The sequence below is a fragment of the Phascolarctos cinereus genome, unplaced genomic scaffold (genome assembly GCF_003287225.1).
Source record: "Phascolarctos cinereus isolate Bilbo 61053 unplaced genomic scaffold, phaCin_HiC Scaffold_4;HRSCAF=312, whole genome shotgun sequence".
In the NCBI taxonomy this organism is placed as follows: Eukaryota; Metazoa; Chordata; class Mammalia; order Diprotodontia; family Phascolarctidae; genus Phascolarctos; species Phascolarctos cinereus.
Window position 1 is genome coordinate 634,558,901 of NW_027555847.1, and position 1,153,433 is coordinate 635,712,333.

Here is a 1,153,433-nt window from a genome sequence, read left to right on the forward strand (position 1 = left end):
TATCTTATTTCCCAGTTGCATGTAAAAACAATTTTTAAGATTTGTTTTTAAAGCTTTGGGTTCCAAATTCTCTCCCTTCTCCCCTCCCCACCCCACCCTCATTGAGATGGCAAACAACTCAATACAGGTTATACACATGTTGTCATGCAAAACACTTCCATAGTAGTCATGTTATAAAAAACTAACTATATTTCCCTTCATCCTATCCCATCCCCATTTATTCTATTCTCTCTTTTGACCTTGTCCCTCCTCAGAAGTGTTTGCTTCTGATTACCCCCTCCCCCAATCTGCCCTCCCTTCTATTCTCTCCTCCATCTCTTATCCCCTTCCTCCCTATTTCCCTGTAGGGTAAAAAGGATTTCCATACCCAATTGAGTGTGTATGTTATTCCCTCCTCAAGCCAAATCTTACAATAAGATTCACTCATTCCCTCTCACCTTCCCCCACTTCACCTCCACCATAAAAGCCTTTTCTTGTCTGTTTTATGTGAGATAATTTACCCTGTTCTACCTCTCCCTTTCTCCTTCTCCCAGTATAATCCCCTCACCCCTTAATTTCATTTTTAGATATCACCTCTTCATCTTCAACTCACCCTGTGCCCTCTATCTTTCTTTCTATCTATCTATCTATCTATCTATCTATCTATCTATCTATCTATCTATTCACATATTTTTTCCCCTCCAACTACCCTTATTATGTCATTATTATGACAAAGGTCTCTTGAGTAACAAATACTATCTTTCCATCTAGGAATGTAAACAGTTCAACTTCAATAAGTCCCTTAAATTTCTCTTTCCTATTTACCTTTTCATGCATCTCTTGAATCTTGTATTTGAAAGTCAAATTTTCTATTCAGCTCTGATCTTTTCTTCAAGAATACTTGAAAGTCCTCTATTTCATTGAATGTTTATTTTTTCCCGTGAAGGATTATACTCAGTTTTGCTGGGCAGGTGATTCTTGGTGGTAATCCTAGCTCCTCTGCCCTCTGGAATATCATATTCCAAGCCCTCTGATCCCTTAATGTAGAAGCTGCTAAATCTTATGTTACACTGATTGCATTTCCACATTACTTGAATTGTTTCTTTCTGGCTGCTTGCCAGGGAACTCTGGAATTTGGCTATAATATTCCTAGGGGTTTTCCTTTAGGGATCTCTTTCAGGAGGTAATTGGTGGATTCTTTCAATTTCTATTTTGCCCTCTGGTTCTAAGATATCAGGGCAGTTTTCCTTGATAATTTCTTGAAAGATGATGTCTAGGCTTTTTTTTTTTGATAATGGCTTTCAGGTAGTCCAATAATTTTTAAATTATCTCTCCTGGATCTATTGTCTAGGCCAGTTGTTTTACCAATGGGATATTTCAAATTGTCTTCTTTTTTTTACTGTTTTGGTTTTGTTTTATACAATTTATTGATTTCTCATAAAGTCACTAGCTTCCATTTGCTCCATTCTAATTTTTAAGGAAGTATTTTCTTCAGTGAGCTTCTGGACTTCCTTTTCTATTTGGTCAATTCTGCTTTTTAAAGCATTCTCCTCATTGGCTTTTTGGACCTCTTTTGCCACTTAGGTTAGTGTATTTCTTAAAGTGTTATTTTCCTCAGTATTTTGTGGTATGTCAACATGATTGCATACTATCATGCTATAAGAAATAAGGAGATAGACAATTCCCAAGAGACATGGAAAGACATGAACTAATGGAGACAAGTGAGTAGAATCAGAAGAACCACTTATACCACTATACATCAATATCAGTATTATTTTTCCTCAGTATTTGTTGACTTGTTTTTCCTGATTTTCTTGCATCACTCTCATTTGTCTTCCCAGTTCTCCTCTACTTCTTACTTGCTTCTCAAAATTCTTTTTGAGCTCTTCCATACCCTGTGACTGATTCATATTTTTCTTGAAGGCTTTGGATGTAGGAGCTTTGACTTTGTTTTCTTCTTCTGGTTATATGTTTTGACCTTCTTTGTCACCAAAGAAAGATTGTATGGTCTGACTTTTTTTTTTTTGCACAGTTTGCTCATGTTCCCAGTCAATTACTTGAGTTTTAAACTCTTTGTTAAGGTAGAGGTCTGCTTCCAGTGTGGATAATGTACTGTACCAAGCTTCAGGGGTTTTGTGCAGCTATTTTCAGAGATACTTCTAGGGACCTGTAAATTTTCAGTTCTTCCAAGGTAGTACAATCAAAAGCGAGGTGTTTACTCCTTTCCTGGCAGTGCTCTGGTCTATGAGTGACCACAAGCTCTCTTTTCTGCCTTGGAACTGTGAGGAGTCTCTCTTCACCACCACTACGAGCTCCTCCTCACCAGTACTGCTCCTCACCCCAGGACTGCCACCCAGAACTGTGACCCAGATCCAAGCATGGGCAAAGCAAGAGAATCCTGCCTCAGCACCAGCAAAGAGATCCCTGCAATTCCCCTCTGATCAGCCACTCCACCCCCCTCCATCTGTGGGCAGAGAGCTCTGGAAACAGCTGCCACCTCGGGGCTGTGCTGAGACTAGGGCCTGACCAAACTCCTTTCTCACCGCAGTCACAGACCTTTCCTATTGACCTTCTAAGTTGTCTTTCACTTTTGTGGGTTGAGAAATCTGGAAACTGCCACAGCTGCCCTTGATTGAGGCCTCGTCTTTGTTTGTGCAGCCCATGCTGAACTGTGTTCCTCTTCCAACATGGTGCAACAGACCTTTCCAATCAACCACCCAGGTTGTCTTGGGCTGGAAATTTGTTTCACTCTGTCTTTTTGTGGGTTCTGCTGCTCTAGAATTTGTTTAGAGCCATTTTTACAGGTATTTGGAGGGGTTTGGGGGGAGAGCTCAAGCAAGTCACTGCTTTTACTCCACCATCTTGGCTCTACCTTTGAAACACACCTTTCCAATAGCAATGATGGCACTGATTTCTTTATGTTTCCAGAACTTGAAAGTGAAAAGGAAGAAGAGGGACTTATTTGCTAAGCATTTCCAAAAGTACTAAGATACAGTAGGGGCACATGACATAAGTCACCAATGTGGGGGGTGAGAGAGACAGAGCAGGAGTTTCAGAGATGAAAGGACTGAGTCCGTGACATGGTGTCAGATCCAATGGTGCAGCAGCAGGACATAGGATTAGAAGATGTAAAGGGCTGAAGTAAAACACGGCTCAGGCTGCCTATATATAGTAGGCCATGTGAGATACTCACTAAAAAGGATGATGTAGGCTGAGTAAGGTATATATTCTGGAGTCAAAAAGAATAAGAGAAATTTACAAAGAACAATCAGAACATAATATATGCTATTATGTGACTTATAATTCCTACAAGAGTATAAAATTCTCAATTTAAGAAAAGGAAATAGAAATATTAATCCAATTTCAGAAAAAAACTAGCTGTAAAGAAATTATAAAAGAAAGTAAGCCTTTTTCAGATATATTTATAGAAGAATATTTTGAGAAAAATTTAAACTTTTAAAGAGCAACCAATCCCTGTGCTATACAAATTATTCTCAAAAATTGAAAAACAAAACACTCTATTATACTCCTTTTATAAGACATAGTTCTAATATCTAAACCATGGAAGAATTAAGCAAAAGCAATAAACATGAATGTCATTTAATATGAATTCAATAATTTGAAATTAAATCCTATCAAAAAGACTATAGCAATATATCCAAAAACTTATTCACTATGATAAAGCTGGATTTATACCAGGGATGAAAGGATGTTTTGACATTAGGAAAACAATTAAGGCAATTAACAATATAGAAAACAAAAATATTCAAAAATCACATAATTATGTCAATACATGCAGGAAAAGGCTTTGATATATTCAATTTTCTTTTATGCAAAAATATTACAAAGCTTATATATGAAAGGATTTTTTAATGAATAGTATATATACATACACACACACATACACACACACACACACACACACACACACATATGTATATATACCCAAAAGCTAGCATTACATGCAATGGGCAAACAGAACATTTCCCAAAAATTTCTGAAGCAAAGGAAATATGTCACCCTTTCCATTTTCATTTGACATTGTTTTAGAAATGCTATTGATAGCAGTTAGCTAAGAGAAAAAAATTAAAAGCATAAACATAGGAAAAGAGAAACCAAAACTCTCACTGCTTACTAATGACATGATTCACATGGAAATCAGAAAAAAAGACACTAATCAAAACAATTAACAACTTCAATAACATGGCAACAAAACAAAACCACAAAACAATACCATTTCTATATCATAATAATAAAGACCAGAATAAAATAATAGAAATTGCAGTTCTGTTAAAAAAAAAAAAACCTACCAGATTCAAAAAAAATCTGGGAGATAGTATATGAAGGTACCCTGGAGACTTATATAGATTCAACTATAAAACACTACTAAAAAATAATTGAAATAACTGGAAGAAATGTTTAGTATTCATGACTGGATCATGCCAAAAATAATCATAAGTATTCTACTTGAATTAGTTTACAGATTTAGTACTATATCAACCAAACTACAAAGGGGATATTTTCTAGAGCTAGAAAAAATTATACCAAAATTCATTTGAAGACACAGAATGTCTAGAACCTTGATGGAAATAATAAAAATAACAATAATAGGAATAAAGGGGCAACAGTACTTCCAGACCCCAAATGATACTATAAAGCAATAATCATCAAAACTATTTGGTTTTAGGTGATTTTTTTAAGAGTGGATAAGAAGAAAAAACTATGTGAGGTGGGTTAGAAACAACTAAGCTTAACAATCTGGTTTATAATAAGTCTACAAACATAAATTATGTTGGGAAGAAGTCCTTATTTGACAAGAATTATTGGAAAAACTAGAAAGAAGTTTGGTGGAAATTAAGTTTACAGTCACTTAATTTCTCTGGGTCTTAATTTCCTTGTGTGTACTAAATGATCTCTAAGGTCCCTTCCAGCTCCAAATCTTTGATCTTACGCCCTTATACCATATTCTACTGTAAAATCAAAATGCATACACAATCTGAATATTAATTTTTAAGAGAACCAGATTGGGTGGCTTTCACAGCTATGGCTAGGGGGAGAATTCCTAAGAAAAGAAGGGACAGAGTTGATCACAAAAATTAAAATAGATAATTTTAGTTACATGAAATTGAAAAGCTGTCCCACTAACACAACCAATACAAATAGGTCAATAGAGGAAGCAGATATCTAAGCTATATATTGTTGTTGTTATCCTTCTCTTCCTCCTCCTCCTTTTTTTCTTTTCTCTTTCTTTCTTTCTTTCTTTCTTTCTTTCTTTCTTTCTTTCTTTCTTTCTTTCTTTCTTTCTTCTTCTTCTTCTTCTTCTTCTTCCTTCCTTCCTTCCTTCCTTCTTCTCTTCCTTCCTTCCTTCCTTCTTTCTTTTTTCTTTCTTTCTTTCTTTCTTTCTTTCTTTCTTTCTTTCTTTCTTTCTTTCTTTCTTTCTTTCTTTCTTTCTTTCTTTCTTTCCTCCTCCTCTTCTTCCTTCTCCTCTTCCTCCTCTTTCTCCTTCTTATTCCCATTATTAAGGGACTTTACTTTTAGATTTCAGCTAAACCCACTATTTTTGAAGGGAATGATACAAATAGTTAATACCAAAATTCATGCCCCAACAGATAATTGGCCAAAGGATATGAAAAAAAGTTCTAAAAAGAACTGCAAATTATTAGTGGTCATATCAAAGTTTACTACAAATAGCTAATAATAAGTGAAATATAAATTAAAAAAAAAAGCTTCTGGGCTTCTACCTCATACTCAGCAATTTGGCAAACACCTCAAGATGGGGCAGTCAACACAGGTTGTAGAAAAATAGGTACAGTATTGTACCTGCTCATGAAGCTGAGAATTGGTACATCCATTCTGAAAATCAATTTGGAATTATGCCAAGAAATTGTCTAAAATGTTTGTATTCATGTTAATTACAACTCTGAGGTACCACATCACACCCATCAGATGGCTAATTTGACAGAAAAGGAAAATGATAAATGTTGGAAGGGATGTGGAAAAAATTGGGATACCAATGCACTATTGGTGAAGTTGTGAACTGAAACAGCCATTCTGGAGCAATTTGGAACTATGCCCAAAGGGCTATAAAATTGTGCATATCCTTTGATCCAGTAATACCATTACTAGGTCTGTATCCCAAAGAGATTTAAAAAAGTGGGGGGGAGGGAGAACCTATTTGTATGAAAATATTTATAGCAGCTCTTTTTGTGGTAGATAAGAATTGGAAATTGAGGGGATCCCCACCAATTGAGTAATGGCTGAACAAGTTGTGGTATATGATTATAATGGAATATTATTGTGCTATAAGAAATGACCTGTGGATGATTTCAGAAAAACCTGGGAAGACCTACATGAATTGACGTAAAATGAAGTGAGCAGAACCAGGAGAACTTTGTACATTGTATCAGCAATATTGTATGATGAACAATTGTAAATGACTTAGCTATTCTCAGCAATACAATGATTCAAGACAATCCCAAAGGACTCACAATAAAAAATGCTATCCAGAGAAAGAACTGATATCATCTGAATACAGACTGAGGCATACTATTTTTCCCTTTTTTCCTTCCTTTCTTTCCTTCTTTCTTTTGGTTTTTGTTCAAGTTTTTTTGCACAAAATGATTAACATAGAAATGTTTTACATGGTTGCACATACTGTCTCAGGGAGGGGGAAAGGAAAGAAGGGAAGAATAAGATTTGGAACTCAAAACTTAAAAAAAGGCCAATGTTAAAAACTGTTTTCACATGTAATTGGAGAAAAATTAAGTATTATTTAAAGAAAAATACAATAAAAATGTTTGTATTCTTTGACTCAGAGATCTCACTTTTAAACCTATACTTTAAGGAATTAAAAACAAAATTAAAGGACTATAATACTTTTATATATATAATATATATGTTATATATAGCAAAATCATATTATATATATAATTATATATAGCAAAACTTTTTGTAGTAGTAAAGAACTGAAAAGAAAGTAGATGTCCATCAATTGGGGTATGTCTAAATTAATTACTGCACTGTCTGAGGCAGGATTCAAACTCAATTTTATTTTTTCATATAAAGGTATTTAAATATTACTGAACTTTAAGAAATAATGAATATAAAGATCACATCAAAGTTTGGGGAAAATTATTCAAATGGATTTAAAGTGAAGTAAAAAGAAGTAGTAAGACAAAATACACCATGACTATAGCACTATAAGTGAAAATAGCAACTGCAATAACAAAGATCAAAATTAAGTGCCCAATTATAATAGTTAATCTCGGTCCCAAAGAAAAGATTTGCAAATGTACTTCCCTTCTTAGCAGAGGTAGGGGGATTATGAAGGTGAAACAGTACATGCTGTCAGATTTGATTAATATCCTGGCTGGTTAAACTGAACAGATTGCCTTCCCTGTCCACCCCCACCCCCACCCCACCACCTCATTTCTTTTCTATACTTTGTTTAAGGGATAGCTCTCTTGATAGTGGATAAGTGAGACAGAGAGATATGTGAGGAAATAAAGTTAATATAAAAGAGATATCAATATATCAAATTCAGAACAAGATCCTCATTTATAACCACCACTATCATTACTCTTATTCTTATCAGTCACTTCATCTATAAAATAGAATTTACTTCCCAGTACTGTTATAAAGATGAAATGAAATGAATATTTGTAAAGCATGTTGCAAACCTTAAAGTGCTATGTAAACGTTAGCTTATTATTATTATTCCCATTATTAGGTGACTTTCCTTTTAGATTTTTGTTAAATCCCCTGTTCCTAAAAAGAAATTAATACTTTCTCCTTTCCTCCATTTTCTTTACCAAGGTTCTTTTTATTCAATCCTTTTTTCTCTTTCAAAATGCATTTATTGGCACTTTATAAACAAACAAAAAATCAAAAGCCAAAGTTTCAGCTGACAGTTTTGAAAAATTTGAGATAATTTATTTGGAGTTACCATATTATCCAAGGAAACCAAAACAAAATAAAATAAAAATATTAATGGATCATAGATTTAGAGATGAAAGGAATCTTAAAGGCCATTGAGGCCAAATCACTCATTTTACAGATGAAGAAACTGAGGAACAGAAAAGTTAAAAGACAGAATTACACAGTGTCTGAGGCAAAATTTGAACCCAGATCTTCCTGACTCCAAGCCTAGCTCTCTATTACACCACTTATCTGCTGACTACAGTTTATATTAACTATGAGATACTGAGGAAAGCATGAAAACTAATTTTCAAATGTATAATTTACTATTCATGTGAAGGCTTAAAGGAGGGATTGGAAGGAGGCAAGACAAACATTTTGCATTAAGAACAATAAAAAGGGACCAACATAATCTTTTGTCGTTGTTCAGTCATATCCAACTCCTTGTGACCTCATTTGGGGTTTTCTTGGCAGAGATACTGAAGTGGTTTGCCATTTCCTTCTCCAGTTCATTTTACAAATGAAGACACTGAGGCAAACAGAGTTAAGTGACTTGCCCAGGGTCACACAGCTAGTAAGTGTCTGAGGCCAAATTTGAAATTAGGAATTTGAACTCCAAGCCTGACACTATACCCACTTCCACCTATCTGCCCAACACAATCGAAACTTGTTAAATATATACATTCTTACTTGCTTCAGTGTTCTGGTTTGAGCTTCAAGGTCAATTCAAAAAATGCAATGGCACATATAACTTTTGATAATTTCTTATGTCACCACCAATCGTTTAAAAGTTTTGGCTGAAAGGAACAATTAACTGCTCTGGACTCTTGCATAATAGTAGATTTATAAGAGAATGTTCTTCACACAATATAGAAAAAAAGAAAAGGGAGTTGTGCTCTCTGACATACGTTTGAGTGATCAAATTCTGCGCAGGGCCAGTAAGCTTAACAATAATGTTCAAGTAATTTGCCCTAATACAGAAATTGCTTTGGAGACCTGTCTCAAATCAAAGGTCTCCAGCTACTACAGTGAGAAACATTTTAAAATTCCAATGCTATTTTTAAAAATTTCAAATTTGAGAAATATGACCTTTGTTTCATAAATGTAATTATTCATTTAATTCAACAAATATCTAACAAGCACATATTATGTATAAGGCTGTCTCACATGCTATGACAATCAGAAAACTGAATAAGAACTGACCTTGAGGAGCTACAGTTTAGCGTATCACACAGAAGTCAAGAAATATTTCTTAAGTACCTATCGTGTGCACTATGCTAAGCACTAGAGATAACAAAAACACACACACACACATACATAAACACATATATACACACGCACATATATATATAGATGTACATATGTGTGTTTTATATATATGCATATATATATATATATATATATATATATATATATACACATATAGAGATAGATTTTTAAAAAAGTTTCTTCTCTCAAGGAGCTCATAGCTCACAGCCTAATGGGAAGAACATGCAAACAACACATACAAGCAAGATATAGACAGGATAAATTGGAAATAAACTCAGAGGAACGGTATTAAGATTAAGGAGGACTAATCTTTCATAAAGTAGAATTTTAGCTGAGACTTGAAGAATATAGGGGAAGTCAGGACACAGAGATGAGGAGAAAGTATGTTCCAAGCATGGGGGATAGCTCATGAAAATTCATTGAGCTGGGAGATAGAGTGTCTAGTGGGAAGAACATCAAGGAGACCAGTGTCACTGGATCACAGAGTACATGGAAAGGAGTAAGGTTATAAGAATACACAAAATATTTTATTAGAGTGCAAACTCGATATGAATCAATGATGTGATATCAGCAAAAAAAGTTAATGTAATATTTCAACAACATTGAGAAGATTAGTATGAGGTATAATGAAGCAGAGCACTGTACCATGTGATCTTTGCAGACTTAATGTTCCTGGAAAAAAGGCTTCCTTAAGAGATGAAGATAAAGGGGAGATAGGACATGTGTATATGTATATTTTAGTGCTTCTATTATTATTATCTCATTCTTGGCATTCTGCTCAATAGAATTCAGATAGAAGTGGTCCAAGGACAAGTAGCTATCCTAGTATTATTCTTTTATATCAAATGTTCTACAGGCTACTTCACAGATGGATAAAATAACTGCTTTTTGTATTTGAATAAAGGTATTAGTATGTAAGATCATTTTCTATAGGTCAATGAAAGCATCCTTCGTACAATTCCAATAGTAAATGGCATAATGTGGATGATATGCACCTCTATTTGTTCCACAGGTTTTTTTTAAACCTCATTTCCTAGGTTTCTATATTTTGGAAGCATTTTATGCTATGTAGATGGGAGTATGTGAATGTTTGAAGTGGTAGAAGCTATTGCAATTATTGTTCTTGAGTTTTTATAGATCAATGTTATGTTCAGATAATTGCAGACAAGAGTTTAGACTGTTTAGAATTTATTGGTTGAGTTCTCCAGGATATTTTGAGGTCCATTTTTATAGTTTGGGGATTTGTCTTCTTAGTCTATGAAAGGCGGCAAACTATTGATTTATAATTCTAACCACAAGGTGGTTAGGGTAAGGATGGGGATTTCTACCTTTACTCCCAATTAATTTATTCACAGAAGGCTGGACAACTCAATTGGGTCAATCAATCAATCAATCAAAAGCATAAACTAAATATGATAAAACCCTTAATCAATTTGAGACAGACTAAAGAAATTTCTTATGATCGTCTGACAGAATAGGACCCTCATCTCTGGGAATATACATAAACAAGTAAGATAGTTCAGAATCTCATAGTGCAGTGACTGGCCAGTCTAATGGTGGAGGAGCTTTTAGCCAAAATTCTGAAAGGGAATTACTTGGGAGAAGAAGGGTTACTCTCCCTCTGTTTCTCCCATATTCCTTTGATCATTTGAGATGTGGAGATTCCCATTAGAGGTCCTACCAGTGAAGGGAGGTGGTGGCAGTGGTTGCCAAAGGGGTGGGGTGTCAACGAAAGAGGAAGCACCTGTAGCAGATGTAGAATAACAGTCACTCAAAAGTTATGACAGCATCAGAAATTGAGATCCCTCATGACAGAGATGTGCCAGCTATCTATTCTAAAAGGTCATTGACTCTTAGAGCTCAGGAGAGAGCTGCACCTAAGGGGAACTTCGTGAAACCTCTATGAAGAAACAAAAGGAGTTCCAGTAATCTAGAGTTGTGAGTTTGCCTTTTGGCTTCATGTGTGTTTCACTACCATTGCACATTATATTTGAGCCCACTCTCCACGAGACTTCCCTGGATGTTCAAGCGGAGATTGTGCACTTGGTTTGAGATGAAAGTTTTATACAAAATATTCTTTCTATGCTACTCCAATTAAAAGCACTTTTCTAAAAACAAAATGAGGCTCTTGACTGAAAATCAATAGAAAGCTCATTGATAGGGACTTGTGATAGTATTAGAAACTCAGCCCTTCAGATTAGCCCTAGGATTCTGAGGGATATAGTAGTCAGCCATCCTCTGGGAACTCAGCTTGTGATTTTAAGTGCCCAGTTTTGGGAGTGGGCCCAGAGAGGGTGCTATGCTAAATAAATTTTATAGATGTGAAATTTATACAAATTTCATGTGTATCATAATTTCTAATATTTCCTTGCATAATTTACATTTGTCACTAAGTCCTAACCCTTTAAGGATAACTATTCTATAATTTCAGGTAGCAATGACCTAGTCTAGAAATAATATAAACCCTTTCATTTACAAATGACTCAGCCATTTGAGAATTCTGTTGACATATTGTTGGCTGAGTTAATATGGATGTGTCACCCATTGAGGGTCTTTTAATTTTATTCTTGGATTTTAACACTTATACAGGCTCTATTGAAAGGTAAAACATTTTCACTCACATTCAAGAAGTATAATGGCATATTCGTGTCATCAAATTTTACTGTTGCTCAGTGAAGTCTACTTATTCCAAAAAATATTTCGTAGTTTTTTTTTAACCTGTCTTCCAGATGCTTTAAAAATATCTGTCAATCTTTTTTCCCTTTTGGCAAGCAAATATTAATCTCTCTATATATGCCTAAGGGTATTGGCCCCAGTGTTTTGTTATCATTGTATAGATTTTTGCTAATTTGAAATTAGTGTTATTATAATTAGGAGCTGTAGCAACAACATCATCTTGTAATTACTCTTTCTGATGAGAAGTTAGGTAGAAATGGTCATGGGTTAAGCATTATCTTGCTATCATTCTCTTTAATGTTCTACAAGTTTCACATGTGGGGTAGATAAATAATTGCTTCTTGTAGTTGAATAATAGTGTTAGGATATAATTTCATTCTCTCTACCCTAAATGAAAGCATCTTTGGTACAATTCCAAAAGCAGACAAGACAACAAGAATGGTAGGCATTTATGCTATTTCCATGTGATTTTTACATCCTCAGCTAGATGTCTTTATTTTGAAAATATTTTATTCCATGTAGCTTGGAGATTATGAGTATTTGGGATAGTGGCATATATTTAATACATTGTTCTTAAGTTTTTTTATGGGCAAATATTATATTTGGGCAATTGTGGGCAACATATCAGTCATTTATAATGGTCTGGTTCCTATGGTATTTTATTCGTTGAGTTCTCCAGACTATTTTGATGTCTGTATTTACAGTATGAGGATTTCTCATCAGTTCATGAAAGATAGTAAGGTGCTGGTGTTTAATTCTAGGAACCAGGTCACGTAATGATAGTTAGCATTGATATATCACTTTAAGGGCTGCAAAACACTATCCGTACATGATCCCATTTGGGCCTTGCAACAACCCTAGGAGTTAGGTGCAATTATCATCCCCCTTTTATAGGTGAGGAAACTGGAGCCAAGAGAAGTTAAGTGACTTGCAAACTACTAGTAGTGTCCAAGGCCATATTTAAACCCAGGTCTTCCTGACTCTAAGTCTGGCACTTTTCCATTATATGATGCTACCTCTCAGTACTACATCTGCACATTGTGCAGTGATGTGTTACACAGTTTTTTACCATTTCCTTCCATATTCTTCATTTACCATTAAGTTTGAGCTTTTTGACAATAACTTCTATAATTTCTAGCAGCGACAACCTAGTATCAAATTACCGTCACAAACTCTTTCATTTTTACAAACAAATCCATATAACTCTATTACTTATTTGATACTTCTTTGACAGCACACTATTGGCTTAATTCCTGCAGATGTCACCTATAGATAGACTTTTGATTATTTCTTTTGATCTTATCCATTTCTAAAGTTCCATCCACAGTTAAGACGGTTTTAGTAACATTGAGCAAATCCAATGTTGTCATGAGCCTTAACTATTACATAGTGAAGTAATGTCAGGTTATTCCAAAAATGTTTCTGTAGGTTTCATTTTTATTTTTATCATTTTTACTATAACTTTTTGTCATATAAGAATTTCTTTCAATCTTCTTCCTCCTTTTTGGTGAGAAAGTTTTATCTTTCTATAGCTGCCTTAGGGTGATGGGGCCTATATTTTGCTAATATTATACATATTTTGATTAGTATACTTTCCAAATCTGTTAGAATCTTTTTTTTTCTTAGTTTCAAAAATGTACATCAGAACTGGTATTATATAGTTGTTCATTACTTTAAATGTGTCTTCCTATTCAGATTTGATTGCAGAATGTCAGTAAGTCTCAACACATTCAGCCACAGCTTTCTCTTTGATATCTTTGGCTTAATGCATCTTTCCTGGAGGGAATCAAGGTATTTGTAGGTATTATTGTCATCCTTTGATTCAGTGTGATTTTTGGATTCAATTTCAAAGGCATTATTCTTTATCTTTCAATGGCACACACTAAGAATTTTACACTTATGATGTCCAAATAACATTTCTATATCATTAGAAAGAGATGCTATGATGTTCTGTTTCCCATCCCTGTGTATGTGCACTGGATGTTCCCTATGCCTGGATCTCACTCTCCATCTCCATATTTTGGAATCTTTGGCTTCTTTCAAAACAGACACCTCCTGCCCGTCTGCCCATGCCCCCTCTCCAGCAATTAATGTCTTCCCTTCCAAAACTACCTTCTTTCCATTTTGAGTATATTCCACACAAACTTACACATATCTATGTTGTCTCTTACCTGTCCATGTAAGCTCTTTGAGGGTGGAGACTTTCTTTTTTGCATCCTTTGTACTCAGCACAATGCCTAGAACACAGTAGGTACTTAATAATGCTGTTTATGAGGTTTTTGGTAGAGCCACATGATGTCATCCATGTACATCAAGATCTTAATGAGATGTTTGTGATCTACTCCATTATTCATTTGGAAGCCATACTTAATTCCATTTAGGAAAGATGATGATGGATTTAAGAATTAGGCAGAATTGTACATGCACTAACTGCATTAGTTACAGGGTAACCCTGAAAATGTCATGCTTTAGCAATTGTTCTTGACATCACTGTATTGGTGGCATGTTTTAATAGAGAACAGTATTCTCCATGGACATCAAATATTCTCTGTATTTGGGTCTATCTTATAGCTTTGAAGTACATGAATAAGTCATGCATGAGGAACTGAGTCAAGGGCTTTGTGACCATCAGTGAAGACAGTAATAATAAAGAGAATAAAAGCTAACATATAATATATATATATATATATATATATTATTTATATATATATATATTTATATATATATATATTATATATATATTATAATATATTATATATTATATATATATATATATGACACTTATTACGTGTCAGGGCAGCACTGTACTAAGCACTTTGCAATTATTATCTTGTTTGATCCTCACAATAACTCTATTATGCTACTATTGTATACTTATACAATAGTACATATATAATATGTATAGTATATATAGTACAGTATATATAGTATAATTATACTATTGTAATAATGTGCTACTATTATTATTCCCACTTTACAGACGGGAAGACCAAGGCAAACATTTTAAGTGATTTGCCTAGGTTCACAGAGAGTAAATACCTGAGGCTGGATTTAAACTCAGGTCTTCTTGACCCCAGGCCCAGCACTCTACCCACTGCTCCAGCTAGCTGCAGTATGTTATAGTGCTTTGGAGTAGGTTGCTCGATAACTAGCGTCTTGAAAATAGGTTGTTTTTTACACTCTTTAGGGTATTGGTCAACATTTTTTGCTCCCTGGGCAATGTATAATTTTTTGTTTTTATGTATCTTGTTAGTGATACAAGCTGTGAATGTTTTGTATAAGGTACATAAACACATAATTGACCTATGTTATTCTTGCTTTTTTCATTTCTCTTGATAATATTGAGATACAAATGGTCTGAGGACAATTGGATATCCTACTATTACCTTTCATATTTAAAGTTCTATGGACTATGGTACTGCTGGATAAAATAGCTTCTTTATGTAGTTAAATAAAAGGGAAGGAAGGGAATAATCATTTTTATAGTGCCTACTATGTGCCAGGCACTGTGCTAAATGATTTTTTTGCAAATATCATTCATTTGATCCTCACAACAGTTCTGCAAAGCAGGTGCTATTTATTGTCCCCGTTTTACAGTTGAAAAACTAGAGGAAAAAGAGGTTAAGTGACTTGCTCAGGGTCCCATAACTAGTAAGTGCCTGGGGTTGGATTTGCACTTGACTCTAAGCCCACCATTTTATCCATTGCTTCAACCAGTTGTCCCCATAAAAGTATTAGGATGTTAGATCATCATTGGAAGTCATACTACATATATCCTTGGTCCAACTGTAACAGCAAATAGTAGAATAGAGATTATATGTATTTCAATCTATTCTCATATGATTTTAATCTCTTCTACTATCTCTATTTTGCAAGTTTTTTGCTCCAAAGAGCTTGAAGATCAAAAATATTTGGGATGACATCTATTAAAAATATTCTTAAGATTTTGAGGGTTAATTTTATAAAAATAACTGTGGGTAAAAGTTTAGTCTGTGATAATGATCTGGTTTTAGAACAATTTATTGGTTAAGTTCTCCAAAATATTTTGAGATGTCTGTATTTGTAGTGTGGGGATTTGTCATTTGTCAGTCCATGAAAGACAGTGAGCATTTTTTGAATAATTCTAGTAATAATTTGAGTAATGTCTTGCTAGAGAGAAGAAAGCAGAATTGTTCTGTTATATTCTGCTTTTATCAAAATACATGTAGGGTACTGTGTTCAGTTCTGGGTGCCCTATTTTAGGAAGGATATTGACAAGCTGGAAAGCATTATCCAGAGGAAAGACTGTGATGATCATGCCATTAGAGGTCTGGATGAAGAAACTGGCTATGTTTAGCCTAGAGAAGAATTGGGCTGGGTTGTAGGATGTCTTTAAATATATAAAGAGTTGTTTTGTGGAAGAAGGAAAAGACTTCATCTATATTTTCCCTGTTGGGATAACTAAATGTAATATGTCTAACTTTCAGAGGGTCAGATTTTAGCATAATGTAAGAAAAAACTGTTCCGGCCATAAACTTCCCCTCCCAAATTGATATTCTTGTGATGGTACGTTAGGCCATCTCTTGTCTCAATTCTTACCTAGCCCTTAGTCACTGAATGGGCCTTGCCTTGGACAAACTGAGGCCTGGGAAAGATCTTAATTTAGAAAGGCTAAGGTTGTTCGCTGAAACTCAGGCCATCACTGGTCATTTTTTGTTTTGCCACTGGACTTCAATAACTCTGGAGGAGAGAGTGAGGCTAAGGACTCACTTAAATCCAATTCATAAGCTAGTCAAGACACCACCCTCATGATGTCATTGGTTCTCTTCACGAGCGAAGGATGAACAATGACACAAGAACTAGCCAGCAATAAACAATGCATCCACCAGTGATCCACAAGAGCTCAGAGAGTGTAACCTCTCTGGGGAATAGAGAAGTGTGGTTATGAACTCTACAAAGGCACTCTCTCTAGGATGCCAGCATAGAGCTATGCCTTACAAGAATTTCATGAGGATTCTACAAATAAAGAAAAGGACTTCAGGAGCTATGAATTACACTTGGGTCATATGTATTTTTAAGCTGAGCCCATTCTACCTGGGGACCTCTTGCATGTAAGGGGTGAGGAGAATAGTGTATCACCTGCTTGGGTAGAGTGGGAGGTATTTCTGCAACAACTATGTTATACCTGTTTAGTAAATTTCCCTTCATAAAATCTAATTGATATAAACTGGTTAATCAATATTGGGGAGCATACCACATTCGGGTTCAAGACAGTACTACAATCTCTCCTCTAACCCTCAGGGTAATTCCTAGAACCCTGAGGGGAAAAGTAGTTAGCCATTCCATAGGAACTAATATGCCAATTCAAAAGAGAGTTGGGGAAAGTCACCCTGGAGGGGTTACTACACACAGATGAGCCAAGAGACAGTTTGGTGAAATGGATAGAATGTTAGTTTGAAGCCTGGAAGACAGATCCAACTTCTGTATCTGATACATACTTGATGTGTGATCATGGGCAAGTCACTTAATATTTTAGTGACTCTGGCAATTTTCTGAGATTATAAATTACAAAGTAGTCATTAATCTGAATTAATGGAGAGAGATTTCACATGAGGGAGGTCCTGACACTAATGAAATCATAAATCTGAATTCTTGCCCTTAAAAAGGAAAATTAAACATTTAGCATAAAACCTAAGTATTCAAATTTCCTAATTACTATTTATACTTCAATTAACTAATTTTAATATATAAAGTATCATTACAATTTGTCAGTCACTTTCCCTAATATCAATTTTCTTTGCCCATTCTCATTCACTTTTGCCATTATATGGTCAATAGTATTTACTCCCTTATTCTGGTTCTGGTTTTGTTGTTGTTGTTTTATTTTGCTTTGTATTATCTCAAAAAGTCTTTACAGGTTTGTTTGGTTTTTTTTTGTAGTTGTCATATTTACTGCATTATAGTTTCCATTCCATCACTGTGGCACAACTTATTTAACCATTTGAAGAGTTGATTCTACACCATATCTTTTCTGATTCCCTCAGCTGCTAGTGCCCTCCTTTCCTAAAATACCTTGCTATTAATCTGTTGATACTCATATATATATATATATATATATATATAATGTCACAGTGACCATTCAATGGAACATGTGTGAGGATAGGTGAGGGAACAGGCTCAACCTTCCATGAAAAACAGAGATAAGCAATGTAAGTTATGAATAGGACAGCTTTTCATTTCCTCTAAACAAAAATGCTTAACACATAAAAGACTCACAAGTATACATTGACAGAAAAGTGGTACCAATTTATAACTACTATTATACTCTCCTGAGAGAATGATACTTAAAACATCCAAATCTGAAGTGTTTGCAGGACTGATGAATTGACATTTCACTTCTTAGTTCCCGATTGTTTCTCTCTATGTCCACGTCTATTTTTTAGCAAGTCAAGCCAGAGGTTGGGCTCCTCCTCTTTTTGGTAGTCATCTTCTCTTCCAAGATGTGCTGTAGTATTATTGGAGGGGGAACCTTTCACAATGCAGACAGAAGACAGCTGAGGAATTCAGGAAATCCTGAACACTCCAAGCCTATAAACATCCATCTTAGTATTGGTGTTCAAACATCTAAGTCCAGGGAAGGAAACAAAGAGCTGAAGAGAGTGCAAGAGCTTTGCTATCCAGGCTTCAGGTCATGTAGTGCTGGGTGTCATGTGTAAGCAATTTGATATTTCAGTTAGCAAACTTAACCACTTTAATCCTGAACTTAAATTTTCAACCACTTTCTAAGTCCAGGGAGAAATTCAGAGTTCCAAAATAATCAGTGATAGGAAGAAAGAGACATTTAGGAGATAACAGTCATTCCTTTTCAGTTCTACTAAGTAGGCAGCTTTTCCTGGTTCAGTGGACACTGACATGGGAATGGAAGAACTAAGGGACCATTTAGTCTTTGCTGCATTATCCCAAAGGACCAAGTCCTTCAGTACTATGTACATAGGGCCCTACAGGTAGCCTGTGTGTAAGGACAGAATTTTATGGAAAGAATTCCAAGCAGAATATATGTTCCACTGGAAGTATCCAGGTCCCAGGCCTATTTCCACACATGCTCCATGGAATGTCCAGTTACATTTATACATGTTATCTTCTATCACAAATAGGTCAACAGTCCTGCAAAAATCTTCATGTTTGGATGTTTTAAGAATCAAACTTTCAGGAGAATATAATAGCAGTCATAAATTGATGCTCCTTGACTTGTCAGTACACGTGTGAACTTTTTGTGTAAGAGCATTTCTTCTGTATAAACTCAAAAACTGTCCTAAATATTCATATTTCCAGTAAATAGCACAGCGCTTGGCACATAGCACTTAATAAGTTTGATTCTTAATTTAACCTGTTTTTTTTTCTCTTTTTGGGGAGCCCAGTGCTACCTAGAATAAGTTAGGAGGATGGTATAGCTTTCTGAAGCAATTTTGAGGACCTTGGGAGAGGATGAAAGTTGTCTTGACCATTATGGCCTTGTATACGTCTCCCTCCCACCCCCAACACGTGAACTGAAGCCGGTCCTACTGTAGCCTACGTACACTTAACCTTGAGGGCTTGTTATGGGTAGCTTTTAACGCTTCTATAGAGACTTAGCAGACACATTCGTCTATCTCAAGGGCGGGGTTAATCACCCCCAATTCAACTTCAAGGAATCTTTTAGTAGGCAATCCTGCATTTGGGTATAGGGCCAAGATGAGTATCAAACCAGATCATATGAAGCGGGGGGCAGGGCTCAAGCCCAGGGGGATCATGAAGAGGTGGCTTTTCAGCTGAGTCTAGAGAAGAGGACCCTAGGAAAGATGGAGAGGCCCTCAAAATTAAATCCAGCGTTTCAGTTCTGGAATATCAATATAACACTGACAAGGGGGTAGTCAAGATAGACAAGGGCTCCTCTACAAATATGATGAGGGTTTCTGCCAAAAAAAAAAATCAACTTTTTAACTGAGTTTTCTTTCTTTGCCCTGCTCCTCCCAACCGCCACAGCGACAACTGTCAACCCTCCGCTCCCAAGAAAACGCCCTCCCCCGCAAAACGTAAAGCAACTGTCGCAAGACGCTCTCCTCCCCAGAGGGCCTGCGCCAATGTCCCCCGTGCTCCACCCCTCCACGCGTCACGTGACCTGGCCCGGACCGGCTTCCGGCGCGGCGCACGCCGGTGACATTACGCGGGCCCGTCGTCGCGTCAGGGTTGGCCTCCCTGCTGAGGGAGGGAGGGAGGCGGCGGCTGAGGCTGGAGGCGGAGGCGGCTGTGGGCGATGTGGGGCTTTGAAGGAGACTGAGCCCGTTCTCTCTTCCCCCACACACCGGACACCGGCGCTGTGGACACACGCTCGCCCTGGTTCCTCGCCCCCGGGGCCGAGGCGGAGACCCGGGCAGGCTGTCCTGCTTGGGCTCGGGCCCCGGCGCCGGCGCCGGCCAGGCCCAACCGCTCGAACGGAACGGAGCGGAGCTGAGGAGGCCGAGTCGGTAAGAGGAGGGAGCGGCGAGGCCTGGCCAGGGCCCCGGCCAGGACAGCCCCCGGCGCCGGGTGTCTGTCTGTCTATCTCTCCCTCCCTCCCTCCTCTGCTCTCCCTCCCCGGTCTCGCCCAGTAATTCTCCGCCCCCTTTGTCCAGACTCAGCCGCTCCCTCCCTTCCCCTTGCCTGCCTCCTTTACCCCCTGCTGAGGTCCCAGGGAATGTCAAACCTGGCAGCCTTGACTCTGCTTTTTTTCTACCTTTTCTTCCTGCCTCTCTTTTCCCCTAACTTTAGCTGTCATCCCTTGTACCTTGGTTCTTCGTTCTTCGCGTTACCTTTTTTTCCCTGACATCCTTTCTGTCTTGTCTTTCTTGCCCTTTTCTTTTTGTTCTGACCATTCTTTCTCGCCTATCCCCTTTTCTTCCTTCCCTCCCTTCCCCCAACCTTGCTTGACTCTCCTCTTGGCTTCCTTCCCTTCACTCCCACAGTTTTTCTTACCTTCCAGTCTTCCCTACCGCCTCCTCCTCTTCTTCTTCTTCTTCTTCTTCTTCTTCTTCTTCTTCTTCTTCTTCTTCTTCATTTTATTTTATTTATTTTTTGTCTCCTTCCTTCTCGTTTATTTCCCTTCCCATCCAGTCTTGCTTTACCCTCTTCCAGGCTTGTTTGCTTGCTCTCCCCTCTCCCACTCCATCTTGCTGTCTTCCCCAACCTCTTCCTTAGTCCCCCATTTTTCTTGCTTCTCTCCTCTTCGTTTCGGGTCAGTCATCTCCACTCTCTTTATGGCTTAATCCCCACCCCCATCCCCCCTTTATTCGCCCTTGAGGGTCCACCACTCATCCCCCTCTTGCAGTCTCCCTTTCCCTGTCCTCTACCCAATATTCTTTTGAGGATTTGTCCCATCTTTAGGCTCTCTTTGCAGTACACTCGTACTCAATTTCCTTCTTTCCTCATTGGTTTGTGTGTTATTATTTGTAGCTACTGCCTCAGTTTTTTTGTATTCCTGACCTTAATTCATCTTTCTCATGACATCTTCCTAGTTTCTCCTATTCCTAAATATTTCCATCGACTAGCTGAGTTTTTTATTACTCACCAGGATGGTCTTCATCTTGTTGTGATCTTTGAAAAACTTAGCATGCTACCCCATTTGCTGACTGTTTACACATCATGTACACCCTGTGAGGAACCTGACAAAAGAGTAAAATTATATAATTTTGTATCTACTTAAACTTTTCAGGTGTTGTCACATATGTAGCCACTTCAGCATGTACTTCCCAAATCTCCTTTGGTTTTTGCTTTTTTTTTTTTACTTTTTTTCATTTTCCTAATAATGTAAGTTTACCTTTAATAATAATAAAAAAAAAGGTATCCTTGCTTGGCTTTAAAATCTCCCTTCTACTCTTCCCCCAATTTTGACTCTCCAGTTTTGAATTTTGAGTATTTAACTATTTTTTTACATTTTTTTTAATCACATATGGTTATTTTCCTTACCTACTGAAGGGAGATATGAGAATCATAGATTATTGGAGATTCTTCCTCCTTTTTTGAACTTTTTCCCAAAAAGGTACAAATAATTTTTATTTATCCAAAAGGTAGTAGAGCAGTTGTTGATCATTCAAAATAATAATTTGAATATATTGGGTTTTAGAATTTTTTTTTTGCTCTAGCATCAGGTTAACTTTCCAATTGCGTTTTGCTCAGGCTAATGTAATTAGTTTATATATCCCTAAGCATGTCCTGTAAAAGGAAGAAGTGGTACCAAGGAAGCAAGATTTAAAATGAATAATTCACATGTGGATAATCAAAAGCAGTCTGTTATTTTGTAAAGTTTTCTTAATCTTGATGATACAAACATTTTTATTATCAGAGTGGTAATTCTTATATTGATATATAGCATACACAACTATTCACAAGGTTAAAAGTTAAGCAATTTACAGTGTTTGTTTCTATTTGAATTGATTTGGAATGCAATCAAGGAGGCTCACCTAACTCATTCATCTCAGTTTTTAAAATTAAAATCTTTGTATTATCTATCATTTGCCACTTAATTGGTAGTTAATATGAAATCTTTATTTAAAACTCTTAAATTTTTTTTGAGATACTTGTGTAATTTAGATTGGCAAGAATTGATGTTTTTTGCATGGGTTAAAACCTTTTCAGGGACTTGTTATGACTGATGAACTCCATTTAAGATTTCAACTGGTTCATTTATTTCTTAGCAGATTCTATTGGCATAACTCTTCATACTTCAAATCAAAATTAGAATTCATTTTGTAACTTGAGTAATGTATATTCTATATACTTTTCCGTCACTCATTTGGCTGTAAATTAAACAAATCTGTATGTTAAAGTATCTTTAAATATCCTCTAAATTGTCACTGTTGAAATTTCCAGTTTTATTTTTAAAATATTCTATTTGAATTTTTTTTGTTGTTTATTTTCCCTACCTATACCATGCATGTCATGTTGGAATCTAACAATTTTTTTCTCTTGAGGTAGTGAAAAGAGAAAACTGAAGGACAGACTCTCAAGATGAGCAAAAAGCCCCCAAATCGTCCTGGAATCACTTTTGAGATTGGTGCTCGTTTGGAGGCACTGGACTACTTACAAAAATGGTATGAAAAACATAGACTTTGTTCACCTCAGAGTATTTGTAGCATGCAGTTCTGTGTCCTAACTAATTCTGCCCCAATCATTAGATTATTTTTATTTTAAAAACATGTGAGCTTTTAGTTTTTTTCTTTAAAATAAAAAGTTTAGGTTCACGATTTTAATATATTTTGTTTTTTTTATATAAAGCTATTAAATAAAACCTTTTTAAGTATCTGTGGCATTGAAATAAACACATAGGATATGAGGGATTTAGAATATGTTAAAACATATGAACCTTGTGGGGCTTTGTCTCTAAAGCTTGCCTTCTCAAGTTTTTAGTATGTTCTGTAATAAATATATAATTTGCTTTCTTTGCATATATTTTAAATGTGCAGTTACAATACGTTATCGAGGATTTTCAGCCATATACAACACATTAATGGTCAAAATTAAACTTTTCCAAAGGAGTCATACATAATTTGCTCATAGTTTTATTTTCCTGAATGAACATAATTTACTCCTCCAACACTGTGTCCACTTGGCTGGGGGTATGGATTGTACCTTTAGATTACTAGCAGTTAAATATCATTTTTAGATTATCTACAAACTATGTGATTCTTTGTGCCCTCTGCCTTCTTTTCTGCCACTCTGTAATTTTCAGTGCAGAAGCAGGAAGGAGATGCACCGGATTGAATGGCATTTTGTATTTTTCTTTTGTTTAATTGGTTGTCGTAGCCAAGTAATTTCACCATAAAATGTCCAGCCTACTTATGTTGCCTTTTTCTGATACCTAGCTAGGCTCATCCATGGAAAATATCTTGGTTTGGTTGCAAGGACCATACCTGAAACTTTTCCATCATGGTAAAAACCTGCTAGATCTTACGTTTTGCTGAGCATAGCCTTTGAGAACCCGGGGTTACCTCTACAACATGATGAGGCATTTGAATAAGACTTTGTAAAAGACCAGAAGAAAGAATGAAGTTGCAACTAAATAGAAGGGTGATTCATAGGCACTTCTTGAAAAGGCAGAGAAAGAAATAAGTATTGCTTTTAGCTGATGAGGTGAGGTTTATTTAGACAGCCCTAGAGATTTGATTAAAACATGTTGAAACAATAACTTCAGTAAAGTAGTAGGATATAAAATACACTCACAAAAACAAAATCACCAGCCTTTCTCTAGCACAAAAAGAATTTAATGGAAAGAGAGAATAAAATTGTATTTAAAATAACTAGAATGTATAAAATACCTGGTAGTCTGCTTAACCATGACACACAGGAATTCCTGTGTATACAACTACAAAGCACTCTAGAAATAATTGAAGACTTAAATAATTGGAGAGACATTAATTGTTCATAATTAGACTGTGCTAAAATAATAAAAATGACGATGCTGCCTAAATTAATTTTACAGATTTCACTGCCATACCAAGCAGACTACCCTCCCAAAGGATTACTTTCTAGAACTAGACAAAATAATGGCAAAATTCATTTAGAGGAACAAACTCTGAAGAGTATCAAAAAAATAATAATTTTTTAAAAGTGGGAAGGAAGGGAACCTAATAGCAATAGATCTCAAACCATACTACAATCAGTAATCACCAAACTATTTGGTACTGCTTAAAAAATAGAAAAGTTGTTTAGCAGAACAAATTGAGTACACAAAGACATGGAAACAATTGAATGTAGTTTTGTAATACCAATTGTAATAACTGCTGAGGTAAGAACTCACTATTTTACAGAAACTCCAGGGAAGGTTGGACAAACCTGGAGAAACCAGGTGTAGATAGAAATCTCACATCTTTTATCATAAGTTCCAAATGAATTCATGATTTAGATCAATTGTGTCCAAGTCAAAGAAAAACAGAAGCCACTACTCCAGACATAAGAATCTCTGTGGGTCACATATGTTGACTTAGTTTTGCGATGTAATATTATCTGTGTTTTGTTGTTTTTGTATTTATTTTGTTAAATATTCTCCAGTTACATTTTAATCTGGTTCAGGCCATGCTCAGCAGTTTAATGGGCCCGTAACTCATGTGTTTGATGCCTCTGATCTAGAAATTATAAAAGTTCATAATCATAGGTAAATTAGAGAAGGGAAAGATTTTTTTTCACAACTTTGGATAGGGGAGAGTTCTTGATCAAAGAAAGGATTGAAATAATCACTGAAGAAAAGTAGGCAATTTTGATTACATAAAATTGAATTGAGAAACAGTTACCTGCAAAAAAAAAACTTTGCAAAAAATTTCTCTGGGAAAGGTCTGCCATTCTGGATAGATAAGAAATTGATACTAATATGTAGGAACAAGAGTCATTTCCCAGTAGATAAAGGGTCAAAGACTGTGAATAGGCAGTTCTGAATTAATGAGAAAGATCGATATGAGAAAAAAAATGCTCCAGATATCTAATGATAAAATCGCAAATTAAAAGAACTGGGATATTCTTCCTTATCCCCATCATATTGGCAAAGATAACAACAGGAAAAAAATGGTGGTTGTTGGAGGTAGAAGGACGATGAGGAGAGCCAACACACTAATGTTCTGTTGATAGTGCTATGAATTGTTCTGGATGTTTTGGAAAGCAGTTTGGAACTGTATTCTAAAAGTCACTAAATTGTACTCTTTGACCCAGCAATAATGTTATTAGATGGTATTGCTAGGTCCAAGTGTATTTACAAAAGATCTCCCCAGAAAGATCAAAGGGAAAGGAATGGGACGCATGTGTACAAAAACATTTATAGAACTTTTTTTTAATAGCAAAGAATTAGACACTAGGTGGGTGTCTAATAAAATAGAAATAACAGCCAATTATGCTATATGCAAAGAATGGAATATTATTGTACCATAAGAAATGACTGAAGGGACAGATTCAGAGAAACCTGGAGGACATGTGTGAACTGATATAGAGTGAAGTGAGGAGAATCCAGAAAACAGTTTATATAATTATTATGATATACAATACAATTACAATACAGCAAGGAAAATGACTTTGAAAGACTTAAAAACATTGATAAATGCAAAATTAACTTTCATGACTCTAGAAGGCTGATGTTGAAGAGTGTCCCCTACCTCTTCATATAGATAGGATGGATAAAATAAGACATGCATTTTCAGATACCACTAGTGTATGAATTTATTTGGTGGACTATACTTGTTTGTTGCAGGGGAAGCTTTTAATTTTGGGAGAGAGGCAGAAAATTGTGAGTAGAGTGAGAGAGTAGTGACAGTGCTAGAAAGAAAAAGGAAGAAAAGAGCATGAAAGAGACATTTAAAGGTACATAGAAGAGAGCAAAATGAAGTTCAGAAGTGGACATAAACAAATTCAGAAGTTTCAATATTATGTTAAGTTTAATATTTACTTAAAAAAACAAGATGTAGTAAAAGAGAGTCAGTTTCCGTCCTTTTCTGTTCTTTGTTTCATAAAAAATTGCTGTTGGATCCTCATCAAGTACATAATTAAAAAGAAAGTTTACTCCAAAAAGGCACAGAAAGGAGATGGTTGCTTTGGTTGTATCATATGCTTGAAGGCAAGTAGAAATATTATTTCATAGGACATTTGATCACCTCGTACTGTAGTGCTTAAAGTATTAGCAGAATGACAGCTGTGAAAATAAATATAGTTTGTGCACTAACATTTATTGAAAAAGATGAAGAGGTAGATAAATTGTACAGAGATATCAATAAGACCTTCCAGATTAAATCATACATTTTAGGTAGGGATGGTGAAAAATGCATCCAAAAGTATAGGTTAGGAAGAAGGAATGAGAGAAGACAAATACTTATAGACTTCACAGCAGAAGGTTCACACATTTACCTCATGAATACTTCAAAAAAATTATTAGTGCCAGTATGTCAAGCACCGAATCACAGAAAATAATATTTTAATAGGTACAGAAAGACTCATTTGTATAGGAGTCATCTCTGAATCAGCTGTTTATGTTGTAGTTAGACTACTGACTTATTAAAACAAAGATCAGAATTACTAAAAAAACAAATAAGAAAGTAGAAGAGTAACAAAGAACAAAAATATAGGATGCATTTGTCATCACTGAATCCTGAACTTTTTGAATGAATGATAACGAAAAATGAATAACGGACAGCAGAAGCAACATCACCACTGATAATTATATATACACTTTTGTCTGATACCAATCAGTTATCATAACAGAGCAGCCCAAAGATCCTAAAAATGCCTTAGCAGTCATTGCTAAAGCAAGAGAGATGACTACCCAAGGCAGCAAGAATATAAATTTGTTTTTAAAATTTTACTCAGAAGGTATACAGATGAATATGAGCAATAACACCTCATAAAGCACATTAAACCACATTAAAATAAGCTCAGTTAGCCAACAAAGCAAAGTCATGCCAAGGACTTTTAAGGATGAAAATGGAAGGAGCAAAACAAGAACATTGGAAAAGATGTACAAAGGGTTTTTTCTTTTTTTGTGTGTGTTGGGGGTTGTTTTTAGCAGACTTCTCATCTTCCAGTCCAGTAGAGCCACCACAGTTAGGTTCTAACATCATGGTCCCCTTTTGTGCTTATAGAGGTGGTAGAAATGGCATCAAAGTAAATTAATATGGGAAAAGCCCTGAGCTGGACAAAATCTGCATTGAAGGAATCCATACTGGATGTGATAGACACTGTTGTGTGGGCACTGAAGTATCTATTCACAAGGTATCTACGTTAGGGACATGTCCCAAAGGTATAGGAAAAAAAAAACAAATTCAGATCTTATCACTGAAAAAGAGATGACTAAAAGAACATCAGCAGCTACTAACCTATGTGCTTCCTTTCCCATCCATATAAAATCTTTAATATTCATCTATACGTGTATTAAGAGTGTTCCTGATGAGAGTATATAAATAGGAAATTGCAAGGGTTTTGCAAATAATATTCAACAAGGGACTATATGTTTACTTGGAGATGATTAGAAGATGTAGAGAATGCAAGACCCCACTGTGCTTATTGTTAGTTGATTATGGAAAAAAGCTTTTGATTCTATAGAGGAAAACACTTAAAGATTGCATTCCAATAAAGTATGTCCCTTACATCCAAATATTGAAGATTCCTTGAATGAATAATGAAATGATCAGAATAATTTTGTTTTACAGCCCTCTGATCATAAAAATTCAGTTGAGGCATAAAACAAGGAGTGTTCTTACCAAGTGTTCACCATTATGATGTAGAGGAACCAGTTACAGAGACTATGTTAGAGAGGACTTCCTTGTGGATGATGAAGTCCTCTAGATGCTTCTTGATGACATTGTGCTGATTGCATCAAGCACTGTAACACGTGGCATGACTTCCTGAAAACACCCCTAGCCACACAAAAGAGTTTGACCTTATGGGGGCAGCTAGGTGGTGCGGTGGATAGAGTTCCAGCCTTGGAGTCTGGAGGACCTGAGTTCAACTCTAGCCTCTGACACTTGACACTTACCAGCTGTGTGACCCTGGGCAAGTCACTTAACCCCTATTGCCTCACCAAAGAAAAAACCAAATAAACAAAAAAAGAGTTTGACCTTATCATCTTCACAGGAAAGAACAAATTGAGTGAAGAATGTTTATATCCCGAGTCATGCCATGCATTTGATTTGACTACCTAGAGAGCTTGACAATCTGTATATCTATAGATATATAGATAAATCTGTATATTTGGGACAGAGAGTGTGAATGGATAAGTAGTTGGGTCCAGAATTAAATGAAAAGAGTAGGCTGTCCTTTCTTCAGGAAATTGTGGATCTCCTTTAATGATCCCAAAGTTCTCACCAAAACAAAGAGCCATATTTTAAATACCAATATTCTACCAGTTTTGTATTACCTTAAGACCCAGAATATAACTGTCTCTTAACAATTAAAAATGAGTATCACACTGAGAGCAATAGAGAGATTCAAATGACTGAGCAGGCTACAATGTATAACCTCTTGGGAACAGAAGAATAGGATTTAAAAGTGCTGTCAAGGAAATTTATGGTTGTGAAAGAATATGAGCTAGTCACATAGTGAACATGAGGAATAGCAGGTAGACAGCCCAAGTGCTCCACTGATATCTTCCTGATGTTATAAGAAAGCAAGGAAGACCACCTGCATATTAAGTGGTGAACTTAGGGGAGAATATGGATGACAGTAACATAGGACAGCGTGGTGTAGATGGTTCGTGATTTGTGTCACTGAAGGAAACATCCAAATCACTGATATTCAAGATTCATTTGGATATTTGAATGAACATGATAAAGTATATGCGTTGTCCATTAACCAGATTACTGCAATAGAGCTTAACACACAAGAACAGTTGAGCTCTTTTTGAGTGAGGAAATAGAAATTTAGTGTTGCCAGTGCTTAATTTGGAACCTCTTTTTTTTTTTTTAGTTGTTTATCTGTGGTTATCTTTTTTTCTTTTACATTAACAGCAGCTTTAGTTGACATACAGGATATGCACTATTTAATAATTATTTAAATGTGCTTAAATATAACATTTTAGCTTTTGTTTATTTTTTTATTTTGGAAAGCCCTTTGATAGCTAAACATGTAGACATAGTTGCATCAGGAAATGTTTGAAACAGGGTAAATCTTGCATCAGTCTTAGAACCGTCATATTCCTTGGAGAACTGGGTTTTAGGGAGCTCTTGAGTAGGGAGAATAAGAAAAATAGATATCTAAGCTGCTTCTGAGTAAGTTCATGTTATCTGTTTATTGTTTTATTTGAAGTAATTTGGAGTCTGTAAGTACTCCTGTGCCTAAACATGAGTACAAAAATATGCTTGAGACAAATGAAAATATTTAAGTTATTAGGTCTTTTATATGGTCCATGTTTCAGTTTCCCTTTACTAATACAATTGATGAAACTTGGATTGTATTATGAAACATGATATGCTTGTATTCCCTGGAGCTCCATTTTATTGTTGATATTTGATAATAAGAGTTACCCTGTTTTAGTTTTGTCAGTGATTGGCCATCATTGATATCTCTGTTCAAGAGAATAACATTTTACCATAGGAAGAACTGTTACGTATGATTGAAAGGAAATCTATACATATGTTATGACAGTACTTTAGATTATACTACTCAGTACATGACATTTGATATATTTTATCAGACTATTTTAGTGTTCAGAATTTAAGGAATATTTTTCTTTAATCATGTTTACAGAGAGTTTCAAGCTGTACAAAGCATTTTCTTTACAACAGTACTGCCAGGTAGGTAGTATAAGTGTTAGAATTTGTTTTATTGAATAAAGGACTAAGGTTCTAAAGAATTAGAAGTGGGAATTGGAATCTCCTAACTACTGAATCCAGTGGTTTTTCTTCTATATGATGTTGCTTGCCTACCACTTGTAAAAAGTGAAATGATTCTTATTTAGTGTTATCCTCCTGATCCCCTGAGGAAAAGATTTACTACTCATTCAGCGCTATAGCAAAGTTACAAATTACTTAGCAACATAATTAGCTTCTACTCTTGGGAGAGCAAATAGTGTTATTTATATTTTTCTTTCTAGTACTGTTTATGTCATTCATTTTGCATTACAGTATATTCACTTTTGATGCCCAAATATTTACTGAATAAATAGTAAAAAATTGTTTTATCTTGGGAAAGATTTTAAAAAGGAGCAAAAAAGAATGCATTTTAAAATCAAGCTGTGAAGTCAGTAGCTATTTTATGTTAGATTTTGTATTTGAGTAAAGGTAAAAAAAGTCTTGACTAAACCCAAAATATTTTATAATCTTTTATCTTTTATGTATTTTATTTTTATATTTTATAAATATTTATATTTTACAGTTTTATAATCTTCCAGGAAATGGAATTGTTAGTAGATGTCGTGTAGAATCATTAATATTTATGCCCTTGAATGAAGTTCTGATTTAATTGTTTTAACTACCCCATCATTTTAACTGAATAGTAGTAAACTTTAGTCAAAATAATAATATCTAAGAATAATACAGTGAAAGCTTTTTATATGATCATTTTGTCCAGTGTTAGGTTTGAGTTGGAGAGAGTAACTTTTCCATAATTGGAAGAGACCTAATGTGAATGATTTGTTAGTTACTATTAGCAACAACTTTAGTCAACATAGTAATATATATATGGTTAACTTTTTTTTTAGCCTTAAGAAGTTTTGGATAGATTTTATACTTGTTTTATGATTATTCAATTCACAAATATAATTTTGTCAGTATATTTATAACATTTCTAAAAGTAGGGATGTCTCTTAGTTAAAAAAAAATAGAGTTCCGTATGTATTTACTCAGTTGCAGTCAAAGTAATACTTTTCTCGATGTGGATTTGTTACGTTATACCAGCAATTTCAAATAAAATGACTTGGGCACAGAAAGCACTTAGTAGATGTTTGCTGTATTGAATAAAATAGTTCTTATGCTTGAGTGATAATAAAGTCAAATAACTAACATTCTATGCTGGGTGTTCATCTAATCATTAATATTTGTTAACTATGATGTGAGACATGAAAAAGTTTTGTGGCATTTTCTTTATTTTTGTTATGTGCTGTGTTTTACTTGATGTTATAAATTGTTATTGTAGATAGTTGCTTCGCTAGCAATAAAGGCATATAAAAAGTATTTGAACCCTGAGGTATTTTGCCATCCTTCAAGTAGCAACAAAAGTTAGATTATCTAAATGTCTTGAAATAATTGCTTTTCTCAGTATTTTTTTTACTTTCTATTTATGAAACTATTCTGTATAGTAATTGTTTCAGATTTGCCAATTCATATCAACAAGTATTTTTAAATACTATGTAGTCAGCACTATTTTAGTTATTGGGGATATAGAAATTTAAGATATGGTCCATCTCCTCAGGGTGCTTATAATATATTTAGTTGAGAGGAGATAAACAATACCACCTTGTATTAAGAAACTTTAATTATTTCTGGATACATCTTTCATATAGTCGTCCTGAAAAAAAGAGCTGCAAAGCCCCCCAGGGATTATAGTACTGAAGATCCTAGTATTTTCATCTGTAGAAGGTTTTATGTTTGTAAAGAAGGAAAATGTTCTCTATAAATAAGGTAAACTTTTAAGTTCAAAAGATAGAAAATTTCAAGTTCTTAAGCCTTTTTAATTTTGGGGTAGATTTGATTTAAGTCAAATCTGTTTGAGATACCAAGCAGAAAGATTTGACTAAATTAGAATGTTTACCTTGTTACTTCATCTTACCTTACTATATATTTGTCATAACACAGAAGGAGATGCTGGCTTCTGGTAGCTACATTTTAAATTTCAAACAGTGATTTGCTTTTAGTATTTTGGGACATTGTATAGCTAAATGTCAAATTTTATTATGGCTATAACAATTTATCAAAGATAATTGAAGCAGATACTTATGAAGTAGTTGGGAGATAATTCAGTTTCATTTTGAAGGGTTAATCTTGGATGATTGAGGATCTTCTCCACTAACTAAACAGTAAACCTTAATGCCTCTTCAGTAGAGTATTTTAATTTTTATAATCTAAATCCATAAATTTATTCTAAAAACACTGGCTTGAAATCTCTTTCAATCGGAGTAAAGACTCTATTAATTTGTTATGTTAAATACTCAGTCATTTAACAGAAACAAATTATATGTATAAATGTATAAATGAGCTTATTGCTCATCTTCTTTTAATCTTGGTTACAACTTCTACTGCCACTTATTAAGAACTGTTGAAAGATAATCAGGAAAAATAATTGATATTAGAACACAAGAAAATATTCTGATGCATATTTGTTAATATGTAGACTTGAACTAAATGACATTTAAGGTCCCTACCAGTTTTCAACCTTTGATTCTGTAATTCTTTGATCAAATAAGGTAATAGTGTGATAAAAATGAATATCTCTCAAGACAGAAACCTATTAAAAATTTTTGAGTTGAAAAATAATTCATCATGTTGTTGTTTTTAGTGATGGCTTATGTGCCCCATACCATGTAGGGGAATTCTATGGTTCTATCTAACTTTCAGATAAAGAAAATAATTATATTAGGTCTTCTTTAGTAGTAATTTAAATTCTGTCTTTATTTTGATCAAAATGTTCTCTATTGTAAGCAAATCTATGATTAAAAACTACACATGTGGACTTTAGAAGGTATATTACATAAAATTCATACAGTTTATGATTTTTTGACTTTTGCCTGAATAATTCTGTGCAGTTTCCTTCTAGTTCTAAACAGAAGAAGAATGAAAAAGATGTAAAGCTGGCAGATGTTTTTGAACATCACCAATTAGACATTTTTGGTAGAGTAGTCTAAATTTTGAACAGGCAAATGCTATTTCTGCCCATTTGGAGTTTTTGAACTGGTAATGAAGCATTTGCAAATGTGCATTTTGAAAGATTTACTTGCATAGCAATGAAAGATATTTGGAGCTTGAGGAAGTGTAGGCTAAGTAGGAATAAACAAAACCTTGTTTAAGTAATGAAAAGTATCAATCAGTTGATCAATAACCATTTAGTAAGTGCCAGGCACTGTCAAACCTAAACGCATATACAGAGAAGGAAGAAAGAAGAAAAAGATAAGGAATAGAAAAAATTTATACAGATATTTAATGCTTATTATGTTCTTAAATTGTATCTTATACAAAATAAATAATTAACAAATCAATGTATAATGGACAAACTAGAAGAGAAAAAAAAGGAGAAAAAAGAAGAAAAGATAAACTAGAAATGCTTATGGTCAGAAGTAGCGCGGTGGCATTGGCAATTTTGAGTTCTTAGAATAGTTTATCCTTGACTTATGCAAGATTCTCAATACATTGGAATTTGAGCCTTTTCCAGTAATTCTTTTACCAGAAATAAGTTGAAAGTTGGATTTGATGATTTAAAAAAAAAACAAAACTTTTTTTCTTATTATTTAAGGTCTTGTGTTATCTTACTGGCTGTATTTGTGTAGTGCCAAATTGAAAAACTTCTGACTGAAGTCAGAATTAAAGTAATTAAAGTGAATTCTGGTGGATACACCTGGAAAGACGCTTCTGGAATGGGACTTGCCTGAATATAAAATCAGTTTCCAGTTATCTTTACCAGTGAGTAAGAGAAGAAAAATGAGGATTGTTCAAAAGTCTTCAAATATATTCTGCCCTTAAAGTATAATCTGAGATGTACTCAAACACGTGTATACACATAGACAAATTCTTAAACTTTTGAATGGTGAGTGAATTGATGGTGGAACAATAGCCACTCTCTTGTCTCTCCTAGTGCATATGTGTGTTATCTTTGATTCAAAAAGGCCCTGCATTACTCAGTGCAACATAAGTTCATTATTGTTATAGGGAACCAGAAAACCTCTGCAGAGAAGGTGATATTCAGGCCACCTTAAGGGTAATCTTCTAAGGAACATCTCTGGGATGGTTCTAGAATCAAACCTTCATCTTAGGGATCTTGGCCATTTAGAATTTGTACCAAATTGGTATCTACACCACAGTGTGCAGGAATAAAAGAAGAAATAGGATTCCATTTGCCAAATCCATATTATGCTATCTTAACCAGTGGCAATGTAGTTTCTCATTTTTCACCTTTTTTTTGCCCTCTAATTCTTTATTTTATTTCAACAAGGATCTCATTTCTTTGATGTCACTGCTGCCTTCACGAATGCAGATCTTAATAACTATTCTCCAGAGTTTGTTTGGCTAAAAAATTTGTTACCCTTCAGCAAAACTCATTATTACCCTTTCAAGAATTTTGTTTTGCCATCAACTTATTGACCATTCAAAGTTTAAGGACTTGGAAATGAACTCTGATCAGTATTATAAGCCATTTCAGCTCTGTAGGACCTTCCAGAGTTCAGCACTAATTTGACGTAGCCTGTTATAAACCAGGTTCACTTCTATGCCACAATGAGATTTTAGATTTATATTATACAAGAAAGAACTTGATTTCTCAGTGGGGAAGCACACTAACAAAATACTCTCTCATCTTGTGGGCAACTACACTAAGAGGAGTCCTTTATTTTATTTTAGATAAATAAACAAAATTTTGCAGAACAACAGTATGTTTTCACTTCTTGGCTACAAAAAGAGTATATTGTATTGTATTTTATATTATTTTATTGTAATAGTTTTAAAGTAGAAAGCATTTGATCTCCCAATATTGACTATACAGAAGTAAAATGTCTTGAAAAACATCAAATTTTAAGAGACTGAACTTTAAAAAAATTGTTAGACTTATAGTTTCTAGAGACCTTGAAGATAATTTGTCAAACCCCATCATTTTATGAATGAAGAAATTGAGGCCCACAGAGGTTAAATGTTTTCTCTAGTAACAACTACCTTGTGACTTAGCCAAGGTTAGCATCTAGTCAGTGAGCTAGCATTTATTAAGTGCCTACTGTGTGCCAGGTACTGTGCTAAGTACTTGGGATACAAAGTAAGGCAAAGAACAGTCCCTTTTCTCAAGGAACTCACAGTCTATTGGGGAGACAACAAGCAAATGATTGTGTGCCAACAAGATCTGTATAATGGGGTTATCTGTATATGGGGTTAGTTTCAGAGGGAAGGCACTGATATTAAAGGGGACTGGGAAAGTCTTCTTGTAGAATGTGGAACTTTGTTTGAGACTTGAAGGAAACAAGGGAAGCTGAGAGGCAGAGATGGAAAAAAGGGAAAACATTCCAGGTACGGTGGACAGCCAGTGAAATGGAGTAGAGAGATGGAGTATTGTGTACAAGAAACAACAAGGAGACCAGTGTCACCAGATTGTAGAATGTTAGTGGGGAATAGGTATAAGAAGACTGGAAAGGTAGAAAGGGGCTAGGACTCGGGGTAGGAAACCTATGGCCTGGAGTCTACATGTGGCCCTCTAGGTCCTCAAATGTGGCCCTTTGACTGAATCCAAACTTTACAGAACAAATCCCCCTAATAAAATGATTTGTTCTGTAAAACTTGTACTCAGTCAAAAGGCCTGCACCTCCACCTCTGGGCTAGGAAATAAATGGCTTTAAAATCCAAACAAAGGATTTTATATTTGATCTTAGAGGTAGTAGGGAACATTTGAAATTTATTGATTTTTATATTGAAATTTTATTGAAGGAGGGGATGATTTGGTCAGACACTTTAGAAAGATCAGTTTGATTGCTGAGTGGAGGGATGGATTGGAGTGGGGAGCAACTTGGGGCAAGAAGACTAACTAGTGGGCTATTATACTGTAGGTGTGAGATGAGAAGGGCCTGCACCAAGGTGGTTGCAGTGTCAGAAAATAGAAGATACATATATGAGTCAGATATACAAAGGTAGAGATGACAGAACTTGGCACTTACTGAATATGAGAAATGATAGAATAAAGAATTGAGGATGACATCTAGGTTGTGGGACTGCGTCTGTGGCGGGGTGGGAATAATACCCTTGACAGTAATAGGGAAATTAGGAAGAAGGGAGGCTTTGAAGAGGAAGATAATGGGTTCAGATGTGGGCATTTCGAGTTTAAAATATCTATGGGACATCACGTTTGAGGTGTCCAGAAGGGAGCTAGAGGTGCAAAATTGGAGTTTGGGACAGAAGCTGCAAAAATAGTCTTCTGCACAGAAATGATAATTGAATACAAAGGAGCTGATGAGATCATGAAGAGAAAAAGTACAGAAGGAGTAGAAGAGAGCCAAGGATATGGAAAATCTTGTCTTGGAAAATCTCCACTTTTAGCAGAAGTGACCTGGATGAAGGTCTAGTAAAGGTGACAGAGTAAGAGCTGTCTGGCAGGAGAACCAGGAAAGAGAAATGCCATGAAAAACCTGAGAGACCAGAGTGTCAAAGAGAAGATGATACTGTCAAAGACTACAGAGAGATGGAAGAATGAGGATTGAAAAAAAGGTCATTAGATTTGTCAATGAAAAGATTATTAGTAACTTTGGAGAACAGTTTCAGTTGAATGATAAGGTAAAAAGCCAGACTGAAAAGAACATAAGGGACATAATTAAAGGCAGTGATTATTGATGCCTTCTCAAGGAGTTTTGCCACAAAAAGGAGGAAGAATATGTTATTGGCTAGGAGACAGAGGAGGATCAAATGAAAGTTTTTTGAGGATGAAGGGGGGAACACATGAACATATTTGTGGTAGTAGGGAAGCAGCTACTAAACAGGAAAAGGTTGAAGAATAATGAGAAAATAGGGGTGATAGAAGCGGCAATCTGTTGGAGAAGACAGGATGGAATAGAATTACTTGTGCAGGTGTAGGGATTTGCCTTTGCAGAGAAGTGGGCCATTTCTCCACGTGAAATTAATGAAAGGAGACATCAAGTGATGTGAAATGAGGTAAGGTTCTCAGCTAAGAGGGTGAGGGGAAGAGAAGCTGTGGGAGATTTTGAGGAGGGATGGAAAGGTTTAGAAGAATCATGGTGGTAAGTGGTATAGTGAGTTAATAAGGCAGTTGTAAAAAGGTTGCCCTGCTGTGGGAAGGGCCCAGTTGAGTTTATACAACATAAATTTGTCATGGATCCAATAATTATGGTTTTGTGATTTTCTTTGGCTTCATTCACCAGCACATCAGTAGGAGTGAAAGCAGTGGATAGTGGAAATAATCCAAAGGTAAGACTTGGAAGGGGCAGGATCTTCAGTGGGGAAAAGGGGCAAAGGACTAGAGAGAGGAGGACAGTGTAGAATTGAACTTGTTCACCAAGGGATCATATGGGGAAGGAAAGAGAATCTGGCAGTTATACAGGATTCGATGGCTTGGGAAAGAACTGAGATGTGAAAGGATTGGAGGATGTAAAGAGGACAGAGAACACAGTTTGGAGTGGCAAGGCATTGGGGAGGTGGAATGACAACATTATGATCAGATAAGGAATTTTAGAGTTCATAAACATGGATGTTTATGGTAGGTGATGACAGGGTCAAGGATGTAACCAATCTGTGGTGTAACTGATGGGTTGGGAGAAACCATGGAAAATGGGTAAGTTGAGGAGTCTTGAGGTTAGGGTGTTTGAAGAAGTACCTCTATGTATGTTGAACATACTGAACATGCTGTCTGTCCCCTAGTATGAGGGCAGAAGTTGGGGAGGAGAGAAAGATTATGAACCGGTCCCTGAATTCATAGGGAGGAAACAGATACCAGAATCTTGAATGGGTGATAAATTTGGACTGAATGAACCTCAAAGGAGGAGAGGTTATTGAATGATGGGGGTAATAGGAGAGTCTGGAAATGGCAAAGGGGGAGCAAGCATATTTGGACTTCCCACCACAACTAGTGAGTTGATGGGTATGAGTGAAAGTACAGCTGGAGCTAGAAAGGGTAGCCAGGGAAGCTGTGTTGTCAGGAGAGACCCAGGTCTCAGTGCAAAAAGATGGAGGAAGCAACAAAGGAGTGGGTTTAAAATGCAAGCTAGTTTGTTACTTGTGGAACAGGCATCCCAGAGAGAGGAGGCGCACTGTTAGGTAGCTTTAAAGTGGTGATTGGGGTGGGGTTGAGTGAGGATGGAAATAAAGGAATGCTTATTGGGAATTGGAGAATGGAGTCTAAACAATGGCAGAGAAAGGAGGGGTTCAGAGTTACTGAGTTATGTCAGGGTGGAAGTACCTTAGTAAGTGAAGAATGGGTTTAACGTAGGTCTCTAAATCTGGGTCTAGATTTAGAAAGTGAAGTTGGGTTTGACTGAAAACTCAAATGATAACATCCAGAGATGATGGTTTTTGCTTAAATACTCAGCATTCAGAAATACTTAAGTCTGATTTGTTCTAATTGGTGGAAGCTAGATTTCAAAAAACAAAACATTAAAATATTGGCAAAATTTGCCTTTCCAACAACTGCTTGTTAAAACCGATTGATTTGGGGATACTACAAACTCTGACAATCATTATTTAATTGTGGCAAATATGGTTTAGCTCATGTAAAGAAAATCAGATATAGGATTTAATTGTTCATTTTGGGTTTCTAAAGGTATGCAATATTTAATTACAGTCAACATGCTAGATTTCATGCTTTTTGAAAAAATGAGAGATTGAAAGACTGGTAACATTAGCATTTTAAAGTTGATTCATTCCTTGGTTTTCTGTAATTGTGCTTTTGATTTATTGTGCTGTTTCCCCCCATTACTTTGTAATTTAAATCTTTTTTTTTCATATTTAGATACTTTATAAGTATCTGATACCTTGATATTTTGGAAAACATTAAAGATATGCCAAAAAGAAGAGAGATTTTGCCCATGCTTGTTGTTTATTTTCTTGAAGGGGATATTTATAGAATTTGATAACTACTTCCATATTCCTTACGTGAACAAAAGCATAACCTTTGCTAGAATTTTATTCTCATTAGAAATATGATTGAATCCAAACTTATATAAGAAATTAAATGTACAATTATTTTTCCATGATGTAGAAAATGAGTGGCCATAGTATTGGTAGTTCTGTAATATCATAAGGGCTTAAAAACAAAATTAAGATAAAGTTGTTGTTTTTTGGCAAATTTGTAGCATAATATAGGAGAGAACTGATCAGTTCCAGAATTATTCTGTCATCATATCCCCAAATGCACACCTCTCATTCCCAGCAAATGACCTTCTACCTTTATTGAGAAGAGAGTGGTTCTCTGATATGACCCTCCTCCCACTCTTCACTCCTCCTTTTAAATCTAGCAGTGCCCTCATCTACCCTCTCCTTCCTTCCATTGTCAGAGGATGAGGTGGACCTCATTTCCATTTACACCATCTATCCTTTTTCCTTTGATATTTTCCATGACCTTACTCCAACTACCTTTCTTATGCATCATCAATCTCATTCTATTCTAATTCTAGCTTCTTGCCATTAGCCTATGTTCAAGGTTCCACTTTCCTTCAAAACAAAACATAACCTTCAGTTGACCTTGTTATCCCCTTTCTTTCTACACTTATAGAAAAATAAGTGTACATATAATGACTCTACCATCACATTCTTAAACTTGCTTCTTCCCCCTTTCAATCTGGCTTCTATCCCCACCACTTTACTCCAGGGTTCCAAATGACCTCTTATAAATCAAATAGCCTTTTTATTATCTGTATCTTTATTTTACGCTGTTGATGAATTTCTAATTCTGATATTCTTTGTTCTTTTTACTTCTGTAAAACTGCAGTCTCATACTTCTCTTCCTAACATTCTTGTTTCTTTTTCCTTCATTGGCTTCCCATTTTCCTGCCCCCTTAAAACGTGGACATTCTCTGACCGTCTGTGCCTTTGCTCTTGATAGGTTTATCAACTTTAATTTCTTGACTTATCACCTCTATTGAAAATCTCCTAAATCTGTATCACTACCCTTTGTCTCTTTTTTATTTATTTTTAATTTAATTTTAAATTTTGTTTTATTTTTCACTTAAATAAAATAATCATTTCCATAACATAGTAGAATTAAAAAGATGATTGTACATGAAAGTGCAAAAATAAATATATAATCAAGTTATAACACTTTGTCTCTTCCCAAAGTTCCAGTCCTGTATTTTCAACTGGCTACCTGAATATTCAGCCAGCACCTCAGACCCAGCATATCTAAAACTGAGCTCTCTTGAGTGTTTCTATAAGATCTCTCTCCTAATTTTATTTCTTTGATGTTACCCTCCCAGTTACCCAGACTTAACAACTAGTCATCCTGAAATCTTTCCCTTCTCCTCTTCCTTCAGTTACCAAGCCCTCTTGATTCTTCCTTAATAGTCTGTCCCATCAATTCCCTGCTCCCTATACAAACAATAATTTCCTGGGTCTTCATTTCTCTTGGGTTTAGGTCTCTTTCTGGTGCAGGTGATTTGTAATCTATGTATTTGATCCTCATCTCTTGAGCTCTAGTACTGTATCTTCAACTACATGCTGAGCATCTTCCTTAGAATGCTCCAAAAGCATCTCAAATTTATCATATCCAAAACTGAACTTACCCTATACCCTTAACTCCTGATGACTTTTCTGTTTCTGTCAAGGTACTGCCATTTTTCCAGTATCCAGATATTAAACCAAGGGGTCATCCTTTCAACTCTGAGTTCTCACCCTCCCACACTCATATCCAGTCAATTGCCAAATCTTGTCACTTCTCTACTTCTATCACTTTTTCTGCTACCAGTTCCCTTTTTCTTCACTCCCCATAACCACCACAGTTCAGGCTCTTATCACCTCAGGTAGATTATGCAGGAGTCACCTAATTTGAGCTCTTTGCATCCAGTCTGTTCTCTCTCTAATCCATCCTCCATACAGTTGTTGTAAAATTGGTATTCATAAAGCATAGGTTTGGCTGTATCACTCTCCTGCTTAAGCAGCTTTAGTTTTTGCTCATGTAATAAGATAAAAATTGATCTGTTTGATATTTAAAGCCTCTCACAGCTTGACTCTAGCTCATCTTTCTGGGCTATCTTTACATTACTTCCTCCTATGTACTCTCTGTTCAGCCAAATTGGAGCACTTGCTGTTCCCCTGTATATATGACATTTCATCACCATCTTTCTTGCTTTTGCACAGGCTTTCTCAAATTTTCTTCCTTCTCACTTTGGGGTTTTTATTTTCCATTTACTTCTCTGTTTATGTGTTGTATCCTCCCTCTTCCTCTGACTAGAATATAAACTCCTGGAAGGAAGGGAATCTCATTTATTTGTCTTTGTATCCCCAGTGCCTAGTGTAGTGCCTATTATATATTAGACATTTAGTAAGTTCTTTTCAAATATAATCTAATTTTGGCACTGACCTCACTTAAATATGTTAGAATAGTCTCCTAAACTGGTTGTGTTGCCTTCAACATTCTCTCTCCAATTTATCCTTCACCCTGAAGCTGAGATAATCTTTCTAATGTGCTACTCTGGCCTTGTTTTCTACTCAGAGCTTTAGTGATTTCCCATTGCCATAGTAGCATTCAAGGTTTTCAACAGCCAGTTTCCTATTTACCTTTTTATTATTGTTTACTGCTCTTTAATTTTCTTGATTCTAGCCAATGTGAACTACTTTGTGTCACTCAGTCTATAAGAGCCATCTCAATCTTTGTGCCTTTGCGTGCCTAGAGCCATTTCCTTCCCTTTTCCTTGTTCCCAAAGCAGTTTGGTTAGTGGATAGGTTACTGTTCTTGAAGTTAGGAGTACCTGAGTTTAAATCCTTCCCCTATGGAAAATCATTTAACCTTTCTGTGTCTCAGTTTCCTTAGCTGTCAAATGAGGGAGTTGGGCTCATTCTTCCTAAAAGTTCTTTGTGTCTCTCAAAATATGATCCTGTGATCTTTAGCTGTTTGAAGCCCCACCCTTCCTTCAAAACTTTACTTAGGCATTGACAGTTCTCTGAAGACTTCCTGAACTGTAGCTCCTGCCCTAACTCAAGTGAAAAAGATCTCTCCCTCATCTTTCTCATAGCACTTTGCTTAGCCCTCCCTTTTTCACTTATATTCTTCCTAGTATCATTACTTGAATAGTGTTATTATTTCAGCATAAATCTCTTGCTAACAAAGGCTGAGTGTATTTTAATCTAGTTTTATATATTTACCATCTACAATAGTGCTTTGTAATTTGTAGATTCTTAAATATTGTGTTCTGTGGAATTCAGTTCAACAGTCAAGTGTTACTCAGCAGATAACATTTTCTAATGCATTATCATGACAGGGAATGGCCTTGTCAGTGAAGGTCAGGCTCTCATAGGCGGTATGGAGACAAAGTGCTGTATTGTAAAGAGCATAGGATTCAGAGGCAGAAGACTTGACTAGGTTGAGGTCCAGCTTTCATAATTTCTGGCTATGAGACTTTAGAGAAGTCTGCTTTTCTGTGCCTCAGTTTCCTTATCTGGAAGTGGATAATAATATTTTCAATACTTACCTCACAGGACTGTGGGGAAATCATGTTGTAAACTTAAATATCATGATAGTTTGCCTTACTATAACAATCATACTTAGTTAGAAAGGATTTGAGTATATGCCTGACAACAGATAGTTTGATAATAATTCAACAAGTATTTAAGTATGTATTTTGCTCAAGGCACTGTACTAGGTACTAGAGATACAAAGATAAACACATAACAGTTCTTGTCCTAAGGGACCTTACTAACAAGCTGTTATTCCAGGACTAGCCTAGCTAAGGTCATAAAAGCTCTTTTCCAGCAGGTTGGCTACCATGTAACCTTTTTTTTTTTTTCAACTCTGTCAAGTTATAAAAGTGGTATCTACTGAAATGTGGAGGAGATTGCGTGTTGTATCTGTGGAAGGAATACCTACACTTAGGAACTTAGGTATCCTTGAAACATCTTAAATGTTAAGAATTTAGGATTAAGGAGGCTGGAGAATAGGAAAGATTGTTAGGTTGAAAGTTATAGTTAAATGACTAGAATGATGGAATTAATATCGAAAGGCTTTAAGAAGTTGATGAATTTTGTGCGAAATGTTGAATGTGAAAGCAATATGGATTACTAGAGAGGACAGAAAGTTTTCAAAATAGATAAAAAATAAAATGCAAAATCTGAGGAAGAAGATGGCCAGGTTGAACAGAAAGCATGAAATGAGGTGTGGTAAGATGTAAGATGGAGTCATTGGGTGGGAGAAGAGGAAAAATACATCATTTGTTTCAGCTCCTTAAATTCTGCAATCGTAGATTTCAGTTTTATTTGGAAGACATTGAGAGTTACTGCAGGATCCTTGAAAGGAAAGTCGCATGATTAATTCCTGGTTGAAAAGAATATTCTTAACTGTTTATATGTAGACTAGAGTGAAGACAGGGCAAAAAGACTGGCATCTGACTGTGGGGTAAAATGTGAGGAAAGAGATTGATTTGAGAAACACTTAAGAGGGAAGAATTTGTAGGATTTGGTGATGGAATATTTGTAATTCACAGACAGGACATGGTTGAAATCTTGTAGTTATTTTATATTTAATACATAAAGTTGAAATGTTAAGTTTAATATATATATATGTATATATATATAATTGATATCTTTTGTTTTTAACATTGTCTTATTTCTCCCTTCTATTCCTTTCTTTGCCCCTCCTAGAAGAGCTATCCCATATGATAAATGTCTTCTTTAAAAGAACAAAATGAGAAAGAAGGGGCGGGGGGGAGAAGACAGCAAAATCAATCATGTTGAAAAAATATGTTAATACCTTATATGTAGTGATCCATATCAGTGGACTACCCACCCCATCCTAAACTCTGAAAAGGAATGGGGAAGGGTATTTTCTCATATCTCTTCTTGGGCACCATCTTGTCTTTATAATTTCACAACCTTCAAATTAAGAAGTTTTAATGAAATATCATGATATATTAAAAGAGAGCTGGAATAAGACTCAAAAGGTCTCAGTTGTAGACCTGGCCTAATCACTTCGTAGTTGTTTGAACTTGATCAGTTTTCATTTGAGCATTGGACCAGATCCTCTCTGAGGTCCTTTGCTGTTTTTAAATTTTGTGGTTCTTTTATCTTCAATTTGTATAGTATTTAAAATATGAAATGACAGTTTCAAATTATTATCTAAATGTTATTCACATTTCAGAATTAACAGTCTCTTTTTGAGATGGCCCAAATATAGTAGATCATAATAATGCTGCTTTTATTATCTGGATTACCTTCAACTTTAATTTTTCAGAAATTGTAGTATTTTAAGTCTCACAGCCATGTAGCATCACCAGAATATTGTTAAAAAGATGTGTTTTTTTCCTTGGAGGAAGCTTGATATCACGAAATACATGATTTCCTAAAGATAATCCAGCCCATTTTCCTCCTGTTCCATTTTAAGCTCAGCTTATTGTCCATGCATAGCATTTGCCCAAAAGATAAGTGCTAATGAATCAACTCTATGGGTTATTCATCCAACTGTCTTTTGCCCAGACAATAAGTTTTCTTCATCCACTTGGTTTTTCCTGTGTAGTTAGTTAGGCTGAACTTCTTTGAGGCGTTATATATCTCATGTAAGAAGCTTGGCATCGTTCAAGGCTTGATATAATCAATGCAATTTGTAAACAGTATCTGATCAATCTCACCATCTACAGGGAACCTTTCATTTAATTTGTTGAATTAAAAATTAGTGACATAGCCAAAGCCACTAATCTCTCTTCACGATACCTAGTGATCTGGTTCTTCATTTATTACTTTTCTTATCACAGGTTATATTTCAGTTTTTTATTGATTTTTCTAGAACTCTCTAGAATATTGCTCACTCAAATGGGAAGATAATTCCTTTATGCATATGAATGAATTGTATACAGGATAAATGTTATAGAAATTTAGAGAAAGAAGCTATCAGTTTTCATGACATCTTATCTCTGCATGACTGTGTTAACCATCTTGAACCCTTTTGCAAAATGTTACTGTTACCCAAGTGACGTGTATAGTTTGGGCCCATTGACTGTGAGGACACTAAGATGGAAGACTACCTCTGAGAGGTATCAGGTATAGTTCAGAAAGTACTCTAATTGGAGTCAAGAAGACTTTGTTTTTCAAATCCTACCTCTGATGTTTACAAGCTGTATGGGCATGGGCTTGTCACATAACTTCTTCCAGCCTCAATTTTCAACTTTAAAGTGCTGTGAAATGACAATAATTGTTACCTACTTAGAAGTTCTCCATTTCTACAAAGGAAAATTTTACTGCTTTATATGTGAGGAAATTGTAAAATTAATATAACGGTGTTTATGTATAATAACCTACTTTTGTTAAATCTTCTAAATTGATAGAACTTATTTGCTGAAATATTACGATAAAATTATTTAACATGGAGTGCCATTGTTGGTGATGAAGGTGCAAAAGGAAGAAAGATAAACTTCAAATAACTCCCATTTCCTTTTCTGTGATCATAGCAGTTGATAGTACCCAAAGCAGCCCTTTCATTAGAAGGTAATGTGGAGCTCCTCTGGATAGGGTAGTTGGTGATGTTTAATACTTAGCAGAAGGTAAAGAAGTCTTTTATGAAATATTTGTTTTGAGGACATAAACCGTGTAGCTTTTCCTGTCTTTCATATCTCCCCTATCCATATATCATTTATGGATATTAATGCTAATGTCCAAATTCTTATTTGCAATTTAACTTTTCCTCATACAGAGCCCTATTTTATACAGTCTATATTCTCTAGCTCTATCACCTCCTCACACTATTTCCCAGGTAATTGAAGTGAACTGAAACCCAAATAATTCTTATTAGGCAAGAATAAATTCACTATTCCTTCCACCAGTATGTCTTATAATTAAAAAAAACCCAATGTATACCATATTCATATATAGTTAAAGTGGGTAATATAAGTAACTCCCTCCAGACACCATTTTATTGGAGAAGCATAACTTTATAGACAGGAATGTGTGAGTGCTTCCATTCTACAAGGTTTTTTCCCTTTGAGAATTTGATGAAAGCAAAATGGTTGCCTGAACAGGAGATAGGCTGCCTAGCTTCCATATGCCTACTTCAGCAAAAACCTGACATTCATATCATACTGAATAATAGATCAAAAAATCTATTGAAAAACTATAGATTGACCAAGGATGGAGTTGGATGGTAGGTGAAGCTAAGAGGGAAAAATAATACCAGACAATGTGAATAGTCAGTCAACAGGTTTTTATTGAGTGCCTGCTATTTGCCAGGCTCTGTGTTGTAAGCAAAGCAAACTTCCTAATCCTAAAGGGAGGATTAAAAACAGAAAAAAAGAAAAGCCAAGAGCCAGAATCTTAAGAGAGTGCCCATTAATTGCAGAATGACTGAATAAATTTAAATATATGAATATAATGAAATATTATTGCAGCATAAGAAATGACAAGAGATTATTTCAGAGAGCATGGGGTGTAGTTGTCAACGTGATACAAAGTGAAGTGAGCAGAATGTTCATGTAAGAACAGCAAAATAAACTAAAACAGCTTTGAAATACTTTAAGACTGTAAACAAAACAATGATCAAAACTCTATCTCCAATTGTGAATTTCCTCCATAATCTATTAAAATTAAAAACTATTTTTTGCTAGTCTGGGCAGTTCTTTTTTTAAAAGTCTTTTTCTTTTTAAATGTTCTTTCTGTAAATCTTACTACAAGGCCTTCTTTTGTTTTTTGTTTTTAAAAACAATTTATTTGATATTTTGTGTGTAATAGTGCATTACTTGGTCTCTTTTGACCCTTATTCTTTCTACATTACTGACTAGTCTTCTTTTATGATCGTATATCTCCTATGATGCATTTTACTCTATTTCTGGCAATAGTACTTGTGATATACTGCATGCATCTTTCTCTTGCCTTGTGGTTCATGTGCTTTTGCTTCTGTTGAAATTATGGGTAGCCTGATTCACAGTCATATACTACCACCAAGAAAAGATTATTTAAAAACTAATATAATGATTTTTCACATGTACAATAAAAAAATATGCCATCAGATTTTGTTGTTCGTGAGAATTTGTTTTGAAGAATTTTATGGAGTGACATAGAAACAGCGATAGAGACTTCTGCTTGTTCGTGGATTTAAATATACTGCAGTTCAGAGCTGTGAAGCATGATATCATATATGTCTGATACAGTATGATTAGGATGTACAATAGTTGACTGTTTTCCAATGCTAGGATAGAAAAAGGTCCATTACAGTTTGGATTTAAATTTACCACTCCATATAGGAAAAACAGATTCTCTATTTATCAGAAACTAGCTATATGAGGTAAGCCTAAGACATCTACTCCTTGCTTTTATTGATCCTTTTTAATATTGCTTTATACCTTAATTTGAATAATCTAATAATGTGTTTGCTAAGAGAATTATATAGTGAAGAAGAGATGAGGCAGTTTTTTTTCAATGTTTTTATGTGAGTAACTTGGATTTTGGATTTTAGTATAAGGCAAAAACCACTGGATACCAATACTGAGATTGTCATGCCATCTTTTTTTTTTTTTAATGATAAATAATTCTTTTTAGGTGCAGTACCTTGCTTCATGACTTGAAGGAACAAATTTAAGAAACCTGGTAGTATCAAGCCTCCCTTTTGTTGTTTAAGGTACCCATCAAGAATTGAAAAAATAGACTATGAGGAGGGTAAGATGTTGGTCCATTTTGAACGCTGGAGTCATCGTTATGATGAGTGGATTTACTGGGATAGCAATAGATTGCGACCCTTGGAAAGACCAGCACTAAGAAAAGAAGGGCTGAAAGATGAAGAAGAATTTTTTGTAAGTAACAAACTTTGATATACTCCTTCTTTTTGGTACCTACATAATTAAAAAAAAATTTAGATTTCACAAAAACTCGACTTTAAAAAAAAAGAAATGTCTTTATTTTTACTCAAGTTATTAATCGTTAAAGTTGTCTAAAATAGGACTTTAAGGCCGGAGAAGAAGTTCTGGCACGTTGGACAGACTGTCGATATTACCCTGCCAAGATTGAAGCAATTAACAAAGAAGGTATGTATTTGGAAAGTACGAATGATGTTTAAAGCAAGGACAGAAAAGAGCTAAAAGTCAGCTTCACTTCTAATTCTGATTTATTTAGTATCTCTATGTAGTTTCTACTTTTACTGGTGCATTACCTACCATTGTTTATTTTTTGGAAAACTTTAATTTTTGAGCATTTTGGGGTAGTAAAAATTTATCTCACTTGTTGCAAATAAGCATAATAAATGGATGAGTGAATGAGTGATGAATAAATGAGTGATTGAAATTTCTTTTGGTAGGTAATGAATTATAGCTTATTTTGATAATTTTTCTGTACCTCTTCTCTTTGATAGCTTTTTGTCCATTTTATAATTGGAATATGGATTGTTTCAGTTAAAGAAACATTAATATATGTTATTGTGCTGGCTTAGGCTTTATGTTTGCAGCAAGGTGTAGAAAAGGGAGAAGAAAAAAGTCGATATCCTTTTTTGGTTATTTAAGATGTTTTGGGGACAAGTCTCAAAACCCTTTTTAGTCATTTGTGCCTTTCATCTATCCAGCCTACTCTTTTGTCATTTATATAATTGACAATGAATTGTTCTTTTTTTTTAAATTTTGGACATTTACTGAAATATTAAGAGAAGGAAAAAAAAACAATGGAGTAGTCAGAGAGATGTTACTATGTGAGTTATTTAATGTTAGCCAAGTGCTTTTCTCACATTTGCCCTGTAAACCAAGTACTTCAAGAATCATCCTCACTTTACAGATGAGAATACTGGAAGATTCAGTGACTTGCTTCACATAACTAGTTAACGTCAAAGGCAGGATTTGAGTCGTGATTTCAGTCTACCACATTGTTTTATTTCTCATGTCTTAAGACTATGAGACAACGTCCTTTTGTATTGTTAGGTGAGAAATGGTAAAAAAAAAATAGTAATTAATTATCCAAAGGAAACAGTGACATTTTCAAAATAAACTGGAAAGAATGATACTTGTCATTACTAGCTGCTAATTATAAATATAGAGCCATTTGCACATGAATAGTGACTTTTCTGGAAAAATATAAAATTCTGACTTAGTCACTAGAGTGGAGATGAGAAGGATTAGTATTAGAAAAATTTTAAAAAGGGATATAGAAAGGAAGGTGAAGTAAAAAATAGGTAACAGCAGCTTGACTAGGAGTGTCAAAGTAATTGAACAAAGACCTCAGCCTTTTTCTTGTAATAAAGATGACAATAATTTGATCACATCTGACATGGCCGGAACAAGGGAAAAAAGTGGTATTTTTGAGGCTTCTGCTTTAGAGTTGAAGGTTGTATCTGGCTATAGTCTACTCCCAGCCTTAATTCTGGAAGGTTGTGTAAGCACTATTAAATTGTTCGTAATCAGCTACATCTTAGGAAATGAAATTAGGACAGTGTTCATGCCAGAAAGTTTCATTTCTTGAATGAAGAGCAAGGATGACCTTCTTTCCATGATTCTAACACTAAGCACTCTTAATGATTGTGCATTAAGTAAGATATGGTATTTTATATGTATTTATGTATATTTTGTATACATGTGTACATTCCTATGTTTGTGTGTATGTGCCCATCATTAACTTTTCTCCTTCAACTCTTACATGTTTACTTCCTGTCACATTTATTCATAGGCTCTTAAAATGTATAAATAAGTTAATATTAGTAGAAAGCTAATGAAGATATCAGTAAATATTGTTCCAGCATTATATGGTGAAATCTCTGCTGATGTTGAAAGCTCTTAGTGAGTGATCAAAACTTTCAGTCATTCTTTCTAGAAATACTTGTTGTGTACCTTATCTGTGCCCTGTGGATATAAAAGAAGAGTAAGTTATTACCCTTGTACTTGAGCTTTGGGTAGCTAGGTAGGACAGTGAATAGAGTGCTGGTGCTGGAGTCAGGAAATGTCCTAGACACTTGTTGGCCTTGTGACCCTGGGCTGGTCACTTCACCCTGTTTGCTTCAGTTTCTTCATCTGTCAAATGAGCTGGAGCAGGAGATGGCAAACCACTCCACTGTCTTTGGCAAGAAAACCCCAAAAGGGGTCATGAAGAGTTGGACATGACTGAAATGACTGAACTGTGATGAAACTTGAGCTTTAGGTATATTTAAGGAAACAATTAACCCATATGAATTATTAAGTGCAGAGCCATTTGTGGCAGGTATTCTAAGACCAGTAAGTATTTAGAGAAGGAAGAGAACCATATGGATTGAATTAGTTAGGAAAAGCTTCCTAGAGGTAGTTGGAACCCTCAAGATTGGTCCTTGATGGATAGATAGGATTTATTTTGGCAAAAAGTTAAAAATAATTGTTCACTGGGAACAACAACAACAAAAAGTATGGTACTGAGTTTATATGTAATATGTGCAAAGGAAGGTGTGCAAATTAACTATATTGGAGAGAGAAGTATGTTTTGAAAAGGAGTAACAAATCAAGTTGGGATAGCTAGGGTGGGATCTCAAGAAGAACCATCAAAGCCGGATATGAATATTTGAATGTAATGGCAGTAGGTAGGAGAAATACAATTTCACTGAAGTTAGTAGAGTTGGAATTAGTAACTTTAGATCCTGGTATTGTTTAAGCATCTGTGGATTATTTTTTAAAACACTAATCAGTTATATGCTTCTGTATGTAAGCTGTTCATAGGTCTCCATGATGTTAAATATTAGGCCACTGACAATACTAAATTATATACTATTTAATAAAAATACCAAACTAAATATGTTTTATCAAGTGATATTTTTCTAATTAAAATATTTGCTTGAAATAAGCTCTGAAACACTGCACTAATTAACAAATGTGCTAGTTGCACCTAGTACCTATGAGCAAATGAATGCATTTGAATTTCTGCCTTTTTATTTTCCATTTCATAGCAGGAACCTAGACTTAACTCGAGGTACTTCCTTTTTTTAAGCTGCATATATTAAGGCAAAGAGACTTACTTAAACTAAATAAATGATTGTTGCATTAGACATAAACAGGATTCTAATGCTTTGGAAGCAGTCTGGTTTACTGGAATAAACAAAGATCTAGGAGTTGAGACCTGGGCTCTAGGTTTCACCATATTTTTAACTTAGCTGTATAACCTTGAGTGAAGTCATTTAACCTCTCTATGCCTTAGTTTCCTTCCTCCTCTATAAATTGAATGGTTGGTTTAGATGATATTATTTTAGCCTGTTTTCAGATAAAGTGTGCTCTTTTGACAGTTATAGATCTGTTCCATGTATTTTCTGCATATTAATTTTTTGGACTTATATATTCTTTTCAATATTTTAATGGGAATTAACTTTAAGAGTACAGGATAATGCCTGTGGAAATACTGTCAAGCATTTTTATACATACATATATGCACACATAATACATGTGTGTATATATATGTTACATATATATATATATATACACACACACACACACACACACACACACACACATATATATGTATAGGGGGAGGGAGAGAGAAAAAGACAATATGTATTTTATTTCTGTAGTGATTATCATAATTCCATGCCTCAATTATACTAAAGCGTAACACAATAACTCTTCAGGAAAAAAAATTAACCACCTTGTTTTGAATTATAATTGTTCTAAGAGTAAATATATAGAGTTGTCTTTTAGTGGCCCTAAGAATGCAAATTTAATAAGATATGATACTCTGGAGGTTCTTGTTTAGGTTAGATTGAATAACCCTTTATGGTTTCTTCCAACATTGAAGTTTTGTGAACTCATCTGTTTTATTTTGTTTTGTTTTGTTTTTCCTCTTAATAGCATTTTATTTTTTCCAATTACATGTAAAGATCGTTTTCAACATTCACTTTTATGAGATATTGAGTTCCAAAATTTTTTCTCCCTCCCCTGTCACTTCCCCAAGATGGCAAGAAATCTGATGAAGGCTATACATGTGCAATCATATTAAACATATTTCCACATTAGTCATGTGGAACAAAAGGGGAAAACCATGAGAAAGAAAAAAAAAAGAAAAAGTAATATGCTTTGATCTGCATTTTTCCGTTATGGGTCTTTTGGAACTATTAGATCGTTGTATTGCTGAGAAGAGCTAAGTCTATCAAAGTTGATCATTGTGCAGTGTTGCTGTTACTATGTACAATGTTCTCCTGGTTCTGCTCACTTCACTCAGCATTATTGTGAGCTCAACAGTTGTAGTCATGCAGTGTTTCTTTCTCTCAATGGATAACTAGTGAGATTTAAGAGTTGTTGTACCTGATGGTTGAATTTTATAATTAATGAAATTAATCATGTTTCAGGAACATTTACAGTACAATTCTATGATGGAGTTATTCGATGTTTAAAAAGAATGCACATTAAAGCCATGCCAGAGGATGCCAAAGGGCAGGTAAGAATGTTCAGTATTCCTAGTTAAGTCATTTTTATCAGTTGAGGACTAAAAAGGCATTCGTGAATGGTGACCTATAGCTATTTATTTTTAAAGAATAAACTAATTGTAGGGTTATGTGCTGATAACCCCAAATAGCAGCACGTAAGTGAGGCCTTGAATGTCACAGAAATTATACACATGATATTTGCTTCTTTGGTTTTAGACCTGCTAAAGTTATAGGTCACTAGTTTCTGTTCCAGGTGAAATCCCAGCATCCACTAAGCTGGTGTTGTCCTATCGACCCAGCTGGAGCGTGGAACCAGTCTGTGGGAAGTCAGGTAAGTGCCTCTTTTTACAGTATATAGTGTGGCTTTGAAAGTTATTTTTTACTATAAAATTTTACATTGAGTTTTCTTTTTATCCTCTCTCCCTACCCCAAGTCATACTAATGTAGCTTTCTTAAAAGGCGCTTACCTGACCCTCTGTAGGCTGTTTTCTCATAGGTTACTGTATCAAATATAATATGATCAATTTAGTTAATACTTTGTTACAATTCAGAGCAAGAATGAACATTAAGCATTCACAAGAGAATTTGGGGTGTGATTTAAAATCACGCGTTTGTTAAATAAACTTGAAATCCTGGAGAGAAAAGGTGCCAGTAGAAAATTAAAATAATGCTTTTTATATTCTGCTGTTATTTGGGATTTTCAGCACCTGGACCTACAATTAAGCACTAGAAAGTAATTTTAAAAGTGTTAAATTTGGAAATTCGCTAAAATAGTCTTTTTGGGGTTCAGAGATTGCATAGTGGTCTAATGTTTCTTTGTACTTTGTGGAAAGTAATAGTTTTTGTAACAGACTATCTGCAAGGACATTGAAAAATAAGTATTTGTCAGTTTATAGGCATTACGTAGTAAATTCTAGTCAGATAAAATTTTTCTCTTAAAATTTGCTCCTAAATTGTTTTCGTGGGCAAGGAAATTATGAAAATTATTTTTCAAGCAACTAGATATTTTTAACTTTTCAATATTTGTGAAATGGAATAATTATAGACAGCTCTCCATAGCAGATTTTCCCTTGCTAATTTGAGAGAATGAATTGAAATTTAACTAATTTAAAGGGCAGACTTAAAATACTTTTGAAGCGGAACCATTGGTACATTTACATGTGTACACAAAATGTTTTTTTCAAAAATTATTTAGAATTTCATTATTTCAGAAATATTGTGAATTCTTAGATTTTTGCATGGAAAAATGTTGTGTAGGAGTGAGAAAATACTTTAACATTTGTATATTTAATTTGTAAAACAAGGGTCATTATTGATTTAAACCATTTTAAAAATAAAATTTATTATCCTGGTTAGTCATATGCCCCCAAAAGACCATAATAATAAGTGTCTTTAGACTTTTTTTAGGCTGTTTGCCATAGTGACTCAAAACACAAATAATTCAAGAATTACTCTTTGCAAATATTACTGTATTTGAAAATCATTTTAAAAATTAACTTTTAACATTTTCTGTATTAACATCATATATTACATGTTAAAGTTAAATCCAGTATAAGAATTTTACAGCTTCATAGGACAAGTTGTTTGGAAGGAAAGTTATCCAACTTTCCTTTTAGCCTTTTTTCTTCAGTTCTAAATTTTTTCTGTGATCTTTTCATTACATGTACAAGGAAGTATTTTTGAATGAAATATTTTATTCAGTACTTTGATTTCGTGAATGTATTTTTCTGATGTGCTCACAAGTTAACAAGGGGTGAGGTATGTCCATTTTGAGATTAGGAAGCTCTATGATGGTTGTATAGGCACAGGGAATTTAAATCTTGAGCTTGGTGTTTTCTAGATTTTGATTGGTTCTTTATAAAGAGTGAATAAGTTACTTTAAATGATAAGGCTGTTGTACAAAGATATCAGTGCCCTCCTGAAATGTTCATGTTATACTTTTTCAACAAGGACTAGGGTAAAAGAAATAAAAAAAAAAAACCTTCCAGTGACGTTTAAAAGTCCTATTTTTGTGATACCCTTGAAGCTAATTCTGATCCTTTCATTAGGGAAAGTCCAATTTAAAATTAACTAACTTCAAAATAATTTCTCTAGGAAATAGGAAGTTAGGAAACTTCACATGTCCTTAATTGGCCAAGTTTGCATATGGAAATTGTTGAAGTGGAATAGTAGGGATGTGAAGTCCTTCTGGGGAGGAAGAGAAACTTATTTATGTGAAAAAATGATAACTCTAGGGAAGCTGCATTGACAGAAGGCCTTGATTCTCTCACTTTCTGAGAATAATACAATCGTAAAAGTCAGCAGTAATAGCTATGTGGAAAAATTGTGGGGGAGGGACATGTAGAATTGGCAGATTTTATGTCATGTGGCACACAGCACTTCTCTTCACTGTCATCCCTTCTGACCTGGACTAGAAAAAAAGCATAGCATCTCCTTCAGGCTTGTTTTGAGGATCAAGTGAGCAGATTTTTGTAGAGTGCTTAACACAGTGCCTGGCATATAATTGGTGCTATATAAATGTCATTATCATCATCATTAATTAGAGGAGGTAACTTTGAACCATAATGCTTTTCATCTTTGAGCTCTGTGGATTGGTCTTCAGAGGAAGGTAGTAGAGGAGTCCTTATGCTTTTTTTTTCCTTATCTGGTTTACCTCATGAGGACATGACAGCTACCTCTAATTAAGTTAAATATTAGTATTTTTTAAGATCAATTCAACAAATATTAAGTGCCTGCTATACAACTCAATTGATGCTGGAGGTACAAAACCAAAAATAATCCTTGCCCTCTAGGAGTTTACATTTTAACTGGACAAATAGGCAAACAGAGTAATGCAAAATGATATCAAGAGGGAGAGAACATTAACTAACTGGAGGATCAGGAGGTGATATACAAGTTGTGTTGGGAAGGAAGCTCAGGATTCTAAGAGGCCAAGAAAATGAAAGAAGATGTTCTAGAACTGAGGACCCAGTTATGCAAAGGTTTGGAAGTGGGTGGGGAGGAGAAATGTCTTCAGAAAAGAACTAGTAGACCATTTTAACTGTACAGAAGCACATTTAAGGGAATACTGTAATATAAAATAATTTTGGAAAGGTATGTGAAATCTGGACTGTGGAGTACTTTATTTCTTTTTTTTTTTTTGGCTAGGCAGTGGGGTTAAGTGACTTGCCCAGGGCCACACAGCTAGTAAGTGTTATGTGTCTGAGGCCGGATTTGAAAAATTTTGTATTTTTAGGCAATTGGGGTTAAGTGACTTGCCCAGGGTCGCACAGCTAGTAGTGTCAGTTGTTTTGGTCTGAGGTCAGATTTGAACTCAGGTCCTCCTGACTTCAGGGCCAGTGCTCTATCCACTGTGCCACCTAACTGCTGCCTGAGTACTTTATTTCTAAGAAGTACCCCTGACATTCTAGATGTCTCAAGATATCACAGATAAACCCTTTGAAACACTGCAGCCAACACATCATTTTGCAGTAACAAGAATGTATCATAGCCAAGTTTCCCTTTCTTGGTTGAGAGTTCTGGCTATAACATACATAATTTAACTGACCTCCTGTGACCAGACCTACTCATCCTTTTTGCCTACTTCTCAGCCCCCCTTGTATTTTGGTAGATCTTCCCTTAGGTGGGTTATTTATGTGCCTTCAAATTGCTAGTAAGAAAAAACATACAACTCTGCAGGGAAAGGCATTGTGCAAGCTGTAGTCCTGAAAATAAGTAAAGAAAACTACAATAATAATGTTGTCAAAAATCACAGAATTGTTTAAACACTTATAGCTCACTGATAAGGTCAGTGCCAACATTAATCTGTATTCATAACAAAGAAGGGTCAAGTTAATTCATCTAGTTGCTTCTGGTACATGAAGGAAAATAATTATACTAATAGTTGATGTTTATGTAACCCTTTACACATGTTCCATTTGATTCTCATAAACACTTTGTGAAGTAAGGAGTACAGTTGTTACTATCCTGTAAGCTTCTGCGAGTGGGAAATGTCATTTTTTGTACTTAATTGTCCAGTGCGTAGCACAGGACTTGGCTCCAGAATAATTGTTGGTTGATTCCACTTTTACTAATAAGACACTGACACTGAGACAGTTTAAGTGATTTGTCTGTGATAAAATAGTTGTCAGAGGTGGGATTCAAACCCACGTCTTCTTCCATTGCAATGTATTTTTTTTTTATACGATTTTTGTTGTTGTTCAGTTGGTTTAGTATTGTCTAACTCACCATAACCCTTCTTTGGGCTTTTCCTGGCAAAGATACTGGAGTGGTTTGCCATTTCTTTCTCTAGCTCATTTACAGATGAGGGAACTGAGACAAACAGGGTTAAGTGACTTACCTAGGCTCATAGAGCTAGTATGTGTCTGAGGTTGGATTTAAATTTAGGAAGATAAGTTGTCCTGACTTCAGGCCCAGCACTATGTCCACTGTGACACCTAGCTGCCCATATTTATATGCGTATTTCTTTTATATGATGATGCTGCTCGAAGAGAAAATAATAATAATAATAATAATAATAATAATAATAATAATAATAATAATAATAATAATATTGACAGTCTTTAAGATTTGAAAGAGCACATAGTTTCTTCTTGACCATCTGATTTAACTAGTTCAAAGTTATTGTCTCATTTGTTGCCTTTTTCTTCCAGGTTCTCAAAGAAGTGAGTAGATGGAAGGGATGTTTTGTTTTGTTTTTTCTTTAACTAAAAGCCCATGTCTTGATGAGTTTCTCATAGAGGTAGAGCATTTAGAGTCAGAGGAGACCTTAGAATAATGTGGCCCAACCCCCGTGTTTTGATAGGTGAAGAAACTAAGGCCTTGTACTTCTTCCAGCTGTGGTATAACTTTTAAGTCATTTGGCCATTTATTTTGGAGAAACAATGTTCAAATGATTTTTTTTTTAAATCTTAGAGTATTCTTGAGGAAGAATGACCTAGATTCCTTCTATTCTGCCTTTCTCTCTTCCCACCAAATATTTCTGGTTTCATTAGTTTACCTGCTCAGTCTCTGGAAATATCTTCCTAGCCCTAGTATTGGTTACTGAGAGAAGTCTATCTCTATTAAGTTTGCTGTCTTAGAATGTGCTATCATCTCATCATTCTCTTTACCCTGCCTCCCCAAACCTTTATAGGACAAATGCTAACTGTTTCTCAATCTTGCTTCTCCACTGTTTTTTACTGTACTGTCAAAATGAAATTATCAGTTCTAGAGGCCAAAACTTTAAGGATCCTTTTAATGACGTTTGGTATCTAAACTTTTTTTGTCTCTATGTAAATGGACAGTTTAGGTGTTCCTCAGTGTGGACTCTATGTTTTCCTTAGTAATATAAACCAGAGCCATATTATTACTCCAAGTAATTCTGAATATGATTAGGGCATTGTCTCAATTTTGTATTTGATATATTTCTAAGTTAGGATCAGCTAGATGGTGCAGTGGATAGAGTACCAGACCTGGAGTCATAAAGACCTGAGTTCAGATCCAGCTTCTGACACTTACTTAGCTCTATGACCCTGGGCAAGTCACTTAACCCTGTTTGCCTCAGTTTCCTCATCTGGAAAGTGAGCTGGGAAAGGAAATGGCAAACCATTCCAATGTCTTTGCCAGGAAAACCCCCAAATCGTATCTCAAAGAGTTGGACACATCTGAAATGACTAAATAACAGCATATTTCTACGTATGCATCCTATTTTTGAGGTGTGCTTTTAAACTAGTGTATTGCATTGTTGTGCCTAGCACAGTGTCTGAGCCATAGTAGATACTTAGTAAATGCTAATTGACTGTCTGGCTAACTTGTTTCCAGGGTTGTTTATGTTCCTTTCTGAGCAGAAGTTGGCTACACCCAGCTTGTCAAATAGATAAATTTATTTAGCTATATTTTTCTTTATGGTTTACTTTTCACTTTTTTTTCTACTGATTAACTTCATATACTTACTTTTGCTTTTTTTTTTTTGAAGGCAGTTGGGGTTAAGTGATTTGCCCAGCATCACACAGCTAGTAAGGGTCTGAGGTTGGATTTGAACTCAGGTCCTCCTGACTCCAGACCCATCACTCTATCCACTGCACCACCTAGCTGCCCCCATATACTTTCTTTTGGAAACCAACTTCCTCAAAAAGATTATCTATTCTAAAACCTCTTCTAGCTCAGCCATTTGTAAGTGAGAGTTAACATTTAAATTTGCTTGGTATATGTTGTTGCTTCTTAAAGCCTACAATTCCAACATCGAGCAGTTTCATGCAGTGCTTTTAACAGTCTGGTATAGTAGAAAAGATGGGGTTTATAGGGAGAAAAGAGCTGAGTTCAAATCCCACTTTTTTAACTTCCTGAGTGACCTTGGGCATATCCTCTTGGGCAAAGGCCTTTCTTGCTGTAGTTCCTTATCCATAAAATGATGTGGTTGGGCTAAATGGTTTCTCAAGTCTAGCTTTAAATCTGTAATCCTATGATATAGACCAGAGGTGGGGAACCTGTGGCCCTCTAGGTCCTCAAGTGCAGCCCTTTGACTGAATCCAAACTTCACAGAACAAAACAGTTTGCTCTGTAAAAGTCAAAAAACTGTGCCCAAGTACCTAGAAGGCCACATGTGGCTTCGAGGCTAAGGTTCCCCACTCTTGAATTCTGTAGTGTTCTTCTCTTTCTCACTTCCATGATTCATTTAAGCTCATCGTCCATATGTAATATCTATTCAAAATGTATATACTCATGGACTAACTTAATGGATTGCCCACCTAGCTGCCCAACGTAGTATAGACAATAGACCTTTTTCGTACATTTGGTTTGGATTGTTAGACTGGTCTCTTTTGAATGGTCATTAATTTTATGGAGGAGGTCTTGTCTTATTCTGAAGCTTAATGAAGTCAGTACAATATTAGATGCAGACAATAACATTTATCAAACAGAGGAGATCCCTCTTTTTTTTTCCCCCAAGTCTTATTTACAATTTTAATATTCCTTTTTTTTTCCAAATTTTGAGTTCTAAATTCTCTCACTCCCTTCCCTTTTCCATTGAGAAGGCAAAGCAATTTGACATAAGTTATACATGTATAGTCATGCAAACCATGTTTCCATGTAAGTCATTCTCTGAAAGAAAGCACAGACTGAAAAACGACCCCAAAAATAAAGAAAGTAAAGAAAAAATATCCTTGATCTGCATTCTGGTTCTACCAGTTCTTTTTCTGGAGATGGACAGCACCTTTCATAATGAGTTCTACAGAACTGTCTTATTGTATTGGTGAGAATCGCTAAGTTATTCATAGTAGATCATCTGCAGTATTGCTTACTGTGTACAATATTCTCCTGGTTCTGCTAATTTCACTTTGCATCAGTTCATGTAACTCTGTCCATGTTTTTGTGAGAGCATCCTGCTCATAATTTCTTAAAGCCTAATAGTATTCCATCACAATCATATACAACACTTTGTTCAGCCATTCCCCAGTTGATGGACATCCCCTCAATTTCCAATTCTTCGCCACTACTAAAAGAGCTGCTATAAATATTTTTGTACTCATAGGTGCTTTTCTTTTTTGTTTTTTTATTTCTTTGGGATACAGACCTAGTAGTGATATTGCTTGGTCAAAGGGTATGCATGATTTTATAGCCCATTGGGCATAGTTCCAAATTGCTCTCCAGAACAGCTGAATACAATTTCACCAATAGTACATTAGTGTTTTAATTTTCCTCTGTCCCCTCCAACATTAATCATTTTCCTTTTCTGTCATATTAGCCAGTCTGACGTGTGAGATAGTAGCTCAGAGCTGTTTTAATTTGCATTTCTCTCATCAATTGTGATTTAGAGCATTGTTATATGACTATAGATGGCTTTGATTACTTTGTCTGGAAACTGCCTGTTCATATCCTTTGACCATTTATCAATTGAGGAATGGCTCTTATTTCTATAAATTTGACTCAGCTTTCCATAAGTTTAAGAATGAAGTCTTTATCAGAGAAACTCACTGTAAATTTTTTTTTCACAGTAATAATTACCAACTATTTTCTTCCTTCCATCCTATTTTCCCTCTGTTTATCCTACTCTCTCTGTTTTTATTCTGTCTCTTCTCAAAAAGGTTTTGCTTCTGACTTTTACCTCCGTTAAACTGCTTCCCTTCTGTCAGCTCTCCCCCTCCCCCCTTTTCTTGTCCCCTTCCTTTCCTACTTTACTGTATGGCAAGGTACACCCAACTAAGTATGTATATTATTCTCTCTTTGAGCCAATTCCAATGAGAATAAGATTCATGTACTTCCCTGCCTGCTCTCCCATTTTCCCCTCAAGTATAAAATCTGTTTCAGGCCTCTTTTTTTTGTCAGATAATTTATCCCATTCTACCTCTCCTTTTCTCCTTCTCCCAGTGCATTCTTCTCATCCCTTAATTTTATTTTTTCAGAAAATGATACCATCACATTCAGCTTATACCTCTGCTTTCTGTCTATGTATACTCCTAACTACCATAATAAAGAGAAAGTTTTTAGGAGTTATAAATACCATTTTCCCATGTAAGAGTATAAAGTTTAACCTTATGGAATTCCTTATGATTTCTCTTTCCTGTTTATTTTTTTATGCTTCTTTTGCGTCTTGAATTTGAAAGTCAGATTTTCATTCAGCCCTTTTCATTAGGAATTCTTGAAAGTCTTCTATGTCATTGAATGTCCGTTTTTTTCCCCTGAAGGGTTACACACAGTTTTGCTGGGTAGGTGATTCTTGGTTGTCATCCTAGATCTTTTGCCCTCTAGAATATTATATTCCAAGCCCTTTGATCTTTTAATGCAGAAGGTGCTAAATCTTGTATTATTCTGACTGTGGCTCCATGACATTTGAATTGTTTCTTTTTGGCTACTTGCAGTATTTTCTCCTTGATCTGGGAGGGGTCTGAAATTTGGCTATAATATTTCCATTTTACCCTCTGGTTCTAGAATATGAGGGCAGTTTTCCTGGATAATTATTTTGAAAGATGCTGTCTAAGCTCTTTTTTTGATCATGACTTTCAGGTATTCCAATAATTCATAAGTTATCTCTCCTGTACATATTTTCCAGGTTAGTTGTTTTTCCGATGAGATATTTCACATTTTCTTGGATTTTGATTGATTCTTGATGTCTCACGAAGTTATTAGCTTTCATTTGCCCAATTCTAACTCATAAGGAATTATTTTCTTTCCAAGCTTTTGTACTTCCTTTTCCATTTGGCCAATTCTACTTTTTAAGGAATTTTCTTCAGTGAATTTTTGTGTATCTTTTTCTATTTGGACAATTCTGCTTTTTAAGGCATTCTTCTCTTCATTGGATTTTTGTACCTCTTTTAGTATTTGGCCTATTCTGTTTTTTAAGGTGTTATTTTCTTTGGTATTTCTTTATTCCTCCTTTACTGATCTGTTCACTTTTTTTTCATGATTTTCTTACATCACTCTCATTTCTCTTTCCAGTTTTTCTTCTACCTCTTTTACTTGATTTTTAAAATCCTTTTTGAGTTCTTCCATGGCCTGAGACCAGTTCATATTTTTCTTTGAGGCTTTGGATGCGGGAATTTTGACTTACTGTCTTTTCTGCATGTATGTTTTGATTTTCCTTGTCACCGTAACAACTTTCTACGGTCAGAATTTTTTTCTGTTTGCTCATTTTCCAGCCTATTTCTTGACTTTTAACTCTGTGCTGAAGTGGAGCTCTGCTTCTCAAGTGGAGGAGGCACTCTCCCAAGCTTCAGGTTTTTTTGTGCAGCTGTTTTCAGAGATAATTCTTGGGATCTGTAAGTTTTTGCCTATTCCAAGGTGGTATGATCTAGGGAGAGATGTGTTTACTACTCTCCTGTACTGTGCACTGGTTTGTGAGTGACCACAAGCATTCTTTTCAACCCTGGAACAGTGACCAGGGTCCTAGCTCCCCTGGGGCTGCAAGCTCTGCTGTTTTAATGCTCCTCCTCACACTGGGACTAAAACCCAGGACTGTGACCCATATCCAAGTATAAGCAATGCAACAGGGTCCTGCCCCTGGTGTCAACAAAGGGACCGCTGTAAATTCTGACCCTTTGTCTGATCCCCTCACTGTCTCTGGGCTGAGAAGTCTGGAAACTGCCATTGCTGCCACTGATTCAGTTGCCCCAAGGCCTGCTTCTGCTTTTCTGGGGCCAGGTCTGCACTGGTGTAGCCTGCACTGGACTGTCTTGCTCTCTCACCCTGGTGCAACAGACCTTTCCTTCTGATTTTCTAAATTGTCTTGGGTTGTAAAATTGTTCCACTCCGTCTGTCTTTTTGTGGATTCTGCCACTCTAGAATTTATTTAGTGTCATTATTTCAAAGATATTTGGAGGAGTTTTAGGGAGAGCTCAGGCCACTCTCTGCCTTTATTCTGCCTCCTTGGCTCTGCCTCCCAGAAGTTTCTCTTCTAATTGCCTGACGTATGGGACGTTCTCCATGACAAAGGCAAATGAGCACACCTTTCATGAACGTAACATACAACATCTGCTTTGTGTTTTATTCTTCACTTGATATAAGTGCTGTAGGAGTGCTACATTTGAAGTAATAACCTGGGTTCATGTCCCATCTTGACAAGTACAGTGTTTGTGTACCATTTGATAATGCCATTGATAGTACCTTTGATAATAAAATAAAAATTCTGACAGATTTAATACAGGGAATCTTTTGTTCTCCCTCTTTTTTATCTGTAAATTTCCTTGGGATGATCTGGTTTAATTGCATCTTATGCCAAGGCTTGTGCAAATTCATTTTCACCTCTACCACTTGTTCTTCTTTTAAAAGGAGATACTGCTCATAGTTTTCTACTGTCCTCTTCTGTAATGTTTTCCAGATGATTTCATATTGTAACCTATTGTTGCCCTTGGATGCTGTATCTTTCAGCTTAAAAAGGAGATCACATTTTCTGGGTGAGATAGTTTCGGAGGTCTTTTGGCCTCTTTTGATTACATTAGCGAAGCTTCTATAGGAAATGGTGATCAATTCTAGTGTTGCTTTTTAAAAGCATTTTCAGCCTTTTTTTTTTCAGCTTTAGTTAGGGTTTTTTTCAGCTTCAGTATCTAGTTTTGAATAAAATTGGAGCTGTTGTAATTGCCTCTAGTGTTGTCTTTTCTTTCTTTCTTTCTTTCTTTCTTTCTTTCTTTCTTTCTTTCTTTCTTTCTTTCTTTCTTTCTTTCTTTCTTTCTTTCTTTCTTTCTTTCTTTCTTTTTTTTTGGTTGCCTTTTTTGGTGAGGTAATCGGGGTTAGGTGACTTGCCCAGGATCACACAGCTAGTAAATGTCAAATGTCTAAAGGTCAGGTTTGAATTCAGATCCTCCCTGACTGCAAGGCCAGAGCTCTATCCACTGAGCCTCCTACCTGCCCCATTCTTTCCCTTTTCTTCTAGTTTTTTGTTGACTTTGACTTTCATATTAGTTATTCAGTGGTCTGACCACCTAAATACCCACAATTGATTTAGAAATGATAGCTACATCAGTAGTTTGTTATTTCTTTTCTGAATTGCTGTTGTCTTTTTCATGGGGGGAGAGGAGGAGGGTGTCCAGTACATTTTATTTCTACATCTACATGTCTATCCATTCTGACTCTTTTGGGGAAAAAAAGATTATATTAGCTATTCTAAGTAGTCTACAGCCTTTGATACATTTTAATTCTTATTCCGAATTATCAAATATTTGTGACTGTTTCCTGTGTTCAGTCATGCTGAAGTCATCTAACATCAGTGAGTGTGAGAGAGAGAGAGAGAGTGTGTGTGTGTGTGTGTGTGTGTGTGTGTGTGTGTGTGTGTAGTGTGCAGTGACAGTTGTTGGTTCATTAGCTGCAATTAATTCATGGAAGGTTTTTTGCTTAGGCTATTTAAAGGCAAAATGACCAATTGTCTTATGAAATGATGCTTCTTTTTGTTCTTGGGCACATGATGATACCTCTCCAAGAAGAACTTGTGAGCCATATTTCTGTTTAGTTGAAAATCCATCATGTCTTCTGTTTTCATTTATAGTGGGATTGTCAAAATTGATAAGGTTTACTTACTTTGTTAATATGTTGACATGCTGGTTTTTAGATAATTATTTCACATCACAATTAGATTTTCTTTTCCTTTTGCCCTGGTTCTATGATTTCATTAGTGTGTATTAATACCCAGTGGGGAAACTTTCCACCAACCAACAATTCATTTATAGCCTGGACCACTGAAAGGTAATATCACGAGATGCCTGGTGTCACATAGATATGGGGCTTAACAGGGGTCTTCCCAAATCCAGAGATGATTCTCTGTCCTCTGCATCACAAGGTCTCTCCTATATTTAGAGTACCATCAGTTAAGTCAGTATTTATTGGCAGATAAAAATTTTGTTATTCGCAACACTCTCTACCTTCTTTTTCCCAGTGTCCCTTTCATATCTTTAGTTTTTTAAATGGATGCATTGTCCAAAGAATTTGTCTCCCGGTGACCAGCCTATTGTTGATGAGCCGCTCCATACTTAACTAGGGTAGACAAGGGACTGTACTTTTCTCCTTCCAACAGAGGTGCTACTGAAACTTATACTTTATTGGAATAGCCTTTGAGAACTGAGAGTCATCTTCATTCCACAGTGAAGCATCAGGGTAGGGTTTTTGTGAAGGATCTGATTTTAAAAATCATCAAGTTCTGTTTCTGATTTCACTTCTTTGCCTTTGCCTTTAAGACAACTGCATTTTTATCTGCAAAACCTTTCATTTTTGCCTCCACCTGTCCCTTGTTAAACTTCTTTAATTAATGAATTTGTGCAATATGTGCTTAGCAGCAGAAATTGGTCATCTTGGAGGAGGAAGTGGATTAGTATTATTTAGTGAAAAGTACCTTTATAACTATCAGAGAAATATTTGGCAATGGTCAACTTGGCAATTCAGTTTGGCAGTTCCATCTTCAAACTAATTTATCATGGAGTTTATATAACCATTGAGCTAAATATCTCATCCTATTACGTTCTCCCTCATTTCTCAAATGTCCTACTTTTCCTACTTAAAATGCTTATAGGTTTTGTTATCACTTTCATTTCAAATCATCCCTTCTTCCCTCACCTAGAGACCTATCACTTATAACAGAGATAAAAAAGGAAAAAAAAAGTAGTTCAGAAAAACTAAACAACATATCAGCCAAATCCAACATTTCACGCAGTGTTCCATCCCTAACGTCCCTGATGTCTGCAAAGAAGGGAAGGAGGTGCATTTCCTATTTCTTCTTTGGAGCCAAGCTCATTATAATTATATGACAATCAGTTTCAGGGTTGTTCTTTTGTTTTTGTTTTATTTTTTGTTCTTCCCATTTTTTGTTGAAGTCTTTGTATATATTGTTTTCTTGGTTCTGTTTATTTCATTTTGCTTTTGTGATCATATTTATAATTTCTTGCAGTGTAATGATATTTCATTACTTTTATGTGCCAAAATTTGTTTTGCCATTTTCAATCAGTGAGCATCTGCTTTCTTTCTAGTTCAGGACAAAAAATGATGCTATTTGTGTGTATGGGATGTTTCTGCCTTTATAAAACTGCCTTGGGATGTGTGCCTATAAATGGGATATCTTGATCAAAGGGAACAAATATTTTAGTCACTTTCTTAGTATAAGTCTTAAATTGCTTTCCAGAATGGTTAGAACCATTCATACCTCCATCAGTAGTGTATTAGGGGGCCTGTTTCCCCTCAATTCCAGCAAATTAGCTATTATCTTATTTTGTCATCTTCACCAATTTGCTGGGTATGGGGTGAATTTTGAGAGGTTTTCTCATTTTCATTTCTCTTATTTTTAGTGATTTGAAGCATTCTTTTCTACAGTTGCTAATAATTTTCAATTCTTCATTTGAGAATCTTTGCTCACATCTTTTGGTCATTTATTCACTAGCGACCCATTGTCATTCTAAAACATTAGCTTGCAGAATACTGTGTTTAGCTCTATAGTGTAGTTTTTAATAGAAAATCATAAACTAATTAAAAATCAAATATACCAACAATCATGTTATAATATATTACATTGGATCCATTCTAATTTTGGAAAAGTATATTCTGGGAAGAGGGATAGAATTCTGGAGGAATGCATTTCATTTTTCTTTGGAATAAAAACTTAAGTGTTACTTCCTTTTTTCCTCTTTTCATGAATTGAACTAGGATTATAGGACAGAGTCATAGCATTTTTATAGTTGCAGGGTACCTTAGAGATCATCTAGAGCATTCTTCTTTTACGTATGAGAAATATTGAAGCTCAGAGTGGTTAAATGATTTGTCCAAGGTCGCATAAGTAATAAACAGTAGCAGGAGTAGGCTTCAGATGCAGATTATCTAACTACAAATCCATTGTTCTTTCTTTACTGAGCTTCCTTCTTTACAATGGAAATGAAACCCAACATTTAAGCATCTCAGTACTTTTCCAGTTTGTCATGAAATGTATAATACTTTGATTTAGGTTTCTTGGAGTGTATCAGATTATGCTCTTGTTGATGTCTTACAGTAATGTGAAGGCTTAAAGTAACTTGGGACCTGACATTTTTCCAGTTTATGGATAATTATATAGTCAACTTAATAGGGAATTAAAAGGAAGACCTGCAAAATCCCTGACTTTAGTAATATTGTCAAAATATATTTCAGCAGATATAATTTTTTTCTTTAAAATTGCTTTAAATCATAAAAATGTTTGCTTTTTCTTGAATAATTTTAAATATTTTACATATTTTTGTTTTTCTTTTTTGGAGGATTGGATAGCTTTAGTCAAAGCAGCTGCTGCTGCGGCAGCCAAGAACAAAACAGGGAGTAAGCCTCGAACTAGTGCAAACAGCAATAAAGATAAAGAAGAAAGAAAATGGTTTAAAATATCTTCAAAGAAGGAAGAAACATCAACCTCTACAGCCATACAAGAAGTTGAGAAAAAGGAAGAACTGCCAACATCAAGTGAAACTTTTGGTACAAAAGAATTCTAATATTTGCTCTTTCTTTGGTGGTAAATTCAAATTGTGTACTCTATTTACCAAAAATTGTGTACAACAAGGTATTGCATTAGGCTCTTTTTTTCCCCCCAGACACTATGGTTATCAACTTATATGACCCTATATATCAAGGTTCTTTTTGTTAATTCTCTGGTTGGGAGAATTCTCCTTTGTTTTTACCAAGTATATATCCTAAGTAACTTGTAGATCAGTGGTGTCAGACTCAAATAGAAACAGGGCCACTACACTGTACATAATCCCTGTGGTTGTTTGTTGACATTGAAAACCACATATTAATATTATCTGTATTCTGTTGTATTTTAACCTGGCTTACTATTTCCCAATTACATTTTAATCAGGAATGTTGCTGGCCAAATTGGGAACTGCAAACTTGATGCCTCTGTTGTAGACTGTAATGTTCTTGGTAAATACATAGCAATTCCTGTGGAAGGGGATGTAGAAATAATTATCTGGGTGGCCATCTGAAGTGGAAAGGCTATTTTTCTCTGATTTTCTTGGCCAAAAAATCAATTTCTCAATAACATTTTATTAATAATATATAGCATACTAATGGTTATTTTTGCCGTAATTTTGAAGCCTATCAATTTTATGCTTTTTTGTGCCAGCTTTTTTGATTGCAAATTTTGGCTAGTCAAAGTAATTCAGATGACCAAGATGATGTGAAATTAGGATTCTCTCTTTTCCTGCCTTTAGAATATGAGGAATGAATACTGGATTCAGGCTTGTGCCGTGTTCTGATCAATCTGGACAGGATTGGGTATACTATCAGAAAAGTCCTAATGCCTTCTGTTTTCACCTCCTCAAGAAATATGAAATTTATGTACAAAATGTTCTTTTTGTATTGTCATTAAAGTGATGAGATATTTGTGTGTTTTAATTGTAAATTTATTGATAAACTCATATATATGTATTTTGTTAATAGTAGGACTCCACGTAGAGACTGTTCCAAAGATGGTCTTTCCACAGCCAGAGAGCACATTATCACACAAGAGGAAAAGTAATCAAGGCAACTCTTTTCAGGCAAAGAGAGCTCGTCTTAACAAGATTACTGGTAAACTGTGATGACTTTTTTTTTTTTTGGCTGGGTTTGGGAGTGATGGGAATTAAAGTTTTCTTGTATCTACCACTTATTTTTTCAGAAATAATTTATATAACATTTCAAGCTATTTTTGTCTGGACAGGCACTTATGTAATTGATGAAATCCAGTTCTACTGTGGTTTCTCCTCCCCCCTGCCCCCTAACCCCCCAAATCTTTGTTAAACCCCTGCGACTCTCTGCCATATTTTTCTTCTGTAAAATAGGAAAACTAGCACCTACCTCACAGGGATGTTGTGAGGATCATAGAGGTTAAATTTTATAAAATGTGATATTCTTTAATCAACTCAGAAGTAAGAATAATTTTCAGTGTAAGAAATGTACTACTTTTCCTGCAGACCTGTGCAAACTTATTTATTGTGATTTTTTTGAGAGATGTGAATTTTTTGATGTAAGTAATTTTTCTTTCTTCAGTTTAGTAGATTTTTAAGATGCTATCACATCTCATTGGAAAGATAAAATTTTGTTTCTGAATAATTATTTTGTCAGTTCTTTAGACAATGTAGGTCTGTTAATATTTGTTCTTTACTTAACAAAATAATGTACAATAAATCACCTCTGATGTAGAAGTTTATTTCATTTCTATTTCCAGTTAATAAATGAAATAACAACATTACTGTTTTGGAAAGGGTCTAAATCTGCTTTACAACTCTTAAAGTAATTTCACTGCATATAAATATTTTTATTTTTAATAATTGGAGGCCACTAATCTTATTTTAAGATTAGAGAGGTTTTTATTATCTAAAACTTAAAATTATTAGTCTTTTTGTTTTTAAATAAAACATTTGATTTCACTTAATAGAATTCTAGACTTGCCATTGCAGGGTAAAACTTGTATGTGGTCATATCCTTCATAAGGTTACACTAATCAACATTTCTCATTAATGTCTTAATGCATCATAATAAATAGACTCGTGTAAAGTTGTGAAATCCCACTGTGATGCTGTTCAACTATTTACCAGTTCATAAAATATTTATGTGAAGCTAATTGTCCATAATAATGCTTTTGTTATTAGACAAAGTATTTTTCTGGAATCATTTAATAGATATTAGTAAAAGTAAGCTCCTTGAGATCAGTAATTGTTTCATTCTTTTATTTGCATCCAATACTTAGCACAGTGCCTGCCACAGAGTAGGTGCTTAATAAATGCTTATTAATTGATTTATGCTAAATATCATATGATTCAGATTGTTTTAATCCAGTAATTAATATTGCCAACGTTTTTCAATGAGGGTGTTAACTCCATTAGACAGTATGCTATTTCGTAGTTGAAATTATTCTTTAGAGCAACTAGCATTTATATAGTGCTTTAAGATTTACTAACAGCTTTACAAATATTAACTTAAGTGCTCATTTTACTGAGGCAAATAGTGATTTTTCTTTCTTTCTTTTTTTTTTTAACTAACTTGCCAGTATCACATAGCTAGTAACTGTCTGAAGGAAGATTTGAACTCAGATCTCCCTGACTCCAGGTTCAGCGCTCTATTCACTGAGCTACCAGGAGTAATTAAAGTGAAAAGTAGAATCTACTAGCAAACTTCATTGTAACATTCATTTAGTGAATTTTCAGTTGATTCATAACCATGGAAATGTTAAAAAGTTTAATTTTATTCTTTGCTTGTTGTCTCTTGCATCCCTCTCCCCATTCATTAGAACTTAGGGAGGAACTTTTTTCTTTCTCATTTCTTAAAGATAACTGCATCCTTTCCTTTTATTTCTTAAGAGTAGAAACACTAATGGCTTTGGAGAGAGCCACATCCTTACTGAATTAGGAATTGTGGTGGCATTTTCAGACCCCATCCTTTGTTGGAATTTATAACTTTGTGTAACATCCTATCGCAAGAGTGGAACAGAGTTGTTCTAACTCCTGTGATTTAAAGAGAAACAGCTCTGTTGCAAAAGCAGGATTTGGAGAAGATGGAAGTGCTATACTCTTGAGATAAAGGCCCTAGGTTTCCAATATTGTGGTTTTTTTTTTAAATACTGATTACTTAGTTTTGATATGACTCAGTATACCTTCTACTACCTTACTGGGAACTCATGTGACTCTTTGTTTTTTTTGTTTTTTGGGTTTTTTTTGCTTTTAGGCAGTTGGGGTTAAGTGACTTGTCCAGGGTCACACACCTAGTAAGTGTCAAGTGTTTGGTCTGAGGCTGGATTTGAACTCAGGTCCTCCTGACTTCAGGGCCGGTGCTCTATCCACTGTGCCACCTAGCTGCCCCTTCATGTGACTCTTTGAAGAAGATGAACTGGGATAATAATGTAATGACACTTTAACTCATAAGGATATATTAATTGTAACTAACCTTGAGACCACAGTAGTGGGATAAAATAGAGCCCTTCTGCATTGTGCCTCCCAAGAGGACACATGGATGATTTCTTAGTAACAGCCTCTGTTTATTGTGAGAGAGAAGTGAAGCCACTGTGGTGCAACTTCTTCAGTGTCTCTTGGGCACCTTGAGTGGATCAGTAAACCCTTAGCAGCAGCAACAGCAGAAAAGCATGAGACATCATATACTGTCAGAATAGTATGAGCACTTGATCAGATTCCTCTCTTTACTCAGAAGATTGATCTCTTTAACAGTTCTCATGTAGATGTGTATATTCATATTCTTGTATTGTAACAGTTCTGTATATAAAAGAAACATATACTTAATGTCTGTGGCCTTGGTTGAACTGCTAAATTGCCTATATTCATATAAATTATATCTGTAATTGATAGGAAACAGTGAGAAATACAACTACCATGCAAAAGTGTTTTTGTCTTTGAATATGATATATTTGAACTCTACCATGTTCACTCTTATACCCCAGGAATCTGGTTGTGTTCATAGCAGTAGGTCTCTGCTCTGAATCATTTCCCCTCCTACTTCCTATTTATACTTCTTTGAAACCAGAAGCAGCCAAGTGGATCATTCTCAGAGTAATATTAATTTGTATGCTTACTCCTTTCCACATTTTCATCATAATTTCTACACTTTTTGTTTTTATCCTTGTTTTTACAGCAGAGGTTCTTACCTTTTTTTGTATCGTAGTCCCTTTTGATACTCTGGTGCACCCCTTTTGAGAATAGTGTTTTTAACTGCATAAAATAAAACATATGGATCACAAAAGAAACCAATTATACTGAAAAACAATTTTCAAAGTATTTTAAAAATAATCGTGTACCTCAGGTTAAGAAGATGCTTTGTAGAGACACTCGTAGGGTTTAAAAATAGTGTTCTGTAGTTTAATTCAACTAATAGGCATGATCCTGTAACTACATGTTTTTTACATTTTTTTTGACACAATTCACTACCATTCCATATAGATCACAACTTGTTGTAAGTCATAGTATCTGCTATATGCATAATATTTAAAAATTAATTTATAGAGTCAACTTAAAGATACAGTTGAAAGTCTGCAGTCTGTTCCATGGGGCCAAGTAATTCATAAATTGTATTTTTATTGATAAGTATATGAATAGTCAAGGAAATAGGAAAAGACATAGCAGCAGTTGTCATGTACATCTTGTTTCTAAGACTTCATTTAGTAATAAGTCTAGATAATATTTAAAAAACAAAACAAAACCCAAGGCTTAGAACTGAGCAGTTTGTTGTTAGCTTGTGACAGTTATTTCTCCTGCTTTAATGGGACTTATTTTACAAGTTCAATTAAAGAACATAGAATCATAGCTTTAGAACTGGAAGAGACCTTACATGTCAGTCCGACTCAGCGTTTTGCAGAAGAGGAAACTGAGTCCCAGAGAAGGTAATAGACTACCTGCTCTACTTGACACAGGTAACAAGCAGCAGAACCAGGTCTTGAACCCAGATGCTAGACTCCAAAACCACTAACACCATGTTGAAAAATTCTCCCCAGTCCTAAAAAGGTGAAAAAGCTTAGGGTTGTAGAAGGGATTAATTGCTTTGAAATCTCAGGATGCAAAACAATGGAACAATTTTAAAACTGAATCATTTTATTCTACCCCTTTATTAATTCCATGCTTATAATTATACAGGGTAGCTAGAAATATTTCAGCTTGGAAAATTTGTAGATGGGTGAAGCAGGATTTTTGTCATGTAATATTTTTTGTGTATGCCTACATACATACATACATACACATACATACATACATACATACATACATACATACATACATATACATACACATACGTGTGTGTGTCTTTTTCCAACATAGGGTTATACATTTAGAGTTGGAAAGGGATTTTAAAAGCCACTGAATCCAACCTCCTCAATAAAACAACAGTATGTATATACTCAGGGACAGTATATATACACATATGTATGTATTCATATATGTGTATTTATACATAGTTAGCTGACAGTAAACAAATTTCAGAAAATGATTAATACTAGCCTCCAGAATAATTACCTCTATACTCTACCTTCTTCTTGGAGGAACAAATATTGACAATGATGTATTTCGTATTTCAAAATTAATTTATTTCTTCCCAGTTGGTACTTACTAATCTGTTCTTCAAGAGGATGTTCCATGGTTACTGAAATAACTTTTTAAGAATAAAGAATTATTGGATGAGTTAAGAATTAGTTAACTATAGATGGACATGAGTCCCTAATCCATGTTTCAATGTAAAAGTGTGTTTTTTCTTCAAGTACCCATTTGTTTTCTGATTCTTCCTTTGTCTCCAGTTTACATGAACTTTTTAATCTATAAAAGATCCTTTCATTGTTGAGGTGTAGGGGTCTCTGGCCACAGTTGACTTCCAACATCAAGGTTGATGTGTTTAATTTTTAAGTAACTTTTAAATAAATTGTCTGATTTTTCTTTCTATTATGTGGTTTTATTTTTTTCCTTCACAGGTCCTTAAAATGAAATCCCTCTTTTAAGTGATTGTCTACAATAGCTGAATGCTGTAATTTCATATTTTATGATAGAAATTGTCTAAATTTCCATTGAAAACTGTTGCAGTACCTCACTGGCTTTTCATTTTGTAGTTTCTCAGTATTTCCCCACATGGTTTTAATATTGTATTTACTTTTGCTGCATGTTACAGTAGTCTCTTTTCTTTGGTTACCACTTAAAGATTGCTAAAGCCAAATTTATTTGCTATTCCAGTCCTACCAGCTAGACCTTCTAGCATGTTGTATAACAAATTGAATGTTTAAAAAGCGAAACAAAAACAAAGGACACATTTATGTTTGGACTAGATAGCCTCCAGTGTTTCTTCTAATTCTGAGATTGTGTGTATCACTGTAATTCTATAAATTTAAAATAATTGTCCCTTTAAAACTGAAGCTGTAAAATTTATAATTAGGTGGCTTTTCCCCACAAGCAAGGAATTAGAGATTTCCTAGTCATTTTACTTTTAATTTTCAATGATTGTTTGATTTTTTTCTGTAATACCAGGTAGAGAAAAGTGAAATGAAAGTGATTGTTAGTGATGTTCCATGTTGCATTGTCTCAGTGTAGCATGCTAACAGATATCCAACAGCTATATTATTGTATGGCATTAGGATTGGATTTGAAATGAAAATTGTTTATTTCCTGGTGTGCTAGGTTTTTAAACTAATTCTGAAAATAAGAAAATTAAATAGGTAATTTAAGACATAATCTTAGGCATGGGAAAATTAATTAGATTATTCTGTAGAATGTTTTCAGTATCAAATGCAAAAGGGCAGTGGGTGAAATAATATTTTCATTATAGAGCCATTGCTATTTGAGAATTCTGTTTTCTTGAGCCTTTTAAATTCATTGCTGCTGATTGCTAGACATTTAGCTAGTTAATAGTGCTAGCTCTTACTAGCATTTTTAGTGCCGCTGAGAGAAGCTGATACTTGATACTGTTTGGTTCTTGTGTGAGCCAATGAAATGTAACTCATATAGCAGAATCATTGGGAATAAAAATGATATTTATATAAAAGAATTAAACATTGCCTTGTCATCCTAATCCATGTTTCATGTGTTGTTGGCATATTTTCGTACATGATATTATAAATATTTCTAGCTATTTAATCCTGAAGCATGTGATGGCAGTAATTGTTGTATGGCTGGACAGTGGTTTCCTTCATACTACTTAGGGTTATAATTGGCTTGCTCTGAAATGGCACTTTAAACTTCTGATGATCTTACAGATAGAGTGGTTTCAACCAGTGACTGGGATTATTCTCTGTCTGAAATGGACAGTACAAAATGTGTCTGCCTTGAGAGAAGACATTAAGTCATTCTTTCAGTTAGTAATTTAAGACAAGATTTTTAAGTTTAGTAAAACTTCATCTTCTCCTAGATGACACAATCTAGACTCAGAGTTGAGAATTGGTGTCATTTCTAGGGGAAAAATAGATACAGTTATGTAGTTTATCATTTGATTTGTAAATGAGAGTTACAGATCTTGACTACCATTTTCAATTAGTAAGGACTAAAGGCTCCTACAGAGGATATAGAGAGGTAGTGTGATGTTAGGGTTAAAGCACTGGACTTGGAGTCAGGAAAACCTGAAACATAGCAACTGTGTGACCCAAGTTACTCAGCCATTCTGTATCTCAGTTTACTTATATGTAAAATAATGGGATTGGATTTGGTGGCACCTAATACCCTTTTCCGGCTCAAAATATAAGATCCTGTGTTGGAAGAAGTATGATATATGTGGAAAGTTAGAATTATCATTATTAGGAGATACATTCCAAAGGAGGCTAGGAAAAGAGCTGTGTCTAGATAAGCAAAGTGGATTAGAGAATCAAGGCCAGTTTTCAGGCAAATGAAAAGATCACTACCTTCCTAGGGACATTTCAAGGAAGATTTTTTTCCCCCTTCTCATTAACTCAATAATAAAACTATAGATGATCTCCAGAGCAACTTGCCATTTCACAGTTTTGTGACTAAGCCTTTGATTCTAGTTCTGTCAATTCTCCATTTTATTTTGTTTATAAACAGCCTATGATGATGTTACAAAGCTAAAAGTTGGGAGGAAATTGTTAATTGTTTGTGAACATTGAGTATTAGAAAGTTTTCTTATAGAACATATTTTTCCCAGAGGGTTTTGTCAAGAAGAAAAAAAAAGGGGGAAAGAAAATAGTGTAAATATTATGTAATCCTTCAAATTCTCCATATTTCATTTCTTCTGACCAACTGTCAGAAGTGCCTATGTTGGTGATAATTAAGCCTTTCAGGCTGTACCTTCTTAAAAGTTGTCAAAATCGACTGCTTCATACTTGGTACAAAGTGTGAGGAAAGGAAAGAACAGTTTCTGCACTTTAAGATGAAATAAATTGGGTGAAAGTTAACACTTTTCTAACAAACTGTTTCTGTGCAATTTTTCTTAAGGTTTGTTGGCATCCAAAGCTGTTGGGGTGGATGGTGCTGAAAAAAAAGAAGATTGCTGCAGCGAAACGGCTCCAATGCTGGAGCAGGTATGAAATGGTAGCCTTTGATTTTTTGCCAGGTTCCCACTGGAGTGAGGCATGGAGATAATAGTGTCCACGTAATTGAAATTGCCCTTTCGTTCAGAAACAGGAATAGGAATCATTGTTTGAAGACATTTCTTTCTCTGCCTTACCCAAGGTATAAAAGTAAACTACAAAAGTAATTTCAATTTTCGTTAGACTGACATTAAAAATCACTGTCTCCAAAGAATTGAAAGCCGAGGAGTCAGGCATCCCAGGGTATAATTTTTTAGCTGGAACTATACCTCTCACTGGCTTAGAAAAGGACCCCTGCACAAAAACTTTTAATTTGTGAATTAAACAGGGTTGTGGACAACTAATAAAACTTCTTTTGTAAGAAGTTTCTTTTTTATTGTAAGAATTGATGTTAGACTGTGTATGTTTTATGAACTGTTCAATGAGCCATACAATTTTGCTAGGATGTATATTTTAGTAAATACAAAAAAGTTAAGATAGTATTAAGGGTCTTGACTTAATGCTGCCCAATTGAGAATTTTTAAATTAAGGTTGCTAGATTTTGCCTTGGTTCCCTTCAAACTCCCACAATTCCTGTACATAATGAACTGTGCATGCTTTTACATACTCTTAAGGGCTTAATTTCCTAGGCACAGTAAGATTACCAGGACACAGTAATAGCCATAACTCTGAATTTCCTTGGTTCTGCTGTTTTAAAATCTGAGCCTTAATGTAATTTTAATATAGCTTATTTGTATTCATTTAATTTTCTTTATTAGTAGCTTAATAAGGAATATTTTGAAAGGAGTAGCAATTTCCCTTAATAGATACACACTTTAAAAGACAACCCAACTTTAATTGATATCCTATTGGGTTTTTCAGGGTTTTTAAACATAATTTGATGAGGTTGCATTGTTTTGGTGCCTCCGTTGATACTGTATTGAATCAGTGGTCTTTCAAACTGATTGTTATTTTATGGTCTCTTACTAATTTTCTATAGCTACCACAACGGTTAATCCTTTGCCGTTATGATGTCGGTATATCAGCCAAATTTTGTGTGATATTTTTACTGTGTTATGATATTTAACATCCCAGATTTTAAATTACTGTGTATTTTTTATCACTGTTTATACTATTCTCAGTATGCAATAAATCAGGGACATGGTTAGTAAAACATTTCTGGAGGATTCATTACAATGTCAATCTTTTATTATGCAGAACCCCATTGAGGTGAATGTGATTGTACAGATTACCTACACTATTTATGTTTTAAGATTTAGTGCTGAAAGCAGTGCACATTCCATAGATAAGCTACATAAAGTAGCTTTTAGACTAACTCGGCTGTTTACATTTTTATTGTTTACAAAGTAATCTGGGAGGCCTTGCAAGTTTTGTAACAAGGATGCTCACTTAATTTAGCAAAACTTTAAGTTAGATTAGCTTCTTTTAAAAGCATCTAAAAAAAGTTGTCAGGCTGTTTTCCCCTTTTCCTTATCCAGACTGATTTAAATGGGAAAATGTTTCATAGCTAAACTCATAACTTTTATCTCAAGTGCCACCTCTAGTGGAAATTAAAATAGCCGAGTTATAAAACCCTTAAATATGAATTTTTATCAGAATAGCTGATAGGCCTAAAGTAAATAGGCATTATCAGCTGCCTCTCTTGTACAGGTGGCTAAGGTGTAATGAAGAGTTCTTCAAAATATGTGAATCAAAACACAGAGATTCATAGGCCAACAGCTGAAAAAACTGTTTTAATGAATTCTATTTTATTTATATTAATTTTTTTACAATCCATTGTCTTGAACCCTAAACCTCAGATTATTAGTTACAGATATTATAGTTTATTTAACTGTACTAGGGATATGTCATGTTATATTTACTTTTTAACAAATTCTGCATTAGATGAATAACAATTCAGTAAGGTTTTATAATGTTAATTTGTCCTTGTTAGAGCTTAAGCACCTTATCAAAATATTAATTTAAGTTTTTAAATCTTGTTTTAAATAACTTTGTAACTTGAGAGTACTGGATGCTGTAGTAATGTCTTTCACATATGTGAAGATGAACAATAAAATTGTTTATTTACAAGCTATGGCTCTAATTAATTTTCTGGCAATACCTTCTATAATCAGCATAGGGATTCTCTCCAGTTTATGGACTATTTACTTAAATGACTAGCTTTCATAATTCACATCTTTAATGAGCTGATTCAATGATAAAATGGTGACAACTGAGTGGGATGCTTTGCAACGGACCTTTAATGTGTTATATCCACCATGCCATTAGAACACTCAAAGATACCCCTCTAAATACATAAAATACTTGCCTGCATATATTTACACTGAAACTTGGAGCTCTTGTGTTTCACTAGAAAAGGAAAATTATTCTATCCTCAAATCGTGACCTTCCAAAGTTCTGAGGTCTGCAGACCTGATGATCATCCCTCACAACTAGTCATGGGAGTGAGAGACCGATTGGGAAGAAGCTGTGGTTCATAATCCTAATAGTTGGGCTGTTACAGAAGCCTGTGCTGGTAAAAATAAATAAATGCATAGCACTATGATTATAAATCACAATAGGAACATAGGCACATCAGACTTCTAAAAATAACAATTACATTCCAATACTATAGAGTCCACCCTATTTCCAACATGGATGCAGATTATCCAGCATGGAGGACGTATTGCAGACAAAAGTAATTAAATACTACTTCTGAAAAATCAGAAAATATAAACTTGTTTTTATTTGCCACAAACATACAATAGGATGAAGGGGGAAACAGTGTTCTACAAAATGTGATGTATTTTATTTTCGGATACGAAATTTTAAACTTACATTTTATATCTTTTTTGTGTGTTTGGGTTTTTTTTTTTGTTGTCTTTTTTTACTTAGTCCATTAACTCTACATTGCTGGTAGCTCTGATTTCATAATGCCTTCTGCTTGTGAAACTGGCTTCCAACACTAAAATGGGTTAAAGATAGTGTGCTCAGTCTATTAATTTGGTCATCGTTTTCTGTGTTGAGATCTTTCCTTAAAGGGAACCTGTCAGACCCTTCACATCCCAAAATTCAGCCTCGATTAAGTGATTTTTTAAAATGATACATCTTCTAATTAAAAATCAAAATTCACTACTCTTGCTATGAAACAGAAAAATAAATCCTACTTTTTACTTATATACTTTTACAATGCCCAAGGGCATTGACAGTTGTACTTATCCAAGTGAATAGAAATATTTTATTAAATTCAAAAGAAAAATCTCATCAAACTATAAGGTAACAATATTTTAAAGCTTTGAGGGCATTATAAATAATAGTAATTTGATGGCGGAAAAATGTAGATCCAAAATTGACAGTATCCCTTTAAAGACGGCCTTTTCAACTTTAAAAAAAAATGTGGGGTTCTTTTTGGTTTTTCATTTGTACTAGAGAGATGTTATGTGTTGCTTAACAATGTTTTTTTGGATACTAAAGTTGCTTAACAATCAAAGTAGAAAACAAGAACAGTGAAGAAACCGAAATAAAAATATCAATTTTTTATTATTTATTCAGGAGATTTCACCTAAACCTCAAAGTCAGAAAAAAAATGAAGCTGACATTAGCAGTTCTGCCAACACTCAGAAACCTGCACTGTTATCCTCAACTTTGTCTTCAGGGAAGGCTCGCAGCAAGAAATGCAAACATGAATCTGGAGATTCTTCTGGGTGTATAAAACCCCCTAAATCGCCACTTTCCCCAGAGTTAATACAAGTCGAGGATTTGACGATTGTATCTCAGCTTCCTTCTTCAGTGATTAATAAAACTAGTGAGCACAGATTTTTTAAAAATTAGTTACTTATCCTATAAGCAACATAATTTTGATTGTAGTCTTTAATATTGCTTTTTATGAGGTTGCTCTTAAAAAATTCAGTCTTAATGGGAATGCTAGAGAAGTTTAAATTTATTTTAGATGTAAAACTGCTTGTTTCTGACTTATTTATGATACAGAGACTATTATGGTGGTTGAGAAATCATGTCATTCAGTGACATAAATTTCATCCTAATTCGAATCTCCATAGCTAATAACATAAACACTCTCAAATGCCTGATTTATTTAAATGAGAGAGATAGAAACAGACTCATCATTGAAGTTTATGGTGAATCTTTTTTTATATGACCCAGAAATTCTACCTTAGACATATTAATGTACAACAGTCTCTTCCCCCAAAACACATGCACGCACATGCACATGCATGCACATGCACACTCTCCTTTGGCCCTCCCTTAGCCTCCAAAATTAAAAACAAAATGCATCTAAAAACTCTATGCTATTTTTTCTGTATCCATGAACTTCCACTTACCTCATTGGTAGTAAAAGGAAGGAGCCTCCTGGATAGAACTGAAAAAATAAACATCTTAGTGGGCTATTGCTAATCCTTTAATGAGTTAGAACAGCATTTTTTTTTAAAGGGTTCCTTATAGCGGTGGTGTCAAACTCAAGCAGAAATGGATCCCTGTAGGCCACAGAAAACCATAGGTTAACATTATCTATGTCATATCTTTATTTATTTTGTTAAATCTTTCTCAATTATATTTTAATATAGTTGAGGCTGCACTCTGGAATTTTACAGGCTGCATGTAGTTTGACACCTCTGCCTTTACAGTGTAGTTTTTAGTCAACAACAGTTATGCCCCAATAGGTTTCTTGTGTTTTCTTACAGATTATAAAATCCATGTATATGTTCTAGGTAAAAGGACTATAATACTACCTGAGCAACACTATCAAAACATTTTTGTGCCTTTTACTCACAGACCAATCAGTAATCATAATTACTAAATGAAAATGACATGTCTCTTTGAAATACCCCATGTCTTACATATCTTATAACTATAAAATTTAGGCAGTAAGAGGTCTACTGTGTTAAGCATATGTTTTTCTTTTCTTCAATTCACAGTTGCCAAATAGTTTTTAAAAGGAAAGGGTATTTAAAAATTTAATATTTGTAATTATTTTTTTAAAAGACGTATTTGGGTCAGTAACTTTTTTTTTGGAGGGTGGATGGGTAGAAAGAGAGGGGGGGTTGAGAATGGGCCAAGAATTCAACTATGTTCTACATACTCTTCATTTTGTGACATTTCTCATAAAAACAATATCATCAGTATCCACTACAATGTCACATAACATTGGTAAGTATTTTTCTTTTGAGGAATATTCATATCTTGGACTTAGAACTCCATAATAGTATAGCAATTTAATTTTATTTCTACATTTTGATTTATAAATTGATTATCATGACACACTATGCCTTGTACAATGCCTTGAATATAGTAGGTACTAAACAAATGATGTTTGTTGAATTTGAATTTGTGATGGGGCATTGTCGGAGTGAGAGAGAGATCGAGTGCCTGTTAAGCAGCAATAGCTCCAACATTTTAGACACCTTTTACATCTCCCCTATAACCTACACTATTAATATTATGGCTTATGTGATCCTATCTTCTCCACAGTGTGCCTTAAAAAAGCCAGTCTAAGACAAAAAGAATAAAGAAATTAATATTCATTAAAAATGTATTACATTTTAGTAGGAAGTTGCAGGAATTACTAGGTCACATTTACAAACATGTAAATGTAAGGTGGTATGTTTTTGTATGCCTTGTACCTTGAATAGATGTTTAATCAATGGTTTTTTGTTATTTTTTGATAAATCAGTCCCAAAATGTTCACAAAAATCCATGTAAAAAAGTAGAGGGGTAGTTCTCTAAGCTAATTTGCATTAGCTTTACTCTGGTAACTAAAGTAAAGCACATAGTATTTTGATGTAATTCATAGTTACCCTTGACTGTTTTCCTAACCAGAAATTATAAATGTCATTTCTTTTGTCATAGTGCATATTTTTTAAAAATTCTAATACAATGGAACTATTTTTCCCTAAGTGAAGAATTGCAGATATTCACTCAGCTAATCTCTGATAGACAAGATTCCCCCCAAGTCAGCGTATTCATATTACTTAAAATAGACAACCCCAAATATTTTAAACTCTTGATGATAGTACATTTTAGAGTTGAGTGCTTCACTCATTAACTTTTTGCCAATGAGGGACCATATTTTGCCCTTGAATAATTCCCATTTGGGTGATTCTAGTTCCTGTGGCTTTTGGAACACCAAATTGAATTTGAGCATAAAGCACATCCCTTCTTTAGTCACTAAAATATTATAAGATGAGCCTGGCATATCTCTGCTTCATGAACATTGAAAGATCTTTTTCTAGGTCCATCACAATCCGTGAATTCCCCTAGACCTTCCAAACATAGTGAGAGAAGAAGAAGATCACAGCGTTTAGCCACTTTGCCGTTGCCTGATGATTCTGTAGAAAAGGTTTCTTCTCCCTCTCCAATCACTGATGGAAAAGTGTTCTCCATCAGTTCTCAAAATCAGCAAGAGCCATCAGTGCCTGAGGGTAATGTATTCTAATTTAATATAGAACACAGAAAACAAAGGAAAAAAAATCTAAATCATAAAAATGAGTTGAAAACTAAGACATTTCTGCTTTTTTCTACTGACATCTTTTGGACTGATAAGCACTTGTATAACACTTTAATCCAAATTGATGTTCTCTATTAATATTTTATTACATTCTTTCTTTTATGTAGTACCTGATGTTGCTCATGTGTCACTTGAGAAGCTTGGACCCTCTCTCCCTCTTGACTTAAGCCGTAGTTCGGAGGTTACAGCATCCGTAACCACAGAATCCTCTTTTAATGAATACCCCAGTACAGAAAAGGAAGATATACAGATGATTTCATATCATTCTTCCAAAGCAGTAACTGATGGAAGAGTAGCTTCAACAGTGTCAGGTAAAAAGATTCAGTTTATAAATAGTTAGGTTTATAGTTATAGGGTATAGAAAATTGCTCTTTATCAGTTTAGGTTTGTTAACTAAAATAGCAATAGGTTTGTATTTGTGCAGTAACATGTAGGACCTCTCCCATTCCCTTCCTTCCCCCTGAATTTTCTGAGGTCCTTGTCGATTCTCATTTATCCTTCAAGTTGTTCTTTCCATATGGCCAATTTCTGAATGCTATAACATCTGATCATAGTAAGCTATTTTGGAAGATGTAGTAATTGTGATTCTTAAAAATTAGTTTATGCAGCTTCCATTATTATGGTTCTTGCGGTCAAAAGAACTATGGATGTATTATCTAATTTTTGACAATTTTGAGACAAATATTTTATTTTAAAAATTTTTATTAGTGTTCCCCAATTAAAGTATTTAAAGTATAGTAAAGTATTTCTTGAGTTTCAGGAGCAAATGCAAATTGTTTTGTTTGGGGATTTTTTTTTCCAAAACAGGCTCAATTTAAAAAAAAATGCTTATATAATTATATGTATCTAAAATTCATAAATTATTTTTTGAGGGGAGATAGGGTCCCTCTGTCTCTTTAAAATTGTTTTTTGTAAGGCTTCTTTACTGTCTGAACTTGACATTTCTGAGCATGAGTCTTACTTCTACTTACAGTCTACTTCCTGTCTGCTTTGCATTCCTATTAAATAGAACTAATACTTGCTTGTAAAGGGATTGAAACATAAACAAAAAATGTAAGTAGATAATTGAAAATTTAAAATTTTACTAAAACAGTGAGGGCCTAATTCAAGTTTAAGTGAAATATCAGTAATTCAAATCATGCAGCCCAGTAAGACTTCCCTTCCCTGCCCTGTCTCCTCAGGATAAGTGGGTAGTTTTTTAATAAAAAAATTTTTTTTGAAGTATATTATATAATATTCTTCAGGTAATTGGGGTCAAAGACAGTCATACCAGAAAAATATTTTTCAATCTTATTTCTAGATCAGGAGAACAATGAATACTTTAATGCTTAAGATTACTTTTTTTTTTTAAATCATGGAAAAATTTTTAACATAGTCTTTTAAGAAGCATTGGTTCAAATAAACATGTATGGACTCAGAATGATGAACTTTTTTTTTCACATTTTATCAAGGTTATAAAACCTCGAAAAATTATTTTAAAATGTAAATGTGTCATAAAATAATTTGGTGATTAAATTTGTGAAATCAAAGTTGATTTATCCATTTTTCTGAATTATATAATACTTAGCTTATTTTAAAAGTATATTATGTATATAAAAATTCTTTTTAAAAATATTTTCAAAGTCTGCAGAATATTTCTAGCTACCTCTTTGTATAATAGTATTAACCATAGTTGAAAATTTTATGAAACTCTTATTACCCCAGTTAACTATATCTGGTAGGAATAGATCAGTTAAGTCAGTTTCAAGTAACATAATGCCAATAAATGATAAGTGTAGAATTGGACAGCTAATCTCTGTCTACATTCAGTCAATTCTAAAAGAAGCAAAAAAATAGTTTGTAGACTGAAATGTTTGGGGAAAATTTAATATAACAAAATCTCTAAAACTATTCATTTTCTTATCTTTTAGAGAAAGCACATATCTGAACTTTTCTCTTATCCATTGACTGTATACACTGAAAAGAAATATTCTAAAGCCATTTTCCTGATAATCAGCTCTAACTATAATAGACCTTACAATGGGCATCTTATTCAATTCCTTCAGTATCTCTTTTGTTAACATGAAATTACCAGTTATAATGTATCGTTGTTTACCATAAATTTGTATAAACTTCACTTTCCTCTACAAAGGTTAAAGTTAATTTGTACATTTAATTACTAGTGCATCTCTGTTTACTTGTAATTAGATAATACTCTTCTTCCTCCTCCCCCCCAAAAAAAAAAATTCACAACTGTTAGGAGACTTCTTAGATTAGAAAAATATATTAAAACTTTAAAGACTTCCTGCTTACAGGGAGTATGTATGATGGAAAGAGTGCTGGCTCCAAACCAGAGGAATTATGTTTAGATCCCACCCGGATGCTTTATATGTGGGTGACCTTGAACAGATCCCTTAACATCCCTCAACTTTAGTTTTCTCATATATAAAATGGGGCAAGCAAACTAATGGACTCTGATGTGTCTTCCAGGACTAAATTTATGATCCTACTGGCATTTACTGTTCTAAACGCATCAAAATTGTAATTTGCCTTTGGGTATCAATATTAACATAAACACTTATAGGATGTACTTTCCATAAATAACTTTTTTCATTTTTGATTCAGACTTACAAGTTCATGAGACATTCTGATGTGGATAGTGTCAAAGCCAAGATTTGATCCTAGGTTGGCTTGACTCTAGGGCTCTTTAGCCATCATTTCACATCTCCTTGTCAAAGAACCCTATATTGTAATAAAACAAGCTATAAAGCCACAAATAAATAGATAGATAATATAATTGCATCTATTACTTTTGCTCAGTAGCATATTCATGTTATGAATCTTAAGCTTGTAGCCCAAGATTCACAGTTCTCCCCCTCTCCTTTTTTAATATGAATTGTTTTGGTGTTGCTTGTTATCTAGGTATCAGCCTACCTACCATCTCAAAATTCCTACTATAGCCCTACAAAAGTGTTGTACTATATGACATGTCTTAATAATTAACACTTCAATGTGCTTGCCTTTTTTTTATTTGCTCAGAGAACATATTGTTTCTAGAAATGCCCAGAATGTGTTAATACTTGTTAAGATACAAATTCACCTGATAGTCTTTATAATTTAACAAGTGGGGGATACTTGGGAATTGTAAGAAAAAAATATCCATAAGACATTGTAGCTGTTTAAATTTAAATTTTATGTTGTTTCTAAACTTGCTCGTCACTAGGAATTTTATTCATTTCTGAGACTAATTTCCTAAAGATGGAGTACAGTTTGGGTATGATTAAAAGAAAAACACCAAGACTTTCATTGTTTTCAAATTATATCCTTACAAATACCGGTAAGAGGACTCGAATACTTAAAAACTGAAGCCAGTTTGGACTTCATCTTGAAATTCTAGGACAGTGCTCACAATCACATAATATATATTTTGTAATTTTGGAATCCCCTATTCTCAATTGATTTAAAAAAATAAAACCTTTAGAACAAAGATCTATCTGATTTAGAGATCTCTCTCTTGTGGAAATGAGATTCTTCTCTTAAAAGGAGGATATTTATTCTCTTACCTTATTATTTCTTAACTTCTACCTCAAGTGGTTATTCAGCATGGCCTTATTGCTTGGCCATTACATGTCCCCAATTTAAGGTGTCATATGTCTTTTTATAATAATTGAGATTTTAAAAATCCTTTTATTGATATTTCTTTGGAAATTTGTTTTTGTAGTATTTGATGCTCATGTACCCATCCAGCCACTTTTCTCACCTAATTTTCCTTTGTGGCAAAATGGCTAGGTGAGGTTTGGGCCTCCATAGTCGTTTGGCCCATCAGACTTGGAAAAGTCAGCCAACCACGTGAAAAGTTAACCTATGATTTTCTCTGAAATGGGGATAACAATATTGTTGTGAGGATCAAGTGAGATATTGCATGTAAAGCACTTTGTTAATCTTACTACTAGGTAAAGGTCAGTTTTTGTATGTTTTCTTATTCATAACCAGGTTTCAGAGGTTTCTAATTCACAGTGTGAGTTCTTAGTGAATACAGTCCTGAAGTAGTAGGCAGGTCACCTAAATACTGGTCTTAACTCTTACTAATTGTGTAACCTTATACATCAATTAACTTTTTTCCTTTTACTGCCTACAAATTATCACTTATACTTTTGTTCAAACCTAAAAGTTTCTTCCTGAGAAAAACTTGCGTATAGTAGTGAAATTAATATAATTTAAAATTTTCAAATAATCCTGGGGGATATATCCATCTATTCTTAGTAACTGTTGTAAAGATAAGATTAATGCATTATTTGGAAAGTTTTTGTATCATCATAAACTTTTTCTTTCTAGGGATAATTCCCTGTCTAGTTTTTATTCATCTATTTGAAACAGAAACTGTTATTGAAATGTCAGAAACTGGTTACCTTTGTGCAGTTTCAGAATATGGTAGTTGATAAGGAAATGAAGGCTTATTTTACTTCTATATTAAAAGTACTTTCTTTGATTAGGAAGTTTCTGAAGCCATGGGATATTGATGGATTAAAAAATCTTCAGCTACTAATAAGCTGTTGTTTATTTTTAATGAATTTATGACTTCCCTAAATGTTTGGTAACTCAGATCATAAAGTCATCATTTTAATTAATTAATACCTTGGGAATCTTCTCAGTGAAACTCTGAAGAGAGACCAAGAATTTTACGATGACGTGGCATGTGAAGTTAGCCCTTCTGAACCAAAGCACAGTGGTGCAGCACTGAAGAGATTTTTGGGAAAAGTTGTTTTTGGATCCTAGACAGACTACTGTGTATCTGATATTAAAGATTCCAGGGCTTTAAAGTCCAGCATTGTTCATTAAAAAAAAAAAGTTTACTTTGTGAAATAGCTGAGGAAGCTAGGTGGCATAGTGGACAGAATGCTGGGCTTGAAATCAGCAAGACTTGAGTTCAAATCTAGCTTCAAACACATACTAGCTCTGTGACCCTGGGCAAGTCACTCAAACTCTGCCTCAATTTACACAATTGTAAAATGGGGGTAGTAATAGTACCTGCCTCCCAGAGTTGTTGTGAGGATCAAATGAGATAATAGTTGTAAGGTTCTTTGCACAGAGTTTTGAAGTGTGCATTTCCTTCCTTCTTCTGTTCCTTAAAGTTATGTTTCTTTTTACTAAAACAGAATGCCCCACAAGACTTCAATTTTGATATTGATATGTAATAAAGGAAAAAAATTTAGGATCCATCCTTTCATCCTGTAAGAACCTCTAATTTATTTGGACTTAAGTTACCTAGTCCTCTACTATTCAAAGCCATTCCATAAGGCAAAACACTTTGATCTGTTTCTCATATTGTTATCTTAGACCAGATAAAGTAATTTAATTTAAAAGTGTAATGCTAGCTTAAAACCTTCTGTTGTGCCAACTTTAACATTAGATTTATGACAGCACAATTCCTGGGATATAATAAGTGATTAATAAATGCTTGTTATTGATGATGACTAGGAATCCAAGAAGCGACAAATTATATTAAATTCTGCTTGTGAATAAATGGTTGTGCTAAAAAACAAGGAATCTTATAGTATTCAGTTTTCAAAAGACAGATTAAAATTAACAGAGAATTGGTAAAGCCATGTTTTTGTCTTTCTCTTTTCTATATTCGTTCTCCAGAGACTGTAGAATAGGTTCTGAATATTTGTAATATAAACCATTACAGGCTAAAGACTAGGCCAACTATGTTCAAAGTGTTCAGTCATCAGGGTATCCACATGTACTGAAATTTTTGACGACAGCAATTTTTGTGAATACCATGAGCTACTGAAGGACCTATGTCAGAGGAGTGAGTACCCACATGGAGGAAATCCCAGGTCCTCGAGGTACTAAAGTGAACCTTAGAGAAAGGCAGGAAGAGTCACTGGCTGCAGCGTTTTGGTTTTATTACCTTCTTTTCTTAGTAGGGAATCTTGACACAGATATTTATCTTTGCTTTGATTTCTCATGTATATCCTTCCCAAAGAATGGAGTAGATTACCTGAACTCATTTTCCCTTAAATTATTAACCATTTGTGGACGATTAATTTAGTGATTTTTTTTTTTGTTAACTCTGGATTTCTATTTAATTTAGATTAGCTAATGAGGTTTGAGGTAAGATGAAAGAAATATCACCTTTTATGCTTGCCAGGTGTATGAAGATGTGTGTGCCCATTGTTTTTAAATTATGAGTTTTTAAAAGCGGTAGATATTTACATTATAGAGCACCTGTCTTATACACAAAAAGTTCTGGGTTCAGATCCCAGCAGGATGTTTAAGGACTTGTATGAAATGAGCATTAATAAATGAAGGATCTTGGGAGTCAGAGGAGAACTAGATTCAAATTCTTTCTCTGATGCTTACTGCTTATATGATTCTGGGCAAATTAATCTTTCTGTGTTCCAGTTTTTTTCATCGTTAAAGTGAGAGTCTGATTAGAAGATCTTTAAATTCTCTTCCAGGGCTCTAAATCCTATTTTATTTATTTATTTATTTTTTTTGCAGCTCTGGATGCATATTGATAAAGTTACATATTTCTCAACATATAGTGATTTTTTTGAATGCATTTTGCATTTGGTCATTATATTACTACCAAAAAAAATCATTTAGTATAAGGACATTTAGATAAATGTGTGTTTCAGGTTATTGAAGTTCATTTTCTTTGGAGTGGCTACTGGGGATGTGAGCATCAGTCTTTGGATTTCAATGGTAAAGGGAATGGCTAGTGAAGAAACTCCCTCTACTAATGCAATAATGCTCACACTCACATTATAAAAGAATTACTGGTGGGGGGCACTAAGGAGTTACATGATGACTTGGATTTAAACCCAGGTCTTCGTGGTTCCAAGGTGTATTCTTTATCCACTATGCCACAGCTTACTCTAGTTTTTGAGATTCAGTATTTACCCTTAAATGTGACCAAAATATATTTGAAATTAATAAAAGCCTCAGTATTCAGGAATAATAGTAACTTTTAATACCTGGTAGTGAATAGATGTTTTTTAAAATGAGACAGTATAAATAAGTGTCACGGTAAAGTCATTGAGCTGGAGCTTAAAAGACCTCTTCCCTCTGCTACTGCCTTGCTGTGTAACATTGGGTAAATCACTTCACCTTTCCTGGCCTTAGTTACAGTTTTAATAGTTTTTACGTCTGAGAAGGAATGAAGAAAGTTTATTTGTGAAATAATTCCATCATGACTTAAGAAAAGTTAACACATAGTGATATATTTGTAATGGGAGTTGAAAGTTCAGATTTTATTTGGGCATTTGTAAGCTAAATTTTAATTTAGTTTTGAAATGGATTTTTAAAAATATGTACATTTATTCATTAATATATTAAATTTAACACTTAGTTTGGATGGTCTGAGCATCCATACTGACTTAATTTTCATTATGAAAAGGCAATATGCATTTAAGCAGTCTTGTGCAGCTATCTGGAGGAAAAATAAATAAAAATAAATTAAGTATCTTACATTTTCCTAACCAAATTCTGATGGACAATACAAGTCCATCTGTCTCTTTTTTCCCATCCCATCTCTCTCTTTCTCCCTGCCTTCCTGTCTCTCATTCTTTATCTCTCCCCTCTTCTTCTCTCTCTCCCCTCCTTCCTTTTTTTCCTTTTCCTCTCTCTCCTTTCTCTCCCCTGTGTCCTTACCCTTCTCTCCTCCTCTTCTCCTTCCTCTTCCTCCTCTTCCTCTCTCCATCCTTCCCTTTCTCCCTCTTTTTTGTTCTACCTTTTTCTCCTTCCTCCTTAAACACTCAGGTTTTCATACTGACGTCCAGAAGGTTTTGGAAAAAACATAAAGCATCTCTGTATGCAATGCCAGTAAAAGGAATAATTTTAAATTCAGTAGGGGAATTTTCTATTTAAAGGAATTCTGTGATAAATCCTTTTGGTAAAGCTTAATAATTATATAATTTTTTTCTAAAGCACACCCATATTTATTTTTGAGTAAATTAAAAAGATATTTGTTGTTAGTCTTGTGCCCGTAAGATAAGGTAGCACTTTTTAAAAAAAGTTGTTTGTTGATAGTATTATGAAATATTGCAAAGAAAGAACTCTACATCATTCTGTCCCGCTAAACTTATATATTGTTTTTCCCCCCACCCCAAACCCACAGGAGTATTGAAAACAGAAAAAAAAGTGAAATTGGAAGAGAAAAGTTCAACGACATTTGGTATGAACAGAAAATAATATTTAAGCAAAAGGCTAAAGCTTGAGAGAAAGGGAGAGCATAGCCTGCCCCTTACTTATTACCTGTTATGCTCTTTTAGGTGTAAGTTCTCATCTGTTTTAGTGTTTTTTAAAGAGAAAAAGAAAGTTTAAACAATGGGGATGGGGAATTTTATCCATCTAGATATGGACCTCTGTCACTGAAAAGGAATGAAGATTCTAGAACAATTTAGAAAAGGTGGCACCTCAACTAATCATACAGTATGCCAGTATGAATCAGTTCAGTGTCCTACTTTCTACACTTAACTGACCTATGCACTACTCCTTAACAAGGACATAGAAAATTAAATCAAGGACACTTGGGGTTATAAAGTGCCATTTTGAAGATTAATCAGAGATAGTGAAAATGATTGGGTTGGGAGCTAAGAGAAATATAAGATGCACTTTAGGTTTTATTTCTAATGATGTGCATAGAGATGAAAAATATTGAGATTAGAGAGAAAAATTAGAGGAAAAGGATAACATACATCAAATATAATGTTGATTTTTAAATATTATACACATACTTATTATAACAAATCTAAAGCTTTTTTTCCCACAGACAGTGACACACATGAACATGTGAAATTTAAATATGACTGTCAATTATGAAAGATACTGGCTCTTCATAGTATTGGGATTTCAGGGGCCCGGGAAGAATATAGATAATGAAATCCACAGATATTTCCAAAACCTCATTTAACCATTTTCCCCAGCCTTCTTTTACATTAAACTTTTCAGACAAGAGTTGGCTGCTTTGAAATCTACCAGCTTTTTCTACCTTTTTGTTTTTTGCCCTGTAATTGAAATACTACAATAAATCAAAAGCAGGGAATCAAACATAAAATGAAACGGGACCTGGATAAAATGCTAATTAGGTAACCTCTGAATAACTGAAAGTTGGTAGCTATATGAACTTAAGTAAAAGCTAAAGTAAAAAAAAGTAAACACCAACGAATACTCAGTTGCAATTAAAAAAAGAAACTCATTTAGAAAAACCGAACAAAATCTTATTATTAGAACATTGTCTTTCTCTTTCAGCATTCTCATGAAATTACATATTAGTATGTTGCATTAGAAGACTCCTGTTAATTTTCCAAGAAAACCCTTCTCCGGGGATGTAATTTTTTCCCTGGTTCTGTTTATGCACATATAAGTATTCGAAGGTTATCTAGAAAGTGACCTAGCTTAGTTTTTCTATTTCTTTCTTTCATTTTTTTTTGGGGGGGAGGAGGGCTAGGCAGTGGGGTTAAATGACTTGCCCAGGGTCACACAGCTAACAAGTGTTATGTGTCTGAGGCCGGACTTGAACTCAGGTCCTCCTGAATCCAGGACCGGTGCTCTATCCACTGTGCCACCAACTGTCCCCTGTTTTTCTGTTTCTTAAAAAGAGAAATGCTAACTTTTTGTATTAACATTATATTGGGTTTTTAAAGAATATCTCTTTATGTTTTTTCTTATTAAAATTACATTTAGAAATATTGAGCATACTCAATATGTTCTCTCGAATTGTGAGACTTAATTTGAGACACCAACTAATTATTATACTCTTTAAAAAGATTTACATTAATGTCTATGTTAACTTCAAGGTTTCAGGACTTGGTAATTCTTGGTAACGCTAATGAAGTTCCCTTATATATTTCAATAAGTTAATTAGGAGGTCTAGACTTATGGCACCAATGGATTAATTTAATTCTTCTCTGGGCAAGTGACTGGAATAGCTGATTTAAAACTTAAATGCCACATTTAGGTTAATCATAAAGGAAAAATTCTAGGACTGATAATGACTATTAAAATGTTCTGTTGTGTCATTCAGGTAAGAAGAAAGAAAGGGATAAAGAGAAAAAGGAGAAAAGAGATAAAGATCATTTCAGGCCAAAACAAAAGAAGAAAAAGAAGAAGAAAAAGAAATCAAAACAGCATGGTAAGTTATATAAAATAGGCATTTTAAAAAATCTAGTTATTTCCTCATGGTTCACATTTTAGAATTTCCATGTTGTTGAAAAGGCAAAGATGTGATGAATGTATTTTCATTTATTTAACTCATTTAAAAATCGGTCATCTCACCTACAGCCTTGCTAATGTCATTTGTAAATTCTTGTTGGGTCCTTGGTCTCTCAGAGGATTCCCAAACATCCAGAGATTTCCTTGAATGAGACTGACCTGAAGAGGAGCCCCCTGAGGTGGCTGCATTCTTTCTGTGTCGCTCCTTTTCTCCAACCCTTTCGTTAACTTCTGGAAGCTCTAGATCAGTAGCACAGTGGAGACATTTTTAGAATCATTAGTAATCAAAAGTCCCATGACTACCTTACACTTTTTAGACTACATGATAGTAGTGTAATACAGAAATGAGAGATTTTTGAAGTTCTTCAGGTTGTTCAAGTGGCATAAGCAAAATGCTGTTGGGACTTAAGTGCTAGGGTCTCAGTATCCGTGTTGTAGTTACTTTTAAATTGATCTGAGGTTATGGGACCATCAGCGGAAGGAAATCCATTTGGACGTACTCGGGCAGGAAGTTGTCATTTGAGTTATTTTCTAGTATTCCCATGAAAATGTGAAGTATCTGCTAGCATTTTAAAATATGCATCCTGTGGAAGCCTGATGAGATGTATGTGTGAGTAGTGTTTCCATGAGAAGCTTTCATTGCTAATGATATTTTCCTTTTTTAAATATTAAATATGACATAATGTAGGTACTGTATTACACATCAGTTTTCTCATTGTGAACATAGGCTTAATGTTTTTCTGTTTTCCTTCAAAATTTCCATGGCTCTTTATCTAGGGACATTCTCACTAGATAGCCTACAATACCTTTTAATTGTTTTTGTCAATATATTTTGAGCCCAAAAGCATTCTGAAGCCAAATTAGTTTGGAAAAATGCTTACTTAAATGATAGTGCCTTAAAGGGGAAGAAAATGATAAAGACTGGTCAAGAACAAAGTACTAAAGACCATTTGGAAACAAAATGAGAATGGTAATTAATGTTTTCTGGAATCCTCAATGTGCTTTGAGGCCTGCTCAGATGCTCTAGGAAGACTTCCTAATCTCTCAGTATCTCAGAAGTGATCTCTTCTTTCTAAGGACCCTTATAGCCCTCTGTCTTTTGCACTCACAATATTGTTTTGTTGTTACAGTGATTTGGGCACATGTCTTATTTCCCTTAGCAGATTGTAATTTCTTTGAGGATAAGGATTGTTTCATTTATTTTTTAATATCCCCCAGTGTTTTGTTCATAGTAATTGCTTATATTTGTTTAGTTTGTTACTGAGGGCAGGGTGTCTCTAAGAGAGACTGATGGTGACAAAGAAGAAGGGAAATCAGTACTGATATTATTGACCTGCTTATATGTAGGAAATTATACTAAAGACTTGTGAACAATTCTGGGACACCATCTTCTGTTGAGTGGCAAAGGATGACACTTTAAAAAAAATTTACTGTGTACATTTTAAAAGAACTATAAATGAAAATTCTAAGTTCTTTAACAAGATACTAATAAATATGGAAGATATTAAGATACGTTGCTTTTTATAAATACTCTGTGAAGTGTTAAAATTGTAGTCTGTGGTTATCACTAAGAATCTTTATAATTAATTACTAAACTTGAGACAATTCTGGTCCATTGACATTTTATTCTTCTATTAGTCACCTGAGAAGTGACAATGACCCCCCAAATGATAAATGTATAAGTGATCTTGAGATGAAAACATAGGGTTTCAAAAAAATATTAAAATTTCAAAATAAATAATAATTTAAAAATGCTATTAACACATGGAGTTCCTAATAATCCAGAAATTTCAGCAAACATTTACAAAGCACCTACTCTTTATGAGACACCTGTGCCAGATACTGAGATTTCAAGATGAAAAGATATAGTCTATTCTCTCAAGGGAAAAGCCAGTCAAATAAAGCTGATAAGGAAGGGATCCAAGTAATTTAATAGATAAGAGAATGGAAATAGTGCATCAGAGAAGCACTGAATGCTATGAGACATCCAAGGAAGATGACATTGTTTTATGTTTTTATGATTATTTAATGGATTCATGGAGTAATATAGTAGTAGTACTGATATGGTAAATGCTTGATAAATATTGTTGACTGAGCTTAACTTGAAGAGCATGGAGATTTCAGCAGGCAGACATGAATGGGGAATGGAGGAAATGTGAATTTCAGATATGAAGGCTGGTATGAGTAAGAACACAGGGGGAGGCAAAGGAGTTTGATTTTAGGAATGATTAATAGTTCATTTTGGTCGATACATCAGGTGCTTCAAGGAGAATAGAATGTGGATAGAAAAATAGAGTGGATCCAACTGTGAATGATTCAAGAGTCTAGCACAGAGGTGGAGAGCCTGTGGCCTTGAGGCCACAAGTGGCTTCTAGGTTTTCAAGTGTGGCCTTTTGACTGAATTCAAACTTCACAGAACAAATCCCTTTAATAAAAGGATTTGTTCTGTAAAACTTGGACTCAGTCAAAAGGCCATATCCAAGGACCTAGAAGGCAGTATGTGGCCTTCCTGGTCTACCATATTAATCACTCACAGTTAGACCAAGAGGTTTTAACTTTATTTAATAGGCAGTAAATTACTATTGACATTTTTTTTTAGGTGGGAAAGTTAGGTGATCAGAACTGTAAATTAGGAATATTATTCTGGGAATGGTAGCTAAAATGGTTTGGAAACTGAAGGGAAACAAGTTTCAAGACCATTGTAATAGTCCATAGTGAATGGTAGTGAGTAAGAGCCTGAATGAGTCTGGAAGTAAAACTTAGATACAAAAAATACTTATGAAGTAGAATCCAAAGGACTTGGCACCTAATTGAATGTGGGGTAAAGTTAAAAAAAATGTAGTCTGAGGTTTCAGACTTATCTGAGTGAGAGAACAATGTTGTTATTAATAAAAATCAGGAGATCAGAGTTTGAGAGAAGATGAGTTTGGTTTTGGATATTTTAAATTTGAGGTGCTAGAAGAAATCTAAGTAATTAGAAATGCTAGTCAGTAGCTTGAGAGATATGGATTTGGGAATTATTAACATAAAGCCCACAATTGAAAGCATAGTTGTGGATCAGAATGAGAGAAGAGGACAGGAGGTACTCACACTTTACCATATGGGAGGAAGATTGAAATATGTAAAGAAAATTTAAAAGTATTTTTTTCTCTTAATGTTGCTATAATATCATCCACACTTCTCTTCACAGAATTTCTGATGTCTTTACATTAGTCTCTGGTCCTTTCTTAGTGAAAGAAAAAATATATATATAAAAGGAGGATCCTATTCTCTAATGTACAGATTGAAAAATAAGTCATATTTTTCTAGTGTATAAGCTCTTTCCTAGGAGGAGTTTGGCATTATCTGCTTTTCCTTTGCTTTATTGACTTATTTAATATTTTCAGTGAAGCAGTAATTTACTTGAAATAAGTATTACCACCATACAAGAGTAGAAAACTACTTTGATTCCTAAGACATAGCGCATAAACATCTAATTTTTACTTTACTGTTTCCAAGGATTTGCAACTTAATTGCTTTGCATACTTGCTTCATCAATCCAGATTATAATCCTTCCGTATGTTAATGATTTGCTGTGACCAAAAAAAAAAATTAACACTTCTTAACCAAATTCCTGGTGAAGAGCCTTTGTGCAATTAGCTAGTTGTTGTTCAGTCAGTCAGTGGTGTTGGACTCTTCGTGACTCTGTGGACCATAGCATGGCACTACTATCCATGGGGTGTTCTGCCATTTCCTTCTGCAGTGAATTAAGGCAAAAAGAGGTTAAGTGACTTGCCCAGGGTCCCATAACTGTTAAGCATCCAAGGCCACATTTGAAATCAGTTCTTCCTGACTATCCACTGAGCCATCTAACTATCTGTAGCAGTTAGCTAGACAGGTCCTCAAAACATAGGTCAAGACATACACTTTTTAGCCTAGTAGGACCTTTCAGAGCTTGTATTCCATTGCTATCACTTAAGTGAGTTCTTATATAGAGAGGCCCTTACAAAATAAAATAAGGATTTGAAGTAGAACTGTAGTGAAACTATCTAATATATAAAGATATTTATAGTCACTTTTTTTTTCATTTTGTGAGGCCTGAATTTGTTAGCACTTATGATGGTTTTTCAAAAGTCGTGTGAGACTGAAGAATTGGTCTGAGGGTTTTCAGATTTTTCCAAGAAAGAATATGATATAAATTGATTGGATATTGATATAAATTGACATATCTTCATTTTGGCTTTATTTGTTTTATAGCTGTGATTTGCATAAACATATAATTTCAGAATGTACTCTTTAAAGTCAGTGAAGTTACAAAGATAATTTCTTGCTTATTTTGTTGCTCCATAGCTCATACACTCAGCCTTCTGTCTTTTATCCTTAAAGTCACATGTTGATGAGTAGAGACATACCTTCTAGGATACTATTTACCCATTTTCTCAATTTCTGTATTAAATTGACTCCTTTTATATTGCTTTGTTGGGCATTATAGTATAATGGAGTAGTGAACTTGGAGTCAGAAAGACCTGGCTTCAAATATCGCCTCTAATGTTTACATAATAACAGGTAGTGTTTATATAGCAATTTAAGATTTGCAGAGTGCTTTACATGTTTTCTCATTTGATCCTCACTACAACCCTGTGAGGTAGTATCCACATTTGGAAGATGAGGAAACTGAGTCAGAGAGAAGTTTAGTAACTTGCCCAAGGGCACCCAGTTATTAAGTGTCTGAGGTTGGATTTGAACTCTAGTCTTCCTGACACAAAGTTCTACACTATCCACTGTGCCTACCTGTCTGCCTTCAAAATAGCTATCATTTATATAGCATTTTAAGGTTTCCAAAGTGCTTTACATCTTACCTCATGTGATCTCTTTGACAACCTTGTGAGGCAAGTGCTATTTTTTTCTTCACTTTACACATAAGGAAACTGACTCAGACAGGGTCATACAGCTAGAAAATATCTGAGACAGGTTTAGAACTCAGATCTAGCCCAAAGAGATCAAGGAAAGAGGACCCATATGTAAAAAATATTTATAGTAGCTCTTTTTTGTGGTGACAAAGAATTGGAAACTGAGGAGTGCCCATCAGTTGGGAAATAGCTGAACAGATTGTCACATATGAATATGATGGAATCTCATTGTGCTGTAAGAAATGATGATGATGATGGTTTAACAGAAACCAGTGAAGACTGGTATGAACTAAGGAAAAGTGAAGTGAGCAGAACTAGGAGAGCAATGTATACAATAACAACAATATTGTAAAGACAAACAACTGTAAAAGACTTAGGAACTCTGATGAATCCAGTGACCCACCACAATTCCAAAAGACTCATGATGAAGCATGAAGCATGCTACCCACATCCAGATAGAGAGGTGTGAGACTCAGAGTGTAGATGGAGGCTTTTTTCCCCCTTCTTGGACGTGGCCAGTGTTGGAATTTGTTTTGCTTGACTATGCATGATTGTAATGGGTTTGTTTTTCCTCCTTTCTCATTTGGGGTAAGGTGGGGTTGAAGTGGGAGGGTGAAAAGTTGAATCTTGGCTGATTAAGACAAATAAAATATTTTTTAAAAGAAATGAGGAAGAGGACGTGAGAGGAGGAAAATATGGACCTGAAAAGATATTTTTAAAAATAAAATAAATATTAAAAAGAAATTTTAAATAATTGTGGGAAGAAAGAAAAAAAAAAAGAAACCCATTGATACCTTCTTGTCTTAAGTAACTCTTGTACATATTCTCCCATAATTCCTCTATAGAGGGTCCAATTAATCTGCTGGAGGTGAAGCTCTGGAACTCTTGACATAACAGATACCAGAGGAGTGCACAAGCTAGCCATATTTTTATCTTTCGCTTTTGCTGTAGAACCAACTTTCTTTTCTAGTCCTGCTTCTCTTTGATGCCATTTTATGCCATATGTTGTGCACAGTAATTTTTTGCTAATATGTTCCAACTTATTTGCACTTATCATATATGCCTTCCTTTGCCTTTTGGGTGATCCACACCCAGACTGAGAGATTGTGGTATTTCATGATTCATCTATATATCATAACACTAAAAGAGTACTCAAATAGATGAATATAGCATGAGTAAATATGAATGTTCCACCCAGTAATGCAGATCACTGCCCGTCCATTTATACCTATGCATTCCTCTGCACCCCCCCCCAAAAAAACCAAAAACAACTGTACTCTTGCTACTTTTGTCCATGTATTCTTATAGCTTGGACAGAGTGAGGTCCATCTAATGTGCCTGAGGCCTTCTTGCTTTCTCTTGATTTTGTAAGGATACCAGTAGAGCACATAGACCATCCATTGCTGGCTTTTGTGGAAAGAATATTGGTGTTAAAATGTGAACCTTTGTTTCAAGGTGAAGATTGAGGGTCGTTAAAAGTCCCTCACTACTTAAATTTAGTACATTCTGCTCTTTTCCTCTTATTAAATTTTGGGCCCAGTTAATTGTTATTCTGCCGTTTCTTTCTGAGATGTAAGTACCTGCATGTATGTATGAGATGTATGGACAGCTTGTCGGACTATCCATCCATACCAAATATCATTTTCTGAACAATACAGAACTAGAAAAATAAAAGAGTGAATATAGTATGAAATTAAAAGTCTTTAACTGACCTATTTAAACAAGCTGTGGGTTCTGAAAAATTTGAAATAAATAAAAGAGTAGTACTTTACACATACTATCACTGTTTCTTAAGCAAGGTTAAAACAATATAAATCAATCACCACAAGGAGCCCAAAGGAACCTAGAAACTCCTTAGCCAGCAAAACACTGGATTTTGCCATGTAGAGAGATACAGCAGCCAATGTTATCATTGGTTTTTAATATAAATTTAGTCTGTAGTTTTATTATATAAAGTTGGCTAAATGTTATAAGCAGTACTTCCTTTTAAAACAACAAAAAGTAGTGGAATCAAATATAGTTTACAGTAGTAGTCTTAAACTAAAATAGAAATGGATTCCTGTGAGCTGTATATTGACTTAGAAAACCACAAATTAACATCTATTTCATATTGTATCTTTTTTTTGTGGGCTGCAAGTTTGACACCCCTGCTTTATAGAATGCTTGGCAAGAGACGCATTTGAACCATATCATCCAGAGAGCATTCAGGATGAAGATACAAGGGTAATAAATAGGTAAAAAAAAAATGTGAAGATCCCTTAAGATTTTTAAAACAATTTTCCCATCACTGACAGTTGGCCACTACTTTTAGAGTTTAACAGTATAGCCTTCAGTGTGTTCTATGTGCAAATAGAAATGTTCCTAAAGGAAACATAGAAAGGAAAGCTGGAATAAGTCGCCTATACGAAGGAGGTTTGTGATGTAGAAGACAGTTTTAAGGGTATTCAGGACTGATTCTCCACTATTAAATTATAAACTTCCTATGGTCAGGGATCATGTTTTCTAATTCTTTTGAATTTCTTTCTAGTATCTTTCCATCTGTTCCTAGTAATTTGTTTTTCAAACAGTATTAGCCCAGTAAATGTTTATTGTCTGACTGGCTTAAAACATCCCCTCCACTTAAAAATATCGAAAGAGTTGTCTTTCCACTTAATACATTTGTAACTTCCTTTAGTACACCAAAGATATATCAAATCTCTCCCCTTTGGTAGGCCTTTTAGGGTAAAGCAGGGGCATATACCTGTAATTAGCCATGCACTAGGTGGTTTGAGATCAGTAAAAATAGAGACTTCTCCACTTGAACCCCTCACACTATCTCCGTGACCCTATCAGTAGATGACCTTTATTCTTACTTTGGCTGACATGATCAAGGATGTCCTGATGAGCTCATTAATCTCTGTAACTCCACAATTTAAATTTATATTTTGTCTTTGCCCATTAATCAGTCTATATTCCAGTAAGTGAGGAAGAGTTGGTCCTTTTCCTTATCAAAGTCACTCTGTGCCCTCCATCCCATCCTCCCCTCTTCCAGTAGTTTGGCTCACTGGTATCTTCAATCTCTTTCTATGTATTGGCTTCTTTCCAGCTTTAGGTTCATGGCTAGGAATTCCCTGTCTATAAAATTCTCTCATTTAATACTGCAGTCTCCTCACGGTATCATCTTATATTTCTTATCTTTGCATAGCTGTAATTGTAGAAGACTCACTACCTTGAGTTCCAGATAATCCACTTATTCATTTAAAGTTATTGTACTAGGTCTGATCTCCCTTTCTCAGCCAAACTCCTTGAAAAAGTTGTCTACATTCACTCCATTCTGTCTTCATCCCTATTCAGTTGACTTTTGATGTCATAACTCAGCTAAAACTGCTCTCCAGTAAACTTATAATTTTTTATTCTGATTTTAAGCATATAAAAATGAGAATCTCCATGCACAGAGAACACAGAAAGAGTATCGTATGTGAAACTGTGAATCCCTATTTCATACTGACTGATTTTTTAAAGTATATGATAAATTCTGCCTTTAATTTTCAAAATTGTCCTGATCGTGCTGCCTTCTGACCTTCCTTATGTTCTCTTCTGTGCATTTTAAGAAATATTAACGTGACCTTTTTATTTTGGCATTACTATTTCTAATCTGCTTTCCTCTACCCTCAGCAGAAATGGATAAAAAGAAAGACGGAAGAAAATCTTTGTAACATAAGCATAGCCAAGTATGATAAATCTGTACATTGTCCATGTATAAAATGTATGTCTGCATAGATAGGTCCTCTGGAGACATGATTGATTATAATTAATAATTATAAAGTGCTTAGCACAGTAAGTTCTATATACATGTTAGGTAGTGGTGGTGGTAGTAGTAGTAGTAGTAGTAGTAGTAGTAGTAGTAGTAGTAGTAGTAGTAGTAGTGGTAGTAGTAGTGGTGTTCTTAAGTTTGTCAGAGTTGTTCTTGACAATGGTACTGCCCTCATATAAACTATTTTCGTGCTTCTGCTCACTTCCTTTTGTATCAGTCCATACTACCCAGGATTCTCTGAAAGAATCTTTTTCATTGCTTCTTGTTATGCAATAATAATCCATTTCATCCACATACCACAGTTTGTTTAGCCATTGTCCAGTTGTCTAAGGGGCAGTAAGGATCAGGAGGTTTGTTCTGCTTGCTGTGCAATACCTATCACATAGAAGGTGCTTCAGAAAATGCTTATTCACTGACTAATGACTGACTATGCTCTCCCTGGTGTTAATCTTCCTTTTTAACTCTGCTTTTCTAGTTTCTTGTTGAATGTGGCACATTTCTACACCAAATTCTTAGTGTGTTCAACTCTCCTTTGTCCCATTTCAGATGATGCCCAATTGCCCCTACTTTTTAGTTCATATTTCTGTATACTTTTTTTCCCAGGTCATAACCATAATTTAAACTTATTTTTTAAAATTTTCTTGAGTTTATGTAAAATTTCTAGTTAATTTTAGTTTATCACAAGTTAACAAAACTGAGGATCTTCTCTGTACACTTTCTGTTTCCATTGTGTACCCATTGCTAGCTTTTTGCATAAATTTAATTGCAGTGCCTCAGAGCAAACACTCAGGCATCATTTATTCCCCACTTGAGTGTGTATGTTATTCCCTCCTTAATCCCAATCCGATGAGAATAAGATTCACTCATTCCCTCTCACCTTCCCATTTCCCCTCCACTGTAAAAGCCTTTTCTTGTCCATTTTATGTGAGATAATTTACCCCATTCTACCTCTCCCTTTCTCCTTCTCCCAGTATAATCCTCTCTCACCCTTTAATTTTATTCTCCAGCTATCCCCCCCTTCATCTTCAACTCATCCTGTGCCCTCTTTATCTATCTATCTATATACGTACATATAATTTTTTCCCTCCAACTACCCTAATACTGACAGAGGTCTCATGAGTTGCAAATATCATCTTTCCATGCAGGAATGTAAACAGTTCAACCTTAATAAGTCTCTTATGATTTCTCTTTCTTGTTTACCTCTTTATATTTCACTTGAGTCTTGTATTTGAAAGTCAAATTTTATGTTCAGCTCTGGTCTTTTCATCAAGAATGCTTGAAAGGTCTCTATTTCACTGAATGTCCATTTTTTCTCCAAAAGATTATACTCAGTTTTGCTGGTTAGGTGATTCTTGGTTGTAATCCTGTCTCCTTTACCCTCCAGAATACTATATTCCAAACCCTCTGGTCCTTTAATGTAGAAGCTGCTAAATCTTGTGTTTTCCTGATGTGTTTCCACAATACTTAAATTGTTCCTTTCTGGTTGCTTACATTATTTTGCCCTTGACCTGGGAACTCTGGAATTTGGCTACAGTATTCTTAGGAGTTTTCCTTTGGGGATCTCTTTCAGGAGGTGATTGGTGGATTCTTTCCATTTCTATTTTGCCCTCTCATTCGAAAATATCAGAGCAGTTTTCCTTGATAATTTTTTTTTAATTTATTTTTAGGCAGTTGGGGTTAAGTGACTTGCCCAGGGTCACACAGCTAGTAAGTGTCAAGTGTTTTGTCTGAGGCTGAATTTGAACTCAGGTCCTCCTAACTCCATGGCCAGTGCTCTATCCACTGTGCCACCTAGCTGCCCCAATAATTTCTTTTTTTTTCTTTTATTAATTTATTTTGATTTATCAACAATCACTTCCATATGCTTTTGAGTTTAAAATTTTTCTCCCCCTTCCTCCCCACCACCCTCCCCAAGATGGCGCACAATCTGATATAGGCTATACATTTACATTCCTGTTAAACTTATTTTCACATTAGTGAAGTTGTAAGTAAAAATTAAAACCAATGGGAGGAGCCATCAGAAAGAGGAAACAAAACTCAACAGAAGAGGGAAAAAAAAAGGAAAAAGATAGCAATTCAGCTTTCACAGTTATGATTACTATCTGTGTCTTTTTCTCCATCCTTTCCCCCCCCCTTGTTTATGCTTTTCTTTTTCCTTTCCCCTTTTCCCTCCTCACTAGTGTTTTGTTCTTGACCACTGCCTCCTTCAGTCTCTTCTCCCTTCTATTATCCCTTTTCCTTTTCCTCCCCTTTGCCCTTACTGCTTCTTCCCTCCCTTCTATCCCCTGTCCCTTTTCCTTCCCCCCCACTTCCCTTCCACTGCCCATAGGGCAAATTAGATTTCTATACCCAGGTGATTATGTTATTCCCTTTTTGAGCCAAATATGATGAGAGTAAGGTTCAATCAATACTCACCCCCCTCCTTTCTTTCCCTCTGCTGCAATAGGATTTTCTGTCTTTTCCTGTAATGTAATTTACCCTTGTCTGCCTCCTCCTTTCTCAGTACATTTTGTAAGATCAGACTAATCCACTTCCTTAGATCCATTTAACCACTTGATTAGATTTTTTTTTAATCATCAAAGTCAACTAATATCCACCCTCTTTATGTATACTCCTTTAACATGGTGTAATAACAGTACAGTTCTCGAGTTGCAAGTGTCCTCTTCCCTTGTAGGGATGTAAACAGTCCACCCTTATTAACAACATTTTGTATCTTTCTGTCCCATTTACCTTTTTATGTCTTTCTTAAATCTTGTACTTGAAGATCAAATTTTTTGTTGAGCTCTGGTCTTTTTATGAGGAAGGTTTGGAAGTCCCCTATTTTGTTGAATATCCATCTCCTTCCTTGAAGAATCATGCTCATTTTTGCAGGGTAGTTGATCCTTGGCTGCAATCCAAGCTCCTTTGCCTTGAGGAATATCATGTTCCACTCCCTGCAGTCTTTTAATGTAGAAGCTGCAAGGTCCTGTGTAATCCTGACTCTGGTTCCATGATATTTAAATTGTTTCTTTCTGGCTCCCTGCAGCACCTTCTCTTTCATCTGGTAATTTTGGAATTTTGCTATTATATTCCTTGATGTTGTCAGTTTGGGATCACTTTCAGGTGGTGAGTAATGTATTCTATCTATGGTTACTTCACCCTCTGGTTCTAGGACTTCTGGGCAGTTTTTCTTTATGATTTCCTGAAACTTACTGTCTAGGCTCTTTTTTTCATCATGATTTTCATATAGTCCAATGATTTTTAAATTGTCTCTCCTGGTCTGATTTTCCAGGTTGGTTGTTTTGCCAATGAGGTATTTTATGTTTTTATCTATTGTTTCATTTTTTGGTTTCTATTTGACTGATTCTTGCTCTCTCATAGAGTCATTAGTTTCCATTTGTCCAATTCTAGTTTTTAACAGATTGTTTTCTTCTGTTGGTTTTTGTACTTCCTTCTTCAATTGGCCAATTGTATTTTTAAGGGATTTGTTTTCTTCAGTGTACTTTTTTTCCAGTATGCCAATTGTGTTTTTTAGGGATTTGTTTTCTTCAGTGTATTTTTTTTCCAGTTGGCCAATTGTATTTTTTAAGGACTCTTCTACCTCTCTCATTAGACTTATAAAATCCTTCTTGAGCTCTTCTAAGAAAGCTTTTTGGGCTTCAGACCAGTTCATATTCCCTTTTGATGTTGCAGATGTGGGTTTGTTGACAATGTTGTCCTCTTCAGAATTTCTGTCTTGATCTTCACTCTTCTCATAATATGAATCTATGGTACATTTCTTTTTACTCATGGTTTCTTTATTCCCTGGCGTTTAAAGAGATTGAGCTCTCCTGCTGGGGAACAGAGGGCACTAACTCAAGCTTCTTGTGTTGGGAGCCTAGGTCTTGGTCACTGGCTTTGTGTGCTGGGGCCTCTTATGTTGGCAATTGGAGGCTGCTTTGGCAGCTTACTTCATGTTGGGCTGGAGTCAGCAAGGCTGTAACTTTCAGGCAATTCTAGGTTGCATACTTTTCCTTTCCTTTAGCTTTCTTCAGCTTCTTTTAGATGGGTGCTGAGAGGTGTTTATCTGCCTAGGGCCCCTTGCAATGCTGCTTCCCTTGTTTTTGCTAATGCACTGGGAGATTCCTTTGCAGTAGAATGCTGAGGCACCTGGTGGATTTCTGAGCTGGTTTCCACCAGTTCCCCCACCCTCATTGAGGCCCTTGGAGGTCCAGGTGTTGGTGTTTGCCTGCCCTACCACTTGGGCTTCAGGATCTCCTCCTGGTTGACACTTGGAGGCTGTAGGGTTCTGACAGCTTACGTGGTGTTGGGTTGGAATCAGCAAGGCTGGGACTTTAGGAAGACTCTAGGTTGCTTTCTTCAGGTCCTTTCAGATGAATGCTGCAGGGTGCTTATCTGCCTGGGGCCCTTTGTACTGCTGCTTCCTTTATTTTTGCTGAGGCACTGGGAGATCCATTTGCTGGGCTGTTGCACTGCTGTTCCCCGTCTTTTCTAAGTTCAGCTGTGCCAGGGTTTGTTTTTGTTTTTGTTTTTGCTTTTCTGGGGTGATATATTCTGGATTTTCAGAGGTTGATAGGGGAGGGTGAGAGCAACTACCTTTTTACTCCATCATCTTGGCTCCTGGAAGCGGAAGTCCCCAATAATTTCTTGAAAGATGATGTCTAGGCTCTCTTTTTGATCATGGCTTTCAGATAGTCCAATAATTTTTAAATTGTCTCTCCTGGATTTATTTTCCAGGTCAGTTGTTTTTCCAGTGAGATATTTTACATTGTTTTCTATTTTTTCATTCTTTTGGATTTGTTTTACAGTGTCTTGATTTCTTATAAAGTCACTATCTTCCAATTGCTCCATTCTAATTTTTAAGGAAGTACTTTCTTCAGTAGGCTTTTGGACTTCCTTTTCCATTTGGCCAGTTTTGCTTTTGAAGGCATTCTTCTCCTCATTGGCTTTTTGGACCTCTTTTGCCATTTGGCTTAGGCTATTTTTTGAGGTGTTGTCTTCAGTATTTTTTTGGATCGCCTTTAGCAAGCTGTTGACTTGTTTTTCATGATTGTTTTGCATCACTCTCATTTCTCTTCCCAGTTTTTCCCCTCTTCTCTTACTTACTTCTCAAAATTCTTTTTGAGCTCTTCCATGGCCTGGGCCCAATTCATATTTTTCTTGGAGGCTTTGTATGTAGGAGCTTTGACTTTGTTGTCTTCTTCTGGTTGCATGTTTTTATCTCCTTTGTCACCAAAGAAAGATTCTATGGTCTGCCTTTTTTTGTGAGGTTCGTTCATGATCCCAGCCAATTACTTGAGTTTTAAACTCTTTGTTAAGGTAGAGGTCTGCTTCCAGTGTGGATAATGTATCAAGCTTCAGGGGTTTTGTGCAGCTATTTTCAGAGATACTTCTAGGGACCTGTAAATTTTCAGTTCTTCCAAGGTAGTTCAATCAAAGGCGAGGTGTTTACTCCTTTCCTGGCTGTGCTCTGGTCTATGAGTGACCACAAGCTCTCTTTTCTGCCTTGGAACTGTGAGGAGGATTCTCTCTTCACCACCACTACGAGCTCCTCCTCACCAGCACTGCTTCTCACCCCAGGACTGCCACCCAGGACTGTGACCCAGATCCAAGCACGGGCAAAGCAAGAGAATCCTGCCTCAGCACCAGCAAAGAGATACCTATAATCCTCCTCTGATTGGCCACTAGATTCCCCCTCAGTCTGTGGGCTGGAATCTCAGGAGGCATCCGCCGCCCTGAGGCCACACTCTGGGACTGGGGCTGGGGCCACAGGCTTCTCTCTCACCGCAGACACAGACTTTTCCTACTGACCTTTAAGTTGTCTTTGGTGTTTGTGGGTTGAGAAGTCTGGAAACCGCCGTAGATGCCTGTGATTCAGTCCTCTGAGGTTAGCTCCAGGTTTGCTGAGGCCTGTTTTGACCACACGCCCATGCCGAACTGCATTCCTTTCCCCCACCCATCACAATATGCCTTTCCGATCAACCATCCAAGTTGTCTTGGGCTGGAAATTTATTTCATTCTGTCTTTTTGTGGGTTCTGCTGCTTTAGAATTTGTTTAGAGCCATTTTTTTACAGGTATTTGGAGAGGTTTGGGAGAGAGCTCAAGCATGTCACTACTTTTACTCCACCATCTTGACTCTGTCCCTCTTCTATACACTTTTCATACAATTATAAGAAATCAAGTTCTGCCCCTTTCTTCCTCCTTTTTGTATTAGTATTTTACTTGTATTCCCCCCTCTCTTTTCCCTCTTAATAATTTACCCTCTTACAAATTCTCAGAACAAAACCACTTCACCCTCAGGACCCATGTTTTTCTTATTTAAATTCCTCAATACCCTTTGAAGATAACCAAAATGTTGAAGGGACACTCTTTTGTTTCTTCTCCCTATTCTAGAATGTTAATACTGCATCATCATGCAGCTCCTTTTGGTTAACAAATTTACCATTGCAGGTTCCTCTCACATTTCTACGCTTCCTTCGATCTTTGAGGTTCAGAGGTCTGGATCTTAAGGGCTTAATGTTAGGGACCTCAGAGTCCATGGACCTGAGCTTTCCTGGTCTGATCACTGCAGCACTATACTGGTTTGCACCTACACAGTTGATGGTCACTTCCGAGGTTCCCAGCCTTGTGCTTTCTGACCACCCTTGGGCTTTTTCTCAAGGGAGCCCTCCATTGTTATAGTCTTTGGACACAGCTTTGCAGGCTACACCTGTCTCATCTCTAATTGCTCTGGACTCACTCACTGAGCAGTATTGGGGTATATAATAGGGTACTTTTTGTACAGTACTGGGTTGGAAGAAGTTACTTATTTTAGTTTCTTATTAGATTTTTGATCGTTCAGTCTGATACATATTTCAGTGTTGCTTGAGTGGGTGCGCTGGACAGCCTGCCTCCCATTTAGGAGCCTTCTTTGTTGAAAGTCCAGCCAGTGAACTCTTAATTGTCAAAACTGATCATCTTTTCTGGATTCTAATCCTTCTCCACCTCTCTACTTCATTTGCCACTTTTGATTGCCTTCTCATGAATATTCTCTCTTCTGGGTTTTCTTAATGTCCTGACCACTCCTCATTGCTGGTTCATCATAAACATCATGCTCCCAAACTATGGGTGGGTGTTCCCTAAGATTTTGTACTCGGAACTCTTCTCTTTTACATCTCTATTCTCTCTCTTGGCAACCTCATCAGCTTCCATGAGTTTATCATCTTTATGCAGCTGACTCCCTGATCCATATATCTAGACCCATTCTCTCCCTTCATCACCAATTGCCTACTAAACATTTCAAACTGGATAACCCAAAGACACCCGAAACTCAATCTTAACCTCCCAAAACTACTCCTTTCTAGATTTCCCAGTTTTTGTCAAAAGTACCACCATCTTTCCAGTGTTTCAGGTATATAATCTCATTGTTATCTTGGCTTCCTCACTCACTCTATTAGCTGCCAAATGTTGCCATTTCTACCTTCACAACATCTCTCTCAACTGAGTCCTTCTCTACATAGAGCTGACAACTTAGTTCAGGTTCTCATTATCGTTACTTCTTCCCTAGATTTTTACAAGACTCCTAATTGTTGACAAAGTGCCAGAGTAATTTTCCTTAAGAGCAGTGCTGATCATGTGACTGTTCTACTCAGCCCCTTCCAGTGGCTTCCCATTGCTTCTAGGATAAAATATATACTTCTTTTTAGCTTTCCAGGTACCACACAGCCTGGCTTAACCCTCTTTCCAGTCTCAAGGACATTACTCCTCCATCTCATGCTCTTCACTCTACTCAAACTGTGCTTTTCTCTATTCCTCAGACAACATTTCATCTCCTGTCACTTCTCCTTAACACTGTCTGTCCCCTGTGCCTGGAAAGCAGTCTTTCCTTACCTCAACCTTACCTCATTTCCATCTTCCTTTCATATATAGCTTAGGCACCATCTACTGTCTTTCCTGTCCTACTCCCAAAGTCTCATGCCATCCCTCCCAAAATACTTTGTATTTAACTACTTTTATGTATATACATATATTTATTAACTTTACATTTGGGCTGTTAATACATTTTTGTATGTAATTAACTCTCCCATTAAAATCTAATCTCAGCGATGATAGGGTTTGTTTTATTCCTTACACTTTCATCCCCAGTATCTATCAGGGGTGCTTGGGATATAGTAGGCACTTAATAAATACTTCTTTATTGATTACTTGACTGCTTGATTTGTCTCTTGGAATTTGGCTTTTGACTCTTCCATTCTATAGAAATTCCTTTCTTAAAAGTTATTATTGAATTCTTAAATGCTAAATTTAGTGAGATTTTCTCAATCTTCATTTCCTTACAGCATTTGACACCACAAATCTCTTTCCCAATCATATTTATTAAATGCCAGCTATGTGCCAGATATTGTCCTAAATGCTGTGGATACAAAGAAAGATAGAAAGACTGTCTCTGCCCTTGAGGAGCTCACGATGTAATGGGGGAGACAGTATGTAAATACCTATGTACAAAAAAACTTCATATACAGGATAAATGGGAAGTAATCAGCAGAGGGAAGGCACTAGAATTAAAAGCAATTGGGAAGGGATTTCTGTAGAAAGCAGGATTTTAGCTGCGACTTGAAGGAAATGCAGGGAACCAGGAGGTGAAACTGAGGAGGCAGATCATTGTAGGCACTGGGTACAGCCAGTTGAATTACCAAAAGTCAGGAGATGGATTGTCTCGTTTGAAGAAAAGCAAGGAGTCTAGTGTCACTGTAAGAGAGATACTAGTGTCAGTAGAGGAGTACTTGGGGGAAGGCGGTTGTGTAAGATGTAAAAAGCCTGGGAAGATGGGAGGATGAAAGGAAAATGTTGTAAAAAGGCTTTGAATGTCAACCAGAGGGTTTATAATTAATCCTGGAGGTTATAGGGAGCCACTGGGAGTTTATTGATTGGGTGGGGGTGCTTTAAGAAAATCGCTTGGACAACTGAATGGAGATTGGACTGGAGTGGGTAGAGACTTATGGTTGGCAGACCCACCAACAGGATATTACAACAGTCTGGTGTGGGATGGCAGTATCAGAGGAGAGGGTCATGTGTGAGGGATGTTACTAAGTTAAAATAACAGCCCTCAACAAAAGATTGGGTACTGAGGATTAAGAGACAAAACTTGAGAGGAGGTACCTAGGTTGCAAACTTGGGGACTGGGAGGATACTTTTGACAGAAGTAGGGAAGTATGGAAGGGAAGGAAGTTTGGTGAGAAAGATAATGAGTTCAATTTTAGACATCGAATTTAAGATTTCTATAGGACATTTAGGTTGAGATGTCTAAAAGGCAGTTGGAGATACAAGACTGGAGGTCAGCAAAGAGTTGAGGACTGGATAAGTAGATTTAGAAACATCAGCATAGAGATAATAATTGAATTTTTTGGGAGCTGATGAGATCACAGAGTGAAATAGAAGAGAGAGTGAGAAGAGGACCCAGGACAGAGTCCTTTGGGATACTCACAGTTGTTGGTTGTGATCTGGATGAAGAGGCAGCAAAGGACATTGAAAAGTAGTGGGAAGATAGATAGGGGGGAAACCAGGAAAGAGAATAGTGCCCTGAAAACCTAAAGAAAAGAGAGTTATCAGGAAGAAGAAGGAGACCAACCATGTCAGAGGCTACAGAGAAGTCAAGAAGGATGAGGATTGAGGGAAAAAAAAAACATCTAGATTGGCAATTAAAAGATCATTGGTCTTTGCAGGGAGAAGTTTTGGTTGAATGATGGGGTCATAAGTCAAATTGTAGAGAATTAAGAAGAAAATAAGAAAGAAGGAAGTGAGGCATCAGTTGTAGACATCTGTCTCAGGTTTAGCCACAGAAGGCAGGAGAGCTATGGGATGAGATGGATCTAGTGATGAGGATGAGGGGAGAAGAGAGAGCCTTATGTGAATTTTTTCAGTGAAATAAAAGGCAGGGTTATCAGTTGAGATAGTGGAGGGGGATGAGGCATTGACATGGAAGGTTTGAAGAGGGATGAAAAGATTTGAAAGTGTCAGTGTGGTAAGAGGGATAATGAGTTAATTAGGGAGGTATAAGGGGATTGCCCAGCAGCAATTGAGGGCCCAGTTGATATTTTGTAACATAAATTTGTAGTGGACCTAGTCAAAATGATTGCATGGTTATCTCTTTGTTCAGCAAAATGTGAGTAGGGTTGGAGGCAGTGGATGGTGGGAGAGATCCTAAACGTTACCACTTTCCTTAGCATCCCTGATACTTCTTTTTCTTGGTTGTCCTCCTTTTTATCTGATAACATGCCGGTCTTCTTTGCTGAATCTATCTCCCAATCCCTAGCTATGGAAATCTTCCAAGGATTTGTCATAGGACCATGGGATCATAGACTAAAAGCTGTAAAGGACTTTAGAGGCCATCAAGTCCACCCCCATTTATTTTACAGTTGAGGAAATTGAGGCACAAAGAAGTTAGATGATTTTCCTAGAGTCACAGTTAGCATGGCTCTGAGCTGGAATTTGAACCCAGATCTTCCTGACTCCCAAATCCAATACTCTTTCTACTATACCATATTGCTTCTTCCTGGAATATCTTATTTGCTTTCATTTCGTTTTCTCCCTTTGTAATCTCATTAGTTCCCATATTAATTTCTAGAGATGATTCCAAAACTGTATATTTAGCTGTCATTTCTCATGAATTCCAGTCCAACATTGCTAGCTACTTGCTGGATAGCTCCATCTGGGTTGCCCCATGAGCATCTCAGATTCAATATACACATACTCCTCCCTTCCCCATTTTGACACCTTGTTGAACCAATTCAACTCTACACTGTCTTCATGTGTTGCCAAGCTACAAGCTTGTATTATTCCTACCATCAGCTTTTACTTCTGCTTAGGTACTGCTGATTGGAGCTGAAAAAAAATCATAAAACCATGTTGACTATGTTCCGTTTCAAATTTATGTTACATAATTTCAGCTGGGCTCTCACTACAGCTTCATTGTTGTTTATAGTTGTGTCTGACTTTTTGTGACCTCATTTGGAGTTTTCTAGCAAAGATCCTGGAGTGGTTTGCCATTTCCTTCTCGAGCTCATTTTACAGATGAGACATTGAGGCAAACAGGGGTAAGTGACTGCCCAGGGTCATGCAGCTAGTAAGTGTCTGAGGCCAGATTTGAATTCAGGAAGGTGAGTCTTCCTGGTTCCAGATCGGTATTCTATGCACTGTGGCGCACCTAGTTGCCCTCCTCGCTACAGCAAGGTGGTCCTTTTATACCTCCCTTATCAATTCACCATCCCACTCACCACAGCAGCTTTTCCAAAATTTTTCATCCCTTTTCAAGTCTTCCATGGCATTCCCTGGCCACCTCCCTTCACCCTTTCAGCTGTGGAACTTTCCTTGTACTTCACCAAAAATATTGCATCCATTTGCTGAGAGTTCCCTTTTCTTCCCTGCTCTTCATCTCAAATTAGTTGGATTTCTTCCCATTATTTTTTCTTCTTCAACCTTCTCACATGAAGTAATGACCCTTCTTGTAGAGGAAAGCTTCATTATCTGCACCTTTTATCTCATTCTGTCCCATCTTCTGGAGTAGATTGTCCTTTATATCATCCCATTCGTGCTGATCTTCGATCTCTCTTGTCTACTGGCTGTTTCCTTACTGTCTGTAAACCCTCATTTCCTTCATTCTTAAAAATCCTTCACTCGCTCTGACTAACCCCTCTTGCAATTATCCTGTATCTTTTCTCCATTTTTTGTTGAAACTCCTTGAGGAGACTCTCTACAATCTATGCTTCCACTTCTTTTTCTCTCACTTCTAAATATTCTGTACTCTTACTTCCAACTTTATCCTTTAACTGAAACTACTCTCTCCAAAGTTACCAGTAATCTCTTAATTGCCACATCTAATGAACTTTTCTCAATCCTCATCCTTCCTGATCTCTCTGTAGTCTTTGACATTGTTGATCATCCTTTTCTTCTGGATTCTCTTTCCTTTTTTTATTTTTTATTTATTTGGTTTTTTTTAGGCAGTTGGGATTAAGCGACTCGCCCAGGGTCACACAGCTAGTAAGTGTCAGGTGTTTGGTCTGAGACTGGAATTGAACTCAGGTCCTTCTGACTCTAGGGCCAGTGCTCTATCCACTGAGCCACCTAGCTTCCCCAGGATTCTCTTTCCTTTCTAGGTTTTCTTGATTCTGCTCATTCCTGGTTCTCCTATCTCACTGCTCCTTCTCAGTCTCCTTTCCTGGATCTTCATCCAGGTCCTACTCACTGAAACTCTTCTGGATCCTCTTCTTATCACAAAAATTCTCTTAATTGCTGATCTCATTAATTCCCATGAATTTATTTAGGGTCGCTATGCAAATGATTCTCATATCTGTTTATCTACTTATAACCTCTCTGTTTATGTTTAGACTTTCGTCTCTAACAACCTATTGGACATCTTGAGCTGGATGTCCAAAAACATCTTAAACTCAACATATCCAATATCTTTCTTCTGAAACCCTCCCCTCTTTGAAAGTTCCCTATTGCTATTGAGGATACCACCATTCTATTGATCACTCAGACTTGCAGTGTAGGTGTCATCTTCGCCTTCGCTTCTGACTCTCACCTCATATCCAGTCAGTTGCCAAGTGTTCTTCTTTTACATTATCTTTTCACTCAAGTGGCTACTACCCTGGTATATTACCTTATGCCTTGGCTGTTAGAGTAATCTGCTGGTTGATTTCCCTGTCTTAAGTCTTTCTTCATTCCATTTTATCCTTCCCTCAGCTATAAAAATAATCTTCTTAAAGTGCAGACTGTTACTCCCTTATTCAGTAAATTCCAGTGGCTCACTGTTAATTCCTAAAATCAAATATGATATCCTTTCTTTGTCTTTTAAAGCTCTTCACTGTATTTTTATCGTACACTTTACTCTCCTCCACACACTGTACAATCTGGCAACACTGGTGGTCTTAGCACACAACACTTCATCCCCTGACTCCATATTTTTTCACTAATTGTAACCCTATATTTGAAATATTCTCTTTTCTCACTTCTACCTCCTGGATTCCTTGATTTCCTTCAAGACAACTCAAATCCCACATAATACAAAACAAATTTTCTCTGCTTATGCCTTCCTGTTGATATCACCCCCCCCCCATTTACACTGTATGTATCTTGTATGCCCTTAGTTATTTGCATACTATCCCCACAATTAAAAATGTGAGTTCCTTTAGGACGGGTACCTCTCTGAGCTCAGGTCATTTTTTTATTTTTGAGACTTTATTCCTCGCAAACATGTCAGTTACCTTAATAGCATTTACTCTAATTACCAGAAATTTCAAAAGAAATTAGAACTTTCTTTCATGAGTACTAAACAGTTAGTGGGGGCGATTTTCTTCTTCTTACCGGGGTACTCTCTGATCTAATCCAGAATTATGGATAAATTAATGGTAGCATTCTTTAGATTAAATATATAGGTGATCCAGAGCCACATGTCCTCTTTGTCTGCTTTGCTCAAAGGCAGTTGCTGATGATGGGAAATTTGAATCCCTATTAAAGTTTATGTTATCTATGGACAGAATGCTTCAGAAGCCCTTTTTCCATGTCAGATCATCTGGTAAGTGATGATCAGATTGCTCATCAATAACAAGGGAAAGTTACAAAATGGTTACATTTCTGTTTTATATGACAATAACTTGAGCACCTACTTCATAACATCATTATGATGACTCTTCTCGGTTGCCTGAGAGTTTATTAAATTATTTTTTGATGTCTTATGTTGCAGACTATTCAGACTATGAAGACAGTTCTCTAGAATTTTTGGAAAGGTGCTCCTCTCCACTCACTCGGTCCTCTGGGAGTTCTCTGGCTCTGCGAAGCATGTTCACGGAGAAAAATACGTCATATCAATATCCAAGAGCTATTTTATCTGTTGATCTTAGTGGAGAAAGTATGTTCATTTAATTGTAGGATGCTTTTTATTTTAAAGCTTAAAATTACTATATGTAGAATTGGGACTAAAAGAAATAATAGTTTATTTAATGAATTAAAAATATTTACTGAGTTCCTATTGTATAAAGCACACAATTTAAGAAGTGAGGATCTGATTATATGACACTAATAGGTCATATTTATATAAGTACTTTAAGGTTTGCAAAGGAATCTTTTTCTGCATAATTTAATTTGTACTAATAGGAATAAAATTTGCTTTCAAATTTTACAGTGCATATAATAATCTCCACTAAGGTCTTATTCCAGTACCTCATCCTGGCATGGCTATGATTCTGGATTCCAAAATAGATTAAGGTGTAGCAGATCCTTTCATGCTGTAAATCCTTCAGCTCTGACCTTGGAATGGTCTGTTGTCTGAGGACAAGCCTAGCTAAGTTCAGAGAAGGCCCATCAATATAAAATTGTCCACCAGGTGATAATTCTTTTTTGCCAGAGCATTTCATTGTGACTCTAATATAAAGTATGAAGGAGTTTTAATCTGTGTCAGTAGAAAGTTGTACCCACACTGATAAAACCACAGATTTTTTTGGATGATGTTATGAATTATATAGAAGCCTCACTATGGATTCTAAAACTGTTGATGCTGATATTGTGACGTGATATGCACACGTTATGAAATTAGACAAAATAAGAGGAAAGCCTAAAATAAACACCAGAAGTTCAGATTGAGAGGAGAAAAGTTAGGAGGGACTCTAAAGTTGAACTCATGGTTGTAATCTAGCCTAACCCATATCTAAATCTTGTATCCCCTCTACGACAGCCTCAGAAATGTCCATCTAACTTCTCCTTGAATGCCTGCATTGCTAGGGAGTTTCATACTTACTGAGGTGGTCCATTCTACTTTAGAACAGTGTCAAATGTTGGGAAGTTCTAACTTTCACTGAAATGAAGTCAGCCTCACTTCACCTGCCTACTGTTGGTCCTTGTTCTGTCCTGTAGCGTCACATAGAATAAAACTGTATCTCATTCACATTGAATCTCTTCATATATTTGAAGGTAGCTTTCATTTTACTCCTATGTAGTCTCTGCTCCAGCCCAAACATTCCATGTTCCTTCAGTTGTTCTTTGATATAACATAGTCTCAAAACCCTTTACCATTCTGATCACCTTCTTCAAGGTATGCTTCAACTTGTCAATATGTATCTGTCAGCTAGGTGGTACAGTGGAAAGAGTGCTGGGTTTGTTGTAGTCAGTGTTGAGTTTAAGTCCTGCCTCATTATTTACTGTCTGAGTGACCCTGGGCAAGTCATTTAACTGCTCTCATTCTCAGTTTCCTCATCTATAAAATGGGGATCATAATAGCATCTAACTCGAGAGTCAAATGATATAGGTAAAGCACTTTGCAAACCTTAAAGTGCCATACAGATGTAGTTATTCTTACAGTATGGTACTTTCATAGTCCAAGTATTATTCTAAAATCTGTGCTTTGTACATAGCAGGTGCTCAATAAATATTTGTTGAATGAATAAAAAGAAAGGAATCAGAAAACAGAAGTAGTTATTTTAACTTGTCCAAATCATATAAATTAATATAGTTAATGCAGATTATCAAATGTTTCTATAATCTCATATGGGGCATATTTTGTGGCATGAGTAAATTCTTTCCTGGGTACTGAATTTTTGGAGATTTTAAAAATTAATTCTATTAGGTATTAGGGTGTGATTTAATACACCTGGACAGTCAGGCCTAAGGGCCTGAAAAGGTCTGGAAGACTATTTATTTGTTATTACATGAACCCCCCAAAATCATATTATTAACAGCTAAGATAAAATGTAGGAAACTCAGTTAATGCTTCTTTGATGAGCTCACCATCATTATATTTCATAGGCAAGTAAATTGTTCCCTTGAATAAGGTAGGTGTGTTAAAAGCTTCCAGATTACTTAGTGCCATTTAGAATACAGGCAGTCTTGAGCCTATATACAAATATATTACAATACAAAATTTCATGTTTAAGTTAGTAGTTAGGAACTCATCACATTTCTCAATGGAAATGGAATTAAATGTAGTGATTAGATTCATTGGCCAACAGAATCCATTTCAATCCTTATTATAGCTGAAGGATGACATTGTATTAATCATACCTAACAACCCAACCATTATATGTAACAGTGTTTCTGTGGGGAAAGGAATTACAGTACTGGCCAGAAATCAAGTCAATAAGTCTTTTTAAGTGCCTGCTCTATATATGCTAGGCCCTATGCTAAGCACCAAGGAGACAAAATGCAGAATGGTCCCTGCTTTCAAGGAACTCACAGTCTAAAAATAGGGGACAAAGCACACAATTATCTATAAATAAGATATATGCAGGATAAATTATAGATGATCTCAGAGAAAAGGCACGAACATGAAAAGAACTGGGAAAGACTTCTTGCAGAAGGTGAATTTTAAAGCTGAGACTTGAAGGAAGCCAAGAGGCAAAGATGAGGAAGAAGACATCTATGTGAAAAGGCACAAAGACTGTAGATACAGTGTCTTGTTCAAGGAGTAATAAGGAAGCCAGTGTCATTGGATCATAGAGTATGTGGAGGGGAGTAACATGATAGGAAGGATCTAAGTTATAAAGGGCTTTAAAAGTCAAACAGTTTATATTTGATCCTGGAGGCAATAGGGAACTATTGAATAAGGGAGTGTGCCATGGTCAGAACCACATTCTGCTTCTCTAGGAGTGGCTTATAGAGGTAAGAGTAGGGTTGGAAGTTCCAGAAGTTAGTTGGTGATGAACTAAGGAAAGTCCAAGGCATCCTCCCTCTGTACGTCTTCAGGTATGTTACATAGTGCATGCTGATGTACTGCCAGGTTTTTTTCTTCTTAAAACCTCAGGGATTGACCCGCTTTCTTCCTGTTCCACTACCTCTACTTGTTTCTGATCAATTCAGTTTAACAAACAGTTATTGAACACTTAATATATTCAAGGCATTTTCCAACATTTCTATCCTTCCTTAGCTCAGTTTGGCACAGAACATTCTTACAGCCACTCTCTCCTCTTATGTCCCTGAAGCAAGCATATGGACCTTTTGAGGTCTTATAAAATGTTTTTACTTCTAACAATAATAGCAAAACAGACTAGTTAAAAAGTTTTCCTTTTTCTTTTTTTTTTCACCGAGACTTTGAGTTAAAGACAAAGTTTACTTAGGTGATAATAGTATACAAAAGCACTATCCATAGTCGATGCATCTCCTGGGCATGTTGTTCACAAATAACAAAGTGGATGCTTTTGGTAGGAAGGGGAATAGGAAATCCATCAAGCCTGGGAATGCTGCTTTTAAGACCCTTGAGGTGGCTTACTCTTTGCTGCCATAAATCTTGCCATAGAAGCGTCTTGGACAGACATTGGGGTAAAGTGAGACCAGATTTCAGAATTGGTGTTCCTAGTAACAGGGATCTATGGTGTCAAGGAAAAAGAGAATAGAAAGGAAAGGAAGATGGAAGAGAAATTTCAAACATTGAAGATAGAAAGGAAGAGTTCCCATGATAACCCTTGAAAGTTGGGGCTTTCAGGGACACAGAGTGTGTATGGATAATCTGTACATGAGGGGTACGTACAAACTGATAATAGCTAAGTCAGGGGCTAATTCTTGCCTACTTTACAGCCTAAGGAGTAGTTTACTTATCTAGTAGAATTCGCAATATTATGTAATTTCATAGCATCAAAGATTTTGTATCTGGAAGGGATGTTAGATAATGGTATGATCCAACTCATTTTGGTGAAGAAACTTAGACCCAGAGAGGTTGTGACTCACCTAAGATCACAAAGCTTGTCACTGACAGCAAGAAATCGACTCTGAATTCAATACTCTTCACTATGCCACATTACTTCAAAGAAATTTAATTAGAAGGTCTCATTTTATATTCCTGATATTGATTTTTAATTCACAAGTAAATATTAAGATTGTTGATTCTTTCAACCCTTTATGAGAACTATGTTGCCCCAAATATTTTTAAGGGGGGGGGTGAGATACAAATTTAATTCAGTATTAACTCTATTTTAATAACCCTCTATTTAATGTTTTAATGGATATTTGTTGTATGCAGTGATGATTCATTGCCTAACCATGGTCTTTTAGCCTGCATGTTTGGCATGTGGCCAGTGGAGCTAATAAGGGAACATAAACTAGAAGAAGCTTCTGACTTAGATGTAGGAAATTTATTTCAGTTCCTTACCTAGAATGATACATAGTAGTATAGAGCTGGAAGGCTCAGTGATCCAAGCAGTTGAGTGACCACTTTCTTTTCCCTGGTTTTTTTTTTCCCTTCTTACTTTTCTTTCTCTGCCTGTGGTTGTTTTAGCACTTCCCTTGCCTCTTCTACCACTCTCCACTGAGCAGATAAGACTGATAAATATTCTCTTCTTTATTACCCTTTTTACTGATACTTCTGTGCAAGTGTTGGTCCATGTCTGTCCCATCTTCCCTGCCACCTCTTCTGCTCTGAGGACTTCTACCCTCACAGTTTCTCTGGGAAAACACTTGATTTTCTCGTTTTTCCAGTGATTCTTACTTCAGTCCTTTGTGTTACCAGAGTTAAAAGCATCTGTGCCATCTTTTGTATAGATGAGTGGAAAAAAATGTAATAGGGTATAGGAAGGAACTTTTTCTCCTTAGCTATTTGACAATATTCAGGAATTGCTTCACATCTATGTAGGGAAAAAATGAGTTTTTGTCTTATTCTCCTCATAAACCAGAGTGTAAAGAAACAGATTTTGTCAAAGGAAAAAAAATGGTTCCCAGATTATTCCCAACACATTGGCAGTGCTGATATAAACCTTATATTTCTGAATTTCTGTTTATCATTACCAGTCCCTTTCTGCTTGCCCCAGAATTCCCAGAACCCAGAAGTTTATCCCCTGTAGCAGGCCACAGGAGCTGCAATCATTGACAGGGAGTGGAGAGAGTCCTTTTTCCAACAATAGAAGGGAAAGAAGCATGAGAAGATGTGTTCTAGGGTGTAACAAATGGTTCTGTAGTACATTTAGTATGGTACTTTTGTGGGTTAGCCTTGGAACCTTGTCAGCATGTATAAGATTGTTTTTATAGAAAAGTGCATTCTTAATTCTAAGCAACCATAGTTGTTTACATACAGAGTTTTATAAATGGCAATTACTTCTATTGATTCCAAATTTTTCCTGACCAAACTGAGATTTACTGGAGTTCTGTCAGAAACTTAAGCTAATCATGCTAATGCATTTCACTGTTGTTTTGAAAATTGCCTGTACTTTATTGAATATATAATTTTATAAATGTATTTGCCATTAGTTCAGTATTCTTGGTGAGTTACCACCAGTTTTGTTTTCTCCAAATGTCTCAGCATACTTCTTTTTTAAAAGGATCAACAGAGGCACAAAATAAAGCATGTGTTAATATTTTTAATGTATAGCAATATGCAGCTTCCTGAAAATCAAGTATGAAACATTGTAAAAAAAATGAGAGAGCAAGGAAACAAAAATTATGACCTTTTTAGAATATTTTAGATTAAGAAAAACTGAGTCATGTTGTATTTTAAATGTTGGCAGCATGATTGGGTGATTAGGTTGACCTGCTAGGAGACTTAAAATTAATTTCTGTTTTATCTTTTTAATAGTGGAATGTGAATATTCTTTCTACCTTGGATAAATCCTAATTTTTCAAACTATATCATAGAAAGGAAGTGAGTAAAACTCCACAGAAAGATAAAAGGAAAGAGTAATTGCTATGTTATATATAAACAACAAGAGGTTGTGTGATGTAGTATATTGAGAGCCAATCTTGAAACCATGAAGAACTGGGTTCAAGTTCCCCTGTGACACCTTTTGGCTCTATAACCCCTAAGCAAGTCACTTAACTCTCAGTGTTCTAGCCAACTCGCTATGATTATAACTTTTAGAGAGGATACCAGCCTTCTTTGATGGAGATAGGTTCTTCACCTGGGAGTTCCTTAGTGAAGTAACAGATCTAATCCCTATAGAAAGAAATAAGAGGAAATTCCTTTCTTGCCCAGAGAAAGTACCTGTAATCTAATATAAGGCTTTTTTTTTTATGACTTTTTAAGAAACCTAACATTATGAGGTCTTTATACTAAGCTCCTGTTCCGTCTAGGAATATTCTCTTTTATATGCTTCTTAGCAACAGGGAAATCAGTGCTATATGAAATCAGTGCTATATTAGTCAGTACATTTTTCTTTATCGATTACTCTAATTGTTAAAGAGTTCTTATTTGTATTGGATTTGGAGTCAGCAAGACTTGGGTTTGTACTCCAGTTCAACCACCAGCAGTATGATCCTGAGTAAGTCACTTAACCACTCTGTCTTTTTACTCATCTGCAAAACGAGGAGATTGGACTCAGTAACCTCTAAAGTCCCTTCCAGCTCTATAATCCCTTGAAATTTGCCTCTCTATAACATCCATGCATTGCTCACTGGAAAGACACTGAAGTATGATTCCAGTTTCACAGGAACCAAAAGTCCATTCTTATGTAGAGAAAATTAATGCTTTAATTGAGGATTGGACCAGGTAATATAGGCAATTAGAAGTAAAAGGTATAAAGTATGATGATGTATGTTGTGCATGTGTATATGTAGTGTGTGTTCTGTCCCCTGGTTATTTTCTTCTTTAGGGTAAATAATCCCATTTCTTTGATCCTCTTGTGACAAGGTTTTGAATTTCATTACCATCCTCTTGATATGCTTCAATTTGTTAATTTCTGCTTTAAAATTATAAAATACAGAACTGAACACAACAAACCAGATGTGATCTGATGGCACAGTATACTATGGAACGAACAGTTGTACTAGACGCGCATTAGTGAATGTATCCTGATTGCATTGGCCTTTTTGTTAGCTGGCTGCTTTAGCATGTAGCCCATCCATTAGTCAACAAGTATTTACTAAACATCTACTGTCTGCCAGATACTGTGATTCACAAGCTGAAGCAATGGAAGGAAACTAACTTGATGAAATTTATAAGGATACTTGTAAGGTCTATATGCTTTATTAAGTCAACTGCACAAGAATAGAGACTTAGCTTAATAGAAGTCTATTTGAAAAAAGACCTGGGGATTTTTGTTGACTGAGCAACCTTTTAAAATCTTTAGTCTTTTGTCCAATTTGTTAGTTATCTCTTTCAGCCTCATGCCATACTAAAATTGATATTTTCTAGGTCTCTAGGCTATAAATAAAAGTGTTGAACAGGTGTGTGCTTACCAAAGGGTCCTATGGAACGACAATAGGGATTCCCTTCTTTTCCTCCAGGTTTCTATTAGTATATTACTCAATATTCTTCAAGTTGTTGTTCTGCTAGAGGCTGATATCCAAATCACATTTTTCTTTTTTTTTTTCCCACAAAAATATCATGACATGTTTTGTCAAAATCCTTGCTGAATTCCGAATGCCTTATATTTACAACATTCTCTAATTTGACAGTTTAATAACTTTAAGGTCCCATATTTCTTTCAGTGTGATTATCCCTTCCACCTACCCCTCTATGACTTCGTACATGATTTTCAGGAACTGTTGCTGCCACAAAGTTTATCTGTTTGTGACTTAGTTGATGATGAGACTCTCTCATCATAGGTAGTTGGGTCCTCCAACAGTCTGTCACCAGGCTCATTCTCAAATCCTTTCTAACTAGGCTTAATAAGAGCTTTTGCTCTGCTAGCATTGTTTTTGAAAACCCTAGATCACCTCCACAATGAGACATCAGAGTAGAACTTTAAAGGACTACCAGCCTAATAAGCCTAACAAAAACGAAATGATAGTAGTTTTAATTGAATCTATCCTGGCTTCTGGTGTATATACCACTTCCCTCTCTAAGGGCTGAAACTATCATAATCCATTCTAAAAAGGTACAGGGAATTTGGAAAATCAGTCATAGCAACATTTGCTCATTTCCTGTTATGATACCTCTCACATTCATAAGAAATTACTTTTTAGGTTCTTTGATTACATCTGCACATTATGTCAGTATTCTGGGAAATAATTCCGAATACTTTAATGGATTTAAGGCAGTTTAGTGCTCCTTATTTCAGCTGTCTCAGGTTTCATTTTTTTTCTTAGTAATCATTATTCTATGGTTAACAGTTTGAAAATCATTGTTGTTGCTAGAAAAGGTAAAAGTAAAAAATTAAGTTCTGCTTTTTCTCTGTCAGCTTGTATACCATTAACCCCAGGCAGTGGACCTTCTCCTTTTACATTATTGTTTTGAACATAATTAGTCCTTTTTAGAGATATATTGTCATTTTGTAGCAGTCCTGTCACTGGTATCTGAAGCCATGGTAAAGAAAATCAAATCTTATTTGTAAACTATGTAGTTAGATATTTATTAGTTTATTGTCTTCTTCCTATTCTTCCATATTCCTTCCAAACCATTATTCTGTGAAATATTTAGGTGTTCCTGGAGCAAAAAATACTTCTGTAAAAATGGAAAATATACTCATAAAACTTTTCTATATTTTTTAGACTTGTCAGATGTAGAGTTCTTGGATGACTCTTCAACTGAAAGTTTGCTTCTAAGTGGTGATGAATACAATCAGGACTTTGATTCGACCAATTTTGAAGAGTCTCAAGATGAAGATGATGCCATTAATGAAATTGTCAGGTGTATTTGTGAAATGGATGAGGAGAATGGCTTTATGATTCAGGTAATCAGTTGCTTATATTTCTTACAGTCCTGAATATTACTTTAGATGTTTGCTGACAAGTGTATTGCTGTTGTCTTACCTTTTGCTAACTACTATTTTGTGTATGTATGTATGTATGTATGTATGTATGTATGTATGTATGTATATGTGTGTGTGTGTATGTATGTATTTCAAATTCATTATTGTACAAAAGAAAAGCAATAGAAATCAGAGAAATTTATTCCGTCAGCTAAGTGGAAAAGTCCCTTATTTTACAACCACAATCCTACAGTATGGGCTAATGAATATAGGGCTGAACTTGAAGGCAAAAAGACCTAAGTTGAAATCCTGCCTCTAAAATTTCTAGCTATGTGACCATGGGCAAGGAGTTCATTTAACTTCTTTAAAACACATTTCTTTATCTGAAAATGAGCTTCTTAATATCTTACTGTGAAGTTCAACTGAAATAATGTACATGCAGCAGTTTGCTAATTTTGAAATCCTATATAGAGGTCAGTTATTAGTCAGCATTTTAAATCCAGGGCTTCAGAAAAGGTAACACTGAAGATGAATATAGCAATATGGCCCATTCCTGTAAAAATACTTTGAAGTGTTAAAGCACAGAATGAGATGAACTTTACAGCTAAAGACATTGTAAAAGCCTTTTTAAAAGTATAATTTGGGGAAAAGAGGAGGATCAGGGAAAGGGTATGATGACTGCTCAGGGTGGTTGGAGTGATAATAAATAACGTGGGCCAGAGGCTAGGTGGAAATGTTAAGGGCTTATTTTGCTTCTGTTTTCTCTGCAAAGGAGAATGATCTTTGCAACTGGAAAGAATGGAACAAAAATGACTAATAAGCAGTTCATAACTAAGACAAGAGCACAATCGTAACAAAGTGTCTAGCTGCATTTGATGAGGTTGTTACCAGACCCAAAGGAATTGTATCTTCAGGTATTTATAGACCTGACAGATATGATTGCTGAGTTATTGTCAGTGATCTTTGAAATATCATGGAGAGTTGGAGAGGTACGACAGATTGGAAGAGAACAATGACCTGGTGTGAAAAAATGGGAAAAGAATGAAATCTGCAAATTCTAGACCAGTAACCTTGACTTACTGGCAAAATTCTATGATGCCATTGTTAAAGGGACAGTTAAGGAACATCAAGGAAGTGATGATCACAGAGAACCAGTACGGCTTCATTAAAATCATATTGTGCCTGATGAACCTTATTTCCTTTTTAGATTAGGGAAATTTTGTAAGATATATTTTACTTTACTGATTAGTTTCAGTAAAATATTTGACAAAACTTTTTGCTTTTCTTATGGATAAGATAAAGAGATGTGGGCTAGGTGATAGAGTAGAGTTATGTGGACCAAGAACTGGTTGAATGGCCAAATCCAAAGAAGAGTCATTTGTGGTTCTGTGTAATCTGGAGAAAAGTACCTTGTGAAATGCTACAGAGATCTATACTTGAGCCTGTGCTGTTGAACATTTTCTCTTTGACTTGAAAACAGGCATAGATGGCATACCGATCAAGTTTTTTGATGACATAAAGTAGAAGGGATATCCAGCATGTTGGATAATAGAGGCAGGACCTAGAAAGATCTTCATAGAATAGAATATTGATTGAGTTTTAATATGATGAATTGAAAAGAGATAAATATAAAATCTTACACATAGATTCCACAAATCAAGACAAGTAAGGCAAGGCTAAAGAGCAGTTGAAAAAGATCTGGCTGTTTTAGTGAACTGCAAAGTCAAAATGAGTCAGTGGTATCATATGGCAGCCAAACAATCTAATGTAGTCCTAGGTTGCATTAAGAGAAGCCTAGTTTCAGGACTAGATGGTGGTTCTTCAGATCTTGAGTATTGTGTAGGGCTCTGGAGGCTGCATTTTAGGAAGCACATTGATAAACTAAAAAGCATAAAAAGGAGAGAAGACAGAGAAAACGGAAGTCATGTGGATCATGCCATATGAAAATTATATAAATAAAGATTTGGTGGGAACATGATAGCTATCTTTGAAGGATTGTCATGTGGAAGAAAGATTAGGTTTGTTATTCTTGAATCCAAAGAATGGAACTTTGTGCAGGGGGTAGAAGTAGAAAAAAATTCTGGCTTGATATAAAGGGGAAAAATCATACCAATGAGTTATCCAAAAGAAGAATGGGCTGCTTTGGAGGACAGTGTTTTTGCCCTTACTGGAGGTTTTCAAGTGAAGGCTGAATAATCACTTGTTAGGTTTGTGGCAGAGGACATTTTTTTTTTTAATTAAAGGTATTAGTTAATCTGAATGGCCTGTGAAATACCTTCCACCTCTGATTTCTTCTGTGAGTCTGGTATTAAATTGATTCCATACTTTTGAAAGGTTGGCAAAGCAGATAAGTTTCTATGCAGTATCTTTCTCTTGGTTACTTGCTCATATTACTATTATGTGATGAGTGAAATAGTTTTAGCCTTCACTGGGCAGACTGGCTCAGTGAAAGATCCTTCCAACATACTTTGTAAAGAAAGGAAAGATATAGCCTTGGTTCAAACAGTCATTATTTTGGCCACCTTCTTTGCTATGATACTCATCTGCCTTTGAGGGCAAAAGAGACTTGAGCTATAGTTTGAATCACTGTGTAATGACCTGGAACTAGTGAAAAACAACAAAGTATGGAGAGTCTAGCCATGATGTTGGAGTACAGCCCAGCTTGCTCACCCCTGTCCCCTGCCACAATTACTCCAACAGAGAACTAGAAAGAATGCCAAGAGAAATCAAGAAAAAATACAGTGAGTCATCTTTCTAGCCTGATATCACAAATTTGACCTACAAACAAGTAGCCAGGGCAGGAGCTGTGGAACAGGGATGGCCTGAGATCATGGTCTAAAATGCTCAGAGATCTAAGCACAGGATCACCCAGAGCTGATTGAAGGCTCAGCTTCAGGCCCAAGACAGCATCAGAGAGTCAACCAAAGGTGTGTCAAGCGCTCCAGGGCAGGCTAGTCCAGAGCAGGTCTCAGACTCAGCCCTTTTCAGTAGCTAAGTAGTAAGGGCCCTGCCTAGAACTCTTCCTTTGCCAGTCCAGCAATAAAGGGATGAATTCATTAGCCGTGGTGACCCATAAAACATGCAAAAATAGAAAATGGCCATAAAGCTATCGAAGCCTCCTACTTCCTCAAGTGATGACAGTGGAGCCCCAAAAAAGGTAGCAGAAGGTACTAAGAATGACAGTTTTCAGGCCATCTAGGAACATTAAACATTTGAACTTGAAATGTTTGAACTTCTAAATATGTCTTCGAGAAGTGACAGATGAGTTTATACATTACAAAAGAAACTGAAGCACAGCTGTCTCTGTTTTTATGTTTTCATTATAAATATAGAAAAGCAGGAAACATAAAGAACTGATTGGCAAATGGAAGGGTGCTTCACAGATTTTCTTCTCTTCATGAGATGGATATGGGAGTTTGCAGAATTTCAGAAGTGTAAAGGACTTTAGTGAGCTATCTAATACTTCAAAAGGATCCTTTTAGGGGCAGCTAGGTGGCACAGTGGATAGAGCACTGGCCCTGAAGTCAGGAGGACCTGAGTTCAAATCCAGCCTCAGACACATAACACTAGCTGTGTGACCCTGGGCAAGTCACTTAACCCCATTGCCTAGCAAAAAATAAAAATAAAATAAAAAAGAGACTGCACATAAAAAAAAAAAGAATCCTTTTCACATTACAGCCACATGCAAGAAATCACAAATTAATCAAAACAACTACACTGATAATACTTCAGTGTGCAACGGAATACATGCATTTTGTTTTTAATATGTATTTTAATACTTTAAAAAGAAAAGCTTTAGTTAAGAATGTAATTCCAAAGAATCAATGTGATCTAGATGGAAAAAAAAAATTTGCTTTTTAATTGAGCTAATGGATCATAAACCACTTAAATAACTTTCACAAAGAAAAGTTGTGAAATAGACAACTGTTTCAAAACTGGAATTAACCTTAAATCATGTTTAGTTTTTGCTACATGAAGAATAAATTTAACTGTTATAGTGGTAGAATTCAAACTGGCTATTTGGAAGGGAATAATTTTTTGTTTCAAAAAAGCAAAGACTGTAGCTGCATATACCTTTTGTTTTCTAACAGTGTGAAGAGTGCCTGTGTTGGCAGCACAGTGTCTGTATGGGGCTGCTGGAGGACAGCATCCCCGAGCAGTACATCTGTTATATTTGCAGGGATCCACCAGGTAGGTATTTTGTTATTTGGTCTGTTCCTTAATATAATTATACCCTGAAAAATTCCATTAACTAATTTTGTGAAAATATAATGTTGTTGAGACAAAGTTAGCTCAATAAGAACTATGTTATAAATAGGGAACGCCTTCCGTAATTTAAATCAAAATTCTTACTTGTAAAAGATTAAATTAGGTCTTTACAGAGAACTGAGACTATATGATCTTTATCATGGTAATGCCAAATTCTCCTCCTCCAGGTCTTCCCCAGAGCTTCTGCTGTAGACTTGAGGCTTCTGTGTTAGGCAGGGCAAGGGCAAAGGAGAAGTTGCTTCCCCTATATGCCCTCTGTCCACAGCTTGGGAGGGGCTTTGGGAAACTGATGTTGAAGTTCTGGGAAGGTAATGAAGTCTGGTCTTTATTGTGCTGCTTCTCACCTGCATCATCAGTTTTGTATCTACTCTCTCATTACCTCTCAGCCTCTCCTAGCTCTCCACAGCTCTGCCACTCACATGTGTTTCCAAGCCCTATTGCCCTTGCCCAGCCCCTACAAAAAAACAGTAACTTTTAACGTCTACTCTATATCTCTGTTCATCCTGCCTAAGCGTCAGTGGAATCTGTCTACCTAAAAACTACAGGAAAGGGGTATCTTATGGTGAGGGTGAGATGCTGCCCTATAAAATATACTTCTTTTAATTTGCTGTCACTGTCCCTGATTTATTCAACAATCATTTTCTGATTGCTGTTGCCATTCCCCACCAATAAGTAGGTGGATAGGATTTGCTTAGCTGCACAAATGGGGAAAAGGTACTGTCCAGAAAGATGCTTCAGTGGAGTGGCTGAAGGGGAATCTTATGGATAAGATATTAATGTTATTTCAAAATTACCTTGGTTGAAGCCATAATATTTGAATAAATGTATATATTCATTATATATAACTACATGTACAATATGTGATTATTCCATGCTATAAATATTAATACAAAATTCTCTGACCTATAAGTTTTCATAAATATATTTTGGTATTATGGCATGATATTTTATGTGAAATAAAATTGATACCTTACCTCAATGTTCTTTCAAAATTGTTACCTCATTAAACTGTTATCTGTCTTAAAGGAATAATAAAACAAATGCAAATATAATAATATAATTATCAGTATACTAGAAAGATAGATTTGTATCTGTGGTTATGGAAGGAAAATGGTCCTCTCTGTTCCCTTTTCTGTGTATTCCATTCTTGCCAGTTACACGATTCAGTGTTTTATACTCATGTTCTTGTTGTCACAATAACTAGGAAAATGCCCAGAGCACTACATATACTTGAACTGAACTCGTAGAGGCATTATTCAATCCTGCTTACTTGGAGCTTTCCTTATTGTCACAGAGGCTATTCAAAGACAAACCACACATTTCCAGACAACTACAAGTAATGGATAGATGTAGAAAAGTGAAATTAAAGAATTTTAGAATTGAAAGGGACTTTAACTTTGTAGTCCAACTCCTTCATTTTACAGATGACTGAACTGAGGCCAGTAGAGATAAACTTATTTGTTCAATGTCCCATAGCAAACCTAAGGTAGAATCCAAATTTATTTCTGTCCTATGCCTTTTCTATTACAACATGCTGCCACCCTTTTTTGGTTAGAGGTAATTCTACATGCTAACATCCAGAGTACTGTCCTTTTTCCCTTTTGAAAAGGAAAACTAACCAACAAAAACAGTGCACACAGCTGGATCTCAAAAATACCACTCAGAAATGTAATATTTTAGAAATTTAGCTAGAACTAAGTGACAGTTTTCGAAGCAAAAAGAAGTGAGAAAAATATAAATCAACATGACTCTCCTTCCCTCTCAGCTATGGTTTGTTGGCAGATAGATAATTTGGCATTTAGAAGTAGAGACTAGTTCCCAGTTTTTCAGCTGTTAGTAACTATATCCTTCATAATATTTGTTCTTATGTAGCCTACTGTAATTTCCTTGAAAATGGAAACTGCTTTCAAGGTGTCAGTACTATACCCTTTGAAGCTGCTGCTAGAAACGGAGCCTGTCCTGTCCATCCACAAGTACTATTGGCAGTGGAAGATTTTAAAGGAAACACTAATTGGGTCATTTGTAATTTGGGTGATTTCATTATTCACAGGTCAGAGATGGAGTGCAAAATATCTTTATGATAAGGAGTGGTTGAACAATGGGCGAATGTGTGGGTTATCATTTTTAAAGGAAAATTACTCTCATCTCAATGCCAAAAAGATAGTTTCAACACATCATCTGCTTGCTGATGTATATGGTGTAACAGAAGTACTACATGGGTTACAACTGAAGATTGGAATTCTAAAGTAAGTGGAAATTCAAAGAAAAGGATCAAATTTTAGTACTGATATGAGCAAAAGAAATGAAAAATGTATGAAGTCAAGATTTGGGTTTTTTGTTTTGCTTTAGTTTACTCTGAGATTCTTTCTTATAAGCAAATAGAGTTTGGATGGCATGAAATAACTTTATGAAGTATAGGTTAACATTACTTTGCAAATAGCTTAGAATAACTGAACCCTGGGGAAGGTAACTAGTTTTCTCTGGGTCTCCAGTTGTCCATTTTATCTCTCACATGCCAGTAGACATTGTAGAAGTCACAGAGTTAACTACAATGTGGTCTTACCTATGTGCAACTGTAGTCCTGTATTTTTAACCATTTTTTCTTCAGAAATTCTGTAAAAGTGGCAAATTGGTCAGATGCTAGGCTAAGAAACTTCACCCCCTCTTTTCTCTTTTCTCTCTCCCTAAGCTGACATTTTGAGTAATCTGTGTATTCCATGAGGAAAAAGAGAAGGTAAACAGTGCTTTACTGTTTATCAATATGGTGAACTCCAACTATAGAATTTCCCTCCACCGATGCAAATCACAAATCAATTACTAAGTTCTAGACAAAGTTGCTTGGGGCATATAGAAATTATGTAACTTGCCCAGGATCAGAAGAGGGATTTAGAACCCAGGCTTTCCTGACTTCAATCATAGCACTCTATCCAGTGAGCCATGCTGCCTTTGATTGTCAGAAGAAATTAGGAGGGAAAATGCAATGGCATGATGTAGTGAATATGTAAATAAATAAACCTTGATATCTAATTTGGGTACTAGCTCACATGTTTATATAGTGCTTTTTTCACCTCACGTAAGCAACTCCTCCACCTTATCACAACCACATACAAAGATAGTCATATGCTTGTTCTTGCCATCATTGACAATTGAACCACCTACATGTTCACAAATTTCAAAATTCCCTTATTTGACGATAATGTGTTTTCACTCTCTTACCAAACCCTACACTTCGTCCAGCTGTGACATCTAGTCCCTTGACCCCTTAGTTCTCTCCCAGGCTGTCTCCCCTGTACTAGCCACTCTCCTTTTTTCCTCATCCTGACCCCTTAGTGAACCAGCCCAGCTCTACACTGTCCTATTCCTTTGAGTCCCTAACTGCTTTCATATTGCCAGCCTCAGCCTTGATTCCCTCCCACTATCCAGTGTCTTCAGTCCAATGCACATGCTGCTTAATGTAGGTGGAGAAAATCATGCACCCATTCTGATTTTGTTCACTGCAAATTAATGTTACCTCCTCACCTGGGACCTCATTGATCATATTTTACCTTCCTCATCAACTCAAAATGCCATTCTCCACAACCTTTTCATCCCTCTTCAGACCTCCCACAATTCCTTTATTCAGGCATCAAAGTCATTTTCAAAAAGTGCAGGTCTGACCATGTCACCTACCCCCTCCAACCCTTAATTCAATAAACTCCAGTGGCTCCCTGTCACCTCTAGGATCAAATACAAAATCTTCTGTTTGGTGTTCAAAACCCTTAATAACCTAGTCCCCTCCCTTTGTCTGCTTATACCTTAATTCCAGCCACATACTATTTGATACAGTGACACTGGCCTCCTGGCTGTTCCATGAACAAGACACTCCATGTCTTGGCTCTGGGCGTTTCTCTGGCTGTCTCCCATACCTGGAATGCTTTCCCTCTTCATCTCTGCCTCCTGACTTCCTTGTCTTCCTTTTAATCCTAGCTAAAATCCCATCTTCTATAGGAACCCTTTCTCACCTCTTCTTAATTCTTGTGCCTTCCCTCTGTTAATTATTTCCTATTCTGTATGTAACTTGCAATGTTAGATTGTAAGCTCTTTGAGGCCAGGGATTGTCTTTTGCCTCTTTTTGAATCCCCAGCACTTAGTACAGTGCCTTGAACATAGTAGGTGATTGATAAATGTTTATTGATTTGATAAAAGTTTGTTGACAAAAATCACATTAGGTAAAGCTGATTTTATTATTCCCTTTTTATAGGTGTTAAACTGATTTAGAGATTAGAGATTTAGAGACATGTGCTTTGTCCATGTTCATGTGATAGTAAGTATAAGAGCTGGGATGGGAACCCAGATCTCTTGACTTTAGGTTAAAAAACAATAGTGTCCTGAGGCAGTCTATTCCATGTTTGGACAGCTTTAATTGTTAGGACGTTTTCCTTTATGCCAGCCTGAAATCTGCCTTGTTACAAACTTATTGCACCCTTGTTACTTACAGATGTTGATCATAGGTTTGCTCTCTCTTTTTTTTTTTGCTTTCGGTTCCCCAGCATTTAGCCCAGTAACACATGGTGGACATTTAGTAGGTACATACAAATGTGATATTCTAGATGTGACCTAAGGTACCATCAGATGAACAGCTGACTCATTCTCAACCATTCCTTCGTTATTGCAGCTGAGGATTTCATCCCCTTTTTTTGACTGTCATTCACAATTTTGACTTATATTGAACTTTGATTTTTGGACCACATTCTAATTTCATTGTTATAGGAAACTATTAATGAGGAGACTGTCCATCAGTGCAGGCCTTTTCTGTGATTGTTTTTGTCCTGGAGAATTGCCTTGAGCACTGAGAGCTTAAATGACTTGTCCACAGTCACACAGCCAGTATGTTCTAGAGGTAGGACTTGAACTCAAGGAGGCTGATTTTCTGTCCACTGCTATTTTCTCTCTCTCAGTGAGCTTACAATCTACTGAGACGTTTACCTCTTTTTAACACAGAAACAGCTATTCATCTCCCGTCCTGTACATGAATAATTGATATTTTTTAAATCTCAAGTGTAGGACTTTCCATGTCTTCCTATTTAATTTCTATACCATTTTAGAGGGACAACCCTTAAGAAAAAAAAAACTGTAGGATTCCTTTAAACCTCACATTCTAATGTCTTGAAACCCGTTCCAGTCAAAAAGTTATTCCTAATGCCTAACTTAAATTCCTTTTTCTGTTTGTTAAAACTGCCTCCTTGTATTCTATTTTATGCCAAGTTGTTTTCTGCTATCTTCATCTTAAATGGTTTCCCTTTGAATCCATCATCCATTATTTAATTTCAACTCAACTCTTTCTTTCTCAGGATAAATACATTCAGTTCCTTTATCCTTCCCTGTTGTCTCTTTCACTTAAGTTCATGATTGTTTTATTTGTTCCTTAAATCCTTTATCTTTCCGCTATTTTATGACCTGACCTGAACAAGATCTTACTAGTATTAAATAGAAAAGAAGGAATTATCTTGCTTTTCCCATCATCTTTAATTAGTTTCTTTCTCAGTATCATTTCTTCTGTATTCATGTTCTTATTAACATCATTAATGGTCCTATTTCAGAAATATTTGTGGACTAACAAACAGATAATGCCTTTTAAATAATATTTTCAGTGTTAGCTAAAACTATGGTAAAATTCAATAGACTTTAAAAGGAGTTTGATAAGGGAGTAACTTCAGAAGTTATTTATCATTAAAGAAAAGTTCTTTCAATTAATTTTAATAAAATCAGAAAATAAGTAAAATAAAATTTATTTCACCGAAAAGCCCAGCTGTGATGAATTGGCTTCTGCTTCCCTTAGGACATTAAGGGAATCTACTGATCCTGTGAGTTCTGTTGATGAAAGTAGTTTTGAAGAGGAACAATAATTTCATATAGAAGATACACAACTTTACACTTTTCTCAAAACTTTTCATGAAATAACTTTGGAGTTAGTCTTGATTCTAATGTCTCCTTTGACCACTATGTCCAGTCAGTTGACAAATCTTATTTATCCTATTTCCATAAAATCTTCAATATCTATCTCCTTCTCTAGACTTAAAATTTCTGCACTAGTTTAGGCCTTCATTAATTTCCACTTAAGAGTATTTCAATAGCATTATAATTGGTCTCCCAGCCTGCACTCTCTTCTCAGTCTGATTCTGTCCTCCATATAGATATCAAATTATGTATTCCTTAAACAAATATAACAATGTCACCCTACCCACATCCACTCAAAATTTGCAGTAGTTCCCTATTGATAAACTCCTCATCCTGTTATTGAAAGCTTTTTGTAGTCTGACTCCAGCCTAATTTTGCAGTTTTATTTCATGTTACTTACATTCATATATTCTGCATTCCATCCAGATTGACATGAGAGGTACAAGAAGTTCTGCCTCCTTCCTCTCTCTTTATCTAAGTTAGACCTGCACAATTTGGCAGTAAGTAGGGGCAAGAACTAAAATAGACTAACCTTCTTCAGACCGCAGATATGTTTGTAGTGGCTCACTTTCCAAATAAAGGTATAATTAGTGATTAAACTATTTTGCAAATAAACCATATTTTAAAAAAGGAAATTTCAATTAATATCAGTTAATTATACTTAAAATTTTTATTTATCATGAAATCAGATTAATGTTAAAAAGATTAGTTTGCTAAGTAGTACAAGTTTTAATACATTTTTCAGGTTTTTTTACTGTTTACATTTAGTAATGACTTAAAAACACAGTGAAAAGATATGACTCCTTTCAAACTAGAGACAGACTGATGATGGTTGGTTGTTGTGGGTCACGTGACAAACAGGAGAGAATGTGCAGTGGCAACCCACCTACTGAGTTACATAACAGGCACAATAGTGCCTAGTGGAAGGTGGGTTAAGTGGGGCACCGACAAAGAAGTTGTTGCATCTTTACTTTCTTTCACATCCTCTACATTTTTCGTGGGCCACCTAAAATCCTTTGGCGGGCCTCAAGCGGCCCACAGCCACATGTGCAGGCCTGGTCTAAGTGGTTCCTGGAACCTATTCTCTCTTCACTGCCACTTCATTGAATGCTGAGCTTCCTTCAAGGAGTAGCTCAGGTGCCACCTTCTGTAAACATCCTTTCTTGATTCCCTCAACTCCATTGGTTCCCTGTTACTTTCAGGATCAAATATAAAATTTTTGGCTTTTAAAATATAAAATATAAATATAAATATAAATAAATATAAAGTATAAAATATTTGGCTTTTAAAAGACTTATGACATGTTCTCTTTCCTATCCTTCCCAGTCTTCTTACACCTTACTTCCCCTCCACAACTGACACATTCTGTCTCGCAGCTCTGAGTATTTTCTTGGCTGTCCCCCCATGTTTGGAAGTCTTCCTTCTCCTCTCTGCCTCTTTCTCTGTCTTCCTTTAAGTCTCAGCTAAAGTCCTACCTTCTGCAAGAAGCTTTGTTTAGTCCTCCTTAACCTTTGAATCTTCCCTCTGAGACAATATTCAGTTTATCCTGTATTTATCTTGTCTGTACATAGTTATTTATATGTTGTCCTTCCATTAGACCTTGAACTCCTTGAGACAGGATACTGTTTTTGTTTTTTGGCCTTTTTTTTTTTGTATCCACAGTACTTAGTGCAGTGCCTGGTACATGGTGGGAACTTAATAAATGTTAATTGAATGACTGACTTTCCCTCTTGAAATGACTTTTTGTATTATTTTGTATACAATTATTATTTTGTGTATATGTTGTATTCCTGCAGTAAAATGTCCACTTCTTGAGAGTAGGTATTCTTTTTTGTCTTTGCCCATTGCTTAGCATAGTACCCAACGAGTAGTAGGGGCTTCATCAATGTTAGATAAGTTAAAATCTGATGCCCGAAGGAATATTTTCTATACTCTGCTATTATAATGAATTCTCCCTTATCTACAAGAGGCAGGGAAGAGTAGAGAAGTGCTGATACTACTGAACAAATGACAAAAAGGCAAACTTGTATTCATTTTGGCACTTAGGACACACACACATACACACACACACATTTAATTGTGGAATTTTGAACTTCAGGGAAAACAGCGTTTTACAAACAGTTTAATAATCTCATATAGATATTTCCCATTGTAGTTATAGTCTCCCTTTTTCACTGCCTGAGGTCTGTCCCTCTCCTAATGATGGAAGCCCTACAGTGGCCCAGGTTGTGGTCAGGCAGCATGAGAATGTGGTAGGTACATAAAAGAGGTCCTGGGCCCATTTGAATAATCTACTCATAAATAACTAACAGAAATGTGTTACAGTTATAAATTTCATTATTGTATTTTAATTGACTGTAAATGGAGAAAATTGTCATTGAAATTAATTAAAATTCCTTTAATTACAGTTGTTCTCAAACTTTTTGGTCTCTTTATACTCTTAAAAATTATTGAGGTTCCCAAAGAGGTTTTGCTTATGTGGGTTATATCTATCCATATCTACCATATCAGAAATTAAAACATCTTAGTATTATTATGAAAATAGTTTTGACTATATTGACCCCCTGAAATGGTGTCAGGGACCCACAGGGATCCCCAGACCTCACATTTAAGAACCACTACTTTAATATCACAATTTTTCTTCCCATCTTCTTTCAAGGAACAAGCATCATCCTGACCTTCATCTCTGGGCCTGTTCAGGGAAGCGGAAAGACCAAGATCAAATAGCTGTTGGGGTAGAGAAAAAAATGACAGCGCAAGGCACTCTCAATCTAGAAGAACGGACTTGTTCTGCTCAGAATCATAAAGAGACTCCTAGCTTGCCCAGGAAAATGGAAGGAACATATATTACCAGTGAGCACAGCTACCAGAAACCACAAAATTTTGGTCAGGATTGTAAATCTGCTGATCCTGTGAGCTCTGATGATGAAGATGTCAGTAGTTTTGAAGAGGAACAGGAATTTCGTACAGAAGATACACACTGTTTACAATTTTCCATAAAAGAAGATTGTATGAGTGAACAGGTAATTTTTTTTATTTGACTATGGCTTTGAAAAAAATCAATATAGAAAAATTCTGTGAGGATTCAAACTTAATTAAATGGAGAGTTTTAGATTATCATTACAAAGCCTTCTTATACACGTAGAAAAAATACAGAATAAAGTTCACGGTAGGGAGCTATATCTACCAAAAATAAGTTGATGGTAATTTGATAAAAATTCTAAATGGAAAAAGTTGCTTCTGAAAATGGAAATTTGAAAGAACCACACAATATTTTTTACATGAAGTTTCATTTGTTTCCTTTTCAAGCAATACTGCACATTAAATTTAGATTAGAATAGCAGTTCTTTAACACCTTACCAAGGGGAGAATGCCAATTGTATTGTTTTTAGGAGAGAATGCTAGAGAGAATTTAGGGGAGAAATAGGAGATAATTCTGTTCATTCACATACTAAGGTACTTACTATAAGAATGCCCTACCTAACAAACTTAATTGGTTTCTTTGGAAATGTTACAAGGATAAATTAGTTATGTAGGAGCAAAGTTAGCAGTGGACAGTTGGCCAAACAGCTATACAGCAAGGGTTCTGGGATGTTAGGTGACATTTGGTTATACTGTATTAATGTTGTTATTGCAAAATGACTTTAGTCATTATTATACTCTTAACAAAGTAGGCCTTTCGTTCATATACTGCCAATTGGATTTGTAGAAATTCAAACATTATTGGACCTAATGTCAAATAAGGATGATGGATGAGTCATAGGATCATAGATCTACAGCTGGAAGAAAACTTAGAGGCCATCCAGTCTAACCCCTTCATTTTATAGAAAAAGAAACGTGAGACTTAAAGAATTTTAATGACTTCCCCAAGGTCACACAAGTAGTAAGTGGTAAACTGGGATTTGAACTCATATCTTCTGACTTCATCAGGTACTCTTTCCATTATACAACAGTGACTTCTGACATCTGTAGATAATAGAATGTAAGGTCCATGGGCTCAGAAACGTTTTTATTTTTGTCTTTTTCAGAGAAATAGTTTGTCAGGTAAAACAATTCTGCAGAAACTTTTAGTGAAATAGCAAATGGTCAAACATTGCAATAGTGAGAATTCTCAACTGTACAATGGGATTTAGTTATAATGATGCATTAAGATGTTATTGGGAAATGATGGATAGTATAATCTTATGAAGAATATACTTTTTTCCCTCCCATGGCACATCTGGAATACTCATCTGCAGTTCTTACCTATAAATGTCAGTTTAAAATTAAGATATTTTTTATAAGTGAAATTAAAGTCATAATGTATAGCCCTAAAGGTTAATAATTTATGGTTTTACTTAGAAAAAAAAATCACCTTGCCTTTAAAGTAAAATCAGTAGCCTCTGATGATTAGAAATAAAAATTTTTATATCCAGTGAAATAATATACTTTTTGTTATTCTTTCAGACTCTGCAACATTGACCAAAGCATGACTTGACTTCTTTCCGAAACCTTAATTCCATAAATCAGTGGAAGTGGCAAAAGACAATTATGTATAGAAAGCTATCAGTAGACAGACTTAAATAAATGTGTTGATGGAGAGAGGGATGCCAGTAGATGTTTGTTAGGTAGGTAGATGTCAATAGATAAGTAGGCGGATGTTGATAGAAGAAATTGGTTGATGCCAATTGGTAGGTAGATATTAATAGGTAGAGAAGCAAAGTGGTTAGACTGGACACCTTCCCCCAGAGGAGAAGAAACATACTGGTAAAAATACTTAGAATAATTCATGAGTCTATGAGTGTAGTTTCTGATACCAAAGAAATAATACAAACCTCTTTGTTTATCTTTCTTATACCTCTTTATGATTAGTGTATTCAAAGGTACTTAATGTCTGCTTACCCTAGAATGACATAGTTATGAAAGACTCTAGATCCCTTTGGCAAACTCAGTATAAGGTTACACAGACTCCTCACCTCAGGCCACTCCAGATTGTTTGGTTGGACAAGGATGGTTCCTAGGTTGTAGTTTGTATGTACAGTTTATTTTCCTTGAATCAGACCAAACCTGGCACCCAGGGGTGGAACTGGGCAGAATTACACATCTTAATTCCTTTTTTGTCTTGTAAAACAGATTTACAGTATTTCTACCCATGATTTGGAAGTTATCAATGTGCCCTGTTGTTACATTAGAGGTAGATAGGGCTACATTTCTCTTCCTTGAGATCTCGAACTGAGTTAATGCAAGGTGGTGGGTAAATGTTGCTAAGGCAGAAAATTATTGACAGATAATGAGGAGTGAGGACATAGATTTTGGTGTATACTAATAGAAGAGATCTTAGAGACCATCTAACCTAGTCTCTGTGTGAGCAAGAATATGTTCCACATTATCCTGGATTAGTGATTTATCTAGTTTTAAAGATGTCAACTGATGTAGCACCTAGTATGGGATCCACTTTTGGATAGCAGTAATTGTAAGGAAGTTTTTCCTCTTCTCAAGCCTAAGTTGGGTTCTTTGCAGTTTCCAATCATTACTTCTTGTTCTTTCTTGGACCAAGCAGAATAAATCTAATCCCGTTTCTACATGATAGTCATTTAAAAATGTGAGGACAACTCTATCTGCACTTTCTTCTTTTCTTGAAGCTGTCATCTCTAAGTCCTTCAACAATCAGTCTGGTGTGATACTGAAGCCTTTCACTATCCTAACATAAAGGAGCCTCATGTTATATTAGAAAGAGCACTGACTCTGCAGCCAGAGGACCTGGGTTCATATCTTGCCTCCCACATTCATTACTGGTGTGACCTTGTGTCATTAACTTCCCTGGGCCTCAGATTTCTAATACATAAAGTAAAAAGGTAAGACTAGATATCTTCTGAAGTCCCTACTAGATATAGATTTATAATCTGGTGACTTCTTTAGATTTTGATGTCCTTCCTAAAATGTGCTATTCAAAATTAACACAAGGCAGTACTACCACTGTGGTTCGACTAGGGCTAATTATAGCATGACAGTCACTTTCCTGGACGTGAGTAATGTACTTTTCACTAGCTTTTTTGGTGTCATATTACTCTCTTGAATCATATTAACCTTGTAGTCTATTGTAAACTACCTGATAAGATGCTGTCTGTCAACACCTCTCTTATCTAATATATGCAGTTGATTTTTTGAATCTACGTGTAAGACTTTAAAGTAATTCCTATTAAATTTTTATTTTACTAGATTCAGTCCAGCATTCTAACTTGTCAAGATCTTTTGGGATGCTATTTCATCAGATATTTTGTTTATTCCTCTTAGTTTTGTGTCATCTGCAAATTTGATAGGCCTTTCATCCATAACTTTTTCCCAGTCAAATATTCCAAGTTAAGTAGCACAGGGCAAGAACAGGTCTCTGGGGCTGTCCACTAGACGCCTCCTTTCCAGTTGACAGACTATTAATTTCTCTTTTGGATCTGGCCACTCAACTATTTCAAAATCCATATAAAAGTATTACTGTCTTTCTGTATTTTCCACAGGAATAGCAAGAGATGGTCTAAACCTCCTGGTTTCCTATAAGTGAATCATTGTCTTTTATGGGAAGGAGTAACAGTGAGTTGTACAGTGGGAGAGGGGAACAGATGATATAACATTAACAGTCAATGAGTAAATAGTGAAGAGATGGCGATTTCTATAACTTATTGACTATTTGAGAATGGGTTGGAGATAGCAAAGAGGAAGGGGGAGAGGAAGAAAGGATTTATCATACTTCTTGTATTTATTAAGCACTTTGCAAAACACTTTACAGATAGCTCATTTGATTCTCACTACTCTGGGAGATAGGTGCCATTGTTATCCCCATTTTATGGTTGAGGAAACAGAGACAAAAGTTAAGTGACTTACCCAGGGTCATGTAGCTAGTAAGAACCTGAGGCTGGATTTGAACTAAGTCTTCTGACTGCAGGCCTAGCACTGTATCTACTGTAACACCTAGCATGAAGAGTGGGGGTAGGTCTGCCCTCTCTGTGGACTCTCATTGAAAAATGATAAAATGCAATGTAAAAATTAATAATACAAAGGATAAAATTAATTAACAGACCTTAAAGTGAGCCCATTTGGGGTTTTTCTTGGCAAAGATACTGGAGTAGTTTCATTTCCTTCTCCTGCTCATTTTACAGATGAGGAAACTAGGGCAAACAAGGTTAAGTGACTTGCCCAGCATCTCACAGCTAGTAAGTGTCTGAGGTCAAATTTGAACTCAGGTCTTCCTGACTCCAGTTCTTGCACTCTCTCCACTGTGCCACCTAGCTGTCTGAACAACTGCAAATCTGGTTTTGTTGAAGAACCTTGGGTTCTTCTTGGTAGGAGGTTTGTCTCTTGTGAGAGATAGGAATCTTCTGGTATTTTTGGGGATACGTAGGAGTTCACAAATTAGAAGGCTTTGTGATGGATCAGGTCTGGGGAGAAGTTAACACATATGCTTCCATGGGCAGAATACTATACCAGAAGGAGGATGTATATGATAGTTCTTAAGGGCAGCTGCAAGGGTCAAGGGTAGGAAGCTTGAAGAGGAGCTCAGAGAACTATGTGTAGATAAGGTGCCATGGTCTTAGGGACTGATCATGATGAGGATTAGGGGTAGGGCAAGGCTCATGATTTGGGGCACAGAGTGACAAAATCTATGGAAAACGACTTCTGTCTGATATACGCTTTACTCATGCATTGATACTTTTAAGAGTGAGGTACAACAGAAGAAAAGACAGGGAAGATGTCAGATTTGCAAAGATAGTAATGTAGAAGTCACATAGAAAAGAAACCTCAAACCTGGTACCTGCCCCTCATCAGGGTACACAAAGAGGATATAAGTGAAGGAACAAGTAAGAGTAAAGCCCGTGAGTCAGAATAGATTGGAAGAGAAGATAAATGATGAGGGAGACAACGTAGAGAATAATTATTGGAAATGGAGCAATGCAAAAAATCTACTATGAATAAGAGGTTGGAGGGGAAAGTTTGCCTTACTTAACTGAATGAGAAAAGGAACAAAAGAGAAGGAAAAATAGATGACTAAAAGAATGGAGTTAATTTAGGTAAACTTAAAGAACTTGGAATAGGGTAAATAAAATAGGAATGGGGAGAAGAGCCTGTGAGAGTAAGTTAACATCAATGTAGGGTACACAAAACATGTCATAGGGACAGAGTACTAACTTAAAAAGAGACAAAAACATGACTAGACAGAAGATGGTGCTAATCTTCCAACAACAATATACTACTGATATTTGGGTTTGATTTTTTTAATCTATTCTGTCACTCTTTGTACCACATTGTTTGATCATAACTTTGCATATAAATGGATTAAATAATCCAGCATGATGAAAACCAGGGGCAGAATGGTTATTGTATTTGCTGTATTCTAGAAACACATCTAAAAACAAACACATACAAAATGAGAATGAGAGTCTGGAACAAAAGTTACAGTGTGCCAGGGGAATAGAAAAGAGAAATATAGTATGAGAGTAGAAACTTGGTAAACTTTATTCATAATGTTTTGTGATCTACCATTGTAATTGCCCAGTCAAGAAAGAAAATAAGGTTGGTTCCTCGTGCCCTATTCTTAATGAACTCATACTGGCTTTTTGTGAACCTTTTTTCTTTTTCTTAATGCTCACTAACTTGTCCTTTAATATTGTTTTCCAGAATTTTGTCAGGAATTCAAGTTAAGTTCACTGGACTATAGTTTTCAAACTATTCGTATTCCTCTTTTAAGAATTGAGACCTATGCCGTTTTTGAATCCTGCTGTAATAATAATAATAACAATAATGATAGCAGCAATGATTTAAATAGCAGTTACTATGTGCCAAGCATTGTGCTAAAGCACTTTATAATTATAATCTCATTTGATCCTCACAGCAGCTCTGGGAGGTGGGTGCTATTATTATCCCTGTTTTACAGTTGAGGAAACCAAGGCAAATAAAGGTTGAGTGAGTTACCCAAAGTCATGCAGCTAAGAAGAAGTGTCTGTGATCGTATTTGAACTCAGAGCTTCTTGACTCCAAACCCAGCACAACACCATGCGTATAGCAGTGGGGAGATACAATGTGTAAATAACTATGTACATACCAATTATACATAATGTAAATGTAATCTTAGACTTAAGGATTAGATGATGTCACAAAAGCTAGTATATAGAGAAGATAGGGAAAAGAAGCAGGTAGAACAGCATTTGGGAAGACCTGCCATTTGAGAGAAGAGGAAGATAGAGATAAAGGGAGCATCAAGAAAGAGAGGAGTGTCAGACATGCCAAATGGCCAACTATGTAGAAGATCAGTTACAATAAGAACTGAGAAAAGATCAATCAGTTAAGATCATTGATGATCTTTTAGAAAGCAGTTTTAATAGAGTGACAGATACAGAATCTAAGTTGCAAGAGCTTGAAAAGTAGAATAGTAAAGGGTAGAAAATGGAGGTAACAAGTTTTGAAAATGGAAAGGATGAGAGATGCATAATAGGATGGCGATTTCAAGGGAAGGTTTTTTAAAAATATAAGAGAAATCTAAGCATGTTTTTAAGCAGTGGGCAAGAAGTCAGTGGGAAATACTAAAAATGAACGAAAGAAGGAAATATAGCTTGTATCATGTCCTGACTATCTAGTTAGGGCATGACATATCTGTCCAGAGTACTACAAGTTCTGAATTTTATTGTTTGAATCAGTAGAGACTTCAGGATTCAAGTGAGCAAGATTCACTTGAAGAGATGCACATATGCCCATTACCACCTGTCCTTGCCAATCCTTGTCTTCAAAAAGCTGTAGTGAGTTGCATTTTACTCCAAGTTGAACACTGTGCACATGAAGATTACGAAGGATTGCCATGCATATGTAGGTATCTTGCTAATATGGGCATGATATTCTAGTTGACTGGTCAGAAGGTGGTACTCAAATTTTCCTTTTCTAACACCAATAGTACTTGAAATTGCAGATGTAGCTGTTATATTTCATACACCAGATATTTAGAGAGATGCAATTCATAAAGAGTCATTGAATGTTTACTCTGCAAGGTTACTATTCTAGACAAATTGTATGTAAATCAGATTTAAATAAGTTGATGCATTTTTCCATTGACTTTCAAAAAATTAAGAAAAACGTTTCTTTCATTTTTGATTAGTATTTAGTAGGTAATGTCTCCTTATACTTTGATTTTCTAAACCTTCTAGCTTCCATGTATTCCATGTAAATAATCCAATAAGCAAATGAAGGGAAATCACTATTTCATGGAATGCTATAGTGAATTGTTTCATAAAGTGCCTTTTAGTAACATTCAACATGGACAAACATTTAACATGGACCTAACCTTTATACAGCAAATGTCGTCTCATTTCATCCTTACCACAACCTTGTGAAATATGTGCAGTTATTATCTCCATTTTACAGATGAAGAAACTAAGGCTGAGAGAAGCCAAATAACTTGCCCAGTATCACACAGTAATTGTCCAAAGACAGGATTCAAATTCAGGTCTTCCTGATTCCATTTCTATACTCAAACCTCGATGCCACCTTAACTGTCTTGGTATCTTACAGTTATAGCAAGATACCATATTATCTTACAATTTAGACTTTTCACAAATTGAACAAGGATTTCATACTTCTGTTTTTTTAAGATATTTAACAATAAATTCCAGTACAGTGTAACAACCATCTGTTTATCATGTACTTTGGTCAACACATTATGCAAGTTGATGAGTCTCTCCCTTTCCCCATTAAGATTTAAGGAACTCCTGGTAAGAAAATTCCCTCTACCACTGCTAATAGTCTTAGAGAGGCCCTGGGTGGGGCTAAGAAGTTAAGAGATTTGGCCAGGGTAGCTCAGCCATCATGTGACAGGAGGTCAGAGATGTAGTTCTTCCCTTATTCCTAGTTTTCAGACCACTTTCCTATAGTCTCCTGGTGCTGAAATTACAGAAAAAAAATTTTTTTAAGTAATCCTTGCCCTCATAGAGCTTATATTCTCCTGTGGAAGGGAGGAAGGGTATAATAGATAAAAAGAATTTTTTTTTCCTCTGTGTATTTATTCCTCTGTGCAGTTGTATTGCATTGCTCGATTATTTTTATAGTATTACCTTTCCAGCTGAGGAAGAATACTTCTTTGAAATAGTGAGAAATGTAAGTTATAGAATAGAATTAGTAATTTAATTCAGAAAATATGTTAGGAGTTCTTTCTATAGCACTATAGAGTGGAGAAGTATCAATTTTCTGATAATGACCTTACCTTTGAGTAAAGTCATTATCAGACATTTGATATTTTGAGTACTTTAATCTAGTTTGGTCTAATACACACACACACACACACACACACACACACACACACACACACACACACGTGTCTTAAGTCTGAAAGATCTTAGTGCAGTTCTAAGCTTACTGCAGGTTAGAACTACATGAAGACTTTTGGGATACCCTGTATTTCAAAATAATAAACTTTACATTTAGTCAGTATTTCACCAAAATAAGTTTTTTCTTAAACAATATTAATACTTGACATTGTTAGTATGTGATTTATGCTTTTCAGAGTGCTTTCATATACATTATTTAATTTTGTTTCTCATGATCCAGTGAAGTAGGCAGTGCATATACTTTCATTTCTGTCCAGTCCAGTTCAATTTATTGTCCAGTCCAGTCACACAAACACAAACTGATAAACAGCCTTCCCCCTTCAAGGAGCTTACAGTCCACTGAGGGGATACAGCAGGTAAAAAGAGAAGTAGATACATGTTGGTTGGAGGAGGGAGAAAGCACTAACAACTAGGAAGGAAAAGGAAATGTATGTATGTATAGGTAGTATGAGTTTGGACCTTGAATGAAGCTAGGGATTCTGGGAGGTAGAGGTGAGGAGGAAGTGTATTCTAGGCACGGGAGATAGATTGTGCAGAGGTATGAGGCAGGAGATAAAATGCCTGGCACATAGTAGGCACTTAATGAATGCTTATTGACTTGACTTAGAAACCATCTACATAGAGGTGATAATTGACTTATGGTAGCCAATATGATTCCTAAAAATGACATGGATTTAGAAAAAAAGGAAGGTCCCAGGACGGAGCTTTGGAAGATCCACAGACAGGAGTGGAACATGAATGATGATCCTACAAAGGTGGTACAGAAGGAATGGTCATGAAAACCCAAGGAGGAGGGAATGTCCAAAAGAGGTGCAGTTAACAGTATCAAATACTACAGAGCTCAAGAAGGATGAGGACAAAGAAAAGTTTATAGAATTTAGCAATTAAAAGCTCGCTAGTAACCTTGAAGAGAGAAATATTTCAGTTAAGGGGTTAAGTGTGAAGCTGGATTGCAAAAGGTTGGGAAATGAGTGGAAGGAAAGGAAATATAGATGGCTTTTTTTCAAGAAGTTTGAATGTAAAAGGAAATAGAAATGTCGGATGATGACTTGAGATGGTATAGTCAAGTGAAGATTTTTTTTAAAAGGAGGAAGTAGATTTAGGCATATTTGTAGAGAGCAGGGAAAGAGAATAAGTAAAGAAAGATAAACAGTGAAGGTGAGGCAGAGATGATTAAAGAGGCAAGAGGGGATGTATTGGGGTGAAGGTAAAGAGAAAGGCCTTTCTCATAAACTGGCAAAAGAAAAAAGAATGGCAGGTAGTGTTGCAGGATTTTGAGATATAAAATAAGGGAGAGTTTTAGGCCCATAGCCTAATCATGGATTTAGAGCTAGAAAGGACCTTAGAGATTATCAAGTCTAATCCCCTTATTTTATAGATGAAGAAAGATTCTCTGAGAGGTCGTAATTTTCATAGGTCCATATAAGCATAAGTGAAGCGGGATTGAAACCCAGATCTTGGCACCAAGTCCAGCACTCTTGTCACCTCTCCACTGTGGGGAGTTTGATAAAGTCAATCAGGGAAGAATAAAAAGATTGTTACATATTAGTGACATAATAATGTCATAATACATATATACAAGTATTCTTATCCCTATTTTATACATTGAGAAAACCGAAGTGATTGATTACATGATTTGCCTTGGTCAAGCCAGAACGAGAAATCAAGTCTCATAACTCTTAGTTCAGTGCTCTCAACACTCTACCGTACCGTACTTCGTCTCCAGACATTTCAACATCATTATTATGTCTGGTGCTGCATATATTGTATTGGTCCAAATATGGGTCACCCTTTCTGCAAATATAGCTTGTATAAAACTGTGCTTCAAATGAGCTATGATTTCATTGGTGTGGATGCCACCTCGTCTACAGATTCTAACTCTTTTATACTTAGTAGGTTTTATAGACTGGAAGCTACACTTTAGTGATGAGCGTAAACTTAGTTTATCTGGTCTTCAGACAATAGACAGAAAACATTGTTGGGCCTCAACTGGAAGCTATTTCAGCTCAATGAACAAATCAGAATTTATGCTTCGCACAGTCCTTGAGATCATCATTTCACCCTCATACCATAGTGAGGCATCGAGCATTTAGAACGTTATTGGTGGAAGTACAATCTCGAATTATTATTTTCAACATATATCTATCCTAGTTGAGTTCTCCATACAGCAGTGCAATCTCAGGTCTGATATCTTGTCTGTCTGTCTCTCTCTGTCTCTCTGTTTCTCATTCTCTGTCTCTTCCTTTGAAAGAAATCTTTTTTGGTAGCGCTTGGGTAGTCTATATTTAGACCATTATGGCACTCATGCTGCATAGCCTCAAGGGAAGGGAAAAAAAAATTGGTGAAACTTTTGAGGAAGGTTTATTAGTAAGTCTGATTTAGGTGTTACTTCAAAAAGTAAAAAGCAAAGTAAAGCAAAGTAAAAAACAGAAAAGAAAACTGCTTAACCTATGAACTTTAAGCAGATAAAATCTGTGTCTTTTATTTTGCTGTTTTCTTGAATTCTTAAGTCTTATATTCAGTCATTGGAACATAGTGATTGCTTCTACCAAGTGAATAGGGAAGATTTAGTGTTCCTTTCAGTTCCTAAAATGAAATGCTATGATTTAGCCACCAATTTTTTTATTATCAAGTTTGAGAGGCCAAGCTGGCAAAACATTTTGAGAGGGTAATTTTTTTCCCTCTTTATTTTGCAGAGTTACTTAAAATCAGTTGAATTTCTTCTCTAGTTTTTGCATAGGGAATATTATGTCCAGTAGTTTAAAATATATATTAAAATGCACATTGTGACTTAAAATGATTGAAATCAGACTAGAATTGAAATAATAAAATGAAAAGCTCTTTTTAAGGGAGTCATTTTTGTTTCCTTTTAATGATCCTGTGGAGAAGAATTCGGCAGAAGGGAATACATTATTCATCTATAATGAAAAAAGAAATACAGAAGAAAAAGGAGACTCTCATCTTCAGTGGCAGCTCAACCTTCTCACACATATAGAGAACGTCCAAAATGAAGTCACCAGCAGGATGGATCTAATTGAAAAAGAAGTTGATGGTAATTTGAGAAAAAGCTAAATATACAAAATTTATCATAGTTATTTTATTAATATCTTTTAAAAGCTAGCATTTATTTAATTCTTTAACATTTGCAGATGCTTTCCATGTTATCCATAAGAACTGCTCATCTTTTCCTCATCTTTGTGTTATTATTATAAATAGTTTATTTTTAGAAAGAAAAGAACTATACCAGAAATAAATAAATAGAAGCTATTTTGACCCTTTCTTTTTATTGCAGTTATATTTCTACTACTATTACAGTAAAATGAATGGAGTGTCTTACTATAGTTAAGTAATAATACTGTGACAATACTAACCTGTAACATTTTAATGGTTCTTTATTTCAAGCACTTTAACATGCATTTTACTTGATCCCCACCACAATCCTGAGATTGACAGTGATTATCAACCCAATTTTGTAGATACGGGAATAGAACTTGCCATGTAGTTAATGATAAACCTTGGACTAGAACTAGATGTATTGGGATTCCTAATCCAATATTCTTTCCACAACACTTTATCTGTAATGCAGAACCCTGTAGGTAGTAAATATCATGTTTGGAAATGCATTGCCATAATTCTCTACATTTCACAAAGTCACCTCTGCTACTTTTTACTTGTTTTACCATAATTATATTCGTCCACAAAGGAGGTATGAAGTAATGCTTTAAGATAAGCTTTAAGGTAATGTTAATGAAAAGCATGGGAACATAGACATTCCTGAATTGGGTTCTATTATAAGTTAGAGAAGATTAAGGATACTCACATTATAACAGCTGTGATCTGCTTCTAGTATATATTCTCCATTTAATTTTCAACATAAATCTTAGTTTCATAACTTTAGAGAATATGTGATTTTTTGGACAGACTGCTATTGATGAAAAGATGGACTTTTATTAATTTTTTTTTATAGTTTAGATAAGGGATCATCAATTAAAGGAACTGAAGAGGACCTTAAGACATTATTCTGGTTCACCTTTTTCCATTATGAAATAAGTGTTTGGGGCAGGGTGTGGGTGGGAGGGGGAGTTTAAAGAACCCAGCTTGATATGACATTAAGTAAAGATGATGCAAGTTTTCAAGTGTTTGAAAGTTTTTTAAGAGAGTGATGACTAGATGTTTTCTATTTCAGCTGAGGACAGATTAAGGAAAAAGTTGATTTAGATGAAAAGCTTCTTCCTGGTGATAGTAAGATACCAAAGGAAATTTTAATCATTTTGGGCTGGGCAACAATTGAAAAATAGAGTAAATATACCTTTCTTAGTAGGGGATTAGCTGCATAACGAAGTGTCCTGTCTAACATTTTAATTCTCTGATGAATTCTTCCACGTGTCATTTAGTTTTCCTTTTTTCTTCTTTCTTTAGTTCTGGAAAGCTGGCTTGATTTCACTGGAGAGTTGGAACCACCAGATCCTCTTACAAGACTGCCACAGCTTAAGCGCCATATAAAACAGCTCTTAATTGATATGGGAAAAGTACAGCAAATAGCAACTCTTTGTTCAGTATGACAAAAGGGAAGAAACAAGAAAAAGAACATGATTGTCTACAGCAAAATTTGTTTTTATTATCTGCCAGACCCACAATGGATAGTTGAAAGCTTAGTAAGTTTTTACTAAGTTTTGTAACTAGAATTTGTAACATCAGTATGATGGAGACTTGGAGAAGAGAGTGGTGACTAGTGCTATCAAGAAGGTCAATGTCTAAAAATATCAAAATATTTCCTGTGCAAGCTGCAAATGGTAGTTATATGTACTGAGGATTGGCAATATGGAATATGATCAATACTAAGTAAAACTAGTTGACTGGATTTTTCAGAACTCATTTACCTGAACCTCAAGATATCCACAAAAACAATATTTTTTTAAAGTTTTAGTAGAAAGATACAAATTTGCAAACCAATATTTTACCCACAACAACATTCTAGGAAAAAAAATCAAAATTCTTGAAGAGTTCTACTGTATTGCTAATGTGACAGATCCAAAAAGAATTGTGTGATTTATTCAGCCACACAAAAGTTTTGGATCTATAAATTCATACAGCATCATGAACTGTTTTCCTGAGTGATGAATCTCCTTAATCAGTTAAGACAACACAAGCTTCACTTCTGGGCTGGGTATAGCAGGGTGGAGCTCAGGGATGTCAAGAACTTGTGGAATACTTGTTTTTTCAAATGAAATGTTTAAAAAAAAAAAAAGAATGGAAATCCTCATTGTAGTCAGTCTCTAAAAAAACAAGAGGTATATAGTGGTAAAATGTGCCAAATAGTGATGATACCACTGGAATGAGAGTTTAAGACTTGGGAATTTTGTTTCCCCAAAATCTGACAGGGCTAGCAGTCCACCCAAAATACTTCTGCATTCACACACACACACACACACACACACACACACACACACACACACACACACCCCTACCAATGTTTTTTATGTGTGTGCATATATGTATACGTGTGCACATGCATGCACATGTGACCATGCCTCTGTGTGTATGTTATGTCGTGTTCACATATGTGTGTACTTGTGTGCACATATTTCTGTTGCAGTATTCAGGGTTCCAACTATTCTGGTCCTGAGTTGGTGTGTTTGGTGTTAACACTTAGAAACAAACTAAATGACCTCAGCTGGGACGAGGAACAATGAGAGCATTAAACCAGTTTGTAGCTGTGGTTTGCTAAATAGCTAGAAAAATATGGGGGCAATTTGGTAATTGAAAGTTGTTTTTATTTAAAATCTTTTAAGTTTTGGTCACAAATGGACAAATTTCAGAAACCAAAGGCAACTTAGTTGCCATGTAGCTCTTGCTGGATTTTGAGCCTAGGTCCACTGTGTACCAGTGCTCATACACATTGTTTGCTGCACCCAGTGCTACATATACATGTATGTGTGCCTGTGTATGCTTATTTTTAAACATACACTCACATACATATGTACATAATCTATACATATTTATATCTACACATGTCTAGTTTTATTACCATAGACTATAAGAATTGATGGTTAACATTAAATGTTGCCTTTTAACAGAAAGTTTCTAAAAATTAAAAAATGTATGTACAGGTTTTGAAATTTGTAAAAAAAAACATTAAAAGACTGTTAAAGGGAGGCTGTTTAACTAATGCTATTAAGATACTTGAAAATTTTATGCCTCACTACTGTTTATCAGTTCTAGTGATCTGTATAAATGCATTTTGGAACCGATAGATGGTCAACTTGAATTTAACTTTGAAGAGAGTACACACCACTGTACATTCAAAATTTATTTAAATTTGCAAACACACTGTTCTATATGTAAGGTACTGTATGTAAAACTCTTTATTAAAACTATTCCACATATTCTCCATTTTCCACTTTTCGTTTTGCTCCCTTATATTCTGATGTAAAGAGTGACTAAAATGATGTGCAGTCACAAAATGTTTTTGTTGCCTTTTGAGATTCTTCAGTTTAAAAAATGTGCCAAAGATAATCAATCATAGAATATGTGTTTCAGTATGATGCATTAACTTTGTCATAAAGCTGTTACTGAGCAGTTGATAGCTTTATCAGAGATGGCATTGCCAGGTAACTTCTGAAAAAAAAAGTGTTTCTATTAAAGTAACATATTAGTGCCTATCTTCTATGTCTGGAGTAAATTGCTAGTATTAGTATTTTAATAATTAGTATTTATTAGTAGCAGATATTTTGTTTGTGTTTAAAAAATAATGGTTCTCATCTTTCTCCTTTTTGGGCTATATAATGAATATTGGTTGCCCTGGACAACTGAGAAAACCTAATTATCTATCAAATCATACCCTCTTTTTTCCTCCAGAAATGGAACTAAGTGTCGTTATTGTCTTTATAATTATTTTTCACATACACACAAGCTCATTACACAAATAGTGATTCTCATCTTCTCAAGCATCTGATCTTCAAGTTAAAATCCTACTACAGTGATGCAGTCATCTGGCCTAGCAACTAATGAAATAAAAATCCCATTTATAATAACTAGTAAAAATTGTTGCTGAAAATTATTTATTGAAATTCCAAGTCAGGCCTTTTGAATGTATATGTGATTCAGTCCATATATCAATATATAACAAACATTTATTAAGTACCTAATATGCATAAGGCACTAAGCTAAGTGTTTGGGGAGAAAGACAAAGATAAATAGTGCATGACCTCTGTTCTCAAGAGGCTTCTAATATAGTATATTGGTGAATTAAGATATTCAAATAACCATAGTATAAAGTTAAACATCAGTATGCAATAGAGATTACAAGCAGTTACTAATGAGAGATCGTGGGAGGATTCACTTTGTGGCAGGGATCTAGGAAGACTTAACAGAAAAGGTTTCATTTGAGCTGCGCTTTGAAGACTGGATTGAATTACAATAACTAGCATTTATATAGCACCTTAAGGTATAAAATGTTTTACAGATATCTCTTTATCCTCACAACAAGCCTGGGAGGTAGTTGCTATTATTTTACAGAGGAGGAAACTGAGGCAGAAGTGAAGTGACTACCCCAAAGTCACGTCACAGAGCTGGTGTCAGAGGCCATATTTGAACTTTCATCTTTCTGATTCCAATCTCTATCCACTGTTTTACCAAAAGCACATGGAATGACTTGAACAAGGTCAAAAGAGGTAAGAAAGCACTGGGCACGCTCAAGGGCCAGAAAGTAGTCTGAATCAAATCTGACATAGAAGAGAATACATGCTAAGGCAAATCTCGGAAAAGTAGGTTGGTGCCAGATTGTGTAGGGTTTTCCCACCAGATTGAGAAGTTTATACTATATTCAAGAAGTAGTGGGGTAATAACAATTGTGAATTAGGAAGGCTAATGTAACAGTGAGAGAACTTGGATAACATACACAACAGTCCTCAGACCCAGGAAGACCTGAGCCGAAATCCTGTATCTGTCAAACTGGCTGTCAGCCACAACCACTTGCTGTTTTAGGCAACTGTATTAGACTAATTTGGAGAGAAGGTGCCAATGTGCGTTGGTAGAGGAAGTTTCCTAAATCAGGAATTCCCTCTGTCACTGAAATCAGAGGTCCAATTCCCATCCCTGTTCATCATAAGAATGATACGTTGAAGCAGAGACTAATGCCTGCATTGCTTTGGATGCAGGGTCTTTCTATAGGGTCAGCTTCAGGGCATTAAAAAAACTTTTTGAAGGATATTCCGTGTTTCAGGGAAAGGAATGAAACAAAAATTTTCCAACTGACACATTTACACAATGGATTAAATTTTCTTCGTTTCTGTATTTCTGTACATATAGAATGTATGTCTATGGAGAACATTGGAGCATTTTACAAATTATACGAATGACAAAAATCTGAAAGAATTCACACCCTTTCCTAAGCTAGTAAATTACTAAGTAGGGGCAATTTAATAAAGTAGTTGTGGTTAGAGTGGGGCTTTTATACATTTTTTCTCTTCAGTCAGTCTTATTTTTAAACAAGACAAAATCTGAAATTAGCCTTCAGGCTACCATAGGTATTAGAGAAAATTTAACCCTACATGTTACATGCAGATAAATCACAGCCATCAGTTACTGTCACATGCATGGGTTCTGGCAGTAGTAATTAATTTTAAAGGTCAGAGTGTTGAACTTTAAGATTCCTCCACTGTATTTCAAAGAGTTCATCCATTCTTGTGGCTTCAAAATCGCCTCAATTCTGTTCAGTTCTGGTTGCCACATGTTACAAAGGGCAATGACAAACTAGAGTGTCCAAAGAAGGACATTTAGGATGTTAACTGTCCTTCAGATCCTGCTATATAAAGATTATTTAAAAGAACTGAGCATATTTGGCTTGGAGAAGAAAAGAGTGAGGAAAGGCGTGGTCATTCTCTTCAAGTATCCACAGAGGGGTCTGTTTTTCTCTGCTTGCCCCTAAAGGGAAGAACCAGATGCAGTGTCAACAAAGAGGCACCTGTAGTCTTTACAGAAGGAAGAACTTCCCAACAATTATAGCTGGCAGAAATGGAGTTGTCTCCATTGAGAGCTTGTATTTCCCCCCTCACCAGAGGCCTTCAAGAATATGGGAGAGGGGATTCTTGTTCAACAGTGAATGACTCCTGAGGTTCCTGCCAACTTTGAGACACTGACTCCCAGTCTACCTCTCTTCAACTTGAGGTCTCTCACTCTAATTGGCTATGATCTAGTCACCATGATCAAAATTGCAATAATTGTCCTCACCAAAAAACAAGCTCTCCCTTAAAATTTCAGCCAATGGCACCAACATGGCTCTAGTCACATCAATTTGAGCCATTTTCAAAACATATGCCTCTGTATCCCATATAAAATCCATGATAAAAATTCTCAAGATAGGGCATGGTTTTCCTCATTCTTCCTCCCCGTCCCAGTGCCACTTCCCTCCTGTATTTTATTTCCTTATTTCTTTGTTATAATAGCTGCCCCATCTGACTTTTTACTCTATTCCTCTAGTTAATCACAGAGTCTCAGAACTGGATGGGACCTCAGAACAGGACTCCCCTCTCTAGAATCCTTGGTCATCCAGACTTTCTTTAAAGCTCTCCAGGAATTGAGGAATTCAGTACCCCAAGCCACATTTAGACGACTCTGATTTTTAGGTGCTTCTTTTCCCCCTTATACTGAACTGCTTCCTTGCAAATGCCACCCATTATTTCTATAGCTGCCCTCTGGATCCAAACAGAAAAAGTTAATTGCTTCTCCACAAGGTAACTTTTCAAGACAGCAACATTCCCTAAATCTTATTTTTCTGGTAGAGTGGGAGGCACACTGGCACTGAACTTAGAGGAGGTGGTAACCTAAAGGGAAGGTTCAAATTTCATCTCTGACACTCCCTACCTGTGTGGCTTTTTGCAAATCACCTAACCTCCCTGAATCTTGATTTCCTCATCTACAAAATGACAGGATTGGACCAGATTGCTTCTGAGGTTGCTTCAATCCTAGATCTGTGATCCAATGATCTAACAACATGGGCCTCAGTCTCCTTACCACACCTATTGTTATCTTCTGGATGTTCTCTGGCTTGCCAAAACTTTTCCTAAAGCATAGTACTTGTGATGTAGTCTAACCATATCAGAACAGAGCAGGACAATCATTTCCTTCACTAATGCTTCACTTAAGAGCAAAATTTGTGTATTTTGTTGAACATCATGTTGTTTTATTATCTTGAGTTTCCAGTTCACTAAAGCTCCATAGATTTTTTTCATAAAATTTTTGTCTACTCACTGCTTCCCTCCCATTCAGTATTTATGCAATTGATTCCTTGAATTTAAATATAGGAATTTAGATTTATACTTAAATGTCATAAATATGAGTATTTTTTCCATGGATGCAGACTGCAATTCACTGATTTCTTCTCATGATTCTAATACAGGTATTCTTTACATTTTCCATGCTGATAGGTACCAGCATGTCACTCAGTCTGTTCACTTATTATCCCTTGCTATTGCTGCATGACCAGCCCACCTCATTTTCCCATCATGTTCCATCAACAATGTCTCTTTCGTCACTTTGTGAGTGTAGGTTATCCTTGGAAATATGTTGCAATCTACTTGAACCCCCAGCATATATCTGTTGCATTTCAGATCATCCACAACTTTGATTATCTGAAGATTATGGTTTGCCAAAATGAGCAACCATAGAGAAAAGTACTCGCTTTTAAAATACTTTTTTTTTTCTTGGTGTCAAGGAGCTTCTCAAATAAAGCTTAGAAGAATTGGTAATCTTCATTCGTGCAGGAAAATTCCACATCAAAAGTGCCCTACACCAATAAAGTCACAGGTGCACACCAAATATATACATATATATATATATGTATGTATGTATACATATATACACATACCTATATGTACAATGTGTATATATGAATGTGTGTGGTTTCCATGATCTTTTCCATTATTTTAATATCTTCCTCTCCCTGAGATATCTTGTAAAATGATCCATCAATGCTTTCAAGATTGTATTGCCTCCAGTATGTATGTACCACTTTATATTAAGTGTCATTTCTGCCTTCTCATGTAGTACACTGGGGACTGAAGTGTCAAAATGTGAAAAATGTGAGCTCCTTGAGACCAAGGGCTATTTTGGTTTTGGTTTTATCGCCATCATTTAGCATAATGCCTGGAAAACAGCCTTATGACAAATGTTTATTAAACTTAATTAGGATTCAAATGTTGTGTTTTAACAATCATCAGTGATGAAAATGGATTATTATAGAAAAAATGACATTTTGTGCATCTCTCAGTTTCATCTTTGCTCTTGGGATGTTGTAAGTCAGTTAAGTCTCACAGTAAATTTTCTCTTTTTTTTCAATTTATTATTTATTTTTAATATTCTTTGATTTTTAAATTTTTAGTCCCAAATTCTGTCCCTCTTCTCCCAACCTTCTCCCAGTCACTGAGAAGGCAAGTAAAATGGTCTCAATAATACATGTGAAATCACATAAAATGTATTTACAGATTAGCCATATTGCAAAAATATAAAAAAATAAAGTGAGAAAATTATACTTCAATTTGCATTTAAAGTTCTTCAGTTCTCTCTATGGAGGTGGATAGCATTTTTTCATCATGAGTCTTTAGGAATTGTCTTGGATCAGTGTAATTGTCAGCGTAGCCAAGTCTTTCACAGATGAGCATCATTTAAAAATTGCTATTACCGTACACAGTGATCTCCCAGTTCTTCTCACTTCATCAAAGGGTATACACGGTTTTATTGCCCTTCGGGCATAGTTCCGAATTGTTCTCCAGAATGGTTGGACCAGTTCACAGCTTAAGCAACAGCTTAGCAGTGTACCTATTTTCCCTCATCCCCTCCAACATTTGTCATTTTCCTTTTCTGTCATGTTAGCCAATCTGATGGGTGTGATGTGGTACTCAGAGTTGTTTTAATTTGCCTTTCTCTAATCAATAGTGATTTACTGCATTTTTATATGACTATAGATAGCTTTGATTTCTTCTGAAAACTGCCAGTTCATGTCCTTTGACCGTTTATCAATTAGAGAATGGCTCTTATTTTTACAAATTTGACACTTTCATACATATTTGAGAAAATAGGCCTTTATAAGAGAAACTTGCTATAATCTCTTTATATAACTTCACTATCTATGGTATCTTTTAGCAAAAATGTAATTTCCCTGGTTATCTTTTTTAATTTGGTCTAGTTTTGTTTTTGCTTTGTCTGAGTTCATGATTGCTACCCCTGTCTTTTTTACTTCAGTTGAAACCTAATAGATTCTGCTCCAGCCCTTTATTTTAACTCTGAGTCTTTTTCAAGTGTCTCCCTTTTAAATAGCATATTGTTGGATTCTGTTTTCTAATTCATTCTGTTACCACTTCTGTTATCCATTTCATGGGTTAGCTCATTCCATTCACATTCACAATTATAATTACTAATTGTGTATTTCCCTCTATCCTATTTTCTTCTGTTAATCATTCTCTCTCTCTCTTTCTCTCTCTCTCTCTCTCTCTTCTCTCTCTCTCTCTCTCTTCTCTCTCTCTCTCTCTCTCTCTCTTTCTCTCTCTCTCTCTCTCTCTCAAGTCTGTTTTGCATCTGACTCCCTTAATCCACACTGGCTTTTATCATGCCCCTTTATATTTCTTATCCCCATCTCCTCCTATTTCCCTTTGGGCAAGATAGATTTCCGTACCCAACTGAGTGTGCATATATATTCTTCCCTCTTTGAACCAATTCTAGTGAGAGTGAGGTTCAAGCATTGCCCATCTATCCCCATTTCCCCCTCCACTATATAAGTTCTTCCTCATGTGCATCTTTTGTTTGAGAAAATTTTCCTTATTCTATCTTCCTCTTCTCCTGTCTCCCAGTGCACTCCTCTTTCTCACCCCTTCATTTTTTTTTTCAGAAATCATCCAAACATAATTGACTCACACTCATGCCCTCTGATTGTATAGATTCCTTGTAACTACCCTAATAATGGCAAGTTCTTAGGAGTTACATATATCATTTTCCCATATAGGAATGCAAACAGTTGAACTTTATTACAGAGTCTCTTATGATTTTTTTCATGTTTACCTTTTTGTGCTTCTCTTGAGTCTTGTCACACTAAATTTTCCATAGACTTCTTTCTTACAGTGCTTTTAGATATTTTGATAATTTATTCTACTTGCAGTCTTCCACTTTCTATAGTGATATTTTAAATCACTAGAGTGATATTTTATATCACTCTAGTGATATAAATATTATTTTTACATAGATATGGGAATATACATTTGCAAATAAATATATATTATTTATATCACTACAGTGATACTCATGTACAGCGATTTTTAAAAAAAATACAAACTATTGATATATTGTATTTAAGATCACTTCCATATTAAGTATATCTCTCCTCTTCTTTTTCCCAGAGAAACATCTCCTTCAAAAGAGAGAGGAGAGAGAGACAGAGACAGAGACAGAGAGACAGAGAGGGGGAGAGAGAGAGAAGGAAAAAAGAGAAAGAGGGGAAAAAAACATTTCATCACAACTAACCAACGTATCAACCAAGTCTGATAGTGTATATAGTATTCCTCACTTACAGTCTTCAATCTCTCCAATGAAGGGAGGGAGATCTGTTTTCTCATTTTTTTTTCAGGGACAAGCTTTGTAATTATAATTAACCTTCCATTTTTTGTTGTTTTTTTCCATTACCATTGTTATACTTAGTGTGTATATTGTTTTCCTAGTTATTGTTGCTGTTTAGCAGTTTTTAATCATGTCTGATTCTTTGTGACTCCTTTAGGGTTTTCTTGGCAAAGATACAGAAGTGGTTTGCCATTTTTTCAGCTCATTTTTGCGGATGAGGAAACTGAGGCAAACAAGCAGAAGTGACTTGCCTAGGGTCACACAGCTAGGAAGTGTCTGAGGCCATATTTGAGCTCAGGTCTTCCTGACTCCAGGCCTGGCACTCTATCCACTGTACCACCTAGCTGCCCCTTTCCTAGTTATACTTTCCTAATTATGATTTTGAGGTTTATCTGATAGTAGGATACTGTACTTATTTGTTTCTGTATATTGTGTTAATCTGTTCCAATGATCAATGTATTACCAATACCAAATTGTTTTGACGACTATTGCTTTGTAGGGTGGTTTGCGATCTGATATTGCTAGACCTCCTTCCTTTCCACTTTTAAAAATTAATCCCCTCGATAGTCTTGATCTTCTGCTCCTCTGTATGAATTTTATTTTTTTAGCTCTAAAAAGTAATACTTTGGTAGTTTAATTTGGCATTGAATAAGTAAATTAATTTAGGTAATGTTATTTTTTCATATTAGCTCAGTCTACCCATAAGCAATTAATATTTCTCCAATTATAAGGACAATCTTTGTCTATATAAAGAGAGTTTCAAGACTGTGTTCATATAGTTCCTACAGGACTTGACAGATAAACTTCCAAGTATTTTATATTTTACATAGTAATTTTAAGTGGAATTTCTCTTTTATCTCTTCTTGCTGGATTTTGTTGGTAATTTTCAGAAATGCCAATGATTTATATGGCTTTATTTTATGTCCTGCAACATCACTGAAGTTGTTAATTATTTCAATTGTTTTCTTAGTTGACTCTAAGATTCTCAAAGTCAACCATCATATCATGTGCAAAAAATTATAATTATGTTTCTAGCTTCCTATGTTTAATTCCCTCAATTTCTTTTTTTGTTTGTTTGTTTGTTTGCTTTATTGCAATAGCCAGCATTTCCTTAGCACTATATTGAATAGTAATGGTGATAATAGACATCCCTGCATTTCCCTTAATCTTACTGGAGAAGCTTCTAGTTTATGACCATCAAAGATGATGTTGGCTCTTGGTTTTAGATAAAGACTACTTATCATATTTTGGGAATAGCCATCTATTCCTCTGCTTTCTAGTGTTTTTTTTTTTTTAATAGGAATGGTATTATAGCTTGCAAAAAGCTTTTTCTGAATCTATTGATATAGTCATTTTTTTTGCTATTCTTGCTATTAGCATGGCCAATTATGTTTTATAAGTTTTGTAATATTGGATCATCCTTGCATTACCAGTATAAATCCATTTTATTTATAGTATAGAAACTTGGAGGGTGGAGTAAAGATGGTGGAGTGAGAGTCACAATTTTTGCCTAGCTCTCCCATCTCCTCCACAACAACCTAGAAAATGTGCCAAATCAAATTCTGATTCCGAAAAACATGGAAAACTCACAATGAGTCATTTTTCCAGTCCACAGCAGCTTAGAAGATAGAGAGGTCTTCAGACAGAGAAGGGGCTGGCTGCCTAGGAGCACCACACAGTGCAGTAGCAGGTGGAAGCAGCAATGGGCAGATGCAGTGGGGAACATCTCAGCACTCAGAGATAGTAAGGAGACTGAACTCCTGAAAAGAAAGAAAGAGATACCAGGGGATCTGTTATCAACACGAGGTACAAGATCAGTTACCATCCAACCACTCTGTTACCCATTACCCAGTTCCAAGTCACAGTTCTAGGACAGGGAGGAAAAGTTTTGGACATGTAAGGAGCAAGGAAGAAGTTCAATAAACATGAGCCCAAGAACTGGGGGGCAGAGAGAGAACTCAGTTCTCACCTTTGGTCAAATGCATAAGCTCACAATGGAATAAATCGGAGCAGATCAAAATCAGCAGTTCAGCCACTCTTAACTTAAAGAACCTCCCTGTGGTCCAACAGTGACTGAGTCCAGCAGCAGTCTATGAAAGCTCAACCATACACAAGCTAACAGACCTAAACCACGTTAGGAATTTGCAGAGAACAGACCAGGAAGGCAATGAACTCCCCCAGTTGTACTACTTTAGAAGCACTGAAGATTTCAAGACTTCCAGATTGAGCTGCCAAAGTAGAAGGGCATAAATGACAGAAGCTCGGCTCAGACATTCTCCCTAGAAGTAAGCAGAGTCCCTCACTAACATAAAGTCCAAAGTTGACAAATAGGCTTTCTAGCCTAAATGATTAAACAGCAACAAAAAAGAACCTGACCATGAGAAGTTACTATGGCGACAGGACAGTTCAAGACATAAACACAAAATTAGACAATGCCTTGAAAACCTCCACAAACAAAGCACCGCAGGAAAAAATGCAGACTGATGCAAGCCCAATAAGATTCCTAGAAGAGTTAAAGAAAGTGGTTAAAAAGGGCAGGTGGTTGGTGCAGTAGATAGAGCACTGGCCCTGGAGTTAGGAAGACTTGAGTTTAAACCTGGCCTCAGACACTTGACACTTACTAGTTGTGTGACCCTGGACAAGTCACTTAACTCTAATTGCCTTGCCCTGAAAGAAAGAGATTAAAAGAATAAAATAATTTTTTAATCAATTGAGAGAAGTAGAGGATAAATTGGGTAAAAAATGAGAGCTATGTGAGAAAATTATGAAAATGGAATTAATGACTTGGTAAAAGAGGTGTAAAAATACTGAAGTAAACAAATCCTTAAAAATAAAAACCAAATGGTAAAAAAGGGTACAAAGCATCACTGAAGAAAATAATTCCTTAAAAATTAGATTTGGCCATGACAAAGCTAAATGACTCCATGAGATGTCAAGAAACAATAAAACAAAGTCAAAACACTAGAAAAAATAGAAGAGAATGAAAAATCTCAAAATAAAAACAACTCACCTGGAAAACAGATCAAGAAGAGAGAATTTAAGAATCAATGAACTACTTGAAAGCCCATAAACAAAAAAAGAAAGAGCATATACATTATATTTCAAGAAATTATAAAGAAAAATTGCTTATATATCTTAGATTATGATTTTAAAATAGAAAAATAAAAAACAAATCAAAATAGAAATTGAAACAATCACCCATCACCTCCTGAAAGAAATCCCCAAATAAAAATCCCAGAAATATTTTGCCAAAATCCAGAATTCCTAGGTCAAGAAAAAAACACTACTAGCAGCCATAAAGAAATAATTAAAATACCATTGAGCCAGTCAGAATTACACAAGATTTGGCAGCTGCCACCATAAAGAAAATAGAGGGTTTGGAATATGATATTCTTGGAGGCAAAGGAGCTAAGATTACAACCAAGAATAACCTATCCAGAAAAAAACTGGGTGCAATCCTTCTGGGGGGAAAAAAGGATATTTAATGAAATAGAGGACTTTCAAGCATTCCTGATGAAATATCAGAGCTGACATTCAGACACAAGACCCAGGAAAAGCATAAAAAGATAAACATGAGTGAGAAGTCATGAGACTAAAAACTATTTATATTCCTGTATGTGAAGGTGATACATATAACTAACATTACTGGGGCTCTTAGAGTTTACTTAGACAAGGGGCTTGGATGTGATTCTACTTTGTTTGGATGCTCTCAAAGGAAGGGTGAGAAAGAAGGATGCGCTGGGAGAGGGAGGGAGGGAGAGGAAGAATGGGGAAAATTATCTCCCATAAATGATGCAGAGAAAAAAGAGTTTACAATGGAGGGGAGGATGGGGTATGGCAACAAGCAATACCTGAACCGTCTGAACTGGTTCAAGGAGGGAAGAAAATACACATACACACAGTTGGGTACAGAAATTCAACTTTCTCAATAGGGAAACAGGAGGAAAAGGGATTAAGAGAAAAATGGGGGGATAGCTATTTGTTTACCTGGGGAGGGGGGAAGAGATGAACCATTGGCCAATTTTTTTTAAATAACTTTTTAATAATTTTTTTTCTCTCTTTTGTAGGTATCCAGACCATTTTTGGTAGAAGGAATTTGGTAGGACTCCTCCTTTTCCTTTTTTCCCAAACAGTTGATATAGTAGTAGAATCATTTGTTCTTTAAACATTTGGTAGAATTTACTTGTAAATCCATCTGGTCCTGAGGTTTTTTCTTTGGGAGCTTACTTATGGCTTGTTCAATTTCTTTTTCTAAGATTGGGTTTTTTAAGTTCTCTATTTCCTTTTTTGTTATTCTGGGTATTGTTTTTTATTTTTGTAAATATTCATCCATTTCATTAGATTGTCAGTTTTATTGACATATAGTTAGGCAAAATTATTCCTAAAAATTTCTTTCATTTCTTCTTCATTGGTTGTAAATTTACATTTTTGCTACTGATAATTTCTTTCATGGATTCAAGTTTTTCTCTTCTGCCAACTATTTTTGCTATGCAGTCCATAAATTCTGCTTTCCCAATTTTTATTCTTCTCTCAAATCTTTAGAAACATCTTGCTGTGGTTCTACTATCTCTTGGGAATTCCTAAGGTTTTCTGCCTCCTCAGAGGATGAACCTCAAAGCTGTCTCAAAATTTTCCCACCCTTGGGAATTCACTTTTCATGAGCCTCAGTATCTACTCCAGACACACACACACACACACACACACACACACACACACACACACACACACACACACACAGAGGCACTCTGTCTCTATTCCTTCTATTACTCATTTCTCTGGCACAGCTGGGACATGTCTGGTTTTTTCTATAGTGCAGCGAAGGGGAACAAAGCTGAGTTTTAGTACAAGATCTTGGTGTTCACCCCTGTTAGAATGTGACTGCTCATGGAAGAGAGGATTCTGAGTGAGCATATTAGGGATAAGAATTACTTTTCTCTTGTTAGTTCATCATATTGTCATGATGACTCTTGATATCTTAAAGATTTAGACCACAGAGATGGTTGAAATTGTTTTTGAGCTCTTGTGCATAATTCCTATTTTGGAGATATTTGAGAAATCCTGACGACTGGAGAAAATGTCTAGTCCTCCGTCTTGTTGGTCATGTGGTGCCAGAAGTCATGTAGGATTTTCAGGAGACTAGGGAAATAGGATGAAATTAACCAGGAGCAGCTCGTTCACAACTTCCCGCTTCATCTCGTGTCACTGGCTCTTGAAGGATTTTTTTAAACTTTTAAATTTTATTAAATTTTTGTTTTTTTAGGCAATTGAAGGATTTTTAATAGCACAGAGCAGTTGTTTTTGCCTTTGAAGAATCCTGACAGAGGGTGGAGCCAAGATGGCAGAGTGAAAGCAGTGACTTGCTTGAGCTCTCCCCCAAACCCCTCCAGATACCTGTGAAAAATGTCTCTAAACAAATTCTAAAGCAGCAGGACCCACAAAAAGACAGACTGAAACAAATTTCCAGCCCAAGACAACTGGATGGTTGATCAGAAAGGCAGATCACGCCAGTCAGGTAGAAGAGCGCAGTGCGGCATGGGCGCGCAGGTCACAGCGAACCTGGAGCAGGCCTCAGAGGAACGAATCACAGGCAGCTGTGGAGGTTTCCAGACTCCTCAATCCACGAACACCAAAGACAACTTAGAAGGTCAGTGGGAAAAGTCTGTTTTTTCGGTGAGATAAGAGCTAGGTTAGAGCCAGTTTCAGAGCACAGAGCGCAGAGCGTGGGCTCTGGGACCGTGGCTGTGTCCTGAGCTTCTGGCCCACAGACTGAGGGGGAATCAAGTGGCTGATCAGAGTGGGATTGCAGGGACTTCTTTGCTGAGGCAGGAATCTCTTGCTTTGCCTGTGCTTGGATCTCAGTCACAGTTCTGGACAGGGGTCCTGGGGTGAGGAGGAGCGCTGGCACGGTGGAGCTTATAGTGGTGGTGGAGAGGAAATCCTCCTCACAGTTCCAAGAGAGAAAAGACTGCTTATGGCCAGTCACTCAAAGACCAGAGCTTAGGCCAGAAAAAAGAGTAAACACCTCGACCCTTATCATACCACCTTGGAAGAACTGAAAATTTACCAGTCCCTAGAAGTATCTCTGAAAACAACTATACAAACCCCTGAAGTTTGGGACAGTACATTCTCCACAATGGAAGCAGACTTTTACCTTAACAAAGAGTTTAAAACTCAAGTAGTTGGCTGGGATCATGAGCAAACCTCGCAAAAAGAGTCAGACTATATTATCTTACTTTGGTGACAAAGATCAAAACATACAACCAGAAGAAGACAACAAAGTCAAAGCTCCCACATCCAAAGCCTCCAAGAAAAATATGGATCTGTTCCAGGCCTTGGAAGAGCTCAAAAGGGATTTTGAGAAGCAAATAAGAGAAGTAGAGGCAAAACTGGGAAGAGAAATGAAAGTGATGCAAGAAAATCATGAAAAGCAAGCCAACAGCTTGCTAAAGGAGATCCAAAAAAATACTGAAGAAAATAACACCTTAAAAAATAGCCTAAGCCAAATGGCAAAAGAGGTCCAAAAAGCCAATGAGGAGAAGAATGCCCTAAAAAGCAAAATTGGCCAAATGGAAAAAGAAGTCCAAAAGCTCACTGAAGAAAATACTTCCTTAAAAATTAGAATAGAGCAATTGGAACATAGTGACTTTATGAGAAATCACAACACAGTAGAACAAATCCAAAAGAATGAAAAATTAGAAAACAATGTGAAATATCTCATTGGAAAAACAACTGACCTGGAAAATAGATCCAGGAGAGAGAATTTAAAAATTATTGGACTATCTGAAAGCCATGATCAAAAAAGAGCCTAGACATCATCTTTCAAGAAATTATCAAGGAAAACTGCCCTGATATTTTAGAACCAGAGGGCAAAATAGAAATTGAAAGAATCCCTGATCTCCCCTGAAAGAGATCCCAAAGGAAAACTCCTAGGAATATTGTAGCCAAATTCCAGAGTTCCCAGGTCAAGGAGAAAATATTGCAAGCAGCCAGAAAGAAACAATTCAAGTATGTGGAAACACAATCAGGATAACACAAGATTTAGCAGCTCCTACATTAAGGGACCTCAGGGCATGGAATATAATATTCCAGAGGGCAAAGGAGATAGGATGACAACCAAGAATCACCTACCCAGCAAAACTGAGCATAATCCTTCAGGGGAAAAAATGGTCATTCAGTGAAATAGAGGACTTTCAAGCATTCTTGATGAAAAGACCAGAGCTGAATAGAAAATTTGACTTTCAAATACAAGACTCAAGTGGAACATGAAGAGGTAAACAGGAAAGAGAAATCATAAGAGACTTATTAAGGCTGAACTGTTTACATTCCTGCATGGAAAGATGATATTTATAACTCATGAGACCTTTGTCAGTATTAGGGTAGGGAGAAGAAAAATTATATGTATGATAGATAGATAGATAGATAGATAGATAGATAGATAGATAGATAGATAGATAGAGGGCACAGGGTGAGTTGAAGATGAAGGGGTGATATCTGGAGAATAAAATTAAGGGGTGAGAGAGGATTATACTAGGAGAAGGAGAAAGGGAGAGGTAGAATGGGATACATTATCTCGCACAAAGCAGACAAGAAAAGGTTCTTACAGTGGAGGGGAAACAGGGGAAGGTGAGATGAAATGAGGGAATCTTATTCTCATAGGATTTGGCTTAAGAAGGGAATAACATACACACTCAATTGGGTATGGAAATCTGTCTTACCCTACAGGAAAATAGGGGAGGAAGGGGACAAGAGAGCAGGGGGATGATAGAGAGAAGGGCAGATTGGGAAAGGGGTAATCAGAAGGAAGTACTTCTGAGGAGGGACAGCGTCAAAAGAAAGAATAGAATAAAGAGGGGGGGCACAGGATAGGATTAAGGGAAATAGTTTTTCACATGTCTACTATGGAAGTGTTTTGCATAGCTGCACATGTATGGCCTGTATTGACTTGCTTGCCTTTTCAATGAGGGTGGATGGGGTGGGAGGAAGGGAGAAAATTTGGAACCCAAAGTTTTAAAAACACATGTTTAAAAAAAAGTGTTTCCACACGCAACTGGGAAATAAGAAATACAGGAAATGAGGTACAGAAATCTATCCTGCCCTACAGGAAAATAGAAGGGGAAGGGGATAAGAGAAGGGGGGGAGAGATAGAAGAGAAGGCAGACTAGGGGAAGGGATATTCAGAATGCATGCCATCTTGGGGTGGGGGAGGGGCAAGATGAGGTGAAAATTTGGAATTCAAAATCTTGTGGAAATAAATGTTGAAAACTAAAAATAAATAAATTTATATTTAAAAAAAAGAAGAAGAAGAAGAATCCTGACAGACTTTCTTCCAGGACTAAAGGGACAGAGCTATAAGAGTGACTGACATCTCCCCTCTCGTGCCACCTCTTGAATGTCAGTTCCCTGGGAAAAGCCTCATTTGCTTCATATTAGTTATTGCTCAATTTTCATGTTTTTTTCTATATCATCTCCTAGATCTGGCAGGAACTCCTCCTCATTGCCCTCCTTCTTCCCCATCTATTGAAGTCTTTCCTTTCCTCAACTCCAGTGTCTCATGAAACCTTCCCTGACTTCTTTGCTGACCATCCCCACCTGCTACCATGCCCAAGCTAAAAGTAGCTTCTTCTGGCTCAGATTTCTTATAGCATTTTGTCTGGACCTCAACTTTGCATTTATATAAATTTGTATCATAATTATTTATGCATACGTTATAGATTTTCACTATCCCATTTGAATGTAAATTCTTTGAGAGCTGCAGTTCAACCCAATCCAATAAACATTTATTAAGCTTCTACCCATGTGTCAGGCACTCTGCTAAGTTCTGGGGATACAATTAATTAAAAAAAAAACAGTCCTTACCCTCCAGAAGCTTACAATCTAAATAAGGGAGACAACACATAAAAGAATTTAGGAAAGTGGAGGTGGGTAGAGGGGGGAGACCAGGGCGTTTTGTGTTCCATGGAATTGAAACTAAACAGAGTAGCAAATGCAGAGTGAAGCTTTCTCTATCTCTGTGACTCAGCCTCTCAGCATACAGTAGGCATTGGGGGTTTTAAATGAATTGAATTAAGTTGAACTAACCCACTCCATTTTGACTTGATACCTGATGTGAAAGGGATGAAGTTGGGGTGGGTGTGGGCATGGAATTACTGGAATTGCCTGGGTACACATAGAAGAAACCTATGCTGGAGAGAAATTTTATTCTAGATAACTTTTCCTTTTTTTCTATCCTAAATTATTCTTATTCCAATTTAAATCTGTTTTCTCCTGTTCTGCCCACAGTTAAGATGGACCAAAGCAGTTCATCTTTAGGGATGTCTTCCTTAACATGCATCCTTTGAAGGCTAGAGTGACATATTAGAAAGGGGACAAAAAGAAGGGGAATTTACAGAAAGGTAGATTTTACCCTGAGAGAAGGAATAATTCCCTAACAGTTAGTTAGAGATATCCAAAATTAAAATAGGCTACGTTGAAAAGTAATGAATTCAGTTCAATTCAATTCAGCAACCACTTAATAAGCTCCTACTGTGTGAAAAACAGTGCTAGAGAATGATGGTATAAAAACGAAGATAAAACCAGACCTGTCCTCCAAAAGGTCGTTTTCTATTGGACAGCTACAGCATGTCTACAGATGAGTTTATACAAAATAATTCAAAGTGATTTCCAGAGGGAGAGGACTCTTAATAACATGAAAGGCCTTGCTGCTGAGCTGTTTTGAAAGAAGCCCAAAATCCTGGGGATATTTCTGCCCTGGATTAAGAGGAGCTCCCTCTTCTTTGTGGTACTCAGACAAAGGCTAGCTAATGAGTTGTCTGGAATGATGTGGAGGACATTTCTATCCAAGCACAGGTTGGACAAGATGGCCTCTAAGGTCCCTTTCGATTCTGAGATTTGGGATACTGAGATTCTGAGAGAGGACTTTCAGGAAGGATCTCACCAGTAATCTGCTGAATCATATTGAGATGGTGGTTTTTCCTTCAAATCTCAGGGGTGGTACATTTCAATGCAGTCGAGAGCCTGGAATTATGTGAAGCGTGTTAAAGAACTCTGAGTCTTCTCGGCTGTTTACTTGTGTTGTTTTAATCTCACATACTTTGGGGGTTAGCAAGTGCATCAGAGCAGTGAGATCTCTGAATCTGTGACACACATTCTGTATCTGGTTCGATAAGGTGGCGATGCTAGCACGAGAGCCTTTCCTGAAGAGCCAAGGACAAAGTTTGAGAATTGTTCCCTGCAGTGAATGGGTGAACACCATTTTACCTCTTGAGAGGTCTGAATTCCCATACGGTAGAAACACCATTCTACCCTGGCTTCACACAGGTGTTCTTAACCTAGGGTCATGAACTTGTTTTTATGTAAGATTCTGGAGGTTAAATAGGGAACCATAGGCATTTATTGAATAGGGGGTGGCATGGCCAAACCTATGCTTAAGGAAGGTCCATTTGACAGCTGAGATGAAGATGGGTTGGCATGGGGAAAGATTGGAAGTAGGAGACCAACCAGTCTGGGTGTAAGGTGATGAAAGCCTGCACCAGGGTAGTCACAGTGTTAGAGGAGAGAAAGATGCGTATGGGAGAGATTCCACAAAGGTAGAAATGACAGTACTTGGCAATGGATTAGACATGGGGGTATGTGGGAGAATCAAATGAGAGATTTTTGATGATGGAGAAGATATTAACATGTTTTTAGGCAGTAGACAGGGAGGGATTGAAAAAAGTGAAAGAGTGGGTATGACAGTGGAGGAAATTTCTTGGAGGAGATGGGATGGAATGGGATTACTTGAACAAACAGAGGGGTTAGCCTTGGTAAGAATTAAGGCCACTTCACCTTGTGAGACGAGGGTGAAGGAGGAAAGAGTGGTAGAAAGTACTGGAAATATGAGTTGAAGAAGAGGGGAAAAGAGGGAGTTCATGGTAAATGGCCTCAATTTTTTTTCTGTAAAATATGAGGCAAAGTTCTCAGCTGAAAAAGGGGGGGGTGTGGGAGGAAGAGCCATGGTTGGTTTAATGAGGTATGACAAAGTTTGGAATAATAATTTGGCAAGGGGGATATACTAGGATTACCTAGCTGCAATGAGGGACCAGTTGAGGTTTTGCAACATAAATTTGTATGTCAGAAAAGTCATATGATTTTCTCCATCTTCATTCAGCAGCATATGTGTAGGTGCATAGGTGGTAAGTGGAGTGATCCAAGGCTAAGATTTGGTTGGGCATAATTGGTGATATAATATGGAGGATAGTGATTCAAGAGAGAAGAATGATGTATAGTTGAATTGGTTTACCAAGAGGTCAAGATGGTGATTGATAAATTTTATAAGGAAAGATCTTCCATGTCCCCTATATGACTCTAAACATTGGGCTATAAGCCAGAATGTGGTTATCTATGTTGACCTGAGAATTTAGCTAGTTCTCAGGAAAAGATGTGCTCTGGTAACCTGGCCAGTTCATCCGAACATATTAAGTTAATTAGTATTCTAAGATGTTTTGCTTGCTCCAGGAATCTGGCCAGTTCCTGGACCAAGTAAAAACATCTACTAGAGTCATGGACACCTCTGGCACGGGGCCTTCTTTGGTAGAGGCCCTATTTAAATCCTAATTGGGAAAGCCATCTTCGGATTCTCACCCATGGAGAGGACGCTCTGCCTGGGACTTTCCCAATCAGGACCCTGAAAGCTGTGCCCCGGGAATCCCCAGCTTGGACTTCAGGTTTAGTGCTTCCCCAAATTGGTGATGTTTTCTTATGTTATTGCTATCTTTTGTATTCTTAGCCTAACTATAGTCACATTGCTAATTGTATGTTGCTGTAAATCTAGCTTTTCCATACCTATATTATAATCTTAATTAAAGCTACCTTCACTTCTCCCTCTAGGATTGTGTCTTATTGTAGGAGTGAATCTGAACCATGTTTTTCTTCCTTAATCACACAGATAAGGAAAAGAAGAGAGAATGACTGGTTCAGGGGAGATGGCCTGATATAGAATTGAGGGGTCAAGGGAACAGAGGTAACGGTATAGACAAAAAGTAGGATTTTGTAAGAGAACATGGAGGGAAAGGCAACAAGCCAATAGATTAAGGTCAAATAAGGGGATTTAGGAATTCTTGAACATAGAGGAGATACATTTGTGAATGATGGCAAGACCATGGATATGACCATCTTTGTGTGTGGCTGAGGTGGTGTGGAAGAATAGCTGGTGATAAGTGAGTAGATTGGGCAACTGAGTAGTCACAGTGTTTATATCTTTATAGATAGAAAGAGGTAGATAGATAGATAGATAGATAGATAGATAGATAGATAGATAGATAGATAGATAGCTGGATAGATAGATAGGTAGATAGATAGATAGATGATAGATAGATGGATAGATAGATAGATATAGATAGATAGATAGATAGATAGATAGATAGATAGATAGCTGGATAGATAGATAGGTAGATAGATAGATAGACAGACAGACAGATAACTTGTTGTTGTGTTTGTCCTTTGTTCTTGAAGAGGAACATGACATTAGGGAGATGATGACATGACTTGCGATTGACTTTGAGTGAGGGAGGGCTGATAGGTAGGCAGGTAGAAAAAATAGCAGGGCATTTGATTGACAAAAGCTATGAAAAGTAGGAAGGGGAGTAGTCAGTAGGTGGGGATATGAGCTAAGAGGGTTGATCTGTAGTCACACACGTATTTTCATACTGATGTGAGATCACATGAGAGGTGCAATAGAGAGTTGAATCAGTAGAAGATAGAGAGCCAGCATATGCTGGACCTGTCGATACAAGAGGCGGTTGTACATTCCCACTGTTCCATTTAGTGGTTACATTTGTTTGTCATGTCCCCATCTCTCATCTCTTGGATATGTTTCAGTTTGTCCACATTCTTTTCCAAAATGGGGCCCCCACCATATTACAGATACAGCCTGACTGGGGCAGAATAGAGTAGGGCTATCACTTTCTTCTTTCTGGACAATGTGCCTCTCTAAATGTACCCTAAGATCACTTTAGCTCTATTTTTGTGTCTTAGGTAACACTGTTGACTCACACAGAGCATGCAATCCACTAATTCTCAATATCATTATCATTTAAACTTAATATCTAGCTATGCTTCTTCCACACTGTACTCATGAGATTGAATTTTTAGCCCAAGAGCCCTTGTCAATGTTAATCTTTTTAGATTTAGCCCATGTTTCTAATAACTGGGGAAACATGGACATCAGAACTGTTCTCTGAGTATAGGGTAAATAATCTTATCTGACCATAGACAGGGTAAGAATTTGGTTAGTTACTATAAGCTAAGGTGAGGTAACTCACAGAGAGGACCAAGAATCTGAACCCAGAAGCAAAAGAGGTGAAAGGATAGATTTCAAAATTGTGTCTAAAAGAGACTTTAATTCCTTCTCAGTACTGTCACTTGTCAAGAATGTTGGTTGGCTGAGACCCTAGAGTGCTCTCTACTTCCATTTGACACTGAGAGGAAGAAGCATTAAATAGATTATGCTATGCTTTCTATTATGACTTGCTGCAGAAAACAAGCATTGCGATGATACACTATGATCTCTATTATGATTTTTTGCTGAGAAGAAAAGACAGAAAATACTTCTCTGTATTGTCACTGGTGGCTGAGAGGTAGCGGGGAAGAAGAATCCTACAAAGAACCAGAGTTGGAGAGGCTTTTGCTAACTTTGAATTAAGGTCATCACCTTTTTCTGAAAGAGTACAACACTACTTCAGCTGAAGATATAAAGTAAGCCCGAAGCTGAAAGTGATGGATGCTATAGTTGCTATTGAGGAGTAAGTTCAGTTATGCAGAGAAAGGCCTGGGAAGAAGAAAAGCAGAAAAGTCACATAGAGTTTATTGAGTTATCTTTACTAGTGAGATATTAGGCAAGCATGGCATATACAACTATACATATGTACACGTATGTGTATGTATGTGTTCCTATACACATCTGTTTACGTGTATGTGTATATCTATACACGTCTCTGTATGTGTGCACATATGCACATTCTTGTGTGCTCATATATATACACATACGTGTAGATGCATTCCTACACATCTATCCATACATGTACATATATACACAAACATATATATGTATGTGTATATATATATATACATGCATATGCATATATGGATAGAGATATAGATATTCCAGTTATGAGTTCCATGCCACCAAGTTTCAATAATATACCTATTTGGTCAAATTTGTCTCCCTGCATTAGGCTTTCTAGTTTGCCCTACTTATTACACATAAGGAGTTGGGGACTGGGCCTATAATTTCAATGGTATGTGGAATTCCTGGTGTAGACAACTGCCATTACCATTGTGTTTTGTTATGTTCTGTTAAAGAATTGCCTGGACCACTGAAAAGTTAAGTGGCTTGCCCAAGGTCACACAGTCATGTGTTTTAAAGATGGGAGTTGAGCTCAGGTCTTCCTGGCTCTGAGGCTGGCTCTCTATTACAACATGCTGCTTCTTCCCTTATTATGTATATATTTTTTTCATTCTCTTTCTACCTTGCTTTATATATCCTTGAGAGCCTGGCTGGCATAGTGGGTAGAATCAGGGAGACCAGTTTCAAATACTGCCTCTGACATTTACTAGCTGTATGATCATGGACAATTATAGACAGTCTCTGAAACTCAGATTCTTCCTCTGTCAAACGGAGATGACCATCCATTAAGTACCTACCTCGCGGGGTTGTTGTGAGGCTCAAATAAAATAATATATGTAAAGCACATTACAAACTTTGAAGTGCTAAGTGATCACAATGGCATTCGTTTTATGAGGCCATGGTTCTTAACCTGAGCCTTCGTAGACCCTGTTCTGTCCAGCCAAGTGTTCTTTCAGCTCCTTGGCTGCTTGAGTGCCTCTCTGAAATGGTGGCAGCTCTTGTGGAGGAGACAGGTGGACGTCACGCCTCATGATTGGGTGAAAAAAAATAACAATGGTGTCTCTTGCTCTTTAAGTGCCCAGTGTATCAGCGAGTCAGGAATGGCAGCAGTCATATAAAAGGCTCATAGGGGAGAGATTGGATAAGGCTTCATTCCCTTTACCCAAGGAAGGGGAAAGCAGTTTCCTTGGAAAATGGCGGGGCTGCTCCTGTGCAGCCTGCTGTGTCTTGCCAGCACAGCATTAGGCAATATCTTTGGTAAGTTTGTCCACTGATTTCTTTAAGTGCCAAAGCAGAGGATACACAGGAGCTGTTCAGGGAAATTGTAGTGGGGTAAGAATCATACTAAATGCTTTGGGCAGGGGTTGAGCTAAGTACCTCAAGCAGGAATTAGGTGATAGGATGGGCTCTTAGTCTAGAGTTCATAGATCCCTGGAAAGTTGAATGGGGGAAAACTATATCCTTATTTTCATTAACCTCTTTTTTAAAATTGAGCATTTTCTTCAATTATGAATGTAGATAACAAACATTCTGAGAAGGAGTCCATAGGCTTCCCAGATTGCCAAAGGAGTCTATGACACCAAAAATGTTTAGAACTGGTCTACTCTATTTCAATTTTACAGATTACAAGATATACTTCTATTAACCAATTAGACAATAAAAAACCAAACATGTAACTAGTCTGATTATACAAAGGACTAAGTAATGCAAAATAAAAGAATAAAAATATAAAGGCAATATTCCTTCTTGATTAAGTTTATTAAAGGAGGAAGAGAAAACTGAGTCTCAGGGAAGTTAAATAATTATGCTAATATCCCTCAAGCAACAAGTCACAGAGTCAGGATTTGAACTCAAGTTTTCTGGCTCCATATTAAGGAGACTTTCTACTCTTTTTGTTTGTTTGTTTGTTTTGTTTTTATTTTTATTTTATTTTATTTTTTGTTTTTGCTAGGCGATGGGGTTAAGTGACTTGCCCAGGGTCACACAGCTACTAAGTGTCATGTGTCTGAGAACAGACTTGAACTCAGGTCCTCCTGAATCAAGGGCTGGTGCTGTATCCATTGTGCCACCTAGCTGCCCCTAACTTTCTATCCTTTTTGTATTTCTGTAAAACAGCAGAATAGTTTTCTTTACTCAATGGTATTCTTTTCTTCACATTTATTTTTGGCTTCCTTGTTAGTCTGAATTTTATGAATTCTATCCATATTTCCTACTAACAAGGCTCTCATTTTCTTATAGAATATGAAGTAGATTCCCAGCCCTTACGCCCTTGTGAACTTCAGAGGGAGCAAGCCTTCTTGCAGAAAGAGGACTACATCCCTCAATGCTTAGCAGATGGCAGATTCCGGTAAGCTGACTAGGTACCCTCATCATCTTTTTTAAAAGATGCTGCAACCAATTGTCCATCAGAAACCCTGGTGACTCAGTCAAGTATTAATGACTCTCTATCATAAGTGCTAATCAATGGGGGTAGGGACAATGCATGGACGCTTATTCTAAATAACTCTGAGACTTTGTTTTAAATAATATTTTTCCTTCTTTTCTTAACAAACCTTTAACAATCATTGCTATAAAACAAGTGGGTAGGATAATTAAATTTTAGTTCTTTATGGAACCAGAGAGGTTTTTTTTTATTGTTGTTGAAAAAGGACCTCAAAGATAATTTAGCCCAACTGCCTCATTTTATAGATGAGAAAACTGAGGCCCAGAAAGGTTAGATGACTCGTCGTAAGGTCACCCAGCTACAAAGTAGATCTTGACACAACTGAATATTGGATGAGTGAAAGATGAAATTGTTCCCAATGAATGGGCCCGGATAATCCAAAAACCTGAATAATTAGCCTCAGAATAAACAAGTTGGTTTTGCCTTCAGTTAAGTCTCTCTTGTGCACTCTATCCTGTTGGCTTATGAGAACTTCCTCTTCCAGACGTGGAGCTCTTTGGATAAGTAGCCCCAAGAGAAAGCTTTCTTTGCTCATCCTAAAAATGAGAGCTAGCCTCTGAGTCACAGACCATTGTGTTAAGATTATTAAGAAACAGCCCTTAATGAATAGATAAGAATGATTTGTAGAGAGCACTTGGCTTCCATGTAAATAAAGGTTGTTGACAGTGTTTAAAATTCTGGGAAAGTCAATAAAACATAGATCTAAACTGTCCTCCTTCCATCACCCCCAGCACCTTTATAGCACTGACTTGTTTAGCATATTCATTTATATTTTTTAAAATTGTGTTCATTTTTTATATCACCTATATTTCTATGTATATATTCCTCCTCCCTCTCCTCCCCATCATGTCATCCCTTTGAATAAATAAGACAAAAATGAAAAAAGGTAATTCAACCAAACTAACAGATCAACTGGATATGACCATATGTATTTATCTATCTACAAGCATACATGCATATACCTATATATATATATATATGTATGTATATATATGTATGTATGTATATAGGTGTATATATATGTGTGTATATATATATAGGTGCATATATATATATATATATATATATATACACACACACACACACACACACACACATTTTATACACATACACACACACACACACACACATCTCAGCTTTGATTTGAACTCATGTCTTCCTGATTCCAGGCCCGGCGCTCTATCCAGTGCACCACCTAGCTGCAGTGTGGTAATGTTCTGTTACATGAACATGCCACTATTTGTTTAGACATTTCCCATTCAATGGGTACCTACTTTGTTTCTGGGTCTTTAGTACCATAAAAGATGCTATTAATATTGCTGATGCCTTTTCTTCTTGCATCAAGGACCATAGATCTAGAAGGGACCTCAGAGACCACCTAATCAAACCCCTTCATTTTACAGATGAAAAAGATGAGGTTCAGGGAGCTTAAGTGACTTGTCCAAATTGACATATGTAGTAAGTGTCAGGAGAGGGAGTCGAACGCAGGTCCTCTGCTCTTTCCTCTGTATCATTTTTCCTCTTAGTCGTGTCTGTGTATACCTTGCACCACAAACCCAGAACTGAACCCTCTCTTCTAATAAAATATAACAGTTAAGGAAAAATTGGATGCAGCTGGTGGCTCAGTGGATCGAGTGCGGGCCTGGAGTCAGAAAGAGTCATCTTCCTGAGTACAAATCCAACCTCAGCCACCTCAGTTTCCTCATCTGTAAAATGAGCTGGAGAAGGAAATGGCAAGCCCCTCCTGTATCCTTGCCAAGAAAACCCCAAACAGGATCACAGTCACAATGGAAACAATTGAATAACAACACAACAGTATAATTGGAAAGAACTCAGTGTAATTAAAAAGTGAATTCAGTATAATTAGAGTAAACAAATCAAGTTTGTCCATGAGGAGGAGATTAGAGAATGTTCCTCCTACCCTGTGCCACGTGGCACAGTGGCTAGAGCACTGGCCTTGGAGTCAGGAAGACCTGAGTTCAAATTTGGCCTCAGCTATCTATTAACTGTGTGAACTTGGACAACTAACTTAACCTTTGCCTCAGTTTCCTCATCTGTAAAATGGGGATAATAGCACATAGCTCCCAGGGTTGTTCTGAGGATCAGATAAGATGATAATCGTAAAGCAGTTAGCACGGCACCTGGCATATAGTGAGCATTCTATAAATGTCACCTATTCTTTGAGAAAGTAAGAGATTATATATATGCATATATGTATATATATGTATATATGTATATATATGTGTGTGTATATATATGTATATATGTGTATATATGTGTGTGTGTATATATACATACATATATATACACACATACATACATACATTATATATATATATATACATATACACACACACACAAACACACACACACACATCTCAACAACAATGAAAAATATCTGACATACAGTGACTACATCTGACAGTATATGCAATGTTCTACTCCCTTGGTCTCCTGACTGTCTCCTGTGATGGAGAGAAATATATTAATTTTTTCATAGGTAATATAAAAGAAACTTGAGCTTACCCCCCCCTTGTCTATATCTCCACAAATTTCATTCAGATCAACGAATTTTTCCTTGAATTATTTTCTTTCTATTAAAGTGACACATGCATTTATGCAGTAGACTGGAATCATGGAAGGATATAGAGAGTCAGGCACTGAGGGGTGTGCTATAGGACCTTAGCTTTGTATAGGAGTTAAAGGTAAGAAGGGTCTTAATGATCATTTGCTCCAATTCCTTCATTTTACACATAAGGAAACTGGGGATCATTGAGGTGAAGTGACTTGCCCAAGGTTATGCTGCTAGTTCATTGCAGAGCTGTGATCAGAACTGAGGCCTCCTTATTCCAAATCACGTTGTTTCCATGCATCCCATTGGGTGCTTAGATAGAATTGAAACTAGGGATAGAAAATCAGGCAGCCAACTCATTTTATTGAGTCTGGAATGGGGGAGATAGTTAATAAACACTGTATCTACATTCTCTGTTAGCACTTACTAACAAGAGTTCTGTGCCCTATACTTCTTGCCCTTTGGGCTGAGCCCCACTAATTAACAAAATAATTTGTTTGAGAGGAAGGAAGAAGTATATAATCTGTGTTGATCAGGAACTTTTACTATAGGAAAGATTCTTAGCTCAGAAATGAATGTAATACATTTAGTATTAATTGAGATCTATCAAGCACATGGATTTTTGAGAGGAAATTCAACTCTCATATCTATCAAAATTATTCTCATAAAATTAAATTATAATAGAATTCTGAATAATAATCCTAAAATGTTAAGTAAAATTACTGCTGCTGAAAAGAGGCCAGAGGCTGTAGTGAAGAGTTGAGAGGCCTGGGCTGGGAGAGGGGTGATGTGTTTTGTAGAAATGTGGACTGTTCTTTTGTAAGGTCCCTGACCTCTGGGCTAGAAGATCTGAGTCTAGTCTCACCTTTACCATTTACCATGTGACTTTAGGCAAGTCACTTCTCTGTGTTTTTTTTTTTTTTGCTGATCTGAAAAAATGAAAGAGTTGAATACAAGGTTTATTTTAACTATAAAATCAGTATTCCATGATTCTGCAGCTATCAGGTTAGGACACCAGATGACATGTGGATAGGGCAGATTCCCAGTCTTGGTGCTACCCCAGTATAGCTGCAGTCATCTCAGGAATTGTCAGCAACATTTACAAAATAAAATTTACTTTATTACCAAATTAATTTTTAGTCCTACCAAAGCTTTCATTTCTTTTGTTAAGCAGAGCAGGGTAGGAATTGAGGTATGACGATGCACGTCATAGTTTGTGGAGTTAAAATTGCCAAGACTACATAATTGAATGGTATATGATTGAGAAATAGAAATAGAGAACACGACAGAGAGAGAATGAAAGAGACAGAGAGAGTGAAAGAGAAAGAGAGAGAGAGAGAGAGAGAGAGAGAGAGAGAGAGAGAGAGAGAGAGAGAGAGAGAGAGAGAGAGATGGAGACAGAGATAGAGGGTTTTGTGTAGTTGAAGCCATGTGAGTGAAAGAGATCACCAAGGGAGAGAATATGGCATAGTAAAGAGAAGAGAACAGGGCCAATGAGAGACCTTTGGAAAATATCAATGTTAAAACATAAGAAAGAATTTGTCTCTCCTGATTCTCAGTGCAATGTTCCCTCTATTACATCTTCTCCTTCTTCTCCATCCCTCTTTCTCCTTTTATGCAATTTGAAATCTTGCTAGTGCTACTGCCTTCTCCCTCTCCTCTTTTTTCTTCTCCTGTATCCCTGTCTCTCTTTCTCTTCCTCTGTCTCTCTATCTCTGTATTTCTGTCTCTGTCTTTTTTTTTTTGGTGAGGCAATTGGTGTTAAGTGACTCGCTCAGGGTCACACAGCTAGTGAGTATCATGTGTCTGAGGTCTGATTTGAACTCAGGTCCTCCTGACTTCAGGGCCGATACTGTGTCCACTGCACCACCTAGCTGCCACTTTCCATATGTATATACACATATACGTATGTGTGTGTGTGTGTGTGTGTGTGTGTGTGTGTGTGTGTGTGTGTGTGTGTGGAGAAGGTGCTGCGCTGTATGAGCAAAGCAGAACTGCAACAGCTCAAAGGAAATGCAAAATGCGCAAATTTAGAGAATCCATGCCAAAGGTTCACACGGACTATTTGTGCCCAACCTGTGGCGTTCCGCACTCGTGTTGGTCTGATCAGCCACAGTCCGGCACACGGTAACTTGACTCTAGCACAGTGATGTCACTCAGAGTATACACACATATGTGTATATGTATGTATGTGTGTGTATACACCAAATACAGAATAGGATAGAAACCCCCTCTCCTCTTCTTCCTCCCTCCTTTTCCCTTTCTTTGTGTCTCTCTCCCTCTCCCTCCCTCCACTCCGTGTTTATTTGTCTCTCTATAGTGCTGCGAGGGAATTTTTGTTTCAACTTGAACATCGTTTTTATAAAAAACAAAGACAAAACAGCTGCCTCCTAGCATTGAGATCTGAAAAGAGAACTCCACTCCACCCTGTTTTTTCCCCTCCAGGAATGTACAATGTAGCAACAATGGCCTTTCCTGCTGGTGTGTGGATGCTGAAGGAAAAGAAGTAGCAGGCAGTAAGCAGGCAGGATTGCCAGCCGCCTGTAAGTATGAAAGCAGGCCTGTAACATGGGGGAAGATAATAATCAGACAAAGACAGGAATCTTCCATTTTTCACTTCAACCAATTAAGCAGCAACCATTTAGTAAGTGCTTGCCATGTGTCAGATGCTGTCATAGGCTCTAGGGCAAAAGTGCAAAGAATGAGACTACCCTAACTCACAATGATCTTTTGTTCTAATGCGAGGGGACAAGAAGTGCACATAAACATATAATCACTGCAAATATAGAGTATATATATATGTATACATACATACGTATACACACACACACACACACATAAAGTAGTAAAATACAGAGTAGCTTGGGAGGGAGGGCACTAGCAATTGCAGAAATGCAGGAAAACTTCATGCAGAAGATGGTGCCTGAGCTGTGTCTTAATGAAAGAAAGGGATTCTACAAGCTTAGGGGCTTTTGGAACAGAGATCTAATTTGAAAAGGATTTCATGTAATAGCAGACATTCATTCTAACATATATATTTCATTTATTTGTTCAACAAACATTTATGAAATGCCTATGACAAGAAGAACATTGTGCTAGGTGCTAAAGGGCAAAGTTTAGATGGTACATGTGGCATAGTAGAAAGGACATAGACTCCTAAAAGAGAACCTGCGTTCAAATCTCACCTATGGTATGCTAAGTGAGCTTGCCTAACCAACAATGCCATAGAATTGAAAATATGAGTCAAAAAAATCTCAGAATTGCAAAGAGTCTCACTACCCAAGCAGAGATATCCTTCAAGACATCTCTGACTGATGGTTACACATCTTTTGCTTATACATCTTCATTGACAGGAAAATCACCACCCCTGGTAGAGCAACCTTTTCTACTGTTGGGCAGCTCTCCCTTAAGCTTCTGTTCACATGAAACCAAAGTCCTTCTTTGTTCTGTTCATTTTCATTTTTTTCATTTGTTCATTTTCTGCTCATTCAGCTTCTGTTCATTTCTCCAAATCCCTTCCCTCTGGGGACAAAGAAAACAAGCCTAACTCCCCTTTTATATGACTTCCCTTGATTACACTCCTCTTCCTTCTTCTTACATTGCCACCATATTCACCCTCCCCATGCCACAAATCCCCCATCTCCCAGCTTGTCCTTTATCAACTTAATTTCCCATCAAGACTCTTGGTTCTTTTATGTATCTGGTGTCACCCTATTTCAGTTGTTGGGAGAGGTCACTCCAGGGAGATTCAATATGATTTGCTCAGTACTGTTCACACCACTAGAGATAGTTTTGGATTCCATTATCCCTTAGAAACAGCCCTGATACTAGTAAATAAATTTAACAATGATCCCATTAGTCCTATTGTGAAATCACAGAGCTAGAAAGAATGCTTTTGTTCAGTCATTTCAGTCCTGTTCAACTCTTCATGACCCCATTTGGTTTTTTGTTTTGGTTTGGTTTTTGGTGGAGATACTGGAGCAGTTTGCCATTTCCTTCTCCAGCTCATTTTACAGATGAGAAAACTGAGGCAAATAAAGTTAAGTGACTTGCCTAAGAACACACGGCTAGTAACTGACCGAGGCAGGATTTGAATTCAGGAAGATGAGTCTTTCTGACTCCAAGCCTGGCACTCTATTCACTGCACCATCTAGCTGCTAAGAAGAATAGTTTGTTTTCTTCTGGTTTTCTCATTTTACAAATGAAAGAGCCTAGACTCTGAAAGGTTAAATTGCTTGGAAGCCAGGATCACTGGATCAGAGTACCTGGGAACAATGAGAACTTTCTTGCTGTAAAACTACTTCAGAAGTCAATGCATTCTACAGCTATGGTAACCTGGGAAGTAGAACCAAACAAAGAACCCAGAAGAACTCAAAGGGATTAGATTAAAATCACTACATGGATCTATATATACAACATTCTCCCAGACTAGTTTTTTTCCCTTGCTCAAAAACCCAAAGATCTCGGAATGGGTTAACATGAGCTTACATTCTTCATGGATTTGTCCACATGGTAGATTTGGAGCAAAGAGGTTTGGTTCATAGCCTAGGTTTGCCATGTAGTATAATTGCACGGAGCAGCTAGGTGGTGCAGTGAATATGTTGAAGTTTAGGGGTGCTGGGACCCCAAAATCATGACATGTGAGTCCTGCCAGAATGAATTTGATTCAAGCCTTCTTTCAGCCAAAGACAAGGTTTATTAAAGATACGCCATATTGGCCAGACTCTTAAGGAATCTGAACATTTGTGAGCTATTGGCTAGATTATAAGAATCTGAGCCCTTGGCTAGGTTCTTAAGGAATCTGAGCAGTGGCTAGACTTTAAGAATCTCAGCCCCTAAACAGAGACAAGATAACTCTTATATACAGAAAGACTGTGGGAGGGATCCAGAAACTGCCAAGCAGTTTGGGATAACTGGAGGAAGGGTGTGGGAGGATCTTGATGGGAGTGACTGGGAGGTTGAATGGGGTCTAGATACCATCCAGGGTGGGAAGTGGCCAGGTTCCATGGGAAGGTAATGGAGGGCTGGTCTAAATTAAAGATAACAGAGAATTGGGAGATTGGGTATAGGCCATAGCGAAAGGCAAATTGATAGGATTATAGCCTCAGGAGATTGCTAGACATCCTTGACTAAGTAAAAGAGTTCAAAGGAGGGGGTTTCCAAACCTTGTACCTAGTCAGAGCACTGGGTCAGGAGTCAGAAAGACTAATCTTCCTGAGTTCAAATCTAGCCTCAGACACTTAATAGTTGTGTGACCCTGGTCAAGTCACTTCACCCTATTTGCCTCCGTTTCCTCATATGCAAAATGAGCTGGAAAAGGAAATGGTAAACCACTCCAGTATCTTTACCAAGAAAACTTCAAATGGGGCCATGAAGAGTGGGACATAACTGAAAAAACAATAATAACTGTGTGGTCTTGGATAAGTCATTGACCTTGCCCGGTCCTCAGTTCCTTTATCTGTAAAATGGGCATAATGGCTTCATCTAACTATTTTTTTGTTACTGTCCTCTTCCTCCTTCTCTCAACTGGTTTCTTGGTTGCTTAGGTCTATCCTTTTGCCAGCTCGAAAAACAGCAGATCTTGGTAAGCGGCTACGTCAATAGCACTGCCACCTCCTACCTCCCTCAGTGTCAAGATTCAGGAGAATACGAGCTAGTGCAGTGTGATCTGGGCATGGTACAGTGCTGGTGTGTGGATTTTGAAGGAATGGAAGTATATGGGACCCGGCAGCGGGGAAAGCCAACAAGATGTGAGTGGTATTTAGTACCATGTGTTAAGTATGTTTCATTTAATGCTTCAATCGTAAAGGCTAATTGCTCTGTTAGCTTGAATGAGAATTGTTTTCATGACAATATATGACTGACTGAGAATGGTTGTCTAGTAATACTCAAAATGGAGAGTGTCCCAAAAGTCTTAGTGCATTAAGGTAACTACACTAAGACTTTTGGGATTCCCAGACATGATATTTCAACACACTGTAAAAATGTGAAAATTCAAACATCTATTCATTTATTCATGCTCAATAAATGACCTCGATTGAGGAAAAAATGTCTTACTTAAATTAACTTTCCTAAACTGATAGACGTTCAATATTTGACAGATGATAAAGTATAATCAGGATCCTAATGAATGAATTTGTTGATTATTCTTTCTCATTGTAGATATTCATTAATTTCTGTTTTTTTTTATTGTGCCATACTATCACATGTAGAGTGTACGTATTTATTTACATTTTTGACTTAAAGAATAAACGTATTTACAAGTTATCTATTCTTTTTTAAATTTCCCACCAGGCCCAAGGAGCTGTGAGATTAGAAATCGCCGCATCCTTCATGGCGTGGGAGAAAAGTCACCCCCTCAATGTTTATCTGATGGAGAGTTTATGCCAGTCCAGTGCAAATTTGTCAACACTACAGATATGATGGTTTTTGACCTGGTTCATAGCTATAACAGGTAGGAGGAGCTTGCATAAAAAAATTTGGCTGCCCAGATCATCTCATGGTGGTTACCTGAACTTTTTTTGGCTGTGATTTTCAGTTATGGCCCTAGGCCAAAAAATTAGGCAATATATCACATTACCCAGCTTCTATTATAAGGATTGCTATTGTTCAGTCAGTCATGTCCAACTCTTTGCGACCCTGTTTGGAGTTTTCTTGGCAAAGATACTGGAGTGACTTGCCATTTCCTTCTCCAGCTCATTTTACAGATGAAGAAACTGAGGCAAACAGGGTGAAATCACTTGCTTAGGATCACACAGCTAGTTAGTGTCTGAGGTTGGATTTGAACTCAAGAAGATGAGTCTTCCTGACTTCAGGCCCACAGCTCTATCCATTATGCCACCTAGCTGCCCTGGGCAGATTGTGGTGGGCTCTAACTGCAAGACTAGGGAGTTTGTGTTTTATCCTCCAGGCAGATATATGATGTCAAGCAAATAACTTTTCTCTAGACTTCTGTTTCCTCATCCATAAAAGGAAGAGGTTAGAGCAGTTGACCTCTAAGGTTCATTTCCACCCAGCATTTGAAATCTAATACAAGGTTTATCTATGTGGCACTCAATTTCACTAAATATTAATAATAGCCTCCATTTATTGTAACCTACTTTATTGTTGAAAAGTTTTTTTTTTAATCCAAAACCTCATTTGATCCTCACAACAACCTGGAAAAGCTTATATGTAAAAGATTATTATGTCCATTTTACAGATGTGGAAACTGAGACATAGAGGTTCCCCCCCCCGAACTTAAACTAGTTCTAGCAATAGACCAATATAATAACTAGTTTTAGGAGCACATGAGAACTTTCAGGCAAATCTCTATCTTACTGGTGACGTGGGTTGATTAAAAATTCTTTCTAGTTTCTAATAATGCTATAAACATATAGTTTCACTAACTTCTAAGGTCATTTCCATTGTGGGATGACCATTTTGACTACTGACCTCCCTGGCTTCCATTACTAAAGGAATTAAAATCCCATCTTCTGTGGGAAGTCATCTCCAATCCTTCTTATTTTCATTGATTATTTCCTAATTATCCTTTATATCCTTGCTATACCTATATTTGTTGACATCTTGTCTCCCTCATTAAGTTGTAAGCTTCTTGAGGGCAGGGACTGTATTTTGCCTCTTTTTGTATCCCCAGAGCTTAATACAGTACCTGGCACTTAATGTTGACTGACTGATTGATTGATTGATTGATTGATGACTTGAATGAAGAAGATAGATTCCACCATACCTAGTCTTGTCTAGAGACATTTTCTGTTTATCTCCACTAGGGGGCAGCCCAGGAATTAGAATGTCTCTACCATAGTTGGTAGAGTTAAAAAAAAAAAACAAACAACCAAAAAAATTATATCTATACTTATATCTGTATATGCACATATATCTATGTTTATGTATTTCTATATATATATGTATGTTGTATCGATATTGATATCCATACATAGATATCGACACAGAGATATCAATATCTATATGTTCTTCCATGAGATGTGATCCTTTTTATTTTTTATAGCAATATGTCCGGGAATAAAGTCTCCTTCAGGTAGGAGGCCATGGTGGATTCTAGGAAGCTAAACATAGAAAGCAGTAATTTTGGCGAGTGAAGCTTTTGAGGTGGTCAGTCGTTGCATGGCTCAGGGTTCCAACGGAAGATAGTAATTAACCAAGTCAGAAGGGGACATTGTGCTGTTCCTAGGTTTGCTTTGCCACCCAGAGCTTCTGTTTCACTGGATGGCACATTCAAGGGTAGTTTTCTCTAAGTATTGCCTACTTGTGTTCTGAACTTATTCCTTGTGGAAATAGTATTGGGCTTAGAGGAAGGAAGAGTCCTGCTTTTCACATTTTCTGGCTGGGACAAGCAAACTTCATCTTTTGAGCCTCACTCAGAGTGAGTAAAATCAAAGTTGTATTTGTACATACCTGAATTACATATTCACAAAGTGCAATGTTCTTTTCACTTCTCCCACACTGCCTCCTTCTCATGTATCTTGTCCTGCAATCTTGATTATGGGCTCCTTGGGAGCCAGCAAAGGTACCTCTTGGTAACCCCATGCTGCTTATCACATCAGTTTACTCAGAGGAGATGCTTCTTAAATTTGTGTTGGTTGGCTCTTTCATTCTCTCCCTGTGGCCAGGATAGGGAACTAGAGGATTAGCCACTGCTAATCTAGTAGATTAGATCAATTTATAATCTACTGTTTATACTATTTATTATTTAGACCGATTAGTAGATTTTAAGTTGGTCTAATTCATATACAATTTGGACTGCTAATTTAGACCCTGGGCTGAGCAAGGGATTGGTCTAAATAACGTCTATTGGAACAGGTTGATGGCTCAGTGGATAGAGTGCTGAGCCTGGAGTCAGGAAAACCTGAGTTCACAGCTGGTCTCAGACACTAGCTGTATGATCTTGGGCAAATCACTTCACTCTGTTTGCCTCAGTTTCCTCATCTGTAAAATGAGCTAGGGAAGGAAATGGCAAACCACTTCAGTATCTTTGCTAAGAAAACCCCAAATGGGGTCACAAAGAGTCAAACACACCTGAAATGACTTGTCATCAACAAACAAAAACAACTGAGAGCTGGGAAGTTCAAATGACTTACCCAAAGTCACTCAGATAGTTAACATCAAAGGTGGGATTTGAACCCTGCTCCTTTGACTACTGTACCAAGCTTCTGGAACTGTGAGACTCAGGCATCTCTTTAATGAGAATACTTGACATTTGCATAGCTCTTTAAAGTCACAAAGAGTTTTATTGGAGCCTCCCAACAGCACTGTCTGGACTCTAGCCATAAGAATCCTGTAGCTGCCTAAACCCCATTACTTTAACCTTAGCGAAATGAGTGAACCGACCATTCTGCAGCCTCATTCCGCTCCCTTGGCAACCAGCCTCATTTCCCTTGGCAACCAGCCTCTTTCTGATTTCCTTAGCAACGGTTCTCATTTCAGCTGAATCCTGATTGTTCCATTTAAAGGCAGAGAGGCCATGAGGTTGTACTCAAAAGTACTGGTTTGGGAAACAGAGGCCCAGGCTCTGATAATTAAGCTAGCTTTGTTACCATTGTCATTTCCCCCTTCTGGGCCTCATTCAATTTCCTGGAAAATAAAGGGGTTGGATTAAAGATGATTTTTATATTTCCTTCTAGAACTAATAGTCTATGTTTCTGTGACTAGCCATCTAAAGCTTGGTTATCTTTGCCTGGCCCTAGCACCGAAAGTTGACTTTTTTTTGGGGGGGGGGAGGTCCTGGATCTGTGATTTCCTTCATGTGGGAAACTCCCAAAGTTGAAATTCCTTCTGTTGATGCAAATCAGCAATTTCTTTGGTGTGTCATGTGTCTCAGAGAGTTGACTAGGGCCGTAAGGAATTTAGTGACTTGTCTATGGTTACACAGCTAATATGTGTCAGGGGAAGGACTTGAAACCAGGTCTTCCGAGACTGACCTGTCCACTACATTATTTGTTTCATTGACATAATAGGGAGCTGATAATTGCTTGAAGGAATGAAGGATACTCTAAACAACTGACCCCTCCTTTTATCACCACTATCTTCTGATAAGCCTAGGTCCTCTGGTCTACCTAGATAAGCCTCCTGCCCTGTCACCTCATTGTGCTATAACTATGGTCCTCCTCCCAGCTCCAAGACTCAAAAAATGCCAGCTCTCCTCCTCCGCAGCCCTCCTTTTAAAAACACCTTCTTTTGGCATCTCAGTGTCCTAGACCTTGGAGACAGCTAAAGTTACTTTATCTATAACACATAATTTTCCCTTCCTCCTTCCTTCTGTCTCTCTCTCTCTCTTTCCTCCCCTCTCTCCCTCCCTCCTTCCCTCTTTCTCTTCCTTTTTTCCTCTCTCCCTGCCCCCTCTCTTTTGTCCCACCTCTCCTCCCTCTCTCCCCCTTCCCTCTCTCAATCTTTGTCTCTACTCCCCTTTACATACCCAAATTATCATCATTACTTTTATTATCATGTCATAAAATGCTAAATTTATTCAAAATGTGTTTCGTGTATTAGTATAGAGGGACAGCATGGCATGATGGGTAGAATGCTTGGCTCAGGCTCTAAGACCAAGTCATATATGTATATCGTGATCTGCATGGGAAGAGGAATTTCCCACAAAATCATAGGTCCTTGGCATATCGACACATTAGTATCCTAAATTTGCATTCTAATATAACAATACCTAGAACAGCAATAATTATGATGGTTGTTATTGTAAAAATTACTACTTATCTTCCCTCTTCCTTTTATGTAAGCATAACCTTTCGTGTCAGAATTTTATGGATGAATTTTTGGTTTCGTTGGTGTCAGATCCTTCCATTATGAGAACATCTTCTACTGATGAAGATTGGCATCAATGTCTGTAACTTAATAGTCTTTGACACATGCATAAGGCACTGAAAAGTCTGGCCAATTGTCCACAGTTGTAACATTACCATGTGTCACGTGCAAGACTTGAATTCAGGCCTTTCTGCCTCCAAAGTCAGCCCTTTATGCACTAAACCATATTGTTTCTCTAGTATCTTGAATTAGCGCACAGCTAATGTTGCACACAGCTAACCGATAGCTAATGTTGGAGGCTGTTGTTTGTTATTCAGTCACATCCAAGTCTTTGTGACTCCATGTGGAATTTTATTGGCAAAGATATTGGAGTGGTTTGCCATTTCCTTTTCCAGCTCATTTTATAAATTAGGAAACTGAGGCAAACAGGATGAAATGACTTGCCCAGGCTCACAGAGCTAGTAAGTGTCTGAGGCCAGATTTGAATTCAGATCTTCCTGACTCAAGGCCCAGCACTCTATCCATTGTGTCACAGAGTTGCCAGTGTTGGAGGACTTGGGTTCAGATCCTATCTCTGAAGCATACTACCAGCAGCTTAGCTTCTTTTTCTATAAAATTAGAGGGTTGGACTAGATGGCCTCTGAATTACCTTCCAATTGAAGACCTAAAATTCTATGATCCTTTGACCTTTATCCATGACACAGAGGCGAAAAGTTTAGAGAGTTTGCTGGAAGTATTTGCCAATATCACAGAGGAAATTCCACAGAGTCCAAGTTGAAGAGAGATTCTCCGTGATGAAATCCTCCAAATGCTCTTCTTGGCGGATGACATTGTGCTGATTACAGCAGGCCCTGACATATTACCAGAGCCTCCTAAATGAGATACTTAGTTCATTCATATAGGAAAACAAAAAGGGGGAATGAATACTTATTGTCCAGACTATGATACAAAATTGGATGTACAACTTTAAAAGCACATCCATTAGTATGCATCTATACATATGCATGTACATTCATACATTCATTTCTTCCTTCCTTTTTCTTTCCTTCTTTTTTTCTTTATGTCTTTCTTTCCTTCTTTCTTTCTCCTATCTATCTATCTATCTATCTATCTATCTATCTATCTATCTATCTATCTATCTATCTCTTGGATATCTTGCACAGACACTGCAAGTGAAAAGTGAATTGGACCTGGAATTAAAATTGAAGAGGGGAAGAGTGAAGTAGATTAACTGTGGGAAAAGTTCTTATAATGACCCTAAGCCTCTCCATGAAACAAACTTGGGTACAACTTTTAATACCAATGTTTTTCTAATGATTTAGCATAGTGGTAAGTATATATGGAGCACTGTGGTCTCTGAAAAATTAAAACCAAAGGATCATTAAGAAGCACATGGTGGTCCTGACAATATAATATATTGTGATAATATATTGTGACAATATAATATAATATATCCTGATAATAGATTGTGAAGATGAATTAGTGTAAAAGGCATCATCTTTAGCTACAAATGAAAAGAGAATCCACCACTGGCTTTTTCTTTTACGAGCATACTCAGTTCTGCCTTACCTGTGAATGGACAGAAACATGTGCAATATTTCTCTGTACGGGTCTGTATCCCTTTGGCCTCTGATCTGTGGGTTGGTTCTTTGGGTTAATTTGTTCCTTATAGAAAACAACAGCAGTGACTCTTGTGTTAGTCCTCCCTGGAATGAGACATTTATTGGAATGAGACACACCTGTCACCAATTTAGCAAAGTCCTTTTTCAGTGTCTTTTCCTTATGCTGCATGTTTTTGTGATGGTCCTATGGAATTCTCATCTTATAGCTTCCTAATGGGTATAATCTGATTCATTCAGGGAAGTTTTAAAGGCCCCCAAGATTTTTCAGTGTCCAGCAATGAGGGTCTGTAACATGTAAAGTATGTTTTCAAAGCTTCCTAAAGTGTAAAATCTCCTGAGTTATTGTCTAACTTAGAAATAAGTGACAAAGGTTTTAGTGACCTGTTTCTAGCTGGATTTGCCAAGAAATGTTTGTGGGAGGAAAAATAATTCAAACTGATAATGAACAGGTAATTCTGTCTGTGCCAAGCAAGATAACACAGATTTATTTTATAGGGGAGAAATCTTGGTCATTTTTTTTCTTTGTTTCTCCATTAGAAAATAGCAGATTTACTATAGTAAAGATAAAATGAAGAGCAATTCAATCAACGTCTATTTAGTACATCCTTCTCCTCAAGGGGCTCACATTATACTAGGCTTCTTTTCCCTGTTTATCCAGAAAGAGCTCATTAAGTCTGAAGGATAGGAAATGATAATTTTAAATCAAATTCCATTTTAGGTTCCCAGAGGCATTTCGGACATTCAGTTCCTTCAGAAGAAGATTCCCAGAAGTTTCTGGGTATTGCCACTGTGTTGACAGTCAGGGACGGGAACTGGCAGAGACAGGTGAGGGCACTTCAAGTAATAGAAGGGTATGGAGGGACTGTATTTAAAACTTAACTGGGATAAATGTAAACCTCTGCACCTGGGTTCAAAAAATTAATTACATAAGTGCAAGATGGGAGAGGTGTTATATTTCATTCTCTTATTTGCCAGTCAAATGATTTGGAAAAACTAAACTTCTATCCTCAGAGAAGAAAATTTATTTTGAGGACAGGAGAAACTGAGGGAAGATGAGTGAGTGGGAAAAACTGAGATCCTTGTAGGACACATCCAAATTGATGGCAGGGGTACAGATATAGGAGTTGTTATCACATCTGAGATTCAGGAACTGAGTAAACTCCTGGTATGATTATGTCCTGGATCTTGTTATGGCCATGAGTACCATATCTCTTTTTGGATTTCTTTGTCTAGGAAAATTAAGGGTGGTGGTCTTCTTTGAATGGTCCTTTTGTCTTCAGATGTGTATCCTCCTTTACTAGGATTAGAATTACTGCTGGATGAAGTTTATGACACCATTTTTGCTGGTCTGGATCTTGCTTCCACCTTTGAAGAAACCACCCTGTACCGGATACTTCAGAGACGGTTTCTAGCAGTTTGGTTAGTCATTTCCGGAAGATTCCAATGTAAGTAATAAGCTGGTAAAAGATGTGGATATTTTTGCTTTGGAGGTCCATAAGGGAGCTGTTTGGGTATGGAAGTAATTGTAGGCTTGATGATTCTGATCTTTTTAGTTGGTGTTTACACTGGGGATTTAAAAACTTCCTGCAAACAAAAGCCACAAACTCTTCAATAGCTCCCATTTATAGAGAGCTTTCCTGCCTCTAACTTTGGAAGTCAAGGAGTACAAGTATTGTTATTTCCAATTTAGAGATGAGAAAACTGAGGTTTAGGGAACTGAGGGGATTTGTCCGAGGTCACATCAACATTAAATCAGATATTGTAACTCCAAATCTAGGCCTTTGTTGAGTACCTTAGTATGACTGTGGAAGAAGTGTGGTGGGTAGAGCTTGATAAGGAAAAACGTGGTTTCAAGTTCCACCTGTAACATATACTTAATGTGTGAGTCTGGGTAAATCACTCCAACTTTTAGTATTGTCTAAGATTGTAAATTGCAGAGAAGATGATCACCTAGATTGGTAGAGGTAGAGTTTCCTCCTCTGGGAATTCCCTATTATCAATAGTAGCACAAGCCCAATTCCTGTCCCTAGTTAGGATATTGCCAAACGCAATGCAACAAATGTTGAAATTCTTTTTCAGAATTTTCCTCTTCATTGTATGGATTTTTTCACAGGTCCAACAAGGTGTGAGGTTGAGAGGTTGGCAGCAACTAGCTTTGGGCATGCCTATACTCCATCCTGCAAGGACAATGGAGACTACCAGCCAGTACAGTGCCAACAAGGAGGACTGTGCTGGTGTGTGGATGCCAATGGGAAAGAAATCTATGGGACTAGACAGCAGGGGAAGTTACCATCCTGTGGTATGTTTTTCTTCTGACAGATTTAACTTAGCCCATTAGATTATGTTCATTTATTCTTTTACATTATCATAGAATTGAAGGTCTGGAAGGAACCTCAAAGGTCATCTTGTTTAATCAATAGCCAATGCATAAATATTATGTACACAGCATCCCTGGGTCGGTGGTCATCTAGCCCCTAGTATGATGGATAGGACACATGCTTTGGAATTTGGAATTAGGAAGACTTGTGCTCACCTTGTACATCAGACACTACCTATGTGACCTAGGGCAAGGTCTTTCTGTGCCTCAGTTTCCCTCATCAGTAAAATGAGAGAGTTGGGCTTGATGCCCAAAGGTCCCTTCCAGATCTAAATCTATGATTTTATAACCTGCAATGATAAGGAACTCACTAATATCTGAGGCAGCTTATTCAACTTTTGCACAATTTTAAGGAAATTCCAGGGTAACCAACCCTGGGAGGAGGAATTATTATTATCCTTTTTTTAAAGTACTTAAGACAACTGAATCAGACAGAGGTTTAATGATTTATCCAAATTCCCACAGTTAGTAAGTGTGAACCTGGGTCCTCTTTTCCTTGTATACTATGCACTTGGTGATCTCATCAGCTCCCATGAATTTAATTACCATCTCTATGCTGATTCTCAAATTTTGCCCCAGGCTCTCTACTGACCTCCAGTCTGGCATCTCCAACTTTCAGACATATTGAATTGGATGCCTTTCAGACATCTTGAACTTGATATCCAGTAGACATCTCAAACTCAACACTGTCTTTCTCCCTAACTACTGCCTTTTCTTGCCCTACTCCCATCTTCCCTATTGCTGTAGAGGATGCCACCATCCTCCCAGTCTCTCAGGCTCACAACCTAGGTGTCATCCTGAACTCTTCACTATCTCTCACCCTCCAAATCCAAGATGTTGCCAAGGCTTGTCAATTTCACCTTTACAATTTCCCCTCCAATTTGTGCCCCTCTTCTGACACTGCCACTGTAGTGATGTAGGCCTCTCATCACTTCACACCTGAACTACTGTAATAGCTGCTGGTGGATGGGCCTGCCGCAAGTCTCTGCCTATTCCAATCCATCCTCCATGTAGCTGTCAAAATGATTTTCCTAAAGGTCAAGTCCAATCATATCATCCCCCCTTCCCCCCTCAAAAACTCCAGTGGCTCTCTATTGCCTCTGGGATCAAATAGAAGATGCGTTGTTTGGCCTTCAAAGCCCTTCATAACCTAGCCTCCTCCTACTTTTCTCATCTTTTTACACCTTACTCCCTGACTTGTACTCTTTGATCTGGTGACACTGGCATCCTGACTGTTCCACAAACAAGACACTCCATCTCTCAGCTCTGGGCGTTTGCTCTGGCTCTCCACCATGCCTGGAATGCTCTCCCTCCTCAATTCCACCTACTGTCCTCCCTGGCCTCCTTTCAGTCCCACCTAAAATCTCATCTTTTTGCAAGAAGCTTTTCCTAACTTTTCCAAATTCTGTATGATCCTGGGCAGATCACTTCACGTCTGTTTGCCTTAGTTTCCTCAACTGTGAGATGGGGATAATAATAGCCCCTACCTCCTAGGATTATTGTGAGGTTTGAATGAGATAATATTTGTAAAAAGCATTTAACATAGTGATTAGAACATGGTTAGTTTGGGGGACTTTAAGTCATTTTTCAGTCATGTCTGACTCTTCATGACCCCATTTTGGATTTTATTGGCAAGGATACTAAAGTGGTTTGCTATTTACTTCTCCAGCTTATTTTACAGAGGAGGAAACTGAGGCAAACAGGGTTAAGTGACTTGTTCAGGGTCACATAGCTAATCTGAGGCCAGATTTGAATTCAGGTCCTCTTGACTCCAGGCCGAATGCCCTATCCACTATGCAAATATTCATTCCCTTCCCTTGCTCCCTCCCCTTTCCCCATTTATTAAGTACCTACTGTGTACCAGACACTGTACTAAGTTCTGGGAATACAAAGAAAAGCAAAAACCCCAAACTAATCAATAATCAAACAAAAAAACCAGTCCCTTCTCTCAAGGAGCTCAAAGTCTAAGGACAAAAAAGGTGCAGACAACAAACAAGATACAGAAGAACAAATTGTAGATAATCAATAGAGGGAAAAACATTCCCATTCAGGGGCCCCTGAAAAGGCTAAAACACAATATATTCCCTCATGGAATTTAAGGACTATTATGGGGATGGGACTCTTACATGAATCTCACCTAAGTAATCCCAAGAGAGGTGTAAAAAAGTGATGGGGAAAAGCCTACTGTCAACAGTGATCAAGAAAGTCTGCCTGGAGGAGGTAGCATTTGAGTTCCATTTGAAAGGATGGGTAGGAATATACCCAGAGGAAGAAGTGAGAGTGAAAGGCATTTCCAGGATAAAGACTAGTTTGGTTAAAGACAAAGAAGTCAGCAAGTGTGGAGTGTATAGAAGTGAGGGATCACATTTAGCTGGAAAAGGAAATATGGGACAAAGCCAGAGAGTTAGGGTGACTGCAGATTGTGAGCACCTTGGATGACAGGCTGAGCTTGAACTTTATTCGGGAGGCAACGTGGAAGGAGACATGATGAGTTTTGACTAGGAGAGCTACAGGCCTTGTTGGTGTAGAAGAAAAATTAGTTTAGTAGTGTTATGAAGGATGATCTGGAATAAGGAGAGAAGGAATGAAGGTGGGACATGAGGGGAAATAGGACTTTCCTAGGGTGGTAATAATGGGAATGAAGAGAAAGGGAAAGATTTGAGAGTTATTCTGAAGGTAGAATTTATAATCAGACGTCATTGTGTGACATCTAGGGGAAAATATCAAATTTCCAAACATCGGAAGTTGAATGATGTCAGAAGTAAGACCAAGTATAAGAGAGGGAGGTGGTAAAAAGCTCAGTTTGGAATACGCTGAGTATCAGGTGCCAGTGGGGCCTCTAGTGAAAGTGAGAGCCACGTAGAGAGAGAAGTCAAGAAGGTTCCAAACAAAACCCTCCCTTTAAAGACAGGGAAGAGGAACCAGCCAGTGCCACTGAAGGTCTGTGCGATCACAGATTGAAATAGTGGTTAGATAGATAGACGTCTTATGTTCAAATTCTATCTCGAATACATACTGGCTATCAATCAACCAGCATTTATTAATCACCTATTATATGCCAGGCACTCTGCTAAGTACAATAAGCCTATGTCATTTAACCTTGGGGAAGTGGCAAATTCAGTAAGGAGAAATGAAGGATTTCTAAAAAACAGCAAGGGTCTCTCTGAAATTTTGTGCTATAAATTTAAATCCATTCAAATCTGCTCAGTTTCTTGGCTCTGCAGCAACTCTTGATAGTTCAAGGGGTAAGGGAGGGTTTATTGAGAAAAGAAGATTCTTCTTAAGACAAGTGGTATGGAATATTAACTGGGGAATTGAGCTCAGTCTTCTAGCCACTAGACAGGGTTCATGCAGCATCACTTTGGAACAAGGCAAATGTCTGCTTTGTCATCAACTGACAGTCAAGGTACAATGAACTGAGCACATAATCTTTAATATTGGAGAATGTGAGGTCATAGGATCACAGATTTAGATCTAGAATGGACCTTAGAGGCTCTCTGGTTCAACTGTATCATTGTACAGATGAACAAACTAAGGCCAAGGGAGGCTAAATTAGTTGCTTGAGGTCACATAGATAGTAAGTGGCAGAGACAAGATTTGAACCCAGTTCTTCTGACTTCACATCCAGCACCCTTTCCACCATAAAACGTTTGTCATGGATGTAGCCAAAATGCAAAAAAACAATCCTGGTGTTAAATGGAGGAGTGCCCCTTTTATTAACTCTCTGGTTGTACAACTTCCTAAAAGAAAGAACTGAGATACTCTTGAGGAAGGATTTCTCAGGGGTGAAGGTGGTGTTGGCCAACCTAAGACTTGTTTTCTCCTTTGCTTCCTCCTGTTCCAGATGCAGAACGATCCTGTGTCTCAGAGAGGCAGCAGGCTTTGTCCAAACTCTTCTTCGGGCCTGGTGGGCACTTCAGCCAACACACTTTGTTCTTTGCCCCAGAAGAAAGACAAGAACCTCAGAGAGTTGCTAGGTTTGGCAAATCCTGCCCTCCTTCTTTCAAAGAGCTGTTTGTGGACTCCGGGCTGTTGCTCCCTCTCACTGAAAGGGGAGATGCTAAGCAGCTCTCTGCCTTGGAATCTGTCCTCAGCGAAGCCATTAGGGTGATATTCCCTTCCAGGGACTTAGCTCTGCTCGCCCTCCAGTTCACCACTGACCCAAAGCGACTCCAACAGAACCTTTTTGGAGGGAAATTCTTGGAGAACATAAGCCGATTCAATATATCTGGGGCCATCGGTGCCAAGAGCACATTCGACTTTACCCAGTTTTTCCAGCAAACTGGCCTAGAAGGAATCGAGAACAAAGGAGATTTAGTTGAACTGACCCAACAGCTACTAGTTGGCCAAGATTCTATCAGTGATGAAGAGGTTCCTGTGGATTCAAAGAAAAGGTTGAATCTGAATCAACCAATTGTGGGCAGCTTTGGCCAGAAGATTAATTTACAGGAAAACCAAAACAGGCTAAAATTTCTTGCCTCTATTCTGGAGCTGCCAGAGTTTCTTCTCTTCTTGAAGAGTGTGATTTCAGTCCCAAAGAATGTAGCCAGAAGTCTAGGTGATGTAGTGAAAATGGCCTTCAACTCCCAGGCCTGTGAACCGCCATCCGGTGAGCTGTTTGTTCCCACGTGCACTGCAGAGGGGAGTTATGACCAAGTTCAATGCTTTGCTGGCGAGTGCTGGTGTGTGGATCCCCAGGGCAGGGAGCTCCCGCATACGAGAACTCGAGGCAGCCACCCCCGGTGTCCCACTGAGTGTGAGAAAGAAAGAGGACGGGCACAAGTTTTAATGAGAAGCCTGCCTGCAGGGGCAAGTCTTTCTGTCCCTTCCTGTTCAAGTGATGGAAGTTTCCTGCCGGTCCAGTGTTCTGATTCAGGTTGTTACTGTGTTAATTCTGAGGGTCAAGCCATTCCAAGAACTGAAACAGTGAATGGAGAACCCAAGCAATGTAAGTCACCAGGCTTTCAAAGCTATCAGACCCTTCTTAAGGGATCATCAACTTTAGAGCTGTAAAGGGGCAGCTAGGTGGTACAGTGAATAGAGTGCTAGCCCTGAAGTCAGGAGGACCTGAGTTCAAATCTGGCCTCAGACCAAGCATTTGACACTTAGTAGCTGTGTGACCCTGGGCAAGTCACTTAACCCCAAATTAAAAAAATAAAACAACTTCAGAGCTGTAAGGGACCTCAAAGATCATCTAGTGAAGGGGTGGGGAACCTGTGGCCTCGAGGCCACATGTGGCCCTCTAGGTCCTCAATTGTGGCCCTTTGACTGAATCCAAATTCACAGAACAAATCCCCTTAATAAAAGAATTTGTTCTATAAAACTTGGACTTAGTCAAAAGGTCGCACCAGAGGCCCTAGAAGGACACATGTGGCCTCAAGATCCCAGGTTCCCCACCCCTGATCTAGTATAATTCTCCTATTTATAGATAAGGAAAGTAAAGGCCAGAGAAGAAAGTTTCTTTCACAGTGTCATTAAATTAGTAAGCAGCAGGACTAGAATTCAGAGCTTAGAACATGCCTTGTAATTCTGAAATTCTGTGATTCCAAATCCAATACTTTCCCCCATTGTATCGTACTTCCATGAGCTGCATTCTTTAAAACCCTGTTAAAGTTCATTTGAAGCCTTGTCAGGCCTACCAAGCTGGACAGGATTGAATATCAATCAATAAACATTAATTAATCGCCTACTCTATGCCAGGCATTGTGCTAAGCTCTGGGGATACAAAAAGAGGCAAAAGAGAGTCCCTGTCCTCAAGGAGCTTACAATCTAATGACCTCAGGGATGGATGATTAATATTAATAGTACTAATAGTAGCTTGTATTAGTATAGTAGCTTGCATAGTACTTTAAGGTTTGCAAAACCCCTTATAGAAATTATTTAATCTGATCCTCCTAAAAACCCTATAAGATAAGTGATATTATTATCCTCACTTTACAGATGAAGAAACTGATAAGTGACTTGCCAAGGGTTATGCAGTTAATAAATACTGAGGTGAGAAGTAAACCCAGGTCTTCCCGACTGTAAGTCCACTGTGTTAGCCTGCCAGTAATATTATATTTATGTTTTTTTTTTCTCCCAAAGGCTGGTTTAGTAAAGTTTGGAGACGTTCCTCATCACATTAGTTTCAGGGTGTTGAAATTTTTCGGCCACGGCAACTCATGAGCCAAATGGTCAATAAATAAATATTTCTTAAATGTGATATAGAAGAGTTGCAATTTGTGTTCGTGGAGGGAGGAAACATCCAAAAATATCTCTGGAGTACTGATATGTAAACAGGGCTGCTAGGTGGCACAGTGGATAGAGTGGTGGGCCTGGAGTCAGGAAGATTCCTCTTTCTGAGTTCAAATCTGGCCTCAGATATGTATTAGCTATGGGACCCTGGGAAAGTCACTTAACCCTGCTTACCCCAGCTTCCTCATCTATAAAATGGGACAATGTTGTAATGGGTTTAATATTTCTTGCCTTCTCAATGGCTGTGGGAGGAGTGGGGTGAGGGGAAAAATTTGGAACTGAAAAGAAAATTGAACAAAATTAATTAATTACTTAAATGGATGCATGGATGGATGGAAGAATGAATGAATGAAATGGGTAGAATAGTACTTAGGCTACTTACCTCATAGGATTGTTTCTAGGAAAGCACTTCGTAAATTCTAAAATATAGCACATACCTTATAAAGCCTGAAATAAATGCTATCCAATGATAGGTAGTTCAGTAAATAGAGTGCTTGACCTGGAGTTGGGAAAAACAGAGTTCGAATCAAGCCTCTGATACTTACTGCCTGTGTGACTGTAGGCAAGTCAGTTAACATCTAACTGCCTTGGTCTCCTTCATCTCTGAAGTGGACGTAATAATAAGCTCCAATTTTCAAGGATTATTTTAAGTATAAAATGAGATAATTAATTTTCTAAGTCCTTTGCAAACCTTAAAGTGCTATGTAAATCCTATTAATGAAAATTAAAATAAATCAATGACACCAGCATTTTTTACTGATTGTTTTTATTATCAGTTTAATCTAGTGATAATTGGTGAGTCACAAGACATAACAAGAAATGATCTCACCTGGGTTACCTAATTTCGTGCTCTAGTTTTTTTCTTCCTCCCCCACCAATTCCCCAACCAATTGGCTTCTCTTTGGTCCTTCATGCTTAGCGTCTCTTGAGCGGACTTGGTTGCTTTTTCTTTTCCCTAGGCCCAACTACTTGTCAGTTGGCTGCTGAGCAAATGTTTTTACAGACCATCCAGGCCATTCTGGATGAGCCCAGCCTGTTGCCCCAGCTCTCCGACATCTATATCCCACAGTGTAATTCGAAAGGTCAGTGGAAAAGAGTGCAATGCAACGGGCCCCCTGAGCAAGCCTTCAAGTGGTACCAGCGGTGGATCACCCAGAACAATGGCGGCCAAGAGCTCTCCCCAGCTGAGCTGATCCAAAGGATAGTGAGCTACAGAGAAACATCTCAGACCTTTAGCAACTACATTGAAAAACTGTACGAGTCTGGCCAACAGAATATCTTCCCGCTACTCACTGGCTACTCTTCCTTCCAAGCTGTGCCAGTCAAAGCGTTGGAAGGCAATGTGACCACGTCTGGCGATGACATTCTTTTTGACCCGTTTACATTCTGGCAACTCCTGACTGGACAGCTCAGTTATTATCCTGGCCGTTATTCTGATTTCAGTGCCCCCTTGGGCCATTTTGAACTTAGAAGTTGTTGGTGTGTTGATGAGAATGGGCGAGAACTGAAAGGAACACAAGTTGAACCCAACAAAGTCCCTGCATGTAAGTAACTAGATAATAAGCACTGAACATATGGAATTGGGCAAGCCACTTAAGGTTTCAGAGCCTCAGTTTCCCCATCTGTAAAATGAAGCTAATAATACCTCAGTATTTCCTTCAGAGAGTTGTTATAAGAATCAAATGAGATAATGTACATCAGTGAGATAATTTGCCTTAGGGGGCAGTTTTCTGCTGGCAAAGAGAATCAGATTGAGTGGTGAAGAGCTCTTGTGTCCTCTCATTTCAATGGAATTCATTATGCATTTAGCATGATAATAGATATCCTGCTACATTTCATTCTTTCTTTTTTAATAAAGGTCAAGTACTTTAGAGTCTTAGACTTGGCAAAGTGCTTTATATACATTATCTCAGTTCTCTGGGCTAAATACTGTAAATGTTATTACTTCCACTTTACAGATGGAGAAACTGAGGCTCAGGCACATTCAGTGGCTTGTCCAGTTAACTAGGCAACTTGTAAGTGTTGGACATAAGATTAAAATGCCCATCTCTTGATTTTTCTGTCTCCATTACACTATACTGCCTCAAATTCCCTGCTTAATGTTTCTCTTGAAAAGTATTACGCGGAACTGGATGAGACAGAGGCAGTATGGTGTGATAAAATGACCACTGATATCAAATAAGATATTCTAAAGTGCTTTGCAAACCTTAAAGCTCTATCTAAATGTGAGTTACTGTTATGTGAAGATTCTTTTCATCCTTCCAATGGAATTCACAAAGAAATGGTCTAGGGACAAGTTACAATCCTTTTATTATTATTATGTTTATAAATATATTATTATATGCTTATGTATACTTATATTGTATTATTATATGCTTATATAGTATTATAGAAAAATCCTTTTGTTATCAGATACATACTCATGTGTAAGTAAACATGTCCATGAGATATATAACATTTTATATGTATGTATCGATTATGTATACATATACATACACATACGTATATAATATTATATATGTATATATTCCAGATCTATGATTTCATTGGTATTGGGAATTCCTGGTAAGGAAACCTCTTCTATCAATGGAGATCAACAACTATTCAATGACTTGTAGTCTCCTAGAGTTGTCTGGGGCACTCAGAGGTGAATTAACTTGTCCAGGCTCAGAGAACTAAGGTTTGTCACAGGCAGGAATTAAACCTAGGTCCTTCTGACTCCAAGGTCTGCTCTCCATCTACTATGCTATACTGTGTGTCTACATAAATAATATTAATATCAACAACATAATATCCATATGATAATCTTCTAAATTCTTGGGAAGAATAATCAGGTGTTTAATATTGACTAAATCTGCTTCTTTTGGTGGGATTTCCTCAGGTCCTGGTGCATGTGAGGAGGTGAGACTCCAAGTTGTTCAGTTCATTGAGGAAGCAGAAGAAATCATCAGGGCTTCCAACAGCTCCCAGTTTGCCTTGGGGGAGAGTTTTCTGATGGCTAAGGGAATCCTGCTGAGCGATGACGAGCTCTCCCGTCCTGTCTCCTTCCCATCTGGGGAGATGTTCTCAAACAAGCTGTTCCGTGGGATTGATTATGCCCTTCGAATAGCTGCACAGTCTAGTATGTCTTGGAATCTTTCTTATGCCCTATTCCATACCCTCAGGTTTAGGCTTCTCTAATCTGCCTTCCTCAAGGCTGGGGTGGACTTGCAGTCCCTTCTTCCTGGGAAGACTAGCCCAGTCCTGGCTACTTCTTTTCACATAATGGAATTTAGAGCAAGGGGAATATAGGTTTGAGTCTCAGGTCCAACACTTAGTTATATGGATGTGGGCAAGGAATGTAAACTCTCTGACCTTCGGTTTCCCAATCTATAAAATGGAAATAATCAGAGATAAAGTATTTACCTCACAGAATTGTTGTCAGGAAAGTACATAATGATCAATTAGCAATCATTTAGTAGGTGCCTATTGTGTGCCAGGCACTGGGGAAGCAAAGCCTTTGATCTCAAGGAGCTTGTATTCTATTGAGGAAGACAACATATACCCTGTAGAAATGTACAGGGGATAAAGACCAAAAAATACAAGATAAATTTGGAAAGAAGGGCCCTAGAAGTGGGGGATCAGGAAAGGTTTCATGTAGAAGGTGGGGCTAGAGCTCAGTCTTGAAACATGAGGGATTCACTGAGGCAAACATGAGAAGGAAATGTATTCCGGGTATGGGGTCAACCACTGAAAAAATATGGAGATGGGAGATAGAGGGCTGTTTGTGAGGAACGGAAAAAAAATGCCATTTTAGGGGGAATTGCAGAGTATAGGAAGGGAGTAATATATAGTGAGACCAGGAATAATAATCATTGCAGTTAATATTTACATAGCACTTACTCTGTGTTGGGCCCAGGGCTAAGTACTTTACAGTTATCATCTAATTTGATCCTTACAACAAGCCTGGGGGGAGGTGCTGTTATTATCCCCATTTTATAGCTGGAAACTGAGGCAAAGTGACTTTCCCAGTGTCACAGAGCTGATGAGTGTCTGAGGCCAGTAATGTCCCAATCCATGTTAAAAATGATGAAGACATGAGTAGTGAGAGGTAGAAAAGAGATAGATGCAAAAGGAAATATGGAGGTCGAATCAAAAAGAATTAGCAACTGATTACCCAATAAACATTTATTAAGTACTTACTGTGTTCCAGGCACTGTGCTAAGTACTGGGATACAATTAATAAAAAAGAAAGGCCATCCCTGCCCTCTAGGAGCCTACAATCTAATGGATATGGGCTATGAGTTGAGGATAACATCAAGATGGTGAACCTAAGTAATTGGAAGGACAGTGTTCCCCTTAACAGAAATAGGGAACTTCAGAAAGGGATAGGGAGTAGTATGTTCAGTTTTAGTCATGTATTTGAGGTGTCTGCAAGATATAGTTTGAAATGTCCAATACCAGACTGGAGCTCAGGAGAGATATGTAGATCTGGATATGTAAATTTTGGAGTCATGTACATACGGATGATAATTGAATCCATGGTAGCTGATGAAATCATCAGGAGAGACTTAGGACCTAGGACAGTGCCTTGGAGTACATCCCAGTTAGGTGGGGTGATACCGATGATAATCCTTCAAAGGAGAAGAAATGGTGAGACAGGGAAAATGAGAACTTCCCGTGCTTGTACAACTTGTCTGAAGAGCTATTATAAGGATTAAATTTGGTTATGTATGGGAAAGTGGCCTGAAAGAAATATAACACTATACCTTAAAATCTATCAAAAGTAGTTTTATTCTATAAAGCTGTAAAAAGAAGACCAAAGATACCTCATCCATCCCCAACCTGAAGAAGCGCACTTGGTCAAGGGGGTGGAAGGGCTTGCTCTCTTTTACATTAGGGGGACAGATTATTTGAATGTTTATTGGTTTTAGAATGCTAGAGTGGAGAGGAGCCTTGGTGCCATTCCATTCAATGACCTTATTTAGAGATGAGGAGACTGAAGCACAGAGAAGGAAAGTCACTTGATCAAGATGGCATAAAGTCAAAGCCACACCTAGAACACAGGGCTCTTGGTTCTCAGTCCAGTGTTCTTTCCACTAAGGCATGTGGCCTCTCAAATGATAGAACAAACATTTCTTTTAAATTTTTTATGGATCCCTTTTGGTTTTATATCCCCTTCATTTCTAGATATATCACTATGCCTTCCCTTCTCAGAGCCATCCCTTAAAGAGTAAGAAAAGAGAAAAAAGTGAGGGGGGCAGGAGGGAAGCAGTTCATAAAAACTAACCTACCTTCTAATCTAGTTTAATAGTATATCCAGCATTCTATACCTCTGCAAAGAAGGGAGGGAGGTAAATTTTTATCCTCTCTTCTTTGGAGTCAAGCTGAATTATTGTAACAACCATTTTTCTAACATTATTCTAACAACCAACATTTCTAAAGATCTTCTGGGGTAGATTCTCACAGATCTATAACTAGCCCTGGGTCACCAGGGCTTTTGCACCAGGACCCCAACATTCAAGGGGTTATGCTTTTTTCTGGTAACCAACTACCACCTTTGAACTTCACTTTGTAGTCAGCTATAGGATTCTATTTCTGCATGGTAACCCTTTCTTAGTACCTGTCTTTTCTGTAAACTCTGTGAAGATATATGTGAGATTATCTGGGAGTATTAGCTGTCCTCTCTTAGAGAACTACACCCACAATTCTCTGTTATATTGCTACCCCCCCCAATAATTTGACCAAGGTAAAATAATTCTTTTTTGTTAATTTATTTTTAGTTTTCAAGAATCACTTCCATATGCTTTTGAGTTTTAAATTTTTCTACCCCTCTCTTCCTACTCCCTCCCTAAGACAGTGTGTAATCTGCTATAGGCTCTACATATACATTCCTGTTAAATACATAAAATAATTCTTAATTAATGATATCTATGAACTCTCATATTGCTTTCTCTTTTATACTTTTTTTTTCTTTTAAATTTTACAGCTTTTTCTTTCTATCAGAGAAGCTACTCTGCTCTGGGAAACCCTGTGAAAGAAGCTACCCTCCTGGGATATCATCCATATGTCCCACAATGTGATGGGTTGGGTAACTGGGAGCCTCTCCAGTGCTCGGAAAGTACTGGTAAGGCATCTGCTGTTTGGGATAATATTGTAGTTATTGCCACATTGGTAGACCAGGTCAGAGCTGCTACGGAAAATCTCATGTTATTTACACATTTGGAACCATCCTGAAGATGTGGAGAATAGAAGTATTTGGGCTCAGACCTAATACGTTGGGAGTTCTGTGCTGCTTCTAGATGGGAAGTCAACCAGAAGGGCTGCTGGGGAAATTTGGGGGAGAAATGGTTCTATCAGCTGGTACTAAAAAACAAAACAAAGCAAAACAACAAAACCTTAGAGTAATTCTATGTGGCATTTGGTATAACAATTCCCTTCTCCAGATTTTCATTTCCTCTTCTGTAAAACAGAATTCCAAGGTCTCATCCAGCTGTAACATTCTAGGGTTCTATCTAGGTAGCATAGTAGACAGGGTGCTGAACCTGAGTTCAAATCCAATCTCAGACACTTATTAGCTGTGTGACCTTGGACAAGTCACTTAGCTTCAATTTCTTCCTCTATTAAATAGGGATTATAATAGCACCCATTTTCAAGGCTATTTTGAGGATCAAATGATGTATTTGTAAAGTGCTCTGAAAATCTTTAACTGCTATATAAATTTTAGCATAGATCTAGATAATAAGAAACCATGACACTCCCCTCTCAACATGCAAATGCACCTTTCCTACACCAGACCCATTTCTGGGAGGGAGACAGCAAGAGCAAAGGGAGATGATTTCTATCTTCCCCCAATTCTGAGTCCAGATTAGAGCAAGGTAGGAAGCTAGCAATGAAAACACAATGAAAACAAAAAACACAATGAGGAACTATTTTAATGCTTTTCGAAAAATACAAATGCACACACTTTTCTTTTATTTATCTTGTTTTGCCTAATATTTAAGATATTAAAATAACTTATTTTTTATCAATATTGATATCTTTACACCTATAATTAATAAGTTATATGTTTATATGTTTACATTTGTTGGTATCCCTTTTATTTCCAAAGAGATCTATTTCTCTCTCCTACTCAGTGAGTCATCCCCTAAAAGAAAGAGAAAAAAGCCATTCAGCAAAACCACCCAACAAAGCAGCCATGTTGGCCTGGATATGAGAAATTCCACATCCATAGTTCTCCCACATATTAGCCCCACCTCTTCATATTTGGAGAGGCAGCCAAATGCATATATTTTAATGTCCCATCTTTTTTCTGTGGAATGTAGGCATTTGTTTAGTGATAATTCTAATTTTTACGAGGAAGTCTTGAATTTGAATCATCACTTGGTAAATGGCAAACCTTGGTACATGGGAACACATTACTCAAACTTGCCAAGTACATACAAATATCTTTTCCTGGTTTTGTCTACCTCCTCCCACCTAGTATGTATCATTGAAGCAGAAGATGGTATGGGTCCGAATGCTGTACCACCCTCACCACAGCCCAGGGGTGTGCTGGAGCCAGGGTGAACTGGCTCAAAGCTGATTGTGAAATTTTCTGTTTCAATTTTTATTTACACTTTAGAAATTGGCAAATGCTACAAATCAAGGCTTGATTTGTTGTTTTGTCTAGACTTAAGAAAGTGATGGATGGAGAAAATGTTAATAATACAGATTAAACTTAAAAGTGTGAATATTTTTTCAGAGAGCCACCAGCATACCCCCTGCCTCCATCCCCTTCACCACCAACCAGATTTTTGTGATACTTCACTTCTTTCAAGAATGCTCTTAATCTTCATGTTTTTATTTTAAAACATTAATAGCATTTGTCTTCATGTCACTTTCATAGTCAAATATATCCACTTGCTCTTTTCTACCCAGTGAGCCATCCATCCCTTTAATAAAGAATGAAAAAAGGAAAAATACGGCTTAGTAAAACTAACAATACATCAGCCAAGTCTGACAGTAAATGGAATGTTCCATACCCACATTCTCCCACTTCTGCAGGGAGTGAAAGATGTGATTTCTCACATTTCTCTGGAAAGGAGTTGTGATTTCTCAGCTCTTCTGCAGAGCCAAACTTGGTTTTTATAATTACAAACTTTCCATTTCATTTGTTTTGTTCTTTTCATTTGCATTATTGTGGTGTTTGTATATATCGTTTTCTTGGTTCTGATTATGTCACTCTTCATCAGTTCACATCTCTTCCTGTGCTTCCCTGAATTCTTCATAATCATCATTTCTTACTACATGACAATATTGCATTATGTTCATGGACTAAAATTTATTTAACTATTCCTCAGTCAAAGGACATCTATTTTGATTCCAGTTCTTTGCTATTACAAAAGGGGCTGCTACCTTTATATTTATTTAAACTTCATTTTATTTGGTTGAGCAAATTGGTAGGGCTGGGGAATGTACTGTGTGATTTACCCTATAGCCGCATCTGTATCCAACAGTCATTGACTGCATCCATCTGCAGTTTCTCTAGAATAGCTCCCCACTTGTTGAACTAGATGGCTTCTGTGGTCTCTTCCAAATATGAGGTTCTAGAATACTCTGAAACAAGCAGGGTGGGAAATGATTCTCAGACACAGGAGACAGTATGATCTGAGTTAAGGTAGAGATACAGACGGAGACCTAATTACTAAAATCAAAACTAAAAAATATCTATAACTAGACTCATGATCAAGAGCATCCGTTTTATACTCCAGTTTCTCCCTTCTCACATCCTTCCCCATATCCAATGTCCCCTGGAATATTTTTGGATGGTAGTGTAAGCCAAATACCATCCTACTTCTATCTAAACATAGAACGTAAAAGCATAGATTTTGAGCTAGAAAAGTTTTTAGGGGTCACTTACTTGGACCTTCTTATATTCTGATGAGGAAACTGAGACCTAGAGGAATTAGATGACTTGCCCAAGGTCATAGCAATAATTAGTGGCAAAGCTAGGATTTGAACTCACATCTTCTAACTCTAAGAACAGTTCTTTTCCTATTACACTTTTCTCATAACATGCTTTCTCCCTATAGGTAGCTGACTTTTGTGATAAATCACCTAGAAAGTCAAACAAACCTGGCTCATGTAAGAGTGGGAAAACAAGGTCAAGTGTCCACGTGGTTTGGTCTCCATTTGTCCTCAAGAGCTAGGATCAGTTCTGGACATCCTGGGGAAGGAAAGGGGTCATATCTGTCCACTTCAGGAAAGGGGTTTTTATTTTTTTATTTTATTTTTTTTTTTTAGTAACTGTGTGACCCTGGGCAAGTCACTTAACCCTATTTGCCTCAGTTGCCTCATCTGCAAAATGAGCTGGAGAAGGAAATGGCAAACCACTTTAGTATCTTTGCCAAGAAAACCCTAAATGGGGTCATAAAGAGTCAGACACAACTGAAAATGACTAAACAACTCATCATTTAAATTCCAACTTAACTGTCACCTCCTTCACGAAACTTTCTATGATTTCCTTTTTTGAGAGAAAGGAAGAAAGTAATGTCTGGTGACACTTCAGGAAAGGGTTTTGCCAAGGCTAGATAGAGCTCCCCAAGCTGTGGTCTGACTTTCCTTCAGAATTGAACTCACCTCTGGAGAGAAAAGACAACTCCTCATGGTCCTTTCTTTTCATGCTTTTTGCATGTCAGCACTCTAGATAGGCAGAGTGCTGCCATGTTGCTGGCTGTGAGAGGTTGAACTTGGTGACATTTTCTTCTCTTTGGGAGAGCTGTTAGCTCAAGAAAGCATTGCTGTTTTCCCACTATTCATTTCCATCCTCTATATGTATTGTTGAAGCAGCTGAATGGGGTGTCCATTCAAAAATTCAAACGTATGATGCTATTTCTAATTTTATGGTAGCTCTGCTTTAAAACCACTGTGTAGTTGAACAACACCAGAAAAGCCCCTATTGGGTATCAAACTAGAGTACAAAGAACACTGGATTCTGAAAGAAGGCAATGACATTGGTTCTGGTTTCCACCCTTCCCCCAGCTCTTAGCAGATTGTTTCTGGCACAAACCAAATGCTTAATGAACACTTATTCATTCATAATATCCTTGCCTCTGCCCCAAACTTAATAGTTTCCCATTGTTTACATAATAAAATGCAACACAGAATCGCAATATCAAAGAATTTGGGAGTTGGAAGGAACCTTAGTGGTCTTCTAATCTGACTCAGAACCAAACAAATCTCCTTTATGTATAACACATAGCCTCTGCCTGAAGACCAGAAACTGCTAGGAATGGAAACCAAGGTCATTGGCCTTTGGATTGCATTCTTCTCTCCTCTCCTCTCCTCTCCTCTCCTCCCCTCTCCTCCCCTCCCTCCTCCCCCCTCCCTCCCCTCCCTCCCCTCCTCTCCTCTCCTCTCCCTCCCCTCCCCTCCCTCCCTCCCTCCCCTCCTCTCTCCTCTCCTCTCCCCTCCCCTCCCCTCCTCTCTTCTCCCCTCTCCTCTCCGTCTTTCTCTTTTTAACTGAGACAATATTTTTACTTTTCCAGTTTCGTGGTACCTCTCCTATTTTCCTGATGTTTTCAAATATCACCGACAGTGAGTCAGCAGTCACATCTACCAGGTTTTTCAGGACCCAATGACATTGGTCATCCACTAATTTGAATTAGTTTAGGGGAATTAGGTTCTCCCTTATCATCCCCTTCATGATCTTGAGTGACAGCTCTGTTGATTGTTTTTGCTCTGGGATTCCCAGAGTAAAAGTCATTCCTCTTTGCAGAAAAAATAGCAACAAAGTAAAAATTGAATTGTTCTACTTTCTTTCCATTGGTAGTTATCATTGTCCCATCCATCCCAAGCAAAGATCCTATCCCTTGATCCTTATTTTCCTTCCAATGTAGCTTTAAAAAAACAATTTTTCTTTTTTTATTGGCCTTGGCTTTTTTGCCACACTCAGCTCATTTTGAATTTAACATTCTTGAAACTATTTTTACCACACTACAAAAATAGTTTACTACTATCTGTCATGCTGTGTGATATCTGGGCTTACTTCTATCTTCTGTATATTACTTTTAAAAATCTAAATTGATTGACAAGTCCTTTATGTATCCACAGTGGTCTCCTAGAACAAATCCCCTTTTTCACCATCACTGGAATTGCTTCCCTGTCTTCAGAATTTCATTCTTGACTGCCTCCCGTCCCTCCTGGCTGACTTCCCTTGATGTATTTCAGTCCATGTCTTATCTCTTTTGTGGCCTGTTTGAAATCTGATTTCCCAAAATCTAAGATGTCGGTCAAACTATGCCCAGACTTCTTATCTTTCTCTACCACATTTCCTCTCCTTCTCTGTCTCTGACCCCTTAGCCTGGTGGTCATAGTCCTCTGTAGTCTGGTTCCAATCATACAATCCCTACAACCAGTAATATCTCAGTGTGATACAAGGGAAAGAATGATAAATTTGGAGTTCTTGAACTTTTGATTCCTGTCTCTGCCACTCATTACCACTGTACCCTTGGGAAAGTTGCTTAACCTATGGCCTCCCTCCTATAGGCTTCTCTATAAAATGAAGGAATTGGACTCTTCAATCTCTAAGGTCTTTTTAGTGATTATTTTCTCTCCAACGACACAGTTATTTGTTGTTATTATTCAGGCATTTTCAGTCATGTCTGACTCTTCATGACCCCATTTGGGGTTTTCTTGTCAGAGATACTGTAGTGTTTTGCTATTTCCTTCTCCAGCTCATTTTACAGATGAGGAAACCGAGGCAAACAGGGTTAAGGGACTTGCCCAGGGTCAAACAGTTAGTAAATGTCTGCAATATCCACCCCTCTTTAAAAAGTCCAGATCGATTCTTACCTTCTCCATAAAGCTTTCCCTTACTATCAGGCAAAGATATATTCTGCCTATACTTTTTTGTGCATGTTGTCTGCCCTTTGAGAATGTAAGCTCCTGGAGGGCAGGTACTGTTTCACTCTTGTCTTTGTATACCCAGAATCCCGCACAGGGACTGGCACACAGTAGGTGCTCAGTAAAGATTGTTCTTTGGTTGATTGGTTCTTTACATATATCATCTCGTTTGATGTTCACTAGAACCTTTGTGTAATGGAGAAAGAACTGGATATGAAACCAGAAAACCAGGATGGAGGATCTGGCTCCTCTACTTAATAGCTGTGAGACTTTGAACAAATCTTTTAACCTTTTGGAGCCTTAGTTTTCTCACCTGTAGAGTGGGAGTCATAATATTTGCCCCTGCTTATCTCACAGGGTCGTTGTGGCAGTCAATGAGATAAGAGGCCTGAAGTGCCTTGTAAAACCATGAAACATGGTTGTTAGGCAGCTGGTATCAGTACTATTATTCCCATTTTACAGATACAAGACTCAGAAGGATAAGTGATTTACCCAAGGTCACACAGTTAGCAGTTGGTGGGATGGAATTTGAATTCAGGTCTCTTGACTCCCAGGCTAGTGCTGCCTCTCTTATAAATCGGCAAAACAGAGATATGAAGGTAGGGTGTTAGGCTAGATGCCATCTTAAGGTCTCTTCTGACTACTGGAACTATACATTTCTGATATGCTAGGGGAAAGAAGGTTCAAAAGAGATATCACCTGACTGGTATATCCATAAGACAAGAAGGGGAATTTGTTAACTTGTTTATTGGATGATACAAATACCAACGGGCAGTGAAGTGGCACAGTGGATGAAACACTGGGCCTGGAGTCAAGAAGACTTACCTTCCTGATTTTAAATCTGTTCTCAGACACTTACTAGCTATGCAACCTGGGCAAGTCACTTAACCCTGTTTGCCTCAGTTTCCTCATCTGTAAAATGAGCTAGAGAAGGAAATGGCAAACCATTCCAGTATCTTTGCCACGAAAATCCCAAATGGGGTCATGAAGAGTCAGACACGGTTCAAAATGCCTGAACAACAACAACAAATAGAAGAAAATTCTTTAATCCTGGGTTTTGTTGATTTTTCTCTAGGGCACTGCTGGTGTGTGGATGAGAAGGGCCAATATGTTGCAGACTCCTTGGCTGCTCGTTCCACAAGATTGCCACAGTGTAAGTGACAGTTTCTGGGAGCCACTGTCCACCATGACTTAAGTGCTATATCAGTCAGCTCAGTTCAGTTTAGTTCACTTCGTTTCCACAAATATCCATTAAGGTGCCTATTACATGCAACACCATGGTACAACAGAGTCAGCTCGAGATTTGTTGTCAGAGGACCTGGGTTCTAATCAAAATTATGTCAGTATTTATGAGTTGTTATATTATTATTATGAATATTCTCTTACTCCTTGTGGGACCTTGATCACACCCATTTGGCCTCTTGGCCTCTAGTTTCTATAAGAGTTGTGTTCAAGCATTTAAAGGGAAATCAAACATAAAAGGGATTTGATTTGTTCTGTGTGGCCACAGAGAGCAGAACCAGAAGTGGTGGACAGAAGTGGCAAAGAGGCAGATTTGGGTTACATACAGTTGGGGTAAACGGCTTAGCAATCAGAACTCTTTTAAATGGCATGGCCTGTCTCAGGTGGTCAATCACTGGAGGCCTTCTGGCAGAGATTGGCTCACCACTCGTAGGGTATGTTATACTAAGGGATTCCTTTTGGGCATAGGTTGAATTAAATGGCTGCTGGGGTCCCTTCCAGTTCTGAAACTCGATGACTTTTGGAAATTCTTCATAAATGTTTATTGACTGGAATTTTATTAGAAGAAATGCTTGTGGAAGATGGGACGCTGGCCCATGTTGGCTAGCCAGGCCACCCTAGCAATGCAGCTCCCTTCTAGTCATTAGTAGAGTGGCACTCCAGTATCTGAGAGAGGCAGGATCAGGAGGAAAACAATTTTGTTTTATTCAGAACTTGGCAAATAAGGAGTCAATTCTTTTTAATTCAGGATACCTTTAAATCTCCAACAGGCCCCTCAGCATGTGAGAAGTCTCGGACCAATGGGCTGCTTTCCAGCTGGGAACAAGGGGCCACTGAAGGTGGTGCTTCTCCAGGAGACCTTTTCACCCCGTCCTGTCTGGAGGTAAGCCATACAACTGGAGGAAAGAAAAGCTAACGCAATTGGGGATTTTTCCAATAACTTCAGCAGTTTCTTAACTTTTTTGGGGAAATTAGATAGTGTGGTATAGTGGGAAAAGTGCTTCACCAAGAGCCAGGAGAGGTAGGCTCAGGTCAGGTCTACCATTTATTCTGGGCCTCATTTTCTTCATCCATAAAATGGGGATAGCAATATAAGCATTGTCTATCTCACACGATTGTTGTAAAGCATGAACTCTGTATTAAGTGGCCAATCACTATGGCACTTTCATGTTTACAAACCACTTAATTCATAATAACCCTGTGGAGTACTACAAATATTATTATACCCATTTCACATTGAGGAAAATGAGGCTTAGAGATGAAGACACTTTTCCTCACAACCTGTTAGCATCAAAGTATGAACTCAGGTCTGTTGACTAAGAGTCTGAGGCTCTTTCTGCTCTCCCCCATGGCCTTTCTATAAAGTGTTACATCAAGGTGAGGTGATGGCGCATCTGAGAGAGCTTGGAGGAGGTTAGTCAGGAGAACTGTAGTGTAGACCCAACTCTTGTAGAGCTGTGTGACCTTGAGCAAGCCACCTTTCTTTTCTGGGCCTCGGTTTCTTCCTCTGATAAAATGGGGGAGTTTGGACAAGACACTCCCTAAAGTCTTTTCCAACTTTGAAAGTTTATGGCTCTGCTTGGGAAATGAGGATGAAAGACTCCACATTTCTTAAATTAGAACAAAAAAACTTCAGCACATTCTATCCTATTTTTATTGCTGTTATTTATTTCAATGTCACCAGAGGCCAGAGAAACTATTTAGAAAGCTGCATTTCTGCATGATTTGCTTTTGACAAACAAATTCCCCCCATCTCCACTGAAGTAGCAAATCAAATTCCACTGACATCTCAGGATGCCGGTGATCAGGTTCTCATGCGAATACTATTTTTCTTTTCTTTTTTTTTTTTCCAATAAATATTTTTTAGTTTTGAGAAGCCCAACTCTCCTTTTGGATTTGGCTTCTTGGTACCTGAGTGCCCAGCTTAGAAGCAGTAAAGCTGTCATGCTTTTATTTTAGACAGGAGAATACAACCAGCTCCAGGAATCAGACAGCAATACCTGGTGTGTGAACCCCATGTCTGGGGAGGGTGTACGATTTGGTCAACTCCCTTTTAACAGCAGCGTCCAGTGTAAGTAACTATGGCAGTTCAGCCTCTTGGGGTAGGCCTACATCATCCAGATGCTACATTGAAATGTCTCCTTCACATTGCCTTTCTCTGTTAGTAAATGGTGGAATAGAATCCAAGAACTTTTGTGCCCTAGGTAAGTTCCTTATGTCATATACCAGAGGCTTTGAATATTCAGTAAAACAAATATTTATTAAAAACCATATCCCATGTCATGGTAAATGTAAAATTTAGATTAAACACCATCCCTAGTAGCACTCATAGTTTCATGGGGGAGATAAGAAACTAACCCAAATATTTTTAATAACAAAAAAATGTGTGGTAAGTCCATTAGAGGTATAAAACAAATTGCTTTACGAGGCCTGAGGTGGGAAAGGAGTTCCTGAGTGGGTGTTTGGAGTAAATCCTGGAAGGCTGCACAAAGGAAGCTGCATTTGAGTTTGGCTTTAAAAAATGGGCAGAAATGCCACAAGTATTCTCCTGGCATATAGAACAGTCTCAACACACACAGAGGAGTCAAACATACCAGACTTATCACAAAATACCTAGCCCTCCGTCATGACAGCGTTTTCTGGCAATGCTAATGTAACAAGCTTTGGCTCAGAATAGCAACTCAAGGCTCACACAAGTTCCATGTTCTAAAATTCTGGCCTCTAAGCTCACTTCTAGCTCTAATATTCTATGGTCCTCTCCTTCTAGGACTGCAAATCGGTGCCACACCTTAGTTGACATGAGGTGACATGTCTTATCAGTTCTACCAGTTCCAAATCCCAAACACTAGAAAGGAGAAAAAAGGCAAAAGAGGGAGAGACTCAGATGTAGCTGAATCTAATCCACCAGGGGAAAGAAAGAAATTAAGAGAGAGGTAGCCTAGTTCAGAAAAAAAGAAAGGGAAAGAGATAGAGAGAGAGAGAGAGAGAGAGAGAGAGAGAGAGAGAGAGAGAGAGAGATGGATGCAAGTCTGGCAGGGAGCCAAGCCCACAGAGAGGGAGCCCACTGCACTTCTCCCTTAGATGCTTCCTGCTGCTTTTGGCCATTCAAGGCATGCATGAGAGTTAACCAAACTATATTTCCTTCCTCTCCTTCCTTCCTTCCTTCCTTCCCTCCTTCCTTCCTTCCTTCCTTCCTTCCCTCCTTCCTTCCTTCCCTCCTTCCTTCCTTCCCTCCTTCCCTTCCTCCCTCCTCCCTCCCTCCCTCCCTCCTTCCTTCCTTCCTTTTTTCCTTCCTTCCTTCCTTCCTTCCTTCCTTCCTTCCTTCCTTCCTTCCTTCCTTCCTTCCTTTTTTCCTTCTTTACCTTTTATAGCCTGTCTTCAGGCTCTCTCTGAATCCTACAGGTAGAATTACACCTTCTGTACTTCCAGCACTCTTGAGCACATCTAAGGGACAATGATTCCATTTGGGGGAGGGGTTGAGAATGGGGGTGGGCTGTTTAAGGGAAAGGCCAGGTTTAGATCAGAGAATTCTGTTCTTGACACTGTTCTTGACTACCCTTTGATCTAAGTGCTGTTTTAATGATGAGATACATTGGGGTAATTAGACATAAACGGATGCCTTCTATCCTTGAATTTGTTTATATCCTACCTATGGCAGTAGCAGGGTAAGCCAGGGCAAGTTACATTGCCTATATGCCTCAAGCAGCTACCTAGGACTTATCTGTGGAAGGATGGACAATTGAGATTTGGTTTGGTGGAAGAAGTTCTCAGATTAGGAGCTTCCTATGCTTGGAACCTCATAGAGCTTACCTTTGAGTATTGGCTATTCTTAAAGAGTTACTAGTCTGGTTTGAAAGGGGGGGAAATATATGTATGTATTATACACATACACACACATATATAACACATATACATATATACATACACATACACACACATAGACATCAGAATCATAAGAAAGCAAAGTTTTAGTAGGTACAGAATGTTACACTAGAAATCAAATACAAATTTATTCAGCCTTGTACCATTCCCCTCCATGTAATCAGTAAATTAATCAATTGACAAACATTTACTAAGTGCCTGCTTTGTGGCAGGCACTATGCAAGATGCTAGGGGTGCAAACACAGAAATGAAGTAATCCTTACCCTCAAACTCAGCTCCAGTCAAACTGGATAATCCTCTCTCCAACAGGACCTGGGCATCCCTGCCTCCTTTACTGCCTCTGATTTATGTCTGGAATGCACTCTGTACCCTTTTTCAGCTGGTGAATTTTTCTCCTACCTTTAGAGCCCAATTCAAACGCTACGTCTTCCAGGAAGTTTCCTTAGTCTTCCTCTTCTCCTTTATAATAATAATTCACATATATACATATACACGTGTATATGTGTATGCGTTTGTGTATGTAGTGTATATCTATTGCATATATTCATAACTGTGTGCATATGTATATGTGTGTAATTTATATATTGTACTGAGTGTATATGTGTGTGCGTATGTGTGTGCGTGTGTGTGTGTATGTACGCCTTCATGGAGGTATGTATATGTGTGTGCACCAATCTATCAATAGCTGCCTTTCCCCTGTGACATAAATAAAGTCTGTTGTTTTGTAAGTAATTAGACACATATCATGGTGTTCACATTAAGCTGGGGGTACTTTTTGGAGGAAGTCTTCTGTTATCTTTTATTCTATTCCTATGTGTTGTTAATTCTTGTATTATTTAACTTTTCATGTGATTTTGAGTCTTGTCTCCTGTGCTAGATTGCAAACTTCTTAAATGTAGTCTTCATATTTTATACTTCTTTGAATATTTGATGAATGATGAAATGAAAGTTATTGTCTGTTCCTCTCTGTTTCTAAGTGACCTTGGGTTGTCTTTTTGCCTTCAGGCCCTAGCATTTGTACCGTATTAATGGAAAAAGCCACCTTGAGGGAAGCTGGCAATGGATACATCCCCACTTGTGTAGAAAAGGATGGGCGATTCTCCCCAGTGCAGTGTGACCAGGATCAGGAGAGCTGCTGGTGTGTGCTCGAGAATGGTGAGGAGGTGCCAGGAACACGAGTCACTGGAGGTCGACCCTCATGTGAAAGTAAGCCATGGTCAGGACCAATCTGAGTAGGGTGTGGGGCTTGGGGCTGAACCTAGGGAGGCAAAGCCTGGGACAAATCACTCTCTGCATCTCCATGGGCTCCAATACCATTGTAAGGTGAAAGCTGGATGGTAGAGTCATTCACTCATCCAATAACTCTTTTTAAGTACTTGCTATATGCAGACCACTGCTTTGAAAGGAACTTCAAGAATAGATATTCAAGGAAAACAGATGTTATACAAGAACTGTAACTTGAGCTGATGTGTGTGTGGGAAAAGGACGCAGAGGGTTATAATGCTGGTGGAAGATTTAAAGGATGATTTTATACATACACACATATATGTATTCACATATACAATACACATGTATGCATATACACATGTGTATGTGTATGCATTTGTGTATGTAGTGTATATTATATCTATTGCATATATTCATAACTGTGTGCATATGTATATGTCTAATTTATATATTGTACTGAGTGTATGTGTGTGTGTGTGTGTGTATGTACGCCTTCATGGAGGTATGTATATATGTGTGCACCAATCTATCAATAAACATTTATTAAGTACTGTGTCAATCAATGTGGCATGCATATATGTGTATATGTATGTATTTAGTATGTGTGTGAGCTTCTAGTCTTTGTTAGTACGAGCTGGTCAAGCTGTTACCTAACTGGCTACCTCTCTGAGTGATTGCCCAGCTATTGACAATGTGTAAAGGAGAATGCCTTAAGTGTGGGGTCTGGAGCAGTCCCCCCAATACACTGTAGCCTGAGGAAGTTTCTGTTGGCTAGAGTTAAAACCCTACTTTTGGGATACAAAGAGAGAGACTCTCCCATCCAGTGCAGGAAGAAAATAGGGTATTGCCTAATATGTGTCAGACACTGTACTAATCGCTTTTACAAATATTATTTCGTTTGATCCTCACAACAACTCTTTGAAGTAGAATGGTATTATGATCTCCATTTTACAGCTTAGGAAACTGAGGCAAACAGATGTTAATTGACTTCCCCAGAGACAGACATGTAGATATAGAGGAAAGATGAACGAATTAGGATCCAGGAGACCTAGGTTCTATGAGATGGATCAGTGCACAATTTCTGGGGGCTAAGGTAGGCCTTACAATATCCCATACAGCTGTATCATTTTTATTGATCTTTTTTGACAGCATCTTCCTATCTAAATATAATCTTTCCCTGACAGCCTTACCCAGTGAGTTGTCCCTTATAGCCAAGAATAAAAAAGAAGGAAGAAGAGGAAGCAGTTCAGCAAAACTAACTGTATATAACCTGAGTATACACAGTATTCCGCATCCAAAGTCTTCTAAATCTGCAAGGAAGAAAGAGAGGTTTCTCTATAACATGCTCCTTTCCGGGTTCTAACATTCTGGATTCTAAGGTCCATTCTAGCTCTTAAATTTGGTGTTGTTATGATTTTTTGGCAGCTTTGCAAAATTTAGTAGAGAGTATTATGATGTGCAGAACTTTACTACTGGGAGTGTATAAGGAAAGCAGTAGGGTGTTGGAACAGGAAGGTTACTTGAGGGAAAGATGTAAAAAACTGCCGAGAGAGAGAGAGAGAGAGAGAGAGAGAGAGAGAGAGAGAGAGAATTTGTCCTCATTCTTTTAAAACAAAACGGGCTTCCCTGGGTTTCTGTGTTGTTTTCAAGGCCCTGATACACGACAATGCCAATATAAATAGAGATCAGAAAATCTGGATTCCCAGAATTTCAGGGGCCATCTAGTCCAACCAGTAACTGAACAATATCCCCACTACTATATACAGGAAAAGTGATTCCCCAGCCTTTGCTGGAGGACCACCAGGCAAGAGAATTGTACTCCTTTGCAAAGTGGTCCATTTCGTTTGTGGACAACTCTCATTATTATATTAAGCCCAAATGTGCCTTTTGTAGCTTCAGCAAGAACAATATTAGCTCCTGATCCCACAACTATTCTCTGTGGCTAAACAGAACAAGTCTGATCCCTTTTGCATGTATTGGCCCCTTAAATATATGAAGAAAATAAATGTTCCTACAAACAGTCCTCATGTGGCCTAATCATAAGGTCCTCTAATATTCTGGTCACTCTTCATCTTATCAATAATGCCTTTCTTAAAAGATGGTTCCCTGGATTGGATAGTATATACTCCAGATACTGGTTGGATAAGAGAAGAATACGAAAGTATTATCAGCTTCCTGGGCCTGGACACTATGCCTCTCTTATTAAAACCAAGGTGGTGCTTAGAGTGACTAGAGCCTTGGGTCTGAAGTCAGGAAGGCTTTAGTTCAAACCCAGCCTCAGACACTCTAGGAAAGTCACTTAGCCTCTGTCTGACTCAATATTCTTGTCTGTAAAAGGGGGATAATAATAGTACCTACCTATCAGGGTTGCTGTAAGGAACAAATGAGAGAATATTTGTAAAGCACTTAGCATAAGGCCTGGCACATGGTAGGCATTTAATAAATGCATTTCCTTCCTTCTCAGTGCAGTCTAACTCCATGCTAGCATTTTTGGCTGCTGCATCATGCTGTTGACTCACCTTGAGGTTGTAATTGACTTGTAGCCAAGACTTGTCCATTCTACCTTTACAATATCTCTTGAATATGTCCCCTTCTCTCCACTGACACTGCCACCATCCTGGTTCACGCCTTCATTACCTCATGCCTGGACTATAGCAATAGCCTACTGGTGGGTCTGCTTGCCACAAGTCTCTCCTTAGCCCAATCCATCCTCCAATCAGAAGCCAAAGTAAATTTCGTAATGGAGGGGTCAGGCCATGTTGCTCTTTCCCCCCTACTCAGTAAATTCCAGTAGCTCCCTATTACCTCCAGAATCAAAAGCCTTTGGCTTTTAAAGCCCTTCATCAACTATCTCCTACCTATCTTCCCAGTCTTCTTATATCTTACTTTTTCCCACATATGCTTTGATCCCAATGATACTGGCCTCCTTGCTCTTCCTCAAATAACACATTTTCACTTGCTGTCCTTCACACCTGGGATTCTCCCCCTTCTCATCTCTCCCTCCTGGCTTCTAAGTCTCAGCAAAAATCTTCTGAATGAAGCCTTTCTGGTCCCCTTTATTTTTAACTACTGTCATCCTGAGATTATCTCCAATTTATCTTATTTGTACATAGTTCTTTGCATGTTATCTCCTCCCTTCAATTGTATGATCCTTGAGGGAAGCGGCTGGGTCTTTTGTTTTGTTTTATTTTGATTTTGCTATTCCTTATATCTCCAGAGCAATGTCTGGCACAGTAGATACTTAGTAAATGTTTGTTGATGTGCCTTAACTAAAACTCCCTGATCTTTTGCTTTCCCCATCTTGTGCTTGTGAAGTTAAAGTTAATTCTCTCACTCAGATGTAAGACTTTACATTTATCCCTATCAAGTTTTGTTCTTAGTTGATTCAACTTGGTGTTACAACCTGTCAAGATCTTTTTGCATTCTGACTCATCCACTGGCAGTTTGGGGTTATCTATACAATTGAAATGTATGCCATTTATGCTTTTATCCAAGCTATCAGTAAAAACACTAATTAGCTCAAGGCTAATCACAGAGCCAAGAAATGTTCCACTAGAGAACTTCCAAGATGACCATGAGCCTTAATGATGAGTCTTTGGGTCCATCATTCAACTACTTCTAAATCTACCTAACTGTACCATTTATCCAGCTCATATCTCTTTAACCTTTCTACAAGAATTTCATGAGAGAAATGCTTTGCTAAAATCAAGGCTAACTATATTTAGAGCATCCTCTTGATCTAAAGAGTCAAGTAGTAACCCTGTAAAAAAAACACACGAGGTTAGTCTGCCATAATTTGTTCTTCATGAAACCAAGGTGACTCTTTGCGATCATCACTTCCTTTTCTAAATGTTCACTAACTATCCCTTTAGTAATATGACCTAGATTTTGCCAGGAATTGAGGTCAAGCTCATGGACTTATATTTTAACACAGTCTATTCTCTCTTTTAATTGGGAAAATGGGATGACCTCTGTCCTTCTTCAGTCCTGTGGTTCCTTTGAACCTCTTTGTCAATGGGATTGTGCTGCAGATCTTAAGAACCAAGAACGCTTTGAGGTGTTCCTGATATGTGCAGTGGAATAGATGATGGAGAAAGAGGCATAAGCTCACATTATCAGCTTTCTACCATACTGGGGTAGGGAGACATCCTATTAGAGAGATACTATCACAGAAAGAGCTCTGAACTAGGAGACTAGAGATCTTCATGCTAGTCTTAGCTTTATCAGTAGGTAGTTAATTGGGTGTAATATTGAACATATCGTCTTCAGTTTCCTCATCTGTAAAATTGGAATAACAGTGCTCATCCTCTTTACTTTGTGAAGTCATTGTAAAGAAAGCACTTTGTAAACTGCAAGGTACTTTATACATACAAATTATCATTAATTATTATCAATAGTTATTTATGTTATTATTCATTAGTTATTACTGTTAATTATCATTGACTGGTGAAAGTGCCTGCTTTGCCTTCTCCTATATTATTAATAAAAGCTACTGTAGGTATAGGGTTACAAAAAGAGACTTGGGTTGAAAGTCAGGAGGCCTGGGTTCTTTATTTCAGTTTTATCCATCCCGGCTTTGTGTGTAGAGAACAGTGGCTAGCACATAAAAAATATTTAATAAAATTGGCTTGTTAACTTGCTGACTAAGCAAATCGCTTAAATTCTGGACCTCATCTCCCTTATCTCTAAAATGAAGGCATTGGACCAGATGATTTCTCATGTCCCTTTTGCCTCTTAAATGCTAGGATCCTGCCCCAGAGATGTGATAGGGGTAAAAGAGCTTTGTAAAATACAAAGTACTGTATCCATGTAAGGGGCTATTGTTCCTGAGCCTGGGGTATAAATTCTATGATCTTATTTGACCTAACATTCCTGTCCTTGTCCTAATTTCTCATGCATCCTGATCAGGCAACTAGGAAACAGGAAAAACCATTCACAGGCTGTGGAATGTGTCACAGGAAGGGATCAGGACAGGTCTGTGGTTCAGCATTAGTGGGAACATTTGCCAAGTACACACATGTCGCTTTGTTCTGCACGTTGGATACAATGAGGGTTTTCACCAGAATAGCCTCCACAGATGTTTTCTTTATAAGACTCATAGCCTATTAGTTCTGGAAAGAGCTTTTGTAATCCTCTCTCAATTTACAGATGGGTAAACTGAGGCCCAGAAAAGCTTGCCCAAACTCCCAGTTCAATGTTCTTGTTTTCCCCCAAGCCTCCTTCACTGTGTCCCTTTAATTTGAGGAATCAAATTAATCATATAATTGCATTACAGCCACATGAGAACCAGTTTTGGGAATTGAGGATGTTTAACCTGGACAGCATAACTCCGTAAAGGAGGAGATGGGGCATTATTGCTGCCTTCAATTATGAGGAGGAATATAAGGTGTGTTAGATCGATTCTCTTTGACTCTGAAAGGCAAATCTAGAAACAGGGAGTGGAAGATAGAGAGAGGCACATTTGAGTTTATTATAAGGCAAGGCTTCCATAGCAAATAGAGCTGGTCAAAAGAGGTATGAGCCACTTCAAGAGGTACAGAGTTTTCAATCATTAGAAGTCTTTCAGTGGACTTTGTCAGGAATTTCTCACTTCTCTGCTCATCTCTGTCTTATAGAATTCTGACTTCTTTCGAAGCACAACTTGAATACCACCTCCTATGGGTGGTATTCTCCTGATGATGCCAGTTGTTAATGCACTCTCTCTCTCTCTTTCTCAATTATATTTGATATGTTTCCCATCTCTCTCTATATATAGATATAGATATAGATATAGATATAGATATAGATATAGATATAGATATAGATATATATAGATATAGATATAGATATAGATAGATACAGATACAGATATAGATATAGATACAGATATAGATATAGATATATATAGATATAGATATGGTGAACCCCCTTAGTAGAACATAAATTTCCTGAAAGCAAGGGCTGATTCATTTCTCTTTTTTTCATTGGTGCACATCACAGTGCTTTGAAAGCAACTTAATCAATGATTATTGAATTGAATTGTTGAACTGAGTGTGGGTGAGGGGTATAAAGTCATAGAGTGTCTGAAATGAAAGTGATCTTACATATCATCCTGTACTATCTGTCATCAAATGGATCCCCTCTGATGTTCCTTTCAGCTCTAAGATTCTGTGATTCTTTGAGCCTTCTCCCAGAAGTTATTTATAACTGCAGGACAGCATGGGGACTTTGACAGGAGTAGTAGAATAGGCTGAAGGATGCACTTGCCTGGCAGGATGGGAGTGTGGATGAAATTATGAGTGTTGGCAGCAAAGGTGTCAACATCTTATGTAATATTTGTAAATTCATGAGGCAAATCCCTTGACAGCTAATTCAAAACATTCATTCTTCTGGTTCCAAAAAGAGAATCTAGGGAAAACAGACTTACAAAATCTCTCTCCTCTCTCTCTCTCTCTCTCTCTCTCTCTCTCTCTCTCTCTCTCTCTCTCTCTCTCTCTCTCTCTCTCTCTCTCTCCCTCTCTCTCTCTCTCTCTCTCTCTCTCTCTCTCTGTCTCTCTCTCTCTCTGTCTCTCTCTCTCTCTCCTAGACACACACACACACACACACACACACACACACACACACACACGCAAACACACACAGAGAAGGGGGTTATCTACTCAAAAGCAATAGACAGAAAAAAGATAGGTGATATTTATATGACCCATTACAGTTTACAGCATGCCTTTCCACACTTAACTGATTTGATACTCCAAAATAAGCCTGTAAGGCAGGGAGGCATGTGTTATTAATACTATTTTTAATAGAAAAAGTGATTCGCCCAAGGTCACACAGCCAGTGAGTGACTGAGTTGGGGTTTACACCCAGAAACAGTAAAGTCTCACTTCTTTGCTCTTTCCTACCCCAGTAGCCTCAGAATGTTCATGCAGCTCCAAATGCTCTACTCCATATTCTCAGAGGCATCCTGTTGAAGTAGAAAGAACAGAAGCCTGGGGGGAGAAGGAGGTCAAGAAACAGATTCAAGTCCCAGGTTTTATGCTGATTAAATGTGTGATCTTGGGCACACATTCTTCAATAATCTTCAATAAAGATTTGTGAAGTAGATCTCATTAAATGTGTAGGGAACTTTGGGAGGTGCTGGAAAAGATTCAAAGGATAGGTCATGCCTGCCCTTTTGAAGCTTGAAGTCTAGTGCAGTATTACAAAGTATATACAATGATCACACCAAAAAATGTCACAAAGTTTGATGAGAGACCATAGCAGGAAGAGTATTTGAGCCTTCAGGAAGGAGATGGCATATGAGCTAGGGTTTCCAGGATAGATAGAACTTTAGTATGCAAAGATGGGTGGAAAGAGAGTTTTCGAAATGGGAAAAAAGAATGAACAAAGGTTTATAGATATGAAAATATGGTATATCTACTGGAGACTGTGAATGGTTTGGTAGGCATGTTGTATGTGTGTGTATGTGTTAGTGTGTTATTAGTATGAAACAAAGCAGGGAAGGTAGATAGGTGACATGTTGTAGATGGCCTTGAAGGTGTTTGGATTTTATTGAGTAGGCAATGGAGAATTCTCAAAGGGTTTTATACAGAACCTTTCCAGCTTGATGGATTTCCGTCTGTTGAGACTGCTTTATAGAACACATCTGTTTCCAATGGATTTCATATACGTTGTTTTATTTACCTAGAATCACTTTTGAGGTGGAAAATAACTTCAGGGATCATTTAACTTAACCCTATCATTTTATGGGGCTGGTTACACTGTTAATCCAAGGAGAAAAGAAGTTTAAAAAATCCTCAGAGACCTCATTCACCACAGTCCCATTTGTTCCTCCATAAAGCATAAGACTGTAAGTCTCCATTGAAGCTAGGGTGAAAAGAATTGTTTTTCCTTCAGTAAAGAAGAATCCAGGGGCCTACAAGTGAGCCTGAGGAGTAATCTCTACTTTTGCCCCAATAATTCTCCCCTTAAGTCCTACTCCAATGCCTTATGATGGTACAATGGTAATGCTGAGCTCTCTGAGGTTGTACTGTATGTCAGGGGACCTCACACCCTGGAGCATGCCACCAAACTGGCCTGACTTTGCAATAGATTTTACTTTGGTCATTTGGGGAAAAGCCTGGCTGAGTTCAGAGAGGCTACTCACTAGGCTGGCTGCAGAGGGATTAATATTTTGGACGCCAAAGTTCTTGTAGGCTGCCTGCCAAGTGATGGAGGGGCTGTAATCTGCATTTCTGGAGGAATTGCCTACAACAGAGGAAATCATAGATCCTTTAAGTACTTATACATAATCTGAGAGAATGTCCTGTATTTGATATTTCCTAGATATGTGACCTTGGTCTAGTAATTCAACCTCTCTGAGCTAGTTTCCTCATCAGTAGAAGGAAGGGTTGGGCTAGATTACTTCTAAGATCCTTTCTAGCTCTAGAACTGTTTTCCTGGGATCTAGTCTGCATTTCTCACTAGACAAGAGGAAAATCCAATGTGATGCAATGAATAGGTCTTGAACAATTGCTCTCAGAGATAAAAAAAAAAAAGGTCCCTGTTCTTATGGAGCTTATAGTTTGGAGACAAGATTAGACACCAATATCTATTATCTAAGGTGGAAAGGTAAAGTGTAAGAGCCTTTCAGAGGAGGTAGTGATCATTTCTGTCTTCTTAATCTGTTTTTGTGTCCTGGATCTATTTGGTAGTCTGGTGAAGCCAGTGGACCCTTACTCAAAATAAGGTTTGTTGCCTACCTTCATCATTGAGAGAGGTGCTATGTTTCAGTTAGAGGTTCACTTTTACTTCCCATCCAAGTTTATTCAGTTCCTCGGAGGTACGTGGACCCCAGGCATTGAGAGATCATAGAAGGCTTTATAGAGGAGGTAGCCTTTGATTTGTGCCTTTTAGGGTAATTAGGCTTTCTAGTTGAGATGAAAAGAGCATTTTAAGCACTGGGAAAAAAGGGAGAGTGAAGGCATGGAAGCAATGCCAGACGCTGAATTGTCCACTTGGTAAGTGAGAGATGTGGCATTATTTATAAATTGATGTAATAGCTGTCAGAAGAAGCATGAGGCAGTGGCTGGAGTAAGGAACAGATGGGTTTAAGTCCTGTCTTTCACAATGTGAGTTGTGTGACCGTGGGCAAGTCACCCAATCTTGAGAGCCCCGGGCAAATCTTTTGGATTTAAAGTTAAAGGTAGTTGCTGAAGTGCATCAATTCACATTGGAAGCTTTTCTCCATGTCTGTGAAATGATAGCTCTGGATCTCCATCTGCACTTGTCCCCCTTTCTTCTCCTCCCTACCCCCAAAAGTTACCATGAAACCTAAGGGACAGTGTATGCCTATAAAGATTATCACTTTATTGGAGTTTCGATAATTTCACCCATGGTAATTGCTTTGTACAAGGTCTTATGCTAGTCATTGGAAGAGGAGGAAGGAGGAGCTGAGCAATGCAAAGATGACATGACTGTTGTCTTCAAGGAGTTTATAATCTAATGGTAAAGAGAGAGTAGGGCAAATGCCCACATAAATATGATACCACACAGAAGATGGCAAGTGAGGAGAACTCTACCTTCTTTACTGAAGAACATCACTGGCTTATGGCTGCAGACCTTTGTTGATCAATCTAATAACTAAGCAAATTTCTCACCAGGGGCAGTTTCTGGATCTACATCTTCCAGAGCTCCACTCAAGTTATTTAGATTGCTTGGATGAATCTATGATCTCAGCTAAATGGCACAGTGGATAAAGCTCTGGACTCAAGAAGGCCTGAGTTCAAATCCAATCCTACTAGCTGTGTGATCCTAGACAAATTACTTAACCCCTGTCTGCCTATTTCTGCAGTTGTAAAATTGGGATAATAACAGCCCCAGGGTTGTTGTGAGGATAAAATCAGATAATATTTGTAAATCAAGTTTTAAATTGCAATGTAAATAGTAATTAAATTATTACCCACTGTACCATGCTGCCTGGTATAATGCCACAGATATTATTATCATCCTCATTTTATAGTTAGGAAAACTACTCAGACAGGTTAACTGATGTGTCCATTGTCACATAGTAAGGGTTCAAGGCAGGATTTGGGCACAGGTCTTCCTGTTTCCAAATCCAGAGCTTTCCTTCCTCATAATGTCTCTCCAGGGACTTTTATGTTACTTCTCCTGCATGAGTCATTGTTTGCCATATGTTACAGCCTACGTGTGTACCCTGTATGTCTTTTCATTTTCTTCAGGTTACCCATGAGCGGAATTCTTTCAAGGTTGTTATGTTCTATGATTTTCAGACCTATAGCATCACTGAGAGAACATTTAATGTTAAAGAGATGGATTTTTGTGTCAGCCAGCGGCTTGGAATCACTGAAGCACTGTAATTTCCCAAATGAGATCCAGTCTTTCAGATCCTCTCCCTTTTTCCTCCCCCTCCCCAGTTCTAAGCCGAGCTCATTATCCATCCCCAAAGCCTGTCCAAGATATATGTTCAAGGGGCTATCTTTGCAATTGCTGTAATCTGGGCAATATACATCTTTCTTCCACTTTGCACGTATTAATACTTAAGAATGTCAATCATTTATGTCCCATTCCTCCTAGGTCCTCAGTGTCTACTGCCCTTTAGAGCCTCTGGTGTAATCCATGGAGTAGTTCTTTGTGAGAAGGGGACGAACCAAGGACAGGCTATACAGCAATGCCAGATTAGGTGTCGCCAGGGCTATCATATTGCTTTGCCTCAGGGGCCATTTTTATGCAATGTAGAGAATCAGCGCTGGATTTCAGAGCCTCCTCTGCCCCAAGCTTGTCAGAGTAAGTAGATGTGGAATTGATCTCTCTTTATAACTCACTTAGTCATGTGGTGTTCCCATAGGTGCTATATGGTTTTTATGAATGTAACGTGTTTGGGTATCTATTTAATTTAAAAACTCAACATAGACTTTTTTTTAGTATTAAAAAAATGCCTGAGCTACAAAGTAGAGGGCTCTAGTTGAATGCCTTATTCCAGATGAGCTCCAGATGTTCCACTGGGTGGAATGGGAGTATTTATTTGTAGAATCAAGTGTAGGTAAATTGTGTGAGGTTTGCTGAGCCCTTTTCAGGCCTGCTTTCTATGTGTGGCGTCCACTTGATTCACCCATCTCTCACCAATGGCTCCAAGAAGCTGTAGCATGTGCAGCAGCCACACCCCAGTAAACCATTGAGGTAGATGGTCTAACCCAGAGTGAGAGTAACCAAGAGGTCTCGAACCCCTCAGCGAGTTAGGGAGGTGTCTAACTCAGGCAAGTGAAGATTTCCCCCAGTGGAACAGGTGGATGAGAACAATCTGTTACAACTACCATGAGGGCAGCTTAAGCAGGTACTGCGGAGATTATGAGCTTCATTAGACATCAAAGATGCCAAGGTCATCCACTGCATCCTGAGCCATTGCCAGTCATCTGGACTTTTGTCTTGCCATTTGAACTTTGATGGTTCTGGAAGAGAAAGTGAGGTTGATGACTTCACGCAACTCTGCACTTCAATCCAATTTATGCACAAATTGGAAGAGATCACCTATACCATTTTACCACTTTTACCTACCTCAAAGTCCTATGGTGACAGGCAAGTGATGAAGCAGCAGGTGTGGATACATCTGTAATTACAAGGTAGTAGGTAGTAGTAGAAGCTGTAGTCACAACCCTGCACACAGGGGATAGAGTCACCTTCTCACTGGACTGAAACAGCAGTGGGATTTGGCAACCCCCTGGGTATCTCAGCAGCCTTTTTGAAATACCACTCTGCTTACCTACTAGTGTGAAGTGAAAAGGTGTGCTAAAATTGTCTGCTTTATCCAATCCTGGCCTGCTTACTGGAGCAGGCAAGGATCCTATCCTGCAGTCAAAACATAAAAAAATGTATAAAATTTTTGCAAAGATGATTCCACTCGCCATCAGTACCAGGACTGTGTTCATGCTTATGGATACCATGAAATCTGACAGACCTGAAAGTCAAACAGGTCTGATTGCAAGAAACTCAATAGGTATCACATTCAAATAACAGCCCTGAGTGAAACAAGGCTGGCAAATGGAAGCCAGCTTACCGAAGTTGGAGCTGGATACACATTTTTTCTGGAGTGGCCACAGTGATGGCCACTAGAATAGGTTTTGCAATCAAAACTAATCTAGTCAATGAGCTTGTACATCTAGCAAAAGAAATGAACAGCAGACTCCTGACAACATGATTGCCACTTGTAGAAAAGTACTACTCCACCACTGAACCCTGATGAATCCAAAGAAGAAGTTTATGAAGACCTGGAGACCCTCATCATCATTGTGCTGAAAGAGGACAAGCTTATAATTTTGGGCGATTTCAATGCCAGAGTAAGCAAAGATTACCAGACATAGTAGGGACTCCTTGGGAGGAATGGAGTCAAAACCAGCAGGAGCAATAGTCATTTACTACTGAAGACTTGTGCATCTCATGATCTTCTCATCACCAACACTGTCTTCCTTTTACCTAAACACAACAAAACTTCATGTAGGTACCCTCACAGGAAACATTGGCATTTAGTAGACTATGTCATTGCAAAGAGAAGAAATAGACAGGGTATGAGAATGATGAAGACAATGTGTGATGCAGAGTGCTGAATTGAATGCTTCAAGAAGTTCATCGGTATTGAATGTCAGTTGCATGGGTTCTGGATGATGGATAATGTTCTCACACTTTCCAAGTCACCAGTGGGGTGAAACAGGGCTGTGTGCTTGCTCCCATGCTTTTTAGCATGCTGGTTTTAGCAATGTTATCAGATGGCTTCGACAAGGACGAAAATGGCATCAAAGACAGCTACCACACTGACAGTAAATTATTTAACTTGAAAAAGCTGTAAGCCAAAACTAAAGCAGAAGGAGAGTTGTTGCATGACTTTTTGTTCACAAATGACATGCACTCAGTGCAGCCTCTGAGGCCAAGATGGATCAGTTCTCTGCTGCTTGTGATAATTTTGTCCTAACAATACCAAGAAAACAAATGTTCTCCACCAGCCAGTGAACAACACACCAAACATGTGGAGCCATTGGTTACAGCATATGGAGAAGTATTAAATGGTGTGGATAAGTCCACTTTCCTTGGTAGTGTAGTTTCCAGGGATGTACACATGGGTGATGAAGTTGATGCACGCATTGCCAGTGAGCTCAGTGTTTGGGAGGCTCCAAAAGAAGGTGTGGAAGAGAAGAGGTATTAGATTGCATACCAAAATGGAGGTCTACATGGCCATTGTGTTGACCTCATTGTTGTATGCTTGTGAGACCTGGATAGTACACCAGCACCATGCCAGGAAACCAAATCGCTTCCATATGAATGGTCTTAGGAAAATTCTGAAGATCACCTGGCAGGATAGGATACCAGACACTGAGGTCCTTTCTCAAGCTGAACTGCCAAGTATTCAAACTCTATTGCAGAGAGCACAACTCTGATGGAATGGCCATGTTGTTCAAATGCTATGTTTGCCCAAAAGACTATTTTATGGAGAACTCACACAAGTGGAGGTCAGAATAAGTGATACTCTCAAGGTCTCTTTGAAAAACCCTGGAATTGGTTGCATGTCATGGGAGGTACAGGACTGCCCAGCACGGCATGCCTGCATCAAAGAAGGTGCTGTGCTCTATGAGTGAAGCAGAATTGCGATAGCTTAAAAGAAATGTGAGATGTGCAAATTTCGAGACATTTCCACTCCAAATGTTCCTGTGGACTATTTGTGCCTGACTTGTGGTAGAGCCTTCTGAGCTTGTCTTGGTCTGATCAGCCACAGCTGAACACACTGTACCTTGACTCCAACATAGTGATGTTGTTTTGGTCTTGTTCAAAAATAGAGAGCAGCAACCAACCATATGGTTTTTGTGAATGTAGCATGTTTGGGTATGTATTTAATTTGAAAACTCAACATAGACTTTTTTGGGTAATCAAAGAAATGCCCAAGCTGCAAACTGGAGGGCTCTAGTGGAATGCTTTATTTCAGATGAGCTCCAGATGTTCCATAGGGTGGATTGGGAGCGTTTAGTTGCAGGATCAAGTCATTTTTACTTCTGCAGCAATCCATACCTCCAAAGGATTGGCATCTTTGAGGGCCACTTCATGACTGCTCAGGATTTCACATTTAGAAGTCCTTTCTGCTGCCCACACACGTGCACCCACAGGCACTTACAGGTATAGGATGGCCAGGATCAATCTGCATCCTGCTCCTCTACCCGAGGATGTGAGGAGTGCCTTTTCCCAGACCTTGTGAAGATAGCTCTTCATTCTGATAGTTCTCTCATCTGTTGCCCTTCAGTAGCATCACACTCTTAGTGGTAATGCTGTCATGTGCCAGAGAGATTAGACTTGTCCTATTTAACCTCAGAGGGCAGAGGTAACCAAAACAAAAGGCAAAGAAAGCAACTTAGGCTCGAATGATTAGAGTTATCCCAAAATGGAATGGTCTCCCTTGGGAAGTGGTAGGTTCTCCCTCATTGGAGCTCTTCATGTAAAGTCTAGGGGCCATTCGTTGAGGATGCTGTGAGGGATCCCTTTTAGGGGGCTTGGGGGGGTTGGACTAGATGGCCTCTGAGGTTTCTTTTAACCCTGAAATTCTGGGGTTCTGGGATTGGCTGGTTGGCCTACTGTATTTGTACTTGTATGCATCTACATTCTCTTTTGCTCTTTTATGGTTTTTGTACAAGTCTCATCTTCTACATCATATTATAACCTCCTTGGGGGCAGGGACCATTATTCATTCTTCTTAGTATCTCACCTGAGGGAGGGGCTTCAGTGTGTTGAGCTGATTTTTGGGAACATATTGATAAGAATCAGGCAGGATGAGACTTTCAGAAATCATGGAGTTGAAAGAGTAACAATTCCTTGGACAGCATCCCTGAGAATTGGTCAAGCAGCCTGTACTTGGAGACCTCCAGCAATACAAATTCAATGCCTTTGTAGTGAGCCCATTTCACCACTGGGCAGCTCTAATTGTTAGGAAGTTTTTCCTTATAGTCCTCTTAAGTCTATTTTCTTATTTAGTATTTTATTTTTCCCCAGTTACATGTAAAAACAATTTTTAAAATTCATTTTTAAACTTCGAGTTCCAAATTCTCTCCCTCCCTCACTTTCTCCCATCCCATTGAGAAGACAAGCAATTCAATATGGGTTATACATGTGTAGTCATGCAAAAACACTTTCATAATAGTCACGTTGCAAAAGAAAATAGTTAAGTCTATTTCTTATAAATCCTACCCATGACTACTAATTTTACTTTCTGGGACCAAGCACAACAACTCTGATCTCTCTTCCTCAGACCCCCATGTAAATACTTGAAAACCGCTATCAAGTACTCCCAAAGTCTTCTGTCTGGACTAAGCATCTCTATGTCCTTAGAATGATGCCTGTATGGCATTACTTAGAATTCCTTCACCATCTTTGGTGTGGGAATTCTTTCTATGAAGCAGGTTGTAACCTGTCCAGGTCTTTTCATCCTGTGCTGTTCTTATCCTTCTCTTAGTTTCCAAGGTAACTGAAGGAAACTTTTTTCTACAGAGCAAAAATTTCAAGTTACAATACTGATGGCTTCTTCATTCTGATGTGCTTACAGAGCTCCAGTTGCTGCAGACTGTGCAAACCCAAGTACAATTCCACCTTCAGCTTCCCCCAGGGAAAATGTGCAGTGCTGACTACTCCGGCTTACTCCAGGCTTTCCAGATTTTCATCTTGGATGAGTTAAAGGCCCGTGGCTTCTGTCAGGTTCAGGTATTTCTCATGCCTGAGCTAGAATGAGAACTTGGTGTAGGGCAAGATTTTCAGTTGGTGATATGGACCCTTCAGGCATAGAGTGTTACATACCCCATTAACCCACTGACACCATTAATATTGAAGGGCCAATATTTTTTAAAGTGGGAACTTTGAAAAATTTCCATGATTTGAGGTAAATGGTGATTACTAAGAGGGGATTTTTTTAAGACGTTGAGGGAGATAAAACAAATAAACCACTTTATCTAATTAAGAGGTAGCCTGGATACTGGAACCAGTGCTGTTCTAGTAGTTAGGAGACATGGCTTCACATACCACCTTCTACACTTACTAGACATACGACCCAGGACAATTCACTTCTCTGAGACTTTAGTTTCTTCATGTGTAAAATGAGAATCATCGTATATAGATACAGATAGGTATATGGACATATATATATATATATATATATATATACAAACACATATGTGTATGTACCCACATGTATGCATATATATATACACATACAATATATGTATATGTATATATGTGTATGCACTGTATACATATGTGAATGTGTGAGTATATATATATAAGTTCTCTCTATACACATTTAATTAACAAACTAATTAAACTATGTATCACATAATTATATGCATACACTAACAGGGTATATGTATACATATACATATATATATATATACATATATATATATACACCCTGTTAATGTGTGCACATAATTATATGTTATAATATGTTATATGTGTGTTTATACATATATCTATATGTATGTATATATGTACTGTATATGTACACAGATGTATGTGTATATACATATGTGCATGTAGCTATCTATCTCTCTACATCCTATTATCATTTCTTCAGGTCCTGTTAAAGGTGTCCTTGCTACAGAAGACCTTACCATCATAACCTACATTTTCAGCTCAGTCCTGTCTCCTACTGGTGATGGGGCAGAAGGGGTCCTGTCGGCTGAAAGCAATGTAAAGCCCTCTTGGTTAGCAGAGCTCATGGCTAAATTTGTATCACAAGCTGGTTTCCACTGTGACTTGATAAAACCTTGTCATTCCTATAAACAAAGACAATAACATATATATGAATTCATGTATGTACATATACCAAATATAGCTCTATATGCAGATACATATGTATGTGTCTATATCTAGAGATTGACATACATCATGTAGATGCTATATAACTAATAGCAATGATACTGATGATGAGTATCATACATACATACATACATACACACGTGTGTGTATATTTATTTATTTAATTATCTATCTATCTATCTATCTATCTAATCTATCTATTTACACATATACGCTAGAAACCTATGATTTCATTTTGAGAATCTTCCAGGTATGGGTCACTGTGAAGCTGAGTGATCACATCATATGCATCAGTGACAAGTTTCGAGTTCAGATTTTCCCGACTACAATTTCCACCCTCTCTCAACTATGCTATACTGCCTTTCAAAGACCTATGTATTATGACAACAGTAATTATATACAATTTATATAGGATTTTAAGGTTTACTAAAGCACTTTCTATCCATTTAATCCTCACAGCAGCTCTATGAAGTAGATGTCATCATTATCCTAATTTTATAGCTGATGAAACTGAATTTGAGAGAGGGTGACCCGCCTCAGATTACCCAGCTAGTAAGCAGCTGAGGTGGTATTTGAACCCAAATCTTCCTGACTGCCAGGCAAGCACTCTACCCATTTCCGGGCTGCCTCTATATATTCTATTGCTAATAACACTAGCACTAATGCTGTTATTCACACTAATAAAGAAACTTAAAGGTTTGTGAAATGCTTACCTACCAGCAAACATGTGAGGTAGGTCACACGCAGTCAGCACACTCAGGACCAGACCATAGAACAAAATAAACACGTTGTCTTGGTCCTCTGGTCCCAAGCAGGGCAGTTACAAGAGTCATAGAGACACAGAACTCAGCAAAGCCAGACTGGAGAGAGGAAAAGAATAAGAAACATCTGGTCGGGCCCTAATTAAGGTCTTTCATTATCTACTGTCTCTGTTGTCTGCTTGTCCTCCAGGGCCCACATGCTCTAACAATTTCCCACATCATTTGTTTTCCTGTTTAAAGTTTGCATGTGTTGAATTGTAGCTGAATTATTGCTCTGTTGTGGGAGATGCTCTCTCTCTCTTCCTCTCTCTCTCTCTCTCTCTCTCTGGAACCTAGGGCTGAGTTCCATTGCCCCAGTTAAGTGTTTTTTGTTAAATTCTCTCACTGTTGTACTTGGTGCATTATCTAGTGGTCAACTACCCCCAATAACCAAGAAAGGTCAGATAACAATCATGCTTCATGCATGCATTCATTCATTCATGTATGCGTTCATGCATTCATCCATCCAGTTCAACAAGCTTCTATGAATTGCCTATCAGGCACTGCGCTAGGCAATTTCAATAAACATTCATTAAGTCCCCAACATATAGTTACTAAAGACTGTATGATTCAGTGGCTAGAAGGTGTCATTTGGAGTCAAGAAGTCCTGGGTTCAGGTTCTTCCTCTGGAACCTGTTATCTATATGGCCATGGATAAGTCAGTTAATTTCTCAGTGGCTCAGACAATCTCTAAGATTATATGTTACAGATGAGTCGATGATGTGTTTTGGTGGAAGATGTTTCCACAAGGGGAGTCTTCCGATACCTGTGAAATCTTTGGCCTGAACTCCCTCTCCTTTACCCCCTTCCATCTCAAGTACAATGTCCTGTGCTTGTCTCTGAGGGTAATACGAAAGCACAAGATATTCTAAAAGCCTTAGTTGAATTTTAAGCTATTCAAGCTGTAAACACGACATGTCTTCCATCCTCAAAAAGTAGCTATATGGGATAGCCGATAGGGTACTGGGGTGGGAGTGAGGAAGACTCATATTCCTAAGTTCAAATCCTGCCTCAGACACTTACTAGCTTTATAACCCTGGGCAAGTCATTTACCTTAGTTTCCTTATCTGGAGAATGAGCTAGAGAAGGAAATAGCAAACCACTCCAATATTTTTGCCAAGAAAACCCCAAATAGGGTCACAAAGAGTCAGACACAACTGAAAAATGACTGAACAACACATAGCAGCTTGTCTTCAAAGAGCTTGTAGTCTAATTGAAGATGATACAGAGAGATAAATATAATACCAAGAAGAATGTAAATTCCATATGAAAAGTAGAATAGCACTGTGGAGTAGTGGGTAGACAGCTGACCTTGGAGTCTTGAAGACGTGGGTTCAGGTCCTGCCTCTAACACAACCTGACTGTGTGATCCTAGAAATGTCACTTAATGTCTCAGGGCCCCAGGCTCTGCACCAATGACATCTCAGATCCAATTTTAAATCTCATGAATTTCAGGCCCTCCTCACATCTTACTAGGGCAATTGAAATAACTTCCTAAATTATTTCTCTGCGTCAAATGTCTCCCTTCCCCAGTCCACTCTCTGCACACCTGTCAAAGTGATTTTCCTAAAGCACAGGTCAGGCCACATCACCACTGCCTATTCAATAAACTCCCATGGTTCCCTGTTACCTCTAGGATCAAATAGAGACCTCTGTGTTTAGCATTGAAGCCCTTCACATTCTGACCACGTCATGGCTTTTCAGCCTTCCTGCTTTCTTGTTTCCCCTTTGCATACCCTGTGGTCCAGCAATGCTGGCCTGCCTGCTGTTCCACATGCATAATCCCACCTCCATGCCTTTGTACTAGCAGTTCCTAATGACTGGAATGCTATTCCTCCCAAACTCTGAGAATCTCTAACTTCTTTTAAGACTCATTTCCTCTTGAAGTTCTTTCCCAGTGCCCCAGCTGTTAGTGCCCCTCCTTCTAAGGTTTGCTGTTCAGTTATTTCACTCAAATCCAACTCTTTCTGACCCCATTTGGGGCTTTCATGGCAGAGATGCTGGAGTGGTTTGCATTTCCTTCTCTAGCTCATTTTATAGAAGAGGAAACTGAGGCAAACAGGGTTAAGTGACTTGCTCAGGGTCACACAACTAGTAAGTGTCTAAGATCAGATTTGAACTTAGTTCTTTCTGACTCCTGGTGTGGAGCTCTATCTACTGTGCCACCTAGCTGCCCATTCCTTCTAGATTACCTTCTATCTACTCTGTATTTATATTTTGTTGTCGTTGTTCAGTCATTTCTGTCATGTCCAACTCTTTGTGACCCTATTTGAGGTTTTCTTGGCAGAGATACTGGAGTGGTTTGCCATTTCCTTCTCCAGCTCATTTAACAGAAGAGGAGACTGAGGCAAACAGAGTTGAGTGACTTGCCCAGGGTCACATAGCTAGTAAATGTCTGAGGCCAGATTTGAACTCAGGAAGATGAGTCTTCCTGACTCCAGGCCATTCATATTGATATATATAAATCTATCTATAGACAGACAGACAGATAGATAACTAGATAGCTAGATAGAATGTAAGCTCCCTAAGGACAAGAAATGTTTTCTTTCTTTTTCTCTTCTTCCTCTTCCTTCTCTTCCTCCTCTTTCTCTTCCTTCTCCTCCTCTTCCTCCTCTTCTTCTTCCTCCTCCTCTTGTTCTCCTTCTCCTCCTCCTCCTCCTCCTTCTCCCTAGTCCTTAGCACAGGGCCTGCCACACTATAAGCACTTAATAAATACTTATCAGTTGTTTGAGATTGGATGAGGGAGACCTTGTCTGTAGATAAGCAGATAATGGAAGGCTTCATGAACTCAGTGACATTTGAGCTGGAATTTGAGTATCAGGCAGAATAGCAGGATTTGAATATGGGAAATATAGGAGTAAAGAATCATGTAGCAGAGGTACACAGGCAAGAAAACAGAGTGTGTGTATGGTCTATGAACAGTCCTACAGTCTACAACAGATTGTAGAGTATGTAGGGGAGGACAATGAGAAATAAACTGGACATACAGGTTGGAGCCCAATTGTGGGTGCTCTTGAATGCCAGTTTAATGGGTTTAGACTTTATTCAGTAGGAAATATCAGTACTTATTATCTATATTTATACAGAACTTTAAGATTTACAAAATGCTTTCCTTGCAAAAAGCCTCTGCAAGTATTATTCTTCCCATTTTTCTGCACATTAAGAAACTGAGGTTCTGAAAGCTATAATGACTTGCCTATGATTATGTAGCTAGTAAGTGTCTGAAGTAGGATCCAAATTAAAGTCTCTTGGCTCTCAACGTTCTTCAATAGAGTCACTGAAGAGTTTGGAGCACAGGGGCAATATATATGACCTATATATTGATACTATTTAACAATAGTCATTTCTTAACTGCCAACTATATGCATAACACCATTATAGGCACTAAGTCAGGGATTCTTATCCTTTTTAACATTTTTTTGTGTCATAGATTCCTCTGATAAAATCTATGGACTTTTCAGAATAATGTTTTGTTGCCCATATTAATAATTAGATGAAATGCAAATGAAAAGATGTATTTTTTTCCATCCAAATTTATAGACTTCCTGAAATCCATCTATGGACTCTTTGGTGGGGGGGGGGGAGTCTAGAATCCCAGGTTAAGAACCCTTGCTTTAGGATAAATGCAAAATTTAGAAAAAAGTATAGGTTGCTGTCCTCATGGAACTTGCAGTTTAGTAGAGGGATATTTTAAATGCCCATTTAATAATCAATCATTCATCATATTACTATCACCGCCGTGACTACTACTACCAGCTTATATTGCCATATTTCTTCAAGGTTTTCAGGTTGTTTCATGCTCCTTATCTTATTTGCTCCTCACAATAGCCCTGGGGAATAGATAGTATTATGATGCCCCAGGTAAACAAGATCAACTTGAAGCTCATAGATTCAATGACTCTTCTATGGTTACGTGACTGTGGTGCAAGGTTTTCAGTGCTGGGTCCAGTGCGATTTCTGTTAATCATGCTGGTACCTCTCCTAAGAATGCCTGTGTCACGTGCTTGTGTTTGTGAATGCTGCATTTTACCATGAATCTCTTGGCTGAGTCATTGAGTAAAACCTTTGAGTAATCAGGAATCAAATGCTAAACACTCTCGTGAGCTCTGACTAATGTGTGTAAGAATATGTTGAAAAGCATAGTTTTTGTCCTAGACCCATCAGGTATTTCCTTAAGATGCTAGTTGTAATACTTTCATTCCCTTTTCTCCAGTGTTTCATCTATGTGGATAACAACTGGCCAAGAATCACCCACGTTGTGTGGAAAGGAGGTTCCCAGGAGTTCGCGAGTTTAGCAATAGAAATTTAGGAGCTAATGACAGGGGAAGAGATCATATGGACATGGTGGAGCAGAATGGTGGTAAAAGTCACTGCTCAAAAATCTCCAATGATTTTCCATTGCCTACAGAATAAAGCATAAATTCCCAAGATTAACATTCAAGGCTCTCTATGACCTGGCCCCAGCCTTCCTTTCTAGCTTCATCGCCTGTTAACTTCCCTTCATTCATGTTATGATCCAGATAAATTGGATTATTCTCTGATCCCTAAACATGAGTTTTCTTGTGCCCAATGCCTTAGCTTCCTATTGCTAAATGCCTCATAGTCACTGGGGGATAAAGACAAGAGACTTTCTAATGTCTTTAAAATTATGTCATAGAGGAGTCAGAAGACCTGGTTTCTACTGTGCTACATTATTCTCCATATTATTGATTCAGTCTTCTATCTTAAAGCAGATTGTTACATTGGAAAGAACACTGATTCTAGAGTCAGATGGTCTGGTTTCTAATGCTACCTCCAATACCTGCCATCTTGTGACTTTGGACAAGTCACTTAACCTCCCTCCCTGGGCTTCAGTTTCCTCACCTGTAAAACAAGGGGCTTAGATTAGATGGCCTCTAAGTCCTTTCTACCTCACGTAATTAAATCCATTTTGTAGTTGGTCAGTGGAAAAGAACAAAGAAGTTACAAGCTTTCTCTATTATCTAGAGAGATATAGTTCCCATTTCTCATTACACATAGGGGGACATAATTTGGCATCATCATAGAATCTTTTAGAGTAATATGTTTACATATTAATAGTAGATGAAATGAGTTGAAACTGTAGTAGTCATGATTATAGTTCTGAAAAAGACAGAAGTCACTCTCTTAACCCAAAGGTCTTTGTCTTGGTGTAGGTGAACACTTTTGGGAGTACTGCCTATTTTCCTGTCTGTGATGATTCTACAGTGCAGGTGGAGTGCCTAACTGTGGAACGCCTGGAAGTGAATGTTACATGGAGGTCCCAGCTAGAGGACATCTCGGCAACCTCTCTTCCTGACTTCCATGATATTGGTATGCTGTCTTTGTGCTTTAGTGGGTTTAAGTGACACAATATCTTTCAAAATGAGTTAGGTTTAGATTTTTTGTTTGTTTTAAGGTACAATGGACAGAATATTGACCTTAGAAAAAAGAATACTCTCAGTGGCTAAAGTTCTGGATCAGTCAAGAAGACCTGAGTTTGAATCCAACCTTAGACACTTAGAAGCTGTGTACCCCCGGGCAAGTAATTTAACCTTTGTCTGCCTCAGTTTCCTCAACTGTAAAATGGAGATAATAAAAGCAACTACCTCCCAGGGTTGTTGTGAGGCTCAAAGAGATAATATTTGTAAAGCACTTTGCAGACCCCAAAGTGCTATATAAATGCCAGCCATCATTGTTATTATTAGCTCAGATTCTGATTCCGACAGATACTGACTGTGTGATTATGGGCCTATACCTTAATCTCTCAGTGCCCCATGAACTCTAAGATAAAAATTATAGATGTCATTCTGCAGTGATAGAAGGAGTTTTCTTTCTAGAACTTCCCTACATCAATAAAATCACATCTGCTTCAAAACCAAACAGAACTAAAAGAAAAAAATGAATGTGTATGGTGAGGACAGGAAGAAACTAGAAATTATAGAATATTACTGAAATGGAACTTAGCACATGGAGGAGCATTTAGAAGGAAGTGGATTCAAGTTAGAATCCTATTATCTTACAATTGGAAAGAAATTTAAGACTATTCTAGCCTCCCAGGAATTATCTCTACAATATCTTCAACAGAGATCCCTCTCCTTCTGCTTTTGAATCTCTACAGTAGAAAGGGGAAGGGAATAATTATTTATATAGTACCTACTACATACCAGGAACTGTGCTCAGCACTTTACAAATATTATCTCATTTGATCCTTGTAAGAACTCTAGAAGGGAGGTGCTATTATTATCCCTGTTTTAGAGGTTGGGAAACTGAGGCAAACAGAGTTTAAGTGATTTCCCCAGGGTCATACAGCTAATAAGTGTCTGCAGCTAAATTTGAACTCTGGTCTTCCTGACTCCAAGTCAGCTTCCCATCCAGTGCACCACCAGCTGCTTCCTAGTGCTGAGTTTGCTATTAAGAAATTTTATCCTATTTTTTCAAATTGTTAGAAAGTTCTTGGTGACATTAACAGAATTTGCCTTCCTTATAACTTTTATTCATTGACCCTAGTTCTCTCCTTTGGAGATAAACAGAACAAATCTAATCTTTTTTCCTAATGATAGCCCATCAGAAACCTTTCATTTCCTCTTCAATTCTCTTTTCCATGCTAAACATCCTCATTAACTCTAATCATCCCTCCTTGTATGATCTGGCTGTAAGCCTCCTCCTCATCTTGATCATACTCTTTTAGCCATGCTGTAGTTGAAACCACTATGCTTCATTTAGAGTAGCCTAAGATTTAGTTAATATTTCTAGCAGTCATGTCATATTGTTGTTCAGTTGTTTTAGCCATGTCCCACTCTTTGTGACTCCATTTGGGTTTTCTTAGTAAAAATCCTGGAGCGGTTTGCCATTTCCTTCTCTAGCTCATTTGACACATGAGGAGACTGAGGCAAACAGGGTTAACTAACTTGCCCAGAGTCACACAGATAATAAGTGTCTGAGGCGAGATTTGAACTTAGGAAGAGGAGTCTTCCTGACTCCAGGCCTGTCATTCTATCCACTGTGCCACCTACCTGCCCAGTTAGGTCATAGTACTGGCTTATGCTGAGCTTTCTGATCTACTAAAATTCCTTTTTTCAAATTAACTATATGTCTAGCCATATCTTTGTTATCCTTTGTACCTGTGCTATTTATCTTTTGGACCCTGATTCTGCTATCTGATATGTTAGCTATCCTTCCTGCCTGGTAAGTGTATGCCATCTCAACTTTCATCTGAGTAATTGACAAAGCCCTGCACTACTCCACGAGAACGATTTTTCATATTGACACTGATTCATTGATGACAAAAGGTCACAATTGGTTACAATGCTATTGTACTAGGAAGCTGCTCACATTTTCCATCTGGCTTACTAGGGTAGCATGAAAAATTTTGCCAAATGATTTCCTGAAATCTAGATGCCTTTTGTCTTATACCTTAATTCCTCTAATTATTTGTATTACTAAGTATGATTCGTTGAAACAGTGCCCAACCTTAGGCAAAGATGGTGCAGAGAAGAGTCTTTCTCAGGCTGCAAATGGAGTATCTTAATCTCAAATTTCATTGCCCAGGGATGGTGTCCCTTTAGGGTTCAGTCTCACAATGTATGATTTGGTAATTATAAAGCTGAGTACTCTAAATATCACACCACAGCAATATGGGCTAAATTTAACTGGAATGACTATGTTGGTTTAAAGTGCTTTCTGAAATTTAAGCTATTCTGAGTTGTTTTATGGCCACTGTGAGAGCACAAAGATTAAATAAATTCACTTTATATCCCTGCCTCAGGAATTTTATATGTTAAAGTTTTCCTCAGCCCACATAAAAACCATAGAATCATAGATTTATAGAGTTGGACAGGGCTTTAAGACATGGAAGATTAGGACACAGACCAGAGCATTATGGAGCTGGATGGGATCTTAGAATAAAATGTTAGAACTGGTATGTTAAAACATAAAATAGAGAGTGTGAGAGCTAGAAGGCACCTCGGAATATAGAATGTTAGAACATAGAACATGGAAAGTTAAAACTGGAAGGGACCAGAAAATGTAGAATGTTAGAACATAGAACATGGAAAGTTAGTGCTGGAAGAGACCAGAGAATGTAGAATGTTAGAAGCCGAATGTAAACACATAAAATTTAGAATGTTAGATCTGGAAGGGGCCTCATGAAATAGAACATTAGAACATAGAACATGGAATGTTAAAGCTGGAAGGAGCCTTAGAAGATAAGATGTTAGAGCCAGAAGGGACCTTTGAATACAGAATATTAGAACACAGGACACAGAATTTTAGAGATAGAGGACCTTAGAAATCAACTAGTAGTCGTTCAACCTTCTCATTTTAAGGGTGAGAAAACTGAAGCTTTCAGATATGAATTGACTTGACTTGGTAACGACTACTGCCAGAGTTGAGATACAAATTCATCTCCAGATTCTCAGTTCAATGCTTTTTTCCTAATATGCTACACCACTTTCCATATTGTATTCATGGCCTTCTCTTGGACAATTTATAATAAGCACAGTAAATAACTAGACATATCCTTAAGAAAAACAGTACTTTAGATGTACTCCTATTCATAAGAAAATAAATTCTTCATGAAAGCTGACCTGTGAAAGCCGAAGCTGGAGTCACCAGGGGACATCTTGTGGGAGGTTGTGGTTTCCCTCTTTGATAGTGACCTTCAAACATTAGCAATGTGCTCAAAATATTGGTGGTTTCCCTTAACAACTTAATGCTATTTTTGTGTCTTTCATGGAGTTGTTAAAATAGATATGATTTTCCAATGAAAATTCTATCTAATGCTTTTCCTCCTGCCTCAGCTCATCTACTTTATGACCCTCTTCACAGTAAACATTCCCCAGAATCATTTAAAATATTACTCTCGTGCTGCAGGAGTGACAACATGGTGTGTAGTAGAAATAATAACAATAATAACGCAGTTGTGGAATACTTCAACATTTTACAAAGCGCCTTTCTTCCAACAACTTTGTGAGTTAGGAAGGAAGAGAATATTGGTTCAGAAATCTGAAGACCTGGGCTCTGGTCATAGAACTTACTAGTTCTATGACTTTAAGTCACTTTACTAATTTGAAACCTCAGTTTCCTCGTCTGCAAAAGAGAGAAAATATCCTTGTGAGATAAGTAGAGATATTATAATTAAAATATTATTGTAGGAACTTGAAATCTCTGATATATTCAGTCTATGGAGTATTTAAAGTATTTACATTTGCGGTGTCTGTGTTGCATGTTAACAATTTATGTTAAAAACCTGGCACTTTGTAAACTAAAATTTAGTCAATATCTTCTTATAGAGGTCTGGTGCTAGAGTCAGGAAAACTTATGTTTAGTACTTGCATCAGACAGATACTAGCTGTGTGATGATAGGTAACTCATCAAAACTTTACATTTAAGAGGAGTTACCTATGCCGGTGGAGGGAGTTTCACACTGGGAGTCACCTACATCAATGAAATCCCAGATCCAGATGAATCCACCCCTGCTACATCCCCCATCTCACTCCACTTCTTCTCCACTCCCCTGCCACAAACCTTCCCACTTTTCTTACCTTTTAAGTTACTTATTGGTTTGGCCTTAGAATACTTGGTTTCCTACATAGCTCAGCTCACACATCATCTTGTATATGAAAAATGTTCCTGATCTCCCCAGCAACTGGTTCCCTTCTCCTCAAAATTCCTTTGTCTCAGGGGCAGCTTAGGTGGCACAGTGGATAAAGCACTGGTCCTGGAGTCAGGAGGACTTGAGTTCAAATTTGACCTCAGACTCTTACTAGGTGTGTTAACCTGGGCATGTCACTTAACTCTGATTGCCTCCAAAAAAAATTCTTTTGAATCAATTTTGTATATAACTGCATATTCACATATTGTCTTGCCCCAAAGAATATGAGCTGCTTCAGAGCAAGGCCTGTCCTGCTTTTGTCTTTGTAAACCTAGCACTAATATTTTGTGCATAGTAGGCTCTTATAAGTGTTTGTGACCGACTGAGCTGGTTGTCCAAGCAGCCTGGTGAATGTCTTTTCCATGTATCCAAGGTCAGTTTGGTGATGGATAGGTACTTTGTCCTACTCGCTTGAGGCAACATGAGGTAGTGTATAGAATAGACCACCTGGAGTTGGGTCACTTGGGTTTGAATCCTGTCGGCCAACTACTTAACTAGCTGTAAAAAGGGGATAATACTAAAATCTTCATTGCAAGGTTGTTGTGAACGTCAAAGAAGGTATTTAAAGGGCTTTGCAAAATGTAAAGAGCTACAGATGGTTCAGCCATCCAAGACTAGGTCATTTCTCAGATTTACAGGGCCGCTGTCAGGCAAAGAAATTGTATTAGTGTGTTGGCAACACTCCAAGTTTTAAAACCCCTACCCTGCATGGGTAACTGCACTACTCGTGGTTTAATTGACTCTTCTTCCTGATTGGCAAACAAACAACTAATAAAATGCTAGGGCAGGTTGAACCTCACTCAGCATGAGGACCGTTTTTCTTGATAGTCAGGCAGAAGTGTCTTTGTTGAGGACTTACAAGCTTATGGACTTCTAGGAAAATTTCAGGCTTACTATAGATAAAGATAAACTCACCACATCTCAAGTTGAACATATCCTCTTCTAGCCTAAGCTTTCCCTTCCTTCAATGTATCTCCATCTGATAATGGCATTAGCATCCTCCCAGGCCCCTGGGCCTGTAATCTGGGATCATATTTAATTCTGTTTTGTGTCCCTCACTCTACAATCCAATGAGTGGACACATCTACAAATATTAGCCCTCTTCAACATCACAGGGCAGGTAGGTGGTGCAGTAGTTAGAGTGCCAGTGTGTGACACAGACGCGTCACTTAACTTCGTTTGCCTCAGCTTCTTTATCTGTCCGATGAACTAGAGAAGGAAATGGCAAACCACTCCAGTAACATTGCTAAGACAAAAGGGGCAGGTAGGTGGTACAGTGGATAGAGCACCAGCCCTGGAGTCAGGGGGACCTGAATTCAAATTTGGCCTCAGATACTTACTAGCTGTGTGATCCTGGGCAAGTCACCTAACCCAATTGCTTCCCATCCCCCAATATGAAAGAAAACTTCAAATGAAGAGCTGGACATGACTGCACAATAACTCAACATCACAGCCTTTCATATGCTTGAAGGCAGCTGTCATGATCCTGCTATTTCCTTTATTTTTAAGACTAAAAAATTCCAATTTCCTTCAATCAATATTCATGTTAAATGGTTTCAAGTCCTTATGCCATCTGGACCTCCTTCCTGTCAGTGTTCCCCAGCTTATCAATCTCTTTCCTAAAATGTGGCACCCAGAACTGAACAAAGTATTTCAGATATAGTCTGATTAAGGCAGAGAATAAGGGCCCTATTACCTCCTTCATTACGGATGCTAGGCCTCTAAGTACAGCTGAAGATCAAATTATATGAATACCAGGAGATATTTCATTAGAAACTTTTCTGAAGTCTAGTTAAAGTATATGGAAAGCAATTTCTTGACCTACAAATTTAATAACCTGACCAGAAAATGGAAATGAGGTTGGCATGGCATGGTCTGTTCTTGATGAAATGATCGTCATTCTTTGTAATTATGCCTCCTTTTTCTAAGTGTTCGCTAATCATCCATTTCATAATGCCATTTGGAATTTTGCTAGACATCAAAGCTTGCAGACTTTACCCTTCTCTGAAAATTAGGACAGTATTAGCTTTTCTCCAGTACTGTGATACCTCTCCAATTCACCATGATCTTTCAAAGATCACTGACAGTGCCTTAGCAGTAAAAGAGGTATGCAAATTACCTAGGACAAAGTAAAATAACTAATATAACAATGCACTTTATAATGTTTACGTCCTGAAAAAATGTAACATGCACATAGCAATCACTTGTTTTAATACAATTTTGAATCAAGTTCAAAAGATTTTGACACAGTCCATAATTCTTCATTGTGCAGCAACACTTTTATTACCCTGAACATTTAGCTTCTCTTTGACTTAAGGGTCCGTTTGCCCACGTCTGTCGTTGTTCAGTCTTTTCAGATGTGTCTAACTCTGTGATCCCGTTTGGGGTTTTGTTGGCAAAGATGATGGAGGGGTTTACCATTTTCTTCTCCAGCTCATTTTATAGATGAGAAAACTGGGGCAAACAGGGTGAAGTGACTTGCCCAGGGTCACACAGCTAGTAAGTGTCAAGTATCTGACATCAGATTTGAACTCAGGTCCTCCTGACTCCAAGGCCAGAGCTCTATCCACTGTGCCACCTAGCTGCCCCTTGTCCTATTCTTTTCAAACTAAAGCTCTGACTTCTGTCTCCATTGTCCATGATTACTTTCCACCTGATCTGAGCAGCAGACTTATCCCTTCTTGGACATTCCTCTTTTCCACGCTATAGCTAAAAACCCAACTCTTAGGGTGAATTCTGGCTTCCAGTTCAAGAAACAGAAGGCTCTAATATATATGGAACACTGTGCTAGGCTCTAGGAATGGGGAAATAAATAAAATGCAGTCCACGTTCTCTTGGGGCTCTGCCTTTCCCATTGGTAGTGGAGGGCATGGGGGTGTGGATGTGCAGTGAATGGTGGGATGCAGGAATGGTGGGAATATGGAAACAAATTCACTTTGCTCTCATTTCCATAAATACTGAGATTATAGAGTTATAAGAACACAGCCCAGGAGAAGAAATCTGGCCCTTTCCTTCCAAGTCTTCTATGGCATCAATCTTCTGTGATAATGCATGGGCAAAAGCTTAAAGACAGTTACTTTTGTAGGGAGACATCTCATTAACTCTCCTATGCGGGGCAGGCCTCCCTTCTCCCTCAGGCTCATTCCTGGATAATTTTAGAAGCATTTGAAGTTAGGGTAAAGTAAACTGTTTACCCCGGCTTTATTTACATAGACATTTCTGGCAAAAACAACTTCAGTGGGTTTTGGTTATGTGGCAGTTTTAAATTGGCTTGTAGTAGCGTGAATGTATATTTTCTATCTGGGAGCCAGCCCAACTGTTGATATAGTGCTTCTCTATTTTTTTCCAGCGAATGTTTCCAGTCTGACAGCTGGAGAACTTTACTAAAGTGTTTAGTTTTTAAGAACAATATGGTCTAGCTTAAGGATGGCCAACACAATCACAGAAGGAGAGGAGCTGAGTGTCACCTAGTCCAACCAGGAACTGATAAATCAGTTAATGAATCAACCAGCATTTATTAAACACCTACTGTATGTCATACACTGTGTGCTGGGCTAAGATTCCCTTCTCGGGCCACCATTGACAAGTGACCACCCCACCTGTCCTTGAGTACTTCCAGTGAGGGAAAACCTGCTTCACCCTGAGACTACCCATTCCACTTTTAGATAGCTCTAAGTATTAGAAAAATTTTCATTTTATCAAGTCAAAATCTGGCTCAGTACATCTTCTCTCCATTGTTTTAAGTTCTACCCTTTAAGACCAAGTGGAATAAGGCTAATGTATTCTTCCACAAGAAAGACTTTCAATGCTTGAAGTTATATAGGATATAGTGGATAGAGGGCTAGCCCAGATCCAGGAAGATCCGACAGCCTCAGACATTTCCTAGCTGCACCCCAGGCAAGTCACTTAACTTCTATCTGTCTCAGTTTCCTTAACTTTAAAATGGCACATAATAAATGCTTATTCCCCTACTGTGCTAAAAGAAATGATGAGCAAGTAGACTTCAGAAAAAACCTGGAAAGACTTGTCTGGTCTGATGCTGAGTGAAGTGAGCAGAACCAGGAGAACGTTGTGCACAATAACAGCCATGTCGTGTGATGACTTACTTTGATAGACCTGGCTCTTCTCAGCAATGCAAGGATCTAAGACAACTCCAAAAGTCTCATAATGGAAAATGCCATCCACATCCAGAGAAAGAACTTTGGGGTCTGAATGCAGATGGAAGCATACTGTTTGCTCTTTTTTTTTTCCCCTCTTTTGTTTTGTTTCTTCTTTCTTGTTCTTCCTTGATTCTAATTCTTCTTTACAATATGACTAATGTGAAAATATGTTCAATAGAAATGTATATGAGCCTATATCAGATTGCACACCATCTTGAGGAGGGAGATGGAGAAGGAGGGAGATAAAATTTGAAACTTAAAAGCTTATGGAAGTGAATGTTGAAAACTAAAAATAAATTAATGAAAAAAACCCCCCGCTTATTCCCTTCTTCCTTCCCTTTTAACATCCTGTGTTGTAAGGTCCTTCCCAGTGTTACAATATATGTTTTAAAATTCTGTGGCTATATGTATATAGCTAACCAAAATCTTACTTTCAGGCTTTTATTCTTCCCGTAATGGCTAAAACTACAGAGATCCGACAGGTGTATGTCCGCATGGCTGACTTCACATGTGTCTAAGGGCAGGCATATACATCTTGGTCTCCTCTGGTGGAAGGGAGGGGATAGTCATGGTAACTGGGATAGGTTTAAAGTGCTCCTAAACTGTGTTAAGTGTCTTTCCTTCTGTAACAGATGCAAACAGATTGAGCCTTTCACATCATTGTCTCTTACAGAAAATGCCTTTGTGGGAAATGACCTTGTTGGACGCTTTGTAAAGTTGATCCAGAGTGGTAGTTTCCAGCTTCATTTAGATTCCAAGACATTCCCAGCAGACACTACTATACAATTCCTCCGAGAGGATTACTTTGACCCTTCTCCAAGCGTGCAGTTTGGATGCAAGAAAGGATTCCAAAAGAACTCGCCACCAGACAAAACAGTTCTGTATTCACCTGGATGTGGTAGGTTGATTCTCTCTTCTTCTCTAGGGACCAGGGAGTCACAGATAGCAACTCCTAATAATGATATTTCCTTTTTCCCCAGCTCTCTGTATCTTTCTCTCTTCCTTTATCTTCCTTTCTCCCCTACCCCCTATTTCTATTTGTCTCCCTCTCTTTCCTATCTTTTCTCTTTTCAGTTCCTTCCTCTCTTTCCCTCATTCTGTCCCTTTCCTTCTCCACCTTGCCCTCCCTATCATCATGTTGTTTGAATTAAACAAAGCTATCCTAAAGACAAAATGACATAACTCTAGAACCAAGATCAACCTTAAAGGTGGGCAGAAAGGTTGCTACTTACATGATACAATTTTTAGATCATAGATTCTGGAAGGGACCTTGGAGATCATTCATACTGACCCACACAGAAGAATAATGAATGCGTGAATGAAAAAGCATTTAAGTGCTTACTATGTGACAGATACTATACTAAGCACTGCGGATATGAGTAAAAAAAATCAAGACAGTGCCTGCTCACAAGGAACTTACATTCTATTAGAACAAGGCAACATATATAGGTGAAGGAGGAGTGTTTTGGTCTAAAAGTCATGGGGATGATGAATGAAGTTATAGCACAATTGATTGGCACACCCATTCCAGGAATAGTGTTGGTCTGATGATAGTTTCTAGAGCTAGATGTGGAAGAAGATGTTTGGGTTGTCTAATAGGGATGTCATTTAGACACGGTGAAGTTTCACCAATCAGAAGCCTGGGGACCCAGAGACACTTGGTAGGATCTGGAGCACAAGATCATGGCAATGAAAATGTCCTGGGAACACCAGTGGATAATACGTCAGGGTGACGGATACATCTGCCCTGGTCTCAGTCAGTGGGAGGATGAGGGCACAACTGGAGCTCAGAGGAGATTCCTGGGTTAGTTCCAAGGTGGGAGGAGGAAGGTTCATCATACTCCTTTGAGGGGTTGCTCTTCAGACTTAGAGCATTAATACATTAACTCTCACCACTCCATGCATCAGAGTAACTTGGGATTCTGAGGAGCACCAGGTATTTTGTAGGGAGGAATGGTGTTTAACTCAGGAGATCTGATTAGATTCCTTCCTGTAAGACCATAGGGAAGGAGCTATTACCCATCAGAGTTGCCTGGCTCATAGATTTATGGACCTGGAAGGGACCTCAGAGACCATCTAGTCCAACCCCATCATTTTACACATGAGGAAACTGAGGCACAGAGAATTTAAGTGACTCACCCAGGGTGGCACAAGTATTAATTATCAGAGGTGAGCTTTCAGCTTACCTCCCCTAACTCCAAAGTTATTGCTTATTTTCACTGTTTCATGGGAGATTGAAATTTCTAAGATCCATGAAAACTTTTTGGCAGCTTCTAGAAAAGGGAAGGATAGTCATAAAAGCAGAAGCAACGTGTTGTAAGAAAGACCAGGCCAGAAAATACAGGGTTTTGTTTGTCTGTTTTTTTCCCATGAATACTCTGTGTTATCCCAAGCCTCTCTGTGTGTCTCAGTTTCCCCCCTTGTAAAGTAGGATTAATAATATTCTCACTGTCTACCTCAGAGTGGCATTTTGAAGACCAGATTGGGCAAACCTTAAAGTGCCATAGAAATGGGAGTGGGTGACATTATTATTGGTGTGGGTCATGTGCTTGGTTTTTTGAGTCATTCGGCAGTTTGGTTAGATCAACATGTGGAGGGAGCCTCACTGACCCCATCCGGGAAGTTTTAGGCACAGTCTTTTGTGGCTTTGGGGAAAGTGATTTTTAATTAAAATTCAATGAGATTGTTGGCTTCTCTCACTTCATAAGTAGCTTTGGAAACCATTTTTCCCAGACTGGAGCTGAAATTTTTTTTCCCAGGGAGGCTTAAGATGAAATCTTGATTCATCAGCCCTCTCTGTATCCATACAGCTCACTGAATATGCAGGGAAAAAACATTTTATTAGGGATAGAGAAATACAGGACTTTTTGATTCCTCCTCAGAAAGGGTTCTTAGCCTTTTTTTGGTATCATGGACCCTTTTGGCAGTCTGTTGAAACCTATAGACCCCTTCTCTGAATAATATTTTTAAACGCATTAAAAACCCCCCAGAATTACAAAGAAACCCAAAGATTCATGAAGATAAAGATATATTTTTTTTCCTAGCTGAGTTTATAAGCCACCTGAACTCTATCCATGAATCCCAGGTTAGGAATTCTTGCTCTAAAGCATTGTTAACCAGACTCAGGCCTGGTTTCCTATCAGTTCCTAAAATCTTGAAATTTCAAATTCCATATCAGGGTGAAACTGCCATTGAAGTTCATTATGTATGAGAATAAATTCACCACAGACTCTTAGCGTTGGAGGGGATCTTAGTATTTCCCTGCACTGGAATTCAGAAGACCTGAGTTCCCATCTCAGTACTGCCATTTACAGCCTACGGGCAAGTCTTCCTTCTGGGTCTCAGTTTTTGTCTCACGTAAAATCCAATTCAATTCAGCCAACGCTTATTTGATGGCCACTATGTGCAAGCGTCTTTGAGGGGCTTTTACTAAACCCTTCTCATACTTCAGATGGCTGTTCTTGGCCAGGCTGTCCCAGCTGCATTCCCTGGCAGCGGCCTCCCCAGAAGACTCCAAGCTCTCCTCTCTGCCACTGTTGTTGCCCTAGGAACCAAATGTTCTAGGAGTATCTCTGGCTGCTAGAATTCAAATACATGGCTCTAGGCTGGACCTGACCACTGCTGCTTCTTCTAGTCCTGTGGGTGGGCTTTGAAGTAGCATGAGGCAGGTCCTCGGACGGACAGACATCCCCCCACCCCCCTACCCCCTCACCATAGTGATAACCTAAAGGGAGAAAGACCCAGCCCTGAATATAGCACACACCATGGGTGCATTGCTTTTCCCAGTCCCTACTCTATTAACTTTCACCGTTTGCTTTATTAAATCTGTTATAAGGATTCCGTCTAAGATGTCAGTCCCTTTTCTCTCTCGCTTAAATACTTTCATTGTAATTAGTTGTAATCGTTCAGAGATTTCCTGCAGCTCTGGCACCAAGAGAAGGCCCAGGGCAATTTTCTACATATAGCACAAGATGTCACTTGTGCCTCCTCTCTGCATGCCCTGTAACACCATAGTCTCCATTCAATACTTACTGACAATGTCCAGGCCTAGATAGGGGACCACAGTGGGAACTGAATGAAGGTAGAGAGTCTTTAGAGGGTGAAAATTCATATTAAAAAGGGGGGAGAGCTGCAGAGAAGAAGAAATAGCGGATCCCAAAGATCAACTTTGCCTCCTTTTCCATTTTACTTAATAACAAAAATAGCTGACATTTATAAAGGATCATAGATATGTGCCCAAGGTAGGCCTTATTTCTTATTCCCATTTCCCTTACCTGTAGCTTTCTCACGCATTGAGAATTAATAAACCCATGCTCAAGGACACCAATGGTGAAGAATACCCTAGAATTAAACAATAGTGGAGTTAGAAAGACAAAAGATGGCAGCCTTAACCTTTCATCAGTACCTAAAGAGAGGTTGATGAAATCTGGCCCTTTCTCTTTTGTGTGGAAACCTTTTTGACGTGTGTGTGTGTGTGTGTGTGTGTGTGTGTGTGTGTGTGTGCATAGGGACAGGCAGGGAGTGTTCCCAATGTAAAATTCACATCTGGAGCACAGCTGTGAAAAAACAAGCAAATGCATCGTCCTGTGGAAAAGTGTCATCATCTCAGTCTCATCTGCCGGGATGATCACTGGGGAGGCTGCTCTGGGGAGGAGGGGCAGCCAGTTAGCCCCTTATGATTACCCCAGGGAACAGGGAATTATGGAGGATCAGCTGGGATTGTAGGTTGTGGTTGAGACTGGAATGCCTGGCAGGAGAAGCTGGATAAAACAGGGGAAATGGAGTCTTTGTTTACAACAGCGTTGTTAATGCCTGTGTTTACTTGCTTGTCTCTGGTCCAGCCATTGGCCTCTCCCTTTGGAATTACCTGCATGCAATGAGATTACCAGGCTAGTCCATTAAAACCAGAGCCCTAGAGGAACTGTTTCTGATTTACCAAAGCTTGTTTTCTGCCCTCCCCCTCCTTTGTTACTTGTGCTTTTAACAGAGCTGTTTTCCTATAGCTTTCCTTCTGAGTTAGCATTCTGAAGACCCTGATGCAGACTGCAGAAGCACTCTAGAATTAATAGAATGCTTTCCTCACAAAGATAGTGTGATCTGAGTTGTGAGCAGTGTTTTCATTCTCATTGTCTACAGATGCAAGAATACACAAACAGAGAAGCTCCTTTCTCTAGCACAGGTTGCAAGTTATCTTTTAGCATCAGAGGAATACAATCATAGAATCAGAGCTGGAAGAGACCTTAGAAACCAGTGAGGAAACTGAGGCCCAGAGAAATAAAGTGATTTGTTCAGGATCGCACAGCATTTGAACACAGGTCTTCCCAACACAGGTGTCCTCTTCTCCATAGAAAAATAAATAGGGCTACTCTTTCAAGCCCAAATTTATGACTTAGTAGTTAAGTTCATGAGCAGCCCTTTTTGATTTTAGTCTATACCAGTGTTTTCATTGGTATCGGGAACTCCCAATGAGGAAAATTCCTCTCCCAATGCAAACTGGCATCTGCTTTGTAACTTGTGGTCTGAGAGTGTCCAGGGACACTAAAAGGGTCAGTGACTTGCTCAGGTTCCTACCCCTGGTGTATGTCAGAAATGGGGCTTGAACCCACACCTTCCTGATTCCAAAGCTAATGATCTAACACTACATCATGCTGTGTCTATGGGAAATGCCACCTGAAGTGGTAAGAACCCAGGAAGAATTTGTGGTTACTTTATCTTGGGGAACTTGACTCCACTAACTCAGATCATAACCTGTCTATGACATGGTAGCTAAAATCCTAGGAGGTTGCTGAAGCATATAAATTGGCAGAGGAAGGATCTGAACCATGACTCCAACTCCAGAACTCTTTTCACCACGCCATATTGTTTCTATATTATAGATACCTCCAATGGCAAAGTGCTTTACAAACATCTCATTTTACCCTCATAACGACCCTGGAAGTCAGGTGCTATTATTATCCTCTTTTTTCAGATAAGGCTGAATTTGAACTCGGTTCTTCTTGACTCCACATCCAGCACTCTTTCCATTGTGCCATTTGCCTTCAAGGATCTTACATTCTTTGAGAGACGGAGGATGTGTACATATCTGTAGATGAACAAAACAAATATAATGCAAACATATGATACTTAGGGGGAGCAGAGAGTCATTAGACTTGAGGGATCTAGAAAGACCTCATGTAAGAGATGGGCCCTGAGTTGAATTTTGAAGGAAGCAGAGATGGGGAGGGAGGGCAGTCTATATGTCCTGTGCAAATTCATGGAAATGGCTGATAAAGTGAATTGTGGGAGGAACAGTAAGAAAGCCACTTTGGCTAAATTAAAGAGTATGTGAAAGGGAGTGAAGTTTAATAAGATTGTAAAGGTATGTTGGAGCCAGATTGCTAACAGCTTTAAAATCCAAACAGAAGAGTCTATATTGGAGTATGATGAAGGAGAGTGAGGAGTCCAGTATGACTCTAAACTATGCATCCAGATGATAGGAAGGATGATGGTACCCTTAGCAGAAAGAGAGAAGTTTAGAGGAGGGATGGGTTAGAGGGAAATCCCAAATAACTAGGCAAGGTGGATGACTAATGCTATTTAATAGTGCCATCAGTAGAATAATAGAGCAATTGGAAACAACACATTTTTTTGATAATTTTGTCAGAAGATCAACCCACAGATAAAAAAAAAAAAGAAATCAATACTAATTCCACTTGGGATCCTGAAAACCCGGTGGTAACTTTCTAACTAAACATGTTGGTAATAGAGATGAGCTAAGAGATGGTGGGGGGAGCTAGTGAGATATGATGAAGGATTATAGAGGAGCTATGTCAAATAGATGGCAGAGCCAAAGGCTATATATTACTGTAGTAGGATGCTTAACAAATTATTTAAAGAGCAGTTTATATGTTCATTTCCAAGACTAATGGACTCTTTCTAATAATATGTGTCTCCTTTCCTAGCACTATGAATGTTCATGAGTATAAAAAAATGGGTTTGAATTTCTGCATGTATGTTTGACTTTCATAATTTTTGCGTTTTGTAGCAGGGACAGAGGCTCAGATAAGAGATTTGTATGCCAATGCCTACAATCAACTCAAAAGATAATTTGTAACACGTCTTCTACAGGCTGTTTGTTGTAATTATAGATACGGATGAAGTTTCAGTGGACAGTCAGTCAATAAGCATTTATCAAGTGTTTGCTTACCAAGTACCAGGCACTGTGCTAAGTGCTAGAGACACAAATACAATTAGAAGGAAAAAGGGTAGTCTCTTGGCCTCAAGGACATTACATTCTGGTGGAGGACAACTCATAAAAGGAAGCTGGGAGAACAGGAAGACTAAGGTCTCAATTGGGGGTCATGATAGAGAAAGTTCTGGAAAGGAATGAGACATGGCTGGCCTGGACAACCCCTCTTTCAATGGAGGTTCTGGGAGGAGCCATCCAATGAGAGGGAGAGGTTGCAGAGTTGGAGGCTCCTTCCAAGGCTGGAGGAAGCTTCCAGGATGAAGAGCTGGGGCATAGTAGAGGAAATCCAGAGTATAGCCAGGAGAGGAAGGAGCACAAGCCTGGGCATAGGCTTGCATGAGGCCAACCAAAATCACAGACTTTCCCTTTTTCTATATTTACCTGCTCAGAAACCATGCCTTACCCCTCACTCCTTTTCTTTTGAACTATACACAAAGAAGGGAGTAGACTGGACTGGACAGGGTGCTGAGGTGGCATGCTGAATTTGGATTCACAGGACTTGAGTTTGAATCCTGGCTCTGCCATTTATTACTTGTGTGCCCTTAGGCAAGTCACTTGACCTCTGAGGGCCTCAGTTTCCTCATCTGTAAAATGATGAATAAACTGACCTCTGTGGTCCCTTCTAAGCTCCAGATCTATACTCCTAATTGAATCTCCAAGAGAATTTTACTATCCCCCCAATACATGACACACAGACCCCTGCAAGAATCAAACCACATGACCACTCATGAAAGGATGGAAAAAAGGCTGGTCCCCAAATGGAGCAGAACTAGGCTTTTCCAGATGCTCAGCTCTGGTGAGCTCATTTGCTACATCAGCATTCAAACTAATGTTCTAGAAGCTTTCCCAGCATGTTCAGACAGGAGCCAGCATGAAATGTCCAACAGAGCTTATATTCTTTGCTGTGTTCTTATAGCACCTTTGTGGGGTTTGTCAGAGGAGTGAAGCAATGCCTAATTGCTTATAGCGGCTGGAGGAAGGCATGATAGGGAGGAAGGAAGATGTTATATAGTTCTTTAATCTCGTGTAGCTTCTAGTACCGGACAGGAGATACCTAAATGTCAGCCTTTTTACTCCCTTGTGGGGTCAGTTCTACTTAAACTGACAAGCAAAGTGTGAACAGAAAATATCCAAGTATTTTTCCCTACTGTAGATATTAACCATCACTGACCTTCAGCTGAAATTTAGGCATTAAGAATGTTACAATTTCAGGTTCACTACTGAAATAAGAGAAAAGGTTCAGATATGCTGTTTCTCTTTAATGTCACCTTTCCTGAAGCCTGCCTATGTTTTCAGAATGTTTCCAGTCTTGCTAGAACTATCTCTAGATTGAGGGTGCTAACCTTATTTGCTTATCATGTATTTATTTGTTCTGTGTCTGCTCTTCCAAGAAAAAGTTAGTACCAGAAGTTGCTCTCCCTCAATGAGGACAATGATTGGTTATAGGAGAGAAATTTCAGGCAAATTAGAAATTCCTTGAAAGAGAAAATTAGACAGTAGTGGCCCAAGCTTCTTAGAACTTAAAATCTATTGGTTTTTCTAAATAGAACCATGCCTTTGTTTTTCATACTGAACCAACGATAGAGATCATGTTTGGTCAAGTTTGTATTTTTCTTTCTCCTCTTGCCTCCCTGTAGATGGGGGAGAAGAAGGCAGGGGAGCTCAGTTTGATGGGGTGTCATTAGTTCTAAGAGTGCTTACTTGAAAGCTAATCGCAGTTCCAGAGATGAGTTTGGCTCTGGGCTTACTATTTCTAAGCCTGACTCATATGTGTAGTGAAACTGGCCCTTTGAGGGGAGAAATGAATTGTCAGTAGTAGGCTGGAAGGCACATTATATCATTTCCCAGATGTGGCTCTGGTTTTAAGCTTACTTAGAATGGGAAGTCTGAAGTCATACTGTATCTGGTAACTTAGCCCTTAGATCCAGTTGGCAAATCTTGGCCCCTTATGCCTCGATTCTTTGCTAAAGTAATACCAGTAAATCAGCTGTCGAAAGTTGCATTGAATTTCTGGCGAGCGTCCATTTTCATTATCATCATCATCATTAGAGCATTTTTCTGGTAGCTTCAATTATCTAGAAGATATGAAAGAAATCTAAAAAGGCCTCTGAGGAGCCAAAATAGAAATCCCAACATCTATGCTCTAAAGTTAATGCCTTTTGACGCATAAAAGAGTCCCTTGGGCCTTTACTCACAGACTATATTCTCAATATTAAGCAACATTCCGACAAGTTTGATCATTCCCAATTTGCAGCATGAAAAAAAGGTGGAAGAACTATTAGAAGGAGGCATATTTAAAAGTGGGGCAGCTAGGTGGTGCAATACATAGAGCACCAGACTTGAAGACTCATCTTCCTGAGTTCAAATCTGGTTTCAGACACTGTTTGACCCTGGACAAGTCACTTTGCCTCAGTTTCCTCATCTGTGACATGAGCTAGAGAAAGAAATTGCAAACCACTCCAGTATCTTTGCAAAGAAAACCCCAAATGGGGTCACAAAGAGTAGGATGTGAATGAAACAACTTAAACAACAACTATTTAAAAGTAGTGAATAGAATAGCATTTTCAGAAACAAGATCTCAAAAAGCATGACAGTCCAATGTCATTTAGTGAAGGGATCCTTTATGCCTCATTGTCTCCTGAGGGTACTATTACAAGTCAACAAATCAGCAAGCATTTATTAAGCAATTACTAATTCTGGGCCCTAGAGGTACAAAGAAAGGCAACTTGGTTAGTTAGATAAGACCCAAGCATCATATTACATGTTAAGTGCATTAAAGAGCTGAAAAATCAGCTGTTATGTGAGATCTGAGGGCATAGGGCATTACCAACGGAGGGATCAGGGAGGACTTCTTGGAGGAGGTAGTAGCATTTGAGTAAGACTTTAAGGAATCGGTGAGAACTGAATAAATGAAGAAGCAGGGGGCCTCACCTGTGGACTATTGTAGGAGCCTACTGATTGGTCTGCTCATCAAGTGTCTCTCTCTACTGCTATCCAGTCCTCCACTCAGCTTGTCGCAGTGCAAGCCTGGACATGTCATTACCCTGCATAGTCAGCTCCAGTTACTTCCTAATTATCTCCAGAATCAAATATGGTAGTTCTCTGGCATTCAAAAGCCCTTCAAAGACTTACTGTACTCTTTTCTACACACCCTACAATGCAGCTATCCTGACTCTTGCTGTCCAGATATTATGTAATTAGGTGATGAATTGGAGAAGGAAGGTTTGAAGGAGGGAGAGGTCGGAGGCAGGGAAACCTGTTAGGAATCCATTACAGTGTCCAGATGGGTGGGTAATGAGGGGCTGGACTGGGAAGGTGGGGTGACAGTGGAAACAGAGAAGAGAGGATGCAAACAGAGATCTCTGACCTTTATCAGAGATGCTTTTGGGAGTAACCAGGAGCATGGAGTTGGTAACCTGCTGAGACTTCTAAATCTTTGGGAATTTCACCTGCCCCTGTGCTTTGGAGCTGCAGCCAAAAAGCTTAGATGGAATTCATAATAATCCTCATTCTCTTCTCTTGCTTTGTAGCTGTTTGCCCTGAAGGTAGCTACTTTCTGGGTGAAGAATGTGTTCCCTGTTCTCTCGGGTTCTACCAAGAGCAGCCAGGCAGCTTGGCTTGTGTCCGCTGTCCCACAGGCAGATCTACCATTTCAACTGGAGCTTTCAGCCAAAGTCACTGTGAGTGAATGCCTCAGGGCCTGATTCGAAAAAGAACTCTCCCTAATACTATCATTTCATGCAGGGACTATTGCAATAGCCTTCTGGTTGATGTCCGGGCTTCAGATCTCTCCCTGCTCTCATCCATGCTCCACAGAACTACAAAGGTGATTTTCCTAGATCTGACTGTAGCATTCCTCCACTCAATACACTCTGGTGGCTGCTTGTAGCCTCTGGGATCATATACAAACTCCTTCGTTTGACATTCAAATCTCTTTATGACCTGGCCCCAGCCTGTCTTTCTAACCTTATTATATATACACTCTATAGACTAGTTGAACTCAGCGTTTTACCGTTTCTCATCCATGATACTTCACCTCACATCTGTGTACCTTTTTTGCAAGAGCGATTTTCATTACTTTGAATATATTCCTACCGGTTCCTTGAAGACTGGGCCCAAGCTCATCCTACAATAGGAGGTTTTTCCTGATGTCCCTAGCTCTTAGTGCCTTCCCCATCCACTTGTATTTATTTTATGTTGTTATTGTTGAGTTGTTTCAGGTTGTATCCAACTCTTTGTGACCCTGTTTTGGATTTCCTTGGCAAAGATACTAGAGTGCTTTGCCATTTCCTTCCTCATTTTACAGATGAGGAAACTAAGGCAAACAGGGCTAAATGATTTATAGCTAGTAAGTGTCTGAGGCTGGATTTGAACTCGTGTTTTCCTGACTCTAAGCCTGGTGTTCTATCTGTTGCACATCTATTTTGTAGGTATTTTGTAGATACCTGTATATGCAAAATAGGCCTTACCTGATTGTCCCTCCCAATAGAATATAATCTGTTTGTGGGAAGAGATGGTTTCATTTATGTCTTTGTATCCCCAGTGCTTAGCATAGTGCCTGGAACAGGATAGGCACTTAAAAGCTTGTTGATTACTGATCAATTAATTAATCAATAGTTCCTGTCCTCAGGGAGCTTACAGTGAAATGGGGACATAATGTGTACCAATAACCATGCATCAGGGTGATGGCCTGTCTGTGATAGAATATAGATGAGCCAGGCAAAGCACTAAAACCATGTAAGGAGGGAGAGATCATTTTCATGGGCGTTTGTGTGGAGAGGCAAAAATTTGAGAAGGCTCCATGAGGAAAGTGGCACCATGCAGCAAAGGAAGATTTCAGTAAATGGAGATGGTAGCCTGGAGGTAGAGTCCAATCCTGGCATTTGGGGTAGTCTGAGAAAAGGTAGACTGGGGAGACCTTAGAATCAGAAGCTAGGATATAGCTGCTCCAGTTTGTCTGGGTTGTAGGCTCTGTGAAAAGTAGTATGAGATTTCCTGCCTATACTTTGTAACTGTATTGAACTCATCACCCTTCTCTTGTGCCCTGAGCTTTTCAGTAACGCCTTTGAAAAAGGTCTGCATAAAAGCTTACATCAAGTATTTTTCTTGGCTAAATGTATTAGGCCAAGTTACTGGGTTATTTTTTTTTCCATCTCTTTAAGTAATCTGACGTGAAATCCTCCTAATCTTTCTATGCACCAGGTGTGTCTGAAATTAAGGCAAAGTAATTCAAAATGCCATCGTTGAATGTCCTGAGTCTTTCTAGGCCTGCTGTCATGATAACCAGATTCTATTTCTTATTGTAGAAGGTGGCAGTTAGGTGGGCACAGTGATGGGCTTAGAGTCAGGAACACATTTTACAGATGAGGGAACTGAGGCAAACTGGGTTAAATGACTTGCCCAGGGTCACACAGCTAGGAAGTATCTGAGTCTGGATTTGAACTCAGGAAGATGAGTCTTCCTGCCTCCAGGCTCAGCATTCTATACACTGCACCACCTAGCTGCCCCAGGTCAATTTCTGGCATTTCTATATGGTAGAGATGTATGAAAATTCTTACTCATAATTGCTCTATAGTGGAAAGAACACAGAACTTTGAATCATTAGATCTGGGTTTGAGATTTGGTTCTACCACTTTTTAGCTATCTGGTGGCTAGCCAGACAAGTCAGCTATCTTCTTCTTGTCTGTTTCTTTATGTCTAATATGAAAAGATTGGATTACATTTTTAAAGTACCTTCCAGCACTAACATATATGTTATATATATATATAATTGTTATATCTCTATATAAATATATATGTATATTTGTATGAGTATATATACACATGTATTAAAGTGCATCATATACATGTGTATATATATGTGTGTGTGTGTATATATTCATATATATACACATGCTATGCTTTTATCATGAGAGGAAACAAGTCATAGTACATAAATGGCTAAGCCTGGAAAAACATAAAATACAATAAGATATAAAATACATGGAATATAAAATTAAAAGTTTTCCTCCTAGCCCTAAGTTGGTCTCCAGGACAGATAGGCTATACCCCAGAGCTCAGAGCTGAACGCATTGCTTGTGCCAGAAGAAGGCAGCAGCTGCTTGTTCCCAGCCTAGCAAACTGCTCCCATTTGCAATGTATGTAACACATACTCTGCCAGAGAGAGAGCTGGTACCAGGGAACTGAGCCAGAGCAATAGAGTGAGACAAAGGAGGAGCCCAAGTGTTAGAACCAGGCAGGGTAGGTGAGAGAGGATCAGTGATACCCTCTGTGGAAGCCGGAGAGCAGAGCGGGTGCTTGGAGCACTGGGTCAGAAAGCCAGAAAGTTATCTCTTTCCCCTCAAATATTAGTGGGTAGGCAATGTGCATTTATTAAGCACCTGCTATGTGCCAGGTACTGTGCTAATTGTGGGGGATACAGAGAAAGACAAAAAGTCCTTGCCCTCAAGGATATCAAAATCTAATGACTAGGGATGGGATATTGAATTTGGAGTTAGGAAGACCTGGGTTTAAATTCTGCCTCAAATACTTACTAGCTGTATGACTCTGGAAAGTCACAACTTTTCAGTGCCTCTGTTTTTGCATTGGTAAAATGTGGGCATGGACTTAATGGCCTCTTAGGTCCCTTTTAATGTTCTACTAGAGCACTTTTTACAGGGTCTTCCCTCCCCGCCCATCCCATGGCATCCTATCTGTTAATACTTATTTGTATTTAGGTCATATCCTTCCTAGTAGATTATAAACTCTTTGAAAACAGAGATTATGTCCCTTATTCATCTTTGCATCTGTAAAGCTGAGTATACATAGGAAAAGCTTAATACATTTTTGGTGAATAGTAAGTAATACCTAACATTTGTATAGTGCCTACATTGTGCCAAGCACTAGATCAGGTGTTTACAAATATCTCATTTGATCCTTACCACAACTTTGGGAGGTAGGTGGTATTATTACCCTTATTTTATAGATGAGGAAACTGAGGCAAACAGAATAAATGACTTGCCCAGAGTCACACAGCTAGGACATGTCTGAGGCTAGATTTGAACTCAGGTCTTCCTGACTTCAGGGTCATGCTCTATCTACTGTATTGCTTAGCTGCTTCTCATTGAATTGAATAAGCAGAAGAGGTGAACCAATGACTGAAAGGGCACTGGAGGAGAGCAAGGACAGGTCGGCATAGACACATGCATAGCCAGGCTGAGGTAGATTACAGATTTAGGAAGGGACCGCTTTTCTTGATCTTTTTAGGCAGGTTACACTAACCCTACCCCCACCCCTTCACCCCCCACCCCTATTCCTTAGGGTTTTTTTTTTTAGCTAAGCAATGGGGTTAAGTGACTTGCCCAGGGTGACAACAGCTAGTAAGTGTCATGTGTCTGAGGTCACATTTGAACTCAGGTCCTCCTGAATCCAGGCCTGGTACTCTATCCACTGTGCTACCTAGCTACCCCTCCTTAGGTTCTTAATGGCCAACTGGGCTACCTCTTGCATTTGCTCCTATGGGCAATAGAAAATGCTCTGGCGTTCAACGGCCTTCATAACCTAGCTTCCTCTTACCTTTCCAGTCTTCTTACTCTTCAGTCCCTTGACACTGGCCTCCTGGCTTGTTCCACAAACAAGATACTCCATTTCTCAGCAACTTCCATTTTCTCTGGCTGTCCCCCATACCTGGAGCTCTCTCCCTCCTTCCCTCTGATCGCTGACCTCTCTGACTTCCTTCAAGTTCTAACTAAGATCCTACCTTCTACAAGAAGCTTTCCCCAGCCCGTCTTATTTCCAGTGCCCTCCAACAATGCTGTTGATTATTTCTTATTTATCCTGTACGTAGTTTGCTTTGCATATATTTGTATATTGTCTCCCCATTAGCTTTTTAGCAACTTGAGAGCAGGGACTGTCTTTTGCCTCTTTTCATATCCCCAGTGCTTAGCACAGTATTTGGTACACTTAACAAATGTTTATTAATTGATTGAATTTTACTTTGTAAGAGCCAGTTGTCACCGTGCTCTTTACAGCCTCCTATCCTGGCTGATTTAATGTGGATCTACCACAAGGTTCTGACTTTAACCTCTGAGTCATTTCATGAATACATCCCAGGTACCTGCAAAACTGCCTAGCAACCTCTCAGTGCTTGGGAGATCCAGAATGAACCTGATTCACTTATTTTTGCCCTTCTTTTTAGCTTCAGTGCTTAACCCAGTGCTGGGCTCATAGTGAACACTTAACAAATGCTTGTAGGCTGACTGATGTTCTCTCGCAGGTGTCACCGACTGTCAGAGGAATGAGCTGGGACTGAAGTGTGATGATGATGGTGGATACATTCCAAGCCAGAAAGACCTGAGTGATGGGAGATACTTCTGTGTGGACAGCCTTGGAAAGATGGTGGCTTGGACACAAACAGATGGTCCTTTGACCAATTCCCAGTGCCTAAGTACGTGCTAAATGGGAAACCTAACGAGGGACTAGGAAGAAAACCCAGAGTGGGAAAGACGTAAAAGATACTTTGGGGCTATTTGGGTCATTAAATGTGAGCTATTTAGATCATACAGCTGAGGAATGATCCTTAAATATAAGGCCACTTTTGATTATTTCTGCCAGCTAGCTTATCCTTTCCCACAAAACAGATCAGTGTGGACAAAAAAAAAAAAGCCTTGGACTTGAAATCAGAAGGCCTGATTTAGATCCCAGCTCTGAAGTTTGCTGACTGTTTGACCTTGGATAGGTCATTTGTTGTTGTTCAGTCATTTTCAGTCATGTCTGACTCTCTGTGACCCTGTTTGGGGTTTTCTTGGCAAAGATACTGGAGTGGTTTGCATTTCCTTCTCCAGCTCATTTTACAGATGAGGAAACTGAGGCAAAAGTGACTTGCCCAGGGTCACACAGCTAATAAGTGTCTAAGGCTGGATTTGAATTTAGGAAGATGAGTCTTCCTGACTCTAGGCCCCAGCATTCTACCACCTAGCTGTCCCTGGGTAGGTCACTTTACTTCAATCTCCTTATCTATAAAATAGGAGTTAAAATATCTACCTGGTTTCTATGAGGATCAAGTGAGTATGTGAGTAATTTTTTTAACAGTATTTTTTCCCAATTACATGTAAAGACAATTTTCAACATTCATTTTTTATTAGACTTTGAGTTCCAAATTTTTCTTCCTCCCTCCCTCCCTTCCCTCCCCCAAGACAGCAAGCAATTGGATATGAGCTAAAACATTTCCATGTGAGTGTTTAACCAGCAAGTGCTACACACACACAAACTATTATTATTATTTTTCAAAGTAACTTCACATCCTATAGAACACTTGTAGTATAGTATTTTTCCTTTGTTTATAGGTCACCAAGGAAAAATTAGAGGCCAGTCATATATAGCTAAAGTGAGAGGCAACCAACAGCCATCTTCTGTGCTCCAATGACTCAATGCCAAGAGAATGCAAGGGAGGCCCCCAGCTCTCTGATAGTAAATTCATGGGAGGCGATAAATGAGTCACACAAGGTGGGCAGACATAGTTTGGTTGTGATCTTCACCACTACAGATGATAGCCACATTGATTATGATGGGGCATTGGAGCCCAGCAGAATATCTCATTTGACCTTTACCTTGGGGGATAGGTGTCCCCATTTTACAGATGAAAACACTAAAACATAGAGGTTAAGATACTTGCCCAGCAGTCACATAAGTCAGTGATTCCACAATATATTTATAGGTGCTTAATCTATGGTTGTTGAAGGAAGGAACATTTATTAATTGCCTGCTTGTGCCAGACACAGCACTGAATGCTAAGTGAATGGAAGGACAAATGGATAAACTGCCTCTTACTTAACAGAACTATTTGCAATGAGATGTGTCTATGTATATGACATATTATATCTGCTAACTATCTGTCAATACATACTGCTGCCTCATAAGTCATGACCTTACTTTCTTATAGTCTTACTCAGACTTTTCAAAAAACATAAAGCCTATTCAGATCTTACCTTGGGTCATCCTGGCTAGCATTTTCAAATATTTCATAATTTCGGAGAAAGACTAATGGGCTTAGGGTCAGAAGACACGTAGTCCTGTACTGGCCCTGAAACTTATAGCTTGGTAGGCACTTCATTTGACTAAGTCTTGGCTACCTCATCTATAAAATGGGCCTAATGATAATTATACTGCCTACCTCAAGCTCATGGTTATAAAAAAAGCACTTTGTAAACTGTCAAGTATTTTATAAGTGTAAGCCATTACTTTACCAGCTGGAAAAGAGGTCTGCACTTGTAATCAGGAGTGACATGGTTTCAGATACCTGCCTCCTATGCTTATTAGCTTTGGGACTCTGGGAAGTTGAGCTTCCTCACCCAAAAAATGAGAATAATTATGTTTGGCATTGTCTACCTCATAAGGGTATTTGTTATAAGGAAAGCATCTTCGCAAAATTTAAGTTTAGAAATGTGAGTTATTAGGGGCAGCTAGGTGGTGCAGTGGGTAGAGCACCAGCCCTGAAGTCAAGAAGAGCTGAGTTCAAATCTGGCCTCAGACCAAACACTTGACACTTACTAGCTGTGTGACCCTGGGCAAGTCACTTAACTCCATTGCCTAGCAAAAATCAAACAAACAAACAAAAGAAATGTGAGTTATTATTATTAAGGAGAGTGCCTCTTACTTTGTCTTATATTATCTTATATTTGGGGATATCTAAATATTTTGATCACCCAGCAACCAACTTATTTCCTACTTACTGTTAACCCTTAGTCCTCACTTCCTGCTTCACTATTAATTTAATCATTCTGATTTGATCCTCTGGCCCCAGATCCAGTTCTCTTATGTGGTAGTTTCTGTGAGGAAATACCTGGGAGTATGGGGAGCCGGGCGCTATGCTTCCATCACTGAACCCCAGGAAGTCCAGTTGTCCCCCAAAGGTTGCTTCACCTGTGGTGGCAGGCTTGGAAAGGGATCCCTTTAGAGACTAAGGCAACCCTCAGAGAGTATGGTATGGGGTTGGGCTGCCAATGTTGAGATTCTTCCTGTCTAAGTTGTTTCTTTACCTAGTGACATTCATAACCTAACCCTCTGAAAGATTCCCTTAAGATCTCTCAGTATATGCCATTATTATTCCCTTATTGCTAGGGAAACTCAGAGAGTCAGAGGAACTGGGTTCAAATCCTACATCTGACACTGACTAGCTATATGACTTTGGGCAAATCACTTCACCTTACTGATCATCAGTTTCCTCATCTGTGAAATGAGGCTGATGGTGTCTAATGTCCCTCCCAGGCTCTAAATCTATGATCTTAGGATTCACAAAATTTTAGAGCCCCAGGGAACCTTAGAGATCATCTAGCCCAAGTGTTCTTAGCTATGGTCCTCCAAAGGATCCATAGATGGATTTCAAGGAGTCCATGAACTTGGCTGGGGGAAAAAATTACATTACTCTCCAATTAAAATTGAACTTTGACTCCAAATTACTTAAAATTTGTTTCTGGAAAGGAGTCAGTAGGCTTCACCAGACTGCCAAAGGAGAGTCTATAACACAAAAAAAGCTTAAGAACCCTGATCTCAGACAACCCCTTTAGTTTACAACTGAGGAAACCGAGGCCCAGAGAGAAGTATTCAAGGTCATATAACTATTAGTAGAATAACTAGGATTAGAATCTTTCTCTTCACTTCTAGTCCAATGCTCTGTCCACTGTACCACACTGCCTCTTGTCTACTTTTTTCTCCTTAGTGGCTAGCAAAATATTCTGGGGGGGGAAAAATCCTAACTTTTATCTCCTTGAAGGAAATCAACATATTTTTGTCTATGCCAGACTTATATCTCAACCTAGATGAGGGCATATTGGAATACCCAGAGGCCAGGCTTAGATTAGTAGCAAAGTTAGGGAAGAAAGAGACCTCATTAATTAAATTAAACTAAATTATTTTAATTATTGAATGTGAAGCCCAGGGTAAGCCTCAGATTGGGTGGTCTGGGATATAGATGAAAATGTTGTCCTTTCCTGCCTGCAGCATTTCTTTTATAATTCCACCCATCTTTTGCTATAACATCTCCTTCCAACCCCTACACACATGCTCTCAGGAAAGAATAGGAGGAGCTCCAGTGAAAGGTACCTTCACTGGTAGTCAGTTAAAAGAAGCCACTTGCCATCTCTAGTCACAGGACTGCCACCCCACCCAATGTTTTTGGACAGCTGCTTTCCCAAATTCTAAATAGATGGTAGGAAATGTGTATGGGTGGCCCTAGCAGAGTGAACTTTCCTCTCATTCAGTGTCTATGGTTTAACCCTGGATTTAGCTTATCGTCAAGAGTATGGTTTGACTAATCAGTGGTGTCACATGGTCATGTGCGCTGAAGAATCATGTAATCGGGCTCAGACGTTCCAGCAGCATCTTAGTCATAGGGGAAAGAGCAACTCAAGTTCATGCATTTAGCCAAGGCGTGCCATTGTGCTACAAGTAACCCTGTATGCTACTTCTGAATAAGCCACTTACCCTCTTCTCAAACAAAATAAGTATCCCCCCTTTTAATCTCCCTTTTGTGGGTTGCCTTCCCCCATTAGGATATAAGCTCCTTGTGGGCAGGAGCAATCTTTTTGCTTGTATTTATATTTTCAGCACTTAACATAGTGCCTGGCACACAGCAAGCCCTTAAGTTCTTGATTTGTTAACTAGATGTCATGCTAACAGGCAGCTAGGTGGTGCAGTGGGTGGAATGCTAGCTTTGAAGTCAGAAAGACCTGAGTTCAAGTTCTGCCTTATACTTACTAGCTGTGTGACCCTCTGTGTCTGCCTCAATTTCCTCACCTGTAAAATTCAAATAATAATAACATCTCCCGCATTGGGTTGTTGTGAGGATTAACTGAGATAACATAATTGCTTTGCAATTCTTAAAAATCTATGTGAATGCTAGCTATTATTATTATATGCAAAACTCTTTGCAAACCTTAAAATACCATATAATTGCTAGATGGTTATTACTATTATTATTATTATCCTCTGTGTACCTGTGTGTCCTTGATTACAAAATACCTATTTCCTTTCTTGGAACAATGTGGCAACTAACACCCAGAGCATGAAGTGGAGAAAATCCAAATGAGCCAGTCTCATGTGGCTTCTTAGAGCAACCTCTCTGGTGCATCTTGAGGAAGAGTTACACCGTGTATATGTGAAAGAAGAATGAATATAGGTTAAAAAGAAGTCTTAGCCCTCTCCTTTGAGTCCTAGGGGGTGGAAATCATCAAATGTTAGAGATGGAATGAATGTCAAAATCTTTTGGTCCAGCTTCCTCATTTGATGAATGAGGAGACCGTGAATCAGAGATGATGGGTAATTTATTTAGGGTACACACAGCAAGTTAGTGGTAGATGGAGATGGGACTAAAACAGTTCAGAAGATAAGAGACAGAGCTAGAAGGGACCTCAGATGCCCTTATTTTACAAGTGAGGATCTGATATCCAAGCATAGTTATATCTCTTCCAAATCACAACTTTCCCCATTGCAATTTCAATATATTGCAGGTTGGCATAAGAAATTAAATGGGAATTTGGGGGGAGTTTTGCAGAAGCTAAAGATGATACAGAGCCTATGACCAAATACTTAACCCAAATTTTACAATAAGGTTCTGCAAACAACCCATAAAAGAAAAAGAAAAAATTCAGACTTCTCTAGTACGACGGGAGAGCCAAGCAATTTTATGTGGATTTTCCAGATCTTGGGGGCACTGTAGCCCTAAACCCTGGGATGTAGAGTGATAACTATAGGCTAAAGGCTCACCTAAGGTCACATAGGTAGTAACTATTAGAGGTTAAATTTGAATCTAGGTCCTCTGCCTCCAGGGCCAGCGCTCTTTCTAGGTCTCTTGACTATTGGATCTGTGTTTTCTCTACTATACCACATAGCCTGAAGGCTAAAGTTCTGCATTTCAGCTATTTCTGTAAAGGAGGCTGCTTGGCTTGCCTCAATGTTCTTTCCAAGCAGAAATGACAGTTTTATCCAAAACACCTGCTGCCTCTAGGCTTTGACAATCAGAAACACGTTTCCCATTACTGCCTGTTGTTTTGTTTTGAGAAGGCAAATGAGCATTTTAAAGAACTTCTATCTGGTGGCTTGTTATGCAAATCTCCTGGCCTACATTCTGTTCTCAGTTCTGGATGGAGGATTTCCACTTTCATAGCCTAGGACCTCGGTTCAGAAATTTGTCTTTTTTCTGGTTTCTATTGAAGACATAATTCGTAGAATAAAAAATATTAAAGAATAATAGATTGAGAACAGGAAGAGACCTTTGAGATCATGTAGTCAGTAGTCCCAGAATCAGAAAATTACCTTCCGGGGGATAAATCTAGCCACTTTCTGTTTTTGGACAGCCTAGTGAGCTAAGAATGGTTTTAAAATTTTAAAATGAAGTTTTGTTATGTTTTAAAATAGTTTTAAAAAATCTTAGCTTATGGACCATACAAAAACAGGTGCTGGGCAGGATTTGTCTCTTGGGTTGTAGTTTGACAATCCTTGAATTCTAGTCTAACCCCTGAGGCCCACCCATACTGGTAAATGACTTCCACAAGGTCATACAAGTAATTGACAAAGATAACATTTGAACACAGATCCTCTGACTCCAATTCAGCCCTCTGTGGACTGCACCATACTGTGTCTCAGAGATGGTAGAGATTTCTGAAAGTAGACCATAGGCTGTTAGAGCTAAAATGGGCCTTAGAATATAGAATTTTTGAGCTAAAGTGGACACAGGAGTGTAGAATGTTATGGCATAAAATTTATAAGACTAGAAAAGACTAGATCTTTGAATGTCAGAATACAAAATATAGAATGCTGAAGCATGTGCACTTAGGGACAGATAGGGACTTTTACAACATGCCCCCCCATTCTCATGTTGCTGTTTAGAGTATCTTTCCCAATGTGCATGGAGCTACAGTCATAAATGTGTCATCTTTAGTAAAATAAACAGATTTTAAAAAATGAGCACTATCTGATTCATTTTTCGAGGCAGCACATGTATCAGGGAAACTAGCCTGGAAATGAGAAAACCTGTCTCCACTATTTACTAGCTGTGTGGCCTTGGGCAAATCATCTACTTCTATGAATCTCCATTTCCCCTTCTGTATAATGGAGGGTAATAATACTTGTCTAGCTCACCCAGTTGTAAGGGTCAAAAGAGACAGTATATATTGAAAGTGCTTAAGCTATAAGTTGTTGTTGAGTCATTTTTCAGTCGTGTCTGAGTTTTTGTGACCCCGTTTGGGGTTTTCTTGGCAAAGATACTAGAGTGATTTACTATTTCCTTTTACAGATGAGGAAACTGAGGCAAAAGTTAAATGACTTGCCCAGGGTCACACAGCTAATAAGTATCTGAGACCAGATTTGAACTCAGGAAGATGAATGCTCATGGCTCCAGGCCTGGCGCTCTAGCTATTATATCACCTAGCTGCCTTTTATAAACTATGAAGTGATATATAAATGTGAGCTGTTTGCTACCATTACAACTACTACTTATACCTCTCCATTTCTATACCTTTTAAGGTATATAGAACATTGCCCTCACAACAACCCTTTGAAGCATGCAGGGCAAGTCTTATTTTTGCATTCTATAGATCAAGAAATTGAGATTCAAAGTTAAAGAGACTTGCTCAATCAGTTGTTATTAAGGGCCTACTATTTGCCAGCTACTTCCTGTGTTGAGCGATGAGTCATCTGCCTCCAGAGAGAGGGTAGTTTATCATTCTGTTTCTGATGCTTTCCAAGGAAAGAGATTTCACTGCACCTTAGCCTAGTCTAGCGTTTAAAAACCTTTCCTTAAAGGAAGTTTTCTGCTGCTCCCAAAGCATTTGAACACGGGTCCTATATTTCTTATCATTAGCCTTCCTATTCATTCATTCATTCATTCAAAAGCATTTTAAGGCACTGTACTAGATGCCAGAAATACAAAGTTAAAAAAGAAATAGGCCTTGTCCTAAAGCCGCTTACATTCCTTTGTTGAGGGAGGGCGTGCCATAAATAAGTACAAAATATAGACAAATACAAGGGCACTAGCAGTTGATGGACATTAAGATAGGCCTCATGTAGGAGGTGACATTTTGCTGCAATCAGGGAGTCCCCTTTTCACTCTCTTCTCCTGGAAGACCCTGTTTTGTACTCCTTCGATTGGACTCATGGTTTCTTCCAACCCATTCTAAAATCTCTTTGTCTCCTTAAATCAAAGAACTCCCAGACACATAGACACATGTGCCTCAGCACGCTCTCTAGTGCTAACATAATGAGAGTCGACACTGAAGAACCTTCTGGTTCTGTCCCAAGATACACATAAGTACAATTAAAGCTACAGAAATTCAACAGATGGAAGATTAAACTGACAGAATTTGCATGCCAGAAGACTAATTCAGCAGACTGTACAGTATCTGATGATTTTCTTTATAGAGGTTTTTTTTCTTTCTTTTCAGGACCTCTTGTCTATAGGAATATTAGCTCATGCTCATTTAGAGGTAAAGATCCTCTTCCAATGCATCATTGTGGTGTTGAGGTGACCCCAGGTAATCAAAAGCTAAGGAACGTATCACAAGGCAGTTCCAACCAAGCTGACACACGCTTCAAGTACAGGCTCAGGGAAAGTCTGTATATCTGTTGTCTAAGGATTAGCATTGCCAAATTCTGTGACTCTCGTTGGGTACAAGGTGATGAATTTTTTGGTGAAGGTAACTCTCCAAAGACCATGTACTAAGATAAGCAACATCAGTGGAGGAAATAACCACACTGATCTCACAATGATGCAATCACAGATCTTTGAAATATGAAATAATATGAAGGGAATGAGAGAGAGAGAGAGAGAGAGAGAGAGAGAGAGAGAGAGAGAGAGTTCACGTGCATAGGCTCCCAGAATTATCGTGAGAGAAATGCTTAGCAAACTTAAGACAACTCCGTAAAAAGCAGTTATCATTCATATTCTTTTTGGTCATAATAATAACCAGGGCCAGAGTTACAATTCCTATTTTGTAATTAAGGAAATTGTGACCCAGGAAATTCTGAGAGCATAGAATCTCAAATGGATTTGAGTCTACCTGAGCACTAATTCTATCCACAACTTTTGCAGGAAGAAATCTTCCAATCTTTTCTTAAAAAACTCCAATGATGAACTTATAACTCCTGGAGGTAACCCATTCCTCTTTTGTACAACTCTGACTAGTAAAATGGTTTCTCCAAGGTCTTGACTATGATAAGTAACAGAGCCTGGATATCAACCCAGCCTTTGACTCCAAGTGCAGGGTTCTTTCCATATCACCTCCTTGCCTCTTCTCTTCATGTGGTACTCGTCTACTAGATGCCTAGAAACACACAAAACTAGATGTACTTGTATAAAAGTATCCACACCCCTGATACAGAGATCTGAGGTGGAAGGATGATTGATGCAATTAGCTCCTTCCTGACCTACTGCCCAAATTAACCCCTTTATAGAACATCTACCCCCTTCACATGAAAATTTCAATAGTTTATTTTACTTTTAGTGCTCCAGAAATTTGAGCAAGCCCCAGAATATAAGGTTATCTTCAATGCCAACGATACTGTGGTGGTTCAATCCAAAACCGTGAAAGGAGAATTTCCACTGATGCAGTGCCTCTCAGGTAAGAAAAATGTTGTCCTCCAGGGGAGTTGGTGGGAGGGCAGAGCATGGGAATTATCTTGTACTTTCCACACTAAAAAAAAGTCAAAGACCCAGTTACTATTTTTGTACTTTGAAGAATGTATATGTCATCAGGCCTCAGCCCCTACTACCATAGAAGCCTAAGGTTCTCCTAATGCTGATTCCAAAGTGTGGTTAGAGAAATAAGAAATATAACTCTAAAGCAGGGATTTTTAACCTGGGCCTCACAGACTCCCAGAGTCCACTGATAATTTGAGGAGTGCCATGGAATTAAATGAGAAAAAATACATCTTTATTTTCACTAACTCTAACCGAAGCTTAGCTCTTCTTTCAATAATTTAAAAACATTTTTGGAGGGGTTAAGAGGTCCATAGGCATTACCATATTGCCAAAAGAGTCCATGGCACGGGGCAGCTAGGTGGCACAGTGGATAGAGCACTGGAACTGAAGTCAGGAGGACCTAAATTCAAATCTGGCCTTAGACCAAACACTTGACACTTACTAGCTGTGTGACCTGGGCAAGTCACTTAACCCCAATTGCCTAAAACAAACAAACAAAAAAGAGTCCACGGCAAAAAAAGAAAAAAATAATAAAGATTAAGAACTCCTGCTCTACAGAATTTATCAGAAAGCTGTGATATATTGGAAATAGACTCAAACATGAGCTCAGAGGACACAGGTTTGAAATGTGTTTTTGCTACTCACTACCTCTGCCCAAGGAGAAAGATCTTTGGATTGGAAATGATGGCACAAAAATGACTAATTGGGATGTGTTACTCTGGATAAATATGGAGATGATAGATGAATACCTAGCATCATACACTTGAACAATATCCCAATGTACTGAGAGAACTGGCAGATGTGATTGCTAAACCATTTCTGGTGATCTTTGAAACACTGGACAAAGGGAGAGATACTTCAGGCTTAGAGAAGGGTGAATGTTGTCACCACTTAAAAAAAAGGAAAGAGAATGGAATCTGCAAATAATAGGTTCATGAGGTCTATTTGGATTCTTGGGAAAATGTCTAGATTGTATTATAGAAGGGATAGTTATTGAACATATACAAAAGAAAATGATGATCACCTAGAGCCAACATGGCTTCAATAAGAACACACCAGTGCTAGACTGACCTAATTTCCTTTTTGATAAGATTACTAGATGGATAGATCAGCAGAATGCTGTAGACATAATTTATCTAGAATTTAGAAAGTAATTTGAGAAGGTCTCTCAGGCCATACATGGGGACAAGGAAGAGAGAGGTGAACCTGACGGCAGTACACAATGAAGTTGATTCAGAACTGGTTGAATGGCTGGACTCGGAGAGGGACCCTTAATGCTTTGAGTTCCACCTGGAAGGATGTCCCTAGCTGGCTCTCCTAGAAAATTTGTACTTTGCCCTTTATTGTTCAACATTGTTATAAGTTACTTAGATCAAGGTAAAGATGGAATCTTTATCCATTCTGTAGTTGACGTGGAGCTTATGAGATCCAGCCCAACATTCTGGTCTAGCCTAGTGTATCCCAGTCCAAAATCTTGTTGGATCTGGCCATTTACTGTGCTTGTTATCCCTCATAGATTCAGGAAGTTCACTTGAACTCCTGGAATTCCCAATATGTGGGATCAAACATCTATATACAGACATGCCAAATTTCATTAAAATCACTTAAAAACTATAAAAAGTTGGCCATTTGAAAGATGAAATTGGCTATCATTTTGTTTAGAGCTAGCAGACAACCATAAATTGATGTATTTATAGACATTTCACCTTCAATTACAATTTATGGTCTTTGAAAATTAAAGTAGAGCAAACATGCAAGCTGATAGCAATAAAATATTGGATATACTACCACTGTCTTTTGTTGAAATCAGAATTTCGTAGACTCCTCATGGAACATAGAATGTCAGAGTTGGAAGGGATGAAAAATATAGAAAATAGAACAAAGTTTGTTTAGTTGTGAGATCCCTTAAAGATCATATGGTACAACTGTCATTTTATAAGTAATGAAACTAAGGCCCAAAGGTCAAATAACTTACTCATGGTCACAAGAATTTTAATAGCAGATATAAGGCTACAACCTAATGACCAGTTCACTGTTCTTTCCACTATCTCATATTTATGCCTACCAAATGATGACAAGGCAGTTGAAGTACCCCAAGAATTCAACCTAAGGAATAAGAAATTAGCTGAGTCGCCAAAATGCAAGGATAAACAAGATGTTGTGTAACTCTGGGCAAATCCCTTAATCTCTCTGGACCTCAGTTTTCTTGTCTATGGTATGAAGGTTTCATTGGGTTCCATGGCTTCTCAGGTACCTTCTAGCTCTCTGTCTTTAGTCCTGTGATCCTACGGTCATGTCATATGAAGATCATTTGAAGAAATTTGGAGTCTTTAGCTCAGAAAAGAGAAGACAAAGCAAGGTGTAATAGCTGCCTTCAAGTATTTGAAGGGTTACTATTGCTACTATTGCTGCTGCTACTACTACTACTACTACTACTACTGCTGCTGCTGCTGCTGCTGCTACTATTATTCCTCCTCCTCCTCCCACTGCTACTAGTACTGTTACTACTACTGTTATTTATACTATTACTACTACTACCACTATTACTATTAATACTACTACTACTACTACTAATGCTAGTATTGCTACTACTAATACTATTGCTACCATTACTATTAATAGTATTGCTGCTACTACTATTACTACTACAAGTAGTATCACCACTAATATTACTTCTACTAGTACTACTATTGCTATTAATGTTACTACTGCTACTACTTCTAGTAGTATTATTACCAATACTATTACTACTGACAGTTTACTACTAATACTGCTACTATTACTATTACAACTATTGCTACTGTTACTACTGCTCTTACTGCTGCTACTACTATTACTATCTTTCTGACTACAATATCCAGAAAGAATCCACTCCCTCTATGGTCCTGCATTTTAGGGATTGTATGAAGATCTTTGTGAAGACCCCGACAGGCAAGACCATCTTCGTGGAGGTAGAGCCTAGTGACACTACTGAGAATATAAAGGCCAAAATCCAACACAAAGAAAGCATCCCTGTTGGCCAGGAGAGGTTCATCTTTTTGAGATTGTGGGCAAATCAGTCATTTGGCTTCCATTGCCTCATTTGTAAAATGGGGAGATAATACTTGCTCCCCCTGCCTCATAGGGTGGCAGTGAGAATCAAATACGATCAATGTGGTTTTTTGACCATAAATTAGTATTACGGGTGTGAGCTTCTTCTTTTTTCCCCTGGTGTTTCTAGACTGTTCTATCGATGAAGCTTGCACCTTCTTCACAGTAGCTAGAGCTGGATCCGATGCTGTATGTGACTTCTACGCCGGCACACATATCAACATTGATTGCGTAGCTTCCAGTCAGGTCAGTGGAGCCAGGTACTTTGCAGTACCACTTTGATTCTTGCTGATCTCTTTGTCTGTGACTCATGGCACTTTATGAATTTGGAGGTATTGGTTTGACCTGGTAAGAAAATCAGGCAATCAGACCTAACCCTAAAACAGAAATTACTATGTGAACTAAGCCTGCTCGTGTGAACCCATCCACTGACTTAATCTCTTGGGAGCACCACAAATGGCAAGTTAGTTCAGAACATATGTCCAGCACCACTGTGTGCTGTGTCCTTGTCCTCTCCTACAGATGGTAGAGATGCCCTTAACAGAGGCAAAGGAGGTAGCATAGATAGAGACAGAGCGAACTATCTATATATACAGAGAAATAAAAAAAAATTATATGAATATAATTGTACAATTATTACATAATTAATATAAAATGCTTTTAATTAATGATTATATAACTATGTTGTTATATGTTATATTATCATATATTAATATAACATACAGTTATATAATGTATTACCAACAAGAATAATTTATGCCATATATTAATATAGCAAACAGTTATATAATCATCCATATGATTGTATATTACCATAGAATACATAGCCTATAATAAATTACCATGTTACTAGATATTATACATATGTATACATGTGTAAATATACATATTTACATGTGTATCACACACACACATATAAAACCCACTAGAATAATTATATTTGTAAGCTCCACTGAGGTTTTTTTGGGGGGAGGGGATTGAATGTATGTTGTGGCAAAGGATCCTAGATTTGGGGCCATGTGTGACTTCAAGGACACAGGAAAGCTCCCAAATAGCTCCCCAACCAGTATGTATGATGTCAGAAATTCTCCTTACTAGAGATTCACTCCTTTGCATTTAGATGAGTGCTTCTAAGAGGCCCCTGTTAAAACAGCACTAATGTTTATAAAGTTCTGAATTTAGTATTCATCAACAAAAACAATGAACTCAAAATATTTAAAAACAGTATTTGCACTCCCTTTGACCCATGCCTTGAATACGTTCCTTCTTTACCTTTGCCTCTTGAAATCCTTAGTTTCTTTCAAGGCTCAGCTCAAATTCTACCTCCTATAAGAAGCCTTCCCTGATTTCCCCTCCTCACCAAAATTGCCTTGTATACATTTTGTCTATACTTTTATACATATGTGTATATGTATATGTATGTATATACATATATGTGTATATACATACATATATATGTATATACATACATATACATATACATTTTGTCTATACTTTTATACATATGTGTATATGTATATGTATGTATATACATATATGTGTATATACATACATATATATGTATATACATACATATATATACATACATATGTATATGTACACACACACACACACACGTGCAGATGGGTAGAGGGTTGAATTTGTAGTCAAGAAGATTGGAGTTCAAATCCTACAACCTTCAAGCACTTACTTGCTATGTAGCAAGTCACTTAATTTCTTGGTCACAATTTTTCTCCTGTAAATTCTACCTACCAGACTGGGTTGTTGTGAAGAGAGATTATATAGGTAAAGTATTCTACAAAACTTGAAATATTATGAAGCACTCAGATCCCTTTAAACTCTGAAGTTCTGTGATATTAAGCACCTGCCACGTGATAGGCACTGGAGATCTAAAAACAACAGCCAGCATTTATATAAGGCTGTAAGGTGTACAAAGCACTTTACTCATATTATCTCATTTTATCCTCACAACAATCCTGAGTGGTAGGTGCTACTATTATGTCCATTTTTCAGATGAAGAAAACTGAGACTTAGAGAGACTATGTAACTTGCCCAGGGTCACTCAGTTAGTAACTATCAGAGGCAGGATTCAGACTCAAATCTTCTTGATTTCAAGTCTAGCTTTCTATCCACTGTTCCACCTAGCTGCCTCTTAGGATACCTACCCTCAAGGATCTTACATACTATTGGGGAAACTATAGCTATAGAATGAGGGATATTGTAATGGCTATATAACTTGTCCTGGCTCAGGAGAGCCAATTATTAAATTTTCAATGTGAGCATTTGCGCATTAGAAATTGGCAAACACTACAAATCAGGGTTTGATTTATTGTTTTGTTGATTTCTAGACTTTAAAAAGTGATGAGGAAATGTTAACAATGTAGAAGATTAAACTTAAAGTGTGTCATGTGTACATTTTTTTTTTCAGAGAACTGGTTGTTAAATATTTACCAGCATGCCCTTATCTATATCTATATTTATAGGTCAATCTGTACCTGCAGTTATATCCATATCTATATCATATCTATATACTTTATATATATATATATATATATATATATATAATAATTTCAGCGCATACACATACCATATCTATACATATACACATACATACATGTATATATATACATACTTATATATATACATATATATATATATATACACATACATTTACATGTGTACTTTTTATAGATATAGCTAGGTCTATATATCTTCCTCTGTGTAGATATACCATCTAGTTAGATGGGGTAGCTAGGTGGTGCAGTAGTTAGAGTGCTGGGCTTGGTGTCAAGAAGACTCGTCTTTCTGAATTCAAATCTGGCCTCAGACATTTACTAGCTTTGTAATGCTGGGAAAGTCACTTAACCATGTTTGCCTCAGTTTCCTCATATGTAAAATGAGCTGAGAAGGAAATGCAAACCACTTCAGCACCTTTGCCAAGAAAACCCCAAAAAACCCAGTTGCCTCCAAAAAAACCCCAAATTGGGTCCCAGAGAATTGGACGGACTGAAAATAACTGAAAATCTTGCTACACAGACAGCTGTCTAGCTAATTGTTTTCCCCAATAGAAAATAAGCTCTATGAGGGTAGGAGACTTTCATTTTAGTCTTTTTAGTCCTAGCACCGGACACATAGTTGGTGCCCAATAAGAAAACTGGGTACATGGGGAAAGAAAGAAAATCTAGGAAAACGGGAGGTAGGAAGACCCAAAGAGGTCTGATAGACCTTACAATTGGTCCTATAAGCTAACCCTGGACAGGTACAGAGGAGCTAGAGAACAGCGTCCTTGCTTTTGAAGTAGTAATGGTAGTTTGAGTAGATGCCACCTTCTTAGTGTTGTAAAGAACCTCCCAAGCCATCTGGCCCAACCCATACCTGAAAAGGCATTCTCATCCTACGATATCCCAAACCAGGGGTTGTTCGGCCTTTGCTGAACTCCTATAGTAATTGGGTATGCATTACTATGTAATATGCAGTCCCTCAAATACTTGGAGAATTGTTATGTTTTCCCAAGTTTTCTGTTTTATTTGTTAAATGCCCTTAACCCAATCATCCTATGAGAGCTTATGCCTATGAAATGATTAAATCACACCTACTAGGCTATTTCTCCTTCAACGTGTCCTGTGATGGGAGCTCACTATCTCACAAGATGGCATTTTTTTCTTCACTTTAGAAGATATCTAGTCTAGCCTCCCCATTCTGTGGAGAAAAGGAATGGGCAGTGGGCCAAACATTGTCCAAGAGCCAGAGCACCAATCACTGAGACTTTTTCTTTGCCTAGGAACAAGATGCCCTGGGAAACACTGCTGCCACCAGCTTTGGACAGCTGAACTGTCTTCTTAAAGTGAAGAATGATGATAAAGCATCTGTGACTGTATATTTGAAAAAAGGTATGTTTTCAGGGGGATGCCTTAGTGCCTCAGCAGGTGATTCACCTTCCTAGCACTTGGATATCCTTAGAGGGACTCTCTTAATTGGGGATGTATTCAGTTAAACTGTATTTCTGCAGAGTAGTTTTATGTAAAAATTCAGAAAGACGCAGGAAAGAGGTGGATCTCCCGTGTCATAAAGAAATATTTACCAAAGGCCCACTGCATATGGGCAACAGGGAATAGATGCAAAGTGATGTGATACATGGTCCCTGACCTTGAGCTAGGTGATCCAGTGGTTAAAGCTCTTGGCTTGGAGTCAGGAAGACCCGAGTTCAAATCCTGTTTTGAAGATTTACTAGCTGTGTGACCCTAAGCAAGTCACTTAACATTTCTGAACCTCAGTTTCCTTCTCAGTAAAGTTGGACTCAGTGGCCTTTAAGGTCCCTTTCAGCTCTATGCCTTGGGTATGGTCATCCCTCTGAAATTTACATTCCGGGGAAAAGTTTTGTCGTGTTGAAATTTAATCAAAAGGTAAACTGTGGCAACTTTCTCTGAGCAAGATATCATTTATTAACAGGGACATGCTATCTGATAATAAAGGGTCAACAGCTTGCCTCTGTTTATGTCAATGACCTGGAACAAAAGGACAGCTGCCTTTCATAGGTTTTAGGGAGTACAAAACAAAGAACAGAAATGAGTAGATGACATCATGGGATTGGAGGCAACTACACAGCTGAGGCTAAAGGAACATGATTGTTTGGAAGTTTACTAATGAGGGTCTGGCAATGACCCCTCCTCCCACCTTATGACTAATAAGTTCATTTGAGTGTAGCTGCAAGGTTTAGAGATAATGGACCAGACTTTTTGGACAGCAAACCAAATATCCTTGGAGGATAGCTTGGTGGTGTAAAGATACAAGACCCAAGTCCCTTGTGTTCAGACATAGTCTGCCAAGGTTTAAGCTGAATTTCTTAAGGCAAGAATAGAACAGGAGAGCTGGAATTTTAAACTTAACTCCTTACAGAGCAGCTGAATCTCTGATCTAAATTCAGAGACAAAGAACAATGATTTAAGCAGTTAAGGAACAAAATCAACCAATTGGAAATAGGATCAATAGTGAAATGATACAGGATCAATTTAATCTTCTTAGATTAAATGATCATTTCTCCAGTGGTTTATAGTGGAGATTCTTTTGTAACTATCGAGCACTAAAATTGTGGGATTCTGTGAGACCTTAGGGAAGTCACTTAATGGTTCTGAGCTTACATCTTGTGGCTTTGTGAAGGACGGTGTTAATACTTACTAATACTTGGACTTAGATTTGTGAGGAACTTTATAAGGCATAATGAACTACAGAAATGGAAGAGATTATGGTTATAATTAGTTGCTTTCGCTATCTCATGAGAGGTAGCCTCCTCATTGAAGGATCCCATCTGAAGACAGAAGGAAAAAAATGTGAGCATAAGGTCATTGAGGGCAAGACCTGTCTCCCCCCTTTTTTTTTTATCATATCCCCAGTGCTTAGCACAGTGATAATGCTTAATGATGGCTTATAGATTAATTGATATGAACATTCTCTTCAAAGCTTAAATGTGTGAGGTTTTATCAGTACACATCATCCCATTTCTACCAGTCCATGATCTGGAGTGAGTCACCCTCCTGGAAGACTGAATTACCTCATCTGTAAAATGAGAGGATTTAGACTAGATGATCATTCCTTGCATGGCAGCTAAATGGCACAGTGAATAGAGTACTATGCCTGGAGTCAGGAAGACTAATCTTCCCAAGTTCAAATCTGGCACTTACTAGCTCTGTGACCCTGGGCAATTCACTTCACCCTATTTGCCTCATTTTCCTCATCTGTAAAATAAGCTGGAGAAGAAAATGCAAATCACTCCAGTATCTTTGCTAAGAAAACCCCAAACGGGATCACGAAGAGGCGGACATGACTGAACAACAAAAAGCTACTCTATCATTTGAATATAAGCTTCTTGAAAGGCCTTTTCTCTGTCTCTCCAGTGCTTAGCAAATTAATAAATGCATGTCGGCTGATTGTGTTGAACAAGCACTGGATTTGGGCACAGGATAGCTCTGGGTTTGACTTCTAGCTGTAATACTTATGAACTGGGTGACCCTGAGTAAGTGATTCTCCCTCTCAGTTTTCTCCTGTAGGTGGTGTCGCAGTGGATAAAATGGATAAAGGCCCTGTTGGGCCTGGAGTCAGGAAGACCTGAGTTCAATCTGACCTCAGACACTTAACCTAACTGTATGACTCTGGACAAGTCACTTAATCTCTGTCTGCTCTAGTTTCCTCCACTGTACAATGGGGATAAAATAGCATCTATCTCCCAGGGATGTTGGGAAGATCAAATAAGATTATATTTATAAAGCTTAGCACATCTCCTGGCACATAGTAGGTGCTTAATAGATGTTTGTTGCCTCCCTTGTCCGTACTCTCTATTTCACAAGGATATTGTGACAAGAGTGTTTGGTCATTATCAAGTTATTATTTTGGGGATGATATAAAAGTCCTCCATTGGGGTATGGAGGTGACTATGACAGCAGGGGGAAGGGAAGGGAACAAATACTTATTAAGCACGTACTCTGCACTGGGCACTGTGCTAAGTGTGTTATATATGTGTGTGCCTCACCATAACCCTGCAAAGTAGGCACTATTATAATCTAATGCTTATTTTATAGCTGAGAAAACTGAGACAGATAGAAATTAAGTGACTGGCCCAGGGTCAAATAACTAGCAAGTGTCCAAGTCTAGATTTGAACTCAGATCTTTCTGACTCCAGGCCCAGTGCTTTGTCCTCAGTACCACCAATTATAGATCTTTGGCTAATCTTAATGCAAGCTCTGCTAAGGTACCCAGTGTCTCCCACTTTAGACTGCATATTCATGGTCCTGTGGCCAGCCTAGCCATATTTACTTGCCTTATTTCTGGGTTCAAATCAGTGGCTAGGTGATGAGTTTTTTGGCCACAAAGACTCTGAAAAGCTGGCCATCAGGTCAGAAAGGGGTTTTGGATCAACATCAGGATGAAAGCACAAAACCTTGCAGTACTGAAGTGTTGCTGTGTCTAAGATACCCAGAACAAGTGCATGCCCTTTCCCTTTCAGGGAAAGTCCATCAGTGCTGAAAGACTTCATAGGGGTGATGCTCACCATCCCTGGAGCTATGGTATCAGCATCCTAGTCGAAGCCCTTGCTATTGCTTAGTATCTCATGGGGTCAGAGAACCATAAAGCTAGGAGACAGAAGTCTTATCTATCTCCATATATCAGCTCATCATGGTCGCTACCTGTAGGCAGGACCCTTCATGACCCTCAAAGGCAGACCCTGTATTTCAATTCAACTTGTACCAGGAATTCAAAGAATAATGGATCCACCATTTACTACCTATGTGACCTTGGTCATCTTTATGGGCCTCTGTTTCTTTATAAAATATTAAGATTAAACAAACTCTTCAAAGCTATATTTTTTCCAGTGGCAATGTATGGCTGTGAGGGTTGAACTATAAGGACAGCTGAGAGCCACACTATCAGTGCTTTTGAATTATGGTGCTGGAGAAGACTTTGCAGAATCCCTTAGACAGTAAGGGGATCAAATCAGTCAATACTTCAAGAAATTAATTCAGGCTATTCACTGGAAGATCAAATTCTGAAACTGAAGCTTAAATATTTTGGCCACGTAATAAAAAGATAGGAGTCATTGGAAAAGACCCTGATGTTGGGAAAGGTTGAAGGTAAAAGGAAAAGAGGATGGCAGAGGATGAGATGGATAGATAGTGTCATGGAAACAATGAACATAACCCAGACAGACTTTGAAAGATAGTGGAGGATGGAAGGGCCTGGTGTGCTATGGTCCATGGAGTCATGAAAAGTCAGACATAACCGAACAGCAACCAAAAAAGCTCTAAATTTTGAGTCTTTCTCTTATTTTCCACATCAGAGTAAGTTCCTTCAAGAGCTGGGAACAGTAAAGAGCAAAGTAGGTAATGAGCTTAGTGTGATCCCAGGCCTATACCCTCCCAGTGTGCCCCAGCACACTGTCCCAAAGCAGTGCTAACATTTTGGGCTAATATCAAGGGTCATATTTTATGAATTTTCTATTTTTACTTTTATTTTTCAAATGCTTCAGGTAGGGGTCAGGTGAGACTCCCTCTGAGGTCCTTTCCAACCTAGATATTTTCTCTTCTGTGTCAGGTTCATCTGTTACCTGGCTATTTGATTCTGCCTTGGCAGAGGGTATGTGAGGGAGTGAGCAGCATGTAATTGGACTTTCAAATCTCTCATTTCTAAGATTGAATGCCATAGTAACAAGAAGCCTGGAGCTGTTGCCTGAGTATTTTTATGCTGATTATTTTTTACTGATGGATTTTTTTAAGTAAAGCATTTATAAGCATGAGAGTACAAATTTTGCTTTCTTAGGAGAAAAAAAAAGTTCTTTAAAAATACAGCCTGGCAGAAATGCAATTTCGTTTTACTAAGATCTTTTTTCAATTGTTATTATTAGAAGAACATAGGTTTAAAGCTGAGAGGGACCTGAGAGATCACAGCCTGTAACCCCCTCAGGTTACAGATGAGGAAACTGAGGCCCAGAAAGATCGTGGCTGCCCTGAGGCCATATAAGGAATGTACATGTTGAATGTGTACCATATTCCATATCATGGCAAGAGCAGTCATTCTACTTTCCTTTACCAAAATTAAATAAAGAAGCTACTCTCTTCTAAGCAAAATATATAACATCTGTTGCTATGCATGACCCTCCTTGAGGCAAATGCCCACTGATGGTGTTGGAATGTGGGCCTGGAGCAATAAGGTAGGCCAAGGAATAGCCCTTGTGCCAGACTGCCTTGGGGCTGAAAGGAAAAAAGGAGATGCCTTAGCCCAGTGCTGTACACAACAGGTGCTTAATCAACATTGAATGTGAAATTTGGTGCACAGATAGTCCTCTATCTCAAGATTGCACCCCATTGCTAACCATGTGATGAGAGTAGCTTCAAGGGAAAGCAATTGTCTGCCATTTCATGGCAAGGGTGGGGCAAATTTAAGAGCATTTAAGTGGTAATCCCAATGCTAGCATAAACCAGCTAGTATTTTGGAAGACTGGGCTGGGAGAGGTGATTGGGTAGCATGGAAGGAGAACCAGAGATGTGTGTATGTGTATGTGTGTGTGTGTGTGTGTGTGTGTGTGTGTGTGTGGTGTGTGTGTGTGCATAATTAGTAAGGCTAATGAAGGGTGAGTATGAGTACAGAGATTCAGCAATGTAATAGTGTGTCTGGGACTTGGCAGGAGAGGAGAAACAGTCACCTTAAGGTGATTTTGAATGGATAAGGCTGAGGCTTGGGAAACCATAGTGCATTACGGGAATGGCCAGAAATATATCAGACAGTGAGAGTTATGTGTGTTAGGGTAGGACAGGGACGTGGTTATTAGCAGCCCCTTTCTCCCTGATACTGTTTACTACCAATAAGGATGAGCTATGATGAAAAACTGTAAGAACAGATTCTGTCCAGGAAAGCATATCTGAGTCATCAGCTAATACTTCTCTCTGGGTTCTGTTTCTGATGGCCATTCTGATGGCTGGGGGTGGGAGAACAAGGTGATTAGGACATAGGTATGGTGACACTCTGGCATTAAATTCAGTGTTAGCCAATTCAGGGAAGGTGGCAAGACTGACCTCATATTTATGTGGAATAGTAGAATTTGTGGGATTTTAGAAGGCTTTTCCTTTTCCCCAGCCCCCAATCTCTCCCACTGACCAGTCACATAGCTGTAATTCCACTGTTAGGGCTAGGTAGCAAAATGGATAGCATGCTAGACCTGGAAGCAGGAAGACCTAAGTCCAAAACCTGTCTCAAACACTTACCAGCTTTGTGACTCCTGGGCTAAGACAGATGTCTTCTGACCTTCTGACCTCTCTGTGCCTCAGATTCTTCATCTGTAAAATAGGGATAAGAAGAAAACCTCCCTTCCAGAGCTGCTTTGAGGATCAGATGAGACAATATTTGAAAACTGCTTTGCAAATCTTGAAGCACTGTATAAATAATAATTATTAAAATAACATGACTATGGCACATTGCAGTTTGAGAATAATTTCCCCAGAATTTTACTAGTGTGACCCTGGGCAAGTCACTTAACAGTGAATCCAACAAGGATTATTAGAGTTATAAAAGACCTTAAAGACATATTTATATGTGTATATGTATAGATATAGATATAGATATAGATATAGATATAGATAGATAGATATCTCATCACCTCACCCACCCAATGCTTGACACATAGTAGACCCCTCCTAAATGTTTGGTGATAGATCGATTTTCTAGTCAAGTCCTCTAAGAGACATTGGAGGCTCCAAGAGGTCACTTACCACAAATGGCATGGCTGGTTAATATCCCAATTGGACTAGACTGCCATTGTTTCCTCACTTCCATTTTAGCACTTTCTTTTATACTAGATTAGATTTTTGTTTTCTTTGAAAATCTGTTTATCCTTCAGAGAAGGATACATCAAGGTATCAGCCATTCAGCCTTAGTTCAATTAATTTCATCAGATTGCTTTCTTCCTAAGCAGCTAAGATTGCCCCCACTGAAGAATAGGGAGTACTGTTCAGAAGAGGGTAATTTGGGATAGTGAGAACTTTTCTAGGAAAAGGATATGTGTTGGGGTAGCTATAGGGCATGGGATAAGTGAGACAATACATTGTGAGACAGGATAAATACAATGGATGGCCAGGATGAGACTAGCAGACACTTAAAAGGGAGGTGGTAAGGTGCTTAAAGAAACATTATTAGTGTATAATTTTGCCTAAGCTAACCTCTAACATTCCTTTTCTGTCTCCTTCACAGCCCACTCTTCCTTTCTTCACTCTCTAATTATGTGTTCCCCCAAGATTCTGTTTTGGGCATGCTACATACTCTTTTTCCCCCATGATGTCATCTTCAATTATCATCTCTGGACAGGTGACTCCCACAGCTAGAGCTGCACTCTTAACTTATCTCCAGAGCCCTAGTCTCAGATGCTTACTAGCTGTGTGACCCTGGGCAAATCACTTCACCCTGTTTGCCTCAGTTCCTTATCTGTAAAATGAGCTGGAGAAGGAAATGGCAAACCACTCCAGTATCATTGCCAAGAAAACCCCAAATGGAGTCATGAAGAATCTAATCGGACACAACTGAAAGGACTGAACAATATTAGATCAAATATTCTTTTATTTTGTAAACCAAACTCAAACACACAAGGTTGTGTCTTGGAGCAGTCAGTGATAAGGATTTATCTCCCTCCTGGAGGGAGAGACCTTTAAAAACCAGGTTCAGGAATCAACCTGAGGGAACATTTGAGCAGAACTGATAAGGGGCAGAAGGACCTTTTGAAGAGGTACCACAGATTTATAATTTGTAAAATAAGGAGAAAAAGAGGACTCGGTAGGGCAAGGGAAAAATCAGGTGGACTAAAAATAGAATCATAGAATCTCAGAGCTGGAAAGCCATCTGGTCTAAATTGTCACCCAAGGTGGAATAGATCTGGTTTTTTTTCTCTAATTTTTTTTCGTATGTCAATGTATCTAGGCTCTGTCCTTTTCTTGATGCATTCATTAAGCACTTCCTCTTATATAGAACACTGAGTACTTCATCAAAGATACAAAGTTTGGATGAAACAGCCACTGTCTTCATAGAGCTTACCTTCTAATTTAGAATCACAAAATCATGGAATCTAAAAGTGGGAGGGGACCTCTGAGGTTTTCTAATTAGTCTTATCTGAATAAGTGCTCTCATCCAGTCTCCACTTGAAGACTTGATAGAATCATCAGATCTTAGATGTAGAGAAAGAAGATGGCCTTAGAGGTCAAGTATTCCAACCTCTTTATTTTACTGTTGAGGAAACTGAGGCCCAGAGAGGCTCAGGAATTTGTCCAAGAACACACAAATCACAAGTGGTCCAGCTGCATGTAGTCAAACTTATTCTGGTTCCAAATCTAGCTTTCTTTTCACTGTGTCATATTGCCTCCTTAACTTATAAAAGAAATTATTAGTATTCTTTATTTTTACATTCTTAGTTTTCCCCTGTGCCACTCCTCTTTCCCCTCATAGATAACCATCCCTTATAATGATAATTTGTTGTTGTTCAGTTGTTTTTCAATCATGTCTGATTCTTTGTGATCCCATTTGGGGTTTTCTTGGTAAAGATGTTGGACTAATTTGCCATTTCCTTCTCCCAGCTCAGTTTATAGATGAGGAAACTGAGGTAAACAAGGCTAAGTGACTTGCCCACAGTCACAGAGCTAGTAAGTGTCTGAGACCAGATTTATACTCAAGAAGATGAGTCTTCTTGACTACAGGCCCAGCACTCTATCCACTGCACCACCTAATAATATCTAATCATAATAGCATTTATATAGCATTAAGGGCTAGATAAAGGTTTGTAAGATGCTTTACAAATGCTATCTCATTTGACCCTCACCACAACCCTATGAGATAGGTGCTATTTTCATCTGTATTTTACAGATGAGGAAACAAGGGAGGTTCAGTGACTTATGCAGGGCCATATAGCTAGCAAATGTCTGAGAATAAATTTGAACTCGGGTCTTTGTGATTCCAAGTCCAGTGCTCTATCCACCACACTGCCTAGTTGGCTCATAACAAAGAACTGTTTTAAAGGGGGGAAAGAAAAAGAGGGGTTAAAAATCAGCAAAACCAATCACATAAAAATTTAGACATTATTTGCAATGATCTTACCCATGGACTCCCTACTGCTGGCAAAAGGATCTCCTCATAGCTCTTCTTTATTCTTTAAAATTTCACAATGTTCAGTTTTAATTGTTCTGTGGTTACCATTCTATCCATTTAGATTGTTGATATTGTTTATAATGTTTCCCTGGTTCTGCTTACTTCACTTTTCATCAGTCTTCGTTAAACCCTTCCATACTTTTCTGTATTCTTCATCTAGGTGATAGAGCATTGGACATGGAGTCATGAAGACGAGTTCAAAGTTGACTTCAAATACTTGCTAGCTATTTGACCTTGAGGAAGTCACTTAACCTCTCCCAGCCTCAGTTTCCTCATCTGTAAAATGGGGATAATAATGGTACCTGCCTCCCGGGCTTGTTGTGAGGGTCAAATGAGCTAATATTTGTCAAGTATTTTGAAAACTTTAAAACACTATGTAAATGCCACATATTATTATTATTAATGCTTGTCATTTCTTACAACGCAGTAATATTGCACTGTATCTATGTACCACAATTTGTTTAACCATTTCCCAATCAATGGCGTGTACTTTGTTTACATTTCTTTCCTACCATGAAAAAGTACTGCTATAAATGTTTTGGAGCAAATGGTATTTCTTTGGCTTTTAGTGGGTGGGAACTCATGGGCTTCTGAAGGGAATATGACACATACACAAATGAGTATAATTCCAAGAAATACATAAAGATTCCAGGAGAGTTGTATGCAATGTAAAATCCAGGAGAGGGGAGAGTCTTCCTGACCAAAGCTGGGGTCCTAGAGGAGGTGGCATTTAACTTGAGTTTAAAGGATGGGTGGAAATTTAACTTAACAAAGTGCCTTCCTTTGAGGAAATTTAGCTTTGTATATAAGGGCAGCTAGGTGGCTCAGTGGGTAGAGCACAGGGCCTGGAGACTGGAAGACCAGTTCAAATTCAGTTACTCACTAGCTGTGTGACCCTGGGCGAGTCATTTCATTTGCCTCAGTTTCTTCATCTGTAAAATGAGCTGGAGGAAGAAATGGCAAACCATGCCAGTATCTTTGCCAAGAAAACCCCAAAGGGGGTCATGAAAAGTCAGACACAACTGAAAAATGACTGAACAACAACAACAACTAACTTTGTGTAATGATCTAACTGACCCTCACTGCGTCTCTAAGAAAAGACATTGCATCCATTTTATAGATGGGGAAACGGAGTCATAGTTAATGGGCCAGTGGCACATTTAGCCTGTGGTTTATGGCTCTCAACTAGACCATGTGTGAAAGAACGAAAGACCATTTGCTTTGGGAATCTAGTGTGTGGTGTGGTGTGGGAGGAAAAGGGAGATGATGACTTAGGGAAGTCCAAAATGGACAGTAGGGGGTGCTGACAGATTGACAGACAGAATGAGACTAATTCCTATTTCTTTAGCCCTTTAATGCTTGCAAAGTACTTCCATAGTCACAACTGGGCAAGGTAGATCTTGCAAACATTATTAAGGATAGCAGACAAACATCAAGAATAGGGATTATGTCATTCTTACTATCTGTATTACCTGTACCTGAAACACAATTAAGTGTTTAATAAATGCCTGTTGATTGATTAATACAGAGCTTCCAGGTTCATAAAATGTTTTATATGATTACCTAGTTTAATTTTTGGTAACCTAATTATTATTTTCCTCATTTTATAGATGGGGAAGTTGAGGCTCGGAGAAATTAAGTAATTTCTCCATGGTAGCACAGCTAGTCGTTGTGAGTGATAGACTTTAAACTCTGGTGTCTTTTAACCTCAAGTCTCTGGCTTTTTCCCATTACCACACCATAGGGTCTCTTTATACTGACATAAAGGATATTTACTGGACCCCTAGGAATAGAAAGTTGCAATTTCCTCTCATGCACAGACCTTCTTCCAGTTTCTACTTCTGTCATTGCATTCTGAATGCAATGTGCACTAACACCAACACCAGCAACCCTTCTTCCCTCTATCCATCCAGGCTTTTCCTTTGGGACTTCCTAGTTCTTCCCCTGGTTCAGAAAGGCAGACAGAGGATCATCCTAATCATTAAGGTTGTCCATGAGTGAAATAAGCTGCCTCAGAAGGTGGTGTACTCCCTATCACTGGAGGTCTTTTAGAAGAGCATATATGACCATTTCCCAGTGTTACTGTGAGGAGGATTCCTGTACTAGAAGGTCTTTATGGTCCTTCCACTTCTGATATTCCATGATCTTAGGATATGAGTTCTCTGAAACATCAACATGTTACTATCTCTGTGGCAAAGATTTGGAATTTCTTCTTTTATCTCCTTCCTGATATCCTAGGGTATGAATTCACCACATCTGGTCAGAAAACATATGAGAAAATGGATTTCCAGAATACTGTCTCAGGAGTCTACCAGTCCATCATGTTCTCAGCTGATGGAGCGAATCTGACAGATACTTACCTCTACTGCCGCCAGGCCTGTGACAGAGAACCCTGCTGTGATGGCTTCATCCTCACACAGACTTTGCTCGGAGGAGGTAATGCTTGCATTAACATGTTAGGTTTAGTGTATAGAAAGACTGCTTGGTTCACAAGCAGTAAAGGTGACAATTTGAATTGCTTCTATGGTCATGCTGATGGATTCATGCTGATGCAGATAATTTATCTTATCTGACCCCTAAACCTCACTGTGAACAGTGAGCTGCATCTGTGAAACATTTAGAATCAAAGAGTCTTACAATATCACATCCAGAAGGGACCCTAGATTATATAAAGAACTTCTAAAGATCATAGAGAATAGAGCCAGAAAGGACCTTAAGATAGAGAATGTTAGAGCCGGAAGAGATCTTAGAACAGAGTGTTAGAGCAGAATACATAGACTATTAGAGCTCAAAAGAGGACCCTAGGGATTCTATTATCTGACCCCTTCATTTTACAGATGAGGAAACTGAGATCCAGAGAGATGTGAAGTGATTCATTGCCCAAGGTCATGAATTAATGGCTCAACTGGAGCTAAAACCCTAATCTATTAATAGCTAGTCCAATATTTTTTCCACTAGTTCACATTGCTTTGACCTGGGTTTAGCCTATGTGACTAGTACCCAGTAAACTTTACTGATATAGACAGACAGATGGATGGATGGATGGATGTGTAGATACATTGATCAAATACAAAGACAGAGAAGTAGAGAGAAAGAGAGAAAGAGAGAGAGAGAGAGAGAGAGAGAGAGAGAGAGAGAGAGAGAGAGAGCGAGCGAGCATTCATTAACTGTTTCTTTGTGATAATCACTATGATAAGCACTGGGGACACAAATCCAAGCAAACAAGACAGGTCCCAGTTGATTCCCTCGAGAAGCTTACCTTCCAGTTGGGTAAGGCAACACATAAAGAAAGCAGGAGAGTGGAGAGAGGAGAGTATATTCATGGTGGCATGACTTAGAATTGGTTGTCAGGAAGTGAGGATTCCTTGTTATAGTTAAGACAAGGCTTAATGATTCGATCTGAAGGTGATTTCAGAGCTGAATCTAAGTTTTGACTCTGAATGTGTTCTATATTCTATGTAGTTTACATTCTATTATTCTATATAGATTATTCTATTCTTTTATTCTATATAGATAGATTCTATATAGATTATTGTATATATATTCTATATTCTATGTTCTATATTCTAATGTATTCTAACATCAGCTGTGATGTTCTAATGTAAGAAATTAGACAAGTAACATTTTGTTGACTTTGGTCAGTTTTCAGTTGTGTCCAATTCTTTGTGGATTTTGGGGTTTTCTTGGCAAAGATATTAAAGGAATTTGCCATTTTTTTCTCCACCTCATTTTACAGATGGGGAAACTGAAACAAACAAGGTTAAGTGACTTGTCCAGGCTCACACAGCTAGTGTCTGAGGCCAGATTTGAACTCAGGAAGATGAGTCTTTCTGACTCCAGGACGGGAGCTCTATCTGATGTGCCACCTAGCTGCCCAAATATGTAACCTAGGTGTTTGTAAAAAATTAAAGAAATTAAAAATGACTTCCAAAAAGAAAGTACTCTGTGACAAAAAGAAGAAAAAATCAAACCTTTATTTAGCATGAAAAAGATAACTGGATTTGAAATTAGAACATGTGGGTTTTGCATCCGGGCTTTACCACTTATTAGTCAGGTAATCAATCAATAAAAATTTGTTAAGCTCCCACTATGTTCCAACCATATGGCAAATCACTTCTTTGTTTTCTCATGTGTAAAATAGATACAATAATACTCTCTACCTCACAAAAGCATTGTTAGTAAAGTGAATTGTAGACTATGAAATCCAATAGAATTATAGGTTATTATTTTCATAGCAATAATAATAGCTAGCATTTATACAGAGCTTTAAGGTTTTAAAAGCACTTTAAATATGTATATATATATACATATATATATATGTATGTATATATATATACATATATATATGTATATATATCTTATTTGATTTTTAAAACCTTGTGAGGTAGGTGCTATTATTATCTCCATTTTGCACATGAGGAAACTGAGGCACAGAGGGGCTAAGTGACTTGCTCAAAATCAGACAGCCAGTAAGGAATTAAGGCAACATTCAAACTCAGATCTTCCTGACCCCAGGACCTATGTCTATCATCTGCACCATCTATCTTCACAATACCATGTATGGTAGCCGGGTAATATAGTTGGATATCATCCAAGCCCATTTTACAGATGAGAAAACTGAGGCCCCAAGACATGAAATGCTTTGCTTGTGGTAATCTAGCTCCATGCTTTTGCCCTAACTGTCCTCCACACCTGGAATGCTCTACCTCTTCACCTCAGCCCCAGTTTCCTTGGGTCCCCTCAAGTTTTAGTTCAAGTCCCACCTTCTGCAGGAGACATTTCCTAACCCCCCTTTCCCCCCTCCCAGCTGCCAGTGTAGTCCCCACTGAAGTCGCTAGTCCACACTTACTTAATCCACACCTATCTTTGATGTAGCCAATGTTAGCTCCTGGAGGGCAGGGGCTATTTTCATTTTACCCCCATTCCAGTGTCTTGCATAGTGGCTGTCACAGAGTCAGTGCTGAATACATTATTTCTGATGGACTGATTGGTTGGTGGTAGAAGAGGATCTAGACCCCAAGCCTGCAGACTCCACTTCCTTGGGCTCCCACCCTCTGGTACATGTTAGTCCAATACCCTAGCTGCTTTATTATATGCCACACCATTTTGGCTGTTTAAAGTTTATTCGTTTTTCCTTGAGATCATATGTGAAAATAATTTTTTTCTTCCATGGAAATAGTCGGCTCATGGAGTCTATTTCAGAGGAATTTTTGGCTAAAATTTAACTTCCATTTTTCTCCAAGTTTAATGCCTAAAAAAAAATGTAATAGGATATAGGCTAACAACCTCTGGGATTCCAAAGTGAAAATTTTTACTTTTTTCCCCTCTTTTAAAATATTATTTTTTTTCAGCATAGGCAGATGTGTTTCCCAGGCTCATCCTATTGGCAAGCTTAGAATTTAATTCAAGTATTTAAAAACACTTGGGCCAGTTCCGGCTCCAAACAGGCCCAATTTCCTGTTGGGTCCTTGTGACTTTCCCTGTATTACCATTTAGCTCTCTGGGCTTGTGCCATTTGGGTCCTGGGAAAAGCTTTCCACGCCTTATTGCCTTCCCTCTGAAGGTCTGGTTTCCATTGATATTTCCTGAGTTAAACTTTATGACATCTCCTTACATTTCAGCTTGCATCACTTTGAAGTTGGCTTCAGTAGTATGGTGTGGCCCTCTGTGCACTGGGCCACAACTAAAGGGGGGCTGTATTAGGATAAACTGAGCAGGCCTTAATCAATGCCCATCAATATCTCCTTCCCCACACACAGAGTTCCCATTGACTTGGGAGGTGCTGGCATTGGGTGAGAAAGATAATAAAGCTAAGTGTGTTTCTGTTCTGAGGTCAAGTAGAGAGGGAAGAACACCTGCCAATTGTTTAATTCCATTTTTCCACCCTTTGGCCTTCCCAATCAGTCTCTATCGAATTGACTTTTTTGTAGTGTTTTATAGTTAAAAAGCACTTTTACTTTCATTATGGCATCCAATCATCACGTTACAGACCTGTGAAGGAAATATGTAACTATTATCACACCCATTTTACAGATGAAGGAAGTGAGAAAAGTTAAGTGATTTGCCTACAGCTACTAAGTGATGAAACCAGCACTTGAACCCAGGTCTCCTGATTTCATGGGCATAAAAATATACACAGGTCTTGAAATAGCCATTTAGCCATTCTTTGAACTCTATGAGACTTTTTTTTTAAGTTGGTGTATTCTGTTTTTTAGATTACAAACATTTATAGATTTCCCCTACTCTAAGAGGTCTTTTGTAACAAAGTAAAGAAATTAAGTAAAACTAATGATATATTTTGTAGGTAACTAGATGGCTCAATGGATAGAGTGCTGGGCTTAGAGTCGGGAAGACCTGAATTCAAATCCAGTCTTAGATACCTACTAGCTGTATGACCCTGGATGAGTCATTCAACCTCTGTTTGTTTTAATCCATTAGAGAAGGAAACGGCAAACCACTCCAGTATCTTTGCCAAGAAAACCCCATGGATAAATAACATTGGTTGGGTTCATGAAGAGTTGGACATTACTGAATAACAGCAACAGTGATGTATTTATCTCAACTTCCCCCCCCCCACTTTTCAGTTTCCTTTCTGTGTGTTGGCCTCTCCATTAGATTGTAAACTCCTTGAGGGCAGGGACTCTCTTTTTTAAAATATGTAACCCCGGTGCTAGCACAAGGCCCAGCACATAATATGGCAGATGCTTAATAAATATTTATTGAATGTCAAAGTATGTGCAACATTTCACGTCTGTAGCACACCCTCCACCCCACCTACTACTTCTCTATTCTTATTTTTTTAAAATAACATAAACTTATTTTTTCTCTCTGAGTCATGTTGGCAGAGTGGATAGAACACTAGATCAAGAGCAAGGTAACTTGCCTGCCTCAGTTTCCTCATTTGTAAAATGGGAGCCTATTTCCCAGGGTTGTTGTAAAACTCAAGAGATATTTGTAAAGTGCTTTGCACACCTTTGCGGCTAGGTGGCGTGGTGGATAGAGCTCTGGGCCTGAAAGTCAGGAAGATTCATCTTCCAAGTTCAAATCCAGCCTCAGATACTTGCTACCTGTGTGACCCTGCACAAGTCACTTTACCCTGTTTGCTCAGTTTCCTCATCTGTAAAATGAACTGGAGAAGGAAATGGCAAACCAGTTCAGTATCTTTGCCAAGAAAAGCCCATATGGGATCATGAAGGATTGGACATGGCGAACAACAATTACACACCTTAAAAATGCTACCTAAATGCAAGCTATTATAGTTCCTAAGCTTGACGATCCAGTTTATGCAGTCAGCCCTCTGATAATTCAGAAGTTCAGTTTCTGTATAACAACAGTGAAATCCCTAATACTTTACATCGCTATGATTTTTAGATACTTTATATACATTGTTTCATTTGAAACTCACTGTAGCCCTGGGAAGTAGGTTAGATGCAGCCCTGGGAAACTGGATCATCATACCCATTTTGCAGATGAGGAAACTGAGACCCAGAGAAGATAAAATGGTTTGCCCAGCGTCACACATCTGGAATGTGATGTTGACAGGACTAGAACCCTAGACTTGTTACTTCCAGTTCTGGGCTTTCTGTTGTTTCTGTTTTCTAACCTTGAATGTTTCTTTTCCTCATTATGTAGGTACAATCCTCTGCAGCCTGATGGGCTCCCCTGATGTCCTGCTCTGCAATAAAAATGACTGGAGGCCATTTTCAGAGGTCCAGAGCTATGGTATGTGTGATAATGTGAAGTATGACCCAAGGAAGAGGCAGTTTACATTGAGCCTGGGAGAGCAAGAGTTCACAGGAAGTAAGTAAACACGCCTCCTGTATTTCCTAAACCTCTCACCGCCTTAGCGAGCAAGGCCCTTACTTCCTGAGAAGACATTCACATCTTTTTTTTTAACTCGTATGCCTATTTTTTTTTTCATGTTGTTAAAATTCTGTCAAAGGCAGTGTGGAATAGTGGCTAGAGAGCTAGCCTTGGAGCCAAGAAGGCCTGAGATCAAAGTCCTGCCTCTGCTACATACTGACTGTGTGACCTGGGCCAGTCATGTCACCTATCCGTGCCCCCCAGACATTTTGAGAAGGTGTTCACCTGCACTGGTAGAGGGGGCTTCCTTTTCCAGGAGTGCCCCTCTACCAGTGAAATCACAGGTCCAGCCTCTAACCCTATCCTCTGTAAGATATTTATGAAGATAGTCTACATATCTAATAAGAGCACCCTTGATGAAAACATGGCCAGCTTTCTCAATTTATCACTTTTTTTTTTTTTGGCAAGGCAGCTGGGGCTAAGTGACTTGCCCTGAGCCACACAGCTAGTGAGTATTATGTGTCTGGGGCCGGATTTGAACTCAAGTCCTCTTGAATCCAGGGCCATCACTCTATCCACTGAGCCACCTAGCCACCCTTCATATTAGTTTTCTGCAGCAGATCACATCTGCACAATTGCTCCACTGATAGAGAGGTGAAGAGATTATAAAGTCCTGCTGTGTCTATTGACTGGTTTTTAGAAAAGCACATATTCAGTACAATTCAAATTAAGTCAAAGCCTTTCCTCAAACAAGTTCTATTTCCTATGCTTGCTGGACTCATGTGAAAGTCTATTTAATAGACTGTTGTTGTTCAGTTGTTTTGTAGTTGTGTCCAACTCATTATGACCCCCTTTGGAGTTTTCTTGGCAAAAACACTGGTGTGGTTGGCCATTTCCTTCTCCAGCTCATTTTACAGATGAAGAAAGTGAGGCAAACAGAATGAAGTGACTTATCCAGGATCATACAGCTAATAAGTGTTTTGAGGCCAAATTTGAATTCATGATGGTGAATCTTCCTGACTCCAGGCCTGGCACTCTATCGACTGTGCCTACCTATCAGCAATAGACAGAGTACTAGATTTAGTGTCAAGGGATCTGGGTTCAAATCTTGGTTTTTCTACCTCTTACTTGTGTGACCTTGGGCTCCCCTCCATAGGTGTCAGTTTCTACATCTGAAAAAATGTTACAGTTGACCTAAGTCAGAGGTCTTAGGAAATCCATGAATTTGGAAAGGAAAAAAAAATCACATCTTTATTTCACTTTTTTCACTTGTAATTTTACGTATTTTGTCTTATGCCTTTAAAAACATTATTCTGAGAAGGCATTTATAGGCTTCAAGAGTGCCAAGGGGAACCACAACATGGAAAAAGGCTAAGAATCCCTGGAGTAGGTGATGTTTAAGGTCCTAGCTTTAAATATAATTGTGTGAAATCCTTCTTTTTTGGAACTGATACCAAGTAGGCAGAACTGGCACACATTTCCCCATCACAATTTGAAAAATCCCATAAAGGATAATGTCACTATCAAATTCTGATAAAAGACATACTGTGCACAATGAATCCTTCTGACCATGCCTTCACACAGGTTAAGAAACCGCTTTCTACCTGTGTGATGTTAGGACTTCTTTAACTTGTCTGGGACTAAGGTTCCCTCTTGCTAAATGGAGGGGGGTTGGGCTAGATGACGTTGAAGGTCCTTTCCACTTCTAGATCTGTTGTGCTAAGATCACATTCTCAGATCCTTGAACACAGAACATAACTGGTGACAGAGACTTTAAACATCCAGCCCAACCTTCTCATTTTACCTATAAGGAAACTGAAGCCCAGAAATATGCGGTGATTTTTCCCAAAGTCACAGAGCTATGCAAATGAGAGAATTAGGACTTAAATCTAGACCTCCTTACTCCACACCCAATGTTCTTTCCATGATGACACATTGTCTCCTGATTTCTGGCTATCTTCACACCTAACAGTGTGTCCTGCTCAATTATTAAAGAAGTAGTTATTCAGTATCTATTATATGCGAGATCCTATGTTAGACAGTACCTAATAGGTGCTCAGGCAACTAGGTGATGCAGTGGATAGAGTGCCAGGGGTGGAATCAGGATGACTCATCTTCCTGAGTTCAAATCTGGCCTCAGATATTTACTAGCTGTGTGACCCTGGGCAAGTTATTTTACCCTGTTTGGCTCAGTTTCCTCATCTGTAAAATGAGCTGGAGAAGGAAATGGCGAAACCACTCCAGTATCTTTCCCAAGAAAAACCCAAATGGAGTCACAAAGAGTCAGATGAATAAACAACTATAATAAGCACTTGGTATTTGCTGGACTTCACATTGTGAGCAATGTAATAGCTGATGGCTCTAGTCTGCTGGTTAAGATATGGACTGCAGCCCTAGGCACTAGTCTGCTTTTGTTACATGTCTTTGGCTTGAGCTGCCAGCCCTTCCAGTGCTCTGCCCAAGGAAATGGTTACCAGCTTCACACCCTGGCAGTGCGGCAGTTTCCAAACCACACACAGGTGTCTGGGGAGACAAAATTACTGAGCACCTGGGCCTTGCAATGAACGGGTGCCTGGCAACTCACCACTGAAGGGAAGCATGGTGGTAGAACTTACAACGAAGCTTCACCAAACTCCATTGGAAGGTTAGAGTTAGAAGGGAACTTAACACTGGACTATTTGAAATAGAGAACATAGAAAGTTAAGAGATGAGAAGCACCTGACATAGAAAAGTACAATGTAACACTTACTGGCTGTGTGATCCTGGGCCAGCCACTTAATCCTGATTGCTTTGTCAAAAAAGAAGAACGAAGAAGGAGGAGGAGGAGAGAAGAGAAGAGAAGAGAAGAGAAGAGAAGAGAAGAGAAGAGAAGAGAAGAGAAGAGAAGAGAAGAGAAGAGAAGAGAAGAGAAGAGAAGAGAAGAGAAGAAAAAGAAAAAGAAAAAAAAGTACAACATAAAGCCTGTAATGTTGGAGCTAGAAGGAACCTTTAAGGTCATGTAATCCAGCCCTTTCTTTATATAGGTGAATCATTCATGTTCTCCACAGTGACATGTCATGCTATGTGGGATATTAATAATAAGGATTAGGATTGGATATATGATTTCATTGGCATAAGGGACTCCCAGGGGAGGAAACTCCTTCTACCTAGACAAACCTGCAATTTATAGTCTTTTTGAGTTGCCTAAAGCACTGAGAAGTGACTTGGCTTGTGTCGCATAGTATGTGTCAGAGGTGGGATTTGAACCAAGGTCTTTGGACTTGGAGGTGAACTCTCTATCTCTTATACCTTTTTAATGACAACAATGATGATGATTTTAAAAAATTATTAATTTTAAAAAGCATTAAATTAAATTTTCAATAACAAGAAGTCAGGCAGAAAAGAATGTGGAAAACAAATCCTATCAGAAGTTGTCAATACTCTTAATTAACAATGAAAAGCAAAAGAGAAAAGGTTAAGATAATATAAAGAGTCAAAGCATTGCTTAGAACAAAATAAACAATTGAATATGTGTTAAAGACTTTCAAAAAGCTAGAGAAGTTAAAAAAAAGAAGCAAGATAGAGTTTCCAAAGGAAGATGTGAAAAATTCTGTGGTTGCATGAAGTGCAATGCAATGAAAATGCTAGTTGGATCAAACAAGAAACAAAGCTTTCACAGGTAATAAAATGAGTGAATGAAATGTCAAGAGAAGTGACCATAACTTTAGCCTCTAGGCAAAATTCAAAAGCAAGGGGGTGAGTGGATGGCACAGATAAGATCCATAACTATCCACCTAAATGCTTTACAGTGGTGCATTAGGGTATGAATTTAAAAAAAAAGATTTTAAAAAATTTTAACATTCATTTTAAAAATTTTGAGTTTCAGATTTTCTTACTCTCTCCAGCCTATCCTCCATCTATTGAGAAGGCAACCAATATGGTAAAGGGTGTGAATTGTTTTGAAAAAATTGTTAATGTGTATCTTTTACCAAATTCCTCTCAGACATCAGTCTGATCCCACATATTTTTTAAACAGAAGTCATCACCTATGTACTATCAAAAATGAGAATCAGTGATGCCTCCAAATATAAACCCATTTCATATTTATGTATTTTATGCAGAGTATTCACAGTTTGCATCATGAAAAAAAATCTTTAAACACAAGAAAAATCTATTTGGTCTGAATCAATCAATTCACATTTATTAAACACCTTCCTTGTGCCAAACACTGTGCTAAGAACTGGGAATATAAAAAAGGGCAAAAGGCAGTTCTTCCCATCAAGGAATTCACAATCTGATGGGGGGAAACAACATGAAAATAAATATATACAAACAAGCTATGTACAGGGTAAACAGCAAATAACAAAAGAAAGGCACCAGAATTATGAGGGACTGGGAAAGGGTTGCTTTAAAAGATGGGATTTGTGGAACTTGGAGGAAGCCAGGAAGTGGAGTAAAGGAAGGAGAATGTCCTAGACATGGGGACAGAGAAAATGCCTTGAGCAAAAAAAAAAAAAAAGGCATGCCAAGAAAGGCATTTGGGTACAAAAAACAACTCATTATTCGCTTTGTAATTATTGACTAAGGTGCCCCCAAAACATCAAAGCATACCTATTGTCTTTGTTGATAGTCACAAAGCCTTTGACTCAGTTCTGCACTCATGTACAGAGTACACTGATTTAAATAATACAAATATATAACATAGATCTAAGGGTAGTGACAGTGCTAGATTATTAGTGGCCATCTAAAAAACTGATCTCTCTCTATTTAAAACTTGTCAATACCATAAAGAATCACATAAAACGTGGCATTTTATCCCCAGATAGTTTAAACCAATTGTGATTCTACGTAGTTTTAAATTCATTATCATCTGTCCTGATTTAAACTAAATATGGCTTCCAGATGAAAGAGGAAATAAAACCAAAATACCTTTTTTAGCCCTTTAATGCATCTTGATGACATCAAGTTATAGGACTCCAACTAAAAAGAGGGGAGGAGGGGCAGCTAGGTGGTGCAGTGAATAGAGCTCTGGCCTTGGAATCAGAAGGACCTGAGTTCAAATCCAGCCTCAGACACTTAATACTTACTAGCTGTGTGACCCTGGGCAAGTTACTTAACCCTGACCACCTCACCAAAAGAAAAAAGAGAAGAGGACTTGCATTCAAATCTGGACTTAGACACTTGCTAGCAAGTCACTTAACCCAAAGGAAATGGCAAACCACTCCAGTACCTTTGCCAAGAAAACCCCAAATGAGGTCACAGAAAGTCAGACATGACTAAAAACAACAACAAAAAGACATTTATCAACTCCTTCTTGAGGACTTTTTCCTCTGATGACAAAAAAATCATATGGATTTAATGTGTAAAATTTTTTAACATACATGTAGGAAAAAAAGAGACTGAAGGCTTTGAGCTTGAATTGGAGGTCACCTTGAACCGATGAATGCAGGTGATCCTACAAATACCTTGCTCACCTCTAGGCAAGAATCATGGAACATAAAGGTGGGTTACAAACACAAAGGCTGTGGCTGATTATGTTTAGAGACTTACTGGAATTCTGAAATCAAAGCCACACATCAAAAAGTAAATTTAAAGCAATTAGCACCTACACAGTACTAGTAAGTGTGTGTCTTCAGAACTGTAAAATGACCTTTTGCAGAATTGAAAACTATCCAGACAAAAAACCCTACATGATATTAATAAAACATAGGCCTGCTGTGCCAAGGCAGCTGTAGAAAGACAAGTACTTACAATACTTCCATGGTAGAAGATGGAGACAGGAGATTATTAGTAGATATTCCTAGAGCATATGAAGGACAAGTTAAAAAAAAGTAGAGGCTTTTTAGGAGTAGACAGATATCACTTTCCTGAGCTGATAACAGGTATAAGCCCCTGGACTTTTCCAATGTGACTGAAAGTGACTTATCTTGGATATAGAACATAAATAATCAAGGTCCAAGAGTGAAACTGAAAGGTCCTCCCTGGGCAGAATCCACATTAATACAATCAACAATGTGTTGACAACAAAGCATAGAATGAAAGACTGAGTCATACAGATTTGTTCGTGGAAACTGAATGTTTTGTAATGGTGACTCTAGACCAAGTCATTGTCACCAGAAACTGCAGAAGGGTTACCCTTAAGGAAACTGGAATTGATGATCAATGTCAATCGTTCAACACAACAGTGGAAAACATGTAACACGTCACTGTGTTGGTGGTGATGTTTTTGTACTGTCATGCCCAACTCTTTGTGACCCTATTTTTGGATTTTCTTGGCAAAGATACTAAAGTGGTTTGCCATTTCCTTCTCCAGCTCATTTTACAAATGAGGAAACTGAGGCAAACAGGGTGAAGTGAAATCCTGAAATCAGAGCCACACGTCAAAAAGTAAATTTAAAGCAATTAGTGCCTACGTAGTACTAGTAAGCGTGTGTCTTCAGAACTATAAAATGGCCCTTTGCAGAGTTGGTCACACATGGTCACACAGTTAGTAAGTATCTGAGGTCATATGTGAACTCAGGATGATGAGTCTTCCTGACTTTCAGGCTTGACACTCTATCTACTGTGCCACCTATTGGCCTGTCATCGTAGATTGTAAAAATTCGGCAGCTACAGATTAGCTACCAAAAAAAGTAACCTGGTGTCAGGAATTAGACATCAGAAGTTCACAAGCCTTATGTAGATGACAGGTGGCAAATGCCTAGACTTCAAATATAGTCCCCAGAATTTACTGGTAAACTCAAAAAGTCAATCAACATTTATTAAGCATCTGTTATATACTAGGCACTGTTCCTTATAAGAGCTGGGAAACAAAGACAAGAGATGGTCCCTGCTCTCAAGGAGTTTACAGTCTAGTGGTGGATACAACTTGCAAACAACTATGTTCAAATAAAACATAAACAGGATAAATTGGAAAAAATCCACAGAAGAAAGGCACTAGAATCAAAAGGGATCAGGAAAAGCTTCCGGTAAAAGATTTTAGCTGCGGTTGGAAGGAAACCAGAGAAACCAGGAAGCAAATAAACTGTACTGGAAATAGACCTTTTTTGGAGGGAGGTGACATAGAATTAACTGTAAGGGAGGCACAAAGTACAGTGGGAATTTCAAAGAGGGAAAAATAATTTTTCTATTGGGGAATTCAAAGAAGGATTCCTGGGGGATGTGTCATTTGAGCCAAGCCTTGAAAGATGGGGAGAGTAAAGTTAGAAGTCTGGGCGTTCCAAACAAGATCGCAGAAAGATATTATACGGAATGTGTAAGAAGAATGGTAGATAGCTTAGCCTGTTTGAAACATTACATACAAAGTATTCATGTGAATGAAGCTTCAAAAAGGTAGAGTGGTACCTGGTTGGGGCAGGCTTTGAGCATCAAACTAAGGCTAAAGAGCTAGAAGGACCCCTTACAGGTCATTTAGTCCAACCTCTTCATTTTACAGATGAGGAAATTGAGGTCCAGCTGCATGACTTACCCAAGTTTACACAGGTAAAAAACATCTGAGGCAGGACTTGAACCTGGGTCCTCTGACTTCAAAACTAGTGATTGTTTTACAGTACCACACTGTAGGAGTTATTGACAGAGGGCAGAGCTAGAATTGAGGCATAGTTTACTAAGAGGCAAGAACATTTTCTTATTTTAAGAACACTCATTTAAAAAATTTTTTTAAAAATTTATCTCTTTAAATTTTATTTATTTATTTATTTATTGGTGAAGCAATTGGGGTTAAGTGACTTGCCCAGAGTCATACAGCTAGGGAATATTATGTGTCAGAGGTCAGACTTGAATTCAGGTCCTCCTGACTCCAGGGCCGGTGCTCTATCCACTGTACCATCTAGTTGCCCCCAACTTTCCCCTTATTTTAAGAGAAGAGGAGAGGGAAGACCTTCTCGGCAACTAGTGATGCCCCATAGTGGAATGAGGAGCATGAAGAGGCAGGGGAATTGGAGACCAAATTGCCAACATTTGCTGGATTATGGAGAAACCAAGGGAGTTTCAGAAAAACATCCACCCCTGCTTCACTGACTACACTAAAGCCTTTGACTGTGTGGATCACAACAAACTTTGGCAAGTCCTCAGAGAGATGAGGGTGCCAGATCATCTTCTTTATCTCCCAATGAATCTGTATGGGGGCCAAGATGCAACAGTTAGAACCAAACATGGAGCAACTGAATGGTTTAAGATTGGAAAAGGAGAATGACGAGGCTATATATTGTCACCTTATAAATAAGGTGCACTATATATACATCTCATACACAGAGTACTTAATGTGAATGCTGGGCTGGATGAATAATAAGCAAGAATTAAGGTGGCCAGGACAAATATCAACAATCTCAGATATGCAGATGATACCACTCTGATGGCAGTAAGTGAAGAGGAATTAAGAAGCCTCTTGATGAGGATGAAAGAGGAGAGTGTAAAAGCTGGCTTGAAGCTGAACATCAGAAAAACTAAGATCTTGGCAACTGGTCTCATCATCTTCTGGCAAATAGAAGAAATGGGAGCAATTTCAGGTTTTATATTCTTGGGCTCAAAGATCATTGCGGATGGTGACTGCGGCCATGAAATTAAAAGACACTTGCTCCTTGGAAGGAAAGCTGTGGCAAATCTAGACAGCACACTAAAAAGCAGAGACAGCACCGGTAGTAATGTATGGCTGTGAGATTGGACTCCAAGGAACGGTGAGAGCCATGGTATCAATGCTTTTGAATTGTGGTGCTGGAGAAGGCTTTTGAGAATCCCTTAGACAGTGAGGAGATCAAATCAGTCAATACTTAAAAAAAAATTAATTCAGGCTATTCACTGGAAGATCAAATTCTGAAACTGAAGCTTAAATACTCTAGTCAAATAATGAGAAAATGAGACTCAGTGGAAAAGACCCTAATGTTGGGAAAGATTGAAGACAAAAGGAAAAAGAGGACAGTAGAGAATGAGATGGATAGGTGGTGTCATGGAAGCAATGAACATGAGCTTGGACAGACTTTGGGACATAACGGAGGACAGAAGGGCCTGGTGTGCAATGGTCCGTGGGGTCATGAAGAGTTGGACACGACTGAACAACAACATAAGTAGGTTGGGATCACCATGGGGGTAGGGGTTTCGTCTCTATGGAGGTCACCCAAGAAGAGATGGATGATCAAATATCAGACATATTGTAGAGAGGATTGTCATTCAGGCCTCTGAGGTCTTTTCCAACGCCAGGATTCTGTGAATTTGTGATTATAATTTTTATCCAAAAGGAAAGGGATTTGGGGAGGGGGGTGTTGTAATCAGAGCTGAGAATTGGGAGATAAATCTAAGAATCAGGGTGGCAACCAGGGTGAACACTGGCTTCAAACTCAGAGAACCTGCATTCAAATCATGCCTTTGTCATCTCTTTTTGACTTTTGACTTTTATTTTGGCTTCATGACTTTTAGCAAGTCCCCTAATTCATTTCCCTCATCTGTAACATGAGTGGGTTGGACTAGATGCTGTGTAAGACGCTCTCCAGATTTAAATCTGTCGCCCTGTGATAGACAGGTATGGCCGGGGAGAGGAGGAGACTGTGGGGGATCAGACCTTGTCAAAGGTGATTTCAGGTGGCGGCTGGTGACGGGGGTCTGACTAGGAGACTGTCTCCGGCTTATCTATAATATATCTTGCATTTAGTAGTTTGGATGTTGTTTCTTTCATTAGACTACGAGGGCCTCCCCACCCCCTTTTCTTTGTACCCCAGCACTTACCACAGAGCCCGGCCCACAGTGGGCATTTAGTAAAGCTGACTTAATTTGACTCGGCAGTGAGAAATATGGAACATTCTAGGGATGATCACATTAATTGCTATCTGTGTGAGATTAGTCTTGATATTTTAGGGATATGCCCTGAAGAGCTTATGTACCTCACCCTGCTGCCCACTATTAACTCATGTAGAATCCACATGAGAACCTCCTCTGTTTCAAAACATCTGCGATTTCATCCGTATTCATACTGCCACCCCTCCATGCCGTAGTAGACAGGTTCGTGGATTACTGTGGCCAACATCCTTTATCACCAGCTGGCCAGCCTTCTGGCTCTCCAAACTTAGAAAGGCTGTTCATTGGACAATGGACCCACAGTTTGTCTCCAGGTCTCTACTTGAAACCTCTCCAGCTTGATAGGACCTGTCAGAGGCTGCACTCTGCTGGCTTGGCATTTGAGAACATGGGGTAACCTGCACACCTTGAGGCATCTTAGCAAGACATTGGTAAATAGGCTAAAGGCCAGGAATCAGTCTGATTTTCCTTTCTGTGTGTGTGTGTGTGTGTGTGTGTGTGTGTGTGTGTGTGTGTGTGTGTATGCATTTCCTTTCATAGAGATCTCATCCTATATTTGGGGCAATAAAGTCCAGCTCAGGAGTTTTTTGTCCCTTTGTGTGCCCTGGACCCTTTTGGAAGTCTAATGAAACCTGTAAACCTTTCTCAGAATAATGGTTTTAATGAAAAAAATAATGAATGCGCAGGATTACAAGGGAAACAAATTCTGTTGAAATGCAGTTATCAAAAAAAATTTTTTTTTGTTAAGTTCCTGACCTGAACTTAAGAACTCCTAGTTTAATAGAACTTGGAAATTGAGCCTCATCTCTGCAATTAAAGACATTATTATGTAATATAAGTGTATTCTTAGGCCATATTGTCTAGAGATCCTGGAATAATAAAAGTAGATGGCACCCCATGAAGCTCAGAGGGGGAGGTTTTAAGATAAAGAATATGGACTACTTGTTTACACAGTAGGTAGTAAGCATCTGCTATTCATTTCTCCCAAGAGATGGTGCAGGCTAAAGCTATGAATAAGGGTTTAGATATATTTCTGGATGTGACATCCACAATGAATTATTAAACCCAGAATGTATTTTCTGGTTTGTGCATCAGGACTGGGAAATTTGCCCTCCTTTGACAAGGTTGAAAAGGGGAGACTGTGAAATAGCTGATGTGGTTTTTCCCTCTGAAAAGAAGGCCTCTTTATGGCAGATATCGAGCAAAATTTACTGCGGGCAAATAAGTGAAAAGAGGATGTTCAGCATGGATCAGAATTCTGGCTTATCCGGCTGCCCCAGGCCAACCTGGACCCCTGGATAATCTCAGGTGCCAGCTTTCACCTCAGTCCTTAAAGATACCTCGTTGGTCAGTCAGGTTGAGACTGTATTAGACACTGTAAGTAGTTGGGGGAACCCATAAAGTTACATTTGCCTAGTGTTTTAGAATTTACAAAGCACTCTTGCAACTATTATCTCATCATAATAGGAGGGTCCAGGTAGTAAGTGGGGAAAAGCCCAGATGGTCTCCCTTTGCTTTTTTTTAGTTTAAAACAACATTTTAATTTCTAATTTTAACAAGTATAAAAGCTGAGTCTACTTGGCCCATAAAGAATCCAACTTCATTCTAAGCCCTGCATGTGCATAATGAAAACAGAAAAGTGAAAAGTAAAAGGCATGGAAACACACTAATGATAATGATGATGATGATAGCACTTACATAGCGCTTTAAGATTTTCAAAGTGCTTTACAAATATCTCATTTTATCCGCCCTGGGAGGTAGATGCTATTGTTTTCCTCCTATTACAGAGAACTCAGTTTTCTCACTTATAGAATAGCGAACAGGAGATCTTTAGTCTTTTTCCAGCTCTAAATATGTGACCTGGTCACATACTATTGTTCTCCTTTCTCTGATATTTAGTATCCTCATAGAAAGTAAAGAGTGGATGACAAAGGAAATTAAGTATTAATAAGCTGCTAATCAGAGTGATTCCTTTGTAGAAGGAAGAAAGCAAGCATTTATTAAGTGCCTACTATGTACCAGGCATTATACTAAGTGCTTTACAAATATTAGCTCATTTGATGTCCCACAAATAGGATGAGATCTCTATGAAAGGAAATGGTAGGAAAAGGTAGATGCAGGTGCTACATAAATGGAGGTTAAGTCATTTTCCTTAGGTCTCACATCTAGTAAGTGTCTAAGGCAGGATTTGAACTTAGGTCTTCTTGACTCCAGACCCAACACTCTAAGCACTGCACCCCCTAGCTACGTGCTTGTTACATCACTGCAACAGAACACAAGTCCCTTCAGAGAAGATGCTATGCAGTCTTTATCTTTGTTATCTCCAGTGCCTAGAACAGAGCCTTGCATATAATAAGTGCTTGATAAATGTTTGTTGAATTGAATTTAATATTTGGAAATATGAAATATGTAAATATAAAAGAAAATGTGATCATTTAGCAGGCAAGAAGGTGACTATCAATCAGTAAATATTTATTAAGCATCTCCTCTGTGTTTGGCAAAAGACAATCCCTACCCTCAAGGAACTCACAATTTAATGGAGAAGACAACATGTACATCAATATGTACAAACAAGCTATATGCAGGATAAATAGGAAATCATTAAAAGAGGAAGGCACTAGAATTAAGAGAGGTCAGGAAAGGCTTCCTTGTAAAGGATCGGATTTTGGTTGGGACTTACAGGAAGCCAAGGAAGCCAATAGGTGGAGTTTAGGAGAGAGAGTAATTTAGTCATGGGAGACAACCAGAGAAAATGCCCTGATTTTGTATTTTATCTTGGAGGTGATAGGGAGCCAATGCAGTTTATTGAGTAGAAGGGGTGACATGGTTAGACCTGAACTTTAGGAAAATCACTTCAGTGGTTGATTTAAGATGAAGTCAGATTTGTTGCCTATGGAACAAGCATTCCACAGAGCACAGTGGAAGGACTGGTGGTATTGGTTGAAACTTTGAGGTGGGAGGGCTGAGAGGGATGAGAATAAGGAATTAGGAAATGAGAGATGGAGAACAGGGTTTGAAGAATGACTGACGGGGGGGTCAGAATCACTGATATGTGAAGGGTCTGACCAGGTGTGACAATATTCATTATGGAGTGGAGGGCACAGGTTTGAGATCAGCCTGGAGACAAGATTTCTCTATAAGATGGGAGGCTGTGATTCACTATTCCTCTTCTAATTGGTCCCCTGCTTCATTTTTCCCCCCCTCTTTTCAATATATGCCTCCAGGAATTCAAGTCTATATGAAGTACATGAAAAGTAGAGGTGAACAAGAGAACGGCCATAGACCTGGTTAGTTCCGACTGAGATAGAGTTCTTCTATTTTAATTAATTGGTTAAAAGAAAAACAATATTAACAAAAAAACCCTTTATTAAGTGCCTACTCTCTGCTAGATGCTGGGGATAGGACAAAAGAGACAATCCCTATAGTCAAGCAGCATGTGTCCCATTAGTGGAGGCCACACATAAGTATATAAATCTATACAGCTTAAATACAGAATGAACTTGAGTTCATTAATTATTATATTAAATATATTATAATTAAATAATAAATAGTAATTAAATATAAAGATTATTGTAGAGTGAAAGAACTGCTAGTTGAGAGCATCAAGAAAAGTCTTATGTAGAAATAGATGCATGAGCTGAGGCTTCAAGGAAACCAGGAATTTTATGAGGTGGAAGTGAAAAGGAAGTGTATTCTAGGCAAGGGGGATGAACCTTGCAAAGTGATGGAGGTAAGGTGGAATGCTCCATGTAAGGAACAGAGAGGTGTCCAGTTGGCCTGGATTGGAGATTGTAGAAAAGGGAATGATGTATAATGAGGCTGGAAAGGTAGGTTGGGGCCAAACTGTGAAAGACTTTAAAAGCCAGATAAAAGATTTTATATTTTATCTTAGAGACAGTAGGGAGCTGCTGGAGTTAATTGATTAAGGCAGTGATGTGGTCACTTTTTTTAAGGAAAATCACTTTGTCAGCTGGAGGGAGGGTAGATTGGAAAGGGGAAAGAATTGAGATGGGAGGACCAGTTAGAAGGCCGTTGCAATAATTCAGACAAAAGGTGATGAGAGCTGTCTCTAAGGTGGTGGCTGTGAAAGGAGAGAGAAGAGTCAGAGGCAAGAGGTGCTGAAGGAAATAGAAATGATAAGATCTGGCAAGGGATTGGCTATGTGAGGTGAGCGAAATCAAGGATGACACTGATGTTATGAAACTGAGAAACAGCATGAATGGTAGAGATTTCCAAAGAAAGAGGGAAGTTCCAAAGAAAGAGGTTGGAAAAAAGAAAATGAGTGACATTGGAACATGCTGGAACATTTTAAATGGTTGGTGATATAGTCCTGGGGCTCAGGGAAAGGCCCTTTATATAGACATGTGAGCCTTCAGTTCAGTTGAGTAATCAGGAGCCAGACTGTTTAGAAGGCACAAGGGAGGGCTTCCTGAAGGAGCTACCATTCAGTCTGTACCTTGAACACAGAATTGACAAAAAAAGGCTTAGTCTGTTTTCTCCATTATTTGTGTCATCATTTTGTGGTCTGTTGACTCTTTTATGCTTGTATATTCTTGTGTATGCTTATAAGTCCTCTTTTTTGCCATATACCTCAGAAATAACTGACATTTAATGCACTTTGAAATAGTAAGCTTTGAAAGACTTATCACATACAGACTTTCACTTGACCCTCAAAACAACACTGTGAAATACAATAGGTATTATCTCTGTTTCTACAGGTGAGGAAATTGAAGCTCTGACAGGATAATTGATTTTACCATTATCACCTGACAAGTAAGCCAGGGTTTGAACCTGGGTCCTCCTGATTCCCAGGAATGGCCATGTACATTTATACACAAAATTAGAACTAGAAAAGACTTCAGAGATCATGTACTCCATCTCCCTCATTTTACAAAAGAGGAAACTAAGGACCAAAAGAAATGACTTGCCCAAGGTCACATGGGTAGTGTAATGGGGTTCCACTTTAAAAAAAAAGACATTTATTTTGCTGGGAAGTACAAAGTTCAGGTCTCATGCCTGCTTTCATGGGACTTGGAAACTAACAGATATGACATAAACACATATACCTAAAAATAAAATAATACATTGTAAGTTCATAAAACAGCGTAAACCACATGAGAGTTGAAGTCTGGGAAGGGGAAGGATCCTTACTGACAAGCACATTTAGGGAAGGTTTCATGGAGTTAATGGCACCATAGATCCAGTGACACTAGCCTCTTTCTTGATCCTCACACAAAACACTCCCTTTCCTGACTCTGGGGCATTTTCACTGGCTATCCTCCCTGCCTGGAATGTTTTCCCTCCTCATCTCTGTATCTGTGAAATGGAGCAGTGTGAGATGAGGCTGAAAAAAGTAAAGGGAAGCCAGACTGCAGAGGTCTCTGAATACCAGGTGGAAGGAGCTTGCACTGCATTCTATAAGCAACAGGGGGAAATGAAAGGCTTTGGAGCAGAAGGGTGGAATGAAGGAAGCAAGGAAGATTAATCTGGTAGCATTGTAAAAGATGATGGTGTAGGTAAGGAATTGGAAGGACTGGGAAGGGTCCTGAAGGCGTGGCATTAGATATAAGAAAGCTTCCTTTACCAAGATATCTTCCCATTTAATTTAAATTATTGCCACGCAGCAACTCTGACATGTGTGGCCAATACAGTGAACTTTGGGAAAATGGAAGGAATAATGGAGGGGAAGGGGTGAGAAGAAGTAGGAAAAATATGATGACTGTCTTCAGATATTTGAAGGGCTGCCATGTGGAAGGTTTTGACTTGCTGCATCCTGCTGGAGGGGACAGAAATAAGACCAAAGAGTAGAACTTGCAGGTAGGCAAATTTTGGCTCAACATTTTGGCTCCAGAAAACTTTCTAAAAACTAGCGCTTACTAAAAATGGAGTGAGTTCTCCATCCCGGAGGTTTCAAATGCTAGATAACTATCCATCAGAGAGGTGGTAGAGGAGATTCACACATCACAGATTCAGAGAATTACAAAATCACAAAATTGAGTCAGAAAAGAACTTAAATGAAAGGAATCCCCACTATAATATACTTGACAAGTGATCATCAAGCCTTTATTTGAGACCTCCAAAAGGGAGAAATCAATTAATCCATCATAATCCACCTATAATCAATAAGTGCATGCCTGCTGTGTGCCAGGCATCCTCTAGGTGCTAGAAAGGGAATGTTCTTGATTTCCTTGAATTTGCCTTCCAAAGTGAAAACTTTGAGATCAAAAATGTGAATCAAGTCTGAGCTAATAGAATGAAAGTCCAGAGCTTTATTTTGTCCTATGGAAAATAGGCTGCTTTTTAAATGTAGGGTTTGAGACTTCTGGCATAAGGGATAAATGAGACTGCTTTTTTCATGTCAGGTTTATGTTCGACTTCTGTGGTTGGAATGGTATGTAGAACCCATCACCAGTGCCTCCTCACTTTTCCAATGGAAACCTCTCTGTTTTTGAAGTATTTGCTTTTGGCCTCACCATCCTTCCTATTTCTAAGAAAAGGGCTTAAAAATTTTAAGAACTTTACAAAGCTCATTCCTGATGTCATCTTCAAGTGGAGATGAATGGCAAACATGCAGATTAAATGTCTTCCAATGTTCACAGGAATTTAAAAATTGAGGAGAAAAGAAAAGCATTTGGAACAGATGTTTTGGGGATTGTATTAGATCCAGCTGAATTAAAATAAAAACAACTTTGAAATGTTGAACAAATAAGAGCTCCAGACTAGTTCTTGAAGTCTTCTTTACAAAGAGTGAGCAAGATATGTTTTGCATCTCTGCCTCTTCTTACCCATCAGGTAGCTTCTCAGAGGCCTCAGAGATCACCTAATCCAACCTGAACCTGAAGTGTGAAGCTCTTTTACAACATCCCCCAACAAGTGGTCATCTAGCCCCTATTAGAACACTTCCACTAATGGAGAGATCACTACCTTTCTAGGCAACCTAGTTCCAATAATGGGCAACTCTAATTATAAAGGAGTTTCTGCTTATATTAAACTAATATCCAACCCTGACTCCCAACTCCAGTAACTTCCACCAGTTGGTCTTAGGACCAGGTAGAGTTGTCCACTGATCTGGGACATAGAGTAGAATAGTAGAAAATCAGGAGGAAAGGGTTATCTATTCTCAGATCTGCCAGTTATTTGCTGTGTGACTCTGGGTAAGAAATTGTAACTCTTTGGGCCGCAGTTCCCTGATCTTTGAAATGGGACTAATAATAATCTCATGGAAGTTTTGTGTGCCTTAAATTAGCACTTAGCACAGTGTTTGTATTTATTAAGTACTAGGTACTTAATAAGAGTTTATTGATTGATTAAAGTGTTTTGAAAACTATAAAGTATTACATTAGTACAAGGGATTATTATTAAGATTTTTAAAATGACAATTGAGACTCAGTTTAAACCTCAATTTCCTAATATATAAAAGATGGATAATAGTATTATACAATTATACTATATTATACTATACCCCACAGGCTGGCTGTGAGTCTCAAATAGGATAATGTATGTAATACCCTTTGTAAGCCTTAAAGTTCTATATGTGTCAGTCTTCATTATGACATCAAGAAGTTACATGTATATATAATATATATATATATGTATATTATATATATATTATATATATATGTGTGTGTGTGTAGGTGTGTATGTATGTGTGTGTGTATATTATATATATATATATATATATATATATATATATATATAATATATATGTGTATGTATGTATGTATATGTCCCCTAAAGTTTTCATAGTTTAAAAAATGCACTGGTACTTTTGGGACATCTTTTATTACTTGTTCAATCACTTCTAACTCTTCGTGACCTTATTTTGGGTTTTCTTGGCAAAGATACTAGAGTGGTTTGCTATTTCCTTTTCTTGTTCATTTTATAGATGAAGAAACTGAGGCAAACAAGGTGAAGTGACTTGCGGAAGGTCACACAGCTAGTAAGTGTCTAAGGACGGATTGGAATCCAAGAAGACAAGTTTTCCTGACTCCAGGCCCAGGACTCTATCCACTGAGGCACCTAGTTGTCCATCATTTATCACTTAGGGTTTATAAAATGCTTTTTTCCTACAACAACTTTGCTGTGGCAGTTCAAACCACCAGAGCTGTTGTGCTACCCACTGCTCCTTTTTTTCCCCCTTTCTTTCTATTTTTAGATTAGTCAACTGGTTCTTAGAAAGGTAAAGTAACTTACTTGCCAATGGCCTGGCAGCTAATAAGTGTTAATAATCAACAAAAATTAATTGCCTACTATGTGCCAAGCACTATGCTAAGCACCAGAAATACAAATATGAAGAAGAATGACAGCTCCTGCCCTCAAAGAGCTTACAATCTAACAGAGGAAGACAATACACAAAAGGAAGCTGAAAAGCTGCGTTTCAGTTTCTTCATCTGTAAATTGAGAGCGTTGGGCTAGATCAGAGATTCTTATGTGGGGTCCATGTGCCCCCACCAAAGGGTATAGATTTCAAGGGGTCCGTGCACTTGGATGGAAACAAAATTACATCTTTATTGTCACTGACTTTGATTTCCTTTTTAACTGTATGTATTTTACTTTATGCATTGAAAAAGCATTATTTTGAGAAAAGGTTGATTAGCTTCACCAGACCAACAAAGGAGTCTGTCTCTCTCTCTCTCTCTCTCTCTCTCTCTCACACACACACACACACACACACACACACACACACAGAACTAGATTAACTCTAAGACTTCTAGCTCTAATCTTTTAGCCTGTGATCCTTCCTTTATCTTTCCCCTCCTTCTTCACTCTTCCCTCTGCCATCACCCTGCTTCTTGTTCTTGTTATCAACCCCTTGAGTTCTAGAAATAGGCTCCTCACTGTTCTTTTACTTTCTTCTCTGCTCTCTTCAATCTCTACATTGTTCTGCTACCAAACAACTTCCTTCTCTATTAATATAGTCATGTCTCTCTTACTCTTTTGCTGTCAACTGCTATGGATCCTACAGGGACTGTTACAGCTGTATGTCTGGTGCTGGCCTCTTCTGACCCCTGGACTCTCATATTCCTCCTCCTTCAGAACATCTCTGTCTGGATGATCAGACTTAATGTGTCCAAACCCAAGAAAATTGTCTTGACTCCTTCACCTATTCATCCTGACTTTACTATCGATTCGTTCATTCTACTATGTTTGTGGCTTATCTTCCTGAGTTCACATCCAGCCTTAGACATTTACTAGCTATGTGATGCTGGTCGAGTCACTTAACACTATTTTTCAGTTCCCTTATCTGCAAAATAAGCTAGGGAAGGGAATGGCAAACCACTCCAGTATTTTTGTTAAGAAAACCCCAAATGGGGTCACGAAGAGTTGGACACAACTGAACAACAGAATTCCTGTTCAGGTACAGGTTTCACTATCTCACACTATTGTGAGGTGGCGGTGATAGAAATGGTTATGGTGATGGGGATGATCAGGATAAGAATGCGAATGAGGATAACCATGGAGGTAAAAATCAATCTTAACATTTTGAAATTTTATTTTGTTTTGTTTTCAGGTTCAGAGCTTCTTGAAGAAGATCCAAGTCTCTTTACAAGTTTCCAAGAGGTTTATCTCTGGAAAGGTGAGTTTTATGTGAGAGGACCAATACTCAAATCAATTTGTGACCTCACTGATTTGAAGGCACCCAAAGTCCTATGCATTGCAACTTATCCCCACCTGCCTACCCTGTGTGACTGTTGTCCATTATCTCTCAAACATTCCCCACCCAATGTTCTGGAGGTCTTTCTCAGTTTCTCCAGAAATCACAAGGGCACCACCTAATTGTCCACCTGTCATCCCTCACTCTTGCCACATACCCAGCCCATCCTCTTTCCATATCATACAATTCCTTCATGACATCTTTTACTCCTGTACCTAATTGGTCATATGTTGCATCCTGTTCACTCCCATCATGCATCTCTCTGTGGTCCTCTGTATTTTACTTATTTTTGGTTCCTCAGAAGCAATGGTGTTCTCCTTGCTATAGAATGACACCATTAACATGTTTATTATGTGAGGGGACAAATGAATTTATTAAATTATGCATTCACTACCCTAAATGTCTTCATTGGATACTCTGCTCACCTCAAGGGTAAGTGTGCTACTACGAGGACTAGCCAATGAAATAGGAGGGCCTCTGCTTATCTAGCAGATAAGACATCAAAATTAAAAAGGATTTGGAAACACAAGAAAGGAACCAGGTAGACAAATTGGCCACTTGCTAAGTCACAGGGAGGTAAAAACTGTACTTACTAGCAGTTGGAGTTACTAAAGTAGATATAGCCAAGTCCCACGAGGCATTTTGCTTTTATCATCAATAGCTCTTGTCTGTTCTCACTTGAGGCCATTCCTGATGGGAGAGATGATAGCTTATCCTGTGAGTCAAGCCTGAAGCCCTGAGAGAAATTGTGAGGACACTAAGCGTTTTCTTTAGCCCAGTGGTTCAAGAATTCCCCAGTGGTCCGAGGAGTTCAGGCTAAACATTCTTTAATAGCTCCTTAAGCAGTAAATAATTACCCAGTTATGTTACAAATATATATTTTCTCTGTGACAATAAGCACCAGTATACTTAAGTAGTATAGATTTGTTATCATTTTAGTTATTGTAAGCACTTAACTAATAGATCTAAAAGAATATGATGAATAGTGTATTAAATTACTCTGGTTATTCACAGTGACATTTTTTGTTGCTATTAAAAGGGGTTTGCAGAACAAAGAAGATTGGGAACCAATGCTTTAGGCCTGTATCTCTGTCTTTGAAACCTGCTCACCTCCCCCATCAGCATTCATTGAATCCCATTCTGATTCTTCCTTCTTGGCTCCTGGCTCCCTTAAACCCCTCATCCCACTCCCGAGGGGCATCCTATTCTTGGCAGACCTGGTCTTTGGCACACCCCCAGCACAAAAGGCCGATGTGTTTTCTGCTAATGGTTTAGAGTGTATCTCAGGTAGGAGCTGTGTTGGTAGCATTTAATAACCAGCTCTCTGAAAAAAAAATTCATACAACACACTTTAAAGTTTAATTTGTTATTAATATGCTCTCCATTACTTTCTTAAATCTAGACAAACAGCAAAACAATAAATCAAGCCCAGATTTGTAGCATTTGCAGGTTTCCAAGGTATATATGTTTGCCCTGAATATTTAACAATCTATTTTAAAGAGGGCATTCCTCTGACTCCAGCACACCCCTGATCCCAGGCACTAGTAGATTTGCATTTTTAAGATGGTCCTTGCAATTCAAAATACTTTGCCTAGGACCCTCTCCAATCACTCCACATGGGCAATAATGATGCTGGAGAATACAGTAGTTTCTTATTTCCTGATGTTTTGGTCCCAAAAAGAATCTTCTTCCTTTTTCCCATTATTTATCAGATGTAAAGAAAGACACCATATAATATGGTGGTCTTGAATCTGAATAGTGTCTATTGTTTCTCAGATATGACAAAGTTAGTAGCAGACATTTTTTATTCTCACAGAGATAGGCCAGAAAGTTCTCTTCATGTTGAAACATTAGAAGGAAGATGTGACATTTGAAAAGGTTTGAGAGATATAGTTTCTGTGTAATTTAATCATCTTATTAATAAGACCAGCAGGTTATTAATAAAAGGCTGGTTATTTGGCAGTCTTTCTTAGACCAGAGACAATGATGGTGGTGAGCTCACGGTTTATATATCTTTAGGTGTTCAATTAAAGTGACCCCTGGACAGAGGAATTATCTGTACTCAGACCATCCTCAGCCTTGGGCTGTCAAGACAAAAGGATCTGTCTTCCCCCAAAGCTTGAGTAGAACAAAATGGGCTTCCCTACCCTACGTTAAATTTCTTGTGAAGTTGGGTTGGAGTCTGACCAAGATGGGGAAAGTCAAAGCAATCTCATTATCAGTAATGTCCTTCAAGAAAGCTGAACTTTTTAAAATGAGGAATTAAAAAAAGTGGAGACCTCTGAATCTCCCCAACATATTGGTTATTAATAATCATTCTTTTCAAAGATCAGAAAGAAAGGAAAACTCACAGAACATCCTCAAACATTCTTGTATCCCCCATGCCACAGGCTGTCTGAATGCAGATCAGTCAGACCCATCATGTAACAGCCAGTTAAAATCCTCACTGGCTGACTTGCCATTGACTGACAGTTCAGTCAGCCAATGCCTTTGGTGGAACTAGTTGACATTCATGTACTAGATTTGCAGAGCACTTTACATATGATATCCCATTTGATCCTCACAAAGACTATTGCTTTTGGAAACTGAGGGTCAGAGAAATAAGTGACTTGCCCAGGGGCAAATAGTTTTTGTACCCCTGGCACACAGCAGGTGCTTAATAAATGCTTGTTGACTGTGTGTGCATAAAGCAGTATTTGAATCCTGGCCTTTCTGACTACAAGTCCAGATTCTATCTGCTTATTCCATCTTACTTACCTAATTTCTTCTGTCATTTTATCTGACTCAGAACATTCTGGCACCCATTGCTTAGATTGATACTTCAAAGATCCATGAATGAGGGGACAGCTAGATGGAGCAGTGGATAGAGCACTGGACCTGAAGTCAGGAGGACCTGAGTTCAAGTCTGGCCTCAGACCAAACACTTGGCAATTACTAGCTGTGTGACCCTGGGCAAGTCACTTAACCCTAAAAAAAAAAAAGATCCATGAATGCATTCATGTAAAGCTGGATATACTGTTTAAAAGCTGAGACTTTTTTTCTCCTTTCTTTGAATCCTCAGTTTTTAGCACAGTGCCTGACACATAACAAGTGCTTAATAGATGTTTGTTGATTGACTTTTAATATTAGGAAAGGGGAAGATGGGAAAAGGAACAAGTATTTGTTAAGCACCTCTATGTGCCACGCACTGTGCTTTGTAATCATAAAGTACTTTATGATATTCTGTGATTTGATCCTCACAAATGTGCTATGAGATATGATCCCCAATTTCTAAGCTGAAGAAACTGAGGCCAGCCAAGTTTAGTGATTTGCCCAAGATCATAGAATTAAAAAGTAGTTAAGCCTGGATTTGAACTCAGCTCTTTTTGACTCCAAGCCTGACACTCTATCCACTGTGCCACTTGGCTGCTAAAATGAGAATCCTAGTTGGTGGTTTAGACAGCTTATCCTGGCTGCTTCCTACATGGAACCAGAATGATTGATTTCTCTTTTCTTCTAGATTTGGATGTGGCTTCTCAGGCAAAGTCTACAGAATGCAGCCGGGATGCGGCTCAAGGACGGGTTACTCCACTACTACCAGGTAACCGTAGTTTGGTGGTGGATTTTTTTTATGGACATAGATTATTGATTAGTGGGGAAATAACATTTATGCATTTTATGTGATAGCAGTTACCTTATGTAGTACTTCCCTCTCCACTCAGTCCTTTCTTATACAAAGGGAAACAATTAAGCAAAATTATTTACATGGCATCTGCATCTGAATGGATGGATGACATCTGAGGTGGTGTCATGCCAAGATCAGTCAAAGGAGCTAGGATTTTTAGCCTATAGAGAATAAAGATTTGGGGGCGAGGCAGAGTTTCTGTGTGCAAATATAGGAATGGTTGCCATATATTAGTTACTCAACTTGTATTTTGAATTAGAAGGTAGAATGAGGAGCAATGGGTGGAAACTACAAGGTGCATTTCCCCTTATTAAAACAGAAGGTCAATGATGACAGAGACCTTTTTTCTAAGCCTTTTTAATTAATCAATCAACATTTATTGGAATGTTGCCTGCTATATGTCAAGCACTGGGGATACAGAAAGAGGCAAAAGACAGTCTTGCCCTCAAAGAGCTTGCAATCAAATGGAGGAGACAGCGTGTAAACAGATATGTACAAAGCTAGCTGTATACAGGATGTATAGCACAGTGCAAAAAGTGTGCACTTGGATTCTGAAAGCCCTGAGTTCAAATCTAGCCTTAGACACTTACTAGTTGTATGACCCTGGGCAGGCCATTTAATTTCTTTTAGTCTTTGTTTTCTTATTTGTAAAATGAGGGTACTAGTAGCACCTACCTCAGAGTGTTGTTGTAAGGATTGAATATGACAACAAAGCATTTTGATTCATCTGCTGCTGGCTGGTCTCTTCTTTCTGAAGCTTGCTTGGAAACAGAAATGAGAGCTAGAAATGTGCCCAAAGGCTTTCACTAGCACTCAATAGCCAATAGTGCCAGTAAGTGACCGTGGATCAAGCATTTAAGAGATTGGCTCTTCATAGATACTTGAGGAGACCCATTCAAATATTGAGGCCCTAATTATAAACCATCTAGCAGCATGTTGGATGGAAAATCCTTCACTGCAAGAGGGAGGTAGCTATTAGGTTCATCTGGCATCTCCTCCTATGGAGGAGGACAATTTGGCAAGTTGGTGGCAGAGGCTTAGAGAGGGAGAGATGGGGAGAATACAAAACCTAATCAATTTTGCATCTTCTCAGCCAATTACATTCCTGGATCTCAAAATAATAATGTGATTAAGAGGAAAATCTTTCTCATTTTTGGCTTCTCTTTTTTTGGCCTGGCAATATCTGGGTACTATCCCCATTTTTCCTTTATATCCTCCCCTTGGGGGTCTCTGCTAGAGCTAGAGGGGCCTCCCTGATAATCAGAGCAATGCAAAAAAGGGTACTTCTCTCTGTGGGGAGAGCAAAGAGGAGAAGGTACAAGTCTGGATCTTGATAAGTAAAAAGGCTTCTGCGTTATCTTTAAAAAGGAAACATCTGCTAATCATTTTTGAGAATGCAAACACATATTCAGTGTTTGACAGTCTCAAGTGGAACATTTGACTGAAAATCAAGAGACTTAGCTTCTTGAATTAACTTTTGATTCATACTGTGCTCATCTTTCTGCCCCCTCAATTTCACAGGTATTAGAGGAGGAGATTTACAGTAATGCTGCATTGCTGCTATTTTGAGGTAGAAGGAACACTGAACTGGGCATGGGAGTCAGGAAATGGGCATCCTGGTCCTGACTTTGCTACTAATTAGCATGGTGATCTTGGGAAAGGACCAACCTGAGACTCAATTTCCTCATCTGTAAAATTAGAGGATTGAGCTGGATGGCTTCTAAGGTCCTTTCTGGATCTAAATCTGTGATCCCCTGACAAATTGTCCCTTCAGCAGCTAAGTGGTATAGTGGATAGAGCCTTAGACCTGGAGTCAAGGAAGCCTGAGTTCAAATCCAGCCTGAGACATTAGCTGTGTGGCTCTGGGCAAGTCACTTAATACTGTTTGCCTCAGTTTCATCATCTGTAAAATAAGGTGGAGAAGGAAATGGCAAACTACTCTAGTATCTTCCCCAAGAAAACCCCAAATGGGGTCACGAAGAGTCAGAAACGACTGAATAACAACAACAAAATCCTTTCTGGCCCTGATGTTCTACTTTCTGACTTTCTAGTATCTAAGAATCCTTTCAGCTGTAAAATGTGAAGTTTTGTATTCTAGCACTCTTTGGTTCTAAGGGCCCTTTCATCTCTAATGTCCTGTGTACTATGTTCTTACATTCTATGTTCTAAGGACACTTTCAGTTCTAACATTCTATGTACTAATTAACTCTAACATTCTGTCTCTTAGAAAACCAACTCGACATTCTATAGGCCTGTGAATTAAGTCATTTTTCAATTGTCATTTTTGTTGTTATTTGCTTCCATTTGTAAACTGTTTCTTGTGATGTTAGTAAGCATAGTAGTTGGTACATTGTCGGTGCTTACTAAATATTAATTGACTGACTGACTAACTGAATAGTTGATGTTTATAAGTCTGTTTGTAGAAAGTGGAAACTGGTCCAGGGAAAGATTTACACAGATCCAAAGAGCTCAGGGGCACCTCTGGGATCTGGGCTCTGAGTGAATTGAGAGCCAGGCCCTAGGATGTTGCCGAAGTTGGTTAGCTAATACTCTTAACCAATTTTCTGTGCAGATAAAAGGATGAAAAGAAGTCTCTACAAACAAGAGCTCTATTTTAGACATTCTCATTGTACCATCCTTGTTATAGTCCTTTTGACCTCTCTTCTCCAGTACCACAATCTTGCAATTGCCAAGATTTGGGGTGTTTCCTCACCCTTTTGGAGACATGCATTTAGTCTGGGAATGGATACATTCTCTAGTAGAATGTGCTGGCACTCATTAATGATGTCTCCATGAAAGATGTCTATCTTTCTGTGTGACTTTTGCAAGTCTTCTTTGGGACTCAGTTTCCCTGTCTGTAAGATAAAGAAACTGAACTAGATGGTCTCTAAGATTCCTTCCAGCTGTACTATTCTGTGTTCTGACATTCCCTGTTAATAAGGTTCCATTGTAGGCTTTTTGAGGAAAAGGACTTTGATTTTTATACATATATCCCCAGTATCTAGCACAGTGCCTGGCAAACAATAGGCATTTAATAAATGATAGGCAGTATGGGACAGTGGAAAGAATGATGGATTTAGAGACTGGAGACTTGGGTTTATATCCTGACTCTGGCACTTAGTTTCTCTGTGACCTTGGGTCAGTCACCTTCTTTGCATCTAAGTTTCTACATCTGTAAAATTAAGTAGTTGGCCCAGATGGCCTCTAGGATGTAGGTTTAGATCTATATAATTTAATGATAATGACAGTAATAATTATTATCATAGCATTTATATAGCACATTAAGGCTTGCAAGGCACCTCACAAATATTATCTCATTTTATCTCACAAAACAACTCTAGGAAGAAGCTGATGTTATTGTCTCCATTTTACAGATAAGGAAACTGAGGTTTAGAGGAATTGAGTGACTTGCCCAAGGTCACACAGTTACTAAAAGTCTGAGGCAGGATTCTAAGGCCTTCCTGGGATCCCAAGCCCAGTACTCTATCTGCCACCTAATGATTAAAATGCTTCTTATTTGATTGATTCTAGCTTGAACATTCTGTTGGATGTTCTAACGTTCTACAGGTCAAGGTCCCTTCCAGTTCTACAATGGGAAAGGAATAAGCATTTGTTAAGGAACTACTGTATGTCAGGCACTGTGCTAAGTACTTTATAAATATTATCTAAAAGTCTTGTGATTTTAAATTAAAGTCCACATACAGTTTCCTTTCAACTCAGTTTCTCTTTTTCAGATTCAACAATGGAGCTTTTCTCCCAAGTGGACACAGAGCTTGTTCTCATAGATGGAAACAGAACTGTGCCCAGCCAACAGTACTGGCTCTTCAGGCTCCAGTATTCAATCCAGCAGGCAAAGCTGTGGTGTCTCTCTCGTAAGAAATGAGCCTCCTTGCCAATCGTAGAATCAGACACCCCCAGCTTATTCATAGAATCTATTGTGAGACATACAAGATTCAATTCAATAAGTATTTATTAACCAATTAAACCATATTCATCCCTGTACCAGATGGTTCGAGGATGCAGTAGGTTGAAGGATTATGTTGAAGGAATTGTTCTCCTTACTGTGCCCTCAAACGCCACAACCACAGCCCTCCCTCACTTTTACTCTTCAATGTCTAGAATACCCTTCGCCCTTTCCACCACCAGCCCCATTTATCCACACCCAGCTCAAACCCTAGCTACCTCCTCCCTCATCACCCTGCCTGATAGTGATTCCTCCTTCCTCTCAACCCCTAGAGCACATGTTGGCCATACCACTCATTGGGCACTTACCATGTTATGCCTTTCATTGTTCATTTTCCCCATCTCTCCAAGTAGGCTGGAAGCTCTTTGACGGTAGGAACTGTGCCTTCTACATCTTTTTTTTTAATCTCTCACAATGTCTCACAGTGCCCCTCAGATCCTAGGTGTTCCATAAATAAGTAAAACAGACATTAAGCAGTCGATTAACAATTAAGTACTAAAATGAACATAATCAAATTTCCTAATAAGGTGTACCAAGTGATCCCAATTGGTCAATCATGAGCAAATCAATTCAATTCAACAACTATGTACTAAGCATCCTATTTCTAATTTTATCCTGAATATAGCTTATTTCTACATGATTGTCCTCGTGTTATCTCCCCCATTAAACTCTGAGCTCCTTAAGAGCAGGGACTGCCATTTGCCATTCTTTGTATCCCTAGTCCTTAGCACAGTGCCTGGCACATAGAAGGCACTTCATAAATGCTTATTCCTCTGATTGAGTAGAGAGCACTACATTAGGTACTGGGGCCATATAAAGATGAATGACATTGTCTATACCCTAATAGAGCTTACATTCTAAGATATATGAGTTTATCTACTCCAATAATATAATGTAAAATGGAATTTGTTGAGGATATAGAAGAGGTTGCAACTGGGTTAATTTCATGTGGGCAACTATGGCTACCACTCATCTTTCCTTCTAACTCTCTGTGGCTTATTGGCATCCCTCTTCCACGGGGGCTTCCCTATCGCCTGCGATTCCATTCCCCCCCTTTAATCTTTTAGACGCTAAGGCAGGGGGAGGAAGGTAATGCAGATGGGGAATCCCTGGGTTCCCCCACCCACTCAGGAACTCCCCTTAGATAATACCTTCCATCTCCTTCCTCACTCATCTCAAAGGTTCAAAGAAATAAAAAGTTTAAAAAAAACAGGTCCTACCCACAGAAAGTTTGGGGAACCCCAGAGTTACCTGAACTTCATGTGATAATGTAAACTAAAGATGAAATAGATTGAAGAAATACATTTACTGGTGAGCTGGCGCCGAGTGTAGGGTAGCCCAAACAATGTTTTAAAGTCTCGCTCCCTAACCTGCTATTTCCCTGTCAGACAATTGGCCTGGGCAGTTTTTGGAAACTTCTTTTTGCGTTTAATGATGAAAAGTTGATAAAAATCGAAGAATTGATTTGCAAGGATATCTGTAGCCAATGTCGGCTGACTAGCTGATCTAACTGATTAACTGACTGCCTGGGTAGGCTTTTGGACCAGGGGTAGAGGGAGACAGAAGCTGGTAGTCAGTCAGACAAGAGCAGTTTTCAAAAACCAAATGCCTCTTGTCTGTCTGTAGGTTGTGCTCAAGAGAACACTTTCTGTCAGCTGGCGGAGGTACAGAACACCAGCAGTGGGGATTTCATCTGCACACTCTTCCTGGAAGCTCAGACATGTGACAATTCCCTTACATTCACACCTGAGAGCTGCACTTTTGTCCTTCCTTACAGGCCACAGACCCTTTTTCACAAAAAAGGTGAGGCTTTTTTGTTTTTGGTATTCGGAAAATGACTTTCCTTTCGTAGGATATATTTTAGTATTTTATCTATCTTGTTTTTGTTGCTATCTTTGTTTTTCCCTCCCAAAATCACCTTTGTTTCCAACTAGATCTCCCTTCCCTAGTGAACCATCCCTTGTAACAAAGGATAAAAAGGAAAAGAAAGAGAAAAGAAAGTAGCAAAATCGACCAACACATCAACTGTGACTGATAACGTACGTAATATTCTACACCCACCGACTTCTGCATCTACGAAGAAGAAAGGAATATGTATTTTTTCTCCTCTTCTCAGGGGCTAAGTCATTATGATTGCATAGTGTCTAGTTTCAAAACTCCTTGTTCCCATTTCCATTGTCCTAGTCATTGTGTATATTGTTTTCCTGATTCTTCTTACTCCATGATATGTTAGTTTATGTAAGCCTTCCAACACTCCTCTAATGTGTCAAAATTGTTACAGTGCCAAAAGTTTTTAAAGAAATAAGTAAAACAGCAGAACCTTCTGTTCTGCAGCAAGAGCTCTATTCCTTAGGAGTAAGAGCCTGGATGAAGAATACGGCAGAGAGCCCTTTTTCTCCAGGTCAGAAACAACAGGGAATGAAAACCTTATCTCTGGATGCTCTTTTGAGCAGTGTATGTATAGTATAATTTTTGACCCTACTTTCTCCAGTTAGATAGGTTACATCTCCCTTTAGGGTTCCAGGGTCCCCCGAGAGATGTGTGGCATCTCTGTTCTCTTCCAACACTGCTTAAGCTCTGTTCCTCTGTTGCTGGGGACCAGTGATGAGTACCCTAGCTCTATTTAACAATTTAAAATAAATTGCTTTTACAAAGGTGGCTGCCCCTAAAGGGAATCATCAGTCACTTCCTAATTAGCTCCCTCACTAGCAATCTCAACCAATCAGTCAATAAGCGTTTATGAAGAGCCGACTGTGTGCCAGACTCTCTTCTGGGGGTACAAATACATAAATGAAACAGCACCGATTTTTAAGGAGTCTATTGCTAGAGATTTCAAGTGCTAAAAAATAAATTGGGCCCCAAGACAGAACTACCCTACCCTTCGGTTCCCAAGGTCCTCTCCATGAGGGCCGAAAAACTGGTGGAGAATCACTTGTCTTTGTTTCTCAGAAATCAGATCTTGCCTCTCTTTTAATGCTGTGTTGGTGAGATTGTCAGGTCAAGTTTGCTAGACATGTAAGACTGTGGGCATGTCAGTTGATCTAATTGGAGCTTCCAGCACTCATGTGAGGTGTGTGCTGTCCTTCTTGTCCTGTCTGCTGCTGAGGTTGTCATGGAATCCATCATCTATAAAATGAGATGGCAATATTTGCACTCTCTAGGAATAATTAGGGCCCTGGATGTCAGAATCAGGATCAGGAAAAAGACAGGATAGAATAATAGATGACATGAAATTAGAGAAGAATGTAAGATTCTGTATTTAAGAGGGGTGTGTGTGTGTGTGTGTGTGTGTGTGTGTGTGTGTGTGTGTATAGCACAAGTATGGTCTATGGGAGACCTGTTTTTACAGTAGCTCATGTGAAAAAAAACCACAACAGATCAATGGCTAATATGAGGAGTTTTTTTTTTTAAGTAACAATCTTAAATTGTATTAATTAATTTGTTCAGTTATTTTTCAGTTCTGTCTGATTCTTTGTGACCCTATTTGGGGTTTTCTTGCCAAAGATAATGAAATGGCTTGCCGTTTTCTTCTCCAGCTCATTTTACAGAAGAGAAAACTAAGGCAAACTGAGTTAAATGACTTGTCCAGGGTCACACAACTAGTAAGATATCTGAAGACAGATTTGAACTCACAAAGATGAGTCTTCTAGACTTCAGGTTCGGCCCTCTATCCACTGTGCCACCTAGATGCCCTATATTGTCTTTCTAACTCTTGGTGAATAGTCATTCAACAAGCATTTCTTAAGCAACTGCTATGTGTCAGGCGCTATACTGGGTGTGCTCCTTGAGGTCAGGGACTGGTTTTTTTGCCTTTCTTTTTGCATCCTCAACATTTAGCACAGTGCCTGACACATAATGCTTAATAAATGTTTATCAACTGATCAATTCATTGATTATGGTTCTGTTGTACTCTGCATCGGTCAGGCCATAAATGGAACGTGTTGTGAAGTTTTGTTTTAAGTTGGACATTGACAAACTATAGAATTCCCTGAAGAGAATGACCACAGGAACTAGTGAATGAACTAAGTAAGTATGTCTAACTTGGAGACAAGAAAACTTAAGGGTGTTAAGATGTGAAGAGATGCCATGCTAACTGGAAGGAAGACTGTTTCATTTTTTTATATTTGTAACCCAAGCACCCAGTAAAGTGCCTGGCACATGATAGCCATGGCACACAGTAATAAAATAAGAAATAAAATTAAGAAATAAATACTAGTTATTGGATTGCTCCAAAGGTACTTTCATAGACCCTGCTTTAGAAGATCTTGCACCTCAACACTCCTAGTAGCTTGGTGGTATAGTGGATGGAGCACTGGACCTGTAATCAATAAGACATAGGCTCAAATCTGTCTTTAGACACTTATTAGTTGTTTAATCCTGGGCAAGTCACCAAATCTCTGTTTGCTTCAGTTTCCTCCTCTGTAAAATGGGGATAATAATAGCACCTACCTCCAAGGGCTGTTATGAGGATCAAATGAAATAATATTTGTAAAGTACTGAACACAGTGCTTGGCACATTGTGCACATTTAAATACGAATTCCTTCCCTCTTATTCATCTACAAAAAAATAATCACTGATCTACCTACCCAGTCTGCCAAACATTAAACATAGAATAATGGCAGGATAAAGACTCAACAATCCCAGGATTGTTTGTTTCCCTCAATTACATGTAAAAACAATTTTTAACATTCATTTTTTAAAATTTTGAATTCTAAATTCTCTCCCTCTCTTCCCTTCCCCCCTCCTTGGGAAGGTAAGCAATTTGCTCTAGATTATACACGTACAGTCATGCAAAACATGTTTCCATATTAGTCATGAACTCAGGGCTGTTTTCGTCTGAACTCCATAAAATATTAAGCGAGAAGAACAAGAGTGATGTTGCTATTGATATTGTTAACAACCTTAACAACAACTGAGTTGGCCTTTCTACTGGTCTTTAAGATTTGTAAATTATTTTATATACGTCATCTCATCAGATCCATTTATTGGGTTGGTACAAATACCCTCATCTGAGTTATGCTTGGAAATCCTTTCTATACCCTTTAGTTAGATTATTTTTCTTTTCACATCAGATTTCCTCTGAGTGCCACAATTCCTCCTCGTATCAATAATTTCTCTTTTCCTCTACACAGTTGTCTTAGGAGACAGAGTGAAGGCATTTTACACTCGCCTACCATTCCAAGTACTGAGGGGGATTTCTGTACGAAGCAAAGTGCCTATGACAAGAAAACCTGTTTCTAATGGGTAAGGTGTTACCCCTGTGGTTTTCGTTTTCTTGATTGAGAGAAGATGAGCCTCATCACAGAAGCCTTCAGAGGCCTAAGAGCTCAAGGATCCCACCAGAGAGGGTGCTCTATATAGAAGGCTTATATAGAAGCTCACGCAATCTCCTCCCATCTGAGGAGTCCATATTTGCTCTTGTCCTTAACTGACATCTTGCCATGTGATGAAGGGAAACAATGGTCCTGTGATAGCCTGATGCTTTAAGTCTAGTTTTGAAGATGTAGAAACAGATCTGTAAGACAAAGATCCGTTCTTAGAATGTGGTCTGGGTGTAGGTCACACATTGGCTAAGTGGGGAAGAAAAGGATAAATAATCTTTAACCACTTATCACCCAACTGGGCAGACATTCAGGCCATGAATATAATAGGTCACCGATTCTTTGGTTCTGGACCTGACTTCCCAAACACTCAATCTCTTTCCTTAAACCAAAAGCTGAGATCAGAGCCTAGCTATGTGACCCTGAACAACTCATTTAACTTCTGTCTGACTCAGTTTCCTCAACTGTAAAATGGAGATAACAATAGCACCTATTTCCCAGGGTTGTTACGAGGAGCCAATGACATAGCTGTAAAATGCTTAGCATAGTGCCTGGGCAGAGTAGGTGCTTAATAAATGTTTATTCCCTTCCCCTCCCTCTGCTTTTCCCTTCCCTTCCTCAATAAATGCTTGTTATCTCGCTCCCCTGCATGTACAAATTAATTTGGGTATATACTCCCCACTTTCCCATGCCTATCCTTTTGCTTAATTGTTTATGTTATATTGTATTTTATTTTAGTAAACATTTCTAAGTTACATTTCTTTTTAAAGCATTTCAATTATTTATTTTAAAAATTCTTTTCTCTTTAAATTTTAAATTCCAAATTCTCTTTATCCCTCCAACCCCCTCTTCCACCCACTGAGAAGACAAGCAATATGTCATGTATACATGTGAAATCATGTAAAACATAGTTCTATATTAGCCATATATTTTTTAAAAGCAAAAAACCAAATCATACTTCAGTTTGCACTCAGATTTCATCAGTTCTGTCTGGAGGTAGATAGCATTTTTCATCATGAGTCCTTTGGAATCATCTTGTGTTATTGTCTTGATCAGAGTAGCCAAGCCTTTCACAGTGGATCATCATTACAATATTGCTGTTACTGTGCACAGTGATCTTCTGATTCTTCTGACTTCCCTTTGCATCAGTTAATATAAATCTTGCCATGTGTTTTTGAAACTGCTTCCCTCATCATTTTTATAGCACAATAGTACTCCATCACATTCACATTACCATAGCTTGTTCAGCCATTCCCTCAATTTCCAATTCTTTCCCCCCCCAAAAAAAAAAGCTGCTATAAATATTTTTGTACATATAGGTCCTCTTTCTTTTTCTTTAATCTCTTTGGGATACAGACCTAGTAGTGATATTGCTGGGTCAAGGGGTATGCACAGTTTTGGACTGTGGACGTAGTTCCAAATTGTCCTCCAAAATGTTGAACCAGTTCACTACTTCAGCCAGCTCATAAATGGACCTATTTTCCCCTCAGCCCCTCCAGCCTTTGTCATTTCTGATAGGTATGAGGTGGTAGCTTAGAGTTGTTTTAACTTGCATTTCTCTAATCAATAGTGATTTAGAGCTTTTTTCATATGGCTATAGATAGCTTTGATTACTTTGTCTCAAGACTACTTGTTCATATTTATCCTTTGACCATTTATCCTTTTCCTTAACGTGACGCAATAAACAATTGTTAAGCACCTGCTCTGTAGAAGGCACCTAACTGTGCTGAAATGCACTGAAGACAATGTTCTGCTCAGACTCCCCAGATGAGAATTAGGACAAGCCAACAAGGAATTAGGTTAGGTTTAGCAGGCTCTCAGAAGGTCTGGGCAATTCAAATTCAGTTCATCCAGGGGCATCAAGTTCATTTATGACATAACTAGAAATTCTTTTACCTAGAGGAAAAAATGCCAAGATGGTGGATATGAGATGCACCATCAGCAATAGAGTAGACAATACACGCTAGAGCTGCTACAATCTGATCATTAATTCAGATGCTGGGCGATGGGGTCCAGTTCCCCAGAAAAATCTTTCCCTAGGGTGGGGTGGAGTTACATTATAAAGATGAGATCCTGACTATCAGGACCTCAGAGCCAGGCTGTCAGAGGACCACGAGTCAGTGGAGATGCAGGGGGTGGTGACTGCTGTGGGATGAGTGATCCTGGGGAGAAAGTACCGCTGTCCATACCTGACGCATAGCCTTATTTATCCTGTCCTAGCTATGACTCAGGCAGCTACTTGGCTCAGTGGGTAGAGTACTGAGCCTAGAGTCGGGGAGATTCCTCTTCCTGAGTTCAAATCTGGTCTCAGACATTTACTAGCTGTGTGACTCTGGGCAAGTCACGTTACCCTGCTTGCCTCAATTTTCTCATCTGTACAATGAGTTGGAGAAGGGAATGGCAAATCGCTTCATTATCCCTGCCAAGAAAATCCTAAACAGGGTAATGAAGAGTCTGAAATGAACGAATAAAAGTTATGGCTCAGATCCAGCGTAAACTGCTTGAGGACGGGAACTTTTCACTGTTGCTTATGTCCCCAGTGCCTGCCTGGTACATAGTAGGTGCTCAATAAATGCTTGTTCATTGATCAAGTTCCACAGTTTCTGGGTCCTAGAGGAAAACCTGAAAAGTTTCATGGTGTATTACAGTGCACCAGTTGCTAACTGTATTGATAGAGTTTCCTCATTGAATAAAAAGAACAATAATAACAACAAAAAATTAGAAAAACCTGATTGTTTTTCCTCGCTGTCTAGGTTCTTTGAATGTGAACAAAGGTGTGATGCTGATCCCTGCTGCAAAGGCTTTGGCTTCCTCAATGTTTCCCAGACAGAAGGTAGGTTACACTGGGCCTTCCAAAGATTTTTTTCTTTCACATGGTTTGGCTGCCCTTGTGACATGGTGAAAAGAGACCCCAAGTCTTTATCTGGCCTCATCTTTTGATTTAGTAAAAGATCCAGTAAGATATCACTGAAGAATCTTCTCCATAAAAGAGAAGTGCCCCCCAAATGCTCAGAGCAAAGGTGGCAACCACCACAGAGTGAAGGGATGGTTCAGTAATGTGGTGGATACTTGTGTAGAGAACAGGTCATTTTCTTCTTTTTTGGGGGGAGGCTAGGCAAGGGGGTTAAGTGACTTGCCCAAGGTCACACAGCTATTGAATGTTATGTGTCTGAGGACAGATTTGAACTCAGGTCCTCCTGACTCCAGGGCCGGTGTTCTATCTACTGTGCCACATACCTGCCCTGATTTTCTTTTTTTAAGCTTACTTATAAGTGTTTGTTATCCTTTCCCCCCAAAAAAAGAAAATTAAAATAAAACAAAAACAAAAACTCTCACAATAAACCCAGTGTAACAAATTCCCTCATTGGTCGTGTCTAAATGCATATCTCTCATTCCGGGTTTTAAGTCCATCTCTTCTCTGGCAGAAGGTGAGCAGCATGATTCCCCATCAGTCCTTCACACTCGTGGTTTATCTTATTTTGCATTGAATGGATTTATAAAGTCTTTCAAAGTTGTTTTTCTATAAAATGTATTCTTGTGTAAGCTGTTCAAGCCAATCCTTTTCACTCCAAGTGACAAACAACCCTGTGAGATACCACATAATTATGTAACAAACTTAACTTAAACTCCAAGACTGCAGTTTAGGCCCAACTTCTTCACCGTCCCCTTAAATATCCCACCGTTTTGTCTTCCTTGGATTCAATGGACACTTGATGGTAGATTATGAATAGGAAATTAGAATAATCACAGATTGTATTTTTTTGTACTTCAGGAACAAAGTAATTCCTTCAAAACAAACTTATGTGATAAAGAGTTCAAGTATTTTTCTCCCCATTTCATAGATGAATAAACTGAGTCTCAGAAGGGCAAAGTACACAGTGTTATACAGCTAAGAAGATAGAAGCCAAGTCTGACCTAAGTCCGATGCTTCTTTTTCTAGTACAAAACACTGCCTGTACACCTTTTCTTCTTTCCTAGAAGTCTGTGAGCTTTCTCTTCTCCAATGAAAATGGTTATCACGATGACCCTTTCCCCCTCTGATGGTCATTGTTTGCCAGGTGGAGAAGTACTGTGCCTTACTCTGGGCAGTCTAGGATTCCAGACATGCAGTGAAGAAACCAAAGGCCCCTGGCGTGTTTCGGACTGTAGCTCTCCTGACACTGAAATCAGAACATATCCCTTTGGCTGGTACCAGAACCCTGGTGAGTTATCGATTCAACCATCATGAAAGCTGAAGAAAGCATCTGTTAACACGGATATCTCACTCACTGTTTCCCAAGTAGGACATTTTCCAGCTCCATGTCATGCATCTCTCTATCATGAAAGCATTCTTGGGGTTTCACACAATCCCCTGTTCCTTCAAACCCCATTGCCAGCCTTTGCCCTGAGCAAGGAATGTGGCAGCGGCCATGATAAGAAGAGGGCAGAGACTGTTATTGTTTTTGTGTCCTGCCACAACACCTAGCCTGGGCTTTTCTCTCAGTAAGTGCTTAGTATAATAACAATAGGTAGCACTTACTATTTGCCAGAAGCACTTTACAAATAGATCTCATCTGATCCTCACAACAACCTTGGGACATAAGTGCTATTATGATTCTCATTTTATAGACGAGGAAACTGAGGCAGAGAGGCAAACAGAGGTTAAGTGACTTGTTCAGGGTCACATAGCCAGTAACTGTCTGAGGCCAAATTTGAATTAAGGTCTTCCTGACTTCAGGCCCAGCACTCTATCCACTGCACTGCTGAATGAATGAATGAATGAATGTATTAATGCAATCCAGAAGGTGGGAATATTGATCTGTGGAGCAGGAAGGCAGCCACTATTGTCATTTATGTTGATAAAAGCAACAATGCATCTTCTTTTCTGCAATATTTTATTGTTGTTCAGTCATTTCAGACCCTTTATGACCCCATTTGAGGTTTTCTTGACACGGATACTAGAGTAGTTTGCCATTTTCTTCTCTATCTCTTTTTACAGATGAGGAAACTGAGGCACACAGGGTTAAGTGACTTGCCCAGGGTCACACAGCTAGTCCATGTCTGAGGCCAAGTTCGAACTCAGGTCTTCATGACTCCAGGCCAGCTCTCTGTCTGCGGCACTACTTACCTGCCTGCAGTTGCTTGTAGCCAACTAATAGAGCAGCGCTAGCCTAGGAGTCTGGGCCGGTGTGCCCAGCCTGACCCTTGTGATGTAGTGAGCCAACAGGCCAGTTGGTACCTCTTTGTGAAGAGCTGCGTAACTTTGCAGGAGGTGTTTCTTTGTGACTTTCCTTTCTCATCTGTGTTTGCATTCCCTTTATTCCCTCGGTTTATGGGGACCCCAGGGGAAAAGAAAGTCTTTTTATTAAGACCACTGTGCAAGCTGTTGGAGGGGCTAAAGGCATCATTCCTAATAATAGGCCTGGGCAATGGCGATGCCCTGTCACAAAAGCAAGAACTCTATGACAGTACACTTCTAATGTACGGGCAGAAGCATTCAGCTAGGTATTTATGAAAGATGAGGGGGAATTACCATCGTTAGTCTACACAGGCTGGCTGCTACTGCCTTGGGACTTCTTTGGACAAGCAGCGGTGTGGGTCTGAGCTTGCTGGTGGCATGCAGGGAGAGCAACGACTCTGGTCTGGGTACCTTGATCCCAGCTTTGAGTTTACTGTGTAGCAGGGGGCTCAGATGAACACCCACAGCTTTACACAGAGGCCTAACTATAGAAAATTTTGCACCAGGGGAAGTGGAATGAAATGTGAGATGGGTAGAGGGGTTGAAAGGAGAGGAGCTCACCTGAGGTGAGCAGGGTAGGGCTTTCTTCCTATTTGAACTGAGTAATCTTGTTAACTAGATGCTGAACGGCATTTTTTTTCCTAGCTGTTGAGAGATCAATTGCCAATGTTGTCCGTGCCCTCTAAATTTTTGGCGTCCTAGGTCAAAGTCCTGATTGACCAGCCCTAGTTACTGCTGGGCTCTTACAAAAGTGCCAACTGATCTGTGGCCACTAAAATAAACAAACGCAAGGTCTCTGTATCAAATGCACCAGGAGCTATCTCTGTTGGATTCTCTCTTCCCTGCTCATTCCATTCTCCTTGGCACCTCGATTCCCCTGCCAACTCCACCTGCCTTGTCCACATCATTACCAAGCACTCATTATTTCAGATTTCCTGAAAACTGTCTCTTCTGATGCCCCTGCAATGACAGTATCTTCCACTCCAGGGAATATATCTATCAGTCCCTCAGCATTCTGTGCCTACTATGTACCAGAAAGTGTGCTGGGCTCAGGGCATAGAAAGACAAAAATCAAAACCCTCACTGCCCTCATGGAATTCATATTCTGTTGTGACAGATATAATAACAACAACAACAACAACAACAGCAATAATAATAGCTAGCATTTATATAGTACCTAATATGTGCAAGGCACTGGGCTAAACACTTGACAGTATCTCATTTGATCTCACTACAACCGTGGGAGGTAGGTGTTATTAATATCCCCATTTTACAAATGAGGAAACTGAGGCAAACAGGGTTAAGTGACTTGCATAGCTAGCAAGTGTCTGGGGCTAGATTTGAACTCAAGTCTTCCTGACTCCAGGTCCAGCATTCTATCTACCCTGCCACCTAGCTACCCCCAAATGTAAAATACCTAACATTAATAATATAGCACTTTAAGGTTCACAAAACACTTTACACATATTATTTCATTTGACTCCCTGAAGTCTATCCATGTGGCTATTGGTATATATGGACTCCAGGTTAAGAACCCCTGCTCTGGAGACTACTTCATCCAGCTTCCTCATTTTACAGATGAGGAAACTGAGGTTCAGAGAGAAGTGACTTGCCAAGGTCAGGCAAGTAAAAAATGTCAGAACTAGCTTTGGTGTTCTAACTCTAAATCTAATGTCTTTCTATTATGTCAGAAATGAACTTCATGTGTGTTAACTGATTTGATTATTACTATAGTCTAACGAGTTAGGCACTGCAGGAATGGTGTGTGTGCCTTATCATACCATATTTAAGGGCAGAGACTGTCTCATTGATTTTGTATCCCTCGATGCCTAACAACACATAGTATGGTCTAAGTGTCCTTTTCTGGAAATTGCAAAAATGGTTTTCCTTATCTGCATGTGGCAGTGCCTGGAGACCTGGCTTTTGCTTCCCCTCTTTCTCTCTCCCTCCTACCTCATGTATGATTGGCTTTTTACAGGAAATCATATAGTTGGAATACGCCTTGTAGATTCAGTATGACTTTTCAGTATGGCCCAAGAAGCCAAAACTTCCTGTATGAAATTAGGCCTTTCCTTGGGCTGATTGGGGGTTCAATGAGATCTTTGCTTTCTTCTCTTTGTGCATGTATGTATGTTCATGTATGTGTATGTGAAACCAATCAACAAGCATTTTTTAAGTCCTTACTTCATGTTAGACACTGTTCCAGTTGCTGAAAATACAAAGAAAGGCAAAAACAGTCCCTGCCCTCAAGGAGCTTACATTCTGGTGGGGGAGACAATATATAGATAACTAGTTACATACACCATCTATACAGACTAGATGGAAGAAAATCTCAGAGAGGAAGGCACTAGCAGCTGTGTGTGCATGTGTGTTTCAGAGTTAAAATTTGTCAAGCTCAGAGGGCTTGGACTGCAGGTGGTCATCCTTTGCACACAGCCCTTCAGTCTGAGCTGGATTCCTTTTCTTGCAGTCTCAAATTATTTTAGGCAAAGAAGACTTGGCCTATGTAATTATAGATGATCTCAGTGGGAGGCTGGGGGTGGTAGGAAGAATGTTCCATTTATAGCTTTCCCACCCCCCTCCTCTCCTTTACTCATTGAAATGAAGAGGAAAAAATAATTTCTTTAGAATAACGTAACTAGAAGATTAGGCTGGGCCACACTAGTTTAGGCTCATTGGACCTCTATTTGCCCAGAGGGAGCCTAGAATAGTGGTAAGAACCCATGGTCAAGAGTTAAATGATCAGCATCCATATTCTAGCTCTTTTACTTACTTCTTCTGTATAACTCTAGCCTCTGTTCCCTAATCTATAAAATGAAGAGCCTTAACAAGATGATTTTTAAGGTCCCTTCTAGTTCTAAATCCTTTGTTTCTTCTTATTGGTATTTTTTTCTAACCTAGACTCAACATTTCTTTATACTGTGTCTCAAAGCTTTTTTTTCTTTTTCTTTTTCTTTTTCTTTTTTTTTTCATCCTGAGTTTGCACAGAAAATAGCCAGGTAAAATCCTATCTGCATGGGGGCAGCTAGGTGGTACAGTGGATAGAGCACCGGCCCTGAAGTCAGGAGGACCTGAGTTCAAATTTGACCTCAGACACATAACACTTACTAGCTGTGTGACCCTGGGCAAGTCACTTTACCCCAATTGCCTCACAAAAAAAAAAATCCTATCTGTAAAAAGAGTGACTTAGCTCGGAGATGCTCTGTAGGATGTGTGGTTGGAGGGGAGGGAGAAAAGGCTACCGTAGGAAGGAGGAATCAGACCAAGACATTACATCAGCTCGCCAAGACTTGCCAAAAGCCTGTCCTAGGCGCTCCCTGTACCCACTATCAAATGGACACCTAGGAGTGTTCTCTTTCATCCTGTTCTATATAACTACTGCTTTAACAGAATGTTCTCTATTGTGTCAGGCTGGGGCAGTAAGGCCATGGACGGGAACACTGTGGGCAGGGATGGGAAAGTTCCAGATGAGTACCTTGTGATTTCCACCTTCACAAAATCCATGGGATCTTTGAACCCTGAGAGACCCTACTCCTCCCATTGTGAAAAGTTCTCAAACGTGGCATTGGTAACTGAATGCAACGGTTATTAGCCATATGATCTTAGAAAAGTAACTTCATCTCTTTGGGCCTCAGTTTCTTTATATATAAAATACTTATTCAACAGACAAGAAAACTGAGGTACATAGAGGTCAGATAGCTTGCCCAAGGTCACACAGATAGTATATGGTAGAGCCAGGTTTCAAACCCAGGTCTTTTGCCCTAAGTGGTATAATCAATAGAGAGCTAGGCATGAAGTTAGGAAGACCTGAGTTCAAATCCAGACTCAGATACTTACTACATGGTCAAGTTACTTAACTTCTGTCTGCCACAGTTCCCTCAATTGTAAAATGGGAATAATAATTCCCATAATAATAATAACTCCTGGGTCATTGTGAGGATCAAATGAGATATTTGTAAGGTCCTTAACACAATGTTTAACTCATAGAAGGCTCTTAATAAATGCTTATTTCCTTCTTTCCTTCCTTCTGATTCCAATTCCAGTGAAAGGCAGCATGGTATAGTGAACAGATCAAAACCAGAGGAACCAATTTTGAATTCTATCCTTTCTACTTTATTACCTGTATGACATCACTCACATTATTAAATTTCTTTTCATCTTAGTCTCTTCATCTATAAAATAAAGAAATTGAACTAGATTTCATCTGGGGCTTATGCCAGCTCTAGATATTATAATTTGCTTTTCTGGGGAAGTAAGATTTGAGCTGGGTCTGAGGGGCCAAGTAGGAGGATGTGGAAGGCGAAGGCCTCTCAAGCAGGTCAAGGAGAATGAGCAAAGAACAGAATGTAAGTCCCTCCACAGAACGTAAGCTCCTTGAGGGCAGGGACAATTTTGGTTTTGTACCTAGTGCCCTGCACATAGTAACTACCTGGTGAATGAATGAAAAATGAGAGAGGAGAGAAAGAAGAATAAAAAAATAAAGAACAGTTGGATCTTAAGCCAAAGGGAGTCAGAATAAGAACTTTAAATCTACAAGAGACTTTAGGGAGGTCCAACTGTTATTTTTTTAGACAAGGAAAACTGAGGCCCTAAAAAGCGAAGTGATTTTCCAGGTTCACCCAGACAGGGAAATCAGAATTCAAATGCAGGTCCTGATTCCAAATCCAGTGTCTCTTCTGTTCCACCATGCTGCCTTTTTAGAGGCGGTCGGTTTTTTGCTTGCTGAAGGACAACAGGAAGCCTCAGTTGGCCCTAGAACTTTGCCAAAGACAGAGGGGCAAGGCTGAACAAAAATTCATGCAAATGAAGGTATTTTCAGAACCCTCTCCCACCCGAGTCAGTCACTCTGCAGGTGTGCCCCTAAACTGTGAGAACTAGGAAGGGAAACGTTCTCAAAGTTCAGGGCACTAAAGTGAAGACACGGTAGAAATGTGAAGAGTGGCTTTTGTGGTGAGAAAATGCTGAAATTCTTCTGACATCAATGGGTTGGGATTGTCTGCCCTTAGAAGGTTGGAACTGAGCTCATTCAACCTGTAGCTGAGTGTTAGCTAGAACTAAGGCACTGCATTTGGTTTTTAAGTAGAAAATGTAAAACATTTTGTTTTCTAGAAAGGGCCAATAGTCTCTCAACTTCCTTTTGCTAAGCACCCTTACTCATATATTCAACAAGCATTCATTGATTAGTGGGTGATGAGCCTTATCACCTTGTCTTATAACCTTGTCTGTTGTTGTTGAGCTATGTCTGACTCTTTGTGACCCAGTGGACCAGACTGTCTATGGGGCTTTCTTGGAAAAGAATAACTCGGGTGGTTTGCTACTTCCTTCTCCGGTGAATTAAGACAGAGAGAAGTTAGACTCGCTCAGAATCACACAGCTAATAAGCTTCTGAGGTTGGATTTGAACTCAGGTCTTCCTGACTCCAGGCCAAGTGCTCTATCCCACTGAGTCACCAGCTGTCTCAAGCTACCAACTCCATGTTAGCTTTATATTCATCAGATTTACTTTCCTCTCACTTCTCAATCCATTGCAAATGGGTTTATCACTTATCAAGAAGTGGTATTTCCACTGCTCTCTCCATTCTCTCCAAAGTTACCAATGATCTCTTAATTGCCAAATGTCATAACCTTTTCTCAATCTTTTCTCTTCTTGACTTCCCTATAACATTTGACCTTGCTGACCACCCTCCCTTCCTGGAAACCTTTTCCTCTCTGATTTTCATGATGCCACTCTCTCTTGGTTGTACGTGTCAGACTACTCTTTGTCAGCTGCAGGACCATCATCCATGTTATAGACCCTACAGACCTTGGGGGTGTACCCTCCAAGCTTCTGTTCTCAGACCTCTTCTCTTTTATCTCTACAATAATTCTCTCTTGGTGACTTCATCAGATCCCATTAGGTCCAATGATAATTGCAGATAATTGTAGAGTATGCAGAAGAGTCCCCTATCTGTCCATCCATCTATGTATCTATGTATCTATTTATCTATGCATCTATCTTCCTGTCTGTCTGTCTTTCTACCTAGTCTTTCTCCCAAGCTCTAGTCTGGCATCACTGACTCTCTATTAGACATTTACAAATGGATACCCAACTTAGAATGTCCAAAACAGAACTTGTTGTCTTTACAAAGCCCACCCTTCTTCCCAACTTCTTTGCTTCTATCAAAGTTACCAACATCCTTCTCGTTACCAAGGTTCACAACCACAGGTCAACTCTTACTTACCTCTTAGATACATCCTCACCTCCTACATCCAGTCACTTGTGAAGTCTTACCAATCCTACCTCCACATTTCTGGCCTTATTACTCCTCTACACTTACCTGATCTATTCCCTAATTTAGACTATCATCATCTCTCTCCTGGATGATTACCATAGCCCCCTAATTGGTGTCTCTAATTCAATTTTCTCTTTCCTTAAATTCATCCTTCACTTAACTGCCAGAGAGATATTCCTAAAATGTAAGTCTATGACATTATCATTGAGAACCCCAAATACCCCATTGGAGGAAGCCATCAGTGGAGACTGATAGAATCATAAGGTAGAAAATTCTTGACAAGGATTTCTATTTTATACTGTCATACCCTAGAAGGGTTGGATTCAAACCATGCTAGCCTCAAATAGCAGGCCTTTAAAAAGCCTTTTAACCACCCATTTTCAACTTTGTCTCCCCTCCCTTTCTACCTTAGGTGCAGTTGTTAGATCTGTCTTCTTTGGGAAAAACATATCACTCCACTATTTGAAAATTGTTAATGGCTCCCTGTTACTCACTGAATGAAAACAAAGCTGCCTGAGCCTACCACTGAAAAAGTCCCCTACAATCTGGCCTAATCCTTTTCAGCCTCATCTTAATACTACTCTTTTTCATGTACTCTGCATTTCAGCCAAGCCAGGTCATTCACTTTATTCCAAACAAGTCTCCTGTTGTTGATATGATTTAAAAGTCCATCTCAAATGTTACTTCCCCCACCAAGGTTCCACTGATTTCCCCTTGCTGGAAGTAATTTCTCCCTCATCTGTTATTATAGCACTCTCTAATGCTGTTATGCAGTTTTCTTATCCTAACTTTTGTATATTTTTCTCTGTACTTGGTCTTATCACCTAATGAAGGGAACTGTGTTATTTAAATTTGTATACAGCATAGCATTTGCCATAGTATTTTCAACATAATAAGTATGTTCTTGTTCAAGCATTTCAGTTGTGTCCAACTCTCCATGACCCCATTTGGGGCTTTCTTGGCAAAAATCCTGGAGTGGTTTGCCATTTTTTTCTCCAGCTTATTTTTACAGATAAGGAAACTGAGGCAAACAGGGTTAAGTGACTTGCCCAGAGTCACACAGCTAATAAGTATCTAAGACTGGATTTGAAATTGGGTCTTCCTGATCCAGGCCCGGCACTCTAATCACTGTGCCACCTGGTTGCCCCTTAGTATGTATGCATTCAGCCAATATTTGGTGAGGCCTTCAGGCAATCTACAAAGTTAGTGTTTCAGCCTCCCCTTTCTGAACACACATGGCCTCAAAACTCACAACCTGAAAATTCACTCCAAGGGCTAATCAAAATAATTCCTGAGTAAATTAAGCCCAGCTACTCCTTGCCTTGTCTCACAAGTAAAGGAGAGAACTAGATATTGTAGAGAGATACACACAATCCTATCAACCTAGAGGGAAATAACTGGGGCAGTTGTAGACTTAATACCCTGGTGCCTGACCGTCCAACTTATAAACACAAGGAGAGATGGGGAAAACAGCGGTTCACTCAATACAAGTCAGCTCTACTAAAGAAAAAAATACATTCTAATGATAGTACATGACCATCTTCGTGTCAGATGAATAATGCTAGTGTGCTTATATGTGCAGACCTTGAGAGATTTTCTTCAGCCAACCACAATATATGTCCAATGTGGCTTAAGCTGACTTCATTCAATTCCTACCTAGTTCTTACCTTTCATTGAATCAAAGAAAGTACCCAGGAATTGTTTATCCCTTTGATTGATTGATTCAGCCAAGTACCTGGGAGTTATTTGCAACTAGTTTACACCTTTCATTGATTTTTTTTTTCATATTAGTCATGCTTTCATTGATTGATTCAATAGAGTTGCTTAGGAATTGTTTGCATCTGGTTTATACCTTTGAGTGATTCTATAACTCAATCAAAGAAACATTCTCAACTGATGAAGCTATCAAGGTGTAGAGTATCTTGCTGGTTACATTAACTGGGGTTTCAAGTTCAGGACATCCCTCTGACATCTTCAAGTTCTAAACTGACATTTCATTCAACTCACCTATGGCCCGTTACTCCTCTGTGCCTTAGTTAAAAACAAGTTCTTTCAGCTGTTATGGCCAAAAATGTTTACTCAGTGCTAAAACGATCCTGATAACGGGAGGGGAGGGGGACAATGAAATCTTTCAACCATTTTACTAAAACACTTTCTCTTTTCTTCCTTTCAGTGGTTCAGAATGATGTTCCCACTGTGTGCCCATCTGCCTTTCTGCCTCCTCTCCTAGAGAAAGGTAAGCTGATTACCAAAGATGCTATATTCTTATTAAATCTGAATGATCTCCAAACACTAAATATTTATCTAGGCTTTCTGTCAATCAACGTCATGAGACCCACATTGGATAATGACAGATAAGAATGCCCTTGAACCGTGTTTTCATATATTGTCACTGTTCATTTACTTCAGTATTTCAGAATACGAGTATGAGCTCAGTGGTGTGATCACCTGCACTGATGAGTGCGTTGTTACTCCTCTGTACTGAATTGAATCTAATCTTTAGATTGTTATGCCCTACATATATTATATATAATGTGTGTGTTTACACATGTCTAGACATAAATGTCATATCTAGATTCATATATACATATGTGTATCTACGTACACATACACATCTCCTAATAGGCAGTCTGAAGACGTGCCCCTTTAGGGTTCACTAGGTTGGTCCTCAGACAACAGATAGATACCATTAGGCTAGTCCTGGGTGGGGGAGTGTTCTAGCTTGGTGGGGCCTACCAGACCTTATGCCCTATTGGTATAGCCTTCAAGACTCCAGAATCCCCTCCAGGCCATGATGATACATTGCAATAGGACTTCAGTAAAGGGAATACTGTTCTCTCTGAAGTATAATTCAGTGTAAGACAGATCTATCTCAGGCCCTATACCAGAGGGTTTAGTTGCTGAAACACCCAAATAATCTTGAAACAATCTTAAGGTGGGCCAAACTAATACCACCTGGGATTTTCTTTGTTCTACTATTTTATTGAACTAGGATTTTTTTTAACCACCTGCCACCACTTATGAATATCTGTAATATGGGGAGGGGGACAACAAAATCTAACCTCGCTTATGATGCAGTGATAAGATCATTGGCCTTACGGTCAGAGGAGCTGGGTTCAAATCTTGCCTCTGGTGCCTACTACCTTTGTGACTTTGGGCAAATTAATACCCATTCTGGGTCTCTGTTTATTCTATGACTTATGAGGTTCCTTTGATCTCTTCATCTAAGAACTCTCTGTAAGAATTTCCTTAATATCTAATACAGAGTATTCTGCATATCTGAGGTTCATTCGGATGATACCTTCTATTCCAGCACTTGCCAGGCTCCCAGGCAAGATTGGACAGGGGGTAAATGCATACAGAACTCTATACCTTTGTAAAGCTTCGTACTTTCTTTTGATCATGTCTCCCCTCCTATTTACCCAATAATGCCTTATTTTTAACTTCAGCATATTTCAAATAGAATTAGGGAAAAAGGGTTTTATTTTATGCCAATATAAGAACTTAGGGAATCTGGCCACCTCATATTCAGCCTCTAGTAAGGCAATGGAGAATGGTAGAAAGAACACTGGCTTTAGAGTGAGATAGACCTTAGTTCAAATCTCAGCTACACTGAAAAGCATGGTAGTAAATACTTAACAACAACCAGATTGGGGGTGGGGAGTATACTGGACCCGCTTTCAAGGTTAATTTGCATTACTAACATTTTGCCAGCATACTGAAAATTTAACAATCAACTCTCACCATCTGGTCAGAGCTGGCTGTAGCCTATCCCTACTTTAGGAGAGCTAGAGAAGGTTACTTCATTCAATACTATCTGATTCATTTACCTTTTGGAAATTCCTAACACAAATTAGTGCCTTTGAGTGTAAGCATTGAAAGTGCTTGTTAAAATGTAAATTTTATTCAGGAGGGAGTAACAGGAAGCTATTCTCTATCACTAATACTGCAAATGCTTTAGTTATTATAAATTTGAGAGATTATCCCTAGCCGCAGTAGAGGAAGACAAAAAAAGGAGGTAAGGAACCCTGAATCCAAACCTCACCAGCATTAGAATTTTGTGACACTATTTTCCTCTTTTTAAATAGAGAGTGAAGCTTGGAATAACTTCTAGCTTTACAGAGAGAGAGAGAGAGAGAGAGAGAGAGAGAGAGAGAGAGAGAGAGAGAGAGAGAGAGAGAGAGAGAGAGAGAGAGAGAGAGAGTCAAGAATCAGTGTCAGATAGATTCGGTAAAGACTGAGCTGAAACCCAAAATTCAGAGCCAATAATCCTGCCATCTTTGCCGATACTCTATATGTATAACCCCCAGTATAGACAACATGCTTAAAATGGGCTATCCTAGAAAAAGTGTATGTAATATATTTGCATACATAAATAGGGAGGAAGGAGTCTATTACGTGCCAGGCATTGTGCTAAGCACTTTACAAATATCATCTCACTTGATCCTCACAATAAGCCTTGGAAGGGGCTGTCATTGTCTCCTTTTACAATTAAGGTAATTGAGGCAAACAGATTAAGTGACTTGCCCAAGGTCACACAGTTAGCAAATGTCTGAGGTCATATTTGAGGTCAGGTCTTCCTGAATGCCCAATGCTCTAACCTCTGTACCACCTCATTAAACTTTAGAGTTCATTCAATTCAGCCCCTTCATTTTGCAAGAAACTGAGTCCCTCAAACTTGCCTAAGTTCATATAAATAGAAAGCAGCACAACCAAGATTCTAATCCAGCTCCCCCTAACTCTAATCAGTGCTCTTTACATTATACCATGATGCATTGATGGATGGAGCCAGATTCGGGGGGGGGGGGGCGGGGATGTTGAATGCTATGGGTTTAAACTTTCTTCAGCAGGCAATAGACATTGAAGGCTTTCAAGGGAGAAGTATTTCATTCAGAAATTTGGCAGGGATGTGTAGGATGAATTGGAGAGGGATCATAGGGTCAGAGGTCAGGTAGTCCAACCCCTTTAACAGTTAAGGAGACTGGAAGGACAAGGATGGTTGAGTGGCTTACCCCAACTCACACAGCCATAAACAACAGGCAAGATTTTAGGAGAGAGGTTGGGGATGCATGGAAACTTTAGGAGACTGTTGCATTATTCCAGGTTAGTGATAATGATGACCTAGGTGGTACAAATGGTAAGGGAATTAGAAATTGGGATATAGATATGATAGTTGCTAAGGAAGAGGAAAGGAAAGACCTTAGTAACTAACTGGAAGGAGGGAGTGAGGGGAAAAGAGACATGAAGGAGTCAAAGATCCCTTAGGGGTCTGGAGTATCTATGTTTGGCTTCGCCAAACATTGTTAAACATTAGTTTAGATAAACATGTTGTATCTTGGAAAGAGAGGGGAGCTTAGATGGTGATGCTGCTGCTGCTGCTGCTGCTGCTGCTGCTACTACTACTACTACTACTACTACTACTACTACTACTACTACTACTACTAGCTATCATTTATATAGCACTTTGAGATTTGCAAAGTATTTTATATATGTTAGCTTATTTGATCCTCAGGATAACTCTTTAAGTTAGGGGCTAGTATTTTCCTCATTTTACAAATTTAGGAAAAAAGTTAAGTGACTTGCCTAGGGTTACATAGCTAGTAAGTGTCTAAAGCAGGATTTGAACTCCGGTCTTCCTGACTTTGAGAACATGCTGTAGCTATCATTTCTCCTGAGACTGAATTTCAGCTGTTTCACTTACAAGCTTTGTTTAGCTTAGGCAATTCATAGCCTCTCCAGACCTTGGTTTCCTGACACAAATGACTATAGCCCTCACTGCCTGACAGGTTAGATTTCACCCCAACCCCAGGATTCTCTAACACCCTTATGGAGTTTAAGAGTTGTCTAAGCTCTCTGTGAATGGCTCTAGCCTCTCATTGATGGGGTATTTCCCAAGTATTAGAGTGGTCCCCTGTACCCCAAGTCCATTTAGCCACTAACAGTCAGATTAACTCTTATAAGGAAATATTTATTCCAAAAAATGTAATCATAAATGTACAAACTTATTCCCCCAGCATTTGGGAGTCATGTACCTTGTACCTCAGTCTGGAGGGGAGGGGTTCTGGGTGGGGAGTGAGGGGGTGGGAAGGAGATTAGGTTCATATCCTAATAGCTTATACTGCACAGTCTCAGTTTCAAGTCCAAAACTACCTCTGGGCTCAAGTACCCCCCAAAGCCTGGCTTCTCAGAACTTCTGTGACAGACTGGCTGGCTGCTCCATACCATAGCTTGTGCTGTGGGTGAACTGGGATCTTCACTCTGACAGTCGGAGAGCAACCAGGTCATTTTAGCCAGTTTTAAACATGAAAGCAGCCAATCAACACAGGCTGCCCCCACCTATGTTGTAGAGGATGCAGAGGCCTCCATGATCTGGCCATGCTCCAAAGTCTTCTTGGGGCACATTTGTGTTTGATGATCTAGACAGGCCCAGACACACCCAGGTCACGTGTAAAATATGGGGGTTAGACATGATGGCTGCTAAGGTCCCTTCCAGCTTTAAATATGTGATCCTATAGTTCTGTGTTCTCTCTTCATTTTTGCAGAAAAGACTAGTCTAGTTACCACTTGCAAAACAGTTTCTTTTGTAAGGTCATTGTGGAAACCCATGGCCCTCCAAAAATGCCACATTCATCCCATATACACAAATGAGCAGTGATGAGTATAAGGCCTACACAATGTGACTAAATGCTGCCTCCTCCTAGTAGCAAGAATTTGCCAAGATAAGCTTTTACTGGGAACCAACACCACCAGTACAGGAGAATGGCCCTGGTCTTGGAAGCAGGAGGATCTTGGGTGTTGGTATAAAATCTACTTCAGGTCAAATTGGGCATCCAAAGGACAGTTTTTTGGCTCCTCACTCTGCCTGTGGTGAAGATGTTATCTATGTCAGGGTTCCAGAAATTGCAAAGAAAGTTTTAATTACCAGCTTAGAAAACTGTGCTAGACTGCCTTCCAAAACTTGTGATTACAGAGCCAGACTATGGCTGAAGTGGAAGGGGACATTGTTTTTAACTCAGTGCTTTCATTCAAAGACTTAGTTATCTTGACTCAGGGCCTCAGAACTCTTCTTTTTGTCAAATCAAATTCCCTTAGACCATCAAAAACATTTTGATTGAGAGGTAACATGCCACAGTAGATGGAGTGCTGGCCTTGGAGTCAGGAAGACCTAGGTTTTCATTCTGCCTGCAAAACTCAATAACTGTATAACATTAGTCAAGTCATTTAACCTCTATGGGCCCAAGGTGCCTCTTCTACAACATAAGGGAATTGGATTCTAGATCTATGATTGTAGGGTAGTGGGAAGTTCATCAATGGGGCTGCAAGTTGATGAACACACCTCCGCATCAGAGCCCTTGGGAATGATCCTAGTATTTAGATCTAGATGGGTCCACATGGAAGGAGCACAATAGAAAATGTACCGAATTTGAAGTCAGAAGATCTGGGCTCAAATCCTGACTCTGGTACTTACTATTTATGAGATTTGGGGCAATGTCTAAAATGAGAAGTTTGGACTGTATATCCTCTAAGAAATCTGTAATCTATGATCTAGTTAAACCGAAGAGGACATGAGGCTCCAAGATAAGTGATTCGCCCAAGGTCACATAAGTAGTAAATAGCAGAGCTGGGATTCCAACCCAGGTCCCCTGCCTCTTAATAATTAGAGTTGTCCAAAAGCAGAAGGGGCTGTCTCAAGAAGAAGTGGGTCCCAGTCAGACATAGTGGCCCATTCCTATAATCTCTGTTGTTGGAGGAGGCTGAGGCTGAGGGATGCCTTGAGTTTGGGAGTTCTGTAGTAGGCCTAAAGCTGGCAGGATATATGCACTAAGTCTGGTGCCGTTTTGGTGAACCCTTGAGAATGGAGGGCTACCAGGCTGCCTACACAGGGATGAACCAGCCTGGATTAACACAAACAGAGCCGAGTAAAGCTTTTGTGTTGATTAGTATTGGGGTCAGGCCCTTGAAGGGGAGCTGGGCTGGAGAGGGAGACCTGGTCTTAAAAAAGAAAAAATAAAAGGACCCCCTTATCGGATGTCTTTAAGCAAGGCTGGATAACTTTGTCAGGTTAATTTGTGGGTATATTATGGATGACCTTGTGAGGTACATAATAAAGGGGATTCCTGTTTGGGTATTGGTTGGATGATTTAGCCACTGAAGTCACTTCCAATTAATTCTAAGATTCTAAGATTTGGTGACTCTAAATCTAGTAGTTCTTAAGCCTCTCAAATACTGCTTCTCCTATTTTCAAGAAAAGTTACAAGTATATTTGAGAGTTTGAGAGTGTTCCCATTCCGATTGAGCTAAGCATTGAACTAGCTAGGGTCTGAATTACTCAAAGAAGTCATGAAATTCCACTCCCTTTGTTTAAGCACGTGCTCCTGCACGTGCAGACAGACTCATACCCAAACACGCAGAGCGTCTACCGACTCCATTAGATACTCTGAACATAGAATTAGAGCCATGATGTTTTTAGATCTGCATTTACCACTATGATTTGAAACCACAAGAGTTGCAGAATAGGAATATGTCTGAGACTAGACCATCTGTGCTTTCAGTTACCCAAAAGGAATTCAGGGTTTGGATGCGTTCCATAGATATGTAAGGGGGAAAGTTGCCGGCTGGGTGTAGGTTCCACTGAGCTGTCAGAATCTAAAAGTCTCATTACAGCAGGAACTTTTTGTGTGTTTAGCTTATTGGGTTTTTGTGGATGGTCAACTTTGACATCGTTCAACATGGTTTCACCCTTTGAAAGGAGTCATAAGAAATAAGCTTTTCTTGGCAGGGGATGGAGGTGGGGTATTATAATAATAATGTAAAGACCTGCAGCCCAAGGGATGGAGATGCCCTCTTGCATGAAGCATTTTAATTCTAGTGCTCATATGGACCCATGAGCTCATTTCGGAAGGGCTGTGGTCCCAAATAGGGGAGCTAAGTTCTTCTCTCATTTTCTTTCTCATTAAGCTCCTACCACCCCAGAATCAAACTCTGGGAACAATCTCTAAAACAGACCTTAGATTTGGCCCATGTTTAGGGTCTCCTCAGAAGGGATTAAAGGATCCCTTCTAGAAAGATGCTCGATGTACAAATAGATGAGGTTACGATATAACAATTATATCTTCCACCACAAAACAATGCTTAAACATAAATGACTCCCTAGTACACATGGACCAGGGGTGGGGAACCTGTGGTCTCAAGGCCACATGTGGCCCTTTGACTGACTCCAAACTTCATAGAACAAATCCCCTTAATAAAAGGATTTATTCTGTAAAATTTAGCCTCAGTGAAAAGGCCAGACACAAGAACCTAGCAGGCCACAGGTGACCTCGAGGCCGCAGGTTCCCCACCCCTGACATGGACAAACACTTAAAGAATGATACAAAGAACAGGCTCTTCATTTTTACTTTGTATCTGCTGTCCAAAACATTCACTGAGGTCGGTATCTTTCGGCCAGCTTTGCATTCATGGCTCATTTTCTTGTCAATGATTATCTTCTTCAGTGAGAAGCTATTTCAGAGGCCACACCCTAAGAAACCCAGGAACTCCAGAGGTAGCATCGGACTCGAAAAGTCCATCATTTATGATCATTCTCCACCCATGCTCAGGAAAAGGAACACAAAGCAGAAGATTCCTCTAGGGCCTTGAGATCCAACCTTACTTTTTCTCAGCATGTGTTTTTGCTACCATGTATAAGCAGAAACCTTAGGTAACTGATTGGTGGGGATCCCTTCCCTTTTAAAGGAGGTCCAAGGGAGGGGCTCTAATAGACCTACCATGTTCCACAGTCACTCCTTTTAAAGTCAGCTGAATGGGCCACACTTCCTGACTTAGAGGCCAGTCTTCTTTCAGGTATCCCATAGTTTCAGAGGTTGGAGACTGGGGGTGGAGCAGGCATAGAGATGTACATGGAGATCAACCAGAAGACTCCAGTGTACGTGCTCTTTATCCAGGGGTCTACCAGAAGCAGCCAAGGAGAAGGCCCATCCTCACATATGCTCCGAGGTGATGGTCACTGTTACATAATAATAGCTTACATTTAATTAGGATCACAGGAATCATCTAGCCCAAGCCTTATTTTACAAATAAGGATCTTTCACAATCTAGGGAGTGTGTCAGACTGCATCTAGCTTTGCTTCCTTTCTCTAACATACAATTTGAGATGGAGTGCTCACTTCTCTCCAAAGGTCCTATCATTTCCATCCTATTGTAGCATATGTTCTAGGCACAGTCTTTTATCCCATAACCGCACTGGTATTCTAGATCTGTAGAGGGCAACTACTTACCTTGGGGCTCTAGGGGATGCTGATATACTGAGATGGTGTTTTTCTCTAATTCTGTATCTCATGAACCAATGTGCTTCCCCCCCAATCCGTTATAAGTTAGCCAGTCAACCTTAATTATCTTTTAAAACATATATTTACTAAGATGATATGCTAAGAACAGTTGGTACAAAACTCTCTCATAAGTGGTGCAGGGGCAAGAGGGCTGTAGCTTAGAGTGGTTGTAACAAAGCCGACAACTCATAACTTGAGCTCATTTTGTTGGGATCCCTTTCCTCTCCTTTATAGTCTCTTCATGAAGTTCCCTTTAGTTCTTTCATACCCCTTAGCAAATCCTGAAGCTGTCTTTCCTTAGTGTATTTAGTTGTCTTCAATGCCCAGTGCAGACACTGCCACCAGCCACTGCTGTTCTAGGGATGCTGCTAAGGATGCTGAGGAAAATTCCAAATCCTCTGACCAAAGTTGGGGAGGGCAGAGAGCAAGGTTCTTCTCTCCTACTTCTTCCCTTCCCTGTATTTCCTTCTCAGGAGCTGGGGAGGAATGACTACCACCACCAAACTGGCCAGATATCTCAATGGCAAGTTCCAAACTGACTTGCTATTTTAGAAAAGATTCATGGGCAAGATGAAGTGAAATTAGTTTCATGATTTTGATTCAAAAATCATGATTTTTAATGAAATGATTCAACATCATGATTTAATGACTTTGATTTAATAAAGATGTTGATACCTGATAAGGTAGATAGATGTCTTGTTTTTTCCTTTAAGTGTGCTGGGGTGATCATTTGGTTGACTCAATCAACCCCTACCTTTCTATCAGCAACTAGTTCCTTCTTGGTGACAAATAAGATCAAAAATAGATGTTCTTCTTGCTGGTTCCTCCAATGTTCAAAAAATGAAATTATCACTAAGGAAGTAACACAATTGTTAGCTGTTCTGATTTTAAGAGAGAGAGAGAGAGAGAGAGAGAGAGAGAGAGAGAGAGAGAGAGAGAGAGAGAGAGAGAGAGAGAGAGAGATTCTGGATAACCAGTAGATTCTGGATAAATGAAGTCCCCTCTCCTCTATTACTATGGTAGGTTTGTGATTTGTAATCTATTTCACAAACTCTTCATCAGGTTCATCTCTTGGTCTATGGGGGTGGTAGTTTACTCAGATGCCATATTGATTTTGGTTCTGCCAATGTTATTTTTTACCTAATTGTTTTTCTAAAATGCTTCCCTACTCTGGCCTTTATGCTGAGTTTATCTTCCAATGCCACCCACCCTGACCTGCCCTGTTTCTTTTGCATGACATATAATCATATTTTAGTCATGAGGTGTCATCCTCCCCAGTTTCAGTGATATTTACAAGGACATTTTGGCTTCATGTTATGCTTGTTGTCCACTTTTTTCCCTTTGTACATATATGCATATACTTCTGAGGAGATCGATTTTATTGCTGCCTCCTTCCTTTGATTTCACCTACCTACCATAAAGCTTTTGGTTTTTCTGTTGTTATCCTTTTTACATTTATCTACTGTCTGTGACAAAGATTTTTAACCTTTTTTTTTTTGGTATTATGAACTCCTTTGGCAGTCTGGTGAAGCCCATGGGCTCCTTCTCATTAATGTTTGTTGTCTATGTTTGTAATGGAAGGACATGCTAAATTCCAATTAGAGGTTAAGGAAAATTAAGCTGTATTTTCCCCTCTTTCCCCCCCTATTTTCTCTGCTTTTTTTTACAACTCCCTGAAATCCATCCATACAAAGAACCCAAGTTAAGAACCTTTGGTCTATGATATCTACTGATATACAAATAGAGTTTATACTATCCTCTTTCTTTTCAGTTTAAAGCCCCTTTTATTAAATTTGAAAGAGTCCAGGCAAATATATTCTTGCAAATTCTTGTGTGGTAGCCTCTGTTTCTGGTCAGGAACCTAGCATTGGCAAACATATATTTTTTTAATCTTTAGGCAATTGGGGTTAAGTGACTTGCCTAGGGTCACACAGCTAGTAAGTGTCAAGTGTTTGGTCTGAGGCCGGATTTGAACTCAGGTCCTCGTGACTTCAAGGCCAGTGCTCTATCCACTGCACCACTGCATTGGCATATTTTAAAGCATTTTCCAGAAATACCAACCATATCCTCAGATACTCTCCTAAAACACCTATTCACTTCACAAGTCTTCCTTTCTTTTCTGCCTTCCATAGTCAGCAATGATGATAACACCAACTGTCTCTCCTATCTACAATTTCTTGCCCAAGATATCTAAATCCTTAGCAATATTTTCTGGGTTTCTTCAGTAATGTCACTAGATTTCTGGATTATAACTTAAGGTATTAGGTCAATAATTCTCCTCTTACAAAGTAATTATGAGAACTTACATTAAATTATGTGAATACGGGGCAGCTAAGTGGCACGGGGCAGCTAAGTGGCACAGGGCACTGGCTCTGGAGTCAGGAGGACCGGAGTTCAAATCTGGCCTCAGATACATAACACTCACTAGCTGTGTGTGACCTTGGGCAAGTCACTTAACCCCATTTACCCTTACCAAAAAAAAAATTTTAATTATGTGAATAGGTATGGAGACATTCAACTTAACAGGTGAAAGGGATTTTTAGTTCTAACATGATATCTAGTAAATGCTTTTCTAACTTATAAGAGCATTAAAGGAGATTATATCAGATTTTTGAAACATCATTAACAAGTGATTATTGAATCAAATTTATCCATTCAACAAAATATGTATTAAGTGCCTGCTTTGTGTGAAGAGCATTGTGTTCAGTGTCCAGGGGCATAGAAAGATAAGTATAGTCAGAATGTCTATTTTCTGTCTAGAGGAATTTTTTGGGGATAGGGGGGAAAGAGAAAAGAATAAACATTTATGTAGCACTTACCATGTGCCAGGATCTGCGCTAATCACTTTACAAATATTATCTCATTTGATTCTCACAACAGACCTGTGAGGTAGCTGCTGTTATTATTCCCATTTTGCAGTTGGGGAAACTGAGGCAAACAGAGATTAAATGACTTGCCCAGGACTACATGGTTAGTATCTGAGGTCAAATTTGAACTGAGGTCTTCTTGACTCTAAGACCAGTGATATATCCACTGTACCATCTCTGCCTCTAGGAGGCAGATGGGTAGGTGTTTATAATAAATTCCTTTTTTCCTTTGGTAAGATTCATCTTAAATATCCATTTCTTTCATCCAGTACTTCCCTACATTTGTAAACGTTAACTTCATTAATCGTTCTTTCTCGGGAATAATTGATATTTTGTGTTTTATTCCTTGTTTTAGTTACCAAATATTTTTGCTGTTTCACTTGCGCCTCACGCTAATCTGTAGTAGTTATGGTTCCCACTTTACAGATGAAGAAATTGAAGCATGGATGAAAAAGTTGACACTCATACAGATGTGACTTTTTTTTTTTTTGCTTTTTGGTGAGGCAGTTGGGGTTAAGTGACTTGCCCAGGGTCACACAGCTAGTGTTAAGTGTCTGAGGTCAGATTTGAACTCAGCATATAGTTGTGACTTGACCAAAGTCATGTAGGGAATAGCGGGGACTCAAATGAAGGTCTTCTTACTGCTCCCAGAAGCCATCATTAAAACAAAACTTCATCCCATAGAGGAATGCATGGTAACATCCCACCAGTAGGGTGGCCTATGGATCAAGCAGCAGACAACCACGGCTCCCAAGAAAGAGACAGAAGGAACTTGGTGGGGCATAAAATGAGGAAAGGCCATTAAAATTAAATTAGATCTTTCCTGTTTTTGCACACTTTCCTCAAATCTCATTACCTACATTAGTTCAGGGGAAACCTAATCCAAAAGATAAAGACATGTACAAATAATTCCTCACCTTTGCACAAGGCTTGACAATTTTAAAGAACTTTAAATCCACTGTCTCATTTGATCTTCTCAAGAACCCTGTGTGAGGTAGGCAGGAAGTTATTTGTATCTATTTTACAAACGTGGAAGTTGAGGCTCAGAGAGAATCACAGACTATGAGAACAGAAAGTGACCTTACATGCATTTCAGTGCAAGAAACATTTATCCTTTGCCTACTGTGTGAATAAATATATGAAAAAGCATTTACGAAACTCCGATTGTGTGCAAAGCAGTGCACTAATGGGAATGCAAACAGAGAATTCAGATAGTCCCTGTTCTTAAGAAGCTCACATTGTAAGGATGAAGACGACACAGACAGAAAGTTTTAGCTGAACATCAGACAGAAAGGTCTAAGGCCACATGCTAAGCACTGAGGGTGTACAGGTGAAAAGTGACCTTGTCTCTGACCTCAAGGACCTTCAAGTCTAATGAAGGGATAAGACTTGAGTACGTTGGAGTACAGTATAAAATGACTTGTAATAAAGGCAAAGAAGAAATCCAGACAACATGGTTAAAAAAAAAATAAGAAGGGAAAGAGTATTTTTAGCTGAAGAAGTCAATGTAGAGGAGATGATACTTGAGTTTGGTCTTGAAGAAAAAGATTTCAGTGGGGACTGTGTTGGTCTGAATGAATGATAGAGGGCAGGAAATGTCAGGATGAGATGGGGAACTGAATGAAAAAGTGAATTTGGCTGGAACAGGAAGTATCTAAAGGAGGAATAATACAAAATAAGCTCTGAGATTAGTTGAAACCATTCATTTTGTAGATAAGGAAACAGGACACAGAGTGGTGATTAAATCTGAGATCACATAATAATAGGGAGTAGCAGAGTTAGGACCTGAGCCCTGAGGTTAGGGACTACTTCTTTTAATTTTGTACTTTCAGTACCTAATAGGTACTTAGCAAATATTAATTGAATTGAACCACAAGAACTACTGACTCTAAATTCAGTGTTCTTGCCACTAAGACATTTGGACTCTCAATGGAAGATACTATGTGTCTAACAGTAAAGCATTATAGGGAGGCAGGTAGGTGGCATAGTGGATAGAGTAGGGGGTCCTGGAGTCAGGGAGACTCATCTTCCTAAGTTCAAATCTGACCTCAGATACTTACTAGCTGTATGACCCTGGGAATGTTACTTAACTAACTCTGCTTGCCTCAGTTTCGTCATCTACAAAATGAGCTAGAGAAGAAATAGCAAGCCACTCCAAATGAGGTTACGAAGAGTTGGGCATGACTGAAAACCTGAACAACTACAAGAAATAGTGGAACATTCTGAATGTCCCTCTATCTTTTTCCTTCATGTGAGAGCCTCAGAGTTTGACTCCTAGGGTCATTTGGTGGTTTTTACTGCTCCTAACTTCTCTTCAGGGCCTCATCTGGTTTTCTATTGGTGTGATTGGGGAAATTTACAAGTATTTAAAATAACCAACATTTCCCCCCAGAAATGACTTACATAAAAACAAGAAGCTTTGATAAAATTTATTTCTTAAGTTAAAAAAAAAGAGTGTGGGAGGGGAATATACAGAAGTTACAATTTTTTAAATGGGTAGAATTTAAACCCTGAGCTTCAATGCATATCTCATTGAAGCAAGGCTTTGAACATTCTCAGTTCCCTCCCACCCCCCCCCTTCACTGACTAACTGTCTTTCTCTTAGAATTCTTAGAATCGACTGTGTCCAAAGCTTCGTATTCCTATTCTCTCTTATTTCTGGTTCTCAGTTCTCATGCAATTAAATCATCCTCCTGCTAAAAGAAGTCTTAACTTCCCCTCTTGAAATGGAAAGACCTCCTAGACTAACAATCCACATGCTAGTCAATGTAGTGCCCCTCAACTAGTTGACTATTCACTAGTTGTCACGACACACGTGATGTTTTAGAATCAAATATCATTTTCCCCCAATGAATTAAACATACCTACATATTATTTCATTTGATCCTCAATAATTTGTGAAGCTGACAGCACAGCTATTATTTACCACATTTTGCAGATAATAAAAATTAAACTGAGAGATTTAAGTGATTGACTAGCCCATAGTCTCATTCAGAGGTGGAATTTGAACTCTGTGTCTCCAGGTCACCATGTTGCCCTATTCTCTCCAATAATCCACTGACTAATCTTTTGGAAGTGTTGTTCTTCAGTACAGCTATCTCTAAGTCTTCACTATGCCTCTCTTGCCTGGAACTAGGCTACTACCAGTCAGTCACTTGCTCAGTCAACTAGCCTTTATTAAGTGCTTATTATATCCTAGGAGTTAAGTGCTGGGGATAGCAAGAAAGGCAAACAACAACAACCACAACAACAAAACACTTCTGATCCATTTCTAAACCATGCTACCATGCATATATTCCTTGCTGCCTCACTTTCTAACTCTCCTTTACATTCAGATATAAATTTTGCTCGAGGGCAGAAAATCTCTTATTTACTTATATTTGTGTCCCAGAAGAGCTTGATAAATGAATTTTCTCATTCATTCATGTGGCAAGATCAATCAGTCAACAAATGTTTATTAAGTGTCCATTATGTACCGGGTCTTTGCAAGGCACTGTAGATACAAATGTAAAAACAAACAAACAGCAGCAACAATAGTGAAAATAGTCCATGCCTTCAAGTAGCTTACATTCTAGTGATGGCAAAAGCGTATGTAAATTACAAGGCAATATGAGGAGAAGCAGAAGCGGCCTGGGGAATCAAAAAAGGCCCAGTTTAGGAGGTGCTATTGGGACAGAACTTTTAAGAAAGTTAAGGGTTCTATAAGTGAGAGATGAAAGGGAGGTTCATTCCACTTATGAGAAACAGCCTATGCAAAAGCAAAAAGGTAGAAGATAGAATGTCATGGCTGGGAAATAGCAAGGACAGTTGCCTTGGATGATAGAGGGTGTGAAGGGGCACAATTTATAATAAGGTTGTTAAGGCAGTCTGGTGACAGCTTGCAAAGGGCTTCAAATACCAGAGATATTTGTAGTTTATGCTAGGAGATAATAGGGAGCAGGGCTTCCCTGGTAAATATTTAATAATGTCTCTAAACTAGATACACTTTCAAGTTTAATCTGCCTTATTAGCATTTTCTCTATGGCTTTCTTAAGTCTAGAAAATCAACCAAACAGTAGATTAAGCCCTGATTTGTAGCAATTCCCGAGGTGTAAATGTTCATGTTGACAATTTACCGATTAACTAGCCAGTTAGAGCTGCCTCCAGCACAACCATGATAAGGATCCACTGGAAACTTTGGAGCAGGAAAGTGATATAGTTACATCTGTGTTTTAGGCATGTTACATTAGCAGATTTGTAAAGGATGAATTGGAAAAGGGAAGGGTGGATGCAATAGGTTTAATTTTGAGTCTATTAAAATAGTCTGATTAAGAGGTGATAAGGGCCTTGGGGTATATGACTGTAAAGAAGGAAATGAGTGTGAAACATGTAGAATTGGCAAGTCTTGGCCATGGTTTAGATATAAGTTTGAAAGGGTGAGTGAAGAATTGAGGATGACTCTGAGATTGCAAATCTTTGTTACTGGAAGGACCAGTATCCTCTAATAGAAATAGGGGAGTCAGGATGAGAGAATGGTTTTGGGCAAAAGATAATGAATTCTGTTTTATACATATTGAGTGAGATACCTGCAGAACATGCATTTGAAAATGTTCAATGAGCAGCTGACAATATAGGACTGGAACTCAAGAGAGAAACCAGGGTTGAATAGGGAGGGAGGGAGGTACTGGAGTCATCTCTATAGATATGATTACTGAACTTTTGGGAACCCAAGGACACCAAGAGAAAAAGCATAGAGTAATAAAGAAAAGATCTTAGGTCAGCTCTTTGGGGTGCCACAGTTAGGGAGTGTGGTCTGGATTGTGATCCAGAAAAAGAGACTAAGAAGGAGCTGTCAGATAGGAAAGAAGAAAAAAAGAAGAGAGAGCAGTATTAAGAAAACCAAGGGGAATCCAGAAAGAGAGAGTGGTCAACAGTGGTAAATACTGCAGAGAGATCAAGAAAGGTTTGAAGACTAAGGAAATGCCAATGGTTATTCCTGGTAGAGATGGATAATCTCTAGAGACCTGGATGGTCTCCAGCTTATCAAATTTCTTTGTAAAACATGGTACCTAGAACTGACTCCCATACCCCAATTGTTGTCTCTCCAAGGCAAAGTAGATCAATGATTGTGTCACTTCTCTAGCTCTGATACCATACCTCTTTTAGGGTAGTCTGTCTGCATTAGCTTTCATTATGATATCATCTACTTGGTGTGATCTCATATTGAGTCTACTACCATGCCCAGATCTTTTTCAGATGAATTGCTTTAAAAAAAAAAGTCCCACATCCCTTGTCTAGAAAATGGAGACTTTCAGGTCCCTGTCAGCACTAACAAAATTCGTAATTGCGCTTTTGGGGAGTGTGTTGGAAATGGAGAAGTGTCACTTTGGAGAACAGTGTGGTGTGGTGTGAGCTAAAAGTAGGAATAGCTTGTACTCCTTGGTGGTTCTTCCTATTACTTCTACTCTTGTTTCTGAACATTTCTCTCATGTGATGCCAAGTTTTTAAAAATAAGTTCAGGGAAAAGGCCAGCTTCAAGGCAACATGAACAGTGAATAAATTAAGTCTGGAAAATGCAAATGTGTTACGCTAGTCATTTTTAGCCTTATTCATTACATCATCTCCAAATGCAGTATGTATTGATCTGAAAAAAGACAAAAACAGTCATACATGAAGGAATCAGGTCATAGGAGATACCATCTGAAAATCTTCTGAAAATATTTCACCGTAAGATTTCGATCACTCAGGTCACGTGTTTTGATCCCGGCAGCAAGCTCTAAACAATGATGCTTTTGGCAAGAGACAGTATAATAGAAGAAGCACAGGGCTAAGAGTCAGAAGGACCTGACTTTGGTCTGGATTCCATCACCACTTCTCTGTGTATTCTTGGGCAAGTGACTTAACTTCCCTCAACCTCATTTTCTCTATCTGTAAAACGAGTGGAATGGCCAAGATTATCTCTAAAATGCCTTCCAGCTTTGATATTCAAAGATCTATGTTTCAAGTTGGTAAATTTTTGACTCCAATATTTCCTGCCTCCACATGGCTACAGCCTTCTCATCTCTCCAGCCCTCTTCATCCCACATACACAACATAGGGCAACATATTTATGCTGCTCAGGAGGCCCTCCTATCACAGAGGAAAACAATTATGTAACCTTGAGCAAGTCCCTTCTCTCCGGGTCTCAATTTCTCTATCTAGTTAACAGAAGATTAGGACTACATGATTTCTCAGACACCATCCAGTTCTGACATCTTATATGACATGTCACAAAAGTCTTAGTGCAGTTTGAAGCTTAATAGCTAAGCTGTTAAGCTTCAAACTGCACTAAGACTTTTGGAATACCTCAAATTATATACCATTTTATGGTTCTAAAGTGCCTTCTAGTTTTGACATATGTTTTCAAGTTTCTTTTAGGTTTAACCTTCTATATTCTATATTCTAAGTTTCTTCCAGCTCTAGTATTCTATTTTTAATTGTATGTGTATGTATGTATTGTATGTGTTCTAAAGTTCCTTCTAGCTCATTCTATGTTCTATGTTATAATATTCTATATTTTAAAGTCCTTTTTGACTTTGGGGGGTATAAGTTCTGTGATGAATACATTTCACCCTAAGGGATTAGTACTTAATGTGTTGAAGTAGGTGGTTCAGTGGTTAGAGTGCCAGGCCTGGACTCAGAAAGACTGATCTTCCTGAGTTCAAATCTGGCCTCAGATACTTACTAGCTGTGTGACCCAGGGCAAGTCACTTAACCCTGTTTGCCTCAGTTTCCTCATCTGTAAAATGAACTGGAGAAGGAAACGGCAAACCACTCCAGGATCTCTGCCAAGAAAACTCCAAATGGTATCGTGAAGGGTCAGACATGACTGAAAGAGGACTGAAAAACAACAATAAAATGGGGGGGTAGAGGAAAAGGAAAAGTATTATTTAATTTGAATCTTTGATATTCCCATTTCAAGTTGGGAGTGCCTTAGAGGCCAGTGAAGGGAGGTGGGAAGGGAAACTTCTTATATCAATCATATAATACAGACAGCCCCAGTGGATCAGGCCATCTCTGGTTGTACTTTGAATAAAGGAAAGAATATTCACTTCAGTCCAGGACTATTGCCTACTGTGCACAGATCTCACCCCACTGCTGCCCCCAGTAGCCTTGAATACAGACACCTCATTCCATTATTAGCATGGCCCCTGCCCCCGGCTTTCCTGAAGCCCACACACATGCCTTCACTTAGAGAGCTAAAATGGAACATCTGACCATTAACTAAGAAGGAAACTTGAAAGAGTGCTTGCAGTTCTTGGCACTGTCTTTGGGTAGAGTTCTTAGAACTGCCCTTGGTCCTGGTCCTGTAATAAGGCTGTGGCTTCCACCTCCACCAGAAACAGCCAGAGCCCACACCTGAACAAAGCAGGAGCTGTCTCCGTGGGACGCCTCTATTCTCAAAATAAATGTTCAAGAATTGGCTGCCTTCAGAAGGCTGTAATTACATGTGGCAGATGATTTCTAGGATGTGGCCAGGCACCAAAGATAGAATCTCCACTGCTACAGCCCTGTAAGGTCCCTTCAGAGAAAGTCTGTCTATAAAGAAAGAAAATTCGAATTCACTAAATAGATTAACTAAGGAGAGATTGATCACTTTACGGAAAAAAGAAAATCCTTTCCTTTATAAAGAGGTTCACTCCTGGCTTCTTTGATAATGTAGCAGTCCTCCAAATATATGCTATATGCATGATTCTGCTGACCCAAATTCTATTTACACATAACTTGCTCAAGAAAACATTTATTGTAGGAAGCTAGGCATGGTTACCTTTAGGGAATCATACTATCACTGTATCCCAGGGGTGGGGAACCTGAGGCCTCGAGGTCACATGTGGCCCTCTAGGTCCTCAAATATGGTCATTTGACTGAATTAAAACTTCACGAAACAAATCTTGGTTTGTGGAGTTTGAATTTGGTCAAAGAGCCGCACTTGAGGACCGAGAGGGCTACATGTGGCCTCGAAGCCATAGGTTCCCCACCCCTACTCTATCTTATTGTCCCTCAAAAGTAGCACTATTCCATTTGAATAAAATTAAGAATCAAATGAAGGAACACAAAAATGGAATCTTGGAGTCATTGCTAAATTTTTATTTTATTTTATTTTTTGCGCGTCAGTGGGAGGCTGGGGAGGTGAGAGAGGAGTTTACCACAGCTCCAGCCCCCAATACGATCATTTCTTATTTCCTATTTCCATCATCATCCATATCATTACTCTTGTTGTTGTTGTTATTAGGGATAGCTACAGGCTAGAGATAGGTAGATAAGGACCTGATGTCAGAGGCAGGAAGACCTGGGGGTCAAGTCTTTTTTGTTGTTGTTCAGTTGTTTTAGTCATGTCCAACTCCTTGTGACTCCATCTCAGGTTTTCTTGGTGAAAATACTGGAGGGCTTCACCATTTACTTCTTCTCCAACTCATTTTGCAAGATAAGAAAATTGAAGCAAGCAGGCTTAAGTGACCTTCCCAGGGTCACACAGCTAGTAAGTGTCAGAAGCCAGATTTTAACTCAGGAAGATGAGTCTTCCTGATTCACAGCCCAGCACTGGAATCCCCTGTGCCACCTATCTCCTCTGGTGTCAAGACTAATCTCTGATATGTGATCCTTGGCAAATCATTTACCCTTTCATCACTCTCTCTCAGGTTCCTATCTTCATAGGCAGAAGCAGCTTCTTCTCTTGGTGCTCCACACACCAGTGAAATCCCCATCTGGTTAAAAACAATGACAACAGTGGGCAGCTAGGTGGTACAATAGAGTCAGGGAGATTCATCTTCCTGAGTTCAAATCTGGCCTCTGACACTTACAAGCTGTGTGACCCTAGGCAAGTCACTTTACTTTCTTTGCCTCAGTTTCCTTATCTGTAAAATGAGCTGGAAAAGGAAATAGCAAAGCCCTCTAGCATCTTTGCCAAGAAAACACCAAATGGGATCAAAGAGAATCAACATGACTGGAACATTCAGCAAACAAACAAACAAAAATCTGTTATTTTGAGCTTCAAAGACTAGCTATCAGCGCTTAGAAAATTTCTTACCCTGGGATAAAGCCCTCAGTCATCCCAGCCCTAGTTAGGGCTTTGCATAGCATAGTAAGATTAGGAATTGGAAGGAATTTTGGAGATCTTCTAGTTCCATTCCCTCATTTTTACCTTGGGAGTGATGAAAGCCCAGGGAGGAGAAATGATTTCCCAAAGGTTACAACAAAATGAATGGCAGAATTGGGGTTCTAGTGGAGGTTCTCTGACTCCCAGGTTGTTGCTGTCCCCACTGTCTCACGCTGATCAAGATGTCTAAGCACTATCACTAGACATACTAGAATAAAGATAGAAAGCTAAACCATATTTGAGAAAGGAGAGATATGATGGAGAAATACTCTCCTGCTTTTTATTTAATATCCACGTTACTTAGTGGCTCTTAAGATTGTTTTCATCAGTTGCCTTTCCATTCCACATGTCTCTTGATTTCCTGAAAAATAAAATGAGAAAAGTGAAGGGAGTATGATCCCCATGCAGTTGAGATTGAGTGGCAATGATAAGTAGCCGTGGGGCAGTGGAAAGAGATGGACGGCCTCTGGCACTGAACTGGGGGGCCTATGTATGAAGTCTCATTACAAATAAAGAATTTATATTTTCCATCTGTGGGCAGCTAGGTGGTTCAGTGGATAGAGTACCAGGTCTGAACTCAGGAAGACTCCTCTTCCTGAGTTCAAATCTGGCCTCAGACACTTGCTAGATGTATGACTTCACCTTGTTTGCCTTAGTTTCCTTATCTGTAAAATGAGCTGGAGAAGGAAATGGCAAAGCACTCCAGTATTTTTGTCAAGAAAACCCCAAATGGGGTCATAAAAAGTAGGACACAACTGCAAAATGACTGAACAAACAACTATTTGTTGCCTAGGTTATTTATACTGGGTTGGCTGGCCCAAGAAAAAAATTGCCTTCTAATCATCCTATTTCTCCCTACTCCTGGTGTTATCCTGATTCTAGCTTTCTCCTTCCTCTTTGTCCCCTGGTATCTACAATGGTAGAGGGAGTTGACTACAGTGGATTCCATCCTAATCCCTATTTCTTTCCCCAAAGCTAATAAATGGCAGTGCCAGAACTCAAATTCAGATCTTTATTTTACAAGTACAGTTTGCTCATACCATACTGTGTCTCAAAGGAATGGGGCATGGGTGGAGAAATAAGGCCAAAGACTTGGGCCTTCTTTCTGGCCTTGTGGGGTGACTAGATTTCAGTGTCAGTTAGAAACTCACTATTTGCAATATTATTTCCAGCCCAATCCCCTCATTTCTCAAATGAGGAAACTGAAACTTCCAACATCAACAACAAATGAGAGAGATGAAGGGATTTGCCCAAGGTCAGAAAATCCATGAGTAACAGAGCTCGTGCTGAAACCCAGATCTCCTCATTTCCCATGTAGGGTTCTTTCCACTGGATGTGCTCTAGTTACCTTTCAGTAACAATCATCTTCCCTAGCCATCAACTTGTACCCAGTGCCAGGCCAAGTTCTTTATTTGAAGGCCATAATTGGCAATTTGACATTCTATGTGCTGCAATGGAAACACCATTGGCTCTCCACCCTGAGCTGAAATTGCAGTGTGATCATCATCTCAAAATAGGTATCTACGTTTGGTCCTCCTTCAGAAATGCCTCTTGGCTTTACAGGAGGAACGAAGAATTGCAGGGGATGTTTAAGAAAACAAACAAAAAACAAAAAAAACAACAACAAAATAAAATATAAGTCATAGGATGTAAATCTGGAACATGAGATAGAAATCTGGCAGGCAGGATGTTAAGGTAATGTCCTCAGCATTGGATATTCTGGAGTCCTCAGAGACCCCAGATGATCAGAGAAGCCGTGTACAGAGCTCTAACTAACATTAGTAGGATCACATGCCCAAGTGTATGGAGCCCTCTCTTATCACCTTGAGTAAATTTATTGCTAAATTTTCAGTGTCATTATTTAGACCTCAGTAATCAGGGCTTAATTCATTTTGCTTTGTTTTGTTTTGTTTTGTCTAGACTTATGAAAGTAATGAAGAAAATGTTAATAATGTATATTATATTTAAAAGTGTATTGTAGTTATATTTTATGTATAATGGAAAGCTGGTTGTTAAACATTTATCGACACAGGAATTCTCTTTCTTGAGGGTACTGCTTCTAAGGACAAGAGACTCAGGGTGCAAGAAATTGTCTCCTGGCATGTTTCTCTATCATTTATCCTCTCTGTTACTTCCCAACTAACAGGCCATAGTCTCTTTCCAGTGTTTGTTTTCATCTAGTTATCTAGTTTTCCTCTTGGAACCTAGGTGTCACAGTGGCTAGAACACTGGACTAGGAATCAGGAAGACTCATCCTCATTAGTTCAAATCTAGCCTCATGCACGTACTAGCAGTGTGACCATGAGCAAGTCACTTAACCCTGTTTTGCCTCATTTTTCTCATCTATAAAATGAACTGGAGAAGGAAATGGCAAACCACTCCAGTATCTTTGCCAAGAAAACCCCAAATAGGGTCATGAAGAATTGGACATAACAACAGTTTTCCTTTAATTCAGGGATTCTTCAATTTTTTTTTGTCATGGACCCCTTTGGCAGTCTTATAAATCTTATGGATAAACCTCTTTTCAGAATAATGTTTTCAAAAGCATAAAATAAAAATACACAGGATCCCATGTTCATGGGCCCTAAGTTAAGAACTCGCTTTCTCATCAGAGTTCTTCTCTAGAACTTCTGAATTTCCTACGTTGAAGGAAATCATCACCCAGTGTCTGGGACCATCTTACTCTGCTACATATACCCTGAACATGACTGTGCCCCCTCTACAGGAGACTAGACATTCCCAGATCTGTAGCCATATTATATCACTGGGAGGATCTTGCAAAGAGTTAATTAAATGTAATCTATTTAGCATTCCTGATGACATTCTCCCATCTTCTTGGTGTTAAAAAGATAGGTTTATATGGCAGCAAGCAGATAAGGAGAATATAACCAAGAATACTGATAGCTCACATTTACATAACTCTCTACACTTTGCAAACACTTCTATGCTATGAGGTAGATAGTTGATGTATTATTGTGTTGTCATTTCAGTCCTATCCAACTCTCTGTGGCCCCATTTGAGATTTTCTTGGCAAAGATGCTGGAGTGGTTTGCCATTTCCTTCTCCAGCTCATTTTTACAGATGAGGAAACTGAGACAAACAGCATTAAGTGACTTGCCCAGGATCACACATCTAGAAGTGTCTGACGTCACATTTGAATTCAGGTCTTCCTGACTCCAGGGCCAGTGCTCTATCCATTGCTCCTCCTAGTGGCTTCAAAATAGTATTAGCCCCATTTTAAGGATAAGGAAACTAAGACTTAGAGGAATTATGGGACTTCCCTAGAATCACTTGCCCACTAGTAAGGGATAAAGCTGGGTCCTGAAACCACATCAGTACCTTTCCTACTACCCTGGAATTCACGTATGTCTTCAAGTAGAACACACTAATCCCTTATTCTCTAGGGACAAGTCAAGTCAGCTAGCATTTGTAAAGTGTCTACTATGTACCAAGCACTATGCCTTATAAGCCCTGAGGTTACAAAGAAATACCAAAACACCAAAACAAAACAAAGCCAACTAGTCCCTGCTCCCAAAGAGCTCAAAGTCCAAGAGATGAATATGAAAGTGAAATATGCATTCTGCCTTCCCACTAAGTTATTTTTATGTCCCAAGAGATTATAATCAGAGGGATAGGTTGATTGAAGTTTCTGTATTTGTTAATGCATGCTTATGAGTCTTATGTGTTCTTTTTACATTGAGAACTGAAACAAAGTTAAGTGATTTTGATCTTTAATGATATTTGTGAACAATTTGTCCTAGTTGACCAAAAAGTTATAGTGGGTGATGATAAATGAGGTCAGGAAAGGGAACCAGAATAATATACTAGTGCCTTTTCAGGGAACAAACTGTTCATGAAAGTAGTAGTAGTTGTTGTACTTATAGTGATAATGATTTAGATTTATGTAACACTGCATTTTCAAAGTGCTAGACACATTTTACCTTGACTGATCCTCACCACATCTCTGTGAGATAGGAAGGGTAAATTTCACAAAATCACTGAAATTAAGAATTGAAAGGGAGTTTAGACTCTGTCCAATTCAACTCTTACCTAAAAGAGACCCCACTACAGCATACCTGATACTTCTACTTGAAGATCTTTAATTAGGGGGAGACTTCTACCTTCTGAAGCATCCCATCTTACTTTTAGATAGCTCTGAATGTTAGGAAATATTTTCACAAATTACCCCTAAATCTGCTTCCTTGCAATTTCCACTCATCACTCCTGGGTCTTCTCTCTGCAGCCCAAAAGACCAAATCCAGTCCCTCCTCTCCATAACAGCCCTTCAAACAGTAGAATACTATTATTGTGGCACCCAAGATTCTTCTCCTCCTCACATATCCCCAGTTCCTTCAACCAACCTTTTGTAGCAATGACTCAGGGATGTTCATCATTCTGGCTGTCCTCAGGATGCTCTTCAGTTGATCAATACCCTTCCCCAACTGTAGCCTCAAGAACTGAACACAATACTGGAGATGTTGTCTGACAATGGCAGAGGACAGTGGCACTTTTACATCCTTATGCCTGGAAGCTGTGCTTCTCAGGGCAGTCCAAGATCACAACAGGTTTTTTTTTTAGCTTTTATTATCATTCCCAGTTTATAGATGAATTAACTAAGACAGATAGATTGTGTAGTGGATAAGTTGCCAAGTCAGGAATCAGGAAGACTCATCTTCACGAGTTCAAATCTGTCCTTAGTCACTTGTTAGCTGTGTGACTCTGGGCAAGTCACTTAACCCTGCTTGCCTCAGTTTCCTTATCTGTAAAATGAGCTGAAGAAGGAAGTGGCAAACCACTCTGGTATCTTTCCCAAGAAAACAAAAAGAATCAGATATGACTGAAGTGACTGAACAGCGAGCTAAGAGTCGCTCGATTTCAGACTCAGGCCTCTGGTGTTGAGTGCAGTACTTTGTTCACAGCACCATGAAACAAGGTGATATGGCATGTGCTTGATTTGGTGGTTTTAGGAGCATTTTCGCCAGCCTGCCCATTTTATTGATTCTGAATCCAGTTTTTCATTTTCATTTCATCGGCTCTCTCTCATAGTCTCTTTGGACTCATGGCAATCCTTGGAAATCTCTTCAGCTCTCATCGATTCATCCATCATGAATTTTGATATAGCCCATATCAGCATCGATGCTTCCAGCAACTTTTCTGCTGCTAGAGACCTCTGCCTGTCAGGTAAGGAAATACGCCTTCAGGCTTTTCAGAACATTGACTCTTAAAAGATCTTGGGGTATGACCTCATGCAAGAATCATTTGGATTCTGACTCTGGCACAATGATATTTAGGTCGCTAGAACTAACTTAGCTCCCAAAATGAAACAGAACCAGCCAAGAATGTACGCTAACATTCGGGCAGCCAGGTGGCATAGTGAATTTGTAGTCAGGAAGATTTGAGTCCAAATCCAGTCTCAGCTGGCTACTAGCTTTGTGGCCTAGGCCAAGTCATTTACTCACCTGTCCTCATTTTCTCCATCTTTAAGAGGGAGATAATGATATCACCTACCTTAAGAGGTTGTTGTGAAGACTGAATGAGATAATATCTGTAATGCAAACATTAAAGCATTATGCAAATGCTAATTGCTGAGTGCTAGAGAAGAATTTTGAGAGTCCGCTGGATAGCAAGGAGATTAAATCAGTCAACTTCTAAAGAAATTAATTCAGACTATTCACTGGAAGGAAGGTCCAATACTGAAGCTGAAGCTTAAATACTTTGGCCTGATAATGAGAAGATAGGACTCACTGGAAAAGACCCTGGTGTTGGGAAAGATTGAAGGAAAAAGGAGAAAGAGACAGCAGAAGATGAGGTGGATAGGTAGTGTCATGGAAGCAATGAACAGGTGCTTGGACAGACTTTGAGAGATAGTGGAAGATAGAAGGGCCCAGCATGCTATGGTCCATGGGGTCTCAAAGAGTGTGATATTACTGAATGAACAGTAACAAATTGTTGTTGATGATGATGATGATAGACTTATAGGAAGATAAAAGACTGATGGATTAACACAAAAACATAGCTTCTTGCACATTTGAGAGAAGGGCAGAAGAGAGGATATTTGGACCTATAATTTCACTGGTATGGAGAGCTCATAGTGAAGAAACCCTTTCTGCCAGAGCAGATTGGCTCTTGCTCTCTACCTTAGAATCTTAGACTCTAGGCTACTACTTAGACTCTGTACCTTAGAGACAAAAGAGTTGCCTGTGGCCTCTTAGAGATTAAATGACCTGCCTGGGTTTATGCAGCCAGTCTGTATCAGAGGAGGAAATATAATCCAGTTTTTTCTGACTCTGAGATTGGTTCTCTACCTACTCTATTCATAATTCCAAGCTGCCTCACTTACTTGCATAGTAGGTGCTTAATAATGGTTATTGAATTGATTTAAATTGAAAACCCCAGCAGGTAATTCTCTTGCAATGTCCTCTTGCCTGGTTCTCAGTTTTCTCCTCTATAAACTGGGAAAAGCAGATTAGATTACCTTCTTCTGGTCCTAAAATTCTGGATTCTAATATCCTTCCTGGAAGACCTGGATTTTGGTTCTCACTCTGACACATACTATCTGCATGACCTGGAGTAAGTCACTTCCATTTCAGAGCCTCAATTTCTTCTACTATAAAATGCAGTTGCAGTAAACCTTATCTGACTCTATTAGCCCCTGAGTCACAGTGGAATATCCTGAACATTTCCCCCCTACCTATGGATTCTTGGTTCATTTTAAGATTTAGCCAAAATGTACAAGATGTTAGATTGTTTATATGAAGATTAAAAATGGCACAGGTGATGCATCTGATGATGGAATCCAACATTGTCACATATATGTAATAGAATCTATAACCCTGTGTGACATTAAAACAGTACAAATAAATTTCAAATTCAACTCAACAAATATTTATTAATTACCTATAGTACACAAGACGTACAGTACCTTGGAATGGAAATACAGTAATTACCTGTAGTTTGCAAGACTTACAGAACCTTAATGAAAATAGAATGGAAATATTATTGATATACAAAAACATTAGAGTGACAATCAGAAACAGAATCTCTAACACATTTAACCATTTCAAGGTCCTGAGGTTAAGTCATCAATATTCTAACATCACATTTTTGTCGTACACAAACATGCTGGTTACAAAAGTAATAGGTTATGTCTGTTGTTATTTACTATTTTGCCAAGAGTTTTCCTCTCACTAGCCCTGTGAGATAAGGAACAAGAGTAACATTATTTCCATTTCATAGGCAAGGAAGCTAACCATCGGAGAAAGTAACTTTGCTTCACTCTTGTTTCACTGTGATTGAAATAGTGTTAGAGATGGAATCATGAAACCTGGGTTTGAATCCTGGCTCTAATCTACTTACTCACCATATGAGTATGAATAATTTCATCTCAGGGGGCGATGACAGCTGTACTACTTATGTGACAGAGATGATTTTATGGAGGAAATACTTTCCAAACCTTAAACTGTTTATGTATGTATATATATATATATATATATATATATATATATATATATATATATACATATATATGTTTTTATTATTTATAATAATTAATTATATTTATGTGAATATAAATTAACAAATTTATATTATCATATTATAATAATTTATTATTTATATACATTTATTTTACTTTATTATATATATATATATTTTATACCTAGACATGTATACATGTCACCATATAGTATTATAATCTCATATATACTATATATTATATAATGTTATATATTATACATGTAATAGTGCTATTAATAACATGCACATACTATTAATGCTAATTAACAGTATTAATACTATCATTACTGTCGTTCCCATTGTTTTATAGCAGCACCCAAGGATTCAGGCACCAAGCTGTTCCTATTTGAGTCTTGTTCCTTAGCATCTATCCACTGGAAGCTATCCTTCTCTCACTGTTCGCCTTGTTCTCTCCCAGAATGTTACCAGAAGCCAGCCTGCCACATCACAACCCTGGAGGTGCGGCCCGCAACTGTCCGGTGTGTGTTCTATCCAGACACCCAGAGCTGCACCCACAGCCTGCAGGGCCACAGCTGCCGGCTTTTGCTCCGGGAGGAGGCCACCTACATTTATAGGAAGAAAGGTAAACTATGACCTGGGGATTCAGAAGCTTGACCTGAAAGTCCACTGGATGAAGAGTGTGGTTTGGAACGGCAGGGTGGGATGGCATTTTATTGTTGGATGGAAAACCGGACAAGCCTGGAGGAGTTTGTTTGTTTGTTTTTTCTAAGCAACTGTAAGCAGGACCAGCCTTATGAAAAAAGTGACACCTATGAGATTTTATTTAAAGGGTGCCAAGAAGGTATCTCCTCAACTAGTGATTCTGGCATTCAAGGCCACTCCATGTCACTTATGTAGGCTTAATTGATGAGTTACTCCCTTACGTACTCATATGTTCCAGCCTATAGACTGACTGCTCGGTAGCCTCCATTCTTAGCCTGAATAAACTACTTCTATCTCTATCTCTTCCTTCTCTTCCACCTCCTTTACACTTACAGCACTTTTTCTTGTCTGATTACTATTTGCATAGGTAATGGAGAATATACACATTTACTTAAGATGTACTCCTTATCTTTGTGAAACTTTCAGTCTTGTCCAGGGAGATGAATAGTAATGATATTAATGATGTTAGCTAGCATTTGCATATCACTTTAAGGTTTGAAAAGTAACTTTACAAACATTATCCCATTCTTATCCTCACAACTACCCTGGGAAGTAGGTGCCATTATTATTCTCATTTTACAGATGAGTAGCCTGATATAGTCAGGGGACTTGCACAGGGTCACACAGCTAGTAAATGTCTGAAGCTGGATTTGAACTCAGGTCATCCTGATTCCATGCCCAGAGGGCTCTATCTATTGTGCCATTAATAACATACAACTGCAGTTAATTGTAATATAGAATAATATATGTGTTTCATAATTACTATCAGAGACTTTTATCAACTGGAAGGATCAGGAAGGGCTTCGTGGAAGAGGTTGGTCTTTGAGTTGGGCCTTAGAGAACAGGAGAGAATTAAATATAGAACTGGGGGGAAGCCCCACCCTGATTCTATGCTCCCAGCTCTGGAATACAGGTGCTATTCTTCCCTTTTAGTGAAGTTTGTACAATCCCTGGGAGAGCACATTAGCACATTTTTTCCCCAACAGATACTGCCTCTTATTCCATGATATAGTCAAAGCTCAGAAAATCCTTGAGTTGGGGACTTCAGATTCCTGTAAAATGAAGCAATACCCTTTTTTATTTATACTGCATGTTCTCAATGAACTGTACAAAAGGCGTGGAGTAAGAGAACACCATCAAGGAGATAGGCTTTAAAATAGTATGGGCCAATCGTGCAGTGATTATGAGGGATTAGTCACATAGGCAGAAGGCTCTCTCAGCATCTCTAAAAGGTTAGAAGACAGAGGTGTTATTATCATTCCTATTTCACAGATAAGAAAACCAAGACAGAGGTTAAAGGACTTTCCCAGGGTCTTGCAGTGACATACACCAATGGCTGAGGTCAGATTTAAATTCAGGTCTTCCTGACTCCCGGTGCAGCACTCTAATCACTGTGCCACCTAGTTACTACTATTCAATTAAATTTTTTTTTTTAATCCAGTGCTACCAATGGCCTGATAATACCTGCATCCCACATAGGTCCTTACAACACCCGTCAAAGTTGACAAAGGACAGAAATGTTCATCTAATATTTTTCCACATCTATTTGTTTGATATGCACCAGATTGAGATTCACTTTGACAGCTCTGGAGGAAGTGATAATTAATGTTGTCTGTGGGAAATCAAATTTGCATCCTCTTAAAATTCTCAATTAAAAAAATAAAAAATAAATAAAATTACCTTGACATATTCTTCCTCTGTCAGATTCCAGAAATGAACTGACTTCCCCTGGAACAGACCAGGCCTCCAGGGGTGGTAGGAGTCAGACAGTCCTCTTGAGTGCTGAATGCTCAGCAGTCTCTTTGATTTTCAAGCCAACCAGGAAATCTTGTGAAGAAGAAAGATGAATAGTAGTTGGTAACTGCAAGAAATGTTCAGGTTATAGCATGACCACTGGATCTTTCCATTTCTTGATGTATTTTTCTGGCCTCAGCTCAGGTTAATAACTTAACGTAGAAGAAGGATGGTGTTCACTAAGTCTTTGGGACCTTGGAAAAGCATTGGCCAATAAACAATAATAACTCAGGTTTCTGTAGTGTTTTATAGTCTGTAAAACACTTTCCTCACAACACCCTGTAAAGTAGTTAGTGTTAAATATTAACACTATTGTATTACAAATACAATTAAGGCAGTAATACAAATTAAGGCAGTGAGCTATAGGGAAAAGAAGGCTACATTCTAATTGGGAGACCTGAATTTGAATCCCAGCCCTACCATTTACCATCTCTGGGACCTTTGGAAAGTCACTTAATCTCTCTTGGCCTCAATTTCCTCATGTGTGAAAAAGGAGAGGGTTGGATTAGATGACCTTTACTGTCCCTTGCAGCCCTAAATCTAACATCTTCCTATTCCAAATACAAGACTCTTTCTATTATTCCAAGGTTTGTGCTTGTTAATTTGACGAATGAGACCGAATTCCACTCAAGGAAGACTTTGAGGTGTAGATAGTCATAAATGACATTATATGAAATGTCCATAAAAGAGGCAGTATAAATTTTCTCTGATTCATTCAATTCAGTCCAACACTGCCTACTGTATTCACAATCCTAGAAAACACTTGGGGGAGTAGAAGTACTTGTCTGTGTCCTCAAAGGAGTTTTGGCCTCATAAAATTTCACAGAATAATTTCAGGCCTGGAAGGAAACTTAGAGGTCAGATTAGTTCAGCAGAGAAAACCTATGCATTAGAACCAATAAGAGGATTATTGCAGCATCACATCATGCGTCCTTTAAACATGAACTCTTCACTTTGAGAACATTCTAATTAATTGTGGGAAAGTTTTTCTTTTTCTTTTTTTCCTTTTGACCTGAAAGTACTTCTCTGGAACTTCAACCCTAACTAACCCTAGTTCTGTCTGTGGCCAAGCAGAACCAGCCTTTCACGTGTCTGTGTCTTGGGATGTTATCAAAGCTGGAGCTGAACCAGACGTTTTCTAAAGTGCCTTCCAATCCTCAGATTCCATCATTCAAAAGCATGGTGTTTTCTGTTGTTAGATACTAGTAAAAATAACAATATGGGTGAAGTGTTTATTTTTTGCCATTTTTCTACAGTTATCTCCATGCTGAACTATACTACAGACCCGGCCACAGTGTTCATTGCCACCCACGGGACCCTGAAGGGCAGATCTGAGGCAATTCAAGTGGGCAATGAGTGGAAACAAATCGTCCAGTTCTTTGGAGTTCCTTATGCAGCCCCACCACTGGCACAAAAGCGGTTCAGTGCACCAGAGCCATATAGCTGGACTGGCTCTTGGGAGGCCACTGTGCCACGGTAAGGGCTCCATTAGTGGGTAGTTTTGTAATTTTTTTTTTTAAGAATCTGGTGCTCTATATCATAAATCCAGTCATGTCACTCCATTGCCTGTGAACCATCAATGTCTCCCTTTGCCTCCTGAGTAGAAATTACATTTCTCTGCCTGGCATTCAGGCTAGCTACAACCTGGCCATACCCTATGTAGTGAAGAGAATTGTAGCATAGTAGAAAGAACACTGAGCTTGGATCTAATAAGACCATGAAGGGAAAGCATTTTGTAAACATGATTCATATGTAAATATCAGTCACCTTTTAGTTATTTGACCATCTCCATGCTTGGAATTGGCAGCTAGGTGGCACAGTGGATGGGGCACTGGGCCCCGAGTCAGGAAGACTCATCTTCCTGAATGCAAATCAGGCCTCAGACACTATCTGTGTAACCCTGAGCAAATCACTTAACCTTGTTTGCCTTGGTTTCCTCATCTGTAAAATGGAGAAGGAAATGACAAACCAGTCCAGCAGCTTTGTCAAGAAGATCCCAAATGGGGTCACAAAGAGTTGGATACAACTGAGCAACAGCAGCAACAATGCCTGGAATGTTCTCCCTCTGCCTGCAAGACACAGCTCAAGCACTGCCTTCAGCATGAAGTCCCTCCTCATCCTCTCTCCTGTTAATGGCCTCTGTCCTTAGCTACCCATTTTGAAATACATTAGAGTTATCTGTATTTATTCTGTATATGCTTATATATCAGCATGTTGTCTCCCCCAATAGAATATAAACTTCTTGAGGACAGGGCAGAATTAACCCTTCAGAAGTTTCATCTTTTTTCATTGTATCTTCAATTCATAACATGGTACCTGACACATAGCAGTCATTTCATATCTATTAATTGACTAATTGAATACCTGACTTTACTTTGTTCCACGATCAAAAATATTTTTCCTTAATTCAGCTTTTTTTGCAAATGTAGACATTTAAGGATGGGAGGGTTGAATGAGATGGTGTGCACAGATGGTCAGGACAAAGTTATTCCCACTTGTTGCTTTGTGGATTAGTCGTGTCCAACTCTTTGTGACCCCATTTGGGGTTTTCTTGGCAAAGATACTGGAGTTTATGAGTGGGGGTCTGGACCCTAGGAAAGAAAAACTCTGGACTTTCCCACATGGCCAAATCTCTGGATTTTGCCTGAGGCTATGATCCCATCAACTGGCCTTTCCTTGTTGCCTACACCCAATCTCTCAATTCTCTGTTACCCTTAACCTAGCCTAGCCCTCCATTGTCTTACCTCCCTATGGCCCACCCTTCCCACTATTTCCCACCCTTGACCCTATCTAGACCCCATTCTCAACCTCCCAGTCATTCCTATCAAGATCCTTCCTAAGGGCAGCTAGGTGGTACAGTGGATAGAGTACCCAGCCCTGAAGTCAGGAGGATCTGAGTTCAAGTCTGGCGTCAGACCAACCAGTTGACATTTACTAGCTGTGTGACCCTGGGCAAGTCACTAAACCCCAATTACCTTAACCAAAAAAAAAAAAGAGAGAGATCCTTCTTAGATCCCTCCCACAGTCTTTCTGTATGTAAGATCCATCTTGTCTCCATTAAGGTGCTCAGATTCCTTAAGAACCTAGCCAACAGCTCACTAATGTTCAGACTCCTTAAGAGTCTGCCCAACATGATGGATGTTCTAATAGACCTTATCTTTGACTGAAAGAAGGCTTGGATCTAATTCTTTTGGCAGGACCTGTATCTCTTACTCTCAATATTTCAGGATCACAGCACTTCTACACCACTAGACCTCATCAGAGTAGTTTGCCATTTTCTTCTTCATCTCATTTTACAGATGAAGAAATTGAGGCAAGCAAAGTTAAGTGAGTGACATTCCCAGGGTCACACATCTAAGAAGTGTCTGAGGCCAGATTTGAACTCAGGTCTTCCTGACTCCAGGCCTGGCACTCTATCCACTGTGCCACCTAGCTGCCCATAGTTGGCATATAGCAGATACTAAACAAATGTTTTTAACGTATTAAGTGATATAAGGTTTATAAAGTATGTTGCATACCTTATCTCATTTGATCCTTATTAACTGTATGCTAATAATTACAAATAAAGGAATGTAGGCTTAGAGAGGTCAACCAGGAAAAGGAAGGGCCTGAATCAGGATTTGAACTCAGACCTTCTGGTCCTTTTAGACCAAAGTGCCTCTGTAGTAATGGCCGAATTACACTGGTGAGTCCTGGATCTTCTTTTCTTGTTTTTCTTTCCCTCACTTTGCTCACTGCTATCATATCAGTTCTTCTGCATCCTAGATGGTCAGCCAAGGGCTTTATGCATGAATATGCCCGTGAGACTTTGGTACATAGAGAGGCAGTTTGGTGTTTGTTACTGATTTCTGTTTCAACTCAGCAATTCTGAATGTGTTTTTTCAAATGTTTAAAAGTGGCTTTTAAAAACAAAGAACCTCATGGAATATCTCCTGTATTAATTAGCCATGAGGAGGGGTGGAGTGGGGAGGGGTAGAGTGAGCAGGAGAGGAGGAAAAAGATCTAGGGGGCATTGAAGGTCATGAAATTTAGTTTGGGTTTAATTGTACATATGGTAACTCAACCTGTATCTTTAGGGCCAAATGTTGGCAGCCTGGATTTGGAAAGGCTTCGTCTCCTACTGTCAGTGAAGACTGTTTGTACCTGAACGTGTTTGTCCCTCAAAACCTTGTGAGTATTAAGCTACTTGGATATTTGACATGTAAATGAGGCACTGTTGAAAAATTGCCTTCCCCTAGGAGGCCAACAAGGCCAAGGTTCCATTCTCCAAGTGGTCTGATTACTTTTCCTTTGTTCCCAAGGTCATAACTCCAGCTAACCCTTGGTTACTTGCACGTCTGGGTGAGAGTGTGGATTGCATAGTGCTAAGTCAGCCCCTTACTAAACATCAGCCAAAGTGTCCTATGGTGCAGCTTCGTCTCTAACTAGCTCTGACCTCATATGAACTGCATTCAGTCTTCAAAGAGAACAGGCTTTTTTTCCCTTGCATTCCCTACACATTCCCCTCTCTCCCTCCATCTTGCTGTGTGAAGTAAAATCTCTTAACTAAAGCAAATACTTAAAACATGAAACTATAACCCCTGGCTCCTATCATGTTATCTTGGGAGACTATGGGCCTGCTAAGCAGAGTTCACTTTCACCTCAGTCTGCATTTTTCTCAGCAGTAACTCATGCAGGGATGGCAGGCCATCTCCCCCAGCAGCACCTCCTACCGCACAACCAGCGTTCTGTTTGATGGCTGGACTTCTGGAGCTTATGAAATAATCATAATATAGGCTGGAAACGTCTGTCGCTCATGATCTCTATTTGGCTACTTGTGATCAAGGAAAGAAAGACAAAACAAGGGAGGCAGCTAGGCATTTGAGGCCCAAACTCTGATTCATCTAGGCAAGCGCATGTTCTCTGAGCTGTGTGCTAGCGAGGATCATAGTTCCTGCCAGGGAGAGCGAAAGAGAGAAATCACCTCCCTCTTATTGCCTTCTCCTGTGCTGGAAGGCCAAGAGAGAGTTGTTGGACTACAGACAGAAAGGGGAGGACTTTGGTCACACCTTTTGAAATATACTGAATGGGTAGCTCTCTTTACTCCAGTTGCCAGTTAGCTCTGACATAGTCCCACAATCACTGGGACCCAGTAAGGGATCACTGTGTCATAGCAAAACACAAATCCATGGGACCAATAAGGAATTGCTCCATCATTACAGAAAACAAGACCTTGACACTGAGCCAGAGGACTTGATTCTCTCCACTGAGCTGCAGCTTATGTTCTCAGTTGCCCACGAGGTCCCTGTAGGTGGGGGAAGCTCCCCGACCAGCCCTATCACATGTATGACGTTCTTGGTGTCGTGCCGCAGAGGTGGCTGGCTGACAGCCTGTTTCTGGCTGAGCCATGTGGGATGGGTATACTTAGGGTAGAATTGGAACAGGCCTTAGAATATATAATGTCAGACAGAATGCGAGAGTCGGAAAAAGCCTTAGAAATCTGTCTCAACCTCTCAATTTACTGATAGAGAAACTGAGGTCCAGAGAAGTGACATAAGGTTTGAAAAGTACGTTGCATGCCTTATCTTACCTGTTTTTATAAGAAGAATAGCAGATAGATCATACAGTCACAAGAAACTCTCCCAAGATTAAGCAGCTTGCAAGCTTGAAAATGTTTCCATTTTATCATCACTGACTTACATATTATGATGCTACAATTTCAGAAATGAGTGCTTTTATGAAAATGGTTTATATTTTATATTGGTGGTTCCTTGATTAGATTGAAGAGCAGCTGCTAGTCATACTGATAAGATTTAGAGCTCATCTGCTTCCCATTTACTGATCTCTTAGGGTTCCTGACTTTGGGAAAATTCATGTAGAGAGCTAGTTTCGTCCATTGTGGGTTGTTGATTCATTAGCTTCAGCAGGTGATATTTCCTAGCTATGGCTTTCTATTCTGGAAGGTGGCGGCGAGTGGGGGGTGGGAGGCAGCCCTCTATGCAGTAACTATAGACTCTTAACAGTATACTTTAGATTTCTTTCATCAGCAAAAAAGGGAGGCAGTGTGGGGTAGTAAACACAGCATTAGACACCCTGAAAATTTAACAACTGACCCTCTCAATTTGACTTGAGCTAGCTCCAGCATACCCCTCCTTCCAATTCTAACTCCCTGTGATTCTGTGTGAACAAATAACAGTTAGGTAAAATTTATCACTTAACTGATGATGCTGGACTAGGAAGTGGTGACTGTTGTCATAGGTATGCTTGTGACAAAATCACCATTTCCTGATTTTGCCTACTTCAGTTAGTGTGGTCTGCCTTGGGTGAATGGCCCTGCTGTTCTTCCCAGTAAAGCCACATTCATCCACCTAGGGACCTGAATCAAAGAAGCCTCTGTGACATCCATCTTGGGTGGGTTACTGGTCTCAGTCAACCCAGATAAGTGGAGATGGTAACTTGACAGTCTGAGGGTGAGAGCAATGCTGTGAGAGTCTCCAAAGCCTGGATCCATTTGCCCTAGGCATTTGCCTAGGTTTACATGCAGCTGAGAGTTGACTCTGACTCGTTGCTTTTTCCTTTCTCGCTCTCCATTCCCACCTGCTCCATTCTTATTCACTGGTAACAAGACAAGCATTTTCTTTTGCTGATTAAGAAGAACAGTATAAGAGATTCAGGAAAAGAGTGATTCATGCACATTGTTAGTTTTCTGCAGATGAAACAATCCAGGTCTTTGTGTTATCCCATTTGAAACTTAATCTAACACACCCTCTAGGGGCAGTTAGGAGCTGTGATGGATAGAGTGCCCCCCCCCCCCCCCCGAGTCAAGAGGACCTGAGTTCAGATCCGACCTCAGATACTTATTAGCTGAATGACCCTAGGCAAGTCATTTAACCCTGGTTGCCTCAGTTTCCTCATCTGTAAAATGAGCTAGAGAAGGAAATGGCAAACCACTCCAGTATCTTTGCCAAGAAAATCCCAAATGGGATCACAAAAAAAATCAGACATGACTAATCAATTAAACAATAACAAAATATATACATATATACACATATATATGTATATATACATATATACACACACACACACACACACACACACACATATATATATATACACACATATACATACATATGTGTATTATTTGCTTGTATAAAGATCAGTTCTTCCAGTTTCATTTTTTGGAGGTAGGGAAAATGGTCACTATGTTTCTGTATGCGTATGTACATACAGCTATAAGAAGGCAGTTTGGAACAGTAAAAAGACACTGAATTAAAGTCAGGAAACCTGGTTTCTTATTGAGGCTCTGCCAGTGACTTGGCAAGTCACCCCCCTTCTGGCCTTGCCCTCATTTCAGAGGACCATAGGATTTAAAACTGGAAGGGACCTTAGAGAACTTTTTGCAGGTGAGGAAACTAATGCCTAGACATGTGAAGGGATTTGCATTTTAGGTAGTAAGTACAAGAGCTAGAATTTGAACCCAGGTATTATGACTAGAGGACCAGTCTTCTTTCCACTCTATGTCATAGTTCTCTTGTACTGTTAGGGATTGGACAAAATGAGCTCTTAAGAACTCTTCTGGCTCTGATATTTTTATGGCTGTGTGTGTTCCCTTTCATTAATCATTATTTGCAGGGTCTCTGATAAAGAGAAATTGATAATATATCAAGAGTTAGAGCTCCTAAAATAAGAATGGTGGGTGAAAAGCAAGTCATATCTTAGGGCCACATCAAGTAGGAAAAGCCTTTCTAGATAAGGGGTGAAAACCATATGCATCCAATTTGCACACTTGGAACTGAGCCAAGTATCAGATATTTTTTCTCCCTCAGTGCCAAAAAGCCTGCTTCATTTTTTCAGGGCCAGAATGCATCAGTGCTAGTATTCTTCCACAATACTGGTGAAAATGGTGGGAGAAGGGAGCAGCTGGACCTGGAAGGATCATTCCTGGCTGCTGTTGGTGATATCATTGTGGTCACTGCAAGCTACCGAGTTGGCATCTTTGGCTTCCTGAGCACTGGTGAGTTGCATTCATTCATTCAATCATCATTCCACAGATATTTTATTAGGTGCCTACTATGTGCAGTTGTATGCATTCCAATTCCAAAGTATTAGAGAATAACAGTTGGTTTAGATTTCTCAATAATTCAACAAGTACCCACTCTCTACTAGGTACTGTGGGAAAGTTTATAGTTTAAACAGAAATGGAATATAGATGCAATTAAAAATAGCATAAGGCAAATTATTAAGTACCACAAGAGAGAAAGTGTTTCAGCTTTGTTGGCAAAAGAGATTTGCTTGTGTGCATTTAGCACCTTCCATCCAACACTGTCCTCTCAACTGTCTGGGAAAACAGTCCTGCTTCCTTTCATACCAGCCTGGGACAGGCCCGCATTGTTTAGCTTACTCTTGCAAATCCCCAGTGACATAGATGTCACAGGTTTCCAGCAGAAATAATTCCACTGTTTTCCTTCTGTTTAGGCTTTTAAGTGATGAAAAGACTTTTTAGGGGCAGCATGGTGTAGTGAGATCAAGGGACCCGCATTTGTATCCCAGCTCTGTCTTGTGAACAGGGCAAGTCATTCTATTTCCTTCTGCTTCTGCATGCCTATCTGTCAAAAGAGAATCACAATAATTGCACTACTTACACACACTCACACACACACGCACACACACACACACACACACACACACACACACACACTACCCTAGGTTCATGGGATACTATATAGAGAGTTGGAAGGGACCTTAGAGAACATCTGATCCAGTTGCCTCATTTTATAGATGAAAAAAACTGAGACCCAGAAAAGTCAGATGCCTTGCCCATGGCCAGAGCTAAGATTCCACCCCAGATCCTTTGACTCTTAGGTCCAGCATTCTTCTCTCTGTACCACACAGAAAGTGCTTTGCAAATTTTAAATGCGTATAGAGATGTGTATCATTATAAATCAGCACACTCGTACACTAGTCTAATTCTCCTTGGAATAAGGAGAACTGTGTTTCCTGGACACATTTCAGGTACTTACACATCGATGGACTTATTGGGATGACTGAGAGGAGTCCATCACTCCCTTGTCCAATACAATGATTATTACCACTTGCAGCCCTCCTTAATCTCATCAAACCTGGGTATCCATTTGTCCATTTTCCTTTCTTCTAACACGTACATGTTCATAGATACATGTATATGCATGTGTTGTTGTTGTTCAGTCATTCTGTCATGTCTGACTCTTCATGACCCTGTCATGGGGTTTTCTGGGCAAAGATAACTGAGTGATTTGCCTTTTCCTTCTCCAGTGGGTTAAGCAAACAGAAGTTAAGTGACTTGACCAGGGTCATACAGCCAGTGAGTGTTTGAGGCCAGATTTTAACTCAAGTCTTCTTGACTCTAGGCCTAGCTCTCTGTCCACTGAGCCAGTTAGTTTCCTTCATAAACATATATTAAATATATACACATACATGTATATTAAATACAAATACATAACATTAAATGCTCAAATCCCATGAAAATGGACCTACCTATAGACATACACACACATTCTATCTCTACATCATTTTATCTTTGTTTTTCCATCAATTAGCACAATGCCTTGCATGTAGTAGATGTTGGCTGGATTGAATTGTTTAGTAAAGTTCAATGAATTGAACTGACCCTCTCCTTTCAATGAGGTAGCTTGTATTGTAAATGAGATCTTGTGCTTCCACATGATGCAACATTTTTAATTTAACAAAGCCTTTTCATAAATAGGATCTCATTTGTGTCTCACCATCCCTGGTTACCTCTAAGACTTAATCAGCTGGTTAAAAAATTGAAAGACTCCTTTCAAGCATAGCCTTCTACCACACTGACCCCCAGATTACTGGTGGCCTCTCCCTCCTAAAACGTTTTCTCTATTTTGTGTATTCTTTTATATGTACGTTGTCTTCCCAAAGCTCCATGAGGGCAGGGGCAGAGACTTTTTCATTTTTGTCTTTGTGTTTCCAGCACTTCTCGCATTCTTTGGGACAGAGTAACCACTTCATAAAAGTTTGTTATTCTATAGGTAAGGTAACTGGAGGGTAAGTGGAATCAGCTAAGTCTGCTAACCTGAAAGCACAGAACCATAGTTTAAATTTGCCTCTCTCAGTCACTACCTGTGTGACCTTTAGTCAATGGTATAGGTAGACAATACAATTAGCTAGTCAGCTAATAAATATTTATTAAATGTTTACTCTGTTCCAGGCATTGCATTAAGTGCTGGCGATACAAAAAAAGCAAAAGACAGTCCCTGACCTCAAGAAGCTTACAATCTAATGGGGGAGATGACATGCAAACAACTATGTGCAAACTGTCTATATCTACAGTATAAGTAGGAAATAATCAACAGAAAGAAGGCACTAGAATTAAGAGGGGTTGGGAAAGGCTTCCTTTAGAATGTGGAATTTTAGCTGGGACTTGAAGGAAGTCAGAGAAGCCAAGAAGTAGAAGAGAAGAGAGAGCACATTCCAGAAGATAGCCTTCTCTGACCAGCCCATACATTTTGTTCCTGACCAGCTTACCTGTGGTCATCCGGTTTCAAGAAAGTGTGTTCATTTTGTTTGGAGGACAAATCATTAAACAAACGGTTAAGATGAGGTCAGCATTCTATTGATATAGGGTCAGAATATGAACTCTGGTCTTTAGATGTTTAAAGGTATATATCAGGGATCTTCTTGGTGTGACCATAACATAAATATTGAGTTGTTTGATAATAATAATAATAATAATAATAATAATAATAATAATCAATTACATAGCTTATTACATATGTTTTATTCTCTAAGACTATAAATTGTAGAGAAGTTTCCACTCTGCATTGTGAGAGGTAATTTCCTTATCTGGGAACTCCATTTCCCAATTCCATATATTATCATTAGCTGTCCCACACACCTAGAATATTCTCCCTCTTTGTCCCCTCCTACTGGCTTCCTTGGTTTTCCTCAAGTCTCAGCTAAATCCCTACCCTCCGCAAAAAATCTTTCCTGGTCTTCCATGTTAGTCCTTTCCCTTTAATATCACCTCCAACTTATACTGTATATAACTTATTTGTACACAGTTTTTTTCATGTTATCTCCTCCACTGGACTATGAGCTCCCCGAGGGCAGGGCCTGTTTTTGCCTTTTTTTGTATCCTCAGCATTTAACATAGGGACTGGCATAGAGTAAGTGCTTAAAAATTCTTGTTCACTTGACTATAAATCACCAGTGCAGTCCCAATCTCTAATCTTTTACATATGTGTCCAGCCTTTTTGATTTTATAAAATGTGCTTTTATACATTTGTGGACTATGACTGGTGGGAGGGACTTTAGAAACCTTCTAAACTCCTCTACGAAAGAGGAAGCAGGTTTAGAGGCATGGAATGATTTGCCCAAAGTCACATAATTCTTAGGTAAAAAGCATTAGTATTCTAATCCCAATATCCTGACTTCAAGATCAGCATTATGTCTATAATATGTTGTCTTTGTCAATCTACCTCAGTTTCCTCATTTGTAAAATAGGAGGGAGGAGGTAGACCCTTCCAACTCTAACAGTATGTTACTGAATAAAACTAAGCTCTGTGAAATGGGGGACCATATCCCATATTTCTTTATACCACTCATAGCCTCACCCAAAGGCCTTTCCCCCAGTGTACAGTAAATGAGTATCTATGTAATGAATCCATCATGTGCTGAACAACAAACTGTAGTCATCCAACACTGTGATAAGACTGGGAGGAATGTGGAGGAGAGAGAAGAATTGAGAGATAATCTCTGCTCTTGGGGAGTATATAACATCCATGGAGAAAGAGAACCAGCTCCTAGGAAAGAGCTCCGTGTGCCAATGTGGAGTGCTAACTAAAGCAGAGTCTTACCCTGAGGTCTGAGAGCTTTTTAACAAATATTTTTGATATCTATATTTCAGTATAATTCATTTCTCTTATAATCCTATGTATTTTATACATTTAAAAACATTCTTCCGGGAAAGGGTTCATGGGCTTCATCAGATTGCCAGAGGGGACCATGACCCCCCAAAACGTTAAGGGACCCCAATGTAGTCCAACTTCTCAATACTTTCTACAGCATTGCTGAGAGCAGGGACTCATCTAGCTTTTGTACCCTAGTTACACACATACACACACAAAATCTATGTGTGTATATGTACATATATAGTTTTATATGTATGTGTATACACAAATATATACTCATACTATATGTAATTTTTATATATTTTACATATATAGTTTCACATATATGTGTATGTCTGTGTATATACACACATATATGCTCACACAGACATGTACATATATACTATATTTTTATACATACATTTATATATATTTATGTATATATACATATAAACTCACACATATATACATACATAGTTGTAATATACTATGGCATCTCTGACAGGGAATCATCCAGAAGAAAGATAGGTAGATAAGTAGGTAGGTAGATAGAGATAGATACACATACATACACATAGATTTGGTTGTATAGCTATATAGTTATAGTTGTGGCTATAGTATTACATACTTTGGGTGATTCATTGGGTAGAATGCCAGGCTTAGAGTAAGGAAGATATGAATTCAAATTTGGCCTCGGATACTAGCTGCGTGACCCTAGGCAAGTCACTTAACTTTTTTTTTTTTTACCTTAATCCACTGCAGAAGGAAATGGCAAATCACTCCAGTATTTTTGCCAAGAAAATCCCATGTACAGCATTGGCATGTTATGGATGGGGTCACAAAGAGTCAGACATAACTGAATGACTGAACAACAACAATGTGTATATATTATATATATTTTATTTTATGCATTTAAAACATTATTCTGAGAAGGGGTCCATGGACTTCATCAGACTGACAAAGGGGTCCATGGATCAAGAAAGGTTAAGAACTCCTGGTCTAGTCTAACTTCCTAATACTTTCTATGGTATCCCTGACAGGGATTCATCCAGCCTATATACTCTGAGATAGATAGATAGATAGATAGATAGATAGATAGATAGATAGATAGATAGATAGATAGATAAATGAAATAGATAAATATATAGGCATAGATATGTATGTATAATTATGGTTATAGTTATAGGTATATGTTTACATATATATTTTACTTATTTAAAAAACATTTTTTTTCTGAGGAAAGGTCCATATGTTTGACTAGATTGCCAGTGGGGCCTGCAACACAAAAATGGTTAAGATCCCCTTCATTCTAGGAACAATAGGAGTTCCAAAAAGGGAGAGACACAAGGGGGTTGGAGTAGCCAGGAAAGGCTTCCTGGAAGAGGAGATCTTCAAGAATGGGTAGCATTTGGATAGGTGAAAAAGAATCATGATGTAGCTGACAGTAAGAGACCTGGGTTCAGCTCCTCCCTCAAGCATTTATCAGTTGTATGGTCATCAAGTATGGTCATCAGAAAATCAATGAAACTCTCAGAGCCTTGGTTTTCACATCTGTAGAATGAGGATTACGACACTTGTACTGCCCATTTCATAGGACTGTTGTTTAGAAAGTGCTTCATTTGCTACAAAAATTGAAATTGTAGTAGTCACTCACTTAGTCAGTCAATCAATCACATTTACTAAGGGTTTATTTTAAGCCAGGAACCAGGGTGGGTAATATCGAGAGTTGTTATTTAGGGTTTTTGAAAGGCTGGGGGCTGTGGAGGTCAGGGGGGAAGGTGCAGACCCCGAATGGAGAGCTAAGTTCTAGCTATGCCTTGACTTGTGACCCTAGACCAGTCCCTTAATGTATCAGGGCCACAGGCAATATTCTAAGACTGTAAATAAAGGCAGTTTCCTGACCTGTGAGTGACTGTCTGGACACTATCATTGTTATTAGGAAAGGAGTAAGAGAATAGCATGAACCAGGTCTCCCAGTAGTCAGGGAAGAGAATGGCACATTGAGAAAACTCTGAACAGAAGAGACTGGCTAGAGCAGAGGTTTATGTGCTGGAAAGGAAGAAGTCAAACTGGAGAAGCAGCTTAGTCTAGTAATGAAATGAGAGCTAGACAGAAGACTTGGTGTTCAGTCCCAGAGCTGCCACTTTGTGACCTTGAGAAAATTACTCAATTTTTCTTGGTCTCAATTTCCTTCTCTGTAAATTGAGGGGAGGGGCTGGATTAGATGATCTCTAAGATACCTCTGTCTCTTGATATTGGGGTGGTGTGGGGAATCTTGAAAGTCAAGCAGAAGGGTTCAGAGTTAATGTGGTAGGCAATAGAGAGCCATTTTAAATTCTGGAGTAGGTGAAGACAGACAAAATCTGTAGAAATTAAGATGCTGGGCACGTTTTTTTCTTTTGTCTTCTGCCTTAAATGGTACATCCCTGTGAAGTGAGGAAACTGTATAGCTTCTCTCCCACTCCACTGTGGGACCATTCTGCCCATTCTGCCCAGCATTTCACCTCTAAATCTCTTCCACCTTAACGAATCAGATGGCATGGGGTGCAGGGAGGCTCATTGATAGGCTCACTAATGGTTTCTGCAGCCATAGCAAGTAAAATGCATTTGAAGACATTCTGAAATTCTCTCCCAATGGACAAGTTATTCACTTATTAGTGTTGCTTTAAGTGAACAGTGGGAAATGTTGTCATTTGGGGATTCGGATTTCAGCAGGCTGTAGCCTCCCATTGCATAGCTCTTTGTTTTCATGGAGTGGGGATAGGGTACGGGATGCCTACAGTGTTTATCTCATTCCTCACATTCATTCCTGGAGCATTTTCTTACCTTGCCCCTGTGTCTGGCGAAGTCTGGAGCCAAGATGTCCTAACTTAGAGCTCCCCTAGAGCCATTCCGACCTTTATAAGGTTTTACGAATTCAGGGAGGCTTTCAGTCCGTCTCTCAACAGATATTTCTTTGGCCCACTACTGGGTGCTGAGTACTACATTTGTACCCTTGGAGAAACACAAGTAAATAGGAGACAGTTCCTGATCTAAGGTGTTTATAATCTAGCTCAGAAGACAGGACACGGACACATGGAAGTAATAGGTAAAGTTTGGAAGGGACGATAATACAGCAAAAAGAACACTGAATTTGTATTTAGAGAATGGACCAGAGTTCAAAGCCTGGAGGTGTGGGACCTGAAGAAAGTCACATACCCTCTCTTGGGCCCAGCTTCCACATCTGGACAATGAGGAGACTGGATGAGTTGATCTCTACAATTCATCCCAGCTTGAAATCTAATGATTCTAGCACCATCTTCCTCCCACCTGGTTTCCTATACTACTGAATAAGGCCATTTAAAAACTATTCCAGAGCTACTTGTCTGGTTTCTTATTCATTCATTCATCCAACTCAAAAGTAGCTTCAAATCATCCCATGTTCTCATTCTACCCAGGCGTCATGCCCATGTATCCTCACATGCCCCTTCCCAATCATCCCAGCCTCCTGTCTCTACTATTCTCCAAAGCCAGAGATGTTTGGTCTCATCCCTAATGTTTCATTTATAATTATCCCACCAGCTCTTCTCTCAGCTCTATCTCTCCTTCATGCAGAAATGAATAATTGTCATAAGCTTACACTTAGTATAACATGATTTATAATGGAATATCCCCAACAGTGGGGCAGCTGTGTAGCACAAGGGATAGAGTGCTGGGCCTGGAGTCAGGAAGACTGATCTTCCTGAGTTCAAATCTGGCCTCAGACCAGGGGCAAGTCAGTTAACCCTGTTTACCTCAGTTTCCTCATCTATAAAAATGAGCTGGAGAAGGAAATAGCAAAGCTCTCCAGTATCTTTGCCAAGAAAACTCCAAATAAGGTCACAAAGAATCAGACATGACTGAAATGACTGAATAATAACAAAAACCCCAACATAAGATCATCCAATGTCTCCTTGAAGTCTTCTCAGAGGCAGCAAACTTAGTCTTCAAAAAAGCATTCTGTTACACCTTTAGACCACCCTAATATTAGGATGTGTTTCCTTATATCAAATAAAAATCTGCTTTCCAATAATTTATACCTACTTGTTCTAATCCTACCCCTTGGGGTCAAGCAAAGGAATAAATGAATGGGGGCAGCTAGATGGTGCAGAGGATAGGGCTCCAGCCTTGGACTCAGGAGGACCTGAGTTCAAATCAGACACTTGACACTTACTAGCTGTATGACCCTGGGCAAGTCTCTTAACCCCATTGCCTAGCCAAAAAAAAAAAAAAGGAATAAATGAATGAATGAAAAAAATTTTTTATTAAGTGATAATTATGTGCAAAGTTCCAGAGATACAAATGGAAAAGCAAGATACTCCAATCTTTCCTCTACATGACAATTTCAAATATTTGGAGACTTTTATTGTACTCCCCCTCAATTTTCTCTTCCTTAGACAAAACACCCCCTGTTTCTTCTGTAAGATAAGGAAGCACCAATCACAATGGTTTGTTTCAAGGATCAAATGAGATAATGCATGTAAAAATATATGTACAATATTCATTGTAATATATGTAAATGTGATATATGTATGCAAGATAATATATGTAAAACCTTAAAGGGATATATAAATATATTATTGTTAATGCTATTTCATTCTTCTCATTTTTATGTTTAATGGAGATCAGGTAGAAATGGTCCTGGGTTTATTTTTGTTATTCTTATCATTATTCTTATGACTATTATTATCCAACTGATCCTTGCCTGGCATGTTCTTCATTTCCTACATCATCCTAGTTACTGTCTTTTGGACTTAATCTAGCTTGGACCCAGGACTCTAGCTTTGGACTCTACCTATTGCTTGTCTAAGATGGAGTACGATGAAACTATCGCCTTTCACTCTAGATTCAATAATTTTCAAATCCATAATGTTGTTGGTGTGGGTATTGCCTCCCTTTTCCCTAATACAGATCCCAACTTCTCTATAACTCAATAGAGTCTTTGTGAGTTGCTTGGCCAAAGATTTCATCACCCTATAGGCAACCCAGTCACGTTCTCTAAACTCACCTGGGCCAGTCCTCAGATGACAGTCATATAGCCTGGTGTTTGGCCCTGCTCTAAACATCTTTCCAGCTTGGTAAGCCCTACCAGAGCTTAGACTCTATTGGCATGGCCTCCAAGAGTACAAGGTTACCCCTCCCCTATGACAAGACTCAAGAATAGGACTTAAGTAAAGGACTTCTATCAATGTAGCCTATGATTGCATTAGGAGTAACTAGATTATTCAGTAGATAGAGTGCTAGATCTGAAGTCAAGAAGACCTGAATTCAAATCTAGCTGCACACACTTACTAGCTGTGTTACCCTGGGCAAGTCATTTAACCTCTGTTTGCCTTAATCCACTGGAAAAGGAAATAGCAAACCACTCCAGTGTCTTTCCCAAGAAAACCTATGGACATTATGGTCCATGTGGTCATAAAGATTTGGATATCATTGAATGACAACAAAGATTGCATTTTTTTTTTGGCTAACGTGCCACAGTCTTTACTCATATTGAATTTTTATTCCACTAAGACCTCCAGGCCCTTTTTCTGCTACTAATGATAATAATGACAATAGAGATAATTAACATTTATGACATACTTTTAAATCTACAAAATATTTTATATACATTATCTCATAATAGCTAACATTTAGATAGCGTATTAAGGCTTGTAAAACCCTCCTTTACATTCATTATCTTATTTGATTTTTGCAGCAGATTTCTAAGGTAGATACCACATTTTCTATTATATTAGTATGTACATTTTGAAGATATTGAAACCAAGACTCAGAGAGGTTAAATTTAATAACTATATCACACATGCTGCCTGTCTCCTCCATTCCCTGCCCCCCGGCAGTTGATTTTTTAAATTCCAGTGTAGGACTCTTCTGGTATCACTTGACCTACAGTTATAAGCCTATGTCATGAAGAATTTCATCTTTCTTCCAGGGTCCAGTGAGGCTAGTGGAAACTGGGGCCTCTTGGATCAGGTAGCAGCTCTGACCTGGGTACAGGCTCACATCTCCAGCTTTGGTGGAGATCCCCGTCAAGTGTCCATGGCAGCAGATCGAAGTGGTGCTGACATCGCCAGCATCCACCTGCTGATGGCCACTGCTAGCTCAAGACTCTTCAGAAGAGCAGTACTGATGGTGAGTACTGTTTTTCATCTTTGACCTCAATCTCCAAGTCTGGTCCTTAGTTCCTCAGGTCCCTTATCTGCCTAAACAAGTTTGTTTTAAATTGATGATACCGGTGGGGTTTGGGAAGGGGGAAGGTGTGAGGTAAGAGGGAAAGAGGGATAGTTGTACCCTTGATTTAAATGGAGTCAGCTTTTTCTTAATTTATTTTTTAAAATTTTATTTATTTATTTGTTTTTAGTTTTCAACATTCACTTCTGTAAGATTTTGAGTTCCAAATTTTCTCCCTCTCCCCAAGATGGTGTGCAATCTAATATAGGCTATAAATGTAGAATCATATTAAACATATTTCTACATTAGTCATGTTGTAAAGAAGAACTAGAACCAAAGGGAAAAACCACAAGAAAAAAGAAACAAAAAAAAGAGAGAGAGAGAAATAGCATGCTTCGATCTGCATTCAGACTTTAAGTGGAGTCTGTTAAGGGATGAAGGTGAATGGATCCCTGGATCAAAGGATTCTTCAAGACCCATCTGAAAACACATCTTTTTTTTTTTTTTCTCCCTGGCCTGCTTGAAATTCCCACCCTTAACAAAAGTCCTTCCTAAGAAACCTTGTATTTTAATAGATGAAGTTATAATGTTATCTGGGGGGGGGTAGTCACATACTGAAGACCTAAGACATCTTAAGGAAGAAGTTTTTTAACCTGAGGCCTGTGAACTTAAAATAAAAAATTATATACTTTGACAACTGAATTCCAATATAATCGGTTGTAATCCTATGTATTTTATTGCAAGCATTTAAGAACATATTTCTGAGAAGTGATCCACAGGCTTCCCTAGACTTCCAAAAGGGTGCAACAATGAAGGGTTCAAGAACCCGGGCCCTAAGGGAGTAGTTTAGTGGTCAATCTAGTGAAATTCACAAAGTGATGCAGTGAGGCTTAAAGGAATGTGCTGGGGAGAAGGTCATGAACACAGCAGTGTAATTTCTTGCTAAGAGGTGCTCTGTGGAAATAGAAGATAAACTTCGGCTATCAGCGGACTCTTAAACTATCAGGAAGATATACCCAAGCTATCAGGCACAAGGGGATTAGGGGCACAGGCTTTCACATTCATTGAAAAAAGGAAGGGAGAAGAGACCCTGGAACCAACATGGACTATTTCACGCTTCTCCTTACCACCAGCCTTGATCTTGTCCTTCATATCTTTAATCCTTATGTAGGATACCTGGTTTCAAAATGATCTGGTTTTTGTTTAATTCTGTTTTGAGTGAGATTTAATTCTGAAATATGGGGATATGTAACAAATCTTTACTAATGCCATCAAACTTCTTCCTCTGCACGTAGGAATGGGGTGAGTTGGCAGGCAGGAGAGGGAGGTGCTGACATCTTTGTTCTCCCTGGAATGGGGCCCCAGAACTCCATAGCATTACCCAGTTAGGAGGAGTGGTGGGGAGGTGGAGGCGGGAGAGGGGGAATGGAGGAAGGAGGTTGGTGTGTGCCAAGGAATGGCCTAGAGAAACTTCCATAAAGACAGACTTTCTCTTCTGCCGACATTTTAGTCATTTAGACATTTAGTCATATCTCTAAAATGGAAAGTTCTATTGTGAAAGATGGAAACTCTTTCATGGGGGATTTTTTTTTTCTAAGAGAAGTCAGGTTGTGTGGCTCCTATACTAACACAGTTGCTCAAGGAATGTGTAGAAAGGCAGAGTGTAATAAGTGCTAGAACTGGAGTCAGGAAGAACTGGGTTCAAATCCTGCTTTTACTACTTACTAATTGAATGGCTCTGGGCCTTTCACTTAACAGTCTTAGTTTTCTTGTCTGTAAAATGGGATTAATAATAGCCCCTACCTAGCAGGGTTGTTGTAAGGACTGATTATATGTGTATATCTATATCTATGTATATAGATGTATATGTAGATATAGATATGCATATATATAATGTGTGTGCATGTGTATGTATGTGTATATATGCATACACACATACATATAATTTTGCAAACCTTAAAGCACCATGTAAATGTCAGTTGAGTCTCAGCTGAGTTTTGTTGTTGTTATTGGGTCATTTCAGTCAGGTCTGACTCTTCATGACCCCATTTGGGGTTTTCTTGGCAGAGATAGTAGAGTGGTTTGCCATTTCCTTTTCCAAGTCATTTTACATGTGAGGAAACTAAGGCAAATAGTGTTAAGTGACTTGCCTGGGGTCACACTGCTGGTAAGTGTCTGAGGCTGGATTTGAACTCAGATCTTCCTGGCTCCGGGCCTGGTGCTCTATCCACTGACCATTTAACTGCCCTCCCAGTTGAGAAGCCTGCTAACAATGTAAAGTGCGTCTGATATTGTCCATATCTGCACTGGTTAGCTAGAGCATATAAGGAGACCAACATTGTGAGTGAAATTAAACCCCTGAAGGCTGGTTGGGGCTGCTCTGCTACATTGCCATAGGCCATACTCCAAGTCCTGACCAGCCTTCTTGTAGATGCATACCTGTGGTTGTGAGAAAGTTCGGATGACTGGAGCACAAAATCATCATCACAACCTGCAGAGGCACTTCAAAAATGTCTTGACTGATGGAGAGCCAGTCAGTGACATCATGTTTCCTGACATGGTGGTGGAATAAGAAGTGGACTGGATTAAGCGTCACAGGATGTGAACTTCAGCCTTCAGCTCTACTACTTATGACTTGTGTGGCCTTGGACAAATCATTTCAAGCCATCTGTAAAATGGTGATGTAAGTGGGTTGAAGATTGGTTTGGATTCAATTTCCTCAAAGATTTGTCCAGCTCTAAATCCTATGATCAATTATGTAGAGGTTTCAGAACCTGTATGTCTGAGCCATTGGTGTAGATTCCCCCCTTGGGCATCGCATTCTTGGTGTCGACATCTTTGAGAAGGGGCCTTTCTTAACACTGCACACCAAAAGAGTTTGAGATAAAGACCTTCAACTGTATAAACACGGTGCCTTTTATACCCTCAGCTCTACACTAGGAACTGACAAATTGGCTAGGACAATTTGAACACTTTCACTGTTTTTCCAGCCCCCACTCATCTCCACCCCTTATAAAGCAGACATTCACCAGGACACAGAGGCCTTTCTTCCTAAACTACCAACTAATGGATCCAAAAGGAAGTATTTTCGTTTTGAGTCTGTAGGTGGTTGGGGAAATTCATTTAATAATATAATGACAGTGGTGCTTAAAAAGAAATTCATTCATCTGTTTTATCCATTTAACAACAGCTATTAATAGATCAGTACAAGCAGTTAGTAAGACAGACATGAAATCATTTATAGTGAAGAGGATGAAAATTATTGAACATATTAATAGTTCTTAGAAGCCTTTTTCCAGGCAACAGATTTTTAGAAAAAAAGGATGAGAATTGGTAGTAAATGAGTAATTGGTATTTTAAATGACCAACTCTCAACTCTTTATGAGGAATTTAGGGTCTAAACTGCTGAAGCACTGAACTAGGGACTTATTATTGGTGTTTAGCTACTCACGAGACAGCTTACATGAAAGTTAAGGTGCATGACATTTCCCCCCATGTCCTAAAATTTGACGCACAAGAAAGAGAGTATTGCCAACCTGTATTAGTAGTGAAACTTTTCCAACTCTGAGAGAGCTCAAGAAATGGAATGGTCTGCTTTGTGTGAGGGTAATGTGCTTCTTATCACTAGAGATCTTCAAGTGAGGGTCTGGTGACCCCTTGTTGATGGATTGGTAAAGGGTACTCCTACTCATGTACAGGCTAGACTCTGAGGTCTCTCCCAATTCTGATATCTGTGATTCTATGATGCCTTGCTCCCTTTACATTTACTTCCTTTCAGCTGCCTTGTTATGGAGGTGGAAGTAGTCTTACCTTTAGTGGTGTGATCTGGGGGATCCAGAAAGCAACATTCATCCCCAGAAGTTAATACTTTTTGTTCAGGAGTCTCAAAGGAAACGGTGTAAGTAAAGACTTTTGTGACCCTTTCAATCTATGTAGATGTCATCTGGAGAAGATGTATAGTGGATAGAGAGATGACCTCAGTGATGGAAATATCGGGAGTTAGCACAATGCCTGATACGTAGTAGGCCCTAAATAAATGTTTATTTTCCGATTGGACAGCTGAGTTTTTAAAGATGATGTTGCTACTAACAGTTCAAAGTCCCCACCTCTAACACATACTATCTGTGTGACCCTGGGTAAGTCCCATAACCTCTCATTGCTCTAGGCAACTCTCTTATAGAGAAGACATTGAAGTGTTTTAGCAGAAGGAGTTTCATCTGGGAGTTCCCTATAATTGTCAGGCAACAAACATTTATTAAGGTCCTACTAAGTGTCAGGCACTGTGCTAAACACAATGGATATGAAGAAAGGTAAAATACCATCCTTGAGCTGGAGACCTTATATCCTGATGAGGGAGACAACATTCAAACATGTACAAACCAAACAGCTTTATACAGGACAAATAGGAAATAATCAACAGAGGCAAGGCAATAGAGTTAAGAGGGTTTAGAAAAGGCCTCTGTACTAGGTGGACTTTTAGCTGGAGCTTGAAGGAAGCCAGGAGGCAGAAGGGAGGAGGGAGACCATTCCAGACAAGAGGGACAGCTAGTGAAAAGTCCCAGAGACCAGAAAAGGAGTGCCCTGTTCAAGGACCAGCAAAGAGGTCAGTGTCACTGGTTCCGATTGTACATGGGAGTTGGGAGGGGAGGGAGGATAAATGAGATGAGAAAAGACTGGGGCGGGGGGAGGAAGATTTTATGTTTAATCCTGGTGTTAGTAGGGAGCCATTGGAATTTATTTGGTAAGAGAGTGACATGGTTGGACCTATACTTAAGAAATACCCCTTTGGCAGTTGTACACTATATGAATCCTGCCTGTACTATGATTTTTTGGGTTTTTTTGTGTGTATCCCCATTAGGATGTGAGTTCCTTGAGATCAGGAATTGCCTCTTGCCTTTCTAGTTAGTACATTATCTGGTACATATTACATTCTTAATATTTGTTGATCAACTAACTGATGCTCTCACAGGAGCAACCCACCATGAACAGCATCACCAAGAAGTGAAAGGTAGCTGTGACCACTCTGGGCTCAAACAGTCAAGCACAGACCTCCTTCAGCTGTCTGTCTTGGCTTTCAATGGCCTTATCATGGACATCATGAGGACACTGAGACTTTGGAGTCGGGCATAAGGAGTTCATACAATTATAGATTTTAGAGCTGGGAGGGATTATCTAAATCTCTCCCTTCCAGTCACCAACACCACCCCAAGAAACTGAGTTGCAGCAAGTTATAATGACTTGCCCAAAGACACCCATTGGGTTAGTGATACAACTGATGCTGGATCCCAGATCTCCTGATTCCCAGCCTAGAGCTCTTTCCACCTTACAAAGATGCTAGGAGAAAGAAAGACTGGTGTACAAAAAGGAGGTGGGAAGGTAGATCCAAGGGACTGGCTTTGGCTAATGTCACAATTTTGTCAAAGTCAAGCCTTGCTTCATGAACAGGAGAATGATCTCAATCCCAAAATCACTGTTGTCATTACTTATTCATCGTGCATTATACTTTACCTATTGCCAAAACAGATCTAAGTTAGCTATTCTTATTCTTAAGATTCACCTGCAACTTGGAACCCTAAATGAAAACTTCTCAACTTTGAGATCACCAGAAGTCTTTAGTTCAACGTCAAGCCTAGACCTCCATCTGATAGGGCCATTCTGTACATCAAACCATCTGGTTAACAAGATTAAGATAGACTTTTATGTGCCATGCCACACTACTGTACTTATCATTCTTGATAAACCAATTATAGTCTTGTAGACACATTCCTAAATCAATAGAGCTGGAAAGAAGCATAAGGCATAAAATGATAGAGCTGAAGGGACCTGAAATATCATCGAGTCCAACTCTTTCCTTTTCTAACACTGGAAACTTAAGACAAGAAAGGTTAGTTTGCCTGCCCCAAGTTACATGCCATGATAATAGCAGGGCCAGAATTGTACCTGGAGCCCCCTGACTTTCAGTCCACTACTTTTGTTTGGACCCTCATTCTGTTACACTGCCATGGCTCCAGCTCTCTGGAAACATGTTTATATGTTCTCTCATAATTTTAAAAATTAGCTCCCAGAAACCAAGTTCACCGATCACCGCCCAAGCATTGTACTGTGTATTTCAAGCATGAAATATTTATTACAACAATTTAAATCAAGAATAAATACATGATTTAGCAATGTGTAATGCTAACGTTAGAATCCCCCCACACACACACATACACACACACTCCCTCAAGCATTCCAACTGCATGAATCACAAATTGAAACAATACATTAGACTCTATACAAACATCTGGAGTTCTGGAGGGAGGTCTCCTTGCTTGGCAAGCAACGCCAATGTCCACAATGGTATATTCAGACTCTATAACATGGTTGATTATTTCATACAGCTTTTGTGCTCTGCTCTGAAAATGCACACATATCTATGTCACTGCTGTGATGATCTAAGATCTCAAACATGCCTAGGGTAAGCATTACAGACTTTTGTTATCAGGCTAGAGACAATGCTCACAAATTCTTTCTGTCCTTTTGAAACTGGGAAAAATGAGTAATGCATTTAACCCACAGGCTTAGCAGTCCCTGGAGAAGAGTTTCTCTGCTCCTCTGACTCTGGTTGGGTATGCCATAAGGAACCACTTGGACCCTTAACCTTTCCCAAAGCTCTGATTTTGAGTCATAAGGTTCCCAAACCATTTGAAGGAGCCACCAGATTTGATACATTTTTTTCTTTAGCTATTGTTTCATGTCCATTCACGGCAGATTTGCAGGAATAGAGAAAGGGTCTTTTCGTGTGTGTGTGTCCCAGAATACTAGCCTCATAAGGTTTACAGCTGGAAGGGACCTTTCCAATCTAGTAGTCCATTCTTCATTTTATAGCTAGGTCCCACCTTGTCTGAGTCACATGGGTAGTCCATGGCAGAACTGGGATTCAAACCCTGGTCTTTAGATTCTCAATCCAGTACTCTTTACACAATACCAGTTTCTTGAGACCTTCTTTTGTCAAGGTGATTCTCCTATTGATTTTCTCATACCTAGTTCTCCTGGCTCATGGGCCTTTCCAGGTTCTGTGTTGAATGGGATGATCTCAGCAGTCCCCCTCAGTTCACCCTCCCAAAGCATTGGGAGGTAATACCAAGAAAGGGTCTGCCCAGGCCTAGAGTCAAGGAATCCCAAAGCTTGAAAGAGATCTGCACGACCCCTTACACACACTTGACACATGAGGAAACTGAGGCTCAGAGTATTAAAGTGACTTGTCCAGAATCACACAGTGAGCAGAGCCAGGGCATCCCCAGTTCATTCCCAATCAAAGCTGAGCCGTGTCTTGCTGTCGTCGTGTCCAGCGTGCCCATGGTCTGACTCTGAAGAAGTCTTTGCAACAAAGGGCACATCTAGTGTTACTGAGCTTCCATATACTGACTTTTAAAATAAGATTGAAGCCAGGAAGTCTTCATGTGGTACTTTTAAAAAAGATCAACTCAGTGAAAAAAGTAGCAAATCTAGACCTTTTGTTAGTTCTGGATAATTTTAGTCTGGATCACAAAGGTTAAACATTTCTATTGAGAGAGTGTCTTTGTCCATGCAGTCTCTCATCTTTTTCTCTTGCGTATTCTCCCCCCACTCTCTCTCTCTCTCTCTCTCTCTCTCTCTCTCTCTCTCTCTCTCACACACACACACACACACACACACACACATGCGCGCTCACATCTTGTGATCCAGTGTATGACTAAGTTATAATTTAATATATAGTAATATCTACAGTACGATCTAGCCACCAGGAGACATTTTTCTTCTGTTGACATGTGGGAAGTTCGGGGGCTGGTGGAGAGTGGGGTGCAGATCAAGAGTTCAGTCGTCCGTGCGTCCATTCTTTCTCTGCTTCTGGTTGCTGGGGGATCAGCAGCAGCCCAAGGCCTCATGGCTGCCTGGGTGGTCTGAGGTGAGCATTGAGTCCTGGGTTCCCTTGCGGGTCGTAGTCTAATCTTCGAAATACTGAGGAGCAGAAAACAGGGCGCTCTTGCGCTTGTTCCCGGCATATATCAGAGAATGGCTTTTCTTCTTCCGGTCATTGGTAAAGGAAGAGCCATCTTCTCCTGCCAGGGAGAGGTAAGAGGCGATACTTTCCCGGAGGCCATAGCTGAAGAGGGACTCATCCATCTCCAGGTGGTTTGCTTCTCCATCAGGACTGGACTGCACTCTGCGTATGCGTGGAGAGGTAGAGGAGGTAAAAGTGAGAAGGAAGAGGGAGAGGAGGGATGAGAGAAGGAAAGAAAGAATTGATTCGTTTTTCAATTCACCTATTAACATAGCAGTCCTAATTTTGATAAAGACCTGATTTGGCTGGTAATTAGCCATGTGCACCTGAGCAAGGAATCTTACTTCCCTGGCCTCACAGGAGCGTAGATTTAGAGCTGGAAAGAGACCATAGAAGCTATCTATCTCTCAAGTTACAGATGAAGAAACTGAGAGTCAGGGAAGTTAAATAATGACTTGCTCAAGGGCCTACAAATACAGTAAGAGAAGCAGAATTCAACCCAGGCCCTCTTATTCCAAATGCAGCTCTCTTCCCACTGTAGTATACTTCTTCCCAGTCTCACGGAAGTACAAGTCATAGAAACAAAAGTGATAGAAGAGACCTTAGATATCATCTCATCTAGCTTCCTCATAAGCGTCTTGCCTTATCTCAGTAGGGTCCGGGAAGTGGTATAGTGGAAGCAGCTCATACCTCTCATGAGAGCAATTGTTAAATTTTCAGTGTATTTACACCCTGGAAATTGGCCAATGCTACAAATTAAGGCTTAATTTATTGTTTTGTGGGTTGTCTAGACTTAAGAAAGTGATGGGAAAAATGTTAATGGTACAGATTACATTTAAAAGTGTATCCTGTGCACAATTTTTTTTTCTTTTCTGGAAAGCAGTTGTTAAATATTTTTCATCACATCCCTGGGCCAAGGCCTCCACCCTACTTCCTGCAGTTTCCACACCACGACCCTAACTCTCTCACCATCTCCACCCCACCAAAACTTGCCTCTTTCTGATAGATCAACTTCTTATTGGGGCCTTGGCCTCCATCCAACTTCTCAAGGTCTCATCACCATTCTCCAGGATATGCAATATCTCTTTATGTGTTCCCTTCCCTCATTGGAAGGCAATCTCCTTACAGGTAAGGACTATCATGCTTGCTTATACTTGTATCCTTAATATTTAGTGCTAGGCTTTAACAAATGATCTATCTATCTATCTATCTATCTATCTATCTATCTATCTATCTATCTCTTCTACCTATATTATGTGTCATCTATCTCTCTGTCATCTATCTATATCTCTCCATTATCTATTGTTCTGCCTATCATCTCTATCACCTATCTACCTATTAGCTATCTCTTTCTCTCTATCATTTATCTCTATCTCTCTATTATCCATCTTTCTATGTATCTATCATCTATCTATATGCCTGTCTGTCCTTCTGTCTCTCTAGCTCATCTATCTCTTTCTATTCTCTCTCTGTCTCTGTCTCTGTCTCTGTCTCTCTCTCTCTCTCTCTCTCTCTCTCTCTCTCTCTCTCTCTCTCTCTTTCTCTCACTTACTCAGGCAGCTAGGTGGTACAGTGGATAGAGTGCCAGGCCTGAAATCAGGAAGACTCATCTTCCTAAATTCAAATCTGGCCTGAGACACTTACTAGCTGTGTAACCCTGGGCAAGTCACTTTACCCTGCTTGCCTCAGTTTCCTCATCTGTAAAATGAGCCAAAGAAGGAAATGGCAAACCACTTCACTATCTTTGCCAAGAACACCCCAAATGAAGTCACAGAATGGAAATGACAGAACAACAACAAGCAATATCTATCCATCTACCTACCATCTGTCTATCATCTATTTTATATCTATCTACATATCAACACTATCTATGTATCATCTCATTTGTTTATGTTTCTGTGATGGAACTCATGTCTAGAAAGGGGAAATTATTTGTCCTCAGCCACATAGCTAATTAAGAACAGAGAAAGAATTCTAACCTAACTTCACCTAGCGCAGTGCCTGGCACATAGTAGGTGTTTAATAAATGCTTATTGATTGATCCTGAATCTTTTCCCTTTAAGTGCAGTGCTCCATTTCTTACACCATGTTTCCTTATCTGACAATGAGGAGGTTGGATTGAGGTCCAGAGAGAAAGGTGGAAAGACTTTTCCAAAGTGAGAGAGCCAGTTTGCAGGTGCTCTGGGAGCAGAATTCAGCTCACTTGCCTGCCAGGCCTGGCTCTCCCTATCTCACCATACTACACTGTCTCCCCCTCCCCTCGTAATCTAAGGTGCCTTTTAATACTCTCCACTAAAAGCTCTTTCCCTTGACCTCATCATTCTATTTACACAAAGAAATACTACCTGGCAACATTTTTCCAGTTGAAATTTTTCTGGCGCATCACGACTGGTGATCCTGAGGCCCTCTCCGTATTGCCAGTTGTACATTGAGTTAAGCAGGGCGTTGTGAGCACACAGCAGAGCCCGTCAGCCACCTCTGAGGAAGGAGACACAAATATCCGAAGAGTTAGCATCTATCAAAATTGTGAAGCGATAGAGGAAGGACACTTTGTGGGCACCAAGTACTCAATGCCCTTTGTCTTTGGATTGTCACATCTCTAGTGAAGTAGGTAGTACAGATATTCTCTCCATTTTACAGATGAGGAAATTAAGGCCAGAGAAGGGAGATAACTTGCCCAGATTATCAGTTAGTAAATGGCAGAAGCCGAAATTCAATTCAGGTTCTGGCTTCAAGTCCAGCATTTTGTATCCCATACTGCCACCCAACTAAATGATGTCAACAAAGCAGGTCTTGTAAGTTCATTGAACTAGGGGACCATAGAATATGAGAACTAGAAGCAGTCTTTGAGATTATCTTGTTCAGGGGCAGCTAGGTGGCACAGTGGATAGAGTACCAGCCCTGGAATCAGGAGGACATGAGTTTGAATCCGGCCTCAGACATTTGACATTTACTAGCTGTGTGACTGTGGGCAAGTCACTTAACCCCATTGCCTAGCCAAGGGGGAAAAAAAAGAGATCATCTTGTTCAATTCACTGTTTTGTTTTAATTGATGGTGCCCATGAATTCACTATACTTAGGAGATCAGAAGGAACAGACACAGACAAGTGAGGGAGGAAGGTAAAGAAATATCTTCACTTCTATTCCGACCATTTTCAAAGAAGACAATAGTTAAATTAAGTAGTTTACTTTTTTTCCATTACTAGTACTGGGCAGGACCCAAATTCCTATATCACTCAAACATCTGGATTTACTAGGTCCTTCATCATTCCAGGAACATTTAAAAATAATATTCTGTCATTCCAAAGCCCTGGGTTAGTCTGTTCCATTATTTGAAGGAAAGGAGTCTGGCTCCATCTTATTAAGTATGTATGGATTCCAGGAAATAGCATATGTCTTTTTTCCAGGCAAAAGACCAACATAGTCTTAATGTAAACACTTAGAAGCTGAATACTTGAGTGTCTGAGTTATTGCTGTCCATTTACATCTCTAAACTCTGCCCTGGCTTTGAAGCTAATCTGTCACTGCTCTTTAGTAAGCAAACACATTCCCAATCTGATGCAACATGTTTTTCTTAATATTTATCAAGTGCTATCAGTGAGCTTGCTATGGAGGTAGCCAGGTGACATGCAAAGGAGACCAGACCTAGAAACAGATGGCCTGGATTCAGATCCTGGCTCTGAGGTTTACTAGCCATGTGACCATGGTAAAGACATCTAACTTCTCTCAGCTTCAGTTCCTTCATCTATCAAATGGGGAAAATAATACTTCCTCTATCTACTATATAAGCCCTTTGGGAGAAAATAGAAATACTTTATAAACCTATAGAAATATGAGCTTCCTATATAGAATATAACTGATGTATGTCCGGATTTTGAAAGCGGTGAACAACTGTAGGTATAACTTCCACATCTAATTCTAATATTAATGGCCAGTAGCTCTAGCCAAGAAATATAAGCTTTGGCCATGAGGTTCCAGTGAAGCTGAATTGGATTTGATTCTTTAATAATGATCTGTCATGGGTTGAAAATTAAAATGACTTTCTGGTTCTTAAGTGAGGGAGAGAAAGTCTTGACATTCAAACTAAAGAAAGTATTTGTAGAAATTGAATCAAAATTAAAGAGAAAAATGATTGTGGGACCAGTGCTTGTTCTTATAGAGGATAGTACTTGGAACAACATAGAATCTTTTCTGAAAAAAGGCCTACGTGGCATCAGGGCATAGGGGTCAGGACCAGACCTGTGATTTTGTTGGCATAAGGAACTTCCAGGAGAGGGAAACTCCCTCTATCAATGAGGGTTGGCATTTTCTTTGTGAGTTATCGTCTTAGAGAATTACTAAAGCAATGAGAAGTTAGGTGATAGATCCAGTATATGTCCTGGCTTTGAGAGTGACACCTGGAGTCATGAAGAGCAGGAGAGCATACCTCCCACCATGCTCTCACTCCAAGTACACTGGCTCATAAGGGTTTTTCTTTTTTCTTTTTCTTTATTTCTTTATTTTTTTTTTAAGAAACAAATTTGTGCTCATTCCTTTAAGAAAAACATAGTGCTGTCAAAAACTTATGATCTTTATGCCAATTTCATATCACCTGCCATAAAATGTTAAAACTGGAATGACAGAATTTTAGATCGTAGAACGTATAATATTAGTGCCAGAAGGGACCTTACAATATGGAAAGTTAGAATATAGAATACCCATTTATTCATTCATTAAATCTGTCATGGGTTGAAAATTGAAGTATTTGGGTTATTAAACATGGAAGAGAAAGTCTTGATATTTAAGACAGAAAAATTAACTGAGCAATACAGTATCAGAAAGAAAAAAGAGAAAGAAAAAGAAACATATTATGAAGTCAATGTTTGTACTTATAGCAGATAATAGAAATACCTTCTTACTTTATGTCAAATACTATTTTAGAACTTGGAAGTTGAAATAGTTTAGATTTCTTGGTCCAGAAAGGGGTAAGTCATGAAAACAGATAAGAACCTTACAAAATGTTATATAAGTATAATGTAGAGTTGTGAAGCAAGGCTTTACATGTGCAATAGAGAATGAACTTGAAGGGACCTTAGGGAACATTTCCTCCAATTCCCTCATTTTGAATTTGGTGAACTTGTGGCCCAGGATGGGAAGTGCCTGGCCCAAGGTCACACAGCAAATTAATGGAGAGCGAGAATTAGACCCCAAGTTTCCTGAGCCCCACTCTTGTTCTCTTACTCCTAAACCCCACTGCCTTTAGTGGATTCTGAATTTTTCAGATGCTCACACTTTTTCATCAGTATTTCAAAGATAAAGGAAAAACTACAAGATGTCTTTGACACATACTGTACCAGCGATCCTCAAAGTATGGTCCAAGGAAACCTGTAAGTCCTCAAGACCCTCTTAGGAGGGTTCTTGGGAGGGTCAAAATGATTTTTGTAGTAAGACTAAGGTATTATTTACCTATTAAAATACTCCCTCTTCCAACTACGTAGCCTTATGAGGCCAGGTTTTCTTCATATACTTCAACCAAAACAACATATTGCAACAAATTGAATGCAGAATGACGACATAAGAATCTGTCTTCTATTAAACCAGACATTAAAGAGATTTGCGAAAACATGTAAAATGATGCCATTCTTCTCACTAATTATTTTTTGCTTTGGAAAGTAGGTACTTTCATAAAATATTTACTTTATGTTAACATGTAATGTATTTGTTATTGTTATTTTATATTTTTTTTCAGTTTTAATTCCTAATATGGTAAATGTTGATAGATATAACCCACATAAATAAATGTTCTTTAGAGTCCTCAATAATTTCTAAACGTATGAAATGGTACAGAGATCAAAATGTTTGGAAACTGTTTTTCTGTGCTATGCTTAGTATAACCTGGCCCCCCTTCCTACCTTCTTACCCATTATTCTCCTCTATACACCCTGTGATTCAGCCATACTAGCCTTCTTACAGTTCCGTACATGGGATGCTCCACTTCCTATCTCCCTGCCCTTGTAGTGGCTGTCCCTGGTGCTTGGATCCGTTCCTTCTCACTGTGATTTCTTGGAATCTCTGATTTCCTTCCATTCAGCTCATGTGCTGTCTTCTACATGAGGTGTTTCCTGATCCCCTCCCCCAAGCTGTGAGAACCCACAATGCTTACAAAATGACCTTGTATTCATTCTGTGTGCATTCTGTGTGTCCTTGAGGTAGCCTGATGTAGCAGAGAGCTGCTCTTGAAGCCAGGAAGATCTGGGTTCAAGTGTGTGCTTCTGAGCCATACCATGTGACTGATAGCAAGTCACTCAATCTCTGTGCTTGAAGAGATGTAGATTTGAATCGGTAGTGGGTGCAGCTTCCTTATCTGGAAATTCACTATGCAAATTAAATCACTGGTCCAGATCCTACCCCAATGTATATAATGATAAATATTCTTGTGGACTCTCTCTTTTGAATATTAGCTCCCTACATGTAATTGGGGGAAAAAAATAAAATATTATGTTTAAAGAACAGACTATAAACTCCTTGAGGGCAAGGAAAATTTTACTTTTGTCTTCATATCACCAGACCATAATGTAGTGTCTGGAACACAGTGGTACTTAATAAATGCTTGTTGATTGAATAATTACAGCAGCAATAATGATAGCGTTCATATAATTCCGTAAGATTTATATAGTACTTTTTCTACATATGTAATCCCATTTATCCTCATAATGACCCTATGAAGGAGGTGCTATTATCCCTGTGTTAGCACAGTGCCTGGAACATAGTAAGTATTTAATAAATGTTTATTTATTGCTACAGATGAGGAAACAGTCTGAGAGGTTAAGTGTTTTGCTCGTGGTTATGTAGTCAGTGTCTGAGGGAGGTTTTGAACTCAGGTCTTCCTGCTCCCAAGGTCAGGTTTTCCTGACCCCAAGTCCAGCACTCTATCCACTACACAGATTGATTGATAATGGCTACTAGTAAAATAAATGGCTACTCATGAGATAATGGATGTGAACCGTTAAAAGCAATCAGAAACTAGAGAAACAAACGTTTCCTGGCATACTTTGTTATGCACATCTTTAATGGGTTTATCATAGATCACGTACCAGAGTTTATCTGTATTTGTTTCTTATCCCCTTCCTACACAGTAAGCTCTGTGAGCTCAGGGACCATATCTCATCTAAATTTTATATTTCTCCCATAATAATAAAATGCTCTGCACACAGCAGGTGCTTAAGAAATGTTTGCTGAATGGAATGGAACAAAATGTGAAGTGGCCAAACAAGGACCAAGAGAACAGAGACACCACATCCCTCTCCAGGGTCCCAAAGCCCGCTTGTTTACAAGAAATCTACTAGGCCAACATGTATTGGTGTTTGCTTTTAACTATGTAAATCTTGTGGTTCAAAAACACATTTCAAACGATTGTCATTAAAAAACCAAACCCCAGAACACACTTTCAGTTACAAACACTGGGCTAATTCACTTGTTCCAGGATTGCCTTCCTCTTTCACTTGAGGTCCCTTTCTTCTATCACTTCTTGCTCACGGCTAGATTTCCAGTTGTTATGGGGACGGGGATAGGGGTGGGGGTTGCCACAGAAAGCCAGAAATCCCAGGGAACCCCCTGACATTCTTCACAGCATCTAAGAATCCAAAAGTTGGATGAGAGCTAAGAGGTCATTCAGTTTGATGCCTGTCCAATGTACAAAATCCTTCTATAGCATTGCCATGAAGAGGCCAACCAGCCCCTGAATGAAGACCCCCCTAGTGACAGGCAAAATGCCTGTTCATTTTTCACTGCCCGTCTGTGCCTTCCCCACTGCAGGGGCCATGTTCTGAGCAGCTTCTGTCCAAGGGACCTGATGATGTGGAATGAGGAAAGGTGGTGAAAGACTAGGGAGAGGAGATGCCGTACTTCAAAACCGTGTCCGCAGAACAATTCAGTTCAATCCGATCAAGCCCTACTGCCCCCTGGAAGTGTGCTAGTCTGTGCTAGAAAGCCACAGAAGATAATGGGAATTTGCATTCTCCTGAGGGCAGATCTAATGGTATCTGAATAAGTAAATACAAAGCGATTTCTAGGCTTAGAGTAAGAGGCGGCACCTGACCTGAGCCTTCAAGGGGTGGAGAAGAGGAGTGTGCACATTCCAGACACGGAGGAGAGATAGCCTGTGCCAAGGCCTGGGACTAGGGGATGGGGTCTCAATTTTGGAGAGCAGATGGTAGGACAGTCTGGAGGATACATGAGATGAGAGAAGGTGGGATGGGAGATAGGGACTACACGTGGAATTTCATTAGTCTGAGGAACTCGTAGTGAGGAAATTCCCTCTACCAATACAGATTGGCACCTTCTCTGCCTCTCAGTTTTAAAGATTTGCCTAGAAACTAAGAGGTTAAGTGATTTGCTCAGGGTTACACACCCATATCTGAGTCAGGATTTGAATTCAGGTCTCCCTCCCTTTGAGGCCAGATCTCTAGGGGAGAGTCTGATGGTGGAAGGCTTTGTACGCTAGGCTGAAGAGTCTATGTTGTGCCCTAGAGACAATAAGAAACACTGAAGATTTTTTTTTGAGTCAGGGAGAAGTGCGCCTGACTTATGCCTTATGATAGTTTGGTGGCAGCTCTGTGACAGGGTAGAACCAGGAGGGGAGGGACTGGGAGCAGGAAGCCTAATTAGGAGGCTGTTACAGTAGGGCAGATGAGGACGTGGAGAAAGAGCTGACTTAATCACGTTTGCAAATCTACTACCCTCTCATTCAATTTTGGGATGGAGGGTAGAATAGCTACATTATACCTTTCTGGATAGCAGCTTCCCCATTAAATTTGGCCACTTTAAGCCCAAACTAAAATCTTTCTTGACAATCAGTGTTGCTAGAATAAACTAAACTCTGGAAATGGAACCATATGATATAGCAGAAAGAATGCTCTATTGGTTCAGAGGAACTAGGTTCAAATCCTGGCCTTGCCATTAACTAATACATGTGACCTTGGGCCTTAAAATGAAAAAGCTGATTTCTAAAGCATCTTCTAACCTTAAATTACACACACACACACACACACACACACACACACACACACATTAAAAAGTTGATCTCTAAAGTCACTTTTAACAAATCATAAATACACACACATACATATGCATATATATCAAATATAATAATTATAATATAATACATATGCATATACATACATACAAAGCAGCTGGGTGGTGCAATAGGTAGAGCATTGAGCCTGGAGTCAGAAAGGCCAGAATTAAAATATGACCTCAGATACTTACTAGCTGTGTGATTCTGGGCAAGTCACTTTACCCCTGCCTGCATAACAGCTAGAAAGGGAAATGGCAAACCACTCTAGTATCTTTGCCAAAAAAACTCCACAGATGGCCCATTGGGTCATGAAGAGTTGGACACAACTAAATGACTAAACAGCACACACACACACACATATATCAGCATATGTAATATAAGCTGGTAATACTTATATCTATGTATATGTACATATATGTAGATATTACATATATTATGGGTAATAGATAGATAGGTAGATAGATAGATAGACAGATAGATAGATAGATATTCCCTCTCCTATGTTTGAGTTTCCTCACCTTTAAAATGAGAAAGTTGAATTAGGTGATCTCCAAAGCCTCTTCCAACTTCAAATCTTATATATGCATATACATTTTACATATATATATATATATATATGTATATATATATATATATATATATATATATATACACACACACATATATATACATATAGTACATAAAACTAATGGAATAGATCATCTATATTATTATATTATATTCCTAAATGTCTGAGGCAAGATTTGAATGCAGATCTCTCTGACTTCAAATCCCATACTCTATTGCACCATACAGCAACCCCACAGTGACAGATTGTGTGTCAGCTGTTAGAAGTTGGAGGACCAGCCTCTCTATGTTCCAAGAAGCTCATTACCAGCATGTTCACAGGATAATAATTTTTTCTGCTGCAGCAACTCCCAAGGACTGACTTCCAAATGAGAGAGATTACGATTACACCATTAGATGGGGTACACATAGGAATAAAATTATAGATCCTTGGGAGTCTTACTTAAAGAATTAATAAGGATATTGCAATCAAGAAGGAGATGATGCAGTGAAATCTAACCCTTCTACCTGTAATCTCATCAGGGTGGATATTTCCCATACCAACAATGATCACAGCCCCTCTGTGACTTAGTAGATGGCCTTTGAGAGCTACTATTATGTACTTAGTTGGAGTGGGGAGTCTTTGCCAGCTGACCTAAAACTTCCTAATCTTCCAATGTGAACGGTGAAGGCACCACCAAACAAAGGTCCTTGAGCAAGAGTTGGTCAGGCTGGAGTATCATCTTCTTGGAATTACAGAATCCTGGAGCTGAAAGTGACCTGGAACATCTAGTCCATACAACACACAGGAGTCCATTTTACAACCAGCCTCCATTGGAAGACCTTCAGTGCTCCACTTGGAGCTCACTACATCTTGGGGCAGCCCATTCCAGATAACTGTAATCATTACTGTTTTTCATCGTTATCAATCTGAAACCTGTCTCTAAAGAATTTCAGCCTTGGTTCCCCTTTCTGCCTTTACTGCTTAATCAGCTCAGGTGCAACATCTTCATTTTCCCAGTTATTAGGTCACCCTCTTTCCTGAAATTGCTTAGTATTTATATTTACTATTGGAAGCCAAGAAAAACTCATTCTTCCACATGTCAACAATTCAAATACCTGAAAATACCTATCATGACACTCCTCAAGGATAATGAATCCTTAAATGGAATGGTTTCTAATTCTCTCACCATCCTAGGCATTTCTCCCTTGTCATAATAATAGCTAATATTTGTATAGACTGTTAAGGTTTGCAAAGCACTTTACTCATTATCTCATTTGATTGACATACTCAAGCTTATCAATTTTCTTCCTAAAATAGAGATTCCCAGAAAGTAATTTAGTACTCTAGGCATGGTTTGACCAGGGCATAGTAAAACAAGACTAAAATCCATTTTCTGGACACTACTATGTTCCCTTTAATATGCTTCCTAGGCAGTTATTTGACCACTTAAAGGAAGACTGATACAGGAAATCACCGGCAAAATCCTGCCTGGGCTCACTCCTCATGGTTTCATCAAATATATCCTTAATATGTATGTAGGCCATTCTCATAAATGTTGTATAGTGATGAAAAAGCAGTCATATAGGTCAGTAATTGCTTTTGTCTTTTCAAACCTTTTTGATTAAAGAACCAGCTGTTTTCTTTTCCACTGTTCAGTGTGATCACCAAGGATCCTTCCAACTCCAATAGTATAAAGTATTTTCCTCTTTGAGAAATCGTGAAATTGATTCCTGAGCAAATTTGTTGATTTTACAGGCGAGGAAACTGAGTCTTAGAGAGAAGAAATTGACTCAAGGTCACAGGGGAAAATGGCAGAGCCAAGACTTGAGTCCTAATTCTTAGTCCAGGTACAGGGCACTTTCTACTATGCCACATGGTCTCTATGTTGCAGTATAGGGTATACATAACCAAAATGAAGGGCTTAGATGATTACAGAAATGCTCATCAATAGAATATTTTCAACTCTAGCATCCTTTAAAGCCCAACGCAAATGCCACCTCCTCTTGGAAGTCTTACCTGATGCGCCTGGTAGGCATCAGCTTTCTGATGTCTCTTGGCTCTCTCATCATTTCACTTTTTAATACTGTGTATTAAACACTTGTGCATATATACCACCTACCAAATTATAGTCTCTAAATGGGAAGGTTCTAGTCTTATCTAAACTTTATATCTCCCTCAGAGGGATACATCCTTTATATCTCTCCTAAACTTTTTATCTCTGCCTATCACAGTTCTCTGCATATAGTCAGTGCTTAATTAATGTTGAATAAATGAACAACTTCTACAGATTAGTTGGTTTGGTCTTTCACTAGATTCTAAAATAGATGATTGCAAGAGCATTGAATTCCAATTCAGGAAACCTAGGTTGAAGTCTTGGCTCTGACGTTTATTAACTTAATAACTGTAAGAAAGTCTCGTCATCTCTCTGAGCCTCAGTTTCCTCAGCTATGAAATGTAGACAACCATATTGCATTATCTAACTCAAAGTTGCACAGAAGAAGGTGCTCACAAATGTATAAAGGACCATGTGACTATAAAAAAATATGAAGAATGTCAGGCTTTTATGGATTTGGAAGAGTAGGGTTCTATTCCAGACCTTTGCAATACCTATTTATGGCTTTGTCCAAGTCATTTCCTTCTCTGTGTCTAAGTTTCCTCATCTATAAAATGGGTCTAATCTTATTCATCCTTCATATCTCACAGCATGGCTTTGAGGATAGGCATTTTGTAAATTGATGTAAATGTGAGTAGAATTAGTCATTGGTATTTAGAAGAAGGTATGGGATAGGCAGCCAGAACCTTGGGCATCAGAGCTTTGAGTAATGGAGTAGGAGGTAAAGAACAGGAAATCAGAAGGAAGGGAAAAGAACAAGGGCATATTGAGAGGTATTCATTGAAATAATCAGTAACCTCAGTGAATTCTGCTCCTAACAAATGTAGTCAGGTCACAAATGTGAAAATTGTCACCAGTCACTAAATGGATTGTCTTACCAGAATAGTGATTCACAAGGTCTTCCAAGCACTGGAAGGTGAGTCTTGGAGAAATATAATACCAGTTGTTGGGTAAACGGAAGATGCGATAATGCTTCACTTGTCTGTGTCTCACTGATAATGAATAAAAACCTGGAGGGGGGGGGAGAAAAAAAAACAGTCGTATTTAATTTGTTTTCATTCAAGAGGAAGGACAAGTAAATTGTTTCATTTTTGACTGATGGCTTAGATTTTTTTTCTGAACTATTCAAAGATATATTTTTGGATCGTGGCGAGTTCTTACTTAGTGAAATCTGAACTGTCCCAACAGTTGGTACCCAAAGCTGGTTACTGCTGGCTATTTAAGCACATCTAGCAGTGATCTTAGACTGTATCTAGGGCCTGAATTCTTCCACTGAGAGAAATAACTATTTGTGATGTTAAGTAGAGTTAAGTACACATAGGAAAAAGAACCAACTTTTCTTTGGGTTTTGAGACCAGCACATGCAGCATTCCATTTTCTTTTCTTCTTAACTTCTTTCTTTCTTTCTTTCTTTTTCTTTCTTTCTTTCTTTCTTTCTTTCTTTCTTTCTTCTTTCTCTCTCTCTCTCTCTTTCTCTCTCTCTCTCTCTCTCTCTCTCTCTCTCTCTCTCTTTCTTTCTTTCTTTCTTTCTTTCTTTCTTTCTTTCCTTCTTTCTTTTTATTTTTAAGCAGATTTGAATTATGTAGGAAGGGGTCCCAGCCATTAGATTGCTATCTAATACTCTATCTTGAAGCCTTACCCTGATAAATCACCAACTCTGCCAGCACCACATTTACTTTGCCCATATGATGTTTCCCTCCGTAAGTTTTGTTAATATACACAGTTGAGAGTGGAGTGAAATGGCAACCTGTTTCATATTTAGAACCCCACAATTTCAGAGTTAAAAGGAACTTCGGATCTCTTTAAGCCCAGAGGTGTCAAACATGCCATGGCCAAAACCAAATTAAAATGTAATTGAGAAATATTTCACAAAATAAATAAAATACACTAAAACATGTATGATATTAACATATGATGTTTCTAAGTCAATATATGACTGGCAGGGATCCTTATGAATGGCTTAGTAGTGTCTGTTTCTATTTCAATTTGGTACCATTTTTTTAATCTGACCCCTATGTGAAGCAGGAATCTTTCCTTACAATATCCCTAACAAGTTATCCAGCTTGGGCTTGAAGATCTCTGAGATAGAGACCACCATCTCTTCCTACCCCACCTCTTTCAACCCCAGGTTGTCAATGTTAACACTAAGAGGCCATGTGAAAGGAGCTGTTGACTTGGAGACAATAGACTTGTACTCAGGTCCCAACTCTAGTTATACTAGTCATGTGACCTTGGACATGTCACCATTTCGCCAGAATGCAGTTTCACAAAAACACGGATCCTAGCACATTAGAGCAGAAAGAGCCAACAGAGCTCATCTAATCTAACTTCTTAATTTTGCAAATGAGGAAACTGAATTCAAAGAAGGCAGAGACAGGACTTGAACTCAGCCCTTTTGACTCCAAGTGCAGTTCCTATTACTACACAGCTTTCTCTTGAAGTTAACTTTGGTGGTGCCTCCTACCACTTCTTCTCATTTCTGATTTATGACTTCCCATATTCTAACTTTAGCTTTACTTTTTCTTTTTTGAAAACTTCGTTGGTACTCTTTTATTTTCTTTACATCACTTTCATTTCCAAGTGACTCCCCTCCCTCACCACAAACCCAGCACCCAATAGAATTTTCCATAGTAGCAGATTCAGTACAAGCAAGCAAATGTTTTGTTTTGTTTTGTTTTGTTTTCAGTCAACACATTAGCCATATCTAAAAAGAATGCTTTACCTCGTGCCTCTGTGCCTAGACTTAGCCTTACTTTTTGCTGGGCACCTGGGTAACATGGCAGCAAGCATCATAGCAACATCTAGCAACAGAGAGTTAAACTATGAATCCATTACATCTACCTTGCCAGGTGAACAAGAGATTTAACAACCAGGTCAAATTGGAATTTGTCACTCAAACTTAAACAAGTCTCATGGTCTCTTCTCTAAATCACTGACCATTCTGTTATCTTATTTTGTACATGTTCTTCTGCTTTTGAGAAGTTGATAGATACTAATGAAATAATGTTTGGACTTATTTTTATTGTTTTTATTTATTATATTTTATTATTAACACATTTTAAATTAAGTTAATTTAAAATAATTTTGAAAAGCAAAGCACTGTGAGAGTCAGTGAGTCAATAAATATTTATTGAACACCTACTGTGTGCCAGGCATGGTGCTAAGCACTTGACTTGAGTTCTAAATCGATGATCCCATGGTATTCATGCTAACAAGTATCCATTTGGGGTCCATTTTGCTGTTTACTTTGACAAAATGAGAAAAACAAGAACCTTAAAAAGGTTTGTCTTTTTGTTTGAAGCTGTAATCACCATATTCAAAAAAACAGTGATCTCATAACTTTAGCAAAAATGTCTTTTTGTGCTGAGTACTTTGGCAGGTGCAAGGGAAGACGCAAAGATCTGACAAACTTCAGTCCAGTATCTTATGAAACTTACAGATTTGTTCAAGGCAGAGGCCCAAGTGCAAATGTCTATAATATGTGACAAGTGTGCCAGAGAGAAGAAAAACAAATATTTTGTGAAGTTCAAGAGGAGAAGATTGTTACTGACTGAGGATAATCAAGGATTTGGTTTTCATCATTTATTTGTCATTGTTGTCGATGTTTTAAATTTTAAAAATGGTGTCAAAAATGGATATTGACAGGTGCTCTGTGATAATGTCTTCTATTTGTTATATGAGCGAGTCAATTTTGGTAAGTGAATTAGGGGACAGTAGGATCTTGAAGTTGTTTCAAATCTACAAAACGAGGGGAAAGGTTAGACTAGATGATCTCTATGATTCCTGATACCTCTAAATCCCATGATCCTCTCTGACACTGGGACCCCCAAGACCTAAGATTCCTCTTCTGTAAAATGAGAGTGTTCAGCCTGTAAGGTTCTTCACAGCTAGAAGCATTTATATCAATGGCTTTGTATAAGCCTAGTCATATCATCTGTCACTCACTTTTTGCCTAAGCGCCACTTTATAAAACCTAGCATATATTTTCCTGGAACATCAACAGGGCCTGAAAGTTCATGTACTGTAAGCAACCAGAGGTGACAAGTAGAAAATATATGAGAAATTTTGCATACATACCCAGATGACCTGAGCCTACTTCTCTGGGGACTGCTTCATTGTATACAGGGCTGATGAACTTTATTTTTAGCATAGGTGGAGCAAGCATGCTGATGTGGAAATAATAAAAGTCAGGGCACCAGAATTTTGTGACTCCTTTGGGATTTCCATTAGCAGTTTTACTTTTGTTTTAGTTTAGTTTCTTTCTTTTTTTTTTTTTTTGCATTGCTATACTTTGCAGATTTTGATCTTTGGAAGCAATATCATTTTGGGCTTTTAGACTCACTAATTTATCTTCTGTAAGATTAATCAGTGCCTATCTAATATAGTATGTTTCTTGAACATCATAGTCACTCAATTTTTTTTGTGAATGAATGAATGAATGAATTCAATTCAATATATTTATTAAGCATCTACTATTAATAATTACTCACATAATAACTCACACTTATATAGTACTTAAAGGTTTACAAAGCACTTTCCTTTAAAAAGAAACATATTTTCTACCATTCAGTTGAGGAAACTAAGGCACCGAGCTGTTAGGATGCTTATCCATGTTTTTAAGTAAATAAAGCAGAATTTGAACCTAGGTTTCTTATCTCATAGAATCACCTCAGCAAACATCTAGTCTAGCCCCCATCCAAAAGGAAGTCCCATGGCAAGACTCCATGGTATAATACACTGAGTGTGGAGTCTGGAGCCTTACATTTGAATCATAGCTCTGCTACCTGTGTGACTTTAGGCAAGTCATTTCATTTATCAGTGCCTTACTTTTCACATCCGTAAAATCAGAGGTGAGAAGGTACGTCAGGGATGTGCTAGAGTCAATTGTTAAATTCAGTGTATTTATACATCAACAGTTCAGAATTGCTACAAATCAAGGCTTGATTTATTGTTTTACTGATTGCCTAGATGTAGGAAAAGGATGGAGAAAATGTTAATAATCCAGATTAAACTGAAAAGCATGTTGTGAGACTAGCTGTTAAACATTTACCAGCATGCCCCTGGGATACTTGACCCCTTAAAATCCTTTTTTAACTCTAAAATCCTAGAGTTCTTTTTTTTTCCTCCAGTTACAAATAATTGCATAGAAAACATACTCTAAAATAGAGTTTCCTGGTTTTCTCTACTTTGCCTAATTAACGTAAGGCCTTATCTAATGAATGCTAATACTATAATCCTTTTTCACAAGATCATACTATCTCCATCTTCACCCTTACCAACTGGTCATTGGCATATGTACGAATAATAATGATGTACAAAGCCAAAACTGATCCCCTTACTTGATCTGCTTCCCTAAGGCTGACCTAATCACAATGGGCTCTTCTCCCCACTTCTAACTCATTCCATGTTCTACAATCTACATTGTAGGGCCTCCTCGAACGCTAACATTCTGTGCCTTATGTTATGCTGTTCTGTGGCTTCTTCCTCTTCTGCCATGTTGACGTCTGTGTTCTACTACACCATGGTGTTAGATCCCATCCAGTTCCCCCTTTCCGTATTCCAAGGTCCTTCTAGTGCTGGCATCCTCTGGTCTGAGGTTTCTTCGGGCTCTAATGTTCTGTATTCTAAAGTCCCTTTCAGAACCAGCATTCTATGGCTCTGTTTCCTCTCCCCATCTTGTTTACCGCTCTGCTCTCTGTATTTCCAGTTCTCATTACTTTCGTAAGCACCAGCTGCTTTAGGCAATGTGTAGGTTGCTCATTAGCTTACTGGCTCTGGATATGGTTTCCAAAGGTGTAGGAGGATGGGACAAAGAAGGACCATAATGAGTCAAGCGGGAAAGAAACTTATAAAAATCTGATAACAGCATGGAAAAAAAGCACCCTTTGGTCTTCCTTACCTTTCTTAGTTTCGCTTTCTCTGATCATGAAGGAGCCTATCTTTGTGTCAGGCAGCAGTAAAAGTTCTTCAGCTTTGTCTCTTCCTAATCCTTCGAAGAGCCAACTGGAATACAAAAAAGCTTCTATTAAATTCCTTCTCATTCTCTGTACCTTCAAGCTCCCTCTACCCTCCCATCAGAGTAGTAAGGTGGCGCAATGGATAGAGCACTAGGTATGGAGTCAGGAAGACCTGAATTCAAATCTGCCCTAAGACATTTACTAGCTGTGTAAACCCAGACAAGTCACTTAACCCTATTTGCCTCAGTTGCCTCATCTGTAAAATGAGCTGGAGAAGGAAATAGCAAGCCATTCCATATCTTTGCCAAGAAAACCCCAAATGGGGTTATGATGAGTCAGGCGTGACTGAAGTGACTGTACGACAAAACTCTCGCACCACTCATCCCTAGAATTCGAGTCCGAATCAGCTGAGTCTAAGACCAAATTATCAAAAAAGTTAGAATGTACAGGTTCTGAACAAGTGAATTTTACAGTTTTACAAATGGCAAAGGTTAACTGATGGATGCTTCCTGATTCCCAAAGACCAAAATGCTTTGTGAACCTTAATGCATTATATAAATGTAAGTTATCATCACTGTTGTTATGATCGTTTCCCCTTGATCATAATTCTAAAGCTGGAAAGGACCTCACAGGCCATCTGATCTATTTCCCACTCATTTTACTGATGAGGAAACTGAGGCTCACAGAAAACACATGACTTGCTCAAGGACACAAAGGTAGCAAGTATCATAGGTAGGACTTGAACTCAACTCCTTTGGCTCCAGAGCCAGAGCCCTTTCCACTACACCACACTGCATCCTTTCTTATTCCTATATAACAAATATATGGATCTTTTAGCCAACTGATAGAACCCATAAAGCTATGATTTAGCAATTTCATTTTCCTATAAATTAGATCTTAGATAGAGCCTTTAACCTGTTTAAGAAGACAACCTCTCTTTAAATACTTTTTAATAGCATTCATCTGAACACCAAGAGTTCACACACTAAATTCAAATGATCTTTTTTATTTGGCAGAAATGGCTCAGACCAATACCTGGCCATGCTTTGTTACCAAGCGGTTTGTGTTACAATGTGCAATAAAAGGATTACAACACAGTATTTTATAAACATGTAAATACGTACTTTCACATCACATCTGAGGCATCAGAGGAGAATGCTGGCAAAGGACATAGCTATTTGTCTATCCTACATGAAAATCCTCCTTTAATGCTTCACAGTGGCATGGCAGTGACCTTGGGTTCTCATACACCATGCTGGTGGAGGATAGGTTTTTTCAGATCCTACTAAACTGGGTAGGCTTCAAGTACAACCCAGGAATAGACTTTATGTGTCTATTATCTGAAGTTCAGACCAGTTAAATTTGGGGAAATTCGTCACCAAAAAGTGACCCACCTTTTGGTAAGCATATAATACATACGTATATTCACCGATACACACAGACAGAGAGACATACAATACAGTTATTCATAACTTAGCTTAGCAGAAAAATACGTGCACGAATAAGGCCACATAGAAAGCTACTGAATTAAATTGAACTGAATAATCATTACTGAAAATGTATCTAGCTACACTCTTCAGAGAAAATGTAAGACCTTATTAGACATCATCTTATGAGATCTCCATGGTAGCAGGCAATGCAGGTTGCCAGGATCTTCTTTAAATGTAAATGCAGTACTTTTGGAGACCAGCAAACAAACATTCTCTCACTTCGCTTTTTCTTTTCTGTCCTTTCTTTCTTTCCTTCTTTCTCTTCTCTTCTCTTTCTTTCTTCCTTCCTCCCTCTTCTTTCTTTCTTCCCTTTTCTTTTTTTTTTCCTTCCTTCCTTCTTTCTTTCCTTTCTATTCTGCCTTCTCCTTACTTTTTTCCTCCATGAAGGCTTGATGAAAAGTAATATATAGTGTAGTCTATATGTAATATACACTAATATATGTAAGTATAGTGATCTTTATCTTGTCCAGTTAATACATTCAGCTTGGATAGTGTCACCTGGGAATTCCTATAATTCCACGTTGTTCCTGCTACTCTGTATTCTTTCTCAGAGTCTAGAAGGCTGCTACCACAAGCAAATTATGAACCCTTGGAAATGGTATAATAATAATAATAGCAGCTAGCATTTATATGGCATCTATTATGTGCCAGGCACTGTGCTAAGTGCTTTATAAATATATTATCTCATTTGATCCTCACCACATCCCTAGGAGGTAGGTAGTATTATTATCCCCATTTTACAGCTGAGGAAACTGGGGCAAACAGAGGTTAAGTGACTTATCCGAGGTCACACAGCTAGCAAGGGTCAGATCCTCCCGACACCAGACACAGAGCTCTATCCACTGTACCACCTAGCACAAAAAGTACAGACTGCAGATTTTATCTTGTTTTATTTTCCGTCCATGTTATTGTCCGTTTCCAGGCTATCACTGGCCTGGTCAGAAGCTAGAGAATTGCAGCCATGTAATCTGGGTGTGTTTACTGCTATATAATTCTAAATTCTAGATATGCAATTGTTTCTTAGAACACATCATTTCTTATAAAGCCCCTACAAACTAAAACAAAACTAAAACAAAACTGCATCATGACTGTGAGCTGGGTTGGTAGAGGTTAGGAAGTTTACTCACCCATGGTAAACTTTGGCCACACACATTCCAGGAATATAACTTTCTCGACCAGTGCTGAGGGAAACTGCTCTCCACCAGCCTCCTTCACTGTACAAATAGCAACACAAATAATCAGATTTAGTCTAAGGAAGATCACATTGCTAGGAAATGACAGGGCATAATCATAATAGATGTCTATGAAGTGCTTTCAGTTTTGCCAAGGGCTTCATAAACATGATCTAATTTAATTTTCACAACCCTGTAAGGTAGGTGCTACAGGTATTATTCTTCCCAATTTACAGGATCAGAGAGTTCAAAGACTTGCTAATCATCATAGACTAGTGAGTATCTAAGGCAGAATTTGAACCCAGATCTTCCTGATTCCTCATCGAGCACGCTCTCCATTATGTGACACTGCTTCTCACCTCTGTTACCACAGAACCATAGCTTCCTACAATTGAAAGAAACCTTGAAATGCAAACCATCAGTCAGTCAATCAACAGGCCCTTGTTGGGGACATCGTCATGAAGGTTCTTTCAGGGACATAGGTTGGGTTAGATGGCTTCTGAAGCACCTTCCTGCTCTGAAGGTTCTGTGATTCTAGGATATTGCCAAAGCCAGATGTGTTTCTTCTCTTCTCACCAAACAGTGTTGAGCCGTTTAGTTAAATGGGAAGCTCGGCCGATGGCTTTGTTTCCTCCACACAATTTGATCATTTCATTTTATTTTAGCCTAAAGAAGGGTAGCACAGTGTTGGAGAAAGAATGCTGAATTTTGATCCAGGAACCCTGGATTCATATCTCAGTCAGTTCTGCAACTCACTAGCCATGTGGCTGTGAACAGTTCACCCCTACGTGCTTCATCTGTGTGGTGGAGATCATGCTCATTCTATGGGCAAGCTCAGAGGGTTGCTGTGAGAAGTTATCTAGGCTCTAAAGCGCTTTAGGAATGGGAGTTATTTTCAGAGTGCCTGGTGGTTGCTGGGAAGGAAACTTACTCTGAAATTACACGTAGTTTCTCTCCTCGGCGGAATATAGGCGGGCTGATGTCAGGAGATGGATAATCACACAGAACAGCAAGGAAGTCATTGTCTAGTCCTAGGGGAAAACAAAAGTTGTTTTTAAGAGGCTTATCTATCCATTCGTTTGGTTCAACAAATCTTTACTAATAGTGTTCTATGTACTAGGTATTGGGGGAATATACAAAATTGAGATGTCACAGTACTGTCTGAACCAATCTAATCCAATAATCATGTATTAGCTTCTTACTATATCAGAGGTTCTGTGCAAGGATTTGGGGATCCAAAGACAAAAAAAAATGAAGCAAAATAAACAATTTAAAAAATTCTTACATGCCTGGAGCCAGTATATGAGACACAGTCCCTGCCCTTAAGAAGCTCACATCCACCAAGAGAATGGCATGAAATAGCCTTGGTAAATGAGCGTCTACAACTGACCACATCTTTATGGTCACAGAATGGCCTGAAAGAGTCAGAGAATACCAGAGCTTCTTGATATTGACTTAAAAAATTCTACTCAGTAGAGCAAGACAAAACCTGAAAAGTTTTTCTTTAAGAAGATGTGTCCTACCCAGAGTAGGATCAGATAAGACTCCTTGATAGGTACAATACCAGAGACAACTTACTCTGACATTCTAGGATCCTAGCTTATCACTGAGCAGTGTCTAGAAATGGAAATTGTGCAGATCTCCTTTGAGCATCCCACGTGTGTTTAACCATGTAAGTTCTCTAGAAGCCCATCCCCAAGCCTAGCCTGAATTCCAGCTCCTACAAATTCAGTAATTTCTCTTGTCCAGTGTTCTTTACGAATGAAGAAAGCTGTATAGCACCCTCCTTGTAATGATTCTGTGTTTTGTATGTAATCGCTCCTCTCAACAGAGCGGAATTTGAAAATTAAGCTTTCAGTATTATACTTTGCAGCTGCTTTGATACACACACACACACACACACACACACACACACACACACACACAAAATTTTTCCACCAGGCAAGGCATAGAAATCCTAGTATATTAGAAAGATGCCCCCTGTGTCCTTTTCAAATTAATTTCCCAAGATGGAGGGACTATGGAATATGCAACCCTAGAGGGCCTGTCCCTCCCTCTTATAAAAGATGGCTTTCATGTCCACACTTTAGAATCATCATCTACACCAAGCCAGCCCAGTCAAGAAAAAACAAAATAGTTTTGGAATTTGTGGAAAAGGATTCTGCTGTTAAGGGGGCATAAGGAGTCAGATCTAGCTGTGCACCTCTGGGCAAGTATTTTACCTCTCTGAGTTTAGTCTTCTTATCAGCACAGTGGGGTTGGGGTGGGGTTACACTCAGGTGATCTCTAAGCCACATTCCAACTTGAAAATCCCACAACTATGATTCTAAGGAAGTAATGGAAAAGCATCATGAGGTAGGCTTATAGGACTTAAAGCTGGAAGGAACTTTAGAGATTCTATAATCCTATCTCTACATTTTACAGATAAGGAAACTGGGACAGAGAAAGGTGAAGTGACTTGTTTTTCATAACATAGGCAACAGGGAGCAAATCCAGGGTTTGAATTCAGGTTCTTTGACTTCAAATCCCCAGCTCTTTCCAATATACTCAGATCCTTTTTTTCCCCCTTTGGAGAGAGTTGTTGTCCTTTGTAGAATAACTATTGATTCTTGAAGTTTCTAGAATCAGTCAAAAATGCATATAGAAAGATTAACTCATATCATTCATTTTAAAACAATAAATTATCTTATTCTGAATATGAATACCTAACAACAGCCCCGGTCTCACATCTCCAACTGGGTATCCCATAGACACCTTAAACTCAATATGTACAAAACTGAATCATCTTTTCTCTCAAACCCTTCCCTCTTCTTAACTTACCTATTCTTGTTTAGGGTACCAATATCCTCCTAGATACCCAGGCTCCAACTTAGGTGTCATTTTCAACTTTTTACTCTCTTACTGCCCCTCCCATATCCAACCTGTAGCCAGAACTTTTGATTTTTATCCTTGTAACATCTTTCCCATACATCCCTTTCTCTCCTCTGACGCTGTCACCATCCTGGTACAGCTCTCATCACAACACACACGGACTATTACAATAGCCCATTGGCTGATCTGCCTGCCACAATCTCTCCCCACCCCAATCCATGCTGATATGCTCTCCTGTCTTATTTCTACCTCATGATAGATAGATAGATAGATAGATAGATAGATAGATAGATAGATAGATAGATGGATGGATACATAGATACAGAGATACATAGATACATAGATAAGATAGAGTATATTATTACAAATGCACACATTATATATTACATAAATTCATGGGAGATAATCAATGAAGATGTCCAGAGACAGGAGGTGGGAATGTCTTGTGCAAGGAACAGCAAGCAGTCCAGTTTCACTGGATCACAGAGTACATAGTTGTATTTTAGGTGTAAGAAGATTAGAAAAGTGTTGGTGGGTAAGGTGTGGGAAGACAGATTATGAAGGACCTTGAAGGACAAATGATTATATATATTTGATCTTGGAAGTGACAAGCAGCCACTAGAGTTTATTGAGTGGGGCTTTGTGTGGCATGGTCAGTCCTGAGCTTTCTAATTGTGTGGCCCTGGGCAAATCCTTTCACCCTGTTTGCCTCAGTTTCCTCATTTGTAAAATGAGCTGGAGAAGGAAATGGCAAACCACTCCAGTACCTTTGCTAAGAAAACCCCAAATGGGGTCACAAAGAAACAACAGAAAAACAACAAGCCACAGTTAAGAAAAGACTCAAGCAGCTCAGTCTGTTATGGAGTCAGTTTGTACCTGGTCCAAGGAGGCCCATTGGCTCTTTTAAAATCAAGTAACCATGGCATTTTTAAGAGACTTGCCAGGAAGAATAAATATTTGGTATCAACAGTTCTGTCATTATGAAATAGTTAATCTCACTGGAAAAAAAAAACAACTAAGTGATAGATTGAAGAGGAGGCTTTGAGAGACAGGTGGGTGTTTTTAAAAGCCAGAGAATTGATAAGTGTGACAATAATAGAAACTTTATATAGGATGTATTCCCACACACTTGGGGTTAAACACCAGATTTAAGATTACTACACTGAAAAATTCAAATAGTTCAGGCTCGAAACTGCTTGAACCTCAATTTCTAACATAAGCACGTCCCCCACCCCCAGTCCTCCAATCTTGCAGGACATCCAAAGTATCTGTAAGCTTGGATGGGTGACAAAACTAATTCAAACATTTCATCCTGAGCTAAGGAATTGTAGAAGTGTTCCCTATTCATTATCTAGTCAAATAAAAAACCTGGAGACAAGGGCACTGAAATTATATGAAGAAGTGTTCTGTTTCAGCTTAATTAAGTTCAGCAAATATTTATTAAGTGCTTACTGTGTGCAGGAGTACACATGGCCTAACTCAGTGTCAAAGCTGATAAATATGCCAACAAAGGGAAAAGATGAAGAAAATACATCGATCAGAGTTCTGACTACACTGTTGAGAAGGATAAGAATATGTTGGCCTATATTAGACCAGCTGTCATTTTAACATTTGAGTAATTACAAAGCCTTGGTCTCTGCTCAGAAATTAGACAAAGAAAATTTAAAAAACACTTGTAGAAATTCAGACCCTTTATTTCCCAGTGGCATTTACGGCTTCACTGAATGTGAAGCATCTAAGCTCAACTGATCTGGACAATAACATTATAAACTGGAATTTAATCAATCAATGAATTTGCTAATTCTAACATCCCATGATTCTGTTATGTAGCCCAATGGCCACACTAACGTGTATAGTTTTTAACAACAGATTTCAAGGTCTAGATCAATCAATAGGGATTTAAGTGCCTACCATGTGTCAGATACTATACCAGGTGCCACAGACCAAAAATGCTCTCTAGTCAAATAATTCTGAGAAACACTGGTTTAGTGGAGAGAACATTAGTCTAGATGTCAAAGCAGCTAGGTGATGCAGGAAGTAGAGCACCAGACATAGAGTCAGGACGCCCTAAGTTCAAATCTGGTCTCAGACCCTTACTAACTATATGACCCTGGGTAAGTCTGTTCACCTTGTTTGCCTCAGTTTCCTCATCTGTAAAATGAGCTGGAGAAGGAAATGGCAAACCACTCCAGTATCTTTGCCCTCCCCAAAAAAAACCCTGAAATGGGGTCATGAAGATCAGACACAACTGAAAACAACTAGAAGTCAAAAGACTTGGATTCGACTTATATTCTAGTAGCAGCTCTTCTACATACTGACTGTGACCTTGGACAACTCACTGTCCCTTTCTGAACCTCACTTTCTCCACCTGTGAAATAAAAGAATTTAACTAGATGATCGGTCATGATCAGACACATACCCTAGGGTTTAAGACAGCCGATTTCCAAAGGAGATGACAGCTCAGAAGAAATAGGAAACCGTCAGTAATGGAATTCTGAAGATATTATGAGAAACAAGTCCACAGAGGAGGAAATGGGAAAATTTTCTTAAAAGATCAATGTACATCACAGGGAATTCATTGATCAAATTATATATATTTTTAAAAGACATGCACACAACAGGGAACAGAAAGTACGAAAGGGTGAGACACGGACCTATATCAGGAGTGCAACAAAAGGAGTGTTTGGGGAAGGGAGGTTAAAGCTATGTTGAGGGAAAAAGAAGAGTCAAAGGAAAGAACCAATTCTCCAGCAGGAGGGTGATGATAACTGACAAAAGAGGCAAAGGTGCCTCACTTAATTTTGCTTCTGTTTCTTCTACCAAGAATAACCAGTTTCCTCATCTTAAAATGGGAGGGACTCTAAGATCTCTCCCACCTCTAAAGTTATGGTCTTTGGACTGGAAAGTCCAGAACTAAAATGTTTAATATGGAGTGGATGCCCAAGAGATTAAGAAGGGTGATATTAAGGAACCATGTTGCCTTTGGTGAATCCAAGTCACTTAGCCCTGATGAGCTGTGCCCTGTGGTTCTGACAGAATTGACTAATGAGATTGCTCAGCCACCACGCTAGTAGTAGACTTTGAAAGACTGAAGGGAAAGAGAGGGACCAGAGGATTGTAAGGGAAAAAAAGGGAGGATCTGGTCTGCAAAAAAAAAGACCAGTAAAACTGACTCATTCCTGGCAAAGTTCTCAGATGTATAATGTTGCTTTCTGACAAAAAAGGATATAGTGATCACGAAAAACCAACATAGCTAACTTAATTTCCTTTTCTGGCAGGGTTATCAGGATGAAATATCAGGGACATTCTATAGGGATAGGTTAGCTACATATTAGCAAACAACTTGACAGTCTCACGCTATTCTGTGGAAAAGATGCAGAAATATTAGTTAGAGAATTAACAGGCAGGATGTATTTGAAACTGGTTCAATAGATCCAAAGAATAATCACTAATGTACAATGACAGCTTGGAAAAAAGGTATTTAGTGAAGTTTTCTAGGCCATGAAAGGTCTTAGTGATGAGAGGATCATGCAATCATAGATTTAGAACTGGAAGTGATGTTAGAAATCACTAGGTCCTGGCCCCTCATTTTACAAATGAGGAAACTGAGGCCCAGAAAGATTAAGTGATATGACCATGGTCACATAGCTTATGGGGGTCTCAGGTGAAATTTGAACTCAGGTTTTCCCAACATCAAATTCATCTCTCTGACTTGCAAATCCTGTTGGTTATAGCATTTTTATCAGTGGTATGCATGAGGGTATGGTTGGCACGCTTGTCAAATTTGATACAAAACTTGGAAGGGTGACAATTTGTTAACTGGATGACAGAGTTAGTAGCCCAAAGGATCTTGACAGGGTAGACAACTGTATCATTTGTAATAAGAAGAATTTAGTAATCTTCTAATAATAACAAGAATTTTGAATAGGGATAAGTGTAAAGCCTAGTTATCATTGAGTCATTTCAGTCGTGTTCATCTTTCATGATCCTATTGGGGTTTTCTTGGCAAAGATACTAGAGTGGTTTGCTATTTCCTTTTCCAACTCATTTTACAGGTGAGGAAATAAGGCAAACAGGCTTAAGTGACTTGCCAGGGTCACACAGCTAGCATGTGTCTGAGGCGCATCTGAACTCAGGTCCTCCTGACTCCAGGTCTAGCACTCTATCCACTGTGTAAAGTCTTATTCAGGCAGCAGCTAGGTGGTGCAGTGGATAGAGCATTAGCCCTGAAGTCAGGAGGACCAGAGTTCAAAACCTGCCTCAGACCAAACACTTGACACTTACTAGCTGTGTGACTCTGGGCAAGTCACTTAACCCCAATTGCCAAAAAAAATTAAAAAATAAAGTTTTGCTCAGGTTCAAAAAAATCAACCTCATAACTTTAAGAGGGAGAAGTATGGCTAGTCCTTTGCAATGCTCAGATGCTCTAAAATTCTATAGAACATTCTATGTCCTAAGGTCCTTTCCAGCTTTAACAGTCTGTGTTCAGGGTTTTCATATTCTGTCTTCCTAGGCTCCAAGATCTAAAGCTTCAGGAGCTATAAGGAGGAATCTAATCCAATCCCTTTATTTTACGGATGAGGAATCTGGGGCTCAGGGAGTTTTCACGGACTCTCCCAAGATCCCACAGATAATAAACATCAGATTGACTAACTCCATGACACTATGGTTTTATTCAATTCAACCCAATTCAATTTAAGAAGCATTTATAATTTATAGTCGTATCAAATTAAATGAAATGAAACATTTAATATACTGAAAAAGTTATTGCCTTTGCAATTAGAGGCCCTGGGTTTGCCTAGCTCTGTTAATTACTTCTCCAAATCACTTTACCTCTGGGCCTCAGTTTCCTCATCTGTAAAATAAAAGGATTAGACATAGATGAAGGAAGGATGGGGTGGGGTGGAAAGCATTTATTATGTGCCAGGCACTGTGCTAAGTACTTTATAAACGTTATGTCATTTGATTCTCACAACAGCCCTGGAAGGTTGGTGCTATTGTTATCCCCATTTTACAGACAAGGAAACTGAGTCAGACAGAGGTTAAGCGACTTACAGAGTTATACAGCTAGGAAGTATATCTGAAGCTGAATTAGAACCCAGGTCTTACTGCCTCTAAGCATAGCTCTCTATGCATTGAGTCACCTAGCTGTCTCTGGATGATCTCTAAGATCCCTTGCAACTCTCTCTATGACCCAGAGTGACCCTCTACATTATTCCCTAAAGCAGTTTCTTGAGTCCCTGGATCTGCAAACGCCTTAGTGACATAAACTTTAAAAAACCTGGGTGAGTTGGTAACATCTCTTCCCAAACTTCCTACCTAATAGCAAATCCCATCTGCCTCCAACTGAAAATAAAAAATAAAATGTCTTTCCTACTGAGAACTTTAGCTCACAAATGGGACCAATGGAGCAGATCTGCGTCTAGGCATGAGGAAGACTGAATCAAAAGAGGAGCGAGGCCGGGGAGCCACGAATGTCACACATGAAAGCATCATGCCCCAGTTTTGTGCTTTTTTTCTAACTCCCTCTTAAATACATGGCAATAGTTACTTTTCAAACATTGCGAACCCTACAGCAAAACCAGCAGCAATCATGATTGACTGAGCAAGTCCAAGCAAGTCTGGGAAATAACATAAGCTGTGGTCAGTGCAGCTGGCTATCAATGATGGCAACTAATGATTTCCTCTTTTGATTTTTGCCCCTCCCTAACACTTTCCCAAGTCCAAAACTTCCCGCTGAGTTATTGGTGTATAAAGAACTTACTGACGTTCCCCATCTTTAAAACTATTTTTAGACACATTAAGATTGTACTCATGATACATTGAAAGATAGGCAGATTTGCAATAATGAGTCATACTGAAGGCATCCTGTGAGAGGACTGGTGAACTGCCAATTGAATATGATATTCTAGCATTAGAAAGGCTAATGAGACATTGTGTGGCAGAAAGCACACAGATGGCACCTATTTCCCTATGCTTGTCATGAGTCCAGGCTAGCTTATGATGAACTTCTGGATGGGAGGTAAGAAGAAAGCTGACATTAAGCAGTGTTATGATGTCTAAGTTTGAGTATTTCTCTGAAGTACCTACCAAAGAAAACTGAGGTTTCCTCTCTCCTTCTTAAATAATCATGTATGTATTTGCCTGTCTGTATTTTGTATCTACCTAGTAGAATGCGAACATCTTGAAGGCAGAGGTGATTTTATAGATCCCAACCCCTGAATGCTCTAATAGATGGCCTGTTTGAATTTTTGTGGCTGGAAAAAATTATCTACTAGTGGCCAGTCATCTGATTATGAACAAACTGTACTGAAAAGAGCTAGTCTTGGCTTGTATTCCAGGTATTTTTTGTTTGTTTTACGTTGATGGGAACTGTCAGAACTATGTGCTGCTGGCATGGATTTCAAAAGCCTATAATCACCTCCTTACCTCAATGAGGTATCCAGACTTGGATAAAGAGTTAGCCTCAAGGGAGTTAAAGCAAGAAGAGATCTTAGACATCACCTAATTCAGCCCCCCGTCATTTTTCAGGTGAAGGAGATCATTGAGACTCAGTGAAGTTGTGACTTTTCCAAAGACACTTGGGTAGCAAATAGCAGAGCCAGGAATAGAGCCAAGTTCTATGACACCAGAGCCAGTGTCCTGCCACAATTATCCCTGGGAGTTAAGCCTGTGGGAAGAATTCTTAGAAACATTCAGTTCATTGAGAGCCATCAGCTGCATGGTAGCTCCTGGCTTGGGAGCTATGTTGCTCATACAAGCTGAAGACACAGCTGGATCAGAACATTCTTGTCTGCCATTCTATATATGGCTTCTCTGCTGATCATCCTCTGAAAGAGCCTTTTTTAACCCTTCTGCTCCCAGACTGAAGAAATAACAACCACCAGAGCTAGCAGAAAAACCGCACTGAATCAAGCAGTAGATCAACAAGCATTTCCTCACCTCACAAGGGGCCTTAGAGAACATCTAATTCAGTACCCTTCCTTTGCAGAGGAGAACGTTAAGGCCCAAGTTATGTAGTATGACTGTGAGCCAACCACCTCCTCTCTCTGAGTATCCGATTCTTATGGGTAAGGTGAGGAAGTTGGACTCCATTGTTTCTAAGATCTCATTTAGCTCTAAGCAATAAATCACGTTTCAAAAGCACTGAAAAGATTACAAAGCACTTTTCCCACAACCATACTGTAAAAGAAGTAGTTGAAGTACAATTACCATCATTTTACAGATGAAAACGCTGAGGCCCAGAAACATTAGGTGTCTTAGCAAGGGTCACAGGCATTAGCAAGTATAGGAATCAAGATCTGAACCCAAATCTATTGACTGCTGATTCATCCTATTTTCTCTAATTTCAGAATAAAAAATAGAAACCCTAAGAATAACAAATCTTACCATAAGAAACAAGAAAGAAGCTAGGTGGCATAATAGATAGAGTACTAAGCCTGGAGTCTGGAAGATTCATCGTCCTGAGTTCAGATCTGGCCTCAGACACTTTCTAGCTGTGTGACCCTGGTCAAATCACTTCACCCTGTTTGCCTCAGTTCCTCATCTGCAAAATGAGCCAAGAGGAGGAAATGGCAAACAGGGCTCCAGTATCTTTGCCAAGAAGACCCCCAATGGGGTCACAAAGAGTCAGACAGGACTGAAAAGACTCAACAAGAAAAATAAGAAATCTTACCACAAGAAAGAAACAAAAACCTTAATTATGACTTAAATGAAAAGCAATTGGCATCAAATAAAATATCAGAGGTTGACTTAGTTGAAACTAGACAAATGAGTAAGCATTGGTAATATTAGACAGCAAGAGTAAAGACAGATTGTTCCATGAAAGCCTTCACAACCCAAACATTTGCATTATGCAGATCTGGAAGTTACTTCTCAAGAGGATGTAACTCCTTGAGGGGAGGGACTTCTACTATGTCTTTATTCAAGGATGCTTTAGAGAAAAGAGGAAATAAATATCATGAAATGTGAGAAGACTTTAATGACAAAAGTTATAAAGTAGTGTACTAGATATAACTTCCTGCTTACTTCAGTTAACTGAGGGGCAAGTGGGGTTTGGATGGAAAGAAGGAAACACTTTTTATCTGAGGGGACCCTTCCCCTACTGCTTTAAGGGTGACATGATGATGGAAAAAAGAAACCACATTAGGGGCTATTTGCATCTTCAAAAAACAAACGCAAAGGCAAATTGACACTGGTGTCTTCCTGAGACATGCTCATGCATGCTAGCCCCTTTGTCCCCTTTTAAGAAGAGGCCTTTCTGTTACTTGGCAACATCACGGCTTGCAAAAGTGAGGAGTATATGTATAGAAAGACCACCTTAAGAACGCAGTGGAATGATCACTGAAGACTTGTGTTTGAATCCTAGCTTTGATAGTTACTGTCATCTTAGCTCAAGTCACTTCCCTTCTAGGCCACAGTTTCCTCATCTGTAAAATGAGGGGGTGAGACTTGATGGTATCCAAGACCCTTTCTGGTTCCAGTATGCTAAGGTCTACTAGAGTCTATCATTTTCTAAAAGCCTTATGAGGATTTAAAACCTTGTTCGACTATTAACTATCTGTGTGACCTTGAGTAAGTCACATTAGTTCTAGGAGCCTCAATTATCTCATCTGCAGTATTTGCACTACCTTCCTTATGGGGTTTTGTGAGAGTACAGTTAAATGTGCTTTTTACCCATTATGGTTTATATAAATGGGAGTTGTTTCTATGATACTCATTATTATTATAAGAGTAAATGAGCCTGGCCTGATAACTATACTCTGCTGTTGAAAATGTTGTGTGTCTATTTCTGAGTATGATAGGAAATAGTTCTTCCACTGGGTACATTGAGTATAGGAGAAATAAGGGCAGTGTTTGCAGTTATTCAACCAACAAGTAATGGTAAAGCACTTACTTTTTGCCAGACATGATGTTATGTTAAGGATACAAAGAAAAAGAAAAAAAAAAGCTGCTGCCCTCAAGGAGCTTACATTCTAATGGGAAAGACAACATATATAAATGGGTATCTACAAAGTAAATACAGAGTAGATGGAAGGCAGCCTGAGAGAAGGCACCAGCTGTTGAGAAAACAAAATAACTAATATGTATTTTCTGATTATGCCTATAAAAAAAGGTTGTTAAGAGTCATTTTGTGAGTACTCTTTTGATGATGTAAGATTAAGACTCTGATCTCACTAAAGTATCTCCCCAGAGACAGACACAAGTGGATCCCACAAAAGGACCTGGCACTCCATCCCACATGGAAGACTACTCTCCACTTTGTTACAGTTGATAAATGTCCAGAAGGCAGACTCAGCTGTGTCTATTCATGTGATTGAATCAGCCTTGTTCTTTGATTTCCCCCTCCTACGTCCCCAGCTTTGTAAGGGGTTTTGCTGCTTCAGTAAAGAGAGAAGTCCCTAAGAGCTGCCCTAGACCCAGGGTATTTGCATCTGCCTATGTTTTTGCATTTCCTTATGTCTGGAGAACATTGCTCCAAACGAAATGTGTGTGTGCTTCTGTGCATACAAAGACAAAGTAGTTGGTATCAAAAGTAAAATCAGATTCGACTCCATTGGAACTAAACGAGTTCTCAAAAGAGAAACCTAGCCGATTCCAAGGAAGGGTGGGGGAAGTTAAAGAGAGAGCATTATATCTTTCCTCTCTCTTCCTCTGATACAGAGAAGATGACTACTTGGGATGGACCAAGTTCAAGTTTATAGAGAAATTCATCACTACCTTCTGGCTGGGATAAATTAGCCTATTGGTTAGGGGCTTTCTTTGCTAACACAGCCAAGAATTCCTGGTAGATAAGCCCTGGATCTGGTCACATTTAAAAGCAACGAAGGCCAACCATACAGGTAAGGGAAAGAACCAAATGGACTGAGAGTTTACAGACTGGTGTCTTTAGTGTCAAAACCACAAATCAGTTAAGTGACCTTTGGAAAATCAAGTCCCCTTTCTGCATCTTGGCCGCCTTATCTCTAAAATGAAAGGTTTAAAAGGATCGAATATGTTCGGATGTCCTTTCTAGCCCTGTGAATCGTTCTGCTCTTCTCAGTTTTGTAAAAGTTCCAGAATGGACAAGATTACATGGAATTTGAGGGTCAGCAGATTACAAAATCTACTGGAAAGAGCACATAAGGAAAGAGAAGCAGCAGATCTACATTACTTTCCTGATTCATTCTGCCAACATTTTTTGAGCAATTGCAATTTTCAAGGCCCCACATTATATGTTGTAGGGAAATAGAAGAGTAAAGACTAGGTCCCTGCCTTCAGGGAGCTTGTAGTCTAGGAGGAGAAGACAAATATATAAATAACTTTAACACAAGGCAGAATGTGACCCATGGGGGAAAAACACTCTCTGTTGCTGCTGCCACATTATATGGTCATTGATAAATCATTCAACTACTCTGGACCTTAACTTCCCTAGTCACCAAATGAAAATAATATTACTTTTAGAGGATTCTGGGAAGATAGTGGAGTAGGTCAGAAAACTTTCAGCTCTCCAGATTTTCTCCACAAAAAAAGAACATCACCTGGGAGCAGCAGAAATAAACATTGTGTAAAGCAGTTGTCCTCCTAAGACAATTTGAGAAGACCCCAGGAAAGACTGGATCTCTAGGGCCTGAGTGAAGTGCAAACACCTTCAGGCTGACTCTTCAGAATCAACAAACAGCAAAAGCTCTGGAGGCAGCTGGATTGAGAGGCAGCTTCAGCCATAGAAACTTTCATCTTGCCCACAATATGGGGGAGCTGATGGCTGAGTGGGAAAAGATCGAAAGACCTTCGATAAACGTGCCAAGCTCGTCTGTGCTGACCAGACGCATCCCAGGCTATGGCTGCAGGGGAAAAGAGCCAGCACACACCTGGTAAGCACAGTAGTGAGGAGCAAGGATCCTGTTGGCTATGGCCACTTGCAGGAGACCAAAGTCCCTGGTTTCAGTTCCAGGCCAGAGAGGGCAGTTATAGTTTGCATCCACTGGAGGGATCACAGGGAGCAAAATCATTTGCTGGACAGTGTGACTGGGGGCCCTGGCTGTGGCCTAAGAGTGGGGAGGAGAGCCCAAGGTTGGGCCCAAAGACAAAACTCAGAAAATAACAATAACAAGGACCTGAGGGTTGGGGCATCAGTCCCCATACCTTGGGACTACAAATTTATTACACTAAAAGCTGCTAAAAACAAAATAGAACAAAAATAAATAAAAATGAGTACACAAAGGAGAAAGAACCCAAACTTAGATCATTACCATGAGGATAGAGAAGATAGTTACTATGAAGATAGAGAAGATCTGGGTTCATATTCAGAGGAAAATAATGGAGCTAAAAAAGCTACTCCTTTTTCAATGAGAAATGTCAAATAAAAATCAAATAAGAGAGAGGGAAGAAAAATTTGAAAAAAAATAAGAGCAAACCAAGAAAATTATAAAAAGCAAGTCAACCAACTGGAAATAGAGAATCAAAAACTTGGGAGAAAATAATTCCTTGAAAACTAGAATTGGGCAAGGGGAAGCTAATGATGTTCTAAGACACCAAGAGATCATAAAATAAAATCAAAAGAATGGAAAAATATAAGAGAAAGTGAAACATCTCATCAGAAAAACAACTGATCTGGAGAACAGATCAAGGAGAAATAATATGAGGATAGTAGGACTACCTGAAAATTGTGATTTAAAAAAAAGAATCTTGATACGAAATTACAAGAAATTAAGAAGGAAAATTGCCTTGAAGTTCTAGAACAAGAAGGCAAAATAGAAATAGAAAAAAATCCCACTAATCACTATCTGAAAGACATCCTGGGAGGAAAACTTACAGGAATATCATAGCCAAGTTTCAAAGCTCCTAGATTAAGGAGAAAATATTGGAAGCAGCAAGAAAAAAAAACAATTTAAATATCGTGGAGCTACAATAAGGAACTACATTGAAGGAACATAGGTCTTAGAATACTGTATTCCATAGAGCAAAAGACCTGGGTTTACAACCAACAGTAACTTACCCAGTAGAGTTAAGTAGAATCTTGAATGGAGGAAAAAAAAAAAGATATTTAATGAACTCAAAGACTTTCAGGTTTTTGTACAAAGACCCCAGAACTTAAGGGAAATTTTGACATATAGCACCCAGGTGAAATATAAGGTTAACATTAAAGACCAATTATAAGGGACTCAATAAGGTCAAATTGTTTACTTTGTGTAAAAAGAATAACAGCACTCTTATGATTGTCATCATTATTTTGGTAGTTTGAAAGAAAGGCATGGGCTGAGCTGAATATGATAGGGTGATTCTAAAAATAACAAAACTGTGTAGAGAGAGATAAAAAGGAATAATTATCTCACACAAATGAGGCATAAAAGGAAAAATGATACAAAAGAAGCTAGTGGGGGGAAGGCGGGTAGCACTGGAATCTTACTCTCATGGGGAATGGGTTAGCAGGAATAACATATATCTAGAAGGGCATAAAAATCTAAATTCAGAAAGAAATAAAAAGGCAAGTGGATAGGTTGGAGGCAGAGGTTAAGGGAGAGACTCTCGGCGGGGTGGGTAGGGTAAGGAATAGGAGGGAAAGGTACCAGGGAGAAGTAAAGCAGAGGAGTGAGGAGGGATAGGGTAAATAGGGTGAGAAGGATGGTGAGGAAAAATAGGAAAGAGGAAAATACACAAGTAATTATAGCTTAGAATGTGAATGGGATGAATTTATCCACAAAACAGAAACAGATAGCAGCAGATTAAAATTTTGAATTCAACAATATGTTGCTTTCAGGAAACATTATAAAAATGAGACACACACAAAGATAAAATAAAGGTTAGGAGCAGAATTGAGTATGTTAAAAAAGCAGAGATAGTAATCACGATCTCAGACAAAGTTAAAGTTAAAATAGATTTAACCAAAAGTGAAAAACAGAGAAATTACACTATGTGTCAGCAATATTATCCAATATTGTTTTAGACCATTTAGAATACCTAGACAGTATAAAAGACTGGAGCATATACCTGCCACAACTATATGACACAGGAACTATATGAACATAAATATACAACACTTTTTATATAAATAAACTCACTAAATAATTGAAGTAATATTTATTGTTCATGGGTAGGTAAAGCCAATATAATTTTTAAAATAATTTTACCTAACTAATCTATTTTTTCAATGTCATTCCAATTGAATTACTAAAAAAAAAATTACTGAGTTAGAAAAAATAGTAACAAAGTTCATTTGGAAGAACAAAAGGGCAGGAACTTCAATTAAACCAGGGGGAAAAAAAAGGAAGTAGATCTAGCAATATCAGGCCTTAAACTATATTATAAGGTGAGCGCATTGTTGAAGTATAAAAAGGATAATTTTGATTATTTTAAATTAAAATTTTTTTGTAGAAATAAAACCTATGTAGCCAAGAACAGAAGGAAAGCAGAAAGTTGGGGAAAATCTTTCATAGACAATCTCTCAGATAGGATGTGATTGGGTTGGAATATTGCTGTGGTGTGGGAAGTGATGAGCTGGTTGATTTAGAAAAACATGGAAAAATTTGGGCTTATGGAAGAGGATGCTATCCACCTTCAGAGAACCAGATGATAGGAGGAAATAAACTTAGTATGGTCTTACATATATGTGTATGAGTGTGTATGTGTATATACATATATTATATAATACATGTATATGTTTATAGATATCAATGTATATTTGTGTGTATATATACATATGTGTGTATGTGTGTGTGTGTGTGTGTGTGTGTGTGTATACACCCAATTAATTGTAGCCTTCTTTGGGGGGGAAAGAGGTGTAGGGGAAAAATAAAGCAAAAAGTACACAGCAGAGAACAAAAGAAAACCAATAAGGAAGCAAAGAAGATCTGGGCAACTTTGAAAACAATGTAGCATTTATTATATAGGTTTTCTTGAAATGGAAATTTATTGTTATATATTGAACCCTTTTTTATGGTCTGCTGTGTACATGACAATTTGTTTTTCTTTCTCATTTTGTATTTAAGTTTAAAAATAAAGAAATTACACCAAAAAAAGATAATATTACTTTTCTTCCTCACTACCAGAGGAAATTGATGGAAAAAACTTAACATTTGCTTTAAACAATTAAACATTTGGAGAACATTTTGCATTTTTACTTTTTGTATCTGCCATCTGCTTACTGATGGTCTGTATATGATTTTTGCTTTGGTTTGTTAGTATGCAGTCAATGCATAGTTTCTCTCAGCCTAGCATCTGAAAGTAGAAATTCTTCCTTTCTGAATGAGCTTGTTATGATCTAAGCAGTGCAGTGTAATGGATAGAGCACTGGACTTAAGTCAGGAAGATCTGGATTTAAATCTAACTTCAGACATTTACTAGCTATGTGACCTTGAGCAACCCTCAATTTACTCGTCTGTGCAAAATGATGGACCCTGCATCACAGGGCTGATAGGAGAATCAAATTATATAGGATATAGAAAAGTGGTTTACAAACCTTAAAATTCTGTATAAATGTCCATTTTTATTATTGTCCCTGCGCGCTTACATCTCTATCCCCACCATCCTGTAGAATATAAAGTAGGGACTCTTTTCCATTTTGCTTTGGTATTGACAAGGCCTCTTCGATGTGGGCACTTAACAGCCTGTTAGACTGAACTCCAAGTATTCGCTTATCTTATAATCACATTTTAAAACATGTGAGGCCTTTTCATCACAGCTCTGTGGGGCTGGTGCAATTACTGATATCCTCATTTAGGAAAACAATGAGCAAATCAAAATTCATAGAGACCAAGCACCCAAGACATGCAGCTAACAAGTGTCAGGACTGGAATTCTTAGGACTGGAAATTTAAATCTGAAAAGGTGTTTGGAGAACATTTACTCTAACCTCATTTTTAAAAGAGAGGAAGCTAAGACTCAGGGATCCAAGTACACAACTAGTCAAAGGCAGAACTGAGATGGGAACTCAGAGCCCATGGCCATAAATCTAGAGTTCTTTCCATTATAGCTGAACTACCCATGGGGTAGCCAAATGACCTCAAAGGCCTTATGCAGAAAATGCATAATGCATCTTATGCAGAATTGCTACCCCTACCCCCAAAATTCAAAGACAACGGAAAAGGAAAGGAACTTCACCCATGAAGGAGCCATCATATAGCTTTAATTTCCTTCTCTGCCTTGATATTATCTAGTAGGGAAAAATGCTGTGAGTTGTAGACTATGTCTGTGAAATCAGAGGACCTGAGTTCAAATCCTGCCCGTGGCCTTGAGCAAGTCACTTAACCTCCTTGGACCTCAGTTTCTTCATCTATAAAAAGAAGGGGTCAGACTAGAAGGTCTAGACTAGACTAGAGGTCCCTCCCAACTCCATATCTATGATTTTTTTTTAATCTATGATCCGTGGTTCCTAAAGTCAAGTTTAGAACCCTGTCTACCAAGTCAGACTGCCCCATATTACATCACAAAGGAAGCTCTAGAATCATTATTAAAATTAGTGGTATTCCATAAAGAGGGTATAATAATTATTAACTATAATAATAATAATAATAGCAAATATTTATAAAGTATTTACTATGTGCTAGGCACTGTGCTAAATGCTTTAGAATTATTACCTCATCTGATCTTCCCAACAGCACTGGGAAGTCGGTGCTATTATTATCCCCATTTAACAGATGAGAAAACTAAGGCAAACAGAGGTTAAGAAGCCAGATTTGAACTCAGAAAGATGTCTTCCTGACTCTAGGTCTAGCACTCTAGTATCTATGGTACTACCTAGCTGCCTCTCCTTGGAGGTCTCCAAAAGACCAAATAATCACTTTCTAGGTTTATTATAGTAAAGGTTCCTTTTGGATATGGGTTTGGCTAGAGCAGCAGTAGATATTTAGATAGGTAAATATTTAGCAACCAGCTTTCCAGAGTCGGGGTGGGGGAATGTATGCGGAACATACTTTTAAGTTAATTTAAATTATTAACATTTTCTCCAACACTTTCTTAAGTCTAGACAATTGACAACAACAACAAAATAAGTCTTGATCTGTAGTTAGCTGATTTCCAAGGTATAATGCTCACACTGAATATTTAACAGTCAACTTTTGAGAACCTATTTGAGCTGAGTACAGCACAGCCCTGGACTAGAAGGTCATTGATGTCCCTTCCAACTCTCAAATTCTGTGATCTTGTGAAAATCAATCTCATTTTATATTCTATTGTCATGCCTCTTTGATCCCCGCACTCTATTTCCCCACTCTTTTTATCTGCCAAATCCAGCCTTCAAAGAACAAAATCTTGCCACCACCGAGGAAGCTGGCAAGGCTGGATGCCAATTGCCAATGAGCTTCTCCTAACAAGCAAGGGTGGCCTTATCGTAATTTTTTCTCAAAGGAGACAACTCTTCTATTCTGGTATGTTTGTTACAAAATCCATATAAAGATTTTGTGGCATGCTTCTTATAAAACATATTTGTGTACCAATCAACATTACAATACAGTATTTTTTTTTCCTAGAAGCATTGGGAATCAAACCTTTCTTATGTGCTGCCCACCTGTTCTCCCTCCTCACTGATACTAACTCATTGTGTGATGTTGGCCAAGTAACTCCCTCTCTCTAGGCCTCAATTTCCTCATTGGAAAAGTGAGAGATTTAGATTAGAGGATCTCTAAAGTTTCTCGGGTCACTCACTAGAAAAGCGAAACTCAAACACTGGTCAGCAGTAGATCCATTCAATCTCATTGTCAAACCATCACATGCCACAGAATGAAAGAGCTAGGGCTGTTTGGCTTAGGGATGAGAAGACTTGGGGGTGACATGATGCTTGGTTTCAAGGATCTGAAGGGATGTCACAGCAAGAGCAATATATTAGTTGTGCTTGGCCACAGAGGCCAGAACTAGGAGCAACACTGGGGGGGGGGGTTGGGGGGGGAAGTGCAGGGACACTATACATTTGGACTTGATTCACGAAATGCTTTTTAATCATTAGAGCTGCCCTACAACAGCTATGGACAGTGTCATTTATACGACGCTTTGAAGTTTGCAAAATTGCTTTATGTGTGCTGTTGCATATGAGCCTCAGGACAACCCTACAAGGCAAGGGGGGAGAATAATAATTGAGCAAACAAATTCCTTAAGGGTAAGTGAATTGCCCATGGCCTTGCAGCTATTAAGTGTCAGAAGTGGGATTTGAATCCAGGATATATTCATTGTGAATCCAGCATTCTTTCTACTACATTAAATAATGGGCTACCGCGGGAGGTAGCAGGTTCCCCATAATTGGAAGTCTCCAAGAAGAGGATGGATTGACTACTTAGTCAAGGACAAAGGATTCATTGTAGAAGGAATTCTAACCCAGGCAGGGGAAGGAATAGATGGTGGAGGTCCCTTCCAACTTGGAGGAACTGTGATTTCATTATTCACATTCTGATAAATTTCAAAAAGGAAGAAATAGAAGTAATCTGGACATATTTCCTGATTTTTAGATATGTCCTGGCTTTCATTAAGGTCCCTGTCTAATTCCATTTAGGCTATGGATTTAATTTCTTTCTGTCTCTTGCCTTCTTTGTAGCTTTTAATTATTGAAACATTATCATCATCCTTAACTGCCTCGTGGAATCTCAGAACTGGGATAGACCTCAGAAGTCATCCAAACAAACCCATACTTGAAAAGGAATGCCTTCTACAGCCTATTAGACAGCTCATTCCTTAAATAATTCTGATCCATGCACTTCATGGACTATTCAGAATTTTTTAATGTGTAGGTGACTGAGGGTGTATAATTTTCCTCACTTTAAAATGTGAACTGCCTAATATTTATAGTGAAAACATTGCAAGAACAGTTGGATTCAGGGCTATTACATTGCCTTCACCTTCACCTTACAGTAATATACAACAAAATATGCGTCCGCTTTGGGTGTCCATATCCTTCCCACCCCCAGTGCAATTCAAGTTACTCAAGACAACTGAGTAGTCATATCATGAGTCACTCGGCATAGGAGGCCATAGGAAATCAGCAGCTAACAGAACAAGTGAAAACCAAGGCTACTCTGCCCAGAGTTGCATTCAGGACTGTCTCTAACTCTGCATTTTACCTAATCCAATATTGTTCATCTGTAGCTTGATTCAAGCTTAGACTGGACGTCAGAAGACCTGGTTTAGATGAAAACCCTGCCACTAACAGACTGGGTGAACTTGGGCAAGTCATTTGACTTCTCAAGTTTTCCATGCCTTCATCTATAAAAACAAGAGGATTGGACTAGATAATTCCTAAGATCGCTTCTAGCTTTAACATTTTGTGATTCTGTGACTCAGCTTCCTTTAAGCTGTAACAGTCTAGGAGAATTCATCCACTTAAAAGTGTCTGAGGATGACAAGTTCTAAAGTATGTAAAAAACAGGCTTTCTTTGGCGGAGGTGGGGGAAGGATCACTTTAACCTCTTTTAGTTCTACCAGTGGCTTAATTGAGTACCAGTTTAATTCCTTGACTTTCATGTATTCATAGAACATTGGAGCTGGAAGGGACCTTAGAACTTCAAATTTGAGAATGTAGAGCATAGAATGTTCAATGTCGAAGAAATCTTAGAAGGTATGATATTGCAATACAAATAGTTAGAACTGGGAGAGACTTAGAATGCTAGAATATATAGAACATGAAACAGCAGGCTTGGAGCAAACCTTAGAAAGTTCAATGTAAAAACAGAGACTGCCAGAATTAAAATGATCCTTATAACATAAAAGGTTATAAACAAAAATCTATAGTATTAAAGTTGGATGTCATCTTAAAGCTTAGCTGTTCTAATCCCCACATTTTCAAGAAGAGGAAACTGAGACCCAGAGGGACAAATTGACCTGCCAAAAATAATGGAGCCATTTCTTGGAAGACACAGGCTTAGGACCCAGATGTCTTTGTTCAAGTTCACTGCACTTTTCATTTGTACGAGGTGTTCTCAAGGCAACCATCCTATTTCCCTCAAGAATTCCAAGGCACATGAACTTAAACAAATGTTATACTGGGCATAAACGAGAATTCATCAATCTCAATTCTGTCTCTGACAGTTTTCATGGAGGAATTTTGGCAGGAGAACTTAGAAGTTGCTGCCTATCCTGATAAGCTCCTTTGGGGAAGGGATTATTTCATTTTCATCTTTGTATCCCCAGTGCCTGACATATAGAGGCACTAAAGAAACGTTTGTTGATTGATTGATTGAAATCAACATGCAAAAAATTTCCAAACTCCCTCCACCCAGTACCAATTTAATTATTTCTAAATCAGTCACTTTTATACTGCTTCACTCTACAGGACCCTGAGTTAATTCCTGGGCTCTAGAAAGTCATTTACCTGGGAACCTAGCACAGATGCCTAAACATCATCACTTGCTCCTTATCAACAGGGTATTATTCCCCTTGTACCTTGCCATCAGTAGCCTTAGCACAGCTATATTGGTTGCTGTTTCCTGTGGCCACAAAGGCCCTGAGGGACATATAGTTAATTTACTTTAGGAACTAGACAGTAAATTCATAGGAGCATAGATTTAGAATTGTAAGAAATGTGAAAGGCCACCTACTGTATCTTCTCTCATTTTATAGATAGGAAACTGAGGCCCATATAGATTAACTGACCCATCTAAAAGCTTGCAAAAGGAAATGTAAGACCCAAGATCCCTGGCTCCAAATTCAGTGATCTTTGTATTGTAATATGCTGCCTCATTGCTGTCAGTAGGAATCCCAATAATCACTAAGAAACCTCAAAGAATAACGGAGCATAGAATGTAAGAGCTAGAAGAGCCCCCTGATGTCATCTTACAAATGAGGATATTAAAGCTAAGAGAGGGCACAATCTATAGCAATTCTGGAACTGGAACAGAGATCTCTTAACTTAAGGTCCAGCCCCATGATTGTTGTGCAGACTTATGCATGGTGCTCTGCTCCTCCTCAGGAAGCTCTCACTTCTGTGGAATGAGCTGCTGGAAAGACCATGCACTGAGCCAATAGCCCCAAAGGAATTGGACTTACCCGTTGGGCCAGGCAGAGGTCTTTCAGGGGGCGCAGTCGATGTCTTCATGCTGTTGCCCATCTCTCCGGTTCGACTGCTCACTCTTGGGTTAGAAGAAGCAACTTCAAAACTAAGACAGAGGAAACACACACTCAAAGTAGGACTGGCATCAAGCTCTTGGGAATGAGAATGACCCAATTTAGAATGCATAGTGCATCATTTTTTTAAAAAGCAGCTTGCTTCATGAAAGCTGATGTTTTTTATGTGAAGATGAGATTTGTGTGTTCTGGTTAAACTTAGGCAACTCAAGTTGTTTTATCAGGGGAACAACAGAGGGGGAAAAAAACCACAGAGAGGGAAGTCGCTAACAAATGCTGTTTGTAGCAAAAGTTTCCATTACTCCTGTGCCTCAAGCTGAACGCAGTAAAAAACCTGAGGACAGCTTGGGGGAACAAGGGGTGGAGTTTGAGAGACATCAGCAATTCGTATCATCCACGAAATGTGTCTTTGTTAACTTCATTACTCAAAGGTTCTGTGATTCTGTCAGTGTGACCCATCTGTTCACACAGACCACAGCCACTCCGTGACTTAAGATATGGTTCTTAAGAGTTGCTCTGAACAAAATGGATCATACTGCCATCAGAATTATCCTGTCATCAACCTGGTGACAAAACCCTTCCAATTTATCTAAACAAAACTCTTACTGGGACAGCACATGAAGTTCTCCAGATTGGGGGATGTGTCAGACTTCAAACTTTACTGATAAGCCTTCAAGAACCTGGTGTCCCTTCATGACATGATGAGGCATCACACGCAAATTTTAGTGGAAATGATTAGTGCCCTGTCCATCATTGTCAAATGATAGACACAATGCAATTTTCTTCCAAGAAAACAGTCTTTCTCAGGTTCTAAAAGACTATAATAACTCAGGCATATTACTGACTGTGTGGCTTAGTCAAAGCAAAAGGTTCTCCATTGACTACAAAGTGAAATTTCAGTGCCCAAGGCTGACATTCAAGGCACTCTAGAAACTGATTCCAACTTACCTGTCCAATCTTAGCTTATGCTGGGCCTCCTTCTCATTTTCTACATTCCAGCCCAATTGGATTCTTCCCCAGTCTCATCCTGGCCTCTTCCACCTGCGTGCCTTCTTTTGCTCCTTTCTCTATAATTGGAATAGAGTCCTTATCTAACCCCCATCTCCATATATTGAAGCCCCTCCCTTCCTTAAATGCCCATCTCAGGTGCTACCTCCTCCTCCAACTCCCTTCTGCCTACCTGAGTGAAACTGATCTCTCTCACCTTCTCATAACAATTTCTCTCTCTTTCCTTTCTCCCAATCACACTTTGCCTTGCATCCTACCTATCTGTATTCAGTCAATGAATCACCTAATGAACAATCCTTTATGAAGCACTGTGCTAGACACCGTTAGGTGTTAGGGATACAGATACAAAGAATGAAACAATGCCTACTCTTGAGGAGCTTATATTCTAAGGATATAGTGACCGTCTTCAAATGCTTTTCCTACACCCTCTCCTCTTTGCTACATACACCACCACCACCATTAGATTGGATTGTGAGCCCCTGAGGAAAGAGACTGAGTCAGTTTTCATGTTTGTATTCCCCTGGCACTAAACACAATGAGTTGCATTTAGGAGATATATAATAAATGGCCATTGAATTGAAATGGAGTTTAAGAATCTTATCTTATTTAATGGAGCTGCCATACCCTGGAGAGATAACCCATTTCGTGAACACAAACCATTATCCATGTGCAGTGACATAAATTTAAATTTCCCCAACCACTCCATTCAATTCTAAACTTATCAAACATCTCTTATGGGCAGTGCATTCTGTTCCCCCAAGGAAAAAATGTCCTTAAAAGGGCCCCTTTAACATCAATTAATTAATGAGCAAAATGAAAAGCATATAGACAGGCTCTTTTTAGCATTCAGAGGAGCCTTTCATTAGCTGAGGGAGAGAAAAGGAATAACTATAGCCAAGCTTGGCTCTCTTGAGATCTGGATCCAGACTTTGGACAGGCCTCCTCCAGCTTTCTCACATTCCCCAACCTCCCATGTCTTTCCTATGGGAGGAAATCATAGAATTCTTGAACAGGAAGAGGGAGCTAGATGGTGCAGTGCACAGAGCTGAACTGGGAGACAGGGGCAAGGGGAAGAGGCATTTATATAAGGCCTGCTAGGTGCCAAGCATTGTGCTAAGTGATTTTTATATAAGTATTATCTCATTTGATCCTCACAACAACCCTGTTAAAGTAGATACTGCTTGAAAGTTGAAAGAACTGAAACAAACTGAGGCAAATGGTGTTAAATGACTTGTTCAGGGTCACACAGCTAATAAGCATCTGAGGCCAGATTCGAACCAGAAAGATGTCTTCCTGACTTCAAGCCTGACTCTCTATCCACTGCGCCACCTAGCTGATAGATTAATTAATGTCAGTCATTCATTCATTTATTCATGAGATTGATATGTGTCTATTAGGAATTTCCATATTAGTATTTTAAGAGTTGCAGTGTTTTCACATGCATTATTTAACAGTGAAAGCTGGGCACTGCCCTAGATTATGGGGATATAAAAACTAAATGAAATAATGCCTGCCCCCAAGGAGTCACAGTCTACTAGGAGTGTGACATATATGTGTGTGCATGTGTGTGTGTGTGTGCGTGTGTGTGCGTGCGTGCATGTGTGTGTTTGAAACATATACATACATACACACATATTATATATATGTATACATATATATGTACAAAGGAAATACAAAGCAATCAACAGGCACTGTTAAAAACACTGTAGAAAACACTGACAATTGGGGTGGGGAGATTAAGAAAGATTTCCCATAGGAGGTGGCCTTAAAAGGAGCTAGGGGTTTAAGAGATGGAGGGGAGGAGGGAAAGCACTTTAATCTTACAACAATCCTGTCAGGTACATAAGGCAAAGATTATCACCCTCTGAGGTTGAATGATGAAAATATAGCTCTTCAGAGACATTCAGGATTGCCCAATTTCACCCTGATGCATGACACAATCAGAATGTGAATCTCTGTCTTGTGAGTAGCACATACATATCAGCACAGTAAAAGGAGAGGGAATGGAGAGGAAATGCCAGCTGGGCCATTGACCCTGGGAACCTGAGAGCAGCGCTGCAGTGAGGAACAGGGGAAGGCAAGGATTTTCAGACATCCCCCTTCCCCCAAGGAGCTCATTTCTCCTTCTGACTTATGCTTCTTGGCATGTTCTCTGCCGCCCTTAGCCCTTTCATGACATTTAGGCAGGTTGACACAAATCACTCAGAAATTTCATCATGGAGAATCTGACTTTAGTTCTCTAGAACATACCAGCTTGGGTCAGGGGGAAAAAAAGGGAAAGAATTTAATTCTTTCTTGTAGTATTCACTCAGTTGGCCAATAAGTATCTATCAAGAGTTACCAGATGCATGGCACTGTGGTAGGTACTTAGGAACTTCAGAGTAAAGACTTGGCACAGTTCTTGACCTCAGGGAGCATATGGTTCAATTGCTACAGAGTTTGTGTCCAATAACATCAACAAACATTTGTCTAGTACCTGTTATATGCAAAGTATGTAGATATATAATTTCTAGGAAAATGTCAGCTACTTTTACTGTATTACATAGGAATGATGAGGAATCATGATATAGTGAAGACAAGGCTAACCTTGGATCCAAGGCCTGGCTCTGACCCATAAGGGTTATAGAACTCCAGGCAACTAAAAACATCTTAAAGCCCTCCCCACTCCAAGCAACTGTCTAAGACTTTAAGTCAGGGAGAGTTATTAGTCTTCATAAGTAGAAGGATTTTCCACATTGGAAGTTCCCAACATTGATCAAATCACAGATTCATATCTCCTGCCTTGTAACCACCACCATCAACAACAACCACAAAGTGGTAAAAAGAAACAAAACGGAGTTTTTCTGATCTGTTGGATGTGAATCTCTAACAGATTGGCAATATGGAAGAAACGATAGATTTTCAGTGAAGACATCTGACCTCAAACCCTACTTGGGTTATTTATGACTTGGGTGATGTCAGACAAGTTACTTCAGAACTCCAGGCTTCCGTTTCGTATCTGTAAAATGAGATGTCATACTTAATGACTCCTCAGGCCTCTTCTAGCATTCACATGCTAGAATTCTCAGATTCAGGTTTCCCAGCTTCTCATGGAAGTGGCTTCATGACCTGTCTTATCATAGCCTCCAATAGCTAGTCATTTCAGTCTTGTACTACTCTTCGTGACCCCATTTGGGCTTTTCTCAGCATAGATGTTGGAGTGGTTTGCCATTTTCTTTTCCAGCTCATTTTGCAGATGAGGAAACTGAGGCAAATAGGATTAAGTGACTTGTCCAGAGTCACACAACTAGTAACTGTTCTCAGGCCAGATTTGAACTCAGGAAGATGAGTCTTTCTGACTCCAAGTCTGGTGCTTTATCCGCTTCACCATTTAACTGCTTATCATAGCCTCCAATGGACCTCTTGAAAAAATGCTGTTAGAAGATACAGAAATGATCATTCTTCCCCTATCTATTCTGATTAAAGCCGAAACTCCTTCAGGATAGGATTAGGCCTAAGCCTTGGTACTCTGAAGACTGAATAACATCTCTTAAGGGGCTCCTAATATTAATTAGTATATCTTTTGAACATCATATATGTGTGTATGTGTGTATATATATATATATATACACATTTAGTCTCTTTGGATAGAATGAAAGTTCCTTGAGGGCAGCAACAGTTAAATTACAGTCTTTGAATCTCCATCACCGGACACAATAATGCTTAGTAAATGCTTGTTGATTGATTGAATATGCAACATGTTGTTGTTGGAACTTACATACTAAATGGACAGAACACTTGGAGACTTCTTGAAGAGAATGTGGCCTCAGTTTCTCACCTCTCTGGCATGAATGTAACTGTAGTTGGGACAGATTATGGGAGAGAAGCCAAGAGGCTGCTAGAATTGGTGGAAATCTAAATGGACTTAAAGATCGGTAGGTGGAGTGGTGGATAGGGTTCTGAACTTGGAATCAGAAAGACCTGAATTCAAACACTGCCTTAGACTTTAACTGTGTAATCCTGGGCAATTTACTTAGCCTTTGCCGGTCTTGGTTTCCCCATCTGCAAAATGGGAGTAAATAACAGTAGGGTTGTTATGAGGATCAAATGAGTTGTCTGTAAAGCACTACATAAATGCTAGCTATTATAAAACAGGAAAATGTCTTTCTACTGACATCATTCATTCATTTAATAAACATTTATTTTATTTGGCATTATTGGAAGCACAACACAGTCCATTCTTTCAAGTAATTTATACTCTAGTAGTAGAAATGGACAGAAAATAACTGTAATAAAAGTTGGAATATATTCACGAGAGAGAGAGAGAGAGAGAGAGAGAGAGAGAGAGAGAGAGAGAGAGAGAGAGAGAGAGAACATTCCAGCTTGTGGGGGAGGAGGGAGGGAAGGGAGTTAGTAAAAACTTTATGGAAGGAGGGTCAGCTGAACTAAACCACAAAAATAGGATGTCCTTTCCCTGTAAGCCCTCAATTCTACTACTTTTTTCTGCTCTTACTAGTTTCTTCTGAATTAACTTCCATGAGAAGGTTGCATCCAAGATGTCAGGGCCTCATGCATCCCTTTTCTCAGTCATCCTAATGTTGGAGGCCAAGGAGGAAAAAAATTCCTGGTATATATACATCACTCCAAAGTGACAGAGCTGTATCTCTGCCCTGTAGCATATTCTCTCCACATGATATTAAAGTTATAGGGGAAAAAATCAGTTTTAAAGGCGATGAAAGCTGGGTTCCCAGAATCATAAACTTTTTTCTTTTTAAATCAAAGAGACATTAGATTCCTAAATGATGTAGCAGCAGTATTTGGATGAACATGTCAGAGGATTTAACTGGGAATATCCAAGGGAAAAGTCTAGTTAAGGCCTGCTTTGCCCAGGCTGTGAGCTTAGAAGAAAGAAGGGGAGGAGAAAGACAGTTCTGTGATATTTCAATGAAACACCTTTTGTTGACCGCACTCCCCTTTCCCCTCTCCTGCCATTCAGCCCCAGGTCTGTCTTTTTAGTGACCACCACATTGTCATGGTCACATTTTCTGTATTAGTTCCTTTCCTGTTCTCCTTTGATCCTGAACCAACCAGGGACCCTGACCTTAGGAGGTATGTGTTCAACTCATCAAAGGGCAGGAAGATGGATCCCATCCTACAATCCCTGAGATAACCAGTTGTGGGGCTTTAACCGTACCACATCTACCCTTATCCTCTACACTCCCTAACTTTATCCCCTCTCTCTGCTTTGTAAACTCCAAGAGTTCCCCCCTTCAGGGCATTTATAACCTAGAAACAAACCAAACATCCATAGCAACAGCTGCACGGGTGCCATTGGGACTATTCCTCCAGATCATCTCACAGGATGAGCAAGCATGAATGGATTGGGATGTGTGTCATGATCTCAGTATGTTATCTTTCCCAAAACAAGAAGCCCTTATCTAAACTTCGCTATTACTGCTGAGGGTACCACCATCTTGACAGTCACCCAGGCTCACCACCACTTCAGCTCCTCCCTCTCCTTCCCCCCACATATCCAACCAGTTTCCAAAATCTTGTCATTTCTACCACCACAACAACTCTCCCATCAGAACCCATTGCTCACAAAGCCACCACCCAAATTCAGTTCCTCATCACCTCAAGCCTGGGCTATCCCAGTAGCCTCCTTAACTGATCTCTTTGTCACAATTCTCACCCTTCTCCAATCCATATTCCACACAATTATCAAAGTTATCCTCCTAAAATACAAATCTTACCAAGTCATTCCAGTGACTCCCTATTAACTCTAGGACCAAATATTATTTAATCTTTATTTCATCCTTTTTATTTTCTATTTGTGGGTGAGTTTCACAATATATACCATTATTAGTAAATCAATGCATGTATATAATGAATAAATAATTGAATATAAATACATATTGTGTATACGTGTATTTTATATACAGTGTTTGTGCCCAAACATATTTTACTTATAGGAGTATGTGATCAAAATTGTTTGAAGATTCCTGATGTAAAGGAGGGAGTTGACATATTCCATGTTATTCTAGAGGGTAGAACTATGACTAATGACTAGAAGCATCAGGGAGTAATAATAATAATAACAATATCTAACTTTCATTTATTCCTTATTATGTGCTTTACAATTATTATCTCATTTGATCCTCACAATAACCCTGGAAATACAGTGCTATTATTATTATCCCTATTTTACAGATGAGGAAACTGAGGCAAGTGATACCACTAGTAAGTATATGGGGTTAGATTTGAATTCAGGTCTTCTTGACCAGCACTCTACCCAAAAACCACTTATGTGTTAAAAATGAATTTTTAGCTGAATATTAAGACATTTCTAAAAATTTGATGGTATATTCTGTCTTGCCAAAAAGCAAGTTTCCCATCACTGGAAGTATTCAAGCAGAGAGACTATAAGACTATCCCTGTTAGGGATATTGCTCAAGAATTGATGTGGTTGAGCATGAAGAGTCCTTCCCTGATCAACAGTTGCTTCACTGTTAATTCCATTAGGGGAAATTCAAGAATCCTTCTGAAGTGGGATGGGGATAAATGGGGTAGGATGGACACGTAAAGAAATGCCAGATCCCACTGCCTCCCAACTCCTCTGCATGTTCTTCAAAGACCCCTAGTGATGTTCCACACAGCACACCAACTCTTTTTGAGATGGACTAAAATACAGTAGAAAGAAAACTGGAATTGGAGGTAAAAGATTCAGATTTCATTCCCATCTCTGATACTTAATTAACTCTGTGACCTTGGCCAAGTCACTCAGCTTATTCATCTATCAAATGGAGAAGTTTGGAATATATGATTCTATATTCTAAGGTTCCATCCAGTTTAGGATATGCTCCAATTGGAGCATTCTGTGTTGTAACAGTCTGTATCCTAAGGCTGTTCTGCCTCTAAGATTCTATGTGTTGTATTCTAACATTCTGTGTTTTAGCAATCTGTTTTGTAAGATTTTTTCTAGATCTAATCATCAGTGTCTTTAGGGCCTTCTTAGTTCTGACAAATCATCAAATTATTTTTTTTTTTCTTCTCTTTGTTCAATTCCTCTCCCATTAAGTGCTTACGTAGGATACTTGAGAGCATATTTTTCTCATATCTCTGAGGGTGAGGTGCTGTGAACTGGACATTAAGAAATGTGGGTTCTATTCCTAGCTCTGGGTGACCGTGGTCACCCTCCAACCCCGCCACTCCCAGTCTCAGTTCCTTCTTCTATGTAATGAAGAGGACTAGATGACCTTAAAGTCCTTCCCAGATCTAACATTCTAATATTCGCAAGCACATACACAGAAATGCCTTTAACATTCTAAAATCGAGATCTAAAACCCTTTAATAACATTCATAAAAATGCACACATGAGTCTGTAGAGTTGTCTATAGTTTGACAGTTTGACCTCCCCCTTGCTGGAAGATTTCCTCATCAATAAAATGGGGCTTTGGAGTAGATAGTGGTCCTGTCCTGCTCTACCCAGTGAGTCTATAAATTAAAAAATGTGCATGTTTTGATACCAAATCCAGCATATTTCTCCTTCATTGTATAACAATGTCTTTAGTAAACTTAATGACTTATACATCCAAATCTCTTGGTATTGCAATTTACTTTCTCTTGATGTTTGTGGTTTCTGGAAAACTCAAGGAGTGGCCACATCACAGGTTTTATAGTCTAACTGGTCTTGTTTAAACCTTGTTACAGTTTGTAACCAGAATCAGACTCTCAGAGGCTATGAGAACCTCAGAGGCCAACCTGTTCAGTCTCCACATGAATAGGAACCATACTATGGCATATCCCACCAGGACTCACTGGACTTTGGCTTGATAACCTCTAGTGAAAGGCCTTACTTCCTAAGGGCAGCCCATTCCACTTCTGGGTAGCTCTAGTGATTAGGGAGTTTACATCAAGCCTAAAGCTGTCACTCAACAACTTCTACCCATTGTTCTTAGTTTTTTCCTTTGATGCCAGCTACTACAAGTCCAATCTTGAATAGTCCTACAGTTACCTAGAGATGGCTTTTATGCACCCCCACCTTAAGTCTGAAATTTTCTCTTCTCCAGGCTAAATATCACCAGTTTCTTGAACCAAAACATATATAGTATGGACTCCAGGCTCTCCACCATCTTGGTTGTCTTCCTCTGGACATTCTCCAGCCTGTCAAAGCTGAGAACTAAACAAAATACACCAGGTGTGGTTTGATAAGAGCACAGTACAGAGGAACCATCAACCCCAAAGTCCTAGACACAGTGTCTCTTACTTTAGCTTAAGAATATACTAGCTTTGTTACTCTGTTGCCTTATATTGAGCTTGCCATCCACCAATACTCTCGAATCCCTGTTGTCTAGCCCTCTCCCCTCCCCAATCTTATAGCTGTGAAACTGATTTTTTGAACCCAACTGTAAGATTAAGCATTTATCCCTATTAAACTCAACCTTTAGATTAGATTAGATTTGACTTACTATTCCTGTCTGAGATTTTTTTGGATCTTGACTTTGTCATTTGACACCTTAGCTATCCTTTCCCACATTTGTGTCATTTATAGATTACCAGGAATGCCATCTATGCCTGTATCCAAATCCTTGATAAAAATGTTGATCAGCACACCTCTCTGAACACTCTACTAGAGGCATTTCGAGTTAATAGAGAATCTTCGATGAGTAGTCTCTAGCCCTGGCTACTCAGCCAATTCAGAATCCACCTAACCAAATTATTGTCTATGTTTAATATTTATTTACATGTTTAATTATCATTTATATTTATATATTTGTTATATGTTTAAATTATTATTCATATTTATCATATGTTTAACTATTATCATATTTAATAACACCAAAGAGACAGAATGGTCTTCAACATTTTTTTCTTTATGCTACTCATTCAAAAGGTTTTCTTGTTATTCAGAATACATCTAATACCTTTCACAAAAAGCTTCTCATGAGAAGATTTTACTGGATTGCAACAGATATCACTAAAAGTTTCTTTTTTTTTTAACTTCCCCAGTATGAAAGGAAGCTCTGCCTAACGGATAAATCATAAAGCTTAGAATTCATAGAGCAATACACGATGTAGGTCTTTCAAAAATATCATTCCCTTAAACAAGCTTCTTGGATTGTAAGTGAGATGGTCTCAGCTAAGATTTGGCCTACAACTTGACTCTGAAGTATTCTTCTAAGGGGTAAATTAACATAAGGAAAACCTTGCTAGCAATTAGAGTTGTCCCCAAGTGGAACAGGCTGCCTCAGGAGATGAGTTCCCCTTACTAGAGTTTTTTGTTTTTGGGCAAAGACTGGATAACCGGTCTTCATGTGTGTTGTAGAAGTTTTTTGTCCAATCATGAAATAGACTTGGTGATCTCTGGGAGTAGTTTCCAACTCTGCAAATTTCATAATACTGTGATGTTTCAGACATAACTAGAGATGAGAAATGATTAATTTTTGCCTCTATCAAGGAATACTTTCATGCTAGCTTCTTAGGAGCTTGATCTTACAACTATTTTTTTTTGATGCACATACAAATTGGTATCTAACATTGTATTGCCTTCTAATTACGCTTATTAAAAAAAAAGGCTTCTAGGAGGGGAAAAATGTCCTGGGAAGTCTCAATTAACCAGATCCAAATTAAACTGAATCAAAATTAGCCAGTTTTTTTATGTACTTCATTTTAAGGAGGAAATATCATAAGGAGGGATATCATAATTTAGAGGTGGAATATCATTGATTTCTAAGGTCATCAAGTCGTTGTCATTCAGCTATTTCAGTCATGTCCTGCTCTTCGTGACTCCATTTGGGCTTTTCTTGGGAGTGATACTGCAGTGGTTTGCCATTTCTTTCTCCAGTTCATTTTAGAAATGAAGAAACTGAGACAAACAGGGCTAAGTGATTTGCCCATGGTCACACACACAGCTAGTAAGTGTCTGAAGCCAGATTCGAACTCAGGAAGATGAGTCTTCCTGACTCCAAGCCTAGCACTCTATCTACTGTGCCACCTAGCGCCCCTCATCAAATCATAGGATCATAAGATTGTAGATTTAGAGCTGGAAGATACCCTAGAAGTTATTGAGTCCAACCCCTTCTTTATACAGATACGGAAACCAAGGCCCAGAAAAATTAATTGATTTGCCGGAGGTCACACAACTAGTAAATAACAGGATTTAACTCTAAGTCTTCCTTATTCTAAGACTAAGCACTTTATCAACTAGTCTAACATGCTCGTAAGGGTGAATTAACTGGCCTGGAGTAATATACCTACAAGGCGAAAGCAAGGATTCACACCCAGTACTTTTGAGTCTAAATTCATTGCTCTTCCCATGTGCTATTCTGCCACCCTACTTTGTAAGATAATTCAGAAATTAATAAAAGTATAACTTTCAAAGTAATCTTCTATAACTTTTCTATCAACAGTATCACAAAATCATAATTAATGCTTAATTCTGGGCAGAGGATTAGAGTAGCAAAATTCTCAGGAATCTTCTAGCGCTAAGATTTTGTGAATGGTCATGCTGACACATCATTCTCCTTCATGAAGGAAGAGTCAGTGAGGTTCACTAGATTCTACTTACTGCAGCCAGAAAGTGGACATATATCTAGAAAGATCATGAAAATGGATAGAAATAGATAGAAAGACAGATTAGATGGATAGATAGATAGATAGATAGATAGATAGATAGATAGATAGATAGATAGATAGAGTTCTGTGGATAGCATGTTGGGTCGTTTCAGGTCAAGAAAATCTGTGTTCAAATCTAGTCTCAGACACTGGTGACCCTAGGCAATTCACAACCTCTGAATGCCTCCGTTTCCTCAACAGTAAAATGATAAAAATAGCACCTACTTCCCAGACTTGTTGTGAGGATCGAATGAGATAATATTTATAAAGTACTTAGCACAGTGCCTGGAACATAGTAAGCTCAATATAAATGCTAGCTATTATTATTATAATTATTATGTGGATGAATGAATGAATAAAGGTAAGATAAAAAAGAAAGTTAATCAGAAATAAGGGAAGAAACCAAAAGCTCTGTCCTCTGTTCCCTGAGGATTCTAGTTAACCATGGTTCAATTTCCCAGATATCTCCTCACCCTGCTGCTTATGCTCTAAAGGGTCATCATCCTCAACTCTTCCTATCCAACCTTGGGTTTCCAGGATCCATCCTAGGTCCTGTGGCACTAGAAGTGGGGGGAGGAGGTGATCATTGGAACAAGTTGCATGTCAAATCAAGGAGAGGCCTTAGAGCATAGAATAATAGAATATAGATTTTTAAAGCTAGGGGTACCCCAAAGGTCATATGGGCCAATCAATCCCTTCACTTTACAAATGAGGAAATTGAGGCCCAGAGATGGAAAATTATTTGCCTGAGGTCACTCTATGGGTTGGTGGCAGAGCTGGGACTTAGCTCATAGTTCTGATAAATTAATTAAGAGATATCCTACAGGTGTTCTGGGCAGCTAGGTGGTGCAGTGGATAAAGCACTGGACCTGGAGTCAGGAAGACTCATTTGCCTGAGTTCAAATCTGGCCATAAGTTTAGAGCTAAAAGTGTCCCTACAGGTCATCAGATCCAACTCCCTCATTTCACAGATGAGTAAACTGAGGGACAAGAGAGCTTAAATGGCTTGCTCAGGATCACACAGGTAGGAAATGTCCAGGGCAGGTTTTAAACCTAGGACTTCCTGACTCCAAGTCTAGTGTTCTAACTAATGTATCATGCTATGTGACCTTATGTCACTTTACCCCTTCAAGCCTCAGTTCCCATATCTATCAAATGAGTAAGTTGAACTAGGCGATCCCTGAAGTCCATTCTGGTTCTAACGTTTTGAGATTCCACAGGTCAAGCCGTCCCAACAACCTAAATCAGCTCTTCTGTCTCCTGTGTGCTTTCGTGTTCAGTGTCCTGCCCTGGCAGAACTTCTGCCCAGTGCTCTCCAGGAGACAGAAACATAGCCACTCTACCCCCACCCACCCTAGAAAAGACAGGTGTAACCCACTACCCACTCCCTGTGCCCAAAGAAGTGGAAGGTTACCTTTAAACGGTGAGCATGCTTTCACTCTTTGCCCGAGCTCCAAGCAGTAACTAGCCAGCCAGGCAGCGCTGTCATTCAATCTCCATCAGCTGCCGCTGCACCAGCTGAATGATGGCTGTGGTGAGGGGGCCCTGGTGAGTGTTATGAAGCTCATGCTATCATGTAGAACGGCAGTTGCCAAACAGGCCACATACTTCCTCTGCTAGAAATAAGGAAGGCTCGATGTGTTTGCAGAAGCCTAGGTTCCTGTTTTTAGCAACCACACGAAACTTTTGTGTCTTCTTCTCTCTAAAAGGACATGGGAAAAGACAGGCATTTACAGCAGCTCTTTGGGAGAACATATGGCCAGCTGGATTCCAGACAGGAGTATGCCATGTGCATAATCAAAAGGGCATTAACTTGTTGCAATAAATAGTGAATTAGTAAAAAGAAAAGGCACCATTGCAGGGCCCCTAAGACAGATCGAACTGGGAGCAAAAGGAGTTTAGGTAGCGGCTGTCAGCGGTCGATTCTGTTTTCTCAGTTTCCCAATTTAACAATACACTTGCTGTCCTCCTGCTAAGAAATGGCTCAACCCAGGCTAAGACCCTAGATCCCCTTAACTTTGGCTCCATTCTTCTCTGCTGCTTTAAACTTTTATTAGAGAAGGTTTAAAACACTGGTCAGAAATTTCATCTCCAAGACAGAGCCTGCCCGTGCAGCTGTCTCAGATGACTCATCCTTTGTTCTTCTGAAGTTGTTTGGATGTTGGTGGTGTCAGGATGCTTTCTGAATATGATTTCATGACCTGCCTTCCCTAGTCCATTGGGAAGCAGCCTCTGGATCTTAAGAACAGGTGAACTGAGACTGAGGGGAGATGAAGCTGACTTCTTTTTCACGGCTAGAGAGTTTGTCAGTGGGACAGAACCTGGGCTTCTAGCTTCCAAGTTCTGTGCTGTGACCGAGGGTTTGGACATCAGGTTATGGAATGTTAGAACTGAAGGGAAACTTAGAGGCCATCTGCTCAGAGAGTAACTTACCTTAGACTACACGGCTAGCTAGTCAAAGAGTGAGTGGTAGAACCCAGGCCTGCTAACCTCCCAGTTTATTCAACATTCATGGAATACTAGCAGTTCACTTACTTTATACCTGCTCCATCAGACTTCCTTCCCACGGCCATTTCTCTAAAGCTAAATTATCTTAGAGGTTATTTTTTTTTAAGAAAAAGGCTAAGTATGTCTCCATCATCCTGATACTTATGTCCAGTGGCTATTCATAGAACCAAATATCATAGAACATAAGACCTCAGACCACAGAATATTAGAAAATAAAATATTATGGCAGGAGGCAACTGTGATACCATAATTCCATGATAGCAGGGAAATGAGAGGAAGTGAGTTCAAATTGTGGCTTTATCACAATAGTAACTTACATAACTTTAGGCAAGTCAATTAGTCTTTCTGGGCCTCAGTTTCCTTGTGTGTAAAACGAGAAAGTTGGAATAGGTGGCTAACAATGATAGTAAGGATTGAGGGTGAGGACATACAAAGATAAACTAAGAATGGCCCCTGCTTTCACATAGCTTACAGTAGGGCAGAAAAGATAAGGCATGTACACAAACAATTCTCACACAAATTAGACTAGGAAATGTGCATTGGAGAGGCAGACGATGGGCTCTGCTAATTCAAAAAGGGAGGGATTACATCTAGCTCATTTCTGGGTATCCAGTTCTGCTACTCTCAGACTGAAGTGGCAAAGTACACATTGGGTTTTCATACTGCAAGTCATTCTGAAACTCTACTTGCAATTTATGAAGTCAAAATAAAAGCAGGAAGACTGCTTCTACACTTAACAAATGGAAACTTTTGTTCAGTCTGTCAAATAACGCCAATTTTAAAGTTCCTCCTTACGTACAGAACACTGTCCCAGGGACTGTGGGGTGGGAGGAAGGCAATGCTTGTGAAAGACTAGGTTCCTGTTCTTAAGGGAGCTGTATGTACCTTAATGGGGAAGAAAAGACAACCAGTTATAGAATTATCTGAGTTGTTCTGGAAAGCAAATTCACCTTTCTAGCCTTGTGTCATTTGTAAAATCAAGATGTTAGACTAGATGACCTGCAGAGCCCTGTTTGGCTTTGATATTCTATGAATTAATGAATCTATAGAGGGACACTATGGCATAGTAGATAAGAGGCTGACCTTAAAGTTGAAAAGATCCTATTTTAAGTCATTCCTCTGATATATACTAGGTGAATGACCATAAGCAAGGCATTTGGGAAGCTGGGGGTGGCACAATGTATAGGGCACTGGGTTTGGAGTCAGGGCTCAAATCCAGCCTCAGAGACAGACTAGCTTTGTGATCCTGGGCAAGTCACTTAACCTCTATTTGCTTCAGTTTCCTCATTTGTAAAATGAGGATCATAATAGCACCTACCTCTTGGAGTTGTTATGAGAATTGAATGAGATAATATTGTAAAACATTTAACATAGTGTCTAGCATGTAGTAAATGCTATATAATATTAGCTATTATTATTATTATTATTATTATTATTATTAAACCTCTCAATGCTCCAAGTGACTTTTCTTTCTTTTTTCGTCTCTTTTCCTTTCCTTTCCTTTCCTTTCCTTTCCTTTCCTTTCCTTTCCTTTCCTTTCCTTTCCTTTCCTTTCCTTTCCTTTCCTTTCCTTTCCTTTCCTTTCCTTTCCTTTCCTTCCTTTCCTTTCCTTTCCTTTCCTTTCCTTTCCTTTCCTTTCCTTTTTTTCCTTTTTTTTTTCCTTTCCTCTTTTTTTTCCTTTCCTTTTCCTTTCCTTTCCTTTCCTTTCTTTTCCTTTCCTTTCCTTTCCTGTCATCTCTTCTCCTTCATCTTCCTTTCCTTTCCTTACCCTTGTCTTCCCTTCCCTTCCCTTTCCTTTCAATCCCATTTCTTCACTTCTCTCACTTCCTTTCCTTTCCCCTCCCTTTGCTTCCTTTCCTTTCTCTGCTCCCTTCCCTTCTTCCTTTCCCCCCACTTCCTTTTCCTTTCCCAATCTTCATTTCCCTCCCTCTACCTTTCTTTCTTTTTCTTTCCCTTCCCCTCCCTTCCCTTCTTTTCCGTTACCAACTGGGTCTCTCTATCTCACCCTGGTTGAAAATACAACCACCACTTATGGGCCTTATCCTATTCTTGACTAGTACAGAAGCTTTAACCTGCTCCATTTAACCCTCCTTAAGCAGCCTAGTGGTCCCCTGCTCCAGGGCACTCCCTACACTGGTACCAGACTCAGTTCAGACACCTGATCAGCTTTAGTTCTATGGCAGATCAAAACTCCTGAGCTCAAATGATCCCCCAGACCCAGCCTCACCAGGAGCAGGGTCTACAGGTGTGCATCCTCATGTCTAACTTCAAGCAGTTCTTTCTAAGACTAAGCTATAGATTGGTTGCCAGTCTGAATCAATGGAGGGAGATTCAGCACTAAGAGTTCCCATCACTGATGAAATCACAGGTCTGAAAACTATAGATAGATAGATAGATAGATAGATAGATAGATAGATAGATAGATAGATAGATAGATAGATAGATAGATAGATAGATAGATAGATAGATACAGATGTAAAACTACTAATTACAGTAGAAAATGCATTTATTGTAATACAATTTTAAATATAATACAGGTCAAATCATGTGTCCCAATCAATCAATGAGTATTTATTAAATATTTTCTATGTGTTGAGCACTACGCTAAATGCTGAGGAGTCAAAGATAAAGCAAAAATAGTTCCTCCTCTCAAGAAGCTTACATCCTAATGGGGATGGAAGGAAGAGAAGGAAGACAACATATTTAAATCAGAATGCACAAGATAAATACAAAGCAGAAGGGGGCAACATTGAGAGGACAATGGCACTGCAATCCCACCGAGGGACCAGGAAAGGTCTGTTGGAGGAAGTGATCATTGAGCTGAGTGTTAAAGTAGTCTGTGAGTAGCATATTGGAAGGGAGAGCATTCTAGGCACAGGAGCATGGGGAGCACAAGGGAGTAGGATATGGATTATCATGTGGGAAGAATAGCAAATAGGCCAGTAGGGTTGGAGTATAGAGCTCATGGAAGGGAATAGAGTATAAGAAGACTGGAACTATAGGGAGATCCCAAGACTACAAGACCTAGAGAAGAGCTGAAAAGACAATGTTAGTTTATCTGGTAGAGGTTATTCCTGCTACCCATCATACCCCACTCCCATCAGAATTGAGAGTTTCTTGTGGACAGGGACTGTATGGTTGATCTATGTAGCCCTAGAATTTAGCATAGCACCTTGCACATTGTTAATGATTAATAAATACAAGATGATAAAGTAGAAAGACTTCTGGGTTTAGAGTCAGACAACCTGGATGTGGATCCTAGACCTGCTGCTTAACTCCTTAACCCTACTTGGGTGTCTTAGAGCCAAAACAGAGCCTGCTAGGAAAATGTCTATTATATAGTTGACCTGCTTATATACACTTATTGTTAGACATGTGGCAGATATTCTTGACCTGGGAGCTTATCTTGTCATTTGATTCAAGCACCTACTGTACACAAGCACTGAGCAAGATACTGGGAATACAAAGACAAGAAATAATCCTAGAATTGGAAAAGCCTCTAGAAGCTTTCTAGTTCCATATACTAACTTTACAGATGAGAGAACTGGGGCCCAAAGGCATTAAGTGCCTTACCCATGATCATACAGGTAGATAAACCTTCCTAAAATACGGCTTTGATCATGTCACTCCCTACTCCAACACTTCCAATGACTCTCTCCATTGCCTATAAGGATAAAGTCTGACCTGCATTTAAAGCCCTCTATGATTTAATCTCACTCTACTTCTTTAGCCTTATCTCTCACTATTCTCCTATATAAATCTTCCACTTAAACCAGGCTATTTTATTCTTCCCCTCATTTTCTACCCCAATGCACACATTTCAGACTTTCCCACATCTATTGTCTTTGCTTGCTTAAAACCTCCCCCTTGGAATGCCTTCTCCTCTGAAGACCGATCTCTCAAGATATTGATCCTAAGACCCATCTGAAATTCTACCTCTTCCCTCAAGCCTGTTGAAATCCTACCCATCTTTCAATACCCAGTTCAATTATCACCTTTTCTATGCATCCTTCCCTTATGTCTTCAGTTGAAAGTAAGCTATCCAATTTAAAGTTGGGTAATATAATTTAAAGGCAGCTACATGGCATAATGGATAAAGCACTAGCCCCAGAATCAGAAGGACCTGAGTTCAAATCTGTCCTCAGGTACTTACTAGCTGTGTGACCATGGGCAAGTCACTTTACCGTGTTTGCCTCAGTCTCCTCATCTGTAAAATTAGGCTGGAGAAGGAAATGGCTAACCACTCCAGTCTCTTTGCCAAGAAAATTTCAAATGCAGTCACAGAGTCAGACACAACTGAAATGACTCAATAACAATACAATTTAAATTTAAACTATAGGCAAGGGAGAGAGGTTAGGTAGCATGGTGGCGCAGTGGATAGAGCACTGGCCCTGGAGTCAGAAGGACCTGAGTTCAAATCCACCCTCAGACACATAACACTCACTAGCTGTGTGACTCTGGGCAAGCCACTTAACCCCAATTGCCTCATCCCCCCCAAAAAAAACACCCCCAAACTATAGGCAAGGCTCTATTTGAGGTATGGGGGAGATGATACTATTTTAAAAAATAGTTCCTACCCTCATGCTGCTTATAATCTAACAAGTCCATAGTTATGTCTCCTTTATGTCTTTGTCATGTTCCATTTTATAGTGTAATTATATATGTGTATATGTACTATAACCCCACATTAGATTGAGCTACATGAGGATAGTGACTATGCCTTATTTATTTTTGCATCTCCTCTTTGAAGATGGTTAGGGTTAGGTACAGGCATATGATCTCACTGGATAGACTAGCACTTAATGAATACTTGTTTGAGTTGCATCAAAATGAATTTAGGTTGAATTAAATTGAAGTCTTCCCTAAAGAAACAATGTTTGTGACTGGAAAATAACTCAATGAATTAGAGCACTGGACCTGAAGTTAGGAAGACTTAATTAAGTTCAAATCCACACTAGTTGTGTCATGCTGGACAAGTCACTTAACCTCTCTTTGCCTCAATCTCCTCAATGGTAAAAATGTTGATAATAATCGTACCTACCTCCCAGGGTTGTTGTGAGGATCAAATAAGATAATATTTGTAAAGTGTTTAACACAGCTCCTGGCACATAGTAAGTACTTAATAAATGTTAGTTGTGCTGATATTTTTTTCCTCTGGAGATGGGAAATTACTATCTCATATCTTTGTTCCTAAAAGAAATTCCAAAGATTGGATATGGTAATGTGGTATCCCATAGATGGACTCAATTCATCCACAGGGAGGAGGCTTGAATGACAAAATTACAGAGTATTTGTGCTGCACCAACAGACCATGCTCTTGAGGGGAAGGAGAGAAAGGTCAAGGAAAAATATAACTTTCATTTACCTAGCACTTACAGTTTGTACAGTATTGCATAATTGCATTATACTCTCATGTTTCTGCATTGCTCAACTGTCTTACAGAGTCCTGGAGTCAGCTAGCTTAGATCAAACTGTGCCCAGCTTGCACGTGAGTTAACAAAGAGGTCAGCTCATTTCTCAGAAGTCACTTCATTTTGGAATGTATTTTTTAATAATGACTTCCCCTTTATGTATTATTACATTAAACTCATTCATTTATATTATAGAATTGCAGAGATGGAAGGGACCTCAGAAGTTACCTTTTCTAACCCTTACCTGAGCTGAAACTCTCTTCACAACATCCCTGACATGTGATTATCCAGCTTCTAATTGATTCATTTGCCCCCAATAAGGACACAGGCTCAGGGTCAGCAAAATTATAGCTCAGCTTTGCCCCAGGTTACAGGGCAGTTGACAATGAGGTCAGCTAGCTTCCCAGAGTTCACTGTCCTTTGGAACAGAACTTTCCCTACTCACTTCCTTTCAATGTATTACCACATACACGAAAATTCATTGAGCTGTATCACAGGATCTCTGAATTGTGGGAGACCTCAAAGCCTTGCATAGCACAAGCTGTGTCTGAGAAGGAATTCCCTCAAAAATCCCTCTGACCAATAATCACCCAGCTTCCCTGTGAAGCTCTCCTGTGATGGGGAACTCACTAGGTCCCAAGCTATCCTGCTCATTCTACTTTTGCACAGGACAAACTGCTAGCTGGGACTATTCCATGACCTACCTCTTTTTCAAAAAATAGATTTTTATGGAGATGTTTCATTTTTAATTGCCTAGGTTCCTTCCCCCAACCTCCAATATATATCAATATGTGTTCTGGGCCCTCCCTGAAATCTGACAAAGTTGCCCCAAGTATTTAGTACGAAGTCATATCCCAGGTACCACTATCTTTGTAGGTTCTAAAAAAAAAAAGTAGTTATTTATTAATAATAATAGTGAACATATAAGAGGTAGGAAAGTCTTCCTCTAGAAGAGGACATTTTATTCATTGATTTATTTATTTTAGGCAATTGGGGTTAAGTGACTTGCCCAGGGTCACATAGCTAGTAAGTGTCAAGTGTTTGGTCTGAGGCTGGATTTGAACTCAGGTCCTCCTGACTTCAGGGCTGGTGCTCTATCCACTGCACTGCCTAGCTGCCCCTAGAAGATGACATTTTAGCTGAGACTTGAAGGAAACCGGGGAAGCCAGAATGTGGAGAATAAGGAGGAAGATTATTCCAGGCATAGCAGACGGTCAGAGAAAATACCTAGGGCTAAGAGATGGAATGTCTTTTTCATGGAACAGCCAGGAGGACAATGTCACTGGATCAAGGAGTATGAGTCAGGGAGTAAGGTATAAGAAAACTGGAAAGGTAGGAAGAGGTTAGGAGATGAAGATTTTGAATACCAGAGCATTTTGTATTTGAACCTGTAGGCAACAGGGAGCCAGTGCCGTTTATTGAGTAGGGGATGATATGATTGGAACTCCATTTTAGGAAAATCACTTTAGTGGCTAAATGGAGAGAGAGGAGAAACTTAAAGCAGGCTGACCAACCAGGAGGCTATTGTCATAATCCAGGTGTGAGCTGATGATGGCCTGTGTCAGAGGTGAGAAAGGTATTTATTCACGAGATGTTGCAAAGGTGAATGTAAAGGCCTTGGCCACAGCTTGGATATAGGGAATGAGAGATAGTGAGGAATCCAGGATGACTCCTAGATTGGGAACCTAAGGGACTGGGAGGATAGTGTTGTCTTCTATAGTAATAGGAAAGGGGGGAGAAGAATGTTTTGGGGATAGATAATGAGCCATTTTAGACATGTTGAGTTTAAGATGTCTAGTGGACATCCAGTTTGAGATGTCTGAAAGGCAGTTGGAGATATGCAACTGGAAGTCAGCAGAGAGACTGGGATAGAAAAAGTAGGTTTGAGAATCATCAGCATAGAAATGGTAATCAAACCCATGGGAACTGATGGGATCACCAAGTGAAGTAGTACAGAAGGAAAAGGGAAAAGGGCCCAGGACAGAACCCTGTGAGACACTGATGGTTAGAGGGAGTGACCTGGCTGAGGATCTAGCAAAGGAGTCTGATAGAAAGCGGTCTTCTAGGTAGAAAGAGAACTAGGAAAGAGTAGTGTTCCAACAACCTAGAGGAAAAAAAAGTATCAAAGAGAAGAGAGGTCAAAGAGAATAAGGATTGAAAAAAAGCCATTGGATTTGGCAACTAAGAAATCATTAGTAGCTCTGGAGAGAGCAGTTTCAATGCAATGATAAAGTCAGAAGTTAGATTGCAAGGAGTTAAGAGAATGAAAGGAAACTAGAGATGCCTGTTGTACAAGGTCTTTTAAAAGAGCGGAAAAGATATACAATGATAGCTGGGGAGAATCAAGTAAAGGTTTTTTGAGGATGGGGGAGACATAGGCATATTTGTAGGCCACAGAGAAGTTGAAGGAGACAGCTTCATGGGCTTCTCTGTAGCTCACAGTGTAATATTGATTTTTACTCCTGTGAAGACTTTTGTGTTCCATATCTCAAAACTACAGGATAACACAAATAGAATAATGTTATTCAATTTTTGAAAATTATTAAAATTTTTTTCCAGGAAAAGTTTCAGGACATGAAAGGAGTTTTGAAAATTCTTTAAGGCAATCCAGCCTCCTCTCTTGCTTCTGTTTAATTCTGAACCTATTTCTATGTAGTTATCACATTTTCATTTGTATTTTAGTAACCTGAATTTCTCTTTTTATTTCCACCATTCAGTTATAATATCCTTTTGGAATCATTGGTCTGTGGCTTATATTATCAATCAGTCAGTAAATATGTACTGAGTGCCTACTCTGTACCAGGCACTGTGCTAAGCTCTAATAATACAAAAAAAGGCAAAAGACAGTTCCTGCTTTCAATGAGCGCATAATCTCATGGGGGAAACAGTAGTATCTCTAAGGGAAGTTAGTGCAGAATGTCATTTACAAAGTCTGAAATGAGTCTGTCAAAACATGTGACGATTCAAGGATCCTCCCACATGTTAGTTTGGTAAAATACCTTTAAAGGTATAAAGAATAACACAAAGCTATCATATCATTGAGGTCTTTTCCAGCCCTAGAGTTCTGTAGGAAATTAGTATTTCTCTACTATATTTATCTTAAATATTCAAATGGCTCTGTGATCTCATCAACTTGGAAGCTCCTTGCAATGATACAGATGACAAGCCATCCATCCCTGCCCATCTTATGTGGATCTTGTCCATATCATTCCAGAACTTCATCATGGGGGGAGGGGGGGTCCTACCCAATGTGCCAGAGGCCTTCCTCAATTTCTTCTGAAATTATAAGGGAGACCATTGGAGCACTAGGGCCATCCTACTGTAATCTCTTGTGCTATTGTTGTTGATATTGTGGTGGTTGCTGTTGTATTCTCAAAGTAGGTCCTGAAATTAATTTCAAACAGTGAGATCTCGATTCTCCATGCTGGGTAGGTGTGAAATCTACTGTCACATTCTGCTCCCCCATTGAGTCATGGCTAATTAGCCTGGACAATGCTGACTTAGGCACAGAAGGGGACCAAAGGCCCCTTCTTGTTCTGGCTCTGAACTATTCAAACCCCAATGAAAAACACTTCCTAAAAAAAAATCAAGTTTCATCATGAAATATTACCCTAACTAGAAAGAATCTCATCTCATCTCTCTCTCTCTCTCTCTCTCTCTCTCTCTCTCTCTCTCTCTCTCTCTCTCTCTCTCCTCTCTCTCTCCTCTCTCTCTCTCTCTCTCTCTCCCTCTCTCTCTCTCTCCCTCTCTCTCTCTCTCTCTCTCTCTCTCTCTCTCTCTCTCCCTCTCTCTCTCTCCCTCTCTCTCTCCCTCTCTCTCTCCTCTCTCTCTCTCCCTCTTTCCCTCTCTCTCTCTCCCCCCCCTCTCTTTCTCTCTCTGTTGTGTGAAATGATGGTTCTTTTTCATTCTTTGCATGTTCCCTCCAGACAAGGTTAATGAGCTGGTGTGAGAAATTATATATTCCTACCCAAAACAAAAGAAAGAGCCATCGTGATTTAATCAAACCAATGTTTTGTTTAGAAAGTTGATTCTAGAACTAAGAGCAAGTTCACTGCTTGGTTCTGCATGGGAAAATATAAGATTTGGTCACTCTGGGTCTCCTCACAGATTCTTATCCGAAAGGGAAGCCATTACCCAATTGCTGAAAATCTTGTTTTCAGTGAGTACTTCAACCTCAAATGTGCTTTAATTGCAAGTGATGTCGAGCAAAAGCTATACCAAGTGGTGACACCCATGGAAAATTGTGAACCCATCTTAAAAAAAAAAAAGAATCTTGTCCAGAAGCTGAGGGCTGGGGGGTGGGGGTGGGCGGAGAATGGCGATAGTGTTCAGACTTGGTTCAGAGGGGTCTGATGTAGTGCTAGTCTGCGGTCCAGCAGATCCAGACCAAATAGCAGCAGGAACAAGGTTATTGTCACAGCTTGAACTCAACCACTACACGGTGGAATTGTGTTTTTGGAATGCGCACTGTCTTTTTTCCCTCGACCTTCACCTTTTTATCCAACAGCAGAACTAAAGGATTCTTCCATTTGAGCCCACAGAAGTGTTTTGTTTGTTTGTTTTGGGTGATGCTTGTTGTTGTAGTTTGCTCTTTTATCTTTGACAGGGTGAGGAGTGTTTCTTGTGAAATTCTCAGATCAAAGATTAAGTTTTAACCCAATTCAAAGAAAGGTTTGGCAAAACTTTGTCTTGGTTCTCCCCTCTTCCTTTTTCCTTATGGTTCTCATATTTTTTGTTTTTGTTTTTTATGATTCAATTCAATTCATTAAATGAACTATTCAGTGAGTCATGAGTACTACATATGAGGCACTGAAATACAAATACAAAAGCAAAATAGTACCTGCCCCTCAAAAAGCTTACATTCAGAAAGTCAACAGGCATTAATGGACAGCTCCCCTGGATTTAATGACCATCTCTATACTGATGATTTTCAAATCTACCTTTTCTGTTCCAATCTCTCTGCTTACCTCTACTCTCCCACCTTTAACTGCCTTTCACACATCTCAAATTGGATGTCCAGTAGACATCTTTAACTCAATATTTCCAAAACAGAATTTGTTATTAAGCTTGAGATAAGAGAAAGAACTAAGTTTAAATCTGGTTATCTGTTAAATCTCTAGGGTAGAGACTGTCTTTTTCCTCTTTTTGTAACCCTAGCACTTAGCACAGTGCCTGGTACAGAGTAGGCACTTAACAAAATGTTTATTGGTTGATCGATAGAGTTCTGGACTTGAAGGCAGGACAACCTGGGTCGAAATCTTGTCTCATACATTACTGGTGTCACTACATCATGAACACGTTAATCTCTAAGGTCAATTGCCTCATCTGTATAGGATAGGTCTTCCAGGATTGGGATGATTAAATTGGATAATGTATATAAAGTAATTTACAAATATGTAATTGGTAGAAATAATAGTATTCAACTGGGGGGAGGGGAAGAGGGGAACACAACGTATGTTCCCAGATTTTAAAATGTAAGATATTTTCAAGAGAGAGAGCCTCATTAACAATTAAGAGGATCAGGGAAGGTTTCATGGAGGAGGTGGCACCTGGGTTGAGCTATTAATTCAATTCAACAAACATTTATTTTAAGCCTACTATCTATGAAGTATTTTGCAAAGCCCAAAAATGCCCTAGGGATGGGAGGAAGGGGAGGATGTCAGTAAAAATCTAATGGAAGCATTAATGCTGGAGTTTGACCTTAAACCAAGACAAGCCTTGAAGAAAGATCAGGATTCTGAGAGGAGGAGATGTGGAAGGTATTCCTTTCAGAAGCTAAAATAGGGGTTGATGGGGAGGTAGAGAGTAGTGATGGTTGGTACAAATGAACAGTGGTGGGAGATGGAACAGCATAAAAGAATAAATAATAGGGAAAACCCAACTTCATTGTCTCCCTGGTCATTCATTTGTATCCTGTATCTCTTTATAGCTTAGAGGAATAGGAGTCCTAGATTCATCGTCACGAAAGTAGACCTCAAACCTGAGTGTCTCCTTGTGTTGTTGTGTGATGCTAAATCAACAAATTCCATTCAAGAAACATTTGTGTTGTTCTCTCTCTGACCCAGTACTGTGATCTTGAGCAATTTTTTTAATTCCTCTCATGTATAAATGAAGGAGTTGGAATAGCTGTTTTCTAAATTGTTTTCCAGTTTACTGAGATTTGTTGTTGTTATTGAGTCATTTCTGTCATGTGTGACTATTTGTGACCCCATTTGGGTTTTTCTTGGCAAAGATACTGGAGTGGTTTGCCATTTCCTTTTCCAGCTCATTTTACAGATGAGCCAAGTAGGATTAAGTGACTTGCCCAGGGTCACACAGCTAAGTAAATGTCTGAGGCCAGATTTGGACTCTGACTTACCGAGATATAGAAAGATAAGACATAGTCGCTGTCCTCAGAGACTAGTGTTACAGAGGAGATGAGATGTACAGAAGAGCATCTATCACATAGGGTTATGAAGATCAAGTGGGGTAACATATGTACAGTACTTTGCAAATTTTGAAACACTATATAGATGCTAGCTCAAATGTATAATATAATAAACATTTACAGTATTAAGTATGCCTACAGGATTAATATAATAGTGCTTTCCAAATAGAAATGCAAACTTCTTGAGGACAGGGATTACTTAGGTTTTACCTTTGAATCTCCAGCATCTGCCATACTGCTTGGTTCATAGTAGGAGTTTACTAAATATTTGTTAAATTGGATTAATTAGCATAAACTGGAGTATATGATGGCAAAGAAGATATCCCCCAAAAAGTACTGAATAAATTTATTAGACCTCTCTCTTCCTCAGTCTCTAATCCTGAAATTAGGGATGACAATTATATGAGGATGTTCTGTGGATTCTTTGGAAGAAGACTAATGTAGAATGTCAAGATGACAAATTGAACAACAGAAACATGAAGTGGCCTAGGATAGCTATCTTCATGTGTTTGAAAGACCAACACTTGAAAGAAAAATTAGGTTTGTCATATGATTAGATTTGTCCAAAAGTAAACTTAGTTCCTTTGGGAAATAGTGAGTTAACCAGAATTAGAGGTCTTGAGGTAAAGACATTCTACTCACTTCTTAAGAATGTGGTAGAAGGAATTTCTGTTCAAGGAGGGGGTGACCTACATGACCTCAGTCATCTATCAAGCTCTAAGCTTCCATGATTTGGGATTGGTATAGTTCCCATAGATGCTTCATAAATGAATGGGGCCAAACCTTACTATGTTGCTCAAACTGTGGCTTCAACCATGTGGTCCGCCTTCCAACAATGATATCACCATGGTGTTGCCCACCCAATATATCAACAGCAAAAAGAGAAGAATAACATGGATCACCCTGCCTAGGAAGACAGTATTAACATAGTCACCTAAAATTATTTACGAAGGGATTCCCTCTTTTACTCTTATGAAATAATTTCTACCAGGAAATATCCATATATCTGATGCGTCAATTAGAAAGAAGAGAACATTAAATAAAAAAAATACATAGATTAAATGCCCTTTGGTATAAAAAAAGGACTGTTACCTACTTAAAAGTCACACATGATGTTATTGGAGATTTTTTTTAAATTTGGCACACGTAACAAACTCCAATGTGACTGGAAAATTAGACATTTTAATGCAAGGTATTTCTGACTGCCATGTATAAACAAGTAAGAGACTGGGAAAATTAGACATATTTGTGACAGGTGGAAAAAGTCATTTCCGTGAAGTCTGTAGAAACTTGGAGCACAGACTTGCTGGCTTAGCAGACTAACTTCTTTTTCATAGAGCTAAACTGAACCAAAGTGTGCTTTCCACTTGTCAAGTTGAAGAGCGGCAGTATTTGGAGGGACTTTCAAAGAGAGGAGGAACAGGAAATTTAAAACCCCTCTTTCTGTCTGGGCCTATACCTATCGTGTGGACATGGGCACCTCAGTCAGTCGATAGACATTCATATGCACCTACTATGTGCCAGGCACTGTGCTAAGTGCTGGGAATACAAAGAGAGGTCAAAGATCACAGTCTAATAGAGGAGGCGACATAAGAGTAAATATATCCAAACAGCCTATATTCAGGATAAATGGGAAATAAACACACTAGAATTTAGAGGGATTGGGGAAAGCTTCCTGTACAAGGTGAGATTTTAACTGACACTTGAATGACAGGGAAGAAAAAGAAGAGCATCTCATGCATGGAGGAGAAGCAGTGAGAATACTGAGAGAATATAGACAACTCTGGCATTCCAGGTCTTCCGTATTCTCACTGCAACAAACTTTTGAATGATGAAGTTCACAAAATATTTACCAAACACTGACAGTGTGCCTTTCCTCTACTAAAGTCCTCCTCCATGGTGTCATCATGAACTGGAAGTGAACCTGAGTTCCCAAAGGTTGTGCCGGCAGTATCCAAGCCCAGTTTAGATCCTACCCCTGGCCTTACCTGAGCACCAGCCCAGCAAAGTTCAGAGAGGTCCCTCACCAGAAACAAAAGGTTGCTGTTCATTGGGAATATTGCAGGGGGCATTCTTGTGCAGGTATAAATTGGGCTGAGAGAACCCTGAGGTCCCTACCATCACTGAGATTCTGTGTATTTGTGAGGCCATCAGACAATCCAGTCCCATCTCGCCTAACAAGCACTTATTAAGTAGCTACTATGCTTGGTGGTTAATTGTTTGGGCCATGGAGATAGGCACCACCAGCCTTGACGGAAGCACAAAATGTTAAAGCTGGAAAGAATTTAGAGATCTTTTAGTGACAGGGTTTTCTATCTGGGTTACTCAAATGAATTTCAAGGGATCTGTGGATTTGGATGGGGAAAATTACATTTTTATTTTCGCTAACGTGTAAGTGAAATTTAGCATTTGCTTCATTTATGACAATAGGCAATGCCACGTTATTCTGAGAAGGGATCCATCTGTTTCAATAGACTGCCAAAGAAGTCCAGAACCTCCCAAAAAGGATAAGACCTTTGGGATTAATTCAATTCTCATTTTGCAAATAAAGACATTGAAGCCCAAGGTACTGGCCAAAGGAAATAACAGTTGTTTAGTGACAGTCAGGGCTCCAAATCACATCTTCTGACTCTCAGTCCAGGGGTTACCATCTGCATTGGTGGAGGGATTGCTTGGCCAATGAAATCACAGATCCTTGAAGCAGAGGTCTGTTTGAGTCTTCTTAAACTTTTCTCCATCACATACTCTATGCTTCAACATATTTGCCATTCTCCAGTCTGTTACCACTCTGATCCCACTCTTCCCTGCTTCTGTTCTTATCTCACTGTCCCCTGTGGAAAATTTTCTGCACTCAAACCTATCATTCCACTATTTTAGAGATTCATTCATTTAGATCTTGAACATTTTTCTTCAAAAGTTTGTTATCTTTCTGGCCTCAGTTCATTTTCCTCCCACCTTAAGTCCTCTGTGTTCCATCAGGTGGATTGTTGACCATCCCTTAATCTCTTCCTATTCTTTCCCATCTCCTAAGCCATCTACAGTGGATAGAGCTTTGCACCTGGAATTAAGAAGACCTGAGTTCAAATATGGCCTCAAACACTTACTAGCTGTGTGAGCCTGAGCAAGTCGCTTAATTAGTTAAGTTTGCTTCAGTTTTCTCAATTGTAGAATGGGGGAAATAACAGCACCTACCTCATAATATTGTCGTGAGGATCCAATGATATATTTGTAAAGTTCTTAGCACAGTGCCTGGAGCAGAGTAGGTACTATATAAGCACTTATTCTCTTCCCTCCCCCACCCTCATCCAACTGGACTGGAATGGTCTCCCCTCCTCCTCTGCCCCCTTCTGGGTTCACCTGGACAATCGCCTCCCTCATGAATCATTTCCTTATCCCTGTAGCTGAAAGTGATCTTCCCTTCTTCCAGTTTCTCTCAGAACATTGTCTGTACCTCACCGTCACACAGCATGGTCTACCATTTGTTACTGTTAGCTGGGCACCTACTGGTTTGTATCATCTCTGTATACTCAACATCTAGCACAATACTGTATACGCAGTAGGCACTTAAGATTTCTTGAATTCAATGGAAAGACATTATTAGGAAATGGGACTCGCCTAGAATTTCAGAGCTTGAGGAACCTTAGAAATCAACTCATCCATTTTACTTTATTAACTTTATTTTATTTTATTTGTAAATTCATTTTATTAATAAGGAAACTGAGACTTAGAGAAGGAAACTGGTGTGCCTGAGATCACACAACTAGTAAGTGGAAGACTATGATTGTCTCTCATGTATGCTTGGACTACAATATTAATAATTGTTGATAATATCAATTGTCACCAAGACATAACACTGATCCAAAAAAACTTAAGAGCAAAGTTTTTAATAAATGTCAACATACTATGTATTCATAATCTCTAAGCTACGTGAAACAAAAATGGTTTAAAGATATAGAGATCTGCCAGAGAAGATCAAATGATATGGGAATAAGACAAAGTGTATATCATCTCTATTGTCCTATTTGCAATTGAAATTGTGCTGAGGATGCTATCTGTGGGCTAATATCCTAACACTTTTATGCAGCTACAAAAGGTAGTTATTTTATCCATTTGTACAGTAGTTCATAGAACATTAAGTGTGAAAGAATGACAACAAGTCAATCAATAAATAAACATTTATTGATTGAAGAATAATTTTCTCAGTATCATTTCTATCTGAATCATCAAAAAAGATGAGAAGAATAAAATAATAATAATAATAATAATAATAATAATAACAACCACAACAATTGATTTATTTGTTTATAGGTTTTTCAAAATACTTTGCATGCATTATCTCACTTGATCCTTGCAATATTCCTATGAGGTAAGAACTACAGGTACTTAATACCTGCATTTTACAGATGAAGAAAATAATAGCAGTTAAATGACTTGCCCAGACTTATTCAGCTAGTGTCTAGGCCAGATTTAAACTTGACTCTTCTTCATTCCAGTCTTTGCTCCATCTGCTCTCAATGCTTCCACTCCCTAGCTCCCATGAAAAAAGGATAAGGAGACCCAGTACCCTTTTTGTATTACCCAAGTCCCCTGCAATCTTATATTCAAACAAACAGGGGAACTGGTGCAGAAAGCCAAGAACTTTCACTAAGTAAATATAGGAAAGCAAATATCTTTAAGCCCTAAGGCTGATACTCCAAGATTAAAGTTTTACCAATTACCATTGTCCCATTAAAGTATTGCCAAAATGTAAGAGTTGCAAATTATAGTAAAACTCTTTCTTCTATGAATCAGGAAAGCAAAATATTTTAAATATGGAAACATTAAAGAGAACTATAATAGTGCCTTGGGTTTAGGAAGTCAATTCATCTGAGTCACTTGGAGTGGAATAGAAAAGTATTTTTAATAGCCTATTAAATGTCAGGTGCTAGGTATTTGAGACAGTGCCTGCCTTTAAGAAACTTATGTTCTAATAGAGAAACAGGGTAGACAGTACATAAAGGGAAACTGTGATCAGGAAAGGGAGTTTTTGTTTAGAAGAGGAAGATGTGACAAGAATGGTGAATGGAGTTATTGAGCAGCCCATTCTATGACTTTCCATTAGCCTATTTCTTTCCATCAAATTTATTCATCAAATAATATGATTTTAGTGCCTTCTTTGTGACCAGCTCCATGCTAGAGGGTTTTTTTTGGGGGGGGGAGGATCAAGAAGAAAACATGGCCTCTTCCTTCAAGGAGCTGGAGTGACAAGATTAACCCAAAGGAAACCACAATGAATGGTAAGAGACAAGTTATAATTAAGTACTAACTTGTGTGGTTCAGATGAAAAGCAGAATCAGATTTCAAAGGCAGTGAGATCTACTAGCATCAGAGAATACAGGAAGGCTTAATGATTGGTGGTGGGGCTTGAATTTGGCATAGGTTTGGGAAGATTTGGATAGGTTCAATTTAATTTAATTCAATAAATATTTATTAAGTGACTACTGTGTGCTAACAAATCACTAGGGATTAAAGGATGAAAACAAAACAGTCCTTGCCATTCAGGAATTTACATCCTGATGATCTTCACACCCACCATCTGCACAGACATAGCAGCATGTAAGTGTAATGGGATGCAAGAGCCAGGGTTGGGAGGGGTGGGATCAGGAGTGGTTCTGTGAGGTAGGTGGTGCCTGAGCTGGGCTTTGAAGGAAGCAAAAGATTCTAGTGTGGACGGAGTGGTATTCTAGGAATGGAGGACCACCTGTTCAAAGATGTCATGGAAGATAGAGAAGGAATGTTGCACATGGCCAATAGCTAACAGACCAGTTTGACTGAAAAAGAATGCATAAGAAGGAATAATATTGAGTTAAGACTTAAAGAGAGATGGAAGTCAGATTGTGAACGTCTTTAAATGTCAGATTGAGGATTTTAAATTTTGTCCAGGGGGAAATGGGCTTCAATCTCTGTGCATATCAATGAAATATCTTTGCTCAATTACCTAGTGACAGATATTCCCTCCATCTCTGATAGCTATCTCAAAACTGTAATTCTTGTGCATGGACACCAGGTTCCACTGATTTTTCTTTCTCAAAGTCTCTCCCTTTCATCTCTTCCTTTACAATCCTATGGTCCTTACTCTACTTGGGTTTAGAAAGTCATTTTATTTGAGTCATTTGGAATGGAATGGAAAAGTATTTGTAATAGCTTGTTAAATGTCAGGTGCTAGGTATTTGAGACAGTGTCTGCCTTTAAGAAACTTATGTTCTAATAGGGAAACAGAGTTTCAAGAGACCTCTACTTGAGGTCCTTATCACTCTGTGCTTAGACTACAAGAAAGCTTTCCTGCACTCTGGTCTCCTTTAACCCCAATCTACCTTCTGAACACTTTACTAGATTAATCTTCGGGGTGGGGGGAAGAATGCATCAGGATGCCTAAGGATCAGTGAACCTACCCAAATTGTCAAGAAGAATATGTGAATAATCAAGCCACGAGTGGCTTGTCCAGCCTGGGACAGATAAAGAGACACAGTCTTGCTTTTTTTTTTTTAAATCATAATCTCTGGTGTCAAGGAAGGTCTTTTACAATGTAGACCGTCAGATAAAGTAGGATAGTAACTGACCATATAGTTGAAGGAAGATTATAAATGACTTAATAAAGGTAGAAAATTTTCTATCAACCAAGCTTGTCTGTATAATCCTAGAATAACCAAGCCCTGTTCATTCCTACTTCTGGGCCTTGGCTAATACCATCCTCATGCTTGGAATACCTTTCTTTCCCAGCCATCCCCAGTGCTGCACTCCATCTAAACCCAGTACAATCAGAATTGTCCAAAAGAGGAATTGGATGCCACTGGAGGATTTCCAGTAGAGATTGACTGAACGCTTATCAGGTGTGGCATAGGAAGGGTTCTTGCTCAGATGGGGGTTGGACTGGAGGGTCTCCAAGGTCACTCCCAACTCTGAGATTCTGGGATACTTGAAGAGCCCTGGAAGGAAGCCTATGTTCTTCCTTGATCACCTCAGTCCAAAGTCATCTCTCCTGCCTCTACAGTATAATATTTAGTGCTACATTCTACTTTTTTAGTGGTTATAGGATAACCAAATTAATTCAATGTTGATATTTCATCTGCAAATTAATAACTAATTCACCAACAACGCATTAGGCACATGCTTTTTATGGAACAATGTGTGGGCAGCTGGTAGTGCAGTGGACAGAGCAGTGGGCCTAGAATCAGGAAGATCCAGCCTTAGGCACTTCTAGCGGGATGACCCTGGGCAAGTCACTTAACCTCTTTTTGCCTCAGTTTCCTCAACTGTAAAACAGCACCTACTTCACAAAGATACTCTGAGAATCAAATGAGATAATATTTGTAAAAATTACTTAGCACAGTTCCTGGCACATAGTAGGCACTATGTAAATGTTTATCCTCTTCCTTCCTGGGAAGGAAGTATGAATCTTTGGTAGGAGTCCCTGCTCTTGTGGAGCTAATTGTCTTATAGAAATCATTATTTACATTTATACGCTCTCTTCAGGTTTACAAATGGCTTAACTCGGAATCTTGTGAGGTACTTAGTGTGAATGTGAACATTTCTATGAGACAGATGAGTCTCAGGGAGGTGAAATAGCTGGCCCATGGTTATAGGGATAAGTGTTGGAGCCAGGATGCACTGATCCCAAATCCATGACTCTTTTCCCTATTCCAATTCAATTCGGTTGAAAAGCTCTTATTAAGGCTTACCCTGTACCACCCAGGGAGATAATAGACTCCCCCTCATGGAAGGTCTTCAGGCAAAGTGGTAAGGCCCCTTGTTGGGTCTATTGTAATAGGCATTCTTTTCTGGGTGTGGGGTGGACTATATAGGGCTGCTAAGATGCCTTCCAGCTCTGAAAGTCTGTGATGAGGATACTCAAGGAACTTCATTTGGTCTCCATTCTATTTATGATTACAAAGAAGAAGAAGAAGGCATGACCCCTGCTCTTATGGCGTCTACAGTGGAGTAGGGTGATCAAGTATAGACACAAGTAGCCAGCACAGGAGGTGATGGGGAAGAGGTTCATACACAATCAATCAATCAATACTTAGTAAGCACTTACTACTTACATTGTGCTAAGCACTAGGGATTAAAAAAAGAGGCAAGAGACAGTCCTCTCCTTAAGGAGTTTACAATCTAAACACTAAGAGAGGACTAAGGTGGCATAGATTACTGCAACTCCTGGCTGAAGGAACTGGATGAGGCTTCATTGAGGAAGTGGCATTAAGCTAGGCCTTCAATTAAGTACATCAACCACTCCCTGAAGCATAAGTCAATCTCTTCTGTGTATTGAACTATTAGTCTGTATCAAGTATTTTTCTTGATACTGGAGAAGACAAGAATGAATGACATGGTCCCTGCCTTCCAGGAGAATACCATCTAGTTGAAAAGTATAACTTTTTAGCAGGAAAGGGGTTGCCATTGGCTACCTATGAAAGCAACAGTATCCTAGACTCTCCTACAATAGTTCAAGCATTTGTAGTGGCTACATGTCTTTTGCTTGTTTTAACTTTCACCATCTTCTACCTAGGATATTATCAAGTATATGAACAGGAAGCTCGTGGTGGCTACCCATGTGGTTAATTGAGGATGCTTTTATCTTTGAGGCCCCAGAAGCCCTAGAGAGACAAAGTGTGGTCAGCAAATGTGGTTCCATCCTGTTCTATTTTTAGGGCCCAGAAACTAGAGGAAACGCAAATGCCATATGATAGCTAGGTCAACTTTAGATGATGGATGCTTCAGGGGCTGAAGAACTGATGGCTTTCCTCCAACAGATACTGAAAGGTCTGATGTCACATGTAAAGTACAACCGATCAGACTGGAACCAGAGACCTCAGCTGGTTGTTAGAACTTTGCAAGCTTCAGAGCATTGTAAAAATGGAAGCTGTTGCTTCCTTGATCAACATGCATTGGTTAAACACAACTATGTACTAGATACTGTAAAGTGTAAAACTCTGTAGAAGTGGAAGTTATTAGTCAATCAATGTATTTTAAGTGACAGAATCATAAAGATTTCCATGTTCACAAACTTGAAGCGTATCAGGAAGACAAGAGGGAAAACAGGGCAATAGATGGTTGGGGAAAATACACTGGACTGAATCAAGAAGCTAGTATTCAAGTCCTGACACTGCCATTCATTATCCATGTGCAATTGAGTAAGATTCTAACTCTCTGGTCACAGTTACCTCATCTGTAAAATGGGCTAACAATGACAGTTCACACTTACATAGCATCTTAAGATTTGTAAAGTGTTGTCTTTTACAAATGGAATAGTGGATAGGGCACTGGATTTGGAGTCCTGAGACCTAAGATCTAAGTCCTGACTCCTAAGACCTAGACTCAAATTCTGTTTCATCTATTTACTAGCTATGTCCCTATGGGCAAGTCACTTAACCTTTCCATATCTTAGTTTCCTCATTTGTAAAATAGGGAAATTGTACTCAGTGGCCTCTAAAGGCCCCTTCTAGCTATAAATCTATGATCCTATGAGGTACATGGTAAAATATTATTATCCCCATTTTACAGATAAGGAAATTAAGGTCTTGGAGAAGTAAAATTACTTTGCCCAAATTCACCCACCTAGTAAATGTGGTATCCAGGATATGAACCCAGGTCTAAACCCAGGATTTGTTCCAGTATTTTACAAAACTTTTCTCATATGAGGTTCTACTTTTTTTTTTCAAAGTAACTGTGAAAGTGGAAAGTTCTTTAGTGGCTTAGTGAAATCAGGCAAGCCAATGCCTTTAACCACTTCCTTATCAGGAACCCTGGCTTTACATAATATAGTCAGAGAAATGAAAATTCAGGGGACCTGTCTTCGAATTTATATCTTCTCAGGTGGTTAATGTTTAAGTTCTTTTCTTAAAAGTAGGTTAGTTTACCCTATATTGTGATTAGTTCAGAAGTTTTGAGGTTAAGGCTGTTGTCTGGATCTGGAATTTCCTTTGACCTTGAATTTCCTGGGTATTTTTCTTTTTAAGAGAAAAAAAAAACAACACACACAAAATATAAACCCCTTCATTCTCAAAAGTCTCTGCATGCTTACAAAGAAAATGAAATGTTGGGTGTGCTGGCCATAAAGGACAGAAGGATAGAGTACTATAGAGGAAGAATCCATGGCCTAGGAGTCAGGAACCCTGAGTTCTTGCTCTAGCTAGCTCTGTGACTGGGTGAGAGAAAGGGCATTTTTCTCTCTCTGGATCTCAGTTTTCTTATCTGGATCATGAGGAGGTTGGGTTGGAAGATGTTGAACAGCATTAACATTCTTTGTTCTAGACACTTATATGTCATAAAGCCAAAAAGCATTTTATTAAGTGCCTACTGAGTGCCAGACACTGTGCTAGGCACTCAGGGTACAGAGAAAGGTGCAAACAGGCTTGGCCTTAGAGGAGCCTACATTCCAGAGGAATCGGTACATATAAGATGAATACAAAGCAAATGAAGGACATCTCAGAGAGAAAGCTTTGGGGAAAGGAGAGCTGGGAAAGGTCTCCTGCAAAAAATTGTATTTGAGTTGAGTCTCAAAGGAAGCCAGGATTCTAAGAGGCAGAGGTGAGGCAAGAGACCATTATGTGTGAGGAATGAGGAAGTCATAAAATAATCAGCAATAAAGGGACTTGCTCTGATATCCTAGCCTCTATGAGTCCCAATTCTCATCAAGTAAGGTCAGACACTGAAAATGCTTTCTGGTGCTCCCAGTCATGACATGTTGGGGTCTTAAGCATCAGGCACCTCTGGAGTCTTTAAATTAGACTCTAAGGCCGCCATGTTCCATGTGGGTGGGGAGTTGTTGTCTAGGCTGTCCATTAGCGTGGACCCTTTATCACAATGGAATGTGGTTTTGCAATCCTCCCACTTTCTTTTGCATGGGACTAAAGACATAAAACTTTTTATAGCTGGTCATGCTGGCAGTTCTGAAAACCAAGCAGGAATCTTTGGAATTTCTATCTAAACCAGAAATTCTTAACCTGGGAGTCTATGACCATGGGTAAATATAATAACATTATTCTGATCAGGGGTTCATGGGCTTCATTGGGCTGCCAAAGCAGTCCATGACACTCAAAAAACCTTAAAAGTCCTTGGTCTAAAGAAAAAAAAACTGAAATAGATTTATCTCATAGTTGGAAATATTTCTTCTTTATGTGGGAGGGGAGAGGAGGCAGAAGGAATCATTACAAAACCACTGCTATATATTACTGAGGGAACTTCAAAAGGAGGGTGTCTTTACCTCATCTGGGCCTGTTTTCTATCTGCAAAATGTGTTCATTCAACCAGACGGACTTTAAGGTCCCTTCCAGTTTTAAATGCTGTGATGTGATTCTAGCCATGTGGTCTTGGGCAAATCATTTTCCCTTTCTAGAACTCTTTCCTCATGTATAAAATATAGAGTTGGGGATAGATCTTTTCTGCCTTTAACATTCTATGAGTCTTTTCATTGATTCTTCCCAGCTAGGGAATACAAGGGATGGAACACTGGGCTGGCAGTTAGTTAGGAAGACTCAAGTTCAAATTCAATCTCAGACACTTACTAGCTGTGTGAATGTAGGCAAGTCACTTAATTGCTCTCGGCCTCAGTTTCCTCATCTATGAAATTGAAGTAATAATAGCACCTACATTCCAGCATTGTTGTGAAGAACAAATGCGATAATATTGGTAAGGCAGTTAGCCCAGTAGCTGGCACATAGAAGGTGCTTCCTTCCTTCCTTCCTTCCTTCCTTCCTTCCTTCCTTCCTTCCTTCCTTCCTTCCTTCCTTCCTTCCTTCCTTCCTTCCCTTAAAAGAGGGATCAGAATGTATGGTTTCTTACAAAAGAATATAGCAGCAACTCAAGATCCGTGTCGCCTGTTATAGCTGTCTTTATCAGGCTGTACCAGTAACTGGCAGTAGGTTTGTAGGTATTTGATAATGTATGAGGATATATAATCCATCATAGGAAATCTCTTTCGATATATGCATTATTCATACAATCATAAATCCAAGGGCCTAGGAAGGTGAAGTCTTCAATTTCTCATTTTCCAAAGAGATTTGTCCAGAGTAAGGACAGCTATAAAGGGCAGAGGAGGACGCCCAGCTCTCTGGGCTCCTAGTCAACTGCATCTCCTGCTATAATATGTTGTCTCAGGTCTTTTGTGGGAAGTCCAGTGTCTGAACTAGGAGGACTAGCAGAGGCAGCCGAGGAAATGCATCTGGAGCAATGACTTAATGAAAAACACTAAATGTGCCATCACAGGGACCTGGTTGAAATTCCAGCTTTCACATGTGCTACCTATGTGACCCTGCGTAAATCTCTTCCCTCCCTGACTATCTCTCTGGCCCTCAGTATTCTCACCTGTAAAATAAAGGGACAGAATTGGAAGAGATGACTTCCAAGGTCCCTTCCGGCTCTAAATCTATGATCTTACTATCAGGGCTGGCTCTGCCTGTCTCTTCCTATGCCCTTTGCTGTTCTTGTTTAGTATCCAATGCTTTGTGACCCCGTTTGGGGTTTTCTTGACAATGATACTAGAGTGGTTTGTCAATTCCTTCTCCAGCTTATTTTACAGATAAGGAAACTGAAGCAAAGAGAGTTAAGTGACTTGCCCAGGGTCACATAGCTAGTAAGTATCTGAGGCTGGATTTTAACACAATTCCTCCTAACTCTGGGGCCAACACTATCCACCATACCACCAGGATACATAAACTCCCTTGGTTTCTAGTATAGTGAATTTAAAAAAAAAAGAAGAAGAAGAATGCTATCACAGAGGCTAATTGTAATACACTATATCCTTAGAATGAATAATCTTAAAAGGACCCAAATTCAATTTAAATGCTGTGACATCTTGCAGGCACACCTCCTGTTCTCTAGCATCTGTGCTCCTAACAAATTGGGTGTAAATCCAATACTAGTTTAAATGCATCAAGAATTTTCATTAATTAAAGCTCAATATACCCAGATTGATTGATTTATTCTTTCTAATCACATCTCTTCTCAGCTCAGAAATCCACAATAGTTCTTTATTGCTTATAAAGTAAAATCCAGACTCCTTAGCCCGGTATTCAAGGCCCTATATGACTTGATTCCAATCTGATAAAGCAATACCCCTCACCACCTTTGTGAACCCCTTGCCCCATTGTAGTGTACTGTTCTTTAAATACAACATACACATCCCCATTTCTCTGCCTTTGTTCACCCCATTTCTCCCGTTAGGTGTGCACTCATATAGATTCTTAACTCTGTGTCTTTCACTGACAACTCCAGCCCCAAGTGACCTCACCTGAACCTACAAGTCATGCTGTCTATAGCATTCAATTACACTTAGCATACCAACCTGCTTTGGGGGTACACTGACTTGTTACCCAGAATTATTGATTCTACTACCACAACATCTCTCTAAAACTATCTCCTTTTTTCCCTTTATGCAATCTCTGCCTTGGTTCAGACAATCATCACCTCTACCTGAACTATTTCAAAAGGCTCCTCATTGAACTTCCTGCCTTTTGTCCCTCACAATTCCGAACCATAATCCATCCTCCACACATCTGCCAAATTACTATTCCTATAGCACAAATCTGACCAGTAGTTACCTGTTGCCCCCAAGATAAAATATAAAATCATGGAATCATAAGATCATAGATCTAGGACTGGGAGGGACCATCTAATCTGACCCCTCATTTTATAGATGAGGAAACTGAGGTCACAGATGTCAGCTTCCCATTTAAATTTCTCCACAAGTTGACTCTCATCTAGCTTTTCAGTCTTATTTCTTATTGATACCCTTCACACATTCTTTATTCCAATGAAATAGAATTGCTAGCTCTTCCCTATACTTACATCACCTTCTATCTCCTGCCTTTGCAGAAATGGAGGAAACTGGAATTAGCTACTTCTTCACTTCTGGATAATTGAATTCCAGGCTTCCTTCAAAGCCCATCTTGAATGCCACCTCTGCCACAGGGCCATTTATCATCCCTATCCTACCCCCCAACTCTTGGTTATTAGCATTCTTTCCTCAAAATTTGTTTTATTCTGTATACACATTATATTATGTTTGTATATATGTGTATATTTGTGTTGGGTTCCCTCCCCCCATATGTTGTTATTCAGTCACTGAAGTGGTGGTATTGGTCAGTTCCTGAAGCAAGTCAACAGGAGAAATTTTAGTCAAGCAGAGTTTTTGGTGTATGATGTCTGAGGGGGCCAACTGCTCCATGTAAGGTCCGTTTGTCATACTATATTGGTCTGACTATAGGTTACACACTTAAAATAAAATCTCTTTGAAAAGGAATAAATGTTTCGGCATCCACTGAAAATTAACACTCACTATAGATTGCATGCAAGCCAGATTTGAAAGACAGCTACAGATCTATGTGGTATTGAGTTTTGAATGTGAATGATTGATGACAAAGCTCTATCATTTACCATTTCATCTATTATATTTCTAGGAATAGTTTATGATCATCAATACAACTGAATTCTCTTCTAGGGTGGCTCGGCACTCTCTCCTGCAGCAGTGATTAGCCAGAAAAGGGCTCAAGAACAGGCAGCAGCTCTCGCCCAGGAAGTCAGTTGTCCAATCTCTCCTGACAGTGATATGATGTCCTGCCTCCGCCAGAAACCTGCTGATATCCTCAATGATGTTCAAACCAAGGTGGGCAATGAAGGAGGAAGTAGGGAAGATCTTACAGAATTTTAAAACTGGGACCTGGGACATCACCTGGGGTATTGCATTGGTCTGAACACAAACTGCATGGCCAAAATGAGTACTCTTTGAAAGGGAAAAAAAATATGTGGCCCAATGGATAGAGAGCTGTCCTTGGAGTCAGGAATACTTGAATTCTGACCCATAGTGGCTGTGTGACACCTGGGGGAGTGCCCCATCCTCTCAGTGTTCCCAGGCATCTGTGCAAATCTGCATGGGTAGGGGAAGCTTCCTCACAGGGAGTGCCTGCTACAAAAAAAAAACCATAATTCTGAGTCATCTTGAAAAAATAACATTAATTTTAGTGCACAGTGAAATACTCTTTTTGTGCCAGTTAGGCTAATCAGACCCAGAGGTTTTCAATGACATTAATAATATACTAAGGAAGGCAGCATGTTACAATGGAAAAACCACTGGATTAGAATTCCATAGACCTTGGGTTTTGCTCTGCTTTTTACACCTAATATCCATGTGACTTTGAACCAATCACTTCACCTAACTGATCCCTCCTTATCTGTAATAGGAGGGAGTTGGATTATATATATCTAAAGTCCAACAATTTATGAATCTCTTTTTTTAATGAGGCTCATATTATTGAGGGAGAAATATAAGGAAAAAATGGCTGATAGTTAAAGACCTGTCTTCTAGTCCTATCAACTATCTATGTGACCTTGTGTGAGGTACTGGACCTCAGCTCTATCATCTACAAAAATGAGGCAGCTGGACAACCTTCATCCATTCATTTTTTTAACAAACATTGATTAAGCGGGTAGTATTTCCAATGTCCTATGGTAGGATCCCGGGGATAATAAAGATCAGTAAGACTTAGTTCCAGCCCTCCAAGAACTGTCTCCTTCTAGGCAGGCAGGCAGTCAATATCCATTTTTAAGTACCTAATACATACCAGGCACTGTGCTAAGTGCTAGGGATACAAAGAAAGGTAAAGGACGGTCCCTGCTCTCAAGGAAATCATACTCTATGGAGGGAAACAGCATGAAAACAGCTATGTACAGAAGAGCTACAGACAGGATAAATTGGAAATAATCAACAGGGAATGTGCTCAAATTAAGAGGGATTGGGAAAGGCTGCCTGTAGAAGGTGAGATTTTAGCTGGCTTCTTCCAATTCTAAGTTTTTCCATTCTGCTGTAAAAATCTGGACCATTGAATGTGATAACTCCCAGTGACTATGTGGTAATAAACAGTCACATCTCTTCAATCCCCAAACCCAGCTCCTGGCCATAAGTGGCCCATTTCATTACTGGGGACCAGTGGTTGATGGCATCTATCTCCAAGAGACTCCAACCAAAGCATTACAACGATCTCTGAGGGTGAAAGTGGATCTGCTCATTGGAAGTGTTCAACGAGATGGGCTGATCAACAGAGCAAAGGCCATTAAGGTAAGTGGATTGTAGATTATCAGTTAGTCAGGTGCTAGGGAAGCTTTAGCGCTCCTGTGAGCCACAAAATAGGATTGGATCATTCATTCATCCATTTATTCAGATTGTACTCTTTACTGGGTAAGATCATGGATCCATAAGACACAGTCCTTCCCCGAAAGGAACTCAGAATCTGTTAGTGGTGAGAAAACCTGAATACAGATAATTACAGGACCATTTAGAACATAAAAAATAGAAAAGTCTATGTAAGCACATGAAGGAGAGACCACTTCTGGCTGGGATGGATCATGGAAAGAGAGAGAGAGGGTACAAGGGAGAAGAACCAAGTAAGACTCCATGAAAGGAGACAGATGATTTGAGTTTCGTTGAAAGATTAGTAAGACCTTAGCAGGCAGAGTTAGTGATGGGCATGAAAAAGAGAGGCAGCATGGGATAGTGTATAAAAACACTGGAATGGGGTCAGATGACTTAGGTTCAAATTCCAACTTAGATGCTAACTGTTACCACGGGCAATTTAATTAACCTTTCTGAGCCTCATCTATGAAACAAAATAATCCTTGCACTATCTAACTTATAGGATGGTATGGAGAAAGTGCTTTCTAAACCTTAAAGTGGAACTGATAGAGTGCTGGGACTGGAGTCAGGAAGACTAAACTGAATTCAAATCCAGCCTCAGACACTAGCTATGTGACCTTGGGCAAGTCACTTCACCCTGTTTGCCTCAATTTCTTCATCTGTAAAATGAGCTGGAGAGGGAAGTGGCAAATCACAACAGTATCTTTGCCAAGAAAACCCCAAATGAGGTCACAAAGAGTCACATGTGACTGAAACAACAACAAACCTTAAAGCATTATACAAATGTTATTATTATTTATTATTATTATTATCATCAATGTCATTATTGATGAGAGGCAGAATGTTATAGTAAATAGAGGCATGACCAAGGGAAAAATCACTTAATGTATTCAAGAGCTGGGCAACTCTTGAACCTAAAACCACAGGTTATAGACAAGTCACTGATCAACATTTGGTTGGATAAAGTTCTCATACTAGTGAGTTCCCTTATACCAATGAAGCCACACGTCTAGACCACAACAACTATTATTTGAAACAAAGGGTGATATTGTGGTGTATTAGGCTATACTCAATCAGAAAGACCTCGTGTTTCAAGGAGTCCCCAGGTCTGACACCCCCTAGACAAAGTACTTTGTCACCTCCATGCTCTGGGCAATTCTCTAAGGCCTTATGTTGCCCAACAATGCTGATCTGCATTGGTAGAGGGAATTTTCTTACCTGGAGTTCCCTACCCCCAGTGTAATCATACAAATAAATCATACAAATACAAATAAAATTACATACAAATAGAGTATACAATTAAATTCCTGACATGTAGAAGAACATTATAGAGATGGGAATATGTAGGATATCTTTGGCCACAGTTATTAATGCAAGTTGTTTGGAGTTAAATCTGGTAAGGTAGATTGGAGCCAGACATTGGATGAACTCATTTACCAGACTGAAATGCCTTAGAGCTTATTTGTTAGACAATGGGGAGCACTGCATTTTGAGCAGAAGAACAAGATGTTCAGAGCTTTTACATTAGGAGCATTAAGCTAGCATCATATATAGGATGAATTAGAAGAGAAACACTTTCATGAGGAAGTCAGATTTCTCCTCATGTCCCAAATCCTGGAAGTAACATCCTTTGTCAGTGCTATGAAGTGGCATCCTTCCTGGGAGAAGAGTATTCTGACAGTCCGATTGGGAATACATACTGCCCAGTATGGCCTTAGAAGAAAGTCAAGTATGGATAGACTTGGAACCTAGAAACCTGGGTTCAGAGATCCTGGTTCTAATGCTTCCTAGGGTCACACAGTTGGACTTGAACTCAGGTCTTCCCAATTCCAGGCCTAGTTCTTTATCCACTGTGCCACCCCACTGACTTAGTTGTAATCGTATAGCCAAATGGTGGTTAGGGCCTCGACCTAGCTAGAATGGAGCTGGGTGAATGAAGAGAAGGCATTACAGGTATGAGAGATGTTATGAAGGTAGAAATAACACAGCCACGTGTGTTGTTAGGTGGGAAAGCCTGCATAAAAATAAATAGTCATCACTATTGTTATGGTCCCTGGGCTGCAATGAAATGGGAAAAAAGTTGGGAGCCTTGCAAATGGCTCATTCTTTTATCTGCCTTAACAGGCCCTTCCTGCTTTCTCACCAGAGGTTGTGACACTAAGATGTTTACTAATTAGGGAACAGTAAAAAAAAAAAGCCACTGAGGGGGGAGCATTGTCACTCCAAATGACTAATCCTCCTTGCCTGAGGCCCCTTTGGTGAGGAACTGGGGAGTGTAGAGAAAAGCTCAAGATGAAATATGTCTCTATGAGATCTACTACACCAGGAGCAGCTTTTCGCTTCTCATGATTCAGCCAGAGACAGAAATGGTCAGTTCAGCCAATTTGCCAGGCCTCAGAACCGTAAGGAAGAATTTTTGCACCTAATTCAGGAACCACAAACATACCCAGGGGAGTAACCAGCATAAAAGGCATCCCAGGTTGAGGCAAGGGAGTTGACAGCTGTTGGAGGAGACAGAGAAGCTAGCCTGGGACACCCTGAGGCTATGAGGCTATTGCTGAAGAGGCATCCCTCAGGAATATGAAGGCACCAGCAGTTCCGGAGAAGTAGCTTCTGATTTCATGACTCAGCTAAGCATTGAAAGGGTACCACTCATGTCCTCCAGGCATACCCTGGAGCCCGAATCTTCCACTCCCTGCAAATCTCACACACACACACACACACACACACACACACACACACAGAGTGTACTCCACAGGAAAGGTAAGGCAGCTTGGAAAGGCAGAGCTTCAAGAAAAAGAAAAATCTTACAGCTGGAGATGGCAGAGGAATTCCCAGGAAGCAAGGCCCTCCACTGGACCCTAAGGAGCTCTCTCCCTCACCTGCCATGAATCAAACAATTAATCATTTAATCAACAGTCATTTATTACGCACCTACTATGTTCCAGGTACCAGCTAGGTACTGAGGCTACAAGCAGGAAGAACGAAACAATCATTACTCAAAATTGGTGGACATTCTAATATGCCCTGGAGTCCATTGTCCAGCTCCTGGGACTAACAATGTTGAGAAGCAACAGATGACTACTGGGTCTTACAGAAATATTGCCCCCTCCCCAAGAGAGCCTGGCCCTTGCAAAGTACACTTCTCCTCTTGCCACCAAGAGGGCCCATCATATTTTCAGTCCTAAAACCCACCCATACACGGGACTTACAGCCTCAGAAAAGTTTAAGAAGCCAGGGAGGGAAGGGCTTAAGGGGAAAGGAAAGGGACCCAAAAATATCCCCACAAAGGAATAGCTCTCCAGCAGGTGTGAAGGCACTGCCCTCTGACTTTCCCACTAGTTTGAGGTGACCTGCCCGTCTCCAACTTGAAGTCATACTATAGGAGGATGTGTTCTTCCCAGCCTGCTGAGCTACGTCCTCTCCTCACTGGCAAGATGTGCTGTGAGGTGGTCCCTGAATAGCCACCTTACTCGTGAGCCCAATTCACCTGCCCAGGGTCAGGTCTGCCTTGACAACCCTAAGCCAGGCCAGAATCTGAATCCTGCCAGCCTTAGTCTTTACCCAAGAAAAAAATCAGAAAACAATTAAGCTGCTCTCCCAGCTTGGGTTCCACTCTCACTATACTACTATTTGTTCTTTCTTCCACAGCTCTGTGCCCTCCCCACCATCAGGCTCTGCCCCTACTTTATCCCTTAGTTCATTAACTGCCAATAGCCCATCCTCAGTCAAATTTCATCCTTGGGTAGTTCCCTGCCCTGGAAAAAAAGGCCTGCCCAGATCACCCCAGTTATGACTTCATGTTTATGTCTCAAGAGATGATCATTCCACCATCCTCTGTCATGTCTCAAGAGATGATCATTCCACTATACTCTGTTCTATATGTTATCCTAAGCGTTTAGGTAATGCCTATTATGTGCCAGGCACTGTGCAGAGCACTTTATACATATTATCTCATTTGATCCTCACAACAACCCTGCTGTGATTATCTCCAATTTACAATTCAGGAAAGTGAGGCAAATAGAGGTTAAGTGACTTGCCCAAGGTCACACAGCTAGTAAATATCTGAGGCCAGATTTGAATTGACTCTTTAAAGGATTGTAGAGGCTAAAAGCTGAGGTTTATAACTTGTAGTCCATGAACTCTTTTTAATGTTTTATTGATTTTTTTCTTTTAATTTTTTAAATGTTATTTTTCCTCAATTACACGTTTAAATAATTTTAACAGTCAGGGTCTTTTTTTTTTAAATTTTGAGTTCCAAATTCTGTATTTCCCTTCCTCCCTCCCTCAGATAGTAAGCAATTTATACATATGCAATTGTGTAAAACATTTCCACATTAATCATTTTATACAGGAAAGCTTGAACAAAAAAAGAGTAAAAGAAAGAAAGTTAAAAATAGCATGCTTCAGACTGTATTCAGACAATACCAGTTCTTTCTCTGGAGGTGGATAGTATGTTTCATCATGAGTCCTTTGGGATTATCTTGGATCGTTGCATTGCTGAGAATAGCTAGGTCATTCACAGTTCTTCATTGTACAATATTGCTTTAACATCATTTCAATATAATTTGTTTCCTTTGTAATCCTATGTTTTTCATTTTATGCATTTAAAAAAAAAGACATTATTCTGGGAAGGGGCCCAAAAGTATCAGACTGTCAAAGGGCCAATGATGTGAGAAAAAAAAGAACTATTCTAAAGGAATAACAAAGCCTCCTTCTAATGACTAGTGAGTTATTTAGATTTCTTTAAGATAATAACATGTTTTTCCCATCTTACCTGCTTCCTTGCATTCAGCCATTCTAGGGGAAAGTCAATTGATCAGGGACCTTCTGCTCAGCTCTTCCACCCAAACTCAGATTGAAGAACAGAAGCTTCTTCCTTCCCTGAGATTCCAGGACTCAGATCTCTGACATAGCTTCAAAGTTCATTGGTTCCTCTTTCTCTTTCTTTTCCCTGCCCTAATCTTCTACCCTTCAGCCTCTTGACACAGATAAGGTATTTCTTTAGGTCCTTTTTCTTTCTTGATTTGTCCTTTGTAACACACTCATCCTTCCACAGAGTGGGGAGGCCTTATACCAGACCTTTCATTAGCATATAGGCCAACCTGCATTTTGTGCTCACAAAAATATCTTGACTCAATAGGAGAATAAACTTTCTAACAATAAAAATAGCCCAGCTGTGAAACAAATGGCTTGGTAGGGAGTGAATTACCCATCCCTGGAAGTCCTGAAGCTGAGACTGGGCAAATTTACTCTTGGGGTGTGTGGCAGATAGAGGCACATCAAATTCAAGGTTAGACTAGAAGAGCCCTTCCAACTCTATGATTCCATGACATTCTGTGGTGAGGATGGAATAGAAAGGATTCATGTCATAGGGAACGGATTGGGCTGGATGACTTCTGGGCACCCTTCCATCCTTGAGAGTCTATGATTCTGTCATTTGTGACAATCCAGTTAGCCAAACTCACACATTATTGGTTCAATTAAATTCAACAAGCATTTATTAAGTGTGTACTCAGGGCCAGGTACTGTGTTAGATTCTAGGGATCATTTTTAGTTTTGTTCTTTTACTGGGCCTATGATTTAGAGGCAGGTAGGTGGTGCAGTGGATAGAGTACTAACACGAGGAAGTTTAAATCTGGTCTCAGAAACTATGTGACCAAGTCACCTAACATCTATGTGCCTTAGTTTCTTCACCTGTAAGATATGAATAATAATAGCACCTACCTATCATATTGCTTGCTTTCTCAATGGATAGGGAAGGGGCTGGAAGGAGGGAGAGAATTTGGACTCAAGAATTTGAATGTTTATATATAATAAATATAGATGTATGTATATTTGTTGTTGAGTTGTTTCAGTCATCTGACTTTTCTTTACCCCATTTGGGGTTTTCTTGGGAGAATTCTGGAGTGGTTTGCCATTTCCTTCTCCAGCCCATTTTTCAGATGAAAAACTAAGGCAAACAGGGTTAAGTTACTTGCTCAGGGTCATACAACTAGTAAGTGACTGAGTCTGAATCTGAACTCATAAAAATGAGTCTTCCTGATTCCAAGCCAGTGCTCTATCCACTGTACCATCTAGCAATATTTATATATATATATATATATATATATATGTATGTATGTACATATGTATGTATGTATGTATGTACATATGTATGTATGTATGTATATATATGTATATATACCCTTAAAAGAAATATATATGTATATGTATATATGCATATAAATATATGTGTATATATGTATACATGCATATACATATATATGTGTGTATATATATATATACCCTTAAATGTATATGTTATACATTATATATATATATAAATATATATATAAAATAATTGTGCCTAGCTTGTAAGATTATCATAAGGCTCAAATGAGATAATCTTTGTTGTTGCCGTGTTTTAAGGCACTTGGCACAGTTCCTGGCACATAAGTACTATATAAATGCTTGTTTCCTTTCCTTCCCTTTATCTCAGTCTCAGCGGCCCTGGGCACTGAAAAGTCAATAATAACAATGAAAGCTAGTGTTTACAGAGCATTTTCGTACTTGTAAAGCACTTTGCACGTATTGATACTTTTGATCCTCACAACAACCCTATGAGGTAAGTGCTGTTACTATCTCCATTTTACATATGAGGAAACTGAGGCAGACAGAAGTTAAGTGACTTGCTCTGGGTCCCACAGCTAGTGAGTGTCTGAGGCAGGACTTGAACCCAGATCTTCTGACTCCAAGGCCTAGTATTGGTCCCCAACACCACCTCACTGCCTTAAGTGACTTACCCAAAGTCATACAGATAACATGTGTCAGAAGCGGGAATGGAACCCAATTCTTCCTAACTTAGAAGTCAGTTCTTTAACTGCTATACCAACCTGACCTATCCTTGCTGCTGTACTAGGAATACAAATATAAAAATAAAGCAATTCTTGTCCTTCAGGAGCTTACATTCTATTAGAGAGAAGACATTTACATGAACCCCAGGAACACAGTGGATGGAAACTCATCTCTACCGTTTCTCTGGGCTGTCTTTACTGGAATTCTCCCCAATACTGTCAATCAGATAAAACTCTTACCACTGCTGGTTAAACTAGCTAGCTGTTATCTCATGCTCTAAGTAAAGATGATTGATCTTCCCACTTTGTGATATTATAATGATATTCCCTATGGAGTTCATCTTTCCATGAGACTTAATGTTGCATGGTTAAGATCATTATCTTTTCTCAACAACATATGCCTTTTTCTGATCTTCCCCATTACTGCTAAGGGAACCACCCTTTCAATAACCCAATTGACATTGATATCATCTCCTCCTCCTCCTCCTCCTCCTCCTCCTCCTCCTCCTTCTTCCTCATAGCCAGTTAGTCATCTCGTCATCTGTACCACACCAAAATGTATCGGAACTAGCCCGTTCTCTAGACTTATCTAGAATCAAATCTAGTTCAAGTTTCCAACACCTCTCCCCTGGACTATTGCAATAACTTTCTAATTGATCTCACAGTTTCAACTCTCTCCCCACTCCAATCCATTCCCCACATAGTTGCCAAAGTGATTTTCCTAAAGTATGAACATGACCATGTCACACGGGCGTGCTTGTGTGTGTGCGTGCACACACACACACACACACACACACACACACACACTCAATAAGTCCTAGTGGCCGCCTGCTACCTGTAGCATCAAATATTGTTTCCTCTATTTGGCATTTAAATTTCTTCACAACTGGACCCCATTCTACCTTTCAGTGTTCTTAAATGTTACTCCTTTCCGTGCACTCTGTGGTCTAGTTAAACTGGCCTCTTGGTCTCCCCTCAGCTGTGCCCTTTGCATTAGCTGTGTCCATGTCCAGAGCTTGGCATTCTTCCCCTTCTCACCGCCGCTCCTTTAATTCTTAGCTTCTTCTGAGAGTCAGCTCAAGCAGCACCTTTGGCATCAGGCCCTTCTTGGTCCCCTCCAGCAGCCTTAGCAGTGGCAGCAGTGCTGAGAGAGGCTGGGCTGGACAGAATAGCTCATGCCTTCCCTTCCAAGATACCATTCTTGCCAAAGGTTTTGATAATGCGTGCACAGACATTTTTACTGTCACCTCAAATTTTACTTTGCCAACCCTTCAACCCTTAAAAGGCACCATGCTTCCTTACAGTATGTAAGCTCCATGAAGGCAGGAATCATGGTTCATTTCAGCTATATAGTCCTTCTCCTCCCACTCAATGAACAACACTCTATATATTAAATAGATTTGTTGAATTTAAGAAAATAATTAAGGATATATCAATCAATAAATAAACATTTATTAAACATTTGATGTGTGTCAGGAGCTGTGAGAAGTGTCTTCAGATATGGAAAGGTCTATCCTGTTGATGAAGTATTTAATGTGTTGGCCTCAAAGGGCAGAACTAGGAAGCATGGGTGAATGACACAAAGCTCCATGTATGGGAAAATGGTCTAATAATTAGTAGGATCATAGATTTCAAGCTGGGAGAGAACTTAAAGGACATCTGGCCTAGCCCCCTTCTATTACAGATGAGTAAAGTGGGGCCTGGGGTCACATAACAGGTTTATACTCAGGGACTCTGATTCCCTATTTTTCCACAGCAACCGAGACCCCTCCTCAGTATAATGTTTTTAAATGCATAAAACAAGATACGTAGGATTCCAAAAGAAACCAATCACATTAAGCACAAAGATATAAATTTTCCCCTTTCCGGTCTACAAACCTCTTGAAATCAGCCTTAACCCCAAGTTAAGAACCTCGTGCCTTCTTTGTTGTGTGGGTGTATATGTTTGTATGCATGTATGTATAGGTATATACACATCTATATATGTTTGTGTATATATAGATATAGAGAGATATATATACACACACATATATGTATGTATTGTATGTATATTTGTGTATGTACATATTGATGTCTTTCCTGATAGAATCTATGCTCTTTAAGGACAAAGAATGTTTTGCTCTTGCAAGCCTAATCCCTGATACATTTAAACAGGTGCTCAAGAGTCACGTTGGATAAGTGTTGGGGTCAAAAAGTCTTGAGTTTAGGTTCTATCTCAGACACTAACTAATTGTGTGACCCAGGGCAAGTCACTTAACTTCTCTGTGCCTCAGTTTCCTCATTTGGAAAATAGGGATGATAATAATAGTACCTACCTTTCAGTGTTGTTGTGAGGATCAAACATGAGGGCATTTGTAAAGCATTTGTGCTACTTACTATCATTACTGTAGTAAATGTGTGGTTGGTTAAGATGTTTATAGAGTATTTCCCACCCTTCCTCCTCCTCTTCCACAGCCCCAAGTCCTGGCTATCATCATCCCAGGCAGGCCACAAACACAGCTAGACCCAGCCCAGTACCAGAGGCTCACCATGTTCTAGCTTTAGGCAGGGCTCTAGTCCAAGCAGTTCCTCCCGTATGTGTCCCCTCCCCTCTTTTGCTGTCAATTCAGTCCGGGCTGTGTCCTACCAGGTTCCTACTCAGATATTAGCCACTCTTTGGGTGGGCAGAAAACCATATTTTCCCTAATATACCAATGGGAACATCAATATTTATCAATTTTCTTTTGTCTGTGATCATAGGCTATTAGGACTCACAGTTGGAAGTGACCTTAGTGATCATTGACCACAAACCTTTCATTTTACAGATAAAGAAACTGAGGCTGACAGAGGGAAAGTGGATTGTCCACAGTTGCACAGCAGGGTGGTACAGTGGACAGAGCCCTAAATTTGGATTCAGAGGACCTGGGTTCAAATCTTACTATGTATGTGGTCCCAGGCAAGTCACCTAAGTTACTTAAGTTCCCTGAACCTACAGGGCCCTAAATAAGGAGGTTAGAGTAGGTGGTATTTGAGATCCCTCTCAGCTCTATAAATCTATATAGCTCTATGTTGCAGACCTGGGTTTTGAGCCCAAATCCATTGACTCCAAATCCAGGTCTCTTTCCCCTCATCAAAACTAGTTCTTCAACACACAAACCCACTCCTGCCATCCACCTTGCTCTAGATGCCATGTTTTCTACCAATGGGATCTATCTCTCTGTTAGAATGCTCTTGTTCAGTTTCAGTCATGTCTAATTGTTTGTGACCCCATTTGGGATTTCTTAGAAAAGACACTGGAGTGGTTCACAATTTCCTTCTCCAGTTCTTTTTTACAGATGAGGAAACTGAGGCAAATAGAGCTAAATGACTCACCTAGGGTCACACAGCTAGTGTTTGAGGTCAGATTTGAACTCATGAAGATGAGTCTTACTGGCACTCTATCTATTGGCACAGTAAGCTATCTAGGTGCTCGCTGAGGTGCTACATGAACTCAAAAGCAAACATAACCTTAGCTGAGAATTTGTCACCCAGACTTAGGTCACTATTGTACATTGAGTCCTAGAATCCTTGAAGGCTCAGGCTCAAGGAGGCTCTAGAGATCATTCAGTTCAAGCCTCATATTCTTAGGTAAGAAAACTGAAGTGAAGGATTCAATGTGGCCTCTTTTAGCCCATCTCACTGGATCACAGAAAGTAAACAGAAAAGTTGGAGAACAGGATTCTAGTCTGATTGTGCTACTAGCTCATTATGTGAGCTCAGGCAAGCAACTTTATCCTTATCTGTAAAATGGAGGGAGGGAGGGTCCAACTTGATAACTCCAAGTTCCATTTCAGTTCTCATGTTATATGATTTCTAAGTGGCTTACTCAAGGTCATACACCTACTCTTTCCTTTTTCTCAAAAAAAAAATCTTCAAATTTCAAAAGATTCCCCTTAATTCAAACATCCTCTTAATTTGGTGCACATGTGTAGGTAGATCTGGCCTTCCCCTCTCCCACCCCCCCATCTACTATATAGGAAGTGAGATACAGAAAAACAGAATAAGACACTCACCAAGGAGAGGCTATTCCTAGGCAGCCTGGAAGAGTCTGCTAGTGCTTGCTGTGACATCGCCAGTGGGTGGCTGGAGAGCACATTGGTCAGGGAGCCTTTGCCCACAGGTTCCAGACAGCCACCTGGGGCTTGGACAGCCCCAAAGGGAGAAAGCAACGGAGCAGATGTTCTTGGTTTGGAGCAGGGAGACTTTCAGATCTTCAGGATTGGAGAAGCCCAAGTAGATTTTACTTAATCCGTACTAGAGCCAAACAATCTTCCCCTGCTGGGATGCATTATCCAAAGAAAGACAAAGCAGAGACGGGACAGTTACAGAGCTGCGGTGGTCATCCCAAGACCAATTTCCTTCTCTGCCTTACCCTCTGCCTTCCTCCACTCCCTACCAACTTCATGCTTCTGCCAACTTTGAGAAGGTGCCATCCATGCGTTTAACCTAGCTCTAGAACCTAGAACCTAAATTGCTGGTGTCCAAGTTCTGGCCACCTTGCCCTGTTCAAAGAGGGAGAAATGTGGGAGGCCCACAATCATCGCACTCTGGCATAAACAGGCAGAGACCATCAGAGTGCATGCCTGCACTGAGCAGCTTTCCACCAGACCAGGGCTGAAGAGAGAGAGAGGGTGGTTCAAGCCTGTGTGAAGATCCACAAGCCAGTGAGCATCACTTCACAGAAAGCTGGTGCCTAATGAATCCTGGCGACACAGAGAAAAGTTAATTACCTACCTGCTGAGCATCAGGGCTGCCTGATTTGCCTCGAAGGGCTCACTTTCCTTAGAGGGCTCTTTTTATCTGAAATAACAGCTTCCTATTGGAATTCTCGATCAGCTGTTGTCTGTGTGGTTGGGCTCCCTCTCTCCTTTTTCTTTCTCCTCTTTCTTTCTAATGACTCTATCTCCTCTCTTTCTCGTCTCTCTTTTTCTCTATCTCCTCTGTCTCCTCATTCTCTTTCCCTTCTTTCTCTCCTCCTGTCTTCTCTCTGCTTCCCCCTCTCCTTCATTCTCTCTCTCTCTCTCTCTCTCTCTCTCTCTCTCTCTCTCTCTCTCTCTCTCTCTCTCTCTCTCTCTCTCTCTCCCCTGTGAAATTGACAGTCTGCCTACATTCATTTACATGATGTAAAGCAGCTTTCTTGCAAAAGGGAATGTGCTACCTTTTCCCTCCAAGTTCATGGATCTGAGAGAATCCGAAACAGGTCCCTCTTACCCCTCGGGCTTAGCCGTGGAGTGGAGCTGATCCCAGCCCAGGCAAGGAGGGGTCTGGGGGTGAAGAGGGAGTCTGGGGAGTAAGTTGGAGCTGCTAGGGTTTGGGAAACAGCGCCTGGAATGCACGCGGAGCTTTGGGGCTCTCTCCTCGCTTCAGCACAGCAGAAGCTGTTGGAGAGCAGCTTTCGGATTCTTGCTCTGAAGCGAGGAAAGGGAGCTCACAAAGTTAGCACAAAATGAAGGCAATTCCTGGAAGGAAATGCAAGCAAAGTGAAGGGATGCATCTGATTCATACCTGGTGCCCGATGGATCCCAAACAGCTCCACCAGCAGCATCCTCTGCCAGGGGTGTTGCCATGATGGGGGATGTGGAGGGGAAGCAGGTATGTTTAATGAAAGAATAGCCTTACCTGCCAAATATCTCCAGGGTGGGCTGGCACCTTACCACTCTGACAGGTGGCCATCCCTTCTTTAAAAAAAAAAAAAACAAAAACCCAGGACAGAAAACTATCACATCCAGGAGAAGGTAAAGAGACTCACCCAAAGGTATAGGACCTCCCTCCTCACCTCTATATCTACCCCCCTAAGCTGATTTGGAGATCTCCAGTATACCAAAGTTGTGGGTGTGGGGGTGGTATTTTGTACACTTACAGAGCTGTTACAAGATTCCATAGTTTTGGAGCAGGGGCACTAATCTCTAAGATCCTCAGTCTGCTTATCTGTAAAATGGGGTAAACGATACTAGCACACTCTACCTCTCTTTCTCATGAGTTCTCAACAGGTTAGGTGGGCTTTACTTTATAAGCTCCCTTCCTTTCTATTATCATTAAAAGCATAGTTTTCATTTATACATATCAATTCTGAAAGACAGTCAGTGAGGACTCAAATGTTTCCCATGTATAAGGCCCTGTGCTAAGTGTCCTGGGGGGAGTGAGCAGTCAGGTGGAATACAAAGATGCACAAGATAAAGTCCCTGCTTTCAAGAAATTGACAGTCTAGCAGGAGGAAATGAGACATTTGCCTGCAGAAAAATAGTTAGTAATACGAAAGAGTAAATGCTCACTGCATGACACTTTCCAACTCAACTAGTGACACTTTCCAGCTCACTCACCTATTGACATTTTCCAGCTCACCTAGTGACATTTTTCATAAAACAGAAACTCTCAGAATTGGGAAGCACCCAGAAAGTATCTATGCAACACGGAAAACAGGTGGCCTCTGCTTGCAGTGAGGGTACCCCCACTAATCCCCAAGGCAGTCCATTACACTTTGGGATAATTGTAATGGTTAGGAAGTTTTTGTATTTGTTTTTTATGTTTGTTATGTCCATTATCTCTCATTTTGCCTTCTGAGACCAAATAGAATGAGCCTATTCCATGATTAAGTATTGAAGATTCAGAGAAGAGAGCTCAATGTAGACCAGGGTGTACAGAAGGTTTCAACCAAGAAGTAACATTTTAAAATCACCTTGAAGAGTGAACAAAGGAGTAGATACAGTGAAGCCTAAAGTAGTCCTGGGAGTGTTGGAGATGGTGTCTACTAAGGAAGCCATTCTGACTAGAGCAGAGTACCCCTATATTGTAGGATAGAGGGAGGTAAGATTGGAAAGATAGCCTGGAGATGGGTTATAAAGGGCCTTGAGTGTCTGGCTAATGAGTTTGAACATTATCTAGTACAAGGCCAAAGTTTATCCAGGTCACTTTTTGCAGAAAGTGATACCTTCGCTCTGTACTCCCCCAAGAATGAAATAAATACCAGGCTAGAAAGGGCCTTCACAAGCCCTTGAGTCCACTCCTCCTCCCCCGTTCCTCGAGCAGATCTGGGTTACCTTGTTTTTATAGATCTCTAGGGGAGGAGATTCCTAGTGTCTCTTGGCAGGCAGTTACAGTTTCGACACCCTCTTAGGTCCTTCATTATGTCTAACCAGACCCTTTCAGTGTTGTTTAAATAAGGATAATAACAATAGCTGACATTTATATAGGATTTTAAAGCTTGCAGAGCACTTTACACACATTAACTCATTTGATTTGATCTAAAGCCCATTTCCTCTCATTCTGCCATCTGTGGAGGTGGAGAACAGCCAGTCAGCACCCCCCTCCAGCTCACACTGAGAATACTGGAAGATATTGACAAATCAGCCCTTAGCTTTTGCCTCTCTAGATCAAAAGGTGCTGAAACTATTACATTTTCAATTCTATTTAATAAATATTTAGTGATCACTTGCTGTGTGCCCAGGCCTGTGTTAGAGGACCTGTTTTCCAACTTCATTGTCCATTTTTTTTTTCAGTCATCTCTGCCTCACTTAATATGTGGAGACATAAAGAAGATAGATTACTCAGAAATGGACCTCATAAATTGTTTTTATCTTAGATTTTTTTTGGGGGAGGGGGTTGGTGGCAGCTTGTTATCATGAGTCTTCTTTCACAAAAGTCTTTCTATGTTGCTTTGATGTATTGCGGAGATTCTCAATGACTATGTCAATGGAACATAGGTTCTAATATGTTATTCCAAACTAGAAGGACTTCTAATATGGTCCCAGAAAAGGGCTGCAGTCTGAGGACCAACTCAGCTGAGCACAAAGTGGCTTATGTCAAGAAAGCCATCCGCCAAGGTAACTTTTTTGGGCCATAGAAATTTGCAAAGACTATCTCCTATGGATTGTTACTGGCCTGAAACATGGAGGACTTTTCTTCCATGTTTAATGAGCAACTTACAGGTATGAGCTATGTACATGAGCCTCTGTATGTTTGTATATCTTAATGTTCCTAGCCAACTCTTAATTGTAGGCAGAATAGGAGACCACCCATGTACTGTGAGTTGATGGGTGCTGGTAAGTCTCCTTCAACACCTGAATCTCTCTCTTACTGATGCTGACAGGATACATAAGATTCCACCATTAGAGAGTCATTCCTTTGGGTTAAGATCTGGCTTCTTCTCATGGAATCCAAATACTCATCATCATTCAGTAGCATTTCATAATAGATTAGTTTACTAGACATCTAGCTACTACCATTGGAGTGTAAAAAGGAGGACTCTGACAGTACAAAACATAGGGAAGAATGGAATTCCCAACAGAACATTGGGAAAAGAGAAAAGGATAGGTGTGTCGTGTAGGGCACTGCTTAGCAAGGACTTTCATATATTCTCTCATTTGATCCTCACAGTATTGGCAGGGAAGGTATATAATTTCCATTTACAAATGAGGAAACTGAGGCTCAGAGTGTTGAAATGACTTGCCCAGGGTCCCACAGCTTGCAAATGGTAGAACCACGCTCCTCTGACTCTATGTGTATCATGATGGTTCAGTTTCTTATTTGTGTCTATTCCGGTGCTTTTGCATCTCATTAATGCTTTCAATCTTCCAGTAATATAACCTTTTAAGACTTTGGCCTCATCAGACTATCAAGTATTTGAAATCTTTGTTCCTGACATCCATCATTAGGATATCCTAGCATCTTGCCTACCCTTCTCTGTGCCTGTTTTCCATTTTATTAAAAGTAAAACTTACTCATTTCCTTATGGGGTAAGGGAAGAATTGGCAACACAGCCCTATAGATTCAGATGGGAATAACTTTCTTTTCACCCCTCTCCCACTTACTCCACTTCATCCAAATTTCTGCTTGGCTGGGGCAGAAAATTTTTCCACTGTTGGTTACTGCAGTCTGTCTGGATCAATACTGCCAACTCAGGGTATCCACCAACCCTCTAAGTGTACAACATGGTCTTTTGGAAAGACTTGAGATTTGGGACCCAAGGTACTATCCCATCTGCCACTAGGACATAAGGAAAAAAAATTACATTAGTCCTCTGGGCCTCAGTTTCCTCCTCTGAAAAATGACAACAATGATAATAATCCCTTCTCTGCATCTCCTTATGAGACTATTGCTAGGATCAAATGCCATGATACCTATTAAAACATTTAATAAACAAGAAAGTGTTTTAGGTAAGCTTCTCTGCAGAAGGATCATAAGGCCAGTGAACCCTACAGGGGTGTCATTACCAGCATCTGATCCTTTTCCTCGAGGGATCCTGAACCCTTTAGCAAGCACCTGCTCCAATCTCCATGCATTGTCACAGGGGTGAGGAGGGTTGAGGTAGGGGAAGCTATTCCCTTGTCCTCATCCTTCTGCTCTCCAACTTGAAAGGTCAGCTATGTAAGGGAAATAATAACTAGCATTTTTATAGCGTTTTAAGGTTTGCAAAGCATCTGGGAGGGAGGGGCTAATATTATCCCCATTTTACAGATGAGGAAATTGCTGCTGAGAAAAGTTAAGCAACTTGCTAAGGTCACACAGCTAGTAAAGGTGTGAAGTCATATTTGAACTCAGGTCTTCCTGGCTTCAAGTCCAACACTATCCATTACACCAATCTAGCCTGATAATCAGGAAGAAATGAGTCCTACTTCCAGATCTGCCAATAATAAGAGTTAGAATAATAACATCAATAATAATCGCATCTAGCATTTATGTAGAGCTTTAAGGTTTGCAAGTTGCTTTTCATGGGTTATCCTGTGTGATACCCACACGCTGTGTGGCCTTGGACATGTTGCTGCCTCTCTGAGACTCAGTTTCTTCTTCTGTCAAATGAAAGAATTTGTCTAGAACACCTCCAAGGTCCCTTTCAGCTTATTGCATTGCTAATTAATGGCTCAGTCCCTGTTGGTGGGGGCAAAAAAATCAGTCCCAATGAGTTCATACCCGGAAAGCCTGTCAAAGGGAACATTATTGTTCTCAGAATTAATTAAAGATAAAATCATTGGTAGAGCAAAGAGCTTTCTAATCAAGTCCCTTGAACAAAGCCCAGAGCAGCTTTGCTCTGGTCTAGAGTTAGCAGGAGCCGCATTTCTCTTTGGGGGTCTGACTGATGCTATTCCTTGAGGTCTCATTATTTGTGGTGCTGCTGATTGGCAGGCATCTGTGCACTGCTTGGCATTTTCTTGATGTTTCCCAATGATTTTGATTTCTCTTTGGGTCCTATTAATAGCAGGACTTAAACATTCACACACTCACACAGAGGATGTGCCAGTATCTTAATGATCCTTTTATAAACCACAGTCTAAAACAAAACTCCTGCCTAATGCAGATACTCCTCATAATTACAGCTTGCAAAAGTCATAGCATGGAATCACGTGGGAATCCTGAGGAAGGGCCCGCTGACTGTCTAATTAAGCCAGCAATGGCATCTGTGCTTCTTCTAGTTGCCAGGCATCAGTCAGTCAGGCTATCTGGATTTCTCTTGCTACTGAATCTGTGCCACCCCAAAACTTCCCCATATGCCCCTCTGTTACAACAGGCTGGGGCCATCTCCCTCCCAACCCTTCACTTGCACAGTAAATGCCCAGGCCCAGAATGAGCCTTAGCTGCTAGGGATCTCTAAGCAGGGCTGTGGGGTGGCCATTCTTAGTGAGAATCATTATAATAATTATCAGACTCAGACTTCAGTGCCTTAAGGCAGCATGGTACAATGGGAAAGGTTACTGGGTTTGGAGTCACTGTTTGACCCAGGGAAAGTCACATAGTGTCTGTGGGTCTCTAAAAATGAAGGGGTTGGACAAGGTGACTTCTAGGTGCCTTCCGGCTCTAAATCTGTGCTTCTGTGATTTCACTCATTTAGATATGTCCTACGACAAACCCAAATGCCAATTCCTCCACACCACTCTGGACAAATTTGTGAGTTACCGTGGCCAAAAATAAATGAATGAATGAATGAACGAACGAACGAACAAATAAACAAATAAATAAATAAATAAATAAGTGAATGAATGAATGAATGGAAAGCCATCTCCTGGTAGTTACTCTTCTGGTAATGAGCCTCATTGAACTTACCTAGGTTGGTCCTCAGATGGCAGATGAGTCTCCTACCAGGCTTGTTCAGGTCTCTCCAACATTACAGAACGTGCCAAGGTTTATGCTCTATTGGCATAACCTTCCAGAATACAAGGTCACTTCAGTATCACAATGATCCATCTAAATAAGATTTTAATTGGGACAAAAAAATGACATTGTTTTCATTTCAATTCAATGAGTATTTGCAAGTGCCTGCTGTATGCCAGGTGCTGTGTATTTCTTGTGTTTCCTAAGAAATCCATCATATATATTTGTCAAATTACAGAATCTCAGAGGTTGAAGGCTCCTTCAGAGTAAATGAGTCCAATCCATTCCTGCTATCTGGTCTAGCACTTCTCTACAAGAGCTCTCACAAATAGTCATATATGTTCTCGGGATGTTTCACTTTTTGTATTTATATCTGCAGTACCTGGCAAATAGTGGGTACTTCCTAAATGCCTGCTAATTAATTCATTGGCAAATGTCTTATTAATTGCTAAGGTAGTTCATTCCACTTTGAGTCAGATCTAATTGTTAGGAACTTCGTCTGCGTATTGGGCCAAAATTTGTCTGGCTTCCTGTAACTTTTACTCTTTGGCCTGAATTCTGCCCTTTGAATTGAATTGAACTGAAAGCAAAAAAAAAAAAAAGGTTCTGTCTTTGCCAACAAGATTGCTGGTGCATGAATAGCATTTTATGCTATCTTTATATCTTCCCAAGCTTTAGGTTTGCAATTTTAACCTTTAAGAGATGCCATGTTTTTATAGTGTGTAAGCTCTCTGAAGGCAAGAATCATGGTTTATTTCATCTGCACAGTCATCTATACATTAAATATATTTATTGAGAAAACTTAAAGGTACATGGGAGCTGTCTTCAGGTATAGGAAGAACTGTCATGTCATGTCATGAAGAATTAAATTTCTGCTTGGCCCCAGGGGGCAGAACAAAAAACAGTGGGTAGACATTACAAGGAGGAAAATGCAGGTGCAATCTATGGGGAAATGGTTTAACCATTCATAAGATCAAAGATTTAGATCTGGAAGGGATCATAGAAGTCCAATAGGTGGTGCAATGAGTAGAGTTCGGGACCTGGAGTCAGGAAGTAAATGTGGTCTCAGACACTCCCTAGTTATGTGACCTAGATAAGTCACTTAGCCTCTGTTTGCCTTAGTTTCTTCATCTGTAAAATGGGGAGAGTAATAACATCTATCTTCCAGAGTTATTATAAGGATAAAATGAGATAATATCTATAAAGCACTTTGCAAACATTCAAACACATTTTATATATGTTCATTATTATTATTATTTATCCACTATCCCCCCACCCCAGATGAGGAATGTAAGGCCCAGAGAGATTAAATTACTTGCCCAAGGTCATGCAAATAGGAAGGATTTAAAACTTGGATATGGAGTCCAAAGCCACCTATTTTTCCACAGTACTAAGGACCCCTTCTCAGAATGTCTATAATTGCATAAAATAAAATACATAGGATGGCAAAGGAAAGTAATTATATTGAAATTAAAATGTTATCTTTTTTCTCCCATTTAAGTCCATGGGCCAACTCCTTAAAATTTATCCTAACCCTAGATTAAGAATTGCTTTTAACAAATCCTTACTTTGAGACTGGCAATCTTCTTACATTGTTTTGAGGTTACGGAGGGAAGCTATCGTCTTGTCCCTCCTAGAATGGGCTTTGGGACTTTAAACCACAGTACAAATATTGGATAATGGTGGTGTTATCTTGTTCTGGTGTAATCTCTCTTTCAAGGAAGCATAGAGTGAGGCTTTTGGGCACGTATGTAGATGACATAAAATGCGTGCATGCTTAATGTGGGTGATTCCATGGAAGAGCATAGGATGTCTTAAAAGACCAAGCACCCACTGAAAAGCTTAGGGCCCATGTAGGCCAGTGTGAATCATGGGAGCATGGCCCTTGGCCCACGTCCAGAGCATCCCTGTTCTTCAGATGAGCTCTCTTGGCAAGCTGGGATAAGAAGCTCAGATGTGGATTTTCCTGCTGAGATTCTCCTGACAGATTGGGGTCAAGAACTGATTTCCTCCTTTGGCTACAGCAAAGGAGGCAGTAACAGGTGTTGGCCAGACCTGAGATCAGATGGTTTCCTTGGCTCCATCACAGGCTAGCAGATAGGCAGGAAGGGCCTAGCACAAATCTCATCCCAATGAAACCTTCTCCAATCAAAGGGACAAAACGCTGCCTAAATTCAGAGTCATAACAAGATTTAAGGTGGCTGGCATCTATCTTAGGCACCCATATGGAAAGGTAGCATTTCATCACCATATCTTGAATTTTTCTTTTCACCCATGCCTCTTTCAGGTTTAGAGAAGACTGTGGATTCTGGGAGAGGGTAGGAGGGCTAATGAGTGTTGGGGAAGGAGAGAGAAGGGAGAGTTTGCTACCCTTCCCAGTATGACTGCACTCATGGTTAAACTGTCTCTCCCAAGGCCCATCTGTACAGCCACTGCTCCCCACCTCCTGCCTCTTTCACTAAACTGAATTTGGTCCAGATGCTGGGGCATCTTGTTATGGCTCTGACTAAATTCACCTAACTAGTTAGTGGTAAAGTCAGGACTACAACCTACATCTCATCTTCTTTATCCCATGCCTAGATGACTCTTAAGGCCCTGAACCCCTTGTGGGAACTTCCAGGACTTCCTGGGAATAGGAGCCAGGGATGGTGATCTGGATTACTTAGGTGCTGTTCATTTTGTTTTAAAAACTGTTCTGTCATATTCAAAGTACAATTTTTAGATACATAAAGAGAAAAGGGCACTACAGTTTTTGCCCAGCCTCCAGATGTGATGCCTTATAAAGTCAATTGTGTTTAGTGACAGCAAACATCTCAGGGAATTATGAGCTACTTAGGTCTAATCTGCTCTGTTCTCCTTGTCATAATCCTAGAGTCTTAGAGAGCTGATGCTAAGAAATTAAGGAAAACATGCAAAAGATGAGGAATCATGGTAGCGGAGAGGCTAGAAAGACAGCATCAGAGTCAGTAAGACTGAGTTTCAAGTCCTGTCTCTGATAGAGTTTGGCTATGTGACCCTGGACAAGTCACTTAGCCTCTCAGTGCTCTAAGTAATTCTCTATAAGTTGTGAAAATCTTCCTGATCTGAGCTTGTAGAAGGAGTTCTTCACCAAGGACTCCCTACACCAAGGAAAACAAGGTCTAATCTAGATAGATAGATAGATAGATAGATAGATAGATAGATAGATAGATAGATAGATTGCCCTTCATTCTCGAAGAGGACCAAAATGATATCACTATGTTGGGGTCAAGGTATTAGTGTGTCTGCCCATGGCTGATCAGACCAAACAAGATCAGAAGACTCTTATCACAGGCCAGACTCAAATAGTGAATATGAACATTTGGAGTGGGGCTGTCTCTAAATGGGTACATCTCACATTTCTTTTGTGCTTCATTCTGCTTTGCTCACAGAGCAGAGCACCTTCTTCAGTGTGGGCACACTATCCTGGGTGGTCTTGTGCCAGTCTCTCATGTTTCATAATCAATTCCAAAGTTCTTCAGAAAGACTTTGAGAATGCCCTTGTAGAGATGGGTGGATAAAAGAGGCAAACAAAATCAAGAATATTTTCGTGATCAATAAGCATTTTATTAAGTGCTAGGCACTGGATTAAGCAATGGGGGATAAAAAGAAAAAAACAAAAATAGTCTCTGCCCTCAAGGAGTTTACATTCTAATGCAGGAGACGTGATGTCTATAGATAGGTACCTACATGATCCATACAGAATAGGTGGAGAATAATCTGAGAGGAAATAACCGAAGCAGATGACAGTTTTGTTTTCACTTGTCTTATCTAGAATCCTGAAATATTAGACCCACTAGCTGGTAATTCCTCCTCTGTATAAGGAGAGATTTATTTCTCTGTTGACTTGCTCCTGGTGCCAGCTTGGGGATTAGTGTGTCAATTCCATCGTAAAGAGTATTTTCAGCACGGATCACTGATTGTTTGGGATGAAGACACATCTACTTTGGCAAGTTGGTCCTTTATGTATGAGGCTCAACTTTCTGAAAGTATGCTTAGCATCATAGAACCAACCGAATATTAGAAGTAGAAGGACTTTGGAATTGAATCCACTCCCCTCATTTTAAGGATGAGAAACTAAGGCTCAGAACCTTGGGAATTGCCCAAAATCACACTGCTAACTAGCAGCAGAGATTTGATTGAGATAGCTGGGTGGCATAGTGGATAAGGCTCTAGGTTTGGAATTAAGAAGACCTGAGTTCAAAATTGGCCTCAGACACTGACTAGCTGTGTGATCCTGGGCAAGTCACTTAACCTTTGCCTTCCTCGGTTTCTTCAACTATAAAAATGGAGATATTAATAACATCCACCTCCCAGATTGTTTTAAGGATCAAATTTAAAGCACTTGTCACAATGCCTGGCACAGAACAAGCACTTAATAAATGCTTGTTTCCCTTCTCCCTTTGTTTACCTGATGCCTAGTTCAGTCCTTGTTTCCACTATACTATGTCCCTGATGATTAGTAACTATCACCTAAAGTGATTAGCCAGGTTGACCCACCCATGGAATCTTCAAAGTTATGCAAGTGTGCCCTGTCTCCTTGGAGCGGGTGGGTTTTATTGGATTCATTTTATGTGCCTAGATGCATCTCTTTCCATACATATCTGTATGTGTATCCTGTATGTAAGTAGTACACATATGTGCATATATATATATATATATATATATATATATATTATATCATATGATAATAGTAAGCATTTATATAGCACTTAAAGATTTTGAAAGTGTTAGCTAGGCATCCCGGTGGATAGAGCCCTGGGCCTGGAGTCAGGAAGACTCATCTTCCTGAGTTCAAATCTAGCCTCAGACACTTACTAGCTCTGTGACCCTGGGCAAGTCACTTAACTCTGTTCACCTCAGTTTCCTCATCTGTAAAATGAGCTGAAGAAGTAAATGGCAGACCACTCCAAACAGGAAAGCCCCAAATGAGGTCTGACAAGGAGTCCGACACAACTGAAAATGACAGAACAATGACAAACAAAATATTTCCAAAGCACTTTACTGATCTCATTTGATTTTCACAGTGACCCAGGATGTGGGTGCTATTATTATCCCCTTTTTATAAATAAGGAAATTGAGGCAGAGAGCTATTAAGTGGCCAGGGTCACACAGCTAGTAAGTGTTTGTGGCTGTATTTGAACTCAGGTCTTCCTGAATTCCAGGCTCAGAGCCCTATCCACTGGGACACCTAGCTGCCTAAGTGGACTATAGGAAAGGAAAGGGGGTACGTGGGAGGCTAGACAGCCTCTGAAGTCCCTTCTAGGTCTAAATCTATGATCTGATAATCCTGCGTCCCTGCTCTGGAATTGCTCTGGCTTGTCAATGAACCTCCTAAAATGTAGTATCCAGAATGAACAGAATTCTCCTTCCGGATGCCCTGTAATGTGCAGAGGGTGGTAGGACTGTCACCTCCCTATTATTCCAGCCCTCCACTCTCCTAATAAAATTACTTCAGCTGAGGTTCTGCCCCATTTAAACCCTAGCTCAGGGGAATTGCAAGATTAGAAACATGAATCAGAGCAGGGGCCTATTAAATTTAGTCAGTTGATGGAGGGTTTGGGAGCTTTTGGCTTACACCATTTCAATTCAAATATGTCATCATTTTGTCCTTTTTCAAAAAAAATTATTTTTTAAGAAATTTGAAGAAAGTCAAGGCAGAACCAGTAGCAAAACAGCCTTTTACCAAGCTCTTCAGAATTCCCTGGGCGGAGAGGACTCAGACACCAGCATTGAAGCAGCAGCTGCGTGGTATTATTCCCTTGAGCATTCAACTGAAGATTACTCATCATTCTCCAGGGCACTGGAAAATGCTACTCGGTAAGAGATAGAAGGAAGTGAGTTTTTGTTGACCGTGATTTGTTGTAATTACCATGAAACACAAAACTGCTTGGCTTTTTACTCATGTTTTGGCTTTAATTGTGGTCGTTAATTGTTTGGCAAATCCCATTATACTAGAAATAATATAATCTGTTGTATAGTGGGATATGACTGGCATTGTAAAGTCATAGAATTTTAAAGCTATAAGGGCCCCTGAGTGATCTTTTAGCCCACTAATCTTTTAGCATTTCACAGAAGAGATGGGAAGGAGTAGAAAGTTGAATTGACTTGCTTAGGCTCACATGATTGGTTAGGAGAAGAGCTAGTTTAAAGAAACTAAGTTATTCTGCCTAGAGAAGAGAATTAAGAAAGGAGGGCAAGGACAAGGTAGTTTAAAGTATTTGAAGGATTGTTATACAATCAATCAACAAGTATTTATTCAGCACTGTATGCCAGGCACCTTGTTAAGTTCTGAGAATACAGAGACGAAAAATGAAACAATGCCTGCCCTCAAGGAGACATTCTGAGAAGACATGTACATATAGAAATAGACACATAATATACATAAGATAACAAACTGAATATTCTGCTTACCATTTCCTTCAATTATTTAAAAACGTTATTCAAAGACAAGGGCCAAAAGTTTTGCCAAATTACCAAAGAGGTCCATGACATATAGAAAGGTCAGTAGCCCCTGATTGAGTCCAATCTCCTAATTTTACAAAGGAGGAAATTGAGGTCCAAAGAGTTTAAGTGACTCATGTAACTTGGCACAGGTAGTCACTAGCAGAACCTGGATTTGCATTCAGGTCTTCTAACTTGAAATTCAACACTTTTCCCTCTGCACCAGTTATCAGCAGAAGGTTAAATGCTATCCATTGGAAGTAGGAAAGTATGGGCTACAGTTTAGAAAGTTCTGTGATGTATAAAAAATTTGAGAGACATGGTTTATCATTTTATTATTCATGCTAGTATATAATTAATAAACGGGGTCAGTGGCACTCTTAAATGCCAAAGACCCCTGTGAAGCCTATTCAATGTTTATATGCCCTTAGAAGAGTGGGTGTTCCTGAGGATGGCAATCAACTCTTGATTAGTTAACAATTAATGAGAATAATGAATATTATAATGGAGGTAGGCTTATTCTAATGAGGGACTGGGAGTCATGACTGATCATTCAGCCTTAGACAAAGACACTTACCTCTTATCCAGACTACCCCATCTAGGACAATCTAGACAAAAGAGGGTATCCCTCTGCTCAGTGGACAGCAATAGCCAGAATTCATCTTAGATTAAATTCTTTGTAAGATTCTCTAATTGGGTGGGGTAACTATTCCAAGATTTCATCTCATTATCCACCCTGCCCTTCAGAGAACTGTGCTTTTCACCTAATCTTCAAATGAGGAAAGGAAAAAAAAACTTAGATCTCCCCAATATTTGGTTATTTAATAATCATTTCTTTCAGTTTCCATCCCATATGGTCAAAATTTAAATTTTGAAAGATTGGTTCATTTCTTTGGAAAATTCCTACACATAAAGAACTAAACTCTTATTGTCCCTATAATTCAATTTAAATGAAATGCCACTGAATGCGTTTGTCCTTAGGAACCATTCATGTACCTTCTCTCTCTTTGCAAGAGCAAATTCTTCTGTCTCAAGTAGCCCTTCAGGAAGTGATTGCCCAAAGGTTTCCTCCAAGATCGCTACCCTCTCCTGCCATATCTAGATAAGAAGACTTGGATTTCCTTCTGCATCTTCCATCTTTTTCGCCTTCCTCTTTTCCCCCATCACCTTCTCTCCTACCATGATTCACCCTGTTCTGTGATCAAAATGGGAAGAATGCAGTTATGATTGATTCAACATCCAGTAACTTCTACTTTCAGGAAGCTCATAGTTCCCCTTTTGCTCCTCTCCTCAGCCAGATTAAGGTCAGGCTGTGATTGCTCCACTAGCCAATGGAGGAAGAACTGGTTTTAGATGTTTTGACAATCTGCTAGATTCACCCAGGGGTGCTGCAATCTCCAATCTGAAAGTGGATCAAATAATCAACAATTGAATGGATAAGCCAGAATAACCCTTAGTATAGAATTGTTGGAGATGACACACTTTAATTCTTGTTAAAAAGTAATGCTCAATCTTAAAACTTTTATTTTTCTCCAAGTATTAGTTCTATCACAGGTGACACAAGTGGATAGAGTTCTAGGCTTAGAGTTCAAATTAGCCTGGGTTCTAATTCTACCTAAGATACTTACTGGTTATGTTACCCTAGGCAGGTCACTTAAACTATCTTAGCCTCAGTTTCCTCATCTATAAAATGGGGAAGTTGGATTTGATGGCCTCTAAGATCCCTTCTAGCTCTATACCTATGAATATATGAAATCACCTTTTGTTTTAAGTAGTGATACTTAAGGGGCATCTACGTGGCTCAGTGGATGGAGTGAGGAAGACCTGAGTCCAAATATGGCCTTAGACATTTACTAGCTTTGTGACCCAGGGTAAATCACTTCACCCTGTTTGCCTCAGTTTCCTCATCTGTAAGATGAGTTGGAGAAGGGAAATAGCAAATCGCTCCAATATCTTTGCCAAGAAAATCCCAAGTGGGGTCACAAAGAGTCAGACTTGACTGAAACAAATGAACAAAAGTAATACTCATAGTTCATATTTCAATGATACTTTACAATTTTACAAAGCACTTTCCTCATGATAAATTTTCAAGATAAGTAATATGAATATTATTTTCCTTGTTTTAAAATAAGCAAAATGAGTCTCAGAAGGGAGACTGGCTGACCCAGGGTAACACCACTGGCAAGGATTAGAGCTGAGATCCTTCCCCAACTCTCCTGATGACTCCAACATTCTTTCTGCCACACCACATTGCCTACTGCCCACACCCACCCTAGATTCTTGATTTAGCCCTCCGTAGCATGAAGAGTATCTACTTCCACATTCTAGGATCGTTTTTGTTCCTGGTATGGTATTATTATTTCCCATAAGTGCTCACAGCACATGGATTGTCCAAACTGGCGTTATGACAGAAGAGTCAGGAGATTTGTACATGCACGTGCTATTGCCAGAATAGTTTACCTACTGAAACCAATGTGTCACAACACACCCTTTGAGAATTCCTGCTCCAGAAGGTATCAATTTCTATAAAAAGATGGACAAGAATAAAAACTTGTTCATATCTAAGTGTTAATTTGTAGGAAGGCTATGAGTGTTCTATCAGAAGAGAAGGTAATCAGGGAATGTTGGGGGATCAAGGAAGGCTTCAGACAGGAAGTGCAACTAGAGTAGATCCTTGAAAGATGGGTTGAATTTGGCTACATGGAGGATGCTGGAGATGGGTATCTTTTTTATTTAAACACATATAATTCCCTCAAATTCAACAGACATTTGTTTGACCCTACAAATGCCGAGCTAGCATAGTACTGGGTGATACAAAGCCTAGACAAGGTGTGGTCCTTGCTCTCATTGAGTTCACAGTGGTACATGGCATTTTACAGAAGAAAAAAGAGGCACTTTCCCTGAAGTCCACAATATTCTATGTGGTCTCTTTCTGAAAAGTCTAGCTAATGAAATATGTGGAATCTCTAAGCCCTGCATGATTTCCATAAATATAAATTGCCAACATGTTCTGCTGGAGAGAAAGTGGAATTTAGAGTTCATCAAAGCAATCTCATCACATCATAGAATTCAAAGCTGGAAAAGAACTTAGAGATAATTTCATCCAACCTGCACTTTGCAAAGAAAATTTAGGCTTAAGGAGGTGAAATGACTTTCTCCAGGTCACACAGGGATGATAATAATAATACTAATAATAAAAAATCAGCATGCTTATAGTGCTTTCAAGTTTATAAAGTGCTTTGAAGGCACTATACTTATTTGAGCCTCAAAACAACCATGGGAGGCTGTCTTTACACCTACAGGTATCATTATACCATTCTGACAGATAAAGAAACTGAGGCACAGAAGTTTAAGTGACTTGCCTGTGGTCACACAGTTTATAAGTATCAGAATCAGGATTTGAATCCGGGTCTTCCTGACTATAATTATAATAACTCTATTATTCCAAATTGCCTCTTAGAAATTAAGCTACAGAGCCAGAATTCTAACCCAGAACTTCAGATGCAAATCTGGTACTCTTTTCAGGGTGCCACACTGAAAGGTTATCCAGTTATGGTCCTGGGGCTATTTATGACTGACCTTGGACAACACTTTTTCTTCCAGCTATGGGGGACTTAGACATGAAATGGAAATCATTAGCATTGTCATGGGACAATAGAGAGACAGGCCATGCTTAGTGGGGCATGGTGTTTTGGGGGCATGGGGGGCTGGAGCTAGGAACTGACATGGACACAAGTAATGAGTCAATTACTATAGAATAATATTTCCATGAATCCAGGGGCTGAGGCTAAGGTACAGCTTTAGGCCAACCTGGAGGGAGGTAGTCAATGTATGCAATCTGGGCAAAATCCAGGTTTTAGGGATGTAGATTGAGCAGATGGGTGCAGGCAAAAGTAAGGTTTCAGACACAAGGGAAGAGAGAATTAAATACATATAAGTAAAAAGACTAGGATCATTATCTCCTGGTTCACACAATTAGACTTTTGATCCAGGACAAAAGTCATCTGACCCTGGTTTTAAATACTCATCATGGAGCAGGTATATGTATCCTGTAAGTTGAAATGGGACTCTGCAGGCACTTATGACTGGTGATTGCAACTCAAGTAAGAGACTAGGTTCTCTGGGGAGTCCCCCCACATTCTGGAAGGAATTTTACAGCTACCTTCTTCTTGTCTTCCAGAAGGTAGCATTGACTAAAATACAATCTCCATAAAATATTTTAATCTTCACATGCATCAGAATTGTTGAGGCATTAGGTACAGAATTAGAGGAATTATCTCACTCTGGTAATTTAGTCAGCAGCTCGGAAGGATTTTACAAAGCTAGTTCAACCAACCCATTTTACAGATTAAAAAAAAGAAGGCCCAGAGGGTAAAGCAAATTTTTCCCCAAAGTAAAATTAGTAGTAGGGCTTAGATTTGAACAGAGGGATCTTTTTTAGGGATCTTTCCATTGCACCAAAATGTGCAATGAATAGGCTGTTGGATGAGGAAGGAAGCTCTGGATTCAAATCTTGAACCAGACTCTTACTAGCTCAGTGACCTTGGGCAACTTGTTTTACCTCAATGAGCCTTAGTGTCTTCATCTAGAAAATGGGCATAATAATACCTATAGATAATAAGATCATGTATAGCAATCAATTGTGTATTTATTAAGTACCTACCATATAAGGTCTTTGCAAACTTTAGAATATTACATAAAAGTATTATTGACAATTATTTTCTTAGTTTATCATAGCCCAGATTCCATTATTATTAGGAATAATCTTGGTAATTGGCATAGCTTCCATTGTTGAGAAGAAAGAAGAATATAGAAAAGAGGCATGAGAAAAGAGAATGACAGTGGAAAGAATAGTGGCTTTGGGGTCAGAGGTCCCCAGCTCAAATCACACTTTCATTGCTTATTAACTGGGTGACCTAGACAATATCTGTTCTTTCTCTGTGCCTGTTTCTTCATTTGTAAAATGAGGGAGTTGGATTACATAATTTCTAAGGTCTCTTCCAGCTTTAAATCCAATGTATGATCTCTTCAGATCCATCTTGTGGGGAAATTCTATGCTTATTCCAAGTATCTTTTCCATAAGAAATTGTGTTACACAACCACACATACACACACACACACACACACGTACACATACCCACCATGGAAAATACACCATCTGGTCATGTGGACTGATTTGCTGTTCCCAAGGTACAGGTAACAGCTATAGATTGGCAGGAATCCAGAATGCCTGAGGGGTGGAAATCTAACAATTCCAAATACTTGCTGTGATACTGGGAGGAGATCAGAAGTGAGAAGGCTGAACACTTTCTAAAGGAACCTCCTGCTGTAACCAGACAAGTCTGTTCCTGACCCCCTCTGACTCTGTCTTACACTTTCTCATGCCTTATTGCATTTGCTATGCCATGACCCACAAATTTTCTCCCCTCCTCTCCCTGTCTCACTCACTTATGAATGCCAATGGAAGAAACACCTTTTAAGGACCCCAGTATAACCAAACTGCGTAAAAGCCCCCATTTGATGGGAATCTACTCATATAGCTGAATGCAACAGGACACCGCTCATGCAACCTGTCTGACACATCCCGACTGGCATGAATATGGTGGATGGAACACCAAGCCACAGGGATGGGTGTGGTCATTGGGTCATCTGAAAAGTTCTATCATTTTCCATAACTCTGCCCCTATAGAAATACTACCTGTCCTGCAAAATCCATTTCAGTTAGCCAAAAAGCATTTTCTATGTGCTAGCTAGGCACTTTGCTAAACAGCAGAGATACAAAGAAAGGCAAAGACAGTCCTTGCTTTCAAGGGGCTCCCAATCTAGTGGAGGAGAAAACATGCAAACAACAAGGTATATTCAGAGTTACTTGGAGGCAATCTCAGACAGAAGGCACGAGGGGGCCTGGGAAAAGCCTATTAAAGAGCATAGAATTTTATTGAGACCTGAAAGGAAGCCAGCAGCAGAGATGAGGAGGGGGAGCACTTGAAGCTTAGGAGACGGAGAATGAAAATTCACAGAGTTGGCAGATGGAAGATCATTGTCACTGTATGTGGAAGGGACCAAGATGTAAGCAGACTGGAAAGAAAGGAAATAACCAAGCTCTGAAAGACTTTAAAGGCCGAATAGAGGATTTTACATTTGATATGTATAGCAAAGCATTCAGAAGGTACTGAAGTTTTTGGAGTAGGGAAGAGACACAGTCAGACTTGTTCTTTGGGGAGATGACTTTGTCAGCGGAATGGACGATAGGAGAAACCTGAGTCAGGGAACCAACCAGAAGGCTACCATAATTGTCCAAACAGGAAGTGGTAAGGTCCTGCATTAGGGTGGTGACTGTGTCAGAGGCTAGAACGGGGTATGTATGAGAGATATTATGAAGGTAGAACTGACAAGACTTCCAATGGATTGGATCTGAGGGAAGAGTGAGAAAGAGTCAGGTATCAAGGATGACACCTAGGTTTTGAGCCTGGGTGACTGAGAGGATGGTGGTCACGTTCCACCTTCTCTGGGAAGCCTTCCCTGCACACATCCATCTCCTGGAATCTCTGATTTCCTTTAGGATTCAGCTCAAATACTATGTAATGCATGAAGACTTTCCTGGTCACCCCCACTCCAGTCTCTTAATCTAAGAAATTAAAGTGGCTTGCTTTAGGTCATGTGGCTAATAAGTAGCAAAGCCAAGATTTTAACCAAGATCCAGGTTCATTGTTTCTTCCACTGTACTATTTATCTTGTGTTATTACTACTAATAATAGCAATTGCAATAACATTATGTTTACATAATACTTTTTTAGCACTATAGTACTTTCATCACTTTCTTCAGAATAGTTTTGTAGGAAATACAAGTATTATTATCCCCTTTTTTGATGAATGAAGAAACTGATGGTCATGGAGTTTGTTGCTTACTAAATGATGCTTAAGTTGGTAAGTGTCAGAGGCTCTGATTAAACCCAAACCTTTGACTCTAAGTATCACACTTTTTCTATAATATCAAATCTATTGCATAAAATCCTAGAATCATGACTTTAGAAGACATTTAATCCAACCTAAACAAGTCCAATCTCAACAGTAAATCTTCCAGCCTCACTTAAAGACCTCCAATGATGAGGACCCCTCTCTTTCCCTAAGGCAGCCCATTCCATTTTTCCCAGTTGTTCATGGGTTTTTCCTTCCGTTGGGCCCAAATTTACCTTTCTGGAAATTCTATTATTTTCTCCTTGTTCTGCATTCTCAGTCCTAGCAAAACAAATATAATCTCTTTTCCATGTGACAGCTCTTCAGAGACAGCTTTGATCTCTCCCTTAAATACTGTTTTCTTCAGGCTAAATATCCCTTTTTCTGTCAACCAACCTCATAAGGCATGATCTCAATTTCTTTTACCATCCTGATTTCCCTCCTCTGGACCTTTTCCAGCTTATCAAAGCTTTGTTTAGAATGTGGCACTCAGCACAGAATGTAATATTCAAGAAATGATGTGGCCAGGGCAAAGGTGTACAGCCCTATGCTCAATAGATATTGCATTGTTAATTTGCTTTCTTCCTGTTTCCTGTTACTCTCAGCCTCTCTCCTCACTCAGAGACATTCCAAATTATATTACAAGTTTACTCCCACTGTATTTGTATCAGCCACCCAAAATAGTAAATCGAATGATAGACCCCCTCAGGGCACATCCCAGATTCCTATAGTGCTGAACCAATGTAATCATCCCTGAACTGGCTCTCATATTCAGTTACTCATTTAATGATATTTATTAAGTCCTTTAATTAATCATTCAATCAATCAACACTTATTAAGCACTTGCTATGTAAATATAATAAATGAAATTATCCCAACTCAAAATCATCATAAGAACTTACATTTACATAGCACATTAAGATTCCTGAAGTATTTTAAATAAATTAACTAATTTGATCTTCACAGCAACCCTGTGAGGAAGCTGCTATAATTATCCATTTTACAGCTCAGGAAATTGAGACTCAAAATAGTTAAGTGACTTTCCACACATGTAATCAGGATGTGAGGTAGAATTCAGGATTCTAATTCAAGTTCAACATCCATCCAATAGTCTAACACTCTATTAAGCAGCTAATTGACTCAATCGATCAAGTGTTGGACTTGGAGTCAGGAAAACCTGAATTAAAATCCAGTCTTAGATCCCTACTAGCTTTGAGACACTGAGCAACTCACTTAATCTCTTCTGTGTCTGTTTCCTCATCTATAAAATGGGGATGATAATGGCACCTACTTCACAGGGTTGTTATAAGGATCAAATGAGCTTGTAGAGATAAAGCACTTTGTAAAACTTAAGGGACTGTATACATGCTAGCTATCATCATCATCATTTATTATTATTATCATTATTATCATTATTATTATTATTATTATTATTATTATTATTATTATTATTATTATTATCTAAGTCCAGCCAAAACTATGTGCCAGGCACTGGGGATTCAAAGACAAAACAACTCCTGCCCTCCCAGAGTTTGTATTCTATAACAAGGGTGAGAGCATGTAGACAGATAAATCAATGCAGAGCAATTGGAGGTGGAGGACACTAATGGCTAGAAGGGGTTTCTTGTTTGTCCTTGGGAATATTCTACTGTGGACTCAGCATTTGGCCCTCCTTGAGGGAAGGGACACAGTGTAGTGTTGGTGGTGAGTTGGGGTTGGGGAGCAGACCAGTTCTCTTGGGATAGTGCTAAAAGCACAGGTGGTAAAGCACAGGTTTGGATGGTGAAGGGCCCTCACTGATGGGCTACTGAATTCATAGTGTGACTACCTAGATCGACCCTAACAGACTCTCTCTCTCCTCTCTCTCCTGCTCCAGAGACTATTTTATCAACTGTCCCATTATTGACATGGCCAACCACTGGGCAAAGGAAGCCCGAGGGAACATCTATATGTATTACGTGCCCGAAACCTACTCTCAGAACAGGTAAGGTGACCATTTGGCCAGAAATAGCTGGTCTTATGGAGAGAATGTGTTTCTTGAAACCTGGGTGATCCTGGTCTTTTTTTGCTTTAAATAAAATTAGCCCTCCAGATTTTCAGAAATCTATAACTTTGTAAGTGTGCATATTCTCTCCTCCATTGGGGATCACCTTTTCTTGTCTTAGTAGGTGGTCTTTGTCCCTTCAGTTAACTTCATAATCTTTCCATACTTAGAAGGTTAATCCTCAGCTGACCCACATTAAGTCTATTGGTACACCTTTCAAACTTGGTAGGACCAGCTGGCATTTATTAATTCTCATTGATAAAGAGCTTTGAGATTTGTGAAGCACTTTGCAAATATTATCTTATTTAATCCTCACAACCCTAGAAGGGGATGCCTCTACTATCCCTGTTTTACAAATAAGGAAACTGAGATAGACAGAGATTAAGTGACCTGTCCAGCCTCCCAAAGCTAATAAATATCTGAGGGTAGATTTGAACGCAGGTCTTTCTGACTCCGTGTCCAGCTCTCTATCCACTATGTCACCTAACTATCACTTGAACTCTCTTGGTATATCCTTTGAGAACCAATGCTATGATGGAGAATCTGCAAGTAAGTGTCGGAGATCCTTTGAACCCAGGGTGTCTGACTCCAAATCCAGGACTAGAAATTTATAATCTCTTGGGGAGGAGGAATAAGGGATGGGGAGAGAAGAATCAGGGAGGGACAGCTACAACATATTCACAAACAACCGTAATACAAGATAGAGCAGTGATTCTCACAGACATGCTAGTGTTTTAAAATTGTGTACCAGTAATTCATGTCATATGTGCAGATGGGAGTCTCTCTTGCTTATATTGGACTTAAATTTATAATACCATGCAAATATCTCCTAACATTCCTCACAGTAAAGAATAGCATGTTTCTCATAAATGTTTGAACACCGATGTAGAGAGTGATAGGAGTAAAGGTCAAATCCAGACACAGTGCTCTAGGCAAATGTGAGAAAGGGAAAATCTCTTTAACTGAAAAAATCAGGCAGGGCTTCAAGGAGGAAAAGAAAGATTTCAAAAGGCAAGGCTAAGGAAGGAGGAGGTATAGTTAATATTGTTACAAGAATATCTTGTAATGAGGAAAGTGAGACCAAGGAAGAATAAGATTTCCTTAAGGAGAAGCTGAACAAGAACTGGAACCCAGGTCTTCAAATGCTAAGTCTAGAGTTAACTTTGCAATACAACTCATGACTTCTGAGAACACAAGACAAGCCAGATGGTCAGATTCAGCCCACCGTTCTGTCTCTGATGTTTGTATCAAAGGACGCGGTGTGGTTGGGCATGATAGCCACCCGCAAAGTTTAGCAGCTTTAAGCAGAGAGTGATTCAATCACACAAGCCCAAGTTATTTTCTTTTTGAAATAACAAAAACAGAAGCAAAAACACTTTAATCTGATCCTGGTTTCCCCGAAGCCCCTCCCCATCTGTCATCCACTAAATGCTCAAGGCCTTCTTTGAAGTGTTTCTATGTTTGATCTACCCTACATCTTGGGGATTACAAGTTGACCAAGGGAAGGGAAGGGATTTAAGCAGTGTGTACAAAAACTCTAGGCAAAAAAGCATGAGGGCTGAATTGGGGAGAGAAAAAAAGAAGAAAAACCCATCTGTTTCAGGCTAGAGGATGAAAGGAACCTGCCTCAGCCTGTGGTTGGCTGAACATGTGGTCAGAAATACCAAGGATGGGGAGATGTGTCCAGAAATATCTCCTTTCTGGAAGTGGGAATTACGGGTGTCTTTTGTCATTATATAGGGAATTGTCACATGATTCCAGGGCCAACTCTTTAATTTGGGGTCCCAAGCCCCTTGTCTAAATAGAAGAGTAAGGGTATTCAATGCTTTTGTCCTTAGAGCTAAAACATACCACCAGCTGTGTACTATATGCCAGGGACTGTATGGATAACATGCAGTAAAGTGGAGAAACCAGCTCAATCCAGTTTTATTTGGTCAAGGTCGGATGTTCTGAATAAACCTTATTAGTAAAGTCACGCAGACATGGTCATCCATGGCTATCACCAAATGAACCATATCGGCTAGGTTGCATAGTGAATAAAGCAAGGAATTGTAGAGTCAGGAAGACCTGATTTTAAATCCTACCTCAGAGAATTACTAGATGTATGACCCCAGGCAAATCAAGTCAAAAAACATTTATTAAGTGCTTACTATATGCTACATATTATAATATAAAAAAACATATTTTATATGTCATATTATATTGTATATATAATATATATTATGTATTAAGTGCTCACTATAGGCACTATGCTAAGTGCTATGGGGACACAAAGAAAGACAAATGTAGTCCCTGTCCTCAAGGAGCCCTCATTCTAGTTAGGGAGACAACATGAAAATAACTATTTACAACAAATATATACAGGCTAACTTGAGGCAATCCCAGAGTGAAGGCACAGATATTGAGGGGGACTGCAGAAAGTTTCAAGCTTAGACTTAAAGGAAACTAGCATGCAGAGAGGAGAAGTAAGAGTATTCCAAGGCATGGGGGGCAACCAGTGAAAATTCAGAATGGGGAGCTAGAGTATCATGCGTGGAATAACAGGTCAGTGTCACCTGATCGTAGAGAACATAGAGGAAGTAAAGGTGAAAAGGCTGAAAAACATAAGGAGCCAGGTTATTAAAGGCTTTCAATTCCAAATAGAGGATTTTTTATTTGATCTTGGCAGCACTGGGGAGCCCCTGGAGTTGATTGAATAAGGAAGTAACATGGTCAGACCCATGCTTTTGGAAGACCATTTTGACAACTGAGTAGAGGATAGATTGGAGTAGGAAGAAATCTGAGGAAGACCAACCAGCAGGCTATTGTAAATAGTGAGGTGACGTGATGTGAGGTGATGTGACGTGATGAGGGCCTGCACCAGAATGTGTCAGAGGATAGAAAGAGGTATATATGAAAGATGCTGCAAAATCAACTCAACATGGTACATGAGAGGATATGGGTGGTGAGAGAGTGAAGAGTTAAAGACGATACCTATGTTACAAGCCCAGGTAACTAGGAATATAGCAATTTCCTTGCCACTCATTGGCAAGTTTGAAGGCAGGGAGGATTTGGGGGTAAAGATAATGGGTTTTGATTTCAAACCAGTTGAATTAAAGATATATAGAGGACACATTCTGAGATGTTCAGTAAGCAGTGTAAGATGTAAGAATGGAGATAGGAGAAAGGGCTGGTTAAACAAATCTGAGAGTCATCTGCATAGAGGTGATAATTGAATCCGTGGGATCTGATGACATCCCTTAGCGTAATTGTATAGAGGGTGAAAAGAAGTGGGCCTAAGACATAGCCTTGTTGGACACTCACAGTTATTGAGCATGACCTTGATAAAGGGTCAGCATGGAAGACTAAGAAGTGGTCAGACAGCCAGAAGGGGAACCGGGAAAAACTAGAAAGGAGAGAATCAAGAAGAGGGTAATTGGCAGTATCTAAGCCTGAGGGAGGTCAAGAAGGATGAGGACTGAGAAAAAAGCATTAGATTTGGCACTTAGGAGACCATTGGTAACTTTGGAGTGAGAATTGGTCCTGATCTTTATTTTATGTTTGTGTGTATCTCTTATTTCCTATCTCCTTACTCCTCTACTTTACTTCTACCCACTACTTTGCCTTCTATTACTTAACCTATTCCCCACAAAGATCCCTCCCATACCTCCCATTCCCATTAAACTAAGCACCCTTCTATAACCCCCTGTGGAGGACAGTTTTTGAATGATGAGGAGACATGAGTGTATTAGTGGGCATCAGGGAAACAATAAACAGGGCTATTGAAGATTAATTAGGAAGTAGGAATAGTAGAGGGAGAAATATTCTGGAGAAGATCGGATATGATGGGATCACTTGTGCATGTAGATGGGTCTGCCTTGACTAGCAGAAGGGCCATCTATTCATTTGAGACAAGGAAAAGGGAGAAGATGGTGGGGGAAAATATCTGAGTTAGGTGATATGAGGAGGAAGAAGAAAGACAGCTCTTAGCAAATGGCCTCAATTTTTCAGTGAAGAATGAGGCAAGATTGTCAGCTGAGAGGGAGGGAAACAAGGGGAGGAAGTGGCATGGGAGGTTTGAGGAAGGATGAAAATGTTTGGAAAAAGTCACTGTAGTAGGTGGGATAGAGATTGTTTAGGAAAGTATAAAAGGATTGCTTTGCCACAGTGAGAACCCAGTTAAGATTATGTGACATAAATTTGTAGTGGATACAGTCTTCATGGTTTTCTGTAATTCTGCAGTTAAACAAGTGAAGGCAACTGATGGTGGGATTAATCCAAGGTTGAGCATGGCGAGATGTGATCAAATAAGGGGGTGATAGGATTAGGGGGTAAGAGCCTGAGGTTTAGAGGATGGTGTAGAGGTGAACTGATTCACTAAAGGGAGGGAGGGAGAGAGGAAGGAAGGAAGGAAGGAAGGAAGGAAGGAAGGAAGGAAGGAAGGAAGGAAGGAAGGAAAGAAGGGAGGAAGGAAATGGAAATAGAAAGAAGGGGAAAGAAGGAAGGGATAGCAAGTGCAGGGGAGATGGTTTGAGAAATAACTAATGAGTAAAGGGATTGTAAGTCACAAAGAAGACAAAGAACATGGTCAGGGGTCATAAGGCAAATGAAAATATAAAACGTTAAAACATTATGAGATAAAGGAATTTCAGAGTTCATGAACTTGGAAATGGAATACTTGTGGATAATAGCAGTATTAAGGGTATGATCAAGCCTTTTAACCTCTCGTGGGCTCGGTTTCCTTATGCATGAAATAGAGATGATAATGATAGATAGCATCTAACACACAGGGACAATGTGCAGATATAAGGAAATAACATGCAATACATTGTGTAAACTTTAATATGCTACATAAATGCTAGCTATTATTACTTTAAAAAGTTACTTGCTCCAAGTCATTTGTACACCACTTTACATGAGTTCAGATGAGCTCCTTGAGGCCAGGAACTATTTTTTGCTTCTTTTTGTATCCCCAGCACTTAACACAGTTCCTGGCACATAGTAGGTGCTTAATAAATGCTTATTGGTTGATTGATTATTGACAATGGGCAGTCATTTTGCTTCTCTGTCTGTTTCCTCTTCTAGAAAAGGGAGGTGATAATAAGGCCCCTTCCACCTCTGGATCTAGATCTAAATTTTTAGACCCCAGGAGCTAAAAACAAAAATCCCATAGTTTAGGTACTAGAGGAAAAGGTGATTCCAAAAATGCAGACTTTCTGTGAATAGAGCAGAAGAGGGCAGAGCATGGTAGGTCTTTCAGTATGGCCCTTCATAGTGTCCTCTCCTCTGTCTGTGAACTGGGAGCAGGGGAAGGTGTCTGAGGCAGGCATAATAATGACACCTGGGGCACAGCCAGAAATGAGGTCCAGGAGCAGGCTGTGTCAGAATTCCAGGACGGCCATTAAGCAATAGGAGGTTGTCAAAAGTGTGATCCAAGCCCATGTGAGTCAGAATAGACAGTCAGTGTAATGAAACTGGTGGAGGCATGGTCTTGGTACTCTGAGTCAGAATAGAAATTGTTATTGAATAATAATAATAATAATAATAATAATAATAAAAAAACACTTCTCTCTACCTAACACAGATCACGAAGTCTTCAAACCTGAAGACAACTACCTGAATTGTCATGGCCTAAAAATTCACCGTCCTCTAATGTGAAGCCTCTCAGAGTTAGCCAGGCTGGACTTCATGTGACAGACATGCAGTCTATTGGTGGGCCCATACTTGAAACCTTTTTAGCTTAGCACAAGACCTACCAGAACTTGTGCTCTTTCTACTGCCAAAGCCTTTGGGAACCCACCATCACCTCTGTGCCACAGTGAGCCAGTGAACTGAATGTTCTTCTTAAGAAGATAGATCTATTCTAGAGGAAACATGGCATGATGGGTAGCTTGCTGGACTTGGAATCAGGAAAGCATAGGTTTGAATCCCACCTCCTACCTGTATGAGCTGTGTGACTGTGGAAAAGTCATTTAACTTCTCTGATCCTCAATTTACTTATCTTTAAAAGGAAGATAATAGTATCTTAAGTGCCTACTTCGCCAGGTTGCCTTCACTTGTAACTGCAGAATTACAGACAGAGGAGAGGATGCTATGAAGGACCACACTGAAAGACCTACCATGCTCTGCCCTCTTCTGCTCTATTCACAGAAGGTCTGCATTTTTGGAATCACCTTTTCCTCTAGTACCTAAGCTATGGGATTTTTGGTTTTAGCTCCTGGGGTCTAAAAATTTAGATCTAGATCCAGAGCTGGAAGGGGCCTTATTATCACCTCCCTTTTCTAGAAGAGGAAACCGACAGAGAAGTAAAACGACTGCCCATTGTCAATAATCAATCAACCAATGAGCATATATTAAATTTAGGCAACAAATGAGATCATAGTATCACAAAATCATAGCTAGAAGGAACCTCAGAGCCTATATTGTCCAATTGTTTCATTTTATAGATGTGAGAGTTAACATTGCTCCATGCTCAAGCAGTTTCTGTTATTCTGACCAATGCTAACAACTTAATAGTTGTTTTGTTAGGATCCGCCCTGGGGGGAAGAGGGCCAAAGCCTAGTCTATGACATAGCACCATAAGGGGAAAAAAGTTGTCAGGACTCAATGAGGTAATATAAGTATAGAGTTTTGTAGGGATAGGCTCTTATACTTTTGAGCTGGAAGACACCATATTCTTCAGTCCTCTCATTTTACAAATGAGGAAACTGAGACCCAGAGAGGTAAAGGGAATTGCCCAATGTCACATAAGTAGTAAGTAGCAGACAGGACTACAACCAAGGTCTCTGATTCCAAACTCATTATGCCATACACTCTTAGATATCATTTGCTGTTAGTGATAATAATCTAATCAACACATATCTATTAAATAACTACTGTGTACCAGGCCCCACACCAGGCTCCAGGAATCCAAAGACAATAAACATTCCCTACCTTCATGGAATTTTCCATCTACTAGGGACAAGGGAGATACATTGCATGGACATATAAATAAATACCAAATGTATACAAAATAAATTCAAAGCAGTTTGGGGGGAAAGGTGGAGACATTGGCAGCTGGAGGGATCAGAAAAGGCCTCATGGAGGTGATAGTACCTGAGCTGAAGGAAAACAGGGGTTCCAAGGTGCAGAGGTAAAGAGGGAATACATTCAAGGCAGGGGGACATTACAAAGTCACAGTGATGGGAAGTGGGAGAGTGTGTGTAAGGAACAGTAGCAACATCAATTTGGCCAGACTATATGAAGTAGAGTAATATAAAAGTTAAGACAAGGCTAGATGTATAGGACTTTCAGTGCTGAACAGATTGGTTTTATTTGATGCTAAAGTTAATAGGAAGCCACTAGAGTTTGTAGAACAGGAGAGGAAGTGGTCTTTAAACCTCAAAGTGCTATAGAAACATGAATTAGAATCATAATTACTGCTTTTTAAGCAGGGTTGAGAAAAATGGCCTGTTCAGCCTTCCACGCAGGACTGCTCTGAGTATCCAATGAGATAATGGGCAGGAAAGAACCTGGCAAACTATAAGCCTTGTCCAAATGCAAAGGATTTTTTAGTTCTGTTCCTTTAAGGAATACACAGGAAAACATTTAAAATGACTAAGAAAGCAGCAATGTTTATCTTTTATATAAATTATCCCTGTTTTTGGAATGGATCTGTAAATGCTACAGATGACCATTACATGTCTTCATGTTTTCCGGACATTTTAAAATTACACATCCCAGATATTATCTTTGCTGGTTGACTGCCTTGGCCATTTTTTAAAAAACTAAGAGTCCAACGCAAATACTGAAGAGGCTGGACTAGCTACTCCTTATATGGTCAACAAAATCATCCAATAAAAGTTCAAGCTAAGAGAAAGAGGATGATGAGTAGAAAAAGCCCTGGGTTGGAGGTCTGGGACTTAGAAGTTCCAGATTCAAGTCCTGGCACTAATAATAAGTGATTCTCTACCTATGTGATTCTGAGCTAGTCACTAGAGATATGGTTTGCCTAGACTTAGAAAAGCATTTGATCAGACTGTTTCCAACTATTCTAGAGGAGACAGATAGAGAAGTATCGCCTAGATGATAGCACAGTTAGATGGTTCCAGAACTAACTGAGTAGCTGGACTCAGAAATAGTCATAGATGATTTGTTGTCATCTTAGAAGAAGGTCTTCAATGGAATGTTCCAGAGATCTGTCACTGGCTCTGGCTGCAATACCTAACATTTTTATCAGTGATAAAATTTAGGCATAAATGGTATGCTTATTAAGTTTGCAGATTTGGGAGGGATAGCTAACATACTGGCTGACAGAGTCAGGATTCAAAAAAGATTTTGACAGGCTGGAGCATTGAGCTGAACCTAATAAAAGGAAATATGATAGGGATAAATGTAAAATCTCAGGATCAAAAAATGAATGTCCATAAATACAAGATAGGAGAAATAGGTAGCAATTTATGGAGGAGGGGGTAGTGACTGAGCAAGTTAGGAATTAAGGATTAGCCTTCTCTACTGTTTGTTCATTGGGTTGTTATCTCACTAGGATTCAGCATGTGACTTGTCCAAGTTCACATAGGTAGTAAGTGCCAGAATCAGGATTCAAATCCAGGTCCTCTGATCCCAACTCTAGTGGTCTTTCCCCTACATCAAGTTGTCTCACATAGCTGGCCAGTAGCAGAGACAGAATGTGTACCCCAGACTTCCTGACTCCAAGTCAAGTACTTTACCTGCCATCAGCAGTCCTTATGTGCCTAGTAGGCACTATGCTAGGCACTGAGGATCAAAGAAAAAAATGATACAGCCCCTGCCCTCAAGGAGCTTACATTCTATTGTGGGGAAAAAAACATGCACATAAACAAATATAGATATGTTGTAGTTCAGTCATGTGTGACTCTTTATGACCCCAATTGGGGTTTTCTTGGCAAAGATGCTAGAATGGTTTACCCTTTCACTCTCCAGCTAATTTTATAGAAAAGGAAACTGAGACAAATAGAGTTAAGTGACTTGCTCAGGGTCATACAACTAAGAAGTATCTGAGGCTGGATTTGACCCCAGGGTTGACACTCTATCCACTGTGCTATCTAGCTGCCCTAGATATAGATATAGGTAAAGATACAGGGATAGAGATAGAGGAAGAGACAGAGAGAGAGAGACAGGGACAGAGAGAGTTAGAGTTAAAGATAGAGACAAAGAGAGACAGAGACACAGACAGAGACAGAATTAGAGATGGAGTTAGAATTAGAGATAAAGACAGGGACAAAGACAGAGTGAGAAATAGAGATAGATGCAGAGATAGAAGCACAGAGAGAGACAAAGATTGAGATACAGACAGACTTAAAGATAGAGAAAGAGACAGAGAGAGACGGAGACAGAGATTAACTGAGGGGACTTCATATAGAAGTAGGTGCTTCAGCAGCCTTGTGAAGGAATCAAGGGATTCTACAAGGCAGTGGTGAGGTGTTCTCTGCACTCCTGGAGGGCAATGGCTAATATTTTTGTTATTGTTTGCCTACTACTGTGTTTTGCATATACCAGGTGCTTAATAAACATTTGCTGAATTTTTTAGAAAAGTAAGCAGTTAAATGTGTTTATTATAAGACCATACATCAGGCCTTATTTTGTTTAGTTGAATTTCATCCGGCCCTAAAGATAATACTATTCCCAGAAGTCCCAAAGTTTAATAAAGGGGTCCAAAGCAATCCAGAGCAGGAAATATATATTGTATCTGTGTCCAAGAGTCTGAGAATACTTATCAATGTTATCTCTATGAACTTGTACAGTTGATTAGAACATGGGGCTAGAAGCCAAGTTCAACAGTAATACAAGCCAATTATCTTCATGTAAAGGAGAAGAAAACAACTTTCCACTTCTATGGATTGCAATCGTTTATTTCTGCCATTATCTCATCTCAGATAACAACATAGTTCAGCAGTCAAGCCACCTGCCTTGAAAATGAGTATCTTTGGTTTCTTAGGAGACCAGGCCAGAGAGTGTGAATGGTTCAGAGCAAACCTCCCCCACTGCTGGGAAATAACGCAAATCACCAACCATGTTGATGATGAGAAAGGATGTTCATCTCTATATGAAGAGCAGGAAGGAAGCAAATGGCAGTTGCAACTGCAGTGCCTGGCGCATAGGAAATAAATGCTTATTGATCAACTGGTATTGTTACCAATTTTTATTTTATGTCACTGAGTACTGGAAACATGAGAAACATAAAGGACTGCAATTTTGGTATGAAGCAGGCATGTATCATTGAAGCCAGAAATGGTCATGTGATCTGGGGTTACATTTATAGAGGCCATGTATCCAGAGTGAAGACACAATAGTCCCACTGTTCAGTCTGCATCTAGAATACTAGGCACCACATTTTAGAAAGAAATGGACAAAATGGAGCACGTCCGGAGAAGGGCTGCCAACATGGCAAGAGAATTTCAACTTATGTCTATTGAAGGACCTAAGAATTTAAGGCTTTGAGAAAGTAGGAATTAGGAGAGAAACAGTAGCTGACTTTAGTATCTGAAGGGACGCATGGCAGACAAATTAAACTTATTCAAGGCAGAATTAAGAAGAATGGTTGGAGGTAGTTGTCTGACCATGATGGACTGCCCTGTGAATGTGATACAGTAGAAGGATTGTCAGCTAGTGAATAGGAGGATCTGGGTTCAATTGTTCCACCACTTATAACCTGTTTGACATCAGACAAGTCACTTGATGAGAGGTTGGACTAGATGATCTCAAAGTTCCCTTCCTCCACTAACTCTATGATCTATAAGTTTCTTTAGGTCTTCCAGCACAGGAAACACACGGATATCCCATAAGTCTTAGGGCGGTATTATTCTGGGATAGCCTAAAAAAAAAGTCATTAAGTGTTTTGAAACACTCTATTGAAGAATGGATTCCTATTTCAAGCATGGTTAAGATAATATGATGTATGAGGGCCAGTCAGACTCTTCATTTCTATGATTCCATGAATTTCCTGTCTAGTACAAGGCACACCCTCTCACATAATGATGATCTTATTAACCACCTTCCCTGTCCCTTTATTTTTATTGAATCCCTCTGTAAACCTGTCATTGTCTTTTAAACTAAAAAAATGATACTTCTCGCAGGAATAATGGGTAGAGCTTGAAGAAAAGAGAGGGGGATTTTAACTTAGAACAACCTTTCTAGCAATTGTGAACTCCCCATTGTCAGAGGTCTTTGCATGGAACCTCGATAACCACTTTTCAGCCATGTTGTAGAAGGAATTCTTGGTCAGATATGGGGGCTGTACTAGCTGTGTGACCCTGGGCAAGTCGCTTAACCCCAATTGCCTAAAAAATTTAAAAAAAAGATATGGTGGCTGTAGATAACCTCTGAGGTCCCTTCCAACTCTAAGAGTCTATAAGTTGTTGAATTGTCTCTCAATGTAATATAGATGTAGTTGTGGGCTCCCTTTCCTTAGCTGAAGCTTGGCAGTATCTTCAGCATACCAGAGGCACATTATAAATTTCTATCTGAATATGATGCTGTCCTTAAGAGTAGTAAAATTAGGATTTGAATCCAGATTTTTCTGAGTCAATGAAATATGCATACCGTATGGTCCCTGTCCACAAAGAGCTTACCATATGGTTGGGGAGACAAGATTTATACACAAAACAATTAGAAAATAATGAGTTAGAATGTTATTTAGTTGTTCGGTCATGAATTCTTTGCGACCCCGTGGACCATACTGTCCATGAGGTTTTCTTGGCAAAGATACTGAAGTGGTTTCTTCTCCAACGGATTAAGACAAACAGAGATTAAGTGACTTGCCTGTCTAAGGTGGGATTTGAACTTAGACCTTCCTGACCCTAGGACCAGGGCTCTATCCAAAGAGCTACCTAGTTTTCTCCTGAGTGAGAATGTATTTATAGGCAAAAATAGTTGGTCAGCAAGGGGGGAAAATCACTGTGGGCTCAAGTGGTCCAGGAAGGCTACCTAGAGGAGATGAAAACTGAAATGAGTTTTTCTATTAAGTACTTTTCTCCAATCCTTAAAAAACTAATCTGACATCCTTTGATTCTTTACAGAAGTGGAGGACCAGGAACAATGCATCCACTGTGTTAGATCTGTTGGTTAGTTTCGCTAAACATTATTTTCCTTCCTCTTGTCAAAAATTATTGGTAATGGGATGATGCTCTGAGTGGGGGAAGGGGGATAGTGAAAGGATGTAGTGGAAAATGTAGGTGATATTCAGAAAGGGAACAAAAACTTATTTTTAAGAAACAAGCACAAATAACTGTCATCATTTTTAACAATAAGAACATGATAAGTGTTTGAAATTTAGAATAAAATTTTATTTGATGTTGAAGAAGGAAAAGATAATGAAATACTCCCTCCATTCAAAGACTACCCCATGCCTCTGGCCTGGCACCCAAAAAACTCCTAAATTTCGATAGAAAGAACGCTGGCAAGAAGTAAACATTAGACTGTTCATTGCCCTCTGCCTCTCTATCTGTGTGATTTTTCACAACTCACTTCCTCTGCCTTATTTCTCAAGTAAGTAAAATGATGGGGTGATATTAGGTAACCTCTAAAATAACTTTTGAATGATTTTGAAATTTCTTCAGAATAATGTTGTATAATCAGGTCACAGGAAGGAGAGAGGGTCAGCATTCAGTCAATGAAATGTACTCTATTGGTGATGACATATCAGATTCAGCTTTTTACAGTCCAGTAAATTGCTCTTCCCATAGACTTCCTGACAAGTAGAGGCCAAGATGGGAAAGTATAAGACATTCACAGTCGATGGTTCTGTGGGCTTCACTTCATTGGTTTAGGGTTGAGAAATCCTGAAACTGAGACTGGTCCCTGACCAAATATGTTTGACAAGGCCGCCTCCTACACCTGGGCTCTGGTCCCTTGGACAGCCTGGGTTCTGGTCCCTCGGGTGGCTTTGCTGTCCATGTATCATGTTTCAGGCACTGGCCTAAGCATTGGAGAAACAAGGACAGAAGTGAAACAGATCCTGCCCTCAAGAAGATCATGATCTAGTGGGGAAAACATTATATAGATATATAGATATAGGTATTATCTAGATATACACATAGATCTATATAGATATTTTGATAATTGATAGATACATATAGATCTATAGATATAATTGATAGATATACATAGACATGTAGATTTATAGATATGTTTTGATAGATATTTATATATATATAGCTCTATAACTATAGATTTTTATAGATCTACACATAGATCTATAGATATAGATAGTTATGGATATAAATATAGATCTATAGATATAGATATTTTGATAGATGTAGATGCTATAGATATAGATAAATATATATACAGATCTATATAGATATTTTGATAACAATAGATACATATAGATCTATATCTACTTTCATAACTGTAGATACAAAGATCTTAATATACGTGTGTGTGTGTGTGTGTGTGTGTGTGTGTGTGTGTGTGTGTATCACCCCATCGTTTTACTTACTTGGGAAATAAGGCAGAGGAAGTGAGCTGTGAAAAGTCACACAGATAGCAAGAGGCAGAGAACGATGAGCAGTCTAATACTTACTCCTTGACAGTGTCCTTTCCATTGAAATTTAGGTTTTTTGTGTGGAGTCTTTGAATGGAGGGAGTATTTCATTATCTTTTCCTTCTTCAACATCAAATGTATAGGTGGGGGGAAGGTAGCCCCCTTGTTGACATACCAGCAAACAAAGAGGAACGTTAAGTATACCATTTGTCTCACTGCTTTCTCAGTTCTTTTGCTACTGACACAAAATAATTCACCTCTTTTTAAGCAAGATAGAGCTTCAGCCATATTTCTGATTGTTAGTCGGTGAGTCAACTACCAGTTATTAAGTTCCTACTGTGAGCAATCATTGTGCTAAACACTAAGGACATAAAGAATGCCAAAATCACCATACCGTCCCTCAAGGAGCTCACAGTCAAAGGGCGGAAACAACATTCAAACAGCTATGTACCAAGAAGCTATATACAGGATAAATCAGGGAAAAAAGACAACACTAGAAGAGAGATGCTAGCATTAAGTGGCATCAGAAGAGGTGAAGTTTGAGGAGAGCCAAGGGAGCCAGGAGGCAGAGGTGGGGAGGTAGAGAATTGGAGGCGATGGGGGACAGCCAGTGAAAAGGCCCAGAATTGGGAGATGGGAGTGTCACATTTGAGGACCAGCAAGGAGGTCAGTGTCACTGGATTATGAGGTCCACTGAGGGGAACATATCCAAAGATGACTAGAAAGCTAGGAAGGAGCTGGGGTTTTTAAAGCGAAACAGGATTTTATATTCAATCTTGGAGGTCATAGGGGGCCACTGGAGTTTACTAAATGGAAAGTTGACATGGCCATACCTTCTTATACCTGCCTGCCATTGTTTCTTCTAAGAGCCTCATGATGCTTTCCAGATCTGATCTCTTTTGTATATTATAGAGTGTTAGCACTCGAAGGGACCTTAGAATGCAAAACATTTAGGCTTAAATGGAACTTAGAACATGGATTGTTAATGCCAAAAGGAACTTAGAACAGAAAAATAGTTAAAACTGAAAGGATTCATAGAGATCATCTCATCTAATCATTCTATCTTAGATATGAGGAAATTAGAGTCTAGGGAGATGATGTGAGCTGTCCAGGTTTACACAATTAGCTGGAAGCAGAACTCAGGTCTCATCCTACCAGGCAAGTGCTCTTTCTATAAACTATGATGCTTCCTCTGCATTATTCTCTCTCAATCGATTTACAAACGTACTGCATAAAGAGGCATGGTAGCATAGTGGATAGAGAGATCTATCATCTAGAAGCCAGAAAAACCTGGGTTCAACATAGCCTGGCTGTGTGACCCTAGGCTGCATGAGTCAGTGCTCTAGGTAATTCTCTAAGGCTGTAAATTGTAGAGAAGGTGCTGACCTTCAAGGATAGAAGGAGTTTCTTCATCTTAGAAATTCCCTGTACTCATGAATTCACAGGTCAGATCTGTATCCTTGTACTAAATGAATATGAAATTACCTGCTTGAGCAGCCCTAGTACCTGTGGTCAGTTCCGAGCTCTGCTACTGATACATTAGAACATTAGCATCTCAAGGGCAGGGAATGTTTTTGCTCTTTTTGTTTGTATCCCTAGTATTTGGGACAGTGCTTGACAGATAGTATAAGCTCAATAAACTTACTTTTATTCACTCATTCATTTGTTCATTTGTTCACTCATTCATCCATTCATCCATGAGATTAGCCAAATCCTGCCTCTTGTGTGACCTCTGTGTGACCAGAGGGAGTCATGTAACTTTTCACTCTTAGCTTCCTAATCTACAAAATGGAAACAACAATGTGGGTGCTACCTTCCTCAAAGGATGGTTGTGAGAAAAGCAGCCAGTAAATCTTGAATTGATACATAAACGTGAGTTGTTATTATTAGTTTAGATTATTATTAGGTTAACATTATTATGTTTTCTGCCTGTGCCAGAGAAGAACAGCTGGTTACCTTACAGTGGCTGCCTGCTCATATTTTGGAGCTGTTTCTCTTTTTTTTTTAGCTGTTTCTACTTGAAAGGGAACATCTCTTAGATCAGACTACAATTGTAATGTGGTTTATTAAAAATAAGTAAATAAATAAAACCCAAAAAAGAGCACTTACAGTAGCAAATGTTGAGACACATCTTGAAGTCCTCCGTCAATAGCTAGAGTTGTAGGGGAATTGGGTAGATAACAGGTTCCCAGAACCGCAGAATGTTGTAGTAAGTAGGAAGTGACCTTGGAGATTATTTCTTCCAAGGCCCAGGTAAGCCTATCCTGTTGTGAGTCACTCAGCTAGCTTTTATTAAGGGCCTACTGTGTGCCAGGCAGCGTGCTAAGCACAGAGCCGTTCAGACACTTGCTGGCTGTGTGACCCTGGGCACGGGGTCTCCAAAATCAACAGCAACAACAAAACAAAGAAAGGACTTTGGGGTCTGACTGCCTGGATGCTGGCCCTGTATGTATGAGCAGTGAGACCTTAAGCAAAGTCTTTCCTTATTTTCTCAGTCGCTGTTTCCTCATTTATCAAATGGGCCAAATAATCCCTGCCCTTTTTACTTCAAATAAAATAACACTAAAAAAAAACCTTAGAAAACTAAAACCCTTGTAACAAATATACATAGTCAAATAAAACAAACTCCTAAGCTAGCCATGTCCAAAAATGCATGTCTCGTCCTACATCTTGAGTTCATCACTTCTTGCTCAGGAAGGGGGTAGAATGCCTGACCATTGGTCCTTTGGAATCGTGACTGATAATGAACTGAGCAAATCATGAAATCTTTCCATTTTGTTCATTTGTTATAATGGTTCTAATGGTATAAATCGTTCTGGTTTTTCTTTCTGGATTCAGCGTCAGTTCATTCCCGGGTTTCTCTGAAACCATCCCCTTTGTTGTTTTTCCTGACACAATGAGGCGAGAGGGAGAAGAATTTATGTAGCACCTGCCGTGTGCCAAGCCCCATGTGGATCACTGTCTTGTCATGGCGGAGAGGCCTGCTTAACTCAATGAAACTATGAGCTATGCTGTGCAGGGTTACCCCAAGACAGACAGGTCATAATGAAGAATTCTGACAAAAGGTAATCGACTGGAGAAGGAAATGACAAATCACTCCAGAATCTTTGCCAGGAAACCTCCACAGAGCCTGGTTAAACCTCAGGAGATAGTGGAAGACAGAAGGGCCTGGCGTGCTTTGGTCCATAGGGTCACAAAATGTCGGACACGACATGGGCCAGGCACTGTGCTGAGCGCTTTACAAATATTATCTCATGCAATCAATACAATAGTATTCAATTGTAATAATATACTGTAATTGTTTAATCTGCTTTTTAAAAAATATCTATTGTTTCAGCATGGAGCTGCTAGCTGATGTTCAATATGCCTTTGGACTACCCTTCCATCCTCAGTATGAACAGCAGTTTACTCTGGAACAAAAAAGCCTGTCACTGAAAATAATGAAGTATTTCACCAACTTCATCAAGACGGGGTAAGCACGCAGCCCTCCTGTGTGTCTGATGGGCAGTTCCACAGCTCTAGCCCATAGCAGAAGGCAGAGTTATACCGCACCACAGAACTCCCAACCCTGCCCTCAGTGGATCATGTCCTTAGCCAGCCAAGGTCAGAGTCAGCGTGTCCCCTCCCAATCTGTGCATATCAAGGGAATTACTGATTCTCAGAGGAAAAATACACATCCAAAACCTTCTATGTCATACTCATTCATGCTCTACCGACACTTCAGAGGTTTTCTTTCAATGGCAGATGGTGACCCAGATACAAGATCAAACAAACAAACAAATTTAGGAAAAAATTAGACACATCATGAAGTTGATACTTCCCTATTTAGCTCAACAACAGCTCTATGAATAAGTATAAGAACAAAATGCCCACAAGTTTACAGAGGGCTTGTTATCATTTAGTCATATCCAACTCTTTGTGACTTCTTCTCAGGGTTTTCTTGATAAATATATTGGAGTGGTTTGCCATTTCCTTCTCTAGCTCATTTTACAAATGAGTAACAGAAAAACAGGGTTAAGTGACTTGCCCAGGGTCACACAGCTCTTAAGTAAACTCAGGTCCTCCTGACTCCAAGTCCAGCACTCTATCCACTGTGCCACCTAGCTGCCCCTTACAGAGGGTACTGATAGCTAAATGGTATAATATAAAAAACTTAGTTCTTGTCTTATTTCTGTGACCACCGTGGCTATGTGGCCTAGAACAAGTCATTTTTTTCTTCCTTCTTTCTTTCCTTTCTTATATGCTTCTTTCCTTCCTTCCTTCTTCCCACTTTCCCTCCCTCCCTCCTTCCCTCCATTTTTTCTTTCTTTTTCTTTTTTGGAGATTCATTTCCTAGGCTATCTCACCTAAGCTGGAAGTTCAGTGGCCACTCCTGGTTCCAATCCACTGCCAATCCCGTTAGGATGGGAGCTTTAGTCCGCTCCATCTCCAACACAGACCAGTCTACTCTTCCTTAGGCAGCTGGGTGGTTCCCTACTTTTGGGGGCTCACCATATTGGTGCTAAATTTAGTGTGGACACAGATTGGCTGTAATCTTACTGATTTAGCTCAGAACTCCTGAGCTCAAGCAATACATCAGCCTCCGCCTCCCCAGTAATAGGTATTATAAGTATGTGCCACCCCACCCAGCTCACATCAATTTTCTGGGCCTTAGTTTCCTCATCTGTAAAAAGGGAAGATTGGACCAGATGATCTCTAATGTCTTTAGTGCTTGACTCCTTTTTTTTTTCCCCAGAAATCCCAATTATCCTTATGACTTCTCAAAGAAGGTCCTAGAAACTACACCCTTGTGGCCAGAATTTCTTCCCCACGCTAATGGAGATAACTATAAAGAATTTAGCCCTGGACTTCTGAATCACCAGGGACTGAAAAAAGATGAATGCTCCTTCTGGTCCAAGTACATCCAGACACTGAAAGCATCTACAGGTAAATGCAGTGGGTGTGGGAATCATTTTCAAATGCATGTTAGGTTAGTCATGTCACCAAGTCAAGTCAACAAGCATTCATGAAGAACCTGCTAAATGCTAAGAATACAAAAGCAAAAACAAAAACAAAATCCAGTCCCTGCAACCCCTCCATGACTTAGTAAGTGGTCTTTGACCCTTTCGTCAACCTCACAATCTGCCTCTCCAAACTTAGGAGTCAGGTCCTCAGATGACTCACATCAAATCCATAAGGGTGCCTTTCTAACTTGATATGACTTCATAATAAGTAGCATTTATATAGAGTGTTCAGCACTTTTTACAAATATTATCTTATTTGATATTCACACCACAACCTGAGAAGTAGGTGCTACTATTATCCTCATTTTATGAGGAAACTCAGGCAGACAGAAATCAAGTGATTTGCCTCAGATCCCAAAACTAGCGTCTGAGGTTGGATTTGAACTTGGGTCTCTTCTGACTCTAGGCCTAGTACTATACTAGTTGCTATACCAGCAGCTGCATAAACATAGCTATGTGGCCATGAACAGGTTGCTGTATCAAATTATAGAATGGTAATGAAAACTCCTCTGTAAACTATGAAGTGTTGAACCAATGAAAGGTTTTAATATTAGCTTTGTGTCAACCAGCTATGAGACCCTGGGCAAGTCACTTTCCCTAGGCAGAATTGGTTTCCTCATTTGGATGGATGATCTTTGAATTCCCTTTCAATTCCATGATTTTCTGATTCTAAAAATGGTGATGTCAGTGGTGGTGATAACTAACGTTTTATAGCACTTCTAGCTTTGCTAGACACTTTGTGTATGTTATCTTATTCACTAAGAAGCACTGAGAGGGGGTTGGTTCCCTGTGCAGTGATTGAGAGGAGGGAGAGGTAACTCTGGAGTGGACTGGGTGCGGAGACAGCCCTGGATGTGGAGCCTAGGTTCAAACCAGAAGTCATCAGTTCAAATCCTGGCTTTGAAATTCTCTGTGTCTGTGACTTTGGGCAAGTCGCTCTGCCTCTCAGGCCTCAGTTTCCTTACCTGTAAGATAAGCCAGCTGGACTTGATGGTCTTCGAAGGTCCATCCGTTTCCAAATTCCTATGGTTATATAATCCTAGTAAAGGAAGTCTCCATGGAGGAAAGAAGCTCAGAGCGGGGCCTTGAAGGACAGGTAGGATTTCAATGAACGGAAAAGAGACAGAAGGAATTCTAGGAGTAGGAGCAAAGGCACCAAGGTCATAGGCAGCATTCCTAAGAAATCTTCATAGGAGACCACGAAAGACAAGGTTGAGGAGAGAGCAGAGAAATCCCCAAATATTTCATCAGACAAGTGAGTTACACGGAGTATTCAGTGGGTATACAAGATTAATGACACCTTGTTAATTTAAGCCAAACGTATTGTTACCCTTGTTACGTCAGCACTGCTAACTCCCTTTCTGGCTGGCACTGCCCCCGGAAACATTGGCCTTATGATCAGCTACATCTGAGGCCAATTGCCTTTGTTGCCAAGGCACAGGGTGGCTTTCATTATTCCAGGGGCTGGAAGCCAGATCTCAACTCTGCCTGGCCAGATGTTGAAGCAAATGGAAGAAAGGCTTGGCTATGAGTCTGGCTAGTGGAAAGAGTCTAGAACGAGGCATCAGAAGACCTGGGTTTGAATTCTGGATCTGCCATGTATTTGCTGCGTGATAATAAGCAAATCACTTCCCCTTTCTGGTCTTTAGTCAGATAGGGTCCCTTCCAGTTCTGACATAGCCAAAGTTCTATGTTCTAAGGCCTCCTGTAGCTCTAATATTCTCTCTTCTCAGTTCTCTTCCAAGTCTGATTCTGAGTTGTCACATAATTCCCTGTTTCCTCTCTTGTTTCAGGTGGAGCTGAGAGCCAGCAGCCCCTGGTAGCAGAAGAGGATCTTGGCCCTGGGTCTGAGGGGATCGAGGCACCGCCCAGTGTCCCGAGCAGGGCCAGAAAAGCTACAGCAAATAACCAGAATATCATGCTGAGGATCAATGACTTACATTATGTTTAGCTATATCTCACAGCTATGGAGATCTCCTCTCTGCCCAGTCACTATACCATACATCTTTATGTCCCTAATAACCTGGTCACAATTCATCATGTGTAAATTAAAAAATGTACGTAAAGAAAATACAGTTGTGAGCCTGGTTTCTTTAAAAGACATTATCTATTACAAATAATTTTTCTCAATGAATTTTTGTTTGTTTGGGGGGGTTTTGTGAGGCAGTTGGGGTTAAATGACTTACCCAGGGTCATACAGATAGTACATGTTTGAGATCAAATTTGAACTCCGGTCCTCCTGACTCCAGGGCCAGTCCTCTATCCACTGTGCCACCTAGCTGCCTTTCTCCACCAATTTTTAATTCTGGTCTGCCATTACCCAGCACACTTCTAGGCAAAAGCCTCCCTGCTTTACCTGACCCCACCACCCTCAGATGGTGTTTGACCAGAAAATATGACATAGTAGAATGAAAACTGTGGCAGGTGAAAGATGAAATGACTGAGAAAACAAAGGTTTGATCTTCTAAACATATCATTGTATTAAAGTATTGCATACCAATTGCCTAACAAGTAGGAACCAGGCCCCTTCCTCAGCTTAGGCCTAGATCCTGAATACAGGGGGAGATAGACTTTTAAAAATTAAAAATTTCGTTGTTGTTTAGTCATGTCTGACTCTTCATGACCCCATTTGGGCTTTTCTTGGTAAAGATACCGGAGTGGTTTGCCATTTCCTTCTCCAGCTCATTTTACAGGTAGGAAACTGAAGCACACAGGATTAAATGACTTGCCCAGGGTCACTCAGCTAAGAAGCGTATGAGGCCAGATTTGACCTCAGGAAGATGAGCCTTCCTGACTTCAGGCTCAGCACTCTATCCAATGTTCCACCTAGCTGCCTGATTATACATTAAAAGCAATTAATCAAATAAGTCCAATTCATTAAAAGTAAACAATACCAGAGTAGTTATTCTGATTTCTAATTGGATGAAAGATTAGGGACTTTCCAAGTCTGGGAGAATGAACAGGTTCAATTCCCTGAATTCAGAAAATGAAGTATCCCACTTCCCAAGTATCTGTAAACAATAAAAGAACATGGAAACAATAACTTATTGGTCAGCATGGGTCAGTATTCAGATAAAACATATAGACTGCTTCAGACGCACAATTGTGAGAAAACTCCTTGCATCAGCCGCTGGGTCTGACTGCGTTTCTGGGTCAGCATAACCTTGGGTAAGAGTCTCTAAGTATGGGGCAGCTAGGTGGCGCAGTGGACAGAGCACCAGCCCTGAAGTCAGGAGGACCTGAGTTCAAATGCGGCCTCAGACCAAACACTTGACACTTACTAGCTGTGTGACCCTGGGCAAGTCACTTAACCCCAATTGCCTAAAAGCAAAAAAAAAAAGTCTCTAAGCAGCAAGTAGGGATAGTCTAGCTTCCCAGCCATGCAAGGCTATGTTCAAACAATGAAATGAAGTTTTCTCCCAATTCCACAATTGAATAAAGTTTTCTCACAAGACAGAAATTGGACTAGACACATAAATGAAGAGAAACTAAGCTAGCTGTAGAACTGAGTCACAAGATGGAATCCGCATGGTTCACTCAGTTCCCACAATTAACCATTTGTTGTCTTAATCCCCTCAACTCCCTCAAAACTGATCAAGGAATCAGGGTGCCTGCCCTGTAGCCCCTGAATGGATATATGGTAGCCCTCAGACTTTGAGCAAATAATCTGAGTATTCTTGATCTGTGTCCTCATGTGTACATGGAGGATCATCTCCCTGCCCTGTTGATATCATGGAGCTATTGTGAAAATCAAACAAGGTGACGAGCATAGATGAACGTTATTATCAGTGAAGCACCAGACTGATGCTGGTGAGATTATTGATAGTCCCAGCTCTGCTCCTAACTCTCTGGGGGTGGTGGACAAAGTCATTTAACTGCTTTAGTTTCCTTGATTGTAACTTGGGGAAGTTGGCCCTTTTTTGTTCATTTTTTAAAAAATTGAATGACAGAGATGAAGGCGCAGATGTCTTTGCCTCTCAAATTTATAGACATCTTGAAACTAAGAGGGACAACTAACACATTGGATGACTGAGTTGTGTTCCAAGAATATATGACAGGCTAGAAGAATGAGCTGTTTATTCATATTACATTTAATAAACATAAATGTAAAGTCTCACTCTTGAATTTTAAAAGTCAGCGACACAGGAACAAAATCGGGGGCCATGGCTAGACACCAGTTTGTGGAATAATGACCTAGGGGATCATAGAATTATAGATTACAGATTGTAAGCTCCCTGAGGGGAGAGACTATCTTTCACTTCTTTTTGTATCCCACGATTAGCACAGTGCCTGGCACATAAATATTGATTGATTGATTGATTGATTTAGAATTGGAATCAATCTTGTAGGTCATGTAGTCTAACCACCTTATTTTAGAAATGGGCAAACTGGGGCCCAGAAGGTTATGAGAGCTGCTCAAGGTCACACAAGTAGTAAGGATCAGAGGTTGAATTTGAACCCATGTCTTCTTAACTTCATAATCATAACATACGTCTATACCATTTTACAGTTTGCAAAGCATGCAGTTCACAGCAACTCTTTGAGATGCGTATTCCAAGTCTTGCTATCTTCATTGTGACAAATGAAGGTAACACGTAGGTTAAATAGCTTGGCCAAGGTCACACAAAAGTTAGGGTAGGGATTTGAACTCAGATCTCTCTTGTCCTTAATCTAGTGCTCTTCTCAATGTACCATGGTATTTTAGCTGACTGAAAACTCAGTACGACTGTGAAATGGCAATCCAATGATAATGATGATAATAATAATAATAATAATAATGTGATCTTAGACTCCATTCATGAAAACATAATGTCTAGAGGAAGGATGGTGATGATTCTACCAGCCCCTGGCCTGGTCAAACCACATCTGTAAATAAACTCCTTTTAGTTCTGGGTGCTATATTTTAGAAAGGATATTATTAGCAAACTAGAGCACATATGGGTAAGGCAACTAGAATGATGTAAGGGCTCAAAAACAAGCTATCTGAGGATGGGTTCCAGTTTTTTAAAAAAAAAAATTACTAGGGACCTAGCATTTTTGTTAAAAAGCATTGGGAATGTGTAGTCTAGAGATGATTTCAATGAAAATAATAGCTTTCTTCAAGTGTTTGAAAGATTATCACATGAAAAAGGTATTCAACTTACTTGAAACTCTAGGAATGATGGTGGAAATTGCCAAGAGGCATTCCAAATAAGGAAAAACTTTTTAATTAGAGCATTCCTAAAATAAAATGGCATGTCTTGATAGGTAGTGAGTTCACCATCAGTGGAGAGCATCAAGCATAAATCAGATAACCACTTGTCAGGGATAGTGTAGAAAGGATTCTTGTTTAAAAGGCACATACCTGTGGGCCCTTCCTGCTCTAAGATTTTATCTACAAAACCTCACTTGACTTTAGTGTAAGCCTAAGTGGAACACCCTGGAGAATAAAAGTCTATTGTTAAAAAAAAAATCACAGAATGCATCCCAAGGTCAAGTTCAGAAGTGGCCTGTTATAGCAGAGCTGATGATCACAGAGGTTCAAATATTACAGGCCAAATCATATCCTACCTTCCTCCAAATATGATGAATGTAGCTTTATTTAACACAATCAATAAACTGGGTTTCTGTCCCTCTCTGATACTAGAACTTTAAAGGAGATTCCTTATTTAAAGTATTTTGGGGAATTATCCTATTTGGGATGATCAGTAATGCCATCTCCTTCCTTTAGGGCGCCTAATTGAGAGCTGATTATTTTTAAAGGGCTAGATTTGGTGGGGAGAATAATAGCAAATAGAGCATCGGCTGTAGTTCCCCTGGTGTCTCAGGATTTCTTCAATGTATTTGAAGACCCTCAGAGTATAGACATATCTTAGCCCAGGGGGGCAGGACGCTGGCATTAGGAGCATGCCATGCCAGCCCAGAGCCATCAGTGGGAAAACTGTCACATGGAGCAAATTTTTCATATTAGGGACAGGGGGAAGAATGGGGGAAAGGAGGAAAGGAAAATGAATCAAGATCCTAAAACTATATCTAGAGAAGCCAAGCTATACTCTCATCAGCACCGACCTAGAGGCTGGTCCCAGGAAACCCAAGCCTTACCAATGTCCAGGCCCAGAGGAACTCTGGGAAATCTGCCCAGGTTGGGTGAAACCATGTGACAAGGGCATGACATTGACAATAATTCACTGGGTGATAGTCCAGGGCTTAGCAAAAGGGACATGGGTGGAGAGGGACAGTGACACAGTGAAAGGAAGAGGACTGCCGTAGGGAAGAAACATATTCCCTTGAATGTCAACTCCCTGGAGCAAAGCTGCAATCATCCTGTTAGTGATGGCTGTATGTTACCCTCTTGTTTGTGCCTGACCAGTGTGACTGAAACATAGAATAGCCTGGAAAGCACCAGATGAGTTGGGAGATCTGGGTTTGAATTCCAGTTTAGACATTTCTGTTTCCTCATAGGTAAAGTAGAGCTAATAATAATTTCACTAATTACTTCACTGCAATGTTGTAAATAAATTACCTTATAAAATTTAAAGTTATTATTTAAACATCACTTTAATTTATAAATTACTTGTTAAAATTTAAAGTATTATGTAAACATGAGAAATTATTAATATTCTGGATCTCCTGCACCTAGAAATCAGCAGCACCACTGAGCCAACCCTTTGTTGATAAATAAAACAATGGTCTCGTTTTTTCCCAGCACAAGAAGGGCCCAACACGCTCCCATTTCACAATCAAAATCAAGTTCCCAGATGTGGATTGGCCCCTTTTATGGTTTGGTCAGCACTCACATCCTGTGCCCACCAAACATATCTAAAGCACAAAGACCCTAACAAGAGAGGAGGGAGCTGTTAAGGCCACACCAAGGAGAAGATCCCTGTTTCATGTAGATAATTTTAAAATAACTAGATTACTCATTCATAAAATGAGGGGACTGGACTAGGTAACATCTAAGGTCCTTTCAACTCTAAATCTACGATCTTAATCCAACCCCCTCATTTTTTCAGATGAGGAAACTGAGGCCAAGAGAAGTTAACTGCCCAAGGTCACAGAGCTAGTACATGCTAGAGCTGGGATTTGAACCAAGCTTCTCTGAACTCAGATCTAGCACACTTTACATTACGCCACACTGCTTTGAGGCACAGGGGAAAACATCCCTAAATGTTGTGGTGTAAGTGTATCAAATGCCGACCTCACTAGCTTCCCACATTTTAGAAACCCTGTCCTCGTCATGTCAGGGTCTCATAAATTCAGGTGTACGCGGTACGCAGGAAGGCCATGGCAGGGGACAGACTGTAAGGACATAGGATATGGTCCCTGCCAGGACACATTTATAATTGGAAAAAGAAGTCAGGTCTAAATGTGACCAATTAAACTAAAATTATGATATACGGCAGGTACATAATGGACCCTGTACAAAGCCTTTTGGAGAAGGAAATGGCAAACCACTCCAAGTATCTTAGTCAAGAAAACTCCAAATGGGGTTATGAAGAGTTGGACATGACTGCAATGACTAAACAACGGTAGCTAACCCTTTGGAACCAGTGAACGACAGAGCTGGACCTCAAAAGTCATCTAGTCCAACAATCTCATTCCTCATATGAAGAAACTGAGGTCCAGAGACAGGGGCTTACTCAAAGTTGCATGGCTAATTTGTGGCAAAGCAAAGATTAGAACCCACGTCTCCTTCTTCTCCTCAGTCCACTATTCTTTCCACAACAGTTGCTTCCTTTGATGTCACAAGGCAGCATCTGATTTATTGTAATATAAGTGCTACAAAGTGTGAGGGCATTAAGAAGAAAATTCATCTCTTGATTGACAAAGTTCAAGATGCTGACTTCTTGCACTCTATATTTAGGGTCAAGGTCATTTTGAATGTCAGGAAGATCTGCCTTGAGTGACCAAATTTACTTGCTCCCTGTGTCATTCTCTAAGTCATAGGATATAGAGCTGAAAGAGTACTTAAAGATCATCTAAAACCAAAATTATTTTGAAAATGAGGAAATCCAACTTCCCTTTTTCCCTGGAGCAACAAAGCAGCAAAAGATAAAATTTGTCTTCCCTAAGTAATGAGCTGTAAGTCTAACAAATTGCTGGTGTTGATAGTAGTAGTAGTCATAGTAAGATAGTAGAAGTAGTAGTGGTAGAGGAGTCTTCTGACTTCAAATTCAGTAATCTTTCCACCAGGGCACACTACCTTAACCTGGTTGCAGAAAGACCAGTTTGGGGGTTACAAGAATAGTATAATCACAAGTTATTTCCAAGCAAGAAAAATGTCCATGAGTAGGGTAGGGTCAGAATTCAGTCATCTTCCAAGTCCCTATTGAAGGTGTGCAGTGTATATGCAAACTAGGGTGGTGGAATGGTGCAAAGAACCTGGATGAAAAGTGATTCAAATTGGTTGGGTTCTAGTACCTGAATGAGCATTTGCTCACTGACTCAACTTCCTTACCAGCCATTTTCTCCCTACTGTCTCTCTTTTTCCTCTTCCTCCTCTTCCTTCACCTTCTCTCTCCTCCCTCCCTATTCTCTTCTCCCAATATGCCTCCCTCTTCTCCCATTCCTTCTTCAGCCCTTCCTTCCCCTCCTCTCACTTTCCTTTTTCTCCCTTCCTCTTTCTTTCCCTCCCCAGTTTCCATAGGAGGGCAACCTGGATGGTGAAGGGCATCAGGTTCATACCCTCCAAAGTTCAGCTAAAGAAATTGGGAATGTTTAATCTAAAGACTTAGATAAGCATCTTAACTGTTTTTAAGAATTTAATGGGCAGTCAGGCAGAAGAGTTATTAGATTTATTCTGAAATTGACCCCACAGGCAAAAATAAAAGTAACAGAAAAAGTGGCAAAGAGACCGATTTGAAGTCAGGAAACAACTTTTTAACAATTAGAGCTGCCAGAAAGTAGAATGGGAAGCCTCTGGAGGTGATGGGCTGCCCCTCCTTATCTTAAAGCAAATGCTAGATGACTGATTGTCAATTGCGTTGAAGAGAAAATACTTTTTTTCAGTTATGGGTTGGAAAAATTGGCTTCCACGGGCATTCTAACTCTAAAATTCTGTGATTCAGCGATAGTGATTGCCGGCTCTTCTCTTTAGCTTCATTCTCTTGCTCATTTTATCCACTCCTTCAGTTTTAATTGCCTTCTCCATGCAAATAATTCTGATATCTTTATCTATAGCCACGAGCTCTTTTTGAAGTCTCTGACCCACATCTCCAAGTGCTAGCTGGATGGTGCCATCTGGATGAGCTAAGAGTCCCTCATTCAGCAGGTCCAAAACCGAACTAATCTTACCCCCTAAGTTTGCCCTTCCTCCAAACTCCCCTAAGTCTATAGATTCTGCCATCATCTTCTCAATAACATAGGCTCAGCTTCTCAGCATCATCTTTAGCTTTTTCCTCTACCTCGCCACTCACTCCAAATCAGTTCTGAGCCCTGTCAATGGTACTCTCAAATTATCTCTTACATCCATTTCTCCACTCACATGGCTACCGCTCCAGTTCAGGACCTTGTTACTTCTTACCTTGACTACTGTCATAGACTTCTAACTAGTGTCTCTGCCTCAAGTCTCTCCCCCTCCATCGTCATCATCATCATCATTATCATCAAACAATAGCATTTAGATAGTGCTTACTATATGCCAGGCACTGTGCTATATAAGTGCTTTACAAATAATATCTCATTTGATCCTCATAACAATCTTGGGAAATAGATTAAAAAAAATTGAGACAGAGATTAAGTTGCCTAGGATCACACAGCTAGTAAGTATCCAAGGTTGGTTCTTAATTCTGGTCTTCCTGACTGTACCATCTAGCTGCCTTCACAGCTGACAAAATAAATTCCCTTGACCCATGGCTCTTATGCCCTTTCTGAAAACCATTTACTGGGGTCCTTATTGCCTATGGAACCCAGTTAAGGCCCTTCAAAATTTGGATCTAGCCTTATTTCACACTACTTCCTTTCATGTGTTCCATGTTTCAGCCAAAACAGACTATTCCAGATTGATTCTAATCTCATCCTGCAATGAATTCACGCAGGCTATCCCCATGCCTGGAATGAGCTCTTACCAAGTCTCTACCTGTTGAAACTTTCTCTTCCTTCAAGGTCTACTCAGGTACCACCTTTTTTTTTTTTTTGCTTCTCCTTATTCCTTAGCTGAAAGCGATCTTGAATTCCCCACATTTTCCAAGAGTATTCCTCATTGCCTCTGTCACATTCTATCTTATATCATACTTACACATGTTATGTTGTAAGCTCTCCACCTCTCAAATATATTGGAACCTCCTAAAAGATAGGAAATTTGTGATTTCCACTTGGCCAAGGGTTTTGTGCACAGTAGACACTGAGTGAGCATTTGTTGACTCTGAATTAGATTGGATGGGTTAAAATAAAACCCAGGACTCCACCTGTCTGCCATTAGAATAACCCAAACCTGACCCTTATCTCATCATTAAACCTGAGTTGCCATTATTCTAAACCATCATATGCCATCATAAACCCCTTCCCTGCCAACCTGGATTCTGATTCCAGTCTCCTACAATGTCTTGCTTTAACCCACATATTTCAGTCTCAAAGTGAGAGAAGGTATATTGAGAGCAAGGACCCTGACTCTTGAAAAGCTCTTGAAGATTCAGTCATATCAATTAAGCTGGACATCAACTATGACAGGCAAGGAGACTGTAGGATTTCATGAAATCTTTCAGTGACAAGGATGAGAATAGAAAGGAATATCTGCTAAACCTTATGTGATGTTAGCCAATCTAGCCAGTTACCCCTGCTCCCCCTTCTGGTAGCATGGTGTTGCAGGAAAGGTCCTTCACTTGGAGACAGGAGACCTAGGTTTACACCTCAGCTCTAATACCCACACAGTGGCCATGTCCCATTATATTTCTATGCTTCATTAGTTCAGTAGTAAAATGGGGATAATTATAATTATGTTGTTTACCTCACAAGGAGAGGGACTAGGCTTGTGGTTTCATTAGGTTAGATAGATGATAGATACATGGATAGTTAGATAGAGATACAGACCCAGATAAAAAGATAAAGATAAAGAGATGCAGATAGAGATAGATAAAGAGATAGAGAGATAAAGAGACAGATATAGAGCGAGAAATCATTTATTAAGCCCGTATTGTATACTAGATATTGAGCTAAGCACTGGGGATACAAATACAAGCAAATTAAACAATCCCTACCCTCAAGGAGCTTATATTCCAACAGGGAAAGACAGCATATGTAGAAGAGACTGAAAAACTGAGGGGAAAAGGGGCCAATGGGGACCAAGGAAGTTGTCAAAGTGGAGGAAGACTGAAGGAATATGAAGAGAATTCTACAACTGAGCCAGGTGTGAAATGAAGCTTGGCTGGATCTGCTTCTAAGAGAGTGGTCTGGGCAGACAGTTACCAATCCGGAGAATGGGAACTTCAGTTTCTCAGAATGGGGAAGCGGTTGGCAGAAAAGGCACAAGAAGAAGAGGAAACAAAGTCCACTTTCTCTATTAATGTTGGTCAGCCCCTTCTCTACATCTTACAGTCTGACAGAGAGTAGGCTAAGACCTGTGATTTGCCCAGTGTCACACAGCCAATGTATCCCAGATAAGACTTGAGTACTGATCCTCCTAACATCACTTCACTGATTTCTAATCATTACACAACGTTGCTCACAGCAATGTTGTGAGGGAAGAACTTTGTAAACTTTAAAGCACTAGAGAAAAGTGAAATTTTAATCTGCCTCAACAATATCTCCCCCATTTCCTCATTTCCACTCTCTAGTTCAGGTTTTGGTAGATCCTAAGGCTGGGACTTTTATCCCCTACAATACACTGACTCTTTCATTCTGTATTAAATAATAATGATGATAAACTGAGGAAAAACATCATTTCATCACAAAGATCAACCTTCTGGTCAGGCAATTCTTGGTTATATGTGGTAGAGAAGTCCCATATAAAACACTTTAATCCTAAATTAGCTACACCAGAAAAGCTTGCTCTTTAAAAGAACTCCACAGTAAATCTTTTTATAAAGTAATTAAATTAATAGCTCCCTGATGATTCTGTTAAGTAAACCCAAACTTTGTGGAAACGGCTGCTCACAATAGGGCATACCTCTTTCTCTATCAGGGCTGCCAAGGACCACAAAGTACACAAAGCACATATCAAACATATATGTGTAAACAAAGAGATTAAAAATATTTGAACACTTACTATAACCTATGGTTACACTAGATGGTGGGGTAACCAGGGAGCACATAGTAAACACTTAATAATCTGATAATGCTTATTGACTGACTACATGTCATCATTATCTAGTGGGCCATCGACCCCAATCCTGGCTTATCCTTAGCTGTCTTCCTTTCGTGCCACCATATTGCTGCTGCTACTGCTAGAACTCTCACCCTGGGGCCACGTTCTCATGATTAGGGAGAATCTTATATATAGGCAGCCCCAGACCTCATGCATGCTCCGCCCTAGTTGTTTTATTCCCCCACTCTCACCCACACCACACATTTTTTCACCTTTGCTCAGGGTGCAGTAATCAACTCACTACCACCATTTGCTTCTGGAAAAGACAAGATGGTGGATTCCCTTATGGTTCCACTCCCACTTGATGATTTCCCAGACCAAAGTTCCTTTCCCTGACCACTACTCCCCTATATATGTTGTCTACTCCCTCTTAGAATGTAAACTCTTGAGGGCAGGGACTGTCTCTCATTTGTCTTTGTGGTCTGAGGGCTTCACAAAGTACCTGACACATAATAAATGTGTCACTTGATAAATGCTTTTCAGGGCCAACTAGGTGGTATAATGGATAGAGCACCAGCCCTGGAGTCAAGAGGACCTGAGTTCAAATCTGACCTCAGACACATAGATTCACTAGCTTGTGTGACTCTGGGCAAGTCACTTTAACCCCAATTGCCTCACAAAAAAAAATAAATAAATGCTTTTCATTATCCATAATCATAGTAACCCAATCTGTTTATTCAACTATCAAAAAATATTACGTGCCTCAATCTACCAAATATTTAATACAAAAGAACAACAGTAGCATAAGGACTTGTCCCAGGGCCATTTCTGTCAGAACTGCACCAAATATAGTGTGAGAAGAATGAGAACAAAAATAATGATAATGTCATTGTATAGCAATTTGAGGTACACAAAGTTCTTTCAAAAAGCACAATTCAATTCAACAAATATTTATTAAGCATCTTCTACATGCAAAGTCCTAAGCTCATGAGAACAGATGGGAATAAGCTTTATCAAGATTTTCTTTTTTTTTAAAATTTTATATTATTATTTTGTCTTTGTATACTTGTTTTATATTTTATTTTCTATTATTTACAGTATGCCTTCTGTGTATCAAGTACTATGCTAAGTGCTTTAGAAATATTACCTCATTTGATCCCCAAAACAGGAAATGAGTAACAAGACCACACACCCAAATCCAAGGGCAGTGACAGAAGAAGAATGATGATAGCTCATGTTCTTCTAGAAATGGAAGGGTTGTTTTTTTTTTTTAAAGATGCCCTCCCAGTAGCTCTGTGAGTGTTCTACTCTCTGCCTTATTAGAGTATTGCTCACTATCTTCATAGGGAGCATTGTGTTCCATTCTGGGCCCCACATTTTAGAAAGAACATAAACTAACTGGAGAAAGTCCAGATGACAGAAACCAGGATGGTGGAGAGACTGGAGAAAAAGGAGGAACTGGGGATGTTTATTCTGGAGAGGAGAAGAAAGGCAGAGGAGGGGGTGAATGCCTGGGGAATGATACTGTCTTCAAACATTTAAAGAATTATCATGAGGAAAGGATAGTAGAAGTATCCTGATTGGTCCCAGAAGGCAAAACTAAGGACATTAAGTGGAAGATATAGGGAGATAGATTGATATAAGGAAAACTTCTTGAAATTTGTTATAGTCCATTTGCATCTGATTCATGACTCCATTTGGGTTTTTCTTGGCAAGGATACTGGAGTAGTTTGCCATTTCATTCCCCAGCTCATTTTGCAGATGAGGAAGCTGAGGTAAACAGGGTCAAATGACTTGCTCAGGGTCACACAGTGAAGAAGCCTCTGACGCTAGATTTGAACTCAGGAAGATGAGTCTTCTTGACTCCAGGACCATTGCTCTATCCACTGTACTACCTAGCTTCCCTTCTTGAAATTAGAGGTATACAAAAGTGTAATGAGCTGCCTCAGGAGGGAGAAGATTCCCCTTTCATTGGAGATCTTTTTTTATTTAATTTTTAATTTGTGAAATAAAACAAGCATTTTCATTACAAAGTATAATTTTTTTAAAAAGTCGATTGCACATGAAACGGCAAATCTGTCTTCTTGGAAAGGGTGGATGATCACTTCTTGGAGAGGTTGGAGAGACCATTCCAATTCAGTAACATGTTGTACTAGATGACCTTTGAGGTCTTTATAATTCAGAGATTTTGTGATTCTATTATCTCCATTTTATGGATGAGGAAGCTAAGACTCAGGGCAATTAAAGGTCAAAAAGATCTCAAATGCAGGTCTCTTGCCTTCAAATCTGGCAGTTCTTTCACTCAATTGTCCTATCCATAGTTAATATGCCAAATCAGAGAGGCCAGGAAGTTCAGGTGACTCAACCCCTTGCTCTGGGGTTTTGTAGTCAGAGTAGTGAAAGACAAGAAGACTGAAGGCAAGTCTCTTGGATCTGTTTCCTAGAGGACACCTGATGCCCGGGAGACTGAATACTGGTCATTGAGATCTAAGCCCTGAGAAGAGATCCTTTGCGTTCCTTCCTGTCACTGAACTTCCCAAAAGTCTGCGTAGAATTGTTTTCTCCAGCCCTCTGGACAGGATTCTGGGAGCTGAAACTGATGCCCAGCTCAGAGCAGACTTCCAATTCTTAGCAAGGCAGTAAAGATACAAGAATTGTTCTTGTTTCATGTGCACTCAAAGAATGAGTTTGTGCTAGTGTCCTTCTCATTTCCCTTTTCTCCCCTTCTCCCTCTACAGCCACCATGATACTCTCCCTACGTGAACTGAGTCAGTCAATTCCTTCACACTCGCTCTTCTAACTCCATTCCCAGCAACTTTGGTTTTCAGGAAAGGAAACTAACTCTTCTCTACCAAGGTTTAAATGACCGAATAATTCTGGTTTTAACTGATGAGTCTTTAAAGTCTGCAAAATAAAGTTCTGCCGATGGATATTGAAGTATCAACAAGGAAGCCAAAGGGAAATATTTTTGTGTGATTGCATGATTCCTTGTATGATTGTATGCTTGAATCATACCACATAGGCCATATGATAAGTATAGATAAGGTAGAAAGGAAAAGAATATGTTTCTAGGTCTCTAGACTTAACACATACTTGGAACCACAAAAGAAGAACAGAAAATCTCAGTGAATAGCTATATAGAGAAATCTACTTATATAGGCCTATTAAGTTTAATAGTCAAAGTCAGAAATAGTCTACATAGATATCTGAGTTGAACAAGAGGAAATTTCCAGGCTTATGGAGATACAAGCTTTCTCATAGAGGGATTGGTAGAAAGAGAGATATCTCTCCTTTCTCTCCTTCTTCCTCCCTTTTGCTTTTTTTCTTTCTTTCAATTCAAATCAATAAGCAATTATTGATCATTGACTATGTGGCAGGCCCTAAGCTAGGTTCTGGGAAATGAGGGACATACCAAAAATATTGATAATAACTGACATTTATGTAGAACTTTGATGTTTATAAAATACTTTCCATCCATTATCTATCTCATTTGAATCTCCCTGCAACTCTATAAGGTAGGTACTCTACAAATATTACCATCTCCATTTTATAGACATGAGAAATGAAACTCAAAGTAGTTAAATGACTTGACTATCATTACGTAGCTAAGACACATCAGAGGTTACCAATGAACGTAGGCCTTCCTGGCTTCCATAATTCTAGCCACTGCTCTGTACCATCTAGAAGCTTTATACTGGACGAAATCTCTTATGGTCTCTTTGTGGGCGAGTGAGATGGGGGTATGTGGGTGGGATTAAAGTCAAGAATTGCTTGAATGACTGGACTCAAAGAAAGAATCATCAATGGAATGATGTCAATCTGGAGTGTGATCTTTAGTGGAATATCCCAGGGATCTGTCCTTGGCACTGTGACATTCAATGTGTCATGTTGATCAGTGGCTTGGGTGGAGACATACAAGGCATATTGTTGTTGTTATTGTTGAGTCATTTCAATTGTGTCCAATTCTTTGTGATCCCATTTGGGGTTTACTTGACAAAGATCCTGGAGTGGCTTTACCATTTCCTTCTCCAGCTCATTTTACAGATGAGGAACTGAGGCAAACAGAATGGAATGACTTGCCCAGGGTCACACAGCTAGTAAATGTCTGAGGCCAGATTTGAACCCAGAAAGAGGAGTCTTCCTGACTTCAGGCCCATCACCTAGCTTCCCATTCAAGGCATGCCTATCACATTTGAAGGTAATATAAAGCTGGGAAGGAGACTCAACAGATTGGATGATGGTCAATATCCAAAAATATCTGGAGAGATAAATATAATGGGTCAAATCTAAAAAACTGAAACTTAATAGGATGAATGCAAAGGTCTATACTTGGGTTAAACAAAATTAATTTTACAAATATAAGAAGGAGAAGGGACAGTAGACCATAACATGTGTGGGAAAGACCCAACTCAACATGAGTCAACAGTCTGATATAGAAATCAAAAAAAGCTTGTGTGGTTTTTATAAAGTGTCAAGAGATGCGGGGTGTCCAGACTAAGGGAAGTGATAATCCTGCTGTCCTTTTCCTTGGTCAAACAAGCTATGAAGCACCGGGCTCACTTCTGAGTGGCACATTTCAGGAAGGATGTTAATAATGTAGAGAATGTTCAGAGAACCATGCTACATAAGAAGTTTTAGGACCTAGAGGACCATGAAGACTATCTTAAGGCACTTTAGGACTTCCAGGTAGAAGAGGCATCACATTTGTTCTGCTTGGCTCCAGAGGAAAGAACCAGAAACAATGAACTTACAAAGAGGCAAATTGGAAATTCCAGAAATTAGAACTACCCCAAAGTGGAATGACCTGCCTCAAGAGATAGTGAGTTCCTCATCACTGGACATCTTCAAGCAAAGGTGAATGACTATCTGTCAAGGATGCTGGAGAGGGAGCCTCTGAGGTTTCTCCCAACACTTACAATTCTGCAGTTCTATGTTTGGCACAGACTGGTAGTATTATAGATTCACCAGAGGCAATAGTATTTGAGTTGTATGACAGAACAACACGTTAAGTCATTAGCATCCATTAATACCAATTCCTTAGTCAATTCTCTAATTAAAAGAGGGACCTGGGAAGTGGGACATATGGAAGGGTATAAAGATTTTTGAACTGGAAGGATACACCTGAAACCTGAGGGTCTTCCTAGCAGAGTGTCCCAGGAAGATCGAAAAACATGAAGATATTTGGAGCCTCAAAGGACAGAGGGATGGCTATGGTAGATTGGAAAAAAAAAACCCAATTACACTGAACAGGGAGGCCTGCATTGAGATCCCTGCCCTGCCACTTACTAGCTATATGAGCCTTGACAGGTCACTTAGCTCTCCCTGGACATGTTTTTTAAATTAAGAAGGTTAGGTAAGATGACCTCTAGTGTCCCTTCCCATTTCAATATAACCTTCTAGGAGAGGATAATGAAAGGGAAGGAAAGGACAGAGGGCAGAAAATCCTGCGAAGAGACAACCTTGTTCTTCTACCTACCCTACTTGCAATGTCAAAGCCGCAAGCTTCAGCTACTCCCTTTTTTCCCCACAAAATTTTGCTAGTCAGAATTTTCAATTCCCTTTCCTCCTCCTCCTCCTCCTCCTCCACACACACACACACACACACACACACACACACACACACACACACGCCTCACAGGGAATAATGTTGAAGGATTTTGCTAAGCATATATAAGAAAAATTGCCCTAATTGTCTTGTGAGGTAGTGAACTACCCATCCCTGGATATGTTTAAGCAGAGAATAAGGATTACTTGTCAGAAGTGTACAGATAGTTAGAACAGAAAGAAACACTAGAGACCATCTAGTTAACTCCTCCTTACAGGAGGCCAACAGAATGAAATGATTTATCCAAAGACAAACAGCTAATTAGTGGCCTAAGTTGGTGTTAACCCAAACTCATCTGTCCTGACTCCTGGTCCTGTACACTTTCAACTCCGCCATCTTCTTTAGAGCATGAGGTAGACTAGAAAACCCCCAACTTTTCTTTCTATCTCTAATATTCTGCACATCCATGATTCTAGAACTCAGAGATGCCCTATGAGGCTGGAGAACCAAGAGATTTTTAAGATGGCTCTCCATCACCCTCTCCAACTCCAGGCTTCCAATATTCACTTTGGCAGTGGGTAGAGCTCCAGCCTTGGAGTCAGGAGGACCTGAGTTCAAATCTGACCTCACACATATGACAGTTACTAGCTATGTGACCCCAGGCAAGTCACTTAACCCCAATTGCCTCAGCAAAAAACAAACAAACAAACAAATAAACAAACAAACAAAAAACACCCAAATATTCACTTTGTCAGAGAGGGAGGAATTGGCAGTCAGCTGGGATCCTATAGCTAGAAGAAATCTCTGAGACCATCTAACCCAACCCTTTCATTTTACAGATGAAGAAACTAAGTCTCGGAGAGGTGACAAAGTAATTAATTGCATCATACAGGAAGTGCCTAAATCAGGGTTTGAACTCAGGTCCTGTGATTCTAAATTTGGCATCCTGGATGGTGTTACCTGGTTCTGTGTGTGAGGCCATGAGAAGGTTCTCTCTGCAGAAGGTGAATTTCTCATGGGAATCAGGAAATGCACTTTTCAGTGCATTACTGTAGTCACAACAAGGTATTCAGATAACATCATAACCACAGTGAGAGAGAGAGAGAGAGAGAGAGAGAGAGAGAGAGAGACATTGGGCAGGGGTGGGGTGATATCATAGCCTGTGAATAGTTCCTCCTTACTTAGTCAGCTCTAAGTCTGGGTTGTTTATAATTAAAGAGTGCTGTCCACATCCCCAGGCCCTTCCCTTTAGGCCCAAATTCTCCCCCTATTTACTGTTCACTGCCCTATTCACTGTTCCCTGAGGCCATAGATTTGGAGAAAAGAGACAAGGTAGCCCCAGAAAGAACACTGACGTTGGAAGCCCAAGGACCTAAACTTCAATGTTGTATTTACCACTTACTGGGTCAAGTCAAATCAACAAGTATTTATCCAGCTCCTACTGTGGGCCAGGCACTGTGCTAAGCCATGGGATACAAAGAAGTGGGGGAGGGGGCAATCCCAGATATCAAGAAGCAGGGGGAGAAAACATGTAAACCGACAACTACGTACAGGAAGATATATACAAGACAAATTGGGGATAATCAGCGGAGGAAAAACACTAGCATTAAAAGGAAAGGCTTCTCATAGAATAGGAATTTTAACTGGAACTTGATGGAAACCAGGAGACAGAGGTGAGGAAGCAAGCACTCTGTTCCATGCATGGGGGCAGCCGATGAAAATGCACAGAATCAGGAGATGGTGTATCTTGTTAGAAGAAGAGCAAACCTCACATGGCCTCCATTTCTCTCATCTGTAAAATGGGAATAATATTGTTTGTACTCCCTAACTCAAGAGATTGTTGTCCAGAGTAAGCTTTGGAAATTTCAAAGCCCTAAATAAAGGGGAACTATTACTGTAAATCTTGAATCATATCATTTTCAAAGCTTCTGACCTTATGTGGGACCAGTCCAGCTATAGGCACGGGAGGCACATCTCATTTTGAAGAGAGAGGACTTAGTGTCAAAATCGGCATTGCAGTAAAGTCTGGAGGAAGCTGACTCCTCTTGAGTCCTGGGCACCATGTCCAGAATTCTCCCCATGGTGCTAGAGTGGGTGGAACACTGAGCTTGATTTTTCATCGTTGAGTTGTTGCGGTCATGTCTGACTTTTCTTGTCCCCGTTTGGGATTTTCTTGGCAGAGATACAGGAGTGGTTTTCCATTTCCTTCTCCAGACTGTTTTATAGATGAGGAAACTGAGGCAAACAGGGTTAAGTGACTTGCCTAGGGTCACAGAGCTAGGAAGTGTCTGAGGCCAGATTTGAACTCATAAGGATGAGTCTTCCTGATTCCAAGATCAGTGCTCTATCCAGCATGGCCACCTAACTGCCCTCTGAGCTTCATTTGCAAGTGCTATAATTTTTGGAAGAGTTTCTAATTCTTTCCATATCTTTCTTGCACTGAATTAGGAAAACGGTGATCAGGAAAAGTAGGAAGAAATCTACATCTAACTTCTTACCCTATGAGTTAAGTGAGTGAGTTAACAAGGATTTATGAAGTGCCTACTACTTTCTAGGTACTATGCTAAGAGCTAGCAAAGACAAAGAAAGGCAGAAACTTCCTTAAATGCTTTGACATTAACCTATATTAGCTTCCAGCACTTTTTCACTAACCAACACTATTTCCCCAGAAGCCTACACTGATGCTTGAAATTCCACTATCAGTCACCCATGTAAGTTATAGGATTGTTACCTGAGAAGGATACCTTTAGTAACAGTTCAGCAAAGATTAGGTTGTGAGCTATTGTCATTAGTGATTTCACCAGAGCACTCTATCACCAGTACTTCTTAGGTTACTGTGAAGGATACTAAGAAATATGAACTCTTGCCTTCCAAAAACTCAGAGCATAGTTAAGGGAGCAAGAGTATCACTCATGAAACAATTATAGAATAATAAACACAGAATTTCTGCATCAGAAGGGGGCTAAGAATTTGAATCCAACTTGTGCCTCTCCATCTCATCTAACAAAATCCTGTACTTTTATGTTATACTTTACACTTTACAAAATGCTTTGCATATGCTAGTTAGATGGTATAGTGGATAGAGCACCAGGCCTGGTGCTGATACACCTGGAAGGTCTATATTCAAATCCAGCCCCAGATACTTACTACCTATATGATCCTGGGCAAGTCACTTGACTTTTAATTGACTCAGTTTCCTCATCTGTAAAATGGGGATAATAATAATACCTACCTCCCAGGGTCACTGTGAGGATCAAAGGAGATAATACTTGTAAAACACATAACACAGTTCCTGGCACATTGTAAATGCTATATAAATATTAGTTATTGTTATTAATATCATTATATGGCATAATTTTATTGGATCTTCCCAATAAGGCAAAGGTAGGTAGATTATGGATTATTATACCTATTTTGTACAACACCATGAAAATTCGCTTTTGATGCCACCAATGCCTTATCAGGCCTCTGGGTTCTCAGAGCCAATGTCTTTAGGTTGCAAATTCTAGTCTACCAAGCTGAAATGGATTTGAAGACAGGTCTAACAATATACTCTCTGTCTATTATCTATTATCTAGACTGATGACCAGCCTGGTCATCTTAAAGAAGACTCATTCCTAGAAGTTTGGTCAAGATGTTTTGGCCGCAATGGTTTGTGTAGACCATGCACTGTGTCATAGATGACTTGTGATCTGCGTCAATGGAAGATGACAATGGAATCACAGATTTTTTTTTTATATACCAAATCATAGATAAGGAAACTGGGCTCAAAAGAAGCTAAATAATTGACCAAGGCTACTCAGAGAATCATGGGCAAAGTTGTAGTTTGAATCTAGGTTTTCTGACTCCCCATACTAATGTCCTTTTCACTACATCACAGCTCGGTATATATTTGTAAGTACTGGTTGACTGACTGAATTTTAGGGCTCTGGGGTAGAGGAATGGGAGGATTTATTTTTGGTCAGGGGAGCCCTTGGGGAGGACTACTCATAGTATTTGCATGCAAAATAGAGAATGAGCCCCACCAAGGAAAGCTTGATTAAACAACAGTTTCAATCATTCAGCTAAATCCAGTCTTCTTTGCCAAAACTGTGTGGGAGGGACTGCTAATCACATCACACTAAACTCAGCCACCCTCCCACATAGTCTCCTGGTGTCATCTTTGAGTGTAAAGGGCAGCCATCTAGCTTAATGAAAAGGCTTCTCAGCAATGACGTCTCCCCTAGCAAACTTCCTTCCAGGTTTCAGAAAAGAAGCTACGTATTTCCTAAGTCAGGTATTTCTAGATGGAAGCAAGAGTCTAACAACCAGCTCTCTGGAAATGAAACAATGTATTCATTAAGCATTTTTAAATTTACTTGGCATTATTAACATTTTCTCCATCACTCTCTTAAGTGCATTGAAACAATGAAACAATAAAAGAAACCCTGGTTTGTAGCTGTTGCCTATTTCTGAAGTAGAAATGCTTAAATTGAAAACTTATCGATTGGCTCTCGTGAGCCAGCACAAACTTGCTCCAACATACCCTATGTTGATTCATTTTAGAATATAAAACAGAACATTGAAGCTGGAAGGGACCTGTTCTCACAGGATATTAGACTATATAACATAGAACGTCAGAGCATGAAAGGATCTTAGAATGTGGAATCCTAGTAACAGAATAATAGAACGCTGAATATCAAAACTAGAATATAAAATGTTAGAACATGAAATATTAGAGCTGGAAGAAGCCTTAGGAAAGAATTTTAGAACACAACATACTTCACTCCCTAGCCATCTTCTTGCTGGCTTCCTTCCTGCCTGGAGCCATACCTTCTGCCACTCCCTTTCTAGTTCTGGAGCCATAATCAAACCAATTCTGTCCATAAATTCTGGGAAAAAACCTCTCCCTATGGATTCTCTGTAACTTTCCAAAATAAAACACTCCTCTCTGGATACCACTCCCCTATTATTATGGGGTGTATCCCCCAAAGAAAGTAAACTTTTTGAGAGCAGGGGATGTCTTTGCTTTTTCCTTTGTATACTCAGCACTTACCACAGGGCCTAGCACATAGTAAGATCTTTATAAATGCTTTTTCATTCTACTCCAAGATGAAAGAGACATTAGAATATTAAATGTTAGAGTTGGAAAGAGATAATTGGGATCAGGGAATCTCAGCCTTTAGAACATTAAAAATATCAGGACATGTAGCACAGGAGCTATAAGAAATTGGCAAGAGAGTTTAGTCAAATTCCCTCGCTCTACAAAAGAAATTAGAGCTTTGGAAACCTGAAGTGACTTGCCCAAAGTCATACAGCTAGTTAGAGGAAGCTCTGAAGCTAGAAGCCACACCTTCTGACTCCTAATCCAGGATCCATTTCACTGCACTGGGATGTCTGTCTAAAGAAGAACTTCCTTTTCTTTGCATATGAACTAGTTTGGTCCCAACCACACATAGCTATTGGCTATCAGACTGCTCTCCACTGAAGCAGAAATGGCCAAACCCTTATGGCCAAATTGTTCCAAAGAACAAAATAGATCCCCAGGGTTTCCTTCCTCAGTCAAAGAAGGGAGCTATGCTCAGAAAAGAGATTCTAAATTGGAGCTGAGGGCTGAGGACAAAGGTTACAACCTTCATTTTGACATCATTTTCATTTCCTTCCTCAGTCAAAGAGGAGAGGTATGCTCAAAGAAGGAACTCTAAATTGGACCAGAGGCCATTCAGAGGGCTGAGAGCAAGGGTTACAACCTCCATTTTGACATCATTTTCATTTCCTTCCTCAGTCAAAGAGGAGAGGTATGCTCAAAGAAGGAACTCTAAATTGGACCAGAGGCCATTCAGAAGGTTGAGAACAAGGGTTACAACCTCCATTTTCATGTGCAGTGAGGCTGAGGGTGGAAGAACACCTATGTTACACATGCAACTAATAGTCAAAAAGATTACTTCTAAGATTTTTTTCCAATTCAATTAAAAAAGCATTGATTAAATACCTAATTGTGTGCAGTATACTGTACTGGATCACTAGGGAAGATGCAGAATTTAGATGAAATGCCATCCCTGCCCTCTTGGAGTGTACAGTCTAGTAGGGAGATACGAAATAAATACAAATAGCAATAGTGCACAATATTGCATGATTCTTTCATTAGAAAGGTATAGAGTAATCTAAGGAAGAAAAGATTCTGGACAGAGAAGCTCACAGAAAGCTTTCTGGGTAAGGTGGCTGTTGAGCTGTGCTTTTAAAGACAAGTAGGAATTCATCAGGGAAAGTGGGAGAGGTAGGACATTCCAGGAAGAGGGAGGAGCATGAGTATAGGCTTGACTCTGTGACTGGAATGAGCAAAGCTTGATAGGGAGTGAAGGTGGGAGTGGGGAGAAGCCACAGAGAGTCATCCATTTCAACTAAAGTGTAAAGTACGTTATAGAGTGGTAGAATCTGGTCTCTCATTTTCATGCCTTTAACCAGAATATTAAGAGAAAAGACAGAGAGCAGTTGGTGGGGTAAATAACAACTGCCACTACACATACACATACACATACACACACACACACACACACACACAAGTATACATACACACATACACACATACACACACATACACATACACACATATACACATACACATATACACATACACGTATACATACACACATATACACACATACACACATACACATGCATACACACATACACACACGTACACATACACACATACATATACACACACATACACACACACATACACACATACACACACATACATACACACACATACACATACACATACACATACACATACACATACACATACACATACACATACATGCACATAACCTGGCTTCTTGCTCTTTGGTGCTATTGGAATGACCAGTGGATCTGAACTTTCATCGGTGAACTTGGATGCACCCGGCAATGAGTAAAGCTACTGTTATCCAAGTGGGGAGCAGCAAAAGAAGAGCTCACACATGTTTAGAGAGTTTTGACAGCACAGAGGCTGGGGCAAAGATAAGACTAAAGCTTTGTGGGGGCTAGAGACTGAGTGGGCCTGGAATGACAACTTCCATTAAACCTCAGGAATTGATGAAACCAATCTCAGTTCCAGGCACTTACCCTCTATTTTTCCACTGTTTTCAGAGTCTAATCACCTTCCTCAATCCTTCCCAATATTGCGGGGATGCTTGAGCAAAGTCCTCTATGAGAAGGGAGTACTTGGCAGATAATTGGCAATTTCACTGTTATAATTAACCAGATGGCTATAGTGTCAATTGCCTATGTGGTATTAGTTGTTCAGTCATGCCTGATTCATCATCAGACCTCCTAGATCATAGCATATCAGGCCCTTCTATCCTCCACTGTCTCCCAAAATCTGTCAAAATTCATGTTCATTGTTCCCAGGACACTATCTGTCCATCTTGTCTTCTGCTATCTCCTTTTCCTTTTGCCTTCAATTTTTCCCAACATCAGGGTCCAATGAATACCATCTACTCATCATGTGACCAAAGTGTTTAATCTTTGGTTTCAGTATTTGACCTTCCAGTGAATAGCCTTTTTCTTTGAGTATTGACTGATTGATCTCCTTGCTGTCCAAGGGATTCTCAAAAGTCTTCTCTAGCACCACAATTCAAAAGTGTTGATTCTGCAGTGCTCAGCTCTCCTTATAGTCAAACTCTTATAACTATACATTGCTACTGGAAAAAACCATAACTTTGACTATACAGACTTTTGCTGGCAAGGTAATATCTCTGTTTTTCAGTATGCTATCCAGATTTGCCAGAGCTTTTCTCCCAAGGAGCAAGTGTCTTTTAATTTCATGGCTGCAGTTACCATCTGTAGTGATCTTTGAGCCCAAGAATATAAAATCTCACACTATTTCCATTTCTTCCCCATTTGCCAGGATGTGATGGGACCAGTTCCCAAGATATTAGGTTCTTTTTTTGATGTTAAGCTTCAAGCCAACTTTCACATTCTTTTCTTTCACCCTCATCAAGATGCTGCTTAATTCTTCCTCACTTTCTGCCATCAGAGTGGTATCATCTGCATATCTGAAATTGTTGGTATTTCTCCTAGCAACCTTAATTCCAGATTTTGATTCATCCAGCCTGGCCTTTCACATAATGTACTCTGTATGTAAAATAAATAAATAAGGTGACAATATAAAGCCTTGTTATAACCTTTTCCACTCTTAAACCAATTAGTTGTTCCATATTTAGTTCTAACTGTTGCATCTTGGCCTGCATAGAGGTTTCTCAGGAGACAAGTAAGATGATCTGGTATTCCCATCTCTTTGAGGACTTGCCATATCTTGTGATCCACACAGTTAAAGGTTTTAGTGTTCTCAATGAAGCAAAAGTAGATATCAATTTGTTTTGTTTTGTTTTGTTTTGTGGAATTCCTTTGCTTTCTCCATAATCCAGCAAATGTTGGCAATTTGGTCTCTAATTCTTTTGCCTCTTTGAAAACCAGCTTGCTCTTCTAGTAATTCTTCATTCACATATTGCTGAAGCCTAGCTTGCAGAATCTTAAGCATAACCTTGCTGGCATGTGAAATGAGCACAATTGTTTGGTAATTTGAACATTCCTGGACATTGTCCTTCTTTAGGATTGGGACACAAACTGATCTTTTCCAATACAGTGGCCACTGTTGAATTTGAGGGTCAACTGGATTGAAGGAAATTCTCAGGCAGTAAAATATCAGTAGTCCTACTTTAAAGTTGAGGAAATAGGGGCAACTAGGTGGCACAGTGGATAGAGCACCAGCCCTGGAGTCAGGAGGACCTGAGTTCAAATCTGGCCTCAGACACTTGATACTTACTAGTTGTGTGACCCTGAGCAAGTCACTTAACTCCATTGCTTACAAAAATAAAGATGAGGAAACTGAGCTACAGTTTCCTCAATGTTTAGGACAATAAAAGCTTATTGGGTGATCAATTGATTCAATTACTTGCTGGTGGTCCCAAACTTAGTAAGTATTGGATTAATTAGTCTGCTTCCCCATTATATCACAGGCTGAACACTCATTTAACAAGCATTTGTTAAAAGCATATTATGTGCTGAGCATAGTCTTAGATGGAAAACAAAGTCTGAAGATCAGAAGGAAAGTCTGGGACTAGAGATGGAGATTTGAGGGTCATCTGCATAGAGAGAACACTTCAAGCCCAGGAGGAGATAAGGTAATGGAGGCAAAGAGTAGAGGAATGATTAAATTAAGGAATCCAGGGAAGGAGAATGAAAAGCATGATTATACAGTTGGAAAGGCAGAGAAATACTACACTCTAAAAACCAAAGAAGAGATGATTAGGAGAGATAGACCATATCAAGTGCTAAAGAAAGGCCATGGGAGGACTGAATAAAGGACCTGGGATGGGCCAATAGGGTCATTGGCAAGCCTAGAGACAGCAGTTTCAGTAGAGTGATGGAGGTAGAAACCAGAATGCAGGAGTGAGTAGGAGAGAGTAGGAGGTGAGGAAGAAGAGGGAGCGAGTGTAAACTACAATTTCTGGAGTTTGTCTAAGTGAAGGGGATGATGATGGATGGCGGTTAGAGGTGTTAGCAAGGGTGAAAAGAAGTCTCTGGCTTTTGTTGTTGTTTCTTTTAGGAAGGAGGAGTCTTGAACATGGTTATAAAGAGAAGAAATCAGTGTGGAAGTATAGAATTAGTAGTAGGGAGAGGAAGTGATCTCAAGTAAGGGAGAGGGGGCAACCTAATGCTCATAACCTTAACACAATTGTAAGGGAAACTGAGGAGATTCTCCCCAGCCCCTCGCATGACCGCCTCCTGACCTGACATAAGGGACGTAATTTGAAGTTAGCATGTGTGACCGGGAGCACCAAAGAAATGGGACATCAAAAAATAAACAAACTATGTTACTCGGGCAGAACAGCCCTTATCTCAAGAAATATGTATGTATCCAAGGATCTGGCCTATTCTTGGACACATACACAAAATACAGGCATCTGGAGCGCTGGCCAAGCTCTGTCTTTGTTCTAAGTTGTTTTCCCGTGGTTTACATAGATATAAAAAGGGCCACTTGGGAAAGGGATCTTTGGAGGTCTTCATTTCAGAAATGGGGAAGGCCACCTCTGTTGGTTTTCCCAATCAGGACCCCTGCTAGCCGCTTCTCCCCGAAGTCAGGGATGTCAGGCATTTGGAGCTCCCCTGGTTTGGTGATATATTCTTCTTTCTTTGTCTATTTCTATCCTTTCTTTGTTCTATGTTGATTCACTAGATTGTATGCATATGTACATTATTTTAATTCCTACTTCTCTATCACCTTAAGCATTGTCAAATAACCTCAATTACTTGAGCATGTCTTTGTATCTTAAGATCCAAACCTAAAGTAAAAGTTCTGGGCAGTCCCTAATCCCCTTTGGATTATAGCAATCAACAAGCATTTATTAAATATTTACTATGTACCAGGAGCTGTGCTAACAACTCTAGATACAAAGAAGGGCAAAAACATGGACCCTTCCCTGAAGAAGCCCCCATTCTAATGGGAGAGAAAACATGTAAATAATTATGAATATAGAATATAGAGAGAGTGTAATTGGAAGGCACTTTCCTTAGGGAAGGCACTGTAGAAGTGGAGGGGACTTGGAAAGGCTTCCTGAAGTAGGTAATATCTGAACTGAGTGTTGAAGGAAGTCAGGGAAACCAGGGAGCAAAGCAGGGAGATTTCAGTTTGAGGAGAGTCAAATGGTCAGACGTGAGCTTTAGGAAGATCACTTGGCAGTTGCACAGCAGATGGATTGTGGTGGTTAGAAACTTGAGGCAGAGAGACCAGCCAGGAGGTTTCTGTAATAGTCCAAATAGGATATAAGAAGGAGAGGTACAGAAAAGGAACCTCCACTGCTCCAGGATGCTTAAACCATGGGGCCCTGACCCACCCAATCTGTTCCTTACAGTAATGGGGGAAAAGATCAATTGTTCCAAGCTCAGAATCCCTCACTAGTATTCATTTACTAATTCCTTCAGGTAGGCAGCCGTCAGCGGGAAAGACAATGTGGTAGATAGCATGGGCAGAGATCGGGCCTGGGATTAAGGGGACCTGGACTTTAGTCCTAGGGTTACCCTTGGTGAGACTGAGAGACACACAACCTCTTCTTCAAATCCACAGGGAGGGCAAAGTTTGGATGAAGATCCAGAAATATTCAAAGAAGAAGGAAAGGAAAGGAGAGTGCTCTTGATGGATAGCCTTGGTTTTCTCAGCTAAAGAAGGGGTCAAAATTACTTTTGAATTATAACAACTTCCTACAGTTCATGTCTCATGCATTGTCACCCAAAGAGCAGGAAGTAGGGACCCTTAAAGAAGCTTGGCTCTGTTCAGCTTGCTGACTTTACCGTCTTGGTGACAAGTCCATCAGCAAACACACATTGGGTGCCAGCACGGTCTGAGGCCCTTGAGGGCAGCAGGTCTCAAAGTGTGTTCTGGGATCCCTGAGACCCTTTTAGAGGAGTTCATGAGTTCAAAACTATTTTATAATTATACAAAGACATTATTTGCCTATTAAAATACTCCTCCCTTTTCCAACTTGTAAGACAAGATTTTTTTCATATACTTCAACCAAAACAACACATAGCAATAAATTGAATGCAGTTAGGAGAATTCAGCTGTCTTCTTTATAAAGTGGGACATTAAAGAGATTTCTCTCTCCTCTCTCATCCTCAGACTCTCTGTTCTAACCTCTCATTGCTGTCAATATGTCTGCTTCTACCATCAGCCCTCACTGTCCAACATTGTCCAACACAGCTCAGGGCAGCAGAAGGAAGCCTGGCTCCCCACAATGCCCTGTCATCTACTCCCTGTGTATCTTGTATGTACCTAATTACTAATATATTTTCTCCCTTACTAGAATGTAAGGTTCTTGGGGGCAGGGACTATTTTTTCTTTGTATTCCCAGTACTTAGCAGGGTGCCTGAGTTTAATGAATGCTTGGTTGATTGATTGATTGATTTTGATCTTATGCCTCCCTATTGCTGAAGCTGTATGTGTTGAAAACCTTGAGTCCAGTCTTATATAGTAAATATAAACCTACAGGCTGCCCCTTTCAGCCTCTTGTCCTTTAGGAAGTCAGACCGTTTCACCGATGACTTCCTTTCCCTCCTAGTTCAGCCATAATAGTCCCAGAGCTCTCCGACAGGGCCATGAAAACCCTCCTTCACCTCCAGGCCTGACCACAACCTGCCTCTAAGTGTCCCTAGGAGTAACAGAACAAGCAGTACTAATAGTTTTTCTAATTTATAGCTCTAATACAGTGTGAGTTTGAAAGACAGCCAAACAGATTAGAATAGTGTATAAAGTAAAAGTTAATAAGCCCATGAGAATGGCAGTTGAGCCTTTAATGAATAGATTTGCTATTAATTTGGAATTCTTGGAGGCCTCTTCTGCTCCATTCCTTGTTCTATACCAAGTCCAAGATTGTTGAAGGAATGACTAAGTGAGGTGTTTCTGTACTACGGAGCCAAAGTAACCAGTCTATTTCCTGAAGCCTTTTGCTGTGGTGCTGTCTAAATCCTTACTTAGTGCCATGAACTTTTATACCCTTTGCTGTCTAGCTCTCCGGTGACATCCACTTACATTATGGCCTATAAAGCCCCCCTTTCCCTTGTCACCGCACACATCCCGTAGAACAAACATGGCGGGTCGTGTGTGTTTGGAGGTGGAGGCCAAGGGAAGGGTTGGCTCATCAGTGGTTTCATATTGGGCGTTGGGCTTGGCCAGAGGCTGAGCAGACAGCCCATATGGCTGGGTGTGGGAAATGCTACAGTCAAGAGTCTGGTTCTTTGACTTACTCAGAAACAAGGAATTTTGCATATTTGAATCCACCAACCATCCTACACTCTTTTTCCCCAGGCTGCCCTCTCAAAGGTCCTGTGCTCCCCTCCAGACCATACACATATTTTTAAGCAAAGCCTCTTGAGAAATTTACTCTTGACAAAATCCATTGTGCAACTGTTCTCCCTTCCCTTCCTTTTTCCCCTTCTCCTTGAACTGGGCTAACAAGAATACATCATGGAAAAAACACACCTACATTGAATTGAATCACAAACCCTGTGTCTTTAAAGGTTCCTACTGAGAATATGGCACAGCCTTAGAAACTTAGTAAGGTCCCTATAGAATGTTTGGGCTGAAAAGGAATCTCAGAGGTCACCAAGTCTAACTCCCTTATTTTACAGAGAAGGAAAGTGAGGCCCAGTGAAGGCCAGGGACTTGCCAGCAGTCACATGAGTTAGTTAAGAGCAGAGCTAGTACTCTGGCATGAGAGTATAGATCTTCTAACTGAGAAGAAGGCAGCTAAGTGATTCAGGGGATACTAGTACTGTACTTAGAGAAGAAGATCTCAGTTCAAATCTAGCTTCAGATCCATGACCCTGAGCAAATCACTTAACTTCTCTTACAATAGCTAATAATGATAGCTAACAATTATATAGTGCTTACTATGTACCAGGAACTCTGTTAAATACTTAACAATTATTATCTCATTGGATCCTCACAACAACCCTGGGAAGTAGGTGCTATTATTATTATCTCCATGTTACAGATGAGGAAACTGAGGCAGAGTAGTTAAGTGACTTGCCCAGGATCACGCAACTAGTAAGTGTCTGAGGTAGGATTAGAACTCAAGTCTTCCTGACTCCAAGGCCAGCATTCTACCCACTGCACCACCTAGCAGACTTCATCCTAGCTGATAGCATATTACTCCTTTGGTTGAAATCGGTTAACCTCTGATTTCTATTCAATGGTCTTCTGGAGCAAGACAGCACAATTGATCATCCACACTGTTTCTGAGACCAAGGATAGAAGAGAATTCCAAATCATAATTCAACCAAAAAGCATTTAAAATTTAATTTAGAATGCATGCTTAATGGCTCTAGGGTGTGTTATTTGTTTTCTATTTTTAATGCTATTAATGCTGTGAATTTCTCTTCCTACGTGAGGTAGAGTGGATTTCTCACTTATTCCTCCAAACAGGCCCTATGCCTTTGTTTCTCCATCTCTGTGCTCATGCTATGATTCTCTCTGCCTGCTTCCTTCATTCTTTCTCTACTTGTAGAAATCTTTCCATCCTTCAAGACCTAGTTCAAATTTCTCCTCCTTCAGGAATTTCCTCCTGACAGATTTCTCCTCTCCTCCTCCTGTTTCCTCTCTTCCTCAATCACAATGTGTTTTTACCCATATTAAAGCATCTATCTAATCTTGTTATTCGTGTTCAGCCATTTCCATCATATCCCTGTCATACTCTTCATGACTCATTTGGGGTTCTCTTGGTAAACATATTGGAGTGACTTGAAGTGAGCAGAAGAAAGAAATGGAAAACTACTCTAATATCTTTGCCATTTCCTTCTTCAGCTCATTTTACAAATGAGGAAGCTGTGGCAAACAGGGTTAAGCGACTTGTCCCAGGTCATACAGCTAGTAAGTGTCTAAGGCTGAATTTGAACTCAATGAGTCTTCTTTGACTCCAGGCCTGCTGCTCTATCCCCTGCACCACCTAATTGCCCTGTGTTATCTAATTCTACCTTGCACTGTAGTTTGCATTACTATCTTGTATACCATACTAGACTATCCCTGTTTTCATGAATGACGATGATGATGATGATGATGATGATGATGATGATGATGATGAAGATGATGATGATGATGGTAATTTGATTTTATACTGGGTTTAAGGTTTAACATTCTGGAGCCACCACACCTCTGGGCCACAAACTATGCCTTGAGTGACTTAACCCTCTGTCCTGAGGGTCCAAACAAGCAATCCATTTAATAAACATGTATTCAATCCCTTAGTTAAAAGCAGTTCCAGAAGATAAAAGCAGATAAAAGCCACTGGCAAGGACCAGTCAACCAGGAGTCTCTTGGGTTTTCAAGTGCTCCCTGCAAGTCCTCAAAATTACTTGGCCTTTTGTTTGCCCAAGTGGTCCACTGCTGGGTCCCAGATCAATACACCTGGAGGCAAAATTAACCCAAACTCTCACAGTTCCATACCACAGCTTCAGTGCTGACTTCTGGCTAGTGTTATGAGGTTGTGGAGAGTTAGTCAACAACTTCCCAATTCTACCAAGTTCCTATCCCACATTACTCTCTCACTTCTGAAATTCTCACCCTGGGGGCTCCCCATGCTGGTCTGATTGGTAAATATGTCATATGTCTACTATATATAGCCTGCCCCAGCCCTGCTTCGCCCCAGCCATCTTCTTAGGATCTAACTTACCCATCATGCACGTCCTTGCAGTTCTACCACATCCCCTCCCTACCTCCACCTCAGGAACTATAATCAAATGAACAGAGCCATTACTGCCCCAAAGCTTGTGTCAGTCGACTTCTTTATGACTCTTTTCTGTAAACTAGGTGGACAGAGTGCTGAGCCTAGAGTCAGGAAGTTCAAATCTGGCCTCATACACTTCCTAGCTGTGTGACCCTGGATAAGTCACTTTATCCTGTTTCCCTCAGTTTCCTCATCTATCAAATGGGCTGCAGAAGGAAATGGCAAACCATTCCAGTGTAATTGCCAAGAAAATCCCCAATGGGGTCACAAAAAGTTAGACACGACTGAAATGACTGAATAACAGCAAAATGGTTCCTCTCACCATCTCGATAACTTTCTACTCCTCCCCTATATGAAGGCAAGCTCCTATTACAACAGGAGATATCTCCTTTGGATTTGTATCCTCAGCACATAATATTGTGCATTACATGTGTTGAGTTTACAATAAATGCCTTTTTATTCATTCTGTCATTCACTCCTTCACTAACTATTTTATGGTAAGGTGGAAAGAATTCTAGATTTGAAGCCATAGGACCTCTACTTAGTACCTATGTAACCTTAGACAAATCACTATTACTGTTTCTGTGCCTTCTGGTTGTATTAAGTGTTCTCCAAGGTATCTTCTAGCTCCAAATCAAATCCTATGGGCCTTTCTTCTTTTATTCTAGAAGACAAGAAAATGCACAAAACATCGCAATTCAAGTGCCTACTATGCCTGTAACAAAGACAAAAATTTAGTCTGCACCCATAGGTGGATACATTCTATTAAGGTAGATACAGTGAGTGCAATATTTTTCTCAAAAATGGGAGACAGCATGCTTACATTCCAAAAATAAAATAGAGAGAAGAGCCAGCCTCCTCTTCTTCAGAGGACTTTATTTATCGTTGACCCCCCCCAAAAAAAGAAAAAACAGCCAAGTACACACATGTGTACAGAGACACGTCATTGCACTTGATGACTTCCTTTTTCTTTTTTAGTTAGAAAATTAATTTTTAATTGTGCTACTTCCAAACTATACTGAATTTCACATTTCAAAAGATGTAAAAACTCAATAGACTTCCTTTTTACTTGCTTTTGTCATGCATAATAATAGCTCATATTTACAAAGTCTTTTTACTTGTTTTCTCATTTTATGATATGCAATAGCCCTATGAAGAAATTGCCATTTCCTTCTCTAGTTCATTTTGGAATGTAAGCCCTATGAGGTAAAGCAGAGACTTTTATCCACATTTCAGAGTTGAAGGTGGGAGTGACTTACCAAGCGTGACACAGCTAGTCAGGGGCCACATTGAAATTTGAATGTAGGGATCCTTTTATCAATTCAAACCCTCCTGCCAGTACTTACCAGGTCGAAGGTAATGTTGCTGCAGGAAGAAAGGCAGCAGGAGTGAGAGAAGTGGAAATACTATCTTCCAACCTGGGGAAAAGGGTTAATTTGCTCACATAATTACAGAATCATAGTGTCATGCAGCTGGAAAGCACCAAATACAATAACTAAAAAGAAACCTCTTTGACAAAGGAAAAAAAAAAGAAATTTATGCAATAATTTTGTTATATATTTGAAAGGAATAGCTAGTTATGCACAGTAGATTTGCAGTTTCATGTACAATCATCTTTTTTATTGTATTGTTATGGAAATGTTTGTTTTATTCCATAAATTAAAAAATAAAGTTACAAAAAAAAACCCTCATCCATTTTCCTTTTGAATACCTCCAGGGAAGGGAAATTCACAACCTTCCCAATTCACTTAAGGACAATTCCAACTTTTAGGAGAGCAGATAAGAGGCTAAGTGGTGTAAGTGATGGCCCTATGGAAAATGTGACTTCTAGGTGTCATCTTTCAGCCTAAAGGGATTATACCATTTAGAACCAGAAAGGATCTTAGAGATCATCTAGTTCAACACACTTATTTTATTGATGAGGAAACTAAGGTCAAGAATGAGGAAGTGATCTGGTCATTTCTCAGTCTACACTTGTCTATGCAGATACTCCCTTATTAGGACCAATATTTCAGTTAGATCCCCAGGTATGTATCATCTCATTCATCCTTTGATTCAGTCTCTGGATTTACATCTAGGTTCTCTCACCCCTTATTTCCAGTTTCCCTTTGTATGTTGTCTTTTGTATAATAAAATGTAAGCTCTTAGCAGCACTTGAATAAAAAGATATGGGAAGACCCCCTCCTCAACCTACCCCTTGGTAGATGGGGAGGTCCACAGGCATTACACATTGCACACGTTTTCAGATTTTCTCCATGTGTCTATCAATTATGCTGATTTATTTTTCTTCTGTTAAAAAACAACACCACTATTTGTCATATGGGACGGCTCTCCAGGAGAGGGAGAGGAAAGGGACACATGAGATACCATGGTGATATAAGAAACAGAAAACATCAATAAAAAATTAATTAAAAAAAAAGAACATTAGCTCTTTGAGGACAGAAACTGTTGGGCCATTCCTAGTTTTCAGCACAGTGTCTTAAGTAACCACTTCTAAATGTTTTATCTATCTGTGTATAAATCACACTTTGTACAAACTTGCTAACAACAGCCTACTCCTCAGTCTTTGGAGAACCCTTCCCAGAAGAGGTGAATTTTTTAGTTCCCACTTCCCTATCAGGCCATGCTCACACCTATGTCTAGGGATCCACAGCAGGTCTCAGAGGATGGAGCCGTGAAGATGGAGGAGGATGAGGAGGAGGAGGAGGAGAAGGAGGAGAAAGAGGAGGAGGAGAAACCCTTGAGAGAAGGTGGGGAGAGTAAGGCTCAAGGGAGAGCAGAGAAGAGGCTAGCTGGCATGGGTGATGGCCCTATGGAAAATGTGACTTCTAGGTGTCATCTTTCAGCCTAAAGGGATCATACAATTTAGAACCAAAAGGGCCTTAGAGATCATCTAGTTCAACACCCTTATTTTATGGAGGAGGAAACTGAGGCTAAGAATGAGGAAATGATCTGGTCATTTACAAAACTATTAAGCAGCAAAACATGTGAACCCCCAGCAATAACTAGTCATTTTGGTACCTGGTATAAGAAGCTTGCAATGTGTTCACAAGTAAGCCGGTTTTGTTATTCATGAAGTGAAAATCATTTAAGAAGACATTAGGACCAGCAGCTAGGTGGTACAGTGGATAGAGGACCTTAGAGGCAGGAGGACCCTAGTTCAAATGCCTCAAACCCTTGATGCTTAGTAGCTATGTGACCCTGGGCAAGTCATTTAATCCCAATTCACACACAAACACACACACACCACACACACACACACACACACACACACACACACTAAGACAACAATCATGTTAAGGAAAACTGTTATGGAAGCCTATAGAACCCTGATCAATGGACTCATGACTTCAAGAGCCAGATGATGAAGCAAGTCTCCTTTCTTTTGGCAGCAAAATGGTGGACTAGAGGTATAAAACAAGAGGACCAGCCTGGAGTTCAAATCTGGACTCAGATGCTTACTAGCTGTGTGACCCTGGGTAAATCACTTAACCTCTCTTTGCCCCAGTTTCCTCATGTGTAAAATGAGGATAATAATAGTACTTCCCTGCCAGGGTTGTTGTGGAGGTCAAATGGGATAAAAATTAGAAAGTGTTAAAGTACCTGGCACACAATAAGTGCTATATAAATGTTAGCTGTTATTATTGTTATTCCATTGTGTTCTACTCTTTGTGATGCCATTTGAGATTTTCTTGGCAAAAATACTGTGTTTGCCATTTCCTTCTCCAGCTTATTTTACGGATGAGGAAACTGAGGTAAACAGGATTAAGTGACTTGCCCAAGGTCACACAGCTAAGAAGTTTCTGAGGCTAGATTTGAAATCAGGAAAAGTCATCTTCCTGACTTGAGAACTGGCATTCTGTCCTCTGCACCACCTTGCTGCCCTATCACTATTATTATTATTGAACGTGGCCAGTGTCTTGATGTATTTTGCTTGACTCTATTTATTTGTTTCAAAGAAAAGGGGAGGTAAGTTAGTGGGTAATGATGCAGAGGCAAAAAGCTTTGGGTTTTTTTTAAGGCCATCAATAAAACATTTTAAAATACACAGAAGAAAACAACAATCCATTCTGAGAAGGACAGAAATAGATCAATTTTTTTACTGCCTTGTCAAATTTGACATTTAGCACTTTTTCTAAGAAAAGCATCCCCAACAGAAAATCAGTTGCATATGTGATCCTCATCTTTGCTTTCCTTTGTATATTGAAATGTTTGTGTTTGTTGACTTCATCATTAAAAGAAAATTTTAAAAAGTGTAATTAAGACAAATTCAGTTGCATGTAAGGGACAAGTCGTTACTGTAATAACTCAGGAGATAGACCCTCAGAGTCAGAAGGGAAATCGGGAGGCTGTCAAGTTCAGCCAATGTGATCTGGTAACCTATGCTCCTTCTACTCCATTAGCAAGGTGTCAATGAGGCCCCATCCCATATAGCCTGAAGAAAGGAAGGTGAAAATTCAGTGATAAGAACCCATTGCCTTTGTGAGGCAGGCCAATCCATCTGGGCCCAGCTCTGATTCTTAGGCAATTTTTTTTTTTTATGTTCAAGAAGAAAGCTGTCCTTGTTTCCTGGTTCTTTCCTCTGTGGACAAGCAAAGTCTAATCTCTCATGGCACTGACAGGCTCTGGCCACTTAAAGACAATCATTATGACAGCCAGATCTTCTCCTTCCCAGCTAAATGTACTTAATTCTTTCAATGATGCTTGGATGCCTTGCCCACTTGCCATGGTGATCACCCTGTTCTATACATGTGAGCAATAATATTTGCATTATCTACTTCATGGGGTGTTTTCTAAAGAAAATGCTTGGTAAGGTCAATAAACACTAGGTAGTCAACAAGGTTACATGGAGGAATATGTGCTCAATTTAGTCAACAGACTTGAGTTCAAATTCTTGTTCTGACCTCTCTGGGCCTCAATCATAAAATGGGCATAAAAATATTTGTATTACCTAGCGCTGGGCTACTTCATGTAAGCTTGAGTCTACAGTGACCTGTGATTAGTGATTGGTGAGTAACAACTTCCTGGGATCAAAACTACCCTCCCCACTAACCTGAGTGGTCCATTATTCAAGCTACTTAATGAATCAGGCAGCAAGAGGTGGGTCTGGGGTCTGCCTTCTGGGGCACTTCAGCTAATAATAAAAATAATTCACATTTCTGTAGCACTTTAAGGTTTATTTCACATAAATGGGAATAAAAACATCATTATCCCCACTTTACATATGAGGAAACAGAGACCCAGAGAGTTTAAACGATTTTTTTCAAAGTCAAATATCTAGTACAGTGTCAAAGCCAGAGCTAGAACTGGCATCTTCTGATAGCAAGACCAGTGTTCCTTTCAATATATCATCCAACCTCTTATTTAAAATATATGTTTATTGTATGAGAGTCATTATATTCCTTCCTCGCTAACACAGATTAGAGAGTGACCCCTTGGGCATGTAGAAGAGGACATTCGAGACAGATCAGTTTCAATATAGAAGAAACATAGAAGCCAGAAGGGAGGAGCCTTAAAACATAGGAAGTTAGAAATGAAAGTAACCTTATTTCACAGGATATTGGGCCAATGCATAGGACATAGAGTGTTAGAGATATAAGTGACCTAAGAATGCAAAATATTAAAATATTTTAATATTTAATCTTAATTATCAAATATTAATTATTATTGAATTACATTTGTCATTGTACCATTATATTATATAAATTATTATCGGGGCAGCTAGGTGGTGCAGTAGATAGAGTACCAGGCCTAGAGTCAGAAGACTCATCTTCCTGAGTTCAAATCTGGCCTCAGATATGTGACCCTGACAAGTCACTTCACCCTATTTACCTCAGTCTACTCATCTGTAAAGTGAACTGGAGAAGGAAATAGCAAAACACTCTAGTATCTCTGCCAAGAAGACTCCAAATGGGTTTACAAAGAGTCAGACATGACTGAAAGGACTGAACACAAGATAAATTATTAATAAATGTTAATATTTAATAATAATAAAATATTAGGTTAGCACTAGAAAGGCCTTAGAAATCATCTAGGCAAAGAGTCTCTTACAGATGAGAAAAGCAGGACCCAATGGCCACTATTCTTTTCACTAACTCTATGCAGAATTGTCCATCTCTCTGTCACTGTGGTCCCAGGCACAGTGAGGTATTGCCACCTCCCTTGGGCTGTAAGCCAAGAAACAAACAAATACTTCCACCTTCAGGAAGAAAGAAAGCCCTCAAACCTCTGTGACTGCTAAAACCCCTGTCAGAATGAGAGAGAAATGATAATAGGAGAACACAGATGAATTACTATTCCTAGACTTAGCAGAGGTGGCTTCATTATAGGAGCTTAATATCCTTTGTGGGGCCAACCGAGTCACCACAATGAAATGGAAACTTTAGAGCAGCAGCTGTGGCCAAGACCAGTGGCTGAAGCACTCACGTGTTTCTGTCTCACATTTGCTGCTGCAGAAATTTCTACTCTCTTTTTATTTTTTTTCTTGAAAGAAAAAAGCAGGTTGAGTTTTGTCGGCCGTTAATGGCTAAGCCTCTTAGCACAACTTCAGACTTTCCATAAAGGAATCCAATAATTGGTGAGTCAGGCCGGTTTCAATGATTTGCTGGTACTCACCTTTGCCCTCTCTCTTCCACTCTATCAGGGTCTCAGGGTAAATTGCCTCTGACTCTCTGAAGCTGCAGATCAGAAAAATTAATACTTTTGAATCATAGTTTCAGGGATTTTGAGGGGGGAGAGACTTTATAGGATGTCTACAATTCACCCCGTTCATTTGATGAGGGAATGGAGACAGAGAGATGAAGTGACTTGGCTATGATTACACAGATTACAACTGCAAAGCTAGGATTCCAACCCAGGTAGTAGGTGCCAAATCCCGTGTTCTTTATCATGCAAATAAACCAAAGAGGTCAGAGATCTGGCTTCCATAATCAGACAGGCCTCATAGGATTATAGATTTGGAGTTAGAAGAGACTTTGCTGTTGTTCAGTGGTTTTTCAGTAATGCCCAACTCTCTGAGACTCCATTTGGGGTCTTCTTGGCAAAGATACTGAAGTGATTTGCCATTTCCTTCTCCAGCTCATTTTACAGATGAAGGAATTGAGGCAAACAGGATGAACTGACTTGCCCAGGGTCACACAACTAGTGAGGGTGTGAGTCTGGATTTGAACTATGGAAGATGAATCTTCCTGACTCGACACCTGGCACTTTCTCTATACACTGTGCCACCTAGCTACCCAAAGAAAGACTTTAGAGGCCCTCAAGTCCAACCCACTCATTTTAGAGATAAGGAAAACAGTGACTTGCCCAGGGTCACACACTACTTGAAGGAGTATTTGAAATCAAGTCTACCTGACTCCAAGTCCAATGTTCTAAACATTCCACCACCTAGTTGCCTGTGTGTGTTTATATATAACACTACAGGTATGTGTGTACTAATGTGTATCTGTATGAATGTGTATGCATGTGTATATTGGTATGGGTATATAGCTGTGTATGAGTGTATCTCTACATGTCTATATACAGAGTGTGTGCAGATGTCTGTATATGCATAGAGTGGCGTATATATGTGCATGAGTATATATAATCTGTCTCATGCATACTCCTGAATGCATGTGTGTGTATGTGCACATGAGAACTGTCCCATACATGAATCAGCATCAAGAAAGAGAAAATGTAAGCTTTCTCTTGTGTAAACATCTGGTGCTCCAGGGTCCATTTCTGCATCTCTATGCATCTTGCCTTATAGTGCCTGCAGAGTTCTCAGTACGTCTGACATTCATTCCTTACCCCTGGATGGTGGGAATATAAGGCGAGGGGAAAATCCAGGTCTTTTTCTTTTGCTTAGGGGATTTCAGAATCACTATGTTTCAGCCTCCACTCCCCCTGACAAGAGCATAGAAGAATCACCCCAAACAGAAGGTACAGCCCACCTAATCTGTCTTCTGTCCCCTTCTGTACTTCTATTGTCTACTTCTTAGACTCGTGAAGGCCTTATAACACTGTGTGTGTGTGTGTGTGTATGCACACGTGTGCACATAAGAGCATTTACGTATAGATCAGTGCAGTAGATAGAGGACCAAACCTGAAGTCAGGAAGACTCATCTTCACGAGTTCAAATCCAACCTCAGACACTTACTATATGTGTGACCTTGGGAAAGTCACTTGATCCTGTTTGCCTCAGTTTCCTCATCTGTAAGATAAGCTGGAGAAGGAAATGGCAAACCACTCCAGTATCTTTGACAAGAAAACCCCAAATTGGGTCATGAAGAGTTGGACACAACTGAAAAGTGACTGAAGAGTAACAATAATTTACATATCTTATGTGGGTATAATTTATTATATCTTATTTATATATCTTATGAGAGAGTACCCAGTGCCACTCCCTCAATTCACCAGGCAGGTGTCTCAGAGGAGAGCTAAACCAAATTCAAGATGCTCTTTGAATCTATCTCCTCTAAAATCATAACTCAAGAGCCCCCATCAATGTCTTTACTTGTTATAGTAAGAGGACACAAATAAATCAAAGCAAAGGCATTTAAAGAAATGACATATTATAAAAAAGCAGCAACAAAACATTTTCCCCTGAACTTTGGGCATGTTCTTCCTCAAAACAAACAAACAAACAAAATCACCTCAATGTATGGCACACATGCTTAGGTGTAACTCATGCCTCTGAAGCTAATATGTTCTGGTAATGTCATCACACTTCTACTGTCGGGCCTGCACCTCTCTGGTCTTGAAGCATCTACTGGCTATTGCCGGGTTAGATGCTGTTCGTTTATTTGTGGAGCCTGTACCAGATGTACCCAGTATTTACCTTTCTGACCTCATGTGAGTAGTCACACTACATATCTGAACTTCCCAATCTATAAAGTGAAGGGGTTGGATTACATGAGCCCCAAGGCCCCTTCACAAGCTCTCAATCTGTAAAGTAGCAGAGAGACATTCTTCTTTCTGATATAAGAAAAAAAAATTCCCCAACAATTAAAGTTATCTAAAAATGGAAGTCTACGTGGTGGAGTCTTCAGGTAAAGGCTGGATGACACTTTGTGGTGTTCACCTTCAGGGACAGGTTGGACAAAATGGCCTCTTTCCAGTTCTGAGATTCTGTGAAATGCACAGGCATATGTACACATGTATATTTGTATGTGTGTACCAGTCAATTAGCATTTATTAATCACCTCCAATGGACTAGGAATTACTCTAGGTACTAGAGATACAAATACAATAAAAACAATGCCTACTCTCAAGGAGCTTCCATTCTAATGGGGGAGAGAACAATCATACACACGCGCACACATATACATATACATATACATATGTAAAACATACACATGTAATATGAGTATATTCATATATATGCATCTATATAACATAAATATATTCCCATATGAACTTCTATATTATGAATTTATACATATATAATATGAATATATATATATATATATATGAATTTACAGAATAAATATGCAGTCATCAAACACATAGTTAAATTGACAGAAGTTAAATGCCAACTAGGGGTACCAGCTGCCAGGGGATCAGGGGAGGCTTCACATAGGTGTGGACTCAGCACTGTCTTGAAGGAAGAAAGATTCTATGAAGAGAAGTGGGGAGTGAGTGCATTCCAGGCCAGGGGAACAGCCTTTACAAAGCAACAGAGATGAGAGAGGGAATGTTGAGTGTGAGGAGCACAGAAGGTCAGTTTGACTGGATCATAGAGTATGGGGGAAGGGGATGTAATGTCCAATAAGACTGGAAATAGTAATTATTTTCTTAATTTGAATTTTAATCTTTCTTAATTTTAAACCACCTCTGTGCTCCTGCCTCAAATCCCAAATTCTTAGAATGGAAGATTTGGGGAAGATTGGTTAGTGAGGATATGTTGGATGGCCTCTGAGTTCCTTTCTAGTTCTGAGATTCTGTGAAATGTATAGGTATGTTACTGTGTGTCCATAATTTAATATTTTTGTGTCAATATTCATTATGGTACTGATCTACGTTTTCATCTGTTTTAATTCAGTCTTTTTCTTGATTTTGGTAAAAAGTTCATGTAGTATAGAAATTTACTTGTTCTCTGACTGTCTGGGGTCTTTTTATAAAGCTCCTCATTAATGGGCTATTTAATTTCTTCTTATAAAATCATTTATTTCCTGTTTTGTCAATGTCAGCTTTATTTTATTGGAAGTAGGCAGGTACTATTATTATCCTCATTTTATAGATGAGGAAACAGAGACATAGAGAAGCTAAATGATTTACCCATAGTCACACAATTAGTGAGTGTCTGAAGCAGCCAGTTCAGATTCCAATCCCACACTCTATCCACCGAACCATCATGGACTTGGAAAGGGTCTAGTTCCTAACTCAATACTTCTTGAACTCTGTAAATGGTGAAGACTACATGGTGAAGGCAAGAAGAAAAGCTAGACTTGGAATCAGAAAAACTGAGTCGGATCCTGCTTCAGACACTTGTATCACCATGGGCAGGTCCCTTAACCTTTCAGAGTTCTACCAAGTGGGAATAATATTATTTGCAGTACCTACCTCAAAGAGTCATTGTAAGAAAAGCATTTTGTAAGCCATGAAGGACTATAGAAATGTGCATTACTATTATCTGCATATTTCTACACACACTGCTGCTTTCTCATGCCATAAGCATTTTGAGCTCAGGATAGCTAACCTCTCTGTCCTACACCCAACATACTAAAGCTATATCTGTACAATTGGATGGATGAATGAATTAATGAATGGATAGATGGATGAATGAATGAAAAGCATTTATTCTGTGCTAAGTACTATCTTAGGCACTGTAACTGCAAATACAAAAGCTAGATAGTCCTGGGCTTCAACTAACATTCTAGTAGGGGAGACAACACATATAGGGATCTACCAAAATGGTGAGTGAAATAATGTTAGTGAATGGACAGACACCCTTTCCAGAGGCTAGGTTGATTTGAAGAGTGAACAGAGAGAACATTCAGCAACAGGGTGGAAAATGTCCCAGGGGAAAGAAGAGCTTCCGGCTAATGCAAAGCTGAGTGAGAAAGAATGAATAATATCTGGAGGGGGAAAATAAAAAAACAATGAACAAATTTATGAATTAGGATCCTGTCCATAATCCTAATGGTAAAGGGTCATCGCTTCTTTCTTTCAAGCAAATTATTTTGCCTTTGTTATAGCCACTCAAGTATCATGAATAATGAAAAGCATGCTAATGCATCATGCATGCATTTCACGCGTTGGACTCTGGATCAGCCAAACATTACATCAAATTGGAATCAAGTCATGAGATCTACCTCAAACATGCCCACAGGATTTATCCTTCACAACAGACACGTAAACCAACCCCTGATTCATACATTTCCTCATTTTTTTTTAAGTCTAAAACATCTCAGCCCTGCTAACTTATTGGCTGTGTGACCTTACATAAATAACATGACCTCTCTGCTTCTCTGTGTTCTTTACCTTAAGACAAGAGGTTGAGCTAAATGACTTCAACAGATCCTCCTAGCTCCAAGGCCAATGATTAGCTAACTTTCAATCTTTATTTAACCTCACCAACTACTTCCAACCATGGAATGAAAGGAATAATAGAAAATCCATGTAATTTAAATGAAAAAAAAAAGATTTTCTTTAAAAAGCATATTCATTTTCGGTCACAATACCAAATATTTGAAATTCTAGTTTTTATTTTATTTGTTTATTTATTTTTGTATTTGAATGTTCCAGAAACTTGGTTGGCCTGTTTGGACCCAACCAGAGATGTTTCTGGCTGAAGCCCTTTGGCTGGACAACTCAGTACTAAACTTTCTTGGATCCCATATAAAGTGCTATTATGCCAGTCCATGTGATCATATTTCTTCCTCCCTGTGCCCCTCCTCTTCTCCCACTAGTCCTTCCCAATTGGAATATGACTACAATCTCTGGTCCATGGAAATTTCCTGAGGAGATCCCAGAAACCATTTCTTTCTTAGAGGCAGCCAGTTTGGAAGCTTTTGTGACCTGTGCCAGGACTGAAAAAAAAGAGAGCTTGATTTGGGGGAGGAGGGGGCTCTGTAGCCAGTAAAAGTCTAAGTCTCTTTTTTACGGGTTCTCTCACTGGCATGGGAAAGAAAGGACTGAGCACCCTGTCTAGTTCCATCTCAAGAAGTACCCTGATTGGTATAGACCATTACTTACCAAAGTCAGTGCTGGGTGTGTCCTTATTCCAAAGACCCAGGCTCATTGAAATGCACTTTGAAATGACATCTACTACTGGGTTTGAGGGAAAGACACTGGGTTGAGAGGCAGAAAATTTAGGTGTGGGTCCTAGTTCTATCAATTACTAACTGGATGGCTCCTTGCAAATGACTCCTCCTCTCTAGGCTTCCATCTTTTCATCAGAAAGTAGGCAATAGTAATACTTCTGCCCCCTGTCAAGGTAGCAAAATTAAATGAGACTATGTTTGTAAGTCTTTTGTAACTTGTAGAAATATAAGCCATTAAGTAATTGTAGAAGCTGGGGCAAGAAACTTCTCCAGGAGCCTCAGTGTCAGAGGGGTCAGGGAGCGGCTTATAATACTATCAAGCTCTAACATTCTGTGATCTCACATTATTACAACTCGGGTGAGTAACTATGGGTATTATCATTTTACAGCTTAGAAAGCTGAGACTTGAATAAGTTAAGTGATCTACACATATAAGTGATGGTTGATTTGCTTTCATCCTGTGCCCACTGGTACATTTGGTCCAGCATTGCAGGATAAAGGACACTCGGTGACTGTCTCCACCCTAACCATCAGAGCAAGCATGTAATTTAGCAGCTGGCCTTTAGATTATAAACTTCAAAAAGGCAGGACGACTTCCCACTTAATTCCGCACCCCACACAGTCAACAGGTGCCTTTGGGAACCATGGTAGCAATGCACAGCTGCATTTTACCTCTCAATAAGATTTGTGTCTTGGAAACCTGCATCCCAGATCCTGGATGATTTCCTAGCTGAGTAAAAATGGAATTCCATATTGGCAGCACACAGGGGATCGAGCAAAACAGAGGCAGCCCTGGACTTGACATCAGAAAACCTGGCTCTAATGCCAGCTCAGCTACTTACTGGCAGAGTTAACTTCAGTAAGTCACCACCTTTCCAAGCCTCAGTTTCTTCATCTGCTAAATGGTGGGAGTAGCCAGCATGGTACAGAGGAAAGGGAAGTGGGTTTCCGATTCAGAATCCTTAACACAAATTCCTGATCTGCCTCTTACTGACTTTGAGGCCTTAGACAAATCACCTTCCCCCTCTGTGCCTCAGTTTCCTTTTCTTTAAAATGAGGGGATGGGATTAGATGATCTAAACCTTCATGGGATTTAGAGCTAGAAGGGATTTTTAAGGTCCTGTAGTCTAGCCCTCTCTTTTTACAAATGGGGAAACTGAGGCCCAGAAAAGCTAAATTACTTTGCCTAAGGTTACATGGCTAGTAAACATCAGAGCCTAAGTGAATTTCCTACTTGTTCTTTCCTACACTTAATCAGAATTAGATCATCTACTACGATGAAAAAGCATATTGTCTTTTTCTTGGTCTGAAGACTGGAGAGAACTAAATTATACTTTCAGAATTTAATATCCCAAATAAGGCTTCAATTCATTGATATTTTCTGACCTGGTAAAAAAGAATGCTTACCCCCAGGTAGGTAATATGATAAGAATACTAATCAGAATAGTGTACCTTTATGAGATGCATTATATTGACAAAGTAATTTCGCCCATCATCTCATTTCAGCTTCACAACTTTGAGGGAGAATACAGGAAGTATTTATCATTTATCTTTTATATATGAGGAAATTAAGTTTAAGAGATGTGAAATGACTTACTCAGTGTCATACCACTAAGAAATGAACAGTCAGGACACAAGCCTAAATCTTTTCATTCCACTTCTGATTCACCTCCCATGACACCATGTCACAAAACCAACCTGCATCTACACAATAAAGCCAAAATGGGCCATCTGCTTATCCCTGATGCGGAAAGAGAGAAAGAATGATTTTCTCCTAGGTGATTTTTAAGCAGATAGGCACAACCAGCTGTGAGACTGAAAGGAAGATTCCATCCAGTCTAATGGTGAGAAGGCAACATTTTGTGGTGGAAAGAACAGTGAAATTAGTGTCAAGAATATTAAGATTTGTGTCAAGAGTCTGGTACTTCTAACTATGTGACCTTGGAAGACTGGCTTGACCTCTAAGTGTCTCAGTTTTCTCACCTTTTAGGAGAGATGATAAAATAGGTTAGATGAGCTCCTGGGTCACTTATAGTTGTAGGGCCTATGATTCTATGAGATAAACATCACTGGACTCTAAACTCCCTTGAAAATTAGATTTTGAAGGAAGTGAATTAATCAACTAAACAACAGTCACTTACTGAACTCTTTCTCTGTTTCCAGCTCTGTTCTAATCTCTATGGTTGATATGGAAGGAGTACAAGCCCACAGGGCTTCCATGGTCAAGGTAGGGAGAGATGGCTAGCACACATAAAACAATAAGAAAATGATTATGGGCAGCATTGTGTGGCTCTCACCCAATAACTACCACATGACAGGCACTTAATAAATGTTTTTTACTTAACTGACTTACTCACTGATATATTAGGTATATAGATTAGATCATCTAATCCAATTCCTTAATTTTAAAGAAAAAGAAACTGAGGCACAGAGCGGGAAGGTGATTTGTCTAAGGCCTCAAAGTCAGTAAGAGGCACACTGGGGAACAGTCAAGGGAGGTTTCAGCAAGGAATCAGAATGTGTGCTGTGCCTTAGAGGCTGAGTAACCTTTGGATAGGCAGTGACTGAGCAAGGACCTTCCAGGTGGAAGAAGCTACATATGGGGAAACCCAGCCCCACCTTTTATGATATTTTAGAATCTAGTCAATCCTCTCTTCAACCTTCAGATTTCCAGACTGAAGACTCTTTTTAGTGGGCTTGGGCACCCTTCTCTAGTTAGCCACATATTATAATAAAGACCCTGACAAACTAGGATGGACAGGATGGCTGGGGTGACTGGAGGGCATAGCTTATGAGGACCAGTAGAAGGACCTGAGTATGTTTGGTCTGGAAAAGAGAAACTTAGAGGATCTTCCAATAGCTGAGAAGTTGTCATGGGGAAGAAGGTATATACTACTTTTGCTTGTTCTCAAAAGGCAGAAGTAGGAATAATGTTAAGAAGTTACAGAAAAACAGATGTCATTTCTATATAAGAAATTTCCTGGCCATTAAAGCCGTATTAAAGCGGCACGAGCTGCCTCTAGAGCTAGTGAGATGGCCACTTGCATAGGTCTTCAAGCAGAGGCCGAATGACCACTTGTGGAGTAGATTATAGAGAAGCTTATTGTGCACAAATGGGTTGAACTAGTTGGCCTTCCTAGGTGTTTTCCAACTCTGAAAGTCTTTGATTTGAGGGTCCTGAAATAGGTAGTTGTCATGTGATTTGACCACCTCTTTCTTTCCCTTACACTAAGTTGCACTCATGACTCTGTTGTAGTCTCCATGATTTCTAGGGGCCATGAGAAGATGGTGAAGGTAAAACACTATATCAAATCAATAAGTTCCATACATGGAGGGGACACAAGAGGTATCTGCTTGCAGCGTGAATCACCTTTATAACTCTGTTGACAAATAGTTATAGAGCCTATACTTGAATTCTCCCAATAGCAGGAAACCCACTTATGGTGAAAGCACTCCATTACATGGCTGGGCAGTTCTAATCATTTAAGAAGTTCTTTACATTTTGGTGAAATCTATTCAAAGTAGTGGATAGAGCACTGAAACTGAAGTCAGGCTAAGTTCAAATCTGGCCTCACACACTTCATTCAGGCAAGTCAATAAACTTTTATTGTGCACCTACTATATACCAGGCCCTACACCAAGTGCTGGAGATACAAAAAGAGTCAAAAGATAGTCCCTGCCCTCAAAGAGCTCACAATCTAATTGGTGAGACAATAATCTAATACATATAAGTACACTACATATACAAGATAAATAGGAAATAAAAGAGAGAAGGCACTTGGAAAAGACTTACTATTGTTGTTCATTTGTGTCCTACTCTTTGTGACCCCATTTGGGGTTTTCTTGGCAAAGATACTGGAACAGTTTGCCATTTCCTTCTCTGGCTCATTTTGCAGACAAGGAACTGAAGCAAACAGGGTTAAGTGACTTGTCCAGGGTCACACAGCTAATGACCCTGTCCCTAGTCACAATTGACAAGTTGAATCTCTGACTTTCTCAATTCAGAGTTGTGTTGTTGTTGTTGCTGGTTCTTTGTTGTCAAAGAAGACCATTAATTATGAATGAGTAATGTGTTGGGTTTTTTTCTGAGCCAATGACACTTTTTCTTCTTTTTTATAGTATTTCTCCCCAGTTACATGTCAATAAAATTTTTAGCATTCATTTTTATGAGATTCTGAGTTCCAAATTTATCTCCCTCCCTCCCTTCCCTCCCCTCTTCTGAAAATGGTAGGCAGTTGGATATAGTTCACACATGTGCTATCATGTAAAATATTTCCATATTAGTCACATCTGTGAAAGAAGGAACAGATAAAAAATGGAAAGAATAAAGTAAGTGAAAAAATATGCTTCAATCTGCATTCAGATTCCATCAGTTCTTTATCTGGGTGTGCATAGCATTTTCCTTCATGAGTCCTTTGTACTCGTCTTGGATCATTGTGTTGCTGAGAAGAGCTGAGTCATTCCTAGTTGGTCATCCAATGGGTGATGTCTTGACTCGAACATGAATTGGATTTAAGTGAGGCAGAGTTGCACCAAGTCATCAGCCTCACTCTCTCTTCCAGAGTCATTGAAGTCCAGAGAGAGGACAGAAGTCAGGATGACTGACTGGTAATGGTCCAGGATTGAGTGGATGACCTTGGTATCTTTGATGTCTTACCAAGCTCTAAGCACTCCACAGCACCTGCTTCAGCTGCCTTTGTGGCCATCGGGACAAAATGTTCTCATCTCCCCATTCAGGGTAATCTCAGAGAGATGCACTAACAGCTGGGGAAGACCTCTTATAGGAGATGGTATTTGAGCTGAGGCTTGAAAGAAGCCAGCAGGTATTTAATAAATATTTGCTGAATTTTTTTAATAAAAAAAATCAACTATATCAAACTGCCTACAATTTCGGAAGACAGGAGGAGAGGGAGGGAAGGACTAAAATTTTGAACTCAAAATCTTGCAAAAATGAATGCTAAAAATTTTCTTGATATGTAATTGGGGAAAAATAAAATACTGTTTTTTTAAAAAATCACTGAAGCTTCTGAATGAGGCAGTTTTGGGCAAAGCAGCCAAAATGGGTGCTAATCTCAACTTCCTGTGGCTATTTTTTCAGTTCGGGTGTATGATACAAACTCTCCAAAGTTGATTGAGGCCCCTGCCTCCTTGAGACCAGCTGTAGGACCACCCGATGCTGAGTACAAGCTGTTCCCTATGCCTGAACACTCTCCCTCCCTCCTCCACCATTGAGCTCCCCCTGTTCTTTAAACAATGCCTCTGGAGGCAAAGGACCCTCCGTCTGAAACTTGGTTCTGGTAGCTACTTACTGTCTGTGTGACCTTGGGTGGATTACTTAGCCTCCACAGGCTTCAGTTCCTCATCGGTAAAACAAGGGGTCTTTTTCGAGTCTAAGTTGACGATGCTTCAATGATTTCTTCACTTCCTTAGTTACTTTTACTAGTAACTAGTAACTTTCCCCCCCTAGGATTCTCGTATAGCACTCTAATTTGTACCTCTAATGTGTTCTACGTTATATTATATAGTGTAGTCACTTGGTGCAGTTAAGTGGCTCAGTGGATAGAACTCCAGGCCTGGAGTCAGGAAGACCTGAGTTCAAAACCTGTCTCAGGCATTAACTAGCCATGTGAAACTGGGCAAGTCACTTCACCCTGTTTGCCTCAGTTTCCTCATCTGTAAAATGAGCTGGAGAAGGAAATGACAAACCACTCCAGTACCTCTGCCAAGAAAACCCCAAATGCAGTCATGAAGAGTCAGACGCAACTGAAAAACAAATTCTTGACTATGGGCCCTAACTGCCACCTAACTGCCTCACATATATGGGAAATAAATATTTTTTCTATATATGGGTACTTTCTTTTTATCAATGACCTCTTTGGAGTATATGCTTACAAGTGGGAGGGACTTTCTTTTTCTTATCTAAATTTTGTATATCCTTTTCAGCACAGCATTCCATACACAGTAGGTCAGTCAGTCAACAAGCATTTCTTTTTTTTTTTTTTAAATTTTTTCTTTTTTTTTTCAACAAGCATTTCTTCAGCATTCACTATTCACCAGGCACTATGTTAAGTGACGGGGATACAAAGGAAGACAAAAACAACTCCTGCCTTCAGGGAGCTCACAGTCTAGTGAAGGAGACAGCATGTGCCCCCAAGGAGCTCACTGTCTAATAAGGGAGACAACATGTGTCCTCAAGGAGCTCACTTAATAGGGGAGACAACAGTTCTGTAATTAGGTAAATATAAGATACACAAAGAACATAGAAGGTAATCTCAGAGAGAAGGCACCAGCAGCTGGGGAGACAGGGAAAGACCTCCTACAGAAGGTGGAAGTTGAGCTGAACCTTGAAGGAAGTCAGCAAGTATTTAACAAATATTTGCTGAGTTCTTAAAAATGTCAACTTCATAAGTACATTATAGGGAAGTGCGGTTAGGTAGCACTTTATCTAAGAAAAGATCTGAGTCTAAAGAAAGCAGACTGAATATGAGTCAACATTGTGATACGTCAACCAAGAAAGCTAATGTGATGATTGTGGGCCACCTAAAGTGAAGTGCAGGATCCGAGACAATGACAGTCTCTGAGTCAATGTCTGTTCCTTGATCTGACTTCTATGTTCAGCTCCAGGCAGCAAGATTTAGGAAAGACACTGATGAACTGGACCACATCCAGCTTGGGGGAGCCACGGTGGTGAATGACTTTGAGTTCATTCAATATGAGAATCAACAAAAGGAACCGGGAATGTTTAGTCTGGAGAAGAGATGATTTAAGGGGGTGGGACGTGATTTCTATCTTCAGGGATTTGATGGATTGTCCTTGAGGAAGAAGAATGACACTTGTTTTCCCTTAGGACCAGATGGCAGAACTAGGAACTAGAATGGGTAGAAACAATTTTGGACTCAACAGAAAAAAAAAAAGAATAATGTCCTAACAATGATAACTCTCCCAAAGTAGAACGGGCTTCTCGAGGAGGCTACAGATCCCTCCCCTCCCCCACTGGAGGGCATGAAGCACTGGTTGGATGAAGCCTTGACAAGGAGGTTGTGGGGGAGAACTCTTTTCAGGCATGAGTTGGACAAGATGGCCTCTGAGATCCCTTCCACCTCCGAGGTTCTGAGAGTTGACTTGGAACAAAAGGAAGATGAGGAAAAGATGAGAAAGATGCTCAGAGCTCTGCACGTGCTCAAAAGAGCGGTGGAGGCTTCCCAAAGTCAGCAGGATGGGGGGAAGGAGGCTGAAGGCAGTGTGCTTTGCTGATACAGGGATTTTTGATTCGCAGTTCTGCATGTGTTCATGCATGTGCTTGGTAGCCCAGACATTGGTCACGGGATAATGACAATTTACAACCCCTGTTTGGAAAGAATTAGTGGTTTATTCCCTGAACTAGAGGCCAAGGAATTACCAAAGTGAGAAAGCATCTGTACTCTGTCCTGATCACATTGCATCAGGCCTGGGAGAGTTGTCTCCACTTGGTTCAAAATGTGGTGACCCTTTACAGGGAAGTTACGTCTGACCCCCGAGGCTCTTACCAGTTCAGGTGATAATAGTTTAAGGTCTGACTACTTTGATTATTACTTCAACCCTTCCTTTTGTTTGATACATATAATAATAATAATAATAATAATAATAATAATAGTATGTCATAGTTAAACAAGTACAATACTAAGGACTTTCTTCACTTCAAGGACTACAAAGCATTTTTTTTACAACAGTCATGTGATGTATTTAACATGTATTATTATTCCCATTTTACAGATATAGCAACTGAGGCCCAGAGGTAAGTGAGCCTCATTCCTCTCAAAGTGCACTCCAGACTTCCCCTGTCATGTCCCAGTTCTCTCCATCCTGGAGTTCACTTCAGCCCTGGAATTCACACAGTTGGAACCACCCTCCATCCCTGCACCCTGTCCCTCTGATTGAATGGGTCCTCCTAAAACCTTCCCAGGCCAGCCATGTCTCATTCCTCTTCAAGCTGTACTCCAGACTCCCTCAATGTAAGCCCCTTGTGTGAGAAATGAGTATTAATAAACCAATATCTTGGGGAGATTCAGAGGCCCTCTCCTTTTTCTAAATTCCTCATTTTGAAAAGTCCCCTTTTCTTGAAGGACATTACGATAATGAGATTGCATTGACTCTTGCTCAGACCCCACCAAATTTTGCAAGGAATTTGATCTAGGGTGGGGAAGCCCATTGTGTTCTACTCCAGCTTGGATGGAGACATCCTTTTGTCTAGGTAGCCCAAGGCTGAGAGTGATCAGGTACAGAGATGCTTTCCCTACCCAAGAGATGCTCTTCATGTTAATATGGTCCACCTCCAATCATGTTAACCAAGTAGATTTGATTGCTGTCAGATGGCCTGCCTACTGTTTTGAAGGGTATGTAAACTGTGAGTCTACTGCCATGATTGTCTTTGACCTAAGAGAGACAGCCAAATGACCATCCTTTTATTAATAACCTGTTGGATTGATTAATGAAAGTATTAAATTACCCAGAAACTATGTCTCTTGAACCTTTTTAAACATCACACTTGAAAGTAATCTGTCTCTCCACTTGAATTTGTATCCCTGGCATTTAGCATAGTGCCTGGCACACAGTCAAAGCTTCATAAATGCTTGTTGACTGATGGAGCTTAAAAAGTACACTCTCACAACCTGTGTGATAGGTAGAGCAAGGATTGGGGGCAAGAAGGGGATAAGGTATTAGGGAGGGGGGCGGATAGACCTGGAAATCCATCAGCATAGGGAGTTCCTAATGAGCAGTTTCCCTCTACTAAAGCAGAGAGGCAACTGTTCCATACCTTATAGTCAGAAAGAGCAACATGGATCTTGTAAAAGTGAATGTCGAAAACTAAAAATAAATGAATGAATAAATAAATAAATAAATGAATGAATGAATGAATGAATGAATGAATGAATGAATGAATGAATAAATGAATGAATGAATAAATAAATAAATAAATAAAGTAAATGAATGAATAAATAAATGAATAAATAAAGTAAATGAATGAATAAATAAATAAATAAATAAATAAATGAATGAATGAATGAATGAATGAATAAATGAATGAATGAATGAATGAATGAATAAATGAATGAATGAATAAATAAATAAATAAATAAAGTAAATGAATGAATAAATAAATGAATAAATAAATAAATAAATAAATAAATGAATAAATGAATGAAAAAATAAGTAAATAAATAAATAGAATTTTGAAATAAAAGCAAGAGCCACCTGAGACATTGAGAGGCTAAGAGCCTTGCCCAGAGGCACTCAGACAATATAGGTCCAAGATGGGAGTGTAACTAAGGTCCTCATGATTCCAACGCTAGCTCTCTTTGCACTGCTCCTTCTTAAAAAGATTATCATCCCCACCTTACATATTAGGAAATGGAAGCCCCAAGAAGTTAAATGACTCGTTGAGATTTGAACCTCAATCATATGGTAGTGGGCAAGTCCTTTAGTGTCTCTGAGCCTCAGTTTCCTCTCCTGTCAAATGGGGTGGTGATATTCCCTTCCTCAAAGGGTTGTTGTGAGGGAACTTTAAACCTTTAAAGTGCTCTAGAAATATGAATGCTGCTGCTAATGATGATAATGATAATGATGATGATTATGGAGATGATGATGATGATAAAGACAATGATGATGATCGTGATGATTATAAAGATGATGATAAAAATGATGATGATGAAGATGCTGCTATTGATGATGATGATGATAAAGATGATGATGAAGATGCTGCTGCTGATGATGATGACAACACTGATGAAGATGATTATGATTATAATGATACTGATGATAATGATGGTGATGATGATGATGGTAAAGAAGAAAACTTCTAGCTTAGTGCTTTATGTGCTACAGCAGACTGCTTCTACTGACTTGTTTCACATTTCTATACAACACCAAGTGAAAGGAAAGCTTGAAAATTATCTGAATAATTTTTGGATAATGTGCATTGATCTGAATTGTCTCAGGAATAAGAAGGGAGTAAGGGGGAGTCAAAGTGGAGTGGAGGGAAGAGCAGGGGAGGAAAGAATAGAAGAAAAAACAGCCTTAATTCTACCACCTCTCAAAACAACCTTTTGGAGGCCTGAGGCAAAGCTAGTCAACCCAAACCTGTCCCCAAGTGATCACATTTGTCTCTGGTGTAGAAATAAGTGCCTAGACAGGCTTTTGTATGTAGCTCTAAACAAGCTTGTCCCTAACCAAGAAGCAGCTTGGCTAGTGGAAGGACTTGAATGTCAAGAGATCTGGGTTCAAATTCTGGCTCTTAGAACATCACAACCATGGACAAATCACTTTGAGCCTCAGTTTCTTCATCTGTAAATAAAAATTAGTAACATTTGCTCTCCCTGTATTGCTAAATCTTTGGGAGGAAAGTACTTTCTAAACCTTAAAATGAGGAAAGTACATTGTACACCTTATGGCACATTTGAATCCCAGTACCTACCACCAAAGCCTGATGCATAAAGCTGAAGAAATGCTTATTGATTGATTAGAGGCAATGAGGGGGTGCAGCAGGCTAGAAATGCTGCACTTGGAGTCAGGAAGATGTAAGTTCCAATCTTGCCTTAGACACTGACTCATTATGCAATCCCGGGCAAGTCACTTAGCCTTTCTGTGCCTCAGTTTCTCCTTCTTTAAAATGAGGATAATAATAGTATTGGGAGCAGCTAGGTGGCACAGTGGATAAAGCACTGGGCCTGGAGTCAGAAGACTCATCTTCCTGAGTTCAAATCTGGCCTCAGGCACTTAGCTTTGTGATCCTGGGCAAGTCACTTAACCCTGTTTGCCTCAGTGTCCTCATCTGTAAAATGATCTGGAGAAGGAAATGGCAAACAATGCCAGTATCTTTGCCAAGAAATCCCCAAATGGGGTCTTTAAGAGTCAGACATGGCTGAAAAATGACTGAACAATAACAATACTACTTACCTCCCAGGCTTATTGTAAGAGAAAATGAGATATATTAGAAATACATCTTATAAACCCTAAAGCATTATTATATGAATGCTAGTTATTAGTATGATAAATGCTTGTTGATAGAAATCTATCATCCTTTTTATTATTAACTCCCCTCACAGTTTTTTCACTTATTAAATGAAGGCATTGGAGAAGATGACCCCTAAGGCAATGTCTTTGTATGTTTCTTTTTTTTTTTGTATGTTTTTAAAAAGGCTGAAAGTTGAATCTGATCCTGATCACAAGTGACTGAAATACATGTTCATATTTAGGAAGTTTGTACTGGTGGGAGTAAAGTTGAAATGCTGAGTGAAATAGAAATGGAGCTTTCAAATTGTGGTCAGACCTTAGCTGTGGGTGCCAGGAGCTAACCAAGAATTCCGCTGTGACTGGATCATTATCCAGTAAAGACATGGGACTGCAATGCACGTGTGGAAATGCCTGAAGCCTCTCAGGACAAACCAGACACGTGGTCAGTTCTGCCCCTGGGAAGGGGCTCATTGTCCTGAATACTTCGGTTGGGGTGTAGGCTGCCTGGGACATACTGAAGTCTGGCTGAGGATGGGTGGCTTCTAGCTGTGGGTCTAGGATTTTAAGACCTCAGGGCACTCCCTCCAGGTTGGTGAGCTGTCCAGCCTGCCTTGCTTTCAAGTCCTTACTGATCCTCCCCTTCTCTTCTCCTTATATCTTGACTTGGTTCTTCTAGCCAAGAACTCTACAAACTGAGATCATAGAAATAAAGGTAATAGGTAGGAAAGGCATCTCTAGGGTGGGAGGAAGGGAAGAAAAAATTTATGTACTAACTTTATTATATATTTAAAAGGAATAGCAAGTTGTACATAATAGATTTTCAGTTTCATGTGCAATCATTCTTTCATTGTACTGTGTTATGGAAATGTTTATTTTATTACATAGATTAAAAAAAATTAAAATCAAAAAAGAAAAAAAAGTCAGCTTGGTGGCTTAGTGGATAGAGCACTGGACTTAGAACCTGAAAGATGTTCAAATCCAAATTCAAATCCAGCCTCAGACTCTCACTAGCTTTGTGACCTGGCCAAGTCCATTAGAGTCTGCCTCAGTTTCGCTATCTGTAAAATAAGAACAATGATAGCATTTGATTCTCAGGGTTGTTGTAAGGATAAACAGAGATGATATTTGTAAGGTGTTTTGCAAACTTTAAAGCACTATGCTATTACTTAAAATATGTATGTATTAATTATAATATTTTATTAAATAATATAAATCCTATTTATTATTTATGCTGATGACAATAATCCTGATTCCAAGTCCTGCTCTCTATCCATTGTGCCACCTATCATTATTATTAGAAAGCACTGAGCTTGGACTGAGTCAACCTGAGTTCAGGTCTTAGCTTAGCTACTTATGATCTGTGTGACCTTGAGTACATCACATCAACTCTCAGAGTCTTTGTCCTCATGTGAATTCCTAAGAATCCCTCAGAATCCCAACTCCAACATAGCTCCACATCTTTCCCCTTTACATGCCAGGAAATGTTGGGTTGCACACATCTTTACCTACTGATCACAGTTACTGTTAACTGCATTTGTATTTTATCTCTCTACAAATTCCTGGAGGGTGTTATCTGAATCTTATCTAGACTCTGTATTTCCACCAGTGTCTAGGAAATGCTCTTTATATATCAAGGCTTTAATTAATAAGTGTCTTTTGAATTCAAATAAATGGGCAAACTGGGAGTGAATCACTGCCCACAGAAGGTTAGGCTCAATTGAGATAAGCTACATAACTTGAGTTATTATTACATCTCTGTATACCCTGCTGTTCCTAGCACTGGGTTGGGGACACAATGAGTATTCAGTAAAAACTAATTGGTGGATCAAAGGCTCATAATGCAAGTTTTTTGAGCAAGCCCTTATGTGCCAGAAAGGCTCTTACTCCAAAGTGTCTCCTTCCATTGCCCGTCAAGTGCCTAAAATTCGACCTCTGTAGCTTCTTTTTTGTTTTGCTTTTATATCCCCAGACCCTATCCCAATTTCTTGCACACAGTAGCTGTTTAATAAATGCTTTTTTTCAATAGGATTAGATTGAATTAGGTAGAAGGCTCTTCCTACAAGGGACTGTCTGAGAAGTAAGCTTCTCAGGGCTCATAGAAAGAGGAACAGAAGTAAGAAGAGGGGGAGGGGGAGAAAAGGAGGAAGAGGAAGAAATAGAGGAGGAGTAAAAGGAGGAAGAGGAGGAAGAATAGGAAAACAAGAAAAGCAAGAAGAAGGAATAGGAGAATTAGCATTTATATACTGTTTTAAGATTTGCAAACACTTTACAAATATTATCTCATTTTATCCTCACAACAACCCTGGGAGACAGAGGGAAGGGAAGGGAATAAAAGATAATGATAAAGCTAACATTTATATAGCACTTACTATATGCCAGGTACTACGCTAAACACTTCATAAATATCTCATTTGTGCCTCACAACACTGTAAGGTGGGTGCAATTATTATTCACATTTTACAGATGAGGAAACTGAGGCCAACAGGAGTTAAGTGACTTGTCCAGGGTCACACTGCTAGTAAGTGAGCTAAGACAGGATTTGAACTCTAGCCTTCCTGACTCGCGATCTGACTCTATACACTGTGCCACTTCTACCTAGATGGCTTCAGTAATAAGTACCTGCATTCTTGGCATCAAGGAATATCTTGGTGAAAAGTGATTCCCTCCTGTCAGGGACAACAACAGCTGTACTTCAACCTTGCCTAAATAATTTAGAGATGTACTGTCTCCCCCAGGCATGTCTTCAGGACATGAGGGAGCTACCAGAGATGGAAGGATCAATTCCTGGTGAAGCATAAACACAGTTTATAAAAGGGAGAGCTTGTGAGCTCTTAGAAAAGGAAACGGTGATCACTAAGAAACAATATGGGTTCCTTAAGAATAAGTCCTGTCTGACCAACTTCATTTCCCTTTTTTATAGGGTTACAGAACAGTAAATTAGGTCTTTCTTGGTCTCCCCTTTTCCTTTAATCCCCCTCAATAGGGCCTTTGCTCCGAACTCACTCCCATTTACAATGTGTTATCTCTTACACATACATAGTGGTTTTCATGTTGTCTCCCATTAGGATTTGAGCTTCTTGAGGGCAGGGACAATGTTTTTTGGCCATTCTTTGTAAATGGGAAATAATTAACAGTGGGAAGGCACTAGAATTAAGAGAGGTTGCTGAAGGCCTCCTGCAATAGGTCGGATTTTAGTCAGGACTTAATGGAATCCAGGGAGATCAGCAGGCAGGGATAAGGAGGGAAAGCATTCCAGACATGAGGAACAGCCAGAGAAAATGCCCAGAGCCAAGAAATGGAGTGTCTTGTTTGTGAAATAATCAGAGGCCAGTGCCACTGGATTGAAGCCAGGAGTAAATAAAGAAGACTGAAAAGGTAAGCAGGAAGGATATTCTATCAAGAGAGACTATATATGTATGTAAGGATAGACAGAAGAGATAAAAAATAATTATAAGGTTGTTTGGGATGGAGCCTCACGTACAATACAGGGATTCTTGATCTGTGACCGGTGGACTTTTTTTTTTTTACATTTTGATAACTCTAGTTCAATGTAATTGGTTTCTTTTATAATCTTATGTATTTCATTTTATGCCTTTAAAAACATTCTTCTGAGAAAAGGTCCATCACTTTTACCAGACTGACTGCCCAAGGATCCAGAACACAGAAAAAAAAAAAAAGATTAGGAACCCCTGATATAAAAGGTTATGCTTGTGCTGAGTATTTTTTAAAATATTTTCCCCCAATTTCTTGTTAAAACAATTTTTAACGTTTGGGGGTTTTTTATGTGTTGAGTTCCAAATTCTCTCTCTCCCTCCCTCCTTCTCCTCAGCTCCCCCCTGCCTGAGATGGTAAGCAATCCAATATAGGTTATGCATGTACAATCATGTAAAACATTTCCATTTTAGTCATTTTATACAAGAAGACGAAAGAAAGAAAGAAAGAAAGAAAGAAAGAAAGAAAGAAAGAAAGAGAAAGAAAGAAAGAAAGAAAGAAAGAAAGAAAGAAAGAAAGAAAGAAAAAAGAAAAACAGCATTCTTAGGTCTGTATTCAGATAATATTAGTCTTTCTCTGGAGGTGGATAGCATGTTTCATCATGAATCCTTTGGGATTGTCTTGGATCATTGTATTGCTGAGAATAGCTAAGTCATTCACAGGTCTTCATTGTATAGTATTGCTGTTACTGTGTATAATGTTCTCCTGGTTCTGCTCACTTCACTTTGCATCAATTCATGCAAATCTTTCCAGGTTTTTCTGAAATCATCTTGTTCGTCATTTCTTGTAGCACAATAATATTCCATGACAATTATATAGCACCACTTGTTTAGCCATTCCTCAACTGATGGGCATCCCCTTGATTTCCAATTCTTAGCCACCACAAAAAGAGCTGCTGTAAATATTTTTGTACAAATGATTCTTTACCCTTTAAAAAAATCTCTTTGGGATATAGACCTAGTAGTGGTATTGCTGGATCTTGTGCTGAGTTTTGAAGTAAACATGTCATGAGAAAACAATCCATGTGCAAAAGACCTGGGGCATCAGTGACTACAAGTTCAACTATGAGTCAACGGGGTGGTTGGCTGCAAAGAGAGTGAATGTAATCTTTGGCATGGAACTGAAAAATAAGAGAGATGACAGTACTGACCCAGCCAGGAGGATCATAGTGTTCAATGTTGGATGTCAGATTTTAGGAAGGACACTGACAAACTTGAATATGTTTAGAAGCAGGTGACCAGAACAATGGTCTTATAATCACATCATAAGGAGGTAGAAAGAATTGTGGATATTTAACCCAGAAAATACTTAAGGAAAACACAATGGCTGTTTTCAGTTATTTAAGGGGCTCTCTTGTGGAAGAAGGAGTCTTCTTGTTTTGTTTGGTCACAGAAGGCAGAACTAGGGCCAAGGGGTAGAAATCTCAGAGAACCAAATTTCAGCTCAACCTAAGGGAAAATTTATAACTTATAAACTGCAAAAATGGAAGATTCTACTCTGGGTAGCGGTGAGTCCCCTGTCACAAGAAGTCTTCAGACAGAGGCTGAATGAGGATCAGTTGCTGTAGGGATTCCTGCTGCAGGGAGGGATTGGCTGAATGATCCCTGCCTGAAGCCTCTTCCTCCTTTCCCCAGATTCCTCTGCCACTCCACAATAGCTTTTTCTAGAGCTGAGAGTGGATGAAATCAGAAACACATGATATTCAATTTCTCAGAGAAACAAAAACATTACTAGAATCAAGATCTTAACTCGTCTGGAATCCTCCTGCCAAACCCTAAAGGTTAGTAAAATAATTTTGGTTTCAGGAAATACCATTCTCACAACCCAGCTGGCCCTTGTTGATAGCATCCACTGTGGCCTCTCCCCTCCACACAGTTTGTCAAGGGGCAGGTTCTGGAAGGGCATATCTGGACCAGCTTAACCAGAATGTAGGTGGCAGCAATACTCCTGGCGATTTGGAGTTTGGCATGGGGAGGTGGTTGAAGAGGAAGATGGAACAGAGAGATCTCCACTCTCCACCTCTTCATTAGAAAATCATAGGGACTCTACAAAGGTCTTGGAGTCATGCTTTACAGAATTTCTAGATAGTAAGCAATTTGAATGAACAGCTAAAGAATGTTAGGAAACAAGATGACTCAGTAGACAGAGCGCTGGGCCTCGAATCAGAACGACCCGACTTCAAATCCAACAGGTGTTTACTAACGATGCCACCCTGGACAAGTTACCTAACCTTTGTCTGCCTCACTTTCCTCATCTGTAAAAAGAGGATAATAATAGCATCCCCTCTCAGGGTTGTTGTGAGGGTCAAATGAAATTATATTTGTAAAGTGCTTTACAAACCCTAAAAGACTATGTAAATGTTTTTTATTGTTCAGTTATATCCAACTCTTTGTGAACCCATTGGGGATTTTGCATGGCAAAGAGAGTAGAATGATTTGCCATTTTCTTCTCCAGCTCATTTTATAGATGAGGAAACTGAGGCAAAAAGGGCTAAGTGACTCACCCAGGGTCACATAGCTAGTAAGTGAGGCCAAATTTGAACTCAGGAAGATGTGTTCCTGACACGGGGCCCAGAGCTTTATCCACTGCACCACCTAGCTGCCCATATAAATGCTAGCTAATATTATTATTATAAGGTTGGCAGAGACTTATGAAAATAGAATCTAAAAACTAAGAGAAGCCTTAGGACATTGAATTCTAGAAAATAGAAAACAGAATGTCTAAGATAGAAAGAAAAGAGAACACAGAATACTAGAACATAGACTATTAGTGCTAAAGGGACCTTAAAGCATATGATGTCAGAACATAGAACCATTAAATAAGCTAATAATAATAATAAGCTAAAAGAGATCTCAGAATTAATTCATCTAGGACAGAGATTCTTAAGCTTTTTTTGTGTGTCTGGACCCCTTTGACAATCTGATGACGTTTCAGAACTCCTCAGAATAGTATTTTTAAATGCACAAAAATACAGGATTACAAAGGAAACCAATTATAAAGGCAATTAATTGTATCAGTTCAGTCAGTCAATAAGCATCTGTTAGAGACCTACTACGTGCCAGGTACTGTGCTAAGTGCTAGGGATACAGAGGAAGGTAACAAAACAGTTCCTGCCCTCAAGGGGCTCACAGTGTAATGGGGGAGACAACATATAAACAACTATGCAAAAACAAGATAGATGATAGATGATAGATAGACGGATAGACAGACAGACAGACAGACAGACAGACAGACAGACAGACAGACAGATAGATAGATAGATAGATAGATAGATAGATAGATAGATAGATAGATGGATGGATGGATGGATGGATGGATAAGTAGATGGATATAGGGATAGAGGAATGGATGGATGGATGGATGGATAGATGGATAGAGGGATGGGTGGATGGATAGATAGATGATAGGTACATAGATAGATAGATAGATAGATAGACAGACAGACAGATAGATAGATGGATGGATGGATGGATAAATAGATGGATATAGGGATAGAGGAATGGATGAATGAATGGATAGATAGATGGATAGAGGGATGGGTAGATGGATAGATAGATGATAGGTACATAGATAGATAGATAGATAGACAGACAGACAGATAGATAGATGATAGGTAGATAGATAGATAGATGGATGGATGGATAGATAGATAGATAGATAGATAGATAGTAGATAGATGGATGGATGGATAAATAGATGGATATAGGGATAGAGGAATGGATGAATGAATGGATAGATAGATGGATAGAGGGATGGGTAGATGGATAGAGGGATGGGTAGATGGATAGACAGATGATAGATAGGTACATAGATAGATAGATAGATAGATAGATAGATAGATAGATAGATAGATAAATTAGGGCTTATATCAGAGGGAAGGCAAGACCAAGGAATGGGAAATGCTTCATGCAGAAGATGGGATTTTGGCCTTTCCTTCCCTGAAGGAGGTGGAGTTGAGGAAGGGGAGCCTTCGAGGCAAGACAACCCTGAAAATGCTGGGAGTGTCACGCAGGAGGAAGAACAAGGAGACCAGTGTCACCAGATCAAATGTACAGAGAGAGGAGCAAAGCATAAGAAAACTGGAAAGGTAGGAAGGGACCAGGTTATAAAGGACTTTAATAGTCATTGTATTTGATCCTGGAAGTAATAGGAAGTCACTGGAATTTATTGACTAAGGAGCTTACTATAGGGAGCGCTGGACTTGGAATAAGAAAGACCTGAATTTGAATCCTGCCTCAAACACTTTAGCTATGTGACTCTAGACAAGTCATTTAATTTTCCTCAGCTTCAGTTTCTTCATCCATAATATGGATTTAGTAATAGCACCTACCTCCCAGGGTTATTGCAAAGATCAAATGAGGCAAAATATGCAAAGCACTTAACAAATCTTAAAGCACTACATGAATGCTAGCTATTATTATTAATCAAAATACTTTTTTGAAAAGTCCACAGCTCCCAAATTATGAACCCCTGACTAATGCAACCCTCTCATACAAATGAGGAATCTGAAACTTATCAAAGTAAAGTAATTTACCCAACATCCCATGATGAGTTGTCAGCAAAGCTAAGATTAGAATCTCAGTTTTCTGATTCCCATTCCGATGCCTCTTGAGAACTAACACTAGAACCCAACACCAACCCTGCAACTGTTAAAAGCTATCAAGAACTGATTTGTGGGGGCAGCTAGGTGGTGCAGTGGATAGAGCATCGGCCTTGGATTCAGGAGGACCTGAGTTCAAATCCAGCCTCAGACATATAACACTTACCAGCTGTGTGACCCTGGGCAAGTCACTTAACCCCATTGCCTATTAAAAAAAAAAAAAAAAGAACTGATTTGTGCCAGTCCCATAGACAACTCACATTTCCATAACTCTTAAATTTTTACTAAGTACTTTGCTCCCAAAAGTCCTATGAGACAGGTGGTATATATGCTTGTGTGTATATGTGTGCATGTATGTATATGCGTGTATGTATGTATATGTGTATATATATATGTATATGTGTGTATATATATATATATATATATATATATATCATGATCCTCATTTTACAGATGAAGAAACTGAGTTTCAGAGAAAACAATGTGATGTGTCCAGAAGGCAGCCTGAATTAACCTCTCCTAGGGTGCTCCCTCTCACATTATCCCCATTTTTGCTAGAAAAGATCTACCTGGCAGCCTTGACTGAGACTAAATTTACTGAAACTCAAACCAGAAAAAAGAAGCAGCAGCAGAAAAGATTTATCTAACCCATTATTCCAGGGGAAATAAGAAACCGCAGCATTATCCCTCCAAAACGGGCAAGGCCTGGCCCTTTTCCACATGGGCCAGAAATAATGCTGCACTGTGCCTGTGAATGGCTTTGTCCAAGTGCAGCTGGCAGGGGCCCCAGCTACTGCCAGGCCCTGCTGTGGGATCTGGCTTTCAAGTGTCAAAGGCCCCAGTGCCAAAGACACCCACTGGAGACTTCCAGAGCAAATAGATCAGATGGCCAAAGGGGAGAGAGAATGCCAGGTTGGCCCGGGGCAAAGACAATGGAAATTTTTGGACTCTGGGTGGAATTCTAAGTTCCTGACTGCTCCGTTCTAGGGACAGAACCTCCTGGGAGCTTTATCAGGCAGTTTCCTTCATGCCCCACGCAGAGGCCAGAGTGCACGAACTTGCTGGAATTTCTGCAATTCAACAAGTTCAGCAATTATATATAAAGTACTTACTGTATGAAGAGTGCTGTTGTCAGGACTGGGGAAATTACAGGTTGGATAAGCTATCGCAGGAGGATAGATTTTGAGCTAGAAAAAACAAGAGTCATAATTTAGTCCAATCCCCTCACTTTACAGATAAGGAAACTAAGATCCAGAAAAGTAGCTGCCTGCTTCTTGTTCTCATGGGGCTTATGGTGTATTAGAAGAGAGATCCTAACATGTATACAAGTACCTAGGGTTAAGGTTAGGGTTAGGCTAAGTACATGAGGGTTTTAGTAAGACCTGCTCTAACACTTTCTAGCTGTGAGGCACATTCTTCCTCAGTCTGATCTACATCTCCCCGCTAGACCCACATGGCCCCAGAGGAGAGAGTGAGGTTGGTGACTTTACACAGCCCTCCCTAACTTAAATCCAAATTCACTTGCAAGCCATGGCATCACCTTCCTGAAGTCATGGTTCTCTTCAAGAATGGAGGACAAAAAACAACAATAAGGAAGAGGGGGCTCAACCTTGAAGGGCAATGATACAGAGACGCACACAGAGAAGCATGCATGGCAGAGGGATGCCGGCTGGCCCTAAGAATCCTTCTTTCCCCTTTGGGGAGTGCCTACCAAGTTCACTTCTGGGAGTGGCACAAGCCAAGGGACAAGTGGCTCCCTTTGCTTCCAGGACACAGTGTCTCAGCTACCAGGTCAATTCACTGCTAAGGTTGGGGCAAGTCGGCTTTGCTTTAGGGCTGAGAGGGGACTGCTTGTCTCTCTCCCTTGAAACTACAAGCCCCCAAGATAGCAATGAATTCTCAAACCATCATTACACTTACAAGAACCTTCTAAGGTAGGTAGTACGATGATTAATATTACCTTCATTTTTTAAATAAAGAAAATGAAACTCAGAAAGGTTAATTAACTTCTCTAAGGTAACACAGCTACTAATTTTATCACTAGGATCCCTGGACATCTGTTTCAGCTCAGAAACACAGCTTCTTTCTGTGTTTCTGAAGTCTTCTCTTGTATTGCAATTCTTGTTACCATGGTCATCATGCATAAGATGTTGCCCAGGAAATTAGGACAGAAGAAAACATTTACTAAGTGCCTATTATGCCTTAGGTACTGTGCTAAGTATTTTACAATTATTATCTCATTTGAGCCTTACAATAACACTTGGAGGTAGGTGCTATTACGATCCCCATTTTACAGTTGAGGAAACTGAGGCAAACAGAAGTTAAGTGACTTGCCCAGAATCACACAGCTAGTAAGTGTCTGAGGTTTGAACTCAGATCTTCCTGACTCCAGGTCATTCCACTCTATCAACTACACCACCTATCTACCTCCTACTAGGAGCATTATCTCTAGTGGCCTTCAGCAGCAGGTCTCTCTCCCCAATTCTACGTTGGTTCAAGATGACTTTTTGCAATCTGATGTCGTCCCATGAAGCAAGTGTTCGGAAGAGCACCACAATCTGGCCCCTAGTTTTTCAGTCTACCAAGATTCCCCCTGGGGCATTTCAGTGGATGTATTCAAATTATCCAGAACTGCTTCCTAAAGCATCTATGGAAAGGAAGACCTGTACTCCCCTCACATCATCATGAGCTGAAGGAAAAGACTTATAGGAATTTTCACAACCCTTTTTCTTCTCAGGGGGCCCTTCTTTTCCTCTCAACGCATGCCCTGTGCTTACCCTCCCCTTCACATACATGTATGAGAGAGTGAGCTCCCCTACATGTTTTCCCATCCCCTCAAAGCTATTACAGCCTGATCCCTGGAAAATGTCTGGCAAACTCATTTGTACAAAGGTATAAATGACTGCTCAGATTTGATACTCCCTCTGGGCATCTGAGAAGTTCTTGAAGCACAGACAGAGCCCAGAGCAATTCAAACTGTCAGTCAGTGTTGTGCTCCTCTTGCCTAGTTTGGGTTTGCAGAGCTACCTGGACCCTGATTCCAACTGGCCTTGACTCCCAATGCTTCATTCAGTCTGGACATCTTGAGTGACAAACCCTCAAGGCTTCCTCTTCTGCTCATCTATTGATGTTAGTGGTCTCCTCAGGTGTGGCTACTTCTCAGGGAGGTTAGACTTTGCCTCCTCTGTTAAACATTTCCAATGTCCATTATCTCCACCCATTTTTTTTTTCTATCAAGTCCAGTATCCCAGAAGCTTGGTGGTTGATTCTTTCATGACACCCACATACAGCCAAGACTCTCATAGCAAGCCCAACTCAAGGACACTTTTTGGTGACAGAATGACTAAAATGCTGTGCTTAGAGTTAGGAAGACATGAATCCTGCCTCAGTTACTTACTAGCTGTGTGGCCTTGAGCAAGTCACTTAATCTCTGCCTTGCCTGAGTTTCCTCATGTATAAAATACCAACCTCAGAGAATTGTTATGAAGAATAAATGGGATAATGTGCTTAGCAAACCTTAAAGTCCTATATAAATAGGATATGTCATTGTTACATTTGTGGAGAGGAGCAGAACATCCCTCACTCTTAAATTATTGTCAATCATCAAAGATTCATAGAACACCTATGATGGGCTCCTAGCATACTTCAATTTCAAGTGCTACCTCTAGGGTATGCTTATCAATGATTACTTTCTGATAATAATAATAATAATAATAGCTGATACTTACATATCAGTTTATAGTTACAAAGCATTTTCCATACATTGTTTCACTGGATCTTTACAATAACTTCTCTTTTTTTTTTTGGTGAGGCAATAGGGGTTAAGTGACCTGCCCAGGGTCACACAGCTAAAATGTATTAAAATTACCTGAGGCCAGATTTGAACTTGGGTCCTCCTGCCTCCAGGGCTGATGCTCTATCCACTGTACCATCTAGCTGCCCCCACAATAACTTTTTGAGGAAGGCATAGGAATCACAGTATCCAAGAAACAGACTTTGAAAGTTGGAAGGGACCTTAGCCATCATCTATCTGGTTCAATCCATACAAAGAAAGAAATTTATTGCTCCCTATTTTATCAGTGAGGAAATGCTTCTTCCATAAATACTCCTTATAGGATATATGCATGTATTGAAGATTTTCCTTTTTTAATAATTCATAGACACTAGTACAGCACTGAAGCTTGTTCACCTATTATCTTTCCCTCTCCCCAAATGACTGACCTACCTCCTTTCATGACCACACATATGTGATTGATCAGGTTGCTTCTCCTGGGCAAGCCACCACTGGTAACAAGCTGTGGTCTGTTTACACTCATCATACCAGTTCATCTCATGCTCATCACTTCCAGTTCCCTATGGGTCCCTTGCAATGGCAGTTCTTTGTAAATATTGCATCTTTAATGATAATGATCGAATGAATGAATGAATGAATGAATGAATGAATGAATGAATGGTGGGAAGACTTATGAATGGGTAATGATATTATTCAAGTATTTGAAGAGAGATTAGGCTTACTCTTCTTGGACCCAGAAGGCAGAACTAGGTAAAAGTAATGAAAGTTCTAGACAAGAAAATTTAGGCTTCATGTCAGGGAAATATTTCAAAGTTGGCCCCTGCTACTTTCTCTGGGCCTAAATTTCCCCATCTATAAAATGAAAATAATAATACCTTCCCTTACCCTAACACAGAGCTGACTCCAGCACTATCTGAAATAATATAAGGTGAGTACTTTGTAAATATAGAATATTACATATATTTGAGTTATAATTAAATTGTATGTAGCTTACTTTCTGAAGTAGTGTTGGTGTGGTCATGCACATGATCAGAGGCAGGGGGAAAGATTAAATGATCTTTTTTTTTTAAACTGGAATCATTTCCTGATCTCTCTCTACCTGTTATCAATAATTGGTTCAACAATGTAGAATGTGAAATGTAGGATATTTGCTATGTTCAGAGATATTGGGCCCCAGGTTTGACTATAGCAGCTGTCCAAAAGTCACCTCAAATGCTCAGAATGACTCAGACACTCCAGGCACAAAAGACCTCTTCTCTTTGAACTCTGTCCAAACCTCTGGAGTTTCCCAAGTATCTTCGACTAAGAAAAATACTGAGTCACCTCATAGTTTATCTCTGAGATTCTCCTATTCTGGGAGCCACAAATATAAGAATGCCTAAAAAAAATACTGAGGGTCAGGAAAAAAATTATTTTTTAGGAAGAACAAAAGAATGAGGGGCAGCTATGATATTGTGGAAGAAGCCTCATATCTAGATTGAACCCTTTGGATTTCAGTTGTAGGATCATAGATTTGGAGGTGAGCCCCTGCTTCTGTGAAACTTCCCTATTGTTCCAGCCCACACTGATCTCGCCTTAATCTGAACTCTGAACATCTGACTGGGGGAGTCATCTACTCCAAACTCCTCACTGGACAGAGGAAAAAACTGAGGTTCCAAAAGGCTTATACATGGTGTCACCCACACCCACACCCACACACACACATGCACAGAGAGTAAGTGGCAGAGATGGAATTCTAATCCACATTCTCTGACCACAAATCCAATATTCCTTCTATTGGCCCCTGATAGCTTGGCCTCTTACTTGCTAGAAGAGATAGTGTACCTGTCGGGGGAAAGGGAGGAAGCAGTGTGAGGACTCTATGAGGAGAGAGCCCATAGCTCTAGAGTTTGACTCAGAATCACAAGATGTCAGAGTAGGAAGCAGCCTAATCTACCTTTGAACAGTTCTAATTGTTAGGACACTCTTCCTTACACCAATTCTAAATCTGCTGTTTTGTCATGCCTTCCCCTGGTAGTACTATGAGTCACACAGAGACTGTATAGAACTAGATAAGTGCAAAGGGGAACCACTGAAAAAGAGAAGAGGAGTTCTCAATACTTTATAAGCTCAAGTACAATTCCTTTCAGTGTCTTTTACTGTTTAAATGGGGCCATCTCCAGCTGTTCTGATCTATATCTTGCTACTGGACCCAGATGGCTCTGGAGGACAGAATGGGGCTGTTGATTTTGCAGAGCCCTCCCTCACTTAAATCCAACTCACTTGCAAGTCTGGGCATCATCTTCCTGATGTCACCATCCTCTTCAAGAACAGAGGACAAACAACAATGGCAACTGTTTAAATAAAACTCATTCTACATTTATGCCTTGTGAGCCCAAGTGCTTACCAGGGGGAAAAGTGCTACTGTTGAGAGAAAGCCAAATACAAAAATTTTCAGTTTTCACCCGAGTTGGTATAAATTAAGCATGAGGTTTACAAAGTATGCTTGGGCTCCTCATGTCGGTAGAGAGCAGGTGACACAAAGCTGATACAAAGATTACGTTTCCATACTGCTTCAGAAACCTGCACGTGGCTTCCTTTTTGGTTGTCCTGCCTCCTCCAAACGCCTTTCACCCTTACCCATCGTGTGGCAGATCATTATGTGATTTGTTCTATGATTGGGGGCGGCTTTGCTCTTTGTTCACAAGAGCAAAATAGTGAGAATGCATGTGATATGCTCCCACGTATAAGGTGGCATAGCCGGCCCCACGAGGGTAAAATGCACTCTAGGTTCAGTGAAATCCTTTTCAGTATCTAGAGAACTAGAAAACAAAATCCTAAAGGAATGATTATGGTGTGAAGAAGGATGGGATTCAGAAAGCTGAGTTCCCAGCAACTGACAGCCATTTAGACACGACACTAGAAATGAAACCCCACATTGTTCTCTTCTAGAAAATAAGAAATTTGGAATTGGTCAGGAGAAAGTGATTTCTCTACTTTGTTATTCAATCAAAAGGCAAGGGTTAGTGTTTTCTCCATACCGATAAGGAGGAAAAAAGTAATATCCCATAGAAAGGAATCACATGTGTGTGTGTGCAGATGTAGGTGTGAATATGTGGATGTATATATGCACACATATACACACGTATATATTAAGTACCTATGTGCCAAGCACTGTGCTAGGAGCTTTACAATATTATCTTATTTCATCCTTACAACAAGCCCGGGAAGTGGGTGCTATTATTACTCCCATTTTAAAGTTCAGAAAACTGAGGCAGATAGCAGTTGGGATTAACAAATTTGCCCAAGGTCATACAATTAATAAGTATCTTAGGACTCAAGCCCATTTCTCTTTACCCCAGTGCCTTCTCCTTTTTTTTTTTAATGCTTCGTAATTCCTGGCACAGTGCTAGGCACTCAGTGAAGACTTAAAGATTTATAAATTCCCTTCTAATAACTAGGGGCAGCTAGGTGGCACAGTGGAGAGAGTGCTGGGCCTAGAAGAGTCAGGAAGACTCATCTTTCTGAGTTCAAATCTAGCCTCAGACACTATCTAGCTGTGTGACCTGGAGAAGTTACTTAATCCTGTTTGCCTCAGTTTCCTCATCTGCAAAATTATCTGGAGAAAGAAACGGAAAACCATCCCAGTATCTTTGCACAGAAAATTCCAAATGGTGTCACAAAGAATCAGACATGAATGAACAACAACCTTATAGCTAAAGCTATTCAAAAGTGGAATGAGCTATCTTGCATGGTAGTGGGTTCCCTGTTACTTGAAGTCTTATACAAAGACTAGGTGACCACTTCTTAGGTGTATGGTAGAGAGGATCCCTTTTAAGGTATGGGTTGGACTAGATGACTTCTGGGGTCCTTCCTACTCTGAAATTCTTTGATTCTTTGATAAGATTCCCAAATCAATTTGTTTTCCAAAGAACAGTTCTACCTGTCCCAATCAATCAGGGAAATACTCTTCTTTTTTATTGTATTTTACTGGCCCTGAGCCAAAATGAGAGGCTACCTCACAGAAGGCCAACTTCCAGATCTGACTTCCATGGTCTTTGGTTCTCCTACCTGCACTGGCCTTGATACGTGGGCCTAGAAAAGTTAAACATTGTTTTTCTTGCTTTTTCCCCTGCTTGGTGAAAACTCCCTCATAAATCTGTCAGCCAGCCCTCAACACGGTGTACTTAGAATCAAGGGGATGTTTGAAAGACTGCCATGCTAGGAACAGAACTACAGACGTTTAGCCTCAAGAAAAGAAGACTTTATCAGGATGAAAAGACTTATGAGGATCCAAGTATCTGACAAGATGCCACATGAAAGAAGGACTTATCCTGTTCTGCTAGTCTAAAGTAGCAAAACTAGAATACTAGATGGAAGTCACAAGAAGGCCAACTTCAACTCAGCTTTAGAAGAATTTTCTTTTGATGAGAGCTGTCCAGCATCACTGGAGATGTGCAAGTAGAGACCAGATCATCACCTGTCAGAGACGTTACAGAGGAGAGGATGAATTTGATCACAATGTAATAGCTGGAAGGCTCCCTACAGATCATCTAAACAAACCCCTCTTTTTACAGAGGAGGAAACTGAGGCCCAGGGAGGGGGAAGTGATTTGCCCAAGGTCCCATAGCAAGCAACAATAAAGCTATAACTGGAACCCAGGTCTCCATATTCTCAAGCAAGGCAAAGATTCTTCTATTCTATGAGGAACCATAGCATGTAATATGACTAAGCCATCCAAACATTTCCGGTTGTTTCCAGATCATGACATAACAAAGATTGGTTGAAGGGTTTGGTGATGTTTAGCTTGGTGAAGACTTTGGTGAGGGAGAACAGAGGTTCATAAATCTAGTGGCAGAAATGATCCTGGAGGACATTTGTCCCACTGTCTTCATTTAAAAAAAAATTTAAATTCAGAACTTTGGAAACACCAAATAAAATAAGCATTTCCGTATATAGTTTCGAAGCTGTCCTGCTAAGATGTGCTTTTTTTCTTGTTTTCCATGTATTTTTTTGGAGGGGGACAATCAAGGCTAAGTGACTTGCCCAGGATCACACAGCTAGTAAATGTCTGAGGTCAGATTTGACCTCAGGTCTTCCTGACTCCAGAGCTAACACTCTATCCACTGCACCTAGCTACCCCTTTTTCTTTGTACTAAAAAAAAAACAACATACACACTTCAGTGACCCTCTTTTCTTTCTTTTGCTACCCTATCTTCCTCCCTATCTCCCCAAAATATTGAGGAAAAAAAAAAGTAAAGCCTCTATAATAATTATGCATAATTAAGCAAAACGAATTTCCACGTTGACTGTGTCTGCAAACCTTTGTCTTGTTCTGCATCTTGAGTCCATCTCTTCTTTGCCAAGATAATATTTCTAAAGCACTTAGCCCAGCGCCTGGCACGTAGGAGTCACTATCTAAATGCTAACTAGCATAACCATCATTGATCCTCAGTCTTCTGGAATTGCTGTTGCTCAATAACACTGATCAGAGTTCTCATCTTCAAAGCTGTTTTTCGTTATATTGTTGTTATTGTATGAATTCTTCTTCTAGTTCCGCTCACTTCACTGTGCAGCAGTCCATACAGCCTGCCACCTCATTTTACAAAAGAGAAAAGTGAGGCAGGAAGGTTGAGTGATTTGCCCAAAGGCACCCAGGCAGAAGGCATCAAAGGTGAGATTTGAACAGGTGGATTCTCAGACTTCAAAGACTGCTCTTTCCTTCCTATTACCATGTGTCTCCACAATATCTGAGGGGCTATGATGTGAAAGAGAGATTAGACCTGTTCTTTTTGGCCCCAAAGGGCAAGAGAAAATAAATGAAAATGGCAAAGAGTTAGTTTTAGGCTTGACATAAGGAAGAACTTCTGATCAAAAATCAAATACAAGGTAGTGGGTTCCCTGTCACTAGAGGTATCCAAGTAGGGGCTGAGTGACCACTTGTCAAAGGTTCTGTAGAGAGGATTTTTGTTCAGGTTAAAGTGTAAGTAGATGGGATCTGAGGTGCCTATCAACTCTATCAGTCTATAATTCTGCCCTTGACGTGAGTGGAGTCTACGTACGCCATTACCACCAACAAAACAACTTCCCACCACTTTCAGTTTCAGGGCAGCCAGAGCGGCATGGGGCTACAGGCCCGGTGTGCTCCTGCGTCACACTTCTCTATGTCATTACCAGGCAAATTGGAGACTTGGGGGCAGGGGGGAGAGGAGGTGGCAATATTGTTGTTTTTCAAAGCCAGGATGAAGAATGTGCTGAGTTGTCTCCTGCTGCAACCTGAGCTGTTTCCATTTCTATGGCCAAAGCATTTGATCACAGCCTGTAAAAGAAAAGGGAGTTCTTTTTTTCTCCTTCATCTACTTAACTAAAAGGGACCAAGTATTCATAAGGGGCACAGGAGGGAGAGGAGAGAATGAGATGGAAAGTTGGCTAGGGAGGTTTAAGGATGCACTCTCCCTAAGACCAGGTGAGGAGCAGCCTCATTATACCTGAAGTATAATAGAGAAAGGCCCATCTCTTAGGAGAGGACCGAGAAGGACCTGGATGTCACGCTCAGTTTCAACACTGACTAGCTGGGTGACCTCAGACTTCTCTTTCTTCCTCTGAAAATGGGGAAAGTGATACCAGCATGATAGCTCTTACAGTCATGGTTATGAGGAAACCTAAAATTTATGATATATAAAAAGTTTGAGAGATAATTTCTAGGTAATTAATCATTTTATTAATCATGCTACCATATAATTAATAAAAGGGGTCAGTGACACTCTTAGATGCCAAAGACCCCTCATGGAAACCCACTCAATGCTTATGTGCCCTCAAAGAGTGGGTGTTCCTGAGGGTGACAATCAACTCTAATTGGTTAACAAGTAATGAGAGAGAATGAATATCATAACTAGAGGCAGACCTATTCTAATGATGGGCTAGGGAAATGTGACTTTGATCATGTCATTTACTTCCAAACCACACTCCCCAGCCTTGGGCAATCTAATCAAAGAATTTATCCCCAGCCAAACCTGAGTAGAACACCGTGTACTTTCCCCACCCAGGTGGGGTCTGAACAAGACTGAGGAGAAAGTTAACCCAATCTCATTATCAGCAATGTCTTTCAGATGTTGGTTTGGCCTCAGAGAATTAGAGAATAAGGTTTCAGAGAGGGTCTCTCCAATATTAACAGTAAGTTATTTACTAATCATTTCTCTCAAAGTACTATAAAAATGTAAGCAGTTGTTAATATTTCACGGAAGAAAGCAACAGTACTAACTCTAATAACAGCGATGAAATTTATAGTATTTTAATACGTAATCTTTTATTTATTGGCTTCCCCTGTTAGATTGTAAACTCCTTGAGGGCAGGGACTGGGTTTGGTTTTTTAATTTGTTTGTTTGTTTTGGGGGTTTGTTTTCTTTCTGGGTTTTTGGGTTGGGGTTTTTTTTTTGTATTTATGTTCTCCTGGCTTTGCAGGGTGCCTGGCACAGAGTAGGTGCTTAATAAATGTTCATTTATTAGGTATGTTAATAATAATTATTATTTGTTAGTCTGACTAATCTGTGCACACACTATCTCATTTGAGCCTCACAACAACCCTGAGAGGTAGGTACAACAGATATTATTCATCCCTGCTAGGTGAGGAAGCTGAGGCCTGGAGATTTTCTGTGGCTGTAACAATGTTTAATTTAGAACCAAGGGCCTGATACCTGGAGGCAGAAAGGCTATAACCCTCCAGATTAAGGATGCTTTGGCTCTAAAATGTGGTTAAGAGGAGTGGAAGTGTCACTCTGGACCACACTGCTTTTAAAACCTCTTCCTGTTTTTTTTGTTTTTTAAAACCTCAGAGCTGAAGACAAGTGTTATAGTCTGTTCTGTTTTTTTAAAAGATTGCCAGTGTGTAGCATACCCATGGCGCTTTCCTGGACTTAAATGCCCTCTTCCCTCCCTTTTTGCCAGTTCAAATGCATTCTTCAAGGCCTTGCTCTTCCACAGTTCCCACCTGCTCCATGAAATCTTTCCTAACATTTAGGTTAGGAAAAAAAAAAGTCAACTGCACAAGTAAAAAGCAGAGAAGATCTGATATTTATGCTTTCATATGAAAAGATCAGGGGCTTTATGTGACCCCAAGCTCAGTATGAGTCAGCAGTCAAAAGGGCTAATTTTGACTTTCTCAGCACAGTGCCTGGTACATACATAGTAAGCACTATATACATGTTAGTTATCATTATTATTACTATTATTATTCATATAAGCATAGAGTCCAAAACAAAAGATGTGGATCTCCTACTGTCCTCAGTGCATATTAAGCCACATCTTAAGCATGGCATCCATCAGAATGAAGGCTCAGGCATATTTATTTTTGCACAAAGCCAATGTCAGAAATAATTTTTCTTGGCTATATACATTTGACTATATCACTTGACTATGTTACAAAGTTTTGGTGGCTTTTTTCTCTCTTTTTTCAATGGAAGGAGGTAGGAGGGAGAGAAGGTGAATTTCCTTTATTTGAAAAAAAAATTAAGTAAAAAAAGACATCGCATCCAGTTCCAAGCACAGAATTTTAAGAAGCACAACACTGACAAACAGAATTGTGTCCAGAGGAGGGTCAGTAAGCTGCTGAGAGTCTTGAAACTATGCCATGTAAGGCTTAGTTCAAGTCACCTCAATAAATAATTTATTAAGCACCTATTGCGGACGTTTAGCTTGAAAAAGGAAAGACTTGGAAGGGAGCAAGGGATATTACTGCTGTCTCCCAATACATACAGGGCCACCTTTACTTAAGGCCCTCATCTTCCCCATGCTATGGGGGAGGGGCGCAACCTCCTACATATACTTCTCTGTGTGTGTGTGTGTGTGTGTGTGTGTGTGTGTGTGTAACTTTCTCCCAGTAAAATGTTCCTTGGTGGCATGAATTATTTTTCATTTTGTCTTTATATCCCTAGCACCTAGAGAGTACCCGCATATGAGTGCTTAATAAATGTTTGTTGGAGAAGTTATTGAAGACCATTCAGGTCCCCACACTCCCAGCTGCCCCACACTTTCCCTTGACTATTTCTCCTTGCCTTCCTTTTTTTCTGTGAGCTCTCTGTAAACCAACCCAGGCCAATGCAAATATGCCATTCAATCCTCCCTTATCTTTGCATTTTCCTTTTAAAAACTTTGGAGATCTTGGTCTGCTTTATAGCCATTAGAAAGGTCATTGGGCTTCCTGGAGGAAATAACAAATCCTGAAAGTTATTGGAGTGTTTCTCAAACATGGGCTCATTTCAAAGTTTGCAGAAAAGCAAACTGGGGGGGGGAGGGGGGAGGGGGTATCTGCTTCTTGATGGAGTCACATAAATATGCACTGGCTGTTGCAGCGAACAGGGGTCACTTAAAGAAAAAGCACTTGGTCAGTTGCCTCTTACAGAAAAAAGAGAGAATTGGACTACGTTATCTTCATGGTCTCATCTAGAACAAAGAAAAAAAGAAAGAAATGTTGATTTCACCAACTATTGGGCCAGGCACTGCACGAAGCATTTTACAAATATTCTCTCATTTGATCCTCACAACAGCCTAGGAGGAAGGTGCTTTTATGATCTCCATTTTACAGCTGAGGAAACTGAGTCAGAGAGTGGATAAGTGAATTGCCTAGGGTCACATAATTTGTAAGTATCTGAAGGCAGATTTGAACTCGGGTCTTCCTGACTTCCCAGTATCCTATCTGCTATACCACCTCACTGCTGCCTAGTATTAATATGCATAAAAAATAATATAAATATTGTATAATATAATGCTCACCATCGTGATATTTAATATTAAAATAATATTTAATCATGATAAATACAATAATATGTTTTCTGCGTAATGCCCTGAGGTTGTGCCTAAGTATAACATGGTCTCTTCTAAAGTCCCTCCAAGCTTCCAGGTTCTGTGTTTTAATGTGATAATTGCCATGCTCTAAGGTCACTCCCAGCTCTAATTCGGTGGTTCTATGAACTGACCTAAGGGTATTGAGTCCTGTTCTCCTTCAGGGCAATGCTCCTCCATCTGGCTAATGCCACTCAAGTGACTTCATCTTTCCTTTGTCTCAGGCTTGGAAAAGAAGAAAAGTTTACCAGATCTTGTCATGATAGGGGCCTTCCAGAATTTCACTACCATCCTTATCTATCATAGGCTAAGGGGCTAGCAGTCAGTAAGCATTTATTAGGTGCTTACTGTATGGCAAGCATTGTGCCAAACTCTGGAGATTTAAATACAAACAGAAAGACAGTCCCTCAAGGAGTTTACATTCTAACTGAGGAAGATGACACAAATGAGAGGAGGCATAGGTCAAAAGGAGAGCAGGTGGGAGATAGGAGAGTTAATGTCCCAAATTAAACTACCTCAAGATTGTGAAAGCAAATACTGTTGTGCAGCTAGGTGGTACAGTTGGACAATTAGGTGAAGCAGTAGATAGAATGCTGGGCCTGGAGTCAGGAAGACCTAAGTTCAAATCTGGCCTCAGTCACACTAGCAATGTGACCCTGGGCAAGTCACTTAACCCTGTTGGCCTCAGTTTCTTCATCTGTAAAATGACCTGGAGAAGGAAATGGCAAATCACTCTAGTATCTTTGCCGAAAAACACCAAATGGGATCATGAAGAGTTGGACACAACTGAAAATGACAAAATAACAACAATAATTGCTGTCATAACAAAAGACCACACTACAGAGTGGAAAATATACAGGATTCAGAGTCGAGAGACAGTTCTATTGCTAGCTTTCTGCATTACCTTAGTTAAGCAATTTTTCTCTAGGCCTCAGTTTCCTCATTTCTAAAAGAAGGGGATTGGACTAGAATCTGGTCCAGAGGTGTCAAACACCTAGCCTGGGCCTACAATATTTGAGTGCCATGGAACCAGATTAAAACATGATTAGGAAATATTTAACAAAATAAATAAAAATACAACAAAACACAGATAATAATACATTTGATAACTAAGTCAATATGTCACCTATAGCAATTTTTCTGTATGGAATTAGTGGATGTTTGGCAACATTGACCTAAAATCAATTCTAGCACTAACGGTTTTATATTTTTATTTTTTATGTTTATGTTTTTACGTTCCATTATTCTATGTTCTGGGAAGCTTTATCACTCTGAAATTCCATGCTTCTGTAATTCAACCCTGCAGAGTTTCTGGAGATATAAATGTACAGGACAGTAATTAAACCAATTTATCATGCAAATTATGATGAAGCAATATGAATGCCCCCAAAATAGGTCATAGAATTTGAGAATGGAGAGGGGCCTTCAAGATGGTTCAATTCAACCCGCAGGTGAGGAAATTAAGGTCTAAAGGTGAAATTATTTGCCCAGTGTCATAAAGATACATGAACGAGGACTGTGTCCTGGCCTCCTGATGCCTAGTTCTTTGCTCTTCCTACTTTCCTATAATGATTTTTCTTAGTCATGCTCCTATAAAATCGTTCTAATTGTTGACACTGATTTTTAAACATGGCCATAAACCAAGGAACTATAGAAAAATATAACTATTGGACCAGCCTTCTCATACATTCCGTAAATGTACTTGGCCACTGGTGAAGTTTGATGAATGCACCAAGCACGCCAACTTCCCACGTCTTCTCCGGTGGCATAAGCACTGAGGAGTCTTTCTGGAGTTTTTGCCCCTTTATCTCTAGAATGAATCATTAGGACTAAGAGTAGAGAAACTGAAGGTCAACTATGACCTTTTTGTGAGAGGCAAAGAGTCTTTTCTGCATTACAGAATCACAAAAAACCAGCATCAGGAAGCCATCAGCTATCTTCTATATGCTGCAGGCATCCTGACTGTGAGAATAGAAACAAAGATTAAATTTGGAAGTCCCCTGATGTCATGGAATCACAATAGGGTAGAGAAGTAGTTAATATACACAAATAATCGTAATACAAAATGATACCTAAATACATAAGAGATGGACAAAGCAAGCTCTCATGACATCCAAAGCCAGGTTTCATTCATTCATCCAAAAATAATTCAAGTGATTACACAGTACCAGGCACTGTGCTGAGCACTGGAGATTAAAAAGAAAAAAAAACCACTAAAATAAAACAGAGATTCCATTCTGCTCTGGGGAAATAACACATACACAGATAAGTGGATACATAATATGTCCAGAACAAATGCAAAGCCCATTTCATGGCAGGGCCAATACTGGGTGGATCAGGATTGTGTCTGAGGTGGAATTTGAACTAGGTATAAAAGGGAGCTACAGGTTCCCAAAGGGAAACATAAAGAGGAAAAGCTTCCACATTACATATGGGACACCCTGTATAAAGGAAAAGAGAGAGAAAATTAAACGTCATGTAATGAGAAGAATAAGCAGGTGGTATACTCAGACCATACAGCATGTGATGGTGTGGAGGCAAAGATAAAGGGACATTGTATCTTCCCTAACCTGTTGTGGGTGACTCCGTCTTTACACCACCTGCCATTTCAGCATCAAATGAGCGCTTGTATTCATTCCCTTACCCTATGATTATGTTTTTGACTTTCCTCATTCTCCTGTTATGCTAACCATAGAGATAGTTTCTTTGCTCTCCCCTGAGGTAAAGAGCAGATTATGAAGTTTTTGCCCTCCTTCCTAGACCCAGACTGTCTCTCTTCTGTTTTTTCTGTGTGTATATATACACACACATATATACACACATATATACATACATGTATACCTATATACACACATATACATATATATACATATGTACATATATACACATATACATATACATATATATATACATTTGTGTATATGTGTATAAAGCTAGGTGGTAAATGACACTGAGACTTTTGGAGTAATATAACGTATTATATATAATATTATTGTATATAATTACGCATAATTATACATATATGATATTCCAAAAGTCTTACTGCTAATTACCACCTATGTCATTATACGTGTATGTCATATTTTCATGTCACACATATATATGTGATGTTCCAAAAGTCTTAGCATCTATAACATTATGTGTGTGTATGCATACGTACATACACATATAATATATGGGGAAGCTAGGTGGTGCAGTAAATAGAGTGCTGGGCCTGCAGTCAGGAAGATCTGAGTTCAAATCCAGCCTCAGACACTTCCTGGCCACGTGGCCTTGGGCAAGACACTTCACTCTGCCTCAGTTTCCTCATCTGTCAAATGAGCTGGAGAAGGAAGTGGCAAACCACTTGAGCATCTTTGCCAAGAAGACTCCAAATAGAGTCACAAAGAGTCAGACACAACTGAAACAACTGAACAACAACTAAATATAATATATATGGATGTATGTATACATATATACACACATGTATGTACATGCATATACACATGTATGTGTGTATGTATTAGGTATGCATATGTGTATGTGATGTTCCAAAAGTCTTAGTGCTATTTACCATCTACATGATTTGGGGCAAGTTATTTCATTTCTCTGTCCTCAGTCTCTAAATCTATAAAATGGGGCAGGGGGGTTGGGGGGAAGAGGACAGGTCTCTTCCAATTCTAAAAATTCTAGATCTGAGAAATCTCCTCCACAAGATTACTGACAAATAGTTATATTCCCTCTGCTTAAATGTCTTCAGTGATGGGGGACCGATTGTACATTGAGGCAGTTCATTCCACTGGTTTGAACCAGAACTACATTGCATGGGATTGTGATAACACCAGGATTATATATAGTATTCCCACCGAATAAAATTATTCAGATTTCTTTGGGAGTTTTAATGTGACTCTTAATTTTCTTCCTTTTCACAATAGTGGCCATAAAGTCTCAGGAAGACAGTCCCATGACCTAAAGGGCATTTCACACAATTTAAGATCACACTTTTCTCCATCATTTCTCACAGGCAAACACACCCATGTCTCCTTATACTGGATGCTCCCCTGAAGACCATTTAAAGCCAGTCACAGCATAACATAGAAATTTAACATCAAGTTTTTGGTTCACACTAGGCAAGCACAAAGAGAATCATTACTAATGATTAAATTAATTGCTTCACAATTCAAAAACAATTGGTAAATATAAAAGAAGGCACTGTTTTGTTGTTGTTCGCTCCTTTGGATAACATTGTGGGGAAATACAATCATTTCTTCGACTTGTGCATAAATTTCCTTCCTCTGATGCCTGATCATGGTGTAGAGATCACCCTAGACAATTAAATTCCATTGGGGAACAAATAGCCTGGTAGATCCTACCAAGCTGGACAGGCTTCCAATTATAGAGGTTATGGCTTCCAGTTATTCCCAGGGTTGGCCTTAAGGACCACCTTAGCTAAGTTCAGGGGAGTGTATCACTCGGTTGGTTTCTATGAAGGTGATTCTAACAGTTCAGTCAGGCATTTAAAAACTGGGGTGGTTTCAAAGTAGAAAATTCTCCACCCAGTGGTATAATACTCATATTAAAAATCCCCTCAGGTTCAGGTGGCTCAAGGCCATGCAGATCCTTTCTTCTTCCTTCCGGCATGAAAATGTGGCTCAAAAGAAAGAATGTTGTCTCCGGAGTTAGAGGAGTTGGCTCTAAATCCGTCATCGTGAAAGCCTCATGCAAATCCCAGTTCCTCCTTGAGACCTTTTCCAATAACTCCTACACACACTTTGCCCCTTCCTCTGACCTCCAATAGGATTGACTGTCTTTACCACACATTTGAGCATGTCTTATTGTTTTCTAGTTCATTCATTTAACAAGCTATTAATGAGCACCTACTATGTGCCCAGTAACGTTTCTCCCATCTGTGTCCTCATGATTCACCTCACTACTCTCCTCACCTCTCACCTGGACTATTGCAGTACCCTCCTAATTGGTTTTCCAGGCTGGTCTCTTCACTCTCCAATATAACCTTTACACAACTGTCAATGATTTTGCTTAAGTGTGGGTCTGGCCCCACTCAATAAATTCCAATGACTCACTGTGGCCTGTAAGATAACCTATACATTTTTGTTTAGGCTTTTGAAGCCCCTTCACAACCTGGCCCCAAATTTCCTTTCCAGACTCATCAGACACTGCTCCCCCTCTCATACTCTGGATCAGCCACATAGGCCTTCTCGCTTTTCCTCATCCAGGACCCTCCATCACCTGTGCTTTTGTAATGGCCATCACCCATTCCCAGAACATGCGCCCTCCTCACTGCTACCTCCAAGAATCCCTTGCTTCAAGATTCAGCTCAAGGGCCACCCCCCACATGAAGCCTTTCTGCCACCTATCCCTCACCCCCACTGCTAGTCTTAGCTCTCCAAACTGCATTGAACTCCCAGTGCTTAGCACAATGCCAGGCACATAGTAGATAGATGATAGATAGATGGATGGATAGATAGATAGATAGATAGATAGATAGATAGATAGATAGATAGATAGATAGATAGATAGATAGATAGATAGATAGATAGATGGATGGATGGATGGATGGATGGATGGATGGATGGATGGATGGATGGATGGATGGATAGATAGATAGATAGATAGATAGATAGATAGATAGATAGACAGATGATAGATAGATAGATGGATGGATGGATAGATAGATAGATAGATAGATAGATAGATAGATAGATAGATAGATAGACAGGCAGACAGACAGACACACAGACAGATAGACAGACAGATAGACAGACAGACAGACACAGACAGACAGACAGACAGACAGATAGATGGAAGGATGGATGGATAGATAGATAGATAGACAGACAGACAGATAGATAAACAAATGTTTGCTGATTATTTGGAGCTAGATGGAGCAATGGGTAGAGTAGTGGAATTAAATTCGTCAAGACTAGAGTTCAAATCCTATCTCATTAGCTATATGACACTGAGCAAATCTCTTAACCTCTATTTTCCTCAGTTTCCTCATCTGTAAAATGGGGGAAATAATAGCACCTACCTTACAGTATTGTTGTGAGGATAAAATGAGATATTAATTATATTTTGAAAACCTTAAAGTGATATATAAATGCTAGCTGTTATTATTACATGAGGGAGCTAGGTGGTAAAATAGACAGAGTGCCAAGTCTGGAGTCAGAAAGACCTGAGTTCAGGGGCAGCCAGGTGGCACAGTGGATAGAGCACTGGCCCTGGATTCAGAAGGACCTGAGTTCAAATCTGGCCTCAGATACATACCACTTACTAGCTGTGTGACCCTGGGCAAGTCACTTAACCCCATTGCCAAGAAAGAAAGAAAGAAAGAAAGAAAGAAAGAAAGAAAGAAAGAAAGAAAGAAAGAAAGAAAGAAAGAAAGAAGGAAGGAAGGAAGGAAGGAAGGAAGGAAGGAAGGAAGGAAGGAAGGAAGGAAGGAAGGAAGAAAGACCTGAGTTCAAATCCAGCCTCAGACACTTACTAGCTGTGTGACCTTGGGCAAGTCACTTAACCCTGTTGGCCTCAGTTTCCTCAGCTATAAAATGAGCTGGAGAAGGAAATGACAAACCACTTTAGTATCATTGCCAAGAAAACCCCAAATGGGGTCACAAAGAGTCAGACTTGTCTGAAAAACAACTAAACAATGACATTATTACATGGGTTATCTCCCCTCCGTAGAATATGAGTTCATTGACAACAGGAACTGTTCCATTTTAGTCTTAGTATCCCAGTTCCTAGCATAGTGTTGAGTACATAATTGTCACTAATTGATGAATAAGTGCATATTGATGAATTGGCCGTATTGACTGATTTGGGGGTAACTGTAATTTTAAAAAAAGTATAAGCCACTGAGTTGAAAGGAATGTAATTAGAACTGAATTGGTTTGGTTTGGATTGGATTGAATCGAATTGGATTACACTGAATGGAATTGAATTTTTCAGGATCTGAGGAAAGAAGGGAGAATGTTCCAACAGTGTCCCCCAGGGTATAAGCTATATTTAGGTGTTCCAGACAAAGAAGAGATAGAAATGTTCTAGAGGGATTAGTTTTCTTGGAATCCCTCATCCTAGCTCGTGCTATTTGACTGGCTCCCCTAAGCACTGGAATGCAAATCTCAAAGACTAGAGGAAGGAGGAAGCCAATTCACCCTTTCTTTTTTCCTTCCTCAGTTTCTCATGAGGACCAATATGTCTGCGACCACAATTAACAGGGAGAGCCCACCTACTTAGGACTCAGTAATGCCTCAATAATGCCTTTGTGTAACATAATCCCTGAAATTCTCCCTACATCTGATACTAGTAAATAATGATTATTATTTGACTTTAATGCTCTGTCTTTTACTCATCTTTCCCCCTTCCCTACTCCTTTTTGGGATTTAGTTATAATCTTGCAAGGATGTCTATCTCCAGAGCTGCAAGAGAAATAGCTGATAGTGTGTCCTCAGGATCATGTCTAGTGCTCCCTACAGTGTGAGTCCAGAAGCAGATTAATCCAAAAAGGATGACCAGAGGAATAACTAGGGAGGTGAAAGGAGTGGTAACCTTACCCTTAAGAAAGAAAATGCTGTATAATCTCATTGATTCCAACATTACAGTTTGCTTCCTGGGGCTGTTGAAAGCTTTCTTGACTTTAAGAGTTACCACTGGGAGGGAGAAAGTCACAGGTTATCTAGTAGGCATCCTGGTGACAGGCAATAGGGTATAATAGTTTTCAGGAGTACTGAAATAAGAGTTAGGAGACCAGCTCTAACCCCACCTTGCCCTGTGACTTCAGGAAAGTTATTTCATCTATTTGGGTCTGTTTCATAGAATCAGAGATTTAGAGACAAGGAAAGACTTCAGAGCCCAACCTCTTTGTTTTACAGTTGAGGAAATTGAGGCCCTGATGGGGAAGAGGAAGGGAACAAGCACTTATGAAGCTCCTTCTATGTGCCAGGTACTGTGGGAAAACTTTGAGTCGTTGTTTGAACCCAGCTGCATGTGGCTGAGAAACTAGACCTGTTGCCTGGAGACCAGATTCATTTAATGCTTAACTCAGAACCTGGGTGATGCTGACCAGAAACCCAGTCAGATTCAAAGACTGATATGAGGAATGTAAGGAGTTTCCCATTATACTTCTCAAGCAACCCATGTGTCTTATTTGGAAAACTGCCTTCATGCTGGTTAGTCAGCTACTATTTTCTGGTTCCTTTATTTGAATCCTATAAAATGTGCACCTTACAGACACTCAGGGATTGTGGGCCATCTCTTTTTTGGCTCCCCCCTCTGCTGGGTGACTTAATAACCTCTTTCTAAATTATTTCAGTTATGGATTTTTTTTTTCTCAGCTAAAAGTACTTCAGATATGTGATCTTATGTGATCCTGGCAGGGAAGTGAATTGCCCAAGATCACTCAGTTAGGGAGCCATAGAACTGGGATCTGAACAGATCTTCTAACTTTAGAATCAGAGCTCTTTCTACTGTTCTAATGTTTGCCCCTCAAATTATTTACTACAGAATGACTTAGAAATTCTTCAGGCTTTAAATGAATACATTGTCAAGTTTACTTTGAAACATCTTGCTTGGTAAATTTATTTAACATTTTCACACATAGAACAGCAGAGAGTTCATTATTTTCAAAAAGACAAGGAGGTAGTAGAGTAGATGCTCTTTAAGCTAACTTCCAATTTTAATTTTTTTTGTTGCTACTCTAAGTTTTCACTTAACACTCAACAAATTGATGAAGATGACACAAAATGGGGAATGGTCAACGTTGGAGGAATTGGGGAAAGATAGGCACACCAATGCATGATTTGGTGGAGCTATGGATCAGCATAACTCTCCCAGAAAGCAATTTGGAATTATGCAAATGAAGTCAATTAGTCAATAAACATTTATTGAGCACCTACTAGGAAATGGCAAACCACTCTAGTATCTTTGCCTAGAAAACTCCAAACGGGATCAAAAAGAGTTGGACATGACTGAAAAAAGACTGATCAACAGAAGCACATTCCAGGCACTGTGCTAAGTGCTGAGTAAAAAATGGTGCAAAAAATAGTCCCTGACCTCAAGGAGCTCACAATCTAATTGGGGGGACAACAAGCAAACAAATGTGTACAAACAAGCTATATACAAGGATAAACAGAGTAAGAAAAGGAAGACACTAGAATTAAGAGGGCTTGGGAAAGGATTCCTGTAGTAAGAAAGACTTTAGTCGGGGCTCAAAGGAAGCCAGGAGGTAGAAAGGAGTGAGAGCCTTCCAGGCACAGGGGGCAGCCAGAGAGTGTTTATTTCAAGGAACAACATGGAGGCCAGTGTGGTTAGGAGCAGGATGTAAAAAGGCTAGAAAAGTGAGAGGTGGGAGAGGCTAGGTTAGGAAAGGCTTTGAATGTCAAATGGAGGATTTAGCATTTGATCCTTGGAGCAATAGGAAGCCATCAGAGTTCATTAAATGGGGATAGAGGAGTGACGAATGACATGGTGGGACCTGCACTTAATTTTTAGGTTTTTATTTGCTGCTTTAATTTCATAACAAAGCACAAAACAAGAAATACCTGTGACTTGCTCCTCTCACATTCACCCCAACGCTCCAAAGCTGGGGAACAAGGCAGGTAACCAAGGGCCAGAGAAATGAAAACTTCAGTGAGGAAACACCCAGTGCCCCCTTTGCCAGCCTGCCCCAGCATCTCAGAGCTGCTCATGGGACAGTGCTGGTGCATTCTCTTCTGTCACACCACAGCCCAACACAGAGCCAGCTCCTCAGTCATCTTCATCCTCAATCAGAAACCTCCTCCTCTTGTAGATCCCCACTGACTCAGGGGAGCCTGTGTCAGAATCTTCGCTTTCATTTTCATCCTTCTGCTCCCCATCACTGGCCAGCAGCTGCAGCTTCTGGGGCCCAGAAATGATTACTCCTTACCAGCTTCTCCCTCTGGTGACCCTAGATCAATCTTCCATTTTGGGGCCAACACGAGGAACCCTGGGGCATGAAGCAGCTTCTGCTTCCTAGGCCCATGGTCTGCATGCCTGACCCAAAGAAGCCACCACCCTCTGAAGCAGTGCAGGGTTCAGCGTGGCTGGAACTCAACAGGAGGGCTGTTCTGAGGCTGGGGGTCAAATCCCTAACCCTCTCAACAGTTTCTGAAGTCCTGGTTCTCCGCTGCATCCTCATTCGCCTCTGTCAGAGGCACCGAGGGCACTCTCTAGGTGCAGCCATCTTCCTTCTAGTCACCAGCCATTTTAATCAGGCTTCCTCCTGCAGGATTTGTCCAAGGCATTGGGGTATGTGGACTGGGGAACCTTGGGCTTCTTCTGCCCCTCAGTCCTCTTCAGCCTCCTCACTATCTTGCTTCAGCAGTTCATCCTTCTCTTCTTCCTCTGGATGCTTCTGGTCAGGGTCCTTCAGAAGGTCCTTTCCATCCAGAAGACTGGGAGTCACAGGCTTCCTCCGTGCTTCCTGTGCCAGATCTGCAACCAGCCCCAAGGACAGGAGTTTCTCCACTATCCAGGCCTGTGAATGCTTAGATAGGGAGGAAGAAGGAGAAGAAGAAAAAGAGGAAGAAGAGGTGTTGCAAGCTATCCAGGTTTTGGAGAAGGAGGTTAACTTCCTAGACTACCTGAGATGATCTGCACACTCAGCTGTTATCAGAGCTCATGTACTATTCACTACTGCAGAGCTACCAGAAGAAGAGCCCCCATACTAATCATTACCAATCACTGTGTAGTTAAGGTGCTACACCAACTGGCCCATGATCTCAAACAAAAGCCTTGTTTTTCTAGATCTCCCTTTTCTGTCTCTTTAATCAGCTATTTAGTGACCCTGCTTCTGGAGCCTGTAAAGAATTGGTCACTTTTGCCAGATATGTACTGGCTAAGTTTGTTGCATTGACTGAAGTCAACCACAAGGCCTTTATGGAATTTCTCTTCTGGAAGAACACAGCTGTGGTATGGGAAATGACTGTGGGCTACGTTCTCTGGATGCTGAGTCATCTAACCCAAAACACCCCAGCTGGAACCCAGAGGAGGAGAAACAGCTATGGAAGCTGTACCTGGCCTACAAAGATGCAGAAGGTGAGGATATGATAGATGTCATCTTGGCACTCCTGAATACCACAACTCATTCTCAAAAAAAGTCATCCACCTTTTGGTCCAACTTGAATTGGCTGACAGCATCAAGGATTTCCAAAGACAAAGGAAGGGAATGTGCTTGGTTTTGTGGACAGAAGAGCAGGAGTTGGAACCGCAGTGACTCTTTGAAGAGTTCCAGGCTTCCGGTGATGTCCTGAGTCACATCATGAAGAACATCATGGCTCCATGCTCATGGACCTACACTTTAGGAAAATCACTTTGAAGGGTGAATGGAAGATGGATGGACTGAAGTGGGGAAAGAGTTGAAGCAGGCAGACCTACCAGCAGGTTGTAATAGTCAAGGTGTGAGGTGATAAGGACCTATGGCAGTAACAGGAAAGATGAGATGTTGCAATTTGAGAGCTGCGGCAAAGGTGATATCTTAGGCATTGGCAACCATTTCGATATGGGGGTGTGGTGGGCCGGGAGACATAAAGAGGAGTAGAAGATGACACTTAGGTTGGAAGCCTAAGGAACCAGGAAGAAAGTAATATAACAGGGAAGTTAGGAAGCAGGGAGAGTTTTGGGGGAAAGATAATGAGTTCTGATTTAGACATGTTGAATTTAAAGTGTTTACTGGACATGCATGTTGGGATGTCTAAAAGGCAGTTGGAGGTGCAAGACTGGAGGTCAGCAGAGAGTCTGATGCTAGGATAGGTAGATTTGAGAATCATCAGCATAAAAATGATCATTAAATCCATGGGAGCTGATGAGATCACCAAGTGAAATAATATGGAAAGAGAAAAGAAGATGGCCCAGGACAGAACACTATGGGGTAAGTGTGACCTGGATGAGGATCTAGCAAAGAAGGCATGTTCAGATAGATAGAAGGAGCACCAGGAAAGAGCAGTGTCTAGAAACTCTAGAGAGCATAAAAGAGCAGAGGGTGATCAATAGTATCAAAGGTTTCAGAGAAATTGAGAAGAATGAGGATTGAGAAAAGGCCATTAAATTTGGCAATTAAGAGTTGATTGGCAACATTAATAAATAAAATGGTTAAGTCATCCATAGCTTTTAACCCAAAGTTTCCACTTCTAGGCATATACCCCAAGGAGGCCATTGACAAAAAGAAAGGTGCCCTACATACCAAAATATTTACAGCACCACTTTTTTGTAGTAGTAAAAAACTGGAAACACAGTAGATGCCCATCAATTGAGGAATGGGTAAATAAAGTATGGTACCTTAACGTAATAGAATATTACTGTGCTATTTTATACATATATACACATATGTATGTATATATATATATATTACATATATATATATATTACATATATATATATATATATATATATATATATATAATGAACGCAGAGAAGTATACATTCATTATCTGAACTGATGAAAACGGAAATAAACAGAGCCAAAAAGAAAAAAAAAAAGAACAATATTTTATATATATATATATACATATATACATATATACACATATATACATATACACATATACACATATATACATATATATACACGTGCAATGACTACAACAATGTAAATGGAAAGAGCAACCACCACAGAACAACTGAAAGTGAACATTGCAGAATTACAAAGAGCAAGCTTGGCTCCTAAGAAGAGACAAGGTAAGACACCTTCCCCCATGCTTTTGCAGAAGTGGGTAGTCCAAGAGAGTCAAGCTTTTTAGATTTGTTTTCAGATTTTTTTTCCTATGTATTGATATATTTTACTGATTTTTTTCCTCTTCCTGTTTTTATTCCTTTTTCACTCAAAAAAAAATAGCCTTTTTCTTTGAGATTACCCTCTGGGAGGGAAAAGAGAAAGACTAGAGGGTGGAAATGTAAGTGATGTAAAGGTAAAGCATATCAATAAAAATTTATTTTTAAAAGTGGAAAGAACAACCACAGACCAATTTGAAAGAGAATGTTGCAAAAACACAAGAACAATCTTGTCTCCAAAAATGAGATGTGAGAAGACTTCTACCACCTCTCCCTTTGTAGAGGTGAGAAATCTAGGAATGTGAAATATTGCATACAATGTTAAAAATGTTTATCTACTAATTGATTTGTTGATTTTGTTTTCTTTTCATCCTCTTTTTCCTTTTTCCTTTTTGGTGAGGCAATCAAGGTTAAGTGACTTGCTCAGTCACACAGCTGGTAAGTGTCAAGTATCTGAGGCCAGATTTTAACTCAGGTCCTCCTGACTCCAGTGTTCTATCCACTGCTCCACTTTGCTGCCCCCCCCTTTTCCTTTGCAATAAATGTTTGTTATAAAGGATGATTTTCTAGGAGAGGGAGTATTGAAGGGCATTAACATGATATGAAAAGATATCAATAAAAATAAATAAGACAGATTATTCAGCAAACTGAGAGAAATTATTATTTTACTATTATATTAATAACAAATTATTCATTGGGATCCAAACTTTTTTTTACTTTATTTCCTCATTTAAGTCCTCTGTAAAGGATCAGTCTCCAAAGGTCATGAGTTATTGATGAGATTGTCCCAGCCCTCAAGGAACATGCTCGTCTATCTTGGTGGGGCCCCACCCAACTAAAAGATAATTCTTTTGTTTACAGTGTAAACAGAATCCAGACTAACAGGAGCTATTAGAGTGAGGAAATGAGCCCTGGTCCTTTAACCTCTCCATTAGAGTTTAGAGTCAATCAGATCATATAGGAGAAAACCAAGCCAGTGGTCTGGATAGAGGAGGCTGAGTCTCACTATCAAGTCATGTTTTCAGCAGGAGGAGTTGAAGACTTCTAGCCCACCTCCTCATTAAATGTCCACCAATCATGGCTGATGTGCAGTTGTCAAGGGAAATTCCCTTTTAAAGATAATTTAGAGCTTTCAGGCTCTCCACATATTTTTCTTCAGTTACCTAGAAAAACTACCGACCATCAGTTTATTGATTATTAGCTAGCCTAATTAATAAATGTATTATTGATTACCCAGAAACTCTGTCTCTCTTGGTTTTTTCATTCATCACAAAAAAAATAACTGGAATGTTATTTTACAGGGTACAAAAAGGCACAAATGGACAATCACAAAATCTTAGCTTTGCTAGAGACCGTAAAACCTTCTTGGCCAAGGAGTATTTGAAGAGAAATATCCTCCACGATGTGCCCAACACGTTACCCCTGCCTTGAAATATGAAGCCACTCTATTATTCTCCTTATATTTCTTCTGTTCCATTTAAATAAAATATAAACATCCGCAAGCATATTCCAATCATATTCAAGGCCAATTTATAGCTATTAGGTCAAATTTACCTCTTTGAATTAGAATCTCCAGTTCACCCAGTTTATTATCTGCATTTTGTGCATTTATATATAAACATAGGATCAAAGATTTTGATCTGGAAGATACATCAGAGATCAACTAATTCAACCCCCTCATTTTACAGATGAAGAAACTGACACAGAGAGTTTAAGTGAATTAGCCAAGGTAACTCAGATAGTAAATAACATGGCTAAGATTTGAACTCAAGTCTTCTGACCCCAAGTCCAATATTTCCCTACTACATTGGGCCTCTATTATCTGATGCCATGAGATTTTTGTTTTGTTTTGTTTTGCTAGCTGAATTTTTAGGTTTTGTGAATTCCTTGGCCCTTCAACTGCCATTTTTTTTCCCTCCTATTTTGTAGCTACTATCCTCTATGGTATCTGACTTGGCAAACATGCATGGACAATTTTTCCCCTCCTATCCTTTTTTAGTTTAAACTCTTTCCTAGTGATATTAATAAAACCAAAGAAAATATGTATTTTACTAGGCCTTTTTAGGTGCACTCCATCCCTGACCAAAAATCTACCATTCCTATATTTTAAGAAATAGAAATGGTCAAGAAATGGAAATCCCATTCTTAGATACCATCTTAACCATTCTACTGAGTTGCAAAGCACCCTAAGGATGGGGACAATGCCATATTCATTTTTTTATCCCTTATCTTTTTATCAGCACCTTACACACCAAAGAATCATAGAATATTCGAATTAGAAAGAACCTTAGCAATCATCAAGGCAAACCTTAATGAAGTCATAAATCTCATCTCTGCCATTCTTTGAACAACAGGGAACCTGTCAGATCCCTAGGCACCTTCCATTTTTGGACAGCTGTGATTGTTAGAGAGTTTCCCCTATTTTACACTGCAATTGGTCTTTTTATTTTAAAGCTACTAATACATCTCCAGTAAGTCTTCTTAAGTTCATGTTAAACATTCCTAGTCCCTTCAGTTTCCAGTCCCCTCACTATCTAAGTTGTCCTTCTCTGGACATGCTCCACCTTATGAATAACCATTCTAACCTGTGTGCCTCCAGCTGAACATTATATTCCAACTTGAGTCTGATATGGGCAGAAGATAGCAGGATTCTTAGGTCAATATCAGGGGAAGGAACAAGCATTTATTAAGCACCTACTGTGTGTCAGGCACAGTACTAAGTACTTTATAAATATTATCTCCTTTGTTCTTCACAACACCCTGGTGAGGCAGGTGATGTCAATTTATTATCCCCATTTTCCAGTTGAGCAAACTGAGGCAGGCAAAGGTTCAGTGGCTTGCTCTAGGGTCACATAGCTACTAAGTGTCTGAGGCTGGATTTGAACTCAGGTCTTCCATACTCCAGACTAGCATTCTGTCCAAAGCACACCACCTAGCTGTCTCACATCAGAAACTGATATTTCAGTGGAAATAACATTAAAGAAGATGCATTGCCATATGTTTTGCAACTGTACCCTAAGAACCATGGGACCTTCCTATCTTATTTGTAGATGAAACCTTCTATGTGTTGTTTCCCCCATTAGAACATGAGCTCATTGAGATCAGAGAGTGCCTTTTCTATTTATATCCCCAGCCCTTAGCACAGTGCCTGGCATAATAAATGCTTTCTTCATTTACAGTTTCTTTCTTTAGAACACTAGATTTACTCATGCAAAAGTTAAGATCATGTTAGTGTTTTCAGCATCTGCATCACACTGATTCATATAGAGCTTACAGTCCACTAAAAACCACATATTTTTTCCACATGACCTGCTATTTAGCAATGTCTCCCACAGCTTGTATTTATGTAGTTTTTTTTATTACCCAAACAGAATTTTACATTTTTTTCTGTTGTTACAATGTGTTTGCATTAGCCAATCTTTGTAGCCTTTGAAGACTTTTTGAGTCCTGTATTCAGTAAACTGAATGAATAAAATCCTATGATAAGCTACTTTCCAACAACTTTAATAACTTTTTTTATTTTGTGTCAAAATCACTTATAGGATATAAGGATGGCTTTATGGTCATGGTAAATGAAATCAAATGCTGAGGATGAGAATTGTTCTTTTCATTTTTCAAACTGACTACTTGGTTTTCCTCTTTCTTCCTTTTAAGTCAAATTAGCTAATGTTTTGTCTTTTTTTTTAATTCTTTATTCATTAAATGAGGTTTTTTAAAAAATTGTATTAATATTGTCTTTGATTCTCAGTATTTCCATTTGAGTGTTTAATTGGGACTTTTTAATTTGTTGATTTTCCAGTATTTTCAGTTGCATTCCTGATTATTAAGCTGTTCTTTCTCACTTTTGTTAACAATAGTTTTTTAAAGATATACTTTCTCTTCTAAGGTCTACTTTGGTGGCATCCCAAAAATTTTTTGTAATCATTATATTTAGTCAAGGTTAAATATAATATAAAATATTGAAATCATTATTGTCATTATGGTTTGTCCTTTGACCCACCAAATCATTAATCCTAATTATTTAGTAACCAGTTGGCTTTAATACATTTTCAGTAGTCTTTTATTTAACACAATTTTATTGCATTGTGATCAGTAAAGGATGTGTGTAATACTTCTACTTTTCTACATTTGTTTTTGAAATTTTTCTGTCCTAAGATATAATCAATTTTTATAAAGGTGCCAATACAACTGAGAAAATGTACACTCCTTTCTGTTTCCCTTCAATAAATGCCAGAAGTTTATCATATCTATTTTTTCTAAAATTCTACTCAGATCTTTAACTTCTTTCTTATTTATTATTTATTAGACTTATATGGGGATGATAGAGATAAACAGAGATTCTCCCCAATTCTAGTTTTACTGTCCAATTCTCTTTATAATTAATTTACTTTTTCCTTTCAGTATTAAGAAGTGATAGCATTTGGTACATATATATTAAGTATGGAAATCATTGTCTATATCATCTTTCAGCAAATTGTAGTTTTCCTTTTTATCTCTTTAAATTTTAAATTTTATTTTTGTTGTTGCCTTGTCTGAAATCATAATTGCTATCCTGCCTTTTTTTTTTATGTTCAGCTGAGGCCTAGTAGATCTTGTTCTGACTCCTTATTTTAGCTCTGTGTGAGATTTTATGTTTCAAGTGTATTTCTAAAAAAAAAAATTAGATTTTTCTTTCTAATCTACTCTGCTAATCTCCATCTTATGGGTGAATTCATCCCAATCACATTCACAGTTATGATAATTAACGATTTATTTCTCTTAATCCTATTCTCTTATACTTCTTCTTTTCAAGACTTGTTTCCCCGTTTACTTCAAGTTTTTTATCTTTTTAAATTTCTCTTCCCTATCCCCTCTCCAAGTTTAGGGCTTGTCTTGTTTATGAATGACCTCTCCCTTAATCCTCCCTCTTGTGCTCCCTTTTCCTCTCTTCCTGTTCCTATTTGTATCTCTGTTGATTCCTACACTAATTTGTGTATGCATTCTGACCTCTTTTGACTATAGGGGGAAGTAAAGCCCAATTCCCTCCACTTCTTCCATATTTGTATATAGTTCTACTTGCATACCCAATTATGTGTGTTAACAAGTTCCCCCATATTTCCTCTCATTTTTCCCTAATGCATCCTCTCCACCCCCATCCCTTTTATTCTTGCTTTCATCTTCTTCAAAACAAAAAATATATATATTTATAGGTCTTCTGACAATAGACTACCTCTATGACCCCTTGTGGGTCTCAGTTTGGACTCTGAAATAACCCTTTTAACATCCCACTCCCCCTAGAATATAAACACGTCATCCTTCAAAGTCTCTTCTTATTGTTCACTTGTATTTATCTGTTTATTTTTCTCTTTTCAGCTCCAATTTTTTTCTTTTTGGCTGAGCAGTGGGGTTAAGTGACTTACCCAGGGTCACACAGCTAGTAAGTGTCAAGGGTCTGAGGCTAAATTTGAACTCAGGTCCTTTCCACACTAGGACTGGTGCTCTATCCACTGCACTACCTAGCTGCCACTCCATTTTTTTTTCATCAGGAATGTTTGAAAATCCTATATTTCATTGGAGATCCAAGCACTTTAAATGCACTACCTCATTTGAACCTCACAACAATCCTTTTAGGTAAATATTACAGATGCAATTAGCCCAATTTCACAGATAAGGATGTCCATCTCAGAGAGGTTGTATGATTTGCCCATCATCACTCAGCAAGTCAAAAATGGAATTTGAATGCATGTCTTTCTGATTTCAAAAAGGCCTTCATCCACTACAGCTTAAATATCCACTGGGCTGGTTTCCCCATCAGTCTCTCCCATCTACCACTTACATACACATATACATACACATACACACCACACACACACACACACCACCCCTTTTCTGGATCCTCTTTACTGCTGGACTTCTGATTAATAGCCCTTCCTGTTCTCCAGCTTTACTCTGGTCCAGACAGAATGCTGGGCTCAGCAAGATTCTTGAAGAAGTGGCTGACAGCTGGTTTTCTACTCATGGGAGATTTTGGGATTCCCTACACCAGTGAGAGATAATTACCACCAAGGAGCTGAAGTGGAAAGTTTGCGTTTTTCTTTGAGTGGAGTAATGGTTGAATGCTCTCCAAAACTCTACATGACCTAGGGCTGTACATGAGATTCATTAACTTCTCTGAAAAAAACATTGAAAGAACTTTTTTTTTTCAAGGTTTGGGTGATATAGAAAAGAAGAGAGAGATATTACATCCTTTTACAATGTCGAAGAGCAGTGATTTTTGTTTGGAGAACCACAATTTGACCTAGGGCATTCACAAATACATTGAATGATCAAAATAACTCACTTTTCTATGGCACTTTACAGTTTACAAAGAGCTTTTCTTTCAACAGCCCTATGAAGTAGGCAGGTACGGTCATATTCCTAATTTACAGATGAGAGATGAAGAGAAGGGAAGTGAGACCAGAGATGTCAGATTAAAAGAACTCTGATGTCCTTTCAAATAATATCATTGTTTTTTAGTCATTTCAGTCTGTCTGACTCTTTGTGGCCCCATTTGGGGTTTTCTTGGCAAAGATACTTGAGTGGTTTGCTATTTCCTTCTCCAGCTCATTTTACAGATGAGGAAACTAAGGCAAACAGGATTACTTGCCCAAGGTCACACAGCTAGGAAGTTTCTGAGACTGGATTTGAACTCAGGACGAAGAGTCTTCCTGACTCTAGGCCCGGCACTCTATCCGCTATGCCATGTAGCTGCCCCAAATAATAATACCTTTCATTTGTAAAATCTTTTCACTGAAAATCTTACAGTTTTCAAAATACCTTCACATCCATTTGATCTTTACAATAACCCCAAGAGATAGGTAAGGCAAGTATAAGTCTTCCCATTTTATTGATGAAGCAGCATAGTACAGTAAACTTGGACTTGGAAAGTCCTGGGTTCAAATGTTGCCTTTGATACCATCTATATAACCCTAGGCAAGTCACGACCCCTCTGAGACTCAGTTCCCTCTCTTGTTAAAGGAAGGGGTTGGATTAGATGTCCTCTAAGATCCCTTTCCAGCTCTCAATTTATAATCCTATGCCTAGATGGCTACAGGTGGTCGTGGGGTCTTTTAAAAACAAGAGATTCAGGGCACCTAGGTGGCATAGTAGATAGGGCACCAGCCCTGGAGTCAGGAGGACCTGAATTCAAATCCAGCCTCAGACACATAACACTCATTAGCTGTGTGACTCTGGGCAAATCACTTAACCCTAATTACCTCAACAAAAACAAAACAAATAAACAAACAAACAAAACAAGAAAAACAAGAGTTTCTCTTATCTGTCCTGAAGTCAGAGGAGTTGAGGAAAGGTTCTCTTGTTACCCTCTCTCTGAGAATCTCAGTGGCCTTTTTCTTTTTCTTAGTAGCTCATGTTTCTGCACACAAAGAGTTCTCTTCATAGCGGCTCTGGAAGGTTGGTAACTGTTCCCATTTTACAGATGAGGGAACCACCTCTCAGAATGGGTAAGTCACTGCCCACGGTCACACAGCAGTAAATGGAAGAGCCAGAACTTAAAATCCAAGCTTCCTCCCTCAAATTCCAGCACTCTTCAAGCTGCTTCCTAAGTAGTGAAATAAGATTATTTCATTAAATGCCATCAGGCTGCCAAATAACCCTCATTGAAAGGGAGACTTCTCTTTTCGTCCTCTTCACCACACCAAGAAAGAACCAGTCTGGCCTGGTCAGTGAGCACTGAGTTTACACAGCATGGAAAGAGGCCCTGAAGAGGACACCAATGAGCCAGAAGAGGAGCCCTCTCTCATGGAACTCACAGTCTAATGAGTTCATCAATATATACACTTCCTCCACCCCGTCTCTTTTAAACTGGTTGGTTTGTGCCAAGGCCTGCTTGGGCAGGCTTACTTCACCCCCTGTTCCGACCAGCAAGATCAGAGGAAGAAGAACTGTCCTGAATAGAAATTTATCTCGTTCTTTGTATCACAGACACAGACATTTCTCTCCTCTCTTTTTTGTCAGGGATGAGTCTTTTTCATCTTTGTAATCTGCCTAGGGGCAGTCGGTGGTGCAGCAGATAGAGCACCAGGCCTGGAGTCAGAACATCTGAGTTCAAATCCAGCCTCAGACGTGTACTAGCTGTATGACCCTGGGCAAGTCACTTAACTCCTATTTGCCTCAGTTTCCTCTTCTGTAAAATGGAGACACCCTGGAGAAGGAAAAGGCAAACCACTCCACTATCTTTGCCAAGAAAACTCCATGGACGACATCTGTGGGATCACATAGAGTAGGGCATGCCCGAATGACTAAACAGCATCCCTCGTAGTTCTAGAACAGTGACTTAGACCTTTAAGGTCATTAAGAAATGTAAATGGAATGGAATAAAATTAAATTCAATCCAACTGGACTGCTGTCTTGGCATAGATCCCTGTGTACTCGAGGCACCATCAATTAGTCAGTCAAGCTATAAACATTGATTAAGCACTTACTATGTGCCAGGCACTATGCTAAGCTCTATACAAAGAAACACAAAAGCCTGGCCCCTGCTTTCAAGGAGTTTATGTTCTAATGAGAGAGGTAACATGCAAAGAACTATGTACGTTCGAGATATGTAGGTACAAGGTAAGTGGGCAGTGGTCTCAGAGGAAAGGTGCTGGGAGGAAAGGGGAAACGACTAGAAAGGCCTCTTGCAGAAAACTCCATCCTGAGGGTACCCTTGGCCCCCTGGGGAAATAGAAGCCTTCCCTTTGAGCTGGCTGAGCACCAAGGGGCTCCTGGGAAACTCACGGATACTGAGGGCTACAGGAGTTCTTGATAGCTTGGAAATTACTAATTCTAATTAGGGCAGCAAGGTGGTACAGCAGAGAGAAAGTTGGAAAGCCCTGAGTTCAGATTTGCCCTCAGACGCTTACTAGCTATGTAACCCCGAACAAGTCACTTAACCCTCATCTCTGAATGGGGATAATAATAACACCTACCTCTTAGGGTTGTTGAGAGGCCCAAATGAAATATAATTATAAAGCACTTAGCACAGCGGCTTGCACACAGAAAGCGCTTTATAAATAATAGTATTATTATCCTCATCTGTGAGGACAGGCGGTGGCAGCTGTAATATAGGACAGAACATAGCTACGAGATAGAAAAAGACACCTGATTCAAGTTACTGTTGTTTCCAACACAGGGAAGAATGGGGATGCATTGGGAGAAATTATGAGTGAATCTCATTAGTCAGACCTTGCTGTTTCAGAGCCTGAGAAAGCTGACTTCAGGGCCATCGAAAGAGGCAGCCTTCCCCCATGCGCAGAGTGGGTAGTTGTCCCTGTGTCATGACTGCAAAGCCAGGAGTGCAGATGCCTCAGCTACCTGTTTTCTGATGTTTCCTTTAAACTGGGGCTGAACCTTCTCTGGGAGAAAGGATAAGAGGAAACCTTCCTCAGAGAGTACCAGATTCAGAGCGCTTGGGACCGAGTATCTGGCATCAAGGCAGACTTACATGGGGGGAGGCATTCCACCTCCATGACGTCTCAGTTTCCTGATCTATAAAATGGGAATAAACCACCTACCTACCCCAGGGGTTGTCGTGAGAATTAAATGATGTAAACTATTAAACACTACACAAATGCATAAAAATGATTAGCACCAGCGAAGCACTACCATCTAGTGGATATAGGAGCCAAAAGATTTATTTCTGAGTCCCTGATGCTTACTAGAAGGATAATGCTGGGCCAGCCTTTCTAATGTCTCTAAAACAATTTCCACACCAAAATGACATAAGAGAAAGAGCTCTGGATTGGGAGTTAAAAGGATCCTGGATCCAAATCCTGCCACTGCTATTTGCTTCTTGTGTGGCCTTGGATTGGATCTTTCACCTCCTGAAGTCTCAGTTTCCTTAACTATCAGTGCTCAGATGTTAACAAAACCTGTGAACTGTTCCTATTCAGGGTCTCGAAAACCAGAGCTGGAAGCCAGCCAGCCAACACGCGTACATGAAGTTCTTTTGACCAGTCAGGTACTATGGTAATCTTTGAAAATATAAATACAAGCAGAAAGAAGTATATTCTAATGAGAGAAGATGATACATGAAAAGGAAGAGGGTTGGGACACTGGCTGTGTGACCTTGGGCAAGTCACTTCAGTCTATTTACCTCAGTTCCTCATCTGTCAAATGAGCTGGAGAATGAAATGGCGAACCATCCCAGGATATTTGCCAAGAAAACTCCAAATAGGGGCACAAAGACTCAGATGTGACTAAACAATAACAAATAGGATTGGCTCAGACGCTATACCTGTAACTGCAACTATGGAGCGCTATCAGTGCTTAGCACAAAGCCCAGCACACAGTAGGCACTTAATAAACATTTTTTGACTATTGAGTGGTGGAAGGCTCTGAACCCAGAGTCAGAAAACTTGGGTCTGATTCCTATCTCTGCCACTTACTAGGGCACCCTTGAGCCTGCTTCCTCTTCTATAAAATAAGGACCGCATTTGTCCTTCCTCTCTTTTGGGATTGTTGTGAGGGTCAAAGGTGTAACTTGCTCTGTGATCCTGAAGGGTCAGCTATAAAAACCAAACCTGAGCCATTTTTTTTTATCATCAGGATGTTCTAGCTTCTGAGTGGGCGAGACATTTTCTGGATCCTGGATAAGAATCTGACATTTTTCATAGTCATTTAAGGTTTAATAAGAGAAGCTTTGTGGACTGGAGGATAGAGGATTGGCCTAGGAGTCAACCTGGATTCTTAGGATCATCGATTTAGAAGTGGAAGGGGACCTTAGAGGTCATCGGGTTCAACTCCTTCATTTTACAGTTAAGGAAACCGGAGAGGTTAAATAATTTGTCATGGGTCATACAACTAGAAAATGTCTGAGATGGATTCAACCTGTCTTCCTGACTCTAAATCCAACCCTCCCTCTGCTGACTCTTGCTTGACTGTGTTACCCTGAGCAAATCAATAAACTTCTCAGTGCCCCAAGCCACTCTCTAGAATCGTAATTTGCAAAGCAACTGATTACTGATCAGTATTAATAAAGGGCATTTCCTTACCTGGAGTTCCCTGAAATGATGGAATTGGAAGGTCTGGTAAATTTAAAAAAAATAAGTTTGTTAAGCATTTTCCTCACAACCACTCTGTAAGGTAGTTAATAAAAGTATGATTGTCCCCATTTTGCAAATGAGCAAACTGAGACTTGAGAAGGGACAGTACCAGAGTCACACAGTTAGTAAAATGCAGGAGTCAGGATGTGACATCATGTCTCGATTGAGTTCAGGTCCAGCACTTTCCAAGACAGTGTCCAGTCTCCCCTGAATTCTGGTTGCCCTAAACCATTTCCCTGCTCTAGGGAATTCCTATCATTTCCTTTGTTGGTGGGAAAGGTCTTTCTCATTCTCTCTCAAATGTTAAGCAGAATGAAGGATGACAAATGAAAACCAGAAGAGGGGAAAGATCTAAGGAATGAAGACGATTTCGTTCTTTAACTGGGAGCTATTTGAAAATGACTCCTTGTAATCTTATCTTCTGTCTCCTCCCCCTCCTCATGTTGGCTCTTGTCACCTTGTCGGCAAGAAAGATCCAGCGTCTAGGGACGGGGAACCTCCTTCCCTAGGCATTTCAGCCCCAAGTGGGAAATGATAGCCCTGTAACTTCCCCTTTAAGGCCAAAAACAAGAGAGTGCAGGAGGTGGGGACAGAAAGAGAGGGAGGGAAAAGAGAGAGAGAGGGAGAGAGAGAGAGAGAGAGAAGGCAGGAAAAGTTTCTTCAGAGGAAAATGTGGGGCTTGTCTTTCACCCTGACGTCAGATCTGTCTTTAATAAAAACCCCCAAAGGGCCTGGGGGAGAAGGCATATCTGGCTATGTGTATCTGCCAGTCCAGGACTGGTCCCAACCTCCCCAGAAAGGTGCCTCCCTTCAGAGCCGGGCTTGGAGTCTGGGTTCAATCAATGTATCTAACTCTGGCTTCCAGGGATGAGGTGGCTTCTGCCCTGGTTTATAGCGGCAGCGACGGCAGCGGCAGCAGCAGCGGGAAGCAGCCTTTCCAAGGTGAGTGGGAGGCTGGGAGGGGAGGAGAGGCAGTCCCAGAGAAAGAGAGCCTCAAATTCTGGGATCTGAGAGGTCAAGGTCAATGGTGGGGGTGATGTGAGGAAGGAGTCTAGGCAAGGCCATGAGGGGTGAGGCGAGAAGAGAAATGGGGGAGGGGGGAAAGGAACAGAGCAAGAGGATCTGGATTGGAATCCACCTCTGAGGATTTTCTGCGACTAGACCATGGGTAAATCATTTTACTCTCTTTGCCTCGGCTGTAAACATGAGGATTAAAAAAACAAAGTTATTGTTTTAAGAAAAAAAACGCTTTGGGAATCTGGATTCAGTAGACATGCGAGCCATTATTATAGGGGAGGAGTGAGAAAGGGAAGAAAAAGGAAAGGGGTACATTGGGGGAAGGGGACCAAGTTACTCAAATGTTCTGAGCCTCAGTTTCCTCATATGTAAAGTGGAAACACTTCTACTTGGGTACAAGAAACTTGTTGTAATGAAAGTCAGACTGCCCTGGGAGTCAGAAGCCCTGTGATAGAGTCCTGGCCCTGATGCTAACTGGTTGTATGACCTTGGACAAGTCCAATAAACTCCTGATGCCTCAGTTTCCTCTCTTGCAAAATCATTGCCAGGGATGTGTTTTGTGAATATTAAAATGCTATAGAAATCTGAGCAGAAGCTATTACCCACTTCATAGAGGAAGGTACTCTTGAAAATGTTCAAAAATGTGAATTATCATTATCTTGGTGCAGGAAGATGAGGGACTAAAATGGGGAAGGGGGTGTGGGAGAGAAGCAGGTCACCTCCCCTTTCTGAGCCTCGATCTTCTCATCTGTAAGGCAGGAATAATAAAACATTCATTGCCCACTTCACAGGACAATCCCAGACAATGACTCTGATGATAAACTGCCTTGTTGTATGCACTTGTACCAGACCCTTCCTTCACAGCAGCATAGGTCTAGAGCCAGATAGGATATTGTATGCCATCTAGTCCAACCCTTCTTATTTTACATTGACTCAGAGCGGTTACGTGACTGGGCTAAGATCACCTAGGTGATAAGCCTCAGAGGCCTGATTTGAACCAAGGTCCTTGGACTCCAGAGCTCTTTCTGCTTTACCATTCTACCTTTCTTTGTCTTAACCTTAGTTTCCTCAACTGTAACGTGGTTCCTCCCAGACCCAATCTCTTCCATCCCAGGTGTGACAGAGAGCAATGCAGCTGGGAGTCAGGGGACACAGTACAGCAATACAAAAATAAAATGCAAGATTTTCCATTCACCCTTTTTGCATTTGGGGAGGGGGTCTTCTCTTATTTAGCTAGGAAACTTTCTAGGGAAAACATGCTGAGGACCCAGGACAGACCAGACAAGTTTAAGGGAAAACCTGCTGGGCAAGGACCCAAAGTCAGGCATCGAAGGAGACAGAGCCATGGATGGAGAAGATAATTTGGATCCACGTGGCAGGGGATCATCAGTCACTGGTGGCTCCACAGCAAAGTTCTGGACAGGAAGGCAGTGAGGTGGAGAGAGGCGGCAACAGACAGCCTGGGGTTCTGCCCACCCCTCCTTGGCAGGGGAAAGAGCCCAAAAGAGCAGAGAGGCTTAAAGATGCGAGAGTAGATGGTAATGAAAAGAGGAACGGAAGGCGAAGAAGAGGGAGAGAGGTAGGAGACCAAGGGAGAGAGGAAGAGAAAGAGCCTTCAGTGCGGAGGGGAAGGCAGAGACCCAAACTGACAAGATGTAGAGTTAAAGGAGATGAGAGAAAGAGAGAGAGAGAGACAGAGAGAGACAGAGACACAGAGACAAGGAGAGACAGACAGATACAGAGACACAGAGAGACACAGAGAGACACACAGAAAGAGAGACAGAGAGACAGAGAGAGACAGAGAGGGAGAGAGGAAGGAAGGAAGGAAGGAAGGAAGGAAGGAAGGAAGGAAGGAAGGAAGGAAGGAAGGAAGGGAAGGAGAGGAAGGAAGAAGAAAGAAAGAAAAAGAAAGAAAGAAAGAAAGAAAGAAAGAAAGAAAAAGAAAGAAAGAAAGAAAGAAAGAAAGAAAGAAAGAAAGAGAAAAGAAAAGAAAGAGGAAGGTTGGATCTGGTTGAACACTCATTTTACAGATAAAGAAACTGAGGCTTAGCATAGGAAAATAACCTGACCAGTTCACACAGCTTGTAAGCTGCAGGGGATTCCAGCCCAGCTTGTCAGACTCCAAATCCAGAGCACTTTCTCCCTTATCACACTGAAATGAGGGTCCTCCCCTGGGGTCCCAGTTGAACACTAGCTGAAGAAGGTAGTATGAGACAGCTGAAAGGAAGTCTGTCTTTATATTTCACAGCTTTGGGTTGTTTTCATTGACTCACTCTAGGCTGTGTGACCGCAGGAGGTGTAGGCTGAGGGAGAGGATGGGTGGATTAAGTGTGAGAGGGAGAGGAAAGGCTCAGGAATACAACCCCCTCCCTTCAAGAAAAGAATGGAGTAGGTTCCAAGCTGCGAGGGTCTCCCCATCTCCTTTAAAAAAGAAAAGAAAAAGAAAGGAAGGAAGGAAGGAAGGGGGGGAGAGAGAAAGAAAGAAAGAAAGAAAGAAAGAAAGAAAGAAAGAAAGAAAGAAAGAAAGAAAGAAAGAAAGAAAGAAAGAAAGGAAGGAAGGAAGGAAGGAAGGAGGAAGGAAGGAAGGAGGAAGGAAGGAAGGAAGGAAGGAAGAAAGAAAGAAAGAAGAGAAAGAAAGAAAGAAAGAAGAAAGAAAGAAGAAAGAAAAAGAAAGAAAGAAGAAAGAAAGAAAGAAAGAAAGAAAGAAAAGAAGGAAAGGAAGGAAGGAAGGAAGGAAGGAAGGAAGGAAGGAAGGAAGGAAGGAAGGAAGGAAGGAAGGAAGGAAGGAAGGATGAAAAAGAAAACTATGACAGCTCCAGGAAAATCTAGAGAAGAGCTACAGGGACTGTGAGCTATGGTAAATCTATACAGCTAGGGTAAAGGGTGAGAAGCATGCTGGAGGGTGAAAGACCACCCCCTTCTCCTCCACTCAGCCACTTCCTGGAAAGCAGGAAGCATAGACCCATGATTTTATTTGTCCTCCCAACAAGCCAACAAAATGGGCTTGATGGTTTTTTCTCCATTACACAAATGAAGAAACTGATTCTCAGAGAGATAAAGTACTCCCAGGTTTTCTTCCATATTATCCAGCCATTCTCATTGTTTGTGTCCTAGAGTGCCTTTAAGGCTGTCCACTGGGGGTGCAGCACACTCCCATGCCGCAAATGGGGTAAGAAGACCTGAGACCAATTTTTCCTCTAGAGATTATCTGTACATACCTCTTTGCATGTTGTCTTCCCCAGTAGATCATGAGTCCCTTGAGAGTAGAGATTTTTTTTTCCTTTCTGTATATCCCCAGTGCCTGGCACACAGTAGGGGCTTAATAAATGTTTATTAACTAACTGACTGCGTTCATGTTGGGACTGTCACTTATCAGCTCTCAGACCTTAGGCAATAATAATAATGTTAACATTTATATAGTGCTTACTGTGTGCCAGTGATATTCCTCTTTGGGACTCAGTTCTTTCAGCTTTTGGAGTAGATTATAGCATCACATAGATTTAATAAGCACCTTAGAGGTCATCTAAGTCCAACCTCTTCATTTTACAGAGAGGATGCTGAGGCCCGGTAGGGAGATGTGCCTTGTCCAAAGTCACACGGCGGGGGGGGGGGGAGAATGATAGAAGGGAGGGCTGATCGGGGGAGGTGGTAATCAGGAGCAAACCCTTCTGAGGAGGGACAGGGTCAAAGGAGAGAATAGAATAAATGGGGGGTGGGATAGGATGAAGGGAAATATACTTAGTTTTTCACAACATGACTAATATGGAAGTGTTTTGCATGACTACACATGTATAACCTGTATCGAATTGCTTGCCATCTCAATGAGGGGGGTGGGGAGGGAGGAAGGGAGAGAATTTGGAACCCAAAGTTTTGAAAACAAATGTTAAAAATTGTTTTTACATGCAACTGGGAAATAAGATGTACAGGCAATGGGGTATAGAAATCTATCCTGCTCTACAGGGAAATAGAAGGGGAAGGGGATAAGGGAAGGGGATAAGGGAAGGGTGGGTTATAGAAGGGAGGGCAGATTAGGGGAAGGGGCATTCAGAATGCACACTGCCTTGCGGTGGGGGGAAGGAAGAGACGGGGAGAAAATTTGGAACTCAAAATCTTATGGAAGTGAATGTTGAAAACCAAAAATAAATAAATTAACAAAGTCACACAAGTAATAAGAGTCACAAACTGAGATTTGAACCCTGGTCCTTGAACTCCAAAAACAGCATTTTTCTGGCATTTTTATTGCTGCTTAGTCATTTTCAGTTGTGTCTGACTCCTTGTAACCCCATTTTGTAAACCCCACTGGAGTGGTTTAGCTATCTCCTTCTCCAGCTCATTTTACAGATGAGGAAACTGAGGCAAACGGGGTAAGTGACCTGCCCAGGGTCACACAGCTAGGAAGTGTCTGAGGCAAGATTCAAACTCAGGAAGATGAATGAACTGTCCTGACTCCAAGCCTGGTACTCTATCCACTGCACCACCTGGTCATTACATTACCTCTAAGATGATATGTAACATCCTTTCCGTGGCTGCTGTTCTGTGACTTAGACTATGATGTCATGACAGTGATTCTACAAGCCACCCAGAGTATTAGTCTTATTGCTTTAGGGTCACATCATGAACATTATGCCTTGCCCTAGGGTGCTTCTTCCCCTTGTCTCTGCCCCTTCTCATCTTGTGGTCCTTCCTCGATAGACCACCTACCTGCCCCTCCTTTCTGAAGTGTCTCTTTCCCCACAATCAAAATATCCAGAAGAATGAAGACCACCTCTCTGCTGGTACAGCTGTATCCCTGGGCACGTTGTCTTCTGCAAACCTCCTCCGCCTCCCCAGACCTAAATGAATTTGCCTCAAGAGCAGCTAAGGCTCTGTATTATTCTGTGATTTTTCCTTGGAAAGATGGCCAAGATACGGGGGTGCTGGATAATGTCCATTCATCTATCTGTACATGTGGGTGCATGCATGTCTTCACACATGTGTTTTTGGAGTTACTGTCTCTGGCTCATTCATGGACTGACATGGATGCTGATATGTGGTAAAAACATTTGACCTTTTGATTCTTTGATAGATGTATAAAAACGATGATGATAACAATAATAGCTTTTTATTCTTTGATGGATGTGTAAATAATAGCAATAATAATAGCTGGTTTTGTTCCTTGATGGATGGATGACTTGAATGGTGTGGCCTCTCCCTCCATGGGCACCAAACCTGATACATCCAGGCCATTCCATCCTTGCCCACATTGTACATGTCACTGAGTCCAACCCCCTCATTTCGCAGAGGAGGAAAATGAAGCCCAGAGGAGGGTCACACAGCTAATAATTATCTAAGGTGAGGTTTAAATCCATGCAGGAGTTTGCTGGAGCCAGCTCAAACAGGTTCCAGAGAGCTGATTGTTAAATTTTCAGTGTGAATCAACAAATGCTGCACATCAGGGCTTGATTTATTGGGCTTTTTGCAATTATATAGACATAAGACAGTAATGGGAAAAAATATTAATAATGCAGATTAAAAGTAAAGGTGTGTTATGTGTATGTTTTTGAGTGCAGAGAGCCGGTTGTTAAACATTTACTAGGACACTGTTGAACCCAGGTCTTCCTCATGCCCCATCCAGCACTACATCCACTATTTCACTCTGCCTTTCATTTTCCAGTGGAGCTGTTGTCCCTCACTCTTCTTATATGACCAGTCCATGTCCTGTGTGGTCATCTAAGGTCTCAGTATCTTGGATTCAATACACTTTGACTTCACTCATCAAGTAGACAGCTAAGTGGTACATAGAGAGTGGATAGCATACCGGGCCCAGGAAGACCTGAGTTCAAATCCAGTCTCAGACATTTCTTAGCTGTGTGACCCTGGGCAAGTCACTTAACATTTGTCTGTTTCCGTTTCCCCATCTGTAAAATGGAGGTAATAGTAGCATTTACCTCCCAGGGCTACTGTAAGATTAAACGAGATGATATTTGTAAAGTGCTTTATGAATTTTAAAAAGCTATGCAAACGTTAGCTAGTATTACTGATGTTCACCACACCCAGGATGGTCTGCTGCCCTTTAGACTTAAGAGTTTATCATTTGAGTTATTCCCATATCATGATGTTTGATGTGTAGCCATGTAGCATCACATAGACACACAATACTGGCATTTGTGCCCCTCTAGAAAAGAGCAAGTAGCTAATAGTCTGCCTGTATCCGGCACCTTAAGGTTTACAAAGTGCTTTATCTCATTTGGTCCTTACAACAGCCCTGTGAAATGGGTACAACTATCATCCCTCATTTTACACATGAGGAAACAGAAGCAGTCAGAGGTGAAAGTGACTTTCCCTGGATCACACAGCTGGTAAATGGGTGATGCCAGATTTGAATTCAGGTCTATCCACTGTACCACCGAGCTGCCTCAAATGAAGGATGTACTTTTAAAATATATTTCAGGCCTGTGTAAGCATTTCAAATCAAATCCTGGCTTCCCTCTCTTCCTCCCTCATGCTTCTGTCTCCTTCAAACTTTTCTGCCCCGTCAAACTGGCACCACAGCCTGCCTGAATCGTCCTCTCTTCAGGGATACTGGAGATCAGTTCAGGGGGCTGTTTCTACCTTTGAAAAACTGTTTAGAAAAAAAAAAAGATATAGAGGCAGCTAGGTGGTGCAGTGGATAGAGCACTGGCCCTGGAGTCAGGAGGACCTGAGTTCAAATCTGGACTCAGACACATGATACTCACTAGCCATGTGACCCTGGGCAAGTCACTTAACCCTGATTGCCTCGCCAAAAAACAAACAAACAAAACAAAAAAACATTTGCCTCAGGGTCCCCTTCTGGAAAGCAAAGTTAAAAGAAGCAATGAAGTCTTCTCAATCTCCACTATTTGACAAAAAGTTCAGACTGACCAGTCGCTGCCCAAGCAGCATTCAGCTGTGACAGCTTTAAGCAGTAGTGAGAATCTTGACACAGATCAGTTCAATTAAACCATTCTGGTAATCTTCATGACATGTCTGTTTTGTGCTTACAGATAAGAATTGACTAGATTGGAGTCAAAAGACCCGGATTCAAGTTCCAAGTTCTACCCTTGGACGGGTTGGTGACCCTTTCTGAGCCCCACCTCCTTCATTTAAAAAAATGTAGATAATAATACTCACACTCCCCCACTTTGCAGGATCGCTGGGACACCCAAATGAGAACACGGGCTTCATGACAGTGAAGGAAAGAGCTTTATAAATGCAAAGCTCCATAGCAATGCCAAAGCAAGTGTCACCATTACCCCTTTAAAGATAGCCCTTTGATGCATCCCCGTGGCATGCAGGTGAACTTGTGTTTCTGAAGGCTATTCAAGTGGGGTGCAAGCTCTGATCAGCTCTACCACACTGGAAAGGCTTTAAACTCAGCTCCAACAGCACACTGTGTCAGCCATCCACAAACTAGCCACCAGAGGATCGGCTACCAGTGGGTGAATGCAATTTCATGTGTGGATGCAATAATTCATTAAGTCTGTCTGCTAAGACGGGTTAGGGACGGCAGTCTGCACTGGTTTATTCATTAGTATTTACTCATTAAATTGTGAGCTCCTTGGGGGATGTGACTGCCTTTTGCCTCTTGGTATCCCAGAGTGCCTGGCCCTTAGTAGGCTCTAATAAATATTTATTGATTGATCGGTTTAATGAGGTTCACAATGATGAAATCATAGGTCCTTGAAGTATTATTACACTAAGGGATGATCCTTCACAACACAAGGTAATTGACTTCAGAAGTCCTTGCTACATTAAAAAGAGGACCTAGCGTCAAATCCTGGATGACTTTGGGCAAATTACTTAACCCCTCCGAGCCTCAGTTTCCTCATCTGTCAAATGAGGAAATTACACTAGATGACCTCTAAAGTCCTTCCAACTCTGCATTTGCAATCCTATCATTCCCCAGTGTTTTTAATTAGTATTCATTTTACATATTTTGATTGGCAGGTGTTTCAGAACATATCTGAGAAGGCACTTCTATTATAAAATTTGAACAAATAAATTCAAGTTAACAAGCATGGACCAGTTGCCTACTATGTGCTAGGCTTGTGTCAGGATTGATTGTTGGCTATTGAGGACAGACCTATCTGGCTTCAAAGCATGGGCTTTTCCGGCAGAGGGCCCACCCCAGGGACAAAGGAGAACCATAACCTTGTAAATGATCTCAGAGTCTTCCAGTCATCGATTCACTCAAACTAGTAGAATTTCAAAGCTTAACAGGGCCAAAGAGGAGACAGAACTCGCTGAAAGTCCTACAATGAGTGGCTGTTGAGTCATTTCAGGCTGTGACCCCATTTGGAGTTTTCTTGTCAGAAATGCCGGAGTGGTTCACCACTTCCTTCTTCCAGCTCATATTACAGATGAGGAAACTGAAGCAAACAGGGTTAGTGACTTGCCCAGGGTCACAACGCTACTAAGTGTCTGAGTCTGGATTTGAACTCATAAAGATGAATCTTCCTGATTCCAGGCCCAGAACTCTATCTACTGTACCACCTAGCCGCCCAATAAATTAACTAGCGGCGAAAGAACTGAAACTCTGTCTTAGGGGAATGTAAGACAAAAGGGACCTCTTTCCACCTGGTCCTCTCCACAGTTCTTTCTTAGTGCCTCCTAACTGCCAAGAACATCAGTTTATTATCCTTCAGATCACATGGGGTGTTGTGAGGAAAGCACTTTATGAATATTAAGTTGAAATGTGAGCTTCTACTGTCTGTTTGAATACCTCTGATGATGGAGAGGTCACTGCCTCAAAACCGGTCCTTTCTATTGCTGAGCTCTTCTGACTATTTGACAGGTTTGTTGTCGTTTTAAACTTATTACATATTCATGGATGATAGATGATGCCTTTAGTCTCTTCCAGATCTAAAGTTCTATGAATTTATTATTCCATTAATGAGTTTTAGGGTCAGTTTGGAATGTTTTGGACCAAACTCTTAATCTTTATGACTAAGAATCTTTAAGATTAAGAAAGAATCCTGAGTTGGAGAGATCGTAGCGCTGAACATTTGTCATTTCAGATGTTTTGCTTTTATAGATGGTTACCTTTTAACTATTATAGTAAAAGTAAATAGAGTCATAGATCAATGAAAAAATGAATACATAAATGAGTGTAATGATGAGTAAATAAATAAGCAATTAATAAATAAATAAATAAGTATAGTGATGAGTAAATAAATAAATAAAAAAGACAGACAAATAACCTTCCCCTTATAGAACCCAGAGCTATCCCTAGAGTACAGTGGGTCTGAGCAATCACCCTAAGTACCATAGTTAGAAGAACCTCTGAAATGTTGTAAGGACTAGATCAAGGAATTGCCCAGGGACTCAGGTAGCTAGCCAGTGAGAGGAAGAGAAGAAAGTGGGACTACCAGTTGGGAATGGAAAGGAAAAAATAAGGGAAGGGGTGGGGAATAGAGGCAGCTAACTAGATAGCACAGTCGATGGAGTGCTGGACTTGGAGTCAGGAAGATCTGAGTTCAAATCCAACCTCAGACACTTACCAGTGACCCCAGGAATTTCAATTAACCTTTGTCTGTTTCTGTTTCCTTATCGGGATCAAATGAGATAATATTTGCAAAGTACTTTGCAGACCTTAAAGTGCCCTATAAATGCCAATTATTAGCGTCTAAAAATCACTGAATTTTACAACTAGGAGTGACCTTAGAATATGGAATGTTAGAATACACAGACTATAGAATTTTAGACTTGGAAAAAATCTTAGGAAAAAACATGCAAAAATGTAAAATCTTAGTGCTAGAAAGGACATTTAATAGAGAATGTCAGACAATAGAACACTGAATGAGAGTGCTCATAGGGATCTTGGAGAACATCTAGTCTAATTTTACAAGAGAAGAAACTGAGGTTCACAGAGGAAAAGAATATTTCATAGCTGGGAAGTATTAGAATGCAGGACTAGGACCCAAGTCTTCTGACTGATGGTCCAGTGTTCTCCCTGAGTTTCTTCTCTATACTGTAATAGATAAGTTTTTCACAATACTCCACCCCCTGCCTACCTTTTCACTCCATCAGAAATGAATCAGACTGCCCACCAAAACCAATGCCCTACCCCTCCTTCCATGCATAACCCTCAGGTTGTCTTTCTGCCTTCAGAATCATTCCTTTCTCTTTTTCTCCTCTTAAGTTAACTCAATTTAATTCAGCAAACATTTACTAAGCACTTCCTAAATGAAGGTATGGTACTTGGACTGAGAATACAAAAAATAAATCTGACACAAACTTTGCTCTCAAGGACCTTACAATGTAATTGGAAAGAAGATGTGTGTGTGCACAAATCACTATGATGGAAAGGATAGTGTCTCTGTAGGCAGGTTGCTCTGAGAAAAAGTTCAGTTCATACCAGTAGGAGAGATTTAAGAAAGGAAAGATCAGTTTTAGTTCAAGTTCAGTCTTCCCCAAAAAAACTTATTTTACGGATCAGATGAGGAAACTGAGGCATGCCCTAGGTTACATAATATTTGGCAAAGCTAGCTCTAACTCCATTCTTCTGATCTCAAATCAGATGTCCTTCCCTAAAGCTTTCTACAAAATCAAAGGCACTCCAAAGCCTAGGATTGAAAACAGGACCCCAGCATAGTCTTAAGACCCATTCCCCTTTTCATCAAAGCTTCAGTATTGTGGTTTATCCTCCACCTTAAAAACAGCTTGGCTAGCACCTCTACAGCAGGAGGGCCACGTTGATCATTTTTTCATTCACAGATGCCAAGTTCTTTGAGTCAGTTTGACCTACTCCTTTCCGGTATAAAAGGAGGAGGAGAAGAACAAGAAGAGGACCAGACCATTCATTCACATAGCAAACATCTACAGTATTCAGCACCTAGTGTGTGTAGAGTACTGTGCTAGACAAGGTACTCTCAAGGCACTTAAATGCAGCTTTAAGAATTTCATAAAGACCACGGAAGACTCTTCAAATGATAGCGTTTTAGAATCTTAAAGGTCTTTGTTTTACAGGTGAGGTCAGGAGGCCCAGAGAGGTTAAGGAGCTCTGCCGAGAGATAAAGCCAAGGGTAGCAGGCTCAACTCCACTACCGGTGCTCTGTCCACTATACAAGGCTGTTGGACAAGAAGCTGCCCAGACTCCCCAGGGCAAGGAGACAGATTAGAAGCAGCATTACATTTAATGTCCAGTGTCCTCCAGTTTAGATCCTTGCTCAGCTACTGGTCATTGATAAAATTGGGATAACAGTCCCTGCCCTACCTACCAGGATTCTCATCTGAGTTCTGTCACCACTAACAATAGTAATAGCAGTAACAATAGCTAACATAGATAGAAGGTATTAAGGTTTATAAAGTGCTTTAAATATGTCAGCACATTTAATCTTCAAATTCACTTTATGAAAGAGAAGCTATTTATTACTAGCCCCATTTTATACATAAGGAAACTGAGGAACAGAAAAGTTAAGTGACTTGCCCAGGGTCACACAGCTAGTCTATCCTTGAAGGGGAATTTGAATACTATAATTCTCGGCATGGTTTTTCACGACACAGGCAGCTTTTTTCACTCCCCCTCTCTAGGCCTTAATTTCCTCATGTGAAAAATGAGAGAGTTGCAATAGATTAAAGGTTTTTAATCATTTTTGTATGTGCCATGGACCCTTCGGAAGTCTGGTGAAGCCTATGGACCCTCCAGGTCAAATTGACAGGCATTTATTAAGTACCTGCTAGAGCCAGGCACTATGCTAAGTCCTGGGGATACCAAGAAAGGGTCAAGAGACCCCCAAGGGACCCATGGTCTAACTGGGGAGACAACATGCACTAATGTTCTTCCCTGTTCTCAGAAAAAGAAAAAAAAAGTTTTTAAAATAACTGAATGACATGTTAAATTTTCAGTTAGAACTTAGTAAAAAGAAAGAAATGATTTTTTTTCCCATCCAAGTTCATGGACCCCCTGAAATTCCACATGTTAAAACCTCTGGACTAAATGATATCTAAGGTTCTTATAGAACATTCTATGTTCTATGGCTCCTTCCAATTCATAGTCTTTTTTCTGTATTCTAATGTTCTCTGTTCCAGGATTCCTTCTGATTCTAAAACTCTATGTCCTAGGTCTCTTACAGCTCTAGCAGTCCATGATTTGCCTTCCTTTCCAACATTAACATTTATTGATTCTGATTCTCCTTCACAGGGTCACTGTGAGGACCAAATGAGCTAACGTATGTGGAAAGTACTTTTAAAATCAAAAAGAGCCATCTTATTCTTTGGAAAGAAATCAGCTATTTCCTTTCAGCCAACAGCATTTCTTTACAAAGATTCCCCCACGTCTCATCTTATAATATTACAAGGTTACATTTTTGTGAATTTAAGTAGTGGAAATTTGGTTTGGGAAGGGGGAAATTCACATTCCATTACTTTAAATCTGACCAATCCCTGATCAGTCACTGGGGCTGCTGTTTCCTAGAAATAATTCATTTACTTGTTGTGGCTTGGAGTAAAAAGAGGCAGGCTCTCCACGGTAAGGACAAACCACACAGAAACTCTTACTTCTGGCAGCTTTTGTCTTCAAAGGGATGGAACTAATTGCTTTGCAATAACGTACTTTATGGAGGAAACAATTCTCAGGGCTCTAAGTTAGGCAGTGGTTATACCCCTCCTCCTTTCTCCTTCACTGCCCCTAAAGCAGGGCCGACGGTGACCCCAGGCCTCCATTCTCCTGGGTGCTTCTAGTTAAAATCCAGACTCAGGAAAGATGAATGAAACAACCAGCTGTAGAAGCATTTGGGCTAAGCGTTAGAATTGACAAGCTGGGGCCTGAGGCTGGCCACTTCACACCCCAATCCTGCCCCCTTGTGGCGAGCTGGTCACAGAAGCAGAGACTCTCAGAGCAGAAGGGATCTTTTCTGCAATGAAGAATCCTAGTATTTGAAGATGGCAGGAGCCTTAGGAATCATCTCGAGGCCCACCTCCTTTATTTTACAAATGGAGACACTGAACCCCAAGTAACAGAATTGAGATTTGGATTCAGACAGGCTCTTCATATCCGGGGTTCTTCCCATTACACCATACTGGCCCATCAGAAAATGGTTATACTGGGGCAGCTAGGTGGGGCAGTAGATAGAGCACCAGCCCTGAGGTCAGGAGGACCTGAGTTCAAATTCAGCCTCAGATGAAACACTTGACGCTTACTAGCTGTGTGACCCTGGGCAAGTCACTTAACCCCAATTGCCTGGAAAAAAAAGAAAAGAAAAAAAAAGAAAATGGTTATATAGCCTGCTGTGATGGGGAGCTCGCTAGCTTAGGACTTAGTCCGTTCCCTTGGAACAAGCTTTTGTTAGGAAATTAAACCCACAAATACCTGGTCAAGAAGATGGCTATAGAGTTAATCTGCTAATAAGGAAGGGAAGAAGGAAGGAAGGAAGGAGGGAGGGAGGAAGGAAACAAGCATTTGGAAAGCACCTGCTATGTGGCCTACACTATGCTAATCCCATCGTCAATATGATCTCGTTTGATCCTCACAACAACCCTGGAAGGTAGGTGCTATTATTATCCAATCTTACAGTTGAGGAAACTGAGACAGAGGTCTAATGATTTGGCCTGGGTCACACATGTAGTAATTGTATGAAGCCACATTTGAACTCAGGTCTTCCTGACTCCCAACCCAACTCCTTACCCTCTGCACCACCTTGCTGCTTCTATGACATAAAAAGACCAAAGAACATAGACTATCAAATCACAAAAAGACCTTCAAATTTAGGTAAGAACATAACTTTTATAATGGGAAGGGTATTTAGAACGTGGAATGTTAAAATACAGAGGAGACCTTAGAAGATTTGAATTTAGGGATCATCTAGTCCAGCCCCCTCCTTCATACATGCTTTTCTGCCCAGAACTGATGCTTCTAAATTTCATCCTCCTTTTTTAAAAAATTGATTAACTTTATTTTTAATTTATGAAACAAAAAAGCATTTCCCTAAAATAGTATAACAAAAAAAGGTGATTGCATATGAAACTGCAAATCTATTATGCAAAACTTGCTACTCTTTTAAAATATATAATGAATTTATTGTGTAAATTTTTTTTCTCCTTTTTTTTCCTTCCCTCCCACCCCCTCCAGGAACAGGACACTCTCTCCTCCTGTTAGTCTCATCCCATCATGTTTCAATTTCAAACTATTTCCAGCTATAGACCCCAAACCCCAGGGTGGAACACAGCAGCCAATTAAACCCACCAAGACACAAATCTAATCCCCATACATCTCAGATCAAACTCCAACCTGCCTAGTGTCTCAGTCTCCAAGTCCCTCAGCTTGAGGCAGGAATGCCAAAGGTCAATTCATCTCACTGGGCTTAAAGACAGCCAGGTTTGGGAGAGAGTAATTCAATTGAATTCATTTTAACAAACATGCCTTAAGCTCCTCTTATTTGCAGAGCTCTGTTCTGGGAGCTGGAGGAGATAGATAAATAAGAAACCTTCTCCATGGAGCCTGCCATCTAGTAGGGGGAGAGACACACAAATAACTATAATACAAAATAAAAATCCACAAGTCAGAAGAGACAGACAGCATGCTATGAGTGGTCTGAAAAAGGGTCTTTTTTATGTATACTAAAAGGGTCAGAGTAGACTTCACAGAGGAGCTCAATCAATAAGTATTTATTAAGGACCTGTTTTGTGCCAGGCGCTATCCTAGGAACTGGGTGATGAAAAGACAAAGGAAGAAACAACTTGTACTCTCAAGGACCATGTGAGTCGAGCCTTAAAGGACAGGTTGGAGTCTACTAGGCAGAGATTGGGCAGGGTGAGGAGAAAGATCTTTGAGGCTTAGGAAAGTTTATGAACAAAGGCCCAGGCCCATAAAGGACAGCAAGAATGGATCGTTTGGCACATGGAAGGGAGTAATATCAGATAAGGTGGCAAAACAGTCAATCGACAAGCATTTATTAAATGCCTGCTTACTGTGTGCTAGGCACCGTGTTAGGTGCTCTAGATACAAAGTCCAAAAAAAAAAAAAAGGATCAATCCCTGAACTCAAGAAGCTTACCTTCTATGCAAAGGAACAGCCATGCCAGATTATGGAGGGCCATGAATGCTAAACTAAAAATGTCACCTTCTTCCTTTTCTGTGCCTTTTCCCTAACTTTTAAGGCCTTTTCCCAGGGATTCAGGGCCCATAAAACCTCCTTTTCATCCAGGGTCATACTATGGTCCATCCTTGAACACACATTTGAATTCAATGAGGGGAGCTAAATTCTCTGTTACCATCTCTTCATTTGAATTTCAACTCCCCATATTTCATTTTTCAGGTTCTAAGCTTCCAAAACTATACACCATTCCCCTTGACAGAGATAATAGAGTTAAACAGTCCTGTCTTCTATGTATCATTCTTTATTGCCATCCTATTCACCTCAAATTCTATCCTTTTTTTAATCTTTGTTTTGCCCCTAACATAGTTTATCACCCCTTTGTGTGTGTGTGTGTGTGTGTGTGTGTGTGTGTGTGTGTGTGTTCCTTGATGTCCATTACCTGCCTCGGCTCATTCTGGCTCCTGACACTATTCTTAGAGAACAAAGCCACACTTTTGTAATGATCCTCTTTTACCCACCCTTATTTTTATCTTTTGGTGTATCTTTTAAAATCTAGATTTGGTAATGAGTTTCCTGTGCTTCCATATCATTCTCTTTACCCTTCTTCTTCCTCAGAGTCATTTATGTTTGTTTAGTCAGAATTTGTTTCAACCATCCCAGCCCTCTTGAGCTGACCTCCTTTGTAGAATTTCTAAGATAGGAATCCCTCCTGTCTTTTCTCCAGTTTGAAAGTGGCTCTCCCCAAATCTGGGATTTGTGTCTAGTTATGCTCAACTTTTCCCTGCTTATCTATCACAAATTCTCAGAGAATAGTCACTTTTTTTCCCAACATTCTCCTAATTCCTACCTGCTTCAGCAATCAGGCCCTCTCCTGGCTCAGAATATGGTCCAATTTCCCCCTATTGTTTCCTTTCCTGAAGAACAAAATTATCAACAAACCAAGTCAAAAATTTGTCAGCTCTTTCTTTTTTGAAAGAGTACAGCAGCAGATATTCAGGGCAGCCAGGTGGTACAGTGGATAGAGCACCAGGCCTGGAGTCAGGAAGACTCATCTTCCTGAGTTCAAATCTGGCCACAGATACTTACTAGCTGAGTGATCCTGGACAAGTCACTTAACCCTAATTCCTTCAGTTTCCTTATCTATAAAATGAGCTGGAGAAGGAAATGGCAAACCACTCCAGCATCTTTGCCAAGAAAACTCCAAATGGGGTCACAAAGACTGAAAATGGCTGTACAACAACACAGCCAGCAGGATGTTCAGAAGGTTGAAGTTCCCCACCATTCCCACATCATGCATCTGTTGCTATTTCTGACATATTTCTGGAACTCATCATCCATTTCCTCCTCCTTCTGGTCAGACATCACATCATAGACTATGACTACCACATCGCTCTTTCCATTGATGATGCTGATAATAAAAACAACACCTTTTACACAGACCTTTTTTTGGAGGTTGATGATGATTCTCACCTAAATAACCTCTCAACCTATGGATTTTCATCCAGGAATATGTTTTCTTGGCATACCATGCTACCCTATCAAGCTTTTCATCTAAATTTTGCCTTTTGAACAAAACCTGTTCTCAATTGTAGTCCATTTTGAGGCAAGTTGGAGACATTTTTATAGCCTTTAAAAGTTCCTTCAAAACACTACATATTGATTTGAATAATGTCTAAGACCATAGTAATGCTGATGTAGCGAAGGGAGGAAGGGATGAAGCTAGCTGGACATCAGTAGCAGCAGCAGCATATGTATAATGCTTTTGCAAAGAACTTTACATGTTCGTTCTCCTTTGATGCTAACAACAACGACACTGGGAGGGAGGTGATATTATTATTCCCATTTTATGGATGAGGAAACTGAGGCCAAAAGACTAAATGACTTGCTTAGGGTTACACAGCTAGTAAGTGTCTGTGGCTGGATTGGAACTCAGGTCTTCCTGACTCTAGACCCAGCACTCTACCCATTGCACCACCTTGCTATTTAGAACTAATAGCCAATCATTATTCATTTGATTCTCAGAATTCTGGGAGGTAGATGCTATTATTACGCCTAGTTTACAGATGAGGAAACTGAGGCAGACAAAACTTAAGTGACTTGCCCAGGACCACACAGCCAGTAGTACATCAGAGTCAGGGCTTGAACCCATGTCTTCCTTATTCCAAGTGTATAGGTTCTCCATCCAGCTGCTTAGCATAGCCTGGACAACAGGTGTCCCTTATGGTCACTTTTTACCCAGAGTGAGTAGTTAGGCCAAATGAACAGCCAGGCCAAACCAGAAACATGACATCAGGAGATGATTGTGGAGCACCAGGCAGCATTGCACAAAATTCCACTAAATTTAACATTTATCAAGTGCCTTCCCTGTGTAAGAACGTGATCCAGCAGACCAGTCCAAATAAAGAGGGTAAGGAGCATATCATCCCTGAAGATTCAAGAAAAGACTCAATGACCACTTGTCAAGGGTGGCATTGAGGGGAGTCATGTTTCTGACATAGGTTGGACTGGGTGACCTCTGATATCCATTTCCACTTTGAAAAACCTATGATTCTATAACTCTAGGGACAGATAAGGAGCAGATGAACATAATGAAAAGATCTGACCTGATCTGTACCTGGCAGCTACATGGTGCAGTAGATATAGTGCCATCCCTGGAGTCAGGAAGACTCATCTTCTGAGTTCAAATCCAGCCTCAGACACTGACTAGCTGTGTGACCCTGGGCAAGTCACTTTACCCTGTATGCCTCAGTTTCCTCATCTGTAAAATGAGCTGGAGAAGGAAATGGCAAATCACTCCAGTATCTTTACCAAGAAAATCCCAAATGGTGTCATGAAGAGTCAGACAAGACTGAAAAAACAACTGAAACGAGATCTATACTTGAGTGTCCATGGCACAAATATAGGATGGGATAGGTATAGTTAGATGTTAGGTCTTGGAGGGGGGTGGGGGGAAATGGCTTGTAGTTTTAGTGGATGGCAAGCTCAGTGTGAGTCCACAGTGTGGTCAACAGTAGCTACCTCCTACCACCAGGAAAAACAAAGACAATAATACGGCATGCCGTGACCTCCCCTTCTCAATAAAAACAAAACAAAGCAAAAAACAAACTAATGTAATCGGAGACTGCATTCAGAGAAGTGTAGCACACAGAGTGAGGAAGGTAATAGCACCACTCTGCCTTTGCCCACCAGACCACACGTATGGAAAATTTTAGGTTCTGTCTTGATACTTTAGCAAGGCCACTGACAAGCTGTTGTACATCCCAGGAAAAGTGACCCGAGTGGGGAGGGGGCCACAAACAGGGCCATAAGGTGAGCAATTAAAGAAGTCTTCTTTGGTTCCTCCATCTTTGAATCCTTGAATTATCTTATTTATCTATTTATCTATCTGCATACTTGCTGTATCCACCTGGTAGAATATAAGCTCATGGAGGGCAGGCATTATCTCATTTTACTTTTGTAATCCCAGTGCATGGTTAAGTGCTAGATAAATATTTGTTGAAAAGAATTGAGTTCTTCACTTGCAAAAGAAAAGGAGGAACATAATAGTTGTCTTTAAATGTTTGAAAGGCTGTCCCATAAAAAGGGAAAGGGAATAAACATTTATTAAGCACCTAGTATGTGGCAAGCAACGTGCTGAGCACTTGGCAATTAACTCATCTGATCTTTACAACAACCCTGGGAGGAAGTGTTATTATCATCATCCTTGTTTTACAGTTGAGGGAACTGAGGCAGACAGTGGTCTAGACTTTCCAAGAGTCACACAGCTAATAAATGTCTGAGGCTAGATTTGAACTCATGTCTTCCTCACTCCAGCCACACCTCTGCATTGGGTCAGACATTCTCTGCTTGGCCGGAAAAGGAAGAACTAGGGATGTTAGGAGGAAATCACAAGGGTGCAAAATTTCAGCCTCAATGTGGAGCAAAACTTCTTAAAAGAGCTATTTTAAAATGGAATGGACTGCCTTAAGAGGTAGTGAGTTCCCCACCCCTGGAGATTAAGTAAAGTCTGACAGCCACTTCCTGGGAATACCAGGGAGAGGATGTTTGTTCAGGGAGGGATTTGGACTAAGTGGAGAGGTCCCTTCCAGCTCTGGGACTCCATGATTCCATGTAAGTAAAGGCTTATTTTCTCTCTGCTCGGTGTATTGTGATGGCATCATGTCAGATGAGTCCTGTGAAAGTTCAAAAGATTCTCTTTTGCTTAGCCATGGCCTTGGGGCACAGATGGGAACAAAGTCTGCTGTCTCCCAGATTCTACACTCTGGTTGTCGCCTGGCTGGCAAAGAAATTGTATCACTCACAGACCCCAAATCCACAGGCTTTCAGGATTGAAATGGGCCTTAGTAACCATCTAGTCTGTTACTGTTTGTCCTTTGTTCTCGAAGAACACCGTGATATCAGGAAGGCGATGCCATGATGATTGAGTGAATTGGATTTAAGCAATGCAGGGTTATGCAAAGTGGCCAGCCTCACTTTCTCCTTCAGAGCCATCTGACAAAACATAGATGAGGATGATTGGAGATGGCCCTGGATACAGTGGGAGACCTTGGCCTTTTTAAGCTAAGGTCTTTCCCAGGTCTCCGTTTGAGGCAATGCCAACCATCTAGTCGAACCCATAACTGAACATGTATCTCTTCTACTTCATCTCCGCCAGATGGTCATCCAGGCTTTTCCCGGAGACCTCAAATGAGGGGGGAACCCACTATGACCCAAGATACTCTAATGTTAGGAAGTTTTTTGTTTGTTTTGAGGCAATGGGGGATAAGCAACTTGCCCAGGGTCACACAGCTAGCTAGTAAGTGTCTGAGGCCAGATTGGAACTCAGGTCCTCCCAACTCCAGGGCCAGTGCTCTATCCACTGTGCCACCTAGCTGCCCCAGGAAAGCACGTTCTAAAAGCAAAAAGAGCCGTGTTATTCTTTGTTATCACGTGTTGACACCTTAGCGGGAAGGAAGGATCTCGAAGCTAGCAAGTTTCTTTATTTTCAGGAAGGATAAGGAGGAGCTGGACCTCCACCTGAAGCTTGTAAGAGGAGGTATTTCTCTCTTCTCAGGTGAAAGTGATCAATCCCATCTCCTCATGTCACTTTGCCCAGAACTCTCCTTTGTACTCGTATCAGAGTTATTTGTGTATTCATTCTCCCCATCATAGGGCTGCTTCACATCCTTCATTTGACTAATGGAAAACCAAGTCAACTCTGGGCAACTCTCAGCAGCTAGTATTTTGGAAAGAGTACAGACAGGGTTAAAGTCAGCATACCCTTTGCCACAGCCCTTGTCACTTATTTCCTGTCTGACTCTAGACTTGTCAGTTAACATCTCTGACGTGTGTTTCCTTGTGTATAAAACGAGCACAGACTAGGTGAGCTCTGTGTACCAAATCGCTGATCCTAATGGCATTACTGTCACATGAGAGAATAATAAAATTCCTTAATTTTGTTAAAAAGAAGTCCTAATACTCTAAAAGGTGGGGACCCACTGGTCTAGTGTTCTTGCCACTGACCCCTAGCTGAAAACAGAGCTCCCTTTTAATGCCTCAACCTGCCTTGGGTCACAGAGACAGCAGTAGTGGCTGTAACTGATTCTTGACAGCAGCCAGGTGGTACAGTGGATGGTGTGCTGGGCCTAGAGTCCGGAAGACTCCTCTTCCTGAGTTCAAAACTGGCCTCAGACACTTACTAGCTGTGTGACCCTGGGCAAGCCACTTTACCCTGCTTGCCTCAGTTTCTTCATCTGTAACATGAGTTGGAGAAAGAAATGACAAACCACTCCAGTATCTTTAACAAGAAAGCCTCAAATGGGGGGCAGATAGGTGGTGCAGTGGATAGAGCACCGGCCTTGGATTCAGGAGGACCTGAGTTCAAATCTAGCCTCAGACACATAACGTTTACTAGCTGTGTGACCCTGGGCAAGTCACTTAACCCCACTGCCTAACCAAAAACAAACAAACAAACAAACAAAAAAGCCTCAAATGGGGTCACTAAGAGTTGGACATAACTGAAATAACAACAATAAAAGGTTACAGCTGCTTCTTTGAAGACTTGGCTGCTGCATGAAAGTGTGGGAAGGGTCCCTCAGGTGGCAAAGCCAGAATTTGAAAGCAAGTCTCCCCACTAAAAATCCAGTGCTCTTATCAACCAAAAGGCTGTTAGTACCTCAACACAAGTCCAAAAGCAAGATGATGTGGTATCTTCCCTGAGGTCCCCACTCATCCCATCCCCCATTCCCCTCCTCCTTCCCGCAGGTTAGCAAGGCCCTGCAAGTCAGTAAAACAATAGAGGAAATTCTCTATAAGTTTCCCTTGAGCTCTGCATCCGTACAAACTCCCCAAATTCCATCCCTTTTCAGGAAGCATGCTCGGGAAATGCTATTCAGAGGAGGGCACAGACATATAGGATGTCCTTCCCCTGCTAAGCCCCAAGCCAGCACGGGCCTCTCCAGCTCCCTGAGGCCACTGACAGGGAGTTGGAGTCTCTGTCTGAAGGCATAGCTAGAGATTGCTGCATGAGTCCACTAGGGTAAGAAACTGTGATCTGTGAAACACATTCCTAGTTGAGAGGTTAGAGCAAACCATCTGAGGCCTTCAGGCCTGTTCACTGTTCTCTCTTCCCATCAGCCTATAGCTACATTTGCCTGTGTTTCCTGAATGAATGTTTTTGTCCTCCCCTGAAGCATCCTGATGAGTCATTATGGACTGCAGGAGCCTTATCCTTACTGAAAGCCAATCAAACTTTCAGAAAGTTTTTTTCTTACAAGAGCCTGAGTACATCTGCTTCTCTGCTAATCCTTACTGAAAACTAGGTGCCACCCCACAGCGAAATGATCTATAGTCTTTTCTTATGCCCGGCTGTTTCACTTAGCTTGTCTTGGACTGTGAGAAGCCACCTGATGAGGTAGGTGTTATTATTATCCACATTTTAAAGATAGTAACTCTTATATAGAATTGCAGCCTGTTACAGATGAAAGGGAGCTTAAGATTCTTCCTCCCTCTTTCTCTGGGTAGCATCTATGCTGGTCTTCCTTGGTAACTGTTATATCAGCTCCCTCAAAGCCCATCCATAACCCACACCCACCTCTACCTTCCTAGCCTTCTTATACGTTGTACCTACACACACACACACACACACACACAAGAGCTTTTTTCTGAGAACACTTTTTCATTATCATAGATTTAGAGTTGAAAGAAAACGTGGAACCCATTTAGAGGCAGCTAGGTGTAGAAGTAGATAGGAAGCTGAGCCTGGAGTCAGGAAAACCTGAGTTCTAATTCAGCCTCAGACACTTCCTAGCTATGTCATCCAGGCAAGTCATTTCACCTCTGTTTGCTTCAGTTACCTCATCTGTAAAATGGGGATAACAATAGCACTTACCTTGTAAAGTTGTTATAAGGATCAAATAAAATAATAACTGTCATGCGCTTAGCATAGTGCCTGACACATAGTAAACACTATATAAATGTTAGTTTTTATTATTACTGTGATTAGCTGTGTGACCCTGGGCAAGTCACTTAACCTCTGTTTGCCTCAGTTTCCTCAACTGTAAAATGGGGATAATAATATCACCTACCTCCCAGGTTTGTTGTGAGGATCAAATGAGATAATATTTGTCAAATGCTTAGGACAGTGCCTGGTACTATACGAGTGCTTATTCCCCTCCAGCCCTTTCATTTTATTGGAGAGGAAACTGAATCCCAAGGAAGTTAAGTGACTTTCTCAAGGTCACACAGGTAGTAAGGAACCAAGTCAAGAATTGTACACAAGTCCTTTGATTCCAAATTCAGGATTCATTCCCTAGTATACCACTGGCCATAGTCCACCTTGTATCATGCTTATGATTATATACGATCTGTCCTCCAGGGATATTTTAAAAGAATTCATAGGCACACCCTACATTTGAGTTTGCAAAGTACTTTCCTAAAGACCACTACCCATGAGGCAGATTGTCCAAACATTTTTATCTCCGTTTTGCAGATGAAGTGACTTGGCCATTACTGCCCAGCTAATAAGGGCCTGGGGCAGGATTTGAATTCAGGTCTCCTGACTCCAGATCATTCCAGATCACAGCGTTCATCCTGCTACACCAGGCTTCCCCTAATTAGGTGGGAACTTTTCAAAGGCAAAGACTCTGACATTTTTCATATCTGTGTCCCCAGCACCGAGCACAGAGCCTGGCCATAGCGGAGGCTTGAGAAATGACCGGTGGATTGTGCTGGATTGAACTGAACTGAGAGGAAGGCAGAACACGAAACCACCACGAAGGGGCTGCTTTCTAGCAAGGTGCATCAGATCCTTACACACACATTGATAGGCAGGACAGTTCCCCAGCCACAAGTGAAGAGCGTCACTCACCACTAGGTGGCACCAGGAGAGAAGGTTTTGCTCTCGTACATTCTCTGGAAGGAAAGCAGATGTTTTACCAGGCAGCTAAGAAAGCCATCTGCCCGGCTGCGGATTTCTCAGCCCCGCCTTTGGTACAGGGCACAAACCCTAAAGTCACTTCCTTTCCCTGGGTTTCAGTTTACCATCTGTAGAATCAGGGTATCTTTGAAGTTTGAATAAAAGTATCTGAGGTTTCTTCCAGCTTGAAATCCCACAATCTGCCAGCATCCAGAAGAGAATGGACCAAACTCCAGAAATGGTTTCCTAACAATCCGACAAGATGGTGTAATGGAAGGAAGAGCCCCAGGCTGTAAGGCCACCTCTGACATTTAGTAGCTGGGTGACCTTAGGCAAATGACTGTGAAGTCACCCCATCCTCAGGCTTTCCATTTGTAAAATAAGTATAATAATGTTTATACCATCTCTCTCCAAGGTGAACGTGAGGGACAAATGAGATGACAATTATACTTGAAGATTTTCAAAACACTTTCCTCATGATTTTACAAATAGGAAATTGAGTCCTAGGAAGATTAAGTAACTTAATGTGGATAGAGCTCTGGCCTTGGAGTCAGGAAGACCTGAGTTCAAATCTGGCTTCAAACACTTGACACTTACTAGCTGTGTGACCCTGGGCAAGTCATTTAACCCCATTGCCTAGCCAAACAAAACAAAACAAAAAAGAGGGGGCAGCTAGGTGCCTGGATATTTGTTATTGACAACTGACCCCAGCTATCATAACCATCACCAATATTATTATTAACACCTATTCCTTCTATCTCAAGGCGTTTAGGGGGTGCAGTGGATAGAGTGCTGGGCCGGGAATCAAGAGGACCTGACTTCAAAGTGCCTTAGGCACTTACTAGCTATGTGACCCTGGGCAAGTCACTTAACCCTGTTTGCCTCAGTTTCCTCTTCTGTAAAATGAACTGGAGAAGGAAACGGCAAACCACCTCAGCATCCATGCCAAGAAAACCCCAAATGGGGACACAAAGAGTCAGATATGACTGAAACAGCTCAGTAACAACAACAGCCTTGTATTTCTCCCCTGGCCTCATTCAATCCAATCCAATAAGCGTTTATTAAGTGCCTACGTGCTAAGCACCTGGGGTCATGGCTCTGCTATTTATCAGCCACGTGACCACAGATAAATCACTTTATTTCTGTGAGTCCTGGTGTTCTTATCAATAAAATGAAGGGTTTGTTGGACTCCTCTGAAATGTTTTGTGCTTATACTTATATGAGGTTTATGCTTATACTTCTGTATCTTCAACAGATTTAGAAGGGTTGTTACTGCTGTTGCTGCAGCTGGTGAAGTCCAGGGTAGTGATAGGGAGGTGGATTTGGGGACTAAAGAACTGGATTTGTGGTGGTCAGACAGGAAAAGGAACAAAAAGAAAAGGTAATAGCTCTAAGGCGACCTCTGGCCTACTATGTCAAATGAGCTGAGCTCCTAGCTTGCTCCCTCAGCCAGCTCAGCTTTCCAAAGTATACACTATAGATGAGTCTGCTCAGGCCCTGGGGGACTGGGAAGATAATCTTGTTTTTTTTCCAACCAAGCTCCAACTTTATAGAAAGGGAAATGTGGTGGGTGCCAGGGCCCACTTTGCCACTGATTAATTGCGTGACCTTAGGCAGCTCACTGACCCCCTCTGGGCCTCTGTAAAATGAGGTGAACAGACTAGATGGGTTTTCAAGTCCTTTCCAGCTCTGATAATCTTGGACTGGAAGAACTGGGTTCAGTTGGAGACAGCCCAAGCTGAGGAGTTGGGATCAAATCTTACCTCTGATGTTTAGCCACTGTGTGACCCCAAGAGGCTTGAACTAGAAGGCCCTGTTGTATATCTATGAGCTTATGTTTCTATATTGTTCAAAAATACATAAATGGAATATCATCTTAACACAGCAGTATTACTGTATCGTTTTCTTTGCATGTTTCTTGGGGTGAGGAGCAGGGGGAGAAACAAGGATTAATGTTTGTTTGTTTGTTTTGTTTTTCACTGAGCCTGCGATTTCATTTGTTTAGGGAACTCCCAGGGAGAAAATTCCCTGCACCAATGCAGTTCAGTTTAGTATCTGCTCTGCACTTTGCAATCCAGTGAATGAATGAATGTACAAATGATAAAAGCATTTATAAAGCATTTATTCCGTGAGAAGCACTGAGGATACAAATTGAAAAGTAGAGACAGCCCCTGCTCTCAAGGAGGCTACATTCTAATGGTCTAACTAAAATGGTTTCCTGGGAGACCAAGAGGTTAAGTGACTTGACCAAGGCTGTCCAGCCAGTGTGTAAGAGGTATAATTGAAAGTCCAGTGTTCCTGACTCTGAGGTCTTCCTCCATCCAGTAAGCCATCTGACTCTCTTCTTTCTTCCTTTCCTCTTCCTCCCTACCAATTGCTTGACCAAATAACCTGACAATTCCTAAACCTAGTATACAAAGCCTTCTACAATTTGGCTCCAATATGACTTCCTAGCCTTATCACCCTTTCACACAATCTACATTCCAAATAAACTGGACTGCTTGCCAAACCTTTCCTGCCTTTGTGCCTTAGCTCATCCTGTCTCCCTCACCCAGAACGGTCTTCCCACCCCCTCCACCCCTATCACCGTTGGCTGAAATCCTCCCCTTCTTTCAAGGCCTAGCTCAGATGGTACATAATCCATAGAAAACGTCCCTGATCTCCCCACCTGTAAGTGATTTCTCCTTTCTCAAATGTTCATTGTCATATTATGATGCCTATTATAATGATTTGTATCTGTCACCCTCTACTATTGGATTGTAGACTTCTGGACTGCAAACTTATAAGGGCAAAGATGGTTAAATTATTACCTTTGTATCCCTGCTGTCTAGTTCAGTACTGCGCATATTATAGGTGCTTAATAAACATGGAATGGAATGTGATGTGATGCATTGGGAAACAACGGGATACAGTGGGACACAGTGGGATGCAATTCAGTGTAAGTTAACAGAATGGAAACAGTATTAGAAGTTTCCAGTTAGGCAGCCCCACTACCAGCACTATTGTTGTTCAGTCACATCCAACTCTCCATGGCCCCATTTGGGGTTTTCTTGGCAAAGATACTGGAGTGGTTGGCCATTTCCTTCTCCAGCTCATTTTAGAGATGAGGAAACTGAGGCAAACAGGGTTAAGTGACTTGCCCAGGGTCACACAGCTAGTAAGTGTCTGAGGCCAGATTTGAACTCAAGTCTTCTTGACTCCAGGCCTTGTGCTCTATCCACCACACCACTTAGCTGTCTACCACTACAGTTCTGGAATAATGGGAAAAGCACTGGACTAGGATTTAGGGGACCTGGATTTTAGTCCTAACTCTGCTGTCTCACCTTGGGCAAGTCAATACCCCTCTCTGAGCCTCAGTTTCCATTTCTGTAAAACTAGGGGGTGAGACTAAAATGATCACTAACATCCCACTGGGATCTAACATTTTGTGCTCTTCCTTCTCCCGCCCCCTCCCCCTTTTTTGTCTTCAGGCCCTTATCCAGTCTTCTACTACCATGCCCCAAACCTCAGTCCCTGTGGAGGACACCTCATCACGCCCTCAGTTCTGTAAGTGGCCATGTGAGTGCCCCCCAACCCCACCCCGATGCCCCCCTGGCATCAGCCTGATCACTGACGGCTGCGAGTGCTGCAAGATGTGCGCCCAGCAGCTCGGGGACAATTGCACCGAGGCAGCCACTTGTGACTCTCACCGGGGCTTGTACTGTGACTACAGTGGGGACCGCCCGAGGTACGCAATAGGAGTGTGTGCACGTAAGTGACATCCCTACAGTAAGCTGCTAGGCTTTGCCCGCCTGGCGTTCGAGGTCCTCCATGGTCTGGTGCCACCCTAGCTTCCTGTCATATTCCTCTGCCTTATGGGCTCTAAGCTCTAAGTCAAACTAGGATGATTCTGGCTCTCCAGCAACCCATGCTTTCTGCTTCTATAGAAGCTGGTCCTCACGCAAGGAACATTTGCCCTGCTCCTGCCACTAAATGCCTACACTTACATCTGCTAAAGCCCTACTAAGCACCTTCCCCTCCATCAGCAGCAACCTCTCACCTCAGACTTCACATAGTATTTTATTTGCCCCCTCTTGTGAGCCCCCAATATATTTTATTATAACTATTTGTACATATGGCACATTCCTCACTACACTGTGAGGCACACAGTAGGCATTTAATAGTAGTACTAAAAAGGAAGCAAAACAAACATATTGCTTCCTGAATTTGTTGCTTGCTCTTCAGGGAAGGGAAAATAGTAGGAAGGGAAAGGTACTTCCCTAAGTTTATTCCATGATGGCAGATAAGATAGCTTCTGACTTCAATGAGCTTATTATAGTCTAGCTTCAGAAATGAAACCTGTGGCAAAATTGCTATAATACTTGTGAAAATATGATTAATGTATGAAAGGAATACAAAGTGTTTTGAAACTTAGGATGAGGGAAAGATCCTTTTTCATGAAAGAATCAGAGAAGGCTTCATAGAGGAGGTAGCATTGGAACTGGGATCTGAGAACCCAGGATCACTCACACACTAACACAAGGCATTCCAGAAAGTTTTTACTGGAAGAATTATTATCATCAGAACAATTGTTTTATTATCATTAGTTATAATAGTAGTCATCACATTTAATTATGATAATAGCATACTGTTCCCACAATAAAGCTATGGGGGAGATTTAGTGGTCTAGCAAAAAGTTTCCAAGACTTAGAGTCAGAAAGAATCAGGTTCAAATCTGGCCTCTGCCACTTACTAGCTATGTCACTTAACCACAAAAAGCTTCAGTTTCTTAAACTTTAAAATGGGAATAGTAATATGCATTGTATCTATTTCATAGTACTTTGTAGAAAGTGCTTCATAAAATGCTATATATTTTCATTGGGATACAAATTATACTAGTTGAGGTCCTTTCCAATGCTGAAATTCTGTGATTTTAGGGAGATAGTGCAAATATTTGTATCCCCATTTTATATGATGGAGGAAATTGAGATTCTGAGAGGTAAAGAGATTTGTCAGTGGTCACACAGCAAGTAATTAACAAATCTAGGAATCAAACCAAGGTTTTTCAATTCCAGAGCCATGATTAGAGTGAAGTCAGTGACACTTTGCCACAAGCGGAAAATTCATAGGGTAGACTCATCCTGGAGGTACTTATTCTCCCCTCAGGATTCCCTGGGGTATGAATCCCTGACTCTCACTCTATTTTTTTTTTTTGAGGCAAACATGGTTAAGTGACTTTCCCAGGGTCACACAGCTAGTAAGTGTCTAAGACAGGATTTGGACTCAGGCCCTTCTGACTCCAAGGCCAGTGCTCTGTCCACTGTGCCACCTAGCTGCCCCGACTCCCACTCCTTGATCCATACTACCAAGTCATTTCCACACCCACCAGGGTCACTTGTTCCAGGTATAATAATTGTTAGTTCTCTCTGCCCACCCTCCAGTCAGGTGTTCTTTTCACCTCTTGGAGACCAAACACCCTCTATGGTACCTTTATCTCCTAACCTGATGAGTCTAAGATCCTCTTTCCATTATACCACAGTGATTTCCCTGCTAAGAACCATGCCCCATTAGTGGCGGTGGTTCCTCTTTCTGTATTTGCAGAAATGGTTGGTGTAGGCTGTGTGCTAGATGGGGTGAGGTACAGGAATGGCCAGTCTTTCCAGCCCAACTGTAAGTTCAATTGTACTTGCATCAATGGGGCTGTGGGCTGCATTCCGCTCTGCATCAACTCTCGCCCACCACGTCTCTGGTGCCCCAACCCTAAGAGGATCAAGATGGCGGGCCGATGCTGTGAGCAGTGGATCTGTGAGGATTCAAAGAAGCCTCGGAAGACCTTACCACGACACATCTCTCCCTCAGGTAAGGGCAGGGGAAAGAAGAGGTTCCTGGCCCTGGGGTGGACAGTTTGGGAAGAATTTGGACTCCCATTTTAACTCTAACAATGAGTTTGTGCAATGGTCCGGTGTTTGCTAGGCAACCAATCTCTCAATTAAAAAGATAGGAAAATTATTGAGGGTCTGCAACGTGATTAGCATCCTACCCATCTGGTGCTGTATGAGATACAAAGACAATTAAAGCAAGATTGCTGTCTTCCACAAGTTTACAATATAGTAGAGAAGATAAGATAGAGTGATGAGAAACACCATGGGATGGAAGATACAGAGCTGACACTGGAAGCTAGAGTGGCAAAGTCCAAGTCCTTTCTCTGATATAAATTAGCAGTGAGATCATCACTTAATCTCTCAGTGCCTTAGGTGACTCAAAAACTATAAATTACAGGTGAGTTGTGGATCAATATTAGTGGAGAGAATTTCCACGCCAAGAATTCCCCACATGGATGAACTCATGAGTGCCTACATCTCCTCCCTGCCCCCTTCAAAAATATCACATTGCTGATAGTATTAGAAGGGGCATTAGAGGTCATCTAGTCTGACCCCTCATTTTACTGATAAAAAAAAAAAATTGATTGCCACAGAAATTAAATGGCCTGTTCAAGGACTTATAACAAGATAGTAGCAGAACAGAAATTAGAACAGAGAATCACAGGATTTAGGGAAATCATCTCATCTAAACTCCATATTAAAGAGAAGACCCATAATTTGAACCCAATTCCTCTGATTTGGGTCCAATGCTCTTCCCACCCCATCACATGATGATGCTAGGTCTTCTGAACTGAAGTTCAGCATACTTAGTGCTACAATTCAATTCTATAAACCTTTATTAAGCATCTACTATGTGACAGGTACTGTGTTAAGCATTGGAGATACAAAAAGAGGCAAAAGATAATCTCTGCCCTCAAAGAACTCACAATCTAATGGAAGAGGGTACAATATGCAAACAAATATATGCAAAATAAGCGATATACAAGATAAATAGGAAATAATTAACAGAGAGAAGGCACTGGAATTAAGAGGGGTTGGGAAGGCTTCTTGTAAGAGGGGAGATTTTAGTTGAGATTTAAAAGAAACCAGGGAAGTGGAACATTCCAGGCACAGGGGACAGACAGAGAGAATGCCCAAAGTCGAGAGATGGAGTGTTTTGTTCATGGAACAGCCAGGAGGCCAACGTCACGGGATGGGAGGTGCTGGTAGAGATGCCAGGCAGTACGATGCCATGGATCAAGCAATAAACCAAGTATTTATTAAATGTCTGCAATGTACCAGGCACTGTGCCAGATACAAAGAAAGAACTACTCACAATTAGCTTATTCTAATGTCACTTTAAAGTTTACAGGGTGTTTTCCCCAAAACAACCCTATGATATAAATGATATAAAATTATATCAGTGATATAAATGTCCTTATTGCCATTTTTATAGATAAGGAAACAGAGAGTCAGAGTAATGAAGTGATTTTCTCATGGTCATATAACTAGATCAGAGACTTGAGCCCAGGTCTGACTACCAGGACAGCACCAAACCTTTCCTCAGTAACTATTCCAAGGGGTCAGTATAGAAGGGCCAATCATGGCCTGTTCCTGCCACAAATAGGCAAAAAAGAAACCATTGTCTACCACACACAAGTCTCCAGGAAAAGCAAGGTAAGTGAGGCAAGCTGCAGCAGCTCTCTGCCGAGCCCATGGTTCCATGACGGGGGGATCTGTGTGGGGGTGGGGTGGGGGATGCTGCTCCAGAGACTGGCTAGAAAACCAATAACATGCTCTTGGTTATTGCAGATCCAGGGCCATGGTGATCTAGAAACAAAAGAAAAATCAATGTAGCCTATGAATCAAACCAATTGCTTCAGGGCTGTGGAGCTCAGTTGTTCAATCTCTCTCTCTCTCTCTCTCTCTCTCTCTCTCTCTCTCTCTCTCTCACACACACACACACACACACACACACACACACACAGAGCACATGCACACATCTTTCCCTTTTCATTTTTTTCACTTTTATCCTCATGATCTTTTTTCTTTCCTCCTTTAAAAAAACACTTCCTTGTTTTTCTCTTTTCCTCGTTCCCCATCCTTAGAAATATAAACTCTTAGAGATCACCTAGACCAACCCTATCATTTCATAGATGAAGAAAAGGAGACCTAGAGAAATGAAGTAGATTTCCTAACGTGGCCTCTGGAGTTCACACTTTTATCAATCAGCCACAAGAAACAGTAATTCAAACAAAAGATATTTAATCAAGCAACATGGCAGATAAAGTGCCAAGAGAAAACTCCCCCATGAATCCATAGAGAACATTCTTTTACATGCTGCCATGGTGCCAGTGGGGAGGACACACCCACAGAAAATGCATGTGATCAGGAAACTACCCCAAAGGGCACACTTGTAGGGAAAACATGAATCCGGGGAACATGTGCAGGAGGGAATGCACAAAATAAGGGCACATGCGTGAGCACACACATGGCCTGGGGAATTACCATGGCAAGGACAACTCTTAACTCTGTCATTCTGTGAATACTGATATATCCTCCTGATATCACATCCAGTTTCAAATACTTACTAGCTGGGCAAGTCACTTAACCTTATGTCTGCCTCAGTCTCCTCATCTATAAAATGGGGATAATAATAGCAACCTACTTCCCAGCATTGTCCTGATGATAAAATGAAGTAATAGTTATAAAGCACTTCACAAACCTTAAAATACACTGATACATTAACCATGATGATGATGATGATGATGATGATAACAGTGATGGTAATATCATTCATCTGTTCTCTGCTAAGCACTGTATTTCTTTTCTACCCTAGGAATGTTGTAGTTTTATTGGTCTGGTAGTCAATGCTGGGCAAGTTATATCTCTGCTAAACATAATTCCACTAATCATAGTCAGCCTTTAGCATTGCTTCAAGCTACCAACTTCTGAGATGTATCTCTACAGGGTCACCAGCTAGGCAACCAGGCTCCTGTCCTCTGGGGCATGGTGATCAGAATGTTTCTCCTTGATCAAGGCAAGAGGACAGTTCCTAGCCAGAAGCTATGAGCCATCACATCCTTCTAAGGGGGCTTCAGAACAAAAGCCAGGTAGAACACTTTCAGGTTAAAATTTTCTTTTCTTTTAATTCAGAGTTGGGTTGAGCTGTAGTCAAATCCCTTTTAATTTAGGGATAAAAAACCCTTGTAACTCCCATTTTTAATCCCTTATGGCGATCTTATACCTTAAAACCTATTTGGGAAGGCTGTGCCTAAGAAATCCCAGAAAAGCTGTGTGGAAGCTAGACAATGAAGCTCTCTTCTAGAATCCTATTTGGGCTGAAATGAAGCCAAGCCAGAGCAAAAGTGACGGAAGATGGAAAGCTCATTACCTTTCACTCTCCTGGCCCGTATTCCTATCTTTATTATCTGTATCTGTCAACAACAAAACCTCTGACTTTCCTGCTGTATTTTGGCCAATGAAAAACACCACTGTCTCTCAAAAAGTAGGTGGCAAAGCCAGCAATCAAACCCAAGCTCTCCTGACTCCAAGTACAACACTTTTTTTTCCCCCTACTGTTTTCTATCTAGCAGGCTATCTCTCCTTATTGTCTCCTACAGATACAAAGAAAGATGTACTCATATTTTATGCAGTTCCTAAGCCAAAGGTTTCCAAACACCTGATCTCTTATGTCATGCTTAATGCTCTTTCAAAACATTCTCGTGTCTCTTACCTCATTTGATGCTTGCAAAAAGCCTGTGGGTGTAGGCAGGAAATGCATATGCTACCCATAATAAAGATAGCTGAGGCCGAGAAAGGGCTTACCTAGGACCACATAGCTAGTGAGAGTCATAGCCAAGTCTAGATAATGTAATATTAGAGCTGGAGGGAACCTTAGAAATCATCCAGTCATGCCCATCCATTTTATAGATGAAGAAACTGAAGCCCAGTGACGGCACCCAGTTAGTGGCAGGGTTGGGACTGTGCTCCATTGTTCTTTCTACTTTTTGTTGTTATTGTTCATTTATGTCCAACTCTTTGTGACCTCCATTTGGGGTTTTCTTGGCAAAGATACTGGAGTGGTTTCCCATTTCCTTCTCCAGCTCATTTTACAGATGAGGAAACTGAGGCAAACAGGGTGACGTGACTTGCTTAGGGCAACACAGCCAGTAAGTGTCTGGGGTCAGATCTGAACTCAGAGAGAAGGGTCCCAGTGCTCTATAACTACTAACTACTAACATTCTGCTACTTCCCCTGCTTTCAGACTAGCATTCATTTCCCTTGCTCAATGCTGCCCCCTAGATCTCGGGTTCACACTTGTAGCCTCAAAATTTAGTCTTCCTCTGGGATGGACCAAAGAAGTTACCTGGGAAGATCAGGTCAATTCGCAATTGTTTGCAGAAATGGGGAAGAGGACATCCCTGGACCCTATGACCCTGTTCTTGGCCTTTTCCTCTTTTTTCTTTACACTCTCTCACTTTGTGACCTCATCAACTATTGTGTGTTCCATTATCATGCAGATTAACTCCCAATTTTATATAGCTAACCTACTCTCTGTCCTTCACTCTGGTCCCACATCTCCACCTTACCTATTGGATATTTCCATCTGGATGTCCTATAAGCATCTTAAAGTCAATGTGTCATATCTAAAACTGAACTCATCCCTCTCCCCTGCCCCCCAAATCTACCCCTTTTGGAACTTCTCTATTACTATTCAGAGCATCAGCATCCTTTGAGTCTCCCAGGCTTGAAACTTTAATGTCATCTTCATCTCCTCACTCTCCCCACATCAAATCCGTTGCCCAAATCTTGCTGTTATTATTTCCACAATCTTTGGAATATGGTACCTTCTCCCTTCTTACACAGTTACCACTCTAGTTATAGTCATCATCACCTGGATTATTGCAATGGCTACTTAATGGGTCTGCCTGCCTCCAGTTCTTCCTCACACCAATCCATCCTTCACATAGCCATCAAAGCCACTTTTTTTTTTAGGCAATCGGGGTTAAGTGACTTGCCCAAGGTCACACAGCTAGTAAGTGTGAAGTGTTTGGTCTGAGGCCAGATTTGAACTCAGGTCCTCCTGGCTTCAGGGCTGGTGCTCTATTTACTTATGCCCCAAAGCCACTTTCTTAAAGCACAGGTCTGACCATGTTACTACCATACTCAATAAACTGGAATGCTCACCTCCGTATCTCCACCTTTTAGAATCCCTAGCTTTCTTTGAGGCTCAACTGAAGCACATCCTTCATATGAATCCAATTTAACAGTAGGCAGGTAGATGGTGCAGTGGAAAGAGCACCGGGCCTAGAGTCAGGATAGACCTAAGTTCAAGTCCAGCTTCAGTTACTTACTAGTTATGTGACTCTTGGGCAAGTCACTTAACCTCAGTTTGCTCCTATATAAAATGGAGAAAATAATAGCACCCACTTCCCAGAGCTGTTATGAGGATCAAAAACATGAGATAATTATAAAGTATTCAGCCCCGTGTCTGACACATAGTGATCATTACATAAATGTTAGCTGTTATTTTTATGAAGCCTTTTCTGATTCACTTAGCTGCTAGTGCCTTCACATCCAAGATTCCTTTGTGTCAGCTTTTATATACTTAAATACATACATATCATCTCTCCTACTAGAATGTAAGGTCCTTGAGGGCAGGCTGTCTTATTTTGTCTTCACATCCCTAAAGCCTAGCATAATACCTATACATAGTAGGTGCTTAATAAATGCTTATTGCAGGGGCAGCTAGGTGGCCCAGTGGATAGAGCACTGGCCCTGGAGTCAGGAGAACCTAAATTCAAATCCAACCTCAGACACATGACACTTACTAGCTGTGTGACCCTGGGCAAATCACTTAACCCTGACTGCCTCATCAAAAAATAAAAATAAAAATAAATGCTTATTGCTTGGTTAAAATAAGGGATCTGTGCCTAACAGCTGAGGACCACGCATAGCTTTCTTTGCAATATTTTTTCTGAGCTTATGAGGATTTTTCCCCCAGCCCAGGGATGAGGAAGTTAGAGAACAGGACAGGAGATTAGAAATAAAACGTGGTTCTAGTTGTCATTGAGAGGCAGTATTGTACAATGGAAAGAACACTGTCTTTGTAGTCAGAGGATCTGGGTTCAAATTCTGCTTCTTTCATTTCCAACCTTTGTAACCTTGGGTAAGTCTCTTAACCTGTCTGGGTCTCAGTTTCCTCATATGAAAAATGAGGGAGTTGTGGAAAGACTTGTATGAGTTGAACTGCAAGAACTATTTACATAGTGACCACCATAGAGTAAAAGAAAATAACTTTGAAAGACTTCAAAGCTCTGATCGGTTCAATAACTAAACATGACTTCAGAAAACTGATGACAAGTGGACTTCCCATGTCTCAGCGGAGAGGTGACAGACTAGAGGTATAGAAAGAGACATATGTTTAAAAACAGAGCCAATCTATTGCCTTGTTGCCTGACTGTACTTACTGGGTACAAGAGAGTGCTTCTATTGGTGGAGTGGGGGAAGCAGAGAGTGGTTAGATAATGAAGAAGGAGGAAGAAAAGGAGGAGGAGGAAGAGAAGGAGGAGGAGGAGGAGGAGGAGAGAGAGAAGAAGAAGAAGAAGAAGAAGAAGAAGAAGAAGAAGAAGAAAAGAAGAAAAGAAGAAGAAGAAGAAGAAGAAAGAATAGGAAGAAGGAAGAAGAGAGAGGAGAGAAAAAAGAAGAAGAAGAAGAAGAAGAAAAGAAAGAAGAAGGAAGAAAGAAAAGAAGAAGAAGAAGAAGAAGAAGAAGAAGAGAAAAGAGAAGAAGAAGAGAAGAATAGGAAGAGGAAGAAGAAGAAGAAGAAGAAGAAGAAGAGAAGAAGAAAAAAGAAGAAGAAGAGAAGAAGAGCAATAGAAGAGAGGAAGAAGAAGAAGAAGAAGAAGAAGAGGAGAGAAGAAGAAAAGAAGAAGAAGAGAAGAAGAAGAAGAAGAGGAAGAAGAAGAAGAAGAGGAGGAAGAAGAAGAAGAAGAGAAGAAGAAGAAGAAGAAGAAGAGGAAGAAGAAGAGGAAGAGGAATAGGAAGAGGAAGAAGAAGAAGAAACATTTTTTAAAAAACACACAAGACAGGAGAAGGAAGTTCAGAAGAAAACAGACTAGCAGGGCATTTTTGTCACTTGTGTTAAATTTAATATGAATTAAAAAATCTATTTAACAGAAGTTCTCAGTTTTACATACAAACCTTTTTGTATATTGAAATGTTCATGTTTATTATATTCATAATAAAAGAGAATATTTAGATAACTGGATAGATAGGTAAAGATGATAGAGATGATAGATTAGATGGATAATAGACAGATAGATAAAATAAAGTGAGAGGGTTGGCCTCATTGGTCTCTAAGGTGCATTCCATCTCCAAATCTATGATACTATGATCTTGTCATTCACAGCTTCTGAAGGAGACATTGAGTCATGGCAGAAAAACTGTATTGTCCACACATCTTCCTGGAGCCCCTGTTCTAGAAGCTGCGGGATGGGAATCTCTATCAGAATCTCCAACAACAATGAGCAATGCCAATTGTCAAAGGAGAGTCGCCTGTGTAACCTGAGACCCTGTGAGGCAAACATCACCCAGTACATCAAGGTAGGAGCTACTTTCCCATAAGATTGAATGTGGTCTGGCGTATTGCAGAATCTCAAATTAACTCTACAAGTCATCTGTTTTCTCCTTGAATACCTGCAGTGTCAGGGAACTCACTACCTCTCACAAAAAAAAAGCCCATTCTATTATTAGATGATTTTACTTGTTAGAAAAAGCATATTGTAGTTCATGGCACATGTAAATTTTTATTCATTCATTAGAAATCTGTTTCTCATATTGGGCTAAAATCAACCTTTTTTTAACTCTTACCTCTTCCTCCTTCCCTTCTTAGTTCAATCAATCAATAAATATTAAGAACCTCCTATGAGCCAGTCCCGTGCTAAGTACAGGACTGGGAATACAAAAACAGGCCAAAGACAGTCCCTGCCCTCAAGAAGTTTGATTTCGTTTTTTTTGTGATTAAATTCTGGCTCTTATATTAGTTATATGACCTTAGGCAAACCACTTCACTTTTATAGGACTCAGTTTCCTCATCTATAAACTTGTGATCCGTAATGTTCTTTTACAGTTAACCCAACTGGACTGCTTACCCTGATTTCACCTAAGCCCTTTCCTATATCTCTGTCTTAGCTTAAGTTTTTCTGATATGGTTTTATGGGTGCAGGGACCCCCAAAACTGTTGAGGTACAGTGCAGAGTCATCTGGAGAGAATTCACAGACTCAAGCAGTCTTCCAGTCAAGTGCCAACAAGTTTATTATAACACCAATAAAGCAGGTGGAGCTTCTTAGGGAAATTGCAACTTAAGAGGGGTGAATCTAAAGTTTATACAGAAAAAGTACGGTGAATGGTGTGCCGAGTATGCTAATTAGGTGTCCAGGGTGGGATCAAGGAGTGGTCAGCACCCAAAGGAACATACAGTTTCTGCACATTGGGCACAGGCTTCATTCACTACTGGCATGGCCGTCTGTTTGTACAAGATGGCCTCGGGAGTTGATGTCTATAGCTTGACCTCTGGATTGTATATGGTAATTGTAGGAACAAGTACATGATAGTTCTGCTGGTACAAGATAGTTCTGTTTATACAAGGGAAATTCTACAGAGGTCAGCTTGTTCTTGTAGCAGGGAAAGATAGTTTGCCTCATTGGGGCCCACTCATGAGTTATTGCCAGAGATATGTTCCTAGGGCTGGGGTCCAAGCGTCCCATCACTTGGTTCCTAGGAATGGACTTCTCTCTCCTCTTTCTATTGTTAGTAATCCCTCCCTTCCTTCAAGATCTAGTTCGAGTGCCACCCTCTCCATGAACTCTTCCATAACATTCCCCAGATGAAAAAGTGATATCTCTTTCCTTAAATTTCTTTTAGCACTTTGCCTGGACCTCTCCTCCTCCTTGATAGCATTCTTTTTAGGATCATAGAAGTAGTATGCTGGTAAATACCCAACAATCAACTTTCCAGGGGGAAAAAAAGGATGCATAACACATTTAATCTTCATTATTAACATTTTATCCATCACTTTCTTAAATCTAGATAAACAAAATCAATCGAGTCCTGATTTGTAACCCTTGCTGGTTTCTGAGGTGTAAATATTCACACGGAAAGTTTAATAATCAGTCCAAACCCCCCAGAGCTGGCTCCAGCTCGAATTAGTTAGTTTTGTCCGATGCTCCCTTCTCTCACCACCACCTCTGCCCCCTTTCCCCATCACTCTGCCACCATCTCTGTGGGAGCAGAAAGCCGTCTCATAAGACGGAGTTTGGTTTTATATTTTTCTTTGATTTATGGATTGTTGTTGTTGTTATTGAGCTGTTGTGGTCCTGTCCGAGTCCCAGGACCAAAAAGGGGAAAAAAAGTCATCACCAATTATTGAATACTTTAAAAAATTTTTGTGATTGTATTTTAAAATAAATGTATTTACTTATTTTTATATGCAGTTATAATCTATTCCTCCTTCTGCCATCACCCCCTACTAGAAAAAAAAAATCCCCATCATAAATGCATAGTTAAGCAAAACAAATTCCCACATTGGCTATGCCCAAAAATATATGTCTCTCTTTGAATTTCAAGTTCATCACCTCTGGCAGGAGGTGAGTTGTCTAGACTACTTATCATAAGTATCTCTATACTTAGCTGGTCTAGTCCTCAGGGGAAAAAAAAATGTCTATTGCCAGGAAAGAATAGCCTTTCCACTCTGGCAGAACCCTTGAGAGCTTGTGTTCTGTGGGAATAGCCTTGGAGAATACATGATCGACACTCTCCTCCCACCCCACCCCCACCACATACAAACTCTCTCTCCCTCTCTTCTCTCTCTCTCTCCTCTTTCTCTCTCTCTCTCTCTCTCTCTCTGTCTCTCTGTCTCTCTCTCTCTCTCTCTCTCTCTCTTCTCTGTCTCTCTCTCTCTCTCTCTCCCTCTCTCTCTCTCTCCCTCTCTCCCTTAATCCATAGCCACTTTGATAAATGGCATATCACTAAATACATGTGTTAAACTGAACAGAATGGTTCCATTGAGTAAGCTTTCTGGTCCCTCCAGCCCAGTTTTATGTCTCTGAAGAGGGAATCAAATAATGTGTTACTGGAGGAGACTGAGGTGTTACTTTCTCTAGAGGTCTTTGAGCACCTGATTACTTGGCCCCTCTTTGATGGCTTGTCTCACAACAAGGCAACAGATATGGACTTGCATTTTTACCCACAGTATGGCTGTAGAAAGACAGAAGTAAGGAAAAGAATAAGAAAAAGGAAAATTAAATTTTACAAGAGTGATATATGGAAAAGGGATGAGGAAGAGCTAAGAGACCTGGATTTTAGAATTGAATCGAGTATTAACTCACTATGGGACCTTGAGCATATCACTTCCTGGTTTGGGGGATCAGTCAGTAAACAACCATTTATTAAGTACTTCCTATGTTGCAGACCAGGGGTGGGGAATCTGCAGCCTCGAGGCCACATGTGGCCCTCTAGGTCCTCAAGGGCGGCCCTTTGCCTGAATCCTAGAGGCTGTAGGTGCCACCCCTGCTTCAGACACTGAGGATACAAAGGATGGGAAAAAAAAAAAGTCTCTCCTCTCAAGAAGCTCACATTCTAATGGGGGAGACAATGTAAATAACTGGATATGTACAAGATGTATAGAGATTAGATGGAAGGCAATCTGAGAAGGGAAGGCACTAGCAGCTGGGGGAAGAAAGAGTCATTTTCTTCATTTGTAAAATGAGGAAAATCAACTAAGGCAATTTCTAAAGTTCATTTGGGGTTTACCATTCTAGAATCCTTGTTCTAACATTCTTTATTCTAAGGACACTTTCAGCTCTAACATTCTGTGTTTGTTTTAAGGTCACTTCCCGCTACAAAGTTCTGTGTTCTAGCATTCTATGTTCTAGCATTACCAATTCTAAAGTCTCTTCCTGCTCTAACATTCTGGGTCCTAACAGTCTACATTCTAAGATCTTTTCCATCTCTAATATTCTGTCTTCTAATGTACTGTGTTCTAACATTCCGAGTTCTAAAGTCTCTTCCAACTTTAACATTCTATGTTCCGAGTCCCCTCCCCGTTCTAACATTCTATATGTTAGAGTCCCTCTTGTTCTTAAATTCTATGATTCCAAGGTAAGAAGGATCACTTAAGTTAAAAGGAAAGGGCCAAGGGCTTAGACAAAAGAAGGTAGGCAGTCAATCAAAGAGTACTCTTAAGACCACACTAAATAAATCTCACTTTCTTCTCCTCTAGCCAGGGAAGAAGTGCTTGGCTGTGTATCAACCACAGCTTCCAGTGAACTTAACCATCTCTGGCTGCATGAGCACCAACAGCTACAAGCCTAAGTACTGTGGAAGCTGCACAGATAATAGGTGCTGCACCCCCTACAAGTCCAAGACCATCATTGTGAATTTCCAGTGTCCCGATGGCCCAGGCTTCTCCTGGAAACTTATGTGGATCAATGCTTGCTTTTGCAACCTGAGCTGCAGGAACCCCAATGACATCTTTGCAGACCTAGAACAATACCATGATTATACAGAAATAGCCAACTAGGTAGACAAAAGGCTAGAGAGGCCTCAGGACCCAAGAGGACAACATTTCATGGGGTCAAAGACAACATAGTCTCATAATCTCATTCCCTTCCACACTGACAGATTCCTTAACCTTCAGAGGCCGCTGCAAGATGCCTGTTGATCAACAGAGGTTGGGTTCTCTCATCTAGATCCTAGCTGAATATCACTTTCTGCCTTAACCTTTAAGTCAAGAAAACTCTCTTCATCTACCATTTGGTGCTATTTGCAGAAAAGGCTCAAATGCCTCAAACAGGCAAACCTTAAAATGCTCTCTCCAGCTAACTATTATTAAATGGACAATGTGGTTACTGTTTATTTCATGGTTATCTTATAGCCATTTATAATACAGGAAAATGTAGTCACTCCTAACAGGCTTTGCCTTCCACTTCCAAAGTGCTGGGGAGGTGGGGTAGGGTAAAAATAATGCAACATGTTATTTTTCTACTTCTAGTTCTTTCCCTACAAAAATCTCCATCTGATATCTTTATATGTAATTTCCTCTTTGCCTAAGACTTAAATGAATGGGTCTGCCCTTCAGAAAACCCAACTGGCAAAAAGCCAAGCATGTTTAGCTGATCAATTAAGGGCATTTTTCACCTCGTAGACAGATAAACTCGTGGTGGGGTCCCTTTAATCAGATTTCCCAGTTCATTATGTCTTCTGCAGATAACTCAAAGTCTAGTCTAGACTCTAGCCTGGTAGTAGAGGAAGAAACAAAGACACAGGATTTGAGGTCAAGTTCAAGTCCTTTCCCTTACTATCTATATGACCTTGGACAAGTTGCAAATTCTCTGAGCCATAGTTTCATCTGTAAAATGGAGATAATAATCCCTGCCCTGTCTATCTCACAGGACTTTTGTGCAGATCAAACAATCATGATAAAGCTAAAAGGTGCTATATAAATGTGAGCTATTGCTAGTTACGACAACAAAAGACATATTCTGCTGTCTGGGTCACATCTTAAGTGAACTGGATTATCAACCAGTGAGGTATCTGATCTCCCCAGCACATAGAGTTTGCGAAATTCATGACTAATGCTTCCAGGCCCCTCCATATTATCTTTGTCAGTCCTTCCAGATACTTTCTCCATGGCCCTCCTTATGACCTTGCCTTGAGAGCCAAATGGAAATGATACCCTACTGCCCATCATGAAAAGCTCAAGAAGGTAGCATAGGGCAGTGAGAAATCTGCTTTCTGCTAATTAATGGGCACAGATGTCATTCAATCCTATCAGAAATATCGAGTTAGATGCAAAACTTACATAAAAGCCTAAAGAAGACTAATATGATTGACCATTCTTGGTTAAGAGCTGGTGGTACCATATCCTGCTCCTACGGAGGCAAAGCCTAGTGCTAGATAGGAATGGTAATCTCTGTGATCCAGGTCCAGAGGATTTCAACTCTAGCCTATGGTGATACCATATTGGGTACCATTATTAGATTTCTGTAAGTTATGTGACTTGCTGTGGCTTCCGTCCATGCATGAATGCCATCTGTGTATATCCTGGAGAACAAGGATCTCTGGAGAACTCCCAACAGTCTTGTATCTGTGTTGTAGGAACAGACTGGGTGGGATGCCTGGTAAAGGCAAAAGAAACTAGATTCCTTTGGTTTTGTCGTTTATAATCTTATTCATTTCATCAGTGTTGTTACTCTGTATGTGGTAAGAAAAATGATGTAGCTCAGAAACATTATGTCAAATTGTATCTCTGATTTTTTCTAAAAGGTTTCTAGTTGAGCAGAAATGTGTAAACAATGCCTTGCTTAATTATTCATGAAAATCATTTAACTAATGTTGTAATGGCTGATTGCATATCTTTGTCTATATGTACGTATGTCTATGTGTACATATATAATTTTCAAACTGTGACTTAATATTTAATCTTACAGAGGTATTTTTGTAAAGGATATTTTTTAAGTATAGAAAAATTTATCAGGATTTACAAATAGTGGGCAAAATAAGGTCAGGACACCCATGTTTCATGATGTTGTCCGTTATTCATCATTGTACAGTCCTTCCTCACCCAAAGTGGAAGATTTTTATTATTTCAGTTCTGAGTTTGTGACTTTTCTCCTGAAAAATAATAAATCACCAGCAAAATGACCAATGGACCAATACGAAGTGTTTCATTTCGGCTTCTAGAGTCAAAAATAAAATAAAAATCTCAAACTGAGTATTAAACAAGAATATGGTTAAAAAATAATTACCAACCATTACTTAACAAATCTGCCTGTTAGTGACTTCCTCAACTCTTCACTTTTTCTTAACCCCTCCCCCCATATTGAATCTGTTGCCAGGATCTTTCGATTTTACCCATGTAACATCTCTCAAAATATGCCCCCTTCTCTCTGATGATACCTCTACCACCCTAATGTAGGCCCTCATCTCTTCAAAACTGGACTATTGCAATAGCTTGCTGGTGGGTCTGCCCGCCCCAAGTCTCTTCCCACTCCAATCCACCCTCCAACACCAACACGATTTTCCTAGCACATAGGTCTGACCATGTCATACCTCCCACCCCCTACTCCAGTGACTCCTTATCATTTCCAGGATTAAATATAAAATCCTTTGCTTGGCAAAGTTTTTCATTCATTCATTAATCCATCCATCCATTCATTCATTCAAAGTCTTCTTACAACTCACCATCCATTCATGTTCTCTTCAATCTGCTGACTGGCATTCTTGCTGCTCTTCAAACAAAACATTCCATCCTTCATTTCTGGGCATTTTCTCTGGCTGTGCCCCATGTCTGGAACGCTCTCCTTCCTCATCTTGGCCCCTGGCTTCCCTGACTTCCTTCAAGTCCCAGCTAAAATTCTGCTTTCTATTGGAAGCCTTTACCAAACCCTCTTAATCCTAGTGTCTTCCCTCTCTTATTTATCTCCTATTTATCCTGAACATAGCTTGTTTTTATATATTTGTTTACTTGTTGTCTTCTCTCCTATTAGATGATGAGCTCTTCAAGGACAGGGACTGTCTTTTGCCTTTCTTTGTATCCCTAGCACTTAGCATAGTGCCTCCCTCATAGCCGCTGATTCATAAATGCTTGTTGACCGTTGATTGAATAAATCTTAGAAGAAAATTTAGGAAATGTAAAGGTCACTGTATTTAAAGCCAGAGGACATTTGTTCAAAACTGCTCCGTGCTTCCCGTGTGACCTCAGAAAAGTGACCTGACTTCTCCAGGCCTCAATTTCCTCATCTAGGAAATGAGGCTATTAAAGTAGATGATCTATCGCCAAGTTCCTTCCAGCTCTAAATACCACGATGATGGAAATCAGTCTCATTAGGTTGTTTTTCAGTTGTGTTCAACTCTTTGTGACCCCATTTGGGGTTTTCTTGGCAAAGGTACTGGCGTGGCTTGCCATTTCCTTCTCCAGTTCATTTTAGAGATGAGGAAACTGAGGCAAACAGGGTTAAGTGACTTGCTCAGGGTTACAGAGCTAGGAAGCATCTGAGGTATGTGCTGACAGGTATATATTATTGTTATCTTTATTTCACACTGAGGCTGACAGAGGTTAAGTGATTTGCCCAGAATCACACCAGCTAGTAAATATCTGAAGCTAGGTTCCAATATAAGGAAGACATTTTCTAATAATTGAAGTCATTGTAAAATGGAATAAGCTGTTTCATTAAGTAGTGAGTTCCCTATCACTGAAAGTATTTAAACAACAACAACAATAAGAATAATGACAAGAAGGAGGAGGAGGCTAAGAGGGAAGGAGAAGAGCAGTGGGGGGAAAAGAGGAGAAGGGGGGAGAAGAAGGGGAAGGGATGAAGAGGAAGGAAAAAGAGAAGAGGGGAGGGGAGGAGGAAAAGAAGGAGGAGGAAAAAAGGGGGGAGAGGGAAAAGAGAAAGGAGTCAGGAAGAGGAAGAGGAAGAAAATGGGAAGGGGCAAAAGGAAGAAGGAGAAGGAAGAGAAGGATAAAAGGGAAGGGGGAGGAGAAGGAGAAGCACTAGCATCTACACATCCCTTTAAGGTTTGCAAAGCACTTTAAAATATTATCTCATTTGATCCTCACAGTAACCCTGGGAAGTATGTGCTATTATTATTCCTCTTTTAAAGGTGATAAAACTGAGTCACAGAGAGGCTAAGTGACTTGCCCAGGATAACATGACTAGTCTGGGGCAGGATTTGAACTCAGAACTGTCCCACCTCAAGTCCCACACTCTCACCACTGTGCTACTGTGACACCTAAATGCCTAATAAATAAATAGACCTAAATAAATATGAGGGAGTGAGACTGTATGATCCCTTCTGATTCTAGCATTCTATATTGTAAAGGTCTCTCCTATTTTTTTCTAATTTTTAAAAGATCTATTTTACCCCTAACATTCTAGATTCTAAGGTCTTTTTCAGCTCTAACAATCTATATTGTATAAATATCCCTCTAATTTTAGGTCCCTTCCAATTCAAACATTCTATTAATAATTAAATAGGTTACTAAGGGAAGCCCTACAGAGAGGGGAGAGGGCTAGAGAAGTAGAGTGAATACAGTGTCTGAGACTTCCCTAAAACCCTTGCTGTCCTTGGCTTAAATCTTGGTTTAATCAGTGGGGTCAAACATAAATCCTGTATTTGGCTCATAGAAAGGATTTGCAAAACCGGACCCAGCCCAGAGTAACAGCTGTTACAAGATTTAAAGCGTTCCAGATCAGAGTATATCTTCTGATGACCAGGGAAGCACAAACACCCACAAACAAATAAACATAGGAAAAGGGGACACAGCTGGTAAAAATGGAATATCTTCAAATAAAACCTGATTTCCATACCTGTACCCTGGGCTGACCTGCTGTATGCAAATACCAGCTTAATATCTCTATTAGTTCCTCCTTTTTCCTCCATCCCTGGACAACCTAGCCATCCGAAATTAAGAGGTGGGGGGGGGGGATTAAATCCCTTATCAGCCGGGAGAAACAAATGTTCTCTGATTTAGTAGAAACAAGATCCCACTGAACACACTGTCATACAACCTACTGTCCCACCAGAAAAAAGGGGTCTATGTTTATTACTAACAAGGACTTTTGTTTTTTAATTAAAGGGGCCATCCCTTGACTCACTTCTTAAACAGGCCTATTCACTGAATGGGCTTTGCCTCACTCAAAGTGAGACCTTGGAAAGACCTTAGCTTAAGAAGGCCAAGGTCTCTCACCGAATCCAGGGCTATCTCCAGTTGTCCTGATCGCTATCTGGGCACTGGATGGCTCTGGAGGAGAAAGCGAAGTTAGTGACTTTGCACAGCCCTCCCTCATTCAAATCCAATTCATCTGCAAATCATGTCATCCTCTTCCAGATGTCATGGAAGGACAAACCACCACAGCAAGGACTTACATTTCAATCACTCCTAACAGTGGACTAAGCATTTTCTTCACCTGACAGGTGGTGAAGGTGCTGTCAGAGGTACACCCACCTGCACTCTCATTAAGACCCCTGCTTTTTGCAATCTAACAGTCTGGCAGTAAGTTAATTAGTTAAGCAGGTAAGTGGTGCAGGGGATAGAATGCTGGAGTTGGAATCAGTAACCCCTGAGTTCACATTCTTAGATACTTTCTGTTTAAGCCTGGGCAAATCCCTTAATCTCCCTGAACCTTAGTTTCCCCATCTGTAAAATGAGGACAACAGTAGCATTATGAGAATCAAATGCTATAACCCATATTACAGTGCTTTGCAAATCTTAAAGCATTATATAAATAAGTCATTATATATTTTGGACTATTGCCTCTGGCCACCAGTACACAGAGTGTCAGTGTAGACTTCCCTAAAGGCTGGTCTATATAGGAGTAATCTGCTTTCTCCACCCCTCTATTTCTACAGGTAAGGTATTTAGGGAGAAGGATCCTGTAATTTCATTGGTATAGAACAGGTGGGGAACTCGCTGTCTCAAGGCCACATGTGGCCCTCTAGGTCCTCAAGTGCAGCCCTTTGACCGAAGCCAAACCTCATAGAACAAATCCTTTTACAATCCTCCTTCCATCAAGTCAGGTCTACATCTTCACTATAATAAGAGTTTCATAAAACCCTGACAGATTCAGTGATTTGCCCCATCACACCACCAGTACCTGTCAGATGCAATTCACCCTTTTTCAGAAGCCAGCTCTCTATTCACCAAATCATGCTACCACCCAATTCTAAAGGTCAAAAATAGAGGCAAGTGGAAATATGATGATATTGTGTTAACTAACTTTTTGTTTGAGGTGTTTTTTTTTGGGGGGGGGTGTTGAGGCTAGAGACTTGCCCTGACTTACACAACTATTATCATGTGTCTGAGGCTGCATTTAAACTCAGGTCCTCCCGACTCCAGGGCCAATGCTCTATCCACTGTGCCACCTGGCTGCCCCTTTGTTTGAGGTTTTTTGGCCACAGCTATTCTAACTAAGAGTTTGATCAGCAAGTTTAAAATAAAGAAGTCTATATAGTTGAAGGTGCTAAAAAAAGAAAAAGAGCAACTTTATTTTAAAAATCTGTAAAATCTCTCATCTCTGCTCTCAAGCCCTCATCCCTGCTTTGGAGGTCTCCCCTTCTCATTCACTACCCACCAACCTCCTTTATTAGGTTTGAGCGAGTTACTTTTTAAGGTCATGTGATTTCTTTTTGGAAGCATAATAGGGTAACTCTAATGCCAGTATGATAATACTGTAAAGACGCTTTCAAATAAGAAGTGGCAATGAAATCGATGAGTTGAGTCGAGTCTGCTTCCTCCCCTCCCCATATACACACCTTTCCCCAGAGATAGATGAGGGCAGAATAAAGGGCAGAAATTGTGGATTTGGGAACTCTCTGAGATTGGCAAACATTCTGCAGAGGTCTGGCTGGGGTAGGAGAGTGCTGGAGGTTGGCATCGCATCTTAGAGGATTTCACTGCTACTGGGAGAATTCGCAGGGCAGCCTGTCCTATCCACTAACTTCTTTCTAGTTTGGTCTGGGACCCACTCCTATTCTCCTCTGCTCTAGGTTTATAGAGCTCCAGGGCTCTGTACCTTCACAGGCTGTCACAACTGCAAGCCACAGGGATGCCCATTCTGCTGCAGTCGCCTGGAAGGAATGGAATAGCAGTCCAGAGTTACTAGCAGCAGATGAGGAAAGGCCACAGTGTGCCAATCCTTAGGCCAGAATCCCTTTCTGCCTCCCCTGGTGCCTTGAACTCTTGCCCTTAACCTCAATCCTCTCTCTCTGCAAGCCCTATTCTATCACTGCAATTGCTACCATGTGGGGGGAAGGATACCATCCATGTCAGCACCCTAGCACAAAGCCCTGGTCTTCTCATGCTAGTTCAAGCTCAGTTAAGGTCTAGTAAGTGGAAATGGTTACTTTGAACCTCAGCCCTCCAGTTGCCTCCAAACAAGGGCCCACACCCTAAAATCTAATGAAGTTGATCGGAGGACTCAACTTGACCAGGTACTTCCTGATCCACCCTCCTTCCTCACTGGAAGGATTTTGGCACATGTATCTTTATACCTCTGATGAAGCCCTTTCCATGGGGATAAAGCTAGGGATCTTGTTTTCAGCATAGTGTAATGGAAGTCCATTGGAGGGATTTGTAATACGTGTAGACATTCTGTAAAGGTTCTACTCTGCTATATACAGTGTTAAGAGAAGCCTTTTCAGGGGCAGCTAGGTGGCTCAGTGGATAGAGCACCAGCCCTGGATTCAGGAGGACCCGAGTTCAAATCCTGGCCTCAGACACATAACACTTACTAGCTGTGTGACCCTTGGGCATGTCACTTAACCCCATTGTCTAGCAAAAAAATAAAAAACTTTGAAAAGAAAAGCCTTTTCAATTAGCTGGATCATCAGAACTGGAAGTGACTTCAAAAAGGCATCAGCTGCCATTTCCTCTTTAGCTGCTCACTTTCGATTTGACTCCTTTACTGACAGCCCCCATTGAGTCAATGTTCAAGAGGAAAGGCCTTGGGTGGTCTTCCTGTTGAGGCTAATATGGAGCACTGTGAAATGGGCCTCTGTCCTCAGCCTCTATTTGTAAAGGAATTGGAGCTTCCAAAAGATTGCTAGTTCCTGGTACCCTAGAGCGCCATCATTTTGCAGCCAGTGCTCGTGTCCAACAGAGCATGTGAAGTGACTTTTCAGAGCCCCTTTGAAATGCAGCCCTGTGGTACCTGAGATGAGGATTCGGCTAACAGCTATGCTGTATTAGAATTGTGAACTTCTTGGGAACCATGTTATGGGCTAAGAGTGAATCACTGTTGTTCTACACTCCAATTTCCTTACCCTTAAGTAAGTTTTCCTCTCCTTAAGCGAAGGAGTTGGCTTCCTAAGATCTCACCTCCTTAAATGCTATGATCCCCTGAAAATGTGACTGCAACCTCACCCATAGCCCCTTCCCCTATAGCCAAGTCTTCGATTTACTCTGGTATTCAATCCTATTGTTCAGTACATTCCCACTGGCACCACCACAGGGATTCCTAATTGTGTGTGTCCTGGGACCCACAACACAAAAGGCCGCCAAGTACACAAAACTGAAGACGTCTGCTGGGCCTCAGAAGGCAGAACGTGAACATGTAGGAGATAAGCTTTGGCTTGGCACCAGGCAGGCCCTTGGAGATGTCCCAAAAGGCAGTAACAGCGGCAAACAGTGTTTTCCATCACTTGACGGACCCAGGTAGAAGCTGAATTACATCAGTCATGTTGTAGCAGGCCATCAGAGAGCCCTCCCAACTCAGATTTTATCCATATTTAGGGGAATTCATACCTTATGAACAGAATGCCATGTTTTCCTATTTGTCTATCCATATGGGGGGGTGGGCAAAAATCCTTTTAAACCCTCAACTCGGATTCCTTATCCCCACTTTTCTTTATGGCTTTCCTTTCAAGTATCTATCCTTTTCGTACTAATTGTAACAAAGGACTTCTACCATATTGATCCTACAATAAGCCACTCATCTCCCCAATCTGATTTATATAAATCTGGGGAATACCTGCATTTCCTATTATTTTTTCAGTCTGTAATACATAAATTGTTCCAGTTTTATATGCACAGACACATTCACGTGCCTGTACATGTGGTTGTTATATATACAGATGTGACTATACACACATACGTATTTAAACGTATGTGTGTGTGGCTACAAATTTTACTTTAAAAGGGCACTGCCTAGACTCAGAACAAGGTAGTCATGCACACTTAGTACATGTAAGTCAAGAGTCTGGGGTTCTGCTCTCAGGAGCTATTTACATTTTAAGCCTTATGTCTAACCAAGGAGTACTGGGGATAGGGGGAAGGTAAGGAAACGTTTTATGAAAAAATGCCGAGCCTATGACCTGGGGCTTACTGGAGAAACTCTCTGAGTCCCATTTTCCTTGTCCAGTACATGTGAGCAAAAACGTCACCCTTCCTTCTGTAATTCCAAAAGAGATACTTTGTGGATCAAAAGAGAAAGTGTATAGGATACCTGTAAACCGTGAATTACTATAAAATATGGAAACTATTATTAGTAGCCCAGCACCCGTGGTCTGTTCACCCCACCAAAGCCCGATGTATAAGGCAAAGATAAAGACACAAGGAACTGCAAAGTTACAAATTTATTGGTCTGGAAATAAATACAAATATCTCATTAAGAAACCTTTTTGGCAAGACTTGACACCATACTGTCCACCTCAGGTTCTCAGCCACTTCTGCCTCCCTCACCACCTCTTCTGGCACAAGAACTGTGTGAAGCCTCCAAAGATGGAGGCTCCCAGGGAGTCAATCATCCCAAGCCAGTCATCCTCCCAAAGGTTGATTTGCAATTAACATCCTTCCAACAGGAAAATTCATTAATTAGCTAAAGCATAGGTCCAAAAGCCACACAAAAAACCCCATCATAATTGGTTGCTTTGTTTGACAATGCTTTCTCCAAAAAGGTGGAGGGGAGTTAATTGAAAAATGCAGGAAATTCCAGAATCCTTACATTTTACCAGCTCCCATCACCACCACCACCCCCAAACCCCCAAGGGTTCTCTCTACCTATCACTTGACCAAAACCCCTCTTTTCAGGAAATGGTTCTAAACAAGTAACAACATTATGCCAAAGTCAAAATTCACAGCTATCTTTTTTTAAAGGTCATGCCATTATTCTGAGACTTATTCTTTATAACAGAATTGAAAGGCAAATTCATTTCAGGACACAAAATTCCAGAGTGGTGTTATATTTTTGGCGGGGAAGGGATGGGAATGGGAATGTTGCTTTCTTTAGCCAAGCTGATGTTAGAATACAAATACTCCTTTCCTTCAAGGAACTGCAGAAGGCTGTCTTCTGTTTAATGTGAAAAATGCAACAAGCCCTTTTCCCCATCCAGCCCTGTACCCCACCTTTTACGTATAGTTAGATAACAACCCCCTAGGCCCCAGAGAGATTACATATTACCACAACTCTCTTCCCCATTATTCACATATATGAAATTAAACGTGTAGAATCAGTGATATTCAAGTTGGAAGGGCCTTTAGATCAGAAAGCATGGAACAGAATGTCAAGAGAACTAGAAAATGTCTTAGAACACCCAACAACAGACTGTTCAAGCTGGAAGGGGCTTAGAAGCATGGGACATTAAAACAATGGACAGAGTTGGAAGGGACCTTAGAGATCATTATTTCATAGACAGGGAAACTGAGGACCAGGGAGAAGCAGCAGAGCTCTCAGCCTACGCCATGAAAATTCTTCCCTGTGAAATCGCCAAGGAATGCAAACTCCTTTTAAATAAGGTGAGAATCAAAGGGGAAAAGAAAAAAAAGGAAGGTTCCTCACCACAGTTTAAGGAGAGGTGTGGCAAGGCTGAAATCTCACAAAACATGAAATATACCAGAAGCCCATCAATAACTTTCATTGTGTTTAAAGCCTCGAGTTTACATTGGCTATTTTAACTGAGTGTTAATGGTGGAGAAGAGAATGGGTTTTTATGCTTCAAAATTAAAAGGCGTATAAATGCACAACGTAATTTTAAAGTGTCTACAATTATGATAGTTTGAGTCTGCCAAAAAAAAGAACAAAACAAAACCAAAAACCCACCAGCATAAATGTGAGCTTCACCATTTCCCCTCGTTAGAAAAAAAAAAGCCACCCACAATGCACTGGACTCTCCCTCCTTACATCCAAATAGTGTTGCCTGTATTACAAACTGGGTCAGTTTCTCCTTTTGCTACAAAAACACAGTGGATCGGCTGTACTGCTGACCAAAGGGCCTATGTGACTTCCATTAATCAGGCCAGCCTAAGGGTTTGTTTTATTTTTTTTAAAAAACAACTTTTTCTCTTTTCATATCTTTTTTGGGGGGCAAAATGCCTCTTTCAAGTCTGATGTGAGTGAGAGAAGACAGCAGCAACCAGAATTTTGTGAACAATTTAATCAAGAGACCCATCTCTGGATGCTTGCTTTAGACCGGTCACTGTTATCTTTCCACACTCCAACCCTGCCCCCCCCATATCAAAATGACTCTCCCTCACTTTGTTCTCACCAGAGCTCACTCTTAAAAAATAAGCTTTGGATTAATACCAAGTTATGTGCAGTGTGACAGAGGAGGGGTGGGATGTGGGATTGGGGGAGAAGGGAAAGGAGGCAGCTACTTAAAACAGAGTTCAAACCAGAGCCAGGAGGGAGCTACTGGGCTCTGAGGGGGTCCTTGTCTAACAGGAGACTTCCATGGACTTGAGCCCAGCATTGTCCCCGGTGCTCCCAGAGTTGGGAGTGATCTCAAGGCGGGTGTCTGTGTGGGAGCGACTGCGGGTCCCCTCACTGGTGTGGGAGCGGCTGCGGGTTCCCTCGCTGGTGTGGGAGCGGCTGCGGTTGCCTTCCAAGGAGGTGACGCTGGAGCCAGAGGCTGTGCGGGACCTCATGAGGCGAGTCATGCTGGCAGAAGGCACTGAGGAGAGATAAAAGCGATGGAGACATTCATGGAAGGTCCCTCCAGTCCAAGTCTCCATCTTGCAAACAAAGCTTTGAAGCGGCATGAGAAGAGGTGACACGGCTGTTTAGCTACATATAGCCAGTATCCAGATCTTCTGACTCTCCAGGTTTGTTGCCATCTTTTCTTTCAGCCACTCTAGGTCTGAAAAGCTATCCCCATCACAGAGAATCTCAAGAACATAGGCCTGGAACTCAAAAAAACCTCAGAGGCCACAGAACCCAAGACCTTCGTTTTATAGATGAGAAATCTGAGGCTCAGGGGAAGCTAAATTACTATTCACAATTACTGGTTAAATCTCTCTGGGAGTCAGCTTAATCCATCTACTACAAATCCCCTTCATTTTACAGAATTCAAATCTAACATTCTGTGACGTCCTATGTCAATTAGAAAAAAAAAAAGAATTCCCCATTGTAAAACCCTCTAAACAAAGATATCAATTCTTTGGGACCCAAAATCACAAAATTTGAAAAGTTGGAAGGGACCTCCTGTAGGTGGGAGCCATCTTAAAATGAATCTCCACATGAAAATACCAGAATGTTCAGTGTCTGCTCAAAGTCTTCTGAAGAAGAGAAATGATCACCTCTTAGACTACTCCACTCTTGGACAACTCTTAAGGTTAGCTATGTTTTTCCAACCTTGCTTCTACACAATCTGTTGCCAAGGCCTGTTGATTTTACTTTTGGAACATCTCTCACCTACATTTTCTCTTCTGCCTCCATCCAGGTACAGGCCCTTACCACCTCATGCCTGAACTACTGCAATAATGGTGATGGGTCTACCTGCCAAGTCTCTGTCCACTCCAATCTATCCATTCAGTCACTAAAGAGATTTCCCTAAAGAACACATCTGATCATGGTCATCTCTCTACTCAATAAACTTCAGTGGCTCCTTGTTGCTTCCAAGATCAAATATAAGATCTTGTTTGGCACTGCAAGCCCTTCATATCCCACTGCCACCATCTCCCCCAACCTTTCCAGTCTTTTTACATCATATTCTCCCTCATATACTCTGTGATTCCGTAACACTTGTCTCTTTGTAATTCCCCGAACAAGACACTCTGTTTCTTGGCTCTGGATGGTTTCTCTGGATGTCTCTTACGCCTGAAATGCTCTTCCTCCTCACTTCCCTTAAGTTCCAGCGAAAATCTCACCTTCTACAGGAAGCCTTTCCCAACCCTTCTTAATTCTGTATCTTCCCTCTGTCAATCATTTCCTATTTACCCTGTACCTAGCTTGTTTGTAGATACTGGTTTACAGATATCTTCTCCTCAATTTAGATTGTGAGCTCCTAGTGTCTTCTGCCTTTCACCCAACCCCTTTTTGCACCCTCCCCATCTCACCAGTAAGAACCTCACTGTGACCAATAGTCAAACAGCCTGGGCATATGGGGCACGCAGTATTTGTTGAAGTAATAAACAAATACAATCAATCTGATGCACAGGTATTTGCAGCACCATCCATTGCATAATAGGGACACATACTGCCATACTTGTGTGCACACCATAGCTGTAAACCACTACTGAAGTGTGTGCCCTGGCCCCTTGACCTCTTCCCTTCCCTCTTTGGGATCAGGCAAAAAGGTATGAGTAAGCAGGTTCCAGGGGTCCTGCCTTTCTTTTCTCTCTACTCATAATGGGCAACCTGCACTCCTAAGAAAAAACACAGATGCTTTGTGAGGAAAATAAGAACCTGACTCAGCTTTTCCTATTCCTCTCCAACCAAGAGCATACATTTGGGGGGTGGGGGGTGGGGAGGGAGGAAAGCCTATATTCGGCACCAGTTCCAAGACAAATCAGCTCTGATTCACACCCTGTAAGGTAAACAAATGTGAGAGGCTCGGTGGGTCTTTCTGGTTACCTCATCTGCCAGCAAGTGCTATTTGGGGTTTCAACATTTAGCTCAAAAGGTACAGGGGGTGACAGGGGAGGAGAAAGACACGAACCACCAGGAGGTGGTACCACAGGACAAAGAGGCTGGGTCACGTAGAGGAGAACAAATGGTACACTGGTAACCCTGAGGGGATGGGGGGATGGGAGCAAGGGGCATACAAGGGGGATCCTCATTCTGTGTGTGGGGCTCATAGAAGGCGGCCAGGAGAAAAGGGCAGAAGGATGAGAACAGCATCTAGCACACGGGACTGCTGTGAGGACCAAGAGAACAGAACATGTGCAAAAGTACTATGTGAACATTCGCTTTTAGTTATCAAAGCACTCTGCACACCTTAAGGTACTACATAAATGATAGCTGTTATATACAAGGCCTCCCAAAAGCTTTAAAATTCTAAGTCTTAAAACCAGTTTTAAAACTGCACTAAGACGTTCAGGATACCTGCATATACGTGTTATAAAAACATATGCAATCACGCATGTGTACATATACATATGTATTGCATACATGTGTGTAATATGTACATGTGCGTGTATATTTACTCATGCTCTCATATACATATAAAATAATGAGAGCATGAGAGAATATATACAAATTCAAATTCCTTCATTCATTCATTAGATATTTATTAGAAGCAGACAGGTGGTGCAGTGGGTCAGGAAGACCCAAGTTCAAATTCACCTTCACACTTAGCTGTGTGACCCTGGGCAAGTTACTTTCCCGCTATCTGCCTCAGTTTCCTCAACTGAAAAAAGGGGATAACCACACCTACCTCACAAGATTGTTATAAGGATCAAATGAAATAGTATTTGTAAAATGCTTAGCACAGTACCTGGCTCTACATGAATACTTTTCCTTCCTTTTCCTGCCTACTATGTGTGGGAGGCAGTTCCCTGCAACGGCAAGAATGCTGGACTTAGTCAGGTGACATGGGTTAGACCCCATCCCAGCTCTGCCATTTGGAAGGTGCATAACTTTGGGGAGAAGTCACTTGGCTTCTCTGGCCTTCATGTTTTCTTGTCTATTTCTCCCAAGGGCTGGGTGAAATGATTTCTGAAGCTTTCCTAAAGCTACGTGAAATCCTCTAAAGATACAAAGATGACTACAGTGCATTCTTTTCCCTCAAAGAGCTTATAGTTTAACAGAACAGATGTAATACAAGGGTGACAGAATATAATGCAGTCTGTTCTAAAAGCTCAAATATCCTCTATCCACACACACACACACACACACACAAATTAAAAAGAAAAATCACACCTTTCCTTGATCCTCCCACTCCATCAACAAGCTCTCCTCTCTTCCCTGACAATTCCAACAAAAAGTGTCCTAAGTGCCAGAGAGGGTGTTACAATGAAAAAAATGCCACAGAAGAAGTGGTATCTCTCAGGCATCTCAGAGAAGGCAGAAGGTTGAACTAGGTGACCTCTGGGGTCCCTTTCATCAAAAGATTCTAGAGAATGTGGCCCATGACTAGCTACCACCACCATGGTACTAAACAGAGAACACAGGAAATCACAGCATCTGTCTTGGGCACGAGCCCACATTTCAGAACTGGGCCATGTGTGTGTTTGTCCTGGCTGAAGAACAAACTTCAGTCTCAGCATGGAAGACAGAGAGGGGCAAATTCATACATTTCGCTCCTGTTTATACTCTTACTTTAAAATCAAATAGTTGAACTAAGGCCTTCTGCCTGATTATAGGTCAGAAGTAAATAATCAGAGATTCTAATTGTATGGCACTTGACAGTTTTCAAACTGCTTTTCTCATATTCTTTCTGGCATTTTACACCAGAGAACTAAACATTTTCATGAAGTCGGGGCTTGAAGCCAAACAGTCAGTCTGAAACACTTACCCCTGAGAGGAGAAACCCAAGCCAACACATAATTCATGAGTCTGATTCCTCCCTCCTGGAGAGGTCAGCCAGTGTTTAGGCTTTTGTCGCTGCTCAATCATTGAAGACACTAAAGTGCCATTTCCTTCTCCAGCTCATTTTATAGATGAGGACACTGAGGCAAACAGGATTAAGTGACTGTCCCAGGGTCACACAATTAGTAAGTGTCTGAGGCCGGATCTGAACTCGGGAAGATGAGTCTTCTTGACTCTAGGTCTGACACTCTGTGTACTATGGTGCCACCAGATAAAGGGGCCACAGGATAGAATGTGTTAAACGGGTATTATGTGGCAATGACATGTGTTGGAATGGAGGACTGGATATAGAAACAGAATTGGGTTCAAAGCCTGGCTCTCAGGCCACAGGCAAGTTCACCTGACCTTTTAAAACTGTCATTTCCTCAACCCTAAGAGTGGAGATAATATGTGTACTATCCACCCTGTAGGGTTGTTGGGAGAACCCTCTTTTTTTCACAAACAATAAAAAGTGCTATAGAAATGTGAGTTTATAATCCACATCAAACTGCCTGCCTTCTCAAGGAGAGGGGAGAGGAAGGAAGGAGGGAGAGAGAATCTGGAACCCAACATTTCAAAAATCTAACATTAAAAATTATTTACGTGTAATTGGAAAAAAAAATTAAATACTTATTTAAAAAAAGAAAGGAAACATGAGTTATCAGTTAAGTAATCGGGTGGATTGATTCACTTGGAAAGGAAAAATTGGCAGGAATGATGCCCTCAGATTTGTCATCAGAAGATTCGTCTCTGCTCCGGTTGCCTGTATAACCTTGGATGTCTGTCAACTGGACCTCATCAATCAAAAATGGAGATAATGATATTTCTACTGCATACCTCACAGGACTGTTGTAAATGGTAATGCGCCCTAGATAAGTGCATGCTGTTATATGCCCTTAACTATACTCCATCTGGCCCCCGGGGACCAAGCCAATTCTACATGGCCCATAAGTAGCCTGTTTTTCTAAACAGGCATTAGCATATTGTTATAACCTACTTTTAGCTCCCTAAGTCTCAATCATGGAAATCAATGGAATGAAACATCGGGATGAATGAAACCAAATGACACCCCAAGAGAAAAGGGGACACACAACTCACCCATTACATTTAAGGCTTCTCAGCATCTGAAATAGCTGCCACAAAGTCCTTGTGGTTTATTTTGTAGGAGGGGCAATCATGCTCTTATCCTACCACTCAAGTCTAACTCATTCTGATTTTACACACAATTCTAACAGGTTTGGTTGATAGTTTCCCAGCCCACAGTAGTTACCAAGAAGTAATGGATGACAGCCATAAAGGAACAGGGGAAAAAAAAAAAAAAAACAAGAACAGGTTGACCACAGCCAAAACACAGCATCCTGGCACTGTTTAGTGTAAGAGCAAAGTACCCTATACCATCTTAACAGGTAGATGGGGGACACCAGAAATGACCCACTTCTACTAAAACACACTGTTTAAGGAAGCAGAACATGTGGGTAATGGTTTTGGAAGGGTCTTCACATTAGTCATCCCACCGGGATGCTCCTTTCCCAACAGTACTTGATAAATGTGGCATTAAAGGGACAGAACGTAGCCTGGGGCTCCCTATACCAATGAGGCTGGAATTCACGCCCCTCACCTCCTTGCACAAATGCCTTCCCCCAACTTGACCACTTGATGAGGTGAGCAAACCCACTCCATCTGCTTTAGGGCGTTTCCAAATTCTACCCTCTGGGCTTTGACCCACCCCCTTCCCCCAATCACGGATGAGGGCTGCTCAGACCCTCTTTCTGCATTGTGGGACAAGCATAGCATATACTTACTGTAACCCATTCCCTGGACAAAGTACTTGAAAGCCTCTGCAAGCTTGGCAGGCTGCAAGAGAGAGGGGAAAAAAGAGAAAGCTCCGGTCACTTCTCCAATCTGGAAGCTGGGGCCCTAAGCTTCCTGTGGCCTCTGCTGAACCACCAGACCCTGAGCCCAGACTCAAGGTTCCCAGGACTTGATGGCATAAGATGTAAAAGAGGGGGAAAATGAAGGGAATGGGGTCTTACATGGGACTGCCTCTAAGGTCGCTTCAAGATCTAAAATCTACAATACTATATGATCTATGATTTACTCTTACTAAGCTGTTCACTGGCTTTGTGACCTTTCCCCTTTCTAAGACTCAGTTTTTCCAACTGGATAGATTAATCTATCAATCTATCCTTCCATTTATCAAGCAGGATAGATTAGTTGATTCCTAAGGGCCTTTCCAACTCTGCTTGACATCTCTCTGGGAATCCCGCCCCCAGTTACTCAAAACATTTCAACACAGTAATTTCAAGGGGTGGGACAAATCTGATACCTGAAGCAATTCATTCCCTTGCACCTCCACCCCCGGCCTTTTTTTCCTCTAAAACACCAATACAGTTATTTAGGGAAATTACACCATAACTAATTGCTCTTTACAAAATAAAATGCTATGAAGAAGTACTGGTTTTAGGGTACATAATAAAAATTTAATTAGATTTCTTCCTCCTTTCAAATAGCAGGTCTGGTTATCCCAGTCCAGTGAGTGCTTAAGGTCAACTCCTCAGCAGAGATACACTCAGGAGGCTGCATCAGGAACTTGCCAAAGTGTGTAACAACTGATGGGTATTAACATGTCTGGCAGCTTAGGCCTAAGAAGGTTTCTGTTTACGAGGCCATCTGGGGGGCTTGGCAAGACAAATGTCTTCTAGGTACTACGCATCTCCCAAAATGAGAAAATAAATTATGTAAAGGATCTGAGAGTTGATGTTCCGGGGTGAGGTTTTCTGGGGAAAGTGAAAAGCCAAACTAAAAATGGGGCGGAGGATAATTAATAGTACAGAAATGCAGAACTGGGTTGGCAGGGGCCTCAATTTTTATGGGCTGTTTCCTCGTCTTTAGAAGGAGAGCATCAGAATAGATTTTATATATGTGTGTGTGTGTGTGTGTGTGTGTGTGTGTGTGTGTGTGTGTGTGTGTGTGTGTGTGTGTGTGTGTGTGTGTGTGTGTAGGGGGAGGAAGGGAGGGAGGTCCAGTCAACAAACACTCATTAAGCACTAAATAAGCAGAAAGAAAATGAAGGATAAGGGGGAAGGATGGAGAGAGAAAGGGGAGGAGAGAAATGAAAGGAGGAAGAAAGAGGAAAGGGCAAGATGAGGAAATGAAAGAGATTGTGGGATGGAGAAAGAAGGAAGGCCGAAGGGGAAAGGAGGTGGGGAGAGGGGAAAAAAGGAAAATTGAAACTGGGGATGTACTTAATGAAAAACAGATTGACTAAAGGGGTCAAACAGGCATTTGTGCCAGTGCTGAGGTCTCCCTGGGAATCTTTGTGTGTTGTGTAAATGCTGAGGGCATTTACTACGTGCAGGGCTTGGTTACATGTAGCATAGGTGCTGGATGACAAACCACGGAAGATGATGAGGCGGGGATCAGTAAGGAAAGAGAGGGGAAAATGTGGGTAAGGTTGTTGCAAAACTATTCTACAGAAGGAGCTGATGATTTCCTAAAACTACAGCCAAGCTTTCGGCCCTATCTTGAAAGCTGCAAACTGTAAGACCCCACTTCCCAGTTTTGCAATGTTTATTAAAGGCATTAGGTACAGTTTGGAATGTCAACTGCAGTCTAATGTTACCTGAGAAATTTGTGGCAGGCCTCCACAGTCCGCCATCTAGAAGGAAAGAAAATTTGGTTTATGAGGGGAAACAGCATGAAAAAACCACATACCATGTAGATGTGCTTGCTCAAGTTTTTCAGGAAGCGACAACCACCAATGAATTTCCTGGTTTTTAAATCAGGTGGCTCCCTAGCACATTACTGGAGCTTTTTTCCACACTACTTCCTCCCCTCACAGACTTGACTGTCCAGCCAAACTAGCCTTCTATGCTTGTTATATAATGGTCTCCCATTTCCCACCTCTGGACCTTTGCAAAGTCCATTCCCTACACCTGGAACACACTCCCTTCTTCTCCTCTGTCTTCAAATCTAAGTTTACTTCAAAACCTTCTCCTTCAAGAGGCCTTTCCTGATTTCTCTCAATTCTACTGGTTTCTTCTCCATTCCTTGGAAATTATCTCGTATTTACTTTATAATTATGTGTTTTATATATATATATACACACACACATGTGTATGTTATATATGTATATGTGTGTTACACACACACACACACACACACACACATATATATATATATATATGTATATGTATAAAACTATAAACATGCATGTTATTTTTCCAGAATAGAATGCTAGCTCACGGTAGGTGTTGTCTCCTTTCTGTTTCCCTAGTGCCTAGCACCGTGCCACACTGGGTAATTAATAAGTGTTTACTGACTGATCTGGGCAGCTAGCTGGCAGAGTGGAATTGGAAGGGCCTTATCTTGTTACTTATTAAACTTGTTACTTATTAAACCCATCTTTGGGAAGGAGATGAATTTTGAAAGGACAGGAGGCCCCAGCCCTCTCCTCCTTGACCAAGCTCAAAGCTTCATAAGGCTTCATGGGAGGGCAAGGGGGCCCTGGTGGGACTCCTCTCCCTTCCTCTCATGGAACTGCTAGCCCCTCCCCAAATCCAGGTAAGAGAAGAGTCTGGTGACTCCCTTGTCCCCCTAACAGGGACCTACCAGAAATTCCAAGCAAATGGACTATTTGTAACCAACTCATTATGTTACACCTGTTATAAAGCAACAGCCAGATAAATCTACTGGCCATTGGCTTATTGGCTTCCCCTTCAGGCTAGCTTTAAAATCCATTAGGGAATACATTCCCAAACAGACAGTCAGCAGAGCCCTTGGCTGGACTCCAGTGCCTGGGCCTGCCCTTCAATGGCCTTGAGAGTCAAGGTCTCCCTGTCTCTGGCTTCCTGGGCCAGCAACTGCCCTCCTTTATGGAAGGGGCACTGAATAAAATGCAACCCTTCCCTGAAATCTGCTGTACTGCTAAGGACAAGTCATGAACTCTCTCTGAGCATCAGTCTCTTCCTCTGAAAACGGAGGTGAACACTACAAGGCTGTTGTGAGGAAACGCTCGTTAAGCCTGAAAGAACTTACAGGGGTTGTTATTCTCTGTCCTGTCATCAAAGATCTATACACTTGGGAAAGGAAGGTTATGCACTGAGACTGAAGGCTGAGACGATCCAAGTGTTACACCAGTAGGCATCCAGAAAAGAGTGTAACAAATGGAAAAACATGTATTACATTCTTTTTTTTTTTTTAGGCAATTGGGGTTAAGTGACTTGCCCAGGATCACACAGCTAGTGTGTGTCAAATGTTTGGTCTGAGGCCGCATTTGAACTCAGGTCCTCCTGACTTCAGGGCCAGTGCTCTATCCACTGCACCACCTAGCTGCCCTCATTTATTACATTCTTACTGGGCAGCAAGGTTACAGCACTGGGCCTAGACTCAGGAAGACCTGAATTCAAATCTGACCTCAGCTACTGACTAGCAATGTGACCCTGGGCAAATCACTTAACCCCGTTTGCCTCAGTTTCCTCATCTGTAAAATGAGCTGGAGAAGGAAATGGCAAACCACTCCAGTATCTTTACCAAGAAAACCCCAAATGGGGTCACAAAGGGTCGGATACAGCTAAAAAAACAACTGAACACATTCAGGCACTATACTAAGCCCTAGAGATATGAATACAAGTGAGTGAGGTAGTCCTTGTCCTCTAAGAACTTATATTCTAATTTGAAGCAGCTGGGACAGAGCATACTGAGCCTGGAGCCAAGAAGAGTTTAGTTCCAATACAGTCTCAGACACTTACTAGTTTTGTAAGGGACTGCGTCTCTTTGACACAGTTTTTCCATCTGTAAAATGGCACCTCTCTCCCAAAGGTGTTGTGAAACTCAGATGAGATAATAACTGTAAAGCATTTAGCACAGTGCCTGGCACACAGTAGGTGTTACATAAATGTTAGCTATTATAAGCTATTGGGAGAATACACATGCCTCCATAACGTGGCCTTTCTGTGGAAAATTTATGGAAAAACAGGAGACAAAAATGAGGAAGCATGGTGGTGATCAGTACCAGTGTAGTAAATACCCACACAGACAAGATCCACAAAACAGGGTCCTTCTCGACGTGCTGCTGCTCCTTATGGACAAAGGCTATTCGAGTTTTATCTTTCTATCCTCAGCACCCAGTATAGTACTTGGCACTGACTGGTTCCGGAAGCCCTCCCTAACACCTATCTTTCCTTGGTCTATACTTGGGCTCGGTGTCCTTTGGATTCCCAAGAGAACTTGCATTTATCCAATAAATAAACGCAATACACAGACCCCCTCTGTGTGTCCCTCACCTTGACCTAGACTCCACACCTGACTATGGACTTTACCACTATGACTAGAAATTCCCTTAGTTCCTGGAACTTTCCCAACCTGAAACATTCATCTACCACGCTGAGCTCCTTGTTCCACTGGTGAGTTCCTTCCAGCAGCCTCCATTTTGAAGACAGGCACAGGCTGACCATGCTTCATTCTCCTCTTGGCTGTGCTTCTGACTCTCTGGCCTTGATTTCCCACCCCCCTTCACCCCCACTTTTATCAGCTCCCTTTTTTATGTGGTGTTCCCTCATTAGAATGAAACTCCTTGTACAGGAACAATACAACAAATAAATGCTTCCTACCTGTCTGTCTTTCCCTCCCCTCCCCTCCCCTAGCTTCCCCTTCCCCAACATGCCCATTCATTCACCATGTTACCTTTAGGAGTGTGGTCTTGGTTGGATCCAGTTTAGAGTTGCACTCCACCTATATAAGAGAAGGACAGATTTGCCTGTGTTATCTTTGCTTTCAGAGAGATCTCATACCTACAGCTGAGGCTAAAAAAACTCCCCTAATTCATGCCCTCAGTTTCTTTCTAAACATATTACGCAAACCATTACCATCCCTTGGGCATGTATCCTCTTCCTGCATAAAAGGTAATGAATTACCTTTAGAGCCCCTTTTATTTTTAAAATTCTACAGAATAACAGGATTAAGAGCTGGAAAGGATGTTAGAAGCCCCCTGGCCAACCGTACCCCCACCCAGTGCTGGGAATCCTTCTGTAAGAGCCCCTACAAATTGTTACTTAGCCTTTATATAGACAAAAGCTTAAGGGACAGGGGGAATCACTACCTCCCTGTTTCTGGCCCTAACTATAATGAAATTCTTCCACCCACTGAGGCAAAATCTGCCTCCCTCTAACTTCCATCTACTGGCTTTGGTTCTGCATTCTGGAACCACACACAAACAAACCCTACGTTCTATTTTCTTTTTCTTACATGATAGCTCTTCACCCATTTCACAGATTCTCTGAACTAGAAGAGACTTCAGTGTTGCCTGAGAAGCTATTTCCCTTTTGACATCCTCATTAAGTGTTTGGCTGGGACTCGTAACCCACCTACTTTTTTGCCTTTTCTCCTCTAGGTTAAACATCCCCAGTCCTTCAACTGGTTCCAAATGGTGCCTGCCTCTGGATACGAACCAGTCTGTCAAGCGTTATTCCTAAAATGTGGAACCCTGAATTCAACACAGAACAGTTCCCCATCATCTGAGCAGCTCAGAGGCTTATCATATCTCTCATTCCAGACACCATCTTTCTGTCAATGTAGTCTGGGGTCACACTAGCTTTTGGAGTAGCTACATGATAATAAGAAAGCATAAATCACCTACTGTGTGTCAAGCACTAGGGGTACAAGAAAAGGAGAAATTAATTCCTACTCTCAAAGAGCTTATGTGCTTTTAGTTCAAAAAAACAAAAACAAAAACAAAAACAAAACACACTCCCAACCCCAATCTTTCTCATGAACACAGAAAGGGAGCCAGGACTCACTTATGTTATGTTTGGACAACATAGGTTTCTAGAATCAACAACCTCCAATTCTCTCCCTGGCCACAGAGTGCAGGTAGGACCATATTCCACATATGACAGATTTTTCTCTTCAAATGGAGCTTCTTCCCCTCCCTTCTCCCCCAATCCAGAATTCTAGTAAAACCCAAGAGACTGAACCCACCTGCTGGGCATTTATCATAATCATCATTTCCTCGGGTTTTCCCTCAACCACCCTGACAAGAGGGTCAAGCACCCTCAGCTCTGTCTTGCCACCCAAAAGCTCAGCAAGCCACCTGGAGGTCCAAGAACGAAATGGCAAACTTGCCCATAAAAAAAAAAAAACAGCCGAGGAAAAGCAGCCAAGAAGACATGGAGAAAAGAGATGCAAGGCCCTGTTGCCAGGCAACAGAAGCCTTGAGAGAATGGGTTGTCCCTGCTGAACATGGCAGCAGACAAAGATGCCAGCTGGTTTTCCGAGTTAAGGCTGAGATGGCATTTAGGTGAAATCATCCGACGACCAGCGTAGGAGAAAAGGAGGAGGGCATCAGGGGCAGAGTGGATGAGCAGCCCCAGATGGATAACTGAAAGGAAGGAGTCTACTTTAATAGCCAGTCTCAAGATCTTGGCTTTTTCTCCACCCTGGATAGACAGTGGCTGGCAGTGTTCTGTGGCTATGACTTCTACCGAAAAATGATACACCTTGTGTAGACCTGCCTTGGAGCAATTAATAAACAACCAAACCCCTAGACAACCTTGGAAAGGAACAGAGGACCTTGGGCAGAGCTGCTTGGCAGAGGGGCAGAATCTGCTCTCTCCTAGAGAATGGCCAAAATCCTAATGGTCAAACACTTATCAAATGTTGGGTAAGAATAAGGTGTCACAGCACCTAAGAGCTCCAGATTTCGAGTCAGAGGACCTATGTTCAAATCTCAACTCTGCCACCTCATATAATCCCAGAATCCTAATGGTCAAACACTTATCAAATGTTGGGTAAGAATAAGGTGTCACAGCACCTAAGAGCTCCAGATTTCGAGTCAGAGGACCTATGTTCAAATCTCAACTCTGCCACCTCATATAATCCCAGAATCTCACAACTATGACAAGTGGGCATCCCAGGCTTTAACCTCCAAAGAGGGGGGGACCCATGATCTGGATCACTCAACATCAGTCCATTTTTTCTGACTATCCCCCAAATCTGGAATGTTCATCCTCCTCTTCCTCTCTGCCTGCTGGCTTCAAGATCCAGCTAAAATCTTGCCTTCATCAGGAAGCTTTTCCTAATGCCCCTTAAGGCTAGGGCTTTCCCTGGGCTGATTATCGCCTTTTATCTGGCACATAGTCATTTGCATGTTGTTTCTCCCAATAGACTGTGAGCTCCTTGAGGACAGGGATTATCCTAAGCCTTTCTTTGTATCCCCAGTGCTTAGCACAGTGCCTGACCCACAGTATACACTAAATAAATTCTTATTGACTCACTGGCACATAATATGTCCTTTATAAATACTTAACAAATGACTCACTGAGTTCCTTCAAACATTCCTCATACGGGAGCCCAATCCTTCCTCAACAAGGCACGAAAAGCATGTTCTCAAATTTTTATATTCTGACTCTCTGGGCCTCAGTTTCCTTGTTCCAAATAAGGAAGACAAACTCAGTCATCTCAAAGAACTCCTCCAACTTTAGATCTTGCAGTCTTGTAGAAGAGGTTTGAACAAGCCAGTAGGAAAGATGGTCTTTAGAATTCCAGCCCTTTCCTTATTAGAAAGGGGAGGAAGGAGAGGAACTTTTTTGCTTCCCAGGGCTTTTGTAAACAATAGCATCTGATGTCTCTTATACACCTTCCTTGACAGCTGACTACCCAGCCAGCCCTTACTTAGAGCACTTTCAGTGACATACAACTCACTCTTTCCCAAAACCAGCCAATTTTACTTGGGTCCTTTCCAATCACTAGAAAGTACTTCTTCAAGCTGAGCCTAAGGCCGCCTACCAGAATCTTCCAGCCACACAATGCAGAGCAAAGTAAACAGAACCGGGGGGAACAATTTACATTATGACCACATTTACATAAAGGAAAACAAGATTAAGAGACCTCAATGCAATGATCTGGGGTGATTTCAGAGGATGGCTGACTAAGCCTGTTAGCTGCCTCTTGGTAATTTACAGGTGTGTAATGAAGCATACTTTGTCATTCATGGACAAGCTTAACTTGTTTTTCCTAACTTATTCCTTTGTTACAAGGGAGAGAGTAAAAGTTTTATGGTGGAAAAGGGAGGAGATTGTCAGTGGGAAGTGACTCGGATGATTTTTTTTTAAAAGAGCATCAATAAGACATTTTTTAAATTCCACCCAATAATTATATTTTGCCCTCAGGAATTAAGTCTACTTTCTCTTCTGTCAACACCTCTTCAAATACAAGAAGAGACAAGATCATGTTTCCTCTAAGTATTCTTTTTCTCCTCTGGGCTACACAGCCTTTGTTTCTTATACCCTCCTCACTGGACATGATTTTGAATCCCTTTACCATCTTGTTCATCCTCCTCTGAACTATGTCTAGCTTATCCATGCCCTTCCTAAAAAGTGGTACCCAGAACTCATCACAATACTCCATGTGTGGTCTGATGAGGGCAGAGTTCAATGGGATTCTCACCTCCCTGTGAGACACTGTGCCTCTCTCTCTTTCCTTCCTTCCTTCCTTCTTTCTTTCTTTCTTTCTCGAACTAGGCAATAGGGTTAAGTGACTTGCCCAGGGTCACACAGCTAGTAAGTGTTATGTGTCTGCGGCCGGATTTGAACTCAGGTCCTCCTGAATCCAGGGCCGGTGCTCTATCCACTGTGCCACCAACTGCCTCTGTGCCTCTTTCTATAGTCTAGATTAGAGCATAGGTTCCCAAAGTAGGTGATACTGCCCCCTGAGGGGCTCTGGAATGACCCAGGAGAGTGGTAGTAGCCTCAGGTGTAATTGGGGGGCATTGAATAAAAATAAGGGGGCAGTAGAGGCATAAAGAAGAGAATTTTGAAAAACAATTAGTACATGTTTCATCTGTTGTGTAACATAATTAAAGTCGTAGTGATTATATTATTTTCCAAATAAACATACAAAATGCAAATTATAACCTATCAGTCCACTGACAGGTCTTGATAAGCAAGTGTTGACAGGCAAACCTGTCAAGCATTATTGGGAAGTCTAGCATGCATCAGCAGGAGTATGTGCATGTAATGACTTGTTTACAGTATGATACTATACAACCACAGTAGTGCATCATCAAAACTTCAACACAGGAAAAAGCTCACAGATTTACAATAAATTATTAAATTTAAGATATCATTTTAAAAAAAATTTATATTTTCTTGAAATGATGCAAATTTAAAAAAAAACCGTTACAGGGTTAAAGAAACTAGATTTCCAGGGAGGCTCTAAGTAATTTTTTTTTTAAAAAAAAGGGGCAATAGGCCAAATGAGTTTGGGAGTATCTGGTCTTGACAGAGAGAGAAAAAATACTTAGGACAATACAACTGAGTTAAAGGGGATTATTTTGTAAACTAGCTGGCACATCGTATTTACTCGTCATTCATACTCTGGACCTTTCCAATACACCAGCTGATAAAACTCTTACTTTATAGCAAAGCTGTAATTACGGAAAACTGAATAATACATACCACGGCATCCACTGCAGGTGAATTGTCTCCAACCACTAACAATGCAGGGCACCTAGGCATGGTCAGAGAGAAAGGAAATATGTTGGTCCTAGGGGCCAGCAGTAAGAAAACAGAGTCCTCGCCCTGTACGCGCTCTTCTCCCTACATGCCCACCTCATCATCTCTTTACTATTCTTTCAGATACTTGTCCCTGCTCCTCACTTTCTTCAGCCCATCAAAACCCACTCGCAAGAAAGGTTCAGTTAGCAATCTTATACACCTTAGTGTGAATATAAATTAAGTGGACCTTACCGGGGATATTTTCATTTTGAGTTTTCTAACAACCGAATACAAGGTTTTGTCTTAAGATGAAGCGGATGTCAGTCATAGGTGGATTTCATGCATCTAAGCGTAGAAGCTGGGCCTTCTGGCCCCCCCCATAAAAATCTACCAAATGGGCAACTATGTGTAAGTCCAGCCCTGTACTTACACATGTAAGAAGCAATTTTGTGTGCAGAAGCAATTAATACTACCCCAGTGGACACTGTTCTGTTTTTCGAAAAAGCCAGCTTTATCACCATCCTGGCAGGCTGGAACTAGGGGTATACGTGAAACTGCAAGTAGCTCATTCTCCATCTACCTGACACGGCTTGTGGGGGGGCTACTGTCTTGGGTACTGGTCCCAGAAAAACAAATGGCAACTCCAGCGAAAAAGGGACCCGAGATGCCCACCAAAGGAAACTCTTTGCTTGTGGCTGCCATGATACTTGGCTAAGCCTTTACATCTGCACATTAGGGAGGAAAAAAAACTGGACTATAAATCAGAAAACCTAACAACACTGTCTACTTTTAGCCTATCTTTTTTGTTTTAAGGTTTGCAAAGCACTTTCCAAATGTTATCTCTTTTAATCTTCACAACAACCCTACAAGGCTGATACTATTATTATCTGTTTAACAGATGAGGAAACTGAGGCCCAGGGTCACATAGCTATTAAGTGTCTTAAGGAAGAATCTGAACTCGGGAATTCCTTTGCACCACCTAGAGTTTGAGGTTCAGCTCCATCACTAACTTGTTGTTTGCCCCTGAGAGCATGATTTCTCTCTTCTGGGCTACAATGTCTACAATAATAAAATGGAGAGCAGAATGGTAAGGGCCAAATGAGGTAATTTATGTAAAAGTGGTTTAGAAATGTCAGTTTGGGAAGGGATCATGGGAATTCTAGGAAAGGTTCAGTTTGCAAACAGACACGTGGAAGACAGCCACTTACTGCAGGGTGACAGCATTGGTTCCAGGGAGAGGACGCTCGATTTCTAGATCCCGGCGACTGTGGAAATAAGCCAAAGTAATTAACAGATGCTGACTCCCCAGAGGCAGGAGAGAAAGATCAATTGCATGAAGGACCTGGGAGCAGACCTCCTCCTCCCTCACCCTTTAGGATGACTAGCCCAACTCCACGTACCACAAAACCAGTCCAAGTCACCTGGGGTGCTAGGCCACAGAGCCTTCTTGCCTCCACTGACTTATGTGAAAACATGCCTGGTGGAAGCCAGGGTCTGCTAGCAGACCAAGGCATGGCCACTTACTAGGAAACAAGCAGAATTCTTTCACATAGGGTCTTTCTCATGGCCCCTACAACAAGGGTTCCCAACCTTTCATGAGAAGCAAATACCTCCCACATTCCTAAAGTTGTGACAGCCCTGGGTGGGGGAAAGATTGAAAATGGTATTGGCTGTGAAGTTCTATCTCTATAGAATGAGGAGAAGAAGGGTGCTACTCGTGATACTCTCCCTCCTTCGTATTACAAGTAAAGCCACCCAAGACCCTGGATGGGGCCAGGGAAGTAATAATCATTTTGAAGATTTGCTAACCAAATTTTAGGTCAGTTTCCTCAGTTTCCAAAACTAAGATGACGTCTAAGATACCTTAACAACTCTAAACTTCTCGGTTTTAAGGTCCCTTCTGGCTCTGACATTTTGTACATAACATTCTGAGGTTCCTCCTATCTCTGACTTTCTAGGTCCAAAGACCCTTTCCAACACTGAGATTCTATGTTCTGAGATTCCTTTCAGAACTAACATTCTATGCCCAAACGGTCCTTTCTAATTCTAACACTGTAGGTTCAAACGTTTTATATTTCACAGGCGTTTTGCACCTCCAACTTCACAGGTTCTAACATTTTATGTTCTATTAGGTTTCTCCCAGCTCCAATGTTCTGGATTCTAACATTCTACGTCCTATTGGGTCTCTCCCAGCTCTAACGTTCTAGGTTCTAACATTCTAAGTCCTATTTATTAGGTCTCTTCCAGCTCCAACATTCTAAGTTTTCAGGTGTCTTCCTGCTCTAGCACTGTAGGTCCTGACATTTTATATTCACAGTTCTCCTCTACCTCTAACATTCTAGGTTCTAACATCTGATGTTCCACAGACCCTTCCAGTTTATTCTATGGCTCAAAGATTTAATAAATCTATTATTCACTCTGGGGTCTGAAGAGGTGTTTTGTATCCTGTGCTCTGCCCTGGGCACACAGCAGGGTCGGCACATTAAAAATACTGAATGACTCTGACCTATGAAAGAAAATCCTACACAGTTATAGCTGTTGGGAACCTTGGAGAACATCCAGTCCTGCCTCTTCATTTTCTAATGAGAAAACTGAAAGCCAATGAGAGGAAGTGACTTGGTGTAGGTAACAAAGCCAGTTACCTGTTGTAGGCATTAATGAAGAGATGGAGATTGCTTGGGTTCATGTCATTGATGATATGATGGCGGTAGGTGTGCACCACCTCCACGTTGTTCTGCATTTCTTCCTGTGATTAAGAAGGAAAGGGTGAGGGAGAAGAAAAAACATCAATGACCTCACCATCTAACAGGCCATACTAGAAGGCAGGGATGGAAATGGAAAGCCGCAGTCAAGTTTGGCCCAATTAGGAAAAGTTTCAGGGCCTCTGATATTTACTAACTAGCTGGCTGACCTTGGGAAAAGTCACCATCTCTTTGAGCTTCAGCTTCCTCATCTGTAAAATAGGTGTAATACTACCCATAACACTGCCCACTCCAGTGGACTGTGGTGAAGGAATATTGTAAACATTAAGGCACCATGAATATGTGAGCCACTAGGGCTGGAAGTGGCATTGAGATCATCCAGTCCAAATTCCAGGCCCACGAAGGAATAGTAACCCAAACAACTACAGAGAATCAGGGCTGGAGTTCAGAATTCTGGATTCAGTCATCTCTCCTCCATACTATCTACCCTGCCTTGTCTGCTTGAAGGCCAACAGTACCAGTGGAGCAAATGACATTTTTAAGCCACAAAACAGGGGGCAGGGCAGGAGCATTTCAATCTACACGAAGCTTGGCCCCAAATCAGCACAAACTCAGTTTCTTTGTCCTTTCTTGTTGATTTTTAGGAAAGGCCAGTCGTTGGCCAAACAATAACTCAAAACAGCACACCCTTTGGCTTGGAAGCCCTAGGGATGAGCACAGGCTTGGAAGTGTCAGCCTAATCAGTAACATCGAGGGCTAGAGGAGGAGGCGGCAGAGACCCTGATGAGACTGTGTTGAGCTGGTGCTGTTGTCAAAACGGAGTCTGGGATTATTTAAGGAAGAAAAAGGTCAATCTGCTACAACCACCACTAGAAGAATTAGCCTGTGAGTAACACTCTTGTCCTTTCAGATTAAAACCAAGTGGCAGAAATTGGTGGCTAAGGAGCAAGCTATGTGTGCTCCCACACGTGTGCTCCCAGAGGGACAAATAGGTCTAGCATCATAACTGATGCACAGCATAGTCTGGGATAACTCTAAGGGTGAAGGTGTATTTTCATTAGCCTCTAACTGAAATTTACCCTTCTCTTCAATTACGAATGTAGATCATTATTATTCTGAGAAGGGGGTCCATATGCCTCATCAGAGTGCTAATGGAGCACAGGAATCACAAAAGGTTAAGAAGCGCTCAGCTCACTCAAGGACATTAAAGGTAGCCAGAACAAAAATGTGCCTTGGACTTAAGGGAGCCCTCCTTGAAAAGTGTTTAGTCATGGAAAGATGTAAAGGTGGTGAGGGATGATGGCCTCTGTCTGTAAGCATCTGAAGGGTTCTCATGAGGAAGAGGGACGTGTGACTCCAGAAGGCAGAACCCAGGAGCCATGGATGGGAGTTCCTGGGAGACAGATTTTAGCTCAGTATATGCAAGACCTTCTCAACAATCAAAAGTGCCCCACAACAGAATAAGCTGTCTCATAAAGTAGTGAGGTCCCTCCCTGTCAATGGAGGTCCTGAAGGAGAATCTAGATGACCTCTAAGTGATGTGGGATGTTTAAATGGAAGACAAGTGGAAGATCACTTGTTAACTCTGTGGTCAAGGGATGAATGCTCAGGCAGAGGACTTTGGGGTACCTTCAAAATGAATGGTTCTAACTTCAGAGAAGAAGATCTCTGAAATTCTAAGATTCTATGGACCCGAAAAAGAGGTTTTAGCTCTTCAAGGGTTGGAGATGAGTTACTGCCAATGAGCTATTAATACAGACCAGTGTGAGTACTGAAGAAAGAAGATGGGGGGAGCCCCTCCCTGCACCTTACACTCTCCACTCCAACTCACTCCCCCAGCTAAATCAAACCTGAGTGAGGTCTCAATAGCAGCTAAAAGTCTAAATGTAAAAAATATAATTGTCACTTACTGACAAAGAAATTTGAAGCATCTATATTAAAAATGAGTGAGGAGGTAGGGGTCTATGGGGAGTGGAATGGTGCATATGATGTCAATTTTTTCAGGCTATTGATTGGCTTTGAAGGAATTTTTTTCTATTCCCTTTAAATTTTTTTTTTTTTACTATCTAAGAGATGGTTGTCCACCAGGAGGGCTAAAGAAGAGGGATATAGGGGAAAAATCATTAAAAAGATATCAATAAAAACAAACAAAAATGGATGTAAGGAGGTTGACAAAGAGGATGCATACCACAAAATAAAATCACATCTATGAGCCAAGCTTCCATAGAAATGTAGTTTCCTCCCCTGGTGTTGATGCTCAAGTCTACTTGGGGTATACAAAGGTACCACTTTTATAAAACGAGATGCAGGGAAGTGATCAATATTCTCCTTAGACACCACATCGTCTGGGCTGGTGTCATGCTTTCTCTGCATGGAGCTGATGTGTTCTGAGGGATGTGAATTTAGAGGGGTACAGAGGGGGTCGGGGTTGGGTCCTACGATATTATAAGATTTGACCCAATGACTCACCTTCCCAAACAGATGAGACACCACCATATCTGGAAGAGCTTGAGTCCACCCAGAGATCTAAACCAGATAAAACAAAAACAACAATAACAAAATGAGAGACAGTCAAGTCACTGAACTGTGCGTACCCTTGGATTCAGAGATCCCACTTCTGGGCATAAATTCCCGCCCCCCTTCCCCCCCCCCGGGGAAGTCACTGACAGAAAGAAAGGCTGTTCACAGCAAAATATTCACAGCAACACTCCTTGTGGTAGCAAAAATTGGAAATCAAGGGAGGACCTATCTATGGGAGAAAACCTCAACAAAATGTGGAATGTGAATGGAATAGAAGACTATTATTCTGTCAAAATAAAAAGACTAAATGGAATTGTGGGAAGTATAGATGCTCTGATACGGAATGACAAAGGAAGACCAGGAGAAGTGTAAACAATGACAATACAAACAAAAACCAAACTAAAAGACAGCCAAATTAAGATTAATTGCAATGAACAATCTCAGTCTCTCTTCTTGGTAGAGTACTGAACTATAGGTGTCATAGATATTGTTTAACTTATCACACACGGCCATTTGTCAGTTGGGTTTTGCCTAATTTTTCCTTATTACAAAAGTAGAATGACTCCAAGGGGGAAGGAGAGTGGGATGCTGAGAAATGATCTTATGTAAAATGAAGTCAAAATACAACTTTTTTAACCCCCCCCCAAAAAAAAATGACGGGGAGAAGCTATTGTTAGAAACAGAGAGGAAGCTTACCAGCAAATGTGACCCAAGGTCACTATCAGAATAATGCTATGAGCTAAGACCCCCCTGGCTTTTCTCTCAAGCCTCCTGAGAGGCTGGGTCCTAATCATGCCTGATTTTAAGAGTTGTGATTTTAGGCATTATTTAGTCCAACCCTTTTGATATAGAGGGGAAGAAACAGAGGCTCTGAAGCTTGGCAGGGTTCTTTCCACTACACAAACTGCTGAACTGGGATTTTTAAATAAATCCGACCTACTGTGAAAGGTCTCAGGCTGATACAGAGCTTGGGGTTCTGTTATAGTCACAAGTCTAGAGACCACTCAGGCCAATAAATCCTCTACACAATATCACCAATCATCCAAGCTATATCTGAAGACCTCCAGTGAAGGGGTGAGGGGTGGGAGGGGCACCCCCTATACCCTGACCCACGCTTGAGGAGGAGGGAAAGACATAGCACAGATGAACTCAACGTGCCAGTAGCATTAAGCCTTTGGCTGCTGAGATGACTTCACTGCCTCCATGTCACTTGATAGCCACCCAAGTCTGGCAAAAACACATTTTCAAAATGAAAAGTCAGAACTGCTCCCAGACTGAAAGGCTATATAATCTCATTTCATCTGGAACAATTTATTCTCTCCTTGGCAAAGATCTGAGATCCTTCCAAAAATATATATATTTTTTTAAAAACCAATAAATGCCTAGCTAAGAGTTGCATGGGTCAGTGCGAGCTTAGAGGGACCCTTGCTGCCTCAGGAAGGGGTCGACTTCAGAGACCCATGCTGTTTGAGGCTATTCCCACCCACGTTTGCCGAGAGCTCCCAGCTGAGGGGCAGCACAGGCCAAAGAAAATGCTTTTTTGCAGGAATAAGACAGAGCTCGATGTGCTGCTTCCTATCAGGGCAGATCATGGCTCCCTGCCTGCAGCTCTCCTTACAGAAAACACATGCACGTTTCCAAAGCTGCATTTCTTTACCTTGGTCGCTGCCCAGTCCATCCACCCTTCAGCGCAAGGGTTCACGTTGATGAGAACAAGTCCTTCCACCATTTCTGGGTGGTTCAGCTGCAAAGGAAGACAATAAAGTCAGAGAGTACACCGGGCAGGCAGAAATACTGATCTGTAGCTGGAAGGGTTCTCAGGGGCCAAAACAGACTAGAGGGCCTTATTGCAATTACTTAAGTCTATTTCTTCATCTGAAATATCAGGGACAGATCATCTCTAATGTCTCTTCTAGCTATAAAGTCAATGATCCCATTTACCATAAGCTACCAGGTATCAGACCTGGCATTTGGACCCAAGGCTAGGTATTATTTTCCCCTCTCACTATAGTTGGAAGTTGGAAGGAAATCTCAGTGGCCATCTGAACCAATCCATACCCAAAAGAAACCCTCAGTATAACACAGCTAGCCATCTTTTGCTTCAAGACTTCCAATGAGGGGGCATTCACAGCTACCCAAGAAAGCTGTTAGGGAAGCCTAAACTGGACACTTGGCAGCTTCCACCACTTACTGCTCCCGAGCAGCCTGGATTGCTAGGGAGATGTCCTGTTGTTGTTGTTGTTCAGAAGAGCTGTGTCTAACTCTTCATGACCCCATGCGGGGTTTTCTTGGCAAAGATACTAGAGGGGTTTGCCATTTCCTTCTCCAGCTCATTTTACAGATGAGGAAACTGCAGCAAACTGGGTTAAGTGACTTGCCCAGGATCATGCAGCTCATATCTGAGGCTGGATTTGAACTCAGGAAGATGCTCCAGACCCGGCACTGCATTAGGAAAGGTCCTAAATGTAAGCTATTATATTATCCTTTCATTCTCTCTACTTCAGCCTGCATCCCCACCCCACACAAAAGGGTCATTTAGCTCAAGTGGAGACATGGTCCTACTCCTATTAAATTTAAATTCTTTTAAGAAGTTCTGGAAATTGAGCAGAGAATGCAGATACCCTGCTTGCCAAAGCCAAGAGGGATGTATTTCATCTTTAAACAACATGCAATTGTTTCAGAGGAAAAGCCACCCTCCACCCATTGGAAGTCGGGCATGACAGGATAACGGTCTGTCTGTCTGTGGTCCTGTGTCCACTGAAATGAGCTCAAATGTTTCAGAGAGGCCAAGAGACTTACAGCAAATCGAGTTAAGATGTAGGCACCAGCTCCGGTTCCCATTCCAATCACGCTCTTCAGTCTGTAGAAAGAAAACAAGTGCCCCCCGCAAGAGAGTGAGAGGACCTCCTGTTAAATGGGACCGAGAAACCCACAAACAACAAAAGCCCAGTTTCTGCTCCAGTTACCTGCCCCCTTCTGATGAGGTCAGATTTATGTCGAGTTGACAGCTAGCTCAACAGTCACAATGGCGTGCCATCAAAATTGCAAAGTGCTCTCCTTTCCCCCAAACAAATCACGGTTTTGTAACTAGACAGGGGAGTGTGACCTCTCCATTTCTGTGGCTTTGTGCCCTTCCTTCCCTGTGTCCCAAGTCTCTGAAAACCAGATTTGTGACATTTACTGGAATGACTATTACAACACACTCCATCTCCCTGCTTGGAAAGCCTAGCTCTGCACTTGATGGGTAAAAAAGAACATGGTCCTGGGGTCCCTAGGGAATGGAGGCAGGAGAATGGACGCAAGGATAGCTCTTACTGTACAATATTTCTTTAAAGAAGCAGTCTTAAATAAAATAACAGAAGAGGAGAAAGTAAATGGGAAGAGACAAACATTAAGGGACCATTTCTACTCAAAGGGCAAGATGTAGCCAGGGTGAAAGTTGGAAGTAGGGAAGGTTACCTACTAACTGTGGCCCCTTAACCCCTCCATGTTCTTCTAGTCTACCAGCCCTGTAATAAGTCTAATTTCCTTCCTTACCGAGTCTTGAATCTCTATAACCAGATCTTTCTCTTCTATATTGCGCTCCTCTGCCCCCTTTCCTTTCTACCACTGCTGCCCTGGCATGTCTCAGTGCTGGGCATGTAGTAGGTGCTTAATTTAGGTGAACTGACTGGACATCTCCTTACCATCTACAAACTATACTGCTATACTCCCAGATGGCTGGACACAATGGAAGGAAATTAAGCTGACTTACAAAAAGCAAACTTTTTTTTTTGGATAGCATCTGCCAATTTTTTTTTAAATTCTTAATTTATGGAATAAAACAAGCATTTCCATAACACAGTACAATAAAAAAGATGACTGCATGTAAAACTATAAAAGCAAATTTTTCAGAGAGCCTTACAAACACACATATGCACACCTCTTCTGACAGATCAAAACCTCTCTCTATATTCAAGCGCATTTGGCCAAAAAAGTATTCAAACCAAAGGAGCCATTTAAAAAGACAAAAACTGTTTTCCAATGCCAACACATTTGTTTTTCTTACCCAAACTGGTGGAGAATTCCAGGAATCATTTCAGCCAGTTGATCCATGGAGGGATACATGTACCTGGTGGGACAAAAAGAGTTAGTACCACCTAATAACAAAGCCCAGTCACCCAGAGGAGGCAAGTCACTTCACCCCAAACTGACTCGGTTTCCTCATCTGTAAAATAAATGAGTTGAACTAGATGCTTTCTAAGGCCTCCTCTAGCTCCAAATCTATAATGCTGATCTTTCTGTCTATAGCAAAAGTGGAAAATCAGAAATCAAAGCCTTTCCTACCAAGATAGTGTCAGAGTCCTTGAAGACCTTGGCCATATGGGGTATGGGATATATAGGGCTTTATTATGATAATGGTGGTGCTGGTTATGGTGATGATGGTGGTAAAGATGGTGGTGGCGGTGATATTTGGCTTAGGGCGCCATATTTTAGGAAGGAAATTGACAAAATGGAATACATTCAGAGGGGAAAACTAGGATGGTGAGAAGCCAGAAAACACAAACATCCAAGAATCAGCGTAAGGAGCAGGCAATTTTTAAAGTGGAGAAGACTCAGGGGGAAGATAAAACGGCTGTTTTCACATATTTGAAGAGGGAGTAGTCTTTTTCTACTTGGCCCTGGTGGGCAGAATTAGTATGAAGCTGCAGAGAGGCAAATTTTAGCTCAATAGAAAGAAAAACCTCCTAATAACAGGACAACTCCAGAGGTGCAGTAGCTGGGCTCCAGAACCGGAAACCTCCCTCCTGGAGGTTTTAAAAAGCAGCGGCGGGATGATCATTATTTAGTTGTAGAAGAGATGCCGGGTATGGGTTGTGGGTTAGACCGAGGCCCTTTTAATTCTGAGGTGCTATGACTCTGAAAGTCAGCAGCTGCGTGGGGCAGTAGATAGGGCACAGGACCAGGAGCCATGAAGGCCTGAGTTCAAATCTAACTTTATACCTTTACTATGTGAGTCTGGGCAAGTAACTTAACCTCTATCTGCCTCAGTTTCCTCAACTGTAAAATAAGAGTAATATTAGTACTACCTTATAGGGTTATTGTAAGGATCAAATGAGATAATATTTATGAAATGCTTGCTTAATATTATAATGCCAGACAAATAGCTGGCACTTAAATACATTTCCTTCCTCCCCCTCCCTTAATTTCTATCTGCTTTAATTTCTGTAAAAAGAAACCTCACAAGACTGTCAGGAGAATCAAATGAAATATTAGTTATAAAGCGCTTAATTAGCATAATGTCTGGCAAATAAATGCTTAATAATGTTTGTTTCCCTTCTCCTCTTTCCTTAATTTCCATCTGCCTGAATTTCTGTAAAAAGAAACCTCACAAGACTGTTAGGAGAATCAAGCGAGATAACAGCTATAAAGTGCTTACTTAGCATAATGTCTGGCAAATAGCTGGCATTTAATAAATGTTTCCTTCCTTAATCTCTATCTACCTCAGTTTCCTCAACCATAAAGAGGAAATATTATTACTTCACAGGGCTGCTGTGAGAATCAAGTAGGATAATATTTATAAAGTGCTTGCTTGGCTGGCATAATGCCTGGCAAATAATTGGCTGTCTTTTCCTTACTCCCTTCCTTTCTAAAGAAACCACAACTAGAAGCAGCTAAAAACCTTCTATCAGGCTGCAGCCTCTGAAATAGAGGGAGGCCCTAACATACACACCAGCAAATACCAGCCCTAATGCCACCTTCTTCCTCCTTCAAACCTGGCCCTGAGATAAATGGAAACCAACAGGACTGATTCTGGCCCTATACGAACCTTCTCCATTTCTGAGTCTAATCTGGCCCATGCTTCACAGGCACCATGATGTACTGGACTGAGAAGGCAAGGCTCAAGATACAGTTCTGAGTCTACCACCATTTCCAAACTATGGGACCTTGGCAAAAGTATCTCACTTCACTGGGCCTCAGTTTCTTCTTCTGGACAATAGAATAATGTTCACACTACCTCACAGAGGTCCTGTGAGGAAAGAGCTTTGTAAACCACAAAACTTCTATGGAAATATAAGCTATTATGAACAATCACTCTATGAAAAGGAGCTTTCTTCCCAGAAGATTTGCGGATTGAGCCAACACTGTACTTAAACAGTCTCCAGTGAAAATTAAGTATTTCCCAGGCTCTTGACAGGTGAAAAAAAAAGCCTGGAGATGAGAGGAAATCTAGCAAGAAATTTAGTAAGAACAGATGTAAAGATGGGTTCAAAAAATTAATTGCCTAAGTATGATGGTGGAGTAGAGACATAGCTAGGTAACAGTTCTTTAGTGGGAACTCGAGGGTTTTATGATATGACAATTTCACTAAAGTCAACAGAATGACATGACTGACAAAAAGAGTATCTTTGGCTGTGGAGTGTCTAGAAGAGCAGCTCTCTCTCTTTTTTTTGTTCTTCGGATGCATTTACATTCTTAAAAATTGAGGACCCCTCCAAAGAGTTTCTGTTTTATGTGGGTAGAAATTAAAACATCTTAGTATTATCACGCAAAGTTTTGACCTCCCGAAAGACTTTCAGGGATTCCCAGGGACCCAAAGATCACATCTGAAGAACCACTGGTCTAAAGAAAGAAACAGGATGCTAGCCACCTTGGTCATAGATAATGGTCTCGAGTACTACGTTTGGCAGGGCAAGAAAAAGAGCCAATTCAAAATAACACAGAATGATCAGTTGAAAGCACCGGGAAAGAATTAAGAGAATTAAGCTGTGTCTAAGTATTTGAAATGCCCTCATTTGGTAAGAGGGATTAGACTTGGTCTGTGTTGTTCTTACTTGTTTAAGTCGTGTCCGACTCTTCATGACCCCCTGTGGGGTTTTCTTGGCAAAGATACTTGGAGTGGTTCATTCTGCAGCTTATTTTACAGATGAGGAAACTGAGACAGACAAGAGGTTAACTGACTTACCCAGGGTCACACAGCTAGTAAGTGTCTGAGGCCAAATTTAAACTTAGGAAGATGAGTCTTCCTGACTCCAGGCCCAGCACTCTATCTACTGTGCCATCTAGCTGCCATAACCTTGGTAGGTAGGGCAAATATTTTCATCCCCATTTTACAGATGAGAAAACTGAGGATCAGAGATACCAAGTCACTTGCTCTGTTGTTCCACAGCAAGTAAATGAAGTCAGGTCTCAATATCCCTGGCTCTCAGACCATGAAAAAAAATGTATTCTTTACAGTAGTTACAGAGAAGGGACACCCCAAATTCCATGAGACAGAAGGCCCCAAACTTTTAAAGAGGCCTTTTGAGTGAAAGCTGTTGAGCGAGCAACCAAAGTGGTTCTATCCAGCCAAAGATAGATTTACTGACCACTCATTACTTTAGCAGCTGGTTAATAATTAACCAAGCCTTTGCTTTTTCAATAGGCTTTTCATTTCAATTACTTGGCCAGTGTGAGTCCCATCTATTGATGAGTTAAGGAATAAATGCCCATTTCTAATAATATCAGAAGCCCATTTTTAGTCCTTGAAGCACTCAGCTGCTCCTCGCCCCCACCAGTATCTCATTATTTGATCACATAATCAGAAGGGGGCTGGGAAAGGAGGCACCCTCCAAGAAATCAGTCTCCAGCAACGGAGTAGGATTTCCATCTGCCTAAAAGATTGAACGGGTAATATGAAACTGTGGTGGAGAAAGATCATGTTGTTTTAAGTCCCAAAGACTTTGATAATGATTAAACCACAGGCGTGGTCCATTCAGTGTGGCAGAATGGAAAGCCCATTCTCCCTGAAAAGAATCTCCCTCTATGAAGAGTCAGGAAGTTGGGCTTCTGGTCCCAGGTCTGCCACTAAGTAGGTGTACAGCATTACGCAAAGTCACTTTCTCTTCACAGCACCTTAAATTCCTCATCCAAATTCAAAAGTTTATTAAATGTCTATTACATGCCAGGCACTTTGTTAAGTGCTGAGATATAGTCTCAAGGAGCTTCTATTCTATTGCCAAGGGAAGATGTGCCCAGATCAGGAAATGCAAAATATATTCAAAAGGCAAAAGAAATCTTGGGGAAGAGATGCTAATGACTAGGAGAACCAGAAAAGGCCCCAAGTTGTAGAGAACCTGTGGCCAAGTCTGGAAGGGACTTCAGGAATTATTTAAGATAATTTCTTTAGGGGAATGGACTAGGGTACAGGACCAGGAGTCAATAAACTGGCTGAAATGAAGGAGCCCCCTTGGAGCATCACGGAAGCACCTGCTAGTACCCTTTCTTAACCACTTCCTCCCTATGTACTCTACATCTCACCGAACCTGAGAAACAGCTGTGATGTCATCACTTTTCCTTATTGGAACAGCAGCTCCAGCTTTATCAACAAATTTTGTACCTTGGACAAGTCACTACTACTCTATTTGGGTTTCAGTTTTTTCCTAAGTACCAAATGGGTTGGAGGGTGTGAGATGTTATAAGACTATAAAGGACTTTTAATCTAATTTCATTAAATCTAACCCTTGCATTTTACAAATTATGGTGATAATGGCTGACATTTATAATACAGTCCTTTCTATGTAAAGGCCCTATGCTAAGGGCTTTGCAATTTCTCTCTCACTTAATCCTCCTAATATAACCCTGGAGGTAGGGAAGCTATGATTATCCCCATTTTACAGATAAGAAAACTGAAAGTCAAGTGATTTGCCCAGGCTCACACAGCCAGTAAGTGTCTGAGGCCACATCTGAACTCAGGTCTTTCTGACTCCAGGCCTAGCTCTCTATCCACTGTACCCCCAAGGTGTCCCAAATGAAAAAAAGAAACAACAACCCAGAGGATGACTTGTAGACATTTGCTATCTTTCAATTTCTCCTCCCTTCTTCATCTCCTCAAACACATTCCTTTTATTTCTCTCCCTCCTGTGTCTTTACCCCAGGTCTAACACGATGCATTAGAAAGAACTGGAAGTTGAGAAAGAACTATGGAGTTTGAATGCAGATGAAAGCATACTATTTGCTCTTTTTTTTCCTTTTTGTTTTGTTTCCTCCTTCTTGCGGCTCCTTCTATTGGTTCTAATTCTTCCTTACAACATGACTAATGTGAAAATATGTTTAATAGGAATGTATGTGTAGAGCCTACATCAGACTGCACGCCATCTTGGGGAGGCAGGGGGAGGAAACTTTAGAACTCGGAAGAAAGGAAGGAAGGAAGGAAGTAGAAGTCAAGAAAATGTGAGTTCTACTCCTGGCTTGGCCAGGAGTGACCTTAGCCAGGTTTCTTCATATCTCTTGCCTCAGTTTCCCCATGCAAATTGGGGGGAGGAGTTTTGAACCGGAGAGATAGATGTCCACTAACATCCCTTTCTAGATCTAAATTTATGACTGTAAGATTCAATACATTTCCAACCCTGGTCAGGCCATTCTCCCCAATACCCTAACATAAGCTAAAGACACTACATCAGGAGTCAATGGACACGCATCCTTCAAACACTTACCCCACAGGAAAGGATGCTGCTCCATCCTGCTGCCCAGGAGCATCCACGTGGCAGACAGCAAAATGCTGGGTGATCTCCTGCATGTCCTCTGAATTGAAGAGAGGGTTGTAACAGGTTTTGTCTGTAGGATGGAAAGATGAGAGGAGAGGACAGACAGATTAATTTTAAGTGACCCTTGAGGGAAGCTGTCTTTTTGCTCACACCAAGCAGAAGTCTATGAGATACATACATTCCCCCGGTACCTACTATCACTGAATCACTGAAACTTAGAAATCATCTGACCCAGGCCCTACCTGAAGAAGCATCTCTTACAGAATCTCTGATCACGCAGGCTGTCCTGGCACATAGTAGGTACTTTACAAATATCTATTTCATTAATTCCTTGAATGCCTCTATCTGGAAAGCAACCCATTCAAATTCTAGACAGCTCCAATTCTCAGGAAATACTTTCTTGGACTGAGCCCAAACCTCCTCTAGTTTCCACCAGTCCTAGGCCTGTCCTCAAGGTCAAAGTCTGAGCCCCCTAACAAATGTCACCACTCAGATATTTAGCAGCTAATAATGATAGCCAGCAGTTATACAGTAAGTCTGCAAGCAGCACTTTACTGATATCCCCTCATTTCATCCTCACAACAACCATGGGAAATAGGTACCATTTCAAAGGAAACTGGGGCCGAGAGAGCTTATAAGTGACCTGTCCACATTCAGGTCCTCTCAAGTACAGTATCCTACACACTGCTCCACCTACTCGCTTCATTCTTGGAAGGTCAGGTCCCTCCACGAATGTCCCCCATCTTCGAGGTCAGAAGACAGCAGTGTACAAGTGAGAACGCAAGATTTGGAAACGAAGCTCAAATCCCACTTCTGACACTTATACACTTACGTCATGGCTTACCACCCACCTGGATCCCACAGAAGTGGTCCACACCCGGAATGTTATCTAGGGACCCAGGCCTGTCAGCCTTGTTAGTAGTAGTTCTGAGTTGGATTTGACCTTCTTATCTCGTCTGGTCCTTGTGTCTTCCCCCCTACTCCAGGGCACACTCCTCCTTTCCCTCAGGTGTGACAGCAGTGAGCGTAAGAGCAGCACTGGGGCCTACCAGGGGCATTTGGACAATTACTCCTATCCCTCGACCCTAAAGCTTGTTAACAGCTAAACAGCAGGATTTGTCTGACCGACCCCAAGAGGAAGGAGTGGAAGCTACAGGAAGGTTTGATGTAACTAAGGGTCAGCTGCCTGGAAATTAGAACTATACTAATGTAGAATGGTCTATAGTGGGTTCCTCCTTAGTCCTCAAGCATGGCTAAATTATGCTGTCAAAACAGATTCTCATTCAGACGGGGCTGGATAGATAATAACCAACAGTAACAGCATTGATATAATGCTTTAAGGTTTGCAAAGTGCTTTATAGATATTATCTCATTTTAATCCTGGCAAACAACCCTATGTGGGGTAATTATTAGTATTATCCCCATTTTACAGATGAGGAAACTGAGCCAAACAGAGATTAAGAGACTTGCCCAGGGTCAGAGGGGTTAGTAAGAGACTAAGACAGGCCCAGCTCCCTACCCTCTGCTCCGCTTAGCTGCTCCGCTTAGCTGCCTCGGAGACAACCTCTAAGAGCCAACTCAAAGCCTGTCACTTTTTCCTGTCTACATATGTAAATTCCCAGTAAGAATGAAAACACCTTGAGGGCAGGGGTTCGGTCTCCTTACTTCTCCAGTATAACATCCTTACCACTCCCACCACTGCCCAGCCCACACAATGTGCTTAGTAAGAGATTACCGGACCAAGGTCTGGCTTTGAGCCTCTGTGAGACAGCTGATGAGGTTTCTAAGCATCCAGGCAAACATACCTACTTATTTGCCAACTACCCTTTTTTTTAAAAGGCAATTGGGGTTAAGTGACTTGCCCAGGGTCACACATCTAGTAAGTACCAAGTGTTTGGTCTGAGGCCAGATTTGAACTCAGGTCCTCCTGACTTCAGGGCTGGTGCTCTATCCCCTGCGATGCCTAGCTGCCCTACCAACTATCCTTAGACACCTACTGAATGCAAGGTACCACGTAGGAGAAGTCCAAGATATTTGGTGGAAAGGGTGCTGGGTCTTGGGGTCCCAAGTATAAACGTCACCTCTAATGTTGACCATACATGTGACCTTTAACACCACTCAAGGCCTCAGTTTCTTCATCTGGAAAATGAGGGGTGGGGGCCGAGGGGTGTGGCCCATTTGACCTCCCAGGCTCCTCTCAGCCCTGCCTCTCTAGCATCCTATAATAAAGCTAACCCTCCTCCCACTCAAGGCCTCCGCAGATGCCTCCTGCCTCCTCCTGGCACGATGGCAACAAACTGTTTTTGAAAAGTCATGTCAGGAAGGAGCAAACTCCAGCAGATGGAACAGGGTCCCAATGACAGACTGTGCTTCTATGTTTGGAGAATCAACCTGGGCAAGGAGAAGCTCACTCATCAGAGGGGTAGCCATCAGACAATGAGGGGTTTTGGTTTGGTTTTTCTTTTCTCCCCCAATCACACTACAGATTATGGGGGTTGCGGTCTGAATTGGCTTAAGAAGCACCCACAGGGATGAAATCACTGATCCTAGAAGTATGGTAACCCAATTGATGAGAATATTCCTCTTCCCATGGCCCACAAAACAAGGTTCATTCCATGCTCTCTGGTCTGGCATTCAAGGCCATTACCCCATAGCTCTAAATTACCTTTCTAACACTAATTCATACTACCTTTCTTACACATTGGTTGTTTCCCAACCAACCCTCTCCTTTCCACTGCTCCCATAATCTTTGTCTTTTGAAAGATAATCAATGCTGTAAAATCCATTTCAAATGCCACCTCCTCCATGAAGCCTTCCCCAAATCCTTGGCCCAAGGAACCACCCCAATCCCAGCCCCAAGGGGTCCATGAATAGACCTCACAGGGTCTATGAACTCGGATGGGAAAACAATCACTTCCAACAGAAATTCTACACTTACTTTTTTTTTTAAAAATATCATTCTGAGCAGGGGGTCTATCACAAGACTAGGCTCCATGGCACAAAAAGGGTTAAGAATCCCTGCCCTAGCCCTCACCTCTAATAACCAATTTTCCCCTAGATGCTTACCACATTCCCCCTTTTACCAGTTACTTGTGTAAATCAATTTTAACTTACTAGACTAAAAACTCCTTGGGGCTAAGCCTTATGAAGTGTGGTATCCTATAATGGGGACAGCTTAGGTGGCACAGTAGATAGAGTTCCAGGCCTGGAGTCAGGAAGACTCATCTTCCTGAGTTCAAATCTGGTCTCAGAACACTGACTAGCTGGTACAACCCTGGAAAAGTCACTTCACCCTTTTGCCTCAGTTTCCTCATCTGTAAAATAAGCTGGAGAAGGAAATGGCAAACCACTCCAATATCTTTGCCAAGAAAACCCCATATGGGGTCACAAAGTGTTGGACATGACTGAAAAATAACTGAACAAAAAAAGAAAAAGAGAGAGAGGCCAGATCAGCTTAGGAAGGACTCATATTCCATGAACAACACTACTGCTACATTCAGTTCATCACCCCAGCTCTGTGTCATGCTTGCCATGTGACCCTGGAAAGTCACTTAGTCCCAAGTTTTCTTTTAACTTCATTTTCCTCATTTCTAAGACGGGGAATAGTGATACTGCCCCAATAGGATTATTGTGTTGCAACAATAGAGGTTAAAGCATAACCTAAATGTTGATTATTATTATTAATAAAGCATCTGTTGAGCTGCATTTGAACCCTGGCAGAAGACAGAGAGCTTTTGTACTCCCAATATGGCTACCATACAGTAGGAAACAGACCATTGAATACAGAATACCAGGAACTCTAAGCCACGCCACGCATAACACTGCTATTCTAAGAAGATCAGATTGAGAAAGAAGGCTCTGCAAAGAATACAGTGGGACTTCCTCTTACTATTCTCTTCTTACTGGGGACGTACAGATTCGCAGAATCACAGAATCTCACACTGTTGGAAGGGCCCTCCGAGGTCATCTATCCACCCCCTACATGAACATGAAACCCCCTCTACAAGACCCCTAACAAAGGGTCACACACCACCTACTTGGAAGACCTTTAGGATGAGGAACCCACACCTTCTGAGGCAGTCCACTTGGGGACAGCACCAGTTAGAAGGTCTTGGTATGGAGCCAAAAAATCTGCCTCTTTGCAACTCTGCACTCACAGCTCCAAGTTCTGGGGCCAAGAGCAACAAGGTTTGATCTCTCTTCCTCATAACTGCCCTTTAAAAAACTCAAAAACAGCTGTCAGGCTTATTCTATCGCCTCCTCTGCAGACTAAATAGCCTCAGTTCCTTCTACTGGTTCTCATGGCAGGATCTCCAGGCCTTTCACTATTCTAATTGCCCTCCTCTGGATTTTTTGTGGCTGAAATGATGAGATGGCTGCCCTGGGTTGTTCCTCTTCTTCAGTCATTTTTTCAGTTGTGTCCGACTCTTCATGACCCCACTTGGGGTTTTCATGGCAAAGATACTGGAGTAGTTTGTCATTCCTTCTCCAGCTCATTTTACAAAAGAGGAAACTGAGGCAGGGTTAAACGACTTGTTCAGGGTCACACAGATAGTGAGGATGAATTTGAACTCAGGTCTTCCTAACTCTAGACCTAACATTCTATCCACTGTGCCACCTAGCTGCTTCCTCCTCTGGTTCCTCTCTAGTTTATCAATGTCCTTCCTAAAAACTGATGCCCAGAGAGGAACACAACACTTAACAGGGTTACAGGGTTTAGAGCCAGAACGAGCCATAGGGATGGTTAGTCCACTCCGTTCATTTAACAGATGAGAAAACAGAAGACTCCCAGTTAAGTGCACAAGGTAACAGAGGCAGCACACGGCATAAGCTAGAACTTTAATCTGGTCCTGGATTCCAAATCCAAATGTTTCCCCCCACCTCCCCCCATCACAGTGCCACTCCTACAGCATGCTGATGTGCTCTTGCCAGGACAGCCTACGAAGAACCCATCCCCTCTGTAGCTTGGGACAATAGCTCTCTCTCAATGCAGCCTAATATCTTTCCTGATCTCCAAGAGATCGGCTTAGGCAACTTACGGTTCATGCCAATGTCATGATACGTGAGGATGACAGGCCGGTTCCCCTTGGGGGTTCCACATACGGTGACATGGACTGAGCCATGGAAAGTCTCAATGTCCTGCTCCTGTGGAAAGAAGAACACAGAAAATACTTTTCACCAAGAGCTCCCATGTCTCCAGCTCCTCCTGGACTAGGGTTCTGGCCGCTGGAGATCCTAACTCAGGGCTAGCTGAGCCCGAAAATTACTTCCATGTTCTACAGCTAAGCTTATCACAAGGAACGAACAGGAATTTATTCTCTGCTCAAGGGACACAGCTTTCTCTCACCCTGTGCAAAAGCGTAATAACTGTGATCAATACCGTGTGTCTTAAAAATATTCACGCACACGCCTAGAGCCATTCTCTAGATACCATGCACATTACCAGGCCAGGGCTTCATCTCAGCACCTTCCTTGAGTCTTACCATGATCATAAAGATCACACATCTAGAGCTGGAAAAGGCAAGCCCCCTCATTTTACAGAAAAGGATATGGAGGCCCATGAGGCGAATTTACTCCCTCTTCATTTTCACCTCCCCCTGGGATCCTTAGTTTCCCTCAAAGCTCAATTCAAGCACAGCTTCTCACATGAAGTCTTCCTTGCCTTCTCTCACATCCAACCCCTTTATATTTATAGAGAGTTCTCAATTTACATAAATTCACATTATGCAAATTTGTAAAGAATTCTGAAAGAAATCCACATTCCAAAAAAAAAAAAACAACCTATGTTCACTTTGCTATACAGTACTCCCTCTGCTCCTGCCTCTCAGCCTGGCACTCCACAACCCCCCCCAACCATGCCCCCACCCAAAAAAACCTAAAAAATCCCCCCAAGTGAAAGCAGAGCAGACTCCCCAAGAGTCTACCACTGCCCCAGCTCCAGGGACTCGGCTTGAGAGCTGTGCACAGAGAAAGGAGACCTTTGCCTTGCTCCACCCACCTACCTGTGTGTCTATCTTCCGCCACCCAAGCTTGGGTACCTCAGGTCTGTCCCTCACCCCTGAGTGTCACCAGTCCTCTGCTGTCTGTGTCTGGCCCCCAACGTGTCTACCCACCCCACTAAGGGTTCTTCCTCTCAGTTCCAGCCAGTCCCTCACATGGCTGTTCTCCCCCCTGCTCGAGCTTCTCTATCCCCAGCCCCTACGTGTCCTTAAACGAAGGAACAGCTAACCTCCCTAAACAGGCATGTGGCTTCCTTTCCCATGTCCATGTCTAATTCACATTAGATAAAAATCTCTTCATGTAGAGAATGGTCCATTTAAGTAAAGCAAGAACAGTCTGTATTTGGTATACTGTATATTGATGTATGTGTAGCCGCTCCCCCCCCCCCCCCCAGAATGGGTGCTCCCTGAGGGCAAAGCCTTTCCTCTTTATCTCTATATGCCAGCACCTAAGACAATGCCTGCTATGCAGTAGGCACTTAATAAATGCTTACTGAATGATTCATTGATCATCCCACAGGTAGGGAGCTGCATGGTTAGACTACGAGCCTAAGTCCTTTGATTTCGAATCCTTACCATGCTGGAAACTAGAACCCACATCTTTTTTTTTTTTTAATTTTCAGGTGGTTGCAGTTAAGTGACTTGCCCAGGGTCACACAGCTAGTAAGTGTCAAGTGTTTGGTCTGAGGCCACATTTGAACTCAGGTCTTCCTGACTCTGGGGCCAGTGCTCTATCCACTGCGTCACCTCGCTGCCCCTAGAACCTACATCTTATGAAAACAGAGTCCTCGCTCTTCCCCCATACCACAATCACCATCAATAACAAGCTTTTATTATGCCCTCACGATCTGCTGGCCATGGTGCTGAGCACTGAGGATACAAAGACAGGCAAACACACAGCCCTGCCCTCAAGGAACTGACACGCAATACACAAACAACCGTGCACAACACAGGACACGCAGAGTGAATCAGACACCACTCAGAGCGAAGGCACTGGCTCTTGACCGAGCGCTGAGGCGGCCAAGCCCCTTTCCACCACCCACCCAACCCATGCTCCCAATGTCTAGGCTGGGCCCCGCATCCCCTTGTCGTGGTCCTGAGCCAGATGCTAGCACAATGGCCCAGTGTTGAACCATGATACTCTCCATTGTCTCCTGACTTCCCAGAACCCTCCCTCCCGCAGATGTGTACATCTTATCTAAAAATAGCACAGAAAGCCAAACAGAAGGAGATTTTTAACTCTGGAGGGCATGGCTCCAGCCTCTGTAAGAAGAACCAGAGCGGTTAAGGTCCTCTTCTGGTTCTAACCCAATTTAATTCCAACACTTACTAATTAAGTGCATACTAAGAGTAATGAATTCCCTAGGCTATGTGGTGAGGATGAAGAGATCAAAAAACTCAGAACTGTCCTTTGCCACAAATGTGCCTTCTCTGGGGGTGGGAAAGAGCGGGTTTACGTGTCAATAATTGTCATGGATGGAACTAAGAAGCATTTGGGGGAGGGGAGGGCAGAACTTGAATCCAGGTCTTCCTGACCCTATGACACCATACTGCCTCTCTGCAGTAAGAGGTACTCACTCACTATCACACTTAGGGATATACACTTAGTGGGATGTAAGCTTTGTGGGGGCAAGGATTAGTTTTTTTTTTTCCTATTTTCCCAAGCACCTAAGCATAGTGGTCTTGCTCTGCTGGTGTTTAACTGAATCAAATCACATTTTATCCTTATTACCCATCATCTGCCTCCTATTCTCTCCTTTACATCACGGCTATGTTAATATACCTCATGCACATCTCAGAAGGACATCATGAAAGGCAGCCAGGTAGATAACTGGACATGAGTCAGGAAGTTGTTGGGTTGTATCTGACTCTTCATGACCCAAGAAAACCTGGGTTCAACTCCTGATTCATATACTTAGCAGGTACGTAACCTTGAGCAAGTCATTTAAATGCCGTCTGCCTCAGTCTCCTCATCAGTAAAACAGGGATAATAACAGCACTTAATCTCCAGGGCTGTTGTACGGATCAGTATTTGCAATGTGCTTTGCAAACCTTAAAGCACTATATAAATGCTAATCTGCTGTGGGGCTTAGAATATTCAAAGCCTCAAAAAGAAGACTTCTGGTGTGTTAAGTGGATCTCCTATGGAAGATATTTAGAAACACAGAAATAAAAATGGCACAGGATGAGAAGAGACACTGACCTAAAATTTGTATAATCTTAAGAAAACTTTAACTCTCCCAGATACAAAGTTAAAAAGTAAGAGCATTGTTCAAAGGAAGACTTTTCTTCCCTCATTCACTGCATGGAGATGAGTTAGGTTCTCAAAGGTTATGCCAATGGAATGTAAGTAGCCCTGGGAGGGGCTACCAACCTGGAACCACCTTTGAGGATGGGGCAAACTGGCACCAGTTCTCTTAAGGAGCATCCCAACTTAGGGCAGAGGGGCTCATCGCCAGAAGGCTGGCCATGAAGGAGCCAAAGTGTATCCACACCACCTCAAAGACTGTCTGCGAAAGCCTGATTTAGGTTAGTAGAGGGAATTTTACCCACATAGGTAAAATCATGAATCCCGGAAGCATTCAAAGTAAAAGGATACACAGCTCTCCGAGGTCACCCAAAAACATTCAGACTCAGTTTCCTCATCTGAAAAATGGAAATCATAATACCACCCACCTCCCAGGGTTGGTGTTAGGGCAAGATAATATTTATAAAGCACTCCTCTGCAAATCTTAAAGCATTATATAATTATTAGATATTATTAAATAAATGCTAGCTATTATTTAAGGTTCCCGACATGATACTTTGCATTCTTAACTCACACTACTGCCTTCTCCACTTACTTTATGCTCTAGTCAAATTAGAACTAATTTTGGTCTATCCATCAAAGATAATCCTCTAATTTTTACTCATTATGCTTTTTCCCTAAGAATCAAACAAGAAGCATTTATTAAATGCTCACCACATTCCAGGCACAGTGCTAGGTACTGGGTGATACAACTACAAAAATGGTGGAAGCTCTGCCCTCAAGGAGTTTTTATTCTATATAAATAGTCTGCCCTACTACTATCTAACTTAGGTTGAATCCTAGATTTGCTTTTCAAGAACCATCTCCAAATTCATAGGACTAGTGGGGGGGGACAGGACAGGGAGAGAGACGGAAGGAATGGACAACTCAAGTTCCTCCTCCAAGAGTCTAATGAAAGCCATGAGGCAGTTAGGTGGTGCAGTGGATAGAGCACCAGCCCTGAAGTCAGGAGGACCTGAGTTCAAATCCAGCCTCAGACCAAACACTTGACACTTACTAGCTGTGTGACCCTGGGCAAGTCATTTAACCCCAACTGCCTAAAAGTAAAAACAAAAACAAAAAAAAGAAAACCACAGACCTCTTCTCAGAATCTTTTTTTTTTTTAAATAAAGATCACAGACCCTTGGTTAAGAACTCCTGTCCTAAGAGAAGCCTTCATGGATCCTGGGAGGTAGAAATAATCTTTTCCATCCCCAGTGCTACTTTGTATCTCACTAATGTACTTACGTTTATTTTTAGAATTTTTTTTTAAAGATAGATAAGCCATTGGTTAATTTGTAGAAGAAAACCAAATATCCAGTATCAAAAATGAAAAAGGTAAAATCGCCATCAATGAAGAAGAAATTAAAGCAAGTATTAGGAAATATTTTGCCCAATAATATGCCAATAAATCTGACACTGAGTAAAACTGATTAATAGTTATGAAATATAAATTACCTAGATTAACAGATCAGGAAATAGAATGCCTAAACAACTCCATCTCACAAAAAGAAATTGAACAAACCATTAATGGATTCCCTAAGAAAAAATCCCCAGGCTCACAAGTGAATTCTGACAAACATTTAAAGAACAATTAATTCCAAAACTATAAACTATTTGGATAAATAGGCAGAGTCCTTCCAAACTCCTTTTATGAAACAACTATAGTGCTGATACCTAAACCTGAAAGAACTAAATCATAATTTCTCTAATGAATACCGATGCACAAATTTTAACCAAATACTACCAAGGTGATTGCAGCAATGACGACAAGGATCATACACTATGTCAGGTGGGATATCACACCCGGAATGTAGGGTTGGTTCAATATGAGGAAAACTACCAACCTACCTGACCATATAAATAACAAAACCAACAGAAATTACATGATTATCTCAACAGATACTGAAAAACCTTTTGACAAAATATAGCACCCATTCCTATTAAAAACACTAGTGAGCATAAGAATAAAGAAAGCATTCCTTAAAGTGATAAGCAGTATTTATCTAAAATGATCAGCAAGCATTATCTGTAATAGGGATAAGCTAGAAGCCTTCCCAATCCTTCCGTGGCAAGGATGCCCACTACTATTCAATATAGTACTAGAAATGTTAGGTATGGCAGTCAGAAAAAGAAATCAAGAGAATCAGAATGGGTAATGAGGAAACAAAACTATCACTCTTTGCAGCTGATATGATGGTATACTTAGAGAACCCTAGAGAATCAACTAAAAAAACTACTTGAAATAATTAACAACTTTAGCAAAATTGCAGGATATAACATAAATCCACATAAATCATCACCGTTTCTTTACACAATCACCGAAGCACAGCAGCAAGAGATAAAAGATAAATTCTATTTAAAATAACTATAAATAATATAAAATACTTGGGAGTCTACCTGCCATGACAAACCCAAGAACTATACAAACACAATCACAAAACACTACACAGAGATGAAATCAGATCCAAACAACCGGAAAAATATCAATTGTTCATGGGTAGGCCGAGCCAATATAATAAGAATGACAATTCTACCTAAGGGAATTTACTTATTCAGTGCCATACCAATCAAATTACCAAAGAATTATTTTATAGAGCCAGAAAAAATAACAAAATTCATCTGGAAGGACAAAAGGTCAAGGATACCAAGGGAATTAATGGTAAAAAAAAAATACAAAGTAAGATGGCCTGGTAATAATACCAGATCTCAAACTATATTATAAAGCAGTAATCATCAAAACTATCTAGTACTGGCTAAGAAATAAGAGTGGTGGATTAGTGGAATAGATTAGTTACATAGTAGGGTTTGATAAACCCAAAGACCCCAACTCTTTGGGATAAAAGCTCACTATCTGATAAAAGGTGCTGAGAAAAATGGAAAACAATAGGACACAAACTAGGCATAAAGCAACATCTCCCACCAAACACCAAGATAAGGTCAAAATTGGTATGTAATTTAGACATAAAGGGTGACACCATAAGCAAATTAGAAGAGCCAAGGAACAGTCTACCTGTCAGATCTACGGAGAAGGGAAGATTTTATGACCAAATAGGAGACGGAGAGCACTTTGAAACATAAAACAGATAATTTTGATTATATTAAATTAAAAAGCTTTTGCACAAACAAAAGCAAGGCAACTTAGATCAGAAGGCAAGAAGAAAGCTGGGAACCAATCTTTACAGCAAGTATCTCTGATAAAGGCCTCATTTCTCAAATACAGAGAGAACTGAGTCAAACTTATAATAATACAAGCCATTCCCCAATTAATAAATGGCCAAAGGATATGAACAGGCAGTTTTCAGATGAAGATATCAAAGTTATCTATAGGCATATGAGGAAGTGCTCTAAACCACTACTGATTAGAGAAATGCAAGTTAAAACAACTCTGAAATACCACCTCATACCTATCAGACTGGCTAATATGACAAAAAAGGAAAATGATAAATGTTGGAAAGGATGTGGGAAAATTGGGACACTAATGCACTGCTGGTGGAGTTGTGAACTGATCCAACCATTCTGGAAAACCATTTGGAACTATGCCCAAAGGGCTATCAAACTGTGCGTACCCTTTGATCCAGTTATGTCAGTATCCCAAAGAGATCATAAAAAGGGAAAAAGGACCTACATGTGCCAAAATATTTGTAACAGTCCTTTTTGTGATAGCAAAATACTGTAAATTGAGGGGATGCCCATCAACTGGGGAATGGCTGAACAAGCTGTGTTATATGAATGTAACGGAATACTACTGTGCAATAAGAAATGATGAACATGCAGATTTCAGAAAAACCTGGAAAGACTTCTATGAACTGATGCAAACTGAAATGAGCAGAACCAGGAAAACATTGTACACGGTATGTGATGATCAGCTATGAACGACTAGGCTCTTCTCAGCAACGCAGCAATTCAAGACAAGTGAAGAAAAATGCTCTCCACATCCCGATTAAAGAACTGATGGACTCTGAATGCAGATCAAAGCATACTTTTTTCCCCCCACTTACTTTATTCTTTTTCATGGTTTTTTCCCCCCTTCTGATCTGTTTCTTCTTTTACAACTGTGACTAATATGGAAATATGTTTTATATAACCTATATCAAATTACCTACCATTTTAGAAAGAAAAGGAGAGAGAGGAGGGAGGGAAAGAGAAAAATTTGGAACTCATCTTATAAAAATGAATGCTAAAAACTGTCTTGACATGTAATTGGGGAAAAATAAAACACTATTAAAAGTAATTTTGTGCTTATTTTGACTTAGCACTATGTGTTTATACTGTTCCTTCAATTAAACAGACAGAGAAAATGCTATGCAGACAAGGAAGGACCTAGTGCTTGGGACAATGGTTTCATGCATATTACAGACCTAATAAATGGCCACAGAATGCTGAATGAGAACCCCTTTGGTATGGCATAGTCGGTTTCCCATTACTAGGTCTCTGAGTGGCCTGGAAATTCTGTAGAGGGCTTCTTTATTTAGATACTAGTTGTTTGAAATGGCCTCGGGGGTTCTTTTTCCCTCTTAAGTAAACTTTTTGTGGTAGCCCCATTTCTATTACCACAACTAAAGCCTCACAACAGATAAGAGAGGTAAAATCACTTTGTAGCCCCTAACCATAACCAGTGTAAAAGCTAAAAGCAGCCCTATCCAAATATATGGATAGTCCCAACAACCAATACAACACCCTCCCTCTCCCACCTTCCAAAGAAAAACACATATAACCTCCAACATTCATTTCAGCCCTCGAGAAGCTGCTCCTGCCTTCGGGGAGCCAAAGCTATCATCTGCACCAGGCCCTCTAACAGGGATGCTTCCCAAACTTCAGATGACCTCTAACCTCACACATCCGTCCACTCCATTCCCAAACCAGCTGCCTTTCTCCGGCCAGGAGGCATGTCTGCTTCAAGGCTACTGTGAGAGTGGCTGAGAAATAAAGATGGAATTTCCTTTTCTGTCATCTCACCCCATGGCCTGCTCACAGCTCCAATCGCCCCTTAGGAAAACCAGCCACAAAAACCCCACAAAGTCTGTGGCTGATTGGAGCATTTGAAAACATTGGCTGTTCTGTTATGCTTGTGTGGGAGTGGGGGTTGGGGAGAAGGAGAGAGGATGTGGAAAGAGGAATGAGGCCCAGAGCAAAATTCCCCTTTTTCAAAATGAATCCCAAAAAGAAAACTGAAAAAAAAAATTCACACTCATCCAAAAAGATTCTAAATCACCCTCTCCTCCACCATGCTTGCTTGCTTACTTAACTCGTCCTCCAATAAAAACATAGGGTCTCCCTCTTCTACAGCCACTACACAAAGTCCACTCACTGGGAAGGAACTGTTAGAACAGTCTTGATGTCAGACAACTGAAGGTATCAATACCTCTGACTTTCACGAAGGTTGCACTCCGGTCTGACTCTTGTCTTTACCATGTCGGAGGTACCCTCTTGCTCTTGAAGCTGCCTCCTCCTCCTTGAGGGTAGGGACGATCTTTCTTCCCAGAACTTAGCATAGTACCTGGCCCACAGTAAGCACATAACACATGCTTGCTGACTTGGCTTGTTGGCCCTGATGGCAGAGAAAGCTCTTTTCTAGGACAGCTGGTGCCAGTTCAAGTAAGCTGTGCCCCCTGCGCCTCCTCCATTGCAGGAAAATTGGGACAACTCAAAGAATATGATCATATTCAACATGCGGGATAAAAAGCCATCTCACCTCCTTTCCCCATCTCGGCAAACACCAAAATTAATCACAGTTTAGAGGAAATAGGTGTTGCTTCAAAGAATAGCGAATGGCAGGTATAGTGGGAAAATGTATTAACTGGGCCCCAACCAACCTGGGCCCCCAAATTAATGTTATTTTCCTTGCCTTACATTTTTAAAAGCCAACAAACCATAGGGAAGTAGTCTTCTATGGGTTATTCGGTAAACATACAAAGGCATGGGGCTACTGTACATTCAATCTTCTATACCTTTCCTACTGGTATACGTTGTCCCAGGTAGTACTCATCCTTTATTAATGGACCTATAAGATGAGCACTGGGCCTGAAGTCAGTAAGACTCATCTCTGTGAGTTCAAATCTGGCCTCAACACACCTCCTAGCCATGTGACCCTGGTCAAGTCACTTCACCCTGTTTGCCTCAGCGTTCTCATCTGTAAAAGGAGCTGGAGAAGAAAATGGCAAACCGCTCCAGTATCTCTGCCAAAAAAACCCCAAACAGGGTCACCAAGAGTTGGAAATGACTGAAAGGACTGAACAATAAAAACAAGGTCTCTTCTAGTTCCATGAACTGATATTTCTACGACTAATTTTATCTGTGTGGGCAAAATCCCTATCAGCATAGATCACATCCCTTCAACCCCATGAACACAGATCACAACACAGAGCACATCTCTTCTACTGCCATGAAGACATCAAAGACACCCCCAAACTCCCATTCCTGAGTAGACAGGATTTCTGACTTGTCATTAAAATTTCATCACTGCTGACCAACCTCTTGTAATAAGCCTCTCCAAACTTAGCGAGACTGGTCCCCAGAGGACACACAAAGAATCCATCATTACACCCAAATCCAATGCCTTCCCAGTAGCTTTGTAGATAGATGCTCTTCAAAAGTTACAGACCAAAAATTCAGAAACCAAGCTGGTGCTGAGTTTCTTCAAACTCCTAAGATGATACCCAGGCTATTACTGGGTCCAAACACAAGGCCTTTCCAGCCTTGGAAGACCTGGTAGACATTGTGCTCCATTAGCATTAGCCACTGAGAACACAAGCTCACCTCCAAGCCACAAAGAGGCATCAGAGGATGGCAAAAGTATTATCCTGTTTAGTCCAAAGAGGTTAAAGGTTTTCTTCACAAAAGTAAATGCTGGAGCTCTGAAATAATGTGAAGCAAACCAGACAGAAAAGTCTATGTGATCAGATTTTAATTAAATAAGTGCTCTTTTAAAAGGTTCACAGAAGGGACAAGTCAAGATGATCTTTTTATGAAGAGATTAGGATGGCTTGTATTTAGACACCAATTATTCAGTTAGAAGCACCAACAGTTTGTTGTCTATGTTTAGGGATAAATGTCTCCTTGGAATGTTTACCCTATTGGCTTGCTTATGATTTTTATGGACAGTGGAAAGGTCAACCTCAGGCCAGGTCTGTCCAAATTTTCAAATATCATTTTGATTCTTTAAGAGATCAGGAGATTCCAAGGTTCCATGGGAAGAATACAGTGGTAGAATTATAAAATTACAAGTACCCTAAAGGGAAAAGGAAAAGTCTTGAGTCTAAGTGGGCTGCAGCTTATTACCAAAGATTAAGTGTGAAGCCAAAGTGTGAAAATACCAAAGCTATGTATGAATGGGAAAGAGGTGGTGTAGTGAGAATGAAGGGGCATAACCCCATTAATGAACAATGAATGGGTGTAACTCCACTATGGTAAAATATCCAAAGGTAGAACCCTTGTGCATTACTTGGGATCATCAGGCAACTAGATGGCTCAGTGCACTGAGCACCGGTCCCAGAGTCAGGAAGACCTGAGTTCAAATCCTGCCTCAGACACTTACTAATTATGGGACCCTGGGCAAGTCAACATCCCTGGCTATCTCAGTTTCCTTATCTATATAATGCAAATAAATCCGCAGTCTGCAAAGGTGAAGGGTCTACCCACAAATGGGATCATAGAAACTATCCAATTTTGATTTCCAAGGTCTTATCAGGCTGATAACTTGCCCTTTCTACAAACCTTCCCTGAAGGTGAAATGACCTGGTAAGGTCCTCCTTGAGAGCATCCCATTTCCTGACTTACTTGCCATGTGATGATCCCTGAAGTCCTTGAGGATACTGAACATGGGACAAATTCTGATCTAGCTAGAAGGAATTAGTGAGGTCCTGCACTGGGGTGGGGGAAAGGAGGGGCTTCAAAGATGTAATTAACTCTCTCACACCCATTACTAAGGGAAATCACAAATATCAGTATATCCCACAGGCAAGACTATTTCTCACATCTCACATAACCCAGCTACCAGGCTATGTGCTCATTACTCATTCAAATATTTACCGAGCACCTTAATTATCCTCAGTAGAAGCTTCTGAATTCAGGGACCTTAGATCTGCTTTTGTATCCTCCTTGCTTAACACATGGTTGTGTCCATTGTAGGCACTTAGGAAATGCTTTTTGAATTGAATATTACATCCCAAGCACTATTCTATAGTCTAACACCAGAGACTTTTTAACCTGGGGTCTACAGACCAGTGGCTAGATTTCTAGAGGGTCTGAAGTTGGATGGGAAAAGAATCCTTATTTTCACTAACTTCTAACAAAGTTTACCATTTCCTTCAATTATAAATGTGAACAACAAATATTATCCTGAGTAGGAGTTTGAAGGTTCTACCTAAATATTATGTAAAGATAGCTAAGTGGAATATAGCAGGTGACAGATCAGTGGACATGAAGCCATTAAAACCTGAGTTCAAATCTGACCCGTGTGTGACCTATGGCAGGTCACTTAATCAGGATGCCTCAGTTTCCTCATCTGAAAAATAAAAGTAATAATAATATCCACTTCTCAGGGTTGTTGTGAGGATAAAATATCTGTAAAGTGCTTTGTAAACCTTAAAGTGTTACAGAAACATTAGCTACTGTAATTATTATCATTGTTATGACTGACTGAACAAAAGACTTGAAAACAGAATGGCCTTAACTCTAACATGCATTCCTGTGTGCTTTTGCTTGAAGAGAAAGAAGGGAGACGAATTAACTAAATAACATTTCCAGGCCCAACCTGGCCCTAAGAGTTCACGATTTCAAAAGTTCTGTGATCCTTCGCTTCTGAGTCAACCTTATAAAAAGGAAAGGATAAGACGTGCTTTCTAGATTCTTCTGAAGAAGATAAAAATCATGAACACTTCACTTCTGTCAAAGTGCCTTCCACCTACACTGTGAGGTCTAACGGAGACAAGAGCCTATAAGGGAGATGGGACAATTACTACTATGTTCCCTAGACTTATGGGGAATTGGAACCACAAAACGGAAGCAACTTGTCCAGGGCTGGTGACTGGACTGAGTCTTGGGACCAGCTCCACTGTTATGGAATTCTGTGACCCTAAGGCATACCCCAGATCTCAACTCTCCTGGGCCTCAACTGTAAAATAAGATGGTGGGCTCAGATGACCTAGGGCCCTGTCTAATTCCAAAACAAAACTCTTTAGATTTCCAGGGCAATGCCCTACCCACTGCATCACACTAATCTCATTATTAAGAAGAGAGCCTCAGAAGAAGCCTCAGCCTACAGTATCCAAAAGGCCTAGTGCAGTTTGAGGACACTGTATCTGATAAGGAAGGATAAAATAATCTAGACCTTTTTTTGCTCTGGAAATGGGGCCAGGGGAAGAGAGGAATCACCACAAAACAGAGCGGCATCCTTCTAACTATCCATTAATTCCTTTTGGGGTTTTTTTTTTTGAGCATTTTTTAAAAATTATTTATTTTTAAATTCCTTTTATTTTAGAGACAAGCTATGGAAAAATTTTAAGTGTCCAGACAGGCTACATAGTATTACAGTGGAAAGAATACTGGGTTCAGAGTTAAGAGACCTAAGCTTAAAGCTCTGTTTCCCACTTAGTAGCTGTGTGACGCGGAGCAACCTACACTTGCCTCAGTTTCCTCATCTGTAAAGTGAGGATAATAATAAGCACCTACCTTCCAGGGTTGTTGTGAGGAACAAATGGAATTATAATTGTAAAGTACTTAACTTAGCACAGTGTCTGGCATATAATGTTAGCTGGAAGCATCTCCTGTTTATCTGCCTAACAGAAGGTGTTTAGAAGAGTGGGTGGGAGGAAGTGAAGGTTGATCAAGTAGGCTTCTTGGCTCCTCAGAGCAGCAAAGCTGATGGACAGGGAATGCAGGAGTATAAGGGGCTGACAAAAGCCACACAAGAGAGATCGTCAGAGACAGAGTGAAGGATGACTCACGGGGTTGAAGTCAATAAGGACCACAGGCTGTGAGAACTCCTTAACAACCCAAGGCTATGCCAAGCCCTGCTGCTGAACACAAGGTCCCGGGTCCTTCACGCCAAGCCAATTCGCAGTTCTGCTTGGCTGAAGGATTCGATCACATAAATGTTCTGGGCAGGGCTGGAACAACTCTCACTGTACCTGCCATCCAAGTCTAATGACCACAATCAAACCCACTGATGCAGGGGCCACCTTAACGACCAATTTTTTCTCAAAGTTCAGCGACTTTTCTTTAAGGGGGAGGGGGGAAAGGAAGATAGGCAAGATGTGCAGAAGATAGGCTGGGAAAGAAGAGAGTTGGCTGAACAGATAGACAAAAGAAGCTCTACCATCTTCACCCTCATCAGCTCAGGGCTGGACTTGGAAAGACGAGAGACCCTAGTTTAAATCTCACCTCTGACACACTTACAAGCTACATGATCATGGGAAGGTGGTGCAGTGGATAGAGCTGGGACTTCAAATCTGGCCTCAGACACTCACTAGCTCTGTGTGACCCTGGATGGGTCACTTTGCTTCAGTCTGCCTCAGTTTCCTTAACTGTAAAATGAGGATAACAGCACCTACCTCACAGGATTCTCTTAAGCTTAAAATGAAATGTGATCAGTAAAGTACTTAGCACAGTAGGTGGCACCTAAGCAGGCATTTGATAAATTTAATTTCCTTCATTATTTTTAGACTTCCTTCTCACTGTGTCTGTAAAATGAGGGGGGTAGATTAGATGATCCCCAAAGGATCTTTCCCAGCCTAAATCCTAGCATCCCAGACACTACAGGCTGCCACCTATGAAGAGGCCCTGGAGACCAACCACGACTACTGAGGGCTGTAGATGGAAGTTTCACCTCTGCCTCAGACAGGCAGTAAACTACGGGTGAGGAATGGGGCAATGTTTCCAGACACAGCCAATGTGCTAATTTGTTCAACTATACTTGTTACAAGGAAGGGTTCTCATTGGGAACAAGGAAACGGGGTCAGTTGGCAAACAAACGTATAAAAAAGACTAAGACTAGGCAATACAACTTACTTTTAAGGCACTGGAAAGGGAGTTAGCAAATTCAAGCCCTAATAATTCAGGCACTAAATATTTGTGCCATTGATCTTGAGGGAAGCAGCGTGAGAAAAGGCCTGGATTTTCTTTGCCATATATTACCGGTGCGTATTTGGGCAAGACATTTAGCCTCAGTTTCTTCATCTGAAAAAAAAGTGAAGGCACTGTTCTAGAATACCTAAGATCCCTTCTGGCTCTAAATCTACGACCTTATTAACTGTCTAAGTTCACATGGTCACTAAGTGCCCATGACAAGACTGGCTCTGAAATCTTCTGCCTGAATCCAGGGCCCAGCACCCCCATGCCCCCACCCAAGTTCTCCTCCTCCCCCTCTTTGGGCCTCCATTTCCTCATCTATAAAATGGGGGGGTAGGGGTGGCATTAGAAGCTCCCTAAGGACCTTCCTGGCATTCCTATTCAAAATGAGTTCCTGTAAGTAGATGTTCAGCTGATAGACTGATTTAATCAGAACTGGCAAAAAGCAGAACAAGGAACTACGGATGGGGCTGTGCTGCCCTGGGTATGATGGAAAGGAAGCACAAAAAGATAGATAATATGAAACCTCACTGTTCCAGGGAAAAGAGACAAGAAACTACTTCCTTCCTTCATATGAGTCTCAGTCAAGGGTTGAGAAGTCCATCGATCTCTGTAGTTTGCCCAGGCATCCTCCCCCCCTCCCTCTAGGGCCACTGGGAGGTCTCCTGGTTACTTAAAGTTCTGAAACGGAGGGGGTGAGGAGAAGAGACAAACTGAAACCAGGCTGAACACTGGTAGACCTCATCCTCCACTCTTCCTGATACCAGTGATTCTCTCCCCACCATCACCACCTACCACCCAGGGAAAGTGTTCTAAATCTGAATAAGCTTACAGCCTTGCACTTCAGGTGTGACTGCATTCTTTCAAGGCCATCCAAGGGTCCTTAGTGGAAGAAAGATCACAGACAACCATCCCACTGCCCTACAAGCTGTTCCCCATGACTGATGGGCCGGTGTCCACTATCAAGTTCAAGGCAAGGAGAGTCACCTATTTTGACCTAGCTATTCCAGAGAATATCCTTTGTGTTATACACCACAGTTCAGGGCTGCTGCCCTCCTCTTGACAGAGGGGTGATGGCCTTAAGACACAAAGACAGATTTTCAGGCACAGCTAATTTCTTCCAAGGGCTTTGTTTTTATTTATTTTGCCCTAGTGGGAAGGAGCAACAGGTAAGGAGAGCATGACAGGGAAGCAAAAAAACTCACTGAGTCATCTTTCTTAAAAAGATAGTCCTTGAGTCACTTTTTTTAAATGAAGAGAAAAGGAAACCAGAAAGAAGCAGTCAAGCAAGGTAGGTTTGAAAGCTGCTGACTGAATTTATAATATATTTAATTATTATTAAAAGTCGGTTTTTTCCTGACTCCACTGTACCATCTAACACCCTGAATCCCTGTTTTACAGATGAGGAAACTGAGGCAGAGTTAGTTAAGCAGCTTGCCCAGGATCACACAGCCAGCAGCATCTGAGACCAGATTTGAAAAAGTGATTTTATTGATTAAAGGGAACTCCCAGGTGAGCAAACTCCTATCAATGCAAGGCTGTACCTTCTCTCTCAGGGCAGCTAGGCGGCACAGTGGATAGAGAGCAGGAACTGCAGTCATGAAGACCTGAGTTCAAATCTGGTCATTAATCTGTTTCTTCATCTTTAGATGGGGATAATAACAGTGCCTACCTCCCAAAGTTGTAAGGAATAATTGAGTTGATAATTGTAAAGCGCTTAGCATATAGTAAGCAATGAATCAATATTTGTTATTTGTAATTAGTTATTATAAATAGCCCAGTGCTGGGTATGAGGAGAACACCCCACACTATTATTCTATTTACAGAACATAGTAGGCATTTAATAAATGTTTGCTGATTAACATATGAAGACAGAGGCTGGGAAAGTCTGACTGCATAACTGCCTTCCCAACATTTAATCTCTCCAAGTCCTTACTTGTGAAGTAGGGGAGATATGTCATAGGCTTTCCTTGCCAGCTAGGGCAAGATTATAGATACCATGAGAACCCTCCAGATCATCTGTGATGCAGGGTGGTCATTACCCTCACCATCAGTGCTCAAAGCCTCAGCATCCCCTTATTTCAGTAAGAGTACAACCTTACAGCAAGAAAGCATATAATTAACAGTTTTCAAGTGGCTTTCATTAGGGATCAATGGCCTCTTTTTGGCCTCGGTAATGTGTAAATGAGAAGGCAGCTAGGTGGTGCAGTGGATAGAATGCCAGATCTGCAGTCAGGAAAACTCATCTTCCCGAGTTCAAATCTAGCTTCAGACACTTCCTAGCTGTGTGACCCTGGGCAAGTCACTTCACCCTGTTTGCCTCAGTTTCCTCATCTGTAAAACGAGCTGGAGAAGGAAATGGCAGACCACTCCAGTATCTCTGCCAAGAAAACTGCAAAAAGACTCATATACAACTAAAACAATTTAACAACAACAAAGTTCTAGGTCATGGGGCCAGGAAGAACTCAACAATAACAAATGTGAAAATGACTCAAGACTTTTCAGAACTAGGAGAGCTTGAAGATGCACCAGGCTACTAGTCCAAGCCCCTTTGCCAGAGGGGTAAAGCTGAGGCCCCAAGAGGAAAGGTCAGGCTAAATAAAGCACTGGCCAACCACAGTTACAAAAGATTGAGTGCTGCTGAATTTTAGGCTGCTTTCAATCCTTCCAATCGTGCTTGCGGCCTGGAGAAACAGCTAGAGCTTCTGAAAACTCCATGGAAGGGATTGTCTGTCTTGCTTGCTCTTACGTGCATTTCTAGCAAAACATGTCACATGGCTCTATCCATCTACTTATCCATCCATTCTCCCTAGAGCCAAGCACAACATCATGTGCGTGGAAAGTAAGTATGTGCTGAGTGAATGAACAAAAAATCTGAAATCTGTGTCTTTTCTTCAACTGACCCTGCCCATCCATCACTTTCTACTGCCCTGTTCCCATAAATAGGGGAAGGAAAGCCAATTCTGCACACAGCTTGTTCCTGGACAACCATCCCAGCACAGAGGGGGAAATGGACAGATTTCCACTCCGGGCCAAACAAACGCAGAAAGATGTTTCACTTTCCTGTGGGGCCGCCAAGACTGAAGACCCCTCCAGCCATGTTCCCTTGCTGGAGAAAAGCCCTGAACTGAAGCTTCTCTCTGCCTTTTCCCCCAAACGCCAAAGTATCTCTGACTTAGGATGTTTCCCCATTTTGCTTCAAGAGCTGGGGAAGGACTTCAATTTCTTTGGACAATATTCAGAACATTCGACACTTTTTCTGCCCTGGGTGGGGATCTTAAGCTTAGTTTGGTTTCTCCCCTCCCTGCAGGGGTTTTGAATAGTGTTCAATTTCAAAGAAAAGGAAAGAAAGAGAAGAGAGGAAGGAAAAAAAAAACATTTCTACTTGCCTGAACGTCGAACTCTTGCAGGAGGCCAGTGATGGTCTGTAAAGAGATAGTCACGGTCACTTTCCTCCAAACATACCAAACGAGTGGGGAAATGCACAGGCCTGAAGTCTGAACCTCCCAGAGGGAAAAGGGTCTAGTCTGGAATAGCTGTGCCCTCAAAAGCTCTCCTACTACACCTTCTGGGAGAACATCTACCCATTAAATTCAGACGGGAGCTGGGGCCTGGCTTTGGTTTAAAAAATGTCATTCACTGGTCCCCTTCCACAGGTCAAACCAGAAAAATAAACTGTTAAAGTGTCAGACACAGTCAGGCTACAAGCACTACCAGGGAGTCACATCCAGAAGGCGAGGGGCTATGTAAAGACCCCACCAATTAATATGTTGGGTTAATAAAGATATGACTGGTACAGAGTCATTGCTCCTCCCATGCCCGAACGAAGAGGGAACAAAGTGCCAGCCCAAAGGGTGACTGGATCTGATGCTGTTTGATACAGTGTGAATCCTCCTCTCTACCTCCTTCTGAACGGAGGAAGGTTCTGGCGGCACAAACGTTCTACTGAGCAGATGAAGCAGTCAGGGACTTCTACCACTGCTCCAGTAGGGAGCCTAGCCATTCCTGGAATCATCTCAAAACTTCAGCGGTGCCCCATGTGATGTACTATTTTCAGGCACCAGGAAAGACGAGCGGGTATACAGCACATACTATGTGCCAGGCACTGTGCTGATTCCTTTTTTTTTTCCTTTCTTTTCTTTTCTTACTAATATTATCTCGTGTGATCATGGCTAAGTGATGTCATACACTCTGCTAACTGCTCAGCTATGGTTTCAAAATCCATACGACTTTGAAAAGAGGCCCTCATACCACATCAGCAGAGCTGTTTCTCTGCAGAATGATTTTTTACAAAGCCCCGAGGGAAGTGACTGTTTGGAGGAAATAACAAAATCCACACTCTGGGAATGAGGCCCCAGTTGGGAGGGCCAGGGGCAAGAAAAATGGATTTTTTAAAAAAAATTCTGCTTCTATCAAAAATGAAAATAGTTCAACAGCACCCTCAGCAAAAAGCAGAGTTTGGGAGGTAAGGTCAGGTTAGTGGAAGAAGTTACTACCTTCAAGTCATTGCTTTTTGATGTGAAGGAACGGACCAAGCCCTTGCCTAAAAGGCAGGCAGGCACCCCTTTTAGAATGTTGGGGAATGGGCACGATGTAGGAGGAGGGGGATAGGTACCATATTAAGCACAGCAATGAATTACTGTGACAAATCTGAGGAAGCAGCTTCCCTTTAAACCATTAAGGAGAAAATCAATCTCTCCCAGCCCAGCAAAGTACAAATGTAACCAAAACTGGGCAAGAGGATCAGGTTTATTTATTTAATCTCCAAGACTCACTTTGAATTGTAGTACGAGACCCTTCACGGATGGTAGAGCGCTGTATGTTTAATAAGCTGTGTATTCAATAACAGTGCTGGAGTTGCTCTGAACCATCCATACGCTGTACCTCTTGTGACTGATTAGTGGCATGTGACTGTAAGACACTAAGCTGGGGTCAGAGGTACTGTCTTTGGCCCTGGGGCCGAAGGAATAATTGGTTTCAGCAGAGATGGCCTATTCTGATGAGTAGGCAAACTTAGGAGAGAGGTACCCCAGGACGCTGCAAGATGGGCTGAAACTAGCCAGAGAAAATTTAGTTGGGCCAGGGTGGGGTGGGCGCGGTATAAATCAATACAGTACAAATCAATACAAAACCCTGAACTTGAGTTTAAAACATCAACTATGGAAATAATCTCTGGAAGCGACACTGATAAACTGGTTTCCCAGAGGACAGTAACTAGGATGGTGAGGGGTCTAGAGACTATGTCTCATGAGGATGGGCTAAAGAAACTCAGGGTGTTCAGTCTGGTGAAAGAAGATCTCTTTGGGAGGGCATGAGGCTGTTTCCAAATATCCAAAAGGCTGTCACATGGAAGGAGGATCAGACTTGTTCTCCTTGGCCCCAGAATGACAGAATCAGAACCAATGAGTAGAAACCAATGGGCAGATATCCATTCAACAGAAGGAAAATTCCCCAAAATTGTCCAACTTTCATAGCAAAGTAAGGTAAAGCTGGACGATCAATTATTATTGGGGATGTTGCAGTGGTAATTAATGCTTTGGGCAGGAGCTAGACTATATCTGAGCTCAGCAATTCTATAATACTGTCAGTTATACAGGTCATTATTAATTAGCACTGTCCTCTAACTAGACTGCTGGGCAACAAGGAAAGTTAATTAATAAAAAAAAATTACTTACTGCTAGAATCTGCTAGATTAAAAATGGCAGCTTCTAAGTATCTTTTCTAAAGAATTCACTAATGTTTTTAAAAAATTTTTACTCCCAAAATAAAGGATAATTGTGTTCTCTGGACTCCCGTTTCTAAAACTTAATCACTTTACAATTTCTCATACAGGACATCTTTTGAGCTTTCCAAGAGCTAAGAGTTTAGGACTTGTGACCTCTTGAGGCTGAGCCCGGAGGTCAAGATGAAAAGTCACCATTTGCAACTCACCTCTTCTCTCTCCACCAGAGGCTTGACCTCTGCAAGGTCCACATCCTGGAGGTCCTTCGACATGGTCCCAGACTGTTACCTGAAAAGAATGAAAATCAAAGGCAAGGTCATCAATGCTTGCCCTACACTTTTATTTTCCCTCTTTTATTCACCACCACTCCCAGTAGAAAGCTCTACTGAGAAAAGAGCTCAAAGACCCCTAAATGAAGACTTGTAGTTCCCACCCCACCCCAATCCTGGCAGGACAGGGCTAGCAAATTAGTATCAGAAATCACACTAGACTGGGAGGTAGGGAGCAAGTCTGAGCCCTGATTCTGTCTCATTAAGCCAGTCAATGCCTGTCCCCTGGGCCTCAGTGGATGGAGTCAAGATTTGGGTCAATTCCCAACCCTGCTACTTGCTAAACATGTGACCTGAGACAAGTCACAGAATCTCTTTGGGCCTCGGTTTGCTTATTTATAAAATGAAAGGGCTGAACCAGATGGTCTCATAAGTTTCCTTTCAGATCTAAATCTTTACTTCTATCACCTGCAAAATAAAAGGTCCAGACTAAATGATCTTGGGTCCAAACCAACTTGAACATTCTGTGACGTGTAATGCCCATTGTTAACTCATAAAGTAGAGGCTTTTGAGGATTAAAGGTGGGGGGAGGGGAGAGTAGGGAAGGGCAGTGCAGGACAAGAAAGGTCTCCCACCAACATTACTCTCACATCTGTATAGCATAGCACTTTATAAGTATTCCAAAGGGCTTTCACTCAAGTTCCCTCAACTGAGCTTTATAATTATCCCATAAGAGAAGGAATCCAAGTTATCACAGAAAGGTGAAAGGCTTGGCTTAAAGTCAATCTGTCTACCTCGTGGATATGCCAGGCCTAGAATCCACATTCACTTACTCCAAATGCAGGACTTTTTCCTCTACCTCATAGTTCCTACAGCCATCTATCCCTCGCGAACTTAAAAACAGTCTTTCTTACAGCAGAGATATTCCTCTAAACACCACCTTTCTGATAGACTACAAGTTTCTTGTCTTATAGGTCTTTTTAAGTCTCCCAGAGTACCTGACACAGGATTATCAAAGAGTATACTCAGTGAGTATTCATACTTTATTCATTATTTAGTTAGTTTTAGAGCTGGAAGGAATGGTAGGCCAAGTCTCCTTATTTAAAGAAAAGAAAAGAAAAAAACTGAGGCCCAGTGAGGCTGAGCCACCTTGCCTAAGGTCATATGGCCTTTGTGTACTTACATCTCCTTCCAGTAACTTGGAGATCCAAATCTAACACTCTATCCACTGTTCCAAGAATGAATGTAGCAAACTTTAAAGGACAGTGCAGGCACACTAAAACCAAAGTATAGTTACCAACGTCATGAAAACAGTAAACCAAATTCCTCAAGTTCCCTGCTTCTCCTCCACCCACAAAGTCTTCAGTTTCTTTTCTGCTCAACTTTGTTCCTGGGGAATTAGATGACCTCTATTAGTACCATTTAACCTAAAGCTTCCTTTTCACGGACCCAATTAATAACTTAGGTGGGATATGCCTGCATATTATCTAGTCCCAAATTTGGCAATATAGACTAAATGTTACAGAGGAGAAGAGAGACAGAGAAAGAGAAAAAAAGATGGAGAATTGGGTCCTTGAGGATGTGTAAGCTTTCATGGGTGGGGAACCTTCGGCCAGAGGCCACATGTGGCCCTCCAGGTCCTCAAGTGCAGCCCTCTGACTGAGTCCAAGCTTTACAGAACAAATCCTTCTATTTAGTTAGGCAGTTCTTAACCATTTGGGTGTCATGGACCTCCTTGAACAGTCTGCTGAAGCCCATGGACCTCTTCCCTTTAAATAACTGAAGGATATGCTAAACTTCAGTTAGAGATTGGTGAAAATGAAAACTCTCTTTTTATAATATATATGTACATCTATAGATGACAAAAAACCCAGACTATATATGCATATGCACAGAAAGAGAGACAAAGACAGAGACAGAAGGCAAGAGAGAGTGTGTGTTTCCCATTCAGGTTTGTATACTCCATGAAATCTATGCACAGGCCCCAAGAGACAGCAGACCCCAGGTTATGAACTACCTGAGCTAAAAAGCAAAAAACAAAAGAGGAAGAAGGTATCCTAAGGATTGAGGCAAGTCTAAATACCATATCTGCCCCACAGTGGGGAGCCAGCCCTATCTGGAGCTGAGGATACCAGCTGTGAAACAATAGGCATTTTCAGTATTTATGGCCACAGGTCTTTTGGTTGGAGTGTCTGAGGGAGAGCCAGCAGCCAGTCTCCCAGTGGGAGACAGAGACAAACACTGAAAAACCCTAGGATTGACTTCCCAACAGTTCCTGACCATCCCTCCCCACCATGAGCCATCAGATTAGAAACAAGGAACACAGAAGGTCAAAGCTGGGAGGGTCCTCAGAGATCATCTAATTCAATGAACTCATGTTAAAATTGGAAAAAAAAAAACAACCCAGCAACAGCAACAGAAACCCAAAGTCGCATAGCTGAGCAAGGGGGCAGTGGCTGGTCTAGAAATCAAACCTCCTGTATTACAGCGAAGGCTCTTGCTACCACGCCACCACCGATGCCCACAGAGGCTGGGTTCTGCTGGAAACTAACCCCAGGCCAGTGAGGGAGAGGGCTGCATGGGGAAAAAGGAAAATATTTTTGTTGTCAATTGCTGTGAATTTTTTCCCGCCTACACTCATCCTCTCCCCACCCCCAGAAAGGCAGGATTCCTTACATAGTGGGACAAATGAATGTCTTATTATTCTTTTTCCTCTGCAGGTTTTGAGAGGGGAAAAAAAGCAAGAGCTCAAGTCAGAAGCAAATTGAATAAATATAAGGTTAAGGAGCTATAAGCAATGACTTTATTTTATAAGTGAGGGGAAAAAAAGCCACGCAAGTTGGCGAAAGTGCTTGCTTAGAATACGACAGCTAATAAATGACAAATTAGGTCTTCAGATGTTCCACATGGACCTCCCTGTTACTGAACTGCACATCTTAGCACCATCCTCCTCCATATTCCCCCTCTAGACTCTTCCCTCAACTACTTTAACCCTGGAACTTCCCTCCCCATGCTGGCCTTCTCCCATAGGTGAGTTCCTTCCTGGGACCTCCATTTTGGAGATATGCCCATCAACCAAGCTTCATTACCCTCCTGGCTGTGCTTCTGACTTTCTGCACCTTGCCGCCACGTTTCTGGGCAGGCACCTCAAACCTTTCCCCTCAGCTCCCTACATTGTCTCTCCAGTTAGAATGTAAGCTCCCTGAGGGCAAAGGTCAACCTTTTTTCCCTTGTATTTGTATTCCTAGTGTTTAACACAGTTCCTGGCACACAGTGAGCATTTAAAATGTTTCTTGTCTTACCCCACTGCCTCCCCACCAAAAGTTAAACCTCTGACACTGGCATTCAAGGCCCTGCAAGGCACCATACTACCTTTCAAGCTGTGTCTCAAGCTACTCCCCCCCTTCATTTACTGCATTCACTGCCCCCACTTCCATGGCTTTGCTCATCCAGGCTTATAATGTGCAGAATTCTCAATTTCTGCCTCTTAGAATCCTGCCCATTCTTCAAAACTCAGTTCAAATTCTACTCCAGAAATCCCTCAGTTATTAAGGGGGCTACTGTCCTCTTCCCTAATCTCTGCCCTGCCTCCCTAGACTCTAAGCTCTATGAAATTAGGAACCACATGTCAACACAAAGTCCTACATACACTTTGTAGATCCTTAATAAAATGTGCACTGAATTGACTGTCCAAGACAGGGAATTATTCAGCTTTTTCAAGAGCTCTACCTTTTGGAGCAGCTCATTCCATTTTTGGATATCTAAATGCAAAACTTTTTTGCTTCAGTTTCCTCATCTGCAAAATGGGGATCATAATAGCATCAACCTCCCAGGGTTGTGAGGCTTAACACAGTGCCTGGCACATTGTAAGCATGATATAAATGTAATCCATTATTATTAATAAGATTCCTGTAGTTACTATTGTAAATTATTCATATACTATGATATAGGCTATAGTCCAAGTGTGGGGAAGCTGAAGCTTCAAGGACACATGTAGCCTCAAGGCCGTAGTTCCCCATCCTCAGCACTACTATAATTGATAACAACAATATAATAATTATTGGTTTACCAATGTTGTTATTATTATTTCCCTGGCTTCCCTAGCTTTTTGTGCATTCTCCTGCTCTTGAAATTTATTTGTATTTACTCTGTATTTTGTATACATTTATATGTATGGGTTGAGAGCAGCGCTGGCTTTGTTTTCTGTTTGTCTCCAGAGCCTGCCAAATGTGCCTGGGACACACAGGACACATAACAAATAAATAATAAATTCTTACTAATTGATTAACCTCAAAGAGCTTCAGGTAGGGGTTTAAGGCTGAGTTCTGAAATAGGCTAAGTCACTTCTCTATTGAATTATTTTCCAAGGTGCAAAATTGAAAGGAATAATCTAGTGGCATTTAAGGGTCCCTTCCAGCTCTATCATTCTCCATTCTAAGTGAGGCCCCTTCCAACTTGGACCTTTTGTCTGTCTTAGTGGCACTATCTCCCCAACTCAATCAGAATGCCCAGATAAATAAAGCTATCTCAGCAACCCTGTGGCAGAAGAAGCTGATCTCAATCCAACCCCTGAAAAGTAAACGGATGCCAAAGTGGACACTGTGTATATGCGGGTGTGCTCACGTTCTTCTCAACCCCCCCCTTCTCCGCTAAACAAACAACCCACACTGCTCCGGGCTGGGCTCCTCCATACTGATGTAGCAACAGCCCCATTTCCCCAGAAAGATAACCCTACTGACTTCATTATTCATCTCTCGGAATGTCCTCCAGGGCCATTCCAAAGACAAAGTTTGTGCTGGACAGGCAACTTTTTCTATAAAAAAAAAGGGGGCAGGAGGGGTGAGTTAGAAGAAAGAGGGAGGGACAGAGAAGGGGAGGGAGGGAAAGAGAAGAAAACCCAAAGATTTTCTCTCTTTGGGCTTTGCAAAGTCAGCGTACCCGTGGTCATGAGAGCCCTGCCAGCAGAATACCTCGCCTACACAGTCACAGGGACATTCCAAAACTTGGGGGCCTGGCGGTATTCCCCTTGACCTCAACAGCAAAAAAAAAAAAAATGTCCTTGTGATCCAACACTGCTTGGATAAGGGGTCCTAGGCGTCCTGTCTAAATAACAAACAAAAACCCACTTAAGAGAGATGGTGGTTGGATGAATCATATGCAAGACTTGGGTTCTAGCTAGGTCTGCTTCTGCCATGTTTCTGGAGACATGTCATTTAAGTCTCTTTGGGTCCTTTTTTTCTCTAATCTCATAGACGCCAAAGAGCTGCGAGACCGCTACCTTGTATATAAAGTTAATGGTGTTTTGTCTCCCCCAGGAGAATGTGAGTTCCTTGGGGGCGGCAACCACTGGGGTTTCGCCAATCTTTGCAGCCCCAGCATTTAGCATTTAGTGCCCCGCCTTCAGTAAATGCTTCATAAATAATAAAGGTTTGTTGACTTGAATGCAAGTCATGTATTGCCACAGTCTCTAAAGAATTAAAATTGTAGGTCACCCCAAGGATAATAGAAAAGGCTCATTCCTGGTGATGGTGTAAGTAGAACGCTACAAGCTGTCAGCAAAGAGGCTCAGCATAAAGCATAAAGGATACATCAGAGATGGATGGCCACAAAAGGAGGTTGGCCTGGCTGTGCTTCTGAGAGCCAAGGACAATGCATGGGCCAGCCACTGCCTGTTGCAGTGGTAACCACATATGAAAAGATCTGGGGAAAGGGCCCAGTCTACATCTATTGTTCACTTGTTTACTGATGGATCATTTTATTAAATGCCTACCGTGTGCCAAGCTTTCTGTATCCCCATAGCTTAAAACAGTCCCTATCCTCAAGGAGTTTACAATCTAATTAATGGGGAATTTATGAGAAGATAGGAACAAGATTAAGAACTCTAGAACGGGTTTGTGATCCATCCAAGTGGGGAGGGGGGAAACCCACTTGATTTTGGAATGAGAAGCCCTGGTATAACTTCTCAGTCCCAGTTTATTAGTTACTAGTAAAACAGAGTGATATACAGTGAATCCTAAACAATTTTTTTCATTGGTTTTTTGGTTGCTCTTCCTACCCCCCTCACTCCCAAATACTGGTTCCCTAAAATGGACATTCCTGGGAAAGGAATCAAGAAATGATGTCCAAGAAGTGAGAAATATGACTCCCCAAAGAGCAAACTTCTTCATCTTTCAAATTTCTGCCCCCAATATTGAGGCCATTCCCCCTCACCCTTCATACTTGGGAGTCTCTTCATCTCCAATGCCCCTTCCAGTTCTAAAGCCTACAAATATTTGACTTCTTCTCTTGGCTTCCAGATTTGCATTAATCCTGCTTGACTTTACAGCAGGGTTGTGGGACTACAGGAACAGAACATCTGGGACAAATGCAGACAGAGCCCAGTACGTTCCTCTTAGACCCACATCATATTCATTTTTTGTTTCATCCCCATCCCTATCCCCACCCCTACTAGGTTGTAAGTTTGTAGAGTCCGGAATTAATATTTTATTATTGCACATTACAGTAATCAACATTTGCTTCTTATCCTATTAAGACTAAGCTGCATTAGGGCAGGGACTATGTCTTAGAGCTGAGAACTGTGCACTGGATAAAAGGAATTATTCCCCCAGGGTCTAGACAAGAAGTTAGCCCAGCACAGTGCACAAAGCAGGTATTTAATCAAAGATCTGTTGAATGAACATGTGAAATTATTAATGGTGTTAGGACTAGATGAGGAAGCTCCCATCCAACTTAAAAAGTGATAGAACTATTTCAGAAAGTATGCAGGAGGTAAAGAAAGGTATCACAGCCTTATCAAAATTTCTCACCTGTAAAATGACAGCCAGTCTGGCCAGGCTGTAGAGGTTAGGGGAAGGGCACCTTTCAGCTTTATTTAAGGCTGAAAAGACAGGATAGGGACAGGCTATAAAAGCCTTTGAAAGTCAAATAGAAGAGTTTATTTTTTATCCTTGAACCAATAGGAGTCACTGAAGTTTACTGAGGAGGAGATTTGATTACAGAAGGATGCCCCAGAGTGAGGAGAGACTTAAGTCAGGGAGACCAATCTGAAGGCCCTGAATGAAGGGCGGCTACGTAAGCAGAGAAGAAGTCAGGTCCATAGGATGTGGAAAAGGAGTAAGACTTGGTAGCCAGCTGGGTGTGCAGGGTGCAGGAATGCGAATGAGACTTTTTGTTGTTATTTATTAATATTATTAAGAGACATAGATTTATGCACAAGGCAAGTTCAGTAGAGAGGTATAAACAAAAGGGCTTAGTGAAGTCCCAGGAGAAAGATCATTACTGCCACTGATGGGAGGGAGGGAGCGAAGGAAGGAAGGGTGGAAGGTCAAGAGGCCATGAGGCAAAGAGGAGGACAGAGGACATCTGCAGAGGCGTAAGCAGTAACAGGAAGACCCAGGGTTCAGAAAACACTAGCTGAGGGACAGCTAGGTGGCGCAGTGGATAGAGCACTGGCCCTGAAGTCAGGAGGACCTGAGTTCAAATATGACCTCAGACCAAACACTTGACCCTTACTAGCTGTCTGACCCCAGGCAAGTCACTTAACCCCAACTGCCTTTAAAAAAAAAAAGGAAAGAAAGAAAAGAAAAACACTAGCTGAAGCACAGAACACACAGGAATTCGTATGATGTTAAGATGGAAAGACGTAATAGTGAAACGCCAAATCCTACTTTGACCCTTAACTTTGAAATAAGAGTCTATCATTTTAATAAGGCCAAGTCTCTTCCTTAAATCTTTCTGAGCCTAGGTTTCCTCATCTCTAACTGTGGGTAGTAACTGTTTCATGGAATTTTTATCTTTGTTTTTTGCAAACACACATGTGCACACCCACATATCTGTTATCATTTCTGTCTCTGTACCAGTCCAGGGCCTGGTACATAAGAACTCTCTTGCTGACTGAACGAAGAGTGACAGAAAAGTGGAGGAAGGCCACCATTTTAGGAGGCTCGACCTCAACAGCCCAGGCAGGGAAACAAGAGATTTCAAAGGATGTTAGAAAAGCTGCAATCAACAGGACTTGACAGGCTCCTCAGAGCAGAGAGGGAAGAGTTAAGAGACAGATCTGCAGTATTCAGCACAGGAGACTGGGCAGGCAAACAGATGGTTGATTGACAGAAATAGGGAAGTGAAAGAAGGAGTAGTAGGAGGAGAGATGGCAGTAGCTATTATTATCATAATAACAGAGACAGCCAGTGGACAGAGCACCGAACCCAGAATCAGGAAGACTGTCCCCTGTGTGACCCTGGGCAAGTCACTTAACCTGTCTCAGTTTCCTCATCTGTAAAGTGGGGATGAATAATAATGGCAACTACACCTTGCACACACAGGACTGCTGAGAGGAAAAAAGGAACTAGTATTTATAAAGCACTTTAAAAGGGCTAGCTATTATCATTATCATTATTATTATTATTATTATTATTATTATTGTTAACTCCAACCTCCTCACTGCCTGCCCCTAGTAGCCTTTCAGTAAAACTGAATTGGCCACTATTTTTAATTAAGTTGTCTTCTCTCTAAATCACCTCCTCACTGCCTGCCCCTAGTAGTCTTTCAGTAAAACTGAATTGGCCACTATTTTTAATTAAGTTGTCTTCTCTCTAAATCAGTAATCAGGAACAAATCACAGCCCCAGGGGGCCCCAGGAAGTACATATGCTCAGGGCTGCCCAGGAGATAACACGGCCACCTGGAAGGTTCTGTGCTTGCCATCCTCTGTCAGGAACCCAACTTGGAGCGGAGCAAACTCCAGGTTAATGAGTGTTGGTTCTGAAGGGCTGGTGACCCCAGGGGAGCTCCTGTTCAGCTCTGTGTCTTGCCCAACAAGACCTGGACAAGGAACAGAGGGCATGAACTGCTCTGAAAACCTCAAAAGTTTATTCACTCAACCAGAAAGCCTGTGTCAAATTCCTTTAGACACCAATTACCACTGACTTAAGTGCCTGTCTGGGATAGGGAATTAGGTGACCTTGAAGGTCCTTCCAATTCAGGGTACAGGAAGATATTCTGAGGCAGCAAGGTGGAGCCAGGGGATAGAGTGCTAGGCCTGGAGTCAGAAAGACAAGTGCAAATCTAGACTCAGACACTAGGTAGGTGACCCTGGGCAAGTCACTATCTGCCTCAGTTTCTTCATCTGTAAAATGGGGTTCCTAATAGTGTCTACCTCCCAGGATCTAATAAGATAATAATAGTAAAGTGCTTAGGACACAAAGTGCTGGGCAAATTGTAGGTGCTTAATAATAATAAACGTGGGGAAGCTAGGTGGCACAGTGGATAGAGCACCGGCCCTGAAGTCAGGACGACCAGAGTTCAAACCCAGTCTCAGACCAAACACTTGACACTTACTAGCTGTGTGACCCTGGGCAAGTCACTTAACCCCAACTGCCTAAAAATTAAAATAATAATAGTAATAAAAAATCTGTTTCTGTTTCCTTCCTATGATTTAATATCTGTGATTTGCAGCTTTAAAGGCTCTTAATCTATATCACTCTTGGTTTTTTTGGATTTTAGACCCAGAAAGGATCATATACAGGGTTTTCTATTCTAACCCCATTCTCAATTTTACATAGGAGAAAACTGAGTCCAGAAAAATCAGGGTCCAAGAGATTAACTGGCAGAACTGGGATTCCATTGGCCCACAATATGCCAGACTGGGCCAGAAAACCAGTCTTTTGGAAGCTTTTTGACAACAACTAAGTATCTTTGATTCAGATGTCTGGGCTGGGCTGGAAATGAATTCAGGTTTATTCCAAACTGGAATGTCTAAAGGTTCCAGGCCTTGTGATTCTTGGTGTCCAGCAGTAGACCAAGGGATAGAAGGGTGGTGGCAGAGACCCCAGCTCTCAAATAAGTTAAGTTTGGTTGGAGAGTCTTGACTAGACCTCACGAAACATATCCAGTGCATCCCTTTTTACCTGCAAAGCAGGTGTTCCGTCTACAGCATCCTTAATAGCTGGTTATATACCTGCTTGCATATTTTCAATGACAGTGAACTCGCTACTCCAGCCCATTCTATTCAAGTGCAACTATCATTATTAAGGCAGTCTTCCCTATAGTCTGCTGCTATCAGGGTCACAGGATTTTAGTCCTGGAAGGGATCACATATGGGACTTTCTAGTCTAATTCCACCCCAATTTTACATAGCAGTAAACTGAGTCCAGAAAAATTAAAATAATTCACCCAAGGAACGCCAGAGAGAGAGAGAGGATTTCAACTCATAATTTCACTGTAGTTATTCATGCCACAGTGAAACAGATGGATGGTAAACTGAACTCTGCCAAAGGATGTGTTCTCTAAGCTGCTGATGTTGCTGGCTTCCACATGGCTGGGGGGGGAAGAACTCCAGACAGGCCAGGTCATGCCCTTGGGAGAACCCAGGCTGTGAACAAGATGGACAAACCAGAAGCACCAATGACTGCAACCCACAGAAACCAAAAGGATGCTGCTCAGGTCCTTATATTCTTTAACACTTTCAGTACTATCATTATCCCCATTTTACAGCTGGGAAAACTTAGGCAAAGAGGTGACTTTCCCAGGGTCACACAGCTAGTTAGTGTCTGAGGCTAAAGCTAAACTCAGGGCCGACACTCTATCCCCAGTGCACCGCCTAGCTGCTTGTCCTCTGCTATTTTCGTAATACTGTGGATTCATCAGAATTCTGGAGGAAGAATTTCTCACATTTAAGATGAAAGCCTTCAACCAAAAGGTCAAATTACCTTCTAATTCTAAATCCTATGATTTATGAGAATCTAGACTACCCCCCTCATTTCTCAGACAGGAAAACTGTGACTTGTGTGAAGTCACATAGATAAGGAAACAGCCACAGGCCTCTTCTGGTTCCTCCAGCTGTGAGTGCCTGTCTTCCTCCCATGCACAGGGAACACGTACGTGTCACAGACCCATTGTCCAACTCCCCCCATCCCCTTCCCTTAGAACATACGGGCCTTGAGCAAGGACTTTTTAATAATAACATTACTGTTAATTATATCATTATAATTAAAATTATTATTACTAATAATAGCAGCATTTATATAGCATCTATGTGTCAGGTACTGTGCTAAGCATTTTACGAATATCTCATCTGATCCTCAAAATAACTCTCGGAGATAGATGCTATTGTAATCCCCACTTTACAGTAAAGGAAACCGAGGTAAACAGGTTAAGTTACTTGTCCAGGGTCACATAGCTAGTAGGCGTCCAAGTCTGGACTTGAACTCAGGTCTTCCTGACTCTAGGCCCAGTGCTTTCTATCCACAGCTTGCCTTTCTTTAGGCATGCCTAATGCTTAGCACAATGCCTGTCCTATAGAAGGCACTTAATATGTGCTTGTTAACTGACTTCCAGTAAGAAATGGGAGAGGAGGTATGGTTTTTATAATCTGATTACTATGTTCTTAGTACTACAGGTCTCTCCAAATCCATCTAATACAAAACGATTCCAATTCCAGTCCTCTTTTTACTACACCATGAGCCCCAAATCTCTGAGGAACAGTAGAAAGGAGAAGGGCGAGGAGGGGCTGGGGAGCTCATGTCACCAGACCCACCCTTTGGCTGGTTACCACTGTCGAGTACTTCCTACTTTCTCTACTCCCCAACCCCTATGCATTCACTGCTTCAACTGTCCCTCACAAATCTCCCAGGAGGACAGGGAAGAAATCACATGCATTTAGCAGTTTAAAATTTACAAAGTACTTCACATACATTCTCAACTGCTCCTATCATCATTACTAGGAGGCAGGTACAATTGATCTCCATGGTAGAGATGACAGAATCAAAGCCCTCAGGATGGGACACGTCTAGTATCTGAGTCAGGATTCAAACACAAACCTTCAGCCTTGGGAATCAGCAACATCTTACTAACAAAATACTGTCTGTATAACCCTGAGTAAGTCACTTAACCTGTGTGCCCCAGGTCATTACTAAAGGTAGGCTGGGATTCCCAATCTGCCATCAGTGCAAGCAATTTCCACACCTGAGAAATCCCCACTCTCCCTCCCTCACAATGAAGTCACAGGTCTCAGCACGCATGCAAGGAATGGGATTTTATCATCACTGCTTCCCTCCTGTCCTTTCTGTTTTCTTCCACAACTTCCTACAATCTTCTAACTTTTTTTTCTTTAAACCGTCATACAGGAAGAACAAAAGGTTACATACATTTGGGCTGTTAAGATAAAATAGACTTGGTGGGGGGAGGACGTTTGATATGGCTTGGAGAGGGCAAGCGGCTCAATGAATGGGGACAGACTGAGGAAGCTTCCTGGAAAGTTCACCATTGATCATCATCGAATTCTTGCACAGTGGCCACAGCCCAGATGCTTTTTACTCCTATTAATACGCCTCAGTACAGCTGTGCATCCATTTCCTAGTGGCCGGCTCTCGAAAAGGTCCATGAGGGCTGAGTCCAGAGCAGTGGGCTCTTCAGAAGATGGATTTTTAAACTTCTGTTGATTTATTACATCTCATTTGAATTTTAACTACCATCCCTACCTCCTCCTCTTCTTCCCTCTCCCCAAATAGGAAGCCAAAGAGCTTCCTGGAGAGCCAGGCCCAGGGTTAATAATATCAACTGGAAGTCCTCAGATCTCCTGCTTCAGTTTGGGGAGAACAGTCTATACTTTTCTGCCCAGGGCTGGCTGATAGAGACCGCATCAAACTGTAGCTTCTTGGATATTTTCTTGGCCCTTCTTCAGCCCCAAGCCTGGAAGAATGTTGGCAACCTGAATTTTAAATGCTTTCTTACACTAATCATAAACAGAGGGTGTGGGTCTGTTATCTGTTAGGTGAAAAGTGTTTCACCTCTAAAAAAAAAGTTTGGGGGGGCTGAAGATATAAAGTATTAAATAGTAATTAATTAGTAGCTGACTGAAGTTTGCTAAAGGCCATAAAAACATTCAAAACAAATTACACTGAAAAAAAATCTCTACTACCATCCCCTCAGTGATTTATTTTCCTGTAGTGAAATTCATGTCTTATTCACTCTAATGGGATTAGAGGACTTAAACCATGGTCCTAACAACCAACACTGTTTATTATTGAATTACTGAATTTATTTTTATTGAATTTGTATGCAGAGCCCTGTGGTTAGGTCATTTGGTTCAAAGCAGCATAGATTCAGAGCTGAAAAGGGACCTTAGAAAAGGGACCATCCCATCCAACCTCATTTTACAGATGAAGCCCAGACAAGTTAAGGGGACTAACCGTAGGAGCAGGGCCAGGATTCAAACTCCAGCCAGGTCCTTTGACTGGAGCGCCCTTCCACTAAGACAGGGGTTCCAGTCTCCAAGGAGTGGCCGCTATGTGCCAGGCCTCTGGAAAATACCAATATTACAGCGACCAAGTTCCCCTCTTCAAGAAGTCTACAGTCTATTAGAGTGGGGGGAAGAGGGCTCTCTTAAACATTTTATGTGTCCTGGACCTCTTCTCAGAATGATGTTTTTAAATAATGGAGATGAAAATGCTAAGATCTGTGAAAACAGACATTATTTCCTATACGAAATCTACTGGGGAGGGTGGGGGGAAGTGTTTGTGGACCACAAGTTAAAAATGTCTGATAGGGAGATACCATATGTATCAGAAGCATCCCTGGGCTAAGGTCCAAGGGTTCTTAACCTTTTTTTCTTGTATGAATGCCCTTTGGAAGCCTGCTGAAGCCTATGGATCCCTTCTTTGAATCATGTTTTAAAATGCATAAAATAAAGTACAGGGAATTAAAAGAAAATCAATTACATGGAAATACGGTTTATTGAGATTGCTTTTCAAAAATAAGCTCATAGGCCCCAGACTGAGAACTCCTGGTGTAGTCCATCTGAGGGACTGGGAGTTGACCCATACCTGGACACTAGGCTGGACATGACCTTTCCATTGCCAACACTGATTGGATTCCTTAGGCAAAGGATGAGGTGGGGGAAGGCAGAGAAGTGAGAATCATGCTGGCCAGGCCAGGGTCTCCTGGTGGGACACCTGTTCTGGATAAAGCCTGGGTCTGGTGCCAGAGTTTACAGTCTAGCAAAGCCAGATTATACTTTTTAATAGGCGGTACTACATTTAATCCTGTAACTACAAGAGCATTTGAGGAGGGAGGAACAATTTAACCACCAGAAGCACTGGGGAAAGCTTGACTTTTGAAAGAAGCTACAGGCAAGAAATGCTATTATCTGAAGGGGACAGTGACGCATCAGAGAAAACTCTGTGGCTTGTTAACTGCTTATTGCTGGAAGGGGGCCTTGTTAATAAGAATTAATATTTATATAGTACTCACTATATGCCTGGCACTGTACTGAGCACTTGACAAATATTATAGCATTTGATCTTAACCCTAGCAGGTAGGTGCTATTACCATCCCCATTTTCCTGATGAGGAAACTGAGGCAAACAGAGGTTTAAGTGACTTGCCCACAGTCACACAGCTAGGAAGTATCTGAACCTGGATTTGAATTCAAAACTTCTGGCCTCTAGGCCTAGAACACTACCTAGCTGCCCCGGTTAAGGTCCTCCTGTCCAACCTCCACATTTTACAGATTATTAAAAAAAAAAAAGGCCTAGGGCATCAACTTACCCCTATTTACACAGCTAGTTGGTGCCAGAGAAGATTAGGATTCCAGGCTGAGTTTAGAAGAGTTAATTCAATATTTGCCCAAGGCAAACTTCTTCTAGGTTAAGATCTTGATTTCTTAAAAGTTTATAACACCTGGGGGGGGGGGGAAGCTCCCCTCTTCTGGAAGTTCCAGCTTGCTGAGCCATTAGGAGGTTACAGAGGATGCAGAACGTCAGGATCATGGCCATACAGTATTACAGGGCCCAGGGACTGAGACTGATTGCACATTCCTAGCCTACGGGGGCTGGGAGACAGACCCCCTCGCGCCAAATGTGGCCATGAACCAAGCAAGGGGAATTTAACTTGCTCTGCTCGCAGCAGGGGACAGAGGGAAGGGCCCTGCACCCCACCCACCTTTTCCCCTCTGCTGAGTTCCTGGATCTTGCAGCAGGCCTTTTTGTCTAGATGGTATTTTGGCAGGCTTGAGGTTTTTCCTGGCATGGAAACATCAGAGCAGAGGGGACCCAAAGGATAACCATCAGGGGAACCAAGGGCTTTGTAGTTTGCAGGAGGGCTATTTCCTGAACTTGAGACCTGGGCAACCATGTGCCCAGTGGCTACCGGAGAATTCACTGTAATCCTATGAACGATGCCAGTGTTAGTACTGTAGGGCGTGGAAGGGAAAAAAAATTATTTGGAGCCTGTGTCTGCCCCTGGGCTATAATGGCATTCACTGCAACAGAAGGATTTCCTTTAAAGGTATAATTAAGTGTGCATTAAAAAGAAGAGAGAGTACTTGGAAAAGCATCCAATACACATAAAGGTCATAGGGCTTAAAGAATGTTTGTCCCAAACCCTCATTTTACAGATGAGGAAACTAAGGGCTCTGAAAGGTTAGGTCAGAATGGTAATAAGTATTACAGGCAGAATTTGAACACAGGTCTTAGCTCCAGGGTCAAGGCTCTTTCCACAATACTATTATGGCTCTGATCACATTCTGCTTTGTATTATAATTGTTTGTATAAATAGTTTTATATTATCTCTGTATGTTATGTGTGTGTGTGTATATATGTATACACACACACACATACACATGCATAGATATGTATTGTGTAGATATCTATACACACATATACTCTGATAGACAAGTTCTATCGATTGTCCATTTAAAGGTTTAGCATGACCTTGGTCACTGACGGTTTTTCATCCACTTGACTTTTCCTGTGTGGATGGTTAGACCACACTCTTTTGAGTGATTATGGATCGCTTCCAGGAGGCTCTACAATGTCCTAGTAGGCTTGAAACAACCAGCAAGCCATTCTCTGCCCATAGAAGCATCTGGGAAGCCTCACCATCCACAGGGAATAATTCCTCTTTAATTTGGACTGAGACTCTTCTCTGTAATAGCAAACACCTTTGGAGGGAAAAGGGAATAGAAGGGCAAGTTGGATGGCCTTCAGGAAATCACCAAGTTTCTCTGAATGACCCCAAGCTTCAGCCAGGAACAAAAGTTCACCTTTCAAAACACTAACATTCTCCTGCTGTTGTATGGCTGTGGGTCATGGAATCTGACGGTCTCCGAAGAACTAAAACAGAGTGTGGCCCAGTAGGCAATGAAGAAATGCAGAGTGGGTGTGGGCAGACTGGAATGTACAAAAAAGGGAACTTGAATTCGTAGCTGGGATCTCAGAGAAATGTGTAAGTGGGAAAAGATGTCCTGGTCCAAAGAGACAGCAGTGAGAGTACCATGGCTGGGTGGCCCAAGTACTGCATAGCTGTCCCGCTGCTCCAAAATCAGTAAAAATCAAGGAAGGTGTGGCTGGATTCCATGTGGAAAGTTTTTGGGAGGCTCTGGACACGAGTCACAAAGGATGGGCAGGTACAGATGGTTTGAAAGATGCTTCACTGGCGGCAGCTAGGTGGTACAGCGGATAGAGATCTGGCCTTGGAGTCAGGAGGACCTGAGTTCAAATCCAACCTCAGACACGTAACACTTATTAGCTGTGTAACCCTGTCACTTAACCCTGACTGCCACACACACACACATACACACACACACACACAAAAGATGCTCCACTGAAGGATGTTCCATCCAAGTTGATGAAATCAAAAAATCTATTTAAGTATTTATAACCTACCTTCCCCATTAAACTGGAACCTCCTTGAGGGCAACTACTGGATTTATATTCCTTTTGGTTTAAATCCCATCATAATGGCTCATAATTTTGTACAAGCATGCTTCATTTACCCTCCCCCAAAAAATTTTATATCCATTATCCCATTTGATCCTTAGGAGAGCCCCATGAGGTAAGCAGTTCAAATATTATAACTCCCATTTCATAAATGAGGAAACTGAGTCTTGGGGTGACTTGCCCAGCAACTCACAACTAGTAAAAGGCAAGCCAGACTCCAATCTCCTAATTCTACAAACTGTACTCTGAAGTACTCAGTATTTCCAGTACTAAATGTGTATACTAACCAGATTCTCTGTTACACGCCTCACCCTAGATACGTCAGGGTAGAAGAGGAGGAAAGACCATAAATGGGCAGGCCTTCGGCCAGGCTGGGTATCAGGGAAACAAGACCAGGAGTTAGAAGAATCCCTAAGACTTACTTGTGAGATAAAGAGAACCCTGACTTACCGGAAGGCCTCTCAAAGCAGATTATCAACAAGGCTCTTTCCATCAAATATAAAACTGAAAGAGAATTAGGTCAGAAAAACACCCTTTGCATTTAAATATCCACAACATTCCTCAAGCTCTTGAGAGTGGTTGAGTCATTGTTACTGTCCAGGCAAGGAAAACACATGCTATAGGGCTGGCAAGTCTCCAGGATTTAATATCAAGTCAGGCTGATATTAAACAACATCGCATTTTAGGGTCGAGAAGACTCGGGGTACAATCCCACCAGTCACTTGGGCCCCAGTTTCCTATAGTTTAAAATGAGAGGATGAGCAACTGAATGTCCTCATTCCAGGTCTTTTGGGAGTCTGGACATCACCAGAAGACACCACAGGGGTCATCTAGTCTAAGCCTTAACTGAAAACAATCCCCATTATAATATCACCCACAAATGGTTACTCAGTCTGCTTGAAAGCCTCTTGGAAGGGGGAGAACCCAGTGCCTTGGAGGCAGCCCGTAGTATTTCTGGATAGCTCAGATTATTAGGAAGTTTGGTGTCTGAGTTTTGTTTTGGTTTTTTTTTTGGGGGGGGAGCCTTCTAGCATAACCTGCTGTTTTATAACTTTCACCCATAGCCCCAGGCTCTGCCCCTTTAGGCAAACTGGAAAAGTCTAATCTCCCTCCCACACAATAGCCTTTCAAAGACTAGTAACACATCCTCCCTGAGTCACAAACAAGGAATGTAGCTAGTGGAAAGGATTACCGGTCCCTCAGGTTGCATGCAAGAGATGGCCTTTGTAGATGGTCCTCCCAATTGCTAGATTCTAAGATTCTGTTCTAGCATTCTAAGAACCTTTCCAATTCCCTATGTTCAATGCAGCAAATGGTAACATCATTATGTTCCAACACAATTTTAAGATCCCTTCCCAGCTCCAAACATTCTCTGTTCTAGGATCCCTCCCATCTCCAAATCCAAGGATTTCCAATGTTGAGTCATCTTGGGCGTCTAGAAGGTACAAAATCGTTGACTCAGGCCTCTGTTGTTCTTCCTAAGCAAGCTTGGCCTTCCTGAGGGCCATTATCAGACAATACCATCTTTCTTTTCCAGTGGGTGTGCAGTTCAGGTCACATGCCAGTTTTTTGTTTTGTTTTGTTTTTTTAAAGCAAAGGGGCAAACATTTCAGTTCAGAATCCTTCCCATCACAAGGGCAAAATGGAATCCTACTAACCTACTCCCCCCCTCAGCCTCTCCCACTGTCACCCAGTTTGTTTCTCTCATGAATGTATGATTTAGACTATACCCCTCCAACACCCTACCCCATCTCTTGGGAACTTCACAAAAATTAGATTTCTATCACTATAATATCTACACACCCACTCTGCAGAACAAAGGAAAAATTATTAGCAAAAAGGGAAAAGATGTGTTAGCCTTCCACCCCAGCAGGATAACTGATAAAGGCTTTAATGCCAGGTCTGACCTCGACAATTCAGAAAACCTAGGTTCTACAGTTGTGGTATATTAATGTAATAGAATATTATTGTTCCATAAGAAATGATGAGCAGGTGTATTTGAGAAAAACCTGTAAAGATTGCATGAACTGATGCTGAGTGAATTGAGCAGAACCAAGAAAACATTGTCCACAGCAACAGCAACATTGTGCTATGACCAAGTGATAGACTTCACTCTTCTCAGCAATACAAGGATCTAAGACACTTCTAAAAGACTCATGACAGAAAATGCTATTCACATCCGGAGAAAAAACTATGGAGTCTGAATGCAGATGGAAGCATACTATTTTCTTGCTTTTTTGTTTTTTCTTTCTCATGGTTTTTCCTTTTTGTTCTGATTCTTCTTTCACAATATCATTAATGTGGAAATATGTTCAATATGATTGTACATGTATAGGCTATATCAGATTATATTCTGTCTTGGAAAGGTGAAGGCAGAGGATTAGAACTCAAAATCTTATAAAAGTGAATGTTTAAAACTATTGATAAATAAATTTAAAAAAGAAAAAAATGAATGAGAAAGAAAAAAATCCTGAAAAGGGCTTAGAAAGAGGAACTCAAAAGGTATTAGTAAATTTTATGCATTTAAATTAACTAATTTACATGAAAAAGTTACTAAGCAAGTACAGTTTATATTGATATTTAATATTTTTTTAAATTTTTTTTTTTTAGGCAATTGGGGTTAAATGACTTGCCCAGGGTCACACAACTAGTAAGTGTCAAATGTTTGCTCTGAGGCCAGATTTTAACTCAGGTCCTCCTGACTTCAGGACCGGTGCTCTATCCACTGCTCCACCTAGCTGCCCCTAATGTTAAGTTTTTAATAAAATATTTAATTTCTTAAAAAAAAAACAACTAGGTTCTAGCCCCAAATCTTTCCATCCCGCCCCTCCTGCTTAAGAACCTCGGATGGATAACTTCCTTATTTAAAGATAGTAGCCCGGGCCAGAACCCATCCATGAACCAACTAAGTTATCTTTCCATAAATCAGTACCTTTCATATACTCTACCATCCAGCCAAATGGGCTTTCTTGCTGACTCTCACATTCAGACCTCCATCTCCTTTCTCTGACTCTTTTCTGCCGGCTCTTTTCCACACGCCTGGAATTCACTCACTCCTCACCTCTGCCTAGCAGAATCCTTAGCAGTTCTCACAGTTCCACCCAAATAGCACCTTCTGCATGAAACCCTTTCTAACACTCTTAGCTGGATAGTAAATAGCTTTGTCGTTGAGTCGTGTCCAATTCTTCATGACTTCATGCGGGGTTTTCTTGGCAAAAATACTTACGTGGTTTGTCATTTCTTCTCCACGGGATCAGGCAAAGATAAGTTACATGACTTATCCAAGGTCACACAACTAGTGAGCATCTGAGGCCAGATCTGAATTCAGGTCTTCCTGACACCCCCACCCAATTACCTTGTATTTATTCTGTATATACTATTTCCCTGAAAGAAGTTTCTCAAGAACAGGGACCATTTCTTTGAGTCTTCACTGCCTAGCACTAGGGCTTAATAAATCCTTGGTTTTGATGTTTTCATTGTTGTTTTTTGGGGGATTGGCCTTTCTTTGTATCCTCGGCATACAGCACAGTGCCTGGCACAAAGCAGGTACTTAATAAATGCTTGCTGACTTGTTGAAAGGTAGAACTTCTAGCCTTTAAGAGATCATCTCGGGACAGCTAGGTGGCACAGGAGACAGAGCAAAGCCCTGGAGTCAGGAGAACATGAACTCAAATATGGCCTCAAACACCTGACACTTAGTAGCTATGTGACCCTGGACAAGTCACTTAACCCCAACTGCTTCTAAGAGAAAGAAAAAGAAAAAGAGAGAACACAAGCAATCACCTGGTCTAGCCTAGGAATTCTTAACCTAGAATTCATAAACTTTAATATATTTAACAACTAATTTTACTTTATATTATGTTTATAATTATTTTTATTTCAACATAATTGGCTGCATTTCTAATACCATGGACTTCACTTTATGCGTTTAAAAACATTATTCTGAGAAAAGATCCACAGGCTTCAGCTGTCAAAAAGGTCCTTGGCACTGAAAAGGTTAAGAACTCTAGATCTGGGCCAACCTCCCTATCTTTCTAGGAGGCAGCTAGACCAAGCAGTTGAAAGAGCCCTGGGCCTGAAGTCAAGAAGACCAGACTCAAATCTAGTCCCTGACACTAGCCGTGTGACCAGACCCTGGACTAGTCACTTGACCTTTGCCTGCCTCAGTTTTCTCATCTGTAAAATGAGAATAATGATAGTATCTACCTCTCAGGGTTGTTGTGAGGATCAAATGAGATAATAATTGTAAAGCTTGAAGCACTATATAAATACTAGCTGTTATTAATAATAATATTTGGTAAGGAGCATGCAATGTTCTAACATTCTAAATTCTAAGAATTCCTTCCAGCTCCACCATCTCGAGTCCTGTGTTCTGCCACTGAATTTATCATATACTCAGAGTAAAAAAAAAAAATCTCACTCTCAACTTCCATTTGAAGCTCAGAGTTGAATAAGCCAGGTCACCCCAAAGGTCATCTAGTCTAGCCCCTGTCCAGGTAGGCTGAGAGTTATGGAATTATGGGAAAAAAGAACAACTACTGAACTTAGGAAAACTGTTTAAGAGCCTTAGCTCTTGTAGTCCCTTGCTGTGTGACCCTGGGGAAGTCACTCTAGTTCAGTCTGGTTTTCCTTATCTATGAAATGGGAATGGTAACCTTGGCTGATGCCTTCACAGTGCCTAATGAGGACTACAGCAGATGTGGTTATCAATAGAGACAAAGGAAACGTCATTTATTCTACAGACACTAACCCCAGCTCTGCCAAGTAGGAGGTACTCTGGTCTTTTGAGATGTTGCTGCAGGACCCTTACACACAAATTTAAATTGACTAAAAAATACACCCCCTAAAATCACAGGGCAAGCAAGCTCTTCAGCTGAAAGATGTTCAAGAAAGAGAAAGCTGGAAAACTATAGGGTGCCTCTAATTTGTCTCCCCAGTCCCTAGAGAAGATAGGGACAGAGAACCAAAGCTCCACCCACCCTCTCCTCCCTCCCTGAATCAGCCCCAGGAAAGTAAAGAAAAAACAATTAGCCATCTACCCAGAACCTGAGCGCCCCAGAGCCTCATTTTTCTATAGTCTCCCCGGAGGTTAACACAGAACCCTGCAAATTTAGAATTTAGAGCTGGAAGCCATCATCAGAGGTTGTTAACCTTATTAGGATCATGGACCACCCTCTCCCTGTAATCTGGCAGTCTAAGGAAGCCTCTGGACCCCTTCTCAGAAAAACACTAAAAACAATTAATAATGTTTTAAAAAATACTGTAATTCAGGTAAGGGTTAGTGAAAATGAAGACATAATTTATTTTTCCCTTCCAAGTTCACAGACTCTCTGAAATCTATCCATTAACCCTCAGAGGTCGGTGGAGCAAGCCAGATCTAGTCCAAGCCCCTCACTTTAATCAATGCCTATTGTGTGCTGGGCACTGTTGCTAAGTGCTGAGGATACAAAAATAGGCCCTGCCCTCAGAGTTCACAGTCACTAGATTAGAGGGAAGACAACATGCAAACAAATACATACAAGGCAAATTATGTGCAGGAGAAATACGAAACAGAGGAAGCACTAAAAACAGGAGGGGTTGGGAAAGGCTTCTGGTAGAAGGTGGGATTTTTGTTTTTGTGACTTAAAAAGAAAGCCAGGGAAGTCAGTAATAAGAGCAGAGGAAGGAGGGCATTTCAGGTACGGGATTTACAGTCAAGGAACTGAAGCGCAAGTGAGATGCCTTAAGTAGCCTTGACTTTCACATCCTGGGTTCTTTCCCTCGGCCCTTCCACGCCCATCTCAGAAGCAAGAGGGCAGAACTGCATCTTCTCAAGCCCTGCTCCTGTTTCCAAAATACCCCATGCCCTTAAGGACACAAAATGGGGAAGGAAGTCAGACTGGAATCACAAAGCGAGAGCAGGCATCAATCGTACGCAGCTTCTGCTCCTAAATGGACGGGCTCGGGCACCTTTTTTCCAGGGAGAGGTCAATGTCTGTGTTCCTATCTAGCCTGCCCTCTTCTTCAGAGAGGCTGAATCCTAGCCGAACTAAAGCAAGCCAGCGGCATGCTACTTGCAGAAGAAATATCCGAGCTTGCAGCTGTTTCCACCACTTGTAAGCAGGAGGGGTTGGCCGGACTGAGGGTGAGAAAGGGAGGTCGGCCAGGGGTGGCAGATGGGGGGAGGAGGTAGTTTAGGCTCACTCTCCCAAACTCTGCTCACCACCCACCCCCTGTCATTAAAAGTCCAAGATGAATCAGATAACAGACCAGCTCTCCCACTCCAACAACACACCACTGCCCCAAGGGCCGCAAGACACACCCACCCTCTTCCCTCGGCAGGCGCTATCTCTCTACTCTCTCCACCTCCCAGTCCCAGGCCATAGATTGTAAACCACGGTGGACCCCTTTTGTTAAGCACTCATTCGCATTCCCTTTTTTCACAACTGGGCATCACGCACATATGCACGTAAGCTAGCACACCCACGCCCACATATCCCCCCCTTCCCTTGTCTCAGAGGAGGCGCAAAAGTGGGTCCCTTAGCTGAAGGGCCCTACTCCGGGCTTCTTGTCTACACTGGCCAGCCTCCCTTTTCTTGCCCAAACCAGGGAAGCGACCACGTCGCGCACGAACCCCCCAGGCAGAGGCGCCAGCTGTGAAATTGGGCACGAAACCAAGACGAAGTGTGCCAGGTGTTCACAACCTATCTATCCCTTCCCACATGTGTACATAATACATACACACACTCATACACCCATGGTTCTCAGACATCCATGGGAAGGGACACCAGCTCCCACCTTCCGCTCTTGGGGGTCACATTAGAGGGGCTGAGTGGAGCACGCCCTTCCTTTTTTAAGCCCTCTTCTCTCACTTCCACGCGGTGGCGGAACCAAACCCGAGACCCAGCGCTCCCCTCCCCATCAAACCCCGACCTCTGCACCCCTTACTCCCTTAATCATAGCACCCCCAAGTTCTGCAGCTAGCGCTGCGCACCCCGCCCACCCCGAGGAGACTACTGCGCCCGGGGCGGACCGCGGGATCCCAGGGTTCCAAGGTGCGGGTCTCCGTCCAGCCTCACAGAGCAAAGACCAACGACCCCGGAGCTCCCCATCTTGTTCCACGTGGTGAAGCTGGGGGGCGAGAGGCTTGCCTTACCTGGGGAGAGAGGCTTGGGAGATGAGGAACGCGGGTCCAGGCGAAGCCACTCAGCCGCGCCCTAGTCTCGTGTCCAGCTAGGGAACTCAGAGCCCGAACGCGTGGGTGAGCGGAGTAAGCGTACGCGCAGACTGCAAGGTTTGTTTATGTCCGGCGCTCGCAGGCGAAGGACGCTTTATAGCCGCTGCGGCTCCGCCCTCCTCTCCCCGGCAGTCCCCGCAGCTGCTGTTTCTGCACGCAGCAGCCTCGATCGCCCTCCCTCCTTCCTCCCGCTCTTCCTTCTCCGCCTCCTTCCTCTAGCCGTGGCCGCCTGTTGCGCAATGCTTTGTAAACGAGGAGCGTCTTGGCTAGGGCGTACTCGTCCTCGGGGCTCCAGGCTCGCCACACCACTCCCTCCCCCCGCCCCCCAAGATCTTTGTGTTTGGTGGAAGCGCAGGGGTGGCTTGCGTGGTGTGCGTGTGCATAAGTGTGTGTGTGTGTGTGTGTGTGTGTTTGTGCGCGCGCTTGCTGTGGTTAATTTCCTTTCCACCATATGGGAGCTAGGAACGTGCACGCCTCCACACCCCTTCTCGGTTGCTTGGTGGCTTATTAACGCCAGCTTCAGCTAGCCTCATTTCCCCATTCTCTCGCCCTGCCTTCTCCATTTTCTTTCCCGTTCGCTCTTCCTCCAACTTTCTTCACACTCGATTTGTCTCTCTCCTTCCAGTTGTCTCCCTTTCTCTAACTGTGACCCTCTAACTTTCTCCTCAACCCAATAATTTCCTTTCCTTCTTCAGCCATCTAGTCCAAACAATTAATTATGCAAGAATCCTCTCTACTGGGAAGGAGGGAAAGAAGCATTTAATTAAGTGCCAGGCACGTAGTAAGACCAATTGTTCTCTGGTCACTTCTTTAAAATCTCCTCTAAGTGGATAATTCCTATTATCTTTCAAGGGAATGCATTCCGCTTTTGGACATTAAACACTTTTTTGTATGTGTCTTGCTTTTTCGTAGTTGTTTGTATCACGTTGTCTTCCCCCATTAGATCGTGTTTCTTGAGAGCAGGGACTTTGCTTTTCCTTGTATCCCAGGCTTAGCACTGTCTCACACATAGTAGATGCTGTCAGCAGGCAATCACAACTTCATAAATACTTTTTGGACTTGACTTCTGATCGATAGGTAATTTTGCCTTATGATAGTTAACAAATCTTGTCTAACCTACCTCTAAAAAATCTTAGACATCTCTTAACTTCTCTGAACTCAGTCACTCTAGAATACAGGCTCTCATCTTGTGCCTTGGGGCTAAGCAGAAACCTCCTAATTGGATTTCCCATTTCCTGTGTCTCACCTCCAATCCATACTCCACCAAGGTGGATGAATATTCCTAAAACACAAATCCTATCCCGTCACCCACCCTCCGCTTACTTTCAAAACCATTCCAAGGTTTCTCAGTGCTTCTAAGATAAAATACAAGCTCTCCATCCTTTCACAATCCGACTCTCACCCGGACTCAACCACTGTGGTCTGAGCTTCCTCATCTGCAAAATGTGGGAGTTGGACCCCGGGACCTCTGAGGTCTCTTCTAGCTCCCAATCTGTGAAAGTAGATCTACCTTTTCAGGCTTACTGTGAATTACCTTCTTACTTATACTCTGCTCCAGTCAACCGAGCTGCTGGCTGTTTCCCAGACGGGAAATTTTACCTCCTTTCTCCCTGTTTTTGTCCACAGGATGCCTTCCCTCCTCACTTCTACCTCTTAGTATCACTGGCTTCCTTCAAGTACACCTTGGGTGGCACCTCAGACCTTTGTGAGGCTTTTCCTGAGTTGCTCCCCACTTCAAGGTCCCCAATTATTAATTGTTTAACCTCTCCAGTGTCTGTATATATGAACTATATTTATTTGTGTATATCCTTTATCTTACCATAGAAATGTAAGCTTTGTTGTGGCAGACTTCATTTTTTTTAATCTTTATATCTCCATAACCTGGCACACGGTGGATCTTAATGAATGCTTGTTGATTTGTAGTTTCAAGTCCTTTCAACATTGTCTCTCAAGCTATAAGAGGCCTTAGAGATAATGTAGTCCAAAGTCATTCCATAGATGGGGAAAATAAAGCCAAGAGAAGCAGGATTAATATTGAAACCCAGATCCAAATCAGGTTGCATTCTTCTAGGGACGGTCTACCCTAAAACGTGGCATTCAGAAATGAATACAGTGCTCCAGATGTTTCCTCCCCGTAAGTCTCAGATATGCCCATCCAGTGATCTACCTATCTCCTTTCTCCACACTCTCACCTCGGCTAGCTCTTCCTTTCACTTATTTTGCCTGTCCTTTCTCCCATTCTCTTTCTCCATCTATCTAGAAGGGATAAATCATCTGGTCCTTCAGCACCTACAGTTCTTACTATCTCCATCACTCTTTTAAGCCTTTAGGCATGAACTGCTTCAGGAAAGTTAGTGTTCTCTGGCAAACTAGGCTCAGAAGGGTACGTGTGAGTGATAGACTTAACAAGTTGTTGTTTGTTTGTCCCGTGTTCTAGAAAAGGATCATGACTTCAGGGAGGTGATGCCACATGTGCAAGTGAGGGAGGGCTGTGCAAAGTCACCAGCCTCACTTTCTCCTGCAGAGCCATCTGGGTCTTTGGATGAATGAATTTCCAGTTGGGTACAATTTCTCTTTTATCTATGTATCACAGAACATCAGTGATGAAAAAGGGCCCTTTGGGATTATCCTCTAGTTCCGCCTTCTAATTACACCAATGAAGAAGGCCCTCGGTGAAGTTGTCCTTGTTCCAACCATCCAATAGCAATCAGGCCCTCCTTTCTCAAGACTCAATATTTTATCTCCTCTACACTTCCCTGTGCTATTTTGTGTTCCAATAACTTTGTATTCCAATAACACTTGTCTGGGTTTTGTTTTTTCTTCTTTTGAATCCAACTCATCACTACTTGATTTGCCAATGAGGAAACTCCCCCTTGCCAATGTAGAGCAACAACCAATAACTTGAACCCCAGTCTTCCTGATTCCTGAGGCTCGCTTTCTAGCCAGTATGCTATGCTACCTCCATCTTTTGTGTACACTATCATAGCGTACAATTCAGTCAGATAAACATTTGTTGAGTATTTGCTATTTACCAGGCACTGTGCTAAGCACTGGGGATTCAAATAAGAAAAAGAAAGACAGTCCTTGGCCTTGGAGAGTTTATAATCTTATCGCAGTGTAAATTCTGACAGCAGGGACCTTGTCTTACTCATCTTTTAATCTTTGATAGTACATGGTACAGCAACATATATGTGCATGTGTGTATATATGTATACATGTATGTAAATATACACATGCATATATATACATACGAACCTATATACATATGTGTATATGTAATGTGTGTATTGTGTATACATGCATCACACATATACATACAGACATGCATTTTCATATATAAATACATGTGCATACATAAATGTGATTATAGATATATGCATTTTCATATTTTCATCTTTATTATTTTTATCTTTGTGTGATTGCATCTACTAATTTAGAGCAAAGATCATCCATGTCTTAAAAGATGGTTTTGTGATTTGCCACAACCAAAAATTGTTTTCTTCTGTTAGCCACCCTTTTGGTGATGACCCTCCCTGTGTTTGGTCCAGCTGGTCTACAGATGACAAATGGTGTATTGCCCTACCCATAACTGAAGCCTTTCCCAATGAGCAGGACCTGATGGAACTTCAGAGCTCTAGGCCTAGAGTCAGGAAGACCTGAGTTCAAATCCAGCCTCAGACACTATCCCGGTAACCCTGAGCAAAGCACTTACCACTGTTTGCCTCAGTCTCTCATCTATAAAATGAGCTGGAGAAGGAAATGGCAGGCCACTCTCTGCCAAGAAAACCCCAAATGGGGTCATGAAGAGTGGGACACAACTGAAACAAGTGAACAATGGTGGAACTTCTGTTCTTCAGACAGAGCTTTTGCAAATTTCCCTACTGTCATGAGGCATAAGTAGAAAAAGGACAAACAATTGGCATTCAAATAACAATTAATTGCTATTGAACTGGCCTACCAGAGCTGTTCCTCAGCCTCAACATTCCATCTCCAGCCTTGGGGCATTCACACAGGACATTTCCCAGGCCTGAAATATAGTCCCTCCTCATCTCCATCTTTCAGAATGCATCTTTTCCTCTAGGTCTCAGCTCAGATTCTCCAAAGGACTTTACCCCAGTCTCCTCCTCCCCACTCCATTCCCCAGCTGTTTATAGTCCCACCCTTCTAAAGCACTTTGATCCCTCCCTAGGCCTCTAGACCTAGCTTTATTCTTATCCAGTAGCCTCCTAAGTGGTCTCTCTGCCTTCAGTTTCTCTGCTTCAAATCATCCTCCACATAGCAAAGCGATATCTTTAGGATAAAAAAAAAAAGCATAGCTTTTGCCCTGTCATTCCCTTCCTCAGTGGGTCCCTAGGATAGAATATAAACATCTCTGTTTGATGTGTAAAACCCTTCTTCATGATCAGGCTCCACCCTATATTTTCAGGTTTATTACCCATTCCTCCCCTTTATCTACTCTATATTCCAACCAAACTGATGTCCTTGCTATTCCTAACATATAATATAACATTTCCCATCACCGTGTCTTTGCCCAGTCTATCCCCCTTGTCTGTATAAGGAAGGGGTTTTCTAAATCTACCTCCATTAACATAATCACATAACAGTAATAATAATAATAATAATTTTTATTATCGTAGCTACCATTTATATAGCACCGACTATATATATATATATATATATATATATATATATATATATATATATATATATATATATATATATATATATATATATTTTTTTTTTGCTTTTTAGGCAATTGGGGTTAAGTGACTTGCCCAAGGTCACACAGCTAGTAAGTATCAAGTGTTTGGTCTGAGACCGGATTTGAACTCAGGTCCTCCTGACTGCAGGGCTGGTGCTCTATCCACTGCGCCACCTAGCTACCCTAGCACCGACTATATGCCAGCCTGTGCTAAACATTTTGCAGATATTATTTCACTCCATCCTCACAACAACTCTGGGAGTTAGGTGCTATTATGATTCCAATTTTACAGTAGTGGAAACTGAAGCACACAGCTAGAAAAGGTCTGAGGCCATATTAGAGCTAAGGCCTTCTTGACTCCAGGCCCATTGCTCTATCTACTGAACTACTCAGCAGTCTCCAAAAGGCTCTGCCAGCTAGACCGAATCAATCAAAAGTGCAAACAAGATTTAAACACATCCTTGATCACTTTGAGAATGATCTAGTGCTTTGAACATTGGATAAAAATAGGTGGAACCATACAGGAAATATTTTGAGACTGGATGAAAGAACTAGACACACCTCTGGAGCTACCTATAAAAGTAGCAAACCAATTCAGAATCTCAAATGTCCAGAAACTGACAAGTCTAATGGTGGAGCAACCCCTGAGAGGGAGAGGGAGAGGCAGAGAATTTTTTCCTCCCCACCCCCCTTTCCTTTTCTGGTAATCCAGACATCTCAGAGCAGTAGTGGCTAATGAAGGAGGAAAAACCTATAGGCAGATGCTGACAGTCCCCAAGGACAAACAGCAGCATCAGGAAGTATAATGGCAGAGAGAGGTATATTGCCTGTAGCCTGGATAGTGGTACCAACCCTCAGAGCCAACGGAGTCCTCCATCCAAGGGGAGCTTCATGCAAACCCTGAAGAGAAAAAAGGAATTCCAGTCATCGGGGGCTGTGAGGTTGCCCTTTGCCACCGATATGCTCCTGTTATACTTTAAGTCTGTGCCCACTTTCTCCAAGGACCTTGTTTTTATAGGAAGAATGTGTAACCCCTTAGTTTAAGGAGAATATTTTATACCAATATTCTACCATCTGTTCTTGTTATACAAGCTCACTAATTCCTTTCTCTAGAGACTAGTTCTTGTTATACAAGCTCACTAATTCCTTTCTCTAGAGACTAGTTCAGGCTACTGCCTTTTTGTTGATGGAGGCACACTGATGGGGTAATAGTAGTATTAGAATAGAATTTAGAATAAAAATTAGAAATGAAAATGGCATAGTATTAGAAACAATAGCCCCTTAGGGCTACTTGGAATCCTAGTCAGCTGGTTGGGGCTACAACCTGTGGGTTTGAATCCTCAATGGGAGAGTAACTTGCAAGGTGGGGGTTTTATCTGCTTTACTTTTTCTCCTCATCCCTGCCTCCTAAAAAAGTCTTTGCCTCCCTCCAAAGCAAAACTCAACTCCTACATCCTATATGTAAGGCTTTTCCTGGTTTATTCTTTCTCTTCAATTACTTTATATATTCGTATTGTTCAGTCCCATTTGACTCTTCTCCAATGCATTGAAGCTTCTAGATCAAATCTCCAATGGATTAAGGCAAACAGAGGTTAAGTGACTTGTCCAGGGTCACATAGCTTGTAAATGTCTGAGGACACATTTAAACTTAAGTCTTTCCGACTCCAGACCCAGTGCTCTGTCAACTTAGCCACCTAGCTGCCTGCATCCTTGCACCTATTTTATATTTATTTATATGTGCATATTTTGTTTCCGTATTTTGTTTTGCTTGTAGAATATAAGCACCCTGAGAAATGTTTCACTTTTGATTCTATAGGGCCTAACGTGGTGCCTGACAGTAGGCACTTAATAGATACTGGTGGATTGAATGGTTGATTAACAAACTACAAATTAATTTAAAAGCATTCCTGGATTTATTGGAGTCTTTGAATATCAGGCAGCATGGGGCAGTGGAACAGGATTTGAAGTCTAGAGGTCTTGAGTTTGAAGGCCAACTTTGCCACTAATTCCCTATTTAACTTTGGACAGATCACTCAAGCTCTCTGAGACTCAGTTTCCCCATTTATAACATAAGGGAGTTGTGCTAGAGGACCTCTGAGGCCTCTTTCAATTCTAAATGTGTGTTCTTAATGGTACAGATACTTTAATGGGGGAAGGGGGAGAAGAGGGAAGCATAGTAAAATTCACTGGTGTTAAAAAGGGATCTCCATGGGGCAGCTAGGTGGTGTAGTAGATAGAGTACCGGCACTGGACTCAGAAGGACCTGAGTTTCAATTCAGCTTCAGACTAGCTATGTGACTTGGGTCAAGTCATCTAACCCCAGATGCCTCTTAAAAAAAGGTGTGTGTGTGTGTGGGGGGGGTGTCTTCCTACTTCAGAAAGTTGGAAACCTCTGGTCTAGTGCTGTTGGCACTGTCCCTCAATGGAAAACGAAATGCCTTCTTAGTGCCCTACCCGGACTGAATAGACAGCAATGGTGTCTATGACCAACGCTGTTTCTTCTCAGGTTATAGAAAGGTATTACACCTGCTTTGCTATTTCTCCTCTGAAGACTGGCCCTACTGGATTTCCCTCTTTTCTCTTCACACCCACTGCTGCCATAGCAGAAAGAACATAGGGATTTGAAAAACCGAGGACAAACACAGGTCACTTGACACCAAGAAGACAGGACAAATGAAGATTTTGATCTAGAAGCTTCAAACACCAAACCCAACACTCTCACTACTATACCAGGAGCCTATCTCCCAAGGTTGTTTTGAGGAAAGTGCTTTCTAGGGGAAGAGGAAAGTAGAAGCATTTGTTAAGCACCTACTATGTGGTAGGGACTAGTCTAATTGCTTTACAGATATCTCGTCTGATCCTCACAACAACCCTAAGAGGGGGGTGCTATCATTTTTTTTCCATTTTACAGTTGAGGAAACTGAGGCAAAAGGCAGTTAAGTGATTTGCCCACAGTCACACAGCTGGATTTTAAAGTCAAGCCATTCTGGCTTCAAGTCCGGCCCTCAACCTCAACCCCCACCCCCCACCCCCATGCTGTCCTGCTTCCTTCTTCTCCTTCTTCCTTTTCATACTTTTAATCTTTTTCCTCCTCCTTTCCTTTCTAGGATATGAAGGGAATTCCAGAGATTGAAGATGACCCCAAAAGGCAAGTGAATTCATGGCAGTTCACTGCCGGGCCTTTGCTGGCCCCTGAGACACTTGGGTCAGTACCAGAAAACAGGAATGCTGGAGAATCATTTAAAAAAAGAAAAAAAAAGAAAAAGCTCTGAAATAGATCTCAGCCTGAGACCTTGGGGGTGTTTTAGATCTGGTTAAAGTGAGGTAATGTAGCATCATGTACTCCTTATACTTGGAGTTAGCCAAGACTTGGATTCAAATTCTGCCACTGACTATGCCTAGGGTTTAATACTTCTTAATACTTCTCTTCATCTCTCTGACCACCAGCTTAAATAGAAATAATAGTAACTTAACACACAAGGTTATTATTTTGAACATTGATTCTATATCACAAATGGCACAAATATTCATATATGTATTTGTTGTCAGGACTGTCTGGGTAGAATATAAACTCTCTGGGAGTGGGGATTGCTTCATTTTTTTTTTGTCCTTTTAGACCTAGCTAGAACCTAGCACACTGTAGGTGCTTAATAAATGCTTGTTGTTTGAATGAGCGATCGATCCAGCCTACTGCCTTGCACATAGTGTCACTTAATACATTCTTATTGATTGGACTGAGAGGACCAAGTAACATAATGTCTGTACAGCATTTTGTAATCTTATAAATTATATCTGTTACTGTCAGTTATTATGATTATGCTTCATATCAGGGGTCATTGTTTTGCTTACTTTACATTTGCAATACTTTCCAGAAGGGTTGTATGGCTATTTAAATGCTAGCTATTATTAATCTTATTATAATATAATTATAGTCATTATCATTATTAATCCTAAGTTTTCAGATGAGAAAAGTGAGAACCATGGGTTTAATACCCTAAGGTCCTACAGGTAATAAGTGTCAGAGGCTGGATTGGAACCCCGGTCCTCGGAGCTGGGCTGTTTGTATTGATTGACTCCAACCACGGGAGTGCACTGCTGGGAGGTAATGAGCTCCCTCTTACTGAAAGTCTTTAAGCAGAGACTGGAAGACTGCCTGTCAGACATGTTATTATTGAGAAAATTCAGGTAGTGGTTGGACCAGATGAGGCCCTTTCCAACACTGGGATTCTATGATTCCGTGAGGTTCTCTTGCCCAGAGCACTTCTATTCTTTGAGCCCCATTTCCCTTATCTGGAAAATGAGGGGATTGACCTAGAAGATTTCTGGAGTCTCTTTCAGCTGTATCAGACTTCTCCTATCCATTGTACCTCTAACATTCTATGCTTACAAGCATTTGGATCTAAGACATCCCTGTATAAATTTCTAGGGGTCCATGAACTTAGATGGGGGGGAAAATCACTATTTTTATCAAAGACAGTTAGGGGACATGATAGATAAAGTACTAGACCCGAAGCCAGAAAGATTTGAGTTGAAATCTGGCCTCAGACTCGTCCTAAATGTGTGACCCTGGGCAAGTCACTTAACCCTGATTGCCTCAAAAAAAAATTTTTTTCTAGTATAGGCAACCAACACGGTAGTACTTCTAAGCTCCACCCGACTGCCATAGGGATCCATCACATGCACACAAAGGTCAAGACGTCTTCCAATTCAGACATGGCTGAAATGCTTCCTTTCCTCACCTCAGCCACTTAGTTTCTCAGGCTTCCTTCAAGAAGCTCAAAGACTACTCTTTTTTTTTTTTTTTTTTTGGTTAGACAATGGGGTTAAGTGACTTTCCCAGGGTCACACAGCTAGTAAGTGTCAAATGTTCGGTCTGAGGTCGGATTTGAACTCAGGTCCTCCAGAATCCAAGGCCAGTGTTCTATCCACTGTGCCACCTAGCTGCCCCCAAAGGGCCACTTTCTATGAAAGAACTTTCCCAGTGTTTCTGTCTATTAAGGACTTCTTTCAAATTTCCTTCCAATTGTTCCTGTTGTCTCTCCTCCATTAGAATGTAAACTCCCTGAAGGCAGAGTTTTTTTAAACTTTCTTCTCATCCCCAGCACTTAGCAGAATGCCTGGAACAGAAGGAGCATTTACTAAAATGCTTGTTGACTGACTGAAAGATGTCTCATCTCTAATGTTCCGTGATTTGAAAACATCGACTTCTAATCTAAATGCAGGGAAAAAAACCGTAGAGTTAAGTCTATCCCAGAATTTTGGAATGATGAGCAAGAAAATGAATAGTTTTAGAAAAATGGATTGGACAATTGGCTTCTGAAATGTTACTTGCCTTGAAACCTTTAAACTCCTAAGGGCAGGGGCCACAGTTTTATGCTCCCTGGCATCCTCCACAGGACCCAGTGTAATACCAAAGACACACTTGAATAGCCCTCGGCATACAAGGATTAGTCAGAGCAAGTGGTGGCATTTAGCACGTAGGCTAGAAAAGCATGGGAAGAATATTATCCCTTCCTCCAAATATCTGAAAGACATTTATGGAAAAGGTATGTGACATTCTGTGGCTCCCAAAAGGGAGAGCTAAAAAACGGTGGCTAATAAGCTTCAGAGGAGTACATTCAGGCCAATGTAAAGAATTTCCTAACAATTAAAGTTTATAAAGTCATCAAATTAGACTCGGAAAGAACCTCAGAGACTCTTAAAGCTAAAAGCAGGGGCAGCTAGGTGATGCAGTGGATAGAGCACCAGCCCTGGATTCAGGAGGACCTGAGTTCAAATTCAGCCTCAGACACATCACACTTACTAGCTGTGTGACCCTGGGCAAGTCAGTCACTTCACCCCATTGCCTAGCCAAAAAAAAAAAAAGCTAAAAGCAGCGAGGCACTACAATGCTTAGAGCATTGGAGACAGGAGACCTGAGTTCAAATCCTGCATCAGGCAACGCCTAGCTGTGTGACCTTGAAAAAGTTCCTTAACCTCTGCCTGCCTTAGTTTCCTCATCCATAAAATGGGGATCGTAATAGCACCCTATCTCCCAGGATTGTTGTCAGAAACTGGGACACTATATGTAAAGCATTTTGCAAACCTTATTATTGTTATTGTTATTAATCCAACCTATCAGATGAGAAAAACTAAAGTACATTAGGGTTTAGTAACTTCCCTAAGGTCATACAGATAGTAAGTGTCAGAGGCTGGATTGGAACTCGGGTCCTCTGAGCTGAGTGTCTCTCTATTGCTTGACCAACAATGGACTTTGCTATTAGGAAGTAATGAGTTCCCTGTTACAAAGTCTTGAAAGATTGCCTGTCAGAGACATATTATAGAGAGGAGTCCTTCTAAGGTAGAGATTGGATCAGGTCCCTTCCAACCATGATCTTAAGAAAAAACAAAAAAGGCCCAGGCCTTCTCTCTGTTTCCATCTCCCGTCTCTAAAAATAGACTCACACCTAAAATTCTGGGTAAGAGTCTCCGTCACTGTTATCAGAGCTTCGGCACCTTTTGGAAGTCTTTTCACCTCCTCTCTCTGTAAGTAGGTCAGGGCCAAGGTTCTTTTCCCCAGTGAGATAAGTGGGGGAAGGTATTGGCCTAGAGCCCTCAGCTGACACACCCGCCCACACCCACCCGACCCAATGGCCAAATGCTACAATCACAGTCACGAGGCAGACACGCCTTTCTGTAATGAGCTTGCTCAGGGGCGGGACCAGCTTCCTCAAAGAAAAGTGACACCTGCCTACTTTCCCCTGGGGAAGCCTAGACTTCCAGGACCTCTGAAATCCCTGTGGCTCTGCCTGACTTTGTGGGCCTTGAACTTGGGAACTGGAAGAGGCCTTAGAGGTCATAAGACTCATCATGAGCTGGAAGGGACCTTGGAGACCCCTGAGTCCAACTACCTCATTTTACAGATGAGGAAACTGAGGCACAGAAAGGCTAAATGAATTGCCCAGGGTCACACAGCAACAACTTTCCCCTTCTCCCCCCCCCCCCCCCCCCCCATGTTTTGCAGATGAGGAAACTGAGACTCCAGAGATGTTATCTATTTGCCTAAGGACATAGAGGTAGTAACTAGCAAAGCCTGAATTCAAACGGAGGTCCTCTGAGACCAGTCCCACTTCTCACTGTACTGTACATGGTCCTAGACCCAGACATCACTAATTCAACATATGACCTTAGGTAAAGCACTTCACCGCTCTGGCCTCCGTTTCCTTCTTTGTAAAGTGAGTTTAAACTGGATGATCTCTAAGCACTCTGCCAGCTCTTACATTCTGTGCATTCAAGACCCTTCCAATGCTAACACTGTGATTCCTTCTCATGCTCCCCTCTGTCTGGTTTCATAATACCTTCTGTTTTCTTTAACCACATGAGAAGATTTTCGTGGCCTTTCCCTAGAGAACCCAGAGCCAACAATGCGGTCCCAGCTGATATCCTACATTTCTTATCTGGGCAACATCTGCAGGGACACCAGTTGGCTTCCCTGCATTCAGGACAGGTTAATCGGGACAGTACCCAGGGCAAAGCATGCTTCCTGCTTCTCCTCTAATAATTTTACTGAGTTTGGTGAGAAGAATGCCAGCTTGAGAGAAACCAAATCTGAGTTCTAGGCCTGTCTGGGTCACTAACTCTCTGTGTAGACTTAGGCAAAACATTTTCCCTTCCTTTCCTCAGTCAACTAGCATTTATTAAACAACTACAGTGTGCCAAGTACTGTGCTCAGCTCTGGGGTTGAGATAAAATTTTTTTAAAAAATTCCATCATCAAGAAACTTACACTTTAACCAGGGTGACAACGTGCAAATAACTACATGCAAACAATATATAACAGGATAAAATGGAGATAGTTAACAAAGGGAAAACACTAAGATTAAGGAAGATGAGGGAAGGTTTTTTGCAGAAAATGGAATTTTAGCTGGGACTTGAAGGAAGCCAGGGAAGCCAGGAAAGGGAGATGAGGGGAGAGAAATTTCCAAGCATGGGGGACAACCAGTGAAATACTCTGAGATGGATTGTCCTTTGTGAGGAATAGCCAGGAGGTCACCATCACTGGATCAGGATAGGTACGTGAGGGAGTGGGGAATATGAGGGAGAAAGGGTACATTGTTGACTGAAAGATCCCATCCATTTCTAACACTCAATGATTTGAAACTTCTAAATGCAGAAGGAAAAGTCCTAGAGTAAGGCTGGCCCAGAATTTTGGGATCCTGAGCAAGGAAATTTGCTTCTGAATATCATCTGTCATTAAACTCCTAAGGACTTTACTAGTCAAATTGAGGACTTTAATATTTGATCCTGGAGTTGATTAACTAGTCACTTTCTAAGTGAGCATTTATTAAATACCTGCTGTATGCCAGGCACTATGCTAAGCACCTGACTTTACAAAAAAAAGGTTAAGGAGAGTTACTGCCCTCAAGGAGCTCACAGTCTAACTCAAACAACGACATACAAACAAGCTATATACAGGATAAATTGGAAGATTTTCGTTTTAGGAAGATCACTTTGACAGTTGAGTGGAGGATGAACTGGAGTGAAGAGACTGGGCAGGGAAACCAACCAGTAGGCTATGCATGAGGTGATGATGGCTTGTACCAGTGTGGTGGCAATGTCAGAGGAGAGAAGCATGCCAATCCAAGAGATGTTTCAAAGATAGAGTCCTTAGGAGCTGGCAATTGATGTGAAAGAGAAGGGGCAGCTGGGTGGTATAGTGGATAGAGTATAGGTTCTAGAGTCAGGAGAACCTGAGCTCAAATCCAGTCTCAGACACTCATTAGCTGTGTGACCCTGGGCAAGTCACTTCACCCTGTTTGCCTCAGTTTCCTCATCTGTAAAATGAGCTGGAGAAGGAAATGGCAAACTACTCCAGTATCTTTGCCAAGAAAACCCCAAATGGGGTCATGAAGACCGAAAAATTGACTGAATAACAAATGAGAGAGAATAAGGAGTCAAAAATAACACTTAGGTTTAGAGCCTGGGTTATTAAAAGGATTATCTATAGTAGCAGGGAAGTTAAGAAGAGGGGAGGATCTGTCTTCCTGGAGTTTCCTCCTTTGTAAGACAATGGGATTGGACCAGATGATTTTTAAGGTTGTTTCCGTTTCTGACATTCATTTAAATTATTTATTCATCCATTCAATACTAATGAAGCATTTGCCTTCCCTATTACCACCTTCCTTCAAGTCACCCAGGGTCACAACCTGAGTAATGTGAAGGTCCAAAAAGTTACCAAAGGTAGAACAATGGATTGGATTGAAAATAGCATGGAATTCAATGGAAATTTACACCTGGCATTAGCCCTTGTAGAGGATTCTCACCAGTTAGGACATCATAGCCTCAAGGTCTAAGTATTAAAAAATCTGGGTGGGGGGAGGAGGAGGGAGCAGAGGGGGGAAACCTGCTGAATAGAGCTCAAAATATCCTCATGCATTTTCTTGCTTTATTAAGCTGTATCTAGTGATCTTATCACCTCCTACAGATTTAGTTATTATCTCAGCAGATGATTCTCCGATGTGTTCATCCAATCCTACCTCTTGACTTTTAATCTTGAAGCTCTAACTTCCCTATTAAACACTTTAAACTGAATCTCCCGCAGACAGCTTAAACTCAACATCTCCACAACCAAACTCATTATCTTTCCCCCCTAAAACTTCGCTTTTTCTAACTTCTCTACTTCCCTGTTTCTGCGGAGGGTACCACCATCCTCCCAGCCACCGGACTCCTGTCATCCTCAACTCCTCACTTTCTCACCCCATCCACATGCCCATATCCAATCTGTTGCCTAGTCCTATGGATTTTCCTTTTGAATATGTCTTATATAGGCCTCTCCTCTGATATTGCCACCATGCTGGTGTAGGCCCTTATCACCTCACACTTGAACTATAGCAATAGCTTGCTGGTTGGTATCACTGCCTCGAAGTCTCTTCCCATTCCTATCCGTCATCCACCCAAATATCAAAGGGATCTTCGTGTAGGACAGGTCTGACCATGACATACACACACACACACACACACACACACACACACACACACACACCATTGAATAAATTCCAGTGGCTCTCTATTTCCTCTAGGAACAAATATAAAACTTTGTTTGGCCTCCTCCCACCTTTCCAGTCTTCTTATTCTTCTCCATGTAGTCTATAATACAGTGACGATGGCCTCTTTGCTGTTCTTCACATGTGGCATTCCATCTCCCAAATTTCTGCCTTTTCCCTGGTTGTCTCTCATTTTTAAATTTTTCTCCTGCCTGTATTTCCCTCCTGGCTTTCTACAAGTTTCAGCGAAAATCTCACCTTCTGCAGGAATCCTTTTCTGATCTCCCTTAATGCTACCACTTTACCTTTGAAAGTATCTCCACTTTATCTTGTCTATTGGACACGATTGAAAAAAAAACAACTGAACAATAACAACATTGTTTGTGCATTATTGTTTGCATCTCATCTCCCCTATTAGATTGTAAACTTGAGGGCAGGAACTGTCTTTTGCCTTTCTTTATATCCCCAGCACTTAGCACAATGCCTGGCACATAGTAGGTGCTTAATAAATTCTTGAATTGACAAGATATCCAAGATAACTTCCTATAAAAAATATAAGCTCCTTGAGGGCAGAGACTGTTTCTTTTTCCTTTGTGTCTCCAGAGACCAGCATTGTGTCTTACACATAGTAAGTTCTCAAATAAATGTTTGATGGATTAGATCAGAATGGAAATCACTGAAGCAAAGATTGAGGAGGAATAGGACTCTTTCTCGATAGTAATGGGGGAGTTTATGGACTAACAAAATGCGTGAGTCTCAGGTATTTTAGAAATATCGTTGGCAGAGCCATCCCTTTCTTCCATTGGGAGTCTTCTTAAGTCAATACTAAGCCGCCAAGAGCTTTTGACACTCCCTCCCTGCCCATCATGTGTGCTAGGGAGATAGCTCCAACTGGCCACACCTTAATCAATAAATCAATAAACATTTATTAAACACCTAGTATCTGCCAGACACTGTGCCAAGCTCTGGGGATGAAAAAAAAAAAGACGAAAGATAGTCCCTGCCTTCTAGGAGTTTACAGTCTAACAGGAGAAATAACATGCAAAGATATACAAAGCAAGCTATCTAATAATTAACAGAAAGAAGGCACTAGAATTAAGAAGGGTTAGGGAAGGCTTCCTGTAGAACAAGGTGGGGTTTTAGTTGGGACTCAGAGGAAGCCAGAGAGGTAGGCAGTCTCAGTGGAGGAGGGAGAACATTCCAGGTATGGGGGGCGGCTCAAGAAAATGCTGGGAGCTGAGAGATGGAGTACCTTGTTGGTGAAACATCCAGGGAGCCAGTGTCACTGGGTCAAAGGTTACGTGTTGTGGAGTAAAGGGTAAGTTTGAAAAGGTAGAAGAGGGCTAAGTTATGAAGGGCTTTGAATGCCAAACAGAGGATTTTGTATTTGGTCCTGGAGGCAACGGGGAGCCACTGGGGTGTATCGAGTGGAAGAGAGTGACATGATTGAAGCTTCATTTTAGGAAAATCATGTTGGTGGCAGAAGGGATAATGGATTGTTTTGGAAAGACCTGAGGCAGGCAGACCACCAGCAGGCTACTGTAGTAATCAGTGTGTGAGATGGTGAGAGCCTGGACTAGAGGGGTGTCAGGGTCAGAGGAGAGAAGAGGGCATATTCGAGAAATGTTGCAGAGGTGAAATCAATACACGTTGGCAATAGCTTGCATATGAGGGGTGAGAGACAGTGAGGAGTCCAGGATGGCTCTTAGGTTGTGAGCCTGAGGCACTGGAGGGATGGTGTCGTCCTCTACAGCAACAAGGCTTAATGGGATAGTACAAGTTCTGTTCTGGGTGTGTTGAGTTTAAGATGTCTAGTGTATATCCAGTTCAAGATGTCTGAAAGGCAGTTGGAGATACAAGACTGGAGATCAGCAGAGATTGGGACAGGAAAAGTAGAGTGGAGAACTATCAGCATAGAGATAATAATTAAATCCATGGGAGCTGATAAGATTAGAAATTGAAGTAGTATAGAAGGAGAAGAGAAGAGGGCAGGATTAGAAGGGGCATCTGTGATTAGAAGGTATGATCTGGAAGAGGATACTGAAAAGGAGACAGAGGAGTGGTTAGATAGTAAGGAGGAGAACAGGGAGAGAGTGGAAAGAATATCAAGGAGGAGTGGTCAACAGTGTCAAAGGCTTCAGGGACATCAAAGAGAATGGAGATTGAGAATAGGCCATTGGATTTGGTAAGGGAAGAGATAATCATTAACTTTGGAGGGAGTAGTTTCTGTGGGAAAAGGTCAGAAGCCAGATTGTAGGGGGTTAAGAAAAGAGTGAGAGGAGAGAAAGTAGAGACACTTATTGTAGAGCCCTTTTCAAAGAGTTTAGCTACAAAGAGCACAAGAGATATAGGATAATAGTTAGCAGGGACAGAAGGATCAAGTGAAGGTTTGTTTTGTTTTGTTTTTCTTCAGGATGGAGAGACATGGGCATGTTTGTAGACAGTAGGAAATAAGCCAGCAGACAGGGAGAGATTGAAAATAAATGAAAGAGTGGTGATGACTGAGGGGGATCTCTGCTGAAGGGAATAGGAAGGAATGGGATCGTGATTGCTTGATTGAACATACTTACGATGTATGTTCCAGGTCATTTTCTCTTTAAATGGACAACCCTCCAAAATATTGAGAAACCAGAATTATATGTGAAGCACAAGAAAGAGAGACAAGGGAATGTTTACCCTTTTCCTTAAGAAGAAGTGAAATGATGTGGTAAAGACTGTCAATTAGTCATTTTCTGAAGGCAAAATCAGGTGCAAAAGAGGAAGAGTGGATAGGGAGGTTTCTTTTATTTTTAATATCTAACATTTCTGAAATACTTTTAACTTTTCAAAATGCTTTCATGTGCGTTAGTTCAATTAATCCCCAAAATACCCTCAATGAGGGAGGCAGTGTAAGTAATATTATGCCCGTTTGACAGGTAAGGAACCTGAGTCCCAGAAAAAAGAAGTGACTTGCCTAAGGTCACATAGAGAGTGCCACAGTCAGGTTTCTTCCAGTCCAGCATCTTTCTGTTGTTTCAGTTGGGTTTGTCTGATTTCCCTCAGCAGAAGGAAATGCAGCTACCGTATTTCTGCCTTTTGGAAGTAGAACAAGTAAGTGCTTATTGGGCCATCACAGAATCAGGAAACTCTCTCTCTCTCTCACTCTCTCTCTCTCTCTCTCTCTCTCTCTCTCTCTCTCTCTCTCTCTCTCTCCCTCTCCAAGCTGTCTTTCTTCCCCCCCTTCCTCAGTTATTTCTTTCTCTCCCTCATCTCTCTCACTCTCCCTCTGCCTCTCTCACACATGCTCTTTCTTTCTCATCTCTCTCCTCCATGTATCTCTTCTCTCCATTTACTTTTCTATTTCCCTCATCTCTCTTTCCCTCTAGGTCAGTCTGTGTCTTTCTCTTCCTCCTCTTCCCCCTCCAGAGGCCAAGACAGTACTCTGCCCCCAGCCATTTATTGTTGCTCAGTCGTATCCAATTCTTTGTGATCCCATTTGGGGTTTTCTTGGCAAAGATACTGGAGGGGTTTGTTATTTCCTTCTCCAGCTCATGTTATAGGAGACACCAAGGCAAACAGGGTTATGTGACTTGCCCAGGATCACACAGCTAGTAAGTGCCTGAGGGCAGATTTGAACTCAGGAAGATTAAGTCTTCCTGACTCCAGACCCAGCACTCTATCTACTGTGCCACCTAGCTACTGGCCCCCAACCACCAGTCTCCACTATACAGTATAGTACAAGGGAGAACTTGGTAAGTCAGTAAGAGTGGTGTCCCTGAGTCTTCAAGCAGAAGGTGACATTTCACAGGTTCGTAGCACTTAGACCTGAAAAGGGTCTTAGACATCAAGTAATCCACAACCCCCACTCCCACTCCACCTTGACAGGTGAGGGAACAGTAGTGAAATGCAACAACTTGCCCGAGGTCTTATACATCGGAAGTAAGTGGAAGAGCCAGGATTTGAACCCAAGTCTTCTGACTCTAAATTCAATGTTCTTTCCACTTTGTTCTTCCACAGTGTCCCACAATGTTCTTTCCAATGCCAGATTGTCTCCTTCGAAATATGACTTGAAAGATTCCTAGGACATCATTTGGGGAAGAAAGGGGTGGCTGGGTGAGAGGATTATCAGGGGAGGGTGAGGCATGGGAGGAGCAAAGGTGTGGACATAGGAAAGGGCTATCATCAGATGAATGTGGTTCTTCATTATCCTACTTGTTCATGCTCTCCCCCACACGTGAAATTATTTTCTATTTACTTTGTATATTTTTTCTTCTCATTTATCTGTGTATGTATTGTTTTCCTTTGGCAAAATGGAAGCTTCTTGAGGACAGAGACTTTTTCATTTTTATCTCTATGTCTATAAGCACTAGTATAAGCTTGGAACACAGGAAGTAGCTTGCCTGCCATTTTGATCACCATTTCATGGTTGAGGAAACTGAGGTTTAATGAGATTGAGTGGATGCCCATCATTTGGGGAATGGCTAAGCAAGTTGTGGTACATGCTTATGACAGAATACTACAGTGCTGTAAGAAATTATGAGCTCAATGATCTTAGATAAACATGGAAAGACTTGCATGAAATAATGAAGAATGAAATGAACTGATAAATAGAAATATGCATTGTATGGTTTTATATCTATCTGTGTTAAATGATGGCCTTCTCTAATGAGGGATGGGGAGGGAGGGAGGGAGATAGTTTAGAACTTAAAATGGAACAAAAATTAAAAATTAAAAAAATTGAGATTGAATGAATTCTCCAAGGACTCTCCAGCTATTTAGTATATCTCCTAAACCAGAACTTGAATCTATGGCTTCTGATTCTACCTCTAGTACTCTTTCCAATATATGATATTTGCCAAGTAGAACACTAAACATAGATTCCTTCCTCACCCTAACTTCTCCGCAAAGAGAAGAAGGGTGTTATTCATTAGCTCAGCCCACACCACTTCAACCCTAGCCACAAAAGATGTTGCATCCGTTGGGAAAGTAATAGTATGATTCATAATTAAATGAGTAACCAGGACTGTTGTTTGGGGTGGGAGAGGGGTGGGGAAGATGTTTTCCTATTGCTTTTTATTAATAGAAACCTAGGAAGGTATGGATGCTGAGCAACCTACACAAGGCTTCAGCATGACAAACTGGCTGTATTTCATCTTCTCCTGAGATGTTAGAGTGATGTCATTTCTGAGTTGCCCCATCTCCCAGACTTCTTTCCAAGTCTGGGAGCATTGAGTGTCTCCCGAGTTACCTGGGGCTCAAAGCTTTCAACAGACTTTCTCACCCTGACTTTGCATCATCCAACCCAATATTGATTGATAAGTGAACTATCTTCCACATCAGTAATGTCTTCAACAACACAACTCAACAGGAAATCTCTCCTGGTCTTTTCTGCATCAAATTTTTTTTCCTGATAGTAATACTTTAGCAAATGTGATTTGATAAGGGGTAAACTAATATTATAGAATGTTAGAACTAGGAGAGACCTCAGACAAGAGAACATTAGAACCAAAAGGGATGTTAGAACATAAAATGTTAGAATAGGAAAAATGGAAAGATAGAGCCAGAAAGGACCTTAGAACAGAATGGTAGAACAAAGAATAGCATTAGAACAAATGGTAGATCTGGAAGATACCTTAGAATATAAAGTGTAATGGCTAGGCAGGAACTTAAAACACAGTCTTTGAAACATAACACAGTACGTTAAAGCTGAAAAGGACCTTGGGGATCACCTAGCCCAACCTCATTTAACAGCTAAGGAAAATGAAGCCCAGAAAAGGGAAGTGAACTAGTGAAAGAGCCAGGAATTGTACCCAGGACTCTGGACTCCCAATCTTCTATCCTTTCCCTTCACCATGTCATCTCTGATGGCAGCAGGGCTCACATTCCCTATGACTATATTTTCTGGAATATCAGCTACAAGTTAGTGTATGAGTTACAGCTCCCATGATCTTACAGAAATACATGTTTCCAGGGTGCAGAGGAAAGACACAATCAGAACTGGGTGGATTTCTAGAGAAACCCCATAAGAGGTCGCAACTCAGTTTAAGAAGTGCTGAAGGTGTTGTGAGTGGAAAAAGCCCTGGTCTAGATTACTTAGTTCAGTTCAGTAAACATTTATCGATCCATCTACTGCGTACAAAGCATCATGCTAGGCGTTGGGAGTATAGCAGAAGAAAAGGCGAACACAAGGAGCTGACAGTCCCGTCTTTCACCCACAACCTTCCCCTCTCCTGAACTTCTCTATTGCTGATTTGGGCACTACCAGCCTCCCAATCACCCATGCTCACTACCTTGGTGTCATCCTCGATTCCTCAGTTTCACTGACCCCAAATATCCAATCCATTGCCAAATCTTGTCATTTCTAGGTTCAGAGCATCTCTTGTGTACCTCCTTTACTCTCCACTCTTATTAACCCTTGTTCAAGTTTTCCTCACCTCTCACCTAGACCAGCACAATAGCCTTATTCCCTTCTCCAGTCTCACCTGCCGAAGTGATTTTCCTAAAGTACAACTCATTATGTCATCCTCTTGCTAACTGAGATCCATTGGTTCCCTATTCTCCTCAGGATCAACTACAAGCCCCTCTTTTTGACTTTTGAAGCTCTCTAAGACCTGGTGCCTTCATACCTTTCCTATTGTCTTTTGTGTTGCACCCTTCCATTCACTCTATTATCCAGATACATTGGCTTATTTCCTGTTCCTCACACATGACATTCCATCTTTGCACTGATTGTGCCCGATGCCTGGGATGCTTTCTCCCCGTCCCCCTCACCAATGACTCCTGACTTGCCTCACTTCTTTGGCATCCTTCAGGAATCATTATTTACAAGAGGCCTCTCCCCAGCTCCCCCTCTGCCAGTGCTAGTACGTCCCCTTTAAGGTTACCTTACGTCTACTCTGGATATATACTTATATGCATATGTATATATGTACACATATAAATATATACATAGGTATGTATATTTATTTATGTATATAGTATTTTTCTAGTTATGTATATATACTGTCTTTCCTATTAGAATGTGAGCTTCTTAAAGACTGGAACTATTTTTCCCTGTCTTTGTATCTCCCTCACCCCCAAGTGCTTAGCACAGCACCTGCTCCCTTGTACCACTTAATATATGCTTTTTTATTAATTAGATTATAAGTTCCTTGAGGGCAGGGACTATCTTTTAACTCTTTTTGAATCCTCATCAATTAGCACAGTGCCTCACACATAGCAGGTGCTTCATAAATATTGATTGAATTAAATTGATTGGTTGGGTAGACAGACAGAGGACATAGATTCGAATCCCAGTTCACTTACCAGCATGACCTTTATCTTCTTGGGCCTCACTTCTCTCACCTGTAAAATGAGGGGATTGACCAGGTGATCTGGAATGTCAATTTGGAAGCTCCAAATCCCCGAGTGTTACCTTTATAAACAATAATTGATACAAAGGAGAGGAACAAGAGAGCAGAACAGGTAAAATTAGGTAAAGTTGGAAGATCATTTTTGTTGGGGTGTGTGGTAGGGTGGTTAGTTGTTCTGTTTTCTCCACTGGATTGGAAACTCTTGCACCACAAGGATCTGGTTGTTTCCTCCCTTCTTTCCTATGTCATTCATTTTAACATTTAACAGTTTTTTGGTTATGTTGCCACTTTGTGTAAGGCTCCTGAACCTTAGGCCATGTTGACATATGTTAGCTTTCCAGGGGCAGACTTCTCATAATGGATCCCCAGGTAGCTAGTTGTGGGTCCCAGGGTTTTGTTTTTTTTCCCCTTTACTAAATTATAAGTTTCTGAAAATCTCTGAAACCCAGCCTGAGGCAATGAGTATCTTTATGCTCTTGATCTGTTACTCAGATTGCCTCCAAGGCTCCAGAGATCTGCTACCATGAGTCAGGTTTACCTTCTATTCCTGCTTGTTGTCATAATTAAATGCAACAGGCTAGCATCTGCTCTGTCTTTTCCATTCTCCTGCCTGCCGATAAGAGGATTTCCAAGGGTTCAATCCAATTTGCTTCAGCATTCATTTATCAACTGCCCCCTATATTCAGGTACTAGGCCAGGCCCTGAAGATTAAAAAAAAAAAAGATTATTTTTCTTAAGGGCAAGTCTAATCGCTCATCTCCTATTAACCACTAGTGACACTAGGATAAAATATAAACAACTCCCTTTGGTTTCTAAAACCCTTGAATATCTGGCTCAAACCTACCTTTCAGGTCAGAAAAGGTCCTGTGCTTTATGAGCAAAGCAGAATTGAAGCAGCTCGAAATGCAAGATGCACACATTTAGAGAACCCACCCCAAATGTTCACATGGGTTATTTGTGTCTGACCTGTGGGAGAACATTCCGAGCGGCTGTCGGTCTGATCAGCCACAGTCGGACACACGGTAACTTGACTCTAGCATAGTGATGTCATTTTGGGCCCTTTTGAGAATGAAGAACAACAACTAATGTTATTCCTCACCAAACTGGTGTTTTTGTCATTCCTCACAGTTGACACTCCATCTCTCTCTCATTTCCAGGCCTTTGCACTGGCCATCTTCAGTGCCTACGATATACTCCCTTCTGTTCTCTGCCTGGTAGAATTCTGTATTTCTTTTAAGACCTAACTCAAGCTTGATCTTCTACACAAAGACTTTTCTTATCTCCACATCTTTTTGTTGGCCTGCTGACCTTATTAAGAATTCCTCTTTACAATGAGCCAAATTTTCCTCCTGTAATTTTCTTCCTATTGGTCCTAGTTGCCTGTCCTGAGACACCAGCAATGTCTAATGGTGGTGATGATGCTGACTATAGTTAGCAAGTATTTATTAAGTCTGTGTATCAGCCACTGCGCTGTGTCCTTGGGATAGATACCAAGAAATGCAAATAACACAGTCCCTTGCCCTCAAGGAGCTCACATTCTAATTGGAGAGACAGATGCAAAGAACTGGGTACACAAAAGATCTATACACTATAAATAGAAAGCTCTTGTGTAGCAAGCTGGGTGCTGGAAACAGCACCTCTAGGTGCTGGCAATAAAGGGGTGCGTCATCTGTTTTGTTGTTGTTTTTCAGTCATGTCTGACTCTTCATGACCCCGTTAAGGATTTTCTTGGCAGAGATACTGGAGTGGTTTACCATTTCCTTCTCCAGCTCATTTTACAGATGAGGAAACTGAGGCAAACAAAGTTAAGTGAATTGCCCAGGGTCACCCAGTTAGTAAGTGTCTGAGACCAGATTTGAACTCTGGAAGATAACTTTAGGCCCAGCACTCTGTCTATTACATTATCAGTAGAGAATTTTAAAACAGTAAAACCAACCAAAAGTGAGTCCGTGTTTTTATGATCATCGTGCTGAGGCAATTCTAAACAAGATCAATGAAAAAATACTCCTCTTTGAAAAAAAAATCTTTTGTTGGTCTGAGTTCTAAACAACTATTGCATGACCTCTGACGAGCAGACTCAGATATACTCAGCACAAGCTATGCAAGTTTGTTTCAAGAGTAAACTTATAATAATTTAGAATGACTTGAGATCAATCTTGGGGAAGTTTGTGTCTCTAACCTTTGCATTTAAACTGTAAATTTGGAGTAAACAATGGTGACACAATGATTGTAAAGGTGAAGAAACAACTTGAATTACTTCAGTTCTGTCATTATATGTGACCACTTGGAATCTTTATTTGTATTTAAAATTTAAAATATTGAAACCATGTGAACTGCAAGGTACAATTTTTTTTGGTTAAATGTGAATTTTAGTCATGCATGAAATGTTTTTACTGAATTTGAATAACATCTTTAAATTTGAAATTTATTCATTTAAAATTATTAATTGTTTTAAAATTAAAGAACAAGTCAAGAAAATAAAATGTTACATCAGTGGTATGATTTAATACTTGCCAGAATTGTACCTTTTGCAGGTGTTTTGATTTTTATTAAAATTCACTTGTGGAATAGGGTTTTATGAATCTTTGGCGAACTTATCCTTATGTTTAAGAGTTTTCCTATTTGTATATCTGTTGCTTCATATGGAGCTTTTTGAAATTAAAACTAATAAAATGTGTTCCTCGATCAGCTAGAGCAAAGATAGTTGGAGAAATCTGACCAAACTGTTTATTGGACATGAAAATGAACAGAGGATCAATTTTGACAAAGTCATTGACAACTTGCAGAAGTTAAGTTTTGAAAACAAACTATAATGTTGCTATTCATTACTATGATGGTCCAATATTAGATGTAATATGTAATATAATATCCCCCTTTCAAAAATATATCAATATAATTTAAAAAGTATAAATCTATTACTTTTTCCTAATTTTTACTGTAATATTTATTTTATTTTTAATTTTTTTTACTGGAATATATGTGAAGTTCATTAAAGGAAACTTTTACTGTCTGAATTTCTTTTCTAACCATGACTATTACTTGTTTCACTTCATAACTACTGAAAATAATTTCATCCTATAGAGGAGGAAAGTATTAAAAAATTATTCACTCTAGATATCAAATACACTAGATGTGCTACTGATGGAAAGTAGTCTGAAGAAAAACTAGTAGGGAATGGGAGAAAGGGTAACTGACAAATGGGAAATGTGGGATTGAGCTGAGTCCTAATGGAAGGCAGGGAAACTAGGAGGCAGAGGTAAGGAGGGAGGAGAGCATTCCAGGGATGGGAACAGCCAGTGTTGAGGTAAAGGGTGGAGAGATGGAGTGTTCTGTGCAAGGAACAGCAAGAAACCCAATATAGTTGGATGCTAGAATGTGTAAAAGGGGAATAAAGTAGAAAATGGCTGGGGGGCCAGATTGTCTAGGACTTGAATGCCCTTAAGATAAGGATTTTATATTAGATCCTGGAGGTAATAGAGAGCCACTGGGGTTTATGGAGTAAGAAGGTAACATAGTCAAACTTGTGCTTTAGGAAAATCACTTTAGAGTGGGGAGATTCTTGAAGCAGGGACATTGGCCAGAAGGCTGTGGTAATAGTCTAGGAATGAGGTGATGACATTCCAAACTAGGTTGGTAGCAGTGTCAGAGGAGAGAAGAATAAGCACGTGAGAGGTATTGTCAAGACAGAAAAGACAAGATTGGGAACAGATTGGACGGTGCAACACAGGGGTCAAAGATGACATCAAGATTGTGAGTCTGGGTGACTAAGAAGGCAGTGATATCCTCAGAAGGAAGGGTTTGGGGGCAGGAGGGGATAATGAGTTCTGTTTTGGATATGTGGAGTTTGGGAAGCCTATGTGATATCCTGTTTGGTATGTCCAAAAAGTAGCTGGTGAAGGGAGACTGAAGCTCAGGAGAGATGTTAGGGCTAGACCAGGGAATTAATTGCGAGGAGATGATAATTGAACCCATAGGAGATGATGACATCACCAGATCAGAGGCGGCCTAGAATCAGAGAAGTTGGATTCAAATCTCAGCTCTGATTTTTAGAACCTGTGTGATCTTGGGCTAGTCACTTAAGCTCAGTTTCCTCATCTGTAAAGTGGAAGGGTTGTGGTAAATGATCTCTGAGGTTCTAAATCTATCATCCTAAGACTTCTAAGAGTAGTAATAAAAGACTTGTACGTGAACTGGATTAATAATATCCCTTATAAGTGTCAGACATCACTTATATCTGGGTCTTTAAGGAAGGAGGAGATCTTCAGCAGGTGGAGCAGTGGAAGGAGTCTAATCCAGGCATGGGAAATAACCTGAATGAGGACGAGACAAGAATAGGGTAAGAGTGAATAGTGATGGTGATGATGAATTTTTTTTTTCTGGTGCGAGTTACCATGAGTCAGCTGGGATTATGAGAAAATGAATGAGCAAGAGCCCTCCTGATCATGTTTTACAGTCAGAAGAAAAGGCAGAGTCAGGAAACAAACTCTTAGGGGAACTCCTTTTGTCTTTCTAGTGCCTCAGTGTGGGTCCTAGGAAAGCATGCAGTAGGATAGAAGGACACCAGCGAAATAATGTGCCCTTTGGTAAATAGAGAGAGGATATGATGTAACGCTAAGAATTCTGGAGCCTCCTAAATATCAACAAGCAGGCTCTGAAATAAATAACATTAACCCCTCATATTTACATAGAACTTTACAAAACATTTTCCTCTTAGTTATCCTCTGAGGCAGGAAGTATAAGCATTATAATGTCCTTTTTACAGGTGAGAAAACTGAGGACCAGAGGAATTAGTAATAATTCAAAGTTCACTGCACTTTAAAATATATTAATTACTTTCTTCACAACAACGCTAAAAGTAGATCATTCAGGTACTATTATCCCAATTTTACCAGTGTGGAAAGTGAGTGTTAATGACATTATTTCATTTTTTTGAGCATCAGAATCACACATTTTCAGAATTGTAAGGGACTTCATCTGCTCCAATCTGTAATCCTTTGCCCCTCATTCCCCTACCACACACTAACAAAGGGCCATCTAGCTTTTGCTTGAATACCTCCAAAGGGAATTCACTACCTGCTGAAGAAACTCATCCACTTTGGGATAGTTCTAATCTTTAGGAAGTTTTCCCTCTAATTATCAGCTAAATGAGGGTGTTAGAAAAGATCATCCCTTTTAGCACTAGCATTCAGTGGGGCCTCTGATAGTTCATCCATAGTGCCTTGGAGTGGTAGTGAGCTAACATTTAAACCATGAAGACCCAGGCCTGTAACATGTATTCTGGCCCTGTGATCCTGGGCAAGTCACTTAACTCTCAATGCCCTCAGGCGGCTCTCTAGGACTATAAATTGAAGAGAAAGTGTGGGCCTGTACTAAAAGAGGGAGTTTCTTCAACCAGGAATTCTCTATGCCAATGAGATCACAGGTCTGGCTCCTCTCCTGTCCAATGGGTCAGGAAACTCATTGGAGATTTAAGTCTCACCTTTGCCAATTGGTATTTATCCTTTGTTTTCAGAGAGGACCAGTGGCATCATGGGGCAATGTCTTGACTCATGCATGAATTGGATTTAAGTGAGGTAGAGCTACAGAAAGTTGTCAGCTTCACTTTCTCTTCCAGAGTCATTGAAGACCAGTGGCAGGACAGAAGTCAAGATGACTCTCCATGGCCCACAATGCAGTGGATGACCTTGGTGTCTTCTATGTCTGACCAAGTTCTAAGTGCTAAGTACCTGCTTAGCCGGTTGTAACAAATTGTTCTCATTTGCCCATTCTGCCAAAGGAAATCTTCACGTGCTTCGAGTGGACATACCCCTAACTCACCAATGGGGTTGAGGCCTGTTGGTTACCCTCAACCTGGTATAGCCCATCTGCTGAGATGGTTTTACCGGGGTGTGGCCACTGTGCCTGCTATGGCTTCTCCGAGCCACAGGTGAGAGTTGGGTGACAGGTGGACACCAAAGGTGGTTGAGCAACCCTGAAAAGGGCTCAGCAGCCCTCACACCAGAGGTGCTTATCCTCCTGAGCACCTCATAAATGCTTACTAGCTGTGGGACGGTAGCTAAGTGATTTAATTTCTCTAAGTCTCATTTTCCTCATATGTGAAATAGATACAATAGAATGCCACTTGGCCCCAATTAATTCACAAGGTTGTGAGAATCAGAAGGGATGATGGATATGAAAGTAAATTGTAGATTGTTTAGTGTTAAACACATGTATTCCTAGATTATAAATTCCTTCTGACAGGGACTGTTTCTTGTTCACCATTGTACCTCCTTGACAAGCTAGCATGGGCTCTTACATAGAGTAAGAATGGTGAAACAGCTCAAATGCCATAACAGAGGGGAAATAGCTTAGACTCAGAGCTGAATGAGGTCTCAGAGTTGCCTCAGTTTACAAATGAAGACATAACAATAGTAATAGCTAACATTTATGAAGTGCTTACTACGTGCTAAGCATTTTACAACTGTTTTCTCATTTGTTCCTCACAACAGCCCTGGGAGGTAGGTGCTGTTATTATCCCTACTTTCAGATGAGGAAACTGAGGCAGATATAGATTAAGTGACTTGCCCAGGGTCACAGAAGTAGTAAGATGCAGAGATAGGGTTTGAACCAAGTTTCTCTGACCACTGCAGAGTGCTCTCCCTTTAGATGGTGGGAGACTTCCAAAGGCAGGGACTGTCTTTTGCCATTACATAGTAGCCTCTTAATAAATGTTTTGTGACTTACTAACTCCCCCCAGTAGAGAGGGGGAGGGGATCAGTTGAGAGACTATTTCAGCAAGAATGAAAAGGAGGGATGGAATTGGGGTGAGTAAAAATGATGGGAACTCTTTTCATCAATTCTTTTGATACTCTCAGTCAACAAACATTACCTGAGAGCCTATTCACAGATAATAGAATGTCAGGGCTGGAAAGGACCTTAGAACATAGAATATCAGAATACAGAATGGCGGAGCTGGAAGGGACCTTATGAAATGTTAGAGCTGGACGTTCTTATAGAAGTACGCAATCGAGAGTCACGAACCCCACGTCCTCTCCTCCGTGATTACAGGCAGATGATCATTAAGCACTCTGTGGCCAACTCCCTGGGTTTCGTTCAGACAGCGCTTTTCAGTCCTACATGACAGCGGCCACGTTCTACCTTCAGAAAGGCAGCTCTCTAAATGTAGAGGCACAGACTGTGCTGACTCAGAATCCTGCTAGGGGCTTTCAGAGGGTGCTTGTCTGTGAGGCTGGGAGTTAGGAGATTTGCAATCTGTCCCTAAAGCCAGACAATCCCTGATCCCTCTGTGTCAGAGGCCTGACCCAGGAGCCACCTGAGCCTCTCGTATTTTTGTAGTATTGAAACAAGGGACTGTCCTGGAAGATCTCGGATATGTGGTTGCTCTGCCTTTTGGGTGCCTTTAACACCCTCTCTGTTAAGTGAGGGAAATACGTGTGTGCCAATGAGCTTTAGGGGGATTGGGGATAGTGGGAGGTGAAACTTGGTTGGTTTGGATTTTGGGTTGTTTGCTTGCTTGTGGGATTGCTGTTTTCTGCGCTTCTACATCCCTCCTGGTACCTGAATGAATTTCCCTGAATACTTTCCCTATGAATCCTTCTCTCCTGTCCCAGGTCACGTTAGCTGACCATCCTTTCAGGTCCTCCCTCTTTGCAGCCCAAATCAATGACCTTAGGAAGTAAGCAGCTTTCCCTCTTCTTTTCCTCTCCCTCTCTCCCTTCTCCAATCTCTCTGGAATTGCCAGATCCACCCTTTTCCTGGTTCTAGGATCGTAAAATCTTGAGCTGAAAAGGAAACTTAGAGATCCTCTATTCCAGGGCTTCTTAACCTTTATGTGTATGTATGTGTGTGTGTGTGTGTGTGTGTGTTTGTGTATATGTGTGTGTGTGTGCATGTGTGTGTGTGTGTGTCTTGGACCCCTTGGCAGGCTGATGAAGACTCTGGACTCCTCTCAGGCTAGTATTTTTATTTTATTATTATTACTTTTTGGCTAGGCAATGGAGTTAAGTGACTTGCCCAGGGTCATACAACTAGTAAGTATTATGTGTCTCAGGCCAGATTTGAACTCAGGTCCTCCAGACTCCAGAGCCATGCTCTATCCACTTCACCACCTTGATGCCCCAGGCTAGTATTTTTAAATGCATAAAGTCAAATACACAGGATTACAAAGGAATCAAGGTATATTTAAATACAGTTACTTAAATATTTTAAAGAACACATTCATGGACCTCAATTTAAGAACACCTGCTAAGCTCTAAGCCCATTTTTTGGAGAGGAGGAGCAGGAGACAAGACAAAGTAAATGAAATTGCCCAAGTCACGAAGAGGAAGAAAAAGAATTCAAACCCGAGTCCTAAAACTCCAGATCTAGACTTCTTTCTTCTAGACCAACCGAGCTCCTCTGGTTATTATGCAGAGGGCGAGGTCACTCTGGCCTAGCACAGGCATAATGTGTATATAGGTGGAGTCTAAATCACCAGCAAGAGGTGGAAAGGGGTAGAGATTGACGGGTGGGGCTCTATTGGGGCTCTATTAAAGTGTGTGTGGGGGGGAGGGGAGGGAGTGGCCGGGAAAGAGGGGGTAAACCCTATAGCTATGTTCACATGTCTCAGTTATTCATCCAGAATGGAAAGTAGTCTCTTAAAGTGTTTTCACCTCCTGAGAAAGAGCCAGGAACTGGGAGTTAAGTACTATGGAATGGAAAGGAAATCGTGGAGAGGAGGATTGCTTAAGAGATCCAGAGGGGGTGTGTGTGTGTGTGTGTGTGTGTGTGTGTGTGTGTGTGTGTGTGTGAGAAACAGAGAGGGAGACAGAATGTGTGTGTGTGTGTGTGTGTAAGAGAGACAAGGAGAGTCAGAATTGTGTGTGTGTGTGTGTGTGTGTGTGTGTGTGTGTATGTCTGTTTTTATCTATGTCTGTGTATCTATCATCTATCATCTATGTATAGGTGTAAGAAAAGGAAGGAGGATGGCTTCAGAGATCCAGAGGGGTGTGTGTGTGTGGGGGGGAGAGACAAGGAGACAAGAGAGTCAGAATTTGTGTGTGTGTGTGTGTGTGTGTGTGTGTGTGTGTGTGTGTGTGTAAGAAAGAGGAAAGGGAAATGGTTTCAGAGACCCAGGAGTATGTGTGTATAAGAAAGACAGACAGAGAGACAGAAAGAGAAAGAGACAGAGAATTCACAGAAATCCAGCCCAACAATCCCTCTCTTTTTGCCTCTAGGGAATCCATGAGAACCCCAGATGAACTTCCTCCTTTAGAACAAGGAATTAGATCAGGGCTAGGAGATTCTCAGAGCTCCAAGGCTCTGAAACACAAGAAGTTATCCAATCCTAGGCTCCCAGAATTCACAGATTTCTTCAAGGACTCCCAGAGTTGTAAGGGGCCTCAGTGAATATCTATCCCACTACTACCCAGCTGCCAGCACATAGCCAAATTTCATAGGGCCACACAACTTTGACCAACAAAGAGCTTTATTTCTCAAAACCAATAAAACAACCTTCCTTCAAGGCTCCGCTCCCCACCCCCATCATCCTGCTCCCTCCATTTCCTGGACTTCTGGTTCCCGCTATCTGAGCAGATGAGAGCAAATGTGAGGTTTGCTTTTTTCCATGGTAGAGAATTTATATTTTTATAGGTCCAGAAAGTACTGTGTGTTGGGAAGCATAGATCTAATCTAATTCCAATAATAGAAGGAGCGTAAAGAGTGCTAGACTTGGAATCAGGACATCCTGAGTTTGAGTTTTGTCTCATTAGCTGCATGACTTTGGATAAGTCATTTGACCTCTCTGAGTCTCAGTTTACTCATCTATAAAAGGACAATAATAATAGCACCTATTTCAAAGAGTTGTGAGGGTCAAATGAAATAATATATTTAAAGTGCTTTGAAAACCTCAAAGTACTATATAAATATTAGCTATTATTACTATCAATCAATAATCAATTAATAAACTTTTATTAAGTGCCTACTCTGTGCCAGGCACTGTGCTAAGCTGAATCACTGTATAGGACTTTACAGGTAAAGTTTGTCCCAAAAGTCTTAGTGCAGTTTTAAGACCTCTTTAAACTACACTAATACCTTTGAGACACTCTGTATTAAGGCATCTGATCCCCAAACAAGCGTCTGAGACAGGTGCTGTTACTGTGATCCTTTTACAGATGAAGAAACTGAAGCAGAGAGAGCTGAGGTAATCTGACCAGGGTCACAAAGCTTGGAAGTATCTGAGACAGGATTTAAACCCCAATCTCTGTCTCCAAGGCAATCGCTCTATCCACTCTACTGCCTAGCTACCTCTTCTGAGACATGAATCCCTTCTACAATGTCCCCAATAAATAACTAGCCAGTCTCTGATTGTTGATCTTTCATGTAGAGGAACTCTTTACTGTCTGAAACAGCCTGTTTCCCTGTGAGCGTCTCTGGTTGTTAGAAAGTTCTTCCTCCATGGAGCTCAAACCTGCTTCACTTTTTCTGTCACCCATTGGTCCTACCTCAATCTCTAGGCCCAAACAGAACAAATCTAAATTCCTCTTGCACAGAACTTGGAGAATTTGAAGATGGCCATTGTGTTTCCTCTCAATCTTTTTCTTTCCAGGACAAAAATCTCCAGCCATTTCAGAAGGTGTTTATATGATAAAGATCATGTCTGCTCTAAATTGTCTCTCTCCTCAATTTAACATACCTGCTTTCTTCAACTGGCCCATTTTCCAGGCCTGCATCCAGATTGTCCTTCACTAGACACAATCTAGCATATTAATGGCCTTCCTAAAATATGATACCCAGAAATGAAAACAAAACTCTAGAAAACAGTAAGACTCTGATTCTGAACTCCTTGCCTGTCCATGAATTATGAGGTTAAATTCACTTTGTAAACCATGTCACATTGTTGACTCACATGGGGCTCACACTAAGACTCTTGGATTTTTTTCCCATGCAAAAGGGTGTCTAATCTAGTCTCTCCTGTTCTGTATTTATGCCAGTGATATTTTGAACCCGAGTGCAAGAGAACCTTTTTCTTTAATTAAATTCTATCCTATTCAATTCAACTCATGACTCTAGCTGGATTAGATCGAGTATATATGGAGATCGTCTGTGCTAGCAGGGAGACAATGATGACATTATTAAAGGATTGATTCAAAAGGTATCTGAAGGAGGAAATGATTTAGAGTATGAGAAAATAATCCAGGACTTATTAACACTAAAAAAAAAAGGTGACTGAGATGATGGTGATAACTACAAAGCTATATGCCTCTTTTTTGAGGGGTGGTAGGTGGGGCGGTTAGATGGCATAGTGGATAGAGTACCAGGCCTGGAGTCAGGAAAACTCATTTTCTTGAGTTCAGATCTGTCCTCATGAAACTGGGCAAGTTACTTACCCCTGTTTGCCTCAGTTTCCTCCTCTGTAAAAAAAATGATCTGGAGAAGGAAATGGCAAACCAGTTTTGCTGGATAGATGATTTTTGGTTGTAATCCTAGCTCCTTTGATCTCTGAAATATCATATTCCAAACCCTCTGATCCTTTAATGTAGAACCTGCTAAATCTTGTTTTATCCTGACTGTGGATCCATGATAATTGAATTGTTTCTTTCTGACTTGCAATATTTTCTCCTTGAGCTGGGAACTTTGGAATTTGGCTATAATATTCCTGGCAGTTTTCACTTTGGGATCTCTTTCAGGAGGTGATCAGTGGATTATTTCAATTCCTATTTTACCCTTTGGTTCTAGAATATTAGAATAGTTTTCCTTGATAATTTCTTGAAAGATGATGTCTAGGTTCTTTTTTAGATCATGGCTTTCAGGTAGTCTAATGATTTTTAAGTTATCTCTCCTTAGATCTATTTTCCAGATCAGTTGTTTTCCCAATGAGATATTTCACATTTTCTTCTATTTTTTTTCATTCTTTTCATTTTGTTTTATTGTTTCTTGATTTCTCATGAAGCCATTAGCTTCCATTTGCTACATTCTAATTTTTAAGGAATTATTTTCTTCAGTGACCTTTTGGGCCTTCTTTTCCATTTGAGCAATTCTGCTTTTTAAGGAATTCTTCTCCTCATTGGGTTTTTTGGACCTCTTTTACTGTTTGGCCTAGCTTATTTTTTAAGGTGTTATTTTCTCTTATTTTGGGTCTTCTTTACCAAGCTATTGACTCATTTTTCCTTATTTTCTTGTATCACTCTCATTTCTCTTCCCAATTTTTCCTCTTCTTCTCTTACTTGCTTTTCAAAATCCTTTTTGAGCTCTTCTGTGGCTTGAGACCATATTCATATTTTTCTTGGAGGTTTTGGATATAGGAGCTTTGACTTTGTTTTGATCTTCTTTGTCATCATAGTAACTTTCTATAGTCAGAGTTTTTTTCTGTTGCTTGCTCATTTCTCAGCCTGTTACTTGACTTTTGACTGTTTGTTAAAGTCCAGAGTGGAGGGTGCACTGTCCCAAGCTTCAGGGATTTTGTGCAGCTTTTCTCAGATATACTTCTAGGGACCTGTAAGTTTTTAGTTCTTCCAAGATGGTATGATCTAAGGAGAAGTGTTTACTACAATCCTGGTCTGTGCTCTGGTCTGTGAACAAGCACAAACACTCTTTTCTGCCCTGGAATTGTGAGGAGGGTCCCCCCTCCACTGTGGCCTCAAGCTCTGCTATGTTAGTGCTCCTTCTTGCCCTGGGACTGCCACCTAGGACTTGAGACCTGGATCTGAGTATGGGCAAAGCAACAGAGTCCTGCCTCACTGTTAGCAAAGAGACCATTGTAATCTCCTTCTGACCAGTTTTTTGACCCCCGTACTGTCTAGGGGCTGAAAGCTCCAGCTGCTGCTGATTCAGTCACTCCTGAGGCCTGCTTCTGGTTTGCTCTGGCTAGGGCTGTGCTGGTGCAGCCTGGGCTAGACTACTCCACTCTCACCCAGGTGCTACAGGTTTCCTGCTGACCTTCTGAGTTGTCTTTGGCATCTGTTGGCTGAGAGCTCTGGAAGCTGCCACTGCTGCCGTGATTCAGTTGCCCCAAGGCCTGCTCTGGGTTTGCTGGGGCCGGGTCTGCGCTGGTGCAGCCTGCACTGGACTGTGCTCCTCTCTCACCCAGGTGCAACAGGCCTTTCCTGCCAATCTTCTACATTGTCTTGGGCTAGAAATTTGTTTCTCTCCATCTGTTTGTGAGTTCTGCTGCTCTAGAATTTGTTTAGAGTCATTTAAAAAAGATATTTGGAAGGGTTTGGGGGAGAGCTCAGGTGAGTCACTGCCTTTACTCCACCATCTTGGCTCTGCCTTCAAAATTGCAAGTCTGTTATATGTAACTTGCTATTCCTCTTAAATGTATAATAAAGTTACCATGTACATTTCTTTTTTTCCTTTTTTTTCCTTCCTGGCCCCCCTTCCCACCCTAGTAATGGCTACTATTAGATGGTACCAAAAGCTAGTCTATCTTTTTTCTTTAGAGGCAATAATGTTTAAGTGACTTGCCCAGGGTCACACAGCTAGTAAATGTCTGAGGCCAGATTTGAACTCAGTGGTCTATCTTTTTAACACCAACATTCTACCAGTTGTCATATGACTACAAGTCGTGACACACAACGTCCAAGGAACTAAAAATGAGTATCTCACAAAGCAGTGGAGAAAGGCATGGGATAAGCAGCATGTGTGAGCAGGTGGCAACCTATGACACATAAGGTACTTTGAGGGAGCCCTGGAATAAAGGATATTATCAGAGAAATGCTGAATGAAAAAGAAGATGGACTGGCCATGTAGAAAGATCAGTAAAGGTTAAGCTATTTTATAAAGCTTAGAACTTAAAAGTCCAGTGCTGTAATGTGACTCAGAGGACATGGTGGTCCTCAGCTGGTTTTGAACTGTTACTGAAATGATTTATGTTGTGAAAAGTGATGAAGAAAAATCATCATCAAAGAGATGAATGATCCTAAAAGGAGATGAGCAGATTGGTCAGGTAGCGTTGGTAGAGGATAACAGATGAGCAAACTCAGGATCGAACTAGATAAAGAATCAGAGGAAAGAAAACCCCTAGCGTATTGGGTGGAATTTCTTTGGAGAATTTACATGACCAGAATATCATACCCAACAAAGTGTGGATGAGTTCTGTGCAGCCATGGAAGAAATATCCATTTCAATGGGGTCACAGATCCATCTAAGCATCTAAATCAGGGGTCCTTAACTTCTGTTTGTATCGTGATCCTGTTTGGTGGCCTGGTGAAAACTATGGACCTTTTCCCAGAATGATGTTTTAAAATGCATAAAATAAAATACGTAAGATTACAAAGGAAACCAATTATACTGAAATAAATAAATTAATAAAAAAGTTCACTGACCCCAGGTGAAGAAACCTTACTGCTTGTGCAGCTGCCTGGGCATATAAATACTTTGACTATTAGTCCCTATTGTGCTACGTGCTTTAGTGGCCTGGCACATGGGATTTGTCCACTTGCACTGGGGTGTGTCCGTCTGGGTGTTTACATAGTTTTTGATCTGCCACTGGTTTAGTTAAGTGGCAAAGGACATACAATTAGCTCAAGGCATGGCCTTGAAAGATGCCTCTGGGTGGGAGATTGTGTTTCTCCCCTGCAGATCACTAACAATCAGGCCAAAGTCCACTACTGGCCAACCATTGCTCAATATGTCTTCAGTTGGGATGGCCAGAGTTCTGGGCGTATTTGCATAGAACCAAGAGAGCAAACATTTTTTGCTTAGGGAATTTGTTCTGGCCCTTCCTGGGAACCCAAATGCAGATGTATGTGGGTAGTGGGGGAAGGATGGAAGAAGGTCTGTGGATTTATTAGGACATGGGAAGCATGCTGGAATAGTCCATTTTGATAGCTCCTGTCCCCACCAGATAGATTCTTTTTTGTTGTGGTCTCTACTGGAAGAGTATTTCATTACCTTTACAGGTTACCCACAAGCCTTTATTTACACATCTACGCAAATGACGGTGAGCAATGAGGTGATTCGTAAGGTCTCTTTCAGCTCTAACATTTGCAGAATCAAAGTGGCATAGCTTGAGATTTGGGGGGGTCCTCAGAGACCCTCAAATCCAGCTTGTACCTTTATAACAAGGATTCCTAACCTGGGATCAATGAACTTATTCTTTTAATATTTTGATAACTAAATTGGTTTCCTTTGTAATCCTAAGTATTTTGTTTTATGTATTTAAAAATGTTAATTCTGTGAAGGGGGCCCTTAGTCTTTATCAGCTTGACAAAGGGGACCTTGATTCAAACAATATTAAGAGGTAGCTAGTGGTACAGTAGATAGAAGGTTGACCCTGGAATCAAGAAGACCTGAGTTCAGATCTCAGCCTCAGCCATTTACTAGCTGTGTGATGCTGGGTAAATCACTTAATCTCTGCCTCAGTTTCCTGATCTGTAAAATGGGGCTAAACAAGAGCACCTGCCTCATGGAGTGGTTGTGAGGATAAGAAAAAAAAATTTGTAAAGTATTTTACAAACCTTCCAGTATGCTAGCTATTATTATGAAGAACCTCTGCTTTATAGGGAATCCCCTTAACAACATCCTCCCACAAGTTTCCTCCACCCTTGGCTTGAAGTCCTGCATTTGGACTTCTGCTCTTTTTGCAACAAGCTTCTTGCACTTCTGGGTACCTCCAACAGGTTGAAAGTTTTCCTTTCTCAAATCTGTTTCTTTGTAACTTCTACCCATTGTCCCAGTCTGCCTGCTGGGGTTAAACAGACCAAGATTATCTATCTTCTCTTCAATAACAACCCTTCCGACAGTTTGAAAAGAGTTATTCTCCACCCTGCCCCCCACTGTTTTCTGTTATCTAGGCTAAACACAAAAGTTCTCTCAGCTGGTAATGGAATGGCTTCTCAGTTGTTCTTTTCAGGGTACACTCCAGCCCTTCCTAATATACTGGTAGTAATGATGATGATGATGGTAATTTTAATGATGCTGATGCTAACGTATAGTTCTTTAAGGTTTACAGAGTGCTTTACATATATTATCTCCTTTTGTCTCACAACAAACTTGAGATGCTATTATTATCCTCATTTTGCAGATGAGGAAGCTAAGGCTGGCAGAAATTAAATGACTTGCCCACCCAGAGTCACACAGCTAGTAAGTGTCTGAGGCTAGATTTGAACTCAGGACTTCTTGACTTTAAAGATCGTTAAGGACCATTTAGCACAGTTAATGAACACTCTATAGATGATAATAACAATAATAACAACCCATAACTCTTCACAATACTCCTGTGAGGAAGAAAATGCAGGTTTTAATATCTATTATATAAAGCAGAAGACTGAGGCTCAGAGGGGTGATTTAACTGGCCAAAAATCACACAGCTGGTAAGTGGCAGGGTTAGGTCTAAAACCAACTCCTGGTGACTCCAAATCTAGTCTTCTTTCCTTTAGACCAAAATGACTTTAGTCTTTCATAATTACAAACTTTCCAGTTTATATGACATTTCATCTGCACAAGAAACATGTGAGGGAGGCAGAACAGCTATTAATAATAATTCGGTTAAATTCAATAAACATTTTTTTAAGGACCTACTATGTGCGAGGCATTGTGCTGAGCACTGGGGATACAAAAAAAGGCAAAAGACAGTCCCTCCCCTCAAAAAGCTTACAGTCTAATAGGGGAGACAACACGCAAACTGATATATACAAAGCAAGCTGAATACAGGATAAATAGGAGGTGAAAGAGGGAAAGCAGTGGAATTAAGAGGAGTTGGGGAAGGCTTCCTGTAGGAAGTGGGATTTTAGTTGGGACTTAAAGGAAGTCAGGGAGGTCAGTAGTTGGAGTAGAGAAGAGAGAGCATTGTAGGTATGGAGGACAGCTAGAGAAAATGCCGGGATCCAAGAAAGGGAATGTTTTGTTCATGGAACAGCCAAGAGGCCAATGTCACTGGATCAGAGAGTATAGTGGGGAGTAAGGCGTAAGAAGACTGGAAAGGCACAAGATGGGTATGGTAGGGAAAAGGGAGAAGGTTATGAAGGGCTTTGAATGCCAGACAGAAGATGTTTATTTGATCCTGGAAGCAACAGAGAGTCACTGGAGTTTATTGAGAAGGGGAGGAATGCCAAGATCAGACCCGAACTTTAGGAAAGTCAGTTTGGTGTCTGGATGGAAGCCAGATGGGAGTGGGGAGAAACTTGAGGAAGGCAAAACCACCAGCCAGCTACTGCAGTGATCTGGGTGTGAAGTGATAAAGGCCCATTCTGAAGGGATGACAATGTCAGAGGAGAGAAAGAGGAACATTTGAGAGACATGGCAAAGGGGAAATCAGCAGGCCTTAGAAACAGCTTGGAAAAGTGGGGTGGAAATAGTGAGGAATCCGGGATGACTCCTAGGTTTTGAGCCTGAGGGACTGGAAGGATGTTCTCATCCTCGGCTGTACCAGGGAAGATGGTGTGGAGGGGGACGGGTTAGGGGAAAAGATTCCGAATTCTGTTATGGACACGTTGAGTTTCAGATGTCTATCGGACATCCAGTTTGAGATGTGTGAAAGGCAGTTGGGAGATGTGAGATTGAAGGTCAGCAGAGAGATTGGGGCAGGATGGGTAGATTTGAGAATCATTAGTATAAAGATAATCATTAAATGCTGGATGCTGATGAGATCACCAAGTAAAGTGGGTTGGTTGTCCTTAGAAGAGGCCCAAAATGACATCACTATGCTAGAGTCCAGTTACCATGGGTCCTACTGTGGCTGATCAAACCAATACGAGATTGGAACGTTCTACTACAGTGTGGGCGCCATGTGAACATTTGGGGAGGACTCTTTAAATTTGTGCATCTCGTGTTTCTTTTGAGCCACTTCAGTTCTGCTTTGCTTATAGAGAACAGCACGTCCTCTGATATGGGCACGCCATGCTGGGTGGTCCTGTTTCACTGTCTCCCATGTCACACAATCAATTCCAAGTTCTTAAGAGAGACTTGTATCTCTTCCTCTGACCACCATGTGAATGCTTGCCCTGTGTGAGCTCTCCATAAAATAGTCTTTTTGGCAAGCATACATTTTGCCCAGGACAGAATCCTGAGGAACACCTATAGTTAGAGGGTATGATTTAGAGGAAGATCCAAGCAAAGAGACTGAGAAGTAGTGGTCAGATAGATTAGAGGAAAACTGGGAGAGGTGGTGACCAAAAACCTAGATAATAGCTAGCATTTTTTGGCATTTGTAACAATAGCACCTACCTCCCAGGGTTGTTCTGAAGATAAAATCTAACAGATTGAGGTTACCAAAAGTTTCTGTCATTTATCAGTTAATTGGAGGCAGTAAAATTGTCTGTCAATTCAATTCAGTAAACATTTTCTAAATACCTTCTATTTGAAAGATATGGTGCTGGAGTCTTCCCACTAACTCCACACTGTCTTGGAGCCTAACAGAAAGAGAAGTGGACTTGTAGTCAGGAAACTTGGATTATAAGATGATTGACTTTCTGAGCCTCTGTTTTCTAAAAAAGGGTCTAACAATACTAGATTCTTGCAATATCCACTTCAAAGGATCATTTTTATGGCAAAGTACTTTGTAAATTTTCAGCATTCTTAGAAAAGAGAACCATTTTTCAATGATCCTATGGCAGGAAATCACAAAAACAGTTAGCCTTCAGGACTCCTCAATTTTAAAAAGAAAGTCAAGTTAAGAGTTTCAACCCTCTATCAGTGGTATTATGGGAGGTTTCATTGTGCCTTGCAGAAACCTTAGGCCCTCAGCCTATTAGAAAAAAAAAAGATAGTAGGGAGATTGGGAAATATACACCATGCTCTTTTTTTTTTTAAACTTGGACCACCCAAACTCTCCCTCCGAAAGCCTGCCTTGAAAGATGGGTGGGACCCATTCTCATCATTTTCCAGTCTAATCATTTTTCAGAAGCTATGGGCAATTTAGTTGGGGAAAAATATATATCTATATAAACTAACCATATACCAATCTGATACTTAAAGCCAGCAGAGCCATTAAGAGACATAAAGTCCACCTGAGGAGGGAGGTGAAGGGTGGGTGGGGGGAGGGATGTTGGGTGTGGGGAGGAGAAAGACCAATTATGTTAGAAGAATCCATTACTAGCTGTGTGACCCTAGACAAGTTGCAATCTCCCTGAAGGGTCATGGAAACCTGGTGTAGATAATAAAGTAATGGTCTTTGTTTCAGGAAGACGGGTTCGATTCCTCCCTCAGATACCTACTAGCTGTGGGCCTCTGAGAAGTTACTTAATCTCACTTGGCTTCTCTTTCTTAAAAAAAAAAAAGGAGGGGAGTTGGGCTCCATAACCTGTAATGGTTCCTTCTAGCTCTGATCCTGTGATCTTCTCTAGGGTAAATGTCCTCAGATCCTTCAACCTCATGACCCGCTAGGAGCCCCTTCACCAGTGTTTTCATGTCAGTCAAGTCATTAAGCATTTATGAAGTGTCAGACACTGTGCGAAGGGCTGGGGATGTAAGGAAGTGCGAGAGGAAGGGGGCAGACAACATGCAAGTAACTGTGCATACAAGCTACATACAGGACAAAGAGGAAATAGAAGGAAAGCAGTAGAATTAAGAGGAATGGAGAAAGGCATCCTGCAGAAGGTGGGATTTTAGCTGAGATGTGAAGGAAGCCAGGAGAGCCAAGAGGCTGAGATGAGGAGGGAGAGCTTTCCACGGTACGGAGGACAGCCACAAAAAATGCACAGAGTTGGGAGATTGAATGTCTTGTTCTCCCCCATTAGATTGTAAGTTCCTGGAGAACAGGGGTTGTCTTTTGCCTCTATGTATCCCCAGTGCTTAGCATAGTACCTGGCACATGTTTTTGTTCAGTCATTTTTCAATTGTGTCTGAGCACATTTAAAGTTTTTGCAGCAGAGATACTGGCTCATTTTACAGATGAGGAAACTGAGGTAAACAGGGTTAAGTAACTTGCCCAGGGTCACACAGCTAGTAAGTATCTGAGACTAGATTTGAACTCAGGAAGATGACTCTTCCTGACTCCAGGCCCTGAGGTTCACCACCTAGCTGCCCCATAGTAGATACTTAGTAAATGTTTATAGAATTGGATTGAATTGTTCAAGGAAAAGCAAGGAATCCAGTGTCACTGGTTCATAGAATAGGTAGAGGGGAGCAAGATGTAAGACTGGAAAGGTGGAAGTTAGAGTGAGATTGTCAGAATATGAAGGACTTTAACACCAGAGGATTTTATATTTGATTCTTGAGGTGACAGGGAGCCACTAGAGTTTGAATAGGGAAGTGACATGGTCAGACTTGCACACAGCTGAATGGAAGGTAGATTGGAGCAGGGAGGGAGGAAGGCTTTTTATTATATTCCAAGTGTGAGGTGATAAGGGCCCTCACCAGGATGATGACAGTACCAGAGAAGGGGGCATATGTAAGAGATGTTAAGGAGGAAATCTATAAACCTTGGCAAGAGATTGGATGTGGGGGTTTGAGAAGGGTAGAAAGGTGAGGACTCAAGGGTGACACCTCGGTTTCCAGCCTTGATGACTGAGAAGTTAACGATGCCCTCAATGGTGAGAGGGAAGTTAGGAAGAAGGGAAAGTTTGGCGGGAAAGATGAGTTCAGTTTTGGACATAGTTTAAAACGTTTCTAGGACTTCCAGTTCAAGATATCTAGTAGGCAGTTGGGAGATGAGAAATTGGCAATCAGATGAGAAATTAAGTTTAAATAAATAGATTTGAGAATCACTTGCAGAGAGAGAATTAAATCCATGGGAACTAATGAGATCATCAAATGAAATAGTATGGAGGGAGGAAGGAGAGAAGCGAACTCAGGACAGAGCCCTGTGGGACACCTACAATTAGTGGGGATTACCTAGATGAGGGGGAGGCCGTGGCTCAGATAAGAGGAGAAACTGGGGAAAGTGGTGTCCTAAAAACCTAGGCAGAAGAGAGTCTTGAGGAAAAGAGGGTGATTGATAGGGTCAAAGGCTACTGAGTTCAAGCAGATTGAAAAAAGGTCACCAGTCCTGTTTGCCTAGTATATAATGTTGGGAAACCAATCGAAAGAAAGAGAGCGACACACTTCACTCCCTGGAGACCTTTCATTAACACATGCAAGTTAATTTTGCTCAAATGGCTATATGTAATTATGAATATATTCTTATCATAGCTATGTTTTTAAGATGGGTTGAAGCATACTCAGTTGCCAAAGTAGACTCCATGACTGTTATTAAACCATTGTTGGACTTTCTACTATCATTTGGAAGACCGCAATCTCTCCTCCATAATGACTGCAGGGATTCATTACATGGATCAGGTAATGAAATGTCTGTAACTCGCCAAATTCAAAAGCACCTCCCACTGCCATGATTACCCTCAGTCATCAGGCATAGTAAAGATATAACAGTATACTGAAAACTAAACTGACTAGAAATGTGCTAAAATTGGTCTGAAATGGACAGATGCCTCTGAGTACAATATCCACCTGAGGCAATAGGAAAACCTACTTTAACTTCATTGAGAAGTTTATAGGAAGACTCATGGGAACCCCAGAATCCACATCCCTTATTCTCTCCTATGTAACTCTTCATTGGACTGTGTATAATATGTTGGATTATTGCTAGATATTGCTCAGAGGTGTTATGGCCTTCCATTCACAGGACCTGGGGTTGCTGCCCGAAATGCCGGATGGACTGGACTCTACTCTCTGGCAGTTGGGTCCACCGAAGGACAGCTTTGGAATCCTGCTGAGATGGAATCTTTTGGGAACTGCTGCTTCTCAGTGTGGAAAGCTTTAATCCTGAACTTGAGGACGGCTATAAAGATTTCTTCCATCCTTCAGAAACTGGAGTTGTTTTAAAACAGGGAGGGGAAGGACAGGGTGACAGTGGGGGAAGCTGTGTCATGCCAGAGCACACTACATGGCCGACAAAAGAGTGAGCTCTTATTTTTTAGGATTGTTGTTGTTTGTCCTTCATTTCTGAAGAGGACCAGTGACATTGTATGGTGATGTCTTCACTTGTGGGTGAATTGGATTTAAGTGGGGCACAAAGTTGTCAGCCTTACTCTCTCTTCCAGAGTCCTCAAAGTCCAGGGGCAAGACAAAATTCAAGATGACTGGCAATGGCCTGGGATGAATTTGATGACCTTGGTGTCTTCTATGTCTGACCAGTCTCTAAGCTCTCCACAGTGCCTGCTTCAGGTGCCTTCATGGCAATTGGAACAAATTGTTCTCATCCACCTGTTCCACCTGGGGAAGTCTTCACATGCTTGGGGTAGACACCCCTTAACTCACCGAAGGGTTTATGGCTCATCAGTTACCTCTTTTCTGGAATAGGTAAATGAGATTGCACTATTTATCTCTGGTATGGAGCCAACATTAGTTTCAGTCTGAAATAACAAAAGTCCGCAAAGAGACCATTGGTTGAGGCAATTAGAACACACTATTGGCCTCATGACAACAACACAATTGATCGGCTCCCCTGGAGTTTGGGAGAACTCCACGTTATTTTTGCCCTAGGCAGCCTCCAGATTCTGGATCTCCTGTAGTTTATTTGTCTTCTCTAAAATGCGTGGCCCGGCACTGGGCACAGTAAGTACTCCAGTAGGGGGTTTGATTGGAGTGGAGATCTGCAGGGTGGGGTCATCAGCTCCTTGGCTGGCCACAGATATACATTGGAGATGAGTACATTTCCCTGGGCTCTCTGGAAGATCAAAGGAGTTAATGTTTGCAGAAGCTTTGCAAGTCCAGAATCTATTAAAATTCGAAGACTGCAGGAATAGCTACTACCTGGAAATCCTCAGTTCCAACCCCACGCCATCACTAAGGCTTGGGGCCAACTCAGCATTGGGCTGGGTGACCCAAACTCAAGTTGTATCAATGTCCAGTCTCCCAGGGTCAAGAGTTTGGCCAGAAAGTCTAGATGCTCAATCCTAATAATCCTAATAAGTCATATTTGTATTACAACCTATTATTATTAAGTCATGACCTTATATAATAATGATGTTATTATTATTTTCAAATTTATCCAATATATTCCTCACAAAGCCTCTCTTGAGATAGGCAAATCTTTCCTCCATTTTAGCATCTGAATTTTGTTGCTATTATTTTAGATCCAGGATTTCACTGGTCTAGGCTATTTCCCCAGCAGCACCATATAGCTAGGAGGACCCTGTCATTGAAAGAACCTCAGACTCAGATTAGGGAGATTTTGAGTTTGAAGCCTACCCAATAGGAAAGGTGTTTGGCCCATTCCGCTTGACCCCAGGAGGCAGAACTGGAGAAGGGAAGTTGGCAAGAAGTAGATTTCAACTAAAACTACTCAAAAGCAGGATGGGTTGGGATGCCTTGGGAGGTAGTGGATTCCCTCTCACTGAAAATTTTCAATCCTAGGCTGAGTGACCACCTATCAGGGAAGTGAAGACATGTTTCTTGTTCAGAGCCAGATTGAATTCGGTGACATTTAAATTTCCTTCTAACTCTTGAGTTTCTATGCTTCTGTGAATCCCAGCTCTGACCCTTATTAGCTACTCAACCATAATGGGCAAGTTTTCTGGATCTCAATTTTTTATTACGCTGTGTGCAGAGACTGCGTTTTATCTAAATTTTTTGCTGCCATCTACCCACCTCCCAAATGACCATTATGTTCAAATTTGTTTTTCACAATGCAAATCAATTTAATAGTCCTTTGGAATATATTTCTGTACAATATCATCTCCTTCATAATGAAATCAGTGAATGACGTCTGAAACGCTATTTTGATGGAAGCATGAAGTTCTTTTACTATTTCCTTGTTGTAAATCTTCCAAAAAGTCTGCCTTAAGTTTGTTAAGTTCTTTTGCTAGAAGCCTCAGTTTGCATGCACTCACTTTTTCATCTTTGGCATTCTTCACTGTCTGACAAATAATTTTCCTGAATGTCGGATCTGCTTGATGAAGAATATTAATGGAACAAATAATTTGATCAGTCTTTGTTCCTTATTTTTCTCAAAGCATTTTATTAGATTTTTCAAAGCAGTAATTAGTAAATCAGTCACTTCTATGTTGTCCTCGATAATATTTGCTGGTAAATGTTTAACAGTTGTATCTCTTAAGAAAATATGCGCAGGACATGCTTTTGCATTTAACTTGCATTATTTAAAATTTCTCCATCACTTTCTTGACTGCATATTTAACAACTAGATCTCACAAGCTTGTAATGAGGCAGCTTGGTGCTATGCACACAGTAGGTGCTCAATAAATGTTTGTTGTTTTGTAGGAGAAGTAGTGTAAGTGGGATAGTGGATATGAGAGAAGGCCTAGAAGTCAAGAAGAACTGGATTCAAATCTCCTCTCACATATACTGGCTGTGTGACATCAGATGATTTGTTTAACCTTGCAGGACCATCAGACAACCTTGGAGACTGAGTGGCAGAACAGGTGAAGGTCTGCTTTGGTAGAGAGAGTTCCTTTGCCAGTAGTTCCACCAGTAAAATGATGGATCCAGAACTACCTGCCCCACCCCCACACCTACCTCCCAAATAGTCACGTTAAAAATAGATCCATTTTCTATCAACTTCTCCATCTTTATTACAATACAATAGCATTGTTGAGGACTTGCTCTGGGTACTACTCTGAGCTATTCATTTGGGGGCATGTGCAGATGGGGATATAAATAGGTAATGCAGTGGATAGAGTATTTGGCCCAGAGTCAGGAAGACCTGGGTTCAAATTCAACCTCAGATACTTACTAGTTGTGAGACCCTGGGCAAGTCACTTCACCTCTGTCTGCCTTGGTTTCCTCATCTGTAAAATGGGATAATAATGGCACCCATCTCTCAGGGTTTATTGTGAGGATCAAATGAGATAATAATTGTAAAGCATACACAGGCCTTAGCACGTAGTAAATGTTAGCTATCACAATAATTATTAGACCCAGGATTTGCACCCAGGCCTTTTGACTCCAAATACAGATCTACTTCCACTACACTACCCTGTTTGTTTGTTTTATTCATTGTGCCTTTGGGTTAAAAAACTTTCTTTTCAACTTGCAAATACCCTGTAATTGATTGTAAGTCATTATCTATCCTTCAGGCCTGAGTGTGAATTAGTGCTTTCTCCTTTACCAGCTGGTTCTTTAATATTGTTTTCTTTTTTCTTGACATTCAGATTCATTTGAGGAGCAGAAAAAATGCAGTGGAAAAGATGGTTCCATTTGAGAGACCCAGGACAGGATTCTCTACTTTTCCCAGCTCACCTTTCCTTCATCCTTCTTGAAGCTTGAAATTTTATCCAGTCTGATGAGAGAATGTTAGATGGTGGGACAGGGGACTGGGAGGAGGTTCGTGGAGGAGGGAGATTTTCCAGGAAGCCTTAAAATCACACTGAATACGCCACTTCGGGGGAAGGTTAATCCTCAATTCTAGACAGTAAAAATCAGGGTCTGTTCTGAATTCCACCAATAACCTAGAGGGTAACTTGAAACTTGGGTTTTCCTTTGCATAAAATGGGGGTGAAATCTGTCCCTTACTAATCTAGTTATTGGAAAGCCTGACCAAAGAATAAAGTTCTAGCCCTAGACCTCCCCATTATATCCTCTTCATTCTCATCATCATAACCACAGTAGCATGTATTTGGTGCCTATTATGTGCCAGGCACTGAGCTAAGTGATTTACAATTATTATCTCATTTAATCCTCACAACAACTGCAGGAGGTGTTATTATTATTCTCACAGTTGAAGAATCTAAGGCAGACAGAAATTAAATGACTTGCCCAAGGTCATATAGCCGGGAAGTGTCTAAGGCCAGATTTGAACTCGGTCTTCCTGACCCCAGCCCTACAGCTCTGTCTGCTGTGCCATCTACCTAGGAGACTTTGGGAAAGTCTCCTCATCTATCTGGGCCTCAGTTTCCTTCCTTATAAAATCTGAGAATTGGACTAGATTTGAAGAATTTCAGAGTCAGATGGTCACTGATTTCAACCCAGACCAGAACTGAATTTCCCTCCGTGGTCCACCTGGTGAGAGTGGTTATGCAGCCTTTTCTTGAAGACCTCCATCAACAAGGAACTCACTACCTTTCAAAACACCCCATTCTACTTTGGGATAGCTTAGTTGGTCAGAAAGTTACTACCTACAGCTACCTAAAAGAGGAATAAAAAACCCGCAAACCTTAATCCTTTCGGTGGTCTCTTCCATCACTTATAATCTGTGACTGTTGTTCCATATGAATGAGGTGGGAACTATGACTGGGGCCATCAGATCCTTAGAAAATTAGTGACCTAAATAGAAGTGCTGGCTGGAAGAAAATCCCTGGGGAGATAGTTTGAAACACAATCATTGAATACCTACCTGGGAGAGAACAACCTTGAAAGTCCTACAGGCTCCAGAGCTGTAGGTGATAGAGAACTGTAATTTAGATTACATACTTTCCATGTGATATGGGAATGAGGCCTTTGCTCTTCAGAGTGACAAAGAGATTTCGTGTCTATTGCTTCTGCAAGAATCCATTTACGCTGTTGTTTTAGAGCCAGATTTAGGAAAATGACTCCCACCTCTGTGGGAAATTTCTGTTCACAAGAGCCCTAGAACCATAAGATGGAGGGGTTTAGAGAGGGACCTTGGAAATCATCTGGTCCACCCCCTTCATTTTACAGATGGGGAAACTGAGGTACAGAGAGGGGCCATGACTTACCTGAAGTATGAAGTAGGGAGTGTCCTGTCACTGGAGCTGGAGCTCAGGGAGGGTTAAGGAACTTGCTGGAATCACAGAGCTAGTTAGCAAGAGATCTAGGATGAGAACCCAGACCTGAGGCCCACTCTATTCTCCCCCATGAGAATGTTAGCTTCTTGAGCATAGAGACCCTTCTCACTTTTTCTTTGTATCCTCAGTGCTAAGCCGGTGCCTGACAGACACATGGTGAGAGCTTAGTAAATGATTACTAATTGGGTGATTGATAATATTGTGTCTTCACCGCATTCCTCACAGTATTCAAGAAATATTTTTGGTCAATAGGCTAATGTCAATGTGACCTTTGCTCATGCTTGGTCCACCAGGAGCTATCTAACAATACTTAGATTCACAGATTGTTGATTGGAAAATGGTGGGAAAGAATTCACGTGTGAGCCGGAGGTTGATAAAGGGATTTGAAACTATGTCAAAGAACCAGATTCTTCAAAGGAAGAAGTGGGTTTTGCATCATATGCCTTTTCTTTCCCATCTCTGGATTAGCTGAAGTCAGAGGGACAATTAGTGATCTCTTCCCATAGTCTGGGATGTGAGAGCCAGTTGGTGGTCTCCGCTGGTTCCTTCTGTCCTGTCTCCTCTGGCTCCGTTGCAGAGGAGAGGAGCCAGCTGAGGACAATCTCTCCTGATCCCTCTAGGGGCTAGCTCTTAGGTGGCTATGTGGTGTGGGGTGGATTGACAGCTAGACATAGAGTTAGGAAGACCTAAGTTTGAGTCCAGCCTCAGATGGGTGCTAGCCAAGTGACTGGGCAAGTCATTGAACCTGTCTCCATCAGTTTCCTCATCTGTAAAATGGTGATATTAATAACACCGATGCCTGCCCCAGTTGTTGTGACAATCAAGTGAGATAATTAGCATAAAACACTGTGAAATACTCAAAGTGCTATGTAAATGCTATTAGTGTCACCCACTCCCCCCATTACTTTTATTTTGTATATGCTTATGTGACAGGAGATTTCAGAGGGACCCTGTGTGCATTGTCTCCCTTGATAAAAATCTAAGTTCTCTGAAATCAGGTGCCGTTGTATTTTTGGCTTTGGAGATACAGCTCCTCGGACACAGTAGGTGCCTACTAAATGCTTACTGCTTGATTGATGAATGTACATGAAGCTTCAATACCTTCCTCCTTCCATCCTTGCCCAGGACACTCCCAAAACCCTATTAATCTTCACATCATATGTGCTAGAAGCCTGACCTAGGACCTTTGTAATTTAAAAATTACAATGACAATTTTAGGAACAAGCAGATGTATATCAAGCAGAAGGGCATACCGTAACTCTCTTGTCTCTGGCCAGACTTACCTTAAGCCACCAAGAGGTGACATGGTATAGTAGGTAATGTGCTGGACTTGGATTCTGGAGACCTGAGTTCAAATCCTACCTTGGATGGCTACTAGGAAGCTAGGTGGCACAGTGCATAGAGTGCTAGTTCTGGAGTCAGAAGTTGTTGCTGTTGTCATATTTGAATTTTTGTGACCCCCATTTGGGGTTTTCTTGGCAAAGATATCAGAGTGCTTTGGCATTTCCTTCTCCAGCTCATTTTACAGTTGAGGAAACTGAGGCAAACATGGTAAAGTGACTTGCCCAGGATCACACAACTAGTAAGTTTCTAAGATCAGATTTGAACTCAGGTCTTCCTGACTCCAGGCCCTGTGCTCTCTCTGCTGTGCCACCTAGCTGCTCTTGGAGTCAGGAAGACCCACATTCAAGTCTAGCTTCAGATACTTAATAACTGTGTGCTCCTAGCCAATTCACTTTCAGTTTTCCCATCTATAAAGTGGGAATACTAATAGGACCGACCTCCCAGGGTTGTTGTGAGGATCAAATGAAATAATAATCGTAATGCTCTTAGCACAGTGCTGGCAATAGTAAATGCTATGTAAATGTTAGCTATTATTATTATTACTAGCTTTGTCAATATGGCCAAGTCATTTCAAGTCAATAGGTATTTATTAAGTACCTATTATTAAACTCTTGTTCTGTGCCAGGTGCTGTGCTAACCTCTCAGTCTCAGTTTCCTCATTTATAAATCGACACTAATAGCATTTGCACATCTACTTCACTGAGCTCTTGTGAGAAAAGTGCTTTGCCAGCCTTAAATACGGATTGTTATTAGGCCAAGTAGGCCTGATTTTAGAGGTTCTGGAAGAGGCTTCTCCTGCCCCAAAGATCTCCATCGCTGGCCCTATCTCACGCTGGATAGCCCCACATTGCTAAGGTCTTTGGGTTAAAACACTAAAGACCTCCTTTTAAAATGTGCATTTAGAAAGAGAGGGAGGCTGCTGCATGGTGGAAAGGACACAGGGCATGGATTATATCAACTTTTGCCATTTGATAGTGGAAGGACTTTTACCTTCCCGATTCCATAGGTTCCTCATCTTTAAAGTGGGGATAATAATATCTGTACTCCCTGCCTGCCGAGGTTGTTGTAAGAGTGAAATGAGATGAGGCAAGCACAAGCAGTATAGAAATGCCCCCTATTATAATGACTATCTATGAAGGACTGGACATTAAGCCAACACAGTCATTAACATCTCAGGTCAAATTAGACTATCAGGATTGGCAGAATGAAGAGGCTGAAAGATGAATTCATTTTTGGTGAAAAAATGGGAGAGGACTCTTCGTGTGTGTTTGTGTGTGTGTGTGTGTGTGTGTGTGTGTGTGCATGCGTGTGTGTGAAAGAGAAAGAGAGAAAGAGAGAGAGAGAGAGAGAGAGAGAGAGAGAGAGAGAGAGAGAGAGAGAGAGAGAGAGAGAAGAGGAAGGGAGAGAGGGAGGATAAGAGAGAAGGAGGGTGGGGGAGGGGGCTGAAGACTGCAGTTACAGAAGAGAGTTTCTGCCTCGCAGTGATTTCTAGCTCTTTACAATCTTATCACTTCAGAACCAAGTACTCTGATTCTTAGGAACCATTTCTCAGGTTAGTTTTACAACTTCAGGGCCCTGAGAAACTGCCAAATAGTCATTGGACTCACGTATTTAATATCATAAATATGATTAGGCCTGATATCAGCAAATCTCTTCCCTAATAAGCCCCAGGGGCCATTGTGGCTGATGACCAAACAAGGGACTTCATTGAGAGCTCTGCTCAGGCTTCTCTGAGTGTACTTGAATAATCAACTGTCAACTCTGTGTTTCTGGCTTCTCATGTAGAGTAGGCACTAGGAAGTCGTGTTGTCCAAAGCATTTCTGACTTCATACTCCAGTGACATCTCAATGTAATGGTTGGGGGAGAAGGGAGGAGTTGTGGTCAATCTGTCAGTCAAAGTGCATTTATTAAGGGCCTATCATGTGCCAGGTGGGCAAGTAGGTGGCTCAGTGGATAGAGTACCAGGCATGGAATCAAGAAGACTCATCTTCCTGAGTTCAAATATGGCCTCAGACACATCTGGCTATGACCCTGGGCAAATCTCTTCACCCTGTTTGCCTCAGTTTCCTCATCTGTAAAATGAGAATAATAATAGAACCTACCTTTCAGGGTTGTGAGGATCAAAGGAAATAATATTTGTGAAGTACCATATCAATACTGATTGATGTTGGAGAAGGAAGAGATTGGAAACAAAGAGATCAATTAGAGGGCTATTGTAATAATCCAGGTGAGGGAGAATAAGAGCCTGAACCAAGATGGTGGTTGGATGAGAGGAGAGAAGGAAAAGGATGTGGAGGTAAAATCAACAAGGCTGGACAACTGGTTGATTCTGGTGGAGATGAAGGAGAGAGAAAAGTCAAGGCTGACTCTGATGTTGTGAACCTGGGTAACTAGAAGGATGTTGACTTTTCTTGATTGAAATAAGGAAGTTAGGGGTAGGGGTAGATTTCAGGGGAAGATGACAAGTTGTATTCTGGATACATTGGGTTTGAGGTTTCTGTGAGACACTGAGGTGGAGTTGTCCAGAAGTTAATTGATAAATGTACCAGAACCTCCAAGAGAGACAAGACCTGGATGTGAAGATTGAGTGGTCATCTGCGTGGTTGAGTGACCTGCCCAGGTTATCATGGTGGGAGAGCAAGGACTAGCACTCAGGCCTCCTGACTTCCAACCTAGTAACCTTTCTATTGTGCCATAAAAAGTAAGAGGCAAGGCAGTATGGGTAGAATGTGATCAGGTGTAATGGACCTTGAAAGGAATCCAGAAGCCATAAACAACTTACTCTTCTGTCCTGCTCTGAAGATCTGTTTTAGCAAATCAGTTCCTGGTTCTTAGGCTGAGATGACTTCTTAGGACTGGCCTGCCTGATCCTTAGTCCATGTCTTTTCCATTGACTTCATCAGGCTCTGTGCTCCTCCAATCTTCCCCCCTGGTGCCAAGTAAAAATCTCTGATCAGAAGGTGGTCTTTATTCATTTCTACCTTTAAGGGAAATGAGGTCAGGGGCAATGTCCCTTTAGAAACAAAACAAGTCATACCTGCTGCTCAGAGCAGAGGGAAGTGTAGACTGAGATCAAGAAGATGAACAATGATAAACCCACATAAATCATCAGCATTTCTATATATTACTAACAAAATCCAACAGCAAGAGATAGAAAGAGAAATTCCATTGACTATAGAAAACATAAAATATTTGGGAATCTACTTGCCAAGACAAACCCAGAAACTATATGAACATAATTACAAAACACTTTTCACACAAATAGAGTCAGATCAAAATAACTGGAAAAATATCGGTTGCTTGTGGGTAGACCAAGTTAATGTAATAAAAATGACAATTCAACCTCAGCTAATTTACTTATTGAGTGCCATACCAATCAAACAACTAAAAATTATTTTATAAAACTAGAAAAAATGATAACAAAATTCATCTGGAAGAACAAAAGGTCCAGAATATCTAGGGAAATAATGAAAAGAAATGCAAGAGAAAGTGGCCTAAGATGTGAACTGTGTTATAAGGCAACAATCATCAAAACTACTTAGTACTGGCTAAGAAACAGAGTGGTAGATTAGTGGAATAGGTTAGGTATGCAAAACACAATAGTCAATGACTATAGTAATCTACTGTTTGATAAACCTAAAGACTAGCTTCTGGGATAAGAACTCATTATTTAATAAAAACTGTTGAGAAAACTGGAAAATAGTATGGCAGAAACTAGGCATAAGCCTACATCTTATACCATATACCATGGTCAAAATGGATACATAACTTATACATAACGGTGAGACTATGAGCAAATTAGGAGAACAAGGAATAGTTTACCTGTCAGATCTATGGAGAATGGAAGAATTTGTGACCAAACAAGAGAGAGAGAGAGAGAGAGAGAGAGAGAGAGAGAGAGAGAGAGAGAGCATGCAAAGTGAATAATTTTGATTACATCAAATTAAAAAGTTTTTGTACAAATAAGGTCAATGCAACCAAGATTAGAAGGGAAGCAGAAAGCTGGGAAAGAATTTTTACAACCAGTGTCTCTGATAAAGGCCTCATTTCTAAAATATATAGGAAACTGAATCAAATTTATAAGACTACAAGTCATTCTCCAATTGACAAATGGTCAAAGGATATGAACAGGCAATTTTCAGATGAAGAAATTAAAGCTATCTATAGTAATATGAAAAAGTGTTCGAAATCGAAATGACCTTGAGGTACCACATCACACCTATCAGATTGGTTAACATGACAAAATAGGAAAATGATAAATGTTGGAGAAGATGTGGGAAAATTGGAACACTGATGCATTGCTGGTGGAGTTGTGAACTGATCCACCATTCTGGAAAGCAATTTGGAACTATGCCCAGTTGGCTATAAAACTGTGCATACCTTTTTACTCAGCAATACCACTTCTAGGTCTGTATTCCAAAGAGATCATAAAAATGGGGAAAGAATCCACATGTACAAAAATATTTATAGTAGCTCTTTTTTGATGGCCCAAAATTGGAAATTGAGGGGTTACTCATCAGTTGGGGAATGGCTGAACAAGTTGTGGTATATGAATATAATGGAATACTATTGTGCTGTAAGAAATGATGAGCAAGTGGACTTCAGAAAAATCTGGAAAGATTTACATGAACTGATGCAGAGTGAAATGAGCAGAACAGAAGAACATTGTACACAGTAATAGCAACATTGTACAATGACTAACTTTGATAGACTTAACTCTTCTCAGCAATACAAGGATCTAAGACAATTCCAAGACTCATGATGGAAAATGCTATCCACATCCAGAGAAAGAGTTATAGAGTCTAAATGTAGATCAAAGCATACTTCTCTCTCTCTCTCTCTCTCTCTCTCTCTCTCTCTCTCTCTCTCTCTCTCCCTTCTTATACTTTTTTCCTTTGGTTTTAATTCTTCTTTACAATGTGACTAATGTGGAAATATGTCTAATATGATTGTACATGTATAGCCTATATCATATTGCACACTATCTTGAGGAGGGGGTAGCAGAAGGAGGGGGAGAAAAGTTAGAACTCAAACTCTTATAGAAATGAATGTTGAAAACTAAAAACAAATAAATTAATAAAATACAATAAGAAGACTAGAAAGTCCTAAGGTCTTACAGGTCTACTGTTTTGAGTACATCTTGATTTTGGGTTCATAACTGAGGTGCACATTTATTTAAAAGATTTTTGCATTTGATTAAACTTAATCATGGTTCTCCCGTTTGGACAGGAACTTTTCAGATTTAAAAGACATTTGGTAATACTTGTATCAAGTAGGATTCAAGTATAAATTCCAGGAGAGTTTCTAAGCTACTATTAAAGGTTGATTGGAGCCACAGATGGGGCGTGCGGTGTACATGGTCAGGTGTGGACGTCATGTCAGTTGACTTAAATATTGGTGTTGTTATTGTGTGGTTGTTGTTGCAGTGAGTAGTTACAATGGAGAAGGGTTGAAAGGAAAAGATGGGCAAAAACAGGAGACACTAAAAATACAAAAAATAAAATAAATCCTTTTTCATTAAAAAAAAAAAGATGGACAATAGAAAATCCGGGAGCTTGCTGTGATGTGTGATTCCAAGAGAGTTCTAGCCAGCTACAGAACTGGATTCTTCCACATGAGATTTTTGAGAAAGTTGACTTTTTGTTATGAATAACGAACAATAGAATCAGTGATGAAGAGTCTACCTGCTCTAGAATGACGTTGGTTCCTGAATCTTGGCCCCATTTTTTTTTTACCATACTGGGGCTGGTCCAACCCTCTGTTGTCTTCTTCCTTCGTTAGCTTATCTCAGCTTCTCCTTCTAGCCTTCATGAGCTACCATCATCATCTCCAGCACCTAGTACAATGTCATGCATATTGTATATGCTTAATAAATGTTTATTGTAGTTGTCATCATGTGATGCTCAGACTTCCCACAGAAGAAAGTCTTGTGCTTTTCACTACACCCCTTCCTCCAGCATCCTTGCTCCCATGTCATTTATTTTAAATACATTCCATTTTGCCCAGAGTTTTATTTAAATTTCCTTCTAGCTCTAAATGTATGGCCCATAATTTCAATAGTTTGGATTTTCTCCCACTAGCCCAGATTGCAGGCTCCCCTGACGCATTTTTGTTGATTGTTATCCTATTGCAAAATTTTAAAAAATAGCATTTTAAGAAAACCCAACAACAAAAATGAATGTCTGGTGGCCAGCCTTCTAGTAGTGAACCTATCTGAACTTAGCTAGGTTGGTGCTTACATGACAGTCATTCAACAAACATTTATAAGCACTTACTTCGGGTAAGGTACTAAGTCCTAGAGATAAAAAGAAAGGAGAGGGCAGCTAGGTGGCGCAGTGGCTAGAGCACCAGCCCTGAAGTCAGGAGGACCTGAGTTCAAATCTGGCCTCAGAACAAACACTTGACACTTACTAACTGTGTGATCCTGGGCAAGTCACTGAACTCCAATTGCCTAAACAAAAAAAAAAAGAGAGAGAGAACACTTTCTCTGCTCTCAGGCAGCTCATATTCTAATTGGGGAGAAAACATGTAAATAACTAAATAAATACAAGTTATAAAGGGGGATGAGGAGAGGTAATCTTAAAGGTAAGGGTACTAGGAGGCATCTAGATGAATAGAGTGCTGGGCTTGGAGTCAGGAAGACCTGAGTTCAAATGCATTCTCAGACACTTACTAGCCGGGTAATCCTGGGCAAGTCACTTAACCTCTGTTTGCCTTGGTCCACCAGGGAAGGAAATGGCAAACCACCTCAGTAACTTTGTCAAGAAAACCCCGTGGATATTATTGGCTTGCAATGGTCCATGGGTTCACAAGGAGTAGGACCCAACTGAACAACAATGAGTAGTGTCTGGGGGGATCTAGTAAAGGCCTCCTGAGGAGGATGGAATTTGAGTTAGGATTTGCAGAGCTAAGATCTGAAGATTCTAAGATCAATAATTTAGAGTCCAAATGTTCCAGGCAAGGGAGACAGCCAATGAGGAAGTTTGGAGGTGGGAGATAGGGTGCCCTGTACAAAGGAAGGCCAGTATCACTCTGTGTTGTAGGGTATGAGAAGATTCTGTTTCTTGGGCTACATTTGAAGCCTTTCCAGCTTACAGCCTACCAGAGCTTGTGTTCTGCTAGTCTTTGAGATCCCTGATTCATCTCCATACCACGATATAGCATCAGAACAAAGATAACAAACACAAATTGTACTAACTTTGTGGGGAGGTGAGTTTTTGTTGTTGCTATCGTTTGACTGTTTTTGCTTAGGAATAAAGTTTGTGAGGCAGTAAGACCTGAGTTCAAATGTGGCCTCAGACACTTACTAACTCTGTGACCCTGGGGAAGTCATTCAACCTCTGCTTGCCTTAGTCTGGAACTCAAGGCCTCTACAATCTGACCCAACCCTCTGCAACTAGCCTCATTTCCCATAACTTTCCTTCAACCAACATCTCTTCAATATGCTCCCTTCTTGCCACTGATATTGCTTAGGAATACAGTTTTTGAGTTCAAATCTGGCCCTAGACACTTACTAGTTGTATGACCCTGGACAAGTCACTTAACCCTATTTGCCTCAGTTTCCTCATCTGTAAAATGAGCTGGGGAAAGAAATGGCAAACCACTCCAGTATCTTTACCAAGAAAACCCTAAATGGGGTCATGAAGAGTCGTATATTACTGAAACAACTGAATAACATCGCCCAGGACAGTCTATATTATCCAGAATCAGAACTTAGTAAATATGCAACAAATTGAATTTATTTTGAGAAAAAAAAAAGAAAATAAGATGCTATAGGGATCTGGTTGTTTAAAAAGAACAACTTTAAGGAAAAGTTCCAGAAAGGAGAGGCAGGGTGGTACAGAGGATAGAATTCTAGGTTTAGAGTCAACTGCTATGTTTCAGGCACTGTGCTAAAAGCTTGACAAATATTATCTCATTTGAATCTCATAACAGCCCTAGGAGGTAGGTGATGTTATTATCATCGCCATTTTACAGATGAGGAAACTGAGGCAAATGCAGTTAAGTGACTTGCCCAGTGTCACACTTCTAGTAAGTACCAGGGACCATATTTAAACTGAGGTCTTCCTGACTCCAGACCCAGCACTGTATTGTACCACACTGCCTCAATACCTCAAATGTGTACTACCTATATGACAACCTACCTGGGTTTCAGTTTCCTCATCTGCAAAATGAAGGTGTTTGGTCAAGCCAGTCACTAGGGGAAGGGACTAGAGTCCCTTATCAATTCAGAATCCATGATCCTCTGATTCTTCCTTTTATATTCATTAATCCAGTCTTCTGTGCTGACTACCTATATATTGCCAAGTCTATACTATCCAACATTAATATTTCGAAAGCTTTCCATGTCTCTAACCCTATGAAGTAGTCAGAATAATTTGGGAATCCTGCACAATAAAGTAGTATTCAATTATATTCACCGTGTTATACTTACTAAGCCAGAAGAATGAGTTCATGCGTTTAAGGAGGATTTTCACTGACATGGCAAATGGATGTAGTAATAACAATAACATTAATAATGAAATAGTGATGATAATAGTTGTTGTTCATCTTTGTTCAGTTATGTCTGACTCCTTGTGACCCCATCTGAGTTTTTCTTAGTAAAGATACTGTAATGATTTGCCATTTCCTTCTCCAGATCATTTGACAGATGAGGGAACTGAGACAAACTGGGTGGAGTGACTTGCCCAGGGTCACACAGCTAGTCAGTGTCTGAGGTTGGATTTAATTCATATCTTCCTGACTTCAGGTCCTGTGCTCTATCCACTGCACTGCATGGCTTCCCCAAATAACAAAAATAGCTAACATTTATATAGGACGTATTATGTGCCAGACACAGTGCTAATCCCTTTACAATGATTGTCATGTCCATTGTACAGTTTTACAGTACAAAATTGTGCTGCAGAGTCAAAACACTACAGTTCAACTCTGCTATCTCTGAGCCTTGGTTTCTTCTTCTGCAGATTGAGAGGGTTGAACTAGATGATCTCTATAATCCTTTCTAGGATTGGCATTTTGGAATTTTGTTTGAACCCAAGAGGGATGAAAACTTTGCTTGCCAGAGAATTCAATGGATCCGTGGTTTTGCTATAATAGTAGTATGATCATTGGAATAATGGAGGCAGCTAAGTAGTTCAGTGGATAGAGCACCAGGCCTGGAGTCGGGGAGACCTGAGTTCAAATCCAAGCTCAGATACTTAAAAGTTGTGTGACCCTGGGCAAGTCACTTAATTTCTGTTTGCCTTTTAACTCCCTGGAGAAAGAAATGCCAAACCACTCCAGTATCTTTGCCAAGAAAACCCCACAGACAGTATTGATGTGCTATGGTCCTCAGGGTCATGAAGAGTCTGAAAGACTAGACAACAACTGGAATAATTGAGACTTCCACACTTCACGGTTTCATCAGTGTGGGTGCTCTGCCTCAGCTTCAGTAAATGGTTTTCTCATGGCTTGCTGTGGCTGAAAAAAAAAAAGAACTCCTCCTCTCTGCCGTCTAACTTCTGGCAAAGTCTTGCTAAATCCAGCAAGGTTAGTTTTCATGTCTTAGGGCCCTGGCATAGTACTTGAAGCCTTTCTGTTGTAGAAGGCCCCCGCTGGAGTATGCTCTTTCCTGACACAGCCTTTGTGGGGTCATCTGTTCACTATGATGAGGTATCAGAGAGCAATTTTTGTGGAGAGATGAGAATAGCTTGGATTTTTGTTCAATAATATATTTAAAATTCCTATTCCTTTTAGATTTTCAAAGTAATACTTCTCACAAACAATCACGTGAAAAAAAATTTTTGAAAAAAATTAATTAAAAAAAATTTTTTTTAAAAGAAAAAAAAATTTTTTGGCCTACATTTTATAAATTATGAAACTGGGAAACATCACAGGGAAATCAAGAACTAGTTTCCCCTATAGTTGTTGCACTACTAATAATAACAACAATAATAGCTAGCATTTACATAGTCCCTAGTATGTGCCAGGTACTGTGCTAAACACTTTGCAAATGTTGTTTCATTTGGCCCTTACAACAACCCTGGGTGATATTATTTTTCCCATTTTACAGTTGAGGAAACTGAGGCAAATAGTGGTTAAGTGACTTGACGAGGGTCACACAGCTAGTAAGTGTCTGAGGCTGGATTTGAATTCAGGTCTTCCTGACTCCAGGTACAGTACCCTATCCACTGAGTCACCTAAGTGCCCCTGCGCTACCTACTTTTACAACTAATTTTTTTTTAAACACAATGCCTGGCCCATAGCACTTAATAAGTGCTTGTTTTCTTCCTTCCTTCCTTCCATTTTGTTCATAAATACAGCTATTATTTCTGTTCTGAGTGTGTTTTTGTGTGGATGTGCTCTTGAAAGAGACAGACAGAGGAAAAGGGACAAGGACAGACAAACAGGATTGTCTTTGTTGTCCTGCATTTCTAATATTGTCCATCCCTTTACTTTGTGGGTGTCCAATCATGCTAACTGTGGAAGAAGATTCTGGGGGATAAAAGGCTTTCTGTTAGGTGGCTTGGCTCCCTGAGGCTTTGGAGAATGGGTCAGTTCCAGGCCACTCCTGGAGGTGTGAGGCCAGGGAGGGCTTGGAGGAACCCTGGAACATTCCAGAATTAGAACATTCAAATCCTCATGCCCCTGGGTAATTAGGGAGGTCAGTTGCTGAGATGAAGAATGACTTTACAGAAGATTCAGGGACCTGGTACAGGCCATAGCCTGGTAGACCCTAGAAAAAAACCTAAGCCCTAATATTTGTTTTAGGAAAAATCCAGTTTTCCCAAAGCTATTGACGAGCTGGAGCCAAGCCACATCTTCAACCTCACCCTCCATGTCTTTCAGCCCAGGCTTGGGTCAGTAGGAGGGGCTGGCTCAGAACACACTGCCTGGAAGTCCATCATTACAGAATGCTTTGTTTTTCCTTATTTACAATGCAAGTACCCCTGGCAGGGGGTTTTCCAGAGTTATGTCAGTCACATCTAGCTTAGTATGAGTGATAATCTGGCTTTATGTATAGTGGAAAGTGTCCCCAGGAAGATTATGGAGATCCCACACAGGGGAAAGAATAACTTCAGGTAGGCCTAGGTGATCCATTTCAGGCAGCCTCCCCTCTTTGGGGTCATTTTCTTCTCCAATCAAATGTAGGGGTTGGATGGACTAAGGACCCTTCTAGTTCTAACAGTTCCTAGCATTCTACAATCTGAGATTCCTTCTAGCCGGGGATGTGCTACTAAATGTTTAACAACTATATCCTTGGAAAAACAGCACACTTTAAAGTTGAGCCTGCCTTGTTAACATTTTCTCCATTTCTTTCTTAAGTCTAGACAATCCACAAAACAACAGATTGAGCCCCAGTTTTTAGCATTTGTTGATTTCCAAGGTCTAAATGCTCACACTGAAAATTTGGAGCTGGCTTCAGTGTTCTCCTGCTTCCAGCTCTGATAGTCTATGTCCTAAGGCCCCTTAACACTCTAGGATTCTTATTATTCTGTGAGGTTTCTGTGGCCCTACAACTGAATGTTCCTTAACACAAGCAGCTTCTCATCCTATGGACCCACAGCACAGACTGTTTCCCCACAACAGTCTTGTGGCTGATTCCAAGAATATAGATTTAATAGGGTTCTCACTTTTATCAGTAGGTGGTACCTGTCTTACATTGATAAGGAAACTCCCAGGCCCGTTTGGAGTCCATGGGCCTCATTTGCTCACTCTGCTCTTGTGAGAAAGGGAGGAAAACAAGGGATGTTAGTTGTAAGTACCTCAAGTGTCCCAGCTGCTAGTGCCTGCTCCAGAACCGTATTCTTTTTGTTTATGCTAATATGTGAGACAACTGGATGATATCAAGGGTAGAGTTTTGGCCCTAGAGTTAGGATGACCTGATTTGAAATGCTACCTTCTGGCTGTGTGACCCTGGGCAAGTCCCTTAACCTCCCTTGGAAGTTTCCTATCTGTAAAATGGGAAAAATAATAATACCTGTTTCACAGGGTTGTTGTGTGGATCAAATGAGATGGTATTTGTAGAGGGCTCTGTGATCCTTAAATTGCTATAGAAACATCAACTATTATTATTCCATATTGTCTGTCCTGATGGAAAGCAAAGTCCTTGAGGGCAAAGGCAATTTGGGCTTTGTCCTTGTATCCTCCAGTGCCTAGCATGGTACCTGACACCTAGCAGTTTCATAATAAAGACTTGTCGATTGATGGATTAAAATGATATCTTCATCGAGGGGAATGTTGCACTGAGGTAAGAAGGCCTGATAGCCTGAATATTCTGGGACGGTAATCTAAACTTCAAGTGTCTTGCTTCACTAGCATCTACATCATTGAATATTTTAGTAACTTGAAACAGCCCAAATTTCATCAATGTGGGTACTCCCTCCACCTATGCAGATAGCAATCCCTACACATTTCATACTTTGCCATGCCCTCCCCCCACCTCCCTGGTGACCATCCTTGTGGTGGTGAGCTCTGATGCACTTTGCCAGGCTGGTCCCAGGACAACAGAGCCAGAATCCACTGCGAGTCCTGTTGGAATCCTTTCCATCTTGGCAGGACCTGTCAGATATAAGTGAAAATCCCCTTTGAAAATCTCATGCCAACCTCCACACCACATGGAGAGATCCTACAAATAGTTTCATAGAGGAAAACATTGCTATGTCCCAGAAATTACAATATTTTGAGAAATTGTATCAAGAAAATACACTGTAGTCTGAGAGTCATAAAAGATGGAGGATTATAAGGGAAAGCGACATGAAGATAACTCAAAAAAATTCTTGTATACTGTGTAGTTTCAAATACATTACAGCTACATAGGTACTCTTTGTGGACAAAGAGCATAGTGGAAAAAATACTTGACCTGCCAGGGACAGGTGGCCAGGGTTCAGATCCTGGTTCCAAAGCCACCCAGCCATGTGACTGTGAGTAAATTTCATCTTCTGTAAAATGGGGTTGCTAATATTTGTGCAGTGGGTACAAGGTAGGTGGGGAAGGCAATGCTGTGGAAAAGGGGTCCTGGCTTACAGAGAACCATCCTTGAAGTATGCTCAGACATTCCATTCCTGATTCCTCTCCAAAAAACCGCGTGGAATCTTGGGGGATGCTGTTTTCTGATGGGTGATTCCACATGCTCTGGGGAGAGGAAAGGTGCCTGCTATATTCTCAATACTCATTTCACAGGGTTGTTGTGAGGGTATGCTGTGTAGGCAAAGAGGAGAGATGCTTGTGGCCAATCAATTAATCATGATGTTTTCAGTCATTAAGCTTGTGAACTTTGCAGCTAATTAAAAAATTCAGAAATTTTTAAAAAATCCTCTGTCAGATTGTGTTCCTGATTCAGACATAGACATTGTATAGAGAGAAAGATGTGTCTGCTCCTTTGCAGGGTGACACGAATGCATGCTCTGGTAACGTCCACAGTCCTGCTGCTGAGAGGATTACTCCTGCTGTAACATCGGTTTAAATGCAACATCTATTTATTTAATTAATGGCTGGAGCTGTATCAGGAACCATTGCATCAAAATGTGTCAGCTGAACTTAGATAACTGACCAACTTAACCTATCTACTTTTTCTTTGGTCCTAAGGCTTCTTCTTCTTCCCATTTCCCTCAGTTTTCCTTCCCCTCTTCCCTAACCAGAACACATTTGTTCGTCTATTTTTTGGTGAAGCAATTGGGGTTAAGTGACTTGCCCAGGGTCTGAGGTCAGACTTGAACTCAGGTCCTCCTGACTCCAGGACTGGTACTCTATCCACTGCACCACCCAGCTGCCCCCAGAACACATTTTTTGGTGTGCTAAGAGCTCCTGATCCTGATCCTTTGTCTTGGATCAAATGAGATAATATTTGTAAAGTGCTTAGCCCAGTGCCTGAAGCGTAGTAGGCACTTAAATAATGCTTATTCCTTTCCTTCTCTTGGAACAAAACTGTTAACATTGAAAATATTTAATCCTGGTCAGTTGATTGACACTTGTTGGTTAGCAGGACACGTGCTTAGGAAAGACCATATTGAAAGAAGGGTACAGCAAAAACCATTCCTACTGAAATCCAGGAACTGTTGAGGACACAGAAAAACAAAAGCAGGAAGGTAAAATGTGGAAAGATCCTTGGATGGGGAATCAGGGGTTCCACTTTTGCCTTTGAAGCATACTACCTATTTGACTATGGTCAAAACACATTACTCAGAGCCTTGGTTTGCTCATCTGCAAAATGAGAATAATAATACTTACCTAGTTCAGCTACCTTGAAGCTAAGTGCCTCAGGTTTGCTTATCTGTACAATGAGAATATTATACTTATCTACTTCAGTAACCTTCTCTTATAGATAAAGAAAACAAGAGCAGAGAAATTAAATTGGTTTGTCCAAAGCCACACAGGACCCAGATCTTCTGGTTCCAAATTCATATTGTTCTTTGTAAACCTTCCAGTACCAAAGAAGGATGAGGTCTTCTTAATTTGCTAGCGTCTTCCTCATTGCCATGTAACGTCTTCCAGATCTTTTCTGTGGGATCAGGATGTATTTCTCCCCCCCCCCCCCAAGGACTAGTTGGTGACTCAGCCGGAATTTGGATGCTTTGGACCACTGTGTGTGATCCTCTGCTCTCCTCCAGCTGCCTCTCCTGGCCCACCAGTGATGTGGAGCTCAGGCCAAGCCCTGGCTAATCCTAAGAGCTATATTCTCCCCAGCATCCGTTCTTTCCTCATTTCCAAATGTGGAGGCCAGATTCCAGCTGCTGTGGAACAAACACTTTGGCTCCTGGATGGTGTCAATGTGTTTGCATGGGTTTTGTTTAAAAAAAAAAATCCACCCATTAGATCAGCTGGGTCTATGACCTGCAGCCCTTTGGGAAGGATTCGCTACCTCTTGCTGCTTGGGCGTTCCTGTTTGTTTACTGCCTCTGAGACACCTAACCCGAGCAACTTGCACAGAAACACAGAATTTCAGAGTTGGAAGGGACCTAGTCAGCCATGAATGAATGAATGAATGAATGAATGAATGAAAAAAATTGTGTTTAATATATGCCAAGCACTGTGTTAAATGCTGGGGATCCAAATCAAAAAGTGAGTCAGCCCTTTCCTCTAAGGACTTAACGTCTTATTAGGAGGAGACAGTATTTATGGGAGGGATGAACCAGAAAAGATTAGGGAATCACAGGAATGGTGAGTTGATCCTTAGGGCAGCCAAGTGACACACCCTTTCCGGGAAGAATGATTGTGTTGATTTGAAAACTGTGCCCAGTAGAGGGAGGAGCTGAGAAGGGAGATAATATTGATTTGAAGACTTCCCAGAGCCAGAGGTAAAAAGACAGAGCTAGGGCATGCGGTGGGGCTGAGCAGACCACAGTGGGCAAGCAGATGACAATGCGATCTGGATAGCTGGTTGGAAGGGTTGTGAAGCATGGTCTGATGGCCGAGGCTGGGTCCTAATGCTGGCCAGGTGTTGATTTTGCTGGGGGTAGTCATACATCAAAGGGGGAAGCCCTTGAGCAGAAATTGCAAAGAATTAACTCCCTCAGTGACTGGGGAGGGGAGGGATTGGGATGAAGAGAATTTTCTGATTGTCCAGTCAAATCTTAGGGTTTGTTGAACCATCTAGTCCCAAGTGGCCATGTCACCTAGGAGCCATATTCAGCCCACATTACTCCCAATCCCTGCCTGAACCAGGTTAAGTTTTGATCTGATTTTAATGTGTTGTTGTAGTAGTAGTAGTAGTAGTAGTAGTAGTAGTAGTAGTAGTAGTAGTAATAGTAGTAGTAGTAATAGTGGCAGTAGTAGTGATGAAAAATGCATATATAATATATACACATAATATATAACATAGTATATACACACAAATGTATACCTATACAGATACAAATATATACATATACATGCATATACACACACATTTTATATATACTTATGTTTTATATATGCATATATATAAACATGTATGGTTTTCTAAGTCAATATGCAACCCACGGAAGTATCTATTTATATATCCATATTTATACACACATTTATATGTACACATGTATATATGTATCTATATATATCTATATATACACACACATGTGTAGTTTTCTAAGTCAATATGCAGTCCACAGAGATGTTTATGTATGGGTCAGTGGCTCTCATTTTTATTGGACTTTGACACTACTGATCTAGTTTTGCTTTATTTTGTTTTGTTTTGTTTTTTATTTTGGAGGCAAGGTGGATTAAGTGACTTGCCCAAGGTCACACAGCTAGCTAGTAAGTGTCTGAGGCCAGATTTGTACTCAGGTCCTCCTGACTCCAGAGCCAGTGCTCTATCCACTGTGCCACCTAGCTGCCCCCTAGTGACCTAGTTTAAACCATATATGAAAATTAAAAAAAACAAACAAACCCCAAAACCTTTTATAACATACCAGACAAGTGTTCATCTAACCTATGTGTAAAGCCTTCCACTGAGAGGGAATATTCCCTCTTCCTAGACAGCCTGCTCTATTTTTGGACAGCAAACACAAGTCCTCTGTGCACACAGCAGCCCTTCGGATACTTGAAGACAGTTCCTGCATAGCCTTGATTCTTTAGTTCTCTGGGTTAAAACATTCCTAGTTCCTTCTCCTGAACTTCACATGGCCTTGAGGTCCTTCACCATTCTGGGGCCTTCCTTCCTTAGAATGTTCCCATCTTTGATATTAAGGTGTTGCCCCGAGATTAACTCCTAAGTTTGTAGGGTTTAGAGCAGGAGCAGAGCTTAGAAGTCACATTGTCTAACCACCTTATTTTGACAGAGCAGAAAAGCAAATTACCTGGTTCTTTTTTCTTATATTTCTTTTTTAGAAACAGTATTTTATTTTTTCCCAATTACATGTCAAGACAAATTTTAACATTCATTTTTAAAAAAACCTTTTCAGTTCCAAATTTTTCTACCTCTCTCCCTCCCCTCCCTCCTCCCTAAAACATTAAGCAATTTGATATAGGTTATATAGATATATACATTCATAGAATCATATAAAACATTTCCATAATAGTCAGGTTGTGAAAGAAGAAACAGACCAAAAGAAGAAAACCACACACACAAAAATATAGAATGTGAAAATTAGAATGCTCTGATCTGCATTTAGACTCCATAGTTCTTTCTCTGGAGGTAGATAGCATTTTTCATTATGAGTCCTTTGGAATTGTCTTGGATCATTCTGTTGCAAGAAGAGCTAAGTCACTCATGGTTGATCATTGCACAATGTTGCTGTTATTTTGTACAATGTTCTCTTGGTTCTGCTCACAAAATGACCTAGTACGCCCAAGTAATAAGTAGCGGATCAAGCATTCCAGCACAAAGCCAGTGATTTTGTCATGACACCGTGTTTTCAATGGATGACCTTTGTAAACTGACAAACTGTACTTGTCTTAATTCTTTTTTCCTAAGGCTAATTTACTCTCCCATCCAAGACCTTTATATTGTGGTGAGAGCTCCTGATGAACCCTTTGAGTAATCTAGATGGCTTAGCCTATAGAGTCAGGAAGACCTGAGTTTTCAGACACAACTTAGCTATGTGACCCTAAGGAAGTCATGCCTCAGTTTCCTCAACTGTAAAATGGGGATCATAATAGCAGCTACCTACCAGGATTGCTGGGATGATGATAAGAAGATATTTGTAAAGCACTTAGCATAGTGCCTGGCACATAGAAAGCCCATTATAAATGCTGGTTTCCATCCTTTTCCCCCCTCAATGAAGACCATGTTCTCAGTATACAATGTTACAAAGGTACAAGAATAGCTTCAATTAGATGTAGTAGAAAAAGCACTGTTTTTGGAGTTGGGTTTGAGTCTGTACTATGCTTCTGCTTATGTGACTTTAGGCCTAGCCTCAATGAACCTCAGTTTCCCCAACTGTAATATGGAGATAATATTTGCAACACCTGTCTCACAGAGGATCAGATGAAATGATTACCTGGTACATTTAAAAATGTAGGCAGAATCTGTGATAATGTGCATGGAATATACTAGGTGCTTATTAAACAGTCGGTGAATGAATGAATAATATATGCTGAGTGCCTTATAGCCATAAAACCCCCATGTAAACATAAGCAAGAATCAATCAGCAGTGGAAAGAACATTGTATTTAGAGTAAAGGGACCTGGGATTTGATAATAGCTCTGCTAATGACTATCGGTGGGATCTCGAGCAAGTCGTCCTTGAGTCTTAATTTCCTCATCTGTAAATGAGGGAGATGGGATAGATAATCTCTAAGATTCCTTTCACGTCTAAATTTTAGGGTACTCTGATGTGTAAAACTCTGGGAGATATAAAGGAGGAATAAGGCACTATCCTTGTCTTCAGAAAGCTTACAATCTAGTAGAAGAGAAAAAAAAACCACACATGTAAAAAATTAAATTAAATTAAGTTGAAGGTTACAATAAAAAAGATGAAAAATGTTGGACTTGGGAGTTAGGAGCCCTGTATTATTACTCTGCCTTTGATATTGTGTGACATGGTATAAGCCATTAATGTCTTTGAGAATCAGATCTATCTGTTCTTAAATTTGTTAAATTTAATTTTTTAATTAATAAAATTTTATTTTTGCTTCCTTTCACCCATCTGCCCCCACTCCAATGGAAAACAAAACTCTCGTAACAAATATGGATATTCAAGCGAAACTAATTCCTGTATTGGCCACGTCCAAAAAATATGTCTCAGTCTGAACCCTGGGTCTATCATCACTCCATCAGGGAGTGGGTAGTAAGTTTTATCACGAGTCCCCTAGAGTGATATTTGGTTAGAAGGAAGCAAGCAAGCATTTATTAATCATGTATTGTATACCAGGCATAGTGCTAAACACTTTAAAAATATTATCTCATTTGATTCTTACCACAACCCTGGGAGGTAGGTGCCATTATTACCCCCATTTTACAGTTGAGGAAACTCAGAAGTTATGTGACTTGCTCAGGGTCACATAGCTTAATGAGGATCGGAGGTCACATTTGAACTTGTCTTCATGGCTCCAGGTCCAGTGCTCTATCCAAGGCAATACTTAGCTGATAGGGAGACTTTATCACAACTGGAGTTCTCTAACAATGAAACGGGCTGCTGCATGAAGGGGCAGTTCCAACAGTTCTGATGATTACTACTTTGTAGTACAATTTGATATCTAGTACTGCTTGGTCTCCTTCCTTCCCACCTTTTTTCATGGATTTCACTATTATTTTTTTCCAGCTCTGTAAAGTAATTATTTGGTAGTTTGATATGGCATTAAGTTAATTTAGGTATTTTTATTTTTATTCTTATTGGTATGGCCTAACCACAAATAATCAACGTTTTTGTAGTTATTTAGATCCATCTTTATTTCTGTAAAAATATTTTTGTAATTGTGTTTATATAGCTTTTGTGAATGTCTTGATTAGTAGACACCCAAATATTTTACGCATTCTACAGTTCTTCTGAATGGAATTTCTCTTTCTAGTTTTTCTTGCTGAGTTTTGTTGATAGCATACAGAAAAACTGATGCTTCATGTGGGTTTAACTTATATCCTGCTACTCTGCTGGTTACAATTAATTTTAATTGATTCTTTTGGTTTCTCTGAACAGGCCATCATGTCATCCACAAAAGATGATAATTTTGTCTCCTCTTTTCCTATGCTTACTCCTTCAATTTCTTTTTCTAACACTACATCAAATAATAATGGTGATAATGGAGATCTTTGTTTTACCCCTGCTCTTACTAGAAAACCTTCTCACATTTCTCTATTATACACAATGCTGTTTCTTAGTTTTAGATAGATAACATGTATCATATTAAAGAAAACTTCATTTATTCTTATCCTTGTTTGATATTGTTTGCTTTTATTTCATCTTCATTCGTGGTGAATTCTCCTTTTTAGTTTTGGTATTAACAATTTGATTTTCTCTTGATTTTTCATTTTTTTCATTAAAATAAGATTAGCTAATTATCTATTAGATTTTTAAAAAATCAGATCATGGTTTTACTTATTTAATTATTTTTTTTGTTTAAGATTTGCTTCTCCAATCTATCCCTCCACTTAACTTCTCCAAAATCTGTTGTAAACTCAAACAGATCCTCAATGCTTCACCCTCTTACTCCATTTATTCAAATGCCACTCCCCCCCTCCAAAATTGCCAAGTCTTGTTGACTCAATGCACGAATTTCTTGTAAGTATGCTGCCCTTCTCTCCATACTCTTTACTGACCCACTAATTCAGTCTTTTGTCATCCCTCATTCTTACTATTGTGATAGCCTCCTTGATGACGTCCTCGGCTTAGATCTCTCCCCATCCAATTCATCTCAAGTACACAACTGGCAAAATGATATTCCCAAGGCAAAGAGTGATCATGTCACTTCCCCTGTTAACTAAGTTCCAGGGGCTCCCTCTTGCCTTTAGTATCAAATACAACTTCTTTTGTTTGGCGTTCAAAGCCCTTCACAATATGGTTGCAGTTGACCTGTCTGGGCTCATTACACCATGACTCACCTTCATGCACTCCACATTCTGGCTGGACTGGGTAGACTTGCTGCTTCTTGGCAAACTTATTCTAAGTCTCTTTTGCTCTTGCACGTCTTCCTTTGCACTGACCCTCCCCCATGCCCAAGCAGCACTCTTGTTTTAGGGCCTCTTAAAATCCCTAGCTTTCTTTAAGGCTCAGTTCAGTTGCCACCTTTTACATGGGGCTTTTCCTGAACTATCCCTGCACTCCCCAACTGCTTGTCTCTTTGCCAAGTTATTTTTGCATTCACCATGTTTATCCTTCATATACTATGTTTATTCTATATATACCGCATCCACTTTGAATGGACTCATATGTGTACTTGTTTTCCCCCATAATAGACTCTAAGCTCTTCAAAGGCAGATACTATTTCTTTTTTGTTTTCTTTTTCTTTGTCTGTATGTCCCCAGCACCTAGTATAGTTGATGGTACATAGCGGACATTTAATAAATACATCTTATTTGATCAAATGACTGCTTGGAGGAGACCTTGGAACAAAGAATAATAAAGCAAAGAATTTAAAAGAGAACTAGAAGGAATTTTAAAACATGATATTAGAACAGAAAATGTTAGAGGTAGAAGAGATCTTAAAATATGAAATTTTAGAACCTAATGACAAAGTTGAAAGCAATCTTAGAAAGGGGAGGACGTAGAGAGAACAAATATTTATTAAGTGTCTAATGTGTACCAAGCCCTCTGTTAAAGGCTTTATAAATATCTCATTTGATCCTCACAGCCACCCTGGGAAGCATATGCTATTATGATCCTCATTTTATAGTTGAGGAAACTGAGGTAGAGGGAGGTTAATGACTTGCTGAGGGCCACACAGCTCGTAAGTGTCCAAAGTCAAATGAAAACATAGGTCTTCTTGACTCCAGGCACAGTGCTCTATCTGCTATGCCACTGGGCCTCATTAGAGATTATTTTTGTCCACCTACTTCCTTTTATAGATGAGGGAATGTGAGGCCAAGGGCAGTGAAGCCTGAGGTCACTTAGCAATTTGGTTAATAGAATTAGAATCCAGGTTTCCCAAATCTCGAGTAAATGTGTTACTTCCATCACACCAAATTGTTTCAGGGGTCAACTAATCACCAAATATTTATTGTACACTAACTATGCCTTTCCTTTCACCTGGGTCTATTCTAAAGCTTTCCCTGAATTCCCTATTCCACAAAGATGCTTTTCCTGAAACATCCTTCATCTATTCAATTCTGCCCAATTCAGTCTTTCTCTTGGGGCTACACTGCCTGGTATCAAACTTGGTAGTATCATGTCATAGACTCATAGAATCTCAGAGTTGGAAGGAACTCGGATGGCCATCATGATCCATGGTTGGGGCCTCTGTCCTCTATAATATTGCCAACAACTGTGCAGTCAGCCTCTGCTTGAGGGCTTCTAGTGATGGGGATCTACCTACTGCCCAAGGCAGCTGTTTACACTATAGGACTGCTCTAGGAAGAGCTTCTTCATGGAGTCAAAAGGGACTTCCCTGTGACTTTGGCCTGATGACCTTAGATTCTAGTTTTGCCTTTGGATTTCAGGGTAGCTAAGTTTTGTCTCCCCAAGAGATCCTAAGTTCCAAACTACAGGCAGGACTCATATCATCTTTTGGCCCTGCTCCTGTCTCCCAGCACTTAGCCTGCCAGTGGGCTCCATGGTTAGACTTGGGCATTTTCAGAGCCAGGTTTGAGTCAGGAGGATAAAAGACAGCTTGGCTCATTTTCTACCTCTAGGGAAAAATGTGCTGCCTAAGCATGTGGACATATGGAGCCAGGAAAGGGCAGATTGTTTTTGAAATGAGTTGATCTTCAAACTGGTTGGTTTTCTTCTAGGGCTCAGACCCAAGTGGAGGTAAATATTTAACCAAGAAGAGAGTTCTCATTTCTCATGTTCTCTCTCTAGTATTTGATGATTCAGCCTTGTATTTTATCAGATTCCCTATCAGAGGGAAGCAGGTGTCCTGGAAGAGTCTGTCCCTGGGGTGGTCCTCCCCTCCCCCCACTCTGTCTACCTTTTCTACCCTAAAGTTATCTCAACATTTCCAAAACCCTCCTGCCATAGAATCATAGAATGTTAGAGCTGAGAATGACCTCAGAACAGAGCACGTTAGAGGCTGGCACATAGAATGTTAGAACACATTTGCTTTACTCTTTTTATTTGTTATGGGGTGAGGATGGGGGGGAAGGTTCTTATTTGCTTGAGGAGCAGGAGGATGTTAAGGGGGCACAGATAAAGTGGGTAATTTTGTTAACAATTGTGTTGAATTTAAACTGTACTTTAGAAAACTCTCCATAATAAAAGTTACATTCTCACATAAAGTCCTCTTTTTCTGTTCTTTGTAGACTGAAATGTTCATGTTTGTTAATGACCTCAAGTTCATAATAAAAACATTTTTTAAAAAAAGAATGTTAGAATACAGAATTAATCAATCAATATTTATTAAGCTCCTATTACGCGCTAGGCACTATGCTAAGCGCTGGGGTTACAGAAAGAGGTAAGACAGTCCTTGCTGTCAGGGAGCCTACAATCTAATGAATAATAAATAATTATGATGATAATGAAGTTGAAAATCTTAGAGATCATTCAGTCCAAACCTTCCATTCTACATATAAGAGAACTGAAGCCTAAAGATTTGAATTATGTTGATTAAAGGCTAAAGAAGTTAATAGCAGATCTGGGACTTAAACCCAGGCTCCCTGACCCATAGCCCAGTACCTAATATATAAAGTCTCAAAGAATGAAACAGGACCTAACCAGCAGTGAAATGAGCAGTTGTCTACATTGGAGCAATTCCAGGGGCAGTGGAAAGTCCTAGTTCTGTCCTCTCAACATGATAATAGCTAATATTTACATAAGGTTTTAAAATTTGCAACACACACTACATACATGACCTCCTTTGGTCTTCACAACAATCCTGTAAAATAGATACTATTATTATCCTCATTTTATAACTAAGGAAATCGAATGTGTGTCTGGCCCAGGGTCACAGGTCTAGCAAGTATCTGTCAGAATTTGAATTTGGTTATTCTTGACTCCAAAGCCAGCAGGCTAGCCCCTAGACACGCTGCCTCTTCTTCCCTGTATCTTTTCCCTCTCTTCTACCCCCCACCTCCAGAAGCTCAAGAGCACCTGAAGAGCAGGGGAAAAGGTGGCCTTGGGAGAGAGTGATGAGAAGGCACAGAAAAGGAGGAGGAGGAGGGCACTGAAGATATACTTCACCTACTTCTTTCTTTAGCTCAAGCCTAGGTGATCAGTCACACAGAAAATCAGCCACGTGGGGTCCTTGCCCTCTACCTTAAGGGACTGTCTCAGATATTACCTTTTGGTAGAAGCAAAGCATGTCAACATTATATCATTCTTAGGTCTACCAGTGTTTATCCCATGACCCCCTACCTTTAAGAAGTGCCCTTGTGACTGTTTCTAGAAATGGGTTAAAATATGGCAAAAGCTGGAGGAATTGGGTTAAGTGGAGCTGTGTGTGGTTGGTTCTCCTGCCTTCTAGCTCCATGAATGGTGCAATAAGGCTAAGGAAGGAGTGGGGGTAGGATTTCTTCATCACTTCCCTTTTCTCGGTATTATGAATGTCCTCCTGGCTGGTGTGAATAGAGTCTCTGTTCTAGGGAAGAGTACAACTGGATTCAAGGGTGGTTATGTACCACAGTCCTCTTGGGCCCCTATTCAAATGCTGTCTTTTCAAATAGCCCTGTTTTTTCCTTTTCTGATTTGGGGCCACTCTGAAACACACAAAAAATGGAGAGCTTCTGGAAGTCAGGGACTTAATAGTGTATAAGCTTTTCTGTATTCCCAATGTGCCTAGCGCAGGACTCATGCCTTGCTAGGTGCTGAATTAATAGATACTGGCAGATTAGTGGAGAGACCTCTGGACTGGAAGTCTGGGTTCAAGTCCTGCTTCTGTCACTGCCTTTAATTACTGAATGGGTGTTGCCTCAGACAAACTGAGACCTGGGAAAGGCACAGCTCTGCCTCACTTAACTCCAATTCACTTGCAAGTCAAGACATCACCTTCCTGCTGTCATTGGTCCCTTTGAGAACAAAGGATGAACAAAGATCTGTCATTGACTGACTGTATGGTACTTCCCCTCTCTGGCCTTCAGTCTCCTCATCTGTCAGATAGAAGACTGGATTCTATAATCTCTAACGTCCTTTCTAACTCTAAGGTTGTCTGAATTTAGAATTATCAGAATTTTACAGATTATGAAGTGACTTTCCCTCCTGACCACTTGACAGACTATGAAACTAAGGCGTACAAAGGTGCGCTAATATGCCAAGGTTACATGGCAGGTCAATCACAAAGCCAGGCCTCGAGCCCAGGGTTTCTTAATCCTAGTTGAATGTTCTTTTCAGATGGCCCAGATTTGTCCATTGTCATGAATCTCCAACAGAGCAGGGTTCTGGGAGAATGGGATACAAGGACAGGTGAGATGAGGGAGGCAGGGAAGGAATGGTCTAAGGGGTGAAGAGTGTAGACACATAGGGATGAATAGCTCACAGGGAAGCCACGAGCACCAGGGCTGACATGATGACGCAGGAACCAGGATTTGAGGGAGGACGGAATGGTGCAGACACCAAGGCTAGGACCCAACAGAGATGAAGATGGTCCTATTCCAGCAATCTTATGTCTATGTTTGTGCCTTTGCTTTGCCTGCTGATCTCAAAGTACTGCACAGACATCGTTAAGCTTCAGAGAAAGAGCAGGTGCAATGAAAAAAAAAATCAGATGGTGAAAAGCTGACCTGAGTTCTAGTCTGGCCTCTACATCGCTATAGCCTCTGTGGCATCAGGAACCTCCTCCTCTCTAAAGTTCATTGTAGCTTTGTGGCAGTCTTCCTAACATACCTCTGGGGCCACTCCAAAGCTCAAAACAGACCCTGCCTTTTGTGGGTTTTTTGCTTTCCCTGGAGTGGGCCAGCTGGCTCTTCCCCAGCTATAACAGTGAAACTTCCTCCATCCCCTGTGTTATTTCCTGCTTACTAGTATTCTGACCAGGGGCAGCTAGGTGGTACAGTGGATAAGAAGGTAGCTCACCAGGCCTGGAGTCAGGAAAATTTGAGTTCAAATATGGCCTCAAACAATTAAGTGTGTGACCCTGGGCAAGTCACTTAACCTTTATTTGCCTCAGTTCCTCAACTGTAAAATGGAGACCCACTGGTGAAGGAAATGATAAACAGTATATTTGCCAAAGAAACCCCATGGACAAAAGTCTGTAAGGTCACATAGAGCTGGCCATTGTTGAACCCAGGACACCCTCTTCTACCTTCTCTTACTCTTCTTGTCTTTTCTGCTCAGGTAGTAGTAGGCAGCAGAAACCATGAATGCACAGAATGGCTCTACTCTTGGTTCTCATTCAATTGTTTCTCCTTCAGAATTATCCAGGAACACACTTAATCAACCAATCAATTAAACAAACTTCATGCATCTCTTAAGTGTCAACTATATGCCAAGTAATGTGTTAAGCGTGGGGAATGAAAAAGAAACAAGGTAAAAAAAAACAATCCCTGCCCTCAAGGAACTTAGATTCTAGTTAGGGAGACAATATATAGATAATTAAGGACGTAAAGAATATGTGAAGAGTAGATGGAAGGGGTCTGAAAATGAAATAAAATTTAATTAGAAATATTTCTCTTCAAAAGAGTAGATAAAAGATAACCTCAGGGATGAAGTCTTGAGCATCTGGGAGATGGGAAAGACCTCTTCAGAAGATGGCATCTGAACTGAGTCTTGGAGGAAGCCAGGGATTCAGAGCATCCCAGGTGTGGAGACGAGTAGTGGAAAGGTGAGATGGACACAAGGAGAAGGAGAAAGTAGGCCAATATGGCTGAATCATCCAGTGAGTGGAGGACAGTAAAGTGCAAGATTGGAAAGACAGGAAGGGGCCAATATGTGAGGGATTCCAAACACTTTACAGATCCCACCAGACTGGTCAGCTGGATTTTGTGGGCTCTTCAAACAAAATGGCATGCTGGAAGGAGCAGTAAGCTGGCAATTAAAAGGACGTGGATTTTAGTTCTGTCTGTCTCACAACTACATTGGACAAGTCACTTAATTTATCTGGGATTCACTTTCCCCATCTGTATGGAATTAGCCCAAGGATGAGAGTGTTTTCCTATTTCTTAACTAGTAGTTTAAGTCCCAGTTAAATGTTTTACTATTAAAATGCATGTTCTTCGTTTAGTCTGCTGGGATAACTCAAATGAGTTAAAAATATATGAAGTGTTTTGTAAGCTTTAAAGAGCTATTGAAATGCTAGTTATAACCACAATAACAACAACGGGACTAATCGTGGATGATCCTAGAGGTTTCCAGCTACCGGTGAGACATGTTAGGTGATACAACGGTTAGAGCTTTGGGCCTCGAGTCAGGAAGATGTGAGTTTAAATCTCCCCTCAGACACTTACTTAGCTCTGTGATTTGAGGCAAATCACTTACTCTGCCTCAGTTTACTCATCTGTAAACATGCTTAAGAATAGTGCCTATCTTCCAGGGTTATTGTGAAGATCAAATGAGATAATATTTGTAAAGCACTTTGCAAGCTTTAAAATGCTATATGAATAAGAGTTTTTATGGGGTAGGGGAGTCATTGATGTTTAAAGAGTGTATAAGGACTTCAACATACTGAGATACATTCATTATCAACATTCTCCATGCTGAATACAGTAACTCATGTGAATACAAAGTTGGGTGGCACATAGACTACGTATAACACAAGAGAGTTTAGACTAGAGAAATTGCCTCTTAGGTCTCTCCCAGTTGTAATATTATATATCCTAACATTCCTTGGAGCTTTAATTTCTATATTCTAGCATTTAAAAAAATCTAAAGCTTATTCTATCTCTAATAACCTATATTATATGTTCTAATATGATAATATTATAAAGTCCCTTCCAAGTCAATGTCCTTTCTATTCCTAAATTTCACCAATGGGGACCTGCCCTATCGTGCTGCCTGCAGGTAGCAGGTATCTCCAGGCAACTAGGTGGTATGTAGTCGGGAAGACCTAGTTCAAATCTGCCTCAGACATATACTAGCTTGTGAACCTGGGCAAGCCACTTAACCCTGTTTGCCTTAGTTTCCTCATCTGTAAAATGAGCTGGAGAAGGAAATGGCAAACCACTCCAGTATCTTTGCCAAGAAAACCCCCTGGACATACAGGTCACATACAGTCGGACATAACTGAACCACTGAACAACCACAAGCAGGTATCTCTACTTTTGTGGACTTTACCTCTCTCCCTTCCCCATTGGGAGAGCTGAGTTTGTAAAGGCCTGGGTGAGTCTTTTCTGGATGCTTCTCTTTGTTTCCAGTACAAAATCCTCCACATGACTACATTGTCTCAGTTTAAAAGGTTGGGATTTTGTTTCATGCCCGTCTCAGTGGCCAACAGGATCTAAGACTCATTGTCTAAAACTGCCCAGTGTTCCATTTTCTGTGCTTTTGCACATGATTTCCAACTGTATATTTAGAACCCAATTTTAGAGGGTCTAGTATGTTGTGTTAGCAAATTTATTCCTTCTGCAAGCATTTATTAAATGCCTGCTGTACATCAGGAACTATGCTAGGTGCTGTGGATACAGAAATAAAATTTCTTTCTCCCGTGGTTAAAATTGTTCTATGGCCTGGGCCTTTAAAGGTGTGTTTTGAGGTGTCATCAATATCACAAGGCAGGAAGAAACCTTAGAAACTTAGCTGTTTCCTGTATATAACATTCTATTGTGGCTGTTCCCCATGTCTGGAATGCTATCCCTTCTCACTTTCACCTGTCAGAATTCTTTTATTGTTGTTCAGCTGTGTCCAACTCCATTTGGGGTTTTCTCGGCAAAATTACTGGAGTGATTTGCCATTTCCTTCTCCAGATGAGGAAACTGAGGCAAACAGGGTTAAGTGACTTGCCCAGGGTCACAAGCTAAGGAAGTGTCTGAGGCTGGATTTGAACTCAGGTCTTCCTGGCACTCTATCCGCTGTGCCACCTAACTTGAGATTCCTACCTTTCTTCAAAGCACAGCCCAGGTGCTACCTCCTATATAAGGTCTTCTCTGATAACCCCTCAGCTCTCAGTGTTTTCTTCTTCTTGAGATTACTTTTCATAACTTTGAATATACTTTGCATTTACTTATCTGTGCACTACTGTCCCCCTCCCCCATGTAAGCTCCTTGAGGGCAGGGACTGCTCCATTTTTGTCTTTGTATACTTGGTGCCTAATACAGTACCTGGCCCATAGTTGACACTAAATAAACTCTTGTCAATTTAGTTGAGTTTAGTCTAACCTATATCTGAAACAGGAAGATCTGTGACACATGGTCCCTATGCCTTTCTTTGAAGACCTTTAGGGATAAGAATGCATCGCCTTCTGAAACAGCACACCTCTCCTCAGCATAGTTCTAGTAGCTAGAAAGTTTTCTGGAGCATCAATCCTAAATCAGCCTCTCTGCATTACTTCTAGATCTTCTGTCTGGGGCAATTAGAACATAATTCAAATGTGCAAAGTATTTTTTCAGTAGCATAGACAGCCAGCAGCTAGGTGGCCCAGTGGATAGAGTGCTGGGCCTGGAGTCAGGAAGACCGGAGTTCAAATACGACTTCTGACGCTTACCAGCTGTGTGACCCCAGGCAAGTCACTTTACCCTGTTGCTTCAGTTTCCTCATCTGTAAAAATGAGTTGGAGAAGGAAATGGCAAAACCACTCTAGTGCCTCTGCCAAGAAAATCCCAGATGGGGTCATGAAGAGTCAGATATGACTGAAATGTCTGAATAACAAGAACAAAGCACAGGCCGCCGAACATCCCAGACTGGGACAAACAGCTGCTAAACAGACTTCGATTTTGTTTGTCCTTGTTATTGATTCTTTCAATGGTGACATTTATGAAGTCACTCTAGGGTACAAGTTGAAAATGTGAACTGAATTCCATTGGCTGTAACATAGGAGGGAAACACATCATTGTGCAATGTATTAAAGACATTGTCCACCTTTAAATGAGTGTGATTTTTCAGGGGAAAATAACTCCTGCTTCTTTAGCATTCCTAGGGACTAATATTAGCATGCCATTATGTAATAGTGATTTCCTTCCAATAAACTTTCAGAGAAGGGAAGAAATTATTATTTCCCCCCATTTTACAAATGGGAGAAGTGAGACTTATAGAGCAGAATTGACTTTTTCAGAATCAAAGAACTAGTAATTACCTGAGGGAGGAATTTGAACCTAATTCTTTCTTGACTGACTAGTGCTTCTCTCCTGGCACTGGGCAGCCCACTCCATCCTCCTCCCCATTCTGCCTCCCCACAACTCCCAATAAGGCGAAGACAGCATGTGTTATAATTACAGCTCACAGCTATTCAATATATGTTCATATATTTAAGATCCCCTCATTTACTAGTCAGCCTCCTCCTTTCTCCATCCTGCAAGGGGCAGAGGGTGGTATTGAAGATGAGGATGGGCCACTCACCTCTACTGGGATAAGTCATAGGTTGGCTTAAGCCAGATGTGATCCTCTAGAGGGCTGTGCCATTGTCCAGGTAGCTGGGACAGGAGAGCCCAGACCCTGCTGGTGTGAGCTCTAATTCCACCAGATTCTATTCTGTGAGTAACTGAGGTCCTGGTTTTCAGATTCTTGGCTTGGATCTTGAAGGAAGCCGAGGATTCTAAGAGATAGAATTGAGGAGCTAGTGTATTTCAGGGATGGGTGATGGTCTAGGCAAAGGCAGAGAGATGAAAGATGAAATATCATGTAGAAGTAACAGCAATTATGCCAGTTGGTTTGGAATATAAAGTGTATAAAGGGAATTAATGTACAATAAAAGGTAGTAGACTGGAGCCAGACTGACAAGAACTTTAATGAATTTTTATGTTATACTAGAGCAGTTGAGTCTAGGGACATTTAAAATATAATATTTTCATATTATATTGTATTTCAATAATAATAACAATAGCTAGCATTTGTATAGTGCTTTAAGGTTTAGAAAACACTTTACCAATCATTTGATCCTTACAACAACCCTGGGAGGTAGGTGCTATTATTATTTCCATTTTACAGATGAGGAAACTGAGGTAGATTGAGGTTCAGTGACTTGCCAATGGCTAGTAAGTTTTTGAGGGTACTTTGACCTGATTGCAGGTCTAATATTCAATCTGCTATCCCACTTAGCTGTCCCTGTTTCCTTTGTAATCCTATGCAATTTATTTTATGCATTTAAAAACATTATTCTAAAAAGAGGTCAAACGGCTTCACTAGATAGTCAAAGGGGCCTATGACCACCTCCCTCCCCCCAAAAAGCTTAAGAATTCCTATCCTTTGGGGGCAGCTAGCTGGCGCAGTGGATAGAGCACCAGCCCTGGATTCAGGAGGACCTGAGTTCAAATCCCGCCTCAGACACATAACACTTACTAGCTGTGTGACCCTGGGCAAGTCACTTAACCCCATTGCCTAAAATAATAACAACAACAAAAAAAAGAATTCCTATCCTTGTGGCAATAGGGAACTACTATAGTTTTTTGAATGGGGAAATGACATTATTAGACTTGTGCTTTAGGAATATCACTTGGGCAGCTATCTGGAGGATGGATTGGAGAGAGGAAAGAGGAGATGGAAAGAGGTCATTTAGAAGACTGTTGAAATAGTCTGGGTGACAATTGGTATATGGTCAAAGGATATGAATAGGCAGTTTTCAGATAAAGAAATTAAAGCTATCTATAATCATATGACAAATTGTTCTAAATCACTATTTTAAAAAAACAATTTAAATTTAATTTTAGTTTTCAACATTCACTTCCACAAGATTTTGAGTTCCAAATTTTCCCCCCATTTCATCCCTCCCCCCACCCCAGAATGGTGTGCACTCTGAATACCCTTTCCTGTAATCTACCCTCCCTTCTCTCTTCCCACCCCCATCCCCTTCCCCTTCAATTTTCCTATAGGGCAGGATAGATTTCTATACCCCTTTGCCTGTATATCTTATTTCCCAGTTGAATGTGAAAACAATTTTTAACATTTGCTTTTAAAACTTTGGGTTCCAAATTTTCTTTCTTCCTCCCTCCCTCCTACTCTCATTGAGAAGGCAAGCAACTTGATACAGGTTATACATGTGTAGTCATGCAGAAACTCTTCCATAGTAGTCATGTTTTGAAAAACAAAGTATATTTCCCTTAATCCTATTCCATCCCCTCCATTTATTCTATTCTCTCTTTTGACCTTATTCCTCCTTAGAAGTGTTTGCTTCTGATTACCCCCTCCCCCAATCTGCCCTCCCTTTTATCATCCTCCTCCCCTTTCTTATCCCTTTCCCCCCTATTTTCCTGTAGGGTAAGATAGATTTCCATAACCAATTGAGTGGGTATATTATTCCCTCCTTAAGCCAAATCCAATGAGAATAAGATTCACTCATTCCCTTTCACCTTCCCCCACTTCCCCTCCACTGTAAAAACTTGATCTTGTCTGTTTTATCTGAGATAATTTACCCCATTCTACCTCTCCCTTTCTCCTTCTCCCAGTATAATCCTCTCTCACCTCTTAATTGTATTTTTTAGATATCACCCCTTCATCTTTAACTCACTCTGTGACCTCTATCTATCTATCTATCATCTATCTATCTATCTATCTATCTATCTATCTATCTATCTATCTATCTATCTATCTATCTATCTATCTATCTTTCCCCTCCAACTACCCTTATACTGACAAATGTCTCATGAGTTACAAATATCTTTACACCTAGGAACTGTAAACAGTTCAACTTTAATAAGTCCCTTAAGATTTCTCTTTCCTGTTTACCGTTTCATGCTTCTCTTGAGTCTTGCATTTGAAAGTCAGATTTTCTATTCAGCTGTGGTCTTTTCATCAAGAATGCTTGAAAGTCCTCTATTTCACTGAATGTCCATTTTTTCCCCTGAAGGATTATACTCAGTTTTGTTGGGTAGATGATTCTTGGTTGTAATCCTATTTCCTTTGACCTCCAGAATATCAGCCTTGACAGATGGTGGTAGTGGATCAGCCACTTGTTTCCCCCTCCGTCTGTGGGCCTAGAGGTCCAGAAGCAGCCACTGTCTTGGGGTTGCATTGGGACTGGGGCTGGAACTGAGCTTCTCTCTCACCGAGGTCACAGACTTTTCCTACTGACCCTCTAAATTCTCTTTGGTGTTTGTGTGTTGAGAAGTCTGGAAACCTCCATAACTGCTTGTGATTCAGTCCTCTGAAGCCTGCTCCAGATTCACTGAGACCTGTTTTATCTGCATGCCCATGCTGAACTGTGTTCCTCTCCCAGCCCAGCGTGATACGCCTTTCTAATCAACCATCCAGTTGTCTTGGGCTGGAAATTTGTTTCACTCTGTCTTTTTATGGGTCCTGCTGCTTTAGAATTTGTTTAGAGCCATTTTTTACAGGTATTTGGATGGATTTGGGGGAGAACTCAAGCAAGTCACTGCTTTTACTCTGCCATCTTGGATCTGCCCCTCCTAAATCACAATTGATTAGAGAAATGCAAAATAAAACAACTCTGAGGTACCACCTCACCTTATCAGATTGGCTTACATGACAGAAAAGGAAAATGATAAATGCTGGAGAAAATGTGGGAAAATTGAAACAATAGTGTATTGCTAGTGGAGTTGTGAACTGATTCAACCATTCTGGAGAGTAATTTGGAACTATGTCCACAGGCATATAAAACTGCATACCCTTTGATCCAATAATACAACTATTAGGTCTGTATTTGAAAGAGATCATAAAAAAGGGAAAAGAACCCACATGGGCAAAAATATTGCAACTCTTTTTGTGGTGGCAAAGACTTGGAAATTGAAAGGATGCCCATCAATTGGGGAATGGCTGAACAAGTTGTGGTATATCAATGTAATGGAATACTATTGTGCTGTAAGAAATGATGAGCAGACAGATTTCAGAAAAAACCTGGAAAGACTTCCATGAAGTGATGCTGAGTGAAGTGAGCAGAACCAGGAGAACATTGTCTATAGCAACAGCAAAATTGTATGATGATTAACTATGATAGATTTAGCTCTTCTCAGCAATATAATGATCCAAGATAATTCTAAAAGACTCATGATCAAAAATGCTAACCATATTCAGAGAAAGAACTATGGAATCTGAATGCAGATTCAAAGCATACTATTTCCACTTTTTTGTTTTTTGTTTTTTCTTTCTTGTGGTTGTCCCCTTTTGTTCTGATTCTTCTTTCACAACATGGTTGTATATGTATAACCTAAAAAAAATAGAAAGAAACAGTATGAGTGAGAGGTGATGAGGGCCTTAGGGTGGTGGCTATGTGAATAAAAAGAAAGTAATAAATACAAGAAATGTGAGAATAGAATTAACAAGACTTGGCAATTGTTTAAAAAGATGGATGAAGGAGAGGGAAGATTCTAGGATGACTAAGGTTGTGAACCTGGGTAACTAGAAGTATGATGGTATGTTGAACTGGATGAGGAAAGTTAGGAAAAGGGCAAAGTTTAAGGGAGAAAGATAAGGAATTCTCTTTTGTACATGATGTAATGTACATGTGTATGTACATAAGCCACAGACTAAGGCTGGATATCATCTGCTAGAGATTAAACCCACTGAAAGAGACAGAGACACACAGAGAAAGGGACAAAGACCCAATGAAGGGAAGGGAGAGAGAGAGAGAGAGAGAGAGAGAGAGAGAGAGAGAGAGAGAGAGAGAGAGAGATCCAGTATGAAGGGGAAGAAGAAAAGAGGGAGAGGAAAGGGAAACTGAAAGGGGAGGAAGAGGGAGAATAGAGGACTCTGGCCAGAGCTCTGGGGTCCACCCATGAATAATGGACAAGATATAGTTAATGATCTAACAAAGGAAATTGAGGAGTGGCCAGGTAGGAGGAGAATCCAGAAAGAAAAGCATCAAGTAAACTTGGGGCCAAGAGTATTTCAACAGTGTCCAATACTTCAGAAGGGTCAAAAAGAAGGAGAATGGAGAAGAAACCATCAGATCTAGCAGTTAAGAGGTCATTGGTAACCTTATAGAAAATTGTTTTAGTTGAGTGATGTTAGAAAGCCAGATTACAAGAGGTTGAGAAGTGGTTAAAATGATAGAAAGTAGAGGCAATAAGTCAAACAGTTTTTTTTCCCCCTGGGAGTTTTTTAAACTAAGGAGAGATATAGGATGATAACTTGAGGGGATGGTGGGGTCAAGTGAGTTTTTTTAAAGGATAAGGGAAACCTGGGTATGTTTGTAGATAGTAGGGAAGGAGCTAAAGGAGCTAAAGAGATTAAAGATGAGAGAGATGGAGATAAACAAAGACAGATAGAAAGACAGAGAGACAGAGACACAGAAACAAATAAGAGAGAGGTTGATTATCAAAGCAATGTGCCAGAAGATACAGGAGAGAATGAGATCAAGGACACAATTAGGAGGGCTCACCTTGATAACCTCTTTATCAGAAACTGGAGCATAGGAGGAACAAAAAGAGTATGATGTTATCATGGAGGTTGAGATGAAGAATATGGGAGAAGAAGTTGCTTGTGGTGAATGGCCTCTGATTTCTCAATAAAGTCAGAAGCCGGGTCCTTTGGTGAGGAACTAGATAGGAGATGACATGAAAGGCTGAAAGGGAGAAAAAAAAAAACCTTTGGCATAGTCTTTGCGGGGAATACTATATATTTAATTAAGGAGAAAAAATGATTGCTGTGCAGTAGTGGTCACCCAGTTGAGACTAGATGACATAAATTTGTATTGGACCCATTCACTATGGTCTGCAAAAGTACTGCACGAATGCCACACATTATTGTCATAATTATTGTTACCATTTTTCCAATGAGAATATAGGTACAGAGGAGAAAGTGACGTAATAGAGGGCAGAGAAGGTCTCTGATGTCAATGATGTCATTGTGGAATTAGAAGCAGAAGACAGATGCACCCTGGTTTAAGATGTTTCCATAAATAAGGTGGGGAGGGATCTCTCAATATCAATGGATCTCTTCTTTTAGAAAATGTTTAGCCAAAGCTTAAGTTTAAATAACAAACTCCCTTTTTGCATTTAAAATAGCATTCTACCCTGGGCAAGCCACTTAACCCCATTGCCTAGCCAAAAAAAAAAAGTAGCAGTCTATTTTCTAGTTACTCAAAATTTTATTATATAATAATGATAGCTAGCAATTGCTTTACAATTTGGATTCAGATCTCCTGATTCTAGCTCTAGCGAGCTAGCCACTGAGCCATTTAGCTGCCTACACCTTTTTAACGACAGTTATGGCTTAAAATTAGATACCCATTTCTAGGGTAGAACTTACTTGTGGATAGCATGGACAGGCTGTCCCTTTGCTATGATTTAATTGAGGAGCAGAAACATACTGGACCAAAAAAAGCCAAACCCTCCAAAACTGGGGTTGGGGGTAAGGGAAGGGGATGGGGAAAAATAGACCAGTGATTTTACTGGTACAAGAAACTCCCTCTGCCAGTACAATTTGGCACCTTCCCTGACACTTAGTCTTAGAGTCCTAGGGTCTCTAAGAGTGACTTAATTAGGGCTTCATATACAGCATGTTTCAGAAGTAGGATTTGAACCCAGGTTTCCTGACTTCTGACCAAAAATATTTTGCTAAATCCCAACTCACATTAACAAAGTTCTTGAAGGTCTACAAAACTTTTTCCTTGACTACTCTGAGGTTGGTACAAATGCTAATATGCCCATTTTACAGATGAGGAAACTGAGCTTCAGGGAGGTTAATTAACTTGCCTACGGTCACACAGCTAGTTATGTCAAAGCCAGTGTCCACAATCAGGTCTCTTTTCCTCGTGAATCTGGCATTAGATGAGTTCTAGCTCTCTTCTAGCTCTAAATCTTCTCTGTGGCAACATTAAAGAAAAAAAAAACATAAAACCTATGAAAACATGAGCTCATTTAATTCAACCCATTAATAAATGGGTTTATCTATAAAATATTATTGATGATGAAAATAAGTCCAAGAGACTTGCTTATGGTCGGACAAGTAGCAAATAACAGACCCAAGATTCAGATTTAGGTCCTCAAACTCTGTATTCATTTCTCTTTCCACTGTTATTTTTTTTGGCCCACTTCCCCATGAATCCACTAGCATGGATGAAATTCTTCCCATTAGAGTCATTCCATTAAATCAGGATGGCATGGTGGTGGGGAATAAAGACTGGCCTAACCATCTGAAGACTAGAGTTCAAATCCCAGCTCTTCCATTTACTCACTGAGAGACCTTGGAATGGTCACATCATTGCTCAGGGACCAATATTCACCATTTGCAAAGTAAGAATAACATTCTCACTTTTTTCCTCTCCATCACCCATCATCCCCATTCAATAAGTTATTAAGTGCTACAAACTCTACTGATCCTCTCTATTCACTTGACCACTGTCTTTGCTCAGGCCCTGATTATCTCATTCTTTTACTATTGTAATAGTTTTCTAACCTGAGTCTTCCTTGCCTCTAGGCTCTGCCCAGTCTATTCCATCCTTCACTCAGCTACTGAAATGACCTTCCCGATACATAGATCTGCCACAGGTCCCCGTTGATTGGTGACTAACTCCCAAGGCGACCTTGGACAAAATCACTTTTTCTGGGCCCGGGTTTCACTACCTATGCAGTGAAGGAGTGGGGCTAGATGATCCCATTCAGTGCAACCCACTAAGTGCTGGAAATGGAAATAGGGTGCCGGCCCTGAAGAAGCTCACAACTTAATGAATGAGACAACATGCAAGCAGCCAGGTACAAACAAGACCAATACTTTGTAAATGGGAGGTGATCTCAGAAACCCGACCCAGCAAGCAAGATCCCGAAAGGCTTCCTGCAGAAGGTGGAATGTGAATTGAGTCTGGAAGGAAGCCAGGAAAACCAAGAGGCAGAAGTGAGGAGGGACTGGATGCCCCTCTGATCTCAAAGGTCTCTTTCAGTTCTAAATTCCAAGTCTTAGATTATATCGTGTTCAGCTCTGTTGTTGCTGTTTTCTCCATTGACACTGATGTAGTCATGGTGTATAGTTTTTTCCAATTCTGCTTACTTCATTTTGTATCATTTCATATGTCTCCTCATGCTTCTCTGCATTCATTACATTTATTGTTTTTCTCATGGCACAGTCATGTACACATTCATGAATCACAATTTACTGAGCTATCACTCGAGAGATAGAGAATGCCACTCCCTTCACTACACATCTCCAGGTCTTATTTTCATTTCTGTCTTTGCATCTCTAACACCTGGCACTTTGTTGTTGTTCAGTTGTTTCAGACTCTTCATGACCCCATTTAGGATTTTCTTGGCAAAGATACTGGAATGACTTACCATGTTCTTCTCCAGCTCATTTTACAGATGAGAAAACGGAGGCAAATAGGGTTAAGGGACTTGCCCACGGTCATAAAGCTAGTAAATGTCTGAGGCCAAATCCACTACACCACCTAGCAACTAGTAGACACTTAATAAATGCTTGGGTAATTCAATTATATAGAAATAATGAGTGGCTCAATTCTTCCCCAACTTTGCTGGTGGAACCTGCTTTAACAAAACAAATAACAGTTTATGGGATGGTGGGATGTAAAGGCCAGAAAGGTGAAAGACTTGTACTTTAAGCAGAGAATTTCCAGGCTAGGTCCCCTCTTAGCAATCATTGGCTCAAGGACCTCATTCAATTAATGAATAGTGAAAAGAGCCCTGCATTTTGAATGAGGAGATAGGAGTTCATATCCTGGCTTGGACTCTTACTGTGAACGATATGTGACCCTGGACAAATTCCCTTGCTTCTCAAAGACTAAATGGGGATGATAAGTAAATGTTTTTACCGCTGAATCCTCAGGGCTGTGGTTGAATACCACCATTCCAGTTCAGTTTATCTCAGTGCTTGGTAAACTTTAAAGCACTACAGAAATGTGAGTAATTATTATATGATCATTAAATGGGTATTTCAATTTATTTTTTCAATGATTATTTCGTGATCATTTACTGTGTGCCAAGCACTGTAACAGCTATGAGAGATATGAAGACAAAAACTAAACTATTTTTGCCTTCGAGGATCTTATATTCTAGCATGGGAAAGAAAATGTACATAGTACTAAATAGTAATGTATGGTAAAGAATAATTTAATAAAATAAAATTTAATTAAGAATACATAGCAAATACTATATACCTATATGTTATATATGTACATATATATATATATATATATATATATTATATATATATATATGAATTTAGGAATATATAGAAGTCAAAGTAATTTGGGTGGGGATTAACAACTGGGGTATTAGGAAAAGAAAGTCCCTTGCATAAGGTAGCTGAAACTGAGCCTTAGTAAGAGCTGGGAATTCCTAGAGGTAGAGATTAAGATGAATTGGATTTTCTAGTCTACTGCAGGCTCAGCAGAAAACCTTTTCCCTTCCTGTAGAGTCTCAGGTTTAGAAGGCATTTTAGTCTAACTTACACCTGAACAGGAATCCCTTCTATAAAGTCCCTGATGAGGGATCACTCAGGTCCTACTTGAAGACAAATAGCACTGGAGGACTCAGAGCTGCCTGATCCACTTTGAGGGGACATACTTGAGCATTCTCATAACCAGCTGTTGTACATTTCTCTGCCACTTTCACCGCTGTCCCTACTTCTACCATCAAGGGCCAATCAGAATAAATTTAATCCTGCTTCCATCTTCTCATTCTCATCTGCAGACCTGGAAAATCAAATCAACCCATCAAACTGAATTTCATGAACCAATTTTATTGCTCACCTCTGGGTGTAAGGCAGCACAAGGCAATGGCTTCAGAAGACTTGGCCATCAGTCTTGATTCTGCCAATGACTAAGTGTGTAACAGTAGGTGACCCAATGCATCTCTTAGATCCTCTAGTTAAATTCCTTTCCAATTCTTCTTCCAAGAAACGGAATAATAATATTTATCCTACCTGTCTTGTCAAGTTGTGAGGAAAGTGTTTTATAAGCAGCAAAGCTTTCTACAAATGTGAGCTATTATTATAAGGGCCCTGAGAAAGGGGCCCTTAAGTGGATGCAAACAAAACAAAACAAAACAAAACAAAACATGGTCCCTACATAAAAGGAGGCTATGCCATTGGTGAATGTGAACGTCAATACCTAAAAGGTTAAATGATGAGATTCTAGATTTAGTGTAGGAAGGAACCTTTGTGGTGATCTAACCCCTTCTTTTTACAGTTGAGGAAACAGAGTGACTTGCCCAAGGTCACACAAATAGTAAGTGACAAAGCTGAGATTTGAACTTGGGTCCTCTGACTATGAATGCAGCAAAGGTGCTATCTACCATACCACAAGACCTCCCCAGGGCTTTGCTAAATGTGTGGGGCAGACAATAATTGCTTTAAAGACTTTTAGGCTGTATGGGGAATCGAGACCTAGTCTCGGAATCAAGAAGCTGGTATTTGTTGTTATTCAGTTGTGTCTGACTTTTTGTGACCCCATTTGGAGTTTTCTTGGCAGAGATGTAGGAGAAGCTTGTCATTTATTCCTCCAGCTCATTTTACAGATGAAGAAACTGAGGCAAACAGGGTGAAGTGACTTGCCCAGGGTCACATAACCAGTAAATGTCTGAGGCTAGATATAACCTCGGGTCAGAATCAGGAAGATATTCTGTTCCAATCCTGCCTCAGATACTTACTAACTCTATGACTCTAGGAAAGTCACTTAAACTCTCTGGGTCTCAGTTTCCTCATCAGTAAAACGAGGGTTTGGACTTGATGGTCTTTACAATTCCTTTCATTTCTAAACGTATGATTTATGAGCTAAACTCAGGCAAGCAAGACATAATTTTAGACTGGATTGATCAGGGAAAGGATAAAGGGCTTCACCAACACGCCAGAGCACAATTTATTAAATGCATAAAGATGTCCAAAGGACAATAATTTTCCCTGAAGCAGAGTGGTATAAGTGAATAGGGCACTGGAGTTGGAGTCAGGAAGACCTAGAGTCAAACCTTACCTCAGACACTAGCTATGAATCCTTAAGAAAGTCACTTAAATTCTCAGTGCCTCAGTTTCCTCATCTGTAAAGTGAAGAAATGATGGCCTCTTAGGTCCTTTCTAATTCTTAATCTGTGACTTTATGATCCTTGCCAGTAAATTCCCAGTTAATGCAAGTATTTAAACATTCACATGTGGAAGAGTTGGGTTTTGTCCTAAGATTCTGTAATTCTAAGATGGGGCAAAATCTCATCTAGCCTTTGGACCTACTTCAGTACAGAAGGATACATGATCTTATGATTGTTGATTCCCTTTCCCTGATGCAGATCCTTGTTCCTCGTGTCTTAGGGGATGGTTTCATGACTTATTACTGAAAAACATTGGAACCTGGTGGTCAGCCTTCTATAATTCTGCATCTCCATTTTCAATGTAACCAACAGTGATTAAGCAATCCGAATTCTTTCATTGAGTCCACAAGTTTATAGGACTCTGAGGCAGAAGTAACCTTAGGGATCATTTTGACTACCCTTCTCATTTTACAGATGAGAACCAGAGAAATTAAGGGATTCGGCCAATATAGGTAGTAAGTAATAGTGTCTGGATTTGAACTTTGAGTTCAAATCACAAGTTTTTCCTGCTACTTCTCTGCCTATTGCATCATGATTGACTCAAAGAATAACTGAATCACAATAACTCTTGAGTTAACATTCAGTTTCTACCTGAAGACCTCCAGTGAAAGGAAACTCTCAAGACTGACCTCTCAAGTATGCTTTTGAGTGTCTCTAATTGTCAGGAATATTATTTTTTTAAATTGAGACAAAATCTGGCTCCATGTAACTTCAACCCATTGGTCCCTTCGGAGTGGAGAAAAGTAAATCTAATCCCTTGACGTTCTCATTATGCTGGTTCACTTTCTCCTATTAGACCTGGTTGCATAGCTTGGAGTCACTTGCTTTTTTTAAACACACATAGCTTGGAGCCACTGGTTTTAAATACGAACACATGTGCCACACACCCACACCCACACCCACACCCACACACAATATATATACACAACCACAAAACCAACAAGGGAAAACTCTTATTCCTCTTTTTTTCTAAATATTGGCTGAGGTGTCTGTGCTCCTGCACCTTCCCTGCCCCATCCCCTCATTTTTGACCCCTTGCCGCATATACTGGATAGAAAATTCTTCCCCAGTTGAGCTTTGTAAATAGAATTTATTCATTCATTCATAGCCCTTAGATATTGTACCATAGACCTGTTGGCTCAAGGTCAGTTTTTTCCTGGAAAGGTTTTGAGAAACAAGGCTGTCACTATAGGGTGCTGGGCCCAAGACCATCCTATGGGGTATAGAAGATTGGTTCGAATCACGTTGTGTGTTGCTCCTTCTTTCCTTTCAAACTTTCCCCACTCCTAAGCCATATTCCATCCTTCAAGGAGTCCTGATTTCCTCAGTATGGCTACTCTTATTTCCACAGATGCAGATTGCAAACCTTCCATGCCTTAGGATTGTGTTGCCATGGCCAAAATAGCCCCTCACTTGGTGTTCAACCGCCTGGAGAAGAGTCCTTTGGAACTTGACCAGGCTGGGCCTTGAAGGAGGGACACCCAGTCCTTGTCATTCTTGAAGTCTTTCCAGCTGGGCAGGACTGGCCAGGGTTTGTGTTCCACTGACACTGACTTGGTGAATCTGGGTCACTATCACGCTGTGCGGTGATGCATCATCCTGGATGGACTCTGTCCACCATGTTTATCCAGGTGTCGCTCCCTCTTCCTCAAGCCTCCTCTCAAGTCCCTTCCAGATCTGACATGCTGTGATTCTCTAGGTCATTCACAGTATTTCTGCCTCCCAAAGCAGGGATGTAGCCCATCCTGGGCACCACGCTCCAAGAAGAAGTGAGTGCCCCATTGAAGCTTCGTGTCTCTCTAAAAACTCTTCTGCTTACACTCTGGTCTCCATAAGAGACATTACTGGGAGGCAGAAGTGGAAGCTAGTGTTGTTGAGGTGTTTTTCAGTAGTGTCAGACTCTTTGTAACCCCATCTGATAAATCTTCCTGATTGCTCTATCCACTGTGCCACATAGTTATCCTTGAGTCAGGAAAACCTGAGTTCAAATACAGCCTGATACTTACTAGTTGTGTGACCTTGGGCAAGTCACTTAACCTCTGTCTACCTCAGTTTCCCCAGCTGAAAAACCAGTGATAATAATAGCACCTACCTCTCAAGGCTGTTGTGAAGATTAAATGAGATAATAATTGTAAAGTGCTTAGTCCAGTGTCTGGCATGTAGTAGACGCTTTATAAATCCTTATTCCCTTCCTTTCTCTCCTCCACAATCATAGGCTTAGAGTTGGAATGGATCTTAAAGGCTATTTAGTCCAACCCCCTCATTTTACAGATGAGGAAACTGAGGACCAGAGAGGTAAAGTGAGTTGCCCAAGATATTAAATGGGAGAGACAGGATTTGAACCCAGGTCCTCTGACTTCAAATCCTTTACTCTTTCTACTACATGCCTCCCTGCCTCATCACTAGATGAGATTTATCAAGTTTTTTTAAGGGAATGATGTCCTTATTTTTATGGATCTAGTCTCCACAGAAATAGCCACACTATCTTGGGCTATGTAAAATAGACTTAAGACTGTGAATTAAATTAATCCTTCAAGAATGCTCTGCAGGGGGTCTCTGATTCTCCTTGTCCCATAGGCCCCAGTGCACTAAATTCAGTTTCAAGGGCCTTCATCTCTGTCCTGAGGTCTTTCACTAATGACCCTGGACCACAATGATTTCCTTCTTTCTCTGCTCAATAGGCTTTACACTCACTTACTTCTACTCCTCACAAGTCAAGCTACAAGTCTACACCTGCAGCCCCTTGTAATGGCCTAGAAGTTGGAAAACCTGATTTATAAATAGGCTGAACCACTGATCTTCACCTAATATAGGTGTGGGTAACCTGTGGCCTTAAGGCCATGTGTGGCCTCCTCACCCTGACCTAATAGCTCATGGGAAAAAAAAAACCATGATGTTTTCAATAGTCTCAGAAACCAGTTAATAAACATTTATTAAATGTATTCTGTGTGCGATATAAAGAGAGACAAAAGACAGTCCCTGCTCTCAAAGAGCTTGTGGTCCAAATATGGACAAACAAGATGTAGACAAGATAAATTGGGAATGATCAGCAAAGAGAAGGCACTACCATTAAACTGGGACACATTCAGTAAATCAAAATGTTACCGAATTTTAGAGCTTAAGAGCTTAATATATTATATGTCTCATATAAGATTATATATTTAATAACTTATTATTATTTATAAATTATAAATTATTTAATACTATCATGTGTGTGTATCTATATCTATATCTATATCTATATCTATATCTGTATCTGTATCTGTATCTGTATCTGTATCTGTATCTGTATCTGTATCTGCATCTATATCATCTATCTATATATATCCTGTAAGAGCTTTACAGCTTATTACCTTAGGCTAATGTAGCCCAGCCTCCTTCATTTTACAGCTCTTAAGTACAGATCCAAAAAGGACTTTGGAGTTTATTCTAGGCCCGCTCCCTCCTGTTTGATAAAGGCAGAAACTGAGGTTGGCGAAGGTCACTTAGGTGGTAAGAAGGCGAGCCAGTACTGTTTTCAAATCCTGATCCTCTGACCTAATATCGTGATAGGTAGGCTGTAGTGACTCTTGCTCAGGGTCACAGAATAGGCAGAGCCAAAGCTAAAACCCCAGTTTCCCGATTTCCAGTCCGGTGTTCTATTCCACCCCGCCACATTTCACTGATGAGGAAATTTAGACTCAGAGCATTTAAGTGACTTGCCCAGGTCACCTAGTTAGTCCACACCCTGAAGTGAAAGCCAAGCATAAAACACATATGCCTAAGTACTCCTGATAGATTTTAAGCTCCTGAATTCTTAATGAAGCACCCCAAAAGTTTAACAATGTTGTCTCTGAGTACATATTTAAAAGGGCACGTATTTATCAGTCAAACACAGACGTAGGCCAAGCATCCTCCTACTAAGCTAACAAATAGTTGGCTAGTATGCACCTGTTTAGAGGCTCAAAGGTTTGTTCTCAATCTCCAGTGGAACATTTGCCTCTGCCTGCAGATTTTAAAAAGTAAATCATCCATGTCATGCCTTACAGAGCTGTTACGATCAAGGTTTGCACCTAGGCCAAGAGGGGGTGGAGAGGCTTACCAGTTCAGTTGATGGGTGGATGACACATACCCTGAGACACCATGAAGTTTCTAACCTGCTGAAAGGAAAATATGCCCTATGATGACTGTTGGTAACTCCTATGTTTTCTACCATGGAGGAAATCTGTTACTGCACCCTAGTTATAGCTGTACAGGGTGTCCCAAAAAATCTTAGTTCAGTTTTAAGTTATTACAACTATTAGACTATTAAAGCTTAAAACCGCATTAAGATGTTTGGGGCACCTGGTATTTTCCTCTGAGTCACTATTGGGCAGGACTTCTTTTCTTCCCTTCCTTCCTCTCTCCTTCCCTCCTTCCTTCCTTCCTTCCTTCTTTCTTATCTCCCTTCCTCCCTTCCTTTCTCCCTCTTTTCCTTCCTTCCTTCCTTCTTATCTCCCTCCCTCTCTCTCTCTTTCTTCCTCCTTCCCTCTCTCTCTCACTTCCTCCCTCCCTCCCTTCCTCCCTCTCTCTGTTCCTTCCTTCCTTCCTTCCTTCCTTCCTTCCTTCCTTCCTTCCTTCCTTCCTTCCTTCTTCCTTCCTTCTTCCTTCCTTCCTTTCTCCCTCTTTTCCTTCCTTCCTTCCTTCCTTCCTTCCTTCCTTCCTTCTTTCCTTCCTTCCACCCTTCTTTCTTTTTTCTGTTACTCCTCCCTTTCTTTTTTCCTTTGGCAAACCTTTCTTTACTGAGCACCCCTTATATGGAATACACACCATGTTTCCTGGGTTCTACAGGATACAAAGATGAGGAAGTAACAGTCCTTGACCCCAGGGAGCTCTTAGTCTAATAAAGAAAAGACACTCTTAATGGCCATGATAAAAATAGAACAAGAAATATAGTAAGAGAGGTATAAATAAAGAGCTTTGGGGATTCAAAGGAAGAAGAGATCATTTCTTGGGGAGGAGAATGACTTCATCCTGGAGCAGGTAATGCTGGAGCTAGGCTTTGAAGAATGGAGAAAACTGGTGGAAAGAATGTTTTGGGTGGAGTGATTACCGAAGGGAAGCCAGGAGTGGGCTGCAGGTATCTAGGAATAGTGAATAATACATTCCTTTAGGCTGGAGTTATACAGATGGGAGTAAAGGAAGTGAGTCTAGAAGGGTGACATGTCTGAAAATCAAGGATAGCCTTGATTATCAGCCTGAGGAGTTCCATGTAATTATTAGGTCAACATGGGACAATGCTGATTATTTTGAGCAAGGGGAGGGAGAGGATTATAGCTATGTACTAGGAAGATTTCACTGAAAGAATATGTAAGATGGACTGGGGGGGTTGGTGTCCAGACTTCTGGCAAAGAAACTGGTTTGTAGAGTCTTGCTATAGAGAATGCTGCTTACCTTCAATCAAGCAATCAATCAACCAACCAACAAGCATTTATTAAGTTCATCCTATTCCCAGACAAGAGGCAAGGTGGAATAATACTGGGGAGAGAAAGAGAGAGAGAGAGAGAGAGAGAGAGAGAGAGAGAGAGAGAGAGAGAGAGAGAGAGAGAGAGAGAGAGAGAGAGAGAGATGGTTGGTTTTGAACTCAGGAAGATCTGAGATCAAGTCCCATTATGGATACAGACTGGCTGTGCTATTCTGGGCAAGTCTCCCCAGGCAACTTTTTAAAGCTCAGTTGTTGAGAAGCCACCAGTCAATCTTTTTTTTAAAATTTTTTTATTTTTTCCATATGCTTTTGAGTTGAAAATTTTTCTCCCTTTTCCTCCCCCCCACCCTCCCCAAGACAGCCGCACAATATGATATAGGCTTTACATTTACATACCCATTAAACATATTTTCACATTAGTGAAGTTGTAAATAAAAATTAAAACCAATACGAGGAACCATCGGAAAGATGCAACAAAACTCAACAGAAAGTAAAAATAAGTGATAGCGATTCGACTTCCATAGTTCTTTCTTTGAATGTGAACAGCATTATCCATCCCGAGGCCTCTGGAAATGTCTTAGATCCTCATACTCCTGAGAAACGTTCAGTTTAACAATCTTAGTCATTGCATAACGTGGCTGTTATTGTGTACAAAGTCCTCTTGGTTCTGCTCACTTCACTCAGCATCAGACCATATAAGTCTTTCCAGGTTTTTCTGAAGTCAGCCTGTTCATCATTTCTTACAGTACAATAGTATTCCATTACATTCATATACCACAACTTGCTCAGCCATTCCCCAATTGATGGGCATCCTCTCAATTTCCAATTCTTTGCCACCACAAAAAGAGCTGCTATGTATATTTTTGTACATGTGGGTCCTTTTCCATTTGTTTGATCTCTTTGGGATATAGCCCTAGAAGTGCTATTGCTGGGTCAAAGGGTATGCACATTTTTGTAGCCCTTTGGGCATAGTTCCAAATTGTTCTCCAAAATGGTTGGATCATTTCACAACTCCACCAACAATGTATTAGCGTTCCAATTTTCCCACATCCTCTCCAACATTTATCATTTTCCTGTTTTGTCATGTTGGCCAATCTGATAGGTGTGATGTGGTACCTCAGAGTTGTTTTGATTTGCATTTCTCTAATCAATAACGATTTAGAGCATTTTTTCATATGACTATAGATGGCTTTAATTTCTTCATCTGAGAACTGTCTGTTCATATCCTTTGACCATTTATCAATTGGGGAATGGCTTGTGTTCTTATAAATTTGTCTTAATTCTCTATATATTTTAGAAATGAGGCCTTTATCAGAGAGACTGGTTGTAAAAATTCTTTCCCAATTTTCTACCTTCCTTCTAATCTTGTTGCATTGGCTTTGTTTGTGCAAAAACTTTTCAATTTAATGTAATCAAAATTATCCATTTTGCTTTTCATAATGTTCTCTATCTCCTGTTTGGTCATGAATTCTTCTGTTCTCCATAGATCTGATAGGTAAACTATTCCTTGTTCTCCCAGTTTACTTATGGTATCAGCCTTTATATCTAAGTCCTGAACCCATTTTGACTTTATTTTGGTATATGGTGTGAGATTTGGGTCTATGCCTAGTTTCTGCCATACTCTTTTCCAGTTTTCCCAGCAGTTTTTTTCAAAGAGTGGGTTCTTATCCCAGAAGCTGGGGTCTTTGGGTTTATCAAATAATAGATTACTATAGTCATTGACTACTGTGTCTTGCATATTTAACCTATTCCACTGATCCACCTCCCTATTTCTTAGCCAGTACCAAGCAGTTTTGATGATTGCTGCTTTATAATACAATTTAAGATCTGGAATTGCTAGGCCACCTTCCCCTGCATTTCTTTTCATTAGTTCCTTTGATATTCTGGACCTTTTGTTTTTCCAAATGAATCTTGTTATTATTTTTTCTAACTCTATAAAATAATTTTTGGGAGTTTGGTTGGTATGGCACTGAATAAGTAAATTAGCTTAGGTAGGATTGTCATTTTTATTATATTAGCTCGGCCTACCCATGAGCAACTGATGTTTTTCCAATTATTTAGATCTGATTTTATTGTGTGAAAAGTGTTTTGTAATTGTGTTCATAGAGTTCCTGGGTTTGTTTCGGGAGGTAGACTCCTAAATATTTTATAATGTCTACAGTAAGTTTAAATGGGATTTCTCTTTCTATCTCTTGCTGTTGGGCTTTGTTGGTAATATATAGAAATGCTGATGATTTATGTGGGTTTATTTTATAGCCTGCAACTTTGCTAAAGTTGTTTATTATTTCAAGTAGTTTTTTACTTGATTCTCTAGGATTCTCTAAGTATATCATCATGTCATCTGCAAAGAGTGATAGCTTTGTTTCTTCTTTGCCTATTCTAATGCCTTCAATTTATTTTTCTTCTCTTATTGCTAAAGCTAAAGTTTCCAGTACAGTATTGAATAACAGTGGTGATAATAGACATCCTTGTTTCACCCCCGATCTTATTGGAAATGCTTCTAGCCTGTCCCCATTGCATATAATGCTTGCTGAAGGTGTTAGATATATGCTATTTATTGTTTTAAGGAAGACTCCATTTATACCTATTCTTTCTAGTGTTTTTAATAGGAATGGGTGTTGTATTTTATCAAAAGCTTTTTCTGCATCTATTGAGATGATCATGTGGTTTCTGTTGGTTTTGGTGTTGATATGCTCAATGATGCTGATAGTTTTCCTAATATTGAACCAGCCACCAGTCAATCTTGATAGAAGAAGCTCCTCCCTGGGAGTTCCCTTTACCAGTGAAATCAGAGGTCTGGTCAAACAAGAGAATGCAAACACTTAGCTATATTCTGGGGATACATAGGCAAAAAATGAAGCAGCCTCTGCCCTCAAGGAGCTTACATTCAGTTGTGGGCATTTAGACCCTATGTGGAGGAAGAGAGAAGAGGAACAAAACCTTCCTCTGACCCTGAGTGCGTGCCTTCCATCCTCTGCTGAGAGTGCCCCCTGAGGGAAGGAAGGCTGCTACCTCACCTTGAGGCAAGACAACTCCCCCTGCGCAGGTGAGATTTCCACCCCCTGCTGCTGCTGGTCTGATCTCCAGCCTCTGGGGAGAAGGGGAGCAAGCCTTTCCTCTGACCTTAGGCCCTCTGTCTCCTACAGTGCTGTCCTTGGAAGTAAGGGGAAGAGGAAAGTGTATGTGTGTGTGTGTGTGTGTGTGTGTGTGTGTGTGTGTGTGTGTGTGTGTGTGAAAACAGGATTTCTAGCTTCTGCTGCACCATCCTCTGCCTAATCTCCAGCCTTCCAAGGGAAGAGGAGTGGCATCTTTCTCTCAGTAATGATCATTCTCATACCTGGTCATACTTTACACATTCCAGTAATTCTGAACCCCTACAGATCATCATTCAAACACCATTCCCCATCCCTCCATCACCCAGTCCTTATAATAATCCCGCTCAACCCTCTCACCCCTAAGTCCCAAACAAATACTGCCCACCTCTTCCACTGTGCCCTCTGGAATGCATGTTCTACAGGCAACAAACTTTCCTTCCTCTTAGGTCTTTTTTTTTTCTTCTACTCCTTTCACCTTCTAGCGACCACTGAGAATTAGTTCCACCCTGATGGCCTCCCCATTCACCTTTTCCAATACTGGCTGCACCTTTACTCGTTCCCCTTGGCTCACTGGTCAAGGTGGGGGAATTGGAATATTCTTCACTCCCTGTTCAGTAACCTCCCCACCTTTGAGGTCCATACAGTCTATATCTTCCACCCAATCAAAACCCTGGTAGCTTTTGTCTACAGATCTCCAGGACATCCTCCTTCTTTCCTTCCTGAGTTCAGTACCTGGCTCACAATTTTTCTTTCTTCAACTCCTGCTCTCATACTAGTGAACTTCAACACACATATTAGCTTTCTCTCTAATATTAACTTTTTTTCCCTCAACCTACTCACTTCCCATAACCTATTCCTCCACCCCTCCTCAGCCACACTTGAAGATGGACATACCCTTGATCTTGCCATCACCTACAAATGTACCACTCTATTCAAGGATTCTGAAATCCCATTATCTGACCATAATCTATTGACTTTGTACCTCTCCTTCTGCCTTCTCATACCAAATCCTACTCTATCCACAGTGACATCCCATTCTTCTAACCCTCAGTTCTCTCCCAGAACATCACCCCTACACTAGCCACTAGCTTTTCTTCTCTCTGTCTTGACCCCTTGGTGAACAAGTTCAGCTCTACACTTCTTCTTTTCAGTCCCTGGCCCCTTTGCCATTTTGCAGATTGTACTCTACCACCTTCACTCCCACATATGTGTTACTTAATAAAGGTGGAAAAAAATCACACAGTTGTTTTGACTGGGTTCATTACAGATTTCTGTTATACAATATCAGCTGGGCCCTCGCTGCTGCTAGGTAATCCTTCTACACTTACAACTCCCTATTTCACCCTCCACAGTGGCAATTCCATACCTTTTCATGCCTCCTCAAACCTCCAGTGGTGCTCCCTCCCTCAAGAACCTTACATTATATTTTAAAGAAAAAAAGTGTGGCCATTTGCTATGAATTCCCTCTTCTCCCCTCTTCCTCATTTTATATCACTCATCTGCCTTCCACTACTGTTTCCTGCTTCATCTTTGTCTCACATGAACAGATGGCTTTACTCCTTACCAAGGCTAACCTTTCTACTTAGATAAGCAATCCCATTCTACCCATCTCCTTCAGCAGATTGGCCCCTCTGTCATCTCTATTCTGTTATTTGTCTTCAACCTCTCCCTGTATATTGGTTCCTTCCATACTGCCTCTAAACATGCCCATGTCTCCTCCATCCTCAAAAAAAAAAAAACCATTTGATCTTTATATTTCTTCTAGCTATCTTCCTGTATCTCTTCTGCCCTTTGTGGCTAAATTCCTTGAAAAGGCTGTCTACAATAAGTGCCTCCACTTTCTTTCCTTATTCTCTTCTTAACCCCCTATGATCCTGTTTGTAACCTCATTATTCCAGTGAAACTATTATTTTCAAGGTTATCAATGATCTTTTAACTGACCAATCCCAATGGAATTTCTCAGTACTCCTTCTTGACCTCTCTGCAGTTTCTGACACTGATGATCCAGTTTTTCTTCTCTCTAGGCTTTTGTCCTGGTTTTCCTCCTATCTATCAGACCACCCTTTCTCAGTCTCTTTATACCCTCTAATTGTAGGTATCCCATAAAGGTCTGTCCTGGCCCTTCATCTCTTCTCCCCCCACACTACTTCACTTGGTAATCTAATCAGCCTCCATGAATTTTTTTTTCTTGATAATTAATTAATTTATTTTCAGTTTTCAACATTCACTTCCGTAAGATTTTGAGTCTTAAATTTTCTCCCTTTCCCACTCCTTCCCTCTCTCCCAAAGATGGAGTGCAATCTGATATAGGCTCTACTTATACATTCATATTAAGCATATTTTCCCATTAGTCATGATGTAAAGAACAATTAGAACTAATGGGAGGAACCATGAGAATGAAGCAATAATGCAAAACAACAAAGGAAAAGGAGAGCAAATAGTATATTTCCATTTGCATTCAAACTCCATAGTTCTTTCTCTGGGTGTGGATAGCATTTTCTGTTGTGAGTCTTTTGGAGTTGTCTTAGATTCTTGCGTTGTGGTGAAGAGCCAAGTCTATCAAAGTCAGTCATTGCACAATGTGGCTATTACTGTGTACAATGTTCTCCTAGTTCTGCTCATTTCACTCTGCGTCAGTTCATATAAGTCTTTCCAGGTTATTTTTGAAGTCTGCCTGCTCATTATTTCTTACAGAACAATAGTATTCCATTACATTCATATATTACAACTAGTTCAGCCATCCCTCAATTGATGGGCATCCCCTCAATTTACAATTCTTTGCCACAACAAAAAGAGTTGCTATAAATATTTTTATACATGTGGGTCCTTTTCCTGTTTTCATGATCTCTTTGGGATACAGACCTAGAAGTAGTATTACTGGGTCAAAGGGTATGCACAGTTTTATAGCCCTTTGGGCATAGTTCCAAATTACTCTTCAAATGGTTGGATCATTTCACAACACCAACAATGCATTACTGTTCCAATTTTCCCACATCTTCTCCAATATTTATCATTGTCCTGTTTTGTCATGTTAGCCATTCTGATAGGTGTGATGTGGTACCTCAGGGTCATTTTGATTTGCATTTCTCTAATCAACAGTGATTTAGAACATTTTTTTCATATGACTATAGATAGCTTTAATTTCTTCATCCGAGAACTGTCTGTTCATATCCTTTGACCATTTATCAATTGGGGAATGGCTTGTGTTCTTATAAATTTGTCTTACTTCTCTATATATTTTAGAAATGAGGCCTTTATCAGAGAGACTGGTTGTAAAAATTCTTTCCCAATTTTCTACCTTCCTCCTAATCTTGGATGTATTGGCTTTGTTTGTGCAAAAACTTTTCAATTTAATGTAATCAAAATTATCCATTTTGCTTTTCATAATGCTCTCTATCTCCTGTTTGGTCATGAATTCTTCTGTTCTTCATAGATCTGATAGGTAAACTATTCCTTGTTCTCCCAGTTTACTTATGGTATCAGCCTTTATATCTAAGTCCTGAACCCATTTTGACTTTATTTTGGTATATGGTGTGAGATTTGGGTCTATGCCTAGTTTCTGCCATACTCTTTTCCAGTTTTCCCAGCAGTTTTTTTCAAAGAGTGAGTTCTTAGCCCAGAAGCTGGGGTCTTTGGGTTTATCAAATAATAGATTACTATAGTCATTGACTACTGTGTCTTGCATATTAACCTATTCCACTGATCCACCTCCTATTTCTTAGCCAGTACCAAGCAGTGTTTGATGATTGCTGCTTTATAATACAATTTAAGATCTGGAATTGCTAGGCCACCTTCCCCTGCATTTCTTTTCATTAGTTCCTTTGATATTCTGGACCTTTTGTTTTTCCAAATGAATCTTGTTATTATTTTTTCTAACTCTATAAAATAATTTTTGGTAGTTTGATTGGTATGGCACTGAATAAGTAAATTAGCTTAGGTAGATTGTCATTTTTATTATATTAGCTCGGCCTACCCATGAGCAACTGATGTTTTTCCAATTATTTAGATCTGATTTTATTGTGTGAAAAGTGTTTTGTAATTGTGTTCATAGAGTTCCTGGGTTTGTTTCGGGAGATAGACTCCTAAATATTTTATAATGTCTACAGTAAGTTTAAATGGGATTTCTCTTTCTATCTCTTGCTGTTGGGCTTTGTTGGTAATATATAGAAATGCTGATGATTTATGTGGTTTATTTTATAGCCTGCAACTTTGCTAAAGTTGTTTATTATTTCAAGTAGTTTTTTACTTGATTCTCTAGGATTCTCTAAGTATATCATCATGTCATCTGCAAAGAGTGATAGCTTTGTTTCTTCTTTGCCTATTGTAATGCCTTCAATTTTTTTTTTCTCTTATTGCTAAAGCTAAGTTTCCAGTACAGTATTGAATAACAGTGGTGATAATAGACATCCTTGTTTCACCCCCGATCTTATTGGAAATGCTTCTAGCCTGTCCCCATTGCATATAATGCTTGCTGAAGGTGTTAGATATATGCTATTTATTGTTTTAAGGAAGACTCCATTTATACCTATGCTTTCTAGTGTTTTTAATAGGAATGGGTGTTGTATTTTATCAAAAGATTTTTCTGCATCTATTGAGATGATCATGTGGTTTCTGTTGGTTTTGGTGTTGATATGCTCAATGATGCTGATAGTTTTCCTAATATTGAACCAGCCACCAGTCAATCTTGATAGAAGAAGCTCCTCCCTGGGAGTTCCCTTTACCAGTGAAATCAGAGGGTCTGGTCAAACAAGAGAATGCAAAACACTTAGCTATATTTCTGGCGGATACATAGGCAAAAAATGAAGCAGCCTCTGCCCTCAAGGAGCTTACATTCAGTTGTGGGCATTTAGACCCTATGTGGAGGAAGAGAGAAGAGGAACAAAACCTTCCTCTGACCCTGAGTGCGTGCCTTCCATCCTCTGCTGAGAGTGCCCCCTGAGGGAAGGAAGGCTGCTACCTCACCTTGAGGCAAGACAACTCCCCCCTGCGCAGGTGAGATTTCCACCCCCTGCTGCTGCTGGTCTGATCTCCAGCCTCTGGGGAGAAGGGGAGCAAGCCTTTCCTCTGACCTTAGGCCCTCTGTCTCCTACAGTGCCTGTCCTTGGAAGTAAGGGGAAGAGGAAAGTGTATGTGTGTGTGTGTGTGTGTGTGTGTGTGTGTGTGTGTGTGTGTGTGTGTGTGTGTGAAAACAGGATTTCTAGCTTCTGCTGCACCATCCTCTGCCTAATCTCCAGCCTTCCAAGGGAAGAGGAGTGGCATCTTTCTCTCAGTAATGATCATTCTCATACCTGGTCATACTTTACACATTCCAGTAATTCTGAACCCCTACAGATCATCATTCAAACACCATTCCCCATCCCTCCATCACCCAGTCCTTATAATAATCCCGCTCAACCCTCTCACCCCTAAGTCCCAAACAAATACTGCCCACCTCTTCCACTGTGCCCTCTGGAATGCATGTTCTACAGGCAACAAACTTTCCTTCCTCTTAGGTCTTTTTTTTTTCTTCTACTCCTTTCACCTTCTAGCGACCACTGAGAATTAGTTCCACCCTGATGGCCTCCCCATTCACCTTTTCCAATACTGGCTGCACCTTTACTCGTTCCCCTTGGCTCACTGGTCAAGGTGGGGGAATTGGAATATTCTTCACTCCCTGTTCAGTAACCTCCCCACCTTTGAGGTCCATACAGTCTATATCTTCCACCCAATCAAAACCCTGGTAGCTTTTGTCTACAGATCTCCAGGACATCCTCCTTCTTTCCTTCCTGAGTTCAGTACCTGGCTCACAATTTTTCTTTCTTCAACTCCTGCTCTCATACTAGTGAACTTCAACACACATATTAGCTTTCTCTCTAATATTAACTTTTTTTCCCTCAACCTACTCACTTCCCATAACCTATTCCTCCACCCCTCCTCAGCCACACTTGAAGATGGACATACCCTTGATCTTGCCATCACCTACAAATGTACCACTCTATTCAAGGATTCTGAAATCCCATTATCTGACCATAATCTATTGACTTTGTACCTCTCCTTCTGCCTTCTCATACCAAATCCTACTCTTTATCCACAGTGACATCCCATTCTTCTAACCCTCAGTTCTCTCCCAGAACATCACCCCTACACTAGCCACTAGCTTTTCTTCTCTCTGTCTTGACCCCTTGGTGAACAAGTTCAGCTCTACACTTCTTCTTTTCAGTCCCTGGCCCCTTTGCCATTTTGCAGATTGTACTCTACCACCTTCACTCCCACATATGTGTTACTTAATAAAGGTGGAAAAAAATCACACAGTTGTTTTGACTGGGTTCATTACAGATTTCTGTTATACAATATCAGCTGGGCCCTCGCTGCTGCTAGGTAATCCTTCTACACTTACAACTCCCTATTTCACCCTCCACAGTGGCAATTCCATACCTTTTCATGCCTCCTCAAACCTCCAGTGGTGCTCCCTCCCTCAAGAACCTTACATTATATTTTAAAGAAAAAAAGTGTGGCCATTTGCTATGAATTCCCTCTTCTCCCCTCTTCCTCATTTTATATCACTCATCTGCCTTCCACTACTGTTTCCTGCTTCATCTTTGTCTCACATGAACAGATGGCTTTACTCCTTACCAAGGCTAACCTTTCTACTTAGATAAGCAATCCCATTCTACCCCATCTCCTTCAGCAGATTGGCCCCTCTGTCATCTCTATTCTGTTATTTGTCTTCAACCTCTCCCTGTATATTGGTTCCTTCCATACTGCCTCTAAACATGCCCATGTCTCCTCCATCCTCAAAAAAAAAAAAACCATTTGATCTTTATATTTCTTCTAGCTATCTTCCTGTATCTCTTCTGCCCTTTGTGGCTAAATTCCTTGAAAAGGCTGTCTACAATAAGTGCCTCCACTTTCTTTCCTTATTCTCTTCTTAACCCCCTATGATCCTGTTTGTAACCTCATTATTCCAGTGAAACTATTATTTTCAAGGTTATCAATGATCTTTTAACTGACCAATCCCAATGGAATTTCTCAGTACTCCTTCTTGACCTCTCTGCAGTTTCTGACACTGATGATCCAGTTTTTCTTCTCTCTAGGCTTTTGTCCTGGTTTTCCTCCTATCTATCAGACCACCCTTTCTCAGTCTCTTTATACCCTCTAATTGTAGGTATCCCATAAAGGTCTGTCCTGGCCCTTCATCTCTTCTCCCCCCACACTACTTCACTTGGTAATCTAATCAGCCTCCATGAATTTTTTTTTCTTGATAATTAATTAATTTATTTTCAGAGTTCAACATTCACTTCCGTAAGATTTTGAGTCTTAAATTTTCTCCCTTTCCCACTCCTTCCCTCTCTCCCAAAGATGGAGTGCAATCTGATATAGGCTCTACTTATACATTCATATTAAGCATATTTTCCCATTAGTCATGATGTAAAGAACAATTAGAACTAATGGGAGGAACCATGAGAATGAAGCAATAATGCAAAACAACAAAGGAAAAGGAGAGCAAATAGTATATTTCCATTTGCATTCAAACTCCATAGTTCTTTCTCTGGGTGTGGATAGCATTTTCTGTTGTGAGTCTTTTGGAGCTGTCTTAGATTCTTGCATTGTGGTGAAGAGCCAAGTCTATCAAAGTCAGTCATTGCACAATGTGGCTATTACTGTGTACAATGTTCTCCTAGTTCTGCTCATTTCACTCTGCGTCAGTTCATATAAGTCTTTCCAGGTTATTTTTGAAGTCTGCCTGCTCATTATTTCTTACAGAACAATAGTATTCCATTACATTCATATATTACAACTAGTTCAGCCATCCCTCAATTGATGGGCATCCCCTCAATTTACAATTCTTTGCCACAACAAAAAGAGTTGCTATAAATATTTTTATACATGTGGGTCCTTTTCCTGTTTTCATGATCTCTTTGGGATACAGACCTAGAAGTAGTATTACTGGGTCAAAGGGTATGCACAGTTTTATAGCCCTTTGGGCATAGTTCCAAATTACTCTTCAAATGGTTGGATCATTTCACAACACCAACAATGCATTACTGTTCCAATTTTCCCACATCTCCAATATTTATCATTGTCCTGTTTTGTCATGTTAGCCATTCTGATAGGTGTGATGTGGTACCTCAGGGTCATTTTGATTTGCATTTCTCTAATCAACAGTGATTTAGAACATTTTTTTCATATGACTATAGATAGCTTTAATTTCTTCATCCGAGAACTGTCTGTTCATATCCTTTGACCATTTATCAATTGGGGAATGGCTTGTGTTCTTATAAATTTGTCTTACTTCTCTATATATTTTAGAAATGAGGCCTTTATCAGAGAGACTGGTTGTAAAAATTCTTTCCCAATTTTCTACCTTCCTCCTAATCTTGGATGTATTGGCTTTGTTTGTGCAAAAACTTTTCAATTTAATATAATCAAAATTATCCATTTTGCTTTTCATAATGCTCTCTATCTCCTGTTTGGTCATGAATTCTTCTGTTCTTCATAGATCTGATAGGTAAACTATTCCTTGTTCTCCCAGTTTACTTATGGTATCAGCCTTTATATCTAAATCCTGTATTCATTTTGATTTATCTTGGTATAGGGTATAAGATGTTGGTCTGTGCCTAGTTTCTGCCCCACATTTTTCCAGTTTTCCCAGCAGTTTTTGTTAAATAGTGATTTCTTATCCCAGAAACTGGAGACTTTGGATTTATCAGATAGTAGATAAGTATAGTAATTGACTGTTGTGTCTTGTGTATCTAACCTATTCCACTGATCCACCACTTTATTTCTCAAGCCAGTACCAAATAGTTTTGGATGATTGCTGCTTTATAACACAATTTAAGATCTAATACAACTAGGCCACCTTCTCTCTCATTTCTTTTCATTAGTTACTTTGATATTCTGTACTTTTTGTTCTTCCAAATGAATTTTGCTATTATTTTTTTCTAGCTCTATAAAATAATTTTTGGGTAGTTTGATTGGTATGGCTCTGAATAAGTAAATCAATTTAGATAGAATTACCATTTTCATTGTATTAGCTTGGCCCACCCATGAGCAACTGATATTTTTCCAATTTTTTAGATCTGACTTTATTTGTGTGAAAAATGTTTTGTAATTGTGTCATGTAGTTCCCTGGTTTTGTTTTGGCAAGTAGACTCCCCAATATTTTATAATGTCTACAGTAATTTTAAATGGAATTTCTCTTTCTATCTCTTGCTTCTGGGCTTTGTTAGTAATATATGGGAATGCTGATGATTTGCATGGGTTTATTTTACATCCTGCAACTTTGCTAAATTTGTTTATTATTTCAAGTGATTTTTTTACTTGATTCTCTAGGATTCTCTAAATATACCATCATATCATCTGCAAAGAATGATAACTTTGTTTCTTCTTTACCTATTCTAATGCCTTCAATTTCTTTTTCTTCTCTAATTGCTACAGCTAACATTTCTAGCACAATATTGAATAATAGTAGTGATAATGGACATCCTTGTTTCACCCCTGATCTTAGTGGAAATGCTTCTAGCTTATCCCCATTACATATAATGCTTGTTGATGGTTTTTGTGGATTTAATTACCATCTCTTTACTGATGTTTCTCAAATCTAACTCCTGCTCCAACCTCTCTGCTAACCTTCAATCTCACATCTCCAACTGCCTTTCAGACATCTTGAACTGGGTGTCCAGTAGACATCTTAAACTCAACATGATGAGGTCCAAAACTGACCTCATTGTCTTTCTCTCTAAACCATCTCCCCAACAACTTCCTTATTATTACTGAGGAGGGCAACACCATCCTCTCAGTCCTTCAAGCTCACAACTAGGTGTCATCCTCAACCCCTTACTATCTCTCACTGCCCTCCCCCACCCAATCTAATCTGTTTCCAAGGCCTGTCAATTTCACTTTTCTAGCATCTCTTGAGTATACTCTCTTCTTTTCTCTTCTCTGACATTACCACCACTCTTTCTATTGCAGATCTGTTGTCACCTCACATATGGATAATTATTATAGCCTGCTAATGGGTCTACCTGATTCAAGTCTCTACTTTCTCCAGTCTATCCTCCCAAAGTGAATTTCTGAAAATGTAGATCTGACCATCTCAATTGCCTACTCAGTAAATTCCAGTGGCTCCTTATTGCCTCCAGGATCAAATACAAAATCCTCTGTTTGGTATTCAAAGCCTTTCATAACCTAGCCCCCTCCTACTTTCCAGTCTCCTTATACCTTACCCTGGAGGCATATTCTTTAATCCAGTGACACTGGCCTCCTAACTGTTCCCCAGATAAGATGCTCCATCTCTCAGTTGCTGGCATTTTCTCTGGCTGTCCCCCAAACCTGGAATGTTCTCCCTCCTCCACTAAGACTATTGACTCCTCCGGCTTCCTTTAAGTTCCAACTAAAATCCCATTTTTCACCAAAAGTAAACTCAATAAAAAGCTATTTTTAAAAAGTACTATGAGAATTACTCAATATGAAAAATCCAGAGAAGCTCTAGAAGAATGACTTTAAAAGTCATAAGCAGAACCAGGAAAATAATAGTCATAATGATGATGATAAGGTAAATAGAAAAGAGAGCAACAACCAAAGACTCAACTGAACTCTGTTGAATTATCATGACTGAAGAATCCAGAAGAATTGATGAGAAAATGAGCCCCCTTCCATTTTTGGCAGAGGTGTGGAATAGACTCCACATATCTCCACGTAGTCTCCACAGCAGCATGGTTGGTTAGATTCACTGAACTTCCCTGGACCCTTCAGCCCCCTTCATTTTTATTCACTGTTTCAAAGGATGTCTTGCTATGTAGGAGAAGGAAGAAGGGATACATTCAGAAATGAAAATGATCTAAAAATAGATGTGTGAATATATTAAAAATATTAATAATATCTGAAAGAACAAGTTGACTCTTTGCTGACTGGGGTCTATTGTTCTGACAATAAAACATCCTCCTTTTTCTCTTAAGGCTATTTCAATTTCTGAACCCCAAATCTTCTAAGATTTTGTAAGAGGCTGCTGGTGGTCAGCTCACATTCCTGTCCTCCAGTTTCCTCATTTATAAAATTAAAGGGTTAGACCAGGTAGTTTATAGTGTCTAATTCTTAACAATTAATATTGTATGTTCTAAAATTCTATTCTATTTAAGCTTTAAAGCTCTAAAGTCTAATGTCCATTCATATCAATGAACGCTTGTTGAATGCTGCCCATGCATAAGGTATTGTGCTCATCACTAGAGATACAAAGACAAAAAAGAAAAAAATCTCTGGCTTCCAAAAACTTACATCAATTCAGTCAGTCAGTCAAATAGCCTTTATTTGGGACTTGTGTGTCATGCACTGTGCTAAGACTGGGAATACAGGTAGAAAGATAGTCCCTGGCCTGAAAGAACTCACATTTTAATGGATGAGAGCAACACATAAAAGGATGATGAAAGTGTGAGGCAAAAGTAGAGATAGTCTAGAGAGGAATGAATAAATAAGGTTCTTTACAATTACAGCTATTCTATGTTGCACTCTAACATTCTGGGCTCTAAAATGTGTATGGATTCCAACCTTCTATATTCTACCATTTTGTGTCCTAAGGACCGTTCCAGATCTAACATTCTATGACTCACTGATGCTGTCTAGCTCCCTGACTAACCATGTCAACAGTTCCTCACCCTTACCCTCCCCCAAACCCAAATCCTGCCCACTGGGAAGGGTTGGGTTTATGAAATCAGTGAATAGGGCTAGAGGCTCCGGGCTGTTAGTAGTGGAGGCGTTGTTCAGGATTTGCTAGTTTTTACCACAACATCTGGTTTCCTTAGCAGGCTTGACTCCCCAATGGACCTGTGGCACAGGTATGGTATCTCTTCTTGAAAAACCAGCAAGGCAGAATGGGCGAAAATTGCCACCCTCTCCCCACACACATCCAGAAGGGGGAGCCAGAGTGGGCATTATGGTGGATTTCTGCATATGTTTTTAAAAAACAGACAATAAAAGGTTAATTCAGAGAGTTCTAAGTTCTGGGTGTCATTATTCTTCTCTACCCATGGGATATTAAGAAAGTTATGTAACATCTTTTATCTTAGATGTCTCAAATTTATAATGGAAATTGTAATGATATCATTCCTACTCCCACCCCAACCAATTACTCATATTTATAGATGTCTTTAATAGGTAAAAAGAGCTGCTTTGATCCTCACAGCAACATGATGGAGCAGACCAGGCTAGAAGAAGATGAGTGAGGAAGTTGAAGTTCAGAGAATGCCAAGTCTTCATTGTCACATGACCAGTGACTTTAAGAGTTAGAACTCAAAGCCCACATATCATATGAAGTCCAGGGGCCTTTGGGCTGCTGATGGTAAAGTGGGTGTGAAAATGATTTGAAAAGTATAAAGCCCTATAAAAACATAAGGGACTATTTCTCTAGCTCCAACTTACCTTTCCAGACTTAGCCCACACTTACTCCTTTTTATGTGCTTGGCATTCCAGCCAAACTGTATTACTAAATCAATCAGTAATTTAGCATTAATCAGTCAATGCCTGCCATGTGTTAGGCACCAAGTAAATGTAGACAAAAGTGAAATAGTCTCTGGTCTAACAGAGTTTATTGGGGAATAGACAACATGTACACATATAAGCTTGTGACATACAAACATGAATATACACATATGTATTTAAATACAAGCATAAGTGTTTGTACATATAATCACAATAAAATAATTTTGCAAATAAAGCACACATACATGTATGTGTAAATATACATGTACATGTATGTCTCTCTATATGTATATAGGCTTTTTAAAAAATTATTTTTTATTCTGGCCTTAATGAGTATTTCCACCCAAATGAGTACTTCCAAATACAAAATAGAACTACAAAAACAAACAAAAATCAAGAGTTCATGAAATTGAATATCTCTACTAAGATCAGCTTGCTTTTCTTTTTAAGGATATAATCAATTCAATAGCTTGTCTGTATTTTCTTCTGGCTTTTCTTCTGTTTTCTTCTGTGCATTTAAAAAAGTGATTCAGTGACCTTTTCATTTTTCTTTTATTTTTGATAAATATTGTTAGATTCCCTCTCCCTCCTAACTCAAACCCTTCCATTAACAAAAAAGAAAAAGAAATTCCTTATAACAAATATGCATAGTCAAGCAAAACAAATTCCAGTGCTGGGCATATCCAAAAATAAATGCTTTTTTCCCCTACGTCTTGAGGCTATCCCCTCTCTGTCAGGTTCTGGATAGCTTGTTTCCTCATAGGCTCTGTGGAATTATGATTGATCATTGTGCTTAACATAGTTCTTAAATTTTTCAAAGATTTTCTTCTTCACAATGTTATTATATTAATTGTTCTCCAGATTCCATTTGCTTTATTCCCTATCAGTTCATACAAATCTTCCCAGGTTTCTCTGAAATCATCCCTTTCATTATTACTCACAGCATAGAAATATTCTTTGATCTTTTCTTTATTGGGGAATGGATCTTGTTCTCATATATTTGAATTAGTTCCATATATAGCTTGGATGTCAGACCTTTATCAGAGAAACTTGCTGCAAAGGATTTTTCTCCTTGGTTAGTAATTTTTATTCTGATTTTAACTGCATTTGTTTTGTTTATGCAAAACTATAAAACTCTATATATCCAAAATTGTCTATTTCAACTTCTATCACTTGCTTAGATATGAATTCTTCCCCTATCAATAGTCGTGAAAGGTTTTTCCTTCACTGTTCTTCTATTTCATCTCTGATGTGACCTTTTATATTTAAATCATGTATCTGTTTGGAGTTGTCTTGGTATACGGTATGAGATATTGGTCTAAACCTATTTTCTGCCAGACTACCTTCCAGTTTTCCCATCAGTTTGTGCTAAATTGTGTGTCTTTAGCCCAGTAGCTGAGGACTTTGTGTTTATTGAACACTATGCTTCAATGTTCATTTGCTTCTCCATATGTGGAATATCTAATCTTAAACTGAACCTTAGAAGAAACTAGGGATTTGCAGAGATAGAGGTGAGGAAGGAGCAAATTCTGGGCATGGTGGACAACCTGTACAAAGGTACAGAAATAGAAGACAGTGTCAAGGGGAATAAACAACAAGAGGGACCAGATTGGCTAGATCATGGAATGTAGGAAGAGGAGCTTTGTACAATGAGTCTGGAAAGGTAGGATGGAAGCAGGCTGTGAAGTACTTTAAATACCAAATAAGAGTTTGTATCCTAAGGCAATAGGGAGCTACTAGAACTCACTGAACAAGGAGAGTAACATGGTCAGACCCATGCTTCGGGAATATCTCTTGGGCAGATTTGAGGAGGATGAATTGGAGAGAGGAAAAGAGTAGAAGCGGGGAGACTAATTAAGAGGTTATTGCAATAGACAAGGCAAGAGATAAAGAGGATCTGAACTAGAGTGGTTGCCAAAAGCCAGCTTCCAAAGGATTTAGGAGTGAAAAGAAAGGAAGTAGAGTTAATGAATGTGGGCAGTTTTTTTTTCCCTAAGCATTTTATTCTAAAAGGAAGGATAGATAATAGGACAATAGCTCGAAAGAAATGGCAGGGTCCAAACCTATACATGCTTATTTTGGGGAAGAGACTAAACGTTTACATACTGCCTGCTGTGTGCCAGGCACTGTACTAAGCACTTTTAACAATTATTATCTCATTAGATCCTCACAACAACTTTAAAAGGTAGGTGCCATTACTGTCCCATTGAATAGGTAGGGAAACTGAGACAAACAGAGGTTAAGTGACATACTCAGGGTTGCATAGCTGGCAAGTGTCTGAGGCTAGATTTGAACTCAGCTCTTCCTGACTTCAGGCCAAGCACTCTATCAACTGTGCCACCAACTGGCTCTGGTTATAGTTGCCTCTGATTGTAGATTAGGGAATAAGACAATAGATAGGGAGATGATAAATATTATTATTATTGTTAGCAATAATGCTACTAGTAATAAAATTAGAAAGAAGAGATGATTGTGGTGGCAATCTGTCAGAGAAGACAGAAAGGGATGAAATCAAGGCTTTGGCAAAGAGATAGGCCACCTTTTCATCAAAGAGTGTAGTAAAGGAGGAAAGAATGGGGGATGATGTCAAGGGATTTTGAGTATACCACGAAGTGAGGGTGAATTGCTTCCCATTTACTCAGAGTATGAAGCAAGATCTCTGCTGAAAGGGTTGGAAGAGAAGGGTTGGTGTGGGAAGTTTGATGAGAGAAAAGACATATTGAAACAGTCACTGTGGAGAATGTGGCCTTGAATCATTTAAGGAAGAGTAAAAGAATTGGGGCAGCTAGGTGACACAGTGGATTGAGAGCTAGATTTGGAGTCAGGAACACTCTTCTTCCTGAGTTCAAATCCAGCCTCAGACACTTAACAGCTGTGTCATCTTGGGCAACTCACTTAACCCCATTTCTCCCAGTTTTTCCATCTGTAAAATAAGGAAATGGCAAACCACTTCAGTATCTTTGCCAAGAAAACCCCAAATGTGAAGAGTCAGACATGACTGAAAAACAACTGAACAACAACACAGAAGTATTGCCTTTCTGAAGTAAAGGCCAGTTGAGATTAGATAATGTAAATATGGAATGGACCCAGTCTGCATGGTTGCATGTCTTCCTTTGTTCATCACCATGTGATTGGGAAGGGAGAAGACAGATGGTGGGTATAATCCAAAGTTGTGTTTTGGCAAGGCATGAGTCATGATAGGAAAAAAGGGTCGAGGATTTCTAGCATGGAGACAGTGGATAGGTGGACTGGCTAATTATAAGCTCAGGACTGGGAAAGGAAGAAAATAAAGTAATCTCCCAGGGTGGGCCTGGGAGATTACCTAGGTGTGGAGGGACCAGAAATCACAGTGAGGATGAAGAATAGGTCTAGGAGGACTGAGACACAGGGGTAAGTGGAATGATAGTAGGTTATGAACTTAAAAGGAATTTCAAAAATCTTACTCGTGAAAGTGAATCACTTGTGGGTGTGACCATCTGTACACGTAGCTGAGGTGGAGTGAAAGAGGAGGTCATGAGAGTTGTGAAGATTGAGGCATTGGGAGGTGGGTCATAAAGTTGAAAGGAAGATCAGTATGTACATTGAAATCCCCAAGTATAAGGTAAGAGGTCAAGGTGCAGAAGAAGATTGTGAACCAAGTGCTAGACTCCTTGAAAAAGAAGGGAGAATGACCTGGAGGCTAGTAGATGAGTGCCACCTGGATTTTGATTGAATGGTGTATCTGTATAGAATGAACCACAAATGAGGAGAGGTTGTGTACTTCCTTCTGTCCTCAAACAATGCCACCACCTTGGTTCAGGCCTTCATCACACACACCTGGACTATTGGAATAGCTGCTGATTGGCTTCCCTGCCACAAATTTCTTCCCACTTCAGTCCATCCTCCATTCAACAGTCAAATTGATCTTACTTAAGAATAAATCTGACCATGTCACTCCACTGCCAACCCTCTTTTACATTCAATAAATTCCAATGGCTCCCTATTACCTCCAGCATTAAATATAAAATTCTTTGGTTTTTTAAAGCCCTTAATAATCTGGCATTTTCTTATCTTTTTAGTCTTCTTATATACCATACTCCTCTTCACAAAATGTGTGCTTCAGTGACACTGGTCTCCTGGCTTTTACGTGAACACCCCTCTCTATCTCCTAATTCTGAACATTTTCACCAATTGTCAGCCATGCTTGGAAGTCTCTCTTCACATCTCCATTTCCTAGCTTCCCTGGCCTCCAAGTCTCAGCGAAAATCCTGTCGTGTGCAAGAACCCTTTCCCAATCCTCCTAATTTTAATGCCTTCCCCAAATCTATCCTGTCCATATCTCATTCATAGCTAGTTGTGTGTGAGTTGGTTCTGCCATTAGACTGTGAGCTCCTTGAGAGCAGGTAGTATCTTTTGCCTTTTTGTGTATCTCTGGAATTTAGCATGGTGCCTGATAAATAGTATGTGCTTACTAAATGTCTATTTATTGATTGTGTAGTGATGACCTGGAAGAGGCAATAGAGAGCAAAGAGTATGCTGGATACTCCTTGATGAAGCAAAAGGAAAAATACAGCCCTGGAGACGATCATAGAACCATGTATCTGGAGCTGGAAGGAACCTCAGACACCACCTGGTCCAATCTTCTCACTTTATAGATAAGGAAACTGAGGCCCAAGGCAGTGAAATGAAAGATTAGAAGTGGGACTTGAATCTTTGACTCAAGAGCTGGTGCTTTTTCTATAGTACCAGGATAGCCAGGAATGTAGTTTTAGGGGGGAAGATAGGTATCCAAGAATGACAAAAGATGGATGGAAAGTAAGAGGAAGAAGTCTTAGATGAAAAGAAGTTTGTTAAAGATAGTGGGGGTTCAAGAGGGCACAGTGAAAGAAATGGACAGAGTTGAATTGGAACATGGCAGGGATAGGGCTGCAGTAGATGTGAGCTGAATCGGAAGTGGTGATAAGGTAACAGAGGAGGGGGTGATTTTCTTTTAGGGTTCTGTACAAGGGGAATTATAAGAGTCAGAGATGGGAGTTCGCTAGCTGTAGCTAATATGTAGATAGTACAGTAAGGCCACCATTTATGTGAGTTCAAATAATGTGAAATTCAATTTAGTACAAATTTAAAAATACTAGGCTGCATTTACTTTGAGCCAAAATTCAATTAATGTGACTCATGAGAATTAGTTGAGGGTTTTAACATCTGCTTTGCTGTCAGGTTACACTTGCTTATTATCTCATGTGGACATAATGTGCTTCTGTGTATTATATTACTAGCAGATGTATTCATTTTGTTAATTCCTGTTACTCCCCCCCCTTTTTTTTTAAAGAACCCTTACCAAAATGGACAAAAGGAAGAATACCTGAGATGGAAATACTACCAAAACAAAAAGAAGAGGCTTGCTATTACATTAGGTAAAAAAAATTTGGTATAATCAAATAGCATGAATGTAGTCATAGTAACTCCAAGTCAGGATGAGCTGTTGGAAGGCCTGAAACAATGATATGGAATATTATAAAATGTGCAAATGAAATAAAAGAAAAAAAGCAAAGTTGTACCACCTTTTTGTGGTTTGCAAACGATGATGAGGAATAGATGCATTCCAATGATACAAATGGAGCATCTTTCAGCTTCAAGGACTGAAGATTTCACTTAATGCATTCATCTAAGCAGAGCTGTCATCCAGACAAAAGCCTCAGGTTTATTTAAGGTAGTGAAAGGAAATGGCAATGAAGTGGATAGTAAAGAAACTTTTAACTATAAATTTTAGTTGGTTCAATCAATTAAAAATGAATTCAATTGCATAACGGCAGTTAGATGGCACAGAGAATAGAGCACTGGCTCTGGAGTCAGGAGAACCTGAGTTCAAATCCAGCCTCAGACACTTACTAGTTGTGTGACCCTGGGCAAGTCAATCAACCTTGATTGCCTCCAAAAGAAAGAAAGAAAAATAATAAAATTCAATTGAAAAATGTTAAAATGACTAAGGAGGTAGCTAATGAAGATGAGAATGTAGTGGCTAAATATCCTGATGTTGCCCTGGAGTCAGGAGGACCTGAGTTCAAATCTGGCCTCAAACACATAACACTAGCTGTGTGATTCTGGGTAAGTCACTTAAACCCCATTGCCCTCACCAAAAAAAAAAGTATTAAAAAAAGGGGCAGCTAGATGGCAAAGTGGTTAGAGCACTGGCCCTGCAGTCAGGAGGACCTGAATTCAAATCCATCCCCAGACTAGACACTTGACACTTACTACCTGTGTGACCCTGGAGGACTCACTTAACCCTAATTGCATAAAAATAAAAAAAAATATCCTGTCTTAAATAGTAATAAACTCAGAAGGTGGATACACTGATCAACAAAATTTTAATGAGGACAAAAGAGGTTTATTCTAGAAAAGTATGATTTCTAAAACTTATGTTTCCCAAAAAAAAGAAAAAAAACTCAACCTAGATTTAAAATGTCTAGAGATAATCTAAAACTTTTATGGTAATGCAGAAGGGGATTCATTTTAAGGGAAAGCTAGCCAGAGCAGTGGAAAGAGTTCTAAGCCTGGAGTCAGGAAGACTCATTTTCCTAAGTTCAAATCTGGCCTCAGACATTTACTAGCTATGTGACCTTGAACAATTCACTTAACTTGTTTGCCTCAGCTTCCTCAACTGTAAAATGAGCTGGAGAAGGAAATGGCAAACCACTCCATTATCTTTACAAGACAACCCCAGATGGGATCACAAAGAGTTAGACATGACTAAAATGGCTGAATAACAGAAGGGTATTAAAAAAAATTAAAACCAATGCTTGTGTAACCCAAAGCCCATTGGTATGAGGCCCTCTCCTCATTGATGCCTATGTGAGAGATGGGGTGGAATTGGTGAGAATGGGATTTTTGGTCTCTTTAGTCTCTTCAGGTGCTTCTGGCTTCCAGCATCGAGAGAGAAAACCTATGATGCCAACACTACTTCAGCTTGCAGGAGTCAGAATGAGACAAACTAGTAGTCTTCATCACGTCCCTATCCCCAGATTGCTACACTAGAACTCTGAGCAATTTCTCCTTCAGTGAGATCTGGGATTCTCTCCCTTGATTGAGCTGATTTATCTCAACCCCAGTGGGAGAGCCCCTTTGCTCTCCATTGTCTGGTATATATTCTCCTATGTATACTCTCTGTTTTTTTATCTTGCTACTGACTTTGATAAAGGGGATTCTTTGCTACTCGCTATGTATTTGTTCATTGTGGACTTGGTATTTGATGGGAAGGGAATCACACCTTGGATACAGAGCTTGGGTCCTCCTTTTCCCATTAAAACGAACAGTGATCAGAAATTTAGCTTGAACCTGAAAACCACATTCCCTACCAGTGGTGGGGAACCTGTAGCCTCGAGGCCACACATGGCCCTCTAGGTCCTCAAGTGCAGCCCTTTGACTGAATCCAAACTTCACAGAACAAATCCCTTAAAAAAAGGATTTGTTCTGTAAAACACCTACCCTAGACTAATAACATTTAAGGTAGCAGATAGACATAATTCTAGCCCTGTACCCCTGTTTCTGAGGAGGGGAGTGGCCAAGCTTCTGGTCCCAACCTACTTCTTCCATTCTTGGAAGGAATTAAAGTATCCCATGGAGAAGGGTGGGAGAGGAAAAGGCTAGACATGCCAATTCACCTCCCTTTGAGCCACACAATGACATCCTGCTGCTTCATGTTGGAGGTAGCCCTTGCTAGAATTTATCAGTTTTGAAATACTCAGAGACTTCAACCGTTGATTGCTTCTAGTTTTTTTGGCAGCCACATAAAGAAAACTTGGGTAACTAAAGCTGTTTTTGAAGACTTGTTTTCAAGTTAATTTATCCCAACTGTTGAAAAAAATTGAAAAGACAACAATATCATCTTTAAAGCATTACTGATTTTACATACTGTCCTAGGTCATTCAACTACACTTGGTTCATTGTGTGAGAATACAAAAGTCACTTTTTGGCCACTAAACACAATATTTGAGGAGGGAGACCCTAGGTGGCACAGTGGATAGAGTGCTGGACATGAAGTTGGGAAGACTCATCATCTTCCTGAGTTCAAATCTGGCCTTAAAGCACTTCCTACCTGTATGACCCTGGGCAAGTCACTTCACCCTGTTTGCCTCAGTTTCATCATCTGTAAAATGAACTGGAGAGGGAAATGGCAATCCACTCCATTATCTTTGCTAAGAAAATGTCTAATGGAGTCACAAAGAGCAAGATATGACTGAAACAACTGAACAACAACACAGGCAGTCATCTCATCATTTTCCACCTGGCTGCACTCTTGGGACTTACCATGCTCCTAATGTATACCCTTTCTTCTACCCTCCTTCCCCACTTCTTTTTAGCTCCTTGAGATCAGGCATGGTCTTTTGCCTCTTTGTATCTGCAACACATAGAACAGGTCCTAGCACATAGTAGGCCCTTAATAAAACACCTTATTGACTGTCTGACCCTACCTCAGAAAAAAACTTTTGCTAAATAATTGCTAAAAGTCCAGGCAATGATACAATTTCCTTAACTGGAAAGATTGTAATCTCAGAGATGCAATTGAAAATATTCACTCTGCTTGAAAGCAAATAAGCAAAGTGCAAACAATATGCTTGTAATGTGGAAGTGTGCATTGTGCCACATTTGTACAAATAACAATTTTGAAGATTTTACTTCTGAAAAGCAAACAGTTCCAGAAGACATTACAAATGTTAGAAGTTCAGTTTTGATAAACTAGAGAATGATGATGTCTGGGAATTGCTTGATTCTCACTTGAGGCTGGGGTTTAAATTCTTGAAAGCCATGACAGTGAAGAAGGTCTGAAGAATCCCACCAAGTTTCAAAGATTTTGAGTGCATGGTTGGTGATGATGTATGCGTCCATTGGCTGAAGACCAGCCTTGCAGTCTTCATTTAGATCAATAATTGTTTGAAGAAGGCGGAGCCAAGATGGTGGAGTGAAAGCAGTGACTTGCTTGAGCTCTCCTCCAAACCCCTCCAAATACTCATAAAAAAATGGCTCTAAACAAATTCTGAAGCAGCAGAACACACAAAAAGACAGAGTGAAACAAATTTCCAGCCCAAGACAACGTGGATGATTGATCAGAAAGGTGTGTCGCGCAGGGCTGGGAGCGCAGCGTGGGTGCACAGGCCACAGCGTGGGCTCACAGGCTGCAGCAAACCTGGAGCAGGCCTCAGAGGACTGAATCTCGGGCAGCTGTGGAGGTCTCCAGATTCCTCAATCCACCAATGCCAAAGAAAAATTAGAAGGTCAGTGGGAAAAGTCTGTTTCTGTCCGTGCCTCAGAAAGGAAGGCGGGGTTTCAGCTCCATTCCCCAAGAGCGTGGCCCTGTGGGGGGGGCAGCTGCTTCCCGAGCTTCTGGCCCACAGACTGAGGGGGAATCTAGTGGCTGATCAGAGAGGGATTGCAGGGATCTCTTTGCCAGTGCTGAGGCAGGAATCTCTTCCTTTGCCCATGTTTGGATCTGGGCCACAGTTCTGGGCAGCGGTGCTGGGGTGAGGAGGAGCGCTGGCTTGGTGGAGCTTGTAGTGATTGCGGAGAGAAGCCCCTCCTCACAGTTACAGGACAGAAGGGAGTACTTGTAGTCGCAGGCCAGGAAAGGAGTAAACACCTTGCCCTTATCATACCACCTTGGAAGAACTGAAAATTTACAGGTCCCTACAAGTATCTCTGAAAACAGCTGTACAAACCCCGAAGCTTGGGACAGTACATTCTCCACATTGGAAGCAGATTCGTACCTTAACAAAGAGTTTAAAACTCAAGTAATTGGCCGGGATCATGAGCAAGCAGGCAAAAAGAGTCAGACTATATTATCTTACTTTGGTGAAAAAGAAGACCAAAATATACAACCAGAAGAAGACAACAAAGTCAAAGCCCCTACATCCAAAGCCTCCAAGAAAAATATGAATTGGTCCCAGGCCATGGAAGAGCTCAAAAACGATTTTGAGAAGCAAGTTAGAGAAGTAGAGGAAAAACTGAGAGTGATGCTAAAGGAGACCCAAAAAAATACTGAAGAAAATAACACCTTAAAAAATAGCCTAACCCAAATGGCAAAAGAGGTCCAAAAAGCCAATGAGGAGAAAAATGCCCTAAAAAGCAAAATTGGCCAGATGGAAAAGGAAGTCCAAAAGCTTACTGAAGAAAATACTTCCTTAAAAATTAGAATAGAGCAATTGGAAGATAGTGACTTTATGAGAAATCACGACACAGTAGAACAAATCCAAAAGAATGAAAAATTAGAAAACAATGTGAAATATCTCATTGGAAAAACAACTGACCTGGAAAATAGATCCAGGAGAGAGAATTTAAAAATTATTGGACTATCTGAAAGCCATGATCAAAAAAAGAGCCTAGACATCATCTTTCAAGAAATTATCAAGGAAAACTGCCCTGATATTAGAACCAGAGGGCAAAATAGAAATTGAAAGAATCCACAGATCTCCTCCTGAAAGAGATCCCCAAAGGAAAACTCCTAGGAATATTGTAGCCAAATTCCAGAGTTCCCAGGTCAAGGAGAAAATATTACAAGCTGCCAGAAGGAAACAGTTCAAGTACTGTGGAACACAATCAGGATAACACAAGATTTAGCAGCTTCTACATTAAAGGACCAGGGCATGGAATATAATATTCCGGAGGGCAAAGGAGATAGGATTACAACCAAGAATCACCTACCCAGCAAAACTGAGTATAATCCTTCAGGGGAAAAAATGGTCATTCAGTGAAATAGAGGACTTTCAAGCATTCTGATGAAAAGACCAGAGCTGAATAGAAAATTTGACTTTCAAATACAGGACTCAAGTGGAACATGAAGAGGTAAACAGGAAAGAGAAATCGTAAGAGACTTATTAAGATTGAACTGTTTACATTCCTGCATGGAAAGATGATATTTATAACTCATGAGACCTTTGTCAGTATCAGGGTAGTTGGAGGAAAAAAATTATATGTATGTATATGTAGATAGATAGATAGAGGGCACAGGGTGAGTTGAAGATTAAGGGGTCATATCTGGAGAATAAAATTAAGGGATGAGAGAGGATTATATTTGGAGAAGAAGAAAGGGAGAGGTAGAATGGGGTAAATTATCTCACAAAAAAAAACAACAGAAAAGTCTCTTACAGTGGAAGGGGAAACAGGGGAAGGTGAGAGGGAATGAGTGAATCTTATTCTCATAGGATTTGGCTTAAGGAGGGAATAACATACACATTCAATTGGGTATGGAAATCTGTCTTACCCTACAGGAAAATAGGGGGGGAAGGGGGCAAGAGAGCAGGGGATGATAGAGAGGAGGGCAGATTGGGAAAGGGGTTATCAGAAGTAAATACTTCTGAGGAGAGACAGGATCAAAAGAAAGAATAGAATAAATGGGAGGGCAGGATAGGATTAAGGGAAATAGAGTTAGTTTTTCACAACATGTCTACTATGGACGTGTTTTGCATAACTGCACATGTACAACTTATATTGAGTTGCTTGCCTTTTCAATGAGGGTGGGTGGGGAGGGAGAAAGAGGGAAAATTTGAAACCTAAAGTTTTAAAAACATATGTTTAAAAAAATGTTTTCACATGCTACTGGGAAATAAATATAGGAAATAGGGTACAGAAGTCTATCCTGCCCTACAGGAAAATAGAAGGGGAAGGGGATAAGAGAAGGGGAGAGAGATAGAAGAGAGGACAGAGTAGGGGAAGGGATATTCAGAATGCATGACATCTTGGGGTGGGGGGAGGGGGAGATGGGGTGAAAATTTGGAACTCAAAAACTTGTGGAAGGGAATGTTGAAAACTAAAAATAAATAAATTGATATTAAAAAAAATAATAATTGTTTGAAGAAGCTGACAATGATGCCAAAGAAGCAAATAGTGGGGAGTCCATAAATGTTTGTTGGATTGAATAGTTTTTGCCAAAAGTAATGTTATTATGTATGCTTAAAAGAACTTACTCATTTCAATCTGTAGGGAAGGGAACATTCTTATCCAGGAGAGCACGGCCTCACTGACGAATTAAAGAGTGAAGGATGTTGGGTGGGTCTCTGAACTAGGTACAACGTGTTTTATTTACATCCTTTGTAGCACTTGGCACAGTATGTTTTATCCTTGACCACAGGGTTCTATTCACTGACTCCTTTGATTCCAATTTCAGGTCTCACTTGACCTATCCAACCATCTCTCTCTCTCTCTATAATTGTTTGGGGGTTTTTTTGGCAGACTTATGATTTCATTGAGTTAAGGATGTCCCAGTGCAGAAATTCCCTCAGCCAATACAGATCAGAAACTTACCTGTAACATGATCTTAGATGGTGGGAAAGAGAGATTAAATGACTTACCTGGGTCACATAGCTAGTTCATGTCAGAGGAAGGACTAGAATCCAGACTTCCTAACTCCAACGCCACTATGGCAAGTGACCTTTCTCCTTTTGTATTTCCCAATATAACACCTTTGCTAGAATAGATCTAATCTTCTCATTGTCCACTATACATACTAGGGTCATTCTGGTCTCTAGACCTTGACTGTCCATTAAACAAATAAAATATCCCCCACTTTCCTCATTGCCCATCTAATTCTTATTCTGTTCCAAACCCCACCTAGAATCATGGGAGTCAGGAAGTATTTATATAGAAACCATTCTGAACAGAAAAGAAGAGGAAACAGGTTAAGGGAAATGAAGTGTTTTGCCCCAGGGTCACATAGTGAAGAGATAGACTAGAACTCTGGTCGCTTTCCACTACCCTACACTGTCTCTTATTTAACACCTCCATGAAGCGTTCTCCGACTATGCTGGTCATTGATCTTTCCTTATGTACAAGATGGAGAGATTTAGGCTAGATGAGAATAAAGTTAGGTGGATGTGAATTATTTGAATTTGAACTTTGCCTGGATCTCTTCTTTCATTTATCTCAACTGATTAAAGAGGAACCAATTAATGGACTGATGTCAACCTAGAGGGATGTCTTTGATGGAGTATCCCAAGGGTCTGTTCTTGGTTTTGTGCTGCTCTTCAGCATTTTTATCAGTGACTTCATTGAAGATAGAGATGGATGGAATGTTCATCAAATTTTTAGATCATAGAATCATAGATTTAGAGCTAAGAGGCATGTTGGCCATCTAGTTCATACTCCTCATTTTAAATATGAGAAAATTGAGACCCAGAGAGATTAAGTGACATGCCCAAGGTCACACAAGTAGAAAAGTAAGTGTCAGAGGCAGGATGCAATGAAGCTGGGACACTTTGGCTGACATGTTTAGAAGACAGAGTCAAAACCTGAAAAGATTTCTACAGGCTAGAATTATGGGTCAACTTTAGAAAGATGAGATCTATTGATACTCCAGTCTCTAAGGATTTGATCAGTGGAGGTATTTCCACCACTGTAGTAAATTGTAGTGGATCCAAGACTTAACAGATGGTCTTTAAGAGTTTTTCTAGCCAAAAAATTAACCACCCTTTCACTACATTGGTGAGAATCCTCTCAGAAATTAGCAAGGCTGGTCTTCAGACAACAGATACATATGCCATCACCAACTGTGCACTCAAAACCTTTCCAATTTGGTGGGACTCTTCAGACCTTCTTCTTCAATGCCATAACAAGAATTTAGACCCCAGTCATGCCATAATGAAATATCTAACTAAGTAGGACTTACAGAGGAGGAAAATTGTATTTAAAAGGAATAAGGTATCACATAGCATAGAGTGGAAGAGGGCTGACCTTTGAGTCTAATACCTAAGTTCAAGTCCCAATTATTACACGTATGACCATTCAGGACTCTAGGCAACTGTCAGGATAGTTGTTGATTTGCAATGATAGAGGGAGCTTCCTCAGTAGGAGAGCCATATGTAAATGAAATCACAAGCATAGACAAAAAAATAAATCCCACAATTGGGTTTGAAACACACACACACACACACACACACACACACACACACACAGGTACTACAAAGGCAGAATGGGGGAGATGTGACTAAATGACTTATTTGAAAAACATCTTGAAGTTTTAGGGGACTACAAATTTAGAATGAGTCAACAGTGTGATACGTGGTGTGAAAAAGGCAAATGTAATCCTTGGCTGCATAAAAACAGGCAGTGTCCAAAAGGATGAAGAGCTGACCTGGCCAGATGACACCTGGAGTTAATGCTAAGCACCACAATTTAGGAAGATTATTGACAAACTGGAGTGTTTCCAGACTAAGGCAGCTAGGATCAGAGACTATGCCATGAAGATGAATTGAATGTGTCTAGCTTGGTGAAGGGAAGGCTTAGAAAGGACATGATATGTCTTAAAATATTTAAAGGACTGTTCTCTGTAATAGGGTTTAGCCTTGTGCTGCTTGGTCGCAGTGGGTAGAACTAGGGCAAGTTCCTTCACTTATACTCCGAGGCTCAGAGGTAATGGTGTTTTAAGCTTGAACTGCTTGGCCTCAGAGCGTAGAAGTGGGAACAATAGGTGGAAATTTCAGAGAGTCAGATTTAGACTTGATGGAAAGAAAAACTTCCTAAAAATTAGAGTTACCCATGAATAAAATGGGCTAACCTAGGAGGTTGTAGATTGCTAATGTTTGAAGATCTTTAAGTTGAGACTGGAGGACCACAGGTCAAGGATGCTAGAGAGGGAACTGGTATACTGATAAAAATTGGAGCATATGTCCTTTTAAGTACCTTATAATACTAAGACTCTGAAATTTCATGATATGTGTACTTCCTAACTCTGAGTTTTGGACAGGGAAGACCTTCGTAAAACCACAAAGGGCTACCTGTGAATTATTTGTAGTTGTTATCCAATAAAACCATATGTGCAATGAGACTGACAGCCAGGCACTGTACTGGGAGCCAAGGAATGTAAAAAGACCCAGAAGGATGACTCAGGAACACTGCTTAGATCCTCGATAGAGGATTTATTTCCATAAAACCTGGACAGAAATCTCACAGTATCGTCAAGCACCAATTAATAATCAACAAGTATGTGTTAAGCACTTGCAATGTACCTGACACTGTCCTCCACACTCAAGTCCCTTGCCGCCTTAGCCTATGAAAAATCATTCTTTGAGCAGCTTTAACTTTGGAACACTACTACTATCTGCTGTCTTCACTCCTATTCACCTATTGTTGAACAAAGCTGGAGAAAATCATAAAACTGTGCTGACTGGGTGCACTACAATTTTATATTACATAATCTCAACTGGGCCCTCACTGGAGCAAGGGAATCCTTTCATACCCCTCTAATTGACTCACTACCCTACTCACCACAGCACCTTTTTCAAATTTTTTTCATCCCTTTTCAGATCTTCCATGGCATCTCCTCCCCCCAACCCTTTCAGCTGAGAATCTTGCCTCATGTTTCACTGAAAAAATTAAGGATATTTTCTGAGAGCTCTTTCTTTTTCCCTCCTCTTTTCAAATCAATCAGTTGTCTTTCCCTATTATCTCCTCTATCACACCTTTTTCACATGAAGAGATGGCCCTTCTAACCAATGCATCTTTGATCCATTCATTATGTCTACTCTGCCAGGTTGCTCCCTCTATCATCTTCACTCTTTCATTAATTTTCAGTCTTTCCCTGTCTAATGATTGATTCCTTGCTCTCTACAAATATGTCCGTGTCTCTTTGTTCTTAAAAAAATTCTCACTTAATTGTCCATCTCTGTTCCTATTCCATATCTCTCTACCCTCTCATGGTTAACTCCTCCAGAAAGCCACCTATACTGCTGCTTCCACTTCCCCTTTTATTCTCTTCTTAACTCCATGATCTGGTTTTGGACTCATCACACAACTGAAACTAGTCTACAGACTTACCAATTATCTCTTAATTGACAAATCTAATGGCCTTTTCCTAATCCTAATTTTTCTTGATGTTTCTGCAGTCTTTGACACTGTCAATCATTTTTTTCTCCTTGATATTCTCCTCTCTCTAGATTTTTGTGACATTATAAGTATCCTTTGCTGAATCTTCATCTTGATCATGCCCACTAATTATGGTGGTCCCCCAATGGGGGCCTTCTTCTCATCTTCCTCTACACTACTTTTCTTGATGTCATTAGCTCCCATGAATTCATTTATCTATACAAACTTTTTTTTCAGATTTATATTACCAGCTATAACCTCTCACCTGATTTAAAACCAGTCAGTCAATAAAGGTTTATTAAGCACCTGCTTTGTGCCAGGTACTGTACTATGAACTGGAGAGACAAAATGAGGTAAAAGACAGTCTCTACCCTCAAGGAGCTCACAGTCTAACGGGGGAGACAACAAGCAAACATATACAGACAAGTTTTATACAAGAAAGAGAGGAAACAATTAGAAAAGGGAATTGAGGTTGAGAAAAGCTTCCTATAGAAGATGGTGTTTTAGTTGGGACTTGAAGGAAGCCAGAGAAGCCAGTATGCAGAGATGAAAAGGGAAAGCTTTCTAGGCATGGGAGACAACCAGAGACAACAATATTCACAAAATGTTCTAGCTCACATCTCCAATTGCCTGTTGGAAATCTTGAACTGGATAATGCATAGACATCTTAAATTCAACACACTGAAAGATTATCTCATTATTTTTCCCTCTAAAACTTCCCCTCTTCCTAGTTTTCCTATTACTGCTAAGAGTAGCACCGTCCTTCCATTCACTACGGTTCACAACCTTGGTATTATCCTTGACTCCTCAAAAACTCTCAGTCAACAAACATTTATTAAATCCCTATTATGGGAGTTCTGCTTCCGGAAGCCAAGATGGCGGAGCGAAAAAGTAGTCGCTCTTACTCTCCCCTATCAACCTCTGAAAACCAGAAAATATCACCCCAGACAAAAAACCCTAGAAGACGGGGAGCAGCAGTGCAGCAGCCCAGCAAACAGGTCTCCCAGTGCCTCAGCAAAAATAAGGAAGGCAGAACTACAAGGGGCCCCAGTTGGATAAGTACCCTGAGGCATTCATCTGAAAGGATATGAAGAAGACAACCTAAAGGCTTCCTAAAACCCCAGCCTTGCTGATTCCAACCCAACACCAAGTGAGCTGTCAGAGCCCTGCAGCCTCCAATTGTGAAGAAATCCTGAAGCTTAGGTGGTAGAGCAGGCAAACACCAACACCTGGACCTCCGAGTGCCTCAGTGAGGGTGGGGGGAAACCGATGGAAACCAGCTCAGAAAACCACCAGGTGCCTTGGAACTCGACCACAAAGGAATCTCCTGGTACATTAGCAAAAACAAGGGAGACAACACTGCAAGGGGCCCCAGGCAGATAAACATCCTGCAGCACCCATCTAAAAGGAGCTGAAGAAAGCTAAAGGAAAGGAAAAACAGGCAATCTAGAATTGCCTGAAAGTTCCAGCCTTGCTGATTCCAGCCCAACACAAAGTAAGCTGCCAGAAACCTACAGCCTCCAATTCCCAGCATAAGAGGCCCTAGCACACAAAGGCAGTGACCAAGACCTAGGTTCCCAACAAGAAGCTTGGGTCAGTGCCCTCTGTTCCCCAGCAGGAGAGCTCAATCTCTTTAAAGGCCAGGGAATAAAGAAGCACCATGAGTAAAAAGAAACGTACCATGGATTCATATTATGAGAAGAGTGAAGATCAAGACAGAAATTCTGAAGAGGACAACATTGTCAACAAACCCACATCTGCAACAACAAAAGTGAATATGAACTGGTCTGAAGCCCAAAAAGCCTTCTTAGAAGAGCTCAAGAAGGATTTTAATAGTCAAATGAGAGAGGTAGAAGAGTCCTTCAAAAATACAATTGGCCAATTTGAAAAAAAAATACTGAAGAAAACAAGTCCCTAAAAAACACAATTGGCCAATTGAAGAAGGACAAAAACTAACAGAAGAGTACACTGAAAAAACAAGTCCCTAAAAAACACAATTGGCCAGTTGAAGAAGGAAGTACAAAAACTAACAGAAGAAAACAATCTGTTAAAAACTAGAATTGGACAAATGGAAACTAATGTCTCTATGAGAGAGCAAGAATCAGTCAAACAGAAACAAAAAAAAAAAAATAGATGAAAATGTAAAATACCTCATCAGTAAAACAACCGACCTGGAAAATGACTCAGGAGAGACAATTTAAAAATTATTGGACTACCTGAAAATCATGATGAAAAAAAGAGCCTGGACAGTATCTTTCAGGAAATCATAAAGGAAAACTCCCGAAGTCCTAGAACCAGAAGGGAAAATAACCATAGAAAGAATCCACCGATCACCACCTGAAAGAGATCCCAAATTGACAACACCAAGAATATAATAGCAAAATTCCAAAATTACCAGATGAAAGAGAGGTGCTGCAAGCACCAGAAAGAAACAATTTAAATATCATGGAACCACAGTCAGGATTACACAGGACCTTGCAGCTTCTACATTAAAAGACAGGGCATGGAACATGATATTCTGTAAGGCAAAGGAGCTTGGAATGCAGCCAAGGATCAATTACCCAGCAAAAATGAGCATCATTTTTCAAGGGAGGAGGTGGATATTCAACGAAATAGGAGACTTCCAAACTTTCCTGATAAAAAGACCAGAGCTCAACAAAAAATTTGATCTTCAAGTACAGGACTCAAGAAGGAGTTAAAAAGGTAAATGGGACAGAAGGATACAATATTGTTAATGGGGGGGGCTGTTTAAACCCCTACAAGGGAATATGGCACTTGCGACCCTTGAGAACTGTATTGTTATTATACCTTGTTAAAGGAGTATACATAAAGAGGGTGGATATTAGTTGACTTTGATGTAATGATAAAAAAAAAAATCTAATCAAGTGGGTTAAATGGATCCAAATAAGTGGATCAATCTGATCTTAGAAAAGGTACTGAGAAAGGAGGAGGCAGACAAGGGTAAATTACATTACAGGAAAAGACACAAAATCCTATTACAGCAGAGGGAAAGAAGGGGGGGAGCATTGTTTGAACTTTACTCTCATCAGATTTGGCTCAAGAAGGGCATAATGTAATCAGTTAGCTATAGAAATCTAACTTGCCTTATAGGCAGTAGGAGGGAAAAGAGGAAAGAAAAGGGGAGGGGGAAAGAAGGGAGGGAAGAAGCAATAAGACTAAAGGGGAAGAAAAGGGAAAGGGATAATAAAAGGGGGAAGGGACTGAAGGAGGCTGCGATCAAAAGCAAAATCCCTATTATGTGTCAGAGTTCTAAGTGCTGGAGATGCAAATACAAATAAGAAACAGTCTTGCCCTCATAGAGTTTACAGTCAAATGAAGGAAGCACACACAAAGGGAAGCTAAAGTTAGATTTGGGGTTTGGGGAAGGGAAGGTACGGTACCTGGTATAAAGTATAAGGTATAAGGTACCTGGTACAAGGTATGATGGAGTCCAGTCCAAAAGAGTGAAGCTGGTGGGAAGTTGGGGAGATGAAGAGATTGCTAGCCTGGGAATCCTCTTTAATTGAGGTTTTGGGAAGAATACTCCACTTTCCAATCAAACAAGCAGAGAGTATAAAGGAAACTAATGAAGTATGAGTACCAAGGCTGATGAACTCTTTCAGGATGATGAGTTTCCTAAATGAAAATTTCCTGAGGCCATGATGGAGTTCAATCCAAAGGGATGCAGCTGGTGGGGAGGGGACAGAGCAAATTTACTAGTTTGCTTGATCCAATCGTTGTTAAGTTCTATTGATTCTACTTCCCAGAATCTCTCATTTTTGCCCCCCTCTCACCTCTGACAACGTAGCCCTCATTGCCTCACACCCGGGCTATTGCAATGGCACACTGGTTTGTCCCCCTGCCTCAAGTCTCTCACCACTCTAGACCGTTACCCACTCAGCTACCAAAGTGATTTTCCTAAATTGTGTATCTTATCATGCCACCCAGTTTAGTCAACAAACCCCAGTGGCTCCCTGTTTTTCCAGGATCAAATATAAAATCTCTGGTTTGGCTTTTAAAGCTCTTCATAGATGGATTCCTTCCTACCTTTCCAGCTTTCTTACACTTCAGTCTCCTCTGCATACGATGGGATTCAGTGACACTGACTCTTTGCTATTCCTAAGGTAAGACATTCTAGCTGCTGACATGGCATTTTCCCTATCTGACTGGAAATGGAGCCATGCCTGCCATTCTTCAAATCTCAGCTAAAATCCTATGCTCCACAAGAAGCCTTTCCTGCTCTCTCCTATCACTCCCTACTTTCAGCTTCCTTCTTTGTGTGGTCTTCCTTCATTTGACAGTAAACTCTTTGAGGGCAGAGCTGTCTTTTTTGTGTTTGCATCTCCAACACTTAGAACAGTGTCTGAGACACAATAAAGGTTTAATTAATTTTTACTGACTGACTGATTGCTTTAGAGGCATCAAGGATGACACCAAGTTTGTGAGCCTGAGTGACTTGGAAGGATAGTGTTTCCCTCAACAATAATAAGAAAGTTAGGAGAAAAAATAACTAGATAAATTTTGAATTGAGTTGAATTTAGAATGTCTATGCAACATTTGGGGTAGTTAGGTGGCACAGTGGTTAGAGTGCCAGGAAGACTCACCTTTCTGAGTTCAAATCTAGCCTCAGACATTTACTAGCTTTGTGACGCTGAGCAAGTCACTTAACCCTGTTTGTCTCAATTTCCTCATCTGTAAAATGAGCAGAAATGAATGGCAAACTACCCTAGTATCTTGGCCAAGAAAACTCCAAATGCGGTCACAAGGAACTGGACACGACTGAAACAACTGAGCAACAACAATTTGACGTCCACTTCAAGGTGTCTAACAGGCAATTGGAGATGTGAGCTACAGCATTTTCTGGCACAGCATGAAGTGTCCTGTATGAGGAATAGTAAGTAGGTCTATATGACTAGAAGTTGAGTGTGTAGTGGAGAGCAATGTGTTAGAAGATTGGAAATATAGTAAGGGGCCAAGTTGTGATGACCTCTAACTGCCAAAAAGGAGTGAGAAGGTGTGAATGGGCTGTAATCTGAACCACTGAAGGGAATGCCCAGGTAGCTGAAATCACAATCCACTAAAGTATTATTATTAGTATTACTATAAACTTTCATAACAAATACCAATGAATAAGAAGTAGCATTTATATAGCTCGTCAAGATTTGCAAAGCACCATATTTTCATACAGTGTTATCTCAATGACCCTGGGAGGTAGGTGTTATTATTATTCCAATTTTACAGATATAGAAACTTGAGGGATACAAAAGTTAAATAAGTTGCCCAGAACCACACAGCTAGAAAGTGTCTGAAAATGGATTTGAATTCAAGTCTTCCTGACTCTAGGTCCAGCACTCTAGCTACTGTGCCATCTAGCCCACTGATCACCAGCTGAAACATGGAATAAATCTCCATCCTAAACGTCTAAATCTGAGTCATTTGTATTTTAACCAGAGAGCAAGGAACCCTGCCCACCCACACATGATTATACTGCACATATTAAAAAAAAAGAAAAGGCAAAACAATGAGCCACGAAGGAATAGTCTTTGCTCTGTCCTCTTTCCTAATCTGTTAGAAATTCATTAATCTGAGAAAATGTTTCAACAGCTCACATGACCTGTGCTAATTTTCTGGAGCTTGCATCACTAAGTAGGAAATTACTTTCTGTACCATGGTGTCATTATTTGACCAGCATTTCTCCAGCCTAGAAAACCTTCTGGTTTTTCCATGGAGACTTAGCCACCAACCATAGCTACCAGCTCCTTTCTTTCCCTAGGGCCTGAAGTCAGGAAGATTTATCTTTGTGAGTTCAAATCTGGCCACTTACTAGCTGTGTGATCTTGGGTAAGTCACTTAACTCTGCTTGCCTCAGTTTCCTCATCTGTAAAATGAGCTGGAGAAGGAAATGGCAAACTATTCCACTATCTCTGCCAAGAAAATCTCCAATAGGCTCACGAAGAGTCAGAAGTGAGTGAACAACACAAGAAACTCAGCCTTTCTCTTCTTAAGACTTCCTCAGGGCAGGAGGTGATGAGGATTCAACCTGGTGATCAAGTTATTAGGGTTTTGTTGTGGGGAGAGGGGTGAGGGGGCATCTTCTCTGGGGCATTGTAGGAGACATTATTTTTCTCCCAGATATTGGTTGTACTAGATCCTGAGTGGCATCATGGGCACTGAACTTTGATTTAGAAAATTCAAATAACTTCTCAGTCTTTCAGCGGCTGGGTGATCCCAGGCAAGTCACTTAACCACGCTGTCTTGGCTTCCTCATCTGTAAAATGAGGGGTTTGACCATGATGGAGTCTAAGGTCTTTTCTAGCTCTAAATAAATATTTGAACTCTTGATTTCTGAGGTCCCTTTAAGCATTGCTATTCTGTGATTCCGTGATCTCTAAGATCGTTTCCAGCTCTGCAGATTCTCTGGAGTGGGGTAAATCACACAGGCAAGAAATCTGGAATTCCCAAACACATGGTCAGGATAGGAAGTAGAGAATGAAGGCTAACTGGTTAGATCCCTTTTGTAGCTCTGAGAATCTTGGATTCTGGGACCCTGAGGTCATGGCTTAGGATAAATCACTTGGAAAGAAAGCTGGGATTTCCAAAACAAGAGACAATACTGGAAGAGGTGACTCATTCTCCGTCCCCCTCCAGCTCTGGGTTCTGAGTAAGGGAGACAAGGAGTGGGCGGGGCCTTGGCTTCCAGACTCTACCTGAAACGTGCCTTCTTGCATGGGGTAGCCTGGCCTTTCTCCCTACCCAGGTACCTTTCTAGGGAGCGTAGAAGTATGGTTCTTCCTGGGCAACTCCTTCTAGCTTTTCCTCCCCATATTTTTCTACTTTTCATTTGTTATGTCCTCAAATAGACAAACAGTACTGTCCTGTTAGGGTCCCTTCCCACCCTTCGGCTCCAATGCTCAAGTTGTGAACTGTGAGGTGCCTTAAGGTGGGGGGAGGGTTGAGTGGGGATTGTCTGAAATGACAAAGGCAGGTGAATTTTTAGCTGGATTTAAAAGAGGCTTTTTTTTTTTTGCCAAAATAGAAGGTAACCTGGTGATCTCCTCTGGGAGCTCTCTACCTTTTCAATATCCTTCTTAAAATTCAGTGTCAGATCCCAGCATGTGCTGGTAAACATTTAACAGCCAGCTCTCTGACAAAGGTTTGACACATTTTAAAGTCTAATCTCTATGATTAGCATCTTAACTTTCTTAAGGCTGGACAATCAATGAAAGTAATCCTTGATTTGTGTCATTTGCAGATTTCTTCTTTTTTTGGGGGGTCAACTGGGGTTAAGTGACTTGCCCAGGGTCACACAGCTAGTAAGCATCAAATGTTTGATCTGAGGTCAGATTTGAACTCAGGTCCTCCTAACTCCAAGGCCAGAGCTTTATCCACTGCACCACCTAGCTGCCCCCCATTTGCCAATTTCTGACGTGTAAATACTTACACTGAAAATTTAACAGTCAGCTTTCAAACATACCCCTGCAACCTAACATGATATCCCAGAAATGGTATGACAAGGGTAGAGTGCCTCATTGATTTCTGGAAATTATGTTACCCTTACGATGCATGGCACATAGTAATGACAATTCCCCAAAGGGGAATTGCTTGCAAAAACCTGCCTCTTTCATATGAATATTCTCATCAAGTATGCAATAGCAGTTTGATAACTGACTGGCATTCTAGGATTTGAATTTTAGAGGGACAAACACTCCTTTGCAGCTCTGACTGTGGTTTGGACTCTAACAATCTTTGAGCCATAAGAGGCATATTAATTACATTCAGGAGTATTAAGAGAGAAGATTGAGAGGAAGGAGAGGGGAGATGCCTTCCCCAACCCCACCTAGAACTTGGTAAGCTGATCTGTAAAGAATCAGGGACACAGGAACACAAGGACAAGAAACATAGCAACGCGAGCTAAGCCAAGTCAGAGCAGGGGGATATTGAAGTGGACCTGATGTCAGGCATCTCAAAACAGAAGGCTTAGTACCACTTGTACTCACTCTTCAAGACTGAAAGTTCCAGAAGGTCTACCCTTTCCTTTGTTTCCCCTCCCCATGACTATTCAGTAACAGGAACTGTAATTTTACCTAAAATATTTCCTGTATCCTGATTCTGCCTGAAGTATAAAGAATCTAGGCACTAGCTGGAAAAAAACCCCCAAAAGTTAAATCAGGGAAGAAAGCCAAACCTTTGTCTAAATGTTAGGAATTTTGTTAACCAAGTTGTTGTGATTATCTTAATTATGTTGTATCTGAAACAAACTCCATAAAATAGCAGAGAAAGGGAACACGTGGACCTGAGTGCCATTGTATTGCACTTAGGGTAAAAGCAAGCGAATGAATTGTTGCAGCAAAATGAGGCTGATTAACTCTGTCTCTGTTTTCCCTCTGTCTCTCTGTCTCTGTCTGTCTGTCTGTCTGTCTGTCTCTCTCTCTCTCTCTTTCTCTCTCTCTCTCTCTCATTACCTTTTTAGGCACCACCCACACCTTGTAATGGCAATAAATCTCTTTTGGAAAATTGCAAAGCTCCTTTCGTGATCCCAAACTTCACAGAGAAACAGATGCCCACCTTTTTCATACCAATGTTGCCTACTAGTACTGCTGTATGACGAGACAAGCACAGAATACAATATTCTCTCAAAGGATTAAGAATGAGTATTCCACAGAAAGCAATAGAGAGGCTTATGGTGGGTGGGAGCAGGCTGCAATACATAATTCATCAGCACCTTCAAAGAAGAGCAGGAATAAAAGATGTGATCAAAGAAATATATGCTAGGATGAGAAGAGAGGAGCAACCTATTGAGTTGCCTTTTCCTTAATTTCTGGTGCTAATATTCCTAAGGCTAAGGATCACAGTGAAGACTGTAGTCTGGCCAGTGACAGTGATAAATCTGGTTTTGCCAAAATGCTACCAATCTTGTGCCAATCTGAAATCACTGAATCGTATTTTGGGCTCACCTCCTTCTGCCCTGTTTGGGGTTTTTTTAGTTGTTATTGTTTTCATTTTGGGTTTTTTTTTTGTTTTGGTTTTTCCCTTCCTGTACTTAGGGGTAGTTAGGTGGCTCAGTTCATAAAGTGCTGATCCTGGAGTCAGGAAGACTCATTTTCCAGAGTTCAAATCTGGCCTCAGATACTTACTAACTGTGAGACCCTGAGCAAGTCACCTAACCCTGTTTGCCTCGGTGTCCTCATCTGTAAAATGAGCCCAGAAAAGGAAATGGCAAACTACTTTAGTATCTTTGCCAAAAAAACAAAAACAAAAACAAAAAAAACCCCAAACAATCCAAATGGGGTCACAAAGAGTCAGAAATGACTGAAAACATCTGACTACATATTCCTGCACTTAGCACAATGCCAGGCACATAGTAGGCAGATTAATACATGTTCATTTATTGATTGATTTCTTTAGTCGATTAGGTTCCTAGAGTTCTCACAATATTCCCATGACCCCCCCACTCAGACTCATTGCCTCCAGAATACGCCAATATTACCTTTTTGTCCCATCCAAATAAACCAAGACAAATTTCAGTGTCTATAGACCTGATTTTAGCTGTAGGGAAGAACAACACATAGTTGAGGAATTCATGATAAACCATAGTGACTGATAAAAGATTGTTGGATTAGCCTACTTCTTTCCACTCATCATCCTAAATAAAAAGTTAATTTCAAAGCACAGAAAAATCTACATAAATTGATGCACAGTGAAGTGAGCAGAGCTAGGAAAACAACATACACAGCGACTATAACAGTTTAAATGGAAAGAACCAAACACAAAACAATTGAAAGTAAATGTTGCAAAATTACAAAGAATAAGTGTGGCCACAAAGAAGACGAAGAAGATACCTCCTCCTACTTATTTGCAAAAATGGGAGGTCCACAAATATGGAACATTATTTTTTCAATGTATTTATTGATTTTGCTGATCTTTCTCTTATTCCTTTTTTTTTCTTTTTTTTTCCTTTAAAAATATTATTTGCTATGTGGGATGGGGTCCACAAATATGGAATGTTACTTTTTCGATGTATTCATTGATTTTGCTGATTGTTTTTTCTCATTCTTTTTTTTCTTTTTCTTTTTTCCTTTAAAAATATTATTTGCTATGTGTAATGACTTTTCGGGAGTGGGGAGGAGACAGGATACAAAGGGAATTTTAGGTAATATCAAAACAAAATATATCAATATACATTTATTCTTTAAAAAGTTAATGTCTCTGACATGGAAATATGTTTCATATGATTGTACATGTATAGCCTATATCATATTGCATGCTGTCTGGGGAGGGGGAGGGGAGGGAGGGAGAGAAAATTTAAAACTCAAAATCTTATAGAAGTTAATGTTGAAAACTAAAAAGAAATAAATAAAACACTCAAAAAAAACCTAATGTCTCCTTAGCCTGTGTGAATAGAGGCATAATGATTAAATATATATATATATATATGCATATGTATTATATATATATGCATATATATATAGTGTGTGTATATATGTATGTATGTATGTATGTATGTAGTATATATTTTTGCTTGTACTTGTATTTCTAGCACTTAGCATAGTATCTGACACATAGCAAGTGCTCAATAAATATTTGTGGATTGACTAACATAAGAATTTACTTTTGGTGTAAGGAAACCATCATAACTTATCTTCAAGTATTTAAGGTGAAGTACAGCGGATAGAGGACAGGCCTTTGAATCAGAAAACTTGGGCTCAAATACTCCTTAACATACTAGCTGTGTGACCTGAGGGTATCACCTAACCCTCTTGGTGCATCTAGGCACAACTCTCTAGAATGCACAGGTTACAGGTAATAGCATGAATACATCAGTGGAGGGAATTTCTATCCAAGAAAATTACCTATACCTATAAAATCCCTGGGATGGACAAAAAAAGAATAATGGAAGAGAGATTAGATTGATTCTGTTTGATCCTAGAGGCCAAAATTAAGAGCAATGGGTGGATGTTATATATGGAACTGGAAACAGTAAATGCCGCTCAGAATAGAATAGGAAGTAGGTGGTTATTCTTTAGTGGAGCTCTTTCAGTGGAGACTTCATAAACACTTGTTAGGGATGTGAAAGAGGTAAAAGAGGAGATTCATGCTTCATTTGAATCTGTTGGAGGTGGCATGGGGTAGTTAACCAAGTGTCCTCCAGGATCCTTCTCAACTCTGTGATTCATAACAATTCTAACAACTCCAATTCATCTAAAATTTATTAGATGTCAATTTTATGTAAATGAAGGAAGAAAAAAGGAAAAAAGGAAGGAAACAAGCATTTAAGTGTGTTCTATGTGTTGGGTACTGTGCTAAGCGATGAAGATACAAATATGAGCAAAAAAGAACAGTGTCCCTGCCATCAGGGAACTTACCTTCTCAGGGGGGAAAACAAAACAAGAAAAATTAATTAAAAGGGAGAGAGGAGAGACAGATAAAAGTATCCATCTTGGAATGATGGTTTGGAGTCTGGCTGGCTCAGGTCACTCCACAAAATGGAGGCTTGAGAAAGAAAGTACTAATGGAAGAAGAGCCTGGTGCAGGGATTGCACAGGGTGAGAACGCCATAGGGGTAGTTGGATAAAAAGTCGTGTTCATCTGATTCTGATTCTAGGTACAAGAAGATATACGGTACACAATGTCAAATCTGTAAGGGACTTGGAGCTTTCTGTTTCATTCATGGGGAACAAATGTTGCATCCAAATCAAATTCTTCCCAGCCTTCAAAGATCTCCTGGGAGAATTGAGCTTTCTGTTGATTTTAAAGAGGGAAAGAGAATTTGTTTGGTCAGGGTTAGAGGGTGGTCATTGCAAGATCAAGGCTTTTGAGTTCAATTGGCAGAGATTATAGGGGAAGGAAAGAGATTACGAGATAGGTGCATTGTAGCTACAAAGAACAGCAATACAAACTGGAAAGAGGAAAGGAGAACAAAGACTCAGAATTTTAGTGATACAGATTCTCTGTAGCAGCAGACCTTCTAAAGCCCAGAAGCATGATAGGTACTCCAGATAGCAGTGGAACAAAGTTGAAAAACAGCTTTTAGAAAAAAAGGAGCGAGAAACAAGAGAAGGGAAGAAAAAAAATCTGAGTTTCTTTTTAGAGACTGTGATTCTATTCAATTTAATTCAATGTTTTTTAAGCACTTTTTATGTAAAATGAATTGTGCTAGACCCTGAGAATATAAAGCTGGTTTAATGCAGTTGAAAGGTCATTGGATTTAGAGGGAGAAGATCAGGGTCCAAATCCTGGACCCACATTTTACTTATTATGTGATCTTTGGCAACTCACTATACCTCTCAAGGCATCATTTATACCAGTTATAAAATGAACAGTTTTGACCAGATGATCTTTTAAGATTCCTTCCAACTCTAGATCCTTGGTACTAGTAACTTATGGAACTAGACACAGTCTCTAACTTGAAAAAGCTTATGATATAGTAGGTAGAATTAGGTCACTAGAATTGAGCACACTTTCTCACCACCCTCTTTTTAGTAACAGGGGGAAGGGAGATGGAGGACAAATAAAGGTAAAAATAAAAACAGATGATAGGGAGGGAAATACGTAATTAACTATCAAAACCATTAAGATGAATGGGATGAACTCATCCCCAAAATGGAGGAAAGTAGCAACATAATTAGAAAACACAACAGTGATGTTATTTATAAGAAACATATTTGAAAAAGAACATATTTGAACGTATTTGTTCCAATAGCCATGAAGGCAGTTGAAGCAGGCACTGTGGAGCGCTTGGTCAGACATCGAAGGCATCAAGGTCATCCACTACATCCTGGGGCATCACCAGTTGTCCTGACATTTGTCTTGCCACTGGACTTTGATGACTCTGGAAGAGAGAGTGAGGCTGACAACTTTGCACAACTCTGCCTCACTTAAATCCAATTCATCCACGGATCAAGACATCACCCTGTAATGTCATTGGTCTTCTTTGAAAATGAAGGATAGTCCAACCATTCTGGAGAGCAATTTGGCACTATGTCCAAAGGGTAACCAAACTGTGTATATACTCTTTGATCCAGAAATACCACTACTAGGTTTGTATCCAAAAGAGATCATAAAAAAAGGGAAAGGACCTAAAAGTGCGATAATATTTACAGCAGCCCTTTTTGTGATAGCAAAATATTGGAAATTGAGGGGATGCCCATCAATTGGGGAATGGCTGAACAAGGTGTAGTATATAAATATAATGGAATACTATTGTGCAGATTTTAGAAAATCCTGGAAAGACTTGTACGAACTGATGCAAAGTGAAATGAGCAGAACTAGGAAAGCATTGCACATGGTATCAGCAACGTTGTGTGATGATCAACTATGAACGACTTAGTTCTTCTCAGCAACACAATCATCTAAGACAAGTACAAAGGACTCATGAAGGAAAATGCTTTCTGTATCCAGACAAAGAACTGATGGACTCTGCATGCAGATTGAAGCATATTTTTTCATTTACTTTACTTTTTTTTTCCCCTTTTGGTCTGTTTCTTCATCCACAACTGTGACTAATCAGGAATTTTTTTTTAACATGATAGCGTATATATAAACTATATCAAACTGCATCCCATTTTAAGAAGAGGGGAGGGATGGGAAGGAGGGAAAAAAATTGGAACTCAAAATCTTGTAAAAATGAATGCTAAAAATATGCTTGACATGTAACTGGGGGAAAAATAAAATACTATTAAACTTTTAGAAAGAAAGAAAGAAAAAACAAAATAAATGACAAACAACAACAACAATATTTGAAAAAGGATTCACACAGAGTAAAAATAAATTAAAATAAAAGACTAGATTCTAGCTGCTAGAACAAAATCTATAACATACACTTTACATGAGCTTTAAAAAGTGGTGTCAATAGTCTCAAGTAAGGCAATAATAAAAAGAATAAATTAAAAGAGATACATAAAACACGTTATGCTTGATGGCACTGTCTACAAATTAATATCAATATTTGTAAATGTATATATGTATGTGGCATAGAATATAAGTATTTAAAAGAAAAGTTAGATTTACAGGAAGAAATAGACAATAAAACTATACTAATTGGGAACTTCAATGTACCACCTCTCAGACCTAGATATAATTAAAAGATAATCAAGAAAGAAGTTAAGGTGTTTATACGACTTAAGAAATACAACATAATTAGAATATGATATGATAGATTTCTTGGGATTGCTGAATGGGAATAAAGAGGATTATACATATCTATCAATTTTTCAAGGAATCTTTACAAAAACTGACCTTATATTAGAAAATAAAAACCTCTTAAATACTGAAAACCAAAAATACCGAAGATAACTTTTTTCTTCTAACCACAATGAAATAAACATTAAATTCAATAAAGGGACTTTGAAGAAAGGATTAAACATTAAATGAAGACTAAATAACTTAGTCATAGAGAATTGGTGGGTCAAAGAGTTCACAGGAACAATAGATAATTCCATCAAGAAAATGACAACAGTAAGAATACATACCAAAATTTTGGGATGCAGCTAAAGCATCTTTTGTAAAAAGAAGTTTATTATTTAGTTATTTTAGCATTCTTTTGTTTTTAAATTTTGAGTTGCAAATTCTCTTCTTCCCTCCCACCCCTTCTTCACCCACTGTGAAGGTAAGCAATGATATCTATTATACAAGTGAAATTATACAAATCATATTTCCATATTAGGTCTATCTTTTTAAAAAGCAAGAAAAAAGTGAGAAAGTTATATACTTCAATATGCACTCAGAGTTCATGACTTCTCTCTCTGGAGGCAAATAACATTTTTTCATCATGAGTCCCTCACAATTGTCTTTGATCATTATATTGATCAGAATAGTTCTAAGTCTTTCACAGTTGATCATCATTACAATATTTCTGTTACTGTGTACATTATTCTTCTGGTTCCACTCACTTTGCTTTATATATACACATATATGTATATATATGTACATACATACATACATACATACACACACACACAATAAAAATGAAAGGGGGACTTCTCCAAATGAAAACACTTTAATAATGGTGGTGGGGGTGGGGGAGAGGGTAGAGAGGACTGGGCAAGACCTCTTGAAGGAAATGGGATTTGAGCAGAGAAGCCAGTAAGGTGATATTAGTAGGGAGAACATTCTAGGTGTGTAGAGACAATCAGTGAGAAGACGCAGATTTGGGGGATGGAATGTTATGTTTGAGGAATAGCAAGGAGGCCAGTGTGGCTGGATGGTAGAACATTTGGAGGGAAATAAAGTGTGAGGAGAATAGAAAAAATCGGAAGGGGCTAGGCTGTGAAGGGCTTTAAATTCTAAATGGAAGATGTGTGTTTGATCCTGAAGATCATAGGGAACCACTGAAGTTTATTGAAGTAGGGGGGAGGAGGTGCTACATGGTCAGACCTGCACTTTAGGAAAATCCCTTTAGTAATTGAGTGGAAGATGGGCTGGAGTAGATACTTGAGACAGAGACCGACCAATAAGCTATTGCTGTAGTTCGGGAATGGAGCAATGACAACTTGAACTAAGGTGGTAGCTGTGTGAGTACAGTGAGGGGAAGTATAAGAGAGATGTTCTCAGGTAGAACTGATAAAATCTAAAAACAGATTAAATGCATGCATGGAAGAAACTAAGGATGGCACCAAGGCTGTGAGCCTGCATGACTGAAGGATGATGGTGCCCTTGAAGGTAATTGGAAAGTTAGGAAGAGGGGAGGGTTGGTGGGAAAGAATGAGTTCCGTTTTGGACGTGTTATGTCTGAGATACAAGGCATCCATTTCAAAATGTCCAAAGGATGGTTGGAAATGCAAGATTGGAGCTCAGGAGAGAGGTTAGGGCTGGATGTATTCATTTGGGAATTGTCTGCATAGAGATGATGATTGAACCTATGGGAGCTGATAAGATCAGGAAGTGAAATGGTATCTAGACAGAAGAGAGCCAAGGAAAGAATTTTTTTGGGCCCCCATGTTTAATGGACATGGCCTGGATGAAGATATGACAAAGGAGCCTCCTAGACAGCTGGGAGGAGAACCAGGAAAAACAGATTATTGATAGTATCAAAGGCTGCAGAGAAGTCCAGAAGGAGGAGGACTGAGAAAAGGCTGTTAGCTTTGGCAATCAGATAATTGGCAGCTTTGGAAAGAACAGTTTCAGTTAAATGATGAGATTGGAACCCAAACTGCACAGGGTTTAGAATCAAGTGAGCAGAGAGGAATTGGAGGCACCTAGTGTAGGTTTTCTCAAGGAGTTTAGCTGCAAAGGGTGAGAGAGATATGCGGTAGGATGCTGGGAGAAGTTTGTTACATTTTCAGTATAAGCATTCCTACCTCAAATCTTGGCAAATGTTGCCATTCAAGGCTTGATTTACTGTTTCATTGATTGTTGAGGCTTATGAAAGTGGTGGAAAAAACATTAACAATGCAGATTAAATGTGAAAGTGCGTCCGGTGTACTGTGTTTCCCCCCCAGAGAGCTGAAAACATTTTAACATTGCTTACATTTTCATATGGTTAAACATTTACCAGCACACCCCTGGATATGGGATCATAGTCAGCAAAGGATGGTCAGATGAGATGAAGTTTTTTAAGGATAGGGGAGAACCGGGCTAGATTGAGAAACCTGCTGAGAGCCTTGGTTAGCTGGGTTTCTCAAGGAGCCCCCAGATGGAAAGTGTTTAGTTCTGATAAGCCACTTTTTGGGGGACCAGGAAAAGGCTCAATGAGGCCTCATTGCCAAGTTTTGGCTCTCACCTACCCTATCCTGTGACTTGCTTTGCTGTTCCTATTTATTAGCCCTTTGAATGTGACAGGCCAGCGCGGTGGGGAATTGGCTCTTTACGGAGCACATCTGTAGCCCTGATAAATCTGCCAAGCAAGAGCCAGAAAGAGAAAAGGTTTAGGGAAATTTCTGCTCGTGAAGGAAGATTTCTGTTGCCTGAGCAAGCTCACGTTTGGTATTTCCTGCTCTGCCAGGGCAGGTTACTCCCTGACCCTGCATTTTGGGATGGACTAGTTAGGGACACAAGGTCCCTGGACTATTTTTAAGGCACACACACACACACACACACACACACACACACACACACACACACACACTCATGAGACCTAGAGCCAGAAGGGAACTCTGAGATTATCTGGTCCAACTCCCTCATTACATATTTGTGAAAAATGAGGCCTTGAGAAGAAAAAAATATCTCACCCAAGGTCAGTCACAGAAGAAGTGGTGTTGAAAACAGAAAACATTCACTCTATGGTAAAAAGAGCCCTGACTTAGGAGTTAAAGGACCTGGATTTGAATCCTGGCTCTTCTATTTATTAGCTCTGTGGCCTGAGGCAAGTCAGTTGACCTCCCTTGGCATCAGTTTCTTCATTTGTATAATGAGAGGGTTGGGCTAAGTGCTGATACTATGAATCTTTGAAGCCAGAGCCTCATAGCTCTTTTTTTTCCCCCCACAGCTTTTTTCAACATACCACACTGGCCTCTCATTTATGAGGGCTAGTTTATGATCATTTGGCATTTTAGACCACAGCCCTTTAAACACTAATTCTAAAATCAAGCTGATCCAAAAGACAGTAGTGAATAGTATTCCTGTTGTCAAAAATAATATGGAAAACACAGATTTTTCCACCAGCCAGCACCACACTATCCATATAGGGGACCATTGGTTGCAGCAAATGGAGAAGTTTTGCATACTGTGGCTAAGTTCCCTTACCTTGGCACTATATTTTCCAGGGATGTACATTGATAATGAGGTTGACCAATGCATTGCCAGAGCTAGCTCAGTGTTTGGGAAGCTCTGAAGCAAAATGTGGGAGAGAAGAGGTGTTATGACTACCAAACTGAAGGTCTATAGAGCCATTGTGCTGAACTCATCTTTGTATGCCTGTGAGAAACCTGGACAGTATTACAGTGCCATGCCGGGAAACTGAGTTGCTTCCGTTTGAATTGTCTTAGAAAGATTCTGAAGATCACCTGGCAGGATAAGATACTGGACACTGAGGTCCTTTCTTGAACTAAACTGTCAAGCATTCAAACTCTACTGCAGAGGATGCAACTCCAATGGGCTGGCTACGTTACTCAAATGTAAAACGTACGCTTGCCTAAAGGACTATTTTACTGAGAAACCACACGAGACAAGCATTCACATGGTGGTCGGAAGAAGCAACGTGAACTCCTTAAGGACAATGATCATTTCTGTCCTTGTCTCTGTAGCACCCAACACCGTCCCTTGTACCTCGAGATAGCCCTGGTATGAATCCAACTTGCCTTGTTATTGCTGTTACCCCTAGTTACTATGGCTACACCTCGCTGTGGGGCTCTTTGTTTAACCATGACTATATGTATCAAGGCTTAGCCTTGTTGCTTTGGGTCTTGGGTCTGCTCAGTCCTAGAGCAGATCCTGTTATGCATGTCTAGTTTCCCTCCTCCAGTGGAACAAAGAAGGCTTTTTTGCATGTAGCTTCTGTGAGCTGTTTGGCATTTTCAGATTTGACATTTGGTGCGATAACCTGTATGGCTCTTTGGTCATTTATTTTCAGAGTCTGACACACTTAATATGTTCTTTTTGAATTATCAGAGAAATACAGCATCTCAGAGCTGTAAGTGGCCTCTGCAACCGTCTGGTCCAAGTACAACTGAAGAGGGGTAGCTAGGTGGCTCACTGGATAGAGTACTGGGCCTGGAGTCAGTAAGACCTGAGTTCAAATCCAGCCTCAGATACTTATTAGTTGTGTGACCCTGGAAAAGTCACTTAATTTCTGTATGCCTTCATCTACTGGAGAAGGAAATGGCAGACCACTCCAGTATTTTTGCCAAGAAAACCTCACGGACAATATTGGTGTGCTATGGTCCATGGTGATCTCTCTGCAGCCTTGTCAGACAAGTGATCATCCAGTTACCTTATTCCTTCCTCACAGAGCACAATCAAGGGGGAATCTACCATCTTTTGAGACAGCCCATTCCATTTCCTAATTATTAGGAAGGTATTTTTTTCCCCTTACATCAAGCTTAATTGACCTCTTTGCATCTTTTGTCCATTGCTTCTAGCTCTGCCTTCTGGGGCCAAGCAAGGTAAGGCTCATCTTGCTTTCAAAGACAGTCTTTCAAATCCTTGGAGACAGAGACAGCTCTTTTGGTCCTCCCTAACCCTCATCTCCAGCAAATCTTCTCCTCTCCATGTTAAATATTTCTAGTTCTTTCAGCTAAGTCTTGAGGCCCTTCACCATCCTAGTTATTATCAGAACCAAAAATAATACTAAATACAGTAAAATAATGGATTAATTGAAAATAATTAATAATTAATTGAATAATACACATAGGGCACTTTCCTATCTTGGATGCCACTGTCAGGGAAAATGTCATGGGACATAGTATGTCCTACTGGACTGGGAACTAGGAAACCTAGATTCTAACCTATCTCTGTCATGGACTAAATGTGTGAGGTAAATCATCTTTGCTCTCTAGGACACAATTTCCTCAGCCAAAGCTTTGAGGAGGGCCCTAAACCAACCATCCTTCATTTTCCAGACTTCTCCACCATCCCTTCATAGTGAGACCTTTCCTCTTTCCTTTTGCATCCTGCTTCCCCCATTAGCAAGTCAGCTCCTTATGGGGTAGGAACTGTTTTTCTTTCTGCTTATATTTCTGTACCTAGCCCTTAGCATGGTACCTGGCACATACTATGTGCTTAAAAGATGCTTATTGACTTACCTTAACTATAAAATTCAGTATTTGGATTTCACAGTTCATAAACTCCCCTCCTGCATGAAAATTCTGAGATCCCCAAGTCTCAAACTCCAGATATTAGGAATGAGGCATCATGGAAGTAGTAAAATAAGCAATGGACTCTGGAATTGAAAAATCTGGATCTCAATTGGCTCTATCATTTCCCATTTATGTGGCCCTGAGCAAGTCACTTTACCTCTTTAGATCTGTTTCCTCATCATAAAACTCAGCTAACAAGACTTAACTTTTTCCCCACATAGGGGGGGTATGAGAAACATATGAGATAATATATATACTTGGAAACAATGGAGTGTTATATAAATGCGAGCTATTACCTATCTCTAACTTCCTTTTAGTAAAGATCAGGCAGTGTAGCGTAATAGTAGAAAAAACACTGGATTTGGAGTTAATATCAATCAATCAACAAGTCTTTATTAAGCCCCTCCTCTATGTCTATGGCCAGCTAGGTGGTATAGCAAGTGGATAGAGCTCTGGGCCTGGAGTCAGGAATATTCATCTTCCTGAGTTAAAACTGGCCTCAGACACTTACTTGCTATGTGACCCTGGGTAAGTCACTTAACTCTGTCTCAGTTTCCTCATCTATAAAATGAGCTGGAGAAGAAAATGACAAACTGCTCCAGTATCTTTGCCAAGAAAACCCCAAATGGATTTATAGAGAGTCAGACATGACAGAAAAACAACTGAACAACGTGTCCAGCATTGTGCTAGATGCCAAAGAAACCAGTACAAAGAATGAAAAACCTCTGCTCACAATAAACTTACCTTCTAACGGGGGAAACAAGTACATATAAAAAAGTATACAGCATGCATATGTAGTTAATAAATGCAAATATATGCAAAGTAATTAAATATAAGGTAGCTTGGGTGGTAAGGCAGTTGGGGGATCGAGAAAGGAAGAAAGGTATTTGATGATATGGAGTAAAGGGAGTGCAATCCAGACATGGGATGGCCAGTGAAAATGTGCAGAGACCAGGGACCGAGTACTATGTATGAGGGACAGAGGGAAGTTCAGGTCGGTTGGATTGCAGAGTGTGAGCAGGGAGTGATTTGCAGGGAGTCTGGAAAGATAGGTTGGGGCCAGTCTGGATAGGACTTTAAAAGCTAAACCGAGAAATTTGTATACTTTATCCTAGAGGCAATAAGAAGTCACAGGAATTGGCTGAGTAGTGAAGCTAAATGGGCTGTTCTGTGTTTAAGGAAAATGATTGGGTAGCAGTGTGTAGGATGGACTGGAGTGGTGAGAGACTTGGAAATGAAACCAACTAGGAGTCTGCTGTAGTAATCTATCCAGAGGTGTAGAGTACATGAACTAAGGCACGGGTGGACTGGATGCTAGAGAGATTGTGAAGCAGAAGTGGTAAAATATGAAAACTGATTAGATACGTAGGGTAAAGAGCAGGGAGAAATCAGATTGATGCTGAAATTATGAACCTGTGAAATCTCTCTCCTCTTCTCTCCTCTGACCCTGCAGTTACCCTGGTGTAGGTTCTTATCACCTTACACTTGGACTATTACAATAGCCTACTGGGTGGTCTCCCTGCCACAAGCCTCTTCCTACTCCAATCTATCTTCTACCTAGCTGTCAAATTGATCTTCAAAAATCACAGACTGATTTTTATTACTCCCCTCCTCCCATTCTGTAAATGCCAGCAGCTTGCTATTATGTCTAGGATCAAATATAAAATCCACCATCTGGTTTTAAATGCCCTTTATAACGTGGCCTCTTCTTACTTTTCCAGTCTTCTTACACTTTAGTCCCTTCGATACAGTCTGTAATCCAGTCACACTGGCCTTTATATTAATTTTTGCACAAGACATTCGTTTTGTCTCTGGACTCCAGGAATTTTCATTGACTCTCCCTGTACAGGGAATGCTTTCCCTCTTCATCCCTGCCTCCTGGCTTCCTTCAAATGTCACCTAAAGCCCTACCTTCCACAAGAAGCTTTTCCTAGTTCTGCTTAATTTTTGCGTTTTCTGAGACTATGCCAAATTTAACCTGTCTATATTTTGTTTGTTCACGATTGTTTGCATGTTGTCTTCCCCATTAAATTGTGAGCTCCTTAAGAACAGGAACTGGCTTTTTTTGTTTGTTTGTTTTGGGGAGGCAGTTGGGGTTAAGTGACTTGCCCAGGGTCACACAGCTACTAAGTGTCAAGCGTTTGGTCTGAGGTCAGATTTGAACTCAGGTCCTCCTGACGTCAGGACTGGTACTCTTATCTACTGTGCCACCTACCTGTCCCAACATAGCAGGTCTTTCATAGTTGCTAGTTGACTGCCTAACTGGCTTAGTGGAAGGTTGGTGGTACTTTCAAGAGAAATAAAGACATTTGAAAGAAGAGGGGAGGGTCTAGGGGGGGAAGACAGTGAGTTCAGTTTTGGATATGTTGAGTTTAAGTTGTCTTCAGGACACTTAGTTTGAAATGAATGAAACTCGGAGGGGAGGCTGATTAGTCTGGTAAAAGAAACATTTGCAAGGGATTGGAGCTGTGGCTTTGAGTGTATGCTGGCCTCAACTGTGCTTTGATATCGGAGCAGAGACATGGTGAACGGGGGCTACATTTGTACGGACAGTTCTTGTCCTCTTCAAGTATGAGGAGCCCTTTAACTCCAGAATAGTTGGCTGGTTAATAGTGTTGTTTTATTAATACCCATCATTGAGAAAATACATGATCTCAAAGTTACTCTGACTTTAGAAATGAATGTATATTTCATTAACCGTACCAGCATCTACATGGAGATCCTGGATAAGCTTCAGTGCGTTATTGATGGAGAACTGCATGAAATGAGATAAAAGATTAGTCAAAGATGTACGTGCCGAGAAAAGGATATGGGCTGGTTGTGTAGTGAGAATGAGGGATAATAGACGAACAGCCCATGGGCTGATTTGGTAGTCAGGTAATATCATGAGAGCTGGAGAGAGGCCTCCATCATTGTTGGTAGACTCTCCATGGAGGGTTTGGAGGACATAAGAGACACAGAATAAAGAGTTGTGATGAGTTGCAATCTGCACAGCAGAAGGGAATATCTGCATTAATGAGGCAGGTGGCAAAATGGTTTCAGTCTTGGCTTAGGAATCAGGAAGACCCAAGTTTGAATCCTGACTTGGACACTTAACCAGCTCTGTGACCCTAAGCAAGTCACTTAGCTTCTAATTGCCTCAGTTTACCCATCTATAAAATGGGGATAATAATATCACCTACCTCCCAGGGTTGTTATGAAGATAGCAGGAGAGTATATATAAAGGATTCTGCAAACCTTAAAGTACTCTACAAGTGTTGCTCTTATTATTGATAATATTCTAGTTCCACTTAAATGTTGAAAATATATGAGAAATAATAATGTATACACAGAAGACGTTATTCAGTCTTTAAAAGATATGTTTTCTTATTATTGAATCATTGAATGAGACAGTTGGCTAATGTGTTTTGCAGCTTTCAGAAATTGGAGGTCCGGTTGAATTGATGAAAGTTGGAATGCTGGATTCAGTTGTACATCCAACTTGTTTTGAGGTGTAGATATCAATGCAACAAGTACCAAAACCCAATTTTTACAAATATATGATGAGTAAAAAGTCATCAAGCACTTCACAGTCTTATCAGACAATTGTGGCCATTCAAATAAAAAATGTAGCCAGAAGTCAGCTGTGTTTATATGAGGATTAGTTTTAAGGCAATTTTTCCTATTATAAATGTAATTTAATTTGTACAGAAATCATTATTCAAGTTGCATATTTTGTTGGAAATTTAAAAAGATCAAAATGACTTTCCATTTCCTTAACTTATTTTTTTTATCTAATCCTCTATTTGACCTCAGTTATATCGAGACAGTCATACCTTGATCTTTCCATTACCTACAAGTTCCATTTCCACATTCACGAACTTTATCTGATCATACTTTATTACCATTTTAACTCTCCCTTTGCCTAGCAAACCCAACTCAATTCTTTGTCTTCTCATTCTTTAATCCTTCCCCATCCCTCAGTTCTTTCTCAGACCGTTATCACTCTTGTACTGACTATACTTTTCTCCCAATTCGAATTTATATTTTCTTCTCTCTAGTCCTTTGTCCTTTTACCCTATTGAAGATCTTGTCTGACCAGACCCCAGTCTTGGATTACTCCCTCTATCCGCCACTTCACTCTTATTCATGTGCTCCTAAATGGAGATGGAGTAAATCATTAAACCATGATTAACAGGATCTACTACAAACTTATTTTACTTGATTTCAACTGGACCCTCGCTGTGGGAAGGCAGTCTTTCTACATCTTCCTAATTGACTTACTATCTTACTCACCACAGTGGCCTTTCCAGACCTTTTCAATCCTCTTTAAATACCTAGTGGCTCCACTTCCCCTAACTTTCAACTGAAATTTCAACTTTCAATGGAAAATTTTCCCTCATATTTCATTGAAAAAAAATGAGGCCACTCTCTAAGATCTCCTTCATTTCTCTTTCTCCTCAACCACATCACTCAGATGCTTTCTGCTACTATTTCCTTCTTCTGACCTGTCTGACAGAGAGATGGACTTTCTCCTTGCCAAGGCAAACCCCAACACATGTACAAGTGATTCCACTCTATCCCATCTTCTCTAGAATATTTTCCCCTCTATGACCTCTAGTCTCTCACTGCTCTTCAATCTCTCCTTGTTTTTTGGCTACCTACAAACATGACCATTTCTCTCCTATTCCCCCCAAATCCTCATGTGATTATCTATGCCTGTTAGTTTTCATCCTCAATATCTCCTCCCTTTAGTTGCTAAACGCCTTAGATGGCCATCTACAATTGATTCCTCCACTTTCTTTCTGTTCACTCTCTTCCTAACTCTCTGCAGCCTGGCTCCAACTTCATTATTTAAATGAAACTTTTTTTTTTTTGGTGAGGCAATTGGGGTTAAGTGACTTGCCCAGAGTCATGCAGCTAAGAGAGTGTTATGTGTCTGAGGCTGGATTTGAACTCAGGTCCTTCTGACTCCAGGGCCGGTATTCTATCTACTGTGCCACCTAGCTGCCCCTGAAGCTGTTCTTTCCAAAGTTCTCTTAATTTCCAAATCTAACATTCTTTTCTCAATCCCCACCCCTCTTGACCTTTCTGCCATCTTTGACACTATTGATCACCCTCTTCTCCTAAAGGCCAAGGTCATCCACTGCATTTCAGGCCTGACTTTTGTCTAGAAACTGAACTTTGATGACTGTGGAGGAGAGAGTGAGGCTGACAACTTTGTGCAGCTCTGCCTCACTTGAGTCCAATTCATGCACAAGTCAAGACATCACCCTCACCTTAAGACGTGACCCTCCTGATGTCATTGGTCCTCTTTGAGAAAGAAGGATGAACAACAACATCATTCCTCCTCTCCAGGATTTCATGACACTGCTCTCTTCTGCCTTTCCTTCTACCTGTCTGATCTTTCTTTCTCTGTTTACTTCACTGGAAATTCATTCAGTTAATGCCAGCTAACTATGACGGCCTCTAAAGGCTTGTTTATACACAATTCTTTGCATGTTGTCTCCTCCACTGAGACAGCAAACTCTTTGAAGGGAGGAACTGTTTTTGCCTTTCTTTGTAACCATAGCACTTAGCTTCACATCTGTCACAGAGCAGGTGTTTAATTAATCCTCCTTGGATAAATTGTTCGTCAGCAAAAGGCATGCAAAATTATTTGTCAATGTATAGTCTTTCTTGTTTTTTTTTTACTATATGTATATTTTTACTATGTTGAATATATATGTAATAATATAATACTATGCTATACTGTGGATGAGATGGTACTGTGATTTAGTAAGTAGACAGGATGTTGAACTTGGAATCAAGAAGACCAGAGTTCAGATCTCACATCTGGCCTTGAATAGCTGTGTGACCATTTGTAAACTGAAGCTCTGAGCTTCAGCCATCTCTCTGCTAAGATTATCTACTAAGCTATAAATAAGTTGAGTCTGCCTTGGCACAGGGACTTCCCATAGATCCTGAAGGTTATGAACAACTGTATAATATGAGGAAATTTGAAGAAACAAAGTAAAAGTGAATAACCAATAAGCTGATTAATAGCTAATATCTATTTAGAGTTTACTATGTAGCAGGCACTTTACTAAGTCCTTTATAACTATTTTCTCATTTGATCCTCACAATAACCCTGTGAGGTAGATGCTATTATTATTCCCATTTTACAGATGAGGAAACTAAGGCAAACAAAGATTTAATGACTTGCCCAGAGACAAAGCTATAAGTATCTGAGGTAGAATTTGAACTCAGGTCTTCCTGACTCGAGGCCTGGAGCTCACTCCACTGAGCTAGCTATGGTGATAAAACCCCACTAAAGAAATTAATGAAAACAGGACCATAACTAACTATGTATAAGGTTTGCTTCTGGTGATACTAATGCACAGACTTGTGATGTTACCAAATTTTTAAAAACAATTCTATGGTTTAGGCAAAATGGCAAAGGCATTTTGGAGGGGAAAAAGGCCACCACCATGAATTTTGAATTAAACTTGATTCTTATTAAAAAAAAATGTCATTATGTAATATGGTTCTAAGATATTAAGATACTTTCAAGATGATTGCTTGAGGAAAGAAGAAGAGAAAACTAATTCCATTCTTAATCAAAAAACTTTTTTAAAAATTTTATCAATTCAAAAAGCATTTATTAAGGATGTAAGGCACTGTCAGATCTGGGGATATAAAAGCAAGAAGCCCCAATCTGCCTCTGACCTTAAGGAACTTACATTTTAGGAGGAAGGTATATAGGATTTAAACAGATAAGTAATTATAAGCTAATTTGAGGATTCAGAGAATAGGAAATGGGGAGGGGTTAGATCAAGAAAGGCTTCATATGGACTCCCAGTTGGGGGTACACATACCCCCAAAGGGTGTAAGAAGCTTATCAAGTTATTTATTAAATATTGCCCACAACTCCTTGATAAGCTTCTTACATATCAAGGAGTTGTGGGCAATATTTGATAAATAACTATATTATCTTTTTTGAAATTAACTATTTTAAATTAAATTAACCAATGTTAAAATTTTATTTCTTATGTGCATATTATATGCATGTTAAATTCTAGAATTTATTTCCTTTGATGTTGAATAGGGAGTGTGAGAAGGTTTACTGAAAAGCCAAGAGGCTTGGTGACAGAAGACCTGGGTATCCCTGACATTGATCTTACTTGAACTGAGGCCTGAAGGAAGCAAGAGATTCTAAGAGGGGTCGGTGAGAAGGAGATGCATTTCAGGCCTGGGAAGCAGCTTATGTAAAAGCACTGAGTTAGGAAATCGAATGTCCGGTATGAGCTACTTACTTCTAGCAGGCCATCTGGGCCAGAAGGTTGAGTATATGAATAGGAGTAATACAAAATAAAGCTGGAAGGGACCAAATTGGAGCTCAGTTTTCTCCTCTGTAAAATGAGATGTTATATAAGATCATTTCCAAGGTTCCTTTCAGCTCTGAGATCCTGTTATCCCTGAAACTGATGCCTATGAAGGTTGATTTGTGTAAGGTCGTAGAGATAGTCACTGGGAGAAAAATAATGAGAACCCAGCTCAAGGCTGCTTCCTCTCCAACTAGAGACTTTTTGGCCCCCTCCTCCCAAACCAGAGTTTGCAAAAACTGGCAGAGGAAATGGCATAGTGTGTGGCATCAGTATATTCTCCACATTTGCCACTTAGGACTATGTGACCCATTGAAGAAAAGAGGAAGAGGAACGGGGACCTTGGAGCAGGGAAGTAAATAACCTCTTTCGTTCCTCTCTGGGGTGCAGAAGGGGAATAAATCCAAAGCCACCAGAGGAGGAATCAATCTTTTCCTTCGACACCTGCTCTTCCTCAAAAGTCAGAATGAGGGTCACCAGTTGGCAATCAGTCAACAAGCATTTATTAAGCTCTTGCTTTATGCCTGGCACAATACAAAGAAATGTAAATTTAGTCTCTGCCTTTAAGAAGTTCATATTCTAATGCAGAGAGCCCCATGAAAGTAATTAGGTATGTAAGGGTAGATACAGAATACATGAAGGTCATCTGTGGGAGGAAGGCATTAGCAGCTGGTGGGAGGGAGGAAGAACTGGAAAAGGCTTCCTACATAAGATGAGATTTGAGCTGAGCCTTGAAGAGGCCAAGGAAGCTATGAGACCAAGGTGAGGAGAGAGAGCATTCCAGGCATGGGGGGCAGCCAACTTTCTAGTAGCCATTTTTGTTCTGTCCTTTCTAGACTAAAGATAATTTTCCCCAACCATAGCACAAACAAGCTAAGTTCAGGAAGAAAGAAAACAGGATTAGGTAAACCCCAGATACTTGCAAGCATCCCAGAATAAGCTCCGGAGATTGATTACTCAGAGTGTCTAAGTCAGCAAATGAGTCTCATTCTATGGACCTGAAGTCCAAAAGATCTCATAGGAAGGCAAGCAGTCAAGGTCAAATGCACTTCTGAGCCTGGCACAGCTGATAGATGAGTCAATCTTTGGCTTGCACAGTGTGATGGCTCACTGCTGTACTGGGTCAAGCGTGCCCCTCCTCAAGGCTGGCTCTTCACTGGGGTCAGCTGTTGCAGCCATCAGCTCCAGTTGTTGAGAGGTCAAGCAGTAAAATCATTAAACATTTATTAAGCTCCTACTATGTAAAAGACAGTCCCCACCCTCAAGAACTTACAATCTAATGGAGACAACATGAAAACAAACAAACAAATATATGTGTGTGTATATGTGTGTTTGTGTTTGTATGTGTAATATATAATATATAAAACAGGCTATATATAGGATAAATAGGATATAATCCACAGAGGGAAGGCACTGGAATTAAGAGGAGCTGGGAAAGGCTTCCAGTAAAAGAAGGATTTTAGTTGAGAGGAGGTCAGCAGTCGGGAGCAAGGGAGAACATTCTAGGTATGGGGGCAGCCAGGGAAAATACTTGGAGTGGACAGATGGAGTGTTTTCTTCATGGAACAGCCAGGAAGCCAGTATTGCTGGATTGAAAAGTGAGGGCTGGGGAGTAAGGTGTAAGAAGACTGGAAAGGTAGAGGGGGCTAGGTTATGAAGGGCTTTGAATGCCAAACTGAGCATTTTGTATTTGATCTTGGAGACAACAGGAGCCACCAAAGTTTTCTGAGTAGAGGTAAGAATGGTTTTGTAAGATCAGAGACCTCTCTCAAAAAACATCCAGTCCACCCCACCCTCATCTTACAAATGAGAAAACAAGAAATGACACTAAGTCAACAGTGAGTGAGAAGCAGAAGGACCAGAGGAGCCACAGGGATTCCTTAAGTTCCTTGGGCTAAGCACAATCCCAGCCTTGCTTGGGAGCCATCCCGAGGCAACCCCAGGAAAGGCCACTAGCAAATGTCAGAGCTGTGTCTGCAAAGCTGCAGTCCCTCTTGCCTCCCGGAAAGGAAGTACACGTGGGGAAGCGAGCTAAATGGGCCTCTTTTTGTTCAGTAACAAACGTATTATTCTTCTCCTTTCCCAGAGCCAGCCTGTTACCCTTTTTCTTTCTCCCCTATAATTTTTCCCTAGGCATCATCTATAGACTCCAACAATGACAAGTAGCTCACAGAGCACCTTCTGGGGGCGCAAGGGAATGCTGGTTGTGGAATTAATTACACGGCCAGCGTAGAAATCCAAGCCCTGCCACTTCTACCTGGGCAAACCTGGGTTATACATAACCTCCTACGCCTCAGTTTACTCCTTTGTAAATGGGAGGGAGGAGGCAGAGAAATTTCATATAAGGTCTCTTCTAGCTCTAAATATTTGATGCTATGACAGGGACATGTTTCTGAGTCCCCATCTGGTTCTAGCTACCTGGAGAGACCTGGAGCCACTGCGGAACAGTGCAAGGTCTGAAGTACCTAAGTCATAGACTGTTAGATCCAGAAGAGACCTTGGAATATAGAACATAGAGCAGCAAGGCTATAACAGACCATAGAGGAACCTGGATAGACAGAGCAACATAGTGGAAAGTTACTGGTGGACTGGGGCCAGGAGATGTGCTCTCCCCTCCCCTCCCATTCCCTTCCCCTCTCATCCCCTCCTGCCCGTCCTTTCCTCTCTCCTCCACTCCCCTCTCATTCCACTCCCCTCTCCTTCCCTCCTCTCCTCCCCTCCCTCCCATTTCCCTCCCCTCTCCTTCCCTCCCTCTCTCTGGCAGTTAAGTGGTTCGTGGACAGAATGCTATATCTGGAGTCAGGAAGACCTGAGATGGAATGTCCCATGTGAGGGCCAGAAAGAAGCCCAATTTGGTTGGATTGCAAAGTACCGGAGATGGAGCAATGTCTAATGAAGCTGGGAAATAGGTTGGAGAAAGGCCATGAAGGGCTTTAGAAATCAAACAGAAGTTAATATTTTTTAAAAATAGGGAGCCACTGGAGTTTATTGGGTAAGGGAGTGACATGGTCAGTCGATGAGGGGAACCTGCTCTTTTGGACCTGAAGGAAGGAACCATTTAATAAGCACCTACTGTGTGTTGGGCACTGTGGTAAGCAGTTTATAAATATCTTCTCATTTGTTCCTCATGGTAATGCTGGGAGGTAAATGCTATTGTTATCCTCGTTTTACAGTTGAGGAAACTGAAGCAGACAGAGATTAAGTGACTTGCCCAGGGTCACATAGTAAGTATCTAAGGCCAAATCTGAATGCAGCTGTTCCTGGCTCCAGGCCCAATGCTCTATCTGCTTGTTTAGTCACTTTTCAATGTGTTGACTCTTTGTGACTGCAGCTGGGATTTTCTTGGCAAAGATACTGGAGTGGCTTGCCATTTCCTTCTTCAGCTCATTTTACAGATGAGGAAGCTGAGGCAAACAGTGTGAAGTGACTTGTCCAGGGTCACACAGCTAGTAAGTGTCTGGGATAAAATTTGAACTCAGGTCTTCCTAACTCCAGGCCCAGTGCTCAAAGCACAGTACCACCTAATGCATAGAACTTGAGGAAGAAGTGACGATAGTATCTTAGAGTCCATGATAATAATGATAACATGGTAGCAATAACTAGTGTTTATATATCACTTGGAGATTTGCAAAGTGCTCTTATGTATGTTATATTATTTTATCCTCAAAACAACCCTGGTAGGTAGATGCTATTATGTTATGTTATGTTATGTTATGTTATGTTATGTTATGTTATGTTATGTTATGTTATGTTATGTTATGTTATATATTATGTTATATTATATTATATTGTATTGTATTGTATTATATTGTATTGTATTATATTGTATTGTATTATATTATATTATATTATATTATATTATATTATATTATATTATATTGTATTATATTGTATTATATTATATTATAATATATTATATTATATTATATTATATTATATTATATTATATTATATTATATTATTATATTATATTATATTATTATATTATATTACATTACATTACATTACATTATATTATATTATATTATATTATATTATATTATATTATATTATATCATATCATATCATATCATATTATCATTATTAAGGAAACTGAGGCACAGAGCGGCTAAGTGATTTGCTTAGGATGATACAGCTTAAGTGTCTGAGGCAGAATTCAAACTCAATTCTTCCTGATTTCAACTCCTAGATTCAATACGCTGTGCCACTTAGCTAGCTGCCTCATGGTAACTAATGAAGAGAATAATGTGCATATTTCATGTACCTTCAAATTTAAAAGCCTGGATTTCAAAGAGTTCAGAGAAAGAGCAGGCAGGATTCCATGGCCTGAGACTCCAGAAAGGAAATCCATTTGAAGGTGACGAGAAACTTTGAAGACCCAGTTGACAATGATTGTAATGAAGAATAAAATGGGCAAAAGACTAATGTGGATGCATAGAAAACTGGTCAAAGAGTACTAATTTTATTAATAGTATCTATATAAGAGATAAATGTCATAAATGATAGCAGTATAAACATTGCTATGAAAATTGAGAGGAGGAAGAAATTACTTTGGGCTGAAAGGAATCAAGATTGTCTTCATGGAGGGAGTGATAGTTCATCTGAGCCTTGAAAGATGGGTACAATTTTGACAGGCCCAGGTGGGTAGGAGAATATTCCAAATGGAGGGAACTACTTGAGGAATCATGCTTAAAAATATCTGGTTGTCCTTTTCTAGACTCTTCCATCATGCCTGGGAACTTCTTCATCCTGTAAGCTCACTTACACTCTGGAACTCACACCTCTGCCCCTGGGGCCTCTCCCTTGAAGTGAGTGGTGGAGAACTCTCCCAAAAGTTTTATTTAAGGAGGAAGCTTAGGTCATTGCTGCTGTTATTGTTGGTGTTCTTCTTCCTCTTTTTCTTTTTCCTTTTTTCTCTCTTCTTCTTTTTCCTCCTCTCCTTTTTCTTCTTCTTCCTCTTCCTCTCCTTCTTCCTCTTTTTCCTTTTCTCCCCTCTTCTTCTTCCTCTTTTTCCTCTTATTTTTCTTATTCCTCTTCCTCCTCCTCTCCTTTTTCCTCTTCTTCTTCCTCTTTTTTTCCTTTTCTTCCTCTTTTTTCTTTTTCTTCCTCCTCCTCCTTTTCTTTTTCCTCTTCTTCTTCCTCATCCTCCTTTTCTTCTTTCTCTTTTTCCTCTTCTTCCTCTTCATCCTTTTCCTCTTCTTCTTCTTCTCCTCCCCCACCTCCTCCTCCTCCTTCTCCTTCTCTTTCTTCATCCTTCATTTTCGAAGATGCCAGTTGACATAAGGAGAGTGATGTCTTGACTTGTTTGTGAATTGGATTTAAGTGAGGCAGAGTTGCACAGAGATTAGCCTTGCTCTTTCTTCAAGAGTCATTGAAGTCCAGTGGCAAGACATAAATCAAGATGACTGGCACTGTAGTGAGTGACCTTGATCTTTCTATAAGGTCTTTCCCAGGCCTCAGTTTGTCTGAAGCAATGCCTTTTCAATGACTAAGAGCTAGGTAAAAATTTAGACAAAAGATGGTCAGCCATCTTTTCATTTCCCACCTAGCTGCAATCCTCAGGACTTGTCCCTCACACACCTCACTCCCCTTCCTTCCTCCCCCATCCCTGTTCAGCTTCCTTTTGTGTGGTCTCCTCCCATTAGATTATAAGTTCCTCAAGGGCAGGGACTATCTTTCTTTTTCATATTTGTATTCCCAGCACTTAGCACAGTGCCTGGTATGTAGTAGGCACTTAATAAATGTTTATTGACTGAGGGACAGAAAAGACTTAGAGGAAACATGAAGATTGTCTTCAAGTCTTTATGGGTTATATAGAAGAGGAATTAGTCCTATTTAGCTACAGAGGAAAGAAACAGCAACAGTGGGTAAAAGTTGTGAAGAGGCTGATTTCAGCTTGATGTAAGGACATACTTCCTATAGTTATTCTTGTTAAAAAGTGGAATAGGCTGCTTTGACAGGTGGTGGGCCCCCTGTCAGTAGAGAGTTCAAGCACTGGATGGGTGATGACTTGTCCGAGATGCTATGGAGGGGATTCCTGTTCAGGGACAGGTTGGACTAGATGCCTTCCGCAGATTCTTTGACTCTAGGATTCTATCAGACATGTTTTCCCACACAGTACGCAACAGCTGTCACCCTGGTCAGAAAAATATTATTCTGTAGATTTCTGTCTATGAGGGCCTCATTAATTCACATTAATGAAAAGGAGAAATGAACCCAATGTTTATGAAATAATCCAGTCTGAGTCTTTCTTCTGTTTATAAATGTAAGCTTCAGGTTGGAGACAGACAGACTGATAAATACATTGTTGGTAGCTGTATCCAACTCTTCGTGACCCCCTACAGGGTTTTCTTGGCAAAGATGCTGGAGTTGTTTGTCATTTCCTTCTCCAGTGGACTATTTAAACAGAGGTTAAGAGACTTGCCCAGGGTCACACAGTGACCTGAGGGTCTGAGATAGGATTTGAACTCAGGTCTTCCTCACTTTAGACCTGGTGCTCTATCCACTTGAGCCATCTAGCTGTCCTTCCCCCTCCTCCTTTCCCTATTCCCCTGAATATCTTTGTACAGAAATGAATATGTGCCTGTGTGTGTATGTGTGTGTGTGTGTGTGTGTGTGTGTGTATATGTATATATATATATATATACATATATATATATACATATATTATACACACACAGAGATATATATACACATATATGAAGCTTCATTTTTCCAAGCTGTATTAACGTCAGCCAAAAGCAATGTACCGCAAGTGTCAAGTTACCAGTCTAGCAATTAGCTAATAGATCAGTAAATCAACAGAAAACATCTATTGACCTTTGGTTCTTAATCTGATTTTTCTTTTGTGTAACTGCTCATATCAAAAATAGACCTCTCCAGTGTCTCATTCAACCTTGGTTAATGAGATCAAACTGGGCTTGGTCATCTTCCTGAGTTCAAATCTGGCCTCAGACACTTTCTAGCTGTGTAACCCTGGGCAAGTCACTTCACCCTGTTTGCTTCAGTTTCCTCTTCTGTAAAATTCCCTTGTGGAAAAGAAAATGGCAAACCACTCCAATATCTTTGCTAAGAAAACCCCAAATGGGATCTGACGAAGGGTAGGACATGACTGAAATGGCTGAACAAATCAAATCAAAATACCTATATATATAAAGCACTTTGTAAAACTTAATAGTGTATTATTATAACTGTTAGCTATTTTCAGGCAAATCCTTAGTGAGATTCTAGTAATAGCTGTCATTAATTAGCTATATGAGTTCGAAAAAGTTACTCTCAGTCAACAAACATTTATTAAGTACCTACTATGTGCCAGGCACTGTTGTTTATCCTTCGTTTTTGAAGAGGACCATGACATCAGGAAGGTGATGGTATGAATTTTAAGTGAATTGGATTTAAGTGAGGGAGCACTGTGCAATGTCACCAGCCTCACTTTCTACTCCAGAGCCATCTGGGTCCAGTGGCCAGACATAGATCAGAATGACTGGAGATGTTCCCTTCCAGGCACTAGAGATACAAACAAAGGCTAGAGATAGTCCCTGCCCTCCAGGAGCTCACAAGTCTAATGAGGAGCCAACATACAAACAACCAGGTACAAACAAGTTATGTACAAGATAAGTTTAAATAATTAGCCGAGGGGAGTCACTAGAACCAGGAAAGGCTTCCTGTAGAAGGTGAGATTTTAGCTGGGGCTTGAAGGAAGCCAGGAGGTAGAGATGAAGAAGGAGGGCACTCCACGCATGTGTGACAGTCAGAGAAAATCTCCAGGGTTGGAGATGGAGTGTCTTATGTGAGGAATAGCTAGGAGGTCAGTCGCTGGATAGTAGAATAAGTATGTCTCTGTGTGTGTGTTGGGGGGGTAAGAAAATGGGAAAGATTGGGGGGAGGCAGATTATGCAGTACTCTTAACAACAGTGGATTTTATATATGATCCTGGAAGTGACAGAGAGCCCCTGGAGTTTTGGGGGTGGGGGATAGAGGGGTGTGAGTATGTGTGTGTGTGACCTGGTCAGACCTGTGCTTTAGCAAGATCACTTTGGCAGATGAGTGGAGTCTGGATTGGAGTGGGGAGAGACTTGAGGCTGGCAGACACAGCAGCAAGCTATTTCAACTATCCAGATGTGTGAGGTGACCAGGGCCTTTACCAATCTGGTGGCAATGTCAAAGGAGAAGGCAGCAAATGTGAGAAATGTTACAAAGGTAAAGTTGATAGGCCTTGGCAATGGATATAAGAGTAGATATGGAAGGTGAGAGAGTGACCAGTTGAGGATGGGTGACTGAAAGGATAGTGTAGCTCTTGATAGTAATAGGAAGTTTGGAAGTGGGAAAGGTTTTGAGGAAAGATAATTTGGATTTGCTGAGTTTTACATATACAATTTATCTAGTTCAAGATGTCTAATAGGTAGTTGAAGATGAGAGAAATTTGCAGAGAGGTCAGGGCTGGATAAATAGATTTCATCAGCATCAGCACAGAGAAGATAATTGAATCCATGGGAACTGATGAGATTACTAAATGAAATAGAATAGTGGGAGAAGAGAAGAGGGCCCACGACAGAATCCTTTGGGGCACCACCACTTAGCAGAAGTGACCTGGATGAAGATTTAGCAGAGGAGATTGAGAAGGAACAGTCAGATGGGGAAGAGGAGAACAAGCAGAATGTAGTGTCATGGAAACCTAAAGAGAAGAGGGAGAAAAAGGAGAAGAGAGTGATTAACAGTGTCAAAGATTTCAGAGAGCTCAAGTAGGATGAGGATTGACAAAAGACCTTTAGATTTGGCAATTAAAAGATCATTGGTAGGGGCAGCTAGGTGGTGCTGTGGATAGAGGGCCAGGCCTGGAGTCAGCACAACCTGAGTTCAAACCCCACCTCAGACACTTAGCTGTGTGACCCTCCACAAGTTATTTAACCGGATTGCCTCTAAAAGAAATCATTAGTAAGTAGCTTTGAAGAGAGCAGATAATTGAATATGGATTCAATTATCATCTCTACACTGTTGATCTTAACTTAAATCTAACCTCTTTGGTATCCTCATTTGGTTGAATGAGAAGATTAGAAGTCAGACTATAGAAAAAGCCTGGCCTTTTCATCAAAGACTTTATGAGATAATAGTAAAAACAGCTGTATTAAGTGAGAGTTTTTTGAGGATGGAAGACACTCTGTTTCCTTATTTGTAAAGTGAGGGGCTTAGCCTAGATGACCTTTAAGGTCCCTTCTGGTTGTGACATTCTGCATTCTAACTTTGTGTGCTCTAAGGATCCTCCACAACATTCTATTTTATAAACAATCTCTATTCTAAAGTACTTTCCAGGTCAAAGATTCTGGAAGACTCTCTTCACTCCATCCTTGCCCAACTTCACGTTGGTGATTCATTGTTACTAGTCCAAGGTAATTTGGTTTTAAAAAGAGAACTCTTAGGTGGGACCGCAGTAATCAAAAGGATGAATCTGTAATGGAAGTGTTCCATAATGATAACTGATACATACACACATACATATGCATGCATATATGTATGCATTGCATACATTTATATATGTATGTACACACATGTGGGCACATATACATAGACATGTATATGTGTACATAAACACACATACATAGATGTGCATGCATGTACATATGTATACATGGGGAAGGATCACTTTCTTATCTACTTCTCCTCCTTCAAGTCAACCACACTGACTGAGGCCTACCTACTGTGTTCTTAAAGGTTAACCCTGACCTTCAATTAACCTTAATCTGCAGAAAACATAAAGAAGACAGAAAAAGGTTGACTAATAGTCTTACTAAATCTCATTAAAGATAACTCTGTTTGAGTAGCAAATCCATTACTGTTTTTTTTTTTAAGAAACCACTTTATGAGTCAAGGATCAAATTAATAGATGCAACTTTTAAAATTGCTGTTGGTTAATTGAAATATTTCTCTTTTATTTATTGGTTTAGTTTGGATTCCTAAACTTAGTTTCCACCTTAGTTTTGGGAGAAGATCACTGGACTTGGAGTTAGGAGACATTAGATTGAGCTTTACCCTTGTCACTAACTATCTGTGTGACCTTAGATATGTCATCAATCTCTATGAGTGTCACTTTTGTCCATCTATTAGCAGGTATAACAATGGATGCATTAGCTACTTCACAGGGCTGTTGTGAGGAAAGGGTTTTGTAAATTTTAAAATGCTTTGGAAATATTGTTGCTATTCAGTTGTGTCTGACACTTTGTGACCCCATCTGGGTTTTTCTTGGGAAAGATAGTGGGGCAGTTTGCCGTTTCCTTCTCCAGCTCATTCTGCAGATGAGGAAACTGAGGCAAACAGGGGAAAGTGACTTGCCCAGGGTCACACAGATAGTAAGTGTGTGAGGATAGATTTGAACTTGAGTCTTCTTGACTTACATACTATATTCCTAAGCAATGTCAGAGGAGAGAAGGGGACATATTAAAGAGATTGAAGGAAAGTTATGGAAAATGAGATTGGCTGGAGAGGGTTGGGTCAGATTGTACAGGCCTTGAGTTCCAGACTAAGGAGTATGGACATTAATGAGCAGCATTTAGGAAGTGACCTTTGTATGAACATTGGACAATATGACAGTGTAGAAAGAGTGCTGGACCCACAGTCAGGAGAATTGGATTAAAATCCCAGCTTGTAGACTTATTAGCTGTGTGATCATGGGAAGTCACTTGGCCCAAGTCTCACTTCTCTCCCCTATGAAATGTGGATAATAACACTTGCACAATCCATCTCTCAATCATGTTGTGTGGAAAATTCAGGACACCACTCTCTCTTGATTCTCTGCCTACCTATCTGACCTCTTCTCTGTCTCCTTTGCTGGATCTTCCTCCCAATCACACCCTCTAACTGCAGGTATCCCTCAGGGTTCTGCCCTGGGCCCTCTTCTCTTCTTCCTCTATATTACTTCACTTGGTGACCTCATCAGCTCTCATAGACTTAATTACTATTCCTATGCTAAAGATTCTCAAATCTTCCTATCCTCTCCCAAACTCTCTACTGACTTCCCATCTTCAACTGCCTTTTAGACATCTTGAACTGGATGTCCAGTAGACATCTTAAACTCAGCATGTCCAAAACTGAACTCATTATCCAACCCCCCCCAAAAAAAAATCCTCTCCTCTCCCCTCATCTTCCCTATTACTATAGAGGGCAACACCGTCCTCCCAGTCCCTCAGGCTCACAACTCAGGAGTCATCCTGGACTCCTCACTATCTTTCACCTGCCATATCCAAGCTGTTCCCAAGGTCTGTCAATTTCCCCTTTCCAGTATCTCTCAAGCTTGCCCTCTTTTCTCCTCTGACACTGCCATTGCTCTAGTCTCTGCCCACTCCAATCCCTCCTCCATTCAGTCACTATAGTGATTTTCCTAAAGTGCAGGTCTAGTCATATCACCTCCCCTACTCAGTAAATCTCTTTGGCTCCTTATGGCCTCAGGATCATATACAAAATGTACTGTTTGGCATTCAAGTTCCTTCAGAACCTAGCCTTCTTTTACCTTTCCAGTATTCTGACACTTTGCTCCTCAATACCTTCACTCCAGTGACACTGGATTGACCTCCTGGTTGTTCCTCAAACAAGACACTCCTTTTGGTTCCTGGCATTTTCTTTGGCTGTCCCTTGTCTGAAACACACTCCCTCCTGTGCTCTGACTATTGACCTCTCTGGCTTTAGGTCCCAACTAAAATCCCACCTTCTACAGGGAGCCTTCCCCAAACCCTCTTTCTTTCTTTTCTTTTCTTTTTGTTTTTTTTTTTTGACAAGGCAATCAGGGTTAAATGACTTGACCAGGGTCACATAGCTAGTGAGTATCATATGTCTGAGGACAGATTTTGAACTCAGGTCCTCCTGATTCCAGGGGCGGTACTCTATCCACTGTACCATCTAGTTGCCCCTCCCAAACCTTCTCAATTCTAGTGCTGTTAATTATTTCCTATTTTTCTTGTATATAGCTTGCTTTTCATGTATTTGTTGTCATATTATCTTCTCCATTAGATTGTAAACTCCCTGAAGGCGGAGACTTGCCTTTTGTATCCTCAGTGTTCAGCATAGTGACTAGCACATAGTAGGCCCTTAATTAATATTGATTGATTGGCATTGCATGTAATGTCCCCCAATAGAATGTAAGGTCCTTAAGGGCAAAGATTATAATTTATTTTTTGTCTTTTTATCCCCTGAGCCTAGTACAGTGTCTAGAACAGAGTCGCACTTAACAAGTAACTGTTGATTGATTGATGAGGATCATATCTTATAGCCAACCCAGGAAGACAGTGTCAGAAGAAACTAACAGCACAGGGATGACATCTTGCATAGGTCTTTGTACCTCCCAGCAAGTGTTTTGGGACCTCCAGAACAGGGAATCCCAGCACTGGGAAGCCACCATTTACATTACCTTGTTAGGAAAGCTAGAAAGAAACTAGGAATAAGTTATTCTGTTTGTGAAGTTTCTCAACAATCAGCTCTGAAAGCTTTTTATGAAACATGAGACAAAAAGCAACTCCTCATGTGTCTCATGGACCCAAAGGTTTCCCATCAGAAGGATCCAAAGATTTCCCAATCGGATTGTGTCCAAATCCAGGAGTGGGAAAATGTGTAATGAAGTTGCCAAGTTTAAGACTTTGGTCAAGAGCCAAACCTGAATTTTGGCCAGAGGATGCCCTTTCCCTCTGAAAAATTGATTGATGGTGTTTTATCTGGGTCCAAGATTGAAAGGCTAAGTTTGCACTTGGGAAAGAACTAGGGGCAGTGGAAAACACTCCACAGTGATGATTACTGGGCTTTCTGATCTCACTCTTCATGTAGTCTGTGAGTCTTCTCTGCACTTATACAAAGTATTGGTTCACTGAGGGAATACTTTAGAAAAAAAAAGTGTACTTCATTTGGCTCAATCCTACATCCCAGCACAGCCAGAATGCTCTAAAATATCTGAACTCAGTTTGCACCTGATTAGCAGACCAGGTAAGGAACATGCATTTTAGAAGCAAATATTTAATCAGGATTAGAAGCATTAGCAAGAGAATAGGGAAATAATCTCCATCAATGCACCACAGGAAGTAGAGTCTCATCACCCAGGCTTAGAGTAGGGAAATCTAAGAAACAATCTTCTGAAAAGCTCATGGTCAAATTTGGGGGTAGATGATGGCAAAGTCTTTGTTTTAATTCAAAGCCAAATGGTTGGGAAATGGTATGGGGAAGAAGGTAAGGATTCACACATGCCGTATCTGAATCCCTGATTCAGACCTGCTCATGACATTCCTAAATTCGAAAACATTTTCTGGCTCATTATTGGCCTATTGAACAAAATCCAAACTCCTTTAAAAACCATTCATGTGGATTCAGAGAGGCTTGGCAAGACTTGCATCAGTTAATAAGCAATGAAATGAGGAGAATGGTGGTCATTATGCAATGTCCATAATGGTGTAAAGCAGAGATTTTTAACCCATTTTATGTCACTGATCTCTTTGGCAGTCTGGTGAAGGCTTCTCGTAATAAGGTTTTTAAATAAATAAAATAAAATACAGAGGATTACCAAGGAGACCGACAATGTTGAAATAGGTTTGTCAAAACATTTTTCAGAAGTTCACAGATGTCAGGTTAGGAATCTCTGATGTGAAGGAAAACAATTCTGAAGTCATCAATGAGATGACCAGTTATGACTTTGGAACGCTGACGATGAAACATGTTTTCTGCCTCTTGGCAGAGAGCTGATGAACTAGAAGTGTAAGAGTGATGCACACGTTTTCAGATTTGGACAATGTGGGGTTTTATTTTAACTTGTCTATACTTGTTGCAACAGATGGCTTCTAGTAGCAGAGGTAGGGTGAATTAGGGAATTTGTGATAGACATGCAAAGAGAAAGAAAGAAAATAGTATCAAGAAAATATCAAGAAAATACACAGAATAAAGCAAAATGAAATTCAGAGAGGGATAGTAGCAAGGCAATTTTGTTAGTACTTTATGAAATTTAATATATGCTTTAAAAAGTAAACTGTACTAATGAAAGTTCACGGTTTCATATACAATTCTCTTTTTGAGCTTCTTTGTGTACTAAATATTTGTGTTTGTTGTTTTTTGGATGTTTTTAAAAATATTTTGTTTTTTTTCAAGCACATGTAAACATTTTTAGCATTCATTTTAAAAAATTTAGTTCCAAATTCTTTCCCTCCCTTCTTTCCTCCTTCCCACCCATCTCCCCTCATTGAGAAGGCAAGAACTTTTATATAGGTTATACATGTGCAGTCATGCAAAACATTTCCTTACTAGTCATGTTGTGAAAGAAAATGCAGACCAAAAAACTTAAACAAACCCAAGAAAAATAAACTTTAAAAAAGTATGCTCAACCTTCATTCAGACTCCATCAGTTCTTTCTTTGGCAATAGATAGCGTATGTTTATTGTTGATTGTTAAGTTCATAATAATAAAAAAAATTATGTCATATCATTTGAGGATCTCTGTGATTAGGTCTCAAACAGAAAGCTGTATGACTGAAGCGGGCATTTGCATCACCTTCCCAAAGATCCTACCTTTCTAACATTGTCTATGCAAGACAATACAATACATATTTATTAAGTGCCTACCACGTACCAGGCACTGGGAATAGAAATAAGAAAAGGACAGTGTCAACCCTCAAAGAGTGTACAATCGAATGGGAGAAGACAACACACAAAAGGAAGCTGAAAACAGTGTGGAAGAGAAAGGTAGTTGGCACAGGGACGTGATGATAGTGGAGTCAAATCCACGGAGAGTGGCTGGTGGTAAAGGAAGAGCTGGCTGGGTTTCTGAGCCCTCTTCAAATGGAGGCCTTGGGAAGAGATTTTTTGCTCTGCCCTCCAATCAGAAGGGCAGAGGCAGCTGAGGGTACTGATGAGGTATGAATAATAAAGCTGAAGCAGAATCTGTGATGATGAGTTTCTTGGTGATGAGCTTTTTCTGGGGGGAGGAGGTTACAGTAGGGAAGGGTCATGATGATGGTAGAGTCAATCTGAGCAGTATAGCTGGTGGCAAATGAAATTATCTTTTACCACTGCCTTTCATGTACTTTAAGTGCTTGCCATGCAGAGATATTAGCTATTTCCCAAACATTCTCTGTACATGTTTTGCCTCTTTGTATTTGCTCACGCTGTATTCTCCACCCAAAATACCTTTGCTCCACAACACCCCAGTTCTGGAATCCAACTCCTACCTTACTTTCAAGGCTTAGCTTGATATTACTGATCAGAAATCTGAAGCCCATAGAGGTTAAATGACTAACCAAGGGAAAGAACAGAGCAAGGAATCAGACCCAATCCCCTGATTCTGAATCCAGTGCGTTTTCTGCTATGTCTTGGCTTCTCTGATTACCCACTGGGAAAGATATCTCTCTTTCTGAACTTTGCATTTTTGCCTCATTTTATTTTCTCTCCTAACTTTTATTATGATTATTTGTATACATATTATATCTCTCCTTCTAAATTTTTAGTTTCTCAAGGCATAGAATATAATTCATTTTTGTAGGTGTCTGAGTACTTAGTATATAATTCCTCGTGCATAAATGATGCTCAAGAGAATTTTTTAAAATTATATTTAATTTTTTCAATCAGCAAAAGTCTACCTTCTCTCCTTCCCATACTAACATCCTCTACCTCCTGTTACAAACATATATAGCACAGCAAAACAAATTTCAATGTTGGCCATGTCCAAAAAAGATATCTCAGTCTACATTCTGAGTCCTTCACCTCTGTATCAGGAAGTAGGAAGCATGTTTCAAAATAGTCCACACAGTTAGTCATTATGCTGATCAGAGTTCCTAATCCTGTCAAAGTGCTTGTCTTTACCATATTTTTGTTATTGTATAATTTGTTCTCCTTGCTCTGTCCTTTTCACTCTCTTCAGTTCATATTAGTCTTCCCTTTCATCAGTTTTTATAGGATGATAGTATTCTATCATGTCTATATACCATAATTCATCCAGCCATCCTCTAATCGTTGGCTGTGCTATTAGATTCCCATTCTCTACAACCTCAAAAATACCCTTAAATACTTCTATACATCCTTAGAGTTTGTTTTGCATAATCTACTCTCTTTCTAATCTCCCCCACCCCATCTCTCCTTTCCCTCCTATTTCCCAATTGAGTAAAATGTATTTGTGTATCCAACTCTGTGTGTGTGTGTGTGTGTGTGTGTGTGTGTGTGTGTGTGTGTGTGTGTATTCTTCTCTCCTTTGACCAGTTAAGATGACGGTGGTATTCATGTGTCAGCCTCTCCTCCCACTTCTACTTCTTATTTGTATAGATATCTACTTGACCACTCTGATTGTGAGATAGTTTTTCCTTACCTTTCTTTGCTTCCCCATCCTTTCCCAGTGTACTTTTATTCCCTTCTTTTTTTTCATTTGTCTCTTAAGATCACCAAGACATAATAGAACCACTCTCAAGCTCCCAGGCCTGGTCTAATTAGATTCCCTCTGTGACTCCTAATGAGGATAGGTTCAGAGGGAATGTGTGTATTATGTTCTCACATTAGAATGTAAGCACTTTATTCTTGTTTAGTTCCTTATAATTGTTCATTCATGTTTACCTTTTTATGTTTTTCTTCACTCTTGTGTTTGAACTTCAAAGTTTCTACACACCTTTGGTCTTTTTGTCATGAATGCTTAGAAGTCCTCTGTTTCATTAAATATCATTTTTCCCCCCTGTGGGATAATACTTGTTTTTCTGGGTAAGTTATTCTTGTCTGAAAGCCTATCCCTTCTTTTTTGGAATGCTGTATACCAAGCTTTCCTCTCTTCCATAGAGGTACCTGCTAAATCATGTCTGAGCCTAATTGCGGCTTCTTAGTACTTTAATTCTTTATTTTTGGTTCTTGCCATATTTTTGTTGTTGTTATTATCAACCTAAAAACTCTGTATTTAGTCTATATGTTCTTGGGCATTTTTATCTTGAAGTTTTTTTTCTTTTTTCTTTTTTCAGGAAGTGATAGGTATAGTCTTTCTATGTCCATTTTCCTTTATGTTTCTAAGAGATCTAAGAAGTTTTCACTTAAGATTTCTTGAAATATGATGATGTCTAAGTTATTTTTCTTTTTTTCTTTTCTTTTTTTTTTTTGTTTGTGACTTTCAGGTAGCCCAGTGACTCAACTTTTTTCTCCTTAATCTATTTTCCAGGCAAATTGTTTTTGGTGTGGGATACCTTATATTTTCTTCTATTTTTTTTTTAGTCTTTTGACTTGTTTTGATATTTCTTATTGTCTCATGAAGTCATTGACTTCAGTTTAGTTCATTTTAATTTTCAGGGAGTTTGTTGCTTGGGCAAGATTTTGTACTTCTTATGCCAAGCTATTAATTCCCTTCCCTATTCCTTCTTCCATAACTCTCATTTTCATTTTTTTCCTTTAGAGCTCCCATTTCATTTATTATGTCAAAAAAGTCTTTTGAAACATTCTTGCAAAATTCATGACACTTCAATAAATTCAATTCAGCAACTTTAAATGATAGCAAAATTATTTTAAAGCAAAAACTAATCATGAAAAAAGTGTCCAAATCTTCTAGCAATTCTAGTTGAATTTGTGTCTAAGCCGTGTTTTTCTTCAAGGATTTACTTGTTGATATCAGTTTTGGAGACATTCTTTTCTTCTATGTTTGTGCCTTGAGTGTCCCTGTTACCACAGTATTTATTTCTTTTTTTAATGGTGGGATTCTTCCTTTGTTCTTCCACCTGACTTCAGACTTGATATTGAGGTTGGACTCTGTACACTTTTGGAGGGAAGATCTGGACCTAAGGCCAGAAATGGAAATATAAGTTTCTCTTTGGTCTGGAATTCTTAACTTAGTTTTTGTTCTGTAGGCTTCAAACTGGTCTAGAAGCCAAAACTGAGACCCTGCTCCTCGACTGGAGTCTATGTCACACAGCTGTTGCTTGCTTCTGAACTTGCTCTTCTGTCTATTGACTGCTGAGGACCCAAGACTGCTCCTTACCTTGTCCTACCACCTTTAGGTGCAGGTCTTCTTCTCAGTCCACTTTGGAACTATGACTCATAACTGGGTAGTTAGTGACAAAGCTCAGTACCCATTCCACCAGTCTGTGGGAGGTCTCAGCGCTCCAGTACGGGATTGAGAACTCCTACCCTCAAGCATAACTTCTTCCTGAGCTGCAGTGCCCTTTGTGAAAGAGCTCCTGGCCAGACTCTTTCTGTAGATCTCTCTGTCTCCCTTTGCTGACCAGGGCTGGAAAAATGATTCACTATGATTTTTTCTTGGATTTCTCCATAATGATTCAATTTGGAACATTTTCTAGTTCTGTTTGGGGGAGTTTACAGGGGAAGGTGGAGCTCACTATACTTCTTCCTGTATTTCCTCCTCATTTTTATATGAAATATGACTCGTGAGAAGGGTGTGTTGGTTCAAAAGTATGTATTGATTGGCATGTCAGTGGGATATCCATCTGATTTTAGAGAAGCTTACTTTTTATAGGCTAGCCTTTTATGCTCTAGACAACTGGGAAACCCTATTAGTAGCTTGTGTCCTATGGACTAATCAAGTCTCAACGATATATTCTCTGTCTTTTATTTGTATTTTATTGATTAATTTTTTAAGTCTTTTTTTTTCTTTCCCTCCTACTACCACCTGCCCCAATGGAAAAATAAAATTTTTGAAAGAAAAATATAACTTTTATAGCAAATATGTATAGTCCAATAAAACAAGTTTCCATGTTGGCCATATCAAAAAATTTATTTCTCATTCTGCATTTTAAGACCATCACTTCTCTGGATGGCATGTTTCATCTTCAGTCCTCTGTCATAGTTTGTCACTGTACTGATCAGTATCATTATTAATAAATATTAATTAAGCATTTACTGTGTTCCAGGTGTTGTACTAAGTACTAGTGATACAAAGAAAGGTGAAAAGCAGCTCCCGCTCTTGAGCTCCCAATCCAATAGGGGAGACGACATGCAAACAATTACATACAAACAAGACATGTACAGTGTAAATTTGAAATAATCAAGAGAGGAAGGGTGGTGCTATTAAGGGGGATGATGGAAGCCTTCCATGGCAGGATTTTAGTGGAGGCTTGGTAGAAACCAGGGAAGCCAGGAGGCAGAGATGAAGAGGGAGAGAGTTCCAGGTAGAGGGAATAGCCAGTGAAAATGCCGCAACTGGATGATGGAATGTCATGTTTGAGGAATAGCAAGGAGTGCAATGTACTGAATTGCAGAGTACATGGAGGAGCTGGGGTGGGGTGGTGCAGCAGAAGATGTAAGAAGATTGTAAAGGCAGGGAGGGGCAGGGATTTGAACTGCAGGATATTTTATATTTGACCCTGGAGGTGATCAGGAATTCCAAAATCTTTCAAAGTTTTTGTCATAATCTTGTTGTCATTGTGTAAATTGTTCTCCTATTTCTGCTTATTCACTCTGCATCAGTTCATAGAGATCTTCCTGGCATCTTTGAAAGGCCACCATTTTGTCATTTCTTTTAGCTTAATAATATTCCATTATATTCATATACTGTGAATTCTGCCTTTTAGGGAAAAAAAAAGCAACTAGCCTATGTCATCATTTAATAGATTTTTTCATTCATGTACAACTCTCCATGACCCCATTTGAGGTTTTCTTTGTAAAGATACTAGAGTGGTTAGCTGTTTCCTTCTCCAGCTTATTCTACAGTTGAGTAAACTGAGGCAAATAGGGTTAATTGACTTGCCCAGGGTCACACAGCTAATAAGTTTCTGAAGCCAGATTTGAACTCACAAAGAAAGGTCATCTTGACTCTAGACCAAACACTTTATCCACAGAGCCACCTAGCTGCCCACATCCCTGGCCTCTCTCATGGAGACCCTAATAGATATTGTTCCTACATCAAGGGGTCTGGGCTAGAAGATTCCTTCTCAGCTCTGATTCTCTAAGATGATGAGCCTATGACCTTCCTTTCCAGGTGTCTATAATAGTGAGGTTCTACCCTTTAGACTCCTGTCTTTTGGGGCTCTTCCCTGTTGGAAATCTTTGCCAGTGTTCTCTCTCCTTTGAAATTCTAGTACAGGGAGAGTCATTCTCTCCCTGCTCCACCCCCCCCCCCAATTTGCAATAGTAGAAACAAATGTATTGCAGGTGGGAACTAATGATTCGCATAAATGAATGTTCCCCACTTTGGTATCTATTCCAGAAGTATTCAAGTTTAATTAGGTGCTGGCTCCCCAAATTAAAGGGATTTTTGTAAGAGTGGGTTTGCTCAGAGAAGTAAACCATGGCTAGGATGATTCTGCAGTAGAAAGACTGAAGAAGTCCAAGCAGCCAAAAGCTGTTCCTCAAATAGACAAATGACCAAAGAACACGAAGGCACAGTTCTCAAAAGAAGAATTGTGAACTATGAACAAGCAGATGAATGCTCCAAGTCAAATGCGAATCAAATCAAACCTGAGGTTTCACCTCATATTCAGCAGAGTGAGAAAGATGACAAAAGGGGTTTGTAGTCTATGTTGGAGGGGCTGTGGAAAGACCAATGCATTGTTGGTAGAGTTGTGAATTAGCACAATCATTTTAGAAAGTGATCTGGGATTATGCAAATAAAGTGGCTAAATTGTCCATGCCAACTGACCAAGAGATTCCGCTATTAGTCGGATATCCTAAGGAGATCATTGATAAAAAAGAAAGTCCCCATGCATATCAAAATATTTGTGGTAGCATTATTTGTGATTGAGCCAGTTTAGTTCAGCCATTTTTCACTGGCATCCAACTCAGGGAGGAACACTTGCAGCCTTGAGGCTATATGTGGCCGCACTTGAGGACCTAGAGGTCCACATGAGGCCTCAAGGCCATAGGTCCCCCACTGCTGGCCCAACTCTTTGTAACGCCATTTGGGGTTTTCTTGTATATGCTCTAAATGTTCGTAGCAGCTCTCTTTGTGGTGGCAAAGAACTAGACATTGCAGGGAAGTACATCAGCTAGGGAATGGCTACACAGGTTGTGGTATGTGATCATAATGGACTACTGCTGTGCTATAAGAAATGATGAGCTCAGTGGCCTTAGAGAAACATGGGAAGACTTGCACGAAATAATGAAGAGAAAAATGAGCAGAACCGAGAGAACCTTGTATACAGTAACAGCAACAACTTTGAGCGACTACGTTGTTTTGACTATTATAAATACTCAAATTAACTATAAAAGACCTGTGAAGATGCTGTTTGCATCCAGAGAAAGAATTGATAAATAGAAGTATGCATAAGAATGATTTTATATGTATGTGTGTGGATACAAATATGCATGTATAAGTATGTATATGTATACATATTTGTGTATATATTTTGATATATGTATATATGCACTCGTATTTGTGTATATATGATTTTACATATAGGCATATAGCTACACAAATAAGTATGTGTGTATATATGTAACATACACACACACACATACACATACATATTTGTATCTAATGGTAGCCTTCTCTAGGGCAGGGGGAAGAAAGAAAAAAAGGGGGGGAAAAAAAGAAAGTTACATAATAATTTTCTTATATATTTAAAAGGAATAGAAAACTGTACATAACAGATTTGCAGTTTCATGTGAAATCATCTTCTCTCCCCCCCTCCCATTCTACTATGTTATGGAAATGCTTGTTTTATTTCCTAAGTTCCGAATAAAATAAATAATTTTTAAGTGTCTAAAGTCAGATTTGAATACAGGTGTTCCTGAATCCAGGCCTGTTGTTCTATCCATTACACTACCCAGCTGCCCATATCAACTAGCGTGGGTTCAATAAAGACAAATCATGGCAGACTAAGTTCCTTTCCTTTTTTGACCTGGCTATCAGAGAAGTAAATCAGAAAAAATGTCTGACATAGTATATATGTATTCTAGCAAGGCTGATAAGAAAATCCCCAGCATATCTTTTTGGGCCAGATGAAAAAATGCAAGGTAGATGATAGTAGCGTTAGGTAGATTTTGAATAACTAGACATAAACACTCTTTAATAATAAATAGATTGATGGTGACACAGAGGGCTGAGGCTTGCCACAGAGCTCTGTCCTCAGCTTTGCTCTATTCAACCCTTTTGTTGACAGCTTGGGTGCAGGCATAAATGATATGCTCATTAAATTTGCAGATAACTTGAAACTAGGAGGGGAAAAATAGCCAAAATGTTCTTTGACAGAACTGGAGTATAAACATTTCTCTGCAGGTTGAAATTAAAATTAATCTTAGCGGAGTTATTGAATCTTCTTTGTAGTTTTGTAATCATGAGGGATTTGAGCTGGGGATGAAGAAGGAAGTGCTAACCAGGTGTCAGGAGAACTGGATTCTTCTAATCCCGGCTCCAAAGCCAACTCACTGTGAGATCTTGGACAAATCGCCTAAACTCTTTGGTACTAATTTTACAAATCCATAAAATGTTGGGGATGCACTTGCTGATCTGTAATGCCCTTTGAAGCTTGAAGATCTAGGACGTGTCACGTGACCATCCGAATGTTTTTATAGCCATGCTCCCTGTTAGTGAGGTGATTCGTTTACTAGGGGCGAGGCAGCATCCATTAGCGATCATACATGGGTAACGTGTAACGTTTAACCCCTGCGGCACCTCATACCAACTGCCCTGCCTTTGGAGGCATCAACCTCATCCTTAGTTGACCAAACATCCTCAGGGCCTGTGATCTGGAGCGACAGCAAACTGGTAATAAATGATAACATTGCTGAGTCCTTGTTTATCCTCTGTGTTACAAGCGTTTCTCTGTTCTTCGAAGAAAATTAGTGAGATGTGGAGAGAAGAAGGATGAGGGATTAGAATTGTGGAATGAGCACTGGTCTTTGAGTCAGAAGACTCAAGTTGCAACGTGGAACTTATTAGCTTTGTGATTGTGGGAAAGTCAATCAAACTCTCTAAGTCTTGATTCTCTCATTTAGAAAATGGGGGTGATAATATTTGCTTCATCCACTTCAGAAGGTGGTTGTAAAAAAAAAGGATTTGAAAGACAAAGTGACTTAGCAGTGTGAGTTTATACTAATAAATTAATATAATAATATAATATAATAAATATAATTATTATGCATTTAAATTATGAAATGTAGTACAGCCACATTATTAATGTGTTATTTATAAATGCCATTGAAGACTCAAGTGTTAGTTATTTGGATCCTCTTAAGAGAATTTCCATTTAAAATACTGCCTGGACCAGGGGTGGCCTTCTAGGTCCTCAAGTACGGCCCTTTAGGGGATTCTGTCAAAGAGCCACACTTGAGGACCTAGAGGGCCACATGCGGCCTTGAGGCCATGGTTTCCCCACTCCTGACCTAGACTGTCAGAGCTGACAAGCCGTTTTGTGACCCCGTGGAGAGAGCACCCAACCTGAGCTAGGAAGAACTGAGTTCAAATTTGGCCTCAAATTTAGCTGTGTTACCTGGGCAAGTCACTGAACCTCTTTGCCTCAGGTTACCCCTCTGTAAAATGAGGACAATATTAACACCTACCTCCTAAGATTATTGTGATGATCAAATGAAGTAAAAATCCGTAAAGCACTTGGCACACTGCCTGGCACGTAGTAAGTGCTATATAAATGTCAGCTATTATCATGTGAGAAAAGTAAGACTTCTGAAGGAAGGGAAAAAGCATTTATATATTGCCTACTGTGTGTGTATTATATATACATATAATATATACACGTGCACATATAATGTATATAATATGTACATTATTAATATGTCATGTGAATTGGGTATATATCGTATAGTATGTAACTATAACTATAACTATAACTATATATATATATATATATATATATATATATGTATACACACACATGTATCCCTTTTAGATTTACAAGGCACTTTCCTCACAACAGCCATATGAGAGAGGAAACAGTTCAAGTATTATTTTTCTCATTTTAGAGATGACAAAACTGAGTCTTAGAGAAGTTAAATGATCTGCCCATTGTCACCCAGCCAGTAAACAGCAGGGCTGGGATTCCAAACTCCTGAGTCCTGACTCCATGGCTTTTTCAGTAACTCTCAGCTCCCATGGGTAAGGTCCTAGGGTCTGGCCAGGATGCAGACCTGACCCCTAGTCCTGAACCAGTCAGCACTCCAATTCACCAGAGACCCTGGGAACTTTCCCTGAGTTTTGACCTCTCCTCCCCTTGGTGGCTTGGTTTTAAAGGCAGGACCCCTCCTCCCCCCAACACCCCCAGACTCAGCCCCCAGGGCCCTGGCCCTGCCTTCCTCTGGAAATCAAGCCGCCCTCGGGCTGCCTCAGCTCAAGGGAAGTCTGACTTCCCCCCTGGTATTTTTAACCTAGCACAATAAACATTCTATTCCTCTTTGGACTGGGCAGCACCAGTGGGTGAGAGCAAGTCACAAGGGCCCTGGGCCACCGCCACCGCTCCCCAAGCCCTGTTCTTATTATTAATAAGTGACCCCTCCCCCCCACTAGGCTGGGGAGGCTGCCTTTCTTTCTAGAGGGGCTGAACCTCCCCCAGGTCCCTGCAGGCCAGACCAGGCCAGGCCAGGCTGGGCCATGAGCAGTTTGGAAGCCCACATGGGGGAGGGAGGGCTCAGGCTGGGGCTGGGAGGGGGTGGGGCAGAGTGTGGAGGGGAGCCAGGCTTTAGAAGAAAACCTCAGCCTGGGGAGAACAATGGGCACCATTGCTGCCTTTGGGTTGTTCCTGGAACCGGGCTGTGGCACCCATAGATCGGGGCCATGTCAGTGGTCCTTTGTCTTTCACCAGAGCTGGCATAGTATATAGGGAGGCACTGGAGGGAAGGGAAGGGAAGGCAGGATGGTGAGTAAGGAAGGAGGAGGTGGGAGCAGGACTTGGCGTTCTTCTTGGGGTGTCTATCATCCAAGTTGGGGGCACGTTACTAATCAGGACCTGTTCTGCGTCTCCCTTGCCTCTGCTCTTCCCAGAATCAGACTCTTAGACCTGGGAAAGTCCTTAGATATCTTCAAATCCTTTATTCTACAGAGGAGGAAACTGAGGCCAGGGAAGGGAAGTGACTTGCTCTAGTCACAGAACGAGGATTTTAATCTAGCTCTTCGGCTCTGGTGTTGCTCCAGCTGCTTAGAAGGCACACAGCTTCCCTTCTCCCCTTCTTCCCTACTCCCCCTTCATGCTCCTCCTTTTCATCTCTCTCCTTGCCTCCTCTTTCCCTCTTCCTCTTACCTTTCCTCCCTATCCCTTCTTTTCTTCTTCTTCCTTCCCCCCGCCATCCTTTTTTCCCTTTTCTCATTCTCCTTCTCTCCACTCCATTCCTTCCATTCCTCTTTTCCCCTCCTTCATCCCCTCATCTTTTCCCTCTCCTCTCACTCCTCAATTCCTTACAGTCCTTCTCATTCCCCTTTTTGCTTTCCCTTTCTCTTTCTCCCAACATCCTTTCCCTCTCCTCTCATTTTCCCTCTCTCCTTCCCCTCCACTTCTCTTTATCTCCTCTCTGTTGTGTCAACAAGAACTTATTTAGCATTTACCGTGTGCCAGGCACTGTGCTAACCTCTGGGCATACAAAGGCAGAAACAATCCCTGCCCTCAAAGAACCCAAATTCTCTCCTTCCTCTTCTCCCTCTTCTTCCCATCTCTAACTCTTTCCTTCTTTCCTTCCTTCCCACCCCGTAACTCGTGTTGCATTTAGAATTAGGAGATCAGAATTATTATACTTAAAAAAATATTGTCTCCCAGTTCCCAGTTTCAAAGTGCTTTCACACCTGGATATAATCATCAAGTGCCCTGCCCCCCACCCCCCAAAAGAACAGTAATAGGTAGGCAGGGTAGGAATTAATAGATGCTTTTTACAGATGTAGAAATAGGTAGGTAACCATTTCAACTTCTTTGTTATACTCCACATCTTTTCTGCCACCCTCTCTCCAAAGTAAAAAAAGCTAACCTCCCCCACAAAAGAAACAAACAAACAAAACAAAAAAACCCCCAAAACCCTCCTAAACAAAACAACCCACCCCAGTCATATTGGAAGAAGCATCAAGCTATTACTGAGAAGTAGTATGTTATGGAAAGAGTGCTGATGTTGGAGTTGGAAGATCTTTATCAGATTCCCAGTTTTGACATTTACTTAACTGTATGACCTTAGATAAGTCCCTTAACATCTCTGAACATTAATTTCCTCATATGTAAAGTAGAAATAATATTTAGAACCATATAATTCCCTGATAGGTGATATGGTTTAGGGAAGGGAATAAGCATTTATTAAATGCCTACTCAGCTAAGCACTTTACAAATATTATCTCATTTGATCCCAACAACAACCCTAGAAGGTAGGTGCTGCTATTATCTCCATTTTTACAAGTGAGGAAACTGAGGCTAAGCGATTTGCCCAAGGTCACACAGCAAGTAAATGGCAGAGACCGGGTTTGAACTCAGGAGTTCTTAACCATGGGCCCAGTGCTGTATCTACTACACTACCATCCACTAGCAGCTGCCTGAAAGTGCGGATAACTTGGGTTCAAGTCTGACACATCTTGGCTGTGTAACCCTGAGAAAATCACTTAAGCTCTCAGCACTCTCCCAAAATTATCTAAGATTACATTTTGCGAAGTGGCTCCTGCTCTTTATTATCCAATCTGACGTTAATCATCCGACACTTAGCACAATGCCTGGCGCATAGCAGGTGGTGAATACATCTTAACTGATTGATGGATGGATTGATCTTCATTAATAGAGGCAATTTTCTTAACCCAATGAAATCACAGATCCAGTCCAAGTATTTAAAAACAATTTAATCTAAAATGTGGCACTTTTTTGGGTGAGAGTTAAAGCCTTTAAGGTTTTGCTTTTTCTTACAATTTTACAATAGCTAACATGTTGCAATGCTTTCAAATTTGCAAAGCATTTCACTTTTATTATTATTTGACCTTTGACAGCAATCCTGAGATAGGTGCCATTATTGTCTCTGGTTTTCAGATAGGGTTACTGAGGCTTAAAGAGAGTAAATGACTTGTTTAGGGTCACAAAGCTAGTGAGTGTTCAAGACACAGAGTGCCCTCTGTCCAGCATGCCACCTCACTACCTCATCTTTTCTAGATAGAACTGAATATGGCTCCAGGTTAAAGATGGTGACATATCAAAACACTTTATTAATCCCTGAACATGCCTAGGTGACATTGAATTGTGTGGCTCTAGTGAAAAATATATTAAACAGCTTCTCCATTCCAATGACACCAAAATATTTGGACTCAATTAATATAAAATTCTTAATGTGCATCAAGGAAAGCAATAAATTGAAAGCTTTGAGCTTTAATGCAAAGATCAAATAGAGCCAATGGACAAAGGCAACACTTATAATACTTGGTTTCCTCCAAGTAAGACATATTGAGCATAAATCTATCAAGGAGAAAGTTGTATCAAAGTATATCAAGAGACTTACTGGCATCCTGAAACCAAAACTCAATAGGAAAAACACGTTTAAAACATTTCATGGTTATGAAATTAATGAAATTATGAAATTAGTGCTTGCTTTTGTAAATGCAAGAAGTATTATGACACACTTGGAAAGTATCTAACAAAAAACTATTGTTATTTGTTCTTCGTTCTCAAAGAGGACCATGGCATCAGGGAGGTGATGCCATGACTTGCAAGTGACTTGGATTTAAGTGAGGGAGGGCTGTGCAAAGTCACCAGCCTCACTTTCTCCTCTGGAGCCACCTAGGTCCAGTTGTGAGATATAGATCAGGAGGACTCGTGACTCAACAAAAAAACTATACTATATTAATAAAGCACAGGACCCGGCGTCCTATAGCAGCTATAGAGATTTTCACACTTCTTCATCAAAAAGATGAAAGAGGAGCGAGAGATATTCTCAGAGCACTTGATAAACAGGTTAAAAATTTAGAACAATATTTTCAAAACAAGTGGCTATCACTTTACAAAGCAATAGTAAAGACTGACAGTGAATACATGCCATTCGATATGTTGAATGGAACAGAACGGGGCTTACTTTTGAAATGGTTAAGATAGGTAACCCAATCTCCAAGCCTGTTCCTATGGGACTCTCTCTTTCTTGGTGGAGATCAATGGTCAAAGCCTGTGTGAAGGAGGGGTTGAGTCGGTGAGAGCTGGAGAGAAGAAAGCTCTATAATCTTCAAGTTCTATTCAACCTTCAAGTCTTTTGGGGTACTTCTGGCTTCCAACTTTAAGAGAAAAGATGGACAAGTCCAACTCCATTTCAGGCTGCTGAAAGAAAAGACTGGTAAAACATGAAAGGAGCTGGAAGTCTCCATCACCTTCCTAACCTCAACTTGTTATACTAGAGACTTTGGGCAACTTTTGCTTGGATGAGATCTAGGACTCTCTCTTAATTGAGCTGCTTCCAATGGGAGAGCTCCTTCACTCTATATTGTCTGGTATATATTATCCCATGTATACCTTCCCTGATTTCTGTCTTCCTACTGATTTGGATAAATGAGTTTTCTTTGCTATTTGCTATGTGTGTTCATTGTGGAGCTGGTATTTGGTGGGAAGGGAATGAAGCTTTGGATATAAAGTTTGGGATCTTGTTTCCCACCAATAATGAAAAAGATCAGAAGTTAGACTGAAGATGAAAATGTCATTTAGACTACTAATACTAAAGGAAGCAAATAGATAAAATTCTAGCCTAGTACCCCATCTTTCTGAGGAGGGCAGAGTGAAGGTCTCTGGTTCCAACTTCCTGCTTCTCCTCCTGGCAGTAATTAAGGTCTCCCTCGGAGAAGGTAGAGCCTAGAGGTGTCTATTCTGCCTCCCTTCAAGCCACATGGTGCTCCTATGATTTGTTGGGAGATAACCCTTGCTACACATAGGGCCTCACATGTATGGGAACTCCCTACTGATACAATTTAACCAATTATGTGTCAGCAAAAAAGCATCAAACAAATGATGGTGTCCTGAATTTTTATTTCTTAATAATAGAGGGATTTATCATGATATAATTTAGGGTTAGGTCATCACCACCAGAAATTATTAAAGGGTTCTTCTTTTTTTTCCTCTTTTTATTTGGTATTTTATTTACCTCCCAGTTACATGTAAAAACAATTTTTAGCATTCATTTTTAAAACTTTGAGTTCCATATTCTCTCCCTTCTTCTCTCCCCCACCCCACCCCTCATTGAGAAGGCAAGCAATTCGACATAGGATAGACATGTGTAGTCATGCAAAACACTTCCATAATAGTCATGTTGTGAAAGACTAATTATATTTCCCTCCATCCTGTCCTGACCCCTATTTATTCTATTCTTTCCTTTAACCTTGTCCCTCCTCAAAGGTGTTTGCTTCTGATTACCCCTTCCCTCAATCTGCCCTCCGTTCTATCACACTCCTCTTTTCTTTTCCCCTTCCCCCCTACTTTCCTGTAGGATAAGATAGATTTCTATACCCAATTGAATGTGTATGTTATTCCCTCTTTAAGCCAGTTTTGATGACAGGAAGGTTCACTCATTCCTTCTCATCAACTCCCTCTTCCCATCTACTGTAAAAGCTTTTTCTTGCCTCTTTTACGTGAGATAATTTACCCCATTCTACCTCTCCCTTTCTCTTTCTCCCAGGACATTCCTCTCTCACCCCTTAATTTTATGTTTTAGATATCATCCCTTCATATTCAACTCATACCTGTGCTTTCTGGCTATATATACTTCTAACTACCCTAATGATGAGAAAGGTCTTATGAATTACAAATATCATCTTCCCATGTAGGAATGTAAACAGTTTAACTTGAATAAATCCCCTATGATTTCTCTTTCCTGCTTATCTTTTCCTGCTTCTTTTGAGTCTTGTATTTTAAATTCAAATTTTCTATTCAGCTCTGCTCTTTTCATCAAGAATGCTAGAAAGTCCTCTATTTCACTGAATGCCCATTTTTTCCCCTGAAGGGTTCTATTCAATTTTGCTGGGCAGGTGATTCTTGGTTGTAATCCTATGTCCTTTCCCGTCAGGAATATTATATTCTAAGCCCTGTGGTCCCTTAATGTAGAAGCTGCTAAATCTTGTGTTATCCTGATTGTGTTTCCATAATACTTGAATTGTTTCTTTCTGGCTGCTTGCAATATTTTCTCCTTGACCTGGGAACTCTGGAATTTGGCTATAACATTCCTAGGAGTTTTCCTTTGGGGATCTCTTTCAGGAGGTGATTGGTGGATTCTTTCAATTTCTATTTTACCCTCTGGTTCTAGAATATCAGGGCAGTTTTCCTTGATAATTTCTTGAAAGATGATTTCTAGGCTCTTTTTTTAACCATGGCTTTCAGGTAGTCCGATAATTTTTAAATTATCTCTCTTGGATCTATTTTCCAGGTCAGTTGTTTTTCCAATGAGATATTTCACATTGTCTTGTATTTTTTCATTCTTTTGGTTTTGTTTTATAATTTCTTGACTTATCATAGAGTCCTTAGCTTCCATTTTCTCTGTTCTAATTTTTAAGGAATTATTTTCTTCACTGAACTTTTGGACTTCCTTTTCCATTTGGCCAATTCTGCTTTTTAAGGCATTCTTTTGCTCATTGGCTTTTTGGACCTCTTTTGCCATTTGGGTTAGTCTATTTTTTAAGGTGTTGTTTTCTTCAGTATCTTTTTGGGTCTCCTTTAGCAAGCTATTGACTTGTTTTTCATGATTTTCTTGCATCACTCTCATTTCTCTTCCTAGTTTTTCCTCTACTCCTTTTACTTGCTTTTCAAAATTTTTTTTGAGCTCTCCCATGCCTGGGACTGATTCATATTTTTCTTGGAGGCTTTGGATGTAGGAGTTTGATTTTGTTGTCTTCTTCTGAGTATGTGTTTTGATCTTCCTTGTCACCAAAGTAAGTTTCTATAGTCAGAGGGTTTTTTTTTTCCATTTTCTGATCATATTCCTAGCCTATTACTTGACTTTTTAACTCTTTGTTAAAGTAGGGCTCTGCTTCCAGTGTGGAGAATGTACTGTCCCAAGCTTTGGGGGTTTTGTGCAGCTGTTTTCAGAGATACTTCTAGGACTTATAAGTTTTTTGGTTCTTCCAAGGTGGTATGATTTAGGGAGAGGTGTTTACTCTTCTCCTGGCTTGTGCTCTAGTCTGTGAGTGACCACAAACACTCTCTTCTGCCCTGGAACTGTGAGGAGGGTTCTCTCTTTACTGCCACCATAAGCTTTGCTATGCTAGTACTCCTTGCCCCAGGACTGCCACCCATGACTGTGACCTGGATCTGAGTATGGGCAAAGCAACAGAGTCCAGCCCCAGCACTAGCAAAGAGACCCATGTAATCTACTTCTCACCAGTTGTCCGATCCCTTTACTGTGTGTGGGCTGAGAGCTTCGGAAGCAGCTGTTGCTGCTGCCGCTGCTGATTCAGTCACTCCCAAGGCCTGCTTCTGGTTTGCTGGGGCCAGGGCTGTGCTGGGGCTGGGGCTAGACTGTGCTCATCTCTCACCCACATTAGACAGACCTTTTCTATTGACCTTCTAAGTTGTCTTTGGTGTTTGTGGGCTGAGAAGCCTGGAAATTGCCACTGCTACCAACGATTCAGTCCCCTGATGCCTGCTCAGGGTTTTCTGGGGTCTGGTCTGTGCTGGCATGGCCGGTGCCAGACTACGCTAGTCTCTCATCCTGGTGTAAAAGACCTTTCCTGTTGACCTTCCAGGTTGTCTTGGGCAGAAAATGTGTATCATTCTATCTTTTTGTGGGTTCTGATGCTCTAGAATTTGTTTAGAGTCATTTTTACAGGTATTTGGAGGAGTTTGAGGGAGAGCTCAAGGGAGTCCCTGCCTTTATTCCGCCATCTTGGCTCTTTCCCTCAAGGGTTAATCTTAAGGAGCTTAGACATAGCAATTATTGCAGATTATGCAAGGAAACAATATAACTGCTAGCTACAAACATATGGTGTCTACCAAGTTTACCTAACAAGACACAAATGGCTAAAATGACATTGGAACCTCACTATTTTTCCTTTTAAAGTTAAAAATAAATTTTATTATGATGAACTTAACAAAAATGAATATTTTCACAAAGAATAGAAAAAAGAGGACTATATATGAAAATTTAAAACTCTATTACATACAATCAGCATTTGAAAAGCTCATATTAAATTTGACGTAATAGGTTCCGACATTGCCCTGCTGGTCTATGTCCCCTTCTGAACTTCCCTTTTTTCTCTTCTAAATGCTTTTTGATGGTGCTCTTTTCCTTTTCTTCCTTTTTTGGCATCACTATCATTATCCTTCCCCTTCCCTCACAACTCTTCTGGCAAAAAAAAAAAAGGAATAAATAAAAACTCTTCTTCATAACAAATAGGTAGAACTAACCAAAATAAATCTCCATATTGGCTGTGTTTGAAAGTGCATGTCTCATTATATTCTATTCTATCGTTTCTCTGCCAGGAGGTAGAAAGCACAATGATATATGAAATCTGAGGGCTTAAGTAAAAATTCTGGTTTTGATCCTTAGACAAGTCGCTTCCCCTCTCTGGGCCTTAATTTCCCCCTCTGTAAAGTAAGTCTCTAATGTTCTTTCTAGCTCCAACAATCTATGATCCTAGGAAGGGCAGAGGAGAGAGAGAAGCCAAATGGACACTGTTTTGTGCTCTGCTGAAGCTCAAATGAACAGCACCCCAAGAAGTAAACCAATCCTGTTCCCTCTTCATCATTTTACTCATCCCCCCCCATCCTCTCTTCCTTCTTGTGCCTCTGAACTTCAAGTGCAGGCCCCACAGATGCCAGTGCCATCCCCTCTGACATTATCTTCCATCCATTTTGTGCTTATCTTGCAAAGTTCTGATTTATATTTGTTGTTGTCGTCCTAATTAAAATGTAAGCTTTTTGAGGGTAAGAATTGTTTTTGCCCTTTCTTTGTATCCCCAGTGCTTAGCATGATGTCTGGCTCATAGTTTCCTGTTGATCAATTGACTGATTTATCATCCATCTTCTGGAGTCATGGCTAATAATTTCATTGACCAGAATTTTGTTGTTGTTGTTGTTTTGTTTTGCTTTTTAGGCTATCTGGGTTAAGTGACTTGCCCAGGGTCACATAGCTAGTTAGTATCTGAGGTTACATTTGAACTCATTTCCTCCTAACTCCAAGGCTGGTGCTTTAGCCACTGTGCCACCACACTGCTTCCATTGATCAGAGTACTTAAGTCTTTCAGCTATTTTCCTTTACTGCATTGTGGTCTTCATATACATCGTTCTCTTGGTTTTGTTCTTCAGTCTTATCACTTCGTTCAAGTCTTCCCAAATTTCTCTGAAACTATTTCTTTTTGCCATTTCTCCATCTTTTCCCCAACTTTCCTACCTTAGTGCTAGAGGATTGCAACATTCTATATTGGTGTTTCCTCAAACTCTGACCTTCCAATTCCTCAGTCTCTTTAAATCCCATTACCTAATTCCTTCACTTCAGCTTGGTCACACATAATGATGATCTCATCGTTACTTACAGTCAAGAACTATAATATTTCTGTGACCATAACTTCCTATCGTTCCATTTCTCCCTCCCCATGCCTCTCTCCTCTTAAACTTATCCTTCACCTTCATCATGACATCCAATCCATCTACTTCTCATTAGTTTCTCGGGCCTTTACCCCTGTTCTGATTTTATAGTCTTCCCTTTCCAGTCTTGACCCAAAAATCAGTGAATTCAATTCCATACTGACCTCTACTCTTGAATCCTTCACTCCTTTTTCATAGAGCTGCTCAATCCTTGCCAGACCTCAGCCCTTGATTAATTTTCTCTCTGCTTCTATTCACTGGCTACTAAGCATACCTTAAAAAACTGACTGGATATCCTATAAATTCATGTTTTCCAACTTCAACTGGCCTCTCACTGCAGCAATATGGTCCTTTTATTCTTCCCTAGTAGGCTCCCTATCTCACTCCCTGAAGAAGTTATTCCAAAACTTTTTTTTCTTCTACATTTCTCCCTTCTCTCAGACTCTTACTTTACTGAGAAAATCTGGTCCACTTGTGGGTTCCCTCTTCCTTCTCTTCATTTTAAAACTCCTTAACATCTTCACCCACTCTTTCTTTCTCCTTGTCTGTGTCAGTGAAGTGACCATTTTCCTTGCCAAAGCTAGCCTTTCTTTTTTTTTTAAACTTTTTTTGTCAATTGGGATTAAGTGACTTGCCCAAGGTCACACAGCTAGTAAGTGTCAAGTGTTTAGTCTGAGGCTGGATTTGAACTCAGGTATTCCTGACTTCAGGGCCAGTGCTCTATCTACTGTGCCACCTAGCTGCCCCTAAAGGCTAGCCTTTCTACATATGATCTTCTTCAGGAGATTAATACCTCATTCATCCTCACTCCCCTCTCATCTTCTTCCTATGTGCTGGCCTTTTCCATACTGTTTTCAAACAAACCAATGTCTACTTCATCTTTAATTTTTTTTTTCATTAGGCCCTACCATCCCCTCAATCTATATAGAACACTATATATATTATATATATATTATATATATATAGGTTATTTCTCAGGTAAACCTAGAAAAATATGTGTGTGTGTGTGTGTGTGTGTGTGTGTGTGTGTGTGTTGCTTTTTCAGTCAACTGAAACTGCTCTCTTCAGAATTATCATTGGTCTCTTGGCCTCTCAATGGCCAAATCTGATGGTCTTTTCTTAGTCCTCATTCTTAACAACTTATCTTCTGCATTTGATGCTATTGACCACTTTCTCCTCCTGGATGCTCTCTCCTCGTTGGGCCTTCGTAACACTGCTATCTCTTGGTTGTCTCCTATTTGTTTAATTGCTCCTCCTTTGTCCCTTTCACTAGCTTATCATCCACATCATGTCCTCTAACTGTGGGTGTTCCTCAAGGCTTTGTCCTAGATCTTCTTCTATACTCTTAGTAACTTCATCAACTCCTGTGGGTTTAATTATCATCTCTACATAGATTACTCATATACTTATTCACGTATATATGTATATGTGTGTAAATACACACATACACATGTATATACATCCATACACAAAATTATGTGTTTGTTGTTCCCGTTGTGTTCAGTTGTGTCTAACTCTTTGTAACCCCACTGGGGTTTTCTTGGCAAAGATACTGGAGTGGTTTGCCATTTCCTTTTCCAACTCATTTTACAGTTGAAGAAACTGAGGCAAACGGGGTGAAGTGACTTGCCCAGGGTCACACAGCTAGCACTTATCTGAGGCAAGATTTGAACTCAGGAAGATCTGTCTTCCTGACTTTAGATGCAGTGCTCTATCCACTGTGCCATCTAGTGATACACACACACACACACACACACACACACACACACACACAGAGTTCTGCTCTCTCAAATGAGTTTAAGTCTTGCACCCAACTAACTACCTATTAGACATTTCAAACTCCATATCCTGGAGAAATCTCAAATTGAACAAATCCAAAATGGAACTCATTATCTGGCCCCTCAAAATCTACCCCTCTCCCAGGCTTCTCTATTTTTGTTGAAGGCAGAAGCTCATAACCTTAGTATCATTATAGACTCCTCATTTGCCTTCACCCCACGTATCCAATCAACTACCAAATAACACAGCTTCACTGTCGAATCCAAGCCCCTTTTCTTTACCCCCACAGTTAACACCTGAATTTAGGTCTTTGTTTTTTGGTTGTACTGGATAAGGGAATAGTAGTGGGAGCATCTACACCTCAAAATCAGCAAACACTACAAATCAGAGCTCCAGTTATTGTTTTATTGATTGTCTAGATTTAAGAACATGATAATAATGCAGATTAAACATAAAAGCTCATCCTTTTCCCTGGTAGCCTATTGTTAAACATTTCCTAGCACACTCTTGGCCTTTGCACAACTTGCCTAGATTATTAAAAATTAATATCTTTACCTACTCCAGGCTATCGTCAACATTGCTGCCAAAGTCACTTTCATTAAGTAGAAGTTACTCCTTACTCAGTTGACTCCAGTGATTCCCCTTTGCCTCTAGGATAAAATATAAACAAACTCTTATCTTTGATTTTGAAAGCCCTTTCCAACCTGGCCCCAACCTATCTTTCTAGACTCACTGTACATTACATCCCCTCCCACACTGGGCTATTCTAGAGTTCGCTCCCTCCTCACTGCTGCCTCACAGAATCTCTTTTTCTTTAAGAGGTAGAACAAGACTACCTTCCACGTGATGCTTTCCCTGACCCCTCCACCTGCTAGTGCCCCCACCCTAAACTACTTTCTATTACACCACATTGTATTTATTTACATTTATTCATCTTATACTTACTCAGTATATACTTACATTCCTGTCACTTCTCCCATTAGAACATAACAAGCTTTTTGAGAGTAGGGATTACTTAATTCTTTGTGTTTTGCATCCAAGGACCTAGTACAGTGCATGATATCTAGTAAGTAGTACGTGCTTAATAAATGTTTGTTGATTAATTTATTGATTCTGACTGTACAATAATTTTCCATTATATCTATATATTATCGGTTGTTCAGCCATTTTCCAATTGATGGGCATTCATTTTGTTTCCAGTTCATTGCCACTCCAAAAAGGGCTTCTATAGATATTTTTGTACATATCGGTACTATTCCTCTTTCTTTGATCTCTTTGGCGTCTATACCTGATGTCGGTATCACTGGTCCAAAAGAGTATAGGTTCCTTTAGCTTGGTTCAGTGAGGGGGGTGGGTGGGAAGAGGGATAATAGTTCAAAATTGCTTTCCAAAATGGTTGGATCAATTCATAGTTTCCCCCAAAATGTGTTAGTCTTCATTAGTGTGACTCAGCCAGTAAACAAACATTTAAGCAATTACAATGTTCTAGGTGCTGTTCTAAGTGCTGAGGATACAAAGAAAAACAGATTCTTTATTTCTAAGGAATTTGCCTTATAATGGAAGAGATAACCATCAATATATTTATTAAAAACTACTATGTGCTAGGCACAGTGATAAGCACCGGGGATACAAAAAGAGGCAAAAGACAGTCCCTGCCCTAGGAACACACAAGTTCTCTCTACAGGTTGTAATTTTCCTTTGTTATCAACTTGGTCAATCTGATGGTGTGGAGTGGAACCTCAGAGCTGTTTTAATTTGGTTTTTTTTGTTGTTGGAATATTTTTCATATGGTCATTGATCGTTTGGATTTCTCTTTTTGAGAACTACCTGTTCATATTCTTTGACCATTATCTTTCAGAAATAAACAGATGGCAAATCCCAGTACTCACAATACAGACCTCACAATATAATTGAGAATTCTACAAAGTATTCAAGAACTGGAGTATTATCACAGACAAAACATATATCTGCAATCACTGAGACATAAAATTGATTAATAATATGTAAGGTTAATTTCACCGTACCAAATATTCAATTTCCAGGCTTCACGAAATGGAAAACTTTCAAAATAATAGAGACGTAACTGAAGAAATAAAAAAAAAATGTAGGAACACCTTAAGGTAAACATGCCATCCTTGTTGTCCTAGTCCTGAAGTCGTCTGGAAAATGCTTTAAATGAACCTGTAGAAGATAGGCTTACGTCACAGCACTTTTATTCAGTTATAAAAAGGAGGTTTTCTTAAAATGTACCTATGCAATAGTCCACATAACATTAATTGTAAAAGAACAACAATAGAATCACAACTGGTTCCAAGACTATTTTTATCAGAACTCCATTAAACAAAATGAGAATGAGAATGAGAATCATTATCATCATCATAAGGCATCATCCTTCTGGCTCTGAGAACCCAGAAGATCTACTGATTATCATTGTTGAAAAAAAAATTACCCTGGATTCTGTCTGGTTAAACAAAAACTTACTCTCCCTTTTTCTCAATGAGAGTAAGATGAAGTAATTGGGGCTGTTTAATGTAGAAAAGATTGGACTTAGTAGGAGTAGGATACCAGTCTTCAAGTATCTGAAGAGATGTCATATAGAAAAGGGATCTGACTGTTCTCCTGGGCCTCAGAAGACAGATGTAGGGATGATGGGGAGAAGTTTAGGCTTATTATAAGAAAAAAAAAAGCCAAAAAACTTCTTAACAATTAGCACTATTCAAATTCAGAATGGATTGAATTGAGAAGTAGTAATAATAATGATAATAATAATAAATACTATTGTGACACTTAAGTAATGATCTTATTTGAACCTCATAACAACCATATAAGATAGACTTTCCAAGTATCATTATCACTAATATAAGTATATTGTGACGTGCTTAACCCAATGCTTGGCACGTAATGAGTACTATATAAATGTCAGCTATTATTATTGTTGTTGTCTCCATTTTCAGATGAGGAATCTGAGGTTTAGAGAAGTTCAGTGACTTACTCCTGGTCCTATAACAAGTTAGTGTCAAAGGTAAGATTTAAACCCTGCCTTCTTGTCTCCTGGTCTAAGCCTCTATAAAGCACTATACTCCTTTTCTTTTCTTTTTTAAATTTTTAGGCAATTGGGGTTCAGTGACTTGCCCAGGGTCACACAGCTAGTAAGCGTCAAGTGTTTGGTCTCAGGCTGGATTTGAACTCAGGTCCTCCTGACTTCAGGGCCAGTGCTCTAATCCACTGTGCCACCTAGCTGCCCCTGCACCCTTTTTTCTAAAGGGAGCAGGCTGCCTCTCACTGACGGTCTTTGAGCACAAGCTGGATAATCACTTGGTTATATTACAGGTGGGACTCTTATTCAGAACTTACTTGAACTAGATGAGCTCTGAGGTCCTTTCCAACTGCGAGAGTCTATGATATGTCTGCCTGCCTTATACCCTATTCTACCGAAACTCTGCTTCTGGGAGTGTAACTGATGAGTTGACCTAAAAGACAGAGAATTCATACAAGGCATGAGCTTACATAGGGAGTCTGAACACTCTTAAGGCCTATGAAGAACTGAAGAACTTTGGAATCGACTATGAGACATGGGAGACACTGGCACAGGTCCACCCAGCATGGCATGCCTGCATCAAAGAAGGCACTGTGCTCCATGAGCAAAGCAGAATTACAGTGGCTCGAAAGACACACGAGATGTGCAAATTTAGAGCCATCTCCACTTCAAATGCTCATATGGACTATTTGTGCCCAACCTGTGGTAGACAGAGCCTTCTGAGTTCACATTGTACCTTAACGTCAACATAGTGTTATCATTTTGCGCCTCTTTGAGCACAGAGGACAACCCCCACCAATCAACCAACCCTGTTTTAGTTTATAAACTATCTCAACAAGGAAGAGATCTCATCTTTTAAAAATATCTCTTTATCCCTCTTGGGTTTAGTTCAGTCTTGCCAATATAAGGTCCTTGATAAATATTTGTTGGATTTAATTTAATTGAATCAAATCAGAAGGAGAAGGTGCTTCCTAATGTTCTTGTGACTTTGCCCTAATTTCCCCCAAACAAGAGCATCTAAGTAAATTCACTAAAAGAGCAGGAGCAGATCTCTCCCTCTATTTCCCTCTGTGTCAACATTAGTTCTTAGGAAAATGATGAAGTAGTCTTTCATTTTTTCAATACTTTTTATCTTTACTTTCTTTCCTCCAATTTTTCCCCTGGGCATCTTTCTGTGCCCAGTGCTCAGGATCTTGTTTTCTTTCTCTTCTTCAAAACTTGCTTTCAGGGAGCAGCTAGGTGGTGCAGTGGATAGAACACCAGCCCTGGAGTCAGGAAGACCTGAGTTCAAATCTGACCTCAAACACATAACATTCATTAGCTGTGTGACTTTGGGTAAGTCACTTAACCCCAATTGCCTCACCAAAAACCCAAAACAAACAAACAAAAAAACCCAACTTGCTTTCAGGAAAGGTTCTGCTAAAATAATTCACACAATAATGTGAATGATTAAGTTTAGGTTCATATAAATATTTAGGTTCACAGGTAGCTGTCTCAAGCTAGAGATAGACAGATAGAATGATAGATAGATGGATAGATAATGCTTATCGTGTTCCAGGAATTGTGCTAAGTATTGGGGAAACATGAAAACAAACAAGACAATCCCTGCCCTCAAAGAGTTTATATTCTCATAGACAAAGATAGCTGGAGGAAGGAGAAGGAAAAGGTTACCCAGAAGGGCAATGGCTTGGTGATCTCAGCTAGATAAGGCAAAACACTTCCCTGGCAGTGGGGTGGGGGTGGGAGCTGAGAGTGGAGTCTCAGATTTAGAGCTAAAAGAGATCTGGAGAGGGCCTCTCATCTAACCCCTTCATTTTACAGGCCCAGAGAAATGATGTGTCTTGCCCACATCATTTGGTAGTAATTGTCACAGCTGGGAGTTGAGTCCTGGTCACTTGATTCCAATTTTAGCTTTCTTCTCACTGCATCATGTTTGTCTTACTCACGTGTGTTTGCTTTTAAAAGTTGTTCAAGGTGTTGTGGGAGGGATCCTTTTGTGGGACAAGAGGTTGGATTAGTGTTATTCCAGCTCTAATATTTTACATTCTAATGTTCTTTGTTCTAGGGATTTCCCCCCACTCCAGTATTCTATGTTCTCTGGCCTAAAGTCCTACATCCTAAAAGATTTTTCCAATGCCAGGTTTCAATTGTTCTGTAAATGAAGCCCTAGTGAAGGAATTACAGACATCAGTAAACCAGGACTGGGAGGTATTAAAGATGTGTGGGGCTGGGAAGGAGGAAGGAGCAAAGGGAGCCAGGGCAACTTTCCTAGAAGTCCCTGAAATCCCTCAAGCTCCTCCATGTTTGGATGCTAAATGTACATGGTAACTCACTACTACTGGAAAATAACATCTCAGGATGGAAATGCCAGAGAGGACAGAAGTCTAGAGAAAGACACTGGGAAGGAAAAGATTCTGGATGAAGTAGATCTGGAGAATGGGGTGTGGCCCCTAGGATTCTGGGAAAGGTTCCAGGTCTGAGCAAGTTTATCAGATTCCTTTCTCTACCCACCCATCCCTGCATTTCATGGAAAACAGACAAGAAAAGGCTGGTCTAACACCCATGCACTGCCCTTCTTAGCAATTTGTCCCACAATATACAAGGTGTATTGTTCTATAATTTAGGCTCTTGATTATGCAGCCAAATCTCATTTAAATGGAATCCAATTCACTAGGGCCCCTACTTAATTAACTTCATATTTCCCTTCCACTGCACTCCCATAGCACTTATCATCTGGGTCTTTAAGAGAGACAGACAGACAGACAGAGACACATAGACTTGTCTCAAAGCCAAGAAGACCTGACCCTAAATTAATCCCTTAAACACTCTTAGTCTTGTCTCTCTCTTTTTCAAAATTTATTTTTAGGTAATTGAAGTTAAGTGACTTGCCCAGGGTCACACAGCTAGTAAGTGTCAAACATTTGGTCTGAGGCTGGATTTGAACTCAGGTCCTCCTGACTTCAGGGCTGATGCTCTATCCACTGTGCCACCTAGCTGCCCCATTAATCTTGTCTCTTCAACTGGATTGTAAACTCCTGGGCAAGAATGGTGATATTTTATACTTCTGTATACCATAGTTTGTTCAGCCATTTCCCAATTGATGGGGAATTCCTCAGGTTCCCATTCTCTGCCACCTCAAAAATAGCTGTAAATGTTTTTTTTATACTCTTATGCATCCCCCCTCCATTCTGGGGGAAGCACAACAAAGAACTTGGAATCCCAAGACCTGTGTTGAATCTCAGTTTAGCCAGATAACAAAAACAGCAATTACTACAATAAACAACTACTTAGTATAGCTAACATTTATATGGCACTTACTATGTGCTAGGCACATTGTGTTAAGCACTTTATAATTATTTAGTCCTCGACTATCATCATCCACATTTTACAAATGAGGAAATTGACATTAAATGACTTGCTCAGGATCACCCACCTAGTAATTGTCTTGAGGGTGGCTATAAACTCAGATCTCGGGGTGGGGGTGGGGCAGAGGTGCAGCTCTCACTGCTATACCACTTAGCTGTTTGCTTTTTTTTAGTATCACCATGACCTTGGACAATTAAATTCAACAAACAACTCAATTTCAGTAGCACTTTAAGGTTTACAAAGTACTTTCCCCAAACAACTCTTGCAAGTGGATTGTGTAACTATTATGAGCTAATCAAGGTTCAGAGAAGTTAAATGATTTGCAAAGCAGTAGCCCTACTGGTAAGAGTAACCTGATCTGGACTCATCCTCAGACTGGGCTTTAGGCTCTGGTCCCCTCTGGTGGGCTTTAGGCTCTGGCCCCTTGCTAAAGGGCATTCCAGATTTATCAGTTCCTCATCAGTTCCTTGGTCTCTGGGACTAGGAATTTGTATCAAAGATTTGAGGAAGTCAGGAAATACCTTTCACTAGGCTGAGAGCTATAGGTAGAAAGGCTTACCTCCCTCATCCTTGCCCTCTTCTACAGAAGTATTAACCATTTTTTAAACCGAGGTCTCCTGACACCAAGTCCAGTACTCTCTCTACTATTTACACTGTTCACAATGTGCAAGGGGGCAGCTGGGTGGCTCAGTAAATATGGCACCATGCCTGGAGTCAGGACAATCTGAGTTCAGATCCAGCCTCAGATACTTACTAGCTGTGTGACCCTGGGCAAGTCATTTAATAACCCTTGGTTTCTTCCCTGTAAAATGAGCTGGAGAAGGAAATGGCAAACTGCTCTAGTATCTTTGCCAAGAAAACCCCAAATGGGGTCACAGAGAGTTGGGCATGACTGAAAAACAACTCAACAGCAGCAACATAAAACATGCAAGACAAGACACCAGGCACACACATGGAGTGTAATCCTTAGGGTGAATTTATGGGAGGCAAAGACTTGTGTGATCTTGGGCAAGTCACTTAACCTCAGTTTCCTCAACTAGAAGATGAATACAATAATAGCACTTGTCTCCCAGGTTTGTGGTGAAGATTAAAATGAGATAATATTTGTAAACCCTTAGCACTGTGCTTGGCACATAGAATATGCTATAGCAATGCTAGCTACAACTACTATTATAGTGGTGGTAATGGTTTGTATTTTTGGAAGGAATTTCTATACCTGGAGTTACTTCATTGACAAAATAATATACTTTACATATTCAGACTGCTGGCATAGTGTGGGGAAGAGCAAAATGGACATGTGAAGCTCAAATGGAATCATGAGGGTTCATTGCTTTGTATTTTAATTCAATTTCACAAACATTTAAATACTCACCATGTGCAAGAACATGGTTTGTAACTCAAGTGCCATAAAAATGCTTGTTGAATTGAATTTGTATCCTGATAACTCCTACATATTATTTATATAAATGGTTGCAAAGGAAGCTGCTCAATAAATATGCATTAATAATCACATGATGTTAGAGTTGGAAAAGCATAAGACATTACAGCATATAATGTGAGAGCTGGGAGGGACTCTAGGATCTACTATGACTTCCTTGTGTTTTAAATAAATAGATTCTTGACCCTGATTTGAGCTCTGCCCTTTACTGAATCACAGAATTTTAGAGAAGGAAGCAACCTCAAAAGACACTAGTAATCCCAACTATATCCCAACAACATCTTCAAAAAATGGTCACCCAGCCTTCTCATGAATCATCCAAAACTCACTTCCATAAAATGATTATCAAGCCTTCTCTTTAGGAGAACTCATTATGTGGAAACCCATTCCCTCCCAAAGTAGCTGGTTCCTCTTAGGGGCAACACCAGTGGTTAGGGAAGGTATCCCTTACATTTAGTCAAAGAAGTCTGACTTTCGGGGCAGCTAGGTGGGGCAGTGCATAAAGTACCAGCCCTAAAGTCAGGAGGACCTGAGTTCAAATCTGGCCTCAGACCAAACACTTGACACTTACTAGCTGTGTGACCCTGGGCAAGTCACTTAACCCCAACTGCCTAGAAAAAAAAATTAAAAAAAAAAGAAGTCTGACTTTCCACCTTTTACCCATCACTCCTAGTTCTTCTCTTACTTCCCATCCTGGGGTCAAACATAAGTCTAAACCTTCTTCTACAAGGCAGTTTGATGTTCTCAAAGACGTGTCTTCCCTAAATCTTGTTTCCAGGTAAAGCACCCCTAATTCTATGAGTAATAAGATCGCATATTTAAAGGTAGAAAGCATTTTAGTTTTTTGAGGGATGGGAGAGGAATCGGGGTTAAGTGACTTTCCCAGGATTGCATAGCTGGTGAGTGTCTGAGGCTGGATTTGACCTCCAGTCCTTCTGACTCCAGGGCTGGTGTTTTATCCACTGTGCCACTGTGCCACTGTGCCCCTAGAAGGCACTTTAGACAGCATGTTCTTCAACTTCCTGGTTTCAAAGAGGACATTGAGGCTTAGAGAGATCAGTGTTTGAAGTACCAAATGTGTCAATTGATGCAAGAATTTAAAAATAATTTTTTATAATTTTACTAAAATTTATATAATTTTTTCTGATGCACTTTAAATACAAATAATTATAAGCAGATACTATAAATCTAGTTTGAAATAAAAGTTTTCACTATCTCTCTAGCACATTCAAATGTACCGTATCCTTTAAGGGTACAGCTTGGTCCTTCAAGGTATTCTTAAATTCCTTGACTTGCTCAAGGTTACACAGATAAGAAGCAGAGCTAGGATTCACAGCCAGGCCACCTGACTCCAAACTCATCTCTCTTTCCACTATGTCACATAGCCTGTCCCTGGATCAGATGAAAATCAATTCCTTTGGTTAAGCTTCACAGGACAAGGTTTCCAGCCTCTTCACCATCTTGCCTGCTTTCTTCTGAATATTTTTCAGTTTTTCAGTGTCTTTTCCAAAATGGGGCTCTCATCTCTACCAATTTGAATAGTCAACTTCTTGATGAAGACTAACATAAAATTAGACATTTTGTACCATTGAATCTTATTTTGCTTTTGTATCTCTAAAATCCACAGGTTTGTTTTACTTTATTTTGTTTTTCCAAAAGGAGCTATTGTCTAGCCACATCTCCCCCATTTTGGAGTTATAAAGTTGATTTTTTAAAATACCTTTTGGTCCAGCAGCACAACTACTAGATCTATATCCCAAAGAGATTAAAGAAAAAGGAAAAGAACCTATATGTACAAAAATATTTGTAGCAGTTTTTTTTTGTGATGGCAAAGAATTGGAAATTGAGAGGATGCCCATCAACTGGGGAATGGCTGAACAGGTTGTGGTATTATGAATTTAATGGAAATGATGAGCAGGTGGATTTCAGAAAAAAAAACCCTGGGTAGAATTACATGAACTGATGCTGAGTGGAGTGAGCAGAACCAGGAGAATGTTGTACATAGTAACAGCAACACTGTGTGATGATCAGCTGTGAATGACAGCGCTTCTCAGCAACACAATGATCCAAGACAATTCCAAAGGACTTATGATGGAAAATGCTGTCCACATCCAGAGAAATAACTGATGGAGTCTGAATGCAGATTGAAACATATTATTTTCACTTTCTTTATTTTTTCATGTTTTTCCCCTTTGATCTGTTTCTTCTTTCAGAACATGACTAATATGGAAATATTTTACATGATTGCACATATATATGTATGTGTATGTGTGTGTGTGTGTGTGTGTGTGTATACACACATATATAAAACATATCAAATTGCTAATGTTTTAGGGAGGGGGAGGAGAAAGGGAGAGAAAAATTTGGAACTCAAAATTTTTTTAAATGAATGTTAAAAATTGTCTTTATATATAATTAGAAAAAAATAAAATACTATTTAAAGTAAATAAATCCAAGTGTAGAGTTTTACTTTATTCCCCAGAAAATTAATCTGTTTAGACCTGCCTCCTGGTCCTTCATTGTTTTTGGAGTTTGCCTGATTCTGTTCTCCAACCTATCAAGCTTTATATCACCCACAAATCTGAGAAATGTGCCATCCATTCCATTCTATTTAATTTGACTCGATATATACCTATTAGGTACTTTTTATACTCGAGGTACTGCATTAAGCCCTGAGATATAAAAATAAAAGTGAAACCAGCTCTGTCTTCAAGAAACCCCTTTTACGGGGTTGGGGATAGGGAACAACAACACATACACAGATAAGTTAATGCAAAATACGTACAATTAGATAAAAAGCATTTCTAGTGTGGGAGAGAGCACTATGCTTTCATTGAAGTTATTGGTAAAAATGTTAAATAACTTTGAGCTAAAGATGCCTTGAACCTTCCACCAGAGATTTCCCCCCAAGTTTACATTACTTCATAAATGACTTCTTTTGGGGTCTAATCTCTCCACCAGTTCTGCATCTATCTAATGTTTAACTTAAACCTCTCCACCTTTTCTTCAAGGATGGCATGACAACCTTTGTCTAAGGCTTTGCTGAGATCTGGGTAGTGTATAACTATAGCCTTCCCTTGATCTACCCGTCTTATCACACTAGTAAAAAAGCAGTTGAAGTTAGTTTGGCATGAACTTAGCTATCATTTAGACTGTTCTTGATAAAGCCATGCTGACCAGTGATCATTGCTTCCCTTTCTAAATGTTCATAAACCATCCCTTTACTTATGTATTCTATGATTGTCTGGGGGAAGGGTGGGGGAAAGTCAAGCTCCATTAACCCATAATCTGAAAACTCTACTTTTCCTTAAAAAACAAGACACATCACATCTGCCCATCTCCAAATCTTGCAGCTCCTCTCCTTCTCCACAATTTCTCAGAGATCGTGGAAAGAGGCTCAGCAAACATACTTGCAGGTTCCTAGGGTGTGGTTTTTGCCCAGGCTTGCGGACTTAAACACACTGGGAGTAGCTAGGTGCTCTCTTATTATCTCTTTCCTTATCTTGGGGTTCAATTCAATTCTTGAGTCAATTCACAACTGATCATTTTTGTTCTCTTTTCCATTCCAAAGATCAGCAAAGAAAAGAGAAAGAAAAGAAATTAAGGAATTCTGCTTTTCTTCTATCATCTGTTGTCTTTCCATCTGTCCTGAGCAGTTGTCTTATTTTTCTTTTGATTTTCCATTTCTTCTGACATAGTTAAAATGGTCTTTTCTTGTGCTCAGCATCTCAGCTAATTCTGACCTTTAGCACTTCTGACCCTGTGCTTACTGGACCACGTTATCCCCTTGTATCTACCTTCTGTTATCTGTCTTCTGTCATCTTTGTTTCCATCTTCTGTACATGACTTTGAAAAAAAAATCCAGGTTAGTTGATGTATCCCTGTGCATCCACTCCAGTTTCTTGAGACAGATTTCCATTTTCCTCTTCATTGGAGCTGTTCCATTTTGTGTCTTCAGAATTTCATTACTGAGATTTTCTCATCTCTCTTTAGCTGACTGTCCCTGTAGCATTTTAGGACATGAGATCTTATCTATTATCCCTGTTTCCCCCAAGTATACAGTGCATGCCAGACTACTGCTGTCTTTCTCCTTTATCACAAATTTATCCTTATCTTTGTAGCAGGGGAAATAGGGGAGCCCATTATTGATTTGGTGGATCTCCCATTCACCAAAAGGATGGAATGCTCCATCCAATGGATGATATTACAGGGTGTGGACTTTCGTTATACTGGAGTACTTCCTATGGAGTTGGATGTGTATAACTGATCCCTTGCTAACAGATATGTGCCTTGTTGGGAGGATGACAAATAGACCCTTCTAATTTGGGCCCAGTAACTGGAACTACCTCCTCTTGGTTGATTGAATGAGGCCCAGGAGAATGGAATCTTTTCAGAGGATTCTCTCCCTCTGTGACCTTGAAGAGCTTTTAGGAGAAGTCGTTCCATTCAATCATTTTGGATGCTTCTCAAGCTTATTTTCTCCCTCGTATTTCAAGACAGAGTGCCTTCAGTAGAAAATGGCCATGGGAATCATGTCTTCACATAGCCTGAGGCTGGAAATTCTTAGACTTCTCAGTTGCTTTATCTGCTTTTCAGTTTCTTTCTCTGAACACAGCTTCCTGAGAACACAATCCAGAGAAATGGATACTTGGAGGTCATCTTACTGGCAACTCTGGAATTTGAGAGTGGCTGGGTTCCAAAGATTAGTAGAAGATTACAGAAGAAGATGGCCTCCTCAATGGCATACTCCTCAGAGAAGACCATAGCTAGAGGACTAAATGAAGCCATGTTTTGCCTGACTGAGGAACTGAACTTTGTAAGCTGCTCAAACAAGGCTATTTGAATGTACTGTGCCTTCTGTATTTGTTCATGTATGCCACTGAATATCTATCATCTTATGCAGTTTTTCTGTTCTATACCTAATACCCACATTGTACATTGAGTACTTTTGTGGGAAGGGACCCTAATGCCTGCTTTTGGGAGGACCCTAGACATATTTAAGTTTGGCTTTTGGAGATTCCCCTGGAGTTTGACTCCAGAATGGGGACAGAGTTAGAGAGAAAAACTTGGTCTTCTTTGGCATGAAGCCCCCCAATATTGAACCATTGGGTCCATTTGAGCCCAGAGCCCCCAAAACTTAATGAGGGGCCTTTGGGTATATACTTCTATTTCTGTTCCTTTACCCCTAAGAGTCCTCAGAGATTTTAAGTTTTTTAAAGGCAGAAAATGTCACTCTTATCATCAATGTCAAGAAAATTCAGCCAACACTCATTAAAAACTTACTGCATGTCATTGTGAGGCAGGTAGGTGGCTCAGTGGATAGAGTGCTGGGCCTGGAGTCAGGGAGACTCTTCTTCCTGAATTCAAATCTGGCCTCAGACACTTACTACCTGTGTGCCCCTGGGCAAGTCACTTAGTGCCTCAGTTTCCTAATATGTAAAGTGAGCTGGAGAAGGAAATGGCAAACCAGTCCAATATCTTTACCGAGAAAACCCCCAAAAGGGCGTACATAGAGTAGGACATGACTGAAAAACCTAAACAGCAAGCAGTAACAACATATCATTGCACTGAGGGTACAAAGAAGAATAAAATAGCATGTCTACCCCAAAGTGACTTCTGGTAAAAGTGATCATGTTCTTACACAAAGAACTCAAAGGAATACATAGCAAGTACCATAAGAGAAGTCCGGTCAAGATTGAGGGAGGTTCACAGGTGAGGGGGGCTACTTCTGCTGGAAGAGTCAGGAAAGACTTTCCCCCAGGAAATTATTTGAGCTGGGCCTTCCTTTAAGAATGGCTAGGATATCAACATGTTTAGAAGAAAGGACATTCCTTATGGAATGTGATTTGCAAAGGTGCAGGGGTAGGAAAACTTGAGATGTATTCAGGGGATAGTTTAATGTATTCAATTTGTCTGAATGATAAAGTGTGGGGAGGGTGGCAGTGAGAAAGTTTGGAAGTAGAATGCAGCACTTTATTGTGGAGGGCCTTGAAAAAGACTAAGGGGCTTAGATTATATTTGGTAAGCGCTGAGGAGCCATTGTATCTCCCACTGAAATTGCTGTCACACAATGAGTTCTTAATAAATGGTTGCTGCATGGATGCTGGCCATAGGGAAATACTTCCCAACCAGGAAGTTGAAGTAGAAGAAAAACAATTACAAAATAATAAAACTGTTACCAAAACCAGGCATTCGTAGGTACCCTACTTTAATTGTCCATGGATATAGAATTTCAAGTTACCTGAAAATCAATGTATATGGTTTTGATTACAAACTTAATCAGGCTAGAGACTCTTTGGCCCTGCTTCTCTATCCCAGACCCTTCTCCTCAGCACAACATAGTTATACTTTTCTTAAGCACATCCTTTGTTTTAGTATTTGGGGGATATATTTGCATTTCTCTTCCCTTTGGCCTTATTCCTTCGCTCTAGGTGGAGGCTATACTGAGGGAAATGTTCTGGGTAGCCCAGGCAGTCAATTCAGCCCCTTTCCAGTACAGGTACCTGGCTCCATTTGGGCAGGGTCCTTATTATCCCCCTTCCTCTCTCTATGCCTAATCCCCCATTCCTGGGAAGCTACTCTCCAAATACCATGTAACAGGTCTGGGCACAGGAGAGGAGGAATGAATGAGCTTAGAGATAGGTAACTCTAAGCTGACTCCAGACCTCAGCTCCACCGTCATTCCACCGTCCATTATATGTGCAACTCAGGGCTGTAGAGCAGCACAGACCATGACCCTAGACCAGGGCTGGGGAACCTGTGGCCTTGAGGCCACATGTGGCCCTCTAGGTCCTTGGATGCAGCTTTTTGATTGAGTTCAAGTTTTACCAAACAAATCCTTTTATTAAGGGAAGTTGTTCTGTGAAGTTTGGATTCAGTCATAGGGCTGCACTTGAAGGCCTAGAGGTCTCCGTGTGGCCTCGAGGCTGCAGGTTCCCTACACCTGCCCTAGACTCTCACCAGTCCATCTCTCTAGACTCACATAAAATTCAGAAGAGACAAAAGTCCAGGAACCTCTAAAGTATAGTTGCTTCTATCACTTTCTCTCTCTCTCTCTCTCTCTCTCTCTCTCTCTCTCTCTTCTCTCTCTCTCTCTCTCTCTCTCTTTCTCCATCTTCCTCTCCCTCTCCCTCTCCTCCCTGTCTCTTCCTTCATTAATAACTACATCTTCCTTACAACTCTAATTTTAAAGAGTCGTACCTCGACACACACCATCCACCTGAAATATGACTACAATTTCTACTTTCAGTAAAAATGGGTAGAAATTTCCAAGAGGCAAACTTCAATACAATGTGAAGAAAAAACATCCTAATTAGATAGGTGACTGGGGCATAGAGTGGTGGACTTGGAGTCAGGAAGACCTGAGTTTGAATCTTGCTTCAAATACTTAAGGGTGTGACCCTGAGCAAGTCACTTAACCTCTTTCAGTCTGTTTCCTAATGTGTAAAATGGGAATAATCACAGCACCTACCTCAAAGGGTTGATGTGAGGATCAGATGAAATAATGTATACACACACAGAGTGTTTTGCAAACCTTAATGTGCTATATAAATATTAGTTATTGTTATAATTCAAAGTTATTAAAACCTTAATGGGCTGCTTTAGGAGGTAGTAGGTTTCACTTCACTAGAAGTTTTCAAACAAAAGGTTGCTTAATCTCTTGTTGGGGATGTTGTCAAAAGAATTCTCAGTCCAGCACTGATTCTACCAATGGCATTTGAGGTCCCTTCCAACTCAGATTCTGTGATTCTGTCTCTATTTTTTTTTTTACCACATATTGTCCATTATGATAAAAGATATAGAAAAACTTTATTTCCTCATCTATCAATTGGGAGTAAAAACACCTGCCTTACCTACCCTGCAAGATTGTTGTGAGGGATTTGTTTTGGAAGCTGTAAGGTACTTTGCAAATGTGAGTTGTCGCTTTTTTTCTGCTTTCCCTCTTCTTCCCATTGGCAAAAACCACCCCCATTTTTCTCTTCCACTCTCCTTTCTTCAGGAACATTACAGATGCCTTGTTTCAAGCATCATCTTGATGCCAGGAGACTACATTATTTTTTTATTTTAATTGTAAGCACGGAGGCATTCTGTGGCAGCAGGATGCTTTATGTTTGGGGATTTGAAAATGAATATTGCACTCAGAGGACATTTAAATGGAGGAGGAGGACAGGACAAGGGAGCATGAGACTCCTGAATTTCTCTGTAGACATAGCTTGGATAGGAAGAATGGGCAGGCAGAATGAGTCAAGAATCAGATCTTTCACCTGGGAAGACTCATTATGGTTTTTTTCCAGCCTGTTACCTTATTTTTTTCCCCAATGTAATTTAAACATTATTCAAACCCCTCTGTGCTGACATATGGGATGTGGGGTTTCCAGCAAGCAGAAATCAGTGGCAGTGACTGAGCTTTCTCACAGAATTTCCAGAGTTATCATTAAGAGGACAGTTGCCCAGCCTGTACCTGAACAAAAATCTCTTCCACAGCATCCCTAACAACTAGTCATCCAAGTACTGCTAGGAGACCCCTAATGATGAGAAACTCACTATGGTTAGGAAATTTTTCTTTATATTATATTGAAATTCACTATTTGGCAATATTCTATCCTGGGTCCAGGAATTCCTGAGCTTGACCCAGAGGCCATGCGATCAATTTTGTCTTGTCAATAACTGTGTTAGTGACTGACATAGTTTAACTAAGGGTGATGTGGAACTTTATTGATCCCTTCTGGGTCAGCAGACCTGGAGGTCATTCTCAATTGAGGAAAATCAATCAATTAATCCACAAGTGTTTTTGATAAATGTTAAGAGAAAACAAACAAGTAAACACAAATAAAACCCTTCCTGTTTAAAATTATGCAAAAGTAGAAAAGGCTGCACTTCATGGGAGGCCTTCAAGCAAAGGCTGAGTGACATGTTGTGTTTGTGTGCAGGTGATGATTGGGCTAAATGGATGACCCATGAGACTGTCACATCGGAAATAATATTGGCTCTGAAATCAGAGGACCTGGATTCAAAGACCACCTCTGTCATGTGTGACCTTGTGCAAATCACTTCATCTCTCTGGGCTTCAGTTTCCTCTTCTATAAAATGAGAGTTGCAATATAGTTGAATTCATATCCTTTCAGAACCTTCCAGTTCTAAATCTATGATTCCAACCAAGACTGAAATTATTGTTCTGTAGGTCTTGCTACTTGGCCCCTTTTTCTCTTTGTCTTACTTTTGGAAATACCAATTCCTGCAGGCGATAGAAAGGACATTGCCCCAGGTAGGAATTTTCTTATGTCTCTGATGATGCAGTTCGTTATTAATCTTTGCCCACTCCATGGTCATCCCCTCACCCTCCCAATTTACCTTGAAATCTCCTTCCTGGGTCCATGCCCTTCCACTCTTCTGAGTATAAATTGCTCCAAGGAGTTCTGATTCACCTTCTCCTGAATAGTCTTTCCAAGTATCTAATTTCTACAGATTATACTTACTGTAAGATTCTAATCTCCCTTTGTAAAATATCTCTATTCTTTCATATTCTTTGACTTTATAGAATGTCTCTCTTCTCCCGTGGAAATGTTCATCAGTGGCCCTCCCTCCCACCACTGAAGCAACAATTCCCAGTCCCTCCACCCCCTTTTCAATCTCCTTGCCCATTCTTCTGTAGGCTGTCTACCTCCCCAGAGACTACAAGAATTATTTTCCTTTTCCTTTCATGATTAGTCTTTGACTCAGTTAGGGTACATTCTATTCCACTGTATCTTCCTTCCTGCTTTTTCCTCTTTTATATGGTCTCCTATTCTGTAATTTAACCCACAAAAAATTATTTATTTACCTGTAAGTAGAGTACTGTGAAGTGTTGTTTGTGATGTTTCAGGCCTGTTTCTCCACTTTTTTATTTGACTTCTGCTGTTACCCTTGTCTCCTTGTACGTATTTAGAAATAAATCTCATAGTGCTATTACTGTTGCTACTTTGTTGTTGTCTTTGATTTTTTTGCTTACATTTCTTGATATTTGTTTTCCTTTCTTGTGTATCTGTTGCCTGAGGCATTTGAAAAGCTATGGTTTCTTCAGGTCTGGTTTTCTTTCTGGGAATACTTTTAATTCTTTTAAAGAAAATTGAATATCCATCTCTTTTTTTACTTGATGGTTAGGCTCAGATTTTCAGGATAGATCACCTTGGCTAGTATCTTGGCCTCTTTTGCTCTTTAGAATGCATAATTTCGTTTTCTCCTATATTTTCAGCTGAGTACAGAATAATTTTGTATTATTTGAATTTCCTTTCCTTTATACTTAAAGGTCTTTCTCCTGTTCGTTTGAAGGATTTGTTTGTTCATAAAATTGTTAAATTTATTCACCATGGCTTAGAGTTTGCAGAATATGGTTTTTTCCCTGGAAGTAATCTATGGACTTTTGATTGGCACTTTGTTTTTTATGTACTGAAGTTCTGGGCAAATTTCTTGTATTATTTTTTGCACTATGGAATTCAATTTTTTGTTTTGTTTTGTTTTTATATGGTGTGTTCTTCTGGAACACCTGTAGTTCCTAAGTTGTTTTTGCATATCCTGACCTCAAGATCAATATGTTTTGATGGAACATTTGTTAAGTGTATACTATGTGCCAGGCACTGTGCTAAACACTAGGAACACAAAAAAGCAAGCAAGGTAGTCCTTGTCCTCCAATTATTCTGAGAATTTCTGGCTTAATTTTCTTTTTTGGTGAGGCGATTGGGGTTAAGTGACTTGCCCAGTGTCACACAGCGACTAAGTGCGAAGTATCTGAGGTCATATTTGAACTCAGGTCCTCCTGACTCCAGGGCCTGTGCTCTATTTACTACACCACCTAGCTGCCCACTGGCTTAATTTTCTTACTGCCATTTACCTGGGATAACTATGCCATGTAACTACTGGCTAGTTTGTGCTTTACCTGTCTGCAGAGTCAAGTTTGAGGTCTCAAGTATAACTCTGATGTTAACCTGCTAGTTTCCTGTTTTACCTGTTATAGATCTTCCTCTTCTGCCATCTATTCTTTGATCTATAATTTATTGTCTTCCCTTATTTCTCTTTGAAATTCCATTGTACACACCTTGGTTATGTAACCAAAGCCTATATAATGCAACTTAAAACAGTATAGCTTGTGCTCTGAGGATGATACTCTGCAGTCCCTGTCTCTGCACCATTGATTGTATTATTGGCAGTAGTACCCAATCAATAGACCCTTAGACAATGTTTGTCAGTTCTAAATGGGGAAGACATCATATAAAGGGGAACCAGAAAGAAGGGGACACACAGAGACATGGCATGGAGCAGGCAAGAAAATGGCAATGAGGTTGGGCCCCTGGAAAGTTAAGGTACAAACTCTATTATTAGAGCAAAGGACCCAGGGGTGCAGTCCAGACTACTAATGGGGAGAAGGCGGAGATAATGATAGAGGACCTTATTAAAGGGTCCAATTGCAACATATTTATTTAACATATCTTTATTGTCTACTAAGCACAGAACCAATGGTAGACTCCCAGGCAGATGCAAAATGAAGCACTATTCATGCCCTCAACTTTATAGAGAAGTGATGCCTTTTATCACCAAATTTGCTTGACCCTTGTTTGAGAGACTTTGGGGTAGCTATTGAGGAAGAGAATTAAATCCAATTAAAACATTTAGTAAGCCCCTATTCTGTATACAAGGCCCTGCTCTAGTCTGAGGATACAAAAATGATAAAAAAAAATAATAGAGTCCTTGCCAGTCCTCAGGGATCTCAAAGTCTTAAAGGAAGAGATAAGATATATAATACATTTCAGTAATTAGCATAAACAACTGCTAAGGTATCAGATTAGATTGGAACTCATTTCCCACAGGGAGCATCCTAGAAGCGGAGTGGGACCATGGGAACGATCACAAGAGTGTCAAAGAAGAAAGTCCAAGCTCCAAAGTGTCTATGCTGCCGGACATGGTGGGCTGATGGCCTGGGTCAAGGGGGTGTGGCAGCATAGAAGGATCTTGTCTCAGTAAGGGCAGGAAAATCCATTTTCTCTTAATCAGAGAACTAGTCACAGAAGAATGCCTTAGGAATCTAGTTACTGAGTAATTGGGGTATCAAGGTAATTGTTGTCCTAGCAGCGAGAATGATTAGCTATAAATAGCTGAGTTACTGGTTCCGAATGCCTTATTATAGTCTTCCTGCCTAGGGTGGAGTTTAGTTCTAGGGTTGCTAAATCACCCCGTCTTTGGGGCTGGGCTGAGAAGAAGTGAGATGGGATGGGATGGGATTTTGATTTGATCAGAGAGAAAAGAAATTGGGGAAAACAGAGAACCAGTCTTATCTTTCTCCTACAAAGTAAAAGGCCTACTTTGGTGCAATCCTTGAGTTAACCTTGAAGCTGAAATGACTGTCAGGGAGCATTTAAAGAGACACCAGCCTTAAGCTAGATGTATACAGCCCACTTTACAAATGTCTTGAAGGCCTTTGAAGCCACCTGGGAGGGCTGAAGAAGAGGATTCACTAATGATAATGGCATTAATAAACAGTAACAGTGGTATTTTATAAATACATGTCACTTTCAAACTTTATGAAGGGCTTTCAGAAGTATTCTCTGACTTCTGAGCTATAGGATATTGGAACTGAAAAAGACCTTAAAATCATCTTAGTTTTAAATCATCTAGTTCAACATTAACATTTTGCAGATGGGGAAACCAAGATTCAGGGAAAGGGAAAATACTGATTGCCCAGTATAGCACAGTAAGTTTATGGCAGAACTGGTACTAAAATGATAATTCTCTTTTGTACAGTACTTTGAGGTGTACAAAGCATTTTCTCCACCACAATCCAGTGAGGTGGGTAATGCTAGAATTATACCCACTTTATAGTGTAGGAAACTGAATTTTTAAGAGGCTAAGTGACTTGGGCATGGTCATAGGCAATAAATAATGGAGTCTGGGTTTGATTCTTCAGTAAATACACTATTTTCTACATTAGAGCTATTTTTTTTCCTCAGGTAAATTTCCTAGTTTCTTCTTTTATGAATTTTGTTAAAAAATAACTTTTGAAGTTTCTTGTTGTTCCATGATCTCCGAGTTCACAGAATTCTGCCCTTCACCAGGTACCACTGGTTCGCTTTCCTTCATATTATGATATTTTTTGATTGTACTTTGGTTTGTTTCTCTGTGAGGTTTTATGACTGTAACGGTGGGGGAAGGATGATTCTAAGTTGTGACTATGCCTTCCCAGCATCTGGTTGCTTCTAAGATGGTCAGGACACTCCCGCCATAGTAACCTCCCTTGGATCTGTTTTTCCTTATGCTCACTTTTCTTCCTACCCATCCCATCTTACTTAAGCTCTACCCTCATTCATTCCCACAAGCTTCTCTGCTGATATGTAGTTAACAGGGTCCTTCTAAAGATGCAGTGTCGTAGTACTCAGGGACGGACATTTCGTTGTGACATTGTGGCAAGCTTGTGCAGGAGAGTCTAGAGTTTGGAGTCAAGAGTTCTTATTGCCTCAAATCATACCTCCTAGGCAGGCAAATGGGATGTACTGGGAAGACAACTAGAGTTGAATTAAGAAGGCCCATCCCCACTCCCCTCAACTGACCCTGCATACAGCTTGTTTGTGCATGGTTGTTTGAATGTGGTCTTCCCCATTGAGGGCAGGGACTGTATTTTGCCTATCTTTGTATCTCCAGCACTTAATACAGTTCCTGGCACACAGTAAGTACTTAATAAATGGTTATTGACTGACTGCCGACTGACTGAAGAAGAGCTATGTTTTAAGTCCTGTGGGTTAACGATCTGGGAGACTTTTGACCAATCAATTTTTCTGAACTTGTTTCCTCACCTATATTAAATGGGAATCATGATGTGTGCGCTTCCTACATCACAGCTCTTTTATGAAGAAAGCTCATAACTTTGTAAGTGATGAAGAGTTCTATATAAATGGGATCCAGAACCTGTGATTTCAATGGCATAGGGACCTGAGGAAACTTACTCTACCAATGCAGATTCTAACACATCTTGCAGACTGCTGTCTTTGGAGAGAGTTGCCTGGGGCTTTGAGAGGTTAAATAGCTTATCCCAATGTCACAGCCAGAACTTGAAACAAGTTCTCCACACAGAGGCTGGCTTTTTATCCCCTACTATATTGTAATGCCTCTCAAATTATGATAATAATAGCCAATATTTCATAGAGCACTTTATACATGTTATCTTATTCGATTTGAAGCTCGTAACAGCCCTGTGAAGTAAATGCTATTCTTGTGCCCATTTTACAGATGAGGAAAATCAAAGCAGAGAGCATTTAAGTGACTTGCCTAGGGTCGCCAGCCTGGCTAAGTCAGGGGCAGAACTTGAAAAGGTCTTCATGACGTGTTGACTAGCTCTGTATGCCCTGTGAAACCACAATGTCTCTCATGTAAATATTATATATCAAATATAGGTGCTGTTATTGTTCTCTCATGCCTGATCCTGGCTTCTTAAAGGCCCTAATTAGTGGCAATTCCTATAACTAGGAAAGAAAGCTCCCCCTGTTTATTCCTAATTTATTCCTATTTATGACCAGTGGAGGAGGGGGTCACCCAGGGCAGAAGCCTAGGCATCATACTGGACTCCTTACTCACACTCAGCCATATCCAATCTGTTGTCAACACCTATTGGTTTTACCTCGGCAATATCTCTGATATTGTCCCCTTCTCTCATCTGACAAGGTAGCCACCTTGGTATAGGTTCTTGTCACTTGAACTACTACAATAGCCCTCTGGGTGGTCTCCTTGCCTCAAATTTCTCCCCACTCCAGTTCATCCTCAATTCATATGCCAAAGCGATATTCCTAAAATGTAAGGCATATCACTCATATCACACCCTACTCAATAAACCCAGTGGCTCCTTATTGGATCAAATATAAAATCATCAGCTAGGATTTTTAAAGCTTTTATAGTCTGCTCCCTTCCTATCTTTCCAATCTTCTCATGCTTTACTCCTTGACACATACTCTGAGTCAACTACAGTGGCCTATTTGTCACACCAGGGTCTTTCTAAAGACATTCCATCTCTCAGCCTCTTGTTTTTTCTCTGAGATACCTGGCAGGCTCCCCCTCCTCACCTCTGCCTCCTGGTTTCTTTCCTCCTTCAATACTCAAATCCCATCTTCTACAAAAGGCCTTCCCTAGTTCTCCTACCCACCAGTGCCCATACTTTGAGAATAATCTTCCATTTATCCTGTTAGTAATCACCTATGTACAAGTAAGCAAAGAGTTGTTTGTACGCTGTGTTCTCCACTAAAATGCCAGCTCCTGGGGGCAGGGATTGTGTTTACCTTTCTTTGTATGCCCAGTGCTTAGCACATATTTGTTGTTGAGTCATTTCTTGTCTGACTCTTTGTGACCCCATTTGGTGTTTTCTTGGCAAAGATATTGGAGTGGTTTGCCATTTCTTTCTCTAGCTCATTTTGCAGATAAGGAAACTGACGCAAACAGGTTGAAGTAACTAGCCCAGAGTCACACAACTAGTGTTTGAGGCTGTATGTGAACTCAGGTCTTCCTGACTCCAGGCTGGGCACTCCATCCACTGAGCCACCTAGCTGCCTGCTTAGCACATAGTAACCACTTAACAAATACTTGTTGACTGAGACTGATTGATTGTGAGTGTGGTGACAAATTACATCTATTCAAGCCTATTCAAGGGTCATCCTGGTGAAGTTCTGATAAGTTGGTCAATAGCTTGTGGGGAGGCTGATTTTTTTTTTCTTTCAATAACAAACCTCAAAAACCAACTAGAAAATTCAATAGAGTTTTAATCTACGTTGGCAGAGGAAATACCCACAGCAATGAAACTGAAGAGTGTGGAAGTATAGCATATTGCAATGCAGCATGGCATTATGGATAGAGGTGGAGTCTTGGACTCAGGAAGACAAGAGTTAAAGGCCTGCCTCCAGCATACTCCACATATTTGACCAGGGGCAAGATACATGATCATGAGTTTAGAGCTAGAAAGGATGTCAGAACCAATCTAGTCCAGCCCTTTACTCCTATTTTACAAATGAGAAAACTGAGTCTCAAGGAAGTTAAGTGACTTCGCCAACATCTCACAGTTAGTTAATTATCAGAGATGGGATTTGAACCAACATACTCTGACACCTAGGGCAATTGGGTGGCACAGTGGCTAGAGCACTGGACCTGGAGTCAGGGATATCTGAGTTAAAATCCAGTCTCAGACACTTGCTAGCTGTGTGACCTGAGCAAGTCACTTAACATTGCCTCAATTTCCTCATCTGTAAAACGAGCTGGAGAAGGAAATGGCAAATCATTCTAGTATCTTTGCCAAGAAAACCCCCAATGGGGGTCACAAAAAGTCAGACACGGCTGAAACAACTGAACAAGAACGGTGCTGATTCTAGAACCAGTGATTTTTCCACTGTACCTACCATATTGTCTTTCAGTGAGACCCTTAGCCTCTTAGGTCCTTGGGCAACTTTCTAAGACTTCCAGTTATCAATTATCCACTCTTCATGGAGGGAATTTCCATATGCCATCCTGGGAGTTGTTAGTTCCAAGTTCAGACATACACATATGATATGTGTGATATATATGTATGATATACAGGGTATCCCAAAAGTTAAGCTTAAAACTGTACTAAAATTTTTCTAATGACCTATAAAGTATATGGTATACATATAGCATACATACTTATACATACATACTTCTTTATATTTCTTTTCGTAAAGGCAAGACTCTCCTGTCATAAGAGTCATTTGGAGTCAGAAGTCACTTTGAGAGTAATCAAGTCCAACTCTCTCATTTTACGGATGGGGAAACTGAGGCCATAGATATTACGTGTCTTGCTCAAGGTGACGTATATCATGAACTGGAAGCACTGAGATTTGAAACCGTATCCTTAGATTCCAATTCTATCACTTTTTCTTTTTTAATGACAAGATTAAGGAGTATCAGAATTTTCAAAACCTCTCAGGAAAATCCAATTAGTATTTGCAGCTGAGGAAACCAGGATGCAGAACAGAGAACATTGACACTGTTCCCCCTCTTCCATCTCATTTGTTTTTTCCCAGAGGGTAGAAAGCAGACCAAGTAAAAGTCCTCCCAAAGTCATGGGAATCTGAAATCGGATTAGCGCAGGGGGAGCCCTTATGGGTTGGACCTGAAACTCTCTCCCGTTGAACACAGCCTATGGTCTGTTGTCTGCCAAGGTAGGAAAGAGAAAGACACTAATGAGATCTGAGTTATTTGTTGGGTCTGGCACAGGGAGAGGAGGCCAAGCATTACAGAAACTGGAATCTGATTCTGGGACAAAGGGACCCTCCTAGTGCAAAGAATAATAGTCATGATCTTTTACATTAATTTGCAGCTTGCAATGTGCTTTCTAAACCATTATTTCATTTGGTTATTTCAATAACCTGATGAGGTAAGCAGCGGTGGGCAAGATGATAGGAGAGCTTGTCATTGGCTGCTTCCCAAGCAGTGCTTCTATCTGGTTTTGTTCCTTGTCAGGAATACTCTATAGAACTGCTTGTATTTCCTTATTTTCCCCTTGGTTGAATAGGGGAGGGAACTGGCTCATTACCGGTAGGAACGGGGTGGAGGATCACATCGGAAACTTCCCGATGAGCTGGAAGGGAGCCTGAGATTACAGAATGGACCAATGCATTCAATCCAACAGACCAGGCTCAGGTATCCTAAACTGGTGTAATTTCTTGTGTTTTAGGGCTAAATCCTTTCATTTTCAGCTGATGCTTCTGAGTCAAACGTTTAATGGCTAAAAGGAATCATGGGAAATGTCAGGCCCAAAAAAAGTCACTAGATAGAATAGCTTGGACACTGAATGCCACCTGTTCTGGGACCGGGATTTATTTTCTTCATGCTATTAATTGTCTTATATTGGCAATTATTTCTGAATTTTTATATTTTTTTCTAGTTAATAAGCCCAATAACTGTGCTTTTGTTGTCTGTAGCACATATAGTAGTAAAGGGGGAGATTATAAGGGGAAGAGGTGAAAGATGCTTGATTAGAGCATCCAGTTACCAAGATATCCATGGCCAACAGCAGAAACATTCAGGGAGAGGGGTAGAGAGGCAATATAATTAGGAATTAGGTATGGAAGTTAGGTGGCATGTTAGATAGAGCACTGGACTTGGAGTCAGGAAGACCTCAGTTCAAATCCAGCCTCAGACACTTGTTAGCTGTGTGACCTTGGACAAGTCACTTAATTTCTATTTGCTGGGTGGCTTAGTGGATAAAGTACACTGGGCCTGGAGTCAGAAAGACCTGAGTTCAAATGTGATGTCAGACACTTATCAGCTATGTCACCCTGCACAAAACTCTTAATATCTGTTTGCTTTAATTTACTGGACAAGGAAATGGCAAACCACTTTAGGGTCTGCCACAAAAACCCCATGAACAACTGAACAACAAAGCACACATCAAGCCAGAAGGAATAGGGACACTGCTCCACGCTGCCATTTCTAGTCCCTACCTCTGCCACAGCACCCCGTCCTCCATCAACATCCATCTTCTACACAGATGCCAAAAGCACAGATCTAACCAGGTCATTTCTTGCTCAAGAAGCTTTAGCAGCTTTCCACCGCCTCCAGGAAAAAATCAGGCTTCTCAGCTTGTCATTTAAAGCCCATCACAGCATAGCTCCTGACTGCTTTTACACATTCATTTCACATTACAACCCTTTACATGCTTTATACATTCCAGCTGGACCAGCTTACTTGCTGATTCCTTCTCCTACTCCTGCGCTGTTTTAACAAAGGATTATCTACTCCACATGCCTGCATTGAACAAACACCTCCTTACTATTGCTTTCTAGACTCCATAACTTCCTTCAAGGCTCCTCTCAGGTGCTACCCACAATGGGAACCCTTTCCTTATCCCTCTGTTTGTTAATGCTGTCTTCTTCCTGAATTATATTGTGGCTGTCACATATGTAAATGTCGCACTTTTCTAGTAGCATATAATCTCCTTCAGGCCAAGGACCATTTCATTTTTGTCTTTTAATCCTCAGTTTCAACTACGGTGTCTTGTACTTACAAGATGCCTAATAAATGACTGTAAAACTGAATTGAATTGAACTTCTAGGCTCACTTGGATCCCTACTTGACTTATTTCACATCATTTACATTTCTGTAGAAAAGGGTGATAATTCACATCAACGTCTTGTCCTTGTTCCATTTCCATTTCCCATTTAAAAAAAAAATACAGTAGTTTGAATATGTCTAGTTAGATCTTTTTTTTTTTCTTTTTGGTGAGGCGATCAGGGTTAAGTGACTTGCCCAGGGTCACAGTGTCAAGTGCCTGAGGCCAGATTTAAACTCAGGTCTTCCTGACTCCAATGCAGAAGCTCTATTCACTGTGCCACCTAGCTGCCTCTAGTTGGATCTTTTTAATCTTTATCCTATATTCTATATTTAGTATTTTTATTTTTTGTACTAACAAGTCTGTTTTCTTATTGTAATGAGATACTTGGTTCAGAAAGAACTCCCACAGAAAAAAATAAAATATTAAATTTAAAGTTACTGTTAATATAGAATCATAGATTTAGTGATAAGAGACTTTAGGGGTTTTCCAGTACAACCCCTTCCTTACATGGAGTACAAAACCAAGACTCAGAAGTAGCATGGAGAAAAGAGCACGTACTCTGGAGTCAAAGACCTAGGTTCAAAATCTCCACTGGATACCTATTACCAGTTCAACCTTGGGCAAGTCTTTTAATTTTCTGGGCCCTGGTTTCCTCCTTTGTAGGATGAGGAGGCTGAACTAGATGACCTCTATATAGCTAGCTCTGACTCTATAATTCTATGATCTTATATTACTTCATACATGTTTTTTAACTAAAAGTCCTAAATTAAACATTCTTTCAACTCTAAAATAAAAGGAAGAAGAAAGAAAGAAAAAGAAAGAAAAAGAAAGAAAGAACAATAGGTAACTGCTTTAGCCCTGTTTAAGCCAAATAGTTGGGACAGCTATGTGGTGCAATGGATAGAGCTCTGGCATTGGAGTCAGGAGGACCTGAGTTCAAATCTGGCCTCAGACTAAACACTTGACACTTACTAGCTGTGTGACCCTGGGCAAGTCACTTAACCCTGATTGCCTCACCAAAACAAACAAAAAGACAAATAGTCAGTTGGATTTGGGGGTGGTACAGAAAGAGGATGGAAGGAAAAGTGATATTTAGTGCTCCCTATAACCAGCACTTTTGGACTCATTTTTTGGGGGGAAAGAGTCATACATATTCTTGAGGCTTCTGAGTCGTATACAGGACTTTGGAACCATATTTTCCAATTTTTTTTTTTGACACAGTCCCTTAACGCTGCCTTTTCATTGAAGTCCTCAAGTGTTAAGGTATATGTTGACTTACTTAGGAGGGTCTTACTGAATTCTTCACAGAATTTCCCTCCCGTGCCTACTCATCCCAAGTTACTGATTTTGCTGTGCAAGCTACCGTTATCTTCATCTTTTTGTTCATGTTGGTGTTGTTTGTTTTTCGTCCTCAAAGAGGAACATGACTTCAGGGAGGTGATGCCATGACATGCAAGTGAATTGGCTTTAATTGAAGGAGAGCTAAGCAAAGTCACCAGCCTCACTTTCTCCTCTGGAGCCATTTGGGTCCAGTGGCCAGATACAGATCAGGATGACTGGAGATGACCCAGGATGCAGTGGGGCCCTTGGCCTTTTCAAGCTAAGGTCTTTAATAGGTCTCAGTTCGACTGAGGCAACACCCATTCCATGATTAAGGCTTAATAAGACATGAGGCACAGAATGGCCTCTTTACCTAACCATGATTGATTGATTGGTCATGTTGGTAATGAACATGGAAGATGGGACAACCTGTATCCCATGAAATCATGTTTCTTGTTGATTCTGGGTATATGTGAGTGTGAGATGAAGCTGACCCTTTTATGTCCCTCTCCATGGAGAATCTGTAAGCCAACCTTCCATTTAGCTGCAACTTTCTTTTCTTCTTTCATTTATAGCAAGAATATTAGTGTTTTTATGGTTCAATTTTTCCAGTTGCGTAAAAATTGATTGTTCATTGGATAAAGTCTGAACCTGGTTGGTGCTTAATAATTACTTATTGAATGGATGAATGAACGAATGAATGAATGAGCTCCTACTAGAAGCAAGACTCCCCTCCACAACAGTCCTGACAAATGTTCTTAGAGTCCTTGCTTGAACAATTTTATTGACGAAGAACTCGGTGACTGTCTTGCTTTATGTTGGCATTTGTAAGTCCAGCTCTTAGCACAGAGCCAGGCATGTAGTAGGTGCTTAATAAATGCATACAAATGCATATGTTCTTTGCATATGTTTGCATGCTGTCTTCCCCATCAGACTGTGGGCTCCTTGACAATAGGAACCACTCATCTTCCTTTCTTTGTATCTTCAGCGTCTGGCACAAAGCAGGTGCTTAATAAATGCCTGTTGACTTTGTTAGATATTTCTCTGCTAATTTTCTGAGGTATAAACCAAGGTTTGAGTCAATAGAATCAGGTCAGAGGAGAACTATTCAAGGGTGTCCCACTTTAAGGAGAACCTAAAAAGCTGGAATGAGTGCTCAGGCGCACTAGGGAGTGATAATTCACATCACAAAAGTATCCTTCACTTTACAAAAGGATTCGCCTTAGAGAGCAGCTCCCCTGCTGAATCAGCAGCTCTTGGATGACCGTCTGGGTTGGGCACCAATAGGGTGGAGAAACCTGAAACAAAAGGGCTAGAAGCCCTTTGCTGGTGTGGTATAATCAGAAATGAGGAAAAAGTAGCTCTGAAAAGATCATATGAGGCAAGGGGAAAATAGGCTGCCCCTGGGAACTCTGCCTGGCAGCGGTGGTCTAGTGCAAAGAGCCCTGGCCTTTAGGAAATCCAGGTGGTTGTTTTCTTGTGGGACTGTGGGCAAGTCACTTCATCTCTTTGAGGGTCCATCTGTAAAATAAAGGTGTCGGACCAGGAACGTCAAGGTCATTACCAGCTTGCTCATTCTATGTTCTGATCTTCTGTCATTATATCATAGACCTAGAGCTAGTCTATCTAGGCCACCTCTCTCTTTTCATTATGCAGATAAGGAAACTGAGGCCCAGGCAAGTTAAGTGACCTGCCCTAGGTCGCACAAACAGTAAGCATCAGAGACTAGGATTTGAACAATGGTCTGCTGACTCCAGGGTTAGTGTGTTTTCCACTATCATTTCTATGGTCTACAATTCCTTTTAGCACTAACATTCTATATTCTAATCTTTTGTGTTTTAAGGTCCAACATTCCATATTCTGCCAAGGGTGTGCTGGAGACAGCTCATGCCATCGTTAGAGCTGATTGTTAAATTTTCAGTGTATTTATGAATCAGAAATCAAATGCTACAATCTGATTTATTCTTTGGTTGATTATCTAGATTTAAGAAAATGATGGGGAAAATGTTAATAACGCTGATTAGACTCTAAAGTCTGTCACACTTCTTCAGAGGGCCAGTTTCAACTCTCAGCAGCACGCCTCTGGCTCTCTCTTTCTATCTTCAAAGGCCCCTCCAGCTCTAACATTCTGCGATTCTAAGGCACGCGACCTCTTTAAGACTCAGTTCCTTGATCTTCAAGATGCAGAGGTTAATCCCAGGCCTACTTGCCTCACAGGGTTGTTTTGAAGGCCTAATAAAATAATACATTAAATAAATATTTATTGCTTGGCTTATGTGGTACTTGGCCCTAAGAATGACACAAAGATGATGAAATTATAGTCCTACTACTTAACAGTGCTTACAGTTTAGTATGACGCTATAAATAAGAGTGGGGGTAATCTCCAGTTGTCCTGATCTACATCTAGTCACTGGGCTCGGATGGCTCTGGAGGAGAGAGTGAAGCTGGGAACTTTGCACAGCCCTCCCTCACTTAAATCCAATGCACCTGCAAGTTATGATAGCACCTTTCTGATGTCATGGTCCTCTTAGAGAATGAAGAACAAGCCACGACAGCATAAATAAGAGTAGGACTTTTTTCTTCTCCTGATAGTAAACACTTTCATCCATCATCCCCCTGATTGTAAAAGGCTACAACTGAAGGAAAGCTTTGACTTAAGTACTTTCAGTTGTATCTGACTCTGTGTAACCTAAGATGACGGTCATGAAGAGTCAGACATGAATGAAAGGACTGCACAACAACAACAAATGCTTGTTGATCGAATGCTTAATTAAAATCGAGACGTTGGAAAGATGTATGGAAAGGGTAAGATTAATCGGTTCTTTTTTTGGATGCACTGAGTTTGAGAAATGCCATATATGACATCCAGGTGGAGATATTGAACAGACGCTTGGTGAGGGCAGCATGTAATATGTTTGATGCAATATGAGAATATTGGAGTCATTTTCACAGAGATTATATATGAACTCATAATAACTAATGAGAAGGGAAGCAGAAGGGAAAGAGACAGAAGAGAGATGCAGACAGAGAGAGACTTATGCCCCAAAGAGATCAAAAAAGGGCAAAGGGACTCATAAATTCAAAAATACTTTTTTGTTACAGTAAAGTATTTAAAACTAAGAGTGTATGTAATAATTGGGGAATGATTGAACAAATATCTTATTAATACAATATATTATTTCACTGTAAGAAATCATGAAGACCATTTCAGACAAGCCTGGAAGACCTGTATAAATTGGTTGAGAGTAAAGTTAAAAGAACCAGTAGAAAAATAATATTGTTTAAAAAAAAAAACTTTGGAAGACTTAAGAACTCTGATCAATACTATAACTGTCAACTCTGGTAACAAAGGACCAAAGGGTCACAGAGGTTTTTCAACCATTTTTAACTCCAAAAATACCAAAGATCTCACACAGGTTAAAAGCAAAAAGCTTATTTTATTTCTTTGGGGGAAGAAATTAGACACATGTGTTGGGGCCTCCTCTAGTAGGAGATCTGAAGCAGTGGAGCTAAACCTTGATTTATGTATTTGTGGCTAGACAAAGAATCAAACAGTAGTATAGCAATAGTAGTGAGACACAACAGCAACAGTGAGGCAAGTTTGTCTAGTGGTAAAAAGTCCATTCATAGGAGGGCTTCATGTCTGGGCCTGTTGGTGCTTCCCAGGGCCCAGGGAGCATCAGTTCTATGATCTAGTTGCAGCAGTGTTCACCCAGAGGGTGAACGCAAAGGATTGTTGTTATGCCAAGCTCAGGGCACAGTTGCTTTCTGGGCCTTAGCTCTGGAAAAATACAGTGTCTCCTAACAGTAAAAAGAGAAGGGTGATCTTGGATCTTGACATGACCAATATCAGTTCCACAGGACCCACGATGAAACCCACTACCCGTTTCTGGACAGAATGGTAGAGGACTTGGGTGTAGAATGAGACCGACTTTTTTAAACACAGACAACTTGGGGATTTGCTTCATTTGACAATGTACCTTTATTTCAAGTTCTTTTATTCCCTCCTCCCCCTTCCCCTGATCCTCAGATTGGGGGGAACTGAAAAGAACTAGGGACGTGCATATAGGGTTACCAAAAAAAAAAAAAGGGAAAATGAAAAGAAAGAAAAAAGTGTCATTGAAGTACTTTTTAAAAAATGCACAGAAAAAAAAAACAGCAGAAGGAAAGCCAGAATGATATTGACACAAGCAAGATAGCTTTGAAGTCGCATGTTGAATTTATCTTACAGATATCTCTAGTCTTTTGAGATAAGACTAAGACTTGTAGGATATCCTGTAAACTTAAAAAGTAAAAATTAAGCTACATGTTATGGAAGTTCACAGCTTCTGGTATAATCCTCTTTTTCTGTTCTACTTTATAAATGGAAATGCTTTTTACTTGGTGTTTGTTAGGTTCAGAATCTTTAAAAAAAATTAAATAAAAAGGAATAGATTTCAGCAGAGCCAGGAGAAATGGAGAGTTAGGAATTTATGGTCAGATAAAGGAAAATCATAAAACCATAGATTTAGAGTAAGAAAGGACCTTACAGGTCATTGAGTCCAACCCCCTTATATTGCATATAGGAGAACTGGAGACATTGAAAGAGTTACCAAGAGTCATACAGTTGTCTAGCATCTGACCTGCCATTTGTTATGATACAAATTAGGGCAAATTGAGGTACAAAATTCCAAGCACAATCCATTTATTAGGAAGGTTTATTGTTGTTCAGTTGTTTCTCAGTTGTATCTAAGTCTTTATGATTCTATTTGGTTTTTTTTTTCTTGGCAAAGATGCTGGAGTGGTTTCCATTTCCTTCTCCAACATATTTTATAGACAAGGAAACTGAGGCAAACAGGGTTAAGTGACTTGCCCAGGGTCACACAGCTAGTAAATGTCTGAGGCTGGATTTGAACTCAGGAAGACTAGTCTTTCCAACTCCAAGCCTGGCACTCTATTCCCTATCCCACCTAGCTGCTATTAGTAATGTTAATGATTTCCAATAAATGAGTCCAGTGGCTTCTCTTGATGACCAAAGACCTTGAGTGAGGGCTAACAGGTTGTTTTTTTTTTTTAATAACAATTAGCAAGATGACAAAGCAAAATCTTGAGCAACATAGGTGTGTCTTCTTCTGATTGGCTATTGATGAAATGCTCAGAATTGAAATTACATCATTGGGACCTCCCCTTTTGAAAACCCCTTAACCACAGCCAAGAGATGAGATTCCAGTCACAAGACAAAGGTTCTTAGATGAGAGGAATGGTCTTGAAGGGATATGATTAGTCTGCAGGCTGTGGAAGTTGCTACAACAGTTTAAATTCATGAAATTTGACCTTTTAGGTTAACTGAGTTTTTCTGGAAAGTAGATGATGGGTGGGGTAAAAAAGGTGGAATTAATTACAGGACAAAAGCTTGACCTTTAGGAAAGTTTCTCTGGAATGTGAGTGGTGGGTGAAGTTTAGAAGGGAAGAAATTAGGAAAGGGTACATTAAATCTAACTTGATTGAGTCATACCAAAATAGAATTAAAATCAATTTTCAATTTTACATATTTGAAATCAGGCCTATCTGACTCCAGGCCCAAAAACTTTACCCTATATGCAGTGCACCTCAGAATTTGGGAGTGGAACACTTACGGGTGATGGTGAGATTAAGAGTATAACCATCCTTGTGTGTAACTCAGGTACAGTGAAGGAGTGAGCAAGAGGTTTGGGAGACTGAGAAAGTGAGAGACCAGAGCTTTGAAGGAAAGCCAGTATGCATTACTTAGTCTCCTATTTTAAGAGGAGAGAGGGAATTTTTGTAATCACTGCTTCCCTTTCTAAGCGTTTATAAGCAATCCCTTTAAAGACATTCCAGAAGTTAATGTCAGGGTCATAGGCCTGTCGTTTGAATAGAGCTGTGGATCTGAAATCAGGAAGGGAAGGAGGAAACAATCATTTATTCAGTTTACCATGGATGTCCTTTCAAATCTGGGTAGACGTTGTGGAGCACTGGATGGCAATTAAGAGGAATGAAGGAAACAAGCATTTGTTAAACACCTTTTATGTGCCAAATTCCACGCTAAGTGCTTTATAAATAAGTAAGTCGCTTCTTAAACTCTATTTTCTTCAGTTTTCTCAACTGTAAAATGGAAATAATCATAGCCCCTACCTTCCAGGGTTGTTTTAAGTATTTAAATTAGTTAATATTTGTCAAGCACTTAGAACTGTGCCTGCCACATAGCAGGTGCTTAATAAATGTTCTTTTTCTTCTTTACTTTTATCTCCTATCACCTATTGCATGTATAGCAACCTTCTTAGTCAAAAAAGATATCTTTGTTTCTAAACCTTCATGCTATTTACTTCTGTACAATGTTTAGTAGGCCTTGGTAAAACAGTATTAAAAATGTGCCCATGAGTGGAAGTACCCTTGGGCAACTGTGATATCAGCAATGACTCAGTACTAGTTTGTGCCAATGGTCACCGTTGGATGGGCCGGGCTACTATGGTAGTCTTTCCCACTGATACCAAATGACCATTTAAATTAGTCCTCTGGGTAGCAGCAATTCTCAATACTTTTCAGTTTATACATGCTGGGGTGATCAAGGCCTTTGCTATGATGAATAAGTGTTATCTTTTCTCCATCAATATTATTCCTCCTAAAAACATCCCCAAAGGTATTAAACAACTTGGGTTCTATGAACAAGATGTACCTCATAGATGAACATGAGAAAGTGCCCCAGGCAAGAACATAATGTCAAATCTTTTGTGTGCTGAAAAATTAGGTCTAACAAATAATGACGTACTTGGGAAAAATTCTGTCCTTTACCCTATTTGTTGATTTTTACCCAAATAACTTCAATCTCTTGACCCAAACTAATAGCCACCACTTACCCCCCCAATTATAGCCATCCAAGTCATTGATCTCCCAACTCTCCTTGCCAGATAATCTAACCTAAGTATTGCTAATGTTTTTATTTGCTAATTAAATTAAATTATTTTAATTGCTAATGCTAGATAATGCTAACAAGATGTGCCTATATGTAGAGTCAGTAGATGCTATAAATGTTATTGAGACACATCAAGAAATAGCCCTTTGGTTTTTTTTTCCCATATAATGTCATTCCCTTCCTTAAAATTCTTCAGTGACTCCCTACTTACTACCAAATAAAGTTCCAACTCCTTAGTCTGATGCTTGAGGCCACCCACAATTAAAAAATAAGCATCTATTGAGCAAATACTATGTGTTGGATACCATGCTAGGCACTAGAGTTAAAAGTTCAAAGAATTAAACAATCTCTACTAACAAAGAGTTTACATTTTAATGAGGAGCCTAGATTCTAATGCTTTTAATCTGATTTTCTAGACTCATCCTACAAGTTTGTTTTCTCACATCTTCCACTTAGTCAAACATCACCATTCCTTGAGTATACCGCCTCTTCTTTTGCCTACATGCCATTACTCATCTTGTTTCTTACCTGGAATGTTCTCTTGCATCCTGCCTGTTAATTTCTATCCATAAAGGCTCAGATTCTATCTCCTTTATGACACTTTTCCTGATCATGAAGGCCAGGTCTTTTCATTATCTCACCTCCCTTTGTGTTTTCTTTTAAAAAAATTATCTTGTGGAATTTATCTAATATACTCTTATATTATAATTATTAGTTTTTTTAAAATTATATATTCTGTTCATTAAAGTTTGCAAGAATATGGTTTTCCCCCTGAGGACTGCTTTACCTGCAATCCAGAAATTTTGTTACATTGTTTCATGATTATATCTTTGTATGATTTCTACTTGTTCTTTGACCTACTCATTATTTAAGATTTCATTGTTAAGTGTTTGATTCCATATCTTTTGTTTGTAGGCTGTGAACCAATTTTAGTTTTGTTATGGTCTGTAAAGAATATTAACTATTCATCCTTTTTTTTTACAGTTGTTTAGATATCTCTATGCCCTAGTAACATAGTCAATTTTTGTTAAACTTTCATGTGGTTCTGTCTTTTGCTGTCTTACTCAGAAGATGTATGTCTTTTAACTCTAGTTTCTCCAGCAATTTGTTCAGTTCCATATTTTCCTTTTTGTTTATCTTTCTGTTGGACTTATCCAAAATGGAGAGAGAGATATTGAAATCTCCTGCTATTATTATACTGCTGTCTTTGTCTTCTTGAAGCACAGATAATGTTTCCTTCATGAATTTGGATGCTAAGGCATTTGGAGCATATAAGTTTACTATTGATATTGGTTTGCTGACTGTGGTTCCTTTCAGCGTAATATAGTTTCCTTATTTATCACTTTTTAATTTTTGAATGTTTGTTTCTGCTGTGTCAGTTAGCATGATTACAATTCCTGCTTTTCTGGATTCACTTGATGAATAGTAGATTGTTTTTTTCTTCTATCCCCCCAGTTTTATTTTGTGTATGTCTTTGTTTTTTAAATGTGTTGCTTGTCAGTAACAGATTATAGAGTTTTGTTTTTTATCCAATCTGTCACTTTTTTTCATTTTACTGGATTGTTTTATCCATTCACATTTAAACTTGTAAGTTAGGTTTGTATTTTTTTCCATCTGTATCTAATGTTGGATTTTTTCCAAGTTATCGTTTTCCTTTTTTTGCTGAAAACAGAAGTTTTCAGCTATTTTACTTTTAACTCTTTTTCTGAAAGTTGACTCTATTCTCCCTGGCTCTCTTTCCCTCATTCTTGATCTTTCTTCTCTCTCTCTCTCTCTTTTTTTTGTCCCTTTCCCTTTGGGATTTTGTTTATTAGCACCTTACTGTTTCCTAGTCATATCCGGTTATATAATTACCTCTCCCCTGCTTTATCCTTTCCATTAGTTAAGTAGATTCACCATTCTTCTTCTTCTCTTCAAATAGTACTGTTTATTAGTGTTTTTTTATTTCATTTTTGCAACCATTTCCAAAAAGGATTTCTTTTAACTTCTTCATTATCTAGCCTTTCTTTCTGTCTACTCTAGACCCTCATTCTCTGACTCATGACTCTTATAATTATCTGGTCTCTTTCTTTTCTTTGTATTCCTCATGTAATCAAAGCTTCAGAGGTATACATAAACTCCCCTCTAGGTGCTTTCTGTCTCTGCCTTGTGGTATTTTTGCTCCATGGATTGCTGTTTTCCATTGTGCTTCACTCCCTGAGCAATTAACTACAGGTATCAGAGAGGACAATGCCCTATGGTAGGGCCCTTCCCTGACCATGTCCCTGATTATGCAGCTCACCACAGATTTATACACTCTTCTGATTACTTTCCCTTCCCCCCACCACATAAGCCTCAAAATCTCCTCCCTGTGTCTATATTCTTCTTTTTTTTTTTTGGTTGGGCAGTGGGGGTTAAGTGACTTGCCCAAGGTCACATAGCTAATAAGTGTTATGTGTCTGAGGCCGGATTTGAACTCAGCTTCTCCTGAATCCGGGGCCGCCACCTAGCTGCCCCCCTGTGTCTATATTCTTCCAGTCCACCAGGTGCCAGTGCCCTCAGGAGTTCCAACTCTCCTCTTTCCAAAGTAGAACTAGTAATCCAAATCCCCCAGGCCACACTCAGTGTAAGGTCCTCATCTCCCTTTATACACCACTTCTCTTTATCCATAGGACCAAAGCAAGGATTCCTTCCCTTCCACACACACACACCCTTCAATGTTTTCCCTCTCCTCCTCACTGATTCCTCCATAAGCTCTTTTCTTTTTGAGATCAGAGGTCACCTTACCCTCATTGCTAGTCCTTGACTTGAACATCATGCATCACTCTCTGTCCTCCCCTCTACTCTTCTCCCCCTTTTCATATACCCTCTCATGTTGTAACATAGTCCCATGAAAAAACATTGATTTCTCTACACGCAAAGCATCACCAGATTCTGTCCATAATACCCCCTGCATACCTCTTCATTGTTGCCTCTCTCAGGTTTCTGCCTTCACCCCTCGTCCTTTGTGCATTAAGAAGGCTCTTATACGTCTCTCTCTTGTCACTCTGTTGTCACTGCTATCCTTGCCTGCTGCATTTATTCACTCCTACATTTCTGTTGTTTGAGGTGTTCAAGAAGCAAATAATATCTTTGGCTCTAGTTCGCTTTCTAAAAATGTTTCAAACTCTTCTTTATTATTGAACATCCATCTTTTTGCATGTGTGGTTTAATTTCAGATTTTCAGGATAGTCCTGGCTGCACCCTGAACTCCATTGCTCTTTGGAACACATTATTACATTCCCTTCTATGCTTTCTTTCTTTTTTGTTTTATTTTAATGTTTTTTAAAAATTATTTTTATTTTCAGTTCTAAATTCTCTTCCTCTCTCTACTCCTTTGCCTACCCATTGAGAAAACAAACAAACAAAAATACAATACTATAGGTATATGTATATATGTATGAAGTTGGACAAAACATTTCTACAATAGCCATGTTCTGAGGTGGATGGGGGGAAGAAGAAAAATAAAGAGAAAAAAAAATCTTCTAATCTGCACTCTGAGGACATCAGTTATCTATTTGGAGGTGAATAGCATTTTCCATTATGAGTCTCTTTGGAATTGTGGATCTTTGTATTGATCCACATTGAAAGATTTACTAAATCTTTCACAGTTTATTTTCTGTTACTGCTCGTTTAACTTTGCATCAGTTCATGTAAGTCTTTCCAGGTTTTTTCTGAAATCACTTCCTTCATCATTTCCTGTAGTGCAATGGTATTCCATCACATTTATACACCATAAGTTATTCAGCCATTCCTCACTTGATGGGCATCCTGTCCATTTTCAGTTCTTTGCCTTAACAAAAGGAGCTGCTTTACATATTTTTGTACACCTGATTTCTCTTTCTTGATCTTTTTGAGGTATAGATGTAGTAGTGGTATTGCTGGGTCAAAGATTTTATAGCTCTAGTTATAGATAGTTACAAGTTGTTCTCCAGAATAGTTAGACTAGTTCATAGCTCCACTAACAGTGGATTAGTGTATCTATTTCCTCAAATCCCCTCCATCATTTGTCATTTTCCTTTTCTGAAATCTTAGCTAGTCATATTGATGTAAGGTAGTACTTCCAAGTTGTTTTAATTTTCATTTCTCTATTTATTGGTGATTCAGAACATTTTATATGATTGTTAATATCTTTGATTGCTTCCCCTGAAAACTCCCTGTTCATGTCTTTTGACTATTTGTCAACTGGGGAATGGTTCATATTTTTTTGTAAATTTGGCTCATCTTCCTATATATTTGATAAATAAGACCTTTATCAGAGAAACTAGTTGTAAACCCCCACCATCACCACCAGTTTTATGCTTTTCTTCTAATTTTGTCTACATTAGTTTTGTTTGTGAAATTTCTATGTTTTCTAGTGGGTACAGAGTAGTCTTCTATCATTTTTATGTCCTTTTCTTTGTATTTGAAGGTATTTCTCCTGATCACTTGCAGAACTTGTTGTTTCTAAATTGAATTGCTAAATTTAAAAACTGTATCTTTGCTTTTTCCCACACTCAGAAATTCACAGTTCCATAGGCTGTATCTCTGTGCCAACTGACTACCAACTGACCACCTGTCTCAGCTGGATTCTGTGATCTTTTCTTCAGGCTTAGCGTTCTGCACAATCCCTGGACATACACAGTTGTCCTTTCCTCATGTTCTGCCTTGCTCCCTCTATTCCTTAGTTCTTTTCCCTGGCACTGGCAGTTTGGAATTTTTTAGAGCTGGTACTACAGGATTGTCTGCCCTGGCTCCAAGCTCTGCTGGAGCTACAAAGTTATTTGCCCTAGCACCAGGAGTTCAGAGCTTTTTTTCCACTTCAGAGCATTACAGCACTAATGCTAAAGGATTGTAGCCCCTGGCAAGCTTTTGCTTCTGAGGGGCTGTAGCAGCCTGGCTGACTGTTGAAACCAGGGAAAATTTTTGTAGCTTGGAGCTGGAGTCTTAATTGGGAAGGGGTGGGGGGAAAGGGTGTACGGATTAGTTTTGTTGTAAGACCGTGTTGTGTTCTTGGGTTTGCAGCTTCACTGCTGGTAGTGTGTGAGGTGAAGAAAGGATGGTGGGTAAGCTCAGAGTTGGTAAGCATAAGTTTATGTTCTTTCTTTTAAACTTTCTTTTGAAATCTGGATGTCCTAGATTATGAAAACAGCTGAAGTTACTTTATCTTTTTGGTGCATTTGTTTTGGAGGGGTTTGAGAGGTTGTGGGTATTAGAGAAAAGGTCTATTCCTTTACTTGTTGTTGTCCAAAAAGACTATGATAGTTATCAATATACTTACTTTACCTTCCTCACTAGATAGTAAACTCAGGAAGATTATTTCAGCTTTCTTTGTCTCCCACGCTGCCTAAAATTCTATCATGCACATTTCTGGGCTTAATTGAAGAAAAAGAAGAGATGACTCAGGGTCAGGGGGTGGGAGGGTATGGTATGGTAGCTGGCTTCAAATATTTGAAGGACTCTTGTGAGGAAGAGGGATTTGTCATGTTCTGTTTGAACTTAGAAGGCTGAACCAGGAGCAATGAGTAAAAAGTGCAAAAGGAAAATTTGGGTTCAATATTAGAAAAAACTTCTTAAAAATTAAAGCTATTTTAAAGTAGAATGGGCTGCCTTGAGAAGAAGAGGAGTTTTTCCTTTTTTGGAGGTCTTCAGAAAGAGGTTGGACATTTTTTCATATGACTATAAATTGTTTTGATTTCTTCATCAGAAAACTGTCTTTTCATATCCATTGACCATTTATCAATTTATTATATTCTTATAGATTTGACAAAGTTTTTTATATATTTGAGATATGAGATCTTAATCTGAGAAACTGTCTATAACACCCCCCCCCCATTTTATGCTTTCCTTCTGATCTTGGCTACATTTGTTTTATTTGTATAAAACCTTTTTATCTTATCTTTGTCTTAAAATTATCCATTTTATATCTATCTCTCTTTTGTTTATTCATCAATTTTTTCACCTAACTATAAGTCTGATAAGTAATATATTCCATGTTCTTCACATTTTCTTGTAATATCTCTCTTTAAGTCTAGATCATGTATCCATTTTGACCTTATCTTGATAAATGGTGTAAGATATTGGTCTACGGCCAATCTCTGCCAGAGTGCTTTCCAGTTTTCCCCACAATTTTTATCAAATAATGAATTCTTATCCCCAAATCTTAAGTCTTTACATTTGTCAAATACAAGGTTACTATGTTCATTTGCTATTGTAAATCATGTGTCTACTCTCTTCCACTGATCTGAGGATTGCTTTCATGTACAGGTTGGATTTGGTGACTGCTAAGGACCCTTTCAACTCAAATCCAGTAATTCTATGATTCTGTAAATGAATGCTTACTGAATAAATAAATGAACGATACTCAAAATCTTCCAAATAAGAATTAATTTCTATGAGTAGATGGGAATGACACTGTATCTAATTGAGTAGTGATCTCTCAATAAGAATGTCTTTGTGATAATATAAATTAAGAAGTTGTCCTTGAGAAAATCATCTCCAATAGGTGCCTCTATTTCCTTTCCTCTCACTGGCTTCTTAATTCTCTATAGTCTGGCTTCTGAAATAATCATTTAACTTAAACTGCTCTCTGCAAAATTACTAATAATCTCTTGATTTTTTTGTGGCCTCTTCTCAATCCTTGTCCTTGTCAACCTCCTTGCATCCTTTGACGATGTAAGTCAACTTCTTCTCCTCGATACTCTCTTCTCTCTAGGTTCTCCTCCTACCTCACTGATTACTTTCTACTTCTCAGTGTCCACTAAATCTTCACTAGATCACACCCATTAGACATGTGTGTCCCATTGGGCTCTTTCCTAGGCCCTCTTCCCTTCTTTCTATATATTATTTCACTTGGTAATTTGATCAGCTCCCATGGGTCTAACTATCATCTCAATGCTTAGGATTTTCAAATCTCATTATCCAGCCCTAACCTCTGCTGACCTCCAGTATCTCATCTTTAGAAACTTATTGAAAATCTTGAACTAGATGTCCCAAAGATATCTGAAGCTCAACATGTCCAAAGCTAAACTCATTATCGTTTTCCTCAATACCTTTCATTCTTCCTAAATTCCCTTTGAGTATTGATGGCACCATAATCCTCCTGGTCACCCAGGCTCAAAATCTAGATATCACCTTCAATTCTTCATTCTCTCTCACTCCGTCCCCACATCCAATCTGTTGCCAAGGCCTATACGTTTTAACTTCATAACATCTTTCATACATTCCCTCTGCCCTACTCTGACATTTGCACCACACTGGCGCAGGACCTTATCACCTCATGCCTAGACTATTACAAAAGCCTGCTGGTTGGCTTTTCTGCTCTTCCATTCCATCCTACACTTAGCTGTCAAAGTGATCGTCCTAAAGTGCAGGTCTGACCACATCACCTCCCTACTCAGTAGACTCCGGTGACTCCCTATCACCTCCATGATCAAATATATAATATTCTGTTTGGTATTCAAAGTTCTTCATAACTTGCTCAACTGTCCTTCCAGTCTTCTTATGTTTTATATCCCTGTTTAACCTCATATACTCTGCAATACAGTGACAATAGCCTCCTTGCTGTTTCTTACAAATGACATTCCATCTCTTAAGAGACTTTGAGCATTTTCTCTGGCTGTCCTCCATGTCTGGAATGCTCTCTCTCCTCATCTCTGACTAATGGCTTCCCTGATTTCCTTCAAACTTCAGCTAAAATTCCACCTTTCATAAGAAGCCTTTCTCAGTCCTCCTTAATTTGAGTGACTTCACTATTGATTATCTCCAATTTATCCAGTTTCTAGCTTGTTTGTAAATAGCTGTTTGCATGTTCTCTCCTCCATTAGAGTTCTTTGAAAGCAAGAACTACCTTTGCCTTTGTATCCCCTGAGCTTAGCACAGTTCCTAGAACATAGAAGGTGCCTAATAAACATGCATTTACTGGCCAGAAAAGTGATATTCATGTGAGGAAATGCAGGAATAAAAAGTAGGAAGCATTGTCGAAAGCCTTTTGGTAAAGATCACTGAAGGGACAAAATCATAAGGGATATTATCATTGGGGCATTCCATAGACCATTTAGACAGAAAGAAGAAATAGGTAAGGGGTTCAAGTAACAGATCATAAGTCTAGTACAGAGGGATGGTATAGTAGGAATGAGGTACTTCAATGATCTAGATATCTACTGGAGTTCTTGATTTGATGTAGTGATAGTCTCATCCTTAAAAGGTGGAGAACCCAAGAAGAGGAAATTCCCCTCCACATCTGGTATTTATCAACAAGGTTGCCAGGGTAAAAATGGTTGATTTTTGGTTAACCACTACATCTTAGAATTTATGAAAGAAAAGAAAGCCAGACATAGTCTGATATATACCCTAGATTTGAGGTGAGCAGATTTCACAGAGATCAGAGAAGGTATAGTTAGTATCCTGTAGACTAAATTTCTGTGGAGTAAGCCAGAATAGATTGGGAATTCTCAAGAATGAAACTCAAAATACACACAAATAACTCCAATAAACATGAAAAGGGAGATGAGTATCTAAAGAAGCTGAGCTAGAGCTAAGGAGAACTTGCCAACTAAAAGCAAGGGGGAAAAGGTATCTACTGAAGATAGACTTAGATGATGAAGGATCAATGCAAAGGGGTGACATAGTTCTGCACATAATAGAATCCTGAGTGCTAAAATGAAAACTAAGACTTGGCTAGTGGAAGAAGCTAAGGACAATAAAAATGGTAGTTTTTGAAACTGTATTCACGTCTTGGCTGTATTCACATCTTGCAGCATATAGTGTACCTCTTCATTCATCAATTGGGGAAAACACACAGTACAAAAAACCCTAGGCGCAAAGAAAGGACAGGATCTATGATCTGGGGAGACAGAATGATAACCAATAATTGAAAGACCGAAGAGTTACTTAGCTCTTCTTTTGCTTGTATTTTCTTTGTTAAAGTGGAACCAAAAGGACAGAAGAAACATCATAAAAAAGAATTGATACTCAACATAAATATAGCCACCTAGTTGGTCTTGATGAGTTCAATTCACCTAGTCCAATTGGGAATGTGTACTAAAAGGTTGTAAAATTTGATTGATGTGGAAAAGTGGTTGAATGATGAGACTCTCAAGACAGTTATTAATGATTCAATGTGAACTTGGAAGAAGATGTCAAGTGCTGGGTCCCAGAGAGCTATACTTCGTCCTGTGTTGTGTAACTTTAAAAAAAACCAAAACAATAACCGAGGGAGAAAACCGCCTCGTTGATGACATTCTTATGACATTTACATGAGACATAAAGCTCAAAAGGATAATTCAAAATCCAAAGAGGTGTTGATAATCTGGAGTACTACATCAGGTCAATTCTAATACCGTTAATTTAAGAAGATGTAAAGCCTTACACTGAAGTTGGAAAAAAACATCCACAAATTGTAGATGGGAAGACATGGCTAGACAACAGTGCATCCGAAAAATTCTTGTAGTTTTGGTTTACTGAAGCTCAATATGAGTCAACACTTAGTATAGCGGTCAATAATAATAATTGTTATTACTATGGCTTATGTTTATAGCACTTTAAGCTTTGCAGAGCTGTTTAAACATATTAATTCATTTGATCTTCATAACTCTGTGAGTTAGGTGAACTGTTCATCCCCATTTTACAACTGAGGAAATTGAGGCTGAGAGAAGTTAAGTGATTTGTAGAGCTAGCAAATATCTGAAGGATTTGAACTTAGGAATTTCTTAATTCCCATATCAGTGCCTTATTGACTACATCACCCAACTGCCGAGGAAGCTAATATAATTATAGATGCCTATTGTCCAGGACTAGCAAAGTGATAGCTGTCCTATATTCTACTCTCAGTCAGATCACATATAGAATTTTTGTGTTCAGTTCAACTCACCCCATCCTAAAAATGGCACTGATATGGTAGAGAATACACAAAAGAGGGCAACAAGGATAATGAGTGGCCTTCCTTATGAGGATAGATTAAAGGAACAGGGAATGCTTAGCTTTAATAAAAAAAAAAACAACTTAGGGGCAGCTAGGTGGCACAGTGGATAGAGCACCAGCCCTGAAGTCAGGAGAACCTGAGTTCAAATCCAGCCTCAGACCAAACATTTGACACTTACTAGCTGTTTGACCCTGGGCAAGTCACTTAACCCCAATTGCCTAAAATAAAAAAAAAATTAAAAATCTTGGGGCTCAGACCTCCAATTATCTGAAGATAAGATAGAAAAGAAATTAAACTTGCTCTTTTTGGACCCAGAGATAGAACTAAGGGCAATAGTTAGAAATTGAAAAGAAGCGAATTTATGATTTTTCCTCCAATAGAATATAAGATCCTTAATAGACAGGGATTGTTTAATTTTTTTCTTTTTATCCCCAGAACATACAATCTGGCACATAATAAACATAGTTTGAATGATTTATTGATTACTAGATAGGGAAAAATGCGCTTTTAAAAACAGAGCTATTTCCTTTGGATAGTGGGCTGCCTTGGATGGTAATGGGCTCCTCATCAAGCAGAATGTTATATTGAACTGGAGATTCTTTGGAGGACCTGGATTAGTCTAAACAGCCACAGAAACCCTTTATGACTTTGAGACCCCTTAATTTTTTTTTTAAATGAGAGACACCTTGTCCTGCTAGTAAACTGTAATTCTGACTTGGCCATGTCAGTACCACGGACAGTGACATATTCACTTCTGCATCCTAAGTCTGAAATTAGTGTGGATTTCCCAGAAGCCCTGAGCAACACCAAGCTGGCAATTGTCCACTTTAGCAATAGCCTAGTGATAGCCTAGAGATAGCCTAGTGTAGCCAGAAAGACTGTGGAGTGGGATGTCAGAAAGCTTGTGTTGTGCTTCTGAAACTTAATTTGATTCTTGGGCAAGAGTCAGTACAGTACAGTGGAAAGACAACTGGATTTGGTGACAGAAGACTAAGGTTTGAATTCAAGTTCTAGCTTTTACTACCTGTGTGACCTTGGGTAAGTCACTTATTTTCTCTGTCGAAAGAGGAGATTAACTGACCTCTCAGTTCCCTTGTAACTCTACATCGATGATCTTTATGATACAAAGTCACATCATCCATCTGATCTTCAGTTTCTTCATCTGTGAAGTGATCAAGGTAGATAAATGATCTCTGGTTCCCTTGTAGGTCATGGTCTCTTAGGACTATGTCATGAAGTGCCAATGTAGCTTCACCAGAGGCACAACTGAATTATCTAATGAATGTATGAAAAACATTTCTTGAGCACTTACTATATGCCAAGAACTGTGTTAAGGGATGGGGATGTAAATACAAAATTAGAGTAATCCATTCCCTCAATGAGCATAAATTATATTAGAGACAGACAACACATGGAGTAGTCATAGGCAGGAAACAGTATTTTGGCCTGGGAAGTCACAGGGATGCTAAGTGGAACCACGTGGGTATCAATTGATAAACCTTTTCCAGAAGTGATAGTGGAAGCGATTTCATTACAATTCCTAGAGCAAGAGGTGGAATGGGCATGGGCTATAGGTATGAGTAGCCTGGTTGATGACAAAGTAGGACCAGGGTGGATAGCAGGATGGAATGTGAAGCATGGACTGGTTGGCTTGAGGCCTGTTAGATAGAGAGGTCTATGTGTTTGTACTTACTCACTTATCAATCAGTATAGCTTGGCCCCAGTGAGGGAGCTCCAGTATTCCCATTAAATCCCCCAGAGAATGGTTTCTAGAAATCAGGAAAAAGTGTTGTAGCAGGTCAGATAGCAAGATGACAACTGTAGTAGATTGCTTGATAGGATGCAAAATATCTCATCTAGTCTAATTAGTTTAACTAGTCTAAACCACTAGCTAAAAACTGTTCCACAAAAATTAAATTCAATATCATTTTCTTGAGCAGCCAATGAGATCAAAGGGTTTTACAGAGAAGGAAATGAGGCCCAAAGAGGGCAAGTGACTTGTCCTAGGTCATGTAGGTAATAAGCAACAGAATCAGGACTTGAACTCAGATCTTACGACTCCTTATCCAGTATTCTTTCCACTAAACAACACTGCCTGTGGGCCTGCATCAATGATAAACTCTGTGAATATTTTAGTAAAACATGGTTTTGATGTGCTGTGTGGTATAGGGTAGGTGTCAAACTCAAATAGAAATGGATCCTTTCAGCCCCTATGTGTCTTACCTCTTAAATTACTTGGTAAATTTCTTGACGGGAGGATGATATGATCAGACTTATACTTTGGGAAATCACTTTGGTAGCTAAATGGAGGATGGATTGGAGTGGGAGACTTGAAGCCCACCAGCAGGCTATTACAAAAATCAAGACATGAGGTGAGGAGGGCCTTCACAGAGGGCTAGCAGTGTTGGAGGAGAGAAGGGAGCATATTCGAGAGACATTACACAGGTGAAAATCAACAGGCTTTGGCCACAGCTTGGATATGGGGTGGGAGTGGGATGAGAGGTAGTTGAGGAATCCAGGAGGACCCAGGTAGTGAGTCTGAGGGATTAGGAGGATGGTGTAGCCTTCTGCAGTGATTGGGAAGGTAGGAGTGGGGTGGGGGTTTAAGGGGAAAGCTAATGAGATATTTTTTGGACATATTGAGGTTAAAAAATCTCCTGGACATTCAGTTTGAGATGTCTGAAAGGCAGTGTTTGGACCAGGATAGTTAGATTTGAGAATCATAAACATAGAAATGAGAATTAAATTCATGAGAGCTGATTAGATCACCAAATGAAGTAGTATAGAGAGGGAAGAAAAGAGGGCCCACGACAGAGCCCTGAGGGACACCTATAATTAGAAGTCATGATGTGAAAGAGGAACTAGCAAAGGAGACAGAGAGGGACTGGTCAAATAGGTAGGATCAGAACCATGAGAGAGTGGTGTCCTGAAAACCCAGAGAGAAGAGAGTATCAAAGAGGAGAGAGTGATTAATAGTGTCAAAGGCTGGAGAGAGGCTGGAGAGAATGAGTATTGAAAATGAATTTGGAAACTAAGAGATTATTAATAACTTTGGAGGCGGTAGTTTCAGCAGAATGACAGAGTTGGAAGTTAGATTGTAAGGGGTTAAAAAAAGAGTAACAAGGAAGAAAATAAAGGCATCCACTGTAGACAACTTTTGAAGGAATTGAGTTACAAAGGGCAGAAAAGATTTAGGATGATAGCTAGCAGGGATGGAAGGATCAAATGAGGATTTTTTCAGGGTGAGGGAGACATGTGCATGTTTGTAGGCAGTGGAAAATGAGCCGGTAGAAAGGGAGAGATTGAAAATAAGTGAAAAAGTGGGTGTGACAGCAAGGGCAATATGTCAGAGGAGATGGAATGGAATGGGATCACTAGAAGAAGTAAAGGGATTAGCCTTGGTAAGGAGTAAGACTAATTCTTCACATGAGACAGGGGTGAAGGAGAAAGTGGCAGACAGCATATGAAAGAAACAGGAGAGAAGTGAGGGTTCATCTTGAATGGCTTCCATTTTTTTTTCTGTAAAATGAGGTGAAGTTCTCTGCTAAGAGAATGGGGGGATGCAGAACCATGGGAAATTTGGGGAGGCATGAAAAGATTTTTAAAGAGCCACTGTGGAGAGTGGGATAGTGAGTCAATAACTCAGGTAAACTAGTATTGCCTAGCAACAGTGAGGGCCCAATTGAGGTGCTGTAATATAGTAGTGAACCCTGTCAGAACAGTTGCATGACTTTCTCCCCCTTTGTTCAACAACACATGTGTAGGCGCAAAGGTGACAAAAGGTAGGAATGATCCAAGGCTGAGACTTGGCTGGGTGTAATCATCATTATGATAATGGGGATAGAGATTCAAGGGAGAAGGACAGTGTAGAGAGTTGAATTGGTTCACCAAAGGGTAAAGATGGGGAGAAGAAGAGAAAATAACTAGTGTAAGGGAGATGACCTAGGAAAGTATTTGAGGGATCACAGGATTGGAGGTCATAGTTCAGATAAAGAGTAAGATTTTGTATGGGAAGGCAGAGGGAGAAGTGAAAATCCAATAGATTATGGTCAGATAAGGAGATCCCATAATTCTTGAACATAGAGGTACATTTGTGGGAAAGGGCAAGATCAAGGATATGACCATCTTTGTGTCTAGCTGAAATAGGGTGAAGAAGTAGTTCATGGGAAGTCAGTAAGTTGAGGAATTGAGTTGTTAAGGTGTTTGAGGGAAAGTTAATGTGTATGTTAAAGTCCCCTGCCATGAGGTCAGGAATTGAGAAAGAGAGAAAAATTGTGAGCTAGGTATTGAACCCATTGAAGAAAGAAGGGGAGTGACCTTGGGGTCTGTAAACAACAGCTGACCGGATTTTGATTTGGTGGTTGATATGAAAAGTATGGGCCTCAAAGTAAGAGAAGATACTACTGAATGATGGAGAAAGGAGAGAAGCTGAAACTGTCAGTGGAGAGCATGGGGTATTGCCGCTTCACTAACCCAACCAGTGAACCAAGAATGAGTAAAAGTGCAACCGGGATTGGAAAGGGTGATCAGGAAAGCTGTGTCATCAGGAGGAGCTGTGTTTCAGTTAGAGCTAGCAGATGTAGGAGAGGAATAGATTTCATATGAAGAAAAGTTTGTTGTCTATGAAACAGGTATTCCATAAGGCACAGTGGAAGGGCTGGGTGGAATTAGGATGAAACTTTGGAATAGGAATGTTAGGGTGATGGAAATGAGAATTTGGGTGGCAGGGATTGGGGAATGGGGTTTGGATGAATGTGTGTATGTGTGTGTGTGTGTGTGTGTGTGTGTGTGTGTGTGTGTGTGTGTGTGTGTGTGTGCTCCTGGAGTTTAGAGACTCTGGGATGTTAAGAGTATAACCAAATGTGAGAATATTCATCACTGAGTGTTGGGTGCCTTCAAAGAACAGGTACAGCAGGAGATAGGAAGCCTGAAATTTAAGACTGTGTTATTTTTCTTTACACTGAAGTTCTCCACATCTCAGCTGGGAGATTGGACTGGCAATAGGAGGTTGGAATTGTCTTGTGTTAGCACAGAAAAAAGTGGTTGCTTTGGGGCAGTTGGAAGACACCTGTCCCTGCTCCTTGAAGGCTTTCCTCAGGGGACATGTTGCACTTAGCAGGAGATCCAAGGTACAAATAGGAGGAGTTGAGGAAGGAGAGCATTTCAGATACGGAGGACAGTAAGAAAAAATGCCTGATATCCTGGTTGAGGTAAGTCAACAGGAGGAAATCTCCTTTACTACCCTGAAAATATGCCCCATATTGAAGAAATGCTTGTCTTGGATTCATGGTGTTACATAAAGTTAACTTGGTTTCCTGGCTGTGTTGTAAATGATTTGGGATCCTTTGAGGTGGAAAAATCAGGTTACTGAGTCATGCTGAGTCTATTACTCAAAAACATCCTGAGTAGCATAATTAGAAACAGCTGGAGCAGGCCCCATTTCAATACACCCTTCCATTATAGAAAAAGGCAGATGAGGGAAGAGAGAGGTTGCTATGGTTTTACTCTACTGACACATTTAGGTTCCTGGCTCTCATCTGGGTCCATCATGTCATCAAAACCACTGCTCATGACCTCCAGTTTCAGGATTGGAGGCTGAGTCTTTGTACTCTGAACTTCCTCCCTACCTCACACTTACCATCTTCAACATAATGGGAGAAAGACACAGGCAGTTTTATCGTTTCCCAATTAACTTTCCTGATTCCTCTATGTAGTAAGAGGGGAGATATGCCAGTCACTCCCAGAAGAAGATTACTGACTCTTGGAAGCCCCTGGCTTCTCATACACACTTTAGACTATCACAGAAAACTCCATGAATCCTTACACCTATATTATGGATACATATTGTATATCCAGTTGTGGAAGATGAAGACATCTTTAACTATATTACTCAGCTTCCAGCCTCTGGACACCTTTCTTTTCTACTGCCACAGATACTACTGCCTGGTCATACCTCCTCTATATTCTGGCAATATCCCAAGAACCTTTGCTTTTTATTAGACTCTGTGAAACTATTATTGTTTATGAAGATATGCTACCATGCTGTAGAATTATGCATAGATTTATAAGGAATGTAGTTGCTACAGAGAACATAGTGTCAAACTTGGCTGTGGATTACTATGTGATGTAGTCTCTGAACAATTGTCATAATAGAAAGATCAATCAACAAACGTTTAATAAGTGACTATTTATGCTACTATATGTTAGGTACTATGCTAAGCACTGGGGATACAAAAAGAGACAAAAGACAGTCCCTGCCCTAAAGGAGCTCTCAATCCAACAAAACAGCATGAAAACAAATATACTAAGCAAGCTGTATTCAGGGTACGTAGGAAACAATTAACAGAGGGAAGGCACAAGAAGCAGGAGGGGTTGGGAAGGCTTCCTGTAGAAGGCAGAATTTTAGTTGGGACTTGAAGGAAGCCAGGGAGATTAGTAGTCCCACCAGAGGAGGGAGTGCATTCTGGCCATGGGGGGCAGCCAGAGAAAATCCCTGGAGCTGAGGGATAGAGTTTGTGGAATAGCCAGGAGGCCAGGGCCCCTGGATCAAACAGTATGTGTCAAGGATTAAGGTATTAGAAGACTGGAAAGGTAGAAGGGGGCTAGGTTATGAAGAGCTTTGAATGCCCAACATGATTTTAAAAAATTCAATCTTGGAGGGAATTAGGGAGCCTATGGTTGGAGCAACTCAAGCTGTCTCTGAAAAATCTCTCCTAGCAGATTCAGACCTTATTACACTTGCCAAATAGGAGTTTTTTCCAAGCCTTGCTGTAAGATGTTGCTGTTGTTGTTCTGTCCTTCATTGTCACTTTAGAATTGGTATAGAGCCATTTTTTATAGGTATTTGGAGGGGTTTGGGGGAGAGCTCAAGCCAGTTACTGCTTTCACTCCACCATCTTGGCTCTGCCTCCACTGTCCTTCATTGCCAAAGAAGACCAATGACATCATGGGTGATGTCTTGACTTGTGCATGAATTGGATTTAAGTGAGGCAAAGTTATACAAAGTTGTAACTTTCTTCCTGAGCCGGTGGCAGGACACTTGTCAAGATGACTGGTGATGGCCCAAGATGCAGTGGATGACCTTGGCATCTTCGATGTCTGACCAAGCTCTAAGTACTCTACAGCATCTGCCTCAGCTGCCTTCATGGACATTGGAGCATATTGTTCTCATCTGCCCATTCTGCTAGGTAAAGTCTTCTATGCATGGGGCAGACATCCCCCTAAATCACTAATAAGGTTGAGGCTTCTTAGTTACCCTCAACCTCGTTTCACCCATCTGCTCAGATAGTTTATTGGGGTGTGGTCACTGTGCTGCAGCTTCATGGAGCCACAGGTGAGAGATGGGTGAAAAGTGGACACCAAAGTTGGATGAGCAGCCCCGAAAAGGGCTTAGCAAGGGGCAGCTAGGTGGCACAGTGGATAAATCACCAGCCCTGGATTCGGGACAACCTGAGTTCAAATCAGGATTCAGACACATAACGCTTACTAGCTGTGTGACCCTGGGCAAGTCACTTAACCCTATTGCCTAGAAAAAACAAAACAAAACAAACAAAACAAAACAAAACAAAAAAACTGGGCAGCTAGGTGGCACAGTAAATAGAGCTCTGGCCTTGGAGTCAGAAGGACCCGAGTTCAAATCCAGCCTCAGACACTTAACACTTACTAGCTGTGTGACCTTGGTCAAGTCACTTAACCCCAATTGCCTCACCAAAAAAAAAAAAAAAAAAAGAAAAGAAAAGAAAAAAAAGAAAAAGAAAAGGGCTTAGCAAGCTCTCACACCAGAGGTGTTAGTCCTCTTGGAAGACCCACACCCCTGTAAGACATTAGACATTTGGGAAAGCTACATGTAGACATATGCCTATATCAGACCAGAGTCTCTTCAGAAACTCAGGAAATACGAATAGAAAACCCTGAGGTCAGGGAGAATCTTTATTTAAAGCAAGCTGCAGAAATTATATCCAAAATAAAAAATAAACAAAAATGTTTCAATTTAATTTAAAAAGAAGATGAATTCTTAGACTGGAATTTCAAAAAGTCCTGTTACAATTTGATGTCATGAATCTAACAGATCAATTACACCAAAACAGTAATTTTTAAAAAGCTCAAATTTACTGTAGTTATCATAAATACATACAATCTCCCACAGTATTTTCCATAAAGGGTGAATGTAATTCAGTACCAACACAATAGTATATGTGGTGGCCATAAAATAGACATAGTAAAAACCATTGTGGAAAGGTTATCCTGAGGGCATCAAACACCACTGTGGAAGAATTGATATCAGATGGATATTGCCAACTTTTAGAGATGCAGCAGATAGTTCCACTGATATCTAGGTGATTCCTGCAGTACAAAATTGGAACCCCACATCATCCCAATAAAGGCAAGGAAAAAGAAACATGGAAAATGAAACCCAGAAAACAAAAATGTATCAGAAATTCTAGGTTTCCTTCATCAACTACTGAAAGTAAAAGTCAATAGGATGAGTTGATACAAGGAGTCAAAGTAACAAAAAGAACAAAACAAGTATTTTAACATCAATTAAAAAAAAGACACCTTAATTGTAGAGGCTTGAGAAGCAAAGAAATTTGAGGAGAGAACTGGAGGGTGTGAAAAATATATATAAGGAAAATGTAAAGCTACAAAAAATGCAAAATGGATCAAATGAGAAATAAAAAAGTTTGCTCACAGTTAATATGATGAATGACAGAATAGTTATGTCACAGAAGGTGATGGAAAATCTACCTTCTTTGTAAATTGCAATTTATCAGTGCTAGATGATTATTGGCTGAAAGGCCTCCTAGTAAAGCATGAATTCCTGCAAAGCACTAGATCAGTTTCTAAACATATGCTGGATTCCCATCTTTCTTAAGCAAGGGCATCATATATCTACCATCAAAAGATGAGATTACCAATGACTCATCCAAATATAGGTGAATCACATAGACTGTATACAAAGCAGCCACTGCTTTTATCACACACACCTGTAAAAATTTTTTTCCCTGAGGCAATCGGAGTTAAGTGACTTGCCCAAGGTCACACAGCTAGTAAGTATCAAGTGTCTGAGGCAGGATTTGAACTCAGGTCCTCCTGACTCCACGGCTGGAGCTTTATCCACTGTACCACCTAGCTGCCCCAGGTAAACTCTTAAAAGGAGAAAAAAACCCTAACATATTGACTAAGGAACAAAAAGAGTATACCAAGAATTCACAGAGGTATAATGAAGAAATTATTAATTTGATAACTGAACAACTTGCTTCATAAAGTTTATACTGACTCTACTGATTCTGTTCTGCACTAATTAATAGTTTATTTATGAACTTGGAGATCCATATGTCCATATGGAAAACTGTTTTCTACTTAAAGCATGCCACCTAATGTCAAGAATGTTGATATGAAACATGGAGTTTTTCAAGGAGCCAGTTGAAACCACTTTTGGTTCTGCCCAGCCTTACATCTATTACTATCCCTCCTGAGGAGGACTAAGTATGTTTTCAAAATAAAAGAGGGAGTTGAGCCCAAACACCTCACTAATCATTTGGCACACACGCAGACATACAAATCTATGGTGCCACTGAAAAACATTAAACACAAAAGAATAGTGACAGGAGAGTGACAGCGGCAGCTCTAGGGGGCACAGTGAATAGAACACTGTTTTGGAGTCAGGACAACCTGAGTTCAAATTCCGCCTCACACACTTACTAGCTGTGTGACCTTGAGCAAGTCACCTGACCTCCTTTTGCCTAAGTTTCCTCATTTGCAAAATAGGATAAATTTGTAAGTGGGGTTTTTGTAAAGTGTTTAGCATAGTGCCTGGCACATAGTAAGCTCTATATAAATGTTAGCTATTGACTATTGTTCCAGGACAATTTCTATCTGAACTCCATCAAAAAAGAAGAGGAGAATAATTTTTCTACAATAATGATAATAATAATAATAGTATTTCTATAATAATAAAGTAAGAGTAATAATAAATTATAATTATAAATTTATAAAATAAAATTATAAATATATATAACATTATAAATAAAAATAAAATAAATAATAATAAATAACAAAAAGTAACAACAATGCACATCATACGGTACTTTAAAATATGCAAGGCACTTTACATCTGTTATTTCATTAAAGCCTCACACCAATCCTATGCAATAGGTATTCTTATCCCCATTTTACAGATGAAAAAACTGAGCTTCAGTGAGGTCAAGTGATTTGTCCATGATCATACAACTACTAAGTGTCTGAGGTGGAATTTAAATCCATTATCTTCTTGATATCAAGTCTACCACTGAGATGCTATTAAAAAAAAAAAGAGAGAGAGAAAATTTTGAAGGTTGTGGATTGACATTCTTCCATCAATAGAGTGAAACTTGCTTGGCTAAGGAGTTAAGTGCTGAAGACAGAGACAGTGCATTTTTGAGCATGCTCTCTCCCTCTACCCTTTGTGGGGTCTTGAGGCTAATCCAAAGTTCCCATGCCTCTTGACAATCCTCACCCACCTTCTTAGGCCTAACAGGTTGCCAATAAAGGTGAGTACAGATAAGGAGCACTTCATAAGACTCCTTATGATGAACAGATACTGTAAAAAAAACAAAACTAAACAAAACAAAACCTTCAAGTACCACTGGGAAATAGAAATGGAGAATTCAGGAGATTTAGAGCCAGAGTTTTGTGCAGTTGATGAAATACTTTGTACCCTGGGATAAAACCACCATAATCTCTGCTCCCTGCCCCCTCCCCCATCCCTAGTTACTAGGTTATGTACTTTGACTTGTTTTTATAATAGTAGAGGTGGATTTTGATAGGTTATAGAGTCCAACTTCTACCCCAACAGAAATCTCTTTTACAGTAACATTGATAAGCGGTTCATGGCCATATGAGGATTGGGTAAAGGAACATCCCTCTCCAAGCTGCACTGCTGACTGCTCTCCATCAGGACCTTTTCTATCATGGCCATCTCTAGTTGTACTGATCTATATCTTGCCACAGGGCTCAGATAGCTCTGGAGGAGAGAGTGAGGCTGGTGACTTTGCACAGCCCTCCCTCACTTAAATCCAATTCACTTGCTTGTCATGGCATCATTTTCCTGATGTCATGGTCTTCTTCAAGAATGAAGGACAAACAACAACCTGTGAGTAGTAGTAGCTGGCCCACTGGGAGTCCAAATGGCCAGTTGCAGTTGGGTAATGCAGTTCCTTCCCTCCTTCCCTCCTCCCTCCTTCCCTCCCTCCTTCCTCCTCCTTCCTTCCTCCTTCCTTCCCTCCTTCCTCCCTCCTTCTTCCCCCTCCCCCTTCCTTCCTCCCTCCTCCTTCCTTCCCTCCTTCCTCCCTCCTTCCTTCCCTCCTTCCTTCCCTCCTTCCTTCCCTCCTTCCTTCCTCCTTCCTCCTCCTTCCCTCCCTCCTTCCCTCCTCCTTCCCTCCTCTTCCCTCCTCCTTCCTTCCCTCCTTCCCTCCCTCCTTCCTTCCTCCTTCCTCCTCCTTCCCTCCCTCCTTCCTTCCCTCCTTCCTTTCCTCTCCTTCCTTCCTTCCTTCCTTCCTTCCTTCCTTCCTTCCTTCCTTCCTTCCTTCCTTCCTTCCTTCCTTCCTTCCTTCCTTCTTCCTTCCCTCCTTCCTTCCTTCCTTCCTTCCTTCCCTCCTTCCTCCTTCCTTCTCTTCTTTTTCCCTCTCTCTTCTCCTTCTCTCCTCTCCCTCTGTCCACATGCAGGTACTCTGCTGAAAGGAACATAAATTTTGTTCGATGAAACCTCACAAGATATCTTTGGGTTTATAGGCTAGATTTCTTAAGGACCATGCCTTACACCCAAATCACTCTGGCTCTCATTGATTGACCAACAATAGGTCCCAACCCAAGCCCCACTGGTCATTATTTGGGTCCTAATGGCTCAGAGTGAGTATAAATAGCAATTATTTCTCTTTTGGCCAGAAACCCTGAGGGTCTTCCCCTCCCAGGTTGATTTTTTTTTTTGCCTAGGTAAAAGAGGCCATTCTTTGTCTCATTTCTTACCTAGCCTTAATCACTGAATGGGAATTGCCTTAGTCAAACTCAGACCAGGGAAAGATCTTGGCTTAAAAAGGCCAAAGTGTCCCACTGCATCCAGGGCCACCTCCAGTTGTGCTGATCTCTATCTTGCCACTGGACCCAGATGGCTCCGGAGGAGAGAGTGAGGCTGGTGACTTTGCACAGCCCTCCCTTATTTGAATTCAATTCATTGCAAGTCATGGCATAACCTTCCTGATGTCATGTCCTCTTCAAGAACGAAGGACAAATGACAACAACCAGAGCCTTCTTGGAAGCTCACTCTACCCCGGACCACTTTTGCCCCTGAGGTCCTTCTGATCAGCTGGCTCCTCCCAGAACATCCAATTCAAAGAAGATGCCCAGGCCAGAAAGTCTTCATTCTGCCCTGCTGCCTCATCTCCATAAGATTTTCTCAACCAGTCCTCTGGTCTGATAACTTCTCGTACCCTCACCTCCTTTTCAGCTCCATTTTATGTGTTGTCTTCCCCTATGATGATGGAAGCTTTTTGAGGGAACAGAAGTATGATGAACTCAGGTCTTTCTGATTCGGAGGCCAGTTCTCTACCTATCATACCATTCGGTTTCTGTACTATTCTGCTACAGTAAAGATAAGCAGATCAAGAGCTCACTGAATGATCATGTATCCAAACTACCTGTAGCTCCTCTATAAATCTGTATTCCCCACCTCGAGGTCATATGTTTCCCCATGTCCTCACTCCCTGTGTTGTTGTTGTTTGGTCACGTCCCACTCTTTGTGACTAAATTTGGGGTTTTCTTGGCAAAGATACTGGAGTGATTTGCCATCCCTTCTCCAGATCATTTTACAGATGAGGAAACTGAGGCAAACAAGGTTAAATGACTTGCCCAGAGTCATACAGCTAGTAGATATCTGAGGCTGGATTTGAACTCAGGAAGATGAGTCTTCCTGACTCCAAGCGTTGCACTCTATCCTCTGCATCCCCTTCACTCCCTTTTGTAAAGTACAATGAGTCAGGGCTTCTTAAACTTTTTCCACTTGTGACCCCTTCAGCACTTCTTAAACCATGGGTCCCCAGACATGAGACTGTATAGAAAGGATGAATCTCTTTTATTTGGGGAGATCGGCAAATATTAATGGAGAAATACCACCTGAATTAGATGGACCATGAAGAAAGGGTAAGGAATTCAACAGATCAAGCTCTGAGAGAACCGGTATGGTCCAGAGATAGAAGCCCTGGTCAGAAGTCCTGGGTTCAACTCCCAGCTCTCCCACTGAATACCTTTGTGACCTTGTTTAACCTCTCTAGGCTTCCATTTCCTCAACTTTAAAATGTAGGAGTTGGCCTATGGTCTCTGCTAACTCTATGTCTATGATCCTATGTGTTGCTGGATACAGGGGTCTGTCTTGTAGAATCATAGACTTACAATTCTTGTTTCCCTTTCTAAATCAGGACTTCAGAGGTCATTTAGCTCGGCTGCTACCCAAATCCTGACTTCTCTTTAAAACATCCCGCCTCTCAGCTCCTATTTGAAGGTCTTCAGTGGTGCAGAGCTAATTTCTCTCCAAGTCATAATAAATAATTATTTATCACATGTCTATTGTTTTCCAAACAGTGGGAATATAAAGACAGAGAGTAGAGGAAAAAGAGATGAGAGACCAGGGCAGAGCCTTAGAGCTACCTCTACAGTCAGTGTTGTTTGTCCTTCATTCTTGAAGAGGATGAGTGACATCATGAAGGTGATGTCTTGACTTGCATGTGAATTAGATATGAGGGGGGCAGAACCATACAGAGTCATCACCTCACCCTCTCCTCCTGAACCATCAGAATTCAGCAGCAAGACAAAAGTCAAGATGACTGGATGGAAATGGCCCAGCACCCACAGTTAGTAGAAGGAACATTGATGAACATCCAGTAAAAGAAACCAAGGAGCATCCAATAGGTGGATGAATCAGGAAAAAGTGCTCCAAAGAGGAGGGAGAGTCCAGAAGGGCAGGATGGCCGACAGTGCCAAAGGCAGCAGAGAAGGTCCAGAAGAATGAGGACTGAAAAGACACCATCAGGTTTGGCAATCAAGACATCGTTTGTAACTTTGGAGAATAACAAAATCAGAAGCCAGACTGCTGAGGCAAGCCAGCCCATTCCACTTCGGGTCTGTTCTGAGTGAGACAGTATGGAGTTATAGACAGATTATTGGACTTTTAGAGGGGGGAGGCCTAGGTTCAACACCTCCAGTGAAGCTTTCCTATATGTGAGCCTCTGAGCAAACCATCTAACGTCACTAAGGGCTGTACGGTGAAAAGAATTACAGATATTTTTTCAGTTAGACGAACTGTATTCAAATCCTGTCTTCTTCCACTAACTTTTTACAAGAACTTTTGTGAATCCCTTGACCTTTTATTGTATCACTTCCATTCTCTGTAAAGTGAGAGGCTTGGTCTAGATGATGTCTGATATCCCTTCCAGCTCTAATTTGACATTGATGTGTGAGCCTCAGTTTTCTCATCTGTGAAATGATAATCATAGTACCTATAGTACCTGCCTTACAGGGTTGTTTGGAGGTTCAAATGAGATAATAGATGTAAAGCACATTCCAAACCTTAGAGTGTTATATAAATGTCAGTTATTATGGGAATTTCACTTGCCAGGAACTATGTGGCTAATTTAGGGCAGAACTAGGTCAAACCCAAGTCCCTGAGGCCTATTGCAAGGTTCTTTTCTGCTATTCATTACTGCCTATCAGAGAGAGAGAGAGTGAGAGAGAGAGAGAGAGAGAGAGAGAGAGAGAGAGAGAGAGAGAGAGAGAGAGAAAGCGCTCATGGATACCCCCAAACACTCCATAGGAAACACCAGTGGCACATGCACACATTCCTGTCTTTCCATTAAAGGAAGCCCATGAGTAACTTCCCATGGAATCATGGGCTTCTGTACTGCTGCCAATGGAAAAACCAGCCCCAACTCCCCATCCGCACCCCCACTCCAAGATCCAAGTAGTTTACAGTACATTTGAAGTTCTCAATCAAGTTGAAGATGACTCTGCCCTGCCCCTCCTCCTCCCCCAACAGCACAGAGACCATGGATGTTGTTTGCTCAGAAAGGCAGGTGTGTGTGTGTGTGTGTGTGTGTGTGTGTGTGTGTGTGTGTGTGTGTTTGCTTCATGTGATTACTTATTACATTTCATTTAATGCTGACAATGCAAACAGTCATAAATAGGTCATTGGAGGTTACATTGCTAAGAGACCATGTGACAAACACCTGACTTACTGATTAACTAAACACCAGTGGGAAAGGCGGTTATAGAGGAGACCAAAACAGTTGTCTCGGCCAAGGAGGCCAAAGACCGAACACTGGGTTTGTTTTCTTGGCTGGACTCAGCAGGAATCGTCTCAATTAGTGATTGGTAAAGGGCCACTTGATTTTGTTGCCAACTAAGAAAGACATTCTTAGAGGGTTGACTGCAGAGTCTCTTTGGAGAATTCTGGCTTCCTGTCCCAGTCTTCCCTTCTTGCCCTAGGGTCCTTAATAGCTGGTATCCTGGCATCAACACCTTAACCTTACTTTTTAGACCCTCTCTCTGCCTCTCTCTTTCCCACTCCATCTCCATCCATGGCAAAGACTCAGAAAGACTAAGTGACTTTCTCATGGTGACACATCTAATTATGCCAGAGATGAGACTGGGTCAAAGGACTTTAGAGTTGAAATAGGCCACAGAGACCACCTACTGCAAATGACTCATGGAAGGGAAATAGTTTGTTCAAAGTCACAAGGACTAGTCAGGGCTGAGACTAGAACCCAAGTCTGCTGAGTTCTGTTCTGTGTTCTCTTTCCGCTATATGATCTTGACTGATTTATTATAGCTGAATTCAATTGGTATTTATTGAATTGTAATACATTAAGCCATTTTTAGCTATTCATGCCTAGCAGGGACATTGTGTGTTTTAGTAGAGACTTTCAATGTCTTAATAACAGGCGAAATAGGGGTATTTCACATTTCCTGGCAAAAGAAAGTCAGGAAGGAAGATATTTGGGGGGTGCAATAGGGCTGCTTTGGGAGCATCACAATATCATACAATAGGGAACCTCCTGGTTTTGGCCTCAGAAGACCTCAATTAGATTCTCAGTTAACATCTAGACAAGTGACAACTTCTCTGAATCTCAGTCACCTGATGTGCAAAATGGCAATAATAATAGTCATACTTCCTCCCTGTAGGCGTAGTGGGACAATAACGTTGGAAATTCCTCTTCCCTCAGTCTAATTTAATTCTTTGATTAATTGATTCAATTGAGGTATTCTTTCTTTAAAGTTATTGGGATACAGAGCATTTTGCTAGTTAATTTAAGGGAGTAGGGTGAGTAATTGATTGAATCACTCTTCCCCCCACCTTACTAAGGAAATTGGAGCTCAGAAAGGTAGTAAACACTGTGTAAATCTCAAAGATCTATAGAAATGTGTTATTATCTCTCCATTAATGTCCTCCTCCCTTACCTCATGGGTGACTTGAAGGTGACCCTGGGTCCTTAAAGGCTATGACAACAGAAAGTAAGTTTTGGTAGGTCCTGCCAGACTGGAAAGGCTGTTCAGTGAAGGACTCAGAGATAGACTATATGTTGCATCTATTTCTGATGACCAGCCTAGAAAAGTCTGAAGACAGTCACTACCAAAGTTCTGGTCACCAGGTGATGGGTTTTTTTTCCCTGCCATAGCAACTGGAGTCAAAGGTAATCAGTTCAAATTTTGACACATAATTACCTATGTGACCTTGGGTACCATTCATTTTATCTCTTTGACCCTTAATTTCATTATCTCTAGAATAAGAGAGTTGGAAGAACTTAATGGCCTCTGAGGGTCTTTCCAGCTTTAGCTCAGATCTACGGTCCAGTGATTCAATGAATTTATGAAGCCATCTAGGTGTGAAGGAGATAAGCTCAGCATTGGTGGAAGGAGCATAGATTTAGAGCTGAAAAAGACATTAAAGCATACCTAGCCCAATTTTATTATTTTACAGATGAAGAAACTGGGGCCCTGAGAATTAAATTACTATGAGTTTCAAATGTACCAAATGTCAGAGGCAGGATCTGAATACAGATCCTCTGACCTCTTGAGGGAGGGGGGAAAATATGCCCTGGTAACTAATATTCTGATATGAACCTCTGTAAACTTAACTGAGTTGGTCTTCCAAAATAGAATGACATACACTTTGTCCCTGGGCCCATCCTTGAAGTCTTCACAGCTTACTAGGACCTGCCAGAATTTACTTTCAGCTAACAACACTGTTAAGAACCTGGGAATGCCTCCATGTCATTGATGAAGCATGGGAGGACTTTAGGCCCCATAGGGACCTGTCCATCAATAGAACTGGGAATCAAACCTGGCTTTGATTCTGACTCCAAATCCAGCCCTCTTCCCATTGTCCTGTTCTGCTTCAGGTTCCATGTTGATCTCCAGCATCCACACCAATAGAATCATGGAACCTTATTATGATTAATGTTGTTGTTCATCCTTTGTTTCTGAATTGGGTTTAAGTGAGGCAGAGTTATAATTAATACCACCCTGGGGACCACCTACTCTGTTTCCGTGTCAAGCCAGCAGAGAAGGGATTCAGGAATTCCTGTTTCCCTAAGCCAACTTGTGTTGGGTGGCTCTTCTGGCATCCTACACTCCCAGCCCTTGGGAGTAATGTCTATGTGTGGCTGGAGACAAAAGAATGAATCAGCTTGTAATCATCCCTCAGTGGGATCTGGCCCAACTCTTGCTTGGCAAAGTTCAGCTTTTGAAGGGAAGAAGCTTTTGCCTGATGGGAAACCCCATTTCCAGGATGTGCAAATCAATCTCCTACATTCAACACTCTTTATTTTGGGAACAATTCGGCAGGCTCCAGTTTCCTTAGAACCTGCATGAAACCAGAGTAGCATGGGGAAGACAACAGTTTCTGCCCTCCTCCCACACACCAAAGAAGAGAGGGTACTGCACCTTGGCCAGCTCTTGCTTCTCCTCTCATCCACCCCACAGCTCTCCCCACCAAACCTGCCCTGCAGCTTCTCCCCTTCAGTGTGGTAGTAGAAAGAATAACCAGGGATGCAGGGAAGACATTTGGATGGCTGCCTTACGCTCCCTGCCAGGAAAGTTCTGGAGATGTGCTTCTCTTCCTGTCTCCTGGCTGACAGGGCCAGCTGCAAAGAAACTTTGCAGTCAGATTTCCTTAAAAGATAGCAGTAATAAGTGACTTTTATATTAGCCATTAAAGTTTGCAAAGAACTTTCTGCGTATGATCTCATTGTGATTATCATGAGTTAGAGGAAAGAACATTGGACTCAGAATCAGGAGACTTCATTCCAGACCTCGATTCTGCCCCTTATTAACTATAGGATCTTGAACCAAGTAATTTCTTTCTTTTTTAAAAAATTAATTAACTAATTTTTAGTTTTTGACATTCGTTCCCATTAGATTTTGAGTTCTGAATTTTCTTCCCCTCCCTCCCAACCCCACCTCTTCAACACAGTGTGCAGTCTAATATAGGCTCTACGTATACATTCATATTAAACATATTTTCACATTAGTAATGTTGTAAAGAAGAATTAGAGCCAATGGGAGGAACCACAAGAAAGAAGAAACAAAACAAAACAAAACAAAAAAGAGAGCAAATAGTATGCTTTGATCTGCATTCAGACTCCACAGTTCTTTTTCTGGATGTGGACATTTTCCATAGTGAGTCTTTTGGAGTTGTCTTAGATCCTTACCTTGCTGAGAAGAGCTAAATCTATCAAAGTCAGTCAGTGTGGCTGTTACTGTGTACAATGTTTTCCTGGTTCTGCTCATTTCATTCAGCATCAGTTCACGTAAGTCTTTCCAGGTTTTTCTGAATTAAGACCGAGTAATCTCAATCCAGATTAATTCAATTCAATTCAATTCATCCCTATATACAAAAATATCTATAGCAGCTCTTTTTTGGGGGGAGGGAGGGAAAAGACAAATAACTGGAAGTGAAGGGGGAGTGCCCATCTATTGAGGAATGCCTAAGCAGATTGTAGTCTATGAATGTAATGGAATAGACTATTGTTCAGTAAGAAATAATGAAAGAGATGGTGTCAGAGAAACCTGAGAAGAGTTTTATAAACTGATTCAGAAAGAAGTAAGCAGAGCCAGGAGAACATTCATACAATAACAAAATCAGTGTAAAGAAAAACAACTTTGGAAGACTTAAGAATCCTGATGACCAACTTGGATTGCTGTTTTTGCTCATTTATTTTTCAGCATGTCCAACCCCATTCAGAATTTTCTTGACAAAGGTACTGGAAGGGTTTGTCATTTCCTTCTCCAATGCATTGTACAGATTATAGATTTTGAGGCTAGCAAATATGTTATAGATTTTGAATCTGACCTTCCCACCTTGTCTTTCTTATCAGTTCAGCTTATCAAGGACAAATAGAAGTGACAAAGGTAATCTGGACATCAGGCCTTGTTCCTTGCCCTCAAGGAATTCCTGAATATGGCAGGAGAGATAAGATATGGGCTAAGATTTGCAAGTCCTGTATTTACAGTCTCTTTTTAGTCTCAAAATAATACTTTGAGTTAGGTACCATTACCATTCCATTGTACAGTTAAGGAAACCAAGGCTCCCAGAAATTGTAACTTATCTGGGGTCGTGCAGCTACTAAGGGCAAGATGTGAGCAAAGCTCTTTCTGACTCCTTGTCTAGCACACCACTCACTCTCCTATGTTGTCCCTCTAGTCAACAGTTGGTCAAAATAAACATTTATTAAGGGCCTACTGTGTGCCAGGCACTATGCTAAGCTCTGGAGATACAAATAGAAAGATAGCCCCTGCCCTCTGGAAGTTTTCAAACTAGTTGGGACTGACAATACCTAAAAGGGAGACTTTGGATGTCTCCCAGGGGATGTCTCACAGTGGGGCATGATATTCCTGAAATCAAAGCCAAGCAGAGCAGCTGATGGAAAATGAGGATTTAGCTGGAAAATTCTGAGCGCCTTCTAAAGGGTGGCCTTGGGAAGAGTTCATGGCTCCAGGATCCAGTTTTCAAATCGGGGAGAGGCATTCCTATCAGCAAGACACTGAATTCTTCCTAGAAAGTGGTTTGATAAGGGGGATAGAGGGTACCAGTAATATTACTAACATTCATATGGTACTTTATCATGACAGTACCCAGATACCTAATACCCAATTCCCACAATGCACATTATCTCATGGGATCCTTACCAGGTGGTGGAATAAGTATTCAGGTGGGGAATGGCAGTAGAATACAATTATTTCGTTTGCTCTTTCTTCCCTGCCCTAGGAGTCCTCTGCCTGGTCTCTAGACCTCTATATCCAAAGATTCTTGGAACTTCAATTCCCATAATTTTAGACCTCCAATCAAGGTCAGGGCATGGCCAACATGCAACTCCATATTCTTCTCCTCCCACTCTTTGTGATAGAAAGTGATACAACTTCCCTGGATGACCAGGATTCTCTGAACACATTTCTGTTCCTGGGAACAAATGGGATGTGAGGCAGCCATGCAGCATTTTACAATTGCGTGCAAGTTTGTAACCATTATCATCACATTTACTCTTCACAACCACCTAGTAGTGCAGTTATTGTTATTATTTGCATTTTGCAGATGAGGAAACTTACATATGAATTGACTGTCTCAGGTCACAGAGGCAGTAAAGCATAGGATTAGATTCACAGAATGTCAGACCAGAAGGGCTTTAGTCAGGGATGTGTTAGAGCCGGCTGTAGTGAGCCAATTGTTAACTTCTCAGGGCAAGCATTTATACCTTGGAAATCATCAAACACAATAAATGGGAAGCTGATTTATTGTTTTGTTGTTGATGGAGAAGAAATTGATGGAGAAAACGTTGATGATGTATACCAGGCCTGCACAACCTGCGTTCCACCAAAGGATTTTGGGTAGCCCCAGAAAAATGTAAAGGAAATGTAGAGGACAATGTGGAGGAAATCCTTTGGTCAGCCACAGGTTGTGCAGGCCTGATGTATATTAAATGTAAAAGTGTGGCATGGATATACTTTACTTTCTTTCTTTATTTTTTGAGAGCTGGTTGTTAAACATTTGCCAGTGCAACCCCGGCGTTAGAGATCCTCCAGCCAAGCCCGTTCTTATGAATGCAGAGCCAGGAAGCAAGCCCAGGTCATTGACTTCCAGGCTAGTGCTCTTTTCTATGGTGCCCTCTATGTGTGTTTTGGCTGTTATTGTTACTACACTCTGCTGTTCCTTCAGTGCAGAAATGAAAGTAAGAGCTGATTTCCTTGATGATAGTAACCATTTTTATTACCCAGTACCCAGAGGGGTTGCACTGAGGAAGCTAGGTCAGGTAGTAGATAGAGTGCTGGGTCTGGAGTCAGGAAGATTAGCCTGAGTTCACAACTAGTGGACACTTACTAGCTAGGTGACCTTGGGCAAGTCACTTTACCTCTGTCTGCCTCAGTTTCCTCATTTGTAAAAAGGGGATATAATAATAGTGCTTAACTCCCAGGGTTGTTGAGAGAGTCACAAGTGTTTAGCATAGTGCCTGACGTAGTAGGTGCTTAATGAATTTTTGTTTCCTACCTAACAGGTGCTTAATAATTGATAGCTGTATTGAAGCATCTGCAAGATTGTCATGCAGAAGAGAGATTGGAGTTTTTTTCTTTATGTCTCCAGAAGGCAGAATAAGAAGAAACAGATGGAGGTGGCAATTTTTAAATTTAATGTCAGGAAAAGCTTTCTAAAACTAAGAGCTATCTGAAAATGAATGGTCTGACTCTGGAGGTGGTGGGTTATCTCTCATTGCCACAGATTGTTAGTGGTCAGGGGTATGATGGAGAGGGTTCTTTTATAGATACATCTTGATGTAGGTGGTCCTGAAGTTCCTTCTAATACTAAGATTCTGTGAATAACAATTTATTTTTATTCTTTTAATTTAAATAGTATTTTATTTTTTCCCAATTGCATGTCAAGAAACAATTTTAGCATTCATTTTTATAAGATTTTGAGTTCTAAATTTTCTCCCTCCCTCTGTGAATAGCAATTTTTTTAAAATTTTAATAATGTTATTTATTTTTAGTTTTCAACATAAGATTTTGAGTTCCAAATTTTCTCCCCATCTCTCCCCTCCTTGAACCCCAAGATGGCATGTAAATTGATATAGGCTCAACATATACATTCATATTAAACCTATTTTCACATTAGTCATGTAAAGAAGAATTAGAACCAAAGAGAGAAACCACAAGAAGAAACAAAAAAGAGAGAGAGAGAGAGAGAGAGAGAGAGAGAGAGAGCGCAAATAACATACTTCAATCTGTATTCAGATTCCATAATTCTTTCTCTGAATGTGGGCAATATTTTCCATTATGAGTGTTCTGGAGTTATCTTAGATCCTTACATTGCTAAGAGATAAGTTTATCAAAGTTAGTCATCACATAATGTAACTGTTACTGTGTACAATGTTCTCCTGGTTATGAAGAGTGATTTAAATGAATGATTTGAGAGCAACTATTTCAGGGGATAAAGTTTTGGACCTAGAGTCAGGAAGACCTGAATTCAAATCTCATCTCAGGTACTTGCTAGCTCTGTAACATTGGGCAAGTCACTTAATCTTTCTCAGGCTCAGTTTCCTCATCTGTAAAATGTGGATAATTATAGCATTTTCCTTCTAGGGTTGTTGTGAGATAACACTTGTAAAGTATTTTGCTAGATAAAATGCTAGCTACTCTTATTATTAATAACAACAGCAATGGCTCATTTCTACAGGGTTTTCAGGTTTACAAATCACTTTCTCACAGCCACCCTATGAGTGAGGTCAGTAGGTATTATTTTCACCCCATTTTACAGATGAGGATGCTGAGTTTCAGGGAAGCTAGGTGATTTGCCCAAAGATCACATACCTAAGCAACTTTCTAGGTTAGGAATCAAACCTGAGCATCCCAACTCTAGGTCCAGCGATGTTTTCGCTCTGCTTCGAAACCCGCTGGCTGACTGGCTGAATCCAGGTCACTCCCTCATCCGCATGGTGACTTTCCAAGGGTTTGGATTGGAATGAATTATCTGTCTCCTTTCCATTCCAAGAGGAGGGCAGTAAACATTTCCTGGTGCCCCTTCATGTGTCTTGGGTTGTATTGATCAAGTTATCCTATGATCTTTGCCCCTTACTCTCAAATTACTGTACTCCTCAGGTGACTGGCTTGCTAAAGGCTGGGCACATTGGGTCATTATTTAGCTGTGTCTCACTCTTCATGACCCCCATTTGGGGTTTTCTTGGCAAAGATACTGGAGTGATTTGCTATTTCCTTCTTACATTTTACAGATGAGGAAACTGAGGCAAACAGGATTAAGTGACTTACCCAGGGTCACACAGCTAGTAAGTATCTGAGGCCAGATTTGAATTCAGGGAGATGAGCCTTTTTGACTTTAGGCCAAACACCCTATCCCCAAAGTCTGGGCACTAAAGAGCTATTTCAGGCCAAAATCTAAGAACATGACTGAAATATTTGTGTACCATGCTTTTTAAAAAAATGTCCTCAGAATTGAGGACTGGAGTTTTGGTTTACTCTATCCCTTTGCACTTGGTACAAAACACTTAACCTCTTAACTTTGGCTTGCTCCTTTGTCTAAAGAAAGCACTGATTAGAAAGTTCCGGCCCTCTCCCCACTTTCTATTAGGTACCTATAGGGTACATCGAGGTGCTTTCTCAGAAGGATCATTCTTACTCATTTGATACTAAAGTGTGAGTTGCCTGCCATGTAACTCCTCTCAAGGGTATTCATACTTTATAAAGTGGAACCCCAGCAGGGGTGTGCTGGGGGTAGCTCAAAGCAGCTTTCAAGAGATGATCACTAAATTTTAAGTGCAAGTATTTATACTGTAGAGATTAGCAAACATTACAAAAAAAAGGGATTGACCTATTGTTTTGTTAATTGTATAGACCTAAGATGATGGAGGAAATGTCAATAATTCAGATTAAACACAAAAACATGTTGAGTATATTTTTTTTTCAGAGAGAAACATTTATCAGCACACTGCTGGGCCCAAGAAGAAAGGGGAATCTTTAACTCAAAGTCATGAAATGTAATGGTGGAGTTTGAGGCATTGATAACAGACCTGTGGGAGAGAGTTTTGAACAAAAGGCTTTCAACCAATCAAAATATGTCAGTTACCATCTATTATTCCTTTGCATAAGACTGACCCTAGACAAGAGTGCCTAGCCAAAGTGTAGTTGTGGAGATAGGAGATAGGGTATGGAGATCGCATCCCATAGTCCAGTTGGAATTCAATCATGTCCAGTCAGGTCTGAATCTTGGTAACCCCATTTGGGGTTTTCTTGGCCAAGATAATGGATGGGTTTGCCATTTCCTTCTCCAGCTCATTTTACACATGAGGAAACTGAGATAACAGGGTTAAGTGACTTGCCCAGGATCACACAGCTAGGAAGTGTCTGAGACCAGATTTGAACTCAGAAAGATGAATCTTTCCGACTCCAGGCCCAATGCTCTCTATCCACTGTGCCATCTAGCTGCTGCTGAGCCCAATTGGAGGGGAATCTTCAAAAATTATGTCTTATTGTCCTGTCCTTTATCTATAATTTTGGATGGTCATAGCTGATATTTACATAATGCTTTTGAGACCTTTGATAATTGTCTTCATGACTAAAGAGAATGACAGAAACAAAAATTATTAATAACTCATTTCTCTCACTTCATCCTCATAATAACCCTGGAAGGTTAATAGTGCAGGTATGATTGTCCCCACCTTACAGATGAGGAAAATTAGGTTCAAAGAAGTGCCTCGAAGTGCAGAGATAGGTCTAGGACCTGAGTCTCTGGACTCTAGGTCAAGTGATTGCCCACTATGCCCTATCTCCCCCCTTATCAAAAATGATAACGCCACTTAGAAGCTGAATGGGTAACATGGTACAAAGCAGGGCATTTCAGCTTTCTGAGGACCAACTTCCTCATCTGTAAAATTTGAAAAATAATACTTGATTCTACCTACCTCACAGGGTTGTTGAGAGGATCGTGAGAAATAATTATAGATGTGAAAGTACTTGTAAGCTTTCATGGCTTCTTTGTTTACATTTCCCCCAGAAACCAACGGCTTAACTACTTACTCGAATTATTATTATATATTTTTTCTTTCCTTCAATGGGATGTAAATAAACCAAACAAAACCCAATACAGGTGTAGGCTAGAGCTCCCCAAACAGACCCTGGGTATCCTTGTGTATATAAGCAGAGATGGTAAATAAAGCTGGATGAAAAGGTCAACGGGAGGAAGAGTCATTTGTGTGTTACTGCAAGGACCCTGGCAGGAGAAAATATCAGCCTTGACTGAGCCAGTAGTCATCACAGGCCACCTCCCAGGCTGTAACTCCTTAGAATAAGATGGATTAAGCCTCATTTGCATTCTATTCAGTTGGTAGAATTATATAGAATGTCAGTGCTGGAAAGGACCTTAAAATATAGAATTTAGAACATGGGACATAGAATGTCAGAACTAAAAAGGACTCTTAAAACACAGATTGTTATAACAGAACACAGAAGTGTAGTGCTGAAAGGGACCTTGGGATATAGACTGTTAGGAAATAGAGCTTAGAATTTTAGAGCTGGGAGGGCCTTCACTTTTTTAATTGAATTTTATTTTTTTCAATGAACAGAAATACATTTTTACTTCTTCCCACTCTCCCAAATGAAAAAAAAAAAGAAAAAGAAAACCCTTGTAATAAATATAGGTAAAGTCAAAGACATTCTCACATATACCATGTCCAAGAAAACATATGTTTCATTCAGCAAACAAGGTCCATCACCTTTCTGTCAGAAAACAGGTAGCATGCCTCACCATTCCTTTCAAATCATGGTTGCTTATTTTTTTGATTGGAGTTCTTAAGTCCTTTATGCTTATTTGTTTTTACAGTTTATTTGCTATAATATAAATTGTTCACTTGGTTCTTCTTACTTCATTCTGCACCAGTTCATATGTCTTCCCAAGTTTCATTGAAATTGTTCCTTTGATTATTATTATTGTTATTATTATTATGTAACAATAGTATTCCATTATATTCCTGTTTTTTGGTTGTTTAGTCGTTTCAGTCATGTGTGACTCTTTGTGACCCCTTGTGGGGTTTTCTTGGCAAAGATACTGAAGTGGTTTGTCATTTCCTTCTCTAGCTCATGTTACAGATGAGGAAACTGAGGCAAACAGGGTTAAGTGACTTGCCCAGGGTCACACAACTAGGAAGTGTCTGAGGCCAAATTTGAACTTAGATCTTCCTGACTCCAGGCCTGGTGCGCTCTCTAGTGCCACCTGCATTCATATACTGTAATGTTTTAGCCATACCCCAACTGTTGGGTACTTGGGGAGGACCTTGGACATCATCTAACGCAGTTGTGTTAAACTCACTTAGAAACAGATCCCTGTGGCAGCATATTGACTTGGAAAACCACAAATGAACATTATCTATGTTGTATTTGTTGTATTGTCAACTTCCTTCCCTGGGCTCAATCCAGGACCTCAGGACAAGGCTGATAATCTCATCTTGAAAAGAGCAGAGGGATAGTATAAGGGCATGGGAGAGAGGAGAGTGGAGCCAGGTGGGGTAGATGACATAGAGAAGGGGGAATTTGCTAATGTCAAGTTTCTACTGATAAGGATCAGGGTTTTGAGAGGTAGAGAGAAGAAGGGAAGGAGGGAATAAGAGGACCTCCAGCTTGTACAGGTGGAGTTAGGAATTAGAGAAGGAAGAGAATCAGTTTGCCTCAAGATGTACAAAGAGAGGAAGAGGATGAGAAGGAAGAAAGAGAAAGAGGGAGAGGGTGAGGAAGGGAAAGAGGAGAGGAGAGAGGAAGAAGGGATAGGGAGACTCTGACAGAGAAAAACAGAGACAGAGGGATAGAGGCAAGTGACTTCAGATGGGTGGTATAGTCACCTAACTTCTCCTTGCCTCAGTTTCCTCTTCTTTAAAATCAGAGTTGTTATGATAATCAAGTGATATAATATATGTTAGGCACTTTGCAAACTTTAGAGCATGAAGTAATTGCTAGCTACCATGGTGATGAGGATAATGGCGACATAAATGGAGTATCTCAGGGAGTGGAATAATGGATTTGTAAGAACCGGAAAGGCATTAGCTTAAGACAACACTGATGAGTCACTGGTAAGGATGTCAGTGGGACATTCTTGGGTTGACCCCTCAGGTCCACGCTAGCTCTAAAATTCTGAGATTCTGTAGATCAGTAAACCTGACAATCGTCCCCTGCAAAATTCCTGCAAAATGTTCAATAATGCAATTTATTTAATAAACATTTATTAAACACCCACTGCATGCAGGACATTATATTAGGTGCTGGGGATATAAAGACTATTTTTATCTCATTACCTTTTCCCCTAAAACCTTCCTTCCTTTTGACTTCTCTATTACTGTTAAGGGCACCATCACTCTAACAGTCACCCAGACTGGATCATCTTGTTCATTATCATTTAGTGCTCAAAATGTCCAATGTTTATGACAAAGATAACTGTGTCATCTGTGACTCCTCAATTCCTCTTACCTTCCACACCTAAATCAATAACCAAGTCCTGGTAATTGATCTCTCAGATGTCTGGTTTTCACCTCTGACATTGCCATCACTCAGCTGACCAATTGATCCTCCTAAAGTAGAGGTCCAACCATGTCATTCTCTTTCCTATCCAATTCAATATATTCTAGTGGCTCCCTATTACTTTTGGGGTCAAATATAAAATCCTCAGTTTGGCTTTTAAAGCTTTTCATAACCTGGCCTCTTTCTACCTTTCCAATTTTCTTACACCTTACTCCCCCTTACTCTTTGATTGGGTGGTACTGGCTTCGTTCCTTCCCCATCTCTAACTCCTGGCTTCCCTGACTTTTTTCAGGTGCCACCTAAAATTTTAACTGACAAAGAAGCCTTTCCCAATCCCCTTTAATGCTAACATCTTCCCATTATCTCTCATTTATTCCATATCTTGTTTATATCTGGTTCTTTGTGTAATGTCTCCCCAAGTAGACTGTGAGCTCCATGAAAGGAAGGACTCCTTTTTTGCCTCTCTTTGTGCTCCAGCACTTAGTACATACTGGGTACTTAATAAATGCTGGTCCACTCGATAAGACTTAAACAATACATTAGGGAGTTCTCAGAGAGGTTCTTAGGTCAAGCACACCAGTTACTCCTCTGAATAGGAAGTCATATAGTGATGTTATTTGAAGCCTCCCTCCCAAACCCCAAATTTCCTCTTCTTCTCACCCCAGCCTCCATTTGTCTGTTATTCTATTTATTTTTTAGTTCCTAAATATTCCAGGGTTTAGAGTAATGAGCTCTCAGCTCGGAGAACAGTGGCTTTGGGGTCAGAAGACCCGAGTTCACATTCTCACTTTGCCACTAACTAGCTGCGTGACTTTGAACAAATCGCTCCCCATCCTGCACTCTGGAGTACTCAGCAACACGGAGGGGCTGGACAAGGTGATCTCCCAGGTTCCTTCTCATGCTGACATGCTGAGGCTAAGGTCTCAAAACTCCACACATGGTTATTGTTTGCCCTCTTGTGGCAGAAAGAGGACAGTGACCAATAGGCTGAATTATCAGCCTCCTCATACTCAAAACCAACATTCTTATGAGCATTTGACAGGCATTGACTAAGTGCCTACTGTGTGCCAGGCACTTGGTAAAGCATTGAGGATACAAGACTAAAAATTTTTAAAAGATAGTTTCTGTCTGTGAGGCCAGAGAGGGTAAATACAAAAATATGTAGAAAGTCAATGTAAAATAATTCCCAGGGGCAGGGGCACTAGCCCTAGCAGGGGAGGATCAGGACAGGCTTTCTGTTAGAGGAGGCACTGAGTTGAATTTTCAAGGCAGTTGGGCATCCTACGAGAGGGGAGGGAAGGAAGGAATGAACTGCAGACATACTGGAAAGCCTATACAAAGGCATAGAAGTGGAATGTTATGTACGCAAGGGCACCGGTGAAAGACAATAGTACACATACAGCTAGAATTGGTTTGTGAAGAGAGATTTCAAACTTAAATGGAGAAACCTAGATTTTGTCTTAGACACCAAAGGGAAACACTAGACCTTCTTCAGCAAGAAAATGACAAGGTCAGAGCTGGGATCTGGAATAAATTGGTTGGCTGATTAGTGGACGCATTGGAGAGAGACAAGACGATGCAAGGAGATCGTCAGGAGGCTATTGCCTCTATTACGCTACTGCCTAATAATAGGCTCTAATACGCCATTGCCTATTGTCCAGACCAAGAGGTTAAGAGGGCCTGAATTAGAGCAGTGGCTGTGAGAGTGAAGAGAGGGGTTTGAGACATCCTTCACAAAGCCATACTCCAATGCTTCTTCCAAGTGTGGAGATGACCCTGGGTTCTAGAAGATGATGCCAACAGGGCTTGAACTCTGCCATATTCTTCCAGAGTCAGAGTTAATAAACATTTATTAAGCCTCTACTATGTGTCAGGCACTGTGCAAAGCATTGAGGATACAAGGAAAGGCATAAGACCATCTCCTTCCTCAAGGAGCTCATAATCCAATGAGAGAGACAGCCCGTAAAAAGAAGCTGAAGAGTAGGGGTGGGGATTGGAGGGAGAAGTTACCCTGCAAGGGGGCAAGGATGAGGAAGTCATGCAGAGGGGGTGGGAGATGATCTGAGGAGGTGTGAGTCTCAGAGTTGATGCCATCTTGCAGAACAATGAGTTTCTGGAGAAGGTGAAGTCCAAGAAAGCAGCCGGATGGGATAATTCTTTGGGTGCTCTTAAATGCTGAGAATCAGAGAGGAACTCCTGGAGTCCACCCCTACCCTCTCTAACCAGAGGAATGGAGGCAGGGGTGCTGAGTAGGTGTGATATCATGATGAAAAAGCTTTAGGTATGATCCCAGAAGCAGATCAAGTGTGTTTTCTGCGGGCTGAAAAATATAAGTGAGAGAGGTACTTCACCAGAAAGTAGGCCACCCGGTGATGAAGTTGTGGACCATAGCCCACTGAAACATATAAGATGCTACTCAGTCCTGGGTATCCTGCTTCTGATCCTGCAGTGATGGTGGGAAAGGAAGCAGAGAATGCTGAAAATCGTACAATTTTTAGACTATTAAAAAACTCTAACTATTGATATTCTAAATGGGAGATCCTTTTTCAGTGATCAATGAGTGGACATATTCCTGAAGAAGCTGAATCATATTAATCTTCACATTCTTGCTGTAAATAAAACTGGAAGGAAGAAGGAAGTTGTAGCTAAATGGAAGGAAAATTCATAGGTATTCCTTGGAGAAACAAAGGAGCTAGAGGATTAGTATTTATCCTATAACCAAAGGCAACAAAGAGTGCCAGGTGGCATGGTGGAGTGAGGAAGATTTCATCTTTGTTGAGTTCAAATCCAGTCCAAGACACTCCCTAGCTGTATGACCCTGGGCAAGTCACGTAACCCTGTCTTCCTCAGTTTCCTCATCTGTAAAATGGCAGAGGAGAAGGAAATGGCAAACCACTCCAGTATCCTTCCCAAGAAAACCCCAAATGAAGAGCTGGACACAACTGAAACAACAGAGGCAACAAGAAACATACTATGGGATATTTGGTCATCTCATAGTGCAGTGGCAGTGATCAATATTTGCAAAAAGGATTATGTTGAAAATAACGGCAGCTTGTGGAGCACTGTTGCTTGTTGAGGTTAAAGTGGTAGAGAGATTTTACAAAGAACTTGGTAGGGCCTTCCCAATTAAATCAGCATACAGTCGGATTCTTCATGATTTCTGTGAAAAGACCGGAAGACAGTGGGAAGGAATACATGGGAAAGCATGACAAGGAATGAAAGAAGCCAAGGACTTGTAGATTTTATAGAAGCCTCACACTTCTATATCACAAACACTTTTTCTGGGAGAAGAATTGGTAGATACTGGACCTGGTAAGCACGAAATGACAAAGAATAACATTGGTTGTATTTTAAGAGGTAGACTTATTTTTGATGTGTCAGCTATCCTTGATAACTCAATTACTATGTGATTGGTAGTGTGTGTTCAGTCAGACCACCGATCCATCAGAGCTCGGATCAGAAATGGTAAAAACAAGAAGAAAGAATAACAATGAGAAAAAGGTGTGATATATAATTAAAAAAAAAACTTAACCCCCAACTACTTCAACAAGTTATTGAAAAAAAAAGAAATAACAGAAACCAACAATAAAAATTTCATTAAAAAGTTAAAATTAATGTAAATTGCCAGATCACAGAGACCGAAAAAGCTTAGGAAAAGCCTCGGTTAGCAAGCACTGAACTTATTTGCCAAAGAGAGAAGATGGCTTCCAAAGGCTGCACTGGCTTATGACATAAACTCCATGATATGAAATATAAATAGTAATATAAATATAATATCATGAAGAAGGATTATGAGAAATATTTTCTCATAAAGCAGAGAGAAACAGTAGAAGGTGAAGCTAGTTTAAAGAGAGTTCGTCATGCTATTTAGCTCCGCAGGCATTCCAAGGTCATTCAAAGATGAAGCCAAAGGACTACAAAGTAGAAAAATGAAGTAGATTTGCAAAAATCACCCAGTGTCCCCTTCTTCCAGAGTATGGCGGGGATTAGGGTGGGAGTTGGGAAGGAACTTCAGGTAACCTAAAAGGGGAGTTCTTACCCCTCAAGTTCCCAGACACCTTGTGATCTTTTGTTTCTCTTTCTGAGAACATTTCAGGTATTTGAGAATGAACTTTAGCAGTCTAAGAGATAGTAGCAGCAGCTGGGAAGTGGCAACTCACTTAAGCCCTGTCTGCCTTAGTTTTCTCATCTGTAAAATGGGAACCCTTCTAGGGTTGTTACAGGATCAAATGATGTAACACTTGTAAAGTGCTTAGCACCAGTATCTGGTGCATAGCAGGAGTTAAATAAATGCTTGTTTTCTTCCTTCCTCCCTTCCTTGCCTCCTTCCTCCCTCCTTCCCATCCTCCCTCCCTTCTTCTTTCCTTTTCTCCTCCCTCCCTCCCCCCCTCCCTTCCTCCCTTCCTTCCTTCCTCACTTCCTTCCTTCCTCCCTTCCTTCTTTCCTTCCTTCCTTCCTCCCTTCCTTCCTTCTTCCCCTCCTTCCTCCTTTCTTCTTTCCTCCCTCCCTTCTTTCTCATAAGGGTTGGTGAATTCACACTATGAACCTAGGAAGGGTAAAGGAGTGTGGAGAGTGACCACTCCTTTATTTTGAAATTTTACTTGGGATTACCCCTGTACCCACAAAGGAAGGATTATACCTTTCCCTCATCACCCTTACCAACTACCACTTAGCTCCCAAGGACCCAGGACTCAGGGTGGTCCTCTGAGTAGTGTAGTTCAGGTACGTTGTTTGAACTGAACAGAATGATGTGGGTTGGCTGAGAAACATAACAAATGGAGATAACTTTGTTTCTATGAGAAAATGAGGCCTTGAATTTCAAAGGACCATCTTACAAAGACATATTTGGAACACAACCTGTTGGAAAGTTAAAAATACCTTCAGTTGGGTTCAAATTAATTGGATTTTTCTGTATAAATACTCACAGGGGCTAACACGTCCCACGTGGGGAGGAATCAACACTACAACGAGTATGGCGTTCCCTCCTCACTACCTGCTGCCCTTGGATACCTCAGAACCCATGCTGCTGGCCAGGCAGTGGGAAGGCCCCCTGCCCCAGGCTGCCCAGAACCCTTCCCAGCTGCCTGGCTGGAGCCACCAACTCTATTTCTTTCAGTAAGATGGAGGCCTACCAGGACTTACCAGCTGCTCTGCCTCTACAACCTGAAGATCCCTGGCACTGTCATCCGAATCAAAGCACCTCTGGGCCTTGCCATCAGCCCTGTAGCTGACCTGTTATCTATTGTCTTCCCTGAAGAAAACATGAGCTTTCTGAGAGCAGATAACTGTCTTTCTTTTTCTATTTGTACCTCCAGCTTTTAGTGTAATGCTTGGCATATAGTAAGTGCCTAATAAATGTTGGACTTTTAAAAATTTTTTAAATTTAAAAATTAATTTAAAAATTAAAATTAAAATTTTAAATTTTAAAATTGGGTTTTAAAAATAATTTAAAAAAATTCATACATTCATAAATGTGCTCTTTCTTAATTCTGCTGTAGAGATAAAGCATTTATTAGAGGAAGAACTTATGCCTTGATCGCAGGTGTGTTCATATGTGAAAATACTGACCGGAGCTGGTCTCTGTTGGGAACACCAATGACTGTACAACTCGAGCATACCTGTGGAAACCTAATCATGCTGATCAGTTACGAATTTTAAGGCATTTTAAAGGAGAATTGGTTTTAAGAAATGAATGGGCAAACTCTTCCCCACCAAGATATTACAGAAACAAAGCAGGGTTAGAAGCCACCTAGTTCAAGCCCTGCCCCTGCCCCCCATTTTACAGAAGAGGAAACCAAGGATCAAAGAGTGGTGGAAGTGACTTGTCAGGTCATACAGTCATGGGGAGACATTTAAAACCCCTTTGCCAGCCCCTACTCATTTACCAGTTGTATGACTATTTACCTCTCTAGGCCTGTTTATTCATTTGGGGAAAAGGAATTTATAATCCTTGCATTACCTACCTCATTGGGATGTGAATAATGGTATGTAAGCCTGAAAGCACTTTGGAGACAGGAGGAAATCTATTGCTGGGACTCTGTCAGATTGAGGCGGCTAGGTGGCTCAGTGAATAGAGTGGTGGACTTGGCATCAGGAAGATGACTCCAGGGGCAGCTAGGTGGCGCGGCAGACAGAGCACCGGCTCTGAAGTCAGGAGGACCTGAGTTCAAATCCGCCCTCAGACCAAACACTTGACACTAGCTGTGTGACCCTGGGCAAAGTCACTTAACCCCAATTGCTTGAAAAAAAAAAAAGGAAGATGACTCCAACTCTGGCTTCTGAAACTTACTAGTTGGGAGAATCCTAGCTGTCACTTGACCTCTCTCTGCCTCAATCACCTCATCTGTTAACTGGAACTAGTAATAGCACCTACCTCCCAGGGTGGTTGTAAGTATAACATGACATATTTGTAAAGTACTTTGCAAACTTTAAAGCAGCAGATAAATGTTAGGTATTACTATTAAAAAAAAAATTCCCTCAAAGCCTTAGTTCTAAAACAGCCATTCTGCCCAGGAATACTGGACCAGTCTGTCTCCTGTACTGCTGAGCCTCCCTGGTTCTACTGCATTATGGGAAAGGCCTTGCCAGCCTCCCCTCTGGGTCTCAGGCTTGACATGAGCAGCAGCTCTTGGATTTTTCCCATAGAATGCCCATTATGGTTGATGAAAATGCTCAGTCCCAAAGCCTTGGGGAAGAGGAATAGCCCAGGTAAGTCAAGTCTTAATTAATGCCAGTGGGACAAAGCCAGGGTCCAAGCAGCTCCTGTAAGCAGCAAACGTCTCTAATGATGCTCTTAGGAAGCCAGAGCTGGGGATGGAGCCTGCCCCAGAGACGGAGACTGAGCTTCTCCACTCCTGCCAAGCTGTTTGAAGGAGTTATAAATCCACCAGGCACCAAAAACAGGCCAAAAAGAAAGTCTTAACTGCTCCCCAGAGCCTGGCCAGAGAATAAATAAAGGAGATCATTACAGAAGGAACCAAATCAGGAAAGGGGCAGTTGCCAGCGAGCTGTATTTACAGCTCAATCAGACAGACTTTAAACGAAGGAGAACCTGCCCAGTCATCACCTGTGCTTCTAGAAACCCAACCCGTCCCTGCCTATCGTGCATCCCTCCCTGCCTGACTGAGACTCATAATACCTGTCCTTCCAAGTCTGGGTGGAAGCCTTGGAGCTCAGGATGGCAATTAAGAGGAAGGAATGAAACAAGCAATTATGAAGGTGCTTGCTAAGTGCTTTACAAGCATTATGTTCTTTGATCTTTACAACAACTCTGGGAGGTGGGTGCTATTATTATTCCTGTTTTACCACTGAGGAACAAAGATAGACCGAGTCGGAGTGACTCGCCCAGGTAGTTTAAGTGTCTGAGGTCAAAGTTAGCTGAGGTCTTCCTAACTCCAGGCCCAGCGCTCTAACTACCGAGTCACCGAGCGGCTTCTAGGCAAGCACTGCATCTGTAGAAGGAAGCATTCCCTAACAAAGCAGCACAACAGAGAGCTGACCTTCCCCAGTAAGCTGTTGCTGCCAGTCCTTCGTTTTTGAAGAGGACTGATGATATGACTGGTGATGGCTTGACTTGCCCGGGAATTAGGAATTCCGCCCCTCAGCAAGTTCGGAAGGAGAGGCCAGGTGGGCTCTCCTTAGGGAAGTTGATGAGGGCTCTCTCGTTCAGGGAGATGTTGGAGTCCGTGGCCTCTGGAGTTCTTCCCACCTCTATGTGTCCCCTTTTGTCCTCAGGCAGGCTCAGAATGGGTTTCCTTCCATATCTGACCTTCTCTGTTCCCACATGGTCTTAGGTATCATCCTGATCTGGCCCAGAACAAAACTGTGAAGGAGGCCTAAGTTTGCCTTTGGGCCTTTTATACACATGCACATGTGCGTGCGCACACACAGACACACAGACACACACACACACACACACACAGAGCAATTGGAGTTAAGTGACTTGTCCAGGGTCACATAGCAGTAACTGTCTGAGGCAGCATTTCGGCTTAGGTCCTCCTGACTCCAGGGTCAGAGGTCTATCCACTGTGCCACCTACCTGCCCTACTTTATAGATTTTTAAAAAATTTTACTTGTCTGTTTATAAGTTGTTTTCCTTCAGTAGAATGTAAGTCCCTTGAGGGCAGTTTCATTATTATCTTTATATCTCCAGTGCCTAACATAGCTTCTAGCACATACGTATTTTGAGAATAAATTTCAGTCTCTCAGTAAGATGGTAGGAATATGTTTTGTCAATTCCATATAACTGCTAATATGGTAGGAATAAATTCTATTACCTCAAGTCAGTGTGGGAATTTAGCATAACTGCAGCCATTTTGTTTAACCTCTATGTTGCGGCTGAGTTGTTCTGAGTGTGTTGTATTTTTCTTTAAGCTGTTTTTCAACAGTAAGATAAACACCTTCGTGTCCTGATGTAATAAACAGAATGTGTGTGTTCTTTGTGTGGATGTGTGTGGATGTTTATGGTCTTTTTTTTTCTGTGTGTGCATGTTCTTAAAAACAACTAGTAAGGGGTGGTACAGTGGATAGAACACTGGCCCTGATGTCAGGAGGACATGAATTCAAATCCGGTCTCAGACCAAACACTTGACATGTACTAGCTGTGTGACCCTGGGCAAGTCGCTTAACCCCAATTGCCTAAAAATAATTTTTAAAAAATTAAAAAAACCCAACTAACAAACATAAGTAGATCCTCTGATAAGACAGATCACCAGTGAGAAAGTAATATAAGTAACTTGATCAGTAATTTTGAAATAGAAGTACTAATTAAATTTCGCTGAAAGTGTGAAAAATTTACCTGAGATTTGTCCTCAGCCTGTTCCTAAATTGAGATTTCCTACTTGCTTCCTACACTTGATTGGAATGAGTGTACACGGCTGGAGGGTAGTACTGATTGGGTAATGGGGATTTGGAGCCTGGCCAGAAGAGCACCCCAAAGCAAGACACAAGGCTTTTGGACGGGCAGAGAGGGAAGTTGATCTAGTCTGGTAGGAAATCAACTTAGGGGAACCTTTAAGCTGGCAAGCTGGTGGCAGTCTGTTTTTAGAAGATAACATTTACATGCTTTGACTAATAAAGTTTGATTGCATTGAGAAGGATAAGTTAATTAGTGTTTCTGCTGCACTACTTCTCTGTTGCACTAGTTAGTATATGCCAGGCAGCTGGGTGGTGCAATGGATAGAGTACTAGCTTTAGAGTCTGGAGGACCTGAATTCAAATTTGACTTCTGACACTTGCTAGCTGTATGATCTGGGCAAGTCACTGAAACCCGTTTGCCTCAGTTTCCTCATCTGTAGAATAAGCTGGAGAAGGAAATGGCAAAGCACTCCAGTATCTTTGTCAAGAAAAGCCCAAATGAAATCATGAAGAGTTGGACACAGCCAATTAACTAAACAACAACGAAAGTTAGTATATGTAATGATTAAAGCAGATAAGCAGGCACTACACATTACTTATATTAGATGTTTAATAAATAACTGAATTAAATTGCTAAGTTAAATTAAACTCATCAGCTAGTTGGCAAAGTGGATAGAGTGTTGGACTAGGACCTGAGTTCAAACCCTGCCTCAGACACTTAGCTGTGTGATTCTGGGTAAATCACTTAACCTTTCAGCCTCAACTTCTTTACCTGCAAAATGGGGATAACAGCCCTTAACTCACAGACTGGTTCTGAGGATCAAATGAGTTCACACGAGTTGATAAAGCAATTTGCAAGCCATAAAACGTTACAGAAATGGCTATTATCATTATCATCATTATTATTATAAATGAAATCTTAAAGTTTAGAGTGGGATCTTAAGGTTAGAACTAGAAGAGACCTTAGCAGTCTGATGGGATGTTTTGGGTTTAGCACCAATTCGGCCCCCATCTTTTCTACATCTTCCTCACTTTTCCCCAGTCTCAGACAAGGAGAACTGAAATTCACTGACAGCCTTCAAAGTTCCTATTCACCAAGCAGTTGTGACCTGTCCCTTTGAACCTTCCATAGCACTTGGCTTGTTGGTCTCTTATGACGTTTAATATAGGATCATAGGTTCAGAGCTAGAAGGAACCTCTGAGATCCTGTAGTCCAATCCCCTCATTTTACAGATACCCCGGGAGATTAAAGTCCATCAAGAAGTGATTCGGTGACAGTCACACATAAAGTATCAGAGATAAAACCTGACTGATAAAACTTGGTCCTTCGACTCTCAATCTAGGGCTCTTTCTACTGTGTTCACAGTACTCAAAGCTCAAGAGTCCTTTTCTGACAGAGACAGGCTGTAGAGCATTATGTTGCTGAAGTAGACCTCAGAAGGCTTGAGGGACCCTCCTTTCTTCCAGTTTCTCTGGAAGAGAAACCCAACTTCCGCTTTGGCCCTACTGGTAAATACAAACATTTCCAAAAGAAGGGATGGAGGGTGGGGAGTAGGTGAAGAAGACAGAAACTTTAGGCATTTTGGTCACAGCCAAATGTGAGAATTTGTTTCACTTGACTGTGTATTTTTTTTTCAAGGGTTTTTCTTTTCTTTTTTTTTCCTGGAGGAAGAGGACTGGAGAAAAAAAGATTTTTTGTTAATCAAAAAATAAAATAAATAAAATGAAACTTGGTCATTCCAGACAAAACCAAAAGGACAATTAAAAGGCAGTAAAATAGTTCTTTATTATTTATTCTGATTGAATCATTGAAAATGTTTAACAATAAATAAAATATTGCTGAGATCTGACCTGTTCAGACTCCTCTCTCTTCATTCAAAATGTTTATCAACTGCTAATGCATAGCGACAGAGCAAATAAAAGATCATGACAAAGTTGAAACAAAACCAGAGGTGCAGCAAAGACTTTTTTTTTTTTTGTAAAAAGTACTTAAGAAACTTTGGCTTTGAGAGTGAATCCTGTCCAGAAGTGCTTAAGCAACTGTGTGAGGGGGGAACAATGCACAGCCAGGTGTTCAGTTCATGCTGGTTCAGGTGCTTCCTGGATTGGGCTGAGAAGCAAGAGAGAGTTTCTGGCCCATAGGCCACTTGTCCAGCACCATCCCACACCCATCAGTCTTGATTCCAAATGCTCCAACACTCAGCCTCCAGCTTGAGCAGTAGGGGTGGGTTTCAATTTATCAATAGGGACTTTTTTTTGCCTTTCTTTGCACCTTCAGCACTTAGCACAGTGCCTAGCACACAGTAGGCACTTAATAAATGCTGGCTGGGTGGGGCAAGTTTCCTTTTTTTCTTTCATACACAAACATGTGGGACTATCACTGACCAGAAGGTCCAAGCTCCTGGGGGTGGCTTCTGGAAGGGGAAGGTGTCCAACCTTTGTTAAGAGAAGAAAAATTACAACCTTCAGTACATTCAACATGTTCCATTCATTCTTCTAAATCACTCCATTCAGGACTAGAAGTGGGACAACTGGATAAATGAGATCATCAATCAGAGAGCTGGAAAGGACCTTAGAGATAATCTAGTCTAACCATCTCATTTTATGGGGAAGGAAACTGAATGCCAGAAATGATGGAACTCAATTAAGATCACACAGGATTTGAATACAAGTCCTCTGACTCCAAATCCAATGTCCCCTTCAACCCTTGAATATCAGAATACCCTCCTCTCCCCCTTTAAAAGCCAACAGTTTTATATTGCACAACAACAGGTCATAGCCAAGTTTCTAACTTCTGTCATCCTCTGAACAGCCTCTCAGAGGACAGAGACAATGAACCATCTCCTCTAAGCCACCCTTCTGGACATCACATGGCATCATAGGAGGTGATGCTGAATGGGATGGTGCTGTCAGTAACCTTGATCTTGGTCACCAGCTTATCACTGGAACCATAAGTTTTTAACACTTGAATCTGTTCTTTTTAGACTCCAAATACCATTAATTGGAATAAAAGTCCACTTACTTGAGATGGTATTGGCAACCTTGGTTATCTAATCCCTACCTAATGGAACCTCTGGCTTGTTTATATCAGTTTGTTAGGAGGGGTCCCCATCTAGCAGGGTCAAGGCTTACCACCTTGAAATGGTTTCCCTGATTGACAGAAAGGTATCAGGGAGTCTCTTCTCTTTAGGAAGGGGTCTGAGCCCTCTTTGCACCAGCTGGATTTTCAAATATAAGAAAATCTTCTTAATTAGGATGCCAGTGACCAGAAGGCTCAGTGAAGATATTGTGGGAGGTGGGTGGATGGGATGTACTCAGAATTTAGGAAAAACAAGCAAATTGGAGGAGTATAAAACACAATCAATCAGAAATTAATAGACTCCTAGGTTCTAGCCCTCTCTGTGATACTTAATAGCTGTGTGACCTTGAATGAATTAACTTACCTCTTGGAATTAAAAAAAAAAGTGGGGAGGAAGGGGTTGATTCCTTTGGCTCTATGCTTTGTTGCAGGATCTCCTCCAAGCACAAAACAAGCAGATTTCCAATGTTTAGTTTAGTCTTTTTTTTTTAAAGTATATCCTCCTTGCATCGGGACTTATTTAGCACAATTTTCTACCTCAATCAGGGAAGACATACTGAACACCATCTGTGTGCAGGGCATCGTGCTAAGTGTGCTCTAAGAAGAATCTCTACTTATGGTTGTGGATGTAACAGAGGGGTCATCACAGGGATGACCCACAGGTGTGATCCTTAATTTGGAGAAAAAGTTTCCCTGCATTTCACTTATAGACTACATAAAGACCTCCAGTGCTGGGCAGCTCACTGCCCTCACACCCCTCCAAGGGAACACACTCTAACAGGGCCTGGATGATCACTGGTCAGACATGTCCTAGAGGGGATTCATGCTTCAGGCACAGGCTGGACTGGATGGATTCTGAGGTCCCAGGATTCTGAAGACTTTTGGCTTCGAGATTCTGGGGTTTGCCACAATGGTTGAAACACATACTGTGCGACTTTCTAATTCACTGATATAATACTGCGCACGACAGCCATCTATCTTAGTACCCATTCCCCTTACTAAACCAAAACTTCATGAAGGTGGGAACTAAACTTTACTCTTCTAACAGTTAGTATAATATTGTCTCTGCACATAGAAGGAACGTGGCAAATGTTTATTGACTCTCAATTAACTAGAAGATTATCAAATACTCTCTGCCCCTGTAATACCCTGACACATTCCTGTTACCTAATATTTTACTCTATCTGGAGTCCTTCAGTAGAATGGAAGCTCCTTCAGGGAAGGGACTGCTTCATTTTTATACTTGTGACTCCCAGCATGGTGTCATGCACCGTGAATGCTAAAATGCTTCTTGGATTGACTGAACTGCAACTGAGCTCAACTGATGCAGGAGGCATGAAGTTTCATGGTAGGAATCAGAGCAATGGAATCTTACAGGGTAAGGTCTAACTCTAGGGTATCATGTCCCAACATAACATGTATGCATATGCCCAATTTGAAACAAAGCCCTAGTTAACCAAGAGGAATGCTGCCATGCAGACTGAAGAGCTTTGCCCAAACCGATCTGAGAGCACCGAACAACTCAGTCGGTGATTTCTCTGGATGAGCCCTTCCCAAACCCACAAATGCCCCAAGCACCATGGCTGCAAATCAAACCAGCAGTTCTGGAAGCGGCTGGAAGCCCAAGCATCCTGGCGAAGCTGCAGTGGGGATAATTAAAGCCCAAGATGGGACGGTGAGATGTACAGCATCAGTTCATTTTTCTAAGAATCAATAAATAATTGAGAAAGAACACAAATGGGGAAGGAAGAAGTGGCAGCAGAGAGGACAAGCACCACTCTTCCACACATCAATCACTGCCCCTGTCAGTCACATCTCCTCAGGTGGCACAGACCATGGCTGGCACCAGGTGCCAAATCCCCATTCAAACAACTGGATCCTGTGGTTGTATCCCAAAGACCACGACTATCTTGAAATTCTATACACTCCCTCAAAAGGCAGGAGTACCCCATGCCGGACAGTTTTTTTTAAAATATACTTTAAATGGTCAACACATTTTATAATCTAAGACTTATTTTCCTGTCTCTAATTTGGTAACTGGCTTTTGAGACGCATAAGATATTCAAAGTAGCCTTGGGCCCAGTGGCGGTGGAACTCAATTGTTCTCCTCACCACTCTCTTGCTCCCCCAGAGGAGCTTGGGTGCTTTAGTTTTGAGGAAATGGGGCAAACACTGCCACGGTGGGGGTTACATTTTCATGGTCTGAGTTCTCTCTTGACCCAAAGGGTTCAACATGGGGCTCTTTCCTCATTTTAGCAAAGAAACGCAGGCTGCTTTCCAAAATAGAAAGGCACATGGAATAATTAAATGTCCAGTCTGCTCCAAGTTGAGAAGGATTTCAACCAACACCTATTTTTCCAAAAACAACATTTGCTTTAACATTGACTTTCCAAAATAATACTTGCTTTAAAAAACAAACAGAGAGAACACAGTGGAAGAGCAACCTGGTCTACACTAGACTTATACATCTTTTCATTCTTTCCTATGCTGATGTAAGAAGCACTGATGATGGTTTTGATAAAAGCTTTGAAGCCAGAGGTCTTTTTTTTTTTCCCTTTGAGGGCCAGCGCATGAGTGGACAGAGAAGACCTTCTGATTTTACTGAGCAAGAAGCCAGACACCGGGCCTGCCCAGGAATACTTAAAAGAAACCAGCCTTTTCCCATGAATGCTGAAGCAGACCAATGAGGTAATCATTAAAATTTTAAGAAATTATCATAATAACGATGATTGTATTCTTTTTTCTCAATCCTGGTCCATCTGGAATCTTCCTACGAAGTCTCTTTCCTCCTTCATTGGAAAATCCTTGCTCTGTTTCAGGAAAGCAGGAATATTAAGGCCTCTGGTCACATGTTTCTAAACAAGGCCCGTGTTTCCTGCCAGAAGCACGTGTTGCCATCGGGTGTACCCATATGACTCCTGCTCGGCATCTGCCCACTTCTCCCCATTTCCCATCCACCCCATCCCAAGCACTGAGATTCTCCATCTGTTACTGACTCTCAAGGATTGTCTTGTAGTCCCAAAGGAAATAAAAGAAAGTGTGAAACAGATACAGTCTACTGGTCTAGCTGCCATTCACAGCCCCGATGCCCATCACATTCTTCCAGCTCACAGACCCCGAAGAAGGAGGCAGGAAGAAGCCAGGGGCTGAAATTACAGAGAGTGATCCACTGCAGGTTCTGGCCTGTCCTGGGGTCATCTCCCCTTGAAGATTCGTATTTTGTTAAGGGATGCTAGCGTGGTGGTCACGTTGGATTCAAAGTCACCATCATGAACGCCTGTTTTTCGGAAAGCTCCAGCGGAAGGGTTATTCTCCCAATAGTGATGCCAGTTGCCTTTACTGTCGGCCCCAAAGCCGTAGAGATCCACCTGACAGAACAGAAGAAAAAGATATGATTTAATGGAACATGCATTTATTAAGCTTCTCCTCTCTGTTAGGCACTGTGAAAGAAGATGGGGGAATACCAAGAAAAGAACAAACCAGCCCTTACCCTCATGGGGATTATATTCATTCTGGAGGCCAGAGGGGAAGAAACATGTACACACATAATTAAGTAGAAAATCTATACATAAATACAAAGCAATTTGAGGAGGGAAGGTCCAGATTATCCATTCCCCCCCTTTTCCAGAGGCACTATTCTTTGACTCTTCCTGGAAAAGATTCCTGGTTGGGGGCAGGGGGGAGTGGGTCGAGTTATGATTTATAAGTATGCTCTGAGTCATCACTGTGGCTTTGCAGCCAAACGGTAGAATTAGTTCTGAGAGGGCATTAAGAGAGGATACCATATTCAGAACAAAGGAGGTGAAGGTACATATTCCCTCTGACCCCAGGTACAAATACTGGATTCCATTCTGGGGGTCACATCTGAGGAGGCATAGTAACAAGCTGGCCTGCATCCAGTGGAGGGTAGACAGCACGGCCCCAGTGTCAGACCCTGGAGAAGTAATTTCTCTGTGCCTCACTCATCATCTGCATCTAAGAAATCAGAGCACTGGTCTCATCACCCTTCTCACTCCTTAACCTACGATCCTATGAATTAGGAATGATGGGTGGAAGTAGAAGAGAAGAACTTTGAAGTTCCCTATCACTACATATAATAAGTAGAGCTACTCAAAGACAGCATGGGTTCCTTCATGCTCTCAGTCACTGAAAAAGGTCAGGTGTAAGTTAGATGACCACTTGGTGGGGTAAGAATAGAGGACATTCCTGAATGGCTGAACTGAACAAATCCCAAGGTCCCTTTTGATTCAGATGTAGTGATTCTGTGGCCCTCCATGTTTTCAGATACTTTGCTAAAGGGCCAGAAATCGGGTGAGTTAAGAGAGGTGTAGGGCCTGGAGGTCCTCAGATTGGAAATAGATGGAGGACAAGGAGGGGTTGGAGATAAGGGTGGGGGTCTTGGTAAAGTCTGGATGGGAAACAGAGAGAACACAGTGGGAGCTATGGTTGGCTTTGGGGACTTTGGGGCAGAGGGGATGACATCAGCATCTCTCTAGTATTCCATAACTCCAGCTGGCAGATTTATCAGAATAAGAGTATCTCTTCCACTCCCCCTTCTTTTATTTGCTAGCTCTTCTGGCTGAGTAGCTCCCCTCAAAACAACCTATCCCAGCTCCTGAAAGTTAAACCAGGACTCTCACCATTCCTAAAGAGCTGCTTTTTAAAAAATTTAAAATGAAATGAAATTAAAATTTAACAAATTTAAAATTTAAAAAAAATTTAAAAAATGTAAAGCAACATTCAAGAACATTAATGAGATTCCTCTCCTTTCTTAAGTCATTAAGTCAACAAGTCAATAATCATCCAACGTTGACATTTTCCCTGGCCCTCCTCTCCACCTGGAGCTCTCTCCCTCCTCATCACTGCCTCCCAGCTTCAAGTCAGCTAAAGCCCAACCTTCTGCAAGAAGCCTTCCTCAGTCTTCCCTAGATTTACTGCCTTCTCTCTGGGAAGATCTCTAATCTGACCTGTATGGCTCTTGTCTGTACAGTTATTTCCATGTCACTACATGGGAGAAAAATATCATATTTTCTCTCCCATTTGACTGTGGGCTACTTGAGATTAGGAAGCATATTTTTTGGCCTTTCTTTGCATCCCCAGCAGAGTGCCAGACACACAGTGGACACTTACTAACTTTTTTTTAATTAAAAAAGAAAGAAAGAAAAGGAAGAGCAAATCTTCTACAGATTGAGAAGTAAAATGTTCTACCTCATCACAGATGTGCAGGGAAAGAATCACAGAGAGAATTCCAGTGGATGGGTACCTTCCATGGCTCTGGAGCCAGCTGTCAAAGACGTATTTAATGAATGCTGGGTGGTAGATCAGAATCTGGGTAAGAGAAGAATAGCACATTGGTCAGCAAAACAAGGCAATGTGGGAAGAAAGTCTTAGATGGGGCCTGGGTTCTAACCCTAGCCTCATATGCTGGCTACCAAGCTGTGGAATCATTTGCTCTGGGTCTCGGTTTCTGTAATTCTAGCATGAGAGAATAAGGCTAGATGTTCTCTCTGAGTCCCTTTCCACTGCTAACCTACTGTTAATGTTAATTTTAAAAAAAAATACTTATTTATTTTTAAAATTCATTTAAAAAAATTTTGAGTTCTAAATTTTCTCTCTCCTTCCCACCCCTTCTTCACTCATTGAAAAGGCAGGCAATGTGATATTAATTATACATGTGAAATCATGCGTAATATATTTCCATATGAGCCATGTTGCCAAAAAAAAAAAGCAAGAAAAATAAAGTGAAAAAATTATGCTTCAATCTGCATGCAGAATTTATCAGTTCTCTCTCTGGAGGAGGGTTAGCTCTCTTCTTCTATATTCTAGCTTGTCCAGGTTTGAGACTTTGTTTTCTAAGGTCTGAGGAGAGAAGTAGCATGGTTTAGAACAATGGCATCAAATGCAAAAAGAAACAGGGCCCCCAACACAAATATAAGGAGCCCTGTGGGCCACATGTCAGTTTTAAAACGTCATGTTATCTATGCTTCATGGTATTTTTATTTAATTTGTTAAATATTCCCCAACTACATTTGAATCTGGTTTGGACCGAACTTGGAATGTTGTGGGCCACACGGAGCCCACACTTGATAACTTCTTTGTTGTTGTTCAGTCGTTTCAGTCACGTCTGACTGTTCGTGACCCCATCTGGTGTTTTCTTGGCAGATACTGGGAGGGGTTTGCCATCTCCTTCTCCAGTTCATTTTGCAGAAGAGGAAACTGGGGCAAACATGGTTAAGTGACTTGCCCAGGGTCACACGGCTAGTAAGTGTCTGAGTCTTCCTGAGTCCAGGCCTGGTGCTCTATCCACTAAACCACCTAGCTGCCCTATGATAACCTCTTGGTGTAAAGAAGGATGGGTTTGCAGTCAAGAAAGGCTTGGGTTCAAATTCTAGTTCCTGATACTGCATTCAAATCCTTTCTTGGGATGCCTCACACATTCCACAGAACAGACACTAATATAAACTGTTACACAATTGGTCATAAATACATTTCTAGCATTTTGTTTGCGCTTTTTTTTTCTTGCCTATGCACAAAAAGGATTGTCTAAAACACATCTTGTAGCAGCAAGGTGCTATCACCACTGCGCTTGGCTGAGCTCACAACTTTATGTGATTATGGGCAGTTGCCCTAGCCTCTCAGCTTCAGTTTCTTCATCTGTAGAGTGGGAATGACAAGAAGACCTGCAACACCTCCCTCACAAGGCACTTTTGGGGATCAGATGAGACTCTCCAAATACTCCATACATGTCAGCTGTCCTGAGATCCTTTCCAGTTCTAGTATTGCAAGATTCAATGTCACACACACACACACACACACACACACACACAGAGCTCGGGTTCGACTTGAGAATCCCTTAGCTGGACTGATAGTGGTACTGGTCTGATCCTCCAGGTGCTAGACAGAAGGAGGCACAGAAATTACAGATGGGACTTCTCTGCCCCCCTCCCCATTTCTCTTTAAAAATCCTGACTAACTGGTAGATTTCAGATTCCCTCACTGCTTTGAGATCTCCTGCTGAGTGTGTAATTATAGTGACAGGGAAGTGCTCAGAAAACCCACAGGACTCTCTCCTCAGGGGACCTGGAGGTTAATTGGTGAGATTTCTGTGTCCTGTATCACTCCTGGTAAGATAAGTGACTGAACTACAAGGAGGGCTCAGATTGGGGGTGGGGGGGGGTCCTGGAAGGGCACCAGTATATGCTGTGCCTCTTTCTCAGAGTGCCAGTCAACTCCTCCTTGGGATGGAGGGAGGAGTATTTCAAGTGGTTAGTGCTCATTTTTCTGCTACAGAAGACAGGCATCTTGGTTTAGTAGGCATAACAGTGAACAAGGAATCCAAGTTCTAGTACTGGATTTAACTAGGCTGGCTAGGTGACCCTAGACAAGTCACCTGCCCACTATTAGACTCAGTTTCTTGCTTTGTAAAATGAAAGAGTTGAATCTGATGATTTCCAAGATGCTTGTGAATATTATGGGTCCTGGGGTAAGCCTGGATACAGGTCTCCTTACTCCCAACCCTGCCCACTACCCACTAGAAAGTCTGTCAGTACTGACAGAAGCCTTGTAGTTAGCCGTTAAATACTGAACTTAGATATTGAGGAGGGAAGGGAGAGATATAAAAGAATAGAAGAGGTGTTCCCTGGCCTCAAGGGGTTTGCAAACTAAAATTTGGCATTTGTTGGCCCAGGTTACAAATAACTAGTCGGGAAGGCTGAATAAGGCCTACTTTCCAGATAACCTATTAACCTGTTGCTCTTTGCGAGGGGGGTTGGGGGGCAGGGAAGTTATAGGCACTGATCCTGGCATTCTCCTAATCACCTGCCTGTCTCTCAGCATAAAAGTAAATTACAGTTTACAGATGTCAAACTTGGAAGACAAGAAATGTCCCTAACATCTCACAGCCTACAGGACCATAGATTTAGGGCTAGAAGGGACTTCAGAGGTCATTGAGTACAACCTCATTTCATAGATGAGGAAAGGGAGGCACAGTCAGGTTCAATAACTTGCAAAGAGTCACACAGCCAGAATGTATCCGAGGCTGAATTCAAACCCAGGTCTTCCCCACTCCAAGTCTAGACCTTGTCCACATAGGACAATTTAGTTCCATGCTGGTGAGCTGAAGGAGAGGAGAGAAGGTATGGCAATGTTTTTGGTGTGATGAGAAGGGAGTTTGATGAAAGTAGTAGGCTTGTTATCAGAAGACCTGGCCTTGAGACCAAGCCACATCGCTCATGGAATATGTGACCATGGGTAAGGCACATGTCCTCTCTGAGATACAGATTCCTCACCTGTAAAATGGCTATAATATTTGGCTTCGTTCCTTATGGGGTTGTCATGTGGATCAAATAAGGCATTGGATGTGACAGTCCCTTGTGACTGGCAAGTGCTATTTTTAGGAATATCACCATTTCTCTGACTCACCTTTTCTTTCTTCACATGTATTTTTCGGGGGACAGGGACATATGTGCTGGGAAGGAAAGACAAAGAAAAGATAATATTATTAATAATAATAACACTTATAGAGCACCTTAAAGCTTGCCAAGCATTTTACATATGCATTTGATCCTCACAACAACGCTGTGAGGCAGGTATTATTATGTTGCTCAGGTGTATACACAGCTATTGAAGGTCTCACTGATCTCATCCCCGACACTCTATTCACAGAGGCACCTGGATGTCTCACCAGAAACACAGGGCAGCTCTGCCCAAATAATTCTGAATAAGTGGCTACACTGATCTGGGCAAGTAAAGAACAGAAGAAATAATCAGCAGCCAGCAGCATCAGTAGAGAGGAAAGAATGCAGACCTGGGCTTGGGTTTTAATTCTGCTTTTGAAGGTATGACCTTTGGCAAGTGACTTGGTCTTTGTGTCTCTTTGTTTCCTCAACTGCAAAATGAGGTGGGAGCATAGATCAGATGACCTCTGAGGTCCCTTCCAGCCAGAGATCTACAGTCCTGAAATTTATAACCCTTTGGGTAGTCACATAACCAGAGCCTGCCACATTATGGACACCAGGGGGCACTGATGACTAGTTCTTGAGTACCCTTTTTAAAAAATTTATTTTTTTTTTTTGAATAGGAGCATAGATTTAGAGTTGGAATCATTCAGTAACTACTTCATTTTAAGGCAAGTTTCCAAGACACAATTCTCTCATCTGAAAAATGGGAATAACAATACAATTTTATTTCATAGGGCTATTGTGAGGAAAGAACTCTAAATTTTAAAAGACTGCAGAAATAAGAGGCATTATTATTACTGTTAATAATAATAATAACAACAATTATTTTTCTGTACACATTTACAGCAATGGTCTCTTTCAAAAAAAAACAGAAGCATAGAGGTAGAGGTAGAATCAATCAATCACTATTGTTTTTATTCAGTCACTTCAGTCACGTATGACTTTTTGTGATCCCATTTGGGGTTTTCTTGGCAAAGATACTGGAGGGTTTTGCTATTTCCTTCTTCAGCTCATTTTACAGATGAAGAACTAAGGTAAACCGGGTGAAATGACTACACAGCTAGTAAGTTTCTGGGGCCAGATTTGAACTTTAAGATAAGTCTTCCTGACTTCAGGCCTGGAGTGCTATCCACGGTGCGCTGCCCTAATGAATCAGTAAATACATCATTTTACAGATGAGGCAACGGAGACCCTGAAAAAGTAAGTGATTTGCCCAAGGTCACACAGACTGTAAATGGGCCAAAACTTGAGCCCAGATTAGATTAGAGCCAGGAGGGTACTTAGGAGTTCATTTAATCCAATATCATTTTGCAGGTGAGGAAAACGAGACTCAGAATGGGAAAATGACTTGCCTTAAGTCATACATGCACAGACAGAGGGTTTGAACCTAGGTCCTCCGACTCGAATCCTGTGCTCTTTCCCCTCCACCCAAGTATAGCTAAGATCACTACAGATGGAAGATGTACTCTAATCCTTTCATCTTACAGATGGGGAAACCGAGATATTCTTCCCCTTGGCCTCACACATCTGTACTACAACTCCAACAAATAAAAATTAGAACAAAATTAGCTCACTGCCCACATGGAGGGGGGAGATTTCTCATCCCTTGAATCGTCAAATGTCAGAGTTTAAAGAGACTTTAGTGATCATGGAGGGGCAGCTAATATTAGTGGGACAAATAAAGGAACTGGAGGCCAATGACCTATGCCTCACAGCCAGCTTCATTTGTTATTAGCAATGGTTGACCCTAGGCAAGTCTCTGAAACTCAGCTCCCTCTTCTGTAAAATGGGAATAATAATAATTGTCTTACTTCACAGGGTCACTGTGAGGACAGAGCCCTGTAAATTTCAAAGGCCTGCATAAATGGGAGATAGGAGTAGTAGTAGTAGTAGTAGTAGTAGTAGTAGTAGTAGTAGTAGTAGTAGTAGTAGAAGAAGCAGCAGCAGTAGGAGGAGGAGGAGGAGTAGCAGAAGTAGTAGTTTTGTTTCTGCATAGATTTACAGCACTGAGAAATGAGAGGTGGCATCAGAGAGGAGAGGTAGTTTGTTACCCTGCTTCTGCCACCCTTGATCTCAACTCTGATCATGGATTTTATGGGGCACAGGGGAAGTGGGGAGTAGAAATGATGGCATTTTGTACTGCTACTAATGCATCACAGAACCACTCATTCCAGAATATTGTGGAAAGTACTAGAACAGACCTGCTGAAACCAATCATTCCTAATTCTTGGTTTTTTAAAAAAATTGAATCTTGTACAAAAATAATTAAATTAAAGTTAAATAAATTAAATTTAAAATTCATTAAAATTAAATTAAAACTAGTTAAGATTAATTGAATTATTATTATTGTGGTTAATAATAATAATAATGATAAATTTCGAATACAAGCCTGTAACTGCACAGATGAGGAAGCCAGCAGTAAAAAAACAGGAATGAGAACCTTGGTGTCAGCTCTGCGCTCTTACAAGGACATCACACAGATCCCCTTTCTGTGCTGCCTTACCATAACTTTGCAAAGCTTCCTGCTATCTAGAGAAGCATGAGACTATGAGCTATAATAGACCACTGAAGAGAGGAAGGGTGGGGTGCAGAAGGGGATGTGGGAGCCCCAGAGACAAACTACCAGCCGCAGAGCTCTTCTGAAGCTAACAGAACTGTGTCTTGGAACTTTAATTGCAGACAGCAGTTTTGCAACTTCCTTTCGCAAATACTGAGCATATGGACATCAAAAGGTAAGTGGATCCTGAAAGGTAAATTGCCTCTAATGCATCTCAGGGCTTTCTGGAAGCTGTAAAATAGAACTCAGCAGAGGATCACGGTGTCTTTCGGCTTCCTTGGCCATCAAGAGAGTGCAGCATTCGTCCCAGGGAGAACCTTGTTATGAGGGCAGCTTCAGCCTGGTGGTCCCCGAAGTTCAAGGCTGTGTCGTATGGTGGAAAGAATCATCTGGCACCTTGGCTTTTAAGACCAATGCTGCTGCTCACTCACTGTGTTTACCTTTCCTGTCTCTAGGCCTCCATTTAACTGGATGATAGTTGTAGAGCTGGAAGGGACCTCAGAGATCATCTTGTCAGACCTTCTCATTTTGTAGATGAGGAAATGGAAGCTCAGGGAGTTTAAAAGACTTGCTTAAGGTCCCACGTGGGGGAAGCATCCCAGGTGAGATTTGAACCCAGGTCCTCTGACTCCTGAGCCAGGGCTCTGTGCAAAGCACCATTGCTTTGCAATAAGAGGTTAGACTAGATGATCATGAAAATTCCCTCCCAGCTCCAGAATTCTGGGAGATTACCTCTATCTTTTCTTCTTAAATAAATATACGTATACGGTGTTGCAAGGTCTACAATTTTTTTCTTCACAATAACTCTATGAGGGAGATGGGCAAAATATTATCCCCAATTCACAGATAACAATAGCTAGCATTTATATAACACTGAAGTTTGCAAAGAGCTTTACCTTTACATCATCTGATTCTCACAACAACCCTGGATGACAGGTGCTATTGTTATCCCCATTTTACAGATGAGGAAACTGAAACAGAGAGAAGTTAAATGTCTTGCCTAGAGTTGCACAGCTGGTCAGTATCTAAGGCAGGATTTTAATTCAAGGCTTCCTGACTCTAGACCCAGCACCCTATCCACTACAGCATGCTGCCTCTCTAAATTGGGCCCTCTGAGAACAAGCAAACCAAATCAAATCCCTTTTTCCATATGATAGTACTTCACACACTTGAAGACTGCTATTATGCCTCTCCCTGCTAAACATCTTTGGTTCCTCAAACTATTTTTCTCTGCTGAATCATCCAGCTGTCACTAACAGGACAGTCAAAGAGAGCTGAAAGTGACATATGTTATGCAGTGAGCCAGCTTGTAAGTTGGAATTTGAATCTAAAACATCTGACTCCAAATCCTGTGTGTACTGGTACCAGGCTGTTGCCTCTCTCTACTTCCTTCAGCTCCCTCTGGGTTGACCCTGAGACAACTAACATCAAATAAAAGGCAGGGCCTTGTAAAGCCCATGGAGGGATGCCAGCCGGAGCTTGGAGGAGCCAGGCTGACGAGGTCCAGGGCTCAGGGTGAGGCCAGTGCTCGAGGAGGTCCCAACGACTGGACATCAAAACTGCATGGTGGGGTGGAGGGAGAGGGGAGTGAACACAAACTGTCACTGGGAATTATTTCTCTGATTTAATTTTGCTTCACACACTGAGTGACCCTGGACAAGTTGTTTCTCTCTGTACCTCACTTTCTTCATTGGTGAAACAAGGGGATCGGAATAAATGACCTTGAAGGGTTCCTCTAGCTTTAGCATTAGATTGTTCAGACCACTTGGCTTCAGCTCTGCCAGGATCAAGTACAGAATCCTTTGTTTGGTGCCAAAGCCTGTCACAGCCTGCCCCCTTCCTCCTGTTCCCTACCTTTCCAGTCTTTTAAAAAAAAATTTTATTAATTTATTTTGATTTATCAACAATCACTTCCACAAGCTTTTGAGTTTAAATTTTTTCTCCCCCTCCCTCCCCAAGATGGCACGCAATCTGCTACAGGCTTTACATGTACATTCCTATTAAACATATTTTCACATTAGTCATGTTGTAAGGAAGAATCAGAACCAATAAGAGGAACCACCAGAAAGAGGAAACAAAACAAAACAGAAGAAAAAAAAAGCAAATAATATGCTTCAATCTGCATTCAAACTCCATAGTTCTTTCTTTGGATGTGGATAGCATTTTGCAACATGAGACCTTTGGAGATTTCTTAGATTCTTGCATTGCTGAGAAGGCCTAAGTCTATCAAAGTTAGTCATTGCACAACGTGGCTGTTACTGTGTACAATGTTCTCCTGGTTCTGTTCACTTCACTCAGCATCAGTCCATACAAGTCTTTCCAGGTTTTTCTGGAGTCCGCCTGCTCATCATTTCTTATAGCACAACAGTATTCCGTCACATTCATATACCACAACTTGTTCAGCCATTCCCCATTTGACAGCAAGTAATTAATTAACCCATGTTTGCTGAATTGAATGAATTTGTATCGATAGAGCTAGGTAGGCACTGTAAGCTTTAACTCTGGAGGTCAGGGCCATGTCAATGGATGTAACCTGATGACAAGTAGAATCTCTGCTTCTGGTAGGGCTGTGATTCTTTTTATGGGTCTCATTCTTCAAACCAGATAGATCAGAGAAGGTATTTTCAATATTGGGGAATACTTGCTGTTTCCTTTGCCATTGTTGGGAAAAGTAAGAAAACTTAGAAATGCTGACTGTAGATCCTCCATGGTACAGAGAACATGGTGGGCTGGAAGAATTGCAAATACCCCTTCCTCTAGATTCAATTCAAATGCCACCTCCTCCATGAACTTTATTCCCCCCCTCTTCCACATCTTCAACCCCTGGCTTGGAAATGATTTTTTAAGTCTAAAGGTTTGTAGATCACTTGGTTTATAGCTCTCTTAGTATATCTTCTATAGCATGCTTAGTATTTGAAATGAAGAGAAGCAGCCTGGATAGAGACGTGGCCTTGAAACAAGAGGACCTGGGCTGAAGCCCCATATTTGTGTAATCTGGATCAGGTCCCTTAGACTCTTGATGGTCTAGAACAGTGGCAAGAAATTAAAATATAAATGGGGGACTGTTAATAAGGATCCCTGTGAGCAGTATACTGACTTCGTTTTAAAATGTTTCCCTGTATTTTTATTTTGGTAAATATTTCCCAATTACATTTTAATCTGGTTCAGACCACACTGGGGAGTGCGGTAGACTTTGGGGCCAGGGGTTTGCCACCTCTGGTCTAGCTATCTCTCTAAGATTTTAAGTTGCAGAGATGGTGGTGACCTGCATTGGCAGGGGAGTTTCTTCACTTGGGAGTTTCCTATATCAATGAAATCTCAGGTTCAGTCTCTATTCCTATTTGGAATCATAGGCTAGGAGGGACCTCAGAGGCTACCTTGTCTCACCCTGTCATTGTACAGATGAGAAAATAGAGGCCTAGAGATGTTAGAACTTGTTCAAGGTCACAGGTAGTAATTAAGGAGTGTCAGATTTAGAAATGATGTGAACTTCAGAGATCATTTGCCCAAGACCTCCACTTTATGGAATAACAAGAACTGGCGTTTATATAGCATTTTAAGGTTTGCAAAATTCATTACAGGTAATATCTCATTTTATCCTTACAACAAACCTGGGAGAAAGATGCTATTATTATCCTCATTTTACAATAGAGATAACTGAGGCAAAGGGTAAGTGACCTGCCCGGGATCACACAGCTAGCAAGTATCTGAGGTAGATTTGGAACTCAGGTCTTTCTGATTCCAGGCCCAGCACTCTATCCACTGTGCCACCTCAATTTATCAGCTCTCTTTGGGCAGGAAGAATAGTATGAAGGGGCTGGGAACTTGTGGGGGGAAGGTTCCAGAGCAAGAAGGCAAGGGCTAAAAGGGGGAGGGTAGAGCTTCCAAACCACAGATGAGGTGAAGTGACTTATTCTGGGTCACACAGTTAGTAATCTATGAAGCTGGAAACCAGATCTAGACCTCTTGATTCCAGATCTAGTATGCAGTAGGTGCCCAATAACTGCCTGTTGATTTACTGAAGAATTCCACATAGTTTTCTCAGCAGATGAAGTGCAGCCCCAGTGAGGTGTCATTAAGAACAACCTTGCCGTGTGACTTTGGATAAGTGACTCTCCAGGGCTCTGGGGCAGTTAACTTCTGCCTTTGACGAAGTCTGTCCAGTTAATAGGACTGAACCTAGATTATCCCAAGTCATAAGAACTACCTGGGACATCAAAAGGCAAGTGAGTCCTCAAAGCTGAATTGCCTCTAACACATTTCAGGCCTTTCTGGAAGGTTGTTTGGTGCTGGACCTTAATTTACTACTAAGTCCAACTTTCCCTGTTGTGTTTGTCCTGGGGATTTGGAGGGTCATTTTCTCAGAGGGGGAAGAACTGGTTCCCATAAATGGCTTGGTTACCAAGAATACTCTCTGGTTTTGGCTGTATACCAATTCCTGTAATTAGCCCCTTTCCCATAATGGCAGGCCACACAAATGAAAGGACTTCCTCTCTTTTATTTCAAGACTCCCAAACCCCAAGATAGGAATTCACCTTTGAGCTTTTCATTGCCTTAGCTATCCTCTCAAACCCTTCTCTTCTGGATCGCACATTCTACATTCTTTGCTCCAACCTTCTATATTTTTCAGTACAAAGGCCCATGCTTTTATTAAGAAGATTATGACTTAGTGCCTCCAGTTAACTCACAAGTTGATGGTGCTTCCCATTGTAAGTCCCAGATTCCCTTGTGATATAACTCATTTGTTCTCCTTTCTGGGAAACAGGAAAAGCCAATAAGACTTAGCAACGTTCAGCTCCCATATCAATAAAGTTAGAAGGTTGGACTTGCCTATTTGATATTCTATAGTCTATGTTCCTTTATTCAACATGAATTTATTTAGTACCTACTGTGTGCCAATCACTGTGTGTGGTGCTAGGCTCTGCCTTCAAGAAGTGACAATTCCAGGTGTCCCTTCTCAAAGCCCTAACGTTCCATGTTCTAATGGTCCTTTCCCCCTCTAACATTTAATGTTCAAGGGAACTTTCCACCCCTGCATCCTACATTCTGAGATCTCTTCCAGACCCAACATTCTATATTCTTTGCTCCAACCTTCTATATTTGAAGGAGCCTCTCAGTCCTAAAGGCCCACAGCACATGCTCTGATTGAGGAGATTATGCCCCGCTGCCTCAAGCTGACTTACAAGTTGATGGTGCCTTTGGTCATAGCGCTGATCACCCATTGCAAGTCCATGGTCTTGAAGGGAATCAGGATCATGCTGACGTTTTCTGCCAGCTCCCGGAAGCTCTCAGGGTATACCAAGTGGTGAGTGGTCTTCCTCCCAACATCAGCTTCAAAGCCTGCTGTGGGAGCCCGATTCATCCTGAAAATGGAAAGGGCAGATAGGGAGGGAACAGAGGAGGTAACAAACTGTCAGCAGGCATTATTTCTCAGATTTTGTTTTGCTTCATGCACTGGGTTACTTTAGGTAAGTCACTTCTCTCGGGGCTTCCGTTTTTTCGTCTGTCCAATGAGTGAGCTTAAGGGCTCTTCCAACTGTAACATTCTGTGATCTGAGGAGGGATTTTTTCACTTAACAACTTTTAACTCAGTCTCAGCAACAGTTTGGCAAGTCACAAAGGAGGTTGGTGAGTGGAATACGAGTCTCTGGATGGTGATCTGACCTGACCTAAAGTGGCAATCGGTTCTGAAGGTACAAAAACACAGGGCTGAAAAGAGATTAGAGGTTCAGGGGGACAGGGGAGAATGTGGCTTCAGGGACTGCTTAGGACCCCATCGAAAGCTCTTTGCTGACCTGAACCATTGCATCTTAAATATATTGTGTCATCTAGGATGCTAGAACATCTTGGTTTTAAAAGTAATAATGATACTGTCAATCAATCAATCAATACACATTTAATAAGGGCCTACTATGTGCCAGGCACTGTGCTAGATGCTTGGGATACAAAAGAGGCAAAAAACAGTTCCTGCTCTTAAGGAGCTTATAACCCAATGCGGGCAACAACATGCAAAGAACTATGTATAAACAATGCTAACCAGATAAGCTGGACATAATTAATAAAGGGAAGCCACTAGAATGAGGGCTGAGAAACGCTATATTAACAACAATTTACATCTCTATAGCCTGACAGTTTAGAAAGTACTTTAAGTAGAGTATCTGATTTGATTCTCACAACACCCACATGAGATGGTGCAACTATTATTGTCTTCATTTTTCAGATGAGGAAACTGAGGCTCAGAAAGTTTAAGTGACTTACTTGGAGTCACACAGATAGGAAAAGGAAGAGTTGGAACTTCATTTTAAGTCTTCTGACTTCCATTATATTGGGGTTTCCCCTTCTCCCCCATTATACTATGCTTTCTATAGGCAGGAGTGCTATTATCATGAGATCCTTTTCAAAACCTAGTAACTGAAACCCCTTGGATGGGGTCCAAGATGAATCAGCCTTATACAAATTACAGCATGTAGTGAACAGTGTTACAAAAGCAAGGCTATAGAATGTATTTTAGTAATAACACTCTACATTTCTGAAACTGTATTGGCTTAATTCCCTTGGATGTCATGTAACACTTCATATGACCTTCTAATGTCCTTACCATGTAATATTATAGAATAGAAGCTACATTAGAATTAAGGTCCTTGAAGACAAGGAATATTCTCATAGCAGGCCTGGTGTATAATAAATGAATGAACGAATATAATAAACTGTATTGGGGTCTTATAACCCTAGCTACCAACTAGAATGTAAAGTCTCTGTGGCTACAGAATATTTCTTACTGAAACTTTGTGTCTTCCTCTGCCTGTTAGATAAATGTCTGATACTATCATCTGTGCAGCACTTTTAAGTTTTTCAAAGATCTTAGATTGCTGAACCTGGTGTCAGAAAGACCGAAGTTCAAATCCAGCCCCAGATACTTACTAGTGTGACCCTGGGCAAATGGCTTCATTCCTTTCAGCCTCAGTTTCTTCATCTGTAAAATGGGGATAATAGCACCTCACTCACAGTTGCTGTTAGGGTCTGACGAGGTAATATACATAATTTTTTCAAAGCTTAAAGTACAATATAAATAAGTTGTTGCTCTCACAATTAATATTATTATCATTTGATGCTCCCAATAATCCCTATGAAGTAGATATGCTAACATTTGGTAGATGAAAGAATTGAAGTGTGGATAGTTAAAATGATTTGCTTAAGATAATACAGCTCATCAGAGACCAAACATGCACTAGAATCTGATTCTCCTGATTTCCATCCCAGTGACCTTCTTACAACCACCTGCAGCTACCTCTCTTAGGGATGGCCAGAAGGCAATGCTACCTAGTGGAGAGCATCTTGGGAGCCGGGGGACTATTGGTGGCCAGGAGGGCCCCTTCACTCACCGCAGCACAAAGTCATGGTTGTCAATGTCTCTCCCATACTGGGACTGCTTCAGGTTTCCTGAGTTGCCCACGACAGCACAACGCCTGCAGACCAGAGGCCCTTTCTCCAGGAATGGGTCAACATCACTAGGAACAATGCGGAACAGCTCCCTGAAGGTGTCATTTAGTCTCCTGGGCAGCCTCTCCCTCTGGAGTTTCTGTGAGCAGAGGGTCAGAGGAGACACACATTCAGCAAAAATGCCACAGGCATCCTCAGCAAGAAAGCTCCTCTGCTGCTGGCTGTCATGATGACCAAGTGGGGTTGGGGGAGAAGGTAGAGATGTATCTTTGTTGAGTGGCTCATTTGGGAACTGTAACCCTACATCTGAATTCCACAGCAGGCCCCTGCTATACCATCATGTGAGAAATAACTGAATAAAACTGCTACATACAACAGGAGACCCAGGTGAGAGAAGAGTGACTTCACCTTGTCAGCTATAACCTTTTTAGGTACAGGTTAGACTTGATGGCCTCTGATATCCGGAGACTCCCTCCACTCTGTGTCTGCTGCTCTGCCTGGCTTCAATTTCACGGTCTAAGATGATCTTCCCAGGATGAACTCATCACTTCGTATCTCCCCTGACACCACTTCCCTCTGCCTCCTTTCCCCTCTGACTGGAGGGTGGAATACCCAACTGCTTCTAATGCTTTCTTTATAGAGAGTGGGAATTTGGCTCTCAGCCCCTCCACTTTGTATCTGCTGCCATGCCTGGGTTCAACTCCATGGAAAAGATGCCCCTGGCCAGACAGTGCCTGGTCTCTACCTCCTCCCCTGTGGCTTCACCCCCTTCCCCCTTCCCCTTCCCCCCCCCCCCCCCCGCCCCACCCTGGCCAGCTTTCCTGTTGTGTGTTCTCTCCTTCCATTAGACTGTAAGCTCCTGAGGGCAGGGACTATTTTTCTTTTTATTAATTGTATCCCCAGAACTTGGCACAGTGGTACATAGCAGGTGCTTAACAAATGCTTACTAAATTGGATTGGACTGAGAGTCAGTCAATCAACAAACATTTAAGTACCATGAACTGTGTGAAGCTCGAGGAATACAAAGAAGAATAAAAAAAATAGCCCCTGCCCTCAGGAAACATATTATATTAAGGTAGATCACAAATATACAAATTGATACATACAAGATAACTACAGAAGACATGGAAGCAGCCTTAGAGCAGTGTGACTGTGACTGTGACTGTGACTGTGACTGAGGGAAGCCAGAAAAAGCCTCCTTCAGGAATTGGAGCTTAAAGGAGGTCAGGGATTCTGAGGCAGATTAGGAGAGAGAGCATTCCTGGCATGGAGAACTGGCAGTGCCAAGATGGGATAGAATTTGAACCACTGTGTGTGAGGAACAGCAAGGAGGCCAGAGTATGTGGAGAGCAGCAATGTTTTTAAGGACTGCAAAAATACAAAGGGCCAGGCTGTGAAGAGCTTCAGGTACTGAAGAGAGTGGTTTACATTTGGTCCTAGAGGTAAGAGGGAGTTACCAGGGAGGCAAATTTCAGCTCATCAAAAAGGGTCGCTACCTAACAATTAGAGATACCCCCTGAAATAGAATCATCTGCTTTGTGAGGTCGTAAGCTATAATTAAGGGGAAATTTTCAGCTGCAAATTCTGAGTCAGCAAAAGCATTTCACCCTTCCTAGATCCTGTGATTTCACTGAAGTGGGTACTCCTTCCACAGAAAAAAATCACAGCCCCTCCCAAACTTGGTAGACCATTTTTGAGAGATGTTGAGTCAGCAAGAACGGCTTTTAAAAAAGTCAATTCATATCACTTGTATTGCACCTATGGGGTTTCCTAACTGTATCTAGTTCTATGAAAGGCACCACAGAAGTAAAAAAAACAAACAAACAAACAAACAAACAAAAAACATGGTTCCTACTCAAGTGGAATAGGGCTGCCTTAGTGGGAGAAATTAAAAATCTCTATAGTCCGGTAATGGAATGATCACTCGATCAGCAGGAGACCAGGGTTCTTGGTCTTGGCCCTGCTAATAACTTGATGGGTGAAAATGGGCATATCATTTCTCCACAATGGACCTCAGTTTCCCCATCTGTAAAATGAGGAGGCTGGACTAAATGATCTCTAAGGTCTCTTCCAGACTTAATCGGATGACTATATTTCTATGATTTTCAAATACATGGGACACCAGCATCTTTGGAGTCCCCATATCCATAGGCATCACTGACCTGAAGGGAGGACATAGACACCTTCTTTAAAACTAAAGGAGAAACTCAAAACTTAAAAACAAATGTTAAAACAACAAAAAAAGTTTTAACATGTAACTGGGGAAAAAATAAAATATATTAAACTAAAAGGAGACCTTTCACAGTCCCCCCAGATGCTAGCTGGAGCCTTCCCCTTCCCCTTCCCCTTCCATCTACTCTATATTTACCCTTGATATACCCAGAGGTGTTTTCATGTTTGTGTCCTTCATTAGAATGTGAACTCTTGACTGTCATAACAATGTAAACAAAAAGGACAACAGATGTTGCAAAATTACAAAGAACAAAGTTGACCCCAAAAAAGAGATATGTGAGGATACTTCCCTTGACTCAGCTGCACAGGGGTGCTTTGGTGCTGGGGGAGAATGGATGTGGCACATTTCATACGGTGCAAGGTTTGTTTTGGGCTCTTTTTTTTTTTTGATGCATTGATAAGTTTGCTGATTTTACTTCTTTTTCTCCTTTTATCTCCCTTAAAATTTTCTTTGTTCTACGAGATGACTCTCTGGGAAGTGGGAGGGATAAAAGGGGGAAGTTTAGGCAATGTAAAAAAACAAGTGCTATCAATAAGAATTAAAAAACAAAAAATTTCTTGGAGAGAGAGACTGATTTTGCCTTTCTTTGCATCTCCAGGGCGTAGCACAGTGCCTGGCATATAGGAACACTTGCGGACTGACTGACTCATTGGTATACTATGGCAGCCATATCATAGGCAGGTTCTGGACATGAAAGCTCAAAAGAAGACTTGGGACGTTTTTCAATTCTTTCTAGGCCATCAGAGGCTGAAGGTCACACACAAGTGTTTCCTATATCAGCCAACGAGCAAGCCTTTCTGGTGGAGCCAAGGAAAAAACAAAATTTGCAACAAGCAGAACAGATCAGGAGGGGAGTGGGCTGTCTTAGGACCCCCCCTCACTGCAGACTTTTAAGTGACTTTTAGTGATGCTCCAGAAGGGACTGTTGTTTAGGCTGGCCTAGACGAATTCTGAGGACCTTCCCAGTTCCGAGGTTCTATGGTCCTGTGCTTCTGGGAGGGTGTGGTTCTCCTCACAGGTTAGAGTTTGCTCCAAAGCAGCCCAGTTTTCCTTGGTAACGGTAATAACATTTTCCTTTGAGGATGTATCTGCCCTCAGTCGGACTGGATGCACCTGTCGGGAGGGTAATCTCTTCTAACATGTTTCCTTTGGTGGAGGAGGGGAATGGGGGAGGGGTCTGGCTGAGTCACTGAGAGCCCAGTGACCACAAGGATTCAGGGATCTAATCCCCCACCTGAGTGTTGGCTGTTGTGTGAAACCAGGCTATCTGATGCAAAACAAACCCCAATCCTAGCTTCTTCCCAGAGACTATAAAGTCTTCTCGTAGCAACCCCCAAAGCAAACAATCTCTCCTATCCTTCATTTCATACTAGAAGGTTGTGTCACCCAGGGGGAGGCTGTGTAATTACTGCTAACAAGAGACAGAGGGCATCTGAAATTGGGGCTTTCTACTGGCCAGGATGACTCAGTTTCCAGGGAAGCCAACGGTCCACAAGGCTGAGACAGTCATGGGTTAGGGTGGGGAAGCCTCTTTATAGAGACTCATGCTATGAGGACAGGCTCCCACCCAGGTGAAACTTCCAGTGGGTGAGGGTGGGTACATGGCTCGTTATTAGTCAGTTTGATCATGGTGCTTTTCCTCTGAAATTACCATCCACCATTCATCTAGCTTGTAAACATGTACAGTTATTGGCATGTTGTTTCTCCCATTAGAAAATTAGACCTTTCTAAAACCAGTGGTTTTTGTTCTTGTATCCCCAGTGCCTAACACAGTGCCTGGCGCACGGTGATTGCTTAATACTTATTGACTGACTGAATGTCTACAGAAGCCCCTGTAGGGACTATTAGGGACTATGGGGTCAGGAAGACCTGAGTTCAAATCTAGCTTCAAACACTTACTAGCAGTGTGACCTCTATCTACCTTAGTTTCCTTAACTGTAAACTGGGGATAGAGCAGTTAGGTGGTGCACCGGATAAAGTGCTAGGCCTGGAATCACGAAGACTAATTTTCTTGAGTTCAAATCTGGCCTCAGACACTTACTAGCTGTGTGACCCTATACAAGTGATTTAACTTTTCCTCAGTTTCCTCATCTGTAAAATGAGCTGGAGAAGGAAATGCCAAGAAAACCCCAAATAGGGTCACAAAGAGTCAGACGTGACTGAAATAACTGAACGATAACAAAAATTGGGGTAATAATAGCACTGACCTCTCAGGGCTGTTGTGAGGACTAAGTGATTAAATTAAACATTAAATTAATATTTTAAAGCATCTTGCAAACTTTAAAGTAATCTAAAAGTTAGCTATTTTTTGTAATTATCAGCTCTCCCCTCCCCATGTCAGGTAATAGACTACCATAGTCATGGTAGAGGTAGAGAGCACTCTTGAATCAGTCAATGAGTCAACAGGCATTTAAATGCCTACTATCTATCAGGTGGGCAGCTAGGAGGTACAATGAATAGATTACTGGCTCTCAGGAGTCAGGGAGACCTGAGTTCAAATCAGGCCTCAGACATTTACTAGCTGTGTGACTCAGGGCAAGTCACTTAATCCTGTTTCCTCATCTGTAAAATGAGCTGGAGAAGGAAAAGGCAAATCACCCGTATCTTAACTAAGAAAACCCCATATGGGGTCAAGAGGAGTTGGACATAACTGAAAAATAGCTGAACCAAAAAAATACCAGGTAATGTACTAAGGGCTGGGGATATAAGGAAAGACAAAAGCATGATCTTTGTTTGGGGTAAACTATATGTACTGGGTACATACTGAGTGTAAGTGGAAGGTAATCTCAGAGGGAAGGTGCTAGAAGCTGGTAGGGCGGAAGAATGAGAAAGACCTCTTGAAGAAGGGGGGGAGATGGGAACCCTTTAGGTTGACACAGCACTCGGTAGGTTATAAAACACTTTCACACCTTTTAGACCTTATCCGGCCTCACCACAATTCTGGGAAGTAGGCAGAGTAAATATTATTTGACTCATTTTGGAGATGACGAAACAGAGGCTCAGAGGGATTAGGTTATTTGCTCAAGCACACATAGCCATAACTGACAGAGCCAGCGTTCTGAGTCCATACCTAATACTATTCCTATTACTCTCAAGTGAACCCCCAGCTTGAACCAGGAAATCATTAAGTGAGCTCATCTTTCTTGTTTCCTCGCCAGTTTTCTAAATGTCTGACTATATAGTTGGCTCTTGCATCATGCCCTGAACACTTGAACAGAGGAGAAACATGAGAACAGCAGAAACACCACAGAATCACTGAATCAAAGACTTAGGGAATTGGAATGGGGCTCAGGAGGCATCTAGCCTGACTCTTGCCCTAATTAGGAATCCTCTTCATGGAATCCTTCTAAGTGGCCATCCAGCTGCTTCATATCATGTCAGGCAACTCCCTCCTTCCCAAGGCACCTCATGACATTTTTGGACAGCTGAAAATTTCAGTTCTTTTCCTTACATTGAGAAGATCTGTTCTGTCACCCAGGACTGTTCTAGTCCAGGAGTCTGCCTCTAACAAGGGGCACTATGGACTAGAAATGTGCTGTCTGTGATGGGAGGGTACAGTCATCCTCCTCCCTGATCCAGGTTTAGTGGTTCGCGATCTCTTCCAAAACCCTGGAAACCATAAGCTGACTGCAAACTCAACATAATACAAGGCAGATGTTAGTTGTGGCTACCAAAAAGGCAGATGTAATCTTGAGTAGCATCAGAAGACAGATGATGGTCAGATGTGATAGTCTCACTATACTCTGCCCTGGTCAGACCACATCTGAATAAAATTCAGTTCTGTTCAATTCTGGGGGCCATATTGTAGGAAGGATACTAACAAATGGGAGTCTGGCTAGAGGAAGGCAATGAGGGAACTCCTCTGAGAAGTGAGACTGCCATCTTATCTTGACTAGAATCACACATTCACACCTTCCTGTCACTTCTCCAGCCATCTCCAGACCATCTCATGGTGTGTATCACCCCCTCATCCAGCTTTGTAGCTCTTCTTTATGGATTGTCTTCCCCAATTAGAATATAAACTCCTTAAGGGTAGGGGCTGTCTTGCTTATCCATAGTAGTATTCCTAGCACTTAGCACAGTTCCTGGCACATAGTAAGTGTTCAGTAAATTATTTATCTGTCTATCCACCATTCCATCCATCTCTCCATCCATCTGTCCATCCATCCCTCCATCCATCTATCTGATCCATCCACCTATCTCTCTCTCTCTCTCTCTCTCTCTCTCTCTCTCTCTCAATTTAAGAAATTTGGGATTCTGATGTACATAGAAGACAGTACTGGGGTGGGAGCCAGGGAATCTGAATTCAAATTTGAATTCTATCACCTATCATAGTATAATTTAGTGAGGACCTTAGAAGTTATCCAGTCCAACCATTCATTTTTACAGGTGAAGAAACTGATTGGTGCAGGGCCACATAGCTATTGAGTGTCTGAGGCAGGATTTGAATCCAAGTCTTCCTGCTTACAAGTCCAGGGCCCTATACCATGCTGCTCTAACCTACATAAGTGATTTGGGGCAATTTATTTAACCTCTCTGGGGCTTCAGTTTCCTCATCTGTAGAATCAAGAGTTGGACTAAATGGCTTTTAAGGCCTCTTCCAGTTTTAATTCTGTGATCTTTTTTTTTTAACCTTGAGAAAAATAAACTTGGGTGAGGACAGAGGCAAATCATTATACAGAAATAGTTAAAAGATCTTCATGTGGAAATGGGATTATAATTAATTTTGTGTGGCTTCAGAGGGAAGAATTAGGAGAGAAGGTTAAGGTCACAGGAAGTCAAGTCTGGCTCAACACAAGGATGAACTTCCTAACTGTTGGAATTATCCAAAGACAGAACAGACTTTCTCACAGTACAGTGAGTCACTTATCCATAAACATATTTAAGGAGGAACTGAGTAAACACTGGATTGGAGCCAATGCAGAAGGGATTCATATAAAGGTTGGCAGGTTGGACTAGATCATCTCTGAGATAGTGTGATTAATATGCAGGTATTAAGCATCTGGGCAGCTAGGTGGCACAGCAGATAGACCATGGAGCCTAGAGTCAGAAAGACCTGAGTTCAAATATGGCCTCAGATAGTTCCTAGCTGTGTGACCCTGGGCAAGTCACTTCATCCTGTTTGCCTCAGTTTCCTCATCTGTCAAATGAGCTGGAGAAAGAAATGACAAATGTCTCCAATATTTTTGTCAAGAAAACCCCAAATGGGGTCACAGAGAGCAAGAAATTACTGAAAAATGACTGAACAACAAGAAGTAGGCAGAATATTATGCTGGGATCCAGGGAGATACAAAGTTAGGCAATCTCTGCCCTCAGGGAGCTTTTGGTCCAGTAGATGGACAATCAATCAGTCAAGAAGATTTATTAAATGCTTGCAATGTGCTGGGTACCATGCCAAGATCTAGGAGTAAAAAGAAACGCAAAAATAGTCCCTGCCCTTAAGGAGCTCACATTCTAGAGAAGGATATAACATTACAAATAATTGGGTAGAATCAAAATATACTCAAGAGTACAGTGCAGATTGAAGCATATTTTTCCACTTCCTTTGTTTCCTGCTTTTTATTTATTTTTCTGACACATAGCTAATACGGAAATGTTTTGCACAATTTCATGTTTATAATTGATATCATATTGTTTGCCCTCTCAGTAGGTGGTGGAGGGACAGGAAGGAGGAAGAGAATTTTTAATTAAAATTTTAATTAAAATTTTCCAAAAAATGAATGTTAAAAATAAATTATTTTTTAAAAGGATATACTCAGAAAAGATGAAAGGTAGCTGTAGGAGGTGGGGGCCGCTGGGAAAGGCCTCCAGTATAGAATGTGATTTGAGCTATGTTAAGTAAGAGAAAGCAGGAGGTGTAGGTGAGGAAGGAGAGCATTCCAGGAAAGGAGAAGAGCCTGGACAAAGGCACGGACATGAGTGACAGAGCGATGTGAACAAGGAAGAGCCAGCAGGGCAGTGTAGCTGGGTCACAGATTGGGAGAAGACTGGAATGGCTAAAAGTGGCCTGCTTATCAAGATATTTCAATGCCAAACAAGGGCTTTTATCTGATCCTGCAGTACTGTAACACGTAGCCGCTAGAGCTCAGTGAGCAGAGGAGATAACACCTTCAGACCCAAGCTTTACAGCACTTTGGCAGCTGAATGGAGGATGCACTGAAGTAGGGGAGACTTGAGGCAGGGGGACCAGAATACAAATGCAGACAACTGTTATTCACAAAAACAAATACAAAGGTAGGGATGAGGACACAGAAGCTCTAATCACACCTGTGCTACCATGGTGACCTCAGTCCTGGCTCAAACCCTCTCTACCTCAGTTTCTTCAGCTGTAATTAAGTAGAAACAACTACTTTCCTGATCAACCTTCTGGATTATCTGGAGGACCAAATGAGACAGTACATGTGAAAGCAGATTTGGGAAAGCATAAAGTGTAAGAAATGGCTGAGTAAGGTCTCCATCTTTTGAACTGTCATTGTACTCAGTGATTCTGAGCATGAATAACGAGCTCAACGCTATGGGTGATGAGCCTTCCCTACCCCTTTCACAATACCCGCATGGGACTCATGGACAGCTTATCTATAGACTTGGCTGCTTTCTGTAAGGGGCATGTGTGTGGGAAGGGAGTGGGGACTGGCAATGTCAGATGCTTATCTTGGAATGTGAGGGGAGTTCGAGAAAGAAGAGATTCCCATGGGGGCTCTGGGGCAGAGGTTTGTGGTTGGACTGGGATCAAATGGGAGAGAGATAATGGAAAGGGAGGCAAAGCCAAGAGGAGGGAGAAAAGTGAAGTAGTGTCAGGCCACTGCAGTAGGAAAGTATGCTAGGAGAGAACGAAGCCAAGTGCTTGTGTCTATATTCCCAGCACTTAGCACAATGCCTCGTACATAAAAAGTACTTAAGAAATTCTTTATATCTATCATCTATTCATATCAACTATCTATCCATTTTTCCATTCATTTGTCTATCCATCTATTTATCAATCTTTTTATCCAAATATTTATCCGTCTTTCTATCTATCCGTCTGCTTATCCATCTTTCCAGCTATCACCTATCCATTTTATCATCTATCTATCCATCTATTTCTCCAGCTCTCCATCTGTCTATCTATCTATCTATCTACCTACATACCTGCTGTCTTCTCTCTCTCTCTCTCTTTCTGCATACCCAGTCTCACTATTTACTGGCTGTGTGACCCTGGATAAGGCACCTGTGATGAAGGTTACTAATTTAGAGTATCCATGATGATACTAATATGATCACATACTCCCTACTCCCTTTATGCCTTTCAAAACTAGCTGTGCCTAAAAAGAAATGTGTCTCCCTCCAGCCAATTTTGTGATGAGACTCTCCAAATTTAGCCAGGCTGGTTTTCAAATGACATCTATATTTAGGCTATGATCTGAGTTCAAATCTAGCCTCATCCACCTACTGGTTGTGTGAGCCGGGACAAGTCACTTAACCTCTGTTTGTCTCTATTTCCCCATCTATAAAATAGGGGTAACAGCACCTACCTCCCAGGGGATGTTGTGAGGATCAATTGAGATAATACTTGTAGAGCACTAGCGCAGTGCCTGGCACACAGTAAGTGCTATATAAATGCTAACTATTATCATTATTATTATCATTATTATTATTATTATTACTGCTCCTACTGTTGTGTCTATCTTATCAAGGAGAAAAGGAAGCACTGAGAGATCACAGGATGTGCAAAATTTGTAGAATTCACCTGACCTCGTTCATCTTTGCATAACAGCCCCTACACTAGCTTCTCTGAACCATATCACTGCATACTTTATATTGGCTGCAGCTGTTCTATGTCCCCTGGAACATAAGCTTCTTGAAGGCAGGGACTGTTCCCTATATGTCTTTTCCAGGGGCTGGCTGGTAAAGGTTAGCAACTGACTCTCTGAAAAGGAAATTTGCCCAGGATAGGCTTTTAAGTTTAATATAAACTATTAACACTTTCTTCCTTAAGTCTTGGTCGATCAACAAAACAATACACCGATCCCTAATCTGTAGCCTGCCAATTGCTGAGTTGTAAATGCTCACCCTGCAAATTTACCCATCCGACAGATGGACCACCACATCCCTGGCCTTCTCTCCCACATCCCCTCCCACACTGTTCAACCAGCGCCACTGGGCACACCATCAGCACACATTTAACACTCATTGATGGACTCTGTAGGTTCAGGCACCCACGTTCTGCTCCCAACTACTTACCATCCACCATCTATAGGTGTCATTCTCCAAGAAAGCATTCTGGGCATTCAGCAATGGCTGCATTGTATGATTAAATCTCTCATCGAACCAGGGTGCCAACCCAGTCTCTGAGATGCACTGGGAGCAACCACAGGGTCTTTCAGGGTACTTCATGAGTCTTTTGAGATGCTCTGAGAAATGCATCACCATCTGCTTGGGGAACCAGGTGTAGGCAGTTGTGGTGTGAGCATAGTTCAAGAAGAAGGATGTGAGAAAAACCAGAAGGAGGATGAAGGTAAACACTTTCAGGCCTTTCTTCCTGATCATTGCCATCTTTTTCCCCTGGGGGGAGTCTTAGTAGGCAGGAATAGATGAAGAGGTTCCCAGAGACTGAAAAATTGGGACAAGGCCTTATCTGGTCAGAGGAAAAGAGGCTATCCCTACTGCAGATGTAAGGCCAACCCCAAATTCATCTCTTTGAGAAGAAGTCTTCCATTGTCTCCTGAAATTTCTGTAATCTTCTGGAGACAGAAACTGTATCATGTGGGGAGTCTCTGTTCTATTTATCTTATCATTTAGTGTTTAAAATAAAATAATCCTGGTTCTGTTTCTTCAGTCCTCCTAAACAGCGACTGATTTCTCTCTTCCAGGCTTTAATCAAAACAAATAACAGTAATTTCCTTTCCCTGTTCAAACAGATTGAGAGGCAATTAATATCTGTGTCAGAGTCTGGCTAGCCTTCCGGCAGAGAATATCAATGAAGGGACCCGCAGCAAGATGAAAGATTCTTTTCCCTCACACCTCCGAAAAGTTTGTCCTCCCTGCGATTGAATCCTGAGTGCCAATCAAAGGAGCAGGTGAAAGGGCCAGGACGCTTGAATCACAGGGACCTGGCTGTCATCTGCACGAAAGAAGAAAACAGAACGAAACTGTGTTGAGTACTTGAAAAAAAAAATCACCCACTTGCTTTTACATCCCTAGCTTTCCTCTCTCTGTCTCTCTTCCTCTCTCCTCCTCCCCAACTTCTGATTAAAAAACAAACAAACAAACAATTTAAAACTGCTAGGTAGAGGCTTTCAAGCAAAAGCGGGGTCAACAACGGGCCCAAGCTTCAGGGTTAACAAAGGTGGGACCACGTTGTTATCTACATTTTTTTTATAAATAACGAAACTGAGGTTCAGAGGAAGAAAATGATTTGCAGAGTAGATCATAGATACAGGGCTGGAAAGGCCCTGACAGGCATAAATTCGGAACTGGAGGGGACCTCCGAGACCATCTAGCCCAGCCCACTCATCTGCAGATGAGGAAACTAAAATCGACTAAAGTTCAATGATGTGTCTAGAGTCGCACAGTAAGTGGCAAGGCTGGGAATCAAATGCCAATCACGGGCCTCGGCTCCCTCATCTGTGAAAGACTGTGCTAGAACAGCATCTGAGGCTCCTTTCAGGTCCAGATCTATGATTTTTTGACCCCCAATGCCATGGTTTTTACATCAAATTACACTGCCTACAGCTAAATACACAGTCATCTGCCTAAGTGCATTTGAAGCCAGGCTCTGAACTTAGGTCCCTATGCTCCAGGGCCAGGGCTCTTTCCCCTGCTCCTCCCCCTTCCACAGAATGGCTAAAGGGGCAGTTGCCCCAGTGGTCCAAACTGTTACCAAGTAATTAACTGTTTTTATTAGAGAAGACACTCTTGGATGGGGTTGCTCCAAACCCCCGACTGATCTCAATAGGGATAACAGCTCACATTTATACAGGACGTTACAGTTTGCAAAACACTTTATGTTACATTATCTTATTTAATCCTCCTAAGAACTCTGTGAGGTAGAGGCTTATTATCAGTCCCATTTTACACATGAGGATATCGAGCAGCTAGGTGGCAGAGGACAAAGAACTCTATTACAGTTGGAATCAGTTAGACCTAAATTGGAATCCTGATTCCGATACTGATTAGTTGTGTGATCCTGGGCAAGTTACTTAATACTGCCCAGTCTTGAGTCTCCTCATCTCTAAAATGGGGATAATAATCACACTTAACTACCAGGGCTGTTGAGATTTGATGAGATAACATATTAAAGCGCTCTGCAAACCTTATAGTGCCATGTTATGGACACCATACTCATCAGTATTGATAAGCACCAAAGATACTAAGGACATCCAAAGCAGTGATTATACCCAGTCACGCTTTCAGACAAAAAGTTCTCCTTACAGCAAGCCCAAGGAATACATTCTTATTCCATTTTAGAGGTGAAGAAAACAGAGGCTTGGAGAGGCCAGCGGCAGTACTAGAACTCAGATCTTCTAGCACTGAACACATGGGTCTTTCCAGTGCACCCAAACTGACCCCATGTTTAAAGACACGCTGGCCTCTTCATAAGATGGTGGCCACAATGGCAGTCTTTTAGATAAAGAGCCTCCTTGATCTAAATGATGGTGAGTGGGAAAGAAGTTAGGACAGCATACGGAGGCTCTTGGAAGGCAGTTCCATCCACACTTGTTTGGGCAGAATGTACCCCCATTTCAGGAACAATTTAAAGTTGGTTCCTTCCCCAACCTGACATGTACCAACTATGATTCACTGTCTGCTAGACAAACTCTCCATCTTTTACTAAACAGCATGCAAAAGCAGTATACTACAAGGCATGGTGACTCCTTGATTAATCAGAACATAATTAAAATTTGAGGTGGTTGTCGTTTCTTTGTGTTTGTTTGGAAGACTGAGGCACAGCTCAAGGAAACAAGAGGTTATCAAAAAAGGAATGCCTGGGGAAGGAACAATCCAGCCCAAGGACCCATTTACATACATCTTCTTCATTTACATCTCTAGGACCAGAAAAGGAGAACTAATACTCACACTTGTGGCCCCATTAAGGTCCTCACTCATCCACCAGCTGTGACCTCTTCCCTCAGAAGCTCCCATAAAATGTATTTTGATCTTCTCTTGTAGTATTTAATCGTAGAATCATAGGTTTGGGGCAAGAAGGGACTTGCTATCCTTATCAAAGCAGGAGAAAGGGACTGAAAAGGGAAGCAGCTTCACGAACAAAGGTTAAAGCCAACGTTTCCGGGCTAACCCTTGAAGATGTCCGTTAATTCCGCTCCCTTCACCCCTCTCCATCCCAAGTCATTCTGGTTAGTCTCAGCAGGACTTGGATTCAACCCCAGTGTTGGTGATTTGAGACCTGGAAGTCCCTTCATCCTCTGCATCTGGTGCTGCAAACCTTCCTCCTTGCAACGGAGAGTGGGAGGAGGGGAGCAGAGAAAATGTTGAAAATGATGTGACAGCTGGGGCCTCACCCCACCGGAAGCAACTTGCATGTGGCAGGACCTCGTCACGGAAGCATCATGTTGGTTTTCCTGAAATGTTCACTTTAAGTCACTGCTCTGGTCCTCTGTTTTTATGCTGAGAAGGGTCCTGTCCCATCTTGCTCTCCTGCCCCTCCCTGTCTCTACTTGCCTTACTCAGATCTGGAAACACGCAGACCACTTCCTCAACTGAGAGCTTCCGTATCAGCCTCCTGCATCTCAGTGACAACAGAACTCAAACCCTCTGTCACGCTATCTAATGTTTGTCAAGATTTGGTTTTCCCCCTTTCTTCTGAACTCATGACGCTCGATATCGTCCTGCAAACTCTTACTCAAATTTTCATTATACCTATTTGTGCAACTATGTAATTCCCTTCACACCACCTATAAGTTCCTTGAGGGCCTTTCTATCTTTGTTTCTCACTCTAATACCTAGACTAATAACAATATCACATTTATATGGCATTTCAGCATTTTAAAGTATTTCTATCCCACCCTCCATGCCCATTTTATAGATGGGGAAAGCAAGGCTCAGGGAGGCGATGAGACTTGTCCATGGTCACAAAGCTGTTTAGTGGAGGATCAGGGTGTCTTCTCACTCCAGGTCCAGCTATACCATATTGCCTCACAATCAAGCACACCCTTAATAAGGGTTTTTGTTAAGTAAATGTTCAGGCCGTCTTTAAATGAGAGAGTAAGGGCTGGAAATGATCCAGCATACAATAGTCTCCATAAATGATAAGTGGGAATGTTTACCCTTCGTGGATAGTGTGGGACTGAACTAAATGATCTCTACAATCCCTTCCAGCCTGAACCTTTTATGAAATGAAAGACTGGCAACAGAATATGTTAGAGCCACAGGAAGGCGGGAGGCGGTGGGAGGGCACAGGATATCCTCTGGAAGGTCATGCTCCGGTCTGTTAGGAGGACAAATGGGAACAGTCGATGACACAGTCTGGATGTAATCCCTTCATTTCCAATCCTGTGCATTTTGGTCAATAAGTCAATGATCAGCCCGAGTGCTTGATCCACTTTGCCCTGCCCAAATGTTTGGTTCTGGGCTGGTTTTAATCAGTTCTTACATAAGATCTAGAAGCAGCTACAGAAGTGTTTGGGAGGTGAGGGGTGAGTGTGGGAACGACTGCTAAAGCATAGTCCCTACAAATAAAATAAGAATGATCTTTCTTTGGGGCGCACTTTTAAATTCCGACCACTCCCCACAGGTGAGGCCCCCTATCACTTGTCACTGGCCTAAAGAATGTTCAGCCAAAATTACAGATGCTGAAAAATGAGATTAAGAAGGGGAGGTGAAGGATGGGAAAAGAGAAGGATTAGGAAGGAAAGGGAAGGGGGAGGGAGGAACAATTCAGCAAAGCAGTGATTTAAACTAATTGAGCCTGAACACCAAAGTGAATGCAATGTGAGCAGAGACATTCTTGCTTAGGGTTTCTAAAAGATCTGGCCCTGAGACTTCAAAAATCCATGGAAATTTCTTGTATATCAACACAAGAGGCAGCTGCCCAAAGTGTTGCTGAATCTGAAGAGCTGGGGGATGGAGACAGAGATGCGCTCTCAGGAATGTAACACGTCTCTGAGAAGCGTGATTGTGAAAACAACGCTGTCTTCCTTCTCCCTCCTCCTCCCCCACCCCCACTCCTGCCCAAGTCCAGCAAAGGCAGGGGCCAGTCAGACAGTCTCGGTGTCTAGGTCTAGTTCTGTGATGGGTTCACTTTGTGGGACATCGCTCAAGTCACTTCTCTTACCTATAATACGAGGAGGCAGGTCCTTTCAGCTCAAACAATCAGTGAACTCTATGAAAGTCTAGATGTCACTAAAGAAGAGGAGGGGGATAAACCTCAATTTCCCTTTTGCTCTAGAGAAATGGAATATTCCTAGACAACGAGCAGGGAAGAAACTGAGAATCTCCTTCCAAGTCTTTCCCTTCCTCCAGAAACAGGAGAACTCTTGGCAACATTTCTCAGATTATCTCAGCAAACTGTAAGCTTCTTAGAGAGCTAGCTCAGGGTAGGGCCTCTTTGGGAGTTGGTCTTTATATTACTAGCACTAGTAGAGTGCTTGATATATAGTAATAATAATTAACGCTTGTTTAAGAGAGATATAAAATTTAGATAGGACCTTTCTGTGTCCTCATGGAGCTTATAGTATATTAGAGGGATAAAACACGCAGACAATTATGATACAAAATAATACATGAGGGGAAAAGAAGTGGTAGGTGAGGTTTCCGGTGTGGGAAGAAGGGCAAGGAAGGAGTGTTATTTACCTACTAGGATATCAGGAAAGACTTAATGAAGGAAGTAACATCTGAATTGAGCTTTTAAAAGGGTAGATAAGAATTCAATAAACGGAGATGATGCCTGAGGGAAGGGAGAAAAGGCTGATTCCAGGCAGAGGGAGCAACATGGACCAGAGCATGGAGGTGGGAAACTACAGAACTCATCCGGGAGATGACCAACTGTCCAGTTTGGCTAGAGAACAGAGTAGGTAGAAGGGAAGGGTATGAGATAAAGGTGGAAAGGTAGAGTGGCAACAGGTTCTGGAGGGCCTTGAATATCAGGCAGAGAAGTCTGAGCTTTACTTGGTAAGTAATGGAGAGTCACTGAAGGAGTTTGAAAATAAACTTTGTGGTAGAATGATTAAAGGGGTGACAAGAGTAGAAGTGGAAAGAAAATGATTGTGGTTATTATTAATATCACTATCATTATAAAATATGAGGGTAATTCTTACTGCCCCAGACAAGAATGATCTCTTTCTTGCCTCTGAAAGCCTACACATATCTCTTACGCTGTATACTGCCTGATGTTGCTATTAACTAATCTTGTATTTTATTGTCATTTTTCATTTTTAAAAATTTATAGGCCCTTTCTCCCCTTGTCCCCCAGTTAGATTTTAAATCTCCTGAATCCTAGAGATTAGCTTTAGAGGTGACAATGATACTATTAATAAAAATGACATTATTGAGGACATACATGACTAGAAACAGAATTTGAGGTAGAAGTCAAATAGTATAAATAAGAGATAATACATAGATAGCCAGAGTGGCATACTGGTGCCCAAACCAGGACAGAACTACTATAAAAGTTTTATAGGAAAACATTTACAAGCATCACACACAGGATGAGAAGATGGTGAAGGGGTTACATTCTGCAATGGTGAGTGCAGCATTTACACCCTCTCCCTTAAGAGTATCTAAATACCAAAACACTATGACAACTGAAACATATGTATAGGGTCCTTTTCACTCTTCCAAGACACTTTCATATCTATCATCTCATTTGAACCTCAAAACCATATTAGGATGTAGGCAAGACAGGAATTAAGGCCCCTATTTTACAGATCAGGAAACAGAACTTTAGAAGGCCCAAATTCACATGGTAAATGAATAGAAGATCCAGGACTCTTACCAAGTTTTCCCAGTCTGAGTTCTGTGTGCTTTCTGTGATAGCACAAAGCTTTTCTTTATGGCTTTTTGTAGCCTCAGTGCTTCTGCACAGGGTTCTGCATGAAGAACTCAATAAATGTTTGGTGGTGCTGGTGGTAATGGTGATAGACAGTGTAGTGCAATGCAAAGATCACTGGATTTGGATGCAGAAGCCTTGGGTGTGAATTCTGGCTTTGCCACTTAATGACTTTTGTGAATTTGGGCAAGTATCTATCCTTTCCTGGGCCTCACTTTTCTCATCTATGAAACATGGGGGTTGAACTAGATGGTTTTTAAGGGCTCTACCAACTCTAAATCCTATAAACTCTAAAGAAAATCAGAGGAAGAGGTTGATAGGTTTTGCCTTCCTTCCCCTCCTTAATGGTGGGCGATCTGTTCCATCTGCTTTCACTTAGGGCCTGCGTGCTCTGCATACTCTCCATTCTGTTCACTTGCAATACAACACACAAACCTATTCTCCAGCTAAGCCATTTTTGAGAACATGATGAATGTTTCTGGTCATTTAGCTTTTATTAGTGTTACTGATGAGAAGAAACCATAAGAAATGCCACACTCTTTGGTGTTCTAAGGGAATGACCAGCCAAGTGTTACCTTAATGTATATAGGCACCTTGAATTGGAGGGTCAGGTGATGATGCAGTCCAAAAAATCTCTGTGACTCAGAGCCCCACCCCCAAATGGTGGCTGGCCCGTGGGACCAAAGAACAGCATGTGGCAGGGACACTGCCTCCAATTTCATTCACTGAGTCAACCAGACCTGCTGTCAGATCTCAAAGATCTGAAGAAAATGGCAGGCTTGTTTCTATTTCAATTACTGCAAATACATTTGCTTCTCTGGATGCTCAATTACCCAAAGTAATTCTGAGATACTCATTTGATTCAGTTAATAAAATGAGTATAAATCAATCTTCTTCCACACAGATGCAAATTTCTGTTGAATCAGGGCTCTGTGCCTTCCAAGAATGTTCTTCACACACACACACACACACACACACACACACACACACACACACACACATGCACACTCAGACAAACACAAATGCACATACTCACAACATATATACAGGAACATACCCACAGAAACACAACCACAAAAATATATACAGAAACCCACTGAAAAACACATAAAGGAACAAACACAGATTCAGATATATATATATATAGATATATATCTATATATATATCTATATATATATAGCGACATATTCAAAAACATACAGTAACACAAAAATAAACACAGACATGATTCACAAACACATAAAAACACCCAAATATACATACACAAATGCAGAGGCATAAACATATACAGAAAATCTAAGATAGAAACAGACATTCAAATATAGCCTCACAGACACAGAGAAGTACACATCTACACATTCACAAACACACATGAGAACAGAGAAATACACAGGCATGTGCTAATGAGCAGCATTAAGAAAACCACACAGGAACACAAACTCATTCACATACAACTATACAAAATCATACACACTAAATACACCACAATGCATGTATACAGATCCACAAACACACATAGGAGCCTAGAAACATACCCAGGAACACAGAAATGAATACACATACACATTCACAAATGCATGAAAACACACACTCACTGGCATAGATAACTATGTAAAAAAAAAAATTCACACTGGAAAACAACTCCAGAAATACACACAAACATAAACACACAGAAACGCAGGCATATGCTTATGTATATATGTATATGTGTATACACATATATACATAGTTACACTATATGAAAGAACATAGAAAACTCATGCAGAAACACATTTACAACTACACACAAGAACGAAGAAACGCAAGCTGACATTCACACACAAACCTTCATAAGGAAAACAGGTTGTCAGCTTGGGCTGATGGTAAGTGCTTTAACACCTGTACACATGACTGGACCAAACCAATTAATGATATAAAGATTGGACCCCCACCCATCCTATTAAAGCATCTCTCCCCACTATGTAAGCTCATTTCAGACTGCTTTCCTTCTAGTCCTTTGAACACTCTAATGCTCACTCTCATCTCTGGGACTTTGTTAAAACTGTTCCCTCTGCTTGAAATGCCCTCCATGTCTCCTCTTGCCCATTCAAATCCCATCCACCCTTCACGGCCCAGCACCAAACTTACCTTCTCTCTCCCACCTTCCCCAGCTCTGAAAAAGCTGTATGTTGTAGTGTAAAGGGTAGCAGAGTATAGAGTATAGGAAAGAGCCCTGGAGTGAGGAATCAGAGACAGATGGATCCCATTCTGGGTTTTGCCCCTAATTCTCTTTTTTCAGCTAGTCATTTCCCATCTTTAGGCCTCAATTTCCTCATCCGCACAACACACAACTTGGGCTGGATGCTCTCTGAGCTCCTTCTGAAGCCTAGCAGTACGACTCTTTATTCTGATTTGGTTCCTCAATTATCACATAAGCACTTAATCCAAGTTTGGGTTTCATAGGCGATTATAGGATTTAGAGCTAGAAGAGACCTTAGACGGCACTAGGTTCAGCCCCTACATTTTGCAAATGAAGAAACTGAGGCTAAGAGAGGGGACGGGACCTGCCCAAGGTCACTGGTAGCAGAGCAGGAAGGTACCATGATCATGGTTCATAAACAGCTACTGTAAACTATCTACCTACTGACCCTTGGACAAGTGTTCTCCACAGCACTCACTGACTGCTGGGAAGGAGAGGAAAAGGTTTTGCAGAAAACCATAAGGGAGGGGAGGGTGAGCATCTGAGCTTCCTTCCAGTCACAGGATGCCTCTCAGGTGTGGCCTGCCACTGACCCAGGAAAACAACCTCTCCCGTCACCATCCATTCTGAGGGCACGAGGCACCCTTGGGAGCTTCAAAACAAGTGACCCAGGCCTTGCCTTCCAGGTGTTCAACACCCACTGCCTGGTCACCCTGAGTATTAGGCACAGACATCCTGGAGTCCTCTGTCACAGTGCAAGCCTCCAAAGAGTAAGGCTGCACTCGATAGCGAGAATTCCTCCAGGGGCATGCAAGCTCTTTGAGGACCAGGATTTTTTTTTAAAGTTTCTGTATCCCAAGGGCCTGGTACGGTGTTTCGTATGTTGTTGTTGTTGTTGTTAGAGCTCACAGTTAATTCTGCCCTCCTTCATTCTGCAGATAAGGAAACTGAGGTGGAGGAAGGTGAATGAAGTGATAGGACCAAGCTCTGATAGTCTATTAGCTTATGTTTTTAATACCCCTTCCAAGTCTCAAATTCCAGGAGTACCCATTCAATCCACATTCCCTGATGTTTGTGTGCCTCTGATATTTAAAAGGTGGATCTGACCCTGGTTCTTAGAACTCCAGAGTACTGACTCTGGACCACTGGATCTATTTTCTGTACCACATTGTCTCTTTGATACATGCTTCCTAATTTTAGAGTTGAAATGAATTTGGGAAAAAAAAAAAAAGAACCTGCCTGGACTGGGAGCCAGGAGAGTGACAGTCAAGTTCTGGCTATTGACATGAGCCAGCTGCATGACCTTGTCAAGTGACTTCCCCTCTCTGGGCCTCAGTTTCCCCATCTGTAAAATGAAGGTGATGGACTAGATCACCTCTAGTTTCCCCTCCACCTCTAACATTCTGTGATTCCTGATGATAGCTCCTCCTCAGTTTTCTGCCTCAATAAGAGGCTGGATATGATGGTGCTTGCTTACTACAAACCTCACATGAAATTGCTGCATCTTAGAGTTGGAAGGATCTTTACAGATCATTTCATCCAGCCCCATTCTTTGACATGATTCCTATGGAAGATAGAGAAACAGGCCCATCACCACGGGAACAAGTCACTTCCTCTCTCCAGGTCTCAGTTTCCTCATTTTATGAAATAAGGGGCTGAACAACATTATCTCCAAGTTCCAAAACTCCATGTTTTTGAGTTCCTGTTTAGCTCTGATATTCTATATTCTAATATTTTATGTTTTTAAGGTCCCTTCCAAGCCTCAAATTCTATGAGTTCCAATCCACATTCCCTGATGTTTATATGCCTTGAGTATGAAGGATGACCTGTTCTGGCCTTCTCCCTTATTGCCCTCTTTACTCTGGCATACACCCCAGCAACCGGAGATTCAGCTGCCTACAAAACAGGCTAAGTCTCTGTGGCTCCAGAGGGAGCCATCAGAGGAAAGTTACAGAGAGGCAGACTTTGGTTCAACATAAGGAAGCAATTGCTAACAAGTAGTAATAGGTGGTTTGGTCAGGTAGGAGTGCCCCATCATTCAAGGGTTCAAAAAAAAAGACCAATGTCAGGGATGCTGTTGACCGGATTCCTTACTTGCCTGTTTGGAAGACCAATCCTTCCCTACTCCGGAGAGCAAGAGCACCTAGTATATATAATAACACCACTCCTCAGTCACCTTCTCGAAGGCTGCTTTGTTGCCTGTACCCCTTTCATGTCCACATGGCCCCTCCAACCCCTGGTAGTCTGAGAGGTGAGCATATTCTGGGGGACTACTGTTTGGCGTATAATACGGTGACACTTTACTCCTCATCTCACCCCAAAATTGATGCTGAATCCTTGACTTTGCTCTGAGCCTTGGGTCTTGATCACTTTGGCTATCAGTTTTCCCCCTCCTCAATACTGTGGGAGCATGGGAGAGAGAGCTAGGCTAGACTAGTGCCTCCCTTTGAGAAGGTATGATCCCCAGGGCCAGGGTCCTTTCCATCCTCTGTGGAAACCCCTCTAGCTTCTAGAATGGCCCTACGAACAACATGGCATTAATACTAACAATCACATAGCACGTTTTATTTTTTTCATGGCACTGTCACTAACACTGCCCCAAATGCTTTGTTGTTCACAATAATCAATGAATTGATAAGCATTTATAAAAGGCTTAGTATGCATCAGGTGCTTGTCCTTAAGGAGCTCGTGTTCCAATGGGGAAAACAATATAACGTACATTTGTACATATATGATGAGCAGCTAGGTGGTGCTGTGGAGAGAGCACTGGGTTTGGAATCAGAAAGACTCATCTGCATGAGTTCAAATTTGATCTCAGACATTTGCTAGCTGTGTGACCCTGGGCAAGTCACAAAAGGAGCTGGAGAAGGAAATGGCAAACTGCTCCCGGATATTTACCAAGAAAACCCCAAATGGGGTCATAAAGAGTTGGACACAAATGAAATGACTGAATAGCAACAGTATATATACAATAAATACAGTGTGTACCAGGGGTGGGGAACTTGTGGCCTTCTACGTCCTTAAGTGCGGCCTTTTGACTGAATCCACATTTTACAGAACAAGTAAGTGTGGCCTTTTGACTGAATCCAAATTTTAATCTGTTCTGTAAAATGTGGATTCAGTCAAAAGGCTTCACTAAAGGACCTAGAAGGCCACATGTGGCCTCAAGGCTGTAGGTTCCCTACTCCTGGTGTAGATGGAAGGCACTACAAATGAGGAAGCTAGATGGTGCAGCAGATACAGTGGTGGACTAGAAATCAGGAAGGACTGAGTTCAAATTCTGCCTCAGAAGCTTCCTAGCTATGTGACCCTGGTCAAATCACATAACTTCTCTCAGCCTCAGTTTCCTCATATGTAAAATGAGGATAATAATAGCACTTACCTCCCAGAGATGCTGTGAGATAAGATGTGCAAAATGCTTTGTAAACTTTAAAGTGTGATATAAATACTAGCTATCATTATTATTATTGTTATTACAATCCTGCCATGAGATATGATTATGGTGACATAGGCATCACTGAAGCAAAAGATTTTAGAGCTGGATCACCTGGTCCAACCCCCTCATTCTAAAGATGAGGAAACTGAGCCCCCAAGAAATGAAGTGATTTGCTTGCATTCATTTTTTATATGTTTAGCTACATCTACATATCTATCTCTATATGTGTATAAATACCTATAATTATCTGTCGGTCTCTATAATCTATGTATCTATGTCTAACTGTATAATTTATCTAACTTTATTATCTATCAATCTATCTACATTTTCACTTCCCCAGTAGAACACAAGTTCCTTAATGACAAGAGACTGTTTCACTCTTGTCTGTGTATCCCCAGCACCCACCACAGTACCTGGCATATAGTAGGTGCTTAATAAATGCTTGATGGTTGACTGATTCAATGCCAAACAGGTTAGTTAGCGGCCAGTAGTCAGAGTCGAGATTCAAACCAAAGTTTTCTGACTTCAAGTCAATAGTGCACTTTCCTATTACCTCCATTTAGTAGACAGGACAGCTAAGGCCTAGAGAATCTAAGGGACTTGGCTAAGGCTGCATAATATTGAGCAGAAGCAGCAGGAATGGAACATATCTGTCCTAACCTCCAGCCAAGCAGTCTTTCCACAAGACTTCAGTGCCCAGAGTGAGAAGGGAGCTGAGCAGATTGTATGGAGGGCTTCCTACTCACCAGCAGTCACGACACAGGTGGCTTTTCCCTCTCACCTGCTCTATACACAACTGGGTGGGTGTTTGGAGATTATAATGCCAGACTCCTTTCATTCATTTAGCACAAAGGAAGCAGTCCCTAGACAAAGTTTCAGTTGGGAAAATTGCCCAAGTGTTTCAGCTTGAAGTTACCACCCTTTGATCTAGGTCCTCTAAAAATAAAGGATAACAAGATCAGTTTACTCATCTATATAAAGGGGTCAGACAAGATGGTCTCTAAAGTCCCTTTCCAATTCTAACATCCTGTGTTCTCACGTTCTAGGTTCTAAAGTTCCTTCTAACTCTAAAACCTTTGTTCTAACATTCTAGGTTCTAATGTTCCTTCCACCTCTAACATCCTGCGCTCTCACACTTTAGGTTCTCTATGTCCTTTCTACTCTAACATCCTGTGTTCTAATGTTCTAAATTCTAAAGTTCCTTTCAGCTCTAACATCCAGGGTTCTCACATTCTAGGTTCTAAATTTCCTTTTAACTCTAACACTCTGTGTCCTAACATTCTAGGTTCTAATGTTCCTTCCACCTCTAACATCCTGTTTTCTAACATTCTAAGTTATAAGTTCTTTCCAACTCTAACACTCATTGTTCCAAAGTCCCTTCCAGTATTATCATTGTATGCATCTCTAATTTTATTGAAGTATGTCTTAGGCTCTGGGATACTAGGCATCTTTTTGATAGCTCAAATTTTAGCAGCTTTACTATATGACTTGGCTTATTCTCAGGTTCTAGATCAGTTCTTAAGCTTGGGTCTGTGAACCCATTTACAAACAAAACAAAACAAAATGCAATATTTTGACAACTGTATTTGAACACAATTGGTTTTCCTTGTAATCCTACATATTTTAATTTGTGTATTTAAAAACATTTTCCTGCGAAGGGGTCCATTGGCTTCATCAGACTGTCTTAAGAGTCCATGAAAAAAGATTAAGAAGCCTGGTTTAGATGTCATTTTCTGAATAAGTTAGATGGGAAGTTTTCATCCTCATTAAATGACTTGTCTGACTGGGCACTGTGGGCCACATATGGAGCTGATCTGGGCAGCTTGATGAATCCCCCCTCAAATACTTCTTCAGTGATCCTCAGTAGAAAGGATTAACAACACCCCAGATTTGGGGACATGGGCAAAATCAGCAACAACCATTAATTTTTTATGTCAAAGTCTTTGGTTGATGAATTGTTTAGGATTTAGTGAAAATGCCCTGGCACTGGAGATGCCTTTCTGTAGACAATGCTGTGTAATTGCCAGCTCTGGGGAGCGTTTTAATAAGAGGTTATAGAAAAGCTGGTTACTATTCTCTGGCTCTCTGCCCATCACCATCTTGCCTTGAGGTGCACTTCCCACTCTTCAAAGCCCTTTCACACAGGTCATTTTTAGTTCATCCTCACAACAACTCTATAAGGTAGGCAGAACAGGTCTCATAAATCCTGTATGATGGATAAGCACCTGAGACCTGGGCAGGTTATATGATTTACTCATGGTCACTTAGGAGGTTGGTTGGTGATACAGCCAGAACGAAACCTTGATTTACAGACTCCAAATTCTCCGTGACACCCTATGCTAGCACTTTGGGGGTAGGATTGAGGACCCACCCTACCACTTTATCTGAACCTCTATGAATTGAAAATAACCTTTAAGGTAGTAGGTGTGTGAATTTAAAACCTAGGAGGACGGTGAGACAGGAGGGGAATCCTGGCATTTGAGGATATTAATTTAAATCCAGGGCTCAGATTCATAGAAATAGAGAATCTTTGTGTTGCAAAGTACCTGGGGATGGGGAAGGGGTCATCAATTCCAGTCTGTACCTCAATAGAACATTCTATAGGGACAAACTGTGCTAAAAGTATACTAGGTAAGGTCTAAGGAATGGATTAGCTGTGTGTGCCTAGAATGAGGAGGCTTATAGCTCTGAAATTACGGCACTATAAGGAGATTCAGGGTCCCATCTGTTTGAGCCTCATTTTCCTCATCTGTAAAATTAGAGGGTTGAACTAGATCAGGGGTTCTCAAAGTGTGCCCCCAGACTCTTTCAGGGGTCTATAAACTCAAAATTATTTTCATAACAATACTGATATTTTAATTTCAAATATAGTAAATTTGAACAGATAAAACCCACACATACAGAAGCATTTTGGGGTCCTCAATAATTTTTAAGAGCATAAATGGGTCCTGAGACCAAAAAATTTGAAAAACACTTGATCAAATGATTCCTAAAGTCCAGCCCAGCTCTAATTTCAACAAACTTAACCCAACCCAAACTATACCTACCTTCAGCCCTCCCACACTTCTAGGTAAATTCACTGGTTGAGTCACTGGATTAGAAAACTGACCAGGGCTTTCCCAGTGGGCCCTTGGGTTCTTGACTTGGCAGCCTCTGTCCCAAATCAGTTCCCCTCTGTTACAACTGGTCTTCTGGATTTAATCCCAGCTCAGAGGAATGATACACAGAGAAAGAAACTAGGAACCAAAGGGCTTAATGACCAGGCCCTCCTCAGGCTCCTCACCTCTATCCCACTGGCACTTCCTTTTGAAAGCACTACTCAGGTGCCACCTCCTACACAGGGCCTTTTCTAAGCCCCCAAATCTTCCCTCTACACCTTCCTTCTCTTCCTCCCCACCCTGTTATTAGCACTCCCTCACTTTTGAAATTACTCTGAACATACCTAGTATTTATTTATCTATATCTCCCCTTGCAAATCTTTTGAGAGTAGGTACTGTTTCATATTCTTTCCCTTTTATTTGTATTACCTAGCACAGTGCTTGGCACACAGTAAGTGTTTAATAATTGAGTTTAAATGATGATAACAATAATGATAATGATAACACCTAGCATTTAATAAAGGCCAGAAGGGCAGCTAGGTGGCTCAGTGGATAGAGTGCAGGGCCTAGAGTCAGGAAGACTCATCTTGAATTTAAATCTGGTCTCAGACACTTACTAGCTGTGTGACCCTGGGCAGGTCACTTAACCCCGTTTGCCTCCATTTCCTGGTCTATAAAATGAGCTGGCAAAGGAAATGGCAAACCACTCCACTGTCTTTTGCCAAGAAAACCTCAAATGAGGTCATGATGAGTCAGAGACAACTAAAAAAATGATTTAACACTCTGTGCCAGGCACGGTGCTGAGCTCTTTACAAGTATTATCCATTTTTTAGCCTCACAACAACCCAGAGAGGTAGGGACTGTTATTATGCCCATTTTATAGTGGAAGACCCTGAGGAAAGCAGAGGTTAAGTGATGCCCAAGGTCACACAGGATACACTAGAGAGGGTTACGAATGTTAATTCAGCTCTCTCCTTGGCTAGTGTAAGGCTGACCCTCACCAGCTGGACCCAGTCCTCTTTTGCTGCCCCAGGGGCAACAACAGGATTCCAAAAAAAAAGTCAGAGCTGGCAAAGACCATGACATTCATTTAGTCCAACTCCCTCATTTATAGGTAAGTAAATGGAAGGCCAGAGAGGGCTTCCTTCTACCATGTAACTATCCTTCAACCATAGGGCTAGCTGATGGTGCAACTGAATCTGGAACCCAGATTCCTTGGCTCCCAAGGTTGCAGAGTGCATAAATCTAGATGAGATTCACATCCTTCTCTACCACCAAGAATAGAGAAACAGAGATGGCCAAAGTCTAGACCAGGGGTGGGGCCACATGTTGCCTTTTAGGTCCTGGTCTAGACATTCCCTTCCCTACTTCCTCTGGCCAAAGTCTGGAAGAGACTAGAACAGAAAAAAAAAAATTCAACTCCCTTATTTTATGGTTGCAGAAAGAGAGGTTCAGTGAATTTGCTCAAGACTACCCATAACATTAGTGGCAGCCTACCTCTGGGACTGGCCCCATAAAATAACAAACAGAAACAAAACCATCAATCTTTCTCTGGAGGCCAGTGGCTGCTAAATCATTTAGGGCCTGGTGAAAGCATGAAGATGCTTCTCTGCACACATATGCTACAAATGCCAACTCTGGGGAGTGTTTCAGTAAGAGAAACAGGCCCTTCCCTTTGGTGAAGTTTTTGTTAGGCAACAGAACCCTTGCAAGGATGTGGTGACACAATCACCCTCCCAAATTCAGAAGCTGAGCACTCCAGAAAGCCCAGTTCTCTGGTGACAGGGTACCAGAGTGTAGTCATAGAGGAAGAGAGGAATTAGTGCCAGGGTTTCATGCCATGACCCCAAACTAGTGATTCTTGTCTTTGCTGAGAACTGCAGTACCCAGAAGGCCCTTAGGCCTGTGCCAAATGCCATAGTCCTTCACAATAAACCCTGGAATCATATTTTGGCATCAGCTAATTAATCAAAAGATTATCTTGATATATTTTCTAACATTTCACCTGGTTCTTCCCTCCCTTCCTGTGCCTTCTTGTTCTGAACTGCCTTTGCAGTAAGACACTACATTCAGTCAAACACTCAATAAATAACTGGAGATCCTTGGTTATAATATCTATCCATCTATCTACATATCTTAATATAATATCTATAAGCTATCAGTCCTTATTAGCACAGTACCTGCCACACAATGAGCATTTTTATCTTATTATTTATATAGCATTTTTATATAAGTATACAAGTATTTTTATTTCTTATTATTTATTTTATATTTAGTAAGCACACTTAATTTTATTTTATTATTTATATTTATATACTTAAAATAAATATTTTACTATTTATTATTTATTTTATTTGCATATTTAGAAAGTATATTTATTTTTTAATCATGGAATCCCAGAGTTGGATGAAATTTTGGAAGTCAGCTAATCCAGCCTCATGGACGATGCATCAATCCTAAATCTAGCAGAAAAATGGTTATTCAGCCTCAGCCAGATGATTTCCAGTAACAGGGAGCTCACTACCTCGGAAATCAATCCACATCAATATGGGACTCTAATTAACAGGAAGCTTTTCCTGATGTTGACATGGTGTTAAATCTTTTAACTTGGGATCATAGGCATTTGAGCTGTCAGTGACCTAAAGGTCAAAACCCAACATCCTCCCTCCCCCTTATTTTGCTGAGAAGGAAACTGAGGCCTGTAGTGAAATGACTTGCCTAAAGACACAGAGGCTTTCCTCTCTGGAGATGCCTAGGGCAAGCCTAGCACCTCTTTCATACAAAGACAAGTTCTCCCGTTCCTTTTAATTCTCCTAGCCTTCCATTTCCCAGGTCTTTCAATTGATTTTCATGTGACCTGATCTCCTGGTCAGTTACCATCCTGGATGCTTTCCTCTGTATCCTCCGTAGCTTGGGTTAATATGCCCAGAATGGAACAGAACACTTTGGATGTGGTCTGACATGTAAGATGAAAAGTTTCTTTTAAAAGAACAAACACCAACTCTCCCATGACCACAAAAATGAAATTATATTCCACAAAATTTATTAGTCACTTACTCCAATATGGCAGGCTGTATGTTAGACACGATTTATTCTTTGAAATCCTAGACTCTGAGCTTTTAAAAGAAGACGATGAATCCCCGGATAGGTCCAGGACCTTGTCAGATGAGTGTCAGGCCCAAAGTCATCCTAGAAAGAATTTCAGGGACAGTGATTACTAAAAAAAACACAGAGAAATCACAAGATAAAGTGGCCCGCTCTTTGAATCCAGCGCCCATCATAAAATGACTGAGTCAGTGTCTTCATGAGCCTACAGGGGAACATGTCATGGGTTCCAGATTCCAAAAAAGAACACCGAATAGAATAGAATAAATTCTAAATAGAAGAGCCCTGAAGGATGGAAAGATTTACTTGCCAAACTTAAGGGGAGAAGATCATGGGGAAGAAAACTGAAGAATGGAGAAGGCAGGTTTCTAAGTATTTCAAACCCTACTTGTTCATCCTTTTAAACTAATCAAATGGAATCTTGGAGCTGGAAGAGGCCTGAGAGAGAAACCTAAGTCTAACCTCATTTTAGCGGTATCTAGGTGGTCTGGTGCGCTGACTGAGCACTGGACTGACCTGGAGTCAGGAAGGCTTGGGCTCAGATCTAACCTCAGACAGCACCAGCTGTGTGACCCTAGGCAAGTCACTTAACCTCTGTAAAACTGAATTAATAAGAGCATCTACCTCCCAGGTTTGTTGAGAAGAGAATGGGATTATATTTGTAAACCTTTTTACAGGTCTTAAAGTGCTAGATAAATGCTAGTTGTTGTTACCATCATCATCACTGTTATCATCTCCACCCCAATTATTATCACCCTCAGCCTAATTATTGTTATTATCAATATACCTAATCCTTATTATCTTCATCCCAATTATTATTACCTTCACTCTCTAATTACTGCCCTCCAATTATTCACATCATCCCAATTATTATTACTCTTTCTACACAATTACCCCTAATTCAATTATTATCTTCACCCCAATTATAATTATTTTCACCCTAATTATTATTATTGATACCCCAAGTCTTGTTATCTATAACCAATTATTATCACCACTAATTATTATCTTTACCCCCAATTTTTATCATTACCCTCAATTATTATTATTGCCACCACAATTACTATCTCTACCCACAATTGTTATTACCACTACTCCAATTATTATCTCCACCCCGATTACTATTACTATTTCCACCCCAATTATTATTACCATCACCACTCCAATTATCATTATTATCCCCAATTCAGTTATCTTTATCCCAAGTATAATTATCATGTTCACCCCAAATATAATTGATACCCCCAAGTATTATTACCTCCACTACAATTATCATCACCCCAATTATTTTCTATACTTCAATTATTATTAATAACACCACTCTGACTTTTATTACCTCCAACCTCAATGATCTCTCTCCCAGTCATTATCATTACTTCCACCCCCAATTATTATCTTTACCCCAATCATTATCTCCATTCCAATTATGATTTTCTCCACCCTAATTATTATTATTATTATTGCCATTATTGTTGTCGTTCCCTCTCACGCCTGGACTACCACAATGGCGGCGGGTGGGTGGGCCTGCCCGAAGCCTCTCCCCACCCCAGTCCACCTTCCATTCAGCTACAGTGGTTTTCCTGACGCTCCGGTTTGAAGAGGTGACTGCTCCCACTCATGAAACTTCTGCTGGCTCCCTATTTCCGCCAGGATCAAGTATGAATTTCTCTGCGCGGAATTTCAAGCTCTTCCCAACCGGCCGTCCCTGCTTCCCCAAGCTGCTTCCATCAGCCCCCTCCACTGTCTCTAGGCTCAGGCCGACTGACCTCGTCGCTGTTCTCAAGGCTTTGGCCCGGCTTCCGCCAGGCCTGGAACGGCCTCCCTCCTCCCGTACTTGCCGGTTCCCCTCCAGTCTCAGCTCCGACGCCCCCTACTGGGGAAAGGCCCGGCCTGTAGGAGCCTGCCCCTCCCGGCCACAGCGCCCTGCTACGGCTTCTCTGCCATGGCATCTTCTCTGAGCTCCCGGGATGCAGAGATTCTCTGCTGGGGTGATGGGCACTGGCGGGGTGAGGATGCATGCGCGTATGGTCCATTTCTCAGTAACTGATTGCTGGTGGGGGGTAGGCGATGGCCGTACAAACCAGGAGTGTGATGGGCACAGTTTGAGAGGCCAACCTCCCTCTGCTTCTTATGTGCGCACCCTGGACCAAATCCCTGCTCTCTCCCAGAGAGGGTCCTGAGGGCACCTCTAGCCAATTGGGACACAACAGTCACTCTTAGGGGAGGCATCAAAGAGAAGCAATACGGTAGGTGGACAGAGTGCCTAGCTTGCAGTCAAGAAGACCTCAGGTCAAATCCTGCCTCAAAGCCTGAACTCCTACCTGTGAGACCTTGGGCAAGTCACTGTTTGCCTCAGTTCTCTCCACCTGTAAAATGGGGCTCATAATAGCACCTCTCTTCAAAGTCGTTATGAAGATCGAATGAGATAATATTTGCAAAGAGCTTGGCACATAGTAGATGCTATGTAAATCCCGGTTTCCTTCCCGTGGAGGAGCTGGACTCTTATTACCTGAATGTTCCACGTTGGGCAATTAATGGTACCTCTCTGAGCTTTAATTTCTTCATTGGTGAAATAGGAAGAATACTGTTGGCTTCACAGGGGTGGTGTGAATAAAACCATTATACACTTTGAAATTGTGAACTATTTTTGAATAGAGTCTCATTAACCTGTGAATGACTTGTGTTCCAAAATGCATTAGGGCTGTTTTGCACAGATTCTAGAACAGAACCCTGGATACAGTGGATTTCAGCATGAATCCTGTTTTAATTCTGGAATCGGTTTAGGCTGGGTCTACAGAAAACTTTGGTTAGTAAGCTACCATCTGGATTATGTACAAATTTACTCTTCTTTTTCTTCCTCCTTTCTCTCTTCCTTCTCTTTCTTTTTCCTCCTCCTTTTGCTCTTCCTCTTTCCTCTCTTTCTTCTCTTCCTCTTCTTCCTTTTCCTTCTCTTCCCCCTTTCTCTTCTTCTTCCTCCTCCTCTTCCTTCTTATTCTCCTGTTCCTCTTCCTTCTTTCTCCTCTTCTTCCTCTCCTTCTCATTCTCCTCTTCCTCCTCCTTCTTTCTTTTTTTATCCTCTTCCTTCTCTCTTCCTTTTCCTCATCTTCTTCCTCTTCCTTCTCATTCTCCTTTTCTTCCTCCTCCTTCTTTCTCCTCTTCCTCTTCCTCCTCTTCTTCCTTTTCCTCCTCCTCCTCTTTTCCCTCCTCTTCCTTCTCATTCTCCTTCTTTTCCTCCTCCTCCTCCTCCTCCTCTTCCTCCTATGTCTTCTTGGTTTGTGAAATGTCATTCCCATATGCCTAAATGAGCGACACTGGAGAAGAGTTCAAATCCTGTCTGTGATGCACACTGGCCACACAATCACAGCAAACAGCCTCTCATCGCCCCAGGAAATTCTTGCCGATCTACACCGGTAGAAGGAGTTTTCACACTAGGGACTTCCCAACACAGGTCTGGATTAAAAAGCTAAGTGACCCAATGTTACCTTACACGTGGATCTGAGAATCAGGCATTCTCAGAATATTTCTGAGCTGGAAGAGGTCACTAGTCTAATCCTCTCATTTAACAAGTGAAGCCAAGGCTTAGAGATAGAAACTACTTGGAGTTCTCTGTGCTGCACAACTAGTACACATTTCTGTCTTTTTGAAATGGATCCCTTCCCCCCACCCCCCACTCCCTCACCCCCATGTCAGGTAGCTATGAGTAAATCACTTAATTGCCCTGACCTGCTTCTTCATCTTTAAAAAGAGCATCATAGTACTTACACACATTACTGACTTGTCTGTGGCGAGTTCAGTGACTAATGGTGACTTCTGATGGACTGATGGAGAAGCATGATTGGATTAAAGGTTCTGAATGAGGCCTGCACTTTCAGAAATGGGCAATGTGCTGATATGTTTGGCTTAATTGGACTTATTTGTTAAAAGAGAAAGTTCTAGTCTCAGGGAATCAATGGAAAGTGACAGTGGAGGGAAAAAATAAGAAAAGTGATAATAGCTAGCATTTAGATAGCACCTACTATTTGTGCTAAGTGCTTTACGAATATCTTGTTTGATCCTCATAATAAGCACATCAATAAAACATTGTTTTAAAAAGGGAGCTTTGTTAACCCCAGTTATTGTTTAGTTGTTTCTGACTATTTGCTACCCCATTTGGGGTCTTCTTGGCAAAGATACTGGAGTGGTTTGCAACTTCCTTCTCCAGCTCATTTTACAGATGAGGAAACTGAGGCAAACAGGTTCAGTAACTTGCCCAGGGTCACACAGCTAGTAAGTATCTGAGCCCAGGTTTGAACTCAGGTCCTCCCAACTTCAGGCCCGCACTCTAACGCACTGCATCCCTAGCTGCCCTCTGTTAACCTTAGACTGGTATATAAATAGAAAAAAAAGTCACCAAAATATATCCCAGATTGGGTGAAAGAGTTAAGGACCGCTATTTGTTTTTCTATCATTAAGACAGAGAGAATGTGAGTTTCTAAAAGACAAAGGCACAAAATTAAACAAGTGATTACTAATCAGTCTCAGTGGTTTTAGATAGCAGATGAGTGATGGTGGTTTGATGGTGCTGGTAGTTGGATGGAGAGAGTAGGGGGTGGGGATGATGATTCAGAAATGCTGAAAGAACAAGAAAGAGGCATGTGTGCAAACCTATCTCCCCTCAAATGCCAACTTCTGGCAGAGCCATTCCCTGAGAATGTAGAAAGGGGCTTGCGACATAAATTTAAATGCAACAGCTGACTCTGGTGGTGCATCAGGAAGGACCTGGAAGTGTGAGACCCCACCATGGAGTGCACAAGGGACTCAGAGTCATTCAGCCAACCAACAAGCATTTTTTTAAGTCACTGAAGAAATCTTATAGGCTCTCAAAGCTAGAAAGCACCTTTGAACCTAAAGTGTTCAGAAAACAGAAGAGAATGTTAGAATGGAGAACTTAGAATATTATCACCAGAACACAACCTTCAAACATAGAACGTTAGAACATAGAACAGAAAATGTTAGAAAATACATCATGGATGTTAGAGCTGGGAAAGATCATTGAGATTGTTTAGTCCAGTCCCCTTGTTTTATGGAAGAGGAAACTAAAGCCCAGAGAAATAAAGTGTCTTTGGAAATCACAGGAGCAAGAGGTAAAGGAGACCTGAGAGGTCATCTGATATAATGCCTGCATTCTACTGGATGAAGTAACTTTTCTGGTGTACCCACTTATTGACCCACTGCCATGTATTAGGGAGATGTGCTTTGGAGGTGTTATGTCCCTCAGCTTCAGGATCTTTTTTTTTTTTGGTCAGCAAAAGGAAAATATATTGGGGCACCAATACACAGTGGAAGAAAGGAAGGGGGACAGCTAGGTGGCGCAGTGGATAGAGCTCTGGCCTTGGAGTCAGGAGGACCTAGGTTCAAATCCAGCTTCAGACATTTGACACTTATTAGCTGTGTGACCCTCGGCAAAGTCACTTAACCCCAATTGCCTCACCAAAAATAAATAAACAGATAAAGAAAGGAAGGAAGGAAGGAAATGAGCATTTATTAAGTAGTTACTAAATGCCAGGCAGTGGGCTAAGTACTTTACAAATATCATCCCATTTGGTCCTTACAACAGCCCTGGGAGGTAGATGCTATTATTATCCCCATTTTGCAGTTGATGAAGCTGAGGCAGACAGCAGTGATGCAACATGCCCCTTGTCATACACCTAGTATGTGCCTGAGGCTGTATTTGAACCCTGGTCTTTGTGACTCCAGGCTCAGCTCTAAGTTTACTCCGTCTACTAAGTTACCCAGCTGGAAGGCTGACAGAAATCACAGAGGATTCTCTGCTGAAGTCTTGTGTACCGTATAATTACTATCAATGCTACAAGCTGTTGCAGAGGACAAGAGAGAAGTTGGAGTACAGCGGGGGGAAGAGACCACGCACCGAACCATGCTATCATTTGACACTTAAGTTAAACACGTGGAATGACTGCTGCTGGTGCTCTCATTGGCTGCTTTTCCAGGACCACCCAAAGAGCTTCCCACAGCATGGGGAGGTGCAGGGCATTGTATTTAAGAGATCTCTCATCTTTCAGACTGTGGGGTTTCTTCCTCAGTCGATCCTCTGTCCAGCTGGGAGTCTCTGGAGGGGTATAAAGTAATTATAAAACTGTCCTGGGACAACTAGGTGGCACAGTGGATATGAAGTCAGGAAGACTCATCTTTGTGAGTTCAAAGGTAGTCTCAGACACTTACTAGCTGTATGACCCTGGGCAAGTCACTTAATCCTGTTTGCCTTAGTTTCCTTATCTGTAAAATGAGCTAGAGAAGAAAATGACATTTTTGCCCAGAAAACCTTCAATGGGGTCACAAAGAATCAGAAAGGACTGAACAACCAAAACTGTCCTGAACTAGTTAGATTGTGATGGTCGTGGTGGAGGGGTTTGGCATGGCTGCTGAACAAGGAAGATGTCAGGCTAGACTAATCTCTTGCATACAACTGTATTTTCTGGAATGTCCCCTGTTTCTACCATTGAAAGATAACTGGGAAAGAAAAGGAATTACCCCTATCTTGTATTATTTCTTGAGGTTGCTCTAGATAAGAAGACAAGGAGGGAAACCTAATAACTTCAGCTGAGGATCAGAGATATGGAACTGGAAGGGTCCTCGGAGGCCATCTGGTCCAAACCCATTTTACAGATGAGGAAACTGAGGCCCAGGGAACATAAATGCCCAAGGGTACACAGAGAGAAGGAGGAGGGGTGTGATTTGCTTTGAAGGATGGGAAGGAGTTGGAAAGGCAGACAGAAGGAGGGAGACATTTGAGATGGGAGGGGATGGCTCTTCACATCCCAGGCAGAAACAGCTGTGCTATCACTGAGCTTGCCGAGTGGAAATTCTTAGCGTGATGAGTTTGCCAAGGTGATAGTGGAACTTGAGGAGTAGGAGGAGAAGGAGGGAGGTGGGGGTGGGGAGGGCAGGAATTGCATAGAAGAAAGATTTCATTGAAGCACGGATCGGGGATTTGAATTGGGAGTTCAGATAAGTGTTTTATAGAAACAAGATTAGCATATATTAGAAACACACGGGAAAGAGCTTGGCATATTTTCATTTTTTCGAGCTAAGAGAAAAGCTATCCACAAAAAGGATTTGAGTATATCAAAGCATCTTAGAAGAAGGCTGACTCCAGACTCACTAGGGATCTGAGAATATGAGGCCAGCTCTGGGTTACAGGCTTCACACACCTGCACAGCTCCACTCACTGTAATAACTTCAATGGTTTGCGATTTCACTGGGAGCAAATGCCACCTCCCTTGATGGAGATCAGAACCCTTCCTTGACTTACCAAATGGTTTTTCTGAGTTGCCTTAGTCAGAAAGGAGGAGTCGCTTGGTGTCCAACTTGATGGTGACGAACCTCAACTGGCTTAGCTAGGCTGGTGTTAACTAGTCCCAGGCAACTGCTGAACTTGACCTTGAAGCCTTTCTAGCTCATATTCCGCTGGCATAGACTTTGGGAGCCCAAGTTCCTCTCCACATCACAACAGGGGACCAGAAGAAGGTTCTGGTTAAGGATGCACCTGAGAACCGGGGTGGGAAAGGAAATGTTTCAGCTGTCTCCACTTATCCCCAAAAGAGAGCAAAAATTAGACAGAACAGAATCATACCACTAGCTCATGTTGATACGTCGCCCTTTTGTACATAACTACCCCATAAGAATAGCTAGTGGAAAGTACTGTTACCCACATTTTACAGATGAGGAAACTGAGGTCCAGGGAGTTTCAAGTACTCACCCAAAGTCACACAACTAGTAAATAGCAGGGCTGAGACTTGGACCCTAGCCTCCTGACTCCTGGGCTAATGTTGTTTTCATTCCATCACATAGCCATTGCTCACCAACTTTTTAAAATGCTTTGATGACCCAGGTGGACCTTGACCAGTGAAAGTGACTTGTGAGGGAAGAAAACAGGAGCTCCAAATATCTGTCTGTTTTTTGGTTTCCTTCTGGTATAATTGAAAACAGAGGATGTCTGCCTTCAGTCTAGGGAGCTTCCCACTATAGAGCCCTGCCTTAGCTGTTGCAAGAACGCGGTTTCTGTTTCAGCCCCCAAGAAACCTTGCGATGATACCACCACTGGGAAGGCTCTGTTTTTGCCCCCTGGGAATTCACAGATCCTTTTTCATAGGGCAGAGTCTGTGGAGGGCAATGAGAGGGAGAGCTGTGTGTCTTTAATGAAAGATTCTGGTTGCTCTTCTAAGATTCTTTCCCCTCATCAATTCAATGCTTAAAAAACATCTTGTTCCAGTTGGCTTGTTTTTAAACAAACGAGTATCATTTTTAACCACTCAGGAATGATGCCTATACAAAGAAGTCTAGACCAGTCAAGTTCAGTAGTTGAATCTGATTTGAAAATCAGGGACATATAAGATTCAGCAGCTGCTAAAGCATTGTTACCAAAAGGGTGAGGAACAGAATCTTGTCAACAAAAATAATCCCTAGCTTTTCTTTCATATATGACTTCTGTTCTTGACTCAATCATATAAGTTCTCCTCTCCCAACACCAACTGTCTATGGAGCATTTCTAGAAATCCTAGAACACCTCAAATTCATCACATTCAAAAAAGAATCATTTTCTTTCCCTCCAAACAACCCCACTTCTGAACTTTCCTATTTCTGTTAGAGCAGCTAGGTGGTGCAGTAGAGTGCTGGGCCTGGAGTCAAGAAGACTCATTTTCCTGAGTTCAAATCTGGCTTCAGATGCTTACTTAGCTGTGTGACCCTGGGCAAGTCATTTAACCCTGTTTGCCTCAGTTTCCTCATCTGTAAAATGAGCTGGAGAAGGAAATGGCAAACATAGTAAACCCCAAAGGGAGTCACAAAGAATTGGACACGACTGAAACTACTGAAAACAAAAATGTCTATTGAGGGCATCACTGTCTTTCTGGACACCCAGGTTCCCAACCTCTGAAACACCCTTGACTCCTCGCTTTTCCTCACCCTACATATCTAATCAGTCCTGTGGATCTGTCTCTACACCATGTCTTATATCCATCCCTTTCTCTCTACTCACACAGGCACCACTCAAGTTCAGGCCCTCATCACCTCTCATGAAATCTTGAGAGAGACCCTGCCTCAGGTCTCTCCTCTTTGCAATCCAATCACCACACCTGCCAAAGTGATACTGTTAGAGCACAGGTCTGACCACGGCACTCCCTACTCAATAAACTCTGGTGGTTCCTATTGCCACTGGCATCAAATACAACATTTTCTGTTGGCATTTCAAAGCCTTTACAACTTGGCCCCGCACTGCTTTGCCAGGCTTATTATATGTGACTCTTCTTTATTATTCTTAGAGGGAATACTATATAGGGAAATACAGGGACATAAGTATTCTTACCAGAATACTTATTCTATGGCCCAGACAAATTCTTAAAGTGCTTTTGCACAGGCTATGTCCCCTGCCCCCCTCCCTAGGCCTAGAATATACTCCCTCCTCATTTCTGCCTCTTAGAATCCTTAGTTTTAATGTTCCAAGACCATTCCAAAGGACTCATGATGGAAAATGCTATCCACATCCAGAGAAAGAACGGCTTTGAGTCTGAATGAAGATAAAAGCATACTATTTTTCACTTTCTCTATTTTTTTTTGTGTTTTTTTCTTTCTTGGTCTGTTGTCTTCTTTCACAACATGACGGATATGGAAATATGTTTTGCATGACTGCACATGTATAACCTATATCAAACTGCTTACCATCTCAGGGAGGGAAAGGAGAAGGAAGGAGGGAATTTGGAACTCAAATTTTTTAAAAAAATGAATGTTAAAAATTATCTTTATATGTAATTGGGAAAAGAATAAAAAATTATTTAAAAATGAAAAAAGGATTTTTAATTTTCTTCAAAGTTCAGTTCCCAAACGCCATCTCCTACATGAATCCTTCCTAATCTGATTGCCACCCTGGAGAAATCGCTCTCACGAGGCCTTCCTCTCTTGACTGGTGCCTCTCTTCCTGGGATCACCGTTTTAGGAAGGACCCAACCATGCTTCCGCTCCTATGCTCAGAATCTCTATAGTCCTTTTCCTCTTTCTCACCTGCCTTTCTGTGAGCACCTTTTCTTCCCCCTAGAACCCTCTTACTGTTTTCTAGTTCCCTGTTATGGATTGTCTTCCTCCATTAGAATATAAGCTCCTTGAGGGTAATATCTGTCTTGTTTGCTTGCATTTTTATCCCAAGTGCTTAGCATAGTGCCTGGCATACAGTAAGTGCTTAATAAATGCTTTATCTGTCTCTATCTTTTTCTACCTATTTATGTTTCTATGTGTGTATGTATGTAGGCATCTCTTTTGTCTCTATCTGTATCAATTATCTATGTCTCTGTTTATCTCTGTCTCTGTCATCTATCTACCCATCTCTCAGTCCCTCTATCTACCTACCTGTCTACCAATCTTTCTGAGTACTAGTTCCTAACTCCCTAATTACCTCCTATTTATTTTGCTTATATTGGCATATACTTATGTGTATACATGTAAACATCTACCTATAGAATCTCAGCCCTGTGTGTGTGTGTGTGTGTGTGTGTGTGTGTGTGTGTGTGTGTGTGTATGTTATACAGGCAGCAGGGAGGGCCTCCTGACTTGTGATTTCAAGGCTCTATTATCCCTTACAGAGGAGAAACTGAGTCTCAGAGACGATAGATAACTTGCTCAGCTCCATAGTCAGCCATGGGGTGATATACCCAAGGTGAATAAGGCCCCTAGGTGGCACAGTGCACAGGGCTCAGAACCTGGAGTCAAGACAACCTGTATTCAAATCTAGCTTCTGGTATGTACTAGCTATGTGAACTTAGGCCAGTCACTTAATTTCTGTCAGCTTCAATTGTATCAGCTGTAAAATGGGTACAATAATGCTCTTACCTCCTAGGGTTGGTGTGAGGATCATATGAAATAATATTTGTAAAGTTTCTGCTTTGCAGTAGGTGCTTAATAAGTGTTTGTTCTTTGCCCCTTGCTACCAGGGTCAAACAACCAGCTGATGACAGAACTGAACCAGAATCCAGGTCTCCCTCATCTCAGGTGTTGATGTTATTTTCCCACTCCATCAGATTATCTCTAGTCCAACTCTGTCATTTTTATAGATGAGGATACTGAGGTCCCTAGAGGTTAGCGTCATTTGGTGAAGATCATACACAACTGGTTAAAGACAGAGTTAGGGCTAAAGCTGACTTCTAGGTCTAGGACATTTTCCAATAAATCTCTTTCTCCAGGGATCAACACAAGGGATGCACCCCTCCCCACCATTAAAAAAATTTAATTGCTCTGGTAGGAAATCGACCGCCAGCCTCGTCTGTGTAGATAAGTTTTCAAAGAGTTGACTGCAAAGGGCTGAAAAGAAATTACAGAGAGCAAGGGGAAAAATATTCTGGGGATAAATACAAAGCCAATAATCTGAAACTATTTTGGGTTCCACTGTAGAACAACTTCTAAAATTGTATGAATCCCTGTGGCTTTCCCATTGGGGAGGGTCTTATCCAACCCAGGAACTGCCAAGGCTGTGACAGGGACCTGGCTGTCACTTCTTTCAGAAGCCACCTACACTCTCTTCAGGTGACTCAGAATTAACTCCTCCCCTCATGAAGTGAACTTGAGAACACAGACTGTAAGAACCCCAGGCAGAGAACACGAGAGCTGGAAGGGGCTTTAGGACACGGAATGGAATGTCAGAGCCAGACGGACTTCGCTGCAAAGCGTTTTAGAACATCAAATGTTGGGACTGAAATGAATGGATCTGAGAACACAGATTGTTAGCAAAGAGAGCATAGAATGTCTGTGTAGAAGGGGCCTTAGGACACAAATGTTAGCCCTTCAAGAGAGCTAAGAGTGCAGAATGACAAAACAGAATGCCAAAGCTGAGAGGAACCTTAGAAAAGAAACTAATTCTACTCCCTCATTTTGTGAATAAGAAAAATTGAGGTTCACAGGGAAAAAGTGACTTTTCTCAGGTCACACGATGAGTTAACAGCTTAGCTTCTTCATCTGTAAAATGGGAAAAATCATTCCTCCTCTACCTATGTTACCATATTATTGTAGGGAAAGTGCTTTAAACACCTCATAGTTACACAGAAATATTAATGAGTTTAAATTATCTTTAGGGGCAGCTAGATGGTACAGTGGTTGGCATATGGGACCTAGAATCAGGAGTTCAAATCTTCCTGAGTTCAAATCTGGCCTCAGACACGTATTAGCTGTGTGACCCTGAGCAAGTTACTTAACCCTGTTTACCTCCATTTCCCCATCTGTAAAATAAGCTGGAGAAGGAAATGGCAAACCACTCCAGTATCTTTGCCACGAAAATCCCAAATGAGGTCATGAGGAGTCAGACACAACTGAAATGACCGAACAACAACATTATCTTTGAGTTATAAAGGAACAGAGAGGTCAACTGGACTAATCCCAACACCTTTGTAGGAGTATCTTCTAAAACAGCCTTAACAGAGGGCTACCCAGATTCTGCCTGAACAGTGCCTGGCACAGAGAAAATGCTCAATCGATGCTGTTGATCAATTAGTTGACTTTTAGTGACAGAGTTCATAAGGCAGCTGGGTGACTTAGTGGATGGGAGTACTAGAACTAGAATTTGAACCAGAGTTTGAATCTTGCCTCAGACATTCACTAGCTATGTGAGCATGGATAAGTCAGAAAACCTGTCAGGGACTCAGTTTCCTCATCTATAAAATGGGGCTAATAACAAAACATACCACCCAGGGCTGCTGTGAGGATCAAATGAAACAATACTTAGAGCAAAAGGGCCATCCAAATGCTAGCTATTGTAATTCTACCCATTCTATTTTTGAAACAGCTTGAACAGTGACGGATTTCTTTGCCATGTTGAACCACAATCTATTTTTCTGTGACTTCCTCGCGTTCTAAGTTCTTCCTTGGGGAGCTTCACAGAATAAGTCTAATATCTTCTTCCTGCTAAAGTCTTACTTAGCAGGAGATGTGGCAGCCCCCTCCTACCTGGATGGCTGCTTCCTTAGACTGCCGCTCAATCGCCAGCAACGTGGGGCCATCCAAAGCGCGGGGCCTGAAGAGGGCCCTTAGCAGGACTGATGTGCCCCACATTACTATGGCTCTTTCCCAGGGATTTCACAAGCCAGCTGGTGGTCGTGTTTCCCAAAAGGCAAATAATCCCATACTTAAGGGAGTTGGTCAGTTTGGGTTTGAGGACCTGACGCATGTTTGTCTTAAAACTTTTAAGCAGTATGCGGTCCATGGTGGAGCAGATAGAGTGCCAAGCCTGAAGTCAGGAAGACTCATCTTCTTGAGTTCAAATCTGGCCTCAGACACTTACTGTGTGACCCTGGGCAAGTCACTTCACCTTGTTTGCCTCAGTTTCCTCATCTGTAAAATAAACTGGAGAAGAAAATGGCAAATTACCACAGTATCTTTGCCAAGGAAACCCCAAATGGGCCCACCAAGCATCAGACACAACTGAAAACAACTGAACGACAATAGTACACTAAGGTTTTTCTATAGGAAATAGCATGGTACTATGGACATAGCATGGGTTTGAGATCACAAGACCTGAGCTCAAATCTCACTTGTGGCATTTATTAGATGTGAGACCAAGGGCAAGTCCCTTAAACCCTCTGGATCTCAGACTCCTCATCTGTAAAATTAGGGGGTCAAATTAGATGACTTTTAAGTCCTTCCTACATCTAAATCTATGATTCACGCTCAGTTTCCATGTATGGAAAATGAGTGTAACAATAGCACCTACCTTATAATGTTGCGGGGAGCAAATAAAACAGTATGGGCAAAGCACTTTGTAAATCTTCAATTGTGAAATTAATATGATGGTTAACATTGATATTCCTTCTAGAACAGCGCTTAATAACTTGGGGTTTGTGAAACTTTTTTTAAAAAATTTCAATTGGTTTCCTTTTTAATCCTGTGCATTTTAGTAAACATTTTTATGAGTAGAGGGCAAAAAAAAGCTACTTCAGACTGCCAAATGGTCCATGTCAAAAGGATAGGAACCTCTGCTCTTGAATCAATCAGTAATCTGTTATTAAGTGCCTGCTATGTGCCAGGCACTGTGCTAAGTACTGGAGACACAAAAGGAGTCAAGACCCGCCTCAAGAAGACAACACACAAACAAACATATGCAACCCATACAAAGCTATGTATAGGATAAACAGGCAATAATTAACAGAAGGAGGGCCTGGAATTAAGAGGAGTTACCAGGTCTAAGAAGGGAGGTTTTGAGGCTTTCTGTTTTCACTGGAGACCACTGAGAATGAACAGAGATATCTGTTACAGCTCAGACTCCTCGGCTCTGGAAAGTGGAGCTGAAAGCTGGGTCATTGTGAATCATCTCTGCAGCATAGATTTAGTTCACTATTAAAAAAAAAAGTCCCAATTTTTACAGTTGTTCCACAGCTGTGGCTAGAAGCACGAAAAAAGTTTATCAGATGCTCTGCAGTAGGAGGTAGAAGACAATAAAAAAGAATCTTAGTATCATCACCACTCTTAATTTTTCAAAGCAACCTTAAAATGACTGGGACGTTTAAGTAACTGATCCTTCAATGTGCATGAAGCTGAAATGGATGGATTATGCAGCCTGCAGTGGACCTTTTTTCCACAAGTAGGCTTTGTGAGAACACAAAAGATCTCATTCACTGTGCCAGACATTAACGCTTGTCTACTTTTTTTTCCCCTGAACATAGTAGCTATTATTGGAGATTAGTTTTTTTCACTGTTGGATGCCCCAGTCTTCTGGTGTCCTCCTACTTACAGAACTAAGCAGATGAAGCCACTATAACTGCCACTGAAAGCAAATGAGGAGAAATCTGACAGGGAGAAGGTCAATCACACATGGATTGTTCTTTAGGAAGTTAAAACATTCCTCCTTCAAATTTTCACTGTAGAGATTGAGTCACACAACTGGTAACTTATTATTATCATCAAATACAAGTAAATATCAAATATACTTTATTATTAAATGTGAATAAATAGATCCTGTACTTAAGTCTTCCTCCAACGCCCAGTGGTAGGCTGAAATGACCCTGGATTCCTAAAGGCTCTGCGATAGAAACTATAAGCTCTGAAAGGTCCTACCAACATAGAGCTCCCTCCCAGCATGGGGTTGAAAACATACTGTGTGTATCTGTTATCTAGAGGCTACTCACTAAGGAGAAGAAAGAAGCTTATCACTAGCCAGATATTCACCAAAGGGTATATTTTATTTTTTTTTCTCCAATGTACAGAAATATCTCATTTCTTTTTGTACTTTGCTTTATTGCACTTTACAGATACTGCATTGTTTTGTTTTGTTTTGTTTTTTTTGCAGACTGAAGGTTTATGGTAACCCTGCGTTGAGGAAGTCTATTGGTGCCATTTTTCCAACAGCATGTACTCATATTGCATCTTTTTGGCACATTTTAGTAATTCTCGCAATATTTCAAACTTTTTCATTATTATTGTGTCTGTTATGGTGATCTGTGAGCAGTGATCATTGATGTTACTGTTGTCGTTGTTTTGGAAAGCCGTAAACGACACCTATATAAGATGGCAAACTTAATTGATAAATGTTGTGTGTGTTCTAATTGCTGTGCCCAGTTGTTCTCCATCTCTCTCCCTTTCCTCAGGCCTCCCTATTCCCTGGGGCACAATAATATTGAATTAGGCCAATTAAAAACCTTACAGTGTCCTCTAAGTGTTAAAGTGAAAGGAAGAGTCAATGGTTGTGGTAAACTTCATTGTTGTCTTATTTGAAGAAATTGCAACAGCCACCCCAATCTTCAGCAACCCTACCCTGATCAGTCAGCAGTGATCAACATAGAGGCAAGACCCACCACCAGAAAAAAGATTACAACTTGCTGAGGGCTCAGATGATGGTTAGCACTTTTTTTTTTAGTAATAAAGCATTTTTAAGTTAAAGTATGTATTTTTTAAAGATATGATACTATTGCACATTTAATAGGCTAAGTATAATGTAAACATAATTTTTATATGCACTGGGAAACCAGAAAATTAGTGTGATGCTTTATTACAATATTCATTTTATTGCAATGGTCTAGAACTGAACCAGCAATATCTCCACGGTATGCCTGTAATTCGGAAAAGCTGTCTCCAAGAATGAAGGATTTGGGCTCAGTGTTGGTGAAGAGTGAACCCACACTGAAATCACAGATTTTTCTGAAGTATTGACATAATTATCATAACATAATAAGCATTTTATACAGGGCCTGGTACATAGTAGGTGCTTAATAAATGCTAGTTGACTGTCATGGCAATTGACAAAAGTTAGTGGCTCAGCAAATTATTAGGGTTTGCTTATCTATATGAGTCTGACAGCTGATATTCCAAGAGGTGACAAAGATGCCTAAAAAAGTCTGATGTGACTTCATCAACAAATAAATATAGGATGTTCAGGATAATTTTGTTAAAAGTGTCCTTGATTTCTGATTCAGTGAGGATAGAGGCTGAGTATACAAAAATGTGGGCTAGAGATTGAATCACAAAATGTTAGCACCATAAGAACTGAAGAAGTCATCTAAGCCTTCTATCTTACCACTCTCTTCCTTACTGTAGGACTGCCCTAACCCATTGTTTTTTTTTTAAATTCAGTTCTTTTTTTTCCTACTCCTGATCTTTGTTTTGTATATCTCCTATTTCTCATCGCTCCTGACTACCCTACTTCTACCAGCTACCCTGCCCTCCTATTGCTTAACCATCCAGCCCCACCTAAGATCCATCCCTTATCCTCTCCCTCTCACCCTAAAATCCTTCCCTTATCCTCTCCCACTCCCTATCCCCTAAGCCTTTTATTTCTTTCTGAATTTAGAAGACTTTTACGCCCTTCTAGATACATATGTATTGTTCCTTCTTTAACCCATTCCGATGAGAATAGGGTTCCAGAACTGCCAGCCCTCCTCCCCCATCTAATTCCTCTGTATCAGCTCTTCCTCTCGCACCTAATTTGTATAAGATAATTACTCTTTTTATCTTTTCCCAGACCTTTTGCTTTTTAATATCACATCATATTCAACTCCACCCCAATTTTTCTTTTGAACTACCCAATTACTAATAACAATCTTGGACATACCATTTATATTTCCTCATATAAAAACTGAACAGTCTGTCCTTATTGAATCCCTTGTAATTAGTCTTTGATGTTTATGTTTTTCTTACATGCTGTATAATAAATTTTCTATTGATTTCAGGTCTTTTTGCAACAAAATCCTGAAAGTCTGACAATTCATTGAATCTCCAATTTTTTTCCATTCAGGATCATGCTTAACTTTGCTGGGTATGATATTTTCAGCCACAACCCCAGTTCTTTTGCTCTTTAATATGTAATGTTCTAAGACTTGAGATCTTTTAGTGCAGCCACTGCTAGGTCTGGTGTGATTCTAATTGTGGCCTTGCCATATTTGAATTGTTGTTGTTGGTTTTTTTTTTCCTTGTTGCTTGTAATATTTTCTCCTTGAGCTGGAGGTTTCGGAATCTAGCTATGATATTCCTGTAGGTTTTCCTCATAGGATCTCTTTCAGGTGGTGATTAGTGGATTTTTTCTATTTCTACTTTCCCTTCATTTTCAAACACTTCAGGACAATTTTCTTTAATTATTTCTTATCTTATTGTATCAAGATTCTTTTTTTGATTGTAGCTTTCAGGTAGTCTGATTAATTCATGTGTTTTCTCTTCTTGATTCATTCCCCAAATCAGTTGTTTTTCTTATGAGATGTTTTACTTTCTCTTCTATTTTTTTCATTCTTTATATTTGGTTTGGTTATTTCTTGGTCTCTCGTGACTTTGCTGGCTTCCCCTTGCCCAATTCTAATTTTCAAGGAGTCGTTTTCTTCCTTAAGATTCTAGATCTCCTTTTCTAGTTGTTTGATTTTCTTTTCATAATGTTGTTTTTCTTGGATTGTTCTTATTTTTCTTTTAAACTTTTCCTCTATCTCTCTCATTTGATTTTTAAAGTCTTTTTAAAGTTCTTCTATGAATTCTTTTTGAGCATGTGACCATTTGATGTTACTCTTTGGGGTAGGAGGGGCTTTTTTTGGTCAATAACCTCCTCTGAAGATGAACCCCAGTCTTCTTTATTTCCATAGTAACTTTCTATGGTTGGATTCTTTCTTCTTTGCCTGCTTTTTTTTTTTAATAGGAATTGATTATTGCAATTACTGCTCGTCCTGGGGTATGGGAGATAGTGTCTCTGGCCTCAGATCCTGTTATCTCCTGTGGCCTGGGACAGAAACCAAGAACTCTGCCCTCCGTAAGTGCCCACGGCCAGTGGCGTCCCTGCCCCACATTTTCTACACTCACCAGCCATGTGCTGGTTCCTTCTAGCCCAGGGCCGCATCTGGGCAGCACAGCTGGGCCTGGTGTTCCTTAGCAGAGGCTCCCTCAATCTTCCCCCTCCCCTCCCCAGACACCCAACTCCCCACAATGTCTGGGAGGTAAAAATTCCTGTGGCTGAGGCCAGGTTATCTCCCAACCCAGCTAGCCCCAGGTTGCCTTTTGTTTCAAGCCTAGAAGTGTTTATGCTTCAGAGGGACCAAATCTTGGGTCTGGGAGTTTTCTTCAGATTGTCCCAAGAGGACCACAGTTCTGCCCCAATTCTTGCTTGTTTTCAACCACTTTACATTTGCCCTGAGGCAATGTTTTGTCTAGTTTGTGGGAGAAATCTGGAGAACTTGGCATTTTCTGACTTACTCCACCATTTTTCCAGAATCCTCTCCACCCACTGTTTTTTAAAGTCGTCCTGCCCTTTGCCTACCTCCATGCATTTGTTCATACCTGGAACTTTCAACCCTGAGTACTGGCCTGTTGACAAACCACACATCCTTCAAGGCCCATTTCCAAAGCTACATCCTCTTTGTAGTCTTCTTTAATCCACCCAGCTAGAAATGATCAATTTTTGTTCAGATTTCTCACAGCATTTTCTTTGTATCTGTTTCATTATTTTTTATTGTAGTATTTATGTATATCTCTTGATTATAAGCTCCTTTAAGGTACTATTCATTTCTATATGCTGTTTCCACTAAGGCACAGTACTTGGCATATTTTTTAGGAGGTCCCAGAGCTGTAAGTTCATAGAATTGGAAAATGCCCATTGTGGAAACTCCCTCCACAATGCAAACACGCACCTAGTTTGTCTTAGAGAGTTGCCCAGGTCACTGATAAGTTAAGTAAATTATCAGTGGTCATACAGCAAATATGTATTAGAGACAGAGATCCTAATTCCAAGGCCAGTCTTCTATCTACTATGTCATGCTGTCTCTCTCCATGCATATAGTATGTGATTTAATAACTATTTACTGAATGTAATTCAATTTGTCAAGAATACTCATGTCCAAAGAATTGAAGTGTTTGGCTGAAGAGCACACAAATTGTTAGCAGGTGGCCCCAAACTAGGTCTGTTGACCCCAATCCCAGTGTTTTTGTTTTTGCTTTTTTTCTTTATGTACATAGCACAGACAACAATGAGTTAATATTGGCAAATCTGATTCTAGGTGACAAGTCTTCCATTAACTAGCTCTGCAACCTTAAACCAGTTATTTTGCCATTTTAGGTGAAACTCTTTGTCGTTCAAAGATTTCTAGCAGAGATTGGATCATGCAGTAAATCAAAAATACACTGGTTAAGCACCTACTCACTGTTCTAATCTGGGGATACAAAGACAGAAAATGAAACAGTTCCTGCCTTCAAGTAACTTTCATTCCATTAGCTTGACTACTCGTTGGGGGTGCTATAGAAAGAATTCATGCCTCATATAAAGATTGCACTAGATAGCTTTCGTGATCCTGTCCAGCCCTGGTAGTCTGTGAGTACTTAATTCTATGATTAAATAGAACGTTCTCAGGGATTGGGTCTTCCCACAGAATTATTTAACCTTGTTCTCTTCTTCCAGCACATAGTAGGGGCTGACTGGGTTTGATGAAAGAATGAATGACGTTTCCTGTACTTATCATTGCCCAGCCATCTGGGGGTAAACGAAAGTTTTGCATCCTATTATTATCATGACAAGCCATGGATATTATAAGCAGCTTCAGCTGAGACAGTCAACTCTGGGGCAGAGGATGCCTTGGCAAACCCAACCAGCTAGAGGCTCTCTCTTACTTGTGCTTCCCTGCCTGCCAAACCAAACCCCAGACGGTCATTTTGGCACGACTATGAGAACCGGAGCCACACCACTGAGGTGCCTAACAGCTGCTACCAACACTGACTCAGTTGCTAAGAGAGAGATGATTATCATCTCATTGATTCCACTGCCAAGCATAAAGCGCCTGGGGGACAGCCCGACATACCCTGGCTCATCCTGTCACCCAAAAGGCCTGTTAAGAAGAAGAAAAAAAAAGATTTTTGCTGAGGTATCAAGACCTCCTTCAGATTTTCTCTCTGCTCTTCTTCGAGTTTTCTTTGTGGGTCTCCACCCTGTGTTTTGTATGAGTTGAGGGGGAGATGCAACCTGAATGTACTCACTTCTAAAAAATTAATAATTGATATGACCCAGCCGCCAGGGTTGTTAATTATAAATAGACATTCTGCCTTGGGTGAGCATAAATTATATTTACAGCCCAGAAAACAAGGAATCATAAGTTTGAGAGCTATAAGAGAACTGAGCAAATTGTATAGTTCAATTCCTTCATTTTACAGATGAAGAAATTGAGGCAATTGAGAAACTGAGAGAGAGAGGAAAAGTGATTTGCCCAATGACAGAGCTCAGATCTGAACCCAGCTGCTGGGTTCAAATCCTCCATCATCATGCATTCTGGAAGAGACAGTTTGTGCCTTGCTCTTCATTAAAATGAATAGGCAAAGAAGAAACTTAAGAGGAAAAATAGTAATTGAATCATTCCTTAGCTATACTTTTGACCTGGTGCTCATCTTCCTTCCTCCCTGGGCCAAGGTAAGATATCAGAAATCTATTTCCTCTCTTAGAAGGCAGCATCCTGTAGTGGGAAAGAATATGAGACTGAGAATCAGGAAATACACACACTGTGTGTGTGTGATTGAAACCAAATAAATTCATCTTCACCTGAAAATGAGGAGGATTGGACTAAATGATCTCTGTGTTCCCTTCCAATGCCAATATTCTATGATTTTAGGTGCTTGAATCTTAGGGAATCCATAAATCCCATTCCGCCATAACCCCAAAGTAGTAAGGTTATTTAACAGTCAATAGCCAACTTTCAAGGTGACTTTGAAAGGCAATAGCAGTTACTTATCACTCAATTCGAATGAGTTTAACCACAGTCTTTCTTGGGTCCCTCTATTCTCCAGACCCCTCCCAAATTAATTTCTCCCTCCTCTGATTCCCTTGAAAACTTAATCTTAATCTCTCCTTTACCTCTATGACTCTCTCCTTTGTACTCTTATTATTTTTCTATATATTATAAACCCTCCCCCACTATACATACACACAGCAGACAATAAACTACTTGACGTCAGGGACTGTGCCTTTTTGCATATCTGTTTCTCCATCATTGAACTAATTGGTTAACTGGTTATTGAATTAATGTTTGTGGAATTTTGTTTTTCTCCACAATTTAGGGCAGAGATGCCAATAAATTTTTTCTCATTACCAGCTTGGTAGGGTAGAATGATGGGTGATGTTCCATTCAGCCAACACTTATGAAGTACCTACTTTGTGCAAGGCACTGTGTTAAGGAGTTGAATGGACTGTGAAGGTCCTCAGATGCTGGGATTTCCCCTACCCTACTATATTTTCAGCTCTTTGAGAACAGGGGCAGAGTCCGTTGCACATAGTAGGTGCTTAATAAATGTCTGTTGAATTGCATTATTTGGAAGGCAATGGAGAGACATGTAAGGTTATTGAGCAGCCAGATGGCATGAAGTGGAATCCAGTTGACCTGGCCTTTGGAGCAGAAAATTGGGGCATATAATTAGAAGGAATGAGCTGGGGGTGATGGTCCTATTCTTTTTGGAGAGTTTTAATTCAATTTAACATGTATGGAGGAAGACTTGGTTTCCTCTCTGCTTTCAGTGTGCATAATCCTCATTATGTAAGGTGATGGGGGGAGGGGGAAGAAAAAAGAGAACATTCTCATTCCTTTTTTCCTTCCTACCTCAAGTAATGATAATAGCTTATACCATACTATATAGGCCTCACGTTTTTTTAAGATGCCTCATAAGCATAATCCTACTAGATATATACATCAGCCCTGTGGACTATTATCTCCAGGTACAGCTGAAGAAACTGAGGCTCAGATAAATATTAATATATGATAATATAAATAAATAAATGAACTTTTGGGTCACGTCACTGGGAAGAAGCATCCCGGGGAACTGAACCTAGGTATTCAGAGGTCTTTTTCATTACACCCGGAATTTAGTCTTTTGAAAGCCATGAATCTACCCATCAGTCACAAGAAAATGTTGGAAATATGAGTGCCCTAAGCAGCAGTTGGATAACTGAGAGATGCTAAACTTTCCAGAGGTAGCAAATTACATGGGGTGATGTTAAGCACAGCTTCAGCAGACAGGTAGGTTTCAAGGGTTTGTTTCATTCTTTGGGGTCAGTCTGACCGTGCCCCTGGCTTGTCTAAGATATCACTGGGTAGACTAGAATGAATGGTGACAAGCAGGATTTAGTCTCTTTGGGCAGGGCTAAGCCCTAAAAAAAATAGAATTTGACAAAACTTTAGGCAGCCTTCTTTACTGACATCGTTCTCCCTTCCTTACTTGCTCTCTGTTTCCAACCTCAGTATCTTTAGCAGGACCCTTCTGGAAACCTAATGACATCACAAATGAATGACTCTAAAGACTGTCATCTCCATCAGACAAGGAGGGGAGACATTTTTGCACCATAGCATGGCCAAATTAGACTAAACAGGAAGCCGCATCTCTCTGACCTGACCCTATCACTGAACTTAGCCTGCTTCTCATACCAAGCATGGCCCAGAATGGAATGGATACAGTCTGGGTCATAGTGAATTTCTGACCTCTATTGCTCCAATTTCAACTGAGCATTGCAATGTCATGGAAAGCATATTAATATGGAAGTTGGGAGGCCAAAATTTAAGTTCCTGCTACTAAGTCACAAAGTGATCTGAGCAATTCATTCCTTTTATTTGAAATCCTGGTGCAGAAGAAAAAGTGTTGGTTCTGGAGTCAGAGAAGGTGGGTTTGAATCCTACCAGTGTGACTTTGGGAATGACCCTTTACCTCTCTGACTCTCAGTTCCTCATCTATAAAATGAAGAAGTTAGAATAAATATTTTCTAAGTGGCCTTCCGACTCTCAGTCTCTGGTTCTAAGATCTCTCCTTTCCATCTCTAACACTTATTTCTCTATGATCCTGCCATTAATATGACTGAGTGGCTAGGAGAAGTCTGAAATTCTCAAGATCTCATCAATGCACCACAGAAAGAGCTAAACTTAGGTACCTAGGTGCTCAAGACCAATTATTCAATCCATTAAAGGTTAATTTGCTGAAGGAGCCCTGGCTGGTAGGCTGGAGAATAAGAGAGAAAGTTGAAGAAGGCTAAGCTCTTACTTTTGCCTCTTCGATCCTTAAGACTGTCTCATTAAGACCCCATCAATGGCCTTTCCAATGTAGGATCCAGATTGGGTGTTGTTTCTTACAGCTTTAATGCGAAGGTGCCAGTCAAATCCAAGGCCAATAAATATTTTATCGTCCATCTATTTCATCTCACATCAAATGTGGCATAGGAAAAATGCATGCTGGGTGTAATTAGGGCTGAACTCAGGCAGGATTTGAGATTTCAATCTCTGGAAAGATTTGTTTCTGTGGAGGACATTGAAGGCCAATGATCCATTGTGTCTATTCACACATCTAGGGTTAGATATCCTCAGGTAAATTAAGAAGCCCCATAGAGAGGTGGATTATGTGTGGTTTGAGGGATTACTAAAGTACCACCTCTCCCAACACAAAATCTTCCCTTCCAGCCGGCCTTAAATCATCCAAATGCTTAGTACATTGGATTTAAGCATCAGAAGGGCCCTACTAAATTGAAGTGTTCTTTGGGAAGGGTAATTCATTAAGTTATTATTATTATTATTATTAATCTCTCTTAAATTTCTGCTTTCTTTGGTTTACTGGACTAGAGCACCAGTTTATCAGAGGAAGGAGGGTGTGTGTGTGAATATGTATAGTGGAGATACCAACATTTGTTTTCCAGAAGATTAGGTAATATGTGCATGTTGAGGGGGGGAGGAGAAGGAAAATTGCAGAGGATTCTTGCAACAAGAGAATAGCAATAGTGTTCTTTGGGAAGGGTAACTAACTAAGCTATTATTATTATTACTATCATTATCCATTATTATCTCTGGAATTTCTGCTTCCCCCTACATAGCCCCCCCCCATTTTGTTTTGTTTTGTTTTTTGATTTATTGGACTAAAGAGCCGGTTTATCAGAGAAAGATACATAAGAGAATGAGCATGGGAGGGTGTGTGTGGTGGGAAATGAAAGACATTATCAACAGTTGTTTTCCCAGACGGTTAGATAATGTTTTCCTGTGTGCGTGTATTGGGGGGGGGGGGGGGGTCTGGAAGAACTGCAAAGGGTTCTTCCAGAACGATAGTAGCAGTAATAGAACAAGCCTTGGCCTGGGGTTTCATGTTCTGGTTCTGCCACTTACTTGCTATGTGTCCTTGGAAAATTTACTTCGCCTCTCCAGGACTCAATTTGCTCACCTGTAAAATGGGGGTGTCAGACTGGACAGCCTGTAAGGCTCCTTCCAGATCTCCATCTATGCTCCCATGAAGCCTGGTCCTTCATGCCTTCTGCTCCCCTAAGGGTGCTGAAGACAAACTTCCCTAACTTTACAATTTTTGCCCCAGGCCAACCTTACACAGTCTTGGAATAGTAGGATTGGACCCAGTGATTTCCCTGCTTCAGGGTTTTCTTTTGTGGTCCTCAGTAGCAGATGTAAGCTGCAGGCAGACTAGAAATGCCAGGGGAAATCATGGCTGCTTATGTAAGAAAGACGGAGAGGCATGAGAGTCTAAGGAGAGACTTTTTCTCATTTATTTTTTCTTTCCTAAGTGACTAAAACTGTATGATACAGGTAAACAATAAGTGACCTTCACAAACAGAATTTTAAGTAGTAAACAGAAGTGTTCACAGTTACATAAGATAGAGGGCAAAGAAGTGAAAACAATACTTTTTCCCCCCAAAGCTATGGTATTATTATCTATCAGCTGAGTTAAATCCTTTTGATAGATTCCTGGATTTGGGGCAACAAATACTACTCTCAAGGGTTTTTCAGAAATCTACAAGCAAGTTTTAAAATCCTGGGCACAATGTATCAAGGTTATTTGGGTTTACAGGCACTCTGTTGTTCAACATTCTACAAAAACGTACCAAAAACACCTACTATGTGCAGAACACTTTTACCAGGTTCTAGGGGAAGATACAGAGATTAATAAGGTTTTGCACTTGCCCTCGAGGGGCTTTCCAGTAGAGAAGAGAAGGAACATATGTAAAAAGGAAACCAAAATAAATTAGAACATGACGCCTGTGCAAGAGGAATCCAAAACAATGAAGCAGTCAAAAGGGGAAGAGAGCTCTTTCATCTGGGGAATCAGAAAGGGTTTCATGGAGCAGGGGGCATTTGACTTAGGCCTTGAAAGATAGATACACAATGCCTAGAGGTAGGGTATGATGGATTGAGAGGGGAAAGCCAGACAGCAAAAACAGAGTTAAAAAAAAAAAAGCAGCAGCAGCCAGGAAGCAGGTCCTTGAGATGTAGAGTAGGGAAAAGTAAATAGAAAAGTCTGGAGTAATTTTAACTGGCATTATTTGCTCAGAGGCTTTGTTTACAAAATCTAGGAAAACCAAAGCATTGCTTAAGCAAAGCAACAATGGGCCATAATAACAATTCACATTTCTATAGACTTTTAATGTTTGCAAAGTATAATCCCCACACTTATTCTGGGTGTGGATAGTGCAATAGTTTTTCTATCTTACAGTTAAGGAAACTTAGGCACAGAGAAGGCAAATAGCTTGTCCAAGGCCATGCAACTTTTAATTTGAATGCTTACATTCCTAGTGCCTAACAGAGTATCTTGTGCATAGCATAGATTGAATAAATGTTTGCTAACTTAAACTAAAGTAGAAGTAGCAGAAGAATTTGAACTCAGACATTTTTACTTTTCAAGTTTCATTCTACTGCTGTGAGGCAGAGCAGGGGGTAAGTTCTGGGTTTGGAGGCAGGCAGGCAGGACTAAATTCAGATCTGGCCTCAGGAATTTACTGGTAGTATGACTCTGGCCAAGTCATTCTGTCTCTCTCAGCCTCAGTTTGACACCATCTGCTTAGAGGCACTTGTTTATAAAGTCTACGAAAACCAAAGTTACTCAATAGTAAAATGGGCAGGGGGCAGCTAGATGGTGCAGTGGCTAGAGCACTGGCCCTGAAGTCAGGAGGACCTGAGTTCAAATCTGACCCCAAACCAAACACTAGACACTTACTAGCTGTGTGACCTGGGCAAGTCACTTAACTCCAACTGCCTAAAAAAAAATAGTAAAATGTGTAAAATAATAGCACCTATGTCCCAGCATTGTTGAGATGACCAAATGAGGTGTTTGTAAAGCTCTTTGCCTGGCTCACAGTAGGTGCTTAATAATCCTTCCTTCCTTCCTTCTTTCTTTCTTTTTCTTTCCTCACTTCTTCCTTCCAACATCCTTTCTTTTCCTTCCTTCCTTTTCCTCCTTTCCTTCCTCCCTTACTCTTTTCTTTCTTTTTCTTTTTTCTTTCCCTAGTTCCTTCCTTCCTCTCTTCCTCTCTCCATCTCTCTCTGTACTGCTTCTATAGACCTAGCATCTTCTTCTTCACATTATATTTTTGTTTCTACACGTTTTATCCCTCCAATTAGATTGCAAGTTCTTAAAAGCAACTATGATTCTAAAATGTGATGGTTCCATGATCTTCTTGCACCAGAGAAGATAAATAATGCCATGACCCTTATTGTATTTTTATTTATTTTTAGATGCTTGTTTTTTACAGCTTCTCCCCACTAAGCATTAAATGATCTCTTGTCACAAAGGAAGACAGTTTAAATAAAACCGACCAAATGGCAGCCACATACGACAGCCCACAGGGCATTCCACAGCTGTGGTCCCCCACCTCTCTACCGAGAAGGAGTATGCTTCCTCATTTGTCTTCTGCAGCCAGCACTGCTCACTGAATTTAACTAGAGTCACCCGACTTTGAGTGTTGTTTTCATGTTCTTTAGTCATCATATATATTTTCCCCCAGTTCCTCTTTCTTCATTCTATAAGAGTTCATAAAAGCTTTCTCCTACTCTGAATTTTCATTTTCATCATTTAAAAAATTCTATTGATGCTCTTTTCTTTTTATACCATAGTCATTTCTAGATAAATCTCTCTCCATGTCCAACACAGCCTCAACCTCCTGTAAGACTTCCTTTTTACAAAGAAAAAAACCAAACAGTAGATACATCAGCCATATCTAAAAGAATCTGCAGCACTTTTGTGCCCTTATTCTTCCCCCTCTCCAACAAAGGGGGCTCATTTCTTCCCTAGGGCCAAGACTGGTCATTAAATACACAGTGTTGTGTTTCATGGCATGATCCTTTTTGCTTACGTACATTTTTTTTGCTGGTTCTGTTTCCTTTACTCTGCATCTCTAAAATGAAGGGGTTGGCATACATGATTTCTAAGGCTCCAAAATCTTATGACTCCCTGCCTCTCACTTCTGTCTTCAGTGTCTATGATTTGATGGGGTAGACAATGGGGAGCCATTGATGGGGAAGGTTTAGAGCATGGAAGACCATGATGACAGCAGCACATAAGGGCATTCTGAGAAGAGAGGCAGAGTATATTGAAGAGGTAGAAAAAGATTACGATGGGAAAAGTGAGGATAATTGTACCATGCTGCTTGCTTTACATTAAGATAAGGCTTAAAAGTCTTGAATGTTGAAAAGAACCTTGTAAGAGCTATTTAACCCAAGAGAAAGTTTGTTCCTTCATATTGGTCATATTGTGAAGGAAAGCAGGTATGTTGAGACTATTTGGAAGACAGAGGGTGAATGAATGAATCAATGAATTTTTTAAAAAGTATCTATTGAGCACTTGCTATATTCTAAGTACTGGGGATACCTATAGAAAAGCCAGTCTCAGTTGAGACTCTAGGACTTCGCATTCTAAAAGGAGCCAATACGTAAAGGATTATCCCAAAAGTCTTAGACTCTTTATACTCCCAAAAGTAGACAAGTTTCAGCCGCCAGGCAGATGGAAAGTCAATCTGTTCAAAAACATTTACTAAACACCTATTAACACCAGGCACTGGGCTGGGGCTGGGGACTTAAAAAGAGGCAAAAGATAGTTCCCTTTCCTCAAGAGTCTCAGGATCTAATAGAGAAGACAACAACCGATTACGTACAAACAAGACACAAACCAGAAAAATAGGAAATAATGAAGAGAGGGAAGGTGCTTGAGTTAAGAAGTGTTGGGGAAAATGAGATGTTGAACCATTTGACAGTGCCCAGGTCTTTGGAAGGGAGAACTTTGTTTTTGACTTCAAATGTACATTCTTTTTTGCTATCCTAGAGACTGTAAAGATTATCTAATACAACTTTTTCATTTCATAGGTGAGAAAATTGAAGTCATAGATGGGAAGTGATTTGCCAAGGGTCACACAGGGTTGGATGTGGAACTTAGGAGTCCAAATTCCCAAGTCCATTGCCCTTTCTACAGAAACAAACTCTTCTTAATTTCCTTGTGTTAGCTAAAATTGGATAGGTAAAGGGAAGGGAATGGATAATAAAGAGCTTTTGAATGCCAGAAAGGGGACATTAACTCACTTATTGCAAATATCCCACCCAATAATAAGAGCGAATTTCCACGGGGATTGGTTATCTTAAGCAACGACAATAACAACAACATCATTACTGAAGCAGAGGTTGAGGATCACAGTGACCTTTGGCTTGCTTTCCATCAGGCTCAGCCATCCAGAAAGGCGACTGGCCAATGGTAAGGTAGCTCCCACTTGGCTCCTGCTATGACAGCCTTCAAAATAAGCCTCTTTAATAAAGGTAATGGATCAGTCCTGCCTCAGGCCCTGCCAGGCACCTCATTAAGGAAAGTGATAAGAAGAGGTCAGGTTTGTCTTGAGTAACTCAATAACTTGAACAAGAGAGAAACAGATGTGGGGAATGTACATGAAGGTAACTGTGGGTCTTGGAGAACCAAAAGAAATTTTTAAAAGGGGACTTAGGATTTTTAATCTAGAAAAGGGCATCAGAAGTCATTTCGTCCAGCCCCCTCATTTACAAGGGGAAGAAACTGCATCCCAGAGATTTAAAGTGACGGTAGTAAACAGAGACAGGATTCAAACTCAGATCTCATGACTCCACACTCAGCACTTTCCCCCTGTAAATAAAGGAGAAGAAGAAGGTAAAGGTGAATGAGGACTTAGAATCATATGAAATCTTGTAATTGGAAGCAGGAGTGTACTGCAGCCAGCTCCTCCCACAGCTACAAGCTGACTTAAATTTTCAGCGTGACAATTTACACTTGGAAATCTGCAAATGCTACAAATCAAGGATTGATTTATTATTCTGTTGATTATCTAGACTTTAGAAAGTAATGAAGAAAATGTTACTGCTGATTAAGTTTTAAAGCATGCCTTATGTGTATTATTTTTCCCCTGGAGAGCTGGTTGTTAACATTTCTCAGCACTCCATTGGCTGGAACGGACTTCAGAGGTCATCTATCCCAGCCTACTCCCAGTGCAGTAATCCCCCTCAAAGCACTGCGGACAAAACAGTCTTCTAGCCTCTATCTGATGACACACACTGAAAGGGAACTCAATCATTCCTAAAGCATCCCATTTGATTTTATACAATCTAAATTGTCAGGGAATTTTTTTTAATACAAAGTCAAAGTCTGAGACCTTATGATTTCTGTCTGTTGTTCTGCTCTCTGCAGCCAAGAAATAAAAGACTAATGCATCTTCCATATGACACTCTTTCAAATATCTGAAGGTGACTATCATGGGTTTCCCTCGGTCCCCTCACGACATCTTCCCTTTTGCAGGCTAAATATCCCCAGTTCTTTTAACTGGTTTTCACGAGACTCTTAGTTTATCAATGTCCTTTCTAAATTGTAGTACCTAGAACTGTATGCAATAATATTGATGGAGGGCAGAAAGTAGCCAGATGGTCACATGCCTTGTTCTGGACACTAGGCTCCTATCAGTGAAACTCGCCACTGAGTTAGCTCCACAGAACTGATGTGGTTGGTTATACCTGGACCCCTCCCCCCCATCCCGTGAATTCCTCCTTTCCACTAATGAAAATCTTATTCATTCCTCAAGACCCAACTCAAACCTAACCTCCTCTATGAAGCCCTCCCTCACCTTCTTCAGTCACAAGTGATCCTTCCCTCCATTATATTTCTATGGTGTTTGGTTCCTGCTTTTCCCATAGCATATTTTGCTTTGTATTATAGTTATCTGCATAAGATACAAAAAGCTCACCTATATTATAGTTATATGTCTCTCAACCTCCTACTAGACTGTACCATGAGGGGTATATTATTCATCTTTGGTGCCCCTCAGTTCATGTCACAGGGCTTTCCAGAATCAATAACTTAAGTTCTTTGAGTTAAAGTTTCCCCATCTGTAAAATGGGGGGTAGCAATATCTGTTCTCCCTGCTCCAAAAGATTGTTTACTGATGTGACATTGTGTAAATGAAAGTGCTTTGTAAACATAAAGTGCCAGATAGGATCACAAAACGGGCAGGTGGGAAGAGACATTCTGGACTTTCCAGTCTTCCCTCTTATTTTACAGATAATTAAACTGAGTTTTAGAGAGGTTAAATGATTTGTCCAAGGTCCCACAGCAAGCTAGTGGCTTTATAAGAGTAAAAAATTATTATCAATGATAATAAAAATGTGATCTGGAGTGTTCTGGATATATTTAGGACACTACACCCCCAACGAAGGCTACCTTAAATGTAGGCTGGACAGGCAGATACTGATGTAATATCAATGGCTTCCCAATACTACTGGTCTGCTACACTGGTTCTAACATTCCTCCAGAGACTAAAAGCAATATGCAGTAATGTAGACACAGCACTGGGTTGAGTCTGAAGAGCAGAGTTCAAATTTTGGCTCTGCTGCGTACCTGACAGTGTTGAAGTGAGACTCAGATAAAGATAATGGATACCCAAAACTGCAAACTTTGGAAGCGCTGAATAACTGATAGTTATCTAGTCAAATAGCATTTATTAAGCACCTACTAGGTGGTAAGCATTTTACTACATGTAAATTCTGGGGATAAAATGACAACAATGAAATGACCCCTACTTTTGAGAAGTTTATAGTGTGATAATGAAGAAGATGACATGTACACACATAAGAATATGCTAAGTATGTTTCTTGGCAAAGATACTGGAGTGGTTTGTCATTTCCTTCTCCAGCTCATTTTACAGATGAGGAACTGAGGCAAAAAGGGTTAAGTGATTTGCCCAGGGTCACACAGCTAGTTAATTGTCTGAGGTCACATTTGAACTCAGGTCTTCCTGACTCCAGGCCTAGCGTTCTATCCACTGCACAATCTAAATGCTGCTAGCATGCTAGGACTAGATGACCTCTAAAGACCTCTTTCCACCTCTGGCACGTCATGATTTTACTTGGGTCAAGGAAAAAATGTCCACCAGATGGCGCGCAGTCTTACGCAGAAGGCTGGTAAAGATTGGGTCCCAATCCAATCCAATGATACTCATTCCCCTTGGCTGAGTGTAGAGCACTTGCTTGTTGGCTTAGGATCTTCTGGTCAGTGGGAAAATGGCTATCTCTAAAACCTTCAAACCAGCAATAATGCCAAATGGCATTCTCTCACAGCCAACTCCTGCAATTGTCAAGGGCACATTTAGAAACCCCTCCCCCCCTCCCCCCGTAGTCCAAAGTGCTGAGGAGGGGAACCTTTTTCCCCTTTAATTTCCTGATGGCTGCATCTGAACTGAGAGACACTGTGGATGGCATGAGTCCAGGTTTCCACATTTCATTTCCTGAGGCCCAGGGACAAGTACAAAAGAAAGGAAGAAAGAACAGGAAAATAGGGACTAGGAACTGGGGGGGGGGAGATGGAGAGGGGCAGGAAGTAGGGTGACAGAAGAAGCCAAAGCAGACTCTAACACAGAGTTCCCAAATGTTTAGGTCTCAGGAACCCTTTACACTTACTAGCCGTGTAATCCTGGGCAAAATTATTCCTCACTTTGCCTTATTCTCTCAGATGTAAAATGTGGAGAATAGAATACCTCTCTGAGCACCCTTCTAGTATCTGAAATTCTATGATCTTATGATTTCTAATGCATGCCAATTGTTAATAGGTACCCTCTCCCACAATGGAATATACGATTTAGAGGTGGAAGAGAACCCTGGTCAAACTTCATCATTTCATAGATGAGGAAACTGAGGAACAGAGTGGTGAAGAACTTGCTCATGATCATGTAGGTAGTGACACAGAGAGAGGAATAAAACTCACGTGCTCTAATTCCTTCTCCCAGCTAATATTTGTCCATGGATATTTGCACCCGATCTGCGGTAGAACCTTCCCAGCTCCTGTGGTCTGATCAGCCACAGTCACACACACTGTACGTTGATCCCAACATAGTACGGTCATTTTAGTCCTTTTCCAGAATGAAGGACAACAACCATCTGTTTATTTTAACCTTGGGTCTTTCTGGGGTCAAACACTGAAATGAGAATGCCAATATGTATTTCAGTATTTTCAGGGAAGGAGGGATTTCACATGTTGCTCAAATCCCTGATGAACCGTCTGGTCACTGTTTAATTGTACACTATTGGTCATACATACTTCATGTGGGAGAGGACAATCTCTCCCCTCCTACAAAGCTTTGCAGAACAACTACACGTTGGATGAACTTATATCCCCCCCCTTTTTTTTTGAACAGAGAAACATGTCCAGATGACCTTTTTTAGCTCCTTTAAAGATGGAGTCAGCTCAGAGGAGTGACAGGGGTTTTACCTGCTACCCCCTGGTAAAAAGCTATCAGACCAACCTGTAGCCATCTCAGGAAAAGAAACAAACAAACCAGAATTCCCTCACCCTCTGACCTTCCTCCTCAACCTCCACCCCTTTCAATCTTCAAAGTACTTTCATATCAAGTTTCTTAACTTAGTCTCACAGCTCTGGAAGAAATGCACGTTAGATAAGAGCCCCATTTTATAGACTTGAAGGAGAAACCCAGACAGTTAAATCACACAGATAACAAAGGGGAGGTCAGCAATGAAAAAATAAGGTTTTTTGGCTACTTGTTTAGCATCCAAAATTATGCCTTTCAGAGTTATTTTGATGCTTTCTGCAAGAAATTCTGACTTTGACACTCAACTAGTTGTGAGGCTGTCTACTAGTCACTTAATTTCCCTGAGTCTCAACTTCCTTATCGACAAAAATGGTGATAATAATTCTTATATGACTTAGCTGCCAGGGTTGCTACAGGAGACGTCTATGCCTCCTATAAGGTACTGTCTGAACAGGTTACTATTTTATTAGCCATAATAAAATAATTATCATTGTAGAAAGATGTAATTAAAGATGAGTATAATGGTAGTCTCTCAAATTTTAATCAATTCAAATTGAACTAGGCCCATACCCCAAAAAGATCAAAGAAAGAGGAAAAGGACCCATAGATACAAAAATATTTACAGCAGTTCTTTTCACAGAAGCAACCCCCCCAAAAAATAAAGAGGTGAACATTATTGCCCATTATTTGAGTGAATGACTGAATGAATTGGTATGTGAATGTGACTGAATACTATTGTGCTGTAAGAAATGATGAAAGAGATGAGAAACACGGGCAAGACATATTCACTGATACAGAGTGAAGTAGACAGAACCGGGAGGATTATTTGTACAATACTAACGTTGTAAAAATGATTAACTGTTAAAGAGTTAAGAACTCTGATCAGCACAATGACCAACCATGATTCCAGAGGGTCAGTGATGAAGAATATTATCTATTTCTTGACAAAGAAGCAATGGATCCATTACACAGTGTGAGACACAAATTTTTAGACATGATCAATATGAGAATTTTGCTTTACTTGACTATGTAGATTTTTCTTTTTCTTTCTTGTTATTGTGAGGAGAGGGAATTAGGGAGAGAAAATAAATACTTGTTGATTGAAAGAATAAAATTTAGCTAAAAACAATTCAATTTAATAAACAGTTGTTAAGTAGCTCATATGTTCAAGAATCGATGATATAAAGAAAAGAACCTATATGTTCTAAAAATGTTTATAGTAACTCTCTTTGTGGTAGCAAGGACTGGAAATTACAGGGATCTCCATCAATTGGGGAATGGCTTGTGGTATATGCTTGTGATGGGATACTACTATGCTATGAGAAATGATGAGCTCAGTGATTTTAGAAAAAACATGGAAAGATTTGCGCTAAATAATGAAGACCAAAATGAGCAGAACCAAGAGAACATTGTATATAGTAACAGCAATATTGTTTTAAGAACAACTCTGAATAAGTTATTTTGTCTATTATAAAATACCCAAATTAACTATAAAAGACATATCAAGAAAGATGTTTTCTGTATCCAGAGAAAGAACAGGTAAATATAAGTATGTGTTGAATAGTTTCTCACACACACACACACACACACACACACACACACACATACAAACATACACATTTGTGTCTAATGGTTGTCATTTCTAGGGGAGGGAAGAAAAAATTTACCTGATAATTTTGTTCTACATTTGAAAGGAATAGCACTTTGTGCATGGTAGATTTTTTTTTAAATTGTACTATGTTATAGAAATGCTTGTTTCATTCCATAAATTTCAGATGAAATTAAACAAAAAGAATCAATGATATGGTACCTGCCCTCATAAGCTTATAGTTTAGTAAGAAAGATAAGCTACGCACCCAGAAAAATATGTCAGAAAATGCCATAAGAGAGAAATAAAATGCCATGTAATTTCCTTAAGATGAAAAAATTATGTCCAATTCAGTAGGCAAGGAAGGGAAGAGGGGATATTTGAGCTAGGTCTTAAGCTCAGATATTTCAAAAGGCAGAAATTGAGGAGGAAAGAGGGTGGTATGGGTTGGGGCATTCCTAGTAGAGGAAAAACCCTGAGCAAAGGCAAAGACATGGGGAATTGTGGAATGTTCAGTCCCATGAATGATCCCTATTTGACACATAAGGTACAAGTAAGGGAGTTATGTGAAATACAGCAGACTGGTGGCCTTGAATGCCAGGCTAAAGAACTGGGACTTTATTTGGCAGGCAATGGGAAGCCATTAGAGGGTTCTGATCAAAGGAGAGATAGTCAATAACAGTGATTTCTGAGTAAAGGAGAGATAAAAATAAAAGCAAATTTCTGAGTAAAGGAGACACAATCATAACCATAATTTACAGTTTTACAGCTTCCTAAGGTTTATCACACACTTTTCTAATAATAGAGCTATGATATAGGCAATACAAATATCATTCCCATTTTACTGACTAGAACCCAGGTCTCAGAAAAGTGAAGTTACTTGAATAAGGTCATAAAGCTAGCATATGTCTGTAAGGGCTCACACTTAAATCCATCTTCTGATTCCGAGGTCAGAATACTATGTTTTCTCTTGACCTGACAAGATCTGTAGAGATAGATGTTCCATGCGCTTGAGAGAGCTCAACTTTGTCCCTGAGGGACGAGGAGTGTGCTTCCCTTCCCATGTCTTCTGTCAGCTCTGACTGCTCACCTCATTTACAGGGAGAAGCAAAGTTCAGTTAAGTTTGCCCAATTAAAAATGAGAGCATGATGAGCTGGGAACTTGATGGTAATTCATGCAGGGATGCTAAAAGAAGGCACTTCTACTATTTTCTCTGTCTTCGGGGGCGATTTGATTTATTGGATTCCAAAAGTGTATTAGTCATGGTATTGACTCTGACCGGGCTGTTGTAGGACCACAATATTGAGATCTGGGGAGCATTCAACTTATTAGTGTCTGCGTGTACTTTCCAGGGCTGGGCCCCAGAGGCAGAGCTGCCGAGAACATTAAGCCCCAGTCCTAAGCTACAGAAAGGAAGGCATCATTGCTACCTGCTGCCTCTCCTACCCCTTCTCTCGCAGACCCCCATCTATAGCCCTGAGCTTCTTCTGACATTTTCTGTTCCTCTCCCATTGCACTAGACCTTCAAATTCTCCATTGACAGGAGCATTAATTAAGAGAGTCTGTGATGTGGCAGTAACAGTAACAGCTCACGTTTAAAGAATCTCCAATTGATGGAGATCCCTGTAATTTCCAGTCCTTGCTACCACAAAGAGAGTTACTATAAACATTTTAGAACATACAGGTTCTTTTCCTTACATCATCGATTCTTGAACATATGAGCTATTTAACAACTGTTTATTAAATTGAATTGGTTTTAGTTAAATTTTATTCTTTCAATTAACAAGAATTAAAGAATAGGGTTTGTAAAATACTTTGGGTGCTTAGGTCTCAGAAACTATCCCATCGAGGTAGCTGCTGTTATTATCTACATTTTGCAGATAAAGGAACATGCTTGGAGAAACTAAATGACTTGCCCAGGGTCACACACCTGTTTTCTGTAACAAGATTCAAATCTAAGTTTTCCTATTAAGTTATTTGCAAGCTGGGTGACTATGGTTAAGCATTCAGCCCTCTGTACTGCTATTCAGCAAGGATTTATTCAGCATCTTGTATGTTCAAGGCACTGTTTTCCTATCTGTGAAATGGGGAAACTAATATACTACCTACCTCACAGGGTCACAGAATCACAGAATTTAGAATTGGAAGGGACCTTAGCAGCCATCTAGCCCGACCTGTAATTGATAGGAATCTCCATTTGACAAGTGGCCATGCAGGCTCTGCCAGAAAGCCTCCAACTGTGGAGAAAGGCTGCCCATTTCCATCCTTGGATGGCTCTAATTGTTAGGATATTTTCTCAGATATCAAGCCTAAATTTTCCTCTTTGTAACATCTACCCTTTTTCTCCAAGTTGTATTCTGGCCTCTGGAGCTGAACAGAACAATTCCACAAAATGCAGAAATAAGGCTAAATTTACAATCATGAGACCTGAGATGGAATAGCAGTTCTGCTGCTTTACTACCTGTGGGACCTTGGACAAGTCACTTAACCTTAAGCTACTGTGTGTGTGTGTGTGTGTGTGTGTGACTATAAGAGAATTTTAGGGCACAGAATGTTAGAGCTGGAAGGGGCTTCAGAGTTCATCTAGCCCACACTTTCATTTCTACTCTCAGAGAGTAGAAAAGAATTGCTAAAGATCATACAGTGAGTGAGTTGGTGGTATAACCAGGGCTAGAACCAAAGACGCCATGTTTTGTACACAGTAAGTACATAATAAGTGTTTGGTGTATTACGTTGTCTTCCAATTCTCAATTCAGGACTCACTCTGTGACCTAGAAAGGATCTCAGATTATTTCCTTTAAAGGTACAATTAGTGCATTTTAAAAGCAGCCAGTTAGTATATATTAAGTGCTTACTCCATGCCAGGCCCTGTACTAAGCACTGGGGATATAAAGAGAGGGAAAAATACAATCCCTGCTCTCAAGGAGATGTGTATATACATACATATATAATATACTCACATAAATACATATATGAAATACACACATATATACATACACACATATATACATATATGTGTTTGTATAAGTATATGACATATACAGGATGAGGAAGACTTTGGAACAGAATTTCTTTCTATTCCTAATCCCAATATACATATCCCATTTTACAGCTCATAGGAACCTAGGAGATTATCTAGTCCAATTTCCTCATTTCACAGATGAGGAAACTGAGGCTCAGACATCTAAAAGGCCTGGAACAAGGCTATACAGCTAATTAGTGGTATGATAGGGAATAGAACCCAGTCTTCCACAGCAGGTTTCAAGGCAGTCAAGGAACCTGTATAAGAGTCCTGAGTGATGGGTTTAGAAAAGGCAAGCCTAAAGGAAGAAGAGACTGAATGACTACTTGTCTGGCATGGCACAGAAGGAATCTCTGGTTCGGTCCAGACTGGACTACATGACCCTGAGGTTTTCCCAGTGCTTAGAGTCTGTGATGCCAGATTCTATTGCATGTTTTGAGGACTGGGCTGTGTCTGATTTAATCTGTGCACCTCCCACAGTAGAGAGTAGGATGTAACACCATTCATTCAAGTTGACATTTTTGGTTATGTGATAAAGTGCTTTAAAGCTATGTTTAAATTTATATTTGTTGTTGAGCCCTCAAACTTAATTGGCATAACTGGAAATAAAAGGATATGAATGTGATTTTGGAGGAAACACAACTTTCCCACATTCACAGTTAGGCTGAAGGCTGGGTGAGCTGCCGGCTTAAATTCTTCCAAAGGCTGGACCAAGTTTGAAAAGTTTCCATGTCAGTTAGTAAGGTCTGTATTGTCTCATAAATGGGACAAAACTTTTTATTTATTCCACACATACAACAGCTCCCAATGTTCCCTCTGGATATGAGCTTAGAACAATGTCAAGAATCCTAGGATGTTAGAGTCAGAAGGAGCCTTAGAACAAAGAATGTTAGAACATACCCTATCAGAACTGGAAGATATGCTAACGCCTATCTCCACCCATCCCTCCAACCCCAATTTTACAGTGGGGGAAAATGAGGCCTGGGGCAGTAAAACAATAACACAATCATTAGCAGAGCCAGTACTAGAATCCCAGTGTCTTTCCTTCCTTATCTCATACCCTTTTCACTATATCAAATGGTCACATAGATATGAGAAGTCAATAAGTAAGGTAGCTTTTGATTTTTCACAGATATACAAGGTGTCCTGAAAGTTTTATTTCAGTTTTAAACTTAAAATACAGGATTTTTCAAAAGTCATAGTAAAGTTTTAAGCTGCACTAAGACTTTTGGAATATCACATATTTACTTAAGACATATGAATTATGACACATGCTAATTAATGTTCTATGCATAGAGGTCTACCAAATAAAGTCTAAACTTTTTTTCCTATTGTCTTACCAAATAATATACAAACTTTTCATCACGTTTTTCAAGGCGGTCCAGACATCACACATTCCTCCTAAACCACAGACTCTACACCCCAGCCCAACTGGTGAGGAAACATACCCGTTAAGGCCTCCTATTTCTTTGAAAATATTAAGAAATAATATTAGCATACTATACTGGTCTCAAGCCCTTGTTCTCATCTGAATAAAAAAATCGTATCAATACTTCCAATCAAGCTCTAAGGAGACAATCCCCTGCACTGAAATATTTTTGCTAGTTTCTAAGAAGTGAGGGGGGCAGCTAAGTGACACAGTGGATAAAGCGCCAGGCCTGGAGTCAAGAAGACTTCAGTTCAAATCAGGCCTCAGACATTTACTAGCTGTGTGACCCTGGGCAAGTCACTTAACCCTGTTTGTCTCAGTTTCCTCATGTGTAAAAAGAGTTGGCAAGGGAAATGGCAAACAACTCCAGTATCTTTGCCAAGAAAATCCCAAATGGGGGTCGCGGAGAGTTGGACACAATTGAAAAATGAGTAAATAACAAAAACAGAGAGAGAGAGAGATGCCAGATCAGCTTAGGAAGCAACTCATATTCCATGAAATTGATCAGAGTAATAATTATATTAAAAGCACAACAGTCCTTTGATTCATCTACTTTGGAGCAGTACCATTTTCTCTCCCTTCAACCAGATGGAATAATTATAAGATAATAATTCTTTAGGCTGTGCATTTTAACATTTTAACTTAGTATTGTTCTGTTTAAGCAAATCATAAACCCTGACCTAGACTGTGTACCCTTGTTTTAAATTTTATTAGATTTTTGTCTTTGTTTCTTAACATTATAAATTGCAGAAATGGCTTAAAAGAGATTTTTAATAAGGAGGAGGAAACTGCCCATTTAGAACTCTGTCTCTGTCTGTCTGTCTCTGTTTCTCTGTCTCTGACTCTCTATCTCTCTGTCTCTCTCTGTCTCTCTCCACTCTCTAGTTCAGCAGTCAAATTTTTTAAAAAAGGAAACAAAACAAAACAAAACAAACCCTGTATTGTTTTACATAGAAAGTAAAAGGATCTGACTGACACAGCTCTATGGAAATCTTGCAAAGGGAGACAGCATTGATCAAATAAAGAATTTTAAGGCTCTCCCATTCAGTGGGAACATCTAAATCCTTGGGGGAGAGGGGAAGGGTCAGACTCATTAAGGCTCCTGGTTCCTTTAATCAAATAGACTGCTTTAGCTCACTATTTCCTTTCCTTCCAGACGTGTGTCTAGATAGAAAAAAGGAAACCACAGTGGGCCAGGGGACTAATTGCTGCATGTTCTGGGGGATACAATTAAATGTCAAAGAGAAGTACAGAGTACGGTGTAAGTTTTGGTCAACGCATAAACCTCTCTGAAACTCTACAGCTGCTGGAAAGATTGAGATTCTGAACCTTGAAAAACCCAAACCTAGCCTGTTGTTTTCTACCCCACCCCACCCTTTTTGTGAAAGTGGGTTTCCCTATCTCATCCAGACTGGTAGGGCAGTGAATGCTCAAAGGTCTGCCTCTCAGCAGACGAGCATTAATTTTTAACCTGCGTCATTTCCGACTTGTTCTAATTCACTCCTCTTTAGGCAACCTGGCAGCACCCCCCTAAACCCAGATTTAGAGTACACACATGATCAGCTTTAGTCCCACCATAGCTCAGAATTCCTGAATTCAAGGGCTACATTAGCATCAGCCTGCCCTCATAGCAGGGATTCCAGGTGTGCCCCACCACATCTGACCATTCTGTTTCTTCTTGAATGCATAGGAGAAGAAAGCAAGGACATACTCTATGTCTATCTGTCTCTCTCCCTCTGTGTGTCTGTCTATTCCTTTTTCTACCCACTTCTTTCTCAAGAAGGAGCAATAATTAAAGGGGTTTTTTTTGTTTTGTTTTGTTTTGGCCAAGTGTAATACCCCATCTCTATCACCTATTTTCTTATGCAGAATATTAAAGGGACCTATGTCCAGGGAATGAGGAGGGACTTTCCAATTAGGCTGCCAACAGTACTGAGTCGGGTGGATATGAGGAAGCGTTTTTTAACAGTTGTGGCCATCCAGCAAAAGAATGGGCTGCTTTCTTCGGCGGAGGACGGATGACAACTTGCCAGTCACTTGCTTCTATGGGAGATTCCTGTTCAGATACAGGTTGGCCTAGGTGACCTCTGAGGTCCCTTCTAGCTCTGCAATATTGTGATTCTGTAATTCTGAGAGTGTCAGTGAGGCTTAGCTAATCAGAAAGCTGTTAACTCTTCCCAGGAGAATGCCCTGCATAGAAACAGCATATTGTAGGACACCCACAAGCCATTGGGCTGTATTGAATTACCACAGCGCAATAGCAGGATGATATGCTTTGGTCCCCTGCCCATGACTTGGGGACTCATTAATAACACTCGGTAAGTGACTGAGCATTAGCAGAGCCTATTATGTTTGATTCTATGACCCTCAAGAGGTCTGTGCCTGGCTGAAGTCACAACTGAGCACACTCAATAAAATCTCCTTGCTCCAACTCATACCAATCGGCCTGCCCTGTTCTGCTGTGCATTATGGAAGATGAAACAATAAAAATGAAAGGATTAGGTTAGGGGATCATTAAGGCCTCTTCTAGCTCAGATGGGCTTATATCTTAAGGTCCCTTAAAATATCCTAGGTTCAAACATTCTAGGTTCTAAGGTTCCTTGCAGCCTCAATATTCTGTGTTCTAAGGTCTCTTTTGTCTCTAACTTTCTGTATTCTAGGACCTCTAACATTCCATGAACCTGTGATCCTATGTGTTTCCTGAATCTTATTTCTGCTGAATTTTCTTTATAATTTACTAGTGTCCTCCAGCTCGCTCTCATTCTCTCTCTCCAGAAATCAAGAATACCCACAACAGGCAGAATCACAGAATTTTAATTCTGAGGACCATGAAACTCACCTAGTCCAACCCCCTAGTTTTTACTGATGAAGAAACTGAGGTCCATAGAGAAAAAAAAAAACTATTTGTCCAAGGTTATATGCTATATTAATGGGAAAGCTTGGGCACTACTGGCTCTACTGAGTTAAAATCCCTATTTCATCATGAAGAAGTCTGAAACTTCAGGTGAATGAATGAATGAATGAATGAATGAACACTTAAGTGCCTACTATGGGCTAGAAGCTTACTTTCTAATAGTAGGAGGCAACATATATAGGGGAATGGTGGCCAGGGTTTTGGTCTGATAATTCATAGGTATAGTAAGTGGCACCATAGAAAAATCGATTGACATGCCCTTTGCCAAAGAAACAGTAATGTTGTGATTACTGTTTCTAAATACAAGCATGGAAAATTGGGGGAGAAGGGCTATAGACATGGATTCCATAGACTCAAGATCACAGAATTTCAGTTGGAATTGACCTCAATGATCATCTATTGTAATGCCTCTGTGAAAAAGAAACTGCTCCCTCCACCCCCCCCACCCCCACCACGAATGACCTGATAAGTCATCATTTAGCCTTTGCTTGAAGACCTCTAATAAGGGGGAACATCACTTCCCAAGGCAGCCCATTCCATCTCGGGAAAGCTCTAATCTTGAGGAACTTATTCTTTATCAGCAGTTCTTTTTGTGCCATGGCCCCCTCTGACAGTCTGACAAAGCCGAAGTCCTTCTCAAAATAATGTTTTTTAAATGCATAAAACAAAATAATACACAGGCTCACAAAAGAAACCAATTGTACTGAAATAGTTTTAAAAAAAAATTAAGTTCACAGATCCCAGGTTAGTCATTCCTGCCTTCATCAAGCCTAAATTTTACTTGCTGTAACCACTGTTCCTGGTTTGCCAAACAGAAAAGGTCTCATCTTTTTCACAGGAGAAGCTTTTAAATATATGAAGAAAGCTTTCAAAGCTCTCCCCTCTCTTCCAGTCTTCCCTGAATCAGATAAAGCATTCTCAGTTCCTTCAACCAATCTTTACAGTCTGTGAATTTGCGTCACTTAATCATCCGGGTTGCTCCCAGCTAATTAACATCCTTCCATGAATTTGGTGCCCAGAACTGCATAGAACACCTCCCAATGAGTATTGCTCAGGGCAGATGCAGGAGGATTAGATCAATATAGCCCCCTATCACATGAACTTCAGCCCACTAGATCCCCAGATCTCATTCAGACAAAATGCTTTAGAATTGTGCCTTCTCCATTTTGAATGTGGAAAGTTGATTGTTGAGCCCAAGCATAAGACTTTACATTGATTAGAAGTAAAAAAAAAAAAATTGATAGCAATTCTGCCTTCCTCCACCGTAGTTCTTTCTCTAAGTTGTTATTTGAAACTTTGGTATTAATCTGGGTATTCTTTTTTTTTTTTAATTTTCCCCATAATTACAGATCACATGTAAATCTGGGTATTTATCAAAGCCATTCACCAAAATGGTAAACTCATTGAATGACTGATCTGGGTAGGACCTTAGAGGTCATCCAGTCCAATAACCAGAATCTAACATATAATAGACACTTAACACATACATGTTGAACTGAAATTTGTAGACAGAGAAACTGAGGCCAAGATAGTTAAAAGGGCTTCCCTAAGTGAGTTAGTGGCAGACAGAGAACCCTAATCTTTTCCTTTTGGTTTTAGCTTCTTCTCTAAAATAAAGAATGCAAAAGTTTTTTTGTTTTTCCAGTTTCAGAGCATTCCAGGCATATCTCACATCTTGTAAATTCCCATAGCAATTTTCTCCCAAGGAGTCCATGAACATTATGTATGGTATTGAAGACGTTGTTTATCCATGTAAGTGTATCTTTGAGAAATGAGGAATGCTATAGATTATTATCTTCATTTTATAGGAGCAAAAACAAGGGGTCCAGCAGAGCTATGAGTTCGAATTTCAAAACCCAAGTCAACCTTTCCCTTAATAATAACACTACCTTACATTGTAGCAGAGACTTGTATAGCATTTAGATGACTGACCTTGATATTGGGAAAACTTAGGTAGGTCCAAATCCTGGACGTGCTCACTAGCTGTGTGACCCTGGGCAAGTCAATTATCCTTTCTAAACTTCAAGCAACTCATTAGTACACACTGACTACAACTACTAGCTAGCCATTATAAAGTACTTTAATGTTTACAAAACATTTTACAAAAACCCCATTTCACAGATGGGAAAATTCAGAGCTAGTTGATGTCTGAAGCCAAATTTGAATTCAGATCTTTCTAATTCCAGATCTAGCACCCTATCCACAGTGTCACCTACCTCCTCATTCAAAGGTAGCGATCTGCAAATGGTAGTGAGTTCCCATGAAGGGTGTTCATACTCTGAGGAAATCACAGATCCTTCATATTCTGGAATATCTTGGAATTTTCAAAGCACTTTTCCATTCAATAATTCATTTGTTCCCAGCAATAACAGTATGAGTCCAGTAGGGCAGAGATTATTTGGCAAACTTATTAAGAATCTATACAATGATAAATAAAACTCAGTCTCTGCACTCAAGGAACTCATAGGTTAGATGAAGGCTAAACTCTAAAATACCACTGTATTTAATTTCTAATATACCTAATAAATGATAGTGGTTGAATTAGTATTCCCAGTTGACAGCTGAGAAAATTAGGACTCCAAAGTCATCATGTATGTGAAAGCCTTTGTGATCTTTAAGCCAGTATAAAAAATAAGTGAATTTCTGTCTAATTGCTTGAAGGCACAAAAATCAGCCCTCCCTTTTATTACTCCTGTTTATCCTTTACATAGCTTATTTGTATATGTTTGTTTGCTTGCTGTCTCCTCTATTAGATTAGAAGCTCCTTGAAGGCAGGGACTCTTTGGCCTCTGTTTGTATACCCAGTGCTTAGCACAGTGCCTGGCACATAGGAGGTGCTTAATAAATGTTTATTGACTGACTGACTATGAATGTTTACTCCAAAGTTCCCTTTATTTCATATTCAACCTATGCAAATGTTTCCTGATTGCTTTTTGTAGGTGCCAGCATACACTAGTCCAAACTGAACCAGACATTGACTTTTCTCTGCAGTTGAAACCTTTGAGATACATTCCTACAGCTTAATACCTGAAGAACTATCTTTGCAAAGAAAACGCCAAATGGGGTTATGAAGAGTCAAAAACAACTGAACAACAACAACGCCACCTACAATACCACAGCCACCACCACCATCAACGGCATCAACGAGAGATGGGAAGACTCATTAGCTCCCGAGGTAGCCCATTCCTCTTTCATACAGCTCTCACTGTCCAGATGGTTTTTGTTACATTGAACTGAGGTCTGCTTTGGTGCAGCTTTCAGAGATGTTCCTAATTCTGCCCTCCAGGGCCAAGCAGAACAAGTTTAATAATCCCTTTCCCACACAACAGCTTTTCAAATACTTGAAAATAACTATTAAGTCCCTCTCTTGCCCAACCTCCCTCACTTCCCAGCTTTCCCTTCTCTTTTAAGATAATCATTTCCATCTCCATCAAGACTCAAATGACATGGTTTCCAGTCCTCTGCCCACTATGGGTTCCCTCCTATGGACATGCTTCATCTGGGCAATGTCTAGTTCAAGATGCCGGACACAGCACCAATTCAGTGGTATTTATGGATAGATAATGCTCCTGAAAATGCCCTCTGTTACTGGCTTACTATTTAGTCATGCTTAATACATATATGGTTATCCCTTCGATATCATGATATATCATGGATCAGCATAAGAAATTAAATGGAATTTTGGGGGAGTTTTGCTGAAGCTGCAGATGATATGCAAAGGCCAGTAGACAATACAAAGCCTATGACCAAATAATTAACCCAAATTTTACAATAAGGTACTATAAACATCCCATAAAAGGAAAAGAAAAAAAAATTCAGATTTCTTCTCTGGTACAAAGGGAAGGCCAAAAAATATTATGTGGATTTTCCAGATTGTGGGGGCACCATGCCCTAACCCCCATGATGTGGAAGGGATCACTTTGTGGTGCTAGGGCTTCTGTTCTGTTTTTGATACGTACATCCTTTCCTTTTAACTAGATACATGTTCCATGACAGTGCTAACAGCTGAGCAGAGATCCAGATTCATAAAATGTCTTCACTTATTTTATTTGATCAATAGCCCCTGTGTCTTAGACAAGGAGTAGAGAAAGTTAAGATAGACCTTCTGAGCTGAGGTTCTCAGAGGTCAATGATTTCCCTAAGGTCACAAAGCCAATAAGCAGCAGAGCCATAACGAGAGCCCAAGACTTCCTGCCCACCATTTAGTCCAAGGTTATTCTGCCTCAGCTCGAAAGGTCTTTGTAGCAGTTACCACCTTTCTGATCATCCCCTTTAAGAAAGGTAAAGGAGCAAATGCTGAGATTCTGCCAAAAGGAACAACCAAAAAAAGTTCATAGAATTTTAGAGTTAGAAAAGTTGAGAAATTACATAATTCAAATATTCATTTATCAGATGAGGAAACTGAAGCTCCCCAAATGACAGGTTTGTAGTGTTTCCAAAACTCCTGATTATACAAGAATCTTTTCTACCTCCCTTCTTCCTACATCCCCGGCCCCCTCTCCCCACAACTGACACAGGCAAACAATGATTGCTTTCAGTTGGTATCACCTTTCCTGAGAGTGAAGGAAAGCCATATACTCTGGTTTTATTTATCGTCATATTTGAAGAACCCCAAGATTAGTGTCAGAGAGAGATGCCAAAGTTTATGTGACAGCTTCCTTTTAACTTCCCCAAGTCTAAACCCACAGACTGAATTGTTTTCAAAAGGTTAATTTTAATGATTGTCCATCTAGCCTGGGGCATTTGAGTATTTCCAGATCACTGGAGATCATTGTTCTGTTTCAAGGAAGAGATAAAACCTCAAAATAAACAAGGCTGCTTTTCTGCCCCATACCAGGTAGAACCTGGCAGATGGGCCCTGGCAAAGAGGCCAATGGGAGGCACAGAGGTCATGGAATGTTGAAGCTGCAAGAGACCTTGGAAGATTGAATGTTAGGACTGGAACCTAGAATGTTAGGGTTAGAAAGATTCATAGAACATTACAGCTGGAAAGGGCTTTACAATACGGAAGCATACATAACACAGTGTCTAAGGGGCCTTAGAACAGAGAATAGAAGAACACAGGGACATGAAAGCTCATTTTCATTCAGCCCCTTCATTTTAGGGATGAGGAGTGCCCAGAGAGGTCAAAGAACTTGCCCAAAGTCACAGGATGACTTAGCTAGGCTAGGATACTTGACTTCTAATCCATTATGCTTTCCATCACAACAGGCTGACTCTCAAAAGAAGTGAGATTTGGCTGCACAGCCTTAGAGACGATATCCCCAGCAATAAGAACCATTTATTCATAGGGAACTTTAAATGCTGCAAAGAGTTTTCCTTAAAAACAGCCTTACAAGGTAGGTAATGTAAGCATTGTCAATTATATTGTTACAGATAAGGAACCTGAGGCGTAGAGAGATGAATGATTTCCTCATGATGACACAGACAGGAAGGGTCCAAACCAGGATTGGAACCCAAATCTATTGATGGCAGGTCCAGAGTCAGAGTAGTTAAAAACTATACACTGCTTCTCTTACTACTGGAGTTATGATTTATGTACTTGTCGAATCCCGGGCTACATTGTGCAGCTAGGTGGTGCAATGGATGCAGTGTTTGCCTGGAGTTCAAAATCTTCCCTAGTTCAAATCTGGCCTTAGACACTTATTAGTTTAGCAGCTGTATGACCCTGGGCAAGTCACTTATGAAAGTAAGGGCAGTGCCTTATCTATATTGTATATCCCCTCCATGCCAAATGAATATTCTGTACACAGTTGGTACTTAATAAAGGTCCCCTCTTGAAGTGGGCATAGGTGGCAAAGTTGATGCAGTACTGGGCCTGGAGTCAGGAAGGCTCACCTTGCTGAGTTCAAATCTGGCTTCAGATACCTACTGGTTGTGTGATCCTGGGCAAGTCACTTAACTCTGCCTCAGTTTCCTCATCTGTAAAATGATCTGGAGAAGAAAATGGCAAACTACTCCAGTATCTTTGCCAAGGAAACCTCAAATGGGGTCACAAAGAGTTGGACATGGCTGAAAAATGACTCGACACCAGCAACCTGAATTGTTGAATGCTGAATAATCCGCCAATCAGCTATGCTACTGTTTATTTTACATGGAGAGAGTGCCTGGATCAGCCAGTGGCTCATATTTTGTCAATTCCACTTAATCTCAACCCCCTCCAAAAAAAACATACCCTTTACTAACACCACCCCGCCCCAGCTTCCAACTCCTTCCACCAGTATTTCTGGTCAGGCCCCAGGAGAGTGACCTCTATTTAGTAAAACAAAACTCAACCTGCCCCTGTTTGATGAGGGATTAGGGTAGGAAAATTGAAAGAGGTAAGCATCAGAGTCTGCTGGTACACCCTGTTCATTTTTCTACACACCTCTGCGGTTAGCACATTTGCCAAAACATCTGAAGTGGAGAGAGTAATAAGATGGCCAAACATGCCAAGGACCTTAACACACTGCTCTAAAATCTATGTTCTAATATTCTACATTCTAAGGTTTCTATAAGCTTTAATACTATGTTCTAAGTTCCTTTCTAGTGCTTACATTCTACGCTTCTAGCATTCTGCGGCCTAAGCCTCCTCTTAGCTCTAACATTCTGTCTTATGTGTTCTAATATCCTAGGTCAAAAGTCCCTTCTAACTCTAGCATTCTATGAAGTATATTCTAACATATTATCTCATTTGATACAATCTGTGAGTAAGGGTTGTTATTGAGTAATTTTGCAGTTGTGTCAGACTCTTTATGATCCCATTTGGGGTTTTCTTGGCAAAAGATACTGGAGTGGTTTGCCATTTCCTTCTCCAGTTCCTTTTACACATGAGGAAACTGAGGCAAACAAGGTTAAGTGACTTGCCCAGGGTCACATAGCTTTTAAGTGTCTGAGGCCAGATTTGAACTCAGAAAGATGACTCTTTCTAACTTCAGGCACAGCACTCTATCCACTATGCCACCTACCTTCCTCATCAGGTTAAGTACCTAGGTATTATCACACACAATTTACAGATGAGGCAACTGAGGCTTAGAGAAACCACACCAAGCTAGTGAGTGTTAAATGTGAGATTTAAATGCAGGTCTCCACTGACACCAAGTATATCATTCTTACCACTATGCCATCCTGTCTGTCAAAGGCATACAGGGACAGAGAGTGATCAAGTAAGGAATGGATACTCAGGTCTCCTTACTCCCAAATCAGTGTTCTTTTTGTATCTTCCACTGTATACTTCTGAAAAGAAAAGGCTTTGTTCCTATTTTTTTTTCTCTTCTCATCTACAAGAAGATAGACATTAGAGGTCTGTCTGCCATTTTAATACATCCCTAGAAAAGGACATAGATGTCCTTCTCGACCCAGGCATTGCCCGTTAGCACCAATACCACAGAACATTCCTTTTGAAAGGCAAGGGGACCCAGAGAGGATGAGCCTGGGACATGTCAAGTACTCATGAGGAATTGGGGTACAGGAGCCTCCGGACAGGGTCAGAAAGTAGTAATTGTAGATGTCTCAACCTATCTGTATGCCAGTCTATACTTCTGTACATGATTTTGCCTTATTTTACTTTTTTCCTTAAATCTTTCATATTGCTTTCTTTCTAACACTATCTCCTCTGAATTACGGGAAATGCTTCTTTCTGTCTCTTGTGTTGTGTATCTTCTCTCCCTTCTTTCTGCCTTTCTTCCCTCTTTCAAAATGAAGTATAAAACTTAGGTGAGAAGATGAAAGAAAATGTTGCTAGAGGTGGTAGGGGGATAGTATATGGAAAGATAGAGGGCTAGAATAAGAAGTTATATGTTGTAAATATGTTTTACATGATTGCACCTATATAACCTATATCAAATTGCTTACTATCTCAGGGAGGATGGAGGGAGAAAATTTGAAATTCAAAATTTTAGCCAAAAATGTTAAAAATTGTCTTTACATGTAATTGGAAAAAAAATACTATTTAAAAGGAGAAAAAAAAAGAAAGTTATATGGGATCAGTAGATTTTCTAGTCTCAGAGTGCTGGAAAACAATTACAATTAAGGTTGCTGAGTGGAGTCCTTGAGGTCGATGCAAAAGTGTGTCTATCTGCTACTATAAGGAATAATCTACTTTCTTTCGTGCGTGTTTGGGGGGCAGTGTTTGATTATGAAAACAATGTTTCCTCTGGCAGCTGTGGCTTGGTGAACAGAACAGTCTCAGCATTTTCTCATCTTGGGTCATGTGCAAAATTGGCCACATTGTAGGGGGTGAGGATAGGGAAGACCCCAAATCATGAAATCCTAGGGCTGAAAAGTGCTATGGAATATCACTTAGAATCATGGGATTTTAGAGCTGGAAGGGGCCTTAGAGATCACTTCATCCAACTTCCTCATTTTATAGAGGAAGAAACATACCCAGAGGGGTGAATCCCTTGCCCAATCAAGTGGTTTCCAAATTATGGTTCTTGGAACACTGTGGTACCCTCAAGGCTTCCATGCAATACTAGAGTTTTATAGGATTCCAGTGTGACATGAAAATCCAGACTTCCAAGGGGTTTCAAAAGACAGCTCTAGGGATTACCCAGAAAATGAGACAGCTGTGTGGAAAATGTTAATTTTATATTAGGTCCACCATGTCCTATCTCTTGTATTACATAAATCGACTTAGGATCATAAGAATCAAGACAAGTTATCAACTTACAGGATAACTTTGAGTATTAAAACTTTTAAAGAAATTTTTCTTTCTTCTTTTCTTTTTTATGAGTCAATTGGAGTTAAGTGACTTGCCCAGAGTCACACAGCTAGTGAATGTTATGTGTCTGAGGCCAGATTTGAACTCAGGTTCTCCTGACTCCAGGGCCAGTGCTCTGGCCACTGCACCACCTAGCTGCCCCCAAGAAATTATTGTTGATAATGATTAGGTCTAACTAACTTTCACTGAGATTGACTATTTCTCTACCAGGAGAGACAGAAAAAAAATCTATTATTCAATTCCTAGGAATGGAGTTAAGGGGTGAATGATTGGGACTTTAGCCAAAGACATTCATCTTTGCCTAGGAGACACAACCTTCCTGGAAGCTGTAGAATCCCAAAGGACACCCTCCAATTTGCATCCTAATAAAGTTCAAGACAAAATACTCCAATTAAGCCTTGCATTTCTGAAAGTGTTTCACAGTTTACAAAATGCTTTCTTCAGAGAAAAGGAGGAGAAGGAGGAGGGAGAAAGGACAAGAACATGCAGTTGAAAAAAGGCTCAGATGCATTTAGGAGTGGCTGAATAATAATGGTGCATTAAGAGAGAATTAGACATCCAAAGAAGCAGGATGGAAGAGAATGGGATGGGAGCCTTAGGAATCACTTAACCTAATGGAGAGAATACCTGGAGTACCTACCTCACAAAGTTCTTGTCAGGTTCAACTGATGTAATGGATGTGGGCTGTTTTGAAAACTTAAAATCTATATATAAATGCCATTATTATTATGTAAATTGAGGCACTGAGAGGGCAAATTAGTTTGTCTTAGACATATGGCAGATTAGTCACAGGGCAGGGACCTAACCCAAGTGTCCTGACATTGATTCCAGTAACATTTTATGCTGAAACACATTGCCTCTGGAATTGGAGGCAGGTTTCCTGCCTCCTGATCTGTCTTCCTTCTACCACACTGCATGGTTGGTTGATGGTAGATTATTATCCACTGACATTTATCAGGAATTAGTTAATTGAATTATCTTCAGTTATGCAGCAGGGTTCTGAGGGAGACAGAAGATGAGGGAATGAGACAGGTGTGGCACAAGAAAGTTCAGCAGTACTAGGTGGTGCAGTGGATAGAGTGCTGGGCCTGGAGTCAGGAAGACTCCTTTCTGAGTTCAAATCTGGATTGATACTTACTGACTGTGTGACCCTGGGCAAGTCACTTAACCCTGTTTGCTTCAGTTTCCTCATTTGTAAGATGAGCTGGAGAAGGAAATGGTAAACCACCCCAGTATCTTTGCCACAAAAACCAAATGGGGTCATGAAGAATCAGACATGATTGAAAATGACTGAACAAAAGAAGGGTAGGCTGAGTGGAGACATTTGACATCTGGGAATGAGGACAGCAATAGGTCACCTTATGCTTGGCAAAGAGAACATAGAATCAGAAGGACTTTGTTTAAAACCCTCCTGAAGAAGCTCCCTATTTCTTACCAAATGATATCAAATACTTTAGCCTGGTCTTCCGGGTGCCCTATAAACTAGTCCTTATATCAGTCTACTCCCCAATTACATGTTCTCCATTTCTGTCAAACTGGGTTATTTGCCTATCCATCCCCTTACACACGGACACATTCTCTATATTGTCCATATCATTCCCTATCCCTGGATTTCCAGCAAGCAAAGTATTACTTTACTTGACTATAAGCTTCACAAGAGCAGAGACTATGTTTTATAATAACAACAACAATTCACTCAGTATTTTAAGATTTACAAAACACTTTTTTCACCATAAGCCTGTGAGGTGGGTAGGAAGAGCACTAGAGATAGAGATAAAGACTACTAGGTCTGTGAATTCATTGAAGATATGGAGAACACCCAAGCAAGGAAAGTCCCTATACCGAGGCAGGTTAGCAACTTCTCTATAACTTAAGTCTTAGAAATTTCCTAGAGCATTGAACATTTAAGTGACTTGTTCAGGGTCAGTTGTGCAGTATATGTCTCCTGATTCTAAGGCCAGCATATGTCAGAGGTAAGACTTGAACCCAGGTTTTCCTGGCTTCAAGACCAATTCTCTATCCACTACTTCATACTGTGTTATCATTCCCATTTTACCGATGGGAAGCTGTGTCTCAAGGAGAGATGAGGTGAGTTGCCCAGGATCTTACAGCTAATAAATATCAGACCTGGGCTCTTTATACTACAGAACACTGTACTACATTATTCTACATCTATCTTATCTAAAACTTTATGCCTTACCCCAATGGCCTAGCACAGTGTTCTGTCCACAGTAAGTGCTTAATAAATATTTGAACTTTTTAATTAATTCAACAGACATTTATCAGGTATCTAATGAGTGCTAGGTACTACAGATACAATATGTATAAGAAAGGGAACAAGCATTAATTAAATGCCTACTGTATGTCAAAACATGATGTGCTCATTTGATCCTCTTGGGAAACCCTGGGAAGTAGGTGCTATTATGATCCCCATTTTACAGCTGAAGAAACTGAGGCAGACAGCAGTTAAATGACTTGCTCATGCAAGTGACAGAGGTGTGATTTGAGCCAAGGTCTTGAAACTCCAGAATCAGTGCTTATTCTACTGGAAGAATATATATGTGAAGTGATATATAATGTTAGATACCATTTACAACATATTTCTATAGGGTTTTAATGTTTAAAAAGCACTTTCTTTACAACATCACTTGAGGTAAGTATACTGTGCAAGTATTATTTTATGGATGAGGCTCAGACAAATGATTTACCATTATTACTAGATAATATTAGTGATAAATACCATTAGATACCACTAGATCCCATTATCACATTACTAGGTATCACATATCAAGGTAAGTATCAAACCTTAGGTCTGAACTCAGGTCTCCTGATTCCAGGTCCAGTTTTCTTTCTAAATCCCAGTCTATGCATGGATAGGATCAGGGACCTTAAAAAAGCATTTATTCCAAGGTCTTGCCTCCAGCCACCTGAAGTATACTAAAGAAATAAATGTATACAGTGAGACTTGCTACATAACATGTTGTCTTTCTTGGAAATGCTAATTTCATTAGAAAATTAAAACTGGGCTCTTACAATGACCTAACTTGGTCCGAAAGAAGAAATAAAAATGTACCTCCCTCTCTCATTGTTACATTTTTGGGTGGGTGGGGAGGGTAGAGAGGTAGGTATTATGGGTGTGGAATGCTAGATAAATGTCAAACTTGGTTGATCCATTGGTTAGACTAGCTAAACTATTTTTTCTTTCTTTTTTCTATAGATAATGTTTGACTGAGTGACTGAATGGAAGGTGGTGGGGAGAATGGACATACTGGGAAAATGAAGGTGATATAGCAAAAACCTTGCTCCTGCCAGCCAAATGTCTTAGAAGCACTCTTGAATTTCTCTCAGTAATGGAAAGATCCCTCATCAATAATCACAGAACCATGTAATATTAAAACAGGAAGGGGCCTTAGAACATGAGACTGTTAGAACATAGAATATGGAATGTTAGATTTGTATAGCACCTTGGAATATAGAATGAAAGGATATAGAACATATAAGTTAAGAACTGGAAAGGATCCACATTGAAAAATGTGGAATATTAGAGCCAGATAGAGACTTACAGAATTAAAAAAAAAGTTAGTGATGAGGGCGTTTATAAATAGTAGAACATAGGAATCAGAGCTGGAAAATACAGACTGTTGCAGCTGGAAGAGATCTTAGCTACTACCTAATCTGGTGATTCTCAATCTGTAGTGACTACTATAGGTTTTAAAGGATATAGTAATCCATAGGCACACCAAATGTAGCTTTTAATCCTCATTTTAGCTCCAACAAAAGATGCAGTCGGATTCAGTATAATAAATAAGCAAACATGCCCCTTGTTGACACACATACAGAATTCTTTAAAAGTGTTACTGAATTTATAACATACTTTTTCTTGCTACATTTTCCCAATCAATGGATACTAATAAGTACAAGTATCATCGTGTGAGTTTTGGCAAAATTCTTTGATTTTAAAAAGGAGTCCTCTTGTACTAAAAAAAAAAGGGGGAAACCTTTCTAGTTCCACCTTCTCACTTTAGGCATAGGAAAAGTGAGAACCAAATCTCTTCATGGGAGTCTGTGGCCTAGTTTCTGAAAGTCTTTGAGATTGCTAGAGCAATAATTTCTGTCATCTTCTGAGTAAGAGGACCTTTCTTCCTACAGTAGGTTTCCCAGGGTTGTGCAGGGAGGAGGAAGAAGGGCGGCATGGGGGAGAGAAAGTTCAGCAGGGCACCAAGGACAACAGTCACATTTTATCTTTTTTTTTTTTTAAACTTGTAGGGAGTCGGCTCTGGCCCTAATTAGGCAGGCTCCCCAGCCCTGTGCTGCCCAGTGTATGGTGACTGTTCTCACTAGACAAGAGACTGCTTTTTCTGTGAGGATCATGACGGAAGGAAATACCATTTTAATATCAGTTAACTCCCCCAGCCTTCCTCCCTTATTATTCTGAGTTCCAAAGTTAATTGTATTGTGTTTTCTTTTTGAATACTTGAAATGCTTAAGTTCCTATAGCAGCTGCTAATTACTTAGGATATATGACTCTTGAAGTCATAACTTCACCCCCCAACTATGAAACGGATAGAAGAGGCCCACATAAGCACCAACTCAGACATCAGAAAGAGGGAGAGAAATGAAGCTTTTCTGATAGACTATAAGCTCCAGGAGGGCAGGAACTATGTCTCAACTAAACCCTAGATCTCTTTTGGCAACTAGCACACAGCAGCTCTAGAGTGCTGGGATTTGAGATCTTACTACTACTCTACTCTTACTCCTCCTCCTCCTCCTCCTCCTCCTCTAACTTACTACTTACTACTACTACTACTCTAAGATTCCCTAGTAAAGAGAGACAGCCTCAAATTTACAAACCGTAATTTAACAAATCATGTACATAGATTAATATAGTTATTAATGACAAAAGGCCTGGGAACTCACCTGGTAGGGTTGTTTTTCTTGTTGCTGTTTGGGGTTAAATTCCCTTGGCTATGACAGAGAGGCCTTATAGGCAGAGCTGTACCTTTGCACACACACAAGCTCTTGCAAAATTCAATTGGAATGATAAGAATCAGGAATTTGCAGCATGGTTTAGAGGCTGGGAACCTGCGGCCTTGAGGCCACATGTGGCCCCCTAGGTCCTCAAGTGCTGCAATTTGACTGAATAGGGGACCTAGGGGACACATGTGGCCTTAAGGCTGCAGGTTTGCCATGCCTGGTTTAAGAGGAAGGCAGGGTATCTGAAATTAAATGTCGACTCTGTTCCAAGTCACTTAATCTCTTTAGCTTCCTCATTTGTCTAATTAAGACTTGGACTAAATGTTCTTCCAACTCGAAAATTCTATGATTCTTATGTCAGGAAAATGAAGTCAGTATCCCAATATATTTGTTCAAGGCCGTGAGTTCCTTTTCTGATGTCCCTGATATGGGTCACTAAATTAGGCTCCTCTGAGGCATCAGAGGAAGCCTGGACAAAAGACCTTGGGCCCTTTTTAGTGGAGAAAAATTCATCCCAAGCCTTTAGTGCTCAGGAAGTTCTGGTGAGGAGCTCCAGCTCCATCATCTGCCAAATAAGGGTATTGGGATTTGATAACCTCTGAGGTTCCTTTCACTTCAAATCTACATTCCTAAGTCTGACATCCATCCTCTTTTTCTACTCAAGCAGTTACACTTCTCATTTCAGCCCTTATCACCTCTTGCCTGGGCTACTGTCATAGGCTCCTAACTAGCTATCCTGCCTCAAGTTTCTACCCACTTGATCCACCCTATATACAGGTGCCAACTCGATTTTCCTAAAGTATAGGTCTGTCCATGTCATGCCATCATTTAAATAACATCAAGGGCTCCCTATTGCCTCTAAGTTCAAATATAAGATCCCTAAGCTTTCAAAGCCTTTCACAGTCTCTTCCCCTTCTGTCTTTCCAACCTTATGGTAAATGACTCTCTTTCCCACACTTCATGGTCCAGCCAAACTGGCCTTTTTTGTTCATTTATGAAAAGGTATCTATCTCCGTTATCCCTGACTTTGCACTGTGTATTGGGCCTGCTAGGTGGCGCCATAGTAAATAGAGCAACTGGCTTGGAGTCAGGAAGGCTCATCTTCCTGAGTTCAAATATGACTTCAGATGCTTACTAGCCATGTGACTCTGGGCAAGTCACTTCACCCTGTTTGCCTCGGTTTCCTCATCTGTAAAATAAGCTAGAGAAGGAAATGGCAAACCTCTCCTGTGTCTTTGCCAAGAAAACTCCAAATGGGGTCACGAAGAGTCAGACACGACTGAAACAACTAAACAACCCAATTCCCCAAGCCTGGGATGCATTCCCACCTCTTAGCTACCTTTTTCATTTACTTCAAATCACCAGAGATACCTTCCACAAGAAATCTTTCCTGGTTCCTCCAGCTGCTAGGGCCCTCCCCACAAAATTGTGCCATATTTGTCTATGTGAATTTTAAATAAAACAGTCAATGCAACAGAGTGGAGGTCTTTCATCAGGGCAAGGGAATTGCAGCTCAGGGTGCCACATGGCAAGTGCTGAGTGCCCCAGGAGGACACTGGGAACAGGATTTATTTAGGGTACTAAGGTAGGGGGAATGGCCAAGCTGCAGGTGGGAGGGGTTAGGCATCTCACAGTTTCACCAGGGAAGTTGTTTTACTTAACAGGCAAAAGTCCATAAAGAAAGCTGGGGAATCTCTGGAGGGGAGAGTTTGGGAAATCTACAAAATAATCAGGTTGGAAGCCGCGAAGTCTGGTCAGCTCAGGCAATTGACTGGCTTGGGAACAGAGACCAGGAAATTCTTAGTCAACTGTGTTTGTCATACTACACATCCTTATTTATTTATTTATTTATTTTTGTAGGTGCTATTTTCCCTAATAGATTGTAAGCTCCTTGATGGTAGAAACCATTTAACTTTTGTTTCTATGCCTCAGTAGCTGCATAGTTGGTGCTTAATAAAGGTTAGTTGAAAGGATGATATCTTAGCTGGTTTCTTGCAAAAGCACTGATTATGGGAGTAGGAGGTAAGGAAGAGAGGATCTTAGGACTTAGAACTGTAGGGATCCATCTAGTATACTTCATTTTACAGATGAGGAAACTGAGGCTAAGAGAGGGAGACTGACTTGGCTAAAGTCATATAGCTATTAGGCTGGTATTCAAACTCAGGTCCTTTTGGCTCCAAATCTATAGCCTATTGTGTTACACTGCCATGGATGATGAATTCCTTTTATAATTGTTGCCTATATTAATATATGCGTGTGATCTGTTAAATTAATGTTTGTAAATGGTCTAAAATTGTGTGTGTGTGTGTGTGTGTGGTTTCCCCCTGTGCTGCCTTTTTGACCACTCTACCAACTCAACTTTGCAAACAAAAGGAGCTGCTCAGGTCTTAGACTGTAAGCTTCCTGAGGGCAGGTACTTAGTGCCTGGCAACACAGTAAACATTTAATCAACGCATTTTGATTAAGGGCTGTTTTGCATGTTTGGCCAAGCCAAAGGTTGCTCTAGGAGGTGGGAGGAAAGGGGGAAAAGGTGGGGTTCAGCACCTGAGGGCCAAGCATCTGACAGTGAGACTCTTGGAACTGTTTTCTTGTTTTGTGATTCACTCAAATTCATATAGTAAGTTAGGGGAAGAAACTGAACTTGAACCCAGATCTGATTTCCTATCCAGTGTTCTTCTCATTACAGTCTATCTCTCCCCTCCTGGCTATATTCTCCAGTCATTAAATTAGGGGCAACTAAGTGGTACATTGCATAGAGTCTGGGCCGTGGTGTCAGGAAGACATTTAGCTGTGCGATCCCGGGCAAGTCACTTAACCTCTGTTTGCTGCAGCTTCCTCTTTTATAAAATGAGATAATAATAGAACCTCCCTCGAAGGGTGTTTTTTGAGGCTCAAATGAGATAATACCTGTAATGCATTTGGCAAACTTCAAAGTGCTATGTAAATGATGGCTATTATTACCGTTAATTATGACATCAGCACTTGCATACTTCTAGCAAGAGACTCCATCAGTGTGGTGACGCCCTCAAACAAAGAAGATGGCAGCTTCCTCTGGGACTTATTGGATAATCTTTGAGAGTTCCTATGGCTTTCCAAATCCATCTCTCTAGACCCAATCTGGTGATGAGCATCTCCAAACTTTAGCTAGGTTGGACCTCAGAAGAGTACATCTGGTCAGATTTGCCAAAGCCTGTGTTCAACCAACAGAATCTTGACAAAACTGGGGGTCACTTCCATTCTTCTCTGAAGATTCAGAGGAAGGAAGACTTTGGTGAGTGTTTTCAATCACCGACCTAGTAAAACTGCTTGACGCAGCAATGCCACTATCCAGGTACCAAGGAGTCAGAGTTTAATTTAAATAAAAACCTTTACTTATACTTACTAATGAGTAATTCTAAGTTTCTTCAGTAGAGGCAGCTAAGTGGTACACAGTGGATAGTGTGCTGGGTCTGGAATCAGGAAGACCCGAGTTTAAATCTGGCTCCAGACACTTACTAGCTGTAGGACCCTGGACAAGTCACTTTGCCTCTGTCTAGCTCAGTTTTCTCATCTGTAAAGTGGGACTAATAATAGCTCCTTCCTCTCTGGGTTGTTGTGAAAATCAAATGAGATATTTGTAAAGTGCTTTGCAAATCCTAATGTGCTATATAAATGCTAGCCATTATTATTTCTACTTTAAATTACAAGGCAATCAACACTACTAGGTTGAGGAACAAGATGCTCATAAGTCCCTTCCAGGGTTATTGTGAGGATCAAATGAGATAATAATTATATAGTGCTTAGCACAGTGCCTGGCACATAGTAAGCACTATAGAAATGTTAGCTATCAACATCATTATTATTATCATAGAAGCAAATTACAACTTTGAACAAACTTCAGTTATTGGGTTAAATAGCTTTGAATTGGCTTTTAAGAAGATATAATTGGTAATTGTGTTTTATGTAAAACCACGCAATCTCACTCCAGCACGGTCACACAAAGAGCATCTTCCAAATGTAACCATGGTTTGGGAGAAAGAATAGCTTAAATGTTATTTGTGTACAACAGCCTCAGTTTCTTTGCCGATGCACTACAGAGCTACGTGTGCAGAGCAGTAATTATATTGCTGTCTTTACATTACTGATCCCAGGGAACAGACTAATTAGCTACTCCGATTTCCCGTGCTGTTTTTTTTTTTTTTAAAGCCATTGAAAGTAGCATCCAATTTAGCCTCTGGAGATAGGTCTAAAAAAAGAAGGAGAAGAAAAAGAAGTTGATGTCCCATGAATGTTCCAGTTGCTCCTTCCTGACCCACCCCTCTTTAACTTCCCAACTTGATCTAGCAGGCCAGGTTTGACTTCTAATTCAGTGAGTGACTTCAGGACAATCAGGGTTGGATTAAATGCCATGCAAGGTCCCTTTGAGGTCTGCCATTCAATGATTCTAAGCCTTCTGCAAAGACATTTCCCATCAGTATTAAGTAAGATACAGAAATCTAAGACCAAAAACAATACTGGTTATTAAAACATTGTGGGTAAAAGCTCCATGGAGTAGTCAGTGGAATGAACACTGGATTTAGCATCAGAAGCACTGTCCCCCTCCGCTCCCCCATCCTCACCCTTCCACTTCCTCCATGACCATGGGCAAACCCCTTTACCTCAGCTGCATTATCTGGAAAATGAGAACGCTGGAGCAAATGATCTTTGCGAACTCTTCCGGCTCTAAAATTTTACTATCCTAAGCCTCGTAAGCATAAGCATTTTCCAACAACATTACCCAAGACACAAAAAATGTTGTTGTTGTTGTTGTTGTTGTTTTAAATACGGTAGAAAAGTTCTTAGTTTATTATATATTTTCAAAGTTATAGTACCATAAATCATATT

General features: G+C 40.0%; 6 protein-coding genes and 1 long non-coding RNA gene across 30 annotated transcripts; 4 read left to right on the top strand and 3 right to left on the bottom strand.

Annotated features, from left to right (window-relative positions):
* Positions 1-20,008: 20,008 nt before the first annotated feature.
* PHF20L1 (PHD finger protein 20 like 1) lies at positions 20,009-152,016 on the top strand. Of its 19 annotated transcripts, none has more exons than XR_013486340.1 (21): positions 20,009-20,324; positions 22,806-22,925; positions 47,734-47,905; positions 48,052-48,136; positions 52,387-52,475; positions 52,706-52,795; positions 67,140-67,347; positions 68,314-68,442; positions 75,774-75,859; positions 79,400-79,652; positions 82,096-82,284; positions 82,478-82,681; positions 90,475-90,531; positions 92,383-92,490; positions 114,953-115,117; positions 123,610-123,791; positions 127,901-128,000; positions 130,129-130,324; positions 136,675-137,038; positions 137,725-143,843; positions 148,244-148,368. XR_013486340.1 is itself a non-coding variant. In XM_078153742.1 (21 exons), exons 2-21 carry the CDS (start codon positions 22,843-22,845, stop codon positions 149,914-149,916), a joined length of 3,069 nt encoding a protein of 1,022 aa, XP_078009868.1. In that variant the 5' UTR covers positions 20,010-20,324; positions 22,806-22,842; the 3' UTR covers positions 149,917-152,016. The 19 variants fall into 19 exon arrangements, 18 of the variants coding, with proteins under 18 accessions (XP_078009868.1, XP_078009871.1, XP_078009872.1 ...); XM_078153742.1 differs by lacking the exon at positions 137,725-143,843 and adding an exon at positions 149,774-152,016 and having other exon boundaries at positions 20,010-20,324; positions 148,241-148,406; XM_078153745.1 differs by lacking the exon at positions 137,725-143,843 and adding an exon at positions 149,774-152,016 and having other exon boundaries at positions 20,010-20,324; positions 68,317-68,442; positions 148,241-148,406.
* Positions 152,017-174,034: 22,018 nt separating this feature from the next.
* TG (thyroglobulin) lies at positions 174,035-538,488 on the top strand. Its single transcript, XM_078151800.1, has 49 exons — positions 174,035-174,098; positions 175,080-175,188; positions 180,302-180,399; positions 183,403-183,606; positions 184,151-184,310; positions 190,970-191,076; positions 191,553-191,696; positions 192,365-192,550; positions 196,473-197,576; positions 199,822-200,406; positions 201,744-201,983; positions 204,831-204,968; positions 211,803-211,880; positions 212,740-212,852; positions 213,929-214,040; positions 216,857-217,057; positions 227,633-227,842; positions 232,629-232,783; positions 239,868-240,024; positions 249,179-249,403; positions 259,264-259,413; positions 263,988-264,158; positions 273,208-273,324; positions 276,625-276,740; positions 280,276-280,384; positions 291,402-291,599; positions 296,796-296,963; positions 316,243-316,308; positions 319,886-319,930; positions 320,713-320,731; positions 323,771-323,922; positions 325,641-325,817; positions 329,148-329,259; positions 332,090-332,169; positions 333,395-333,538; positions 342,999-343,061; positions 368,182-368,316; positions 371,069-371,233; positions 374,364-374,583; positions 377,184-377,277; positions 380,941-381,100; positions 390,934-391,133; positions 482,845-483,009; positions 484,291-484,458; positions 508,126-508,307; positions 517,765-517,872; positions 534,750-534,884; positions 536,148-536,338; positions 538,209-538,488. The coding sequence occupies exons 1-49, from the start codon at positions 174,035-174,037 to the stop codon at positions 538,364-538,366; spliced, it is 8,358 nt and encodes a 2,785-aa protein (XP_078007926.1). The 3' UTR covers positions 538,367-538,488.
* On the bottom strand, positions 397,280-455,669 carry SLA (Src like adaptor). 4 transcript variants are annotated; one of them, XM_020997887.2, is made up of 10 exons: positions 455,440-455,669; positions 451,453-451,590; positions 443,373-443,491; positions 442,347-442,456; positions 420,464-420,563; positions 419,488-419,574; positions 416,813-416,916; positions 411,792-411,923; positions 401,541-401,673; positions 397,280-399,357 (listed from the first exon to the last, which is right to left on the bottom strand). In XM_020997887.2, exons 4-10 carry the CDS (start codon positions 442,405-442,407, stop codon positions 399,138-399,140), a joined length of 837 nt encoding a protein of 278 aa, XP_020853546.1. In that variant the 5' UTR covers positions 442,408-442,456; positions 443,373-443,491; positions 451,453-451,590; positions 455,440-455,669; the 3' UTR covers positions 397,280-399,137. The 4 variants fall into 4 exon arrangements, with proteins under 4 accessions (XP_020853546.1, XP_020853544.1, XP_020853545.1 ...); XM_020997885.2 differs by lacking the exon at positions 451,453-451,590; XM_020997886.2 differs by lacking the exons at positions 443,373-443,491; positions 451,453-451,590 and having other exon boundaries at positions 455,440-455,668.
* Positions 538,489-638,842: 100,354 nt separating the features above from the next.
* CCN4 (cellular communication network factor 4) lies at positions 638,843-682,203 on the top strand. 2 transcript variants are annotated; one of them, XM_020997919.1, is made up of 5 exons: positions 638,843-639,151; positions 666,126-666,405; positions 668,236-668,493; positions 675,910-676,103; positions 679,781-682,203. In XM_020997919.1, the coding sequence occupies exons 1-5, from the start codon at positions 639,077-639,079 to the stop codon at positions 680,078-680,080; spliced, it is 1,107 nt and encodes a 368-aa protein (XP_020853578.1). In that variant the 5' UTR covers positions 638,843-639,076; the 3' UTR covers positions 680,081-682,203. The 2 variants fall into 2 exon arrangements, with proteins under 2 accessions (XP_020853578.1, XP_020853579.1); XM_020997920.2 differs by lacking the exon at positions 638,843-639,151 and adding an exon at positions 662,399-662,535.
* Positions 682,204-689,622: 7,419 nt separating this feature from the next.
* Positions 689,623-771,418, bottom strand: NDRG1 (N-myc downstream regulated 1). Of its 2 annotated transcripts, XM_078153758.1 has the most exons (17): positions 771,205-771,418; positions 747,294-747,372; positions 744,752-744,787; positions 741,303-741,470; positions 727,046-727,151; positions 721,956-722,076; positions 716,549-716,611; positions 715,300-715,360; positions 714,158-714,244; positions 712,450-712,506; positions 709,921-710,024; positions 708,487-708,543; positions 707,240-707,291; positions 702,471-702,518; positions 699,409-699,444; positions 697,589-697,640; positions 689,623-691,950 (listed from the first exon to the last, which is right to left on the bottom strand). In XM_078153758.1, the coding sequence occupies exons 2-17, from the start codon at positions 747,354-747,356 to the stop codon at positions 691,715-691,717; spliced, it is 1,347 nt and encodes a 448-aa protein (XP_078009884.1). In that variant the 5' UTR covers positions 747,357-747,372; positions 771,205-771,418; the 3' UTR covers positions 689,623-691,714. The 2 variants fall into 2 exon arrangements, with proteins under 2 accessions (XP_078009884.1, XP_020853563.1); XM_020997904.2 differs by lacking the exon at positions 741,303-741,470.
* Positions 771,419-1,044,101: 272,683 nt separating this feature from the next.
* On the bottom strand, positions 1,044,102-1,075,006 carry ST3GAL1 (ST3 beta-galactoside alpha-2,3-sialyltransferase 1). The gene is made up of 6 exons (XM_020997914.1): positions 1,074,323-1,075,006; positions 1,063,812-1,064,008; positions 1,061,613-1,061,792; positions 1,053,835-1,053,880; positions 1,050,622-1,050,741; positions 1,044,102-1,048,781 (listed from the first exon to the last, which is right to left on the bottom strand). The coding sequence occupies exons 1-6, from the start codon at positions 1,074,632-1,074,634 to the stop codon at positions 1,048,608-1,048,610; spliced, it is 1,029 nt and encodes a 342-aa protein (XP_020853573.1). The 5' UTR covers positions 1,074,635-1,075,006; the 3' UTR covers positions 1,044,102-1,048,607.
* On the top strand, positions 1,056,377-1,078,794 carry LOC144457037 (uncharacterized). Its single transcript, XR_013486341.1, has 2 exons — positions 1,056,377-1,056,604; positions 1,075,000-1,078,794. It is a non-coding gene; the product is annotated as an uncharacterized LOC144457037 (long non-coding RNA).
* Positions 1,078,795-1,153,433: the final 74,639 nt, after the last annotated feature.

Excerpts from the sequence above, each read along its gene's own strand:
- PHF20L1 (XM_078153742.1), top strand. The coding sequence starts at position 22,843 with ATGAGCAAAAAGCCCCCAAATCGTCCTGGAATCACTTTTGAGATTGGT. Across the intron at positions 52,796-67,139 it reads ACCAGTCTGTGGGAAGTCAG|GATTGGATAGCTTTAGTCAA; the intron begins GTAAGTGCCTCT and ends TCTTTTTTGGAG. Across the intron at positions 82,682-90,474 it reads AGTAGCTTCAACAGTGTCAG|GAGTATTGAAAACAGAAAAA; the intron begins GTAAAAAGATTC and ends CCAAACCCACAG.
- TG (XM_078151800.1), top strand. The coding sequence starts at position 174,035 with ATGGCGGGGCTGCTCCTGTGCAGCCTGCTGTGTCTTGCCAGCACAGCA. Across the intron at positions 323,923-325,640 it reads AAAGCTGTGGTGTCTCTCTC|GTTGTGCTCAAGAGAACACT; the intron begins GTAAGAAATGAG and ends GTCTGTCTGTAG. Across the intron at positions 332,170-333,394 it reads CAATGTTTCCCAGACAGAAG|GTGGAGAAGTACTGTGCCTT; the intron begins GTAGGTTACACT and ends ATTGTTTGCCAG.
- SLA (XM_020997885.2), bottom strand. The coding sequence starts at position 442,407 with ATGGGCAACAGCATGAAGACATCGACTGCGCCCCCTGAAAGACCTCTG. Across the intron at positions 420,564-442,346 it reads ACCTCTGCCTGGCCCAACGG|GACTAGACAATGACTTCCTT; the intron begins GTAAGTCCAATT and ends GTTTTCCCCTAG. Across the intron at positions 399,358-401,540 it reads AACTGGAAAAATGTTGCCAG|AGTGCAGTCCAGTCCTGATG; the intron begins GTAGTATTTCTT and ends ACGCATACGCAG.
- CCN4 (XM_020997919.1), top strand. The coding sequence starts at position 639,077 with ATGAGGTGGCTTCTGCCCTGGTTTATAGCGGCAGCGACGGCAGCGGCA. Across the intron at positions 666,406-668,235 it reads CGCAATAGGAGTGTGTGCAC|AAATGGTTGGTGTAGGCTGT; the intron begins GTAAGTGACATC and ends CTGTATTTGCAG. Across the intron at positions 676,104-679,780 it reads ACATCACCCAGTACATCAAG|CCAGGGAAGAAGTGCTTGGC; the intron begins GTAGGAGCTACT and ends CTTCTCCTCTAG.
- NDRG1 (XM_078153758.1), bottom strand. The coding sequence starts at position 747,356 with ATGTCGAAGGACCTCCAGGATGTGGACCTTGCAGAGGTCAAGCCTCTG. Across the intron at positions 722,077-727,045 it reads TCATGACATTGGCATGAACC|ACAAAACCTGTTACAACCCT; the intron begins GTAAGTTGCCTA and ends TCCATCCTACAG. Across the intron at positions 715,361-716,548 it reads GGAATTCTCCACCAGTTTGG|ACTGAAGAGCGTGATTGGAA; the intron begins GTAAGAAAAACA and ends TTCTTTCTACAG.
- ST3GAL1 (XM_020997914.1), bottom strand. The coding sequence starts at position 1,074,634 with ATGGCAATGATCAGGAAGAAAGGCCTGAAAGTGTTTACCTTCATCCTC. Across the intron at positions 1,064,009-1,074,322 it reads ACACCTATAGATGGTGGATG|AAACTCCAGAGGGAGAGGCT; the intron begins GTAAGTAGTTGG and ends CTCTGCTCACAG. Across the intron at positions 1,061,793-1,063,811 it reads AACCATGACTTTGTGCTGCG|GATGAATCGGGCTCCCACAG; the intron begins GTGAGTGAAGGG and ends TTCCATTTTCAG.